Source organism: Lagopus muta, chromosome 2, assembly GCF_023343835.1.
Source record: "Lagopus muta isolate bLagMut1 chromosome 2, bLagMut1 primary, whole genome shotgun sequence".
NCBI lineage: Eukaryota > Metazoa > Chordata > Aves > Galliformes > Phasianidae > Lagopus > Lagopus muta.
In genome coordinates, this window is record NC_064434.1 from 100,313,217 (window position 1) to 101,466,649 (window position 1,153,433).

Consider the following 1,153,433-nt stretch of genomic DNA (forward strand, 5'->3'; position numbering starts at 1 on the left):
ATTTGCAGCACCCCTAGCTACATCTTACAGCCTTTATTCAGGCAGGTCTTTTACTGATAGATATTTCTACTGTGCAGCCTTAATTGGTTTATTTGAGGTTAACTAGGCCAGCTGCACTGGCCAGCTGAGTCAGCAAGAAAGAACAGTGTTGTTTTTTTCCCCCCTAGCCTTCAAACAGGCTGTGAAGGGAACAAGTCTCATCTGCTCCCAAGGCCATGCAAGCCTTGACTAGGCTCCAGATTAAACAAACCCTGCTAATGGCACAGGAGCATGGCTGACTAATTCTGAAGCTGCAGCCACACCACTTGTAAAATGTCTCAGTGCTGCTGCAGGCTCTGGGTCATCTGCTCCAGCACGAGATCAGGGCCAGCAGGATCTGCCTGCTGACCCCAAGCATACACTCTGCTCTTCTCCATTGTCCCCACCAGCCCATGCATGTACTACTGCCTCCCCACAGATCAAAGAGAGGATTTACAAATTGCAAGGCTGTGGGCAAAATTTCTGCAAGGCAGCTCCATTACTCTCCTATTATCACTGTTGCTTTTAAAAGCAACAATTGTGCACAAGGAGGAGGAGGAGGTCACTTGAAGGATGCCTGAAATTCTTTCCAAACCACAGCCGTTTCTGACCCATCACAAATTTCCCCACTTGCTCTGGCCTGTGAACTCTCTAAAATGCAATTAAAACAGAAAAAGCAGAGGCCTGAAACCTCTGATTCAGGCACTCTCTCTGACATTCATTAATGAGGACAGCCTTGTGCAGTGCTGATTCAATAGGATTGACTGTCTGCTTCCAGCCCCAGTTCATCAAAAGTTCATTAGATCTCCCATCCAACAGAAACCCGCATGAAATTAATGCCACGTTCCCAGAAGTAAAGGGAGCAGCTTATTTAATGGAGGCGACTCACACCCTTGCCCAAACCTTGCTCTCGTGGCTTGAGCATCTAAGCAGTGTGAGATATAACAGGCTCAGTCAGGGAACCACTCTCTGCCGCAGCATCTTCTGTCCATAACTGCATGCACGCTCTGTGTGCCCCAAAACCCAGCTGCCCTGATGAGGGGGTGTCAGTGAGACACAGAAAGCAATATGAGCTGGAAGAGTATTCATGATGAGTACTAAAGGTTTAATCACATTCATTCCCAGGGGAAATTGGCCCCAGGTCCATGGTCTGGGCACTATGTAACTGATCTACCATGAAATGAAACCTTTGAGTTGAAGGAGAGAGGATGTGCACCTAGGAAAAATTGGATTTAACTGTGAGCAGTGCATCCCTTCTTCCTATGGGGCTCCAACCTCCTTCCCCAGTAAATCTCCCACTGGGTTCCCTCAGCATGTAAGGTCATCAAAGATCACAACCCGATCCCTGTGGTAACATTATCTTCTGCTGTTTAATACCAGTAGGCAGAACTATCTGTATGGGGCCACCTGGGTAACTTGAGAAGCTCCAGGAGATCTCCTTCCAGCCACCCAACAAGGACGACTCTGGGAATAAACTCCCCATTGCTTGGGGCTGCTCCAGTTGTTGGCAAAGCAGAATCCAGCTCCATCTGCCCAGGGTCTGCACTTGGCTATTGTGACCCCAGACAGAATCACAGAATGACTCAGGTTGGAAGTGACTTCAAAGCCCATCCAGCCCCAACCCCAACCATGGGCAGAGCTGCCCCCCACCAGCTCAGGCTGCCCAGCTTAAGTACTTGAAGGGCACAATGAGGCCTTCCCAGAGCCTTCTCTTCTCCAGGCTGAACAAGCCCAGCTCTATCAGCACATCTCCATAGGAGAGGTGCTGCAGCCCTCTGAACATCTTTGTGGCCTTCAACAGCTCCACATCTTTCTTTCCTATGCTGGAAGCCCCATGCTTGGACCTTGGTTCTTTCTTCGTCACAGCCTCACAAATACGTGAAGCACATCTTGATGAAGATGTTGAAGAGCTCATGTCCCAAGATGGATCTCTGGGGGGCACCACTCATTATCGGCCTCTACCTGTGCAAAGAGCTGTTGACAACAACTCTCCTGCTACGACCATCCAACAAATTCCTTATCTTCATAATAGCCCTGCCTCCTAATACGTCTCTTTCAAATTTAGAGATGAGGATGTGGCATGGAACCATGTCAAAGTCCTTGCAGAAGTCCAGGTAGATGACATCAGTTGCCCTTTCTTTTCCACCAGTGCCATCTATCATAGCAGGCCATCAGATTGGTCATGCTGAACCCATGCTGCCTGTCTTGGATTACCTCCTCATATCACATGCACCTTAACATCTCTTCCAGGAGGATATGCTCCATGATCTTCAAGGCGTAGAGGTGAGGCTCACTGGCCTATAGTTCCCTAGGTCTACTTTTCTCCCTTTCTTGAATATGGGAGCAACATTTCCCTTTTTCCAGTCACCAGGAACTTTGCCTGACAGCCATGACTTTTTGAATATGATGGAGAGAAACTCAGCAACCACATCTGCCAGTTCTTCAGGACTCTGGGATGCATGTTGTCTGGGCCCACAGACTTGTACAAAGGCTGCTCTGAAGGTACTGCCTCCTATTTTATTACGTTGACCCATGATTCTGAGGCAGATGCTGGTTGGATGACAGCAGAGGCTGAACCTTCATACTAATATCCCACTACATTTGCTGCCACGTGACAGATGGCAGCAGAGGGGCATTCTGACACATTGGCCTCTAATGTGGAAGTATGTCTGAAGCGAAGGGCTGTCACTGAATTTCTCCATGAGGAAAAAATGGCACCCACTGACATTCATTGGCATTTGCTGAACATTTAAGGAGACCAAACACTGGACACGAGGACAGCAAGGCAGTGTAGCTGAGAATTTGCTCTATCAAGCAGTGCTATTTGTGTCTATTGTAGTTTCCATGGAAAAAAATAGGAGGCATTACTTTCAGAGAGACATACGCACACGTTCGGTCTCATGAGGCGATCTCAGACTTGCTCTTCTCTTACAGTGGGAGGGATTTTGCTCCTCCCATCCCTGCCTAGAGGCTCAGGGACTTGAGAGATGTGGGAAGCCTGACTGACAGTGAACGCCGAGATACATCTAACACCAATACTTGGTTTCCACAGCAAAGAAATCCCGAGGCCTGACGATTACGATCAGCAGCAATATTCTGCCTTCCAAGATTTCAACCAGTGCAGGGCTAAACTGCTGTGGGAAGTTTATTTTTTAATTTTACACCAGTCCAAAACTATATAGCTTTTAAAAACCCCCTGCTTTCTACCTCCCACCCCCTTCCCCCTCTCCCCCCACCCCACCCAAAGTGGAATATTTTCATGCTTCTCTGCTTCAAAGCACAGAATTAAAAAAAGGCTGCCATGGATTTGAAAAATACACTCCCAGTCAACATGGAGCCAGACCACTGCCTGGTTTTTACCCTGAGCTCTCAAAGCTTGTCTTAAAAGAGATTAAGCATCAAAGTCCATTTTACAGATGGGGGAGCTGAGTCATATCTTGGATAAGCATCTCAAAGCTGTAGTTAGGAGCAACATTGGAAAAGCCATCTGGGGCTCCTGACTTCTGTACCAGTTTGTCATGCAGTGACAGAATGAGCAAAATAGCCCTCAAACCTGTCATAAAGAAAAGCAAGAACTGCAGATGGAATGCCTATTAAAAAGATATTAATTTGTACCCTCCTCCAACTGCAGTTAAAGTGATAAATTCCTTCCATGGACTGTAAGAAACCATTTTGACACCTGTGTGTTTGATGGCAGATTCTTTCCTATGACTTGCAATGAGAAAATATATCAAAGGCATCATTGCCACCTCAGATGAGGGTGGCTTTGCATGGCGGCAGGCATAGGAAACCATAACTCACCCACCCCACATCCATGTCTAAATGCAATCTAAACGTGTATGGTTCCACATGCTTCCTCAATGATTTCTAGACAGACTCCCTTAGCTCTGAGCTGGCCAGGATGCACTGCAGCAATAAGCATGACCACTGCATGGGTACTTGGCTCCAACCCAGCTTCAGAGCAGACCCATGGAATAAAACCCAAAGAGCACAGGGGCAGCCAAAAATCTGGTCTTCTCTGGAAGCCATCAGAGGAGAGAATGTGAGATTTGGGGAGGGTCCTGCCATCCTCGTCCTTAATGAGCTCTCATCATAGAAGAGCCTAGTAATGGGGATTCTAGCACCACCCTTGGGAGATCATTCCACTGATGAATAGTTCTCAGTGCAAAAAAAAATCATTCTTAAGACAAAAACTCTCTCAGTGCAGCTTGTACCCATTGCCCCCTGTCTTTTAGATCATGGCCAAGTGTTATTCTCATTTAATACATCCCAGATCAAGAAAGGCAAAGTATGCACCTATAACATGAAAAATTATACGTAGTTGAGACCGTAAAGAACGAACTCCAACAATTCCAAGGTATCTGAGTAGTATTTTAAACTACACAAGCTTGACTTTTTCCCCCCAAACATCTATCCCTGGCCATAATTGGATTTACTGGATATAACAGCTGAGTGACAACCATGTTTCCATGGAGAAAACAGTAGGTACAGCTCATCCTCTAATGTGCTCTTATCTCCATCTTCCTCAGAGGCTGCTGCCTGAAAAGCTCCCTCATGGTGAAGGCAGAGCCAGAGGAAATAACTGTGAACACAGAGACATGGCACTCTGCATCCCAACAGCCTCACACAGGGGGCTGAGGAGTCTGCCCTGTGCCACATCCCTGCTCTTCAGGGGCAGGAGGGAAGATGCAGATCAATGGCAAGCAAGACACACTCTAATTACCCTTTTTATAATGCAAACGTGACTGAATTAGTAAGCCCTGCAAACCACTCAACTGCCTTACACAACTTCTAATTACTCAGGGAATTCAGCATTCCTATTGTAGGACAGTTGGCTGTAAGCTTGTATTATCTTAATGGTACATCAGGCCCTGCAACATGAAGAGAAATACTTTCTGCAGCTTTGCACAGGCAGGTGTCTGAAAACTTTGTACCAACTCCAAGATCTTCATGTTTCCCTGCCATTTTTTCCTCAGACCAGACAGCCAGAACATCACCCAAACACAGTGTTATTAGGAAGCAAACATACATGGAGTGCATATAAAAGTAATTAAAAAAAAAATAAAAAAGACCTTTGAGTTGAAGAGTTATTTCCAAGGAGCTATCTATGTTACAGTGATAAACGATGAGACTAAAGGGCATTTGACGTGTTGCATGGGGCCTGACCCTGAAAAGCACTTGAGAAAGCAAATAAGGCTCTTAAACACATTTTCTCAATGACTGGCGCTTACATTTTATTAAACACATTTTATTAAACGTGAGTAAATGGATGCTTGCAGAAAAGGGAATTAGGCTCTGACCTGCAATCCTGGATCAATCAGATTTTTCCAGTGGCTTTAGCAGCAGCAGGATAAAAACCTACTCATTAGCCACAACCAAATGTTGTCCTCATCTGATGGGGATTGGCACGCCAGAAGTTCTACATGGGAGCAGAAGCAGAACTCCTCCGTCCCCTCACACTTCATACCATCAGTAGCACTCAGGTACTCCTTAAGTTTCATTGTCCCCCAGGTCCTGGAGGGTAAGCCTCGCTCCATGGCATTCCCCTTCTCCCTAAAGCAAAATCTACAGGCCAGTGATTTTATGGGCCTCAGGATAATACTGGTTTTGCACACCACGGATCTCAGCAGCGTTTCTGCTGATATGTTATCTGCAGAATCAAGGCCAAATAAATAAATAAATAACAATAATAGAAGCAAAATTTGGTATTTAAGGCATTTGTGGATTCCTTCCATTTCACCCTTTTCAGGCTTTTATGTGCAATTAGCTCTCCCAAGGACCCGACTGGGGACCATCATATTAAATAATAACTCAACGTTGAATTACAGAAATGGCTCTATAAAATCTTACAAGGCACATTAAATGATGGATGAAAAGGTCAGTTGGGGAATAGGGATTTCTGTTCTCTGAGTTCGTCAGGGAAATTACAGCAAGCACAGCTGAGCTCAGCCTGTCCTGCTGTCCCAGCCTGGTGGCATTTGCCCTGGCCCAGCAATGACAATGCCAGGAATACAGGGAAAGATATACAGGGTAACTGTGGATGGACACAAGGGATATCGTGGCACATGGTGTTAACAGATCCTATGTACGCGTGGTTCAAAACCACAAGACCTTGGTGCCCATGGTCACAAAAAAAAAACATGGTAAAAGCAAGAGGAGGGCAGAAGCAGCCCACAGAAGTTGCTTTAGAGCTGGAGAAGGCACACACATGGAGGCAGCTGAGAGCAGTGTCTTATTGGGAAGGTGGATGTGATTACCATGTGCGAATGTAAAACTCCAGGCACCAAAAGGCTCCATCTACAAAAGGGAGAACGAAAAGCAAAAGCTTCAGACTGAAGCTGGCCGAACTATGTCAGAAGAACACAAACAGCACGAGTGTGGGAGTCAAAGACAAGCACTGAAGGAAACAAAAAGCTGAGACTCCATCTTTCAAGATGGTCAAAGTAAGCTTGGAGAGCTGCCTAGAGGAAAAGATTTAGCCAAACAGTCAGCTGACTCAGTGCAGGGTTTGTGAGGTGAGGTTGTACAAACTTAGATGTGGAGAAGTCAGGCTGGCGGTGCCTTTTAAACTCGTGAACGGTTTAAGTCAGGCCATACTGTACAGTCTAAATTATTTCCAAAAATACCCCATCTTTTCTAATAGCCTGCAGTGATATAAAAGCCACCTGCTTACAGCCATCAGACCTCCCTGAGGTCCCATTCTGTCACTGCTGCCCATGTCCCTGCCATGCTGGCACAGGCACCAGGGTCCTCAGAAATGGTAAGGATGCAAAAGACTGCTTTTGTTCAAGAACACAGAGAAGGAAAGTCACCATGCAGTCCTGACCCTTGTGCAAACAAGCCAAGGAAGCTCAAGTGAGTTTCTCCTTTAATTAGTTTTAGGCATTAAAATAGTTTCCTGCTTCCATCAGCTTCTCCTGATATAGTAATTAGCATGCCTTCCTGCAGAAGGAATCCCGATAGAGATGAAGCCATGACCTGGAGAGAGCTGGGCTTCCAAGGAAGTGCTAATTAGTTCTCATCTGAGAAATGTAGTTAAGGCAAGTGAGCAGGTGTTGCTAGAAATTGAAAATAATCTGTATAAACATGTTCTTTCCTACGTGACAGCCCAGCTAATTACACCTCCTTGAGTTCACTCCATTCTACAGAATCTCTCTCTGCACGAAGCGTATTGCTGCCAGGTCCACAACTTTAACACAACGTGTCAGTACTGAATTAACCCTTCCTGCCATCACAGCTTGAGAGGACAGACGTTCTATCAAACCCTCCCACTCCAGGAACAGCAGAAAAATTTCCTCCAGGGCAGGTGGTCAAAAAAAGAGACAAGTCTGGGAAAGCCAGTATAGCTCTATGTTCAGTGTCCAACCGATGAAAACTCCATGGAACCTTTTTCTCTGCTATCTAGCTGGTGGCCAAACCCACAACCAGGCCAGAAGCATTCAGGACACGTGGCTCTGCCACCACCTATCAGGCTGAGGTGCTCTGCAGGAGGCTGCCCCGTGCCTGCTGTAAGTTCTCCAGCCCGTTTGTCTCACCTGATGTCAACATTGGAGCAGTTCATTCATGTTTACTGCATTCCACTTCTATGGCATGCAATCAAAGCTCTGCACCCTCCTGGAAAATTAAAATGTCCCCTGAGGGAAGATGGTAATTAATACACTGAAAGAGGATGATTCCACACCAGTAATCGGAAAACTAATTATTTTTTACATAAACTGTTCTGTGTGCAGGCTTTCACAGGTACAGTGGTCTCATTCCATTGGGTTGACTGGGGCCAGTGTGATGTGTGTGTCTCTACAATCTGAGAGCTGAAACTAAGAAAAAGGGAAAGCACAAGCTGATACAGGAGGGGAGCCTGTCTTCCTTTGACAAGGAAGAATTTTCTATGTGAGAAGAGCAGCCTCCCAAAACCAAGTTACCTCTACGTTATTTAGCAGCCATCCCGCAGTTTTAATTCCAGGTTTGCATCACATCTGTATGAGGAGATGGAGGCCAGTGCATCCAACAGGCAGTCAGCATGAACGGAGGTCTTCTCCAACCTTAGTGTTTCTCTGACTCTAAGTACAGATATATTGCAGGACTTCCAGTAAGCTGCCACTACCGGCAGCTACTTTAAAGCCAGTGCAAGGAATGAATGGTCACCATACATGACTCACCGAAGCCTTGGGGCCCTACTTTATCCATAAGTCATGGATCAGCCCTTACCATGAGGTGGAAACTTGACCAACAGAGAGCAGCTGATGCTCAGCATGACTTTCTGGGCACCCTGCCTTTGTGACATGGGACAACAGTGGCCAACATCAGTCTGAATTAGCTCTGCTTACAAGATGAAGGGTACAGAACAGGCTTAGCAAACTTGATGTGAAGTGTGGTTTCAGGCAAGCCTTGTGATCTAGCTGTCGGTGTGTGCATGCAATCATGCAGGGCTTCCTGTTTACCAGCTCTTCTTGCTCTTTGGTCCTGGCAGCTCCTATTCGTTGCATGGTCATGGGGTCTGCATCCGGCAAAGAGCTGGGAGGCAGATAGGACTGGAACTGGGGATTGGTCTCTCAGGCAGGAGAAGATCAAGGAGCAATCCCTCTGCCTCTTGGGACTGCAGAGGCGGATAAAATAAAATCACCCTTTCTATTTGGCAGACGCCTTCCAGCTGTGGAGAAGCACACTCTTCTCCCATAAACAGAATCTATTCTGCCACCTCTGATGCTGCTTCAGTTTGCAAAAAAAAAAAAAGGCTGCTAATGTACATGCCTGTTGACAAAGCAGATTTGCAGGATGGTTTATGACACCTACTGTACTCCCGGCTCAGATGTAAAACAATATCCACTGTAGCTACTGAAAGGGCTTGGCTAGAACAGCCACATCCAGAAGTATCCAGCAAGAAAAAAAACAAAGCTATTAAAAACACTCACACACAAGCCAGGAAACATCTTATTATAGATCTGAGGAAGGGAAATTAAAAACCCAAACCCACACTCAGCATATGCCCAGCTATATTTGTCTGATCCATTTATTATCTTCGCCAGTACCACTTAAAAGCTGCACTACTCCAGAGTTTCATGCTAAAAAAAAAACAAAAAAACCCAACCCTGCACACAAGATGACATTGCTGGCTTACAGCTGAGGCCTATCCTGTTTCCCTGAACATTTGCTGATCTGGCATCAGCACAACAGCAGGGGAAGCAGGGGTGGGGGCTGTGATCTGACTGGAAGATGCAGATCAGGGTAAAACAGGCTCTTTCTGTATTTATAGCATTGCTCTGCTGGAAGGGCAGCAAGTGGTGATCTTTAAAGCTGTGGTGAAGAATGTGCTGCTTTGAATGGGCTCCTTTGCTGAAGATGTGCTTCGTGTCTGCACTTTTAAGTCTGCAGAAGATAAAATAAAAGCCCTGAGAATGCCACACCACACATACAAAGAGAAATGTGAAACAGAAGACATTACAAACGAAATAACAAGCTCAGTTATTGCTCCCAAAGTGTAAAGTCTAGAAATCAGCACTATCAGTTCTTCATTAAGAAGCACGGATGGTAATGGATAAAAGGCCAAGCTGACTTGCAGCTGGGAGGGCTTCTGTCCTCAGAGCAACCAAGCACCCCAGGATCATAGAATCACAGAAGTTGGAAAAGACCTCCAAGATCATCCCATCCAACCGTTCCACCCACCACCAGTATTTCCGCACTAAACCATGTTCCTCAATATCACATCTAAATGTTTCTTGAACACCTCCATGGACAGTGACCCCACCATCTCCCTGAGCAGGCTGTTCCAGTGTCTGACCACTCTTCTGGAAAATAAACGTTTTCTAATGTCCAACCTGAATTTCCCCTGGCTCAGCTTGAGGCCATTCCTTCTATTCCTATCACTGGTTATGCAGAAGAGATCAACACTCACCAGAGTGAGGCCCAAGGTATCATTCCCTTAACTTAGAAGAAATTTGGTGTCTAGGTGGACAAGAAGCCACTTCTGTGTCCCTGATGCAGCAAGCTTACAGAGGGCTCTGAAACACTCACTTTTATTAATAGCCTGGATGTCCCAGGCATTTTTCCTTTTTGGTTCTCACGAGTTATTTTCACTGCACAGCTTCCCATGATCACTCAATTTTGGGAGTTGACTAGACCAACTGGCGGGATAAATCCCCACAGTTGGAAGAAAAGAAACAAAAAAAAGACCCAGAGAATCAAGAGCAATTCTATAAAAAGAGAGGAACACAGACATGGCATTGTGGGTACAAACAAGACTCAAGCACGTATCTGCCTTTCCACTGCCAAGAAGAGCTCATTCAGTCACATGGAGTTTTAAATGAAGAAGATGTTGGTTGAGCATCTTGTGCCACTTGTCACTTTTGATGGCACCTTGTCCTCAAGAAGCCCTCTTGGGAAAGTACTCAAGGTATTACTCAGTGGGGAGAACTACATTTTAGTTCTAGTTCTGTTGAACAGCAACATCTTGGTCCTGGGAAAATCAATAGCAAAGTTCTTCTGGATCCTGAACTCAATCCAGGTTGTGGAAATAGCAAATAGTGAAGAAAAAGGTATGAGTTGCAGTAGTCAACACTCAACAAGACCTCCCACGGGCCTTTGAGGTTAATTTCTTCCAACAACGAGGTATGAAAGGAGCTGGCAGAAGGGTTTTAAACAGCTAGAGTGAGACTTGTACAACACTTGAGTCTTCATAAAGGCCCAGCACAAACTTCCTGAAGGTATGGGGACATGTGCACTGAGTTCACTCATAATGCTCTCTTGCACACGTACCTGCAGGACCAGCTTTTATAAATACACATGCCCATGTTTGCACATGCAAAAAGATTCTTATATCTACTGAAACATAGGGGCCATCCTGTATTGTACAAATCTCTGGGGGATGTACATGCCAGGTAAATCATTCCAGCCCACACTGAAACACAACTCTTGCTGAGACTATAACGTGAAATACTCTGGAACACGCTCCTTCACTCACTGTGTAGGAAGTACAACATAATCACCAATTACATGATTACAGACTATTTCCTTCCTCCCACATTCAGTTCCTACTCTGGATGGTGATCACTCACTGAATGAAAGTTTATCCTTACGCCCCTTCCTTTGTCTTTTTATTGTACAAACCTTGTTCTGAAGGTACATCTATTAACATTCTCAGGGCTTTCTGTTGATCTTGGCCATGGCCTGAGCAGTAACAGATAGAATGCTAGCAGCACAGGAAGAAAACCTTCCTGCTTCTATTCAGGTATCTGGATCCAGATTTGTTTTGGGCTTGCTATGAGCATATCCATATGAGCATATCCAAATAACTTTTTTTTTTTTTTTTTTTTAGCTTCTCTTTCTCCCAAATCTTTCCCGTAGCAAAACATAGATTTTCCAGGCTGAAAGACAGACCAGGATCCACCAAATTTCATAATTCCCAGCAGTATGAATATTAGAACTGCTGCTATAAAATAAGTTTGCCAGAATTTTTACCAGGGAAAAAGCACTGAGTTTTCACTATCTTTATCTTCAGCCATGTCTCAACATCTCTAAATAAGAAAATTTTAGCTGGAGGTAGGAACTGTCAACATGAGATGCATCATTCTGGTGGCTGAGTCTAAAGCAAGTGTGTGATGGTACCTGCACACACCAGCACTCAGCTTTGCAGTATGGGATGGTGCCTCCAAAGCAGCTATGGATCCTCTCATCACAGCCCCTGTGGGACAGGCTCTCCACACCCTGGTGACAGAGCATCAAGTGGAAAGCATCTTGGAAAGTGGTGCAACTGGTCTGATGGACTGAAGAACAGTAATACAGAAAGCAGATCTGTCTGGTGCCTAATCTGCTAGACTGTGCTTTCTCCCTGACATTTATGACCGTAGAACATATATGTGTTTCACATGTGACATGTGTGCATCTCTGTGAGAAAGGCAGGAGAGACTTCATCTGCAACGTTCAAAGCTGATGCTGTTGAAAATGGAAGATGTGAAGATACTCGTTTCATGGTCACTAACACGAATGTTTTAGCAACTCCTCCACATAGCTGAGTTAAAAAATAACCTTTCTATAAATGCACCACTGTATTCTGAGGTCAAATAAGTCACTCCAAGGCGTTCAGAAAACAATTTGCTATTTATCTTGCCGAAGAAAACAGCTCCCTGTTTTTTCCTCGTCTTTTCTTTCCAGGGTTCTAAAACCCCCTGGAGGATAACTATTTTGATAAATTGCATAACAAATTGTATTTCAGGGCCGCACATCTCCATCAGAGAGTATGGAATCAGTGTAAGGCAGCCTGTTTTCATGAGCTATTTTGAGACACGATGGCCAACAGTGGCTTTCTCAGAATCCATCAGCACTGCAGGACATGTTTTTTCCCAGGCACGCACATGTACACGCATCGCTGCATGTCTCCATTGAACCAATAGTTCCCACATACCCCTACTCCAAACAGAAGTTTTGCCTCAAAGAAAAGGACAGCTGAGGAGATGCTCAACTCCAGAAGGCCTGGTAGCAAAAGAGGAAAAAATACAAACAAAACCAGCTTGCCCTATGGGGGCTTTCTAGCTTCAATCTTGATAACTACTGCATCTAGTGACCATCTATGGTCAGGAAAAAAACTAGGCTTACCCTGGGAAGGTCATTTATAATTAACCGAAACCCCTTCCACCTTGGTGTCTAAAGACAACAAGCATATTCAGCAGAACTGGTCCTTGAGAGTCAAAGTGTGCTATCGTAACCTCATGTTACTTTTGGCAAACAAACCAGTATCACCTACTAGCCCAGGCTCGTCTGTGTACAGCACGGCTGCCAAAAACAGGATGAAGAAAAGGATGACACACTGCTAATCTGTAATCATGCTTGTTCAAAGTGCGAATGGAAAGAACGGGCACCCTTGACCCTGCAGTCCCCTGTTTATCACTGGAGTAAGTGAAGCCATGGCTGTGGCCAGATAACTTCCACAGCATGAATATGCCTCTGTCCTAGGCAGAGGGCCAAAGAGAGAGCTGTCACTCCTACCTCTTCAGCTCCAGAGCTTCTCGGCTGGGACTGCTGATGATAGCAGCAGCAGGGATGCAGGGACACTGAAACTGGGCTATATCAGATGACCAACAGCTCCTGCTGCAAGAGAACAGAGAGCAAAACTCACTGTCTGGACGCTGTCTACAGCTCAAGAAGACCTAAAAGAAGTAAAAGGAAGCCATAGAAGAAAAATCTTTCCCTCGTCCTTTCTTCCCCCTGCCCAGTCTGGGCAAGTGGAAAGAAGTGGGAAGCATCGCTTTGCCCCCTTTTCCCACCAGCACCTCTGTGCTTTGATAATCACTCTGCTTCATCTTTGAGATGGCACAGCTCAGATGCTGCCCGCATCTGCTGCCACATGCCTTGTGCAGAGCATCCTGTGTGAACAGTGCACGTCTTGACTGTGCATTGTGGAGATGTGCGTAAATGTCTGAGTCATGGCTCTGGTGTGATTGACAGCCCTCTGCTCCAGAAGACTGCAGAGTGCTTAAGCGATGGGAGCTTGGTAGGCAAGGATGTTATGTAAGTGTACGGTTATTTTTGTTCAAAGTTTAGTTTTGTGCCCTCAGAGACTAAAAATATATGCATACAAAGCTAAAGGACGCGTTTCCAAAACTTATTAAACAGTCGTGCCCTTTCACTAATCATCCTCTTCCTGTTGTCAGCAAGTGCCAACTGCAGAAAGCAAGGCTTCTCTTTTATAACCAGCCTCCTTCTCTGCTTTCTTTCTTCTTCAAGACTACACAGGTACACTCGGGACAACACAGAGAAATATGACAGCAGTACTGGTGCAGAGAACAAGAAAACTCATTTTAAGGTGGCCACAGGTTACTGCTGCAGTTCTAAAAGCAGCTCTAAAACCAGACCATGCCCAGGGTCTGGGGCAGCCTGTCTGTGAAGACAGTGAAGTGGTGGCACTTGTGACCCAGATGACAAGGATGAAGGCTATTCTACCAGACAGCTAAGGGCAGCACAAGAGGTTGTGAGGTAGCAGGAGAGTAAAGACAGCTTCACAGCTGCCTTATTTCAGCAGAAATCCCTGTTCAGTGCAAGAAGAAAGCAAGTCTCACACAGGTCCAAGCCCTGGTCTCAGGCAGCATGCAGAGATAGCTTGGCAATGTAGCACCATCATTTCCCTGCTCTGCTCGCAGTTTTTCAAGTGATCTTGGATCAGTGCCTTAAGCATAAGTCCACAGATGTGTACTGAAAGGCCTTTCTCGTGCACCAAACAGCAAAAGTCAGGTGCTTTTGACCCCTCTGTGGGGATTTAGTCTTTCTGTAAGCCTTGCTTCCTTCCTCTGTAAAATTTAGACAGAAGCATGGCCCCATCTCCCTCAAAATCAGCACTGCACGCACTGGGAAGGGATTGAGGGGCTGGGAGTTGATTAAGAGAGTGGGAGCAGGAGCCCAAATGAAAAGATGTAGCTCAGGCACAAGCTAAGCCTTGTGCTTCTGCCCTGTGAAACATTTCAGACTGAATAAACTGGGTCTGTTATCACTTAGAAGCTTTGAAGAAAAACACTGAACTTCTACAAGACTGCCTGCTGCTTGTTTAAACTTCAGACAGTTAAATGACAGAGGCTAATTCTGGTGCTCTGCTACGCCCAGACATCTATCCCTGCTGGCAGGTCTAATGAGGACTTCGGTCTGCACAAGAAATGGTTATTCATCATCACCTCTCCTTGCCCCTTATGTAAATGTCCTGCTTTGTCTCAGAAGAAAGAAAAAGTCTATAAATAAAGCGTAAGCAGCTATTTTTGGAAAAGAATTTTCTTCCTGGTGTACGTGTCTGTGTGTAAACAATCATCTTCCACATTTCTGTCAGCTCATCTAATCTCTTAAATACTGAAGTTGTTTTTTTTCACTGCCTTGCTGTCTTTCTCCATCTCTCCCTGGGATTCTTTCAGAGGTCAGGTCCTTCAAACCCAACTGTGTGTCCTAGCAGCGCCCATCATGGCAAGTGGTCTGCAACAAATGCACGAGGCAAATTCTGATCCTCAGAGTCATCTCTTGATCCCATGTCCTGTAAAGACCTAAATCCTCATCTGCCCAAGTATTTATGCCTGCATATGCTTTGATTTCACATATCATCGTGTCAAAGTATAGAAAATGAAGTTGTAGGTTGGGATGGATGAGTACCTTAGGGAAGGCAAGGAACAGGATAAAAAGGACAGCAGCTTTATGAGCAGAAAGAAGCTGCTAACAGCAATCGGTGAAGCTCTCCACAAGAGACAGCAGCCTCATGTGTGCTGATAAGAGACGCGGTTAAGTGAGTGGAACATCACATGCCTCGACTGTTCATAACTCTCCTTCCTACGCAAGCAACAAGCACTTAGAGGTGGATAACATAGGAATGTCAATGAAGAGCTAGAAAAAAAAAACAAACAAAAACAACACCTTTCCTGTATGCAGTTTTAAATATTCCCAGGAACTCAGAGCTTGTTCTGAAAGTATCCAATTCAAAGCCCAAGGAGGGCTTTTCACTCCAGCTTGTGATAGCTCTGCTTATCAGGCTGGAAGGCAAGCAAAGGCAAGAAGGCTGGAAACACTAAACTGGACTTGCTGCTCATCAAATAACTTTCACCAGAAGCAAAGGACCAAAGGAAGAGAAAGAGAGAACAGAATGAGTCAAATGACAGGTTAGCTAAGAAGGTAGCAAGCACATTATAGAAAAAAATAATAATAAGCAAGGGTTTGACATGCTCTGATCCTTGTGTCTTTACCCCAAACTGCTCACTGCTGCCCAGCAGCACAGACAAGGTTGTACAGACCTTGAGTCCAACAAAAAGTGTTGGTTCCTAGGAAGAAGCATCAAACACATCTTGATTTGTAACTATTTAGCTGAAATCCCAACCAGATTGAAGACAGCGAGAGTTTTGTCATTGCATTCAACAGAATTGTGTTCTGTGGGCACCACTTAGGTACTCAGAGCATTATTTCATGAAGCCTAGAATTCCCTCTGCTTTTTTTGCTTTTTAATCCTCTCGACTTTCCACAGCTCTCTGGAGAGAGCCTCATGTCTAAATCCTTAACATGGGCACGGGAAACTCAGGTGCCTTTGACCACCTGATCTCAGTAAGGCTTTCTTATTAGTAATTTGTCCCCTTTCAGCCATCTGAAGTTTTGCCTTGGGAACTTTCCCTTCAGTCCCAGCTTATTTTAATTCTCTGTGCTTATTAGGACTGAGTACAAGCAGAACATCCTGAGGGCAAAACATAGTCCAAACTGGCCCCCATCCAAAGCTTTCACTGGTTTCTTACTGAAAGAACCAATTTTACCTGGGTCGTGACATGGGGCTTGCAGAAAGTTCAAATCAGTGTGTGGGTTTCTCATGTGAGAGAAACTCAAAGGTCAGAGTTTCTAATTTCCTTCAAACAGCTTTGAAATCTTCCACACCAAAAGACCTGTCCTTTGATGTGATGTCTGCTGGAAGCTTCCTCATTGCCTGCCTGGGTAGAGCAGAGACAGCTAACTTACCAAAACCATCAGGATTCAGTTCCCAGCTTCCTATTAACCTTAGACAAGTCTGTGGGTTGATTAGCAGATTTTTGGGTCTCGAGGATGCTCAGAGCACTGCTATAGGGCTGGTATTAAGACTGTTTTCAGAGAGAGAAGGATGGTCTGGCTACAACTTCCTTTTATTTTCCTCTTTCTCCTCCTCTGCATTCTCTCCTGCTGCTGCTGCTTTTGTGAAAAGGTCTTCTGTGCCTCAAAGAAAAAGTGCCTCTGATGGCCTTGCCTTCCCCCTTAACCCCCCCTCAACTGCTTGGGGCCATCTGAGAGCCAGTCAGAAGGCTGCTTTTGTCATAAGGAAGGCTTCTTCCAGGCAAAGGAAGGCGATGCCTGGGGCTTCTATATTCACAGCCTTTCTATTTCTGGCTCTCCCTTTTCACAGGGCTTTGTTCACTAAACCCTGCTCTCCCCAGACAGATTATTAGTGAGTACACTTACCTCAGAAGCAGAGTGAACTTGGGGAGGACAGGATGCACACAACACCACCAATGCCACCCCTAGATCACCCCCCAACCACAAAAATCAACTCTGGCACAGCCCACCCTACCGATGAAGGGCATTTTTGCATCTCACCTACCTCCACTTCCAGGGAGTTTGCTATTAATTAATTGCATTAATAGGAAAGCCTCAAAGGCTTAAATCCTGCTCTGCAGACTCCCATTTTCCTCTTGTGGTGGAAAGTAGAGAGTAATCCCATTTTCAATACATAGAGAGGCAGGCTGTGTTGATACCAAGTCTAAAGCGTTTCAAGAAAGGTCACTGGAATAATGTGATGATGCATGAGCTCAGGAAGCCTTAAGGAGCTCCAGGGAAGTGACATGAGTTGTGAAGGTAAATGTAACAGCCCCAGCCCCTTCTCTGATCCTCAGCAGAAGGATTTCAGCCCATGGCATCAGCTCAGAGCAGATCTCCTAACCTGGGATTGTTGCTGACTCCACACAGCAAGTTGGGTGCCCTTTCCTTTTCCTCCTACCTTACCCTGCATAGCAGCTGCCAGCCCTGTTCCCAGCACTTCATTTTGGCTACAGACCTTCACTCCCTTAACCCTGACCCCAACATACATTGCCACTGATGGTGCTACCAGTCCAGGCAAGGGGTGCTTTGCCATCTCTTGTCTTTCTGATACAGAGAAACTCTGAACATCAGATTTACCCCCCCATCATAAGTATCCTGAACCAGCAGTTTTGCCTCTTTTTAAATCGTGACAGATGCCAGAAGTAGACAACCATTTTCCCATCCACTGAGACTACAGCTCACCCTTCCATAGATTTTCACCAGTGGCTCTTCTGAACATATCTTTCTGACAACTCTGGAAGCCAGACAGCATTTGAGCACAGGCCTGTCTGACACACACACATCCCAAGGTCAAATCAATTATCACATCCTTGCCCACACCAAGGCACCAAGGCACATTTTGTGCCAATCTTCCAGCATTCTGCCTGATTCCAGTCAAACACAGGGAGGTTTGTTGTTATTAAACTCAACAAAATTACAAAATAAATAAAATAAAATAAACAGAACACACATTTGCTACCTTCCCAGCACTTTCCAAAACAGAGAATGTTTACTACGTGGCTCCCTTTCTGAGCTTAAAGCCAGCTGATCATACAGCTAGAAAATTCTCCACACTCAGTACAATTTTCTCCAAGACTTGGCATGGCAACACTTTGATAAGGGTACTGATAATGAGAGCGCGTGGTGGTTTCCGTCAACATGTGAAGTCACGCTTTTCCCAGAAAGATACAGTCAGGGCTGTAATCTTGGACAAATCTCCATGTCTCTAACTACCACAGCCAAGGTCTGATCTGCCCAAATGAATGCACTTTACTCCTTGTCTTGTTATCCCATCCAGTTAGTGCTGTTTAACATTCAGCCCATCTTTCCAGTCCTTCTGATTTGAGCACATGCCCATTTCCTCCTCTGGCACCAAGAAGATTAGAAAACACAGAATGAGCCCCATAAAGGTGATAACAAAGTAAAACTTACTGTTTCAACTTGATCTGTAGCCAGAACTGCCTTAGTGACCACTTGATCCTAACAGATTGTGAAGTTCCTCTAGATCTGTACTTTAGGGACAGCCTTGACGTAGCACTGGTTGTGTTTCTGGCACAGTTTTTCTATGGATTAGGATTCCGCCTCTCTCACAGACAGCATGAGGGAAGATAACACATTTTAAAGCAAATGAGATATACATGCAAAGCTTGGTCTGTAAGAAAGATCCAGTCTCCAAACTATGACAATTATCTGCAGAAGAACCAGAATTTCACTTATATATCTGCTGATCTACCAAGCAATCACGTAATGCTTTGTTGAATGAGAACTTCTGCTTCTTTGTACCTCTGACATGGTTTTCTACATGATTTTTTAATTTTTTTTGTTTCCTTTCCTCGTTTCATTTCCTCTTTAAATTCCAAGACAGCTGCCTGTGTGCAAGAAGGCAGCTGTTTTGTTCCTGGAGTTAGTATGCAGTTACTGGACAGATAAACACTGGGCTTTCTACAGGAAGCTCGACTTTCCTTCTTCCCTGATTTGTTGTTGTTTTCCTCAGGCTGAAACTAACACTTACTTAGAGAAAAACAGGCATTTTGGGTTTTCTCTATGGAAAGAAAGAGTTCACTCTGTCAGGAGCAACATGTGTCCTTTCAGAAACAGAAATATTTTCACTCTTAGATTTCAGTAAGATATTTTTGCCATGTTATGAATCCAAACATTTTGTAGAATCACACAGGCACTGAAACAAGAGAGAGGCTTCACTGAAATACAGAAGAGCAAATGGGATCACAGCAAGCCTCTGCACGAAGAGCACAGCTTCTAAAGAGAAGCATTTTCTGCAAAGCCCACTGTGCCCACAGATCCACTGGCACAAGAGGAGCACAGAAAGGGGTTGGAGTGCAGTACGTGGTGGAGTCGCCGTCCCTGGCAGTGTTCAAGAGGCATCTGGATGAGGAGCTGCTAGATACGGTTTAGTAGCTTGTGTAGCAGTGGTGATGAGAAGATGGTCGGACTAGATGAACTTATAGGTCGTTTCCAACCTTGTGATTCTATGACTCTACATGTTTTGGCGTCGAACAGCACCTCACATCACGGCTGCTGAAGCTTAGTAAGTTGCTCGCAGAACCACAGCACTTCCTACTTCCACGCACAAAAAGAACAAAATCCTTTCTCAAAATTAAGGATTTGTGTTTTGGACCAGCAGAACTGAAAGGTATGGAGCTTGCACACGCAGCAGGGCTCTTGGTGAGCCCAAGGGCTGTTTCACAGCAGCGCTGGAAAGCAGCATTGTGCTTTAATTGCCAGAGGCCTACTCGAAGCAGAACAGATGCTGTGACAAAGCTCATTTTTTTTGCAACCAGAAGCCTCAGTTAAATCCAAACATGCTCAAAAGAAGTCTTGAAACCTCAGAGCGTGGATTCAGTAGTGAGTTAAGCTTCTAAAACTGTGAAGCTCCCCAGCTCTGGCTACATTTACCTGCGGCCTTGCTCCACGGACTGCTGTGAGGAAGGGAGGCAGACACAGACGCAGGCCGACACGTCTCCTCAGGGGGCTGTGGGAGACTCGTGCTGCTACTGAAAGGTGCCATACAGACTCACAGGCCTCTAACAGAGCAGCCCCCTGCCTTTTTCTGTATGCAAAGGGGCACTGTTTAAAGGGTAGCCTCTCCCATTTCAGCTCTGGCAAACCTCTCCCCTATCCCACCTCAGGCTATTGTAACCACCATCCTAGGAGAAGTGGGTAAAGAATGTCCTCCAGTCAAGGAGGACAAAAAGCTGTCCACACCAGCGTTAGCAGCCTGCTCTACCCCTACCAAAGCACCTTCAAGCCACCCCTTCAAACAGCCACTGAAAGGCTGAAACGCTTCTCAAGTGTCAGCAGCTCAGTAAAGCTAACCATCTCCTACACTGGCAGAGCCTGTTGTGCTGGACAGTGAGGTACCTGTACAGGATCTGCCCAAAGACAACATACAAGCAGTTGGCATGGCCAGTAGCAAAGCAGCAAGCACTTGTGTTTGGGCGTGCGCTTTGGGCTGACAGTGACCTGAAGAAATAAAAGCCCCAGGAGAAAATGGGGAGAAAAGAAAGAAGAGCAAGGGTGGAGCCTCAGCATCCACCCTGCTCCACCCTGGAACCAGTGAGTGCTGCCTGCTCCTCTGCAGGGCAAGAGCCCAGTGCTGGGCCTGCCAACCACTAATGCCTCAAATCTGGTGTCCAGACAAAAATGGCAATGGGTTTGGTTTGGCACTGAGCTTTTCCAAAAAAACCCCACAACCACTGAGTGAACATGCTTTTAGTCGTGCATTTCTGTGTTGGTTTTCTGCTTGTTTCTAATAGGATCTGGGTTCTATTTTCCTTCCAGTTTCTGAACCTTCCATTTACTTTAGTTTTTCAAGCTTTCCTCTGGGAAAAAAAAAAAAAAAAAAAAGAGGCTGGAAATGTTCCTTTTCAAGTACAAGGCAGCTGAGACTGTTCAACAAAGATGACTCCAGCTGCTGGGCTTCTAAGGACACTCCAGAAATGATGAATCTCCCAATAAAATCATCATCAGAACTGGCAAATCCATACTTCCCCCGAACAATTATGATTTCTTTGCCTGTGGGAATCACTGTGTTGAAACACCTATGAAATTCCTGCCATGTCATTGAATTTGCATGCATTTCTTTTTGGTTCCTTCCTTCTTCAGCCTTCTTCCCTGCCAGAGTGCAGACATTCCTGAAAATCAGCTAACCACACTCCATACTTTACAGCCTGAAGACCTTGAAACAAATGAGCCTTGAAGAGTAATTGTAGCATTACGGGCACCAAATGAAGCTGAATTATGCAGCGTTTAGTGGATGCTGCTTAGTGGATTGGTTTGGGGGAAAGTGTTATATAATTGAATTTTAAAAGGTTAAAAAAGAATTCAGCTGACACTGCCTGTTGGGAAACAGTGTAAAGGTGCAGAATACAGCCCCCTCTGTGCTGAGGCCAGGTTGGGAAGGGTCTGGCACTGTATATGAGCTATAGGTAGCGAGTGAAGCGGCAGGTTGAGTTTCTCATGCTGTTTGTGTGGCAGAAGCCTTTTATCCTCTGACACTTATTGCTATGGCAGAGCTGAGGGGCAGGGGTGGCTCTAGCTACACCATGCAAGCATAGTGCACTTCGTCCAGAAGGTCAGCTGAAACTGGAGGAAAAATAGTTCCCTAAATGACACAGCAATGCTAGAAAAAGCTTGTGCTGTTTTCCACCCCATTAGCAAAAAATATGACCCTGCCCATGCAAACCTGTACTCAGAAAGAACTCACTTTGCGGAAGGCACTATGCCGCTGCTTGGAGCAGAGCAAGGGCTCAGACACAGCATCATCATATCAGTAAGACCTTTTCAATGTAGACAGAGCCTGGGCCCTGTCCCAGAAAGTGAACAGACCTGAGGGAGATAACAGACAAGGGAAGGGAGATGTTAGAATCTTTCTTTTTTTTTTTTCTCCACAGCCATACATTTGTCTAGCTCTTATGTAGCATCCAAAAGAAAAGCAACAGTAATAGAACTGATGAAGCCAACACAGCTGCTCCACAGCAGTGGTACATGTTCAGCAGTCACTAGAGCTGTGTGTTTAGCAGTTACTGACCATCCCTGCACGCATTCACATGAGGTGCACTTCTGCACATTTTACAGAAGGAATTCAGTACTATTATCTCTGTTCTTCACAATTAGAAATTAAGTTGAAATTAAGCATTAATTAAGAAATGAATGTAGAAGGTAAGCAGCTTGCTCAAGCTCACACAGGAAATGGGTAAGGAATGAAGAATGGGAAACAGGTGTTGTCCTGACTGTGCCATCACATGGACCTAGCTTCCTACCAACACTTCAGCATTGCACAGGTCCTGGAAAACAAAATGTTTTGAAGTCCTTCTTCCTCATATTCTGGTGTTTGTTCATGGACAATACCTTGAAAGAAGGTAGGAAGAGTGCAGAGGAAAGCCCATTTAGGACCTCACCTGTGCATTACCTTGCTTTTCAGTCCCCTTGCTGTAAGGTTGGAGGACTGGCAATGGGACCGACAGCAGAGAGAGAAGCAGGAGCTCTGCGGGGCTGATCAAGAACTGCCTGTGCAGCAATACCACGTGGGCAGCTGTGGAGGGCCTGGCATTCCCAGCAGGGAAAGGTGCTCACCCCTCACAACGCACTGCGGATGTTCCTGCGTGTGCCTGCTGAGGAGCACTGGCACACAACCCAGCAGGATGCTGCTCTGACACTGACTCACCCCACAGGTTCGGGCAACTCGCTTCTTCCTCCTTCCTGACTGCCCACACGGGCAGAACACCGAGCACCAGAGCTTGCTCCATGTCAGAATGAAGCAAGAGTCTGGGGGAGGCAGGGGCCAGGAGGGAGGCACAGTGACAGCCTGACTGAGGAATGCAAGACCATGCCCTGCAAGGCTGCAGGCATTTCCTGATCCACCGATTCTGCCAGCCTCACCGCTGCTGAACTCTCATTGCAGAACACAGGCACCAGCCCCACCATGCCTGGAGATAGAGACGGGGGGGTGCCCAGAGGAAGCAGCCACCCGCAAACCTGACCGGGTGCAGCTGAGGCTTTTGGTTACCTTTTGGCTTGCCACTCGCTGCTCGGTGTTTAAACACAGGTGTCTGCTGCTGTTGACACTGAGTAATAAATGGACATTTTTTCCATTGGAAAGAATCTCAAGAATTTCCCAGTTCTCTTTTTATTCCTTTTTCCTCATACGTCTTCCTAAGGAGGCCGTTACTGCAGGGAGCAGGGCAGCCAACGTGGGTGTGACAGCACTCAGCTGTGCCCTTGGGTCTTATTTTTAAATCAGCCCCTGCACTCCTTCCTCAGGACACAGCCGTCCTTTAAATTGAAGCCTTCCTTCCTTTCCACACTCCCAGCTTGTGTTTGATGATTTCTGCTCCACTCCCTGGATTGCAAATCAATACCCCAGAATGGAGGTAGCAGACAACTTCAGGGCTCAATTACCCCCTCCTCTTTTCTACGGCACTCAAACCAGTTATTTTCCCAAGATAAACCAGATTGCCATACTCTGGTATGTCCCAGAGAACATAAGGCAGACCCCACAAACCCTGCCAGCACCATGCTCTATGAGGAAATCCTTGCCAAGTGTCAGAGTAGCTCAACTACCCCACATACTCCTGAGGGTATATCTTGTGCAAACACAAGATGCTGAAGTGTTTCTACACACCGGTTTGTCCCTCATGTGCATTTGCTATCATCTTCTCCCCACGCTTCTCAAACTTGGTTAGAAAGCACAAGCACATCTCCAGCCTTCCTGCTTGTGCTCATGCCTGAGAGCTTCCCAGGGTGCAGCAGCAGTGCCAGTAAGTATGCACTGGCCCTACCATAGGGTCCTCTAAAACACATGAATGTGTTATTTTCCTGCAAGGTTACATGGAAAAAATAAAACAAACACACACACACAAAAAAAACAAAGCAACAAACCCTCATTGCAATGCAGTGTTGTCCTCTCTGGACAGCTCTGCTTGTGGGTTGCAGGAATTTTGGTGACATGCCCAGCACAGCAGGAGGGTTTGAGGTCTGTCTGGGAGGAGACAAGCCTCCATGCTGGAAACCTGTGGTCCAGAAGTCATAAATTATCCTTATTCCTCCTGGGTATATACTGACAACCTCTCTCAGCCCCCTGACTTCTCCATTCACACCCCCAGGGAACACAGGAACGTCCCTCTCACCCCCAGGGAGGGAACAATGGGAGGAGGTGAAGGGAGGGTTCTGAACAAAAGAAGAACGAGGTCAAACCACAGGTGAGACGCTACCACTTCACCAGGAAAGAAATAGGTAATGACGTGGTTAGCACCCAGCAAATGAGCTGTGGCATTCACCTTCCTCAGCCTGCAGAGGCTATAAGCAGCCTTTCATCCATGCCCTCATCCACCTCCTCCGCCACCGCCTCCCACCTCCTGCCCATTTATGATACAGGCTTATGACAAAACAACTTATTAAAGGAATTACGCAACTGAGCTTATAACCCTTTCCATGCTGGATTTTTCCAAAGCTTTATGCTTATCAAGTAATTGTGCTTGATACACGAGCTACCTGTCACAAGCTCAGCGTTTTTTTTCTAATGAGGCCTCAGCTCTTAAACTGCTTGCATGTTTTGTTGAGAAAGCTCAGTCACATGGGTGCAAAGGTAATCCAGGAAAAATACTGTCAGCACGCCTTATCCTGGGGGTTGGCACCACCTCAGGACCAGCACCCAAGGAGGTCACTTGGTGGCAGGACATCTTTATGCTTTTCTGTGCAGAATGACATCAAACCCATGCGCTTGGTGCTCTGGGATTGTCTGGGGAGCCCACATGATGTCAAAGAGCCTGTGCTGCCCTGCTGCCTCCTGAGATGCCTCTGGGCACCGGAGTTGGACATGGGTCCAGGAGCCACCGGAGTATCATCCTTTTGTACACTGCCCGAATTTGGACTGCGAAGATGAGTCTGAAAAATACGAAGGGATAAGTAGAAGCCTTGAATACAGGTGTGTGTAGGTTCGTGCAAGGCAGGCTGGCCCCTTTGCAGGCAAATGGGATCAGGCAGAGGATGCAAACCAGCCTGGAGCCAAGTGCTATGTACTGCTGGGGCTTCAACATGAGCTTAAACTCATCTCTGAAGAGTCCTGATCAGCTCATGCTTCTCTGAAAGGAAGAACTGCACCTTAAATTTTCTTTCACTTTCCCTCGACCGTACTGCCACCGCTTACCTTGGTCTTAAACAGTTCCTGCTCTGCCCATCCTCGAGCGGGTAGGGAGGGCAGGCATGGGCTCACCCTGCAGAGAGCATCCTCTCAGCATCATCTACAGGAAAAATAAAACAAACAAACAAAAAAACAACCAAAAAAGCACAAAAAATGACCCACTGCCACAGCCCACTGGGTCATGTCACCCAGCCTCAAATCTTCTGGCAGACAGCACCCCCAGCAATAGCCAGCAGGCTCCTCCAAGCATCTCCGCACACTGGTGATACACAGCATATAAAATGTATATCTCCTTATAATTAGGAGTGTTCAGGGTGGTGACTCAGACATTCCAGTCAGCTTTTTTCTCATTGTCGGTGTGTGAACTGTAACTTTAGTCATTTTTTCCAGTGACTTTGGACTTTAAAAACAGTAATTAGCCAAGTTAGCTTGTTATCAGCTCCTGCCAGTAAGCCATCCTTGCCATGGTCCTTCACTCTGTTTCGGTCACAGACGAAACTTTGGCACTTAGTTTTCAAGGCTGACATTTGTCTGGAGGAGCGAGGCAGCTGAGCAAGGAAAATGAGTCCTAAACCTGCAAACACTTCCACTCATCCTCATGTTAAGAATTGAAATAGTTTCATTGAAGTAGCTCCAGGCAGGGTCTTTATATAGTATACTAAATAGCAGGCAAGACATGAAATAAAACTTTAGAGGCATCATTTTCTCACTTCTCTTTCTATTAATGGCTACGCAGGCATCAACTTACACAAAGTGAAAATACCATCCTTGCTAATGATGCTTCTCCTACTGTGTTTTCACAGTGCCTTTCATCTGCTCTGCTCATAGAGCATTTCACTGCTCATAGACCAGCACGTACTGCTGCATCTGCAGCTGGCTGCAAAGCAAGTGGCAATCTGTTACTCACCACTGCTCACGGGTCTTTATCCTACAAAATGCTTCAAGAGGTGTTACAAAGCCTGCATTCAGGGAGGAAACAGGGGAAACTGCTGTTTCCTTTGCCGTGCTGCTGGTCCCCATGTATTCTTCCCTGGTGGGACATCTGCTACCACCAGTTGCAAGGTTCTGGCAAAGGAGAAATCACAGAAAGATTCAGACGTAGCCAACCTGCACAGGTGAGCCATCACTGACAGCATCTGGGCTGGAATGTATGGGAACTGAAAAATGCTCAAGAGAAACACTAAAGCCAGCCACACTTTCATATGAGAAATTAGAGTGGAAAGAGCAACTCTTCCTGAATCATACAGGCCATGAATTCCTGGTAAGTAGACGCTGTTTGTCTGTCGTTTCCTATGATGCACACAGAAAGACAACGGTGTGGTCACAGGCACGTCTACAGTTGGAGGTTTCCCCAAAAGGGAACCCATGTGTGGAACAAGGGAGCAGCTAGAATCAGGCTGTCCATCAGCAAACAGGAAAAGTTCATCACAAAAATCATAGAATGGCTTGGGTTGAAAGGGACCCAGCCACAGGCAGGGCTGCCAACTGCTAAATCAAGTACTAAGCACATGTCCAGCACTGAGCATGGGGTTAAGTCTCTCTAAAGTCAATGGGATCTACTGCAGACTTCAGTATGAGTGTGCACTTACCATCTTGTTTCCACATTCTTACCATATTCCTCTCACTCTTCCCATCCCAGTTTTGTGGGTGTTTTTTTCTCCCTGTTTCATTTGATTTCACAAACACTCTATTGGTTTGTCTGTGTGGGTTTTTGTTTGGTTTTTTTTTTTGTGGTGATCAAGGAACATGAAATTTACATGGCCAAACTCAACACAGTATGCATAAGTCATCATCTTCATGCTACAGAAACAGAGGCTCGACACATGAAGACACAAATCCTGTAAGACAGGAGCACAAGGGAAATGAGGGGTGAGGTTCAGCTTCAGTTACCTGAGAGCCAGGCATGCAAACCACCTGGTTATCTAAATCTCTTTATTTAGAGCCGGAGGACCTCCAAGAAGTCATTCTTTCCAGATAGGCTGTTAACATGAATCATCTTCTGGAGATGTTTACCTCCTCTGTGGAGTACAGGAAGAGAGGAAACAATTATCTCAGGCTAGACTCTCAGGCTTTAATTAAGATGAAGGCAGTGTATGATGAGCCCAGTGCCAGGACATGAGGTGCTGTTGGTGCTTGCAGCTGGGAGCTTTTCTCTGTCCTCCCATGCAAAACTCAAAGAAAATATCTCTCCAGAGTGATTCTTGATTTTTTTTTTCTTACCAAGCATCCTCAAACTCGACAGCTATTTCATCCAAACTCTTCTGTAGACAAGTGCCCAAGGTTTGTGAGGAGAGAAAGGAACAGAAATCTTCTGGAAAGCGCTGACCACTCACTTCTGTTAGATGTCGTATTTCATAGATGTGGCCAAAATATTTTGCGGAGGTCAATAGTAGTTACAGAGATTTAGGTGTTCGGATGAAGTAAGGCAGAGCTCACAGAGGAATCCTTTACCCCTGCAGCACCTACAGACACTACTGGGAGAAACCAGGGAGGACACTGCTGGCAGTGCACAATGGGAGAACGTGGTCTTTCCAAAATACATGGGGCAATGCAGAAAGGCCCTTGGAAGGGCCAGAACACCCTGGGTGTGTTCAGTGGCACACAGCAAGGCTGTCTGCACCCCATAAAAACACCTGCAAGCCCTTGCTTTCGCTGCAAACAGATATCCAGAGCAGGCCCCCGCTGGGAACTGATATCTTAGTGCTGCACATTTTGGCAAACCCCATTTTAGCTCAGCTGAATGTCCCACAGAGAGACAGGTCACAAGATTCAAAACTACAAAGATCCCTTGTCTTGGTGCAGAGGATCGTAATCGCGGTGCAGATCAGCCTGGCGAGGCGGACAGACCTCCAGCAAAACCCACCTGCAGAGTGGGTTTGTGCACAAAAAAAACTTCTCCAGCACCTGCTGCAACCCCACGCCTCACCCCTCCTGCAAAGGTGTCAAAGGTAATGCTGGAGCATTAAGGGATTAAAGCCATTGCTTAGAAGGTGGTGTGGATGGTGACAAGCTTCTGAGGCATGGGAGGAGGGAAGAGGGGGCTGAGCGGCAAATCCTGCAAGCACACTGCTCTCTGCGTGCTGCAAAGGGTTTTCCTACACAAGGTTATTTGCAAGGGTGCTTACTGTTTGCAAGCGCTGCAGCTTCCACAGATGCCTGGCTCCAGCCAGCTCACCCCCACACCACAGGACACTGGGAGGGCACCATCCCATCCCCGAGCAGGCGCTGTTTGGAAGGGCTCCATCATCACCCCACAGGCAGCAGCCAAGGCAGAGCCGCCAGCCACAGCACTAGCAGCCACCCCCATGGAAAAGAGTCGTCAAACACAGTGCAGGAAGGCCTACGCTTGGCAAATATTTGTCGAGCTGATTGCAGCCCGCCTGGCTCTGGCTGCTGGATGCAGACAATCTGTGGGGAAGATTTTCAAACGCCTGAAATTCCTCCACCCTCTTTTCTTCCATGAGTGCAGCTTGCAGCCAACTCCACCTTTGCAGAACTGAGAGCATCAGCCTGCAGAACCTGCAGGAGCAGCAGCTTGCAGCAGAGCCATGGGTCTGACCATGCAGCTCCCAGCAAACCCAACAGCCACACAGAAACTCGAAGCACGGGATGCCTGGACAAGCGGCGTTTGCCGCAGGGAGTGCTGTGGGAAATACCTGCCCACCAAGCTCACTGGCTGCAAAAAAAAAAGAAGGAAGTGTTGAAAATAAAAGCAAGGCAGCTATGACATTTTCATGCATGGCTTCTGACATCCTCTCCCTCTCGCACACTTCACTTCCTTGCTTATTTTTATCAGATGAAGCTGATGGTCTCTGCTACAGTAACAGTGTGGTTACAGTGCTGGCAGTGAACAAGTGCTCAGTGCATATTTCCTTTGTGGCTTCCCTCCCTGCTCAGTGCTCCCACCCCTCAAGTCTCTTGAAATAGTGTGTTTGACATTGTCATCCCTCACTTGTGACTGGGCCTCTCCTGCCAGTGCAGCAATGTTGGGCCTGAAACCGCTTTTCTCCCGACTGCAAACAATGCTCATAAGCTTTTGTTTTTTGTGATGACCACCTCACGTGTCCTGAACAGGCACCAGTGCAGCCACTACACCATGTTTAGCCTTCAGATGAGATTTTGCTCCCATTCCAGTGATGGGAAGAGCCAGCCTGGCTGACATGCTCTGGAAGGGCCCAGGGAACAACCAGGGGAATTAAATTCCTTGTCCTCAGCTTCTGCAAACTTCACACAGCAGTATGAATGGGAAGGAGAAAGCCTAGGCCATCCTCACTTGACTATGGGATGGTGACACTGGTTCTCCCACTCACAAAGGCAAGGAGGAACATGGTCACAGCAGAGCAGGACCTGCAGTGAGGAGCTGTGTTGGATTAGTCATTACCCTCCACATGCCCTAGTGATAGCAAGTGATCTTTGTTGTCCTGCAGAGCAGTAATTTCACCTACCTGTACCAAGATACCAAAGGTTCACGTACTCAGTGTGTCTCAGGTGAGAACATGTTCCAATAAAATCAAAGAAGTGGATACACACCAAAAATAACAAGTGTTTGGGAGGGGGAATAGACTGCGCTAAGCAGGAGGGCAGTACACAACTTGCTGTATCACCACTTGTAATTGTAGGGCAAAGTTGGGAGAACAAACACATGAAGTTTAAATAACAGCCAAAGGCATTGCTTTTGGTGGGGAGATGAGGGTAAGAACAGAAATAAATTGCTATATATGCAAAGAAAAGTCCTCACACCACCCACAATGGTGCCCTCAAGGTGACTCAGGGCCACCCGTTGCATCACCAAATAATTTTAATTTGGTGATGCATTCCAGGTAGACCATAACAGATGGATCCAAAGACCAGAAAATACACGGACATCTGGATCTGGTCCTGGACAACTTGCTCCATAACGTCCTGCTTGAGAAAGGTTGAACCAGCTGACCTCCTTAAGACTCTTCTCACCTCAACCATTCTGTGAATTAGAACCAGTACCTCATCCTGGAAGTGCTGCAGCTTCTTCTACATGAAGAAAAGGACTATACCCATGGAAGACTATAGTTAAGGCACACCTTAACTAGAGGATGATTCAAGAACAGGGGAGTCAATCTCCACCCACACTGCATTTTTTTCTATAGCATAAAATACCCACAAGGGTTGAATACAATTCATCTTTGAACTGTGGGGTTTGTGTTGAACACACTCTCAGCTCAAGAATTAAATCTGAGGCCATTATCATATTTTAGCCATCCATCTCATTTACATAGGCAAGATCAGAGCCTGTTACTTACCAAATTATAGGAACTTCTCTCCAGGTATCTGAAAGATAGGAGTATTCCTTGGTATTTGCTTATCACATCATTTCAGGGGATGATTTAATCCCATTAAGTATACAGCTTGAATTAATGAACCCTAGTGTGGTCAGATTTCCTACACCAAACAGGTTCAGAACCACACTCAAACACAGTTTCTTCTAGATCTTCCTCTGACAGCACAGCAAACTGAAGCATGCAACTACAGGTACACTGCAAAGCATAAGTGATAGAGCTGTCCTCTAGACCCAAAATGGCCAAAGCAGACAACATGCACAGCTTGGCTGAAGCCCTGACAGCATACAAGGCAAGACATCTTCACACTTGTTGCTCAGGGAAGGCAAGCTGCACAGGTACTGTACTACTACTAAGCACAGCTAAGAATAGCTGCAGCTCTTCATGATTGCAACTTCATGCTCTGCAGGGTTAACTCAGGACATTCGATATGAATTATGGATATAAATTTATAACCTTCTTAGTTATAAGATATGAAGTTATAAAGATAGCTAAAATGAAATTTTGGGATAGAAAAATTGAACATGTCTTTGCTGCACAGCAATAAGCAACTGTAGGAAGATGGAAGGCAAAGATGCTGCCCCGTGCTCCCCAAGCTGATTTGGGTTCATGATTTCATGGAGCATGCTCTGAGGTGAGCACAAGTATCTCCAGGTTCAAAGGACAGCCTCAACCTGACAGACATCATACTTCAGGATATTTATGTTCACCCTGCAAATCAGCACACCTCATAGCAGAAACAAGGACTGGTAAGGAAGGGACCATCCAAACCCATCCATTAGTAAGAACAAAGCCAGTATGTTTGGAAAGCATTTTCAAACTTTATTTACAACTGTCACAGTGACAAAAATGTAGTTTGAAAAAAATGCTAGCTTCTCCCTGAGGCTCAAAAAGAATTACAGAAATATAGAATGTATATCCTACAACAGGAGTAGTTTTACTGGAGTGCTTTGTTCTTTAGATGCGTTCAACAAATAGAAATATACACAATACTTTCACAAAAGGATGCAGACAGAAATACACAAGTCTTTAGGGCAGACAGCAGGTCTTGAGTCCATGGATTGCCATCTCATTGCTGCCAGATGATAGTATCTTTGATATACAGCTTTGACTTGGTGGTACAGACTGAGAGTAACACTTAGAAATAGGACAATTGGCTGGTATACAAGTGTATAAGCTCATTCAGGTAAGACAGCAAGATTAGAACAAGTGTTACAGATACAACAGCTGAATCCATCAGAGAAAGCGGTATCACTACATGATGACCATTTGGTGATAAATCATCCACCCAGACAGGCAGGGAGAATATAACCAGGCCTGCAAGGCTAGAGACCAGCTGCACTGCGGGAACACTGAATTTCTCCTGCTTTCCTATCTGCCTGAAACAGTTACGTAGAGCTGAGAAGTTATTGCCATTATGTTTAAAACACAAGCAAGACGAGACTAAAATGATCCTGCTAATAGGTTAAAAGCAGTTCCTGACCCCTGCCAGCGTTCAACTACTCATGAGGTATTAAAAATACAAATACACATGTTCAAATAGATTTTAAAAATGGAACCTGTTACAAGCAAAGGAGGGTGGCATTGGGATTATTATGAAAGTTTGGTTAAGGCCTTGACATTTCTTTTACTCTTCTGTGACCCCGGATTTGGTTTAGGTAGTAACTGTTCTCATCCTATTCCAAGAGCAACTGGCTCCCTGAGCTGGCCCACAAAACCACAAGAGCATCACTTTCCAGGAAAATAGTGAGTTACCCCACGTGGCACCAGACTTCCCTCCCCAAACAGAGACAGACTGCTCCCCATTGGAGCAGGATACTGTGAGAAGGACCCAAACACAGACGTTACAGAACAGTCTGCACTCCATTAAACACCCACAAACAGCTATCTCATCCTTGCCACAGAACAGACATCTTGTTTCAGGATGCTCAGGCTAACACTCCCCAGAGAGCTCCCTTCCACCTCCTCACTGATAATCCACACTGTCTGGTGTTCAGTCTTTGTATTACCTCCAGTCTGGCAGCGTTCCCCTTCTGCAGGTCCCTGTGCAGGAGCAACCAAACCTGTCCCCAAGCCCACTGACCAGCAAGTTGAGATATGAAACCTTACAGCCTCAAAGACACCGAGGCAAGCAGGTGCAATCCTCACCCTTCAGCTTTGGGCACTGGAACAAGACAAGACCGACCACAGTAGCCTTGGCAAATAGGAGAGAAAAATCCATGTGTTCAAATCTACATTAGTTCATGCTGCAAATGGATGTCTTTACATCAATTTTGCACTACCTCAAGCTAACTGCCTGCAAGATCAATTAGGGCCTTGCAGCAGCAGAGATGACAAGCAGCAGCCTAACGTTTCCCTGCAAATACAGCTGTTCAGCATTGAAAGGTCTAAAGGCAAACAGAGGGTGAAAAGACAGCTTTGGGAAAGTGACTGGTACAGGCTCAAGAGCGAGAGCAAGAAGCCCACTACTCCTAAGGATGCTCACTTGACCCTAGGAGGTGCTGAACTGGGGAAAGCTACAGGTCCCTCAGCACTAGAGCATTTTGTGATGCTTTGCTACAAACCCTTCCACCTCCAGACACAGAAAATGGAAGCTTTAGGAAAAACAAATCTGAGATGACCACTCTGTTCTCAGGCTTCTGGTCAAAAGCAGCTCCCAGCTGAACACTGCTTTGCTTGGCTTCCCTCTGCACTCCCCATCCCCAAGCTCCCCCCTCCAGCATCCCTCAAGTGGTCACCCTCTGCCACGTGCTTGGAACTTCACTGCTGCCTCCACCTCAGAAAAATACAGATAGCGATCTCGAGAACAGCAAACATTTCTCTGCGTTACTTCCTTCCTTCCTCAGAAGGTCTGGTGACACCAAGGGCTTCAGTTCTCAATACAGAGAATACAAAAAAACTAAAATCTTGCAGGTGCAAAGTTGAACTTGTCTTTTCTCTTTAAAAAGACTTTCAAAAAAAGTGTGGCTCTTCCTTCAGAAGGGTGCAGTCCCTTGCCTTTCCTCAGATGCCATTTATTGCTCCTTGTTGTCCTCCTTTGCGTCTTCACAGCTTTCCTCCTCTTCCTCCTCCTGGACGAGGAACTCCTCAGGCGGCCATCTCAGCTCCCCGCTCTCCACATCGCCCTCCGTTGGCTCCACCACGATTGAGGGCAGGCGGTCCTTCAGCTTGCAGTAACAGTCAAAGTCAGAGGGATCGGGGAAAATCTGAAAGAGCCAAGAAACAGCCTGTGAGAGGAGCTGCTCTCAAGCAGTCTTAGCTAACATCCAACTCTCAAAACTTGGTTTTCAGGGTGAACTAGTCTGGACGCAGAGTACACAACTGGGTGATGGGAAAAACCCCTCAACTTCTTAGTAATCGCTGAGAACTTGAAATCAGCACAGCCCAAGAGGCTTTCAAAGCACATACGTTTGCTTGGATAAGGCTCATCAAATAGGCACCTGCTTTGGGGTATTTACTCAAAAGCCTCACCCCCTCCCACCACAGCTTTTGCATGAATGCTCATGAGTTTGCAAACTGAGCTATCTCGATCTGCAAATCTGATCTTGTTTCCTGCTGCCAGTGAAGCTACACTTGTGCTCCAGGCACTGCTGCCAGAAGGAGAAGGAGGCACAAGGTAGCACAGCACCAGAGCAGGCCTCACCCTCACAGTAAGGGGCTGTGCCTGGTGTTACTCATAGGCAGCAGAAACAGTCTGCATGAGAAGTTCAGCTGCATTCTGGTAGTATTCTGCATGCTACAGCTACTATCCATCAGCAGTGAAATTCAGCAGGAAGATGGTCTGTGGAATTGTTAGAGACTGACCCGAAGGTCAAAAATGGGACCACATTTCTTAGGGCTGGAGGTATTTATGGCCTAGCTAAGAATTATGCATCCCAGCACAAAGTACAAGGACCTCCTTATCCCCAGTCCCTCAAAATGCAAAGAAACACCTCACCCCACCCTGCTATAGCAGCAGCATCAGGGCCCATACCCACAGGTAGTGCCATTGGGCTGCAGGCTTTGATCCTTCCAGAAACTAATGCAAAAATATAGGTACAGGAAAAGCTGCATTCAGCCGTGCTGGAATGTTAACAGTGGGTCTGCATAACTAAATGGCAGAGTGAACAGAACAGGAATGCCTTGCTAGTGGAACTGCTACAAGCCCCACCTCATCCTGAGAAAAAGCATTCAGTGACAGAACCAGTTCCCATATCAGATCCCCCAGTTGGTATCCAGAAGACTAAGCAGCTCTATTTCAGAACATTTTATCTGCATATCCATTTTCCATCATGGGTGCATTAAAACAGCCTGAAGAGGCTTATCACCAAATGCTTTTTCCTGGAGGTGCAGATGACATGAGGAGCCATGTACTATGCTTTCTCTGAACACCATCTGAATTCATCCAAGCCACAAGAGCATCCTTGCAGAGAGCAGCACAGCAAACCTCACACTGGAACACTGCAGTTAGATGCTCATTTGGGAGCAAGAATTCATCTCTTCTGATCTTCGTGGTTCCAGCTCCAAAGCAGGTTCCTGACCCAGAAGCCTTGAGCATGAAGCACCACACTCCTCATGCCAATCACACAGCTATCCCACCAGCCTGGGAAAGCCTTACTCAAACCCCACTCCATCAACTTGTTCTTCAGCCTAGCAACTATTAATCACACTGAAAAGCTTTGTAGGAACCAGGTTATCAACTTGAAAAAGCCAGGCTGCTACTTAATATAGTCAGGCAGGGTAACTTTGGGAGCAGATGCTGAAGAAAGTGACTCAATGCACAAGTTGCCCTTGCACAGTGCCACTCTCAGGATAAGTGAGACCAGAACAGTTGCTTGGAGCTTTATGGCTTTCGAGCCAAACAAAGGCAGTTTCAGACACTCAGTACATTACTGGAAGTACAGTCAACAGCTCTAAAGCATCAACTTGATATCTCAACTCAGGACAGGAAAAAAAAGTACCCTTGACATTACATTGTTTAGAAGGCTGCAATGGAAAAAGAAGTGTGGTTCAGGAGGTTATATAAGCTGATAGTGTCATGAAAATAGCCTCCTGTGCAAGAAAAATAGCAGTCTAATAATTAAACTAACCTTTGGCTGCTATCATTTTAAGCACATTGGGTCAAATTGGAGCAATTTCTTTGAAAACAGTCTGACAGGTGCTTTTTTTTTTTCCAGAAGCTAAGCAGTCATTTCCTTATTAAAAAAAAATCCCTAAAACACGGCGTGCAGCTTTTTTAATAAAAAACCAGCACAATCTTATCTCAAATAGCTGCAGGACAGACCAAACCCAAGAAGGTCAAGATTTTTTCCACTAAGTCATGTCTTTTAATCGTAGAGGCAGCATGAAGCGAGATGTTGCAACTACATTTTCAAGGGGTGTGGACCATCAATGGAAAAATTATACAAAGGCAAATTTCCTAGCATGTGACAAGCAGGGCAGCACTGCCGGCCAAGTACAGGGACTGAAGGGAAGTGGTTTGCAGATTAAGACTTCGTTTGCACATCCAGGGAAATGGGATGGAAAAGTCTCCTGGGTCAACCCCAAAACAAGCTGAGTTGCAAGGCACTTTTTACCAAGATTAGCAAGCACCATCAATCCACATGAGCAGTGCCATGCCGTGTGTCACTCCCATGAGCAGAATCTGCTCCCTCCCCAGGTTTAGACAATGGGAAGAAAAGCTTCTGGAGAAAGCCTGCAGTGAGTTCCCCCCAAGAGTGCAGCAGGCACAGATCTTAACTGCCAGCTCTGCACCCTCTCGCACTGCAGCCAAGACAGCCCGGCTGTGGAAACCTGCCTAGGAGCTTCTCCTCTTGCATTACCCAGCTCACCCACATGGAAAGATGACTCTGCATCTCCCCAGCACGCAAAGAACACAACCTCCTTGTACTTATCAGAGTGAGCCTACTGCTGACCTACCTGTCCCCAAATGACAGCCACCAACCAGCTGTTTGGGAAGGCCAGCCAAAAGCAAGTTCAGAAGCAACTGAAAGATAGCTCCCTCTCTTCCTCACCCCCTAATACTGCATGATGGCTGCAATGCTTGCAAGTTTCCCCAGCTCCGTGGCATGTCACAGCTCCCAGCCCATGGCAAGAGATCTGACAACTTTACAGCGTAAGAACCAATATACACTCGTGCTCTGCTCAACATTGCTTCAGGCTTGCGGCAGCAAGACTGGTTTTCATGGGCCTCTCCAGATGATGTTCTGGAAACTCCTACCTTTCAATATAGTGAGAGCAGTGAAAAGCAGTACTTGAAATGAAAGCTTGAAATGATCTGCAGAAAGTCATGTTTGCCTCCGTTTCAGATGATCTAGCTCTCCTATCCTCAAATGAAGTCTTGGCAACAGGAATGGAAAGTTCCCTTGGCCCTGGGGAGGCTCATAGCCCCTCTGAGCATTTGCAGGGAGAGAAACACCAAAAGCAGGAGAGACGTCAGACAGCTAAGGAGATTAGTTCAGAGCTGCTGTAATCCAAGGGACACTTTTATATCCAAAACAACACCCACCTGTGCTCTCCATTCCACACCAAGAGTTAAAGTGCCTGCCTCCCCTCCTGTAGAGGCTGAAAGCTATTTCAGTTATATTGCAGGGAAACTAAGGTAAGAAGATCTTTCCAGATTGTGTTACTGTTTGGGGGAAAGTTTTACCTCATTGTGGTATTACTAATACAAGACACAAAGGTCTGCACTGAGATGCATACCACTTCAGGGACAGGATATACCCTGAGGTACACACACCACCTCCCCTCCCAGTACTAAGATGCGAGTTTGAGACCTCTCCAGCAGTATCAAGTTAAAATTCTGGTTTCTGATTTGAAATATAAGTTCTTGAAACTAAATTCTGCTGTCACCAAGAGGCACAGCAAGCTCCTTCCAGGAAGTATTTAAATCATCTCAGTGCCTTCTGCAGAGGAATTTTCCAGCTAAGAGAAGCAGCGCTGCTAAGTTTCACTCATACAGTAGTCATGACTTGAAACTGAGCTCCATCTAGTTATGCACACAGCGTGACTCAGGTTTATGAACTATGACAACTTCTCAGTCACAAGCACATCTTGGGGGACAGAGGCAGGGAAACTTCAGCAGCATAACATCGTAACAATTTTCCATTAGAGTAATGAGACATCAAGTAGGGAGGAAAAAACATGTGCTGAGGTGTTACCATGAGCTATTTGTCCTCAGTTCGAATTTCAGCACAGCACTTCTTCCTACACAGAATAGCTAGGAAGGTATTAGTTTGAGCTCTGCTCTTTCCATATACTGCTTATGCCTTCAGTAAAGGTCCAAGACCCTGGAATAAGCATTAGCTCAACCTGAAGTAACTGAGCTAACTGATGTTGTCTAGTAACTGTGCTACGTGGAAGCTAAACAGGTAAAGTATCCTAAACGTTCTAAATTCCACAGCCCCTGAAGGCATCCCAGCAGTGGTGAGCACCAGCTTCCACACAGGACTTCTCTGGGAGAAACCAAGGTGTAGAAGTGCCTCACAAGCAAACGAGATGAATCTCAGCCTCCATCCATCACCACCAGACCCCAGGTCAGCCCCATGTTGCTCCCTTGCAGGCCCCCAAGCCATTGCAGTACTGCTTTCCATCTCCCTGTTGTTTGCAAAGTAGAATGCTGACAGAGGTGTTGCACACTGACACATCTCATGTCCCTCAGCACTGCAGTTCCTCAGGGGCCAGCAAAGAAGTTGCACTCACTAACACCAATTCCCCCCAACAATGCTGATGTCCCAGGCCTTTGCTATGAACACCGGATGGGGCAATAAGCCTATTCACCTAGATTCAGTCAGTCTGACGTCATTCACAGCTAACTGTGGCTGTGATTAACCCAGACAGATCCCAGCATGATGCGATCATGACTTAAAGAGCTCAAGCTCCCCATGACAACCAAGCCCCAGCTGATGGCATGAGGCAAGCTCAGCCTCTTCATGCCTGTCTCCCAAAAGGCAGGCCGAGGTCCAACAAGACCAGCCAGTCCGGCTGCAGCAAAGCAGCATGCTCAGCTTAGGACAGTATTTGCTTAAACACTTCACTGTTCACTGAGCACTACCGTGCTCAGATCCACTTTCAAGAAATAAGGCAGGATCCACATAGCTGTTTTGACAGCATCAAGTCAGCCTTCAATCAGGCAGCAACACCCATGCTGCTGCAAGATGGCATTAGAGGACAAGCTGGCATAGTGCTGACAGGCTTTTCAGAGAACAGGTCTACCTGGTGCTGAAACTGCAAGCAGAACATCAGCTCCAAGGGGCAGGGAAATGGCCTGGCTCTGCGGGGACCACCAGGCAGGAGGGGCAGAGTCCTCTGTAGGCACATCTGCTTGTAGCAGGGGCATCTTGAGCCATCAGCTGCATTTCAATGAGTTTTTTTGTTTAGCAGTCCCATGGGAATTATGGGATATCTATTAAAGATCCAGAAATAGCTCTCCACTGCAGGCACAAGACCCAGCATGACATCACCTCCTCAGCTGCATCTTCTGTTTTGTCTGTGCCTCCCTGCTCTGAGACTCGCATCCAGATTTCACCATTCATTTCCACCACCTTCAGTGGGCTCAGAGCAGCTTTACTTTACAAAAGCAGGAATAAAAACTGCTCTGTACTAAAAGGCTTTGAAGTTAGCACATCAGCTTGCAAGCATTTGGCACACTAACTGGAAAAAGGTATCCATGCCGAGAAAGCACATTGTGCAAATGAAACCACATACAAATTACTAAGCCTACACAGACAACTCAGTTATCATAGGTATGAGACTTCTGCAGCTCAGGTTTTCACATCACTGCAGCTGAGTCCAGCCTAAAGAACACCAGGAAGCGCTGCTGGGGGATGCACACCTCCTGGGGATGTATAAACACACTCTGGAGTGTGAGCAAAGGCAAGGAGTGGGCAGAAGAAAAGCTGACAAGCCACAGGTTCCACCAGAAGGAACCAGTGAGACAGGCAGGAGCCCTGACATTCAGCGAGCATCATGGGCTAAAGAAATCAAACTGCTGAGAGTTTACAATCTGGAGGTGTTGGTTTCCTCAGTTTACTTCCAAGGCTTTACTAGGAAAACAAAACTACTTTAAAACAGTAGTTGATAAGTTAGGTCACAGATCGTTCTCTGCACAGCCCTAAGGGCAGCACACTGAAACCCAGTTTCATGTCATCTCTGCAGCAGAACAAACCCAAGTTCTACTACATGAGAAGCTTTGGAAACTAAACGTTCACCTCTCATAGTTCTGGATCCACTGTTTTGTTTCCTGTAACCAACAGTGGTCACGCTCACTGCGAGCGCGCTGCTCTGCAGGTGGGTGAGGTAAGATGCTGCAGCTTAGCTCGAGCCTCAGCGCTGGAGCAGTCATGCTCTGTTAGCTCTGTCTGGTTTTAAGTTATTGCACTACAGCCCTCAGACCAGCATACCATTTTCCACGTACCAAATGCTCTCCATCAGCAGGATAAAGCAAGAAGTGCCACACCCCAAGACGGAACAGGGTTCATAATACTATTTGCATTTGATTTGTCCTTGCTATTTTAACTTCAATTTTCATCTGCTTGAGGATGATTTCAACTTCTCACAGCGACATTTTCAGCCATGCAGTCAAGAGGAAGAAGGTTGCAACCCACTCTCAATCTTCTTTGCACTAACCTGATTTAGAGGCAGACCTCATCCCCAGCCCACACACCGCCCAGCAACATCTGCCCTCTCAATACCCCAGGCCTTTCTGCCATCAGTTCAGCTTACAACAGAGCCAAAGACTACAAGGCAGTTAGCAGCTCCTGAAAACCCCATGACCACATCACTGCAGAGAACGGATCCAAAACAGACAAGCCCTGCAGAGATGCAAGTTGTTAGCATTTACAGCAAACACCTTCAGGTTCTCGTGGTCCACCTGAAGCTGAAGAAGTTTGCTCTCAGTTCACCCAAACAGACTCACTGAAGTCATTAGCGCTAGGGGAAAACCTCACTAAAACAATCCTTCACAAATAAGCAGGGCACCCCGACTGCCTCCCACTGCACAGTCTGGATAAGAAAACCAACATCTGACCTGAGTGGGTTAGATGCCTGCATACAGTATACTGTTTAAGACACTTGTTTGAATATCTGGCAAGACTAGTGCAATAGCTTCAACTTTCACAGCCATTCCCACTGCTACACACATTCTCTATAGCAGAGGAAAGCAAGGCCATATGCTTTCCACTAACTCAAGCACTAAAACAGAACTGCTATTTCCACATACAGGCAATAAACTAAATTACTTGCACTGTTCAGATTGAGAATTTTGACCAAAAAAAGCAATGCAGCCCCATTTCCCCCCCTGCAGCTTTGGCTTCTGCCTGAGCCATGGCCCAAAATTCTGTTGATTTCACGCCTCAGAGAACTGTTGCAGGCTTGGAGCTCATTTTTTCAGACATAAATATGCAAGTGTACAACAGCACACCCAATCTGAATGCCCCCACAGAACAAGTGCCTTTGTGCAGGCTGTGTCACATCTGCAAATGAAGAACTGCAATCTGCCATGAGGAGTCACCCTATGCAGAGTAATCAAGTCCTGTGCAAGTACAGCTCCTATGTTAAACTTCACCAACAAGTTTCCTGCCAGGGTAGGGAAACTCAGATCTAGTAGGCAAAGATACACAACTCACTCTTTGATTGACTGGAAGTACTGAGGCTGAAGGATAAAGGCTGGAGTCAGAGACCATCCCTTCACCTCAGCTACGGACTTAGAGGTTAAAAGCTAATTACATTAATCACCAGTTGCAGAATGGATGCAGCTCATGCCTTCAGGTACTGTGCTTGCACACCTCAGGGCTTGTCAGCGCTGTGTCCAGCCTCATTGTATCTTACAATAGACTTAACCCTTTCAAGCAGGGGGAAAATCAAGGAGTAGCTCGGAAGATTTGAGTGCTGTACAAGCAAGTCCCTTTTGCTGCAGACAAATCATTTGCAAGCCACGGTCGTAGAGACCCCAGCAGCCTCTCAGCTTGGTGTCTGACATGGACCCTTCCTTAGCGCATCTCCTCTCCCACTGCACCTCTGTGCGCACCCAACAAGCCAGGGTTCAGGGACTTCAGAAACAAAGCACTCTGAGCAGATAACTAAGCGATATTTCAGACAAATTGCTCCAGACAAGCAAGCACTGCAGCTCACTGACCAGCCCTTACTGCAGGACTTGCTATTACATTTACCACAGCGAGCCCATGGTCCAGCCCAGGCAGCTCCGCAGGGGCTCGAGCGCTCACCTGATACGAGAGCCCATCTTTACGGGGGCTGAGTCCGATCTCATCCATAGCCGGGCTGCTCATCATCACTTCGGTCATCTCGGCTGATCTCAGGTAATCGGGGCTGGAAACAAAGGACAACATTCAGACCACCTCAGGGCTCCGGAAGGTCTGAGCGAGGTTTAAGCGGCATCAGAGCGGTCCGCGAGCCGCGATCGACAGCAGCAGCAGCATCCGGCCGCTCCCTCCCCGCCCCTGCCCCCATCCCAATCCCCCGGGCAGGAGACGGAGCGACGGGGCTCAGCATCTCCGCGCCCCCCGAAACGGGCAGCAGGCAGCGCCCACTCACCAGGGCAGGGGACAAAGCACAGACATGAAGTCCCGGCGGAGGCTGCCCACGCCCTCGGGGTGGCGGCAGGGCACCGAGGCACACGAGGCTGCCGGAGGGCGGGAGCTGCGCGGTACCGCCGAGCACACGGCCACCACGCGCCGCACCACCGCCTCCCTCTGAGCCCCGCCGGCAGCGCCGCGCCGCCTTAAATAGCCGCGGGGGCGTGGCCTCCGCAGAGCCCGCCCCTCCGCATGACGTCAGCATTTTCATGAATGGTTTCGGCGCGCCACTCTCAGGGGCGGAGCGCGGCGGGGGAGGGAGCGCCGTAATGCGGTGCTGGGCGCTGTGTGCGCGCCCGTGCGGAGCTTTCGTATGCACGGCCTGCCGTGACTTCGTGCCTTTGTGCCACGCGAGGGATGTGCGAGCTGCGAGGCTCGCGCGTTGCCTTCAGTTCTGCTCCGGCTACACTCAAGGCTGCAAATACACGTGTGCGTGCAGGCATAGGTGTGCTTGTTTCTTCCAGCAGGATAGCGTAAGCTTCTTAGTTTTGTATTATATAATGATGGCGTATGTGGGTGTTTGACATCAGGCATCTCCTTCCCTGTGCCAGATTATTGCCAGTCCCAAGGAGCTGACCCAGCTCATGGGAGCTCAGGCGGGCACAGGTGAACCCTACGGGTCCCTCTCATTGCTATGCTGATGGGCTCCCTGCCAAGAGAGGGCTCAGCCTGCAAAGCACATTTCTGAGGCTGAGCAATTAACATCCGGGCTGGAGGGAGCTCAGCTCCCTCCCATAAGTCACCAGGAACAAACCTGGCTCAGGCCCAGTGAAGGAGCTTGAGGGTCGTTGCTGTTAGTCCTCACTTTGGCAGGAAGCCACCGTGAGGCTCATCCATATGATTAGCCGTAGGCGCATTAATTGTCCTCTTGGAAAAGGGCTGAAGCTGAGAAGTGAGATCTGCTCTGGCTGAGGTGTGCACCAGCAGCACTGCAGCTGTACCCCATCTTTAAAAATGCTTCAGGGGAAATGTCTGTGTGCCTCAGAGATGCGGGGTCCTCTATGAGGCAGGAGGAGTTCCTGGGGAAGGGAAGTTGTGTAGCACAACTGCACCCCGTGCTTGTTTACCTTGTCCAAAAAGGTGGGAAAAGAGTCAATTTTTGCCTTTTGTTTTCAGCTGCTTCTAGGAAATGGAGCCCAGCATCACCTGATTTCTACTTTTTTTATCTTCACCCCCAACATGCTCGTGTGTATAATCAATGGATATCAAGATGTTACAATCACAAAATAAACAAGAGAGTTAGGCAAAGTGGACTATGATAACAAGAGAGAATAAATGGAAGGCTTACCCTTATGCTGGGCTCACCACAAAACACCAAGAGAGGTGATCTCCAGCAGAGATCCTTCCCCTCTGGTAGCCAGCTCTTAAATAGGTCCAGGAGGGGTGCAGCCTGGCTCCACCCCTTCCAGCAGCACAGCTGAATTGCCTTCACCTGTGCTCCTCTGCCTGACTCATGGCTCCCCTCAGGTGATCAATCAGAGGTTCAGGCTGTGACTCAGTAGTTCCCATACACTCATCAGATCCCTGTTTCACTGCTGCACATTTTTGCACTAAGCACTTGGGACCTGCTTGCAGTGCAACAGTATTCATTGCATTTACATTCATTTGAAGGGAGATGGTCAGCTCTGGGGCTGATGGCACAGTAGCTATGGGGTCATCAGCATCTTTGACATCCCAGATCCCCCACATCCACACACTGCAGTATCCATCTGGCCATCACAGGTGCCATGACACCTGCAGTGTCACTTCCATCACCTCTATCCAGCCCACAGGAGCTCACAGCCTCCTATCCCCCCGAATCCTTCAGGGAAAGTTTCTTAGTGAATAAAATATACTCTTCCCACTTGGAACTGAAAAACAAAAGCATGAAAACATTGGAACATACGAACTGCATGCTGCCCCACCTGGCACCAATCCCTTCCTCCTGACACTTGCTGAAGGGCATGCCCTATTTACTTCCTCAGAAAAAAAAGTAAAAATGAAAGGCTGTCACTTCTTCCTTCCAGCCATTTTCTGCACAGCATTGCCTTCTTCAGTGACTTCTGGCCCATGCTTGAAAGAAAAAAGCAGTCCTGCAAGACCAGTTGGGAGCAGTGAGCCAGGAGGGGCTGGGGGGTGAGAGATCCTGTGTGCCAGAACCCTTAGGTTTGTCCTGACCAATAGGTGTGGGCTGAAGGCGTTTGCTGGTTTGGGACCTTTGCTGGCCCAGCTGTGGTGGGTGAGCAGAGGAGAGCAGAAGGGAGGATGGGATGGAGGACACAGACACACCACTGGTTCGAGAACACAGAAGTAGCCATGTGATGGGCCCATTTTCCACCTGCCTTTCATTGCTTTTCTTCTCTGTTGCTTATGAGGATGCATCACATGAACACTCCATCTGTCCTGGCCAGTGTTTCACCCAGCAGCCTGGGCTTAGATGTTCTAGCAGGGCAGGATCAGGCCTGAAAGCAGGGCTTGGTACTCAGTGAGCCCTCACTTGGCTCATATATGTGTCCCGCTAGCACCTCCTTCTGGTGCCTACTGCAAGAGGCATCGTCTGTGTTCTGAACCTGGCACTGCTCACACCTAGCGCAGTATTTCTGTGTCACACGCACAGATGATAATATATCTAAAATGCTTCACTGCAGAACTTGGCCTTCTGAACCTTCAGGGCTTGCTCTGTGCTCACACCAACACGGAGCAATGGGCTGCCCTCCGCTGCCCAGCGCAGCCCCAGCAAACAGGCAGCAGATATGCAGCAAGGCCTGGATGCAGCAGGAACGCAGAAGGGCAAATTAGGAACAAAGTGTGTCTGTGTTGATATTTATATTCTGTCAGCGTAAATGAAATGTGTTTTGGCCGGAATCGGTGTATGGAAAATATCTTCATTTGAAAAATTGAATCCTTTACTGAACCACTGCCCTCCCCCTTTTCGCTGCACTCGGGTTTTATTTATTAACGGGTGTATTTCATTACCAGCGTGTCCCACTGGTGCTTGGCTTCCTGCTCACAGGCAGGTGAGGCCCTGTGAGGAGGCCTGGTGCTGCAGGCCTGATGGCATGTCACCTTGTACGGCAGCAGGGCCTGAGAGACATCTCTGTGTCCCAGGAGAAGGAGGCAGGACCTGAACCAAGTGTTGGGAAGGCACCAAAACGGGAGCTGAGGGGAGATGTATTGCACCTATGTTTCTTGTTCTTCTTTTTGCATGGAGAGGAGACTCAGTGCAAGTCCTGATGGCCATGGTGTGCCTGGATTCAGGGAGCTGCTCCCAGGCTGCAGCAGTGCCCATCACCCTGCTTTGCATGTGCACATGTGCAAGAGGCAGCACGTTCCCCGTGTGCAGGGCTCCATCCCAGATCTGATACAAATCTCTTACTGATGCCTATTAAGTCAAGCCATGATGCTCAGCAGTGACCTTAAGTCTGACCCACATCTGTCAAGGAGCAAGAAGTAATCCCATGAAATCCTCAGCTTCCTACTTATGCACCGAGGCCAGTTATCCCGTGCCTTCTGCCCTGAGAGCCTTCTAAGGCAGATCAATGCACTAGCTGCATCTAGAGGGACGCCAGGAATGAAGGGCCAAAGTGTTTGTGCTCTGCAGCCTCTAAGGATGCTCTTTCCTCTCTTTAGGCTTGAACTGACCCCAGAGGGAGATGATGTTGGTGTACAGGGCACTGTCACAGCCCGACCCAAGGTGGATGTATGTAAATTTGTATCTTAATGTACAGAACAAAGTTCTGCCATGCAAAAGCAGTGATAAGAAGAGCAGATTTCTCTATGGAGAACTCCTCTGTGTTATTTTAGAGGAGAAGACTGTCACTGAGTGCTTGGTGCCAGCAGGTTTGTGGGTGGGCAGGAGTCTCCCCAGACAGAGCCTCAGCCAGCACCAGCTTTGTCTTGCAGTTGGGGTGTTTCTGCAATACCAAGAACTATTGCTGTGGCTCCCTTCCCTGCCTAAAACAGGCACCCTGCTGCTGAGGGCATAAATTTCAGACTCTACCAATGCTGTGGCAAGTGGCACTCATCCTGCTAACCACCCCTCACAGCACTCTGTACCCCCTCCACGGGCACTGCCAATGCCACGATGCACGGCTGTTCCTGCAGGGGATTTGCCCATCAGTGTGTGCCAGCCTGTAGCAGCTTAATGGGCACAACTAAGGGCAGGGACTGCATTCTCCTCTGGAAATTAGAAGTCTCATCACCACGGGACACAGTAGTGCCAAGTGGGTTCAACAAACTGAGCCAGCAGATTCAGGAGGGTCAGTATTTGTGGTGACATGGACTAGATCAGGAATGATTTCTTTTATGGTAGTCTGAGCTACTGGACCACCACCAACACCAGCATCTCACTTGAAGCATGATGCTCCCAGCACCACGGTGCACCCTGCTTCTTGTGGAGAGCCTCATCCAGCACAGACCCGCCAACAGGGATGCAAGGCATGAGGGTGCAGCAGAGCCACACAAGCCTTGCTGTGGGCTGCTCAGTAGAAAAGCAATCACAATCCATCTAAAGGCGTGTTATTTAATCCTGGGGGACCAACAAGGGGAGATCCAAAATAAACAACATCTGTGCATTCACAAATAGGAAATGGAGTTGCTTTCATGTCCTGAGCCTGTTGATTAACCAGTGCTATTGTTTGGCTTGGCTCTCACTGCCTGGTAACTTGGAAGGAAGGTAACTAAAAGGGATCGTTTGGTTACACTCCCTAAATCCGAGTGTCTTTAAATAGTGCATGAGTTTGCATTTTGGCTACAGAGGACTGATGGGAAAAGGTAGCAGAAGAGTGCAGATGGCTATCAGAAGGGAACCTGTGTTTAGTCTGCTTGTGCCAGATGGGAATGGAAAGTTTGCTCCCTTGCCAAGTGTTTAAAAGAGGAAATAGGATGTGATATTGTGCCTCCCACTCCTTTCTCTCCCCTGAAACCAGCACGCTGCTCTACTTCCACTTGGTGTAAAAAATAAAAAATGCAGCTTGGACCACTTCAAGCCTCAGACATGGCTAGAGAGAGATCTCATTCCTTTTTGATGTGTGTATTGTATAGAGATGGACAGAACAGTATATTTTTACACACAACTGATCCAGCAGTACGCAGCACCTGTCTGCCAGTCTCTCATATTACTCAGCACAACAGAAACGAAACTACAAAGTTCCAAACTGCAGAGATGCCCTGCTGTGACCTCCCTGTCTCTGGCCAGCAGGAGATGGACCTCTGCCACAGCCCCACAGTAAGACTCATGTCACATATCACCTGGCTGAGAAACCCACCTGTGAGACAAACCACAGTCTCTCTCCTCAAACTCCTGTGATTTCTCCTGGCTCATAGAGCTCTGTCCTTCTGGAGGAGGTGGAGACTGAGATAATAATGGGGTGAGGGCTCAGCAGGTGGTTTTAGGACATGTTGGGGCTCACCCCAACCCTGTCCCACTAGCATGGGCCCTGCAGCAACCTCAGTAATACAGTGCATCAGTAAACACTCAGGTTAACCTTGGAAACAGCTCATGGTACTGAATGCCATGAATCACCACTAAGAGCTTTGGGCAGAAGGGACCTCTGGAGATCTCTTGCCCAGCTCATGCTCAGAGCAGGCTGACCTGCTAAGCAGGCACAGTTGCAGAAGGCTGGTGGAGCTGAGTTCTGAATATTCCCAGAGCAGAGACCCCTCAGCCCCCCCAGCACCTATTCCACTGCCTCACCAGACACAAAGTGAATAATTTTCCTGCTTTCTAACCAGAATTTCCATTCTGTATCTGCTGCCTGTTGCCTCTTGTCCCCTTGATGTGTACCTGAAAGAAGAGTGTGGTACAGCTCTTCACCAAGCCTCCATTTTACATGCTGGATGATGGGAGTTAGATCCCTTCCTTTACCTTTTCTTCTCCATACAGAGCAGACCAACCTCTAAGTAACTTTAAACAACGTCCTTGCTGGTTAAGGAGAGCTGTTGAGAGCTATATGCCAAGCTCAGGTAGAAATGCAGAGAGCAGCAGCATCGCTGCCAGGCACAGTCAGGCACGGGCTGAAGAGCAGGGTGGGATGCAGGATGGGATTCAGCCTTGGCAGTCGTCTCACTGATGCAGACACTTCCCGCAAACCAGCTTGCAGAGCTGTGACCTGTGCTGCATGTCCTTGGTCACCTGTCAGCCCACATTACCGGAGCTGTCAGCCCTCTGCAACATGAGTGTGGGGTCACAGGGGCTTAGGCTCAGCAGCCCCCCCACTTGTCAGCCATTCCAAAAGCTGGAAGAGAACAACCCTTCCCAGTGCCTCGTGACAGTCAGGATGATCAGGTCTCAGTAAAAAGCATCTGCCAGTGTGGCTTGCTGTGGGCTTTGGAAGGAGATCAAAAGCTTGGCAACAATGGCACAGAAGTGTTCTGCATACAGTAACACTCATTTTCCAAATTTCTCATCTCCCAAAAGCAATGGGGCAGTGCCATCAACTGGTGGTGTGTTTAGTGGTCACACTGAAAGGCAGCAGCACAGAAAGTTGGGAGGACAATTCTGACTTTTTGGAAGTGAAAAGTGAAGTGCTTGAGCTTAGGAAGGGTGCTGGGAAGGAAGGCAGGTTCATCTCCAAAAGCCAAGCTCTGGGTATAGCACAGGACTAATAGACAGCAAGGAGAAAATCATGGAAATGCCCATGTTGTTTGCATCCTTCTTCTGCATTCATCTTTTGATTACTGCAAAGTCTCAGAGTGATAATTAGGAGTGGACACATTGCAGGAGTTCTCAGATCTAATTGAGCTCTCTTGAATATAAACCATTTATAACAACCTTTTGCAGGAAGAAAACACAACGTACTCTACGCTGGTTCAGCCAAGAATATGCTGTCCTGTGGGCTGATTAGTCCACCTGCAGCACACCACTGATGAGCAGCAGCATGGAGTCTTTCGCTCCAGTAGGCAAAGGGTTACATGGCTTAAACCTGACCCCATTACAATCAGTAGGAATTTTAGAACTCTTCAAAACAGGAGTTCTAGGCTGCTGGGCTTGTGTCTGGGTGCACAGAGTATCTAACAGAAAGGAACTGGAGGAGACTGGTAGGAAGGTGTTATCCTCTCCTGTGTGCCTGACTTTCAGAAGGCAGTGATACCCCTGGCCAGTCCCTAACTGAAGAGGATTTCCCGGTGTGTTTTTGCACCAGAGCTCCCACAGATGCCTAGAAATGCCCCTTTTGGCTTTCTGCTCGTCTAGGGCAGGAGCACGATGCTAGAGCAGGGAGCTGGCCCTGCCTGACACCCAGGCTTCCCTGGCTAACAGATGAACAGAACTTGGAGGCATGGAGACACCAATCATTGATCCACTAAAAAGGATTGGCTTGGACTAAAGCTGCCAATCTAAGTCAGCACAGAGTCATAGCAGGATTTCAGACAGCAGGGTTAAAACTGAATACAATGAAGCCCTTGTGGCTGGCTTCAAATAAGGTCTTTGGGGGAAGATTCTTCATCTGGCCGTGACAACCAAACCACCAGCAGTGTTCACTTTGGATGAATCTAAAATGAACCAAGCTGACCTTCTTTTCGGTTTGATTAATGCAATGAAGAATTCCATGATTTATAAATAATAAGCTGAGCTGTGCTGGGTGCCAGCCTGACCTGCTGCTGCTGCAGCCTCAGCCCAGCTGAGATCCCCAAATTGTCCTGCATCCCAGTGTCTGAGCCCCACAGCTCACACAGTGGCACACTGACAGCATTGGCCAAAACACCCCGGTTGCAGCTTTACATGAAGGAACAAAGTCAGCCTGGGGCATCCAGAGTGAGGATGGAGAGAAGAAAGAGCCACAGTTGAGTCTTATTAAAATTACTTTAAAATGCTGAAAAGGCCAAGGGCTAATGGGGAAGAGGAGACTTTACAGCTTTGCTTTGAGCCCTCATTTCACTCTTCTCCCTTTCAAGCCCTCCTCATAGCAGCCATGTCTCTGCTGCCAGAGCCATGGCATAAGAGCCATGGACTGAAAGAAGCAAATGAGCAGCAGCAGAGCAAGTGTCCGAAACCCAGACACCAGGCTTCCTTAGGGCCTGAGGCCTCAGGTATCATCTGAAAGGAGTAAAAGCTGCTCATTGTTGTTTCTCTTCTCCCCTGGCATAGGCTTCTTTATTCTTTATAAGGAAAAATCAGCCCAGCTGAGTGCGTTTTACAGGGAATGGCCCCCAGGAGGATTTTAGACCCTAAGGGAGAAAAAAGCCCTTAAAACATTCAAAGCTGAGAAGTGAACCATTTGACAGAGCCTCTGCGATGGTGGCTGCTGACAGCAGAGGGGGTCCTTGGGCTGTTTTTCCTCCACCTCCGCGGCAGAGCCCGGCGTCCGTGTTTGGGAAGCAGTTGAGACGATGGACCCGCGGAACAGCTCTTGCCTGGGATGGGGTCTGCGGGGGCATTTTGGCCCATCGGCCCTGGCTGGGAGAGGAAGGTCTCACCCTCATCCTCAGCTGCAACCAAAGCCCATCTCTGGCCACAGGTACCCGCAGTGCTGCTCTGAGCAGAGCAGGGCTGTGCGACACGAGCTGTGTCCCGCTGTGCAGCCCAGTGCCCAGTGCCATCTCATCCCCTGTTCCCTTGAAGACAGAGGCCTTCATGGCAAGAGGCAGAGCTGGTAACTCTGCACCTGTTATAAATGGCTTTAGCTCCTGGGGATGGAAGGTATTCTGTGAAGCTGAAATATTAAAACTACCCAGGATTATTCATTAAACATCGGTGATCATCATCACATTTACTGTCAGATGCTTCGACGTTGCTGTTCTGCTGTGGGAGGGAAGGTATTTTTAGGCTGGTTTCCTAAGGAAGAAGCCCTGGGGTCACGCAGTCAATCTGTTTGTCTGTCTGTCCTTGCCGACCTGGGAACCTCCTGGCTCACTCTGGCTGAAGTTTGCACGGTGCTGGGAGCGAGTGTTGGCTGAAGGACAACATTTACCTCATCTGCAAAACAGGATGTTCCAAATCCAGATCTGATTTTCCACCGTGAGAACCTCGGGCAAATGTAAATTGATATTAACTTGAAAAGCAAACACAAACACGGGCTTATTATTTATCATTAAAACATCTCAAGAAGGCTCTCGAGCCCTAAAAGCAAAACTTTGATGCAGTATAAAAGAATTATGTTCCTGAGATGTATCAGCTCAATAATTCAAACAGCATCTATGAAATATAAATGTAATATATTAATAAATTAAATTAAATTAAAGCCACCGAAAGCCAATTATCTTGTAAAAGATCTCTGATAGCTAAACTAATGAGATGTAGAGAGATTAATTTAGATCTCCATTTTAGGAGGTGATATAAATTGCTGTAATGCCGTATCCAGTTACTGGGTTGATATTGAGACTTGTGAAATACATCCGCAAGAGCTTTTAAACATTCAGGATGAAGTAGATATTAGAATGGCATGAGAAATAATTAAAAATTAGCTGTATTGTCACATTTCACGATCTGATTACATTTCCAGTTTACAAAGCTTCAGCTGCCTCCCCAGGTATCAACCTGCAGGGGCTGGAGGGCTTACAAGCAGGGTTTTATGTGTTTAAATAGCCACAGTACACTAAATATTTATCCTCGTTGCACATATGTGGGGAATTCTTGCTTTTTAGGATAGCTGTGCTTGCTGGGGCATCACCTAATAGGTTTATTTGGCCATAAGGATGGTCAGTCATGCCCTGTGGTTCCACCTTACAAAACATGTCCCTGTCCAAATCACAGCTGCTGGCAGAGAGTCAGAGGAGGAAGTGTTGTATGGGCTGGGGCCTGTGGGACACTGGGCAGGCAATAGGGGATGCTGGCCACTCGCTGCTTCTGCCAGTGTGGAACTGCTGGAAACACAGCCTTTACTCCTCTGTTTCTGTTCAGATCAAAGCAATCAGATGGAGGGGAAACAGAAGGACCACAGTGTCACAGTGTATGCCTAAAGCCCCCCCAAAGTAGTCTTGCTGCTCCAGAAGCAGGCCTCCAGCGTTGGGTGAGGTTTCAGCTTGGAGGTCCATCATTCCTGGAGGTGCCCAAGACCAGGTTGGATGGGTACTGGGCAGCCTGAGCTGGTGGGGTCAGCCCTGCCCACAACAGCAGTTGGGGCTGGGTGGGCTTTAGGGTCCTTTCCAGTCCAAACCATTCTGTGATTTTATGGTTCTATGATCTGTGCTTAGGCTGGGACTTGTTTACGGGGAGCTTTGTACAAACCTCCATAACTGTAAGAGCAACTAAAGGCCCCACAACCCTCCCCTACCTGCACTCAGGCCTGCTGCACCTTGCACTTCCCTCATTGAGCAGGAGCTGCTCCGGGCACAGCAAGCTTTCCCTGAGCTGCAGGAGAAACACAGCGTGGGGGTGTGGGCAGGGAGGATCGCAGGGCCTTGAAACCTCCAGCACAAGGTGATACCGACGGCCCTGGTGCTGCGAGCTGCTCCCCCGTGGAGCATGATGACCTTGGGGCCGTGAATGCGCTGGGCACAGCAAGGAATAAGTCTGGGAGGTGTGCACGGCCCTGCCAGCACAGTTGGGATGGATGTGCCCAGCTCTTGGAGCACGGCCCAAGGAGATCCTCAGGACCGGGTGTGAGTACAGCCCCAGGTGGGCTCTGGCAGGAGGGAGGACCCCCAGCATCACCACACCGGCAAGGACAGTGGGTCCCCACCATCAGCCTGGGCAGCACTGTGGAGGGGTGAGTGAGTGCAGCTAAGGGCAGGGGGATTGGGTTTGATGCTGATAAGAATGGTGTTCTTTTAACCCTTTTCTCTCTAATACTCTCTTGTTGCTCATGCAGCTGTAGTCAGGTTAAGGAGCACTCTTCGGCTGCGTTGTTAAAACCTTTAAGCAGACGAGCAGCAGGTTCGCCCCTGCTCTTGTTTCTTGTAGTTTTGAAGCAACCCTTTCTGTAAAGACAGAAATACCCTTAGAAGAGAAAAAGGAAAAAAAATTTAAAAAATCTCACAATTAAAAGCAGAAGGGTAGCCTCTCTGCTCCTAAAAGTCATCTTTCCCTGTCATTTTGGACAAGATGGCAGAGCTGGCTAACTGGGTCATTCAGTGGGGTCCCAACCCCTGGGGCCCCAACTCCTGCAGAAGCATTCAGCAAGCAGACCTGGAGTTTGCCAGATTAAAAGAAATGGCCAAGTCGAAACTTTTCTCCCGAAAATCCCTAAAATGTGCAGGAGCTTGGGCTGTGTGGTTAGCAGCCAAAAGTCAGGCTGAGGAGAAAGAGGCGGCCCAAGCAGAGGTCCAGAGGCTGAAGGAGGAGAACGGCAAGCTGAAAGCGGAGATAAAGGCCCAGCGGCTGAAGCTGGAGGAGGGCAAAACTCGGGAAAGCATTGCGGCTGTGGAACAGGTGAGAAGTGTCCTCCAGTACCAGGAGGTGTGCGAGCAGAAAAAGGCAGTTATGAGCGAGAACAAGGCGCTGAAAGACAAACTGGCTGTCAGCGCGAGGACCGTGGAGGAGTTTCAGGGAGCGATCCGAGCGTTGGTGCAGAAAATACAAGCCCTGAAAGAGAAAGGCACCGACCACAGAGCCTGTGAGGCCAGGGTGGAGAAGTTAAAGGCAGCGTTAGGGGCAAAGCACAGCACGGCCCTTGCCAAAACAACCTGCCAGGGAGGCAGCGAGCCCTGGGATGGAGCGGCATGGCTCGATCCGGAGGGCGGCTCCTGTGAGCAGAAGCTCGGGGCTGTGAGCCCGTGTCTGCCAGCTTGTGAGGGGGGGGAAAGGGGTCAGGCGAGCCCCGCTGTGCTTCCTGGTGCCCAGGCTGTTGTGAAAAGGGAAAGTGGGGGGGTAGAGGAAGGGGAGAGCAGGGGAGATGTACAGCTGCAGGCAGATGGGGGGACCGGGGGGGAACCAATGGGTGCCCCAGCCCTGCACCGGCACAAGGCAGCGAGCAGCCAGGCCGCAGGGGCTGCCTGGGCACAGGAGGATGGAGGGGGCTCTGGCAGAGGGCGCGGAGGCAAAGGGTGGAGGAACCCTGAGAACAAAAGGGACTGGGGAGGGCTGCAGACCCCCGGCACGGCCGCTGCCTCAGCCCTGCTCCCATCGGGCGGGAGGTGGCCGGGCAAGAGGCCGTGGCAGAGCGGCACGGGCCCCAGGCTGGGGGCGAGGAGTAACGTGGCCAGGAGGGAGCTGGGCTCGATGCGCGTGGACATATGGCGGCAGCTGAGGCAGCAGGGAGAGGACATGGCCCGCTGGGATAACGCCCCCACCAGGGCGCTGCTGGAGCGGCTGCTGGAGCTCAGCGGCAGCAGGGAGGGAAGCAGGGCTGGGGCCCCCGCCCTGCCCGTGGTGGTGTAGGGCAGCCACTGCCCTTCCCCGGGCACTCGGGGCACATGGAGAACCGAGTGTGGGACGTGACTGCTGCAACCTGAGCGGCATCTCTGGTGGAGAGGATGCGGGAGAATGAAACGCTGAATTGGGGGGGAGGGAGGTCGGTTATGGGGGCTTCTGGGGTGGGAGGTTGGTTTGCTTTTACAGGAGGGAAGATGGTTCTTCCAGCAGGAGATGAGAGCAGGCCTTGCTGTGCCTGCTGCCTGCTGGGCTGCAGGGAGTGCAAACCTTGCTTGGGCTGAGCGAGCGAGGCTGCTCTCAGGAACAAAACCATGCGAGTTCCAGGAATGTCCATACATGGGACTGAGCCCAGCATTGACTGCAGCATTTATTCTAGTGTTAACAGCAGTGTTTTCTTTTTCAGAATGAAGAATTTTTTTAGAATGGAGAGATCATGATAGAGCATTTGTAATAATGTCATAACCGCTCTCTTAAACTGCAAAGTTCTTCTGTTACAGAGAAGGGATGGAACAAACAGATAACAAATGTGGATGGAGGATTTGCAAGCAGCTGTCTGAGAACAAAAGCTAATGAACTGCATAAAAATATGCAAGCAAAATGCAGCTTCCTTGATCTTTAATATCACCAAAAAGCCCTCTGGCTATGAATGGCCTGCATTGGGTAATGGAGGTAATATCAATAACAATGTTTGCTATTCTTGTCTTCACAGGTAGCACAGAAAAATAAGTATGCGTTCCTAACTATTAATGTTACTAATTGCATGTTGCCTAGCTTTCTCTTGCTGGATTTTATGTTGCTTTGTTATCAGACAGGCACAGATGTAATCCTTCACTTTCTCCAGATCGGTTGCTGCAGTTCAAAAAAGAGACAAAACAAACAAACTTGAGGCAGCAGTGAAAGAAATGGATCCAATCTAAAGGGGTCTCCGTCTCCAAACAAGAGAAATTCTGTTTCCCTTGATGAGGATGGACACACCTCCTGTTACAGATTGTGATTGAGACTAACAGACTGATACTGCACGTGATGCAGTGCCTTCATACAGGAAACATGTAGCTGTGGCTGTGACTCTGAATCTGTAAAGCATTGTAACGTGAGTACAAGGAGAAGCTAAGAAGAAAAGGTGAATAAATTGTCTAGACACCTAATGTTTAATTACATTAAAATATATACATCTCATTAATGTAGCTTTACAATGCTGGAATTCATCTTCATGTAGAGTACCAGTGTATAAATTGATGGCACTGGGACAGGTAGAAAATTAAAGGTCCTCTAGTAATGTGGATGTCAAGATGCAACGTAAGTGCAATTACCTATTGCTCTGATGAAATATTTTGTTTCGTTAAGGAGGAGATGAGGTGATTTCAGCAGCTTACAGAGGAGTTTGAGAGCTGTGCACCAGTGCTGATGAGAAGGGTAACAACAAGCAGGAAACACCCAGGCACATTAATTGCATATAAGGAGGCAGTGGGTTGCAGTCATCTGTTTAGAACAGTTTACCCTAACGTGAATATGAAGTTTATCCTCTGTTTTCTGAAGGGTCCATAGTCATCTATGTGGGATGCAGCTGTGTTTGTGTGCATACCCAATGCCCAGAAATCACCTCTAAGCTGTCTGATCATGCATGCACATGTAAAGTGGCTTGAATTTAAATGTGTGGTTTTAATCAATGTTTTTTAGAAGTGACACTAAAATCACTAGAAACATTTTAACTCTGTACTAAATGAATTCTATTAACGCTTGGTGTAGGTTTGAGCTAGTGTTGCAAATAACAGTTTGTACATTTGTGGTCCCACAGGCAGTAAAACAAGCCACCAAAGCAAGGTTTGCAGTGCACAAAAGAATGAGCAAGTTGCTGTTACTACAGCCACATGAAAAAAGATGCTGAGCATCATTCCTGGTGTAAATCCCTCCTCAGTGAGACTCCATTAGTGACTGAAATGTTTAACCAGTACTCTGGGAGAGTAATCTTGGGTGCTGGGAGAGCTTGGTTAATTGTGCAAATTATCCAGGCTATTAAAATCAAACATGAAGTAAATTGCACGGTGGCTACGCAGTAAAGCCAAGAGCTACACACCCCTCCTTAGACCCACACGAGGCAAGACCAGATAGGAAAGAGCAAATGCCTCCAAGAAGATCAATTGCTCGGTCCTGGCCAGGAGCCTTGAGCCACGGGAGGGTTTGCAAAGTCCTTGCTGGACTCGTGTGTGACAGCTTGTGATCACTGACTGTCAGAGGGGTCTGTCTGTAGGCTTTACAGCACGAGGCATGGTCCTGCCCTTGCCAAGAATACAGCATGGGCTGTGTTCTAGCACTGCAGAACAGAGATGGAGGTTTGTCAGCCTTGCTTTGGTTGGAATTTGCTGTGCAGGAAACTTTGCATGAACTTGCTTAGCTGTAACAGCTACCATCTAACGATCCCCTGGCCATCACCTACCAGCACAGCAAGCTCTCCTGGAGCTGCCACAGCACAGGAAGGCAGGCAGGTATGGCTGCGGGGCCTTGAAACCTTCAGGGACACAGCAAGGAACAAAGGCGTGAGGTATGCACCCAGCTCCAAGAAGATGGTGGGGAGAGGCTCAGAACTGGGTGTGAGCAGCCCCAGGTGGGCTCCAGCAGAGGGGAGACAGGAACCCAAGCACCACCGTGCTGGTGAGGAGGATGGAGGAGCCCCACCATCATCACACAGCGTTGGGCTGAAGGCCTCGGGGCCACAATGCATGCAACCCTCCCCAGATGGCAGAGGGAGGAGCACAACGCAGAGGAAGCTGCAGCCAAGATGTCTGTGTGTGTGCTTTGACACTGATATTGTTAAGATTTTTTTCTTCTATCCCCTTTCTCTCTAATATTGTAGGTAATACAATTTATGATTGTTAGAACCATTATAAGTGGGTGAATGAACACTCTTTGATCAGACTGTTATAAGTTCTAAGTAGACTGTCAATAAATTGTGTGTCTTCTAGTGTGAGCTGTATTTTTGTGGCCCACAGAAGCAGCTCAAGCTGTGGTGAAACAGCCCTGACTTCAGCAAAGGCAGTATGTGCTAAGCAGGAGTAACAATGGAGCCTCAAGATTTGCTAAGAGAATGTTATAATTACAATGGTGTCCATTATGACTGACGTACCAATCATTCCCATACTTTCTGCTTAATTACAATTAACCAATAAAAATGGATCTAGAAATAGGCAAAGAAAAACAATTTACATGAAATCATGTTTCCTTCATTCCCTCCTTGCTTTGGCAAAAGTGATAGAGAAAAACATTGCATGGGAACCTCTGCATTTGCCTTTTTCTTCAAGTTTTTTTGTTTTTTTTTCTTTCTTTTGATTCTAGTTAAAAAGGAGTAAGAAAATATGACTCCCATAGGGCTGCTCACCACCAGCTCAGGCTGCCCAGGGCCCATCCAACCTGGCCTTGGGCACCTCCAGGGATGGGGCAGCACAGCTCTGGGCAGCAGTGCCAGGGCCTCACCAACCACTGAGTGAAGAATGTCTTCCTAACATCTAACCTAAATCTCCCCTATTGTAGTTTAAAGCCATTCCCCCTTGTCCCATCACTATCAGACCACACAAAAAGCTGGTTCCCCTCCTGCTTGTAAGCTCCACATAACAGTTGTCTTTGCTGTATCACAATTTAACTGGTCCAGTAAGTTAATCAGTCTAGCAGGAAAAAGAATAGCAACGACAAAAGTGGGGAAATTGTTTCACAGCTGTTTTACTCCAATGGTTTTTCTTCTCCTCTTATCTGATATTCCCCTTTCCTCCTCCTATTCTGGGATATTTTCACAACTCCTTCAATGTACATCAAATCTGGTAGGAAAGTCTATTTTAGCCAACAGCACAGATGTTTCAAAGGCAGTTGCTGACTCAAGCTTGTCTTGTGATAGAAACAGTATTGTAGCCTTATGTTGCCACGGCTTCTTTAGTCTACAAAATAATACTTCCAAGAGTAGTTCTAGGTCTTCCATAGCCCTCTTACTTCACATGGGATGGGAGTAACCTGAAGAATGTGGAATCAGTTCCAGGAGATTGCAGCTAGCTGGTGGCAGACCTGGGCATAGGCCCAAGTCCTCATTGCCACTGTCCTCACACTGCCTCCACGTGACACAAGCAGGATTTTGGAAAGCACAATTTAGACCAGAGCAGGTAAATGCTGGTTCACCAAAACGACCCCTGTGGACACGCTGGGTTCTATAAAGCTTGCCTAACATATCTCCCCAGTGCCCTCAGCAGAACCTCCAGCCAGGGTGGATGTTTGTGGCAACTCTTCCAAAATACAATGCTTGGTGTCTTGTAAAGGACTAATGGGTCTGCAGGTGCCTGCTTTTATATCAGAACCTACCCTGCATTGCCTGCATTCTAGGGCAAGGACTTCAGTGCAGTGCTCCTGAATCCATAGTGAGTGTACCGGCCACAAGCACAGCTTCTGTTTGGTCCTCCTTCCTCATTTGAAGAAAGAGTGGAGGGCAGAAAGGTAATCAAACAGGGGTGTTTGACACTGCAGTGCAGCCCTCTGAGAGCAGGAGGCAATTTCTAAATTAGCTCCTGTCAGACACAGGCGTTAAACCACGTTTGGTCTTTGTGCAGAACACACCTCCCAACTTTTCCAGCCAGATACTGGCCCTTCATTTTCCTGTATTCTTAAAATACTCTTTTAAAATAATAATAATAAAGTCAGGAAAAAGAATCAGTCAAAATACATCAGCTACCACCTCCTTCTGCATTGTTTCTCAGCCTCATTATGTCACCTGAACAATAGGAGTTCGCTGTCTATTTTAAGGCACAAGCTGCCTCAGAGAGCTCCAAATTCAACACCCTCAGTGCAAAACACAGGAAATATAAAGTTTCATTAGGTTTCCTTCAAGCCTCTCACTCATCTACACGTGGCTAACAAGGGTTGGCCTGACACATGGCATTGCAATAGTGCTGCTGCATAGCTTGACTCAAATTCTATTTCAGAAGGGAACAAACAAGCTCAGAGAATGCAACTCGAGACGTTGAAGTAGCACAAGCATACTTTACACCAAAGATGTCAGTCTGCAGCCCAAGTGCAACACAGCACAGACTGTCCTTCCAGTCACAAGCACTCATCCTTGCACCTTGAAACATCCAGGGAGTCCTGTTGTACTGCCAGAAAAGAGTTCCCCATTAAAACACAGAGTTTTTAACATTTTGCATGCTGTACGTACCCAGCCATGAGCACTTTCCAAACACAGCCATTGACCATTGCAGTCTGTACACTGCAGTTCAGGGCTAATGCAGATGGCTGGGGTGTAGCTGCTCCCAGAATGTGGGCTGGCAGTGAGCTGAGTTTACACTTCCCTGTAAGGGTCAGCTCACAGAACTTCTCAGAAGGGAAGGCAACAGCGTGTCCTTGACAACAACCATCTTAAAAACGGAGCTGATGTGTGGAACATCAGTGTTCTGCAGAGAAATTGGATTCACCCCTTATGGACATGTGACCAAAGCCATACACAAAGTAGAGCTGAGATCAGTGGCTGTCATTCCTTTCTGCAATCTGGCCACAGCAGCTATCAGACAAGAGCAAAACACCCCTTTATAAAGCAAGCAGCGAAGGGAGTATACTGCAGTATACTGCAGTGCTCAGCTGCAGCTATCTCTTTTTCTATTAACTTCAGGGTGGGAGAGGAAAATAAAACCAACAGCTCTGTGCAGGGATCCTTGTCACTGTTTGCCTCTCCTGAAAATTAATTCTGTCACCTCCATCACACCCCACCAGCTGCATTGGGTCAGCTTAGGATTTTACTAAAGGTAGGATGGAGTTGGTAATCAAAGTACAGAGTAGTCAGAAGTATTTTACCTGTTAAGGGAGCCACAGAAACAGTCCCACATTCATCTTAAAGACCTCTAGGCTGTTTCAAAACAACAAGGTGAAATGTCAGGCAAGGACTCCTTGTTTGGGTCTCTGGAAAAATGCAGTTTTCCATCCCTCTGTCCAAACGGGTGCACTTGTTGCAGCTGGGCTCATCCCATTTTTTCTGGCAAAATGAAAGGTCTGTGCAAAGAGTAATTACAACATTAAGGCTGCTTGGCACTTTTCAATACACAACTCTGTTTTCAGCTGTTTATAATTTTACCAAGCATTACTTGAATTGACATTTCTTATGCTGCAGATCTAACTTGGGATGGGCCATTATGTCTTAAAATGTTCCATCTCAATGCAGGGACAGGGTAACCACATGCTGCCCAATCCATTGGAAAGCTGGTGCTTTGAGTGCTCTACTTTCACGACCTAAATCATCACTCTCTGATGTACTTTTGGCTACAGTAGAAATCATATTAAGAAACCTCATCCCAAGAGTGGAGGCTTATTGGGCACATCACTAAGTTAATGCTTCCCCAGCAGGCAGGCATGGGACAGGCAACGCATCGACTCCTCCTGAAATGAAGCGACTAATCTCTCATGCTGGTATAGTAATACCAGAATTGACTCCTAACATTGGCAAAAGCAGGCACTTCCTCAGATCTTTAAACTGTCCTTGTTCTGCAAGGAAGGCGCAGAGATACTGGAGATTCACACCTGTACGTGTTTGCAACAGTCCAATCAAATGCTTTCAAAGGGACAAAGCAAAAATCCCTGGTGTACATTTCAGTGAGTTCTAGAAGTGAACATCAGTGTATGTTGATGCTAGGCATCACACATCTCTCTCACAGCCTGAGTCAGAACATAAGGTCTGAGAACTTCTCTGCCCCACCTGTCTGACCCTCTCACATACTTAGGAAATAAATAGCATCGTTTGTTCCTTCTCTTTTGAAGAATGCATTTCTGATAACACTGAATGCTTCAGATAACAAGAACAAAAACAGAGCTCGCTTTGAAGCTTCATTCACCCAAACAGAAAGGCCAGAAACTCCACTCTGGTTCTTCTTTCCTTCCTATTACGGGGTTCAATGAGGTCTGAAGGGAAACAGAACTTAAATTCAGCATCACTCACTGTTTTTCAGGGGACCATAGGATCTCTACAATGCCCAAGGTTCACTTTCCCTGAATCCCAAACACCAGCATTTTCCTTCCTCTTTTATCCAGAGGTCCTCTTTTACCCTTCCAGCAAGGTCCTCACGGAGCAAAAGGCTGTGCTAGGCTGCCAGCAGATTTACCAGCAACAACCAGAAGACAGGCAGGCAGAGACCAAATTTCTCCCCTTATTTCTTACCCCTTACACCAAAAAAGACATAGAAAGAGAAATCCTTACACCAGAGTGAAGTGTATAATGGGAAGTAACAATGAAACTAAGAATGCATTATGCCATTTCATCTATAGCTTATGAAGAAAGGCATCTCTAAATCACATAGCTCTTCAAAGCCCTATGAAAACAGGGTCTAGAAACATAGAATCATTAGGATTGGAAAAGACCACTATGATCACCCAGTCCAACCATCAACCTGTTGTCCAACGGAGAGCAATCCTAATCAGTGTTCTAAGCAAGCAAGCAAGGGAAATCTGAAATGTTTCACCCCTAACAAGTACAAGGGAGTACAAAGTACAAAGCCTCAAGATCCCCAAGGAACCCAGTTTGAGTGGACTTCCACCACTGTTCTGTTAAAGGAGTGAATGGAGGCCTGAGAAGGAAACACAACACAGTATTACATGTTGCTGCAACATCACAGCTGATGTTCTCTTCCTATTAAAAAGTTTGCCCAATAAGAAGCAGCCTATGCCAGCCTGCTCACAGCCCAGCATCACGCTGCTTTTTCTCACTCATGGATTCACGTGCCATCTCAAGAGTGATTTTGAATATCCATAGAAAACCTAATTAAAATGCTTTTTCAGTCCACAAACACAACATCCAAACTTTTCATCTTCCCCAAGCTGTGTCCTGCTGAAACAGCAGTCAGCAACCTTGGGGTAAACCTAAACAGCAACTACAGGATGAAATGGTAGCAAAAGCTACGGCACCATTGCTAGCCCAAGCTGAAGCCTAAGCTTCTGCCCAAACTAAAGACTCAAAGTATCAATCCCAAGGTCTTCATTCATACACAGTGGGATTACAGTGTGCTGTCACCATCCCTCATGTGGCAATATAAGGCTAATGACCTATTACAAAATAACAACTACAGACAAACAACATCTTCTCTGTTGCTGGCAGTGCTGTAACTAATCACCTCGTCCCCTATGTTATCTGTACTCACACACTAAGCATCTCAAGGAAGAAGTACCAAAATTTGAGGGGAAACACTCCCAGAGCCACCCAGGTGGCACAGATGGGAACAGCACAGAGGCGGAAGGCAATCCAAAGCTTCTCAGATTCCATTTTAACACAGCAATGGACTCAAGTCTCATACATTTTAATGAGTTCACCTCCACTGTGTTCTTCACATCATAGAGCTCAGGAAAAGCCATCTTTAACATCTCAGTTTAACACTGTACCAAAGTGCAGAAGCTTTGTTCTAAGTCCAAATAAGCCCTAGGCTGCATTGCACCACTGCAGTGATCTCCCACCTTGGTTCTTCAGCTAGTTTCTGAGTCTGACCAGCTGCTAATGCAGAAAGCTTCTCCCTAACATTTGCACACAACATATGCACAAACAATTCCAGATACACAGACACCCAATTATTCAATTCCTAAGCCATTTAGTAAGCTAAAGCTCTACGTTTCTTGCAGAAATTGGACTTCTGCTTAGCTTGCTGGTTTTCCAAAGACAGAAACAGAAGTTCATCATCCAGAATTCTATTAAATGATAAATTTCCTGTATTTTTTTCTTTAACAGCAATAAATTGAAGGCTTTCTAGAGTCCAAATGATATGCCTGAAGCACTACTTAGCACTTCCAAAACCCAACCATATGCTCTTTTGCAACCCATTCAGGGAAATGCTCACCTATAGCTTATCACCATGCTGAAGAAACTCAATTTACTCAATTGAGGGAAACAAAGACAGGTTACAACATTCACTTGACAGACTCCAAGCAAATAAAACAACTGAAAAAGAATAGCAAATACCAATTCAGGACAAAACATACTTTATTGTACTGTAATGCCAGAAGTACAAGAAAAGTACTGCAGAGAACCATGCTAATGGGACTTCTGGGGTTTGTGAAAGACAGAAAAAAACCCGAGATAATGGGGCACTACTGTACTCAGTGCAAAAACTGATTTGAGGCACAAGTACACTACTGTTTAAGCAGCTTGATTCAAGCACAGCTCTGGTATGTGATCTACTCTGTTTTCCTTCTATATAACATTTCTATAATAAAGCTACTTTTGCATCAAGTAGGCAGCAAATTCAAGTCAGGGGTGTCCAAATTGCCACTAAGCAACCCCAAAAAATTAAAAATACTCTGCATAGTCAGCCTCCACATTTTAGTTTCAGATATGGAGCTGCAGCTAGTGAAGAAGTCACTCTGAAAGGCAAGAGGCCAGATCTATTTGTTCCTCCCTGTACACCTGTGGGTAATCTATTTCACTTTGACCACAATTTACCCAATATGAAAAAAAATAAACACATCTTTGATGATGAATCATACATATCTAACATTCAGAATCATTGCAGCCCTTGAGATCTCAACTTATGGCTTAAGACAATGAAAGTGTTTGGGCACCCTTGAGCAAAGCCAACAAAGAGCATTTTTGCTACCAGGCAAGCAAGATCACTGTTTTAAACAGAGCTGACCTCTACAAGAAAGCAGGAACCCAAGTCACTAAGTACTACTAGGCGACATGTAATGCTGCCCAGGAAGATAAAAACGTGAACACCACAACAAAAAGAGTTCAACTAAGTTGAAAGAGTTTCACCACCAGAAGCGGCATTTGAAAACAAGCTGTTCAGTTAAATCTTTTCACAAGATGCAGATTGTAGAACTGGATGCATGAACAAACATGCTGGCAGTCTTCTTTTACACAGCAGCTGTGTTTAACATAGGAAGTTCTGGGTTTGAAGAAAGCCACTTGAAGAATTAAGGTTTGCAATTGCCCGTCTACTTAATGAGATTAGTAGAGAAACAAAAAATTTACTGCCAAAACAGGAGTTTCTCAGTGGATCCTTATCATTACAAACACAGCTTTTGTTTTGTAAGCAACGCAACACTAAACAGACAACTACTTTATTATTATTATGGGTATAAGTTACATCTGTTAAAATTAAAAAAAAAGAAAGCCAAGCAGTTTTGCCCTATTTCAAAAATAGTTTCCAATCAATACCAGTTTATGGTGACCGGGACTTCACAAATAAACAAGGAATGGTGACATCTTTGGGTCAAGAATGACAAGAAATAATGGGCTCTGTGCTACCAATCAACCTCAACAAGAATATGGCACAAGGGCCAGCCCAAGCTGTACCAACACTGAACCTTTAGCACTCGGCACAAATTCGGATCTCTTTACTTTAGCTAGCAAATCAGGTGAAAAGATTGAGTAGAAAAAAAAGTAGCTAAAATCTTATGCCAAAAATTGGAATATACTTTTAAAAAAACACCTGTAATTTTAAAATAACTTTACGCTGACATCAGTTTGTGCAAACTAAAAAAAAAAACAAAAACAAAAACAAAAACAACCATTGATCTCTAACAAAAGAAAAATTCTTCCAACATTTTCCTTTTAGCTCACTGTATCTGCAGATACTGTCTCAGATTTAACAGATGGAAATGCAAGAGAGAAAAACCTTACAGCAACTGCAAAACAATCTTTCTACAAACAGCTGCTGGAGGGAAAGTAAAATATAAAGGAACAAAGAAAGGAAGGTTCCATCTGAAATACTCTCACAATCTTTCCCACTCTGTAGTCCATGAATCCGACTCTGATGCTAAGGTGACAGTGTATGTAAGCAGATTTTTTTGTTGATTTTATTACTTTAAGTTTCAAATGAAGAGAACCTGAGAGAAGCCTCTTCAGGAATTGTCAGATGGAACATGCTCCTCAAATCCTTCGCTCTCTCGGACCAAAGCTCTTTCCAGGATAACACGGCCTTCCTTGTAGCGCTGGCTGTCTTCAGTGGCAAATTCATAGATCCAGCCCAGTTTGCTGTTGCAGTTCTTGCAGCTCACGTCTCGAACCATGTGGCGGCCAGTGAGCATGACCCGATCCTGAACTTCGCTGTACTGCAGATTTACCACCTGATACGGATGTACAGAAAATAAGGAATAGAAAGAATTAGTCTAGTTTCAAACAGAGCGAAGTTTGAAAACAATAGGCATGACTCTCAGTGCTTTAAAAGCAAAGAGCTTGTGGCACTTGAAAGCTCAAGTGTAATAGTCTGTAGCCCTACCTGCCTAGAAGAGGTAATGCTTTTGAAGATGTATTTCTCAAGGATGTACAACCATTGCTGCTTAACTGACAGGCATGAAATTCTTTCATAAGGAGTCCATGAGTGCAGAGCACCTCGTTCAGCTTTGGGTGAGAGGGCCCCAGTGAGCACAACTAACCGAGATTGGACCACTTGTACTACATCTGCCTTATCTGTAGTAACTGATGTCACTGCTTCCACAAATCAGAATTAAAATAGTAAGGTGCGCTTCTTAAAAATCTTGGGATGCTTCTGAAATAATCATCTAAGAAAAAGAAAGGCTCTGTGGCTGAGGATACAGACACGCTATACATTGCTAGCCATTACGAGTCAGTGCCAAGTGATGACAGATTCATTTCCCAGACAGTCATTTTTCTAAAGCAAATAGTTCACCCTCAGCTTCTTACCAACCTTGTTAAAAAGAAAGGCTCTCCCTGTGGCCCCTGTAAAGCGAGTGGAGATGAGCTCCGAACGGTTGGTCAGAATGGTGTCACAGTTTGCACAGGAGAACAGGCGAGTGCCGCCAATGTGATCCAGAAAAATTCTTCCCATTTTTAGAGCTTATGTAAGTTAATAGTCAGGATCTGAAAGCAAGAAGAAAGATCACACACTTATAAAGAAAGCACTGCAGCAAACAAAGTCAAAAGAAGTCCCACACACATCGCTGAACATTGCGCACATCACGACAGGCTGCCCCCATCCTTTCTCACCAGGTTAAGAAATATCAAACTTAACAAAAACAATAATCTCTTCTCTAGAAGTGACCACCTTACCAGTAAGATGGCACACACAGATACAAACTAATTACATTAAATAAGGGAAACATGAACGCAAGCCATTTAATACAGTGCAGATGTTTGCAGCCCAGTCCCTTACTGGACCATACAGTTGCTAAAATGAAAAGCTTCTACTTTTTCCCTGCTTTCTTTTCCTGTAATATGATGCTGAAATTCCATTCCAGTACACGTTCCCAACTACTCACCCACCTTAGTCAGCACTGGGAAATGAAGCACAGACAAGGACGTTGAGTCACCAAAACAATTATAGTGTAATCATCCCAAATCACTCCCCCTCCGCCTTTTATAAATACATTTCTCCTATGCTTTGCACATTTGTCATATGCAGCCACACACTACCACCATCCAGGAGGTTTCTGTCTCCTGCTGGAGCATACTGGGCTCCTGTACTTACCTCTATTAGCCATCTGAGCCTTCACACCAGGCAGCTTTAGGAACAAACACTTAAAGCTGTCTAATCTAAACACAAAACACTGCCATTTACACAAGCGCTTTCCAAAACATCATCCCTAAAATATGTGAGCAACTCCTCTGATCAGAGAAGAGCTTAGAAAGTGAGTAACACAGATTTGCAGACCTTCGTAGGCAGCAAAAATTAAAGCATCTTGGCAACTTATCAGACAGTCAAAAACTCAAATAATGAAGGATAACACAATAAAGGAACTAAATGAAGATGCTATTTTCATTTCAATTGCATAAAAGTTTAAGGACCAAACAAGTGAAATATGCCTCCACTTGTGCTTCAGAAAACAGGGCTTTGTATGGCCGTGCATAAAGAAACAGTGTAAGTAAATCTGACACACTGCAATACGAACACTGTTGGTGTTTCACATTTCAGAGCAGGAAACAATGTGCTGTTTATTAGGAAATTCATCAGATGTGCCCATCAAGTTGAGTATTTTATGCCATACGCTCTGGGAAGCACAAATACCTAAACTAAATCTATTTCAAGTTTAAGGGGTTAGCATTGAAGGAGGGGGAACAGCTTTACAAGGGTGGCTCGTGATAGGACAAGGGGGGATAGTTTTAAACTGAGATAGGGGAGGTTTAGGTTAGGTATTAGGAGGAAGTTTTTCCACACAGAGGGTGGTGAAGCACTGGAACAGGCTGCCAAAGAGGTTGTGGATGCCCCATCCCTGCAGGCATTCAAGGCCAGGCTGGATGTGGCTCTGGGCAGCCTGGTCTGGTTGGTTGGTGACCCTGCACACAGCACGGGGTTGGAACCAGATGATCATTGTGGTCCTTTTCAATCCAGGCTACTCTATGATAACATAGCATTCCATGTCTCATCTGAAGGACACGTGAACATTCAAAGCAATGGAATGACACTTTCCTTTATGGGTGATACAGTGCCCACTGCTCTTCTTAGAAGAAGAGATGGAACAGGTTTTAAGTTTGATAAAACATTTTAGACATGGGAATGTAGCGATGCAACTCCTTATGACTCCACTCAAAACACAGCGTTTGCCTTCCATTTATTTAAGTATCAATCTACAGACAATAAGTGTAACTGATTAAGTAAGTATCAAAGTCTCCAGCCAGAAGAAACCACAAACACAAGCAATAAGAGCAACTGTGACAGATACGCCCATAAGGCACTTGGCCCAACTCCACCTACCATCCCTACCCATTCTGGATATCATTATTTCTATGCTGATTTTGTTGTGGATTAAAAACAGTTAGTTGACCAGAAGTTCCCATGGAAGAGGAATCAGAGTCCATAGAGGTGCTTTTTTCCTGAGGTAATGGCTGCAAGCAGCTGAAAGATACCTCATCAAGAAATGAAATGCTAACGAAGGTTCCAGTGGGACATGGATCCTAACTGAAAGACAAAGATGTATCCCATGGTAACACAAGGCTGTGGGAATCCCTGCTGAAGTTACAGCAGAATGTAACAGACCAACTGGTACTGGAAGAAAGCTCTCCAGGGCACGCTGCATCGGAATGACTACACGTCTCTTTGAAAAGATAAACACGTGTCCAAGGTTAGAAAATGAACCTCGAAGATCTGCATCACAACAAAGCGGTCTCTTAGAAACATATTCAAAATTTAATGTAATCCTACTAGAATTTCTAACATTTAAAATATCCACTGGACTCATCTGCCCCTCTGCAGATTTCATTTGAAAGAGCTAGAAACCATCTAGTTAGCCCTGTTTTAATCATTACAGAATCTCAGCAACCTGATAAGGATCCAGCTGAAGACTGGTCACCTTGCATTACTCTTTACATTACTGCTCACAGCTGTAAGAGGTAGAAAAGTTAGACAATGACTGCTGGCGAGGCAGTCTCCAATGCTGCATCTGATCACAAACTTTTATAGAGAATGAACAAGGAACTGCTTTTCTCTCCCATATAATTTAGAGAATTTCAACTTGGGCTCATTCCCCCATTTTCTTTATGACAATATACATACATACATATACAGTATATGACAGTATTCATTTGTAACACCAGCAAAGGTGGTACACGATGAGTATGCTGCTCTCCCTTTATCCAAGGCTCCTGAATTCTGGGGCATCTACTCTCTTTCTATACTGGAGAAAACAGCAGCAGCACAGCTGACCAAAGGAAAGCAATTTTCAGTTGGGAAAATGGAAACAGAGCACATGGAATCCTATTGAGAATGGAACTGGGACTTGTATACCTTATATACAAGCTGTGTACAAAGAAGTGTGATTTTCTTTTTCCTATAGTTTTCACTTTTCATACGAAAGATGTCAGCATCTATTTAGGATTACACATACACGAATGATTTGGAAAAAAGAAATCCCTACAGGCAGTGGAAGGCTCGCTCTCTTAAACAAAAAAACAAAGAGTAACAAAACATTAAAAGTTGAGTTCCTGCAATCAGGGGAAGGGCAAACACACAAGTGCACCTACCCACTCATCTGCACTTTACCTTACAGATAGGGGAAATAACATCCATCTGTGCAGAGCCAGGCAATTTCCATTGCTGTTCACAACCTCAGAAAGAAACACTACTATATCACACCAGTGCCATTATGCTAACCAGCAGAATTTGCCAAAGCAGCGGACAGAATTTCAGTTGTTTACAAAACCAAAGGGTGAAGAGTTGATTCTATGCTTCTATGATGCTAAGAAATGCTTTTCGGCCTATGTTTCCTTCTTTAAAATCAAACTAAACATTCTTCATTGGATATGTGTCCATGATGAAGTCATTGCCATCCTGCCCTCATACAAATGACCCAAGACAAGTCATGGCATTAAATTAATGGATCCAAAATAAAAGCAGCAGACTTATTTACTTTATATCCCATTAGTACCTGTCAAATCCACACAATTTAAAGAGCCGGGTACTCCTGTGAAGTGACAGCACTTCATGCTTAGTGTCCCAAGTCAGCACTCAGAACTCCACCAACTTGCACCCCTGAAAGCACCTTTAGAAGAAGACTCAGAGTGACAGACAGCCTTACCTAGCTAGTGAGGTTTGTTGACAGCACACTGCTGTGATGCTACAAACCTGGATATACATATCCTTAGTCAGAACATAAAACATTTCCTGCCTGCATGCTTCTCCCAGTAAGTGCATGGACAGACAGGAAACACAAGCGCTGTGGCTGTGTGCTATATGCATTCCTACTGCAGCGTGCTCCCACACTTCCACCTGTCTTTAAGTGTTGATTTTGACAACACTGAGCAACAGCTGTCAAAGAGCTGACATTTGACAGCTGAAATTTCACCACCATCTGTACGCAGAGCTCCAAACATTGGAAGCACTATGCAGCCGGTATTTGTGGTACCTAATCTGTATGCCTTCATAAATAATACAGAAATAATGGAAAGAGTTTTTTATTAACATTTTTAAAACTGACAGTCAGTGTTTTCTCATCTCAGAGTGCATCTCATGAAGACACAGGACCATCAGTGTTTGGGACAGCCAGCAGGCACACGCTGGACTGCGGATACTGCAGAAGCCTCAGTGCTGCTTCAGCACCATCTACCGCATCTCAGATCTGCAACAGAAAACAGCTGCTAGTTATACCAAGCTATGACAGCCCCTCTTTCTCCATTTGTCTAACTAATATCATTTGTCTTTGTATGGTGAGCCTGAAAAAGGTACTTACTCTAGAACCATGCTTAAACTTCATCTTCTCATCTCAGGAACAGGCCTTAAGCTTCCTCTTCTCATCTCAAAGACGAACAGAAAAAAAACACTTAGCACAGCTACACAAGACTGCACACAAAAGAATCACTCAGTAAGGGAGAAAAAAACAACAACAACAAAAGCCTGTTCTTTACCTTCCCAGGTTTCTGCTGCTCACATGTGAGGGTGCATCTGAAAACAGTCTCCCAGCAGGTCCAAGATTTTGCAGTCTTCCAACATGACTTTTGTGACTGTTAAAGCAAGCAGGGCCTGGCCTCTGGCCTCTGCCTAGATGCACAATTCATTATCAGAAAGCACCATGTGTAGCCAAAAGCAAAAAGATGCAAACTCAAACAGTATGCTACATTCATTAGAACCGTTTTGCGACTCTAGAACTGTACAAAGAACATAACAGTCAAACTACCAAAGAGGCTTTGGCAACATGACGAACACTGTGCCCAGACACAGTGCGTGGCACCCACCCACAACAAGGCACCTTGCCCCACGAAACTGTTTGGGCAAGTTATAGCAGTGTAATTTTCTATTGCAAACTGGCTTGTTCAGGTAAAGGGAAAGCTTCTCGTGCAGACACTGCACTTAAATATGCTAACATACATGATGCCGGTGTATGCAAACACTAAGACAGGATTTTGTTTCAAGTTTACAGATAGCAGAGGCACACAGATGGGTGCTGGCTCCTCACACAGCCCCTGTACCCCAGCGTATCCCCCACAGTAACTTACATCATCACAATACTCTTGCCAGATAACATATATTGTATTATCTTACAAGTGGTACCAGATTCAGGCCAAGCTTCTTCCCCTCTACACAGGGCCCACAGATTAGTGACAATTTCTGTCTCCTTGTTTTCCTGGTTACCTTCTCTCTTAATTCCTCAAGCGTTTTAAGAAACCTGTATTTCCTGGTATAGTAATAAATTTACTTTTACAGCAGGTATACAAAAAGACTTTTTGTCACTCCATCTACTCCACAACTTTCCGAAAATCAAACTAATTCAGACGTTCTCATAATCCTTAGTGTCAGCGCGGTACAAACCTTCATCAGAAGACAGCAATGGTTAAAACGAATCATACAAAAAAGATAAAATATATAGCATACCATGGTGAGAAGACAACCTCCACCCAAACTACATCCACTGGCTGAAAGGCTGTCAATACTTCAAGGGCATCTCACCAACAAATTCTCACACCCTCTATGAAACTCCTAGGTAGAGGCTATGAAATGAAGACAACCTTGCTACTAAATACTAACATATATATTTCACAACATTTTAATTTGTTTGTTTATTTTTTAAGAGAAGCCTTTCCTAAGCGGGTTGTATAAGCAACAGCTGAGCAACTCAAGATTTCAACATAGGTCAAGCGATAGTAAACAAAGATGAACAACAACCTAAGCTTGGACAACACTACTTGAACTTGTGATGACTACCAGCAGAGGGAAAGCTAAACACATAAATACATATAAGTGCAGCTAGTCTGTCAGATAATAAGTGACAAATCTGTTGTTGTTGCCTCCCAAACTGGGCTTTAAGGTTTCTGGTGGGTAAGCACGGGCACACAGCCGAACCAGCAAAGCCCACAGCTTAAGGCACGGCACTGCGCAGCCCCGCCTGCAGCCGCTGCCACGCCAGAGGTGAGGGCAGCGCGGTGCCCCACAGGACAGGCGGACGGCAGCCTTCACCCTATTTTTTCGCCCATAGCACTCCACAGAGTCACCCAGCCCTTCCCAAACACGGTAAGCCCCCTCGCTTTCTCAGCAGAAACCCAACCTACGCGATGCCACGCACCGCCGGACGAATTCTCCCCGCAGCAGCCCCCCTCCCCTCGGCGCCCCCAGGGGCAAATGGCTGAGCGGCGGGAAGCCCGCGCGTGCGCGGCGCGTCCGTTGCCCCCGCCGCACACAAAGCCCCTCGCGGGGGCGGGCCAGGCCGCCCGGCGTCACGTGACGGCGCATAGCCAATCGCCGCCGGCTCGGCCCCCGGCGCCGCTGCCGGGCGCCGCCGGCAGCGCAGGCAGCTCGACAACAAACAGAGCGAACAGCTGACGGGAGGCCCCGCCGCCGCGCCCGCCCCGCGGAGGGGCCGGCCGACGCGGCGAAGGGCAGGAACCGGCCGCGGAAAGTTGCCGCCGCCGTCCCGACGCGGAAGGCAGAGAAGTGGAACCGGTGGCCGAGCCGGACAGAAAGTTGTAGCCGCGGCAGAGAGGCGCTCGGTACTGGCCTCGGCCGAAGGGCCAGGAACGGGGCCCGGCGCTTTGTGTTGGAACGGGGAGGGCCGGTGCCGCTCATTCCGGAGCCCTCGCTGAGGGCCGCCGCCGCCGTTTCCTCGGCTGCCCGACCCGGCTTTCCCGAGCAGCTCGCGGCACCGCCCCCCGGCCCCGGTTACCTGACGGAGGGGAGCGGCAGCGGCGGCGGCTCCGTACCCGGTGTCTTCCTTCCCCCTCCCCTCACGGCTCCGACGCTCCGCCGCGTGGCCACGCCCCTCCCGCCGCGTCCGGCCACAGCGCCACGCCCCCGCGGCGGAGCCTGGGCTGAGGGCGGCGCCTGCGCGCTGTGAGGCGGCGGGCGCTGTGGTGATGGGCTGCGGGGCGGGAGCGGTGGCGGCCGAGGGGGTCTTTTCCGACGTTGAGGAGTGTGTGAGGCGATCTCTCCGTGAAAGAGGGTTGTTAGAGCTCTTATTCCTCCTCGTCCTCCGGAGTCACGGGCAGAGATCAGAAGATTGGGGTCAGAGATGAGGAGGTCCCTCCATTCCCTCTGTAAAGGCAGATCTAGTTTCGTTATCCCATCACCCTCAATTTTAAAAGATTCTTAGGTACAACATTCCAGAGCATCTGAGAGACATATCAGAGGAAGAACTCGATGTCCAAAGAGGGACTTGGAATTCGTGCTCAGTCATTTAGATGCCAGGAGCTGGGGCAGTGAGCAGGCTCCGTGCCAGGCAATGCATAAAGCTCTCCTGCAAAAATGAAGTCATTGCTGTGGTCAGGGAGAGCAACGGAGGTGCAAAAACCCAACCTGTAGCCAGCCACTACTGCAACCAGCAGCACTGCATTGTCCAGCAGTGAAAGCCTATTTGCCAAGTAGAATGGCTCCTAACACCATGGAATACAAGCACATGAATGATGGGATCTTGCAAGGTTTTTTTGTTTTGGCCTTGGGTGACCCTTTTCAGTTTTCCATGGTGATTACTGAAATGAGGGCTTTCAGGTTGCGGTATCGCAATTTTTCTTCCTGCTTACAGGTTCTCATAACTACTTGACCTTGTCAATGGACTGGATCGCCCTATCTCTCCTTTTCTGAAAATGTCCAGAATCCACACCCAGACACATCAGAACAGCCATCTACGGAAAGGAGATGAACATTTTGAGGGAGAGCCCCTACTCCAGAGCATGTTGACTTCATCAAATGGTCGGGGCTCTCGCTATTGTTTGTGAGCATTGGATGAGAACAATGACAGATTGGGCGAGAAAGAGCCCTACACAGGGAGGCTGGGAGCACATATACAATAGGATACATTTTAATGGCTACTCAGCTTCACCATTTTTTTATATAATCAGTGGGAAGTACTAGTTTTGGAATATGTATACATACACACACCCAAGGCCTAGACTGATTCCTATAGCATTCTTTTTCACTGCACATCTTTCAAGAGATCAAACCAGTCTGTTACATTTGTCATTTCCCAGGAGAGTGAGGAAAGATGGTTGTCTTTTCTGTTCATTAGCACTAGGGATCTAGGGGGGGTCTCTTCAGCTACACTCAACAGCACAGTGTTCCCTCGAATGTCTTGAACCTAATTCAGTATTATCATGTCTTCTAGCAGTGCCACCCCATTGTTCAGGAAGCATAGCTTTAGGTGTTGAAGGAAAAGAGACAGCCACACTCTATATTTAATACTCTTTTGTTCATAGATAATTATACAAAGTCATTTATCAAGGATGCTAAAGTCAAAAGAAACGGCTTCCATGTAATCGTCCTTGCACAGGGCCAGCTCAGAGATGGACTAGCAGGGGGATTTGTAAAAATTGCCTGAGTTACTCCAAAGTCAGAGCACTGCCAGCATCTCAGCACAGAGCTGAGATGCAACATTGACAGCTTGATGCGGGGCAGGCATACCCAACACAGAGGTGGAGGGCACCACAGGCACTGTACTGAAAGAGAAAAGCTTCAAAGGAAGATTTGGACATGCCATGCTTTGAAGGGGACAAAGATCAGGAACACAGCAAACAAAAAAAGTGATTTGTCAACAAAGCATGAAAAAGTATTCCATTACCACTGCATCATTATTACTCAAGCTTCTGGGCATCTGCTCATGTGACAGCTAATTTTTATTATTAATGTGTTTTGACAGGTTTTTAAAAGGCCTCTTACAGGTGCCTCACTCACATACAGAGGCTTAGGCAAGAAAGGCTTGCTCATAGTCCATCCTCAGACTGGAACATGGGAGGCCAGTTGAAGCAATTGTTCCTTCTTAGATCTCTAATAGCCAAAAAGCAAAAATGCTCTCACAGGTACCGTGTTAAAACCCTGTGTGCATTGAAAAGGCTCATTAGACTGGACTAACTAACCAGTCTAATTATTACATTTTAGCCTTTGAAAGCCACAATGTGAAAAGAACAGCATCCACCTCATGCTAAATTCTGAAAGACAGCATACCTGCAATTGTGTGTTATGCCTGTTGTGTTCAGATGCATTAATCGTACAGAACCACAAGGTGAGAAGATAACCAGCACAGCAAACTGGAGACTTTACAGGCCAGTTAGTGAAACTAAGGGTTCCTTGTAAACATGCAGCATAAGGGTATCTGTTCCTCTGCACGTCCAAGCACGTTCCATGCTTTAGTACAGCTCAGAGCACAGTCAGGCTTATAATGCACACCATGAAGATGACAAACACATAGCCTGTGTTTACTCACACACTACTTGCCATTCCCTGCCTCTGTTAACTCAACAGCATTCAAAAAAGCAAACTGCAGGTGTGAGGAGAAGATAGAGCTGAAGAAAACTTCAGCAGACTAAATAAATAAATAGAAGGACTGTCATCTTACGTGAACTCCACCCTAAGATAGAAAGAGGAACTGTATGCTATAAGTAGACATATTCCTCATGGGGCCTATATCTGCAAGTGCATGTGGATAGCTCTGCTTGAGTGAATATAAAGTGAAGCACCAAAAATAGCTGGACCTCCCTACAAAGATTACTAGCTTGTTCTCTTGACTTAAATGAGGGCAAGCTTGCTTCCAAAATATTTGTCAGAAATTAGCAACTGGCCACTGTTCCCAAAGGGCACACAAACCAGGAGCCAAGGGAAATCTCAGCACAAGCAGTCCCACAAGGTCTGAAAATAGCCAGCAGAAAGAAATAGTGGTGACAAGGTCCATTAGCTGCCCCAGAGGCTGGGAACAACAAAGCAGGCCCAGGCTCCATACAGGAACAAAAAGAAACAGAGCCAGAACTGGTTTTAGCTGCATTAAACACCTGGTGGGGTCCTTCAGGAGGAGGGCTACCTGCAGAGGGATGCTGAGGCTTACCCAAAAGGCCACGCTAAAAGCAGACCCATCTACAAAATAGTTTAGGCAAAAACTGAGCAAAGTGGCAATGGAGAGCTTAAATGGAGCCGCCGGGCACAGAGGGTGGGTGCTGAATCCAGGTGAGGATGCTCAGGATAGTTAACACTCTTGAGTGCCCTCAGGGCCCTGACGTACAGCCCTTGACCTGGTGGAATCTTGAGTGTAAACTGAAGAAATTACAAGAGAGAGACTTCTTACCACAGGTTGGTCCCTTATAGTTTTTTGTCCACAAAGTATGTGCATTTTGGAAAGATTCTGATTCATATTGGGAAGATCCAGCTTTAGATAGTGCAGAACAAATTAAGAAACACTCCAGCAGAGCAGATTGAAGAAGGCAGGACTAGGATGCCATTAAACTTGACACAGTTGTCCCATGTTTTCTTATTTTCCAGTCTCCCCAGTACCAATTCAGTGGCAAGCTCACTTGAGCCCTTCCATACTTTTCATTTCCAGACAGCTCAAATCTGGTAATCAAACCTGCTGGGGTCTGGGGTTTGTCTGTTGCTTTTGTTTATCTTTTTACCTCATGCCAAGAAGCAAAGTTGTAAAGTTGTTGTGTAGACAATGCAGAAACCACTTGTGAGCCAAGGGAGGTGATTTCTCCAGGTCACAAAAGTCCTGAGTAAATATTTCTATTTGGAGGATAGTGTGCTCCTCACAGAGGAGCAGAGGAATGCAGGGCACTTTCTCCCAAAATAGTAAGCAAGAAGATTAATCCAGAGATGCCTACACGCAAAAATCGTGAGCTGATGAAACAAAAGGAACAGCTCAGGATTAAGGACAGCAAAGCAAAATGACGGAGCCAAGCGATAGATTAAAAATAAGTAGGTCAGAGTCTGCCCAAAACATGGTGAAAAGCTTTCTTTTTAACAATTTCAATTCTGCACCTGAAGAGAGAGCAGACTGAAACCATTTGTCATGCAGGTGAGTTTCCTGTGCCTGTTAATTACCCCTGATTTCTGCAGGCACCATGAGTGGTCACTGCTGGCTGATGAAGTGTCACACTGCTGCCTGCCTGCCTAACTCCTGGGGCAGCGATGCACCCACAACCCATTTTGCACTGCCATGCAGCCTTCCAATGGCAGCCCACGTACTGCTATCTGTGTTAGCTCATGGTTACTAATAGTTGTCATTAGCTGCTGAGAAATGAAGATGGTGGCTCTTGACTGGGGGGAGGCTGGTGTGCAGTGACTCACCATGGACGCCCGTGAGCAACATGTCAGCAAACACAACTGGGAGTGATCTCACTCTCATGGTTGCTAAATGATCAATTTAGATTAATCAAGATGTCCTTGTTCATGGTGGGGATTTTTGTATTCATTATTTTTGTTCAAGGTAACCTGGGAGGTTTTCTTTTGTGTGAAGTAGTTCTGTCTGGGTTGACTCATCACACTTGAGGGCAAATGATCCTTGGCCCTCCATCTTAGCTGTTGAATTTACTGGTAGGCAGCTTGTTTGTTTTATCTGTTCCTCCTCCATTCCTTGGCCTACACCCACAATCTGATCTTTTGTGTACATGTAGGCAGTGGCAAGCCCCGGTTCTGAATTAGTTGTTGAATGCAAAAGTCGAGGTAATGTGAGAGAGCTGAGAAGCACAAATTAAATTGAAACCTAGATAAATTTTTCTCAATACCGCTGCTTAAAGTAAGCCTACTGAGCAAACAGTGAGCTGCAGTAGCCTTGTGTGTAAACCATTTAGAAATAGCTTGAGACACCACTTTAGGATGGAAAGCCACCTTATAAAAGAGGCCCCTTATGCATATCTCACTACAGTATCATAACCTACTGCTTTCATTGCCTCAAGCAGTCGTGTTTGGCAGCTCTGTGCAGATCATTCCTCCTCACTGTGCACTGCCTGTGTGGTCCTCCACTGCTTCACTCTTATTCTCTGCTCTTTTAAGCCCAGGCAGAGCTATACGATCCCTGCACTCTCACAGGGTGTTGTAGAATTATAAATACTCAGTGTGAGGAAAAGCAGTTAAGAAATCAGTGTTTGTCTCTTGATAGCAGCTCTCAAAGTGAGACCCACAGTATCGAGGAATTCTTTCCTACCAGCTGAGAAGGACTCATTTTTCCAACTACTGCTGGTAGTAGTTTCCTTTGCTTCTAGAAACCAGCATATATTACATGGAAAGGCCAGTGTAGGAAATAATCTCCTGATGTTATCCTCCTGTTAGTTTTACATATAACATCATAACCACAGCAGGACTGGGCTGTGACTGGGAGGCGAAGAGGAGACCTGCACTAAGATGAAGAGTGGAGGTCTCCATGAGGCAGTCCTCTGTTTAAAGTGCCCCAAAAGAAAGCCTAGAGAATGGAAGGGCTTTGCTGTTGGTCTGACAAGCAAATCATTTTCAGTGCTCTGTGTGATGGGCAGAAAGCCATCTCACCCTGTATTTTTTTTTTCTCTACAAACTTATGTGTTGACCCAGAAGGGGGGCAAAGAAGTTAAGTATAAACATCTTTGCACGGTACATCAGCACTGTACACAGATGTGAGTAGGAGGGGCAGCTTGTTTCTCCTGTCTCTGAAGCCTGCTCTGGATGCACGCTTCTCAGGCTTGCACTTTAGCAGGCATAAAGGAAATTGATTCCAAGCTTCATTTGTAGGCATATTCCATATCTTCTCCATCGTGAGCCTCAACCCTGCCCTCTGAGACCCTCACTGGGAGCTGAAGGCCAAACATTTCAGGTTACAGGTGGGCAGATACTTGAATGCAGCCTTTAGACCAGCAGTGATGCTAGTGAGAAAGGGGTTAACCTGCTCCTGGGAGGCAGTAGCTGCAGTCTGCAGGCAGAGATTTGAAAGGCACTAAGGGCTGTATCAGATGTGGGGGAACTGATTAACTCACCACGTGCCCCGTATGACAGAGGAGCTGCAAGTATAATTGGTACCTTATTTTAGCAGGGATCGGTTTTTAGAACGAGGTCTGTAATTAAAGGCTTAGATTAAATCCTCTCTGATTGGGGAGAGAGAAGCAGAGAAAGCAGCTGGCTCTGTCTGGGATGGCAGCGGTCTGTGCTTTATCCTTTCTTGAAGCTGAGGGAAGAAAATTGTGAGGAAACCAGACATTCATGTCACAGTTACCTCGTCTTCATTACTAAAGGCAAACAGGAGGTATTCCTACCTGTTTCCACCCTGAAGCAGTGTTTCAGTAAACACAATGCCGAGAAGCACTTATTTTTAAAAGGAGTGATTCATAGATACACATTTTTATTTAAAGTCAAATTGTTTTCCAGGGGTTTTAAATCTTCCCTGACAGTGTTTATAATGTGAAATGCCACCAAGCAGGGCAGTCACATAGCAATGGAGGAGAATACTGGCTAGAAGTGAAACTGGTTATTCTTGTTTTGCTATCAGGATGGGATGGAGCTGCAGCCAGCAGAGCCACTGAAATGCTGCTACAAGAAGCTCAGCAGGTCACTGCTGTTGCTAGGCAGAGTTGGCCAGCACAAGCAGCAAAAAAGTAATTTCAGCATTAATTATTCAGCGTGGCACTGACAGGTGCAGGTTTAATTTCTAGACACTGCTTTGTACTGGGGAAGTGACTGTCCCCTTTCTTTTCTCCTCTAGCCCAATTTGCTTGGAATGGGGAATGATTCTTGGCATAGGCTCATGGTTGGCAGCATCCACAGGCAGCACACCGGTACCAGTGGCCCCTGCAGCCTTTCCACCCATGCAACCAAACCACCTGGAAAATCTGGGCCAAAAAGCCATGTGTGGATAGCCCTGCAGGGAGACAGCGTGTTTTAATTAACTGGCAGCAAACCCTTGTACCCAGTGACTGCCAGTTGTACGTGGGGCAGCAATCCTGGCTGCCCACTGTAATTTCTGCTACCTGTATAGCAGACAAACGTTGTGGTATTAGCTTTTTCCTTTTCTTTTTTTCCACTGAGGAGCTAAAAATACGCTCTTTGAAAAACACAAAGCGATACTGGTTTGGAAGTGGGAAGGGACAGAGCAAAGAAATCTGGGACCAACACAGAGGGCATGCTGATAAATCTGCAAAGCATTTTCAGTCACAGTGGTTCATGGGGAATATTGGGTTATGAAAATCATAGTCATCTGTCCCATAAGTAATTATCTGAGTGGATTAGTCACTGCCGGCTTTGGCAGAGCTTTTCGTTTTATTTCCAACAAGAGACTGCAATCTCCAGTCCTGTCAGAGCTGCGTGTGGCCAAAAACACGTCCACGAGGACAAAATGGTGCAGTGTCTCCAGCTTGTCTTCTAGGCACTGGGGAGCAGGAGGACATTGAGTGGCATTTTGGGGGGGATGAAAGGAGTGCTGTATGCTCACATGAGGCTGTTTGGGCTGCAGATGCAAGGCCGCTTGGGTAGCTGGGCGCTCAGGGGAACAGAGCAGTGAAAACTCCAGATAGGAAAGAAATGTGGAGGAAACAAATTGCAGAGGATTTCGGCTGCGAATGCACTCATTCTGGTTGTGTCAGGTGATTGAAATAGAAATGTTCTCCAAAGCCTTCCCTTGAGTTATGTGGGGACGTGATTAGCATTCGCACCAGGCTGAAAGTCCCAGCAGGGCTATTTTCCGGCATGGCTTGAAGAAACATCAGCAGCAGCAATGACAGAAGGAGAGAGCTGAGGTCTCAAAGGTGTTTGATAATACATATTTTGAAACCCCAAAGAAGTCTTGCACTCAGATATGAACCTGCTGGTTCTCAGTCACACTTTCAGATGTTTATCCATTGCACGAGTGCCATTAGCTGCTGTTTGCAAAGCTATCAGAGGGGACAGGAGTAACTGAGGCAGAGTTGTATTTTAGCCGTTATTAAGTGTAAGCACAACTTGCACCATACAGCTTCCAGTTTTCTGAAGGATGATCTGCAGATCCTCCAAATGCAATCAAATATTCTGGCACATTTAATCAGCACTGATTCCCTGACAAAGTCCTGGGAATCAAGGTTTAGAGAGAAGAGCCAAGCGTGCTGCATTTACTGGCCATATGCTGGTATGTTTTCTTTCAGACTGGGCTCCAGAAGTAGCTAGTATTTGCAGGCACAGAAATAGAAACAACACAGACAGGGAATAAACAGCATTCCAGAATCGTTTTGAGATGTAGCATTCTTATTTCAGAGAGGGAAGCAAAAGGAAAAAAAAGAACGAGAGGCAGAGCTCATTAGAGGTTATAGGGCCAGCACATGAGGGGCTCATTTCTTGTTGGCATCCCAGTGAAGAGGAGCTTTTTTTAATGAGAGGTGAGAGGGCAAAGGGAAATGGTTTTAAACTGAAACAGAGGAGGTTTAGGTTAGATATTAGGAGGGAGTTTTTCCACACAGAGGGTGGTGATGCACTGGAACAGGTTGCCCAAGGAGGCTGTGGATGCCCCATCCCTGGAGGCATTCAAGGCCAGGCTGGATGTGGCTCTGGGCAGCCTGGTCTGGTGGTTGGTGACCCTGCACATAGCAGGGGGTTGAAACTGGATGAGCATTGTGGTCCTTTTCAATCCAAGCCATTCTATGATTTGAAGGAGGATAATTGGCAGATGTTCATAGGGAAGGTGAAACGATGGTGGATATAAAAAGGAAACACTATGAAAGTGACTAGCCCAAGCTGCTTTGCATCAGTGCGGTATGTGTTTTGATTCCTTTCTTTCTGATATTTTGTAGAGATATTGTGAAGAATGAAGAATGTCTATAACATAATTTTTCATGTTTTTTTTTTCGTGTTAAACACATCAATATTTAATATTAAAAACAAAACAAACAAACAAAGCAAAACCAACCTGTGTTGCTTGTTGAATGTATGCAGTGCTTGGCTACAGCATCATCTGCAGTACTACTCCAGCCCTGGTTGAGCTACATTTTCTCAGAGACATTCCCTTCTTGTGATAGAGAAGCAGAGCAGCAACAGTTCCTCAGGGCTGGAGATTACTCCAGTGCTGATGATGGAGGAGATGAGGAGATTCCCTGCACGACAAAATAATCCCTTGAGCAGAGCTCTGGAATACAACCTGAGTTTGCAGAGGAGGGCAGCTCAGCTGCCAGAGGACAGATATTGGAGCATTTCCTAGAGCGTTTGTGGCTCTAAACCCAAGGGAGACATGAGACTGTAGGAAGGAGCTGCTGTTTAGCTTGCTTTAATGGGGGAACAAAACTGATGCTCTCAAACTGCTTGTCCATCTGTTTCTCCTTCAGTGGTTTCCCAGCACATTTGGAACCCATCAGCCAAGGTCAGCTGCATTTGACAGCAAGACAGGGCAGTTCCTTCTGTCCTGTCAGTCCATGCCCAGCTATGAGCCCACCAAGCTCGTGCCCATGCAGAGAGCGAGTGCTGCCTGTGTCTGGTGGGCAGAGCTCCCTTTCTAATCAATGCACTAATCAGCTTAAACCCTGCCAGATGACATCTAATCAGCTCAGGTTCTCTAAGAAGCTATCTTGCAGCTATTTTATATTTGAATGATTAGAAGTACCATGATAGGACGTGATACATTCCTAAAACTGGTATTTTAGCTTGACACTGTTTTATAGAAACCTTTTGAAAGTTGTATTTTTGCAAACCGATCACTGTCGTTATTTATAAACAAATTCCCCTATCACTCCCTTGGTCTGACCTCACACCATCAGCTAAACAGGCTTAGCTTTCAGATGTCTGTGGGGATTACTTTATATCTGTCCATAGTGGTGACCAGGATTAAGTAATCTTTTCTGCAAATACAGTTTAGCTTTTAGGAAGTGACTGCTTACTTGTGTGTTACCTTCAGAATCAAGCAGATACAGAAGATAGGCGGACTGCTGCTTGCCAGGGATATAGCTCCCTGCACTAGGGAGCTAGAAGTAAAGAAGACCCTGCAGCTAGAGTTGCCTGTGTTCCCCCACAGGTGAATATTTGTCCACACAGCTCTGGAGAAAGCAGCTAGCAATCAAATGGCTGACCATGAATCCCCACAATAGAATAGGCTGCAATCACAATCCTTTGGTAGCATCACCTGCCACAGGTGCTATCAAGAACACCAGGGGAAAAAAAAAGTCCAGTTTGTCTTCTCAATGACATGTTGTTGACACAGAGTTCCTATTTGATAGCAGAAACTTGAAGGGACCATGCTACTTCCTCACCATCACCTCCCAGTGGGACTGTCAAGCTGGCTAGAGCAAAGTGGAGGAGCGCCAGTCATTTTCACATCAGGGAGCTCTTGAAGCTTTGTTAATACAGTGTCAGTATTATTCTTTCTAAAACAGTCCTGCTTAACCAAGGTGACCCACCAGACTTTTCCCACCTCTAATTTTAGTGTGATTTTATAAAATGGATACTTTTGACATGTCATCTGAAAACATTAAGCAGGGAGGTGAAAGGGCAGAGTGTCTTGGATTTAAACCATCCATTTTGTGGATAGAAAAATGAATTGACTAAGTGCTAGTACATTTGTCATAGGGCTGTTATATCTGAATTTTCTTCTGAGATGGTTACAAGCTGTTAGTGAATGGGGTAGAATTAGATCTTTGTAGAACTCTGTGTGGATAATTTTCTTGGAAATTTTCTTTTGTCTGAAGAACCTGCCTGTCCAAAATATGTGATGTGATGTGATATTTCACTGCTGTCTGATTGATTGCTCCTCAAACAGCAGGACTGCAGCTGAAAGTGCTATCCTGTGACTCTTTCATTAAAGTTTCTGTGCCAGCTCAGAGAGCTATAAAAAAAAGAAGTGGCGCAAGAATGTGTGAAGAAGTTCAAAGACCTCAGTTCTGAGCATCACTGAACATGAGAAGGAAATCTAGCATTTGATCTAGAGCAGGGTTACTTCCTGGGAACTGCAGGTCCAGAATCATCATGTCTTCAAGTTCTAGCTGCAGCCTTATTAACTTGAGCTCATCTGTCTTCATGTGATGCATCCAAACTAAGAATACCAAGGGCACTCCCTCTCAACAGAATCTCAGAGAAAAAACAGAATCATCTGAAACTATATAAATACTAAGCACTATAAAACCTATCGTTATTGAATATGAAAAAAGCTATTTTGCTCTGACTTGGGCAGAAATGGGGAGGAGTTTCCCTTTTCAGTGTCTAAAGAGGGGCTATAAGAAAGAAGGGGGCAGACTCTTTGGCAGGATCTGTTGTGATAGGAGAAGGGGAAATGATTTCAAACCAAAAGAGGAGAGACTTAGATTGAAAACAAGGAAGAAGATTTTTACACTAAGGGTGGTGAGGCACTGGCACAGGTTGCCCAGGGAGGTGATGGAATCCCTGTCCCTGGTGACATCCAAGATCCGACTGGACCTGAGCACCTAATGGAGCTGTGGGTGTCCCTGTTCACTGCAATAGGGTTAGACTAGTTGACTTTTAAGAGTCCCTTCCAACTCAAATGAGTCTACAATTCTACAGTTTTCTCCATTTTCCCATAAGTATTTTTCTTTGAAAACTCCCTGCCTTTCCTATATTCTAAGTTCCTTTTCAGCTTGAGGAAAGTACAGGAGGAAAGCTCTGGGTTGTTCCAAGGGTGTGAAGCATTTTGTTTGTAGGACACTGTTATCTGAAGTCAGCTGAGACACTTCAGACAGAAATCATGCTCATCCCAACAGACGGTGACAGGAACATATGATATCTTCTAGTTGCTAATCGACACAAGTCTACCAAGAAGTCACAGAAGAGCTTTTTTTAGCCCTAGCAGTGAGGCAAAGGAATAGATAAGACACAGAAATATTCTACAGAAGGTGAGGGGCAAATTCCTATATATATACATAGCAGAGCCTATTTGCCACAGCAAGATGCCTGTGGGAGGGTAGTGTTACCCCTTCTATACATAGAGATACAGATCGTTGATGTTCTCTTTTATATCAAACAAAAATTGCTTTCTCTTTCCACTTTCTATCTCTGATCCAAACACGTGTTGAGCTCCATCAGATCTGGTGCTGTGACTGCCGCCTTTGGGGATCCTCAGATGAGGCTGAGACAACAGACACTTTGCTTCTTAGTAGGGGCTCATTCATTGCCCACGCAACTACTGTGGAGGCCAGGGCCTGTTTATTGGAACATGATGTGACTGTAGCATTTCTGTTAAAATTCCAAGAACAGTGTCATCTCAGAAACACTGAGAATGGCCTTTTTAATGAGGGTGCATAAATAGGAAACAAACTGACTCACTGGAAATCTGTAGTGGTGTCAGTACAAAATGAAACACTAAGAAGTGCTCCCGTATGAAATATGTTGGCCCTCTCTAGACTTTATCTCCACAGTTCTCCAGTCCAGCCTCCTACTCTATGGGTGTCCAACCTTTTGGCTTACCTGGGCTGCACTGAGTGAAGAGGAAGTTGCCTTGGGCTGCATATGAGCAAGTCACTTCAAAAGTAATGCCTCCTATTTATTTCTGTGGAAATTACAACAGATGCAGTGAGCACAGTAACACTGTTTGGATGGAGCAAAGTCTCAGATACAAAACACCGTGTTTCAACATAGTCAGCACCATTAGCTCTGCATTTTCATCAGCAATGAATAGGAGCCTGCATGCCAAAGCCTAAACCGGTGAAGGTGAGCCCCTGTTGCTGATGCCAGTGTTGAAATGTGCCAGCCACTGCCTCACTGTGCTCACATCCACATTTGGTCTCCATAAACATTCAGCAAATGTTGATGCATGTCAGTGGGTGCAATTTTTCTTGCATGAAGGAATTCAGTGACAGCCCTTTGCTCCTTATGCACTTCCATGTCAGATGCCATGGTGTCAGACTGTCCCTCTGCTGCCATCTGTCACACAGCAACAACATTTAATGGGATATTGGTGGGAAGGTTCAACCTCTGCTGCCATAGCACCAACATCTGCCTCTGATGTTGTGGGTCTACATAATAAAATAGGAGGCATTATTTTGGAACAGCCCTCATAAAATATATATTTAAGTATGTAAGTAACTAAACATTTTAATTGTCAGTATTTTTTATTAAAACACAAAAAAAGGAGAGCAACAAACCCATGAAACTAAAGGGTGACCTTTTCATGAAACTAACACATCAGTCTGATTTGGAGGCAGTGGTTGCAGTTCTTAATGAGGTCTCAAGGAGTTCGTGAGAAATTTTTGATGAAATTTCATTTATACTGTGCTTCATCCTTGAAAACAGCAAATACACATAACTGGCAAAAAGCCATGATGTGAATAAAGTGTGACTGTGAAGCGAGGGATATTTCTCTTTGTTAAGATAGGGCTTATGAAAGTCCAGTAGAGAGACATTATCAGAATTCGGAGTTGAATGTCTGATTGTAACTCTATACACTCCATTTGAAAATGTGCAGATCATGTATTTATGCTGACTGAAAATGAAGTCACAAATCTACAAAAAAAGAAGATAATTTCTTTGCAATCCTGAAACTTGTTCTCAAATTCCTTTATCACGATGGAAAGCGTGGCTGCATACTTTTGCTATTCTTAGGACTGTATTTAGCCAGTGTATAATGCATAAAAATTGTTTGCCATGATTTGAGTTAGAGCTGCACCGTGACCTCTCCTTGTCCTGGTTTCAGCACAGACAGGGCTAACAGCTCACCAATGTTTGAGATGTGTGGTTGCTGCTAAGCCATGTGTACTGATTGTCATTGCGTGCTGGCAGCTGCCATGATGGCACAGGGCAGGGAGTGGGCCGTGGGTTGGACATGCCTGTCCTCCAAGCATCATCAGCACTAGATGAGGACAGCTGTGGCTTTCTGCAGCCAAGTCTCAAAAGCCTGTGGACATTGAGATTTGGCAGCCTCTCTGGGTAACTTGTTCTAGCGCTGCATGCCCCTCCTGGTGAAAACGTCTTCCTTGATGTCCAACCTGAGCCTCCTAAACTGCAAACTGTGGTCATTGTCTCTATTATCATCTACTGCTGGGAAGAATTTGGCTCTGTGGTCTTTGTGCCTCTCCACTGGGTGGTTGTAGGCAACCACCAGCTCACCTCTCAACTACCTCTTTCCATCCTAAGCAAGGTCAGCCTCCCCACAGCCTCTCCTTGGGGACTGGTTTTCAAATTGCCCCACAGACTGCTCAGACCTCCTCAGCTCCCAGATGAGAATGCTGGGGAAGGTGGTGTTGTAATGTCTCCATCCTGGAATGGGGGATTGCACTGGACAGTCTCCAGAGGCCTCAGCTATTCTGTGGTTCTGTGATTTATGCTCTTACATTTGTTACGTATTTTCTATACACATGGTACAAATCTTAGCTATTTTTAACTTGATAATTATTGACTTAAAAGTGAACTATGAGTTCTCTCTTGGCTGTTTGGATATACAAAAAGCACAAGAATAAAGAAAGAGAAGATGCTACAGAATGATGCATTTTCAGGTGTCATTTAAGGAAAGAGGAAGCAGGGCAGAAGTAAAGGGAAAGAAAGAGGAAAAAAAGTACAATATTGCTTTACCTCAAGTATGAGTAAAGGTGTTTAAGGAAGAAGCTCTCCCCTACTGTGCATGGTAACTACTGCTGTCAAATGTTGAACAATCTGTGTTTAGCTGAATCTAGAGAAGGAAGCAAAGAAAGGCAACATACAAGAAGTGTGAAGCTCATTTGCATTATGTTTCTCAGTTGGCACTTTTATTTCCTGTCATGCAGCCCTTAATTGCTCTTGGCTTTGACCTTTAATGCAATTAAAGTCAAGGTGATGTACATCCCCTGCCCCTATCTTGCTCCCCCAGCCAGTCATTTGACACATAAGGCCATCAAGCTGGTGAATGATGAATTCTTCATAAATCCATGCTGTTCCCAACTATCTTCTCGTCCTTCACCTGTTTGGGAATGCAGTGAGAGAGAACTTCGCAAGAATGTCACAATGTTCAGTTGCTTTTCCAACCTGTGTAAATATTTGCACCTACTATCTCCCCAAATCAAGTAGTTTTGTAGATATCTCGCATAGTGTGTGAAGAGCCACTTCCTCCTTTTGTTGAGAACTTGCTAATTGCTAATTTCTTCTTCTCATACAAGAAAGCACAATGAACAATTGAATACTATATATCCTTCCCTTGTCCTTCATGATTTTATGCGAGGAGTGATAACAAAAGAGATGAAAAAATATGTAAGACAAATGCTCAATTCTGTTTTTCTGCCCCTTTGTTCCACGCAGCATCATTCCTCACGCTGCATTTGAATGTCTCCTTTCTTCTGTTTTCTTCCTCTTTGTCTTTCTGGCACTGCAGTAAGCAGCAGGAATAACTGAGGGTATAAGTAACCACTTCTGTTCATTTACCTGTGGTGTTCTCGAAATCACTTAGTGGTAAACATATGATTTAAAGACACTTTTTAGACAGTGCTATTCACAAGTTTAATTCATTGCCCTTGAAAAGTCAGGATAATACAATTTTCCTTTACATTCCTCCAGGCCACAGAGACAGGAGCTGCTACAGGCAGAAGTGCTATCACAACCCCCAGCTGGAATAGTATCTGAATTTCATTAGAATTATGAATAGTGCTGCAGATGAGGTTGCTCAGGGAAAAAAAAAAAAAAAAAAAGCATCCAAAAAGCCTTAATTTGGTAAACATCTGTAAAAGAGCTGTAATTCTTTCTGAAAGATTGCTTTGACTTCTTGTTCTTCTCATCTGGTGTTTGTGTTTATAAGGATGGTCAATACACATCCTCAAGCAACAGTTTTAATGTTTGGTCAACATATGCTGTTCACATGCCTTAGAAGCTGCTGAATCTTGCAGGTAATTTGGCACTCAGCAAACAACGGGACATGAAGGGAAGGAGATAATGTGCAAGTTAGTAACAACCAACTGTACCCTATGGAAACGCACCCTGATCTGAGGAGGAAGTTTGCTAGAGTGAAGGATTTGGGGTGTTTATGAGGGAGTCTGAATTTGACTGAGGCAGGAAGCTTCTACGTCCTCAAAATCTTCTTTTCATTCAAGGCCTTCTAGAAAATAACGTGACCAACTCCATGGGAGTGGGAAAGCTGATGTGGAGTACAGCTGATGATGTCTTACTGGAACAACAGGTTTGCATTCTTCACTTTGTTGACAAGGTCCTTTGTAAGTAGTGCTGCCACAAAAGGAAGCAACAACTGCTTGCAAACAAATCTTGTATTTCCCGTGTTTGCTCTGAATTCTTAGGTGGAGGTCACTCTTTCTGTTATCTGTGGCTATTGGGGACTGTCTTTGTCTTAGTGAGCAAGAGATAAAGATGCAGAAAAGACAAGCAGTCTCTGTGTGGGAAGTGGAATCATCACCGTGCTTACAGTTACCCTTCCCAAGAGCTTCCCTTCGTGCTTACTAACCTATTCCAAAGCAAATTAAACTGCACTCTTGAGAGCCACCAAGGTTGGTTAAGGGTGATCTCTAGTAAATCCGGTGCAGAGATGTTCTGATAGGCAGGCAGCCTTGACTCAGATTCATGATGCTGCAGAGCCATCTCAAAAGGAGTGCTGTGCATTGAGGTGGACACAGCCCTGCAACAGGGAACAAGCTGGAGGAGGCATGAAATGGCAACCAGAAAACCATCATGTGCTCTTTTGGACTGATTAAATGCAATTTGCTACTGGGGTGATGCTTGTCCTATGATTCAGAAGAAAAAGCAATTGTTTATGCAATAGGTGGTAATCCCTAAAGGGAGTCGTGTCTTAGCTTCTCTTCTGCAATGTCTCAGTGGAGTTTCTCTGCCTAAAATTATTGAATTGCACCACCTTGTGGGTATTTGGAGGCGATATTTTTGTTCCATGCGCTAGAGTGTGCAATGTTACATTTGAATAGCGAAGCATCTTTGTGGAAGATTGCAGTAGTTGATTCATTCTCATACCACTTACCAAAGATTAGGCAGCCATGAAGAAGTGATTTCCTGCTTGTTTTCTGCCAGCTGACAAAAACAGGTCCTAGCCCTTCGTGGTTGATTTGCATGGCTTAACTGATTTTGCCTTTGCTAGTGAACTTGAAAGCTGTAAACACGGATTTTTAATAGTCAAAATGTTTCAATTGTAGAGTAAATACAGGGAGGGAAAAAAAAAAACCTGAAATATGTATTGAAGAAAAGGTCATCCACACTGTGCACAACACGTTTCTTCTTCTAAGTTGTAAATTTCATATGGCAGCCAAACCATGCATCACAAATTCACTAGACTCATAAAACTAAGATGTAAGTGAAGAATATTCCATATGTACTATTGTGTTTGCCTGCAGGGATTACCTAGGCAATGAGAACACACATCCTGTACTGTAAAATTTCTGTGAAGCATCAGACAGATGTTCACGAATAGAACAGCAGCCTGCATACAGGGAGACCAAGACTTTCCAGAAAGAACTGGCTGTCATGTGTGTATTTTTTATAGCAGCAGAATGAATGTTATCATGGATATGCAGGATTCCAGGATGTAAAGTAACCAGTGATGAGGGAGTCAGTTTGAATGTACACAAATGGAGTCTCTTTTTATTCCTTTTTTTAATTTTTGTGTCAAGTGTGGGATTACTGCACATCTGTGAATCCCTGACAAACAGAACAGCTCCATGAAACCTGCCTGGTTAAGGTTTTGCAGAGATGATGTCCTAGAAAGAAAGATATGCTGTAGCTTAGGCTACCACAAGAAGATGGAAGAATGTCTTAAGTAGATAACATGTAGGTAAGCATAAAAAATCTCCTGCTTTTATTGTGCACGGTGAGAAACACAATAGAAACATAAACAAACAATAATAATTTTTAAAAAAAGAGTTAAGCTGCCAATTCAATTCTTCAAACCTGCTTTCTTAAAACCCATTTTAGTTTTGGAAGCAGCACTTACAGTGTTGCTCACCCGGCTGTCTATAAGGCACTCTTACAAAGGCAGGTCATACTGGGAACAAAGCTGGGCCAGAGACTTGCTCAGAAACCATGGGTAAAGCCAAGTGGTCAGAGCCAAGTTGTCCAGGGTGTGGGGAGAACGTCAAGACAACGGACTGGGAAAACATGGATGAGGATCACACAGGTTTCTGAGAGCAGGCATCAGGGCAATAGCACCGGGGCACGTGGTCAAAGCAAGACTGTGAGCTCTGACCCCCATTTCTTGACATCTGCCTGATGTCTGCTGCATGGCCCTGCCCTTTAAGCCTGGGAGATCACCAGTAACCTTGGTCATCAGCCAGGATCACACCAATCTAAGTTTTGTGTGAACGAAGAACAAGAGACAGTACCTTCCCCAGAGGGCCTGCAGCATGACTACAGACAGAGAGACGCAGACAGGGCCTGCAGCATGACTATAGAGAGACACAGACAGGGATCCACACACTGGGAAAACAATGGATAGTCTGAGAAGCAGTGATTTTAGTACACCAGCAGACCAATCTCTCAAAAAAGAAACAAGAAAAAAATTTTAAAGCAGGGATCTGGAAGAGGAAAATTAACTAGATTTATTGACATTTATGGGGATTTCCTGTTCAGTGTCCCAGATTTGCCTAGATGGGAGGAAAGCTCAGTCAGGCTCACTTGAAAATTCAGGCAGTTGGTGACAGCAGGTGACAGCCCCCAGATCAGTCAGGGACAGGTACTGGTACTCAGCTATGGAAGGGCAGTGGTGGGAAGGATGGAGATTCAGAGGCTGAGGAGATGAGCAAGGAAAGTTTGAAATCTTGAAGGGAGCCCCGCTAAGAAAGGCAGTCACAGCTGGGAGAACACTCTCTGCAGCAGCATTCAGGATGGTCTCAAATAAAGCAAGATGAAGTCCATCTAAAAGCATGATATTAATAGCATAATATTAATAGCAGTTGCTTGAGCCTCTCTTAAGCCTGGACCCCTGCAGGCTCTACAATTCCTGTTAAAACCTTCAAGTGGGGCCTGTCTCCCACCACAAAACACCACCAGTGCCCAGAGAAAAATGTTCAGTGGATAAGAACTGAGCGGATATTGCTTATCACAGAGAGAAAGAGGAGAGAGAAAGAACATTTTGCAGTGTGGTGATTGTCCCAAGAAAAGGACAGTGTACCCAAATACAAAGAAAGGAAAAAAGACAAAAGACAAAAGAAAACAGAAAAAAGGAAAAAGAAAAAAGAAAAAAGAAAACAGAAAAAAGGAAAAAGAAAAAAGAAAAAAGAAAAAAGAAAAAAGAAAGAAAAGAAGGAAAAAATCGAACAGTTTCTGCCAAACTGATTGGAAGAAAAGTTTTTCCTGACTTGATATCTGTCAGTCCCGAGCATGTGAGTAGAACATGATGGTCATGCATTCAGGAGATGTTAATAAGTGGAGAAACAGCAGCTCACCTCACACCCTTTTAGCCCACATTCCAACCCTTTGTTCATTCACTGTGTGCTAGGGAAAATCACAGAGACACTGATATCCTCACTTTATAAAGCTTTGCATGACATAACCATGCAAGCTCTGAGATGCTAACATACCGAAATCAGGGAGCCATATCAGTTTCTGTGTAGCATTTGGCCCTGATGGATAGTTACACCAATATCTTACAGTTTGCAGGTTCTGTTTTAGCACCAAGCTGTCAAATTGGACTGATGAGCAGCAGGGCAATGTGGGGAGAGGACAGTTTCAGCTATTGAGCAGGCTGGCAAGTAGCAGCCCTGTTCTCCTGTGGGAGCCTTCTCTAATGAAGAGAAGTCCTCTTGTCACAGGTGAGGAAGATAACGCATATTGGCCATCTGCAATAGCTTTGCATTCTCAATTTTATGGTGCAGCAACATATTCAGTATTTCCACCTATATATACATAGTGGTTTTAGGGCTTTGTTTGACAGGCTTTAATGCAAACGTGGCATTGCTGGCACACAGCTTTTCTTTTTTTTGGCATTGTTTTCACAGTGTTTCTGCATAGATTGAGTTGATGTGTGACTCATGTAAATTCAGGCTTCTACTTCTAACAGATGCAAGCCTGAGAGCAGCTGGGGTGTTACTGGGAATTTAGTTACAAACCTCCCAGTCATGATTTTCAAATCTAGTTTAAAGTCAGATGTGTGCATCCATGATAGATGGCCTCATTTTCAGGAGTGTTTCTCAACAACTGGAGCCAGGAGAGCAAATTTCTGTTTCCCAAGGATGATTCTTTTGTAAGGATATTTTCTGACCTCAGATCAAGATCGAAATCACCAAAGTCGGGGTAGCTCTGACAGTGAACAGGACCAAATCTCTTAATTCTCCTTCAGTTTTCAGTTCAGCAGCTGTTGACTGGGATCTCACTAAAGGCTGCTGTGCACTAACAGCTGTTCCAGAGCTTCTGATAGTTGTACTATTTGTATTCTCAGGCACTTCGGAGGTGCCCAGGATTATATTTTCCTGGGTGCTGATGAAAGAGAGCTGGCAGCTCTCTCACAGAAGGCTGACTGTTGAAGCATATGCCATATCTCAATGGAATTAATAGGAAACTACCATGCCCAGAGCGTTCCTGTCACATTTCCTCCAAGCAGCCACATGGAATTTCATGCTTTTACCGCTTTTTATCTTGCTAGTAATCCAGCAGATATTGAGTCAGTTCTCACTGGCCAACTTCACTTACACATTAAACCGTAGAGAAGAAGATGATGTGATGGCCTACTGCTGGTTAGTTAAATGTTTTAAATGTGTCTGAACTTGTTAAATGTGGTGACAGAAGCAATTTGTCATTAGTTGAGTCATGAGAAACCATTATTCCAATACAGCTCTTTGAACAAAATGTTTGAGACAGTAAAGTCCAGAAGAACCTTAATTAGACAAACAATTTTCAGGTATTTCTGTGGTGCTTTTTGCTTATCCCAGATTAAAGGCCCATTGCAGAAAATAATTCTGGAAGCTGCAGAGAACATAGTAGTGAGTGGCTGTTTCTGGCTCTGCATGAAGCATATTGTTTATGAGACAGCAAGATGCGGGGCCTAGAAACCGGTCCCCTTAATGACTGAATTAACTTTTAAGTGTCTCAGCCAGCCTCTGAGGCCTCAGAAGATATGCGAAGACTTCCATAACAAATAATTTTATAAGAGTATGGCTAAAGATTGCTTTCAGTAGCCTCCAGCAGTTAATCATGGGCTGACAACCTAGAGACAATAAGAACTACCAGAACTGCTTGCAACATGGATTTTTCTTTTGTAATTAATTCAATAAAAATAGATTTTTAATGTGTTCCATGTAAGGATACGCTGGGATTCATAGTGCTCTCAAACAGCAGATAGTTTGCTTGTTCCTACAGCTACTGCTCAAGCCAAGCTTACTCTGGATATTTAGCTTCTCTGTCCTAGAATGGGAAATCTTTCAGGGTTCTGAAAAACCTCAGCAGCTGGCAGGAGGTGACATTCCTCCTTTGGGTTTTGTGATCCTTTCGGACCACGGTTTTTGTCAAAGGATGTTATGAAATAGATACGTTCTGCAAAGCAGCTCAGTTTTGCAGATCTTCCATCTCGCACACAAATGCACAGATATTAGCTTTCAGCCTTGTTTATTATGCAGAGACAACATTAGAACCACTAAGAAGGTTCAGACAGATTTGCCATCATTGATGAATGGCACTACTGTAATTTCTTTTTATTTGTCCATCTGCATGGTGGCGGAACCTTAGATTTGCAGCTTTGGTGTAGTGCCAGTTGCTGCATAAGCAGAGAACAAAGACTTCATGCTTAGAGAAAAAAGGTTTACTTTGGAGACTGCCAAGCATTTAACCTTGTTGATATCATGTAGCACTGAATTCTCCAGGTTAATTATGGATTGCATAAAAAAGCATTGCTTTTCATCAGTTTTGAAACGAAATGTATTCATGCCTTCCTGCCTGCTCTCTCAGTAGTTGTCAGCCCTGACATTTACATAGAGATATGATAAAACAGGGCACTGATACCCATCATCATCACACACACAAAAAAATGTCCAACTTTGTAAGACTGTATCACAGTCTCATCCATGCACTGGAAAAACAGCAATTGGTTCAACGCATCTGTAGGTACAGATTGTCTGCAAGTGCTTTCTGTTCTTTAAACAGAGCTCAACTGACAGGTTACTGTTTGGAGTAGGCCTGGCAATCTATTTCAGTACTGTCTTTGAAAGAGACAGCCTCAAATTAGGACGGGAATGGGAACTGAAACAAATGGACTCTAAGAAATGGGAGACACCAGGATTTCTGGCATGTGGGCTCTGTGCAATTAGGACTCAAAAACATTTTTTAAAATGGAATAAAATGATCCTTGTTGTTTTCATAGCTGATTAACCCAAGCTGACATGTCATCCTCCAGACACAAGTGTACTACTTGATCTAACCTATATTTGAAGAGATATGGGACATTCAGTGAGAGCTAGCAACTTATCCCTCCTTTGGAGTTATTCCAGTATTTATCAAGTGCCTGTCTTTACAGATAGGCAATCCTTCCCTGGGAGTTGACAGAAAAAAAGCACGGAGACAGGTCTTGCTCCTGACCCATCTCCAAGCCCATCTCTTGCTCTTTGCTCTAAGCCCAGCTGAGTTTCAGACCCCATAGCCCCTTCCCAGGCTTGTCCAGATCACAATGCCTATCTCCTGTGGCATTCCACGTGCTAAGATGTAGGTCAATATTTTCACATTCTTCACCTGAAAGTGAGAGAAGCTCAGAGTCAGAGGCCAGAGCAAGTGCTATGCCACAGGTCTCCACCCTTCAGGTTAAGCACTGACACTCAGGAGGAGTTCAGTGTGCTTTCATAGCACAAGTGCCATGCAGCAATGTCAGAATGTCAGTGTCAGAAGAGAGGAGAGGGGCTCAAAAAGTAAGCATACTGCTTTCACCTTGGGTTCTGAATTTTATAACTTCTGTTCTTAAAGCAGGATGATGGATTAAAGGAAGAAATATTAGAACTCAAGAAATGTTAAAAATGTCTGCTAATTGCTGTGAGAAGTCAGAGTTCAAAACTTCCTTAATCCCATGACACTTCATGCTTTGTTATCTGTCTCTCTCAGCTTTTCTTTCCCAAACAGAGAAGGTAACAGGAAGCATTAATACTAGGTAGCCACATGGTTACAATGCCAAGGATTTCTCTTAAGAGAAATCTACAGATTTACCTAAGCAATCTCTATAAATTACCTTGTGAAACTGGAGACAGAAGATCTTGTATCAAACTAATCTTCAGTCTTACATCAACTTCAGTCTTTGCTGGCAGCATTTCATACATCAAGCACTCTAACTGTACTCTGAGCTTAAAAAGGGAGGGTAGAGTAAGCAAAGGTACACTTTGATTCCCCCTTGATTCATGTATTTTCTCATACCAATTGCACTCGGAAAGTGAAGCATCAAGTGACACTTGGATGTAGCAGTCCAAGCCTTTCACAGGCCTGACCTGCGCAGGCTAAAGAACAGTAGTTTGCATGGAAACATTATGCTGTCCTGGCTCCCCTGCTTCTTTTGGTTGTTCCAGGTCTCCAGCTAGTGTGCAGACCAGGGTCTGAATATAGCAGTGTGAACAGTATGTGTGTCTGGATCACAGCACTGCTCAACAGTCAGTGTGGATATAACCTGAGCATCCTCTGTTTGTTTCTATGTGATTCTTACATAAGACTGTTGCATTTCATGCTGTTATCTTTCACTTCCCAACTTCTACAAGTAAATAACTACCTGGGGATCGATTTGTTCTGCATACAGTGCATCAACAGATCTCATTATGTGTATTTCAAATGCTTTCCAAACTAGTTAAGCTTTGCTTATTTTCATTTCCACCCTCTATCATATTGTCAGATTCTTTCTTTTGCTGTTTGAATTCTGCAAGCAGAAGTGAAATATCCTGCAATTCAGGACAGGTCTTTTTGCAGATGTTTCCAACACCTCAAAGCCTTGTTTAGTCAGCTCACTGAATTGGTGCTGGTTCATTCTAGTACAGACTATAAAAGAATCCCTTATAATCACTAAAACAAGTACATGCTAGCTGCACTCTTCCACTTTCTTCACAAAGTTCTCCATTGCTTTCTGTGTAACTGAGCAAGAAACAGGCTCTGAAGTTTTTGACAGATGTAGGTTGTTGGCTGGAGGTGAAGACTGAGGTGATCTCAGTCTTCCTCAAAGACTGTTTTTCTCTTATACCCCAAGCAGCTTTTCATCAGAGGCTGAAATGTGGCAGGAAGGAACTGAGCTGAGCTCAAATTGTCCACCAAACTGCTGGGGTCCTTTGACGTGCCCACTCTGCTCTTCAAGTAAGAAACTGCTTCATTTTTATCAGCTAGTGAAAAGAAATGCAGATATGGAGCTCCCAGGGGTGGCAAAGAGGGAAAAGGATATTATCTCACATGTCCAATTTTTCCAATGGCTTTAGACTAAAAAGGGTGGATTTGGATAAGACATAAGGAAGAAGTTTTTCACTGTGATGGCGGTGAGGCACTCGCCCAGGCTGTCCAGAGAAGCTGTGTATGCCCCATCCCTGGAAGTGTTCAAAGCCACATGGGATGGGGCTTTGGGCACCTGATGTGGCAGGAGGTGTCCTTATTCAAGGAGGAATGTAGCAATTAGACCACCTTTAATGTTCCTTGCAACACAAGCCATTATATAATTCCACGATTCTATGATTCTACGCATGTACTCACCATATGTAGTAAATTTAGATGTAAAATTGAAGTTTCAGTTCAGTGAAGAAAAAAACAAGGTGTAAAAGCATTTCAATGATTATCAAAATGACTCCAGGAAGATTCCAGAGGCAGAAGAAACCATCATCATCAATCTCACTTTCCTCACTGTGAAGAACTCCAGATCCTTACGATTTGCTGTAACACCCACCAGCACCAGAGTGAAGCCACCAGAGTAAGCACAACCAGGGATAGAGGTAGAAACTAAGAAGTGTGTGTATAATGATTTTAAATGTATTGTTTTCAGCATAGAACTATACTTTGTTTTTTCTGTAGTAACTAGGCTTGGACTAATAATGATTTTTTTTGGTTCAGTAAGTTGTTATTTTTATGTGTCAGGTATGTTTCTCTTCTGCCCAGAAACAATATTTTGAGCATAACACTATCAGAAGGTTCCCAAATACTCAGAAGCACACTGTATTTCTCACGAGATCACAACATCAAATCATTTTATGAGCTGAAATTGCCATCAAAATATGAAAAATGCATCTCCTCAAGAGAGACCTAGAGAGTCTTTTGGTCTCCACTAGAATGGTAATTGGTGTTCTGGGTAAGACTGGCTTTATTTTTCCTTTCTTTTCTTTTTATTTTATCCTTCAAACCTGTTTCTGCTTTCTTGTGCTTCTTTTCCTCATTCAGAATTGATTCTGCTGACCTACTGGACTACAGTCTGTCCAAGAGGAAAGCCACAACAAATACCTTAAGAGTTAGGGTGCATTATTTTTAACCACAGATCAAAATTCTAAGAATAAAACTCCCAAACTCCTAATCTTCTTCTTCCCTTTGAAGTTAATGTCTTCCATTTCTAATGGATTGATACTGTCATACAGATGCATTATGCGTGTAGCTAAATTCAGAAGAGGTGCATTGGCATCAAACATGTCATCAGCACCAGATTTCCTAAACTACTGGGAAAAGCCATATTCAGGAGTCTGTATGGCAGGCAGTACTCAGCCATGGCAGGGAGTTGTGCCTTTGACGTCATACAGAGGTCAGCAAAGTGTAGGAATGTCTCTCGTAGTTTTGTGCTGGGCTTCCTGGGCAGCATTACAGGGTAACTTGTAATTACCAGTGTGATCTGTATTTACAAGTGACCTGTAATTACAGGTTTTATGTTTTTTATATCCTTCACTCATGGTATATAATTGGTTTCCCAATAGCTATTTCTGATTTGGGGATTTCAGCACCTTTGTTCCTTTGAGCTATTCACAGAATGTTTTTCCCTTGGCTTCTCTGTATCTCTGCACCTGATACAGACCTCTGTGTACAGACCTCTGTGTACAGCCCTCTGTATCAGGTCTGAAGTGAGAGACGCTCCTTTGTGAGCTGGAATGTCCTGGCTTGCTCATGTCTGCTGTCCTGGCTGAAGACTCCTGCACTGTTCCTTGTGTCAGACCTGGTCATCCTGCAGCCACAGAGTGAGCTCGGTCAGCAGCCAGAGCCAATGCCAAATTACCCCTCCAAAAAATAGGTCAATTTTGAATCTTGTGGTTCAAATGAGCCTGTGAGTTGAATTTGTAAGGAAGGAGGGGGAAGCAGAGCAGAGGCTGTGTCTCCTTGGAGCTGGATCGACAGGGAGGGGAACACAAAGGAATCACAATCCTCAGGAGGTGAAAATGCAAAAATTAATTTGCATTTTACTACAGAGTGATTGCTCTGGCAATCACCACACAGCAGGGGCACCACAAAAGTCGTTGTGCTTGGTCATTACCCTGCCACAGACAGGAAGTGCAGGAGCACTAGCAAAACAACTTTCATACAGACACAGAATCACAGAATTATAGAATGATGGAATCACAGAATGCCTTGGGTTCGAAGAGACATCAAAGATCATCTAATTCCAAGTATGCTGCCATGGGCGGGATTGCCTATGGCAATTAGACCAGGCCAATGGCCACTAGAGCATTCTGCTCAGGAACCCACCCAACTTGGCCTTGAGCACCTCCAGGGATGGGGCATCCACAGCTTCTCTGGACAGCCTGTGCCACTGCCTCACCATCCTGTGAACAAAGAATTTCTTCCTATCATCTAACCTAAACCTCTTTTCTTTCAGTTTAAATCCATTCCCCCTTGTCCTATCACTATCTACCTGCATAAAAAGTTGGTTCCCCTTCTGCTCCTTTCAAGTACTGGAAAATTGCCACGAGCTGTCCCCAAAGCCTTCACTTCTCCAAGCTTTCAATCCTAACTCCCTCAACATTTCATCACAGGACGGGTGCTCCAGCACTCTCATCATCCTTGTGGCCTTCTTCTGGACTTGCTCCAACAGCTCCACATTCTTATACTGGGGACCCCAGGTGTGGACATAGTACTCCAGATGGGGCCTCACAGGGGCAGAGTAGACAGGGGCAATCATCTCCCTCTCCCTGCTGCCACATTGGCCTTCTGGGCTGCAAAAGCACACTGCTGGCTCATGTCCAGCTTTTCATCCATCAGGACTCCCAAGTTCTCGGCAGGGCTGCTCTCAATCGAGGCTTATATATAGGATTGCCCCAACCCAAGTGCAACACTTTGCACTTGGCATTACTGAACCTCACTGCATTCTCTTGAACCCCTTTTCAAGCCTGTCCAGTTAACTGGGACTTCGTTGTGCTCTTTGTTACTCTTTGAATCTGCCCTTGATTATACACAAGGTGTATTGCAACCATGGATACAAGATGGGTAATAGTATGCTCAAATAACTCAAATAACTATATAGCAGTATTTCCAAGAATAACTGCAGTAACAATGGACTAAAACTGTACATACATTCATTTATTCTAACTACATGAAAACTCACTGTAAAACGAAATGTTTAGGGCATGGAATTGAACATCCAGGACTTTGGAAGATGGCAGGATGTGTTAGATGTAGACCCAGACTGGTGATGGTTTTCCCCTTGAATGACCCCAGGCATCATTTGGAGGTGTTCAGACTTCATGCTTGAATACTGTTTGGTTTGAATATACTGAATATACTGTTGTCTCCTTGCTAAACGAAAAAAGAAAAGAAAAAAACTCCATTTGTTGTATTTTTCCTGTTTTCATACCATGATGGTGAGATACCATCTTACTGCAATTTGTTGATTTATAAAATGCATGGAATTCCTCCTGTTTAGGAGGTGTTCATTTCTTTTCTATGAATATAATTTTGGTCAGGTCATTTTGCCTCATCCTATAGGTAGCAGCCCTCAAGGCTGTGCTCCTTGGTCGTCTTACCGGGCATTTCTCAGGTCAGATTGCTTACGTCCATTTCCCCCTATTATAGCTCACTCTGACCCCACTGTAAGAAATGCTTACATCAAAGCTCTCCATCTGCAATTGTGGTTTGGCCATTAAATTTGTTTATGTACCTGCTGTGCAAAACAGAGGCACTTCAGATATTTCCTTGCTAAACAAAGGCAGGCATTTAAATCGAGCAATATGCTTTATGACTCCAGGCATGGTTGCTCCACATCTTGATTGACTCTTTTCTCTGCGGAGATTAATGTTGGGATCTTAAATATCACTAATGCCTTACAGACAATCCATTAACATCAGCGTCTCCTAATTGGCCAGCCATACCATTATTTATAAAATAGGGAGCCCCTCTTAATAGTACAGCTACCATTCCCTTGATTTCATGAGTATATCATCCTCTATATTACCAGCCATGGAGCATTTTATGCTGCAACATATATTTTTACTGTTTAACAAGCTGTGTGTGAGAGCAACATGCAAAAAATAGATGAAAATTACTATCACACTTACTGCGATGTAGAAGCTGATCTGGTTAGACATGAAATGCAGACAGAAAACTACCTCACCTCTCAAGCTAATTTTAGTCTCTCCCTGCCTTCTCTGTAGCTGCGTGTGTATAAAATCACTTGCATTCTGACAGCGTTCCAGTAACCCACACTATGCAGAGAGCAGGATGTACTTACTAACCAGCTGCTTGCATGGCATGGGTTAACCGAGCCTGTGGGATTGTGCTTACCTAAACAAAACCACTGCAGTGAGGGGAAAAAACAATGAATGGGTGGAGATGATCAGCCCATGCATTCAAGCTAGTGCAGTCCAGGCAGCAATGACAGCCTGAAGGTTGCAGCAGCATCGGGATCTGCATTCCAAGTGCACAGATCGTACAGTCTGGAGAGATTTTACGTGGAGCTGCTCTTTATTTGCTGAGCCATGGCCAGCAACCAGGCCAGCATGCAGGATGATCAGAGCAGGCACTGCAAGTTCTTATCCTATATGTTCTACCAGGCTGTGAGAGATCACAAGCCTGTGTGGATGCTGGAAGACATGAGAACTATGGAGTATTTTTACTGGGAGGAGAATGCCAGCCTAAGAACATACTCACCTTCAGAAGCCCTTCTCTACGCAGTGGTGCATAACCACCTGCCTTATGCTCAGTATCTGCTGTCTCATTTTCCAGAGGAGGCTCTCAAGGTACCCGGAGAACACTTCTGCTATTGCCCATCCTCTGCTCCTCACTTGGCCATGGCTGTCACATATGACAGGAGAGATATCTTGGGGCTGATCATCAAAATCGCGCACAAGCTCCCCAGCTTAAACTCGTACATCAACAGGACTGGCTGCTTTCATCTAGAAGATGGGAAGACACCCCTGCACCTCGCCTGTGAACTGCTGAGGTCGGAGACAGTCCTCATCCTCCTCGGCAATGGAGCTTCTCCCAGGATAGAGGACAGTAAAGGGCTTACCCCGCTGGACGTCATCCTGGAACAGATGTGGGACTCCAAAGTCAACATGGCAACAAAGAAGCTCTGCCTTGACTACCTCTTGCTCTTCATGCCCAACCCACAGTTTAAGATGCGGAAAGTTCTACAGGATCATCCGGAGCATTGGACAGCTTTGCTGGGGGAAGAGAAATTCAACAGCCTGGTGGGCAACGCACCTGCTTCTTTATATCTGCAAGCTATGCAAACTATTCTCCAGACTCTGCCTCCGTCCCACTTCCCTAAAAGCATCCAGGAACTACCTATACCTCAGGCACTAAAGCCCTTACCATCCTATGGCAAAAAGCAATCGACAAAAAATGTGGTAAATGTTTTTCCTTGACTTTATTCGCTGGGTCTTGGATTTTCAAAGGCAACTTAGGGGACATGGGCACCCACCAATCTGTGTGTTTTATTGTGATTTTAATACTTGTCCTACTAGGCTATGCTGGGAAATCCAGTATTTTGTGACAAGATTTTAAATGTAGAGTTCTGTGTTTTTTTCTAATCGATTGCAGGCACGGCACTTTTAAAGGCAAAAGCCTTCCTTGTTTTCTATTTCGTTGTGCATGTGAAGAGTTAACTGTAGCTGAGGTTGCCTTATGTTTGGGGTTTTTTAGCTGTCAGCTGGTATCAGTGAATCTGAATTCCCAATATAACTGTATCCTGTGTAATGCACCTGAGTAAAAAGAAACAACTTGCACAGTAGGATTTTCAAAGGGTGTAACTATGAAACTGTGTTCTACCAGAGCTAGGAAAAATACCGCTTGTATGAACAGGATTTGAAACATCAGGTTTCCTTTCTAACAATGATCCAGCATCATCTAGTAATAACCAAAAAGTCTGTGGCTGATCCTACAGAGACGTAGAGGCAGTTTTACAGAGTACATTTTAATGAGTTACTTAGCATTGGGTCATAGTGTGGAGTTATGCGTATTTAGATAAGACCACCAAGTGTTTATTCCTATGTGGAAACTGGGACGGACAGAAGAAATAATGGAAAGCATCCTATCTCACTCAGGAGTGAAGGGGTTGAAGGCAACTCCAGCCCAAATGCCTCCTCAAAGGTGTGTAATGGGAAGGGTAATATTTTTCTTGCTCTCCAGTGAAAAACTGCAAGTAAGAGCAGGGCCACTGGCAGCCTCATCCCTCATGAATGACATTATCATTGACTTGTGCTTTAGGGATGAATGTGTCTCCAAAAGAGATGTAGCTCATTACCTCTATTTACCAGTGGGTCTCAGAACGACCTGTGTTTGCTAGTTACCCTAAGCTAGGATGTGACATTCGTGCATTAGAAGTTGTCACTTGTCAGAGTGTTTTTGCCACTCAAGTCCAGACAGAAGGCCTGCTCCTGGGAGACAAGTTTCTATTGAATTCCCTAGGAACTGAAGGCAGGGTGTGTTTGCAGCTTTCCAAGAGCAGTCTCTCTGCAGGGCTGAGGATGCCCTGCCCAGGCAGAGTCCTGTCTCAGGTGCTGGTCTTGCTCTCCTGGCCATGCTCAGCATCAGCAGAGCAGTGGCAGAATCCCAACTCCTTCATCAGGAATATCTCTTATTTTGGACCAAACGTCCTCTCTCTTTGTAAGTGCAACCCTCTGCTCTAATGAAGCAGTGTCACACATTTTCCCAGATCTGTTCTGAACAGTAGTGTATAAATTGCTGATCTCTTTAAATAAATTTGGTGCAAAATGCCATGTGACACAAGCTCCATTTTGAAAGGCTCTGGCTATGAAAGGATGTGCAACAGACCTGTGCATTCAAATCTTGCTGCACAGAGAAGATCCCTCCACACATTATCTGCTTGTGCCAGGACTGCTGTACCAGAGCTACACCCTTCTGTATCAGCTCACATGGTTTCCCTCTGTTCAGAGCACCACCAGCATGTGTCAGGCTACTGATGATGCTGCAGGGCAAGATTTCTTGCAAGAGAGAAGAGATTTCTTGCAAGGCTGGACAAGAGCTATCTGGGAGATACTTTTGGAGACATGGGGACATTCCTCCCAGACATCCCTCCCCGGGTACTGGGAAGCAGTTCTGTGCCAGTGCCTGGTGTGCTGTGCTAGGTGACGATGCAGACTTGCTGGTGAGACAAAGAAAATGCCAGCCCAGCCCTAAGAGTAGTGAGAGGGACAGAAAAGGGTTAACTTCTTCCCTTGCAGTCCCACCCCCCCATGGTGTCCTCCCAGCCCTGCCTGCTCTCCTCATCTAATTCTATTCTGCCTTGTGTAAGAGGGAGGGCACAAATGGTGTCGGAGAAATTCAGGGTAAATCTTGGACAAGGTTTTTGCTGAGAGGCCGCAGCACCACTAGCAAGGAGAGGCTGTCACAGCTTCACAAAAAGCGGAACCAAGGGCAGATTTGCATAATAAACAGTGGCTGAGCCACTTCTGCCCTGGCAGCCCCCAGAAAGGCAGTGCTGGGGGCAGAAGACAAAGCAGGCACTCTGCTGAGAGCAACTATGAAGTGCTCAGTGCATTGCTAGCAATGCAATACCTCATCTCAGTGGGCGAGAGGCCGTGTGGGCTGGAGATTGATAATATTAAAATAGTAATTAGGCCCCAGGAGCAGAGTTGCCAGCAAAGGAGAGAAGGTAAATCATCAATCACTAGCTTGATTCCGTGAGAGCTGTGTTGCTAAGAATTTCAGAAAAGACAGGAAGGAGGAGAGGAAGATTGTTCATCTTAGAAGTCAAATGATGCAGGTGGGGATTCTTGGCATTACCGACACTGGCACTTTCTAATAAGGCAGACGTCTGTGTCCAGAGAGCAAGAGCAATCAAATAGGAACAAGAGCATCTGAAATGGTTCAAGGATTATTTGTTGACTGTAATAGCCAGGGATCATCACAAAGGTCATAGTTCAGGCATTTAGGCTCTCTGGTGGCTTTGTAGCACACAGAATGCTTTGTATGCGTGCATGAGTTTTTACCCTCTATCCATTAGCCAAGCCAGAGGATATCTGTGTCTGTTATCACAGCCTAGAAGAAGACTGCTGGCTGTTGTTGGCCAGCACATAAAAGCTCAGATGTTCTCAGACTACCAACAGGCAGCTGCCCACACAGGAAAGGTCACACCAAAGCCCTGTCACATCTGTTTTCCTGACCATTTTAACAAGAGCTCAAGCACTCACTGGGCCCCAGTCAGTCACCTACCTTCTGACCTTGATGTACCGTTCTACTGGGCAAGACTTTAGGGCCATTAGTGTTCTGGTGCTTCCATCACCTGTAATGCCAAGAGTGCAGAGTGGGATGTCCTTCTGCAGGAGGATTTATTTTGCAGTGACCTGCTTCTTAGTTGGATATCCCATTCATCTTCCTACCTATACGGTGTCATTACATCAGATACAGCCAAATCTACCTCAGTCCTGTCTGCATTGATTTTATTCTTTCCGAGCCAGGGTTTAGCCAGGTAAATCCTGTATTTTTTCCACTGTTCCTGCAACTGATGGTCAGTAGTCTTTAAAAATCCCTGTATTTGCACAACAAATATGTCAGTGACTTTATTAATCAAAAAAGGTGCTTGGTGCTACATAGTGATGTTTACATTTTGTGTATAAACATACTGAGTAAGAGTAGCTAAGATCTTTATTTCAGGACTTGGCAAAAAGAGAAAAGGGCACAGTCTGTTCATCTTTGGGTTACAGGCTGGCTCTGCAGGTTACATTTTTAAATTTCAGTCTTGAAGAGTAGCACCGTAAGGATCTGATGTGTATATGTGTTTTCCTGCCACATCAATGGGTGTCATTTCAGTGAGCTCCGTGGGTCTATGGGTGTGTGTGTGTGTACATGCGCACATGTGTGTCTGTGTCTGCCCTCTTCTGGTAGAACTCACAACTGACACACAATACTTTCCATGTACACAACGGTGACCAATGCCTTAAGAAAGCAGCCTTCTAATGAAACAAGTTTGCGTCCTAAGCATCGTGCTGCTAACAGGTAAGGATATTTCTTCTCTGGCAAAGAGGCAGCAGCTGTGCTTCTGAAACAGGTGTTTTATCCCTAAGCACCAAGCATGAGGGCTTCTGCATGCCAACAGTCATCCAACGAAGGATTTGTGACGGTGGACACATTTTATTGAATTGCTTTTTAAAATAAAATATCTTAAATGTGTATCTCCATCTTTTCTTTGGGCTGACAGCAGAATTTGGCCACCTACGACTTCTTAATCCTATGCTTCTGTCTGTTTCTGCAGCACCATTAGCAGGGAGGACAGGCCAGAATCTGACCTCAGTTGCATCTCTTTACACCCGAAGTAACACTTTTTAAGTCAAATGCACCACTGCTGATGTTTGCCGGTATAAAAGAAAACAGAATCTGTGCACCCATTCTTCAGGACTCTGACTTCAGCTTACAAACAAAAGTAGTACGTAATCCCCAAAAACATTTTTTTACATTTTTCATACTTTGAATGTATACAGATACAGACATTCTCTAACACTGATGGGCACTTTCCTATTCCTTGTTCCCTTGGCTTTTTTTGGCTTCAGCGTGACAGGGACTGATGCTGTTGTTTACTGATTACGACTGAATGTTCCATGCCCAAGTACAAATGAATGTTCATTATATGATACAACTTTCTTACAAAGCCATACTTTTGTAATTTTGGTTTCTCTTTTTTAGGGAAAACAATCTTTCATGTAATTGTATATTCATTACTCACTGCATGACGAAAGAGAAACAGACTGCAATGCGTGCTGGGAATAATATATATATATATATATATACGTATACCCCACTATAATAACTGTGAAAATTATTTAATTTGATTGTATTACTGTAATAAACTTGCAGTATAAACTTTTGATGTGTCTTTTATTAGACAGTTGGTCAAAAGTACCATGAGCTGCTTTTGCTTTGTTTCGCTTTGGTGTTTGATGACTCCAATGTGACTGCTCAGCCACAACCTCCAAAAATGTGATCAGAACATAATATTTTCCAGGCTTGCAATATCTAGCCGTGCTGACAGAGGATAGCCCAAGTGATGAAGTGAACCTACATCCCACAGACCTGCTGCAAGGTGGAGCTGAATCAGAAGAGGCTCATTAGGAGTGTGTGGTAATTGCTCTTAGAGATTTTTATCCTTTAGGCTTGAGCTCAGCTCACAGCAACTTAAGATAGAGCTGTTTATAGGATTACAGCAGTGCTGGCAAGCTCCTTCCCTGCCTAGGGTTTCTAACTCTGTAAAGAAAGAGGTCCCAGTGAGGCTTCCAGTGCCAACTCCAATTTGTCCTGTAAAAGCAGGTCATTGCTGAGGGTCCATGGGCAAATGTACACCTTGCACTCTCTGTGCCACCTCCCTCTGGTTAATAACCTGCTGACATCCGTGCAGAACCTGCTGACATCTGTGCAAGCTCCTCTGCTGCCTTGCCAAAATAAGCTACCCAAAATATTGCAGATGAAATCCTAACAGGACATGCACTCTACCACCAGTCAACAGCACACATACACACATAGATCTCCTCCACTAGTATGAACATGATTTAACCACAGGAGTTAGTACGTCAGCCTGCTGTTGCATACTAAGTCATTGGTTTCATGCAGAGAAGGGAATTGTTTCACTTTAAGACCAAAACTATATTATTCTATCATAGTGGGAGATTCAACTATTCCACGCTCAAGAACGCGGTCCCCAGAGATGCAGGCTTTCTGGCTTATTGGTTTCAGCCTTCCCTGTCCTTGAGAATGGGAAGCTGATCCAACTTCTCTTGTCCCCTGGCAGCTCTGCTGAGGCTGACCACCAGAACAGTAGAGAGTGGCTCTTGCAGCTGACGGAGAGCTGGGCTGACAGATCCATCAGAGCCAGACTCATCTAGCTATCAGTCTTTTTACAGCTGCAGTTAGTTGTAGCCCACACAGCAGCAAGCAGTAAGACAGGTATTTGAAGAGAAATATAAAGCGTGTGTTCCCTTATGCTGGGGAAGCATTTTCAGAATCACACGATGCAGTGACAGAAGGCCTGCCCACACCTCAGATAACCTCCCTGGGTGAGTTACCCCACGCAGAGAATCACAGAATGCATCCCACACAAGCCAGCAGCTGTCTGGCCTTCTGGAAAGACAAGGTTGCATTTTGTTGCACCACCACACTCAGAGAATGATAGGGACAACTGCATGCAGCCTGCAAGGGATTCAGCTCCCTAGACACCCACAGTTGTCTCTAGCACTTGGGAAGCTGCGCAGAAAAGAAGCCAAGTTTCTCTTGGGGTGACTCCAAGAGGCCGCTTGCATTGTAAAATCAATGGTAACATTCCAGACTAAGTTCCAATTCCAGCCCTCATAAAGTGTGTTCATATTCTGCTCTAGAGAAGTTTACTGCTAGTAGAAAAGCTGTCGCTGAATCCCATGAATACATACAGAGAGAAGGTCATACGTTGGCTATGCCCACCCATGTGATCAGATGGGCAGATTCTCACACAGAGCTGTAAGAGGGTGGCATGATTATCCTGGAGTTATCAGTCTGACAAAAGAAAATTTAGGAGGAATAAAAGAGAAAAGGAGTGGGAGAGGCAGTACAGCAAGATTCCTTCTGGGAAGCATCTCCTACAGTGAAACAGAAATAGGGAAATAGTGGAGAATCCCAAACTTCGATACAAGCCACGAAAAGGAAAAAGGAAAAGAAAAAAAAATGAAGTGCAGAAGCCAGCTACCCGACACTTTCTCCTAGAGCTGGGTTTCTGGTACAGAGTGTCAGGTATCAGTCTCAAACCTGAGCCAATACAACGTCCTTTCCATCCACATTCTGCCAGTTTAGAGGTCAGATGGTCTGTGTCTCATATGGAGAGATGTTTTAATGAAGACACTGTTAGATCTTGCTGCTCTTGCTTACCTTCTCCTTACACCTTCCCCTGACTGAGCAAGATGTGTCATAATGCTGTCACACCAGGGCAGGGATAGGGATGGGCCACGAGGGGGGTAGAGGCTGTGGTAATGGGAAGGAGCAACCAGGCAGGTGGTATACCTCCTTTCCACAGTTGCTTCTAACTTAAGTTGTTGAAGATGTTCTTTGGTGCAAAGTTAGCAGATTTGGTAATATGGTAAGGGTAAAGTCTTGTGAAATAGAAGAGGTTGACAAGCACTAGAAAAGAAAATAAGCACTAGAGTTGACTGTCTCTATTCCACCAAAAATGCCAATATTTGTTCAATTCTGATTTGAAATATAAATTCGAACTATCAGAATTGGCATGAACTATGTTTTACAGAGAAGAAAACTGATCCAGATCTATCAAAATACTTTTTAAATAATAGAATCATTTTTATGTTTTAATATTTTTCTTTCTGCTCACTTCTTTCTCCAGCTTTGGTCACATACTAAACATACAAGTTCCAACACTTATTTCTACAGGACCACACTGCTGGCTCTTCTCCATGTGGACCACTAAGTCCACACTCTGCTGTAACCAGCTTTTAGCCCATGAAAGAATTCCTGTGATCCTGCACAGCTTCATGACTTATCAACACAACCTTGCCAAAAGCTTTTTGAAAATCCACACACGTTACGTTCACTGTATCTCTTTTTTATACTCTACCCACTTAGAAACAATTCAATTTTTATGAAAGAATATTCTGCAGTAAAAAAAGGAAAAAAAGTTCTGACAGAGTGAGAATGAAAAAGCATTATGCATGAGAAGATTTTGATGATTCCTGCAAAGTCGTGCTTCCAGAAGTATCTCCCCAGGAGCAGAAGTACCACTCTGGGTAGAATGGAAGCCAATGGAGCAGATGAATACCTCACCATGGTATTACACCGGGCTAGCTGGTCTTTCCACTAAAGATTTGAAAACCTAGATTTTAGGTTTAAAAAATGTAGCAATACATACAAAGACCTGAAATCCTTATTATAGATAGGTCTGTCTCTGCTACTGGGATAAACAAAAGTTGGACAACCTTTCCTACTTCATATCAAAACTGTCCAGATGAAGAACACTATCATGTTTTGTTCACATTTTATGCAACACAATTAGACTCTCTTTGTGAAAGAAATACTTATAGGCTCTCGATCAATGTTGTTACAATGCTGAATCTGGAGAAACTGCTGTCACGGTAAGATTGAAGGGGAAATCTAGATAAAATTTTAGAAACTCTCCTGATTTTAAGGCTTTCACTGAAGCAGAAAATGAGCAACTATGGGACAAAAATAACTGCTCCACTGCCTGGAAAGTGTTAGGTGGTGACACTGTAACAGACTCTTTTTCGGAGTTTACAGGTCTTAGATGATGTTTTCTGCTGTGATGCATACATTTTCAGATACTGAACTTCCTATCAGTATAGACAATTGCTTAATCAAATCTTTTTTTCTAGGACTCCTTATGTTGGTAGAACTGAGCTTCAGTCAGTGATAACTACTGGCTTTGGCTTATTTCTGCACCAGATTGCATGGCACAGCTGCCCTGAATGGTGACAGACAGGGATAAAATTATATTCCATGCATAAACTGAGATTTGAGGAAAGGAAAAGAGAAGTGATAGGAAAAGCTCTCCTGAAATTAAATTTCTATTTAAAGACGTGTTCCTCAGCACTCAGAAATCCAGATGAACTCTGATGAACTTCAAGGCAAGGTAAGCAGCACTAACTGGGGTCAGGGAAGACAAGGAGACCTTCCTATACTAAATCATCCATCTGTCTTTTCACAGTTCCCAAATTCTGTAAGCAGACCTGTGCTTTGTGTTCTTTGGAGCACACGAACTAGTGTTTAGATGTAGAAGGTCCCTCCCACCGTGGCATGAGCATCCATTGCTCCATCATCCCTACATGGGCATAACGCAAAAAAACCTCTTTCCCCGCTCATTGGCTGCAAAAGCTGCAGCACAGTTAGTGAAATCACCGCCGTCCTTACATCTGTGCAAATGCTACTGATGATTACGACTATCTATTTCATTCATTCATTCATTCATCTGCTGACTGCGCGCCAAGCAAAATCAAAGCAGGGCAAAGGGGCGGCGCGAGATGGCGTCGGAGCGGCCACAAGATGGCGTCGCGAGCCCGTCGGCGGGGGCGCGCGGCGGCGGCCGCTGTCGGTGCTGAGAAGGCGCGCGGCCGTGTTGGCACGCGCCGCAGCCGTTACGATTCGCGGCCCCGCCCGGCCCTCAGCGGCTCAGTGATGGAGGTGGTGGAGGAGATGCAAACCCCGAAGTTACGGAGTTAGTAATTTTTCCGTGCTTCCTCTGTACTTCTATACTAGGCTTGCTCAGGGGAGGGGTCTTCACGTGGGAAGGGTCTTACTGGCCTATAGGTGTGATTTTTGGTGTTATAACGAAGGTAGTTTAGCTAAGGATACATGAACACAGGTTGCCCGGTGAGGCTGCGGATGCCCCCTCCCTGGCATTCCAGGCCAGGCTGCATGGGGCTGTGAGCAGCCTGGTCCAGAGGGAGCTGTGCCTGCCTACAGCAGGGGGTTGGAACTACATCACCTTAAAGGTCCCTTCTAACACAAACCAGCCTACCATTCTGTGATTCTGTGACCTTGAGTTTTCTTGCCAAGTTGGCAACGTCATCGAAGCATCCTCGCTGATGTTCTAAAGGTCTGTCGCTCTGGGATATCCCAGGTTAAAGGATACTAAGTGTTTATTCTTCTCATACCTGATACAATGTTAGCTCAGCTTTTAGAACTTGCCTTCAGCAGTAGAGCAGCAGCTGAGTCACCACCTCCTAGGATCACAGAGTGACTTGGGTTGGAAGGGACCTCAGGGCCCACCCAGCCCCAACCTCAGTTCAGGCTGCCCAGAGCCCATCCAACCTGACCTTGGGCAGCTCCAGGGATGGGGCATCCACAGCTCTGGGCAGCAGTGCCAGAGCCTCACCAACCCCTGAGAAAAACAATTTCCCCTAACATCTAATCTATCTATAAAAAATCTACCCTCTTTTAGCTTAAAACCGTTCCCCTCTGTCCTATCAGTATCAGAACATGCAATAAGTTGGTCTCCCTCCTGTTTATAAGCTCCCTCAAGTACTGGAGGGCTGCAGCATGGTCTCCCAGAGTCTCCTCCGTGCTAAACAAGCCCACCTCTCAGCATATCTCCATAGGAGAGGTACTCCAGCCCTCTGAACATCGTGGCCTCCTCTGGACCTGCTCCAACAGCTCCATATCCTTCCTGCACTGGGGACCCCGGGCCAGGACACAGTACTCCAGCTGGAGCCTTATGAAGGCAGAGTAGAGGGGAACAATCACCTCTCCCTGCTGCCACTCCTCTTTGGACGCAGCTCAGGATACAATTGGCCTTCTGGGCTGCAAGAGCACACTGCTGGCTTATGTCCAGCTTTTTGTCCATCAGAACCTCTAAATCCTTCTCAGTAGAGCTGTTCTCCATCTGTTTTTCTCTTAGTTCGCAAACATATCTGGGATTGCTCTGACTCAGGTGCAGTACTTTGCAGTTGGCCTTATTGAACTTCATTTCTCCCTCTCTGAACAGGAGGCTGGTGGGACAGGACATGAAGGAAAACATTTCCATTCTGGTGGAAACTTTGTAGAAGGACAGGAAGGCTGCTTGTGTGCCTGTATAACTGTCACGGAAAGAAAAAGTACTGCTGAGGAGGCTGATACCCATCAGGAACAATGAAAGGTATTGCCAAAGATGCATTTATTTGTGTTTCTGGCACATTTGATTAAATCTCATATGGTTCCCTAGACAGTGGCAGCAAGCCTTACTGCTTGATAGCTAACAAAAATCAGTATAGCTTTCTGGAGCTATAGCCCTTTAATCTGAGGGTCTAACCCTTTATATTTACTTCTGTCTGCCTCAACCTAATCAGCAAACCCTCCAAACCAATAAGTTAAAAATCAGCTTTATATGCAAAGCCTAGAATAAAACATCTGTATACATCTCGGAAGTCTTCACAACCTCCTGTTTTATTAGTATCTCCAAAATAACTTTCCTTTCCTGACTAATTCAGCCAGAAGCACTCAGATAATCCTCATAGGACTGTTATGTGTATTTCCAATTAAGCAATTTATAAGCACTGTCTGCAAAGAGCTTTTTGTTCTTAAGAAAATTATTTCTTCATTAAGAACAAAACAAGTCTTTTTTTTCCCCTGCTTTATTCCGAAAGCCCTTGTGCCCCCTTCACATATGGTTTAAGTACTGAGCTATGTAGGAGGAGATTAATCATCTTGTATCCCAACAAGCAGGCAAGGCATGGCAGCTGGGTCAGCCTCACAGGGAATAGGCTTTTCTGTGTTTGTTTTCGGAGAGAAGTCGAGCAGACAGGCTCTTACTTTCAAGCTACTGCCTTTGCCAGAGGCAACCCACACAATCGTGAACCCTTCTGGAGTCTGACTCATGTAGAACTGCCATAGATAAAATGAAGACAGGCAAGAGGGAAAAAAAAATCTCATTCACATCCAGCTAATGAGTAGAATTTCCAAATTGCCTCCTGTTTTACAGGCTGTGTACCTTAATTAGATGAATCACAGAGGATAGAAAACACAGGCCAAGGAGCTCATAAGAGTCCACTTCATTCTTTTACACTAGCAGCATTATCTGCCTCCCCATGAGGAAAGGATGTCCCTCCATTTTCTCAGACAACAAAGTCTTCTGGCAAGAGGCACGAGCTAGTGTGGAAAATAAGAGCAGAAATGATGTATGACTGACTTGAGCTATATGCACATGCACTTTATTCCTTTTCCTCTCCCAGAGTCTAACCGTTAACATCAGTTTCTGTAAAGACATTTACCAGCCTGCTTTCTGGTTGAGGTCAGGTCCACGACAAAACAATATGAGAGGCACTGAGCAGCAACTCAGAGAACTAAGCTCAAAGATGACCACCTGCATGTGTTAGGAATTGACCCACAAGAAATCTCTCTGATGTGATCACAGGAAGACAGCATGAGCCTTGGGCACTCCAGGGACCCTCGAGGAGAAAGTGCATGTTAGTGTAATAGATAAATTGTATTCCCTTCATCTTTCTGTAGGACAGATTAGAATGAGGCAGGCTAACAGTCCCTGAATGCTTGAGATTGACACCTGGTGTCAGTTTGCAATATGCAGACATGGAATAACAAATAAAACATAACTGGTACAGTTTGTAAACAGATAACCTGTAGAGGTAGACAAGGAACAAACACATTGTGTTGGGTAAAACTATATCCAGCAGCACTGTCTGTTTCTCCCAGAACTGGGGAGATAGTGGTGGTTCAACTGCGTAGTTCAGTGAAGAGGAAGTGTTTTCACAATGAGTTTAAAACTTAGTGATTTCTTTCTCAGTCTCCATATATCATGACATGCTCACTAACACCAATTACTGGATCTGTTTACTGAGTAGTTTTTTTCTAGCAGCACAACAAAGAAATGTGTGCTTGTAGTTCTCACAGCAAGTCCAGTGGCACAGTGTATTTTGGTTATTCTGGGTTTATGATGTCTGTTGCTTTCTTAGAGGTTTTGACAAGAGACTTTAAGGAAGATAGGGTAAGCATGTCATTGCACATGGCTCCTGGAACAGAGAAAACTCCATTGGCAAATGGGGAGCCACTGATCTATAGGGTGAAAAAATTAAAAACAAAAAAATGGAGACATATTTCTGCCATGGCAGCTTGAAAAAAAAGAAAAGGATGGAGTGAAAAGCTAATCACACTTGGTGCTCAGAGTCAGTAATGTTGTGAGAATGAAATGCAAAGTAAGGGACAGAAATAAATAAGGAAGTTGATAAAGGGACTATGGAATGCAGAGGTGTGGAAATAAGGCCAGAGTTGGAAACCAAGGATGAGGAGCAAAAAGTAATTGTTGATGATATGAACACAATGCAGGGTATGGGGTTGATCTAGAAATTGTGCTTTGTGTTGACTGCAGTGTCAGAGGTCAGAAAGGGGAAAATAATGTTAGGCAGGAGATAAAGTGAAAGTGGGAAAGAGTACAATCAGCCCTGAGTCTTGGAAACACTGCAAAAGGAGAACCGTTGGTGCTTAGATATTTAGTGCAAAGACAGTACAGACAACGATCAGAACTGCCTAGTTATTTACCTGAAGGAAAGGGGACATGGCAGAATCCTAGCTGTAACAAAATAAAGGGAATAAATAAGAGGGCACAGTCAGGGAGAAAGATCAGGATTTAATTTTGTTTGGTGTTCAGTCAGCAAGAGATGTGAGGGTGGTAATATTGCCAAAGAAAAGCTAAGTTGAAGGAAATAGATTAGGAGCAGTGAGTCAGCTATGTGAGTTCATGGTTGCACAACTGATAACTGAAGCTGCAGAAGAGTGAGAATTGTCTGAAGTTCCAAGGGGGCATTTCTTTCTGGGCTTTACAGCTCAGAGTCCCGTAGAACATACAAAGTTCAACAACACTTTGTCATCAGAGACCTGCATGAGGAGAAGGGAGCTGCAGTGGCCAGGGGCTGACAGAATGTTCTTGGGACAGAGACACAGACTTGAGAGAAAATCCTTCTTGAATTGGAGACGTCACCTCTCAGGGGGATCTTCTGTGAGTACAAGTTTAGGACTTGTGCATCAGCCTTCTGTAGCCAATCTATGAATTACCTATGGGTGATACATAACAAAGCACTAACTATGGAGGCAGTAGTCTGTCTACAATTGAACTGATTAGATTTTTTTTTTTTTTTTTTTTTTTTAAAGCTTATCTTTGCTTTCCTATAGTACTACTACAAATCCCATGTGGTATCCAAATACATTTTTCTCCTCTTATTCAAGCTTTTGTGGAAGGGGAACCACAATCTGATTCTTACGTACCTGCCTTAGTTTCTGAGGTAGCAAACATGCTCCTCTGTTGCTCTGGAAACTAGCTTTACATGCACTGTTTCATCTACCCCTTAATTCTTCCACTGGGGCACTAAATCTGGACTAAGCTGAAATACTAGGACAATAATTCTTAATCCACTGTGGAACATTAACTGAGTGTTAAGACAGCTATTTGCTGTATATTATGAACGTGGCTCCATTTCATTTCCTCTCTGGAGATGCTGATTCACTGATGGAGTGATGTTCTTCCAGGCAGGAAAGGATTAAATAGAGACAACAGACTCAAAAGTAATAAATAAAGCTGTAGAAGCAAAATTGCCTGATATTGTATTAGTTTAGAAGTGCTATGCAGTCATGTCATCAGAGCTGTGCTGTGATGCACACATGGAAGGTTGCAGAGTTGAGGCTGTGTCCTTAATGTTGTACTAGGGTAGTCCATGAGGTTACAGAGTTTGCAGCTGGGTATTTTGCACTGCAGCCTAGCACTGGGAAGGAGGTAGACATCTATTGAGCTACAGCGCAGTGTCTCATTTTTATTCTCTCTTAACTGTATTACAGTAAAAATGTTCTTGAAAGGAACACAAGTGCTATTTCCCCTGAATCCCAAATGCAAAACTGAGGTGCTGGAGAAGAATATGGTCCTTTCCTTACAAGAAGCTGTGTTGTTGCAGTGTTAACAAAGCAGCATGCTTGCCTCTTTTCTCCTGAGAAAACAAATATAGGAAGCTGTGATTGCTAGCAAGTTATGAGTGGGTTTGAGTTTGAGTCTTCTGTCTGTGCAGAAGTCCACAAAAATCCTCTGCCTCTGTGTCTGGGATCTACAGTCTACTTCACCTAATTCAAACTGTTAGCATGCTAAATAAGACTGGAAAGAGGAGTTAATCTTTATTCCTATGCAAAATCAGTGAGGCAGAATGCTGAGTTTGATTTTCATAGTATGTTGTGTGGCTATAAGAGAGAGATCAAGCCTCCAAGACAGGCTGTGGATGTGACCTGCCCTCTGTGGCAGCTGAGTTCTCCCAGTCCTGGAGCACACACCTCTATGTCTCGCTCTTTTCTTCTGCTGTGTGTGCTGGTACCTCACAGCATAGCTGCCCTTGCTGCACACTTTGAGGAGCCAGAGTCTCACAGCAGGGTCACAGTTGACATTCTTAGCGCATTCTTTTCATTTCTTCCCCCTGGCATAGCAATTGATATTCCACACACTGCTGCCTCATTTCTGGTCAGGCTATTCTTTACAATCTATTTTTAAGGTTTCCCCCAAACTTGCCTAGTAAGAGCTTTTGTGTAATTGCTCATTGGGATTTGCATTTCAGCACAGCATTAGGTCTTGGATCTGGCTGCAGTCTTGCCTCACCTCAGCTAATTTAAACTGAATGATCCAATGGCAGGAATGCACTTGTTTTAATTCTCAGAGCGTTATCATTCTCAATCGATTTATTTTATTGCATTTTATTTCCACTTTTAGTAATTCTGTGGTTTCTGCAGTAGGTCTTCAGAGCTCTCCTCCTAATTGAAGAGGGGCACAGTATCTGTTAGAAGAATTTTTGGTGTATTTTCTGAGTACTTTTCATGTTTTCCAGGTTTTGTAGGTCTGACTTATTTGTGACTGGTGGTGCCAGCTACGTGGTTCTCATTTCTTTTCCTCCTTTGTGTATTTCTTATTTCCTTTCCTCCTTTTTTTATCTGTTTTAAATTTTCTTCTGTGATTGATAAGTTTGTGTATCTTCCTCTTAAAAGACTCACGAGTCATCAGTTCCACCAATGTCATTGGATTTAGGTAGGAATGATGACAGTCTGAACCATATTTGCGTTCCAGAAGCAAGCTTTAAAGTTTCTCTCTGTACTTGAATCTTGAATTCCCTGGTTTAAATTCATTTCTGGATGGCCAGACTAAAGTCTTTTCTTCACTCCTCCCCCTGGGTAAATAATTCTCTCTTTTTTTGCTTCCTTTTTTTTTTCCCTTTTCTGTGAGGGTTATCTATTTGTAAAGATGTTCCTTGATGCTCTGTCTGCTCTTCCCTCTGGTCATTTTAGAAGGCTCCTTTTTTTAACTATTGCTCACATTATGATTGCATGCAGTTGACATCTAAAACTCCTGCTGTCATTCTTACCTATGGAGTCTTAACTTGTCCAGGCTAGTCTGTTCTTTTTAATCTTTCCCCACTTGCTCCCTTGCTCCAAAAGGTTTTTTATTTGAATCTGGCAGGTACTGTTCCTCAAGTTCAAGCTCTTGTGATCCTGTCTGCCCATCTGCCAGCATCCATAACCTTTTCCTTATAAATTGTTCTTAGCATTTTGCCAAGATATCATAATAGGAACAAAATGGGAAGAGGTGCAGATGCTAATCACAGTTATTGAATCAGCTGGGTAGTGATCCTCAGCTTCATCTCCTGCCATAATGTGCTTGATATGCTATCTTTATGGTCTCTTCCTATGAGTATAAAAATGACCTTTGGATTATTTTGTTACAATTTTAAGAACTCCTATGGTATATAGGTGATCTTACTGCCTTACTTGGGAAGTTTAATGACCTGAGTACCACTGGCCTTTCTCTCTGATGATAAGTGGAAGGAGAAGTAAGCTGCAGTCTCATCATCTCCTTGGGTGATCACAGCCACTTTTTTTCTGTAGTTATGAGCCCATTTGAATCTCTCTCTCCTAGTAAATAAAGCAAAATAACTTGGCAAGGCACAGCTAAAGACACGTGGCTACCAAAGCAAGGTGGCTGTGTCCAGGCTGCCTACAGGGAATGATCTGTAGCTTGTGTCAGCATCTCAGATAAGGAAGAATATCAGCGGGCACAGGCCTGACTTATGCTACTTAACAGTATTTAGAGGCCCCCTGTTTCAGGCCTGTGTCCAGGCCAAGACATTATGTCCTTTGGTAAGGTGTATATTGTGCTACATTTGTTCATTTTTCTCTGATATGTCCATTGGAGACGAGAAAGAAGTTCAATGCCTTTTGTGTGCATCATTCTATAGGACTGAAGGTAAAGGGAGTAATGCTGCAGTGAGATATGATTAGGCTCTGTGCTGCTATGAGAGGAGGCAGACAGTGCAGAGGTATCTAAATTGTTTTATAACTGTCTGTCAGTCATCGCTTTCTCTGCAGCTGAAGTTAGCAGAGAAAAATAGCAGAGAAATTTCCTCTCTCAGAAATTTCATCTGAAATTAGCAATTCAGCACACAGGAAAATTGGAGTCAGGCAAATATCTTGATTTTTAAGATATTTACAAACAAGATGGTACTTTCTTTTGGAAGTTGTACTTCTTGCGGGCTTTGTAAGAAGCAACATCTCCAGTATCAAGTAAGCTACTTTTGCCGTATCCAGGAACACATGAACTGGGCGAGTCATACACTCTGATTTTAATTTGGATGTCCTCAGCAGGATCTAGTTAGAATCTGGCAGCTGAATTCCTGCCTGGTGACATATGCAGCAAACCTTCTCCAGTCCTCCAGCATCTCAGTGCCAGCTCATCTGCTGGACTGTGTGCAGCTCCATCCACCCACAGCTGGCAGCTTCTGCCAAGCAGGGCAGAGCACTGCTGTGTGGGGAGTGGGGAGCAGGGCCAGCGAGCAGGTAAAGCAGATAAAGAGGGCAAAAACTGGAGACTGTTCTAGGGCTTGACATCAGTGGAAGGAAAGAACTGTAGGAAGGGAGAAAAAGCAGGGAGGAAGCAGAACCAGAATTATACAACTCTATGTCTGTACTTTCTTCATTATAGAAGCAGTCAGGCTTTCCTGACAAATATCTGTATTACCTGGTGATTAAGTACGTATCCTATATCACTCAAGTTTGCTCATTGAGTTTCTCCCTTATGTGATTGATCCATAAGGATGATAACAGACATCTACTGCTACCAGTTACTTATTAGCACACAGTACAGAGGTTTGTACTGGGGACCTAAAAGGTTTCGGTTCCATTTGGAGGTCACTAGGGTTGCATATAATATCATTTATTTTCTATTGGGAAGTGGGAAGTAACTTAATTTCAATGAAATGCCAGGTACGTAAATTAAACCTGGCCAGAAATATAGATTTCTATCCAGCTGAAAATGTTAACAATTGCCATCTGCCTTGAGACAAAAGAAAAAAACTTACTGTATTTGTGTGGAAGTGTGATAGAACAAAGTGCCCTTCTCTTGCTTTGTCATCTGTCATAATTCGTGAGCTATGAGTCATCAAAGAGTTAACAGTTATAAAGAAAACGAGGTGAGCAAAGCTTACATGGAAGGGTGACTCTGATCTTACAGATAGCATGAGCCAGAGCTTAACCCAAGATTAACATGCTGTACAAACTAATTAAAAGAAACAAATGTAAGGAAGCTAGTTCTGCTCTTTAGCAGGTCATTTAACATACATTTAATGCAACTGCCAGTGCAATTCCTATCATGGAAAGAAATCTCACTAAAAAATGCATCACCTCTTCACACACATGTCAACCAAGGAAAGAGTGTGCTTCTACCAGTGAATCTGAAGTTACTCACATGCAGAGCAGAGATCAGGTGTATTTCAGAATGCAGTCACTGTTGCTTTTATCTAAGTTTATACTTTCACTTGGAGAAATATCCTTAACTAATGAAGAAGAATGGACTGCTGTAAACCTTTTGATACACAGTAGAGCAGCATGATTCCCATATTTCACCTGGAAGACCTGACTAACTGAGGTAGCTTAGAAGTTCTGTGCCCCATATTGATGGGTGACAATTTAAAGGGGACATCTGAAGTAATAAGAGCTCCAAACTCATATTCCTCCACCCCCTTTTTTTTTACTTACAGACTCTTGTAACCAATGGTTGTATGTTCTTAGGCTGACAATCTCCTTGAGTCTTGCTACTGAGTTGAAGTTCAGATAAAAGGAATCTCTGAAAGCAAATACTTTTTGAAACTGTAAAAATATAAAATGAAAAAAAACCCTATATTGTGTTTATAAATCATGACATCATCATATTATTATTATTCTCTTGGAGCAGTTTATGGAGCAGTAAAGGCAGAATTCTGTATAGAGATGAAAGTCAATATCTGTCTCCATCCCTGAACCAACATTAGAAGGAAATATTGCTAGATGTTGCAAACTAGGAAGGAAAGGACGAATATTAACTAGAGTCTTTTTCCATATTATAGTCTCATGTAACAGAACAAACAACTATATAGACCATCTTTGTATTCTAATAGAATTTTTACAAAGCAATAAAAAGGCAGACATTCCTAAATATTTGGGAGGATAACACTGGAGATGTCTTTAGAGTCAGTGCTCTTCCTCTGCAAGGTGAGGAACTATAATAAAACACATTTGAATAAAAAGCAGGGACAGGAAGAATACCAATGTTTTCATTTGCATTTTAAAATGCACTCGTAGGGAGCTGCACAAGGTCAGCAAACCTTTTCTTATTTATGATCCACGAGGCAGTGTCTATGTGTCCATTCATTCTGCATAGATTTTCCAGGGCTGACTTGAAACTTGATGGTCTTAGTGAACTTCATTCAGGCCCATGACCTGAATTGGAATAAGATATGAAGGTGGCTGTTTAGCATACTACATTTTGTTCAGTGTCTGGTACAGCCAGGAGGTGGCACTGGAAGTCTAGTTTACTGCCTGTGAAGCTCAGGTTCTAGGTATTTTTTTTTTTTGAGCACACATATTCTTTGTGTGCACACCCTTCCAAACATTTGCTTTTGCCCACAACAGCAAGTGAATGAAAATGCATAGTTAGAGTGATTGTTTGATAAGTAGTAGTGGAATATTCCCTCTCCTTTCTCCTCTTGCTTATTCCTTAGCACTCATAATTGGAGATTTAGTAACTATTTTGTGTTCACTTATCTGGTGAAGTGATTGAGGACAAATAGTGTTGTTTGTCCTCACCAGGAGGAACTGAATGGGAATTCCTATTGAGTGGAATCCAGTATCCAGTATCATAATCCAGTATCATAATGAATCCAGTATCATAATGAATAATTCTGTAAGCAGAGAAAAACCATGGGAGAATGCAGCACAAATGAACAAAGTGAGCACTTTCTGTATCAGGTCAAGTTTACAGTCTATGTCTTCTAAAATAAACAGCTTTGGGTTGGGACAGCACACGAAGGGAGATTGTTGGGGAAAAAGCAGATGTTGCGCAGAAGTATGGCAAATAATTTGGTAGTCTAAACTGTGTCTGCATGGGGAATGACTATTAAATAAGCAAAAGGCTTCAGCAGAATCTTTTTTCTAAGAGCTACTAGCTGCTGGCTAGTAACAACAGCAACAACAAAAGCATATGTATAGAAGTAAGTCCCAAATATCTGTGTGTTAGGTTTATCAGGCTGCTGCAACCCCAGGGTAGGTATTGCTGCCTCTACAAAACAAGGCACATACTGTCCTTTGCCTCTCAAGCAGATTTTCCTATGTCCCCTTACTGGCAGCTTACTGGCAGCTGTAAATGGGAAGATGGAAGAAGGGCAAGGGAAGAATATAGTAAGCTTTGTCTTAGGGTTTGATTACCTTTAAGAAAAGGCAGGAATATTGTCAATCTTGGTGTTCTGAGGGACTTGAAAAACGGATAGCTGACTGAAAATCATCAGCTCACCCAGTTAAACAAGACTGCAAGAGGAACAGATGATGCAGAGGTTTTTTAATACAACCAAACACAAAGAGAAGCGTGCCTCAGGGAGGCAGACAGCAAGAAGAGGTGAGAGGAATCTATTCACAGAAAGTACTGAAGTTACTGTATTCTAAACTTTGATTTATTGGCCACCCAGAGAGGCTGTGGAGCCTCCTTCTCAGGAGACACTCAAGACCCTCCTGGACAACCTACTGTAGGGAACCTGCTTTAGCAGAAGGTTGGTCTATATAGAGGTCCCTCCAGAGGTCCCTTACAACCCCTACAGCTTTGTGATTCTGATTCTTTGATTTCAAAGCAGCAATGTATGGTCGAACCTGCTTCTAAATGGATGCAGTTACCAAAGTGGAAAACACAGATAGAAGGAGATGTGGTATCCTCTCCACAGTCCTGCATCTCGGGATAGTTATTCCTAGAACTGGTCAGAGGAGGGAGAGAAACTGTGTTTCTTCCAATCTTTCTGCTAATGGCTCCATTGTGTTTAAAAATTCTAAGGCTAACAATAAGCTGGGAAGAAATCATGAGAATATCACTGATATTTCCCTCAAACTTCTTAAGTTTCAGCCTACTTATAGATTGCACATATATCCTGAATGCTACTGCAGGCTGTGCACCCAAGACAGATAACGACTCCGCTCTGGACAGAACTGCACAGGTGAGAGAAGAAGTCACCTGCCATGTCCCTTCTTATCTCTGACTGCTCTGCTAACACCGGTTGCAGAGATGGCATCTGAAAGGCCAACTTGTGCCCACAGACAACTTAAAATGAGGGCAAGTAGAACAAGCAGCCACACAGACTGCAGAGATTCTTGTAATTTCCCATCACTCCTGACAAGACTGGAGTTAAACTGGTATCTACCACTGAAGGACTCCATACCTTATGGTCCCTTCTCTGAACTTTGGAAACACATCTGTGCGTGGTACTAGAAGTCCTTTCACATCCGACTGAGGACTGCAGCTGCCAGGTGGTCTTGCATTGCTCTAAGCATCTGGGTCCAAACCTCTCATGGAATGACATTTGGATTGGAAATGCTATTTTGACTCCTCTTTTTTTTTCAGTTACCACAGCCTCGAGGATGATGGCTTGTAATAGCTGGAATATTTCAAAACTGCACCAAGCTCTGTGCTGACAAAACAGCAATTTGTATGTGCTCGGTACTTCTGGCTAATCTCAGCACAGAGTTCACATGCTGAATGAATCTTTTCTTTCGTCATTCATTGTATTGACTTGAGGTCATGCTCCACTGATACTTGCAAACAGCACCCGTCTCTGTCAGTCACAGCCATGCACAAAAAGGCCTTGAAAGGAATTAACTACATCTAATAGACATACTCAGCTCACACACAGCCCCTCAGGATGGACATGAGAGCATTAGGGTCTGATGTGAAGTGGCAGGAGGAGGGAATAGGGGTAAAAAATAGGAATGCTAGTGTTTGAAATGGTATCATACATATGTCATGGCACAGATATTTAATTTGAGGCTTTTTCTGAGAGATCTGCAAAACCCAGTAGTTATGGCAAAGCTAACTTACTTTGTTTTGTATGGTGACAGTTAAAAAAGATGAAGTGACAGTTTGCAGTCCTGTGAACCGAGCTCAGTAGTGTGGATCACTTCAAGAGAGAAAAGTGGTGACTGGATTTAGTTCAAAGCTGTAAGAAAATTCAGATCAGACCAATAACACAAGTAATAAAAGTGCTTTGCTTCTTGATGAAAAATGAATACGGCAGCAATAAAGGTGCTAATCACTGGGAGTCACATCGTTGATGAGCAAGGTCACATAAATGTGATCAAGAAAGTGATAAAGTCATTTGTGCAACTGATATCAAATCAGAAATCCATTCTTCCTTCTTCTTTCTCCTTTCTTTCTTTTCTTTTTCATTCCAGAAACTTCAGGAGATTTCTTCACTGGGATTGGGAGCAACTCTACATCTGATTAGCAGGAATACATAAATTAGCAACACCCAATTCTTCATTTATCTTCTTATCCCAAAATCACTAAGTACTTTACTGAACATCTGATAAAGCCTCACTGCATTTGTGCTGCAGAAAAAAAGGTTACTTTCATTTCATGGACCAACAAATTGAGGCTGTGGGAGGAACTACTGAAGATCACTACAGGCAATGCTTGACCTAAGACAGGAACTCAGTACTTTCAGCTTTCATATACAGCTCCCTGAATAATGCTTTTCCTTGCTAATGAGAAAATCTGTGCATTCCAAAGAGAATATCGGGATGCTCTGACTTTTGCTTTGCCTCCCAGAATAGGCATACTAGGCTGACTGACTTTGCTGTGTTACTAATTTTACCCATCTGTACACAGAATGATCAAGAACTGCTTTATAAAAATATTAACGCTGAGTCATATACCAATAAAACAAACAAATTCACTCTGGCAGCTGCAATAGTGAATTTAACTTACTCTTGCTGTGTTTAGGCATAATGTGGCATATGGTACTGTGGTGATTTCAGTTCATTTCAGAGTTTCTTTTTGACATACCATTAAGTTTCATCATCTCTCAAATAGAGTTACTGGAAGAGCAAATATAAGTCTTTCAATATGCTACAAACAAGGGATTGTGCATGTCTGCCTGACCCATGTAAATCCATCTATGAGCACTGCTAGAAAAATGAACGGGTGTTGTAAACTTCTAAATTAAATCTATGCAAAGATCTCTGCATCTCTAATGGGTAAAGGCAAGCAAACAGTGTTTTCCAGAGATTGAGGCAGATGTGTGGATCTCCTCCTGACTCTCTAGTTTGAGACTGTCTGTGTTGAGAGTCTTTAAAGCACAGGTTCTACCTCAGTTTTCCCATACATTCAGCAAGATGCAGCCTTTTCACTGACAATAACTATGAGATGTTAAAGTGAAAAGTGACACGTTAAACAGGAGATAAGATTGTTTTACCGATTTCAGTCACAAATTAAAAGACCGTAATTTCTTTTGAGAAATATGCCATTTTTAAAAATTACAGACAGGAAAGTGAATGGACATTTTTACAAGCCAGAATGCTAAGTGCCCAATAGCACAGTATTACTATGGATTCTGGAAAACAAAGGTATCTGGTGTTGTAGCGTGAGAGCTGCATTGACTATCTGACCATCAGTAAGTTGCTAGTGCTCAGATGGTGTGTTATTCACATAGTATGGACCTTGCTCGTGTCTGACTCATATCTCCTGCATTTTCAGAGCATCACAGGATCATTACAGTTGGAACAGACCTCTAAGATCATCTTGTCGGGCCATCAGCTCATCATTGGAGATTTGCATGGCTTATCCTTCTGGACGCCAAGGTACTGAGTGCCCTGTATGTTGCTCTGTGTAGGGGTCTGGGATCAAACATCAGGGAGCAGTGCCAGAGCTTCCAGACATCCATATGTCAGAGAGTGCTCAGCTCTTGGGATACAAGGTGGATTTTTCTTCTTCCAGCAGTTAAAAGGGAAAAGAAAAAAAAAAAAGAAAAAAAAAAAAAGGAAAGGAATAAACAAATCCCTAGAATGTGAGTCAGAGTAAGAAAAGTGAAAAGCTGTAGCTTGAGAAGAATGGACTTTTCATTTCATCTCATCATTATTTTTAATAGCCCTGCATCCTATTTCATATTTTATGGCTTGTAATCTTTAAATCATGATAGGGAAACATCCAGACTCTGAACTGAGGATGACAGAAAGCTGACGTCAGTGAAAGTGAAGTGAGTAGACTTTCACTAGACAAGGTTCTTGAGATTCAGTGTGAAGAAGGATTTTTATTTACACCAGAATTGCATGATATTTCATGAATAGCTGTTTGGATAGATTTGGACAGTAATCCAGTCAAAATCCCCAAGGTCTGCAGGGCAACTGTACTTTAAGGCAAGGAAAGTGGCCCCCAAAGGGCAATGATTCCCCACAGAAAGACAAAGTAAGCATTAGACAATGAAGGCTGCTTCGTGGTGTCAGACCAGCACCTTAGAAACTGACTGTCATTAATGGGCAGATTCCCTTACTTACAGCTTTTGCTGATGTGAAGTGGCATCTTAACATTAGGATAATTCTGCTGACATTTCCAGACCTGCTTCTGGAGATGGTATTGAAGTATTCAGAGTGGAGCCAGTGAAACAAAGGTCAGGTTTTAGGAGGTGTAAGAGAAAAATGTGACACCAGGGCACTGCAGGTTAAACAAGTATCGTGGTTTTGACTGGGATAGAGTTAGTGTTCTTCATGGTATTTCGTATGGTGTTGTGTTTTGGGTTTGGAATGAAAATAATGTTGATCTGGATTCAGTGAAGAACATCACCATCAGGTGGATCAAGCTGCTAGAACTGAAGTGGCTCAGCTGATTAATCTATGGACAGACTAGGAATGGATGGCTAGATTATTGTCTTACTGCATCTATATATATTATCAGTAGAAACTTGTTCTTTAAATTAGGCAAAAATTTGTCAAAATGTGCAAAATATTGCTTATCCCACTAAAATCGGAGTTATGTGCTGAGGGCTCACAGCCCTTTCTTCAACTTCTACAAAAGTAGTTCTATTATTTATAAGTGTGTTCGTAGGAATGTATTCTCATTGCACACATTCTGCCTGCCACAACTACCTGCTTCTTGAGCAAGCTAAATGTGGAAGCACGTTCTAATGGTTGAGCTGACCTTTATTTTCTGTTCTGCAACAGTATGGGTAAAGCAGGAAAAATTGCATCCAGCTGAGTTGGCCCATAGGGAAACCAGACCAAGAGACTTTAATTTGGGATTTCAATTGTGTGTTGCAGAGAAACTTGTTTGTCTTAACTTCTGAAAAGTGTGACTGAATTTAGCCTTAAAAGATCCCATCGGGATGAGGAATAAAATGATTTCTATTAGAAAATGTCAAAATATTTGCAATTTTTCTTTCTTTTTTTTTTCCTTTTTGCTATAAATGACTGTCCCAGATGCATTCAGACTTCACTAGTAGCCCAGGTTATACCATGATATTGCATCTTTCTGCATCTTTTCCTCCAGGTTTGTTGCTTGGTTGTAGAGTTAAAATTTGCCATATATCACAGCATACCACAGATTGGAGGTAGGGCATCTGCAGGAGAGAAGCTATGATGATCCTGTACCAGCAACAGTACCACTAACTGTGTGGTCCTGAAACCTTGCACAATTGGGAAACATGAAGGTCAAACCCTGGTAGCAGTGGGATAAAATTGTGGAAGCCTTCAGCTATGGATTGCCTTATTGCCCAGCTGTTTGTAAAGCAAACGAGCTTGTCTAATTAATTTAAAAAAAAAAAAAAAAAAGTTGGTCAATTAATTGGACTTAAATCTTTGGATGATTAATATTGACCTAAGCCTCCAGACGTATGGGCAACAGCTCTCCTTTCTGCACAGGATAAACAAAGGGTCTTATTATCAGGCTGTGCTAGCTCAGAAGAGGAGGAACATTGGTTGGGAAGCTGCATCTTTTCACTAGGAGGGCAGTATGCTGATGGAAGATCCACTGAGGCAGTGGCTGACTGCCACAGAATCTCATTTCCTCAGGAGGATCTCAGAGGAGAGACTTTTTACAATGATGGACAAGCTTTAAATAAGTCTTGCTGTAATGTATGCAAAATCACAGAATCACAGAATGGCCAGTGTTGGAAGGGACCTCAAGGATTATCAATCTCCAACCCCCAACCTCCAAAACCCAACCTCCAACAATCACCTCCCCGTCCCTGCTGGTCACCCCTCTTCTGATGGAGCCCGGAATGCCATTTGCTTTACGAGCTGCAAGGGCACACTGCTGGCTCACGTTAAGTTTTTCATCTATCAGGACCCCCAGGTCCTTCTGTGCAGGGCTGCTCTCAAGGACCGATCCTTCCAGTCTTTATGGATGCCTGGGATTCCTCTGCCCAAGTGCAAAACTCTGCACTTTGCTGTGTTGAACCTCATCAGGTTCACCCAGGCCCACCTTTCAAGCCTGTCAAGGTCCGTCTGAATGGCATCCCTTCCTTCTACCGTGTCAACTGCACCTGCGTGGTGTCGTCAGCAAACCTGCTGAGGGTGCACTTGATTCTGTCATCGATGTCACTGATAAAGATGTTACAGAGCACTGGTCCAAGACAGACCCCTGCGGGACGCCGCTCATTACCGGCCTCCACCTGGACATAGAGCCATTGATGACCACCCTCTGTCTGCTGCCTTTCAACAATTTCTTATCCATCGAGTGGTCCACCCATCAAATCCACATCCCTACAATTTGGAGATAAGGATGTGGTGGGGGACCATGTCAAAGGCCTTGCTCAAGTCCAGAAGTGAAACCTAAATGAAACCTCAACTCCAAAATGAACTTAAATTCCCTTCTTCTCGCATACTTATTCATACTCACTTTAGACTTTTCCCCAATTCCCTTCTCTCACAGTGGAATTCCTTTTAAAAAGGAGAATGAGAGTTCATTCTCAATGGTCTTGGTAATGTGAGAATTTTATTCATGATGATCTGGACAAATGAGACCTTGAACTATGCGAAAACCATCATTTCATGTATTGCTCAATTTTTCATAACTGTAAGACCATCAAGAAAGTGTTAGATCGTGCCCTGCACAGGTATATCGTCATTCCCCACTTGACCATGGGGCAATTTTTTCATGTGCCAGATTTACTACTCAGTGCTGTTGTTGGAGGAGAAGTCAGAGCTGCTCCAGTTCTGATCTCAGCTGTTCACAGAGAAACGCATTTTCAGTTCTGAAAAATAAAGTAAAAAAAAAAAAAGAATACTTTACTAGCCACAAACACTCCCCAAAGAGCAGTAAATAGCACAAAAATACCAAGGTCAGTATTTATAACTAATGTCAAAACTGACCAAATAAGTCGCCGAGAACACTTCTCTTGAAAGTATCCTGTCCTCACACCAACCAAAAGCAATCCATCTGATTGCACTTGATGTGACAGCTCCCTTGTGACAGCTGGGTGCAGCTCTGGCAGTAACCTCTAGAAAGTATGTAATGCATGGGCACTTTGGAAAACAGCACCATGCAGGGGGGCACTCTGGTGGAACACAGACATTTGGAAAATGCTCCCATCACTACCCACAGCTTCAAGTCTCCGCAGAATTTTTCTCTAATACGTGAGCTGAAAACATACTTCAAACATACATCAGCATCTTTCCATTCATTAAGGTATTTGTGGAGAAGTAGGATCTGCACTTGAGTATACCTTGAGGGTGTAATTGTGTGTTGCTAATGTAATGGCTAGAGCTGGTGATCCAAATGGCAGCGTATGAAAGGTCGATATGCTGAATACAAAGTTGTGTGGAGCAACTGAAGAAAAATGGAATCTGACTTAACTGTCAGAAGGAAAAGGGAGGGCAATGGCAGTGAGTGAGAGAGTGACAAAATGACTTTTAAAAATGAACCCTGCAGAGATGAAAGCAAAACCTTTAAGGAACTCCATCAATTAAATGCAACGAACATCTTACAAAGAAAGATAATAGATAAAGGAAGAAAAAGATGAAAGCCAGACATTTAAGAGATGTAACTTGGTGCAGATATCAGAGGAGCCATTTCTGTTTGTATTGGCATGGAAACATCCTGTGTATATATCATGAATGCTCTTAAAACATCATAGGCAATGATACGCAACTCATAGTATGTGATTCAAATCTCAGATACCACAGTGAACTCCCAGAGTAGTTTCTACTATGAGTCCTCTGGTGGCACGCTGTACACATGAAAGCAGGACTTAACTCATACTTTCACATCATTTTTTGCTGTTGTGACTCGTATTTTCTCCCAGGCCATGTGACAAATCTGTGTGACTCTGGGTTCTATCGACAATCAGAAAAAGCTGGAGAACCCAGTGGAGCAATATTATAAGGATTTATTTGAAACCCCACATAAATTTAAAATAGTATTATATCTTCACAAAATAAATCAGGCTAGTTTTCTTCCCTTGGAACTGCTTTGTGGGCATGTCTATGCTTCTATCATTGCTTTTGAGATGATATCATTCACTGCTTGATCTTTCTTGCTCGTATAAGATTCATTTCTGTATCTGATTACATATTACAGTTGCTTCATAACCCTCATCCTCATAGTGTTGGGACAAGTGCATCACTTCATTAAGCCCAACTTTAGTAAAAGTAAGAATTTAAATCTTAGTAGAATTATGCAACAAAAAGAAAACATAGATCTTTCAGTGTCTTTACTGACTCTTGCTTCTCTGCAAATGTGAAAACTAAAAGAATCTTTTCAGAAAAGGAAAGCAATCCAATGATATTGAACTGATTATTTCTCTTTTTAGATGGTGTCATTACAACTGGTATTATAACACAAGCAAATGTATTGTGCACTGCAAATTGACTCAAGTTTTTTATTCTTGTAGTGAGATAGACAGGAGGCTATGGGTTTATGACACTGACAACAAAGGAGATGGACAGGAAAAGGAAACAGAAGTACAAGTGGCTTGAAGACCATGGTTATGTACTGCTCTGTGCCACCTAAAGATCTGCTCTAGTATATTATCATTCATTTCAGTATTGCCATATTCTGCTGAGGCCTCAGAAGGGTTGGCAGGTTGTGGTTTTTGTGCCCATGGCATTTGGTGAAGTGCTCTCTCAGGTCAATATGTTAACTACTGCTACGTCAATCTATACCTCAAGAGGGAGACAATTTACAGCAATTACGGAGGGTCCCAGCTAAATATTTTCTATGTCTGTTCTCAGAAAGCCCTTATTTCATATATACTTCCAGTCTTGAGGTTGCCTGTTATGGAATTTGGTCTCGGGGATGAATGTTGCCACAGTAATCTCAAAGCAGAAATACAAGTTGCAGAGATGTTCAGACACATCTCAGGCCACTCTGGGGACCCATCCCCCTGGGACAATGGACACATCTGTCCATTCAGGGTCTGAGGCTTGCTGTTCTGGACGGTCTGTTCATTGTATTTGTTGTATCTGCCTCATCTGATGGGTAAACCTTAATAAAATCTCTGTTACTGGCCATTCCTGACACAAAGCAAGCATGCAGATCTGCAGATCTATTACAAGGTGCACAAATACAATTTTACATATTAGAACACTTTCTTACCAAAAAATTGTTTTTTAACATGCCTCAGATCCACTAAGAGGTTTGGTTAACCTTCCTCACTTTTAGATATCTGCGAGGTGAAGCAGGAGGGCCTTACAGCTCTTCATTTTCAAAGGGGTACAGCCACCCCCTGAGCAAACCAGAATTGTCTTTATGGGTCAGCAGAAGCATAAAAAGGATTTTTCAAAATAAATGAAACAAAACATGACTGGTCTTTTTATCCTTTAGCTAGAAGACCTTTCTTCTAAAGGAATCTCATGCAATGGGAGAGTAATCATAGCTGTGGCACCAAGAGCAAAACACTAAGACATCTCCTGCATTTTCATCTTCCCCATTTTCAACAAGTGCAGATAGCTTCTGTTCCTTCCTCTAAGTTTGATGAGTTTCACAGTGTGGACAGTGACTAATTGCAAGGGAGACTTTTGGTAGCTATAAAGACATTCCCCTGAAGCATGTTACTAATCACCTGCACAAAACACAGCAGGAGGTAAGGAAGTGATGGTTTACCATCCTTACCAGATGATCACCTCAGCTGAAACAGCACAGAGGACTTTATGCATGGCCAACCCTTGAGTGCTGTGTGATGGGAACAGACTGAATCATGCCCAGAACAGCAGAGCATGAGTAAGAAAGCCCTCCATCCTTGGAAGCTTGGTCATCAGCTCCTGTTCCAGCCTTGCTCCCCTGAGTTGTTCTCTGAATGACTTCCTCTGTGCTCATCCTCTGCCCAAACAGGCAGTCTTATCCACTTGCAGCAAGGGCCAGCTGGATCAAGTTGTCCTCATGACTCAAAGGCAACCGTCATGAATTCGGCATGACTAAGCATTAGCAGTAATAACACCAAAAAATAGCAAGGGAAGAAGCCTGCAAGAAATTCTGCCTCGTCTTCTCATACAGTGTTGCTGCAATGCATCAATAATGACTTCATGAGCAGTGAGGGAAGAAGGCTAAACCTTACAAGTGCACGATTTGCATGCTGGGCTCTTACTGCTGATTGAGGTCCTACATTTCAGAAGCCCAGTGCTGGATGAGAGACAGGTTCATTTAACTTGTGAATTACCCTGATATATGCTTTTAGAGCTTTTAGAGCTGGAATTCTCAAAGGAGGCGATTGCTGCTGAAAAACAAAGGGACCTGGGAAGTAGGTACCATGTGCTCATGGCAGGTTCCAGATTGGCTGGAGGGAGGAGCTGAAATCTTGCCCTAAACTGTAGGGTTTTGTACCAAACATTGGTTGGTGTTGTTCTGAATACAGTGGCTCTGCCCTTGTGGAAAGCACTAAAAGCACTTTACTTAAGGAAACTACGCCTTAAAAACACATTGGAGGAAGCAAGCTTTGATTCATTTGCTGATGTTTCCATTAAGAAGGTGATATTTTTTACTCGGAGTGTTAGCATTACAGTCAGCGTAGGAAGCAGACCACCTGTCTATTCTGCACTGATTTACGCTGCTGTAGTACTCAGCATGACTTTTGTCAACAAATTCCACTGGGAGGGAATAACAAATGGAGCATGTTCAGTGAGTAGTTTAGAAAAACAGTGAGAAGAGATTGCAAGATTCACGAACCAAAAACAGGGCAGCATTTCTTGAATAACTTATTCAGTTGGGTTTATTTGCTCAGTGAGTTGAGAGTAAATATTGAGCCAGTGAAAGGTGCTGAGGCCAAATAGGAAGAGTGCCAGAGGGATGGCAACAGGGACTGCAGGGCACTCATCCAGTTCATTTGACAGCTGTGGGGCTTAAACAAAGGGTCCCTGGAGAAAGAACAGCGTTGCCTACAGACCATGAAAATTTCTCCATCCGTTTTACCAGTGTATGGAAGAGCAATTCCTTGTTCTAGAGGTAAATCCTTTCTCAACGGTTCACATAGCCCCCTGTCTCTTCACCAGCACTGCTGGGTATCAATTGCTGCAGTGGATAATAGAGCTGCAAGAAAGGAGTTTGGGCAAGACTGTCTTTGACACCGTCCCCTTTTGCCAACAATCTAAGTTAAAAAAAAATATTTTAAGATGACAGCGGAGGAGCACAAAACGTTTGCGGTACCTCTAAGCCATTCCATCCCATCTTCTTTATGGGATAACTGAATGAGTGAGCAGAATGATTTTGACGCACTGATGATTTTCTTTGAGCTGATGGCCCTCTAGGAAATGTTCCCTACGTTTCCTTAAACTGCACTGGTTATGAGGATAACTGAAAAAAGGCTCATGGCTTTACCTGTAGCTCTCCCTTCTGTGGTATTTTCCTTGCTTTCGCTCAACTCCTTTATGCCAAAATTTGGGCTAGGACTTCATACAGAACATGCGCTCTTTAGAAGTTCAACAGCACATGAAGCAGATTTCTTCATCTGAGCTTTTATTTCTTCACTGTCACCGGTCCAGCACAGAATGAAAGTCAGGTGAATATTCACCTGCCCTGAAACATTGCTTTTTTATATGCACTTTCAACTGAATAGAAGGCTCTTCACTTCTTGGCCAAATCATCCTGCAGTCACTTGCTCTGCAGCTGCTGCATCCTACTGCTCCTACATGGCAGCACTACAGCAGAACCTGTGAGGGAAGCATCTGTCTGTCATAGCATTACACAGAGTTTGGGGATTCTCCTAAGTGGCAGCCATTATATCCCTGTACAGCGATATTAGTAGCATATTTTCATCCAGCAACAGTCAGTGCCAGGTGAATGGTGTTCAACAAGCATCAACTCTTCCAAAAACACCAGACAAATGTCTTTTTACTTGACCTATTTAATGCAATGTCACTGATCATTTTTGTGTTCAACAGCTCTCAAAACATTGATGAGTGTACGCTTACAAAATGAATATGTTCTCACTCTTTTTTTTCCTCCTTCAAGTGCCATGAGAAATTATTTAAGGAAGTTTTAATGAAATGCATCTGTCACTTATGAAGACAAATAGCCATAGTATGGCTTTCCATTACTGGAAATGGCAGAATTAAATTAGAAAATTACAATCCTCAGCATCTTCCCTGACTTGTTTTTGCATAATGTGTTAAAAAATATGCCCACATAGGCAGAATGTTGCAGTACCAATGGAGCATGTCATAAAACAAGACTTCTTTTTATGGTTGTTTTGTTAGTTTGTGTTGGGAAGTTTTCTCCTATTTTCAGTCCCATTTCTTGTTAAGGAGGCCCAATTAGTAAGTGGAACAAAACTAGAGTGTCAGATAGACAAAATCCTCCCTCCCTTCCAAAACCAAGTTCTAGACTTCTCTCTATATTATTGTACATCTCCCAAGACAGCTGAGAATAAGAAGGCAGAGGACATCATCCAGATTTCTTAGTTCTTCTAGAGCGAATTCTCCTTTCCATTTCATGGAATAAAAACAGTGTTTTTATTAAAATCCTTGAAGCCACAGTTGGGACAATAAGAAGAAATGCTGTATTCTGAATCTGAAGTAAAAATACATCTGTTAAAGAAAACATTTAAATTAACAGTGAGATGGTGTGAAATTGGCTTAAGATGGAGTGGGTTCCTGTTAGTCCTTCATTAGCAAGCTGGTCTTTTTGTCTGCAGAAGCAGATTGTTTGTAATTGGTTTTCTCTTTTTAAGTGAAGAGTTAGAATCTACAGAGTCTGGCTCAGGAAGAGTAAACTAGAATGTGATTTGCAGCCTTTCTGCCTACTCCCTATCTGTGAAAAGAGATAGAAATTGAAATGAGCACACAGTGGGAAGTCTCTTGTGTTCCTTACCTGTGCTTCCAGCTGGTAATGCAGGATGCATGCAGCATACTTGTGTCCCTTAGCCATTGTGTCCACTGTACACCAGCAACACAAGCCTGTCACCTTCAACTCATCTGGTATTCTTCCATCCATTTTCATGGTGTTTCTCTCTCATTCTTTTTTATGACCTATGAATTTTGCATTTTTTTGTTTTTATTTTTTGCTTGGGAGATGGCTGCAGAAGACACAGGAGTGTTTGAACTCTGACTGCTAACTAAACTCAAGTTTCTTTCTAGGCACGTTCCTAATGAATCTTTATCCATCACTTTCTGAATGAATACTTTAACTACTGTGCTTCTATTCAAAGCTGCTCACGAGCCATAGTGCCCCTCACCAGCTGGCACATAGCTGCTATGCTGCAGTTCATGCTGAGCCCAGCACTGTCTGTGCATGTCAGGAGTGTTCAGCCAGGAATCCTGCAGAAATGAGGAAGGACTGCCTGAATCACTTGCATCAGATCTTGTGGGTAGACAAATGCAGATGCAGAGTTTGATGTGAGCAGAGAATATATGTGTAACTAATGAACACAGCTGATTTAAAAATAAAGAAGGAATTTCCCTATCACATCTTAAAAAAAAAAAAAAAAAGCTTGCTTTTTTTTACAAAATGAAATCAATGTAATTTTTGTTGTTCCAGTTATTTCAATCTGCTAAATTCCTAAAACATCCTTGAGACCTCTGTGAGGAGAGAAAGAACACTGAATACAATTTTAGGAATCCCAGGGCTCCTTGAACACAGGAGGCATGGGATATGAAGACGGCTTTGTCGAGAGATGAGAGCTTTTAAAGCCCCATCAGCTTTTCTTTCAGCCTCATCTTAATTGAACGGCTCAGATAACAGCAGCCCTACATGAAGCAAGCACTGGTTGTCCTAGCTTTGACCTTCAGCAATCTTCCAGAATTATGGATAAGGATGCACATCACTTCAGTTTTTCCCTGACTATACAAAGGAAGAAATGCTCAGATCTGAATATCCAGGAGAACTGGAACAGCATAACTGATGAGCAAGAGCAGCACCAAGGTCACAGAGGAACAGCAGAAGTAATGGTCAGCATGGCAAGTGCCTGGTCTCCAAACAAGAATCAGTATTTGGTTCTCTACCAAATGCTTCTCTGTGCCTTACGCCATCTGGAAAAGGCATGTCTGCTTTTCTCTGCTTCATCGATGTTCCATCTCATTTAAAATCTCAGCTGAAAATGCATCCCTTCCCCCTTATTTTTGTCTTTCTGCTTTTATTTATATCTCAAATATGCTACTGGTTTCTGTAAAGCCATTTAGATGCAGAATTTACAAGACAGTCAGAATTCAAAGACTTAATCCTTTTACCCTTACTTACTAAGACAAATAACTGTACTGGGCACAGCATGGAGCTGGAGACCAAGCTTCATTTTGTTCTGGGATACATACAGAGCAATTAATTCATTTAGAGCGTTCCTAATTGTAAACACTACCACCAGCTCCAAAGCACGTGGAGCTCTGTGAATGCTGTAGCAGAGAATGCTATGCACTATGGGAATGCTGCCCCAGCATGGACTGGGGATGGAGGAGCCAAGTGGCCCTTGAAATTAGTAGATCAAGAAGACAGATGACTGGTGAGTGAGCTGCAGGAAGCTGTAGAAAGTCACACACTAGAAGATTAGCTACTGACATCAATCTAGCAGCCAGTGCAAATCAAGGTATGTGGACAATAACATCAGCAAAGCTAACCAGAAGATATTAAGGAATGCTTGCGCACCTATCTCTACTTCTGCTCTTTCCTGTGACTAATCCTTGCTACAGTAGGGAAAGCAAAAAAGGGGAAAAAAAGAAAAAAAAAAGCAAAAAAAGGAGGAAAAAAGCCTGAGAAGCAAAATTATGTATGAAGTGGAAAAAGTTTCTTCCTATCCCTGTTAGGTAATCAGTAGAAGCTCCAGAACATGGAATACATTTCATACAAATATACAGTGGAAGCAACAACTTGAACAAATAGTTCATGAAGGCTTTTATTCAGATCCACTTATTTTTCAAGGATTTGTATCACAAGTTTACATAAATAGAATTTTTTTACTCATTTGAAAGGCTACTCCGGAATTGCATTCTTCTAACCGTTGGTAACCTTTCCCAATTTCCAGTCTAATTCATGTCAAATTTATATCCACTTCATCTTGTTTCAGCATTATTATTTACGTTAAATAATTCTTTTCCCTTCTTGATATTTACTCCTCGATGTATCTATGAAGAGTCATTATTTCTCCCTCTGTAGTCTCATTTCAATAGAATACATAAGCCAAGCCCTTTGTATCATTTTCCGCACGATAGACCTTCTGTTTCTGAACTCATCCTAGAAAAGAAACCCTTCTCTACTCCTTGCATTTTTAGTTTATCTTTTTTGTGCAGAGGTGACTGGGATTGCAGCATGTGAAATGAGCCCTTAATGACAGTGTATATGATATATTCCTGCCTCTACTGACAAAGCCTATCCTGATGCACCCTTGAATAACAGTAGGTTTTCACCACTGTGTCACACTGACAGCTTTTGGTCACTGGGCAATGGGACAGAAGCACAGTGTTTCCAAGTGAACAGCAGATTAATCCTGTGTGATTCGTTTGGATGTCAAAGGATATAATATATACTAGGAAGATGGAAGTTACACTTTCTTCTTTGGCAAATTTGTTCTTTTATGCAAAGCAGTTTCCAACAGAAACATTCTGGAGAAAATTTACGGAGAAGTGGAAATTTCCATTCTCCCTTTACATGAACACAACACACTTTTAAATAGGAGGCCTAGCTCCTAAGAGTACCCAGTAAGCAAACACAAAGAGACAAGGCTATTTTAGATTTTGCTTTGATGAAATGTGGGATTTTCTGACATGTTTTGTTTTAATTAAAAATCACTTTACAGAAAGATAAAAAACAAAGACTTGCAAAGCTGAAGTCAATGGAAATGAAACAGTCTCAGAAGTCCTAATCTCCAGGGGCCTTTTCTTGACTTCAGGCAGGCTGAGCTCACTCTGCACCTCTCTAGATTTGGGACTGAAGAAAGCAGTCTTTCTTGCCAAGGTCAATGTCTTTATAGGCTCTTTTGTGCCAAGTGCAAAAGGCAACAGCACTTAAATAACTTTTAAACAGACAAATATTGAAGAAAAGTGTATTATGCAGGGAGAAAAGATTCCTGTTTGTTTTGATTTGTTTTGAAGATTAGGAAGCAATCAGGAAAGAGCACGCTCAAACAGTACGACTAAAAACCTATTTCATAAATAGCTGCTTTCTGTTTTAATGGGGTTTCCTTATTTCTTGCTTGGATGTCAATACAAGCATTTAGTAAAGTCAAGCTGAATAGCTGTTTAGTTTAGGAAACCCCAATACGCTGTGAACATTCTGCTTAGCCAGAGTCTGCAGCAGGTTTTGAAAATAAATTTCTTCAGGCAGGTTGCAATGAAGTTTGTGGCAGATAATGATGACGTGCTTTCCAGGCTTAGAATTTTATCACTTCTCTATGTTGCTCATTTGGGGAAGGGAGAACAAATCTCATCCCTTGGTTGGCTGTACATCAGAGAGCGGCTGCTCTAGGTTGTTATACCAGTTTGAGTTTGGCCACTGTTTGAATACTGTACTTGTTGAAAAATGCAGATTTAAGTCCATCAAAATACACTGACTTTAAATTTGTTAGCAACAAACATTTCTGAGTGAAAGCTAAACTTCTTTATTTCTCAAAAGAAAATGTTTCATTAAAACATTCACACTTAAGTTTTGAAGTAGGAGGACAAACCAAATAGCGCAAAAAAACCCTTACGTTTTCTTTGATTGAAAATGATTTGTGGGATGAAATGGAAAGGAGAACAAGGGTGTATGTCATGGTGGAAAACTATTCTCCTTTGTTTACCTGTTTGTTTCAGGTCTGAAGAAGTCAAAATTCTCATTGATGTTTTTTTTTTTTGGCCGGTGCCCTTGATCCTCAGGGCTGCCCAGAAGACTCATAAGAGTCAGGACACCCTATGGGATCATACTTACTTGCCCTCAGTGTGATGTCAAAGGTTTTGAGAGGAGGGCACAGCCTTCTTTTTAGACCTTCCTGCATTTTTCTGGCATCCATTCCTTTCACTGTACTTTGAACCCAGTTAAACATCCTAGTATCAGAAAGCAATCTGGACGAAGCGTTTTTTGCATTCCAAATGATGCTGGAGCAGTTTGTGGAAGAAGAAAACCTCCATCCTTGCTGATACACTTTTATGCTGCCTCAGTGTAACTGAGAGCTGTGGATTCCACTGTGGATCTCACACAAACCTCTCACGTCTTTGCAAAGTACAACACAAATCAGTGCTTGCAATAGTCTCTCAGCTTTATACCATGCATGCAAAAATGATCTCAGCTCATTTTCAAGATAGAGAATTCAGTAAGATTCAACGACTGACCCATTGTTACTTAACAATTCATTTGTGAAGTGTAATTGATTAATTGGAAGCTCTTGTCTTCCTTTCCTGGGGCCAGCATGTTTCAATCACAGTAGGAACAGACCATCAACAAGCCTCTCCATCAGAAGTCTGTAATCCTTTACTGATGGCTTGCTTGGCAGGCTCTAATGGGTACTCTGGGACATCATCCAAGAAAGACCACAGAAATTAATTTTCTCCTATCCTTTTCTGAAATATAGGTCAGCCTTTCATGGCTGTGCTAAAGCAAAGACAAACTTAATCACTTAGAACAGCCAGTAAAACCTGGAAAACGTGACGGTTTTCAGGATCCCAGTGAAGATCTTCCAAGAAAAAATAATATCCTGACTGGCCTGGAGATTGCTTTAACTTAAGAGAAAGGAAGAAAAGAAACTATCTTGGAGTCTGCTCATAAACTCATGGATTTGTGTGGATTCTCTTTCCTCAGCTTCTTCTTCTCTTTTAACCTTTCTTCTTATCTGCCTACAATTCCCAGAGTATTCCCAGAGCCAGTTAAAATCAAAACAAAAAACAAATGAACAAACAGAACCGATGGAGAAATGTGATGTCAGAGAAAATCTAACACAGAATTCAGAAACTCCAGACTTCCCTCCAACTTTTCAAATCACCTGATAGCCCCATTCTGAAATGAATAAATCACCGTACAGGAATGATGCAGACAGCAACACCGAGGTGCTACTGATGTGGTTCTGATAAGTTTTGCTCTTTAAGCCATTATGAGACTATTGGTTCTTCTGGGCCCAGTCTGCAGGCTTTGCAGGTGAAGCAAAGCTCCCCTGCTGGGACGTGGTATTTGCTAAGTTCTTACAGAGCTGGTTGGCAATAGTCCAGAGGTATTGTTTAAAACAAGCTTTTCCACCCTGGCCAGTCACTTGTGTGAACATGAATCCACATCTTCTTGGCTTATTTGTAGAGAATTCTGTAGTCAACTTGTTTCTTAAAACACGTCCTTCATCACATTGGGGAAACAGTAAATAATTATTTAATCTTTCCCCACTGAGGCATTTAGTCAGTTTCTGTTTCCGTGATGCAGATTCACAATACTGAGGTCAGAAAACATCATCATCAGCACTCATTTCCTGGACAACTTCAGAAATATCAAGACAACCTGTACTTACTTAAGGCACATTTCTTAATGCTCTCAAGCTTTCCTGCTGTCTTAACATCATCAGCCATTTAACCGCTCTATAAGCTTTCAGTATTTTTCCTAACTTGGTGTAACTAAATATTGATCATGACTAAGATAGTAATTGAGTTCATTCGTGATAATAGATGGCCCATTGGCTGCATCCATTAAAGACTCTTTAAAATAATGAAAAAAAAAACAACTTTAATTGCCTGGAGAAGCATGGGCTGATGTTGCAGCGGATCGGAACCTATTAATAACAGTAAATTCAATCACAAGCCTACCTTGCTTAAGCTTGTTATATTAATGATTCACAGGAAATAGAAAGCTGACAAAAATGGGTATTCCAGACAGAATACTAGCCTGATTATGCAGTTTTTTAAAAAACATCCTCTTTCATTACTAAATATATTTTCATGCAGAGCTGCAGAATGTGATTGAAAAAAGCCTGTTCTTCAGTGGATAGTTTTTCCTTCACCATGTTAAAAATCATGGAATTTGGTATTTGTTTTACGCCCTGTCATTTGCCACATGGACAGAAAGATCACTGGATTACTGTAAGTTAGTTACTTAGAAGGATGCAAAGAATGTGTAAACTTTTAGTGTTTGTGTCTGCTTGAAAACTGGAAGCAATTACAATATATCTGCATATTTGTGTGAAAGATTTGAGGGGCTTTTTAAGCCATGACCTTCAATATATTAACAAAAAGCTGCTTGAGGCTGACAATAGTGGCTGAAAGACTTATCTCAGTACCTTGCAAATTTCTGTAAATGGTCACCTTGGAACACAGGTAATGAATTACGTTTTTGTGAATACCCAAAAAGTTTGCTAAGAAGAGAGCATCGTGAAAGTAGGAATGGGAGGATGGTACCTCTGTCATCTCATCAGTGTGGTCAGGAAGGGAACAGCTAAGCTTCTTTAGCTTTTTGCCTTGGAGCTCTGTGATCCTGAATGCACTGCTTCTGCTTTATCTATCCCAAAGCATCTGTGAAGCAGTAACAATTCGGGATGCACCAAGAGAAATGGTGAAACAGATCTCTGGTTTCTTCAACCCGCTATCTGTACCACATACTATCCAAAGCCAACTGCTTCATTGAAATTGGCAGGCATGTGAACGGAGCTCTTGAAGACGGTCTCCATTGCACTCAGTGATATGCAGAACTTTGTTTTTTCCTCTGGATTACAATGAAATATATACAAAGCACAGTGAAATGAAATACATCTATTATGATGTAATTCCACTATTTTCAGTAAAAAAAACCCACCTAAACCTTCTGTGATTGGCAGCATGCCTAAAGGTGCCATCAACAACATCTGGGAGCACAGTTTCAGCTCGTAGACGCTGAGCAACAGTCTCACTGAAGCTGATGGGAAAGCCATTAGTTCTTTGCATTTGAAAATTAGGCCCCCAGCCAACATTTTGCCATTTAAAGCGAGGCACTGCAATCACTGCTATCACAAATGTGTTCCAAATGTGCCTGCAGCAGCACTACATTTTTCATATAGGAAAGAAAGCCTTTTGCAGTTAAGCGTTACTGTCCTTTTTACCCAACCTGAGAAGTTCAGAGCAAAGTCAAATAGATATTTGACCGACTTGTCACGCAGAAAGGCAATATCCCCATTGCTCCCTGCTGGAATTCCTGACACAGCCCCCTGAAGCAGCTGCAGGAGACCTTACAGCCATTCACTGTCGGGCAGTCATTGAATTTAGGGAGGTATTACTTTAGGAACTTAATGGGAAAAGCACCCCCTGAGTGCCAAGGGTTCATCTTCATGAAGCAGCTTGCTGATTCTGCTGTCAGCCCTAAATATCTGCTCATCAACTGAGAAGCCCACTTCCTAAAGTCTCTCCCGGATGTACCTACTGTTTGTTATTACTCTTGCAGTGCTTGACTCAGCATTAACCTCACAGACAGAAAGGAAAAAACTGTGACTATTCTTTTACTTCAAAAATGGGAAAAGACAACAAAAATGATGCAAAATGATCAGATATATACAGCTGTCTGAATTTAAGATCATTATACACCTCTCAGAAAAGGTCATTTTCACTCCATTTGCAACAAGATAGAAGGTGACCTATGATTGTAACTCGCTGATCCAAGACCCTCAGCAAACTTGTTCCACTTCCAAAGAATGAGATTTAGTAGTGTTACTGCCTATAATAAATTCAGAAATCATTTCAAAAGCCACTGATGTGCCAAGCCTTAATCCTCGAAAGCAGACCTAGATCATTTTATTCGTAGCAACAGTTTGGAGAATATGCCTGTGTGTTAAGGAGGAAGTCTGGCTGATGTTCTGAAACAGCAAAACCACAAATGCTTGGGTTTTATGTGAAATGTGTTCAGGTGTAACTTGGCTGCAGAGTCTGGTGTTCAAGAGAGACAGGTGATTCAGAAAGACCATGTATCAGCAGGAACCTTGAGAGCCATGGAGCATGAGAACCCGGACAGTATTCAGAAGGATGTCAGGCATGTGAAGTTTCAGATAGGAAAGAGGGAAGCAGTACATCTCTGTTAAGAGGGGCACTGGGTGAGGGGTATGGCTACACAAGGGAGACAGGTTCTGTGTGTCAGAGGAAAAGGCAAGACTCCAGAGCATGTCAGAAAACCTCAAAGCTTGAGAACCTATGGCAGCAGGAAGGAAATGGAGTCAGAGGAATATGTACAGTATTTTATTTTCTCACGTGGATGAACCTCTAGAACAAAAAGAGTTGGTGCTAATAAATCTTTTATAAGCATGGCTGTATGCTTTAGCCATGTATTTAACGAAAATCCTGAAGAATTGAACTGTAAAACCAGAGCACCTCCAAGCAAAGTGTTTTAAACTGAAAACTCACTTGCACCAGAGCTGGGACTCAGTTAAGCTGAGCTACATATTCATCCTCTGCAAAGTTCAGAGACAAGGAAGCTGTGCCCAAAACATCACAGTCACTGGTCCCGCTGTCTATTCAGATGAACATATTTAGGAGAAGGCCTAGTGAGTACTGCCTAGCAGCGAGGGCTCTTGCTGGTGTGAAACTAAACCACACCAACTGCTTTACAGCGTTCTGGGGAAACTGGTTTTTATCAGTCAGTAAAGGAGGAGGCTTAGCATCAGGCACTCTCTGCTGAAATGTTTTTGACTTCATGGAATAGCTCTGCTGAATTCATGTGGTCAATTGAGTTCTCTTGCAGAAACTGCTTTTGAGAGTCCAGCGTGGTCTTTCAGGATCTGTGAAGCAGGAATGTTGTAGCTTGACTGGTTTTGAAATTTCAGCCATCGCTTCAAATGCCATAAAATCAGCCTTTTCCCTCTTGTAAACACAATTCACTTGAGGGAACTGAAGTGAGGCAAGTCCATATTTGTATCTGTGTATTGCTCATCCATGTGATCAGGGAAGAAATCACATTTGATTGGCGATGTGTTTTATACTACATGGTAGGAAAGCCACAACCCAGACTGCACAAACATGGTGTTGCCAGCTTCCATCCTGCTCTGTTCTTATGCTCTGTTCCATATGCTTTATAACCCCGTTTGTGCACGTCAGCATCCAAACGGACATAAATTCTGCTGCAGATTTAAAAGCAGACTCCTGCATTTATGCAAGGTAAGGCAAGCAGATTTACAGGAGAGGTAATGCAGTCAAATGTCCCCGTGCTATTTTACATAGCACTGAAAGTAAGATGAGACCACCTCTCTCTCTCTTTTAAGAAATGAGATTTTTCCCCTTTTATAAACACAGTAATTCATCTTGCTCCATTCTTATCCCAGAACCTGCTTTATAGGTTGTTTTGCTCCATTTCATAGACTGATGTGTTTTCAGCATTGATTTGTTTGTTTCCTTTAATGGGCAAAACTGTTGTAGTGATGCACCCTGGTGTTGGGTGATATTAGCCATCAGGGGTTCAGGGCTGACACTTGAAAGTGTGGGCATTAAATGATGAATTAAACTTGTCATTCAGAAGCTCCATCCTGCTTATATCTGTGGCATATTCTGTCCTTGATAAACATTTCAACCAAGTAAGAAAAAATGCTTGGAGTAATCAAGAAGAAAAGAGGAGAGATGAAACTGTCTGAAGGTTAGAAAATATTTCATATAAGTGATGACTCATCTATTTTTATTTTCCATATGTAATCCCAGGGATGTGTAAAAAGCTGTGACTAGGGGATACCCCGTGAAAAAGAAACAGCTTGGCTGGAATTGAGCACCCAATTTGTAATCAGGCTCTCAATTAGAACACAAACGCTGTCAAACAGTAACATTATCACCTATAATTGGTCCAACAGGAAGAAACACTAATTGTGACATTAGCAGCCAGAATGGCTTCAGGCAGCATCTCTGTTAAAATGCAAACACGCTAATTGACATGATGAGGAAGATGAAAAAAAGAATGTAATAAAATAAGTTGTTATCCTTTATCTCAGCAAATGAAAGGCTACTTTAGAAACACTCAACAGCCAAAGGAAGGGCAGGTAGCTTTAAGCAAAGCTGTGAATGAAGTAATTAGCATCGTTGATTCACTGCCTTTGTCTCAGGGAGCCAAAGTAACTACAAAGTGATGAGTGAAGGCCCGAATCTGCTTTCTGCCTCATTAGTGTGAATTCGAAGAAGCTTCCCTGAAGTCAGTACAGTTGAGATTTATAGGATTTCTTGTCTGGCCCCTCAATTACAAGCTCTGAATCGAATTCTTCCTCTTCTCGGGACTCGGGGTAGCAAGGCAGACAGTAAGAACCTCTGCCTTTCATAAATCAGATGCAAATTGATGAGCAACTGTTCTGCCACAGCCCAGTGAGGAAAGATGTACCTAAGTAAAGGTTGGGCTGCCACATGGATCCTGTTGGTCTAACACACCTCAGGCAGTTCAACTCAGCGCTTAAGAAGTGAGACCACAGAGAGGGACATGGAGTCTGCTCTTTCCTGCACAGTCCCAAGCCAGATGTACACTGCCATATCCCACCAACCTGACACGTTTAGACACAGCCCCCATCCTCAGTTCTCTCCCTGAAAACTTTGTTGTTTACAGATGCTTTGCTTTGGTATCACACTTCAGATCTAATACATCCCAAGAGTACAGATAAGCAATGTCCTGGGTTGGGAACTCTGTGGTAGGAGGGAGACACAAAAGATGTCTGGATAGCACCAGGAGTACTTATGCTTTCTTCCCAAAATTTAGCTGAAACACACTGCTGTTGGGTACCACTTCCTTGTTGCCCTAGCTTAATTCCTCCACAATATTTCTTTCCTTTTGCTTCATTGACTCTTCAGTGGTCCTGTCCAAATTACTGTCCCCATTTTTTGCTGTGGGTGAAGCCTTTCAAAGCAGCACTGCCTAATTTGACACTGTGTTATCAGTGAAATATTAGCAGAAAGGTTAAAACCAAGCCATCGCTGATGCTTGCTCAGTCTACTGTATTACCCATCTTACACTCATAGTGCTGCAGTTTCCAGCAGTCTTCTGTTTAACTCTAAGGCCACATGATATTGTCCAGCTGTAGTACTGCCCTACTGATATTTCACATGAAGTTCTGGCACAGGTTTACTAGCATGTGGATATATTACTTTTTTCTGGTTCTTTTCCAGCATCTACAGAGATGCAATTAGAGCCCCAAGAAGTAATATCATTTTCCTGGTACAAATTTGCAATGTTTGAGCTTTTTGAGTCTTTTCCTGGCAGAATAAGCCTTCCAGGAGTGTAACACACTCAGCTCACACACCGCTATGCTCTCACTGAAGTACCCTGTCTGGCTTAAGTCTCTTCCGTTGTTTTAGTGGTGCTGAAATACAGACATCTGCCAATGTGACTCTTTTTCTCCATTGTAAAGGTTAGAACTGTATTTCATCTCACCCCACCCTCATCCTTCGAGACATCCTGAGGTCTCTTCTGCTTTTCAAAATTAATTGCCAGTGACACAGTCAATTCATTAGCTAAATTAAAAACCTGGGGAGCATATTGTCCAGATCTGCTGATCGCAGCCCATCACAGAATTGTACAAAATATTTCCTTACCTGTTCCTCATTAACAGCTCTATTGACCAGGCTTCAACTCTTTCCCAAATATCCATACCACTTTTCTCCTTAAAGAGCAATCAAAAAGGGAGATAAAAAGGCAGCCCAGCAACTCAACCGCTGGAGATCCCGTATTGATTTCTTTGCCTCTCTTCATTAATGGGTCCATTTTCACTTTCTCTCTTTCAACGTATTAACATCTGTTGCTGTTTCATTTAGTACCTATTAATAAAGATTCCTTTGCATTTCAGCTTTCAGCTGTAAACTCCTTGTGATTCGTGGCAATAAAACAAGGTAATACAGTGGAAAAAGTACACATCTATATACTTTTATGTGCTACCTGATTTCTTTGGGACTATTAGGTAGCAGCCTGCTAGCTGCTAGCTGCTGGTACTGTCTTTGGACCATGCTTTTTTTTTTTCCTCTTTTTTCTTTTCCAAGCACATACAGATTCTTTCACTGAGAGCAGTGCGCTGCATGAAGGCAGGGCTGTACCCCCACCCATGTTTCTTCTCCCCAGGCATCTCAGGGCTTTTTCTATATTGTCCCCTAGGGAGCATCCCCCAAACAGATAGCAGAGCCATTTGGGTCCACACAGTGCCCACATCGCTTACACTGATGAGAAGCAAATCCCATTTGTCCAACTCAACCACATCACAAAACTTCCACCCGCTCAGCAGCTCTGTCAGTGAATGGAGCAGAGAAGGCATTCTGGAGAGAGGCAGCGATTGACTCAATTGAAGGGAGAGCACCTGGAGGCACAGGCATGGTTCTGTCTCATCCAGAGGAGAGTGAAGTTTCTAGTCATGCCCATGTGACTCATTGCTGGGGCCAACTGTGGCTTCCTGGTGAGAGGAAGGTCAGTGAGACATCTTTATAATCTCTGCCAAAAAGGATAATTGGGGAAGGTGTGGCCTATCTCAGCAGGATGCCGAGGATAAAGGGATCGATCCAGTTGCTCCGTTCCTAGTAGCTGAGTTAGAAATCGGAACTGTCACCTGTGTGCAGACTGTTAAGGACTGTGGAAGACTTACCTTTCACTCACATGAGCTGAGCATTCGGCTCAAGCTGGCCAAACCCGAGAGGAAAATGCAAAGAACTGAAAACTGCAGAAGTCCCACATAGCGCCTTCACATGGCAGAAATCAGATCTGCAAGAGCAGGAAAATAACCCACACTAAACCATCGTAGGGAATTTTTGGAACGTTTTCTGTGCCTAACACCACCACTTTTCTGCAGTAATTGCCATCCCTCTTGTGGGAGACTCACTAGCAGAGGAAGGCAGCAGTCCAGCAGAATTTGAAGAAGGCAGGTTTGAGGACTAAGCTCCCAGTCCACAGACGTGCTCATTGATGTGATTGTCCGCTGGAGTAAAAGAGGAGCTGAGTGGAAAGTCCAGTGGGCCCCTTGTGTGCATTCCAGTATTTTTCCAGTCTTGCTCATCTAAGAAAAGAAAACCCAAACCCCAGAATATTACTGAAGGCTAAAAGTGAATGGCTGGAGTTCACATGTTGAGCAAGTGAATCTAATGGACTGCAAAGCAAGAAGGGCTTGCAAGAAGAGGAAAGAGGGCATGTATCCAGCCCAGCATCATTGGGAAAACACTGTCACAGAATGGCCTGGGTTGAAAAGGACCACAATGATCATCTAGTTTCAACCGCTCACTGTGTGCAGGGTCGCCAACCAGCAGACCAGGCTGCCCAGAGCCACGTCCAGCCTGGACTTGAATGCCTCCAGGAACGGGGCATCCACAGCCTCCTTGGTGAAAGGATGGGCTTTGAGTTTGCACACCCATATGGGGCTGAATGCAGCATGAAGTGCCTTTCTGTACAGAGTGCATTATGTAACTCTTCCTGTGACAGTTGCCCTGAAGTTCCTTCTTCAGCTCCTCTGTGCAGAAAGATCTTGTTTCTTTTCTAGCATTGTGCCTGCAATTACACTCTTTAGCACCACAATTATGGGGAATTACTCGGTGGTTCTGCTCCAGAGTATCTGTATATTAACATTAATTTGATATAAGCAGAAGAATAACCACATGACAGAATAATTGCACCCTAATGATTATATAGTTGAAGTACCTAGATTATAAAAATATACATGCATTAAGTATCAAACTAAAGAGATAATAAGAAGTCATTAATTCATGCAGGCAACTTCCAGAAATATGAATGAGCTACGATTAGCTATCCTAAGGCACGGCACTAACATAATTACAGCCATTTTATTGTATTTAATATAGGTAAAAATAAGGGAAATTGGTACATGAACCTTTCTAAAGGCTGTCGTTTTCATTTTGAAACGGAACGGTTCCGCTCAAATCTTCAGAATGACTTCTGCCGTGAGATTCCTTCCCCTCACTTCTCTCTCTCTTATTTTTTCTCAACAGAAGGAACGCACCCGGGGCTGCCGGGAGACCTCGGCTCGTTTGGAGGTAAGGAGGGGCGGAGAGAAGCCAGGAACGGGAAGAAGGTTGGGAGCAAAGAGCTAAGGGAGACAAATGGGCAGCGTTGGCCAACACCGCATGTGCGAAGAGGGAAAGCGGAGGGGGCCGGGAGCCGCAGGCTGCAGCTCCCCGCCACGCGCGGGCGGCGGCGGCGGCGGCCCCGGGGCGCGGCCCACGTAGCGGCAGCGGCTCCATCCGAAGCACCGCAACCCGGGCACGCTTTCCCATTTTCTCTCAATGGGCGCCGGGCGCGCCCCCGCCTCCCCGGCCCCGCCCCCTTTATTTGCATAACGAAGGCTGCCCTAGCCGCCATTGGCTGCTGGCGGGCGGGCTCGAGCGTGACGTCAGCGCTCGCCGGGTAATGCCCGCGTTGTGGCGGGTAGTTGGAGCCGGCAAAGCCCGCGCAGCAGCGGCTCCGGGCGCAGCGGCCCCGCGCCAGCGCCGCTCTTGGGTCACCGCTCCCGCGGGCCGCCGGCTGGGCGGGCGATGGCGGGGGGCCGGCTGTCCGCCCGTTTCCTGGCCGCCGCCTGCTTCGCCCTCAGCTTAGCCCCGGGGGCGGCGGGGCCGCGGGACGGCCCCGGCTTGTCGCGGCTGCAGAGGAGGAGTCTGGCGGTGGACTTCGTCGTGCCCTCGCTGTTCCGCGCCTACGTGCGGGACCTGGTGCTGGGGCCGCCGGGCCGCGCCTCGGCGACGGGCCGCCTGCTGCTGGACTGCGCGCCTCTGCTCCGCGCCGCCCGAGGAGGGCCTTCCCGGCCACCGCCGGCCGCTCCGCTCGTCCTCCCCGGCGGCTCGTCCGCGGGCGGGCGGCGGCTGCGGCGCGCCAAGCAGCTGGTGTTGGAGGTGGGCGAGGGCAGCCTGCGGGACGGCTGCGCCGCCGGGGCGCGCCTGGAGTTCGACCTCAGCGAGCCGTTCGCCGGCTGGCTCCGCGCCGGAGACGGGCGGCTGCGGGTGCGGGTGATGCCCGAGCGCCGCGGAGCCGTTCCCGGCGGCGAGCGAGGGCTCTCGGCGGCCATCCGAGCCGCCCGCCCCCGCCTCCTCCTCCACGTCTCGGCGGCAGGTGAGCCGGGCGCTGCATGCCGGGCGCTGCCAGCTCCCCCCGCCGGCCGCGACTTCCCCTTGCGGCTCGTCCTTGCCGCCCAACGTACCGACGGGCTGGGGGGCCGGGAGGGCTGCTAGGGAGCGCAGAGGGGTTTGTGTGCAGTGCGGGCGTTGCGCCAGGCGACCGCAAATGGGACCCGAAGGTGGAAGTGTCGTTAGCCTCGGGGGAGCGAGGTCAGGCTGTCTGATGCTCCCCATCGTTTTTTAAGGGTGTGTTCTTTACTCCAAGGGCTGCGAGGGATTCCCAAGGTTATGTGCGGGCGAACCTCGGGGAGCGGTGGAAGCATTCCGGAGCTCAGAGTGATACGCGAATGCTGTTGGGCATTGCTATCAGCGTTATTACCTTTTTCTAAACATATGATAGGTGACAGGCAAACGTCAAAGAAAACGGTTCTCTCCCAGCTTTTTTTTTTTTTTTTTTTTTTTTTTTCAGCAGGGAGAGAGTTAATTTTTTTCCTAGTAGCTGGGAGGGTGCCGTGTTTTGGATGCAGGATGAGAATAATGTTAACACACGGTTGCTTCAGTTATTGCTGAGCAGTGCTGCACTGAGCCGAAGACTTCCCAGCTTCTCACGCTGCCCTGCAAGCAGGCAGGGGCTGGGGGGCACGAGAAGCCGGGAGGGAACAGCGCCGGCACAGCTCACTCATGCAGGTCCCAGGGATGTCCTTACCATGTGGTGTCACGCTGAGCAATAACACCGGGGTAACGCTGGGGGGCTGTTGCTGCTCAGGGACTGGCTGGGCATCAGTTGGCTGGCGGTGAGCAATTGTGCTGTGCATCACCCATTCGGTGTATTTCTTGCTACTTTGAATTATTTTTTCTTTGTTATTAACCTGCCATTATCTCAACCCATCAGTTTTTGACTGCACCTTTCAGTTTTCTCCTCCATCCCACTGTGTGTGGATGAGCTGTTGGTGAGGTTCAGCCACAGTGAGCTGGCACTGAGTTGATTCCTGTCCCTTTTAATGCCACAGATGGTAGTTGGTGGACTGTAGCAGCTACAGTATGACAAGAAGCCATGTATCTCAGGAGGCTCACATAGCACTGATTGGCATCTCTCTGAAGAGGAGACCCTGGCTCATATTTTTAGTCCCGGGTGATAAGGATGGGAAGTCAGGGTAGGGGGCAGCTCCTCAATCCAATCCAAATCCTCAAATCCAATTTGTAATTCGGGCAATGATCAGGAGGAGATTTCCATCCTGCTTGTGCCTGGTACCTTTCACACAAGCTCTGATTCAGGCTCTCGTACCAAGGTTGTAAAAGCGAGGGGGCTGCAGGATCAAATAATTTGTCACTATGAGCTCAATTTGGTAGCTTTTATGAAGCTGTGGAGGTGCTGGTGGCGTGTCCCTGAGTAGTAGCCACTTATTGGATCACAAATCAAACCTAGGTACGTTTGCAGGTGGTGAGGGGAGTCAGTCCTGGGCTTTGAGTACAAAGTTGGAGCAACTGATTTTTTTATGTTCAACTGTAAATCTGGGCCAGCAATGTGAGTAATTACCAATGGAACTCATTTCATTCCTTGCTGCCTGCAGCTAAAATCAAAGCAGACCATCAGAACAGTTTCTATGTGAATCAGTCTTATGCTCGGGGCTGAAGTGAGATGCCTGGCTTAGCCCTCCGTGGGCCAGTTTTGGCAGAGGTGAGGCAGAGATCACCTGCTGTACAGTGTCTGGGTGAGGCCAGTGCTCCCTCCCTGCCTTCTGCAGCTCTTGCCTCAATATGTTAGCATAAAAAATAGTTTTAAAATATTAATAAAGACACCTAAAGCCACTCCTCCTGCTCTTTTCTTTTTCTCTCTTTGGGAAATTCTTTATGAATTGCAGTTCCTTTGCCTTAAGGATCTCCCTCTTTGGCAGTGGAGATGCAGCCTTCGCTTTTAATGCTAGTTCAGCCCCAGTGACTTTAGCAGCCAGCGAGCTGGAGGGCACATAGCTGTCATCTTTGAGGATGAAGGTGTGGTTTTTAACCTGGGTGAAGGATATCCTCATGAAGAGCAGGTGCTGTGATGCTGTGAGTACAGCACGGAGCTTTAAGTGAAGTTCATCAGGCTCTGGGTGTCGTCCTCGCTGTTGAGAAATCCATGTTTTTGCTGAGAGATGAGCAGCAGTTAGCTCTGCCCAGTGAAATCATGCTGAAGGCAAGGCTCTGCTGCTTTTACTGCAATACAGCCTTGCAGAATCCATTGCAGGGGATGCAGGAATAGGAGGAGCAGAAGGAATGCAGAGCTACCTATCTCACAGCAGTACCTTCTCCTAGCAGCTGTTCCTGACCTCCTGTAACAATTCCAGCTTCCTCCTGAATTCTGCACTGATGTTCCTGAAGTGCAGCATTGCTATTAAATTCTCCATCTGCTTTGCCAGTAATTAAACTGTAGTGTATTTATACCATGATATGGCTGTGCACATAGGTTTTTTTTTCCATGTGCATATGGAATTGTGGAGGATGTTAGAAGTCCATTCCTTTTGCATTGTGAAGGTGCTGCCTGTATGAACACCACACATCGCTACCATCCTTAGATTTACACCACATAGCCCTGCTGCCAGCAGGATGTGCTGACACAGTGATAGCAGCACGAGCAGCATCCACCAGCCCATACGTGTGCAGATTCCAGCAATTATTATCACCATTGCAGCTAATTTGAACAGGGCTTAACTAAAGCCCTTCCTAAGGCAACTGAGCCTCTCCTACATTGCTTAAGCTAATTGGAAATGGATTTCAAACAACACAATCCTCCCATCAACAGTGTAAAGAGGCTTTAGTGATGTTGACATACTTAGTGATTTTCTTGTTTTTTTTTTTTCTTTTTCCAAAAGTGCTGGAGATGCCCAGGATTGCAGCACTTCCCAGGAAAAAAAATGTAATTACCTTGCTTAATTACTTTCACAAAATGATCCTCCCTGGGAATGGAGATTGAATTGTACATCAGGATGAGAAAAACCTGCAAGGAGCCGAATTCCCATTGAGTTTAAGGTTACAAAAGAGGCCTGTAAATAATGTTGTATTCTTTTTAGCTGTTGTGCTCTGATACTGGCTGAGAGGTATTTCACCAAAGTGAAGCCTTTCCCTTTTTAATAGCATATGTGGGGCATGAAGCAATTTGTCTCAGTGTGTTACCAAACACAGTAAAAGGTGTTCTTACTGGAGTGCTGTTGTTTAACGGCCAAGCCATTGAGTTCACAGGAATTTGTGCACTACTGTCCTGCAAGTGCTCTCAGTGCCTGGTTGCTCCACGCTTCCATGGGCTTCATAGAGATCCAGAGCCCATCTGCGTTGGCCCTGCAGAGGCGTTTGTATTTCATCATGTTAACACCATAGGTAACCAAATCATTTCCTGTAACTGGTCCACAAGTGTTGCTAAATGCATCTTTGTTAAGTTTACTCAGGAAGCTTAATAAGCTGAAATGCCCATAAAACAACTTTCCGGGAGAACTAATTGCTGCTTACATATGCAAAGGTGGGAAGCATGTGTTAAAAAGGGGCATACAGGGATGAAAATGAGTCATTCCTTCCTCTAAAGGTCAGTGTACTTTAATTCATGCAGTAGACTTAACGTTCCAATTTTGTTTCTTCAATAGCCATGGGTAACTTCTTATCCTCTGGTTAGGGGGAATATTACTCCTGCACCGTGGCCTTCTTCTCCAGTTTTATTAACTTGCCACACATACTCTCCCTGAAACTGCATTCACTGCATACCACCACTGTTATAACACTGAGACAATTTGGCTTTCCATCTTTAGGGTAGTGCTGCTGTGCACCTGAGCTCATCTGCAGGAGGCATTTCTTACATGAGATTAGAAAGAACTTCAGAGCGGAGGAAAATATGTTTTTGGAAGTAGATGTTTTGAAAATGAAAATCAGAGCTCTGAGCTGAAAGCTGACTGCAGTAAAGTCCCCGGTGTTTTCCACATATTTCTGAGGAACCAGCATTTGATCGAGATCTCAGTTGTATTTTTCTTTTCTTTTTGTTGTTTTTTTTTTTGTTTTTTTTTTCTTTTTGCTTCCAAAGAACAAAGTTTGGAGTTGTGCCATGCAGAGCAGGAGGCTGTAAAAGACTTCAATCACTTTGCAGTTGCTCTCTGTTATTCTCTCATACACAGTCGAGGGATTGGATCTGGGATGTGAGATGTGATCTGCCTCTTCTGGTAAATCAGGCAAAACTCAGTCATTGCTGTAGGGCTTCTGAATGGCTTCCATTCTAGTGCAGGTAGTTCTCATCTTTTCTGCTGGAGATTTATGCCTTTCTTAGACATGCATTAGTGCAAACTGAAGTTTTCTTCCACCCTTGGGTTAGAATACTGCATGCCAGTTACCAGTTGCTAAATTGCAATGAACCCAAACTGTGCCTAGGAACATCTTTCTCAGCCCTCCCTGCCCTAAGTATTGGGCCCACAGCAGCTCCTTGCAGAGCACCACTCCCTTGTGCTCTCCAGAAACGTGGATTTAGCCAGTCCACAGTGTTGAAATGATGCTGCCTCCTGAAGAGGAAGGAAGCCAATAGCACTGCGTTTGGCTGGGCTGCTGGGCAGGACAGCCCCAGGTCTCTGTGCTGTCCTGCCCTAGTCCTGGCCAAGGCACTTACCTACCTTACCTGAATTTCATTTGCTCTTGGGCATAACACGTTGTTCTTATAAATATTCCTATTTCTAAGATTATTCAGTAAAAAGCTATAAACAAACACCCAAAAGAGCACAGTTTATTGGGTTCATTTTTTTATTATGTATGAAAATGTATAGCAGATTTTAAAAAGATACCTTCTCTAATCTTGCTGTGCTTTAATTTCCTCATCCTTAAATACAGAGAATCATACATCAAAGGAGTGCTGTAGGAAACTTTAGTGCTTTATTATACAAAGGTAGAAACACACTTCAGAATCAGAGGTGGTCTTGCAGTGTCTGAATTGTATTTGAATGTAATCTCATCATTGGGCTCCCTGCGTATCTTGCATGAATGTTGTATAATAGGAAGTATAATCCGTGTTTGTGACTGTTTGTGAATTGGTCAAAAAGTAATAGAGAAAGTGAGGGCAGCCTTTAGCTCTTATACATTTCACAAGTCATAAAATCGTAACTGAACCTTGTCATAGTTAAGAAACCACCACCTTCTCAATGTGTCTGTGCTAACTTAGTTGGGCTGATGCTGTTTTAGGAGTCCATCTTGAGATTTCTTCCCAAGCAGCAGTTAAGCAGGTTAAACACTGCCTGGACACTTCCCAAGAATCTGCTTGGGCTACCCAGAACTTGGAGCACTGAGACTAGGACACTGATGAGGGATATGTCTAGCAGCAAATGGTCCAAGTTGCCTTCCACATCTTTTTGCCCTCTGATCCATAGCAGCTGTTTGCCGAGGAGCTGCTCAGCAGGGCAGCAGTGCTGAGCCAAGAAAGGTCTGTTCTGAAATGTGCCACATTTGTCTTACTCCCCTAATTCAAAAAAACATGGTTGGAGAAAAATGTCATGGAAGTATAAATGCAGATTTGATAAGTCTGACCTTTCTTTTCCTCTGAACAATGAATGTCAGAAAGCTTAAAATGACAAGCTGGAATCGCTGCAAGTTATTTATGTGTTTAAATATTTAGGCAAGAAACACATTCTGAGACTACAGTCTAATTTACATGGGTACTGTGATTTATGGCTGAGGCAACTAAGTAGTTCCTTGGTTGTCACTATACTGCTTAGCATGGCTACTCAGAAATGTGCCGTGGCAGCACAGATAGGACTTAGATATCTCTGCTTTCAGAAGCTATAATCTATGGCAGTGGTAGTGAAGGAGAATTGTTTTTACTTGTCCCTCCTGTGATGAGACATGTGGTTGAATTGTTCTAGCTGGATCCAGCAGATAGAGCTGGTGGCTTGCTCCACAGACTCCAGGCTATTTTCTAACAGCAGACATTCCAAAGAAAATGGTAAACTGTTGCACGAAGATGGAATCAAGCATGGAAAAATAGGCGCTGAATGCAAAGTGATCCCTGTGGTGTGAAAATACCCGTTAGTATTTTGCATTTATTTTTACTATTGCCACTGACCTGTAATGTTTTACAAAGTAAAAACATTGAGTAGTTGCAGGAATCAGGTTCTGCTTTGACTCTCTAATTCTGACTTAATTATTTTGCAATATTGGGTCTGCCATTAGTGAATATGGCAGTGAGTGAGCATGGAGGAAGAAAGAATCACACAAGAAGTTGGAGGCAGCAGAGAGCTTTAACATGAAATCCATCATTCCGTGGCACACACTTTGCTTAACAAGGGTAGTACTGATGGCTTCAAAATTCCATTGGGTGGAAGATGCTATTTTTTGCAGGTTACTTTCTAATAACTTCAATAAAGACAGTAGGATACAGTTTAACTCTTGAGATTTCTGATAAAAACTACAACAGCCTCGCATATTGATTTACTTCCACGTCTGCAGAGTTAATCATAGTGTTGCTATTTCCTTCCTGCTAAGGGATAGCCAACTTCTGAAACCTGAGATAACAGTGTTTTTGCCTGATGTTACAAAAGATTGGATTTCTGGCTTTGTAAAAACTATGAGCCATGCTTTTGCCTGTTAAAACACTATCCTTTCTTAAAGCCAAAAAGGCAAATTTAGCTTTTTAGGGAAGGGAAAACTTCATGGAGATGGTGTGAGCAGCTCTGTTTCTGATTTTCTGCTTAAGGTGTTGGAAATTAATACAGAATGTGGGATTTAAAATTATTTGTAGCTTTAGTGATGTGCCTATTTCTTCCAGGATTAGAAAAGGCAAAATTGTGATGCTAGGCCTGAAGCCTTCATCTAGATCTTTCTAGAAACAAAGGATATGCTCTTTGCAAGCCTGCCTTTAGCAGCTCTTCCAATTAGTCTGCTGATTGCAGAAGTCTTTTAGTGGCCACCCAATGCTTATAGCAAGGCAAAGGGGCTTTCCTGTCAAAACAAGTGGAAGTGCTTTGGACTTGGATATCCGCTGTAGCAATGCACTGTAAAGGGAGAGGTGTGGGCTCTCTCTGCAACCTTCTCACCATCTTCTTACTCACAAGCAGCTCTTTCCAGTCTCCCGTCTTATAAAACTATGCCTTGAAAGAAAACCACGGCACTCTTTCTGAGTTATGAGCTGGGCAGAGGGAGAGATGATGGCTCTGTGGTGAGATGATCAGGTGAAGACATGGGAACACTTGGTGAGTGTGGGGAACGACATGGCTGTGTTTGGCTACTTGTACCATGTATTTCTGGAGGTCTGTTAGGAAGAGGTAATACCTTCTATACACATACTCAGTGATGTGTCCTGGTAAACATTTTGGAGCTGTTTATATTTTCCATGTCGTGCTCTTTCCAGGACTTCTTTGTCATTGGAGATTTCTTTCTAGCTGAGTTTTGAAAGTTTGCATGAGCTTTTATGAACGCAGCACTGTAGTGCCTGTGATATGCAGCTGAATATCTGTGATTTCACCTGTTGGAAACCACAGAGCTCTACAAGTTGCAACAGACTTCTGATTTCAGTATGTACATTGGCATTTGCACGCTGTTGCTACTGGCCCTTTAAGTACCAAGCTATCTCAGATACATCAGAATGTCTGGGCTTTTTATAGCCCCTTTCATCTTACTTCTCAAAATTATTTAAGCTTTATCTCCCTGCTGACATCTCTAAGTATTATTATATTTATTTTACGGAGAGACCGTAGAAACCAAAGATGGAAAAAGCAGTATTTGATAATGTTAGAAAGCAGATGTTGAATACAACTTTCTCACACCGAATGTACTAAATAGTGATGTTTCTTTTCTGCTTCCCACAAAAGGCCAGGAAAGAACAAGAAATTAGAGCTGAGAGTCTTACTAGAAACACTGCAGCAGTTATTGGCAAAGCTACTTGGAACCCTCTTTGCTTCGAACTGTGTTGGCGACATTTGACTTCTAAATAAACTTATTGGGTTGTGGGTTTTTGTTTCATTTTGTTGTTGTTTTGATCTGCTGAGCAGCTCCCTGTCTTCAGAAATTGCCTTCTGGCCTTTGCACTTGTATGACACCACGTGTCCAGCATTAGGGAGCATGATGCAGTGGTTATTTCTGAGGGACAATTCATTACTGACGCCAATTAAACTTGAAACTAATGAGAAGGGATTACGTTTCAAGGGTGAAGAGGAGGCCAGAATAGTTATTATAGGTTAATTATTATTCTAAAAGACTCGGTTTAAGTAACAGTTTGTTTTATCAACTCTTTTTATTTTACATTGTGCAAGAGGCTTGTTTGAAGAGGAATCAAAATATAATTACTGCATTGACCTCATCTAGCTCTTGATCAGTAATCTCCTTTCATCAGCAAAAGGTTAATAAAATCTTTAAGAAAAGGAATTCCTTGGCTTCTCTTTATGTAGACATTTCAGAATAGGTTTCCCTGCATGTATTTTCTATTACCCTTCTGCATGGATTCCTTGGAGTACTTGTTATATTGTTGCAAAATGGAAGTATTTCATAAAGCATTGCCAATTTAAGGGTTTCCTTGCCAAATTGGTGCATTACAGAGGTGGAGAGTGGATCTATGGTCAGGGCTGGCCCGAACTTTGGCCCTGAAGTCAGAGCCTCTCTTTGTAAAGCACAAGAGCTTGAGGTTCACCTGGGCAATACGTCGGTTGGCAGGGCAATGAGGTGTCCATGTAACGGTTAGTATTTGCTTAGCAACCGAGGAAGGGAGGAGGTGAAGCTTGCTTTGCTCAGGAGCAATAAGCTCTCGCTGGGAAGCGCTATGGCTTTTGGTAGGGGAGGGCACGCATTGGTCTGCTTTGCTTCTTCCCCACTCTTGTCGTCACATTCCTCTTCTCAGCTCTTTGGAGAGATGAGATTCTTGCAGTTGTGTACTACAAAAAAGGAAGAGGAGAACTGGATTATTGATGATATTCTGATTGCAGAAAGTCAGATAACATGTTTGTGGGCAGGGAGAATATCAGTCTTAATCAGCTGTAAGTGTTTGGGCAGCCCAAGTGCTCCATTAAGCAGCTGTCTGATGCGTTCTGGCTGGGGAGCTGCTTTGCAGGTGGGGAGCTCACGCATTAACATGTGGGCTGGAAAGGCAGATGTGTCTGTTTTTGAAGCTGATCAAGGTGCTGTGAGTAGCACAAAGGTTCAGATAAATGGAAGGAGGTTGCAGTTTAGAGAAACCCCTTAGTGTTGAGGTGATTTGACTACTAATTGCAGATTACAATCTGAGGTGCATCACAGCATCTCAAAGGAGTGATGTTCACCAGTCCTCAACTCAAGAAAGGAGTTGTGTCTTCCATCTGGGCGGTAAATAATATCATATTCTCAAATAAGAAGATCTCTTGAATATCTATTTGTGCCGCTAGATTCTGTCAAGGAGACAAAATTCAGCTCACTGGATTTTGGATAACATTTGAAGTGCCCAGTCCCTTTTGTGCTTAGAGTTTGAAACCACATGAAACAGTGAGCTTTTGATCAACCTTCTTCTGCTTTGCCAGCCATACACTGTTCTTTATCTCCTGAAACAAGGCAGCATTAAGTTTTAAGATTTGATTCAATAACATTTTATGGATAATAATTATGGCTGATATTAAGCCTTCAGCAACCAGTCTGTATGGAGACTTAATATATTGAGGTTTATTACTTTTTTTTAAGTCGATTGTAAAGCAGTGTCAACTATATGAAAAGAGGAAAAAGAAATATCAATGAACTCTGCTTCTCTGCAGGGCGTTCGTGTGCTTGCCACTTAATATTGCTAGCACAGTGGGAGTTTGCTGGCAAAAAGATTTTGTTTACAGAATCTGTTTGCGCAGCTGCAGAGATGTGATGAATGAATGAGTAAATGAGTGAGTACAGCAATCCTGTGCTGGGAAAGGGAATCCATTAATAGATAGCCCTTGGAAATCAATTGATCCCCCTTTTCCTTTTAATAAGTGTGTGAACTCCAGCTTTTTCAGCTCTGCTGTTTAGAGAAGAACTACACAATTTCCTCTGAGACTTATGGAAGTTCTTGACTCAATGGAAATTCTTTAGGTACCCCATATTAATGATTTTGGTGGGTTTCTCCATTTGTTTTCCAGAAGTTTAATAGAACTTCTCAAAGCATAGCTGTGTGTCATGATTGTTTACAGAGATGGTCCCCAAACCAAACTGAAGACCTTGTTGAGCAAAAGGAGGCTCTAATAGCTTAAGTTCTGAAATGCCATTGGGTTATATAATATAAATTACAATATGAGAGAAAGGAAACGTGTTAGTTTCCATACAGGGTCAAGTTCTTCTGTTGTACTGGTGCTGAAAAAGTCATCTGAAGGACTCAGGAGTGGATTCTTGCTCAGCTGAGCCTTGTGATATCAGTTAATGCATCATAAACTGTAAATGTACTGTATTTTATTGTTGCCTTTTTTTTTTTTCTTGCCTTGCTCCTCCTTATAACTTTCTGTGCAAGGAAATCTACCTTCCCGGTAAGTTCAAATACGATGCTGTCTGTTTGTGTCCTTTTTGGCTTTTTGACGGGAAAGCAGAAGGGAATTGTAAAGTGCTTTGGGAGCTACATAGAGGCCTTTCTTTGACATCCCTAAATATATGAGTAATGGGGTGCTTAGAAACAATTTTGTGTGTGATGGATGCTCAACAATAAGGAATCGCAAATTGTGGGCAGCAGAGCTTGGAGAGGAGAGCTGCTCAACAAGATTAATGGGAAGGGAGACCTTTAGTGTAATGAAAGACACAGCTTAGGCTTGAAAACAGACAATGACACACTAGATCGAGTCTTAAGGAGCTGGACAGTCAGGTTTCCTCTGTAGGCAGTAATGCTATGGTTCTGTAGAGCCTCTTCCTGGGTAACAGAACAGCCGTGAAACAAATGCATTGTAATTCCCAACTCGGCCACAGGAACCCACACCTCTACACCGAGGGATCAGATTATCTACCGGACTGCCTGTCAAGCTGGTCATAGGGATGTCAAAAGAAACCTTGAAATTTCATTTGATTGCAAGCAAATAAGGAGGGAGTGAGTCTACAGTAGAATACAGATGAGCTTGAGCACTGTAGGATTTATTTTGTAACCAAAATAAAATTCTTTGAAGTATCTTACTGAGCATTTGGTATAAGACTGAAGTCAGTGAGAGCCTCCTTGGATTTTATCTAGCCAGATTTTCCTGCAAGGGCAAAAGCTCCTGACCTTAGGCAAACTATGCAAATTAGAGGTAGTTAAAAACTAGGTCCCTTTTCAACTAATAATAAAATACACCTTTAAACTTTTATTAACTACTGGAAATATCAAGCTTAAAAGAGAACAAATGGATCAGTATTTTGATAGGTGATAATAATAATTTAAAAAACCCCCCACACAAAAAAGGTAAAAGTGTAGCTTGTATTTCATTTCCAGCTCACTTTAAGTTGCAAGCAGTCAGTAACTCTTGAGTATCATGACTAAGGGGGTATGATTGTGGAGCAGAATTGGTAAACTGTTCCTGGAACTGGCCACAGGATCATTGTTACGCCTGCCACTTTGATGATCTTTCTCTGACAAGGATAATAGTGTGTGGAAATGAAGCCAGCAAACATGTAAAATACATCTAAATATAGAGGACAAAACAAGTAATAACTGGGCCAGTAATCAGATGCAGAATGCCTTATCTGTAACTACAGTGGCTTGAAATATGGCTGGTAGATAAACATTAAGAGGACCATGAAGCTAAGAATAAATAGAGCAATATCCTCTAAACGGTAAACAGCTGAAGCATGAGACCCTGGAAAGACATTCAGGACATACTGCATAAGAAAGATCTCTAAAATTTGTCAAGCAGATGTGCAGCTGGTAAGTAGATGAGTCACTGGGACACTGACTGAAATGCTAGGAGAAATAAATTACAGAGGGTTGCATTAGTGTAACTGAAGGCAGTATATTACTTTGCACTGAAGTGTAGCATTCTGTAGAGAAAGCAACAACAGTCATCCTATAGAGTCACAGAATGGCTGAGGTTGGAAGGGACTTGAAGGTCATTCAGTTTCACCACCCTGCTCTGGGCAGGGTTGCCACCTACTAGATCAGTCTAGTATGATCAAACTAAATGGAGATGTGCCACAGATTTATGCTGTAGCATACAGGGAGCAGGGGGTTCTCTTCCATGCACTCATAATTTCCAGGTCTTGAACTGGAGTTTGATGGAGGCATAAGCCAACTGAAGTCAATGGCATCTTCTGATTGTACACCTGCTTCACTCTCTTGCTCTCAGATACATGCAGACTGGACAGAAACAATCTTCCCTGCTTTTTGCTACCAGGCTGTCTGCTGTTAGTGCATTGCAAGACACAGCAACAGCACAGCAAAGTTTGGTTTCTTTTGTGGCAGAAGATTAAAAATTGTTTCTTTTCAGGCTTTTTTTTTTAAAATCAGCTTAGGATGATGAGCAAAAGAAGATGCTGCTAAGTTTAGCCACTAGAGTAGTGTTGTCCTTTCACTGGCCAAACAAGCGTGTGAGATGCTGAGAGCCCTTGTTCTTGAAGTCTTGTCATTGCACTGTGGACACTGTGGTATAAACTGCTGCTCATGGGTGTTAGCAGTTAAACACACCTGTGGTATCCTCAGTCTGGGTTCTGAGCTGAATGAAGACAAGAGAGATATAATCCTACCGAATGCAAAGCGAAAAAACATCAGCTCTCCAGAGCCCAGGAGGAAAGTATTTGTCTGTCTTATCATAATATGCCTAAATTAAAAGATATGGAAAGTTGTGATAATCACCTTCTAAAAACTTCATATCCTCTGTTCATTAAGCGCTATCTCTCAGAAGACTTAGTCTCAACTTTTTTACCTTTACTTAATGTGAAATTATGTTCAGTTTGTCCCCAAGGTACCCTTCCCCTTTCCCACCCTGACTGTGCTGCTGTGGCCATGCCTTCTTAATACTTTTACATGGTATTCCACACCTCAAACTAAAAACGTCAATAAATTTACCCTTTTATGCCTCATGGTAAAAGTCCTAAGTGCCTGATATTGACATTATTTCCAGTAACCTTTTGTCACTGAAAAGTGTGGAAATAAGATTGTTTTCTTTTTCTTTTTTTCTCCCAATAGATTAAAAGGATTGGAAGAGGGAGAATGAGACAGTATACTTTCTGAAAAGAAAAAGTCAACTAACTTGAAATGTCTCTCTAAAAGCATAATTCACTTTTTACTTGAGAAGGAACAGAAAGAAAATGCCTTGTTGGAATCATAGAATCATTGGAGTTGTAAGAGAACCTTAAAGGCCATCTGGTCCAACTGCCCTGCAATGAACAGGGACACCTGCAGCTCCATCAGGTGCTCAGAGCCCCATGCAGCCTGACCTTGAATGTCTCCAAGAATGCGGCATCCACCCCTTTTAGTTTGAAACCATTTTCCCTTGTCTTTTCACATCACACCCTGCTAAAGAGTGCCCCCTTCTTTCTTCTAGACCTCCTTTAGGTACTGAAAGGCCACTCTCAGGTCTCCTTGGAGTCTTCTCCAGTAAGAACAGCCCCAGCCCTCTCAGCCTGTCCTCAGAGGGAGGTGTTGCAGCCCTCCCATGGATATGTTCCAACAGGCCCATGTCTCTCCTGTACTGAGGACTCCACATCTGGATGCAGTCCTCCAGGTGAGGTCTCACAGTGCAGAGCAGAGGGGCAAGATTAGCTCCCTCACCTTGCTGCCCACACTGCTTTGGATGTGGCCCACAGTACAGCTGGCTTTCCGGGCTGCGAGGGCACAATACTGACTCATGTCCAGATTGTCATCCAGCTGTACTTCCAAGTCCTTTCTGGTAGGGCTATACTCTATTCTTTCACCGTTCAGCTAATGTTGATAGTGGGGGTGCCATGACCCAGGTGCCAGACCTTGTACTTGGCTTTGTTGAACCTCTTGAGGTTCATATGTGCCCACTGCTCAGCCTGTCCAGGTCTCTGGGTGGCACCGCATCTCTTAGGTGTGTCAACAGCACCACACAGCTCTGTATCTTCCGTAGACTTGCTGAGGATGCATTGATCCCATTTTTGATGTCATTGATAGAGATGTTTAAGAGCATAAGTTCCTGCCTCTAAACTTGTTTCTGGGTAACTGGTATAGCCAGACCTATCTACAGAGATAAACAGTTGAAAATCTTGTCCCTTAGCTGTCTGTCATAAACACTGCAACTCCTTTCCAAAGGGGATTCCAAATCCCTTTCTCCAAGCATTTGGAGGGGATATTTTGGGGTCCATATTAAAATATTCAAGGAAAGGAAGAAATAATATTGACAGAGCAAATTACACATAAGTCACATGAACAGAGTTATCAGGAGGAAGAGCGTGCAAAGTACCTAAAAAATTGTGAAAACTGGTCCAGGTGCAGGGGAACTGTTAGGTAAGGGCATGAACTGGTGATTGAGCACCTGGTGAAGGGGTGTGCCTGGCCCAGGGAGCACAGGAACATTGTTTGCACCTGTGCTCAACAACTGACCCAAAGGTCAGCCTGGGCTCATATAAGGGCAGCCACTGAAGGGATTGCATCATTGTGGACCTAGGTTGCTTCTTGAGAAGGAGTGCTGTGTGTTCAGAGAGCCCTTCCAGCAGTTTGGTGAGTTCAACTCTTCTTTCTGTTTATGATTTGGCTTACCTGCAGAAACGTTGCCTGGTATTACCAAGAGCCTGTCAGAAGCAATTTTGCTTCCTTGTGTGTAAAACACAAAGCTATTTTAAAAGGTGATTCCTTTTTAGTTGTAATTTGTTGCATTAGTCCAGGTTTGGAACAATTGAGGAATAGATATATATTTCAGTCTCTAAACTTGTCCAACTGGGGCTTCTTTCAAACAATGTCCTGAGAAATGCTCACTTTGTTCATAGTTTTTGTTTTATAGCAAGGTTTCTCTCTTATAAGTGCACTGTACTGTTTTAGACACTATAAACTCATATTCTGCATCAGGATTTTGGTACTAATGCTCTAAGAAGAAGAACTTTATATAGTGAGTTTTGAGCTGCTTCAGGAATGTCCCAGGGCTAGCAGGAAAGCCGGGCTTTCAAGTTAGCTTTGAGAACATGAAGATCTTTATTTAGACCTTTATCCCTCACCTGCCATCCATGGTCACCACTTGACTAAATCCTGCTTCCAGATTGCTATGGATGCTTTCTTAATGCTGGAGTGATTAGAGGGTCTTTAAGGTAGAATCCTGCACTGTCTGGAAGTTTTTCCCCTGGGCAAAGCACAGGTGTCTCTTGTTTCACTGTGGCATCCATTATTGTTCTAAAGATTGCTGGGGTCACAAATAGGGAATTTCAGCTATTCCTTCTAGTGCCTGCCGAAGAACAGAGAGGTGCTGTGTGCAGCCCAGGGTTGGGCTGAGTGATTCCCTGTGGGTCCCTTCCAGCTCAGGATAGTCCTTGATTCCGTGACTGGTCCCACACAGATCTTCCTTGATGTGACTTCCTCCAAAGGTTTCTTCCCGAGTCCTATTTTTTATATTGCTTTTCTGAGCATGTAAATCTTCTCTCAAAGGCACTCCATAAGAGCAGAGTGCTACTGTTTTTCTGAGTAGCGTTAGAATTGTGTCAAAGCTAAGGGAGGCTCACAGCGTGGTGATAAACTGTATTGTCAAATTTTTTGCTGGTTAAATGGAAAATGAGTCGGGCATCTTTACCCTTCAAAGTGGAGAGAGAGGTAAGGGCAGTTTCAGTGCTTCAGACTCTGCCACGAACATCCATGAAATGAAAAGTTGTTGTTGTTATTATTTTTAGCTGATGTTTTCACAGTAAGAGACTTTTTTTTTCTAGCTTCTATGTTTATTTTTTTTCTAAATATGTATTTAGTGATGTATTAAAAAGTTAAGATTCCATCTGTTAACAATATTCTTTGAAATGCAATTTTAATCATCTGATAACCTTATGCTCAGGCTGAGCTATTTCGTCAAAACAGGTCAGACTGCCACTCAATAAAATAACAAATTGCTGTATTTGAGTGTGATGGGAAGTTGTTCTGTAAGCAGTTCCATAGCCTTACATGATTATACTCTTTTCAGTAAAACGACAACATCAGTGAATCTTGCTGTCTTACTGAAATGGGAGGGAATTAGAAGTGGATTTGGCTGTCTCCCAAGGTTGTTCACGCTGAATAGGTTCTGTTCTAATGTGTCATCTGGGAGTATCTCTGATACTGCCAGGAAGATAGGAAACTGACCTAACATGTATTCTTCAGTCTTCTATATTTGAATGCTTTGCGTAGTTTGCTTTGTTCTTCATTTTGTAAGGATCTCCTATAATGCTCTGGTTAGGGCTGCTAACCAGGGTAGCAGTACACATTCCAAATCAGCTTGGTGTATCTGTCAGGTCAGCTATGGGCAGTGATGGGTTGCACTGTCAGCTGTGACCTGTGCTTCCCCTCCTCACTCTTGTGAGTGTCTTCTGCCCCAGTTGAAACTGTATGTAATGGAACATCAGCTGAGAGGTACCTGAAAATCATGGGTTTGCTTTCTACAGGTGGAGGTATGTGGAGTGTAAACATCTAGACTGTTAGCATTTGTCTCAGGAGGTGGAGATCTGCTTTCAACCATACCAAAAACTCCAATGAGTCTGTCTTTGTGGTTCCCAAGTAAGGTTTGGTCAGGCTTTTTTAGAGCAGTTTGAGCTGTGATGTTACTGTGTGGCTTACATGTTATTAAACTTACTCTCTTCTTCTCTGTGAACATCATTGGTATGAACATCTTTGCTGCTTGGAATACTGCATTCAGATTTATGATACTCTGCATACATGGCTGTTCACAATGCATATCAGCAGAATCAAGTGGTGTGCAAAGCAAGGGACTCGTTAGGAGAGTGACAAATTCTTGACAAGATCATTGAGTCCCCAGTCTTGCATGAGTTCTCTAAGTGCTTTAGGGCATGACTCGGATATTTGTTTGTCACACAGGACTGGTATTTGGTTTGCTCACAGAGACAGCGCTTCACAGCATTGACACAATCCAGCTCTGTGAGTAGATCAGTGACCCTACTGCTGTTTAACATTTGGATGGCAGTGCAGCTCAGCTGAGAGTGGAGTCATAAAATGTGGGTTGCAGGTAGGAATGGCAGTTGATGAGGGAGCACAAGGTGACAGTGGAACTGCTCAGATTAGCAAATGGGGGCATTGCAGCTGCTTGTGCTCTAATTACATCTTTCCAGATGTTCCTGTGATGTGCAGTAGAATCCAAGCAGTCTGTAGACACGATGTATTTCAGTGTTCATCTTTCTGAACATTTTTTTGTCATCTGTAGAGAAGAGAGAATTTAAGAACCTCAGTCACTTCTTCTGCACTACCAAATGAGCTCTGTTGTTCTGAAGTTACATTTCCTGTTTTTTGAGGTTGGTTTTTTTTTTCCTTTGCATTTTCTTTTCACATTAAGATCAGCAAAAGCTCTTTCTGGGAAGCCTGATTAAAATGCAGTTCCTCCCAGGAAAGAAAAGAAAATAGTATTTTCAGCATCAAAAGAGATCACAAAATTATCATGGAAAAAATGAAATGAATTTTAAAGATTATGCGTTGCAGGAAAGTAGGTAAGAGTGACCTCAGGGCTTTCTTCTGATAGTAGTTTGGGTTGTTTTGAATAGACATCTGCTAGGAATATAAGTGACAAAGCATGTAAGAAACAAAAAGTGTCCATTACTGGGATTAGCTTTAAGAGAGTGATGAAGATAAATAACTTATTTGTGAAAAATATCCTTTTCTATATATTAACAAACACCACCACCACCAAAAACCCCAAACAGCAAACAAGTGCTGTAAGAAGCCATAACTGCTGTTTCTCTTCAGCTACATTCTGTTAGCCTTGCTCGGAACGCAGAGATGAGTTCCAGCTCTGCTGCAAGTCTTTGCCTCCTAGGACTGTACAGGGGCATTGGCAGCTCAGGCTATGTAATTACAAACACTGCTTTCCTGTTTTGCTCTTCTGAGCTTTGTGTTCTTTTGTAGTGGTGTAATTAATCATCCACTGCCCAAATTATATTTGGGTCTTAACTCTGTTTTCCAAAAAAAAAAAAAAAACAAAAACCAAACCCCAAACAAAACAAATCTCAGGAAAATATTATTTCTAAGTTCTGGAGTTGGCTTTTTTGACACTGCAAAAGGTATAGAAGAGAAAGGATTCCAGTGGCATTAAATATCTTCTGTGTAGCATGTGACCAGAATCTTATTTGATTAATGACCAAAACTTTGAATAATGACCTTTTTGTATGCCTGATCTGGAGGCTTGTTTGTAGAGGAAAAAATGAATTCAACAAGATATCACTGTTTTGTTTTTACATTCTGAAAAGTCTGAGACCTCAGTCCTGAAGGCTTTTCCAGCTCTACTCTAACCCTCATCTGTAACCAACTCTTCCGTTTTTCTCAAAGCTATATTTCAGACACACATGCATTTCACAGGAATGGAAAATCTTGGTTATTTTTTGCTAACAATACTAATGCTTCCCAAGGGCCCATGTTTTATCAACAGCTGGAAAAAAAAAGTGTTTTGCATTCTAGAGTGTCTCTAACAGTTCAGCTTGGAGCAATGTTGTGCATACCTTGAAAGCAGTGATGACTGTCTTTCCAGGGTCTTTCATTAGTCATTTAAGATAAGTTGTGCAAAATCCAACTGGCCTGTCTATAATAACTGGAGGCAAATAGCTTTGAATTGTCATTTTGATAAATTTTGGAGTATTGGCAGTGTTATAGCCTACGGAGCCAGGCATCTGAGCATTTCATCTATCAGTGTCATTATGAAATACCTTAAAAGAACACGGGCAATGTGTCCTGGCCATTTGATAAATCTTATTTATACGAATGACTGGATTTTGTGTGGTATCATAATCTACTGAACTCTAATAGCTTATATCCTTTGCTTCAAGAGTAGCTGTTAGAACCAGGTGTTTAATAGGTCTGTGTGGTGTTTTTTCAGTGCTCTAAGGTTTTATGTCAGTGAATGAATTTTTATGGTGAATGCCACAGCAATGATCAACCTACATGTTGTATGCGTGATTTTAACCATTTTTAGTGATCAAAACTGCTCTTGCTAAACTTCATGTGGCTGGTGACTGCACAGCCCTCAGGTTTGCTATGATCTCTCTGCCTTTGAGGGATTCAACAACTCCTCCCAGTTTGCATTGTCTGCAAACTTACTTAAACATATCACTGAAAATGTTAAAGAAGGCTATCCCTAAACTGGAGCCCTGCGGGACTCGCTAGTGACTGGCTGTCAACCTGATTTATTATAACCCTTTGGGCCCAACCTGTCAGACAGTTGCTCACCCATTGCATCATGCCTTTGTCTAGCTGTATGCTGGGCATTTTGTTCAGAGGGGTACTGTGAGAAACAGCATCATTGCTGAAATCCAAAAAGATCACACCAACTGCCTTCCCTTGGTCAACTAGGTGGGTAACCATATTGTAAAAGGAGATAAAGTTTGTTAAACAAGGCATTTATTTTGTCACAGGAAAGTTGCAGGAATTGTGCAGAGGACAGCAAACAGCACCATATAAACCATATAAAGAGATCACAAGAACACCAAGGTTGGAAAAGACCTACAAGATCACCCAGACAACCATCCTCCTATCACCAGTAGTTCTCACTAAACCATATCCCTCAACACAAAATCCAAACGTTCCCTGAACGCCTCCAGGGTCGGTGACTCCACCACCTCCCTGGGCAGCCCATTCCAGCACCTGAAGAGACTTGTGAGCTGGTGGGGTACTGCTGGAGTGACATTGGGTTGCCTATTAGAAATGAGAGTTTCTATCTCAGTTGTTTTTGCTTCTTTTCAGTTCTATATTGATGGAAGAGCCAGTTCTCATTAGTAGTCTTTACACTTGCTGTGCGTCTGTTTTATGGCCATGGCCTGTGTGGTCTTTGGCAGTTGGACTAGATGGTCTTTTTAGGTCTCTTCCAATGAGAATTTTTCTACTCCAAAAAAATCTTGAGTGTACCAAGCATCTCCAACATAGCACTGTTTCAGTAGGATGAATATTTTCTACTGAAGATGAGGTTCCCACATGCTCTGAAAGCTGGACATACATAGCTCTTCCTACCATTTACATAGGTACATACTGATCTTCCATAGGTAAAACAATGTTATTTGAGAGGAGATTAAACTTGAATTCAACATTGCCTCATCTTAAATCAATATAAACAAGACAGAATACTTTTTTTGTGTTATTTAACTGACAGCTCAGAATCGCGTGATCCATGTTTGTCTTTGAAAGCAAGGCTGCTTAGTTTGGTAGTGAGTGAAAAGTTTATGGATAACTTGAGTAAATTGACTTGTTATTTTGAAAAGTGTACAAAAAAGATTTGACATGAGAGAAATATGAAGAGGCTCTGGCAGTAATCTGACAAAGCTGATGAATGGCAGGTGGCCACAAGCCTGACTGGTTGCTCTGATTTGCTACTAGTGATTCTCAAGCAGGTGGGTGAGAATGTTAAAGGCCTGACACATGGAGTGACAGATACCCTTAGTGCCTGAGTGTGCATTGCGGTGGTGCATCTTAAAATAGAGCCAGCTGTATGCATAATTAAGGAGATATAATTGCAATGCACTTATGTAAATTATCTTGTGCTTCCTTTTTTATTTCTCCCCTTCAGCTTTTTCCATCAGGAAGGTCCTCTAGTCAAAGATTCACTCGATCAGTGAGGAGCATTAAAGTATTGGTGCAAGAAAAAATAGTTGTCTTTAGGAAAATCAGAGCAACGTAATATGGGAGAAGTATGTAGGTATAAAGTATATATGGCAATCTTGCTGTCCATTATACAAACAAGAATTAATTTTGGAAACCTTCACATGAATTCAGTGATTGTGATTTTTTTTTTTTTCTCAATCTTTTTAATTCAGATAAACATGTTTCAGCTAGCTGAAAGTTTGCCTGCATAAGCTTTTCTTCTTTCAGTGAGAATCTTTCTGACAACATGCAAGTGTGAGTTTAACCTTGTTTCTATTTGTAGTAATTTATAAGTTGTATTGTATTTCTACTTCCCTTGGGAAGAATACAAAATCACTTCTGTACACTGCGGTTTTATGTCTCCCAGATGACTACTGTAGGTGCATCTGGAGTGTATTGCTTTCAGTAAAATATTCTTTCAGTCCACTTCACTCATCTGCCCCCTTTCTTTATCAGGTGTACAAAACTCTGTATGAAGCTGTAATAAATTACTGTATTTCCAGATCGCCAGTGACTGTATGCATCGTATTTGAAGAACAACAGTCAAGAAGCTGGTGATTAACTTTCACTGTCTGGGATGTTAATAAAATGTTTCACTGACTTTGCACTATTATCACTATGTGATTAATCGTGTAGCACCAAACAATTTCAAGAGTTCTGAAATCAGGACTCCTTTGGAGGAGCTGTAATGCACACAATGGCAAGACCAGCTTCTGCCTCTGAGATTTCATCCTTTTATAGGGCTGTTTTTAAGGAGTGAGTAGTAGTTGAACCACTCTTGGCTCATGCAGTCTTTGGATTTTGGTATAGGGTGCAAGCTATAGTACTGGTGCTTCTGGGGAGTGAATGATTGTTTGTTACACTTCTCACTCAGCCTAGTGGTAGACAGTGGAAACATACAGCAACTATGGAAAGTCAACTGTTTATAGGTATTCCAGACCTAGTCTGGATTTAAGCTTGAATTGTGCAGTTAATTTCCTGTCAGTGAGTACTTTTTTAGAGTGAGGGAAGTGTGCACATAGTCTGTCCAACAAAAGAGAAACATGGTGACTACGTCATCTTTCTGCAGAAATTCATCCACGAGGATGCTGTGCAACAGGGCAAGGGCCTGAGACAGCAATAAAACAGGAGGTACTCATCTGCTTATTCAGTGCTAGGTTTTGAAATTCAAGTCGTCAGAAGTGTAAAACATCAAGTAATACATGAAGCATGACCATTGATTTCTATTTAAATAGTCTCCTACCACTTCGTAATTCAAGGACGTTCTCCATGCTCCTTTAGTGTTTCAGTGTCCTAAAATGCAGAACTTCTGAAACTGTAAAGTGTAGATGAGTAAGACAGAAGATGTGGTGCAACCACATGAAAGTAGGACGAGTTGCAAGCAGTTATCTGAAACATCTGTTCAGTGGTTCATCGACCTCACTTTAGAGTTGATTCTCTCTCCTTTGAGCAGTTATTGTTGATCTGCACATGCAGCTATTTTGAGGAATGAGCCTGGGGAAGAAAGGTTTCCCTCCAAAGCTGCCAATAAATTACAATAATTGAGTCAATGTGTATGTGCAATGTATTGTGGATATAGAGTAGTAACTCCTGAATGAATACAGCGCGGAACAGCTAATATAGTATGTGGTGTAAAATTTACTGAAATGATTCATTTAAATGCAGTCATTCAAAGAGGCATCACAGCACTCTCTGATATAGGTTCTGTCTCCCCATTTTGAGGTTTGGTTTGTCTTTCATCCTCCGTCTTACACAGATGGTCTCATAGATTAGCTTTTATGACTGCAACATCAGGAAGTTTGTCCTCACATGTCTAATTGCTTCTTCATGTACTGAATTTGTCTTTAAGAAAATTGGAGCCCTAAGCTAGCCACTGGTAAACTCATCCAGTTTCTAATCTTCCTACACGCTTTTAAATAATATATTAGCCCAGAAATTATTTGGGCTGAAGTATTTGGCATTAATATATAAATTCAGTGTATAATTCATAAATCAGATGAATAATTTCTAAGTATCAGCAGAAATGAAGTAAGCCTTAAGGGATGTGTGTTTATATGCATATGGATATGGTGATGTATGAAAGTATCATCTGATAGTCCACTGCGGCTTGTTTGATACGAATACTGTGTGGTGTGCAACTGAACATTTGCATCTTTCTGCTCTCCCCTCCCCTTCCTCTCAATTGAAGCAAGCTTGAGCTAGAACAATTAGAGATTGGGAATTATCAGCCACGTAGGATAAACTTCTATAGAGGTTCTTGAAATTAAGGCTATGCCTCTCTTCCAGAAGGCAACACTTCCTTTTGGGTATCCTTAGTTTTACTTATTTTATTGTGGTCTGGTTTACATAACAATGTCTGTAGTTTACATTTTTTTTTCTGTCCAGAACTCCCTGAAATGTTCTTTGTGTGTGAGCAAGATGTACATCATCCTCACGTGATAGATATGTGGACATTCTGAGAGTGTTTTGTGACCACCTTTGTGCAGACAGACCATTGCATCACATTGCTTTTCCTCCTTCTTTGATGCAATAACCACTCTCAAATACAACTTTTATCTGGAAAAAGATACAAAAGTGCATATTAGGGATTATACATGGCTACCAAAATGGTTGTAAAAATTCCCCAATAGAGGAAAAATCCATAGGCATACTACAAGAAAAATTTCAATCTGAATAATAAAATTGGAACCTCTAGCTTCTCCCATTCTCCTCTGTGAACTATTTATCATTCAGCATAGTATATTAAATGACAAACTACACTCAAAATTAAAAAAAAAAACACAATGATTTCCTACTTCTACATCTACATTGTGGTCCTAATCTTGACTGGGATTGAGTAAACATAAGGAACTTGGTTATGTATGCATGTGTTTTAAAAAATGATGAATGAACTTGCATCGGTGAAGGATGTGAGTTTAGCTCAGGCTACTTGTGTGTGCAAAGATAAGCAAGAACATATACAAGTGTTTGAATGTGCATTCTTCTGTGAGCACTGCAGATTTTACTCTTTGCAAGCTGCTCGGGATGCATTCTATCCTTCCAAAGTCTCTTGCTCTAGGAAGTGTTACTCTCCCATGAGGAATTCAGGCTTTTTCTGAACAGCTAAGTATATTTTTAATTTTTTCACTATTTGCTGATGGCTTGGAATTTAGGTTAGGAGATTAGCAGAAAAAGGGAACTGTGTCGACAGGATGAGAGGAAATGGTTTTATACTGGGAGAGGGTGGATTTAAAGTAAATATCAGGAAGAAATTCGTTACTGTGAGGGTGGTGAGGCACAGGAACAGGTTGACCAGTGAGGTTGTGGATGTCCCTGCTGTGGAGGCATTCCAGGCCAGGCTGCATGGGGCTGTGAGCAGCCTGGTCCAGAGGGAGCTGCCCCTGCCCCTGCAGGGGGTTGGAACTACATCACCTTAAAGGACCCTTTGAACCCAAACCAGTCTATGATTCTAACTTCTGTTTGCTATATGATGGATCTTGAACACGGTTTGTGTAAATGCTTTTCTGATTGTGTATCAAAAGCTAGTTCTGAGAAACAATTTGGAAAAATGGGATTTCAGGGAGATGAATAACGTAAAAATATGAGGAGGTCGTTTTTCCATTCACAGAGTGATAAAGACTTTGAAAAGAAATTAATAGGACTCTCAGAATCCATCAAGGAATTAACAGTCAGGTCTGTGTTACTAAAACATGCTGGATATTAAAGTGTGCAGAAGCTGTACTGTGGGTTTTTTTGTGCAAATAGACTTTGTGTTGTCTGCTGAATTTATGTAAGGATGTGGGAAATGAGGTTTGGACCAGTCGTTATTTGGTAATTCAGTGATATTATGCACTTCAAATCAGCAGTGAGATCTTGGTCTTCATCATCCTCCTCATTTTTAGCATGAAATAGTCTTGTGAGAGCTGGTTTCCTTAAAAGTATTCAAATGGTAGCCTTTGAGAATGGTTTTGTCTTGCAGAACACAACTCTTAAATGGATTCTTTTAGGCTGAAGTATTTAATGTCAGTGGATGTTAAGAAATTTCACTAAGTGATCTGTAATGGGAGTAGGACTCTTACCGTGGCTGTCACTTTCCCTCTTCATTTTAGATAAAATAAATGATGACTGGAATCCAACTCCTTCTCCAGAGTAGGTTGATATAATAAATTTCAATACTTACTGGGCTTTCTGTTTTGTTCATGTCCTATTTTTCCTCTTTTTTTAGAGACAGTCTGGGATTAGCGGGGCTATAGTGCAAGGAAAACTTCCTGCTTTCATTCAAGCATCTCCAAACACTTCAAAAATTCATGAATCCTCACTACAATTCCATCAGGTAGATAGAGTGAATAAACATGTAGACTTGGGCTAAGTGATTCAGCAAAGATTACTGTGCATGGCTTTGCAAAGGAGACTCTTCTGTCAGTGCTCTTAATTGCGCAACCATGTTGTTATCTGTTCTTGTGGGCTCTCTGGTTTTGTTGGAATTGGTTGGGGGGAAAGAAGGAATTTCACCAATGAAGTCCTACTGCACATTCTGCATCAGTATGTTTATGTCAGGAAAATGGCCAATACACTGTGTGGGATTGTTGCTCCTTTAGTACCGATAAATTTAGAGAATTGAAAGCTTTTCATTACAAGCAGTGTCTCAGATGTCATACATACAGTCCTGGAGCTGTCAGCTGAAGCTGGGCAAGCACCAAGCAATGGCCATATGCCCACAACATGGGGAGAGTGGGTGAAGAATCAGGCTTTTCAGGTATTCCCACCAGATGCAACAGAGCTCAAGGCCTGGCCCTGTACATGCCTGGTATTCTGGATATTGGCCTTTCATTTTTACCCTCTATATCTTTTTTCCTTTTTTTAGGTGCTAAGTTCACATCACAGCTGTAGCTGAATCTCCTGCTTTCTGATTTCCAATTGTTTTTAATAACAACAAAAGCCAAAAAATCCCCATATGATTACTTTCAGGTACTGTTTATTTTTGCTACATCTATAGACTAGACTTCCAATAACCTAATACTCTTCCAACACCCTTATTTCTTTTATTTTTAATATAAAAAATACATGGGTTAAAATTGCTGAAGGGAGCACAGACTGGGAGTGAGGGGGTAGATGGTCCTCCCCCCCTGCCATGAGCTGCCTGCTTACCTGGAATGTAAGGTTTCCTTTGGCACCTTCTCCTTGTTCCCATGATGGAAGTAAGAATAAGCATTGTTTATACATCTGTGCTTATATGCACAGATATATTTGTGAATTGAGTACTACTGTCATGATCACTGATTTCATCCCTACTGTTCTTAAGAAACAAAGTGCTTGTCTTCCGCATCGTCCTCTTGAGGAATAAAAAAAATGTTAGGCCTGCCTTTAAAATTGCTTAGCCACTGGTCCTCAGTTTCATGTATTTCACCCAACTTTGGTGACTGTGTAATTGGGATATTGAGATATGCTCTTGATCAGGTGGTGCATCAAATTGTTTTCAGGTTCTACTTTCTAGAAATCAAAATATGCTTTAAAGCATTAATGCTAGAGCACTTAATATCTTTTCCTAAAGCAAGTAAATAAATATCATTTTTGGAATTAACAGGGAACTGTGGAGTTTTTACAAAAGAGATCATTTTGGTGTTTCATAGGGGAGAGGTGAAGTTTGCTTGGAAACTGAAACCAGCCTCCCCGATTTTACACACAAATCATGATATTTCAAAAAAGCATGGATTTGAATGCTTACCTGAGAACGTTTAAGTTGGAGAAGTGAGCTCCTCTGTGGGGTTGGCATCAACTCACCTACAACCTCCACGGTGCCACATTGCCTGCCCCAGGTCACCTAATGGCAGCGCACTGCAGAGGCTGCGCTTCTCTTAAGCATTTGAGGAAATAAAAGACTATTTTGAAGATGCTGTGCTCACACACACCCATATGTGCGGCTTGGTCACATACTCCTTGAAAACATTGCAGCATATACTCTATATTGGGCTTTCTGTCATTAGCAGGTTGCAGCATCTGCAATGAGCTGTGTGGAGTTTTATTTTTCAGTTGTTCTATTTCTGTGCCAGTTGTGCTAGCAGCTTACAGCCTTGCTAATGTACCATTGATAAATGGTTCTCTTTGAAAGGAGGCTGTATTACATACATTCATTTACATTGTATATTTTAGTTTGGAAGAGAAACACAGAAGAGAGAAATCAGTGCTTTTCAAATTAAATATGGCAAATTCACCAGCAGAAGATAACTTATTCCAGTTTCTAAAAAGCAGATATTTACCATTCTGATGCATCTTGTTTTATATTTAAAAATGCTAAAATATATCCCAGAGCTGACTTTGTTGTATTTGATTTTGCAAATGTTGGGTTGGTTGAGTTTGGATTTGCAGGGCTGTATTTTCAACACCTTAATTGAAATGCAGTAACTTTGATGCCTGTTGGGCAGTTGTGATGAGACAAGAAAGAGCGAGCTGAGTGGACAATTACCTCCTAGCCCAGCAAATTAATTTTCTTATGTTATCATTAATTTTTGTTGATAATGTATCAATTTCCTGGGCTCAGATCCGCAAGGAAGAGTTCCTGGACTCCTACATAAATCTTTCTGTTGCAATTCATTTGGAGTTCAAGAACCCCAAAACTGCAGTATGGTTTATTGCGAACCATCCATGCAGCACCATGTCACATCACATTGAGCTGTTTGAAATGGCTTCTGGTAGTTAAGCACGAGCGTGCACAGCGTGAGGATACCAGCCACAGGAGTTCTGTATGCATGTAAGATGTGCTGATGACATTCTAGTGGCGGCTGGAACATCAGGAGTTGAATTTATGAAAAGGACCAGTGGCTTTCTTTCGCATACTTACACATCTGGTTAGATTGGTCTCCTGTGGTGAAAGAGTTGGGACTTGCAACTCCTTTGTTGCAGGAGAGTAGCTCAGCCACCGGGCAGTGCCTGACATAAGCACAGTCTTACTAATAAAGACAGAAATAAAGATGGCATTGAGTTGCATTTTCCTCATCTCTTGTCACTGTTTTTCCTCTGCATCCTATGAAGGATGGAGGTTCTCCTCGGTCTTCCTTTTGTCCTTTACTTATTTATAAAAACATTTTTTATTGTCTTTTACCACGGTAGGGCACCTTAAGTTACAGCTGGACTTTGCCCCTTCTAATTTCCTCCCTGCACAACCTCACATCTTTATGGTCCTTCTGAATTACCAACTTTGCTCTTTAGAGTTTCATCCCAAAGGACTCTGTCAACCAGGTCCCTAAATAGGCTGAAATTACCTCTATGAAAATCCAGTCTCTGCCACACACACACGTCCTCCCAAATGTGCAGTAGAACTTAAAATTAAATTACAGCTCATTAGCATGAGCAGAGAAGGTGTACGAGTTAGGATATGGAGAAGAAGAGAGAATGTGATGGTGTGAAGTCCTTTTGGAAGGAACTGTTTGTTTCATTTTTTGCTTTTTCTTTTGCATCTTTGTTTTTTCCTCCCAGTGCGTAACTGAGATGATAACAGAACAAGTGTATTTAGGCAGTTGTTAGCTGTATGTGAAAATAAATGAGGCAATGCTATGCCTAGAAACAAGGGGAAAGACACTGCAGGATATTTATAGGTGTTGGTTTCCCGTAGCTTTTGGACTGAGCGAATGCTGTATGGAGTCTTTCAGGCCTTTTGTTCTTCCTCTCCTTTTGTGGGTCTTAGTGCTTTCAAACTCTTTAAGAATCTCTTTTAAAAATCTCTGAAAATAAACAAACTTTTTTGGGGGAAAAAAAAGAAAAACCCCAAAACCTACAAAGTGTAGTAATCTTGACTAGTTGATACATAGAACATCGAACAACCAGTGCTGACGTGTTGAACTGCATGTTGCTAGGAAGTGTCTGGGTAAAAATGAGCAGTGAGAGCCCATGCTTAGCTGTGAAGTGAGGAAATCTCAGACTGTGTTGTTATGGCTCAGAGCAGGCAGCACAGTGCTGGCTCCGTGCCTGCTGATGTGCTGCTGTGTTGGAATCTGATGCTGTGGTTTAATATTTGTAACAAAAGCTGTGTTGTTAGGAGGTTTACAAAGCTGTGCTTTTCAAGCTCTTACCAAAAGAAGCAAACTCTTTCTAAAGTGAAAAACCCTTTTAGGGCCATTAAAATAAAAATAAGTAATTGAAGCCTCTTGGTGATCATCCCAGAGGGCTGCAGCACTGGATCTTCTGTTGCCTCACTGAAGTGCTGCTTTGAGCACTGCTGCTCAGCCCAGGGGTGCCTGCAGGGCATTTTGTGTTGTGTGTGCATCCTGCTTGAAAGGGGCCCCTCAGCCACATCAGCAGCTGAGTGAGGGGTGGTCAGACTAAGTGCAGAGTGTGAGTTCAGCTTGGCTTCAGCTGGGATTTGAGTGTTTCATAGGCAATGCCCAGTGAGATGCTGAACTCAATGGTTACTGAGTGAATTTCAAAAATGAACTGTTGAAAATGAAGCTAAAATTTTTCTTTGTTATTATCCAGACCGATGTTAGAATCTAGTTTCACCAAGTGAAAAAAGCATGCTAATTAACTGGTGAGAAAATGGGATGGTGCGCTATCTTCTGTATGTGACTTCAACTAAACTTGGTTTCTTTACTCCAGCAAAATTGCAACAGAGTGCCGGACCTGGGCAAGGCACAAGGGCTTGAGTCTGGCACAAGTGTAAATAGAACATTTCTGTCATAGAGAGGACCAGAAATGTAGCATGTCGATGAAAACCACATGGATTGAATGAGGATTTACTCCTTTTGCCTGAACTCGGATATGAAATTTGAAGTGAGTCTGTAAGACATACAGACATTGACATGAAACCTCTGGAGGGTCCAAGTGCACCACTTTTCTGTAGAGCTTTGTTTATCCCAGATCCTCTGGTTTGAGACATCTGCCTCTGAAATGGTCCCATTCCAGCTGTGTATCTCAGCAAGCTGGTCCTCAGATCGTCATTTAAACTCAGAGTCCCTTCACACTAAGCAGAACTATTTTCTGCTGTGTTCTTGTTCATTTGTTTTCCCCTGTTCCTGATGATTTGCCATGAAGCAATTCATGCTGCTAAGCCAAGGCACGATGCAATTCTTCTCCTGATCCTCCTCTGAAGCTTGCTGCTTAGAGCACTTTCATCTCTTTAAGCATCAAGTGGTTCTGTAAAAATCCATTTCGATCGAAGTGGCATGCTCTTTTATGTATCGTACGTCTCATGATATACAGCTTGAATGCTCTACTTGTAGGGACAAAATGATTTTGGAGAGACAATTTATTGAAATAAGAGCATGTTTTGTAGCTTATTGATACCTCTGAGCCCAGAAGCAGCTTCAAAACGCTTGTCAAGACAGAGGAAGAGTGGTGGAATGCAAACAGTGTTAACTGACATAGAAATTAGTGCTCTGATTAATATTAAGATGGCTCAGAGACCATCGTTTGACTGAAACAGGGTTTCCTCTTGAGATGTGGAGCCTATTTTTCTTGTTCTCTGCACACTCAGACCTCATTGTTGCTGCTTTAAGCACAGAAAGGGTTGCATAAATATTTTAATATTTCATGAGGCTTCTGTAAGCCTGAATGATCTTATGAATGCTAAAACCATGACATGTTACAAGCATAAATGAAAGCAAGCAGCAAAGATTGCACAGTCTTATCATCTGGATGAACCGAGAGATAAACCAGTACACTGTGGTGACTTGTCATGTTTTGATTTCTCTCCTGGGATAACTCAACCACGAGTCTTAAAAATGCTCTGTCTCCAATTATAATTTTCAGCCTTCACTTAATATGAGCCGCAGCTAGCAGGCCTGTTACACATCTTAAAATGCAGCTATGCATTCTGACTTAAGGAATTGCCTTGTGTGAATGGGGTCTTTCATTTGGATGAATCTCATGGCAGTTTTTGTGTTTATTAACTGTACAAATATTGCTGAAGAGTTCCTTAGCTGTTCTCCCTTACAATTCTGTGATTCTGTAATGCAAATTCAGAAAAAGGATAAGGTAAAGATTTGCAATGGTAACCATTTGGAACAAAAGTCTGTGTGGTTATAACTATTATGTCATTTACAGTCTTGTAACTAGGTACTACACAGCGTAGCACAAACCTGAGATTGATGTAGAAATTCAATGGTGCCATTCTGTAATCTTCACTGTTTTCTGTAGAAGCTTCCAAAAATAGCTGATGCCATTCAGACATAGAATGATTGTACATGCTGAGACCAGAAACCTATGATGTCTGCCAATGGCCACAACTCATTAAAAAAGAAAAAAATATGCAATAACCAAGCGTGTATAAAGTGGTGTTTTCCTTGATATTGTTATACTCCTGTTTCCAGTAATTTGTAGGCAACAAACATCACATTTTCTGTTTCCAAACTCAGTTCAGCAAAAACAGGGAACTACTGGAAAAAGTCCAAGGGAGGGCTGTGGAGATGATGAGGGGCCTGGAGCTTCTCCCTTATGAGGAAAAGCTGGAACTTGGGGCTCTTCAGCGTGGAGCACAGGAGGTAGAGAGGGGATCTTATCAATGCTTACCAATATCTAAAGAGCAGATGTCAACTGCATGGGGCCAGACTCTTTGCAGTGGTGTGCAGCAGTAGAACAAGGAGCAATGGGCAGAGACTGGAACACAGGAGGTTCTGTGCACATAGAGGAAAACTTCTCTGAGAGTGACAGAGCACTGGATCAGGCTGCCAGAGTTGCTGTGGAGCCTCCTTCTCAGGAGGCATTCAAAACCCACCAGGATGCTTTTCTGTGCAGACAACTGGAGGGAACTGCTTTAGCAGAGAATTGGGCTGGATGATCTCCAGAGGTTCCTTCCAGCCCCTGTGGTTCTGTGATAATGATCTCTTCTTCCAAGAATTTGTCTGATTGCTTTTGGAATCTTTTGTGCTTCCATGAAACTTGTGGGTAAGAGTCTCTCAATTTAATAATTGTATCATTTGAAAAATGATGGTGTTTTAGAAGTTGTCAGATGACCTTACTGTGCACTTGTAACTTTTGGCATATAAGAACTAATTACCATCCTGTCCTTGCAATTCATTATTTCATATTTTCTTATTAAAGCTCACTTCAGTCGCCTCTTTTCCAGTCTGAAGAATTCCAGCCTATGAAAGTTCTCTAATTCTGCCACTTGGTTGATCTTTTTTCTTGTCATTTTCATCAAACTTTTCTAACTTTTTCACATGCATATTGATAACTAGGGCAGAGGTAGGCATCTCAAATGGGAAAACAGGACCAGAATTAAATCATAATTACATTTCCTGCTTTTCTTGATTTTGTGTCTAATAATCTAATTCTTGTCTAATAAAACCTTGCCTTTTTTACTCCCGTTGAGTGGTGATATTTTCAGAGAACTATGAGCAAGAAGTCCACAAACTCTTTTCATAGCAGTGGCTAATTTAATCATTGCTAGATGAGTATTTCTAGGGCTGTTGATCACAACTGAGTTATGCTTGGCAGGAAGGAGTGCTGACTCTTGAGGTATCCTATTCTCCCTAATAAAACCCAGTCTTCGATGTTCTCTGTTGAAGAGGTTAATGAACCTCTCTGCTTCTTGTCAGTATTTCTACTCATTCATCAGCCTGTTCTTCACTGCAGCTCTGATGGAGATACAAATAGGAACTGTGTGGCTGAAATCTTGTTTATTTCCTGTGCTGATAACTGCCTGGGAAAGCATGAGTTGGTAATGGGAGGATACGAGGTACTAAATTGAAGTACAGATAATTAGGGAAGATTAGTGTGCTTCAATTATCACAGAGACTTAACATTTCCAACAGAAATGAAGGGGACCTTGTGTAGATCCTTCAGTAATCTACAAATTATCAGGGTTATGTTAAAATGGCTGACAGACTCCTGTCAGCGTGTTACTAATATTGTAATACCTGGGTAACTTGCAGTTATTTCAGGTTCTTAAACTTTGCAGCAACCTAGTAAGGGCAACTACAGCACATACACACATGCAGAATAAGTAACCCTTCAGGACTCTCTGCTATGCAGAGATCTGCACATTGTCTTTATCAACAAGCCTCACATGTGCTTCTGATGACAAGAGGAGCTTGAGCAGCCCCAGACGTCCTGTGTGGGTCTCTTGTCCCTGGACCTTCCCATCCATTGGACTGGAGGCCAAGTGGACACCAGTGTTCTCTCTCTGCACTACTTGGCAGTTCTTAGCATTCACTGGATTGCTGCTCTCTAGGGCATCTCCATCCTTGCTTCATGGAAGACCTGGGGCAGATCTTGGGTGACAACATCTTTGGTTGTGATTTTACTGTGATGTTGAATGCAGTCCAGATTTCCCGTTGCAGCAGCACTCAGTTTCTGATTTGCTACTCTCTTACTGTTGCGCAGACAGATCTCCATTGCTTTTGGTTGCTGTGAATGTAGTCTCCGTGCAGTGTTAGAAAAGTAGCATTTCTCAGTTTGTCATCATTAAAAAAAAAATAAATAAAAAGCAGTTGATGTTTTATGAGCAGTAGTGTTTTCCTTTGCTTGATTTCTTGCTTGGTTGCTTGTACAGGTTGAAGTACAGTTACAGCAATAGTAGATGCTTTTGAGAAGAACAAAAGTAAGGAAAAGTTGAGCAGTGATGGTGTGGCTGTAACAGGTGAATAGTTTTTAGGGGTTTGTTACGTACATGATGTTTCTCTGGAAGATGCACCTGTACTAAAGGAAAGCTCTTAGAAGCCTGCACCCAATACTTGAGATGCTATTGTTTGTTTTTGTTTTTTTTTTCCTGTGAATTGAAGGGCTTCAGAACAGCTCAAGATTAAACTTCTTATGTCAAGATTACCTTTTAAGTTGCAATGGCTAAAGGTAACATTGCTAACACACAGTTCTAACTGTGTGTTCCTACTGTCTCCTGTGATAAACGATGCTCTGTAACAAGGATAGGAAGGATTCATGGTCTGCAGGACTGAAACAACCATGCAGGAGGGACAGCTGCAGGGTAGGGTGGTGAAGCATTGGAATCCCAGGTGTCAGGCTGGATGGGGCTCTGAGTGCTGGATGGAGCTGTGGGTGTCCCTGCTTATTGAAGGGGAGTTGTACCAGATGGCCTTTAGGGGTCCCTTCCCACTCAGACGGTTCTATGATGTCATGACATACAAGGTGATCTTGTTCGTTTCTCTGCATTTTCAGGTGTAATTCCATTTCAAATTTAAATAATTCCTTTTGAAAGTAGTTGAGATTCCCTTCCTGCTTTCCATCACTTCTGCAAAACCGTGATTGCTCAGCCTCATTCCTCTGCTGTACAGAAACTTTGTTTTCATTTCCAGATGTGCTGTCTTCATATTGATTTGTATTGGTTGGCTGACATGCCAACAGAACTTTGGGCTCAATGACTCTCTTTCCCTTATATTTATCCCCAGATACATTAAGACAGAAGCCCCAGTCTCCCCCAGTCTGTGTACTTGAAATCTGGTCTCTTTCCATCTTTCTTTTCACACTCATTCTGGGCATGTGATCCTGTTTAGTCTCGTGCTGCTGGAACCCACCTGAGCAGATCTGTGCTCTGAGTACAGCTCAGGTGAGTCTTGTATCTCATTTTGGCTGATAACTGCTGCTAATCAGCAGATATGACAATGCAAGCACTTTTTCCATGGAACTGAATTTTCATCCAGATGTCCAGTTTTTCAATTAAGGCCTTGTGTTCCTCCTCCTCTTCCCAGAAGGGTGAGCAGCCACCACTGTGAATATCACTGAAATTGTCCGTTTTTATTTGGTGGCAGCTTCTCCAATGCTTCCTACAGCTCTGTATAATATCACTGTTTCAGTTCAGTCTGGAAAGCAGCTACAGCATTTATAGCCTGCAATATTTGTGGGAGCAGTCTGAAGACCTCTCAGGACAGCCAGTTATCGCTGCTTTGCTTTTAGCTGCTTCCTTGTTCCTCTCACAGCTTCTCTGCTGTCCTTCAGCGTTCCCAATCTCATAGATGCTCTCCATGTGCTCCATCAAATTGTTTTCCCGTGCCCTTGTTTGGAAAATCAATTGCCTTAAAATACAGATGTTAGATCTGCCAGCTTTTGCTAGGCACAAGATGCTGTTCAATGCAGTTCCATTCATATCCAGCCTTTTACAGTTCAGAACCTGTTCAGCCCTGTGTTCTGCTGGCATCAGGCTAACAGGTCTGTATGTCCCCATTGGCCACTAAATTCATCATTAAATATAGACACTATATCTCTGGTTATATGTTACCATCATTGACTTGATAGGTGTATTTAAAAAAAATATCTTTACCACTGACTTGCAATTACACGTGCCTCATGGCAGAGAGCAAATAGATGTAGGACATAATGGATATAGAGGAGACTTTAAGCTGTGAGACTGCTGGACAGAAACAAAATTCTGTTTTATTTCCAGTTCGAGACTGAAACAGCCTATAGCTCCTAATAAAATAATTGAGATCTATTGGGAAAATCTGAGTGAAGAACAGCATTTTGCTTTTGTTAGCAAAGTAATACTGAAAACATTGACTCCATAAAAACTTTACCTTTCCAGAGTTTAAAAGCAAGCAAAAAACAAACAAACAAAAAAAAAAAAAACAAAACCAAAACCAAACAAACCAGAATGCTTTCATTTTGTTCTCTGGAAGCTTGTGATAAATGATAATATATGCTTAGGAATGGCTGATGGAAAGACGGGACCACAGCTGCACCCTGACATTTCTGATGGTCACTTTAAAAGCTTTTTGATCTTCCTTTGTTCTGACTAATTCCTGTGCTGTCCATGAAGCAGACAGAAGCAGTAATCGTGGGATCTGAGGGCAGCTATTTTACACTGAAGAAAGCAAAGAAGGAAAGGGAAATATCATTCAAGGTAGTTCTGCACTTTGGTACTAAGGGTGCAGATTACAGCCTGGTATACGTGGGCAAGTTTGCCTGACACCTTTGCTTGTAATCTGGGACTGTGATAAAACCTACCCTAGTAAATAAAGCACTTAAAAATCCTTTGAAAAGTAGTAAGCATTAAAAATGCATAATCCTTCCATTGGATTACTATGAATCCTTCCACTGGATACTGTGTCTGCATCTCATATATTCTTTGGTATTTCATCTGTTGCTGTTTGTTGTGTAAGTTCAGTGAGTTTTCTCTCTCTGAGTTGGAAATATTACATTATTTCCTTTTGCAGGTGGTGTGAAAGAGATTATTTGTGCTACCAGCAGCAAGTCTGAGTTTGCACTGTCAGAAGCTGTGTTTTGACTGTTTCCCCAGGTATTGTGCTTTCACCCTGTGGCCTTAACCCACTTTGCACCCAGATTTAGTCCCTGTGGACAGAAGACACCAAAAATAAGTTAATCATTTCCAAAATCCCAATCTGAAGCTGCCAGACTTCTCTGTTCGATTTATTTAGAACATATTGACCATTTCTACATCTTTCTATGTGTGACTTCACCTAACTATAGAACTATATGATGTTAAGTATTGTACTTGTTGTCTTTCTCAGGAGGGTATTCTATAGTAAAACTGCATAAAGTTGATAGAATATTTTGATGTTTTTAGGGATTATATGTAGATTTCAGTGAACAAAAGCAGCTTCATTTTCTTTCTCCACTTATACAAATCCTGTCTCTAAAGACAAAATACAGTTATTTTGCCATTGGTTTTACAAATTTTACCTGGGAGTTTTTTGGTTTTTTTTTTGCTTTTCAAGCAGGCAGAGGATAACCACTTATATTTTCTTTTGCTTTCATGAGAAGGATGTAGATTACTAGGGCGGTAGTGGTTGGCAACCCTGCACATAGCAGGAGGGTTGAAACTAGATGATCTTTGTGGTCCTTTTCAACCCAGGCCATTCTGTGATTCTGTGATATGATTCCATGAAATAAAATGCTTTATATTAGTTTTCAGCTAGTGCCTGACTAATCCATCCCGTTTGTTCAGCCCTATGAATCAGAACAAGATTTTTTTTGAATGTCAACTTATCTAGCTCATTCTGCTCTTATAAAAATCAAGTTGTTGGTTGATAGGTTTGTTGTTGTTGCTATTTTCCCATTCCATATTTCATTATCACTGCCTGTGGCTAAGAGTTCAGAATCTGGGCTGGACTGTCTGGCTGTTTTTCTTAGAGTTGTACAAGGCAGAGGAGCGCACATTTTGCTCCTCCAAACCCCTTCAGAGTGTGAAGTTATCCTGTGATGCAAATTTAGTGAGCAGATAAGAAAATTTGGATGGGGCGAATGGAGCTGATAAGAATGGCTGCAAAACTCCATGGATTATTTCAGAGTTGGTTTGAGAATTTTTGGTGTTTTGCTTTGTTTTCATTTGCTGGCATCGGTGCAGTGCATTTTGATAAGCCTCAGCAGTTTTTGAAAAGCATTCAGAAGTTTGCAGTGCTCATCTGAACCAATTCCATCTAATCAGAACAAGAGCTGAATGTTACTGTTCATGGGAATCAATTGTATTCATTGAATTTCATCTCTTCTGATGTCCTCAGTTTATTCTCTGACAGAAGCAACTTTTATTAATCTGTCATTTAACAGTTATTGGTTGACTGCTTAATATGCCGATGCGCCCAGCCTATATTTATACATAAGCTGTTCATTATGTCTAGTTGACAATCATCATTTCAAGCTCTCATAGTCCCGAGTGAAAGCGCTGTTGTATTCCTGTTGCCTGCGGTATTCCAGCTCTTAGGGCTAACAACATAGCCGTCCATTGGAAATGCTTGTGATTGCCACTGTTAGGCCTCCTTTAGCTGAGTGTTCCCCTCACACGGTGCTTCAGGAGGTCCACCTCGTGGCACTGTGGAGCTCAGGGCTGGGCTGTGCACCTTGCCCTCCACATGGGCACCTGTATGCTAAGTGCTGGTATATACCTCTGTTAGCCTGCAGCCGTTGCCTGACTGCAGCGTTGTGGCACACTGTGGCTGGGGTTGACTAATGAGCACTGAAGTACTGAAATATTTACCCAGCACTCCTCACAGTTGTTTGGTACCATCAGGCAGTTGGCTTCTTGCTTTCTGCTTGTAGTTGGACAGATGTATAAGAACAGTCTTCACAGAATTATTTGTGTATAGCATCTGCTAATGACAAAAAGCAGTGAGTAACCAAGCATCTCTTCACTTATTAATTTTGTTTTGGATCAACAGAACGGTGAACATGGGATTCAGCAGCACATCACTTAGAACAGAAGCCAGATCTGGCCTCTCCCACCAGAGGGCTCGGCTGTAGGTCCTCATTTTCTTCTTGAGAAATGTGATTTTTTGCTCCCAGCACAGCAGAACAGCAAAAGCCTGGCTAATAGTGACAGAATTTGTCCCCCCCTGAATTGCCATGCTTTAAGAAAATGCACTGCCGACACACTGAGTATTTACACTTTTTTTTTAATCAGAAGTCACTGAGAATGCAGCACTGTTGTGTAAATAGTGCTGCTGTTTTCACTGCACATCAATGATCTGTTGTGATTTCCTCTAATTTCAAACAACAAATTTTGTTTTCAAACAAACCATTTCCCTCTAGTTTATATGTTCACTGGACTATTTGAGGCTGTTTGATTTTACACTGGGCTACGATGTCCCTTTTAAAACTCTTGTTTCCTGAGCACTACATTTCACTATCAAATCCACCTTTTCTATGGGTGGCTCTGTAACAGTTTGGTTTATATCTGAAGAGTTAGGGTTGCCTTTATGATACATACAGCTTTTCTACAACACAGTTTGTTTTACATACTGAAGTAATATCCAGAGTATCTTTGTGTAGCATTGCAACAGGCCGCCCAGGGCAGTGGGCACGACACTGAGCTGCCAGAGTTTGAGAAGTGTTGGGGCACTGCTCTCAGAAATAGGCTTTGGGTTTTAGGTGGTGCTCAGTGGAGCCCAGAGATGATTCCAACTCAGGATGTTCTTTGATTCTGAGTTGTTTCCCCTCTGAGATGGGCTGGAAGGAGGGTACATTAGTATGAAACACACCCTCACTGCAAAACCTGATAGCAGAAACTCATACATGTTGCTTGCATGTAGTTGATAGGATTTCCTCTTCTGGAGTTTGCACTTGCAAGGTTGCTTGCTGAAAGGTTACCTGCAGGGCCTACTGACAGCTCCTTTGAGGCCGACAAATTGATTCATTGTATGCTAATCTCAGAGCAGCTACTTGCAAAGTAAAGCACTAATCAGCAAGGGAGGGGTTGGCTGCATCGTGCTCCTTAGTTGAAGAAGAAAATAAGATATGCAAAATATTCTCTCCTGTAGCCCCAGGAATAATTCCCCATCTATTTCTGGGCCGACTCTATTAGTTGGGATTGGTCCTGTGGGGAACTGCTAAATGAGTCCTGAAGGTGACTTATTAATGCTCTCTTCATTGAATTTTTCTGTTAACTGAAACCAAATTGTAAGAGAGAAAGCAGGAAAAGGGGTTAGGGTCATCATATGGAATAGATGTGGTAAACCTGGAAGTCGTGAGGCTGCCTCCTGTCTGAGCATTTCTAGGATGCAAATAGCCTTGCTGTGGAATCATCAGTGGGGCTTTATTATCCTTATTAGCCAGTGGTGTTCCTGTTAGTCCCTGAAACACACTGGGCATGTCTCCATTTCCTTCCTTTTGGTTAGCTCCCCAGCATGCCTTGTCTAAGTCCTCCTATTACAGCCAGAGGCAGAAGATAGGCAGTTAATATTCTGCTTAAAAATACATTTTGAATAATGCTGCATATATTTTACAGATTTTATATCCATTTTGTAATATTCTAAGTGCCTCCTTCACTGATCTACAGCCTCTAGATTTGGTCATGTAGTAATGGGGAAAAATACTGTATTAGTTCCTGGCTCTTCTCTCCTCATTTTCCAATTCTTTTTTTCTTTGAAATATGATCAATTTTGTTCTTTCTATTTCTGCTCCAAATATATTAGGAGTCCTGATGCAGATATACACTTGCTATTACTGCCTGTTACCTAACTCGTGATTGTTTGATTTTACTAAATTAAGATATCTAGTCTGCTGTCCCCCCCTTTTTGTTCTTTCCCCTCTCTTTTTCTCTCCCTTTCTGTTCATCTGTCTTTGCCTCCTTAATTTATTTGCATTGTTAGTGGAAGGCTCTCAAGATAAAAAATAGCATATCAATGTAAAAAGCAGTCTTTCAGAATCACTAGAACAGCACTACAAATTATCAGTTGTACAAGTGTTTTGAAAATCTAGTTTCCATTTTTGAAAGGAAGCAAACATATGCCTTAAAGCATTGTGCTTATGTAAGTATAATTACTTTTAAACATCTTTTGTTTTTTACCTCATCATTTATTTCCCCAATGAAATAAGACAAGTGAGTTTGGCTCTTGGTTAATTTCTTTCTTGTCAGTCTTGGTTTGTTCACTGATCTCTTGGTTCGATGCTGAGTTTTCCATTACTTCAGAGAATACCTGATTGCTTTGCCCTTTTTTAGTAGGAAGAGTGATAGATAAAATCCTAAAAAGGTGAAACGTCAGCATCTTGTTTCCATCTGTGTATGGCCTCATCTGTCACTGGAAAACAGTAGATATTTAAAGAAATATTTGAAATATTTACTTGATGATGCATATTTCCATTTCACATTGCAAACTGGAACAATCAATGCTAGAAGCCGTTACCAGAGAGAGATTTTTGCATTAGCTTTTATGTATTTCTGTAGTTAATTCTTACTGTCTAGGTGATGGTATACACTATGTGTGCAATTAGTATTTCACTTAGGAGATACCACTTGTATTTTAAAAGCATGGTTTTAAAAAAGTTACTTATATTTGACTGTGTATTGAGAATAGGAAGTTCTTAGATGTAGTTAAATGAGTGTATAGCTGGTTCACTGGATCAGCGTTTTTGAATTTTGACTAGTGAGGATGATTCCTCTACCTGAGGATGGGAATGAGCAGGGCATCTCCTACGTGAGAGTGGGAGACAACAAAGACAACATCCAGCCCCTTTTCATGGCAAGAAACCAGCGTGGTGCTGGTCACTGCAGGGAGCTCAGCTGGTCAGCCTGCTCATAGAATGGCTTGGATTGGAAGGGACCTCAAGGGTCATCGAGCTCCAATCCTGCTCCTCGAGGTCGGCCTCGAAGAGAGACTCGCTGCACAACTGCCTCTCTGTTTTCCTGTTTGCAATGCCCTTTAAGATGACTCTCCTCAGATTCTGCTGCTGCAGATGCTGACTTCTGTCTAGGTGTAAATGGACGCTTTCTCAGGCAACTCTTTTAAACATAATGCACTTTTTAAAAGTTCTGCCAGCTTTGTTTCTTACCACTCAGTAATTCAGCAGGGAGTTTCTGGGATCTGGTTCCGTCAATCCCCATCAAGGTCTCTATGTCCCCTTTCCAGAAGGTCACTTCTGCCCTTTGTAACGTGACTGGAAAACCTGCAGTCATCTCTTAGAGGGATCTGAGTGCCTGCAGGTAGACATCTTGCATCCCAGACAAATGCTGCCTGCCTCAGGGTCTTTGATAAGCTTTTTAAAAGCAATATCCGTCTCCTTCAAAAGGGCTGATCTGTCCCATTTGTGATGTATTTTCACTTCCTTAAAACTTGCTGAAGCAGTAATCAGCCTTCTTAAAATTCTACTCTCTGCTCACTTCTAGATCAGTTAAATGTTTTCCTCCATCCAGGATTGAGTAGCATGCTCCATGCTTGCTTTCATTTTTAAAAGCATTTAAAAGGTTTGCATGAGCAATGAGTTCATGGAAGCAGTGAATTACTTGGCTGAAGATTCTATCGCTCTATGAACAGAGAATATTAGAGATTATCTGCTGGGCTATCTGAGTGTAATTTGGAGAAATATGTGATTTCTCTAGCTTCATTACTGCATCTCATGTGAGTGAGATGGTCCCACTCCCACAGGCATTGCTTTTATCCTCATGTCAGCTAGCACCTGGTTCACCTGATGCATTGCTTCAGCTGCTCTCCTCGGCTGTGTTTCGTGCACTCATTATCTTGAGCAATAGCAGGGTAAGAATTGATACTTTCTGGTTCAGATCTTCTGGAACAAACTTGTCTGGTCATTTTGTTCCTATTTCAAATGTATACATCTATGATCTGCTCTTATAGATGAGAAAAGAGGTAGAGGCCTGTTCTGGTGGTTGTTCTCCAAGAGGGTTTCTTTAAGAGCCACCCTCAGTTGGCCAAGACTAAGCCATACTGGCAGAGTGATGCTTCACAAATTCTAAGGATAAAGCAATAGTCTTACAAGGGTTTTTCCTTTTAGTCTCCTGCCTGCTACTGATCCGAGCTTTCTTTTCAACTGGACCTCACGTGTGTGATGCTGACAATAGTATTGATTTAATTCTTATCTCGTGCTGAGATTTTCTAACAGGTGGTGTTGTAGGAGCAAAACAGGGAAACAGAGGGGATTTGTGGGAAGGAAAGGCTTGTATTGCTATTTCTTCTGTGTTTCTAGAGGTGTTCATTTCCTGAGAGATTGCTTTATTAAGCTGAGGGACAAATTAAGATGTAAATTGTCAAGCCTGTCAAGGAAACTACGCAGTGTGAGACATTAGACTTATGCCCAGGGTGGGACTGATTCTGGTTCAGACTGTACAGCAGTTCTCTGAGCCTGGTCGGCTGATAGAAATATTGGAAAAGGTTGTGAGCAGTGTTGTGGGTTGTATGCCTCCAAATCCAAGCGTCTCTTCTAAGGAACATTTTATTAGAGTTCAGATACTGGCCTTTCAAGCCAGTCTTATGGGATTTTCTCTGATGGATTATGAGGGCTGTGATATCCTGACTTAATTTACAATTTGATAACAGTGTGATAACTTCCTCTCAGTAAGTGCATGGTGGGGATATAAAGCAGTCTGAATTGCTGGATAAATATAAATGTCAGAATCCAAAATAGGAGTGCATACAGCGAGATTTGGAAGATGGGTGGCTCAGGCTTTCACTCTGAGTGGCTACTTTAGTAGCAGCCTACCACAGCTCAGTCATGAACGCAGTCACCACTGCTTTCAGCAGCCTATGTGCAGCTGCTGCTCCACAGGTACTAGATCCTGCCTTCTTCACTGTGATAGAGAAATGCTCAATTCAAATTGCTCAGGACTGCGAGTTCTGCAAAATGCAACTCTATCAAGCAGTTCCACAGGCCTGAATACATCTACCATAGCGTGGCTATCATTTTGTAAAAGTCACGCTTCTATAGAATCTCAGCCAAAATCACAGCCTGTTCTTTCTTTAAGAGAATCATTTTCCTTCTACAATGCTACGCAATATTGCCATTAACAATAGCTGGTCTTACTGCTTTCTTTTGGTACATCCTGACCAAACTGAGGAAAAACTGAACTGAATGGTTACAGAGACAAAATAGAGGTGTATGACATAGTCCTTTACATAGTGTTTTATCAATGCACAAGCAAAATATAGCTCCCAGTAACTCATTCTTATGACAAAGGAAAAAGGAATCTGTATATAAGAGTTGCTCCAAAAATAATGTCCCCTATTTTATTATAGAATCACAGATGGTTTGGGTTGGAAGGGACCTCAAAGCCCACTCCAGCCCTTGCTGTTGGCAAGGCTGCCCCCCACCAGCTCAGGCTGCCCAGAGCCCATCCAACCTGGCCTTGGGCTCCTCCAGGGATGGGGCACCACAGCTCTGGGCAGCAGTGCCAGGGCCTCACCACCCTCTGAGTGAAGGATTTCCTCTTAACATCTAATCTAAAGCAGTCTGACAGAATGGTGTATAACATGGAAATGCATGTGAAGCAAAGGGGTGGAATTGAATTTCTCCATTTCGGGAAAAAATGCCCCCACTGACATTCATCAGTGCTTTGCTGAATGTTTATGGAGACCGGATGATGGCTTTGAGCACCATGAGGCGGTGGGTGGTGGGTTTCAGCAGTGGCAAACAGCATCACCTCTGCTGGTGCAGATTTGTAAGAGCACAGCATGCAGGCTCTTGATCATCTCTGGTGAATGTTGCAGCTAATGGTGACTGTGCTGAGAAATAATGTTTTGTAGCTGAGAATTTGCTCTACTGGTGTTATTACGTTCTTTGTATCTATTGTGGTTTACATGGAAGTAAACAGGTATTACTTCCAGAGTGACCTATGTCTGAGTATGGGTGGGTGCTCAGCACAGCTGAGCCTCACAGCATTTGTAAAGGCCTTGGTGTGGATTGAGTTGTCTGACTTTTCAGTCACTGACTTTGAAGACTGTTTGACTTTTTGCAGTGCTGAAGTCACTGTAAGGAGTCAAACACAAGCAAGGCGTATTGCTGACACTGCTTCTGTGAACAGGAGGAGTTGGCCAAATTGTAACATGCATATTTATTTTGCTCATTTAACATGCAGCAAATAATTTAAATAAATTAAAACGTTAACGCTTTAATGGCAAATCAATGGATCACTTAATGATTCTCCTGTACTTTTAGTTTCTGCATTAATGCTGCATTTGATCAGATGACTTTTATTGAATAGAGTAGAATAGATTAGGTCAGTTGGAAGGGAACTTCAAAGACCATTGAGTCCAGCAACCTGACCTCTTCAGGGCTAATCGAAAGTTAAAGCATTTTACTGAGGGCGTTTTCCAAATGCTTCTTGAACACTGACAAGCATGGGGCATCAATCACCTCACTAGGAAGGCTGTTGCAGTGTCTGACCACCCTCATGGCAAATAAATTTTCCTAATGCCCACTCTGACCCAGCTCTGTGCTGTTCCCTCCTCCCATCCTTCCCAGGAGCAGAGCCCCACACCGCCCTCTGGAGCTGCACGCAGCATTTGAGGTGAGGCTACTCTACAAATATAGCAAGAAAATCAGCTCTTTTGACCAGCTGGTCATGCTGTGCCTAGTGCATCCTAAAATCCAGTTTGTCCTCATGGCTGCCCAGGTACACTGGGCTCACACTGAGCAGCTGTTGCTGGCACCCCTAGGTCTCTTTATGCTGAGCTGCTCCCCAGCCACTCATCTCCTAAGGCTGTGCCTTTGTCCAGCACTGCTCTGTCCCAGGTGCAGAACTCAGCACTTTCATGACTTGAAGTTCATGCTGTTGATGATTGCCCAATGCTCTACCTTATCTAGAGCCCTCTACAAGGCCTCTCATCCCTGTAGAGAGTCACCAGCACCTCCCAGTTCAGTATCATCAGTGAACTTGCTAAGGATGCAGTCCACTCCTGCATCTAGCTCGCTGCTAAAAATGTTGAACAGGCCTGGCCCTAGAACTGAGCCCTGGGAAACAGTGCTAGTGAATATTCACCAGCCTGATGTAACCCCATTTCCTACAATGCTTTGAGCTCTACCATCAAGCCAGTTCATCACTCAGTATGGTGTCAACCTGTGTGTCTCACCACTGGACAATTTGTCCAGAAGCAAGTTGTGAGGGACAGTATCAAAGGTCTTACTAAAACTAAGAAATATTTCATCTACTGCCTTCCCTTCATCCATCAAGTGGGGTGACCTTATTTTAAAATGAAATGAAATTAGAAAGGTAGGGACTTCCCTCGATGAACTCATGCTGACAATGCCTGCCAATTAGTTTATTCTTTAACTGCCTTTCAGTAGCCCCCAGGACAATCTTCTCTGTGACTTTCCCAGGCGCTGAGGCTAAATTAAGCTGCCTGTGTGTTCTCGCTTTCCCTTTTTGTAGATGGGTGTAGCAGTGACTATCTTTGAGCCAGCAGGGAGCCCTCCGAACTCCCACAGCCTTTGGTGAACTCCTGAGAGGAGTCCTGATATAGCATCTGCTAACTCCTTCATAGGATTATGATGGATATGAACTGAACTCATTTAGCAGCAGTAGAACTAGTAATTTCTTAGCGTGAATAAGTTGCACTAAGGGAACAGGTGCTCTTTAATGTCTTTATCAATGACAGACAGTGGGATTGAGTGCACCCTCAGCAAGTTTACAAATGACAGCGACACAGCAGAAGGGAGGGATGCCATCCAGAGGGATTTTGACAAGCTTGATAAGTGGGTCCGTGTGAATCTTAGTGGAGTTCACCTCAGCCAAGAGTAAGGTGTTGCACTTTAGGTTGGTGTAATCCCAGATACGCAATTACAGACTGGGAAAGGAACTCCTGGAGAGCAGCCCTGCTGAGAAATACTTGGGGGTACTGATAGATGAAATGCTCAGAGGGCTGGAACACCTATGAAGAAAGGCTGAGAGAGCTGGGCTTGTTCAGCCTGGAGAAGATTTTTTTTTTAAACACAGTCTAATAGTGATAGATCAAGGGGGAATGCCTTTAAACTAGAAGAGGAGAGTTCTAGGTTTGATGTTAGGAAGAAATCCTTCACTCAGGACAGTGAGACCCTGGCGCTGTTGCACAGAGCTGTGGTGCCCCATCCCTGGAGGTGCCCAAGGCCAGGTTGGATGGGCCCTGGGCAGCCTGCCCATGGCTGGGGTTCTGGGGGAAGTGTGGAAGTACTTTTTAGAAGGAGAGCTGAGGTTAAGTTTGTGCCCAGTATGTAGAGGAAATGGTGGCAATCCCTGAAATCCCCCCCAAAATATTTTCAGTATTTTTGCTCTTTGTAAGAAAAAGGATGTCTGAGATGTTGGTTTTTTTTATGTTAGCACAAAATTAACTATTCAATAATTACAAAATTACCAACTTCAGATTAAAAAAAAAAAAATCTTGAGTAGCTGATTTTACTTGCAAATTGGTCCTCTTCATGGGAACATGAAATGGCTTATGTGCAAAAGCAGCCTTATCCTGCCATTAACTATTGAGACACTTAATCCTTATCTTGGGTCTTCCCTGTGGGATCAATAGCCTTAACGTAACCAAGGTTTTCATAGTTTTTGTTGTTTCCCATTTTCCTGAAAATAGACCAGGAAATTTCCATGTCACAGAAACTGGTTTAGCTGAGTTAAGTGTTTCCCATCCACCTAATTTTTCAATTGCAAAGATTATGTAATTGTTCTAAACTTCATTAGGAGCAATCTTGTTTTTAAATAATATGCCATGTTGCCACTTGCATGAGATAAATGTTGGTCTGAAAGGCGTGAACCAGGGAGAGAAGGACTGAAACTCCTGGCCTTTATATTGGCTTATATATCTTCTGTCAAGGAGAAGTTGTGGCTGCTCAAAGGCAGTCCTGCCACCTTGCAGACAGAGATGTGCACTAAAGCCTGTGTCCTCCATCTGAAATTAATCCTATGGGCATATTTATGTGGATAGATTTAGATATCCTAGAGCTTGCTCTGCCTATATTTGGCATAGCATTGGTGCAGCCGTGTGACAAATCTGGTGTGTCTAAAGGAGAGGGCAATCTCTGAAAGTGTAGGCCTATGCTTCCTGTACTGCTGAATCAGACCGCAGATGGGCACAGCAACCTCAGAGTGGTCTGTGTGCTTGTTTGTTTTGCCATAATATGTCTGTTTAGTGAGACCCTGCATGAGGTCCTGCACAGACGTCAGAGCAAGTCTGTTTATATCTGAATCCTTATGGAGAGGTGAATTCCTGCTCCCAGATGATACTTAGCTTGCTTTTCGTGTGTCTCTTGCACATTGCCATTTAAAAGACATCCTGTGTGCTTTCCTGAGCAAAGGAACGAGTGCTGTGGTTTCCTGCGTTGTTGAAGAGTGTGGCCTTAGCCCATACAATATAGCAGAGATCCCAGTGACCTGGAGATGCAAACCTTCTAAGTGCACACAAACAAGTGAAAAATGATGTTTTGGAGAGGTAGAAGGGTAAAAGGACTGAAAGGAGATGAAGAATGTAAATAAAATTCTGTGCTTGTGCAAAAATCACATCACTTCTACTGGGAGGGCATCAGACAAAAACACTGGGCTTCTGAGGTGACCTCCAAGCCCTTTTCTGTGATAATCTCAGCAAGCCAAACCCTCTGCCTCTTTCAGTTCCTTCTCTATAGGATATTTTGCTCTGTGTGTAACTACTGAATATTCTTTGAAGCAGAACCTCAGTATTCCATTTCATGGTTGAATGCTCTCACCTGAAGGTCATCCCGAGCCACCCATTCCCTTCACGTGGCCCGTATCATAATGAGGAATAGCCAGGAAGTTATTTAATAGACAAAGAAAATACGATAGTGGGAGAGAATTGAAGTGCTTGGTCCACTTAGGCAATCAGGAAGAGATTCATGGGTTGCTTTCTGAGCTCCCATGTCCTGTCTGTCCTTCTGAGAGGAACTCTAGCTGTTAACCTGACAGAGGAGGTGCAGGAAGGATGGGCAAGTGGAGAAATCCCAATTTGGGGCACAAATTTCCCTCAAGGAGAAGGAAGGTTAGGAAGTGTCAAAACAAAGTACCGTATGTAACCACAAATCTTCTGCCTGCGCCTTCACGTCAAGTCTGGATGCCTTTTCTGGAAGATCTATTTGAAGGAGAAGGAATGGGGTTTAAAGAAGGGGCAGCTGGGTGAAATGTGAGGACCACTGCTGTGCAGTATCAGTGTACTTACAACAAGCCTTGTTTCCAGGTGTGTCAGGAATTTCTTTGTTAGGCAGCTGTGTGTGTTTCAGACTTTGGAAGTCTTCTCTTTTCTGAGCCAGGCAGCCTGAACACTTTCAAGGTTTTATTTTTTCTTATTTTCTCCTCCTTTCCATTAAAACCACCACCAACAGCAAATCAGAGCCTTGAATCCAGGAGATATCCTGCCTGTGTGGTAGAATGAGTTACGAGTTCCTTCCGAAGGTCTCGAGCTGCACGTCCCCTTGTAAGCCTGCCCGTTTCTGTGCATCTCCTGCAGCACCGGTACAGCCACATCAGCTCCTGTGCACTCATCAGTTGGCATGTAGTCTCCTCAGGGTTTGTGCTAACACAAGGATCATTGCAGATGCTCTTCAGCCTTCAGTCTGTTTGTCTTCACATGTATTAATGCTAATTGGGCCTGGAAAAATGTAATCTGCGTGCACGCTGTTGTATATCTATAAAATATTCATGCCTAGAGTGGGGAGTTGGTGCTGTTGGGACTGAAGTTAAGCTTGTAATATAATTTTAAGACTCTAGTAAGTATACTGCTGGCTTCTCTTGTCCATTTTTGTTTTTTCAGGTGTTCTGCATACAGGAAATGAGTAAGCCAGACTTCTCTAGGCTTCTGTTTAAAATATACTAAATTATTTCTATAAATCTTTTATTGTGTTGACCATTGAAATTATTATGAGCTGGCACTAAAGGCTATGCACTACAATGAAACAAGTTCATATTTTCTGCCTTGATGAATTTAAATGATGACAAGATCCTTTCTTTTCTGTATGCTGCTTGTTTTCTTTGCACTACTCCTCTGTGGGTATTCATAGCTGGGCTAATAGTGATAGCTAGGGCTGCCTATTTGTCGCTCTGTCATTGGTTGTCAGATATTCTTTATTTGTGCCATTAAAAGCATGCAAACAAAAAGCACCTTAGAGCTGCTCAATGGCTCTCCTTGACGGCCTATTTAGTTTTCAGAGCACAATCGAAAAGTCAACTTTTTAATCTTTATAAAGAATGAGAAAGAAACTTTCCTTCCTAATTGTAACTGATCTAAGCCTGCTTCCTCCATCCTGCTGGCAAGAACCACTTGAGCAATGTTTTCTTACTTTAGCTAAGGTAGAGTATGAGGGAAGTTCGGATTGTAACCAAGCACAGAGCAAGGAGCAGCGTGATGTGTTACCAGTTTGGCAATAACTTTCTCTGTGTCACCTGTGTGTTGCAGAATTTTGCTTGTTTTTAGAAAAGCATAACGTGTCCTTTCTTTTGTCAGGGAAGTGTCTTTTTTTTCTTTTCTCCTCACATTCTTTGAGCGATTTGTCTCCCACCTCTGCTATCAGAACACAACCACCTGCAGGTCATAAGATACTAGCTATTTCCCAGCATAGGGGAACATGTATCCAGCAGTTGCAAGGCAAGGTGTAAAGATATACGGGGACAGATTTAATGGGGATATGAGGAAGAAATCTTGCACAGTGTGAGGTGGTGAGACACTGGGCCAGGATGTCCAGAGAAGCTGTGTGTGCAGTGTCATTAGAAATGCCCAGGGTCAGGCTGAGCGGTCTTTGGGCAACACAGTCTGGGGAGAGATGTCCCTGTTCACAGGAGGGGAGGTAGACCAGATGATTTTTAAAAGTCCCAAACTATTTGTGATTTTAAGCTCTGTAATCAGAGAGCAATTCTCCCAAGTACATCTTTCCTGGCAGTCTGTGCTTTGCATCCCAGCTTTGTCAAAAGCACTGTGACTGGTTTTTTTGTGGTTAGCAATTACAAAAACTTTGCTCTCTTATCCACACTTGTAACCAGATGCAAGCCAGGACATTGCCTACCAAGTGATCCTAAAGGAACCTGTGTGCCTGTGTCCCTCTCCTTCCTACCAATACACATTTTTTGTGGCTTAGGAACACAAAGCCTTCGTGTCAGGGAACAGATTTCTCTTTGATGTGCAAACAATGCATGGAAACATGGAGCTGATATTGGCTGGAGATGATAGGTCAGGTCATAACAGAATTAGTAAATGTTTGCAGTGGCAACCAATGTGATTTTCTTTCACTGCAGCAGGGCTTTATACAAAGCTTCAGTTTTTCACAGTGTTGTTTTCTAGGACCCTGATAAATTATGCACGTTTGTTGGAGCTAATATTTGAAACTGTCCCTTCTTGTGCTGTCTGTGAGGAAATGACTGCCTCTGGGAGCTTCTAGTAACGGCAGAAATGGCCAAGATGGAGTGGGAGCCAAGCTAATTGGTAGATTTAGGCTACCCAAGCATTAAGTAAAATATTCTTTCTTCATGCAGCTTTTCTCAGATCTCATTTCTGTCATCTAAGCTTGTTGCCAAGACCATAGCTGAAAAGCAGAGCTTAGTCTAATGAAGATACACTTTTCCCACATCTTAAAGTCAATCCCTTGTTATAATAAATATATACAGAACATTTTCAGGATTCTGTCCCTTTTACCATCTGGTCTTCTCACTTGCAATGCTGTGGCCGCTTGGCTGTGGGCTTGCTGTGCACAAGTGATGAGAACCATTAATATTTCCCTGGAGTTGCAGTTGACAGCATCTTTCATAATTCACATGTCTCTTATTAGCACTGGCTGACTTGAAGTTTGGGACAGGCGTTTCTTCAGCTATCTGCAAGAGGGATAACATTAATTACTCTGAACAGTAGAGGGTTTTGCTAAATATATAGTGTCACCAAAGGAGCTGAACTCCTTGGAGCTGAGAATCTACTGAATTATGAAATCTGATCACCAGTCAGGGATGTCAACCCTGACAAACAAAAGAAGCCAAAAGGGAGGTCAGCACCCTCCATCTTACAAACAAGAGAGCAAGGAAGCAAATACGAGAGATAGTCCTGTAGTTTCCATCCTGAGGCACTTCTGTTTCCCACTGCTGAAGGACTGCTGACAGCTGCATGGTGCCTGCTGAGTTCTGCCTGCACATCAGGATGCATCCAGCAGACTGGCTTGTGCTGAAATGCTGAACCTTATGCAGTCCATAAGCAGTCCTGATGTAAGGTCTTGAATTTGACATTTCAGAAGTACCTTAACAGACATTATTTCTTTTACGCTCTCTTCTGCTGTATTCTGACACTTCAGCAGCCCTAGAAAATGACGATGGCTTGTCCTTCAAGGACCAAAAACCTGAGATTTCTTATAGCTGTTAGTCACACTTGTTGTGCTGAACACGGTTAATAGGTTCAGTAATAACAGACAAACTGCTAATGAGTCCTATGGTGGTTATCTTTGGTATATATTTGCTTGTGACATTGAAGAGGATCATATGTAGTTTTTAAATTTGGGGAGGTAACATGAAAAGCCAAGATAGCTTGTCTCCAGTTCAATTGCTTTAGTGATTTCACTTACTTTCATCCTATTATAATCTTTTCCACACTTCACCCTGCTTTTCTGACCATCAGGAACTGCCTTTGCTTAGCAATAGATCACTGATACATGAAATATTAGGTTTTGGCATTGTTTGTGAGCTGCCCCAGGTGGGCACAGTGCACGTGTTTGTCTGTGGGCTGCTCTAGCTCATGGGGACACTCAAATGCAAATAACTCAGTGGTCATCTTATCTTAAAGATTGCAGAAGCCTGGGCTAATTCAGGCCTACCTGTGAGGTTCACCTGAATTAGCATCACTGAAGAGATGCTATCTGCAGGGCAGGATTTATCACCTGGCTAAAAATCAGCATCATGTGCTTTGCTTTTTCACCTGCTCTTCTCTTCCAGCTTCCTTCTCCATGCTAGCTTATCTATCTTCTCAAGGCAAGTAGCCTTACGCTCTTTCCTGGTCTTCAACTCCCAAGAGACTGTCAGTGTTTTCCCTCCCAGTTTGGGGTCTGCAGCCGGTTTTATGTTTTTGCAGAGCATAGCCATGAAAGCCTGTGCTGTAAAAACACACAGTCTCTACTGAAAAAATCTGTTTGGCAGGGATATGATTAATTTCTGTGGTGTGAGCAAAGCTGAGATTAGCTGAGGTTTGCTTTTATTATCAATAAAATGATAGTTCTGTAGCTTTAATATCGCATATATTGCTGTAAGTTACACCACCTTTTAGTTCAAAGTCTTAAGTTCAAAGCTTCAAGTGTAGTTAATTTTTTTTGGCTGTTGCAGTTGTTTGCTGAAAAGAAACTCTTCACTATTCTGGCTTTCACTGTAAGTCAGTGGGGTCAGCTCTGACTCCCAGAGAGCGGTGATGTATTAAGTCCATCACAGCCTTGCAGTTCTAAATCAAACAACACAGGAATCTCACAGCAGCAGTACTGCAGTACCTACAATATCCACCCAACCCTGCCTCAACCCACATGCATCTACCCTGTGTGAGAGTAATGCTGCTGTGCTGTGCTGGGGCCCTCCATGCTGCCTTGTGTATATCTCCCATCTTCTCTGGCTGAGTAGGAAGCCTGGGGGCAAGAGCAGTATGTGGGGAAAGAAGGGTTATGCTTTGGAAGACAAAGGGAAGAAGGGAACTTGGACATTGTGGTCTCAGACATGTTGCAGGCAGCAAGTCCCAAGCCTTCAGCAGGATTAGATTGACTTGAAGAGCTAGAGAGAATTGAATTATCCTGCAGCAACCCCAACACTCACATCTTAAAGATCTGATGGAGTTGTGAGGCACGGTCCAGTCCTGTGCATGGGTCTGGTGCTGTCACTGAGAACTGGATGGCCTTGTGTTCAGCACATTAGTTAGTTATCATCATGGTTCATGTGCTGTGTTCAAAGAAACTTACCAAGGGAGAATGTCTTCTTGGCATATCATTGCTTTTTAGGGAACGAGAAAAAATTCCTCAGCTTTTTCTGCATCACAGTGTTTCTGATATAGGTAGTGAAGGAAATACCCATGAGATGTTGTTGTGCTTACCTTCCAGATGATGGATTGGCTATTCTGGCCATAAGGCCTAGTGAAGGGAGATTGGAAGATAATTGACTATCAGGCTTTTGAGTAATGTTAAGGTCAATTGCTGTGGAGATCAGTTTATTTGAATAATGGGCCTGTTTACAAAGGGTTACAGAAAGCTGACAGTCTTGCTTCTAGGGAAACATTGGAAAGGACTGATTTCAGCTTCTGTAGCTGCTGAGCCTCTTTCATGACACTGAGATAGTGGGAGCTTTTGAAGGGGGTGGGAATTACTCTTTCCTTCCACAGATACTAGTCTTTGTCTTTAATATAGTCTTTGTTTTTAATACCTTTGTGTGTGTGTGTGTGGAATGCCACAGCAAAGCCACGTTGATGGGAGTTACTGTGTGCCTCATCCCTCTGTTCTGCCTTTATATGAAGAATCCCATATAATCAGTTCTAGGAATCTGATGAAGAGCTGACTGTGGCCCTCTCTATATGAGGGCCACCTGCATCATGGCAGTGGGAAGGGGGATGTGCCAACAAGTGCAAAACGTATGAGTACTAATTCTGAACACTGAAAGAAAAGTATTGTACTATGCAGGCTACTGGGCTGCTCCAAGTGAATCTCAGTGAGATGTACAAACCAAACTGTTTAGATTCCTCTGAAAATCCAAACTTCAGCTGGAAGAAAAACTCACTGTGGCTCACAAAAGGTCACCACAGGCAGAAACAGAAGACAGAATACAGTAAGCCCAAGGGTCTTGTTCCTGAGTCCTTAACTAGAGTTGTCTAAGAAGCAATGGTTTATCTTAAGGTCTAGGTATACATTGGAACATACGCTAGGCTTCTTTTTTTGTAAATGCTGTTGTTAATCATCATTTTTGCATGTCTGTCAGCTAAACTTATTCTCACATTTAGATAGATAGCATGTGTACAGAGAGGAGGAAATGACTGTGGCAGTGTCTTCTTGCAAAACACTAAAATGATGATACTCATTTGCAGTGTTGTACAAATATATAACTGTTCATCACATTGCTGAACACTAATGTATTTACATGACTAAAATTCCATTACCTTCTGCAACTGAAAAGACATGAGACTTTGCTAGATGATGGAGAAATCCCAGAACGCTCTTATTAAGAACCTAACATCCATCCAGAAAGGGAGGTTTATCTTGTTTTAAAAGCTTAACAAGCCAAAGCCAAACAATGGGAAAAACAAGTTCAAAATGGCTTGATTTCTGCTTTGGGGTGTAAGTAGATTGCCACAGGAAGCCAGGTGTCCACCTGCCAACTGCCCACCTACCAATATTTCCCACTAAACAACATCCCGTAGATGCTGTTCTGAGTGACATGGTTTAGTGGAAAATGGTGGAAGATGGACTGTTGGACTGGGTGATCTTGGAGGTTTTCTTCAACCTTGGTGATTCTATGATTCAATGATTTTATGATTTTAAGGCAGATTTAGGAATCTTTAAGCAGGGAGTTCCAACAGGGTTGCAAGAGTGCACCTCACGCTCTGCTGGCTGATGGTCTGAGCTTGACTTTTATCCAGGCTCTGCCGAGAATATGTACACAGACAAAATATTTTACAGATCTTCCAAATGACTTTTGAACCTGGAGGGAAAAGAGGGAAAGAAGTGGTTTAGAATTGAGATGGATTCAAGTAAGCAAAAGTAGAAATCATGCACTTCTTTTTTCTTTTTTCTCAACTAGAAGCAACCTTTCTCATTTGAATGCAGGTAACAGCAATAGCTGCAAAACACCATTAAACTTCTTGCTAAGGTTAGTGATTGGACTTGGTGATCTCAAGCATCTTTTCCAATGGAAACGATTCTGTGACTGTATGCTTGCAGACTGGGAAACCCCATCAAACCCAGGAGCATCCTGTATATATGTACTTTCTAGGTACCTGCTCCCTCACTCAGCAGTTCATGATACTTGGTAACACTTTGGCACCTCTGTCTTGCTGCAGATGAGTTACAGGCACTTCTGAAAATTCCATTCTTCAAGAGTGAAGACTAGGAAAGTGTTTTAAATCCATATATTTGTTTTCCTGGTTGGTAAAGAGAAGCCGTGAAAGAGGCTCGAGAGTGAAATAGAATAATCAAGCAACTCATTGATCTAAAGCTAATCTGCTGACTGCCTCAGCAACTGCTAAAAATGGTCTCTTTTCCTTCTTTCAATAAGTGAGGAAACAGCTTCTGCCAATATCCCTCTCGCCCTTGGCGCTTTTGTCCAACACATTGTGTTTGAACAGATCAAAGGAAACTCGTTTGTTGTTATTGTTAAAGACTAAGCTGCACTTATAGAATTACTGTTGCATTATTAGGCCGGTTTCCTAAAACACAAATAGAATGAAAAATGGGGGGGGGGGGGGGGGGGGGGGGAAGAGGAGATCTTGTTTATTTATGTTCTAAAGTTCAGTGCTGAGATTGGAGTCTTGGCTCTTCTCAGCAGTGAATTACGCAGAATTGTCCTCTGCAAAGAAGCACCAAGAAGCTGTTTTAAAAACACTGCGATCCTTATACCAAGGTTTGGTGCAGCACACAAAGCATGTGTGGCCAGCCCATATCCCTGTATGGGATTCGTCCTCTGGGGGCATTTGTCCTTGCTGGGTATCAGGAGGTTCCTGTTGCCTTTATGGCTTTGGGGAGCAGCGCTGCCCTCTGGCCTGTCAGCTGCACCCTTGGCCTCTCCTTGTCATTGATTTTTAAGCTTAGTCTAAACTGAAAAATAAGTGGCTCTATAAGTGGGCTCCATTCATCACAGAACATCTTGAGTTGGAAGGGACCTTAAGGATCATTCCAAGTTCCAACCTCCCACGTGGGCAAGGGTGTCTGTGATTTCTCTCTTCTCTGCATGTAATTTCTCTATTTTTGCTGAATTTAGCAAGAAATTTCATTAGAGTTGTTCACTTTCAAGAAACTCGCTGATCTGAAAGCTTTTCCTGCCTTCGTTTTCACCCATGACTAAACATGCCCCTCTAGCTCTTTCAGATTGCGTATACCTGCAGGGTCAGAAGTTTCTGTAGGTAAAAACAGAAAAGCAAACAAATAATCCGTTCATCCCTAGCATCACCATTTCAGGATGAATATAAGTTTAAAAAAAAGAAAAGTGTTTTTTGAAAATCAAGCCAAGTCTGGAAAAATCAATATATTGACAAAGGAAGCTTTGTTTCTGTGATTCTGCCTGAGGGTGTGGGTACTGGGCTGTATCCCACCTAGATTTAGCTTTTTAACTAGCTCTATATTGCCTGGAGCTCAGATGCTTGTAAAACACTGGTAGAGACACTGCTGGAACCACAGAGAAGATTTTTTAAAAAATGTATTAAATAAAACATATCCTTGATTTTGGCCAGCACATGGAAGCTCTCTATAATAGCAAAAGCTTTGTCTTTCAACCCAATAATATCTCTGAATTGTACCGAATTTTGCTTCTGCTTCAAACCAACCTTACAGGTAGGTGTTGTCAGTGGTTTTGCTCTTACTGCAAGGCTGGAGCATGCCAAAATTGTGAATGCCACAGAATCCTGATGAACTTTCTAAACGAATGCAATTCGCTACCAATCTTGAAATGCCATTCTACTCTAGAGAATATTTTTAAAAGTCCTTATTGAGTCAGTAGCGTTGCTCTCTGCACACAGTCAGCTCATACTCAGTTTCGTCCACTGCCACCCCTAGGTCCTTCTCTGCAGGGCTGCTCTTGGCACACTCATCACCAGGCAAATGTAAACTCGGTTAGTGGTGACATGATGGGTTTTATTCTGTTAGCACTGCAGAACCAATTCAGCTTTGAGCAAGCTGGAATCTCTACCTTTATTATAATCCACCAAAAATAAGAGCTGGCATAGCTTAGAGGCTCTTAGTCACCAGAGAGCTATGAATAACAGCACTGTTAACCCAGGTTCTTGTGAGTAACCCCTCTTGGCCACTGAAATCACTGGGACTGCACAGGTTTTACTGAGACCATCATTTCATTTGACAGAATTTTTACCGCTGTGTATACAAGGACAGAAGAAGCCCATCTTAACTCTGTCCCTACCTTGTGTTTGCAGATGAGGAGAGCACTGCACTCATCGCCCAGCTGAGCACCACAGAATAGAATCATAGAGTACCGTTGCTGCATTAATATAAAGTCCCATTATAATATTTTTACACAGCTGATGTTTGTGAAATAGAATTACACTGAAGATTTGGAAGTGTCATTCTGTTTGGTTAAAAAAAATGACTGCAAACACCCGCAAAGTAGGGCAAGGGAAGGCAGGAGAACCTGCGTGCATGTGTGTTCTGATTTGTTTCTGTGGCTGGTAAGCTTGCATCCATATTTCTGGAAAGGCAGCAAAACCTAGATACTAGGGAAGAGGGGAAAAAAAGAAAAAAAGAAGCTAAACAGATTATCTTAAAGGATAAAATCCCGAGCAATCTTGCTTATTTCGTCCCTTATCAATTCTGATTTTCTGGTGTCAAGGTTTCACAAAAACAGGCTTAAAAGTAGCAGTTTGGATTTCGATTATGGCACTATGAACTGTGATTGACCCATCCACAGAGATAGGTATGCACTGAATCTTTTTTGGACTAAAGTAGAAGTGGCATCACGCTCTGCAGTGATAGAAGGTGAGATGATACAGATCCCTCCAAACTGAGGTTCCAGTCTGGAGTTTGATTTTGCACACCTCAGAATTCAGGAGGGTTTGACTGAAGGGATTGACTTATTTTTGCTTTTAGTGGATGTCTTGCAGAAGCATTCAGCTCTGGCTGGTCCTCCCGCAATGACAGCTTAGGGGCTGCTGGCGGCACACAGGGCAGTGCCTTGAGAAGAGTTTCATGTTATGAAACAGAGAGGAAGTAGGGAAAGTTCGTGTCTTTCCTACAAGCAGCTCCCCAGGCTGCAGTGGTCAGGAAGCAGAACTACTGACAGATTCAAACTCAGAGCTGGAGAAGTGACTTTGTAGCTCAGGCTGTCTGCACGAGGAGATAGGGACATTAATTCCTGTGAGTAGTGAGCTGGATTCTGATCAACCTTGTGTAAGCAGGTGCACTCCAGAGATAGCACAAAACAGAAAAACAAGTTAATTACTATTTTTAGCAATGCAGTAAGAGGGTATGGGACAAGTTTGCACTATTTCCCTGATAAATATGAGGCTGTGGGGGTCAGGGAGCACAGGCATCTGAGATTAATATGAATCTAAAACCTCATAAGCCAGACAGATGCTGGTTTCGTGTTTTGAGAAGAACAGTCTCAGTACTTCACCATGAAAACCAGCCTGCTCTACCCTCGCCTGCCTTCAGTGCTCTCCCAGTGCTGTACATGCTGGTGAGAGGCACCTGGCTGCTAAATGTTGGGAGAAGGAGCAGGTTCTTGGAGCCTTGGAAGCAGGTTCTGCTCTGGTACCAAGAAAGGAGTTCCAGGAGTTCTGTTCCCATGACATGAGAAACCCCAGACCTCCTGCACTCAGGCACAGGGCAGGAGCATGTTATAAAAGAGAGAGGAGGGAGCTGTGCCTGCCCACAGTTGCACCCTGTTCCTGCAGACTCCTGGTAGCCTAGGGAAATGGCTTGTTGCCTTGGCTGCCAGGTAGTGAAGAAAATGATTTAGTGCTAAAACTTTTAATGTGCCCTGCTTTTTTCATAGAATCAGAATCACAGAATCATTAAGGTTGGAAAAGACAACTAAGATCATGTCCAACCATCAGCCCATCACCACCATGCCTGCTGCTCCGTGTCCCTCAGTGCCACATCTACCCTTTTGCATCATCCATTTGCCTCTGTGCAACTCTGAAATCTTACCACATTATTCTCATGTCTTCTTCTCTTTGCAGGTTACGGGCATCCAAATTATGTTGGCCTTTTATTATGTGCTCAAGTTTTCTTCACAGATCTAACACAATCTGCTTGAAGTCCTTCCTGAGATAAAGTTATCAGGGGAGAGAAGCATGTTCCCTGGTTTTCTTGCCCAGGTTGCTGTTAGTAAGTGAGACAGATAAAAGGTTGCTTACCTTCACAAAGCACTTTTCACTTAAATAGGAGTGCAGATGTGTGAGATTAGTGGCACATCAGGTGTGTGGGTTGGCTTTGGTGTGACTTTTGTCATGTTCAAAGCAAGACAGTTTCAGTACATGCCTAGAGCCCCCACAGTCATCTCCATAGCACACGGATTAGGAGCAGGGAAGATGTTCCAAGACAGCATTATGGCACGCAGCAAAAGCTTTAATGCTAGATAACTCTCTGCAACCATTTTGACTGGCAGTTTCTTAGTACAATTACTTATGTTTCATGCAATTATTTAGAGTTTCTTAGGATACCTCAAACTGTTGCCACGGGTAATCCAAAGTCTGTTCATTTATGAATCCTGCTGGGCTGGCGGCTAAGGTGAAATGAGCTCCTGTTTATTTCTGCTTGCTAAGCCACATGAAAAGAACTTCTACAAAGAAGGAAAGTGGTTAGTGAAAGTGTTTCAAGCAGCTTGTGAACAAAAAGGCTGACTTATTTTACAAAAGAAGGGAAGGCTTGTGGTTCTACTCCTGAAGCTGCCTGCCAATGGTATCAAGGAAGGTGTAGATATAAGGAATATTGGCCCTGGTCTCGCAGGGCCTCGATCTGTTTTAATTCCTATAATTGTGCACATCTGTGCCATGCAGCTCACTCTGTCGATACAAATAAATATCCATCTGAAGTTTGTCAGCAATAAGGAATTTATTTTATTTGATTGTTTCATAAGTTGCTATAGCAGCATTCATTCTTCTTTGCTAAATATTCTAAAAGACTCACTGCCTCTCAGTGACTTTCATTGGACCATCCAAACAGAGAGGCTTTTCTACTCCAAGCTCTCAGTCAGGTCATCCCCATAGAGGGCCTGTGGAGCAGAGGCGTATCCTGTCAAATGCGTAGCAATTAGAATTACTTAAGATGTCTTCTAACGTTGGATTTTTCTATCAGGAAGTATTGTCTAGGGTAGACTTCCTATGAGAATATATCAGTTTACACAAAATACTGGGGCCTTTCTCAAGCTGGGAGAAAATTGAAAGAAAATGTAAGCTTGATGGCAAAATTGACACGAAACACTTAAATTGGTAATTCCTTCAATCAAAAGCATTTTTCATTTTCCTGTGTATGTTACTCTTTCAGATTTATTCTTTTTCATTGCCCCAGTACTCGGCATTGGTGAGGCCTTACCTTAACTACTGTGTTCAATTTTGGGCACCTCAGTACCGAAAGGACTTTGAGGTGCTGAAGCAGGTCCAAAGAAGGGCAACAAGGCTTGTGAAAGGCTTGGTGAATATGCCCTGTGAGGAGAGACTGAAGGAACTGGGCTGTTTAGTCTGGGGGAAAAGGAGGCTGGGGGGAGACCTTATTGTGCTCTTTCAATATCTGAAAGGTGCTTACAGTGAGAGCAGGGCTGGTCTCTTCTCACTGGTGACAGATGACAGGATGAGGGGAAATGGCCTCAAATTGTGCCAGGGTTAGTTTAGGTTGGATATCTTCTTTGGTGTTTAAAGGAAACACTTCTTTACAGAAAGGGTTGACAAGCACTGGAATAGGCTCCGCAGGGAGGCGGTTGAGTCACATTCCTGGATATGTTTAAAAACCGTTTGGATGTGGTGCTCAGGGACATGGTTTAGCAGAAGGTTGTTTGTTAGGGTAGTATGGTTAGGTTGTGGTTGGACTTGATGATCTTTAAGGTCTTTTCCATCCTGAGTCATTCTATGATTCCAATACATGGAAAGGAAAGAGAGAGAAATCCTGGTGTTTTCTGCACGACAGAAATTCAGGTACATGCTTGAATCCAGCACCTATTCATTACCATGAGCATTTGAAAGGCCAACTGGTGCATAGCTGGAGCACCATACAAACCTACCAACCAAAGAACCCCAAGGGCTGAAATCTGTTCCTAGTAAATATTTGAGTAATTTTGAAGTAGTCTGTCTGTGAACAATTTGAGATCAGCCAGCACGTGCCAAATTTCACAGACATGGTGTTCATTGCAGATGGTTTACCTCTTCACTGTGACCAGTGAAACCAACTGCTCTTCATAGTGAGCCTCTGGCATAGTGAAAACTGCATTTCAGGAGCAGACAATAGACTGGAAGGGAAATGGTATTTTGAAAAACTTGCTCCTATTTACTGCTTTTTATCCCAGGATTCCCAAGCACACTGAGCACCATTAGTTCTGTTTTACTTGTAAGAAAAAAAACCCACAAGGCAAAAAGCAGCACTGCACAATTTGTCTTAGATCCCATTGCAGACAAGGAGAGCTGGGAATGGAATTAGCTCTCTCAAGTTCCAGTTCATGAAATACTACCAGTGAAACGATGTTCTTTGGCTTTTATTTATACCAGGCTTTGCTGCGGAGTTTGTTGCAGAAGGTTCTGTGTAACTCAATTTATACAATTATCAATTTCTACAACAGGTTTGTAATGCAGATCTGTACACTTGTCCTTATCAGGATGAGGAGAACAACGTATAGATTGCAAATTGCTGTACAGCATTTGGGGGTGGCAGTGAGAAAAAGCAGCACAAGCTGCTCACTGCTGCCTCAGCCCTTTCTGGCCTTCTCTTTCTTAATTTGCCACTCTCCTCAGCAGCTCTAAAATCACCTTTAAAGCAACTGCTGAAAATACATTGATTCCACGACGTGTGTGCAGATAAAACATTCCACGATCAGACAATAAAGGTTAAAAAAAAAAAAAGTCCCCAACATTGAATCAGCTCAGTGAAGGCAGCTGGCAATGATTCCTTCTTGATTATTGCTTAAGGACCATTATTTGCAAGCACCTTATCCCAGGGGAACTTTTTTGGGAAAAAGCCACAGGAGGAAGCCTTCTTAACGAGGTGTCATCTGTCATGACAAGCTGCCTGTCCTGATGAGTCTCGTGCTGAGACCGCGTTATGATGACTGATGAGGCCATCCAAAGCAGTTAACTCGGCCATTTGTAATCATTTCTCTTACAGGCTTTTTGGTAATCACTTTAGGAAGTTCTTTTTGAACAGTGCAGGATCTGGGTGGAAAGAAGTGAGGCTGTTTTGCTTCTTGCAGGAGAAGATTTAGAGAGATATAAACTTGGGGGGAAAATGAAAAACAAAAATCTGCATAAAATTTCTTGCCTTCCTTCTGGATATTCCTGCTGATGCTTCATTTTGTTTTGGTTTAGTGCAGATGAAAGCCTTTCTACCTGCTGACTCTGTTCCATATGTGTAGAATTTCTCTTTCAAAAGACAGAACAAAGTCATTTGGCAGAGCCAGGGCTGGACTGGCAGGAGTGGGGACCTTTGGTAAGAGGGAAACAGTGATGTTTTCTTTTCTAACCTTTGCTACCAATTTGCACTGTGAATTTGGGCAGGTCATTTAATACTATGGTTTCTTAGTACTCTTACAAGAAAAAGAAACACAATTCTGCAACAAATCATGTTGGTTTTTTTTCTCTATGGTTCATCTCCATTCACTATTAGCTGTTATAGATCTCCTAATGTCTCAGCAAAGAGAGAGTTCTTTCAACCCAACCCTTCTCCCCAGCTTTTCCACATCCTTCCTTGGCTGTAGTGGTATCTTGAGAAATAAAGCTGAGAAAACAGCTGTTTGGGTTGGTCCTCTGCATACCCGAAGCCAAATAGAAGAGCGGGTGGGACTTCACAGCAGTCCAGCCTGCACCAGTGAAGATCATACAATTGTTGGAGTTGGAAGAGACCTTTAAATTCCACGTATTCCAACTCTCCTGCACTGAACAGGGACAGCTACAGGCAGATCAGGTAGCTCAGAGCATCATTCAGCCTGACCTTGGATGTCTCCAAGTATGGGGCTGGCTTCCACCACCTCTCTGGGCAACCTGTGCCAGTGCCTCACCACCCTCAAAAAAAATAAACAACAATAACTTCTTCATATGCAATCTAATGTCCCCTCTTTTAGTTTGAAACCATTCCCTTTGTCGTCTCACAACAGACCCTGCTAGAGATTTTGTCCCCTTTTTTCTTCCAGTCCCCTTTAGATACTGAAAGGCTGCTCTCAGGTTTCCTCAGAGCCTTCTCTTCTCTAGGCTGTACACCCCCCGCTCTCAGTGCTCATCCTTGTAGGGGAGGTGTTCCATGGACCATTTTTGTAGCCCTCCTCTAGATAGGCCCCAATAGGTCCATGTCTCTCCTGTGCTGAGGACTCCACATCTGGGTTTGGCACTCCAGGTGAAGTCTCACAGCGCAGAGCAGAGGGGCAGGATCACCTCTCTTGACCTTCAGGCCGCACTGTTTTTGATGCAGCCCAGGATGCAGTTGGCTTTCTGGGCTGCAATGGCATATTGCTGACTCACATCCAACTTGCTGTCCAGCTTACCATCCACCAGTACTCCCAGTTCCTTTTGGAAGGGTTGTGCTCTATTCTTTCATCTCCCAGGTTGTATTGATAGAGGGAGTTGCAATGGCTCAGGTGCCAGACATTGTTTTGGCCTTGTTGAGCCTTATGAGACTCTCCTGGGCCCACTGCTCAACCTGTCTAGGTCTCTGTGGATGGCATCCTGCCCCTCTGCTGTGTCAACCACACTGCACAGCTTGGTATCACCTGCAGACTTGCTGAGGGTGCACTTTATCCCATTGTCATTGATGGAGAGATTAGAGAGCCCTGGTCCAATTACGGAGATGTTTACGTGGGTGAGTATAGGAGTTTCTCATGCCTCACTCAGGTGCTTTATGGCTTCGTAAACAGAGATGATGTCCTTTACCTCAAGCAAATTTAAATGGTGCAGTGAAAATATAAGCACATAAACATCTTCTCCAGTAATGGGAATATGAACTAATTTTTATTGTTACTGCCAAGACAGCTGAGTTTTAGATTGAAATAGTCATCGCCCTCTTTTGCTATTTCTAGAAACAATGCAGCTTGTCTGCTGATAACAAATGTCTGGTATTTTCTCTGCTACAGAAACACCCTACATGCTTGTTGCTATTCCATGAGACTACATCTCAACAGAAATGTCTCATGCAGCAAATATGTTGGGTTTAATCATACAGTTAGCAGGAAATTCATTGCTGTCACTGACTCACAGTTTGTGTCTGTTGTATATACGTATTTATACGTATTCGTGTAATTCCACAGTGTAAACTTTGTTTTGATATAGCAGGTGTGTTTTAAAAATTTCTTCTTCAAAAATAACAGCTCTGGACTGCAAGGTTTCAGAATTATGTGTGTATTAAAACTGGGCAAAGCCTCTCCTGCTCCAGTAATGTTTCTGAAGTTGTTTCCTCTGTCTGTGTGGTGCAGTGGGGCCCCAGTTTCTATGTGAGACATCATTTCAGTCTTTCTGGCTCTTTTGTATAAGAAATCTCCAGTTCTTACCTGAAACTCCTGTATTTTATTTCCTTTGTGAAGAGTGAGTATGTCTAAAACAGCCTCTGGGCTTACATTTTTAAATGTGGGACCATTATTGAACCTTCTAGCAGCATTATCTATTGCATGTGTAACAGAAAAAAAATTACTTCCTTTCACTGAAGCAATAGAAGTAATAATGATAGTAAGAAGGGAAAAATAATGCTGACTGATGCCGCTGCTTTTGCTTTCTTCCAAATAGCCATTATTTAGTGACCAACATTTGCAGCTGATTACTGAGTGGTTCCAGCAATGGAACAAGGTTGGCTTGCTTATGGGGTGGACTTTTGCCAGGTGTTGCAGGCATTACTGTGCTCCTTGAAGTAGGATGTGCACATGCCCCAGAAGCTTTTCGTACAGAGCTCTGCAAGATGAAGGGGTATATGTAACAGTATTATGGGATGCAGCAACGTGAGTTTCTGAGGAAGTCTGAATAAATCAGCTGGAAGAAAATAAACACACCTCCCAGATCAACTCAGGTTTAATCGGGGCTTTGATATGTTTTTATTCTTTATTAGGAATGATAGGAAGAGAGTTCGTTCTTCCACTGTATATGAAATTGTTGTGTGAACTTTTTTCTTCTAAACTCCCATCTAAGCTCCGTGGAAGAGAGGATCTTAAATGCTCAGTTCGTAGATGGATTAGAGCTGGGAGGGGGCATTTAATTGCATCCATGCTGAGGTGACAGTGGCTTTGAAGAGTAATTTTGTGTATATGTTCTGTTTTAGTGTACACTCAGCATAGTACGAAAGAGGATTTTAAGTGTATGTAGGGCAGGAGGTTGCTGCTGGGTTTGTTTTTCTTTTCCCTTAATCTGATTACTTAAAATGATGCAGGAAGAAGTGTACACATCTGATGAGAGTCTCCAGCTGGGTGTATGTGTTAAATAGGAAAGTAGTTATGCATAAATCAGAGGTGAGGGCACTATATGGTTTGAAGTCAGTATGTGTAATGAATTATTAAAACTCTGCTAAGACAACCACTATTTTTTTCATTTGAAAGCCTGGCCCCTGTACTTTTTAGAGATTTTTAGAGAATAAGGGAAAATGCACACATAGAGGAGTAATCCAAGCCGTGCAGATAGATGGCTATTGAGAATACATGGGATGAGGACCCTGGCTGTGACAGATGAGAACCATGCTGGTTTCAGATATGCCATGGCTCTCGAGTCCCTTGGATAAACAACATGGTACTGGGGAGCCCTGGGCCAGGCCAGCAACACTTACAGTGACTACTGATAGAGGAAATCTCTAGCACTGGCACATGCAGACCAAACATTAATACTGCCTTTCGGTTGTCTTTTTGGAGTTGTTTTTTTGTTTGTTTGTTTGTTAAGCTATAGTGGATAAATACCCTAGAGAAGAGTGGAAAGATCACTTTGTATGTGCAGTAAATAAGTCAGAACATCTGCAATCTGAAGTACATCTGCACTTCAGCAGCAAGGTGACTAGTTCCACAGACCTTAATTTGTATTTTTCTGATGTCTGGAGGTCTTTCTGTGCCACAAAAAACAGTTGCATATAATGGCTTCTGGATTTCAGTGCCCACCTGGTCAGTAATTCAGGCGTACTGGTTATCAGCACAAAGACAAATATTGCCCTGTACTTAAATACAGCAGAATCACCAGAAAGTGATACCAGGAACCAGCATCCAAAAGGTTAGAGCATATGTTTGTACATGGAGCACTGCTGCTGAAGGGCTTTTCCCCCCGATTATGAAAGTGGCCGGAAAAATGCTACGCTGCCCACAGCGATGCTTAATTGTACGTAATTTTTAAGAAAAGATCAGTATGCTGTTGTGTTGATTTTTATTTTTTTTAAAAAAAGCTTTGTTGTATACAGACAGATGAGTAACAACCTTAAGCCATTCCAAGTCTGGCCTGTAACTCAGACCCTGAGCTCTTTATCAGTGATTCATTGCCCTTTTGCAGTGTATTAGTGGGGAGGTCTTAGCAGCTGCAGAGCACTTGAGATGCAATAATATGCTCTAGATGGCAGTATATTTTTAAACTATATTAGTTGAGATGCGTGGAGCATAAGCTTGGTCATTGTAATTGTTTTTGATGCTCTCTGCGTGCCAGTAGCTTTCATAGCAGAGGCTAAAAAACTTAATAGACTTCATTATATGCATAAAAGTGCTAAGAATTTACAGAAATCAGCAAAGAAACCTAAATTCTTATTTTCACCTACATTTTTTTTCAGGAAAACCAATTTTTTCCCTGTCATGAGCAGCAAGACATGATACTTCAATCTTGTTTCCCTGTCAAAGTATCTTTATGAAATTGCATTTTGGGTGTTTCGTGCTCCTCTTTTTCCTGAATCAGTATCTGCTGAGCCAACCATATCTGCCACACTTGGTATGGACTCTCCTGAAATTGAGGAACATCCGTGAGATATGGTGTGCTTAAAGAGACTGCCTGGCTGGTAGAAGACATTGAGGCCACGAAACACCTGTCTTCTCATTCTGTCACTTTTGAGACATTTATTTCTTCTATCAAAATGAGCTATTTCCTGTGAAAAGAAAATCTAATAGGGGTTAACAAAAGATTTTAAACGAGTCTTACAAAAGGCAAAGAATAAAAAAGTCATGGCCAGAATGATTTAAACGCAGCTTTTAAATACGGTTTTATTTGTGACACATGCTCCACATGCAGGAAGTGCTTGCTATTCCCAAGCTCACTCATCAAGCTCTGCCTGTCAGTGCCGTTGATCACTTCTGTGCCTCACGCAGTGTGTCTGACTGAGTTCAGTGTCCCCACAGAGCCGTACAGCCTGCTGAATGCAGATTTCTTCTCCACAGTGTTCCAGAACACGTTTGGTGACACACATACTATCATTTATTTGTGCTCATCAGCCTCGCCACGTGACATAAAATCATTGCAACATAATGCATTATTAAATATATTTTCCAACTGAAAAAGATAAACTTGACAGACTGTCAGGGAACATTTTCTTACCTTAGAAGAGGTTTGTGAAAATAAACCCTGGCATACATCCACCCATTAGTGTAAGCAAAGCTCAGCAGCCATTCAGAGCAGTCAGCTGTGAGCACAGGGGTTGCCCTTTGCCTCCTTCTCTGCCATAACTGGAGACAGAACTTGACTTTTGCTTCTGAGCGTCATTTAGACAAAAGCTCTTATGAGCACAGCTGAGTCCATGGGTCCTTCACCAAGTGCTTACTTCAGTTATTTGTTGGCTTTGATGCTGCTTGGTTGTCTTGATATTGCAAAGGGCTCTTTATGCTTTCGTGATTGATGCTGTTCGTGAATGGGATTAGGGGAAAACACGAGGGTTCCTAAGAGGCTGTATGAACAATTGTTAGCATGATAGTGAGGACTGGTGGTGAATATGTGACGTTACAGGGAATTCTCAGGGAATCCTCCTCATTGAATCCCTTTCCCCTCACAGTTTGGAATCTGGTGCTTTTTTGGAGCTTGGAACTCAGGAATCCTTCAGCAAAGTCTCCTAAGGTGTGTGCTTGTAGCTACACAGAGCCTGAAAATCCTTCTGGTCTTAGGCAGGGCTTCAGAAATGACCAGGACCCTCTGCAAGAAGGAGATGTTAGCTCCAGGGCCCCAAAGGCTTGGAGCTGCTTATTCTTATGGTGTCTTGAGGGTGCGTGCAGAGATCTCTCTGGATCTCTGATGCTTCCTACACCTGGGCCATCAGTTGTCCCGCTAATTTATTCTTTGTTTAAATGAAATGGAGGTTGCTTGGTTTTGAGTAGAATTGCACACCTCCTCCCCCTGCTTTTTTTTAATTGGGGATGTTACTATGTCATATCCTTTCTGGGGAACATTGCTACTTTTTATGCAGAACCAGAATAAGCTTTCCTAAAACGTCAGACTTCCCCAGTGACTGGAAAATCCAGATTTTAATGGAGGCTGTTTTTAAGCATCTGATTGTAAGATTTGCTAGGAATTGTAATTCTGAAATGTAGATGACAGCTAAATATGGGTTTGTCACCTCAGATTCACAAATAGTAGTAAGAACACACCCCCCTGCAAGTGTAGATATGAAGGTAGCTATTCACTCATCAAGCATAAAGACATTGGGTTGCCTGCATGGGTTCTCAATATATTTTTAGTGTTTTTCTGGGAAAAAGCTTTCCATCCTGTTTTGCTGCTGCAGTGTAACTTTGATGAGGACTAGCTGTGAGAAACTGGGAATAATGCAGCACAGCTATGTGAGAAAGCACATCCACGAGGCAATATCCAAAGGTAGCAACAAGCGAAGGGCTTGTGCTAAAATATTCTGTAACATGAAGGTGTGCTTTCTAGTTAAAGACAGCACAGGTGTTTTGATTAAAAATTCCATTCCATTTCTGCACTACACAGAACTTTAGAAAACTGTATGTTAATTACTGGGTATATGCCTGCCTTCATTCAGAAAAGATGACAAAGGAAGGAATCCAGTTTATTTAAAAAGGACCCAGGAAGAAAGCTTTTCTTGTATGCCTGTTTTTCTGAGAACATGAAAGCTTATTCTACTAAAGAGATATTTTTCATTAAAAATAGTACATAAATATTTTATTTAATAAATGTGTGGCTGGGAGGATTGACTTCAGTGCATACGAAACTTTTTTTTTTTTTTATTAAACCAACATCTTGGTGAGCAGAATGAATCTCACATCCCCTAAGGAAACTTCTTTGCACAAGTTTAAAAACAGAAATGTCAAATGCTCTCTTCAGGTGCATGTTTCTAGCTGTGATTGAGTGCCGTGGGTCAGAATTTGGCCCTGGATATTCCTTTAGGCAGCAATATCAAAGAAACATCTGTTATAGCTTTCCAAATGTCTGGCTACTAAAAATTGGGCTGTCAGCTTTTAGTTGCTAATCCATTTATTCTTTTTTAAAGGTTAGGGTTACTGTTGACAAGTGATAGAGCACCGTGGCATGGTCAACCAGCACTGGGAGGTTAGCATATTTAAAAAGAAGGCTTTTTTGGTTTCAATATTAATTGTGTTGGAGAAGGGAAAAGCCTTTATCTGTTGAGATGACTGCAGTGTAGTCAAGGTTTGCATTACCCTTGCTGCACAAGGAGCATTTGTTTAACTGATATACAGGTCTTCTGTAATTACCTTTCTGATCGTAAAACACCCTGGAGGTAGAAGAGGAGAGGTCTTTCCTTTTCCTAACCTATAGCTTACTCTGAAATCTAATAATTCCTCACCGTGAAGAGTAGCCTCTTGGCTACACAGAACCTTTTACACAGCATCTTTCCCCAAAGATAACTTAATCGGGAAGGATTCATAACTTCTGATACAATCTTCTTGTCTTCAAGTTCAGCCCAATAGCCCAGCCAAATCATTCGAGATGAAGTTACAAGATTAATCTTATGGAGTATGAGGGGGAAAAAAAAAGGAGTTATTAGGTTGAAATGAATTGCAGTAAATCTGTTTTGTTATTTAAAAAGAAATAAGAGAGAGACAAAAAGTTTTAATTTTTGATGCTATCTTTTCTGCACCTCTCGCTGCTGACTGAGCAGAAGTTCGTGGGTCAGGACTACCTGTCAGATGTTCAACTCCATCTTTTATCTCAGTGTACTGCATAAAGTGGCAGTGGGGATACAAACATAGTTGAAGCTGAAAGTAGGAATGAATTCTGAAGAAGAGATGGGTTTTGCATTATTGTTGTCAGAGGCATATTTCTGGAAGTGCCAGGGACTTGGGGATCCCTTGGCTCTTGTCCCAGGTAAGGTTGGTCAGGATTCTGAAAGTGATGATTTAATTCTGAGGACTGTGGCAGCTGCTTTAGGGAGAGGAATGTAACTGTGTGACCTCCTCTCAGATTGCTTTTCCTTGGGTGTGGGTAGGCTCTCAGGTCTGTGTTAAGTTTTGACAGGATTCCGAACCCAAGACTTACCTCCCTATCAGTACTCTGTACAACAACTGTGCTCCTTTGGGTCCTGCAGGGCTAAGGAGGCCTGAAAGTTCTTGTTTTGCAAAGTTCTTTAATCTTTCCCTATTTTGGAGAGTAACTGCATGGAGATATTGTATAACAGGGGTATTGATACTGGTCAGACATGCTCACCTCAAGGAAAACACGTGTAATAATATGCCCATTGCTTTTAAAACTAGCTTATTACAGGAGCTCAATTTTTATGATTTTATAAAAATTTATTATTTTATGTTAGCATCAAAGTTAAGCAAATCTGTAGGACAAAATCTGTTTTAGTAACAACTACATCTACTGTAATGAAACTGACATTATTTGCCACATCTACATCAGCCCACAAGAGGGGCTACTGAAAGAGGTGTAAACTATGACTTCACATTAAGGAAGGAAAATCCAATATGAAGGTTATATCCTTGTTACTTATTACTTTGTTATTCACAGTTGAAAACAGGACACCAGGTTTCTTACCTACCCTCATAAATAACTGGCATGAATTTCTTTTTTCTAAATTCCAGTCAATAACAGGGATATCTACTTATTGTACTGTAACAGCACAGAGGCCAGATTTCACTGAGCCATTGGGAATGTTAATTTTTGCTACTTTAGAATGACTTATAAAACAGCACGAAATCCATTCTTATCATGAAGATTATTGCTTAAAGCAATGAGCAAGAGTTACAGTGCTCTCTTTTTGCTGCCATTACTTAGTAACAGGACTCCCATAAATGAGATTACACTGAGAAATGAGGCAGGGCTCAACTAGAACTTGGAATGTTCATGTTTTTATTCAGTGGAAGAGGTAAGTGGCACTAAGCAGAGCTTTAACAGAACAAAGCAGTGTTTTAAGGCTTCAGACATTTACCTTGCTTACTATTATCCACTTAGACATTGGGTTTTTTTATTATCCACTACTATTTATCTATTGAGGAGAACAATTCTTCAACGCTCTGAATTAATTATCAATTATCACTCAAGTTAGTTATTTCCTTTTCCTACAGAAAGTTTTACCAAACTTTTACTGGGAGGTGTTACCATTTTGTTTTGGTTTTATTACAGCCAACCTTAGCGTTGCACCTAAACTAACAGAATTCACGCCAGCAACTGTAATGTTCTTACTTGACAAGAATATCAACAGATCAAAAATGCACTTCTTATTTTTTCCTTTGGAACTACAATTTCTTCATGGCTTCTCTAAGAAATCAGCAAGCCAGAGATGTATTTTATTGTATTTTATTATATCAAACTTCTCCAACCCAAGTTTTGCCTGTTGGTACTTCTACAAAGCTAAATCCTACCTTTCCCCCAAGGTCCTCAAAAAACGAGAGGAGAGTACTGAAGATTTCATAATCTTTAGAAAAACCAACTTAAACATTCCCAGGAAAAATCTGTGCTGTCAAAGCCCATAGAATTCTGTTCATTGACCATGCGTTCTGTTTCAGATTCTTTTTGCACCTCCAGTATCGCCTTGGTTTTGCAGAGGTCGCACAGACACGCTCCTGTTCTGAGATATATAGAATCATTGAACAGATGCACATAGTTGCCTCTTCCATGTGCAAGGCCCTGAAATGATAGCAAAACTTAAAGAATAAATAAATAGAGGGACTCAGAATCTGTGTAAGATTAAAGATGATGCTTTTTCAAGGTGATGATAATTATGTTACATATAAGAATTTATGTCCAGTTTCCCTCCACAGACATACGTCTGAAGGAAAAACTGAGCAGTTTAATGTTGGTGCTCAGTGCATGTAGTCTATCAAGTTATTAAGTGATAAGTATTAAGTAATATTTGCACTTAATGTGTGGCATAAATAATGTTGGTATTTCTTTTTCTTTTTACTAATGAAAGGTCCAAGCAGTCTGGATCTCCCGACAAGCAGTCCTCCTCTTCTTCCTGGTCTTTCTTCTTGGAACTTGACCTGGATCATGAGAGATACATCTCCTTTCTTCTCCCATAGAGGACGACACAGTAAGTGCTGTTTATGAGTTCTTCTCAAGAGTCTGTACCTAACTGCCTAAGGATATTGATATAACAGCAGAGGGAAACAATCAAAAGCCAAAGATAAACTATGCATCCTGTCAGCCACTGAGGGCACTAATTTGCCTTAATGTCCCTATCAGCCTCCCATGGGGCCTCCTATCTCCTTGCACATCAGCCCAGGAACCCCATATCCCAAGCTAGACTTGGCCCATTGCCATCCCCACAGAGGTGCCTGATGACCTGGGCTGCCCCAGCCTACCCTTCTTCCTCCAAAACAGGGTCCTGAACTGTAATATTTGAGTGCTATGTTTGAATCCACTGATGTAAATAGAGGTGTTGCATACCAAACTCAGTTTTGCTTGCCATCTTCTTTCATAACTTCCATTCTTTCCAAAATTAGGGAAACTGTTTTAATCTGTTTTCTGGTACAACATATTTCAGACAAACCACAGCCACTGAAGTAGTATATGCCTACTATATATCTGCTAGCAGTCTATGAGAGGAGTTAAGGTGCTGAGAGGCTAATAAGATTTACTCACCCCAAGTCTGTAATTATCTGCTTGAGGGAAAAGTTTGACCTACCTATATGAAGGAGGCCCATATTTCTTCAAATTTATGTTGCAACCTTTTATGTGTGCAATATATATTCTTTCCACTGGCATACAATATCTGCTCTTAGCTGTTGTATCTGCTTGAACGATGAGGACACACCGATTTCATTTGGGAAGGGACAGTAGTACAATCTTTTTTCTCCACTTGGCTTTCTTAGAAGTTGCAAGAACAATTTTTAATTTATTCTTTATTACTTCTTCCTAAACTCTTTCAATTTTTCAGAAAGAAAAACCATTCTAAGAGAAGATTTTGTTCTTAAAACCTGAAAGCATTGATTCTATCTGATAGCATTACATAGAGATAAATGCACTGCATCTAAGCAGAAATTATTTATTATGTTTTCATCTGGCTGGATGAGACCAAATTCTACCTTATTTTAATCATCTATTTTGCAAGGAAAGCAAGAATTTGTTGATGTGTTACCAAAAATTGGATGAGCAGATTACTCTGCTTTATGATCTGTTTTTAAAAAGTCCCCAAAACCTCAACTGATTTGCTTCTTACTACAGAAGGTACCAGTTTGTAAGCTGCTTTCTACTTCAGAAGGTGTCACTCAGGACACATAGTTGAAATTTGTTGGGAATTGTAAAGAGGAGCAAGGGTCATTTGTTTGTTTGCTAGCTTTGCAACTTAAGTTTTCCGGAGGTTGGCAGAGCCTTCCCTAAATCAAAGGGGCAGCAGTGGCCCCCAGAGTCGTGGTTTCCAGACTGGAACACTCATATCACTCATATCACTCATACTGCCGCTTCAGATATGCAGCGTGTGGACGACTGATAGGTGAATGCAGAGCAGAGCATCATTCAAGCCTAAGAGAGTAATTCTTAAAACTTCCCTCAAGTCCTCTGAAGCCTTTAGGCACCTGGTAGTAGATCTTCCATCCCAGCCCTAGGCTAGTAAACTTGTCCCAGGACCACCTCTGCCTCCTGATTAAGTGGTTAATCCAAATTCACACAATACATCCATTAGCAGAAATAAAACCCAACAGTCCTTTACTCAGAGTGTTTTCTTATTCTGCCAAAAGCTTTCCTCAGTGTTCCCAGCATGAGAGAGATTTCAAAACGAGCGCTCAGTAAAACATCTATTAAAACTTTGTTTGTCTAATCATCTGATGGGACCCATCTAATTAACTGACTGACATTGCTGCAGTGGGAAATGTAAGTTGTCTTAATTACTTTTGTCCTGTGTTCCACTGCGGGATAAATTTATTTGATTGAAAGGCTGTGTAAACCAAAATGTAGGGTCCCTCTTCTTCCACTCAGAATTAAACATTCTGATGGAGTGCCACTAATAGTTCTGACAGGAACAGTGCTTGATGTTATCTCTGAAACTACGTGCAGCAGTCCCAGAAGATAATCGCTGGCACAACACAATGCACTGAGAGTGAAGCATTTACAAGGCTTTGTCCTATCTTGTCTTGACATTTCTAGATTTGTCTCTATCCAAGCACTGATTCATCATCTACTATCTCAGAGATGCATAATCCACCTATCTCGCAGAAAGCAAAGGCTTTAAGAGAGCAGTGATTTAAAGACTCCTCCTGCTTTCAGGATAAATTCCCAGCTCATTTGGACTTCGTGTGTTGTCTTTTTTGTTTTGTTTTGTTCTTTTAATGCATTCTGCATATGTGGATGAAACTCTGTCCTTAGGCTTACATGATCAACGACATATTTTATTTCTTGTCCTGGTTGGTTGAATATTAATTTTCTCTTCTGTATGGGTATTGCATAAGAAATTGTCACTCCATAAAAACGATTGTGTTTCTCTACCAGGGGCTCCAGGGGACAGGTACCCATTAAGGCCTGGAAGGCTTCATGGCATTAGTACACCCTTCTCTGCCCCATCCTCTACACACCCCCAGCTAACCTGCAGCACGAGACTTTGTGCACGACTCTGACACAAGCATGGTGGCAAATGCAAGAAGTGGAAAAAAATCAAAGTTTGCCCCATCTGAATTCTGTTTTGAAAGAAGAGCTGCTCTTATGAGGATAACAGGCTTAAGGACAGCCCTTCCCTATGTGAAAAGCTGGCAATGGCTTTAGCTTGTTAACTCTTTTCTTATGCAGTTGTGTGGTCTGAACATCTTTCTAGCAGATCTTGCAGTAGCAGCTGAACTCCTCTGCCTGTTCTGAATTAGTTTTGCTCAAAAGACAGAAATACCTCTCTTAGGCTGCACAGCTCTGACTTAATAGCTACTGAAAGCATAATCTAAGAGATACCCTCTCTTAATAACTTTTTAATAATTTTACTCAGCTCTCTGTCTTCTGAAAAATAATTTGACAGTGTGAGGGTTTATCTTTTTAATTTTTTGTTTTTACACTTTCTAATGGAGTCTCCTCTGTGAAGAGATCATGATTTTCTGAATTGGGTTGGGGTAAAGAACCACATCTGACTAATTCTACTGTGAAATAATTTGGGGTCATTCTGTTTGCCTAGATGATGCTCAGCAGCTGTTCACTGAGGTGCTGGATGATTTTCTTTTTTTTTTTCTCTGTTACATTGAGAGCAGCTCACTGAATTTGAGTACTCATGCATGCATTCAAAACACTGTTTCACGTGAGTTGAATACCAGCTAAACACTGCTGACAGGAAATTCAATGAGTTTGATTGCCAAACAAAAGGGACGGTAGTGAGAAAAAGGGCACCAGCTAGACAAATGCATGTTACAGTTAGGTTCCTGTTGCCACTTGTTCTATACATCAAATCAGAATAATATGGACACTTGCAGAACGATAAACATATCATGACATGACCTGACTCAACATGGCATAGTGAGAAACATGGATATGAACTGATTGTTACAATGAATTCCAGTTTGAAAGGTGAGATAAAGTCAGAAGAGGAATAAGCAGAATAACACTTTGGCACAGAGGAAAAAAAGAATCAATGCTGTGTTATTAAAGAGAATGCAAAAGTGATGTACCACCTTAGTTCAAACATACCCTAACTTTCAAAAGAAGTTTTCAATTTTAAAGTATTCTAATATAGTTTGGGAATAGTAGTATAAATGTAATAGATCAGGACTTCAATTAACACTGAATTAATGGAATTGCTTCATATAAAATAACAGATGCTGTGACCGCATATACATGTATATCAACTCTTTGTTTAATGATTAGATTGTCTTTTTGCCATGTGTAATGGTGCTGAAATCCATGGGGAGGAAAATCACAGGCAAAGGAGCATCTGCCTAACTAAGCTGAAAGCTCTGCTAAACAAGGAAGAAGAAAAAAAAATCTTCTTTCTTTTGTTACTCTTTTCCTTATAAATTCTTTTCATCTGCAGATAATATGCAGTGGCAGTTCAACATTTTTTCAGTAATAGGGTAACATGCAGCAAGACAACAAATGTCTTTTTCCCTTGTCTCTCAAGTGTTCATTTTCTCTAGAGATCTCTCAAACTTCATGCAAGAGGTCCCTTGTATGAGTTGTCAAAATATGACAGTTCATCCAACTACTGTTATGTGCCAACTGGAGCATGTTTTCTAACAATCCCTGTTAGTCAGTACTTTGGTCTTTGGGTCAGAACTGGCGCTGGAAGCGCACTTTCACTTATTGTCCTTGCTGCATGCAGGAGTGACTTGCTGGACAAATATTTCTCACGTGGAGGATGAGCTCTGTCACTTTTATTGCGAGAGGAATGAAAATGAGAGCTGTTGTTGGCTGTGCTACTACCCACACCTCCCTCCTTGCTCTTTTTTCTGTAGCTGTCTCGAAAGACTGTGCTTATAATTGATTGATAAAGGAGTCCTGGCCCTCTTCTTTGTAGCTTGATTTCCACCAAAGAAAGCAGCTGTCAAAGATATTGGTGATTCAGTCCCTGATGCACACTGAGGAATTGGGTGGATATAAAGTATGTGCTGTCATTTTGAGATTCTCTTAACTAATAAACGAATGGTTTATTGTTGTCATTTTCTCGAAGATGTGGCCCATCCAGCTGTGACTCTCCCCTACCAAGGGGGAGTTAATTTAAAAGCTCCCAGTGCTAGGAGAGCACTGGGTTCCCTGAGGAGGTAAGCAGTGTGCCCCATGCTTGACTCAGAAGCTCAAGTATTGAAACCTCCAGTAGTTGTCTTTTATCATCTTCAGAGGTAGCAGCCCCAGGCCAGGCAGTTACTGCCAGTCAGGTATCTGCTAGGGGTGGCTAAGGCCTCAGGTGCCCAAACACAACACTAGTCAGCCTGTCCCAGTGTCTCATCACCCTCAGTGTAAAAGACTTTTTCCTTATATCCAAACTAAATCTCTCCTCTTTGAGCCTGAAGCTGTTTCCCTTGTTCTATCACCACCAACCCTGCTAAAGAGTCTGTCCCCTTCTTTCCTGTAGCCCCCCTTTAGGTATTGAAAGGCTGCTATCAGGTCACCTCGCAGCCTGCAGGCTTCCTTGCATCACCTTATCACACCTGTGCTTCTATATTGGTGGATAGAAATGGCTTGATGGGGAAATCGAAACTAGATTGAATGCCTTTTGCTCTTTTCTACTCAGAGAGAATGGGAAAGGCTTAAGGAACTGGCTTTGTCCCTAGGATTAATAACTGGAAAATCAATTTGTCATTTCCTTGTCATAAATTAAAAGCTTATAGTCATCATAACATGAGTATAATAGAGGTTAGTGAGTATTGATGGAGGTCTCAAAGCTCACTCAGCAGAGCACATCTCTACTCTACAATTTAAATTATGTCTCCTCCACAAGGAATATCTGTCAATATTTGTATAAAGAGACATTCCTTGCAAGAATATTTTATCCATTTCTATACTGCTGGTGATGTGATTGTTGGTGTTTGATGAAGTGGGCCCAGGAGAAAAGTTTTTGTCCCATTTTGATCAGTGTAAGTGACCTCTACATCGTGCGCTTGTATCTGTAGGAGTAGGATAAATTAGCCGTGTTTAAGCTGATTACTTGCCAGTTAGGATGTACATCTTTGAGTTTGTCCTTTTGAGAACAGAGCAGCTCTGCTCTCTCCCTTGTCTGTCTCAGTGAGGCAGAAAGCAAACACTCTGTCTCAAAAGGGTGATCAGCTGAGAGTAATAGAGAGCGATTTGTGAGACTGAGAAGAGTGAGGGTGAAAAGGACATGTTAAACTCTAAAGGAGAAGTCTATGAGAAAAGTACTTGCAGGTACTTTGGTGTTTGAAAGAGGGCTTGGTTTAAAACAAGTCAATTTAGTCTGTTATTGAGCAGCCAAAGAAAGAACAATCAAAATAGTTTATTTAAAAGCACAGGCAGTTTATGTTTCTCTTTAAAATTATTTTTATCCTAAATAAGGCACACTTCTGTGATGCACGCTTACACAAAGGATCTAAGAGGATCCAAAGAGCGAATGATCCACAATTTGACCTGCAGCAATGTAGAAGGATATTTTCTGCAGATTATTCTGTTTTGGAAAATTGCTTATACTACTATTTTAAGTCACTTGTTTATCAGAAAGCTTCAGTCCATTTAATTAAAACAGACATAGTTGCCAGATATTTTAGTTGTTTGTGCCCAAATTATTGCTGATAGCTACTTTGATTAACATAAATTGAATTACTCACAAGACTCTTAGCATCATAGGCATGCACAGATTCCACTGGCTTTTCAACTGGATAGTAGCTTAATTTACTTTTCAGTCTATGATTGGTGTCCTGTATCTTCTTGTATGCCGGAAACTAAGTAATTTATGTCTTCAACCTTTCTTAAACAGGTGTTTACCTTGATTTTATTATAAGCATCACATTTTGTTTCCTTATTAAAAGTGTAACGGTGGTAAAATAGGCTTTAATAAGTTAAACTGTTCTCCAGCATTCACTGAAAATGGATGGAAATGCAAAAGATTCTGGGACCAGGGATTGGTTTTACATGGCGTATTTCAAAAGCTTTTATTCAGCTTCTAAAGGTAAATGGCTGCTTTGTGAGTTTTGCCAGGCATTTGGTGTTGCATTTAAACCTGCTAGAAAAAAGTCACAAAGGAAGGTGAAAGACAGAGGCATAAAAAATGACAGGTAATTGGTGGAAGTAACTGAAATATTGTGAGGGTTCTTAGAATCATAGAATCACAAGGTTGGAAACGACCTACAAGATCATCTAGTCCAACTGTCTCCTCGTCACCATTGCCACCACTAGTACTAAACCATATCACACAGCACGTCATCCAGACGCCTCTTGAACACTGCCAGGGATGGCGACTCCACCACCTCCCTGGGCAGCCATTCCAGTGCCTGACCACTCTCTGAGAGAAAAAGTTCTTCCTTATGTCCAACCTAAACCTCCTCTGGTACAGCTTGCCGCCATTACCCCTTGTCCTGCTCGTTGCCTGGGAGAAGAGACCAAATCCCTCTTTACCACAGCCTCCCTTCAGGAAGTTGTAGAATGCAATGAGATCTCCCCTGAGCCTCCTCTTCTCCACACTGAACAATCCCAGCTCCCTCAGCCGCTCCTCATAAGACTTGTGTTCCAGACCCCTCACCAGTTTCGTTGCCCTTCTCTGGACACGCTCCAGGACCTCAACATCTTTCCTGTAGTGAGGAGCCCAAAACTGAACACAGCACTCGAGGTGCGGCTTCACCAGTGCTGAGTACAGGGGGATGATCACCTCCCTGCTCCTGCTGGCCACACCATTTCTAATGCAGGCCAGGATGCCGTTGGCCATCTCAGCCACCTGGGCACACTGTTGTTATCCTTATTTTGGGATGTGGTTTATATGGGCGTGCAGCAGCTACTACACCAAGAGCAGCTGATCAGTGGAAAAATATATGTCACACATAATGCTTTTTTTCATATAAAGTATATTACACTGTCTACAGTGGAGGATATTATGTGAGACGGAAAGCCTGGTGGGAAGTTAGAATCATAGAATCATAGAATCACTAAACGTTGACTAACGTTAGGCTTGGAAGACTGAATTCTATTTGCATAGACTTTGCTGTGTTGCATCAGATAGCATTTCTTTGTCATCGTTTCCTCGTACTGAATAGGACAATAGAACTGAAATTTTGGTCTGATATGAGACTAATTTGAATAAGAGCTTATGAAGAGAGTGGCTATTCTGATGGTGTAGGGAGGGGAGTGGGAGGGCTATCAAATTTTTTAAAGATGCAAGTATGTTTTCATTAAATAGAGAACACTCTGCAGATGTACAAACCAAGCAGCTTCCTTTTTTATCCTTTTCTATCAAAAAAATAACGTATTTTAAAGGCCATTCAGTTGTATCACATCAGCTGGGGTGAGCTTAGAGGTCTCTTCCAACCCAAGGAATTCTGCAGCTCTACAATGTTTTCTGTAACTCACAGCTCGGTGTTTGATTGCTCTTTTGCCCATTTCGGTTTAGTGCAAAGCTTAATTGAGACTTAGCATTTTGTAGATTTAAAACAAATATTAGTTTTGTTTTGTTTTTTATAAAAATCAACCAGGGGACAAGAGAAAAGAGTCACCTGCAGTTTGGGTACAATATCATGGTAGCAAACTCTGTAGCATGAATGCATCCACTGCTGCATAAGCTGAAGCATGCTTCATGTATTGTGAAATTTATATGGAGAAGATGGAGACCTAAAGTGGCAACACGTGCATTCAAATTTAAAGACATGTAAGATTCCTTCGTATGAATTCCTCACGCTGGATGGTTTCCATGGCGTTCTGAAGCAGAGAAAATGCTGTGAATGTAAAACAGCTGTGTGCAATGAGGAGCACCTGGGTGCTGCTGACCCTACCCAGAGCTGAGAAGAGTGGGCAGGGCCGGCAGCAACCACTCACTGCTCAGGGCATGGCACCTCAGGTGGGGGGTGACAGGGGGTGTGGGAGGACAAAAGGGGACAAAATGCATATATCCAACAGCTGGGGGCTGCTCTATAGCTGTTTGCACTGGTGAAGGGCATTTATCCTACTGGATCCAGAAGGCAAAATAATGAGTGCTCATCTTAGAGCAGGGGCTGGAGTTCCAGTTGGGAAGGAGGGAGAGAAGGTGGTGGAGCTGCACCATCTGCCGAATGCTCCGATGGCTTCACCTGACTGGAGCTACAGACTCCTGGGAGTACTGTATTCAGTGCAACATCAGAAAGACATGGAGCTGTTGGAGCAGGTCTAGAGGAAGCCATGAAGATGCTCAAAGGGCTGGGATGCCTCTTCTATGAAGAAAAAGTCTCAGGGAGCTGGGCTTGTTTAGCTTGGAGAAGAGAAGGCTCAGGGAAGACCTCATTGCTGCCTTCAAGTTCTTGAAGGAAGCTTATGAACAGAAGGGAGATTCGCTATTAGACCATGTGAAGAAGTCATAGGATGAGGACTAAAAGAGGGGAGATTTAGGTTAGATGTTAAGAAGAAATCCTTTGCTGAAAGGGTGGTGAGGCCCTGGCACTGCTGCCCAGAGCTGTGGGTGCCCCATCCCTGGAATTGCCCAAGGCCAGATTGGATGGGCCTGGGGCAGCCCTGCCCATGGCAGGGGTTGGGGCTGGATGGGCTTTAGGGATCTTTCCAACTCAAACCATCCTGTGATTAAAAAAATCAAATGTAAACTGGAAAAATAGATTTTGCTCTTTCCAGTTTGCAATTAAAAAGATGAATTAGCATTGAGGGCAATGGTATTAACCACCAGATTACAAGATGTTGTGTCACAGGAGAGCAGCCTGAGGTACAAGAATGTGTGCACACAAAGAAGAAATCGGACGTTTAATAGAGGATGTAATTAAACTTTTAAAATATTCATTAACTTGACTAATGTGGATTCAGATTATTTGTTCCACTTCCACAGCACACATTATAGAAGGCTCCAAAAAGGAGCTGAAATACGTATATATATTGTTTTACTTTTACAGATGCTTTTTCAGGAACATTGAGCTCAGAAATAGTTTCTGTTGGTTACTGAGCATTTTGTTTAGTGCTGACAGGAAAAGAAAAAGTAGACTGGTCATTCTAGGAAATTCAGCAAGCTTGTCGCCTAGAAGTACGTAAACTTCAAGGCATCAATATATCTCATGTTAAGCAACTTGTATTATGGTTTGACAGCAGATTGGACGTGAAGAAATGATTCACAGCTACAACAACAGGATATGTCTTTTCTAAAAGAGAAACATCTCCAAAAGAAATGTATGCAGGAGATAAATGCTGGTGGTGCTGCCTGGAGGCTAAAGTTTGCAGCAGCAGATCTAGCTTCTTGTGACCAGAAGCTTTACAAACTCTGGGAGTCAGAAAGGTGGTTCGCAGGGTGAAATCCTGCAACTCCTAGCCTGTCCCACGTGCCTAGGATGTACAAAGTTACTGGCTTTTTGGCCCTTCTCTTCATCTGCTAATGGATCTCTTAGTATGGTCCATTTTGGACATATTATTGCTTGTCCCTATCGACTTTCCTTCTACTCATTTAAAAGTCATTCCAGCACAGAGGAAACTTAGCTGAATAAATCTGATATTTCCTGTATCTGTTTTCTTTTTCCAGTATTTGATTGCAATTTTGAGTCTCCTTGTGAGCTGGAATATTCCCTTTCCTCGAAAGATCAGGAAAGCTCCAACAAAGCTTGGCTGAGAGTGAGTGCAGAGGATATCTCACAGCTGAACATCCCGGATGGACCAGAGAGAGATCACTCAGAGAATACACCAAAAGGTAAAGTGAACACAGCTGTGTCACACCTCCATTGGAGTCGTTGATGCTAAGCTGCTAAACCAACCAGCTAAACATTTCCTCTTAAAATACTTTAAGCAGCTGCAATTCTTTTGCTGCAGCAGACTATGAATTCAAACAACATGGGAAACAAAGGCAGTCATGTTGTGTATGAAGTATCTACTTTTGTCTGCAGGATATATAAGGGAAACAGAATATCAACATACCATTCTATAAAGGTTGAATCAGGCTGATGTGTGCGGCAAACAGCATTTGGATGAGAATAGTTGCAATTTAGAAGAAGCCACCAAGTTAAAAGTGCTGTTTTTTAATGTTATATCTGAATAAACTGTGATAATAAGATGCATAAATTAATGTTATGGAGGCCAGAAATATGCGTAAGATTGTAGAAGGGTTGGATGAGTTCTTGAAGAATATATTCATTAGTGTTTGTTTATGTCTTCGGACTCAAGAAGCCTCTCTCCCAGAGATCTGCAAGTGACAGATCCTGTCATTACTAGCCAGCACCAGGATGTCATTTGCCTTTGCAGACTTTTAGTGTGACTGCTTATAACAGCTTTCACATTCAGGCAAATATTAAGGAGAAGTTCAGTGCAGCCTTTGTTCCTGTTCTTGGATTCTGTTTTCTCATCTCTATCAAGAGGACAGTACTTCTCCCAAAAAACTATTATAAATTAATTTCCAAGGTGTCACAGCCAATTGTTTGAACGCTGATTCATCAGCAAACTGAGTCATTTTACTGGGTTCTGTGGATGGAGCATATTTGTGCCATATGCAAATATATTCCAGTCTTCACATCAGAGAACAGACAAACACGTAATAAATTTCTTGATACAAAGATACAGTGAAGTAAAAGTTTGAGGTAAATCACAATGGCTGTTGCTGAGAAAGTATTTCACTTTTTTTCTTTTTAATACTCATTGCAAGCTGTCTGCTAATGAAATTTAGAAATTAAAACAGGTTTGTTTTGGATCGAAAACAGCAGTTGTTGCTTTCCTGGAATGGGAAAAAAATGGGGAAAACGGTGAATGATAAAGTTATCATCCCCAGTGAAGGGCCTGGTCAGGTCATTGTGGTGCTGCACTTTGATAATGAGTGCTTCAGTAACATTAGAACTTTGTATTTAATCTCTTGGCTTTTTTTGTTGTTAGACTTTTTTTTTTATCCTTTCTCAATCTGGAATATAGGCAAAAGTTTGTATTCTGCTCTTTGCTCTCATTCCACATACACAGGCTGGTAGATTTAGGTTTATGAGGTGCTGGGATGAAGTCTTTGGGATAAGTGAGGTTTTTTGTGTATTTTTTTTTTTTTTTTTTAATAATTGTCAAGTATGTTGAACATTGGTAATTTTCTCTTGAGCCCGTCCGTAGAACTGTAGGTCTGCAATTCACAGATGACTAAAGTCTTTGCATATAAAACCTCGTTTGAAAAATCAACACTTGGAGCTAGCATCTCTCTATTTTAAATCACTTTAATTACAGCTGCTTGGCACAAATAGTTGTGCGGTCTGTTTCATTCTGAAATAATTAAGCACAAGTAATTCCAACCCCTACTGGTTCCTGCAAATTGCACTTCCAATTATCTCAATCTCATTTCATCTCCTTCGCAGACAGAAACGCACAGAGATAAACAGATAAGAGAACTAGCTTTTGAGATGGCTTAGGTTATCCTCATCACTTGGCTATCAAGCCATGTTAAGACACTGAGAAGACAAATGCCTTAGGATGAGACATCATACCTTTTACGCAAAAGGTTTGGCAGAAAACCATTGAGAGATCTCCTGAAGAGAGACACCGGAAGGAGTTTTGTGTAATTCTAGTTTTGTTTGGTTTTGTGGGGTTGTTTTGTTTGTTTTGCCCTCTGCAGCATGGTACACCTCAGTGTCTAGGAATCACAACAAGTCGTCATGAATTGAACAAGGAAGAACAAGTTTTAAATGTCTCAGCATTTGGTTGTGGTCATATCTGAGCACTGTGCTCATTTGACATGTTCAGTGTGTGTTGTCACACAAACCACACATCCCCTGAACAGGGATAGATGGTGAGGCCGCAAAGTTAAGTATTAAATTATTCAGGGTTGGGAAGTGGGGGCCTGGTTTGCAAAGAATTGGAAAAGCATGCTTAACCAGACAGTTGTGGCAGGTGAAATTTAATGTAGATTATTTGAAATAAAGTAGTGGGCTAAACAGTCTGATTTTGGTATACAGAAGAGTATAGTCTGATGTTGTTGCAATCATTCGAACTGATTATGGAGTAAGAATAAACCTACGACTGCTGATGAGTTGTTTCTCCTGAAGCAAATGTCATGTTGGAATTTATTGGGAAGGGAGTAGAAAATAGAAAATAATACTCTTGTATAAATGCGTGGGTCACTTATATCTAGAATAAATCATTCTTCTCTGGTTCCCATACATCAAAATGTGATTTATCATATCTGGGAAAGTTGTTAAAGGAATGAAAGAGGATGATCTGAAGTATGTAATGGCTCTCTTTTAGGAGCGCTTAAATTGACGAGTGCTGCTCAGCCTGGAAGAGATACTGAAAGGACTACGTGGCAAAGGTCTATAAAAGCTTAGGTTGTCATAAAATCTTTATGAAAATGTAGAGAAGTTTAAAAACTCCCCAAACTTCATAAGACACAGGATGAGCGCAGAAGGAATATTCCTTATTTCTGCTAAAACAGAATTGACCAGCTCCAGGTAAAATTAGTAGATGTCAGGCTCAAAAGAAAACCAAATGAGATAGAGTAGAAGTGTGGAACTGTTTTCCAGAGACAACTGTTGGTACTAAAAACTTGTGTGTACACAAATGCACAGGATACATTCAGGAAGAAAAAGAGTTAATGTCTATGAAATTCCTTTTCTGGCTTGTAGTCTTTGTGCAGTATATCCCTAAAGGCCAGGAGATTAGTCTGGAGAAGTAAAACTGTTTGTTCTCCTTGTCCATTTATTCTTTCCTCTGTATCTACACCTGTCTGTTTTCGGAGCCAAACGTCTGAAGTTGATGGATCTTGAGTCTGTGCTGGCAGAGTCAGAGTGGTGTTATATTCCTCCCCTATCCTCTGCCCAGTTCCTTCTTCCTGTGTGAAAGAGGAGAGAGATGCACTGTTTCATAAATGTGAAGAGTTGGTGAAAAGGTGTGATTTATGTGCTTAATATTATTTGCCATTTTTGTAAAAGCCTTGCAAATGGTGCTAAACCATTTGTTAGGCAAAAATGTTAAGTGTTTGGGAGGAAGAATTGCAGGACTGTCAATAGGATTCTGTAGAAGTGTGTCCATCAAGATACTTTGTACAATTTTTTTGGAGACTCTGCAAAAATTCTTCTCTGGAACAGGCTGCCCAGAGAGGTTGTGGAGTCTCTCTGTGGAGATGTTGAAGACCCACCTGGACGCCTACCTGTGCAACCTGGTGTAGGGAACCTGCTTTGGCAGGGGGGTTGGACTCAATGATCTCTGGAGGTCCCTGCCAACGTGTACAATTCTGTGATCCTGTTAAGTGGACCAGTGAATGACAGAATGACTGCTGTGCAGGGTCTAGCTGGCAAACAGAGTAAGTGACGATGCGTTGGAGCTACTAATAATTTCAAGCTTTTTTGTAGGCTCAATCTTAGGGGTTGGGGGGACCTCTGGAGATCATTTAATCCAATCCCCCAATTAAAGCAGATGTCCTGCAGTAGGTTGCAGAGGTGGGTTTTGAGTATCTCCAGAGAAGAACAACTCTGGGCAGCCTGTTCCAGTGCGCTGTCAAACTCACAGTAAAGAAATGGAAATTACTGTGTTCCAATTTGTGCCTGTTGTCCCTTATCCTTTTGCCAGGCCACCAAAAAGAGCCCTGTCCCATCCCCTTGACAACTGGCCTTTACACATTCACAAGTGTTGATAACATCCCCTCTCAGTCTTTCCTTCTCCTGAACAACCAGCCCCAGATCTCTCAGCCTTTCCTCATAAGGGAGATGCACCAGGCCCACCCCTCATCATCTTTGCAGCCTGATGGTCTCCCTACAATAGTTCTCTGTCTTTCTTGAACCAAGGAGCCCAGAACTGTACATGGTACTCCAGATAATATCTCCCTGTGGGCCATTCTCCTGACTCTTACTCAGAGATACCCGATCCATTCATTGCCATTGCTCAGTTCCATGTACTCCAGACCTTCCCTAACGTAGAGGGCTACCCCACCTCCTCTTTTCTCTTGACCTTCTCTCCTGAAAAACCTGTAGCCATCCATCTCAGCACTCTGAGCTTGTGAGTCATCCCACTACATCTCACTGAAGTCTGTGATATCTTAACCCTGATACTAGCCTAAAAATTCCAGTTCCCCTTCTTTATTTCCCATGCTCTTTGCATTTGTTTTGAGACACTGAAGTTGGGCCTGCCTGGGAACTGGCTTACTGGCTGGCATTTCTTTGTGCTGTTCTTCAGATGCTTTCCCACTGGGCTCTGCTCCTATTGCTGTCTGTGGGCAGCCGCTGTTGATGCTGCCTTCCCCACGTTAGTATATGAATCAAGACTGTATGTATTGTAATGAGCAGTCAATCCACTGCTTAGGCTTTCAAACTTTTTATTCATGAATAAGCAAAAAGATGCTATAAAAAATTCATGCATTCTGTATCACTGAATGCATTTATTTATTTTGACAAGTGTGATTAATTCTTAATTATTTATGATCCCTCATAGTATATTACACCAGCAAACATACTGCGGTCTATTGTAATGAAGTGTGGGGAATTGTAGATCTTGCAACTGTGGCAATATTTCCTAGGGAAGCAAGTTAGACTATGCAGTTTGTGGTAAGAGTGACTGAAGTGGTGGACTGGAGAAGTCGCACTTTGCAGCAGTATGGTTGTATGTGTTTGTCATGCCCAAATGGAAAGGCCTTTTCCCTCTCTCAAAAACTTGTAATGAGTCAAACCAGCCATACATTCTGTAGTTCTGAACCCTTGGTATGAACCAGTGTTTTCTGTACTACAGGGCCGCTAGGAGAGAGCTCTGAGTAGCAGGTGGCTTACCGTGCATCAGAAAGCATGCCTCTTGAGAATTCATTCCTCCTAAAACCTCCTTGTGGTGCAGAGAAGCACCATCAGGATGCTGTGTTGCCTGTGGACTCCTAGAGCTCACCAACTGTTGTCTGTGATCTGTGAGTGCAGTGCTGGCTTGCTTCTGAGTCAGAATTTTAAGGAAGAGGGAGAGAAACCACAATGCAAAGGTCATCTCGTGTATTTAAGCAAGACCCAAAACAAGTATGTACAAACTGGATCCAGATCTGTGCTCAACTGAATGTCACCACGTGTCAGTGTGTTTCTACATGTAAATGCAGTTTTAGACATGCATTGTCTGGACTAGAAACTTGTCTGCTTCTGTGAGAGGGCTGCCTGCTCCTCATTTAAATCTTGTGGTATTAGATAACTTAAATGAATTGCATATTCTATTATCTGAATATTTTGTTGCATCCAAAAGTGGTTTAGGTTAGAAGGGACCTTTGAGATGATGTAGTTCCAACTCCTTGCTAAAGGCCAGCACAGCTCCCTCTAGACCAGGTTGCTCACAGCCCCATCCAGCCTGGCCTTGAATGCCTCCAGGGAGGGGGCATCCACAGCCTCACTGGGCAACCAGCGAGGTCCAGTTCCAGTGCCTCACCACCCTCATGGTAAAGAATTTCTTCCTGCTATCTAGTCTAGATATACCTTCTTTCAGTTTGAAGCCATTTCCTCTCATCTTGTCAGTATGTGCCCTTATAAGAAGTCCCTCCCCATCTGTCCTGCAGGGCCCCCTTCATGCCCAAGAAAATATGCAGTTACTTGTTAGAAATCAGGTGGGAAGGTATGACCACAGCCTCATATAAGAATGAAGAAAGAAATAAGCCAGCCTGAGAATGTGAACATGAGCTGACAGAACTTTTTAATGGAAAATGTATGTTAAAGTTTCATAAAGGAGGACAGGGGAAGTGGCAGAGATGACAGTGTCCTAGTCAGCCCCCGATTCACTGAAAAGCTCTTATGTAAGTTCTAAAACATGTGTATGCATATTACGTTAATTTGGTTTTCGTTTTTGTAATTATTACTAAAGTGGAGCAAGGCTAAGGCTCTGAGCACGTTACTCGAAGGGAGGTAATGAACTGCAGGATTATAAAATGGCTGTTGACTTAATTTATGATTATTCAGACAAAGAAAAATGGGGAAGAGAACATAATGAATAATATTTTCTTTCAGATTATCACTTTATTTACAAAAGAGTATAAATCATTGTGGGCTTGCAAGAAGCAATTAGTTGAACTTATTTATTGTGTGAGACTCTCGCAGGAAAAAAAACCCACTTCTAACATTTATAATTCCACTAAAAATTGAAAAAATCTTTATATTTTTGAAGAAGGTATTCTGTGTGTTTTTCCCCTGGTAAACAGCTGAACAGAGTAGTTGGGCTCGTATCAGACAGAATGCTTCCCTTTGCATTAATTCTGAGGCTGGTTTCAGGATATGCCTTGGTCTCCTAGAACTGATCTCTCTTATGTATCTTCTAAGCAAGATTTCAGAGTATTTCTTAGACGACTTTATTTCTTAAAACAAAATTTTCTTCTCAAAGTAACTTCAATTTTATTGGAAGAAAAAGAAATCATACACTGCAAATTTTGGAAAAAAAACCACCTTGATGTGATTGCTTATTGCATATTCCTTTTTGTTGCTGGATGAGAATAAAGCTCATCGTAGTCAATAAAGATTCAATCCAGATATTCAGACTGTCCCTCGAAAGAAGATGCTGTAGAATGAAGTCATCCTATTATTTATAAGCATTCAGATAAACTGCAGTTATCCTATGAAGATTTTTTGAAGTTCTGTACTTTTGTATGATCAAAGAGGAATTCAGTTTACTATTATTTTCCTCTGTAAGGTTTAGCTATTGAATTGGTGGAAATAGCTGTTGTGGTATGTAACTGATCTTTTACCTTGCACACAAGTGAAATATTGGGAGAATGAAGTGAGATCTGGAAACAATGCATAGGCTCAAAGTTATGCATAGCCCATACTGCAGATGAGAGATGTAGGGGTTTATAGGGATCACTGTCAAGTTCTTTGTCAGCAGGGAGGGTTTTCAAATCATAATTTGTAGTGAATAATTCTGGCTGCTCTACTTGATATTTAAATTTTGATGCTTGGCCACATACACATTACAAGTGTTACATCACAGCCCCAGAGGAATTTGTGACTTCGGTACACGAGGCAAGCTTGCTTCAGAATCCATTGAGCTGTGAAGAGAAAAACAGGGTTTTTTTTATGATGGTCAGTTTCCAGCTCATGCTCTGTCAGAACAAGAAACAGACCAGATGTTCTTAGCATTTTGCAGCTTGTTCTTCTCATTAGTACTACACTTGTGCTTTGTTATTGCAATGTTATTTCTCTTTAATGAGCCTGCTCTAAAGAGGCAAATTATCATCTCGCTGCAGGACAGTGTGTTTGTTTATACAGTAGGTATGTACTTATACAGGCTATGGGTAATTGTGTAGGTTTGTTGATTTTGGGAATCTTGTTTGCTTGTTTCTTGACTTAGTGAAGACTTGCTTGTAACTCATTGTGAAACGTTTTGTTCCCCAAAACTAAGAAAGAAAAAGTTATTTCAGAGTGCATCAGATGTTAGTATGCTCTGAGGACCATCTGCCTACCTGTGACTAATGTACTTCAACAAGTATATGCAGAGAAGACACAAACAGTGAGGAATATATGGCTGGTAAAATGGTCTTTCTTGCTCTTTTTCCTTGGCATTAACACACGTTGGTGCTGTTTTTTCCTGTGTAGCAGGAGCAGTGTTGTCTGTTCCTGAGCTCTTGTGTACATGGACATCCATGTGCAGGTTGTTTGTTTTTATTGCTTGTTTCAACTATAGAAAACACATATTTTTGCAAGCATGAATTAACACATTATGTGACTGTTTAAATTTATTTCTAGCTTGCACCCTGCCTTAATTTTCTCTGTACTTTATTTTCTTGGCACGCTTACAACAGCTAACATATATAAACATGTAATGTCTGGTGGAGTGTCAGCAAGATGCTTTAAGCTTTGCAGGCTGGGTGTTTCCACTATTTATTAAACATGGCTGTAACTACATTACCAGTTAGTCCAATAAGCTGCACTTCTCTAACACTTTACCTGAATCTCTATGAATGCTTTTCTACAATAGCCACTTCATATGGTTTTAAAGAGATTTGGAGAAGTCTCCACGTCAGCAAAGCAAATCTAAAGCACAGTGTAACTAAATGAGCAGGCCAAGGTGAGTTGTGTTCCTGACTCCTCCAGACTTCTCTTATCTCCTACACTTTGATAGTAATAACAGATAGATGCCTGTTGCTCTGCATTATTTTTGATGTAAAGTTGGCACTGTCTGCTTTTAATAAATAGATATTATCATGTGGGATTTTCTGCAGACAGATTTTCTGTGAGATGATGTTAGAAACACTGAAACTGACAAGAATTACAATTTTTTGCTGCTGTTCTTGACATCAGTGATAACATTTCTGCAGTTGTTTTGCAGTAGGTATCATACATCTATGCTTGAGTGAAGACATCAAGAGGGAGTCAAAGAACTCTGAAGGCTGGGATGTTTTACTGTTGTGTCTCTTGCCAAGGACAAAACCCAACCAACGAGACAAATGAAAAATGATTCCTTTGAAAGTGTGATAGAGAAAAGACTGTGATTCAGTCAGGATCTTAGGGAAGGCTAAGCTGAATTCAAGTATGATTTGACTATTTTGCCTAATTTTTCCTGTAAATGTGGTAAAGAATGATGCATTTTTCTAGTATTTGTTCTTGATATCAGTCCTTGGTTTTCTGATGAAACGTTTGGATGCAGATCTGTAAGAGATTTTTTTGTTCATAATAATACTTGCATACTATTTCATCTTTGTAAGGCATAATTTAATGTCCTGTTTCAGAGATGCTGCAAGGAGTATTCTCTCAGACATGCCTTCAGCTAAATCTTACAGACGTTTAGTGTTAGATCTGACCAAAGTGGCTTCATTTATCTTTACCTCGAGTTACCTCAAGGGGAAGAGGAATCTGTTAGCTTAACTGTGTAAATCTAGAGTGTTCTCTTGCAGCAGCTTAAATGGAGATTGTTTATTTTATTCCTCTCAAAGTAATGAAAGAAGGTTGCTGTGTTGAAGGTAGGATACTGAGCGGGAGTTCTGTTTTACACTTTTAAGATTTTTATTCTTAATACCATGCAGTGACCATTTATGTGGTCCTCAGTGACTTGCGTAGATTCTAATGAATAATCATCTCTTCAATTATGAGTTAGCAGCTATCCCTGAAGTTTCATCTGCTTTCTTTGTTTGCTTGTGTTGAGAGCACAACAATTAAACAGATTGTATAACATTAGAACACAAGAATGGCCATAGTGGGAGCGTGGGAGGGGGAAGCAAAACTGTGGCCCAAACTTCCCCAGTATTCTCCCAGTTTCAGACACATTTGCCTTGGAGGCTTAGGGAAGATATACTACATAGCCCCTTCCACACTGTATAGCAAGTCTGCTGGGATACATGCTACAACATATTGTTGATTTGGGATCTGCAGTCCTAGAGGCTGGTCCTGTGCTGAGCATCCTTGCCTTTCTTTCTAGCCAATTGTATTTTGAGTGCCTCTTCTGGTAAAGAAATCACTTCTCTAAGCCCCTTTAGACTCAGTGGCATAGTCTGTCTAGTCTATAACACAGCCAATCGAGAAATGCTTGACATTTGTCTTTTGTCCTCCATACATAAACAGGATTTAAAAGAAGATAAATACAAGTGACTGTCTTTTGTTACAATGAGGAAAAGGTATTTTAAGAATCAGTTGACTTGATAATAATGGGTTTGTATTACTTGCATACCAGATAAAAGTGGTTTTTGTTAGCTGAATACTTAGGTATCACAACAGGGATGAGAGAAGCAAGCACCACTTAATTCTAAATTGCATTTCCTTAAGAATTCAAGAAATGTAATAGTGGGCTTTTAGCCACTCTTCTGTATTTCTTCTTTCTGTTCTGTGGCGGTGAGCTGATCTTCCCACTCTCACTGTCCTTCTAAATTACCTGGTGTAAACATGAATAAATAGGATGACGAGTAGACTGCTCCAGATTTGAAGAGGCATTCAAACAGCCAAACGGTTGCCTATGCCAGAAGAATAAATCTGATTTAGAACAGAACTACAGTAATTTGTGTGCTGCTTTTAGCACGGGTCATCTTATTGCTTTTGAGTGTTTCCAGTGGGGGAGTGGAAAGGTCATGCGATGAAGGGAAGCATTTGGCTGAGTACCACAGATAGTCATCACTGACAGTCATCTGGAGCCTTGAAAGGCACTAAACAGCATCACAAAGGTTAGATCAGAACTCCTCTTCACCTGTCACAGTAATTTTGTTTATCACAGACAAACCCAAGCTGCAAACCTCAGGTATTGATTTTTGAACAGATGAACGTTCAAAGATGTTCAGGCTTCAAGGTGTTGATTCAGAGCACTGCAGAAATAAAGGGCTGTGCTAAAACAGCCGCGTGATGCGGGCTGAATTCTGCTCTGTGTTTTTCTGAAAGGTGCGGAACTATGTGAGGAGAAAGCAGAGAATGATTTACGTTCAACCATCATAACAAATTTCAGCTTTTCAGGCTGCTGACTGTGCGTAGGGCAGGCTTTGCAGCAAAAAGGTTACGTTATTACAACTGAAAGTTGCACAGAAGGCGGAATTTTCCATACTGAACTTGAGATTAACTTTCCAATTACTAATCAAGTGCAGTGTCTGTTATGCCAGAGTAGATTCTAAAAAATACTGTTAGTAAAGATGCCAAGCAAATTTGCAGATGAGTTGCAACGTCTGGATGAACAGCAACAGCTGCCTTTTAAAACACTTAATATTAAATTTGTATTCATTTCAGTGTGAACGCTCGTGTAGGATAGATATCTTGTTGTCTTAGCCATCTACGAAGAAAAATCCTCAGAGGCATAGATGGAGGCTCAGTTTTGCTGAAGAAATTGACTACCCATGTAGGGAAAATCCACTTTTACCTGTGAACCTCCTGAAAAAAGGAGCCACTGTTGTCATGACTTCAGAATGACTGCAGTGTAGTCCAGGCTTGCCCAAGGCTGGTGTGTGTCCTGCTGCAGGCATCCTGTCGGTGTGAGCAGCGTGCTGAACGGATGGCTAATGGTGTTTGCTGTCCAAGGGGCTCATGTGATTCCAGGCTTGAGTAAAGTTGAACAGGATACTGACTTGTGTAAAACTTGAGATGCTCAGATTCTGCAAACGTGTGAGTTCTTGATGACCTTAAAATCAAGAAACGCTCCAGAAATTGAAGTTCATGTATTTATTACTTAAAAATTGAATTTAGGCTTTCAGTAACCCTAACTCTCCTGCTCTGTTGTACAGTGGAAATTTGCCAGGACAGGATGAAGGGGCATTTCACTGCAGATGAAACTTCTGGGAACAACATTCACGTTCTCCTTGTACAAGTGAGAAATTGCATTATGAAATCAAACTAGAGCTAATACTCTTCCATAGTGTGGGTATTGTGTGTTTGCTTGTGCTTAGCTGAGATGTATTAGAGGTACAGATCAATTGCTGTGTGCATTACTTACTGTTACATCCATTAACCATCAGAGTATGGGGCACCAAGCACTGGCCGTGTATGAAATATGTCCATTGCAGTAAGAATGATTTGTGAAAATGAACTGACCGGTTGCTTGGTTGTTTGCCTATTGTGCTGCTTTTACAAGCAGCCAAGCTTTTTTTTTGGCAGAGCTGACTTGCTGAGTTCTTTGTAGTTAAGAATACTATTCATAAAATAGGCCACCCAAACTTTAGAGGACTACAGATCACTCTTATTTATTTAATATGGGCACAGTACTTCTTACCTTAGTTTGTTTGGTAGTGTTCTGTACTTCTGGGAAAACTGTGCTTTTTATGTCCGTTGATATTAGGCTCTTTCTGCGTGGAGTGGGGGAATAGAACGGAGGGAGGTTCATTTAGCATTCTTGGCGTGGCTCATTTAATCATTTAGTTCACTATAGACTCAGAATTAAACCAGAACCTGAAAACAGCAATAGTTTGATAACAAGTATGGCAGGCTTGTAAGGCAAGTTCAAGAGGGAAATGACATTCTGTGACTTCTTTTTGGAATTTGGAAATTTGTCAGTGGGGTTAACCTTTAATCTTCAGAATGAAAATCTATGATTATGACACATAGCTCAGAGAGGGGGAAAAAGAGAAGAACTCTAGGGGAGCAACATAGGGCATGCATCATACAGAAACAGTAGCACATCCAGTTACTGGAAAAACTCGGTCCTACTAAGAATCAGTATCTGCTGTATGACAGTTATTTGTATTATAAAACAAAAAGAAAACCCTCAAAAGTCTCCATTTCTTATGACTACTCAAACAGAGCATTATTTGCAGGATTGGGTTCACAGAATGTGTTATCTGTTTGATAGCTTGTCATCTCTCCTACTGAGACCTGTGCTGTCATCACTATCAAATATATTTAAAGGAGATTGACTTGTCACTGGCCCCAGCATAATGCAATTTTTACTCCTTTTCAGGCAGAGAATTTCTCCTCTGCATCACCTCTGGTCCAAAAAGTACTAGCACTGAGAACAGGAGATAATTTATCAGCTTTTCTGTAATACCAGATGTTTCTTTAATTGATGTGAATCTTTTTACAATCACTTAAAATAATTGCTTTTGAGGGTTTTTTTTCCCCAATTGACAGCATCTTAATGAGGGATTGTGACTTCATAATCAATGTTAATTATTGTGTCGCTAGCAGTACTAAAAATATCAATTTTAACTTTAATATGGGGTGATTGATTTGTGAAGCTGCTTGCAAATAATTGATCTTTTGTCCCATAAAAGTATTAAAGTTAATGCTTCTTATATTAATTAAAAAAACAAAAATATAATCAGGCCAACTTTTCAATAGCCAAAGCACAGGTAAGACAACCTGTTACAGTGTTCAGAAACCCAAGCAAGGGCAGCACTGCTTACGAAGAGGCTGTATATTTTAATTATTAAGCCATAAAATGAAGTCAGCATTTCTAGGTGTCTTTCCCATTCTGTGACTGTCTCAGTATGAATATGGTCACGTACAGCAGCCATCGTGTCCCTCTGTTTGCCAGCAAGTGAGGCTTAAAAAAAAATCAACAGACTCTGTCAAATGCTGTAATGGTAATAAAGTTCAATTCTGATAAGGCTGTTTTATGAAGGGAATGTAGAAACCTGCATCAGCCTTTCATTTTAAGAATAAATTTGCTTAGTTTACTGGTGACAAGATGTTTTGTTTTTTTTCTTCACTCTTGACTCTAAATTCAAAAGTCAAACCAGTGTCTTCTGGATTTTTTCTGATTGTCAACACTACTATGAGCTCTTTGGCTGGCCTTTGCACAGCCTTTTCTTCTTTTCTTGATTCTGAGAATTCCACTTCTAGTACTTTCAGTGAGGGGCACCCTCTTTTATTCCCAGAAGTTGTCAGGGTCATGGCCCCAAGGATTTAAATTAGGTGAGTGCAGGCCTATTCACTCGCAATTGTATTAAATAAGATGAGAAAGAACAAACTCTTTTTTAGATCATAGTTGTTGAGATTTGGATTGTGTCTTGTATGTTTGCAAAGTACTTTGAGTTCCTTCAGAGGAAGGTGCTAAAAGTTAATATTGCTGGTCTGTGCGTAAGTGATAGCAGGTCATTCTGTTCCTTGGCAGTAATGGTGCAGTGAAAATGGATTATCTTTAATGCCAGCAAATACAGTTGTAACGATGTTAAACCCCCATATCTTTGTGAAACTAAATGAGATTTTTCCTAACACAGCTACTTATCTGTATTCACTCTGCACTGCACAGACTACCTCGCTATTCTTAAGGCAACTACCAATCACCACGAGGAGTCAAGCAGACGCTACATTTTACATAATTACTAGCAATTTTCCAATTGAATTATCCCATGATTTAATTCCTTAGCTTGCATCTGGAGAGCATCACCAATGTGCAGCTGTTTTGGCTTTGAAAATTAATTGCTGCTAAATGCATTAAGAGTGGCCTTGCTGCAGTGATTTCAGAAAAGAGTTAAATCCCAGCTCACTTTGGATGAAATGTTTGTTTCTTACTCCCTATTCTCTTGGCTCACATCATGATACAGACCATAGTTTTAGTAGTATTTATCTGGAATAGTTCTGAATCTTAAAGTGAATTACTGAATTGAAACCATATTACCGTGAAATACAAAGAAAAATAGAGTCACAGTAGAGTCAGTAAGGTAGATGAATCATAGGATGGCTTGGGTTGGAAGTGACCTTTAAAGACCAACTGGTTCCAACTCACCTACCATGGGCAAGGACACCTCCCAGTAAATCAGGCTGCCCAGTGCCCCATCCAACCTGGCCTTTAACATCTCCAGGGATGGGGCACCCACAGCCTCTCTAGGGAACTTGGCTGCGTCCCTTCTCACCCTCTGGGTAAAGAATTTTTTACAAATATCTAATTTAAATCTACCCTTTTTTTTTTTTTTAAGTTTGGAACTATTGCCCTGTGCTACACATCACTCCCCATTTTAACAGTAGGTGACTTCAGCTTATACTGCTGTTATTACTGCATAGCATAGCTGCAGTTCGCAGAAGACAACTTACAGGAACTTCATAAAGTAGAAAGGATCTGGTGAGATATGTATGACTTCTCACATCGAGGGGTTCTTTAGACAGACCAAGTACTTCAAATATATGAATAGCATTTTCTGTATGGCTTGTCCCTGAGGGAAGGGCTATCAAGTATTTGTGCTGTGAGTAGTAGATGTTTTCTCTTTAGAATTAGAAAAAGAAATGGAAGGAATATTGATAGCTTTATGAAGCTGAGATTCTTATCAGGGCTTTCCAATCTGTTAGATTTCAGTGAGAACAGATTTTTTTTTTTTTTTAATTGAAAGTCTCAAGATCTTTCTGCTAAGTATGAAGATTGTAGCAACGAGTCTTAAGAATCCTATGATGTGCTGGTATATTTCCACACCTCCTGCTGGGAGGTTGGAACTTGATGATCCTTGAGGTCCCTTCCAAACCAAGCCATTCTATGATTCTAATGGAAACACTCTTGAACTATGCTGAGTTCTGTTATGATAAACCACATTATTTTCTAAACGAGTATTGTTATACTAACTCAGATGGCAAACAATTTCTGGATTTTTATCAAGAAAATGCTTCTGTTAAATGAATATGGTTTAAAAGATATCAGTCCCTTCTATGGCGATTTGTGTCTATGGAGATGTCCTTTTCCCAAAACCCTGGAGCCCATTTTTGGCTGACTATGAAAAAGTATATTTAAAAAATCTGAGATCCTGTAAGTCCTATTCATATTCCAGGTGGGATTTGCACAGTTAACTTTTCTGAAAGCTTTGTTGTTTACATCCAGGTATTTGGTCGAGATTGGGTTGTCCTGTGTACAAAGATAAATTAGCTTCTGGGTAGCTTCCTAAACCATCTTAAGGTAATGTAGCCCTATTGAAATTCAGCGTTTTGTCTATTTTATCAAGAGACTGATCCTTCATTAGTGTAGCTGTTTATGGAGAAAATTAATTAAAGGAAATTATTTACTTAATATCTACAGGATATTTGATCTTCCACTGTGGCATAAAGCTTCTAACTATACGAATGATGGTGCATTTATATGAACCTGGAATTTCTGATTATGTTACTGTGTTTTCAGTACATTTGAAAGACAATTTTGTGGAAGGTGTATGTTTCAGAGCAGGTACGCTGTTTATAATAATTTTGGATCCAACTCATTTTCTCAAAGGTAATATGCGTTTGCCTCAATAAATAGTTTATATGTGTGCTTCATTTATTAGACTGTAGCTAATAAGGGATTTCTGTTGTGCTGACTTGAGCCTGCGAAGAAAGGAGGAATCCAGTATTTTATCTTTTGTAGCCTCTCAATCTAACAGGAGTTGCAAGCCCCCCCACTATAAATGTCTGTGCTATTCAGCTTTGTGACACTGGTAAGGATGTGTAGGTGCTGTTTGTATCTGAATAACATAAAGGTGATTGAATTTGCTTAATGATTATGTCTGGCTCGTGAGATCTTCTTTCTGTAAGAATCATATTGTAAAGGCTTAATGTAACCAGGACGCTAGGCACCAGGCAACTGAATTAGCTGCTTCTTGTGAAAGTTTTCTTTGTTCTTACCCAGAAAACAGCTTTCTGTATGACTGGCCTGCTAAGAATTTCACACTGTTATCACAATTATTTTTATTCCTTGAAGGAGGCCTTAATTTTGGAACATGAGTGAGTAGCAAATGTCCTCAAATAATAACTTTTTCACCTTGAAAGCTAAATAAGTTATATCCCTTCTGTTCTATGGCTGGATATGCTTTATTCTTTTCTGATACAAACGAAGTGCTGTAGTTGTTTTTGGAAAGCCTGTGTGGGCAATTGCAGATTCTTCACAAGCAGAGTAGAAATTCCTGAAGGAGTACTTAGAAAGGTAGAATCTTGTATTGGTCAATCCAATAATCCTACACAAGTTGTTGCTATAGATAGAGAACACAGAAGTAGTGGGATAAACGTAGCCACAGAGGCTCAAGAGAGATTGCCAATTTAGGAGTGCAGTAAACCAAGGAAGAATTTTATGCTTCCAGGACTGTGATTCTGGAGGTGAAAACTGTAGCATAAATTTAAAAAATGAAAAATAAAAATCAGGTACATGGAGCATAATAAGAATTTCCATTCCAAACAAGGGTTTGGTCAGCTGGAGATGGAAGTAGGAAGAGAGAATTGAGAGTTTCTGCAGATTGTCATAAACAGGTTGTGGGAACTGTGCTTGTTTAGCTTGGAAAAGAGAAGGCTCTGGGGAGACTTTGTTGTGGCCTTCCAGTACTTGAAGGGAGCGTATAAATAGGAGGGGGAATAGCTGCTTATGAGGGTGGATACTGCTGTGATAGCCTGAACTGCAGATATTCTTGTGATTAAACTGTCCCTTGATAGGACAAGGGCGAATGGTTTTAAACTTAGGGGAGATTTAGGTTAGATCTTGGGAGGAAATTTTTCCACACAAAGGGTGGTGATGCACTGGAGCAGGCTGCCCAAGGAGGCTGTGGATGCCCCATCCCTGGAGGCATTCAAGGCCAGGCTGGATGTGGCTCTGGGCAGCCTGGTCTGCTGGTTGGCGACCCTGCACATAGCAGGGGGTTGAAACTAGATGATCATTGTGGTCCTTCTCAACCCAAGCCATTCTATGTTTCTTTTATAAACCAGTCAGCTGAGAGTCTGGTGAAGGCTTTCCAAAACAGTTGAGGACATGCTATTGCCGCTGTACAAAACCGTAACAGTGCCTAATGGGGCATGTTGCAGAGCAGTCTGGACAGCTGAGTTTGAGGAAGGTGGTCTAAAGTTGGCTTTGGGGTAAAAAAGAGCTCCTAGGATGGTTTTTGAAGAGGAGAGATCATGCTAAACCTGATGAAATTACAAAATGGCCCTTTTTAGTCTACTGGCATATGTAGTAAATACTGATGTTTATAAATACACCACGGGGAAGAAAAGCAGGTGCTGAATTACAGACAAGAGCCAACTGAGGGAGAAGGAAGCATTAACCAGAGAACAAAAGCAGGCTGTGAATTCATACAGCGTGGAAAAGAGGAAAAAAAAAATTGAAATATCAGAGCAGTGAGTTAGGTTTTAAGTGATGGGCTCCAGTAGTTCAGCAAACTTTAATGTAGCACTTGATTCTGTCCATCAAGAGATGAAACAGCTGCCTTTTCTGGTATTACTGCTAGGTGTACGTAGTTGTTTTAAATACCTACTGTGGCAGTATCTGAATTGTCTGCAAAGCAATTCTAGAGCTCAGGATTGATCTTCACAGCCCCAGGAGAAGTGCTGTCAGTTTTGAAAGGGATGCTTTTTGATATAAGTGTATCTGGCTCTGACTTGCCATTTCTGTCAGGATGGTGGGGTTTCCCTGCTTCAGAAAAAAACAGGGGGGTTGTTTTCATGTAGATTTGAATGTCCTGATGTACAGATAATTTGCTGGATTTCTTCTTATGGCACAGAATGAAAGGGCTTCTATATCACTTCACAGGAGACCAGGATGGCGAGAAGCCATCTGCGCTGTTTGCTTAGCTGTGCTACGGAGAGGTAAAAATGGGAATTTGGCAGCTGAATGGTTCCCTCATGTCCTCCACCAATCATGACTGTGTGCAGCATTGTTTACGTTTGGTAAATGTGCAATTAAGGATTTTGTATTCTAATTACCTGGCCAATTACATGCAATGCAAGATTCTGTGGTAGTACTGCTGTGATAGCCTGAACTGCAGATATTCTTGTGATTAAACTGTCCCTTGATGATAAAGTGGATAATTAATGAGAAGACATTTTGCTGAATAGTGAGCAAAGTCAAAGAAAGAATAGAATTGAGTTTTCACTGCTGTAATACGGCTTTAATAGTGCTCTTCTTGGGGAAAAGAGTTGTCTCCAACCTCTCCTGAAATGAAAAATGCGTAACTGTGCACAAAATCAAACGGTGGACCAAATTTCTTTAAACAGAACGTAATTTTAACTGAGTAAAATGCTTCACCAGCTTCTATTTCTGTGATGGTTTCATCGCAATAAAAACCCAAGCAGCCCTTGCCAGCTCTCTTGAATTGTAGCTGAATGTCTTTCTTTTGTGTTCTGTGCTTTCAGCCCTGAAAATTTGAGTGTTGGTATCCAGTGATGACTAAAGATATGCTGTGTTGCTATTTGTTCTGCAGTCCCAAAGTAGGAATTAGGCACCTTAATCCTCACATTAAGTACTTTTCTTCCACAGAAAACTCCAAATATTAACAGAAGGAACTATCCTGATTAAGTGCTACAATGACAAGTGGCTCCTAATCTTGTGGGAATAATTACACTATGGTAACTAGTTTGAAAGAACTAAACCTGGAATTTTTATTCTTGCTAAAAGTTGAAGATAACCTAAAGATACATGAATTTTCTTACTTTTCTTTTGCTCTGCTAAAAACTAGTCTTGTATTTGTGCAATCTATTTCCCTTAAAACAAATCAGTTTCGGTCTAAAAGTGAAACTTCCAGCAAAGATCGTTTGACAGCATCGACAAGTTAGATCAAGAACTCTACATTCTAGATAATGTAGTTCATAAACCTAACAATCATCATTTGGTAAATTAGAGCCTGAAAATGGGTTTACAAACAAATGAAGTATAATGCGGTAATCTTGTGAGGTCTGTGGGTACAAGGCTATTATGGCATAAAGATTATCACCTAAATTAAATTTGATCTGTTTTATATGTTTTTAAAAGTATGTGCTTGGATTCTGAAAATGCTGATCATAGTGGAGCATGATTCTGTTTTCTCTAGCAGAAGAGCATCGTAATTCTCTGTTTTTGAGCCACCTTTATCCTTAGTACTTCCAATGTTGTTGTGTGCAGCACCCTCTGCTTTATTTGTTACAGCTTTGGAAGGTTAGAAACTTGCATCTGCTGTCTCTGAGGTAAGCCTGAATGCCATTCCTTGCCTTACTAAAATCAGTGGAAGCTACAGAGACATTTGACTATTACAGCAGGTGTAGTGGCGAACTGAACTTCAATAAAAAAGCAAATGAAAGTAACTTAACATCTTTGATTTTGGATGTTAGCCATCCACATCAGACAGTGGACACGGACTGGAATGCAGGAGGTTCCCTAATACCAGGCAGCACTTCTGTGCTGTGTGGGTGCCAGGTCACTGGCACAGGCAGTTCAGATTGCTCATAGAGCTTCTCTCCTTGGAGACCTTCTGAAGCTGCCTGGAGGTGCGCCTGGCTCTGGGCGTCCCTGCTGGAATAGAAGGACCCAGGGATGCCTTCTCACCTCAGCTATCTTGGGTTTCTGTAGTATCATACAAGACATCAAAACTAAATGGAGCTTTTTAAAAAGAATACTTTTCATGAAATTTCCACCATCAAATCTAGCAGAATGTGTTCAAATGAGATAAATTCTTGTAGAATTTCATTTGCCTTTAATTTCAGTGTATGAAGTATGTTAGCTCAGTTCCTCAGGCTTGTTTTTTTCTTTTTTTTTTCTTCTTTTTTTAAATGCAGAGATGTATGGAAATGTGGGGGAAGAATGAGCTTCTTAACTTGCAGGAAGTTTCTCTTATAATCCTACAGATTTTCATCAAAGCATAAAAAATCCGTTGTTCTTCAGATTTGCATCTGTTATTGTTCTTGCAATCAAAAAATCATTTCAGTTGGAAGGGACCCTGTCCAGGTCTCTGGGTGGCATCTCACACCTCAGGTGTGTTGACAGCACCACACAGCTTGCTGTCATTTGCAGACTTGCTGAGGGTGCACTCAATCCCATGTTGATATTGTTGATGAAGATATTAAGGAGCATCAGTGTTTAAAGAGCATATTTTTAGATGTGTGTGGATTGGACTACGAAAGAAGCTTCATAAAATCTCATCTGTCCCTATAAATTGTTAGCAGTGCAACCAGTATCTCTACAGATGCTAATTTGTAAGAGACTGGGACTTAATGATGACTTCAGTGAACTAAGCCTTGAGGAGACCCTAATTTGGGAAAGACAATGATAACATTTATTTTTGTTTTAATTCGGACTGTGAGAGCTCTCACATCATGAAGCCAGCATTTCATCATATCTAAGCTATTGTTGCAGGAACTACTGTACTCTGTCATACTCTTTGAGGGACTGTTGCAAGAAAACACCTCAATCAATCTCCACCAAGGTTGGCTGACATTGTCATAACAAAGCATTCATATCTTGCTAGTGTTGGGAATATTTTTATCCCTATAAAAAGCTATTTTTTAAATGCTCTTGACTCCAGTACTTCATTGTAGTGAGCTCCAGAAGCTAATAGCCCGTTGTATAAAGGGTTCTTATTTTATCAGTTATCAGCCAGATAAATTTCAATGGGTAGACTTTTTATTTTCCCCCCAAAGTGTTACTGGAGGTTTATTTAACATACAGGAAATTAAGTTGTTCTTGATTTATAAATAAAATAAAAAATCTGACCTAATAATGATTCTATGCAACTACTGCTATTTTAAATAAAAGCTTTTAGTATCCATCTCTCCTTTATTTCCATGGCATTTAGATACTCGTGCAGTATTGGGCATTTAAAAACCTGGGTAAAAATCTATCCCTTTGTCTCTAGCAGATGCGTTCTATTTACTTGTGCTTTTTTCTTGATGCCTGCCAAACTATAATTAGAATGTTTTATACAAATGTTTCCATATGTGGACAAAGCATTTCACTGATTTGATGGAGTTCTTCCATAGTCTGCAAAGTGATTTGTGCTTCCGCTTTGACTTAGGCTTAGCAAATCCGCTATGCGTTGTTGTCACATTTCAGTGTAAGTGCTTTATGGGCTTATCCTGTAGTACTTCAGGAGCTTTCTATGGAAATAGCGTGATTTAATTCGGCTCTCAGTTAAAGTAACAAATTATTCTTAGATCTTTATTAAGCAACTTTAAAATATAGATGAAGAGCGTTGATTTCTGTTTATCAACAGCATGATTTTTTCTGGTCATGCTGGTCACGTAGCTGTATGTCATTTATAATCGGCAGTCTATCTCTAACTACTACACAGAATTAAGCTGTAATTGATAAACATCAGAGGCAAAGATAAGGGGCTTTCAAGTTACAGAACTGCTTGGGAAAGCAGGAACTCATAGAAAGTCATGCAGGTGTCTGTCTTCTAAATGAAAGGCACTGATGAGAGCAGCAAGGAGCTCTATTTCAAGGACTCCTGTTAAGTAGCTTTAGGCAGACTCCCACTTGTGCAGTAATTGTGGCTTCACAACTTAAGGGTTATTCCATGGCCTTAGAAAGCAGGGAGTTAGGAGGAGGACTGAGAGAAGATAATTATTTTGGTCTGCATATCTTTGAGCTTAAAATCTTTAGTGTGTCTTTTCAATCAGTGAGAGTTGTTTGCTAAACTGAAACCTAGGGCTCTTGTGTCATGAGGATACAGCATATCCTGTGCCTTGCATTTAGGTATACTTCAACTTCTCAGAAGATCAAAACTCCTTAAAAAAGTGGCTTTCTGTTGCTATTACGCTTATTTGGTGGTTTGGAGGGTACTCATTACTTAGGCCAGAGAAGAATGAATCAACTAATGAGCCTTGGAGAAGATGAGTAACTAAGTTGCTGGGGAAACTGGGAACTGTTCCTAGTAATCTTGTTTACTACTAAATACTTCAGTCTGTAAAAGCAGCAACGTTTTCCTCTGCCAGTACAAATTCATTAGTTTGCAATTTACAGTGTAAATTGGTACCAAGCCGAATTCTACAAGAGTAAAGTTTATTTGCAAAGAGACTGTGCTGTTGATATCGTAGTTAACAGACTAGAAAGAATTTCAGTTTTTTCTTTTTTAATCTTTTCTAAAATCATAAATTACAGCATGCAAATCTGTACTTAAATAATAAGCTTCGTAAATGGTACACAGCAGATTTCCATCCACTGAAGTGGATGCAAATTATATTTGTCAAGAGCCCCCAAAAAACAAGGAAGGAAGCCTGGAGAGCGAGAGGACGAGGAGGTTGGTTTAAAGCACGAATTGTGCAAAATTCTGTCTGCTTCTGCACTGTGGTGTGGAATGGCAACAGCAGAGGGCTGATAAGGTGTGATGGGGAGATTCGTTTGGAGGAAATGTCCTTCAGTATAAAAGCCATGGATTTGCAGGGGTTGGGGCATCATGAATGTAAAAGGGGACAAGCTTCAGTGGCATAAAATGAGGATAACGACCACAAATGAATTATAGTAACTCCTTTCTAGAAACTTTTTCTGGGTTATTTCATGATATATACAAATGCACATGCATTTTAGACGTACAAAACTTTGGACAAAAGCTCTTTCTACTTAAACGTCTAAAGAAATAAATGTTTCATGAAGTCACAGTTTGGAATTGCAGTGAAAATTCTCAGAAAACTGATGATTCTAAAATCAGAAGTAAAAGTAGCTACCTTTGAAATTGCTGGTTTGGGAAATGGGTGAAAAATAATCATTATGAATAACCGAAGGTGCTGAGGTTCTGTACTTAGAGCACTAGTGTTGAAAAGTTACAGGCATAGATTTTAATATCTTCTATGTCCATAGTATCTCTTCAATTGTTCTGGACTAAAGAAATATATCATAAAACTGTCCCAAAAGCAGAGAGAAAAACACGTCTTCTGTTTGTTTGTTTTTTTCACTTTCCCTGTTAGAGAGGATTTCCCACTGAAACATCTCTCAAATGGCGTAAGGAGCATCCTGGTTGCAAAAAAAGATTGCACAGAGAGTCATAGAGTATATGGAGTTGGAAAGGACCTACAAGGAATGTCAAGTCCAAATCCTGGCTAAGTTTAGTTGGACTGAATTTTCATTGAGTGTGTGTGGATCAGTCCTGCTTTGGATTGCCCTGGGGTGTGCTGGGCACTCCTGATTTGACTCCTGCCACAGGAGAATAGGCTGTTCCTGTATCCACAGCCAGTTCTTTCTGTAATACATTGTCCTTGTAATGCATATAATGGCAACCATCCGTTCACAAGTTGGCCAAAGCCTGCTGCTTAATGAAAATTTATAATGGGCTTTGATAGTTTAGATGGCTTGATAGTTTTCTGAGTAAAAAGACACTAAAATACTATAAATAATATAAATAAATAATATTGTATTATTTTTATGAAAGAAAAGGTTTTTTCTTAAAGGAGGCTGTGTAGTTTCAGTACAAAGTGCTGTTAAGGGAAATGATTGGACAGGTTTTTATTAATAATTCATGAAGATACAGTCCAACTTTTAATTATAGTGCTGCCTAGCAAGTCACCATGCAGATGTTCACAATTCCATGCTTTAGCTCACTGGCTGTGAAATAAGGATGATGTACTGGTATGACTGGAATATTACAAGACTAAATAACTTGAGAAAAATGAATAACTGTTCTCTTGCCCATTGCTTCTAGTAGCAGAGAGCTCATGCAATATTAACTATATTTCTGGGTATAATTGCATCTTAATTTTCTTCATCTTTTCCAACTATTTATTTTCAGTCTTTAAGTTGTGTAACTGCACTGCCTTTGCACACATACAAATCTGGACAGTAATGCTTCATAGTCTTCTTGTGGTGAGCTCGGCCATTTACTCTCAAGCTATCCTGGTCAGTGTTCAGGCACACATCATGAAGTTGGTGTTACTGTATAGAATTTTTTTAAAAGGCTGAATATTAGTGGAGATTCTGGACTTTTCCCCATGCAGTGCTGCTGCAGATGACATGGAGAAACTGAGCCAGCAGCTGTGGTTTAAATACACTTGAATTATAGAGCCACTGAGGTCAGAAGAGATTTCTAGGACCATTTAGTGCAACCACCAACCATTCCCGCTGTGTCCCGCTGCTACATCTCCATGTTTCTTGACACCTCCTGGGGCAGTGACTTCAACACCAGTCTGGTCAGCCTCAGTGCATTACCACTCTTTTTAAGAAATTTTTTCTAAAACTGAACTTGAACATCCCCTGGAGCAGCTTAAGGCCATCACTGCTCATCCTATCGTGTTTAGGTGGGAGAAGAGGCCAACTCCCACTTCCCTTCAGGTAATTGCAGAGGGTGATAAGGTCTTCCCTGTGCCTCGTATTCCCAGACTGAACAATCCCAGTTCCCTCAGCCATTCCCCATCAGAACTGTGCTCCAGAAACTTTGCAGCTTCGTTGCCTTTCTTCGTACGCACTGCAGGTCCTCAGTGTCCTTCTTGTAGCGAGAGGCCCAAAAGTGATTGCAGCACTCAAGGTACAGCCTCACCAGAGGCTGATCACCTCCCTGCTCCTGCTGGCAGTGCTACTTCTGATACAACCCAGGATGTTATTGGCCTTCCTTCCCACCTGAGCACACTGCTGGCTCATGTGCAGCCAGCTGTCAGCTACCACCTCCGGGTTCTCATCCTTTTGCAGCTTTTTGGATGTTTGGTAGTGTTTTCTTAATGAGTAGGGTGTTCTTCAAAGCTTCTTTCAGGGAGATTTCTTTCTATGGGTTTGTTTGTTTTCCCCCAGAATGTTGGCTTAGCAATCACTTGCCTTTGTCTACAAATTTCCTCATTGTAGGTGTGTTCTTACTGCCTGTCTATTACAGTAGGAGTTTTATTCATTGTTAAGCAGAGTACTCACATTATATTCAAATCAGCCTCTAGACAAAAGTGCATTTTGCAGACCATTTCTTTAAGCTTGGGAAAAGCTTTTGAGTGACATGATTGTCCTGACGTTTGATTTAATGTGTGAGGTTCTTAAAAGTGTTGTTAAATAGTTAAAGATGATGGATATAATAAAACTAAATGAATGCCATCACATACAGCGCTAGCAGGGTAGCTGATGTAGTAACAAACCATTTAAGTGGTTGAATTCAGATGAAAGGCTATACCTTGTGTATTTTAATCAAGGTTCATATTCTCTTCTCTAAACCTTTTGCTGATTGAGGTTACTGTTAGCAATAATAGAACGCAGTAGCCTTCTAGGAAAAGCTGGTAAGTGACATTAATAAGAGATTATTTCTTGTGGCCAGTAATCTACTGTTGGACTGCATATAAGGCAGGCACTTTTTTTTTTATCTGCCATAGATGGTACTGTAAAGGAGCTAGTCCAGTCATCACATTGTGTATTGTAATTACAGGTTCCTATTTTAATCAGATTTGCTTAAGACTTCTTTGCCTTTTCTTAAATCATCTTTCCACTGGACAGCATCTACAGTGGAGACTGAGAATCTTCACTTTTTTGTCTTTATTCCATAGCTTTGCTCATTTCAAAAAACAAAGCATTAAAGCTAAATATCAGTTCTGATAATGTACTTGTCTGGGAGTTTCTCTTAGGTCTCTAAATGATTGCTCACCTTTTCAGTAATTCATTTTTCTTAGTGGTTATATCCCAGTTTATACATAAAATGAACTTGAAAGTATAACTTCAAAATTAACTTATTCTATTAAAAATGTTCCTACCAAGGTGGCTCTCCCCTGTCCTTTCATTGTCCAAGGTGACGGAATGTGAATCCTGTTCTTTTTGGAGTCATGTTTGTTTGTCAGTGGAAAATAAATTAATTAATAGATTGTAAGGCCAGGAGACCATTATCTGACCTCCTGCATACACAGTGCATATAAATTGATCTGGTAATCCCTGTGTATTGATTCCAGGAAGTTATTTACTGAAAACGCACTGTGGTAAGAGACTTCTTACTTTTGTTTTGCTTGCTGCATTTGAGAAGAAAACTGAGATGCCAAAGTCTTGCTCAATTTCAGTTGTTTGGAAAGGAAGAGGGTGAAAATGCCAAGCTTCTGATAATGGTGGTACATTTGTCTTATCATTTATGTAGGGATCTCAACAAATTAGAAGAATGGAAAAAAACTGTGGGGGGATAGACGGGTAAAATTCAGACTACCCTGTATAAAGCAGCTATCCTGAAAATGAATTCACTACTAGGCTAAAAATGTTACTTTTGCCTTAAAAATAACATTTAAAAACATGTCAAATCCAGGACCTTTTTATGTAAAAGAATTTCACTGATAGTAATTAAACTTCTTCTAAGCTATTCTGCTTTCTGTTGCCTGAGCTGAATGTATGATGGTTGTCCTCAGAGCTACAGTCAGGCACCAGCTTCTTGACATGCTTCTGTATGACTACTTGGAGTCATTTCAGTCATCGTGTCAGGGCAGCACAGATTGTCCCTGACCTCAGCTGCAAGCTCAACTGATTGTCTGAGGTTGTGACTGTTTCCTTTTTGGTGCCACTGCTCTCCAGAGTGGGTATCTTCATATTGCTGTGTTTTTGTCTTTGTATGCCACTAGTCATATAGATGGATTTCCTTTTTATTAAAGATTTGACCTTTCTTATATGATTACCGTGTCTTTGTTCTAGCTGTAGAGTTTATTGCCAACTGTATTCTTCTTAATGTCAGTTATCTAGCAGGATCACTTCCCATCTCCCTTGTGAAAGTATCTTTGCCTAAGGACGATCTCCTGTCTATCGCATTGTAGGACTTGTCAGTCCTGAAGCCATTTAACCTGTCCCATTTTGATTCTTTGCTGTCTTTTTAGTCAAAATACCACATGGAACTGAATCAATTGTTCTGCAGAACAAAACCAAACCTGCTAGATTTCTGTAGGAAGCTTGTAATATTTTCAGAACATTTATAAGTTAGGCTGCAGTATTTTTAGAAGAAAATGTATTGATAAAGTAATTAATATGAGGCTCTATCAGTTTAACAGGTTGGATCACCACTTTGAGCCTTTTCTAAGAATACTGGTCTAGTGCTGAATTTCTCTCAGGAATTTCCTGTTATTGTAAAGTTTTCTAAAAAATCATAAAATGACCTGGGTTGAAAAGGACCACAATGATCACCTAGTTTCTCTGCTATGTGTAGGGTTGCCAACCTCTAAAATCTAGCACTGATTGAACACTGATTTGCTCCAAACTGTGCAACATAATAAGAATTGTATGAATTACTGATAAAATACTGTGAATAATAAGAAACTGGTACTAATTGATATCAAATATTGACATTTAGTACGCTTCATAGCAACCTTAGTACCTTAAAATAGTGTCTGTAATTGCTGTTGCTGAACAGCATTCCAGAATCAGTGCTGAATATGTTGGTTTTGCAGTGGCAAATTACTCTGAAGAATGGACTGTTCTAAGAGTTTTTGACACATGAACGTTCAAGTCAGTCAGCTGAACAGAAACTTGGCAAGGGGCTTCCATTTTGAATTAATTTAAGATTGTGATCAGGAAGTCCAGCTGTGACAGCATGGAAAGAGATCCGGATCCCTGTCCATTATTCTGAAGTAGTTCAAAAATAGTTCATCTGTGTGCTTGAATTGAATCTATTTCAATAGTATATTCCATTTTTAGAACACTCTGTGGCATTTAGCCTCTTTAACCATGATATGTATTTATACAGAGCTCAGCAGAAACTTACCTGCACACACACTGCTGTGCTTTTCCTGGTAGGAGACGCTCATGGTTTTAGGTGATTGCACAGCACTTCGTTAGACATGAAAAAGGTGGATCTTTCTCTTCATGGCATTAGACATTTATATAAACCTATATAGTAAATGGTGAATGTGGAGTTTTAGTTTTCTTTTTTTTTAATACTGTGATTATATCTGCATGCAAGTCCCTAAAAAGTACATTCTTTTCATTTATACATCAGTGAAGTATTAGAGCAGGATTCGTACATTTTCACAGATATTTATGCTATCTCTGTCCTTCATAAAACATCCATTTCACTAATATAATATAATGCTAAATTCTTTTAATATTTGTCTAGGCATTTCACATACCATACTTCAGAGGTTGCTATGCCAATGAGTGTTCTTGTACTTATTATGATACAGTTGCTCCTTTTCTCCCTGTTCTTCTCACTTTCTCCTATTGCTTCCAGATCCATGGTTAAGAGTTGGATACTTCACTATTCCATCAGATGGAGTGAAATGAACACTTTCTGGAAGCTTTCAGCATTTTAATTAAACATGCAGATAGCTGAGGAGCAGTACATATTAAATTTTTTATTAAAAGCGTGGATAAGGTACAACGTTAATCAGCGAAAAAGATCTTGCCCTTGCTTTTCTTAATGGATTATATTAGTCATTAGATCATTAGAATGAGTTCAAAGTGCTCCCTCTTTGTCTCATACTGTCACTTTGTTAATACCACTCTCTTATGAGTCACCTTCCCTTTTAGGCAGTAATAAATTTTACTCCCTCCTCCCTCCCCTCTTTTTTTTTTTTTTTTCCCTTCCCCAGCACCCACCTACTTGATTTGTTATGTAACTTCCAGGGAATGTACCTGGCTGGGGAGACCGAGAAAGACACAACTGAAACAAGGGAGCTAGGCAGTGAACTGCTTTCATCAGTTCATGTTCTGCTTTGATTTATATTCTTTCAAATGCTTTTGAAGCACAAAAGATGTACTGATCTCTGGAAGGAACACTTAACTCTCATCCCCGCCTCCCCAAGGTTGATGTTAGCTCCTGAAGAGGCATCCAATCCATGTTCCCATAAAGGGAACAACTACCAACCCAACAGCTTGAGCTGTTTGGAGAATAAGGGGAAAAATTAAAAAAACAAAAACAAAAACAAAAAAAAAACCTGCTTTTCCTCAAATTGCTTCTCCACAGAGTTACTTTAAAGCTGAGAAATGGAACTGCTTGTTTGGCAAACAGCTCTCAGAGCAAAGCGTGCAGTATTGAAACCTCTGTCACTTTCCTAGTGTAGAATCTGAAATGGAAAAAATACCAAAAACTCAGAGAAGAGCTCTGTGCTTACCTAACAGTACAGCTGTGCGCTCGGGTTCACAATTGCAAACTGGTAGGAGCAGCTTCCTATCTTCATAGCTGTAAAATTATCTGAAATATACAAGACTGGTAATAAGTTTGGGAGGGTCGCTGGCTTGAATTCGGCCAGTGACCAGGCTGGAAGTCACTGCCATCTGCAGGGTGTTCGATAGTGAGAGTTGTGTTGAGGGAGCTCTGTCTCTTTACCTTGAAAAAATTGTCCATGTGAACTGGTGCTAATCGGCCACCTCTGCTAATAGCTTCAGCAGTGAAGCAAGAAGTTTGATGGGGTCATGTTCTCTGAGCTACTCTTTCAGTGAGACATGAGAGTAGGTTCATATTGTGTACCATACTGTGGTATCATCTGCCTCCCACAATACTCTCCTGGAGAAGCTGGCAACCCATGGCTTGGACAGTGTATTCTGCTGGGTAAAAAACTGGCTGGATGGCCAGGCTCACAGAGTGTTGGTGAATGGAGTTAAATCTAGTTGGTGACCAGTCATGAGTGGTGTTCCCCAGGGGTTCGATACCGAGGCCAACCCTGTTTAGTATCTTTCCTGATGATCTGGATGGGGGGATTGAGTGCACTGTCAGTTAAGTTTACAGATGGCACCAAAATGGGAGGAAGTGTTGACCTGCCTGAGGGTAGAAAGACACTATGGGAGGATGTGGGTAGGCTGGATCAGCGGGCTGAGGCCAATGGTATGAGCTTCAACAAGGCCAAGAGCCAGCTCCTGCTCTTTGGTCACAACAACCCCTACAGGCTTGGGGCAGAGGTGGCTGGAAAGCTGCAAAAAGACCCGGGGTGTCAGCTGATCGCTGATGTGAAGAAACATGGAGATGACATGTTTCATAACATGGAGGGACGTGGTTAGTGGGTGTGGTAAGGGTGGGTTGGCAATTGGACATGATGATTTTAACTGTCTTTTCCAAACTTAATCTTTTGATGATTCTGTATGAGGATTTTTTTTCCTTGTATTTTGAGGTAGATATTTGATCTACGTAAAACAAATGCACACATCTCCTTACTGAAACAGCTGTGAGAGTAGTAGTAGTAGTAGTAGTAGTAGTAGTAGTAACACAGTGCGTAATTAGCTACTGGGAGTAAATCAGGAATATGTCTTTGGTCCATAGGGAGAGGATTGTAAGAAGGATTTCTAAGGAAGCTTGCTGTTCTGATTCGTATGAATATTCTGTGCAATGGCTTTAGAAGAGAGGAGGGCTCAAGAAAATCATGTAGTGAGCCAACTCTCTTGCCTGGAGAACACAGAACTGAATGTTTTTATAAATACTGTTTTAAGCCAACTGGTTGCTGATCTAAAGATTTCTGTTTGAAATAGCTTGTTTGTATTGTGGCTTAATCTCATCCTCCTGTTTGACAGAATCACACAGGAGTTGCATTCCAGTCCTAGAGAGGAGTAGTTGCCTCGTAAGAGTTAACATCATGCAATCAGAGGGTTTGTTTGCATTACATTGCAAACATAAAACTTCAAACAGTGAATTAAGAATATTGAATTCTCATACTTTCTAAGCAGTTCAAGAGCAATCTTATGTGCACACAAAGCACTCATCAAACAATTTCATCAAATATTTGTAAAAACTTCCCATCTGTTTAGAGATGATTCACGACTCTATAGAAATTCCTGTGCAATGCAGTTATGGCAGAGTGTTCCTTAAAGATGACCAGGTAAGATGTGCTACAAAGACAAGTTGTATTTTGAACAAAACTCAACAGACCCGATGATACACCAGAGGTGTGTTCTATGATTTATATTGCTTGTAATGCCGTGGTTTTCAGAACCTGTATTCTTGGATGGGGAAGCCCAAAAGTCATTTTGGAAAACACACACCTGTTGTAGAAGATTACGTGAAAAAGGTTATTTCAAAACTGCCCAAAACTGATGAAACTACTACAAATCCCCAATGTTTCAATGAAATATATTTCAAATAATTTTGATGCCCTTTGGATCAGGGACTGAATTTATAATTTTTAATACGAGATTGCATTTATTTATTGGAAACTATTTCTGATTTTCTTGTAGTGATTACTTGTCATATCACTCTCAAGTTATAAAAATGTATAATTCTAATTTTTACAAGGTAAGTATAGGGGGTGAACAACTTTTTGAGCACTCATGCTTTTGCAACAAATTCTGTGGGTGAGAGACCAACCTGTTCCAGCATGCTGATAGATACACACATTTTGATTACCTATCCACCAAACTGCAAGGATCAGATGTAGTTGGGAATTAGTGTTCTTCTCTGCTTGGGAAGAGGGAGGACTGGGACAATACTGTAGGATTTATAAGCTTTTCTGAATACTTAAAAAATCTTCTGAGCCTTGGAACACGCGAGCAGCAGCTGGCATTATTAGCTTGATGGAGCATCACACAAACAGCAGCTTTTTTCACTTGCTTCTCTGCCATGGTCATGTTTCTTATCACCTTCTTTGGAACTTAATGAAATTATATACATTGACCTCAGTTTCACAAAGTGGGGAAGAAAAATGTAGCTAAAGACCACAAACAATGGTTCAGAACAGAGATTCAAACTGTGTTAATAGCTGTGCTTTCTCAAAGATAATCCTTGCTGCTGGGTCTGCTGTCCTGCAAGCCAGATTACATTTGAGTAATAGCCTTGGTTTCTACATACGTTATTAAGCAGTGATTAGACTGTATGCTCCTTTCTAACAAAACTTGGTCACAAATGTGAATGATTATCAGGTGTTTCATAGTGTTTTTGCATTTTTTTTCACCTTTGGTTTCACTCACTGCAGGCAAAGGAGGAACATGTAGCAGTAATAAACCTGATCTGCTGATAATATGTGTGTCTGGTTCATCTTTGATTTCAAGGAATCCCAAAGATGTGAGAGAGTAGGGAATTATTAGAGGGTAGGGATGGCAAGCAGGATACAGAAACTGACAGAGATGATAAAGTATCAGCAATACTACTTGCAGCAGAGAAGGTAATAGCTAAAGAGAAGCATGTAGGATGAAAAAATAACATAGAGATACGAAAAATGTAAAACAAATATCAGTGGGTTAATGCTGTGAGTGAAGGACCATCAGGAATGCTGCTATGTACAATCAGCTGGAACAGGGAGCGATGAATACAAGACGTGATAGTAATTGCAGGGATTTGTAGTTTGCAACTAATCCATCTGCATCAAGGAAGTTCGTTCCATCACCCCCTTTACCTCTCCTAGACCACTTCAGAAAATACACATAACTTTGCTGCGGCCATTGCTGAACGCCAAACAAGTTAATTCTCTGATAAAAAATTAACAGTAAGTAGGCAAACTCGTTTATCCTCTGGAATTCAGGAGGATAATGACATTTGGCTGGAAGCAACGTGGTGTCCTGGAAGCACATTGCTGTTCAGCCTGTTCATAATCTCAGTCTGCTTGATGTTAATTTAAGTCCTTTTGTTTAAGCTTAAGAAATTAAGCTTAAGAAAATACAGAAAAAGAATATAGGGCAAATGTGTCAGTTTGCAAGCTGATGTTTTATGTATGTGCCATTGTGAGGCCACCAGGTAACGAGTCTTCAGCAGCAAAATGACAAAGTGTAAAGGTATTTCTCCCTTTTGAGGATTTACCTTCTAATGCGTATTTATGAGATTGCAAGGGAGTCTTGCTTCCTTCAGCTGTGCGGTAGACAACTGTGTTTTGGTAAAAGAGGGTCAAGGATGATAGCTGAAGTCTCAACGATGGGTGACATTCCTCTCTCTAAATCTTACCATCTTCATTCCATACCATATTTCATATTGTTTCGTGACACTTGCTGGTCTTTTATCAAAATGCAATGCTTTTCCTGGTGAGCAAATTAAATCACTGTATGACATTTGCTTACATCAGGGAGGTGCCGTGAATTAATGTGTTATGAATCAAATGTTAAGGCTCAGATGAAAAGTGCTATGGAAGTGCAAATTATTTACTACAGGTTTTATGTACAATTCTCCTCTAATGTATGCACATTCACTGCTAATTTTTGGCATTTATTCAAAAATGTACAGACATTTTTTTTTTGCTGTTAGTGTTGTAGGATTGATTTCAGTACCACCTGAAAGGCTTTTTTTTTTTTTGAGCTGTAACGTGCAATTCACAGCAATAGCAGGATCTCTGACTTCTTTTTCCTTTAATTGAATTCAGCAATTATAAAGCGATGGCACCTATGTAAGCTACCATGTGTTATTCATCTTTCTTATTGTTCTCAATTAGGGTGTTGTCTGGTATGGTGTGGGGTTTTTTTGTCTGTTTCTCTAGCAGTGATTAATATAATAGAGTTATAATCTCACTTATAATCAAACTTTCAGGAAAGCTTATTGGATTTGAGGTGACTTGTATGCAAGCAATTTCCCGACAGCCAAATGAGATGCTTGCAATTTATGGGGATGTCAAACCTTTATCATTTCGTGCTCAAACACTAGTACTGCCAAGCTTCTCGTTTGTTGTGTTTTGGGTTTTGGTTTAGTTTTCCATTTTTAGGAGCAGTATCTGTGTTTCGTTAACCACACTGTGTTATTGGAGATTGTTTTTTAAAATGCTTTATAATTGGTTTATTATCAAGGTAGCAACACACAAAGAAATCACCTGTCACCATCAGTGTTCCAGGCATAGAGAAGTAGAAAGAGCTGACTTGCAAGCACGAATGCTTTAGTCACAAAGCACACATTCATTTTTTTCTTCAAATTTTGTATCTTCTCAGTATGGAATTTATATTTAGAAGTTGTCTTTGGATACAATTGGAAAAGCAATACTAAGACATAGGTTGTCATTGACATAGTACAGAACTGTGTTTATTTCAATCTTTTAAACAAATCCAAGATACATATTAAAATGTCTCCAAATAGTGAGATGTCAGAATTCTATCTCAGAAATATTTTCACCCCATCAACAAGTAGCTGTCTAGGGCTGAAAATTCTCCCTTTCTCTGCTTACACACATCCTCCATATGGGGGCTGCTTATGTCTTCTCCTTGTGCTAAATGCTGTGTGCATGTAAAAAGTGGAGAATGTAGTCGATAGGCTTAGTACTTTGTTTAAGAGAATAAACGCTCAAAGAGGGAGAGGGAAAGCATGGAATTGTTAATATAATTGGAAATAATTGTTAAATATAGAGATTGATTGTGCTTGGGACAAAAGAGGGTAAGCAGGGTAATTCTCGAGCATAGAAGAAAAAAGATTGGGTTAAACATGTTTGTTTTCTCACTATAGGAAGGCTTTAGTTTCAGGAACAACGATAGGACACAAGTGGTTTTTTTCCTGTGAAACAGATATTCTGTTATAACTGAGATCCTTCTAAGTCTTTCACATGATATGCCATACTCAATAAAGAGAGCTTTCTTTTTTCTTCAAAGTTGCAAAGTTGAGGAAAATGTATGCGCCTATGGGAATGTGCATCACTGATGAAATGGAAAGGCAGGTATGTGTATTTGTTTGTTGTTTTTCTTTTAAAAGAACTGGCCGGGTAAGAAAGGTGCTGTATTAAACATATCTGGATCTTAAGGACCAAAATTTGCCAACTCTGAAGGCTTTAGGATGGTCTATGTGAAATAAATAGCAACTGCACTGCAATTTCTGACTGGGTAAGTATCCACATGACAGAAACCCTCTGTCATAGTTGCTGGAAGTCTAGAGGCCAAGGAACAAAATGTTACTGTTATTTCTGGAAAACCAAGATTATTCTGTATGCTGTAATGTGAGTGGTGCTAGCCTTAATTGTTATTTAAACTCTTTAGAAATTATAAAATATTTTCATTCTTATGAGTGCTGTTGTATTTCGGAGTATTTTCTGCTTAAGTCTGAAGGAAACATGATTCTTGATTAAGCAGCATCTCCCACAACAAGGCATTATGGCATTAGCGAGTTGAAGTCAAACACCTAAATATCCTTTAGTATTTCCATGAAATTGAATTTGCTCTAGTCCTCTTAGTTTGAGTGCAGGGCCACAAAAGTTGGCTTTTATAGCTTTGTTTATCATTCCACCCTGTTTAGAGTGAGCTTTTGGTGTTATATACTTTAAGATGATGGTTTTATTGCAACACAAGATGTCATCTGATTTCTATCTAACTGTACCAAGCTGGTATTTTTTCAAGAAGAGTGTTTTCTTGGCTTTGCTATTGTATGCTATTTCCAACAAGGACATTTCTCCACTTAAAGGCATTATGCAATTTATACTTGAAACCTTTTTTTTTTTGTACTTGAAACCTGACAATATTTTAAAGATAGAGTATTTTAAAGTGGGAATGATTCCATACGGCATCATTCTTAGTTTGTTTCATAGTCACCCTGAAAGCGTTTTCATTCGTTTCTTTGCAAAATTGGTCAAATGTACAATGTTGATATTTTTGCAAATAATGCCTATTGCTTTCACTAAACAAGTGTAGAACATGAAGCAGTAAAAGGAAACTTAATTTACCAGCCTGCTTCAAACTTGACTTTAGAAACCATTCTTAAAGTATCTCGAGCCTTCTTCTTAGACACAGTACTAGAAGGGGGTACCAGCTAATGGCTTCTGAAAAAGAACTGGTGGAATCAGCACATTTTATTCAAACTCTTCACTTTCAAAGTATGATGCCCAGTGCTCATGCTGGCCATAATATTAGTAAATAACCATGAAAATTGTAAAAATGACTCAAGACTTATGGACATGTTTTAGTGTTCAATTTGCTTTGCAATCTGGAAGGTGCCAGCGTCTCCAGAATAGCAGGCGATGGTCTGTGTAAGTCAGATGTGCTACTTCTGACTGGTATTTAGGAGTGCTTAGCTTCAAGCAGAGGCTCTAAATATCAGATGTCTCAAACTCTGTAGGTTCTAAATTCCTCTTCTCATCTGTCTGTGGTCAAACTCTGAATGTAGCACTGAAGAGAGGATGCTGGCATCATACTTTTACCCACATTTTTTTTTCTGTCTACATCTGCGTGTATTCAGAGTTCCCATTCAGCTGATTTTCACAAAAAATGCCAAGAGCTGGAAGTGATACCTGCATCTTTTCTCATGATGCAGGTGGGTGGCTCAGTGTTTTGAAGACTGCCAAAAGATTAAAGGTGTTCTCCTTTAGGTCAAATATTTAAAAGGAAACCAATAGAACTGCTGAAATGGGAAGGAAAATAAGGGGGTAAAAAGCCATCAACTGTATCCAGAAAAAGCACTGAGACTTAACCAAATCAATTGCCTCAGTAGCTCATCTTCAAAGATACAAATTGTTTGAAAGGTTCTTCAGTCTGGAGGGCTCTGCAGTGTTCCTTCCAAAGTCAGTTATATGTTTGTAATGGGCAGAAAAGCCATGTTATTCCTTTTTCTTAAAAAAAAAAAACAGGTTTAATAAAACACATTTAAACCTTGCCAGTTGGGATGAAAAAACACTGCTTGCAGGAACTATTTGACTTGCTGTCAAATATGACATATATGCAGAAACACACCTCTGAGCTTATTAGTGCCTCTCTAGTGATGTATATGTATAGCAGTGTATTTGTACACCATGTGACCTTGCAATATTTATATCCATCCAAAAAGAAAGAGAGGGGGAATTGTTCAATGAAGCTTAGCTATCTCCTGTAACCTTTATGCTCTCTGCCAGCCTCTGTGTAACAGTCCGTAGCACATATACTCTAAGTAGAACTCAGGTTGTTGAAAAGCAATCATGGTAAATCCCATGTGGCTGGATGTCACAAAAATAGGAGAACTCACTGTTTGCTCTTCATCGTTATATTTCAGCTTACAATGTCTGCTTCCACCACATTATTCCTAGGGGAGTTTATTTTCCATCCTTAAAAGAAGACTGTCAGCTTGATTTCAGGTCAGGAGTTAAAGTTTCAGATGCTTTCAAAAAAAACCCCAAAACCAGAGTTTTACTGAAGATTGGATCGTTCTACAGGTGGTCATAAGGTTGTGTGCAAAGTCAAAGAAAACAGAATCTTGTCTGGATTTAAGTAACTTATCCCTTGCTGCTACTTTTGGCAGCCTTGTGTCAGTGCATCCAATTAGGAAAGGAAGGCTGTATAGAATGCAAATAAAACTGACCTGCAGGTGAAATGCAAAATGTAAGCAAATTATGTGAATGGTGTAAAAGTGAATTAACAGGTAAGATCTCTCCTACCTTAATAATATGGTGATATACAGCGTGGGCTTTTAGAATCACCTCAGCCTCATTAAAACTAACCCCTAAGTGTCTGTCTTCATCTCTCTCTAGATCCCAGGTGACCTTTTTGAGTTTGAAGAGGACATTGGTGGTTTCCCACAAGTACCTTAAAATCACTCTACTTACTTTTGACTTTCATGTACCTTATATTGCATAAAATGCCACACCAGTTTACCATAAAGCATCAGTTTGTGAGCTAACGTATTTCTACTAGTTCTTCTCTAAGTCAGCTATTGACAGAGTGAAAATCTGAGGGCATGAATAGTCTTAAAGTAAGTCATTTCCATTTGTGGGCCAGAGCTCTTGAGGCTCACAGATCCCATCTGTCCTTGTACATTTCAAAAGTAATATTTCTGGGGTCTTGCTCCATAGCAATAAGCACTAGGAGACATTTGGACTTCAATGCAGATAGAACCAGATAGCATTGAGATCAAAATACACTGTGTGTCTGCAGTACAGGAACCAATCAAGTTTCATTTGCACCACCTTATCAAAATATCTTGCTTTGGTACAGGTAATGGTAATGACTTTCCAATGAGGACTCAAATGGAACCACTCTGTCAGGGGAGAAGGCTTCCAAACTTGAACATTGCCCTGGGCTGTGTAAGATCCACTTTCTGTGCCACAATTCATTTCAGATCCACCCTGCCATCCAGTCCTTGTTCGGTTTTCTGTAGGTTGAAACTGGAGTTAGTCTTTTAATAAGACAGCAGCTTTCTCAGTCATCAGCCAACAGAAAACAAGTAGAATGTCTTGTTTATACTGTATCTTAGGGGAGGGAAAAGAGGATGAAGTAATTATAACCAAGCAAGACAGATGCACAAGTCATAACCTACTTAGTATAATTATACCTATTTCTATGAAATTAGAACGTCAGTAGGCTAATTTGTTCAGGATGCCCCAGACTAAGTCTGGATGTTTGGATCTTTCTCTCCTGAAGTACTTTCAGTAAGAATGAAAAGTGAACGCTAGCACCCATCTTTCCTCAGTGATTTTGAGGCAGAAATTTTGATAGGCTGGCATGATGTTTCAGAGAAGTTTTAGTATCTTTCTGGGAGTTCCATGAAGAAGAAAACTCTTACATTAAATAATATTGAGTGCAGTTTAGTTGACTTTCTTGCAATTAAAATGAATTTGTGTTGTAGCTGGACTTCATGCTATCCAAATTTGCTGTTCTAAAGGTAAATATTTGTTTTCTGAGAAGTAAAATTGTTTTCAAAGGCATACTGAAGTTAGAATTACAACACGTGAAATGATTGGCATCCCTGTTCAGTGGACAGATCCCCTGTGGTCGTGTTTTTTGAGTTTTAGAGCAAAAGAGCTGTATGGTCTTTCATCCGTAATGCTCATTGAGAGCATTAACTTCTACAATTTGTACTCATGCGAAACCTACCTTGAAACCCCATAGGTATTTGCTCACAATAAGAACAGAGGGCTTGTTGTTTTTGCTGCAAAATGCAATGTCCATATTATTCCAGTCGATTCATTGTATTCGCACCCCAAAAGCATGATAGTCAGTTTGCAGAATAAGTAGAGAAATGGCTCATTTTCAGCAGAGATGTAGTTTTGAAGTTGTTCATAGCGCAATCACAGTAAGAATAGTATGCTATAAAGAGATCAGGCACTGGAATTAAAATTGGTATTATGGGCAAAATATTGTGTTTAGAGATATGTTCAGTAATGGTAATTGACAATAATTGAAGCTCCTCTTTGTTTCTTTGTCTGACAATTTATAGCAGCCAGCTCTCTTTGGACTCAGGTGTACAAAGCTTCTTAGGTGCTACCCATCTCGATACCCTACAATGAGACCCTGTAAAAAATATGTATAAAAATCACCTATTAGTCTTTCTTGACATACATTAAAGCATTTGTAGGAGTTGACAACATGAGCTGGTGACAGATGATACTGGAAAGGTCACAGTACTCAGTGCCTTTCTTTTGTATTTACAGGCCAACTCTGCTGCCAGATCTTGGTGTGTAACAGCATGGCTTCAGAAAAGGGGTAGCCAACACAAGGAAAGCACCATGCTAGGGACTACTTAGAGGAGCTGGATGTATTTAGATTCCTAGGACAGTAACACCCAAGGATGCTGTAAAAGTAAACTGAAATTGGTATCTAACATTTATAAGAAACCACTGTAGTTGAGGGAGGTCCATGGCAACCAAAAAAATACCGTGTACATTTCTAAGAAGGGCAAGAAGGGAGACCTATAGGTCAATTTGTATCTTCCTTGAAAAGAACATGCAGTATGTCTTCTTGGATTCCATTCCCCAACAAGTGAATATGTCAAATGACTGACTGGTAGAGCAAGATAGGGGCAGGGGATGTACATCACCTTGACTTTAGGTCTGGCTTTGGGCACCATCTTCCCCAGCAATCTCACTTGGGAGCTGAGGAGGTCTGAGCAGCAGTGAGACTGTTTGTCTCAGGCTAACAGTGCTCAATGGCTTCATGCCCAGTGGTAGCTGGAACTGAGCAGAGTTGACCCCAGGGGTCAGTACTGGGGCTGGTTGTGCTCAGTATCTTCATGTAAGTTGTATGACTCTGAGCAGATTTGTAAATGGTGCTCCGTTTGGCTGCTGCACTGAACGAGGGAGCTTTGCTCCAGAGAGATCTTGGTAAACTGGAGGACTAGGCTATCAGGAGCCTCATGGAGCCACAGGGAGAAGTGAAAAGCTCTGTCCCTGGGACAAGACCTGCTGGTGCATCATCCTGGGCTGAGAAGCGGTGGTATAAGTGATCCTGCTGAAGAGGACATGAAGAGAGGACCCAACCCATCACCAATAGAGTAGGCAGCCCACTAGGCAATGGTGCAAGGAAGACAACAAATACTGAGTGAAGTTATCATCCAGATCTGCTTGGTGATAAAAGCGCAGCTACGTTGCTGTGTCCAGCCTTGGTTCTCATTCCTAGGCCAGAGAGAATATGGAGAAATTGGCTAGGATGCAGTGGGGACTGCAAGTGTGCTTATGGGTCCAGAGCACACAGCCCTCATGGAGAGGCCTAGGGGGCTGGTCTTATTTAGGATGAAAAGAAGCAGTTGAGAGGTGAGCTGGCGACAGCCTACAAGTATCTAATTATCTCCAAGAGTTGTGGGCACGAAGATACACATAAGTATGTAGAGGAGAGACTGACAAGGACAGATTAAACTGTATGAGACATTAAAATACACTACCTTCTTGAGATTTATGTTTCTTATATTATCTTTGGACGAAGGTAATGATTCTCTGAGCATCTGAGATATGACCCTTGCTTACTTAACACTGACATTGTGGTAGCCTTTATATGATAAGCTTAATCCTGGCACAGAAGGAAAAGCAAAAAGAACTATACCAACTATGCCCCTTTTCTTGTGTTCTTCTAGTTTTTCAGGGGAATAATTCACAAAACTTGTTCCTTGTTTAATGTTGTTTCTGATGTTACTGAACAGTGAGTTATTGCAGTACCTGTTCTGTTCCAGGCATGTTTCTATTCTTGTGCATGAGATTATTGCCAGGCTTCTTAATTTTTAAGCTTTTAGCCTCCTGAGTGTAATCAAATAAGCACACTCAAGCAAAGTGGTAACTAGAGGAATAGCATTCAGCATCCTTTCTCACCTTCCCTTCAGCAACTGTGCACACTGGAAAGTATTGAAAAGACATTCTGCCTGTTTTTATTGACAGAACCAGTGTCATTGTGGCTTTCCCTTTAGGTATGTCTGTCTTGCTCACAATGACGGAAAATTCTCCCATCTTCTAGTCTCAGAACAGAGATCTCAAAAATAACTTGCTGTTTACTTTTGTCAGCAATAGATGAGAAGATGCGTGTTGGTTAATCAGCAGCGCAAGGCTGAAATATTTAAACGCTTTTGTCATTCTCTAGGAAATATTTTAATCTCAGCATTGAATTTCAGGTTTTTAATTAACTACTTTCTTTGGTTCAATGCTTTTCAGCTAGGAGCAAACACTGAGTCATTTAGGAAATGGGATGTAACAGCATCTGCTTCTAGCTCCCATTACAGTATACAATACCTGGAGCATTTACTTGTTGTTTTCCATTTGAAAAACTAGACATAAAATTCTTGGTGAGAAAGAACAGACTTCAGATAGAAAACAATAAAATAAGTAGAATGATGGAATTCAGCTTTTTATATGGGCATACTAGAGGTTATCAGAACTTAAACTGATTAATAATAATAACATAGTCTTTTTCTGAGCCTAATGGTTTTCCTCTGGGCTCCAGCTCACGTGCTATGTTCTAGGGAAGCAACAGTAAGCATCAGAAGAGCTGCAAGAAGGTCACTGCTGGAGGCTGCTGCCTCTGTGTGTAAGACTTCAGACTTTAACAGAATACGTAGATTAGTAGGGAATATTCCTGGTACTGGAGTTGTGAGAAAAAGGAAAGACTCCTCTTCTAAAACTTCAAGTTATGTTTCTATAGCACTGCTGTGGTTTCCAAGGATCATAGCAAATATTGGTTATTTGAGGGGCATGGTTTTATATGAGTGAAGTCTTTGACTTTAAGAGAAATTAAATTTGCCTGGTGGTTTGCTATGAGAACAAAATTGGTCTTTATTTTCCTTTATCAGTTCTTAGCCCTTCCTATTTATATTTAGGGAATTAAAAGTACCTGAACAGGAGATGATTTTAAAGACCTTTGACTTGCATGTTTCTTTTCTGAGACCGATTTCCTCCACATGCTATTTTCAGTTGCTTTTACCAAATGCTGAACTTCTGCTATGACAGTTCTACTGAAATAGTTAATTTGGAAGTTGATGGTAAATAAGGAATCTGAAGGCCAGCTCTGTGGGATGTTTTGTGATACCAGTGGAAATGCTCTTTCCAGTCAGCATCTCCAAAGAACATAAAACTTGATTCATTTATTTTTCTACTGTATAGTCGCTGACAGACGTTGCCTGTTAATAGTTTTTACAGCTCTAATTTAATCTGGTAGGGTATTGAACTTGTATGTGAAAGGTAATAAAATCCTTTTAGTACGAAGATGAGTTTATGGAGTTTATGTTCAGAATAACACTCTATCAGTTTTGCAAAGGGCTGTTAAATTTCTACTTTATAACTGTAATCAGATTAAGTTAGCCTCACGTTGTTCTGAGCCCTGTTTTTCCAGAAGATACGTTAAACTTATAAAAGTATGATCTCTGAGAAGACATCTCCTTAAACACTTTAATTTGGGTTAACAAATTAAACACAACACTTTAATGGGGACACTTTAATTTGTATCAGGTATCAGCATGTCCACTATATATTATTAGCTTGAATATGTTAGAAATACTATTTTCAAGTACTATGAACTTGCCACTTCATGAATTCTAATGCATGCCACTTTTGTAATTGATTTTTATGTCCCATTTCCTCATTTGATGTAATTTCTTTAGGATTGTATTTGCATGCGTGGTGTCTGGTATACATGGACATCTCACATAGGAAGTCCTAGACCTCGAATGCAAGCTGGACAGGTGCCTCTGTGTCTGCCCCAGAAGAGCTGGTTGCCATTTTTCTGCAGTGAATACTTCCCTGGAAATCCTTATCTTCCTCTGTAGCTTCTCCAGCTGCTATCTTTTTGGTCTTCAGCCATCCTTGCTAAACAGCTGCTTCAGAATAAGCAAATGATATGTATGAGCTAACTGACCTCAATTGGTATCATGGGGTTGTTCAGCAAAAGACACTGTCCTGGCTCTGTGCTGCATTTGCCCTAAAATTTGTCAAGGAAGGCTTTAGGATAGAGGCAGATAGCAGGATGCATTCACAGCTATTTAGGCAATAGCTAGCTTTTGTTGGAGTTAGCAACAGAATGGTAAGTTCACCAATTCCAAGGGCCTATTGATGGCTCTCTCTTTTGAGTAGCTATCTGCTCGTCATCTTTGAAACATCTTGCTTCTAAGCCAATGATCCATCCTTCCTCTTTTTGTCATGAACGTTAAAATGTTATAAACAAGCTTTCAAAAGACCAACAGCAATTTTTCATGTAAGCTATATTAACTTGCCTTATTATAGTCTTTTTATGTCCACTGCAATAAATGCCCCTGCTTAAGTGTAAATATGTTTTCATTTGTGTTTATCTGAAATGAGAGCAAACTGCCAGAGACATCAAACACAAATGGCAGGATGAGGAAAGCTCACATTATGACATCAGGTATGAAAATTTAGGGAAAATATTATTTGCAGCTGAGTACTGTGGTGAGTTTCTCATGTAGTTTGTGAGTGTTTAGGGAGAGTGTGGAGTGTAAAGTATTTGCAATTTAAATTGACGGTTTCTGAAACACTGCAAAGCCATACCAGCCAGTAGGGTTTATGTCATATAACGCAAATACAGATGTGTTTGTTGAAAAGGACTGAATGCTGTCCCCACTGCAACCACGTGGTTCTGCATGATCGTTATGAATGAGCTCATGACCCAGGAAGTGCTAAGTGTCTGGGTCTGTGGCTGTATATCTCGTTACAACGTGATTATTTTAACTGCATCTCTTTAATATCAGCACTGCGCTGTGCAGCCAGAGTCCAATTTAAAACCTGTAACAGAAGGCTCCTGAAATGACTCACTGGTGAATATCTTTCTGAAAATGAATAGACCATTCAGAGTCCTGATTTTAGCAATTGAAAGGTCCATGCTGTGCCATATACTGTCAAATACATGTCCCTTCAACACATCCGTGTTGATTAGTTGGGACGAAGCGGAGAGGGAAGAGCTTGATTTTTGTACTGTGGTTTTCTGTGTTTAGCTACTCATTCTCATGAGCAGTACAACATGTCACTGACAATGTGAGCCATGAAGAGACATGAATTGCAGCTCAGGTTATATCCTCGTGCATCAAAATAGCAGCAGAGGTTTGAAGCTGCTGTGATTTTTCTAGCTATTCACCAAGTAAGATCCCAAGAGCCTTATTAGAGCTAATAAAGGAAAATAAGTGCAAGGAAATTATAGTTGGAATCTTTCAGTCTTAAGGGTCCAAGTGGTAGTGTCAGGTAGAGTTTGCCACCTAGATTCTCTCCCACCAGAGGGAAATAGGAAATTAATAAACAGGTGGGCGCATACCTCCTGATTTTGCCAGATAGTTGTTCTGAAACAGAATATTCTTCTCTCTTTCTGTATGGATGGGGAATTGATTTCTGTATGTTTCTTTAATTCTTTTGAAGTAGTGTTTCTAATCTGGTCCTGGACACGGTGCTGGTATTGATCCCAGGGAAGGCTGTCCTGTGAAAACAGTGGCAAGCAATGACTGAAGGATTGTGCTTTTGAGAGAAGGAAAGAGTATGAGGATTTGTGTTCAAAATGTATCATTTCTCACTTCAGACACTGCAATTACTCCTTTGTGGGTTTGACGCCATTGATTGCAGTAGCATAAGTCCTGTCAACAGTAATGAAATACGATTTGGGCCTCTACCAGCAATTTGTTGTGCATGTGTGTATGTAGCTGATTGACTGACAGTTACATTGCTTATGCTTCAGAGACAGCAAATTCGTGAAATTGGGTTTGTCTGAATTGCTGTTTTGAGTCTACTGCTTACGTGGAAAAGAATATGTTTAATGTTAATGTACATTGTTATGTTTCAGGTCTGGTTACTATAGGAACTCACTGCTCTGTAATGAGTAAATCTTAAATTGTAGCTTGGGAGGGCAAATCTTCAGATTCTTGTGTGTAACAAAGCTTCTGCGTGTTCTGTTTTCACAGCAGGTCTCTCTCATTTTAAGTATGAAAACACTCTGAATAACAGGACCAGGTGCTACTCTGATACTTCTTTCATAGGATTTACAAATCAGGTTAGCAGTAAGAGCAAAAAGAGTTCCACAGCAGACAGTATTGTCACCTGCAAGATGGCTGAGCTTTCAGAAGCAAGACAAAGTTGTATTTATGCTCTCTTTTATTTATTTATAAATAATGAGAATAAAAAGGTAATCTGTTTTGGCTTTAATACTTGCCTCCACAGGACGTTTCTGACTGAGTACTGTTTGTGTGGCCAATGCTGCTGAATAGTTACATCTTTCAGAATGATTTTCTAGGCATTGCTCCACAGCAGGGTAGTTTGGGGCTATTCCTAACATCCTGTGCAAGTATGGCGGGGTAACTTTCCACTGTGGCAGAACTGTATTCCTTTTAGCAATATAAACCAGCAGGTAGACTTATCCTCACAATGGTTAATAAGCCAAAATTGTGCAAGATGAACCCTGTAAGTAAATGTAAGTTTGTAAGTTTGACATGGTCTCTCACAGGCTTCTTCTGGGGAAACTGGCTGCCCGTGGCCTGGAGAGGTGTACACTTCTTTGGGTAAGGAACTGGCTACAGGGCCGTGCCCAGCGGGTCGTGGTGAATGGGGTGAAGTCTAGCTGATGACCTGTTTCAATTGGTGCCCCCAGGGGTCGGTACTGGGGCCCATCTTATTTAATGTCTTTATTAACGACCTAGATGAGGGGATTGAGTGTACCCTCAGTAAGTTTGCAGATGACACCAAGTTGGGAGGTGGTGTCAATCTGCCTGAGGGTAGGGAGGCCCTGCAGAGGGATTTAGACAGGCTGGATCGCTGGGCTGAGGTGAATGGGATGAAGTTCAACAAGGCCAAATGTCAGGTCCTGCACTTTGGGCACAACAATCCCGTGCAGCAGTATAGGCTTGGGGATGAATGGCTGGATGAGTGTGAAGAAGAGAAGGACCTGGGGTGTTGGTTGATGCTCGGCTGAACATGAGCCAGCAGTGTGCCCAGGTGGCCAAGAGGGCCAACGGCATCCTGGCCTGCATTAGAAATGGTGTGGCCAGCAGGAGCAGGGAGGTGATCATCCCCCTCTACTCAGCACTGGTGAGGCCGCACCTTCAGTGCTGTGTTCAGTTTTGGGCTCCTCACTACAGAAAAGATGTTGAGGTCCTGGAGTGTGTTCAGAGAAGGGCAACGAAACTGGTGAGCGGTCTGGAGCACAAATTTTATGAGGAGTGGCTGAGGGAGCTGGGATTGTTCAGTCTGGAGAAGAGGAGGCTCAGGGGAGACCTCATTGCACTCTACAACTTCCTGCAGGGAGGCTGTGGTGAAGAGCCTCTTCTCCCAGGCAACGAGCAGGACATGGGGAAATGGCCGCATGCTGTACCAGAGGAGGTTTAGGTTGGACATAAGGAAGAACTTTTTCTCTCAGAGAGTGGTCAGGCACTGGAATGGCTGCCCAGAGAGGTGGTGGAGTCGCCATCCCTGGCAGCGTTCAAGAGGCGTCTGGATGACGTGCTGTGTGATATGGTTTAGTGCTTGTGGTGGCAATGGTGATGAGGAGACGGTTGGACTAGATGATCTTGTAGGTCGTTTCCAACCTTGTGATTCTATGATTCTATAGCCAAGGCATAGGAGGTTAGCAACTACGGTATTTATTGTGGCAGCTAGTCATGTTTGCTACTAGTCAAGTCCTAGGTCAGGATGGAGAGAGTATACTTGTTTATTTACTCACTGCAAGGGAAAAAAAAAGAAAAAGAAAAGAAAAGAAAAGAAAAAAAAAGGAAAGGAAAAAGGAATGAGAGCTTTCTATTTGTTTCTTTGTTATGTTAAAAAACTTTCTGTTGCAAGATGGTAAGGTGAGCAAACGGTTCTTACACCTATCACATTATCATCAGCAATCACTGCAGTGCTTAGTGCTTTTCTGCCACCAGCAGAAGTCTTTTTGATCCTTGTCATGTTGGGGATTAGTGTTCTTATGTGGATGATACAATTAAAGCCACAAGATTTAGTGCTCTAATTCTATTTTGTTGGCAATAAAAGGAGAGAAGTATGAAACGTATGGTTGGGTTTCTGTTTTTATTTTACTGACCAGCAAAAATATTGTGTATATAAAACTAACAATGACAGAGTTTGTTCAAACTCCTCAAGCCATTCCTTTAGTAACTGGATTAAAGGCTACTATTTCATATAAAGGAATCTTATTAATAGAAAAGTAGCAAATACATTTCACTTCTTCATTTACAAGCCTTGACATCTGAGAAGGCTGTACCTTATCTATTTCTGCTTGTTTCTTTCAGTACAAATATTTTCTAGTTTTAGATATGTCATTGATGTGATGTAATGTCAAGAAGACTGTTTTTGACAAGCATGTCAAAAATGCTCTTTATGATAAGTGTGTGTATGGGATGAAATATAGTGGTTGATAAGAGTCTGAATTTCATTTTTAGCCTTTCTGGTATTACTCTATTCAACCTGAGATTAACTGCCAAATTAGATCTTTTCAAAGTGGGGGACATTTGTGAGCATAAGTACAATTCCCAAGTTCTAAACTGGCATGTGACAGCGAGATTAAAATCTGAGCTCGTGATTCAACTCAGTGGAAAGAAGTGGGACCTGCTGAAGGGCAATTAATCAGATCCTTTTAGGATGAGACAAACTGTCATGGGAGCTGAGAATGGCTGGCACACACCAGTGTGAAGGTGAGCATCATGCATTTGTGGCTCCACAGGATTTCTTACCCACTGTGGGTCTCAGCAGAGCTTTAGGCAGTATCTACTCAGCCACATGGAAAATGATTCCTCTGAAAATTCAGCCTTTATATTTAAAAAAAAAAAAAGAAAGAAAAAAAAAAGCTGCTGCTCCTACAAAAAGTCATACATAAACTGTTTTTTATTACAGCCTTGTTGGGCCTTAATTTCTCTCTCTATGAAATTAAAGGGTTTTTGAGGTCTGTATGTTTTAAGTACTAACAAACGTTTTTTTGCTGGACAATGCAGGAAGCAAAATCCTGTTTTCTGAACATCTAACCAGTCTTGCTACATACAATCTGTGGAATTTAACAATTTTCCTTGCTTCAAGTGTTGATCCCTTCCATTTACCTGACTGACCTTTCATTTACCTGACTACACACCTCAGTGTGCTTGCTCTGTGGGAAAATTGGTAAATTGGTCAACTATGAAAAGAGAGTAATTTGATTTACCTGAAATGTGCAACAGTGTAATAAAAAATGCATTACTTCTGTCCAACTGGATAAGCCTCAAATGGTACTGAAATTATGGAGAAGATTATTCTGGGAGTTATTGAAAAACACCTAAAAGGCAATGCAATTATTTGTCACAACCAACCCGGGTTCGAAAGGGGAAAATCTTGCTTAACAAACTGAATCTCGTTTTGAGACAAGACTAGCCACCTAGTTGACCAAGGTGACCAGTTGTTGTAATCTTTTTGGATTCAGCAAATCTTTCAGTACTGTTTCTCACAGTCTCCTCTGGACAAAGTGCCCAGCATACAACAAGACAACGGCATGATGTGATGGGTGAGCAGCAGGCTGATGGGTCAGGCACAAAGGGTTGCAATAAATGGGGTTACATCAGGCTGGTGGCCAGTCACCAGTTTGGTCATGTAGTGCTAGTTTTCTTCAGTGTTTTCATCAGTGACTCCATAAAGGACTATCCTAAGTAAGTCTGTTGACAGTGCTGAATTGGGAGAACCAATTGACTCCCTCAAGCGCAGAGAGGTCTTGCAGAGATCTTGGCAAATCAGAGGGCTGGGTAATCACCAACCACATGAAGTTTAAGAAGAGCCATGTTGGGTTTTGCAAATGTGTTGGGGGAACCTTGGATACACGTACAGACTGGGGAGCGGGAGCAGCCCCAAGGAAGGGATCTGGGGGTTGTGGACAACGGCAAGTTGAACATGAACCAGCAGTGTCCCCTGGCAGCCACAGGGACCTACTGCCCCTGGGGGGCACCAGGCCCAGCGCTGCAACATGGCCAGGGAGGGGCTGTCCCCTCTGCTCTGCGCTGTGCGGCCTCACCTCCAGCACTGGGTGCAGTCTGGGTGCCACAGTGTAAGGACATAAAGCTGTTAGAGAGCATCCAAAGGAGGGCCGCAAAGATGGAGAAGGGTCGATACAGAGAGGGAATGGCATGGAGCTGTGCCAGGGGAGGGTCAGGGGGTGAGGGAAAAGCTTTGCCCCAGAGGCGGTGGGCATGGCACAGGCCACCCAGGGCAGTGGGCACAGCCCCAGTGCTGTAGTGCAGAGAGATATGTACTGCTAATTCATGTAAAATACAAAATTAATACATTAGAAAGAATTGCTAATAAATAAGAAATAAAATACCATGGTTTTATCCTGACTCTAGTGACTTAAGAATGCTGATCTCTTCTGTTTTAGAAGAGCAAACATAGAGCTTTCAAATGTGTTCTTTATTTGTGTGAGAAGAACAGATACCAAGATCTGTTATAATACTTGACCTTGTCTAATCAGGATGCCACTGGACCAAGGCTGTAATGTTTGACTCTAGACCACATTTGGGAAGTTGCAGAGGTAGGAATAAAGTCCAGGCAGTAATAAGTACATAAAAACAAGAATCCAAACATTAACTTCTTTAGTTGCTTGCCTGGGCTTAAATCTGGAAGTCTCTGTAGGAAAATTAGGTTGACTGATTTTTCTTTTTGTTGTTTCTTGTTTTTCCCTCTAATATTATTTATGGGCTTTTTTTTTTTTTTTTCTTTATGCCTTTTCTTTCCAGAGTTAAATCTAGATATCATCTTTGTTTTGAACAATGCAACTGCGAATTGAAATGTTGCTTGCCTTTGAAGATCATAAAGGGTTTAACACCCCTTCAAGGGCAAACTTCCCAAAGTAGGTGGCAACAATAATATCAGAATGACTGAGAATGCTGAATAAGTTGTGGCATAAAAATTACAAGCACTAATCTGTGCACTGCAATATTTTTTTTTTGTCTTTTTCTTTTTTCCTTAAAGCTTTATTATTGCCTTATCTGTCCTAGGTTATTTCCTGTTCCTTAATGCATCTGAGAGCCCTGTCATCCTGAGTCCCTGGCTGAGAAGCAGCAGTGACCAATGCGTAGTTCAAGTGGCTGTTTATAAGTTTTTCCAGCAGAGTGGAGAATATATTGTTCGGATCCTTCCTATTGACGAAAGCAGCAGTGAAATTTTGACAGAGCAGAATCCAGAAAAACATGGGTAAGTCTCATTGTCTCAATTGACTCACAGCGTGATTGAGAAGAGACGTACAACTGTGTAGTGATAAAGCCACAAAACGCTCACTACACATCTATTAAGGAGAGCAGGGCACCACAACGAGTAGATACTGTGTGGGTCTAAGTCACTGTAGAAACAAGAGTTGCTTATTTAATTATGCAAAGCATCAGTAAACTCCTGGATCCACGTAACGAGTCTCTGTTGGCATAATCTTTATTCTCAGTGCTTGCAAGTAATAATTTGATCTGATTTCTTTTTACTTCTCATTTACCCAAGTGTGCTGTTAGGCCTAGAATATTAGTCTTAGCAATTTTATGCATCTGTGTGAATTTTAAGTTTTACCTTGCGTTTGTTTTTTTTAAATGGCACCTCTTGTGAGCAAAGCAGTTCAGAGCTACTGCCAGCAGAGGAAAGCTTTTCATCTTTCAAGGGTACAACTGTTTGAAATGTTTTATTATCTTTGTGCAATTAAGATCAATTGTTGATGATGTCTTAATATGTCAGACTTTATATTCATCCTTTTAGATTTTAGTTAGCAGAAGCTGTAGCTGAACATATAACATATTTTTAAACACCAGAGTAGTGGAATAATTTAGAATTGAATTTGGATTTATATGAGATTAATGTTGTCCTTGTTGTATACAGATTTTTTTGTTGTTGCAATAGAACGTATGTTAAGAAGCATAATTTTTACTAAGCATCCCAAATGTTTTTTAGCTTTGATGTGATAAATTAGAGAGTTCGAGTAGCAAATCCTGCTAGCTTGTGCTTGAAACAAGATGTGATTATCTGATTACTGTCTACAGCAAATTCTGTATATTCCAGTAGCAAAAGAAGAATGTGCAGTAAAAAACCTGACAGAAGATAACCTAAGTCATAGAAACAGTTTGAATAGCAGTAATTTTCATATAACACATGGCCTATAAAAGTGAGGAGGAGAGCTTGTGTGTGGATCTAAATTGTACTTAGTTCCAGCAATATCATCCAAATTGTAAATTACTGTTGACGTCTGGGGAAAGGTAATTAGGGAAACTGCAGCAGCTGTCTTTTTCCTTAGCTCTTTGAAAATGCTGTGCTGTATGTCACAGCTAATAAACGTACTTTGTGCAAAGTTCCTCCTGCATTGGCAGCGGCGCTGCTCCTTGGCATTTGCAGGGGTACTGCTGTGTGTAAAGTGCTTTGCTGCGCTGCACCGAGGAACTCTAGCTCACATCTGCGGGCAGGCAGAGCCCACCAGGAGCACAGGCAAGTGCCAAATGTGAGGAGCCCTAAAGGGAAGAGAAAGATCACTTTAACTACGATAACAAATGCATACCTTTGCCATCTGCTGCAGACAATACAGGCTATTCAGCTGCGCATTGCAGATGGCGGGCAGAGACTGTCACCACAGCAAAAGGAGTGTGCTTTTAAAGACGGTGGTCTTGCTGATGGCTTTGCTGTCGAAAACCTTTAGAGAAGTACAGTTTGTTCCACAGCAGCATTTTCAGGGCACATAGAGTGGTATTGCTGTAGGGTAGGATTTGCCCGTGGCTTTCACCGTGCTGCACAGCTGATTCATTGGTACTCTGGTGCTATAAAACTTTGCTAGTGGAGCAACTGGCCATTTCATTTTTTCCTCTCCACCCTTGTCTCCTCACCGCAAGAATAATAGCTCTTCTCCTGCTCAGCAAAGCAGAAAGGCTCTGCTACTGTGCTCACGTAAAGGTCACATAATGATAGTTAAGTATCTGCCCATCAGACTGCAGCCACAGATTATAGGCTAACATTGTTAGCAGTTGCCCTTAACCTTAATTCTAGAATTGGTAAGTGCTCCTATGCCCTCTATTTGGAGTGAGAATAGTTGACTATCTGTGATAAAAAGAAGCATTCAAATCTCACTTCTGTAAAAACGTTTTCTTTAGGTAGGAAGCAAGAGCAAGTGATCAGAAGTTAATAATAATTCAACAAAGTTCTTAAATAAACTAGCAGTCCTGTAGCGCGTATTCCTTTTAATAGTTTAATTTGTGTTGGAAATTGCAAAAAAAAAATATCATATTATCTTGTAATATATTCTTTGACTACTCTATCAGAACTTTTTAAATGCTCAGAATGGAAGATAGCTGGTTTCCTCAGTGATGATCTTGTGCTATAAATGGAAACAGCTTGGAGTTTTACAGGTGACACTTCTTTGCTTCAATGCACTTTACGAACTGTTTTGCAAGTAAGAGATGGAAAGTATTTGCAGTTCAGGGTAACCCGTATCAGCAGTTGTGACTCTATGCCACTGCTCAAAATAAGGCTGATAGGAGAAAAAGAATGCTTTATTGAAACAAATGCACTTCAACAATGCAGTGTATTAATTCCAGGGTGGATTTTCTAATGTCTTGAACTATACCAGGTGTCAGTACCATTTTTTCCTTCTTTTTTTTTTCTCTTCTAAACTCCAAAAACTGAAGTAAATGCATTAATATCTTACAAGGTGTTCACAGTTCACATACATTCACAAGAGAAAATGTAGATGCTGCCAGGTAATACTATTTCATTTGGTATGAAAGCAACCAAGCAAAGGTTTTGGTTGGCAGCATGTGAAAGTAATTTTAAGTAAAATATGTGTACAGCAATGAAATTTTATTAGCAACAGTATAGCACCAAATATTTATTTGTTACCAGGATTCAATCATGCTGTGCTTGTGAGCAAAGGACATGTTTTCATTTGGGTGAATACTCAGCATACATTAAGAGTCCAAGGCAGAGCTAGTAATGTTCTGTTTGTTCCTATGGTCTCATTCAGCTTAGAAAAATAGTGGCCTGGACCCATGGACTAGAGAAGTAATAATTCCATAGTAAAGCCTAGGCCTTACAGAAATTGTTATTTAGAAGGTCTATAATTGCTTTGTTTTCTTACTTGACATATTTCATTGCCTCTGATATATTCTGCATATAGAAAGAAAGGTATATTTCTGCATATAGGAAGAAAACTGGGTAATTTAAGACATGTTACATAGCAGTAAGATAGGGCAGATGGAGCAGACACCAGGAACAATATGCCAGAAGTGATAACTGCAAATGGTTCCTGACTGATGGAATACCAGAGTCTGGCAAGGGGATTCTTGGTTTGTATTACACAGAAACTTTGCCAAATAGAATAATAACTTCTCTGCATATTTGTAACAATCATTACCACTCAAAAGATAATTATCTCTGTTTATCAGATCAGCAGAATAATGTAGCTTTTTTATTTTTGTTTTTCTTTAAAGATAAAAAAAAATAACATTTTACTCTGAATTTAATCTTACTGGTTTTGGAATACCTTTGGATGGACCTTTGCTAAGCAGTCTGCAGGACTGCTCTGTGAGGAACAACGTATTGCTATATTCAGTTAGATTTGTTGCATGGTAGAGTTTCTAGATGATCTGACTTGATATGGTTAGTCTCTTCTGCCTTCCTAAAAGTTCTGTTGTCTTTCATAAGCCGCCTGCAAATGATTGAGGGAGAGAATCCATTCAGTGCTATCAATTCTTTCTAATGGCAAAAAAGTTGTTATAGTTTCTGCCATGGAGCACAGCACTTTCTGATTTATCCCAAGGGTCACTAGATGCAGGTATGCTCTTTTGCTATTTTCCTGTTCCACATTCATTTCTTGTTGCTATTTAATGGATTGCATTTTTGTCTTACTGTAGTTGAGGAGACAGAAGGTGTGTGTATGTATCATATTGGTTATTTAGGAAAGCAGAGTTAATATAGCAATTTAAATGTTGACCAGGAGCTCCTTGGTGCTTGTCAGGCTGTTGCTGTGGCCACTGATCTCATTTCACCTGTTAATTATTTTTCCCATCTGTTAAATCTGTAATTATGTATCTATAATTATGAAGTTACTGCGATTGTAAATGTACTTAATGGAGTGGTGAAAACACAGAAGAAATCTTTTCAACAAGGTCAGAGTTTGTAACACAGGAGTGATTTTTATTTATTTTGACCTGTTTATTTCAGATAAGCTAGAGCTGGGCAGGTTACAAAAATAGCATCATACGTTTTAATTACCATTGTTATTTTACATCTCTACTGCACTCTTAGTGGTAAACTGAAAGAAGCAATTATATTACATACTGTACATCAAAAAGAACTTCTTAGTAAGCACATAGCAGATGATGACATAACTTCAATTTGGTCTTTTATTACGGAAAATTATTACTAATTCCATAAGCATGTTTTTGCCCCAAATACTAGATCACACACAGATCTTGATACTGTTCCCATGAAGGTAATCTAGGCCTCCCTGCAAAATGGAAAGTGAAGATCCTCAGATCAGCTTTCTGATTAGGAATACCAGGATGTTACACTTGTTGGAATGTTAACTTTTTGAATTGAGTTGAGGTGGGCTAGATAGTTACATGGGCCTCATAGTACAGACCCATGTTGGAGCAGTTCTTAAAGAGCTGCAGCCTGTGGGACACCTACGAGGGATCAGTTCAGGGAGAGCATTCTGTGGGAGAGTCCTTGCTCTGGAGCAGGAAAAGGGAGTGACCATGATGGAATGGCAGAGATGGAGATTTAGGGACTGAGCATGACCTTCATTCCCCTGCTCCAACATGGAGGGAGTAGGTAGGAAGGGGTGGGAGGGAGGAGATAAAAGAGGATGGATGAAGGGTGAAGGTGTTTTAGTTTGCTTTTAGTTTTTCATTTCTCTAGTCCACTAGTAATAGGCAATAAATTATACTGATCTCCCCGAGCTGTGCGTTTTGTCCGTGACAGTAAATGGTAAATGATCTCCCTATCCTTATCTCAACTCTTGAGCCCTTTTCTATTGTATTTGCTGTCCTGCTTTTCCTTCGTGGAAGTGGAATGAGAGAGCAGTTCAGGTGCAGTGTAACTGTCCATCAGGGTGAAATCACAGCAGTACTGAACTATATGTCTTTTGACTTAAGGAGTCTTATGGAAGCTATCTGTGATTTTTGAGCTGAGTAGGATCTCTAGACTAGTCTAGAGCCTTAACCATTTTTAAAACTCATCTGAAGACTTTTTTGTAAATACACGAAGTAAAAGATGTCTCTGAAATAAAGTCTGAAATCTGAACATGCACACATGAACAAGGAAGCTGCAAAATACTGTTTGTCCATACAGACAGTACTGTAGTAGGTATGTATATATTTCTGCACAGAGAACTTTTCACAAAGAAAGAGCATCTAGTTTTGAAGGTTACTACAAATCATGGTAGGCTATTCCCTTTCTGGCATATACAACTTCACTCAGGATTGATTGCATGGATAGATGTCAAGAAAAATAAATGAAGGATTCGCTATCATCTGTCACATTTGACCTTGGATCTTGAAGTCTGAAGGTTATTCTCCTGTACTAGAGTTGTTCTTTCTCTTGTTCTCTTATTCTTTTTGTCTTTTTTTTTTTTTTTTTCTCCTCATAGTTTCTTTTGCTAGTCTGTCTCACAAATCCATGGGCTTAGTAGAAGTAATTTACTTTCTTGGAACCCTTTAACCTTAAAAGTGCCTTTCTCAAGTTAGTGGCATGATGAATTTGCTTTTTTTCTGTTATTATTATTATTTTCTCCCTGAAAACACTTTACTAACTTATGGAGGGGGAAAAAAAAAAAAAAAAAAAAAAAGAAGATTGACATTATTTTGCAGATGTCTGTACTAAAATATAAGAAGACCAAAGACCAAAATATTTATGTCTGAGGTACTTCATATAAGCACTGAAAGTCCTGATTTAGAATTCTCTGAGAGAAAAATGTGCTGTGAATTTTCTGAGACGTATTTGGATGCCTAAAATTGAGTTTAAATCATCCAGCCTAAACTACTCATTTTGAAGTCCAGTTAATACAGAAAATAATCTGGATGTATGGATTCATTAGAAACTTAGCTCTCCAACAGTAGTGCCAGGCACCACTAATCCTCACTTTAGAATCAACTATTTTAGACAGAAAATGAGTCCTTAAGCTTCTCCCATGCTGTTATCCACTAGCCAACTGTTGATCCATTTCAGTCTGGCAAATTGAACGCAAAAAAATGATTACATTTGTGTCACTTCCCTTTCCTTTTTCAAAAGGCTTGAATACTTGTATTCTTGAGTACTTGATAACTTCAGTGTATCAGTCCTTTTCACAATAATTGCTTGTTTTTGGAAACATGTTTTTCTTCTCTGCCTGATAAAAACTTGATTCTTTCAGTATCTCAACCGTAGGTCTGAAGAAAGCTTTAACTCTGTTGATTGTGGCACCTTGAGGAGTTAAATCGAAGTTTATTTTCAATGGATGAGAAGATTCAAATTCAAAGCCCTTCAGAAAATTTAAGGTGAAATGAAACCCTTCAGAGTTTTATGAAACATAAGAAACCTGACCTACAATTGTCTTCAGGTGTACAAAGATTGTTTTCTCATTCCACTTGAGCACTAGATTATCTAGATTAAGTTGTCATTTTAGCACTGGAGGTAGGCAAATGCCTCTACATTTCTCACATAACTTAGTGATTTTGCTGCTGAGAAACTGCTATGTAATTTCTTGAGGGAAACTTTGTTCCCATTTGTAGATTTTGTGCAGCGTTATTGAGCTTTCGAATGTGCCTTATTTTTGCATTTCAACTCAAGTACACCAAAGCAGTAACACTTAAAACTGCTCCAGACGGATTTACGGTGTCGTCAATTGAGATTGGACTGTACCAGTTTGCTGTCAGACATATATATGGAAGTAAACCATCATAAAGAATGATATATTAATATTGCCAGAAACTAAATTTGGAATGCCATTCATTTTTGTGGTATATCATATAGTGAAGTGACAGGATTATATGACCTCTCGTGCCAACCAAAATGAACCAAAGTAAGTTCAAAAATGATTAATTATTTTTTTAGCTGTTCATTACAGTCTCAATAAAGCTGATCAGAAATCAGTTTGGGGCAGTTACAGCACCTGTTAGTGAGCTTACCTGGTTTCTGGAAGGTGCTTCTGTGCTTGAAGCCCTAGAGGTTATCACATCAGACCCCATAGGAAAGATGCCAACTTGGTCATGGTAACAAATCTGGAACATCCTTGAAAGTGGCTGTTTTGGGTGTTTGTCCTTTTGAACCCAAATAAGCTTTAATAACATTTATTTCATATACGGCTGAAACATCTTCTTCAAGCCAATCTGAGCAATGTAATCACTCTATACTATCCAGGGCATAAAAATCTGTCTTCATAAACTTTTATGTTATGTCCTTCAGAACTACTTGCAGGTTCCTCTTTGCTGGTTATCTCAATTTCCAAGTCTTTCTTATTTTTTTTTCTTTTTTACTCTTTCTTTCCCTCATTCCTTTGTTTCCCCTGATTTATACATCTCCTGTTTTCCTCTCTTCCCAAGGTTTCTACTTCAATTTTTAAAAGCCATTCTGAGCTAATCTTTACAGCCCCGTATTGCCACTAGCCCATTTTGTACTTCATATCTGTGTAGACAGGCCAGGATGAATTTCAATTTCCTAAAACCTGCACAAACATCAACCACACACACCACCCAAGCTTCCTTTCCCCAAGCGTGCTTGTATACTCGCTTCAGTTTGTCCTGATGTCTTGTCTTCTTCTGTTTTAAGTGTCCCTCCTGCAGAGTGCAGAATGGTAAGGAATTTCTTGGAATTTACATAGCACAGGAACCCTGAGTATGCTTTCCTCACAGTTACAACACTTCCAACACTTGTTTCTGGAGACTAGGCACCGTGCCTCATGAATATTGCCAGCCTTGTTTCTAGTTATTTTTCTGCTTCCCTCTAGCCAAGTTCTCTGTCATTCTGCTCTTGGCAAACTTTTATAGCCTGCAGCATAATTGCTTTCTCAATCTCCTACTTATTTTTGAACTTAAAAATAAATAAATAAATTTCTAGCTCTGTGAAACCTTCTGCAGCTGTCCCACCATGCACTGTGGCTTGTTGCCGTGTGCAATTTCCTAGGAGCTTTCCTTGCTAATTCTTAAGAATCTAATTCTTAAGAATCTCCTTCTTATCTGAAGCAAATATAACATATTAACTGCTTTACACATTTTTCAAGGTGCTGTAAGGAAGGGGGATGTAAGAAAGAAGGGGACATTCTTTAGCAGGGTCTGTTTTGATAGGACAAGAAGAAATAGTTTCAAACTAATGAAGGGAAGATTTAGATTGGATATAAGGAAGAATATTTTTACAGTAAGGGTGGTGAGGCACAGGCACAGGTTGCCCAGAGTGGTGGTGGATTCCCCATCCTTGGGGACATCCAAGGTCAGGCTGGACGGGGTTCTGAGCACTGGATGTAGCTGCAGGTGTCCCAGTCCATTGCGGGAGAGTTATACTAGATGACCTTTAAAGGTTCTTTCCAACTCAAACAATTCTATGATTCTATGCCCCCCTTCAAATTCAGAGAGCCGATTAACCAGATGCTTGCAAAATTTAAAATCGTAAATTTGATCTGTTGACTAAGAAGAATACTCATGTGATTGATTCTGCATTATAATCCAGGTTCTCAGGTAGTACTCTTAAATTATCTCAGTTTTTCTTCATTACTTGCATGATGAGATTTGAGTCCAGTAGGGTGACCTCACTCCCTTGCTTTAAAGAACATCTGCATTGATGCCTAACCAAAAATGTTGCCAATTATTCCCATGTGCTTGTAAAGCAGATGTTTTCCATTCAAGAAAGAAGAGCAAGAGCACTGATAAATTTGGAGACCAACTTAGTTTACTTCTGAATGTATTACATGACTTGCTCTGAAAGTAACACCTCCTATTTATTTCCATGGAAACTACAGCAGATAAAAAGAGCACAATAACATTATTTGGTAGACAAATTCTCAGCTACCAAATGCTATTTTTCAACATAGTTGCCACCATTAGCTGTGCATTTTGTCCGGCAATGGACAAGAGTCTGCATGCTGTGCTCATCCAAATCTGAGCCAGTTTTGGAGCAGCCCTCATAAAAAGAAATCATAGATTTATTCAATAGAAATTGTAGGAGTTCCCCAACTGAAAAAATGAAGAAAAAAAAAAAAGGCTACAAATAACAGTTTAGTTTCTGATCCTTACTGCAGTGGTGAAGGAGGAAACTTGGAGTTCTTTTCAGTGATCTGGGAACGTGTGTACAAGGCCTTCCTTCTGCTGGAATAGAGTGATGGCAGTTGTATTTGATACCAGTGTGAAACAATTTGCAGAGTTTTTAGTTTAAAATTCATGTACTGTATTTGATGATTATCTTTACTAATGCCTGAATGCATTTCCCAGTCATTTTTTCCTATCAAGTAGCTACTTTTGTTTTCTCATTTCTCTGGCACAATTCTGGTACAGTACAAATGATTTCTCTAATAAAGTGCTGAGGGCTCTGTCGTACCAGCAGTAACAAACTGTAAGTGTCAGTGATTAGTATGGCAAAAAAATGGTTTGGGTTTGACATCAACACCAAAGGCACAGTTTCAGAGAAGACTGTCAGATGCTTTGCACACTGCTATTTTACAGCAGACTTCTTGTGTTCTCTACTATGGCAGAAGGTTTTTCCACAACCTGTGGTGTATAACATTTGTTCTTAAAATGAATCTATATAGCAAAGTTGGAATTACTTGTCTCCTCACTACCTTTTTGCAGGAATTGTACTCATCTGGTTTTCTTTGTGAGCATTGAGTTCTCTGAGTCACTGAGTACAGTTGCCAGCTCTTTGTAAAAGTCAGCCAATAACCTCATGACATTTGTTGTCTCCTATATCAGGTTGACTAAATATGATTTTCAACTGGAAATAGCAGCAGTGAAGTTTGTTTACTGAATATAATTGGAGCCTTTTCTGATCATCCCCAGCTTGGTGTGCCATTCGTGCTGATGGACTGAGGCCACAAAGATGCATAATAGAGTTCCTTTTGACAAGACAAAACTATTCTAATCTGGGACTTGAACCAACAGCACCATCTGCCATCCTTGATGAACTTTGCGTAAGGATAAAACGGCAGAAATTAAGCACAAGGCTAAGTCTTTTGTGAGGCAATGAAGAATTTATGATTTCGCTTCATCTAGCAAGGAATGTGAGCAATAGAATCATTAAGTAGAGCAAATGAGACAAATTTAGCTGTCCTTCATATTCAGATCAGTGACCAGTTTTTACATTTCCTTTACAGTAGAATAAAATTAGACCGAGGGGAAGATTTTATCAAAATATTTATATCAAAATACTTTATTAGAAAGAAACGAAATGCTTTGATTTTATTCAGCATAAGAAAAATGCAAAACATAGAGAAAATGTTATCCTCAGCAATGTCCTTGCTCAGATATGTTAAGATAACTTCAATTAGAAGATCCAGGCTTTCCAACTCCTCAGTAGATCTCATTCTCTCTCTCCCTTTTCATCCTCACTCCTTGCCTGTAGCTTGTTCTCTTTGATTCAGATATTCTTCTTCTTAAAATACTCCAGGACCAAAGGCTGGGGTCTGTACAAAGCAACCTGTGTGTGTGCTGAGGTCTGGTAGTGCTTGCTGCAGTCCAGTGTGAGCTTCGGGCACTTTCTCTTGTGTAGAACCCAGCTGCCACTTATGTAGGAAAATCTTTGCCAAGTGTGTACAAACATCAGCTTGTTAGAGCCTTGCAAACTGGCCTCATTGAGGTGAATGCTCTCAGGAAGAGCCTCAAAAGTGAAGCAAGTGATGCTGCAGCTGTCCTACAGCAGCTTTCATGGAGCGATCTCGAGGACTCTTAAAGCATTAAGACATGGCTGAAGTAGGTAGTACTATACTGATGTACACAACTGAGCATTAAAGAGATATCTTAGCATATCATTAGAGTTTGTATTCAGCAGAAGTGCAGCAGAGTGGCACTTTATTTACGTTGTTATTTGTACTAAAAGAGTGCAGGCTTTAGTGGAGAGGTGAAATGTTGAAGTCTGGATTTTCAGAGCCAAGGGAATTTATTTCAGCAGAGAGAGTGAAGTGTATCCCCTTCACCTCAAGTGAGTGGCCTAGCTTTGTTTGTTGAGAAGGCATTCATCCCTAGAATTTCAGCATATGTGCAAAATCCAAATGCTGTACTTGTTGCATTTTAGGAGCACTTGCAGGGGCACTGTAAAGACTGTAATTACACGCAGGTTAGGAAAGCTGTAAGTCTGCATCCAGTCCTAGATTCTTTGCCTCATCATAAGCACTGCATGGCAGACGCATTTCCACCCCGCAGGGGACAGGCATTGTACTCGTTCAGTGTTCTTTTCCCTGTGCCCTCCCAACATTTCTTGTCACATTAATTTTCCCCACTCCTAAGACACTGATGTCTTTTTCTAACTCAATCATGAAAAAAAAAAAAAGAAAAACAACTTCTTTTTCAAATTAATCACTACTCAATCTCAATTTCATTTGCCTTTGATGCCTGGTTTTAATTGCATTACAGTAGAAAGCTTCAATGAGCAGAGAAATTAAAATTGCAAAAATCCTGATTCTTTTTTTTTTTTTTTTTTTTTTTTGTTATTTGCCTCTGTAGTCAACTCTCTCTCTCTTAAAAATGTCGTATTAGTTTTCCTTTCCTGACAGAGTCACAGGCTTAACTGCAATCATTAGACTATGCTTCAGCTTCAGAACATGAGAAAGGTGCTGCAAGCCGTGAAACAAACTCTGCCTTTCATTTGAAGCTAGACTTTATTTCAGGAACAAACAGCCATTTGGAAAGTAACCCCAAGTATGTAATAGAGTCTCAGGGATGTTAAGAAGGGGGCAAAACTCAAAATGAAGCACATCATATCCAATTGAAACGCCACAACTGCACAGTTTCTTTTACCCAGAAATTGTCTTCTGTGAAATCAGATTTTTTCATGGGAAAAGTTTAACTTTGATCAATTGTTTTGCCTTAGGACAAGCTGGATGAAGTAGTGGTTTCTTGAGCCAGCCCCAACCAAACACTTTTCAGCTATCTCTTCAGCATTACAGTGGGTGTCCTTTTGCTGCCTGGGTTCACGTGCAGCAGTGTTTCTGCATCCTTTTCCACAGGGATGTGCATGGTGCCTGTGGTCAAGACTGCACGTCTCCTCCAGCCAGGATGTGGCCATGGAAGCTGTGTAAGTGCGTGAGCACTGGTGGGAAACTGAGTATATGAAGAATAAAGGCACTGCGTGAGTTGCTGTGCTGTACAGCACTACGGCGTCACAAGAGTGCATTGTAATGATGAACTGAGTCTGGGAGAAACGCTGCAGGTCAGCTCAGGAAAGTGAAGTAAAACATGCTGATAAGTGAATCTGAGTGTTTTGCTTTAAAATTGCAGGAACAAACGTCAAATTCATTATTGAAGATTTTTTTTTTTTTTTGATACTTCATTAGTATCCAACTGAGGAACATTTTCCCTCTGATTTTTAGATAAAATACATCAGAAATATCACTATTTCTCTAAGATGGGAATTCTGATTTGTTCTTATAAGCTGTGGTAATTACTTTGATTAAAGTTCAGATGAGACATTGGGAGTTATCACATCTTTACTATCCTGAGAACTGTATTGGGATCCCTAATATTCGTAATTACACGGATCTTGCTCTTCTTAAAGAAAAGCACACAGCAAGGGCTGAATCTAAAGTCATTACTTTATAACCATACAGCGTGTGTGTGTCAGGAGGCCAACCAGAACAGTTCAGTAGGGACTGAGACAATTTTCATTTCCAAAACTGTAAGGCTGAATAATTTCAGCATGCCCTATTTGCTTCTACCGTCTTTAACCTCTTGTGATGAGAACTGTGGCAGTGCTCAGACTTCAAAATAACGTTGCTTTGTGAAGAAAAACCACTCTGTTGTAGGACAACTTTACTAATAATTTAGACAAAAAGAAATTGCCTATCAAATTGCTAGATTGCAAATCTTACATTTGTTGCTATTTACCAACTTGTTCTGTTTCAAGGGATGATGTGACAGCATTTTAACTTTGCTGATGTTTTCTTAATGACTTCTGCTAGTAGTCTGCTGTAATAATTTATGCCTTGATTGTGTTCAGTTATCTTCTGACTGATAACACAGTTCATTTTACAAACAGCATCCATTGTAATGTAGCTGCTTGGTGCTGGCACAGCAAGCCGCAGTAATAACTTCAGCGGGTTAATGTCATCCTTTACTCTGCTGTTGCTCAATTATAGATCAGAAAGTATTGTATTTTGTGTTCATTGCCTGTGACAGCCCTAGGTTACCTACTGGAAGTGATGTGTACTATTTTTTCTCAGTGTTTATGTGAAAAATGGATTTGATACCTTTTTATCCACTCAGAAGTATTTCAGATGTTCTCTCAGGAAGTTCAGAATATCCTTGAGGGACAAAGACATACACCATTCTAACAGTCTTTGATACTGTTATACTTTCCATCAGAATAGTTATTCTGAGTTCAGGATTCACAGATTGTCTTTGTAAATAGGAAAAGTCACTGACAGGAATTTGTTGTTCACAACTTGCTTGGCCCAGATACTTCTCCAGTCTTTGCTCTGTACCACCCTGAGTACTTTCTGGGATGTGCTTGATCCTTTTCTGTGTTTGACATTCCTACTTCCATTCCTCTTAGAGTTTCCTTCACAAGTGTGTTACACTCTATGCAGGAACTGGCCTTTTCTCTCTCATTCCTTAGATAATTATTACTATGTTGTGTCATAATCACTCCCCTCCTTCTCTCTTGTCTCAGATTTGGTTTTATTTGGTGTGAGAGGCCTGTGATGCACTGTTCAATGCTTATGTATCTAGACAGAGAGACAGAGAGACATATATATGCTTTACTTTCTGTTCCAACAGTCTGGTACTACACCTTCTCATATCCTTCATCCTGAAGAGTGACGTTGCTGATCCTTATTCCCTTTTGAAAAAGCTATCAGTGTTACACAGGTCTCATCCATCTGCTTGGGAATGCAACTCTAAAATTATTTTTAATGTTGTAAAAGAATCATAAGCTCAATATGCTTTCAGCCACAGAAGTAGAAAGAAGGGAGGGTGTGTTCCTCCAGCTCATTAATCAAAATGAGAAATAAAAACAGCTTCCTAGTCATTTACTATTTGCTCCAAAGTAAATCTATCTAAATATTAGTGCACTGATGATAATAAAAAGGGGAGGGAGAAAGAGAGGCAGCAAAAAAGCCTTGCCATTAGCTTGTCACGCTCTGTAGCAAGGTACATGAGAGACCAAAGATATATGTACTATGGCATTTCTGTAATGAAAACTTGAGCAATAAAAGTGGTTTCTGCTATGTTCTGGAAAAAGGAACTCTCAGAGGAAACACATTAACAGTATTTCACATTACAAATTATTATTGCATATTCAGCTATTGTTTCAAATGAGAATTGTGTGTACTGCAGGGTGAGAAAAGAAAGATATAGTTAGTATTTCTTCAGTAAGCATAATTAAGATTTTATGCATCTGGCCGTATCAGTTCTACACTATAAATTTAAGTTAATACTTTCACAGAATGATGAATTGGTTGAGCCTAGGATACTTGATGGGCTTACACATGTACTTCAGATTATAGTTATAATGGCTGAATACGTCTCTTCTCTTTCACTCATCCTAAATGGAAGACGGTATTCCAGTGTGAAAACAAGACTTACTGGATGTATATGTTAAGTAACGATCTTCCCTGTGGTATGAATTTACAGACTTCATGTTGTAGATGTTGTATATTATTGAACAATACTATATATGCTGAAAATGCAGTGCAAACTGCATTTTTCCCACTGTGACCAAAGAATTTTGAATGAGTTAAATCCTTTATAAGGACATTACCTTCTTGTATTTCGTTTCGACTTCCTTTCTCCATCCACGAGGTATGTATGCATGGAAAGCTGATTATTTTCATTACCTTCTTACACTGTAATTAATTTTTTACCTTACCCAAGAGGTCTCTGTTATCTTCAGAGCTATTTGGAAGAAAGCTTACAATATAATTGGAGAGTTTCTGTATTAATATGCTGATAGTGGGAAGTTATTGTGTTGCTAGAATGCTGATTTTTTCCTTACTCCTTTTTCCTCTGTCCTAGAAGAAGCATCCATACTTCATGCCTTCATCCACCATCCTCACATGACTGGAGAATTGGCTCCTCCAGTTGTCTTTATGAGCTTCTTTATTGCCTCTGGAAATGGCCTTCCAACACTTATTTCTGAACTGTGTTTAGCGGGCATTGACCAATTACCTCAATTTGCATTTTCTGATTAGACAAGGATCAGTGAATAAAATTACTGATTTTTTTTGTTTGTTTTTACTTGTGCTTTTGAATTTGTCTTCAAGTATGTATGAAAGGAAGAGAGAGCAGTGATTTTCTTAGTGCATTAATTTCTGGGTGTATAAATGGAAAAATTTTGGAGGCAACCAGAAGACGTTCCGAAAGTGGCACGCCACTGAAATTCATGGTTCTTTGCCACTCTAAGCTGCAGAGTAACAGAGCTAAGGAACAGCTATTTCCAAGTTCAACAATAGCCTATATAAAGAGGCAGGAAGAACAAGATGGTGTTTTAAGATTCTTCAGTTTAGCAGACTGTCAGGTTGGCCTGAAGTTTAGGTGGGGTCAAAGAAACATCTTAACAGTGACTAACCAGTCAGTATGAACTGACAGAAAGCAGAATGACATTAGCAGAAATGAAGAGGTGTGGTTATAATTACCGATTTCTGAGCACACCCCAGTGTCTTGCCCTATTCACCCTTGTTGTGCCTGGCAGAATGGGATTCTAGACATGTAGGTGCTTTAGAAAAGGCTCCAAAGCAGCATTGCTTTAAGCTTGCCACTTATGTACCGCTTGCATTTGTGCCTTGATGATGGTGCATCAAACATGAGGATATCTAATTCTTATCAACAACAGCTTTCATTCATTTATATTTACATTAAACTTATGTTAACAGTATCATTAACATCTTAGTGATCTTACAACATAGCCTTATTACTATATTCTCAAAATGCTTCTTGTTGTTGGAGGTTTTCCAAGCACTTCATTACTAGCCAGAAATCATTCCGGAAAACCACTGAAACACTCTATTCAATGAAAGGAGTTAATTTTCCTTTTTCTTCCACTGAGACTGCAAGCCACAGTGGCATCCCAAGAAATCCTGACTGAACTCAAAATGGCAGTTATGTGGTGAGTTTTTGTTTCTGTTTTTTTCCCACCTTCACAGCTGCCTGATGGAGGATCTGAACCACTCAATTTATTTCAGACCCACATGCTGGGAGGGTACAACCCCCAAAATTTTGGAGGAATGAGTGTGAGTGAAGCACTGTTCCAGAATAAGTTGATCAACTGTTGATTTGCCATGAGGTTGCTCATTCAAGGGAGGTTAATCTGGAGCTCCAGTGTGGTTGAGCATATCTTAGCACTGTATTGAAGACTGAATGACTTAATTTATTTATGAAGTAGTGTAGCTAACCAGTCTATATTGCAAGTACAGTGTATTATAAAGGTGAATATCTGTGTCTCACTGAAACTAGAACTTACTAGAAATTAATAGCTTGACTCAGTATATACCTCAGGGAAAGTTTTTGCATGATCTCCTTTATTTCTTTTGATATGACTAATATTTTGAAGTCAGGATTTTCCTGTGGTGCTAATCACCCCAAAACAGATCGAGTGGACTTTTTGTGAATGCTGCTTTTTCTTTTAAAATTTCTCTTCTCTGATCATTTGTAGCAAAACATATGTTTATAATTGTATGCACAGGAAACGCACATGGAGCAGGTACAATCTGAATCAAAGCAAACTTCTCTTAAAAGATAGTCACTGAAAACATACTTTCAGCTTTGCTCCATTGTCAATAACTTGTCAAGCAATGTGTATAAAACACTTTAAGAGTGGCGACTGGAAGAGTGATATCAAGTGTTGTACATAGAAAAGGTAAATAGAGCATGAGATTTTCAGTGTCCCAAAACAGGCATCCTGATGATGATGGTCTTCTTCAGGGTAGCATCAAGTCTTTTCACTGCCCACTTCTAGCTCTTTTGATTGTGAATATGTCCATAGAGGTTAACAGTCTTTCATGCAAATCTTAAGGCATCAACCAGGAGTGCAGCCATGTTCGATGCATTTCACTTTTCTGGTATGTTTTGAAATACATGGAATTAGAGAATGCATCTATGGAGTATTTTTATGTCTTTCTGTTTTAATGTGTACAGCATGTGGCAGACAAGCTTGGTGAAAGAAAGGCACTGAAACATCTCAACAGAATGTCACCCCCTGGTTGTTTGGTTTGGTTTGATTTTTCTGTTGTTGCAGTTCTTTGTTTTTTAAGCAATACGGGAAACTGAGCCCAGATCTCCCTGCCAGTTTTATCTTCAAAACAACATTCCAGAAAGTAAATTTTAATATGTGAATTCCAAGCAGCAACAGTGAGACAAGTAAATTGTAGATATAATGCTGATTTTCAGCTACTGCCAATGCTGGCTGCTAGCAAGTTTTCCCTGGGGGAGATGGTGTAAGATGTTCATTAAGACGGAAAGACAAAGTAGAGGAAAAAAGAACTGATACTGATGCATGACAGAGTTTAGCTATGTACAAATTAATGCTTGCACTCCAGCAAAAAATCTGGAATAAAAAATCCAGGTAAAAATCTGTAGGACTTTATCAAATATTAAGCTTTTTTATGGTGACTCTTCTGCTACACTACAGATAACAGATCAGAAGTTCAGCAATGTCAAGGGGCTGTTCACAACTCTGTATTCAGAGCACAGCAGTCCTGTAGCTGATCCTGTGTGGTGTTACGAGACTTCTTCATTCTTGGGCTGCTGTCCTTCTGAACTCTTGTAGAATTTTGCTGAACTTGGAAGAAGTTTGGTCACCGCTTTGTTTATACTGCTTTTTTTTTTTTTTCTCTGTGAGTGCATTTTTCCATCATACAGCTGTAATTGGGATCTCAACCTTCAGCTCTCTAAGTAATAAAAGCAAATTCTGTAATTAGAAGTTTTATGGCTTTGGATTGATAAAATAGACCAACAGATGAAATCACTTCATTGTCCAGGATAATCTGTTGCACAGAGCAGGTATGATATCTTGAAGTATTTTCTAGAGTTCAGTGGGAAATAAAAGCAAACATATTTGTCTGAAACCTGCCCTAAATATGAATATTGGGCAAAGTCTGACATTTCTAGGGATTCAAAAACATCTGATTTCAGAGAAAGTATAGTATTACCCCACCACTGATGTCAGAGGTATTTTGGACCTTCAGTTGGACTAGAAGAATCCAAATACACATCTATGACAATTCTGTATTCTGCAAATTTATGACTACTGGAATAGCACCCAAACCTGAGAAATTCTTCCTTTAACGACTATACAGTTTGTGATCAATTTCCCTTCCACAAACTATTGGTGGTGGTGGTGCACATTTGTCAACCTTAAATGGCAACTTAAAGAGGTTGCCAGCTCTAGTCAGCATAGTGGCATGGGTAGAATGATTTTTATTAGTTGAAAACTTGACCTGCTGGGATCTCCTTTTCCTAGCGTTATTTTAAAGTTTGTTGTTACCTTTCATGACAGTAGGTTCTGTTGTCTTCATTTGCTGTCATAATTTTCCAGCACAGGGAAGAACAGGTCAGACTTGGAATACTGGCTAGACCTGTGTCCCTGTTGGTTATTCCCTTTGTATTCCTTTTCTTTCTCTTAGCACAATGAAGTTTCTTTTGCCCTTAAACTAAAAAAACAAAACAAAACAAAAGAAAAAAAAACGAACAAACAAAAAAACCCAACAACGTGGAATTAATAGCAATTCTAAAAGATTTACCAGTAGTTTTTGTCGTTATGAAGACCTTAAGGGTAAGCCAGATCTCTGCACATTATGACAGTGACATTCCTATCTCTTGGAAATTGGTGGTGTACATACCAGGGCAATCCAGGTTTCCCACTTCTGGGAAAGTAGGCAGTACCAGTGGTGCAGAGCTACAGTTAGATGCAAAGAATTAAAATTTTAAAGTTCTCTCATCGATCCCTTTAGCTCTTTCTCAGATACTTCCTATTACCACCTTTCTAGTTCAGCATGATACTTAGTCATAAGTTGAATCTTCAAGATCAGAATGCCAATAATGAAAACTTCCACGTCCTTAAGTTGAATATAGGTTGTTCAAATCTGGAATGGTCTGTGGGAATTCAGTCATCCGTTGCTCCCAACTGAGTTGTTGGAGATATGTCCACCTGTAAACTGCTAAATTGTGCATCTCTTCTTTCCACTAGTTCATTTTCAGTTTTGTACATACAGCATTCACAGCTCTTACATAGCATTCAAACAGAAATGCATACAGCAATTTTGGAGGGCATATATCTTTCTGCATTACTTTCTGCAAGCTGCCAAACTCTTATGATGAATCCAGGCACACAGTTGGTAGGATTGTGTTGATATGCAATATGATTTGCCTTCTTTTCCCATGTGGACTTGGACTGAAAATGGTGGACCAAACATGAGAATTGGCCCAAAAGCTAACTGAAAGCTAAGATTTGGCAGTGAAACTTACGAGGAACAGAGGCTAGATCAGATCTTTCTTGGACTAATGCTGAGTTTTCAGGAGTGGAATAGGGATTTCAGAAAACTATGCACTAAATTAGTACTGGATTATCAGCTTTTCTGCATCTTAGATTTTATCCTAGTTTTTTATCCTAGTGTTTTCTACAGCTGGAAACTGCCCTAAGCTTAGAAAAAAATAAGGTCACATCTTAGGAAAGTTTTTGTTTCTCAGTAATTTGTTTTTGTTTGTTTTTGTTTGTTTTTGTTTGTTTTTGTTTTACCTTGCACTGTTTTTACTTTGTAAAAGAGCCAACACCTTTCAAAGAGTTACTCACGTATTTGCTTATTAGGTCCTTCTCTTCTGTCCTGGTGCACACAGTAGATCCATTCCCCTCCCCATGAGTACCAGCCTTGGGATACTGTTCTGTGCACCTCTTAGCTAGGATTTATCTACTCTATTGGTGCTTGAGATGAGGTATCGATCCCTCTTTCTGCTAACAGAAATCCCACTCTGAGATGAAGAAGATTTTTGAGATAAAGTATAACTGAGATAGCTGTATTTCTATTAAAACTTTTCTTTTGTTGCATTTTCACTTTCAGACAAGAAGTATTTAGCCAGGAAATTCCACTAAGTGTCATCTTAATAAATTCTTTTTAAAAAGATATTAACATTAGATGCTAGTACAAATTTTTAATCTTTTTCTGACATGGCAGTTTTGATACCGTGTTTTATAACTGACAGGTTGTCATTTATATTATTTCAGTCCCAGATGCTTATGTTGGGAAGTACGAATAATGGTTGCTGCTTTGGTAGAAGGCTTTAAGTTATGACAACTGTTAGAGCTGTGCTGGTTTTATGAGTGAGTAAACAGCTGTACAAGTGAGTTAACAACTTAATCTGCTCCCTTTCTCCCAGTGTGACTCACTAAAGCATTTCAGTACGCACTGCTGTTACAACTCTCTTCCCCATTGCTTCATGATTGACGTTAGTCTGTTTGAACCTTCCACAAATGCATCATCCTCTACACAGCTGACAAACCAAGAGTCTTCAGCCCCTCCTCACAGGACATGCCTTCAGCCCTGTTGCCAGCTTTGTTGCCCTCCTCTGGATGCTTTCAAGGGCTTTAACATCCTTTTTGTATTGTGCAGCAGAAAATCACCTCTTTCGACCAGCTGGCTCTGCTGTACTTAATGCACCCCAAAATGCTGCCTCACACTGAGCTGCTGTCACGAGCACCTGCAGGTCCCTTCCTGCTGAGCTACTCCCCAGCCACTCATCTTCCAGTCTGTGCCTGTCTGGCATTTACTCCATCCCAGTTGCAGGGCCCAGCATTTCTCTTTGTAGAACTTCATGCCATTGCTGATCACCCCGTGCTCCAATCTGTCTGGATCTAGAAAAAAAGAAAAAGGCAAAAGATGTTTTTATTGTTTTAGTCTTCACAGCCCGCTCACAGATCTCTGAGCACATCAGTACAGCTTGAAAAGGTGAAGCGTGGGCAATATCCAGGGGGCAACAAGACAGGAACTGCTTATAGAAGGTGAATGTATTCAGCCCTGTGGAACTAGATATGCCCAAGGGTTCTAAAAGAGTAAGCCAGGGTGTTCATGAGGCTAATGTTGAATTTCTGTGAGAATATTTAGTGATAGGAAAGGAAAGAGAAAAATTCCTGATGGTTGAGAGTGCTAGAGCATGGTTTTGGTAAGGCAAGAGCATGGAGGGACTGAAGAACTCATCAAGCTCATTCCCATCCCTGGAAAGGGGCTGATGCAGTATACTGGAGTCTATTGGACCAGATGGCTTCCAACCAACACATTTATGATACTGCTGTCTGAAAATTGAATCCAGATCTTTGATTCTCATCTTTTCATTTCAGCTGAAGTTGTTTTGTTTGCTCAGCTGTGTTCTATTCATGATAAGCCTCAAACTGTTGTTTGCAGTCACATTTCCTGTGAACTTACAGAAGATTTAGGTCATGTCTGAAGCTACGTGTTGCAATTTTGGGTAGTTGGTATTTGGTTTTTATTATCCATAGCAAATCGATATTTAAACTTGAATTTCTGTCTTTTTATGATATTATTGAGTCAGGTTCTTCCAGTACTTGAGAAAAGAATAAGTGCAGGGAATTTCAACTGGTATCTTGTGAAGGTCAGGAAGGATTGATCTCTTCTCAGTGTATCATCCTGTAACAACAGGATTGGTATTGTTTTTTGGTGTTCTTTTTTTTTCCTTTAAAAATCTTATCACTACTATTGTGTAGTGGCTGTAAGCTAGAGGCAGACTTCAGAACTAGTGAAATCAATGGTCTGGTACATTTGATACACAGGTAGAAAAACAGACACTAAGCTTCCAGAGCCCAGTGTAAGCTTATTTTCTCCTACTTAAGGTATAAAAATATATCTCAGGTTACAAATTTATTATTGCAAGTTTTAATGTATCTATAAATGCTAGCAGTTCTGAAACTGGGAAAGACTTCTCAGCTTAGGAAGGAGACTTTTGTATTTGGGTGAGTTTGGTTTGGTTTTTTTTTTGTTGTTTGTTTGTTTTGTTTGGTTTTTTTTTACATTGATTATATATTTGATACCAAAGTTTATTATATTTTCAGGAGAACATAATTAACAATTGTAGAGGAACTGTTAGTTACAGCCTGAACTGATGATTGAGCACCTGGTGAAGGGGTGTGCCTGGCCCAGGGAGCACAGGAACATTGTTTGCACCTGTGCTCAACAACTGACCCAAAGGTCAGCCTGCGCTCATATAAGGGCAGCCACTGAAGGGATTGCATCATTGTGGACCTAGGTTGCTTCTTGAGAAGGAGTGCTGTGTGTTCAGAGAGCCCTTCCAGCAGTTTGGTGAGTTCAACTCTTCTTTCTGTTTATGACTATTGGCTTACTTGCAGAAATGTTGTCTGGTATCACCGTGGACCTGTCAGAAGCAATTTTACTTCTTTGTGAGCATAACAACAATAACTTGTGTCTTCCTAATCCAGTGAATAAGTTTGAGAGATGATATCTGTGATATGACAGTATTCTCAGTGATGTGAAGCCCATGTAATGGTGATAAAGAGCATATTTCCCATGCAAGTGCGTTTCCATAGACGCTAAGCTCTTGTGTGGCAGTCTTATGCTCTGGCTTTGTAGGACCTTTTCTTACCTGACTCTTTTACTGTGGTATGGAAAGCAAGGGGGTGCTGTGAGGCCAGGAATCCTTTCATTTCTGATAGAGCTAACTATTTATGCCTGTATGTGAAATGGAAGTAATACTGCGTACAAGCAACGACTATACAGATGATATAGTATATCCAGGAGTTTGGCTGTTGTAATTATTATACTAGAGTAGGAAAAAAGGACACTCTCCCTATCCTGGGCTCACATGGTAAACTCCAGTGGAGTGGATCTCCAGAAGAGATCCATCCCCTGGCATTCAGCTCTTACGTGGGTCTAGGAGAGGTGCAGCCAGGCTCCACCCCTTCCAGCAGCACAGCTGAATTGTCTTCACCTGTGCTCCCATGGCTGACTCAGTGCTCGCCTCAGGTGATCAATCAGAGGTTCAGGCTGTGATTCAGCAGCCCCATACATACTGTCTTGCTGAGATTTGCTGCCAAAATTGGTGTGAAGTCTGATTTTTCATTCTTAAACTTCATGCATTCTGTGCCTTATTGTGGATCAAGGGAAGGCAATGATGTTGCCTTCTACCAGGATATAAACATGCTTGTAAATGTTCAATATCATCAAGATATAGTTCAGAAGATGATATGGGGAAAAGTGGCTTACTCTTTCCAAATGTTGGTCTCCAGAAGGGGATGATTTCCAAATACAGTTCCTGCTCCCCTGGCTGCTAACCCTCAAATGAACATGAGGAGGTTGCCCGGGTACATTGCTTGCACCTGTGCACCCTGGATTAGCTATACCTTCTCACCTGGTTCTCAGTTGCTGGTTCAGGCCATGACCTAGCAATCCCCATAAACTTACTGAGTGTCTTTCTGGTCTCCTGCTTTAATATAGTACTCAATACAAACCGAGCAGACAAAGTCTAGGTTCTTGTGCTGGCAGCATCTGCTATTGCATGTCAGTGCTGACTCTGCTCTGGGCCAAGAGGCTTCAGACTAATTTGGGTCTGCACATCATACAGTATGGGGGCTGAGTCTCTTCATTAAATCCAGCTGAGGGGACAGAACTTTGCAGCAAGGGCTTGCAAGGTGTGGAAATCAGTACATGCTGTGGCAGCATCACGGAATAGATGAAACTGTTATGCTTCGATCTGTGTCTGAACATGTAGGTGTGTTTGTTATGTGAGATGGCAATGCAGGGTCTGTGCCACCTCTCGGCTGGGAATCATACAAACTTACTTTAGAAACAGGTATGCTGCAGGAGGGAAGAGGAACTCTTTCTCTGCCTTCTGTACAGCTCCATTGAGAGTGTGTCTGGTTTTGGAGGGGGGAAAAAAACACAAACCAACCACAAGACACCTACAGAAGCTCCTAGCTATTGCTGATTAGTTTCAATGGGATACCTCTGTTACTGGGTCTGCATTTGTGCTCCTTTCCATGCTTGTAATTGTAACAAGAGGTGTAATTGTAACAAGAGGATGCATACATAGTAGAAAGTAACCACTGGGTTAGCTTGTTACGGAGGAGAGAGAATCAGTGTTGTGTTTTATCAAATCTTCAACAGCTTCCTCTGCGGGGGTAAACGTTCTTTCTGTTCCTGGAATCCTGGTACTCTTCATCTGGCATGATCCTGTGGGGTGTAATTGAATTGAGAATCATATGGTGTGGATTGTGATTGCAAAATCATACCTGAAGAAAATTGCCTGACAAACAGCCATCTGAAGGGAGAAGTTCATAGGGGATAAATACTTTCTTTAAAAGTAACTAAGAGCTGGTGGAGACAGGAAACTTCTCAGTCCATCACTGCATCAGGTGTTGTAGGGTTGTAACGAACTCACAGGAGATGGCACGACAGCATTTTGAAGATGCAGAGATGATGTGTAGCTGTGTACGGAAAAAAATGTCCGTCAATAGTTGCTCACTTTTACATACTCGAGTTTGCCATGCTTATAGCTCATAGGGTCTGTTTTGAATACAAGTGAGACTTCCACATTTGAGATGCTGGCTGAAATCTGTACTGGGATCAAGAGAAATATTTTCTCCGTACAACAGGAAATGGTTTGTACTTTAATACTGACACAGTTGCTTTTACCTTTCTGAAGGAAGACCAAATGCATTAAGTTATTGACAAAGCAGTGTTCTTGTCCTTTAACTGTGAAGTTGACTGCTCCTTGTGGACTGCAGCTGAACATGGTGTTCAAGCATTGTATCAGATGTCATTGCCACCATGCAGCATGCTGCTGTGTCTCTGCTGCTGTAGACACATCATTGAATCCAGGAAGACCTTATGAGCAGCTCTAACAAAGTCTGCTTCATTCCTGTGTTCAGCGGTGCACAAATGGGTGAACATGCCTTTAAACTTGTTTAAACAGTTGGACTTCCAGATCTTAATCCCAAATGTCTGGCATTCTGCTGAGGAGTTCCTTAATACAGTGCCATGGCTTGTAGGTGTCATGACAATATAAATACTAAGGATTAAGTAATAATTTAAATGTTTCAGAGATTAGCTAGAGGCTTGCAGTCATTTTGTGGGCTGCGTAAGGACTTTTAATGACAATTCTCATTTTGTTTCCTAGCTGCATGTTCATTTCTGTGGTTCTTATTTGAGGAGAAGTTGAAAAAGTTACTTTTACCAGGGAGAGGCAGCTGCTGGTTAAACTGAATTGACTTGTTTTGTGTCAGCAACTCAGGAAAGTAAAGTTAGCTTCATTTTCTTAATCTTTGCTCTTTGCATTGTTTACTATTTGCAGCTGTACTATGTTCTACATTTCTTATAATTAACTTTGGCTTTAAAAAAACTTTTGGGAAAAGAAAATCAATATAAATAAATATTATTCCAATTGGGGACATGTATTCATGAAACACATCGCTGATATACTTGTAAGTTTTTGCTTATTGATTTTAATATGGTGTTTGGCTACACCATCAGCAAAATGTTTGCTTTTTATTCTGTGATGTCTTCTGTCTCATAATGCAGTTTCAAGCTTTAATGTCCTAGTGCACTAAAAATGTACTGACTCTTGTTGCAAACAAAAGAGTAATTTAAAACTACCAGGAAGAGCCTGACTTTCTGTCCATTCAAGTAATCATTGAAACAGAATGCTTTTTACCTAAATACCAAACAGTATAGAGCTGATAAGCATGTAAGCCAATTTCTGCAAATACCAGAAGCCAAGCAATGGGAATTACATGAGTCTTGATGCACGTGAATGAATGCACTAGAGTTGATGGTAGACTTTTATTTTTTTCATCTAGCAAAACTGGTTCTCTTTTCATAACTCTCTGCTTAGCTTTGTCTGTGTTTTCCTCGATTTCAGCGGCAACTTCCTTCTGAAATTCTGAAGGGAGTGATAAGGTCACCAAATCTTGGACCCAGCCACTTTCAAACATGACTAAATCAGAATATTGAATCCCTCGTTATTTTCTTTTAATGAGCCAAACCTGCACACTCAGTGTGTACTTCTGAAACTCCATGATTGCTTTTCAGCTTGCATTCAGATCCAATTGCTCATCAATTGAATATATCTACATCTAAAGCTGAACTGAAACAAGTATCAAGTTTATCCAATTAACCATCAGCATCATTCTTTTCAGACTTGCTAAAATCCCCTGACTGCATTCAGTATAAAACAGTGGTCTTTATGGTTTAGGTACATACCACGGTAGGGCAGAGGAGAAGTGAATACAGCTTCCCCTGGTCCTGAGCTTTGGTGTGCTCAAAGTGATGGCTCTTGACCTGTCTGTCGTCAGCTTAACAGTAACATAGGCAGTATTTCATGTTTTTCCCATGCTTTCCTGCTGTAACCCCATCCTGTTAGCGTGGGGCTCTTTCCTTGGGTCTTTCCTACTGCATTCAATTCTGTTATCTGTATGGACTGTATGCATCCCAGGCGCTACAGTGAAATTGGTACCTAATTTGGATTGTTGCTTCAATAGTTTTTCTGCACTGCTTTCTTACAGTCATGAGTGCCAAGCAGCTTCTCAAAAAAAACTGCCAAAAATGCTTTTTTAAATAAATGTTTTCTGTGTAGGGGGGATGATGTGAATGAAGTCATGCAAATGTGAACAAAACGCTTAGCCTGGAGGGCAGGACTGAAAACTGCTGTGATCTGTGCTAACCTGCAAGCTTGACAGAGAAAAATAATTCCTTCATGCTTTCTCACTAAATATTTGTTGCCTATACTCATTTTTTTTACCTGTATCCTATTAATTTAAAAAAAAAAAACAAAAAAAAAAAACCAAACAGTTTTCCAGAAAAATGACACTGACAGCAAAAAACTGTTGAGGCAGTGGCAATGTCGTCATCTCCATCATCAACTAAAAGAGGGAACCTAGTCAGAACAAAGCCCTATGATGTCCTTTTCTTGCCATTTTGCTGTGACTGTTGAGCACATAGTAGACTTCTCTAGAACGTGTAGGTTATAGGGACTGCCTAGAAGAAAGTACCTGTAATCTGCAAATGAAAGGCTCTGGTTCATTGTAATTCCTATAAGAAGTAATTTATCCAAAATAAAAAGTGCAAGGAGGAATTTTAGCCATCCTCATTTTTTTTTTTTTTTTTCCCCACCAACATCTGAAGACAGCAAAAAGGCCTGAGAAATATGTAAACTAATTTCTAATTAAACTAGTTCCATATACAAAGGTTTCCTGGTGCTGTAACTTTAAGTTACAACATGCATTTAATTGTCACTGAGGCAAAAATGTCTTTCAGAGTGCTGTGGTTGTCCACATACACAAACTAATATGCTTTACTGAACAAGACCAAAGTTTAATAAGACTGCAACAGCAGTAATTTTAATGGCTCCGCAGAGATTACAAAGTAAACATTTCAGAATCTCGTCTATAGGAAATGCATTATCGTGTTTTTGGTCAAGCCTAATTTATTGTCAACAAATTTTATTAAAGAGACAGAAATTTAGGAGCATTCCTGCTGGGTGTTATGTATTCATTATGCATCTTCTGCTCCCAGTAATGCTGATGTAAATGGGAGATAGTCATTTCCTACCATATTCAGGTGTGTAATACTCTCATGAGAGTAACATGTACTTCTTTAATTCTGCATAAATACTCTATTTGAAAGTAGCCAACATCTTCAGTGTAATTTCTCTTGCCTTGAAAAGCAAACACTACAGGTGTGATCATGTAAAGCTGTGAAGTAGCAGTTATTATTTGATCTATTGTTGTGGCTGCTGTGAAGCAGCTGTGGCTGCTTTTGAAATCAGTTGAATTTATTTCTGTATGTGGTTCTTAATAAAGACGTTAAAATGTTTTCAGAGAAGGCATCTAAGGTGATTCAGGAACTTCATAGCAGGCTTTGGGTTTAGTTTTGAATCTAATGTCAAAATCTAGATCTGGATCTAGTTAGAAGTTGGCCTCCTGCTCTATATGTCTGGATTTTGTCCTTCTGCAAAGTGACCTACCAAGCCTTATTGGCAGAAGTTGTGCCTGGTGTGCACCAAATACAGCATTTTGAAGTATCTTAGTACTGTCTTTAAATGACTGGTGAATTTCTTGGGGATCATCACTATATTCCACGTGTTGTATTTCTTACTTAATGCTTTCAATTTAAATGAGGGAGAGATCTCTGAGAATCTCTCAGACTGTATATCAGAACAGTTCTCTGAGAGAACTGATATATAGCTGCTGATGAAGTTGCTAACTTATCGTAGTGTTTTAATCCTGTCTGTTTGCTGGGATGATGGGAGACGTTACCATACATGAATGGCAGCTGTGACCTGTGGCTGGTGCAGAGGGCCAGATGGCATCTGATCAAATGTGAATGTTAAGAAACATCAGTGCAAGTTAAAGCCTGTACACTGGTACAAGTTCAGGACTTGTGAATAACCTCTTCCAAGAGGAAGTGAAGTTTTATTTTGGGATATGCTGTTCCTTTTGTGACCAGAAAGTGAAGAACTCTGAGCTAGGATTCAGAACAGCCTCTCTCTCAAAAAAAAAATAATCCATCTCCATTTTGCAAACTGAGGTACTTGAAAAGGGTATCACACTTTTCGGAAATCTTTGCCTTAAACCCAAAACTACGATGTATTTTAATCTACCGATGTTGTAGTGAATGTTTTGGAGGTCAAGCCAATCTGGGGGAAGTTTTGTGCTGTGCAAAATTTGTTTTCAGAAGTGTTTTCTCAGACTCTGTGGAAGTTGACCACAAGTTCATCTCTCACTGTTCTTTGGAAATGATTAGTAAAGAACAGGCTACATCAAGTAGTGAGGGTTTCCTCTGTCTCTGCTTCCTACTGAAAGTTTGTGGAGCTACTGTGGTGCTACCTGTTGCTTCAAAAGAAAAGCAGTTGGAACTCCTTTTTACAGCGTTTGTCGTTCAAATTAATACCAGACTTATTCAGATAAAGAACCCCAGAGAACTCCCACCTGATAGCTGGGCTCTCTCTTTGTTTCTTTATGTTTATTGACATGGAACAGGGAGTTAAACTTCAGCATCTTGAAACGTAGTGAACTGTGGTAAGTACACAGTCACCTTTTCTTCCTGAGAGAAAGAAAACAGCAACAAAACCTTCAGGCACCTGTCCTGACAATAAATAATGGGGATTGGACTCAATGATCTCTGGAGGTCCCTTCCAACCCCTACAATTCTGTGAAATAGATGATAAAATCCTGGCTCTAAACTGAGGATTATTTACAAATCTGCAGAACAGCTTAGTAAAGTGTTTACTTATGTTTATGTCCATATTGTAAATTCTAAAAGGGTGAATTTGCCAGCTCTTACATCAGTTGATCATCATCAAAGAGTGGTGCTGGATGCGATGATCCTTATTGGGTCCCCTCCAACTTGGAATGTTCTGTCATTGTATGATCAGTTATGGAAAATTATCCATAGAGCTTTGATTGTGACTTTTTAATTTTCTATTTTTTTGTGTATATAAATTTCCTCTTGTACCAGGAGGGACACAAGTGCACACATAGACAAGCAAAAGTATGATGTGTGTATAAATTTTGTTTGTTTGTTTCTATGAAATACTCAGGCTTATGTGAAGTGCCAATACATCAAAAAAGTATGGAAAAAGTATGATGCTTTTTGTTCCCAAGTACTCTAGATGTCTGTTTAATAATAACATATGCAATTAACTGAAGTCTCCCTAAGATTGTACTGCTGTGCCCGACTTCTGCCTGTCTCAGTGAATTTTGAGATTAATTCCCCCATTTTACACCATGGTTATTAGAACCTCTGTGTGGCTGGTAATGTTACTGGCCTATTGAAAACAGATAAATGTTAACCTTGAGAATGCAGTTAATGAACTGGTCAGGCAAAAACTAAGCCTCCAGTTTTTCATTCCATTTCTGCGGTGACATTTAATTTGAAACGTGTCTTGCACGTTTCATTCTCTGATTATCTGTACCAGGTATTTACCCCTCCCTTAAATAGATGTGGTTAGATCTGAAGTTCTCTTTGTGCTTTGGCCTGTTGTGAGGGGATCCAAGTGCATCTAATTTGCTGATTTTAGGCTGTTCTTGCCACTAGGTTGCAAGGTGCAACTCTCTTTATATTCGATGCTCTACTAAATAGAGGGGATTTTGTAGCCCAGTGCCTACCCTACAGAGTAAGCGCCATCTCTTCAAAGCCCTCAAAGCAAGGGTGTAATACACAGGACACCACTGATGTTTTGAGAGCTCCTGTTTTAACTGATCTTGAAAAGAGAGTGTCTAATGCACACCAAAATAGCCTGCAGGCAGGGCTTCAGAAAGAGGCTATCCTTTAGAAAGTAAAATGTTTTTTCACCAAGGAATGAAGTCCTGCAAGCTTTTTCAGGCTTTCTTGCATCTGTGGCTTATAAAAACAGCAGATACATGACTGTTTTGCCTGCTTACAACTCGCAGCCCTCCTGATATGCAGCTGCCCTGCCTTTCTGGGTTATGTCACAGTGCAGGCATCACCTCCTGATGGCTCAGTTCTGTTTGACAGCAGTCAGATTTGGTTCTTGAGATCTGAGGGATTCCCTTGCCTTGAACTTCTAAATACCTTAGCATACAGAGGAACAAAAAGCCTTTTAAAATTCATCTGCTGAAAGAGATAACTGTGATGATTTCCTGTTAATCCATTTTTTTTTTTTTTTTTTTTTTTTAAGGAAGACACATTCTACAGAACTAAATTTTTTTTTTTTTAGAGCTGCCTAGAAACTTTTTGTATTGCAAACTTCTGTGAAATACTTGGTTTGACAGGAAGAAAATAGAGAATTTGCAAAAGCTTTCAAAAATATTACATACTTTTTCAATAGCTGTAGTTTGTGTTCAGGCTAAGGCAGTTCTTCATCTTTCCATCTTTTGTAGCTCTGAGCATTTGGAGTTATGAAGTGATAAAATTATATAAACATGCCTGGCAGATAAAGGACTGAGTAGATATGTGGAAGTAATGAGGTATCTAGTCTTGCTTTTTGAACAGATGGCTCTGGTACCAGTGGTGATGGGGATAAGGAGACACAGTGAGTAATTATTGAATCAGTGTTACTGAGAAGAAAGTGATGCAAGATACAGGACTGAAAGAACATTAGGTAGGCAGTGGACATACTTACATGAGTTTTAAAGAGTGAGTGAGGAGAAATGCTAGCCAAGGTTGAAAAAGACCTCCAAGATCATCCAGTCCAAATGTTCACCTATGACCAGCATTTCCCCACTAAACCACGTCCCTCAGTACAACATCTAAATGTTTCTTGAGTGCCTCCAAGTCAGTCACTGCAACACCTCCCTGAACAGCCCATTACAGCACCTGCCTACTCTTCTGGAGAAGAAGCTTTTCCAAACGTTCAACCTGAATCTCCTCTGGTGTGGCTTGAGGCCATTCCTTCTCATCTTATCATTGTTACCCAGGTGAAGAGGCCAACCCTCACCTTGCTGCAACCCCTCTTCAGGCTGTTGTAGAGAGCAATAAGCTCTCCCCGGAACCTCTTCTCCAGTCTAAACAAGGCAGCCTCATCAGAGCTGAGTACAGAGGGATGATAACCTCCCTACTCCTGCTGGCAACGCTATTTCTGATACAAGCCAGGATGCAATTGGTCCTTTTGGCCACCTGGGCACACTGCTGGCTCATGTTCATCCAGGTGTCAACCAACACTACTACATCCATTTCTTCTGCACAGTCTTCCAGCCACTCTGCCCCAGGCCTGTAGCTTTGCCTGGAGTTGTTGTGACCAGAGTGCAGGACCCAGAAATCAGTCTTGTTGAACTTCATCCCACTGGCCTGGTTATTATTGGTTATATATTGGTTACTTCTATAACATCTTTCCTGTGAATTTATTATGTCTATTGTTTTCAGATGTTCTACAGTAAAGGAACAGTAATTTTACTTTGCCAGCACACATCTTAAAATGAACTGATATTTTACATTGAGCATGGTGATCTTTTAATAATGTGGTCTCTTGCTGGTGGGAGGCTTGCCCTGCTGCACATGCTGGAGGTATCCCTGGGAATCAGGACGTTCTGTGTCAGTCAGGGTGGAGAAAAGAGTATTTTCAGAGGTTTGGTTTAGAGGCTTTTTTTTTCCTCATGTGTATTGTGTATTTGATTTTTGCCTTTCAAGTATTTCAAGTATATTGTAGCAAAACTAGAGTTCCTAAGCCTGTTAAAATACCAGGACTTGCATATTTCAAATCCCTTGGGCTCAGTCAGTTGGTTACTTCTGGTTCTTCCTTAGCACAGCTGAGGCAGCACAGGGGTACTACTTCAGTTTTCAGAAACCAAAATGTAAAGCTGTTTTTATCTAGCTTAAGGTGGCAATATGCAAAAGTTAGCTGCTATTTTGACCAAAGCCACCATGAACCTTCACAACCTGTAATGCGGTCTTACTCTCCAAATCTTGTAATTAAAAATCAAATTGCAGTCTATTCATTTTTTCTGAGTATTAAGCTCTGACATTGTTGTGAATCTCTGACATCCTGCTTACTGTACTCCTACATATATGTACACATTCACAGAATATTACTGAAGGATAAAATCGAGTGTTCAGAATATGAAATGCTGAAATGTTTTCCTGCCCAATCTTAATTCTACCTCTTATAATTATATTCATTATGATACAGTCTTTAATTATGTAAATCACAGTATTTTTAGTACAAGATACGTACTTGATAAAGCACTGAATATAGATGATTCTCACATAATGAGTAGCTATGCAATCTTTTTTCTTTTCATTGTTCAGCCAATGCCTCTGTGGTTTATTTACTGAAGTTATTTAAGCCACACTCAGAAGACAAATTTGTTCATTTTCTTACCATCTTTTTCTTATCATACTCATGACTGGAATTTAAAATACTTCTGATACTGATTTGTTTTCACATCAAGCCTGCTCAGGTTGGGAGATTAACTTTATTATGGGCTTATTATTAAAGTCAGGTTATAAAACCTGTGCGTGTTGCACTTTTCCATTGGTGAGCTGAGGGGGAAAAAAAAGGGTTTGAAAGTACTCACTGGTTTTTAAAAGCCCAATTTGAGAAATGTATGACCAGACTTTCATTACATGACACAATATTCTAACATTATCTTCCACGTATTTCAATGGGGCAGTGGAAATCTATTTGGAGAGGCAATCTTTCTGAGCAGTTTCAAGCTTCCTACTATAAAAAAAAAAAAAAAAAAAAAAAAAAAAACCAATAAAAATAATTACTCTGGGAAATATTGTTTTAGTGGTTGGTAAACCTGCCTGTGGCAGGGCGGCTTGAACATAGGTGGTCTTTGAAGTCCCTTCCAACTGAAGCCATTCTATGGTGCAGTATGTTTTTGTGCCTGCCCTTTTAGGCATACCTCACCTAATTTGGCTGGAGTTCCAAGACTCTTTGGCTGATGCAGCTGTTCACCTTGAGCAAAACTGAGGCTTGATGGGAATCTATCCCCAAGATGACCCAAAATTGAAATTCAAGTTTATGAAACTAATTAGGAAATAAAGTCAATTTGGTATCTCAGTGCATAGCTATTATAAACCTTTTAATAATAGTTGCTGATCAATACAGCCTTACAGAAGTGTAGCATATCATTCTCTTTCTCACCTCTTATCCGATGGCTTTTATCATTCCACAACTTCATTTTGTTGCCTCAGTTTTGTGTGTGAGTGTGAGTGAGTGCTGGTTTGAAACAGGTCAGCATTCCTTGAAAAGGGATTAATTCTTTGAAAAATGTTGCCTGACATTTTAGAGTTCATGTGAACTCTGTGGATGGGGCTTGAGGAGGGGCTAATAACCTCCTGCACCTTTTATCTTTCTGCTTTTATTTGTTAATGTACTGATTGAGAGCATATCTATGACCTGTCCATCGTTTTGACGTTATAATTCACATTTTGATTTCTTGAAAAAGTTTTTTTGAAACGGTAGAACGGCGCTTTTCCTGTGTGATCTTATCTTTAATTTCTCACCTAAGTTTTTTTTATTTTATTTTTAAATGGCAGAAAGTACCAACCGTGTGTTAATAACTTGAATTCTGCCTACATAGTGTGTCTGAGTTGCTAAATCACGCTATGTTTTTAAGTGCAGCCATTCTGTTATTGCTATGTACCTTTTTAAACAGGTCTAAACCCGGGTTGAAGCCATCAAGTTTATTAATCCATTCCTTATGGTAGCTAGAATAAAAGCAGAGTTTTCTACCTTCCCAAACTGGAAGCTTTACTTCAACGTTGAAGTTGTTTTCTGTTTCCATTGCTGAAATGTTGAAGTTGACTTTTAAATTTAGATTGGATTAAGTCTCTGTCTACATATAATGCTGCAAAATTAGAGTAATTTTGGTGTGCTCTCTAATTTCTTTCCTCTGAAGAGGACACGTCTATTTTTATTACTTTTTTCATTCTTCCTGTGTTATCATCATCCACTTGTACCCTTATTTGTACCCTAATTCTTATCACCGAAGCAATTACCTGAATGTTATCCTGTAATCCTAATGTTCTGCTCTTTTAGAAATCTTTCAGAATCTTTCTGCTCTCTCAGAAAAAGGAGGACGGGCAAAGCTCAGCACTTCTCCAGAATTATGGTTTAGTTTGCGGCATCAAACAATTTCTGTCATTCAGAAAAGGTTGATACTGGAGGCAGTGCATAAGATAATAGACCTCTATGGAGTCCTTCAACATGTGTAACTGGATAAAGATTAATGGTGTATATGCAAAGGAACAGAAATTTATGAAGGTCTAACCTATGGCAGAGGACAGACTTCTTTGACATAACTGTAGTAATCCTCTCTGCCCCTCAGTGCTCTTTCTCTTGTGGTCTTCTGCTCCTTTTTATACTCCTCTTACCAGCTGGTAGTGTTTCCTTAGTGGGGATTTAATTATGATACCAAAGAGTCACAGACATTAAGGTAGAACGTACCATGCTGGAGAATCCACTGATTTAAATGTCACCATGTTCAGGAGGAGGTCAAGTGGTGGTGTGAACTGTACCAATTTAGACTTTCTTCATTTTTAGAACACTTTTTCTGAATTTGTCAGTGCTGCCCATGGAAACTATTCTTCCCTAGGACTCAAGTTCAATATGCAAAAAGAGCTTGACTTTAATGATATCATATGAGAAGCCGGTTCATCCATTCTAGTAACCTATGTTTCCCAGACAGCTTGGCACAATGGTTGAAACAGCTGAGAGACTTTATTTCTATCAGGGCTAGATGCAGAATAATTTTCTCAGGAGTTGAAAAGTTCAGAAAGAGAATGAGATAAGATCATTTTCCCTCTCTACCTTACAAAATCCTATAAAGTCAGATAGACCTTTCTGCTCTTCTGTCATTATGTATAGAGAAAGTTTAGGTTTTCATTGCAGACTTGCTCAAGGCATACTATGTGAACTCCAGGAGAGTGAATGCTTGAAATTGTCCTGCACGATTTTTGGGAGTGAACAGCAAGAGCAACAAGAAAGTAATACCGACTTGAGAAAATGCTGAAGTAATGTGTTGTTCTGTGTTTAAAAGCCCAGAAGCAGATTAAAATCATCAGTTTCTGCTCCACAGCCCCAGTACATAGCGTATCCTCATTCTACCTCCATGTGTACTGTGATATGTGATACTAGAGGAAAGGACATTAGAAGAGAAAGGAGAGCTCTGACAAAATGTTCTGGGCTGATGCTCTGCAGAGCTACAGGACTGCAATTGGTGCAAAACGAGAGGAAAGCAAGTGTTGGGTACCGTGCAAATTCTGAGGTGCTGCAGGGATAAACCAGGGCTCCCCTGGAAGCTGTTCCTCCTTTCCAGGGCCTCTTTGGATTTGCCCACAGATCACAGAGTCAAAAGAGCCTCCCCCCAGTTTGGCCCTAGGCCTTGCTTGCTTTTACTGATCATGATCTGCTCAGCCTTCTCTGCCTTCATTCTGCCACCCAGAGATTGCAGTGGGTGCTGTCTTGAGCCTTCAGAGGAACGGCAAAACAGCTTTTGCAAGATGTTTTTTTGTTTGCTTGTGGGTTGTTGGTTCCCCCCCCCGCCCCCTTTTTTTTTTATCCTAAACCTGTGTTTCACTGTTTCTCAGGAGTTGAAATAGACTTTGAGTCTTCCTGACTTAATATTCTCCATGGGCTGCTTGTATAGCAAGGTTATAGCTTTTGTGAAGTCATAACCTACCAGCTAACAAGCCTTTCCAGCACAAGAAAAGGCCTCCTTCTCTTACAATAAAAGAAAGAAGAAAGGAGAGAAAATAGCGAAGAAGGGGGGAAAAACAACAAACAAACCCACTCTGAATACAAACTTTCTGTAGTTTATCTGTTGCTCAAAGAGAGATGAGTCAGTGGACAAACTTTTCTTTCGCTTTCAACCTTTTGGCTGTTTTAAAAGGACTATTGACAAAGGCAATGTTACAGTTATCATTTAATTAAAAAAAATTGAAGTCAATTTCATTGCCTCATCTTATTGAAATACTGATCTGCTTCTTTCTACACCATTCACGTGGCAGAAAGGGAGAAAGAAGGAAAATGCTGAAAAAGGGAGAGGTCATCAATAAAAATGTTGAGCAAGATAAGACCCAGCGCCGACCCCTGGGGATCACCACTAGTTACAGGCCTCCAACCAGACTTGGTGCCACTGATGACAACCCTCTGAGCTCTGCCAGTCAGCCATCTAACTCATCTTACTTTGGTTTTTTTTTTTCCTATGAAGAAGCACACAGATAACAGAAATACAGTTACTGTATGCATTTCTATTTGTGTATATTAATCTCAGGATATATTTGTGAACTGTGATCATTTCTTCTACAGTAGCCTCCCTTTGCTATTTAATTAGAATGGCACACTTTTTTTTTTTGCAGCTTTTCCTTTGTAGTTGAGCATTTGGCTTTATGGCTTTGAGCAGACTTGGGAAAGACAGTAAACGTACAGTCCCATCATCTTGTTCCCAAAATGTGAAACTCCATTAACAAACACTTTATTTTTCTATGTTATGTTCTTGCTGTACCGTGGGAGGCTTTGTTGTTAAAACCACAGTACAATTTCTGCACTAAATTTCTTGGTGCATTTTTCCTCTTTTAAAATAGAACTAAAGGAATCAGTACATGTTTGCTGGAAAGAAGTAAGTTTCCCTAGAGGAAAAGATGATTTTGTAAAGAATTCCTCAACATATTTCATTCATTCTGAGGGAAGAATGGATGTAAAAATTTCATGAAGTAATCAAAACTTTAGCAGAGTAGAGAAGCATCATCCAATCAATGGTTATGAGAGCTGTGCTTGCCAGCATATTCACTTGCTGAGTTTGATACTGATAGTATTAAATTTCTGCTTTTAGGATACAGCCCTAAGGATTTAAGGAAAGCTGAAGTGTTAAAGAAAGATGTGTTCTGGTGCTTTGTAGAGAGACAAAATACGCTTTCATTCTATGAAATTGTAGTACTATGAGTATTAACTGACTTCATTGGTGCTTAACACTGGATCCATGTGAATTAGAAATCAGGATTATGGTCATGCCCTTTACTGGAACTTTGTACGTCTGTGTTTTGCAGCGTGGTACACAAATTACAAACAAAGAGTTTGATATCCAGTGCTAATTAACAACAAAAATCTTTTTGAAGACAGAAGCGTGCAGAGGGAAATGCCCAAGCAGCTGCCTTCTCTAACATTACGTTGTAAGAAAATCTGTTGGAGAGAGGTGTTTAAAGGACTGGCTCTGTATTACCTACAAGGGGATTTCTTACATAAAAGTTTTAAATGAAAGGATGCACTGGTGTCAGATAAAGGTTAGAACATTATCCCAATTAGAGCTAATTTATACCATAGGAGTGTTTGCTCTTTCAGCCACTCTGCACAGCATCACATGTGGCACTTCCCTGCACAATAACTTTTTTGCTGTGAGCTGCAAAGATCTGACTGTTAAGTGCTATAAATTGAAGAACTCCATGATGCTTCTACCATAAGTCATAGCTTGAAAATGATTTTGGAGGGATGTAGAAGATGCCAAAAATGGCTGTGACTCAATTTGGTTTTCTGGTGTGTGGATGGGCACTGAAATACTATGTAGTTATATTTGATATTGAAACTAATGGATGGTTTTGATTGGTCACGGCAGTTTGGTGAATTCAGTATCAGGTAGCATGCTGTTCCCTGATTACTTAGGTTAGAGATGCTGAAAGTTAAATACAAAATTGAAATATTTTTTTGTGTGTGTGTGGGGGAGGAAAATGGAAAGATCTTGAACACCATATCATTTGCACAGATTTAACATTATTTTTTTCCAAAGCCTCATCAGTTTGTTATAAAATGAGTTTGTGAACTTGGTATAACACTTAATGAATCAAAGTGTCATTTTTGAACGTATAAACATTTGTCTGGCTCTTGTCTGAGTGCAGCAAGCTGAGTAAGTTCCACTAAACCTAAGTGTCTATTTTTTGAGAAGACTGTGCTTCCTTATGTCTGACTTAACTTGGCACTCTTGTTTGCAGTGTGAGTGGACAGGTCAAGGAATAAAGAGATCCTGGGTATTGACCTTGCTTTCCGCTTCTAAATAAAAGCTGCTGTTAAGGTCATAGCTGCAGCAGTCTGGTGGGCAGTGAACAAATACTAGCAATGCTGCCTCTAGCATATAATTGCTTTGAAGACAGTAGCCAGGTTGAGACTTGTCAGTCCAATGCAACTAAGATGAAGAAGATGGAAGTAGGCTGAGAGCTGACACAAAACTTTCTCAAAGTTACTTTCTTCTTTTAAATAAACCCTGGTGAAATAGCATCAGGTTGAGTGGATTTTCTGTGATTTTTCAAATTGAAACAGATGGACTAATGAAAATTTTGGGAAGCAGCAGTGCCAGTGCTTTCCAGCTGATTGTGAAAGAAAATAAACATTCCTCCTTTTCACAGCACCTGGATTGCTTTGGGAGAAGGGTATCTTCAATCTCTGCGTGGTTTTCTATACAAAGGTGCCTCAGACTTAGTTAGAGCATTCAGGTCTTACTGCACTCTTAGCAGAAATGAATTTTCCTGATACTCTTCCTCTTTTTTCCTTATTTTGAGGACCATTTTAAGATGTCTTTTTAAGTGGCTGTAAAATCAGTGTCTTTGACATGTTGCATGTATTTGACTGGAGCCACTTCATGCCAGAAGTGATACTTTGACAAATGCATATTTATTACTCCTTTAACTTTTTTCCGTCCCTTTTTGAAAGTTTTGAATCTTATTATTATCATTCCCAAGATTAGTCTCCCAGAAGATAGCACACACATGCTTAAGCTTGAGTTACTAACATATTTGCAGTGTTTTCAGTGCTTGCACATTTCTGTATGCAATGAAAAACTCAAATACCTTAAAACAAAGTTTAAGTTATCATCATATCAAGATTTCAGCCAATTAAATAAGCAAACATCTGTACTGTGTTCAGCTCAACTTTCCTTTGTCTTCTCCAGAAAAGAAGGATGTGTTTGCAGCTGACTCATTTAATGTATTTTCTTGGAAGACTGTTAGTAATGGCGACTTTAATTTCCCACCAGACTACAAGATTGAGTCATACTGTTGAGAGCCAGTAATTGGCCGGTGGAATCCCTACTGCTTTATTGGTAGACTTGTTAAAGGAGCATTTTCAAATGCACTTCCAACAAAACTACTATCAGCTGAACTTAACATTAAGTCATAGTGCCTAACATGTGCTGGATACGCTGCTGTATATTGTCAGCTTGCACTCACTTGTGTAGCTGGCTGAACTGAAGGAACATCTAAAAGTATTTTTCGGGCCACCCGTTGCTTTCATACATTATGCCCGCAGAGTATAAATGATTCAGCTGTAGTTCTTTGCTGTATGCAGCTGGAGAAAGATGAAGAACATATCAATATAAAAAAACACTTGGAAGAGGACTGTTACAGCACACCAAAAGCCCCATCAAGAAGCTTTCTTTGGATCAGGGCTAAGATTAAGTAAATACATTCAGATCAGAAAAAAGAGCTTAGATGGGGTCCGAACCTTCAAAGGAAACTTGTGCTAATACATGCAGTTTGTCATTGCCTAACTTGTGGTGGTTTGCTGCAATAGATTGCAGCTGGCTGTAAACCTAAATCTGCTCAGAAGCAGAATCATGGCCATTTTCATTACTTTTCAGGCATGACTCTATGGACTGTAAGCGTTCAGTATGCGTCTGACATTTTTAACTCTTTTTAATGTATTAAGTGGATTTATCTACTTTTGAGACTGTGTTCCGTTTATTCAGGGATGTTGTCTTCCTGAAATGCCAACATGTTTAAACTGTAAACTACAGGAATAGTATTTAGTGGTGAGAAAAAGATCTAGTCTTGACGTCTAGTACACATTCTCAACTTGCTTCTTGAAAGCCTCACCCTGAAATAAAGGAGTTGTAGTCAGGGTGAGAATATTAATCTTCACCTTCTGTACTTCATCAGACATCACATAAATCCGATTCCATGTGTATAGGAGTTAAGTTTCTGCATGTCATTTGTTCATGTTTCTAATTTTTTTCCATCTCTGCTTTGTCTGTCTTCTTTTGACTGTCGTTTCAGCTGCCCTGGTCCTGTAAGTATGTCTGTTTTGACACTTTGCCATCATTGCTGATGCATAACATAATCTGTAGTCATTCTTTTCTTTGAGATAAGTTTAAAAATGAAGGATTACTGGACTCAGTAAATTTTGTAGTTCTTATAAACTAAAATGTTAATGTTGATATTTAGCAGTTTTTTTAGTAAAATTTAGAGAGCTGAATCTATGGTCTAACATCCAAGCATAGTTTGTCCTCAAAGGGTAAAAAAAAAAGGTAACCAAGATCTGACAGTTTTGTTCATTTAGTTTTGTTTTTAAAAAGCAGTGTTATTCAACCTTGCATTGGTCACCATCACTAACAGAATTTAGCCTTTCAAGAAAATACATTAAAAGAGTGCGGAGAAGGTTTTGACCCTGTTGCACTCTTTGAATTTAAAAAGCTGTTTGATTCTAACAGCTTTTGATCACCAGCAGCTTTTGGCTGACTTACAACATACGACTTAAATTTTGGAACATAAGATGGGGAACAATCACTAGCAAGAGCTGGGGCGCTAGTTAGTCTGTGGCATTCTGGTCTTCTAATGGGATTGGTCTTTTCACCCTCTTCAGGTGAACTGAAGTTCAGTAGTCTCACCCAGTTCTACAGATTGCTTTATTTTAGGAAACCGTATTCTGTGTCCCTAATCTGCTATCTTCACCTTTTCTCCATTCTTTTTCCTTTTTCTTTGTCCTGTCCCCACCTGCTATTTCCCAGAAGTGATGATGTTGAAATTCACTATTATGAATCCTTTTGGTGTAGCAATATTTTTTCTCTGGCATTTTTAGAGACGATTTCTGATCCACGCCTGTAAGTTTCAGTTGTGTTATTTCTGATGTTAACAGATACTTCTGTGAGGATTCTTCTTAAGAGAATCTAAGCCAAAAGCAAATGACCAACAATGGAGGTTTCCTGTGGGCTATAATTTGTGTAATTTGTGCAGCTCAGTTTTCCACTCTAGCAAAATATCACTCTACTGTGTGTGTGTGTGTGTATGTGTGTGTGTGTGTGTGTGTGTGTGTGTGTGTGAAATGCTCTAGAAATTTTCTCATGCCTTTTAAGGAATACTAAATAGTGTGCAGTGTTTCTTAATTCATGACTGCACCCTGATATCCCAAGGGTTGGAGGAAAGGGAATAAATAGGCCAAGGCAGAAGAAGTTTATGCATAGAGTCAGTCCATGGTGGGCTTGAGCTATTTGAATACACTGCTTTTGTCTGTCTCGTGCTAGGCTATTGTTTTCACCAAGAAGTGTTCAAAGAAGATCCATTTTCTCATCATGTTTTAACCACACATCAGAACCACAATGTGAATGTTGTTGTAGTCCTAGCTACCTCTGGTGCATCATGTCTGACTCAGGGCTCTTGTGTGTATTTTGCTATAAGCCACATGTTCTTCAGGCTCTGACTCCTGCTGTAGATCTCTAGCTCACCCACAGTCTTCTCTATCTTTTTGCTTGCTTCAGCTATTCGACTGATGAACTTTGTGGCCTATATACTCTTTAGTGCCCTGTTCACCCACATGTATAAATTTTTCTGTTTTGAATGTTGCCCTTTGCTAACACAAAATAACAAGAAAAAAAACAAACTGTTCTCCTTCTCCCCTCCTTTCTTTTGTACTCACAGAGAATAGTGACTGGAAAACGAAGTACAAGATAAACAGGCACAGACCAGATGTATAAAAGGGTCAGAAGGGAAAGGCTGCTTGATACTTGGTTTTGCACACTTAACAATGGGATGGTTCTTTCACTCTGAAATAAATTTAAAGGGGAGTAAGGTTCAAAATATTCAATTGAAGCTTCAGAATAACTTGATGCTTTTCTGCTCTTTTCATTTTCAAGGCCTACATGAAGAGGAGCAAAGCTTACTTCAGTAAATCATTATTAATATGCATTTTCTTATTTGTGTATCCTGTTACAGTGCAAATGAGGCTCATTCCACTGAAGATCTAAGCATATAGCTTAAAGAGAAAAATTGATGCTGTGGCTACTATTGAGCCTAAAGTGTCACTGATCCAATAGTGTCAGTAGTTCAGCATGCTTTGTTAAAGAAAAGAGCAGTGAAAACAGAGATCTTTAGCCAATAGAGCATCTTCTACACGTGCAGAATGATTGAGGTGGAAAGACGTATCAGGAAACTACCTAGTCCAACACCCCTGTTTCAAGGAGGGTACTTCTCCAGGTTAAGCAATCCTATCTGTAGCAACCTGATCTCATATGTCAAATGCTGCAGCCTGTTATTATGCATACATAACACAAGCTATTCCTGCAACTTAGCAACATGTCTGGAAGCTCTTTTTCCTCATGTTTCTAGAGAACTGAGAAATGTTTCTCCTACTGGTAGGAGGCATGTCTGAGTTACAAGAAAGATGTTTATGGAGGCTGCGTTCAGGGTTTCCAGCAAAGGCTAGGCCTGCCCTCTCTACTTAGAAATTATTGCTGTTCATAGAGTTTGCTAAATCCACAGCTTTGACCACAGGCTGCAATTTCTGCAAGCCTTTAGCGGTGTCTTTTGTGGTGTGCTCCTGTGTTGCATCTCTGATTCTCCACCTTCATATCAACCAAACATCATGAAGCTTTATTCAGCGATATGTTGAGGACTGCAACGTGTCGTTCCCCAGCATCTCATGGTCAAGGCCTGGGCACAGCACACTGCAGCGCTCTGCTAAAATTCTGATAGGACTCAAACCAGAAGTAACTACATTACCTTGGTGTGTCATTATGGTGAGGGAAATAAAGCTGAATTTTTAGTCAGAATTTAGTAAAAATTGCTTTGGTTTATTTGTCCGTTTTAACTGTATGTGGTTGACCAGAAATTCCCTCAAGGAGGAGGGAATCTCTTGTGTGTGTCTTTGAGCCAATGCTATTATTTTCTATGTAACAATTGCTGTTTGAGAAATAAATGTCTGACTAGCAGACATTTTAAGGCAAATTCTCGTTCACGTTACTAGGCATGAAACTTAATACGTAGATTTAATGTTTCTTTTGTGATGATTTATGTGGAACATTTTGCATCCATTAAGTGCTTCAGGATTCATACTTGTCTCTTGAAGGAGGGGAGAAGAGATACGTTTGTTTTTTTTTTTCTAGTGAAGTAAAATTGAAAGCCAGATAAGCAGCAAGGTAGGAGTGCTGCAGGAGTTTGTTCACATTTGCAAAGCAAAAACAAAAATGTGGAAGGCTGAAACAGAAAATGATCACTGCAACCAAAGCATTTGCTGCCTCTTTGCTCTGAACATAATGTGCAATTGGCCTTGGTCTTTTAATTGTAATCCATAAAGATGGCTCTGTTCCCTACCCTTCCTTGAGCTTCCAGGACTACCAAGTGCTCAGGGCTTGGGCTGTTAATGCTCTAATTGAAACAGCTGCTTTGCTCTCTGAGTACTTTATTCATTCACCTTCAGAAATGTTGATGGATCCGTGGCATGTTCTGTGCCTTTACTTAGATGTGAATCTCAAACACGGGCACTTACTAGATACTGCTAATGAGAAGAATTTGTTATGGCTTTTAGTGCACTGTTGTAATCTTGGCTTTTAATAGTAGAAGGAAAAGGAAAGGGGTAGGAAAAAGTCTTCTCTTAAACTGTAAAACTGTTTGAACTAAGTTCATTTTTTCTACATGATCAGGCATCCTAATTCTCAGTTATTCTCAATGACTTCAACTTCAAGTGAATATAAAATATTACTAGACCAAGAGGTCATTATTCTTATATTCTGTACTGATTTTTGTTCTGAGCCCTTTTTTGCATACAGAGAAGAGCCTTTGTGACTTGTGCTGTAATTGAGCAGAGCATTAGGAGGGATCCGTGGGAATTCATTAAGGCCCCAGGCTCATGGCTGTTCTTCAGCTATTTCTCTTTGCATTCTTACTGCAGCAAGAGAGCTAAATCGCTGTTACTGGTTTTGTTGAAGCCTGGAGACTTGAAACCAACAGAAGGTTTCAGGTATACCCATAGTACGGTTTCTTAGCATGTCTACCTTTAACCATTGTTTTTCTTTATCTTTGTGTTTGGTTCATTTTTGAATTTCTGTCCAGGAAAGAAGAGTTGGTCATCGTGTCAGATGAATGCACTTAATTGGTGGAAAGTCATCCTTGTGTGAGCTAATGGCAAAACTGGGAGTAACACGGACGAACTGGGTAGTGCTGTGGTTTAGATGCAATTACTGACTAAAATACAATTGCTTGAATGCTCTGATGGGATTTTTGCCTAATGGCCAGCGTTCAATATATCCTGAGACAGTTTACCCATACAAAAAGGGTTGTTCAGAAGCATCTGAACTCTTAATTATCCAGAAGCTGGTTCACCCAGGAACAACTTGAAAATGCATAACACCATTGAGCTGGGTGTTCTAAAGACTAAAGGCTAGTTTTTATTCAACAGTATTGATTGTTCATGTCAGATACAGAGTCTAAGAGCTTTGTGGTTATGTTTGTTAAGGAAAATTAGAGGTCATTGAGAGATGTTGAGAATCAATAAATCTAAATTTTGGTGAAAGAGGCAAAATCTTATTCTAAAGCAAGCACTCGGACAATACGTGTGGGAGAAAAGGGTAGAACAAAAGGGCTGAAAAATTTATCATGTCTTCCAGGTCAGCCTGCAGCTTTCAGATTGTTGTTTTGCTCAGGAGAGGAGGAATAGCAAGGAAACAATCCGAGGCCGTAGTGCATGAAGAAATCCTCTTTATGTAATGTGAAACAGATGATTGTCAAGTAACATTAGTATTGGTGTTTCTTCCCAGTTTTTATTTTACCTGTAGGTGAGCTGACTGAATGCCAACTGCATGGATGCTTTGCACATCTACAGCCTTTGCTTCTGAAGTGCTCAAAGGTTGTTGCACCTCCGTATAGCAAAACTCATCCTTGTTCAGAATTAATATATGCAAAATAGGGCTTGAGTCAGACCTAGAAATGACACCCAGGTTAATTTGGCCTTTTTCTATCTATGCTGGATCTTTTTAACTTAGTCTAGCCTTACAATATCCTCAGCTACCAAGTATAGCTTTATACCTGAGCTCATAGAAATGTGTTTCTAAATTCACCCTGGAATACCACAGCAGGGACCTTTCACCCCATTTTCACTCCCAGTGAGTGAGTCTGAGAATGGTTTTATTTTCAGTCTTCGCTTAATGTGAGCAAGCTTGCAAGAGTCCTTCCTGTTTGAGGCTGAGGTCATATTTCTGAGTTTTCTAGGACACTGTCTCACATGGTCTCTTCCCAGCATAAGCTATCCCAGCAAATGTTATTGTAGTTACTGATGCAAAAAATAAATGAATAAAAGGCTTACTGAATTTGAAAAATAACAGCATTGGAAGGACTTGCTGTATTTTGAAATTCCGTAAAAAGGCCTGGTTTTGTTATTTCAAACACTAAAGACAGCCATCACTTTCATGCTGTTTTAAAATCACTTTTAAAACACACCTTCAATTTCCCTGGCCATGATAATCCAAGGAAGTGAGCTTTTTGGTTTAGGTACCTTTTATTTGACTGTGAAAAGCCAGTGAATTATGCTAAAACATCTTGTGGAGTCTGTCTGCTAGGCATGTTTCTTGTCAAGACTTTTTCTATTTATGCCAAGAGGAAGCGTATGTGCCAAATGAGACTAACAGGCAAATGTGTGCCATGCTAAATAAAGCATCCTTGTGCTCCAATTTCTGGGAAGCTGATATCTCAGAGAGTGACTTAAACATGTATTCCTAGGCAGTGGCAGATGTGGACAGCTACTCTTGGCTTCCCTTTGGGGCATTCTTCGTGGCCTCCTAGGATTCAGTTTCTTGGAATTGTCCAATACTGAACAGGGGAGATTAGATCTATGGGACAGAACAAACTCAGCGTGTGTGGCAAAAGCTTGTTTTGTCTTTGGCCAATGTTTCTTGTATTTGGACCTATGCAGCAGGTACTAATCTCACATACATTCCAAATCTGGTAATGTAGTGAGCACATTGTTATCAATTATGATAGTACTGTGGTGATTACTGCAGTGCTGAATGAAAGCTGTGTGTTTTTCTCACTTCAAAATTGAATTTTCAGCTGTTAAGTAGTACAGTCTATTCAGCCTCTGATGTGCCATTTGCTCTGGTAAGCAGATTCCAGTTCTTTGAATACAGTGATAAAGTAATTGTTTTACTTGCTCCCTTTTTTTTTTTTTTTTTGTCATTAAGTTTTTCCCTATTCAAATTTCAATCATAGAATCAGAGAACCCGTGTCCTGCCCAGTAATGTAACCGTTACAATACCTTCTGTATATGCAACAATAGACTTAGCTTTTCTGCATTTCACCCCTCATCTTCTCCGATTCAGATCCTTCCTAATGAGTCATTTCTTTAAAAAGTCTGTTTGAAGGAAGTAAATTAAATTGCAAAAGGAGGTTGTTTATCCAGTAGTCCATCTTCCTTCTTCACTCCTGCAATTTCCTCTCATGCTGCCCTTCATGTTGCCTATCTGTAAGCTGTCTGTACTGCATAGATTTATTAGATGTTTAGCCAATATTAATCTCATACCATGCTTTTTTAATTATTTGCACCATATATTACATGCCCTACCTTCCATGCAAATCACAAGAATGGGTGAAATAATCTTCTCTGAATCATACGTCCACCCTTCTGTTTCAACTAAATGCTGTCGTTAGGAGAAAGGTGGCATTTGTTGAGGATTATCTTCCAGTCTTTGTTTGTGGGAATCTCTGATTAATTTTTTTTATTAGGAGCCTCTTACAGGGGACTGTCTTGCTGTGGGTGGGAATGCCTGGAGTAGATACTCAATAAACCTTTCTGAGTTCTATGATCCAAAGAGTTCTTTCTTAATCTTTCTTTGGGTGTATTGATACTTAAGTTTGAAGTCCAGGTTATTAAAGCTGCTAGATAACTGCAGCATATCCCTAAAGGATACAGAATTGAGCACAGCGGTTCTCTCAAGTAGAAACTTTCCTTTCATCCACCGGTTCAGCCAACGTTTTCCAAGTGCTAATTCCAGTGGGCAGACACAGTGTCTGTACTTTCCTTTAGTTGCATTATGAAAAGTCATTGCTGAGCACAGAGGTAAAGATTCCTATTTAATTGGTCTCCCACATGCAGCTATTGAGAACTCAGTTATTTCAGAATACCTTTCCAATGTACTCTTCACTTTGAAGAGATCTCCTGTCTTCCTGAAGCAGTGGCCACATTTGACTGTAATTAACATTGATAATGTTTCACTTTTACTGTTTAAATTTTAAAAAAGGTAACTGCTCTTTTGTACACCTGAAAAAAAAAATTTGCAATGGTGTACATTGGGTTGAAAGAATGGAATTTCCTTGTGATCCTCAAAGACAATTAAATTACTCTCTGAAGTATGAGATTTAATTACTCTCACTAGAAGCAGCATGATGCAGTGGATTGGGACATAGGAATAAGTATCATAAATTTTTATCTCTGATTCTCCCTCTGCCATCTATTTATTGAGTGACTGAATGAGTCATATAACCTTTCTATGCCTTCTTTTCATCCACCTGAAAAACGAGGTGTTTGATTTCTTTGCAGAGGAGCTGTGGGATCTGTATAAGAATTTAAAGGTGTAGTAGGTTATATGAAAGCTAAGTCTTGCCTGGGTTACCTTGGCTTGTATACTGCAAGCAGTTAGTGCAACTTGGTTTCATAGAGTGAAATCTCATTTTTTGGCAGTGCTAGCTTCATTAAAAGAAATGTAATCAAGTTCATTGGCAGACAGGGAGAGGACTACAAGAGGAGATGACACTGAAGAGCCATTGTGCATCAGAAAAACGTGCTGAGCTATTGTTTTTTTTTCTCAACAGTTTTGATGCTACATCTCAGACATAGTTACTAACTGTAGCATCTCAGGGATGCTTCTAGCCAAGCTCTTCTCACAAGGTGGAAAAAGAAGCATTTTCAATCTTATGCAGTGTAACCAGAGAGCAGAAGGAAAAAAGGAGTGCCAGATGAACGTGTTCCTTAGTGAAGAATGTTTGTTTGTATTGTATGTGTATTTGCTATTGCAATAGCTTCTTACTGTAGTGGTTAGTCATGTCTGTGTCCCAAAACAACTGAAAGCTGATCCATTGGTTTTGTCTTAAAACAAACAAGAAACAACAACAAAAAAAACCCCAAAAGTACCCAAAACACAAGTGTGTTTACATGTCAGAATACCACTTGACACTGCTGGAAAGAAGTTAGCCCTCTGCTGAGCAGCCTAATCTCACTGCCCTTCTTTGAATCCCTCTGAGTTTCTGTGCTGTTTCTTTCAGGGCCTCGTTCTGTATTAAAATCCGTTAAAAGATTCTCATTTGTAAACATACAAATTAGATTGAATTATGAGGCTGGCTGCAGTTCTGCATAGATACTTACCTGATTCAGTTTATTGCAGCATTCAAATGTAAGTTTTTAAAGAGAAGGAAATTTACTTTAACCAGGTTAGTATTTTAAAAAAAAAAAAAAAAAAAAAAAAAAAAAAAAAAAACCTGAAACATTGACTTTTGCACAAGACATGCAGAAAAGAGGTTAAGAAAACACTGATGTTTTAGTTCTATGAAAGTATACAGGATAATGTAATTTTTCATAGGTTTTCTGTCAAAAATAAAAATCTGTGTAGAAAAAATCCTGCCTACAATCATTGTCTTGTAGCATGCTCTCTAAATGTAGGACAAGGTCCAAATAATAATGAACTAATGGCTTAATTGCAAACTTTCCATGTTATTTAAGAATGACTTAAAGAATGACTTGACTTGTGTGGGTTACTCACATCTCACGGAAACCTAAAGCAACTTCTGCCATGATATCTCTAAAGGTTTTGGAATTGTAAAAAGACTAGCTGTACAAAATGACCCAGCAGTGCAATCCTCAAAGGGTGGAGTTAGCTTCCTCCTCAGTCCGAGGGAGGCAGTACCATTGCAGTCTGGAGCCATCTTCTTCTCTAGTTCTAGGTAAGGTAATTATGTGTGTGTCTGACCCATCAGCCAGGTCTAGAAGAATTACACAGTATTTTCTTGTATGGAGGTCACTAGTTTTATGCATCAAAACCCATGTGCTTTTTTTTTCCCTTGGATATTGAAAGGAAAGAAAATCATTACAATTAATTCCATCTTTTTTATCACAAAACTTTTGTGAATACAACTTCTAAATGCATTTTGAGGGAACAACTGAGAAGCATTCTGGAAACTAGTAGAATATAATAGTCATGGGGATGTGAAAGGTCTGATCCAGAGACATTAATAAAGATCTTAACTGTGTTTAACCTATCCTTAACAATTACTTATTTCCTATGCAAGAGGTAATAATAAGGGGCAGGTGGACAAGTGTCATTAAATCAATAGAGGAAAATGCATCCCATTTTTCTTAAGCAGAGTGCCCAGTGTTAAGATGACTTTACATTGTCGACTTTCTGCATTGCCCTTCATTGCTTTTTCCTTTAATGCTAAAAATAATGTCTTGTATTAATATACACTGATTTTATTTGTTGTCATATTAGGAAATAGATCCTTTTCAAGATTAAGTATATCATCATCCGTCAAATTCAGGCTCTGATGTCTTTGAAGTACTTTTAAGATCAGTAAACTGAAATTGATTTTAAAATTGATAATTAAAAGCAATTACAAAGCAGCGTATTGTATTGTTTGAACTAAACAAAACAAAAAAAAAACAAAAAAAAAACCTTATTCAGTGTATATTAATACAAGACATTATTTTTTTTTCCTCCTGCTTTCTCTTGAAATCATAATGGCATCTTCGCACAAAAATTTTCCTGTTTGTTGTAGCCTAAAAAATCTAGTCTGCCTCCTTGTTTGTGCAGTACCCGTTAATTCCTATGGGGCAAGTAAGTCTGGAGCAGTGTGGAGGCAAGATCAGAGCCTGCTGTAAACTCAGTTATAATTATGCAATGGCATGTAGGATGGAGAAAGTTATGTTCTTTTTCAAATTCATTTGGTAAAGGGGGAAAATTCTGTTTTGGATTCCTAGGAATATATATATGTACTTATTATTTGCATTTAATCCTGTCCTTAACAAGGTTTCATTATCAAAAGGCAGCTTTCAATATTTCACTTCATTTCACTTCCTTCATCATGCCACGTGTGGATTTTGATGTGAAATATTCTGATGCAGACAGTGTAACACAGGTACAAGAAATCTGTTAAATTCTTTTTTTGGGAGTAGGAGGGTGAGGGAGGGGGAGTGGAGTGGAGATGGGAGAGTACAATAGAACTTGAATTTAGTGAGCTTTTTTCTTAAGTTTTAGTAGGTTAGAAGTGATCTTCCTGTCTCAGCCTCATGATAGCTGTTCCTGTAAGTGCACAAGCCGCATTGTAACTGGGGAGTGGCCATGCAGCTCTTTATTTCCCAAACTACATTTTTAATACATTTAGCCCACATTTAATGTATGTAAGGTAATGAGATTTAGAACTGGATCTTTGTAGAGTTGTTTTTTTGTTTCCTTTTTGGGGTAGATGTTTGCATCTTCTCGTGTGATTAAGACTTTTGCTTTCAAATTGGCCCCTGAATGGAAGAAAACGCTGGCTTTATCAGAGTGAGGCTGGGATTGTGTTAATTGATGAAACAACCTATGTGCAAACCCACAGTGCATGTACCTGAAGGCATAGATGGTAAGGCAGGTGCCAGGCTGGCTGTCAGCATGGAAATTAATTCTATCTTCCATATATAGGTGGAAGTCTGAGGGAATAATCACTAAGATGCTTGCTATATTTGCTATGTGAAGACCCAAGTCATAAAGCTTGCTGAAATTTAGCACTTTGAAACATCTCTTTAGCACAATGAAAGAGCACCCAACATGTGTGAGTATGTTGGTTGGATTCAAAAGCTATCAGAGTCATTTATCCATGAAGACAGACTAAGAATTCAAGCTCCATCTTTTTATGAACTCACTGCTTCTAAGAGAACATCCTGGAATACACTTGCAGTTAGTCACTGTTTGTATTACCCAGAGCAGTGAGCATCATGGCATCTAATGCATCAGAATATTGATTCAAATTAATCAGTAATATGTTCCTCCTGAAACTTTATGCTACGTGACAACCAAAACAGTGTGTAGATGATAAATACCTCTCAGAAGCTAAGTTTCCATGAAAACTGACTTATGCTTCTAAAACTGGGTAACTACTTGTGAAATAGAGGCAGGAGAGCGTAACCAGCAAACAGAATTATGAACAGAAGGTCAGAGGTACGCGAAGAAGAAGGTGAGGTCAGTAAGAAACAGTTCACACTGTTCAGGACCACTACAGTCTGTTTGATCACTTCACTCTTTCAGGGCTGTGGAAGTTCTGTGTTTCTAGCATACCTTCACTTTCTGGAGTGTAAATGAGTCTACAGCTGGATACTTGGAAATTTAGATCTTGTCCTGTGGTTGGTTTCTGTCAGCAGCATTTTGTGGCTTGGGAAACAATAATACAGCCCTATAAGAGAAACACTGAGTGTAGTCCAGACTTTCATTAAGCAACATATTCTCTCTAGTTAATATATAGATCTGAGCTTGTCTGAAGTCTGAAAATACATCATTCCACAATTCTGAGCTATTCTGTCACCTGTGCTTATTCCAGATTTTAGATATTTGAGCCAACTTCTTTCTTACCATAAGTTCGGTGAAAGTTTTGTTGGGTGGCTCTGGCCTGCTGAAACAAGACTGAGAAGTATCTGATCAATGCTGATCAATGCATTATAATGTATTGCTTTACATTAAGATGTTAAACTCTGGTCTTATCTATAGCTTGTGGTAGAGAGATCATCATGGCTGTTATGGCTGATGCTTTGGTGAAAACAGGCTTTGCTGTTGAAGGCTGTGTGGAGATTATAGCTATATGCACTATAACTGATGCATTTGTCCTTGCAGTTGTCAGCTTACCAGTCCAATCCATCATTCTGTACACTGCTTGGAGGTTATGCAGAGGCTAAAAGGAATAATCTGTTATCTGCTATAACTTTCTTTTGGGAGTGAGGTTTCACAGAATCCCAGGATGATTAAGATTGGAAGGTACCTCTGGAATCCACTTGTCCAGTTTTTCTGCTCGATGCAGGGTCAGCAAGAAGAGGTTACACAGAGCTATTTCCAGTCAGGTTTTGAATATGTCCAAGGACAAAGGCTTGTAACATTTATGAATATCTTCTTCAATTGTTAAATTACCCTCAGATTAAGCAATATTTTTCTTGTCTTTAAATGAGATCTCTTGTATTCCAATCTGTGCACATCACTTGTTTTTTCATTAGATATTACTGTCTGCATGTCTTGACTTGATACTCTTCCACAACATAAAAACATTGACAAAATCCTCTGTGAGCTTTTCCCTCTCCAGGCTAACTAGTCCCAGTTTTCTCAGCCTCTCCTCGTACATCAGATGTGTCAGCACCTTAATAATCTCTGTGGCTGTTTGCAGGGCTCACTTTGGTAAGCTCGTGTTTTCCTTGTGATGGAAAGTCCTTTTGGCAGAAAAGCACAGCTAATGCTTATGTTGAAAAACTGGTTTGTAGTTGAGAATCTTCTTTATCAAATAGTGTTGTTGTGCTCTTTCTATCTATTGTGCCTTCCATGGAAATAAATAGAAGGTGTTGCTTCCAGAGTGACCTACGTAGGTCTTACTGCTGCCAGAAAACCCATATTAAAAGATCTTCTGGTGCCTGTGTTTTTGTTTCATTCAGGGTGTTGTATGGAAAGATGTGGAGATCAGAGTCTCTATTTTGGCATGGGATGACAGCAGAATTGATTCTTATCTTTATTTGACCATGGGTCTCTGTACTGATCCAGTAGCTATTTTAATGTCCCTAATAAATCTACCAGTTAGTGTCATGTTCAGATCTTTTATTTTTGTGTCCACGAAGAAATGGTCTAATACTTGGGAATTCATTTCACGTGAATCTGTGAATCTCAGGCAGTCCATTGTAGAAATTGGTTTGAATATATTTTTTTATGAAACTGGACTTGAGTGAATCTGCCTCTTCCAGTCTTGCGTTGCAGTGAAATAAAATACCTGCTTGGCAACAGCTCTGTGAGTTAATAAAGTTTCCGTGGTAAACTATGAGAAGCCTGAGAATTTCAAACTAAAGTTATTGCGCCAGTAACTCAGAAAAGCAATTCCTAAAACTCCTGGCACATTTATCCAGAGGGTTAGCAGTAGCACAGAAATGGAAATCATTGTTGAGAGCCACTGCGTACTTGGAATTAAAATCCATCAGTCTTCTGAAACTGAGGAGAACAATTTTTGTGACATATAGATGCTTCTGTAGTTCATAACAAAAATTAGATCTATGGCTGTTTTCTATCCTATTTGTAGGGAAATTCATATCCTTAATCCTTGTAATATACCTAACTTGGGATGACATCAAAAGAAATAACACATGCATAAAGAAGGTAGGCATTTAAGCCACTTTCAGTGCTTCATTTTATTTAATTTCAGTAAAAATGGAGTTAGCCATTGGATGAGGGGGATTGGGAAAGGAGAGGATGCTAAGCATCACCTTCTAAAGCTTCTCAAGCATAGAAGTCAAAAGAATGTGGAAAATAGAAGATTCATAAAACTTAGCCGTCTTGTTGTTGGAATTGGAGGGGAGTGGAGAAAGGAACTTAGTAAACCACAGGGAAAAAAAATCAAATTTCATCAGATAAGAGTTGAACAGTTAGTATTGTCAGGGCTTTTTTGCAACCCTTGCTTAGGACTTTTATTTAGGTCTTTAACATACCTGTTGGAGCTTCCTTGCCTGATGGGAATTTTGTCATATTGAACAGGGTGTAGTGACACTGCTGTGTTTCTACTGAGAAACAGAATTTGCCTACTACTGCTGGGACACAGAAAAGTCTCCTAGCTATTAGTGGTGTAGAGTTAGAGATTTTGTACTGATCCTTGCTTGTAGCAGGCACAAATAGTTGTTGGTGCAAATGGTTCAGTGAGGGAAGGACAGGGAGAGACACACACATGAATACACATAACCCAATGCATAGTAGAATGATAGGAGTTACTTGATAAGGAAACATTTCTGTTTCAAGAGGATATTGTGAAAGAACAACAAAAAATGTGTTGCCCTGACCGATTACATGAACAAAAACCAGTATTCCTCAAAAATGCTCAATTTTGAGTCCTTGAAATCAACTTAAAGAAACACAGTAAGATTTGTTCTCATCTTAAAATTTGCAGCTGAAGCAATAAAAGATGTTTTGTAGTAGGCTTTATAATTACCTGTTGTCTTGTTTATCTCCAGTTACAGTATGCTAAGAGATGGGGTTTTTGCTTGGTGCTGGTTTTTTTTCATGTAACAGAAAAGAAAAATGAAGAAGTAGATTAGCAATGACTTGAATGGATTCGCAAAGAATTTCTCATCTCTGTGTTTATGGTGAGCGACCAGGCAGCAGACAAGCTGGCGTGAAATGGATGATGGTCATTCTGTAGCTGCTGAAGCTTCCTGTTGGGAGGCATCCCTTCACAAATGGTGCCATTAAGTGTTTTTACTGGCAGCCTGTGCACAGTTCAAAAAAAGAAAAGAAAAAAAAAAAGAAGTTAAATGGGCCAGAGAGCATTACCATTGTTATTTTGTTCCTAAAAACTGTCAGATATGTCAAGTTGGAAGGGACAGAAGGATTGAGCCCAAGTCCTGGCTCCACACAGCCCAAACCTTGTGCTGAGAGTGCTGCCCCAACAAAACCCTGAGCTTCGCCACTGGGGCTGTGCCCACTGGGCAGCCTGTGCCATGCCCACCGCCCTCTGGGGCAGAGTTTTTCCCTCACCTCCAGATCCATTTCTGCAAGGCAGCTCTCCAGCTGCTCTCATCCCTCAGCCTGTACATATGTCCAGGGCTACCCCATCCCACATACAGAATCTGGCACTGCTCTTTTTAAACTTGTGCATTTGGTGACTGCATAGCTTTCTGATGTGTCTAGATCTTCTGTCTCCCCATGTTCAGTTAGGTGAGTAACCCTGTCATAAAAGTAGATCAAGTTGGTTAAACAGGACTTCGCCTTCATGAACCCACACTGGCTGTGACCTTTGACTGCAATATCTTTCAGGCGTTTTTCAGTATCTCCTAGAATAATCTTTTCTATAGCATTACCAGGCACTGAAGTGAGACTGACAGGCAGATAAGCGTTACAGCACATTCAGGAAAAGACAGATATTTACTACCTGTATTTAGACATGTCTTACTGGGCACAAGAGTAGTCAGATGTTAAGTCAGAGGTGATGTGTATGAATTGGTAACTGAGCATCTAGGTGCAGTTCTTGTGCTAGCTGGCAAGATGTCTCAGATGGAGCTGCAGAACCAGCTGATGAGGCACTAGAAAATGGATATTGAAGAAAGCAAACAAATTCTGTCCTCTCACATCTCGGAGAGTAAATTAAGCTAGGAGAAATTGTATGTTTTAGTTGCTGTGCTTCCTGTCACCTGTACCAGCAGTGCAGTGCAAGCCTTTGAGACTGATTCATATCCTGAGTCCGACTGTAACAGCCTTTGCCAGCAAGGAGCAGGGGAAGTGATGCTTAGGGGGGGTATGCACGTGTGCTACAGATTTCACAGCTTGCTGTGCAAAGAAAGTTAAGCTTCCTTAAAACAGCAGGTGACATTTGCAAGAAGTTCAGGAGCAACGCATGACAGAACACCCACTATTTAGCTGGGGTTTCCACATTTAGCTTTTTGGAAATCTTGGTGCTTAGAAGCTTGGTTTTGCAAAATCCCTGGGAGGGGAGTCCCTGACTGAGCAGCACTGTGAGAGGATGGTGGTAGGGCTACAGTATGAATATACTTGTGTATATTCATACTATAAACATGTGGAGCTGTTTCTCTGGAGGCTTTTGCCTCTGTAAAGTAACCTTTCTTATTGCTTTTCTCCTTTGTTATTTCCTCTCGCTGCATGATGAGAGCAGATGGGTGCTGCTTCAAAGAAGAGTTGGACATATAGAGAAACCATTTCGGATCTCATTGGAGTACATTGCTAATGGGAACAAGAGCATAGCAGCTGTGGATTCCTTTGCAATGAAGAACTGCACTACAGGTAATGTACCTTATTTTATTGTTTCTGTCTTACAACGTTTTTTGGTGTCTTTTTGGAGAGGACCATAATTTCTGGCTGTTAAAGAACCTTCATGGAATTAAAGTTTCTTGTCAGATCAGTCATTTAAACAGAAGGTAGGATACCTTCCAGGGAATAGTTTTGCTGATGTTGTATTAGAAGTTCTTAACCTCTTGAAAGAACCAAGACATTTTTTTCCTGTTTTGGAAAGAAATTCTAGAGAAATTCCATTTTGGAAAGCACAGATGAGTACTCTTCCTGGCTTGCCAGATGCATATCCTGACAACTCCAGTTTCTGCAGTGGAAGATAGAACAGATGAGTGGTGCCTGGAAAGATATCTTGTAAGCCATCTTATGGATGTTCCTGGTAATAATTTGAGTCATCGTTTTTTTTTTTTTTTTTTTTTTAAACAACTACCACGAACTTGGCTTTATAAAATGCATGTTTTGTTGGAAATGTTCCAAAGCAGTTCTTGCAGAGTTACCCCTAAAAGAGCTCAATACAGGGCATGAAATTTTAGTAATGGACAACCTTAATGGGAGTTACCTTTTTAAATACTAGCTTAGTTATCAATTTAAGTATGTAAATTTAGTGCTTTGTGTCAGAAGTACCTGCGTTTTAGTTCTGCCATCTTTATGGAGCTTGTGAATCATACTGAAATCTTTAGGTGGCGTGTCAGTGAAGAATGTTATTACTTTTAGCACTTAACACGTTACTTTTTGTCATTTTTATTTACTTGGAATACTGCAGAGCTACATGTCCTCCTTTTCAGCCTTCTAGAACAGGGAGACTTGTTGGAGAGTATATGCGGTTTTGGTTATTTACTTTGCTCTTCACAATGGCAGGTTGTATTAAGAGGTTTATTGAACTGTCCATACATAAAGATGATCTCTAGGCTCCAACAGTGAATGCTTGACTTTGTGCTGGAAGTGCAAGGCAAATTCAGATAGAATGCACCTGCTTTTCTGCTTACATATGAAACACATCTTGATATCTCTGTGAGGATGAAAATGAAGTGTTGCAACTCTACAAAACAAAGTAAATAGGACAGAAATCATTGAAATCCATGGTGTTGGGGAATATGTTGCAATGAGCTATGGGAGATGTTCAGCTGCTGTGAAAGTACATAGATTTTTTGCTAGGGAATGCCTGAAGGAGAGCCATCAGTGATGGTTAGGTGAAAGACCAGCACTGTTTGCTGAGTGAAAGATTAATGTTTTAGTGAGACTTCTGTTAGAAGCTCACACCAATACTGGACACACAATCACAGAATCACAAAATAGTTTGGTTTGGAAAGATCATGTAGTTTCAAATCTACCATGGGCTGGTGTTTTGCTTTAAACCAGCAGGTGGCTAAACACCACACAGTCATTTGCTTGTTTTCCCCCATTCCCAGTGGGGAAGTAGGACTTGTGGGTTGAGATAAAACTATTTGCTAAGACAGAGAAAAGGGAAAGAATAATTGTCATGACAAATGTAAGTGTGTGTGTGTGTGTATATATATATATCTCCTGTAGATCCACTTTAAGTACTGGAAGGCATGTGTAAGGTCTCCTTGGAACCACCTCTAGAGTAAATACATCCAACTCTCTCAGCCAATTTTCATAGGAGAAATACTTCATTCCTCAGAGCTGAACTCGATGCTCCAGGTGGATTCTCACAAGAGCAGAGGGGGAGAATTGCTGCCTTAGATCACTTAGATACACTTCTTCTGATGCAGCCCGGGCTATAATTGACTCTCTGTGCTGCAAGAGCATTTTGACAGCTCATATTCAGTTTTTTCATCTAGCAGTACTCTCCAAACCTTTCTCTACGGGAGAAGCAGCAGTTCTGAAGATGACGGAATTCAGTTGCTGAGGCTGTTAAAGTCTATTGTGAGCACAGGAGGATGAAATGTCCTTTTTTATCTACAGATTTCTAGCAGTTGGCTGTTCTTCTACTCTGTTTACAGCACAAGGTATATAAATCATACCACTAGGAAATAAACCCACATTATTTTTTCCGTTAGCTGAAACTGTTAAATGTTATGCGTGCAAGTAAATATGTAGTACTGTGCACACTTATTAGAAAGGAAGTAGTAATGGGCAAGCAAGGTGGCACCTGAGGCTTGGGAAATAGGGAAAGCTGTGTGAAAAGATTCATCTGCATCTAATTTTTCTTTGGCTGTTTGAGGCTCTAGGCAGTTTAGGTAATAGGATACCTTAATGCCACTGAAGAGTCTAAAACATACCTGATTTGGGGAAAGAAACACCTGAGAAATAGTAATAACCCTTCAGCCTGACTTTACTAAGCTTTTTAAAGACCTGTATACAGTTTAAAAACAAATTAAGGGGCATTTTCTTAGGAAATTAGGCTGCTATTTCCATGGTTGAGTATGGATTTGAATCTAAATTAGATGCAATAGGGGCATGAGTAAGGTGGAGGTTTGGGGTTGGAGTTTGCTTTAGAACATGGAGAATTCCATTTTGTGAGTTCTTTTGTCAAGGAAAAAATAGGACTTTTGCATCTGAAGTGAAAAAAATAGAAGTATATTTGGAATGAAAATTAACAAATTAAAATTCTGGTGCTGATCCTGAAGCTTTTTATATTTCTAAAGTCAAAAATTCGAGATTGAAATCCCATCTAGCTAAAAAATATTGATTAGAAATAGATTTCTACCTAATTCTCTGTGCTTCCCTTTCTTTTTCATTCAACAGATTATAAAATCAAAGTGATTTGTTACTTGAATATCTTCATATTATCCAATTCCTATATACAATCAGTCTTGATCAGGTTAGGCTGATAGGAAAAATGAAAACCCATGGAAATTGATAGATTTTATTTCATTGTTGGTTTTAATGCTCAGGATGAACAGTAAATGTGCTTGGTGCATCTCTTGCCATTGCTGTATATCATCACTGCTGTTATGTTCATGCACTCCATCAAGGCTCTTGGATATTTTAGCATCTTACATGGATTCATGATTTTAATACGTTTTTGTTTGTTTGTTTGTTTAAACAAAGTTTTCCTGTGGCATGGGATAAGATTCTGGTTAGGAAACTCCTATTATCAATAAAAATGCTGATTGAAATTACACAGGTTTGGGATCAGGCCAATTAACAGGTAGCATTGCCCTTGGTCCTACATCCAATCGACTTTCAATTACTGTCTTAAGCAGATTGTGCTTGTCGGTGTCTAAAACCTAAACTATTGATTGTCTAATTTTCTTTCTTACAACTTACTATTTAAATAAGTGCAGTAACCCATGGGTGGTTTGGGGGGATGGAAATCAGGGAAGAAATATACCTACTTAATGTAAGTTACAAATTTGTTCCTTCTACAAGTAAAATAATTGGTACAGTGGCATTTGATAGTTGATGGTAATTTCTAGTAATAAAAATAGAGCTAATTTCCTAAGTAATGTATCGACTTATTAATGATATTTAATGGGTTTCTTTCTATTTTTATTGCTGTTGTAAATTAATTAGTTTGCTAACTTATTTCCAAAAGTCTTAATTAAAGTACTTAATAGTAAGCACAAGTAAATTACAAGACATTGTTTTACTTAGCAGCGCTTGATTTACCAATTCTAAGTAACTTTTTAAGTAAGGAGTATGAAGTTCAAATGCTTCTAGAACGTGTTAAAGGTTTAATGATGCTCTGAGGCTGTTAAAGTGGTTATTTCAGACACTCTGTAGGTCCAAGAGAAAGCACTTAGCTATAAGGTTTTCATGCTTAGTAGGCAACATAAAAAACGTATTTATTTTGAAGTGGGGAGAGAATGTGTGGTGTTGATTTCTTAAATTAATGCTTCTGTCCATTCAGCAATAGCTTTTTCAGGAGATACTAAAAGTACATAGAAATACACTCATTACCTTTGGTGCTGGTAAGTAGTTCTGTAATGATCCTCTAGCTGTAACGCTCATGCAAATTTCTGAAAGTTGAAGTTAAGGTTATACTAAAAGCAAAAGCATTGATCCAAAGCAAAGCAGTTGTCAAAAGAGAGAGGTTTTGGAGACATAGAGGTAATTTTACTTGGAAAAGAGATAGGGAAGAGTAAAGATTGCAGACTTGAAACATGTGTGAAGAACTATGATTTTTCCATGATTCTTTTTGATAAACAGTTTAGCAACAGACTTATTAATTGACTTAGTAGATCAATACGCGTTTCTTTTTTCAAACAAGATTGCTTATGCATCTAAATCACTAGTAAAAATTAATAATGTATTTATGAATTCATATAGTAACTGAATGTTTATCATTTTCTCATGTATACTTGCTTTCTGCATTTTGTCTTATAAATTAATTGTCAGGACGTTGTGGTTAGCTGAACTGAGGGAGATACCAGATTTTGGAAAGAGAACCTTTCCAAAATGAGTTCCTAATGCTTTCTACTGGAATACTACTTAGAAAAGTTAACCTCTTCTAGACCAAAGAAATAGTATTATAGAATCATCAAGTATGAAGAATACTTTCAAAATCAAGTACACCTATTAACCTGACCTAACATGTCCCATTGCTAAACCATGTCCCCTTGCCATGACACACAGCTAACTTAGATATTAATAATTCATATTTTTGTATAGTCTTTAAATAAGTAAAACTCAGTAAAATTTGTAAGATGTTTGCAGAAAATTTATGAGACAACTAAATTATGAATAGTTATTTCCTTAATTGTAATTAAGGGACCTGTACTTGCAGGGGGAACCCAACATGTAATTTTCTTTGGTTCCACCACTACTGAGAATAGTGAACAAAACAGTGAGCACAGTCAACATGGGTCCATTGTTATAAAAACTGAAAAGCAGACATTAAAAAACATAGTGCTTCATTTCAGAAGTAGCAGTCTCTATTTGAGGCTCAAGATCAACAGTTATCATAATGACCAACATGTACCATCTTTACTAATTACATGGATGGTGCAATTGTGTGCATCCTCAGCAAGATTGCTGATGATACTAAGCTGAGTGATGCAGTTGATACAGTAGAAGGAAGGGATGCCATCCAAAGTGACCTGGATGAGCTTGAGAAGCGGGCCCATGGAACCTAATGAGATTCAGCAAGGCCAACTGCAGGGTGTTGCACTTTGGGTTGAAGCAATTGCAAATATGTATACAGACTGGAAAAAGAATTCACTGAAAGCAGGCCTGTGTGGAGGGACTTGGGGGTGCTGGTGGATAAAAAGCTTGACATGAGACTGCAGTGTGTGCTTGTGAATGGTATCCTGTGCTGCAACAGAGGAGGAGGAGTGGTCGGCAGGGTGAGGGAGGTGATTGTCCCCCTGTACTCTGGCTTTGAACTAAAAGAGGGATGATTTAGATTAGATTTTAGAAGGAAATTTTTTACTTGAAGTGGTGAGGCACTGGCACAGGCTGCCCAGAGAAGCTGTTGGTTCCTCATCCCTGGAGATGTTCAAGGCCAGGTTGGATGGAGCCCTGGGCAGCCTGAAAGGTGGTCTGTGGCGGCCCTGCCCACAGCAGGGAGTTGGAGCTGGATGGGATTTAATGTCCCTTCCAGGATGAGCCATTCTATGATTCTGTGGTTCCATAATACTAACGTGACCTACCCATCTCATTTTTGTGACACTGGAGAAGTGTCTTTGATGTTAATGTTGCAGTTAAGGAACTCAACAAGACAAGGAATAGATCCAGAGTAAAATGAAGTCATTGGGAATTACTCCATGTGTTCCTGAGCATCCCTCATTTTTTAAAGAAATAAATAAAGCAGATTGGCTGCATTTTTCTTGGAGAGGCCTATGCTATTTATGCAGTTTGACTGAGCTTGTTTTCCTTTGGATCTAATATCACTAAGTAGACATTTGGAAAATACATACTAAGATGAAAGTATTTGTCTCCAATTGCATTGGCAACCACCTTCTTCCCCGTTCAACTCTTCCCCCAATAAATTGGATTATTCTGACTTCAAGCTGTGTACAAAAAATACCTCTACCCTGGTAGCATTTTAATCCCTTAGGGATCTCATGTTGGAGGAAAAATACTGATTTACAGATGTGTGTAGTGGCTGTAGTGAAATTAAATCATATGAAGTTAATTCCAAAGTGATAATTATTTCACTTGTGGGTTTGTGCCCATTTAAGGAAAATAGTCTGAAGCAATTGTTTTGGGCCTCATCTTTTGTTTCATTTTCTATTTTCATCTTTTTGAAATTCAGTTATAGTATCTAGAAATAAAAAGTAAAGTGATTTAAGTCTTACTCTGCCTTATATAGGAGCGATATTAATTATATTAGTAGAGTAGATTCTGACAGTAATGAATCAGTGATTATGCATTTCTATTGCTGACTGCTAGTACCTACTTATTGTAGAACCACATTTAGACAGTTATGATTACGGTAAGTAATTTAATGTGTTTAAAACATCAGTTTACCTGCCAAAGAGAGAAAGATGAACCTGAATGTCTAAAAGATTTGATTTGCATAGGTCTGTCATGCCACTGTGTTGGCGAATGAGAATTAGGGTTGTGTTGTTTTTCTCAGTAATCTGATTGTGTATTTCTTTTTCCAAGATGAGGAAGAAGGTATAAAGAAATGTTTTAAATGGTGTCATAACGCTCATGAAACAGGTGTTTAAAATTTGTGTTCATATAGAAGGTTGGAATCTGACACAGAAAGGCTGAACATGGATGTTTCTTACACAGTTACTGTCTTAACCAGAGTGGACAGGTTCCACTAATTCAAAATGTTAGGTGATTTGAGTTAGGAAACAATATCAAGAAATCTCAACCTGCAAAATTTAGATCTTTAATTATCCAAAGAGAAGGGCCTGTTCTTATGAGATACTGGGAGCTGCTTGAGAGATGCTGTAAATCCGTCAGTGCCTCCTACAAATGTTGGCAGTTGTGGGTACTAAGTACTTTTTAACACCTTGAAGAATTGGCCAATACATTATCTTTTTTATGATGTATATGATTTTTATCCTGACCTTCTCCCTTAATTAAGGCTTATTTCAACAGAAGAGCCATTGATTCAGCGGAGGAAAATGAACTTGGTAATCTGCTTTCCCCAAATTGAACTTTTTTTTTAATTACTATTAATTGCTGCCACTTAGTTCTTGTGATGTTTTAATTGCTTGGATTTATTGAAACAATCATAGGATTCACAGTGCTCACCTGAGAAATTAGGACAACTATGATTTATGGATGACCCAATGATTTTAAACCAGTGTTTTTCCAAATTCAAAGATTTCTACGAGGCAATCTATTGTGCAAGTAGATTATAGTCTATTTCTCCCTTTCTCTTTCTTTAATAAACTCCTTTATTTTCAAAGGACTGCTAGGCTGTAACAGAAGGCATGCCAACCCTGATTTTGCTTGAAGTAAAGGGTAGGTTTGCTTAGGGTTTTGTTTTAAATAGATTTATAAAAATTTCTGCCAGCTTTGCAATCATAGAATGCTTTGGGTTGGAATGATGTAGTTCCAACTTCCTGCTATAGGCAGGGACACCTCCCTCTAGATTAGGTTGCTCAAAGCCGCATCCAGCCTGGCCTTGAATGCCTCCAAAGTGGGGGCATTCATAACCTTGCTGTGCAACATGTTACAGTGTCTCGTCACCCTCACAGCAAAGAATTTCTTCTTAACATCAAATCTAATTCTACACTCATCCAATTTAAAACCATCTCCCCTTATACCCGTCACTACCTGCCCTTACAAAAAAAAATCCTTCCCCAGCTTTCCCGTAATCTTTATTCAGGTAATAGAAAACTGCTATATAAGGTCCCCCTTTTCTTTAGACTGAAGAGTCCCAGCTCTCTCAGCCTGTCCTCATAGGGTAGGTGCTCCAGCCCTCTTGGTCATCTTCATGGCTCTCCTTGGGCCCTATTCCAACAGCTCCACGTCCTTCTTGTGTTGGGGGCTCCAGAACTGGACACAGTACTCCAAGTGGGGTCTCACAAGAGTAGAGCAGAAGGGCAGAATCACATCCCTTAACCTGATGGTCACGCTTCTCTTGACACAGCCCAGGACATGGTTGGCCTTCTGGGCTGCAAGTGCACATTGCTGGCTCATGTGAGGCTTTCATCAACTGACACTTCCAAATTCTTCTCCTCAGAGCAGCTCTCTAGCCATTCTCCGCCCAGTCTGTATTTGTGCTTGGGATTGCCCTGACCCACATGCAGGATCTTGCATGTGGCCTTGTTGAGCTTTATGAGATTGGCATGGGCTCACCTCTCAAGTCTCTTCAGGTACCTCTGGATGGCATCCCTTCCCTCTAGTGTACCAACTGCTTCACTCAGCCTGGTGTCATCTGTAAACTTGCTGAAGGTGTATTCAATCCTACTGTCCATGTTGGCTACGAAGATGTTAAATAGCACCAATCCCTGAGGATCCAGTCACTCATCACTAGTCTCCACTTGGACACTGAGCCATTGATCTCAACTCTGAGTGTGACTATCCAGCCAATTCCTTATCCAGTGAATGGTCTATCCATCAAATTCATTTTTCTCCAATTTAGTGATGGAGGTATTGTGTGCGACAATATCAAGTGCTTTGTACAAATCCAGGTAGATTACATCAGTTGCTCTTCCTTCATCCACTGTCATTGTAACTCTGTGATAAAAGACCACCAAGTTTGTCAGGCACAGTTTGCCCATGGTGAAGCCATCTTGGTTACCACCAGTTAGCTCATCTTTATTTCTCATATGCCTTCAGAGGATCTGCTCCATGATCTTGCCAGGCACAGAGGCGAGACTGGCTGGCCTATAGTTTCCTGAATTTTCTAGGAAAGGTTATGGTTTGATCAGGATGCTTAAAGATAGCTACACAACTTGATTCATTTACTGAAGAATTGTGGTGCTCTTTGAGAAGAGATGATCAGCAGCAGGGAGATTTAGGAAATCAGAACAGAAAAGAGAGATGATCAGGTGAGAAGGAATTGAACTAAGAGAACAAAAGAATAAGCAAGATGGGAAGAGCTGAGGAAAGGAAAGCTGTTTGTAAACCAGTAATGCTAAAAACAAATGACACATTGTCAGGCAGGAAGAACTGGGCTAGATGGTGGAAACAATTAAAGGCTTTGCTAGTTCTAAAGTGATTGGGAAAAACAATCTAATCAATAAGTAGAGCGGTCAAATTTGATCAGTTAATCAACCAGGCTGGACTAACTAGATAGATAATATATTGAACAGGGAGAGAAACCAAGTGAGACTGAGGGAATTCAGCATACTGTGAAAATTGATTAAATGCAAAAAATAAAAAAAAAAAATAAAAATTTAAAATGATCATATGCAGAAATAAATGCATAGGGTGTTCAGGTGGAAGTAAGTTTTTTCTGTGGCTCACTGGGGGCACTGGTGAACAAAATTAGTTTTGGAGGGTGAAGAACAAGAATGAGAAGATGATGGGACAAGGAGAAAAGATTGTCTCTATGTGTGGTACCAGACTGTAGAAGGCAAGGTCACGTCAGCAACAAGAACCTTATTTTTAAAGGTCTGCGTGAGTATTACGTGCCAGTGCTGAATTCTAAGGTACCACTGCCCTGTAGTGATGCAGTGCATATAGAATTGAAGGGCAGGGTAACTCCTCCGCTTTCTGTACTACAGTGAAATGTTCTTTAGATTTTGGTTCAGGGCACTTCTACACCTCAGGGTTTATCTTCTGAAGTATTTGTATTCCGCTTGTTTTCTCTGTCTGCAAGGTCTCATTACTTACCTGCCCCAGCCTTGTTAAAATAACCTACCTGGCTCTTCTCTTCTCTTGTTCAAAACCTTTCTCTTTCTGCCTCAGGGAGTCCTGCTTCCTTTGTGCAGCTGTTCTATTTCTGCATGGGTTACTTCAACCAGCTTTCTTAGTAAACCAATTGCTGTACCAAGCCACAGGGATGTTGTTTAATAGTTTGGGGCTGTATCTAGTGTGAGAGAGATGTGACACATTGGTTAGCAGTGATTGATACAGTGAAGCAGGCACTCTGTGTTAGAACAACTGAAGCTAAAAAGTCCTATCCTTGTAATTCCAAATCAAATTCATAACATGTAACTAGAAAAGCCAGCTGACCAAAAAAAAAACAAAACAGATGCAACAAGTGATTTTTTTTTTTTTTTTTTTTTTCTTGAAAATGTAACGATCTATAATTGAGGAGTGAAGTTTTCTGAAGAGAACTGCGTGCCCCTTCAACAAAGGACACTTCTTTATGCTGTATTTGGAAACTCAAACCAGTAGCTGCACATCTGAATCTGGGTCAGTTCATTAAATTCATGCGTTGTGATCCTTTACTTTGAAGTGATGGAAAAAGTTGGGGAAAGAGAGAACTTTCAAAAGCTGCCAAGTGACTTAGGAGCACAAATTAATGGGAACTATGCTCCTTAGTCCCCCAGGAGTTTTCAAAAATCCCATCATTATTGAATTGCACTGAGGCATGCCTTCCACCTGTGAGGATGAGAAAGGAAAGACTATACGCAGTGGAGGCAGTTTTAAGGAGTATCTCTGTAAATGAAGCATACATTGCTTTTATGAATTGAGCCTTTGAAAGCCCTGGTACTAAGGCATATTGATCGAGAGGTCAAACACAGATGGAGAGATCTTAAATTACCAGTTAGGTTTTATTACATAAAAGAGATTCGAAGAACGCTTCCCCTCCTGCTTTAAATAAGTGCCAACTGAAGTGCAGAAGTTTTGTACCACTGGGAGATTGCAAGCACTTAAATGAGTCAGCTGGATTCTGGGTCTCATTCCAGGCTGAAGTGTATTGTCTATGGGGCATGACTGATGGAGTAGCAGCAAATTCATAAGCAAAACAAGGTTTGGAAATGTTTTCCAGATGTACAAGGAAATATAATTTAGTCAGCTCTTACAGAGAGATTTGTCATGTTCTGAAAATGATGTAAGTGTTGGATTTTTTAATTTGTTATAAATCTGAACAAAGCAACTACTATGATACCTTTAAACTTTGAAGGTAAGAGGCAATTGATCCACTCTTGTGAGATAATAGATTGTGACACACTGGGATCTGAGCTGTTTTGGTTGTTTGTTTGTTTGTTTTGGTTTTTTTTAGCCACAATCTGAAGTAGATGATTTTGCATAGATTACAGCACTGAATATTCTGTGCACTTAAGCCTAAATTACAAACTATGACTGAATTTTTAGGATGTCCCTTAGAGCTGTAAGCAACACTGATGTAAGTTCAGCATGGTGGTGTATGGTGCAAAAAAGAATGAATATAAAACCAAAGAAGTTCTAATATTTCTGTAATACTCTCAATGTTTATGTTAACTTACAGAGTGTGTCATTTACTCTTTATGTACCTCATGCAGTAACAATGGAAATAAGTTGATACCAAAGAAACCAAAATGAAGAAAGAGCTATCACTGTAAGCTCAGAAACACTAAACATGAAGTTTTGGCAATAGTGTTAACTCATCAGGCACTTCTATGGTACACATCAGTGACAAAACAGAAGTGACTAGAATGTCTAAAGAAATGCCAAGTGGCTCAGACAGCTAAGTACCTGAGGTATTTACTGCATGTAAACAACTTCATGAAGTAAAGAAAGTGAAGTGAGTAACTCTGAAGTTACTTGGGTAGATCTTTTGTTAGTAAGTTGGTAATTGTTGGAGCTTTGATTGCATTGGTTGAAGGTCTGCGCCTGTTTATTTATCATAGCTTTTGGGAAAAAGGAGAAACCTAAGAAATTTGATAGGAACAATGCTGTTTTGAATTTCTTGTTGTCATTGCTTGTTTCTTCACAGCTAATGGGAGAGTTTGGTTTACATTATAGCTGGCATTGTTTTTCTTGGTAAAGGATGCTAGAGCTGATGCTCAGTGTTTGTAGTTACGCATATCCCTGTAAAGTTACATTTTTAAAAAGTTAGATTGCAAAATTCATTTTGTACCAAGGGTATTTTCTAAAAGTATAGATTGCAACTAATCAAGACAAATGAGAAATGCAAAATAATAATTTCTTGGTGTGTTATAAAAACGTTCCACTTCAGAACATGTTTTAATCTGCTTTTTGCTTGGAGTGCTTTAGTGTGGTCCTCCCTGCTTACACTGTTTGTCTTCAGTTTTCCTCTAATTTTATCTTAACAGCATCTCCAACTTGCTCTGCTCCCAAGTGAAATCAAGCAATTTCTCTCATTTGGGCAAGCCTATTCCTTTATTTTTCCCTTCAGTCATAAAACATTCCTACCTATCTAATCTCATCATGCAACTGTTAGGGCAATTATTACTGCATCATAAGTGTACATTATAGTATAGTCTTCATCTTATTTGTTGATTTGTAGAATGTCATCTAGTTTATGGCTTCATGTAGCTCACCATAAATTATAATAAATGTACTTCTACTTGCTTCTTCTGTTCCTAGCAGTTACAGTTATCAGCAGTGTCTTAAGAGTAATAGCAACCAGAACATTCTCTCTAGTTCAAATTATTTTTTGGCATTCGAAGTAAAGAGTACATTCCTTTCCTGTACCAGTAGGGTAATTATCATGTCATGACCAGGCAGGATGCCACCAAATGAAAGTCAGTTTTGCAAATTTACTCTTCTTGCATTGTAACCCTACAGTGATACTGTTCTGCCAATGCTACAGAGGAGTTTGTTACTATTCCTTCTATTCCTATTGCTGTGCCTTCTCACACCAGTACTCACAGGTGTCTCCAGTCTGTGTGTTACACTGAGATTGCAAATACTTAGTGCAAACAGAAAGACAAGTTGCAATAGTTGAGTAAAAATGAGCAAAACCCTTTGGCAAGAGGCACAGTGAGTGAGTAGTAGATTAGTCAGCCCCGGGATGGAATCAGATGGGTGGAAATGGAAACTATTTTAAAAGCTCTTCTATCGATCTTAGAAATGAGAGTGAAGCAGTGAACAGAATCAGGCCATTAGTAGCTATAACAATAACCAACAATTTACTGGAGCATCTGTAACAAATGTAAATAGAAGTACTTGGCTGATGAAACAGGAAGGAGTAGCCTTGCTGTCAGCTTTGAGTTTTTAGTTAATGCTAGGCATTGCTTAAGCTATAATTGTGTTGGTATAATTGAGAGCTGTCACTGGGGCCTCCCCTTTAGAAAATTGCACTCATTTTGAAAGTTACTTGGGCAGAGAGGCTGGTCATGGCAGACTTTTACACGGTGCCAAAAGTTCATAAAGAAAGCATAGAAAAAGCAATGAATTTGTCCCCCCAACCTTTGGCTAATTTTTGGTCTAAACTTTTTGATGTTGGCTGCTTTGAACAAAGCCAGAAAATATTTTCAGCAGAGATCAAAAAGTGCTCTCCTTGACTTCCATTTGCAAAGCTTATTCCTAAGCAGTTCAATCTAGACCATAACTGTATGGTCAGGGAATGAAGTTTGTATGTTAAACCAGTCATCTAATTCACAACATCACAGGATTCCATCTCTCTATGCAAGATTTAGTTCAGACATTCAGATGCTTTGTTGTATTATGTTAGACAAGATGGTATTCATCTTTTGTGACTTCAGGCATCTGGAAGTTAGGTGTCATGTCAAAGCTAGTCTCTCGGGTCTATCTGCAATCAGCAGAGAGAAAAAGAGATACTTCAGAGAGCAATTCATTCTACCTTTAGCATCATAGCACCATCAGTGTCAGAAAAGGTACAATGCTTTGCTTGAAGAATTGTAGCCTGGAATTTCTAACAGCACACCTAAAAGAACACCGATTCTTTACTTTTGAATGAATTGTGTCAGGTAATGAATCTTTAACAAATGGATTTTCCTCAAAGCTCACTGCTTAGTATGCTAGATAGATCTTTTTGTAGTAATTATTGTACAGCAGTTTATTCAAAGTCTCTTAGGATAAACCCCGAAAAAGCTAAACGGCTGTTGTGTGCAAGACTAACAGTGCTATCCAGGAATACTGTGTAATACTGGCATTACTAGTAAAAGCATTGGCAAGATGCTTCCAGTCATAGCTAGAATCCTCTTTAGGCTTAAAAAACCCAACTAATAAAATAAAATAAAAAAGACCAGCTGTCCTGGGAAGCCTGTGTATATTACAAATATAGAGCCAGAAATCAAACTTGGGCTTTTAACTGCAGTACACTCTGTAGATATTTTATGAATGGGTCTGGAATAGCAGGTATATTTCTGAACAGAACAGTCACGCAGAAGAGCATGCAGATCCAGAAGCAGCTTGTTGTAAGTAAATTGGTTCTCTTAGAACCAGAGCCACACCAAAAGACTTCTGATGGAATCCTGTAGATCATTCTGCTTCTCTGTATCCGTATAAAATCCCTGACATAGAAGCTTTGATTTTTGTTTGACACATTCCTTTATGAGAAACCTCACACTGAAGGGTTTTAAAAAAATCTGCCCAAATTGAGTTGCATTTGGACACTGGATCCCTTGCCTCTTTCCCATAGAGTGGTAATAGAAGATCAATGTTATTTTTTTTCAATCACTTCTTTGCCCCTAGGTGCAGTTCCCTCTCTTGCACTATCTTGCTTGCTTTTCTTACCCTTGTGAATGAATGACTGTGTGACTTCCGTTTAAGCAGAAGTGGTAACTCAACCCCTTAATAATGGCTTAAATGTTACTTCTAAATGAGGTTAAGATCTGTATTATGTGAAGTATTTGTCTTGAACCATAATCCTTCTGACTTCTTTATGAATATCTGGTTACACTCAGGAGTTAGTCATTTCAAATCCGTTTCTCTGAGATCACCAAGTTCTAGCCTAAATTTCAACTGACAAGATATCTTTGGCATAATATACCATTAGGGGTCATGTCAGGGAATTAATATTTCATTACATTTGTGTTATCCATGTGTCTAGTTTACTAGGAAAAATCTGAAACAAAAACTTATGTTCTGGATATAAAATTGTAGCAAGTTCCTGTGTTCATTTGTTTGTATGCCTATTATGTTTTCATAATTTAAAATACTCTCTGAGAAAGCCACTATGATTTCCTGTATGCACTCATTTTAAATCTCCATCTTGATTTAAAGAAAGGTCCCTCTTGTGCATTTCTTGTGTGGAGACAGAATTTTCTCTGGATGTGAGGATAACTGAAGCTGTTTGGTTTGTTTTACCATTCTCCTAGTTGTAGAAACAGATCTGAGCTGAGTATTTCAAATGAAGACCAAGCTGTGCTAACAAATCTCAAAGCTGTTAAGATAATGATAGTAAGAAGTCTGATGTTCTTCAGTATGCTCTCTTTTAAAAACAAAGGGAAAAATAGTCCTCCATAAATTGCCTTGAAAGGAAAAATAACAATATTATTACGTATTAGAACTATTCTGTGTAATAGAATGGCATCTTTGTAATAGTGACTAGTGCACAGCCACTGAGGTGTACCTCTGCCTTGTTGCAGCACCGTTTCGTGGCCTTGCTCCTCTAGTCCGTAAGCAAGCAAGAAGAGTATGTAAGACATTTAAATGCTGCCCAGATTGCTGCTGTCATGTGAAGATTGGGCAGGTTAACATAAAATCCTTGAGTTGGTAAGAGCTGTTGTTCTGGACTCCCCTGTCGTAAATAAGCTAGGGAGCACATGGCTCTTCCCTTGGGGGCTGGAAAGGAAAGCAGTCCTTAATAGATGTAGGCAATAATCTGTCCTGCCAGGGTAGCTGGAGATGTGTGTCTGCCTGTAACCAAAAGGGACTTACCTATACAACAGGTACAAGTAACTCCAAGTTCTTGTTACAGTCAAGTTTAACTCATTAGCATTGAAAACGATGAGCTGAAGTTCTAAAGCTAGAACCCTGCACTGCTTTGTAGAGGGAAGTATCTTCATTTCGTGAATTTGAAAGAAGTTGGGGTCTGTTGACTGAGCACCTGCAGAATACTGAGAGGGACTACGCCTTGCTTCCAGTAATTGGGCCAAATATTTTAGGTTTCAGGCCTCTTCTGTGACATTCCTTCCTGCAATTTCTAAAAGCAGCAGATCTGTATTGTACAAAGTATCAAAGCAGAGCTTGAAGAAGGGAGTTCTTGAGAGCACCTTTTTGGAGAAATATGTCACATTTATAAAGCATCCCTCTGCCTTCAAATACATGTCCATTAAAAAGCTTGGATTCAGATGCTGGTAGGTTTCTATTACAGTTTTCCACCACAATAAGAAGCAATTTTCACTTGAATTTTGGAAATCTGAACAGTTATATTAGTACCAGACACTCCACTGTTAATCTGGAAATTATTCTGCTCTAAAATTGAAAGTCTCTGTTCATAATCTCATTTTAAGACTGTAATAGATACTCAGTGCTTCACCTACAGAAAATTAACAACTTAGCATCAAAAGTTGACACCATCTATATATTGCTGAGTGAAGTTAGTGATTTACATCATTGCATGTAAGATTTGTTATTACCCAATTTACTGCATTAATCAGCGAATGCCAAACTAGTTTGCAGATTGCATGTAGATCACTTTAATCTGTCACCTTAATTGTCAGTGAAATTTTTAATGTTGAGTTTTGCATTAACTATTTTCCATACTGGCACTCAGGGAAAAAGCAATTGCAGCATAATATGCCCTCAGTGCTCATGTGAAGCAGTGTGAAGCATCAGTGGTCATTTTTCACTACAGTGCAAATTTGAGGTTGCTGGTAATACCTGTATTTTGCTAGGATTTGCATTTTTAATATTTGCCAAATGGAGAGCATGTTTTCAATTATGTCAGTGCTAACCTAGTTTACATGGTTAAAAATAATAATAATAATAATCGTCTCACTGGGTGCAGCATCTGAATGATTAGATTTCAGGGGACAGGACCAAGCTCAAATGACCCAGGGCTTCCTCAGGCAGATGCTGTGATAGCATGTGGTAATGATTCCAGCACTTCTGCCACCCTGAGGACTTGTGAATAGCATTTACTGATACTCTCAGTACAGCCTTCCACTTGAGAGCCTCTGTATGTTACAAAAGGGGTGGGCAGCATCTCTGTCTTTATTCTAGCTTTGTTAAGTATGTAACTTCGGTGAGATGAAACTGTTCAAATTTCTGGTAAAATTTACTAAGTATTTTGACTGAAAAATTAGAAATGATAAGAAAAGCTATACATTTTAATACCACTTCCTTTAAAAAATATTGACTTAATATCCAAAATAAAGCAAATTTGGAGCATTTCTAAAACCGAAACTAAGCAATATCTTGGTCTAGTGGTTGGAGACCCTGCACATAACGGGAGTTAAAACTAGATGATCATTGTGGTCCTTTTCAACCCAGGCCTTTCCATGATTTTTTTTTTTTTTTCCATGTCAAGTGAGATCTTTTGAACTCATACTTAGAAAACATTTTCCTTATTCAAAGGTTATTTTCATTTTAGATAAGCTCTTAAAAATGATATGTTCTTCTGTGCAAGAAAAAGTACACAGTTCACATAGCTCTACTTCTGAACAATAAGGAGACCACGTAATCCCAACAAGATTTATTTCTTTCTGGTGCAGGCAATGAAATGGAAGCTTGAGGAAGTGAAGCGACACCCCCAAGGTCATAGCCTAGGAGCCAATTTAAGAGTAATGGTCAGATTCTGTATTTGATAGGCAGCATTTTTGAAGGTGGCTTGGCTTGCAAAAAAGGCTCCTACACACCCAAATAGAATGGTAGTTTGAAACCCCTCAAAAAAAAAAAAAAATTGATAACTGTGTTTTGACTGTTTGAGTACAGTTCTTGGTTATTTGATTCTTTTTTCCTTTCTTGCATATTGCAAAAAGAATGCTAAACTTTTTATTTCTGAGGATATGCTTCATATTGGAAGTGGTAACTTAGTCATAATCTACCTGGAAGAGGCTTAATGGCTGCTGTAATACACCTTTCAATTGACAAAGACTAAGGTGTCCCTAGACCTTTCCAGCAGAATTGTCATTGGATTAAAGTGGAGAGAGGACTAAAATGGAAGTAGGATGAATGAGTTCTTGCAGCATGGAGAAAGTGTCAGCTGCTATTGCTGGTACTGAAGCTTCTACATATATAGAGGGCTGTTAATCTGGATTTGCCACCTTGTTTTTACCAACTCTTGGTTTGCTTAGTCTTCCTACTCTTCTGCTGAAAATATTTCAGAGACTGCAGGGACTGTTATCCATAAAGACCTGGCTGCTATGAATGCAGAGCCCTCTGACCTTCTTGACTGTGTTGGGCAGTGAATCATTGATTTTTTTTTTTTTATTTATTATTTTTTTTTTATCCATTTTAGATGCTAGAGTAAGGCTCTTCTGTCATCTTTGTGATAACAGGGAAAGACTGTTTCATATTATATTACTAATTAAAAAGCAGTGGTAATTACATGTCAAATGGAAAGAAGAGAATTGTAGAAGTAGGGTTGAGAGCCTTTATTGCAATTACTACTGCTTAAGAGTCCTGTTGCTGTTCAAGAAGTCCTTGCTATGGAGGTGTGGCATGTTTTTTCCTGACAAGTGCAGATTCCAGAGTAGTTCACTTTGTTGGTGTTATTTCACTAAACTTTGAGTGTTGATTCCCTATGTGTTAAAAGTTATGTCCTACTGCTGCAGTGATCAGAATAATTGTATGGTGACATTCATTATTACTGCCTCTCCATCCCACTAAAGGAAAGCCCCAGGAGGGCTGAAAGTCAGGTAATTTAACTGCTCTCTTCGTAAATACACACACATATATCTATATATATCAGGTGTGTGACACCTTTGCACTCAGTATAAGGTAAGACACCATGGAGGTGACTATGTGCAGCTGAAGGTGAATGTTCAGAACAAACTGCAGACCAAAGTGAAAAAAACAAAAAGAATTTATGTCCCCTAAGATGACTGACCTCACAAAGATGACCACTTACAAAATCAATGAATATACAGATGTTATAATTATGAAATGTACAGGAAAGTTAGGCTAAGTAAGATTATTGCAACAGGAAGATAATAAATAAAAAATGCTTACTAGTGTTGTAGGATCACAATATTCTCCATGAGGAGTGATCTCCAGGAAGAGATCCTTCCTCAGTAACAGTCAGCACTTAAATCTGGGATCCAGGAGAGGTGCAGCCAGGCTCCACCCCTTCTGGTAGCACAGGTGAATTGCCTTCACCTGTGTTCCCATGGCTGACTCATTGCTCGCCTCAGGTGGTCAATCAGAAGTTCAGGCTGTGATTCAGCAGTTCCCATACACCACTGTTGAGAAGTAACACTTCATGAAATGCATACAAAATCTACTGTTAACCATTATTTGGTCTCTTAAATTCATACATCAAGACTAAATTATTTTTTAAGTTTAGACACATGTAAAATACCTTTTAGGTCTCACCTAGTCAACTTGATGGCCAGAAGTAATTTGATGAGAAATATGCAAATGGCTATCAGTTTTCAGTAGTTGTGTAAAATCCTCTGAGAGTTGTTTAATTGCGTGGTTTACTTACTGAAGGACAAAGATCTTAAGAAAACCTGGAGACACGTTACCAGAAGACATGTTCTATCTACTTGATCTATCTGTACACATAGCAATAATTTTATTAAAATTCATGTTAGTGTATTATTATTATTATTATTATTTTTAAAGCTGCTTAATATTTACCTAGCATTTTCACCATGGCTAGCAACCTATAGGCATCTCATCCTCAGGGCATAGTAATTCTGAGTAATAATATTGGTCAACTCTTACTACTCTCTCTGCACCTCATTATGTGTTTGGGAAAAAACTCTTGCATGGAGAGCATTAACTAAGGTGTTTTTCAGCGTGCTACAAGACAGCAGGGAGAGTGCCTGAAACCCAGGTGGTTGTCTTAGAATTGCAGTGTCATCTTGTGTTTTTCACTGATGTCTTCGGTGTGTATTGCTTATATGGAGCCCATCACTGCATTATTCTCTGACATCTGTGGGTCATTTTGTTCTTGTTTTCTATAATCTTTCCTGATTCATAAGTCTTCCACATGTTTATGGGTTAGCAGATAGCCTCTGGTAGAGCCACAGATTCCAGAAAGGAGTTCTTCTTCAGGCTCTGTTTGATGTCCAGTGCCACTGACCTTCAACAGCTTTGCTCCTGGGATAATTTCACTGAAGTTTAGCAAGGCTTGAAGCACAGCCTAGCACACAAGAGTAAGGAACTGCTTCTTCTCCATCCTATTGGACTTCAAAGCACTGAAGTGTAGGCAGTCTTCAGTGCACTCAACTGGAAAAGTCACCAATGAGTCATAGCATCCACCAACTTACTGACGTTCAAGGACATGTTGAGATAGGATAACACTGCACTGACGTCCTTTTACTTGCACAGAACTGAAAGCTGGATTGCCTCTATCCACATTAGGTCCCCATTTGGGAGATCTCTTATGAGTGGCCAGTGTTATTGCTCTCCCTCACAGCAAGTGCTTGTGTGCAATTACATTCTGCTTATACTTTGAGTTTTTGAGCTATTGCTTCTCTGGTTTTGAACAAAGTGGAAATTATCTCCTTGACAACAATTTGCTGCACTTGTACAATTGCAGAGTCAGAGGGGTTGGCACAGTGAAGAGTGCTGTGACATAAAACTTTCTTCTCTGGCAAGCTTCTGCTTCTACCTGTAGTAATTATTGATTTCCTATTATGGAGCCCCTGCTTTGCACAGAAGAGCATTTGGCTGTGATATTAGTGTGCATCACTGCACCCTGCTGAAAGGATCCACATAAGCATGTTTGTGATTGTGTAGATTTGCAATATTCCACTCGTCTCCCCCAGCAACTGGTCTGCAGTAAGGCTATAAACCGTAATTTAATACTGCTGACAGCTAGAGGAGAGGTGCTACTTTGAACAGTTATAGAAGCAAAATTACATTTTAGAAATGAAAAATATTTCTTTTTAAATCTAAAGTGATGTTTGAACACAGCAAGGGTCATCGTACTTCTATGTGTTTTTCATGACAAGGAAGACTGCTGTACCTGTTTACTTCTTTGGCAGTGCCTTAGAGATTGCTGAGATGTGACTGTTGCAGAGTTCAGTTCTTGATGATCCAAGCAGTCTTCTCCACTCTCTTATTTCTTTTGCTTTTTTCTTGCATTTGGGAAACTTCAGTGCAACAGCTAGAGGCTGAATGGGAATCAGTTAGTCTGGCTTTGGCACTTCACAGCCTCATTTCATTATATGAAACTGGTTGCTGCCTTAGTTTCATCATCTTTAAAATTTTATTAATGTTTTACTCGATGTAGTGCTTTGGAAACCAAATCCATTATTGGGTTGTTCCTGGAACTGGGGAGTCTCAACGGGCAAAGGTAAACCTTAATAATTCAAGTGGATTTGAACCTAGCCTTCTGGGAAGAAAAACACTGCACGTGTTTTGTACTGCATTAATTCAAAACCCAAAAAAGTATGCACTATTTTTGTGTCCTATTTTAGTGGCTCATTTTATCTCAAAGCAGTTCTATGTCTGATGTGGAGAGTAGAGCAGTGTTAAATCTGCTGCTGTTGTCTACAAATAAACTTTGAGATCTTAACCACCTCATGATTGTCAGAGTCCATCACCTGTGGCAAGCAGCATTGATCTTCCACTGAGCTAGCAATCAGTCCAGCCATCATTTCCCACAGGGAAGGTACTGTTGGCTGATAAGAGCTGGCATCTGAGCCCATTCAGATCCAGAGAGGTCTGATGGGAATGGCAGAGCTAATGGGAGAAGTTGTATGTGTTGTTATTGTAAACATATGTAAATGTGTTATTTTCCCCCTCCAAGCTCTGTGTTTTGTAAAAATCACAGAAAATATTTTGGTGTTTTTTCTCTTTTTTGAGTTTTCTTGTTGCTTTTATTGGTGTGTGTGTGGTTTTGTTTTGTTTTGTTGTTTTGGTTTGGTTTGTTTTTTTTGTCTGTTTGCCACTTACTGTTGGAGTAATCACTGCTTTTAGGAGAGGGATGAAAGCTGGGCTGTTGGCTTTTTCAACTTCACGAAGATACAATGGAAGCTTAGTAAAAAAGGAAATCATATAGCAAATACGGTCTGATATTGAAGCACTGACAACAACAAAAACAAAAGAAAATGACATTTGGGATTTCAAAACCAATTATCCCATTACATTGTTGGATTACATTGTTGGAAGTCTGGATGTTGATATCAAAGGAAGAAAACGAAAGATCTGCTGTGTGAGTTATAATTATAAAAATAACCAATGACTGTGTGTACACAGTGTTTCATAGATACTGGGGAACAAGTATTAATTTTCTATCCTTTTTGGCCACTTTCAACCTTGTAGGTACTTCAGAATATTTTGCATGTTGGAAAATCATGTTTTTTCTATGAAATCCTCTGCTGCTTCTCTTTACTGCCTTTTAATCCTTTTACTTCCTCTTTACTTCCTTTTAATATTTTGACATGCTGTTGAAGTTGTTCACTGGAAAGCAAATCAGAGCAAGAAATACTTATGTTATCGTGAGCCCCAACAAAGCAACGGTTACATTTTGTGCAAGATTAATAGGAAAAGATGTTATCATGTGGTTTCTTACACTCAGCAATTATTTGCTGTCTCGGGAGCAATGAAGATAAATATTAGATCCTCAGTCAAGTTCCCTAATTAAAAAAACAGGGAAGTGTAAAATACAGCTAACTTGGCATTCTGTATTAGTTCTAAAAAAGCTGGTTGTTGCTGTAGGCTTAGGAAGGCTACATCACATAAACAGTAATGTGGGAAATTCATTCAGTTATAAGTTAGGAAAAGTGACTTGACCTGATCAGAAGCATTTCCAAGGGAATGCAGAGGATGTGAATGCTGGCTCATACTACTGAAATGTGGTGCTGAGTAAGTGCCTGTTCTTAGGCTGTGCTTTTAAGTTCTCTTTGGTGTAAGCAATCATACTGACAGGCAAGGCAAAAGAAGCAGGCACTGCAAGCACTGGGTACTAAACATAACAATCCCACTTTGAAAGAACAGCAGCAGAGAGCGTGTTAGAACTGAGCTGGCTGAATTATTGACGTGAGTAGCTTTGCACTTGAGTTTCCTGACAAAAGGCATTATCTTTGAATTCAAGTGTGTTCAGATTTCTTGGTTTTATGACATTGAGATACATATTGTGATCTCTGAAGTCAGTATTTCCTACCCAGAATTGTTGTGAAGTTTTTGTTCCCTGAGCAAGTTTGGCATTTTTATTTTAAGGTAGAGTACTTTCTGAAATGTTAGATTTCATGTGCACGTGAAATTCTGAAGTGTTAGATTTCATGAAAATGCCATTTTCTACATGGCTCTAATAGGCAAACCTTAGAGTAGCTCTCTGTGGGAGCTGTGCCCCTGTGGCATGCAGGACAGGTGGTGCTCACTCAGTGGGAGTCATTCAGCATTTTTTTGGCCTATCTTTATCATGTGTATGGCCCTGTTCATTTTGTACTGTAAATTACTGAAATTGCACCCCAAACACTAAATAATTTCCATGCAGGTTATCTCAAGGCTCTGCTATCATAACATCTTAGTTCTTTGCAAGTGTTAATGAACGTCACAGAGCTTCTGTAATAGTTTGTCCCATTTTGAACATAGGAAGTGAAATACAAAGATTAAAGACAATTTATGTGACTGGAAAGATGGGTAAGCTTTCAGACATATGAACATTGGCTGTTCTTTCTGCCTCTAACAGGCAATGTAATAAAAAGAAATTACCTCTCCATACAAATGCAGCTTCAGTTGCAATCTTAGACAACAGCGGCAACAGTAATGATGCTGTAACGAAGATTAAAGTTAGAAATTATAAACTGTTGACTGATTTTGGCTGCTTGGCTTGAGAAATCTGGAATCCAATCTTTTGTTAAAGTGTTTTTTTAGGACATTGTATTTTCCAAGCATATATTTCTCTGGTTTCATTAGCAGCTGTGACTGCTTGACTCTTCTGCAGATCTGAATACAGATGTCCTGGGGTTGGGTACCTGGGACATGAGAGCAGTCTAGCTTGGCTGTAAGATTGCAATTTATGTGTCTGCCGTATATCACGTTAGATTTCAAATGCCATTTATCAAGGATGGCTTCATTTTCCTTAAACATGAACCCCGCTTTCTCTTCTTTCTCTTTCTTACCTCCTTTATTTTACATCTTCTAACTCCTCCAGTAGTGGAATTAGGGGTATTATAGTCTCAGTATCAGTGGAGAGTTTGCTTTGTGCTATAATATGGCTATCCTCAGCACCAGGACAGGATGTCTGCACTGCTGTAAAGCTGATGGTTTGGAGATGATCAATGAGAAAATGATGTGCCCATGAGAAATGGACAATTCATAGCAAAACCAATGATCAAAAACTCCCCTAAATTCTCACTATCCTTTTATTATAGATAAGCAACAGTTTTTCTTTGTCCCTGCAACCTTCAAATCCCCAAGTATTCTTTTTTCAAATAGCTCTGAGTCAGGGCCTGGAAATCCAACCAAAGGAGTAGCAAATGAAATTGAGAAGTTAATGGTGAGTACTTGTATCAAGTAAGCAATAAAAATAATGTTCCACAATCCATGGTTTTCAGTAGCATTTCTTAGCTGGGAGGAGGAGGATGAAACTGCAGCACTAGCATTTGAAACTATTTTTAAAGAGATAATCATCGTGGAATCATAGAATGGTTTGGGTGGGAAGGGACCTTTAAGGTGATGTAGTTCCAACCGCCTGCTATAGACAGACACAGCTCCCTCTAGACCAGGCTGCTCACAGCCCCATCCAGCCTGGCCTGGAATGCCTCCAGGGTGGAGACATTCACAGCCTCTGTTCCAGTGTCTCACCACCTTCACAGTAAAGAATTTCTTCCTAACATCTAGTCTAGATCTACCTTCTTCCAGTTTAAAGCCATTTATTTCATAGGAAAGTTCTATTTTTTGAAGCACATGTGCATAGGAAAGTTCTATTTTTTTTAAGCATATGTGGTGAGATAAGCACGGTAGAGTTCCATATGTGGGTATTTCTTATTACTTTTTTGCAATTAGAAGTGGAATTTTTCACCTTATACATATGCAGGGTCTTGTCCTGAGAACCACCAGAACCAGAGTTCAGCTGTGTCTGGCTGGGTTCCTCCAAGATAGCCAAGTGAACCCCTTCTTGTCAGTGGAAACCACACAAGGGTGCAGGTTCATCCCAAATTATTGCGAAGTCTGTTCTTCTGTTTTACAAGGCACAAGTGACAATTCTTTCAAAGCAAGCAAGGAAATGTTCCATTAGTCTGTCTTGTTTCTCTTCTTTACCTGACTGTGTTGGTCCCAGAAGCTTTCAGTAGCATTGAAAATTATGGCCTGAGAGATTCCATGTAACACTTGAAGGTATAATTGTGTTCAGCTCGACTGATCCTGCATGCCAATTAGTAGTGCAGCCAGTTTGCAAGATAACAGAGATCTTTGTGAATGCCTGTAAGAATTTGTCTTCTCTCCCACTTTCACATGTGGTGGCAGTCAGTTGAAGGTTCCTATTTTGCAGTGATCTGTTGAGCAACTGTCACAAGCAAATGCTCACGTTTAGCCGCATTCCTCAGGGACCAATTTGCCAGAACTTGCCAATACATTTTGATTTCCCTGCTGATCAAGGAGGAATGGAGGAGAGAAGAGGCAGCCCAACCCAGAGCAACATCTGCTGCAGAGTAAATTACATCCCCACTTGGCCTCACAGTCTGAGCTGTTTATCCTGTGTTAGGTTAAGCCATGTCATTTTTGCCTTTCGTGCTGATCATGCTGCATAGAAACTAAAAGTAAATCAAGAGACCAGACTTATCATTTCTTTCTCAGGTTTGGTACTGGATTTGAACATTTTCAGTTCTGGACTGTGGTCAGAAGCAGGGCACGTGAGGTCCTCAAGGAGTTGTTTGTTTCTCCTTTCAATTTAGAGCCCAAAATACCATTTGTTTAATGTTGCTGTTTAAATAATGATTTGTAAGGCTCTAAGCCAGCCATGGTACAGCTTAATGACTACTGTAATTTATGGATGCCCCTGACTACATACATAAACATTGCTGTAAATATAAAGGATGTCTCCCACAAATTTTCCTATGATACTCATTTGATACAGTTCATTTTCCTCTCCTTGAACATCTTCTGTATATGAGTTGAGAATGAAGGTCCTTCTGGCTCCACTGGCCAGAAGTGATGGGGGCAGGGAAATGAAAAATCAGATCAAATGTCTGTTACAAAATATTTTAATTGAAAATCAAGTTTCCTTGAACTCGGACACAGACACCTCTATACTGTGGCCTAGTAAAAGGATCACTTGTATTTGGGCTTTTTTTGATCAGCTGTTTGTCTTACGACTTAATCTTCAGTTCATTTTGCTTTTGTGTACTTTGTAAGGAATTAAATGGGAGACAGAAAAATATCATGCACTGTCACAGAGCCCAGCCATTCCTTCAGCTGCAGCTTTGCTATTTGTGATCTCTAAGCTACACCAGGAGCATGTATATGTGCATCTAATGCAAATTCAAGCCAATTCAAGTGCCAGCTCTGCAGAGATGAATAAGCATGCAAATCTGCTGTTTTGTTTTGGAGGACAATCTCCTGGAATTGCTTAATGTCTAGTTGTAACTGATGGCTTTTAATATCACAGTCAGTTGACTTCAAGAGACTTGTAATTTTGGGGTCTACAACAAAGACATCTGGGAAGATAGTAGGTGCTTTTGAATGCCTTGGTTCCATTAAAATTAGTGTTAATGCACTCGTGCTTGGAAAACTGAGTGCCTTTACAAAGTTGTAATGAATTGGATGAACAGAAAACTCCATTGCTTGCAACAGCCTCTATTCTGAATGTCTGCATGTGACCTTGAAATGCAAGATTTCTGGGCTAAAACATAGACAGTGTTGAAAGGGTTGCAGACAAGCCAAATGGGATATGAGAACTGGTAATAAATGTGGGACTTTCTTTAAAAGCATACATGGGGTAATTCAAAGACAAAAGTACTTCTGAATTCAACTAGGACCTCAACATTTTTAAGAACATCCTGATATTTCTAACCTTATGGAAGTTCTCTGCTTAAGTTTTCATTACTTGGTACTTGAAGCAACATGGTGCTCCATGGGTTTGGTGCATACGCCATAGAGGAAGGATCCTCTACTAAGGTTCTCGGAGCCACTTCTTACAGCTTTGTGGGCATCTATTTGCACACTGAGACCGGCTTGAGGCAAGCAAAGAACTTTGCTTCAAAAGACTTTTGAAGTCTTTTGACAGTGTCTCGAAGAATGCATTTTTGCAAAGAGCATTGCAAGGGCAAGGAGGGTACCTTCTCTTAGCCATAAAGCTTTATAAAGGGACCCAAAGAAACTGTCGGCAACCAGCTGAGTTGTGTTGGTCTTTTTTGTTGTTTTTTTTTTTCTCTGCTAAGCTCTCCTCTGTAGTCATGCCTTGACCCTGACTGAAATACGAGGGCACTGTGCAGCTTGAATGCAGCAAAGCCAGAATGACTCTAAGGCAGTCCAAAAAATTGAGCTGACAGTAACACAGATCACCCTTTTCAGGAGTCTGGGTCCTTTATTAAAAAGGTTTGACATGTATTCCCCCCACTCCTGAATTGATTTGCACCATAAAATAAGCTTGAAGAGAAGTAGTGGTTGTTTTCCTACATGCTTCATTAATTTTAATTTTGGCAGGCAATATAAATAAAAGTATCAAGTGCAGATCTAATTGAATCACCAATGATTCCCAGCTCCCTGTAGTACCAGAGAACATGATGTAGCTGCTCTGTTTAGCAAGCATGGATGAGTTAGGCAAACAATGGCTCATTCTGCCCAAAGGCTTTGGTTTAATCTTTAGTACTTACCCATTTAATATGAGACAGGGCAGGAGTTTTTGCAGTGGGGGATTCGCAGCAGAGACCTCTTTATCCTTACAGACTCATCTGTGCAAACAGTTAGGAAGGTTTCAGTGCATTGGGTCTACACCCAGAATTTTGTGGAATGGACTCTGGTACTTAGCAAGCTTGGCCTCCTCGATACATACTGACTGAAGGCTGTTTCTGAGCTAATTCCTACTTTCCATGTGTAACTGACCATTAAAATTAAGTAGTCTAATCAGTCCTGGCCCCATGTAGTTTAGCCATAATGAAAGGATTCAGATTGAGAGAAGTCTTACTTGTCACACTGAATGGTCTCTGACTACTCAACTGACAAGGAAATCCAGTGCCTCCTGAAAAGGGCTGTGCCAAGAGACAACTTCTCCAGATCATTTCTGAATGGATGGTATGAACTTCTAATAGTATTTTTCAGTGGCATGTCACAGCCGTTGGCTCTTTTCCATGCTGCTAGCTGCCTTTTGCTGCTGTGCATAGGGAAAATGAATTGGTGATCTTTGTATCTTAATAGATGTAGACTGCAGCAGGACTCCATGATTCATGGGGACAGGAGTACAGAAGCAGAAGGGGATCTAGAAGAGAAAGAAAACTACCAAGAGAGGTCAAACTGTTTTCTTTCGCAGGAGGGATATGAGGATATGATACACCCAAGTCATAGGTAATACATGTTGACAGGACAGTGTGATAAAAGCTTATGTTCTTTCCAGGCAGTGTAGACATCATTCCTGAACTAGAGAGAGAGCATGTCAGTCTTCAGGACCATCAGTCTAGCAGCAATTTGCACACAATCCATCATGCATACCATGTTGTTCTTGATAAGTAATACAGAGCAGATCGTAGGATTTCAACCCTGTTTTCGAGGTTCAAAGCTGCCTTCCAAGTTAAAATGATAGACGTGCCTGGGAACCTTAGTTCTGTATTAGGTGAACTATTTGGTATTTGGAAAGATCTGGACAAACGAAACAAAACCACTACTTTATCAGGTAACTCTTGGGCTGAGGGATTTTATAACATCTTTCTCCCCTTCACTGTTATCCACAGCCATGTTGGATGGGGAGAAGACAGTTCAGTAACCCTAAGTGGCTTTTATTTTCTTTCTCTCTAGGAGCTGCTTCTGTCTCAAAAATGGCTCTGGAAGGCTCCTTCAGCTGCTGGAATGGCACGTCAATCAGGCTGGGCCAGGCGTGTGACTTCATCAGAGACTGCACTGAAGGAGAAGATGAGGGAGCAATGTGCAGTGAGTAAATCCAAAACCCCAGGCTGTCCTCCTTTTCCTTCTGGGAGATGGAAGCTGAGCAGCCCCTTTTAAAAGCATAAATTATTTTGATTTTTAATGCCTGAGACTTCAGTAGTAATTAATTCAGTACTGTCAAAAGATCGGTGTCCTCCATTAGACGTGCACTTTCTCTGGGTATCAGCATAGAGTGGACCACTTGATATGTTTCTGTACTTGCCTTCTTTAGTTCTGCGGCAGGTTTTTAAGCTGTTCTTACTGCCTCATCTATCAAAATCATGATCAAAAATGCAAAGAGAGTATAGCTTAAACACTAGATGCTTTACAGAATTATGAAATGTGTGGTTTGTTAGTGCTTTTAGTCAAAACATGGTACAGCATGTGGCAGAAGGTGGAAGGAGAGGAATTCTAAGATATGAAAAGTGAGTGGAGCCAGGAGCTTGTCTTAGACCAACTCCGACTATTGTGTCTTTGTTAATTACTCTCATTTTCTATCCTTTCTTCAGTTCTTGATCTTTGTCAGTCTGTAGATCAGGAGTTAGATAGCAATTTGAGTTTTCTGGAAACTTTACATGCCTGAATATTTCTGTAATTGTGTTACTTTAGATATTTTATAGCATTTCTTCAACAGTCTTCAATATATTTTGTCTTTTTTTTATATATATACTTTTATCTTTTCTGCTTCTATTGTATTTCCCTTTGTCTGTGTACAAATACTGAGGAGTGGTGTTTTGTTGTATTTGCCAATAGATCTAGCCTATGGACTCCTACTGACAGGACTGGTTTAGTATGCAAAATTGCATTCTCTGGCCAAAATACCTGTACTGCCAAAAGCCTTTGGAATAGAAGAGACAATTACTCTCAGTTTAGTTTTAATGCGTGACATTTAGAGCAGGGGTCAACCTTGGTGAAGTAATTCAAACAAAGTGTGGGTATGGGTGACATCTAGACTAAAAGACCTTTTAGCATAAACTTAACATGGCACTGATTCACAACTCCTAGCAAATTTCACACTTCAGTTCTTACTGCTAACAAAGAAATAAAGTAACAGATAGTTTTGGTGTGGAGAACAGTGGTTTGGCCTGGGACCACCTAGGAAATTAGTCAAAATCTAGAAGTGATAGGCTCCTACTTAGTGTCATGAATTGTTATAATTTGAAATATTTGTTACTGACACTGAGTTAGTATTAAATTCACTTCCATAGAAATAGTGACATTGCTGCTGACCTGTAGCAGCTTAGAACCAAGAATGTTTCATATTACTGGTATAAAAACCTTCCTTTCACCTAAAAGCTTTAAAACAGAGCTCTAGAACAGGATTACAGAATGGTTAGGGTTAGAAGAGACTTCTGCGTCCCTCTGATCCAACCCCTGCTTAAGCAGGGCTACCCAGAGCTGGTTGCCCCAATCCACATCCATGCAGCTTTTGAATAATGAAATTCCACGTCTATGAGTAACCTGTGCCAGTGTTCCATCACCTGCACAGCACAGAAGTGCTTTCTGATGTTCATATAGAACTTCCTGTGTTCCAGCTTGTCCTCACTACCTGTTGTCCCAGCACTGGGCACCATTGAACAGCCTGTCTCCTTCTCTGCAGCCTCCTTTCAGGGTTTTATAGACATTGATAAGATCCTCCTTTTCTTCTCCAGACTGAAAAGCCCCAACTTTCTCAGCCTCTCCTTGCATGAGAGGTGATCCAACTCTTTAATCATTTTGATACTCAGATCTAATAATGATATTTCTATTTTCTACACTTAAATTGAACACCCTTACAAAATTACAATAGTCATAGAATTATAAAATGGGTTAAACTGAAGGAGACCTTGAAGATCATCTAGTTCCAATGAGTAATGGGTATTATAATGCATTTTCATGTCACTGCAAGCACAGGGACATATTACTTACTCTTATTTAACGTGGATTGGTTGTATGTCCAGATAGACTGTTATATTCTTAAATGGTTTTGCCTTGTGTGAGTAATCCTATCTATATCAGTGGGAACAGTAGAGCTCCTTCTGTGGAGCTGTGCTAGTCATGGATGCAGACTGAATACCATCATAGCATAGGGCAGACCTAAAGGAACGTGACTCTACTTCTGCTATTCATGAGGATTTGTTCAGCTGCCTTTCAGCCAGCATTCATCCATAGCTATTAGCATAAAGCAGTATAGCACATTTATGTCAACATAAAAGTTTTTCAAAATTTTTAGATTTACTGAAAATACAGAAAAGGTAAGAAGGGGAAGATATGTAACCACCTATTTAGAAGAACAGTTCCCAGCTTGAGAAGACCTCACAGCTTGTTTTCAACCCCTGGTAGTGGGAGACATTGCTCCCAGCCAAAAGGCCAAAAAGACACCATTTTCTACTACAAGCAACAAAAAAGAGAGGCTTGCAAGAGCTTGGGTTGTGCTCACACACTTAAAACCTTAGTTTTGTTGCTGATTGCTCTGCTTCTGTCTGTTTGTTGTGTTGAATGTAATCATAGAATGCCAGGAATTGGAAGGGACCTGGAAAGATCATCTAGTCCAATCCCCTTACCAGGACAGGAACACCTAAGTTTTATTGGCATAAAACTTACACAAAAAAAGAAACATGATCAAAATCTTGTTCTTTTAGTCCTGAGTAATGTGGATGTTTTCATCAGCTTTCTGCAGGTGTGGTAAGAAGTGATTCTGAAATATAGAGCAGGGAAAGGGGTTTCTTGAGAACTTCTGCTTACAAGAAAGAGCTGTCAGAAAAATGTGTAGCCATGCATGCGGCTGGAAAGGGAGCTTTTCAAGTTATCTTTAAACAAAGGCTGCCAACTTTGAGCTTCAAAATTGTTCTTAGTTTGTTTTTTCTTTTTCCTTTCACAGACCTTTAGGTGCTTGGAATAATTCTTTTTTTCCATTTCCTCTTTCTTTTTTTTTTTTTCTTGTCATCTTATCATTTGATTTTTATTCCTTTCTTAACTGGAAAAAGCTCCCTAAACCTGCTATTTGTTAACATCCCTTTAATTATCAGTGGCCAATGAAAAGTCACGGTGCTTGTTCTGCAAGCAACCAATTAGTCTTTGTAGAAAGCATAAAATCAGACAGGGATGACCCCTGGAGAAAAGCATGTTGCTGTGTTGCTGTTTGAGTCATAATCAAATAAGCTCGCAGGGGGAAAAGACAGCTTCAAAGAGGCAGATGTAGAGATAGATGCTGAACCATGTTGATTTGGGATCAGAGTTACAGATCTAACAGACTGATAGAAATGCCCCTCTGGAGATTATTTTGCAGAAGCATATTTTGCAGATGTATGTTAAGACTTCAGATAATGGTGGCCTTATGTCTTTGCTAGTAAATTCCTGATTATGAATTGTAACTTACTGAAAAAAAAAGAAGAAAAAAAAAAACAGAGAAATTCTTCACTAATACAGATTGGCAGAGCTCTTCCTCTACAAAGGAGAATTTGTTTTAGTAGTTTTGTACTTCTCTTATTAGGTAACAATATCTTGGATTTTGGTTCAAGGATCTTTTGTTGAGGGCAGCAAGCCTAGATAAGAAAAGTTTCACTGAAACAGAAGTGCATACACTTTTGTTTAGTCTAAAACTATCATAGAATCATAAAGGTTGGAAAAGACCTCCAAGGTCATCCAGTCCAACTGTCCACCCACCACCAGTATTTCCCCACTAAACTGAGTCCCTTGAATGCCTTTAGGGCCAGTGACTTTGTTAGCTTCTGGGTCAGGTTCACCAGAAGCATTCAGCCTGGGAAAATATTGGTTGATCAAGCAGAGCATGTAGGAAATGTGTGGATGTATTTTTAAAAAGTATATAGTAAAAATGAAAGTGTTGGTAGTACGTTTATTATCTGGAGACCCAGAACTTAGAGGATTCACTCAAGATGTGACAAACCCAGGACTGATTCTTTCTTCTGTCTGAATGAATTTGAACCCATATTTCTGATTTCCTTTGAAAGTTTCCAAAGCAGTGTGGTCTGGAATATACAGTTTGGAAGAGAAAGCATTATTCAGTCTCTCCTGGTATTGCTCCTTCACAGTATATAAACATTACCTGCTAGAAAGATTGAGAGTAATATCCTCTGCCTTGCACATGAATTGCATAACCACTGGGTTATAGAGTAATTTTCACTCTTTGCCTCACTGAATATTTAAGAATGTTAAACAAATTGGATTAACGCTAGCAGATGAGGTAAGAAAGACTAGTATCTGGTTCACAATAGGAGTGACTCAAACTGTTCTGTATAGTCAGATAAGTGCATGCACACAGCTGTCAAAAATCGGATGACAAGTAGAATAGGAACCTGTGAAGTTTGAATTTGAGATAGCACGAGCAATTGGAAAAAAAAAAAAAAAAAAAGTACAGATAAATAATTCTAGAGGAGCCAGTTCACTTTCCAGGCAGAAAAGGAAACAACAGTGGATTCATAGATGTCTTACTGATAGATGCAGGCGGCAGAATCCCCCAGCAGCAAACCAAATGAAAAAACAGCCTGTTGCATTGTAGTCCTCTTAAGGTTCCTGTCTTGCATACTCACATCCTTTTGTTCCTTTCTTGATCAAAAGCTGCCACTCTAGCAGTGAATTTTAATTTCTGGCAGTTCTCAACGTAGCAATGCTTTCCATCATTAAAGGAAAACTCTTGTTGACTGTATTGAAATGTATTTTCCCTTTCTCTTCTTCATTTCCGATAGAATACGGTAGACAACTTTGGTAGCACAGAGACAGCCATTGAAAACAAGCTCACATTTAAGATTCATGTGCTTCTTTGAACTTTTTGAGTAGATGCCTTCTGAGATTTTCTCCTACATTTGGGAAAGGTCTGTACAAAAAATGAGTAATCTTTTATGTTTTTGTCCTCTATAATACAGGTCTGGAACTTCACTCAAAACTTTAAACTTATTGATTTGCACCTGGTTTTGAGTCAAGAGCCAGCCATTAATGAACCTGTGCCATCTGCTTCATGAATTATTCCAGTTGCTAGTTTGGCTTTCTGCTGTTAAAGGATGAAAAAAAAATGAGGTAAAGGTTGTTGTTGTTGGTTTTGTTTTTTTAAGACAAACAAAGCCACTTGAGTTTAACAAACTCTCAGGCAAAATCATTCAGAAGGCTTGAAGATACTTGGTTAAAAAAACTGTTTAACACCCTTCAGCATCTCTGTTTCTCAAAGAAATGCAAAGACTTGCATTCTCACAGTGCTTTAGTTTTGATTGGATTACTTTATTCTCTGTCCCAAATCCATAAGCTGCCTCTTGATTTTAGGGAGTTCTAAACCTTTTGAAGTTTCTTTCACCAGTAATAATACACAACATGACCTACTGTTTCAGGAGGCATAATGACTGCTCCATTTCACTTGTTTTTACAATAAAATCAGGTTAGCTTTCCTTCATTAGTGCAGTGTGAACACTAATGCAAGTTAGAATTATAAGCATTCAGAACACTGAGAAGTAGATGCTGACAGAGGAGTGCTGGCCAAAGTGCACTTTGTGAAGCAGCTATACGTACAGCACTTACAATTCCGTGTATTTGAAGTAAGAAAGAGCAGCAAAGAACATTGCACTGGTGCACAAGACATCTGAAAATTCATAAAAGATTAATCTGTGGAGGAGCAATCAAATTTCTGGGGAAGTAATAGCTTCTTATTTCTATCCTTACTTGTTCATCTACAGTGAGCTTTTTCTGGCTTCCAGGCAGGGATTACTACTTAGACTCCTCCTGCTGCTCTGACTTCTTTACATCAACCTAGATAACGTAGGGCCGTGAAATGAATTCAGCTGGACACCAAGCCAAGCTGTTTCAGTAGGAATTCAGGACACATCATAATTTGTCATTTTCTTTGGATCTCAGCCTCAGGCAGCACAATGCAATATAATCAAATTCTGTAGTGGGGTAAAGCACAGGGAAGCAACTTTCAGCTTAACAGCTCCACATTTAAGGACTAGGCTGAATGAATTGGGAGATGTTTTTTTAAAGGAGAGACTTGTAAAAACCTTAACTTTCAGTTTTTGATCTTGTCATAACAAATTTGGATGAATGAGGGAAACAAAAGCAATAAAATATACCTCTCACCTGTATGTCAGGTTCTGGGTTCAAATTTGGACCTACTAAAAAGCCATAGATGAAAGATTTGTTTCAGTCACCTCTGTGAAGCGAGCTGTGATTCAGGATCTTAGATTTATTCCTGTCGAGACAATGCAGTTCTGTTCCCCAGCAATTTTCTCAGGGTAGACCAGGAGGAAAATGAATGCGTCACTGACAGTGCATTTCCTATTGAGGTATGTACTTGCAGTCCACAAAGCTAATTGTATCCTGGGCTGCGTCAAAAGAAGTGCAGAAAGTTGAGGGATATGTTTCTCCTTCAACTCTGCTCCCGTGAGAACACACCTGCAGTGCTATGTTCAGCTCTGGAGCTCCTAGCACAAGAGGGATGCAGAGCTGTTGGAGCAGGTCCACAGGAAGCTGCAAAGGTGCTCAGAGCGCTGGAGCATCTCTGCTATGGAGACATGCTGAGAGAGCTGGGCTTGTTCAGCCTAGAGAAGGGAGAGCTCTCGGGAGACTGCATTGTGACTTTCCAGTACTTAGAAGGGGCTAACAAGAAAGGTGGGGAGGGATTTTTTATGAGGAAATGTAGAGGCAGGACAAGAGATAATCTTTACTCAGAGGGTGTTGAGGCCTGGCACTGCTGCCCAGAGCTGTGGTGCCCCATCCCTGGAGGTGCCCAAGGCCAGGTTGGATGGGCTCTGGCAAACTCTGAGCTGGTGGGGGGCAGCCCTGCCTATGGCAGGAGTTGGGGCTGGGTGGGCTTTAGGTTCCCTTCCAACCCAAATCATTCTGTGATTCTGTGTATAAATGAGAGCTGAAGCCCTGTGAAGAGATGTTTGATTGACCTGCAGTCTCAGACAGGGAATTCTGATCATATTTCAACATTTTGATCAGATGATAAACATTATCTGGGGTGTGGATACTGATTCCCACTTTATAGACAAAAAGCTTTAGAGGGAAAGATTCTTCACATTCATGAGTTCAGGAGCCTCTTCTTCTCATAGGGAAGTTAATGAAATTCCTGGTATCACCCCACCAGCAGATTCTTTTGCTTTAGGAGCTTGTAGTTTATCCTACTTTTTGTAAGTCAAGAATTTTTTACTCTGACTTTGACAAACAGTTGAAAGGAAAAACTAGTTTCCCGGATATGTGGTTTTATAATGTGTTTACACATTAAATTTATTTTTATCTGGCAATTTCAAACAGACTTCTGGTCTCGTTTTCTTTCCTTTCAAAAATAAAAAAAATAAAAAAAACAACAAAGACAGTTTTAGGGGATCTTTGGGGGCAGAGGGAAGGAGAAATAAATATAGGCTAAACTGCTAGCACAGATTTGAGTACGTAACTGTAAAAGCTGTGAGAAGTCAGGAATATCATCGTCCCTTTTATAGCTAAATCTGAACATCCTAGCACTTTTTCTACCTTACTGGAAGAAAGAACAGACCCACTGAGCACCTGTGTTCAGGGGCTTTATACTGCCACACCCTAGGACTGGTTTGTCTATATTGAAGGATAAAAGCAGTCATCGCTCTTCTTTACGTCTATTCTGGCATCTTTGGTGTGTAATGGAACTCCATATTTAATGTGCACCTTTTTTTCCCAGGCTAGCTTTTCCCATAAAAGAAGTTTGTGCCCTTTTTACTGCTGGGAAGCTTCCCCATACCTGGCAGCGTTGTCAGCTACATCCTGGGCACAAAATCTGTATTACAGATGATGAGTTGTTCACTGAAAGTGAAGATCATGTTATAATGCAGGTGATTTTTACATGACATTTTACAAGGCTCGTTTTCTCTGAGGTTACTTAATAAGGTCAGAATCTGCCATTGTGCTGAAGAAGAGAAATGCAAAGGTAGAACCTAGTAGAAATAGAAATTTCTACTATAGAATAGTATAGAATAGTAGAAATAGAATTTTCAGTAGAAATTAGGCAATGTGTTTTTATTAAAGATGATGGGAAATGTGATTTTATAAATTTTCAAATTGAGTGAACTGTGGCACAATGGAGCATTTTTACCTGTGGCAGTGGAAGTGTATGGCTCAGATGTGCTTTAAACATTCTGTAAGAACCTGCAATGTGGACAAAGGCGATGACGAAGGAATGCAGACGTGCTGCTTTGAATGTGGTGATTATTACTTTAAAACTCATTAATTTAAAGGCAAAAAGCTAGTATGTCTTTATTGTTTGGAGCTGGAAACCTGCTTGAAATCCAAAGCCAGTGACAGAATGAGTGGGCTTTGAATCCTGAAAGTATGGCTTAAAATAAACTATTTTCTTCCATTCACCCCACCAAACAGATCCACAGATGCAGGAACTGAAGCACAGAAGGGTTTAGTGCTTTATCTGAGACCTCATTAGAGGCACTTCTCCCCTTTGTGAGAGGTCACAGTGCTGAGCTGGGCTGACTACGGGCATGAAGAGGGAAGCACGTTAGTAAATATTGCTGTCCAAGATTTCCCCAGCAGTAGAGGCCAGATAAATACCTGAATGCCCCATGATGCATACTGAAATATATCATCTTCCTTCAGTTTGTCTGGAGGGAGGCGTTTAATCACAGTCCTGGGCTTGCCTCCCTTACCACTGTCTGTATGGTCAGGCACGTGCATGACTCCACATAAAAAGCAGCTATAGAGTTGTCTGTCCTGGGCAGCTCTATAAAAATAGTCAGCTTCCGTGTGTGCCTAGGTGTCTTATCCACAGCTCATCTGTGTTCTTCTGTATGTGTGTTTCTCTCCACCTTGCAGGAAGACTTCCTTCTGGCTTTTACTGCTCATTTGAAGAAGGGGACTGTGGCTGGATGGAGGGCTCATCAGCGCCCCGTGCTTCTCCATGGCGAATTGGGAGCCTGGAGTACAACCATTTTCCTTCAGTTGAAGGTATGGAAAAGTAAATAGTGCAGAAAGCAGATAGCAAAAAAAGATAAGCAAACGGTGCGGAGTTTTCTTGTGTACTTACAGATTCAGCCTTCAGTGAAACCAAAACATCTTTCTGCTATCTGTGCTTTGAGCAGGACTATCCTGCTTACTTTCCATCTTTAGGAAGAGGCTAGTTAGTACCTCAGGTTTCCTAGGCTGACCACAGAGAGAAGTCCTGCCTCCCTCTAGACAACTGTGCATGAAGCATTCATCTGTGTGCCCCTCCACCACACTGAACTGTTTTTTATTTCTGATTTACTTTTTCTGTGTCTGTTTTGCTTCTTTTTTCCCCTCAATCTTCCAAATTTTCCTTCTCTTTGCTCTCTTGTCCCTCGAGTTCCACATATATATAACTACTGTGTACTTGCTTCCTCTATCCAAATCCCAGGATTCCTAATCCTTCTCATAGAAACCATTGAAGGTTTATACCCTGGACATTGAACTACTGCTGGTTGAGTTTTGGTATGCAGGCTGCCTGGCACGATAAGACTTTTCCTAATGCAATAATGTAAATCATTGAAAGCATTTATTGTTGAGGCATGGAGCATTTTAATAGGATGCAATAACAGCAGAGTTAATGGTGTATAATCCCAACACTGGTTTACAAAGTTACATCCATTGTTAAACATAAAGAGTGAGATTCTCTGCTTTCTAGTGAACTGATACAGACTACAGTGCAGCTATTCTGATTTATGCCACCTGATGGCTCAGCTCACAGTACTGCAAACCACAAATGAATTGAAGCATAGGTAAACAAGAAATCAAAGGCCCAGAAAGTGGTTACTATGGAGAGATGGCAAAGAAATGATGATGATTCATGATCTGTCTATGCTGTAGAGGCAATTTCATTGTATGCTCAAGTAACTAAGGTCCAGGTAGTTGTACCTTCCAGAACTGAAATATTGCAATATATACTTTTTGGTCTAGAGCTGTCAAGGAAGAACTCTAACGTTACTACTTGTTCCTCTGGTTACTACTAATGTTTAAGGTATCAAAAGTACTTCAAGCTGCATTAATGCTTCTCTCGTTATTTTGTTGCCACTGTTTGATTTTGTTTTGATGAAGATGAAGATTTGTTTCCAAGTTTGTTTTTGTGTGTGTGTGTGTGTGTGTGTGTGTGTGTGTGTGTGTGTGTGTTGAAAAAGATGCTAAATCACCTTTGCAAGAAAGATAAATTGGAAGTTGTGGAGGAATAGAAGATAACTGTAGGAGGAAAGTAGTCGGGCTGCCCAATGAGAATGTGAAGCTGCTTCCCTGTGAAATTGAAAAATATATTTTCCTATCTGACATCCTGCTGTAGTAGGAGCCAGCTTACATAGGCTTTAAGGAAGTTTCCCAAAACCAGAAGGTAGGTTCTGCAGTTTGACCTTCTTCCTGCTCTTTTATCTAGATTTTGCCCTGATCCTTGACACCAGCAAAGCACCAGCAGGAGCAAGCACTGTAATGACCAGCGCTACATTTCCAGCCCCATTGAGGAACTCCCCCTGTGAGGCAAGTCATGTTTTCTTTTCTTTCACACTTTTTGCTATGCCTGACTCTGGTTTTCAAATATAGGCACTAGATCAGTAGCCCAGCAGCCACTTTCTCCATGGTTTGTCTTTGAAATATTTACTTAATGTTCCAATGTGCAAAGAAAAGAGGTGGTTATCTGCTTGAAAAACCACTAAATGTATACTGAGAAGCCTGGTGTGTATTGCCCTGATTGTATGATCCCACATGATGTAGCAACAGTTTTTGTAATTGGATTTATGAGCTAAGGTAGGACAGCCAGCATTGCATAAATGCACAGAGAAAGAGGCTGGCTGCTTTATATTTGCAAAATCCAAGAAAATCCACTCAGAAAATCCACTCAGTGCATGCTTCTTCTAGCTCAGCTGAGATTCAAACTGGCAAGGCCTTCATCACGTTGCACCTCAAAACTCCTCACAGAGGCCATGCTCTTAGGAGCACCCAGCAGTGGAGTCCTCTGCAACTCTTAGGAGTTACCAGCAGTGGAGATAAATTCATACAAAACAAGCCAGATTCGTGCTCAAGCACAAAAGCTGTTAATAGTCATAAAATGTTAACTTAAGCAAGTATATCAATATTTGTTAGATAATTGTGTACAAGTAGTTGTCATTTCCAAATCAGTTGTATTTAACCTTAAACTTCTGGTTAGAGAAAGATATCATCTCTGTCTTTTTATCTGGTCTATAGCTTCACAGATTATATCGTCACTGTTTGTATTTGTGGCTTATGATTTTGAGTCACACGTCTTGATTGCTCATCCTGAGCTTCTGGATCCTGGAGCAGGATTGCTTGGGGAAATTGATTCTTACAACAGATAAAAAAAATCAGGCCTTTCCTCTTGCACTGATCTAAAAATGCAGAAAGGACAGGAAGGGATACATAAGAAAATCCTCTGAAATTAAAATACTTGAGTGTTTCTTTTGCTTAAAGTTTGGTTCTCTTCTGTTGTGTATCTCAGTACGTACAGCAAAGCACATCTGTGTTTGCTCTCTTGATATATTAATGTCTTCCTTCTTTAGGAAATACATTCTACCTTGTTTTTCCTCCCTTCTGTGACAAAGGCATATGCAGGTTCTGAATATTTTAAGACCTTGTTCTGCCATGGACCAGCAAGAGCAAGTGTTTTTCATCATCTACCTGACACAGGAAGCAGAGTGAATGATTTCCCAATATGTTTATATTTTTACCTTGTGTATACAACAGTGCAAATAATTAAACTTGCCATCAGGGGAGAAGCTGTCGTGTATTTCATCTGCTCACATGCCATCCCACCTCCGTCACTCCCCTTGGCACTTAAAAGGCATCCGGACACATCCAGCATTGCAGCTGTTGGTAATATAGAGTAAAGGAGTTTGGCAAGGGTTTTTGTCTCTTGTCTTTTCATATAGTGTAAAAGCTTCTCTTCTCAATGAGCCCCCGGTGGCTTCAAATTCTATTTTACTGGCACAATCTTTCTGTGAGCAGAATAATTTGATTCCACTTTTCAATACAAGAGGAGAAAAGAGATACTCCCCCACACACTTATTCTTCCAGTAGGTGCCAACAAGCTCCTGTGCAGTGAAGTAAAGGTCAGAAAAGAGGCTGTGAAAATACCGCAGTCCTATCCTGTATTTTTTTTCACCCTCAATCACTTCCCAACTGAACTGACTCAAGGTCGGGCACTAAAAGATGAGTTTTCTTCTACCTGTCAGTGCTGACAGCTCCACCTGGCATATCACAAACAGGACAAGTTCTCTGGCAACTGAAATCCCACTGACAAAGTTCACTTATGATTCATGTGATAAAGGGATCTGAGCACTTGCGTGTAGATTAGATCCATTTATTCTTCTGCAGTCAGATCAAGCCATAAACCTGCCCGCCCTTTTGTAGTTGTTAGTTCTGACAGCTTGTTTCAATCCATCCAGAGAGATTTTCCTCAGATTCACAGGTGGCAGCAACACATGAAAGTGATGGAGGCTTTCCTCAGGCTGGTCATTTTCTATCCCTCCTCCTTCTTCTATCTGTCTACCCCAGTGTCAGCACAGCCAGCTCAGTTGAACTCCTGCTGGTGGGGTTGAATGCACAACCCCACCTCACAGTTTGTTCACCTCTCTTGTGTGCATAGAGCACACCTGCCTTGGACACTTATGGCCTTACGTGGAAAGTGTGAGAGCAGCAGTGAGGTCAGCAGATGTCCACAGTTTGCTGATTTTCACTCCCCTCTTCCCTTGTAACACAGGAGCACTAGCCTCTGTTTCCTGAAGCTCCTATTTTTTCTCTTATCTCTTAATTTGCCTCTATTGTGTTGAGCTATGTTAGACAATAACATCCACCATAACAAATGTTGACTTTTCAGCTTGAGTTGTACAGAGGAATTAATTGCTTTAGCCTCATCACAAGGAGCATTCTCTGCTGCAGTACCACGCAGGGGGAGCTATCTTATCTGTCCAAAATGTCCATGGAACCAGGACATATTCCAGTGCTGATAAGGAAACAGGCATACTGTGGTGCTTGCCAGCTACAAAGAATCAGAGACCCAGCACCTATTGAGATTCTGGACGGGTGTTTGCAGCAGTAGTGACATAAAGCACTGAGAGATCCCGGATCCAGGATGATCTTTGGCTTGGGTATTGCTGCTGAGTACAGGATAGACACATCCCTTCATCTTCGTGTTCCACCATTTTGTGCTTTCCTCTGCTTGAGCTCAGTCACTAGGAATATGCTGGGCTGCTTGTGTGCTGTCTCCTATAGCATTTCCCATGCCCTGCACAAGGCTTCTCTAGCTCACAAAGGAAAAATCAGACTGATCTACTCTGTTCTGCCTCACATAGATCAAAAGATGAGGATAAAAACCCATGCAGGAGACAGAGTCATAAACATAGCCTGTACTTTCCCACACATTTGGGATTGGACCTAATGTGCCCTGCACTTTGTATATAGCTTCGTATTGCACTTTACTCCTGTTTTTTTTTGAGCAGCTTTATATTTTCATTTTTCTTTTTTCTGCAGTGCTTTTGGCAGGTCAGAGCTGTTAGTTTGTGATGCTGCCCTTTGTTCTTGGTTCAGTTAGTTTTTCTTTTTTGTTACTTTATTAGATCTTGGCTAGAGTATCCTGACTTCAAAGAATTTCCCTTGTTTGCTGTCCAGACAGTCTTTGTTATCTTTTTCATGTTGCACATTAAATAGAGGCCTTTGCCTGTTGACCCATTAACAGTGTATTTAATGCCCAGTTTAAATGTAAGAGGGAAACTGACAATTCTAGTAAATCTTGGGAGGGTGCAGGAAATGGCACATGTAGTTCACAAGAGATGCTCTGAGGTGACCAGCAAGGGTGAACACAATGAAAAAAAAGAAACAGAAAATGATTCAGAAACCAGACTGAGACACGGTAGTAAAATGGAAAATATTTTTAACCCACATCTAAAAGTTCATCAGAAAGAAAAACGTGTGTAATTGAGCACAGGAATGCACATAAACTCTGAAGAATTAATCCGATGTTGGCCTGATTTGAAGGCAAGTTTTATAAACGTTGAACAATAGAGAAAAGCGTTATTCTCCCTTTTGCTTCATCTTGTTGATCCTCTCCTCAGAGTTGGAATTGGGTGGCCTGCACAGGGCTGTAAGAGCACAGGCTCACGGGGTGGTTGGACATTTCCTCATTTTAAAGAAGCAGCCCATATGCCTGTCATCAGTAACTGCACTACAGTCTGGGAATTCAGGAAACCACATTGCAATTCAAGTCCAAAGGAAGTGCTGTCATCTCAGACGCCACCCATGGCAAAACTAAATTACTTTGCCACAGCTGATATCCCTTAGGTGTACACAATTTCCAGATTGTAATGGCCACCTGCTTCTCAGTACTTATGCAAAGATGTCAGAGAGCTGACAAAAGAGTTTTGCAGGTGTCAAGGGAGAACTTGCCCTTTGTGTGGAAGTTAGGAACTGCATTCCGGCCTCCCACATCTGGACAACGTGGCAGTCCCATCTCCTTCAGTCGCAGAACTATTGCTAGGCAGATGCAGAGTCACTACACTGACTTTGCTTTTTATTCCATTTTTCAGAGACATTCTCCAACATCTGCAGCCTTATGCTTCAAAGGATGCTGTGGTGCTTGTTAACCATAAGTCATGCACTGTGTTTTCCCCAAGTGTTAGGGCTTCTGTGGTAAAGAGATATAAGACCAGGCCTAAGACTACTGCATTTTTGAGGGCTTGGTGCAGTGTATACCTGGCTGAGCAGCAGAAGTTATAACTGTTCTGAGAGATCTCATTTTGTGGTGGATCGTGATTATTACTGCTGCTTGAAAGTCGCTGCAGACACATGAGCAGCCTGGAAACTGTTTTTAGACAGGCTGCTCTTTGCTCAGCACAAGAGAATCTGATGGACCTCAGTGCCATAACTGAAAATTAAAACCTGGGCAAGAGGTGTTGGTGTGGGCTATAATACGGGAGGAGAATAACAATAGAGATGGTGTTTCCTGATTTGTGATGAACTTAAAATTAGCTTTAAATGTCATCATACTCATAGAAGAGAAGCTTGCTCTTTGCAAGTGGGACTCCCCTGTAATTGGTAACGAAATGATTTCATTTTCATTAGATCCTGCTTCAAACATTTTAAAGGGTATAGCTGGGCTGCAAAACAGTGAAAAGAGATCCCTGTAAAAGAGCTTTGTGCCTTTGGCCATGTTTAAAACAATGATTTTTTTTTTCTGATGCAGTTTTGACATTTCAACTAGCTGTTTCATGTAAGCCTCCATTATATTACTGAAAGAGGTACCAAACTGAGCCAGGCTTTTTTTTTAAATCTGAAATTAGTTTTTGAATGTAAATCCGGCCCCTCTAGAAGATGAACATAATATGTTGATGTAAAACAGCATAGTTGAAGTTTGCCCTCTCATTTGGGTTATGAAAGATGGTTTAATGCTCCGTGGTTATTAACTCAGTTTTCTTTCCTATGCAAAAGTGTTGTATTTTTAAAGCGTGTAAATCAATAATTGAAATAATTCCTTGAGCACGTTCTGAGCCCCATGCTGGCAGCAGCAAGGCATGTCTTTTTTTCTCCTCTGTTCTTTGAGTTTTAAACAACTTAGAAGTGTACATGTTAATAACATTGATTCATAACATTTATGAGCATGAAAAATGCAACATAGATATGCCTCTAGCGCATCCTTTCATGTGCTTTATTTTGCAAAATGTTGTTAGCATCCTTTTTATTTTAAGTGCTGGTTTTAATATTTGTACCGCTCATACGCTGTTTCTGTTCTTAGCAAAACTGATTCTTCTCTTGACACCTTGCTGTTGTGTCACTGAATGATGTATGAGATCTGAAATTTCTCAGAGGCCCAAAGTTTATCCAGGAGGGTCTTGGTATTCTTCTTCTTTTGCACATACAGAAATAAAATGCAAGTTTTGCTTAGTTCTCAGATAGTTTTGGAGCTGTGTATCTGGTACCCTTATTGTTTCTCTTCACCTCTAAACTTGCCGAGCCCTGTTGATATTGATGAAGATTAGTGGTCTTTCAGCTAATCATCAGTTACAGTGGGTTCTAAAGCCAGAAAGCAAGGCAGTATTGAGCCAATGTCTACCTGCAGTGCTTAATTAATTCCTAAATGATGTTTCTGACTCTTTTGCTGCTGGTTTAACACAGAGGAAGATATTTGATTTGTAATATTGGGGATATGCCACCAACAGCCCAAATTCAGATTTTTCTAAGCATTGCCCTACGCTATTCACAGGAACTCATAATGTATGTGGCACCACCTGCCATCACTGATGGTGTATTCTGTAGAATGAATGCCAGCCCCATTTGGAAGTCTTTACTATGGCATCCAGCTCATCATCTGCTCTGGTTCACTTCAGCAGGTGTGAAAAGACCTGGACTGCCCTGCTGTGAAGCTTAGAAATGACAGAAAATGTGGCCAAAAATGCCCATTTGGACACAGTGACAGTCAATTCACTCGGAGCCAGTTCATTAGAGCCTGCACATTGCACTTTGCCAGCGAGCTGATCTCCCACATCTAATGCCAGCTACATCTTTCCCTCAAACAGCTGACATGTGTGCAAAGGCATCCATTCCAATTCATCAGTTGCTTCAGCTTGTACTCTAGTGTTACGTTAATAGCTATCAAAGGCTTGCTCTTTCCTCGCTTCTGACAATGTAGATTCTGCCTCTTATTGTCTGGCAGGTCTCCAGAAGAGACAGAGGTCTGAAATCTTGTGTATATTGAGATGTTCAAGGCTTTACCTCCTCAATTTTGAATTGTGAAAATGGCACAGTGAAGTTAAGTTGTTCCAACTTATCTGTCTTAGAAATTTCACATAGGGTGTTACAGTACAATTGGCATTAATGTCCTGAAACTTTTTCACATGAAGCTTGTCAGTTAGAGGATTTGTTTTTCCTGCAATAGGTTGAATTTGTTGCATGTCCACCATAATCAGCCTGTTCGTTGTCTGGTTTTGGAAGTTTCAAAAAAAAAAAAGTTTAGTCCTGATAAACTTCCTCAAGAGAAAGGACCTGGGGTCCCCTTCTCTGGAGCTATTCAAGACTCATCTGGATGCTTTTCCATGTAGCCTGCTGTAGGGAACCTGTTTTAGCAGGAGGATGGATTAGATCATCCCTAGAGGTCTATTCCAGCCCCTACAGTCTGTGATTCTGAGACTTCACTGGATCTGAAAGTGGTACTGAAGGGAAAGCAATTTTCACTGTAATTTCATTCTCACTTTATAGACACTCAAGAATATTAAATGCTCACCTTGTTCTTTACTATCTTGATTGTCACCTGACATTGATGCCATGTGTGCAGTAACAGTTAGGAATAGCCTGCAGATGTCCTGAAGTTTGCTGACATCAACCTCCTATACCACAAAGCTTTGTCAGCAGCTTCTTTCACCAGTGGTGGTAAACTTGTGTGTATGAATTCAGTCCTTACCTAGCTGTGTCACAGAGTGACTCCAAACATTCCATGGCCAAGGAGGAAACAGGAAAAAAGGGTAGATTACAAACTTCTCACTAAAGTTTAGTCCTGATCATAATATGACTCCTCTATTAGGGAAATGAGAGAGAGAGCCCACCACTGAAATTTGCTCCTGATGTACACTTAGCAACAAAATGCTATGCAAACACATCCAGTCATGTACACCAGTCCTGACTCCACAAAGTATCTTTCCTCATTTCCTTGTGCAGCAGGACAAGTGCAGCCTTAGGTTAGCCTCAGTCCACTCTTTGTGTCCCCATGAGACTTTGCTCTCACAGAGATGAAGTTTTCTCAAAACAGAATTTCTGGGGTTTTGTCACATAATTGGTTTCTCACTCTTAATACACTCAATAAAAGAGCTCAGGCCAGAGTTTGCAGCTTCTGTTTTATGCTAAGAAATGGATATAAATATTTTATTCCATCAAAGCAAGCAAGAAGGTAATAGTATCAGATATTCCTTTGCAAAATATAACTTTAATTCCTAGCTCCCTGACTTAGTTGTTGGTTTTGAAGTGTTAAAATTGAGGGCCATCTTTTAACATGCATTGGCACTGTGCTGAACACCTTTCTGTGTCCAAAAATCCATCGTTAATGTAGCTTTAATGAACTTATTTCTTCAACATTCTCACCTCCTATGATTATTGAGACTCATGTAGTATTTCTATATATTTTATTAACAAAGAACTAGTTTTTCTTCTTTCCAAGAAGATCAGGCAGCTGTATTCATACAAGATTCTGAGACTAGCCTGACAGAGAAGGGTTTCTTTCTTTTCAAAGAACGAGGGAGGGAAAATCATAAAATGTGAAATCTACATGAAATAATTTTCTATACATAGGACTAAGTACATAGGAAGGGACTTCATTACATTTAATGTAACAACAAAAAGTAGAAAACAGGTTCCCTAAGGTATTTTAATTAATTTAAAAGAAAGAAAAACAACACCTAATTATTATTACTGAATCTTAATTAGAAAGTCTGTAGAAGCAAGAAGGTAAGGATTTTTAATTTTTGGAAAGAGTAAGCAAGGGATGAGAATATAATTATCATACTTAATGCTCCCCATGATTTTGCTGCTGCCTGCATGTAAAAAAATGTTGCTGTAAAAGTTTAGTCTTAACTTGAATCTCATCAGTGGCACCTAAGGGGAGAGAGGTCTTTCTTCTGCAATAATAGATTATTAGCTTATCCATTTTAAATTGCAGACACATATATAATAGCAAAATCAGATGTTTTTGGACTCAACTTTAACAAGAAGAAAGGGCAGTAGCGCCAATAGTAAATAGGATGTACTAAGCCTTAGAGGCTTCCATGTGTGTGGTGAAACTGGAGTTTTCTAAAAGGATTACATGGTCATAAGGGAGAGAGAATTGACTTTTTGGTGATAAGAAAACACAGAAATGAAGAGTTAGGAATTTGTTAAATTTTGGATAATGTTTGTTATGTTTCATCTCTTATGTTCTCTTTCTTCTAGCTACGAATGTCATGGCTTATCCGTGGTGTCTTGCTGGGAAATATATCCTTGGTGCTGGTTGAGAACAAGACAGGGAAGGAGCTGAGCAGGACATTCTGGCATTCAGCAAACAACGAAGGTTTGGGAATATGGCAGTGGTTGATCATACCTCTCCCAGATATACTGGACAGGTACGAGTCTCTTCCGATCATTCTCCTTCTCACTGATCAGTCACTTCACCATTTGCTACTTGGCAGTGAAGATGGCCAACATCACTCCTGGAAGTATTTCCCTTAGGGAGAGGGAAGTGCTTTGCTTTGAGAGGTGTCTTCTGAGAAGGGTAGTGAAAATAGCTTGCGTAGTTAGCACCCAATTTTAAAACTGAACGGTGGTTTTGGTTCCCCAGTTGGTTCACTGGTTGTGCAAGGTGTAACTTCTGTATCTCCGTTTCACTGATTGGAAATAATCATTCTCCTCATGCATTTATTTGTGTAGTGTGTCTCAGTTCTCTTATGATTTGCTAGAGTTGATGTGAGCTTTACAGTTAGTTTTTGTTTTTTTTTTTTCTTCTGGATAACAAAGTCCTTAACTTCTGATGCCTCTAAATCTGAGGATGAAAGACATGGGAGAAGCACCTACTGCCGAATCAGACAAGGATGCTTATGAGCACCTTTGTGTTAGCTGTAGCAGGAGGAGCAACATAATAAATGGCTGTGTCAGTTTTGACTGTAGTCTTAAAGGTTCATCTGGTAGCATATGCTTCATCTTGTGGCATATGCTTATTTACAGAGTGTTGTTTTAGCTGCTTCTTACAAGTTAGCTTTAAGGGAATACTCTGTTGCTCCTTGTTTATTTTTGTGTGCAATCTGGCCTATGCTGTTTAGAGAGAAGACACAAACATACTTCACCTCCTGCTGCCCTGCCTTTAGGCGGTATGATGCATCTGCAGGCTGTGTCATGAGCACTGGTGTCCTTTGTCTTTTGGGGAATCTGTGCCCTAGAAATAATGGATTTCATTAAGGATTTGCCTCATAAGAAGTTTGAGCAAACACTGTGTGAATATGTCTTTTATCTTGCTGTCTCTGAGGGCTGCATGTAGGCAGGGAATACAACAAGGACACTACCAATGCTTCGGTCTGGAATGTATAATTAATATGCGTGCATCAAGGGTTTTAAAAATATATGCATTAGGCTTGTGCAGTCACTGCTGAAGCTCCATTTGTAAAAATACCTGGTTGCTTCATTCTCTTCAGCTGTGTTTACTTTCAAGACTGGCGTATTTTGCCATTATTATTTATGTGATTTGTTTTCTAATGTTGCCGTGGGAGTGTTTTGTATCTGAATTATTCTGTTCTCTTATACTACTGTTTTCCTTTAAATTCTCTGTTGTTGCACCATCAGACAGAGGATACTTTGATGTTAGGAACCAGGCTAGAAATGCTTCATGTGAAACCACAGTTCCAAGTGATATACAGTGCTGACTATTATTTATAAGGTTATGACACCCTTGTTTCCCTATTACTTTCAGAGAAAGACAGTTGGGTTCACTGAGAAAAGAGCTTGTTGGCTGTTAAGACTTAAAAAAGGAGATCTTGGAAGTTTTGTTGTCCCTTGAAAAGTTTTTAATCCTTATTTATTCACAGAAATTTTGGTGTTTTAAAGACTTTTTTAAAGTCTGATTTAGTTGAAGCCAGTTCTTCCTGTGAACTGTGGAAATACTGCAGGCATCTTTCAACGTGACTTCATTCAGACTTCATTGTGAAGTCTGCTTCTTAGGAAATCTGGATTGGTGCATGCATTAGGAACAATATGGGAGTGACACACCAAAGTGGTGCTCGGGAGATGGCAGTATTGCATTTATCCTATGTCATTTATGTTTGGAGATAAATGACAGACAGTTTTATTGAATTGCAAGAATTACTTAATTGATGAGAACTCTGTGCTGGGACTACAGAAGGTTTACTGTTTATGTCTTCTGTCTAATTGGTGCTAGTGTCAATAGCTATGAGGGTCTGCATTAGACAGAAGGAGGCACGATATTGTAGATATTCCTGCATGAGGAGCTGAAACATTAAGTCATCCCACAGCAGTAAAACTCTTGAATAGAGCATACTAATGTACCATTTCCACTCAAAATTAAAGTGCCATCCATTTTGACTGGGGAGCTGAGTGGAAAGTGTTATTAATAACAAGATAATACGCCCTAAAACTGCTCAAAAGCATGCTTGTTCAAAAACTGCTTAGCCATTATTTCTGTGTTTGGCTTTTCGCCCTTCAAAGAATCATTATCATAGAATCATAGAATGGCTTGGGTTGGAAGGGACCTTTAAGATTAGGAAGATTTCCAAAACTATTAGACCACTTCTGTCTTTAGAAGCAGACATTTCTTAAATGTTTTACACCCCTCAAGTTCCTGGGGGAAAATTATATTTTGGCAGATAAGCGCAGCTAGAACATTTCAGGTGATTTGGCAGGAACAAAAAGCATGGAGGAGCATGACAAAGAAGCTAATTTGGGACTGAGGGACATTAAATTTCTATCATTAGCCTGGGGAACTCTGGACACATCCTTAATTTCAGGGAGTACAGTGGGGAGAGGATTGAGGATTGTCCTTCCTGCCATTTGTTCCCCAGGAACACATCCAGTTGAAATTTTACTCTGTAAGATTTCATTTACTTTGGGAAATTTAACGATGCTCAAGTCCTGGCTTTTTACATCCTCCCTTTTTTTGGGGGGGGTGTTGGCAAAACAGTCTTGAGGATCAGCTCCTGCAGCATGTTTGGGTGAACAGAAATGTAATTCCAAATGCTTGGTATCTTCTGAGCACAGGTGAAGAAGAGAAAGGGCCCAGCTTCTACTCCTCCGTGAAGGACAGTTTATCTGCAAATCAGATCATACGCAGACAGTAGAGAAAGCTAGGAAATGGGTTGTTTTTATGCAGTGATGTAACACTAAATATTTGGGTTGAGAACAGCATAGAGAACATTATCAAAGAATTTATGTGGACAAATTCTGCTGCTTTTCCAAAGTTAAATGATAAGGCTCCTGAAGGTTGTCCTTTTTCAGCGTCACGGAAATGCAGGTAGGCAACACAGCCTTGAAAGCTCTGTGATAGTTAGGGCTTGATTCTTTTACAGTTGTTATAGTTAGTAAACGTGAGCTTAAATTTTAATAATGGTGTCATCATGGGAATGCGACAGCAAGAACAGAAGCCTGGTGTAATTGCAGATGAGTGATTTGTACAGCTAACGATTAGATGTGTGTTCTCTTAACAGTATGGTTAAAGTGTATCTCAGAGAAGAATATCTCTTGTAGATTGAATGCTAGCACGTGTGAAGAAGTGACACTCCAGCACTTACTGCAGGCTAATGCTGATTATCACTAGCCCATCTAGCAACTGTATTGCTAGGTAGAGTTAAGGCTAAGAGAATTAGCTCAAATAGGCTGATATCCAACTGGAAAAGTAGTGCTCTGATTAAGAAACAATTTCTTGATTACTGCTCTCTTAGTGAAGCTGAAGTAGGCATGTGGAAAGAGACACAGTGAATGTTCTGAGGGTCTGTCTGCCCTCTGGCTGAAGTTCCCTGGAAGTGGATGCTATGTGAGCCTAGGCAGTTGGACTGGTCCAACTCTGGACTCTTCATACATATCTTCTCCCCTGCAGCTGTAATTCACTTAAAAGTTTCAGAGTAAATTCTGGTAAAAATAGCAAGTATTAATAGCCTTCTGTCTGCACTCAGTACAGTCCTCTCCTCAACAAAATTGAAATACAGACTGTAACAGGTCAGTTGGAAAGCTTCAAAAATCATCTAGTTAACTGCCTGGCCATTTCAGTGCTAACGAAAAGTTAAAGCATGTTATTGAGGACATTATCTAAATGTCTCTTGAACGCTGACAGGCATGGGGCATCAACCAGCTCTCTAGGAAACCTGCTTCAGTGTTAGATAACCCTCACAGGAAAGAAACTTTTCCTTACATGCAGTCTGAACCTCCTCTGGTATAGCTTTGTGCCATCCCTTTCATTCTATCATTGGTTACCAAAGAGAAGAGATTGGCACCTCCCTCTCCATTTTCCCTGCTCAGGAAGTTGTAGAGATCAGTGAGGTCACCTCTTTTCTTCAAACTACACAAACCAAGTGTTCTAAGCAGGGATAGGCTCTATGTGCTTTTACCTGGGAAGCACATTCAGAAGGTAAAAAATAATATTCTTCTGCTGCCATTCTACTGACGAGAGTTTTAAAATTTTGTTCTTGTTGATAACATTTTCCTAAACATGGGCTGAGAAGTTTTACTACTAGATACGGATGTAACATTCCTAAGGATTAAATTAAAAAATAATAATTAAGAAATAACAGACTTCAGTTACTCTAGAAGGAAATATTCTGCTGCAGCAAGTCAAAATTGGTGTCCAGATGATTGTACTTTCTTTAGACTGCTATCTTTACCCATTCCAATCTTGCTGGCTCACTGGTTTTGTCTGAACTGCAGTGAAGCTCATCAGCTTCTCATGGTTATATTAAAGCAGGATTCCCTTTTGGTCCTCAGGAATGTGATCTTTTGTTCTGTCTGTCTCTTTCAGTAGCTCTGATCTCAATGGCAGCTGGGGAACATCTGGCTCATTGCTGCAGTATAAAGAAGTCATCTCACAGTCATACCACTCTGTTATATTTTGCCAGCTGTGCCAAAGCACTCTTCTTGTCTGATCATTTCTTCTTGCATTGCTTTCTCATCATACTCCTTTCTGATCTTATTTCTGTTAAAGTTCAGGATGCCAGGTTTCTCATTGAGGAAGAAAAGAAAAGGAAAGTTCTTGGCAATATCTTGTGCTCAGAGACACGATTGTCTCATTCCTGAAGTTTTTTCCCATTCTACCACAAAGAACCAAGGATCCTTCATACAAGCTAGACTCCTTATCCATTACCACGTCTGTATTTATTGGTTGTACGTTCTTCACCCAGAATTCTTTATTCTTTCTTCCTCTATGGATCCAATGAGTAGTCCCACATTACTTGGTTAAAAACAGAATGAGTCTTTAATATCTGCATCACTGCCCTGCTGTTCTATAGCATTAACTAAGTTTGCTGCTGTTCTCTTGATAGAGCTATTCTGGCTGTTCTGTTCTGAAAAAGTGGTTTTTTGGTGACAATGAGTACCTGTGACAGATTTTGTATGAGTATATATTGTGTGGTTGCCCTTAATAACACCTTTGAAACTTAACCTTTATTACTGGCTAATTCTGCCTCTGTAACTGAGACTGTAACTGTTAATATGCTTATAGTTCTCCAAATAATCCCATTCCACCTGAATATGTCTTTTATCTCAAATAGTAAGTTCTTTGTGAAATTACAATACATCATTTTTAACAGAGGATTTAATGGGAACCCGTATGTGATAAGGGTCACTGACCCAAAACGTTTCTCTTTGCTAAGTGTCTCAATCTCAAGCAGGTTCGGCTGTAATTATTTTAGCTAGGTAGAGAGAGAAATCGGTTCCATTGGAGGCAAAACAGTACAGGCACATTGTGATTGCATCACTGCGTGGGGGGTTGACTATTAGGAGATTAACATTCAATCTTGATCAACAATCCCTGTCTTTACCATAAAATGAAAAATTAATTATTGCTGTGAGACATTCTAAAATAAGAGCAGATGGGTAGCTACCTGGAAATCTAACTGGCTGTATGAACCAAGAGAATATCTAGGTGGAATTCAGAGTTGCTGCTGAAGGAAGGGAGCTGCAGAGAATTCGTACAAAATTTGCTGAGGTTCTCAATATAAGGAGAATGATTTTTCTCCTCCACGTAGCAGAGGACGTAATACACCTGAAATCTAACATTTCTGTGTAGTGAAGACCTAACGATAGGTGTCATAAGCAAAACATTTTGTCTTCATGGAAGCTATGTAGATGTATTCTCATAACTTTGGCTCTTTATTTCCCTCGATTTTGGGAAGGGGGCATGGAGCACAAGGAGAAGCAGTCTTCTGTTAGTAGCAAGGAAAACATAAGGGAACGAAAAGAAGCAGCTGAAGGATAACCCCAAATGATATTGTTTGTCTCAAATACTGAGCACTCTGAAATAGGATCTAAAGTTTGTGAAAAGTGAGGAAGAATGCAGTACAGAAGGTTCAGTGCTGTCCTGTTTCTGTGTCAATTTTAACTTATTTGGAATGTACTTGATGTTACCTTTCAAAGAACAGCTCATCTGGATTCTAATTTCATGGGTTGGGCCAAAGAAACAAACCAAATGAAAGTAATTTGCTATGCCTTTAGTGGCATTTCTTAACTGTGATTCTGAAGTATTTCATCAGTAGTCACCCCTGAGTGGTTTTTGAATTTATGTGAAATTTGAATCCTTCAGAAAGCCGAGTTGATGCTCCCCAATGGGAGATGTGAATTAATTTTTCTTGTCCACCTGGTACAACATTTTCCATCTGCCTCAAACAGATTATTAAAAAAATTTTTAAAAAAGACTACGTGTTCTGTTTACAATTCAGCTGATGCTTAGCTTTGCTTTATGTAACTTCCCGATTGTCAGACATCTAAGGAATTTTTTTTGTCCTAGCTGTGTTGATCCAAATGTGGCAAAGGAAGAAACAGAAATATTCACCAGTCCTCAAGTAGCAATTTTTCTAGCATCAAACTCATTAAAACCCTTCATAACAGCCATATTTCCACTCTAATGAGGAAATGTAGCTTGCAAGCACAGCTATCTGATCAGGATTTGGATTCCATGTGAGGGTGTTGCAGGAATTTAATAAGCAACAAAACTGTGAACACTGATTTTGCTGCTTATTTATAGTAGCCTCCATGAATGGCCTTTCATGGCCATCCACCACATCCACAAAGTGCGTCTGCGCTGCATGGGTGCTCAATCAAGTCCTGGATGCACAGTCAGCATAGCCCACCTGGAGCTTTGTAGAAGTAACAGTGCGTCACGGCCACCTACTGCATTACACTAAGTCACCACTGTGGCTTGTCTGTCTGGTATTTCAGTATCTGCTTTCAGCAGTGCCAGGGGGAGTTGTTTCATTGATTTCAGTAAGCATGGATCAAGCAGAAAGAAGAAAAAGGAGGGGGCAAGGGAATGAGATCGTCTGTCGTTTTTTTCCTTCTCACTGATGTGTGACATTTCCATCTTCAGTTTTGATTAAATTTCCCTTAATTAGCCCATTAAGCTAAAACCACCAAAGCTAATGATTCAAGTGTTGGTTAACTGATGATCTTGTTTCAATGGAATTTGAAAGACATCATATTTCTAAATTAATAGTGGCATTAAATTGGAGAAGAGAAAAAGATGAACTATTTGTTGCAGTAATGCTGATCTCAAGGGAAGGCTTGTACTGAATCTGCATTCATGTTAGAAAATTAAAGAAAAGCCATAGATAAGTAGGCAACCACAGCAACACTGGTGGTCCTGACAGTGTTTGATGTTTGCACAGTTTTTCTATTTTGGGGGCTCTTCTATCTTTTTCATCACTGGTGAACTTCAGGAAATCTCTTATGTGTTCTGGACTCAGTGTTTCTGCAGTGCAAATTGGCAAGGCTGTCTCTTAAAAAAGAATTAAAAGCAACCTATTACATTTTTTCTTGGGCATGTTAGATGACATTCCACTTCATGACAGAATTACTCTTTTGTATCATGCGTTCATGCCTTTAGGAACTGGACATTTGGTAATCTTTGTAAGAACAACCATTCATTGTCTGGATAGACAAGATTAGGACGTGTTTCACATACAGTTCAGTCATTTCTACTTCTGGAATGCTAACTTACATGAGAAGGAAAATCAGAGCGCACTTTGTCCAACAGCTCAATCAAAACACAAGGGCATATGGTCCCCAAAGTACAAATACCTCTGAGCAGAAATGCATCACTTGGTTGTTGTTTTGTGAGGTTAATTCACTGGTGAAGGAGAAGCAGATTTTAAAACTGCTGGAGGCAACAAGTCCAATATGCAAACATTGATAGCCACCAAAACAATGAGAGAAAATGTTTTAGATGAGTAACTGTAAGGGATATAAGGGATGAGATTCTGTGTAAGAAAATTCTTGCTGGTTATTAGATTCTTGCAGTCGTGCAGGAAACAGGATTTGTATAATTTTTTTAAAATAAACAGGAACGCTACTAAAAAAAAACCTTTTTTGTTCATCTGTTTGTCATCTAAACTGCAACACCTGCAAGAATTCATAATGGCTAAAGGGTTATATCCAAAAGATGGAATAGGAGCCATCAACAAGTTGTCTACGTTAAAGAGTCCCATATATGGCTTCAAGTTCTCCTGGTGTAAAACATTAAGATACAAAAGTGAATGTATTTTAAAGAACATCTCTTTTTCTCTTGCAGCTTGCATCATGAAGCTTGCTGTCTTCATGTTTTTCTAAGTATTGATACAACTTCTTGGCTTTGTATCTGACTTCCGTGTCATTGTCAGTTGCTTTTATAAATTGATTTCTGGTCTCAAGCACAGTGTTATGACTTAACGTTGCAAACGTATATCTGGAGAACGTAGTTTCGTAGAATGCCTTGAGTTGGAATGGACCTTAAAGTCTATCCAGTTCCAACCCCCTGCCACGGGCAGGGTTGCTAACCACGAAGTCAAACCACATCCAACCTGGCCTTGTACGCTTCCAACTAACATGAACTTCTTAAGCTAAAAAAAATACAAATAAATAAAAATGCCATGGTCTGTATACTATCAGGTTTGCAATATTTGGTTGTGGATTTTTTTTTTTTTTTTTTTTTTTTTTGGTCTACCAGTTGACTTGTAATATCCATGAGGATGAGTTTACAGCAGTCTTTTTTTTTTTTTTTTTGGTAACGTAGAAATGGCAAAAGCCTATTTACTGCAAAATCCAGATGAGAATGAGGGTGATTTAAGGTGCAGCTTCTACTGGGGAAGGGGATGATGAGATTTGCTGTTCCTATGGACTAGACAGTGTCAGCTCCCGGGATTGTTTGATATCTTTTGTTTCCCTGAAGGTGGATCAAAACCAAATACATAAACTAATTTCAGCCTTTGACTGCTAGATTCTTTTAAAAACTCTTAAATGACTTCAGGAGTCCTAGCTTACTTACTTTTCTTAACGCTTCAGGGTATGAATCGCTTATGAGAACAAAATCAGAATAAAATCAGTTTAATGGTTTGGAATTTCAACTTAAATCCTGAATCCACCAACCAACAAGTACTGGCACCTCGTGTACTTCTCAAAGGACATATATATATTCACGTGCAGCTCCCCTCTTCAGATCATCTTTGTTTGTTTGGGAGTTAGGACTCTTTCTCTATCAATTTAATATTTTTGTATGTGAAAAGAAAGCCTTTTTCTTCCATTCTAAAACTGCTTTAATTTTGAATAGCTCTGTTTCATCCCCCTACCAGAGAGATTTTTAATCCCTGTTCTTCCAATCTCTGCAGGTTTTGGTTTCAGATCATTGCTTCATGGGAAAGAGGATCCAATGCCGTTATTGCTTTTGACAATGTCTCCCTTAGTCTGGACTGTTTTTTAACAAGTAAGTTTTCCTTCTGTCTGCAAGTGGTGGTTTGTCTTTTATTTGCCTTGCAGCTGAAATTTGGAGAGGGATGGAAATTGTGGGGAAGGGATTGTGTGTTGCTGCCTTCAACAGATTCTTGGAAAGAAGTATGTGTCTGAAATACTTGTGTTCAGATAAAGGAGACCATTCAGGCACATATCTTATTAGTGGAACTGACTGGTGAATTGGTTCCAGGTTTGGCAGTAAATGGATGGCAAGACATATGGTGTCAGAGAGCCAGCTGCAGCTAGAATAGTAGCATCACCTATCCAGGCAAAGTGATGCAGAAACCAGTCTGTAATTATGGAGTTTGACATGACCTGGTTTGTTGTGTGACAGCTTTCAAAATGAATGACAGTTGGACTCTGTCTCAGAAAAGACAGTGTCAATCACAGACTTTGCAATAACATTCAGCTCAATGAATTAGTTAAATTAGAACAATTTTTTTTTGTTGTGTTTTGTTGTCGTTGTTTGGTTTTCTTTGATTTGGACTGATTGCATTTAAGTCTGAATCAAAAACTAAAATCCCCATTCTCATACCCTTGGGAAAAGTTTGGATTTTGATTGAGACTTTGTGATTGATCAGCCTCTAAAATAGGTTCAGCCTATACCTCTGCTGCCAGATTCACCCCATTTAGATTTTTATTGAGCAGTTGTGTCTAGCTTATGCATACTGAGATGCTTAAATTATAAATGTGTTTAATTATCTGACGCTCCATTCTTTGAAACAAAAACTGGCATGAGGATTGCTGCTCATAACACATGAAACTTCTGACTTGAGTTGAACAGTACAACTTGACTACTTGTTCATCTCCTGGGCTTGAAGCTACAACTGTCATTTTCAGTGGGTTGAAAATCTCTAAGCCACTTCCTCATCCAACAGCAGTCAAAGTTTCATTTGCTTCATGTTAGTTTGCACTGTCTGGGTCTGTGTGTATTTCCTTTTATGCAATTGTGCATAGAAACAATGCACCTCAGGTTCTGACATTGTAAAGAGATCTTAAAGTTAGGCTGTAATTGAGAAAGATTGTACACGTTTTAACTGGTTAAAAGAAAAACTTTCTAACAGCTGCTAAAGATTGTTTTGTACTTCTGCATTGTGTCTTCATTCACTTGTTTTGCCCACCACCCATTCCTATTTATTTTTAATTTGTCACAGTTTCCATAACAGCAATTGAAAGTCAGTCTGCCCATTCCTTTTCATGCTGGTGTATCCTGTGACTACAGGCTCTAATTCTCAACAGAAAAGGCTCCAGCCCTTAATTTAACTTGAGCTCTGGATTACACGCTGACTCAGCACAGTGATGAATCAGTCTGTGACTTCTTGTTTTCTAGTCAATGGAGAGAAGATACCTCGAAGTACTACTCCAGACTCAAGCAATTTGCTCACCAGTAGAAGAGGCCCGAATAATTTTGGATGGGAACAAAAACTTCTGGGAAATCTCCAACTCGGCACCGCCCCCATTTCTGGTCCAGCAGGTAATGGTCTGAACAGAGAATTATTTTCAGACAGCAGATTTCCGACAAGTGCAGGTTTTAGTCAAATGGAGCTAAAGGCAATATGACTTCCCCTTCCCCTCCTTTCCTGCCCCCTCCCTCCCCCTCCTTAAGGCTTTCTTCAGAACTTTTCCTAAGTTTGTTCTAAACAAACAAAAAACCTAACTCTATACAAAGCGATTGCCTTTAGCTGTTAAAACTGTAACTGTAATTTTGATTGCAAATTTGTGAGGAAAAAAAAAAAAAAAGAATTGCAAGATTTATTTGATCTCATGATTTTAAAATAGGAAGGAATCAAAGCAAATTAACTGAGTCCAGAATGTGGTAACTTGAACACTCATCTCTAATTAATATAGGCTTGATTTGAAATATTTGAAACTACTCCTCTTTTTCTGTAATGTCTTCATTCCCCATTTGAAAAAGTATAGCAAGGGACTTGATCTTAGAAACATCATTTTCAGCTAGTCAGAAATGACAGTCCTGTATACCTGGTTCTCTCCTGTTCCATGGTTCCCCTTTCCAGCTTAGCTGTAATGGCATGGTACAAATTGTTACAGGATTTCCCTTCTCTCCTCATCACATCACTGTGTCCCAAGGATTTGCCTCTTCCCTCTCTCATGCTTGCCCACACATTTTCAATATCTGTGCTGTATGCATGCATTTATATTTCAGTCTATTCCTTTTACCTCTTCCTTGCCAGTTTTTCTTACTGATTCAATTCAGGTGGTCACAACCAACCTGGAGGTGCACCACAGACCTACCTGGAGAAGGGGGGCTAACCATGGAAATACAGGAAAGAAGCATTGGCTACAAGTGCCACCTTTAGCACTGAGTGCAGCTGTTCCTCCTCACCCGGTGCTAAAGTTGACAATTACCTGACAATTTGAAATACCACTCTGCTTAATTTAGAGGAGTATGGTTAGTACATGCCTACTTTATGTACAGGAGTTTGTTCGTGCTGTCTCCTTCTCTCCCATTCCTTTATTTTAAAAAGACTACTTTAAAATCTGTTCTATTCTACGTTATGTTTCACTTTGCTACCTGCAGTGTACTGTTGAAATACATGCGCTAGTGTTAAGTCAGTTCTGATACCAACAGCAGTCTAGCCAGTGTGATCAAAAGCTCCATACAGTCTTGCAAGCCTGATTGAAAAGCTGGACATATTAGCCCCAGCAGAGCAGCTGCTGGTACATGAACCAGCAAGTTCTGGTAAAGTGACCTCCAACAGTGGAAAATCTCTGCAGTGTCTGCCAAGGGTTGCACCAAGTGGAGTTTATTGATATTTTCTGTACTGTGTCATACAGCAAGAAAAATGCAGGAGCAAAGGATTAGGTAGGGAGAATGAGCCTTTTTGAGAGGGTACTGGGCTGAGTGGACCTGTGTATTACGGTTCTTTCATGTTTTCCTAAATAATCTGGACTTACATTCTTGCCTGCATAAGTTTGCAAACAACAGTAAGCTAGGAGCTGTTCAGGATAGAGGGGCCTTGCAGAGGAAGCTTGCTGGTCAGTCACCAAACACAGGAAGTTTAACAAGAACAAATGACAGGTTCTGCACCTCTGGGACAAGGTGGTCTCTATAGTACCGAATCACCCATCACCGTGTTCCCTGCTCCCTGCTCTCAGTAAACAGTGCAGATGCTTGTTTAGTCCCTGGGCTATGCATTTTACCCTGGTTTAATCTTATTACTTTCTGCATCCTGTAATGCATTTAAGAAACCTCAGGCAGAGTCTGCCAAGGCCATTGCTTTCATGGCCTCATATTTACTATTGTGTGAGTGAAACAACAGCATCATCACCACCCTGAAGTCCTGAAGACTGCGTTGACCAATATAAGCTCAGCCAGAAGTAATTACAGCTAATGTGATCCTTGGCTCATATGATGCTTCACTGGCTGTAATACTTCCTTCTTAAGAAATCATATTGAAACTAAGAAAAAAACTCTGTTTCTGTAGCTAAGGAGACAACAGAATAATAAAATGCCTTCCTCAAGTCTATGAGCCAGCTCAGCCTACGCAGCTAGGAGTACAGTCTGAAAGACAGGCACCGCTTCGGTTACCTGACCAAATATCCAAAAGAAGTCCATTGCTTTTAAGGGTAAGGGGCTGGATTTGCTCCTTTGTAATTGAGAACAACCTCTTACAGACATTGACTGTGCTAGAATATCCAATTTCAGCAGAAGAAATAAATTGTCGTCACTGACAATGTCACTGCTCCCCCTTTATTCTCAGGCCCTGTACTGAGTGAATTACTTCAGCCCTGCCATTGCTTGACATGGCTTGGCATGTCTCTGTGATCCATACACAGGAAGCCAGCAAAAGGCTTGAAGTATATAACACAGCCACACCATAAAGTATCTTGAAGCTTCTAGAGATCTATTAACCACTGTCATTTACAAAGGACTGGCCAATGTGCTGTGTGGAGAATAAGACCCCAAACTGCTACAATAGTGATGTAATTCTCTCAAGTTTCTGGATGATGACCAGGGCTGACACACAAAAAATCCATGTAGATCTGAATTTGCCCAGTCACTTGCAATGCAAGATAGACAGCCACAAGGCTATGCACAGGTTTTCCTGTTCAATTATTTAATTAATGTGTCATTTACTAGAATACCAGCTTCTTGCAGGAAGATTGCAAGTGAAACTTGGTTCTGGAAGAAGCCTGCCAAAAAGTTGTAAGAAAGGCTGTTTATACCAGAGTATTGAAGCAACCACATTTGTAACTAGAACTTTTGACTGAAATTTCAGATGAAATCTGCACAGAGGTTGTGCAGATGTAAAGCATGCTTACTTCAGCTTAGTTTTTAAATTTCTTCGCTATTAGTTTAAGTAAAACTGACAACTGCTCAAACCACAGCAGCTCTCTACAGGGAGTTGAACAACCAATTAAAAAGCCAATTTAAATCAAACCAATGCAATTTCCCTTTATAGACAAGACGAGAGTATGGAAAATTCAGGCACAGAGAGATACAGAGAGCACTAATGAGGAATTCTAGGTAAACAAATGACTATCATGGATATGCAAGGGGAGAAAATAGGATTCTCAGTAGGCAGAAGGAGATAACAAGAAATGGAGCGCTCAAGCTTTAATTAAAGATTTCTGATGCTTCTGAGTAGGCCCTAAATGCCATGAGGATAGCCTCTCTTCTGATGTTTCAGTGTTTCATCAGCCTGCTGACAACATACTTGTGTCAGGGTACATGGTACCAAAGTGGTGGGTTGTAAAATGAATGAAAAAATGGTCAGCTTTTTCCCCTCAAATCTTATACTGTTTTGTGCCATCTGGTCTGCTATTGTGAGACCATGGTTTCCTGCATGGAAGCTGTCACCACGTAGTCTTCTGGACTGGATTACCATTTTCTTCAGCTCCAGTTTCTTCCCCACACTCTTGGTGGTTGCAAAGACTTTGGGTTTTTTGCATCAGAGTGTCCTGTTGCAAGTACTTACATGGTTGTTTCTCGGAAGAACTCTGAGTCACATTAGTTAATCAGATGAAGGAGCTGAAAGGAACAGCAAAGCGAGTATTAAGTAGAAGAAAATTACATTTGGTTGCTTTTTGTGCGCAATTATACTAACTGAACTGTTGGTGTAATGCAATAAAGGTATCTGCAGAATTGTATTTTTGTATTAAGCATCAATTAACACAGTGAACAAATGGCTTAGTACTCTCCTCCTCAGCAAAAGAAGCATTCTGAAAGTGATAGAAAACGTTCAGAGATGGATGGGTAGTGGGATCTCAGATGATGCAGGCATGAATTTCTTTATTGCAGTGTTTGCACTTGCTTTCTCTAGAGGATTAAAAATGGCAAAGGTACAGTACTGAGAAGCAACACAGCAAAGTTAAATTGGAATTCCTGCTCTCTAGAGTTAAACAAACCATTGGAATAAACAGATTTTAGGCTTAAAATTTAAATCTGCCTTTACTCTTTAAAAACAACAGTTTAAACTGTGCAGAAACTGCTATAAATCTGAGGAAAGGTTTTGAAATAATTTTGCTGCCTCCTCCTGACCTGGTCTCTGTTATCCAACTTGTGTTTCTATTACCCTTTGCAATTCTAAATGAGAAAAAAAATCCAAAAAGTTATTAGTATCTCCCACTAAGCAGCCTTTATGGAAATTAGTTTTCTTCATGCTGCTTTGTTAGTTACTGCTTCCTGAATGTAGCAAGAAACAAACCGTTCTCATCATTGTTCAAAGCCAGCTCCTTGCCCTGTTATACTGACCACAGAAAATTTCCTCAAAGGATGCCCTGGTGGTGTTTCCTTTATCTAGATGGACATATAAGAAAATTCTAAAACAAGAAACTTCTTTCTTATGTATATTTATATGAAATGGCACTGAGGTGTGATCTGATATACATTTGTAATTGCAGCAGCTCTTGTTGAGCTGAAAAATATGTCCAAGTCTTCCATTGCCTTCATCAATGGCAGCCAAATGTCACCGGTCTCCTGTTACAATCACAGAACGGCCTGGGTTGGAAAGGACCACAATGATCACGTAGTTTCAACCCCCTGCTGTGTGCAGGGTCGCCAACCACCAGACCAGACTGCACAGAGCCACATCCAGCTTGGCCTTGAGTCAGCTTCTGACTTCCTTTATGGGTCAGATGTTTCAAAGGAGTTTGTGAATGCTTTTACAAACAGATGAAGGAAGTGTTCTGCTTGTCCATGGCATTGTGTTCATTCACAGCTGCCTTAGTGAAATGAAGTCCCTGAGGGACAATTAACAGAATTAATTGCTTCCATAATTTTAGCCACTGGGGTTTTTGTGCTCCCAAAATGGTAGGCTTTATAACCCTTATTTACACTTTTTTTTATTTTTATTAATTTAGTGGAAGTGAGATAGCCTCTTGCCTGAATAGAGGTCGTGGCAATGTGTCCCTAATAGTGCCTACACATAATTATATTGCACTGATGCATTTTGCCACTGCTTTACTTTAGATTCCAAAAGATGCCCAGCACCATGGTGCATAGTTTGTGATTTCCTCAAATCACAGGAAAGCTTTGGTTTGGAACAAGTTGAACCTTGGTTCAAACCAGCTTAATTTAACAAATGCCATTTAATACATTTAGATCCTTGAGGTATAGCTAAAATGCCAGCGGCTGTTTTGTGATGTGGGGTTCATATGCTGTATATGACAGTCAAATTGCTTTCTATGTTAGCAGTACAAATGCGCTTTAGGCTTTGTGCCTCTGTTTTCTTTTCTTTGCTGTTTGTTGTTATTTGCAGCAGCGCTGCCTTGGGCTGTGAGTTGTATCAGAGCCTCAAAATAATTAATCATTTCAAGTCTTGTGGGCTTTTGTTCTTTTTCCTTTGCTTGAACCAGGCATCCATCCCCTTTGCTGCAGCTGAAATCCAGCACTGTTAATTGCTGTGCATCTTATGTACCCAGCCAAGCAGTGCAGAAATGAGAAATTTTGCTCTAAAGAAGAAAATAATTGTCAACATATGCAAATATATCAGTAAATCTAATTGGGAAGAAAAGTTGGGAAGAAGGATTGTTTTTTTAAGTCTATTTTAGTAGGGGTAAATGGCATTTCTTGCACAATATTTTTTTCTGGGTACTTAGCAGTGTGTTGGGAAGCATCCCAGGCAGCTTGAGGAGGGCAGGTGTGTGGGTGAGCAGGCAGCAGACCAAATAGTTCTTTGCCAAATTTCCCATGAAAGTGGGCATTCTATCAATATATAAATTATTCACTGAAATGTAATACCCCAATTCTGAATCTCAATTCATTTATTTTTTCCCCCTACACTAAGCAGGCATTTCCAGTTCTTAAATCCAGTTAGCATCTTGCAACTGCCCATGGCAGAATCTATTAGGGACCCTGCATTTGGCTTCCTGTTAATTTTCACCATGGGAATTCTCAGCTGTTTCTGGAAATCAGGCATCTGTATGTTGTATGAAGTCAGGCAAAATTCCAAAGCAGTGCCAGCAGTGCTCCCCATCACACACTGCGGATTGAAGAGGCAGGGCCATGCAATGTGCAATGGATCGTGGTTGTACACGAGTGGGGAAAAAAAGAAGTGCTTCTCAGCTGCCTGCTTAAGGAGTTTGGGATCAGGGCTGCTGCTGTAGTCTTTGGAGATGAAAATAATGCTTCGGATGGAATTAGGGTGAGCGGCTGTGCTGTGGCAGGCAGCAACACATTGAAGTCCTGAGCTCAAGAGACATGCTGCAGTCATTTTGAGAACCAAGAAAAAATCTATACATTACAGGGAACGAATGAGTGGTTATTCTTGCTCTAAAAAAGAACAGTTATTCTTACTTAAAAAGAAATGGTGGGTTATCTAAGGTAGGGAGTACTTTGAGTCTGTTTTAAAACCGATTTAAGATTTTCAGCTACTGTTGTTTCTGCAGATTGAGGATGAGATTTGTGAAACTTAAGAGAGAAGAGGAAGGGAAGTGAAAGGTTTTTTATCTGTATCCAAAATTGTAATTGAGGCCTATCTGTGCTATTCATGTTGAAATGAGGGGCAACTTCTTCCCATGCTGCATTCTATTCCATTTAATTCAGCAGCAAAGCTGTTAGATGTTGGAACAGCTTCTGGTATAAAAAATAAAAGTGGAGATAAACAAGAGAAAAACTACTTTTTGCAGGTCAGAGCAGTAGTGGCAAATGAGGATATCATGCAATACCTGACTGTAGGCTTTTACTGAAACCCTTGTTCCCTGACATCAGCTGCAGTCAGACATCACTTTGGCCTGGCTTCTTCTAACTGTTTTGTTTTGGGTTTTTTTGTGGATGTCACCACAGCTCTGCTGCTTCTGAAATATGTCTTCATTCCTGCCCACCATCTACCTGAACTGAGCAATTAGATATGTTTGCTTGCACAGAATGCAGCAAGTGCAGAACCACGTAGGCTTTAGATGCAGTCTTGCATATTCCACTGTGTCAATACAGCAGGACTGCTATTGAAATCTAAGATAATTCCTTCTGTGCTCAGTCATCTCCAGGCTCCTTATGTCACACCTCCAGTCATAGCATATCTCTGGCTTTTTTTTTCCAGATCTCTTGTGCTCTGCTTTAAAAGTCAAATTCAGAGAGCTTAGATGAACATTCACTAATCTTATATCACCAGCATGGTTTGGTCTTACCCTGATACTGCCTGTGCTCTGGAAGAGAGCATCTTACAGGCTATTGAAGAAGCAGAAAATACCAAACATTTTCAGTTCAAGATTTAGTGGCATGATGTTTACAGCAGGAGAGCATTTTTCTTCTGTTCTTTCAGGGCACTGCGCTGGTTAAGGAAACAGAGGATCATTACAAAGCATTTTGGAATAAGATGTAGTTAATTGATCCCCTGCCCATGGTACCCAGTGAGAGTCAAGAGCTGCCTCTTGCAGGTACAGCCATGCCATGTGTTGCACTTGTGACAGTCTATAGGTACTTCTGCCATGTAAGCAGATAACTAAGGATGGAAATTTGTTTAAATGGAGTAAGTTGTAAATGCAAAGCTTAACCATAGCAGCAGTACGCACATGCTGTGGTCTGTGTTAGGTTATATCCCTTTCCATTTTCCATATAATTCTCTCATCTTTTGGGTATGTTGTCCTCTTGAAGGTCACCTGCTGCTACCATTGGGAACATTTTTGATGTTTCACTAGAGACATCCAAATGGCTTCTTATTGTTCCAAGCAAAGACATTTACCTGTCTGCTTTACTAAACATATGTTTCAGTGCAGGTGGCTTAGCCCACTGGGATGCTGCAATGTTAAATTGCTGTGATAGCTGACAGAAGGTGTCTCATCTTCCATTCTGTGTGAAATTTCACTTTCTTTTTGATGATGGGTTTTTTCATTTTTTTTTTTCTTTTTTTTTTTCCCCCAATAAAAATAATAAACATATGTAACTTTAGGTATAAGGCTGTAAGTTATTTGCAGAATCAGAGCTACTGAAGCATTTTGCATAGAACCTTCAGGCCCGCTTGCTTTCTTAGGTGCTTTCCCTTCTTGCCTGTTGTTCATGAAGGGGAGTGTACTGGTGTCTGAGGAGGAGAGGGGAATTATTCCATTTGCTATCTACTAATTTTAAGACTTTATATAGCCATCCATTGCTGAGGGATTTGAGAAAAAGTAAAATAAGTGCATCTATATACAACAGTAGAAAAGTCCCTAGAAGGTCCTTGGAGGGTGGTCTTGAGGAGAGGTGATATAGATTTTGCAGTAAGACGTAAGAGCTTATTCTCTCAGCAATGCTTAGATAGGGAAGCTTTCCTAAAGCAGTTTTGCATTACTTCAGGAGCTGCCAGGGCTCAGTTATGAAGATTTTTCAGAAGTACCAGCCACTTTATTTCTCGCACTACTATCAAATTGTTTGATCCATGTCATGCATTGAAAAATGAATTTAGTCCGTCTCCAGGATTAGTTTGTGAAAACTTGTGGTTGGCTTTACTACTGTGTTGCCTTTATTTCTGACAGGTGAGCTGCCACAGCAGCAATAATGGTAGAAGTGCTTGCCTTTCTTGTCCAGACACTTGTTCATTATCAGTTCTGGACCAAGGCTGCTTAGAAAATAGTGTCAGATACCAAGAAGCAGAATCTAGCTAATGTTCTCATTTTCTGAGCTAGTTAGTTCTGAAAAAGCCTGCATATGTTGTATTGCAGTAGAGAAAGTTGGGTGGCAAAATGCTACCCTTTGCCAATGCTAGAAGGAGAATTGGCTGACCCAGCATCATTTATAAAAATAATATTTTCTTTAGACATGTTCCAAGTCTTTTGCCTTTAATGGCAGTTTATTATACTGCCATGTTCTCTGTCAGTAGGATGAACTTCAATAATAGAGTTCATTGGATTGTGTGGATTTGCTTGTTAACAAATATGGATGATAAATCACACAATGTGCACCAAAAACTGCCCAGTCTATTTATTTTCCATCTAGAGGTTAGTTTTGATTACGAAGGCAATATTTCCTTATTTATGATCCAATATGTTGAGGTAGGTATTATAAGAGCACTGTGATCTTGCAACATGCTGGCATCATGTATTCAAATTAAAATTCAGGTTTGTGAGGCACAAATCATCAAAGCCATGTTCTAGAAATCTATTTGTACTGAGCTGGTCTTTCCATTTGATGAAAAAGGCTGCAATAGATCTTCATTGATTTACTTCCAAAGATCTGAACTATAACGTGAAGAGCTGTATGCTTGTTCTACAGACCAGTTAGGTGTTCTGACTTCTGAAACTTAACTTGAATCTCATCTAAATCATTATTCAAAAAGTTATCAGTTCACTGTTATGTTGTACTCACTGAGAAATGTCATATTTACAGGCTTTTATCTAATTAACAGCTACTTTCCCATACAAAATAGGTTCAATGGTCAAATATAAATATGAGCTGAAATGGCTAAAATGCACACTCTTGAAGTTAGTGCATTTTACTTCTGTTCTACTCTGTTATCTTTACCTTTTTGAGCCTTAGAAAAAGTAGCATGGCTGTAGCAGTTTTGAGAAGTTTTAGATGAGAAGCTGTCAAAGCTGTACAGTGTTATGAGACATTTGAAAGAATTGTGCAAATATTTGTTCTGGCTAAAACCTCAAGGGCCAAGTTCTTCTCTTGATACTGCAATAACAAAGAGTGGATGAAGAGCAGAGCAGCTACTTGATCTTTGTGTGCTCAGAGCATGGTTTGCCTACGTTCTCATTTCAGATCACTGGCTGTTCACAACATGTGGTGCTAGTGGAGCCTATGGCCCAACACAGAGCCAATGCAATGATGCCTACAGGAACTCCAACCTCAGTGTGATTGTTGGAGCTGAGGGGATTCTCCAAGGCATTCAAATCTGGAGAGTACCAGCAACCAACACGTACAGGTAAGGGAAACATCTGTTGCTCTTATAACATGTGTTTGTGTTAGAATTTCTCCAAGCTGTGGATACGTGCTAGACGTGTATGTGTTGTATTCAGAAATTTAGGCAGATCTACTTCTCCTTGATTTTGTGATCTCCAGTCTTTCCAGTTTTAGATTTGTTGTCCAGCAGATGCTACTATTTGGTGAAATGGAGAAGAAACAACTGTCCTGAAGCACATAAATATTCAACCTAAATACCTTAGAGGATGGGAGAGCTTTATAAGTAACTGAAAAGTCAGTATTTGACCTCCCTGAGCCAAGGTCAATGCATCCTATATGCTATCCATTGAACTTTGGCATCAAAATCAGTTTTTCTCACTCTTCATCTGATATAGGAGGTACAACTTTGTCAGCTTTTCTTACAGGACAGATTACATCAGCGTCTGCTCTGTTTTGGAACTAGATATAGTAGGTTGAGTCTGTATGCCTATCAGCACTGTAGAATTGATTTTGGAAGCCAGCCACCAAAGTGTTAGGCTTTGACACTGAAAGTTAAAATGCTTAAATCCCCCTGCAGAGTTGTCCTTAAAGGGAGACGATCAGGTACAATTTAATGCAACTTAAGCTGATTTTTACCACTTTTCTTTTCCTATTTTTGCTCCTGCTGGGAGGAAAGGTGCAGAGCTTAGCCCATTGTATCTGAATAGCAACATCAAGCCATAACATGCACCATTTTGTCTCAATGAATCAATGAGTGTATTTTTAGTGTATTTTTAATGCAGCATTCCCTATTGAAACTAATGATAGTGTCATGGATTTTGAAGCAGAAAATTCTAGTGTAGTCTTTGGGCAAATTTCAATTAAAACTTACTGTCGCCTTCTCTGTTGTTGTTGTTTTTTGTTGTTGTTGTTGTTTTGGTTTTTTTGGTTGTTTTTTTTTTTAGTCTTATTGAAAAAATATATATGTTGGGGGTAGGTACCAGTCTCTAACAGAAGTCTGCTGCAAAGCAGTTATGAGAAACTGGCTAGGTTAGGCTATGCTCAAGTTCTGCTGGAGTGCCTGTTACCAGAAGGATTGATGATAATGAAGAAAGCGTTCATGATATTTTACTCACCTATCAAAAATGAGTTGCCTGAGGTGAAAAGAATTTTTCAGGACCAGCATTCAGTAAATAAGGATATAAAGTATAGCCCAAAAGAGAAGAGGCAATGAAATTACAGTATTGTCATTTCTTTAATATTGGAGGCCAAGAAAGAGCCAAAATTTTAGTGCAACTGTAGGCTGATTTTTGCTACACAATACAAACCACGGGTGAAATGAGGCTCCTGCAGGAGGGACGTAAATATTTAAGGTCCTATAAATGACCTAACAGGCTTTTAGTTCAGTACAGATAATAAATGGCTAATATCATTAACTAGATGACATTCTCTTCTGTGCTTCCTAAGGCTGCTGTAGAGAATTCACAGCCTGAGGAAAGGAGGCAGCAACTGTGGACCTAAATTATCTTGACATATTCCTGATTCAGAGCTGCTGGAGGAGCAGGAGGGACCCCCACAGCATAGCACAGCTCTAGGAAAACATCAAGTTGCAATATCAGCAGTAGGCTTTCCAGAGTCTAAATCCACAGCCTGTATTTAGCTTTCCCTTGCAGGCCTACTGCACTGCGAATCCTGCAGGTCCATCTGCTACCCATCTCCAATTTATTTGACCCAGAGATAAAATCCTCCAGCTGGCTTTGGGCTGTTTTGAAAGCTGGTGTGGTTCATCAGCGCGTCTTGCACTGTGTAATGCAGCACAGTGAGTTACATATCTAGTAATTGAATAAGCTGAATATAGATCATGTGAACACAAGGCAAAATATGCTTTATTAACTCTCAGAGACAGAAAGCTTAACTTTTCACAAAACTCTGCTAACATAAGCTTACCCCACAATCTATGAAGGCCTGGGTAGGCTGCACACACTGTACACTGCTTCATTTGAAGTTTGCATTCTTATATGCTCCAGTGCTGATGCAGACAAAGTAAGCTGGTTCAATACCATGAGGTGAGCATTGTATAATAATAATAAAGTTAGGCAGTGTAAAAGAATATTTTTTCTATCTAGATTGTCTTCAAAGCATTCAGAAGACTTTGTCATCCAACATCTATGCCTATGATCAACTATGAAGAAGCAAGCTGTAACAAATTACATTTCATCCATTAACCAAATTTATTCATTTTTTAAAGCAAGAACCTTTGGTCTATTTTTCTGTATGATCATGTCACTTCCAAATTTTCATTTCTCTTGTCCCTTCTTGTAAGGTAAAACAAAAACACAAGGCTGTGCTTGTACTGTCAGTGCCCTATGCACATGCTGCTCCTTCCTGAAGTTTTTAGGAAGGTATGCTGTGTTTTGCTTATATCTTCTCAGGTAATGTGACTTTCTTCAAGGCCAGTGTGGTTTAAGTGTATCCCTCCCATAAAAGGAAGCCTTGCCTAAGGAGAGGGATCCTGCTCTCACCTGAAGTCAAGATAACCCATCCGTTTAAATAGCAATACACATTTTAAATATGGAATGGCTGTTTCCCAAACCTGCCATTTATTATTTGTTTGCAGCCTTTGAATGAGGCAGAAATGGGTTTTCTCAAATTTTGTGATATCATTGCTTATATGCAAAATCTGTTTATGCACAGAAAAATATGGCTCTAATTGCAGCCGATTAACTGTGCCAGCTTGCTGTGCCTGACAGCGCACTTCATTAAGCATTCCAAAATTCTACAGTAAATTTAGCTCAGTCTTCAGGTTCATGCAGTGTCTGCTCAGGGGAGCCCAGTACTGTGTGTTTATCACTTTTTCTGCTGGCTCCAATGCAGCCTTACTTGAGAAATGATTGCTTTGGTTACCGAGAGTGGCATGAACACAGTCGTGTCACGTTGCAAGGATCTAATCTGCTTTATGAGGCACTTGATGCTCCATGTTTGCTATGACATTGAAATTGCTCCAGGCTGGCTGCCTCGTAGTGGTGTCATAAGGTGAGTTCCTTTCGGGGCAAGAGCTAGCTGAAAGTGAGCTGGTTGTTCCCTGAGGGAGGAAGCTGCCCGCCTGACCTGGTCAAGGTGCTCATACACACTGAGCTGTGCTGGTTTGTTCTGCTTTCAGCCTGCAGAACTGTGCAGGGCAAAAACCCATCATATGCTAAAGGATAGGAGTTAAGGAGAGCATCCTTACTGGAATAGGTAGGAAGACAAGGAAAAAATTTGCATCTTCAGTCTTGCATCACTGTTTACACACTCCAGGTTGAATTTTACTCTCATAGAAATAGCTGGAAGTCACTGGAAAATCACCTATTTATTTCAGATCTAAACTGAGCTAGCTTGGTTTGCCACCATTCACTTGCTGATGAAGTCAAGTGACTATGTCTTTTGTTGCAGCAGAAATGTGTGTTTCATGACATTTATGACATGCTTTGCAGTCTCATGGTAAAAACTGTTTCAAATGTGTAAGATGTTTATGTACATAGAAAAGGAGAGGGAGGATCTGAGCAGTCCAATTTTTGAGTATATCAGCAATAGTAAGGACTTCTGAATCTTGATTGCTTGGAATAAAAGTCCAAGTGCCTTACCTGAGACCGCAGCAGCCTCTGCGTGCAAACTAGCTGCTCCTGGCTGGAGACAGTGTGATGTTCATGGTGACTGTGAGTTAAGCCAGGAGGCTTTTGCCTTCCCTATTTACTGCCAGTAGTGTGCCCATTTATTGTTTTTCATTCTGTTCCTGGAAATTTGAGAACTGTTTCCCATCTGGTCTACTGTACTGGGACCAGTGATAGTCTGCTTTCTCAAATTTCCCCGTCAATATTGTGCAAAAAGGTTCTATTTAGCCATATGTGCTGTACTCATTAGTTCTACTGCTTCTGATCTTTGCAGCGCTCACTGCAAACCTCTCAAGGGCATGCCTTCTGGGAAACAAGATATGTTACATATACTAAAATCTGAAACTACAGGGACTTGTGCAGTGTGTCCTCAGCAGTGTGAAAGAATCTGTTTTGCAGCCACCCAAGTTCATAGACTCACACAGAACAGAAGACTTCAGTCTTCAAGCTTTTTTTCTTTTTTGTATTTAGAGTTGTCAGGTCTTTGGGGCAAGGTCCTGTGACACTGTGTACGGTTCAGGTGTATAAAGCACTCAGTGCCCATAAGTCGTTGATATTAGCTTCCACTCATCTGGAACAATGCAGGTACCACGTTTATATGGGAACTGCTGAATCACAGCCTGAACCTCTGATTGATCACCTGAGCCATGGGAGCACAGGTGAAGGCAATTCAGCTGTGCTACCAGAAGGGGTGGAGCCTGGCTGCACCTCTCCTAGACCTATTTAAGAGCTGGCTACCAGAGGGGAAGGATCTTATCTGGAGATCTCTCCTCTGGAGTTTTGCAGTAAGCCCAGGGTGCAGGTAAGCATTCTATCTATTCTCTTTTTGTTATTATAACCTGCTGAGCCAAACTCTCTGGTTTATTTCATAATTATAACGTCTTTATATTCATTGATTATATGCACATTCTTGTGTTTGTTTTCCTGCAGCATCTCAGGTTATGGAGCTGCTGGTGGGAAAGGAGGGAAGAACACCATGGTGAGATCCCATGGTGTGTCTGTACTGGGAATTTTTGACCTCCAGAAGGATGATACGTTGTATATCTTGGTGGGACAGCAAGGAGAAGATGCTTGCCCTAGTGTAAGAGATTGTCCTTTTTGCTTTGTTGTAATGCTTACAAACTGGTGGAATTTTGTCTGTTTACAGAGATAATACTATAGGCTTCTGATTAATCTGTATATCTCAGAGCACCTGTGTGGATTTGCAGAGGGAGAAGTCAACCCTGCCTTCCTTTCCTCTGACTTCACAGAGCTTTGGCTTTGCTCTGCTGTTCAGTCCAACCCTACAACTGCCACAATACTCTGCAATGGGAAATACCCACCTCACAGTGCCCATTTGTGTTTATTTTCTGTGGGGGATTGGGAGACACGAATGAATTCCTGATGAGACAGCCCTGATTTTCGTGGTACTAGCTAAGCATTGCTGCAAATATCTAGATGGAAAGGAGCAACTTCTGCCATTTGCAGTACTCTGTTAATCTTTTAGTATTCTTTGGAGGATTTGGGATTAAGAGATTGTTATGAGTAGAACTAAGCCTTATCTGCTGAAATTTCACCTACAGGTTTGAGCTGGGCATTTAAATGCTGTGTGTTTCTCAACTTTTGGATGTCTGGCATCCAGGAAGTGAAAGTTTCTCCGTCTGTTAGAGCAGAGAAGGTTTGAAAGATGCAGACAAGAAAGTGGGGTTTTCAAGGCCATGTGCTGAAATAAATAATGTTAAACCTGGAATTACACGCATCTACAAACAAACCATAAATATGAAGCCTCTTTGAAATAAGAAGTGCCCTAACTCAAACTTCCATCTAACATCTATAACTAGGGCATTCCAGCTCAGTGTAATATATGGAGTCATTAAATTTCAGGTCTCTGTAATCTCAGTGAGAATTTATTGAGTGCTAATGTAATTCTTTCATTGAAGCAGAGAGATTGTATTGACTTGTAGAAGGGACCTTTACTAGATTGGATTGTAATCAGTTATGTCTTTGCTATGAAGGATTTTTTTTTTTTTTTTTTTTTAATTCAGTTGTAATCTAGTGGCCCCTCTGAGTCATTGACTTTGTCATCATATTAATCATCCCCACCCAAGTTCTGGTCAATTAAGGGAAGGGTAAAGGAGAGGGGTCGTTTTGCTCCATAGACAAGTCCACAAACTCTAAGTAGATGGCATTCATTTTCTGGCGCACTGTTTTCTGGTCAACAGAATAGTTTGTAACTTGAGGAAGATGCTTTTATCAGGTCTCCCAAAAGGAAATACATATGTGGGAGTAGGTAGAAACATAACAGTTTTACTGTACAACTGTTTGTGCTTTTTTTCCTTAAAATGTCATTAGCTTAGTGAGTAAGGTGTACATAACAAGACAGGGTTACTCAGGTGAAACTTTATAGGAAAAAAATAAGCAAGAAGCAGAGCTTGTGACTTACAAGAACTCAAAGCAAAACCCATCTTTCCATGCACTTAATGCCCCAATTTAAAACTGAAGCAGGAGTTATCGTTTTGTTTTGTTTTTAGATTGTAGTCCAGAAGCACTTAGAAACAATGGCTTAATGTTGTGTTTGAAATAAGTCAGTGAATTCAGTGATTTGCCTGATGTGGAAGGTTCATTATGTTTGGAGCTAAATGGTGGAGGGAAAAAAAAGGCTGGGTAGGAATTGTGGGGGTTTTCTAGTTAAATATTTTCTTTAATGTTGTGTCAACGTTGCAGTTGAAGGTGGGATAGCAGTTCTTTTCATAGGCTTTGAACATCCTAGCTCTGGTAATTGCAATATTAGTGCTGCTGGATTAATTTACACTGAGCTCATCGCTACTGTGCGTGCTATGACTATTTAGGTTAGCTCTGGTACATGTGTGAGCCTCCAGTACATTTCAGCTCTTGATAGACATGGTTTGAGAGGGTTGAGGGGCCATAAAGCTTGTGTGTGTACTAGAACTTAGAAATTTATTTTCAGAATTCAGCCCTGCTCTTCTGTTTGCAGACTAATGATGTTATACAGAAAGTCTGCATTGGAGAGAACAATGTGATTGAAGAGGAGATACGTGTGAACAGAAGTGTCAATGAATGGGCAGGAGGAGGTGGAGGCGGGGGAGGTGCAACTTATATATTTAAGGTATGGAAACATAGTCTTTGTGCACCTTCAGCACGAATACGTACTGCCAATTGCCTCCAGTATCACAGCCTGAAATAGCTATTTTACACACCTGTGAGAAAGGGACCACAAAGAACTCTGGGTGTCCTTCATTTCCAGATGATAGAGAGGTAGAGAGCAGAGATGGCTTTTCACATGCTTTAGAATGGCTTCACGGTATTGCCGTGCTCACTTCAGTGGCTTGGAATTGGCTTTGCAACGGTTGGAAACAGATTATTTTTTTTCAATGCAAACTAAGATTCTGAAGCATAATACCTACAGCAAAGGGCGAATTCCTTTTTATTTGAATATGTCATTGTAGAACATGAGACTTCAGCTAGATATTTAACTTAAATGATGTAACAACAAGAAAAGCTGAAGTTAGTCTGTATGTTTTTGTATGGGCAACTCTACAGCTAGAAGCCACTGATCTGTACTATTGTGCCTTGTCTGAGATGATACTCTTTCCAAACACCAGTTTCACCCTGGTGAATAATATGTTTGAACAGTCTGACTTCTATATACTTTTACGTAACTCTGCATGTTCAGGCAGTTTCTAGTGTAGCAGTCCTTTATAAGTGCAGACATTATAGTGCACTGCGTAGGGCATTACACATTAGCTGTTTTGCTTGATGAAGCTTATAACATGATAACATTACATGATTTATAATTCACAGAGCTGCCAACTGCCTCTGTTCCCTGTAGATCTGGTAGAACTAGTGCTATTCATTAGTCTTTTGGATGTTGGTGCCTAAATAATGCAGTGGTAATTTATAGTTTTCAGCAGTCCTAAATGCCTGCTTAGTGCAACGTGCAGTAACAAGCATGTGGTTGAACTTCCATTTGTGTGTGTGACTCAGTCTGAATACTGCCTTTACTTCTGAACTTAAGATGGAGAATGGAGAACCAGTCCCCTTGATAATTGCAGCAGGAGGTGGTGGCAGGGCCTACAGAGCCAAAACAGACACATTTCATCCAGAAAGGCTGGAGAATGATTCCTCTGTTCCAGGGCTGAATGGAAATTCAGGAGCTGCAGGTAAGAAAAACTTATTCTTTTTAAGAAAACCATTGTGAGTATTTGATTCGCCCAGATTCTGTGGAGGTGAAGTGAAGCTTCTGAAAACATTCAGAGGAGCCTGGAAGTACAACAGATGTGTAGGATGTACCCACAGTGCAGGATACTTGGCCTAAATAAGGATATCGGGAACGATGGAGTGCTGGTAAAATAGTGTTGGATCTCTGATAAGCAAAGTTTGTTATTTTGATCATGGAATTCATAGAATCATAGAATTGCTGAGGTTGAAAAAGACCTTTAAGATCGTCAAGTCCAACCGCAACCTAATCATACTACCCTAACTGTAACAACACTCTGCTAAGTCATGATTGTTGAGGGAGTTTGCTATGATGATAAACCCATACAGCTCTTTGCACTATTTTAGATATAGTTTCTTTGGCTTATGTGGAAGGAGAATAATTGTGTGCTAGCTAGGAGTCTCTGTGAAGAGACCTTGTATCGAGCAATCTACAGAGTTGAAATTGAATCACAGGTGACTATGTTTTTAGAGCAGAGTGGGACATGTTTTTGCATGCCTTCCACTGAATTCCTTTTGTTCCACATTAGAAACAACATTCTGTTTTATACAAAGAGGAAGAGAACACTCTGTAAGCTTAGAAGCACGTGCTTGGAGAGTAGGTAGGGGTATCTTTTGACATTTTCCACTGGAAATACTAGTCCTCGTATGATAGGCGAAAAGAAGTGCAGATGGTTAACGTGATCAAAGCCCTAAAGTAAGGTCACTGTAGGACTGGTTAGAAAGGACATCTCTTCTAACCACAGAATGAAATTTGTTCTTTCAGCTGAGATGCTTTGAGTGAGAGCTCATTCAGTGGATCCCTAAGGTGTTTGTTTTTTACAAAAAAAGAAAATGACCTTTGCCTATGCCTTTTCTCTTCTGTTAACCACAGGTGGTGGAGGTGGCTGGAATGATAACACTTCCTTCCTGTGGTCAGGAAAATCCTTGCTGGAAGGTGCTACTGGAGGAAGATCCTGCCCCCAGGCCATGAAGAAGTGGGGGTGGGAGACAAGAGGGGGTTTCGGAGGGGGTGGAGGGGGGTGCTCCTCAGGTGGAGGAGGCGGAGGATATATAGGTAAAGTGGCTTCGTGTTCAAGGTGTCCCTTCCCCTCCTTTAGTGCTAATGGTCAGCAAAAGACTGATAGATAATTCTCCTGTAGCTAGCATATTTGACTGTTACGTAATAGTATGTTTGTGTGTTGCCTTTTTAGCACTAGATGAACGTATGGCATTTACTCTTAAAGCATAGCCAGATGTCAGTCCTTCAGCTCTAGTCCTGGCTTTGCAGTCTGGAAAATGTGCCATCAAGATCCTTCTGTGATTCTTGAGCCATCCATTTTTGAGTTATAATGCTAAAGCAGGAGCCGTAGGCTGTATGCTCCACTGCCAGCTCCAGTATTTTGAGTACTTCGGAGACTGGATGCCAGATTTGATGCTGGGTGAAGGGTGCAGCTGCTTCCACCCTGCCCTGCTATGGGAGGGCCTCAGTCCTACACAGGTGGTCTCTGGGGGCAGAGCGGCTCCACTGCTCCATGGTTCCTGTGCTCAGGCTGCCAGCCAGGACCCCTCTTAATAATGATGGTGGTGTTGACTTCAGGCAACAAGGAACTAATTTCATGTGCGTCTCAGGACAGCTGTCAGATGGCATTATGTTGATTATAACTGGTGTGGACCAGATTCAAGATCTCTACTAATCCTTAATCTCCTGGGCCTCATAGTTTCTTCAGCCATCTGCACTGTGGTGGACTTCTTAACCCCTGGTTCTCCACAGCTTAAATCAAGTCCATGATACACTTGAAATTCTGAGAGGAAGTAATGAGTCTAAATGAGTGCATGTTTTGTACCAATGTTTCTGTGTAATGCTTCTTTTCCCAACAGAATGCCTCACATGATATAATTTTGCTTTGTACTGAAGGTGGTTAAAGAAGAAAAGCCATTTTTGTAGGGGGTGGGGGGATCTTTGCATGCTTGTACAAAATACATGGACTGTGCTATGCTTCTGACTTGTTCCATGGATTGCTCATACTTTGCTCCTAGTATGTTTCATATGCCCAAGCACAAATGAGCAATTGAAGAGTAAACTCCTCCAGTCCCCATTCCTGGTGGACCACCCTGTTTTCAGGGTGCAAAGGAGAAGAAGGATTATCAGATCACTCATTTCCCTCTGCTGACACATACCTCGATCAGCAAGGATACTGAACTGAGCACTGGTATTTTCCAGTCTCTTGGCCACACTGAAACTGAGAGGGGCTTATGTGTTTTCACAGCATCCAAATGGTTAAAGATGAAATTTGTACCTTAGTTTACAACAGCTTGCCTAAAACAGAGCTAAGACTGTAATAATCTGCTGCTATAAATTGAAGTTCTAGACCCGAAAGACTAGTGTTACATACCACAACTCACTAGGTAATTCCTATATTTTAAATACTTTGATGTGTTCTCTTTTCTCATTTGGATGTCTCCCTAAACACACCGAAGCCACGCATGTTGTAATGCTTATTTGTATTTTAGTGCTAATGAGCCTCGGACTGTTAAGGTAACTTCTGGTTTGACATAGGTGGCAATGCTGCAGAGGACAATGACCCAGAGATGGATGGGGAGGATGGTGTGTCCTTTATTAATCCCATTGGTACTTTATACACTCCAGCACTTAAAGGTACTCATGTTGGTCTGCAGTCTCCTCTAGTGGTTTTCTTTCATGTTAAGACTAGTTTGCATCCGTAAGACCCGTCAGAAAGCTTTGGATACATTTTATTGTCATTCTAAATGAGAGGGAGAAAGGTTGCTTAGCCAACCCAGTTGAGTATGAACGCTTCCCAGAAATATTGCTACTCCAGCTATCTCTAGGCCTGTGTTTGCCCAGATGTCACTGGGTGTTTTCAGTGTATTTAGAAAATATGGGAATATCTACGTGAGCAGAAAAAGTTTGCTTAGGAGCAGCCAGAAGTGTTTTCAAATGCAAATGGACTCTGAACTGTTAGATTCAGCCAAAAAAATTTGAAAATACTGCATGGTTTGAACTCAAAAAGAGTAAAGGCTAAGAAAGAGTGAGCCTCACCGCCTGCTGGAACATTGGGTTTGCTACCCTGGTTGAACTGCGTGCTGAAAGAGAGCCAGAGCACCTCAGCTGGTTAATGTAGTTGGATGTTATTTTCTATGTGAGAAAAGGACTGCAGCCATGGAAGGTGCAGAGAATAGTTTCTTAGATGGGGCTTCCTCTGCCACAGCCAGCAGCTGCGACCACAATGCCTCCCTTTCTGTCAGTGCCCGAGGGAATGAGATGAATGATCTTTCCAGTATTTAACGTTGCTTCTTTCATCCATTCCCTAGTGACAGAGGGGCATGGAGAGGTGGATATTAGGCTGCACCTTAACTGCAGTCACTGTGAGATGGACGAGTGCCGTGTTGATCTTGAGACTCAGAAAGTCATTTGCTTTTGTGAGCCAGGCACAGACTTGGCTGAGGATGGTGTGTCTTGCATAGGTAAGTAGATGATAGGCTGGTAACATGTAACAGAGAAAACACATGGTCAAAATCTGTAGTTTGGACTGTAAAAGCATCTGGAAATCTTACCTTGTCTCTGTCTTAAAAGTGGCTTCTGTTGTATGTTATCTATCTTATTTTCTGCTGGTATTGGCTGTACAGTTATTTTGCTAGAACACAGGCACATCACTGCAGAGGTATGGTGCAAAGAGCAGCATCTCTGGTTTGCTTTATAATATATCAATGGCATACTGGGCACTGAGCATTGTGAGCCAAATTTTATCCACAAGAGGCAAAGGGTAGCAGATCTGGTTGCAACAACAGTCACTTTTTGCTTTGAAATCATGAAAGTTTTCTCAGAACAGGAATCTTTCTACTAAATTTCCAGGTTATTTCTCTGAAGAACCCTCAGGTAATGTACAAGTGAAGGGGAGAGCAATTCCTGTGGATTTGGACACAAGGTGTATGTGCAGGATCTGTAAAAATAAATAAATAAATAAAAATAAAAAAAAAATAAAAATTCTGCATGAGGGATCTCTGAGGAAAACAAAAGATAGTACCTATACTTGCCTTACTACCGAAACTGAATGCTCAGAACTCCATTACAAGCTTTTATTTCATATTCTTGCCCAGCAGTATAGCAAGTGACTCCAGGCTTTTGGGATCCTGCTCTCTGTATTTTTACCAGAGGCACCTATAAAGTGAGTAAAAGCACGGTCATTTTGCAGGGTGAAATAAACCTTAATAGATGGTCATTGAATGATCCAAGCAAGCGTGCAGCTAGGGAATACTCTGTAGTGCATATGTTATCAGTTTTGTGTGCCTGGACTAGATGCATTTAGGAGATGATATATTGCAGCCCTTATTCTGCTCTGATTTGGCATTGATAGCAGCACTCTAGACCAGGCTATTTAATGTTCTTTCCATCTCCCCAGCCTCCTACCCCCAACTTTTATGGTCTTGTTTTCATACACGGGGAGTGCACGTGTTAATTCCTTGATAGCAAACCATCTGTTTTAATGGCTTGGTGTTAATTGAGAAAAGTAAAACAAAGAGATATTTGAGTTTATCGATCCTGAGATCATCGATCATGTCAGATGTTGCTCCTATGCTGTAAGAGCAGCAGATAAGTAAACGAAAGGAAGAGCAGAAAAATCTAGCTGCAGAAAAAAAGTGTCTGCTGGAAGATTGTGTCAAATGTAATTTCTTTTCCTCTTGTCTCCATTGCAGCTGAGCCAACAGTTCATCTCCCTCTCTCCTTGGTTTTGTCAGTAGTGACCTCAGCATTGGTTGCTGCCTTAATTTTGGCTTTTTCAGGAATCATGATAGGTGAGTGTTTTTCTGCAAATGATATTTGCCTTGTGATGGCTGGATCTGAGCCGAGAATAATCGGGCCCTGGGAGATGCAGTTTTTAGCTGCTGCTGTATTGCACGGTGCCTTCCCACGCACACTCTTTACCTTGGGAATTCTTTAGTTGTTTCTAACCACATTGACCAATTTGAGGAGTTTCAGTTACTGAGTGCATATTTGAAGAGATTTTATTGTTTGTGCTGTGGTGTAAAGTTGCCAGAACAGAGCTGTCACTGTTTTTGTGAGAGCTGCTGGTTCTTAACATCTAAAAGCAAACCTCTTTATTTGTGTGCCTACATACAGATTTAGCTCCTTAATGTATGACATCTAAGCTTGAAATTCTCACAAAGTTCACGTTATACAGCCTGCTAATTTGTAGAGTGTGGATGTTCTTGGTATCTTTATTTGAAGTTTGAAAAGGTATTTTTCACCCTTTCATTTTCTTATTTTAAACAAAGCTTTTCTTGCATTTGGTTGCAAGCAGAACAGATCCGAATCAGGGAAAATCGATGCTTCATACCACAGCTCTGCCACCTTTCTTTGTCCACACTGTAGAATTGAGAGGAGGGCAGTGACGTACCCAGAGTAGCAAATGGCAACTGGTAAATTAGATTTGCACAGCTGTTGCAGTTTTAAGAGTTTTGGAAATTATCAGTTGCACACACATGGTCCTGTACATGTGCTTTCTGGCCTGGCAGTGCCCCTTTAAAAATTACTAATTATATCTCAGAGTGTGGAAGAATAATCCGGTATCTGTCCAACCAGACTATCATTTTCATCTCAGCAAAGAGCAGCAATTTTAAAAAGATCAAAGCAAAAGCAATGAGGAGGAAAATGGAGGACAGGGAGGACTTGTGGATAGGTCGTTACATCCATCTGCCTTTGCCAGTGAGTGTTTATGCTTTTTAAATTCTTCCTCTGAGGAACGTCTGTTGGAGTGGATGCAGTAGTTTTTACAGTCACAGTGTTTGGGCCCACTCCAGCTCCCAAAGAAATCAAGGTAAAGGTAATACTGATTTAATCTGTACAAGATGGGCATCTTGCTTTGAAAAAAGTATATGCAATATCAATTCCTATTCCAAGGAATATCCACAGGATGTCTTTTTTTTTTTTTCCAAGGTGTGATTTCCAGTAAGATTTCAAAGGTACCAGTGAAGTGGTTCAAGTGATATAAAACTATTATAAGCTGATTTCAAATTTAGTCCAACTCTGTTGTTTAGAAACAGGAAGTTTTGCAAAACAGATTTATTTTGTATGCAATGTTTTATTCTGAAGTAAACGTTTAGTCTATCCATTTGGAACAACGTAATGCAGTAATTTATTTCAGGCTCTTAGTTACTTTTCTATGATTTAGGAAAGTTGACTGTAGCCAGACTCCCTCAGGTTTGAATCTGGATTCATAATTGGAAAGTCCAGCTAAACTAAACAGGGCAAAACAAAAACGTCAGGCTTGTGAAATCAGAGATTTCTGCAAGTGAAATTCATTTTGCATTTTCCAAGCAGTTAATGAGCAAGCTGGATTCTTCATAAGGTACGTAAGTCGAAGGTTCCTGGATAACTTCAGATTCCATTTTCTATCTGTAATTACTTGACGTGCAGAAATACGACAGTATCACTGTCTGTTTTGATTCACTGGAATTTGACCCTGCATCTTATTCCAATGAGAGAGACTGCATGGCTGCCCTCATCTCTCAGAGGCAATCTGCATCGCTGGTTTACCATGTTCTCTATATTTAGTGTATCGTCGGAAGCACCAGGAGCTACAAGCCATGCAGATGGAGTTACAGAGCCCAGAATATAAGCTGAGCAAACTGCGTACCTCCACTATTATGACAGACTACAATCCCAACTACTGCTTTGCAGGAAAGACCACCTCCATTAGTGACCTCAAAGAGGTGCCTCGCAAAAACATCTCCCTCATCCGGTAAATTCATCTTTGCCTTCTCTGTGATCCACATTCATGTGGCATCACTCTGCTACCTTGTAGCTTTATACAGAAATCCCAAGATGAATCAGGAGAGCTTGGAAGATGTAGATGCTCATAAAGCTGTGCATGCAGTCTGCAGTGCCCTGTAGCTTCATTGTGTTGTTACCACATTTTCTCTTTGCCTATGTATCTCGCTGGACTGCATCTGGAAGTTTCTAGTGTACTCTGTGCTGCTGCTGCTGCCTTTGTCACTTGGGCTCTGAAAGGACATCTGAAAGTGTGGCAAACTGCAGAGAACAGAGGATGCAGCTGGGAATTGATAGGGGCAGGGATGTTGGGCTATCAGACAGGAAAGTGAATTATGAGCAGTAGACTTGTAATCTGTAAAAAGTTGGTCAGGCACAGCAGAGCCGATGCCTACAAAATGTTATTAAAGAAGTGGTTGTGTTACAGGCAGTCCTCACTGTGGTTTCACTGCTGAGACTGCTCTCAACAGTGTATATTGCCCACGCAAAAACAGAGGATAGACACTCGGTGCAGCTCTGAGGTCAGACCTGGCACTACCGGGATAGTGCTTGTTGTGGAAGTGAGCACCTCTTAACCCAGACTGAGGTGCAGGAATGTCTCTGGGAGTCTCAAGTTTATGCTGCCCAACATACAACTCATGCAGTGTTAAGAGGGTCCCAGGATCTGGGATGTAGTCTCATTCCCCAAGAGTTCATTGTGTTGTTAGGAGGTGTCACCCATGTGGTATTGTTGTAGCACCAGTTGGCTTAGTACTCAGTGAGCAAAGACTGAATAGGCAGGTATCTAAAATCTGTATCACAAGGACAAAGGACAGGATGAGGTGTGTGATTATTCTAATTTTTTTTCCTTTATCCACCTTATTCGGCATAAAAACATAAGCTTCATAATCAGTGCTTGTTACAATTCTCAGCATGAATTCGTTGAGCCAAGCGCTTTACAAAACACTGTTATCACCATTTTCTTGCTGAGGTATTTACCTAGTCACAGAACAAACCAGGAAAATATCATTAGTTTGTGAAATGTAGGTCCTCTGAGAGTCACTGTGCTTCCTAGTTTCTTGTTCAGTATTTCCTCCACTGACAGAGCATAAACATGGGAACTATTAATTAGGGTGTAGAAACACTGAGGCTTAGAGACATCTTTTTTGACCTGCTTTGGAGAACCCACCCACTAGAGCACTGGCACCAAAGCAGTAGAAAATGCTGTCCATTACACTTTGTAGTACCAGCAGTTTGATTTTGCTGGAGCAGTTCACTTCTGAGGATTGCTTTCTCTACCAATCACATACATTTTAGGTCCAGGATCAATTATACAAAGGTTCGGTTTGCTGCGTAGTGCCAACATCCAGATCTCCCTGTTCCACTGCCATGAAAATTGTGAGCCCGTTCTGTGAGCTGTGACCACAGTGTTATGATGTATGTTCTCTGGAGTAAAACCTTCTTGTCTTCTCTGGTCTGTCCAGGGGTTTGGGCCACGGAGCCTTTGGTGAGGTATATGAAGGTCAGGTGGCAGGGATCCCCAGCGACCCCACTCCCTTGCAGGTGGCTGTGAAAGTAAGTGACAGCGTATGAGTTATCATGATGGTTTCATGCACTTTTCACCCAGGAGTCCCAATGCATTATAAAAATAGAGATGAATTAAGCATTACCATAGGATTTGTGTAGAAAGGTTGCTGTTCTATTGCAGCACTTCCATTCATCACAGTGGTACAGCTTGTCACGCGTGGGCTTGTAAGACTTAAAAGAAATTGTTTATAAGCAGTGAATAGACAAACATTTCCTGTAAAGCTGTAGTATTCAGCAAGAATGAGAAGTAAGCCCTCTGTCCATCCTGTGCATGCTACTCCTGGTGTGGTAATCTGTTCAAAGCCTTTGAGTCAGAGGGACAGAAGTCTTCATGTAGCTAGGAGCAGCTACATCAAAAAGCCTGTAGGTGGGAGGTGGATTTCCATGGTTCTCACCACTCCATTACGGGATGAACATGCACTGAGTGCATAGGCAAATCTTAAGGGAGTCTGGTAGGTTTCTTCAGCCTTCAGCAGCTTGCCTACCTTGTTTTCTCCTAGAAGTTACGCAGCAGCTAAGTCTTAAATAGTTCTGATGGGAGGTAATGGAATATTGCCCTGTCGGTGAGCTCAGGAGCTAAGGTCTCATTCCTCCTTCTGTACACAGTGGAGTCTTATATGTTAGCACTGTCCCCTGTGTGCTCTGGGATGCTTCCTTTACCAGGAGGAGGATGATAGTGGTTTTTATGTGTCATGATCTGTATCTCTCACCAAGCTTCACAGTCTATTTTTATAATGGTCTAGCTATTATTAGAACAAGGGCTCTTTCAAGAGAAACAAGGATGGCTGCAGTCATTAGTGCTTTTCACTGTGTCAGATGTTGGACATCTCTCAGTTTAAAATGTCTTCTCCTTATCAACCTGTTCTTTCTTTTCCAGACATTGCCTGAAGTGTGTTCAGAGCAAGATGAGCTGGACTTCCTCATGGAAGCTCTCATTATTAGGTGTGTATGAATAAGATGAACAAGGATTTGTGTAGAACAGCACTGTAAGCAAAAATGTTCCGAATGAACAGATGTCATTAACCCAATGCTGTTGTCACATCACCTGTCAGAGACTGAGTCCTGGAATCCAAGGAGGTAGTTCCCCATCACATTAAGGCCTGGAGAAATAAAGAAGTACTAGAGACTTGGCCTTGAGGAATATGCCTCTACGTAAGCTGATCCCTGTGTCAGCATGTTATTTGGAACAACTCTGCCCTAGCCCAACTTGTGCCCTGGGACACAAGAAAATAGGAGCAGACATTCTCTTAACAGACATTCAGTGCTTCATGTGACCCACAAGTCTTGCTGTTGCACGAAGGGGACACAGAATATAAGGAAACTGAAAAGCAGCTAAAAGCCATTCCTTCCCAACCTCCACCCTCTGTTGCTGCACTGTGCAGAGTGCAAGGGGAGTATTTTGGCTTAATCTAGTTCCCCTGACTTTAAGATTTGTTACTTATTTTGAAGAGGGGGGGAAAAAAAAAAAGTCAGACATGTTCTCCACAGCAAAACATTGTGATTCTTTCCTATAATCATGCTTTTTTGGATCAAAGCTAATCCGTTATTGAGCCTCCCTCTCTCCACAGCAAGTTTAATCACCAGAATATTGTGCGTTGTATCGGAGTGAGCTTGCAGGCGCTGCCCCGTTTCATCTTGCTAGAGCTCATGGCTGGAGGTGACCTGAAATCATTCCTGAGGGAGACACGGCCCAGACCGGTAAGAAAATAGAAAATTGAAGTGTATTTAGTAAGCTGCTGCCACAAGGCGAATGTGTAACCATAGAAGGGCTGATCCATGCAGCTACCATTTTCCAGCGCTTTAGAGTCAGAGCTTTCTGTTGCCAGAAAGCCACTCTTGAGGTCAGGACAGAAATGTATATGCAATAAATGTTGCTGGGGTTATGCAGAGGAGCCTTATGGATGGACTTTGCTATATAACGCTGCAGATCCTATCTAATGAAACAGAAATATGTTGAACAAGTAATGATAAAGCTGATGTTTAAACTGTCAATCAAGTGCATTTCTGTGGATATCTGTCAAAAGTTTTGCATAGGCAAGTAGATTATCTAGCCTGGAGCTGTTGAATTAATAGCTAGTCCAGCGTTTTAAAGATTTTCCCTGAAATCAGCATCAGTGTGAAAAGGGAGACTGAAATGCATGAGAAATGTGTTGTGACTTCTAGAGCAGAATCCGTACTTCAGAAGAATAAAGTTTGCTCAAAGCAACTGGATTAGAAAGGTGCCCACTTAAAACTTAGTGCCAGGGCCCAGCTTCATTCTTTGTCTCTACATTTATTTGACAGAGGAAAAAATGCTTGATTTTATCAGCACAAAAAGATATACACTGGCTCTGACAGATTTAAGTAAGAGTCTTCCTTGATGCATCTGGAAAGAGATAAACTTAATTTTTTTTCCCTCGCAGTCTAGTTTTCAGGCATATAAAATGGTATGTGTTGCCCAAAGCACTGCAGTCTTGGAGAGGGTGCAATAAAGTGATTTCTGCTTGAGTAAAAAAGTTAAACACAGAAATTCAAGGTGCTAGATGTCTGAGTCTGAGCAAGCAGTCTTTATGAAGAGAGGCTGGATTTCTGTTGCACTTAGAGGGTTCTCTTGTCAGCTCGTGCAGATGGACTTAGTGGCAGGTGAATGGGGAAATTCATGTATTGCAATGTGGACTCTGCTTTCAGCTGGTGCAGGTTGAAATGGCATGGGCCAAAGTGTGCTGCCTGGTAGGTGTGCTTTTCAAAACTGCCAGCACAGAGTGTGCTGTCTGTATAAAGTGGCAGCACAGACTGCAAATGTCTGTGGCTTTCTGCAATTTATTTTCTTTTCCATTTTGTGGCTTGGGAGCTGTTGTTTTCTCTTCCAGGCATTATTTTCTTGCATAGACGTAAGGCAAGGGCATCCATCACTTTGTAATGGAATCCTCTTTTTTGCTCTTTAAGAGAAGCCAACTCAGCAATGATCAGGGCCTTGTGAGGAAGCACCAAGACCATTAGTCCTGAGCAGCAGGAATTTTGACCTACTTGCAGTAAAATGAACCTATAGGTTCATTATAGGATGTAGCCATGGGAGCCTTTGCATCTGAGGGGTTTCTTTCTGTCCACACCTACTCCAGCCATGAGTTCCTCCTTGCCTGTCTGGGCTTTCGTTTCTGTCAGTGGTAGCTCTGTGTTGTACCTGTGAAAGCTAATGTCAGAAGAGGCAGAGGACTTGCTCTAGGCAGCAGCATACATTATGTCCTTACTATTGCTGCTTCTCCTGTCTCTCCTTCCTTTCCTCTTCTCTCCTTGTCTTTCTCAATCTCTTTGAGTTTATCTGATATTGACTTGGGGTGAATAACAGGGTAATTCGCTGTCTGGCTGCCCGGGCAGCTCCTGAGCAACTCTGAGTGCTGTGAAATCACCTGTGATACACGTGCTTCTCTACTGACTCAAAAACAGGCAGGCTAGGAGACTTGCTGATGACAGATGGGCTGTGTTGTATCACTGTGATGTATGGTATCCAGCTGTGGAAGTGTGTTTACCTTCTGCATGTACTTGAAATGTGATAGTACCCATGTACTACATGTTTTGCTCCAATTTATAGGAGGGAAATGAGGTTCTTTTAACATCTATATACCTGGTGTGAGATTAAGAAACAATGGTTCAAATGTTGGTCCGACCAGTTTATCACAGATCTTAATTAAGGAGATGGGGAAGGGGAGGATGGACACTATTATAAATTAGGGTAATGGGGAAGGAGGGTGATAGAAAAGATAGGAAAGAAGAAGCAAGGAGTCTTTATAGGAAGCAAGAGAGAGAGAGTCACCACCACGGATCCAGCGTGGTTGGTAGTTCAGTCATTGATCTTCAGTAGTGGTGGGTTGTCAGGCATTGTTGTTCTGTTGACAACAACAACCGTAACAGTGACCAGGGCCATGATGGCCCCTTTTCAATGGTTTCAAAGTGGTTGAGTCAGCTGTCTTTGGAGTGACAGCTCAAACTCAAGGTAGTTGAGTCAGCTGCTCTTGGAGTGGCAGCTTCTGGCTTTGGGATCTCAGAGTGGAAGCTCCTTTGTTCCTATCTCCCTGGCCTTGCCAGCAGATAAGAGGGAGCAGGGAGGCACCAATTTGTATCTTGCCTTCACAGGATACAATGGCATCATCCCCCAGTCTCCCATAGTAAACAGGAGTTATTTGGTCACAGGCTAGGTCTTCCACCATTAAACAGTCCTGAGCACTATCTTCTAAAGGTAAACAGCTCCAAAGAAATGCTTTGGACTGTAAAATTGTCCACACAGTGATGTTGATTGCCACATGGCAACACCCAGCTCTCATTTCCTAGAGTCTTATCGCAAGAAATACCTCAGAAAGCAAGCTTTCTGCCAAAAAGCCAAAGAAGGATTCATACACCACACATACCACGTTTGAGTGTGGCTCTGTACTGCTGGTTGTATCTGTGCTCTAATCTGAATGAGCCCTGAGCTCCTTTGTTCTTCCTTTTGCTGATTCGGGACAGGCAGAGATTAGGCACAGGAAAGTGGGGTTCAATTTTTCTGGAAAAGGGGGAACGGAGGGAAAGGGAGAACAGTGCAGTCAACAGGTTTCAATGAGCTATGCTTCCAACAGGGATTAACTGAACACACAAGACCCAGCTGACTGATTCAGTAGCAAAGGTGCAGTGCTTACTGAGCTTCATCTTTGCATTACTCTCCTTACTTGCATCATTTCTCCTTACTTTACTCAGTTTTGTATTTTCCAGCTGCTTTACTTTCTTTTACCTTTACTTTCCCTGTGGCGTTCTGCAGCCTGTTGCACAGAGCCGTGATTACACTGAACAACACACAGTTTCATTCCCCTTTAGCAAGCTCCAGCCTCACCCAGGGAGGTGTCACATTAGTGCTTCTAGCATGCCTGCTGCTCTGAGCAGTGGTGCTTGGCAGCTGGCATCGTTCATTCATCTGGGGAGCAAAAGCTGTGAACAGCTGTGAAGTGAATTCTTTAGAGTCTCAAGGCTCCTTCCCCTGCAAAATGAATCCAAACCATCCATTCCTCAAACAAATTGCATGGCTATAGTGTCCTTGGCTGGGCAGTCACATCTGTTTTAGGATTGCATTTAGCCAAATAAAAGGTGGAAGAAATTCATCCAAGGAGTGGAGGGTGAGGGGTGGGGTGGGAGAAAATCTATATTACTCAATTTAGCTTGTTGTGGCTTCATTGTACTGACTTGCACTATAGCTCAGGTCTGCAGTCAATTGCACAGTAAAGAATGGGGCTTTTTACTCAGTTCTTGCAACAAGATTTTGAGCCTTGCTCAAAAGTTAAGAGAATGGGTAGGCTGAAATATTCAATTCCCATGGATTGTGCCCTGAAATGTGGGGAAAAGGGGCAGCTGCAATCCTCTTACTGTAGCTGTCTTCTCGTCTCCTAGCTGGTGAGTCACTTTAACTTAGAGAGATGAAAAAGATGAATTCCCCCTGCCCACAAATGTTGTTGGAGGCAGGAGGAAAGGTTTTAATGCCTTTAGGAAATGGTTACTCTACAAAACAAAAGGTTCAGAGGGAGACTCGGTCAAGGCTTTTAAAAAATGAAATTAATATATATGCAATGTAGTGAATAAATAAAATACAGGCAGGTGATAGGTAGTCACAAATTATTTTGTTTTATAAAACCACATTGAAAAAATATACTCTGTGTGAACAAAACCTATTTCCATCATTGCATTAGTCAAGTATGGAGGCTAGGACTTTCCTAACCTCTTAAGAAGATGTGAGGGCTTATTTAGGTTTAGACAATGTCCAATATTTACTGGCAGCAAAGGGTAGACTTATTTTCAGTTCCACTCAGTGGTGCTTTAGAGCCAGTGATAAGGCTGACAGAGCATCACAGCACTCTGGGCAGTGTTTCATTACAACAGACAGGTTGGCACAGGCAGCAGTTCCCATCACTGGACACTGTGCTGGTTGGTGCGCCATGAGAGGGAAAACTCATGCACAGGTGTGCTTTTTGGGCACTGGGTGGGTGGTAGGTGTCAGCAGGGAGGACTGGAGAGTGGGATAGCATTGCTTAGCTAAGGCTGCAGGTAAATGCTTACCCAGCAAATGGCTGCTGTGGAATAAGCAGTCGCTGCCACCTAGTTGTTTGGCGTCAGCCCTGTCATCAGCAGAACTAATTTCCTCCTCTCCTGCAGGACTTGTGCAGGATCACTAATTCACGCCTCGTTTTGGTTTCAGAGGCCCACAAGCAGGAGCTGTTGCTCAGCCTGCCCTTTTCACAAAGGCATCTGGCTTCTGCTGGCTAGGGCTGTATACCTCATCAGAGGGGCTGAAGAAAGGAGTTGGCAGCTCTCATCTTCTGTAGCCATTGGCTAAGCAAACCTGTGTCAGTGCTCTGAGGGGCAAAATAAAACCTACACAGATGTGGAGGAGGAAAAGAGCAAATGTGACTCATGCCATTACACAAAATGTCATTCTCATTGTTCAAGGTGACTGCAGAGAAGAGCAAGAAATAATATAAAGTAATTGATGGAGCGTCAGGTCTCCAGGCTACGTATCTCCTCAAATGAAAATATTCTAAAAATTCAGAAATGTCTCCCACGAGAACTGGGGGAAATCCATTTGTGTCATGCAAAACAGTGAGAGATTCTTACAGGGGATTTCTGAATGGAGCTAGAAAGCCAGATCCAGCCGTTCTGATTGTGTCTTTCTGTAGTTCATGGATATGAACTCTCCCTTGTGCGATTTTTCTTTTTAATCCTTCTGTATATTAATGTGTGAGCTACGTTGTGCATACTGGATGGACAGTTCTCAGTGTTCTATCAGTCACGAATCATGCTGTGTTCTTTAACTCACTTTCTCCTTTTGTCTTTTGGTAGAATCAGCTTTCCTCCCTCTCCATGCTGGACTTGCTCCACGTGGCTCATGACATTGCTTGTGGGTGTCAGTACCTGGAGGAGAATCACTTCATTCACAGGTAGATGAATGCATCTGTGTCAGCATGGGCATGACTTGCATAGGGGCCAGAATGACTCATAATACCCTTGTTTGATATGTTTATGTCCTGCTGCACTCTAGTGGCTGGATAGCTTTGAACAAAGTAGGTAAAACCAGAGTAACAGAAGCAATTGACAGAAATGCTGCTGTTGATCAAATTGCAGAGGTCTGTGGCTTTATCAAAGATCCTGAGCCCTTTTTTTCAGTGCTTTTGCAGCCAGTTCGTGTTTCCCTTTGCTGTGTAGCCAATCATGTGATAGATGTCTTCAAAGCTCCTCCCCATTGAGAATTGAGCTTAGTGTCTTCCTGCTCACTCTGGAACTCTCTCCCTCTCAAAGTAAAGTACAGCTAGAAGCACAGCATGTTGTGACTATTGCTACCTGCTTCTGCAGAACAGGGTTTCTGAGAAGCATCCAAAATTCTGCCTATAGCATTGCGTAGAGCCATGCAAACATGCTGGAGAATGTAGTGGGGGGGGCAGGGCAATGGGAAGGCAGACCATGAAGGGCAGAAGTCAAGATGTTTTCCCATGTGTTACAGCTTCCTTAGCGTTTTCTATTAATTTTTTTACAACCTTAACTTTAGAACATTTTTAAATGAATGCCATAGCATTTAACATGGCCTGGAGTGACCACGTTTGTATTCCTTCCAACTCTTAACAACAGCAAGTAACAAGGGAAGCAGAGACGTCAACAGTTGTTCTTTGGCTCCCACTAATCCTGCACTGCTGTTGTTCATTATGAATGTGCATGACCACTCTACCTACAACAGAAGAGCCCAGTGCTAGCATGTGGCTTTGCGAGGAGCTGTGTGAAGCTGATGTAGCCAGATTGCAATTCACTTTTCTGAGTTACAAGGGGTGCAACTGTATTATTCTGGTCTCGGGTTTATTTCAGCTCAGCAGAGATGGAGCTTTACCTGAATCCACAGATGCAGGCTCTTTTGCATGTTGTTGTTCTTCCTGTCTCTGACAGTTCAATACCTGTTGGACAACATTTGAACAAACATGCTAGGAACAGATCAATGAGTCATTCCCCAGACAGCTTGATGCCAGCACTGATACATCGCTGAAATCAGCCTCATTGCTTGCAACTCCCTAGAAAAATTAATAGCTCCTGGGTGACAAGAGGCTTGCTGGAGGCCATCCTGTCGAAGAGATGTTATATGAAGCTTTAGGAGGAAATTTTTTAAGAGAAGAACTTTTCCTGCTATTGGAGTAGATTGAAATCACTAGTTACCTGTGAACACTGACTTTCTGGGTGGTGGGAGTTCTCTGCACTTGAGGAAAATAAGGACTATTCTTTGTTTTCTTTTTGCTTGGCAAAACCATGAAATGATTGATTCTTTTCTCGCTTTTCTTGCCTTTCTTTGTAGGGACATTGCTGCTAGGAACTGCCTCCTTACCTGTCGAGGGCCTGGAAGAGTGGCTAAAATTGGAGACTTTGGCATGGCCCGGGATATATACAGGTAGCAGATCTAAAGCCAGGTTATCCACAAGCAGAAGCTCACAAAAATGAGAAAGAAGTGTCTCTGAAGGACAGCAAGCTCATGTGCTGCTCTGTGTAACTCTAGCAAGGCAAAAGTGGAGACATTCAACCCCAATGAATTAGCCCCAATCCCGGCTAATGTTTTTGTTGGTTTTTGCCTTCCACTATGGTTTAGGAGAGCTTTGGAGACTTTCACCGCTCCCTGAGAGTCTATTTCTCGGTAATGAAGTCTGATGGCCATGGAAGGCATTTTTCCTCCCTCTTGTACTCTATCCACAATTTCTTGCCTTGCTGCTGTCTGCACTGAATGGCACTGATGTGCCCTTCTGCTGTGTGGTCCCCAACGTTTCTGCATTTAATCTTTCTGCTTGATACTACCCCTGTCCCTTTGGCTTGGTGTCATCAGTACATCTCCTCAATTTACTGCAAATAAAGGAGGGGTGCAGAGGAAAGTTAGGAAAATGCAATCACCAAAACTGGAAGTGAGGACACAGAGTTAACTACTCTGTTCTTGTAAGAAAGAGTCAGGAAGCCTTTAATGACCACAAGCAGTCAGGGCAGCAGTTTCAGATCTCATCTTCTAAACAGCAACCCCAGAAGCACAGCACCATGTCCTGCTGTGCTGAGGAATTGATTTGCCTCTGACTCAAAGGAAGGAAAGCCTTGTAGTCAGTCATTCGCACTCTTTATTCCAGAGCCTCAGCTTCTTTTTTCCTGGTTGGGGATTCTTCTGTGCAATTACTAAGCCAGGCCTGGCTCTGCTTAACTTGAGGTCTGCCAGTATCACAGCCTGAGGTGATGCAGAGTGTTACTTTCAAAAAAAACCAAGCATATCAGAACTGCTTTTTTTTTTTTTTTCCTCCCCCATCTCCATTTTAACAAAGAGCCTCTGCTCTGCCCACTGTCAGATGGGACTCTGCTAGGACAAAGTAACATCTGTCACACTCACACATCAGTTGAACCGACTGCCAAGATGAATGCTTTGGTGCTGAGTTTTCAGAGATGTCTCTGAAGTTTGCACATGTTTCAGTGTCTCGTAGTACGCTTTGTGTGCTCAGGCTGTTTAGTTATGAACATAAATATTGGCTTGCATGAGAAACATGCTGTAGCTGCCAGCACAGGATTTGGGGATTCTAGGCTTTATTTTAAACAAAAACAACATAAAGACTGTTATACTTCCTGTCTCTGGAGCATAGGAGGTGACTTTTCTATCTGCTAGCTGACCATCCTCCTTGCTGCTCTTAGGTCCTACTGAGGGTTTTGGATCCCTCTTGCAGTGCTTAAACTGGGTACATTTGGTAAACTGGGTACATTTGGGAAAGGCTTTGTTTATGGTAGCTGGGGATGCTTGAGGCCACCACCTGTGAGATGATGTGCAAGTCTTGCTGGGGCTGAAAAGCACAGCAGGAAGGACAGTCAAGTCACTCAAGTATGCACACAGATAAGAATAACTCGGTTTCATTGGATCTGGCCTAAGGTGAGGGAGATTGCAGAGCAGACCTTACATGGCCCATTGCCATCATTTTTGTGAGAAGAAACAGGTCTCTCCAGCATTTTCTCTAGTGTGCTCTTTTCCCTAAATTAATCCCTCCTTCAGATGATAACTTAAATACTCCTCATTATAAAAATTCTGAGTTTAGGACATTTTTTTGAATTCCTGGCTGACTGTTTTGCTTGTTCTCTGCAGAGCCAGCTATTATCGGAAGGGAGGGTGTGCAATGCTGCCTGTCAAATGGATGCCTCCCGAGGCTTTCATGGAAGGGATATTTACATCAAAAACAGACACATGGTGAGCTTCCCTTACTGCTCCATCTGTGTTTATGTGCGTGTGTCTGTCTGTTGTAATCCATTGAGTAAAGTGTGAATGTTTTGTTTCTTGGTTTTTTGTTTTTTTTTTTTTTTTAAAAAAAAAAAAAAAGGTGTTCTTGTTCATTTCCCCCTTAGACAAGCAAGGTCCTTCAGGGGCAGAAATCCTGTGGGACATGAGGGAACAGGCAGTCAGCAAAGGCAGGTGCTGCTGGGGCAGCAAGCAGGCGGGGAAGGAAGATTGAGGCAGTTGGATGTGCTGTGTTTTTGCTACAGGGAGGAATGCATTAGCTCCAAATGAAAGCAGTACACATGTAATAAGAGACTGCAAACAGGATCCATCCTGCCAGTTAGGGAGAAGGGTGTAACATTCAGCAGCTTTTACGTTCCTCCTATCCCAGAGTAGCACCATGAGCTCTTGAATTTCCAGCAGCGAGATGAGGAGAGAAATTTAGTGAACTTGTGAACTGAAAGCAGAGGGCTTGTCCAGAAGAATCAAGTCCCTGGTGCAGTTACTTCTGCTTATAATGCATCTTGGCCTCACCTCACCTGCTGTAGTGCTGAGATAAAGCCAGGGGTGAAGGAAGAAGGTCACTGGGGCTGTGGGGAGGCGGGAGCCCAGGCTGTGCCTGGAGGGGAAGGGGCTGCTGGTCAGGGCACAGCTCCTCAGCAAGCCCATGCAGAGGAGAGGATGGAGGCGCCCTCTCTGACAGAGCTGAGCTGCTGCCTGAGTTTCCGTTGCTGCTTATAGCTCTTCTGCAATTTCACTCAAGATGGTGATTCTCAAGTAGCCAGACAGATGAATGCTCTGGAGGGGGTTCCTGTTGCAGATGTTCCCCCTCAGTGATGATGGTGGTCATTCCTGTATCCTTCACTTTGATCTCTTCTCTATTCAGGTCCTTTGGTGTATTGCTGTGGGAGATATTCTCATTGGGATACATGCCTTACCCTAGCAAAAGTAACCAGGAGGTTCTGGAATTTGTAACCAATGGAGGAAGGATGGATCCACCTAAAAACTGCCCTGGCCCTGTGTATGAGATTCTAACTTTGATGTATTCATGCAAACAGGTTTCTGTTTTGAATGCTGTTCTCTTCTTAAAAGCTAATGACTTTTTAGATTGATTGTGGTTGATCTGCCTCACTGAGCTTGAGTGCCAGTGACTTCTCTAGCAGTTAATTTTTCTGTCTTCTCCGTGGAAGAATTAAGGCATCTGAAAAAGTAGAGGCCACTGCTTGTTTGCTGAAAGCTGGTGCGCTAATTCTGTCTTAGAATAGCTATTAAACTGCAAGTGTGTAAGCTTGGTCACAGGTAGGAAAAAATGGGTTATCTGTTCCCCTACCCTGCCTTTAATGAATTCCCCAAGGGATTTCAGGTGGATGAGTTATTTTTCTAATGGGTGCAGATTTCACTCTGGCAGCCACATTTCTGTAGTTAGCAGTATTATCAGTTGTCTCACCCTGATGTCAGACCTCCTCTATTTCTTAGAAGAGTGGCAAGGTGTGCTTATGGTTTCTAGGCTGCAGTGGCTTGCTGTTACATACTAACACAATCTACAATTTATGAGATTTCTTGTTCTGCACTTTCAGATACCGCATTATGACCCAGTGCTGGCAGCACCAGCCAGAAGACAGGCCAAACTTTGCCATAATCTTGGAGAGGATCGAGTACTGCACTCAGGTATCTGTGTTCATTCATCTCCCGTAAGGTGGGTGAGGATGTTTCTAGTTGACGAGCAGTTTGGCAAGCCAGAGTGTGAGACGAGGAGGTGGCACTGCATTTCTGCAGTCAGCAGTCCAGAGGGACTGATGCCAGAGGCTTGCATAGCTCTAGAAATAGCAGACCAAATAGCTCTGCTTATGCTTATGAAGGCACAGATGACTAACAAGTGAAAGACAGGCCAGCACCTGCATGTACTTCACGTGCTTTGTGTCAGCTGCTTCATCCCAGTGTTTACTCTCAAGACATGGTCAACACTGAGCAGAAATGGTCCTGGCTTGGAGTACCTTTTCCAGGTGGGCAGCTGTGGGCAATTTTTTGGCTCTTACTGCATTGGAGAAGGCAGATAGGGGCAGCCATTATGAGTGGGATTGCATGGCTAGGCGGCAGAGAAAAGGGTATGTCTGGTTTTCCATCTTGAAATCTAAGCTTTCCCAATTTTTGTTTTAACCACTGTTTGTAGTTCATAAGGAGTGGAGTAGTTTGGAAAATGTTTTGCTGCCTGCCTGAGTATGCAATTATTTGCCTCAGACAGCTTTCTTTCCCTCAATATCTGGGAGCCTTGATCAGTTTTTCACGAGAGTTTGGATCCTGGGATTGAAAGATATTTTTCTCTGTTATCTATAGATTGCCTTGGTGTCTGGTAGTAGTTATGAGTTGCCTAGACCTCCATGTTTCCTTCCTTTTAATTTTCAAAATTGCTTAATAGTTCAAAACTTCTCTCTCTGTGGATTTCCAGTATTGCCTTCTATATGCCTTCCCACTCTTCCCCTGTTAAATGGAGGCAATGCTTTCATGACTGAAACTTTCTCAATATTATCTGAGAACGTTATGAACTTTGAGATGATACAGCTTGCAAAACAACATTCCCACAGGAAATTTGGCTGGGCAAAAAAAAAAAAAAAAAAAAAAAATTGTTTTTGTGCTCTCTCCTCTTCTGTGTGAAGTTTTAGGGTTGCTTTTTTGAGAGAGAGTTCAGTTTTATGGATATCTCATTGCCTCTCATGGCTAACTGTTATTTTGTCAGCGTCCTTTACGTGCAGGATATGGTCTCTAGCTGATGGGAAAGATGCTTTCTGATCACAGCATGAACGTGGTCAGATATCTCAGTTTTTTAGTTGAGTACAAGCATGCATTATGGCAGCAGACTTGGAGAAATTCTCATTCCTCTCTCCTCCAGGACCCAGATGTCATCAACACTGCTTTGCCAGTAGAATATGGCCCGTCGGTTGAAGAGGAAGAGAAGGTAGCGATACGCCCAGAAGATCCAGAAGCAATTCCTCCTCTGTTGGTTTCCTCGCACCAAGACAGAAAGGATGAGAAGCAAACCTTGCCATCTCCACCACCCCTGCCATCAGCCATCACTGCAGGAAAAGCTCTAGGGAAAGCAGGATCCTTGGAGTCATCAGTCCCTGGGAAGGTGCAGGCAGCCTCGGGTGGGGGACATATCAACATGGCCTATGCCCAGTCCAACCCCCCTTCTGAGCTGCACAAAGGCCGAGGCTCCAGAAACAAGCCTACCAACCTCTGGAATCCAACCTATGGTTCCTGGTTTGCGGAGAAGCAGGCCAGCAAAAACAAACCTCTGCTGGAGAAAGAGAAGCCTGAGAGGGAGAACTTAGGACACGAAGGAAACTGTACTGTGGGGCCCAACATAGTGACTGGCAGGCTACCAGGCTCCTCCCTGCTATTAGAGCCATCCTCCCTAACAGCAAGTGTTAAAGAAGTGCCTCTCTTTAGGCTCCGTCACTTCCCCTGTGGGAATGTCAACTATGGATACCAACAGCAGGGCTTGCCTTTGGAAGCCTCCACGCCATCTTGTGCTAGTGGTTATGAGGACCCCACCCTTAGAAACAAGAGCCACATATCCCAGCAGGGGCCCTGAGAGCCCTCTACCCTCTTGACTTTCCCCCCTGTAGTCCCAAGCCTTGAAGAAATATCCTGTTACCCACTACACCACGAGCAAGTGATGTGAGGCATTACCTTCTATTTGTGCCAGCTTGCTCTAGAAGTGCCACCTTTGAACCTGTAATTTCAAATAATCCAAGAGGCTTCAAATCACCAGAGCCCCAGTACAGTAAAATAAGTAAGGAGTAGGGAGGGAGGGTACAGGAAACAAATGTTAACTGCAAGGCCCAGCTTCCTGTTGCATTAACTCATCTGCATGGTTGTTGTCATGCCCTTCCTGTGAGCTTCTCTCAGTTCTGCGTTCTCTGCTTAAGCGTAAAGCCACGGCTCGCTGCCTTGGATGTTTCATGTCTGGGATTTTCCATGCCAAACTTATGGTTGCTGAAGAACACTTGGAGAGCACCTGCAACTGGCAGAGGCCAGAACAGGTTTGAGGAAAGCGTCCTTTGTCCAAACTGAAAAAGGAGACGACAACTTTGGATGGTGATGCAATGGTACGTTCCCAAGTTCCAGCTACAGTCTTGTCTTTGAAAGTCCTTGAATGCACAGCGGTTATGGTGTCACTGGCAGGGCAATAGGAAGACTGGTCAGATTACATCACTTGCAAGAGACAGCAGGAAGCACAGAGGATGGGTTCTGGCTTGGAGCAGGGGTGTTGTTTTTCTCTGTGTTGTTTTTGTTGTTTGTTTTTTCTCCTGTGCTTAAATACTGAAATGGAGTAAAACCCATAAAATTCCTTCTGTTCTACAAATGAATGTCCTTCATCACAAACTTGTGTGTGTCAAGTGCAACCAAAGTGAAGCTTTAAAGGACCGTGGTTATGAGAGAAACTTTAACTGTGCCCTGAAGATGGACTGCCACCTGCGTAGCTCAGACATTTAAAGTAACCTTCAACATACCCTGTACAAGCAAGAACAAGATAAAGGCAGAAGATGACATCGTGCCACAATCTAGATACCAGATACTGTCTGTAATTGAAGGGCCGAGAGCCCTTGTTTCTTTAACAAAATGTGTGTATGATAGTGGTTTAAAAACAAGCACTGCATTGACTCATTTTGTACACCTTGTGCATGACAAATATTCCAGTAAGTGTACTGTCAAACCATAGACGTAGGCAATTATTCATGTGTAAAGGTATGCGTTAGTAACTTCAACTTACGGTTGTAAGGAGCTGTTTTAGCATCAGTGCAGTCTGAAAAGGGGGTGCCTATCTCCATAGAAAGGAGCCTCCTGAAGCATCAGCAAAGGACTATGGAGGTGTTCTTCAGTCCAAGAAATTTCAGTGAAATGATTCTGAATCTGGCCCTGGCTCCAAAAACCGAGGTAAGTCAGCTTCCTGTCTGCTTAAGGAAATACTGTTATTCACATATAAGAGTAATCTTCATTTGAATGTTCTTGCTTTCTCATTTTTGAAAGAGTTGAAGCTCCTCGTTGTTTTCTTTAGCTCATCTTTGCATAGGAGCACACAGATTGTTTTGCTCTCTTATGTGTCAACAAGGAGCAAGCCTGCCCTGTGTGCTGATGGGCATTATAAAAGAATACACAAGACCAGGGAAGTTGCAAAGTAGGCAGTAGTTGCACTGGTTTGGGCTTATTTCAATGTAAAAAGCATTATTAATAATGCCTGATTTCCTCTGTCAAGAAAGTAATGATTTCCACCTGAGCAATACTGGTTACTTTCCCACCTCCAATTAGCTGGGGCTGTGGCAGGAGCCACCCAACAGTCCTGCCTCACCTGCCTCTAGCTGCACTTCTCCTGCAGTTGTGCACTGGTAAAGAATTACTTGCAGGAGTTTATGCGGAGCTGGGGAAAGGAATTAAGAGGCTTTTTCTATGGGCAGGACAACTCCAGCAACTTGGCTGAGTGCTTTAAGGTAAAATTAGTAGATGGTATTTTAGAGGTGTGATTAGTATAGAGACTGTGTGTGTGTCTAAAGAGCTGAGTAATTTTTTGTCATAGTTGTCAGTGATGAGTTAGTGTTGTGTAGTGATGAGAGTGACTTACCTTCTGTACAAGGAGGTCTTTAATAGCATTTACTTTAGCATTTCTGACACAAGAAGTAGCAGTCAGTGTTGGTGTCTGTGTTCCAGTTTCTACCAATTTCATTCCAGCAAATTTATGTGTACACCATTAGCAGAACATTTTTGTCCAGTTATTGTCCAGTTAGGAACTGTGAATTTTTAATCTGTCAGGAGAGATGCACCTGCCCAGATCTGAAGCCCCTGAAGGGGCTTAGGCCACTATGAGCTTACCTGACCAAAGAGCATGTAAATCCCAAATCCTTTATTAGGCCTCTCCACACAAAGCTTAGTGTCAGAGAAGAAAAAGCTGAAGTGATTCTAAATCTCTTGCAGGTTTTTGTCTATCACTTTTTCCTTTTATTTTCTTTAAGCATTGATATAATTTTTTTGAGCTAGATAATGCAAATTTTTGAAGTGTGGAACGACTTGCTTTCAGACTGTTTCTCTTCTTTCATTGGCATTCCTGTCTTGTGTTTTTCCTGCTCTGCAGTGGAAAAGCAGGAAGCAGTATGATCTCCAGGATGTACAGCATGAATGGGAAAACCCTGCATCACCACTCTCATGCTCTGCAAAGCATTTATTTCCCTGTGGATGTTATCAGTGTCCTATAGACATTAGGTAGGTTTTCTGATCCAGTGCTAATTTGTTAACTGCTGAAGGTCAAGTAGATTGGGCTGTTTATCTGCCTTTCTTGTTGTATTTCCATCTTTGGTTTTGCTACTGACCCTTGTTTCTCCATCGTGCCTGGAAATGAAGCAAGGCATGGAGGTGGTTCTTCTTCCAGAGGGGTGGAGGATGGACTGGTGGTGGGAGAGGGTATGCAGAGGTATCTTAGGCTCCCCTCCAGGCATGCTCACACCAGGTGAGAGGTCTGTGCTAGGCCATGAAGGATTGAACTGTGCATGTTTGCTCCTCTTACTGAGCCTGTCTGCTTGGTGACAAGAGCCTTGATATAGGTATAGCATAGAACTGTCTCTCACAGCTGCAAAGACATCACAAAGTGTCTGTCCCAAAGTTAAACCTGTCATGAGAACTGTCTGAACTGTCTGCATCTGGCTTCTTTTAGTAACAGAGCTTCATTAGAGGAATGTCTGTCTCACCTACAGCAGTTTATGCAACATTGTTTATAAAGGAAGGGCCTGTGCACTTCAGGGATACTATGAAGAAGAATGCTAATATATGGTCATTGAGTATTTTGTATTGAATAGTGTCTTTGTATTGTAAACAAGTGTAGTGAACCAAAAGGCATGAAGACCAATAAAATGGCTGTAACTGGCTTCCTGTGTGCTGGGTTCTGTAGCGACTGCACAACCCTCAGAGCACTGCTGCTGGCAATCCTCTATGACAGAGCTAGGAGACATTAGAACTTCCATGTGGTATTCCATAGCTGCTGTTTCACGCTGTACATGCCTGTGTAATCTGTATATAGGAATAAAAGTAAGGGGATGTACGTGCTGTATAGATCTCAGGAAGCTTCTCTGTGCAGTACTATTCACCAGGCTTTCATTTTACTAATACACCAAGAAACAGATATTGGACAAAGTCATGTTCAGTATGTCACTCAGTTTGGTACTTCAAATATAAAGCACTGATTATTTTTTTTTTACATTCAAAATTTACAACTTTTATATTCAATTAAAAACGCCCCATAAGCTAGAGTACAATATGCAGTATTTTAAATACAGCCAAGGAAAAATAGCTACTGTAGTATTTAAAATAACATAATAGCAGCAGAATTCTGTCTAAAAATAGGATACTAACTTCATTTAAAGTGTCTCTTCTTTCAAGTAGGTAAAAGCAAGCAGATCATTTAAGTATAAGATGATTATCTGGAACACAGAACCACCCTGATAATAGTGAGATAACGGTGAGCAATTAAAACACATTACATGTTTAAAACAGGGACAAGTGCAAGCTGTTTTTAAAAAAGGCTGATATGCAAGTGATGTCACATCAACTTATGTTACAGTGCGGTATGTAAAATTATCTTTAATTTATCCTAAGCCTCTTACAAGAAACTTACACTGGAAACTGTACCAAAGAAAACAAAAAGAAACAGAAATAATTGAAGTGGTACTAGCTTGCTTGAAAACCCAGCCCATAACACATACTGCTGGCAGGGATGGCCATGCTGTATGTACAGACTACTGGACAGTTATGTTGCGTAGCTCCTCTCAGGGTTTCTGTGCATTTAAAAACTATGATACCTATTGCCTGCAGCACACCAAACCTTTATAAAGGAGGGAGTGTTCCCCAGGAGAGTGCAAAGTGCATTATTTTAAGGAGTGCTTCGTATATATACAACAAATTTACTGCCTGACATGCACTACATTTGTGCTTTTTAAAGGCTTTTTACTTATTTGCTGTTTGCTAGGATCACTGCAAATACCTGCATTTATTTATCAGCCCTTTTGGATTTGGAGGAGACAATGGCAGGGGAAAAAGAAGAGGAGGGATCTGATGATAGAAATATCTCATAACTGCTTGAAAAAAAAGAGGTTTTTTTTTATTGCTAGCAGCTGGTATTGAAATTGACATAGTGCATGGTGAACAGACTAATGTCACTCATTAACCACCCCCTCTGTTCAAAAGCAGGCAATGCACAAAGCATTATCAGTTCATTACTACACAGAGGAAAATCGTTTAAATACTGCATGAATCATAAAGCAACTCTAGAGAACTTTAGGTGTACTCATGTTCTCCAGCTGGAGCATGATTCAAATAACACAGCATCTGAAAGCCAATATGCTTTTGGAATTACCTTCCCAGGTAAGAGCTGTTTCATTAAGAGAAACAGAGCAGTGGTTTGACTTCTTAATGACACTGAACTTTTGTTTGTTTATATCTATCTCTGTATACTTAGTGTGTGATGTGATATATATGTATATATATAAATACAAATATATATTATAGATATCTATCTATACATAAAATATAAATGCAGGTTTGATAATTTAAAAATAAGTTGGCATTCTGTACGGGGATCCTGTGTGCTTTAAATGTTTCCTATCATCTGAGCATCTTCTGGCTCAGCAGATATCATCCACGAGTTTAGCCCCATTGATCCCCCTGTAGGTTACCCTGCTAGGTCGAACCAAGACACCGTGGTTCTGCTTGCAGGTGAAGTAACGCTTGTCCCCCACAGAGCCATCATTCTTGCCCTTGGCACTTCGCAGCTCAAGGCCAAGCCATATCCCCGGTGCAAAGTCTGTCGGACCAATGTACCTGATGGTGCCCATTTCATTGGAGCTGGTCAGAAGAATCTGTGAGCCTTCGTGCAGCTTCACCAGTCCCTCTGTGGTAGCTGTGCTGGGGTGGCTCCAGCTGTGCCGTGACACAGAGCTCTTGGATCTAGTTTAAAAATTAGGGGGGAAAAAGAGTCAGCATCTTTCTATAAAACATCCAAGGCGCATTTCTAACTTAGTGCAGTGCGTAAGATAACTTGGGTTTAAGCTCAAATTACTAGCAAAACATATAACAACTCTGGTGTCCTACAACAGAGGGCAGTCTGAAATACTTAAAGAATCCATGCCAGATTTGCAGTGCTCATGATAGGTGGTACAGCAGGCAGGACAAAGTGCAGTCCTTTACCAAGGCCTGCTGAACTCAAACAGCTGAATGGAAATACAAGAATTTGCAGCAATGAGCAATTGGAAAAATCATTTTGCTGCCACCTTGAATGCAAGGACTGTATCTTAGCATACCCACAGAAAAAACAGTAGGCAACGGCTTAATTTTGGAGGAAAAAGAGTGGGTGTATACAATAACATCTAGCACCTCATGAGCACGCAGATCTTCTTTGCAGCAAGAAGCAGTAAAGCTATCAGCCGGCTGACCCAAACATCTTAAAACCCAAATACTCACCTAGCGAAGGAATTTCTTCTGCTTATCTCTTTTTGTGAAGATGCAGAAGTGGTGCTTAAACTGCGTCTAAAACCTAAATGAGAAAGTTAATGAGCTATGTGGGATTTACAAAGATTTTTGTTTATGAGTCCCTTATCTCTGTTTTCCTTTATACTGCTCCCACTATCTTTGCTACACATTCTCCCTTCCAGTTTGGTAACTGATGAAACTTTTCATGAGTGTAAGTGTCCATAACGTGCTTCATATGTTCTAAGACAAAAGAAATTAAATAAACTGACAAGGGGTAACTGGAAGCAGGCTTTTCACAAAATAACCTTAGGTTCCTTGAAAATCTCATGCTTTCAGAGCTGTGACCTTAGTGCTGCAAGCTCTAATTAACGAATGGTAGCCTACAGCAGGCTACATAAGCTACATGGTAAATTACAGCATCTTACCCACCTACCTGGAAAAGAGTGATTTATCTTACTCGAAGTCTCTGCAAGAGAATCCATCGAACCTGTTAATCTGAAAAGCAATCACACAAAGGCACCATTTCAACACAATTTTTAATAAAAACTACTGCTGAGTACTTCTTGTCAGACACTGGTTAAGTTCTAATTAATTGTTTTCCTTCCCCGACCCCACCCAAAAGACACTAACTCCTTGGTGTAAGAAGGCTGGTACGTAAGAGATGTGTGTGGTTAATGACTATACTCAAGTTATTTTATTCAAAGCACTTATCATTTAGAGGTGACGTTATCCCAAATTCTTGGGACTTCCATACAGTTAGCTGGAATGAAAATAGAATTTCCAGTCACATCCAAAAACAACTTCCTTTTAGAATTGAACTTTGCTCAGAGCATCAGGACAAGGTCAGAAAGGTAAGGCTGAATGAACACTGGCTGTCCTGGAGATGAAGGCCATGAAATGAAAATACTTGAAGTAAGTGGCAGCGACAGAAATGGGGGAGCATCATTTCCAATTTATATTCTGCTTCCAGGAAGCTGATCTAAAAACCAGGAGATTTTTTTAATAGAGGTTACAGGCTTCCACTAGCAGAAGAAAACAGATTATTTCTTCCATATGCGCTCTTCTCTACTTCAAAACTGTTTTTCATGGGAAACATACTAAGAAAGCACCTGACAACAAAAACGCTACACCTGCTTCAGTGCTTACCTCTGAACACGAGAAGGAGGTGCAAATATTCCATAGCGAGGAAGGCAGCTGAAGTACTGGACGCCACCCACGGAGCCATCATTCTTACCATGAGGCTTGTCCAATTCAATTCCACACCAGAATCCTACCAGGTTTTAAAACAACCCAAAGATACCTCTTACCAAAACACTACAGGCTTTCCTTTGTCTTGACACTTGGTATTCATTTGCATTAAGGAAACAAACTGTCTAGCTAGGTAATAACGATAAACAGGGATAGATCTAAAAATATATAATACAAAATAACTAGGCGAAGAGCTGTATCAGAATAAGTCTCTCAGCATTTCCATATGCATTCAGAAAAAATGTTATTTTACTTAATATAAAGTAAAACATTTTGTGTGTACACACTGAAATTGAATGGAATGGTACTGAATGTAACAGTGGCTACCTGGACAACAGAAACATAAAAGAACAGCAGTAGATGTTCAAGTTTCCCTCCTCAGCCCTCTGATCACATGCTTTCACCTGAGACCATCAGCACTAAAATTTCAGTTCTGATAATAATTTCTTCCTTCATCTATCAAGTTCTAATTAATACAAATTGCAAGGCTGACAGTATGACATGGAGAGAAGGGCGTGATTCAGAACTGGCCAGCAGAACTCTGAGCAGGCATCAGCACATTAATAAGCCTGATCATTTGTAACGAGTGATAAATGTGAGCTAATTATGTAAATGCACTAAATTTCATACTCCATTAGCAGGCCTTATGCTATCCATCCCCAAAAGACTCCAAAATTTAATTCAAGTCACTTGGTACTAAGGCTTTGGATAAAATGCTAATTCTAATTATCAGCTCATGGAGCACAGGAATGACAACTCATGAATTAGAAGGTCTCAATTTGTCAGATATTCTCCCATTCCTGTTTCCAGACATAAAGATCTGCATTGCAGCAAAAAGAATAGGAAATGGAGAGTACTGATGCCACCAAATACCAAAACAAATATTGCTGATTATGTATCAATCCAACAGACTTTGGTACTTACACCAATATGTACTGCTTTTGCATTAATCTTGCAATAGATTACAATTATTCCTTTATATATACACATTACTGTATTATTATATATAATTACTATCTTATTTATGTTCAGTGAAAGATAATTCAGACAGAACTCGACATTTAAAGTACTTTGGAGGGAGTGAAGATAAAGTTCTTAATGTCCCTGTTCTCACGTGCAATCTATTCCAAACAATTCTACAACATAAACAAAGAGTGCTGTAATTACCTGGTGCAAATTTTGTCGTCCCACAAAACCTAACAGTGCCTGTCCTCTGTCCTACTACCAGTACTCTGTCTCCAACCTGAATTCCTCTCTCATCATAAAGGGTTTTCCTTGGAGCTGGAGAAGAACTGTACAACCCTGTTAACAGAAGAATAAGATTTGGCATTGTTAGCTTTACATCTTTAAGAAATTCTTCAGAGATAGTGAACCAACTGATTGGTCAAAGGTCTATCTTTACCACAGTGTATTTTAAACACATGGGAATACATACAGATTTTTGCCTACAGAATTGCTTTGCCCCAGCATGAAACTCTTCTCAGCAGCTGAAAGGCACAGTGGCAAACAAGAGTAACATTTTTTCTGCTTGAAGATGTTCTAGAAAACTTTTACCAAATTGCAAAGCTTAAAATGTACAGATGAACTACTTCCCAAGTGCCTCTCCTTAACCTTTTCCAATTCTGAAACAGCACCTGTTAAGTTTTACATAAGTATTCAATGCAACAGTAACATTCCTTCCCATTTAACACAGAAACGTACCCTACCGGCACTAAGTCTAGATGAAGCAGAAGACACTCTGGTCAGTGGCTTTTTATTGCTGCCAGTTGAGTTCCGCTTCTTAGCGTAATTCTGCTTGCCTTCTAAGGATGTAGTAGAAGAGGAAGAGCTGCTGTATTCAGGAAAACCTTGAAGAGACAAATAAATAGAAACAGTCCTTCAGAAATGATATTTGGGAAAGAACAGAGTAAGCAGAAGGGAAAGCTTCTGAAAGGAGTTATTTGTTGTCCATCCAGTGGGCAGAATACAAAGCAAAGGGTCAAAAATAGAGGGGTGTTTAGTAGTAGTTGTTATACAACCACCTGTGAGGAATGACACAGGTACATCTGATCTTCCCTTAGCAGAAAGGTGCTAGTTTAGTGGTGAAAGAGGTCTCCAAAAGGCTCTTCTTTCTTACTCTATGGAAGTTCTTGCAGAAGGCCTCAAGCAGATTTACAGTAGTCTGGAAGCATCAATAAGTGATCATATCACGCTTCCTCCAGCATCCAGCCTATTAAAGGCTCGATGAGAAGCATAAGAAAGGTGATACCACATGAATGAATTATTATCTGGATTAAAGCCTACTCTATCCCATTCTATACTATATTAATATTAAAGTCTGCTCTATAAAATAAGAATGGGACATAAATCACTTTTTATATCCATTTGCAAACCTTAACATCTAGGCTGGCTGTAACACTTATGTTCAGCTTTCATCCCTCACTTTCAAGACTCTCCTTCTGTACTCTCCTGTCCCTACTACCTTCTGCACAAAGTGAGGCACAGTACAGACAGTCTCATCTGTGCTTCACTTTATCAATGTCATAAATTAAGATAATCCTGCCTATCAAACACTGCAGAAAGTTGAGAGGCCTACAACAACCGTTTTCTGCAACACACCTCAAGATCAACATGGGATTACTGTATTCAATAAGATTTAATCCTTCTATTTGGCAAAAACATTAAGATATGCAGAAAGACAAACATGGGGATAGATCAAAGCAACAGCTTTGGTACCTATGGGCAGAGGACAGAAGTCTGAAGACTCCTGAGGAACAGCCTGCAGCCATGCTACACTGAACAAATGAAAATGCATATTACTAAATGAATGATGACAGAACAGGAAAAATCCAACTCCAAGTCCACAATATAAAAAATGTGCACGTTTGCAATCACATACTACAAGTCTGTAGTTAGAAATCACATTAGATGGAGGTCAAACCACCCAGTTTTTTCACACGAACACAAGAACTGCTGATACAGCAGTACAGAAAACTAAAGCAGTCAATGAGATACTTCATTTAGTGGGAAATTATGGGATGGGAAGAGAAGAAACAGCAAAAAGGACTTCAGCAGCTCAAATAAGCCATTCCTCTTCCATGAGGCAAAACAACTGTTAGCTTTTCCCCAGCAGATGAGAGTTTGATCAGTTCTTAAAAGCCTCCTGTCAGGGAGATCTCACAGCTTCTGCAGCAACTTATTTCACCATATAATTACTACTGCTAGAGGATGTTTTTACCCATTATATAAAGCCTAAATTACCAGACTTTTAGCTCAAGATTTCTTTTCTTATTCTCTTTACATATGCAGAAGATGTTATATTGTTCTTTACATTTGGAAGTCTCTTGTTTTATTCCTTCATGCTTTTGTCTTTTTATTCATTCAATCACAAATTACAGTGTTTGCTCTTAAGTCACATTTTATACAGCTCTAGTTATCGTAGTGTCTTCTCTGAATTCTCTCACACATAAAGCTTGTTATTTTGATGAAGATTATCATGGAACATGAGCAGCACAGGGCAAAAGGGCTCCCTCAGGAACACAAGGAGGTACACCTGCAGATACTCTGTAAGATCATTTACTAGGAGACTAGTTTAAAAATAAACAAAAAGTAACATTAATTTAGTTACCTCCTTTTGCAGGTACCGTTTTCCCCCTATTAACAGTCATGAATTTGTTTTCAGAACCACTGGGTTTTCTTGACTTATTTATGCCTGGAATAAATATACATATATATATAAATATACAATTAAATACATGTATGCTAACAACAAAACAGCAATTTTAAGGGGAGTCAGGTACAAACTCAATCTAAAAGACCTGCACATTAGCAGATGCACAGATTAAATGGATCAAGCTGTGAAGTTCCTCCGACTCTTGCTAAGCAGGTAAAACAAGGCTGCAGAATTGCTCTCATGGATGTCAGACACCTTCACGCATTTTAAAACAGTCCAAACTATCTCGTCACACATCAGAATTGCCTGTGAGATATTTATGTTTACGCTGAAGGAGTTTCATTTAAATCTTGCAAACTTTACATCCATAGCATAAACACAATAAAGACTTTATAAGCACTTCATGTATATTATTCTCTGGTATTCATTTCATAATTTCTAAGCTGAAGACTTCATAAAGTTTGAGACCAAGTCTTCAGTCTACAAATAGTGAAGCAAGTATGCCAGTGCCATTTTTATGGCCTAGAAGAGCCTAACTCTTAGAGCAGCAATGGTGTGGTGTGCACGAACAGGTACTGAAAGCTGCTACAAGCAACGAACAGCTGTTGTGTATTTCTGCCCATTCCCTACCCTGCCTCAAGGACAATAAGCTGATCCTGATGCACCCCCTTCCCTGATACTAAAAAGAATTCCCATCTTTTTTATTTAACTGTATGTCAGCTTAATTCAGCTGCAGGGGCTGAATTCATGTGCAGATACATTTTCAGAAATTTTATATTTTAGCCATCAAAATATCAGATAAAAAAAAACTACCATGCTGTGGCTAATAGTGCATTTCTCAACTTGAAGTCAACTTCTTTTCTAAATACTTGGGGGAAAAAAAACTCTATAATCAATCTGATGAATGATTCAAATCCAGCAGAAATAAATCAAACGTGAAACCTCCATACAGTATCATTTTACTTTTCAACTTATAACTGCATCTACAAAAGCATATATATATATATTTTTTTTAATCTTTACAAACTAGTGATAAGTAGGCATGGAGTTTAAGGGAAAGAAGAAATTTAATCTGGTAATGCACATGAGTACAGCCAAACTAAGCTATGCGTTATGCAGCTTCGTCCTCCCACTGCAGCCAGTGACCAGTCAGGCACGTTCATTCTAGTGGACCTTTCAATACATGAACATCCTAAAAGCAACAGCTTGAAGATTAGTGTTTGTGGATGTAAGCATCACTGGGCAAATGATGCATAACTCTGATTTTTTACCTAGAGGAACTGTCAAATGTTTTACAAAGACAGCTGTGCACCTTTTGGGACAGAGGAGGCAGCTCATAACTAACCTGACTTGAGCACTGTGTCTGTGACAAAGGCCACACTGCTCTCTCACAGTCTAACAAGTTCTAAACAATTCACAACAAACTGAATCAATCACTGAAGAACACTTGACAAAGTCAACACAGACGTGCTCCTGAGCAGTACTGCTAACATAATATTCACAGGAGTATGTTATCATAGAATCATAGAATGGTTTGAGTTAGAAGAGACCTTTAAAATCATCTAGTTCCAACCCCCTGCTACAGGCAGAGACACCTCCCACTAAACCAGGTTGCTCACAGCCCACTCCAGTTCAGCCTTGAGGGCTCCAGGATGGAAGCAATCTCAACCACTCTGGGCAACCTTTCATGCAGGACATCAGTTTACAAACAGCTGAAATCTTTGCTGATTGTAAATACACATGATTAGGGCTTACTTTCCTCTCATGTTGGGTTACATGAATAATCTACAATGCTGCTAAAACACCACTCTCTTACCACCCTGCACACTGTTTTATAGCCTGCATGATGCTGGTAAAGAAGGAAGGCTTTAGGCCACTTAAACATGGCCATGTGAGAGTATTCTTCCGTCCCTGAAGCCAAGCTGCCTTAGTAAGAATTACCAAAACAGGATTCAAAAGGCAAAAGACATCCTTTGCAATATGTAACATTACATTTAAGTAACGTATTTAATACAATAATATCCATTCTCATCTGCCTCTGGATTTACTCAGAGAATTTAATTAGCAAATAAAGTACAATCAGTTAAATAGCTCCAGGATCATTTTGCCAGAAAATAAATGCACTCCATTTCTACAAAGTTGTATTTACATTTATTTCCAGATTTTCACTGGTTTCAGCAAGGTGTTCCCAGTTACCCAGGAACATCGCAGGAAATGAAATCACACTGTGTTTAGACACATCACTAACATCACAGCCACGCAGGCAACACTTCAAACACTTGAGAATAAATGTTGTGGTGAGTGCCTACAGAGTTTATTATAAAGACTGCAACTTCTGAGTGCATCAGATCATTGTAATCACTGAACAACTTCACTCAGTGTCCCACCAGTACCAGGGCAGTGAACATCAAGTAACAGCAACATGTAGTCCATTATCACCTTTTCTTCCCATGCAATGACTTAATCCCAAACAAGTACGTTCATACTAAGATTTACAGGATTGGTGCTCATTCTTGATCTCTCTAACCTGTCTCAACTTAAGAGAAATACTCACCAGAGTTCACTTTGGAAGTTATGTGCGTCACATCTATTTTCTTGGATTTGATCAAAGGTGAAGATCGTGTGGAAGAACTTCGTGCAGAGCTTTTCTTGTGATCATAAGCCTTGCTTATTTTAGAGAGAGGTGCAAAGATACCTGGAAAAGAGGGTTGTGTGGGCCAAAAAGAACCACGGACAACATTAACATCATTACACTTTTTTGCTTTCTGTTAGAGCTGGTAAGTATTCTTTTAGCCACAAATGTGGCTTGTTCTGCTGTTGAAGCACTTGCAGGGTGCAAGGACTAACTCAAACAGAACAGTGAAACCACACCCAGATCTATCTATTCCCCCAAAAGGTTCATTTCTTCCAATACTTTTTTAATTTGTGTTATAAGAGAATTTCAGAAATGAAAATAAAGGTTATACCACGTTTTGGTGCACACTTGAAGTACTGGACTTTTCCAACACTCCCATTGTTCTTTCCCTCTGCTTCATCCAGCTCTATGCCAGCCCACTGCCCACTGGCAAATTCTGTTGTGCCACAAAATCTTAACGTACCAACCTAAAGCATAAGCAAAACACAGAAAAGATACTGTTAAAAATGCATGGTTCAGAACAATCTACTATAGCTTAGGAAAGACAGAGCTGGTAATTACCAAGCTTTTATTCAGAACAGCTAGAGAAATACAAACACAACGATCTCCCTCGATGACTGACATTCTTATCTTTCAATGCCAGCCACTGCACTTTCCAATACCTATCAGTCATGTGTGTCTGTTGAGCAGAAGCAGCTGTTATTGACAGATCATGTAACAGAAAGGAATTCAACAGTAAGCACTATTGCACAGTACAACTCAAACCCAGCAAGGCACGTGCCTACCTAGTTCTACTTTCAGTGCCTCCCACAAGAACAGTACTAGAAGCCTGACTGGAAAACTTGCTGAATTGAAGATTCCATGGAAATGCTAGATTTAAAGTTCCTTTATTTATTTTTTGGAACTTCATATACACACACATACACAAACATAACATTTTGCTCACAAATACATTCAGTGTTTAACAAAAATATATTTTAAATCTTTAAAAAAAAGAGTACTAATATTCTCCAATCATTTCAGAGCTGTTGATATCCAAATAAGAAGTATGAACATTAACTACAAAGTTCAGTTTTTCAAATCCATTTTTAAATAGTGTCTAACAAGCTTCTTAAAAGCTTGTTCTTCTACTTCCACAGAACAGCACACCAATCCCTTTAGCAAAGCACTGCTTCAAAGATTTCAGCTGCATTGCACCAATGAAACTGGGTTATCCTAAGTTCAGCAGAACTGATGGTGGTTTTTTTTCTGCCTTCTGGAAGCTGGTAGGGTTAATTCACAAATGAATGCTAAGCAATGAATATTACTATCATTCTGATGTAACACCAGAAATGTTAATAAATAATGAACTGTGCTGATGTAATACAAGAGACTCAAAATTTTTCACAGATGTAGACGTTTCATGTCAAAACAGCTTTCCAAATACACTCAGGTCATTACTTTCCATAAGCAGATCCTTACTGCCATCCAGAGTTCAGACCTTCCAGAAGGGGTTTCAGACACTCAGATTCAAAATACACCTCCAAAGGAATAAATAAACCAACTGGCTGTAAGTTCTGAGTATAGTACAGAGTCACAAAAAGGCTTAGGTTGCAAGGGATCTTAAGAATTACCTCGTTCCAGCCCTCCTGCTATGGGCAGGTTTGTCACCCATTAGATCAGAGACCAAGGCCCATCCAATGCCTGCAGCAACAGGGTATCCACTCTCTGGACAGTCTGTTCCAGTGACTCATCACCCTCACAATGAAAAATTTCCTCCTACCATCTCATCCAAACCTCCCTTTTTTTCATTTAAAACCATTCCCCTTTTTCCTAGCATTATCAGACCACATAAAAAGTCAGCGTCCCTCCTGTTAAGTACTGGAAGGATGCAATGAGGAGTCTTCTCTTCATGCTAAACAAGACCAGCCAAACCAGCCCTTAAGCCATTGACAAGCCCTCACCCCTTCTTTGCAGAAGTGTTGCTCCAGCCCTCTAAGCACCCTTATGGCCTCCTCTGGACCCACTCCAACAGCTCCACACCTTTCTTGCCCTGGAGGACCCAGGCCTGGATGCAGTACTCCACATGGGTCCTCATGAAGGCAGAACAGAAAGGGACGATCCCCTTCTTTGCCCTGCTGGTCACACTGATGCTGCCCAGGATACAGCCGGCTTTCTAGGTTGCAAGCACACGTTGCCAGTTCACGATGAGTTTCTCCACCCACTGCTGCTCCAAAAGCCCTTCCCCCACACAGCTGCTCTCAATCCGTGCTGACCTAGGTGCAGGACCTTGCACTTGACCTTGTTGAACTCTATGAGGTTTATTTGGGCCAACCCCTCAAGACTTCCCAGTTCCCTAGATGACATCCCTTCCCAGCAGTGCACCCAGCACAGCTCAGTGTCATCTGCACACTTACCAAGTTACTCATCATACCTTCTGTCCTGCAATAACGACACGATCTCCCAGCTTCAGGCCAAGCGATAAAAGCATGGCCTTGCCTGTGATATGATCATAGTTTGCAATCATGGCTTTTGAGATGTCACATGACAGAGGCATCGCATCCAGCAATATCTGCTTGATTTCTTTTGCACTGGCTGCTGCATCTGCCATTTCCAGTGGCATATCTACTGGATCGGGAACCACATCCACTGGGATCTGCCCTTTGTCATTCTATAAAAGCATAATGTAACACAGCATTTAATAGCATAACAAATTCTTAATCTTAAGAACATTACCAGTACTCTGGGCACGTGGGAAAGAAAGCACCTGGATATGAAAAAGCATTTTCAAAGATATCTAGACTGCATATCACATAGAACTTGCTGAACAATGCTGCCTCAAAAGATTTCATGCCATCAGATGATATATCATGTAATGATTTTTGACAGTTACAACATCCCATAAAAATGAATTTGAAAATGGAGAACTGAGATACCAGCTACACTTTACAATACATACAGGACTGGAGGCCTGCATATAGTAGCATTTTACCTCCATCAGGTCTACTCTATGGTTAGTAAGCAGAGCAGCTGATGTTTCTTTGTTATCAGTTATTCTGCTGACCAAGTAAACTACTAAGTAATACAGTGAGTTTCCAGAGGCCACATGCTTCACCTCTGTATTTCTGAAAAGATCCACCTCTGCCATCACAACTGATGCAAGACACAAATTCGAGTTAAAGCACCAAAAATGGAAGTCTACTTGAACTACTGAACTACACATGGACATGGAAAAAACAAACTTCAACACACAATATGACAAAGCATACAAAAATCATCCCCTATAAGTTACAAACAAGAGGTGCTCTCTCTTCACATAATAGATATTTAGCTAACCAAACCTGGACAGACTGTTCCATTTTTCCAGCTATATTCCCCCACATAAACAAATAATTACTGAGTTGCATACAACCTAACACCTTACCCTAAAGGCAGGATTTGCTCCATGTTCCAACAAACATTTGACAGCTCCTGTACATAGGTTAAATGCAGCAATATGCAAAGCTGTTCCAAAATCAAAATCACTGCAGGTAGCATCCACATCTGCAATTAAATGTCACATGAGGTACGTGTGTTACTTGTACTTTCCACCCTAAAGATTTCCCGAGAGGGCACAGTTTTATAATTTATATTAACATTTATACAGAAACAAAATGAGCTACGTAGTGAATACATACAAGAAACAATTCTACAGAGTATCAACCTTATCTGAAATGCTGATTCAGACCATGAGTTAATTTGAAAGATGAGCCTTTACTTTCATTTACTTCATAATTCTGAAGACTTAAGTGCAAAACTGTTGGTATTTGAGATACCCGACCTACAGGGACAACATTAACAAGTAACATCAGGTTTGCATGTATGTCCATATTTCTCTGATACTATATTTTACTTGACTTGAAGTGTTTAAACAAGATGCATCTTCAACCAGGTGCCTTCCTTTGTGAGCAGGTAACAGGGCAATGGAAAACTGCTTCTACCTCTGCTTTACACAAACGAATTTACACTGGCCAAGAATTAAGCGTGAGCTAGCAATTTTTTGTCATTCCTGTTTCCAAAGAACTGCACTCAGAAGGGTTTGGCACAGACAGCTCAGAAAACACAGCACTGCATCAGATGAGGCTCGTGATACATACTGGCATTAATTTTTCCCTGTATATCTTTCAACACGCTGTAAGTTAATCTTGGGTACTTCTCCTGAACTATACAAGAGAGGTGTCAGCTTAAGTCAGTTACGTATATAACCATTCAAAATGCCAGCTGATTTCATCCACAAACCAAGTGACAAGCATATTTGCAACAGTGAGCCAATCTGAAACACTGATGAGGGACCCAAAACTTTCCTCCTAAGAGCTGTGGGATACTTTTGTTATTCTACAGCTGCAGTCTGTCCCAAAAAACACTAATCCTGTCCACAAACTAACAAACTAAATTCACCCTGATTTTATCAATATCCTAATACATTTATACCAAATTAATACTTTTAGGGCACGTAAGATGTAAATATTAGCATACTTATCCATATTTAAATGATCTGTATATGAACTTGATACATCCTAAGAAATATGGACTGACTTTAAAAAGATGAAAGATATTAAAGTTCAACCATTTTTAAAATGCTCCAAATACATTTTTTTAATTTAATTTGCACATGCATGAAAAAAAAAAGACTGTATTCCTTTTTGCAGTCATAACCACAGATACGTATGTGAAGCTGCCTTTTATCTGTCAAATGTTAAAATACCACAAGTTTAAAGTCTGGTAGAAGCTGTGTAGTAGTATTCAAATAGTGAAGCTTCCACATTTGATAAGAACACCGAAGAGGCATTTCATCTTCTTAAAAAGTATGTATTTATTTATGCCAAACACTGAAGTCAAGCTTTTCCTTAGATATAAACTTCCACATAGTGGAAATGTGGGGAAAAACAAGCAAGTCAAAGCTGCTTCAGTCATTAGTTTGTCACAGCTTGTAAGACCCCCACCTCTTCCTTTACCATTCTCCCAGCACTTCAAACACACTTCCCAATGAGTAAGGCATTTTAAAAACCCCAGGGACTTGCCACAACACCCACACTTTCATTTTCTGTGTCCATTCTCTTATTTCTCAAACAACTTAGAATCACAGAATCATAAAATGGCTTGGGTTGGAAGGGAACCTCAAGGGCCATCAAGCTCCAACCTCCCTACAACAGGCAGGGTTGCCAACGTCCATATCTAAGACTAGACCAGGCTGCCCAGGGCCCCATCCAACCTGGCCTTGAACCTCCAGGGATGGGGCATTCACAGCCTCTCTGGGCAGCCTGTTCCACTACCCACCACTCTCTTGGTAAAGAAGTTCCCCCTGATATCCAGCCTTCATCTTCCCTCCTTCAACTTGAAACCACTTCCCTTTGTCCTGATATTATCTACCCTTTCAAAGAGTTGACTCCCCTCCTGTTTGTAGGCTCCCTTTAGGTACTGGAAGGCTCCCTCAGCCTGTCTTCGTAGGGTAGGTGCTCCAGCCCTCTAATAGTCTTCGTGGCCCTCCTTTGGACCGTCTCCAACAGCTCCCTGTCTTTCTCTTGTTGGGGGCCCCAGACCTGGATGCAGTACTCCAGACGGGGCCTCACAAGGGCAGAGTAGAGAGGAACAATCACCTCCCTGTCCCTGCTGGCCACCCCTTTTCTGAGGGAGCCCAGGATACCATTTGCTTCCCAAGCTGCAAGAGCACACTGCTAGTTCATATGAAGTTTTTAGATTTAACCTATTTGCTTTTGTTTCTTAGATACTCCTCTATCACTTCATACAAAGCACAAGTGAACAAAATACAAACAACTACATGAAACAGCAGTAACACCACCTACCTTTTGGCTTTGCATTTTTCAAAATAACACTAATAAGTTCTGGAACATCAAAGTAAGCAGCATAATGCAAGGCATTCATATTTGTCCAACGGCTGCGTAAGCTGCTATCAGCACCCAGATCAATAAGCTGCATTGCAAATTTTACCGCGGTTTCAACATCACCTGCAAGGCAATTGTTTTGAAACATGCATCAGATTTGTTTCCAGGCCCTCAGAAATATGCACATATTTATGTGTAAAACAAAACATAGCTTAGCTCACAGTTTGTACCTCAGCCTGTAACAAAGTTTGCTGTATTAAACAGATTCTAAACTAGTACTGCTGTTTGAAGTACCTACACTACTGTCACAGCCATAACCACACTGCAGTTCTGTATCTTCCTTTCTGACAGCCACTGGAGCCAAAACTAAGCACTACAGTTTACTGCAGGAAAACATTCTGTGATATTCAATGGTAGAAACCTTTCTGAATTAATTAGGCTTGTACACCTATAAGGACATTTCTTTACTCACCAATACCATGAGCCCCTGATTTGCAAGTGTAATGCAGAAGAGTCATATCAGTCAGTCCATCTCTGTCATTCACGTTGCAACCTCTTTTAATGATCTGAAGGACAAGAAGAAAACACGTTAGCTGTGGTACAGCCCTGACATTAGCCTTACTTAGCAAGTTAATTCAGACATGGGTTCTTTTTGTTTGCTAATAACAAAGAAGCTTCCTAGACAACACTGTAACTGCAGAACTGAGCAACGTGCAGAAATGTAATAGATAGCATTATCTGAATATAGCTAACTTTCATTATTTAACACTTCTAAAACTTTCTTATACTATTACTAATGATATATATGACGTATGCTGAAAAATTAACAATTTTACTGAACAGGAAAACTGCAGCATTTAGAAGTCCCACCCTCCCATTATTTGGTTTCTCAATACTAATTTTCCCCCCTAGAAAACTTGTTATATTATGGTAGGAAGAATTTTACCCATTAAAGCCTGTAATCCAGAAGAAAAATATGAATACAGGATAGAACACAAACAGCAGGTCCTGTGAAAGCAGCCTACTGCAAGTCTCAAAAATATTTTGGATTCTACCTCATTTTGACCATAGAAACATCACCCTTAAGGTCAGGCTTCAGTGAAACTTCATGTATCAATTTTATGATTACTCTTAAATAAGAAAATGAAGCACCAAGGTTGAGGGCCTCTGAGAAACAACCATTATGAGAAGAACCATTCATTTTCTACCATCTACCCAAACATGCTGAATTATCAACAAATCCTTTCCTCCTTTCCAATTAAAAACAGAAAGTATGTGAGATACAAGGCACTAACCAGTAATTGTGAGAAGGCAAAACCTATATGTGCATTCAGGAACGGTCCTACTTTTGAATGAACTGCTTTAAATTGGCGTCATTGAAGCATACATTTAAGGCTGTAAGTGTCCGAGGGCTTTCATTTATACCTCACCTCGTTTCCAATGATATCAATGTTCTGCTGGACCTGTGGAACCCACTGCCTTAAGATAGCAAACAATTCAGAAACAGACGTTTTGGGGTTGAAAAGTATTTCCTGGCACGCTGCGTCATTGGGGTCGAAGAAGGAAAACTCTGCTTAAAAAAAAATAATAATAAAAAAAAAAGGTTTATGTACAATTAGAAGTTCTAATGTTCTCCCAGAATATGTATAGTGTTCAATCTCAGAGGCAAAGAACACAAGAGAGATTACTCCATTAATAACCAGTAGAAAATCAGAATGTCTGATTAGCTCAGATAAGGCTCTTTAATGTCTGGTCTATTTATACTAAAGTCTTGCTCATCAGTTAGAAAGTTTTAAATTGGGACCAAATACAGAGGTATTACCAGCAGAGGTAAGGACCAGCAGAGGTGAGCAATGGTTATGCCAATAATGGCTCAGCCTTGTTTCAAGCTAGGCAATGCTGCTGACATCAAGCTGCTCCCAAAGCACAGGCAAGCCTCTTGATATCTCAGTTAAGTGATGAAATATACATGCCATTTTTCCACATGCTGTAAAACCCCTTTTCCTTCTCTTTCCATCACAATGACATAAAACATAGCAAAACATACACATGTACAAATCAGGGAGGTGTTAGTAGCCTCCGTTTTATTCCTGTCATGAATGTATCCATCTCACCCAATAGCAACTGTGGGTAACAAACAAAATAAGCTATCAAATCAAGGTGAGAGAGGAAAAAAAAACCAACTACCTTTAAGATTTTAAGCTTCACATTGCTGCAGGCAACCCAAAGTTCAATCACGGGAAACACCTTATTATTCAAGCATGGTATTTCGCATTACTTTCATGCATATAACTGTGCATACACACAAACTATACTGTTAAACTGATGGAATTTCTTCCAACTCAGGAAGAATCTGGTTAGCAGTAGCTGTTAGGAGAAGGAAGGGAAGCAGAACCTACTGCCATTTCAAATGATGGAATAATGGAAAATACTCAACTTTCACCCTTGCTGCAGTTGTCATAGAGTTTCCTTCTAAAAAGGTTTTAAGTTAACATACATCAGCTTGCACCAACCACAGATCAAATGCTCTCTGAATGGATAATTAACAGAGGATAATTAACATATAGCATCAGACACCTGAAACAGGACTGGGTGTACGTGGTGTAAGCTACCCTCTGGATGAACCACCCTAAGCTTTCTTCAGAGAGCACACCACAATTCTAGATGGGATTAACAAACAAGAGCACACGCGCAGCTCACTTCCTGAGCGCTCAGTGCTCCTCTAACAGCACTTCCTTGATTCAGCAAGAATGAATAACAAAGACGCCGTCACTGACGTTTAGCACGACTTTTCATTTGCATCTCACCTCCATGAAAAAAATAACACCACTCCTTTCCCCGCACTACAGAAAGCATGCTGCTTCTTAACTGACACCCTATGCATTGACACAGATCTTCTGCTTTCTCGTTTAATATTTAGCCTGTGTAGACCTCTGGTATCTCATGCTGAAAGCTATGAAGGAAACACGACCAGCCAACAAGATTAATCATCTTACGTGACATGCATGAGTCTTATTCTGCCAAGTTTCCCAGCTATTTACATGAACCAAATCATACCAGTAATCAACTCTAACAGGCTGCAAGGCTAAAAAAGAGAATATATCAACAGCAACCACTGTAAGTGCTTAACAGCCAATCAGCTGCAGTGCTTGCAAGAGGAAACCAACATCACCATACAGAAAAATCTTTCAAAAATTCTACAGTAAGATGATAACGTCATGTAGATACCTTAAAACTTTAGTTTTTAAGGTATATAGATGCCATTTTGAAGACATTATAATTGTAGCTACCTATGAAGAGGGACATTTGAATCTATCATATTTCCTGTTTTAAATATTATTATAAACACCTAAAGACAATCGGACATTTTTTCCAAAAGCCAGTCACCAGAAGGTGCTATAGCTTCCCATTAACAACCATTCTGACAGCCCTCACCACTACAAACATCCTACCCTTCCAACAGAAACAGTTTAAATACCGAAAGCCCACTGAGAAAAAGCTTGATGCACACACAACCAGGGCTGAAATTTCATTAATGCAATTTTGCACCTGTATAATCAAAAAATATTAGGATGTTATAATTATGAAATAAACCAGAGAGTTAGGCAAAGTAGACTGTGATAACAAAAGAGAATCAATAGAAGGCTTACCCCTGTCCTGGGCTCACCCACAAAACACCAGCAGAGGTGATCTCCAGACGAGATCCTTCCCCACTGGCAGTCAGCTCTTAAATAGGTCTAGGAGAGGTGCAGCCAGGCTTCACCCCTTCCAGCAGCACAGCTGAATTGCCTTCACCTGTGCTCCTCTGGCTGACTCATGGCTCCCCTCAGGTGATCAATCAGAGGTTCAGGCTGTGACTCAGTAGTTTCCATACAGCACTTTAATATGATAACCAATTCTACATCTAGATCTATAAACACCCAACCACGCACAAAGAAGAAACCGTAAAAGTTAAAAGACATATTAAAAGTATATGTAATAAGAAAACATGAGAAAAGCACGAGTCTCAATTTTTCATCAGTATTTTTTTTCTGAAAAGAGTATAAGGAGTCAATAGTTTTTCTCAATATTTATCACTCCAATTTACTCACTGTTCACCACAAACTCTTATTCTGTTAACATACGTACCACAGTCTGAAGGCATCGGTGCTGCAGCAACAGAAAAAGTAACAGATGTTTCAGAGCTTGGAAACAGAAACCGATCTCTTTCAGTGAAAGAATCTCCTTCAAAGGAAGGTTCTGGAATACCCTCTATGGTCATCTTCCAGAAAGCCCCTTTAGGAGGAAGGAAAAAAGAACAGCTTGTTAGAAATCCTTTGAATTAGTTCTGTTACATTAAAATGCAACAGATCTACAAATATCATCTTCTAGCAAACTAATAAAATGTATTAATTCTTGGAAGTGAGTGGAGCACGGTGTCAAGGATACCCAGCTTCTAGACTCGCATGTAATTAACGTAGAGCATGAAATTTCATCACAGCTTCCCACTCAGGCAGTATGAAAATTACATTGTAACTAGGAACTACAAGTGATAACAAACAAATTTAGATGCTTTACAACTTCAGGAAAAGGTTAAAGCATCAGATACTTCTCCTCACACTTGGCACGTATCTTTCTCTCACACTATCAGCAAGAACACGCTCCCAGCTACTGCTTCCTCCTCTTCTAATTCTCATGATTTGAACTGTCTGCAGCTTTATGCGGCAAGATTAATTACTGAGTGATTCACTCCTGGATGCATGATTCCATCACCTCCTTTCCCAGCTTCTCCTCTCTGTGCATTAAAATAGCACGCTTACTGCTGTGTTGGAGCACCCACCCAGCTGTTGTTTCCAGCCAAGTTTTCAAGCCTTACAGCAACCTAGGAGAGAAAAGAAAAATGAAATGGCCACACAAAGCTCTAGCAATGTGTTCCAACCAGGCCATGCTGCATTCTACTTACTGCCTTCCTGCTAAGAGAAGAGCTGGCTACCACTCATAGGACATCTACTTGGGCAAATCCAGCAGTAAACGAAGAAAAATTGTATTTCTGAATGAAACAGACTGAATCTCATAGCTGAAAATCCTGAACTTCTGCATATTGAAACTTCATAGCTAAGTAAAGCAAAAGGAGCACACCTATTAAACGAGCCTATGTTTTCTTTTCGGAGAACACTATGCCAGTCCTCTAAGGCTTCAGAATTTGTTAAACACTTTGAAAGAAAGGATTAATGGAGATTCAAGGAATGCCTGGTTTTATTACACTTTATCCATGCACAAGTAAACGAGAAGGAAAAAGTGGTGGTTTTTCTGTTACTTTGATTTTAAAGATTTGTTTTATCCCTCTTACACACATGAAGTGAACGCATTTATTCTCACATTTTTCCAAATAAATTTGCAACACCATTTGGGACCTCACATAATCAATACTCTAACATAGAAAACATTTTAGCAATGGTTGCAGCTGCCAATCTTGAAGGAAATAAAATCTCTTTCTCTTCTTCCACATCATGCACAGTTCACCTCCAAGTTTCCTCAGCTTGGAAAAGAGGCCCAGATGACAAATGATCATTTTTCTCCTACTAGCTAACTTCCTCAGTGTACACCTGTACAAATAAATGCATATGCTGGCACAAAAGAAAGATCAAGGGGGAGGTCACCGGGTACGACAGGACTATTTCTTCCAACTACATTATTAAATTGCATTGGTTTCAGCAGTCAATTCAACAGGGCCAAAATTGTCACTAATTATTTCAATTGGTGTCTTCATCTAACAATGTAAAGTTTACATTTTGAATAGTTTTATTATTATCATAAACGTTGTCAGCAATTGATGGCAATGACTTTCCTGTACAATGGACTAGGAAGTCTTTTAAAACATAAGATGGTAATTTCATGTTGTTTGTAAGGAACAGTGAAATACGCTTGCTACCCTCTGATATTTGTTCAGACTGGTCAAAACAAAGCTGTACAAATCCACAACATTTTTCCATGGGAAGCACATACAACACTCTCACAGAACATATAAGTAATGTGCATGCATGTAGAAAACAACTAAGCCATTAAGCCAGAAAAAAAAAAAAGGAATTAAAAGATTTCCACACAGCACTGCCAGTACAACAGTGAAAAAACAAAAGCAATACAATCAAAAGTAGCCACACCTGACTGAGCAGCTCCTAACAGGTGAGATGCATAACGTTTGATTGCAAAATCAGCTGGAACTAGAGATCAGCAGAGATATTTGAAAGGTAGTACAAACAGTGCTGTGTATTGCACACAAACAGACTGAACAGAACAGAATCGGTGCTTTTGCAAGTGGCCAAGTCATCTTTTACATGGAAGGGCCAGAGGGAAGAACACAATCCATCCCACACAAATGAAACAAACAGCTGAGCAAAGCACACCGGGGAACAACCCGGGTTGCTGGGCAGATTACACTAAGACCCAAGCACCACAATGAATGTGCCAACACAACACCACTAACAATGACTTCAAATGCTCACACCAGCGCCAACAGCCCCTGGCCTACATGTTTACACCGTGAGATTTTTATTAGGATCTTGAAGTATATTACCATTTTATGATACAGAACTGAAACATGAAGGGTCGAGGCAACACGTTCTGCACCCGTGACTACCTGCAGAGCCCGCAAGCTCAAGTACATGAGCATCACAACAGTTAGCGTGACACACACGCACCTGGAAAGGCAAAAGGAAAGCAAAAGTTTGACGACAATTTCTAAGAAATGGAAAAAGGGGAAAAACACCATCTTTGTGATGACTTCTGTTCCAAAGAGAAGCACAGCACTGAGATATTAATAACAGCCAAGATACACTGACCCATCTGACTCAGATGGGAAGTGGAATGAAATAGTTTCCAGAAATCCAAGTATGGAAGAGTCAATAAGGGCAGAAGGAAAGGGTTAGAGATACTCAGTGAAAAAGTATACCACTTTCCCTTTTCACTGCATTATTAAATACTGCTAGATGCAGCTTAGCGCAGCAGAGAGCGCCATACTTACTATCTGCCAGCCATACGTTGCTGTGATCCAAATGCAACCTGAAAATGAAAGAGAAACATCACTAGAAAAAAAGAGAATTTGACAGTCATCATCTGCACATACAGAGCTGCTGCCAAGGCTGAGGGCAAGCATAGGCTTTCTAACACCCACATCTTACACAGGACGTCCACGGTTTAAAGAAAACAAAAAAAAAACAACCAAAAAACAGTAAGTTGTGTAACACTGGATCCACTTTTTCGTGTAGATTGCACCATTTCCAACCTTATCGCAAAGCAGCAGCGAACTGCTTCCCTGCAAGCACCGCACAACACCTCCAAGCTCTGAAGGACTCGAAGCGATGGCACACACCTGTGCCGGGAGCCCAGCAGCAGGCCTGGTCAGCAGGTGGGTGCCATTTTGGACAAGAGCTACGAACAACGACCCGCTGATGTACGTCCGTGCGGGCAAGAAGAAAACCGCAGCCCGGGGCGCCAGGCCTCCGCCGCGCTGCCTGCCCGCGCATGGCGGCGCCCCGCTGCTCCCGCAGAGGGCACGCGGAGCGGCGCGGAGCCGTCGGAGGGAAGCCCCGCACAGCGGGTCACGCCGCCCCGCGGTGCCCACCCCCGTGCCGTCACCCCCTCACCCCGTACCTGTAAGCGCGGCCGGGCCGACCCGCGTTCGCCGGCCCCGAACCCGTTGCGACGCTGGTCTCGGCCCGCCCCCGTCCCGTGCGCCTATCGGCTCCAGCGCCGCCCCCTCGGCTCGCCCCAGCGCTCCTCTGCACGGGCTTCGCGTTGCTTAAGCGGCGTAGGCAGTTCTGCACATCCTTGCGTGGCTGTAGAATAAAACGCGCAGCATTAAATACAGGTTGAAAACCGGTTTCACCCGGAAGCAGCTTGCAGCGGAGGTGGGAGCTCTCATCGCTGCTGGGTGCGGGCAGGGCTGGGAAGCAGCATGCTTAATCCTCTGCACCTGCCCTGCTCACCCACCCTGCTCAGAGCAGTCCTGGAAATTAAAGGCAGGTGCACTGCAGCTGGATCCATGGGCAAGCAGGGACCTAATCCCTGTGCTCCATACTCTAAACCTAATAGTGGTGTAGATCCAAAGATCAGTAAACAGAGGTCCTGTGATGGAAAATGCAACTCCATACAACTGGAGCCCAGGCTACTGGAGGGGAAGAATCATAGAAAATAACTTAGACAAATGCTGCTATATTTTACATTCCCATCTGGGTCACTGTGGCATAAATGTACCTGGTGTTTATAACCAGTCCTTTGGTTTTGTTTTTCCAGTGATAATTTTAATTGCGGTGGTGGAGGCAAGATGAATAATGGAAACAACTGCAGATTACCTTGAAATGAAGCAGCATGCAAGGCAAGAACTGGAAACTACTCAGCTCCCAGAGACTTGAAAACTGCAAGTAGAACAGGGAGAAGTGCGGCTGTGGGAGTAAACGTGATGCCAGAGATGTAGGGAAAAACTTCTTAGCTAGGTTTCTTACTTTGGAAGAGGGCAGAGAAAATTGTAACTTGGGTAGATGCACATCTGCTACGCTCACCAGAAGGGCACCTTAAAGAAGGAGTTTGAAGTATAACAAAATACATAGATATAAGTGAGATAAGCTTGATACCAGCTTGCATGTTTTGTGTGGTGCTTGATATTAGAATCATAGAATCCTTACAGTTGGACTAGATGACTCTAACTACCCTGCAATAAGCAGGGACACCACAGTTAGGTCAAGTTGTCCAGGGCCTTATCAAGCTTCACCTTGAAAGTTTCCAGGAACAGGGCATCAACAACATCACTAGACAATTTTAGGGCAGATACTAAATAATGGACAGCAGTTTGATAGGGAAATCATTAGCAATTCTGGAGCAGATTAGAATTCAAAAGATCAACATGGGTAAAGTGCAAGCACAGAGGGAAACAGTGCTCAGAGCAAAGCTGAATGGAATGTATTAGGCTGGGGGAGGTTACCAATGACATCCAGAGGTGTTCTTCTTGGAACTAATTCTTGTTTCATATTTCTCTTCAATGATTCTGGCAGGGGAAAAAAAAAAAAAAAAAAAACCAACACTAAGTTGATGAGACAAAAGAAATGACAAGAATTGCTGCTAAGGAAAGGATGCATTTATGAGATAACTGTTATTATGAGATTATTATTATTATGAGATTATCTCATTATATGAAAGCAACTAAGAGACAGATGTGACTGTAGTCAACAGTTACTCAAGAAACACTGATGCCAGTAACAATGGAATCACATAAAAAGTAAATGGCTACCTTAGGATGCATAACTTCCAGTTGTGTTCATGTTAGCAAGTTCTGCTGTCTCCTATGGGAAATCCTAACCAGTTGTGACTGCCCTTCCCTCAAAGATGGAGCTCATCTCATATGTTCACAGATGATTTCCTAGCAGAGCTGAGGAAAAGAACAGTCTATTTTAGGGGCTCACAAGAGCATGGCTTATTTAATGCAGCAAAATGAAAAGTGGGAGAGATGATTATGGTTGCTGTCTGCCATACACTGTGGAGAATGGTGTATGAATTCAAAGTGAACACTGAATATGAGGATAAAACTGGGCATGGATACTTTTCTGTTAGAAAGTGAAAGCAGGCAGCATCTAGCCAAGCATCTCAGGTTCATCAGAACCTTCTGGTTGTAGCAGTGAAGGTAAAAACCCAAACATTTTAGCCTGGAATAAATCCTTATGTCTTATGTCCTTGTGGCTGCAACCACAAGGGAGATCAGATACCATTGCTTGACAAAATGCCTGCACTTCCTGAGTTCCACTTACCAGCCCCACAATGGAAATTAAAAATAAAGCCCAGTTCTATGCCTCTTTACAAAATATTTTCACAATATCAGGATGTGAGTCTAAATAAAATTCTGTCCAGCCTATCCTGTCTGACTCATTCTGTGATGCCATGGTCAGTATAGTTGCTGAGCACCTGGAGAGCTGTAATGGCTCAAACAATGAACTACAACCCCTCTCACCACATCAGGAAGATGATGAAGAACAAAACTTTTTTTTTTTTTTTTTTTAATGTAAAGTACTATTTTGCTTTTATTTCTCTCCTTGAGCAGAAATAGGGCATTACTAACCACTTCCTTCACCTTCTCAAATGTTCACATCAGAGGAAAAGGGTCATTTAAATAGCTTTGGAAGACTTCAGCTTCCAGCAGAGCTACTCTGGAGCAAAGATCAGAATAATAGTGAGCATAGTGGAGCAGCAAGCACATTTGCAAGACACTGAATGCTGCAGGAGCTGCCCTCAGTTAGGTGCCTAACAGGAAAGCTGTGTATACACGTGGCTCATGCTTTGAGGCACCCTACAGGAGGAAGCCAATAAGCGTGCTTATCTTGATGTTCAGAGAACACCTGAGATACTTTAGATAAGGAAACCTACTGTGGAGAGGCACAAAGCTTAACAGCTCCACTGTTTTCTACAGTGGCCTGGATTACTTTTTCAGGAATACAAGTCACTTCTAAACCTAACCTCTAAATCCATTTCCAAAACAACACAGCCACCTCCCAGCAGAAGTAACAGAACCAGCTGCCTGCCTGTTAAATTCTGTCACCTGATAGAAACTTGCTTTCCATGACGCTGCTCCACAACCACAAACCTGCATCCACTTGTAAGAACTGTTGCAGCTACCGCTGAGGCTGGGCCTGTCTCCTTTTAATTATGTAAATTTGCATAATTCTGGAAATCTGTATTTGAAACATTATTCTGTTTCCCACAATTCTTAGCTCTAACTTTTACATTCTGGCACTGCCTTAACCATTGAAAACAGCAGTGAACATCTGCCAGACAGCTGTCTTTTAAATACTGGGTGATTTGTAGCAACGAGTAATGATGATCAAGTGACCAGAATACTCCTTTCAAAAGCAGTGAACACGTGTAAACGTATCTTACAAAATCACTGCTGACTTTGAGCAGTGTTAGGTCCCATATGATTTTGCTTTATTCGCGTGGGGCATCTGAGCAGTTAGCAGCCCCTGTACGGGCTGAACCACAGAAGTGCCTCTAATTTTCTACTAATATTTCTTCTAAATTTCCTGTTTGTTTAGTGATATCTAGACCAACAGTTTGAACACCTCTCTGGTTATATTCAATTTGCTGGTATTGAAAACAACACCACCACCACTCTTTAAAATTGTTATTATCACTGAAGCCCTCCATAATCTCTCAGTAAACAAAAATTCTCAGAAGTCATCCACAAATGCAAACCTTCACCTTTTAAGACCTGAAAGGAGCATTTATGCACATTTCTCTTTTAAATCCTGCAGCCTCCATTATCCTTTTTTTCTTGCTTCCATAATTTTTAGTCTACATTATTTGTTTCATACTGAAATTTCAGTTTCTATTAACAGATTCTCCCATCATCCTGCCTTGAAATCCATCCCACAGCTACTTCATGGACAACATCTCTGAAGGCTAATTACCATACATCTCCATCCAGACTCAGGCCTCGTTCTTGCATTTACAGTGCTTCTAGGCCCCTTTGCAGACTAGTATGGTTTTTATTATCTACTGCACCAGCTATTTCTGGCAGGATATAAGAATATTTAAGTTCTTCCCTGTAAGAGTGCCATGCAACCAAGCAGCAGTGAAAATATTGCCAATTTTAACAGGTGGAAGAAAGGGTATGAAAGGAGAAAAGGCATTTTAAACTAAATCCAACATTCAAGGGAAAGTCTCTATTAATCCTTAATGATCTTACCATGCTTCTCCCCTAGGCTCTGTTCCTCAAACACAGTCCTATGTTCACATGGGGCACTTGTAAAATGACTCAAGTCTGCAAGTTCACAGGTAACAACGTGGACTCAGCCTTTCGATTTTTGTTCTGTAAATTGTAGCACTATAAGCCAAAGTATTCCTACAGTAACTCTACCAGGAATTACATCAATGCATAGCACTCATGAACAACAGATAACAAATTCATCTCTTTACTTTAATGTCAAAAATACTTGCTTGTCACTCTCCTCACCAGTAATCTCTTCTACCACAGTTTTCACTTGCCATCTCTTCTGTTAAATTGCCATGAGGCAAAGCATTTTATTCTGCATTTTCCATGTGGTAAAGCTTTTTGTTTCTGCTTTAAATACCTCAGACTTTCAACACAACATATATTTACTTAGTAACAAGAATATCAATGACAAATGCGGTTTCATAAATGGTTGGAAACAGGCATAAAATTTCTTCTCTCTCACAGAAGCTAATAAGTTTAACAGAACATTGAAGTGGTTATACTACATAGAAGTGCAAGCAACAAAGTTAGGACAAAACACTTACCTTGTTCAAACATGTTTTCTATTACTCAGAATCTCTAAAAATAAATAAATAAAACAGTGTAAGTTAATATTAGTTAATATTAATTGTAGAGTAATAAATATGTAACCATCATAAATCAGCCACTGTGAGCAAGCCACATGGTGGTGGGATGCAGAAGCATCTGGAGAATTAGCTACATGACTTGGAAGAAGCAGAGCCAAGAAATAATTACCTGATGTTATCCAGAAATGCACTGAGGAAAATGGCCATCACATATATTAATTGCAATTAATATGTCCCAGAAAAATTACCTGAGAGAAAGGAATAAACATTTTCTTAGGAGTCACTGGCATGCCTTCTTCCTTGTAAAACAAGTTAAGTTTGCTAATCCTGTTGAACAGAAGAAATGTGAATAAAGAGGCTACAGAAAGTAATTATTTTCCAGGAGAACAATCTGCTACAGCACCAAGGAATGAGTCATGTAAGCAGCTCATTCAAGTCTGAAAATGTTTTAGAGGCTTGGCAGTATGGAAACATTTTGGGGAAGCAGATGAGTTACCTGCAATCACACAGAAATTGCTAGAGAGAAGCAGAAGGCTTCTCCCCAGAGATAGGTTTAGCCACTCTTGTCTTCAATCTTTTCTGACGCTGAGAAATTGATAACTTTGGTAGAAAAGCTACTCTTTGAAATTAAAAGATGAATCCATCAAACGTGAATGTTGAATAGGGAAACAGGAAGTCGGTGCTATTATCATCCAATATAGAATCATAGAATGGTTTGAGTTGGAAGAGTCCTTTATAAGTCATCTGATATAACTCCCCTAACATGAATAGGGACACCTACAGTTAGATCAGGATGCTCAGAGCCCTGTCCAGCCTGATACTGAGCGTCTCCAAGGGCAGGGCATCCACCACCTCTCTGGGCAACCTGTGCCAGTGCCTCACCACCCTTAACATAAAAATCTTCATCTTTATATCCAGTCTAAATCCTCCCCTCTTTTAGTTTGAAATCATTTCCTCTTGTCCTGCATGTTCCCTTCTTTATTTTAGCTCCACTTTTGATACTGAAAGGCCGCTCTCAAGTCTCCCTGGAGCCTTCCCTTCTCCAGCTGCACAGCCCCAGCTCTCTCAGCCTAACTTTGCAGGGGAGCTTTTTCCATCCTTCGGATCACTTTCGTGGCCCAATTCTGGATGTGCTCCAGCAGGTCCACATCTCTCCTCTACTGAGTACTCTTCATTTGGGCACAGTACACCAGGTGAGATCTCTTCTGCTTTGTCACAGGGTTCCACTTTCTGCTTTGGCTTCTTTAACTTCTTTTTCGGAAGTTAGGTTATCCTGGAGGTTGTTTTTCCAAGAAGAAGATGCAGCAAGTGATAGCCAAACTAACAAAAGGAACAATCCTGTTTGGGGTTTTAAAGTGGTTTGAATAACTTCTTTTTAGAAATGGGTCTATGTTTTTAATTTTTTTTTAGTTTATTTATTTTCCTTTTTTTTTTCCTTAGAGTTTTAACTCTTGAAGTTAATTCATTAAAAGAACCAGTCTCTGGCAGATGAGGAAGAAGTAAAGGCAAGCAAGTCACTTTTGTGCCTGTGAAGAATACATAAGCATTTTATTCCAAGAAACCCCAAGGAAGGAAAACCCGTGGGTTTTTTTGTTTGTTTTTTTTTGTTTGTTTAGTTTTAGAGATCTATTGTCTTATAGAAAAGCGTGTGATTCTTTTTTGTGGTCCTAACCCATACATTTGAAAGATTGAAACTGATAGTTCTGCCTGAGATTTGTCTTTTTTTTTTTTCACAAAATTAAAATACTGAAAAATATTGAAGTCCCTTGAAGCAGAAGCATAACAAGTACCTCTAACCCATTTGATTCTCCTTGTATTCTCCAGCTGCTATATACTCCATCAAGGTCATCTTTTCTTGGTTAAGCAGTATCTGATGGCATTTGTGCACATGTTCAAGTAGTTTCTCTTCAAAAAGGCTTCAAAATACAGTTTCTTCCTTTGGATCACTACATTCAATGATGCATTACAGTTTTGCAACAAGGAAAAGAAACAGGGACAGGTACCAAGTCCTCTTGCCACCCAATATAGTGCAGAAAAAAATCTGCCTATATAAATACAACATGGATGCTGACTGGTTGGTGCCTGCTTACCCTAATGAGCTTAAAGTCTTACTTGTAGTGGACATCTGTCAAGACAGAAGTGAGGCACGCAAGTCCTCTTAATCCATTAGCTCTAAATCCAGCAGAGCTTTCACACACTTTTTTTTTTTTTTTTTTTTTTTTTTTTTGTATCAAAGAAGAAAACCTGTGTGGAAACATACAGAACAGTGGGACAATACACGACTGCAAGGCCAGATCCTGGACAGTAAGCATATGAGATTTCAAGGCAAACTACATCAAGAACTGTCAACAAAACTGTGATGGAAAACTTGTGAGAAAAGGCCAGTCTACAGCTCGGGATGAGACAGTGAGTTTGATTCTTTGTTGTATTTTCTATAGTTATCTAGATTTTTAAATCAAAAATACAGCCAAAGACGAAGAAAAGATGGGCTGCACACCATCTCACAGTGAGATTGTCAATACTCTTGCAAGAAGTGGCCTTAAGGCTTTGAATAAGCCCAAAGGTGTTTTGCATATTGATCCAACAGATAAAGGAATTCCGCTGCTAGTTAAAGGTTCATCTTGCTACAGTTTTGATGAACTTCAACAATACGGGGTCCAGAGGAATGACTGCCTGATAGAAACCAAGGAGAAAACATCTGAGCGGGATAAGAGTGATCATTTGCAGTGTTCTTCCAACTCTCATCCAAAGGTCCCCATTTCCAGGGAAGACAAAGGAATTGAGAGGACAGCCACAGAGGCTGAAGTTATATCCAAACTGATTGAATCTCAAAAACACATCACTGAGGCTATACAGATCAGAAAGCAAAGCTCCTGTGAATCAGAAGCATCAGTGTTCATTTTGGATAATAAGAACGAAAGCAACACAAAGCAAATCCTAAAGAAAGGGAAGAAGCCAAAGAATCAGAAGTCAGCAAAACAAGGTCGACTTAGCAAAACTAAAGAAAAGTCCATTTTGTCCCCGTGTGAGACAGAGGAAAAGGTGGATTTCCCAGAACTGCTTGTTAAGGCTCATCAGAGTGCATACGCTTACTTAAATCCCAATCTTTCCAAGTATGAAGCAATACTTCATATGGCTGATCAGGCTGCCCAAACTCAGCTCTTCCTACAACAGATGGTAAGCTTCCTCGTGCTTCGATTTGATGAAATCAACCAGCTCTTGGAAGAAATTGCTAATGATGGGGAAAATCTTCTCAAAAACGTGGGGGGGAATCTGGCATGGCCATCAGAAAAAGGTGATTTGAAGGAGCACCCTGATCTTCTGCAACAACTACTGCAATACACAATCAATAAAATGCAGTTACTGAATGGAACGCTAGCCTCTCTCACCTCCGATGCCCTGCAGGAGACATGCAACTACCTGCAGACCGCTGCAACCAACTTGGAAGGAAAACTGAAGGCAAAGCAAATGTTTGATGAGCGCCTGCTTCAGACAGTAAGGTTGCTTGAAGCCTCAACCATTGGGAACCTTCAGTTCCACGGTGATGACAGGACTCTCTGTTCTGAGGACAGTGGCATTGGTGTGGACAATGAATCCCTCAAAGACTTCAGTCCTTTCAGCCATCTTGGAGCACAAGCAAGCTTTGATTCCTCTGCACATGGTGTTCTGTCCCAGAAGCACAGCAGAATGATGGAGCATATCCACAGTGGGACAAGGCCACCAGGCACAGCCACATCTCATAACTCCACACTTGAAATGCATTTTAAAGATGTGCTTCATTCATCTGTACAGAGTAGAGAAGGAACTACTTGTCAGGGAGGAATACCGGAAGGTATTTCCACCATGGCACAAGATGCAAGCTTGAGTAAAAGCCACTCCTGTAACTCCTTCCAGTCTGACTCTACTCAAGAACATGAACATTTCCAAGTTGGTGAATCAATAGATTTTCCTTCAGATGATGATGATGAAGGGAGCACCTTGGGGGAGGATGACGACAACACAAGTTTATCAGAAATGGGGAAGGATGCCCTGCCAAAGAGGCCCCAGTCTTCACCTGCAGTCACTGATAACACAAAAAGGCAGTCTATCAAAAGGACAGAAAATGCAGAAGCAGAGGAAATGATTCTGAAGATGAAAGATGCCATCAGTGAAAAAATCAAATTTGTCCCAGCTAAGTCTAGGCGTAAAGAGTGGATGGAGGATGAGAGTGGAACTGCCATCTTAACAGCAAGGCCCAGTACAGCGACAGGCAGACAGAAAACCTATGGTAAACACCGACGATCCCGGTCAGAGGAGTCCCTCAGAAGCCAGGCAGAGGACCCAACCCTCCTGGAGCTTCAGAGAACTCAAAAGGAGCTCAGCAAAAGGCTAGAAATGTTTTATGGAAAGAAGGAGACAGATAACACCAAAGAGCCTAGGAAACTGAGAACAACACGTTACTTGCAGGATGAGCAAGTTACTTCTAGGTCTTCTAGCAAACTGAAGGCATGCCTCTCAAAAAATTTCAGCATCCTGCCTAACCAGGATAAAGTCCCTTCGTACATAGTTGATCAAAATCCTGCCCATCAGCTGGATGAAAAAAGAGACAAGAAGCCTTTGAAAGCTACTATGCCCACCCAGGAGACATCATCAGGGAATGAAGAAAACAAGCCTTCTGGAACTCAAACGCTCAGTGGCAGCAGTTGTGCCCCCCGCCAGTCTGTCAAAAAGCTCATTGAAACATTCAGTCCCACTGATGAGTTTGGAAAAGCCGCACCTTTGAAATCTTTAGGACCAGTAAAATGTGTCAGAAAGTTTGGACTTCCAGTCATCCCACCCACTGTTCCCTTTCAGAGAGGCCTAGTGCCTTTGAATGTTAAGCATCGCATTTCGCCAGTAGAAGGCACAAACCTTTCAAACAACAGTGGAGTTTGTTCTAACTTTCCAAATGCCTTTCCTCCTATACCAGCAGCAGCAGAATTAAGCAAGGACACAAAGGAAGAGACAGATGAAGATATTGAGAACTTGCCACCGCCACCCCCTGAAATGCTCATAGACAGTACTTTTGACTCCTGTGAGATGGAAGAAACTGCAAGAATAGAAGGAAGCTCATCAGAAGATGCCAAAAAGCCTGCCAAAACAGAATTTCAAGCTACTAAGAGAACACAAGTCTCCCCAAAAATGAGGGCCTCTCTTCAGTCCATTGACTTATTACCAAGCAAAAATATCAGTGGCCCCAATGTGGCTGCTAACAAAGTTCTAAGGAACAGTGAACCAAGGGATGATAAACTGCAGATATATTCTCTGGAGTTGAACCCTACCAATGTGCACATCCCTAGTCAGGAAGAGATATTAGCGACTCAGAGAAAAGAGGCTGCAGATTTGTACAAGCAAACGCATAAAATTATTCCTCTTCAAAATCCCAGCGGGGTTTCAAAACCACACAGCAACAGCTCAGAGAGCATGGAGGCCAATTCACCCACAACTTCAGTGCCGCACCAGAAGCACAGCTCTCCTGACTCTCTCAGGAGAAACGAAAAAGGCTCAGCATTCTCCAGGAGGGTGTCCCCAGCAAGAACCCCTCCTTCTTCTCCACCAACTGAGAAACGGCTTTTCAGCCCTCCAACACATCATAGACACTCTCTGCAAGCTTTTAGCAGCCCCCAGCCCACCATGCAGAGGAAACCCAGCCCCCCTGCCAGCCCCAGAGCACCCAGCCCTCCCTCACAGAAGAAGCTGCCCTCTCCACCAGCCCAGCGCAAACTGCTCAGCCCTCCTGCAGAGCATAAGCAAAGCTCATCAAGCCCACACCGGCCACCAGGCTCCCCAGCATACCGCCGTGACACAGCCCCTGCTCCATTCCCCATCACCCCATCCCCACCAACCTCCCCATCTCGCTCCTACAGAGGATCAAGAGCAGGTCTGGATGCCGGGGATGAGCCCCAGCCTTCCTCCACCAAAAAGGGCAGCAACGTGCATTCAATATTTTGCCCAGCCACCTCTTCCTTATTTGAAGCAAGACCTCCACCAGCACCCAGCAAACCCTCAGAGGAGGTCACGGGTCAGCCTGAAGCTTCAAAACCTTCCCAAAAGAGCAGCCTGCTTTTCCAGCAGCTGGGAGCTCGAACCAGAAAGCTGTCCCTGAGCGCTGCCAATCCTCAGCCATTTGTGAAGAGAAGTTTCTCCGACCGTCGACCAGGGGTCCGGTTCTTCCTTCCAGCTCCTGTGTCAGCTGCCAGTGAACCCGCTCTTAACCAAGCAAGGTAAGAATCTTTCAGTTTTACATCAGGACAGTAGAAATACTGTATTGTGTTGGCTCTATAAACTCCTGATGGGAATTTATTGTCTTTAAGAGATTCCTCAGAAAAGTTCTCTGTTCCTATATGTGACAGATGGCTGGGGAAAGACAACATCATCTTGCCCCAGATTTCTATAGACACCTGTCAGAGTAAAGGGAGCAGCTAACATTGCACAGCTTGCTTAAGCATTACACTGCAACCAGAGAAAGTTCAGTGTTGGGTTCATGGTATTGAATTTCCCTTATTTGCTTGGGGACTAAGAACATCCACATTCAATTCTTAAAAGCTATGGAATAGCCCTCAGGTGATAAATGTCTTTAAATAACTGTGAGAAAATAGGCTGGGGTGTCTTAACTAGCATCAGCTTCTAAGCCAGTAAACTGCTCAACAGAAATCTATGTTAAAATATTTCAAATCAACTGGCAAGAATAATGTGCAGATGTAAACATCTGTATGACTATAATTATAGCTGAAACTTAGAGCTTGTCGTGTAGGCTTTCAGATCGAGGCACTAATGCCAAGTCTGGTGGTTCCAAAGATCAAATTCAGTTTTCAAAGTGGAGAAATTTCACATGGCTTTCAGGGATTCACTATTATGAAAGCATTAGATACAAGAAATTCCATCTTTGCAACCACTGGCGGACATTTTTTGAAATACCTGGGCTTGACTTTAAATTTTCTCTATCAGTTAAAAAGAAAAGCAAATAAGCTATAAAATACATGTGAGTATTTGGGAATAGTTAAAGATCAGGGTAGCTGTCTGGAAGTACAAAATGTTGTTATTCTAGTTTCTTAGCATCTTAGGATGTTTTAGCCCATTAAGCTTTAAGCTACACAAGAGGATTAAGACCCTTCCCAGACAGGCTTTCCTCACATGAGGAGTATTTTTACTCTTGCTGCAGAAGAGCTAAAATCACACAGATTGTCCCCATGAGTAGAGCTTGGAAGATCAAGCCCAACTGGAAATAAAATTGCACTTACGAATGCACAAACATACCCTGCACTGAGTGCAGAGACACTTAACTATACTGAAATCAAGTGTACAGGCATTCTCTTCCCGAAGACAGGACAAGAACCACACTCATAGTAGAGGAATTAGCTAAACAAAAGGAGTGAAAGCTGCTAGGAGACAGTTTTGCATTCTGGATTCTAATTTTGTGTTATATTCTGACATTTGAAGATCATCTGAAAGTTGTCTACATTGCTGTTGGAATTTCTGCTGTTATGTGTGGTGTGAAGCCAGCTCTGTCTACTCCAGTGCCCACTAGAATTAATAAATGTTTTTCCAAGGCAGCTTTGTATCAAATATTTTAAGACAAAAGTCCTGGGAGTTTTATGGCTCAATTTTAAAAACAGTCTACTATAAATTGTTAAATAATTCATGCCTCAATGGTGTGTGTTATCTCTCTATTGTAGTCTGTCACAATGCAGACAGTAGTATGAAGAAAAACCTCTGTAAATAAAATCATCCCCCCATCATGAAAAATATGGTATCTAATGTTATTGATATACATCATTTCTAGTCATTTTAGAATAAATATATCCTGAGCCAAATTCAGCTTATCACTTATATAAACAGAGATAAAACGTTGTCCTATTGAGTCAGCTCAAATTTATATCACTGTAAACAGAAGGGAAACTGAGCCCATTCATTACCATGTACTCTGACTCAAGATTCAATATGCTATTGTTTGCTTTCTTACAGTTAAAATAAGCTGCCTAGAATTGACTTTTACAGACCTTGCTTTGGCGTAATACAGATATCACAGCAAACGTGCTGATGGGCAGAGAAGGGCTATTTTAGGAAGCAGCACATAGCAGAAGCTCTGAGAGCCCCTCACATCACTGCTGCCTGTCTCTTCACTGAGCTCTGAGCAGCTGCCACAGCTGTGAGCACCTCACACCATGTGCAGATGCTGATCCTTGCTGTTACAGCAGATGCCACTCCAGAATAACCACCACACTGATCCATATTTCTCCTTCCAGTTTTTAAGCCATGCAAGGCTTCCTCTGCTTTGCAATTCACTCTGCTAACAAAGGACAATTCAAAAAACATCTCCCTCAAACATGTTATATTCCTAAAACTCTTCATTCTGACAGCGTTTGCATCTGGTCTCAAATCGCATGCTATTCCCACCTAACTCTCAGTGTCCTTTCTTTCCTTCCTTCCCTTGCTCTCCCTCTCCTCTTCAAGTTCAACAATGCTTCTGTGCATGCGAGTTTTTGTAAGTTCTATGAGCATTTTCATTCCTTATTTACAGGAGGGAGGGGAGACAGGCAAACCTGCAGGGGCATCACACTTGCATAGGTAAAGAAGTTTGAAAATTGGCAATGTAGCCAGTTTCTCCCATGCTTGTGCAGGCTCCATTTTTCCATTTCCAGATATATCACTCCATTTTCCATGCCCAAGTAAAACATCCAATTTCTGGGAAAATACTAAATATAATCTGCCAGGAGCTTGTATGAACAACACACTTCAGTGAGTCATCAGGCAGCCCTTTCTCACCTACCCCATTTTAACAGCAACAACAGAAGCAGCAGCAGCTTCCATTCAGCTGCATTGCCAGGCATTAGATATCACTGCTACACACAGATTTGCATCCGCCACATGCTCACTGCTCCTCTAGAAGGCAAGAAGTGCTTCTTTTCCACGTATGTCTGCTGCCCATCCTGTGCTATAAGAAATACCAGGACTTAATACATCATTAGCCTTAAAAAATTATAGCTTTTGTACTTAGTATTAGGGTCTCTGGACTATAATTCAGTTTCAGATTTCAGTTTCTATGTTAAGCAACTGCTAGTTGAACAAATCAAGTAGAACATGCAGTTCCTGTTTGAACTGACTGTGGATGGATTGAAGTGAGCTAACTTTGCTGGTTCCCATGCTTGGTTATTTGACAATGATCAACAGTTATTGGTATATTATCAAGGCATAACATTTACGATTGTTCTGCTTATAGAAATCCTGTTAACCTGTATTACACAAAACTCAAACGCAGTTAAAATAATATTTCATTGAGACTGCTAATCTTCCAAGTGGTAGACCAGAAATGGAAGAAATGCTATTGCCATTAAGATATTGTTCAAGAAAGTCTTGGCAAGGGACTTCATTCATTGAATCAGGCCCAAAGCAAGTATCCGAGTGCAACTTCTGCATTTGGGGGTCATCTGAAGCTGGATTAGTTTCGTGACTGGAAATCTATCACAAAGCTCCTTCATCTAGCCTTTCAAATCCCTGTAGTTCTAGCAGATAGAATAGGAAGGTAAAGCTTGCCTACAGTCAAAAGTTAATTCAGTTTATCAGTTCATGTGCTTAAAATACAATAATGATTTTGGATAACTCTGGGGTATTTCCTTATGTTTAGCTTAAACTCTTAATTAGCTAAAGCAAGATGGAACAAATCTCAGCATGAAGGCCTGCAGACTGAGATATCCATGACTAGCTCTTTTGCAATAGTCACTCTTGATTCACAAAGTCTCTGTGCCTCTAGAGATTGCTTCTTTGATGTCAAGAACATCACTTGTACTCTGTCTCAGTTTTCCTGTTTGTAAAGGGGCAGATTTATGCCACCAGATCACATAGCATGGCAACAGGATGGCATCCTCAGAAGTCGCTGTAACCATGCAGGTGTATAACAGAGGTAAGACCTTTTGTCCAGCAGAGTCTGAGTTTGGAAGAAGACTTCTCACTCAAATTAGTCTCCATCTGCAAGCGAATCTAGATTCATACTGATTCCCTGTTAATCATTTTAAACATTTACTTCCCAAGGAAGTTTTGGAAGGGGAGAGAGAGCACAGTGTGTTTGGCATCACAGAAGAGGGAATGTCTGTAGAGCATATGCAGAAAGCATGTACACAAAAGGAGATAGGCAGTTACGTAGTACTGTGCAGCATTTGTGCCTCGTGAGTTAACATGGCCTAATCAGTGTTGTTTTGAAGAATAACAATTCATTAGCCTCTTAACTTGAGCATCTTTTCTTCTGCAGCATGGACGAGAGCCCTAGAAAAGCAGGCGACTCTTGGAGCAACCCTTGTGCCCCTGAAATCAAAGAGTCCAACAGATCTGCTTCCCACCCGGAGCTCTACATCGTGGGCCAGGGGCTGCAGAGGGACTGACCGCAGAGGCATGAGGAGGGAACAGCCTTATCCAAGCCTCCAAAACGCTTCTCCGTTATTTTTAATCACAAGGAAACAATATGATGACACTGCATCTGAAAACCCAAACCTCTCGACCTCCAGAGGAAATACCAGAGTGATAACCAGCCGCTTCTCCTGATTGCAACTCAAAGGTTTGCTTTCAGCAACAGAAATGCTTGCCAGTTCTGCAAGTCTGAGGCAAACCAATTCAGTATTCTCATTCCCCTGGGTTTGCTCAGTGCAGAGCAGAGGAGCTGAGCGGAGGCCTCATGGCAGCTGCAGCTCCTGACAGGGAGCGGAGGGCAGCGCAGAGCTCTGCTCTGTGTGACAGCAAAAGGGACGGAACAGTCGAGAACCAACTGAATTCTACTGCAAAATACAAATGGCTTCAGCAAAGTCACAACTTCACACTAGGTTATTTATGAACACTTACATAGAGAGAAAAAGGCCAAATACAAGTTAAAGCAAAAAATAACCCTTTTTATTTCCAAGGAATATTAGGAATGTTATTTCCTCAAAAAGACTTTGATCTTCTAAAGCATCTTTGATTACCTTGTAATCTCATCATCTCTAGTTCTCAGGATACAAGGCTTAATCCTGATTAGAGTAGTTTTGTAACAGCCTAATCAAACATCCTGAGGCACTTAAGGACATGTTAAAAAAAAAAGAAAAAAGAAAAGCGAGAATCCTGTTCCCTCAGAAAGAGGTTGATATTCCAGTTGACACAGTTTGAATGGATTTGCTGTGACTTCTAGGCAGGTTCTTGCTAATGAAAACACAAGGTACTGACATCTGGTTAATCACAGGCTGGTACAGCACCCACTAAAATACTTCCATAATTTACTGGATTTTACTCAAAGAACTAGTTTGTCATCAGAATTAAGATGTAACTTTTTAATTTACCTAATTTGACTTGATTTTATATGCTACTTCAGGGACAGAAAAAGATCCAGAAAAAGACCCATTTCTAGTCCTGCTTTGGCGGGAATAGCTTTAGTTTTTCCTACAGCTTTCATGATGAACGCTTCATCTACATACAGAATTTTTAACCCTTTCCCTTTTTAACCACCTTCATGATGGGGGAATTAAGGCTTGCCTTAAGCTGTACAAGGGACTCGTTTGTCTACTGAACACCTCTGAGTTCTACTACAGTGCCTTCATCACAACCATCCATCTTCAATAAACTCAGTGCCATTTTATACCACATAAAAGGAAACCTTAACTGTAGTATTTAAGATGAAGTATTACAAAGAAATAACTCATAGCATATCAATGCTTTGGATCATCAGGGGTTTGTGAGCTTGAGGTGACAAAAGTAGCTGTACCCAAGGTGTACATGTAGGAGATGTCAACAGACCCACATTGTGATCACACAGAGAGATACATCATTCCCTATTAAATAGTGAAATCAACAAGGAGATACTGCAAGGCTCCTCAGCAAAGTAAATTCTGCAGGTCAGTTTTCCCCCTGAACAGAAGTTTTGTCTACTCCCACTGCGTTAAAATTACACATTTTGTATGCATTTTGGATTTGTCTATTCTGGTGTCATTAGCTGTCAGAACAGAAATAAACCAGAAACACGACAACAGAAATCTGGCACTTTGCATGCCTAAATGTAGCTTTGAAGATGAAAATGCAAGAGTGGGGGCACAACTTGTGCTCAGTTGCTGCAATCATTTCAGCCCTTCATAGCTTAATGCTGAAATGTCTCAGCATCCACAATGGATGATAATTGAAAGTGTATATTTATGCCCCCTGAGCAGCAAATTCTTCTGTAGAATAAGAGCTACAGCAGCACATAGAGAAACGCTACAGCAATCAAGCTGAAACCTGCTCACACCTGTGCTGGCTGGACATGAATTCAGCCAAGCCACTTTCCCCTGATTAAAATAAGGCTCTCCTGAAGACGTGTCACATAAACCATCATCCCAGTACAGCATCTGTTCCAGTTTTGGCTAAGATCACGTCATCAGTATGCTCATCACAACCATAGTCCCACCTGAACACTGCAGCTGTTGGGGGATTCTAGCATTGCCCTAAGGACGTTTGTTGCAGCAAACTGAGCATTATATTCAAGAAACAGAGCTTCTCCAGTGGTGATCTACAAGTCTGTATCATGAACTCATGACTATGTATAACTAGAAGATTCTCTTCAGTGCAGGACCCTTGCAATGAGGTGTTAAACTTCAGCTTGTATTGCAAGTATGAAGTTGAGAGTAACTAGTACATAGAAAACAACAGCATGACTGATCACTTTTTAAAGAAGTGTTATTGTTTGTTTGTTTGTTGTTGCATTATAGATTTTTTTATATCATTTCCATTTTTCCTAAATTCAATGTTTCTGAAATACAGTTGTTATTAAGACCATGCTCAATTTCAAGATGTATTTTTTACTGATGTAAATAAATCAGTTTTATACACAGGTTATGAGTTTGTGCCTTACATTCTGTCTGAAGTCAGCACAGTCCTCAATGTTATGCCATTGATTCCTTACTTGGTGCGCTAATGAGTGCCCTCTGCCATAAAAAGTCCTTTTGCTTCATGCCTTCCCACCCAAATACAAGTTTGTCTTGTTTTGTGTTTCACTGGTATGTCAGATAAAACAGATTATATTTTCATTCTGCAAATATGTATTTTGGGCTACAAAATCCAGCCTGGACACCAACAGACCAGAACAGAGGTCAGCTGTGCTTCCACCTTTACCTCTTCTAATTTAGTTTGAACTACCTGGCAATTCAGAGCTCTCCATTCAGAGCTTCTACATAAAACCACAGCAAATCCAAGGTAAGGGTTAAAGCCATAGCACACCTGTTGCTCTGCAGTCTCACGCAGAAGGGCCGAGCACATAGTAAAGCAGTATCAGTTTCCCAGCCAGGACTTCATAGCTGCAAAACTAGCAGCTAACAGCTCTATGCTATGCTTCATCTGCAGACCTTTGACAAGCTGACAGCTGCCTTTGCTTCCAGGCAAACTACTCAAAGCTGAAGCCTTTAATGGACTCATCATTTCATACTCTCAGCATCTGCGGATGACCCAAAAGTACTATACACCTCCAGTTACCTTATTTGACTTCAAGACTTATCCCAGATATTAGCAACACATTTTATAATTATTTGTGAAGTCTTATTATTAAGATGAATATTCTGAGAATTTATACCTTTTAGCAGAAATCACAGTACAGAGATAAAATAACCTGTTCTTACTGCCACAGTTCATCACTGCAGAACTGGCAACACCTACTGAAGAGATACTCCTCTAGATTAACCAGTCATGAAACCTCCCACATCAGATAAACTCAGAGTCATCATGACTGCACCACGCACATTGCAGGTATGAACTTCAAACTGAGATTTTGGTCTTGCTGTACAAGAAGATACTTGGTTTATCTTCACAACAATACATTGGGTTATCTAAAAACCCAGTGCAAAGGTAGCAAGTCCTTTCCATTGCTCACTTTGAATGAATAACAAAAATATTTGTCAAAAAAAGAATGTCCAGATATGGTCAGTAAGTGCTCAGAGGAAGATCAATCAAGACCCAGGATCACGTTACCTTTCTGATCCCTGTCCATTCATCTCATGTATGCCTGCCCTGCAGCTATCCTGTACCACCACTGCTTGCACCAGATCATCTGCAGCCTTCACAGGTTCAACTGCTGTCCCCTTCACTGATTTTCCAAATTTCAAAAAAACTCATCATATTCTTCCCTTTTTCTTTACCAGTACAAAATTCTGAGCGCATTAAGTAACCCTATGAGGATTTCTGGAGACGATCTAGAGTACACCCTTTAACAACGTTATTTTAAAGGAGAAAGAGGCAATAAGCCTATCTTGCTGCATACAAATCCCTCCCGCTTCAATAAAGTTTTCCTTAAGGCATAGATGAGCTGATTATACAGCAATTAAAAAGAAACCAAAAGCTTTTGATGCTTCAGATTGAGCCATTGGGTCCTTACTATATGAAAGAATCAAAGCTGAAGCTTAAGGATGCTAACAGAGACCGTCCTTCCCTACAGCATCACTGTAAAGCTATGACTTCCCAGACTTTCCACCACAAAGATAAGCCCCTAGGCCAAGATCACTCTAGAGATAAAACCTTAACCAAGAAATTCACTAGCTGCTCAGTTTTTAAAAGCAAGTTTGAGGCAATTTAGTAGCGCAATTTCCATCCTGCAACCTTACTTCCTTCTGAGCCTTCTTAAACTGGGCTTAAACTTAATACCTCTTACTTCCTAACTGGAAATTAAGCCTGCCAGAGCAATATAATCACTTGTTTTTAAAAACTTTTCTCTCCACACTGTGAAGCTTTGTCTTTTTGAATGCAAATAGAGTTAATGCATGGGCAATCAGGGCGCAAGGCAACACGTTTCTGGATTATTCCGGATACTGACATTTTTAAATCAATAGCCCAATATCCACATAGGTCCCTTTATTTTGTACTTCAGAGAGAACATATGCATGTACACGTGTGCATTTATCATCATAACAGCTACAGCATGGAAGTGTGTTCTCCATATTGCAGTTTTCTCCTGTGGATAACCCAGGGAGCACCAAGAGTGCCCTCCTGTCCCACAGATCTGCAGCCAAGCAGCCAGTAAGACACAGCAGTCTTGGTGGGCAGTTTCCTATTCCTGAGCCTTAGACAAATTTCATATCACAGCAATCCATATAGTCAACAGCAACTAGTAGGGAAGAGTCCTAGGGTGCAAAATAATGTAATCTAGAAAATACTATAGAAAATTTTAAAAATAATAGCATATTCTTCAAACTAAGAAACCTCCACTCTTCTACTTCTCCTAGAAACAGCAAAGAAACCACATGCTGCAAACTCTAAGCTCTGCTAGCCCTGACAAGGCAGAGATTTTCTATTTCTACAGCATTCTCTTATTCCCTTGACAGCCAAATAACTAGATTAGCTTTTACACAGAGGGACACAAAAAAAAAAAAAAGAAAATACACTACCCTCTGCAAACACCACAGCACTAGGAATGCAGGAGGCATTCAGATGCTCAGCGCATTCCCAGTTTCCCCCAGCAGACCAATGGCTCTGCATCTCTACTCTCTACTCCCAACATACAGTAAAGGTTGCTGTGACCTCTTCAGATGCTGTTTACAGACCAGCAAAAATAGAAAGGCATTTCTCTAAATAAACAGCAAGCTAATAACTTTAAGAGTAATTTAATAGGTTTGATTTAGATTGCTTTCAGCCAAAATGAGACCAGGACCTGTGCGAGCCTCTCTAACCTTTCTGATAATTTCCAGGAGACTGATACTTTCAGAACTACAAAGCAACAGTACTGAGACTGAGCCTCTCCATTCACCCGTTTGTGCACAACAAATCAGTTCTGTGAAAAGATGAGCAGCACTGAAAGCTAGTGAGGTACCCAATGGATCCAATCATCTTGACTCAAATTTCCCTTTCCTCCAAAATTTGCATAGAACAGATCCAAGATGGAAGCTACAACTGAATTTAGTTTGCAAATCAAGCACATTATCAGTCTTCAAAAGCGTCAGAAAGCGGACCCTGCATCATCCACACTCATTCATATGCATGTTTGAAGACTATAAATGCTTCTGGCATGAAAGAGAAATGACTTTAAAAATAAAATGCCATCCTACAAACTGTATGGTTACCACCTAGCCACTGAGTTTCACTACCTTTACTATTATGTATTATGAAGTTTGGAGAGAATACTGGAATATTGGGCAGGTAATTTCCATAATTGCATCCCCAGGGAAAACCTTGAAAGGATACGTTCACTATGCTGGTAATGGCAAGCCTACCTGCTCACAGGCTGAAACAGGGATTCTTCCCTGTGATTTTGTCTACCTCCCCTGAGCTTTATGCAAAGGGCAGGATTAGATCGATAGTCGAACAAACACAGACACATGAAAGAGATTTTGTCCTTCAGAAAGCCTAATTAACACATCACATGTGTTTTCCTCTGTAATAACAGAAATTGGCAACCATGCAGAATATGCTGTCAAAATGTTATGGTTTGCACTCGGCTGTGAAGGGTTTTTCCCTCAGACAGAGCAATAATGGCAACTACAAATAAAAATGTAAATTTAAAAGATTCAAGTGATTATGAAACAGTTTTGTTTTTTTTTTTTTTTTTAAAGGCAGTGCCATAACTGATCACACCATCTACCAAGAGCTTGGGCTGAACCCAGGAGTGCATGCTCCAGCTGCACAGCAGTTTGTCACAAAGTAAAGAGCTGGCCCATGGCAATAAGTTATCACAGAGCTCTCTGCTGAGCAGTTGTTCAGGCGTGGGTGTAAACACAAGCCATGGCAGTCAGGTGAAGTCCCCAATGAGTGGAAGAAGAGAAACATCACACTTTTTATTTATTTATTTATTTTAAGAAACAGTAGAAACGAGGACCCAGGGAACAACAAATTGGTGAGCCTCACGTCAGTGCCTGGAAAGATCATGGAAGAGATCCTCCCAGAAATCATGCTAAGGCATATGGAAGGCAAGGGCAAATTATGATGGAGTGGCTTCTGCAAGGCCTTTGACGTGATCCTTCACGCTATCCTTAGCTCCAGTTGGAGAGCTGTGGATTTGAGTGATGCTCTTCAGTAAGTAACTGGCTGGATAGTGCACACTTGCAGCCCAGAAGGCCAGCTGCATCCCGAGATGCATCAAAAGAGGGATGGCCAGCAAGGAAAGGGAGATTTTTGTCCCCCTCTGCTCTGCCCTCAAAAGGGCCCATCTGGAGTACTGTGTCCAGATCTGGGGCCCCCAGCACAAGAATGATACTGAGCTGTTAGAGCAGGTCCAGAGGAGGACCGCAAAGATGTTCAGAGGACTGGAGCACCTCTCCTATGAAGAAACACTGAGGGAGCTGGGCTTGTTCAGTCTGGAGAACAGAAAGCTCCAGGGAAACCTAATTATAGCCTTTCAATACTTAAAGGTGTCTTTCAGTATCTAAAGGGAGCCTGTAAAAAGGAGGGGAATCAATTCTTTGAAAGGATAGATAACAGCAGGAAAATGCTTTTAAGCTCAAGGAGGGAAGATTTAAGTTGGGTGGCATAGGGAAGTTCTTTACTATGAGAGTGGTGAGGTGCTGGAACAGGCTGCCCAAACGTGCTGTGGATGCACTGTCCATCCCTGGAGGTTCAAGGCCAGGTTGGATGGGGCCCCGGGCAGCCCGGTATAGTATTAAACATGGAGGTTGGTGACCCTGTCTGTGGCAGGGATTTGGAGATTTGTGATCTTGAGGTCCCTTCCAACATGGGCCATTCTGTGATTATAAGAAAAATGAAGATAAATATTTTGCAGGGCATATAGGGATAAAGACAAGGGGTAATTGTTTTAAATGAAAGAAAGCAGGTTTAGATGAGATACAAGGAAGAAATTCTTCACTCAGAGGTTGGTGAGGCCCTGGCACTGCTGCCCAGAGCTGTGGGTGCCCCATCCCTGGAGGTGCCCAAGGCCAGGTTGGATGGGCCCTGAACTGGTAGGGGGCAGCCCTGCCTACAGCAGATGCTGGGGCTGAGTAATCTTTAAGGTCCCATCCAAAACATTCTATGATAAATGTATATTCTATGATAAAAGTATTTGAGAAACCTTTCTCACCTATCATTGGTCTCACAGTCAACTCATCCTTCCACAACCAAATCACAAACAACACTATCTGGCTGCTGTTCCAGATAAACTTACATGTACATACCATTTAAAAAGCAGTTTACCTTTTCCCTGTAAAAGACATTTCCTTTTTATATGTATAAAACAAGATAAAAGACACCTAAGAGCCAGAAATAATTCAAATTGCAGATGTGCAAAGCTCTGGGATTTGGGCCATGTTGACTTTGTTCATATTTATTGTGAGCACAGACTACGTCTACTTATGAAAGTATATACAATACAGGACTTTTCAGGTACACTGTGTCCCAACCACATTAAAAAGTGATGCCATGCCAATGCTAAATATTAAACAGCAGTAACAGAAGGAACAAAGAAATCTTGGCAAGGAGTCCAAAGAACTCAGCAAAGAAATGGGGAGTGCCAGCAAGGAAATATTAAAGCAGGTCAAATGTATTTCTGATTGGAATTGCATTACAGAAGATCTGTTAGTCTGAAACAAAAATTTTCCTACAGGTGTGAAATGACCACTCTGGCCAGAACCAGAGTGCAGGCACACCTGTTGCCATTACGTTCACTGGAACACTTAATTGCAGGATCAATAGTTGATGAAAGAGCAGCACCTGCCAAATCACACTGTGAGGTCCCATTGCTGCTGGAGGTCCAGCCTGCAGGAGTACCTACTGAAGCGAGTGAGATGATTTAGTATTGCACTGAAGAACGCTGAAATTAAAAAGCTGCCAAAATAAACAGCCAAAGTAATAGAGATCCAAATATTTGCACAATTATACCTATATGAAAGTCGTCTTATTAGTAGAGCCAATTTTCCTTCTTGAACAGTAGTACATTTCAGCACAAGGACTTGTACTGATAGAAGTGCATCAGTACTAAGCAGCTTTATAGCCTATATTACTTACACTGACAACATACACAGAGCAGGACAGATGTGCAGAGGAACGCATAGACACAAGCAGAGAGGGTGCATCTTCCTGCAGGTGAACCAGCACCACTCAAATCACATGGGATATGAAATTTCAGGCTGTGCCCAAGAGCCTGGGCATATCTCAGTACTGAGCACATATGTCCTGCAGCACAGCAGGCAATGACAGCCTTCACTGCAGCCTCCAGAACAGTTTTTGCTTTCTGCTGTAAACACAGCAGAAGTGAAATGTGCTAAACGGCTGTGAAAAGAAGTACAGCCTTCACTTATCTGTGACACAGCTATAAACACAGAGAGATTTTAAAAACTCAAAAATCACTGCTGATTTCATTTGGATACCCTCTTGGGGGACTTTAAGGATACATGGAGGCAGTCTGTTGGCCCAGCACAGACACTGTTCTTGTCAGGCACTGATACCAAGGCAGAGTGGAGGCTTAAAGGTTCAGGCCAGCTCTAATTTTAGCTGGAGTGGTTTTCTCACCTCTGCTTGCATCAAAGGCTTTATCCCAGGATCAGGATTCAGTGCCAGCTGGCAGGGATTTGTTAGCAATGCCAGCACTTTTATTCCCACCATCACTACTTAACAAGGATGAAAATAGCCACCCCAGTGCAGCCCCTCTCCCTCCCCTTGACAGAAGGGCTCAGCAACTGGCTCTCAAGCCCACCCTTAACCTTGGCAAGAGCAAATTCTGCTGCAATTACTGTAGCTATGCTCTACAACACAACACCTCAGCACGAGCACTCCCTTCTGGTGGATTCTTTCGTCTCCGCCCCAGCTCTCTTAGCAATGTGACAAAGGCAGCATCAGCATTATTTACTACATTAACCTTCAGTCTCAGCATGACAACTCAGGAACTTCCTTCCTGGTATTCCTACTACCCTGTTTGCCATTCATTTTTCTATACCAACCCCACCCCCCAAGCATTCTTGGCACCAGCAAGATTGTATATTTGCATTCACACAGGGTTTTCTGGTTGCACGGCTGTAGAGAACCTGGAGAGTTGGGGTATAATACATCACTGTAACACAAGTGCCATAAGCCCTGGACAAACCATATCACCACACACACAGGCTTTGACTCTTGGTGAGAAGAAAGTGCCCATGTGAGTTTTGCAGAGTGGCCTCAGAGCACATAGCATTGGTCTCTCCATCCACACAACTTCATCCTCCAAAGCTCCTGTTCCCCTTACACTGGGAGATGGCACAAGGTCATTACCCAGTGTCTAGGGAAACATGGGCTTTCTGCATGTGGTACTCCTACCATATTACCCTTTCCTTATTACCCCCTATTACTTTACCTCCTTATTACCCTACCATATTACCCCCACCTTCCATTGATGACAGTGCTCTTACCTTCAGCAGGAGTGTGTGTCAGCAGGGATCTCTCCTGGGGCTCTGACAGGCTGTAGGGTAGAGGAAGCCAACAAACTAGATTGCCACATGTATTTTTTGCTATGCTATCTTCCATGGTCTAGCAAGCTGTACTGCGCAACAATCAGATGAGTTAAACTGGCCCTTGTAAGCACAGCTTGCAGTCTCCTTTCTGATAAGATTTCTAGAATAATATTACAATAAAGATAAGTTAGAAAAAAAAAAGAAGAAACATTACAATCTTTTACTAGTTCTAGAGGAAGGTTCAACCCTGCCCTTTGCCTTGCTTCCAAATACTCTAAATGGCTGCACAGCAACTTCTTAAGTGCAAGCAGCTGGCAGGAGAGCTCACCTGAACTGCGTTAACACATACCATTTAACCCCTATTTCTCTCTACTTGCTGCAAACAGACACTTTAATGGCTAAATTTGATTTCTCTGTGGTAAGACAGTACCTCTGTCATAGAGAAACTGTCTTGGCTGGAGAGGTTTTCCGTTTCAAAAACAAAACATAAGAGCAAACAACCACCTGGACAGAAAAGAGGTAGCAGCAGGTAATAAAGTGCTTTATTCTCACTTACTATGGGGCATGCATGAAAGTAATGCTCAAGGCCAGGAGGGAGTTAAATAAACCAGTTACACAAGTTACTTTCTAAACATACTTTGCAAGTCCTACAACTAAACACATAAAAAATAAGCTCTAGGTGGTTTCTTCTGAGGTGCACAAAAAAACAACTTCTCCCAAGTGCAGATACTCCTCTCTGCATCCCCAAGGACACAAGCACAGATAAAGTAAAAAAGAAGAGTTTCTACTCAGCCCAGCGAAAGCAGCTTGTGCACAACAGCATGTACAGGGCTCCAGAGGGACGATCTGCAGAGGGAAACAGCAAAAGCAACTCTGGACGTGGAAGAAGCAAGACCAAGTCCTCTAGGAATGCCACCTACTACAAAAACTATTGCCTGAAAGTAGAACTCATGCAGCAGCCAACTTCAGCAGTTTAATGAAGTGATACCATTCAAGATCAGCTGTTTAAACTCAGCCACCCTCCAGTATTCTTCATTCTCCACTTAATATTTTGATGCATGGTGGTACTCTGCAGAACACCATCACACCTGGTTTTGGTAAGCTGTTAGTCAGGATGCCAAACTGTAAAGCACTGCACCATCTCTACAGATTTCTAGCAGTCTCTGCAGGGTCTCCTGACACACCAGTGTCTCAGAGCCAAGTCCCTCACCTAGATCCCATGCCATATCTTTGTAAAAAGACACAAATAATTCCAACCAATTCAGTTATGTACTGAAAAAGTGTTTCCTGAATAGGTGACCGAACGTGACAATATTATTTATTAAGTTGGAGTTCTTTGGCTTTAGACACACAAATCAGGTGCAGTAAATAAAAAAACCCCAGTACTCTTGGGCTGGAGAGATCTCCCTGCTTATTCTTTGACTCCCAACCTCAATACAAGGTCCTTTTACCATAGCCCCATTGTGTCTCATACCGTTCGTTTTCAATTTTTTCTTCTCTCCAAAACTTCCATTTTAGTTTCTTTCACAATTCTGCCAGCATATGAGCATAGATCAAGCTGTTCTATTTTCTTATCTGAGTAAGCATCAGCATCTGCTGCTTTCAGCCTGTCCTCTTTTCTTTCATGATTTCTCCCCTTTGTATTTCCAAACCTCTGTGTGGTGAAGAACTGGCACTTACCTCCTCTCCTGAATCTCAGATCAAGAAGTGCTTATTCATCCATAAATAAGGCAAACACTGAATTTCTTAAAGGACAGGTCCTTTTTCTTTTTTATCTGTCTTTTTAGACGTTAAGAAAATGTATATGTTAAACAAAAAGTAGGCTTTATTTGTTCCACAGTGCCAACCACAGCTTATAACACAAAATCTGGAGTGAGGTATCCTCAGCCCATTGCTGCCCCAGGATCTCTGTGCATCAGCCTGTTACATGAAGAAGGAAAGGGGACTATAGACAAGATAAACCCCTTGGAATAGGAGGGGAATTTCAGCAAAGCCAAGGGCATTTCTCCTGTTCTGGTACCAGAGAGCTTGACCTGTGCATCTGCTTCTGCACTGACAGCAAGCTATCTAATCCTGCAGCTCATATGCTTACAAAACCCATCTCTTACACTGTAAGTAAATATATATGCACATCTCTCACCTTCCAAGTATGTATATAAATATATTATTTCCTTTTTACAGTTACAAGTTGCATTTAAACATTTTTATTTTTTTATTTTCTTTTTCATGTCTATGTAAGTTCTGCAAGAAAGAGGAGCTCAAGAAATAAAAGCTTTGAAAAATACTTCCTTTTTTTAAAAAATAGCCTACATCAAAATAGACTATATACGTCTGTAGCTAAACTCTGTAGGATAAATCTGGTGCTTCAGAATCGGAGTAAAACCAATGCCAGGGTCTCTGCCAGCTGCACGGAGGACACCAAGCCTTCTTCACTGACCATCCAGGTTCAAAACATGCCAGAGGTGTTTTGTCACATGCGGAGGCTGGCTGGCAGCATGCTCCTTGAGGCTGGAGCCCATCTCTTGGTGGAGGCTCTTGGCAAGCTTGGTGACCGCAGCCCTGACATTGCTGCTTCGCCCGGGCAGGACACCGTTTCCGGTCATGTTGCCCAGGAAGAACCAGAGCACAGGCAGGACGTAGCGCTCGACCACGTGGGCTTTCCGGGGATAAACAGATGCCACAAGCACTGCCAGGCAAGAGAGACAAATTTCTTAACAACCTCATTGCAAGCAAGTACCTGTAGTTTTGGTTCTTTGAAGGGTTTTCCAGTCAATGCAAACAAGTGAACTCAGTGATCCCCAAACAGGCTGACCGCATATTGAAATTAATGGATTAACTAAGAGACGTGGTTTAGTGGGGAAACATTGGTAGTAGGTGGATGGTTGGACCAGATAATCTTAGAGTCCTCTTTCAATCTTGGTGATTCTATGATCCTATGACTGCTAAGGACCATGATTTCTCCAGATCGGAGGCTTTGTGTCCAAGATAGACTTACTTGGCAAAGTGCATCATACACCTTTGGTAATTTATTTCACGACTTCTATATTACCAATGACAAAAGTGACAAATCTGTTTATTTCCGTGAAGAAGTTATCTAAACTAGCCAAAGTAGATTTTGAAATGCAGCTTAGAGAAGTAATAGAAAGCTTTCTAATAAAGAGAACAATTTTTCTTTTGTGACCCTTGATGAAAAATGCCACAAGTCTAACCTGGCAATGCCCTTTATTCTGTGGCACACAGCAAATGGCAGTACTATACCACATTTCAGAACTTCAGCGCACAAAAGACGCATGAAGCTTGACAGTCATATTAGAAACATCAGTGACTAACTGATATCTTTGGCTGAAAGGTCTGATTTGAGCTTTTTCCCCTCATATTTGGTGGCCTCTAATGAGCAACTGTTTCCAACTTCAGAACACCCAAGGTAATAACCCAGATCCCACTGCCACAGCATTTCAGCATCTGAAAACTTCGATAGCATTTATCCAGGCAGTGCTCCCTGAAAGAGGGAAACGAAAACAGAAACTTTTACTTAATCTTTCATCAAAAAAACAAGCACTGCTGCTCTGAAATCTGTTCCCAGGCCATTACCCAAACTGAACTGTATTAAATACAAACAAAAATTTACTACAGACAGACTCATTGCATGGCAGATTTTGCTGAGATATCAAAATCTGAAGTGGCCAGGAAACAGAGCTCTTATTTTCTGCTCGGTGGAAATGTTACGCAGTAACCATTCATTACTCTGTAGGGGAAGGACGTTGGTTTTCTGTATGCTGGTAACCCAGCTTCAGTCATTAACATTTAAACAGCTGCTGCAAGAACCTAAGAACAGTTCTGGAAAGCAGAACAAGGTTATTATACCTATTTTTAAATGGAAGTTGATTTGAGTTTTAAGTGCTTATTAAGCACAGCAGTCACTATGGACTTTCATAGGAGAAAGAGTTGCCTGTTCCCTCTAAATCCCAGAGAGAACATCTGCCCTCTCTAGAATAATCCCAATTTATGTTCAAATGTTTTCTTTCAAAAAGAGATTAAAACAGCTGTAAAATTAAATTATATGTTTATGGTGATTTACTTTATTCAAATGATCTTTAAAGGCACTTTTACATTTGCTGTGGCTAAACATGTCCTTCTGAGATTCATAATGAAGAAGCAAAGCATATTAAATCTTGGATTAAAAGATGCTGGCATAATTAGCAGTGGATTTAGCCCTAATTAAAGCAAGGTTATAAATAGCCTCCACTAGCTTTTACTGAGGTTGTCATTTCTTTCACTCCTTGGCTGTTGCCACTCAGAATAAGCTACTATTATAAACCAATTATCAGCTCCATTTTTAGCACGTAGGACACCACTGATACAGAAATAGGCTGTTTGCACACCCTGTAATGGTCGAAGCACCATATCAGGTCTGCAGCACAGGCAGGGAGTCCCTGTGAGTTGAGCTTTGCTGCTTATTTCTGTGCCAAACCCTGCCCTGCACATTCACCTTGCCTGTAAGATGTCAACTATAATGCCTGGGCTGTGCAGGATGCAGCCTCCAGCATTTCCAACAGCAAGACAAGAGTCCTGTGCTGACAAATCAAACCAATCCTCAGAAATATCAGTTGCCACACATTTTTCTATAGAATTGTCATTTGCTTCAGAAAAGGGAGCTCCCAGAGTCTTCCCTGACCTTTCCTGCACTGTCCTAAGATGAGAGGAGCAAGACAGGGTATTTTTAGCTCCTCTCATTCCCAGAGGCACGTCCTGAGATGCCTCAGTGAGAGCTCAGCACCCTAAGCTCAGCACGCAGGTAAACCCTACCAGACATGACTTCTGTGTGTATTTTGCAGGGAAGACAAGCCAGGGCCTTAAGGTTTTTGATGAGCTACTGAACTGAATATTCAAAGGAATTCCCACTCAATATTTGCCATTTCCCAGGAGAATGCATGACTTAAAAGCAGAGGTTGGCTGAAGCAGGCAGTACCTGAGAGCTGCTCCGTGACGTCCTGCATGGCTCGGCCGCTGAGGAAACGCACTCGGTGGGCCAATGCTTGCAGCAGTAATGCATTGTCTGAAAGAGAAATGTTAATTTCTGCTCATTAGAACAAGTTATTAGAAGGGGTGAGGTGGGGAATGAAGGCAGAGGTAATGGCATTCTGTAAATTAAATATATTTCTGCCAGTTTCTACGTTTGCTCTTTCTTTGAAGTTCACTTGGGAGGACTCAAAATTCAAAAAGAAAGGCTTTCGTGTCACATCTGCACATATGAAGTGCTGCACAAAGAGCAGTGTCACACATTTCTCATCAGGGCCCTCCAAATATAAATCACACATAAGCAATACACGGGTTTTGCACGACAGAACTTTGCGAGGTGAACTTCTCCAACCTTGAGGACAAAGGTCAGAGAAGGCTCAGGAGCCTATACATCCATGTATGGGCTCCTGAGTTTATCCTAATGGATAAACCAGTGTTAACACTGTAACTCACCTGTTGGGACCTACGTACCAGTATCCAAGTTACTTTTATCAGAGAGAATTACCTACTCATCATCAACACCATCTCCTCCCAGGGGCTGTTGTAACATCTCTGAAATCAGACGTTGGCACAGAGGCTGAAAACTGATTTCCCAGTACTTGACCGTCATATACGTGTACTTTTTTCCTATGCTACCCGTTATTGATATGGGGCCTTGTTTTAGTTATAAAGTGTTGTGCAGATTGGTCTGCAGTCCTCCAGTCTTACCACTTTGATAAGCTGACTAAAGCTTCTCTCGGACAAGGAATGCTCATGGGGCAGTTTTAAATAGCACTGTACTATTAAGAGCTCTTTTTAACATGAGGTATAAAAAGAGAGTCCCTGCTGATCTTTTGGCAAGCACACAGTAAGGAATTGATCCTGCTATTTCAATTAATTTTCTGCTTTGGTAATTACAGTCTTCTCATTCACCTTTCTTAACAGACACTTTGCTTTTTCACTCACATTCCTGCAATATTGGCAGCTGCCGTTCCTCTCCTGAGAGTAACCCTACAGCTGCTGCTTTGGAAAAAAAAAAGTAGATAAAAAACCCCAAACTGAGTTCTAGAGATCTACACCAGTACAAAATGTTAATTAATTTATACTATTGGTACCTATGCAGGGTTTCATAGGAACACTTGGAATTTGGATGAGTGAGGAAGAATTGTTTATAATCACAATTCACCTTCCAATGGAGGAGCTTCAAAAGCCCTATGCCTTTCAAAACACTAAAAGCACCAGTCAATAACAAATTTACCCAAACTTTGCTTTAGCTGCCTCAAGAGACCAAAAGACTGAGTGGTGTTTAATTGCTGTTAAGAAACAACAAGACAGAAGTCAGTTCAATTCTTACTGACTTAGCTTTAACTCTCTGCATAAGATGTCAGCTAAACTGCTGGACACAGGACAGGTCCAGCACTCGCAATAGGAACAAAAGAATCTGTTTCTCCATGCTCACATTTTCACTGTGTTCAGCTCTTTGCTGTGCTGCCACTTATAGGGGAAGATTTCCCCTCCCCTGTTCAACAGAGCTGATGACTGAGCGCTATGGGGGCTGCTCTTCTGACCCCACACCCTGGAGTCAGGCAGCAGCACATTTCTTTCATGACAGGGGACAGATCAGGACAGATGTAGGAAAACAAGATCTATGTCTTGGTGCCAAGGCTTCATTTGCCCCATCTACAAAGTGGCTTTGTTTTGTGTGGGGTTTTTTTTGTTGTTGTTTTTATATTTGAGCAATCAAGTCATCCTACAACTAGCTCGCATGTCTGCATGGATCATTAAAACTGACAGATGAGGAAATCTCACCTCAAACTCAGAATCTGCAGCACATCCACACAGAGACTCAGAGCAATAGCTGGGCTCTCAGCTAGGAAACTCAATGGAGCAATGGGGCAACACACTGCACATATTCACTCACTCTAAGCTAGAAGCATCACACAATCCTTCAGAGAGTTCTGTTGTTGGGTTTTTTTGGTCATTTGCCATTTGATTTTAAATTGTAAAGGCAGAAAATTTCAAAGCATGAGGAAGATTTAGCTCAGATTTAGCTCAGGCATTTCCATCAGTAGAACCTTCCTTCCTCTACGAAAGCCCAAAGTGTTGAAACTCCAAAATACATCTGACTCAGATGCCTTTTTTAATTTGATCTCATGCCCTTAAAAATGAACAAACCCACAAAAAATAAACCCTGCCTTACTGGCTGGAAAGTCTGTGCAAAGTCTGCCTGATAAGCAACAGACATGCCTTGCTCCTGTTCTGACACCTGCCAGCACTGAAAATTCATGATGATCTCTCAAAATTGGCAAGGGGGGAAAATAACTGAAAGCCCCATTCAAAACCTTGAAGGGATCTGGTTATCACATCCTCTATTAGGAGGATTTGACATCTCTTCCCCAGCCTTCTCCCAAACACCACAAAAAAATGGGTCAGGACCAACAGCAGGACAGGTCTCACACCCTTCTCCCCACAACCCCATATTTGGAACATAGAAAGGCAACAGGTCAGCAAACGCACTGGATCCATAGAGGCTGATGTGGAGAAAGTTGTTAATTTCCCTTTAAGGCCTGCCTCTTCAACACTAAATTTTTCAGGCGTGTTCACCCAGTGCTGCATTTTCAGAGCTGACATAAATCTGTGTGGCAAGGGAATTTACAGCAGACCTTGGCTATGTAGTTATTGGCTAGAGCGATCTTGCCCCATGCAGAACAACATTTGGAACAAGCCATCATTTACAGCTAGATTTATACCTGTTTGTTCTAAAGAAATGAGCTTGGCAAATCATGAATTCCCTTTAAAAAAAAAGAAAAAAAAAGAAAACCAAGAAGTAGAAAGTAGAAGTGGAAAGTAGACAGGACCAACTAATACACATAATGTAGAGTGTTCCAGGAAGCTGTCCTGCAGGAGCTCTAATGCACCACTAAACCTTCACATCAGTAGCAAAGCAAATCATCTGGCAACTCAAACTGGGCCCAAAGAACCTCCAAAAGTCCCTTTGTCCCTGAATTCTAGCTAAGTTATACGTCAAGATTTGTTGTTCTGCACCAAAGTGGACAAACAGCACTTGAAAGAAAGCCTCTCAAGGATCCGGGGAAACATTGGTAAATGTTCAAGCTTGTCTGGGAAGTGGTGTGCAAGGACTGCACCATCAGAGCTCCTGGTCACCCAGCCCACCAGTTAGAACTGGCAGGAATTCAGGGTCTTTGATAAATAGCATAAATGATATGAATGATCTACAAACTTGGCATCAGTCCTAGAAGCCAAGCACTTTATCTGGAACCTGCTTTTCTCTAGTAGATTTTAATCAGTGTAATAAACTTCTAGAGAACACTTTTATTGATGGCATCCATCTTTCTGAAACCAAACTCCTTGCATGCAGAAATACACATCAGCTCTCATCTCACATTTCAATAGAAGTCACAGCTGCAGTAAACACCAGATGAAGAGCCTCCAGGAAATGGAAACTTCATGTCACAGCTGCAGAAATGGCAGTGGTAGCATAGGTATCATCAGTGTGCTTTTAAATCTACACCAGGAGATCAAGAGAGAAACAGAAGGCTGTATTCATCTAGCCAAATTTTGAACACTGCACTAGGAAGATGTAAACACCTTCAGCAAACTACATGGATCTATGCTGGTGTTTCTCCCTGGTGGAAATGTGTGCAGGAAGAGAAATAGTCAAAGTCAACACCTCTCCACTGGATCCTTGCAGATAGATCCTCCAGGGGATCCATCTGCCTAAAATACAATGCATAAGAATAACCTAAGAGTCAGAAAGAATATTTTCTGCAAACTTTTTTTGAACCATGTCCTCTGGCTGCAGCCAACCCTACCAGCCCTTCCTTCGTATGGAGCAGCAGTCAGCTCTCTGTCCTTGTGCTCACTGCTGTGAATTATTAATATCAAACAAAAAGCAGAGCTGAGAGAAAAAAAAAATGTTAGTGGAAATTCTCTGTCCTTCCCCATCCCTTTATTTCTGCTTTTCTGATCCTCTTCTTTTCAGGTGACTGCAAATTAAAGCAAATTGAAACCTACGGCATGAGGAGAAGTGGGGAGCTAACCTCAGGGCTGTGTCCCATATGCTTTTATTAAGAAAAACATACTACCCACGCACATATAATCAGTTTCCAGAGCAGATTGCAGTGGAATAGTTCCAAAAACAGTGATCAAAAAAAAACAAAAAAACAAGGTGATCCTGGTGGGCAGCAGAACTATACACCCTGCAGCACGCTGTGCGGTTCAGGACACAGAGCAGATCAGAAGCTTACCGCCTCCCTGCTGCAGCAATGCATTTTACATCTGCTGGCAGACTTGTGGCCTCTTGTCTGAGCATCCAGAATAGGGGATGATAATGGACTGCTTACCCTAGCAGAAGAGGGGAGCCAATGTATTTCTACCCACCAGGCTGACTCTCCAGCAAGAATTTTCATCCTTCATCTGATCTCCCCTGCGATCTCTCATAACATATAATCTTATTAAATTCTAAGTCTCAATCTTCAGATTCAAAGTAACATTTTCATTTGAGCTTCACATAGCTAAGCTACTGCCTAAAGACTGCAAAATGGGTGAATTCAAAGCCTTAGGTCAGCAAGAGCCAGATGAAGGCTCTGGGCCAGATGCTTGGGACAGCTGCTGATGCCTGAGCATGGAACAAAGCCCAGCAGAGCAAAGAGCCTCCACCACCCTTCCCATGACATGCTTCAAGGAAAAAGACATGTCACTTTCACCTTGATTCTCTGGATATAAACTTACCAGAATGCACGTCTTAAAAATGTAATTCAGTACAAACAAAAAACACACAGTTTCCCAGGAAGAAAGGAGAAAATGGTCATGATGTTCTAGTTGCTTCACTCGTGTTCTTTTGGCAGGCGCTTAGGATAATGCCTACAACATCCCCTCTACTGAATTAATAATCAGGCATGTAACCCAGATGATAAGCAGTATCCATTCAACTGCACATCACAATAAGATATAACAGATTGGGTTAGAAAGAATTCAGGCAGGACTTCATAAACATCTAGCAGCTGCTGAATATTTCTCCAGGCAACAACAGGTTATCCGCAGATGGCTGTTCACTTGGCTTTAAAATATAGAGCTCACAATGAAGAACAGTCAGTGTCCCAGGTCAGCCTTACCTAGGTGAGCAATGGATGCTTCCAGTACCTTCACAGCCGCGGTGTAAATCCCTGTGTGCTTTGAGTTCAGGTTGTCAGTGACTGCTGCCACCAGAGAAACCAGCACTGGGTGTAAGGTGTCTCTGAGAATGGGTATAACTGAAGCCAGAGCTTCCAGTGACTGCTGCTTCACCTTCTTATTGGAATCCTGAAGTCTCAGGACAAAAACATCAAAAATCTGTTAAGAAAACAAACAATGCAAAAGCTGGGTTAAAATGCCTGTCTTTCTACAAGGGATTTAGAAACAAATTCCCAGCCACTTATAGACAAATTTAACACTTTCTGTCAGGTTAATGCTTGCTAGCATGAATTTACTGTCTTCCTGAGGGATACTTACTATAGACTTTCCACAACTTCAGGCTGGGTTAAAAGATTTTCAGGCAGTATTACAAGGTTTGGGTGCGGATGGGAGTTTCTCTTTGTTTTATCTCTGTCTCAGAACCTGGGTCTGGAAGAGTGCAGGGCTCTGATGAACTCTTGAGGATCCACACCACCTCTGAGGTGAACCATCTCTCTAAACTAGACTTCTAGAGTTTAAATTGTTGTGCCATTTCTCATTCAATGTCAACCACTTTACCAGGCACCATATTCTCTGGAAAGGGGGAAAAAAACAGGAAGAAGGAAGCCATGTCTCTAGCTATTTTTATTACCTTTGCAAAAAGAAAAGAGGAGCCCTAAGAAGGGTGAGAACAGTCCTTCCCAACCATGAAAGAGGTGAGAAGGGAAGTGAGTGGCCTGAACTGTGCCTTCATAAAATAAAAAAAAAATTAATAATAATAATTAAAAAAAAAAGACAAAGTTTACAGAAGTATCCTTATTTTTAAATCAACACCCGCATGATACTTCTCTCCTTCATCCCAAGCCATTCTTCTGTGGAAGAATTGCCAAGCGTTCAGTGTCTAGATTTCCTTTCTTTCCACCTAACAGAGTAGGAGACAACAAAAGCTACAGCAACAGTAAACTCCATCATTGCCTCCTGAGCAGCAGCAACAATACATCAGACTGAAATTGCTTGTCTTGAACCTGGAGCTGAATTAAATTATTTTGAGAGGGGACTAGCCAGTCCTGAATGGCTACCATGTAGTGCAGATGAAGTTAATTTCACTGTGACAGGCTTGGGAAGGAAACTAAAGGGAAAGGAGCTACAGAGATGGACTGGTTACCTGGACAATATTTGCTGAGATGAGCTGGGGGTTGCTTTTGCAGTGATCTAGGAGGAGCATGACTCCCTCTATTCGTGTCTGAAACTCCTTTGCTGACAGGAGAATGTTAAGCTCCTTGAGTTGTTCAATCTCCTCCACAGTGCGAAGAGATGTGCGCCGAACTGTCTGACGGGGTAAGAGGAGGACATCAGAGCTGGACCTCAAATTGGAAAGTAAAAACAAAGTAAGTCCTTTTAGTAATGACATTGTCAGTTAATTGAGAGAAAAACATTTGAGGAGACTTCCTAATGAAGTTATTTCAGCTAGATGCTGATCGGAAAAGCAGCTTTGATCTCACGACAACTGTTACAGGACGCAGCCTCTAAGTAACTTTGTCACTACTGGTTACTCAGGAAAACCAAGGCACCAGGGATAGAATTCACCTCAGTTATCTTCTGATGTCTTCAAAGTAGTCATCTAGCATTACTCTGGAGGGAAAAATAAGCACTGCTTCAAGGTTGTGAGTTGTCTATATTACAAGGAAATGAGTTGTCATGGGGAAGCATCTCTATAATATGCATGGGAATCTGGATAAGTAGCTCATATGATCGGCACAGGTGAATCCCACTCAAAAGACATTAAAGGGCATATCTGAAGGGATTCAGAGAGTTGGTAACACAGATGAAAACCTCAGTCATTCAACCCACTACTGTGCTCACAGTATGGCTTTTCTAGAGACAGATTCACAGCTTAGAAAACTCAGTGAAAACAATTCCCTTTGATCAATTGCTCCCTGGCATGGGCAGGGAAGCATCACAACCATGGTAGGAAGGTATGCGGTCATCTTGTTATCACTGATCGCAACAGTATGCTCTGCTGTCAGAGGAAAACAGGTAACATGTAGTTTTGTCACTGGCATGAGGAGACTAACTTCCTATCTGGATGCTAATCTGCATCATCGAGGAGATGCTGTCCATCAGAAAACTCATCGTAGGTCTAAATGACAGACAGCTACATAAAAAGTCCACATTGAGTTGACCGTCTTCCAAAGCTGGTCAGAAGTTATCTTGCTGATGCTGTTTGAAAACAATTGATTGAGTTAGGTCAAACCACACGCATGGAAAGTGCCATTTTGAGATTGGCATCTTCATTCCAGACTGGGACTTCTCAGCAAAATTACCCACATAAAAAAATAAATAAATAAAAGAAAAAAGATTTCACCATGCTAAGAAGTCTTGACTGAAAACAGAAGTCTGAAATCAAACAGCAGAAACATGACCCTCTCACAGCCTCTACACCACTCTCCTAACCACTGCATTGGCTCTATCTGAGCTGCCACTGGCAGTTATCTTGTCATCTCTCAATTTGAGGAAACCTATTCCCCTAGAGAACTTGTTTTCAGCTTAGAGCAGAAGCAGACTTTTTTCATCGTAAAAAGTTCTGTGGGGCAGGAAACATACTCTGGCACAGTTCAGCTCCACCAGAAAGATTTTACTGAGGAGAGCACATGAAAAGCTTGTCACATGTTTTGTCAGATAAAACAGAAGAGTTCAGTACCCTTCATCAGAAGGCAAATTTTTTGATGTCACCAAGCCACCGTTCCTGGACTCCCTGCGGCCTTTGGCAGATGGAGGTTCAGACATACGGTCTTCTATCCCCTAAATACATAAATTAAAGTGCTTTTTTAATATATCAAAGGTAAGACAGGAAATCATTTGCTTAAGCACAGATTATCACCAAGATCACACCTATGAAGAAAGGCTTAAGAACACATTTCATAACGTAGAGAGGGAAGAGGGCCAGAGATTCCTGCAGTCTCTGCTGGAGGTCTTGTCTTCACAAACCTAAGGCAGCTTGTAGGTGTTACCATGATGGGCAGCAGTAAATCATCAGTTATGAGCACAAATGGGAATAATGCAGACTAATAGAGAACACGCCTTCTCAGAGAGAACAGCAGAAAACTTTTGGACTCTCTGGAAGTTGGTCCATTATGTTACAGAGTTGATTTGGTTCTCACTCTCCCTATTCCTGCACAAAGACACATTCTTTTCTGGAATATAAATGGAGAGGAACAAAAGGAAAAATAGAGATGATTTTCTACTGGCTGCCAAATCCACAGAGCTTCTTCTGCAGTGCATGAAAGCAGGGCAGCATTCCCAGAACACAGACAATATCACCACTGATTGTGATAGCTTTGTGTATATTTGTTTATTTGGGAAATTTGTTGGCACTACTGCTTCCTTTATTCTGTAGGGTGGGGGCAACAGGGTGTTTATATGGGGTTTTGGTTTTAGGGATTTTCTCCTGGCTTCCTACCCTGTTTGTTGTTGATATTCAACAGACAACCTTTTATTTCTAATCACACTGATTCCTTCACTGTTTGCTGATAAACACACTAAGAAACAACAGTTCATTTCCAGAAGCAAAATGATACAGCAAAAGAAGAATGAGATAAAGGAAGTTTAAACGTGCTTAATCTCATATTGGCAATCTTAGAACTTGCATAAAGGAGATGTGTCTCCTGCCAAGCACTTACTTTCTGCTTAATTGTTGCCATAACAACTTGTAAGTCATGGGAGGGGAGAAATTGTTTCAAATGTCCATCAAATTTTGGATGACTCATCAATATATTCAGCATCTTCCGTCCATAAAACCTAAGGAAGAGAGAAATGAATAAACATTTTAGCTACAGAGTATTACTGCAATCTCCCTTGCCTTGTTCATAAACAAAAGAAAGAATTTAATAGAATGTACTGTGATTTTCAACTCATCACTTGCAGTACCTTCACAGGAAGGCAGTGTCCATTCAGCAAAGTGAGATGTTTAACTCCATCTGACACCACTGCCAATTGAAGAGAAGAGCCCTCGAGGACAGGGGGGCAACAGGAGAATATAATTTCACAGTGAAATTCTGTGATCAAAGGATCCTATGGAGCAGATCCACTTTGCTATTGTAATTTATTTCCAATGTTTTGCTGCCATTCCACTAAACTTTCCTAGCAGAGAAGCTAGGACAAATCAATTCACACTTACTACTTCTTATTCTGTACTACGGGTATAAACATGGGCAGTTAGTTGTGTGTTCTTGCATCTACTAATGGGAATTTAGAGTAACAGAGAAAGTAAGGGGCCTTTGCTTGTGTTTATAACCTGCTATGAAACTCCAGCTATCTGCAAGAGGAAATCAGAAGTATGTTCAGCCACAGATAACATTACACTGTTGGAAATAAAAAAATGTAAATACCTTAGACAACTAAATCTGCAGAAGGGATTTAGAAAGACTGAATGCTTTGCTTAAAGAAAAAGGAAATTTTTTCTAGGACACTCTTAACCTCACAAGGAAGAAATGCTTGGGATCCTTATGCGATAATCAGCTAACACTGCTGATTAGTCTGAGCTCAGCTGATCTGAATAAAAAAAAATCATTCAAGTCACAGGAATTTAGCAGCAGTCCTTCTTGTTGGACAACCTCATTTTAGCCAGTGCACTTGTTTCCCAAGACATCATTATTCACATTAGGAAATAACTTTTTAAATATTTACTCCATCTTCCCCTCTTCTGCTGTTTTATCATAGTCAGACACCAAACAGCTTTCCATTTTTAGGCGATAAGATGAGGAACTGTCACCTTGTATCCTGATTGCAGTCCTGAGCAAGCTTGACCAGCGTGTGAACAAGAAGCTCGACGCTGACACGTGTGCCTGACAGGAGCTTCTCAGCTCCAATCTGCTCCATCACAGTCAGCAGGTGTTCTGCCGTGTACCTCCGCACCAGGACATTGCGGTGACTGGAAAAAAGGGAGCAGAGGGGAAAGGAGAGTCCAAAGGACAGGTGTTGGTGCCTGTCATCACTGGGGAAGCAGGCATGGATCCTCACTGCAATATTTGCCACCAGAAAAGGACACCGCTCTCAGACAAACACATATGTTGGCATGATACAGATATGTACACAGAGGAGGGAGGAATTCAGTCTCTCTGGACTATCAGATAATCATTTTCTTTCCTGAAATTATTGACTGTGAGAAAGAGGAAAATAAAAGATTCTTCCTGGTGACTCATTGGAGGGCTCCCACCACAGAGAGCACTGTAGTAGGATTGGGGCTTATTCCTCCCACTTCTAAATCTGCCAACTCTTGAAAGAGCAGGAAAAGCTCTGTGGAGCATGAAGCTGCAGAATATGCAGCAGTGCAGCCAGTGTTTTTTGAAGCTTGGCAATTGTTAAGTGTTTGGATTACCCTTTTCAAAAGCTAAGGAAAGGGTAGTAGTCATTTCAGCCAAATTGTCTTTTCTAGTGCGCCTATCCAAAACTATCAGACATGGCACTAATGTTTTAAGGCAGCATCTACTTCAGATTCCTCATGGGAGTCTGCCTGTGAAGGGACTCACCATCTCAAAGCCAACCCGCAGCATCAATTTGAATAGAAAGAGTAGCTCTGAGGACACGACCATCCTCTTGGCAGGAGCTGTGCTTGTTGAGCAGGCTATGCCAGACCCAGCCCATCCTCCCCTGCATGCTCCATGACCCAGCAATTAGCATCCCTGTTTCTCAAGTTAGTGGCATAATGATGATGCATGTGTTTTTTTTCCCAGAGCCTCTGTGGTTAGTATTGTGAAATAGCAAAGGGCATTCACTGCTGCAATTGCCATGGTCTTTTTTCCCCACAAAGCCACAAGGCCATACCACCAATCTCCACTGGGGCTTTCGCTTCCTCATCATTCACCATATCTAGGCAGTGTTGACAGACTGTGAGAGCAAGTAGGTTACAGCAGGACAGAAGTAGATGAGCTGAGGAAGGGAGTAATTGGACACATTCAACTCTTGAGTTCACAGAAAATCCAGGATAAAGGACCCTTCCCTCTTTCTGTCCTCCCTCCGTATCCCATCAGTTCCACCTAGCACACAATTTAGGTGAAGGATGTCACTAAGAGAAGAACCACATACTTGACCCCACCAGCCAGGAGAGCAGCCATTGCTCTTGCAGGAGTCACACTCCCCACCATGATCCCCAGGGATCGATCAGCTGCTTTCTGAATGAACTCGCTGGAGTCCCCTGTCTTCTGCAGCAAGGCCCGAGCGACCTCCTCTACCTCCTGGTCCATGTGTTTCTTCATGATCCTGAAGAGTTCTCCAAGAGTGCTGATTGCAAACCGAGACACCTTCGAGCGGAGGTTGTTCACCTGGGGAAGTTATGAGGGGGAAACGTAAGAATCATCTTATAAAGAAAAAAAAACATTCCCCTGGACAGAAGTCCCAGGAAACAACACTATTTTTTTCTCTGTGTCTGGATGGAACAAAAGGGCAAGAGATCAAAAGCACAGAAACTCAACTTACTCTAACACCAACTTCTTTTGTGTCCTCAGCCCCACTCACAATCCAATTTCAGTGAGCCTGCAGGCCTAAGAAACTTTGTTCCACACAGAATAAAGTACTCTGCTTAGCCCACACCATACACTGTTTTGATTTTAGGCCTTTCACTGAGAGAAAAAAAAAATAAGAGCTGACAAGATAGAGGAACAGTCCTTTCCTTCAGTCCAAAAACATCACACTGACCATTTGAGCACTCACTCAGGAAATGAAGTTCATGAGTTCAGGTCTACAACAAAATTCACAAAAGGAACTTGAGTCCATCTGCTTCTCCATCTACTCGCTCTGTTGGACTCAAGGATTCTGGAAGACCACTTGCAATTATAGGTGTCGTCACCAGGCTTTTCTAACTTCCAGTGCTGCTCTGAAGTGATCCATGCTTCCAACAAACTCTCCCACAAGGGAAAGTAAGAAGGACTTAAGGAGTTGTGTGCTTCATTCAAAAGGCACTTTGGAGGACAGTCCAGACCTTCTTTTGGCCAGACTTGATTGTACTTGTTAAGAAAAGAGACTAATAGTCTACAAGGGCTTGTGAAAGCAAAATTTGGGGCTGGAGTGAAATAAGAACTGAACAATGTCTCTGCACGAGTGCATAGAGCAAAAAGGAAAAAAAAATCCTCAGAAGCATAAAAATAACGTCAAAAATCAAACAAGATAAGTTCTAAGGTCGTCTTCTCCTAACCTTGCTCTCAGTGAGAGAGTCTGAATTCTGCATACATAAAAAGTTTGAAGAGTTCAACACAAGGGATATTCAAACCTCCAAAATCATTAGACACTGGATAAAAGATAAGGATTGACTTTCACGGAAAGGAGTTAAGTCTTACCATGTTCTGCAATCAAAGGAAAATTTAATATATTTGGCAGTCGTGTAGTAAAAGACAGCTTGCTCAGGCCATTAACAAATGCCAGGTTAGACATATTGTCACAAGTTTTTCTAAGGAGCTTAAAGATGAGAATTCTGTTAACATTATCATGGGACAGTAAAACTGTGTGCCCAGCAGATCCCACAGCCAGGATGCTCCAAGCACAGAGGGCTGCAATGCAAAATATCACTAGTGCATGGAAGCAGTAGGGGTCAGTGGAAAGGACAAGTCACCAAAAAGCACACTGAAAGAAAAAAGGAGAAGAGATCATCAGGAAACACTGGAATATATACCTATATTTAATCCCCAGGATGCTGAGGAAGACACGGAGGGAGGGAGCTGAGAGGTGAAAGGTGCAGCATTTAATTACAGCTTGGGCAGCTATTTGGGTCATGGCAAATCACCTGATGAGTTCTTCATTTGTATATTGCATTATAATGACCATCTAGCTCAAAGAGGAGAGGCAAAGATACGCCATGTACCACTATATATACAGACAGATCATATAGATAGGTGACATAGCTATTAGAGACTTAGGATCTCAAATAGTAACAAAGGCAGACATTGAGGTTGCACGTAAATGAGCAGGTACATAACTAATCTGTGCCCCATGAGCAGTGTATGTGGAACTCGATTAAAAACAATATTCCTACCTCCTTGGTAACTGCCAAGGTAACATCATGAAGTCTACTGAGGAGGATTTCCGAGTGGCAGATGGCCAAGCGTCTGATGCTGAAGAGTCCTTTCCCCTTCAGCTGCCTGAAAAGCAATTACCAAAGAGATTGATTTTTCTCACCACCCAAGGAGAAGGCAGCACCCTCACAAATTACTGGGGTGTTGGCTCAAACAAACAAAGGGAGGTGCTTCCTCACACAGCACTTAGCTAAACAGTGGAACTGGTTGCCACTGGGGGCTGTCATGATCAAAAGCATCCACAAATCCAGAAAGCAAATAGATGGTTTCAGGGTTAATTTGTAGCCATTAAACAAAACAGCCTTCCTGAAAGCACTGAAACACAAATTTCCTATGCCATTCTTTCCTCACTGTGTTCATTAAAGACCTGAGCTGGATGAGGACACAGGGTAGAGTTGAGGCCTAGAGGGCTGTAGGGCAGATAACTCAGCACCACTGGGATCCCTGTGCACGACCTTTTCTGCTCACACCTATAGCAGCTCTCTGCCCCTCATCTGTGCAATGTGGAGGGGAAAAAAGCAAAGCACCCATGCAAGGAAGTTGCTTCAAAAGCTGGAGATTTTTCACAGTAATTGTGGTGTGAACGGAGCCCAGAAATCAGAAGGACCCCCACCTGAAATTCAGTCTCCTGTTTTTCATCTAATTTCTGGTTAAATGGTGATTATCAACAAAATATTCTTATGTGACCCATAGGAAGCTGCAAGGAGGAAAAGTTAGTTTCTAGAAGTGCAAGGATTCTAAAAGATATATTTTTTTTTTCTTCTGCCACAAGCACTTCAGGAGAAATAAAAGGTCAAGCAACCCTGCAGCACTTCTCAGTCTGTTTTGCAAAAATTGCAACACCCCATAGGCAGCTCCAGGGTGAAGGGCCTTCCCCTGCTGCCAGCAGCAGGACCAGAGAGAATTCCTTATTCAGTTCCACCTAGGGCAGCGTCCTGAGGGCTCCAAATCTCTAAAGTCAGGACTGCTTCTGGTGTCAACACTGTCTTGTTCCATGACTTTTTTTCTTTCCTGCTAGAAGATAGCAGAGACCTGCTGTGGCTGTAGGCACTGCTATGGACCAGGACATGCAAGCGGCTGCCACTACATCTTTGCCCTGTGATGACTTTGTAGTGGTTTCACCAGTTCCTTTTGTCTATCTGGACTGCCTGGCCACAGAGGTGCTAAAAGAAAACATTTTTAAGTTACCTTTTAACTGAGAGGAAAAAAGGATGAGAAGAAAGCAGGTTCTTACCAGTCACTGCTGCTGAGCCATGCGAGTGCATCGAGCAGTGCCTGCTCAGGATGAGAGAAGGGTCTGGTCTCTCTGGTGTCCCCACACTCAGGCTCCTCTCCCCACTCCAGGCAGCCCAAAGCAATGGCTGGCAGTGAGTTTGCTGTAGGCAGAAGGTCAGACATTGGCATTACATACCCTTGGCAAGGTATGGTACCACAGAGCATGCTGCAAACCACGCTGTCAGCTGAGGTTACATATGGGTACAAACTGGCTTTGCCTTCAAGAACCTTCTCTGCTTCCTGGCTTACTGCTTTCCCCAGCACCCAAGCATCCTCCCTCCACCCTACGCTGGGCTCCAACTCCTTCTGTAAACCTGAAATCTGCACACTGAGTCCTGCTGGGCTCAGGCAAACCCCCAAGGAACAACCACTGGGGAACCAATACCTCACCCTCTAAATCCATCAGTGCACCTGTTTCCATTCATTTCAAGCATTCTAGTCAGCAGGCAGCTGAGTGCACATATATTTTAATATACTATAGGGAAAGTAGTAGTTTATAGTTTTTGTTATTTTTCAAGCATTATGAATATTTACTATTTCGGTGGTACACACTGGTTGTACTTTGAAGACACCAAGGTGAAATTTATTTGTCATCAAAGGTACTCGTTTGCAAACTGTGCCATGCCTTTTCCACAAGCTTTCTCTTGTGGAAAAATGCAATTTCTAGTCTAGATAGCTGTGACAAAAAAAAAAAAAAAAGCCTTCCAAACATGAATTAGGAGTATGTAAATATAGATGCAAATTGTTGGCAAGCATGCTCTCTTTATAATATATGTAGAAGGCACAACAAAATTGAGATGACAAATGCGTTTGTTTAGAAAACTATTTTATAGTTTTCATGTCTTACACTGAAAAGCTCATTTTCTAAAGTGTAGATGAAAACACCTGAGTTGTCTGGAAGTATTGAGTATAAACATTGCATAGAATCTAGATGAACTGATGTGGACTTTATAGGATATTTAAGCTTCCTTGTGTGTTCTACAAAATGTGGAGAATGAAGGAACTGTAAAATCAGCAGCAATTTTTTCAAAAATGCTCTGATAGGCCAAAATTCAGATCTCACTGATGTCAGTGATGTCTGTACAAATACGTAGATGTACATATTCAACATGAACGGAGAGTCATGTCAGGCTAGTTCCGGTCAATTTTGAAAAATCAATGAGTAGCACCTTTAGAATACACCATTTGAATAATGATTCCTAGCTCCCTTTTTCACAATCCACAACATGAGATAGCCTACCCACAAAATAGAAATGAGAATCTCTGCGCATTCAGTATCTGCTATGTATTTATTGCAGGTAGCAGGCAGTCTGGGGCCCCCAAGTAACCTCTGGCGTGTGTTAGCTGCTGCAACACTAGAGAAGTTGGCACAGGCAGAAGACATGACAGCATCATAGAATGGCCTAGGTTGAAAAGGACCACAATGATCATCTGGTTTCAACCCCTCCTCCCCTCCCCCCCTGCTATGTGCAGGGCTGCCAACCACCAGACCAGGCTGCCCAGAGCCACGTCCAACCTGGCCTTGAATGCCTCCAGGGATGGGGCATCCACAGCCTCCTTGGGCAGCCTGTTCCAGTGCGTAGCGCCCTCTGCGTGAAAAACTTCCTCCTAATATCTAACCTAAACCTCTCCTGTCTCAGTTTAAAATCATTCCCCCTTGTCCTATCACTATAGCTGATAGTAAGTACTTACTGTTCGTGGTGGTACATGTATATGCAGAGCGAGCTAGCCCTGCAAGTACAGCTGCCTCCCTATTTAACCTACTGGCTGAAGCCAGCACCAGTGTTATATTTCGGACTCTCAATATGAGGTTAAGACTTTATCACTGCTTTATTCAGTTAAACTTTTCACTGGATCCATATGGACCAGCTGCTCCAGTATCATTGGGCTGGAGTGGCTTCGAAGCAGGCTTGCTCTCAATCCTCAGGACAGGATTTGGACCTGAGGTTCCATCTGTGTTTGGGGTACAAGAAGTTTGTGCTCCTCGTGGGACAGAAGAGCAGCTGCAGCAGAGCAGACTCACCTGAGGAGTGCCGTGGGAAGCTGGTGTCCTGGCTGATGACAGGGATGCTGGGCAAGGAGGGCCTGTTGACCCGCTTCCTCAGCGTGGTACCAATGCTCGACCTGCATGCATTGCTGGTGCTGGAGGAGATGGAGAGTGCCCCATTGACGTGCTGTGGGCCAAAGTCTGCAGAGACAGAAAAGCACCTTGTGAGTAGGATGCTGGACAGGGTGGACTGTAGGCTTGAAAATGGCTAGAATTGTTGTTGGAGTTGGGTAAATCTGTTGTCCTATTGTTCCAAGCACAACATTTTGCACACTAACCTGGGACTGACAGCAGAATGCAGTGATATTCTCCACTCAAAAGAGAAGAAAACTCTGCACAGCCTTCCCTTTGTTTTACTGTTTCAAAGGCCAGACACAGAACCTACATTTCTTGGACTCCCACCTCAGCACTCCATACCAGCATTTCACAAAACAGGAGCAAGAAAAAGAGCAGATAACCTTGCGTGGTGCCCTTGGGCTGGTTGCTGACTTCTTAAGATCACTGCAGCAGCACTCATGGTAATGCATGCTGCAGGACAATCGGAGCCTGTCAGCTGCAATTAAGTCAGCAAAGCCGTGCATTCATGTGGGTAAAACGTGAGTGATGCTAAGGGCTTCCAGCATGGCTCAGCAATGCAAGCTCCTCAGCTGGGGGCAGGGAGCAGAATAATCTGTCCTATCACATGAGCAATAATTTTTTTTTTTTTGCCTTTTAACTGGAAATAGTCCAATTTCTGCTGTCCAGGTTGCACCTTAGTTAAGAAGCTTTCAGACTCACCCATTCACCTTCCCTGTAAGCTACTCTCAATTAGAGAGTCTGAAACACAAATGTCATTGCAAGACTTATACAGCCTGCAAGACTTGATAGGAGAAGGAGGGGAAGTTATTTATTTTCATGTCACTGACTCATTATGGGCTGCAGGCAAGACACTTCATGCCTCTGTAATTTTCTTTGGAAAACAGAAATAAATCATATTCTAAACTTGCACTCAGATGTAAGTGAAACAGCCTTCCAGTTTGATTTCATAGATATTTACAACACTATGCAAACAGTAAACAAGTGAACACAAAGCCCCACAGCTATAGCAACCACTCACCTTCTCCAGCCACACCCCCAGGGTCAGCACTCCAAGTGGAGACCTGCAATGACTTCTCCTTTGCTCTCTCTTTCTCCCTCTCTCTGAGCAAAAACTCCATCTCTTTTATTTGCTTCTGGCGCATTTTCTCCTGAGCAGATTTGGATATGGTGATATGGATCTGGTTGTATAAGAAATGCATCAATGAGCATGAAGAGAGATGCACAAACTGCACATGACCCCTCATCAGGAACACAGTGCTTGAACGTCATGGTCTTTAATGCATGTTCCACAAATATGCCAATTGTTTCAGAATATTTCCTCATCTCAATACCCAATGGTCTCTGTTTCCAAATCATTCCACTGGTTCAAGACACTGCTTTGTCCTGCTCAAGCCAAAAGGAGTGCCCCAAAAAGCATAGCCCACATTACTAGAGGGCAGACAGCTTGGTTCCTACAGGCCATGGCAGGAGAGCAAACACCACTCACATTCCTCCATTCTCTGCTCCTGAGGAACTCAGTTGCTCCCTGAAAAGCATGTATCCAGAAGAGGATTCAAACAAAAAAGCCTGAGAAACATTGGTCTTAACGAAATGAAAAATTGAGAGTAAAACAGTTATGAGATACAGCAAGTAAAGTAACAAAAGAAAACTGCTCTTTTGCAACCTTGCTTACACCTAACGTTATGATCTTTGCTTCCAAGCATGCACACTGCACACGTTCACTGAACATATAACTGAATCTACCATTTAGATCTGCAATGAATTGGCTTTCATAGGTGAAGAATGCTTCTTTTTTTTTTTTTTTGTCTTAGTGCTATCTTTCAACCAGCATCTTCTGCACCAGCAAAAACGAATGCCTCTCTCCACATGAGAGGAAGAGGATGATTTTCAGTGACATTTTGTTACTGAAGCAATCACTGACATTGAAAAAGAAACCTGCTCACCCCTACCCACAGCCCTTACCCTTCCACTGCTGTCCTTCCAGTCATCGTCCTTCAGAAGGCAAGGACTTGAAAGGTGATCCATCTCTTTGGCCTGGCTGAGGGGTAGATCTGCCAATGGGGGCACAGGTTCACACAGACGCCCCACAGACTTCATGCTACAGGCAACACGATGCTGGGGAATAGGCAAGATGTGTTCCAGAGTCCGGAATTCTGAGGAGATATGAATATGCATTGTGTTTGAGAAGGCACATAACATGCAGAAGCAGAGGTGTACTTCCTGTTGGCAAAACTCAAGTCTACTGAATGACAAAGGCCTCAGCTCCTGCTAAGTAGCTGTGTTTGAGAAAAGAAAGAAGACTGTCCTCGTCAGAAAGCTTCTTATCTGTTCCTATCCATTTTCATTTTAGTAAATCTTTTTTTCCTTGGGTTTTGATTGCTATAGGCCTTCATAGAGGTATCAATATTTCCTCTTCTTTGCTGGAATATTTTAGAGGTCATCTGAAGGAAAACTTGAGATGGCTGGAGTCATACCAAAAACAGAATTGTGTTCTCAAAGTTGCATTCATTCTCCCCGAGGAGTTTCATTATAAATTATAAAAGCTCACTTCCTGGGTGGCCTCACTAAAAGCTGATTCTCTTATGGAGAATAGTACAGTACGGCTCATTCTGAAATGCTCTCCAACAGAGCTGTTAAGACTCAGAGAACTAATCATTCCTCACATGGCTTCACAGATGATAAAGTCATGTAATAGCCAAGTAGTAAAAAAAGGAATAACTTTTTTTAAATCAAGATTTTTTTTTTCCCTGCTGAATGGCCAGGTCGATAATAAAGAGAGAGAGAGAAAGAGATAGTTTAATGATATAGCTCATTTCTAGTCCAGAACGTATCCACCAAAAATGTCACCTTACTTACTCAGCAATACTTCTCCCTAGCTGCATTCAGCATCCTAGCTTCATGTCAGCAATAAAGTAATCATTGCTACAGCGTACGCTCGTTATTTGGCAGAGTTAACACCAAGCTAAGAGACCAGTGAATCTTATCTCTTTTCCTACATCAGCAAAATTATCTGTTAAACTCTCATCTCTCTCATCACTCCAAGCTCACAGATGGCAAAGAAGCAGCAATGGTGTCATTGAGGTTTTCAACTTAAAAGTATTGGCTAACACAGATGCAACTGACACTCTATTTTATCTTGCAGAACTTTTATTGCTAGTCATAATGCAAGGGAAAAAACAACAGCCGATAGTCATCTCCTAAGCTAACCTGAATTTGCAGAACTGACAACTGCAGATAGAGTAGGGGAAGATAGTCATAATAATAAACCTAGCTTATGTCATTTAAAGCAAATTAGTTGCAAAAAAAAGGAAGCTTCTGTTCATCGCTCAGCATTTGATTTAGACTTGTGTTTTAAGAGGATGGAAGGCTGAGTTCAGACAAACACTGCACTGACTTCAGTCCTTCATCTTTAAATGGAAAACTCACAAGAACTCAACGCATAACATTTCACTACTTCTTCCAGTGTAAAAACATGAGATGTTTGTGAATCTACTTCACATCTCAAAAGAGTTTGGTTCAGGATGAGAAACTGCTCTGAGTGAAGTCACAGGTGGAATGGGTGTGAGCATTTCTCATTTCTCCAATCTTCAGACCATGAGAGAGCACTCAGGAAGATTAAAAAAAAAAAAAAAAAAAAAAAACCAGGAGCGTAGAAAAGAGCACAATGTGGAAAGGTTGAAAGAATTTCTTTTCCCGCTGTACATCTCCAGGATGCCAGAATAACCCCCCTTCCCCAGCTACTGCCATTCAGACCCCCTGCTGGAGTTATTTTCACTGGATCATCAGAGCCCTTCTCCCACTTACAGGGCTCTGAAGTAGTCAGCTGAGCATAGTAAGGAAAGCAAAATGTTACAGGATGGTTTTCAACGGGAATTTCACAGTGCCAACCACAGGTCAGGATTCTCATGCTCATTTTAGGATAGCAATGACCTGTACCTACCCAGAGATGTAGGGGTCTTCTCTTCTGCTCTGCTGCCTGATCTTGGCCTTAAGAAAATTGAGGAAAAGAATATATGAGTGGAGAGAGGTGCGGGGTGGGGGGGAGAGGGTTAGCTTTAAAGGAGGAAAAGTTCCTTAGCAAAATCATTCTGGTGAGGAAAGATGTGCAGCCCATAAAACCAGTCATACAAAAAGCTCATTAACTGCCATTAAGCTTTCAAGTTGTAGAGTCACACAGCTCCAACTGAAACATCGAGTTCCAGCTGAAGTGCAGGAATCAGATTCTTCAGTGTGGGTGTTCAAGATCCAATTCTGCTCTCTTTTGGAGCTAAGTGGCTCTCTCTTTTACAGACGCCTTTCTGAATCAGCAAGAGATGTTAAGTCAGTCTTCAGTCTGTACAGAGAGACAGCTACATCTACATTGCAGCAGAAGTCTAACTTTGCTGGGTTGTCATTTAAACTGATGACAGTATCTTGGTACAGATGATAGATAATACCACAGCTCTGTCATTAGACTAGTATTACATCTCCCTGTGCCTTCCAGAGAGAAGAGTTTTCTTCCAACTCAGCTAGTACATAATGTATTCAGATTGCACCTTAAGTGCTATACTGAAGTTTTTTTAATTGGAACCATGTTTCTGTTACTTCTTATTTATGGGTACAACAAGGATAAAGTTGGCAGCTAGATTTCCCTATGCATACCCGAGTACCTGTCCATCATTTACAGCCCTGTAACTGCTTCCTAGCACCTTGCCCTTTTGATCTTAAAACCATAGGTAAACATTACGCATCTATAGGATTATACATCCAAAAACAGATTTATCTTTGCTCTCATTCCACAGTGAAGATCCAAACAAAGAGAAGTTAGGAGCAACATTTACAAAAGCAGCACCTAAATTTGGTAGGCAGCTATATAATAGCTAATATTTGCCCCAGCATATTTTTGCAGGTACAGATACTGGTTTCTTACATGCATAGATATTGGCAAAGTTCACACACAAAACCAGAATCTGGATTCAGGTCTATATAGCACAGCTCCTAAATGACATCACAAGGATTAAAAAGTGAATTAGTATCAGAACCAAGCAGAGCATCTGCTCTTAAGTTCCTCAGAAGTCCTGTCTCCATCTCCCCTGCCTGCTCTTTAATGTTGGGTTTGACATGTGGGATCACTATAGATACACAATCTGGTGAATACATAGAAATTTGTACAAATACATTGGAGAGTCAGCCGTGGAAAATAACCTCATGGGATGTGTGAGTTGAACAGAATACCAGAGGCAGTTTGGCTTACCTCATCTCCAGAGGCTCTTGAGAAACCAAATGCTGCAAGCTTGGGAGAGGTATTTCAGTGCTGCCAGGATCCCCGTCAGATGGTCTTGCTGACTTGGGGATGGGAGGAATCAAGGCCACCCCCAGTGACTTCTTCCTTTCCTCGTCACCACAGTACAGAGACTGCAGTGAAGCCTGGAAATAGGAGAGCAGTGCTCAGCCCAAGCACAAAGCTCTCCTGCTTGATGCCACAAGCAGTTTAGCAGTACTCTTCCCTAAGACTCTGAGGAAAAGAATGAGTCAAACTGCTGGCATGTCTTGGCCTGGGATGGGCAATGGAAAGTGGTGAAGGAGGGACCATGTCCCATGCTGTTGATAGCTCTTCCTCTTTGCTCACCTCTGTGGCAGCAATCTGCTTGGCAGATAGGATGTTCTGGGGTGGTGTCACCTCTATTAGTTTTCCTATGGCATTGAAATGGGTTTAGATTGCTATGCCCCTGCAGTCCAAAGGTGCCCACCAGCCATTAGTGAGCCTCAGCCAAATCCCCACACAGTCATTTTGCATACTGTCAAAACCTGCTTTTCTCAAGGCCATAATTCTTTTTCTGCTGCTGCCCTTTCAACATTCCCCTACCAGCCTTTTGGTCCAGATGCTAATGTGCTCTCCAGATCCTACACAATTCATCACTGTGGGCTCACTGACATTTATTAGGTTCAGTGGAGCTCCCTACCCTGCCACTCTGTGTAAGGTCTTTCTGCCTGCTGAAATCATTCAGCTTGGCAACGTCACCCCTTCAAGCTCCCCGCACCATGGCTAGGGAAGGCAGTGGTAAGAGCAGAGCACCTTTACATAGTATCCTATCATTCTTCTTGTGGCCAGAGAGCAAATCAGGATCTGTTCAATCTCCATTGAAACCAACAGAGTTAATGTCAGGGATACATATGTTCCTGTAACTGCAGGGCTGAAGTGAAGTGCACTAACCTTCTGTTATTTTTCCTCTTTATACTAAAGCTGCTATTCTTCTGCCCTCTCGTGCCCATCTTGACAAAAAACAAAACAATTGCACCTCCTTCCTGTCCTGCAAAGCCAGTCGCATGGATAGAGCCTGGGCTCCACTTCTCCTGGCCAGAAGTGCCAATTCCCATCACTTAACCCTGGGCAGACAGAAAGCAACAAAGCCACACAGAGGCTGCTGAGCTCTAGCAATATTGCTAGAAGCAACTGTGCAGAAGTACATTTGCTGTACTTGGAACTCAAAGTTCAGTTTGCAGGACTGTCTGCTCCAGTAAACATCTTTTGCATCTAAATCAGAGCTGGTATAAGAAGCTGCCAATACACTGGTATGCCTGCAACAATAACAGCCATGGATGCTTCACAGAAATGTGAACCTACCAACTAGGATAAAAAGGATACAACTAGGATGTAAAAGGATATGCTTGGCCAGGTGAAACATATTTTCTTGCTCTGTGTGGTTAACTGATAGTTTTTCTTGGTCATAAAACCACAAGTGCAGCTCATAGAGAGCACAGAAATATGCTCTTATTCATATACACTGGGGACACAAAGCGCACTGCAAAGACAGCCTGAAATGCTGAGCACATCCACCTGAGCTCTTCCTTGGCTCAGCTGCCACCCTGTGCTCACACCATGGGGAAAAGAGGATCTCAGAGCTCTGCCCACAGGAGTACACTGAAGATCCACCACATGTGATTTATCTTGTTTCCGTACCTCTGATGTCAATTCTTTATGGTTGTCTTCATTGCCACCATGATCTGTGCCATCCTCCCTGAACTGCTCCCCGTTGCTCATCCAGCCAGACTGTAGGGGAGGAAGGCTGTTCTGGATGGGAGGCACGGGCTTGGAGGTTACCAGGAGCCTCTGGGAAGCTGACCTGGAAATTGCTGGCTTTAGGGCAAGCACCTTTGGGTCACTGCTGGCAGTTAGGCCTGCAAAACAGAGAGACGCAGTGAAAGAGAAGCAGCATTTCAAACACAAAGCACCTGGAGCTAGATATTACATTTGACAGATTTCTTGGAAATCTGGTATACAGTAGTACACTGTGCAGTTAGCATACAGGTATGGCCCTACAGCAATGACAGGGCTACGTGGGAGATGGAGCAAGGAAGGTTACTGTAGAGGGCACACACAGGGGAGATACATTCAGTGGTAATATGCATTAGCTCTCTAGGCTGGGAAAGACCCTCCCTCCTTCTGAAGAGCAGGCAGGCTCCAGCCTTACCTCTCTGTGGGGCTAACAGGCCCTCAGACATCCTCCTCTTTTTCAGCTTGTTCTTGATCTGAGTAGTTTCCAAGGCAGCGCTGCTCACCTCCCTTTCCTGGGGATGAGGAAGGGAGGAGAGATCACTTCCAGCCCCAGCATCAAGATCCTGCACACCAGCCTTGCTGTCCCAGCCCTCCAGGGATGAGATGGCTCCTAGGTATGGAATGGAAAGCAGTGTGTTAGTTGTTAACCTCTCTGCTTTACAACCAACTATTCCCGTGTCAGTCCTTAGCTTCAGTGAACACCACCAGTAAAGACCTGCACAGTGTTACATGTTTTAGTTCAAAGCAGAGTTAGTAAGCAAGCAAACTGCACCAGTGGCATCATCCAGTCCACAAAGTTAGATCTGAAAGGCAAGCAGAAAAAGAACTTGGAACTTACCAATGGCAAGGCGTGCACCAATAGCATGGGTAGATACAGAACTGGTAACACATGACAATGCCCAATTTAAGGCCAGTAGGGCTGCAGTCTCTATCATGGCTGACAGTGGTCATCATTCAGATACTATTGATAAAGTATAAAGCATAACGAACTAATGATAATGATGTGATGCCAAGAGCACCTCCAGAGGAGGGCAGGATCATCCACATCCCTGTCAGCCACCTGCTCTGACACAGAAGCACCAGAACTGACCTCTAACGATGATTTCTTCCTAAAAGCAAGATTTCTGTTGGGATAAGTTTGCCATCACACATTAACCACCTTCCATCCTCACCTCCTTCTTCAGTAATCCATCTGCTGCCACAAAGCTGCAAGTTTGAATCAATGCTTCCAGCCCGCAGAGCTCTGCATCTGGGTTTGACTTTTGGGACGCTCCCACAGTAGACAGCAACTGGAGCATCATACTTAGCTTTAAAATAAAGACAATACAAGTTACTTGAATTTGCAGCATTTAAGAAAGAGCAGGAAAAAATACATTTATAAACAGACATCCCTTTTCCGTATCAGACTGACACATCAATATTAACTAACAGTCCTGACCTCAAGAGCCTTAGCAACTCCATGCCACGATGTCTAAAGAAATGCTTGCATTTCAGCATTTTGATAGCTGAATGCTCTGGAAAATTACGTGTTTTTCTGGTTGCCTATCCAAGACTGCAGAATTTCATCGTCTCCTCTCAAAGGATAGACAACCTGCAAAGGTATCTAAAATTTGGCAATATCTAGTGAGTAGCTACTTTAGAAATCTGGCTTGAAAGCTCTTTGCTTTCTGTAATTTCCAATCAATTTTTTTTAGTTTTTATGTCCCTCCACAGTAAATTAGTAGGGCACAAACAATGAATCACTAGGTGCTATATCCAAGAGGACTGTGCACTATATGCCCCCTGTATTCAATGAGCTTATTGGAATATTCTATCTGTAGGATACAAATTGTTCATTCAAACATTCTCCCTTGTTCTGTTTCACTGTTACTGGAGTTTATTACCCTGCTTCAAAGATGCTTCCTCTCAACTAACAGCCTGGCTCAGAGAAAACTTTTGATCTTATTTATTCCTGAAAATTCAAAGCTATGTACAACTATGTAGTAAGCTATGTTTCCCTGCCTTTCATCCTGGCCAATATATTCCCCATTACCCAGCCTCCAAGGCTGGGCTCTCACTCTTACAGAATGAAGAATAGCTGCTGCACTTGCCAGCACAGCCAGCACCTCCGGGGCTACGTGATCAGTGCTGTGAATGCAGCCTTTATAGGGGCTCTGCCTCCCTGAGCCAAGCAGCATTCCTGGGCACCAGCATCTCTGCTGCGAGTAAACGTGCTCCAAAGGCTGCAGCAGCAGGGTTGCAGCAAGCCATGCCTGGAGAGCTAGAGGTCTGTCATCTGCTGCAGCCCCTTACCTGCTGCAAAGTTATCTTCTGTTGCCATGGGGGGATGATCAGCTTTGTCCAGACAAGAGGCTCCACGTGGTGCCTGTTGCTGGGTCTGACACAGCTGCCACTGGGGTCCTTTGCAGCATCAGGAGCCTGCATGGAAAAAGGACAATGCTAGTAAAGCTGACAGCCATCATCTTTAACCTCTGGTGTCACGCATGGAACATGGTAGGAAACTGCTCAAGGCAGGCAGCGTTCAAAAACCATAAAAATGCATTCAGGCTCTGTATTTTCTACATTTTGCCAGAAACACAGCCAAAAACTGGAAAACGACTGTTGACAGCATAGCAGGGAAGTGCAACTCCAACCCAGCAGCTGCTGTTTCCATGGCCGGATGGTCATGGCATCCAAAACAATTTTCTCACCACACTCACCGCTGTTGGAACTTGGACCACACAATGGAGCTTTATAGTTTCATGTGTTCAGTGACAAAGAGCTGTAATGTTGAAGTGGATCTACACCAAGAACAACCAATAATGGAAAAAATTGAGGGGCAGAATGGTTTCCCTTTCCAAGCCAAGCATACCCACATTTACAGTGAGGTACATGGTCATCAGCCTGTTATGTACCCCTTTCCCATCTGAGAAGGGGTAGGAAGGTCTAGATCAGCTTTTATGACACATCCATGAGTAATTCTGAGGTACAACTCAAACCATAAGCCAGATGCTTCCAGATCTGCCACCTTTTGGGAAAGGGAAGAGAGTAGCAGTTGGCATAACCTCTTGACACCTCAGAAAGTCTGAGGCTGTAGCACGAGCCATAAGCAGGGATGTCAGCTGTCCAGAAACCACCTTCCCTGCTAACACCAGCAAGTGCACATGCCACAGGGCTAGAGGACTTGGAGGCAGTATAATAGGGTGCAAGATATACAACAGTAAGAAGTTCACTCTCTGTGCAGTACCACAGCAAAAAGCAACACTTTGCAGCTTCAGCTCCTGTGGTCTATTTCCTTACCAATTTGGCTGCTTTAAAAGCTCTGGGGATTTCTTTTCACCTTCTGGCAGAGGCTTCAGTCACCATACAAAGCTTTGACTTCTTTGCGTTGGCCTACTTTTTACAGCCTAACCAGAGAGGTAAAATGGCATTTTGCAGAGCATATCTTAGGATGAAAGGTCAGCATGGTAAATCAACAGTAAAATTCCTATAAATGTCAGTGGAAACAGAAGGATATCAATTGTTTTTTCAAATCTACTGATAGGTGCCTACAAAGCTCTGCAGAAAGAATGGCAACCACACGGTAGCTAAGTGCAGCCAGGAGGATCAATCACAGACAGCTCAGTTAAACTATTACAGCAGGAAAAGACACCTCTGCTTTTGATGGGAGAAAAAAGCAGGTACTTATTATCATGTTCTGTGAGCTTAAAACAAGTGACAAAGAATGCCTGAGGAAGGACTTCAGTCAAACTTACAATCAGATAAAATGTGTCCTCAAGCAATTTACAGTAGAAAATGCTCATATAAGCAGCAAGGCCCTGTAGCCCTATCCCCTGCCCAATACATTTACATCTCCTCCAAAGCTGTCAATGGCTTCATCTGTAATAAAGCAAGCAATTCCAGACAGACTGGAGTTAGCTGTTAACCCATTTCTGACTTTAAACCTTTCTGTTATACTACGTAAATTCAAAGAGACAGCTTAAGGTCAAGGAACAAAGATGCTGAGAGGGTCTTTAGAGCCTGACTCCCATTATTTTCAGTGAAAGTCAGACACTAAATATCCCTAAAATACAAATCTTGGTCTATTTCGAACTGTGCACATTAAAACAAGGAATGAGAGATGGCAGTGTGAGTGGGACAACGGCCCAAAGCAGGGGTTAAGGTATACTATCTTTGATTTCGTCACGTAGGATGAATATCTAGAAAATACATCAGTGGTGCTTCTGGCTGGTTGAGATCACCTCCCAAATGAAGCTGAGCATGCCCCATTGCTGAAAGTATTAAAAATACCCAAGAGAAAACACTAGGTACCAGAAATGAGTGTATCTTGTAACTAGGACAGAAGATTCCCTCTGCCACTGACACATTCTGCAATGAAACTGGCTCAACGTGGGCCAGTATCTCCATGCCTCAGTGTTGTCCTGCCAGGCTGTTGTCCTACATGCTAACAGAAATGGAAAGGGCATTAATTGTAGCCCCAGAGGCTTAACTGCCTCAATTCAGGGCTGAATTCTCAATTCAGGCCAACTACATGTTATGGAAAACCCCAAATGTATGCTTATATAAGGTCACCTCATTTTTTTTTTTTGAGGAGGACAAAAGGAACAGAAGACTGCACAAAGTCTGGAATGATAATGGAAGAGCAATTTTCCTGCAGACTCACATGGAGGATTCCTCTTTCTGCCACTGATATGCAAATAGTATGCTAAAAACTGGCTTTCTGAAGAGGAAAATGGAACAAAAATGCATCTGAGCAGCCCCAGGCCTTGGTGATGTTTCATTATACAATAACTGTATGTCTTGCCATTCCGCTGGCTTAATCCACAGGAAACACATCCTCTGGGATTTTCAGCTTATTTGGATCATTAGCACTCAGTAAATGAAAATAGAGATTATTTAATACTGCCATTACCGTCGTCTCTAACTAACAACCTATTTCTCTGGTGGCTTCCCAGCACAGCAAACACACACGTTGCTTTTTGCTCTGTGTGTGTTCTGCCCTCACCTCATGTTTGGAAGGTATTCAAACTCAGTGCCCCTGTGCAAAGCTCCTGTCAGGGCTCCTCCTCAGCAGAGCAGGGCTTCTCAGCCATGAAACAAGAGTTACCATAAGCAGCAGCTTACCCAGGGCAATGAATCAAGAGGTAGGAATAAGCTAGTCTGAATGCCAAACCTCATTAACTCCTTCTAACACAGCCGATCAAACCCTCATTCCAGCTCTAATGAGGTGCCCTGCTGGACACAGTGGTTATGGAAGCACTGTACACAAGCTTGTGATGGTCTCTGTTGGAGATGTGACCAAAGGTGCCAGTTCCCCAGCAGTGGGTGATGGATTGCTCCGTGGACTCCTGTGCTGGTTAGATACAATGAGGTAACAAGGAGCCAAGTACACTGACTCATTGCCTTAAGCATAACCTTGACCAAAAGCATTGGAAGGATTTTCTTTATGGAAGTGTTTTGGCTACAACTCTGGAACCACAAGGTCCTGAACTCATGCAGGGCTTTGCTCATCACACAGCATCGCACTGGCTTCTTGTGACTGAATTTTCCTTGGAAGTATCAGGCATGTCACCCCAGTGCCTCGCAAAGAGAGCTCTCCTGCCCTATCCCTGCCACTTCAGTAGTAAAGGATCACTAAAATACGCCCTCTACCCCATGCTCTGCTCCCTGTGAGGCTTCCCATACTGTTCCCTACATCTTTCATAAAGGCACAAACAAGTGCAAGCACAGACACCTGCATAAATCCAAGGTAGCTCCGAGAAGCATCCCAAGGGTTCTGTCCTGTTCTGCGTAACCAACAGGCAGGGAAATTCTCAACGATCTGTACCAATCTCATTCAGCAGCACTGTGGGATCTGAGTTACATATTGAAATTTTTCATTGCGAGTAACAAGCATTGGGAGCACAAAGGCTCTAATGAGATGGGTTTAATTGTCCATTTTATTACTCTTATATCTGTCTCGCTAAGTCCTAGCGCTGTTCTTAGTGCCGTACGAACCTTGAAACACAACAGTTCCCACTGCTCAGAATTTACTCCTTGCTCCTTAGGGCACTTAAACACCCCTCTATCACATTCAAGATCTAAGTCCACCTTTCCAGCATCACCAATATTTTTGAAGTCTCCATTCACCTCAGCTACCAGATATCACCTAACTCCATGAGCATTTGGATTCATAGACCTCCACAGGCTACTGCTAGAAGCAACCAAAGCTGAAGAACAGGATGAAAAATGGACATCTGCAAGAGCAGTGTGAACTCTGCTTGCCATCTTGCCACTCAGCCTGCAGCAAAATGTAAATCTTAAGGTCAGGAAAATAGAGCCTCTAAACACAACCTCTGCATGCATGAAGTTGAATAAGTCAACTTCAGCTGATCACAGGTCAGCATCTCCAGCTAAAATATGAGAATGATTCTTGGAAGCTTCTCCAAAAAGAAAATCCTCAGTGTGACAAGTACTACACAAGTGCAAGAGGCTGTTGCTGTCATCACAGCTGTGGTTCTTGCAGCAGAGCCCCAGCTTGCTAAATTGTGAGGGAAGAAAAGGAAGGGAAGAAAGGGAAGCAAAGATATTCTCTCCAAAGAGAGAAAGAAATGAAGGGAGATTAACCTGCCAACACCTGTGATAATGAGCATCCTCATATCTCAGCCCTTCACAACTTGGTATGGCCCCACTCTGCAGCTGAAGCAGGCCAGCATCTCTGCACCTCAAAAGGAACACAAGGTGCATCAGACTGTTGGAGGGTTCTTCCCTCCTCGACCTCCTGTACCTTCCACAGATCTAGTTCTCAGAAATCTGTACCTCTTTAAACAAACCTCTCTGAAAACAGAGGCCAAGCTGAAGGAAAGTTTGTTCATCAGGTGCTATGCCTTTAGGGCCAGACAGCCAGTAAGTTATGCAATGTTCTCTTTCTTTCTCTGCTTGGAAAAAGCAAACAAAAAAAACACAATTCTACTTCTCCTCTCACCCTTTTAAGTGAGGTGCCAAGGTTCCACTTAGTGAAACACAGCCATTTAAACCACTGTCCAAAGCAGACTTGGTTACCACCCCACAGGGAAGAGAGGCACACTAGGAGCCACAGAACCGTGCCCTAACCCTCAGCAGTGACTGGTTCAGAAAGCAGATTTGATTTTGACCTCCCTTGGCTCTACTCAGAAAACAACAGTGTGAGCCCCAGAAGGGCCACAAGTGCAGCCTGTGCTTTCAGCCCATTTGGAGCAGCTAGGCAGGGACTTCTCCCTCTTCCTGTGCACAGCAAAGAGGGGATGTTGTGCTTGAGCTGAGGTGGGGGTTCTCGCTCTGCTGCTATGCCATGGCAGGAATCACTCTGACCCTTTTCACATGAAGAGTGGCTTCCTTGTCATCAGCACCCAGCAGCCTGGCCTGCCCTCCCCTCCTCTATCCATCACCCCACACGCTGCTTTCCCACTGCAGCAGGAAGCAGCCAGGGCTGCTCACCAACCTCCTTCACAGACAGCTGCGGCCTTCACTTCGCAAACCTCGCTCCATGCCGAGAAGCTCGTAATCCCCCTGAGAAACGTGAATCCCTGCTGCAGGTCACCTCCCACAAGGCAACAAGGATTTCTGGTGCTCCAGAGCCTGCGTTTCCCAAGCTGGGAGTTGGGACAGCCATTTGGCAAGGCAGCCCCCTCCTCCAAGAGCAGACCGGCCCACCCCGCCAGGTGCAGTAGCTCCACGAGCAAACAGTGTCACGTGCCAGGAATAAACAAGGCTGCATAGCAACCGCTTCTCTGAAGAAATCTGGAGGAATATCTCCTGCCTGCAGGGTTGGCAGGCAGCTCCTCGGGTGCCGCAGCAGCAAGCACCCCTGGGAGATCAGCAGCACCCCAACCACAGCACATGAGCAAATAGCAAAGCATCACTGGCAGCTCATAAAAGGAAGAGGAAGTTTTCCACCCCCCTTTGCCACAGGATTAAGAACTTGACAACTTTGCTTGGATCAGCAGCGTGAGCTTGGAACTCTTCTTGCTTGGATTGGTGTAAATCCATGCCTGGCCTACAAAAAGGATCGTATTCAGGCAAGATTAGCAAAAGAGGAAAACTAATTCCGCCCAAGTGTCCCTCTCTGATCCAGCACAGCCACACTTACTGCCATCTCCACTAAACAAGAATTTCCCACCACCCTCACTGCAAATACTTTATGCCTCTCTACTGCGCTATGGATAACTACAGGAAGTTGAACAGACGCTTGGTTTTACTACTGCATGTTTTGTTCTTGCTGTGCTTACTCAAAAGCTATCTTTCAAATGTGAAAATAATGACTTTTCCCATCATTTAAGTGGCAAGTTTTGGCGTGTTCCATAACAAAGTCACCACTGGCTGTTTTTACAAACACACACACACAAAAAGAGAAATTTTGAGCAGAGGTGCAACACTGTTCTCTGTTAACAAGGAACAGAAGCTCATTCTGTCTGTATCCACAAGAATATTCTGAAAAGAAGGAATTCTCCAAGAACTGAGTCCTGAACTCTTGTGCAGCTTGCAAGCTAACAGGGAAGCACCAAGGCACCAATAGGATTTTTAGCTGGAAAAACATGCAGTAATATAACTCCTAGGAAAACAAATAAAAAACAAACATCAGCAATCCTTTCCCAGCAGGACAGTCACCCCGTTGTGACATGGGGAAATAGCTGACACCTCACTCAGCAGAGCAGCACCCAAGCCAATGGAAAGCATCTTCCTGCCTCTGCTGAATCACTCCGTCAGCAACAGCAGGGTAGGAGTCCAGGATTCAGCCTTACAATGCGTCAAATTTCAATCTCCCAAGACTTTCAGCTTCTCCAAGGCCGAGTAATTAGGTCCATGAGGAAAATAACAAGCCTATACATCACAGGATAACAGAAAGTTGGCCAACTACAGCACATGGGTGTCCAAGTATGATATTACCTGCACAAAACAGGAGAACTCTCAAAAAAGTTTTTCCTCTTTGCTACAAACCAACAGAGCCTCAGACTCCAACACTGCTTTATGCTGTTAGAAAGGCTAGGAAAACTCTGCTCTAGCTCTCTGTCAGGCTGCAGGCAAGACTTAATCTCATGCAGCTCCTGCCTGTAAAAACAGCATAGCAGAAACGCTGCTTGTTCACCTCTCCCCTGGTTTTCTTCTTGGACAATAAATCCTGCAGGCCAGGGAACTCTCTTTCTACAAGCACATGTCATCTAATGGAGACATTGGTTAGGGACAATTCCATAACATGGCAGTGGCACTGCCTCTTCAAAAAATATTCCCTGGTATGGTGTTCAATCTGTTCCCTTTAATTAAGCTGAGTAACGAGCTACCAGCTCAGCTCTAGCAAAAAATGTAAGCTGCTGGGTATCTCAAAAGAGCAACTCTATGGGAAATCATCTTTAGGAGAGCTGAAAAGTGTGATCCTCATTAAACCACCTAAATAATGACTGAAGTTGAGCAAAGATTGTCAGCCGGTCAGATTGAGACCACCTGGGAGTATCCAGCAACCAGTCTCCAGCCTAGAGTACTGACATACCTTGCCCTTCTGATGGTGAGGCAGGTTCAACAGCCCACATGCTTAGCCTGAAAAACAGGGAGACAAAGTTTTATTTCATTCTTCCTAAAATGGAAGAAAAAAATGCTGCTATCAGAGGAGAAAGGAGTACCTTTGCTCCTCAGCCTCACATCATCCCACTTCATCTTGGGCAACATCGCTCCCAGGACACATTATGTCCCCTGCAGGCTCCTAATGACACAATGCATTACACAGTGAAGTCCTGTCCTGTGCACAGCCTAGACAGCCTAGAAATGAACCTGGTTGCAACACTATTCCTTGAGGCATCCCTCCCAGTAGGTTAACAAAACTACTTGCCATGAAATCCCTACACGTGAAGCACAGCCTCTTCATTTTAACAAATACATTTTGGATGTATTTGGCTAAACCTCTGCCCTCCCTGCTTTGATCTGCTCTCAGGCTGCATTTTCCTACAGCAGCTTAGAAGCCTTGAGGCTAAGTGGAGCTTCTCCCTTGTCCAGAGCAGGGATGGAAATAATGCCATCTTACACACTTGTAACATGAAATCTACTTAGTTACCCCTCTCGACACCTTTTCTTTCACAGAGCATACATGCTGGGCAGCATGGCCCTTTGCAGCAGCCTCACAGCACACATACAGCTTCTTACTTTGTTCTCAGGAACCGCTGCTAGGTTGGGAACCCTTGGGCTTTCCCCATGGCAACCTCATTTGTGCACTGGGCAAGGGCAACCAACACTGTGTGGCATTTGAGCCTACAGGAGAAATGACCCAAGCACGCGGCCGGTCTGGAGCCAGCAGGTTTATGCAGACCTTCTGGCTATGCAACCAACAAGCAGAAGCAGGTTATTAATTTAGCACCGAAGGTGCCAGTGAAGCTTTGCAGGCTGAGAGGAAACAGATGAGCTTCACTAACAAATACAAGCTGGGTTCCAAGCCAATGGTAAAAATTGATGCGAGCTGAAATACCAACATACAGAGGGAAAAAAAAAAAAAAAAAAATAGTGACATGAAGGCTTTTTATTTTTTAAATACTTGTTTCCTAATCAATCCTGGATTCCTTACAGAGAAAAAAACAGGCAGAAAACACAATGAATAGAGATACTGCTGCACCTGCCTTTCTTCAACCTACCTCTGCTCAGCCTTTGGTCAGACCTCCCTGGCTTTTCCTTATTAATTAGACTCAAGTCAGCAGGGCCTTCAAGGCTTTGAGAGGGCCACTGTCTTCTGCTTCCTTCCCCCTCCCAAGTGATGTCACAAAGAATAAATCAAATAATCCAAAGAATGACAGGAGAGGTGTGGCAGGAATGCACCCTCATGCCAAGATGTTAGAAGCTAGTAATACACAAAACACACCATGCATTGGCAGCCATGCCCATGACAAGGAGTTGGAAATGGCTGGTCTTTAAGGTCCCTTCTGTAATTCCATGCAAATTGATGTGATGGGTGAAAAAGCGCTCGTTTCAACTATTTCCGTTCAAAAAAAGTTTTAAAACTGAACATTTGATATTTTTCTTGAATTGCCCTCATCCAATTGTAAAATGGCATCCATTCAGAAAAACCCTCATTCCTAAGGGTGAATCCCTACCTCAGCACAGAGCTGACCTGCAGGCACCCTCTGATAACTCAGGGCACTACACACACCGTGCTTCCCAACCTAATTCATCTAGTATCGTATGGTCTTCAGCTAAGCCTGCTTGGTTCCCTATGTTGCTAATCTAGTTAACTGCATATTGGCTAATTGCAGGCTTTAACTCACTGCCAAATGTGGCAAGTCACTGTCTGGTCGCTCTGGCTACCTGAAAAGTCAGCAGCCATGTGAAGCTGAGCCTCAGCTGTGGATGCAGAGAAACCAGCTGGTGGCACCTGCTATCCAGCACAAGTTGCATTGCATTTACTTGATCATAATAGAATGGTTTTCATGTAACACGAGGAAAAAAGAATAAATAAATTTGCATATCCTTAACACAAGATCTGGGGAGTAACAGGAAAAACATGACTTTCCTATAGGTCCAGATAGCACTTCAAAAGCATGGCATGTGAGTCAATGTGTTAGCATGGTGTGATCAAAGCCCTCTCCCTGGCTTTGCCAGAATTTAGCCCTAATCCTTTTGAAAACTAAACTCAGCTCCTACAGCTTTCACCCCACAGTGTGTGTACTGGCCTGTTGGAGGCAGGAAGTGAGCAAAGCCCAGCCAGCTTCAACAGATGCCACCCCACCAGCCTCTGTTACAGACCAACATGCAGTGCCAGCAGAAAATAATTTAATAAAGGATTTGTTCTAGCTAATGAAAAACCCATGCAATGATAGTAGCAAATCTATACAGTAAAAGTGGCTAAGACTTGAACTGAAGATACAAACAGAAATCAGGCTTGCAACTTATTCTACCTGCCACCAGCTTTGAAAGGTCCTGAAAAACACTTCCAACTTGCATCGATCCCTGGTAAGAGCTTGGCAGGGAGCAATACTGCAAGCTGGAAGATGCCCAAACCTGCAGGCAGGTAACAGCCCACCTCAAACAGATGGGAAGGCTTCTTCCAAACTCTCCCACATTGAAGAACATTATTACAACAAACAGAGATGAAGAGCTCAATTTCCTTGCTAATGGCTTTCCACTCAATTCTCCTGCGGCTCCAGAAATTAGCTGCCTGAACACCAAGGGGAAGGAAAAATAGGCACAGGAAGGTGGATTTTTCTCAAAGAGCTACAAAGCTGAATATTTACAAAGCCTTGCAAAGTCATGGAGAAGACTGCAGTAGTAGGTAAGCTCCCCATTTTACCCTCACTGTTTTAAACAACAACTCGGTGCCTGCAGTGGAGAAAGCTCTGTGTGGCTTTGTAGGAAGTAGAAATAGCAGGAAACAGGGGGCTGAGCCTGACCCCACTGAAAGGAAGCAGCTGCAGTGCGTAGCTCATGGGTGCTTTGAGAAAATACTCCTCTTCTGAAATGCATTATCTGCGTCAGTCCTGGATGGAAAATTATTTCCAGCCACTAGCCCACAGCAAAGAATAATGATGGATGAAAAATGGCCCCGCTATCGTTTTCCATGAGATGCCAGAAATGAGGTATGGGGGATTGCTGGTGGGAATGCTGTGAGGTGGCAGCACAGAGGGAACAGCTCATTTAGCAGCCAGCCCTTCTCCACCACCAACAGCTGTGCACCAAGCCTTTAGCACAAAGCAGAGCACATTCACAGCAAAGAGCAACCAATGATCCTATTGAAATGCCATAAATCCTACGTTGGCAGAGCTCGAAGCACTTCCAGCCTCCACACAAAATTAGGCCTTATGGCTGCACCTAAAGGCAGGCAGGTAATTGAAAGATGAGAACACTTAGAAGAGACCCTGTGAGCAGCAAGAAAGGAAAGCTTTGGGGGCAGGAAGAAAAACTCACAACCAGTGCCTGGGTAAGGTGACTGCCAACCCATTGTGGACCCCACAGCTCCACTGTGGCAGCTGCTAATGAAGCAAATCTTTCTTCCTGCTCCTCACGTGGTGTCATTCCATTCCTCATCTGAGTGAGAGCAAGAATGTCCAGAGGTACACCATTATCTTAATGCAAAGCCAGGACTTTGCCATTCTTCTCAAATATAAAAATGCATCACCCAGGTAACATTTCCTGAGACTTCAGCAAGGTATGTTTTTACAAGACGTGCTGCTTCTGGAGCAGAAGGGATGAATGAAAGTTGATATATGGGATAGAAAGTTGAGATATGGGATAGAATTGTGCTCTGGGGCAGCAAGTGACCTTATGAACAATGGCATTTCCTTCTACCAACATTGATGGGTTTTGAGCAGTAATTGAATGACAGTGGAGATTTGCACTGTACCTAGGAGCACCACACTAGGCATCCAAAGATACGCCCTTGAAACCTTGTATAATGACAAGGTTACACCTGTGCCAAGGCTCCTCTGGAGACTCAGGCATGGGCCTGTTCCTCCCTACAGCTGCCAAAGAGCTCTGAGTCTGTGGGGCAAATGTTCACCACGAAATTACCATCATCCCTAGGATGGATGGATCCTGGCTACTCAAGTCTTTTGATTTGTGTATGTGTTTGTCTGTGTTTTAAACCATGGGAGCTATAGGAAACCACAAGAGGATGTGACAGTTTGGGTCTTAACTCATTCCCATCAGGACTGGTAGCAAAACTGTAATTAGTTTTAAATGCCAGGGAACAACATTCAGAGTACAGCCTGTGATGTGAAACCAGGCTTCTTCATGCAGTCTGTCATCTGCACATTTTTAAAACAATACAAAAAAAAGAGTCTTTGATAAAAAGATTTTTTTCTCCAAACACATCCATGAGCTGTGATCTTTCATTTTCCACAAAACAGATGAAGAAAGGATCAAAACAATTGTCAGTTGAACAGTAGTTGAGATGCTTGAAAACACTTGGCAAAGCCACGGAACCATCTGAAACAAGCTGCTCCCATTTTGTCAGATGCTTTCCTTGTTAGATATTCACTTTAAAATGATAATCTGGCTAATATTTGTAATATTTTTGTGTCTAAACTTGTAGGATCTACCCAGTGAAGCAAAGGAATGTCATGCCAGTGTCTCCTTGGTACACACAGAAGCCCTAAGGAGAGATGCAGAGTAGCTGCGGAGGGGTGAAGCATGCACCACACTTGTGCAAATTCCTGGCACAGCATTCAGCAGCAGAGCCTTGCTTGGGAGAGACCACCCTGTGCCACCAGTTCAGCCAGCAAAGAGGGGAACACAGAGGCTAGCTGCAGAGATACAAAGCCAGGTACACCAGGCATTTAAAGCAGATCTGGCTGCACGTGACTCAGTAAAACCACAGATCTGTTCCTCAGACAGACCCAGCCATCCACCTCACACCTCTCTCACTTCAGCTCCCAGCTGAGCAGACTTCCTGGTCTGCAAAGAAGTGCAGCACGCTGTTTCTTTGAGGATGAGAGTGAGACTTTCTCAGAAGTATAAGACCTCATGCAGCCATTATACATAAAGCCCTTCACTCCAGAGCCATCAGTCCATCCCACAGGAGGCAGGGAAGGAGCTTGCATGGATTTAATCTGTTTGTTTTTGCGTGCATTCTGCTAGGAATAACAAAGGCTGCTATAGTTCTGTCTTCTCCAGGGACCCTTTAAAAATTTTTATTATGACTATAACTCCAGTAAACACACACAAGTAAAATCTACTCCCATGCAGCCAGCCAAGGAGTTCGAGTTCCTTTGGCAAAAGGCACTAACCGCAAAATAAATAAAATGCTTGCTGCAAGAATGACAAGAAGGGAGACCTACCTTCACCTTTGTTTTTGTTTACATGCTTCCATTAGTACCCAGGGAAGTTTAACTCTACCACGCTGGGTCCCCAGGTCTCAGCACACCTCTGGCAATCCACCACTCTGCAACTTCTCCTCAGCAATTCGGTCCCGATGCATTAAACTGTCACCGCTCACTAAGACATCAGACCTGATGACACCTAAGCAGATTCATTAATGTATTAGGCAAATGCAATCTGATTGGCTCCTTTTTTTAGGCGTTCAGCAAGCAGCGTGCAAACAAACCTGGAGGATGAGGTTCTCGGGGGAGGGAGGGCAGCTTGCCAGTGTTCTTGCTTAAATGGAGGGAAATAAAGCAGCAGCTCTCCTACAGTCACACTGGAATTTGCAGCCTACTGCTTGCTTCAAGACAGAAGACGACAAAACGACACATCAGCCTCCTAAGCCTTCCAAAGATGCAGTGTATCTTCCACATATACCATGCATCTTTAAGTGCTGCTCTGCTTCCAAGTGGTGTGGTATTAGCTGTGGCCAAACCAAATCTCAACCACCAAACTGCCCCTTGCACTTAAGACAGAGGAAAACCTCTAAATTAATTGAACATGTTACAATCATAATACATCTGACTCCTGCAGGCAATTTGTCCTTAGTACCATGGGCTACAATCTCATTAGACCTCATGAATTAAGCAGAACCAGACTGGAAAGATGCTCAGAGAAGAGTCCAGAAACTCAACAGGAAGCAGGATGAGCAATTCTCACTCTTCCAGGTGACACCAACACATCAAGAATGTGGTAAGACATTCTGTATGCAACTACAAAACATGCCATCAAACACAACACAGATCCTCCCCAGTAATATCACAACGTGATCGCATCTTGTATTCATAAAGACATAAGGCAACATTTCTCCAATCCACTCAGCCCCCTCCATTGGTTTTTCCATCATAAGACATTTAGTAAGCCTGAAGGTCTGGACAAAGCAGTGATTTGCTGCAGAATAATGCTTATCAGCAGCAGGGTTTTGTGAGCACATCTTACTAGACAGATTCTCAGGGCCCTATCATAGCTCAAAACGCTGAGGATGACTTTGCTTTTCAGTGTCCCTAGCCTCTGGAAGAATCTGTGCCTGTCCACCAGCAGCCCAGCCCTTGTTTCACCCAACCAGAACACTGCGCTTGTCTCTCCTGAGGAACTGCTGGATGAACACAAACGTATTGTGCTGGAAGGCAGCAAAGGAAGCAAGCAGTAACAGCTTTCAGCCCATTATTGCATTACTTGGGTTTCAGTTGGATGCAAGAGGAAGGTTATATGATGGGAGACCAGGACCTGAGTAGGAGGAACTATGACCATATGACTAAATCATCGTATTCTGGGGAAGAGAGTGGGAGAAGAGAAGAGGAAGAAGCAGCACACTGCAGTGCTTTGCCTGTTTGCCACAACCCCCATAGCATCTAACATGCTGGCAACATCTTTTCACCACCTGCAAAAATTTATGCTCTTACAGGGCACTGAACAGTTAAATATTTCTGCACATCACTCCCCTACCTCTCCCCTCCTCTTTCCAAGAAGGAATCAATTCCTTGTCCCACTGCACATCTGGCCATTGTTTCCTGATTTTGTGTGTGTGTTTGTTTTTAAGCTGTGTAATTAAGAGCTTATATAAAGTTGATTTAAAGTGAGCCTGGCCTTGGGGTGACTCCATGAGGGGGAGGTAGGGGTGCTCAGCAGGTCAGGGATGGGTTCATCTGCTTGTTCCCTGGGACAGCTGAACTTTGAAGGAGGGCTCCCAGGGAGCAGAAAGACTCTACACAGCAATGTGACTGGAAACCAGATTGCTTGGGGATCTTGAACTCTTATTTGATTCATAGATTTAGAAAAGGCTCACACACAGCACTGCAAAGCAGAGCGCAGCTGAGTTTGTGCCCTCCATTACGATGAAATATTGCATTCACCCACCATGGGGCTCTGGTGCCTCTCTCTATAATATCAAGTCCAGGACCCTAGAGATGGGTTTCTGAACAATACAGTTTACTTAACATCAATCCAGTCTGTCAATTCAAATATTCAATTCACAGGGCTAGAAGTGTGCCCTTGTGGCCAAGAAGGCCAATGGTATCCTGAGGCGCATCAAAAAGAATACATCCAGCAGGTCAAGGGAGGTGATCCTCCCCCTCTATTCTAAATGTGGCCACACCAGGTAGAGTACTGTGCCAGTCCTGGGCTGCCCAGCTCAAAAAAAAACAGGGAACTCCTAAAAGGAGTGCATCAAAAGGCCACGAAGATGATAAAGGGCATGGAGCATCTCCCATATGAGGAAAGGCAGTGTAAACCTGGGTCTGTTCAGCCTGGGGAAAAAGACTGAGGGGGGGGGGGGGGGGGGGGAACTGATTCATGTTTATAAATATCTAAAGGGAGGTGGGAGGCAAATAGGTGAGGCCAGGTTCTTCTCAGTGTGTAGCAATAGGACAAGGAGAAACAGCCTTAAACTTGAACATAAGAAGTTCCATACGAACACATGGAAGAATTTTACTGCCAGGGTGAACAACTGCCCAGAGAGGCTGTGGAGTGTCCTTCTCTGAAGATACTGAAGACCTGTCTGGATGCCTACCTGTGCAACCTGCTGTAGGGAAGTGCTTTAACAGGGGGTTGGACTCAACGATTTCCTGAGGTCCCTTCCAACCCCTGTGATTCTGTGATAGTGGTGATTGAACACACCTCACCTCTGTCCTCTGCAAAACAAGCTTGTTAAATCAACTGCAAGTTTATCCCTCTTAGAAACCAACCTCTGATTTTCAACTAGCTGATTTCACATGCATTTGCAGCCACATAATCAGCAGTTTATTTACATATGAATACCTTCTTCATAAATAATGCCAACAGGTGATGGTAACGACTCCAGAACCAGGTGCACACTCCAGCATTAGAGCACGCATTGATGTCTGAACTCTCTGAACACAAGAAAAGGAAAAACGCTGCATAGCAATGAGGAAAAAAGTGTGAGAAACAGGCCTGTGAGCACCAAGTGGGACAAAGAGAAGGGCTGAAGCAGAGATCCCCCGAGGGCCCACTCTGGGGCCGGAACGTCCCCAACACTCACTGCTGTATTCATTTCTGAATGGGAATGATAGGGCTGCATTCAAGCTCTCCCTTTGAGGCACGTGTCAGAGCTGCACAGTCACCCATTTTTGTTTCCCACACCTCTAATGAAGGAGGATTTCTTACACTCCCACACACCTCCCCCTTCTGATCTGTCAGCTTTTTTCCTCTCTCTAAATACCAAGCATGAGCTGAGCCCTAGGAAACCACACCTGAAACCCTTACAGGCTTCAGAAATGCAAAACATCACAGGTGAGAGCTGGAGCAACTGAGACCCCCAGTTCTCCCCTCTCTTCAAGATATTACAGCACTATGATTCAAAACAGCATTAAATGATGCTACGTTTGGCTCTAGCAACTGAGAAATGATAAAGGAAGGACTGGCAAACAGAGGGACTCCAAGAGGAAGGAGAACAGGCAGCCTTTGGAGACACCAATCCTGCAGCTGGAAGCATCAAGCTGACTTGGGGGTTAATGGAAGGAAGATTCGCACAGGGGGATCTACTGTAATCCTTCAACAGCTATAATGCAGTGACACTGGGAGCCACTCAGCATGCACTATTTTTGATGTTCAGAGCATTTCTTATCAGATGCAATTAAAACTCTAATCTTAAATCCTTGAGAGAAAATACATCCCAGGCCTCAAAGCTACACAAGATCACCTTCCCAAACCAGGCCTTTCCTTCCTGAGTGACACAGTGACATCAGGCACACCAGACCGGCTTCTCAAGCTGCCTCCTGAAGTCATGAGAACTACAGGAACCCTTAAGCAAATTGATGAAAGCTAAGGTTCTGTGCACACCATTAAACTTCACACATCAGAGAAACACACTTTACAAATTAATTTGGACACATAGACCGTGCTTATTTAACTCTCTTTTCTGTAGATATATATTCTCATAAGGCTTCACTTGTCATCTGCTGTGGTCCCTGAGTACACTTAAGTTCTGCGCATCCCCAGAAGTGCTATTACTGTTTTACATTTAAAAAAAAGATCACCACCAGTCTCTTCTTTTCTGGCATCCCAGCATTTTAACCACACTGCAACAGCTTTCCCACAAGACAACATGCACATGCAGTGCAAGACAAGGAGCTAGAAGGCACGGCCACAGGAGTGTACCTTGTGTGCGCGGCAGAGCACAGGGCTGGGCACAGCTGCCAGCAGCACAGACACAGGCTGAGCACCCAGTGGTTTTGTACCACATATATTTCCCCCACCATTTTGCAAAGCAATCAGCAGATTGGAGCTGTGAACAGCAACATGGCTAGAAAAACCTTTTATGTTTACTACAATCCCAAAACCTGTATCAGCCCTCCTGAGGGTGCAATAGGTGTTTCTTTGCCTTGGCTCAGCAGGGGAAACAATTGGACAGCCAGCATCACCCCTCAGACACTTCAGAGTACAGCACTGTTATTGACATGTGTATCACCCCACTGGTGTGCATAGGCTGCTTTCCTACTCACAGCATTTTGCTAGCACTGGGAGCACTGTTCTGCTCAGACTTCTGTACAGAAATGTCAGTGCTAACTTCTCCCTTGTCCTGCATATGAAACATGAACTGAGGCACAAAACTGTTATCATTCCTCTCTACAAAGCAGCAGTTGGTGCAGCTTTCAGCATCTTACAACGGGGTTCTCCATTTGAACAACCTCAGCTAGACAAAAATTTATTTATAGATAGAGAGAAAAACCCTTCCTATAAATATGAAAATATTTCACTGGAATTGAGGAAACTGTAGGAAAGGGATCGTCACTTTGAAACTCCTCCAGAGTTCACACTTCCCAGAAAAGCCATCCCTTCACCCTATTAGTTTACTTCACTTAAACACCCTTTTGCCAAATCCTTAATTGTAGAATTGTTTAAGTTGGAAAGGACTCTTGAATAGTATAAAAATAGAGGCATGTAGCTGCCTGACCAACTTTCAGATAACTCAAGAAATGAATTACTCACAAGCAGGTAACAAAAAAGAAACAGCTTACCCTGCTCTGAAGATAAGAGCTCACTGGAAAATACCTTAAAAGAAACAGTCTCCAAGAAGAGATCCTTCCCTCTTGGCTGCCAGCCTGTAAATGAGGTTAGGGAGGTCATATAGGGGAATTGCTTGCACCTGTGTTTCCAGGGCTGGCTCCACCCCTTCACCAGGTGCTCAATCACTGGTTCAGGCTGGGACCTAACGGTTCCCATGCAACCATCAAAGGCCATCTACTCTGATCCCCTGCAGTGAGCAGGCACACCCACAGCTCCACCAGGTGCTCAGAGCCCCATCCAGCCTGACCTTGGGTGTCTTTAAGGACAGAGCACCCACCACCTCTTTGAACAACCTGTGCCAGTGCCTCACCACCCCCACAGTAAAAATCTTCTCCTTATATTCAACCTAAATCTCTTTTCTCTAACTATCCTATCACCACAGATTCTACTAAAGAGTCTGCTTCTTTCTTGTAGCTCCCCTAATCATCCCTGTATTTCAGCTGTACATCTTGATTTGAGGAGCCTGAATGCAAGACGATACTATGGAGAACTGCAAGTCCAGAGAGCACCCAAGCCTGCAAAGTGCTGGAATCCCCTCAGCTGAAACAGCAGCTATGGATGCCCATGTTCACACTGCAAGATTTTCTGCATTACAGAAATCTCTGAAGCGACACAGAGCAACTCAAGCAAAAGCAGATTCTACAAATCTTTGCTGTTAGCTGCTTTCCCAGAAAGCCCAGATGATGGCAGAAGATCCTATCCAAACTTCCAGCCTGGAACAGTTGAAAGTCATCAGTTCTGTTACAGACATTGCATGTGATACCATTTCTGTCTGACTTACCTCTACACCAAATCCTTGGGAGGCACCAGAGATGCCTGATGCAGAGTGGAAAGATTTTTTGTAGTTTCATTGACGTGGACACGAGAAAGTTCCTTGTTGATGCCAGTCTCCCACAGCAACTGCTGCCATGGTTATAAATCATTTATTGCCCCCCATTGGCGAGCAGCTGAGTATAAAGAATGGGTTTACTATGTGCAGGAGAGCATAGCAAGCACACAAACCTGCTCCTCCCAAAACGTGCCAGCAGGCAGCAAAGTGCTGCAGGGGTTTTGTTGCAGGGCCTTTGGGAAGTCGGTGAAACAGCTGACTGACAAGTGCTCTCTCCTGCTGATGAAAGCAAGCAGCCCTCCGGCTTAGACACAGAAATTGAGGGGTCCTGAGTGCAAGGAGCTCAGAAACAAACTACTCTCACAAAGCCAGCGGAGAGCTTGATGGAAGTGTTTTTTTTCAAGGACAAAATCTACGATTAATTCCTTAAGATATGCCTAAATAACTTATAGTGCTTGTTATCAAGCCAAGACATTTGAAATAACCTAGTTAAGCCCATCTCCATGATTAGAAGAGCTTTGGATAGGCTCCAGGTCTGACTGTGACTTCATTCCCCCTCTTAGATAATGCGAGATCCACTCACACAAATCTCTTTTCCTCTCTCCCATCCCTCCCTTCAAAACAGCATTACGTCCTGCTGCCAGAACAGAAGCACAGAAAAGCACACAGGCTTTTCCTTAGAGAGAGACCTAGGCTCTTTTCCAAGCAGGATTTTCTTCATGATCTTATTGATCTTACACGGAACCCACAATCCAGGAGGGAGGTGGTGAGTGGCATCTCAGACAGGAAGGGTACGGTTGCCTGGCGCCCAGGTGAAGTCATTCACTTGGAGCAAACTAGGAGGAATCATATTTCCTTACATCAGTCATACTGCTCTCTGAAGTAAAACTGAAGTTTCAAGCTAGCCCCGGTTCATTAACTCACAGCATAGGGGACTTCCCCACAGCCCACCTCCTGGATGGTTCCTCAAGGTCCCACAGCAGTGAGGCTAGACACACATGCAAGGAAACTACTTGCAGTGACCTCTCCCCAAGCCCCTCCTTATAGAGGACAAGGAACCAGCATCCCAAAGGCTGATCCCCCACGGATTAGTCCCCTGGAGATGGAATCTGTGTTAATAGCCTTAAGTGAAACTTACCTATAAGGCCATACACCCTATCTCAGTAGCAGCTCTTACTCCAGTACCACACTGCAGAGAAATGCTGCAATATTTAGCAAGGGAAGCAACAAGAACCTTCAGCACAAACCCTTGGCATAGTAGGAAGTTCCCCTGGAAGCAGAACCATAATAAGAGAGGATATTGTGACTGACACTGTCTCACAGCAGGATGCTTTCAGCAGTGCTAAGACGATGCCATCCTCAGTGCCACACTTCACAGGTTGTTCTTGATAGCCAAGGTACGTACCTTTTGTGAAGCTACTGTGACACCCTCTGGTCAGCTGTGGTATCGCTCTTTACCGCAGATGTCATTTACTGCAGCAATCTGGAAATTAGGCCATCATCACGTAAAAACAGCAAAGCAATACCCCTCACATTTGCAGAGGTGCCCGGAGGATCGTTAAGTACACACCTATAAATGGAACACAATACACATTGGGCATATAAAAGCAATATACGTCAGAGTTTCCACCTCATGGACTTGCTGACTGTTTAACCGCTGAGGCTTGCACTGGACACATCGTGGACATTATACATGCCCCCACCTAAACTCCACTGCTCAGAACAAGCAGCTGGTCTACCTCCTGACTCCCTTCATTCATACAAACACCAGCATCAGGGCTGAAAGGCAGGGCTACTCAATTGCCAACCCCTTCCTCCAGATGATGTTGCATCTTTGAAAAACAAATACATGAATGCTTAGTCTATCAGCTGGCTGATGCTTCATGCAGACACAAAAGCAGTTTTAAAGGTTAGAAATTGCACAGAACAGTCAGTTATCAACTCAGGTGCAGGTAATTGTTGCAAGGACCCCAGTTGCTTGCAGTTGGCACATCCAGTTTCAGGATAGCTGCTTGAAGATGATGCAAGTAAAGGCTCACAGGATACAGCACGACCTGGCTGCCAACACCAGAAAAGAGCAGAACTCAGACCCATTCTACCAACTTGCTGAACCAGGCTCACAGAATCTCAGTGTTGAGAAGTCACAGATTTTCCCTTCCTCTTCCTGCTGCCGGGTTCTTCCACGGTTCCTCTCCCACAACAGGCTTCTGTTGTGCTGAAATAATGAACACAGGTAACACCCACCTTGACTGCAACACAGACTCACAATCCAACAGACAGCAAAGTACCCAGCCCACTGCTTGACCCAAACCCACAGTGCTGCTTTGCCCTCTAGAAAGGCTGTGTAGGACATTGTACAACTGAAACACGGGTGCTGCTCTTGTTACTCCACACCCCAAGAGCTCAGCAGGTCAGCACTCACCAGAGATTCACCAGACTGTCATTCACATTCCTCTTTCACCAGATTCAAAGGCAGCCTGTCTACAGGAACATCAGTACTGCTTGAAAAGCTACACATCAGATTAGCCTATGACACAATCCACTGTTTCTCCAGACAACACTGCAGCCCCAGTGCAACAAGGAGCTAAGAAACCAGCTACAGATACTTTGCTTTGTAACCTATGAGGTTGCCTTCCTCTTCCACAAGAGATCTGGTTTGCACAAACAGGGCATTTCATCCTTCACCACCATCCTTAGGTATCTAAGGGCTCTCTCAACAAAACCACAGGACAGGTTATTTGGTAAAGGAGATGTATATTTATTCACTTTACAAAGAGGGCAGCATTTAGTTGCAACAGCTCCATTTATAGACAAATATATTGTACATTATAGTGGTGAATGGCTCAGACCTTTACCATGTTTTGCTCTTAAAAATGTGTTTGTACCTCTTCAGCTTCCATTAGCTGAGCAATCGGTTGTCCTTGCTCTGCCACTGAGGTTAAAAATTGATAATAAACAGATAGCTGTGCGCCACGTATTCACAAGTATCCACCTTCTCATTTCCCTGTGTTACTCCCCTCTCCCCACCCACCTCAGTCTATCTTCTGGGTTAGCATTAATCTTATATACAGCCTCAATTAAAATGAAATTAGGGAACAGTGATAGTTCTAATGTCTTTTTAAAGCACGAGAAAAATCATTGATTCTACATATAAAAGTCTCAAGTTCAAATTTGTTTAAAAAAAAAAAAAAAAAAAAAAAAGCTGTTTTTAAGCCACTTTGGCATTTAGTCATTGCCAAGGCATGGCTGAACCAATGGAGGATGGGAGGAAAGAAAGGAAATCCATTGGAGAAGTTAAACGTTACAAAAATAACTTTTTTCCTTTTTTCTTTTTTTCCTGGAAAACAAAAAAAAAAAAGCAGCAGGATGCCCACTTGCTATTGCTAACTGAAGCATGGAAAGAAGGTATAGATCAGCTGTCTTTGATCCTTGAACATTTGAAACAAATTCAGTGTAAAGCTGAACCAAGTTTACCACACAAACAGCGGTGGCAGATTTATTTCACTTGAGATACAAATGCATGTCCACATGACAGGCATAATCTGACCATGAGAGGTGGAAGAAATGTTTCTATAGTAAGCGCAGGGAAATAGGGCAAGAGAAGGCTGGCGTGGTTAAACATTCTGGATTCAGAAATGCACAGTGCCCCACACGTGCCCCTGCACATAGGCTGCACATAAGTCTGCACTCCCTATATGCAAATATGGCATCTTTCAGCAAGATGATCCAGAATTAGAAAGTTCTGGTGGCCCACTTCTTTAAACTGTTAAGTTTATTCTTTTATGCCGTTATTCTTCTTCACTTTCGTTTTCTGGTTCCAAATCAGAATCACCATTAACTTCCTTTTCAATAGTCATGTCTTGTTCATCTGATTGCTCCTCTTTCTCTTCATCTTCATCCCAGTTTTCCTGGAGGGTTGAACAAAACAGGAATGTTTGAATCTTTGACATTAACACAACTTCTGTGACAAATGACTGGGAGAAGATTCAATCCAACTCCACTTACATCTGAGTCTCTATCCGCAATCATCTCATCATCTGAACCTTCCTCCTCTGAGGATTCTGCAAAAGAAAACAATCCCTCAGTCTGGACAACAGACTTGAATACGTTCAAACAAAGCTCAAATCCATATGCTGCTAAACCTCCACTAAACTGTGCTATTTAAATTCCAAAACTCATTCCATATGAAGACTAGGTTGACCAACAAATTAAGAACTAGTCACTTTGCTAAGATTATACAGTATACAATTGTAGTAGAAACTGCAGGCCCAAATGAAGTATACATGCACACACTGCTGTGAAGTCTCACTGACTCAAATGTAGCAGCTCCTTGACTGCATCTACCTCCGCATAAGGGCAGTTAGCACTAGAAATCTGATGTCATCAGTTAAGTACTTCAAGATCTTTCAATTAATTGATTCGTTAACTTGTGACTCAGGAATCACAGAATCACCAAGGCTGGAAAAGACCTCCTCCAAGATCATCCAGTCCAGCTGTCCACCTATCGCCAATACTTCCCACTAAACCATCGTCTCAGTACAACATACACACATTTTTCAACACCTCCAGGGTCGCTGACCGTACCCCCTCCTTGAGCCCATTCCAGTGCCTGACAACTCTTTTAGAGAACAAATGTTTCTTAACATCCAATCTAAAGTCTCCCCTGGTGCAACTTGAGGCCATTCCCTTTTGTCCTATCACTGCTACATGGGAGATGAGGCCAACCACCACTGCGCCACAACCTCCCTTCAGACAGTTGTAGAGAGCAGTTAAGATCTCCCCTGAGCCTCCTCTTCTAAATAATAATTAAATAACCCCAGATCCATCAGCCACTCCCCATAAAACTTGCGCTCCAGACCCTCCACAGCTTTGCTGCCCTTTTAACAACCTTTTCCTCTTCCACCAAGCGGGTCACTTGATCATAGGAGATGAGGTTGGTCAAGCAGAACCTGCCTTTCGTGAATCCATGCTGGCTAGGCCTGATACTCCAGATTTTCCACAGATGCTGTGTAATCATTCTCACAACGATCTGTTCCATAACCTTCCCTGGCACTGAGGTTAGGCTGACAGGCCTGTAGCTCCCCAGAACCTCGTTACAACCATTCCTGCAGATAGGAGTCATGCTGGCAAGCCTCCAATCCTCTGGGAACTCTCCAGTTATCAGGAACGCCGAAAGATGATGGAAAGTGGCTTGGCTGTCACCTCTACTAGCTCCCTCAGCAACCTCAGGTAGATCCCATCTGATCCACAGACTCGTGGCAGTTCAGGTGGAGTAGTAAATCTCTGACTGTTTCCATCTGAATCGTGGGGGGGTTTATTCTCCTCCCCATCCAAGACTTCCAGGTCAGGAGGTAGAGTTCCCTGACGAGAACTGGTCTGACTACTAAAGACAGATGCAAAGAAGGCACTGAGAACCTCAGCCTTTGTCAAATTCCCTGCCACATCAGTAAAGGATGGAGATTCTCCTTAGCCCTCCTCTTACTGTTAATAGATATTTGTTAAGAAGTTTTCTGTTCTTTTTTTTACCTCAACGGCCAAGTTGAGTTCAAGTTGGGCTTTTGCCTTTCTAATGTTCTCCCTGCACACTCTAACAACTTCTTTGTACTCCCCGAGCTGGCTGTCCATTCTTCCACAGGAGGCAGATTTTTTTTTTCTCCTGGAGCCTCAGGAAAAGCTCCCTGGTCATCCATGCTGGTCATCTTCCCCATTGTCTCATCTTGTGGCACAGGGGGACAGCTTGCTCCTATGCCTTTAAGACTTCCTTCTTGAGGAGAGATCAGACTTCTGGGACCTTTTTACCCTTCCGTACTGAATCCCAAGGGAAGACCCTACCAGGGTCCTAAACAGTTCAAAGTTTGCCCTCCAGAAGTCCGAGGTTTTGCTGGCCTCCCTTCTGACTTCACCAAAAAATAGAAGGGAAGGAAACCAAAGGAGGGGAAGAAAGACAAAATGAACTGTAAGATGCCTACATGATTAATCACTCACTTGCCTGCCATATATTTCCCACAAAACCTCCCTGCTTGGAGACTGTCCACTACCAATATCACAGTAGCAAGATGAACAGCCACCACCTGTGAGCTGTCACAGAAGTTCTGGAGTTGAGCTTCATCTAGCATACAGCACTTACCATCCTCATATACCAGCTTTGCAGTCCGATTAATCTCCATCACATCCTGAACTGTTTCCGATGCTGCAACCTGAACAGAATTTGCAGATTAGCCTTACATGGAACCACATATTCCCCAAACTTGAAGTCACTACGACTCTCAACAACATAAATGAAATCTACACAGAGGTTAACATGCATTCATTTATTACTGTAGTTTAACAGCCGCATAAATAGGAAGGACAAAGTAAAATTTCAGAGGCATTTGCTTCAAAGCAGCCCAATACCTCCCATTTATTCCCATTTAAAATGCTATGAGTTAATACACTCATCTGGCAGGACAGACTGTGCAACACTTTCTGTGAGCATGGACTGACCAGACAGTCAGCTGCAGTGCTTTGAGTATTACCACTATAGCCGTACAGCAGCTGCACTGAGCTCCTGATGACAGGTCCCATTGGATGCTCTCACAACAGAAGGCTAAGCCTGCAAATAACACTTCTACATATCCTGTGTTCTTCAGCTGAACTTACCTGGGTGACAAGAAGGAAGAGCCTTCCATGTAGACGGGAAAGCTTCTGCAGAGTTTTTACTCTGCTCTCCATTAACTGGTATAGCATTCCCAGCTGAGGAATGAGGTCTGGCAACTTAGGAGAAAAAATGGATGAATTAAAACAAAGCTGTTACCCAATACATAACCTGTATCTTACTTTTGTATTTTTAAACTATCCTTACGCATTTGGGACAAACAATCCTTGCTGACATCACTGTGGTCAGAAGGAGTTGCTGAGGATTCACAGAAATCACCTGCAACCCAACCAGTTAATACACAGGCTTGTCTAGAACCATAACCCCTTCTACTTACACTACTTTTTCCTTCCACATTCCCTAACAGCACATTTAGAAGGACTACTTGGAAAGCAGTGTGAATGGAAACTGAATACATTCCAGTACACAAACCCAGTACTAGCAATGCATACAAGTTTTGACACAACTGTAACGAAAGGGAGATCCCCAGGAATATAAAAGACTAACAGTGTCACAATACATTTGTTTGTTTTGTAAACTGAGCTAGAGTGCATTATCCAGGGAAGGCTGGATTTCCACCCAGAAGCTACTACATTGCCTGCTACTCCATCAACTTTGTCATACCTTTACCCTATATATCCAGTCATACTCAGTACAGAAATTTAGTTCTGTGTTAATGACAACAGCTAGATCATGTTTGACAATTATTTGGCTCTTTCCCACGACATAACTGGTTTGGGTTTGACTTTGGGATGCTATTATTATGTTTATCTTGGTCATCCATGACAATTTGTAACAAATATCCATCAATTCAGCAAAACGGTGAAGTACAACCCTCTGTACATTGGTTTGAGCATGTACCATACCATGGTACATACTCTCATACCATGCACAGCAAGAGACAGATTCCTGAAGGAAGAATATATGTACATTTAAGCACTTAAGTCTAGTTTCAGCCATATGCATTAACTTTAATGCAAAATACTTACCGTGGAAAGGTAGGATGCATGCAGAGTAAAAACAAACTTCAGCCATCGAACCATTTGTGAGGCACTGCAAATGATATCGTAGATATTGAGATGTTGGCTGACAACACACATTTCACTTTCTAGTTGCTAAGCTGTTCTACAAGAAGTGCTTGACTTTCATTACATAAAAAGAAAAACGCAGTAGGAAATAAAATAATTTGGCTATCTAGATGAGATACCCAAGTAAGAGATACTTACTGGGAAAAGAACTGACATTTAAGAGAAAGATGAAAACTACACATGCTCAGGGATCTGTTTCCCATGGTTTTTCATTGGAGATTTCAATGAAGATCAAACTAATGCTACTTCTTTCTTCTTCTACAATTTTACTTTTTTGTTGTTGTTTTTTTTAAATCCAGTTACAGACATCTAGTCACAGCAAAGCTATTGCTGTAGCAATATAGCAGGATTGGCAGGTGCAGGAAGAGCTGTGTGTTCTTCTTAAATACAAGCTACACATCTTAAAGTGATCTGAGTTGACACACTGATCATGTCTGAGCTGTCTGCTACTTCAGATACACGCTCACTTCAAGTATCCCTTCCCCTTTTTAATTTCACTTATGTCAGCACAAAACAGCACAGTCTTAATAAAGGTTCACCTTTGCACCCACAATCAGGTTACCTCAGGATTCTATTAACATAACTGTTCATTACAATTACTATGGAAGCTTCACAGGGAAGCACAGGCCATAAAACACAGAATAGACTTTCAGATAAGTTGAACTGTGGGCAACTCGCTTCTTACCTGTATGGGTTGCCTTGCAATCTCTTTGTAAGCTAGAGGAACAAGAACAGTAACAATTAAAAGCAAGAAATGCATAATGAGCTTAAAGCTCATCCACATGACAGCCCAATATTTGGGTAGAAAGACTAGTGCCACAAGAATAGATTTTGAGGCCAGCAGATTAAAGTACAAGAGAAATATAACCGTGACTAGCACTGCTATTTCCCAATTTCAAATTATCAGCTACTTTAATAATATTAAATAAGTAACGTGTTGTTGGTTGGTTTTATTTTTCTGCCACAGACTGAACAAGCTTTAGCTTAACCTCTTCCTTTTTTCCTGCTTACTCATTTAAGATAGCACCACATGACCTATGGCTTTTCCTAGCTTTGACAATGGCACTTTGTCCTTTGGTTAAGCTTCAGCCAGATGAGGTAAGAGTAAGACAGAAATAAACTACAAATAAGTTCAGTATTATAAAACTACTAAATCAATATCATTTGACTTGATTTATTCATTGAAATTGAGAGACCCATCCATAATTTTCCCCAGCTAAAAGGCAAGCCAAATGTGGTTTGTATGATAGGTACATGAAATGCAATCTCTCCTACCTCATGCAGCAGTGGAATGACAGCGTGTATAGGCATTCTGGCTACTGTGTTCTTTATTAAAGTTTCCTTTCTTGTGGAAAGCACTTTCTGTTAAAATGGAAAAATAAATCAGATGATCATTCAGCTTTAACACATGTGGGAACAAAAATGAAAAATTCCTGGGTTTAAACCTCTTTTTCTACTGCGCTACCTCTATATGCTCAGATGAGGGTAACGTATAAAATAAAATTTACAATGCAAAGGAGTTCCATTTTTCAAGTCAGCTACAATTAACAGAATAAACACTTGATTAACCTGTCTAAAACAGTCAGCCATTGCCCCTAGTCCACCCATCTCATGTTAGAAACAAAGTATAACAGCCATATTAACAAGAACTTCCCTTGCTATTTTTCTATTCCCATGCTTCACTTCTGTAAATACAATGCCTTTCACCTGCACTGGTGACAAGTAATTTCTACTCAGTGACAAATCCTTAAGAGATTTCCTTTTCCTGCCCCAGAAGTATAAAATCCTCCTAATCCAAGTGCAGCAACAAGCTTTTCAGGTCAAACTGTGGTCATAGATGCATTTTTCAAACACCTACTTGGAAACTGTACCCTCTGGACTGAGCACAGATTGTTCTCTAGCTGAAACTAAAAGGGAGATGGTTGCACTAGTAACATGACTTGTAAGATATTTGAACTTTCACACAAACTTACCATAAACATAATTGCTACAAAGTTCATGTGATGTCTCAGAAAAAGTAGCTAGCATTAAAATACCACTACCACCATTCATAATACCTGTGCCTTATCAGCACATCAGCAAAAAGCAGCCAGGAGTAACAACAGGACCTCGACTGCTCAGCTTCCACAGCAGCTCCCCACAAATCTCAACAAATAGTTTAAACAGCATACGGTGATCCTGCAACACTTACATTCAAGATGTCTTCGTCGTTGCTTTCCAAGCCCTGAACCAAAAGCACTGCAAAGCTATCTGTTTGTGGAAGGCCACCTGGAGTTTTTACTTTGCTCACATCAATATCCAACGCCCCTAGGCGTTCCTCAATGCTGTCCTGCAAAGAAATAAGAACAGTGTTTCATGGCCATTTCTTAGAAATAACAGCTGAAAGTAAAGTAGCTAATATATACCATTCCCTCCTATCCTGATGGAAAATACCATACTGAGAGGATAGCTGGAAAAAGAGAAGATGAAATTTTAACTAAGAAGCAGTAATGTGTCTTAGCACAGAGAGACAGGCAAGTGTGTAACAAAGTTCTGCAGTAACAGGCAGATTTGTGGGCAATGTAGTCAGGGCTTCAGTGAGAGTAAGGTTTTGACCAAAGGGAAACCCATTTCCTACAAGACAGTGTGATTCACTTTGCCCTCATGCAAACAACAAAGGCAAACAACTCAAGTTCAAATATACCTAAAGAAGCTGCAATGATCATTTATGGTTGCTTTTCAAATGACTGGTGGGTTTCAATGAGGAAGCACTTTACCTCTGTCTCTCCTGGTTTCCTTTTGCTTTTCTTTTTCTCCTTTCCTGAGGACGGAGTTTTAACAGCTGCACTGTGCCCTGGAATGCCAGGCACTAGAACTTTGGTGTCCGAGTTCACAACTGGTGTCTTTACCTGGTGGAAAGACAGAAACACATCAGAATGAATTGCTAATAACTCAATCTTCCTTCCAGTTTTAAATACTGATTTTATTTCGAGATCCTCACATATGTTAAAAGCAGCCTGCCACAACCTATTGGGAAATGCTACATGCTACTTCCAGAACACTTCTTTCATAACAGCAGTTCAGTGTCCTTTTGAAGTACCCACCCAGCCCTGTGTACATTATGGGAGCCATGCTGAGTGCCCACTAAAGTGATACAAATACATATACTGCAGTGAGCATTGCAACTTCCAGATGATGTGCGTACAAGTCATATTTCACAAATAAAAAACTGATTTCATGGTTCAAGAACTTTACTGGAGAAAAATAATAAAATTAAAATACTACTCACTTCGCTCAATACACAAATCATCACTTTTCTCTCCACAAGGCATGCTCAGACAGCCAAGAGATATGAGTCTTCACTGGAATTCAGCAAAAAGCGAAACCAAGATGGAGATCATCACTGCATGCCAGGGAGCTCCCACATCTCTCACTGCATCTCAGCTCTGTTACCCTGCAGCTCCAGGACCGGGGAATTAGCACAAAGCTCCACCAGGCTGATGGAGCAGCAGAACTGGTAGCTAACCTGAGGGTTAGAAAACCAATGCTGTCTGCTCTCTATACCAATGTTGTCAGCTGTGACACGAGCTACAGGAAGGTAACCGAGCAAAGGCCTATCAGTGCACAAAGCAGCCAAGGGCTGTGGGTCTCTGAAACTACACTGCAGCTCTAAGCAGGTTCATTCAGAAATCCAAATTTATTTTAGAAGACAGCAGAGAATTCTAGAATTTTCTAAGTAAATCAAGAGATGCAAGACAATTGTATTTCAAACGAGCTCACCTTTGTTACAGCATCATCTGTTTTAAGCGCCAACACTTTCTGGACGTCCCTTATCAAACATATGTGGGATTCGTTGGTGTTCAAAGACTGGAAAGAGAGGAATAAAAACAGTGAACTGACAATGAATCACAGTGGTGATTCATCAAACTACTATGTTCATTAGAACAAACCAAAGGTACATACAAGAATAAGCTCCTTATCCTCCCCTAGAGTAGCAGTTGCTTTGCACATCTGCCTTTTGTTACCAGATCCCTGTGCTCTGCAGAGAAGCTCACACAGGCAAATTGAAAGTTTTAGAAAGTTTCATTGGCCTTATGTATTAACAGCTGAGACAGCATGAAACAGCCAGCAATAATGCCAAGTCACACTTCAGCTGAATGAGCAGAATGCACATCCCCTTTCTAAACAACACAAGGGCAGTAGTCATAACTCGCAGAGAAGGGAGAAAGAGTAAGTTCCATCTCACGCTGCAATTCCAAAAAAGTATGAAATCCAAAACCTTTCCAATATGTTTTACATACCACTTTCTCTATGATGGGCTGTAAGGTGTTTCCATACACAAGCAGCAGAGACTGTTTGTCTGTGCAAAATGCAGCTGCTAGAATAGGGACTGGTTTTGGCGTGGAGTCTCCATCATTTCCAGGCGTTGCTATCTGGATAGTACAGTTTGATGTTAAAGGTTTTTTGCAGTAGCTGAGGGAAAAGAAAAAAAAGGAAAGGAAAACAACAGCATGTTTAGCTTAAAGACTTCCATATCTTGCACAAGTATGCACTCTTCATTATCAAATCCTTAAAACTCCACTAGTTTACATCCTTTACAGATAGTTTCAATGAGATTAAATCAGGCAAAATCTTGGCTAAAGCAACAAAGCACAGCATAACCCCCAACAAATAAGCTCCCCTGCATTTCTTGAAACATGTCAAGTAACCCAAGACAAAGAGTCAGTTGGAATTCAATTTGTGAACAGATGAGTTCAAAGGCAGCAGCACAACAAAATGAGCTTTGCCTCCCAGAAATCAAAGACCTTGCCATATATACTCTCAGAAGGAATACCTCCTTACCCATTTAAGATGTGTTCAAATAAATGCAACTGCCCATCTCTGCAAACAACTGCTAACTTCACAGGCTGAAAGAAGTCACAATAGAAGATTCTGGTTAGACCAAACGACAGACATCCACAGGTATGAAACATCAAGAGACACCTGCAGGTTACAATTTGACTCTTTACAGCAACTACATTAGAGATACAACTAAATCCATACAATTAGATCAGACACACATCTCAGGAACACTTACAGCAGTTAGAAAACAAAAACATAATTCAAATCTGTGCTTTACTGTATCAATACTGAAATATTCAAACCTGAACAGCTTGGCTACTAGCTGACATGAGTATAAGCAGCAGTGTTCCAAAAATATAATACCCAAGGTGTCTAGATGCACTGAACTACACAGGCACTACACACTAAATACGTTCACAGGAAAGAAACTAAAACAGAGTACAAAGTGCAGTTAAATTCCAGGTGCACATCACAGAATATTCCCAGCTCCTACACATGCAGTGAAAGGGCACAAATGGAAACGTTGGGAGTTCTAGCATGAAATACTCTTTTTATAAAGGAATCTAAAGGCAGTTGGGGAAAAAAATGTTTTAAGTAACTACAGAAATGATTTGTGAACATTTCATATGCAGACACTTTTCGTAAGACAACTACTCTGAAACTTCTTGCTGAAAGAGACTTGAGGAATGTGCTCAGCTACATAAATTCATAAAGGCTAGTTAATTCCAAACACAGTTATACTACCATAGCCATCTGAGAATAGACAAAAAAACAGAGCCACGCTCAAATTGTATTTCAGAAAGAAATCTTCACTGGCTTTTACTACTGAAATCCAAGAAACATTTTGATTACTAAGTTGTTCCAAATAGGAAACAAATTATGTTTCTGCCATCACAAGCAAAATTTTTGAAGGAAACATGGAATTTGCACTTAGTAGCTATGACAATAATTGTTTCAAACTGCTAGCTACACAAGTGCACCTATAATATCCTCACACCACTGAACTTGCATTCAAATCTCATCTTTGCATAACAGACACCAAATACAAACAAATTTATTATTTTTTTTAATGCCCTAAAAGGAACTTGATGTGAAACTGTTGGACATATCTGGTTACAAACTACTGCTCCTACCTCTTCTTTGAGTTCTGACACGGTCAGGTCAATAAACGTTGGTTCATCTGTTACCGTGAAAGACATCACAGCATTCTTTTCTTTCCTATCTGATCTGATCTGCCTGGAGACACAAACAGCACACATTATTTAACAGGGCACAAACAGCATTCTCCACATCTGAAAAGCATCACAGTGTTATAGAGCCTACAAATCATGCTCTACTATTGTCACTATCATGGTACTGCACACCTCAGCCAAAAATACTGATGTCATAATTGCAGCTTTCAGCTTTAAAAGGTGTTCAAATTTCAAATGCAAAGTAGCCACTAAGCAGAATTCAGCAAAGAAGAAAACAAACTTCACAGCAAACACAAAGAACAAGAAGCATACCACGCACTGCATTCCTAGCATATGCTGGGAAGTCAAGTGGCAGCTACTGGAAACACGCTCAGACACAGCCAAGGAAATTTAGGTCTTCATTCAACAGTCAGTGAATTGAAACCACTACTTAAGAGATCATCACTGCATTTTTCCAGAGCGCCCCTTCTGCTTCATCAGAGTTCAGAACATAATTGTTCAGTCTATCCTCAGTAACAGTCGTAATCAAAGTTAAAAATTAAGAGAAGTTCACATACCAAACACTCAGTAACCGGTCATGTATAGCCCCAGACAAGAAATAAAGTCCTGTAATTCCATCAAAGGGCTTATTTTCATTCATAGGTCTCACTGTGGTAAACATTAATGATGACACTGATGTAGCATGGCCTGTGAAATGCTAAGAGAACGGGGGGGAAATTCAATTACTGCCATCATCAGCTATATGACAAAAACCAAAACATTAGTTAAGAAAGAATGTTAAGAAAGATCCAAAAATCAAGAGTATTTCAGTGTTTTTTCTGTTCCTCTAACTGGTGATCAGATTCCTTACATTCCTACATGTCTCAAAAATGTTTCCTGACACTTCATCTACTTATCAGAATTAAAAGATTAATGGGGAATCAAAGGCAAAATTACTGAAACTAAGCTCATGTGAAAGAAATCACACCTGCTTGTACTGCTGTTACTGTCAGAAAGCATGTCACACTTCACAACAAAACTAGATTTACAGTTTAATCCTCAACTTGAAGATGATCACACAGGTCTGATGACACACTAAAGCTGTTGAACAAAATGAAATAAAATAAATCAACGCTTCAATTTTTATTTTCACCGTGATTTTGGTCACTATAGGATGCAGGCACACACAGTAGTTGCCATGTGCCAGCAAGCCCATAGTAACACGTGTGCACACTCAGCTGACAGCAAACACCAGAAACCCAGATTTGCTGCTTCCTATCTGTTGTGATACAGTGGAACAGGACTGTATTTAAGGAACAGCCAAAACATGCTCAATTCCTTGTGTCCTAGCCCTGCCCAGAGAACAACATTTTTGTCCCTCTGCCTTCCAATTGCTTCCACAGCAATACTGATAACACCTGTTACACAGAGTTTAGCTAAGAGACCTGAAGGCTTTAAAGAGATACTGAGCACAAAGGTACAGGAGCTCTCACAAAAACACATCAGCAAGAACTGATAGTGCAGTGAACCGAGCTCCCCAGTAGAAAGGCTTCAGAAAGGGACACAGTGAAAGACAACAGCACCTATCCTTATGCTATGGGATCCAGAAAGGCTGCTGGCAGCATTCTCAGACACAGCCAAGGAATTCAACGTCCTCATTCAACTGTCAGGAAGTTGAAACCACAGTTGAAGGTATCATCACAGAAATAACTTCCAGCAGCCCCAAAGATGCCAGCTGTCTCCTTCCACCCTATCAAATTTTCAGATGTCCCATTAGGAAACACTAAATGCACAATGCCATTAATCAAGAAGAATATGTACATTATATATATTTTTTTTATTATTTATTTATTATTTTTTGATGTCTAGTTGCACAAAGTTACTTACTCTGTAGACTTCTTTGGTCTCCAGGTCCCACAGTTTTATAGTTCTACCGGCTGACAGCAGCATTTTTCCATCTGGACTGATGCACAAAGAGCTGACACTGCTGTTGTCACCTTTCCACTTGCTAGAATTTGGATGGAGACACAGAAAAGACATTCATTAGCATAACTTCAAAATGCATGACAACTCTGCTGGATAATCTAAGGCAAAACATACTTTAAAAAAAGGCTAAGTAGTCAAAAATTAGGTCAAAAATCATTCTGCTTCAGCTCCTCAATTTCAAATTAGTTTCCTCAAAAATAAAGAAATAATTAAGACTAGTTTTTGTTCGTTTTCCTTTGCTGTTGTTTAAAAAAAATACATATTTGCTTATCCTGTTCTCATTATCCCCCCCTCAAAGTTCTCTGCTACTCAACATCAGGCAAGAAGAGCCACACTGTTAAGACTTCTCTCGGAACCACGATCCACAAAGCTTCCATCAAGTTATTCAGAATGGACTTTGGAGTTTTAAGGCCTACCCAGTTCCTGGCACTCCTCCTAAGCCTGTCAGTGACACTGACAATAATAACCTTGACCTCAAAGGTTTAAGAACTCCACGGTTGAAAGCACTATCTAAGAAAAAGAAAGATGCTGGCACAGAAAGCTTGCGCCTGCCTAGAAAGAGTCTGAGTATTGCATATTTCTAAGGGGACAAAATTACACGGAAATCGTTAACACAAACCCTCTATACATAATAATCACGACCCAATCACCACCTTCTGATGGTGAACAGCCCCTTCCTAAATACTTCCTGAGACCTTTCTTATGCCAAGCAGCACCTCTTCTGTCTTCTACAAGTGAGCTCATTTGCACCATCACCTCTGCTAGATTCTGTAGAAGCTGCAAGTTTTACCAGCTACAAACTTGACAAGCAGTATTATACCTTACACAGAGTATAACAAAATTCTGTATTCTCTTCCAAAGTGTAAGTCAGGACTAAGAATTTCAGATCCATATCCATTTAATGTAGCAAACCCAAGAAATTATATTCAAATGTACAAGTAGATGGTCCTTAAGGTCCCTTCCAACCCAAGCCATTGCACGATTCTATGATTCCAATATCTTTTACCTCAGGCATGACTTGCAATACATGACTTCTGATGTGACTTCTGGTAAAAAGTCTGATATTACAATGTCAGCATACTTTTCATTTTTGCAGTCCAACAATAATTTTTCACTGCCATTTTCAAAATTAGAGATCACAATGCTTCTAACAGGCAGTTCATTCATCAAATCTAGGAGTACTTCTTGGCATTTTCCTAAGCAATTACTGCTTTCTAACTGAAAACAAGGACTGCCACAAAGTATCCTTACAGCCAAACTTTGAGCAGCTTGTAGGTGGTGTTCTCCTCAATTCAATGGAGAAGACTCACATAGGAGTAGGCACGTCCTGCTCACCAACACCTCGTTGGCTTGTCTAACCATGGGACTCTTCCAGCTACGAGGGCTGCTGAGGGGAGACAACATTCATCTTGCAAAGTGGGACAAGAGCAATTTTGTCCACAGGCTTGCTAACCTAGCAAAGAGGGAACTAACCTAGGATTGGTGTGAGACAAGAACAATAACCAGTCACAAAAGAAGCGGGGGGTATGCAGCAACGCAGAGGGAAACACCCAGGGTGAAGAGCAGTAAGAGCAGCTCTCACATTTCACAAGACAACAGCACGGCTGGGACCCATCTCAAGTGGTTGTGCATGAACACATGCTCTATGAGACACAAACAGCATGAGCTAGATATCCATGGGGAGCTTCGTAGTTTTGATCTTACTAGAGATCATAGAGAACCAGTGGGATAGTATGCAAGACAGGAATACTGTAGTTAATGGACTTTTAGGAAAGCTATTTAGTGAAGACACGTCAGGAAGGTGCAAGGAAGAGGTGGTTTTCTCTACACATAAAGGTGGCTTTGAGTGCATGGAGCTTTGCTTTGAAACACGCCAAGAGCCAGGGAAGAACTTACAGGTATGTATTAGAAGAGGCCAACAAGGATGATGTGCTGGGCATCTGCTACAGAGCAAGACAAACAGCAGAATTACAACTCTGGTCTTCATAAAAGCAGACTGCCACTTATTCAAGGAAATGATGGGCAATATTCCACCGGAGACTGCTATAAAGAGCAAAAGGTGCTCAGGAAAGCTGGTTGCTCTTCTAGGATAACCATCTTAAAGCACAAGAATGGCACACACCAACACGAAGAAAATCACCAGGTGTTGCCCTGGCATGCAGGAAAGCCAAAGTTCAGCTGGATGTTCAGAGCAGCAGGAAATACTAAGGCCAACAAAAAGGAGATCGAAAGGCACATCAGCAGCAGTAAGGTTAGGATTGAGAAATGTGTGGGCCCAGTGCTGAATGGTGTAAGGATCTGTTTGGGACACAGAAAAAGCCACACCACAGAAGAGCAAGGACTGCTCTCAGGCCTCCCACATTCCCAAACCCAGTGCCAGAATCAGAGGGAGCAGAATATTATCCATAAAAAAAATAAAAAAGATAATAATAATAAAGATAGGTAAAATCAGGGATCACAACAGCAAGTTGGTCACACATGCAGCCTCTAAGATGGAATGGGATGCACCAAAAATATTTAAGTCGGTGATGTTGCAAGACCACTCCATCATCCCTGATGAGTGCACTGCTCAGGAGAAATTTCTGTTGACTTGGAAAAATGACAAACCTATCTGCAAAAAGAATATAGGAAATGAGAGGCAATGTGTGATTATACACAGCAAATCCACCTAGTAAAGATTTCCAAATATACAAAGGTCAGAAAAGCAACTGGAAACAGCAATCACACTTAAAAAGAGAAAATCATCCCTAACCAACCTGCCTTTGATGATACACACTGTACACTATTTAAATTGAATTTAGCAGTGCTTCTGACAACATCTCACATTAGGCTATGTAAATCTAGTTTGTTTGCAAGGATACTAACTGAGTGGACTCCAAGGTAGGATAAGAACTGCGTGGAACACTGAGCTCAAACACCTGCAATCATTGCCATGAAATCCAGCTGATGGCCAGTTATTGGTGTCATTCCCCAAGGACATTCCAATTCCATTCAACCTCAGTGTTTGCTCAGGTCTTCATGAATGACCTTGAAAATATGACAGTATGCATCCACTAGCAAGTTCAGTGGCGTTAAGAAATTAGGGAGATCAGCTGATAAGTATGCTGGAGGGCAGAGCTGCTCATCTCAACAAGCTGGAGAAATAGGCAGTCAAATCTCCAAGATGAAAGGATTGGGTAAAGCATCTTCATGTGTGCCAGGAAAAAAAAAAAAATCTCATACAGGCTGGATTCAAATGGCCAGAAAACATATTAGCAACAAAGGAGGTGGAGATCCTTATAGACCACTTTAACATGAGTTAGCAGTGAGTACTTGCAGCCATGAGGTCAACTGCACACTGAGCTCTACTAGCTAGAACATGGCCAGCAGATCAAGGAAAATGATTCCCCTTTTCTGTGCAACATTTCTGAAACTACACCTGAGCACTGCATCCTGTTTGGAGAAGCTACTGATACACTGCAGTCAATCCAATGAAGGATCACCAAGAAAGTTTGGAGGCTGGAGTGTAAGGAGGAAAAGGTTATGGAAACAGGTTCCTTCACACCCAAGAAGAGAAGGCTAATGTGAGATCTTATCACCACCTCTTGCTATTTTGCATCAGGGTCTGAACATAAGGACACCTTTCCTTCCTAAGGAAATTGAGGAGGTTACTGGGAATGGTCTGTCTGCAGTGCCCAAACATCTTCAGCAAAATCTGTAAAATGGTGAAATAACACAATGGGGAAATTTTACAAAAAAAAAAAAAGTAACAACAGTAGAAGACAAGGGTCAAGGTGGCATCACATTCCAGACTTTCATTAAGTTAAGATAAACAGAATCACTAACAGAAGACTTAGTTTCCTAGAGCTTACAACGAAAGACTGACTGTACTGAAAAAGAAAGCAAATACCTACCCTAGACAATTCGTTAACTCAGCACTAAGTTTTGTTTGGCTCAACATAGTTTAGATGGCAGCAGCCTGCTCAGACAGCCAAGTGGAATTGTCCCCACTGCACATCAGTAGTGAGCGAAACCAATTGGGTATCATCACAGCTAGGCCCCTGGGGCTAAGTCAGGTGTGCACAGTAGATCTAAGTGGGATGAGGTGTTCCAGCATCTGCTTTCCCCACACTCCTAAGGATATTTCTAAGAACGTGGATTTTCAGTGTCTGAAAAGCAACTGGAAGCCCATATCTCACTAAGAGTTAGCATGGAGAAACTCACATCCCTCTTAGCAGCGAAGCATTGTATTTCGTCCCTCCAATACACAGAGGAAGAAATCCAACTATAAGATTTACTCTTTTATCCCTTACTCAAACCACTCTGAATTCCTTTAATGTAGTAATTAACTGCTAATTTAGTACAGCGAGTACAAAGCCTGCACAGCAGAGCGCAGCATTTCCAGCAGCACAGTGCTGACACCTGTAAAGGAGGAAATACACAAAAGCAAGCGACAACAAATCAGAGCAAGAGGATCACTCACCACTTTACTTTGCAGGTCTGTGTGTTCCATTCCACAATGTGTTTGTCTTCTGAACAGCTATACAAGCAGCAGTTGTCCTGATGCCACCTCACACAATTTATTCTATTGTCATGACCACCATCCTACAAAACATGAGAGGGTTACTTACGAATAAAGAGGTACTGCTACTGAATCTTCCCCACATCAACAATGAGAACAAAGTGCTCTTTCAAGAAATGAATCCAAATCACAGATACCTCAAAGGGGAGTGCATAGCATGCAACTTGTTTTGTGCTTTTTACAACCAGTACACATATAGAGCTGCAAGTTAAAGATACTTCATATTTTCACCTGTGCATGTATTCGTTATTGTTCTGCTACTTCAGTTAACAAAAAGTTGTCCTGCACTACTGACAAACACAGCCAAAGCTGCTGAGCAGTAGCACAGTTAGCACAGGTGTCTTGATAACAGATATCTAAGTGCCTGCTTGCTGAAGTCCAATCAGGATGTACAGAGGAGTCCATCAAAGAGTACCACAGCTTAACCAAGAGCTGATGAATACTTCAATCCTGCCCTCTCCTCCTGTAGCCCTAGAGAGGCACAGGGGACGATATGCCCAGGGAGAACTTAATTGTTCACTTAAACATTTCATCATTATGAACACATTTGATGTAAAACAAATCCACACACAATGTTAGGATACTGCCAAACCAAGAGGTCTCATATTGCCAACAGCAGTACCACTCAAAGATTCCCAAGAATCTAAATTATTGCAATTCTATTCATGTATGCAGTCATTAAGAGGAAAAGATCTGATTAACTAGGTCAGTTTAGCCCATTTTTAAGCAACAGAAAGAACAGCATAAGCTGACTGAAACTACCATTATTTGGCAGCATGTGACAATGAGTGTGTAACTTACTAGCTTGCTCTGTAATTCTCCTTTTACTGTGCTGTACAACAAAATGCTACCAACTGCTGTGCCAATAGCCAGGATGTCTAACTGCTTGTCCACTCCTGTAGCTTCAGACTTCCGTTTTTTCCTCTGGGGGCCATCCTGCAAAAGAGAGAATAAAAAAAAAGGAATTAATTAGTTTGACCTGTTATTCTTAAGTGCTAAAGCAGGGGGAAGAAACCTCCAAGTCTGAGATCCAGTCAGCCAGCACAAATTCTGCTAAGACACAAGATGTAGACGTGGCAATTTAGAGGTTCATCTTATACCTCCACGTTCAAGGTAGCAAAGTTGCTGAGTCTCTTGGAAATGCTCAATAGAGGCCATTTTGCTAACTTAGTGACCACACATGGAGGGGAAAACATTTGTTTTTCAGAGTTCATTTCCCAGAGGCAGAGGTAAAGATTAAACATGACCAAATTACTTCATTCCCAGAACAGAAACGTATGTTAAGTTTTATCAGGAATCATCAGTTTACCATCAGTCTTGCAATACTAAGTAACCACAATGCCTCTTAAACCAGGAATTGAAACTATGCCATCTATCCTAGTCCTGGAGTCCATTACTAGGAGTCTTCCTACAGCCTATCAGGCAATTCTCAAGTCTACACCCTCGTGCTTCGCAAGGGATACCAACTACTTCAATAAAGAATTTCATCTTGCTTAACCAAATGCATGCAAAACTTGAGTAAAAAAAAAGGCAGAAGAAACAGCTGTGTTTATTGTGACTGGGTAAACCCAAGTAATTAATCACTAAAATAAAATGGCTAATTCAGGTTGGATATTAGGAAACAGTTCTTCTCCAAAAGAGCGGTTAGGCACTGGCACAGTCACCATCCCTGGAGGTGTTCAAGAACCACGGAGATGTGGCACTGAGAGACACAGTCAGTGGGCATGGTGGGGGTGGGCATGATGATCTTAGGGGACCTTTCCAACCTTACTGATTCTATGATTCTCATCTGTCATATGGTATACATCATATAACATACATAATTTCTACAGCTCCAGAGATATAATGGCTACCAGACTTTGGGGGTTTTCAGCAAATTAAAAACTTTAACAGCACAGGGTAAACAGTCTCAAAACTAGTTTGAAGAAGTAGAGCCTTCTTTTCCTATATATTTAACATACACACTTCCCCACCCCCAAGGAAAATGGTTTCATTCAAAGCCAATAAATGCAAATATGCTGCATTGCTTGTTAAAAACAGCAGTGGGCTCTAGAGAAAAGTAAGGACGTTGGCTTTTGCAAGGATTTGTTTAGGCTTCACCTTCCCTGGGAAAGAAAAGTGTTTACAAAAAAAGAAATGAAAACATAAGTGCTGAGAAATCCCCACAGTTACAAAGCACAACTAATTAATCAACCAGGTTTTAAGATAATATAAGGAGACTCACGCACTGAATAAACTCATTAAATTTCTGGCAGCAGTGCCAACTCAGCCACCTCAAAACAGTTGTTAGAAATGCAAAGACAGGGACCACATTGCCACTGGAGACATAAGCACAGCTTATATGTTTCCAGAGACTTTTTAAAATCTGTATATCTAGTTCTATTAATTATCGCTCCCAATCAATACTGGGAACCAAAACCACAATTAAGAGCAGATTTTGTTCTTGTCCCCTGAATAAAGCTTTAATTAAAGCTCATTCAATCTCCATATGGTTCATTATGACTGATTTCCCTTAAAGCAGCAAACCAAAGGCATCACTGAGCATCACAAGGTCCTGCTGAGGTCCGCAGCACTACCAGTGTCGTGAAGAAAGTAGGGGTAGTGAAGTTTTCTCCAATTACTTTTCTTACATCCATTCCTTTAGTGAACAGTCTTCATCAGCACTATTCATGGGGTGTTCTGTCTTGAAAGAAGCATCGATGAAAAATTCAGACCTATTCATGCTGGAAGGGACTCCAAAAAAGCACCTAGCTCTCATGGAGAGGACAGAGCAGCTCAAGTGTATCAAGCATCAGCCTCTTTTGAACATTTTCAGATTTATGGAAACACAAACTTGCTTTAAAATACTCAAAAAGCTTAGCTTTAACTAGCAGAGATACTTAGAAAAAGTCATTTGCAAATGAGAATTTCTGTAACATTCTTTCTTGTCTAGGGCAGCTGCTGAGAACGAGACTTTTCTTCTAATTAACAGAAATCTCATTTCTCTTGCTAACATGTTAAGTAAAGCTTCAGGGTTTTAAGAAACCCTGAAGAGCCTTAAGAGCTGAAGATGACAGAACAGCTGCAACTTACTAGGAAGGAGATGGAAGAAACTACTTTGAAAGTCAGTGGTCCATACGCTCTTGCAAAAGACACCACTTGGTGGGAAGGGAGGTGGTGAACAGGACAAGCAGGAAGCACTAACGCTGCAAAAGCACGTGTGCAGAGAGCATGCCAATAAGTCACCACTGCATCAGCAATTCCAGGGCCTGGAGTTCAACACTGCACTCCTCATGCTCCCCTCTAAACACCTGGCCTTCATTAACACAGAAGCAGTCCAAAGCGCAGTCGAGATGTAACCTGACAAAACACCAGGCACCTACTGTCATGGTTTTACTCCTGCACACCAGGTACTACTGCTACCTGGAGACATCACATTTCAGCAAAAAAGAATAAGAACTAAACAATGCCATAGGAAAAAAATGGAGGAAGCCAAAGCTTGCCTGATGAAATCCTTTTTGCATACAACCCTAAAAACAGCTATATTGGAGCATCTGTAGTCTTTAGGGGTGGCTGTCTAAAATGGCCCTAATGTTTAAGCACCACTCAAAACCTCCTGTGCTTGACCTAAGGCAGCATGGTACGCCAAGCTTTGAAGCTGCACTGCACACAGCAGAGGTTAGCATCAGTTTCAGTTTCTGTTAACCTGTTCAGCCTTCCCATTAATGTATGCATCTTCTTTTCTTCCAAGCTGAATTAAAAACGAGCAATGAAGAGGCCAATCTGAAATTAATTCTTTCTTCCACTTTATATAGCTCATGGATTAAGCTGCTCAAGTAACAAAAATGGGGCAACACAGCCTTCCTTTGGGTGGGTAATCTGAGTGCACGGAGCATTTCAAGATACCTGTTGCAGTATTTATAAAAAGCTTTTACCAAAACACATTTAACTCGTTGCTTCTTAGGGCAAACCGGGTGTATTGCACAAATCCATTCAAGAGAAGCATCTTGCTCAGGAAGTCGTTTGTTACAGTGAGCAAAGTAAGGACTACCTCGATATAAACGAGCCGAAAAAGTGATTTAAGGCGTGCACTACAGAGGCTTTCAGCTGGAGCGTCCCAGTGAGCTTAGCCAGAAGGCGGAGATCCCCCGAGGTGCTTGGAGCTGCTGAGCGCAGAGCACGAGGCGCGGGGTCCTGAGGAGGGGAGAGCCGGGCTGCGTGCCACATACTGGGCTGCTTCAGGGCGCGCTGCTTCCACACAGGGAACGCGAAAAGCAAACGGGTTTCGCCATCAGCACTTTGGCTGAGAACACCTTTAGTTAATTTAGAAGAGAAAATTAAAAAAAAAGAGAAGGATGCGCCGCGCTCCCCGCCACCAAGTGGGCTTTCCGTCCCGAGCAGCGGCCCCACACGTGGCGCGGGCCAGCCCGGTCCCGTTGGCGCTGCCGGGCCTCGCCGCATGGCGCCGGGAGGGCGGGGTGAAGCGGCGCGGCCGCACCTCGAGGCCGCGCGGGGTACGAGCGCTCCTCCCGCGGATCCCTTCCCCCCGATCCGCCCGTACCTTGTCGGGGGGCGGCCGTCCCCCCGGCGGGGCCCAGGCCAGGCAGGTGCAGGCGGCGCTGAGGTGCGCGGAGGGCACGTACTCGTGCTGTAGGCGGCTGCTCGCCGCGTCCCACACGCGGAGCCTCCCATCCGAGCCGGAGACGGCGAGAAAACGGCGGTCGTGAGGCGAGAAGGCCAAGGGGGGCCGTGCCGCCACCTCCCCGCCGCACGCCGCCGCCATGGCGCTCCCAGCTCGGCCCTCCGCGCCTGCGCAGCTCCGGCCGCGTGCTCGCTCCGCGCGCGTGCGCCGCGCTTCCCGTGACGCGACCGGGATGGCGTCATCACAGCGCGCCGCCTGCGGGATGGCGTCATCACAGAGCGCGTCGGCTGCAGGATGGTGGCTCCCGCCCGGCTCCTCCGGCGGGCCTTTTCCTCAGCGTCCGACGGGCGGAGGCGGAGGAGGGCGTGGGAGGCTTCGCTGTCGCCTTTGGAGAGACTGAAGCGGCTGCTGCCGCCGGAGCAGGCTGCGGTGGTGGAGCGCTGCGCGGAGCCCCCCTCCTCGGCCTCCCCGCAGGCGCCTCCCGAGGAGAAAATGGCGGCGCCGAGCGCGGCGCCCACCGCAGCGCCTTCCCCGCAGGGACCTCGCGAGGAGAAAATGGCGGCGCGCCTCAGCCCGCTCCGCGCGGGGGAGCTGGCGCTGGCGGAGCTGCGGAGGAAGCACAACGCGACGCTGAAGCTGCTGTGCCGCTTGGAGGCGGGCGCGGTGCTGAACTCTCACGGCGGGCTCCTGCCGCACCGGGACATCATTGGGCAGCTGCCCGGGCAGCTGCTGCGCTCCTCGGCCGGGGCGCGGCTGCTGCTCAGGCGGCCCTCGCTGGACGAGTACGTGCTGCTGATGCCGCGGGGACCCACCATCGCCTACCCCAAGGTACCGGCGGGACGGTCAGGGGACCGGGGTGGGCCTCACCCTCGTTTCAAAGTAACGTGTCGTGACTTTGTCTCCACTAGGATATCAGTGCTATGCTGATGATGATGGATGTCCACCCAGGAGACGTTGTGTTGGAGAGTGGCAGCGGGTCTGGTGCTCTGAGCTTGTTTCTGTCAAGAGCGGGTAAGGCTCTGCTCTTAGAAATGCAGCGCAATTATCAGAACTGTAGAATCATGAAGATTGAAAAGGACCCCTAAGATCATCGTGTCCAGCTACTGCCCCCACTGTGCCCACTGACCACATCCCTCAGTGCCACAGCTAAGCATTTCTTGTCACCTCCAAGGGCAGTGGCTCCACCATCTCCCTGAGCAGCCCGTGCCAATGCAAACCACTATTTCTGAGAAGTTTTTCCTAATACCAAGCCTGAACCACCCCTGGTGCAACCTGAGGCCATCACCACTTATCCTGTCGCTTATCCTATCACTGTGACCTGGGAGAAGAGGCCAACCCCACCTCACTGCAACCTCCCTTCAGGCAGTTGTAGTAATCAGTAAGGTTTCCCCCTGAGCCTCCTCTTCTCCAGACCGGCCAATCCCAGTACCTTTAGCTGCTCCCCATAATACTTGTGCTCCAGACCCTTCACAGCTTTGCTGCCCTTCTCTGGACACACTCCAGAGCCTCAATGTCTTTCTTGTAATAAGAGGCCCCTTAACGCTGAACACAGCACTCGAGTGTGACCTCACCAGTGCTGAGTACAGGAGGATGATCACCTCCCTGCTCCTGCTGGCTGCTCTATTTGATACAACCCAGGATGTCATTGGCCTTCTTGCCCACATGCTCACACTGACAGCTAACATCCCCAGATCCTTTTCCAGCCACTCTGCCCCTAACCTGTAGCGGTTTATGGGGTTGTTGTGACCAAAGTGCATGACCCAGTACATGGCCTTGTTGAAGCTCATAGATTGCCATCAGCCCAACAATCCAGCCTACCCACATCCTGCTGTAAGGCCTTTCCATCTTCAGGCTGTTCAGTGCTTCCTTATGTTGTTTTTAAGCTGATCAAACAGTTGCAGTCAACTCTTAAAAGTTCTGCAGCACTTTTAACATTCACATATACTCTGCTGACTTAAAGGAAGCCTGTGCCTGGCCCTATGCAAGAACTATACTTTGTATTTTGAGGGTTGTTGTATAAAGAGCCACCCTCCTGAAAGGTAAGGCTTAGTTCTCATTACTGCTGGGTTTCTAGTGCACCAAGCCTTCCTCCAGACTCCTTCCTTTCTCAGTTTCTGTTTCCCCACTTTGTTGAGTGACGTGAATAATGAAAATGTTTGTGTTGTTTGTTTTTTCAAGCCATGAGCTAGCCTGGTCTGACTTAGATTTCATTGCTCTAGAAGGTAGAGAGCTGTTGCACTCAGTCGAACTGTCGTGCCTTTTCAGTTGTGCTTGTAAACCACTTAATGCTATTATCAACTGTCTTGGGAAGGCAATCTGGCAGAAGGCTGTTCTTCCTCTTTTTGTAGACTGCAGGTTTAGTTTCTTGCCATTTCAGTTTCGTGTCCTGTTCCCTGCACGGTCAGGAGCTGGTAGCTGCAGAGGGGAATTGGCAGGTAAATGGGGCTGGGGCAAGTCATCTTTTCCTGCAGAGAGTTACTTTGCAGGAAGACGTTACAATATGTGCTTATTTCCTAAAATGAATTGGAGATTTTGAGGCATATTTCTTGTCACTTACATCGCTATCTTTTTTCTAAGTTACTCAGTATGGATGGGAAAATAGTACATCTCGTATTTTGTTGTTGTTGTTTTAAGTTGGGCCCGAGGGACGTGTTATCAGCTATGAAATCAGAGATGACCATCACAACTTAGCAAAGAAGAACTACAGGCATTGGCGCACAACGTGGAAAATAGGACATATGGAGGAGTGGCCAGATAATGTGGATTTCATTCTTAAAGACATCTCAAGAGCTGCTGAGGATATTAAATCGTTAACATTTGATGCAGTAAGTCCAAATAATCCATACGTGACATAAATCAACAGTTGTTTTCTGTGTGACTTGAAAACTCAGGTGCTGTCACTTGCAGTGGGATTCCCAAATCTAACTTAACACCAGCTAGCAGATGATCCTGAGTTTTTTTTGCACCAGGTTCCATCTACATTTTCCCAAATGAAAGAGTCAAGCTGCAGTAACAGAAGAATAGCAAAATCTTGTTCTTGCCTTGTAAGGACATACTTATCTGCTTTGATTTTGCAGAAATGCAGAAATTCTTGTATATGAGTAAGGCATAATATTTTAAGCATTAAATTTAAAGAAATTACACAAGTTTATTGAAAATATGAATATATAAACACTTGGCTATCAGCTGCACAGAATACAGAATGTTTCTAAAAAGACAAACTAATTACATTAATACTCCAAATGACAATGTGGGAAAAGGGTTTAAGTGAAGAAACAGAATAGCTAGCATAAAAATATATGATCTTTAAAAACTTTAAATGCAACAGTCCACAGGAAGGATCAGATACTGCATTTCTCACTGTTTTACAATTTGAATAGATTTCTACCAAAAAGAAATAAAGGATGGGTAACTGAGACTGAAGTTTTCTAAACCTTGAAACCAGCAGCAAACTACACATTTAGACCGTAGCCTGATCATTTCATCATACAGATGCATTTGAGCTTGTTAACATTTACAAACAAGATATCCAAAGGTGTTAGTAAATGCAGCTTTAATAACATTACAGAGTTTAATTAGTAGGAGGTTTAATGTTAGTACAGGACTGCCTTGCTGGTGGCACAGGACTTCCTGTGGTAATAGAAATTTAGGTGGAAATGGCATGGGCTTGTTTTTATAGATTGGGGAACTCAGGTTTCTCTAAGCTGTTCAGGAGCATTAATACAACTGCCTTGCTGTAGCATGCATCAATTTTCCATACATAAATGTTGTTTTTCAAGTATTGTTGTAACAGAAAAACATAATTCTCTTGCAGATAGTTCTGGATATGCTTAACCCTCAATCTGCTCTGCCTGTTGTACACCCCAGTCTTAAAGAGGGTGGTGTGTGTGCTGTGTATTTAGCTAAGTAAGTATTTACTTCTGGCACTTCAACATTTATACAGGCATCACCTGAAATTGTTGCTAAACCATGCTCTCCTAAAATACCCACTCAACTCTAATGGAAGTAACCTATATATATATATATATAAATATGCTTTTATATAAAGCATATATATATATGCTTTTTTTGTTGTTGTTGCATTTTTCATTTATTTCCTTTTTTAGGAGTTGCACTCGGTATAAATCACACTTGTCTACATCCTTTGGTTCCTTCAGAACACTTACTGTGATCACTGAGAGGTTTTAGTTAATGACATCCTCAAAATAACTATTGTGTTCAATTCAGTAGTCGAGTTGCTAGTTCCTTTATCCTAAAATGGAAGGATGTGCAAAAAACCCTAAGGTAAAGAATATGGCAAAGGCAATAGAACTAAGTCTGTAATACTGATTGGAGTTCTCAAAATATTCCTTTATCCTTTGCATTTCTTCAAAAGCATCACACAGGTTATAGACCTTTTAGACAGAATACGGACATGCAGGCTCCCTTTTTCCTGTGAAAAGATCGTTGAGGTAACTCATAGAAATTGGTTGGTGCTCCCTGCTAAAATCAAGAACTGCAAATCAAGCCAAAGAGTGGAAACTCAAGAAGATATCGAGGAAGATCCTCAACAGAAAGAAGGTGATGAAATCCAAACTCTGGATCAAATAGTTCTTAACGAAGGTGAAGGCGATGGTAAGAACAGTATTGTTAATAAGATTGTTAGTGCAATTTTGACAACCCAAAGATCAAAATCCGGGCTAAACAGAAAATAAATGACAATCTGCAAATGCAGAACAACTGTCCTTCCTGACTGTTTTGAAATTTTTAAATAAAATTCAGTCCTTTTGCTGAGGATTGTGAGGGGCTGAAGGATTCCCTATGGAAATGCTACCCGTATGCCCTGTATTCAATTTATACTGTCTCAGCAAGTAAAAAATATCTATATACCTTATATAAATATATGGCTGATATGGGGTTGTGAAATTCAGTGTAGAGGAGAGAGGTCTGAAAGTACCGATAGATGACAACAAAGCACTTTAAGAGTGGGATAAAGAAAATGAATGTGCATCAGTAGCTGCAGTCTGAGGGGTGCATGTTCTCAAACCTGTTGGAAAGAATTATACAAAAAGATGTACTTCTCACAGAGTCATTTCCTGATGATGCTGAAACACACTGCTCAGCACCTTACGTTGCGAGACCATCGCGTTGGCAGGACGCTCATTCAGGTGAGATACTTGAAAAAATGCTTATATTGTAAATTCTAAAATATTTTCAAAAATAACAACTTCTATACTAGCACTTGACATATTACTATATCACAAAATTGTGGAACTTATAATAAACTGGAAATTCTATAGAAATTCTAATAAACTAATAAATAAACTAATTATAATAATAATTATAATAATTATAATAATAATTATAATAATAATTATAATAATAATAAACTAATTCTAATAAACTAATTATAATAAATTATAATAAATTATAATAAAAATTGTAATAAACTAGAAATTCAATATTAAAAACTTGAAATTGAATATTGAAATAGTAACTAGTTTTGTTTTTCAATTAGCATTCCTCACCAAGCTGAGAAAGTTTCGACCACCACTTTCTTGATGCTGCTGCTGTTAGCTGCTAACCTGAGGTTGTATCAGAATAAAGAGTTACAAAATAGCTACGTTTTGCAAGTTTTGTAACTTCAAGGTAATTCCTGCTTTGATTTCTACTGCCTATCTGACTCCTAAATCCTACTTGCTATTTAAAGGGAAATGTTTTAACAGCCATTGTGTATGGCACGGCAGTGCAACACCAGTTGTTCGGCAAAGCGCAGCCTCTGTTTCTTTGTTCAATGCATTTCATTCTTCATTGCCTGTAAACCAATCCATGGAGTTGTCTTGGTTCCAGGTATTATCTCTTCTCCTTTTGCTGGACAGGCTCTGACAGTCTACCAGAAATCAGGAGGGGGAAGAAAATTGGTAAGAAAACTTTTGAGATGCTAGTGAAGCAGCTTCCAACTTGGCTACATACCAACTGGTTGCTATTGGGTTCTGTAAGAATAGTGTTTGCACAACTGTAATGGAAACTGAAATTCACTGAACTTGTTCTTTAGATAAAAGCTGTGCTCGTTTCTAAGAAAAGATACCAGTTGTTGATAAGAATAGCTTTTTCTCCAGAAACTATGCTGAGATCTGCCTTGGTATTTATTAGCTTTGCTATGAGGTACTCAAATGGTCAAATCAGACACAGAGCTGGAACTTGAAGGTTAATTAATTGAAACTCTAACCCTTAATAAGGAAGTAATAAATAATTAATACTAAGAACACTGCAATATGTCTTTGCAGAACAGGGGCCTTAGCACAGGAAGTTTACATCTCAGGGGTTCCACTCTCAACTGTAATGAAAGATTAGACATAACTGCTCTGAGTATCAGAGGCTTCTCATGTAAAGGCTCAGGAGACAGCTTTGAGTAGTTCGCTATGTAAAGATTCTATTCTATAAAACAGTTTTTGCAATAAACTCCTATATTCTTTTCCATACATGCCCCAACTCTGAAAGAGTATCTTGCATAAATTCTGTCAAAGGCAGAGCTGCACTTAAGGAGACAGATCATCTTACCACACCAAGGATAAAGCGGTCCTTACTGTGGTTTAAAGGGCAAATACAGCCTCAGTTGCCTAAACTAATTCAAAAATATTTGCGGTATTTAACCATACCTTGGGCAGAAGCAGGAGAATCAACTAGCATTTTTTCAGTTGCAGAGGTGTCCTTCAAATCCTGGGGTGAACATAACTCTTCTAAACTGCTAGCAGATGAGGAGGAGGAAGATGACAATCCCAGTCGTACAAATCTTCCTTTGTTACCACAGAGGTAACAGGGGACAGGAGAATTATCAGGTCCTCGTGGCAGCAGACTTTTGTTGTAGTTCCTTATGGCTCCACCGTGGTGCTCAGAGCGTTCTCGCTGCCAGATGTAATGTGTTGGAGCAATAGCCATTACCTAGCAGAGCAACCATTCCATCAGAAGTGAAAATAACTGGCAAACATACAGCTGAGAACAAGGGATCCAATTCACATATAACAAAATTAAGACTAGAGAAGAGGTACCTTGTCTGCCTCAGTCTCACTAGTTTTGCTAACGCAGGCGAGAGTAAGTGGACTGGTTGTATTCAGATGTTTAAATGTGATAAGTAAAGCATCACAAATGCCAGGTTATGCTTTATTTGTTGGACTGAAGTTGTTGTCTTTTACTATTAAACATAAACTAGATGGATCTTCTGGCTCACAAAGTCGTTAAACTCACAACAACCAAGTTGGTACGGTGTGCTCTGAAGCACACTCCACTCTTGCCTCATTTCTTGTATTTTTCCCATAAGCATCTCATCCCATTCCCAGAACAGATTTTCTTTTCCACCAGCTGTAGTAAACATTATGTTCTTCAAACATAGCAGGGCTTTTTCAGACAGACAGATGTCATCTGGAAAGCAAGGAATGCCTTTTACCCCCCAGTATGTTTGAAAAATGGAGGTTGTAACAACACATTAACAAAGCATGTTAAAAGCATGTCCTTTCTTTTTCGAAATAAAGTGAAAAACCATTGCCTTACCAAGTCTATTAAAGTTACATTGTTAACTTTTAAGAGAGTAAAATTTCACCTGCGGTGCTACTTAAAGGTTTCACTTTGTGCACAAACTCGAAATTTGTAAAGCAAAGATGCATACAAAAATATTTCCTCAGTGAATGATGTTTAGCAGCTAATAATATACTTTAAGCAAAATTATTTGCACAAAGCAGAAAGATTCTTGTCCTTAGAGCTTGAAACTGTAGCATAACAAAATATTCTAGTTTACCTTAAAACCATTATTTCAAAGATTGTATTTTGAATGCAGAAGAAAAAAAACTGATGAAGGAAAAGCTCCACCTTTTCCTTCCTGTGGCTCATCTACTCACTTTAGGGAAGAAATTGTTAGTGTGGAGCTATACTGTTAATTGGTATTAATTGTTGTAGTTTCAGTATCTACGGTATTAAAACTATCCCTACCTCTTCACAGCAACGTCTGCTTACAATAGCCCTGTAGCCAATTCTACTCCACAGATGATCCCTTAACTTTAAGAAATCAGGAAAGAGCATTCTCCAGTTATTTCCCAGAGCCCATGGGAAAATCTCATACTTTGCTTCTTCATTCTCTTCTTCCACTGTATTTGCCAGATACCTTGAAATATATATATATGTTTGTGTCTGTTATTCAATCTCAAATTGTCATATGAATGTGAGTTCTAACACTAAGAGACATATTAGTTATTTTTCCTAATATTCTAAGGAAAAAAAATTCTAATAAAACAGTCTTCTTTCCAGATAACAATATGTTCTCAGTCAGAAAGTTTTACATGTATCTTTTAGATAAATATAAATTTATGGTAAGCTATTATTGAAACACTTTACCCAAGAGCCTCCTAAATAAATAGGTATGTAAGAATTCATATATCCTGACAGCTTTCTCCTAATTTTAGTTAAATAACCTGTACAAATCATACCTGAAAAAATTACTACTTTTAGTCTCCTCACTTGCAAGACTGCAAGTCTTCTCTCTAGTCCCAGCCCAGTGAGACCCTTTGGCCCTTTCTAGTCCTCTATCAGTTCTGGGACTGCTTTTTCTCCCATCATAGAAGCCAGACAACTTTCTCCTCCTTGATCTATGGATGTTCATGGCAAAAGAAACAGCCGCCTTTCTCCCTGCACTGGTGTGCAAATCAGAGCAGCTTCTATTATAGGAAAAGATTACCTGTGCTCTGTAACTATGAAACAAAGTACTGAATCTGTCAGTATGCTATATTTTCTTGGCCAAATACAGAGGTATATAGGCTCAATAAAGGCTTCATCATTGCAGGTTCATCATTGCACCTCTGTTTCAATGTATAGGAATTTTTGTAAGTATTCAGGAAAGCGATTCTCAGAAATTACTTAGCTATGTTTTTACTGTTGACTCAAATCATCTTGTCAGAAACTTTATTAGTAAGTTGTGCATCATTATGAATCCTTTCAGAGCAAATGACTTGAAAGCTTGCAAAATATTAAATGGGGTCTTATAAGAGAAACATAAGACATTTCTATCTCTTATCTATCATCCTGCATTTATTTTATTGCATATTTATTTTAATCCATACAAAGATCAGAGATTGAGAGTTCTGTAGGCAGAGATCCATGCTATAAATTACAGTACCAATGCAAACATCCCTGCTACTCAAGTTGGAAATCAGGAAAACAACGTTCAATTTGCACTAACCATATATGATGTGAAGATCACGTTTCTTTGCTTCATATAAAACCCAAACAACTACAAACTGGTTACGATGTCTTACTGTGTATCAGAATCATCAAAAAGCAACAAACTAATGCCAAAATTTTGTTAATAATTATTTAAGAATACTTACAGAGCAAGAAAGAAATTGAGTCTGGTATTCTCATGTATTGTGAAGTTAGCCCTCTTGAAGTAAACGAATGTCATTGCCAAAAGATACTGTTGTAAAATGTGAAGCGTTAGATTCATTATTAAGCATTAATACATTATTTCAATATAACAGTACAGAAAACTCTTAGAATGTTTGTCTCACACCAAAGTGCCTTATCAACAAAGAAAGCATAAATTGGGTTTTCTCAAAGCCTCCATAAAAACGTATTAGGAAAAAGAAATACAAGTGGTATTCTTACTGTAGTATCAAGTGATTAGCAGCAGACTTTCACTCAAGATAGATTAGCATTAACTACATTTACCTTGTCTGCAATTTTGTAGCAACAGTCCATCCACAGGAAGTCTTGAATTAGATCATCATCTACAACAAAGATGCTCGTCAGCACTTCAGTTTACAAATACAGCCTCCCTGTATTTTAATTTAAGCATTAAACATACACTGGAATTTAACAATAAAACACGTTTAACCTAAGGCACGGCTGTTAGCATCTATATCAACAGCATCCCCAAATTATCTCCGAGTTTAGAAAACAGACTTCGTGAAGAGCTTCCTACAGTTCAGTCAATCGGTATCTAATAGCGACCTACCGAAGAGTTTAAAGAAAGCTGTCATCTCCTCGCGCTGAATAATAAGGCCCGGTATCTTTGGCTGTCCGCAGGTACCATTACGAGCACGTTTCTCATAGTGTCCTAGCCTCTTTCGAGAAGAACGCCGATTCGGTCTGACCACCTTTTTCTGCTGCTCGGCTCTGATGGCGCTGGGCTTCAGGTCGGCAGCAGGAGGTGGGTCACGCACCAGGCTGTGCCACATGGTGGCGAGCCAAGGTCCCTGCAGGGAAGGACTTGGTTAACTAGAAGAACGGGCACTGAGCAGCGCTGCCGTGCTTTATTCACACCACACGTCTTCAGCGGAGCCGGCCTGCCCGCCGATGCTGAGATGAGCTGTATTGCTGCTGAGCCGGGCAGCTGGCTTTCCTTTAGCTCGTTTGTAACCGCAAACGCGGGGATGCCAAGAGAAGCGCGAGGAAAGCTGTCTTTCATCGGGAGAAAGCGACTTTACTGCTCCAGCAGGGCCTACGCAGAGGGGAGGCTGTCCGAGGCACGCTCACAGCAGCCCACTGAGTAAGAACTCAGCCGACACACTTACGATAAAGCCCACGAGAGCCAGCAACATTATTCGCCTCCGGCGCAGTGAGCGCTTCAGACACACCGACCGCCTCTCGCAGCGACCCGCCTGCTCCTCAGCGAACCGCCTTTCACGCCACGCCCCAGCGCGAGACGGCGTCCTTGGCAGCCAATCGGAGCGCGGGAGGCTACCGCTTCAGCCAATCAAGCGGCGAGGCATTCTTAACTTCCCCACCCGCCGACAGCCCGCCCAGCCAATCAGACGAGGGACGGCTGTTGCTAGGCGGGCGGCGGTTGCGCTGCGGTGAGATGCCGCTGTCTCGCAGCGATGTGCGGAGCTGTTGCTCTTCCCTCTCTAATAAGCTGTACCCTCTATAATAAGCTATTCTGAAACCAGCTGCCTGCTGTCTAGCAACGTTGTAAAAGCATCCCTCTGTTTTAACACGACACCTTTAGCTAAAGAAACACAATACTGAAAAGACACGACTAGGCTTATCATCAAAAGAAGGCAGGGCTCCACACGAGGCCAAACTGCCTCACACCAGGAGTAGACTGGGATGCAACAGGCAGATGTCCAGATACTCCCCTTCATCCTCCTTTTCCAGCACCTCAGTATAATTTATCTCTATCCAAGGACAAGCAGATGTTCAGACTGGCCAGTGCTGAGTGAACAAATGTTGTGATTTTGGCACCTATAAATTACTAATAATAGACGTTCTACTGAACATGCATCAGTGGAGAACGTTCAGCTAGAGAGGAAGACCACTGGATGAAGTAAAAGGCATCAGTTGGACTGGTCGTGATGCTAAAAGATGCTAAATAGTAGAAAAGACCATGGAATAGAAGACTGGGAACTTCATAAATCACTACCTGAGATAGACACGTGTATGGTAATTACCCCAAGGGTAACTGATGAATATGTGCTATCTGTGGAAACATAACCAACTCTGAGTCGGTCTCTACTGGGTACATGGTAAGAAGTTATTTAACAGGGTAAAAACAAGGAAACAAAACTTTATCAGGTTGTAGATCCTGCGTACGGTACAGAGGACCTAACCGGTTCTCAGCCTGGCACATCATTAACTACGGCGTCCAGGAGTTCGTTTAACAGTTCATCCAAGCGTATCTGAAAGGAAGTCCTTAGTTCTCTGATTTGCAAGTAGCTCAGTGAACATCAGGGGGCACTGTTTCACTTAAAACAGAAACAACGCAGCACTTCTCTGTTTTCCTACCTAGGCTTAATTCTGAGTCCTTCCTAAAGGAAGAGGTTAGATCAGTTGAGCTATCTTCATCTCTACCTGTTGTTTCAGTGCTTTTCTCTATAGATAATGATTAAGATCTGTGTTTGAATTTTCACAGGATCTTATTTGTGAAAAATAAAGAAGATGGTATTCATGCACTGGAACTCAATTACGTGACACAGGGTTACATAGCTACTCAGTAGCTAGGTCCAAAAAGGTGAAGGGAAGGCAGTTTACTTACTTTAAATTACAAAATAACAATTAAGGAATTTTCAGTGAATGAGTTATTTACATATAGATTAATAAGTATGGCAGAAAAAAAAAATTGTACAGGAGGAAAACAAATGCCTTTGACATCCAGTATCCTTTTAATGGGGTTTTGTTGTTTGAGAAAGATAAAAGTCCCACCGGAAGAACACCTGGTCTATCTCTTCTCAGGAGGTCAGGAAGATGGTTCTTCTAAGTACACATCACTGTTCACAATAAAATACGCATTTTTCCAATGATAGAATTTTCTTATTGCCGAGTATGAGATAAGAGGAAAAAAAAAAAAGAGCAGTTCTCTTCCTTGTAGACAGGACTCCTGGCCTTGACAGGGGAACCCAGCCTCAGTCAAACATGTTGTAGATGAAACATGCAGGATGAGAACTCTGTTCCTAAAGACATGTAGGGAAATGCAAGCATTCATCTCAAAATGAAACCCTGGACATATTTCTTTTAGAATATACGCTGTAGTAAAGCACATGAGTGTCAGAAAATTTAAAACGAAACAGATACACGACCTGAATCCACATCTCTCACTAGTAACCTGTTTCTTTATGTGGGAAGGGAGAGTAAGGATTTAGAGGAGTTGCATGAAATAGCACATCACTGCAGCACTCGAGTTCCTGGACTAGGGCCACACATGTAACAGCCTGAATATGGCTTACTTGTTTGGTACTCTAACCAGCAGCTAATGATGTGAGAAAGGAACCTTCATGATAAATCCCTGCTGTCAACAAATGCTCCTGTGTGATTAAAATTAAAATGCTCTAGTGCCACTTAAGTGTATGTCAGTGATGGATGGATGGACATGGAAATTGTTGTCTGCTTTGTTTACCTGAAAAGAACTTCTAAGCATTCATCAGGGTTTTCTAATACATAAGGCCAAGAATAGCTCTGGTTGCTCTTGAGAGCTGAGAAATTCAGGAACTATATTTAAAAAATCATTTGGAAATAAGGCAGTGAGTAAGAAATGTACTACCTGGACTAAAACAACAAATGGCAGAAGAATGTCAAGGTCACCAGCAAATCCAGTGCGTGTCTAAACACGCAGCTTCTGAACAGCCAGGTGCTCCATAACAGCACATCTAGATTAAATACTGGGGACATAAGTCTGAACTTGCTGTTCACTTCTACTTCTATAATAGATGGATATATCCTGTATGAACCTAACCCACTCAAATCAGTGGAAGCATTTAAGATTTATTTTAAGGATTGGCTCTTCTGTGCTGGTTATAAAATGAAACAAAGTAGTCTTACCTCAAGAGTTCCAATTAATTGCCAAAATAAACAGGTGAGACTATGCTGGGTCTTCACCATCGTGTCACAGCAAAGCTAATGAGGAACCAACGCTGTGTCTCTCAACATCAGCAGCTCCCACCTCTTAAGTGCGTGTTTGCTTTAAGGGGAAAGGATGTGAGGTGTGCAGTACTCTATACAGTGATTTTTTTTTTAACCTCCTGATGTCTCTCACAACATTTTAACTTTTAGCAGCCACTGGAAGTTGGGTATTTGCATGTCAGTGAGCATTTAATAAGCATGGGTATTCATTACCCAGTTGCGCTCTTGCAGTTTCTTCATCCTGTATTGTGCAAAGAGCCCTAATGAACCAGACTGCTCTGTGCTGCCATGACCCACAGCCATTTCTTCCAGCTGCAGAGCAGCAGGCTTCCCAAGACACAGGTGCAGGAGCAAGGAGCAGGTGTGTTGACCAAGCCCCAGAGCTCCCAGCATATTGCGCATGTGGAGATTACCCACATTTGCAGTGGAAAATGTAAACACTTCAGTCTGTAGGTATTCCCTCTTTCCTCTCAGGAACAACAAGCAAACACCAGGCTTCAAAGATCCTACCAATGAAAACATAGCTGAACCAATACAACTTCCAGAGCTTTTACTTAAATAAAGTAAAATGTTTATATAAAATGACGCCAGCTGAAAATTTCCCATTCACGTCTAGTGAACAGCAACACGCATGCACAGTCTCATTAATGTTAATATATATGTGCACCGTAATACACAATATTGTGGCACATATGGGCAACTTACTATCCAGTAAATAAATCTATCTTTTTATCTAGGGAAATAACACACATAACAAGTTTGGTGCCTTCAAAACAGTGCCCTAGTATTTTTCTGAAGGAGAATTTGCCATTACTTGAACTAACAGCCGGCTGCGTGGATGAGGAATAGGCAAGTGCCTTCAGACTCTAGTTAGCTGGCTTATGATTCTGTAGTTGGGCAAACTGTAAATCTTTCTGATCTCATGCCCCATTCCTAAGTTCAGCTTTAACTCACGGTTTACTGTTGCATAATTCAGATCGCAAACTCTTTCAAACACAAGGTATCTATTTATACTGTTTTTATGCTGCTGATCACAACTGAATCTTTGTCCATGACCACAGCCCCTGTAATATGAAACAATAGTGGTAATTAAGAGAGTATAATTTCTCTATTGTCAAGAGACTTTATTTTGACAGCAGGGCACTCAGAAGACTATGACAGGATTAACCAACAATAAGGCAGCAGTAATTTCCAAAGTAAGGAAAGACATGTTTTCAAATGCAAGTGTTTTGTCTCCTATCCTCCCAATGCTGTGATGAAAGAAACAGCTCCAAGCTCAGTAGCAGAAAGGCAAAACTTAAAAGACTAAAAACAGGTGAATTACATTGTGAGCTGGAGAGCCTCAACATATGTTTTTTTCACTGCCATCCAACGGTCCAAGCTCCAAAGGGTTAAATGAGACTCGCCACAGTTTGTTAAATATTGAATGCCCCTCCCAAGAAGCAATGGGCTCTATAATTACCCCCCTGTGCCAGGTCAAAAAGCTCTGGTTTGCTTGAGATCAGCAATCACAAGTTGTAAAAGTTTTTTTCCCTCAGAACCTGAAGCAATAAAATGACTAACAAGGGCTGTAAATTAAAGTGCAAAGGAAAACAGATGGACTTTGGTAGCAGCTAGTGCTAACCGAAACAGAAATAAGTAAGTAAATAAATAAATACAGGATGAAGTAGGAAAGGAAAGGTGTTTCAACACAAAAGCCATTTATTTCAGTTTCACCACACAGTGTGAGCTATGGCACTCGTAACTTCTTTACCCCTGCTCTGTGCGGCTCATGGTGCTTTGCTCAGTGCTGTTTGTGGGCTTAGATTTTTCTGCTCGTCTCATCGCTCTATTTGTTCACCTTTGCTTTGGGTATGACTACACATACGTGTTGCAATGAGGCAAGACTGGGTGGGGATTTACAGCAGGTTCGCCGCTCCATGGAAACTGCCTGTGTGCTTGCTGTGACCCTGTTCTCTTTGAGGAATAGGTGTCTTCTGCATACTGCCAGGTCCAACGCCGTTCATAGGCTGCTACTGTGCATTAGCTGACTGACAAACCACAAATCTACTCTAGCTTGTCTTGTAGTGACCTGTGCACGCTCAATCCAACACAAGGAGATTTAATGGCAGACACCTCCAGGTCACAAGGGAAGTACTGCCACCATACTGAGAAACAGGACAGCTATCTGCCCGTATAACCATCTGTTTTGAATATGCTTGCCTCCCAGCTACAAAGTAGTCTGGATATAGACTTACTCCAGTTTTTACTTCTCATGCTGTGCATTTTAAGCAGCTTTGAATGATGACAACAGATGTTCTAAATACTTTGTAGGTATAAGAGTCATGAAGATGTGTTTCCAGGGCAGTAAAGTGAGGAATGATGAGTCAGTTAGTGACCCCACCCACTGGGGCTAAGACCAAGCCCTAGAAGAAAGGTGAGGATGCCATGATGTATCAGACAGGTTGGTTTCTATAATCCTCAAAGATGCAAATAGAACACACGTTAATTACATCAGCATTTCTCTCCTGTGGTTGCACCCCGTCTAGTTTTAAGAACCTCTGAACCAACAGCTGTTTGCTTCAGACACTCTTACTTTCAGCCAAAGGTTTGCAGCTTGATGGAGTACCAAGCTGCGAGCTTCTAAGATGAGGACAGGTTTTTGAGTGTTGCCATTGCCTCTGATCTAATTTCCATCTCCAGTGTGCACAACAATTCCAGCAAAACAAATACTGTTACTTTTATAAACTTTCAGTATTCAAAACTATCTGGAAACAAGGCAAAAATAAACATAATAGTACTTGACTGTATGTAACACTGCTCAAAAATAAGTCAGTGTTGGTACAGTGAGCAGAAGCACACATTGGTTTGTGAAGGTCTGGCATGTTCAGAAACGTATAGTGAACAAGACACTATACATAATTTTCTAGTTTTGTCTCTTCTTATGGTCCTTTCAAGGCTTCATTCTGTGTAGACAACAGTCTGCAATAAAAAATAAATAAAAATAAAAATAAACATAAAAATAAAAATAACATTATACAAGTATCCTAATAGGAAGTGTCTGAGTTTACAAAAAACTTGTCACTGGAGTGCAGAACTGTTCCTGTTTGTTCATAACTTCGTCAGACCTAACCAATCATCACACATTTTCCAAAATGGTTCATTTTGTGGGCAAACAGCAGTAGCACTGTCTTTTGTGCTTTGGCATCATACACGGCCTATTTGTTAGGGACAAACCTTTGGTCATCCTCACACCCAAAATTGGCCAGATTTGAAGCCTCTAAAAAAATCTCAGTTAGAGTTAGATTGCCAAATACTCCAGCGAAACCTGTCATCCTCTCCCCGCTCATCTCTCCATCTGTTGACCACAATACATGTCACAGCCCCACCTTCAGCATTTCCTGGTGCTTCAGGAGTGACTCACAGATTCTTGCAACTTTCCCTGAAAGCAGACTTTGGCCATTTACTGTGTCTGTGGAGTGTCACAAGCCCATTCACCCAAATCACGTGGTAAAGACCCAGGCTGTGTCCCATTATCACCCCAATTCCTACTGGCTTCTGAAAGAACTGGATTTATCTCCTCAGACCTGATCCACAGTTCACTGACATCAATGGAAAATCTGCCATTGGCCTCCATGGCTCTTGAAGTTTAGCTGGGAAGTGAACTAACTTTAGTCTCTAAACAGGTCTGGAGATATAAATTATATAAATGATCAGATATGAAGCTGATCATGTAAGTTTGCCAAAGATGGGTTTACATGTTCCCCTGAGCCTAGTGATCAAAACATATTTGATGCATGATAGAACCAGTAATGTGTTTGTAGCATTTAAACTGTAGTAAGTCTGAGCTATAATTATGCTTTAATAAGTGTAAACCACAACTAGCCTACACTGCACTGCTTCATAAGCATTCAGCTATTTGATAAGAAGAGGTATCTCCAACTGCTGATGAAACTGTCCTATTTGTAAGCAGTGAGCAAGACCCTACCTTGAGAGCTGTACAGTGAGGAACGTTTATTTAGGACAGACATTGAATAATGTAATGTATTTCCCACCCCTCCTCCAGACACTGACTGGGATGTCTCTGTAATTAAGGAATTTCAATACTCGTGTTGTTTTACCATTTTAACCACATGCCTGATCCACTGGCTTGGATTCTATGGAGAAGCTTCCTCAAAATAAACTGGAAAGAGACTAAAATTCATGCTGTTGAGAATGGTCTTTCATTCCCAAAGCTTTGCTGTGGAACAACATCATGGAGAGCAATTCCCTCTGTTTCTAAGATACTGAGCAATGTCGATATATATAAACAACTGCATTCTATGTGGAAAGCTGAGGAAATAAAGATAATGAAATCTGCATTCATTCTGCAAACTGGGGTGAAATCAAATGCTGTTCTACAGAAAGCAATACAGTGCACCTATCTTTTCACTGCAGTTACAGTAGGGCTTCCTACTGCTGACAGTTGAGCGAGGATGAAATGAATCACCCGAAAAGGCCAAAATTCACTGAATTGGGCTTCCTCAGGCCACACAAATATCCTAAGTCTGTTCCACCTTCAGAGACTGAAGGTGGTGCCGTTGTACACTGACAGCAAAGACCCGTCCAGAGTTTGGAGGCAGTTTGGAGGCTGTGGAACTCTTCATTTTGGGGAAAAAAAGAAAAAAAGAAAAAAAAAAAAAAGGAAACCAACAACAATAAATTTAAATACAAAGTGAGGTTTACAATCAAATGGGCTTTCCTGAGCCTACTGACCCTGCCCATCTTTAAGCAGAATGACATCATCTGACAGCAACACTGTGAAAAGTCTATGCCTGAGATTTTCCAATCTTTCCAAGATTTCCCTTTGCTAATGTGATGCTGTTAATTCAAGTCTCTTAAAACTAGACCAGAAGACTGTTATTAAGCCACTCAAACCAGCAAGAAAAATCAAGAAAATTCTGGAAGAGTCTCAAGCAGGCTGTCCCAAGCCCCTGAGAACACTCATTTAACTGAGACCCATAGGAGACAGCTCCTCTTTGATTTCAGCAGAGCCCTTTAGACCACAGTGAATACAAAACCCAAGATGCAGCACAAACACAGCTGTGCAGAGACAGATCACGAAGACAGCTACCCTGTGCTTACTTTTCAGAACACACAAAGGTTCTAAACAGTTTCATTAACTGAGATCTGCACCTAAAAAGGAGTGGCGACATGTTTGTATTGTACAGCCAATGTAAACACAGGCAAGAGGAAGTTTCGACTGTCTTTGGAAATTTCATTGATTTCTCAGAAATGCAGCACGTCATTCTGGTTTTCTCTTTCACTAAAACCACTTAGTTTCCAAGACACTGCTGTATCTTCCTGAAAGATCCAGGTATTTGCTTGTTTTTAATCGAAGAAACAAATACATTAAAAAAAAATAATCAGAAACTGTTTTTGGTATCCCTTGCCAACCTTTTGTCTTATGCTTTGACATCACTGTCACAGTGTGGAAAGCAATTCTAAGAACAGCAGCAGGCTTTCCTGCCTGACTTCCTCTCCTTTTACTCTACTGACCGTTTTGTGTTTTGTGAAGCAGACTGCATTTTTGGGATGAGGAAAGTGCATACCCTGGTGCCAGAGCAACACCTTCCAGAGCAGGCCTAAAGCACAGCGGCCTAGCATGGACTTTACCACACTGCTTTTGAAATACATGTAAAGAAGAAGAACCTTAAGAAAGTGTACCCTGTGTGCACTGGTGATCTAGTTGGTTTTTTTCTGTTCGGTTGTTTTTCCCGAGGGATTATCATTATTTCTGTTAAAGAGTTCAGTGTTTATGGAAAAGTATACCGAATTTGAGCTACGTCAATCCTCAACTCCTCAGCCTGCACCAGCACGACCACAGAGGAGACCCCGAACACCCATGAGTGCTGACAACAGGGCAGGGCAGGGCACGACGGCCAGGAGAGGAGGCAGACCCAGTGGCGGCGCACAGACCCGTCTCCCAGTGACTCGCTCTGCCGGCAGCGGGGACACCATCCCCTTCTGACACCCAGAGCCGCACAGTTTCACCCCCTCTTCCTCAGCACCGACCGCGCCTCAGGGCTCTCCCACCACCCATCCCAGCTGGTTTCCCTGCTGGGCCGCCGGAAGAGGCTATATTTGGGCCGGGGAAGGGAAGGTAGGTGAGATCGGGTCCGCCCTGCTCTCTCCAGTTTCGCCTAGGTGCGGGGGGGAGGAGGAGGAGGAGGCGGTGGTTTAACTGCCCTCGCAGTCCGAGAGGCGGTGCCGCCGCCCCCCGCCCGTCCCAGGTGTAACCGGAGCCGGCAGGGCGCGGCGCACCACCACCTGCCCGACCTGTCGGGCGGCTCACACCGGGTCCCGCCGCGCACGCAGCGCTCGCTCTCCCCGGCCCGCTCCTTAGAAGCCTTTCCCCGGCCCCTCCGTGCCGCGAAGCCATGGAGCTGCTCCGCGGGGCCGCGCTCCTGCTGCTGCTCTGCGCCGCTGCCTGCGCTCAGGACTGTGAGTGCCCGCGTTCCTCCGCGCCGCGACCCCTCGCTCCCTGTGGAGCGGCTCCTGCGGCGCCACAAAATGGCGCCCCCTCTCCGCTGGGCCGGGGGCGGCGGTGCCCGGCGGCCGCGCTTCTCTCACCCGTTGGTGGCTGCGGCTGCCGCCCCGTCCTTGGAGCGGCCCGGCTTCAATGGGTGGGCGGTGGGCGGGAGGGTCCTGGGGGCAGCGGTGCTTCGGGAAGGGAGCCGTCGCGCTTCAGGGACCGAGGGGCGGCTGCTCGGCCCTTCCCTCTGCCGCCTCGCCCTAGGGAGCGCCGCGCTTATGGCCGCGCGTCTCTTGCAGCGTGCACCTGCACAATGAACAAGCGCGTCACCAACTGCAGGCTGGTCGACGGCGTCTGCAACTGCAACTCCATCGGCTCCAGTGTGTCCGTCAGCTGCGAGACCCGTGAGTAAAGCCCGCTGCTTTGAACCCCCCGGCTGCGCTCAAGCGGAGATGTGAAAACGGGTGGTGAGCTCCTGGCGGAGATAACGATAGAGAGGGAAGGAAGGGCTCTCCCAGGCCTCCCACGCCAACCAGCTGGCGATGGAGCCTTTCTGATTCCGACCGTGTGACTTGTGTGGATGCTCTTTAACAGTTCATCCCTAATGGCAGGGGTGTCTCAAAGACTAATTCTTGGCTTCCTTCGAAGTAATCATCCCAACTTCCCCCTCAAACCTAGAGCTTCTGTACCAAAACCTTACTCTTAGTTTGAGGTAGCCTAGAGCTCTTAAGCGTTTGCTTTCAGATCCCCCTGCTGTGTTGGTGTTGTGCACACCCACATCCTGGGTGCCTGCTCTTCCTTGTAATGGCGTCTGGTGCCGTCACGTCTGTTGTAACCTTGTGTTTTCCCAGCCTGAGTTCTGAACGCTCCTGTTGTGTAATGTGACTTTCTGCTGGTTATTTTTAGTGACTTCCAAATGCCTGTTGATGAAAGCTGAAATGGCAAACACAAAATCAGGCCGCCGTGAGAAACCCAAAGATGCGCTTCAAGATACTGATGGTCTGTACGATCCTGAATGTGAAAATAATGGTGTCTTCAAGGCAAAGCAGTGCAATGGAACCACCTGCTGGTGTGTGAACACAGCTGGTGTCAGAAGAACCGACAAGCATGACACAGACCTGAAATGCAATCAGTTAGTCAGGACGATGTAAGTCTTCTCAATAGGCTGTGCTGTAACCTGAAAACCTTCCTGTGTTTGGATCAGCCTTATGGGGTTTGTCAGTATGAATAATGCCCTAGGACTGAACATGGAGCAATAAGTACTTGTCACTTTTTCCTTTGAAAATAATGGGGAGGAGGGAAGATGTTTGGTGTTGTTTTTTTTATTCCTCAGTGCGTTTTATTTCCTCTCATGGGATTAGAAACAGTAGCGTGCACTTCACATGCATGTATTTTTAAGAACATTAACTGTATTTACATCCTACTTCAGGTGGATCATCATTGAAATGAAGCATGCTGAGAGAAAAACTCCTCTGAACACAGAGACGTTAACAAAGTAAGTGATGACTGGAAGGTCTTGTGGAAATATCTGCATGTACTATCAGATATCTAATGTACTTCTAAACAACTGCGTGCTTAAAAGCATTGTCAAATGTGCGAGCTCATTTGTTCATGAGACATCTTGGATGTGACTTATGAAGGTCCTTAAAACTTCATTTGCAATGGAAATTGATCTTATTTTGGAAACTGATTGCTCCTGGTAGAGGAAGAAGTAGAATATAGGTAATAAGGAGAAACTGTCAAAAAATTAAACTGGCAAAGATGAGGGAGGAACTGTGAAGAAGGAGACAAAACAGATTAGCTATATTTTTGGCTGAAGTAAAATCCTACCTTTTTGTCAAAGGTCGTAAGGCAAGAAAAGTGTTTGTAGATGTGAAGTTTATTTTGCTTATTTTCTTGGGGAAAAAAAAAAAATCCTACTGTATAGCTCCTCTTCCTGTGAATTCTCTGTTAGGTCTTCTGCTTTTTGCCAGTACAGTAACTGTTTATTTTTCCATAAGTGCAACTTCACTTTTGGGAATCAACAGAACTCTGCCATGCTGGGTCTGGCTGTGTTGGAGTTAACTTTTTTTCAAAGCAGAAGTGACCGAAACTGTACTGATAAGCACCAGTGTTTGAGCTGTTGCTGATCAGTGCTTACATACTGTCAAGGTCTTTGTCTCTCTCTGCTGCCATGGTGAGTAGACTGGGGATGGGCAGGTGACACATCTGAGGCAGCTGACCTGGATTGACCAGAGATACCTCAGATCATAAAATGTCACACTTGGCAATAAATCGGGGTTGGGGGGAGTGGTTCCAGAGTAGCTGTTGCTTGGACACTGCATGGGGATTTTGTTTTTTTCCTCCCACTGCTTCATTTAGTAAACTATCACGACCTATGAAGGATTTTTTCTTACTACCTTGCCTTCTCTCCCATGCTGCTAGCAGGGAGAAAGTGAAAGTCTGGGCTGGAGCTTACCTGCCATCTAGGGTCAGCTTTTCACAAACAAACTGCAGGAGGAAAAAATGTTACTAGTCTTTCCTTCTTTGGAAAAATAGTTGTGTATAATTGTACTTTGCTTTTTACAACAGTTATGGTTTTAATATCCTTGCAGATTTCTTAAGGATACAATTACCAGTCGTTACATGTTGAATGGACGCTACATAACTGGTGTTACGGTAAGAAGCACATAATTTTTAGTGAATATTCATAACAAAAAGGAACGTTGATTACTTTGAAAACGTGAATGTGCTACAGTATGTTACCATAGGCTTTCAAAATAATATTGCTTACTGAGCACTAGTGAGTAGCTGTATCTGAAATTAAATATTGGAAAGTTGCATGTCTGTCTGCTTAGTCTATATATGAATTATTTTTCACTAAAACATGGAATTTGAATTATACTATAAGAACTTTGCTTGAGAAGTACCATGAAATTGATTTAGAATGTGATCTCACAAGTTGGATCACATTTTGTAATACTTTGCTGTGTATTTAATAGTTGGATCTAAATTAGTCATTTTTTAATGGTGTGTGTTTTATTGTTGGTTTTTGTTTTTTTTTTTATATTCCAGTATGAAAATCCCTCTATTACTATTGATTTGAAGCAAAATTCCTCAGATAAATCCTCTGGGGATGTGGATATAGCTGACGTGGCCTACTACTTTGAAAAAGATGTAAGTGTCATGGGTAAAGTTTGAAAGACTAAGTGTGTATTGCATTATGTTCAGTAGCCTTACTGTGTGCTGGCTAATGCAAGGTAAATTGTTGGAATGCCTACATGATGTCTATTGCCAGCTGAACAAGCAAGTCTCTTTTGCTGTCTGCCCTAGGTAAAAGGTGATCCCATCTTTCTTAACACACTGAACATGAGTATCGATAACGAAGCACTGACTTTTGAGAGCATGATGGTCTACTATGTTGATGAAGTACCACCGGAGTTTTCCATGAAGTCTCTGACTGCTGGCGTTATTGCTGTCATTGTTATCGTAGTACTTGCAGTAGTTGCTGGAATTATTGCTCTGGTAAGTTCTAAAAAGCTGCCAGAATAGTAGTGAAGTTTGGGAGATAATGCACCAGGGTAATGGGACTCTCAATAGGTTTTCCTTTGTAAACTATAATGCTAGATATTGTTTTTGAGACTGGGGAGTAGAGAAGAGGTGATGGGATGCACCATTATGACGCAAGGGTGTTGTATGGAAAGTGAAGGGTTAGAAAAAGCACATTTAGGTCTTCACTTAAAATGAAACTTGACAATTAACCTGTTCTTTTCCTTACAGGTTGTCTCAAGAAGGAGGAAAGGGAAGTACGTGAAAGCAGAGGTAATTTTTGTTGATGCTATCTGGGGAAATTGAGCAGGTTAGCTAGAATCCAAATTTGATCAGGAGTTCTGGTGTAGGTTAAAAGCTTGCATTAGGTGCTGCAGGTATTTTCAAGTATAAAGAATAGAACAGTATAAAAGCACTGAAACTCTGTAACCGCTCTTTCATCCCTGTAGTCGACCGTGTATTTTCTGCAGTAGCTCCAGAGGCAATTGGCCATTTGCATTTCCTAGGATTTAGGCGGGTGGCAGTACTGGAGTCAAGTACCGTTTTACATATCTATAGCAAAGGCTGTGCAATCCACAGGAAGCACTGGTAGACCTGTTCTATTACAAACGTCATTGCTTGAGGTATTTGCATGAGCCTTGCAGTTCCCACTGAATGGAATGATGCCATTGTATGTTGCTCAGCGCCAAGTGCAGAGTATTTATATAGGAATCCAAATGTTGTAACTGAACAGTCAAGCTGACAGTGCTCTCTTTCCCCACTTACCCCCAGATGAAGGAAATGAATGAAATGCATAGAGGACTGAATGCATAACTGAAATCAGCTGAAGACAGAGTGTGACTCAGATGAGGAAACGACAGAAAGATGGGAGGCATGGATCTTAACTCTTGGAAGATTCTTTCTGAAGGGGAGTCAGTTGTGCTCGCTTAATCGCTGTTAAAACAAAGCCTAGACCAAAACGAAGCCTAGACCGGCAGCCATGATCCTTCTTTTGTTATCTGTTGAGAGTTAAATGCCCTATTTTTACTCTAGTCCAACTATCACTCCCTGATTTTTGTAATGAGATATGCTGACAACTGCTGCTACTAGGCTTCCGGAGCATAAATGTTTAAATAGTTCTTTTAGTCCTGTGGGAGGTTTTTTTAAAAATGATGATCTTTATAGCCATGTCGTAATGACAATTTGGCTCATGTATAATGAAACATGGCTTTGTTTTTATGGCAATTTGTACATATTTGAACTAGCTGTAACTTTTTTTTATGGCAAAACAATAAAACTTTTGAAACGGGCTTCTTACTCTTTCATGTTGGAATGGTGATCTATGAACTATCATACTGCTTACTTCAATAGTTTAGTACTTCAGCAGTAGTAGCAAAGGTGAAAATATTCTAGAAACCCAAGGAACAGTTTGTATTAGCTATCTACTCTTGTAGTAAGCTGATTATTTCCTTAATTGAAACTTATGCTTTTAGTTTCAACTCCTCATGTGTAACAAGAGTAAAATAGTAATATGGATTGTTTGTAGAAAAGAAAAAATGTGCTGTAAAAACAGCTATTTGAGGAATATGTAGACTACTCCTTCAAATTGGTATGTAAGTATTTATTATAAAACAATCACTGGTAGGGTTGGGAGTGGGTAGACTTGGTATCTGCTCCCAGAGTGCCAGAAAAGCTCTTATACCATAATTTCCACAGTTAGCCATTGTGAAGTTGTTGCACAGTTAAACTGTTTTTGCTTTTATTACTGTTTACCATCCACAGAGGCTGACCAAATTTAGCAAACTATCTACCTCCCGGAAGTTAGTGTGAAGAAGCTTGTTTTGGCAGTCAGTAATGCATATAATGTATGCTGTCAGGTAAACGTGTGTAGTCCACCTAGCATCTGAATTATAAAGGAGATGCTGTAACTCCTGTTGCCAAAGACATAATGAGATACAAGATAAGGAACTGAATCACAAATCTGATTGTTAACGTAGTTTGTTTTGATTTCCCCCTCCCTAAAACAGGAAAAGTATGCTAAACTAGTGTGAGATTGCTACCTATGTGCTGTGTTTATAAATGGGAGACATACCCTATGTGTCTCCAAAATAAAATAGGAAAGCTGCTGGGCTGTGTTGACCCTACGTATGATGTAATAGGTCACCAGCATACCTTCTGTTTTTAAATAACACATCAGCAATTATAAGGTTATATTACTGTGCTGGATGTTGATGTTACTTGTTAGTAGCAGTGCCTACTCCTTCGATTCTTCTGACTTGTGGTGCTATGAACTTAGCTGTCTATGTACAAATTGAATGTAAGTGGGGTAAGTGGAGGCACTCATGTCAGTTGCTCTGTTGAGCTGCTGCTCCTGCCAAGTAAAAAATCCCACTGTAGGGAATTTGCTGGAGTACCTTGCAGCCTTTCATTTGTGCTTGTCACTGACAACTCTTGTATTGGCAGCAAGACTGTTCTATATACCCTCTGCCTTGGTGTGCAGTTGAGTTGCTGAGCTATGCTAAATCTCATGTAATTCTATAAGCTGTTAAATGATGTCTGGTTTTCAGTAAGGTTGTCTGTACTGTTGAGTTAATATTAGCCTATTGTACTACGTGTGCACACAGGCATGTGCACCAGTTACAAAATTTACTGGTGATAGATTGATATATACTGATTATATTTGAATGCTAATTAAGTGTTGGTAAAACAGGATTTATCTTTTTTTCTTTTGAGTGGTTATGGGGCATCCATTTCCTTAACTGAAAAACAAAAATCAGTATTTCTGTGTATGCTAGTTATGCATAAGAAGGATGCTAAGTTAATGAAGGTTTAGATTAGCATCTATTTCCTATCCACTGTGTGTTTAACAGTTACACCCATCTTCTCGTTCCTTCTGCAAGCAACAGGATGATGAAGTAATCACAGCTCATAAAGGTTGATGGTCTGTACCTAGACCTGTGCTGATGAACCAGGGTGGTGAACAGAAGAGGGAAGTGGCAAAAGCTCAGCAGAAAGGCGATTGATCCAGTGCAATGTTCAGCAGCTGTCACAACAGAAAGGGTTTGTCATGGACTGCGCTCACCACAAAGAATGTTAGCGGCAGGTTTGGGTAGTGGCTTTCTGTAAGTGGGAGATTACAGTTCAGTAGAGTTGCCTTGAGCAAACTGCTGAAGGAAAAGGTGTAACCAGCCCCGAAGTGAGAATAAACTTTAACAGGCAGCAATTACACTTAACAGGTATTTATCTCTTTTGAAGGTGGTAATGAGGTCCCTTGAGCCCACCTTCTCTCCAAATGTTCATGAAAGGATGCTTATTTACTTCTTACGCTTTCATCTGCTTTAGCTGTAGTTATCAGTGAATACAAAGAGAAGTAATCCTATCTATTTTGGTCAGACCTGGCTTTAACACCTTACTATGCATGCCCTGCAGAAGGCTGGGTGTTTGAATGGTAGTTATTAAAGCCTAATTTTTCTACAGGAGCACAGCCTCAAGCAAATGATTTTGGTGGTCGAGATTATCAGGGTAGGTGGTTTAAAATAAGGTCTGAGAAAGTATGCTTGTCGAAACTGAAAATAAATCCAACTGCCCCTCCAGAAAGGTGTTTTAGGAGGTAACAGGAAGATTTAAGGCTATTAAAGGCCACAAAGGTTCTGCTGACCCTACACGCGGCCTTTTCCTAAGGCAAGTGTTGTGAGCGCTGATCTTCCACCATGACAAGAATCAGCCATGTTCCTTCAGCGAGTGCACTGGCAAAAAGGCTTCGAAGGCATTTTCTGAGCAGTAACAGGAATGCATTTAGCAGCAGACAGAAGCATTGCCACCGCGCTTATAGCCGAAAGTGGCTCTCCGATTGTCTCGTTCATCGAAACGCAGCAGTCATCTGTGCTATAACCTGGGGGGACGGGAGGACAGACGGGCAGCCAAGCGCACCCGCTAGGCAGCGCCAGGCGCCTGTGCCCGCCCACCCCGGGAGCCGACCGACCGCCGTCCCCTCTGCACCGCCCCACACCGCGCGCGAGATGGGCGGCCGTGACGCAGCCGCGCGGTGATTGGCTGGCGACTCCGGGGCGGCGCGCGCGCGGCGGCCGATGGCGGGAGGCTGCAGCATGGCGGCCGAGGCGCCGCGGGAAGCGGTGTGGCCGGAGGGCGCGGGGGCCGAGGCGGGCTTCGTGCGCGCCGTGCTCTCCCTGCTCGAGAAACCGGACACCACCGTGCGCTTCTTCGAGCGCGGCGACTACTACTCGGTCCATGGCGCGGACGCGCGGCTGGCCGCCCGCGAGCTGTTCCGTACGCGGGCCGTCATCCGGCAGCTGGCGGGCGCGCCAGGTGCGTGCGGGGCTGGGGCGGCGGGCGGCTCGTGGGGCGCGGCGGGAAGAAGGAGCGGCGTTGTGCTGCGGGCTGCAGATCCCGGGGGTCTTTTCCAACCTCTGTGGTTCTGTGTTTCTGTACTGCTCGAGTGCGGGTGGTTCGTTGGGTTGCAATGGTGACGTTCACGTGTGCGAATCGCCTGTTCGTACGTGATTGACTCACGATGGACTGCAGCAGGGTATAACGTATAATTATGCATTGCTCAAGATTTTCTCTATCTGCCTCTTGCTCCTTTTTGTTAATAATCTTTTGGTATGCAGAGGTAGAGCTTGCAGACATCAGATGTAAGACTTTGTCAGAAGAGGCAAACCTTGCTGTTATCGTTCGTCTCAAGTAGCTTAATATTGCAGAGCTTATACTTAATAAACTTGATTGGAACCAGTTCGTGATGAGTGAAACTTTTTCTATGCAGTGGCAATAGAAAGAGAATGGCACTGGAATATGCTTTGTGCTTCTTGGCGTGAGTGATGGGCTGCTGCATAAGAAGAAAGCTGCAAAGATCTTAGAAAGTGTGACATTGTCAAGGCTGGGGTTTGGAATACCTCCCAGACCAGGAAACGTGTATGGGCCCCATTTCTGCGTTATGTTCAGTGCTGCTCAGTTCAGAGATGGAAGCCTGGGTCCTTCAAGCTTTGGTTTCAAAACATGCCACAACAGCATTATCTGGTGTCTCTGATTGAAAGCTTTCTTCATGTCTAATGTGAATAATGAAACGTTTCGGGTTTGTGTCGTTTCAAGGGTTTTATGTGATCTTCAGTATCCGACGAACATCAGTTCTGAAGGCTGTAAATTCTAACTTGGGGGGAGTCAATTACAGAGAACAAACATGATGAACGCATTCAAGCATCTTACAAGTCCCCCTTCCCCTCCCTCCTCTTTTCTTTCCATAGGAAATCAGAAACTGGAGAGTGTTGTGCTCAGTAAAATGAACTTTGAATCTTTTGTGAGAGATTTGCTGCTGGTTCGTCATTACAGAGTGGAAGTTTACAAGAATAAAGCAGGGAGTAAATCTGTCAAAGAGAACGACTGGTATTTAGCATACAAGGTACAATTTCTACCTTTCTGTATGATGGTAAGAGGGAAGGGGATAAAGAAATGACTCCTGCATCCCTCAGTTTGGAGTTTCAGTGACTGCCTCTGGTGGTATGATGGTAAGTTGTGCAGTTGGTTGTATGTTGCTGTGCTTGCATCTGCTGGAGGAGCTCATCCTGTGTCCTTGCCATAGGCTGCAGGTCTGAAGAAGCCTGAGGTAGTTCACTTTCTGTAGATGATGTTTAAATGGTTTAAAAAGCTGTGTTTTGTATTAATGGTCTGTTCTTACCAATTCTTCTTTGTTTTGTTCGGTTTTAACAAGTGTATCCTGTGTTTACACCTTTTTAAAACTTCATTTCTCCTGCATACAGGGTTCTCCGGGAAATCTTGCCCAGTTTGAGGAAGTTCTCTTTGCCAACAATGATATGTCAATGGCCATCGGGGTTGTGGGGGTGAAGCTGTCTTCTGCTGATGGACAAAGAGTAATAGGAGTAGGGTATGTGGACACTACGCTGAGAAAACTGAGCGTCTGTGAGTTCCCAGATAACGATCAGTTCTCAAACCTTGAAGCCCTGCTGGTTCAGCTAGGACCTAAGGAGTGTGTGCTGCCAGGAGGAGACACTGCAGGAGAGATGGGGAAACTGCGGCAGGTAAGGGCAGCAGTTCTCTCAGGGTGTGCTTCTAGGTGATGAGCAGCTGTCCAACGAAAACTGAAATTAATTGGTGACTGTATTTTATGGCAAACAGGTCATTCAGAGAGGAGGAATCCTGATTACAGACAGAAAGAAGGCAGATTTCACGACAAAGGATATTGTTCAGGATCTCAATCGCTTGTTAAAATCCAGAAAAGGAGAACAAATGAACAGTGCAGCATTGCCAGAGATGGAAAAGCAGGTGAGCCCAGAGCACTGTTTGATGTGCCCCTGTTTTTTCAGAAGCAGAGTGGTGTGTGCACCTGTTGTAAGATGATCTCTACCCTTCCTGACCCTGTTGTGTGCTGGATTCCCATACCTCTGAGGGTATGCATTGTGTTAAACTGCATTCTTGCTGAAGCTCTTAGCAGTTCTGCTCTGCATGAGTCTTTGTGTCCAGGAGTCCTGGAAGAATGTGAGATATCATGTATCACTTTCAAGTAGTAAACTCTGGTGAACAAATTGATTGCTAACAAGAAGTGCTTCCTATTCATAATCAATCTACCTAAGGGCTGAAATATAATCCTTTGATTATTTTGCATAATGGGAAAACTCATGTTTCAAAACAGAGTGCTGTTTATGCTAATGCTATTGTGATTTACATCATCTGACAGCTCAGTTATATGATGTGTGTTGCCCTGTCCCTGGAGGTGTTCAAGGCCAGGTTGGGTGGGGCTCTGGGCAGCCTGGTCTAGTATTAAATGTGGAGGTTGGTGGCCCTGCCTGCAGTGGGGAGGTTGGAGCTTGATGATCCTTGAGGTCCCCTTCCAACCCAAGCCATTCTATGATATATGATATGATATGATATGATATGCAGTGCCTGAATATCAGCTGAGCATGTTTGTTCTCTTAAGTCAACTACAAACAGTTAATTTACTTAAGAGGAAACAAATTTAAATTTATTTTAAAACACCTTTCATTATACCTTTGCAATGGGCATCCTCTGAGTTATTCTACCCTAATGTGTGATTTCATAACAGCTTAAAATTGTTGGAAGTCTTTATAACCAAACAAGTCAGTAATCACACTCACTGTCTTTTGTGCTGGCATTAACATGTGTAAGGTCTTACAGTGAGCCAGATCAGATCCTTGCTCTGTCTGTCTGTAACCATGAAACCATGTCCTCAAATGATACATGATATCTATCTGCTATAACTTGTTTCTGTTCCTGGGCCAGAAATGTCCTGATAAGAGCTTTGGCAAGTTGGCGTGGCGTGCTCTTCACATCTTTGTTTATCAGATTAAGCAAGTATCTCGTTTGTTCTTCTTACACCTACCTAGAAAGAAGCTGTAGTGCCCTAGAAAAAAGTGATGAATCTCCTGTAACCCTGTTGAAATTGTCGTAGCTCACAGACTTCGCTTGACTATTTCTAGTAATTTTCTTTATTATCAAATGCTCCACGGTTCAGGAATATTTCTAACTAGAATATGTGGTGGTCAGTGTTTTTCTTTTCTTTTCTTTCTTTGTTTTTTTTTTTTTTAATCTTCAGGTTGCTGTTTCATCTTTGTCAGCCGTTATCAAGTTTTTGGAGTTGCTGTCAGATGACTCTAACTTTGGACAATTCGAACTGACTACTTTTGATCTCAGTCAGTATATGGTTCTAGACAATGCAGCTGTCCAAGCACTCAACCTGTTCCAGGTAAGAAATGCATGCTTGGGTTGATCTGTGTTTTGCAATATACTTGTTTAGCTGCTTGATTAACAGTCACAGCTTCCCACATCCTGATAACGTCAGCTTCTGCTTTTTTAGCTTTGTTTTCAGTTACTCTCATATAGAGTATGTTTTAAACAGTTCGCAACTGTTAACACTCTTTGTTCAGTTTTGTTCCCTTGTTTGCCTTTGAATGCAGAAGAGAAGATCATAAGAGTGGCAGGAAGGTGTAGAATGCAGAATGGGAAGTGCCTTGGGGATAACCTGCTTGCAGCTGCTGAGGAGTTGGCTAGGCAGTGGAGAGAGGGCATTAGCTTTCCTTGGTTGTAGTCAGAGCAGTTCACATCCTCAGTGGCAGGAGCAGGTTTGGGGGATGGAGGAAGAGTTGAGTTCAGTAATTGTGTGGTGTGACAGGGAACTCCAAAATAATTTCTACAGTCATGCTGTTTTTGGAGAAGTCTGAATGTGTGAAGTATGTAGGTGAAGTTCTGATGATGCAGCACATGCAGTTGATTATACAAAACTGTATGTGCTGGGGTAGGTTATTTGTATTCTGTGATGCTTTCTTGGATTCAGGAGTTTTTCATACACTATTCTGTCCAGAACACTGAAGGTATGAATAAAATACACTCTAAATTATCTGGAGGTTAAACCATCAATATACCCTCTTGCTGAGTGTCCTCTTGTAGTGCTAGTTCTACGTTCCAGCTATTTACAGACATCCAGATCTGTTGCTGGTTGAATCCCTACACACTGTTTTAATTGCAGGCATTCTGGCGTAGAAAGTGACTGAGGTTTTAATTTCAGAGTTGTGAGTTGAAACAAGGTCATTTGTTATTTGTCGGTGTTAAACACGATTTTTTGCTTCCCAACTGTTTGTGCAAAACAACCAAGTAGAAATCCTAGAAAAATGACCATAAGGCTCTCTTGAGTGCAATTAATATTAAGCCAAAAGCAGGACTAAACTATGGTAAGCTGTAGTCTGAATAGTCTTATTCTGCTTTTTTTTTTTTATTTACTGGATGGGATCCTTGTTTTTTCACCTTACAAAGGGCAAACTAGCAAGTATCTAGATATGTTTCCACTTCTCCTATTCAAAGAATATGCTACCCAATGAGTAGGTATGTTCCAGGAGGCAGTGCAGCTGCCTTAATGCAGCGCCTTCTTTGATGGTGCTGGGTCTCATACAGAAAAGATGGATCTGTTTTTAAGCAGTGAACTGGACTGCCAGTCAGGGGGTGTCAGTGAGCTTAACTTTTTCTTTTCCTTTCCAGAGTTCTGTGGAAAATGCTAATAATACACAGTCTCTGGCTGGTTTACTAAACAAATGCAGAACCCCTCAAGGACAAAGACTGGTTAATCAGTGGATCAAACAGCCGCTTATGGACAAGAATAGAATTGAAGAAAGGTAAAATTGTCGCATTTGCTGGACTTTATGCAAGTTGTAATTGTTTTATAGAAGGTCCCTTTTCGTTAAGCAAAATACTACAACCAAGAAATCAGTTTTTCACTTGCTAGAAATGGTGGCTGGAGTTTTTGTGCGCTATACTCTACTGTCGTTCAACAGAACAGAAAGTCTGCTCAATGAGATGCTTACTGACTGTTAGATAATTTACAATTACAACCTTTTAGGTTGTATAATATGTATAGTATAGTATAATATGGTCAGATGACTCATGCTATAGGCTAAGGTGCTGCTTTCTAACTTCACACTGTATCTTGATGCCATGTCCAGTTTAATGAAAAAAGAAATTAAGCAGTAGTGATCTCTTTGTATTTCTAGAAGCCAAATCCCTTAGTATGAAACAGGCACTCTTACCGTATCTTGTGCGGATACTGTGGCCCACATATGGTCTTCATCTGCCTTGATGTTTCACACTGCTGCCTGTCACCCATGTCAGCCCTACCAGCAGAGAGCAGCATCAGTCAGTACGAAGCTTTTCAGCATTTGACAACTCACTGCTGAGACAGAACGGATCGTTCTCAGTCCTTCAGGAAGGGAAACTACAAACGTCTTACTCCCCCAGAGTGTATATGCTAATTTCGTGTTATTCTCCACACAAAGAAAGCCTACAAAACAGCTCATGTTAAATATAGCTGTCCTCTATCACCTAAACACAAACACTGTACAGCTCAAGTAAGTGATAAGTTAGTGCGTTTCGAAGTCCATTTGTTTCTTTAAAAAGCAGAATAAACCAGAAAATTGAATTTAACTTTGATAGTTGTCAGTCTTGTATTTCAGATAAGGCAGTGCAGGTATTTCTGGCTATGTTGTTGGGCTTTAACATGGATCAGTAACGCCACAAAAGAAATTTCAGCTTGGACACACAAATGTTCTTTCTAGATTTGTATAATTTTATATTTTTGTGTGTGTTTTCAAGTAATTTGCAGAACGATGCCTAGTGACTTGATCCAAACATGCTTAAAAATGTTTCCAGCCTGGGAAGTATTTGTCCCCAGGTTTAACGAATGCTGTATCTTAATTTTGCATGCGTTAGTAAGCTTTCATCATTACTTCTTGATTACATGCCCAGGATGTTCTACTGTCAGTTTTGGATCCTAAAATCCATGCCAACATTAATTATACAGTTAACTTGATTTTAAGACTTTGAAATGAGTTACTCCCATTTGTGGTTTTCTTGTAACAAAGTAAACGTTGGAAATCTAAACTTTTCTGACAGTTTTGTTTGATCATTATTGTGTGCCAAAAGTCCTGCAAGTCTGGAAGAAAGATGATGTTTTGTTTATGAAGTTGAGGCAGTAGACAGAAAATGTGACTTCTGTATGGTTAATGTTGGCTGTATTTAGCAAAAGCTGCATTTAAAGGAGGGAGGGAGCACTTCAGTAGCATTAAGCTATCAGTGAAGCTTGCAAAGGTGGATTCCATTATTGAGTTTGAAAGAGTTCATTGATAGCCTCCTGTACCTCATCTAGCCACCAAATCAGCTGGCTTGTGCTTCATGAAATGTAGTTAGTTTTAGTCTGTTGTGCTTATGGACACACAGTCATACCTTTCACTTCACTCAGCAGCATTGCTGTGCCACAGTCTGAATGCCTGCAGATAAAAGCAGTGCATTTTGCTCAAAGGCTGCTGATGTACTACCCTCCCAATCTTAATGCTGTTCAGAGTGTGTAGGGCTGCACTTATTTAAATATAAGGAACAAACATAATAAGACAAACCATTAGTGGAACTGATACGAGGAATTTACAAGTTCAAACACCTTTTGAGAGATTTGTGGTTACAGGGTGGTTTTCTATTTCTGAATTTAAGAATTCAGAACTTCAACATGCTATAATTGAGAGCATATAGATAGTTTGAGAAGAAAATACCCTGACTTTTGGTCCAGATAGAAAAACAGTGGTTCTTTTGTCATCTAGATGGGTTCCTGATTATTTCTTAGCTTGAATGTGTTAAAGCACTCCACTTAACACTGATGCACACCTCTCATCAAACTAGTCTAAACCACATAGATTTGACTGATGTTAGATGACTTTTTATTGGAGTAAGCCTGTTGTTTTGGTTATCCAGAGTTGGATGCCTGGCAGTTAATTCCAAAACCTTTGGAGTCAGACTCTTGTAACCCCCTGCTAAGACCTGTAGATGGTGCAAGTCATCTTTTGGAGCTAAATGGATTAGCTTTCAGTGGTTTTTAACTTGCAATGTGTTAGGGTATTTATGGATAAGTAGAACTGGATGTTATGTCACTAATCCATATTAACCATCAATACAGGATATGGTAGCATCACAAATTAATGTATGTAGTGCATATGTTTTAGATAACATAATGTTTACCTCCTCAAACAGCTTCTAGCCAGAGCAAAGAGAATAGAGGGTTCTGGTTCTTGTCTGTCTTGAAAAGCATGGTGTTCTGCCTGTGTCTGGCTGGTTTCCCAGGTATGCACAGTCCAGCCTTGCTTTCACCATGCAGTGACTTCAGATGGCTGTTCAGATGGAGCCTCCTGTCTCTTCTTGGAGTCAGCATATCTCTGAAATTAAAAGGTACCTTCAGAGACAGAAAGTGCAGATCATATTCTGAATAGGATTTATTGGGTAATGATTGTAGTGAAGTACAGAAAGCAACTTCAGTATGTTTTGTTTATTTTTTAGATACTGGAAAGTTTGAGATATGTGGGAGAACATTAAGTAGCATTCTTTCTGTTCAATCTTGAGGAAAAAAAATATGCTGAATGTGAACATCGTTTCATTCAGAAAAATAAAACATATCTTGTGTTTGCACATAGCACAAATGTGGGATTCCATTCAACTGATATCAGCCCTTTTGAGTGAGAACTGGGACTACAGGCCCTAAATTCCCTTCCCACATAAGTTGGTCTATGATAGGTTTTCACTATTTTTGCGTTCTTTTTTAACCTACAGCTGCTCCTGCAAAGTACTGCAGGCAGTCTGTGTTGCTTCAGTCATTTTGGTTATCTTTGAAAGGACCTTCACTACTTTTGCAAGTGCAGGTCAGTACTTGTCTAGAGCAGCAAACTGATTTCAGGCAGTTCAATTAGTGGCCTGCATCCTTGCTAAGGGAGGGGAGAATGTGACCAGCTTGGAGGTTTGTCTAAACAACTTAATTAAAACACACTTTAACTAAACATTGGGAGTGCCTTTAGTGCCTGCAGAGACAGTTCTGGAACACAGGTTGAACCTGAGCTAACTGTAAGACAGGAGTGTGATTTGATTTTTGTCATGCATGTCATGGTGCAATAAGTGTTTTGCATGAAAGAAGCTGTCATTTAGTGATAATGTAAATGGCACTGGCTTTCCAATAAGCCTCTAGAATGTTAGAAAAACATCCCTTTTGTCATTCTGTAAGTCACAGCTTCTGAGTTCACTACGAAATGTTTGTAACTTGAAGCTCTCAGCACTTCTTTAATGCTCCCTATTTCCTTCAACTACGGTTACTACTTTCAAAACTACTTTTAGACTGCCTGTCTTTTCATTTATTTTTGCTTCTAAAACAGGTTGACAGTGAGTACTGCCTAGAAACTTAAAAGCTCTGCAAGTCGAGCACATGTCAGGCATGTCACTTCTTCAGGAAGAAATTTCCATCAAAATCTGAGGCATTTGAAAGCAAATACAAAGTTTAGATTCTTCCACTGCTAGAAATTTACTTTTAGTTTTCTTGTCTGAAGAGAATATGAGGATGTAAATAAAAACAAAGATTTCTTTCATGACACCTTCACGTATGGGAAAGACTGCATTGCTATTTGAGCTGAAGGAGGGCATAAAAGCTGTTTGTATTCTTCATGTTGTTGGTATCATTTGTCTTCTAGGTCAAGGATCAGCAATCAGTACCGTAAATCTGTATCTCTTAGGTGGCATTGGTTGTCACAGTATCTCTCTGTTGGTACTTTCAGCTCTCTCACTCCATCCTGACAGCCATTGCTTGGTGCATAGTAAATACAAGGATTAAGCTTTTAGTCACTTTCTCTTGCATCTGAATTTTGGGGCTCAAGTGAAATCAAAACTAAACTGAAACTTGGTTAAAAATGTCAAATCAGTTTTCAGATCTTTGTGCAAGAAATGATCAAATTGCTATTTTTATTTCTTCTTTAGGGAAAAGTGATTGTGTTGCTGTCATACTATTATTTTGCTCTCAACCTGTCGAAAGAAGGTGGATGATTACTGCAGTAATTACATTCTGCTTGAAATCTGTGTTTGATTAAGGAATTGTAGAATGACTTTGATTGAAAATGACCTCTGGAGGTCATCTGGTCCAACCCCCTGCTCAGGCAAAGCAGGTTGCCCAGGACCTGCATTAGAGCATCTCCAAGGATGAAGACTCTTCAGCACCTCTGTGTATCTGTTCCTATACTCAGTCACCCCCCCAGCACAATCCTGATGCTTAGACAGAACCTCTTGTGTTCCAGTTTGTGCCCATTGCTTCTTGCCCTGGCACAGGGTGCAGCTGAGCAGAGCATGGCTCTGTTATCTTTGTACCTTTTCCTCATGTTTTATAGATGTGAATGGTTCCTCCCCAGGCTGAACAGCCTCAGCTTTCTCAGATTCTCCTCACAGGAGTGGTTCTCCTTGGTCCCTGATGGTCTTGGTGGCCCTCTGCTGGATTCTTTCAGTATGTCCACGAATATCCTTAATATCCTTCTTTTCTAAGTGGCATTTTTCTGATAAAAGTGACTATAGTTAGCTTGAACGCTTAAACAGGAAAGCTGATCTTATTCTGCAGTCATAGGAAGACTTCAGCAGGTGGAGAGTGTGAGCTCTTTAGAAGGCTCTACTGTTCTGTGGCTGGGGACGAGGAGTTAAACCTTCAGGATGTTCTTTAAAAGTAATAGCTGAGCTTCTCCCATGAAATAGTGCATTTCTCATTTGATTTTGTTATTAACATTTTCTTCCTTGTGTTAATTCAGCTATTTCCCATGAAAACATCTGGCAGAACTTGGGATTTTGAATTATTGCTCTGCAGTAGTGATATCTTATGGATTCATGCGTGGATCCAAGTATCAAAAACTGATAAAAAGCATCCAGTCCTTTTTTGGAGCAGTCCTAGAAGTGTTCTTGTTCCTGTATGTACTACTGGTGTTGGTTTTGATTTATATCACCTGAGATTTTGAATTTGCACATTTGAACACCTAACTGTCTTGAAACAGGGATTTCATTTTGCTTTGATTTCTTCCCATGTTTTCTTTGTTTACTAAGCCATAAACTTTGTATTACAAAAAAGCCCTTCCCCTTGATATCTTTATTACTTGTGAGCATTAGATGTGGCTTGTGTTACCTTAACATAGCTCTTCAGCAGCCTTGTATGTATTCCTACTTTATGGGAACCTGTTCTGCAAAATGAACATGAACCTGTCAACCTTATGCGTATGGCTGGCAAATAGAGGAGGAGAAAATAGAACAGTGCTAGGAAGGTCATGAGATGTTAGTCTAATTAGCATAGGTTTGGTAGAGGAAAATTGTGTCATGCAGATCTGAACTCTTTGAACCTGTCATTGTAGTGGACAAAGGCAAAAAATATGAATAAATTAGGTAGTTAAAATGCCTTTCACAAGTTCTTTTGCAGGAGGCTGTTGAACAAGCTGAGAATTGTGGAATGAAAGAGGTTTGTTTGTGTATGATGTAAAAAAGCACAACTAAAAAAAAAAGCCAAAAATGTGAGCTTGTGAAAAGCAAAATACAGGCCAAGTGGTTGGATAGAGCAGTGAGTAAGATTTTGATCATTGACTTTTATGATGCAAGGGAAGATTAATTTCCAAGTAGATTCTGAGCTTTGAAATACCTACTGAACAGATGTTGGCAGTTTGAAATGGTTTCACTTCAGTGCTGTTCATTAGATGCCCAGCTGTAAAATTCACAGAGCGTGATACAGTGCGAGTATCCTTGCTGAGACCGAAACTTCCTTATAACCGTTGCTGTTGTAATGGCAGATGTAAAAGAATTGCGTACCACGTCATGCTCACCCTTACATCTCATTAAATCTTACTTAGGTTGAACTTGGTTGAAGCCTTTGTGGCAGATACTGAACTGCGTCAGGGCCTTCAAGAAGACCTTCTACGCCGCTTCCCTGATCTTAACCGGCTAGCAAAGAGGTTTCAGAGACAAGCAGCAACCTTACAGGACTGTTACCGGATGTATCAAGCTATTAACCAACTGCCTAATGTTGTCCAAGCACTAGAAAAATATGAAGGTAATGCTACTCCCTGTTTTCAGTGTTTTATAACGTGTTGAGACTGCCAAGGAATAGTGTATAGATTTCCAAAGATTACGTTTTATCCCATATGCTTCTATTGCAGGAGTAAAGCTTAAGGCATTTAAATTGGAACTGTGCTGGAAAATACCAGTAGGTACCTAAAAACAAAACAGACTGTTGAGTGCTGGGTGCTGTAGTCTTTGGCAGTGGCTTATCTCTAAGTATCTAAGATATCTAAGTATGCACTATCACGTGCATGTTTGTGTATCATAGAATCACTGAATCATAGAATCACAAGGTTGGAAACCACCTATAAGATCATCTAGTCCAATCCTCCCATCACCATTGCCACCACAAGCACTAAACCAGATCTCACAGCTCCTCATCCAGATGCCTCTTGAGCACTGCCAGGGACGGCAACTCCACCACCTCCCTGGGCAGCCATTGCAGTGCCTGACCACTCTGAGAGAAAAAGCTCTTCCTCGTGTCTAACATGTCTTACAGTTAAGATAACTCTTCATACAATACGATGGTTGTTGTTTTTTTTTTTTGAAGACACAATTCTCAAATATGTTTTGAGTTGTAACTACAATATTTTTTGTGTTGTTTAAGCTTCAGTGGTGTCATTTGAAGAGCATTTTGTTTTTTGAAGTAGTGAAGTCTTCCTGCTGTGGAGAATAACGTGGCAGGCTTTCTACTGATCTTCAGTGGTAGGAAGCTCAATGCTATGACAGACAACCCTACAAAATACAAAGGTTACTATTTTCTTTTCTGGATGTTACCAAGAAGATGCAAGATAAGATGGTATCAGCATAAGAGGAATGTGCTTCAATACAGCAACAGCTGTCCTAGCCTACTAGAATTCATATTTTTATAGAAGGCCACTAAGTTGACAATCCCTTTGTGCAAATCAAGCACTGAAACCCTAAAGATTAAGAACTTTTGAAGTGGTATGGTTACAAATACTCCCTTACCCTATTTGAGCAGACACTGAGTGAGGTTATCCAGTACCTGGCACTTTTCTGTACTGTACGTTTCTGACTTCAAATAATGACTCTTCTAAAAAACTCATCAGGAACTAAGTGTATTTTTTGGATACTGCCTGTTTCTTCCAAAAGCAGTTAAAATCTTAAAACTGTGGAAGAACTGATAGATAAATAAAATATATAAAAACCTTTGTACATATTTTGATACAAGGGCTGTGCTGCACTGAGTTGGCTTAGTCGTGTTCTCCCTTTGGCTTTTTCATACAGACTGCTTGGTTGTGCCTTGGTGTGGAGCTCTTGGATTTCCATCATCAGCGTTTCAAAATACTCTCTTCCTGTCTTTATCTCTTTCTGTTAGGTGTCATTTGGATCAGTAGAGTTTCTTTGTCTTAACACTGAGGTATGAAAACAGTCAGATTTTACAAGCTTGGAGAGAAAACCACTAAGCTCACTGTATGCATGAATTCCAAGACTGCAAGAGGTTCTGTTCTTCTACACATTATACAGAATCAGTCTGCCTTAGTAGAGCATTCATCACTAGTGTATCTAAAATAATTTGAAATAGGTTGAATGTCTTACTTTTATTGCAGCTATACATCTGCAGCTGCACCACGGAGTGATTAGCAATGATTGCCTTTCACCCAGCACGAAGCATTGCTTTGTTGAGATGTTTGTTTTAATGGATGATGAAAGCTGAGGAGTGGGATACTGAGTGAAGGCCATTTTTTATTTTTTAGACATAAGAAACCTGCATAAGACAGGAAAGGACACTGAGTCATCAAATCATTTTGCTGTTGCTGGCGAAAGGAAGCAGTTGCTCATTACTCAGATTGCTGGGCATAAAATCTAGGTACTTAAACGTCTATCTTTAAGAACTGCCAAAGCACCTTCCTTCTCATTTCAGACTGACACTCAATTTTAAGCCTGCAAATATGCAGGATACAAGACCTGTGTGCTGTGTTCTGGGTGGACTTTTACTGTGTTACATACAGTATCTTATGAATACCTCCTCATTGCTTTGGGAAATACCTGTTTTTTTATTATGCACTGTAGTGCTGGTCATTCCTTGACTGTTGTACCGTTGTTCTACATTCCTTACCATTTCCAGTGGATTATTTCCTTACTCAGAGCACTTTTTTGTCTGTAACTACACTGAAGCTTACTAGTAAACTTTGCTTTGTTTCAGCTAGCTCCGTTTTCAAGGACGTTTACTTATGTTTTTGATTTATTTTCTCCAGTTTCCTCTGTTATCTTCCACACTGCATATATTAGTGAATTTCATAAGCAACTTTCTTTTGTTTGTATGTTAATATCATTAATGCTCACATCTTCAAAAGATTAATGCCTGTACAAGCCCTGGAGGAACAGTACTGCTGATATCTTTCCAACTCATTCATCTTTTGCAAGTCATGGGTGTCCTCTTTATCTGCCTTTTAATCTCTGTATAATGATGAATCTTGTATTTTAGCATCTTGTGTGACACACTATTGAGAAGTCCAGATGAGGTCTGTGGGTTTCTTTTTGTCTCAAAGACAGACAGACAAACTTCATGGTACACAGGCACAATCCATTTTCAGTAAAGCTATACTCCATTTTAGTTTCTCTTTTGCACCATGTTCTTTTTATAATTTGTATATATTTTTTGTCCAATGAAAATGACAAATTTAAGTCATTTTGCTTTTTTTTATTTTTCCCTTGGTAGAACAGTGTTGATTTCCATATTTCTTTTTGCTGCCTAGCTGACTGTAGAAATGTTTCAAGTTTAAAATAAAAAGCATTCAGCTCTATAGTTGTGCTGTTTATCTTGGGTACATGAATTCTGGTGAAGTTGTGAAATATTGTGAATAATTTCCCATGTTCTTAACAGGAGCTCACCAGATGTTGTTATTGGCAGTGTTTATAACACCTCTTAATGACATCCACTCCGACTTCTCAAAATTTCTGGAGATGATAGAAACAACATTGGATATGGATAAGGTATGAGCTGGCATGGATGAACAGGTTTACTTGGCTATTAAAATTTCTTACTGAACTTCTCAATCTGCTCCACACTCAGTAAATTAATTGATCGTCTGTGTAAGTCGTTACTGTTAGATTAGTCATGGCATGTGTGAGGAGTCATTAATCTTTACAGTGGAATATCTTAGCTATGTGGCCAATGAAAAAGTGCTTTGGTTACATGGATGCTGGAACTTGTTTTCAGAAACCTCATCAATATTACAAGTGGGGAAGTTACTTTGCCGCTTTTTTGCTTTTTTTCCCTCATAATTTCAGTGTTACCGTGATGTCTCAAATCTAGGATGTAGCCAGAGCTGCTTACATATTTCTCTGCTTTGTCGAGTTCAGGAGACATGCTTTTGTGTGGTGAGAGAGTCTTCATAACTAACAGTTTGTTTGGAAAATGACTGACCTCGATACAAAGATGAAGTTTACTTTGCAGTGTAAAGAAGTTTCTTGATAGAGAAAAAGCCACTGAAATTAATTTAGCCTCTCATCTGCACTTATAAAACATTACTGCAGATAGGACTCATTCTGCAAGCAAAACTGGTTTCTGTTCCAGAGGAAAACTGGCCAAAGAAAGGAGCATTAATCTGTACCAGAAAGAAGGGATAGGTACAGATGAATGGTTTGCTGTTGTATAGGACTGAACACTTCTTGTTTTTGGCAGTCTGGTTACTGAAAGTGAAACGTGCCAAAGTTTTTGGTGCAGTTTATCATCTTTGTTGGAGAATTGGAGCGATGCACTCAAAACACACTCATTTTTCTAGTGTTGCTATTTCATCTGCTTGCTCAGACACCTGCTTCATGTTTGTTGCTGACGAGATGCTTCAGTCATTTTGGAAAACTTGGGGGGCTTTTAGGATTGTCCTAAATGTCAATGTGTGCTGACTGTAGAAAGATGAGCCCTACCTGAGGGCGTGCCAAGGGTCGGAACAGCAATTTGTTGCACTTTGGAAAACTACACCGACCTTAAAAAATTTTGAACGTGCATTTTTTTCAAGCAAAAGAACACTTTTTTCTTTCTTTGTGCTGTGTTCATCACCTGTGTTTTATACTCTTCAAGGCTGCTCGACTGACGCGTGGCTGTAATTGATCATGTATGCTAATGCAGACATTTATAGCTATCTACTAGTTACAGACCATCTGTTGATGGAACTCTGTATTCTTTAAAACAAGCAGTTGTTTCAGCATTCGCCCAGCTCTTCACATTTCTTTTCAACTTTAGCTTGAATAATATTTTGTCGTTCTTCTACATAGGTTAGAGTCAGTTATTTTTAACCAAGGCCCCTAGGACCTGTTGTTGAATTTGTGGTTGTTTTTCCTTCGAGATACTGGGATCAATTGAAATGGCTACAGGTAAACCAACATTGGTTTTGTGAAGAGTGAACCTTCTGCGTAGGAATCTTCAAACTTGAACGTTTGGCTTTCAGTTTCTCTTAGATGTTTGGGTATTCATACAAAACGCTGAGCTCTGTTCTGAGTGTGAGTGAAGGACAGGTTGTCATAGCAACTACATTATGCCAGGAATCTATTCAGGGTAAGCATTCTAATATAAAAAGAAACATCTGAGTTCAGAAAGTGTGGGATGTGGTTATTCATTTACCTAGCTGTTTAAAAAAATATAAAGTTGAGAAACAGTCACTTCCATTCCTGTATTTCTTAGATCCATGAGGGGCTGTGAAAAATGATCTGCTCCAACCTTCACCTCAAGTTGGGACAACTTCAGAATTTGTTATTGCTTTCGTTAGGCAGCATTTTGATTTTAGCTCTAAGAGCACGGCCCTTCACAGAAGGACTTGCTTTTCAAATTAATTAGCTAGCTCAACATAGCACTGGAGTCTGCAAATCATTTACTGTCACCTCGTTAAATGGAGAAGCACTTGGAACCAAGATTTCCTTATTTCACATAATGAACATATCCAGGTATCAGACTGTCATCAGTTCTGGGTTATTAGTCTGACCTGTCATGACAAGGCTTGGCATTCTTGGCATTTTCAGCCTATCCTTTCTGTTTCAGAACCAGGATCTGCCCTATAAAAGCAGGAATGTTCTGCTGTACATTCTGTCATAAATATTCATAGCTGTTCTTTTTGCAGAGATATGAAGGCAATAGGAGTAACAGATCTATCAACAGGGCCGTAACAGGGAATGAATTTGTTTGTGCTGCTTTCACAATGTCTGCAGGATTCAGAGGGATCTCTAAAATCACATAAATGTGTGGAGGCCACATATCTGGTTAAGCAGCTGGAGAACATCACTGCAGTGTGTTGGCATGCAGCAAAACCACAACCAAAATAGCAGGCTGAGTGAAATGCAGAGAAGGTAGGCAGTGAAGGAGATTATTCCTTTTATTACCACCTCACTTGAACAAATCGTTTTTTCATTTTTCCCCCTAGGTGGAGAATCATGAGTTCCTTGTAAAGGCTTCTTTTGATCCCAACCTGACAGAATTGCGAGAGAAGATGAATGAGCTGGAAGAAAACATGCAGACCTTATTAAAGAGTGCAGCCAAAGAGCTTGGTAGGGGATGGAAGTACCTTTATTTCTTACCTCCTTATTTAATTATTTTGAGACCAAGTGATGAAAACTGGCTTAGAGTAACTAGGTAGGGGATGTTTCTGTTGTTCTATTTATCATTTTCCTTAGTTTGGAGTGACTTTAATTGTTACAGTGTTGTCTAATGGCAACTGAGATATTGCAGGGCTACGACTTGGCTTTTTTTTAGGATAGTATTACAGAATATTTCGATGTTGCAGTATACTGCGTGCAGCTCATCTCATTCTTAATTAAGCCCAGGGTTTTCTGGGCTTAATTTATATATTTAAACATGATACCTAGATATAAAGAAGGAAAGGCAAGGCTGTGTAAGGATGAGAAATCCCACCAGCAATAGTATGTGTTAATAAAAGAATCACAAGGCTGTACACGCTGTGTTTACAACAGCAAGCAGAATGTCCTTGCAGCATGCTGTGAATGGTTTTCATTTTTCTGGGGAATATGTAGCAGTACAGTAATGGTGCACCTCATTTCCATATGCAGTTTGAGGGCGTATCAAAGGTAAGAGCAGGGAAGGAGACAGTAAAATTCTATTAGGTGTAGGTATTTCTCATGTATGTACAGAACCAGAACAAGTGTACTGAAGAGCGTGTTGGAGAGGCTGTGAACTGGGGTTATTGAGCAGAAACAGCACAACCAAAAGGATTTTGATAATAGTATCTGTTGTTTTGTCTTTTCCTCTAAAAGGTTTGGAAGCTGGTAAAAGTATCAAACTGGAGTCAAATTCACAGTTTGGACACCACTTTCGAATTACTTGCAAGGAGGAAAAGGTTCTCAGGAACAATTCAAAGTACAAGATAACTGATACACAGAAGAATGGTGTGAAATTTACAAACAGGTATGAGGTAATACTGGTAATGTTTCGAGCCTGGTGCAAAAGAAGCAGTTATTCCTCTGTAGCTTTTCCACTAAGCAGTTTCTTGTACATCTTGAGTGGCTGAATTTTCACCTTTTCGGTTGGCTCACAGATTGATACATTGAGCGAGACTGAGGAGAAGTCATGCAGTGTCTGTTAAAAGCACATGCCTGCATTCCTCATTTTCTTTGCCAACTGTTAGCTATTTTTGTTCATCTGACTTTGGCTAATTTATCTGTTTTAGCTGCACCTACCCGTGTAATTGCATTCAGTGTGAGTGTTTATACAGACGCTTTTACAAGCTGAAATAAGAGAAGAGCTATTTGTGCTTATCACCAAATATGACATGCAGCAGTTTTGTTGGTAATTATCTTTTCCAAATTATGCTGTAATTTCTGTTGGTCTTAAGTATTGGACTTGCGGCCTGAGGTTCTGTAAGCTCAGGGAGAGTTTGGACAGCACTCTCAGTCATAGGGTTTGGGTGATGCTGTGTGGAGCCCAGGGTTGGACTCACTGATCATTGTGGTTCCCTTCAATTCAGGATGTTCTGTTATTCTATTCTATGAAGCTACGAAACTTAAGAGAATCTCTTGAGTTTAACTGGTCCAATCCCTCTATTAGAACAGAGTCACCTTTGAAGCTAGATGCAATCTCGCAGTTAAATGAGGTGGCTCAATGTTGCGTCCATTTGTCTGTTCTTCAAGCATCTTTCATAACCTGTAGGGACATGAGCTTCAGTGCTTAATGCCTCCTTATCACATGTAATGAGAATTTACATTGTGATTTGAGTGTTTAGTATCATTCTTTTTCTCTGCACCTGCAAGAATTTGATGCCTCTCCTTTCCAAATTGAAAAAGCATGCTTCCTTCCCTGTATCTCCAGCTCTTTTATGTAAAGCTGTTTTGTAGGCATCTGGACCACACTTGGTCTGTTCTCTGACATGGAGTTATTCATCCCACATGCAGGACTTTGTATTTGCCTGTGTTTTGAAATTCTTGTCCACCTGCTTCTCTGGTCTAACCCAAGGAAAGGCAGCCCTGTCCCACAGTGTAGCGGTGGCTGATCTTAACGTGGTTCTCACAGCACTGCTGAGAATGCATTTGAAAGTGTGTTCAGTTCTGTCATCCAGGGTGTAAATCGAGGCATAAATAGTATCAACTCCCAAAAATGCTGCTACTAATCAACCACCAGATGGACTTCAGACTGGAGACAAGTTTGTCTGTATCTGCTTCCTGTATGGAGTGGTTAAAACAGCAGCAATTAATACATGGTCGGTTTCAGACAGACAATGAAACTGTGACTTCAGGTGTAGCAGTTACTGCTGGAGTTACCATTAGAGGAGTTTACTGGGAGGTGGCCAGAGGGCAGAGGACATGACAACCTCTAAATGTTGCCATTTTGTTCACAGCAAGCTGAGTGCCATCAATGAGGATTACATAAAGAACAGAGAAGAGTACGAAGAGGCTCAGGATGCAATTGTTAAGGAAATTATTAACATCGCTTCAGGTGAATATGTTGTTGTTGATATGCAGGCAGTCTGGAATGCTGGGAGGACTTGCTGTCACTCTGTATGCCCTTCTGCAGAGAAGGACCTTAACCTTCCCTAAAGAATGTGAAAACTTTGTTTGGGGCCTTTAGTCTGTTGTTGAAAGTGTGAAATACGTTGTCTTATGGTCAGACCTTTCCCTAGAATTGCTACAGATAAGCAGTGATGGGGCACGTGCAAATGCTTCTCCCATAACAGGGACAAAAATATGTCCATAGAGGCCACATCTGTCATCCTCTTCCCTCCCTGACTGTAGGCATCCCCACCCTAACAGTAGGAGGCAGAATGGGCAAAAAAACAAAGGAACTGAGGGACCTCAGGGCTGTGAAGGATGGTGAAGAAAGAATATTATGCCACAGAAGAACAAATTAATCACTGATTATATGGCACAATAAACAACTATTGTTTTCCTTAGTTTTCCTGTATTTTGTTCTAAGATTGCCTACCTGTAGGGTATTCTTTGCCATCCTTTTCCAAAAGGAGAAGACACACCAGGGAATGTCAGTCAGGAGGATTCTGTAAATACTATGTCTCCCAGCGGCACAAGATCCAGCCGAACAGGTCTTAGGTCTTTGAAAGGAGAAGTGGAAAGTGAAAGCACTAATTAATATGAAGCGAAGGCCAAATGTATTATAGATAGGAAAGCACTTTTTAAGAGAATGCAAGAAGATTTCATTGTATTTCATTGTAAGTTACACTGGAAATCTTTGACCTTTTAGGGAACTTGCCAGTATACTGCAAAAGACTTTTTTTAGTGTATGTGTCTTGGTGATTTTCAAGTGGTGCTTGTGGGTGGTAAAGTTAAGTTTGTTTGTATACATATAATATGTGGAAATTGAGTATTATATAGTAGAAGTAGCCACAGTACATCATCTGCAAATACCAAGTATGTTTGAGAAAAACTATTTTGCTGCTGCTTAAGGTTTGTGATGTGCAGTAACAGACTTGCAAGTGTTTAAGTCTTGGGAAAAAAACACATTTTTCCTCCTGTGAAGACAGACTAATTAAAAAGACTGGATTGATTTGTAATTCTTGAATGAAAGTGACTGGAAGTCCTCTGAATGATCTATACCTAGCCAAGTTCAAGAAATAATGTTAGAATAGTGAACGCATTTCCTACAGATAGGATTCTTTCTGCAGGTCAATACTCATCTCTTCCTATATACTCATTCCTATTGCAGATGTGAGATGTTTCACCTCTATAGCTCCCTGTCCATCACCTCTTTCACATTTCTAACTGTGTTGAATTTGTCTCTCTGTAATCAAAAACAGGTTATGCAGAGCCAATCCAGACCATGAATGATGTAATAGCTCAGTTAGATGCAATTGTCAGTTTTGCTCACGTGTCAAATGCAGCCCCAGTGCCGTATGTTCGTCCTGTCATTCTGGAAAAGGGGCAAGGAAGGATTGTGCTGAAAGGTGCCAGGCACCCTTGCATCGAAGTGCAAGATGAGGTGGCCTTCATCCCCAATGATGTTACATTTGAGAAGGGCAAGCAGATGTTCCACATTATTACTGGTAAATGTTACTTTTTTTTGCTTTACACTTAGGTTTTAAATGTTTCAAGTATTTCCAATAATGATGCCTTTTGAAACAAAAGGGAAGGGAGGGGGAAAGCTATGTTGGAATAATTTCTCTAATCAAGAAAGTGGGAGCGGTGAGCAGCTTATTCATGTGTCTCTACATGGGCTGAGATTTAACTGGGAAGAATGTGTTCTATGGTCTGATATTTGGGCGGTGCTGTATGGAGCAAAGAGTTGGTGCTGATGATCCTTACGGGTCCCTTCAGTTTGGGAGATTCAATGATTCTACATAATGAAGAGTGAGCATTGCTTATATATATATATGTGTGTATCTGTCCACAAAGTTCTTGTCCAGTTCCTGCTGCTTATGGACATAAAGATATCTTCCAAACTACCAGTCATGGAGTGAGTTGTTACGACTGTAATTGTGGTGTGCACTATTTGAGAAGTTGGTCACTAATATAGAAATAGTTATTTGGGAAGAAGAGGGAGGCTGCTGGGATATCAGGAAGTAAGAAAACTCATCCTTACTACATGTATTCTTTGTTTTACTGACTGTCCCTTCGCAAGCCAGACAGCCTCAGGAGCTGGAGAGCCTAACCCTACTGAAGTGAATTGGAAAATTCCATGAGGCATCAGTTGTACTGTAGTCATCATGTAGGCATCTGCTGTAGGCAAGATTTTAAACACCCACTTTGATAATGTTTTCTTTGTTCCGTGCTCATCAATTTAAAATGCCAAGCATGTTTTAATGACCATACTTTTTTTTTTCTCCTCCTAATCTCTGGTGAAATTAAGAGAATTTTACTCTACAGGAAAACCTTTTTAGTGTTTATACATTTAATTGAATTTTAATTTCCATTCAGATATGCTTAACACATTCTGAGTAGCAAAGATCTGAAATTAGAGAATGATTAATGAACACTTCTAAAATGATCAAAAAGAAAAACTAAGAATCTGAATAAATGCATGGCAGCACTCTTGTTTTTCTGGTTGCAAAAGCGTAAAATTGGTTTTAATTATCAGTTTGTTTGGAAAGCACTTTTTATTTCATTTGTGCTTCAGTTAAGTTCTAATTGCAAAATGTATGTTTTTGATGATTCAGAATCCCTTTAGATTGTAATTTAAGTCACCAGAAAGCTTGAACCCAGTCTGTTAAGTGAACTGCTTCATTTTTGCAGACAAGTAGTGTTTGTTGTTTGAAGTAAAAGCAAATTATTTTTGTTCTTAAGCAGCAATACTGGTGACTTTACAATGAAAGCTTGTTAGTTTTAGGTATGGACGTGCATTTTAGATGACTGCTTACACTTCTGAAAACTCACAAAACTTATGAAACCTTTCATTCTTCCCTTCTCTTAAAAAAAAAAAGAAAGAAAAGAAAGGAATGCCTATCAAAACAGTAACCCTTAGTAGTAGTAGCCCTCCTAGCTGCACCTGTTAGACAAGTCTTTTTTCTCCCAACAAAAGAGCAAGTTTATGTGTTGGTTTTTGTTTTTGTTTTTTTCAACAGCCTGCTTTCCTTTAAAAGGAGTGTTGAATGGTAAAAGATACTGGTTTTAAATTCCTTTGCAAAATTTCTTCTGCAGGCCCTAACATGGGTGGAAAGTCAACATACATCCGACAGACAGGAGTCATTGTTCTTATGGCCCAAATTGGGTGCTTTGTACCCTGCGACTCTGCAGAAATAACCATTGTGGATTGTATCCTGGCTCGTGTAGGAGCTGGAGACAGTCAGCTGAAAGGTGTGTCTACTTTCATGGCTGAAATGTTGGAAACGGCTTCCATCCTTAGGTAAGTCCTGCACTTCTTTCATTTGGTTGGTGTTGATTGGAAAGGATGCGCTCTGGGAATGTTACATCTTAGCATTTTCTTTTAGCATCTTAAGATTTTCTTTTAGGATCTGAGGCCTGAAGTCCTTTACTGTAGGGCTGTAAGTTCTTGAAGTAGCCTACTATTTATTTCAGCCTTCAGACGCAGCTGCTACCAGGAGGCCAAAGTCTAGGTGGGCCAAAGAGGCTCTAACTTGGAATAATTTGTGACACTACGTGTACTTTATTTATATGATGTTCATGTAAACTGTTGTTGTCTTGTGCCTGATGTTGTGCTCTACAGTATGATTTGTGGTAATCCAGTATCCAGAGTTTATGCTTTGCCCAAACTTAATTCTTTTCTGTTTTAGGACAGCATCTGAAAACTCTTTGATAATTATTGATGAGCTGGGAAGAGGAACTTCGACCTACGATGGCTTTGGCTTGGCGTGGGCTATTTCAGAATACATTGCGAGCAAAATTTGTGCTTTCTGTATGTTTGCCACACACTTTCATGAACTGACAGCTCTTGCTGATCAAGTTCCAACTGTAAATAACCTACATGTTACTGCTCTCACCAGTGACGACACACTGACAATGCTGTATCGTGTCAAGGCAGGTAAGACTACCAACGGCGAAAATGGTGACTTCATTCCTCCCTGAAAGAGGGAGGCAGAAATATTAGTGGAAAGGAACACGAGAAGTTATTTCATGTGCAGTACTCCGAGCTTAGGTTTTATAGTGGACATGCCAACGTGCTCTTTATAATAATATAGATAACAAGATAATGTGAATGGCAGGGGCTCTGTGCCAGCTTTGAACACAGCTGGTGATGGTGATGGTTACCTGTTAAGAGTTCTGTGTTATTTCTCACACTCAAATTAATGCTTTTCTAGTTGCTCTTTTTCAAGGGCAGAAAGAAGGGCTCCAAAATGTTCTCTTCTGTTTTCCTAGATTCCTTTTGGAATTGAGTTATTTTTTGTAACTTTACAGAAAGGACTTATCCTCCTTGAATGTTTTCTTTTTTTCAAAGGAAATGAATACAGCTTTTCTCTGCTGGCATTTTTTCAATAATGTTTTTTTCATTATTATTAGAGTTACTTACTGAAGAAAGTCATTGCTCAATTTGTGCAGTAGTTTGGTATTAGAAAAGTTGCATGCTTTAGTTTTTAGGAAATGACATTATAATAAAATAACAAGTAGCTTGCTTCTGCTTTTGAATCCATGGAATAATAGTTGCCCTTCGATTACTTGTGGAACTGCTGCTAATTTTACATTCACCTCTGGTTGCAGTCTTGCAATTAGCTTTCAGACACTGTTCCCTAAAGCTAAGAGGTTGCTCTGAGCAAGAGCAATAAAAGAACAACCAGAAGTGCTGCTGTCTTAGAGCTCAGCAGAGAATCTCAGATCTTGCTGCTGTCTTCCTTTCTTAACTCTCTCCTTGTGGACTCTCTCTTTTGAGATCTTAAATGGCCTCTGTTCTCCTTTCTGCCCATGCAGTTTTCTAGGCAATGTACAGACTTTGTTCCTGGTCAGTCTGAGTTGGTGGCCCTGGCTTTTCAGTCCTCTCCTTCTTTTTTTTGACCTATATTCATTCACCCCTTCTAGAAGCCATGTTTCATATTTTGCTTTGAACAGTTTCCCCAGTTTTAGTCCTTCACATCTTTTCTCTGAGCTTGAAGTGTTGTTTTGTTGGTTTTTTTCATTAGTCCAATTTTTTGGATGTGCTACTGAGCGCAGTATCTGCTAAAACCTCTATCAGATCAAATGTGATGTTACGAAATCTTCATCTTCAAATACATGATCTGAATTGTATTTGTATATTATAATTGTATATTATAATTTGGATATACAAATTGCCTTTTGTATAAGGTTCTGATTTCAGTTTTGTGCTTTTTCTTTTTTGGAAGGATTACTTTGTTGGAGCAGTGATGTAAGAGGAGGCAGCTCGCATGCAGTTGTGTTTTGAAACAAACAACAGCTTTTATTTGATTTGCAATGTCTAAAACTAAACCCAAAGTGCACGATAAGGAAATGAGTATTTTCCTTCTGCTTTTCATTCTTCATGTGTGACAGAAAAACTGGGTACAGTCCTCCAAGCCTCAGTTCCAGGATTTTATCAGCAGAAACTGGAGCTAACTTTGTCTGTGCAGATGTGTGTTGTTAAAGCAAAATCAAGAGAACAAATGTCTGCTTAAAAATAGTAATTTTGTTTAAACAAAACAAACCTGAGTGAGTGCAGTTAGTGAAGCAGAAAAGGCCTAAGTACTGTTGTTTTCTTTGCCTTTTCTTCAGTTACCCAGCATTTAGCGGATGATTAGTTGTCATTTAAAGTGTGTAATTAATTTATTATAACTTTTTGCTGGAGACCAGAACTAAAAGGATAGAGTAATATTTGTGGGTGGCCAGTGAAAACGATGGTGATATAAAAGAATGGCTTTTGATACTGAAGTGAAAATGGTTTTATGTAACCGTGTATAATTGACATATTGTGAGCAAGTGTGAGAACTTTCCTTCTCAACCCAGTCTGATGAACTGGGTATTAATTGAAGTAAGTGTAAACTTAGAGATGAAAGGTTTTGATATAATTAAACTCTTCCTGGAAGCTGGGAAGCTGTGTGGTGCTGACGCAGAGGAGGAGGAGGAGGAGGATTGAGAAAGCACCAGAGCATCTTTATATATGTGTCTCAATGCACTTCTTGTATCTTTTTATAAACGGTGCAGATGATTATTTTCCACACATTGTGCTGAAGCACTTTAATGAAAAAAAAAATATTGTTCACTTTCATTCATGTGCTAAAGGGAAATTTGTTCAGCCTGGAGAGTTTTCCCTTTCTCCTCCAAGGACTTCTGTAGCTCTGCAGTTACTGTTCTAAGAGATCTTGGTTTAATGAGAGCATATTCTTAATCTGTTATCATATCATATATAGCCCAGAAATGAAATGCAAAGAGTACTGTGAAAACCAAACCACACATCACACACGTGCTCCTTCAGAACGAAAAATTATTACGTATTGGTTTGTATAATCTCTGTGTAGGCCAGTTGTTTCTTGAGAATTCTTCACAGGTTGTTTTTCTCTCCGCCCAGGTGTTTGTGACCAGAGTTTTGGAATACATGTAGCAGAGTTGGCAGCTTTCCCAAAACATGTGATAGAAAGGGCAAGAGAGAAAGCACTGGAGCTGGAGGAGTTTCAAGACATTGGCAGGCCCAAGGAATCTGAAGGAGAGCCAGCAGCCAAGAAATGCTACAGAGAAAGAGAGGTTTACTAACAGCATTTTTTTTCCCATTTGTGTACACGGGGTAGCCTGAGGAAAATAGCTTTAGGACTCAGATTTCCCCAAAGCACATGCTGTCCAACTACTTGCTTTGCCTTTTCCTGAGAGGCTGTCTGTGCCTTTCCTAACAGAAGCATATAGAATCTGGTAACAGATCTCAGTTCTGGCCTGAGAACTTGGCGGCCTTGTAACTCGTTTATCGTTTTTATAGAACAATTGCAGCCTTGGTAACGCTCCATTATGTGGAAGCCTTGAAGTGCTGATCTTCTGTAAGCACTCTGTACATTTAAAAACACTTTGCTTTAGGCAGAGGCTGCTCCTTTATTTTCAGTTCTGGTGGTCCACACCTGTTCTTGGCTCAGTAAGAATCTTATGTTACTGGCCAATGATCTCTGGTTTGTCCTGCCAGCAGGTGTTAGGAAGTTCCCTCCAACTGCATCAGCAGCACTGTGACCAACATGCCAACTTGCGAGGTATCACAGTGAAGTATTTTCCAGTTCAGTTGGATCTGGCTGCATGATTTTAAAGTGATTATAAATTAAACAGCTGTGGCAAATGCTCTGACAAATACAGTGTCATGTTTTATTCTTTGACAGTTCATAATGTATTTGATAGTAAATAATAGATCATAAACTGTGGAGGCACATAGTGTTAGAGGTCTTTCTTCTCCACACAATTTGTCTGCCTTTGTTCACATCACGTTCAAGGAGACAGCCGTGCTATTATATTTCCAAGTGCTTTGGAGACTTCTGCACTGAAAGCATTTTGCCTCAGTTCTAAATATTAAAATCAAAGTACAAATGCTTTGTATTACCGTAGAAAACACAGAGGACCAAGCAGAAATCTGTGTTCTGCCCAAATTGTTTCTGATACAGGAATCCTGAACACTGTCCATTGACATGTTTGTTCTCACTAATCAAACTGTTTAGAAGTTGTCCTTCGCCTATTTGTGTAAAAGCATATGCATGAAGCTTAATTACCATCTCTTCTCAGTGGTGACAGCCACTCTCCAGTTGCTTGGTAACAGTTTGCTCTATCTTTTTGCATATGGAAATGTTGATTCGGATTTACAGTTCATCCAAAAAGTAACATGGCCTCTCCCAAGCAATGACTGCTCTAGCAGTCTTTTCCTGATGTGGTTACATGATGGAATTAAATGTGAAACATGTATAGGAGCTCTCAGTGTTAAAATTAGTCTCTGTCAATCAACTCAGAGTTTTTGCTCATGGACAGAATGGGGAAAGAACTCCCAAAAACAGTATAACTGAATTATACATAATAGCAAGTGCAAAAATAATGTGGTTTTGTCTGTGAAAAGCTCCTGATGCTGAACAGGACCTTATATTTTTGGTGTAATTTGGAAATATCCTGCTTGCAGCATAACAATTCTTTCTGTTTTCTTTTTCCCCTCCTTCCCCTCACTCTGTTGTAGGAAGGCGAAAAGATCATTCAGGATTTTCTCTGTCAAGTGAAAGCATTGCCCCTGACAGATATGTCAGAAGAAGACATCAAAACCAAGCTGAAGCAGCTGAGAGCTGATGTGTTGGCAAAGAACAACAGTTTCGTGAATGAAATCATTTCCAGAACAAAAGTTACACCATGAAAGATGTGAGAACAGGATGCAGCTCTTGAAGTAGCTTTTTTTGTTTTCAGTTGATTGCAAGAAGTACCATTTTCTTGTCTTATAGTTTTTATGTGCTATAGTGTTTCATATGGATTTATGTAGCCTTATTTTTTTTTCTTGAATTGTAACTGTTAAAAAACTAAAATTCTGCACCCATTCTTTGCCAGGTTCCTGCTTTAGCTCCCATTTCTTGTGTTCTCTTAGAAATTTTCAATAAAATGTTTTTTTGTTCTTTTTGTATTGAGAGAATTATTCAAATCATGTAATCTTTTGCCAGAACAGAAGTGTGCCGTTAAGGATAACCCTTCAGATAGCATATAACTGTCTTGATAAACAACATCCCATACACAAAATCTTTGTCCCACACATGATTAATTTGGTAAAGTTTTAGTAATGCTCTATTAGTGCTCCATTAGAAAAAATCATCATAAAATTTACAGGAGTACCCAGGAGAAGCTTTGGTGGAATCATAGACTGGTTTGTGTTAGAAGGGACCTTTAAGATGATGCAGTTCCAACCCCCTGCTGTAGGCAGGCACAGCTCCCTCTGGACCAGGCTGCTCACAGCCCCATGCAGCCTGGCCTGGAATGCCTCCAGGGAGGGGGCATCAACAACCTCACTGGGCAACACGTTCCAGTGTCCCACCACCCTCACAGTAAAGAATTTCTTCCTAATATCCAGTCTAGATCTACCCTCTTAAAGTTTAAAATAATTTCCCCTCATCCTGTTGCTACCTGCCCTTATAAAAAGTCCCTCCCCAGCTTTCCTGTAGGTCCCTTCATTGTGTTTCTCTTATGCATGGGCAGGTAATGCTCGAGTGAAATACCCCACAGGCCTGCTCATTGTGCCTGGATGGTGGTACCTCTTGCATTTTCTGGTGGCTTTGTAAGGTAGGCATAGGCAGAGGCAAATTTACAGTTGAACAGAAACTTCTGAGTTGGTCGTGGTTTGTGATGTCTGTCTGAAGAAAGAACACAGAGATCGTTATCTGCTGCCACTCACACTGAGACGTTTTAAAAGCATTTGGATACAGGTTTATGTACTGGAAATTCAGCATTTTAAATTGTAGTTCTAGAATGCTTCGCCTTTATTTAAGACTGGCAGTGTTGAAAGATTGATGGGAAAAGGTATTTATCATTTAGAGATGGGAATAAAATGATGCCAAAAATACCTTGAAAACTCTTGCTGTGTTCTGTAGCAGAGAAGACATCAGTGGGTGTATGCTGGGGACAGTGCACTGCTGCTACATCTGTGCATCAGGGCTTGCTCTCGCAGCAGTCACATTAACTCCTCTGTGCTCCCTGTTGGAATGCTTAGTGCTGTTCAGCTTGCTGGTGAGTAGCATTTTTTTGTTGTTAGGCTAGAATTTGGGGAAGATGTCTGGTACCTGTAATCTTCTAACTGTCCTGAGTCATACCAGAGATGTCCTTGCAGCGTGCCATCCCTGACCAGGGCAATAGCCATGATAAAGGGTATTTTCCAGGAATGTCTCTGTTTTCCCCATGACAATGTCCAAACTCTGTGTCTACAACACTGCGAAGATGTTCCTCGCTCACTGAGCAGGAGGGACTGCTGCTTGTTTGCTTTCAACCCTTTCTAGTTTTATTCTCTGTGATCTCTACTTTTATTCAGCACGTCTCTGTACCACAAAAAGTTTTGCATCCTGACAACCAACAGGATTCCATTAGTTCACTCTCACCTCATGCATTTCAGTGTTCACAGAGAAGAAAGCTGCAAGGCGATGGGCTTTTAAAACTCATCACCTCATCCTCCGTCTGTGCTGCACTCCCTGTCCCCCGTCCCTGGGTGTGCTGCTGCCGCCACATATAGGTGAGAGGATTGGGCTCACTTTAGTCTCCATATGCCACTGAAGCTTGCAAACTGGGTTACAGACAGTGTGATTTCATGTGAGCAGGAGGATGGCTATTTTTGCTAATTCCAATTTAGCTTTTCTTTCAGAAACATACCTACAAGGCAGAAGCAATTTCTGGCCTGCTCCAGTTATTACAGAACTGCGACGAGAACATAAAGACCATCAAAGCTTCAGAACAAAACAATTGCGGAGGGGCACTGGGGCCCCTTATGTTCAGCTTCAAATAAAACTGCAAGTTTCTCATTTGCTTCAGAAAGCTTGGCACTGTATTCCTACTGCACTCTGTGCAGTTGTTGTTCCATCTACAAGGCTCCTTATGAAGGATGCAAATGGCATTAGGTGAGTTGAAATAAAAAAGCAGATGTGGTCAAATGCTGAAAGGATTTGATTTTTTTGATTGCTTTCCCACCCACCTTTCAGTGACCAGCAACCTACCAGCATGGAAGATGACACTTTGTTTTGCCTTTTGGTTTGTGGTCAAAAGCAGGTGAGCTGCTTGGTGTCAGCGTGCTCCAGTTACAGCTTGAGGACTTGAGGATTAAGCTAATGAACCCAGAGAAAGCAGTTGTCCACTGCTGGGACTCAGCTGTGCCACATGCCTATTCCTACTTGCAGCTGTGCAAGTTCATCTCACGTAACGGTGCATTTGATAAATGGCTCTGTATCTCTTCATTGGAATCAAGGTTGATTTGGAATCAGAAATTACAGGAACAGCATCAAGCTGAGCCCTTGCCCACTGACACATGGCATTAAAGATAGCTGGAGAATTTCAAGCCTAAGAGACCTTCAGATCTCTGTGGTTCAGCCTCTGCTTTCATTTGCTCGTGAGCAGCAGGCCTGTTGCTGGCATGGTCTTTGTGAATGTGGGTTTGTGCTTGCCAACTCTGGTCTGAGCTTAGTTTGTGCAGCTGGTCCAGGTTCATGAACGCTGTAAAAGCAGCCAAGTGTGTGGTGGTCTAATCCTTCCAGATTTAGTGAAGCCTGCATGGGAGCTTGTTATTCTGGAGATACTCTGTGTGTGCAGTTTTATCTGGTTTGATACAAGGTGAGGATGACATCATCTAGTCATTACCTTTTGTTAAAACAAAGTCACCAAGACTGGATATACCTGTTGGGACTTTCCATGAAAACTTCAAGCATTTATGAAGCGAGCTGTGGACTAGCAAAACACCTGCATGGCTGGGTGGCTTTTGTTTTGTTTTGTTCCCCCTCCCTGCCCTGAGATTAGCGTCTATTGGTTTGGTCCATGGGTCTGTGCTATTCTGTTCTTGGTTGTTCTCAGTGGTTCCATTTCTCTTAAGTACTGATTTCAGAGTGATTCCAGCAGCACAATGAGGGCTGGAGGTACAGTCAGTGACCAGATGCTCATTTATCCTGTCTACATGAGAAAGAATAAACTGTCTGTGACTTTGATTTCCCTGTCCAAAGAAACCAGGTGAGGTGCCAGGCAACTTAAAGATGTTTTACGTGTATGAGAGTTTTAACTCTGGGAGCACTGTAAGCCGTACACTTATCTGATATTTGCAGATGATGCCTAAAAGTGTGTTCTTTGGCCCTTCCTGGAGAGGGAGGTGTGTGAGGTGTGCTTGGTGTGAACCCCAGAGATGCTGTAGCCACGGCACCTAGGCCAGTCTCTCTTTAGGAGGGTTCTGGCCATCAGTACCTGCCAGCACCTGCTCATTAAACCAGAGGAACCCAGGAGCAGCTGGTACAGCTGCTACTTTGAGAAGTAGAGTCCCTGTTTTTGGCTCTAATCCTCCAGCACTCTGGCTACTGCCTTTGTGACAGAGCACAAATCAGCATGTGGTGCTGCCCTTGAGCTCAGGCTTTGCACAGAACTTGTCTCTAACCCTATGGTGATTAGATGTGTGTGTTGGTTTGGGTGGGACTGGGGGACTAGAGGTAGCAAAAAATACTGTGTGTCCAGATCAGGGCCACTCTGGAGCATCTGTCTGTACTGAGTGCACAAGCAGAATAGGGGTTTCTGGGGGTGTATGTCAGCCCTCAGGCTCAGCATCACTTAATGCTGAATTGCTGTGAAGAACCTTAATGGATGCTGCTGTTTTCTCTTGTCTCATTTTGGTTCAGTCCACTAGACAAGAACTTCTTGGTTAATTAAGAGAAAAAAACAAAAAAAAAAAAGAGCAAAGCAGTAATTAAATGAAAATATGAAGCATGCACAGCTAGAGGGCTCTTCTTAACAAAACCACGATTGTAATTTACTGTAAATGTGGCCATAAAACTGAAGAGGACCAGGAGCAGGAGGCAGCTCCTGGTATGGCAGTCAACATCTGCAGTAAAGGCAACAGAGTAGGAGAACCTGCAGCCATCTATCTTAGTTACACCGTGTATTGATCTCCTGTTCAACTATAACAAATTCCACTGCCTCAGGGGCATGAGCCAGCAGCAAATACCAGCAGTTACTCCAACAAGAGAATGACCCACTGCCCCAGGAGGGGCAAAGGGATCCATGCTGGGACCCTGCAGGTCCTGAGGCCCCATGGAATATGATGATGGCTGCATTTGCAGAGATCTGGGTGACTTGAGGTAAATGTTGGCAGCTGGAGCTTGGTCTGGGCAGCTGTGCTCCCAGGGCTGTGGATGTGGTGGGATAGTAGAAAGATACTGCAGGATATAGGGCTGCAGGATATAGGGCTGAAATTAATAATGCCCTGCTGTCATTTCTGAGGTTTGGAAAGATTTGAGAGCAAAGACAACTGGCAATGCTGAATGATGTTGTAGCCCCCAAGTCTCTGTGCTCCCTAGGGAGAAACTGTTAGACATTGGGGATCAGCTAGAGTGGGGGGGAAGCAAAGTGAGCATGAAAGTTGGACTGAGGCTCCCGTGCCCAGCACTGGGCCAAGGGGCTGAGAGGGACAGAGCCGTCACCAAGTCCTGGCATAGCACCATTTCTCCTCACTTTTTTTTTTTTTTTTTGAGTGAAGACAATTTCCTTAAAACCCTTTAATGAAATTACGTTTTCAGAAAGCATCTCCTAAGTGTCCTTTGTTGGAGTTGCTATGTATTTATTTGGTTTCGTTTGAAGGGCAACCAGGAAAATGTTCTTAGGCGCCTGAGCTCAAAAGGCCCTTTGGCTCAGCCCAGGGCAGTGCTGATGGCACTAGGCCTCATGGCGGCCTGCAGCTCCTTGCAGCGCGGAGCTTTGCTCTGTGTGACAGCATTGGGCCTGAGGGGACGGCATGGAGCTGTCAGAGAAGGGCTGGGGGTGAGGGAAAGGCTGTGCCCCAGTGGTGGGCATGGCACAGGCTGCCCAGGGCAGGGGGCACAGCCCCAGTGCCAGAGCTCAGGGAGCACTGGGACAGCACTCTCAGCCATAGGGTTTGGGTGGTGCTGTGTGGAGCCCGGGGTTGGACTCGGTGATCCTTGTGGGTCCCTTACATTGAGGATATTCTGTGATTCTATGATTTTCATGAGGGCTCGAGTTATGGTGTGCACCAAGCCCTGCTCTCTGCTGTGGAGGTGCAGAAAGGGTTTATTATGGCAGGCGATACCCACCAGCTCCCAGGGCTCTCACCCTGCGACACTGAGTCTGTGCCTGCCCTCAGGTAGAAGTACCCATGACAGCAGGCAGAATTTGGCACTGGTGATTTTTCCAGTTGCTTTGGAGAATGAACTGGTGTGCTCCAGCAGCAAAGTGGCCATGGTATTTCTAGGGATTTCCAGCACTGCCTGTCCACGGCCCTCGATTTGATTTCTGTGTCCTCTCTGCTTTTTTGTAGGTGAAACCAGCCAGAAAAGGATGAATGATCCCTAATGGTAGCTTTCATACGTTCTTTTGAAGTAATTCTTTTACAGCACAGCAATAGAGACCAAAACGCATTCAGCTTGAGAGATAATAGCACATAAAAATAACTAAAAAGTTAGTGCATTGACTGTTCGATGCTTAGATAGAAAGTAAAAAAATGAAAGTAATTCTCCTGATAGCTTGTAAGAGCGCTGATTGATGCAGCTGTCTTTTCACTGCCATTTTCAAAAGCCAGGGCTATGCTTTTTTTAGGATTACTTTGATAAACGGATGTTTTGTTAAAATCCCACTGAGCTGTTTTTTGACTGCTGCCTTATTCCCAGCTGATACCCACAGGACGGCAGGATTTGTGCTGCTGGCGCTACGAATGACAACATCCCTCACCTCTCACTTGCCTTTAATCATGCTCTCCTGTTCTCATCACTATGGCCCTGCCGTCCTATTTCACAAGCTTTGCTGTCACAAGGCAGTATGCCTGCTCCCACCTGAAAGCACCCGGCTTGGAAGCACCTGAAATATGCTGGATGCTATCAGTTTCTGTTGGAGACCAGGTGCTCAGGAGCTGTAGGGTTGGGATTCTCCTCTCATTATCATCCCAAGTAGAGATCTGGGGATCAAGGAGCAGTTCTTAAGTTCTAATGCTAGTGCAGAACTCCCGTGTTGTGGTAGACTTGAATCTCTGGCATTTGAGTTTCTGTATACAACAGATAGGAAATAAGGATGGAGAAAACTTCACACTCAGAGACTCAAGGATCAGCTTACGGCTGTTCATGAGACACTTGGAAATTACAGGCAGCAATTACAGTGGCGGAAGGGAAAATGATAGAGGATCTATTCATCCGTGGGCTTCTAACTATTGATAATGCTGTGTTTGAGGAAGGTAATTGCTCTTCAGAGGGAAACAGTCTCTAAGAAATAATTCCTGATGGCTCGTGTTTTCTTGTCTTTTTTTTCTCTCAGGCATGTGCACACAGCCTGTAGCTGCCAATAACCCATTCTTAGTGCAGGGTAATTTCTGTTTTAATGATCTCAGATCTCACAGCAATGTTTCCCATCACTTATTCGATTTATCAAGAAATATTTCATTTCCTGTGTAATAGCACAGCTGATTCTCATGAGGTTGCTGAATTACACTTACATTTTTGGAAGATGAATGAAAAATACAAAGATTGGTAAAAACTAAAACGTTACTTACAGTCATGAAGAGCCAAAGGCAATGATTCAGCCTCATTAGATGGGTATGAACAATCTCTTCCAATGTTGGCTCCTGTTCCTGTATAACTGCTGATGGGTTTTACCTGATTTGCAGTGATTTCAGGAGTGAGCTTTAACCTCCCTACATAATCTAGATTAATTGGTCTGGTTTTACATGGGCGAGAGAATACTGCAAATCCACAATGATGTAACAAGATGGAGGTAGGGACCCTGTACAAACCCCAGGGATGCAGTGCTCATAGCAGCAGCATCCATGCTGAGAGGCAGTGGGCTCAGCACTAAGAAGCTGGCAGCTCCCCTCTTACTTCTTGTCCAGCACAGCTCCATTGGCTGTCCCTCTCTCTCCTTTCTCCTGTCTATCAGGGAAACAATTCTGTGTGCGTTCTGGCAGGCAGGAGCTGCCAATCAGTGTCCACAGGCTGTGTGTCTGGCCCAGCTGCAGCAGGAGCTGGGCACTGGCTTTGGCTGGAGCTCATTTCAGCGAGATGCAGAGGTGAGGGCAGACGTGTAGGACTTGACTGGGATTATGAACTGGAATAGTTTCTCCTTTGGTTCCATGTCGCCTAGCAAACCTCCACAATCAAGGCAATAACATTTCTCTGTTTGCAGCGTGATTGATTTTTTTCTTAATGTCTCTCTTCAGTCAGTAGCAAAACTTCCTGAGTTTATCTTAATACCCTGCACGGAAGTATCCTATTGATCTGAATGAAACCTGGGGAGATACAGCAGCAGTTCCTTACAGCCACATAGAGAGCAAACAGCCTCCATCTGCTCTCTACTTTGTGGCTGAGCAGAGGCTGGATCTTGCAGCTCTTCCTGGGTGGCACCGTGCAGTTGGAGAGCCTGTTGCACTGCTGGATGAACACACAGCACACGTGGCTGCCCCCCACCAGCTCAGCTGCCCATCCAGCCTGGTCTTGGGCATCTCCAGGGATGGGGCACCACAGCTCTCTCGGCAGCAGTGCCAGGACCTCACCAACCTCTGAGTGAGAAAAGAGAATGAAACTGAAGCAGAACCCTCAGCACTGGCTCCACAAAGAACACTCACACACGTCCTCCAGGCAATGTTTTCTCCTGTTTATTTCAAGAGTCTTTGTAAGAGCTTCACGGCAACGATCCAGCGCCATTTCCAACCATGTATGAAGGGAGCCAAACATGTCTGCTCCATTTGGTGGCAAGCTGTATATAACATACCAGTAGAGTGAGCTGAGTATGGCTTTTAGTCCTCTGTGCTCAGAGATCTTATCCTGGGAAAATCCTGAGCTGACACTGAAAATCAGCTGGGTGATAAAAGCACTCACAATTACTGGGTGTGCTGGATGTCAACCCAGAATTAAATCATTTTTAAAATGTCAATCATTTAAGCAGACTTCAATCTTCAAACTTATTTCAGTTGCTGTTTTGCTGGGAAGCATCATCTCAAGGAGAACAAATACTGGTACTTTCTCATCAACCAATTACAGGAATTTATGTATGCAATGAATGCAAAGGGGTAAGTGATGCCACCAGGAAACCAGCGTGGATGGGGCATTCCTTCCCCAGTTCACACAGTGAAACACAGCAGTCAGCAAACACCAAACCCAGGGAATTAACAGAAGCAAAGTTCCTCTGATGTTCATCATAACAAATAATAACAGCAGCTCAGTTACAGAAACCTATGAAGCTGTGTGCCTGTAAAAATAAACAAGAATTAAACAGGAATACCTTTGAGCAGACATATTCTTTTCACAGTTGAGTCCTTTTGTATTGGCTTGAAATTTGCAGCTATTACTTTTGCAGAGTGTGATGAAAGATACCTCCCAATAAGCTGAAGTTTTGTGTCTGTGTAAGCAAAGAGACAGCTTTTTTTGTTTCCTGGTAAATAAACAGTAAGTACATTCGCAACAAAATGGTCTAAAATATTTTTTGGCTGTAGTGGTTTTTGCTGCTGATATTACCATGAAATGAGATGAATTACTGCCCACAGCCAGATGGATTTTACTTCCAGGGACTACAACTGATTCCCTAATAGAAACATTAGGAGATGACAAGCACTGAGAACACACTTGGTGTCTGAATTGCACATTGCCTGAATTATCAGTGATTATGTGTTTTTATAAGCAGTTATTTTACATCAACCTGCTGCCTTACACTTTGTGAAATGTGACAGGATCACAAGAACATCTTATTCACGTTTCTTAGATGATCTGATCCTGAAAGCACTTGGGCTGTGATGCTGCACATCTCAGAAGCCACTGATGTCCTTGTGCCCCTCGCTTGGAGCAGGCTGGGAGCTGGCTGGCCCCTGCCTGAGCACAGTGTGGATGCTGGGACTGAAGGGGAGCCGAGGTTGAAATCAGGACCTGCAGTGTACCTAACATGTTGCTCATCTGAGCCACAGAGCAGTGTGGCTGCCTTTCCAGCAGTACACCTGGTTGTCAGCTTCCCAGGTTGGCCCTGCAGCGCTCGCCTGCGGGATGGAGCGCAGCATATGTAAGCGTGCAGCTCTCTGCTTTCCTCTGCATCTCACACAGTTCATCTCTGAATGAGCTCATGACCCACATGAGCCTGTGACGCATCAGGAGCAACTTTGAGCTGTGGTGCTGTCTGTGCTTTTATGATGGAACACGATGCACGTGTGTACTGAAAGCAAAGACTGCTTTTTTTTCCTCCTGCATTACTTGGAAAATACCTCTGATGTTCTCCCTTTCTCCACACTTCCCATTCTTCTGGATACAGCAGGAGCACTGCAAGTGGGACCATCTCAGGGCTTTGGAAGTAAAAGGAGTCAACAGGTGGCAGTGTACATCAACACAGGTACATTTGCTGTTTTCTTTCCCAACCTACATGGCCAAGTATCCATAGCCATACGGTCTGTCCTTTCCCAAGGCAGGGTGCTTGCAGCCAGGTGATCTGTACGATCCCTTCCAACCCAAATCATTCCATGGCTGTAAGGAACAAACCCAACATGTACAGAGGTGGAGGGTTTGCATACAGGTCGTACAGTGCACTGTGCACATTTCATTAGTTATCCTGCGAGGGTCACATATTTGTGCATGACTGAATTTACCACCTAAGGCAACTTCTACTGTATGATTTAAATACAATATTGAAAATGTGTGTTGGTTTGGAAAGGAACATTAGTAATCCAATGAGAGCAGAAGCCACTGTCCGTAGATCTCCCTAGCAAACAGCACTGCACTAAATATGACTTTGTTTAAATTAGTGTTGAACATTCACTGTATAAATAATTAGTCAATATTTTTTGAGAGAGAAAGTTAGAAAAAAGAAACAAATAGGTTAAGAATGGTCTCACTGCAATGGGTCATTTCTGTGTAATTATCACTTCATCCCATAGGCCATCAGGTTTATACCAAGGCAGTGGCTTTGGCTATACATCCACCACTCAAATATAGCCATGGGGCACAGGCACCTGTTATTTAGAGTTTCTGCTGCCTGTACAGCTGCTCATCAAGCAGTGGAACTGTCTGAGAGTGACGCAGCAGGAAAATGAGAGGAGTGAATGGAAGGAAAGATGAACTATCCAATCCTAAGCTAACTTTTTGGCTGTCCAAAAATAGAACCTGTAAAAAACTATTCAAGACTGTAATACAAATCCCGAGTTACCTGAAAAGAAAGTGCAGTCTAGTGCAGTGTGCTTTCATTTTCCCATTTTGCTCCTTCAGCTTCCTTCTCATTTCTTGTGCTTCAGTCTGTCTGGGTATTGCAGGTGTCTGCTTTGTCTGCAAAGAAATATCAGGAGGAATTCTACTTGGTGCACCTAGTGCATGTTTAGGGTTTAATTAAGAAAAAGAACAGGCTGCCCTGGGGAATTCTGAGTTGAACCATACACGGTACAAGAGGGGAGGAGTTAGATACTCCAGCATTGCAAGTTTTAAGACAAGCTTCCCTTAGAAAGCTGAAGAAAGAGCAGAAGGAACTACAAAGGACTGGTTCCAAGTCCTCCACATCCTCCTGGCTCGCAGGCTCATGCACATCAGTACTCAATGCCCAGACAGTGCTAGTCCACAGAAAAGTGGGGATATGGAGTTCAGTTTTCACAGGATCATAGAATGGCCCGGGTTGAGTCACGCCAGTACATGGGTATATGTGCACTGCAAGAAATAGGGCCACTGGCAGAAATCAGGGCATGTGCTTTCTTTACATCCCTCTGAGGCTAAGGAGAAGCAGAAGGGAGGATTTCAAGGATCTCAGGAGTAATGAGACATTGCACATAAGCGCACAGAGTAGCGATCAGTTGCCCAAAGCCCTTGAGGAGCCCAGTTCTAAGAGCCAATCCATCTCCCCCTGATGTCAGCAGGACCTGCAAAGCATTCTGCAGTGCTTCTGCTCAGGAGTCCAGGCTGGCATCCAGGTCAGAAAAAAGGCAATCAGAATCAGAAACATGTAAATCACAGAGCATGTCTGCCTCTGACTGGGCTCAGAAGAAGTGCAGGAATGGCAGAGGAGGTGTATGAGCAAATTCACATTAATTCACGTTTCCCTGGCACAAGTAGGTAGTTTGAAAACAATTTACAAACATTTAAACAAAATCCTAATTGCAGTTATAACAGTTATCTTTTAAAAACAACTTACTGAAAAAATAAAAACCCTTAACCTGCAATTTTGTTATCATAAAGATGTAGCTCTTGAGCTCCCAGAACAGTAATGCATTTGAACTCATTTTTACAACTATAAACCTAAGCAATTCTGCTGCAATAAAGCCCACCTGCCTCTACTTATGCAGCACTTCACACAGCAGGGTCTGCACAATGAGCAACAGTCCCAGCAATGGCAAAGGAACCACGATACGATCCTAAGGGAGGTCTAGCTTCAAAGAAAGCAGTGTGCTATACGTCCATGCTCTTAATGAACAAGCTTATAAATTGACACTCAAACGCAGCAGCTGAGAGGGAGTGCATACACAGACCCATGGAGCTTTGGGAGCCTCTGCAACCAGGGAAGCTCCTGCCAAATGAAGGCTGCTCAAATGCAGCCTCTGCCATACCAAGTACTTGTAAACTCTGTAACAGGTAGGCAGAGAACGCAAACGTCACGGAGTGATTCTGGCCTCAAAAGCTGTGACTACAATTGTGGTGTAAAAGCCACATCTAATGGTCTAATGCTCTGATCCCTTCTCCTTTACATAAAAGATACAATCACTGCCACCCTTCAGCTGGCAGTCTCACGTGTGCAAAGTGTGCAAACCCTCAAATTAAAAGTTAATTCCCCAAGGTTAAATTCCGAAATGTTGCGAGTTCAAAGGAAAGCAACATGAGCGAGACCCAAATACGCAAAACAAACCAACACGTTCTCTATATGGAACTTCACAGATGTACTTTCAAACATTTCTAACAGCCCTAGTCCTTTTCCATCAACTTTTTTGTATTTTTTCCCTGACAATCAAACCACTCGCCATCGCCTTGCCTAGAACTATCCAAGAGGTTTTCAGACCATTGTGGCTTAAGCCTTAAGTGCTATTTCTTTCTGAAATCTGGAGAAAATTTTAATCCTTACAGCCTTACAGAAGAGAGAAATTAAATTAATTATCTAGATCTTTGCAAATATCCATAATAGCTATTTGCAGGAATGCCTCTGCACCCATCCATCATGCTGAAACACACATTCAGACCAGGTCTGCTTAAAGATGCTCCCTCAGCAGTTTGGACTAGCACCATTAAATAGGAGTTAAAACAGTAGCAACAACCCTAGGCCAATTTATGATTTAATATAATCATTTTGGAGAAGTCAGCTTCTGGAGGATCTACAAAATCCTCTGAAGTTTTGCTCCAAAAATCTATTTTGCACAGCTTTTAGTAAGGTCTGTGGAAAACAAGTGTTGCTGGGGCCTGTGGAAAATTGCAATTAAATTATTTGCAAGATCCTCTGCAACAGTATTCAACAGTATAGTGGAAGATTTATGACAACAGAGAGAGCCTACGTTCATTTTAGCAGGTAATTTTCATGTAAAAGTAACATCATTAATAAACAGTTTAACTTACTTCTCAGTAGAAATGCAAACATTTGACACCAGAGATGAATGCTGGCTTCTCTTGCATGTTTTCAGGTTATTCTGTAGGGAGGAACTGCTGTGCATGTTTCAACATGCTTCTTATGACTTATAATCCCCCAACTTTTAAGAGTTAGGTAGCGCGTGGTGTTTCTGACAAGACTGGCTGAAAAAGAGTTGCTTGTTGTCAGGGGAATTCAGTCGATTTGATTCTCTACCGCTGAGGTCAACAGGATTATTCAAGTGAAGCACGGTCACCCTAAGGCTGGGGTACCTGCAGTCACCTACGTGTATGTTATATACAGGCCTGGTATAACAAATTGGCAAGAGCATCAAGTGCAAAGTTCAGGGCCAGATCCAGACTCCAACAAACAGTGAGATATGGGTTTAGACAACCCTTAATCCTCCAAGTTTGAATCTGGAACTGACCTTGCTCAGAATGCATTCAAACCCAGACTCCAGGCTATCTGCTGTGTAAGACGTCCATTCTGACACCGCTGTAACCTCTCATGCCACTCTTCTGAAAACGCTTCAGATTCTGCATCAAAGACATCCAAGTCCCTCACAAAACCCCCCAGGGAGAATTGTGACATTGTGGTCAAGATGTTACTGCATGTTGGAGAAGACATAAAAACCAAAGACACCAAACTGCTGAACATCCAACGAATACTGAGTCTGCTCTGAACGTAAAACTTTGATCATTTGCAGCGTTAATCCCACCTGAAATCATCATTTTATTTTTATCAAAGAAACAAAAAGAACTTCAAAAACTCTACCTAGAGTCACTGGTTTCTGCCAAGCGGTTGTTCATGATGGCTAGAGCACCCACCCCTGCGGAGAACCCGTTGTGCCTTGTATTGATACAAACGTTCCTCGGGTAGCCGTTGGCTGTCTCGTACAGCTGCTTTTGCAAAATAGCCAGAGAGACCTTGTTGGACGCCGTGAGCTCCCTCATGGAGATCATCTCTCCAGAGAGCCTCCTGCCATCTGTGTCACTGTCGTACTGCCCATCAGCCTCCAGGGAGATTTTGTGCCGGCGCAGGCGGGCTCCTGGGGTGATGGCGTTGCGACGCCCAAGGCGAGTACTTGACTTATGGCACTTTGGGCAACATCTGCATCTGAGTTTTTTCAACACCCAGTTCAAGAGTTGCTTGATTACAATTGAGATGACGTTAAAAAGAGAGTATATGCAACATACCCCCATTAATATAAAGATGAAGTTTCCGAATCTGTATAATCCCTGATTTTGGTACACAGCGTTTTGGCTGCTTACCAAATCTCCAAAGCCGATGGTGCTAAAGGTGACAAAACAATAGTACAAGGAGTCGACGTAGTTCCACCCTTCCACCAACGTGTACATCGCAGAAGCGCAGCACGAAAGCGTGATGGCAAAAATTCCCAGAATGAGCATCACGTGATAAACAGATGGCTTCCAGCCGATGAGGCTGCCCACCCCCGACATAGCTGAACCTCTTCGGAAGTTGGGAGGTAGGAGACCACTTCTTCGCAGCTGTCTTTCGTGGCAAGCCTTCATGATGAACGCCAGGAGGGAGATAATGCGCTCCAGAAAGAGGTTGAAGAAGAGGATAGTCCCAGCACACCCAAAAAGACCGTAAACGATGAGGAATACTTTTCCAGCCACTGTTGCTGGTGTGGTCATTCCAAAACCTAAGGTGTGGAGAAAAAGGAGGAACGTTACTGCCACAGTTTTTCATGCATAAGCTCAGGAAGCGTGAAACTTATCTTGTCCCACTGGGCAAAAGAGAGTCCTATCTCTGTGTCAGATAAGGTCAACATGAGATAAGTTTTCTAAAGAATGAAGGAGGCACTGAAAAGCTCAATAAGGTGATTACAGTTCACAGGAGAGCAAAAACTTCCAGCAGTCATGAAAGACAGCGAATTCATAGGGAGACACCACGGCCACTGAGAGAGTGCTGCAGGGGAAGAAAGCCTTTGTGAGCCTACAGCATGCTGAGGTGAGGTGAGACAAGCGGGTCACCTCCCTGCTTCCACTGTGTGAACCAGCACGGCCAGCTGGGAAAGTCCTCCATTTATGAGCTGTAAATCAGCATAATGCTATTACCATCAAAGTCTGATTACACCCCCCGGCTGACAAGATGGAAGTCTTCAGGTTACAAAACAGAAGGAAAAAAAACTCCCAAAAGATTGAACATTATTTTGAAAATAACACCACCGTAACACTCTAACCAAATCCCAACTGAGCCCAGCCCACCTGACACAGTCACAGAGAAAAGGAAAAGCCTGCAGGTATTGCCCTCGTTACTGCTATTCTCTGTAGAAGCACAGAGTTCAGTCAAAAATCATTCTGATGGGGCTCAGGTGACTGATCACACTCCATGGATAAATAACCAGGTATAATTAAAATGAATGCACTGCCCAAAATGACAAGCTGAAATCTTTTTACCTCACTATTCCATGAGATTGCTGAGCAAGTAACATACTTAGGGAAGTAAATATCAACAGCAGACCATGCCAGTGAAAGTTTGCTAAGAAAGCTGCATTTAACAGATAATGTGAACATAATGAAATCATTAAATCTGGTTTATCATTATGCACCTATAAGCAGAAAAAGAGAAGCATTTCTTATGTATAGCAAGTTGAGATTGCTGCCTGAAATCCATTTAAATATTCATGAAAATGTGGAAGTGAAAAATGTGCAGAGTAGTAGAAAAGAATAAAAAAACGACACAGATGTAACTGGCTGTTGTTGCCCGGACCCACAGCCCCTCTGTTCTGTTGTGCTGAAGATCTACCTTCCAAGTAAGCTTCCCAAAGCCTGCCTTGCTATTCCCAGACTTAATAAGGGTGGATAAGGCTTTAGTCAGCTCCTCTTGTGCAGGGTGAAGCTGCTCTCTGGGTGAGCCTCCGTGCTTGCCAGAGCCCTCTGGTTTGGTGATAAATATCCACTAGTGGTCTCCAGAAGAAGTCAGGAAGTCTGTGTGGCTGCCAGCAAGGAATACACAGCCAGCTCATTAGGGAGACGGCATCTGTCAGCCCATACCTCATCAGCAAAGTGGTTAAACATGAGCTTCACTGTAAGTGCCTGACTATCGTGATCAAAATAAATGGGCTGTTGCACATATGGCTAAACACGTTAATTAATTATGAATTTAAAAAAAAAACAGTGTCAGTTTAGGTAGAATTATAAGCGCGCTGAAGTTTTCTAGTGTTGTTTGGTGCTGTCAGTGGTGATGTGTATTTTTCATACGGCTTAAGTTTAAGAGATTTCTGAAGCATAATGTTACCAACGTTTTCTACGTATCTATGCAAGGTGAAAAGTCACACCCCTGTAACAAGATACTAAGGTGTATGGAAAACAAGCAAAGAGCATGCCCAGGTAATGCAGTACCATCAGGTGCTCCGTCAGCAGCCAGCAGCACACTCATGTCCCCTCCTATAAGGTCTGCCCCTTTGGCACCACCCAGGTCACATAGTGTTACTCCTGCTGTGCTCTTCACTTGAGCTCAGCCCCTCCTCAAGGCCCAGTATCATCCTGATCCTCAGACAAAATAAATTCAGGCAGAATATCTATGCTTTGAATCTTCTATTTAAAGCACAAGAGTGCTTCGATTTTTCCATGACACTGGCATATATGGCTATATATATGGCAATGATATACATAAAGTCAATGCTGGGGTTGACTCTGTGCGTCTCAAGCAGTTATTCATCTTCTCTCATTCTAATTCTGCCACACTCCAACCTATGACTTTGGATGCACAGCCTATGGCAGCATTAATTTCACTCTATCCCCAGACAAACAGAATTGATGAAGACGATTTGATAAAAGCAGATAATGCTTATGCAGCCTCTCATGGCTAAGTAAATTAATGAGACCCTTATTCTTACTTGCTTATTAGGTTTTTTAGGCACTATTCAGCCTGCAAGAGTTCTGATATATTTAAGCTGATGATTAAAGGCAGAAACAATGAAACATGAACTTGCAAAAAGGAATGTGCCTGTGACATGTTGGTCTTGTTTTTGACATTAAAGGGGTTGACAGTTTTCCAGTAAAGATATATTTACCCAGAAATGGAAGAAAGTTTTGGTCACCTGAAAACAGAACACAAGAACTGAGTAAACAGAAAGCTTCCCATCCTCTGCCATAAGACACTCCTGCACTATATGTAAAGGAATGAAAAAAAACAACCCTAAACCAATCCAAGCCCTAAAATTAAAACAAATGATTTCTCTAAACAAAGAAAGTATCTATAACTGGAATGCTGTTACCAGGCAGAATTAATTTCTTGAGATGTAAAGACTAAGCTCTACAAGGCTGGTCGCCAAGAATGTAGGTTACAGAAAGATAAACTAAAAGCAATCAGTTTTGTTTCATATCTGCTCCAAACGTGCTTTGTTTACTTCATGGTTTCCCAGAGTCCTGATAAGTTGCTACTGCCCAACATGTACACATTCTGTATTTTAGAACTAAAACTCTGGATTAGGGATCTTGTGCTCCTTTCAACCACTTTTCACCTGCCAGCACTTCATCATTATTGCTTCTGACAGAACCGTACCTATCTATTTCCCAGCTACCTCTCATTTATTCTGCAGCTCCTCAATACCTAATATCCAGGAACAGTTACCCTGGATACAGGGTCACAGTGCAGAGCAGATCAAACTGCTGCAGACAGAACTCTTCCGCCACATACACAGCTTTCTCCCAAGGACTGGGACCACCACAGTCAGCCTTTTGAGACCACAAATGAGTAAGTTATTTTTCCTTAACATTCTTGACAGCCAGCTTTATCAAAATACCCCCACTCTGGGGATCAAACAGTCCATTTTTTGAGAGCTTTACTAATAGAGCACTCCAATAAACTCAATGAACATAGTGTCAAGCCAGGTGGCCACTGCTTCTTGTTATACCTCTGCCATTGAAATATCAGTCTGGTGCTTGAGACAATTGCTGTTCAGAAGAACCCATGCTGGTAGAATGATGGAGATGATGAAATGAACTCCAAGGAGTTTCAAGAAGCTGTGAGAAATCATTAAAGGCTTCTGACAGCACCACTTCTCCTCTGTTTATACATGGTTGTAACCAGATTATTGGTTATGCAAAATGCTGCTCTGCACAGCAGTACTGAGTAACTGTAACCCTCCTCAGTGCTTCTCTACATTCTATCCACCACCCACGAGGCCAAGACCAGGTTTTCACTCCTTTTAAAAGTAAACTCAGTTCTATGAGAATCAGCACATTTGTCAGCCTCTGCTGTAACCCAAGCTCTCTTCACAGAAAAGGAAATAAGATTAACAGTATGGTTATTTAAAATATCCCCAAGTTTTCTGTTTTAATACAGTCAAAAGACAACCTCAAGTGTTATCACTTTGATAGCAGTCTAAGGCACTGGAGGTGGCCCTGAGGAAGGAGAGAAGAAACATTTAGATGTTGTACTGAGGGACGTGGTTTAGTGGGGAAATATTGGTGGTAGGTGGACGGTTGGACTGGATGATCTTGGAGGTCTTTTCCAACCTTTATGATGCTATGATTCTTTGATTATAGCCCTGCTGCATGTGTACATTTACCTTCTCCTGCACACTGCAGGGCTCCCAAGTGTGTTTTTCTCCACTGACATCTAGCTGAGCTTTCCAAGAAAGACTGTCAATTTCTAGTGAGTGATCAGCACAGACATTTATCAGATCACGTGGTATAACTTTTGTACATCTGAATGATAAATGGCCCTGAGAGCTGTGCTGGAGTCTCAGCTTCACCACCAGCAGCAGTACTATTGCTCTATTCATCTACTAGAGGTAGGTAAGCATTTTTTCTGTGTTGGACTGCACACTGCCATTTCTGTGTGCATGACGAGAACGAAAGGCATATCAAAGATTAACCCCCCAAAACCCTGCTCATTTCTGTACACAGGTAGCCCAGTAAGTACAGAAGGAGGCTGACCACCTGCTCTGGACAAGCTGCTTTGGTACAGTCAAGGTTAGGAAGAAACACAAGTGTCTCTAAATCAGTTTTATGGTCATTGGCTGTGACTGGCTGCTCCTCTCTGTACACTGTATGAGCAAATGGCTATCACTAAGCCTCCAGCATCGCCAGAACAGCAGCAGCTCCAGCACCAAGGCTGCTACGCAGCTCCCTTCTCTCCTGCCTGCATCTCTAAGCATGGGACACTCAAGACTGGTCACAGGCTTAAGGGTGGAAATCTCTGGCAAGATTACATTTGGGTTTGCTGGTTAATCCTATCATATCACTTCAGGGTTTCTAATATGGGACAGAGTCTCCAAAATGAGACTACGAAGAACAAAGCTCAGGGAAGGATTGGTTCCTGAAAGCCAGAAGAAAAACGAATTCAAACTACAAAGAAAGTAATGACTGACAAGATGGCAGTTTTCTTGCCAAGTCCCTGGACTGAACAGAGATAGAGGCACTCTGCAGAACCAGCGTCCTTCTTAACTTCTCTGTTAACATAGAGGTCACAAATAAACACTCTTTCAATGCATCCGTTTTTACTGCTGTTGAAGCAGCACGCTCTTTCTTTTGACTGCAGACTGCAGCGTCCTTGTGAATTGCCCTAATCCAGCCCAGAGCTGCTTCTCCTGGTTGCCTCTACACCTGATGATCAGAGTCCTCTCTGGTTTGTTTTCTTTCCTTATCCTCCCAGCTGGGTGGAAAACATGTTGCTATTGTATTTTCTGAAACTGTGGTGGTGTTAATAATGGAAAATTGTAGCCCATACAGTCCTGAGTTGTTTGAATAAGTTATACTACTGTGGAAAAAACACTTCCCTGCCCTAGAGGCTAATTTCTTCATATCCTGCCTTAACAGCCATTGCAACTGTATCAGAGCCTTAACCTCACTGCAGGTCCTGTGCAGAAGCATCTGTCTCAGTTTGCTGTGCCACTGAACCTCAGTGAAAGCACAGAGATCAGAGAACACACCTCTGAATTTAACCACTCAGAAAAATCTGCAAAGAAAAGAATGATAAACAAGACACACATTCAGACTCGGTACCCGTGGACATACATGATGACAGAGCTTCTGGACTCCAGGAGCTGCCACTTCTTTCCCTCCCCTGAGACGTGCCAAATGGCTGAAGCCATGCACTGCTGTCTCTCACCTTTCCACAGCCTTCATAGAACTGATGATATAATTCCAGGTGAAGTTTCAAAAGTTGGCTTCTCTTGACATCATAATTCCTCACCCTTTAAAGCTGCTTCATCTCTTATTTTCCTCTGATGTTTTTGAGAATTGTGTATCTAAGCAACACTCTAAGAGGGAAAAGCTTACACTTTGTCATTTTAAATTGTTCAAACACAAGCATTCACATCAGCTTTTGTTGTTTATTAAAACTCGCAGCTGCATTTCAGACACCTGTGTGGACCCAAGGTTGCAGGAAAAAAAAAAAGTAATTATTTATAGCTGTAAGAAAAAAGAAAAAAATAATGGTATCCAGATTTTGTTACATTCCTGAGATAATATGGATATTATGGAAGAATACCTGCATGCCTACTCACAACACTGCTCCTGTCAGGCTGAGAAATAGTGCTATCTGAATTTCACCAGTGATCCTGGGCGTGTGCCTTACTTCTCCCCACGTGAAGTCTGAGACAAGGTGCTGCTCCTGGCCTTCCCAAGCCTCATAGCTGGGAAGGTTTGTCCAAAGGTTACATCATTGGCTTCTCTTTTGGCTGTACTAAAGCAAAAAGCTTGCAGATGTTTTTTTAGAAAAGGTGTTTCTTGTTAGCTGTCTTAGCTCTTCTGCTTTAAAAAGAGTAAACCTATAACGATGCACCTATAGGACAACAACAACTTAAACCTTCTGGGCAAGATCTTTTATGCTGCCTGTCCATTTTTCTCCCACAAGCTCTTAAGCCACCTTGAGCTTGGACAGCTCGTCTACTTCCTCCAAGAAGACACAAGACCTAATTTTAAGGAACTGCACTAAAAATACAGGGTAACAGCACTACCCAGACTCATCAGTTATTTCTCATTTCCTATTTCTGCATTTAACTCTTCCTTCCTTAGTAAGCATTTCCTCTGACTGCTGTTAAAGTTAATGATACTGAACGCCTTAGCCACTTCATCATTCACTTTTCATTTTATCCAGCATTTTCCTGGTCCTGTCAGCTCTGTCAGTAACAGCTTTTGTAAAATGACAAACTATTTTACCCCACTTTTTTTTCTTTTACACTGCAGCCCTTTCCAGCCAAAAAGACTTTGAGTAGACTTGACTCTATTTATACATTGAGCACAAATGATACTGTAATTCTGTGTTTGTCCTCAGGAGATAAATGTATTGTCTGCACAATACTCAGCAAAGAAATGACAAAATATTTAATGATGAATAACGAAGAGGTTTTCACTCTTTTATTTATTTTTTAATTGAAATTCACTAAAGCATTGCTTTTTTCATCTATGAGCAAGGAGCACTTCCTATGGATCTTTAAACAAGAGTAATAGCAGTGCCTCACCCAAGTAATCCCCTACATTAGCACCAAACCTTTCAACTTCTTATCTTACTCCACTCCAAAGCTTTAATTACTTGAGAAGGCTGCTAATGCCTTGCTTCATTTAATATAATTACATTTAATTTTCTTTCTGCTTCTCTGTTCAACTCCAGAGGGACTGCATTCGAACCTTCCACCATCTACAGTTTGGTGCAGCACCTACTGCCATCTGCAGACCCACAGAGCTCAGGGAGATGTGTTACCCACCCACAGCAGCGACACCTCCAAGGCAGTGCTGACAGCACCAGGTCTGCAGCTGCGTTACAAACCAACAAAAGAATTAACATGGGATTTCCTGAAGCCCTGCAGAATGCCTGCTATTGACTTCAGCTGAAGCAGGCAATTGCGGAGACATAAAATTAAGCGAATCTGATTTGTGTGGATTGCTATCCAACTGCACCTTAGGTTCAAATTATTTTTATTTTATTAAATGCTTCTGTTCACAGAAGATTTTACTAGCACTATTACAATTTTCATATGCTCCAGTTCTCCAGCGTGAACCTCGTCCTATGTCCTCACCTACCCCATCCCCAAATGCATTCAGGTATGTGCTTGGTGCTGAGACATTACGAAAACTATTTATTTTGATAAAGGTAAGCAAACTCCATAGTACCATAGATAGAGGATATGTTCCCAGTTAAAAAAAAAAAAAAAAAAAGCTGTCTTCATACTAAAAAAATCATAGGGATGAAATGTTCCAAGTTTTGCATTGTTCTAACCACACTGCTACTACAACAAGCTGTAAATTCTCAGTGACTTCAATAGCTGCAAAGGTACATTAATGCTGCAGTGAGTAAAATAAAGATATCCATCATATTTTCCAGCACAACAAGAGCAGTGGACATTGACTGTTACGTGAAGTTAACAGTCAATAGATCTATCCCATAATTCTTTTCCTGTTTTGTTCACAATGAAGAGCAACTGAAGTCTGCATAAAAGCAAGACAGAATGCTTGCAAAGATGGGCCAGCAGTAAATGTGAGAAAAAATGAAGGAGTTTGTATGTTCTGCAACAAACAGAAGACAACCTGAGAAGGGAGAAAAATTTAGACTGCAAAAAGAAACAAGGGTCAATAGCAGGACTAACGCTGGGGTGATGAGGAAGAGAAAGAAAATGTAAAGCTTTACTTGCAAGTTGTTCTTTGGTAGTTATTAATTTGAATGATTGCAAAGATGCAAAACAAGTATTCAAAATCTAATCAAACATCAGTAGTGGAGGGCATGCTAATTGGGAAGGAGGGAGCAGAAGCTGGAGGAATTAAGAGTGCCTGGGCGATGAGAGAGTGTCAGATAAGCTATAACACAAGGAAAGGGGCAAGGTATCCAGGGGAATGACATGGATGGCAGAGGCTGGGGGCTGGATAGACTACCTGGGAAGATCAGCTAACCAACCAAACTGTAACAACAAAAAACACATCAAAAAAACACCCCCAAAATAAATTTAAGATGAAACTCTTCATCAGGAACACCTCAAGTCACCTGCACAATTACGTGGATGCTCCCAAGTACAGCTTTCCATGGCCACTCTCAACTACAAAGCCGCAAACTGTGATTTACATTACTCTCCTGCTTGGAGCTTTCAACTCATATCTGGACATTCAGGAACTTCTCACCAGTGGTAGATAAAGAAATTAATGCCCCCCTCGGGTTGAAGCTGGCAGGGCAACCCAACCCAACCCAACCCAACCGATTCTGTGATTCTATGAAATACGCTGTTGACCTGCTGATCCCCATCCTTTGCTCTGACTACGACAAAAAAACAACTGAGAGAGATTTGCCAGAATAGTGATCAAAACACCCCACGTCCCTAAGGGATCGAATCTGGCCAGAGCAGACCAAACTGCAAAACACTCTCTTGCTGGCCCTGGATTGTGTACAGGGTGGCAAAGACAATGAGCAGACCTGCAGCTTAGTAATACTGCTTGTTCTTCCAACTACTTTTCCTGCTTGCTTCTTTTGTTTGGACTTCAACGGGTTCAGACCTGGAAGCAACTGCCCCCTAATGTGAACCCTTTGCAAAAGCATCCCAGAATTGCAGAGTCCTAAGGAAATACAGCGCTGATGCTGACCGGGAGCATGCTTTGGGCTGCCACCTTTGGGTATGCACTGGCCATATAAATGATGAAACCGCATCGACAAATAGCCAGAACCTTCCCCAAGCTACCACTTAAATACAGCACCAAAGAAGATGGGACAGATCTATTTTCACCTTAACCCTTCAGACAATCAAGGTTATTTGTGGAATTACTTGCTAAATTATCATGTGAAATGCTTTTGGCCAGGCTAACTCAATGGCTGCTGATAGCACAGTCCAGTATCTGAACAGGTTCTTGCAGAGCCATCCAGCTCCCTCCCTTTTACATCTTGCTTCCACTGAACTGCCACCTTCAGCACATCTGGGTTTCTTCAGACAAATTCAACGTAGAGCCAAAGGAGCTTTAGAAGGGCTTATGCTGCCCAAGTTTCAGAGCAGAGCCAGAGATGGGGACACGGGGTACATGCAGAGGGTCCAAAGCAAACAGGGTCTAACCCCACTGACACCCAGTGGCCTTTTCTTAACCACCTAGAACCTGGACCTAAACACACTTATTCCAAAACAATCCATCTGCAGTGAAGGTGCATTCTAAAAATCTTACGTTGAAAACTAATTTTTATGCACTGGAAAACATTATTTGACCTCTCTATTTTTCGTTTGTTTGTTTGTTTTTTACACCTGGCATGGATTTTTCTAAAGTAATTACACCACTTGATTTTCCAACAGATGTCAAAAAATGTGTACAAAAATGTGTACTTACACTTTAGAAACTTAACATTCTGACTGCATGAGGGGCCAATGTCTAAATATGTTTTAGTAGGCAAGTACCTGGCTTTTATTCTAACATTTATGACAAGAAAAAAAAAACTTGATAGAGATTAGATTCATGGACTGAGTCAGAAATCCAGAGCTTCAGATGCTGCCCCATGTACTCTAAGCAGAATGTATACTTGCTAGTAGGACGGCCATCCATTGGAAAACCCATACCTGATGAGGCTTCACACATCATACCACAGAGAAACCTTGTTTGACTTATGCTCTGCTTTCAGTCTTTAAGAAAGTGCTGGGAACTATTTGTGATTTGCATCTGGGGAAGGAAAAAATAATTTGAATTTCTACAGCCAGCCAAACCAATGAATCAGGAATAAACTTCACCCAGGTGCTCCTTAAAGAAATGAGAACAGCAATACTATAAATTGAATAAAAGAACGTATCTTTGGAAGCTCAAAGTAATGACTGAATTAATGGTGCAGACTGACAGCAAGCAATCAGAAACCAGCCTTAAGAATTTTCTTACCTGGTTCTGAAAATCTGACATATTTAATGAAAAATAGATTTGGCACTTCATTATTCAGCCACAAGCAACATAAACCACAAATGCCCAGAGTACAATCGAGAGGGTGTTTTGTGCACTATTCAGCAGTCGCTTTGTGGGCTATTCAGGAAAATGCTGAAAGATCAGACTTAACAATTCATTTTAACTCTGCTTCCCTGAAGACCTCACTGATGCGCTTCTTGTCCCGAGGGTTTGCCTGTGCCTTGTGTTCAGTGTAATGATGCACGATGCAGAACCGCACCAAGGAAATTTAGGATCTGAAGCACCTAATGGAAGCAGCGCAGAGCAAAGGTCCTGCTGCAGAAGGGTGGGGAATGAGTCCATGTAACCAGCCAGGTGGAGGCCAGGAGCTTCTCCCCAACCCTGCCCCACACCTACAAGGAAGTGCCTTCACTGTGTGAAGGGATGAGGGAGTGAAGCATGCATCCAGCAGCACGGGGCTGCAGCTCAGTGAGAACTGGTGAGGGGAAGATGAGGACCTCAAGAGACCCAGTGAGCATTCTTTTGTCTAATCTGGAACCTTTCACGGGTAAGAGAGAGAGCAACCTGTGGGTGATGTCTCCTTGACAAGACAATGCCTTTCTGTTGGTTAAGCTTTCTGGTGTGTTGCTAGGACAGGCGTGTATTCAGCTGAAGCAATAAAGCTGCTTTGACACATGTATCTGATATGGCAGTTGGGGAAGCAGGCTGTTTTGACTCTAAATGTCTGATAGCTCTAGGTGAAGTTAGGTAAAGATAGCTTTCTTCTTGTCAATGAATCATGACATGAACACAAGTGAATTTGCTCTGAACGACTATAATGCTAAATATAATAACAGTTGACAGTGGAATCAAAGGCAGAGCAGATCGGTGGGCACCTAAACGAGCTGGCTGTGAGAGCCCAGCAGGTCTGTATGAAGGCTCTAGAGCTGCTCCCCTGGGGTACATGCTGATGCAGTTGCATTGCAGGAGCACGAGAAACATATTCCTCTGTTTACACCTGCCAAGAGCGCTGAAAAGCCCCTCCGAGTCCTTCGTTCTGCCCAAAGATGCAGTGACTGCAGACAGCGGGACGAAGCGGAGGTACAAACATTTGCAAATGAGTAAGAAACATCTTACATCTTCACGGCCATCCCGAAGACAAGGCAGGGGCTGCAGGGGGGAGTGTTCTGTATGTGCACACCTCTGTCTGCTATTGCAGGTGTACGGACAGAGCACTTTGTTGGTTTGTCAGTGCACCGACTCAGTTTTCCATCCATTCAGCTCAGTAGTAGTGATCTTTTCACAACTGTGTGTTCCTGAGATGCAGGCCTAACAAAGTTACATTAAAATGGTGTTTTAATACCGAATGGACTCAAAGAAGGAAAGTTAACGGGATTATTTAGCGCAAAAATTAACGATGCTTAACAGCACTGCTGCAGTCATCATCACGGCTGTGTTACAGAGCTCAGTCACTATTGATGAAATGTTTTCTGAACCAAACGAGTGTGAGCACAATGGGGAGCTGTGCGTTTCCTTCTTTTTAATAAAGCAAAGCACGGCGTGTACGCTCTGCGGCCCCAGGGCAATCTGCTCGTTACGGAACTTACAAAGTGGCAGAGTGAGGAAATGAGCCCGCTGTGTCTGCGGGGACACGGTTCCTAAAGCAACACCGAGAGCTACGGACAGCCCAAATTTACTTGGGGTGCATATCCCACATCGCAGCTCTCGCTGGGGCAACGCTAGAGTAAAATAAAATTCCTCCCCCCCCCAAACCATTTGCCCATCCAGCTCCGCTCTTTCCAACCACCGAGCCGCCGCCGATAACCGCAGCCAGCCGCGGCCAGCGGCGCTGAGGGGACGCGTCGCTGCGCTACCGGGCAGGCGGCTTCGCACATCTCACGTCTCCGTTCACAGACGCGCCTCAACTTTGCCAGCCTTTACAGACGGCGGCCCGCAGCGCTCGGAGCGGCCGTCCCGGCGCCGCCCCGCGGGACCCTCCCGGGAGCCGGGCTGGCCCGAGCGGGACCTCGGCGGCGCTCACCTACCTATGGTGGAGACGACGGTGCTCACGAAGTAGAAGGCTCCGGGGAAGTCCCAGCGGGGCCGCAGGGCGTCGACGCGGATGCCCGCGGCCATGGCCGCCTCGTAGCTCCGCAGGAAGGCGCGCAGCTCGGGCAGGCTGATGTTGAAGATGCGGCTGAAGTTGTGCAGGGTCCGGTTCCAGCGCAGCTGCGCCGCCGCCTCCGACGGGCTCTCGAGGGCCGAGAAGACGGTGGCGCCGGCGCTCAGGTACGCCGCGATGAGGGCGGCCAGCAGCAGGAACCGCCCGTTGTCCTCGTTGAGGGGCGCCGGGCGCCGGCGGCGGCGAGGACCCGCCGCCCCCCGCCGCGGCATCATCCGGGGAGCGGCGCGGCGGCGGCGGGGGCCGCGGGCACGGGCGGGCGCGGCGCGGCGGCTTCGCTGCGGGGGCCGCGGCTTCGCTGCGGGGGCCGCGGCTCTGAGTCATCCCCCGGCGGGGCCGGCGGCGGCGGCGGCCCCGGGGCCTCGGGCTGCTGCGGCGCGGCCTCGCCGGCGCACCTCGGCGCGGCCATGAGGGCGGCGGCGGCCCCGCCGCGGGCGAGACCGCCGCGGGGAGGCGGAGGCTCCGCGCCGCGCCCGGTCGACGGCGGGCGGCGCGGTACCCCGGGGAGGGGGGCGGAGGGGGTGGGGAGCCGCGCACCGGGCGGGAGGGCCGTCCCGGCCGCGGCCCCGCGCCGCTCTCACGGGCCCGGGCCGCCGTGCCGGGGGCGGGACGGGACGGGGCGGGGCGGCTCCGTCGCGGCCCCCGCGGGGGTCCGCCGTCCGGCCCGGGCCCGCCCCGAGCGCCGGAGGGCTCGCGCGCTGAGGGGCGCGTGGCCTCGCGGGCGGCTTTGCTCGTGCCGCTGCCCCGCGCCAAAAAAGGCGGCTTCGATGCAGCCGCTCTGCGCAGGGAGCGAATGAATCGCAGGCGTTTCGAGGAGCTGCTCTGATTCCAGTCTCTGGGCTGTGCAAAGTTAGACTCAGCGCCGCGACCGGTCGCGTTGCCGGTACCGAGCTCTAGCTTAGTTGGAGCCTGCGGCTCTAAGGTCGCTTTTCTCCAAGCCGTTTCTGCAGGACGCTCGCTGCAGCCTCCGCTGTCCATTGGACTGCAGGAAGAACCGCAGCCCCTTCCCGAGAGACTCAGTTCAACGGTAGCTGGATTTCTTTGCTTGTAACTCACGCCAGTAAAGTGCTGCAAAGAGGATGGGAGTGGTGGCAGTCCTGTCAGCGGGGGCTTGAGAGTGCAAACAGACCCTGAGCGCCACAGCTCCATGTTTCCCGAACAGCTCCAGGAACGGGTCCTCACCGCCTCCCTGGGCAGCCTGTTCCAAATGGAACAACTTAGTTTACAGTGTACTCGTCTGTCATGTTTCGGTAGCCACTGATGGGCTTAATCGTATGTTCTTTGCCATTCTTGCTTCTGTCTTAAAGCATTTTGTTTGCAGAGGTGGAAGGAGTGTGTCCAAGCAGAAGTACTGGAGAAGATTTTCAGTCTCAAAAGGACTGAAATCATGTGCAGCCCTCAATAAAATGGGGCTGCTGTTTCAAAGTGTCAGTGGTGTACCACTATAAATCTAAAACCAAATAAAAATAAAACAATTAAGCCAGTAAACCACAAACTCAGTAGCTGTGCAAGTCATTGCAGATCTCAAGGACAAAAGAAGCGAGAAGAGAGAAAGGTTTAATCAAAACCCCATCAAAACAAGTGTGATGTAATTGGTCAGATATGGACCATACATCTCCTTTCGGGTGATGCGCTGCCTATGGAAGGATGCCACTGGTGGGATGCTGATTGGAATTGCATAATAGATAGGAAATGCTCTTGTGAATTTCCATCAAGAAATGGAAGAAGCTTAGAGTGAAGAAAGAAGTTTCTTATGAAAGAAATAAACTCAAGCAATAAAGAACATGGCTTGGCTATTCCAGCACTGAAAAGACGATATTCTGAGTGTCATTGAATCGCAGCCTGTAAGAATTAAAGCTTTGTCAGATTTTCAAAATGTTTTGACAACTTATTTCTCTTAAGGTTTTTAACTCTTGAGATTTGTCACCGTTTTGCAAAAATGCTTTTTTTTTTTCTTTTTTTTTAGCTATGGGGTGATAAAAAAAAAGTCTATATACATTTTTTTTAATTAAAGTTCTTCATGAGAATGCATGGTCCTTTTGTAAGCAGCTAACTGCTGGACAAACTCAGAGTTCTGGATGCAAGTCCTCACGTGACTTTGCCTTTAAGGAAAGTCCCAGTTTCTGTCGATTTGATACGGGTACCAGAGTTTGTTTGAGGAAATATTTTGAAGCTGGTGCTGAATCTCTAATTAGGGAAAACTAAAGGCAATCGATGATTAAATGAATTGCTTAATTAATTGAATAAAATAACCAGACGTGGCAAAAAAAAATCACTGTTTAAAACTGTTTGCCGAGCAATTTTTTAAATGCTGATGGTCAGCCATCAATCTGGTTTCATGTTAAAACTGGGTCACTGCGCTGTGGGTTCGCTGGGACCCAGCTTCCCCTGCAGGGTGTCAGCCATTTTGTTTGCCAGGGGGACGGCGTTCATGAAGACTCTCATTTTAATAATCCAACTGTGATGCTTATGTTATTAGCTTAGCTGTTTAGAGTGGAGCTCATGCAAAGAAATGAGATGCGTTCATTAAATGTTTAATTAAACCATTGTCTGGAAACAGGTTGTAACACTGAATATCATGTCCCACAAGGAGAGAATACCATTTATTATGGCATTTTAAAACAGCCCAGCTACTGTTGAACCTTTCAAGGGAATGGTTCTCCTCTTGTGTGGGCGAAATCATTAGATTCCCACCCATGCTTTGACTGTATGACTTCCACCCACGTTAGCAAGTCCACTGGTTTTGACCTCAGTGGTACTAAAACCTCCACAGATGGATGGATGCTTGGTTTCAAGCTTCACCCCTGTATGTTCCCACTGATGTCGCAACAAATATGTGCTGAGAAGAAAAAAAGCAATTGGTTAATTTAGAAGCTTTTAACCACGATATTGACATGGAATAGTCTCAGGTAATTATGTGGAGATGTCTCTGGCTTCATGAAATAAATGTGCAGTACAGTTTCTGACCTCAAGTGTATGGCTGATTTGAAGTAGTCAGACAGATTTTCTAAACTGATGATGACCAAAGACAAATTATGCATCTGTAAATGTTACTGTGGCTGTGAATACTGTGCAGATACTTTTCCTTTACTCTTTATGCAGTCCAATATTCTTTAGTTTTTGATTTGTAACACATGTCAATGAAATCACTTCAGTTTTTGGTTAAGTGGATGATTACCAAAGTACATGAAATATAATGGCACTCTTCTTCACTTTTCCTTCCTGATACTTAGAACAAGAACAGATTGAAATAATGAAAGACATGCGAAACGCAAAGGCAAAAGACTGTTTACATGGAACCTTAGACATTCCTAACTCCAGTTCTTCCTCAGGAAGTGTTTTGATGGCTTTTGAAACAAAACACCAGAGCAGTAACCTGAATGGCCATATATACTCTCTTGTCTGTTAACCGTATTGGGGTGAACTTCTGGGGGGAGGACAGAGAACAGAGAAAACAGGCAGACAGATAGCTTGTCTTGAAGTGTTACGTGTTAGCTACTGTAGCCTGTGGAGTTAAAACCAACTCATTTTATGGGCTATAGCATACAGTCAGTCTTGAGACTTGAGACTGAAACATTTATGAGATGATTCTGTGCTGTGTAAAACCTTGTTATCCCATCTGGAGCACTATTGTCAGAGCAGAGCTGAAGAAATTGATAAGATAAACTCAAGAATCCTTTGAGAACCCTTTCCTTTGTTCCCAAACTCAAAATCAAGTCACGGCAAGAAATAGGAGTCAAGTACATGTGAGTTTTGGCTTGCTAGCCAATTTCAAAAGGTGTGATCCTATCCCCTGCTATGAGCATCCTGAAAATGCTGATGTACTCTTACTTGCCAACAAAGCCAATGGAAGCTGAAGGCACCCAGCATCTTGTGCGGTTTGTTTTGCATTTAAATGAGTTATTTTCATCTCAGTCTTTGGCAGCATAAAACCTCACATTTTGTGGCCAAACCTTCCACTCTGGTGGGTAATCTTCCTATTTGTTTTGCTAATTAGTTTTCTATTAGTGTCTAGGCATTTCAAGGGCTTGTAATGCACTTAACAATGGAAATACAGCTTTCTAAAACTCCATGAGAAACATCTATGATGTCCTTTTTTTTTTTTTTTTTTAAAGCTCATCTTGTTCAATGCAACCCAGGCCAAGCTTTTCAGAACAGATTGATATCCTTCAGTTCTCCAAGCTAAGGGTAGAATTTCTGAAAGGTCTGAATGGCCAATTAGGCAGTGAAAGTGTGATGCAGCCTACTGTTCCTCTTGACAATAACTTTGAGGAAAAAAGAGAAGCTCTTTGGAAAAAAAACTCCCTCTCTATCATGATGAAAGAGGTAAGAGTTGCTGTGTGCAGACTTCTTTTGAACACGTGGTCTCCGTAGTCAGTCATAGCATCTCAGAATATCCCAAGTTGGAAAGGACCTGCAAAGATCACTGACCCCAAACCCTATGGCTGAGAGCGATGTCCAAACACTCCTTAAGCTCCAGCACTGGGACATTCCTACCGCCCCCTGGGGCAGAGCCTTTCCCTGACCACCCAACCCTCCCCTGACAGCCCCGTGCCGTTCCCTCGGGCCCTGTCGCTGTCACAGAGATCAGAGCTCAGCGCTGCCCTCCACTGCCTTTGAGGAGCTGCAGCCACCATGAGGCCTCCCCTCAGCTCCTCTGCTCTGTGCTGAGCAAACCCAGGGGCTTCAGCTTCTCCCCCAGTCTGTACGCATATCCAGGGCTGCCCCATCTCTGGCACTGCTCTTGTTAAACATCATGCAGTTGGTGACTGTCCAGCCTACTGATTTGCCAAGATCTCTCTGCAAGACCTCTCTACCCTCAAAGGAGTCAATAGCTCCAGATTACTTATAAACAGAGAAAACTGGCACTAAAGTGGAGTGCCAAGGAACCCTACTAGTGACGGGTGACCAGCCTGAAATAACTGCATTTACTATGACTCTTTGAGCTGACTGAATCTAGCTGCCAATTGTTCATCCATTGCATTATACCTTTGTCTATTGAACTACTGTCTATTTTGTTCAGAAGGATATTGAGAGAAACAAAATAAAAAGCTGTGCTGAAATGTAAAAGGATTACAACAGCTGGCTTCCCAGTCTTCCCAGGCTTGAATCAAAGCGGCTTGAGGTTCCTACTACCACAGAGGGGAGGGGTGGATGGAGAGATGCGTGGACAGATGGATGCAGACTTGTTACCAATATTTTTCAAGTGTCTGCAGAATGGGATCAATGCAGCTCTTGTGAAACCTGCAGCCTCCAAATCCACACTTGCCTGTGAACTGCCGGGAGCTTGCCAGCAAAGGAAGTAATTTTAGAGTGTGATTTGGAAAATGATTCAGTTAAAAAATTGCTATTTTTGAAGGGCTACTTTCCACTGAGATTCAGTCCACAGTTCTTTCACAGAAGCACATGTCTTACTGCACCAAAGCATGGTGGAGAGGGAGAAAGAGAGTCTGCCTGGAGCTGGCAAGCCCACACCACCACTGGGAGAATAATCCATGGAAATGCTTCCTCCTCACACTTCAATCTCACCCTGCAAATGAGATAGAAGGTGAGTACTTTAACCGTGTATTGCTAGATAGAGATGGTGAAGGTAACTGTTCATGCTGAGTGGGAGATACACTGTCCCCAGAGGAGTGAACAGCCCTGTGCATCTGGAAATGGAGCTTCTAGACAGACTACATTTTGAGGCACAAAGCCTACTTCTTCCTGTTGTCATAAAAGCCAATGACAGACTAAGGTATTTATCAAGTCATGAAATGGCAAGCAAACACCTTTTTCATGCCATCTGAGGATTCACTGTATGTATTATACAGCTCCTGTGTCTGGCTCCCTCCCCAGTTGCTCCAGCCGGTAGCACTGGCATACAATCTGCTGAACTGATGCTCAGTGCTGTAAAGGCTGAGCCTTTACAGAAGTGCAGAATAGAACTAGGCAAGAAAACATTGGTAACCTCAATGGCTTGCTGGATTTGCTTTCTAGGATGAGAAGATGCAGGTAGAGTTCTAATGATGTAAATAGAGAGGGGTAGCAGGTGGAGATCTGATGATCTCACGTTCATCTGAGCTGATGGCTCCTGCTGGTTAACAACAAACAGGTTAAAATGTCACCTCCACACTGGATTTCTATCTTGTGTCTCACTGGGTGATAGCCTTTTGAGTTCATTCATCCTGCTGAGCTTTAATATGCAAGTGCCTCTTGTGACTAAGCAACTTCATACAATTACATTTGTTATTTAGGATGCATGGAGTTGAAGCACATGGCACATACAAAACATGGCTGTGTTGTAGTTCACATGCAGGTATCAAGACTGCATGACACTGGTGGCTTTAGGAGGCATTAACATTCACCACAATTGTGTTTAAATCCTGGATGTGATGAGTAGTTTAGTTTTGCAGACTGTGGACCCAGCCCAACTGAGATTTGCCTGTATGTCCATGCATACACAATACATGGGAGCAGTTTTGTTTGAAATGGAAGGAAAAGCAGAGCCTTACACTTGGTTGATCATCATTTGTTCTCTGTTACAGCTGTGTTGAAAATGTGAGTTCCTCAGTAGAAAGGTCACAGGGAGTACCACTGGGTACGGTTTCTCTCACTCCCTGGAGTGACTGACTTTTAAGAAGGTGCTGTTCTCATCCCTGTCACTCTCTATTGTCTAATGTTGATAGGAAGTGGAATTTTGGGTTATTTCCTGAAAGGTTTCCCAGCTCCTGTTCACATTTTGGTATGCAGCAGATGAGTAGCCCAGCCTCAGGCCGTGTGAGAAAGCTTTGATATCCAGCAGCCAGGTCCTTGAGGCAGCAAATAGGGGTCAGCCTCTCACTGCTCACCTTGTGTGTAGCACAGAGATTGTTGACTCTTGGCACTGACCTTGCCAAGCCTTGCACAGACACTGTCTGGTGAAACCATGATTCACTGTAAGAGGGCAAAAAATGATGTGAAAAGGGGGCATATTCTTTTGCTGTTTTGGTTATTACTTCTTTTTCTGGGACTTTTGTCTGAAGAGATATGATGGTATGTTTGCTGGGGAGGAGGAATGTATAAGGAAAGCAATATACCATTTCTTGAACAAATACTAGCTCTCAAGAAGGAGAAGGTAAAGAAAGAACGTGACAGTCAATAGGCTGCCCTTTTACACTTGTCCATTCCTGCTTCAGAACTTGGTGAGCAAACTGAGGAATGTATTGAAAAAAACCCAGTTTGTCACGTCGAGTGTTTTTCTGCCACGTAGAAATGCTTTGTACTTGTAACACAAGAGAATTACTGAGCCACTGAGCAAGCAAAAATACCTCAGGGAAAACAGACAAAACTGCATCCAGGATCACATTCAATCTTATCTGTGGGGGTCTTCCTTAACTTGGAAGTAGACTTCAGTCTTTCCAGATTTCCTATGTTTAGAGCTGGCTACTGCCAGTGTTCACCTGGGTATTACTGGAAAATTCAGTGAAGCTGCTTGGCAGCATTTTGCAGTTCTTTTGCAAATGAGCAGTCATAGCAGTGGAAGGGGGAAGCCATACAGCTTCTTATATAAGACAAGCCATTGTCTTAGTGTACTGGAGTATGATTTAGCCTACAACAAACACTTGTCTGGTGAAAATGCATTAGTGGAAAAAGCCCCCCTGCTCCTCCCCCCAAAAAAGAACAGCAACAACAAAAAAAGTGCAGTGGAGAACATACAACATTGAAATATAGCTGTGTTATTTGCTTCAGGTACTAAAGACCTTAGAAAAGGAATGAGATGAAGATAAAAGAATAATGAGGCAAAAGGTGCCTGACAGTGTTCACTTCAAGTTTGGACTCAAAAAGGGTAACACTGGTGGTCCAGCATGCCCATGATCACCTCTGTAGATCTGAATGGTAGGAGACAGGGAGAGAGGATAGAAATAAACATGTGCTTTGTTAAAGAAGTTTCTGAAGATTCTGTCAGCCTTTCAGTCATCTTTTTTCTTTTAGTGGTAGCTTTTCTTCTAGATGCACAATCTCTATGCTGGCCCTTATGGTTGGTTAACTTCTAGTTAAATTAGCACAGTCTAATGCAGAACCAGCTTGACAAACTAGGCTTTTCTAAATCAGAGGTTCAGTGCATTAATACAGAGCATTTTGGAGATATGAGAGCCATTCCCCATGGCAGAAAGCTGCTTCTGAGCAGCGGAGCATTGCACCTCTCTGCCAGGCAGGTTCTGCTGGCTTCCCTTGAACTCCCATCTGCAGGTTCTTGTTTTGAAGTGCCTCACTGTCATTAGAATTCAGCCCACTCAGCCTCTATAGGCACAATACCACCAGCTATTACTCTTGGTCTAGTGGCCACCTCCTTTTTTCCCCTCCCACTCTGTGCAGGTATATCACATCATCTGGCTCCAGTTACTTTTCTTCCTCTTGCCTTATTTTCCCTCCAAGTCTTTCTCCTGTTTCTTCCTTAGGTCAAGAAGTATTCCAGAATAGAGCTTATTTTATTTTAATGCATTATGGTAGCTGCACTGGAAATTGCAATGACAATCATGTCTGGGATTATGGAAAGATTCCCACTACCCAGGAGGGACATGAAGAGTGTCCTATTGCCCTGAGAACCACTGTGCTGGGGAGACTCTACACACTGTTCATGATACTAGGGTAGAAAACCGAGTTATGAAAAAGATGCGTGCTTTAGCAAGCAGGATTCATTCCTGCCAATGTGGCTTAATATATTCCAGTGAAATGAAATGTATTCATCCTCTCTTGAGCAGACTATGTTGATTTAATTTGTGTTTTATGATCAAGATCTTAAATTTTATATCTTGCAAATTTTTTAAGTAGCAAGCAGGGATTTAGCTGCATGAAAACCATTAATGTAAATACAGCTAACTCCCCATGCTCTTCTTTAAAGACTATTTTATACACAACAACATGGAATTTCTTCCCCCTGGCATCTTCAGGAAAGCTGATCTGAAGGCAAGCACACTTTTAATTATTGCTCTTAAAGAAATAAGCATTTTTAGTAGTCTGATTTTTTCCTGCTGACAAATAACAGAAGATGTATAATGCGGAAATCAAATAGCTGCTTTGTTCTGGGTTGGCTTGGGAAAAGTAATAGAATAGTTTCATCTCGGAAATCACAGATTATCAATTTTATGTGTTCAGTGCACTGCCTTTGTTTTATTTGGTTTTTTGTTTGTTTGTTTTTGGTTTAGAGACTTCATATGCAGTAAGTCAGGGACACACATCATCTCCAGTTATTAGAAGAGGAGGACTTTTCTAGCTGTAATTTTCTTAGCTTGGTTCCTTCTTCATGTACAAATAAAAATGATCCGACCACATTTGAGAATGCAAATAGAAAAAAAAAAAAGACATTTTCCCAGCAAAAGATGTTAATTTAACATCACCTTAATGGCAGTATGTGGAAAATTATGTTCTGGGCTTTGGCTCAGCAACCAAGCCTATAAATAGAGGGGCAGAAAAATGGAAATGACCAAGGAGACAAGTATCTGAATTTTATCAGTTGAGTATTGAACAGTTAGGAGCTGCCAGTGTGGATGGCTGGCTCTCACACACACTGACTGTTTATAGCTGGTCTAGATAGTTCAGTTGGAAAGGATGCTCTGATTCTTGCAGTCCAGGTGCATCTCAGGAATTTGTTATTTGACAGCTATGGGAATTATGAATCCCAGGATTCCCTGATCCTGGTGCTACTTCTAAGCTACATCATAGGTAAGTAGATGAGGCTGAATTCTTGATGCCTGATTTCAATAAGTGAGTCAGAGGAACAGAACTCAAAGAATGAAAAGTTCTGCTGAAAATATAAGATAATGTTGACCCAAGAGCAAACGAGTGGTACATTACCCACAGATACACTCAGAATGGATATTTGAAAAAATTCCTACCTATTAAAGTAATCAACTTTTTGAATATTCTTCCAGTAGGAAGAATGAAAGCAAAAACCTGGACTACCTGTAAGGCAGGCTCTGAAATGCATCATATAAAGTGATAGCAGAGAACTGATTTTAATAAGATGGTCCTAAGCATCATCATATGTTTCAAGGTGGCTAAAACACAGACCTCAGTCATCCTAAACAATACTGAAACAGGTATCCCATTGTCAGTACTGCAAATAAAAGTGGAAATTTTCTCACCCAGGATGAATTCACTGCATGTTCATTGGCTTCTGTTCTATTTTACAATTCTATGCTTAGCAGGATATCTCAATGCTCTTTCATGGCTGCGTGGCTGTACTTTATAGAAATATACTACATATCAAACACAGTTTGCTGTCCAAGATTGACTGCTTAACTTATTCTGACATCATCATTAAATGACAGAACGTTGTGTCCTCTAAACTGTTGCTAAAAGAATTTTAGAAAGCAAATCTCAGAAATAGGAAAATGATTCAAAAAGCATGTTTCCTGCCAATCAGCTAGATGACAAGCTTAAATGGATAAGCACTTGCAACCATGGTCTCATGTAGGAAAGTGTTCTTCCAAAAATGGCATACACTGTGGAATACATTTTCTAATCCTAGCTACTACACCCTGATTTGCAGGAAAGCCACCTCTTGCACTTCCTCCTATATTTTAATCCTAACAGGATCTCAAAAATGTGGTGGCAAAGCCTGTGCCATGGGCCAGATCTTTTCTGACACAGTGTAACTCCCTGAAATCACTGGCACTCTGCGGAAAGCCTGGTCAGGTTTCCACAAGTGTACTCCATATTCACTGCAATAAATGTTCATTTTTGAAAGTCAGCTGTTGTAGGTTGGCTGGAGAATGGATTTAGGGAGAGAGGCTCAGCACAGTTTTGTTAGAAGAGTGGAAAACCAAAGCAAAAAAGAAATATGTCTGTTCTATTTTACAAACGCAAAGGTCCCTCAAGGTCTCTGCTATTCGGAACCCAGCAGGAATTTTCCAGCTGAGGAGAAAGAAAAGAAATGTTTACTGAAAGACAGATTGTGAGCATCAAGCTGTCTGTTCTTTAATCGATCTTTTACACTGAGCACATTCAAAAGATCTATACTCATGGTTAGGCTGTTATTTGGAAAGCTGACATAATAAATTCTACTGAGAAATGCTTTGTATTAAACCTGCAACCCGGGGATCTTTTAAACAACAGCAATCATCTCGAATGTTCATTTCCAGACAGACGGTTCTTTGTACATCTAAAGAAATGATTTGTACTTCAGACCCACTGGGTTTTTCTCCTGCTTGATTAAGAAGTGAAAGAAATAACACAAAGGGGAATAATGGATATTAGAGAGCTTTTTGTTAAGTGCCATGCTTTTGCACTGAAGGATGCTCCAGTCAAAATTCTAAACACCAACTCATCTTGATTCTATTCCTACTTACACCAGGTATGCTACACATCTGGAATAACCTCAAAACTTCACCTAAATATTTTCAGCTGGAGTAACGATCTGCCTTTCTAAAACAGCCTAGATCTGACACCTTTAAACTTGGAAGTTTGAAAACTAAGTGCGGATGTCCTCAGGAATTGAAGTTGTTCAGTTCAGTCCATGGGGCTGGACCTAACTCAATGAAGCACCCTCTGAGAAGTCCAGAAATGCAGAAATAATGGTCAAATGCACTATCCGTTTGCTGAACAATTATATTGCCATTTTTGGGACAGGCACTTTTGTACTTAGTCATATTGACCTTTAGTTTCACTGCCAAGTGTTCCTTTTTGTGCTCTTTTCCCATCCTCTTCAGTCAATATCGTCTTGATGAGATGACTAGTAATTAAATGATTAAGTTCTGCTTGGAAAAAGTTCAATGCTTTTCGAATTTGCTGAAACTTTTTGATTGCTACTGCTAGAATATGAAGTCACAGAAAACGGATTTAATGTTTGCTGGTATGCTTCCTATCTGGCTTCATGAACCTGGGTCCAGATCTCCCAGGTTCCTGTTAGTAGTCATCCACAAACTTGTTTCCCTCAGTGGAGGAGCAAAGCTGTGCTTTGCTAAAAAAGCTGAGATGAACAGCTCTGTAGCGCTTCAGTCCTTCTTCCATCTGTTTCACCACTTCTCTGAGACTTGAATCCTCTGCAGTACCAGCAGAAGGTAATATCTGTAACCCATCTCTCTGATATTAAATTCCCTTGTACTAGTGGACTGTGGCCTTCAGCATTGTCAATATTATTAAGAACAATACTGTTATAATGGAAACTCAGTCAATAATCAACTTTTACATTAATTGATAAAGAATTTTTCTCTTAGCAGATCAAAAGGAAGCAAATATCCTGGATCCATGAAAGCATCTCAGACATAAAACTCACCAAACATCATGATTGACAGTTGTTGTTTCCCCTTCACTCTCAGAGGAAACCAAGGAATTAGAAAAGACATCAGTAGAAGAGAAAGGTCCTTCATAACAAATGTTGCCTGCTTATATCAACAGGATGCACTAGCAGTTCAGCTGTTTCTCAGAGGGGAACAGATTGCTTTCACTGCAGAGTTGATGCAACTTTTGGGGACCATCCAGCTTTGAGCTTCTGCTTCCCAGTGCCTCAGCTCAACACATGCCCTGCAGGTCTAGATGGTCCGTCTGGGTGCCATGCACAGCACGGTGTGTGGGTGCATATATTGAGCCCAAGCAGCTCAGGACCTCTCTGCAACGACTCCTACAAAGAGGAGCATTTTCATACTCAAAAGTTTTTGGTGCTGCTGGAGCAAACTCCTGTGCTGCAAGCCTTTTGAATAGAAACATATCAGTTCTCAGTTATTACAGGATTTAAGTAACTTCTCATTTCTGCTTTGGCCATGAAATGTTTTCTTTCATTTCTATACCTGTTTGGGAAGAAAGCTTATAGCTGTCCTTCAGTGCTTCAAGGCATCAGTTCTTCTGCAGAAAGAGAGAGCACATGGGAGCAGATACACAGAAGATAAATAGAGACCATGTCCTTGTAATGATGGTAACTGTTACCAGAGTGGAAAAAGGTTCATTTATAAAGCAAGAAGCCAATAGCTTGTTGAGTATTGAAGCACAGTGCAGAACACACTCATTTGACCCTCACTAACAAAGAAGACTCTGAGTCAGGTGAGTTGAAGGCAGGTAAAATTTAAACCATCTTGCTTATAACAAATGAAGCAGTGACCGATGGTGCAAGGAGAAGAGCTTATCTCAGGTCACTGAACATGAGGATGTACTCAGGATGTCGTCCAGTTTAAGTGTGGAAAGAAGCTTGTGCAGCTAAAAGCCCTGAAGTTCAGCAGCTCAGAATGTGGCTCACCAGCAATACTCTACAGTAATATTAAAAGAAAGAAAAATATATATGTATTTAGTGAGAATTTACTGCTGCTTTTAGCAGTCTTCCAGACATAAGCTTTCAGAGAAATTTAAGTGCATTTACTTGCTTGCAGCATGAAGTGCACTCTGATGGAGCATTTTCTGCAGCTTTAAGCTTTGGTTTAAATAATTGAGAAGGCAATAGTGAATGATTAAAATTAGTAGAAAATAGTGTTTGCTGAAAACATTAGAACTAGCTTTCTATGGGTAGCCTCTGAGCCTTTTGCTTGTCTATAGAAACAACCATCTCATTGCTCTCACCTGCCATTAGTAACACAGGAGTGCTTTATTTGTCTGAGCTCTTGCATTGAAATACTTCCTTGTTCTTTCCTTGTTCCAGCCCAAACTGAAAAGGTACTCTTAACTTGGGTGTATGATAAGTGTGAAAGCCACATATCAACACGTGCCAGTTTCCCCTATGAACTGAAAATTACTAGGGGAGAATTAACTCCAAAAGTTCTACCAAACATTGGTGTCTTGCTTTTTGCCATCCAGAAAACTGGCTAATTCATTCCTGTCATCAGAAATGCCACAAAGCCACCTTTGGCTCAAATGTTTTTAAATGCTTTTTTTTTTTCTTCTTTTGAGTGCTGTGAGGTACTTGTGAACAAGTGTCTCGGAGCAGGTGAAAAGTATCAGAGTAGGTGAAAAACTGAGAAATGCTCCTTGAGATGCATCCCAGTACATTGCAAGAGGCTTGCTTTTCTAAGATGCACAGTACTTTAGCACATGGTGAGCCTGGTGCTCATTATTAGTAGTAGTTCAGTATGAGGCTGATAGGGCATTGAAGCAGGCATGGGTCTGGTTGTCTGGAGTCTGTAATATCTTCTCCCTTCAGCCTTCTGATATGAAATAGAAAAGTGAGCCTCTATTTTAAAAATAACTGTGGTGAGCTCTGAATCATTATGGACACAGGAGCTATTTGCTCTCCTGAACCTTGCCTTGACAACTTCTTTCCAAATCTGTGGAAAATATTACTGTTGTTTGATCAGGGAAAAGCATTGCTTCCAAAAGAGAACAGATAAATCTTTTCATTTAATTTTATTGCTCTTTGCTAATATGTGGCAATCTCAGCTCCTGAATTTTAGTTGATAATGCTGTACAAAGTCATAGGTGGAAGTCGCACCTGTTTGGGCCATCATGTAAGATACTCTGAAGAGCCAAGAGATCAGCCCAGGATATTTCAAGCAGCCAAGTGTATCTTGCTTGGCCAAAGGTCAAGCTCACACAGTGCTCTCAATTTTTTGTTCTTTAAGAGCTTACCCTTATTTTTCCACGTAACATTTTTTTAAAATGGGACCTGACCACGCAGGGCAGCTGCTCTAACAGTGATTCCATAGGGCTGCCAGTCATGGCTGCGGAGGCCAAGACACGAGTATGCCTGAAATGTTACTAGAAAAGTGGTGCCTCTTTCAAGAGGAGCAAGCCTTGACCACGGGCCCATTCTCCATGGTGCCAAATGGTTCCCTCATCCTTGGGTCTTCTCCTGCAGCTTTTAGGACTGTCTGCTACTGGAGTAGTAGTGGATTCTTGCCAACTGACATCCCCATACCTTTGGTCCAACACAATACTCCAAATATGTGTTTAAATTGAGTTCTTTTTCAGGCATATAAATTACAGCAGTTTTAATCAGTGAGCTATATATTTTTATGACTGTGAATGAGGTCTGGAGACATTATTTATGAGGAATCAAGTGAGGTTTTATGTCAGGAGCCTTAAAAGGTTTCTTATTACTTAATTAATTAAAAGCAACTTCACCAAAACCAGTGAAATTATGTAACAGTAAGCAGGATCAGGGCTTTCTTTTGTCTTTACCTAGCACATCTGATTTGGACAATGTTTACTCAATCTAATACTTAACACAAGGCTGAGTGTCTGTTGCTCCAAGTCCTAAAATATTGCCTTTTTAATGCTAGACAGCAAGCTTAAGATTTGTTAAATACTCAAGCTGAAATTGGAGAAAAAAAAAAGATGCTGAAAAAATGAGAGAGAAAGCCAACAGACAACCTGAGGAAACAGATTGGCAAACCGGTCTCAGGATGCACGATGAGCTGCACAAATTCAGAACTGAAATGGAAAGTTGTTAAAGAAACAACATCTGTGGGCAGACGAATGTCCATCTGAATTGTTTTTTCATGTTTTCAATGGGATCCATTTTTGCTTCTCTTCAGTACATGTCTAGAGGGAGGTGATAGGATATTTTATAAGGAGATACTTCTGTTTATTGTCTGTAGACAGCAGAAGATTGTAGGAACTTCCTATACTTGGACCATCTGTATCTCAGTGGAGTGTGCTGTGTGCCAGCTCACAGACTGAAAGGTAACTGGGGAATAGGAGGGATGGCAGACAAATGAACAGACAAGATCTTGGGAAGGCAGCTGAATATTTTCACCATGTGATAGGATGTTTAACACAGGGTTCAGCAAGAACAGGGACTCCATGTTGCTGCTGTTAAGCTGAGTGCCTGATTGCTGTGTCAAGGGGTTTGTGTGAACCATGGAGAAGGGATCTTTGCTATGAACACTTGGGGACTGCATTAGTGCCCTCTTTTGCATTTGCACAGCACTGCAACAAAAGAAAGGAGAGCTATTCACAGGAAAACTCTGAAATTTAAAAATAGAGATCAAGTGCTTTTCCAATCTCTTATTTTCATAAATACCAGAAGCAATGTAAAACAGAGGGGTGTAAGACAGCTCTTGCTGGTTTTCTTAGGAACTCAACCTGCAGGGCTTTGTAAATCCCAGCTTAGGCCCAGTTTTCTCAATTCAGTGCAAAATGAGTTGGTGGTGTGCATAGTGCAGCAGTGCAGAGAAGCTCTAGGCAATCTGTCTCCAGACTGGCACCAGGAGATTAGCCCCACTTAGTTGCTCCCTGCACACATCCTTTTGAGTCAGAGTAGCTACGTATCCTCTGGGCCTGAGCCTGTAGCACCTTGTAGTGCTGCCTTGTGCAGGATGGCTGCATGAGGCGTGGGGCTGGGGACAGCACGAAGACAGCCTGGGGAAACCTCTGCAACACAGACTGGTATGAACTCTTCTTTCCTCGTCTTTGGATAAGCCATGTTCATGGAGCACTCTGGCTTTTTGTGCCTCAGGGGAATGCCTGGAGCAGTGGAACAGAAGAGAAATTTGCTGGTAGTGCCTTCTCCATCCTGTACGGTTTTTGTCAAGAAATAACTTGGAAATTAAACTTGGATTTATTTCAGCCCCTTCACTTTTCTCTACTGCTTCCCTTCTTCCTGTCCCACAGCAAAGCAATAGCCATGTACCTCAATGGAGAAATGCTGCCACAGGAGCTGGGTATTAATCTTGTTGCTGAAATGAAGAATGGAAAAGTTCTTCAAAACTTTTCCCTTATCTATGGAATGAAAGATCTGACTGCTTTGTTTTCCATTGTGTATTTGTCTTACAGTGAATTTCTAATACTTTTTTTTTCCTTTCTTTTGTATTCTTATTCTTCTGCTTCAGCTGAATATCTTTTTGAGCATGCCCTTGAGAAAAGGGTCTGTGTGAAAGTTGTAATTTCAATTGTTTTCAGCGAGAGACTTTTCTTCCAATTGGAGAAGAAATAAAAATAAAAATAATAATAATTGGAGACATTAGAACTGCAATATTTAATTGAAATAAAGCCGTGCCTGCACTGACAGTGAGGGTCATCTGCAACATTCCACCCAGTCTGACCCCAGTGACCATCTGCATCCAGCTCCCTGCCTTCATGACTTCATCTGTGACTGTAATGAGATGCCACAGCCTGAAACTGCTCTGCATTTACAAATTGTAGTTGCTTTTGGTGCAACTCTTTACAATTTCTACTTCTAATTCAATGAATTTAGGACTTCCCCACATCTATTTCTCTTTATTAATTTTCTGGGGGAAGGATTTTGTTCCATTCTTTAGTTCACTAAGCTGATGCCTTTGGGCATGATGATCTTTAGGCTGATGGGAAATGGGTCATATAAACCATTTACTCCCAGTTATGTGCTGTACATTATTAAGACCAGCTATGTGTCAGTCTCAGGCAATAATAGCTCCTTCTTGCCCTTGGGACACTTTGTTGACTGACTGACTAAAAAATGGTCTTCATGAAAATCTCTTCAACTGGCCATGAAAATACAAACATAGTCCAATTTTTTGCAGCTTTCTTGGAAAGATAAAGCTGTCAGTTCTCCAAGAAGACTTGAATATCCATTTTTACCCTTCTCTTAGCACTACTGCTGTACTCTACATAAAATTAGAAGCACTTCCACAAGCAGTCAGAGGGCAAGAATTATTACATGGGTTCAAAACCAGAAGCAAGCTACTTGTTTTACTACTATTTCCTAAAAACTAAAACATAGAATTTTTGCTGCATCAAGCCACTGCATTGACAGGGCAATGTCTTTGTTCAATATCTAACTGTCATTACAATGAAATGGGCATTATTGAAAAATCTATGACTATGTAAAATTTGCATTCACTTCATTTAAAAGAACAATTCAAAGAAGATAATTTTTTGACATGATTTACTAAAAATAGCGTTATTCCGAGAGAAAGACTAAAACAAAAGCAGCAGAATATGGAGAATTAGTCTGACTTTTTTTAAAAATTCAGTATGTTTAGGCTGTATTTTTTTGTCTACAGCCAGTGTTTCTGAAGATGGCATGTCCTGACACAGCAGCAAAAGCTGGAGCAGGGAGCAAGGCTGCCAGCAGCAGTGCTTTGCAGAGGTGGACCACTGGCTGATGAGCAGTCACAGGATCAAGTAGGTACTTGGGACAGGAAAAGGTATGGATGTGTAGGAGAGGTGTTAACTTCAAAACTAGGATGAGAACAAAGTGTGTAAGATACTGCTTAAAACTGTTAGGTGACTGTTAAAAGACGCTACTTTGCTGCCAAGTGAGTTGTGGATGAGATATGCAGATTATTCATTAGATGCATCAGAGAGGGAAGGAACATAAAGGCTTAGAAATGCTACTTGCACCATAAAGCTTTCACTATGCAGGGAAGGAGTAATGCTTTTGTTTTTATTTTGTTGTCTTATATGCTAGATATAAAGGGGTATTAAATCCTGTGCATCTGCTTCTGCGTCACTGCTGACTGGCACAGGGCAGCTTGATAACTCTCTGAGGTTTAGAGAAAACTTAGGCTTTATTCCCGTAGCAATTCTCAAAATAAGCACAGATAAAATGTGCTCCTTTTGTTTAGCTTCCTAGGAGAGCTGTGTTTTACCTTCTACTCCTTGTATCTAACCTAGGTCTACCTAGATCAGCACAGTCATGAAACAGTGCTCCAAAAAGAGTCTTACTCCAGAAATGCATGTACACTGTGCACCCCAACTCCTCCGAGTCACGCATTTACATCATCCCACTCCTTTTGGTGCATCTCTCAGCTGTGCGTTGGGAGAAGCACTGCTGCAACCTCTTGCGGCAGCTGCTGGTCCAGCATTGCTGATAGCAACGACTGCTGAGGTGAGGGAAAAAGAGGGTGGAGTTCCTGTATCAATAGGCAAATGGTAAAGTCTGACATAGGAATGCCATGCACTTTGATTCTGTTTCATATTTATGACTCTGACAGTTCCTTAACTGCCTGCGGAAGTAGCTTTAAAAATAAATCCTTGTGCATTTTAGTTAGCAGAACACCAAGCACTGCTATTTTTACAACTTTCAGGACGAGGTAGCTGGTGAGGAACGTAATAAATAGGCTCAAATCCTTCCTGTAAGCAAAATTTAAAACTCAGAAAAGCAATTTTACCCTCAAAGCTCAGGGCAGCCAAAAGCATTCTACATTCAGATCTCCTTGACAGGCAATATTACAGTGCTGTGCCCTGCACAGTTCTGAGTCAGGCTGTTGAATTATGAGATTCACATACACTGGGTGAGACAGCAAGCTTGATTTGCTAACTACTCTCTTTCCTTCTTATTTTCCCCTTCCTCCTTTCTTGTTTTTCTCAACTCTCTCTCTTCAGTGGCTTACCAGTATATTTATCTCAATTTCCAAATTGAATTTAACAAAGAGAAGGACATTTAACAATTTCACTAAGAGAAGGGTGGTGAGACACTGGAACACGTTGCTCAGTGAGGCTGCGGATGCCCCCTCCCTGGAAGCATTCCAGGCCGGCTGGATGGGGCTGTGAGCAGCCTGGTCTAGAGGGAGCTATGCCTACCTATAGCAGGGGGTTGGAACTACATCATCTTACATCTAATCTACATCATCCCTTCTAACACAAACCATTCTATGATTCTATTATATGATTTAAAATACCCAACTGATATGTAAAGGTTGCAGTACACGAATAAAGCACCAAAAAGTAAATTACATATATATACAAAAAGTTATTCTGGTTCTTAACCATAGGGAGTAATGTTTTCATGCATTCTAAGCAATTTGAAGACCAGAAATGTATTTTAATTTCTTTTGACAAAAAGTAGTATGTGTTTGCTCATTGTTCCTTTCACATTGTCTTTCTCTTATTCAAGAATTCTAGCAGATAACTTTAAATAAAGCAGAAAATGTTTTTGGCGGTTCCTAACTGTATTAATTTCTGCTGCATCTGCACTATCTGGTTAAGTGAATTTCTTAGACCCGATTTTTCCAGGTTATCTGATTCTATTTCTATCAGCATGTTCTGATTCTTGGTCAGATACCTGAGCAAATTGTTCATTAGCAGTGATTTTTTTTTTTTTTGGTGGAGCTGTACTATTGCATAAATACAAATATTTCCAAGCTTGGCTACAAGGAATTACTGCAAAACCTTTTTAGAGCCCCAAAATTCTGTTAATGTTTACTCTTCAAGTAGTTTCTCTCAAATATCTGGTCTCATGCTTCACATCGTCTCGTGTACCTTAAATAATACGTCGTCATGAAGCCCTTCACTGGACGCATAAAGAGGAGGTCTTCCACATCATGTTCAACAGAAAACAAAGCCCAGATGAAGACAAACCAGTCCTGAAAGTACGAGTTAGGTTGTTCAGCTATACTTAAAGTTTCACTACCATAACTTTACACAGGTAGATATTGATAGGACAAGGGAGAATGGACTTAAAGTGAAAGAGGGGAGATTGAGATTAGATGTTAGGAAGAAATTCTTCACTTGGAGGGCAGTGAGGCCCTGGCATTGCTGCCCAGAAGTGTGGGTGCCCCATCCCTTGAGATGCTCAAAGCCAAACTTGATGGGATCCTAGGCATCCTGACCTAGCAGTTGGCACCCTGCCCATGGCAAAGAGGTTGGAGTTAGATGATCTCTGAGGTCTCTTCCAACTCAAGACTGTATGATTCTATGATTCCACGACATGAAAACCAAACAAGTGCTTCACTTAGGCCCCAAAACAAATCTGTAAGCATTATTAGCAAGAACATGAAGAAAGAAAAGATTGTTGATAGTAATGGTCATATTTGGCACTTCTCTTCCAAAAACGCTTTATAAATACTAATGGTTAACAAAAATGCCCTGTATGTGTACTTCATGCCCTGTGGACCTCATTTAGCGCAGTTTTTAAGCTCCGCAGCTTCTGTGAGAATTATAATCACAAATATTCTGTGTTTAGACACACTGTCAAGCTTGCTTTAGTAGGGAGAATGGTAGTCTGAATTTACCCCCTAACAGAGGAGGGTGCTTAATCAATCAGCAGTGAGTACTTCTGCTTAATGGTGACACATTTATTCCAGTTTAATTGGGTATCAAGTAGGCATCAGCACCTGATTCCAAGTGAGCTGCCAGACCAGAGCTGCTCTGCACAATTCTGACTGTGAGGTGGCAGAAGCCATGAAGTGAGGACAATGTCACTTGCACTTTGCTTGTCTCTTTTTTCTGAAGAAATCTCAGGAGGGCTGTCCCTCACTGCTTATCCAGAAGACCCATATAAAGCCCAAGCACTATTGCAAATTGCAGCATGAGGGCTAGGAGGAGTGTGACAGTCTCTGTGGTCTTCACTCCTTCATGAAGTCTCTGCAATGGTGATTATGTCATTGTCTACAGAAGGATTATATGCAATTCCAGCTATGAGCAGTAAATGCAAACAAAAGATAATAAATACAGTAATTTATTAAATAATAATCAGCCATTGCTGTTGCCTACAGTGGAACCCAGCATGCTCAGCTGAAAGCAGACTAAGTGTCAGTTTTAGTTCCCGTCTCCATCTCTCATACTCACCACGTGCACAGAAACACAGCAGCTTTTTAATACAAAAAAATAGTGGACAGTCTTTCTTTTGTGATGGAAAAAACACGAAGCTCACAGGATTCAAAATATCCCATGCAGCCCCATCATTGTTATTCATCAGAGACTGCTGTATTTTTCATTTTGATCACTGGACTCTGTCTTTTAATCTCCGGCTTTTCTCTCTTTACCGTTCAACAGCGATTTGAAATAACATGGATGCATCTATAAGCGACAGCATCAATTTCCTTTGTGCTGATACGCAAAACCAACCTTTCTTTATAGCAGTAAGAAAACAAGTCTGCCATTTGCATGTTATTGGCCTGTCTTTTATGAAACGCTTCGCCATTCATAGCTCAGGCAATCTGCTATAAATACAACCATGCAGCAGTACATTTTACATGCAGCTTGTCAAGACAGAAATAAAAAGCCCCTAGTGTTAGAGAGAAAAATAATTTGGCACTGAGTAACCATTTACATTCCTGCAAACCAACAATGAAATGGTGTGGAAGGGCCACAAGCTGCCCTGTGTGCTCCCTGCCAACGCAGAATCATGTAAACACAGGTCACCTCGAGCTGGAAGAAGCCCACAAGGATCACTGAGTCCAGTTCCTGGCTCTGCACAGCACCACCCAAACCCAATCCCTTATCTAAAACTGATTTTAAGAAAGATATTATCTCTTTATCATCATATCACTCACATCATGGACATACTTTTACTCTTGGGCTCTTATATCCACACCTTACCCTAATTTCTCATCTTCAATTGTCCTCTTTCTTTCCTTCCAGTAATTTTGGCATCCCTTTGATCTTCATGCTAGTTGCTGAAAATCTCTGGCTCCCTCCCTCTCTTTCTCTCCAGCCCTCATTAATGTGCATTTGTACACCATGGCATAGGAATGTCTCTTATTATCTGTATCTCTACATAAATTAAGTAGGAAGAGTATTATTTAACAGATCTCAGACTGTGAGAAAATAATTCTATGTATGACACTATTTGTGAGTTTATGTACAATATTGGTAATCTCTGTGCAAAAAGATCAGTTTTGAATGTCTTGTTAAAGAGAAAGGCTGCTTCCTAACACGTGATTTTCCAAGTTCTGCTGTCATTTGGCATACTAGCAGTAGCATAATAAAAATAAAAGGCTGAACAGATGAGAGCAGCCAAATGCTCCATGGTAAGGAAGAGCTTCCAAGAAGAGACAAACAAGGACACTGCTCCTCAGCATCGGGAGAAGGCCAGCATAAAATGAGATAAATGGCAGTGAATAGGGGAATGTTTATTTGTTAGTCCTCCTACAGCATTGTGATGAGGCACACTGTAAAATTACTGGGTAGCGGGTTTAAAATGAAATTAATGGTTACTTCATATTGTTTATAATTTGGTTGCAGAACTCATTGCCACCAGCTGCTGGAGGTCTATCATTTAAATTGCTTCCAGAGGAAATCAACTCAATTAGGGAAGAAAGGTTTGCCAGGGCCCATTAACACACCAAGGTGTTTAAACACAGAAATGCTCAAGAATCATAGAGCCGGTGCCTTGGTGGAAATACTGCTGTATAGAGTTCACAGAATCATTAATGTTGAAGAAGACCACTAAATCATAACGTCCAACTGCCAGCCCACCCTCACCATGCCCAGTGACCACATCCCTCAGTACCACATCTCCATGTTTCTTGAACACCTCCAGGGACGGTGACTCCACCACCTCTCTGGACAGACTGTGCCACTGTCTCACCGCTCTTTCTGGGAAGAAATGTTTCCTAATATCCACCATGAACCTCCCCAGCATAACTTAAGGCCATTATCGCTTTTCCTGGCTCTTACACCTTTCTCTATTGCACTTGTCACCAACTGCTGTCAGAAGGACCCTTAGCCTGAATGAGCTGTAGCAATTACTGTGTGCAGAGCGCTCAGCTGGAGTTGACATGAAGCACTACGTGTCCCTGCACAGTCAGTCAACAGGACATGCACAGAGCAGGAGTGTGTGGAAATGAACGTGGAAATGGATCTAAAGAAGCCCAGGTACCTGTTCCTATCTGTGTATCTGCAAAAAAGAGTCCTAGGGACTTCCCTTGCCTCTCCCTTGTGATTCAGAAGGTGGCAAATGGCTTTTTAAATGACAGTGGAGAATGCAGCCTTTCATCAGAACATATCAAACAAAAAAATGTGATAGATGAGTAGAAAGACACAGGACTTCTCAAGTGACCTCAGTGTTTTAGATATGACATGGAGCACTTTCTTTTATAATGAACAACATTTTGAAGACTGATTAGAAGCGTATCTGTAAAAAGCAAATGCAGAAGACTAAGGCTGCAAGAGAGTTTCCAAAGCCCTATTGACTTCTCTGTGTTTTGGAATCCAGCATCCCCCTTTCAGAAAAGCAGGTTGTGTTGGTGGGAATTTCCTCAGTAAAGCCTTTCACAAATAGTAGTTAAACCTTACATCATTAATAGAATACCATAGAATAACTGTTCAATGGAAAAGTTAATTTCTTAGCTTTATGCTCCCGTGAGACATTCTTAAGTAACTGGAAGTGATTGGCACCTGAAAATAACTGATGTCAAATGTTGTCATCATTAGTCCTTGGAGGGACATGGTATGAACTAATGCCAGCTGTGAGAGCACATTGCTGGCTCGTGTTGAACTTCCCATCCACCAAGTATTTCTAGGCTTGTAACATCCTGGGATCTTTTCTGGATGTGAGTTTTTAGACATAAAATTACAGACTGTTCCAAACCAGCGTGCTTTTCTCTCTAGCTGGTAGGACTATTTATCATAACTTGGCAATGACTATGATCATTTTAAGAACAGAATCTACAGCCTGTAAGGTTTCAGATAAATGTGAAAAACATCTCTGCTCAAAATTACTTCAGTAGAGCCCTCTTGCCTCTGTTGAATGTGGTGCTGAGCTTCCAAAAGAGCAATGCCCATAATTTTACCTGGATTTAACTTTCACCTCACTGTCACACAGCGGAACTGGCTGTCAGATATTTGCTTTAGACACGGACCCAGTACTAAGTATGTGCTAATGAATCAACAACATCAAAACATACACTGTTTTAGAAAGACAGTCCTGTAATGAAACACTAAGCAGGGCAGGGCAACACGCTCAGCATGTCTGTATTGTACAGTTAAATAAAAACAGTTTTCCCATTCAAAGGCAATGTCCCTGAGAAAAAAATCATGTCTTGTAATAGATCCCATATGTAAAACTCTTCTGGTTAATGGAGGGAGTTCCAGTGTGTGAGTAAAGAATTTCAAGCGCCTTCCTTAAAATGAGTAGGCCTTCTTTGACATGAGCTGGAAAATGCCAATACAATTGGTGCTCTTCAAAGTGAAGACTGAGACAATAAAGCCTGAGTTTTTATTCTACCAGAGGCTTTGTTAGAGGTAACACCACTAGCCATTGATACTAGGTGTACCGAAGCAAGTGATGCCATCCTTTAAGGTAGCTGTTGTAAACACAATCGCTAGATATGAATGTATCATTTTCCAACAACATTATTCATTAGAACAAGGTCAAATCAGAAAACACTAGCAGTGCTTTCTGTTTAACAGTGGAACATTTATAACACGTCACTGATGCGCAGCGCTTACCCAGTGTGGCAGCACTGTCACAAAGGAAGTGGCAGTAGTGCCAGAGTGCACTTAGACTTTGAAGACTGTTACGTTTTTCCTCCCTTTCACTTCCTCCTTTTTTCTAAGTCTTGCGCTTGCTTTCACACCCAAAAAAGGAATACAGTGGACTGCTTGTTTTTGTCACTGCCTGCAGTCCAATTGTTCCCTTCCCCAGCACAGGCAGCCCCTTCCAGTACTTGCAGAACACATAGGAAGGAAATGTCTCCTCCTTCTGTATGGAAGAGCAGTATCATTTTAAAAGAAAACTATAACAAATGTATGAGAATACTCCCTAGCATTTCTTCAAAACCCTAAGAGAAAGTATGAGAAGATACACAGTACAGAAGATACTCTGTAAAGAAACACACAGAGAGAAGCAACAGGAGTGCTTTCATCATCACAGCAATTTTGTTGGTAAAAGTAAAGTGTTTATATGAGGTGACTCTACCAGCAGTAAAATAAAGGTGGAACTGAGCAACTGAAATAAAATATTCTGAACAAAAGTGTGCTAATATTAAATATCACATGACAATTCTTCTGGGCCTCTATAGTAATGGTAAGACAAAGGTCTAAAGTGTGATATTGACTAAAAGAAACCTGTTCTGAAAACAGCAAAATATTTTACCATCAGTCATTTAAAATATCTTCTTGACTACAGAGACCCCCTACAGTCAGACATTCCATTCTGTTGGACGGTTGTTCATCTCCTTGGTTCAGCTCATGTGTATAAAATCAACTACCAGGTAGAACATTGACCTGTATGTGTACACCTGACTGGTGCACCTCTGAGCAGTAAAAGATCAATTCATTTTTCATCAGACACCAACTACGAACGAATAAATCAGAGGAAGAAACTTTATCTTCTTCTGGTAAGCAAACAACCAAACAAATATTTACCGCTGGGCAAAATGATAAAGAATCCAAAACCTGCTGCTGAGCAGAATAATACACACCTGGGTCTCTGTACAGGCTGAAGGTAGGCACAGGGTCTTGAGGCTGTCAGCGATGAGCAACACAATGGGTTACATCCAAACTTTTCACATCTGATCCCATTTCGCTTCTTTGGACTAATCTGTTGTGCAGCTGAAGAAAAGAATCACTTCAATGTTTCAATTTATTCCATGAATTACATGCATTTTGTTTAGTACATAAATGAATCATCTTTAATTTTTTTTTCATAGCATTACTGACTCTGATGGACTAGTACATCATTCCTCAGGAAATCATTCCTATTTTCATAGAAGATTAAGATAAGGAACTTATTTTTCTGAAGGTATGAATGCTCTCTGTGCAAAATTATTTAATCTCCTGTCTTTTAAGAGAGTTTGCCACTGCACATCTCTTGTATTAAAAGTAAAAAAATGGAAAACAGCTTTCAGAATCCCCATTTCACAAGCAGGCAAAGAAACAGGCAGGTAAGTGAGGTTCCTCTTCAGAAATGGAGAACTGCTTTCTTGTAGACATAACAAGAGAGATTGGAATGAGGACTACAATTTTTAATTGCTCTTTTTTGTAGAGCAGACTTTGATGTATGTTCAGCCTGTGTCACTGTTGCAAGATTTTTGTGTTGGTGTGGAAAGTTTTAAGTGCTAAGAGAAAAGCAAGAACACTGGGTTTGCAAAGGAACTTGTTTGGTTTTTCTATTAGCTTTGAAGACACGTGTTCACATTTCTTCTTAATTACATAAAACCTACCCATGTGATAATTTTAATTTTCTGTTGTTAGCTGAGATGTCAATTAATTATTTCATGCCTGGATTAATGTTCTCCTCCCTTCTTTTTTATCAGCCCACTTTGCTTTAAACTAGAAACATTTCATATGGTAAGGGACTAAAATAGTCCCTGAGTGTGAAGATCTTTAATGATTCGGTTGCGTGGCATGAAACAGAAAAAGCAGAACATTTTCTTGAGAAAATATTTTTCACAGAAAAGAAAAAAGTGATATGACGAAACCCAGGCGTTTGGGGAAAAGCATTCCTTGCAGCTGAAGCTTTCAGCAGAGTGTGAAAACATTCTCCTTGGGTAGCCCAACTCTCCTGTTTAAGTGCAGAAAGGTTTGCAGTTGCCCTGGTTTCCTGCAAAGTGCCTGCATAAGCCAGTTGTTTACTTAAAGCAGCCCTCTTGACTTAGAGGTCATGGCTACCATCCTAAAATGCATGTTACTTGCTGCTTGTATTATATGTGCGTCGCTCTGAAACTAATGCCTCCTACTTATTTCCCTGGAAACTACAACAGATACAAAGAACACAATGGCACTGTTAGGTAGAGCAAATTCTCAGCTACAAAATGCTATTTTTCAACAGTCATCACTATTAGCTGTGCATTTTCACCAGTGGTGAACAAGTGCCTGCATGCCACGCTTGAACAAATCTGTACCAGCAGAAGTGAATGCTGTCACCGCTGCTGAAATGCACTACCTACAGCCTCACTGTGCTCGTGTGCACTGTTAGGTCTCTATAAACGTTTGGCAAGCAGAGGCAAATGTCAGTGGGGGCATGGCAGAATTCAGTGGCACACCTTTGCTCCATATGCATGCCCATAACAGACACCACTGTGTCAGATAGCCCCTCAGCTGCCATCTATCACATGGTAACAGCATATAGTGGAATACTGATGGGAAGATTCAGCCTCTGCTGCCATCCCACCAACATCCGCATCTGAGGTGTTGGCCCATGACAGTGAAACAGGAGGCATTACTTTTGGAGAAATTCTCATAGATCTTTAATCCATCTTAAAAAGTATTTCTTTTTTAAAATTATTTTTAAATTCTGCTGCTCTGTTATACATTAGTCTGCATTATATGTGCAGAAATGAGCTAATAAGCAATACGTCTCTGTTAGCCAGGGACATTACTCTCGGTTCATGTCAGCCTCAGCAGAACTGGTTGTATGAGCACGTCAGCAAGCTGGCAACAAAACTGTATTGTGCTTAGCCTCAGAATTAAGTTTCTCTTCTGAAGGATATTAAAAAAAAAAAAAAGAAGCCAAGAAATACAGATATTTAAAAATTCTCCCGAATATCTGGGAGATAATCAGGTAAGAGAAGTGTGTAACTGTCAGAGTACGTCAGTAGGAAAAGTGATTTTGCAAGCAACTTCAGAAATACTTATAGGAATTTAAATAAGGAAAGTATGCACTTAATTAATGACTGCTATATTAAAAGCATTTCAGCATAGTTTTACCTTCAAACTAGTCAATAATCTCATGAAACTAAAGCTGTGATTAAATAATGTAATTTAACCTTATTCATTACTTTGCTATTCACTACTTTTTTCTACTTTCACTAGATGTGATGTGCCACGTTGGACCAAACACTCCATTGCTTTACAGTGATTTTTGTTCTTCACAATCCTTCTGAAATAAAACATATAATGGTGGAGAAGGAAGTCAAACACATGGTTGGATTAGATCTTTTTTCCTTCTTCCACATCAGTACTGTGATCAGACCTGGCATTCTCCTTCTCAGACAGTGAATAATGTACCAACTGCCCACTGACCAAACTGCTTAATATCTTCTTCTCACCTTATCTTAATCAGGTGTTTTTTTCAATGAACTAGTGCTCAGCTTTCCCACATTTTACTAAATTTTCTTAATACATTTTATTAATTTACAAAATAAGATTTCCCAAAGACTGAATTCCCCTATGCTCACATATTTGTCACAAATATGTGTATGAATGAATGGAAATCTTTTTTTTCCCCACAGTGCAGGTGTATATGCACACTGTAACACCCACTCATTCAGTAATGTGTTTCCTTTCTGTGTGGTTTTGTTCTGTGTGAACATGTACAGCCCTTCATCTTGGTACCAATATAGAATCTTCAAAATGAAAGGAACGTGAAGAAAACTGGCATGAACAAAGTACAAACTGTGGGCAGCATTGGTGGCAGGTGGACAGTTGGACTTGATGGTCTTAGGGATTCCAGACAATTGTCCCAGAATGAATACTCCAGAAATCCCTTCAACAGACCTTTCTAACATCAACCACAAGCACATGCATGCTGGCTGCCTCACAAGATGAGTTCTTCATTTTCAATGTATTTGTGAAAGACAAGCTGTTCAGCAAAGCAGTAAAATAATTTTTTCACTGCAAACATTTGCTGCTGGAATTGAAACAGAAAACTCCTTGGGTTCCACTGCACTGAGAGACTTAATATCCTGTCACAGTTTCTCTTGTATTTAAAAATCAATGACTTGCATTTGAAGTCAGTCGTGCATCAGGGCAGGCTTGCCTGCAATTAATTCTTTGTAGCCTCCACCAGTTCTGGCACCTTGCCCTTGTTTCTGATGATACGATTTTTTGGGTCTGAGACTTCAGGTAATTAAGAATGAGGTGGTTCTTAAGCTTTAATAATTGATTTATTTACTCCTACTAAACATTTCCTGCAGTTAATTGCCACTTTTCTCTGATACCTATATAAGGACATACCACTGCATCTCTATATACAGAGATGTATTTACACAGATACTGTTAATTAAGTGTTTTGAAATGAGATGGCCTTCACAAAGCTATCTGATTGCCGGGCTCATCCACTTAGGCTGAAATAAATCCAAGCTGAGGGAAAAGGTACAGACTTCAGCTTTAGGTAGTGTCCCACCAGCTGCTCTTTGGTCTGGCCAGTGCTGGCTTCAAAGTAGCAGAAGGAAATGACATTCTCTTAGGTGAGAGAATAAGTAATTTGGTCAAGCAGTGAAAACTTTGAGTGTTGAGGCAAAGTAAAAGCCGTGTCTTGTCTTGAATGGAGTCCAGTCATGCTGTGAAAATTGTTTCCAAACTACCTTAATTTAGCTCAGTTGTAGCCCACTGAGTTGAATTTCCCACTACCTTTTCCCATGCAGCTGAGATGCTGGTGGGCTGTGGCAGCAGCTCAGCACCACTCAGCTGATGGCTCACATCCCAGGGGGATGGGGAGAAAATTAGAAAAAAAAGGTAAAAAATAGTCATGACTGTAAAAGAACATACAAAATAAGCGTGCACACACACATCCTGGCCAGCTCCCTGGTATTGTTGCTCAGCACAGAATCATAGAGTGGTTTGGGTTAGAGGAGACCTCAGTGATCATCTAGTTCCAACTCCTTGCCTCAAGCAGGGTTGCCAGCTGCTAGATCAAGCACTAGGTCAGGTTGCCCAAAGCCCCCTCTGACCTGGCCAGCATAACACCATGTGGTATGGGATAGCCCATGGCTAGTCTAGGTCAGCTGTGCTGGTGCTGGCCCCTCCCAGCTGCCTGCACATTCTTACTTTAATCAAGAAGATTCGTCAGTATGTGCTTAAATTAAGTAAAGCAAATCATAGATATACAGTTGAAGTTCCTTTAGCTATCTCCCTTAAAGGGTTCCTTAGCAGCTTTGTGGCAAACCAGTGGTCGATAACAGTGTGGGGGAAGCAATGATCCCTTTGTAAAACATTGTTTTTCTCATGTTGTACTACAGGATTTAAGATGATGGATTATAGAAAATAACTTCAAAAAGAAAATCTGCGGACAGTATGCTGCCAAGAGTAAAAAAAATATGTACTGAGTAAAAGCACATAAAAGCATTATGTTGGAAAGCCCGTGGCTGATGAAGAGTGGATGCCAATTCAGAGATGTGTCTGCACCTTACTCACAGTGAAGCAGGCTGGTCTGCAATGAAACAAACCCATCTCTGCGGAATCAACCCTGAGGCTGCCTACGTTAGCTGGAATTACATGAAGGCTGCTCTGAAAGTAACATCTCCTGTTTTATGCTGTTGGCCCATGAAGCCAGGGGTGGATATTGGTGGGACGGAGCAGAGGCTGAACCTTCCCACCAGTATCTCATTATATTCATTGCTGCATGACAGATGGCAGCAGAGGGGCAGTCTGACATAACGGTGTCTGTTGTAGAAGTGTATGTAGAGCAAAGGGCTGTCTTTGAATTCCCGTGTGGAAACAATGGACCCAAGTGCTGTATTTATCCTTTTTTCTTACTTCCGAAACCAGCAACCAATTTTGCTAATAACTCTAAGAAGTCAGATACGCTGAAAAGCTACTTTTGACAGCTTTACAAATGTAACAGTTTGTTCACTGAACAGTGGTGGGAACACAAAATAGGGAAAGTTGGTCACATCACTGGCTATTTTACAAGCTATTTTTTGTCATTTCTTTGGTAACATTTTGAAAACTATCTCCAAATGATCCGAAACATTCCTGTTACCTACGTGAAGAGTTCATAGCATTCTGAAACTTGCCTGCCAACTAGCCTTAAAAATAAGCAAAAACATTTCTGAAAGATAAAATTTTCCTGGTCTGCACTTAAAATGCCTAAAGAATAACTGCAGGGCATCCTGGTGAGCAGTTTCATCCTAATCTGCATTGCTGTTTAGCTTTTAGAATCTCATGAATGCTTGATAGAAGTTCTGATTCTCTTCCTCAACTTGTAGTGCAGTTTCATGGTTCTGCATTTCTGGGAGTTCTCTGCAGCTCTGAAGAGCTATTGGTATCAGCAGTGTATGTTTAAACTTAGTAGTCACGTGCCTCCGGTTGCTCTAAAATTATGCAAGTTCCCTCCCACCATACAGTACTTCTTGAAATGAGTTCTCTGAAGGATGCACTTTCTGTAATGGTTTGCTGTCTGCCCTGGTTCTGCTTGACTCTGATTTCTCCTGGGGAGAATGGGCAGCTGCCCTGTCAGTGGATATGGAATAGCACTGGTCACTTCACTTTGCTGTTTTCTTTCCTTTCTAGCAGTACAACAGGATTAAAAATACTTCCATTTTTCAGGGAGCTTTTGGACTTCAGAGTTGTATCTGGATGATAAAACATCATTTCCTGTACAAATCACAACTGTAAGAGCTTGGCCAGTAGTTTTACTGAATACTGCTGATTGGAAAATTCTTCTACAGGGTATTTATAAATATAAAAATCTGTATTTTATGAAGCTGTATTTAACACTGTCTTCATGCATTAGCACATTTAATTTTTTATTTAGCAAACACAATTTTTTCCACAGGAGAACAAATACATCTGTAACTCTCTTCTGGCACTGACTACTCAGTGTACTCTCGAGTGCCTTGTTACTGTTGTGTAATATGCTTCCTCCCCATCTACCTACAAAAAAGTGGATTTCTTTTTGTTGAGCATAAAAAAGAGCACTTCTGAAGTTTATTTGCTGTGATTAGTAATGTAGTTTTTAAAGAGCTCTTGTTTTAGAGATGCTTAGTGCTAAGATCACTGGATCACAGAATCATGGAATGGATTGGGCTGGAAGAGACCTTAAAGACTGTCAGGTTCCAACTCCTAGTGTTAGTTTATCCTACAAACATGCTTAAAGCTACAAAGGGGTTATCAGCCAGAACTATTGCTTCCTTGGATTTAGATGTGTTTAAATATGAAAAAGCCCAGTGTGGGGCAGTTTCACAGCAAGGGATGTAGGGAACTGTACTTTCCTCAAAAACTGTACGTGGTCTTCATGCACACTGTTTTCTTCTGGAGTCCAAGATACTGTGGAAAATGTCACTTTAGACAGAGTTTGCAGTGTGATAAATAGCATTCATACAGACTCATGAGCCTGCACATATCATCTTCTTGGCTTAATATAGCAGTGAAATAAATATTTCCAAGGTTTTACTGGAGGAACAGATTGAAGATCAAGATAAAGAATGAGCATGTAGTGCCATTTATAGCATGCCTGAATTAAATTTCTTGTGTCTGAGCTGCCATTGGAACCAAATGTAGTAGGCTTAGATTGCCTTTGTCAACTGGGGAAAAGCTTGTGTCAGGTAGTGGCTGTTCATTTAGCCAGGCTGGGTTCTGCAATCAGCTCTCTGCAGCTGTTTCCTGAGCTCGTTGGTGTGTTTAAGGAACACACATTTGGAGCTCTGTGTGTGTGGAGGTGGCATATCTTCACACTCCTTGCTAAGGCTTAGCACTAAGCTTTACAGAGCAGTAGAAACAAAATCCCCTGACATAAGCAACCACCATTCTCCCAGGGGAGAGAATCAAATCAGAATTTCAAATCAATGTCTTGAAATTCAGCCCCACAAAAAGGCTTGTGGCCAGGGCTGCAACGGCAGCTCACAAGGAAGAGATAAACGGCAGAAGAGGGAGTGCAAGGGAAGCAAACAGACCTGAGGCAGGTGGAGGACAGAGGTGTGCATGTAAGGCATAGAGGGCGCTGTGATGGGGCAGGGTCTTCTCCCACCCAGCAAGAGAGCTCCCAGGAAGGAACAGTGTTTGCTCTGAAAGATGCTGAGTTTACTATAAAGGAAAAAAGGTGAACTGGGAGCTGAAGTGACTTAAGCCTATGATATTAGCAATGCTGCAGTGCAGTTGCAGTGGTGTTGTCTGGGAAGGAAATCGGCCCTGAACAGAGACTCTCTGAAACACATATTACTGCTCTGAATTGGGTAAGATTCAGAATCCAAAAAGAAATGCTGAAAGGATGAATAGTGGGGGTGGGTTTTGTTTTTCAGAGATGTGACAGGAAAACAATTCTCTTTTTCTAAGTGAGGGTTAGATCTCTTCTGCTTAGTACAGAACTTCAATTTCAAAAGTTAATTCAGTAATCTGAATATACTGGCATCCTTCTTGTTCCTGAGAGCAGATGCAGAACTGCTGGTTTTATGCTTTCTCATGACAGAAGTTATGTGGTGTTTTACTGGGGTGGGGGGGATATATGCAGAGATGTTTTATTAACAAGTTCACACAGCTATATGACAAACATTGAAGTTTTAACCAGTTTTTGTCTCCAAATACTGTTACTATGGTATTGCTTAAATTGCTTTATTGTTTACCTGTTACTCTGAAGGAGGAAAACTACTTTTCTCATTTGATGCAAGTGCCGCAGTTGTTTAGTCTACAAACATCCTCAGCCTTTGGTACTCCTGAAATCCTCAGGGCTTCTGGATGTCCAGACAACCTGGAGTTAATTTTCACTTCCTCCTGGAACAGATTTAAAATGCTGTCATATATATTTATATCATAGATGTATGGAGTTATGTGTATGTATATTTATATTACACATGTATTTTTATCTGGAAACAAAACCACATATAATAATACAGCAAAAGTCCATGTGCTATAGCACGTTCACAGCTGGCTTTCTTTCTTGTTCGTGTATTGTGATGTAGATGCATTGGAACAATTCTAGAAAGAATATAATATAATATGGCAGGAGTTTCTACAGCAAAAGTGTGAGCTACAGGAGCCCTCATTCAATTGTAGGTCTTTAGTTTCTTTTGGTACAGTTATGTCTATAATGAAAGCAATCTGTAACTCTGTATGCAACTCAATTTTTTTTAACCTAACTGTAACTTCCTTTAACTGATAAATAAATGATCTGTAGCATTGCTGACCATGAAATGTTCCCAGTGAAAGGAACGTTTCTGTCTGTTCTCACTGGAGAGTATCTACACTGTACTTACATGCGTCCCTATGAATGACTCTGAGAGGCAGAGACTGAGATCTGCTCAGTTAACTTGTATGTTAGTGTCCTTGCTCCTGCCTGTCTTGTGCTTTGAATACACCTCAAGGAAGCACGGGATCCCTGCTCAGGGCAAAACCACATCATAACTACGCTGCGGCTAAAGACATCCACATAGCATCTGCTGCTGATACCTCTCAGCACTTGTACTGGGGACCAAAGGTTATCTAGGATCAGAATGCCTTGCTGCTGCCATGCACACACTTCCTGTCTGTTACACAGATAACAGCTGGTGGGCAGCTAGTGCCTTTCTGTGCATCATAAGTGTAAGTTCTTATGAAACATAAAATTCCAAATAGTCCCGCAGAATGCCGGTAACTGCTGCAATGCTGTGATGCTAAACAGACAAACCAGGGAAAGAAAAGAAGAAAATGGAAGTGTCAGCCAGGTAATGGAAATGATTTATGTCTTGTATACGGTATGAAGAAATGGAAGTATGAAAAACTTGTTTAGAAGTATTTGGTTTGCTGGGGAATCTAGTAAAAAGTTCCTCCAATAGAAGTGAGAGCTGAGGAAAGCCACACATGAGATAAATTACTGTGCTGTTAGAGAAACACTCCAGTAATACAGAGGATATTGCAGGAGTGCTAATTATTGAAAAACTAATGATTGTAGTACACTATGGATGTAGGAAGAAACAAAAGAATTCTGCATAATCTTGATTTGATGTAGACAGTCACGAATCCTGTTTTCCCACAGCTTAATACTACTGGCATTGTTTTGTCTTTTTCTGACTAATAATTCCTGCAGTTGCCACATTCATTACAGATATTTTTCTGGTGAAATCTGTTGGTGGCATTTCCGTGATATCAGACAATGTGGAGACTCCTGATAGGCAATATTTCTTCTTTTCAAGTTTTTCTTCTTATCTGTTTTCTTGAACGCACCGGGGGCTCACACTGCCCCAGTGAAGGGGAAAAATACCTTCTGTAAGCCTTTCGAAAAGCTGTGTCTGTTCAATACTGCTGCAGCTGTTGTTTAAGAAGGGAGTTCTCCAAGTCAGTCTAGTCAATAAACCAGAGGCATCCCCTTTATGTAGATTTGCTCCAAATAGAGCAGAGATCAGCATTTGCACTCATGCATTGAATCTAGCTCCCAGCTGAAGGAAATGCACTTTTCTAGCTAAACTTCCCTGGGAAAATTCTCTTTGACTGACGCACTGAATATGTCTACGCAGGGGAGGGAGTGAAAGTGCAGGGGACCAAACTGTCCTGGGAAATGCATTTGACATATTGCAAAATAAATCCCAAATGACTTCAGTTGTCATTATGCTCAAGCCTTTTTTAATTAGCCTTTCTTCCAAAGTGTCCTATATACAGCCTTATACACAGATAGAAGTGCTTAAGCAGTTAGATATAGGCTGGGAGCCTGGAATGGCTCAGTGGCTCAGCTATCTTTAGCTACTTACAGCAGCCTGGTTTTACAACTCTTTGGCCAAATAAAAACTCTTAATGAGTGTACAGATTCACGTGGACTTATTGCACAAAGATTGCATTGCTCCTGTCCTAAATTGCCTGCACTGCACTACCTGTAAATTAATGATAAATATAAGAAGTGATAGAATTGTGTGTCTTCAAGAGAAATTGATCTAAGTTCTTCGCCACAGGCTTTAGTAAATCTCTTAGTTGAAGGTAGGATTAACATCTTTTGAGGCTCCAAGATCTTGGCTTGTACTGTGTCTAAAGATGCATGAAGAATAGATATTCTTAACTTTCAGGTGCTTGATCAACTTCATTTGGCCAGATGGTACAATGGTCATGCATTTCAAAGCTAAAAATAGGCCTGTTTTTATCTCCTATTTCTCTGAAATAGATTATGACTCAGTGCTACCTGGTGACCTTTCAAGTCGAGGTCTCTGCATGTTAAATGAACATACTGGTTTGGAGACCTCTACACTTTGATGTTTCAAAAAAGTTAGATGTTCAGATCTTTTCTTTAAAGCCCCAGGGGAGTGCTAGGTGACTTCATTCTTTCACAATAGGGCATACATGTGCCAACTGCGGAGCATAAAACCCTGATCCTGTTTTTTCACTTCAAATAGTTTTATTCAAAATATTTACTTTTTACAGGACTACTTCATAATGTGTAAAGCTATTGAAGCTTTAGAGCCTGCTTCCACTTGCATGTGTGCCATCACAGCAAAGAATGACAATCAACTCTTGTCTACTATGACTGCTGCAACACAGCAACTTGTCAGCATCTTGATTAAGTGCTCTTCTGTTTTTGATGGTTAATGAACCAAATTGCCAGCTATCACTAAGGCAGGACATCAAAGGATAAAGAATGTCTGGATGTTCAGGGACAGTTCACAAATGAGCACAATTCAGAGATACCAGCAAAACCTTCCTAGCATTTTTTTCTTAATTGAATATCAGTTGATATTGTTAAGTGCAGTCCTGCTAAGCCTGTTGTACTGCCTATCTGTTTGTAAAACTTGCCAAGCATCTCTTTCTGAATACATGTTCATCAGTGAATCAATAATGCTTTGTGTATGATAGAAACCACCTCAGAACAAGGTCTAAGCAGCTCTGAAATTAACAGTATTAATTAAAATTAACAATACCCATAGAGTAGATTAGTAACTTTTCCATTTTAAATATGAAAGAGTCCATCTTCTTTACTATATCATACAAAATAAAACAAGATCCTGAGCCTGCATTGCAAAGCCATTTCTCTCAGAAGAGTTCTCTAGATGCCAAATTCACAAGAAAATCTAAAGCAATAAACAGAGCAGCCCAGCTCTGTTACTTGCCTTGGTGGGATCTGAGGGGCTGTATACATCCATTTGCCCAGAGAGCTTTGGGTGCCCCATCCCTGGAAGTGCCCAAGGCCAGGTTGGATGGCTCCTGGGCAGCCTGAGCTGGTGGGGGAAAGCCCTGCCCAAGGCAGAGGTTGGTGCTGGGTGGGCTGTGAGGTCCCTTTCCACCCAAACCATCCTCTGATTCTATGATTTGATTTTTACCCTGAAATTAAATACAAGCTTCTTCAATGTATTGTTTACTGGTTAGCATAATGCAGTTGTGGGAAAACACAGTCACTCCTATATATGTGCTGGATGGAAGTAACTCATTTGCTTAAAAGTTGCCTATGCCTGCCTTGTGTGTCTCCATCTTTTAGCTGCATAGAAGTTATAGTCAATGATGTAACTGCTACAGTATGGAAAAATACAGTTAGAAGAGGCACTTCTAACAAGCTGGATATAGCTTGTCCTATTTACTGAGGCAAAGGAACAAAGAAACAAACAGAAAATCTTGTGGTGTCTTGTGCCTCTTTTTCAGAGCTCTGTGATTCATATGTCAGTGTCATCTTCCCTGAGGTGACATATCTAACTCTTTACTTTATCCAGAGGGATTTAGGAGGCAGGCAAAGAGTTTGTTGTGGCAGCCAGTGCTCCATCACACATCAGCACTGGGTGCTGTCAAAGATCAGCGTTTCTTTGAAAAGAAGTTCCATAAGTGAAGTCTGAAGAAAACTATCATCTCCAAAGATTTTTTTAATAGTAAAAATACAAAATTATTATAGTAATAAACAGTAATGCAGTAATATATAATATATACTAATATATGCTACATATTATATAGTAATATTATAGTAAATCCTAACAAAAAAGTACTGTGTACTCATGCAGCAGAATGAGGAGACAAAGAGCAATCCAATATAGATGTGACATTGGCAGTCGTGTGCTGCACGGGTATGTGCCCATATATGACTGAATACAGAAATAAAATAATGTGTTAAAGAAAGATAGATGCAAGAGATCAGGATTATATCAAAGAAATGATAATAGGGAAATAACCTTTTTGGTACAGTTTTGCCTCACCCAATTCTCATGGCTGTATTTCAAGTAGGGTTTCGAAATTTGTGGGTGGAAAGTTCTGCATCAACACAGTGTCAGGGTCAGAAGGGTACAGTTAGAGTGCCAGTTCTCTCATTATTTTAATTGAGGTTATAAACCAGCTCAAACTCTAAATGGAATTTGGTTGTGTTGTAACGCCCTGTCTCAATTTAAGTAAGATAAATGCTTATTTGTTGGCTGCTTCGTGAGTTGTTTTTCTGAGCATTCTGTCCAGGGGAGCCCCAGGTCTCTGTCTTGTTTCTCAGATAGTTTCTGATCCCACAGCTGCCAGTTGGCCCTCCTAATACGAAGAGGATGTGTCTGCCCATAATGATTGCTTCCATGTGCTAAGCTAGTAACTGCGGTCATTTACAAGTTCCCCCATTTCTTGAACCATGAATGACACTCAGGCATCATGAAATAGCTGGGACAAGAAGATGACAAGAAGGTTCCATCGCCTTAGGCTCCATCCAATTGTGTTCCTCAACACATCCTGGGAGTAAGCTTGGATGTGTGTGGAAGGAAGGGAAAAAGCAATGCCATGTGTCAGCAGTGCAGGCTGAGCATGCCACAGCCACCCTGCTTTCTCCTGCGGTGAGGAGATGGGAGAAAGGATGTTATTTGGGCACAGGACCCGACTGTGGAGAAGATGTGGTGCTTCCACATCACCTTCTTTCCTCACTTCTCCCCTCCCTCCTTCTTGTCCCCAGCTGTTCCCACTTTTCCACTGCATTTGCTGCTTGATCAGTCTGCTGGATAGGCAACAGCAGAAGTTACAGGCATTCTAACACATCTGCCTCCTCCTAATACCCAGCTCCTGGGTGCACGGTACATACTTTCCTCACTCCGCTTTGGATGTGGCCCTACCACTTGCCTACCCAGGGGAAAGCAACAGGACTTCGATGTGCAGGTGGTGAGGATCCAAGTGAGAACTGGCCTGGGGTACAGCAAATATGCTGGATTCTCCTGGCTGGCAGGAGCAGCATGGGCAGTCCCATAGGTGAACTCTGTCTGAATCAAGCTCAAGAAGCACTTGAAAAGCTGTCAAACTGCCATGCAGATAGCAGAATGTATTTCCCTATAGTCAGGCTCTAGCAGACAAGCAGAGTGAGCCTGAAGGCAGAAAGCTCTGTCCCAGAGCAACAGCCAGCACTTATTAGGGTTTTGCTAAGAATGAAGTTGGCAGGGCCAGAGAGGTATACTGTTAAAAATATTTTTGGCAGTTAGCAGGAGAAAATACCCAAACCTACTGACTCAGCACTCCTTGGCTGTACAGCCTTATAGTAGTGAGAGGGTCACAGCTGGCATCTGCTGGAATCACCTTCTGTGAGCCCTCGCATAAATCCACACCTGTGGGTTCTGCACTGAATTCTGTTCAGTCCTGGAAAAAAATCATGGAAAAGAAAATAGAACCATTCATCCCGCACAGGCAATCAGTGCGTTGAAGCAAACTCATGCAGACTCAGTGCGACACCTCACTGACCTCAGCTTCTGCATAGGAGAGCTGTCAGGCTGAAGGCTGGTGAGAGAAAACACCACTTTTTCTTTTTACTCCAGGTTCTAAGGGTTTTCTTCTTTCCTTGGAAAGATTTGTTTAATGCGTTGAATGGCATTTGTGAAGTAAGTCCTTGGAAAGACACGAGGCAACCAAGTATTACATTGCAGTTACATTTTAACTATCAAAGTAATTTTTCAGAATTTCCTAAAAGGTCCAGACAGTCCTTCAGTTACTTTGTGAAGATGTGAGGTAGGTTAGCTTTGTGTAAGATATTTTGGATTTTTTTAATAAGAAAAGAAAAAGCAACACCTGATAATCAGTAGAAAATACAGAAAAGGAGGGAACTTGGAGCAGGAAGCAGATGTGGAGGAGAGGCTGAGGGGGGGCATGTGTATTTGCTGTCAGGATAATATTGTCTCCTAGAAGAGGAAAAGCACGCAGGACCTGCAGAACTTCTGTTGCTCTGTGTTTGTGTGTGATGTCTGTTACATAACTAACTACAGTCGCCTCCTCAGCATGGTAAAATACTTGAACATCTTACAGTTTGTTATTTGCTGGTTCTTGCTTTTTTTCCCCCCCCATTATTTATTTCCATCATACATCCAACTACATCCAAATAGGAAATCCTGCTTTATCATGGTGCCGTGCAAATTCTCTTCAGAGAATATGAGCCTAGCAAATCCAACCAGTGGGGGCTTCCTTCTGACTGCTGAAATCTCCACAAGGACACAATCCTACCACAAAAAAACCCCTCGCTCCAAACGTTCCCTAGTAAAAAATGCAGCCTTTAAGGTACGTGACTGGACTCAGTGGTTGAGCAGTTTGTGTTACCTGCTTTCATTTCCTTGCTCTGGCATGTAGATTGGATAATAACTGTGTCTCTCCCAATTATTTTTGCAAAAGTAGAGCAGCATATCTTGACCCATATTATGAGTTAAGTTCTTAAAAGGCCTAGACAGTAATTCCTTCTTAGCAGACAGCAAAATAGCACTATCAGAGGTTTACTATAGATGAAAATTGTTTCTTTAAAGCTTCTTCTACAAATGCAAAGCTGACATAGTGCAATGCAAAAGGGAGATTTTACCCAGGTTTGTAATCTCTACGCTTTAGATGACTTACAATAATGTTAGCTCTTAGGCTGGCACTGCTGCTCCTCTGTGGCAACATTTAGGGAATATTGTAAATCCTACAGTAATTTTACAACCACGATTATATAATACACTTCTTTGGGCTTCAGCTCACAGTACCATATGATTATATCAGAATCCGAGTTTCCATAAGAAAGAAATGGGTAAGCTTCTTGCCTTTGTGAATAGCTTTAAAGGAAGAAGAAATTCTTTAAATATGAAATTGATGGAATGTGGTATGTCTGGGAGACTGAAACGTGCTCTAAAGAGCATGAACTCCAAAATGCATTTTCATCTGGCATTCATCCCTGAATCCAGGCTCCCAGTGAAGCTATGACAACCAGCCTTGCAGAAACAATGACAAGTCAGGAGCTGCGGCATGCACTGAGTCAATGTGCCTGCAAATTAAAATGTTTAATGCTGTTACAAGTTATCCTGCTGCTCTTGCCTCCTCTCTTATAAAGCAAAAAGGTTCCCTTTTCTCCAGTTGCTATCACTGGATAAGTAGGACTACAACAAAAGGCTCTGAGTAGAGAACAATGGGAGCTTGCTGGCAATACCTACTGGCTCTGAATTCTCTTACTCCAGCCATCCTGTACTGTGAATGCTGTGTAGCAAGGGGATGTAAAAATTGACCTAATACAAAGTAATGTTGAACATTCATCAGTTTTGCATAAAGAGACCTAGAAGTACACCCTGGGATAAGGGAAAGAGCTGAATCTGTCAGGAAGCTGTTGAGCAGTTAAGTAGTTAGAGCTAGAAGCAGAAAATAGCTGGGACTCTGTAGAAAACCAGAATTAATAAAGCCTATTGTTCCTTTTGGGCTAAAATGTTAGCTTGTTTCCATCTTCTGATTGCATTTATGTGCTCTAACTGGAGGCATTATCTGGCCTTTGATATTGGTTACTATTTTCAACTGTCATCATGTAAGTGTTTTTGCCTTTAGTGAAGGCTTTGAGTTTGCTTTCCTCTTTGGGCAAAGCTGTTTTGATTGACTGGCTGCTAATGAGCTAACAGTAGTTGGTTTGAATATTTGTAATTGGACAGTGTGTTCTCAAGGGACTAAAAAGATGCCCATTACTGGTTTACCAGAAGTCATTATTGCATGTCACTGACTGAGGGCTCTGCCCCATGCTGAACTTAACATCACCTTCAGCACAGTCTTGGCTTGCAGATTAAAGAAAACCTCAATGGAGTTTTAAAAGAAAATAGAATCAGAAGTAGTCATGATAAAACATTCTGACTTACAAATGTGAAGCAAATTAAATGTGTATATTTATGCATTTCCACTTATTTTTGCTCCCTTCTCATTAGCTCCATTTTTGTGGTTACTATTTCTGAAGAAGGGGAGTTTAAAGAAGAGACAGGCGCTCAGAATTTTATTTTAAGTAATGAAGAGAATACATTGACAAACAGTAAATGTCTTTCTGCTTGCTTACACCAAGTAGAAAGGGGGGAATCGGCAGCACAGGCCTCAAACAGATTCCCTGCTGTGTCTCCAGCATGAGCTGTTGGAGCTGCTCCTCTCCTGCCTCCCCAGTGTTATGACCTCTCAGCATTGGAGGGCATTGCTGACTGAGCAGGTTTGTTTTGGTAGCTGAGGCTTTTGGCTTTACTGAGTCATTCAGTGTGCTGCCAATGGCTCTGAAGCCAGTAATACTGCATCTATCCCAGGGCTGGCTGCTGACAGCAACTCCAGTAACCCAGCTCAGCTGCCAAGGGAGCATTTCAGAGGAGTGGATCTCTGTAAGCCCAGTGACACTAGTGTTCACTGCTGTGACTAAGGGGAGAATGTGAATCATAAAATGTGTTTAAAAAAAAAAGAAAAAAAAAGAGGTGGTGCATCAGTTTGGAGGAATAGGAAAAGTCTGCACTGTTTCTCAATGGAGCTACAGTGATCTATCTACAGCAGGTTTTGAGGGCACTTGGAAATGAAGTGAATGCAATATGCAGTTGTTTGCTCATTAGTGAGGAGCTTTTGGTAATGATCTGTGCTGCAGAGGCTGCTGGTGAGTCTCTAAGAATGATCTGGGGACAAGGTTTTGTTTTTTTTTTTTTTTATTTTTTTGTTTAATTTTTCATGCTCTGAGAGGAACTCCTCAGTGCCTTTGCTCATCAATACTTCCATCCTAAGCTGTAGCTCCATTCATCCAAGTAATCCTGGCTTGTGTCTGCCCAAATGTGGATGTCACAGCCTTGTGAACAGAGAAATCCCTCACTTCACTCAGCACAGTGAATGAGGGTGCTGTGCTGAGTCACAGAGGGAGAGTGAAGGAGGAAGCCTTATAGCTATGATGTTCTCAGTGGTACCTGCTTCTGAGGGGAAACAGTGGAACCGCAAGAGGGCACTTACCATCAAGTCAGTTCTTCCCACACCAATCCCATAATTCAAACGTTGTGAATGGAACAAAGAAACTGTCAGACCATCCTGGGAGCGCCCTGTGGCTGCAGAGTTGGCAGTGGTGTTTGACTTCCAGCTCCAGAAATTTCACAAAATGCCTTACAGTGGAAAAGCAAGGCATGTTAGATGTCCAAGCCTTTGGTGTGTATTTTTCATCATAAACTCTAGTATTTTTCCACAGTTTTCTACATGTCTGTGGGACCAGATCTGCCTGCAGATAAGTTGCAAGCTGTGGGTTTGCTGCAGTCCCTCATGGTGGCCTGGATGTGCTATCCATACTACTCTCAGGATTCGATCTGATGGTGGTTTTTTGACTATTGCAGCTGCTGCTGGACTCTGAGCCAACGACTTCAGTGACCTCCCAGTGATGATTACAAGAAACCTTTTCTGAGTACTCAGTCTGATCCACATTCAATGTCACGTAAGTGTGACTATAAGACCTCTAACATATGCAGCCATACTTTTATCTGCACTGAAGTGCATCTGGCACCTTCCTAACTCCTCCTCATTTCCTCGTCATCGGTGCATCTTTTGACAACTTATTTCCAGACTTCAAGATTTTACTGACTCCTGCCTTTTGGAGATCACTGGTGAAAATGTCAGAGGAAACCAGTCTGACATTCAGACATTACTGTTCATCCTTCACCGCCTTGAAAAGTGACAGTTACACCTTTACTTTTGCTCCTTATTCTACGGTGAGGCCATAAAATGACCTGTCCTCCAATCGTGTGGAAATTTAATTTCTTTAATAGTTTTTGGAGAAGTGTATTTTTGAAGAATTTTTGAAAAGCCAACTGTATGATGTCTGCCAGCAATCTTTCCTATAATTCGTGAAGTCCCCATTGTCCTTCTAAATCATCAGCATATCAACTCACCATATGAAAACTCAGAAGTCTCTAAGTCATATGCTTTTCCTCAGCAGCTTTGTGCAGAAGGTAGTCCAGGTTCCCATTCCACATAATGTATCTGCCAACAGAAGGAAAGTGATAGAGCCTAATTCAAGGTGCATTTTGTATATCAGTAATCCAGAGCACTTTCTAAGATGGTAGATTAATAAATAAATACAGAAGCTAAACAAATGCTTAATTTGTAACAGCTGATTGTTTTAGGTCTATTCAAAAGAAAATTTGGTGGTTTCATCGAAATAGAAAATAACAGTGATTATTAAGTCAAACTAAATTGTCTTGAAATTATATCATTAGATTTCCATGCTCTGTCATGTCATCTTAAATAGTTACCTTGATTTTAAATAAAGCACTATTTTAAAATGAAAAAGTGGTACTTCCTATTATGAAGCGTTATGTTAAAACACTCTTCACATCTTAAGGGATTTTTCTGTATTTCTGGCTGAAATTTACTGGCCAAATTCCTATTTGTATTTGCGAGGTGGAGCATTTGATCCCAAACTGTATTAACCACAAATGAATTAATTGTATGAAATGGCTTGACTAAATTTATATTTAAATCTCTCAATGCTCAACTTCAAACAATATTAGATGTACTGCAGAATCATGTATACTTGACTGCATATGGAAATAGAATACTGCAAATGAATGCACAGAGAATAAATCAGATGCACACGTAAGTCTTGTTTGAGAGTAATTCACACTTCTTCCTCCCAAAACTATGTAAAATCAGACTTGGAAACTGCTTTCTTCTCACACACTTGCTGACATATTGCTCACACTGTTTCCATACTCTGAAGCTGATGCAAATGAAAATCTAACCAGTTAATTTGCAGTAATCCTCTTTTAGATATCAGTCGTCTTAAAAGCAGGATTGTTTTGTGAGAGTAAATCTGGTGGGAAACCATCAGCTCTTTTTCAAAAGACCAGTGCAAATAGTGATGTGACCAGGTCCCTCATGGACATTTACATGCCAGCGATGCACTCTTCTGAATTTAATGATGCACTGTTGATGTGCTGCCTTGCAAACCAAAGGAATATCAGAGAATTTCTCCCAGTTTCATTTCTGTTCTGTTACTTGCTGCTGTATTTCAAAATGAATAATCACTGAACTGTCCAGTTTTTACTTAACAGAACTACTTTTGCTGTTGGTAGGGGAGCTCTGATTTACCTCACAGAATCTTAAGAGATATGTTGAACAGAACAAATATTAAAAAAAAGAATTTGCAATATTACAAAATATCACTTCTGCTTTAATGTAACAACTGCTCTGGGAAAGGCAAAGTAAAATGCAGTAGTTCTAGCTAGATCCTGTGGTCTGAATACATTATGTAGGAGAGTAAAAAGAATAATTTGCAACATTTTGTAGAGGATCTTAAAATTATAGTGGCTTTCTAGCAGTAATTTATTGTAAAAGGGGTTTAACATAAAGCTAGTGATGACTTTAAAATAATAAGAGTGTCACGAGAGCATAAGCAAACACATTATGTGCTGGCACTGCAGGGTGGCTCTGAGTGACTTGAAGCTCTTCATTTGCACAAATGATATTCCACCTTGTGTACAACTACATTTTGTTGGCTTTGTTGCATTGCTTAAAATATATATTTTTTATTTTCCCTTAGAAAGTAGAATAACCGTTCTGGGCCCAAGTGATCTAACTTGCAAAAATGACAAGAATACTGAAGTAATCTGTGGAATGAATCTAACGTTAGGAAAACCCACTTCCTATAGGCCTTGGATAGTGATACAAAGCAGTCCATGCTGTTCATAAAGCGAAAGTAAAAAGTGAACAGCGATGACATAAAATATTATTAAAATAATGTTAAACAATTATAAAGTGTTGAAGAAAGAACATTTGGAAGCCTGTTTTTAAAAAACACTGATGTCCAGGCAGTATAACAAACTCTAGGAAAACTGCTTCAGGTATGACTTAACATGTGAGCGATGTGTGTAAGCTTTATCTATGTCCTGCAATGAGTGGAAAGACTTCACTGAAGCCCTCTGAGAACGCACAGATATGAGAAAGCGCAACATGACCTGCCTTTAAAAATCCTTTGACCTTTAAACGTCTTTAGAAAGCTGACTCTCGGTTTGTTGTTTTTTTTTCCTCTGAAAATGATCCTAATTCTATCGAGTTAGGATTCAGCAGCAGACTAAATAGCGTTTTATTTGCTTTGTGTGTTGTATCAGAGCCATGATTAGGATTGTATTAACATCTCTTGGGTACATTCAAAGACCGCCTCATGGTGGTGCTAATCCTTTAGCAGCTGCAGTTAGAAACTCTTTCTCTGATTAGGTTATTTATTTCAGTGTATCTTATTTCAATTTATATTATGCATAAAGAACACAGAGCTATGCAGTATCCTAGCAAGCAACATCATATTAATGGGAGATTTACACATAATCACTGGCAGGAAACCAATATAAAGCATGTTATGTTCTCACAATTACAGCTTTCTCCTTGGTGCTTTGGTCAAGGCAGAATGCATATTTACGTAAACTTTACATCGCTGGAAAGCAGTTGAAAACATATCTACTGTGGTGAATGAGCCAAAGTGGCCCACAACCATCTAACAGAGCAAAGGGGTCCTGTGCACTGAGCTGTGCTCTTTCTCTTTCATTATTTCTCTTATTCGGACAGCTCTGATTTTTGCAATCAGTGAAATAACAAAGTCCTTTGTAGCAATGGAGGAGGCCTGAACATTCAGCATGCGTTTTTTTTTCTAGAGATCATTTTCTACCCAAGCATGAGTGAATGTTTGCTACTGAGACATGTTAATTGAGGAGGAAGGCTAAGTGCATTATGGGCAGTGAATTACAGATGACAGTGACGGGGGAGCTCCCTCTACTGCAGCCAACAGGATGGTTTTGCTGGTCCCCACCAGTATTCTGTACTTTGGCTAAGAGAAAAATAAACAGTCTTTTAAAGTAAAAACAAACCAATAGTAAATAAATTTGTCTACTTAGAAACAGCTTCATAATCTGCTAGAGTAAGACATGGAGATGTGCTTCGTTTTCAGGTAGTAGAGCTGGCAAAAGAGCAAAGGGATTCATGTGCAGTTGGAGACTTGCAGCTGCTTCTAGGGCATGGGCTGCTGGTGGGGCTGAGACCTGAGGTGCTTCTTCAGAATGGCTCCAGATGCAGTCCCAACGCAGATACAGCCACACTTTTCTTCAGGTTTCTTTTTCTCCAGCTCTCAGTGGCTTCTTGCCTCCTTTTCACAGAATCACAGAATGGCCAGGGTTGGAAGGGACCTCAAGGATCGTGAATCTCCAACTTCACATGCAGGGCCACCAACCTCCTCGTTTAATGCTAAACCAGGCTGTCCAGGGCCCCATCCAACCTGGCCTTGAACACCTCCAAGGACGGGGCATCCACAACCTCTCTGTGCAGCCCATTCCAGTACCTCACCACTCTTTTTTCAAACATTTTTCTTTTTCTCTCCCGCACTCTGATGCTTGTCTTCTCCTTTTGTCTTTTTCTCACATATTTGGCTAATATTCCCTTTTTGATCTTGTTTGTCTGACTTCTTATTATTACCCACTCTGACCACTTATTAACCAATCACTTGTAAAGAAGCAGTTGGATGGTTTTCTTCTTTCCCCTTTTCCCTGACAATAATCTGGAGCATGGTCACAAAATCCTTAATGTGTCGAAAAATGCACTTGAAAAATACACAGCTCTGTGTTTCTGCATACAATGAGGCTCAGTGTGAGTGTCATTGCTGAGTTTGCTTTGTTTTTGTTTGTGAAATTCACAATACAGGATATGTTCTGTGAAATCCCAGTTTCCAAATCCACAGCATTACATGGGAATTCAAGCTTTTACTTGAAAGGAAGGCAGGTTCTTAGCTTTCATATTTCTAGAGAAACATTTGAAAGTTGAACCACTAGGAGCTACAAAAATTACCAGACAAGCTTAAAAGTTCATTACATTACATTTTAAATCTGTGTTATTTTTTGACGCCTGAGGCTGGCAATATAGCACAAGTCTTTTCCTGCTGTCAGCTCACAGATTTTACTTAAATTAGATACTAAAGGAGTTCAGTAGTTCTCACCAAAAAACCATGGGGCCATCTGTCTCCATGAGTTTCTTCTAAAATTATGAATTCTTGTGCTGCCCAGCTGTAATTGGCTGAGAGGTGAGTAAGGCACCATATGAGGGAAGAAGGAAAAGATGGCGAACATAAACTTTTCCCGAAGTATTAACAAAGTATAATTGAGATATTTGTCATTTTTCCAATAGAAGAGCATTTCAAAGTAATGAAATACATTTTTCATTAACAGAGAAATAAATGTCCTTAAAAAGCATGCCAATCAGATGAGCTGGTTTAACTATGAAGCAGGGCATTCTCCGAGATTCTCTGTTAAGATTTACGGAAGAATGTGGGAGAAAAAGCAGATGCTTCAAGACAAGTGAAAATCATTTAGGTGTACTTCTATTAGCACGAAAGCTGCGCTGTATGACTACTGTGAATATAGGATATTCAAGATACATGGTAATAGACAAGTCAAACAATGACTTCATGTAGCATAACATCTTGTTGGTGTGAGAACCCTTCTTTGTTTTCAGGCTCAGAGCTTGCTTCCTATCTCATGTCGGGTATGCATATATCAAATACATCATGACTGTGAAGAAGAGAAGGACCTGGGGTGTTGGTTGATGCTCGGCTGAACGTGAGCCAACAGTGTGCCCAGGTGGCCAAGAGGGCCAACGGCATCCTGGCCCGCATTAGAAATGGTGTGGCCAGCAGGAGCAGGGAGGTGATCATCCCCCTGTACTCAGCACTGGTGAGGCCGCACCTCGAGTATTGTGTTCAGTTCTGGGCCCCTCACTACAAGAAAGACATTGAGGCCTTGGAACGTGTCCAGAGAAGGGCAACGAAACTGGTGAGGGGTCTGGAGCACAAACCTTATGAGGAGCGGCTGAGGGAGCTGGGATTATTCAGTCTGGAGAAGAGGAGGCTCAGGGGAGACCTCACTGCACTCTACAACTTCCTGCAGAGAGGCTGTGATGAGGAGGGGTTTGGCCTTTTCTCCCAGGCAACAAACAGGACCCGAGGAAATGGCTGCTAGTTGTACCAGAGGAGCTTTAGGTTAGACGTAAGGAAGAACTTTTTCTGTCAGAGAGTGGGCAGGCACTGGAATGGCTGCTCAGGGAGGCAGTGGAGTCGCCGTCCCTAGCAGCTGCAAGATATGGTTTAGTGCTTGTGGTAGCAATGGTGATGAGAGGATGGTTGGACTAGATGATCTTGAAGGTCATTTCCAACCTTGTGATTCTGTGATTCTATGAAAGAACACCCTCTCTCTCCTATAAATTGGAGTGAGACAGTTGGTTGTGCCAAAAGAACCCTAGGTGCATTTCTTTTGAATTCTCCATAGAGAAACAGAGAAGAAATGCTGCAGTGATAATAAAAATGAAGCTTCAGCTAATGGGTGTGCTGAGCACAGACCAGCAGGGCTGTGTCGGGTCCCACAGCAATCATCATTGCAGTACTACACAGTTCCATGGTAAAACAATTGGCATAGGTTCATGACTGAACTGCTGGCAGCTAAGGGAAGGGTGGAGAAGGACATCTTTAGACAGTAGCTTTTTTTTAGGTATCAATATATCTTATGGTTTTTTTAAACTGAAATGGAAACTCTCTCGAGAAAGGAAATAATTTATAGAGCCTGATCTATAGAAGGAATCAGTGTATTTGGCACCATCTCTAATTTGTGAAGATGTGCCATCGTCCTTACATGGAATGTATTTAGTTCCAAATCCCTCGGATCTCCAAGGTGCAGGTGCCAGCTGCACAAATGCACTTAAGCATTCCGTACTGCAGGCAAATTGCCCAGGGGGTCTCTATCTCTCCTTGCCCAACCGGTTCTTCAGCTTGCTGAACTGCTGCACTGTATCATAAATAGCAAGTCACCGAGATATATCCAATGTATTTTTAATTTTCCTTAACAACTACTATGGAAGCTTACTAAACTGATTGCAGGTTATAATCTAACATCAGCAAACAAACCACATAGCAAATCAATTATATTAACTGATTTCAACGGTAACTATTCGGAACCCATTATGACGTTTGTATCAGTCATTATTTGACAGTTTGATTATATTTCACATTAACTTTAAAGCAGTATCAAGAAATAATGAACTGGACAGCAAATGCAATTGTATTTGTCTGCAGGCTTCGCTGCTGGCTTCTTTCAGTTGTGGAGAGTGGGAGGGGCACAAGGACAGATTGATAACCACCTACTGAGCAAGGCCTTACAGCATAACACTGCCCTTACATTAGTTTTGAACAGCAGCTGGGTAGATCATATAACACTTTGCATGGCTTTCTTCTTAAAGAGGAAAAGGAAAATGGCAGAAAATGGAGCTTTTAATGAGGACTGCATGTACCTGCAGGGAAAAAGAAGGTCCATAGGAAAGAATGGGGAAAGCTTGTGTCTGCAGCATTTGAAGAGGGGTATGGCACATATGGCCAAAAAACAAGAGAGAGGCCTTGAGCTTGTGAAGGATGGCAAAAATGATACAGAGAGGAACAAAGGATGCGAAATGGTACAGAAAAGAGAACAGCATGGCACAGTCAGCCTGGGGATGAGCAAGGTGAGAGCCCTGCTAAGTCCATCAAGAGAGCTCAATTCCTGTGTTTCCACAGCTTTATATTCAACCACACACACCCAGGAGTGAATGCCTGCTCTACCTTGCACCAAGCATGAGTTTTTCATTTCCTCATAAAGCTGGAGGAAAAAAAACATATATATTCATTCAGAAAAGTTCATAGTTAACTACATCTCACTATGAGAAACAGTTATCAGATGAGGTCTGAGTGGGAACAGATCCAGCATGGACAGGGCTCAGAGGCCGCAGTGCTCGTCCAGTGTGCAACACAAAGCATGCGTCACTTCAGAACAGTCCTTAGCCCACGTCACCTCATCCTTGTCCCGATCTGCACCTCCTGACATTCAACAAAGAAACAACTTTTGGAAGGCATTCTCCAGATATACTGCCAATGTTATTTGGCAGGAGATTAGCTCCCCATAAGGAACAAAGTTATGGATGTAAGAAGGAAATAAAGAAATCTTTCTCCCCTTACTCCATTTTCCCCCTCCCCCCCTGCATTTTAATTAGAATAACCAATTTTCCTTTGGCTCACCAAATAGCACCTGGCAGGGATGCAGAATTGAAGCATTTAATTCTCCAGGCAGTGACTGCACTTACCAGGCTGCTTTCCCGTGGCCTCTCTCACCCATCATCAGTGCCAACAAATGACTTCTCTGAAGTAAGAGCATGTCAAGCAAAATGCACAGGCTTTCTTTAGTAACACCCGCTTGCTAGTTCAGCGCTGGGAAAGAAAATGGAACTTGCTTAAACATATCCATCTAGCTTAAATTTATATGCCTTGCCTCAACAGCTCTGGATAGCTCACGTTGCTTCATTGACAGATCACTGTCATGATCTGGCTTTGCAAATTTTTGAATCAAAACCATTTTCCACCAGAGACCGTTTGATTTAAATAGCGATTGATTCAGGGAAATCCAGTGCCCTGTGCTACACAGGTTAGGCTGCTAGACTGCAGAGCCTTGGTTTTGTTTTAAGTTTATGACTTTTTTTTTTTTTGTAACTTGAAGTTATTAAACTATATAATCAAAACCCTTCTGCGTTCATACTATTAATAGAAGCACAATAAAACAGAAGGCAGGAAGCAGGATAAGTGTGGGTGGCCACTCCACTTGTAAAAAGCAGAAGCATCTTGAATTTGAGGAAATAAGCAGATGACTGCTGGAGCTACAGGGAAGAATGAGTTCAATCATCTCCAGACATGGTCTTTCTATTTTTTGGGGGGAAGTGGGAGGGGTGACATTCTACTACCACACAGGGATCTATAGTGTATCACACAAGAAAAAGATCTGCAGATGCAGTCTGCAGTTTGTCCACATTTTTGGTTGGTTTTCATGAGTTACATTTAAACATTTCTTATGTCTTTTGAATGTTCTGGTATCTGTACTGTACGTCATTCCAGCAGCTCTGCTCTTACTGCAGACCTACACCTAAAGGAAGCTATAATGGAAACATAACACCCTAAAATGTCATTTTTTCAGAAATTTTAGTTTCACCTGTTTTTACTGCTGCTTTGTCATTAAAGGAAAACAGTGCAAAGGTTTAAGTCACAGTGTAATCAGACATCCTAAATAAACATACATACATTGCTGCCAGGTTCTTCTAAAACTGGTACACAGGAGATACAAAAAGCATGGAGAGAGAAAAGAAATCTCTTCTGTTACTAAAATAAAGGTGGTTTCTCAACCCAACCGCAGATCAATAGGCTACTGAATAAGCAGCAATATTTTCATACTCTTGCGTATCCTTTTTAGAATGCTGGATGATAATGAGGAAACTGAGAAGTAGTAAATTGCATGGAGGAATAATACCCTTTAAGTATTTTTATCTTTATTAATACCCTTTAAGCCTTTAGAGCCCTCTACTACATTAATTTTTCTCAGCTAAATTAGCATATTAGGGTATCTGATCCTTCCCATCCTCCCAGATCAATTGTATTCTGATGTCAGAGACATCAGTACTCAAATACTTTGTCATGGTTGCACTTTTCTTAAACCTTAACCTTTCTGTGTTTCCTGATTTACAGCTCATGTAATATACAGACTCATGCTTGAATTCTCCTTTGGGAGTCAATGTTTTAGTAATGCCAGCATTGTCTTCAGTCATGTCTACATTAGCATGATTAAGCTACTTCTGTAAATGTTCCACCTTGCAACCTAACAGCTCATTATCATGAGATTGGCCTGGTACCCTTTATCAACAAGGTAAGGCCCATAAAGCATTTAGCACCATATTAAGGTTACTTCTGATCTTCTCATCAGTATAAAGGGAGTTCAAGTCAACCCCAGAGAAAGGGCACACATTAATCAAACCATGCACTGGGTTCTTTTTCTACCTCCCATTAAGCTATTTGCATGCCAGTCATTTCATTTGCTGTTTGCCACAGGACCTGATCCACTCCCTTGGTTTTTTTTAGAGTTATTGCTGGGGTTATCCAGCAATTGCTGGGTCACCCTGCTCTGCCCACTGCGTTTGGATGCTCTAAGTCTGCACCCTTGTTGGTGAGGACCTGCTCTGTGCTGTCTGCACCCTTGCTCTTTTCCCTAAGCTTGACTTGCTCTTGGCTGTATCAGGCGACTCAGAACAGTGTGATACCTCAACTGAGAAGTCACTTTTCCTTTCTAACATGTTCTTCAGCATATTAATGCTTATTAAGAGACTGCAAACACTAAATAAACAAACAGCCATCGATCTCAATTTTATTTTGCTTTTCTGTTGTGACCCTTACTGTAGGTTCCCTTTGTGATCTACGTTGTTTCACTTTCCCAGAAATACCTCAAAATCACCTGGTTAGCATCTTGCTTATTGCAGCAGTGAACAAAGGAGAAATCATGCAACTCTAGGGGGAAGCCTAGCATAGCAAGCTAGCTCATGGATCCTGCTCCACCATTAACATGAACAACAGCCCACTTTTCTGCATCAGATGTAAAGAACATGCTATATAATCTCTCAAAACAAGAAGTACTCAAAGTTGCTTCAGTTTCAAAACTTTTGAGATACTGTCTCAAAAAAAGTCAAATCCTTGCCTTTTCCATTTAGAATGGAAATTGTTCAGAAGCACTTAGAGATAAAAAGCACTTAGAGATGAGAAGTCAGTGTGGGAGTATTTGCACAAGTATTGTGGGGGGAGAGGTAAGAAAATAATTAAAATAAATAGAGCACTTTTTGGTATTCAGCCGAGCTTGGTGCGAAGTTTGTGCTACCTTAACAATTTTCCATGTTTTCCTCTGGAAAAGAGGAATGATCAAAAACAGAGAAGGGAACACAGAGAGGCATTTATAGTAAGTTTTCAGTAATGCCACTTACCTTTCAAAGCTTCCTATCAAAAAACTTTGAAGATTCATTACTAATTATCCTAGATCCTATTCATGACTGATGCAACAAATAAATACATACAAATTAGATATTATAGAAGTAGATATTTTACTAGAAGGAAACTGAAAACAATATCATAAAGGCTTCCTCTGTATGTGCTTGTTTGAATGGCTCTACAGGTATGTATGTGGATGAGAAAAAGGTACCAGAAAAAGCAGGCTGAAGAGTGTGTTTCAAGTGGTAGCATGTGAAAGTCTCCCATGTGCTGCTAAGCTCCAGAGATGAGCAGTTCTGCTGAATCCACAAAATCTGAGAACTCCGAACACCGAGTCTCCTGAATCTGTCCCAGTCCACTAACATCAGCCATGGGTCATATAATCCAGGCTACATCCAAGAAACGTGCTAATTGCAAGACTACAAGATTATATCAAATTAATACATTTGCATACGATGAAACAAAAGGCCTTGAGAGAGTTCCTGAAATTTACATCAAATCCATGGGTGCTTCTGGTTTTAAGTCAACAGCTGGAATTAAGTGTCCCAGCTGGGTGACTGTGAAATGTTCATGAACTTTGTGAGGGAATGCAGTGGGTGATTTAGCTCTTTGCTATTAATAATAAGAGCTAAACACAAGATTTTCCAATAAATAGATTTCATTGTGTGGGTGACAGACCACTGGCACAGGTTGCCCAGACAAACCGTGGACATGGTCCTGGGCAACTTTCTCTTCCTAGTCCTCTTCAGCAGGGGAATTCCAGAGGTCCCTTCCAACCTCATCCCCTCTCTGATTGTGTATTTCCAACTGTGGTCTCAAGATCTCCACAGTTACGCCAAATCTACATGCCAGCAGAAAGTCTAGGACTGACTCACGACCTCCCGTCAGCCTGGAGATACCCAGGAGCTACCAAAACGAATCGCAGCAAGTCTTCCATGAGGCTCAGGAGACGGAAGAGAGCGAATTCCTTCGGAAGAAACACGCTTTTAAAACATTTTGTTGGGCTTTGTGAGACCTCTGGTGGCCAGATGCCTTCCTTGCGGTTCTGACGGTTTTGCTACAGCTGTGCTTTGCAGTTAGGAGAGGTTTTTTTTTCCAGAGAGCCACTGGAACAGGCTGCCCAGGGAGGTTGTGGAGTCTCCTTCTCTGGAGATGTTCAAGACCTGCCTGGATGCCTACCTGTGCAACCTGGTGTAGGGAACCTGCTTTGGCAGGGGGGCTGGACTCGATGATCTCTGGAGGTCCCTTCCAACCCCGACAATTCTGTGATTCTGTGATTCTGTTTTGGTTCACAACCCCAATAGATAATTTTAGAGAAGGAAAAATCTAATCCAAAAGACTTTTAGCGACACGTGTTTTGTTTTGCTTTTTTCTCCTGAATTTATGCTGCTAAAAAGAAGTTATCTTGTTCTGTACTGTTACAGACTAAGCACACCATTGTAACACACAACATTGACTGCATTCTAATGCACACAAATTTGCTTTTAAAGGAAGAAGAAGAGCTCCTGTTACCTCAGCAGCCATTTCTTTGCTCCTGCATGGAAACCCACCAGGAAGGGCTGGCAGCTGTACAAACTTCTGCTCCGGGCACATCTCTGAAACCTCCGCACTGCACTGCGGCTCTTCTCACAGCACAGCCTGCGAGAAAGTACTCCAAGGCAGGTGCACGGCTTCCCCTTCCACAAGGGAATCTATTTTTTTTTTTTTTTTTTTTTTTTAAGGTTACGGCCTCACATTGTGCCTGGGGAGAGTCAGGTTGGACAGTAGGAAAACTTTTTCCACACGGAGGGCTGCAAAGCGTTGGCATGGGCTGCCCACGGAGGCGGTGGGGTCACTGTCCCTGGAGGTGTGTTAACAGACGAGTAGGTCCGGTGCACAGAGACAAGACTTAGCTACGAGCTCCCGAATTCGGGAACGGCGGACGGCAGCGCAGGTCACGACCCGAGGGGGCGGCGCGGTGCCAAGATGGCGGCTCCCACCTGACGCGGTTGGTGCGGAGCGCGGGTGGGCGGGGCGCGCGGTGGGCGGGAGTGGCGCGCTGTCTTGGCGCGCGCCGGCGGCGGGCCGTGTTTCCCGCCGTGGCCATGTCTCGCCAGAGCACCTTGCTTCGATTCTTCCCCAAGGCCCAGCAGCCGCGGGCCGCCGCCACCCCTCCGCCCGCCGGCGGGGAGAGCCGATGCCGTTCTTCCAGGGAGCGGAACGGTCTCGAGGCCGCCGCCGGGCCCGCGGAGCGTAGCAAGGAGAATGGCAAAGCGGATGGGGCGGCCGCCAAAGGCCGCGGGTAAGAGAGGGGGCTGCGGGGCCTGGGCCCGCCTCGGGCCGGGGAGCGGAACGATCATCTGCGTGCGGCGCGGCCTCTGGTGTGCTGGGGCTCGGCGGCGGGGGAGGGCGAGCCCTGGCCGCTCTGCCATGGGCGGGCTTCCCGTCGGCCGGGCTTTCTGTGCGCGAGGCTGTGGGCAGCTCAGCTCGTTTCCTTCGTGCGCCCTGCCCTGTTCTCCTGCGGGAAGCGAGCGGCTGTGTAATCTGGCCGTCTCCAGTGCATAGCCCGGGGCCGTCTCCGGTGTATGGCCCGGGATCTTCTTTTAACTAATGGCTGGTTGAGCGCTCCTTCGCCCATAGGAAATACAGGAGGCGTCGGGTGGGTAGGGAAGGAATGTAAAGCGGAGCCTGGGGGAGCGAAGCACAAAAACGAGGCTGAGAGGGATGTGGGCACCGTTAGAAGGATCTGAAGGGCTGAACTAGGTCACGCCTCCCAGCAGCTTCCCAGGCCCTTCCGCAGGCACGCTGCTTGCTGCACTGCATGCCTTCCTCTGTGAGGATGGTGCTCGTTAACCCCTTCGTATCTTGTCTGTGCAGTGTCTCCAATGTTTATTCTCCCGGGGACTTGGTCTGGGCCAAGATGGAAGGCTATCCCTGGTGGCCGTGCCTCATCTACAACCACCCCACGGAGGGAACCATCGTCAGAGGGAAAGGGAGCTCTTCTCGGATCCACGTGCAGTTCTTTGATGTCAGTCCCACGAGGGGCTGGGTCAGCATCAAGTACCTGAGGCCGTACAAAGGTAGGAGATGTCAGTAAGTTGCTTTGAAGAAGAGATGCCGCTCCTTTTGGTTCAGAATCTAGGCTATGGTGTTCTCCATAGGAAATGAGTAACAAAACTAAGAGCAGTGTTGAGAGTGAAAGCATGTTTTGTACTGCCTAATGTTAGGGAAAGTAAGTTTTTGTGGGTTTGGGGTGTTTGGGGTGTCTGTGGTTATAAAGCCCTGAGCCCTCTTGTTTGCTAGGTTACAGTGAAACCTGCAAGCCTGCTTATGTTTTGAAGTTTTTCTTTTATTCTCCACATGTATATAAAGAAAATCAAAGACAAATCCCTGAAATCCTGAAAAATGTTAGGACTGTCAAACCTTGTTTGTAAGCAAGTATTTGAGAGTTGACATTTGCCCTGAATAGGAAGATTAGGCACAAGAGCTCCGTCTTAAGGTTATTTCACTTAAGCCATAATTAGTTTTAAAATGGTAATGTTATCCCAGTGTTAGTACAGTCCAGCATAGGTGAATGGGTTCACATGCATCTTTCTTGAAGGCATTCTAAAAGAATCAGGTGTATTTTTAAAACAACTTGCAGTATTTATAGAAGCAGATGTGAATTAGAAGAATTGTACTACTTACCAAAATAATTGCAGTAAAATAAGAATAGTGCAAAATGTTTAAGCACAGGAGTACTAGTCTGTCTCCAAGAAAGGTGGCTAATTCAGAACAGAGTATGAATATTTAAAATGCTTGCTTTGCTGTTAAATTAAGATGAAAAGCACTTAAAAAAAAAATTGGAATCATTGGTTAAGAGAAAAAGTATTGCTTACAACTGAATAAATATAAACACTACAAAGCCAGGCTTTGTAACAGTTGGGCAAGCGAGAAATTGAGTGATTTATGTATAAGTAGACTAAGTGAAAATGAAGATGTTGCACATGAGTATGCAGTTAAATTGCATGATGGGATTTGCTCCTGCAACTGTTGTCATCATTAAATGCATTAAAAGTATTTTTAGGTTGTCTTGCTGCATTTGCAAACTAAAATGAAGATCTAGTTTGTTGATATGTTGCATTTGCGTGGTAGAAATAGCTCCTTGAAACTTCATACTTGGGTACTGAGAGCCCACAAGTGAGCTACCTTTGGCCTGCGGTTAATTTGGAGCTGAAGCTTCAGCTAATAGCAGCCTCCCAAGTGACTTGCAAGAACAGGTGTAAAGATGTGTTAAAGCAGAACCTGTTGCTTCATGCAGACAGCTAAAAAAGCAGAAAAAGGAATCATCCTTCCCCGTCTGTGGCATACTCTTCTCTTTCCCCAGGCTGAGTATATGGTATGTTGTGTATTCACCATTTATTCCTTCAGCGTAGCATTAGGATGAATCCCAACTTCTCTGGGGATCCTTTCTAGAAACCAGTCTGTAGGTTGGTTGCCTTTGCGTTTTGTCTTTGTTTTCAGGTAGTTGCCTTCTGCAAGAAAAGAGGAACTGCACTGCTAAAGGGATGTGAGGAGGGGGGGAAAATACTTTGTATATAAAATGTACATATTGTATGTAATATATTTAATAATCTAATGATATCAAATAGCTCGGTTGCATTTAAAAGCGAAAGATGGATGCTAACTGGCTAAATTCTGGACCAGCTCAGTTTCTGACAGATGGCTGTTTTGCAGGCTCATCAGACAGAGAGGTGCTGAAGGGAGGTATGTTTTATAGTACGAAGCCTGAAATTAAAAAAGCAATGGAGCTGGCAGATGATGCCATGAGTAAAGATAAGCCTAAGCGACTTGAGCTGGCAGTGTGCAGCGAACCTTCAGATGCTGAGGAGGCAGAGGAGGAGGAAATGGAGGTAAAATATTTCTTGCTGTCATTTTCAGAAACAATGGTAGAACTTAGAAGCTGTCTCTTGGAGCTAAGCACGGAGTATCTGCAACCTTGTGGTACAGTAACCACTGCTTGTCTGCTCCTTGATAGCACATACAACAAATGCCTATGCCATTTTGTATTGCCTCTGTGCTGTTAGGTCACATGCTGTTCTTCTACCTTTTCTACTAAGAAAAACAAGTCTAATGTCTCTTCAGTGTTCCCTGACCCCAATAAGTTTCTTAAATTCTCTAATATATTTATAACCTCTTCTCAGTGGCCATTCCCTGGGTACCCCCGCTTACCTGCTGTCTGACAAAGTACTCTTTTATCCTCTGTTCATATTCTAAACTGTCCTAAATTCAGTTGAAATTCTCATTTCTCACATAAAAATTGTTAACTTTTTGAGTGCTTGGTTTAAGACACTAAGTTGGGTTTTGAAGCCTGATCTTGTGGAGTTGCACCAAAATACAAATTCTTATACTGTTAATGCTAGTCTGCTGGGATAACTAAAATGAGATCTTGTAGTGTGTTGCGTTCATAATGTATTATCATTCAGATACAATTTCAATATTGCCACGTGCATTGGAATAAATTTCTGTGGTATGAGGAAACTGCTGATGGGAGTAGTGTTCCTTACCTCTTGTGTCAGTGTGACCTGTCTGCTCTTTCTCCAGGATGACATTTCTCCAGCAGCAGGTGACAACACTGCGGGGCAAACTAGCACTCTGTACTTAGTACAGTCTTTCCATTGCTGCATTGTTCTAGCGCAGGCACTGGTATTGTTAAAGCTTTAGGCTGAAAAGACAAATAATGGAGTTCCCTTTCTTTTTACTAAACATGCATGAACTAAACAGCATGGTTAGCTGATGGAGGTGTTCCTTCTTTATGCTGGGTGTCACGTACTCTACACCTTTTGTGTTTGAAGCTTCTATTTTTTTAACATGGATTGCTTATGCATATTCAAATGAAGCAGTAAGGACTACAGAGAGAGGAGCAATTACAGCACGGGCAGATAGTTTACTTCCCAGTAAAGAATATCCTGTGAAGTGACACTGCTGTGTGGCTGTGACTGTCCTGTCTTTTGCTTGAAGTATCATAGCTACTGCATTTGTGTGCTTCTCTTTGCAGCAGTGATATTTTCACTTTGTGGACAGGACTTTTAATAGGTTAAATGATTTCTCTTTCAGCAGATGAGTGGAAGTGCATCAGGCGACAGTGATGACAGCAATAGTGAGGAGGATGTGAAGGGCAATAAGCGAGTACCAAACAGAGGTAGTGCCATAAAAGCCAAAAGAAGAAGAATGCTGGATTCGGACAGCGATCGTGATGGTTCTGATGTAGAGTTCAAGCCTGATGTGAAAGAAGCAGCAAGCAGCGAGGAAGCTAGTAGTGGGGTGGATGAAAATGAAGCTACTGATGCAGAGACAGATGCAGAGAGCATTGAAGAAAGTCCTATAAAAGTCCCTTCTAAACGGAAGAGAGGAAATGTTAGCAAGCCTTCTAAAAGGAGTAGCTTAGAAAATGAACATTCTGAAGCACCCAAAAGAGCAGCACCAGTTTCGTTAGAAGCCAAATCTAAGCTGACGTTGTTTGCAGCACCTGACAATTTTGAGTCTCAGGCAAATGCCTGCAGTGGAGGCACTACTGGCTTTGCAGCATGGGAACATGAGAAGCTTGAGTGGCTGCAGGAGGGGAAAAAGAAAGATGCACACAGGAGACGACAGAATGACCCTGACTATGACCCATGCACTTTGTACGTACCGGAGGACTACCTTAACAAATGTACGCCTGGAATGCGGAGGTGGTGGCAGCTGAAAAGTCAAAACTTCGATGCGGTGATTTGCTACAAAGTGGGAAAATTCTATGAGTTGTATCACATGGATGCAGTCATCGGTGTGAATGAGCTGGGCCTGGTATTTATGAAAGGTTCATGGGCTCATTCCGGTTTTCCAGAAACTGCATTTGGCAGGTTCTCTGCTATTCTGGTTCAGAAGGGCTACAAGGTAGCCCGTGTTGAGCAAACAGAAACTCCTGAAATGATGGAAGCGCGCTGCAAGGCAACGGCCCACCCCACCAGGTTTGACAAGGTTGTGCGGCGGGAAATCTGCAGAATCCTTACCAAGGGCACTCAGACCTACAGCATTATAGATTGCGATCCGTCGGAGAACCACAACAAATACCTTCTGTGTGTTAAGGAAAAAGAAGACTCCTCTGGACAACGTGTTTATGGGGTCTGTTTTGTTGACACATCAGTTGGGAAGTTTTATGTTGGCCAGTTCTCAGATGACCGGCACTGCTCGAGGTTTAGGACTTTAGTGGCACATTACACTCCTGTGCAGGTCTTGTTTGAGAAGGGGAACCTGACTGTGGACACTCAGAAGATACTGAAAGGCTCGCTCATTTCTTGCATTCAGGAGGGGCTGATCTCTGGCTCCCAGTTCTGGAGTGCGTCTAAAACACTAAAAGTTCTTCTTGAAGAAGAGTATTTCAAGGAGAATCAAAACCCTGGGAATGGGTGTGTTCTGCCCTCCGTCATCAAATCTCTGACTTCAGAGAGTGACTCGCTGGGCTTAACTCCTGGCGAGAACAGCGAGTTAGCTTTGTCAGCTCTTGGGGGAATTGTCTTCTATCTCAAAAAGTGTCTGATTGATCAGGAGCTGCTGTCGCTGGCAAACTTTGAGAAGTATGTCCCTGTGGATGCCAATAATGCAAAAACTGCAAGTGCCAGTAGTTTCTTTGCCAGAACTGACCAGCGCATGGTGCTGGATGGAGTCACTCTGATGAATCTGGAAGTCCTGCAGAATGGAACCAACGGAACCACGGAAGGTACTTTGTTGGAGAGGATTGATTCCTGTTGTACACCGTTTGGGAAGCGGCTCCTGAAGCAGTGGCTTTGTGCTCCTCTTTGTAATCCTACGTCCATTAATGATCGTTTAGATGCTGTGGAGGACCTTCTGGCGGTGCCAGCTAAACTGACTGAAATTAGTGAGCATCTGAAGAAACTTCCTGACCTTGAAAGGCTGCTCAGCAAAATTCACAGCATTGGATCGCCGCTTAAGAGTCAGAACCATCCTGACAGCAGGGCCATCTTTTATGAAGAAATTAAATACAGCAAAAAAAAAATCGCCGACTTTTTGTCTGCGCTGGAGGGGTTTAAAGTAATGAATGAAATTGTCGATGCCATGGAAGAGGTTGCCAGCGACTTCAAATCTCAAGTCCTTAAGCAGTTAGTCACCCGCAAAGCCAAACATCCGGACGGACGCTTCCCAGACTTGAGCGCAGAGCTTACAAGGTGGGATACTGCTTTCGATCATAACCAGGCTCGCAAGACAGGAGTGATTACTCCAAAGGCAGGTTTTGACTCCGATTACGATAAAGCACTACAGGATATTAAAACTGTTGAGGAAGATTTCCGTGCGTACCTCAACGAGCAACGCAAACTGCTGGGAGTCAAATCCGTGCTGTACTGGGGGACGGGCAAAAATCGGTATCAAATGGAAATCCCAGAAACCGCCATATCGCGTAATTTACCTGAAGAATACGAGCTGAAGTCAACCAGGAAGGGATACAAGCGTTACTGGACCAAGGAGATTGAGAAGATGCTGGCTGAGTTGATTAACGCTGAGGAGCGAAGAGACGCGGCTCTGAAAGACTGCATGAGGCGTTTGTTTTACAACTTTGACAAGAACAGCCAAGACTGGCAGACAGCTGTACAGTGCATCGCTGTGCTGGGTAAGAGCCTTTCGTGCAGGTTTTACATAAAGTAAAATCACTCTCCCATAGGAAAGGATGAAATCTGGTCATGGTAAGCCAAAATTTATTTAAAAAAAAAAAAAATAGGGGCTGTCGTCGGCCCTTCATTTGTGGTTTAAAAACTCTGGTTGTGAGAACAGCGTTAATATGGCAGAACAGGTGGGGTGCTGGGTCTCGCTGTTCTCAAGCTCTTTCATCATTCCTGTTGTGGAATTTCTTTTAATCTTGTAGATGTCTTGATGTCCCTTGCTAACTACAGTCAAGATGGTGATGGACCACTGTGCCGACCTGTAATTCTACTGCCTGTGGATAGTGCTCCTCCCTTCCTGGAACTGAAAAATGCACGCCATCCTTGCATTACAAAAACTTTCTTTGGGGACGATTTTATTCCTAATGACATCGTGATAGGCAGTAAAGATGAAGATGGTGGTAGTGAAGCTTCCTGTGTGCTAGTCACTGGCCCAAACATGGGTGGCAAATCAACACTCATGAGACAGGTGACTGCCGAGCTACATAAAACTGAGTATTCCAGGGTGCCTGTGTTTTGATGAAAGGAATTGTGACTTGGTTGTTCATAAAGGTCCCTGTCGTGATCTGAAGGGTGTGCTGCAATAACACTGCAGCCAAGTTATAATTCGGGTTGAAAATGCTTATGTTTAGGTATTAGATTGTCTATTTTTTTTACTTTATTGGAAACAAGTTCTATTGCTCTTGTGAGAGATGGTTGGAAAATGTGATAGAGCGTCATAGTGATCTTAGCCCAGGACTTGGCATCATCTGACAAAAGATGCTTTGTGTTGAACAAGATGAAAACAGTTAGGAGGCAGCTGGGGTGGCAGTAGGGAGTTTGCCTTATAAGCACTGCTTGCTGTGCTTTCAAGGCTGAGTACTTTAGTCTCGTAATCAGGGATTATGATGCTGCTACTTGGAGCTGCTAAAACAGTGGGAGAAGTTTTATGTACTCGAGTCTTAGCTTTGTTCCCTTGTTCTCTTTGTGGAACCAGAACCCCAAGCACGCAGTGGAATTTCATGTGTGGCAATGTTTGTTCTGCAGGCTGGTCTCCTGGTTATAATGGCTCAGCTGGGATGCTACGTGCCTGCTGAGGTCTGCAGGCTCACACCCATCGACAGAGTATTTACACGGCTCGGGGCCTCCGACAGAATCATGTCAGGTGAGTTTGTGAACTCCAGTGCTCTGCCATGGAGGGAGGTTCTTAGCACACCTGGATGCAGGTGGGAGAGGGATGCTGTGTAATACGTTCACGGAGAGCTAGGCAGAATGCTTTGTCTGCCATCATTCAGAGCAGGTGAAGGATTGTGTGCTACGCTCGTTTGTTCCGTGTGTGTATTGTCTGTTCTCTTGGACACTCGGGTTCACTTGTCAGTGCTGCATTTCCTCACTGAAGTGAACAACTACACTGGGGATGTGTGCCTGGGGTGGTGCCCAGAGTCGCAGGGCTGGAAGAATAATCATTCTTTGTGCTACTAGGTGTAGTGTCACAGTTCAGCTAAGGAAGGTGCGGATTTTCTGTGATCTTTGTACTGAAAGATGTGGGTCAGTGAATATGAGAACCAAGGCCTACTGAATTTTGTTGCACACGAGGAATTTGGAAATGAATCATTCAACCTGAACGCTTAATTAAAGAAAAAACAAGTCTTCTCCAATTGGAGGCTCTTGCATCTATTTCCTGTTTTGTTTAACTTCAGTACAAAAGGAAAACCATACCAAGTCCTGGAAATGCAGAGAATATTAGTGGATGGTGTTCAATCATGCCTGTATGAATTTTGTTTTAGAGCACAAGGGCGTGGAGGGTTATGTGGTTGTGACCCAAGGATACAAGAAGTAAACACTTCTCTACTCTGAAACTGCAGTAGTTACTGCTGTGTGTGATGAGCAGAGCAGGAATGAACCCTGCAGAGAATTGGTAAATCTGGATTGATACCCATGGGAATATAGTGTGCAAGGCTCTGAATTACGTACTTCTGCTTGTAATCTGTTTTAAAACTAACAGCGGGATTTCAGGTCATGGATTGTAACTTGTTGTGCTGGCACTCCTGGCAGACACTTGGTTTTCAGCAGTGAGGTTTTAACTAAGAAAGGTTGATTTGGATGACTACAGCCTTAGTTGTTTGAATAATCCATTACTTTGTCATCACCCACCAAAACAATAAGGCCATTTCTTAACTCTTTTTAAGGTTTCCTGTTTGTTTTCTTGTTTATTCCACATTGAAAAGTCACGTGTATATGCGAGGGCTGCCTTTGTGTGTTTGAGAGCAAGAAGGGGCAAAAGACCTTGGTTACGTAAGTTTTTGATGAGTTTGTTTCACATTTCATTTTAGCTCGACTAAGACCCAGTGCAGATCAAACAAGCTTTCAGCTGTGTTCTTCAGCTCTTCAGTGCCTTCATAGCTGTTTTTTCTCTTCTTTAAAGGTGAAAGTACCTTCTTTGTTGAATTAAGCGAGACTTCCAGCATCCTGCAGCATGCAACAGAGCACTCCCTCGTTCTTGTGGACGAACTCGGTAATCTGTCTGCTTTGTAACAGATGGGAACTGGCTGAGATGGGCAGTAGAAGGGCTGTGCAGATGAGAACAGGGTACGCAGAGGGAGTTGTAGTGTAGTGCCACTGATTTGTAACAAGACACTACCCATGTCATCCCCTGTAAAACATGGATCCCTTGGGTGCCCTTGTTCCCAGGGCACCACCTCCCATCCTCTAATCCCTATTAGCCTATTTATTTCCAGCTGAGTTTTCCTGCTGGCCTTTGCTAGATTACCCACAGCAAACCTTTAGCGTGCCAGCAGCAAGTCTCAGAGCAGAAATGTCTTTTTCTGCAGTACAGAAGAGATAGTGGCTGTTAGGGAGCAGATGCTGCAGTCACTTGGCCCCGCTGGTGGCTCTTACTGCTGTTTCTTTCCTCCCACCCTCGCTGCGTGGAAGAGGGTTTGCTGTGTATTAGCTTGCAGCACATCAGTGAATTGCATCTGTAAGTCTTTAGGAACAACAGCTTTGCCTCTGATCCATCTTAACAGTGGTGGGGGTCTCTTCAGTAGCAGGTAGACGTCAGGCTGTTTAGCTTCTTGGTTCTTGGGGATGACGGAGCTTTTCCATTTCACCCCAGGCCGGGGCACAGCTACGTTTGACGGAACAGCGATAGCAAGTGCAGTTGTTGGAGAACTTGCTGAGAACATCAAGTGCCGCACGCTGTTCTCCACGCATTACCACTCCTTGGTGGAGGATTACTCGGGCAGCGCGGCCGTGCGGCTCGGACACATGGTTTGTATCAGCTGTCACGTGCGAATCCTGAGCACCAGCGGATGGGATTCGTCCTGGTGGCTGGCAGACTTCGTGCTGTGAACGCTTCTCTGCAGCCTTCTGCTCAGACCCAGAGCTCCCCTGAGAGCAGGTAGTTTCATGCAGCCTTGTGTGACATGAACTAACTGGCAGTCATTTAACTTTTCTAGGCTTGTATGGTGGAGAATGAGAGCGAAGATCCAAGCCAGGAAACAATTACATTTCTGTATAAATTCATTGAAGGAGCGTGTCCAAAAAGCTATGGCTTCAATGCAGCCAGACTTGCTGACATCCCAGAGGAAGTTATTCAGAGAGGGCACAGAAAAGCAAGAGAGTTTGAAGAAAAGACAATGTCACTGCGAATATTCAGGTGAGGCCTCTTGTCTGTTCTGGTTGGACATAGTTTTCTTGGCAGCCATTTTAGAATTCGGTTGCTGCTTTTCTTCACAAAAGCAGAGCAGAGGGGGGGAAGTAAAACCCAGTTTTGTGAATATCAAAGGCACTACAGTCACTGGGGGAGGGACGCTCAGCCTGGCTGTAAGATAGATTGGATGCTGTAGTCTGAGTCTGGGTGACTGTGTTTGTGCCCAGGGCAAAGCGTGGCCACAGAGGGGCAGGGTGTGAGCTGAGCCAAAGCCAAGGGCTGCGAGTGAGCCGTGCTGGTGGCTGCAGGGGCAACAGCGCTGCAGGCTGACGGCAGCCTTGACCCCACGCAAGGACGGCACGCGTGCCAGGTGCTCTTGCCCCTTCATTGCTGTGTTCAACGACAGTGATGCTTTCTGCTTCCCTCAGGTTTCTGTGCCGGGTGGTGGATGGTGCCACACGTGATGTGAGCGCGGTAGGGAAGCTTAGCGCTATGCTCAGTCACCTCTGAGCTCCAGGAGTTTCTGGACTGGCGGTTTGTCAAAAAGGGGGTAGCAGACAACGTTATGATCTAATAAACTTTATTTTTTAAAAATGACCATTTTTCCATTGTCTTTCCTAGGAAATTAAACCCTTTAATTCTTACCTACCCTCTACATAATGGTTATTGAGTACTCCACAATATATTAAGTCTAGATGTTATGGTACATGCATACACTTTCAGGCTGTTGATTACCCACTGTCACCAATACACATAAATGGAAAAAAGCTATGAAACTGTATAGGGCTGTATATATACTTGTCTCAGCTTCATTAGAGCAGGAAATTGCTGCGATTTCCAGCAGGTTATGTAAAGTAATGTCCAGACTGTTCAAAAAAAACTATGAACAGAGTAAAATACAAGACTGTTTTGAGGAGACTTTCTACCGTGTACTTTAAAACATAGTAAAATTTCACTCACAAAACTTAGTTACATGGGTACTCTGTTTTATAGTGCATTATAGTCTAGGAAGTCTCATTAAAACACTCGCTTTTTTGTTAGGGTGGTTTGAGTACAGACTATTGCTGGGGCAGGGAAGGAGATTATTCTAACTTCAGAGGACACCAGAAAAATTGCTGGATATAATTTAAGATTAGTGTTTTCTCTTTCATAGAAAGAACGTACATACTGGGACATGAGTACAGTTACAGCAAGTCTAGGTGTGCTAACAAAACAGGACACATTCAAGTACAATAAGATTTTTTTTTTTTGCTTGAAATTAGAAACAAACTACATGAGATTAAAGCATTAAAATCATATTTCTCAATCTGAATAAATGTTAAAAAAAAAATCAAAAGAAATGCAGAAGTGCTAGCTCACATTTTTTTTTTTTTTTTTTTACCATGTTACAAAAGCAATTGGTACCCATGTCCATAAAGGCAGCAACAAAGAATGCTGCTTGTCTACAGAATAGTACTACTGCAAATTGGACTGCGTTTCAATGCTACTTGTAAAAACACCAGCTTTCGGAAGTTGGTATCTGTACAAAATTGCAGCTTATTTTTTCTTCACTTCTGTCCCTTCAAAGTCTTTGTTTACACAGTAATGCTAAAACGCCCAGTTCTGTTATCCTGAGTCAACATATTGCCACTTTCTTTTTTGGTAGGTTGAGCTCCATAGTGTCAACACCTCACACATCCGCTTTAATACAGTCTCTTTCTGCAGAAATGGGCAAGTATAACTTCCTCCAAAAAAAAAGGTTTAACAGTTATGATATTAGAATGGCAGGACTTTCTTTCTGAAAGGAATTCAGTTGTGCTGCAATGTATTAGATTCTATAGGTGGAGCAGAGTCATATAGTGTATCTGTATCGTGTGTGGGCTCTCCAGCAAGCGTACAGGGATTAGACAGTGTTCCAGCACCACAGTCACAGAAAAACCTACAAAGAGAGAGAGCTCTTTAGTTCTCGTGCTCGCATCATCAAGAGAGCTCGACACGCTCGCAGGAAACATACCTATCATGTCTAATGAATTCTACGTCATGTCCTTGATGGCACTTCTTAATGCAGTTCACACAAATGGCGTTGCGGTCCGTGGTGTTGCAGGTGTGACACCTGGGGAGAGACACACCGGGCATGAACTGAAACGCAGCGGGCTGGGATGGGGCTGGGGAGGGTGTGGGGGCAGAGCAGCACTTAAGGACGCACACAGCAGCCTAACAGCTGGGAACTGAACTGCAACTGGGAGCTCCAGGCTGCGTTTTGGAAAAGGAGCTCTGCCATGTGCTGCCTTAGGGCTCAGGTTCGTGGCAACCACCCGTTTTCCTCAGCGCCACGGAACCTGACTGCATCTCTTCTCTCACACCTGAGAGATGCGTCTGTGTGTTACCACATGGCGACTTCCAGGGGCCCTGCTAAAGGAAGGAGGGGACTTGTCTGAGGAACCCTGCTGTGGGCGGCCGGAAGGAAACTGTTACCTGTAGAAGTCATGCATGGGATAGCTGGTGTAACTGGATATCTTATATAAACACTGGCCTCTACTGACAGCTTTTTCTATGGCATCTTGATTGTTCATTATTTTGTTATCTGTTGGGGGGGAAAGAAAAAACAAGCACACTAAGTCAATGACTTTTCAAATACATCCAAGTCGTTTTTTTCCCACCTTTTAAGGCCCAAAATGATTAGGAACAGTTAGTTCTATGTCTGTCTTTTAGTTTTGGCACTTCTGCATATGAATGACTTGATGCAAGATAGCTGCTCAAAGGCAGGGAAGGTGCTCAGACAATGCAGTGCAGCGCTCAGCCCACCAAGAATGCTCCTCTGTGCATGGACTGCATGAAACTTCTGGCCCGCCCTTGTTGAATACTTTGTGAACTGGTTTGTGCAGGATGGCTAGAGACAGGTTAGATCCCATCTCGTGCACGCTTCATCAGACACTGGAACTGGCTGCCTGTAAACTGCTCCTATTTTCTGAAAAAGTGCCTTGGGATTGTGAACATCCATGCTTCCAGATCCCAAGAGCTGAGAGAGGTGTGCTTCTTTACTGGACATCTGTTTTCAGAGCTGTGACAGAAGACTTCCCATTATCCTAGCTTAGAACATGGAGTAGAGATGTGCAGTGACCATCTCACCCGCTCGGAACCAGTGACAGCTCAGAGACAGAAGACCTAATAACCACGTCTACATGACTGGAAAACCTTAAGTTACCTTTAGAACGTTCTGGCTATCCGTCTAAAAATCTCACAGGGCTCAGCTTGGCTTACAGCCCTCAGCCCAAGCGCTTAGTTACAAACTCAGCTCAAAGCCAGACCAGATCGGAACCAGAAGCTGAAAAGAAGCGGTCCAATAAAAAGGCAAACCAGCACTGAATTAAAGCACAAAGTGACCAAACACAACCAACAAAGGCTCGGCTCACCTTTCATCGTGACGTTGACACCAGATGCGAGAAATAAACCCCCAAAGCGGTTGTTGAAAATCTGATTGCCTTCTAATGTTGCAGTAGCATGATTTGTTATTTCAATGCCTGTTGTGGGTAGGGAATAGAGGAGAGAAAAGGAAAGCGGGAGAAGTCAGTCCTTGGCCTTTGTGCAGCTGCACCTCCCTGTGGGGCTGTGGGGGTTTCTGTGTGCTTTTGGGTTTTTTTAACCACCAGCTCAAGGACAAAAAGAAAACTGACATGGTTAGAAATGGGGACTGAAGCACTATAAAGCTGAGGTTCAAATCCTCACTGAATCCTTTTGGAGAGCTACAGTTGGCACACATGGTTTCTAGCAGTAACAACACATTATCAGCGCATCTGACCATAACACAGTACTATTATCAGATATTCTCCAGAGGCCAGGATTTTTGGGTGCTCAGCCTGCCATCTTCACGTACACGTGGAAGCTCCTGGACATGCACTTTACCTTTTCTGAAACATTTTTAAAAAACAAATTTTCAAGAAGAGGACCTAAAAATCATCCCAATCTTCACTTTCATCATTCACCCACGCCTTCATTTCTCCTATCTCTCCTATCCCTCCCCCCACTGCACACAAAACAACACCTTTACAGCCTCCTTCTCAGAAAACTTCCCTCTCCTGAAAAAAAAGATGGGGGGAAACTCAGGAACACAATTTTAGTTGGAATGGAACGGAAGATGTGTAGACGTGTGATCGTTTAATATTAAACGTTCCTCATTTCTTCTGGAGTCAGAAATGCTCATTTCAATCATTTTCCAAGTTTGTGGAATGAGGGTTATACCTGAGATGCAATGGATGTCCCTCTAAAATCTATTTGTTGTACGGTTCCTTGTTTTAAAGCAGCAACAGAGCATCCATCAGATCAAACTATAAGTACCTCCTAGACAACTTTATCCATCACTTCTAAAACAAAACAGTGAAATAAACAGTATTTCACTGAAAAATGAGAAGGAAGACGATGCACTGATTCTCAACACATGAGCAATAAAAGGTATTTCAGCTACAATTCCAAAATTATTTCAAGAACAGACTGAAGGCCATCCCAATCGCTTGTTAAAACCTTCAGTAATGTGGGGTAAAGACACAGATTTAGCTCAATGAACAGCTCACTCTAAGCTCCAACACCTCAAAATTTGGTCTGAACAACACAAACCTGCAGCAAAGCCATCAAATATTCGATTTTTCCTTAGCACAGGGTGGCTGTTGGTGCTGATAAGAACACCAGCTTGGGCATTCCTGAAGATATCGTTCTCTTCCAGAAGACCTATTACAGAAGCAGCAAAGCAGAGATTTCAGACTGTTAACATTTCCTCCATAACCTGTAACCATTCTGTGGAATGTTCATTCTTTCATCTGAGGAATATCCATCAATAGCACTGAAGTTGGCTAGTGAAGTTTAATGTCACTGCAGAAGCACAGAATGGTTTCGGTTGGAAGGGACCCTAAAACCCACCCAGCTCCAACGCCTGCCATGGGCAGGGCTGCCCCCCATCAGCTCAGGCTGCCCAGGGCCCATCCAACCTGGCCTTGGGCACCTCCAGGGATGGGGTACCACAGCTCTGGGCAGCAGTGTCAGGGCCTCACCACCTTCTGAATGAAGAATTCCCTCCTAACATCTAACATAGATCTCCCCTTTTTTAGTTCAAAGCCCTTCACCCCTGTCCTATCGCTATCTGCCCACATAAAAAGTCACACTCCCTCCTGTCAGCTGCCTTTAAGTACTGGAAGACCTCAGTGCATAAGCACATGAGGACACTCTTTTCACACAAGAACAGAATAGTCAGGGTTAGAAGGTACTTCAAGGACCATGAATTTCCAACCCCCCTGCCACAGGCAGGGCCTCCAACCTCCCCATTTAATACCAGACCAGGCTGCCCAGGGCCCCATCCAACCTGGCCTTGAACACCTGCAGGGACGGGGCAGCCACCACCTCTCTGGGCAATTTTCAGTGCATACTGTATGTAACATTCTGCACATAGCAGAATTTGGGAATATGGGAATGCAAGCACAATTACAAAAAATCCCTCTGACTGCCATATTAATTTTATAGAAACGAGATATTTCAACTTTCAGATTTTCTTCTAGTTTCACTCTGCACTTGCTGCTAAAACTAGCAGCCTGCCAATACAAAGCTTAATTTGCATTTTGGTTATTGTAGGACAGGAATACCTTAAAATGATTCCTTTAAAAACGTTTCTTTTTTTTTTCTCCCATAATCTTTCACACTGGCAAAATCCAGAAAGTTCACATGCAAGATGTTGGCTAGGGAACCTGAATTGAGTACTGTCCTTCAGTGAAATGGCAAAGCTTACAGATGAGACAGAAGCACTGACGTAAGCAGTAATCAACACAGTCGTCTCAGATGAGATTAATTACCCCTCTGCCTCCCACAGAGTTTAGTATTAGTGATGTAATTAAGGCTAAAAAACACCACGGTATGTTTGTTACAGCTTATTACTTCAAAAGACGAGAGCTGGATTTCTAAAGAGTATTTTAAAATGGACACTGCTTAAACTGAAATCAAACTCTTGTCCAGAACACTTGATATATGCCAGAAAGGGAAAAATTACCTCTTCCTCCATTAAATATACAGATGCCTCCATCTCTTCCATCATGGATTTTGTTTCTTCTTAGTGTAGGATTGCTGTCTGTTTTAATCCATACACCAGCCATTGCATTATCAAAAATTTCATTGTCTTCTATAAATCCAAGCCCTAGAGAGTAGGAAAAACAATTAAAAATAGTAAAAGATATAAAATGGGAAAAGATAACATCACAGGAAAATACCAACTGGGGATAGATGACAGAAACAGACCTACCAGAATTATAAACAAGAATACCACCATTCTGACCTCCCCAGATCTTGTTGCGTCTGATTTTGGGGTTGCTTCCAGTTCTAGAGATACAGATACAAAGAAATCATTTATCACAGCTTCCTGTTCCTCAAGGCCAAACTATGGAAGCGCCTCTACAGAAACATCCCACAGATGTGACTGATTGAAACATTAACAAAATGCTGTATTTTCAAGTCAGCAAACAGATTTAAGTTTCCACAGGCTTCAGAGCTCAATACCCAGCTACATTAGAGACAGTTCCTTCTGCTGAGCCGCAGCGTAACAACGCTCCAACATTCTGAATTCCACACAAGGTATTTTTAGCAGTGAAGCAACAAGAGCAGTTAAAAAGAAAGGATGAAATAACACAACACAGCGTCTGTTTAGGCAGAGGAACGAGAATACACGTTACCTTATCTGAACCCCTGAGTACATGTGATTATAGATGTCGTTGTCTTCTAACACGCCGTGTCCGTTGTCGTAGAAATAAACTCCAACCTAGCACAGGAGAAATGTCATCATTCGTTTGGAGGTAATGAAATACAAACCGTGGCTCCTCCTCCATCACCCTCCCCGCACGCTGAGCAGAACTCACCTGTTTCCCACTATGTATTCTGTTCCTCCTCAAGACCGGAGTGCTCCCCGTTGTCACCCAGACCCCAGCCAAAGTATTGCTGTAAACTTCGTTCTCCTCAATCACACCTTGGCCTTTTTCATGCTGAACACAAGAAGTGTAAGAGTGGAGACCAGCTGCTAAGTGCAAATACCCTTTTGCTGCTTCTACCCACCACCCCCTCATGGCTCCTTTACTGTGGGAAGTCCTTCTCTGCAGGTATGTATCTGCACTGTTTTTAAACAATAACGTTACATCACCATTTTGACTCTGTTGTAAAATTAAGAACCCTCTGCATGTGAACCACTACACTTCAATGTTCTGCAGTAATACTTGCAAATAATTGCTGCCTTTTGCTAGAAGAGGCACCTCCCCAGCACCAAGCCAGAGCTGGCAGCTGCTGCCCCTCAGACCAACACCCAGCCTCATCCACTGGGCTGGTACACATCTCTTAAGGTAACTCTTTACCACATGCTTGTGCTTAAATGGAAAGCAGTACTTTCAGTGTGAACTGTCCTGGTCAGATCTGTAGAAGAAGCAGAAGCTCTCCACTTGCAGCATTAGCTGAACATCTGGCAATTTTTGGTAGGAAAAGAAAACGTTTCCTTCACCAAAATGCAAAATGGTTGAGGTAAACTGACAGCTGCATCAGTTTAACCAGAGGAGATCTCGTATGTGCTGAAAACTACACTTTATTCCTCACTTTACCCTCACACAACTAGCCTATTTTTTAACTTAAGAAATGCAGTCAGTGTAAGCACAAGCACGCACTTTACACACAATACTGTCCTCTTGTAAGCCTCTATGAACTGAAAGCAAGTTTTCCTGCCTGCCTGCAGGTGATGCTTACCACGTAAATGCCACCATGCTGACCATCATGAATCTTGTTGTGTCGAACTATGGGACAGCTGTTTGTTCTGATCTGTATTCCTGCCAATGCATTACCTGTTAACAGAAATGGCAGTCAATGCAACTTCTGTGCTCATTTTTCTCCGAATCCAAGATGCAGTAAGAAAAGCAGCTTACCATAAATGTCATTTCCTTCAATAAGGCCTCTTCCGTCACCGAAGATATAAACACCACCTTGATTCCCATTAAAAATTGCATTGCCCCTAAGAAGCAAGATAACAGTTGTGGAATTGTACAGTGCTATACAATACCCAGTGTCTAGGACTGTACAGCACTCAGAGTTGAAACAAAACAGAAACAGAATCTTTGTTTTGTGGCTTTTCAAGAAATACCCACTTCAAGTACACGCACAGCCAAACACAGACAGCCATTTCATTTTTACACATAAACATTCATAGTAACAATAAAGAAAATAAAGTTGCACATTTCCCATTCCCACCAAAGCTTCACCACTAAGCAGGGAAACATCAATACCTTATTGTTGGGTCACTGTTTGAGGTAATCCAAACACCTGCAAAGTTGTTTGCATAGATTTTGTTCTCTATGAATTGTCCTCTTCCTTTTTCATGGACATAGATGCCCCCGGTCTGGCCATGATGGATTTCACACCGAACCACTGTCGGATTGGCGTACGCTTTCACTTCAAAACCTGCTATCCTGTTCCTATGGATGTTGCAGCTTTCAAAATAACCCTTTAGACACAGAACATACAAAGTTTCCTGTAAATATCCTTTGTAAAGTGAAGGCTGAATGCTCTGATGTTCCTCCCTTCCCAACACCACTGTTATTTAAGAGGGAACAACACCTGAATTGACAAAGTACTTATTTGGTTAATTAAAACAGCTTGTGTACTTGTTTTTGTTCCATCTACTCTAACAGACACTGCTTTGAAATAAATTAGGGTTACATTTTTTAACTGATGTGATTTTGTTCACTGCTTTTCTTTTTCCAAGTGTTTTTCTTCTGCACTCCAGGAGGGCCTTCTTCCTGCTCTCTTTCAAAGATCACACCATTACAGAAATGCAGATATTTCCTATCAGCTGTTTAAAAAATACAGGTCTTTAAAAACGAAATTAAAAAAAAAAGAATGTTTTTTCTTAAGGGTTTACTGATGCTATACTATTGAAATAAAAAAAAGGTCAGAAAAATGTGCCTAACGAAGTCTGGAATAGCCTCTGTCTGAGAGTAGGTGGATTTTATAAAGACAGCACAAAAGCAGCATAAAATAATCCACATTCACAATGCAAAACAAACCCTCTCTTTTTAGGGCCAAGGAAAAATCTGCTATATGCTACAAAAGGCCAACGGAATTTTTATGCATTCTACAGAGAGACCAGCCTAAGCTTCGTTTACATTCTGGACTGTATAAACACTCCTTTAAAATTACCAGATCTGAAATATTTTGAAGAATGCCTTCTCATTTGGGAACAAGGAAAACGAAGCCTTATGCTTAGGGCTCCGTTTCAACATCATAAAATTACTTCAGCTCATTCTTCCAGTCAACTGAAGGTTCTCTGCTGTTTGCATACAGCAGCCCACCACCATTCCATCTGGTATCTTGTCTCTGGCACCTGGCAAGAGACATCTGTGTGTGGCAGGGAGGGCTGCTGCTGGGCTCCTGCCTGCAGGCTCAGCGCTCGGCAGAACGTGGCTGGTTTAGGAAGAAGAGGTTAAGTTTCACAGGCATCGGAAGACAAAAAGCAGGCTGAGAACTTGGAAGTGAAAAACAAAGCACTCTTTAACCTCTCAGAGTTGGCACTGCGGTACTGAAACCCACGGGAAAATAGTGTGCAGGGTAAGAATCTGGCACTGCAACATACTTGTCCCACTTCACAGTCACAAGCGGTGACCTGGTGCTCACCAGCACACAGGAACTCCTGGGACTGAAGGCTGCAGTGAGCATGCCCTGGTACAGATGGTGATCTAGAGGAGGGCAGGTCCAGCCAAAAACAAAAGTCAGAACCCCGAATTTCAGGAGAGCAAACTTCAGGCTATTTAAGAAATCCCCTGGATGGGATCCCCTGGGAAACCGTCCTCAGGGACAAAGGAGTGGAGCCTTCAGTGACTGGAAAAAGGGAAACACTACAGAGACCCCATCTTGTGAGGCCCCATCTGTGCCCAGACCTGGAGTCCCCAGCTCAGGAAAGGTGTGGAATTTTTGGAAAGGATCCAGAAAAGGCCACCAAGATGCTCAGAGCACTGGAACACCTCTCCTATGGAGACATGCTAAGGGATCTGGGCTGGTTCAGAGGAGGCTCCATGGAGACCCCACTGCAGCCTTCCAATGCTGAAAGGGAGCTCATCAACAAGAGGGAAAGCAACTTTATACACGGCTGGATAGTGACAGGACAAAGGGGAATGGTTTTAAACTAAAACAGGGGAGATTTAGGTTAGATGTTGGGGGAAATTTTTCACTGAGATGGAGATGGCACTGCTGCCCAGAGCTGTGGCTGCCCCATCCCTCAAAGCCAGGTTGGATGGGCCCTGGGCAGCCTGAGCTGTATCTCATTTAGTGCTTGGGAATACAACTACATGACCCTTGAGATCCCCTCCAACCCAAGCCATTCCATGATTCTATGGAAACCTACTCAACTGCATGCAGGATTTTTATCTGGAAGACACTGTGCTGCTTAAAGGCTATTTCCACTCTGCAGTGATCTCATCTCACCACCTGTTCCAGCAGCCTGATTGAGAACCTCACAACTAAGGTTCTGAAGCATTTCCACAGTGGAACTGGAACATTCTTAATGATTGGATATTGTTAAAAATTTGACCTGCTTATTGAAATACTTCCCAAGCACACAGGCCAGTGTTACTGCACTTCTTCCCTTTTTTTTTCAAACTCCATGTATCACAAAGACTGCATCACACTGCACATAACATTTCCAAGCCTCTAGTCGCAGTTACCATGTGAGATAAGAGGATCACTCCTCATATTTTTAGCTAAGATAACTATTATTCATGTGTTTTCATTAAGGTGCCACTTTTTGCATAAAAAGGAAAAGGTCTTTGGACTCCACCTTGTTTCTATCATAGCACTGGAATACACAGTTTAGCTGTAAGAAAACAGATCAAATACTGTTGTTTCAAATGAATTGAGTGAATGCAGTCTGGTTTCATTATTATTTTTCTTTTTAAAACTGTTCAGTACCCATACACTTAATTCCAGACTTCAGGACTTAAATCAGAAGCTTCTCCTAGCAGACTTTCAGCCAACTCACAAGCTCTCCTTTAGAAGCTACAGAAGCACTCTCCCTCACCAGGCTTCCTCCAGCAGAATTCACTTCATTACATGTTTCAGAGCATATTCATGTCTTGGAGAGGTTTATGGACATACACTGAAATGGATTAGGAGTGCTTATATAACACATCAATACAGCTTAGATGAAGCTCCAAACCCTCAGATAACATAAAATTAAGATGTAACATCTTAGGCTTGTCAGTACCCTTTACAAAATGGCCACACAAGTACATCCCTAGAACATATAAAATAAAGCAAAAACATACACAAATGTGTATGAATGCAACCCTACTAACACACGCATATGTTGCTAAAAGGGAGTTCTGTGTGGGTACCACTTCGTCCAACACAGAGCAAGTATGTACCCCAGGATGTAATGGAGAATGCAAGAGAAGTACCTAACAGCAGAATTCCACTATGCCTGGCCTTCCATTGACAAGAAGAACGCCAGTCCCACAGGATGGCTAAGGCTGGCAGGGGCCTCTGGGTCCATCTGCTCCAAACCTGCTCCAGCAGGAACCCCCAGAGCAGCTGGGGAGGCTTCTCCAGCACTGTGCCAGTATTCCAGCATCCACACAGCGCAGGAATACTTCCTGGTAGTCAGAGGAAGCCTCCTGTGTTCCAGTTTGTGCTCCCTGCCTCTTGTCTGTCACCGGGTACCACTGGAAAGAGCCCAGCTCTGGCTTCTCTGCACCTTCAAGGATTTACATACACTGGGGAGATCCCCAAGTCTCCTCTTCTCCAGGCAGGAGGCTTATGCCAGCAGCAATCAGTAACTGCAGCAGATGTCCTGACCAGCTTACGCTGAGACCAGGAAACTGCAAATCAAATGCTACAACTAGTACTGTGTTACTCCTCTATTCCTACTTCTACTTCCCCAGCAACCCGGGTAGAAAGAAGAAAGGCCTCATTAGTTTCTTCTATACACAGTGCATCTTCTGTTACTACTATTTCCAGATCACCAATATCAAAATCTCAATCAGCAAACAGAACAAGCACCTACCAGGGAAGGAGAACATGCTAACAGAAGGAAGAAAGACCCATAATTAAGGGAGCCTAACAATATGCAGGGATCAAAATTTGCATCTTCTAGAACTATCCTCTTTTTTTCCATTATCAAATACACTGAATTTTTTGAAAGCTTGCTATGTTCTTTTCTTGCCATAGTTACATTCATTATTTATTGAAATTACAGAAATTCATTTCCCAAAGTAAATACCTTATTTTATTCAGTAGGCACCTGATAGCTGGCCAACACTCCTCCAACACAGAAGAACCTCACGTTCAAGAGGAAAGTTAAGGCAACCTAGTGGCTGAATTGATGCATTTAGTTTCTTTAAAATGCTGGACTACTGTTTATTTGGAGCAAGCATTCAGTGAGTACAACTTAAAATGATTATTTTAGTTAGACAACTGAACCTACTAAATCTGGGCGGAGCGTGTGACAGTGAGATGAAATACACGGGGGATATGGAAGGAACAGGGGATCCAAAGGTCAGAAGATAAAGTGAGACAACGAAATGAGAAAACAGAGGCACATTTTACACCCAAGCTGTGTTTGTAACAGTGACCTGGGAGTTGTTTTTCTCAGCTACTCAAAGCCACTGGTGTTCAGTGCTTGCATTTTTACAAGTATTATTTTTTCTTCCTTGTAAAATTGAGTAACATCTACCAACAAAATAACAACTCAGATGACAACAGATATTTACTTGCAAAGAGTGAGTATGTAACATAACAAGTTCAATTACAGCCTTGACAAAGAAGAGGCCTAACACATTCAGCCATAGCTGGTCAGGCACCTTGTCAGGTATTAAGGCTGGGAACAAAATGTATGGAAAGGAAGATGCAGCACTATCCCACAGCATGTGACACGTACTCAGTTTGGCTGACCTCATTCTCCAGCAGCGTTCTGAAATCAAGCCTGTTACAGGAAGGCTTCCATTACAGCAGCACCTATTTATCTACAGCACCATTAAAACTGAAAGCCCAAAGCAAGTGGCCAGAGAGTTTATTATTTTCTATAACAAGAGGTATATGCAATCCCTGCCGAGCAGTATCCAACTCCTGCAGCAAGATAATCAAATTCTGTGCTAGAGGAAATCCAAAATCACGTTGATTTTGTTACTACACTTGATCTGAAAGCGAGCAGCATTAACCTCAGTAGCCCTCATTTGGTCTGGCATTTTGTTCACTGTACTTTAATCACATTCTGTACTTCCAATGTGCAGCCCACGTTTGCATTCCTAACTAAAGAAAAAAGTGACCAGAAAAAAACCTATCGTTTTTGTCAGCTGGATGCAGAGAATTACAAGTTTGGCATTCAAGCAGGAAAAAGGATGATCTGGCACTGTGTGGAAGACATGCAGTATTTTGCCAGAAACAAACAAGCAAATAATTTTTTATTCCAATGGCAAAAATCCATCCTGTTCTCTATTTCTAGGGCTATGCACACTGATTACTCACTACCTTACACGTACATGGAAGGTAACACCTTCATTCCACACAAACATTCTCATTAAAGAACATCTGAATGCTGAAGCAAGCTGGGCATGCTCTGCTTCAGAGCTGGAACGTTAGAACAGAGCCAATGTAAGAGACCACATTCTATTATGTTTTTGTATCTTCTGGCACCTTACTAAGGGTACAGAATCCTACAACATTTTTTTGTCAGTTTCACAAGCAAATGTATGTGATAGTGTAAATCTAAGCCTTCCATGTGCATCCTATTTCAAAAGGCATTTTATCACGTCAACATCACTCAATCTAAGAGGCTGTAAATCATCTGCAAAACGTTTGCCTACATCCCTTCCAGCTAGAACTGTCTTTAAAGTGAAGTTGCCCACACAAGGACAAAAGAAGCTGCCATAGGCAGATTTTAAAACATCTGTTGACATGTAAAAGCAGGTTTCTTTTAAACATTTACTTGATAACAGACAAGACATGAAGACTTCAGCTACTCAAGGTCTACATTTCTTTCTTCAAAAGAAGAAAATAAAGCGTTACCATGCCATGGTCAAAAGTGAAAACGCCAACATCACGTCCATGGTGAATGTGATTCCGCCTGATAATGGGATTTCCGTGGTTTTTAACCCAAATCCCTGCTAATGCATTGTTGGAGATCTCATTGTCCTCATATATTCCCTAGGAAATAGAACAGGTAAATTAAGATGGGAATCGGGAACAGTCAACAGTTGCATCAAAGGAAGGAAATTTTGACAGAAAATACCTGTGCATGGTCTGTAATATAAAGCCCAACATTTTCACAGTCGCTGATGTTACAGTGTTTAATAGTAGGACAAGCTCCTTGGCCACTAACACATACTGCAGAGCCAACTGGAAGAAAACAGAACAGTTACCATAGCGCCAGAGCAGAGCATATTTATAAATAGTCTGGCAGCGCCGCTGCAAGAAAAGTTAAGAGTGAACTGATATTTTTAAAGGCTGAGGCATGCGCAGTGCCAAACCCTGGAAGCCACTGGCAGAAAAACACCCATGTCATCATTCTGCAGATGCAAAAACTGAACTAAGAGTTGCTTTTTGAAATCCCTTCTCCATGCTGCACAGCCGCATCCGACTGCCAGAACTCACAATGGTTGAAATAATAACTCATGTTTACGAAAGCTCTTGCTCAGTAATTTCCCCACATTAGGCCCACTGTATGCCAACGGCTTATGACAGACAAGAGACCACAGAAATAAATACAATTTTAATGATAATCGCTGCCTTATTTTCATTTCATTGTAACTTTCACAACGCGCCACATCAAGGAGCACAACCAAACCGTCCTTTTGCAGCATGCAAAGTTGTACTGTCTCGCTCAACACAAGCAGGAGACAGGCATGAAGTACAGAACCACACACAAGACACACAACTGAATCTGAAAGCTCCTTGCTGCAGCCCCTTGAATGACATCAACTACTACACTACTACCCAGACAACAAACTTGAGGCTGCTACGGCTCAAAAATGCTTGAGAATTCATCAGCTCAGTTCAACTCTCTTAAGTCCATGAAGGATGAAACATGAAACTCTGCTCCCCCTAAAATCAGTGGCACATTTACAGTGATTTCTGAACGGAAAGATTTCATCTAAGCATTATTTGGCCTACATAACGCACACCTTCCTCTCAAGTAAACACCATTAAATCAGCAAGCCAGCACATGCCCTATTAGTAAGCTTTCATATTATCTTCAAGTGTAGTACCACAAAGACTATGCTTTCTTTTTTTAAATCCTGGAGAAATTATTTTGTCTTATCTGACCTTATGAACACAGTAAGGATTCCCTGAATTAATTCCTGCTTCAATTCTTGTAGCTGGAGCTTCAGCGTGTATTTTTTAGAAATACATTTAATATTGATTTCAAGATTTTCAACAACTGAGAAAAGACCATAAAGCTTATTAGCTAGTTACAGACTCATTACCCTGTTAATTTACATTTTAATTTTTCAATTTAATTTCTCCAGCTTCAGTATCCAGTTACTGGTTGTGGATACATTAGCATAAAGAGAACCAATGAATGTATGAATTTCGTGCAAGAAAAGCATTCCTTCAGCCAACTCCTTCACTAAGTAACAAGCTGTGGTCAGTGCGTTCTTCATTACGAATGAATTCTTCTCCTTTATCTTTCAGGACTTCTCATCGAACTGCTCCTAACATTTCATTATGTTGTTATGGACACCAGGACCTGATCTGAACCAGGAATAAGAAGTGTCATACAATCTCTCTATTTCTCCTCCATATCCCCACAGATGCAGTGAAGGATGACACTGGTTCTTCTGGCCACACGACAAGCTCATATTCAACTCCTCACCTGCAGTGATTCTTACAGCTTTCCCAGGAATACAGCTTCCCAGGATAGAGATTTATCACTTACACACAACAGGCTTTTGTTCCTAGTTACTTGCACTTACCCACATTAACACAAACATTATGAGAGTTACCTTCCAAAAAGGGTCTAGCAGCTCATTCTCCTCCTCATTTGTAACACCCTAAATCATCATCACCTACAAATCCCATCAGTACACCTTTTATTTCTCTGCAAGACACTGACAATGTTAGTAGCTTAAAGTCAAGCGGCCATCTTTGAAACAGCCACAAAGTAGCCAACAACCCTACAAGTTATTTAAAATCTATTTGATGTGTGCTCTGTTAGTTCTGTGGAATTCAAGTGCTTGAAGTAGTGCAAGATGAAGTCAAGTATCTTTCAGGGATCCACGCATTTACACTACGACTGCTACCTTCTCCAAAACAAGTCATCAAGAATGCTAAGTGCAATGCAACCATTAAAGCTATCTGTAAGTAGACATAAATTTCCTTTGATTAATAAATTTTAATTATGATTGACCAAACCCTGCATTCACTATCTCATTCCATCTAGGATCAATAAGTAGCACTGCAGGCCATATTTCATCCCATTTAGCTCCTGCTACGCCTGCCTTCTCCCATCTTCTCCAACAGGGTCATACATCACCTAACCCAGGCTTCAAGTTCTGTTGATACACAATAGGAGTCCAGAAGACATTCTGGCCAGTGCTTTTTAAGTCCTTGTGATTTTAGAAGGCCTGTTTTTACAGCTGTTTAACCTCATCCACTCTTACTGTCAGAGTGGAACATACTTCACCATCCCTCTAGGGTACGAGCACATTTATCATTCCTACCTGTTCTCATTAAATATGGAACAAAAATTACACAACACTTTGCCATCCAAATTCTTCTTTATCTATGACAGACCAGCATCTCTACTGAAACCCTCTTTCCAAGTTAAGCTGTCCTAACTCACTTGTCCTCTTGTTTTTTGGGGCCTTCCCCTCCTCAGAAGGAAAGAATCTCCATTTCAATGGAAGGCTCGTGCTCTGCTGAGGGGAAGGATTTACTACAGTTTCTGGCAATTCTTACTTGTTGCCTACTTGTATTATCTGCATTTTTGGGAACTCAGTAAAATGCTCTGGAAGTATTGCTCTTTTCACATTTTGATTATTAAAAAATGTAATCTTTATTCTGACTCACTTCAGTGGACTTATTTGTTGTGTGAAATTGGTACTTCAAGAGTGCTAAGCATATATATTACTGGTTCAGGCTTTATTTATTTGTTCTTAACCCGGAATATAATAACTGCATACACTTGAGCAACACTTGAATAAATAAATTAGGCTCTCTTCCATCAATTTCAGTTTTTACCTATCGAGATGAGAACTAACACAGATTTCCTCTGCAATTAATGCAGAATATCTGGACTCAGAATCTTGCCACTTAAACTTTGTTTCACAGATGCTTTGGACTGGCAGTAAGAGACCTTCAGCTGAAATTACTCACACAGCTCCCATCTAGACATATTACATACATTAAGAACTTTACATATAACAATGTAGAAAGATGCTTTAATGCAATTAGGAGATCCAAAGAAAGGGTATCAAGCATGTGCGAGGAGAGAGATTTTGAATGCTTATGGATCAATATTTCAGAGATGCCACTGACTGGGAACAGTAAATGCCTTTTTTGGCAGACTGCCATTCTTCCTACCTTTTTTACACGCACTCAATACTTCCTGAGTAGGTTATAGCAAGGCTTGGTAGAATTAAAAAGTCAATAAAAATTAATAATCAATAAGCGTTGACAGCACAGCCTATGCACTGCCTTCAAAACTGACCAGAAATGCTGACTTCAGAGCACAGAAACAAATACAGTGCATCCAAAATTCAGCAATCCAGTGGGCTGAAGAGGACAACAGTCCACAATTATCAGAAATGGCTTGTCATAACAAACACTGGCCAGGAAAAATTGACACAACTTTTACAAACCTTTTTCACAAAAACATCAAGACCTACTAACTTACAGATAAACATTTTCCAATACGAAACCATGCAACTCTTTAAGATGCTTTTCAAAGGAAGTTTAAGGGAGTCCAATAAATTATTTTAATTCCTCCCATTTATGGGTTATGCAGGGAAATAGAAAGAACAAACTTATTTCACATCCTTGAAATTCCCAGCATGTAAGTTTAAAAAAAGGTAAAATTAAAGAAGTCAGTGTACTGAGAGTAGCTAGCTGTCCTTTGTTCTTCATCTCTTATCACTTTCCCATAATAGCTATCCGTCCCCCATAAAACAGATGGCAATGCGAAGCAGAGCCGCTTTATTCATAACTGTGGTAGAGTTTTACAACCTGAAACCTCTAAGAAAGAACATGTCTTCCTCTGTGAGGCACAGTCAAAGGACTCCTTCCACTGTCCTCATTACAGCTCCCTGGAGGATTTCCTGTTCGCACCAGAAAAATATAGTCTGTGTCTAGCTGAAGATCTGCTAATTTCACTGCCTCAATGTTGAGCTGAGCAACTGTTATGCACAGCCTGCTGTGTAGATTCATTCCACTTTGCCACCTGAACTTAGATATCTAAAGTTTATATTGTGGTTTCCATGCAAAGACTCAGTATCTCCATTCTTGTTCACCTCTTTTTTCCAATTCTCCAACTATACTTTATCTGCTTGTCTTTGAACATGTCAAAACTTGCTATGTCTTCTTGTGAATTGCCATGTCTTGTTTCCAGTGCCCGTAGCTGTCACAATGCCTCCCAGACCTTCACTGCCTCTGACCCTCTCTTTCCAGATTCTATTCTACTGATGGTTAAATTTCTCATTATCCCTGATGGTGAAACGAGTGTTTAACCATTCACATCATGTATTTCTTCTGTCAGTATAGCTAGCAACTTATAGTTAGCACACATTAAATCCTTTCCACTCCTGACAGGAAAGAGAACTTAGCATAAGAGTTATAGCTCACAAACAGTTTTAATGTCATCAAATTCCAACAATGCACGCTGTAATGAATCTAATGTAAAGGTCCCACATATGTCCCCTTCAAATGCTGTCTCCTGCCAGCTACAGTAATGCAAACCAGAAACAAGTAAGTTTTGTATAAACACTCTCCTGTGACTGTTCAGGTTTTAAACTAACTGCCCAATGAGTCCACAGTGACTCAAATGGAAGGCCAAGTAGACATGATAGCAAAGGTTCTGGACCCACATCTTGGTAATAATGTCACTGAAAGTTAAAGAAGTTTAAAGCTCTGTAATGAATACCTGCACAAAAAAGAAAAGAAACATGCCAACATTAGTCACAGTTTGTGTGCTGCTTTCACACACTCGGGTTAGATTAGTCAGCACCAAGCAGTGTCAATCTCAAACAATAAGAAGCCCACTAACCTGTACAAGTACTTCGAATAATACAGTGATCTATAATTGGACTGCAGTTCACGGTGATCTCTAAGCAGTGGTGTGCATTGTGGTGCTGAGCAGATTTGTCATCAGGATTGAACTGGAAAAGGAAAACAAGCATTCATCTATTGGCTCAGGCATTAAGATGAGATTACTAAAAGCTCCACTCGAGTTTCAGATTCTTACCCTGATTGTCATATATCCAACATAGGCGTCTTCAGAACCCTCCATAAAAACGAAGGTGGAATCTCTAGTGTTTTCTATTATAACCTTATCTGCTACTTTTCCAGGAGCTGCAAAACATGAAATGTAAGTTTTTAGCATATGCTGGTGAAAAAAGGTCCTCAAAGAATTCTGTTCAAGGCAACAACAGAAGAAAATGAACATTATTTCTGGAACATAGAAATCATGGAATCACATAAATATTTCAAAGATGATGAAAAATGTAGCCTAACAATCTTGTACCAACCCAATATCTAGCAGCATAAGAAAATCTCTTACACAGAGCTAGTTTTTCTGACTTCTAGTTTGTTGGAATATCTAGGAAAATAGCTCCTCATTAAAATAAGGTACAAACTGAACATTTGTACAAGGAAAAAAACCACTAGCTGCAAAATACCAGCACGCTTTCTGTATAGAAACTACAGTTCAACAAACCCAGATTCTAGTCTAGAGGCACTGTAATTCTCTTACCAAACATAGCTTAGTTTGGTATTTTAAACTCTTTTCTTAAACCTGAATACATGCATTTCATCACTAATTTAAACCAATTTATACAACAAATTAGTAATCTGCTTATGATCTCAGTAATCAGCAATGACTCTCAACACCTCTCAGAGTTGAAGTGGTTTCTTCATTATTATTTACAAGAAAATCTTGTACAACAAGACTGAGCTCTACTTCTGAAAGCATACAGAAGGTTTCCAAAATAGTTCATTTCCATGTTCCCATACTCTGCAGACTGATTTCCCACATTAACAGCAAGGCTCTGCTGTATTTTCATCCTTAAGCCAAAGGCAGAACACGCTTACATATGCACTGCAAAAGCCAGCAGAGGGAGCACAAGTTAACATCAGTCTTAAGAATGGTGTAAATTTACAGTGATACTCATTCACAAGCAAGAGACTGTTTAATTCAAAACTGCACATTAAATATGCAAGCTAGAGCAATCCTTCCTCAATGTATGAAATGCAAACATTCAAGTTTCACAAATTACAGCAAATAAGTTATGGCAATGGCTGAGAGTCGCAACCAATTTCGAAACAAGAGATATGCAAAATACAGACAGATTTGCCCTCAATTTTCTATTTTATTGAAGAGCCTATGCACAGGATTTCTCACCAGCAGATTTTTCTGTTGTCTGTTGACACCAGAAGAGACAAGTGGTATGTCCTGTTCTTTATCACTCAGGCAGAAAGGTGCCAGTCAGAATGAAGCAATATTTACATCATTATCCAGCTTGTTCTCACTATCTAAAAGCCAGATCTCGGCTTTCACTACAGCAAATGTTTTAAGGTAGTCTAGCTCTTCATACCACTATTCACTCACTACCAGACAATAACTACAAGAGGCCTTGTATCACCATACAAAACAATTTTGTGTGGCCTGGTAACATATCTACCTATTGGATGTTTTCTCACCATAGTGTAAATGCAGTGGTAAGCACAGCCGTGCACTCACATGCTGTTCACTACAGGTATCTCCTTCCTCTCAGCACAAGAGTTAACTTACAGCTCTGAGTTTGGGTGGTCCCAGAACACCCATTATGGAACATGCCAATTAGTAAGACCAGTATGTTCAGATGATCCATCAGGAAAAGGCTTAAAAGGGAAGGGGACTTGTTAAAGCACTGGCTTCATTTTAAATGAATCAAAGAAATATTATGCTCCAACTTAATCTTTGCAAAATAATTATTCAGAGAAATATCTCTATTTCAATTTTTGGCTCAGATCACCTTAGAAAAGATAAACCAATATAAGAAAGGGAAAGACAAAGAAAAGGGCCATTAATTTCATAATCAAGCAAAGAAGTCCATTTGCCAAGTCTAAGAGAGTCAACATTCCACAGGATCAGTTCCACTGCAGCATAAGGGCTGAAAATGAAACTATTTTAGAAAGCTTAACAGAAAGCCTATAAATAAGAGACTGCTCATTTTAAAAAATAAATTAATTTAAATATTAAAAAATTAACTGGATGCAGCATCAGAGTTCTTTAATTTCTGAAAATGTATTAAACTATTTCAGCTTTCAGTGCATTAACAGGAAATAACACCAGATTCTGCAGAATGTAATTGTTAAGACCCTCTGCAATCGTAACAGGCAAAATGCTGAGATCCTCCCAGATTCTGAACTCTACAAAATCCACAATGAAGAGCACAGCACTAAATTTGTCAAATGTATTTCCAGTTCAAAGATGCAGAACAGGTACCTGGAAAGGAGTTCAGGCTATGAGAAGACTTTTTGAACACAGAAAGTATTTAACTGTGACACTCCTCACCATTTTAGATTTTACCATCCTTAAAATTACAGTTACTGTTCTTATTGTTGCTACTGTTTTTCCTTTACTGGAAAAATCCTTCAATAATTCTCTTTTCACTTATCTGCACATTATTTAAACCAAGTGGAAAAATGAAAGCCCTGCCTCCCATAATATGGGGCAAAAAAAGAAATAAAGACTTTCAGATAAAGATACATATATGGATAACTGCTGAAGCAGTTAAGGGGAATTTTGCCATCTTGAGTGACATGAGAACTCCACAGAAGGCCTACACTCCTGCATATAGCTGACTCCCCTTCACCTACTACTTTCCCATGTCCACCCCTCCAAAACCTAAAAAATATTAATATTTATTTATTAAAAAGTTAATAGGCATTTCTGTCCACTGAACTGGATGCATCAGAACAGGACTTCTACTCTTGCTTTCTACTTGATGGTTTAGATAAGCCACGTTAGTAATTTGTTTCACGACAAGGTCACCAGTTAGTTGACCAAGGGAAGGCAGTATATGTTGTTATTTTATTTTTTTCCCATTTCAGCACAGCTTTTGGTATTTTCTCTTACAGTATCCCTCTGGACAAAATGTCCAGCATACAGCTAGCCAAGCACATAATGTGGGTTGGGTTCAAATGGTTATAGTAAGCTGAGTTACATCAGGCACCAGTGGGGTTCCCAGGGATCTATTTTAGGGCCAGTTCTCTTTAATGTTTTTAAAAGTAGCCTGGATGCAGGACTCAAATGCAAGCAAAGCCAGTTTGTGGATGATACTGGGCTAAGAAGAGCTGTTGAATCCCTGAAGAGTAGAGACCTTGCAGAGATGTTCACAAATGAAGAGTGCCAGGCAATCAATCACCAACTACGTAAGTTTAGCAAAAGCAGGGCTGGATTCTGCACCTGGAATGGAGCAACTCTGGATGAATGAACAGACTGGAGGATGAGAAGCTGCAGAGCACTCCTGTGGAATGGCCTCTGGAGGTTTCAGTTGATGGCAAGCTGAATGAATAAACAGTGTGCCCTCATAGCCAAAAAGGCCAACGATATTTGGGGGTGCTACTCAGTCAACGGCAGTGGTCACAGCACCAAGTCTGCCAGAGTTAAAGAAGTCTTTAGACAGTGCTCTTAGACATAGGGCTTAATTTTTAGTTAGTTTCTGCATGAAGCCAGGAGTTGGGACTGAATGATCCTTGTGGGTCCCTTCCAACCCAGGATACTCTGATGTTATCACTACGATAATTTCACCAAAGGCTTCCTTGCAAACCACCCTCATTTACCTAGATGCAACAAAATAAAACACCAGAATTAAACAGAAGAACAAACCAAGAATACTAGGCACTGTTCTATAAGAACATTTTTCTTTTTTGAGAAAACAAAACTCCAGAGTTTGAGGTGTGCCTTTCTAGAAATGCTGCACTTCTTCACAAGTCCACAGAAGAAATCATTAAAGAAGACTGATTACAAACAGAAAAGAGAGTTGGCCCTATCATTCTGAAAAGCACAGATTGAACTGGAAAGAGGCAGATCTCCAAGGCTTGGTGCTTCACATTAACTTGTTTTCTTTTCCAGACAATTTAAGATTGACTCCCTCTACAAAGACACTGACCATTTACTGTGGGAAGTCTGACAAGGTGAAGAGACAGCAGTGCCAGAAACTGAAACAAATACATCGTGTATTTTTAGTTTACTTTTGGAGATTTTGTTCCCCAAGACAGCTCTATTCAATTACAAAAATACACAATGCAGATCTCTTGCTTTCAAAGACCTGCAGATAAAATTGATTTTCTGAATAACTGAAGATAATTCCAGGGAAAGAGAATTACTGTAGCAAAGGGTCTTTCTTGAGAGAAGCCAGAGAGCATGCAGAAGCGTAAACAGGTATCAAAGATGTCCTTCCAAATTTCATCTAGAAATTGAGATGTAAAATATCTTAGAACAGTGCTGATCCAGTCTGATCTGGATTTTAAACACTGAAAGAGTATGACTCTTGCCCTAGTATCTATTACTGTCACCCTCTAACTGAAACAGAAGCCAGGTCAGTATTTTTGTTAATTCTCCAAGGCTGTGCCTGCATTTGGCAAGCACTGCAGCATACCAGGAGTGGAACTACAGAGTTAAATGCCTCAGTGCTGAGGAGCTGACACCCACACTGTGTTTCCTGCAGAACAGGCAGGGAAGAAGCAACTGTGACTTTGGATTAGTCCTAGCCTGGTCCCTTTGACTGAATGCACACTGACTGCTAGAGTGCAGCAAGTGTATTCCAGGAACATGTCTTAGATTAGTCTCATCCAAAAGGAATTCAGTTCGTGCTCCAAAACCTCTCCATAACAAACCTACATACTGTAAGTGGGAAGTTCAGCACACTCAGTACTATGAGCACACCCTGAACTGACAAACTAACATAGTAATTCTGTTGCACCTTGCTGATCTGCAGGAACCAGTTTAGTTTAAGACCAACAGTGCAACTATCTGCCTCATATGGTCAAAACAGTTCTCTCTCCAAGATTACAACACCCAGGCAGGAAGTGCCAGAAAGAGGCTCACTCTGGAACAAGACAGTTGGTAGTCAGAACAAATAAGCACTTTAGGATATATATACATATATATTTTTTTTTTTTAACCTCAAAAAATGCACAGAGATGAAAACTGACTTATGGTCACCATAGAAGCAAGAAGTTCAAGACCTCTTAACAAAAATTTCTACCAAACAAAGAGAACTGAAATACTCATCACTCAATTGTGCTGCTCAGGATTAGTATGCTCACAGTAAGCACAAAGAAGCAAACAGCTACTCTAGAACCACAATTTACAGACAGGTGAATTACTGTGTATTCACTCCCCAAGACTTTCAGAATAGATTATTTTCTTCTTCATACAGGATTCTTTTTTAGAGGAACAGTTGGGAGATGAACAGAGAAAGAACTTCTAGTCTCAGAACCCTTCTGCTAGATGTTCTCATTCCTTCCTCGAGATGAAATTATAATGCTGAAGAAAATGGGACAGATACTAATTTGGTCTTGCTCCCACTGCTGGGTTCTACTCTGGAGATAAGTTATATATAAACAAATTTCACATGAACCACCTGAAAATTTCAATTGGAGTCCTAACTGAATATACCTCCTGACAAATTCAATTTTTCTCCTAATCTAATAAAATAAAAAGTTATTCCTAGAACTAACAAGCAGATGATGGTACTTCGGTCTGAAGCATCAACCATTTTTTTGCACAGAAAATATTTATTTCACTAAGCTCATGAAGAAAGACTGGCATTTACATCAGATACTTAATACACCAGAATGTCTTTGTAACAGAGGCAGTAGTTAACACAAGTGATGCCTTGAGACAAAAATGTTCTGAGTTTAAATACCTGCACCGATCATGGTGATTGGAGATTCAATATATATCCATTCATCAGTATATATACCAGAGTGAACAAAGATAAGTCCATCAAAATGAGCTTCCTGAACTCCACCAAGAGCATCCTCAATGGTATCATAATACTAGAAGAAAAGGGAGAAGTTCAGAGAGATATCCGTGCAGAGGTGCATAAATATTCTTAAGAATAACTGCTTAGAAACATACCAACATATTTTCTCTTCCTTTATATCTTGCAGGATTACTGTAGAAGTGTTCAGCAAAACCTGGCTTTACATGTGCTCCTTTGTACTGAAACAGGGAAAATAGGTTACGGTAAGTTGCAGACAGGTGGAGCTGAACGCACAGCCAGACATCTGAATGCACAGATAAGGGATCTGTTTATCACTTAACAAGGTACTTGCTATTTTCAGTTAGTTTCAGGATCTAAGTATCATATTTGACTTCCCACATCAGGCACTCAATTGTAAATGGCAGCACCAAAACCAGAGTCTGAATCTTAAGAGTGACCAGCTCTTAGACAGCCAGAGGCCTATGGAGGAACTGAAATGTGACAATAAACGCTGTGTACCTTATGTGCTCCACAAACAATGCTGTTATTTCCATGCTTTGATTGTAGCTGCTTACCACAAAACAAATTGCATTTATACGGTGAAAAAAAATAATCTTGTACACCTTCACATCTGATTTAGTACTGCACCAAGATGCCAAGTTCTAGTTAATGAACTTCTGAAGTTTAAAAACAAATATACATCACATTGTATAACAGATCAGTGTTGATATTTTATGTATTTCCCTCTTCTACAATTTTCAAATATCACACCCAGACATTCCTACAGTGTTTTGATACTTCGGATTAGAGGTTCAATCACATGCCTTTAAAGTAATCTGCTTAGCTCCAACCATGTCAGCTGTAAATCACTATTTAAGCCCAAGTGATATCTTTCTTTTGCTAGAGGAAGAAGTGTATGAATCTCATAATCAGCACGCACACGTTTAGTATACCTGATTACAACATCTCTGAAATCAAGAAATAACTTCAGATATTCCCCTACTGCATAACAACACAGGAATCTGATCTCCTTAGTCTCGCTATCTCACTTACTTTCAATTCCAAAACCCAAATCATTGCTGTATTGTCAGCTATGTTCCAGAAGTCGAGATTTTTTCTTTCATAAATCACCTTTAAATTGAAATATAAATTAATACTACTGTTACCAGTTGCTGAAAGCTTTCCTTCCAGGGATTCGGATGTTCATATTCTTCTGGATTAATCTGGTAAAATTTACCAGCTTCAGGATGCATCATTGGACGTGTGTACTCAAATACTTCCATATACAGTCTTTTCCTGAGTAGAAGTGTCAATCGCAGAAGAAAATTAATGTACTACACATTCCTCTTTCACTTTAATACACCACACTAAAACCATTTATATTTCTTTCCCCAACAGCATTGGACATAGTTCATGACAACGAATTTGGAAAGGATCAGTACCAAACACTTCAACACTTTCCAAGCAATTTCTCTACTGGACTGACTTCTGAGGTTTTCTAAAATAACTTCTGCTATGTTTCAGGATCCAAATGGTCACATTCTCAACACGTAACTGAAATGTAGGGAGAATTTCTTTTAAGCAACACTGCTTGTGAAATCAGTGTCTAATTGAGTATTAATTGCATCAGTGCTTTAGCACTTAGGAAAGCTATCATAAAAACAACAAAACACTGCTAAGTGTGCCAACAATTCTTCTTCACCTTACCCAAAAAAAAAAAAAAAAAAAAAAAAAGGCTGAAAAAAATGCATTCAAAGAGAACAAATGATTTACCATATCTCAAGAATGTCCATCATCGGACAGATTACACAAGCTTAGAAGAAAATAATGCTCCAGCTAAAAAACAACTGGATTGCTTTGTTTAGTGTCAGAATACAAATAGTTGCAGTGCCTGAGCTGAATGACATTAGGTCTAGCCTTACAGAATGCCACTGAATCTTAGAAAATGTAACTCAGCCAACAAAATGTCACCAAAATTCACCTGGACAAAACAAAACAGCACTTCTGTGATGCCATACTCAAACTCTGTTATTAGTATTAATCTCTACCCCAAAACGAAGAACAAAACAAATCCCAGCATATGAAACACGCTACTTTTCCTTATTAAATAATGTTCATTTAGATCCCGTTAATCAATGTTCTCAATAACCCCAGGGTGAGTGAACTTATATGTCAGAAAACAACCAGAGAATCCAAACGTTAAAACAAAAACAAGCAAAAAAAAAGAAAAAGAAAGCCAAAACAAACCCCAAAATACGTAACACCAGACCAATGTACATTTGACATCTAGATATGCATTTCTTCTCAAGTCAAATACAAACCCCATGGAAATGTGAACAAGGTTAAAGAGGGGAAGAACAGAAGGAGTGGCTGCTGAAGGAATAGCTCACTGCATTTTGAAGTCATTATTTAACTAGTATTTATACAACCAGAGAATCAGAAGTGTTACTGTTTAACACGCCTGATCAGAAATTCCTAAGTAACCAAATAAAGCTTGTGTAAACCAGAGATATTGAAATACAATTTGTTTAAACGCAACTAATTGCAGCTCCTAACCAATAGTTCATTTTCTCCGTTGTCCTGGCATCTCATGCAGCACAGCTTATATTTCTCAAGATAATGAGGAATAGCTATTCACTTACCACAAAATTGGATCATTAGCCAGCTCACTGAAGCGTTTACACACACAAGCTGCTCTGCAGAGATCCTGCTCCAGCAGGTAGGAGAAGATCTTTAGAACCACTTCATCTGGCAACTTTTCCTGAAGATACTGTTCTGCAGGTGCTGCTATTAAACAATGATTTATGTAAGGTTACTGACATACGTAAGCAGCCCAAATTCTGATACATCTGATACAACAAAATACATCGCCAACTCGCCATTTGCAAGATTCCAACTTAAAGTTCAAAAATCTCAAATTTTAAGTGCCCTTCATCAGAATTTGGTAAATGGCTGACCCTGGTGTCAGGTAGAAGCTATAGATTGACAAAAAACAGCTACTTAGTGTATTTCAGATACGTTGGCTCTTTACTATTAGCTTTGCTGTGGCTCAACTAACCCATACTATCCATGTAATAAAGATCCAGTACCAGAGTCAGCAGTTCAAACATTATGAAACAAAGGAATTTACCCAAAAGCAGTCAGTTTGAAGAAGATACAAATAAAACTTCCCCACTTCCACCCAATAAACACATTATGAAGAAATATGCCTGGGATGTAGGAAACTATCAAGCAGTAAATCCAATATATCCTTCTACTTACTCCTACTTATGTGTTTTCTCATAAAATTTAAAAAGAAAAATAAAAATGAAGCCAAATGAAGCACCAGTCTTGCCTGATGATGCATTTTTTGAGAAAGGTTTGAGAATATGGCATTCTTCTCATTGCTTTGCAGAGACATCAGTGCACTTGATACCCCTGCCGTTGTGCACATCACATACAACAGCTTATAGCAAAAAGGCCATCTGCAGTCTGCATTCTCATGAGGACCTTCCATGGCAGGTATCCTTGCAACAGGGTCGTTTTGTTTTTAGAGGTCATTTGTTTGGTTATTGCCTTTAAGATCTCTTCTCAGGCAGAACCATACAGAACAGCTTCCAACTTTTAGTGGATTTGTATGCAAGGCATTAAGAGCTTCTGCTGTATTCATAATGCAATTACACCCATGTAATGCTCCTTGCATTATTAATTTTTTCCTAGAACATCTAAACCAAGGGAGCAATACAACTGTGATTTTGACTATTACAGAGAAACGCTGAAGTGACCCTCAGACAGAAGATTACCAAATTTGAGGGAGTTAGATTTGGAAAAAGAGTTTTCAAATGAGGTCCCTCTCACATACACAAGATGGCAGAAACTCTGAAACACTGTTGACTCTGCAGTGACTTCCCCTAAACCTGTTCCTTGGGTGACATACAACAGTGCAACAAGTAATTCACAAAAGCCAATTTCCCCTGCTGGTCTTTATAGTAACAAGAGAGGGGCAGAAGCTCTACATCACTCCAGTCAAACAAAAATCAATGCTGTACAAAAGGAAAAAGTCTCACCATTCTCTCTCAAAATAAATTTTTAAATTGCTAGTATTGATCACGGAGAGAAGGAAGAACCACCAGAACTTCTTCCTCGTTCTTACCTGCCCCCCTCCACATTAACATTTTTCTGGACCGACTCTTCAGTGCAGCTTGTTAACAAGATACAGAACCACCAGCATGGGTGCAAGGAAGGAGACAGGAATGAATGTCCAGAAGTCAGGCAAGATGGTTCTTTCCAGTAGCAGTATTATTAATGCCATACATTTTATTATTATTTTTAATAATAAAAATCTTACAGGCTAAAGCCAGTAGATTACCAAAACTAATGCAGTGCAAGCAAGTAGTCTGGAAAGGTCTTATGTTCAAGATAGACTTGTAGAACCCAAGATATAGGGAACATGTGCCAACTCATGAGGTGAGTACAGCCAGGAGTCACCCAAAAATGCTACCTGCACATTAAGTGCTGGTTTTTAAGAAGGTATTTTTCCACTGGAGTTGAAGTTTTTTGTGTATCAAACAGGCAACAGCAACTCATTCTACAGTCCTAATTACCCTTGAAATGCATCACAGGATTGCTGGGCATTGCTTCTGAATTCATCTTTTTCTGGTAGCATTCCAGTTAGATGTGGAGATACAGTCTTAAAAGCTAAAACGTAATGTTGTGAACGCAGGACAGTAAATATTCTCAGAGACCTCCCATGACCCGTCTTCTGCTTTTAACACACTGATGTTTGAGGCATGCAATATTATCTTCCTCCTTAGACAATTGGTTTCTTGATTAAACAGCCTGCAGAACTTCATCTTCCTTTATGTTTACATATAAGTTAAGACTTGACTAAGTTTGAATGGAAAGGGGAAGTTCACTTGTATAGTGTCTCCCATTGTTCAGAATTTCTTTCTGTTTCCTTCCCAGGCCACAACACAAGATTGAAAAAACTATACCTAAATGTGTTTCTGTAACTGGAAGAAACAGTAGCCAACTCTGACAGCACACAAAAAAATTTCTTCTTGAGGAAAAACCAACAACATCACATATTGCAATTTGCTTAGCAATTTTAACTGGAAGGCATTTAATTAGGCACTACTCACAAAATGGAGTGTTTTTTTTTACAAGCATTTGCTGTCCTCTTCCACCTTTACCTTACTTCTACCTTACTTCCTTCAGAAGTAAGACACTCAAGCTGCCTTTCTGCTCAGTCAGAGGCAAGGTGCAGGCATGCTCTTTTCAGCAGTTTACAAAAACAGACCTTTAAAACTACACTAAAGCAGAATTGTTAGTTTTCCAGCTGCCAGGAATAGCAGTACGTTATCTCATATGCTTGAAAAGCTTTCATACTTAACCTTCATCTTGTCAATATGAATAAAAGTAAATGTTAAAAAAGACAAAATTTAAGAGGCTCTTACCAACCCTGACCACTACTCTAACATGACAATTCAAATACTGATGACTATTAATCAAGAGCTAATATAGTAAAAAGTTAAAAATTAGAAACATAGCTGACTACGTCATTCTTTTTCCACAGGATGTGCTTGAATTCAAATTCTTTCTATTTTTCTATTTTTATTTTTACTTCTGTTGATACTACAGCATTACCAAGGTGGAGGGCAGGAAAAGTTGCCTGAAAGTGAATTAGCCTTTGTACAGACGTGAAGATTGGATGGAAGGCTGGATGTTGTGTTGAGGGACATGGTTTAGTGGGAGCTATTGGGAATAGGTGAACGGTTGGACTGGATGAGCTTTTAGGTCTTTTCCAACCTTGGTGATTCTGTGATTCTATGATTCTATGATTGCCATCCTGTGAATCTTGAGATGTAAACTATGTATAGTATGGATCCCAATTTTTGTCCATTTAATAGTGAGGACAGTGACTAACAGCTTTTGCTTTGAACACAGGCCGTTAGTAAACATATTTTCTTGCTAAGAAACAGATGTCAGAAAACAAGGCATACGTGATTTTGGATATCAATCTTTAGCAAAAGGAAAAAAATCCAAAAAGGCAGTAAGTTCTGTGAGCCATGGGCTATGGACTATGGTGTGAGAGGAACAAAAGCCCTGTGCAATAATAAACAAAAAGGAAGAGAACAGAAGACAAGTGGTACTGAAGGTTGAAAGACCACAGCGGAAGCAGACATTTACAGCTCAGTTGATACAAGGAGACAGTCAGAACTGAATTTAAAATTTGCTTATGCGTCTGATGTAACAAACACAGCTCAATAATACTTTTTTCTTATCTAAACTTCTATTTTCTTCATTTTTTATTATTCTACTGAAAAGGGCTTAAGTGAAGTGGTTTGCACGTTTTCTGTAACGTGTGACTTTCTCATCAAGATGACTATATTCATTAATCTTCCTGTCTCAGGATTGGAAGCCACTGTCCTTTAGCACCAGGACTACTTGGGCACAGAGTTGCAGAGAAAAGGAAAAAAAAAAAGTCAAAACTTGAAATAATAAAAAAAAAAACTTTGGAATACTGTCAGGAAGAACACATTAAAATTTCGAAATAGCAACTATTTCAGAGCAGCAGTTGTTCTGAAATAAGGATGAAAATTAGGAATGGTCTTCTTCAGCTTCTGATTCTCATCCAGACGGACACACTTGAAAGCACTTCTCAGAGTCCATACAAGGAAGAATGGATCTCTGCCCAGACATAACCCTGCATTACTAGACCCACACCTTCATTTCATCTACAGTTCTTAAGTAAACAGATATATGTTCCAAATGATAACATACCATTTCCACTCATGATATTCCAGAAAATCTCATGCTTACTCAGTCACAATAGCTACCATTATCTATGCTAACAACAACAAAAAGGCAAGAAAATACTGTAGCAATTAGCATTGGCACAAATTTAGAGTCCCATCTCAGAAAACTCAAAGGGAAAAAAGAGTAACCACCATCCATATTGTGAGAGATATTAATAGCAAATAGTTTGACAAGAACACTCCCTTGTCCAGCTGTGACTGGTTTCAATACAATCTCAAAAGTACAATTACAAAAAACAGTTTACAATTCCATGCTGGAGAAGCCTCCACAATTCCAGTACCTTGCCCAAATGAGCTCAGTAATGCAACAAAAGCAACATGCAGCAAACATGTGGAAAATTCCCTTTTAAGTGTCGTGTGTGGTGTGAGGATTTTATACAAAATTACCCACGTCAATAAAGTAAGGAGGTCAGTAAGAGCATAATGAAAAATGTATCAGAAGAGAACAACCTTGAAGGAAAAGGTTGAGAGAAATTGAGCTTATGATAGTAAGTCTTTGCACCATGCTTTCAGTATCAGATTGGGAAATGAAACTGGAATTAAAATTACAAGCTGATGTTTGGTTTTGGTCATTTCAAGTACACAAACCTATGGTTAAATGATTCTTAAATAGTTACAGAAATTCAAAGAGAGAACGACAGCATGTAGGAGGGGATGTAAAATGGAAGGTTTGAAATAAAAATCTGTACTAGGGACCAGATTCTAAAGTCAGACTAAAACCATGGTTCCAAATCTCAAGGTCAGAAGAAGCTTCTAGTTGTCCTTTTACTGAAGTTTCTCAGTTGGAGAAAAGAGCAAAGAAATTGGGGAGGGGGCTGGGTATCAAAGATGTATTCTGCCCCTTAATCTTCGCACAGTTATTACCTGATAAATCCTGGGATTTTCCAGATACTCTGGCACGTTTAGCTCGGTGACCAAAGTTTTCAGTAGCTGAAGTGGAGGCACCCTTTAACAAAATAAATCAGAATTAATTTGGTCATTAGGTAAGTTACAGAAAACGCTGTCTATTCTGAGACAATTACTACTTCACAGTTGAAACCAAACCAAGTTACCTCCATACTGTTCTTTGTAGGGCAAGCTGTTCTTTTAGGTAGAAGAGTTTTTCTGCGAAGTTGGTATGGACTATTTTGTGCACCAGGACCTGATTCTTCTGCAACCATATCTGCAGGTACATCATCATCTGTCAATAACAATAACAACAAAAGTTTGTAAGTTAGAATTGTAGGGCGTTTTTTATACCATAAAAACCACAGATTCTCAGATAAATGCACCCAGTCAGGCAAGGGTGGGGAAAGTGCTAAAGCACAGGGAATATTTGATGAAACGTAGTTTTATGAATGCTGCGTCCACATTAAGAAGCACATTAAAAGCAAAAATGAATTAACCTCTGTTCAATACACATACACAGCAGCTACACCACAAGTTGTTTTTTCTTTAAGAAAAGTGATTAAAATAGGGTTTCACTTTATTTGCAGATGTTATTCACTATATTAATTTTATTACCCTATTAGCTCAAGCTTTTTACCTCTGTAAAACTATTGTAACAAGGACCACTGGAGCTCTGCTATTAAACAGAGGTTATTAAGAAAACCCTTAGAAAATATGGCATTTACTTCAAAACTCATGGCAGATTTTTCCAAAATATTTCAGGAATACTTCAGTACATAAATCCTTTGGTACAATGGAATAAGAAGACAGAACATGAAGTAGCTTTAAAGAGGGGAGGAAACGCAGAAAGTGTGATACCATTTTAAGATATTTATTTACTACATTTGATTCCTATATGTAAAATTATATGTATTTTTAATTATGCAACATATCCAGCAAATAAAGGAACTGTTTATCATTAGACATCCTACAACTAGGATTTCACAATGCAATAACAGTAATTTAACAAAGACCAACACAAAAGTCTTCAAGAAAATAAATAAATCAAAGCCTTGTTTTCTGCTAAAGTAAAAGCTGTACTTTCTGCAGACACATAACTGTAGGGGAAAAAAATCAGACTTATTTTTTGTTTTAATGCTTTTTCATTTTTGAACTGGATGAAACATGATGTACAAGTGATGGCCAGAAAAGCAATACTGTAGAATAAGCAGTCTTCTTGAATGTATTAGCATGAAAAGACAAAACTAAACAAAACCACCATAGCAAAAACACATACTCTGCATCCTTCAAGTATTAAGACAGTCCATGCTCATAACACAAAAAGTTCTAAAACTATTCTTTCTTTACATTTCCAGATAATAATCTCACGAGCTTTTATTCCCCAAACATAAATTATAAGAGAATTGCATTTATGTAGGTTTATGCACCCTGTCATAGCCCAAGCTGCTATGCTAGTGACGCCTAACCAACAACAGTCTGAAGAAGTTATCTCAGTGCCTTCTTGTTCTTTTCCAACTCCGCCTTTTTGCTTGCAGCAACATGAGATTGAGCACAGTGAGTGAAACCTTCAACATTTTTTAAAATAACAAAACTACTAAGTTAAGCCAGACCAGCTTACTCACCCTCTGCCCCCCCGTTACTTACTTGACAGACCCACTAGCACTGGAGGACTTCTCTGTCTCTGAAGGATGCTTATCCATTACACAGAGAAATACCAATGCATGACCTGCAGTGTATGTCCCCATGGCACGGCCAGCACAGCTCTGGCATCATGCTCCCACTGGAGGCTGTTGATGCCTTACTAGGTGACTGACCGCACCCCATGATTCAGCCATGGAATTTTACGTGTTTGTGACACCTCTGACAGAAATACTGTCGTCAAGCAAACCACAAGGCATCAGAAGCGGGAAGAGAAAGCCTACGGGAGAAGAGCTCCCAGTTTCCCTCTCACACAGCCATGGCAGGGAGCTGTGGCTCTGAAGCGGGCCTTGCAGCAGCCGAGCAATGCTCCCTCGCAACCAAACTCTGGCACCAGAGTGTGCTCAAACACTGCACGCCTCTATATTCACACCCATATTTCCTTGTCTACAGTCGAATAGAGTAATTACTAATTCTGTTGCTGATCCCTGGTACTTAGGGATTTCGAGCATCTTAAGCCTCTTCTCATTTCACAGTGAACGTGAGGCATGTCAGAACAGCAATATTTTTTTCTTGTTCTTCGTAGTAAATACAATAGTTCAAAACTGCCCCATAGAACACAGAAAAAATATAATAAGCAAAAGAAAAAAAAAAATCAAAGCGCAGAGGTTTGATCTCTTCGTAGGCGATGAAAAGGGCAATGGGAAAACCCCAATTGGGTTCTTAAAAGAAAACCAGCAGAAGCTGCTGAACATATAACATATTACCAGTGCAAAGACGACAGAAGTCTGTGGGGGTAGCGTGGAAGTAAAGGTCAGTTTGGCTGAAACACAGAGAGACTGGCTAAGCAGAAAGGAATCGTACTCATTTTTTTCACAGCAGATTTAGAAGGATAGCAAGAGTCCTGCTCCAAGATCACCTTCCTAGCACAGATGACATTCAGAGATGCACTCATTCACTCACACTTCACAGCAGGCACTGGAAGAATTAAAATCTCCCTTCTTCTATCTGGCTGGCAAGGAGGGCACCTGAGGGAAGCGTGGATGTGAGCAGCAAGGCCCAGGAGCAGGGCAGGAGCACTGATGTTACCTCTCCCTAAAGGAGTAACATGACAACACTCATAATTTTGCCTGGAAACCTTCTGTGCTAAGCAAGCATTGTGAAAATTCTGCCCTAGAAACACTCACATAAACGTAGCCCTGTTTTAAGGAAAGAAAAAATGACAATGCCTCCAAAACATTTTGAGAAAACCAACTGAAGTGCAACAGTCCTGGCTATTGCATCTACCGCATCTACTAACATAAATAAAAGGCATTATCAATATCTGCTGATGGTAGAAGCATTTGCCTGATAAAAGCCATTAAACAAATTCAGGGGAGCATGTGTGTAATATTAATGCTCTCATACAACACCTGCTGAAATGATGCCCAGATGCTGTCAAAATTTTAAGTCAATACATTTGTGGCATAAGAGATTAAAAAAGCTGAGTCTGTTCTCAAACATTTACCTGCAATGCTTTATATGAGTTGTATTATGTAAGAAGATAGAAATATTTTATTTGAAATTATTGCTTTTCAAATTAAAGGGTCAAAACCTGTGCCCATAAAACACATAGGAAGATATGCTGCCAACCCGTTGAGATGATAGCCCTCACCACTTTTCACTGCCTAGAACCGCAATGCCTAAGAAAGGAAAAGTAAAGCTTAAGGGAATAGAAAAGGAAGAAAAAAATGCAAAAAAGGACAGAAATAAAGATAAACTAACTAGAGAACAGAACTACATGGCTGTAGTTCTGTATTTGCACTTACAATAGTGACAATAACATGAACATTTCAGTAACAAATTGTCAGCACTACAAAAAAAATTAAGGAGAAACCACCACCATTTTTCTTTCAATAAAAACAGCCTGGGAGCGAGCTGTTAAATGGCTGTATGTTTCAGCAGCACAACAGGAACTCATCCCATGTGCTTGCAAACCCTCCCAAAGAAATGTCACATTCTTTTATGAGCAGATACAGTAGCAAGTAAGAAATGACTGCATATGTGTAAGGTAAGGTACATTCTACTCCTTACCTGAGAGAAAAACAAAACAAAACAAAAACATCCATGGAACCTTTCCCACCAGTTCAGGGCAGCATTTAAGGCTTAGTTTATGTTATGCGTTGCAGATCCATGTAGTCTGCAGTTTGGAGTGGAGATTGCAGAGGAGACCATGTTCATTCAGGAGATGTCTGAATATTTAACTCATCTTCAAAGAGAAAGCCACTAGCTGGGAATACCACAATAAAAAAATCTCAATAACTGAGGAAAACAAAGTGCAAAGACAGAACAGAATCATTCATTTAGAAAGAACCTACAGGGGTCATCGAGACCAACTGCAAGAAGTAATTCATTGAAGCAAGACCTAACATCAACATGGCAAGAGCATTTTATGGTCTTCCGTGGTCAAACTCTAGAAGATGTATGCATTCTCCCCCCTTCATTTTATGTTTAATGGTAAAAGAAAATGTTGAACTAAGAAGTAAATGAGTCTGCAGCTACCAGTAGCCCTAAAACAAAGAATGATAAACACGGTGGTGTGTTTTAGTTATCATTATCCAAATCCTGCAGTACTTTCCAAGCAGTATTCAGAGCAACTTTATGCACACAGATAAAACTATAGAGGTGGCATTTTTCTAAGGTTCTGACGGCACAGGTGAACAAGGACCTTAATCTCTGACAGGAGACAAGGCTGTTTGGAACTAGAAGCAAGAAAAAGATTCAGATATCTCCATTCTGAGTTGCAGGCACCAGTCTGTGGTGGTAACAAACCTAAGTCAAAGACTGCATGCTTTCAGAAGGACTCTAGAAAGATCAGACTGAACATACAGAATAAAGTGATTCTGCCTTCTGGAAAGCCACAGCTAGACAAAACAACCATTACTGACTGCTAGGATACTTTAAGCATTCATACAATTTCTAAGCTGATAATAAACCAAAGATATCTTCTTCTCTAACACTACCCAAAGCCTATTGTAACAGTCTATTTGATAAACAAGTCTTAGTGTGTTCACATGTGGAATTTGTTGTATATGAAGATAATTATTTCTGTATGAGAACTGAAATTCTTGGTACTCGCATAAAGCAAAAAAATTATTTCTGGAATTTACATTTTAAGGTTTTAAACATCAATAATCAAATGAGACAGCTTATTACTCTTTGGAATTAGGTCATGCAGTGTAAGATAACATGATGACCTAAAAAGCGTAAGAATAGATCGGATTGATGCTCAACTCTATTTTTATTTGTTCAAAAGCTTGTGCTCTACAAGACATCTATTTTTATTTACTTTTTTTAACCACAAGGAACAAGATGATAACTATACAGAGTACTTAAGACTCAGAATATTTCTTCTACTCTTCGGATGCAATGAAAATTAACTTATCTAAGAATCTAATCTTTTCTCCAACTCAGCTCATAGTGAAGCTCATTACATCAATCCTTATGTAGGTCACCCAAATCAGATGAAAAGGAAAGCATTCTGACAAAGGTGTGTGAGGTCAAGTTAGCACTATCAAAATGCTGAATATTAAAATACAGCTTATATACACAAGGCAAAAACTTAAGTTCTTAGAACTGGCACTAAGCAGGCAAAGTGAAAGTTGACAACAGGGAAAGAAACTGGCTGCAAGCCCAAAGCTTGTCCCCAGCTGTACTTCTTTAAAACTTATGGACAGTCACGAGCAGCTATTCACATCCCAGCCTCGTCCACCAGGGAATTCTTAGTCTAAAACCATCTACCACAAAGCCATGTGTGGACACTAATTTAGAAACCCACTCAATACTATGATGAATATTTCCTTTTCAGAAGGCAGGAGCAGAAAGTGTTAACAAGGATCTGATTCAAAACTCTGGTTTCTTTCCAGAAAACGTCCCGCCACTCTCGCCATTATACTAGCACCCAATTAAGGAAAAGTGAAAAACAAATACATTATCATGTGTATTTTTATTAGACACACAGAATAACTGCACAGGTGCCTGCATACTTGAACTGCTTGTTGGATAACTCATTTTAGAAAAGGGAGGAAAGCTTTCTTAGAACTAGCAGCAATAATAATCAGCCCTGGCAGGTTTCAAACAATAGTACCAACAGACCAGAATAAGATAATGTTTTTCCTCTGTATGTTTCCCCAGCTGATAACAGTATTACATCAAAGTAATAAACAGAACTCCAGGTGGCTGCTTTACAATTATTTTATTAAGGAGTTCCTTTCCTGCTTCATAGGCAGCTTGACTCCTGCTCTAAGCTTTCTTTGAGAAGAGACAAGGATCCTTTTTTGGATGCATTCCTCGTTAACAAAGCAATACTTTCAAGGCTGTGGCCTTGCTGCACGGTTCCTTGATGGTACTGGGAAAAAGCTGACCAAGTAGATTTTAAGGGTGCAAGAATACAGTGTTTAAGCACTACATAAGAAAGGTACTTAGAAGCCCATCCTCATTACATTTCTACCAGTCGAGAAGGTCATCCTCCTCTTCAGCTTAAACACAGCAACTTTCAACTCATTAAAAACAGCACAGCCAGTGACAAGAATAAAGGCATCCCAAAAACACACTGAAAGAAGTTTGTGTGTTTTATTCTGCATTACAGCTGACCACAGCAACTGTTGTGATCAACCACCATATTTTAGCTTCTGGCTGTGCTTCAATGCACCTAAACACCAGCAAAACCAAACCTTTCCTTCTCATCTTCCTCCCAAGAAAATTCCTACCTTCCGAGGAAAAGGCATCTCAACCAGGAGATCTAAAACAAACAGGAGGCATATGAGACAATATATTATTCCCAATAAGCATAGCATAGCTGATCTATTAAGCAGAAAGGTCACATTCTTTAATTACACAAAATCTGGATATTAATGATAACCATAAACTACAAAGAATGAATTAGGAGTTTATAAATAACTCTCCTTAGCAACGCTAAAGAACGTATGTCAGGTGGGTTTTGTGTGTCTGTTTCTGGTATCTTAAAAACAAAAAAAGTGGGGGAAAACACAGTACAGGAGTGAGCAATTCAGTGAGAATGCAGAGATTTTACTTGAGGTTATCTACATCTGCAATCTCAAGCTCTCTAGAGCCTCTAACTGATCCATTTGCAGAGATTCTCTTGCAGGGCACAGGAAGCTAAAGAAATCAGTCTCCCCTTGAAATGACAGGAAAGTTTATGTGTAATAAAACAATCCACATCGCTAGGAATCTCATTATGACCATCACTATCGCAACTATTCAAGCATAACTCCCATAGAGCATAATCTCAGGGCACAATCATTTCACCCAACTTTCAGGAAATGAAAGCCTCCCACAGATCTCTTTGCCACGAACCACGTCTGCACAGCACTGCTGTAATGCTGGGAGGGGTGGTGGCAAAATCCCCTGCTACTACCCCCAGCAGCAGATTGAGAAATGCTTGCCATGCAGAGCCATCTGCCCTGCTGGGACTCTATCAGAACTGACTGACATCTATCAATACATTGGCTCAGATGGAACCCAGTTATGTCAAGGAGCAGTGATATACTGAACTAGCAATTTCCTAAGATTCTGTAAAATAAAAAGTTTCTGAGATGCCTACCATGACAACTAAGGGCAGTCATCAATCTGTCTTGCAGCAGCAAACAAGCCAAGAAATAGGAAAATTAAATCAAGACGTAAGCTGAAATATTTCAGAATTTGTTAGACTAATAGGTGGAGTTAAGACAACAGATTACATGCAAATCAAGGAGTGTTCTGGGACTCATTAGTAATTATTATAGAAATTCTACACATATCTGGAGAAGTTTGCTGCAGAAATTTCCCTAGGGCTAGGTGTCTAACTACCCTCAGACTTTGCAGACCAGTAGCCAAGGGTGACTGAGAAGGGCTCCTTCCACAAGAGATTTCTTTTGAGCATCAATATGTCTCTTCACAGTTAAAACATTAAACAGAATAGAAAATGGCCAGCAACAATGCAAGTTTGGGCTCTGTTTAAGAATCTACAGGTCAATCTCATCCATTTAAGACTAGAAAGAAGAATACTTAAATTGGGAAGTGATTGGCCCAGAATTGTATTTGACTGTGACGACAAAGTTAAAAGGCAAGTGAGATGAAAGACCAGACAGCTCTTCCTGTGTGCTGGAGGTGAGATGGGCACAGCCAGCATGGTGTTTACCTCTCTAAGCGGGAAGAAAATGCAGACCGCTAGTGTTTAAAGCTTACTGGTTTAAGCTGTCATTCCTTTCTGTCTGTACCTTACAATTATGTTACAGTAAAGGAAGAAAAAGCAAAATTAGCCATCAACATAAGCACTCTGTATAATTTAATGCTACTGTAGGAAAACAGGACCACCACGAAAACAGCACATTTTGATTAATGGGTTTTTATAGATCCCAGATAACACTTTCATGTAGTCTGCTGGATTGTTTTGTTTCTGAAGGCTACAAAACCTTTTTCTTTTTTTTCTTCTAATCCCTGCCGGTACAATCACATACCGCCACCAAAAGAAGTTTCCAAGTTGTATTTGGCTGCAGTTGCCATTTACCTAAAACTGTTGGTCCAGGAGGAAGCAAAGGAGTCCACATGGACTCAGACCCGGTAACCTTGACATAGCAGGGAGGGAAAAAAGGACACTTTGAGAGAATAATACCCATGGTTTTGGATACCCAACAGCACGTCACTAAAAAAAATTAACTGTGAACTGCAAAAGTTAGAGTACATGTTCTGCTATCTCTTCTGGCTGTTTCTCCTAACTCACCATTACAGTGATATTAAACACATGCACTGCTTCCTCCTCCCTTACCCACAGCCCAAGTACCACCATCAACATTCACGCTATTTTGAATGTCATGGTGGAAATGGAGAATTACAAACTACCGGCATTTGAACAGCCTGACTAGAAACAGTGTGCTGAAAACCTAAAAACACTACAGAGGAAGGAGGAGAAGAAGAGAGGTAGGTAGTGGGAGGAAATCGAAGCAAGAATCCCCATGAAGTGCTGGTGTTTTGGTGTTTTGCATTGAGCAAAAGGAACAGAATCTCTACTGCAGGGGTATTTACTTGTAATCTGACTTTAAAAAAGGCCATTTGATGATGATTAAGACAGCAACAATAACAAAAACAAAGCAAGCCTCATTTAGCCTTGGCTCTATCAAAAGCATGTTGCATTTAACACAGTTTGGAACTATCCTGCATTTTTTTGAAGACTTGCTCTGAGTCAGACGAATCTGATCACTATTTACTCAAAACTTTTCAAAATGCCTTTCCTAGCATTCTATTACTTGAATTACAAACTCCAAAGTGCCTGACGAGCAGGAAAGCATGGCTCTGTTTAGCTGCAGGGAAATGACTGCGTAAAAACAACATGGGGAACTACAGCAAAACTAAGCAACATCAGGGCTTGGAAAGAAAATTCTTTGTCAGTCATTACTTATTTGTTAGCATGTTATGTTCTTAGGATGGGTCATGAAAGCTAACACCAAATTATAAAATACCATTGTAGTTGGAAACTTCTGATTTGAATCTAATTTTGTTAGTGACAGTAAAAATGAAAAACTGCCATCAATAACAATTACTGCAGGAAAAATGGCCAACAGTTCTTAAGAAAGCAAATTGTATAGAACCACCAGCCGTATTCAAGCCTTCTACTCCAGGAGATAAGACTAAAAAGGTTCTCTATTTGGTTTTAAACCAGCAGAGATTATGTAAATACAAATTAGATGAGCACGTGTTATAAAACAAGTGTCAGGAAAGCTGGAAACAAAGTTATGTATTTGATGCTCAAGGAAGCTGCAGTACAGAGAGGATTTCCTCTTCCTTGCTCTGTGGGACAAGGATCCCTGAGCACCTCAACCCTACAGTCACTACAGCAGCTACTGAAGTAGCTATAACTACAAAGTATTCACAACATTTCAGAGACAAAACCAGCAAAAACCAAAACTAACCAAACCAAAACACCAGCAGCCAAACTGCTACTTTATGTGCATACGTGCGTGGAAGAGGTGCAAGAGGTAAAAGCCAAAGTGCATTTAACATTTATTGTGGGTTTTTTTTGGCAGCTAATTACTGATTTCTTTAAAAATAAAATGTGAAGTAAAAGTGAAGAGGCAGCTTCAATTAAGTTTTCAAATTGAGATGTGTTCACAATGAATTCTCCCAAGTTTAGAGCTTTGCAGGTGATGCCCTGTATTTAGATGAACTATGTATCACTACTGACAATATCTTGGAGAAACTGTTTTTCCCGTGGTCTCAATGTGGCCAAAGCTCTCTTTTAGTAAGCAATACAGAAACACGATCTGATGAAGAAAGTAATAATTGCCAACAGCTTCAACTGCCGATTTTTTGATTTGAAGATGAGAGGTGTTTGTAATCTGTACTTCAAATTTACTCTTAACAGCATTAAGAGAGATGATGAAGTCATAAGCTTGGTTACCTGACAGCAAGCATAAGTCACAGAGCAGAACACAACTACCAATCTTTCCACACTGTCTAAGACATCCAGAAGTAAGTGCTGGAAGTTTTCACCACGTTGGTTTTCTTTCCTCCGCTGCCTTTTCCACCCAGTCCCTGTGTATAACCACAGCAGAATCCTGAACTTTGCTTCTTGTTAAACAGCTGCTCATTCTTATGCACCCAGCTTTCCATTCTGCTTAACTTGTGCAGTTCTGGGAGTTCACCCATTTTACAACACATTTTATCTAGAAAACTGCACCTCAATACGCAAGATCTCCTTTCATGTCTGGATAGTACCATCACTATCGATCTGCATTGCGTATTTTCTCTCTGGCACATACACAAAGCATGGTAATTAGAGGACAAGATACTCTGGCAATTTAGTGGACTAAACACATGCAGGAAAAAGTGAATCATTAAACCCTTTGTCTGACTGTATGTGCATTTTCTGAATGCTTTTGAGACGGAACAGTTTATCTGGAAAATTAATGATAATATTAAAAGATATCATGAGTCCCCATGGCAGCTGCCTCACTGGGACTCCTCCGTCCTACAAGTGCTGACTCCCCTTTTCCTGCTCCCTCCCATATTTCCAAGTGTTCCACAAGCCTGTGCCTCTTGATCCTCTCTGTTTTACTTTTTCAGAAACAGTAAGTGCTGAACAAATACATGCAGCCTGGAAACGCTGCTCTTTGCATGTGCACAGCTGCTGAGCATTCTTCTCCAAACAATTCTGATTATATATACAAAAATACATCATAGAAAAAGTCATGTATACGGCCTAGGAGCAGTTCCAAGCTCACTGATCTACTTCTCACTTTACCAAAATAATTTTGCCTGGTGCATTAACTAACTGGTTTGGTCAGTCACAATACCTCAGTAGAGGAGGGCTGCCACTCTTAATTTACTGTTGTTTTTAGGTCATCCAACTATACCTTTAAAAGGCTGCAGGAATAAAGAGTATTAAATTAGAAAGGAAAACCACACTGCAAAACAGGTGAATGGCTAAAAAGCCTTCTGGTAAGTTTTGTGTGACAGAATCTTACAGGTAATATTTGAATGGTTTGTCCTTCAAAATAGAAAATTATCTGAAAAATCAAAAATAAAAACCTTATCTTACGTCCAAAAGTAAGGGGAGAAAGCATGAAGGTATTGGAAGGATTTTACAAACAAATAAATGAACAAAATTTCATCTGAACATAATGAGATGCTTCTTTACTGTGTGGGTGACAGCACTGGCACAGCTTTCCCAGATAGGCTGCGCAGTCTCGTCCTTGATGGTCTTCAACAGCCACCAGGACATGGGTCTGGGCACCCTGCTCTGGATGGCCCTGCTAGTCCATGGGCCAGAGCACATGGCCTGCAGAGGCCCCTTCCAATCTAAACCATCCTGAGAATCTGAAGCAAACTTCAGCACCTCTGTATTCCCTTCTCCTCTCTGCGAATTTATAAGAACCTCAGCCAAAGCTAGCTCTTGCCACTCAGAGTTATCCCAGCATCCTGACACGAATGACCAAATCAAAGTACCTCACAAGAAAACTGTTGTCTCAAAAATCACACAGCTCTCTCTGACAGCTTGTTAGGAGCATGGCCATGTAGTTAGTGAAGAGAGAAATCACCATCACAGGACAATGAAACCATCGCTTGACTTTAATGCGCTGAACAGTCAGGCAACCACTCTCCTACAGGAGATGCTCTGGGCTCCCAGTCATCTTCATGTCCCTCTACTGGACTCTCTCCAGAAGTTCCCTGCCTTTCTTCAAAAGGGGAGCCTAGAACTGGACACAGTATTCCAGATGTGGCTTCAACCAGAGCACAGCAGAGAAGGATGATCACCTCCCTCGCCCTGCTGGCAAAAAAGGTGCACCCAAGGATACTGTCAGCTTTCCTGGCCACAAGGGCACACTGCTGGCTGGCAGTCATGACCTTCACAACTGTAAATTCAAGTATGCTGGAACACACTGAAAAAACCCCACAACTAAGATCCATAGCAGCTAGAAAAACAGCATAATAATATATTCAATCTCCTACACCTCTGTTCTAAATTACAGTCAATTTGCTAAAAGTGAAACCATATGCAATAGCTCTCCCTTACAAGGTATGTTCTCAAACTAATGAAACTACAGACTGCACTAAGATGGTTATATAATACTAGTGAATTAAATTTATTTTCTTTGCCCTATTTTCTGTCAGTCTTGGTAATCATCACCCTAGTTTCAGCCTCGTTCATTGAGTGATCCTGTCACAGTCTCACTCGTTCCTTACTTACCAACCTGACACACCTGCAAACTACTCAACTGTTCCACTGTTACTCATTTGTAAGAACACCTAGAGAGACAGCCATGTTAGTCACTACAGACATAGCAGGGAGGGAAACCCAAGCTTACCCTGATGAGCTTTGTAGACAGGTTCACAAGCACAACTGGAACAGCAGAAGATAAGCACACTAATTAATTGAGCCTTCCACCCCCTCCACACAAGCATATACTGGCATGCTGACCGTGCAGTTCTGCGATTACATGAACAATGTTCATTTCTCTTTTTCCCTGCTGGCTTGCTAACAGAGAGAAGAGATGGCCATAAGCAATCTGGAAGGATGGCCACATTGGTTAAAAACCCTGTTCTCAATGACTTGCCTGAAACTGACAGAGCCAATTCAGAACTGCCATCTCAAGATGCTTTACTTGATTCACGAGCATATGAATGATTAATGTTTCCCAGATGTCTGCCAAGAAGGTTTTAAAAGACACTGCAACTTAGATTCTTTTAACTGCTGCTTCCTTCTAACATCACTGCTATACAATGACAGTAGAATAGGTGTTTTATTTGAATGCCTTTGAATTTAAATACTGCTGAAAACTGCTGGTGACAAGAAAGAAGGATCTAGTGGACACCAGCTTCCAACATTAGATCTGAATTAATTTACTCTCTGCCAAAGCTTAGGAGAGCAATTCAGCACCAGAAGTCCTTCATTTCATTAACTACAAGTAACTCATTTTTCTTTACTGGACTTGCAAACTATGCAGAAACAATTGTGGTCATTAATCCATAATTGAAATTTTAAAAGAACAGCCGCTATTCCTCTGCAAGATAACAAAAGCATCTTGATGTCACACAAACAATACGTGTGTTTCAGAAACTTACAACCCCCCACAAAAGGTATATGGATAGCCGTTAAGTTTGTCAAGAGCACACACATCCCATGGTTTCTCTGTGCTCTCAAAGGCTGGACAAGCAGGCATTATTCAAAACCTGCAAAAGGTGAAGTTTCTGGACAGCAAGAATAGAAGGCTACTTTGAAATATGGATTACATCTTGAAGAACCTCATCACTGTACAGTAGCTATCTGACAGCATTTTCCCCTCCCTTCACCTGCTACATGTCAGAGCATAGCCCACCACTGATGTAAACTAACAAGAAAGGAGCATAAAAATTACTGTGCATCTGTCAAATGATGATTAAAACTAAGCAGCCTGATTTGATGATCACTCAAGGAGGATTCAATCTTTGATGTGTAACACCTGACAGTCAGTGAATTATTTCTTGCCAGTGCTGTGTGGATCTTTGCTACTGGCAAAGGATAGGAAACAGGCCAGAGCCAGAGCTATGATAGAATGAATCCTCACTTCCAGTTTATCAGCACAACCGACACCAGCAGCAGACTGATGCACTCAAGTACCTACAGGAACATTCTGGAAAAACATTATTGTGGCTGGAAGTGTGCAGTCACAAGCAGAAGTGAACGAGTAAATGAAACAAATTGCTGTAGAGATGTATTTCCTCCAAGAGATACCTGAGGTGCTCCTTAAAAGTGCAGAGGAACATTTCTGGAAAAAGGCACTTTCAGAAACATTTCCAGGAAAAACCAACAAACAAAAAAACCCCAAACCTACTCAGGCTCTGAAAGGACCTGCGGGAGGTTCCATCTTTCATTGATGGAAGTTTGAGATCTCTGTCAATAAACAGGGATGCATTTCTTACACATAGATGCTAATCTTAAATGCAGAGAAGTGCCAGGGCCTACTTCATCTTGCCCTTGTCCTTTCAACTTTTCCTGCGTGTTTTGATCTTGGAGAACTGCAGTGCTTCAGAGAACACTGGTCAATGCCAACAATTCAGCTCCAATCCTACATTAACCATCACTTCTATAGACAAAGAGATTTTCACTGACAGTTGCCTCAAACGAAGCCTTGCTAGAGTGTCCAACTCTTTCAAAAAGAAAACCTCTATAAAGCATCTACAAATTGACTGCATATTTTAGATAGACTTCTATAACTAGACGATAATTAAGGTCACTTCTGACTCAAGCCATCTATAATTCTGAGAGTCCTGCAGAATTCAACCTTCGTACAGGAGGCTCACAAAACTCATCAACTGTTAATTACACACCATCTAGAATAGTATTCCTTGACTTCTACTCATTGTTTTTGTTTTCCCAGTAGCAGAATGGGTATAATGTAAATGTTCTGCTATCTATCAAGGATATTTTACCACATGTACAATGAGATTTGCAGTGTTTTCTATTATATTTTGTTTGACAACACAGAATATTAGACATCTTTGATATATTAATGCTTAACAGTCACTAAATATTGACTAAAAATGTATTCTGTCAGCTTGAATTCTCAAGATGTTTATTCACAAGCAATATTCACTTCAAAAAAAAACCTGTTTCTGTTCTGTAACAGTAGAATAAACAAACAAACAGTAAAAATACCAGTGCATTTATTCAAGTCACATTAGTTCAGATGTAACTTTTCTGTGTAGAGCAGCTATTAGAACTGACTTTTAAGGATAAATCTTCAAAACATTAGCTTTTGCAATGCAACAGGCCTCACAACTCTGAATTAATCCTGAAGTTTTCTACAGGAATCTTTTCCCTCCATATATCAACATCTGCCCTACACTCCAGGTGTCATAAATACACCAAGAGAGTTAGCTGTCTTTTGGTTAGCTGGTTACTGGGTTTCTCATTTCCAAACTCAAAAAACAGTATCTTGGTAGGAAATTCTGCCTCTAAAAACTTGCTAGCTTTTAGAGCAACTAAAAAGGAGAGATGGCTAGCATTAATTCAGCAAGAGCTGTAAATCCCTTTCCAGGCCATTTTTTTTGTTCTCACCGTCCCAGTATGAATAACGATGAATTCCACACCACCATTTTCCTTTTGATACACTTCCTTCATTTCTTGCTTACCTTGTCCTCACACACTGTAACAGAAAGTGTGAGTTATTTGTTTCAGAAATCTGCTGTTATTAGATACCAATCATATAGAAAAAATATCTATTAATACATATAAGATGATCAAACACAAAATTTCTGTTAAGTTTGAATTTCAGTGTTTCTGACTACAAATTTTCCACTTGCAGGGAAAAAAAGAAGGCAGCAAAAGAGGACTCAAGTGTGCGCTGAGCTGTACACAAATCGACCTGCTGCAGTTGTTTTCCCCAAATATTCTTTAAAAGTTTAAGTCATAAGGCACTCAGAGTCTGAAGACTTCACAGCACAATCCTTCAGTGTACGCCACCTCTTCAGCCAGGACTTGCTTTTTTGATAATTCAGGCAGAGAAGAAAAACTAGAGTATATCCAGCAATTTCTAAGATTCACTGCCTTCAATTCCTACTCACAGAAGCTCAGCACACTTATCCTCCACATCAGTAACCATACCAAACGCTGCAGATATCTTTGCTGCCTTTTTCTCTTCAAGTTCCCTTCAAATCTCCATTCGAAGTGCACCCAACAAATGAGCTGCCTCTGTGTTTTGACCACAAAGCAGACTTCTCTGAGGCTGAATTGCCTGCATTCAGCTGCTCTCTTTTAAGGCCCCAAAGAGGCTGAAGGGCATCCACACTGAGTAAGGACACTTACGTTTGGTTGTCCTCGACCCCAGCCATCCTTAATTGCTAAAGTACAAACCTACAATTCCTTCCACTCACAGGCTGGTCTCTTCCGACACAGCAAGAAAAAAGCCCTTTTCCTTTTCTTTTGCCCAGAAGTTCTTCTGCCTGACACACACAGAATATGCAAAAATTGCTACCTACTTTTTATTATCAGAGTAGCAACATACCATACACCACAAGTAAGACAGCTACTACACAGGCAGCAGTGACAGCAATGCAAGTTACTGCATGAGGAGACGGCAGACGATGCAGAAGCCCAGAACACTGAAAGGAATCCACCAGCAATGTGAGTGATGTGACAGCCTCCTATGGAAAAGCAACTGAATTATGTCTTGTATGAGCACTCTGGTCTAAGTTGGAAACTGGAAAAAAAAAAATAGCCAGAGTTTAGGGTATAATAACTAAAAGTACATTAGACAGCAATTAAAAATAAAGTTCTGTAAGGAAGAAGTTCTCCCCAGTTCTCCTGAATAGGGGGTCAGGATGAGGAATTACTCTGTATAAACATATTAACCCCCATTTTATTAACCCCCACTTCTGCTTCAGGTGAAGAAACTATTATTCACACCTTCCCCCTGTCATCAGCTTCCTCATCTGATCAAGCTCTGCTGGTGTTAAGTTATACATCATGCTAATGCCTTAACTGATTTGTAGGCAACACAGCAGTTCACACTAAACAGAAATGGTACATATGCAGACTGAGAGTATAAGAAATGCTTCAGGATAACATAAAAAAAGTCCTTAAGCCTGGTTACAACCACTGGATTTAGTACTAGCAGTAACTTCAGGCTTTGCATATAGGGAGGAGGCTGATGATTCCTTTCAGCAATGTACATCCATTACTTTTAATTAAACATATACAGCAGCAATTCACATGTATTGGGGTTCCTATCTGGTACAAAGAAAAACATAATAACATATTCAACATTTTCTGGATTAAATGCACTAGTTAAAAGCAGTTACGAGAGTGAGAAAAAAAAAAAAACAATTAAATGTTTATAACCATGTAGCTTTGGAGAGGGAACATTATATTTAGAGCTCAGACTGGCTTTACTGCCAAGCAGTAAACTGCTGTATACGTATAATTTAGCACATACAAAACAGTACTGCACTAACAAGACCTAGAGCAGCAGTGAGGGAAAAGATCAGAAACTTGCTACTTTTTAGCAACTATATTCTGTTAGAATCATTCCCTCTATGGTGGTGCCATGTATTAGAAAATGTCAGCATTCCTATGAAAAAGTAGGTGAAGAGCTGCGAGATAACAGGATTTGAAGAATGTGTTAATTACACTTCACACTCAAGAGGTACTGTCCCCAAATTTTTAAGGCAGATTTATAAGCTAAAGAAAGCGTTTTAAAACTACCTTTTGCATTTTTATAAAACAAACAGAAAGGAGAGTAGCTTTCCTTTAGGAAAAAGGAAGCAATGGACTGTGGCTACAGACCTGAAAACCTTCAGCTATGAAAGTGAAGCAGCAGTGTGCACCTGCAGCCCAGAAGCTCAACTGTATCCTGGGCAGCATCCAAAGAGGGGTGGCAGCAGAGAGAGGTGATTTTCCTCCTCTGCTTTGCTCTCCTGAGACCTATCTGGAGACTGTGCCCAGGCCTGGGGCTGTGAAGGATGTGGAGCTGTTGAAGCAAGTCCAAAAGTAGGGCACAGAGATGTTCAGAGGGTTGGAACACCTGTCCTATGAAGAAAAGTTGAGGGATCTGGGCTTGTTCAGCTCTGGCTGACCTCAGTGTGACCTTCCAGTACTTGATGAGAGCTTATAAATAGGAGGAAGACTAATTTTTTACATGATCTGATAGTGAATAGGACAAGATAGAATGGCTTTAAAATAGAAAAAGGGAGTTCTGTATTAGATGTTAGGAAGAAATTCTTTAGTCAAAGGTTGGTGAGGCCCTGGCACTGCTGCCCAGAGCTGTGGTGCCCCATCCCTGGAGGTGCCCAAGGCCAGGTTGGATGGGCCCTGGGCAGCCTGAGCTGATGGGGGGCAGCCCTGCCCACAGCAGGCATTGGGGCTGGGTGGGTTTTAGGGTTGCCTCCAATCCAAGCCATCCTGGGATTCTATGAAAGTGGCTAGCATGGAAGAGAATCATACAAAGCTAAAGACCTCTAGAACCAACGCAGGAACAAAATAACCAATACAGACACAGAGCAAAAACAAAACAGAAAATCCTTTTTTGGATGCCCTTAGCAGACAAACACAGAACTGCAGATGCTTGAGTAAAGAACAGTTCAAAATGAATTTTTCATCTTCTACAAAGTGAAACCCTGCTGTGAACTTGTGCTCACTGTAAAGACTGAATAGCTCCAAATTCCCAGGAAAGAAAAGACTGGGGATGAAAAGAGGGGAAAGAAAAGAGTTGTGCCATCACCAAATTCTCCCCCCTCATCACAATAAATGACAGAGACAAGAGGCCAGCACATAAAACACAAGTTAAATGTCATTTAAAATCCACAGGAATACTCTAGGACTCCTCAGCTTTTCCTCTTCCCTGCCCCACTCAGTGGGACAGCCTCATGCATGACAGCATGCTTGCCAACAAAACTGTTGGTAATACATCTTTTAGGGATCACGGTATGGAAATACAGAGATCAAATTCAAGGCAACTAACTCACGGATGTGAGCATCTGAAAAGCTGGCCTATACATCTGGTGAGTAATTTATTAGAAGCAATTAGACTAAAAACCATTTTGAAAGTGGAACTGAACTAAATTTTGCCAGTATGGGAAAAGAATTGTTTATCACTAACTTTTCCAGTAATTACAACTGCTATTTTTCTTCAGTTCACTATAATATTTTTTTGTTTTGTTTTTAAATATCAACTGCATTTTTCAGACTGAAAAATACAGAATTAACTTTCATTTCCTGGGCATTCTTGAGGCAATCATTCAAGATAAATATTTCCACTACACCTGAAAGAAAAAAAAAAAGTTGTAAAAATTTGCTTTTGCCTATCAAATGACATGATTTAGGTGGACAGCTGTACAAAAGGTTTGATTCCAGACTATTTGTTCCCTGAGTTACATGCACCAAGGAGGAGGTGCTCCAGACATGTCCTACTGTGTGTTTAGAAGGCTCCACACTCAGCCTGTGGGCCCCACCAATTATTTCTAGACACTGTAAACGTGCAGTCAACCCTGAGATAGATTCTGAGACCTACAAAATGTATACTGACTTTGTGCTGGTGAAAAACATTAGATGTGTTCCCTTTAATAGACATGTCCTCCTCTGGACAAGCTAGAAAAATGGGGAGAAGTGTTCTCCAATTATCTATTGTGCATCAGTTACCTTTCATAAGCTACCCAGTTATTCTCACATCAAGTGAAGTCATCAGTGCTTTTTCCTCTCGATTCACAGCAACATGTCCAACTCTGATTAGCACCAGTAAGAAAGCACACGCCCTTACTCAGAAACCTGTAAAAAACCTATCACAAACAGTTATCTTAAGAACTAGTGCAACATCTCAATGTCTGAATTTTTCACATGATGCTTTCTCTAGGTCGAGTCTGAATGTATCTGCTTCAGTCTTTGTGCTTTCACAAATAACACTTTCAGTAAGAATACAATTTTCTTGCACCATATGTATGGCTCAGTGTGCCCAGAAATACACCTATGCCTTGACAACTGTCATGATTGTTACATGTTAGAACTGCAAAAAGCAGCCTGTAAGAAGACAGAATGCACATTATATGAATTTAATTTATTCTCACAGAAATGCCCACTTTTCCTCTCGGGATTTTAAATTAATTGCACAAACAATTAAGGCAACCCCTACTCTCTTCCTTACTCACAAACAAGGGCTCTGACTGACACGTAGTGGCAAATTAAAAAAGTCTGCCAGCTGAAGCAAGCCTCAACCCTGCCAGCTGCCCCTTCAAATACAAGTTGTTACCCCAATGACAGATGGCCATACAGCTCCTGGCAATTCAAGAGCAGCTCCAGGTTTCAGCCTAGCATAATTAAACAACCCAACTGCTATCCCCCCTTACCTTAATATGCTGCCCTGAAAGATCAAAGCATCATCACAACCAGAATTGGAGCCGTTCAGTGATCCTCGCCTTGAACAGGGATCAGCTGGGAATGGGACAAATCACCCCCTCTTCCCATCTGATTTTGTATCCTGGAACAAGCTGAGCACTGAAATAAGACAGGTACTGAACCAAGAGAAGCAGCGTAGTTTCCAAACCACAGTATCAACTTCAAGGGCCTTAAAGCATCAAGCTCAGTGTTGTGCTCCGCCAAGGATGCGATTCATAATCAAAGGAAACCTGTTTAGGATGACATTGCTGCCAGAAAAGACAGAACAGGGCTTTTCCCACCAGCTCCTTTACAGAACATAAAGTGTCTGTACAGATGCACTGACCCTACAATCCATGAAGGACGGAAAGCAGAAACAAAGCACCAAACCACTTTAGGTGGCATTCTGAATCAGACTGCTTAAGCCAACGAGGCCATGCCTACAGACTTGACTTCCCTGATGACTCTGGGCAAGTTGGGACATTCCTTACTGCTTTCGCTTTCTGCTGCTGAAGTCAGAGCAATGGCACTTCATTGCATCACAGGCATCTAATGACGGCAGCTACAGAACAACTGGAAGACTACACACAAGACACAAGCGCATGAGAAACGTCCAGGTCTGTAAAACAAGGTGCTTTCTTACCTGTACCTGAAATTACAATAGGTCACAATTATCCCACTCTTTTTTTTTTTTACAGAGGTTATAAGAAACATTACCCCACACTGAATCCCTGAACAGTTCCTTACTGTCTACTCTAGGAATTCACTTAAGAAAAAGCCTTGTGCAAGGAGTCAGGAACCTCCAGGACTAGGAACTATCCCTTATCCCAACTCCATCTACTGCATGACTACTACTGGAGCTACTAAAGGAAACCACCACCAAATCACCCCTCCTGCTTTTCAGAAAGAGTTGAATATGCACAAATGCATGAATGAATCTCAATTCTAAGAGGAAAAAGAGGCCAACTTTTTACTTGTTTTGAACGAACCCCTATGATCACATTGAGGCTCTCACTGCAAGAAATTTTCATCTGCACAGAGAGACTACCAGCTAGGTTCAGACAGAGGATGCTTCAGAATTTTGCCTCCACACATGAAAAATATCTGATTTGGGGGTGGAGAAAGATATGCCTTGGGATGAAAGTTAGGAAATTTATCACCTATGTGTATTTATAAAAAAAGGATCATACATATATATACACATTTTTAAACTGATCCACAAGAACAGCGCAAGCAGGATTTTTGGACACTACTAATCTCTGTGATTTTGATATTCTGATCTGTACCTTTTTCTCTCCTCAAAACACATTTTGATTTCAGAAGCTACAGGAATTAAAAACTTAAATACTGTAATCAAAGATGAAAAAAAATTAGTTTGCTGAAACATATTTGGCCCCTCCTACAACAGTACAGAACTGGGGTCCAGGGGAGGCAACAAAACAAGACAAACACCTTCTTTACATCCCATAAATCCTAGGAAAGATAAAGGAATGAGGCTCAAGCAGTTCCCCAGCCTCCATAACGCACACACAGGATTTTTTATTACTGCAAATATTATCCTTTCTCCCAACAGGACACTATATACAAGCATTAAGAAAAATCATAGTCAACGTTTAACACCCGAGACGTATGCAGAACGTTACTGACTGCACTGGCAGTGGAACGTCACAAAGATACTGACACGGATGAAATCTTCAGTATCCTCCTACTACGTAAAACTTGTTCATTATGAAAGCAGCAATTACTTCCACCACTCAAGCTACATGAAAAGTTGAAAAAGTCTGCCCTCCCCAGCCCTTAGAGCAGTGCTTTGGTGGACTGTGTCTGTTGTTTGCCAACACTAGAGGTCCAACCTTGCTAGAAAGGGTGATAAAGAGGGCAGCATCCAAAGTATATTGAGCCTGAAAATCATTGTGCCAACTCACTAAGTGTTTCAGCCACTACTCATCTGATTGTATAATGCTTCAGATTTTGCATATGAAAAGATACACTGGCAGCTCATAGTGCTCTTTATGATCTCGGGCATTAAGGAGACTGAAATAAATGATGCAAGCTATGCAGACTGTCACAGTCTGACCAAGAAGATGATAATTAATCTATTCTTAAAGCATCAGCGGATGGCAGGTACTGCTTGGTATATCTTTCAAACAGTTAAAAATCATGATTTTGCCATACCCAATCTATTTTTAACTTCCACTATATTAAACGGTGTTGAAGCAACCCACAGCAGAGTGTATGCTCAAGTCTCTAGTTTACTGGAAAAAGTAGTCCAGAAAACAAGACAGAGAAAAACATGAAGTGAATGCAAAAAAAATGAACTTAAACTGGACTAATCCATCGTATCAGTATTGAAAATTTCAAATAAAATTGTTGAAAAATATTTTCCCATTTTTATTTTTGACACATTTTCCAGATTTTCACAAGTAAGTTAACATTTCCTTTGTAATTGCTTTTTATTTTCATTCCAATCATGGAAGCCAAATTTAAGAGCAATACTAAAGAAGTCCCCAAAATATAAAGTGCTCCATTCAACAAGAATATGGCCACTGTATTTTCGTTTGAAGATATATACTGAGTTTCTTTTGTATACAACTTTTTGTTTTTAACCTCTTCTGCTGTATTTAAGAAAGACAAACAGGTTTAGATGAGAGCTGTCAAAAAGCACTATTTCCTTTTCACATTAAAAATGAGTTTGATCCAAGCTCAGACTGTCAACAGTCACTTAGACAAGATGGGAAATGCTGCAGCACACTGGCATGTATTACGATAACTTTATCTCCAGAACAGAATTCATTGGGCACTCACAGAAGCTAGCTGGGATCTTTCAATTTACAGTAAAATTTGACCACTGCAAACATCCACACTGATACCATCAAGTACATTCACAGATTATTGATCAGGAGCTGCTGATACTAAAAAGTCTGGCAAGACACAAGGGGTCTAAACTCATCACGGAAGGCCACGTGAAGCCATTCAGCTATTGCCCTTTATCACAGCCATACTAATTCCTCCTCTAACCATCCAGACTACAACAATAGCTCACACCATTCATTTCCTGCCTTCTCACTGATGTTCAGCTAGCCAAACAGCTTCTCCATTTGCATTGAGGGAGGTTCCCTTAGCAATGCCCTGAAGCATATGCCTTAAAGGCCTCATTGCAATGCATCTTTGCAGAGCTAAGAATGGAGCAGGAGAGGAAGCACCAAATGGATCAGAACCAAATGGCTGTTCTGTAATGGAACACACACTACTCATTTGCACTTATTTGCACTTACTGCAGCCACCTTAGAGACCTTCAGCTCTGCAGCTTCCTGGAGCTCAGCCACCTTCTGCTGCTATCAGCAATCTCAACAGGGACAGTCAGAGTCACTACAGGTTAGATAACAGTGCAAGTGAAATTCCAGAGTAAACTCTGGTTTATTTTGAATAACTGATCTTGAATAACTGTTTGAGGTAGAGACACAGAACATTTTGCCAAGAGGAAGATGGTCACAGATCTTATCACCTTCAGAGAAAAGGTGAAGAGTCACACCTCGGCAAAGTCTTACAGCCATCTAAAGCTGCTGTCCAGTCACCTTCAAAATGGCATCAAATAAAGGAAACAGCAAACACATCGTTACTACATACAGTTCAAACTGATGGCCTGTTGGGGAATCTTAAGTCTTTTTCTTTATGGTAATCACAGAACACTTATTTAGCCAAAAAGCATCCATTTTGTCCTCAGTTCTTAGTAAAAAAATTAAATTTTTTGCATGTAAAAATGATTGTAACAGAAGTGTTGCTGTACTTTCTGCAGCATGAAATTTCTGTAACCAAACGCAGCCTAATCTGGTTATGCTGATAGATCACCTTCACAACTATTTGCTTCTCAGAGGATTTCACTCAGCACCAAGGCCTACCGCATCTTTAGAAGACTGAACCCCACGTAAGGAGTTGCACTTTTCTGCTCATTTTCCCCAAAGACAAGGGAAAAAAAAAGTCTAGCAACTGTACCTTTTATCTAGTACCTCTTCAGAAATTCTCATTGACTAGCTAGCAATGAGAAGTGGGAATGAAGCTTCATTTCAAATATACGCTACAGCAGTATCAGTCAGCAGTGCAGTAGTAAACTGATGGATTTGCCTGGGGGAAAAGGAGAAAATGCCTAAGTGCTGAGAAGCATTTTGGCCCATGTGTGTTTCAGTAGTATTTCATATTCTTAGTAATTACTGATGAAGCAGGTTGGATAGCTATGTATTTACTGTTGCAAACTCAGTGTTCATGTAACAACTAAGCACTGAGAAAAAAAGTTGACTGTTTTACCTTTCATGCCAATTCAGACTGAAGTCAGGTGCCATTTTATGGTCAGTGACAACCTACCAAACAGCCAGGATTTCAGTGAACTCTGAATCAAAACATGCAAAAAGCACTACTGCAACAGTATTAGAACGATCGCAATTACCAACCATCTTCCAAAAGAAGCCAAAGTAAAACCCACCTCTGCAAATACAAGTATATTGAGATACTGCAAAACAACCCATGCACTGTAGTGTTTTACAGTGTGCTCATAAAGTTTTCGTAAGTTTTCCCAGAAGAAAAACACACCTAGCAATTAACAACATCTGACTGATTTTCAGGGTAATATGTGAGTAGCAATAATTCCTTCAACAAGTATTGTCTCAAAACAGCAACAATACAGCAAATGATGGGAAAGCCCTCATTTCACTACTACAAAGATACACACAACTAGCTTGGAGACAGAAACTGGATTATTTTTTAGCCAAGGCACTCAGCAGGTTTAACAATCCACGTGGAGAAGGGAGTGCCTTGAAAGAGTGTAATGAAAGAGGGTCAAGCTAACTCAAATTACCTTCCATTTGCCACAGGCTAAGAGCATACACATGAACAATTACAGTGCATCAGATACCACGGATCAGCTGACATATGGTAACCTGTCATCCTGCAATAACCTGTCCAAATACAAAGATAGCTTGAAATTTAGACTGGCTGCAGAGTTACAGCTCAGCCTTATTCTGAAAGCAGAGACTGAACCCTGTAACTTTTGCCTCTGAATGTATAAACTGAAAACATACAACAGAACTGAACCCACAGATCAGAGTCCTTAAGGCAAGCAGGCTGTTTCCAAACAATACAAACTGGGATGAGCAAAAGGAAATACTTACTGTAACATGACCTACTCATGCTAACCAGCCCCTCAGTGTAAGAGCATGCACACAGCATGATGATCATGGGACTGCAAGTTCAGCTCTTTGTTGGTCTGGACAGTGGTTATTCAAAGTAAGTGCAGTAATTCCAATTACAGTTGTTCTGTACTGTGCCTTGTAATGGTAATTCACAGTAGAAGAAAAAAAAATACGCTTCCTAACCTCTCCCCAGGAATGCCTGTTTCCCTGTACAGCTTCCAGGAACTAGAGGAAGGCGATCCTTCCAGCAGCCCACAGCTCAAAGAACTCCTGCCCTCCATCCCAATACTTTCCAGCCATTCCTATGACTCTCCCAGCCCTAGAGCAATATCTGATATGAAGTACATTTTTAAAAACAGTTTTCATGAACAATTACCAAAAAATCCACAATCATTAAGTAATAGAATTAATCCAGGCACACATGAAGTCAGTCAGGACTGAAAAAAAAGGGGAAAAACACTGTTAAGAATGTAAACACAAGACTGATGCTTTGGTCTGGTTGGGATGGAGTGAGCTTTCCCCACAGCAGCCCACATAGAGCTGCACTCTTCACAGACAGCACAGTGATGGCTTGGCTATGGCTGAGCAGCGCCGGCACAGCACCAAGTACTCATGGACTCCCCACGGCCAGGAGGCTGATGGTGCTCGAGAGGTGGAGACCATGGCAGCTGACCTCAACCAACCAAAGGATATTCCATACTGTAGAGCATCATATTTGGCAATAAAAGCTAGGAAAGGGGAAGGAGAATGGGAGGGAAGCTATGAACCAGGTAGAGCTTGTAGAGTAAACCCATGCCTCATCTCCCCAACTTAAGACACTAGGAGGGGACTCAAATGAGTCCAGCAATGGAGTACAAGCTGCAGGCATCTATTACAATTGACAGTAACTTGTATTCTGGTTTTGTTATATGTATAATAGTGCACATCTTGGAACAAAACCACAGTGGCATTTCCACAGTTCCTACCACAGGGATAGAACTACTACTACGCACTGCATAGGACCACAGTCTCCCATGCAAGCCAATGTAACAGTCAGCTGTGACATCATATGGCAACCCTGCTCCCTTCCTCTCATTTCCACTGGCAAGTGCCAGTACAAGGCAGGGATAAAAACACGTGTTTAGAAGCAGGAATGGTGGGATAATCCCTCCTTCTAGCAACCAGGTTCTAAAATAACTGAGCTATCTTTTCCAAACACAGCTAAATGAAATACCTCCGAGAACAGAAGTAGTCCTTAGAAGCCCAATGAAAGAACCAAATGCTTTGCAAGTGGTTATTTTTGCTTGTGTCCAACCAGCTGCAAAGAAAGGATGAATAACGTAACATTTTAGGAGCAGGGAGCAATACACCAGTAAGCTTTATTTATTCAGAGCCACAATAACCACTATGCCAGTTATCTTTCTAGAAGTACCCCAAAGCCAGAGATTTTAACCATTTAACAAAGTCAACTTTGTTGTTTGGTTGTAAAACAGTCAGAAGCAAAATTAAGATCACACGAGATACCTTCACAGTGTTGTCCTCACTTCAGATACAGGCCTGAATTTCCTCTTCTGTATCACTTTAAAGTGGTATCACTTAACGACAGAATCACAAAGATAGGTGTTCTGTAGTTTCACTACATGTTTTAGTTTACTTTCTTTCCTTCCCTCAGCAGTTCAGTTCATCAAGAAGCAAAGAACTCAACACTTCAGGGTATCTCCAGATAATGTATGAACCATAATAAAAATTAGCAAGGACGTCATCCCTCCTTTTCAAGCATTCAACAGAGGAACAACACATAAGCAAAAAACAATCTTAAGAACTAAACAATAAGCAAACACAAGAAGATTAAGTAACAACAAAAGCAACTGAAAACAAACCTTCAATTTTTTTAGTTCCTATTAGCTCAGTCATATCTTCTTGTCTTATTACGGACACGGAACTGATTTACCTTCCTTAACTGATGTTATAACATACAATGCTAAACACATTGAATCCACATACTTCAGGGAAGCCCAGAGAAACACACCACCTCCTCTGTACAGCAGATGAAGTGCAGTCACGTGCTGCCAAAGGAAGTTTAAGCTGTGCCACAGGCGACACACATTGCAACACACCTGGAGCATGCCATCTCCCAGCAACCTCCTTCATAGAAGTAAGGTAGAGCAGTGGTGACCAAAGGAGCTCTTCTTGCTGCATTGACAGCCCCTCACCTTCCCTATTCCATACCAGTGTGCAAGTACAACGAGCACATACTGCACATCGGCACTTGTTGGACACCTCAGCTTCACAATGCCGGTGAGGAAGGTGCTAGGGGAAGTAAGCTGGAAGCCTGACATTCGTGGGCAGCTGCTGAGCTAACAGAACACTCACAGTACTCCAATTCCATGTGTATGCATTAAATTCTGCATATTTTGTGCCCATCGTGTTTATTATGCCTAATGTCCTGCAATAAAAGCCTGGCACACATAGGACAGCTGTGATGCACCACTGTGAAGCTCCTAGGAAGCAGCGGAGCAGGAAAGGGACACAGAGCATGACCTTCCTCCACACAGAAAGGTATCAAACAGATTCATGGAGGAGACATTGGTTACTTTACCACTGAGGCCAAGAATCAAAATTCAGAAAGACTTGCTATTTCGGGAAACTAGAACAGTTGTTGGTATTCTTATAAATGACCAAGATACACCAAAACTAGGGACAACCAGTTTTGATCTTTCCAGAAATGAGAAAAGCTTTAGCCTAAATTTAGGCATTTGTCCCACAAGAAGGACAACAGCAGAAGAGCACAACTCCTTCGCATGCATGATGCAGCATCAGGATTTGAGAAAGAGCAGTAATGCTTGCAGTATTGAGTTCATAAATTCTCTTTTTTTTACCTGAAAGGCAGACTTTGGGAACTTTTCACTGCATATCCATACCTAAACACATCTTTTCACAGCCTAAGATTCTCCTTTACAGAATATGGAAAAACCTGTATTAGATTTCTTTCCACCTGGAGCAACTGATGCTGACTTCTTGCCATTAGGGATGATCCTAAAAAAACTGAAACCAATTTAGTTATTTTGATACAAGTCTGGGTATCTGCTTCAGAATGGGAGTCATTTAATTTCTTCACTGCTACAGCCCAGCAGGCACCAGTGTATCACTTTTGGTGCATCTATTAAAAAATAATCGGGCACACACCTACATACACACACTGGAAACAGGCCCAAAGAAAGACTCCTTAAGTTTCCTGAGATATTTATCTTGACGTTACAAAATTCAAGCTGTGTGAGCAAGAGCTTAGTTTCTACATGTTTGTGCCTTACACAGCCTAACCCACTCTCTCACCCAGTACTTCCAGCACTCGTGTCCCCTATGCAGACAAATGACTAATTCAATTACCTTGTGTGCTGACAGGCCAGCTGGCTGCTGCTTCTTGGCATGGACAGAAAGTGTAAGTTATAACCATCTTTCCCTCATAGTCTTCTCTCTCTGCCTATTTCCACAAAAGTTAAGAACTTCACACTCCTTTGTTAAATCCGGTTGAAATGGGCTAACAAGTTCAGAAGCTGCAGAGTGACAGACAGACTGCATGGTGAATAAGCCTTGTTTTCTTTGGAAAACAGATCAAGGCGGGAAAGAAAAGAATCTAAAAAATGTTAAAAAAGCAAACTTGTAAGGTAGGTGTATGGGCTGTGCTCCACCAACTCCACAAGCATTGACCTAGCTCAACCCAATCTAAATCAGAGCAGCCACAGTCCCACCACACCCACAGGCATTCAGCATTGTCCCTTCCCTCCGACTGGCAAATCCTGCCAAAAATACACCTGTGAAAGAAAAAAAGGAGTTGCTTTTTGGCACAGCCAGCTCTGAGCCTGCTCGCTGCCTTGTCACATGGACACCAACACAATATAAAAGAAAGAAGCAGGAGCTCGGTAGCCCCAGCTGCCATGGCACTGCACACGTGGTACTTAACAACATGCAAGACACAATCCTGAAAACACTTAACGCCAGACATAAATCTCACAGCCTCATTAGTACCATATCCAGTAATGCGCTGATGTTATAAAGAAGCACATCTGCATTCATGGATTTCTCATTTTGAGAAGGTTAGAAACCAGAAAAAAACAAACTATTGAATGCTACAGCTTTCTGGTTCACTGTAAGCCACATTCTGGCTTTTTCTTTTTTTTTTTTAAAGTGTCAGATCTTGTTTTCTTCCTGAAAGTGTAACTAAACCTACATCCTCAAGATTATTAAAAATAAAAATAAAATAAAAAAGCACTACAAGCAAACATGGGAATATTTAAACACAGACATCACCCGATGCAGAGTTCCCTTTGGACAGACCGTTGTCCTAAATAAAGTCAAAAGATCCATCAACACTGGATTCTTTGTGCAGAATTCCAGGCCCACAGAACAAACCATTGCAGCCCCACTGATGCCTGGGAAAGATCAGCAGGTAAAGCAGAAGAAGCAGAGTGTAGCCAGAGTGGCTAATTTAGATGGAGGAAGTGTGAACGGCGGAACATAAGGCAAAACATCTTGGGAAGAATATCTTGATGACATCTTATCTTGGCTATACAACGCAGTAAGGTTAGGGGAGAAAAATTTTTATCTGCATGCATTTATGATGTCCCTTCCCCATTGCAATCAGAATACAGGCACGAAATCATTACTTATCAATGCGTAACACAGCATGAATATACGTTCATTAGATTATTCATGCTAGATATATAAAATAACCTTGAATTATAAAACACAGCATTATATTATTTTAAACCTTGACAGGGAACCTTTGATGGAGGGGTTTTAAAGCATTTTTTCCTAGCAATGTATTAATAACAGGAGCCATAATTCTCAGTTTTTATCCTACGGTGAAAATTTGGCAGCTGTTGCACAGTTGCAAAACACTTGTGCAGCATCAAATAATAAATACGTTTCTGGATCTAGCACACGTTCTACCGAGCTACCTGCTTTACTGACATGAAACAACAAGAAGTTCCAAAGATTAACTGTGTGCTACATTACAAATTCTGTTCCAAGGTATTTATAAGCCCCTCCTTACAGATATGAAGGAGGAGAGGAATTAATTATAGCAAAAAATATTTTTCATTTAATCAGAAGCACACTCACATTATCCAATAAAATCTTTTTATCCAAATTTACATCTGAGTTTAATTTAGATCCTTTACTAATAACTTGCACTGCTTCTTTTCTACAGTCTTTTTAAGGTGACCTACATTGTTTGGGAATAAAGGTGAAAAGAAGTCATCACTTGCATGGTATAGTCTAACCCCCACCATATTGGCTTCTAATTTAGCAGCATTATTCATCTTCTTCTTACAGTTACAGCTCTGCACAAAGCCATCAAAGTCACAGGTAAAACTGGCACCAGCTTCTAGAGGGATTGGATCAGGCCTGCAGAGTTTCAAGATGGGGACAGGAACTGGACTGGAGAGACCCCAAACGTAAATAAATCCAACACAAAAGACCTCAACACTCACCATGCATTTTTGAGGAGTCAGACCTCAGCACAACTGACCTTCAAAAATGGAAGGAAAAAGCGAGCAGTGGCGACCCATATGGAAGAGGAATTTTGGCAAACAGTTACCACCACTGAGTGGTAAACAGCAGTAACAACGCAAGGGAGAACAAAAAAGTTAACGCAGAATTCCACAGAACGTCAGAGGAACGCAAAGAAATCGCAGCCTCCTATTCGATCAGGAAAAGTTTCTGCCTGTATCTGTAGCAAATTAGTACCATGTGAGCAGTCGGACACAGGTAGTGCAATGTAAAGCTGAACAATCACAGCGTTTGATCTGTGACCATGGCGATCCAACGCCTTTAGAAATCATTATTTTCATCTGTTGAAAATAAAAAGTGAACTCGGGGGCCGAGAAAAACCTGCATTATGCATATGGAACAACAACGATGAAATACCTCAGCGTGTGTCATTGAGAGGAGGAAGTACCTTTTTTTTTTTTTTTTTAATGTCAGCTTAGCAGAGAAGTCATTTTAATTATATAATTACGGAAGATTTGGGAAGATTTACACAAGCCCCATAATTGGGCATAAGACATCACATCCTCTGGTACATACACCGCTCCGGTCTGGGGAACATTCTTTGCTCTGACCAATGTGTGCGGGGGGGGGAGGGCGGGGGGAGGAAGGGGAGGGGAGAGGCACGCAGAATTAAAAATACTTCCTCAGATTAAATCGTATTTACTTCATTCGATTAAAACGCTTTGATTGCCGAAGAGGCGCCGAGATATTTCTCGTGACGCATCTGCGCGGTTAAACGCCGCGTTCCCCGGGCGATAGCCCCGACACTCAAACAAAAGGCGGCCGCCTGACAATGAGGGGCTCTTTCTTTTATTTTACCGAGACATTTGCGCATCCGAAGCCGCACCGCCGACCCGACCCGTCCCCTCCGTCGTGCGAGAGCCGTGACAGCCGCCGCACGAAACGTTAAAGCCCCATCCGGCAGATGAGCCATGCAAAATGTCTCCTCCGATCCCACCCCCATCTCGCCTCCAAATAAATAAATAAATGCAGAGGAAATGTGGAAGGCACCGAGCGCACCGGCAGCACCGGCGCTGCCCGAGGCCCCGGGCCCGAGGGATCGCCCGAGGGATGGCCCTCGCCGCCGCTCGCCGGACCCCGCGACGGGAGGGCTCCCACCTCCTCCCTCAGACAATGGTGTTCTCCCTGCCCGGGCTCGGATCGCCGCCGTTCGGCGCTAGGCCCCGGCCCCGGCGGGGCGGGCGGACCCACGGGCAGGGCCGAGGAGCGAGGGGACGGCAGCCCCGCTCCGGCCGCCTCGAGGCCGCCCCAGGGCCGCGGCGGGGCGGCGGTAAATAGGCGGCCGTCGAGCCGAGCCTCGCCGAGCCTCGCGCCCCCAACTGAAGCGCGGCCGCAGAACTGCGCAGAACGCTGCCGGGCCGCGTTCCGCCAGGGTGCCCGGCACCGGCTCCCCTCCTCCCGCAGCCCTGGTCGCTCTCCCCCCGCCGGGCGATGGCGGCGCGGCCCTGAGGGACGGGGGGAGGGGTGGAGGGGTCTCGCCCCGTTCCCTCCCGGGGGGCCGGCGGCGATCGCTCCCTCCCCCCTTCCCCCCTTCCCCTCGGCGGCGGGCGTGGGAGCGCGGGGCCGAGCCGAGCCCCCGCCTCCCTCTCTCCCTCCCTCCCTCCCTCCCTCTCTCTCTCTCTCTCTCTCTCTCGGCGGGGCCCGACGGCCCCGGGCCGGGCAGAGCCCGAGCCAAACAAAGCGCGGCCTGAGCGGGAGCCAGGGGTGAAGCCGCCCGGGCCCTTCCTGCCGCGGCGAGGCCTGGCTCCGCCACCGGCCCCGCGCAGGCCGCGTTCGGCGCCGCGCTTACCCCGATCCCCGGCGGCGGCGGCGGCGTTGTTCCTCTCCTGCTGCTGCTGCACCGGGCGCGGCCTGGACACTCGCCTGGGTCTCCTGTTGGCGGCTCGGACCGAGTTCATTTGCCGACTCGTGTGGGTGGCGGGAGGGGAGGGGGGAAGCCTCCGGCACCCGGCGCCTCGTCGGGAGGAAGGAGGGAGCCGCGGGCGGCCGCCTCGCCTCGCCTCGCCGCAGCGGGCAGTAGGGAAAGGAAGGGAAGGAGGGGGCTCCGGGCGCGGGTCCCGCCGCCGCCGCCGCCGCTCCTCGGCTCGCTCGGAGGCAGAGGAGCCGCTGGGTCTCCCGAGCGCTGCCTGCGGGGGACGTCGGCTCCGCGCCCCCCACCCGGCCCCCCCGAAAATCCCTCTCTTAAAGGAGCCCCGCGGTCCTGCCCGTCTCAAGCCCGTCGCTGCTCCGTGGCAGGAGGAGCCATTGACACTGCCGGAGACACACACTCGCGGGGAGGCAGCCGCTGGCGGCCGGGCTCCGCCAATCGCCACTTCCCACACAGCGGGCCGACGGCGGGACGACCAATCGGCGCGCCGCTTCTATGGGACGCGGGTTGGGCGAGCGGCGCGGCGCGGGGTGGGGTGGCGGAGAGCAATATAAGGGGCGGGCGGGGGAGGCCGGGCCGGGCGGTGCGCTGTGGGCGAGCGGCCATGGCGGCTGCGGCGGCCGAGGCCCAGGCTAGGTTGGCAGCGGGGGCCGTTCTGTTGTGCCGCCGGGTTCGGTGCTGGGCCCTCCGCGGAACTCCCGTCGGGCACACAGGTGGGCGAGCAGCGTGATGAGGAGCTCGGAGGGGCCCGAGTGCAAGGGGAGGGAGCGGGCTGCCGAAGTGCCTTGGTGTGCCTTGTGTGTCCGTCCGTCCTGCCCTGGGAACCCGCGTGTGCTCGGCGCTGGTATGGGGGTTAGGTTTCTGTAGAGTGCCGTGGCCTGACGAGTTGTTAGCAACTTCTTCATTGGGGGTGTGTGTGTTTCGTGGTCTGTATACTCTTTGATACATTAATGTGCTGTTTATTTTGGGCTGAATTTCTAGACACACTGTAAGGCTTGTGTTTTATTCTGTTTGTTGTGTTGCTGCTCTTTTGGTGGCTTGCAACCAGGAAAGAACGATTGAATCAAACCGTGCTTTCTTGCTTTTCAGAGTTCTGCTATTAAATCCAAGCAGTGAGGAGTGCACCTTCTCTTTGCAGAGACTGCTTCTATTGCTGTGGAGGTTGGTCAGTGTGCAGTACTGCTTTAAGCTGAGCACTTGAGGCCTCTGGAATCAGCACCTGCTGTGTTAGCTAGTGTAGAATGTAAGCAAATGCTTGTAATTAAAAGTACATTAGGCTGAAGGTTATTCAAAGCTGATGTGAAGATGTAGTGGAACCTTAAGAGGTGAGTGCTCTCTCAAAACATAAGTCATAATTTGAAGATGTTTATATTTGTGCTTCTAAAGTCAATGGTAATGAAAGTGACTGAAGTTCCTATCAGTCCAGAAATCAAGTGCGTATGTAATGCATATATATGAAGGAATAGTTTTTTTTTAGACTTAGTCTTTTGTTGCCATGAAGGAGAAAACAGTGGAGGATTGTTTTCCATGCCTGAGAAAAAGAATTCTTATACCTGTGACAGGAGGATAATAATGTTTATTGCATGTGAAGTGGCCTTCATGGAAGAAGAGAGTAGCTGTCTCTGTTTGGGGCCTGTATCTGCAATAACAATTGTCAGGCCAGCCAATAAACGTTTGTTAAGATGTGCAGGTATCAAAGTGCTTTTTGATGTTAACAGCGTTGTGAAACTGCTTTAAATGATCCTTATTCACTGAAGAACTGTGCCTGAGTTTCTGTGATGCAGTTAAGGAATTTCACATCATCTGGAAACTTCTCTAGTGTTTCAGTAAATTAACTGTGATTCTGTTAAGCTGTTCTAGTTGATCTCTTTCCTCCTCCAAGATCCAGAAAATGATTTCTTAGTGACTCAAAGTTACCTGAAGTTATTCAGTAGAACTGCCCAAGTTCTTGAAAACATATTTAAGAGACAAAAGGATGGAGTGCTAATTTTAATCTAAAGTTTCTGATACTAGAAGAAAATTGTTTGAAACTTGAACTAGAGCAAGACTTCATAGAAGTCAAAATCTTAATCTTGAAGTACTTTAGAACTAAATCATTTCTTGGCATAAAAACAGCTTCTGTTATTGGCTTCTTAAGCTGGTAGCTTGTGTTAAGAACATAATGATATGAGTCAGTAAAACTTACTGTGAATGGGGGAAAATGTTATGACTATTCATGAGCAGTTCTAATATGGAGTCTTACTGATTTAGCCAAGATTGAGAACAATCTCTAGAAGGCTACAATGCTTTGAGTTGATATGGTAAGTAAGTATGCTGAGTAAGATGAACTTATTATTTGTATTATGTTACTAAATAAAATCATTGGTATGAAAGTGATGTGTGGAAGTGTTTGTTTGTGTCTTACAAGGTATGGGCTATCAAAATAGTGATGTTACTCTTCTGATAATCTTGGCTGTGTTTTAAGAGGCCAGACATCAGAAAGCCTGGAAATTCTTCAGAACAGTCTTAACTGGAATACTTTTTCTTTCATAACAGAATTAAATGTATCCTGTTTGTCTCTGACAATCATAATTTCAGTTTTGTAAGTCATTTCTTAAAAACGGGTATGTGGCAATCTCATGGATTAATTATTGCTATGAAGCTTCTTGAGGAAACCCCCTTCTGCTACACAAGGACACATGATGTGTTCTATGGTATATCCAACCTGCACCGAATTTCAAGTGTGCATCTTCTCATTGTGTACACAAAGAGTTGGCTGCCAAGAGATCAACTTCCTTTCTGCATGTGGAAAGAGATTCCACAGTGTGCTTAGTGATGACAATGAGTTGTTAATTGAGTAGTTGAAACTGCTTAACTAATGAGACAGTTTCACAGAAGTAGCACAAGTAGTGATGGAAATACTGCTACAGGGTTTCCTATTTATTTGTGAGGGTGATGTGCAGAGAGACAAGTGAGCAGCTCTGATTCTGCTGATTTCTGAAGGGAAGACAAACACCTGGAAAATCAGCTGAAGATAATGGATAATACAGCTAAGTAATCCTTTTCTAAAATTTCAGCAGAGAATAGAGAAGAAACAAGATGGTGCGATGGTTGACAAATCAGTGTGAGCCAGGGTAAACTATTAAGTCAGCAAACCCTGGTTCATCTTCAGGAATCACCACTTTTATTTCCTTTAATGTACCCATTCTGTAGTACCCTTATGAGAGTGTTGGGGATGCTTTGAATGTGCAGCAGAATCATTGTAGAATGCACAAGTGTCCGACCTTTTGGCTTGCCTGGCCCTCACTGAGTGAAGAGTAATTGCCTTGGGCAGTAAGTTGCTCTGAAAGCAATGCCTCTTATTTTCTGGGAACTACAACAGATACAACGAGCACAGTAGCTCCATTTGATAGAGCAAATTCTCAACCTGCAAAATGCTATTTCTTTATATAGTCACTGCTGTTAGCTATGCTAACCATGAACATACATGCCATGCTCATCAAAACCTGCACCAACAGAGGTGACCTACTGTTGCCACTGCACCATGCATCTCCCACTGCCTCACTGTGCTCACATCCACTGTTGGGTCTCCTTAAATGTTCAAATATCAATGAAGCGGTTGGGTTTTTTTTAAGTGCAGGATTTTGGTGACCCCTTTGTTGCTTGTGGAGTTTCTTGTCAGATATCGTTGTGTCAGATTGCCTGTCTGCTGCAGTCTGTCCCACAGCAGCATGTAATGGGATATTGGTGGAAAGGTTTGACCTCTGCTGCCATCCCACCAGCATCCACCTCTGACCATGTGAGCCAAAATAATTAAACAGGAGGCATTACTTTTGGAGCAGTGCTTGTATAACAGTTTAGTTACTTACATGACTTATTAGTATTTCTATTCAAACCTAAAAAGAGCAACAATTCATAAAACTAATGGGAATTTTGATCTTGTTTCTGTGAAACTAATGAATCAGTTTGGTTCAGTGGCAGTGGTTACAATCCTTAGTGAGTTCTCAAGGTTCTCACTGGAGGTTTTTTTTAATGAAGCTTTACTCTTTTTTTGTGCTTTGTCATTGACAGCAGTTGTTCACAGATGTACCACTGCCAGAAGCGATGATGTGAATAAGGCATGATTGTGAAGTGAGTGGTATTTCTCGTATAAAAATCTGGTAAAGAGACATGATGAGCTTTTTGAGTTGACTATTTGATTATAAATGTGTACATTCCATTTGGAAAGTATATTGTGTCAAATGAAAATGGAGTTGCAAGTTTACAAAAATGTATTTTTGCGATCTTGAAACCGGCGCTCAAATTCCTCGTCTAAACAGAAATCAAGGCTGCATATTTTTTTGCTGCTAGCAGAACCTTTTAGCCAATGTATCAAAATGCATAAAATTATTTGCCATAATTTGAGTTAGCACTGTGCTCTTCATGCCCTGCTTTCAGCTCTGTGTTAATAACACACTGATATTTGGTTGCTTCTGAGCAGTGGGTATATGGCTGGGGCTGGGCCAGGCTGCTCGATGGGGCAGAGCTGCTGCTGTGGTGGTGTCTGCCTTGCAAGCTGTGCTGGGCTGCATGAGGGCTGCAGGTTGGACGGGCCTGTTATGGTCCCTGCTTAGCCTGGGGATGTGAGTATTGATCAGAACAAGTCTAGAATAACAGATTTTTCTGGATGGTGGGCTGTGATTTACTTCTAAGGGATTCACAGAAGAGAAGTAGAAACAGCCTTTAAATTGTTTATGAAGGCCTAAATCTCTTCAAGGTTGTTCAGAATCAGCACGTTGAAAAAACATGAAACTCCTGACCTGTTACTAGGTCGAAAACACAGCATTCTCCATGGTTCTTCCTTAATATTTGAGGAAGAAGTAGTATGTTGAGGCCACTGTTGCAGGTTGTTGCAGAAAGCCCACTACAGAGCCTTCTGCTATGTACAACTCCTGGGTTTGAACAAGAAATAGAAGAAATCATGTTTTTATCTTGGGGTTTAATCAGATCAAATGACTCTGCAAGGGGCCGTGTGTCAGTCCCTCTCCTTGCAGATGAAAGTGAGGCACAAAGCGCTGAAATAACTTGCCCAAAAACATTTTTAGGCTATTAGTGGGGCTAGGAATAGAACGTAAGGAACATGAGTCTTTATCTAAGGCTTTCTCCACAGCGTCACATCACAGCTTTCAGAGGCATAAGTTTCTACCTATCATTTCTAACTATTTCATAAGCTGTTAATGTATACCTGGTCTAAAAATACTGTTTTGAAGACTTGGGACTGACCTGCTGATGACTACTTGAATTTAAACCTAGAGGGTTGTTTCTCATAAGCTTGGAAGAAGTGAACCTTTCAGAAATTGAGGTATCTACAACTTGTTGAACTTGCTTGCTCTGCAGCTAAATATATGATTGCTGTTTTGTTGCAGTTGCTCTGACCCCTGGCTCTGCTATGTCTTCCTGATCTTACAGTAAATGATTGTTAAAACTCTCTGCATTTGTCTGGAATCTGTCTCCTGAAATCTAGCTTGATTTTGACTGACCTTAATGGGTTGCCTTGTGGGTGAATGTCTGTGCCTGGTGTGTTATTTGTTGCTGTACCAGCTTGGATTCTGCAGAATGAGTAAAGACCTTGGGAAGAAGGAAAAATGTGGTGTTTCCTGGAAGTACACACTGTTGAAACTTGGTTATTTAACATCCTAGTTTTGATTCTGCCCTAATAAAAAGTTTTTGGAAGTTGGAATGATATCTGAGGGTTTGTTTGTTTGTTTTTAATAAAAAGTAGCTGCTGAAGAGTCCTGGTGGCATGGTATTTTTCAAAGCACCATCAGCACTCTTCTGGTCATGTTTGTATGTACCCATAGATATTGTTTTGAAACATCACCTGCCTCAGGATTTTCCTGGGAAGGTGTTCAGGTTTTGGTGGCATTGTAGAGCATCCAAAAGATGCTTCTTAAGTGGTATTAGCACCTTAGTGCTAACTCCGAGGTTTATGAAGGAGTGACATCTACTTCAATCCTGAACTCAAGAACTGAAAGCGTGGAAGCGAAGTAGTCTCACTATCAGCATGTGAATACAGTGGTAAAATGTTTTTGCTTCAGATACTGAAAGCAAAGCAGGTTGAGTGTGGATTCTATTAGTGTTATCTGCCTACCTTACCTTTTTGTTCACTGGTGGGAACAAGTTCTTCATACTAACAACGATGAATCCACAGAATCTTAGTATCTTTCTTTGCTGTCTGGTGGACCACTGCTGTGGATCTCCTGCTCCAAAACTGTATCCTGTTCTTCAGGGGGCTTATTTAACTGTGGAAGGGTTGTGAAATTGATTGCAGTGAGCCTGCCAACAACTGGTCAGAAAAAGTAAATAGGTATGACACATCATATGCTTATGTTTTGTCAGTTTGTTCCATCTTTGTGTTGGGCAGCTGGAGGAGAGGAGTGCAGTCCTTGTTCTTCTTAGCCTCAGTTGTATCTGTCAGTCATGGCTTATCTTAGGAGTGAGGAAAAAGGTCTAGTTAACATTGTGTTTTATGGAAGATATTTCCCCAGAAAGGGTTTTTGAATGTCCTGAAGAGTATTTTGCAGTTAGGGTTTAATTTGTTGCCATTAAAAAGCAAGCCTGCTCTTCACAGTTGTTGTTTTGCTGCCCCTATCCTGTCCCCTGTTCTGTCAACTTGTATTTATGCAACAGCATGGTTAAGCAGATCAAAGAGGTAATTTAGCTGAAAAATAATCTAGCTAGAAGTGCAGCTAGTTTTCATGTGCATGGATAACTGTTATTGCAGGCATGTGGCAGGAAAGCATGGCTCTTGTGTGGTGAAAAGTTTGGGTTGCACACAGTTGCTGTGATCCTGGAATTGCATGCCATTAGCCTTCCTGAACCTTTGGGTGAAAGCCATGTTTCGTTAGGTCTGTTTTTCTGGGATGCTCTTGGATGTGGCTGCTCTGCTGTAGGATCTCTTTAGGCTGCTGATGAAGCACTGTATTGTGTTTCTTGGCTAATCCATCCGTTTCAGCAAGTGGAAGCGTTGCTTAAAGATAACCAGCTTACAGTGGCTCAAAGCATATGGCCTTAATGACTTTAAATAGTTTTGTTTCCCTTTGTTGCCACGTGGTGGTGATGTTGGTTGTTCCCTCCTACCCAATAAATTGATCAGTGCCTCCAGATGACTAACCAATGCCATGTGGTTTTGGCAGTTACCAATATGGTGAGGAAATGCATGCTCTTGTTTGTATTCTTATTCACATGTAAGTATTCCTGTACCTCAGCAGGGTGAGCTAATCAACAGGAAGTATTTTGCAACAGACAACATTGACAAAATATAATCATTTTTCAGGGTAATGCGCTACAGGTATCTCCTTTTGAATCCTTGGTCATCAAGGTCCATAACCCTTTGTTTCACAGAGGATGTAAAATCAGGAATTCACCCAGGCTAACCAGTAAAGGATAACTGGCACTGTGTATGGAGGGGACTGTTCTCTCCTTCAGTTGCCCATGACTAATGCCTTGGGTTCTCATGAGTTTTATGCTGACAAGCAGAGATGGGGAAGAGATCATCCATTCAGAACGTGTGTTTAAATGAGATCGATAGCACTCTAAAATCCTCTCTGCTGACTACTGATTATAAGTGTCAGTGTGATCTAGGCCTTGAAGAAATTTATATGATATAGGTGACAGCATAGTCACTGTAAGGAGAGCTTCCAAAACAGTTACATCTAAGATCTAACTTTGCTTAATCAGTTCTGACTTTCCTGCACTTGTCTGTGTCCAGTACTACAAACCCAGGTCTGCTGAGGCACTGAAAATCTTATATCTTCTAGTAGCTCACTGTTTGTCTCTGTTCTTCTTTACAGCAAAGCGGAAGAGGAAAGTGGAAAACTGAGATTCTCAAGTATTTTGAAGTCTCATTTGGGTCAGATGAGAAGCGAAACTTGAATAAGGCAATATTAGTCAAACATTCTAAAGATTTTTCCAATTAGGAATTGTATGAAAGGAAACTGTGCGTGCTGTTTGTGTGTACGGGTTGTTGTCAGTCACTGTAAGCTCATGATTGAGATGCTGTTCTAGAAGTACAGTATGTGTGTTTTGTAATCTCCATTTCTTCATAGCTGATCTTTGTCTTTTTCATCAAACAGATGATCTTATTTCTGTTTGTGATTAAGTTAATGGCTTTGTCTTGCAAATATTGCTTGGCAAAAACAGGTATATTTTTATATAAGTTTGGTTTTAGATTTAGGTAGGTAGCATTACTGTATCTGTACAGTACATTACATCTGTAGGTAGCATTACTTCTGTTGAAGGTGTGAGTTTTATTTTTTTCCCCTAGTGATAAATGGTGCAGAAAACAAATTGAGAATGAGAAAAAGCATCAAATCAAATGTTCTTTATATAAACTCTTTTTCAACGTGATGTGAGTTGCAGTGGCTGATTCTTGGGCAACATTGGACTGTGGAATATGCAGAGCAATTTTTCATAGCTCTGAAGATGTTTGGGTGGATACTTTAGGGCTAGCCGTCACAGTTATGTAGTTTCCACAGCCTGCATGAGTGTCTTGACAGCTGACTGTGTTCTGTTGCAAGACAGTATATTGGACTATGTATGCATGCCTTCAGTGTTTCAAAACTCAGCCTGTGAGGTGTGGGAGAAAGAAGCTAGCAGTCACATTTATGAGTCAAATTCTTTGGAGGTGTGCAAGAGTGGTTGGTGAAGGAACATAAAAAGATGAAGGTTGGGGAATGGAATGTTTGGTGTTGGTTTTAATTAGAATTGTCCTGTCCATCATTCATACCGTGAGATAAAAGGGAAAAATATCCTCTCTGCACATGCAGAGAAAAATATTTCTATTACAGTTGGTGAGCAATTCTAATTGGACTGCCAAATATAAATTTGTCTAAAACTCATACCGATTCAGTATTAAAGCTAGCAGTTTTCTCAGAAAAAAAAAACCAACAAAAAACCGCAAACCACCAAACTAATAAAGCCCGGTCTGTAAACTTTTCTCTCATGAATATAGGTCGTCTTGTGGCTTCTTCCTTCCAAACAGTATAAAGATGGGCTTCATATTGTGGTTTGGAAGAGAGCATGTTTTAAACCAGAGGAGGAAGTCAATGGATGACCTTTAGAGCTTAGGGAAGAAGGCTTTGGAGGGGCTTTCTTCCAGCCAAGGAGTAACCAGCTGCTCGACCACGCTGTTGTCTTCCCACAGGTGTGGGGTGGTGACATGCCAGGAGAGGTATTTGCTAGCCTTGATGGTAGTTAGTCATGCTAAGTGTCCTGTGTTCTAATCTCCCAGCATTGCAAAGCAGCTGAAGTGACCGATACTGTTACTTCACGTGCTCCTGCAAGGTAGATTAGAATCTGCTGCTTCTCAATTTAATTAGCTGGCAGCATCTTTAAAATACTTTCTGGAGTGTTTGGATTGTAATCATTTTTAAGGCTTGAAGCTTATTAAATGAAGCAAAACAATCTGTTCTCCTTTTGTGTCAAAAAAAATTATATTCAAATTGTTCTACATTTTAAAATTTAACATCAGGATAAGTGGGTGCAAGTAACCCTTTCACCCTCCGATTGATACAAAGGACATTCTCACTTTGTGTAAATGCCTCTGTGTAGTCTGTAGTTCCATCTGAACAAATTTGGTTTTGGCTTCTGACTAAGCATACAAAGAGATAGGCCGGGGTAAGTACGTTGGGTTGCTATCAAGCATGATATGACAGATGTCATATCTAAAAATAATGGTAAAGAAAACAAAGCTCTAAATTGATTGCTTTCCCTTTCTGAAATACAAGTAAGGCAGTTTTGACATTATTCAATTCAGGTCATCAAATTCATATAATTATACACTGATGTAATGCGTACATCTTAGAAGAATGAGCAGTACAGAAAGGTAAGTGTGAATGTAAATTTACTCATCTTTTATAAAATGCTTTCTTGAGGTGCTGACATTTTCAGTACATTGATTGTTCATAATGAATACTCTTGCATAAAATATTTCAAAGGCAATTTTCTGAGGCCAGAAAATGACTAAAAAGTTATTCACTAAAGAGCAGTCAATAATCTGTGTCCGGAAGCAGATTTATGGGATGTGAAATAAATTGATGTAACAGAGGTTGCTTACATGAAAGAATTACCTGCCCTTTTACAGATTCGATGTCCTGAAACAGAAACCTCAAAAGTGATGTGGGCCAATTCGGAGGCAGTCATTCTGTACTGTGTAGTCCTGGGCCACTGGAGGAAAAGAAGAAAATGGCTTTGGGCACAGTCCCCCTACTTGTAGCAGAAGTTCAAGAGGTGATCATCTCTGCAGGTAAAAAGCAAAGGTTTTTTGCTATGTACTTCAGGATGGATTATGCTAGTCAATGGAGATATAGTATATTTCAAGAATTTACTTAAAAATAAGGAAAATAAATTAGTTGATTCTGACTGCTTCCAGGCAGTAGTTTTTTAAACAGCTTGTCGTATGTTTCTTGGCTTTTATAGCTTCACATAAAAGGTTTTCCTGGTTCATAAAGGAAATTAATGTGAAATCAATAATGGCATTTAAAAATTCACCAAACATTTCCCATCCAGAGAAAGTGCTACTAATGATACAGCAGAGTGGGAAAAACAGCACTGACCCTAAAGGCAGACAAAAAAGAAAGCAGCACTGATGGAAAATGCAGTGAGGAATTACACTTTTGGGCATACCAGGAGCAGGGGAGATCTGCCTGTACCCTGACCTGAACAAACTGTGGGATCAACTTGCAAAAGTCCTTTGCTTGAAAATGTGGCTTAGATGCTGCACTGACTTCAAGCTAAAGGATGCAAGTGGCATGAACAACAAAGAAAAGCTCACTTGATGGTGAAAATACCAACAGAAACAGTAAGACTTGTTTCTTGTAGTATATTACAGCTGTATAAACCACTGCATTCCGGGCAATGAAGAGGATACCTTTGCTGCTTCAGATTGCTTTATCCTGCTATCCCAGGAAACTTGGAATCATTGTGGAAATGGGAAAGACAAGTCATAGAAATGGATTTGTTCATTAGTTTCTATTTTTAATGAAAGCCCTAAGAGGAACCATACAAAAAATACAAGTGAAAAAATACCTGGTGGTCTGGTGGCTGTATACATGCTTAGGCCACTACTCTACTGAAAAAGTTCCGTTGTAGGTATAAGTTGTGCTGTTTAATAGCACTGTAATTACTGACAGTTGTCACATTTATACCATTTGTCAGTTTTCCTTTCTCCCTCCTTTTTCCAGCACTTTTCAGGGAGTGGCTCAGAAATAGTAGAGCAAGCCTTTGGAGTTTGGGGTGTGTGGTCCTTGCTGAAAGGTGGTTTGCTGATAACCTGCGCCCAAGAGCGCACCTCTGTGCTGTGCAGCCTCACCGCCAGCACCAGGTGCGGATCTGGGTGCTGCAGTAAAAAAAAAAAGAACAAAAAAAGGGCTTAAAGCTGTTTTAGAGCCCAAAGGAGGACTACCAAGATGGAGAAGGGTCTGGAGGGCAAGGAGTGTGAGGAGCAGCAGAGGCCCCTGGGTTTGCTCAGAGCAGAGGAGTTGTGGAGAGGCCTCAAGGCGACTGCAGCTCCTCAAAGGGAGCGGAGGGCAGCGCTGAGCTCTGATCTGTGTGACGGCATGGAGCTGTCAGGGCAGAGGCAGCTGGGGGTTAGGGAAAGGCAAATCTCCCCACAGGGAGATGCATGTTGCCCCAGTACTGGAGTGCAAGGAGTGTTTAGACAGCGCTCTCAGACGCAGTGTTTGGATTTGGGGTAGAGCTGTGCAGAGCCAGGAACCAGACTCGATGATCCTTGTGGGTCCCTTCCAACTCATGATATTTTATGATTCTGTGGTTCTGCCACCTCCAGACACCCATACCTACATTTCCTCAGTGATTTTCAGTCATTTTGAAATACGCATCTCTATTGCTTTATGGCACTTTCCAGTTTGGGGCATTGAGAATCTTACATTTTCCCAACCTTTTCTGTAAGCTTCGGAGTCAGGAAATCATTTTGCTTTCTGGGTGAAAATTGTGATTTTGCATGGAAGCACTCCAGTCCAGAAGCTGAGGCTTCAACCAGCAGATAGGGGGTTCACGATAAAGCTGGCAGAATTGCGCTGCTCTGAGCACTTTCAGAGACATATGCTGCTTTTCCTGCTCCTGGAAGAAGTCCCACAGATGTCTCATGTTTATTCACTTGAGTCATGGTTGCAGAGCTGGGTTTTTGGTGGTTTGAATTCCCAGATACGCTGCATATTTATGGCGTTGAAAGTGCTAATTCAAAATTAAGTGCCTATTTTAAAAGAGGATTATGTTTTACCAAAAACCGATAGTTTGAATTTAGACTAAATTTCCTCCCCAATTATAACAATATTTGGGCAGAATGAGACATCTCCGAGGACAAAGAAACAAAACAACATGAAGCTAAATGGGACATGGCATGCTTTTATGTTGAGTTCGCTTTCCCCTTGTTTTTTACCGGTGGCATTACCGTGATATCAGTCACTAGGTGGTGCTATCCCACATGGTCTCCTGCATTCCTGCTCTCTGGGTGCGAGTGGCCTGGGCTCTATGTTTTCAGCAGGCATTTGTTTTGGAAAGAGGATCTGAGCTGTACAGTTAGACGGTAGGCTCTCACAGCTCTTTGGACAGGAATGAATTTTTAAAGTAAAATTACCCTAGAGAGCGTGGGTATTATTTTTTTGACTGAGATGCCAGAAATGAGGGATTGCCTGTGTGCCATTTATGACCATCTCTACACCCAGATTAATGTGCTCTGTAACAATTGCTGGTGCTAAGCCTGTTCTTATGAGCAGTTTAATTCTACAAGCTCTATTAAGATAGAAGGCTTTAATGTCCGATGTATCAACACAATAATAGTTTTTTTTCCCGTGTGTACTTCTGCTGTTAACTGAATGTATTATATGTATTTTTATACGTTGTACCACTAACAGATGTTAGGCAGGCAACCTGAGGAAATTCACACTAAGTTTTCACTTCTTACGTTTGTTTTGTATTTTCAAAATGATGTTCCAAATTCATTCTGTCAGATTTTTTTTTGGGGGGGGGGGGGGGGGGTTGTTGTGTTTTGTTTGTTTTATGAGAAGTGGAAACAAATACTATCCAGAACAGTCCTTTCCAGGGTAGAAAATCTTAGACGTAGAAAATCTTAGCCCCAGTAAGAGATTTTTAAAGATTAACTGAGTACTGAGGAGAGTCTGAAAATGGGAAACATTTCTCCGTGCTTTCTCAATTTTCCACAAGGCTTCTGGAACATTTGAATTATCTGACTGTAAGTCAGTTTGGTTTTCAGGCGAAGTTGTTTTCTTTTTCCTCACTTGTAGTATTTTTACAGGAAGTGAGGACAAGATCAGACAGATGGAAGGAAAAAAAGTGTGAAGGAATTGCAACATCAAAATCTTTTTGATTTGAAAAGTGAAAACATCAGTTGCGTAGCTTCCACATCTACATTTCAGGAAGTTTTTGAAAATGCCTTTTATTTCTTTTTTATATGCTGTGCTTATTCAGAGAGGGTTGAGAATGAAAAATATCAATAAGGCCTTTTAAGTGTTTTCATATGGAATCTATCTTCAGCTGCATACCAAAAAACGTCTTTGTTATTTTTTCATTGAGACCCTAATCTTGGAATGACTTTTCATTTACCGGTGCCTTTTAAGTCTGCTGTTCTGTTTCAGGTCAGATCCTTCCTGCTTGCCCCTTTTACCCTGTCTCAGCCTCTTGCATACTCACCGTAGGGCAAAGCTTGCAGTTATTTTCCACCTGCATGAGAAGGATTTCCCCTCTCAGGGATCCACAGTGGAAGCCAAGCTGAGTTCAGGCTGGTTCTAATTTGTTTTTTTGTGAGAAAGTTTCTTGTGGCGTATTATATTTAATACTGAAACCTGCAATTTGTGAATTAACTTGTTAGCAGTTCAAAGGCCTTTGTTTATTATTTGGTTTAGTCAGGTGAAATGGCTTGTTTTTTCTTTTTTTGCATCATTAGCACTGCCTTTGTCTCTGTTGCTGTTCTTATTTAACCTTGTGATGGTATACTCACTAAGCTTCCTTCTTTGACAATAATTTAGGAATATAAAAATACCACTTTCAAGGAGAAAAGTTCCAGTATCTGTTTTTTAGAATTCTGATGACTTGAATTGGGAAAAAAAAAAAAGAAAATGAATTCCCCTTAAAACTATGTGTCTTCTTTAGTTGCATCAGATTAACAATGTTATAACATTTAGATTCTCAGAAGTGTGTGTATTTTAACTTGTCCTAGGGTGCTCAGGTTTATTTGCATGTATTTGACATGAAAGAAACAGTTGAAATCATCCTAAAAAAACCAAAAACAAACGAACAAAAAATACCACAACACCTTATTATTCTCCCCTGATTTGCTATTACAGAGTTTGTAACCCCTGGTAGCACACAGGATTTGTACTCAGATTATTGCTCACAGTCCCACTTCACAGTCTTGCAGTGACCATGTGCCAGCGATCACACCTCAGTTATCAGATCTGCAGCTGAATAGATCTTGTGAACTGCTGTTGAAAGTGCCTGGTGATCCGTTCAGATGAAAGGCTGATGTTCAGAATGGAGTTTCTTGTACCCAGTGTTCTCTTGTGTTTCTCACTAGGCGTTCATGGCCTTCAGCTGGAGCTGGAGAAGCTAACAGTTGTTTGCCTATGTCAAATAATTAAACGTATAACAGGAGAGAACCATGCTCAAGTTTTACCAGGTACCAGTCTAAAAATGTAATCCATCATGTTGTATAGGTAACTTACAGTATGTATTAGAGAAACCAATGAACTTCCCTTATGAGGACAGGCTGAGAGCTGGGGCTCTTCAGCTGGAGAAGGCTCTGAGGGACTTTATAGAGGTCTTCCAGTACCTGAAGGAGCCTACAGGAAGGATGGGGAGGGACTTTTTGTGAGGGCACGTAGCAACAGTACGAGGGGAAGTGACATTAAACTGGAAAAATGCATATCTAGACTAGATATTAGGAAGAAATTCTTCACTATGAGAGTGGTGAGACACTGGAACATGTTGCCCAGGGAAGTTGTTGATGCCCCCTCCCTGCAGGCATTCAAGGCCAGGCTGGATGGGGCTGTGAGCAACCTGGTCTAGAGGGAGCTGTGCCTATCTATAGCAGGGGATTGGAACTACATCATCTTAAAGGTCCTTTTTAACCCAAACCAGACTATGATTCAGTGATCTGCATCACAAAATGAAAGCGTAGCTACAAGATCTGCTTGGAATATTTGTGCGTGTTTTGTTGAGAAAGAGTCCCAATGCATTGGGCTAGATGCTCGTCTCAGTTTGATTTCCATCCTGATGTGGAGTTGTGATCTCTGGATGATTCCCTTCCCATTGCTCTGATCTCTTCCTTCCATTTGATTGCTTTGTCTTTTTGAAGCTGAGCTCTGTGGGCAGATAGACCACATGCACCATCTTATGAGGTGTTTGCACAGCGCACGCTGGGACTGATGACAGTCAAGATCGCCAGGCCCTAATGCACTACCAGTAATTGTAACTACGAATAACAAAAGCAACTGGTCATAATAGTGTGGAAAGGGAAATAGCTTGGCATTATTAATGTTAAGTTTAAAGAGCAAAATCTCCATTTGTGTTATTGCCTGTCATCCTCTGGGGAACTGTAAGCTTGTCCCTGAGCAGGCATCCAGTTTCTGCCCTTACTCTACATAACCTCACTGGTTTCAAAACAATGTTGTTAGAGCACATTGGCATGAAATCAAGAGATTCTGTCCTAGGGATTCAGAGTGTCTTTACTTATTTTTTGCATGCAGATGGCATCAGAAAGATCACAGAGAAACTTATCCATACCTGCCTTTTTTCCCCAAGAATCTCAATTTCTGCTTGTGTCACCAGTCTTCTTGCCTCTGCTGCTTTCCATTATACAAAGTCGCAAGCTTCATAACATCCTTCAGGATATTTAATATTTCTCTTGCTCCATCTCATTCAGGCACAAGGGATAATTGCATGGTCTGGTAATTATCTAGGAATTGGATTGGCCCTCTTAACATTCTCAAGGTTGGTGTTAGATTCGTGTTCTTCTCTGGTGTTGTTGTAGATGGATTACCATAACTTGGATATAAACTAATATATATGACTAGGGTTTAGTTTTATGCACATTTCTTTCTGCAACACTTTTCTCTCTGTTTTACATGAGAGCATGTATTATCACGTAGCCAATCTGCATGTCCTGAATTAGTGATTTAGGCTATAGCCTTCCACTTTTGTCTTTGCTTACATTTTCAAATTCGCTTTGTTCTTTGAAATTTCTGCCTTTAAGAAACAGAAGAAAAATTCCCTCCAATATGGAACTGCTTAGATTTATTTGGCAGTTTTTCAGTATATCTGTCAGTGCTGTGCGTCCTCTAGAAATGTCTCTGAAATCCATTAGGGTACCTCCAAAAGGAACATGGAGTCAATATGGCTTGAAAATTTTAAGCGTGTAGTTTACACTCCTTTACAATGTGCAGTCAGTTACTCTGTATTATTTCTCATTAGCCAAAGAAATGATAATTAGTTGATTAGTTAAGCGTTTGAAGGGTGTACAGTGAGAAAGTGCAAGATGAGAAATTTCTCAGAGATCAACTAGTGCAGGACAGTTATTCTGCATTTTTCACTGATCTTTTTCCATCCAGCTTCCTGTATTTCCTGTTCACTTTTTTTCTAATACATGTGCTAAGAACTGTTTCCAAGTGAACAAGGTTGAGCAGAAATCCAAAAGCCTTTGGTAAATCAAATAGGAACGTGTAGGTAAACTACAAATTAGAGGCTCAGGCTGAACGTCCCTGTGTATCTTGAGGGCTATATATATATTCAGTCCTGCAGATGCAGTGTTGCAACAGGGATGTGACATATTGCTTATCTTGGGAGATGTGCCAGAAATTATGAATTACAGATCAATCCTACTGAAAGAAAATCAGGCCAATTGGAATCTGTTCTAAAGTTTTTTACTAGCTTAAAACTCGGTCTTTTTGTTCTAGGAAGGAGTGTTTGAGAGACCGTAGGCGTTTGAACCATAGAATCCTAAAACATCCTGGCTTGAAAAGGACCACAATGATCACCTAGTTTCAACCCCCTGCTATGTGCAGGGTGACCAACCACCAGAGCAGGCTGCCCAGAGCAACATCCAGCCTGGCCTTGGATGCCTCCAGGGATGGGGCATCCACAACCTCCTTGGGCAGCCTGTTCCAGTGAGTCACCACCCTCTGAGTAAAAACCCTCCTCCTGATATCCAAACTAAACCCATTCTTCCTTGTCCTATCCAATTGGGGTATAAAAGTTTGGATATAATTCTGAACCATTTGGAATTAACTCTGATTTCCAGCTAAATTTCAGAGCAAGATGCTAAGCAGTACAGTCTGTATAAACTGAAACAAGAATTCTATTGGTTGGCCTGTAGGGTACCAGTCAGTCCATATACTACAGCCTCTGAGCATCTCAGTCTTCAATGTATGTAGCTTCAGAACATTAAAATTGCTTTTAAAGTTCTAAACCAACTTCTTAAAAATCACTCTAAATTTAAGAGCCTATTCCTAAGAAGAATGTGCCAGTGTACAACAGGTGAATATGTATTTCAGTGTGCTGTTTTTCTGATTATTTGCATTTATGAAATACTTCCTAGACATACAACTAGTACAGAACCAAATATAGAATCCACATAATAAGCTGATAAAAAGTGGAATGTTTTTCATAGTCATTCAATCTGCCAGATTTTATATATTTCACCCACTTACACTGATGTATATCTATTTGTCTAGGGCAAAACTCAGGATTTATAGTGTATCAAGGAAACAAAAAATCCCAATCCGTGCCACACTGAGGGGAAGACCAATTTTCAAGTAAAAGATCATTTCCCAACACATCTTCATCCATGTTTTAGACTAATCTACTCATATTTTGTATACTTTTTATATTACATTCACCATGATAGTATTTGAGCATTATTTCCTGCTACCTGCAGGCTCAAAGAAATACTCTTCTATATGGCTAGTAGATATTCATGAGCAAATGGGAGTCAAGCAGGCATAAGCCCAAGTGACTAATGGCAGCTTTAACACTTGCAAGCATTTGCTCAAGATGTGTAAAGGTCTCATGTTTGAGTGTTGCTGAAAGATAAATGAGGAGCAAAATGCACATGCATTTTTGGCTTCCCTAAAGCTGTAGCGGAAACATCTAGCTGATGGTACAGGCTATCATCGGAAGACTGAGAGGAGTCAGGGAGGAAAAAGGGCAAAATTAAAAATCTATTATAATTTTCATTGTTCATAGGATTATTTTAGGGCACTGTATGCTATTTGTGTAGAAGTGCTGCTGTGAATGTATCCCGCCTTTTTGATAAGCTACATAGGTCTGTGGGGGGAAAAAAGGGCCTATCTGATCACTTGCTTTATACTGCACGTGAAATAAAGATGAGGTTGGGCTCCGTAATGTCTGATTAATGATTGGTAGTCCTGGATTCAGAAGCATTCTTATTTCTCTCTTAATCCTCTTCTTTCAAGTGTCTAGTTTGGTGCTTCCCCAATTAACTTTCTCCTTTCTTTCCATGCAATACCTCAGAAGCCACCATCCCTCTTGTCATATTTTCAGTTTAGAAGAGGGCAGACGGAGCAGAAAGTAAGTATAAGGTGCTTCTGAAGCTTTTATCTTCATTTCTATATCCTGTAATATCTTTACACACTGTCATTCTTGCCACCAGAAACAAGAACTTATTTAAATGTCAAACATGGTCTTAATGAATCCCACAGGATAATCATAGCTGCAGCTAAGTTAGTTTCTATAAATAATTCTATATGATCTTTAAGTTTTTAAGCACTAAATCAAGAGTCTGCTCTTCATCTCACACATCTGTTTGAAAACAGGGATGTTAATTTAGTAGTTAAGGTCTTTTAAGTGCTTTGCCAAGGGGTTACGTTTTGATACTGAACCCTGGGCTCCTCAAATGTGCCAAATGAAACGTATCGGGTAATTTTGAGGAGTGAGGCACTTTTGAGTATTCGGTACTGAAATAATGGAATTGTTGAAACCAATACTTAGAAATGTCTTGAAATAACATTAATTATCATTCAGCAAAGGTTGGTTCTATGCTTACAGAATGGTGATTACTAAATAATCTTATGCTTTTCTAACTTAACTCAACAAAGCATGTCTCTTAAAAGTTAACTTCCTTTCTCTGAGGAAGTACTGAATACATTACTCTGAGGGTGACAGACCACTGGAACTTCTCAGAGAGGCTGTGGAGTCTCCTATGGAGATATTCAAGACCCGTCCAGATGCCTACCTGTCTGATCTGCTGTAGGGAACTGCTTTAGCAAGGAGTTGTACTCTATGATCTCTGGAGGTCCCTTCCAACCCCTGCAATTCTGTGATTCTGCAGTGTAGCATTTTCTCAGAACTATACCCTTTAAAAGTCTCCCATACAAAGAAGAGCAAATGGCAGTAAATTAAAGTGTTGTTGCCTTGTTTTCTGACATCTGTGTTCTCCATCCATTCCTAGCAGATATTTATGCTTGCTTTTTGAAAATAAAAGAAGTTTGAGACTATTCTGAATTTGAATCCCTTCATAGGTACACATATACCAGTCCCCAAATAAGGATGCATAGCCAGTGTGCAAGGCAGTTCCTTCATGTAGGGATTCTAGCCCAACATCTTTGTTTCCCAAGTGATAACTCTTATACCAAGAATCAGTTTAACAAGAGCTAGAGCAGACAGCCAATTTTCAGGCTGTTCACATTGCCTCCTCTTCTCAGTCTGCCAAGGCAGGCAGACCTTGCATAACCCCAAGATGGAACAGCAGTACAGCAGGTCTCTATAGGAGATGAAAACCTACTTTGTACTCTACAAAGGCAACATTAGAAGATTTTGTAGTGATGCTACATTGAAATGCTTCCCAGAATGATTTGCCTGCTTCTGTTAACAGAAATTACAGAAATGGTTACTGCAGAGCTTTAGAGCTTTGCTTCTGACTAGCATTTCTGCACCTGAATTCTTATCCAAATTATTTGAGTCTGTAAAGCAAGGATGGGACTTGGCTTTCTCTTAGTACCTGTTTCCATCTATCTTTAAAATGTTCTCAGTGTGCTTACTAATAGACTTGTTCTCAATAACTTTAATTCCTAGCCTGATTAGTTCCACAAATGGGGGCTTTTTTATTTCAGGAGTTTCATTTTTCCTCCATCAGTTATTATAGCTTCATGCTGACGTTCTGTAGGGCTTCCCCCAAGGGTATTGTGTTTCACCTGGTTTTCTCAGAAGGAGGAATATTTTTAGTACCTCAGAACTGTCTCTCCATAGTTCTGCTACACCTTTTCCCTTCAGTTGTTTCAAATTTGAAAGTAAGATGCTACTAGTAACACAGGAAGGCTGTAGTCAATGCCAGCCTGTTCTCAGTGCTGCCTACAGACTGATGCAAATTGGCATATTTAAAGCCTAGGCAGACAGCAGCTGTGTAATCCAGTGGCATTTCCTTCTAAAATGTTCTGCACAGAAGAGGAGCTTGAAAGGAACATGAAATGAAGTAACAGCTTAGAGATAAATCCAGTTCCAAAATAGGAGGCAACGCTACACTAAGCAACAAATCTTTTTTTGCTTGTATCTGCAGAAAGAATAAGACACTCCTGACACACTAGCTCTGTTCCTGCCATCAGGTAGGTGCCTGCAGACCTGCTTCCCCTGTCACCTCTCTGACCACACTGCAAGGCCTTCCAGCCTATGCTCACAGTTTTTTTTTCCCATGGAAATTAGGACGCTTTTGAAGAACAAGAGTGGAAGGGATGCTGTGTACCTCATTTCAACCTACGTGGTTTTAGGAGATGAGCAGAAAATACCGCCAATGAGATGCAGCCCATTTCTTCACCTTGCTAGGTTTCAGTTAGCCAGACAGCGCCTGATTTGAAAAACAAGCTGAAAAAATCTCAAAGCACCAGATTCAAGCAGAAAAGTTTGCACAAAACTGGAGGGGAATAGAGACTTAAAGCAGGTGCAAAAGCATGGACAGTTACATAGCAATGCAGTTGTGTGGCAATGCCTCCCATCACAGCCTGTCCCTCAGCTGTGGAGCAGGCAGAGTGAATCACAGTCGCACAGAAACAGAACACTGCTGTCTGGTGTGTTTTCCTTCAGCCTACTTTTTGCAGTGTGCAGGAGCTCTCCATCTACTTGTGTGAAAAATTAAGCAGGGGAGGCAGGAAACCAGCAAGAACCATGTTGGATGGAGCTCTGGGCAGCTTGATCTAGTGAGAGGTGACCCTGCTCATGGCAGGGACTGGAACTAAATGGTCTTTAAGGTCCTCGCTAATCCAAACTATTCTGTGATTATGTGGTGCCTGCACCCTAAAAGTGGGTTGATTTCTGTGTGATTTCATTACTGAAATCCCAGCGGTTTGGGAACTTTTTCTTGGACTGCTTCCTTTTCAGTAACCTGTTTCTTAATTTTCCACTAAAATAATATTTTTGATCAAAAATGCAGTTTCTGCCACAGTAACATCTGTAGCACTATCACACACTGATCAGGAGAAGTCAGAAAATTGCTGTCTCTGTGGGTTGTAGTAGCAGAAATGCTGTCACGGCCTGAAGCAGTGATTGAGCATCTGGTGGGAAGGCAGGGCCAACCCAGGGAAGCTCGGGTGTATGCAATGCATCTGAGTGATCAAAGGTGTGCAGCCAGGAACCACCCCTTCCCAGACCTCATTTAAGGGTTGGCAGTGAAGTTGAGAATATCTTGCTTGAGATCCCTGTATGCCTGAGGCCTTTTGAAGGTAAGCAGCATTTTTTTCCTTTATTTTTGTGCCTATGGCTGCTGCAGTCTGGGACCTTGCTACTCTGCTGTTATTGCCCCATTTTCCATTGCATTATAGTTGCCTAACCTAAGTTGCCTGCTCTTCAGTACGTTGGCCATTGAGGCTCGACTGCTTCCTTGTAAGGCCAGTGAGGAACTCTCCCCACCTCTGCTCCCTCAACAGAATGTCTTTCTGTCTGGGCTGAAGCAAGGAGCCTGCTGTGCCTGACACCTGGCAGTGGTATTTGTGGAGTCCCACCTAGGAGGCAAGACCCTAGAGAAGATATAGAAATCTGAGCTGCAGCTCTCAAAGGACAAGGTTTCCCTGTGCAGCAAAATGTGATTTAACATTGAGTTGTCTCAAAATAAAAGGCTGGAGGAATTTTCTTTCCCACCTCCATTTTATATCACGCTGATACTCTTCTCTTTACCAGTATCTTTGGGCTTTTGGTTCCTCTAACAAGATACAGTCTGTTCTGCTTCTGGGAAAACTTGAGAAAATGAACTGCAAATGGAAAATATATCCCCTCATTTCTTTCTCTTCTTCCCCCACACTCTTTCTTAAAAAGAAATGCTCCAAGCATTTATCTCCTTTTCTTTAAACCCAGGTTGCTTTTCTTATGCTTTCTCTAGTGATTTCGGCTATGCTTCTTGTTCAAAAAGAAACAAACCACTTCATATTTAAAAGCCACAAATTGCTGCTTCCATTTTGTCAGAAAGACTGGTCTCTGTCCAGGTTGAGAAATAACACTCAAATCTGCCAAGTTTTGTCAAACATTACCTTCCTTTAACAAGAAATATTGGCAGTTCTTGTATAAAAGAGAAAGAAGCCATTTGAATGGTTTCTGTGAGGGGGGAGGTTCTGTGTTTTCTTGGGCATAGAGGAGGAAGAATGTGGAAAGACACTAAAAAATCAAACAAATACCCAAGCGAGGGCCAATTTTAGTCTATAATTGTTATTGTATTCTGCTAGTCTTAGTCATGTAGTCCAATCCTCATTGATTTCTGAAGGTTCCTCACAAAGTAAGCTAATGTTTAACGTAAGTATTACAGGATCTTGTCTTTCAGAAATGAGAGCCGGGAAGATTTACTAATTCAACTGCCTTATTCCTGACTGATCAGCCTGCTTGATTCAGGGTTACTTAACAGATTTTTTTTCAAGTGGAAGTGTTTGGAAAAGCATGATAATTACATTTGTATTCATTCTAATATGATGTGTTCCAACTCCCTCTTCATCGTGTCTTACACAGAGTTATCTGGTAAAGGAATGACAAGCCTTTGTGAAAAGACTGCAAATTCTGACAGATTTCAGTTCTTGTATGTACTCATATTTCAAGTTGCATAGCAGTGCAAGATCAGACTGTGTGAAAGAAAATACTGCATACACTTCTTACTCTGGGCTATTTTGTAAGCTTATGTGATGCCAGACCCTGTCATTGCAGGGCAGCCAGCTCACTTGTGACCTCAACCTTTTCCTCCTAGTGCACCTCTATGCAGAAAAAAACCCACTGATGAGTTGTGCTATGGTGCTATGCATCTCAGTAACACTGTGGAGTGATTGGCACTGAGCCTGTACCCTAGGGATAGATTCAGTCTCTGCCAAGAGGCAGTGTTGGAGAGTGGGTTACAGCTGTGATCTGAAGGGACCTGGAAAGTCTACTGATGTTTTCTTTCCCTGTGTCTTGCAGTGCCTAAAGCTGCTAATTGTTCACAACTTCTTCTGTTCATTAACCTATTCTCTCCTTTAAAATTCTGTTTTTTAAAATAGAAATGTGTATCGTCTTTCTGAAATGTTGATCACAAGGAGGTACTGTGGGTGGGAAGGCTTTTCCAGGGAGGTTACGCATGCCAGGCAGTCACTTTTGAATGGTTATTTGAGGTAGATCCTTTAAGGTTTTTGAGGTTACATGTAGTCTGATGTGCCAGTTGCACGATCTACCTCTTCAACATTGAAATATTAACATAAATGCATATTAAGGTACTGTGCATTAGCTCTTGAGCTGAAATAAGAGAGGCTGTTCTAGCAGAGGCAAGCAAATATAATTGGTTTATACTGGCTTGAGGATTTGGCCGGTTATTTCTTCTCAGTATGCTTGTTAGCAGAGCTACACGCTATGTAGTTAAGGTTTTTCCTAGAAAATGAGTGAGTAATTGTATGTTTAGGCTGTCTAGTGGTAACGCTGGGGAATCTTTTGCAGATACTCACACAGAGCTACTCATATGAGCCAGCCATTTGTCCTGGGCCTACCTATCTGGTACATCTTCCTTCTCTCAGCAATCTCATCCAAGCAGATACAGAAGAGCAGCTCGGGTGACCACAGGTACCCATGTGTCTGACTAGCGTGGCCTTGGAAGGAGGCCCTGGAGCAGCTGTCTGTGCTTCTGAGGCAGCATCCATGGGCAGCCACATCTCGTACCCAGCCTGCCTACAAAGGTGAAGTATAGAAGTAGGTCCAATGCTTTCTGAAAAGCTCTGCTGTTGTTGCTCAGATGCAAAGTAATAGCAGTGCGTGTGAAATAATGCCAATACTGATTTTATGGTACAATTTGAGCACAGTTTTCTCAGGCATTATTTCCTCTCTACTAAGCATGCTGTAGGTACATCTATGGGTATTCATATGTCGAGATAAAAATACAGGTAGTGCTTATCTTCCCCTTTTCTGCTGCTGCTGCTTCCAGTCAGTGCTTGTGGCTGACATGCCTGCATACATGCAGATGTGTGCACACAGTATCTGATCCTGCCTCTTAATTATTTTTAGCCCAATTCCTGCTCTTCTGCTTTGTGCTGATGAATGGGAAGTTGTAGTAGTGCTGTGTCACTTCACTGGCTTCTCAAACGTAGGAATTATGGTAAAGTTGAGAACAAGTGAGATTGGATTCATAGTTCCACCTCCTTCTCTAATTAGCCAACCACAGTATCTGCAGAGACAAAGAGGGAGTGAGATTTCACCACGGCAGGAGTGGGGGAGGTTCTTTTTTGTCTGTTCTTTCTTGTCCGTCTGTTCACACTGAGACTGAACCCTTTCATGGTGTGTGCTTTATTTACAACTTCCCTGACTACGCTACGTCAAAGGTTTCCCTGACCTTGGCTTCATGATTATGCAGCAAAGCATTATAAATTATCTTGTCACCAGTATCTCCATTTAGGCAAGTATAATCACTTTCTTGTAAGAACCTAGGCTGGGTATACAGAAACAAAAAGTCTACTGCATAATAATGAGAGCAGTGTGCTACTTGGGAAGAAAAAACCCCTCTGCCGTATGGGAAACTACCACAAAGGGTGCTTGGAACCTGAATGCTATTAATCTGTGCAAAGTGCTTAGCAATCCTTTGCTGAAGGTGGTAAAGTGTAAAATGTTATTTTAAGCTATACTGGGAAATGCAGCATAACCTGGCCTTTATTGAACAGAGCACTGAGTGTCTGCGCCTTGCTGCAGTGACGCTTGGCAGTGCTGCACTCACTGCTTGGCAGTGCTTCTGCAGGCTCCATATTGCAGGGAGCGGTCTTCACCCTACTGGCTCTGTGATCCATGTGACTCACAGTCTACTTCTACAGCCATGGTAATAAAGCATTTTATGCTAGTTCCTTGTGATGCATCAGGGGAGTGAGAGGGAGCAATTGTATTCTACTTGATGCTAGAAAATCACATTATGTAGATTAGGAGTCAAATGGCTGTGTGTCTGCAGGTGTGTATGTGCACACAGTTGCATACTGATTCCTTTGAGGATATATATCTTTCCTTGGTGCTGTGAACTGCAGGAGATGTGGAAGGGATTGGCTATGATAGCGATGATTGCGTCCAGTGAGCTAGAATCAATTTAAGAGGCAGCTTGTTTGCTAATGCCAAAGCTGCTTTCATGTTTGTTTCACCTCAGCTGAGAACTATACTTTCCCTTTCTGTATCTGGGAATGATGGAAAATGTCCCTCCCATAAAATGATTCTTCAGTTTGTCTCCAGATCAGCTCACGAGTATTTTCCATTTCTCTCTCCACAATCTTGAATGTAAAATCTTGAGCTTATGTATATATACACACACAAAATATATATATATATATATATATATATATATATATATATAGCATACAAGAGGATCACAGTATCTGGTTCTTACTCCAAAGATTTCATAATTAGTCTTTAAGCACAGTACATTCTCCTCTCCCTCTCCATAGTAACAGGGGAACTGTTATTTTGGTTTATTTGTCAGGAATGTCGTTAGTATTCAGTGAATAAAATCAGAAAGCAGTATTTCACATAGAATAATTATGAATATGTATTTACTTGAATAAGCTGTTGATTTTGCATGGATTCTGCACGCTGTTTCTTAGGCAAATATGCTAATGATTAATGTGTGAAAATTTACTTTATTTTTGGGCTTGTCAGACTAACTAACACAGTGATCCAAATCCAGAAAATTATTTCTTTGTGCCTGAAGAGCTGTAATAATTACAGGAATATTCCAGGGAAGCTTACTACTAATACATTAAACTCTTCTCACTTGGACTTGGTGACTTTGCTCCAATGTTTTTGAACAATTTTTATTTTGTAGTTGTCTTTTGACATTGGTATTCAATCAAGTTCTCATAGCTATGTTGTAGCTATATCAGCATACCAATTTACTTAGGATCCTTTCATGTGGTCCCTGTGACAAACTCTGTGACCAACAATATGCAGAATGGTGTCAGTGAGCGGTGATGCTGGGTACCTGCTGGTGAAGTGGGCAGTTCCAGTGGGTGGCAGTGGTCTCAGCAGGCAGTATGAAACAGCGGATGTCATTTATCTGAACTTTAACAAGGCTTTTGACACAATCTCCTGAAGTATCCTCGGAGCTGAGTTTGAAAGAGAAGGACTGAAGAGCAAGATAGGAAGGTTGATGGAAACTTGGCTGAGCTACCAGCCCATGGAATAGCATGCAGCAGACCAAAGTTGAGCTAGCAGCTAGGTACTTATGGTGCGCCTCGAGGGCTTCAGCTGGGTCTGATGCTATTTCATGTCTTCATTAAACCTGAGTAATGGAATGAGATGGACTTCCAGCAAGTTCACTGATGACGCGCAATAGAGTTAACAGTCAGTACACTGAAAGGCCGTGTGCTGAATAGGGATCTCAACTGGCTGCAAAAGTTATTTGACTGAAATTTCGTTACGTTCAACAAAGGCAAATTCAAAGTCCTACACCTACTAAGGAAGAATGCTACAATAATGCAACAGCACAGGCTGGAAACATATGTGGGGGGATAATGTGCTGAACAGGAGCCAGCAGTGAGCCCCTGTGGCCAAGGTCAGCAGAATACTGGCTGTATTACCAGGAGCATAGCCAGAACCTCAAGGGAAGGGATTACTCCTGTTGCTCTGTACTAAGACCACATCTGCAGGGCTGTGTTCAGTCTGGGGCTCCACACTAGTGTAAGCATGGACAAGCAAGTTCAGCAAGGGATGCTAGGATGGTCAGGTTATTGGGGCGTATGGTGTATGAGGACAGATTAACAAAGCTGGGTTATTCATCCTGGAGAGAAAGTAATTAAGGGAGGATCTCTCTGTTCTCTGTAACTATGTAAGTGGTCACAGAAAAGGTACAGCCAGACTTTTCTGGAAGTGTACAACAGAAGGGCCAGGGGCAGTGGACGCTGGTTGCAGTGGGATAAATGCTGTTAAGATACAAGAAGATCTTTACAGTGAAGGTAATTGAGCACTAGAACAGGCTCTCAGACAGGTTGTGGGCTCTCTGTGCTTGGATATATTCAATACCTACCTGGATAAGGCCCTGAGTAGCCTCATCTTAATTCAAAAAATTGACTCTATTTTGAGCAAGGATTTGAACCAGAGACACAGGTGGTGTCTTACTTTATGGTGAGTTTATGGCTAACAGTTGGAGGGGATTTTGCACTTGGAAAAGTACTCCTTTTATCTGTGTTCTGGATATCTTTCATGTAACAGTAAATTGCACCAGAAAAGCATCCAAAGAAATAAGTACTCAGCCTAGTTTGTATCGTGACAGTCTGGCTGTGAGTTCATAATTGTATCACTCTGAAACTGGCTGCTTCCATAGCTATAGATCTCTGTCTCTGAGCATTTGTCACCTGTAATGAAAGTCTGATACTTTAATCTACAAGTGTGGTGGATGCAGCCTCTGTCCTTCATTGGCCTGGTTCCACCAGATAGGCTGTGCAATCCTGTGGAGGTATGAATCATAGAACCACAAAATGATTTGGGTTGGAAGGGACCTCAGAGATCACTTAGTTCCATTCCTTTCCACTGGTAGGGTTGCCAACCACTAGATCAAGCACCAGCTCAGGCTGCCCAGTGCCCCATCCAGCCTGGCCTTGAGTATTTCCAGGGATGGAGCACCCACCACCGCGGGTCTCTGCCAGCATCTCACCACTCTCTCAGTGAAAAATTTCCTGGCACCTAAAAATAAAGACAATGAAAAGATACGACTTCCCCCAGCACAGCCATAAAAGAGCCAAATTTGCAACCTAAGTGTCTCCAACAGTGCTTCAACATGGAGAAGTGTGTGAGAAATTCCAAGCTGATCTGAGTGAAGACCTCTCTGGATTTGAGTCAGTGTGTTGAGTCAAATTGTGCTACTTATGTTAATGACAACAGGATTTTACAGTTCTCTTCATTTAGGTGTGTATGCAAAATCCTGGAAATAACTCACAAGTTTAAGGGCAGTATTTGATGCAATAACAAACTGGGTAAACAGGTTGACGTGAAAACACTCATTGTTCACAAGCTTTGCCTTTGTTTTTTTTGCTTTGTTTTTGAAAGGCTTCTCGCAAACTGAATTTAATGGTATTTCTGATGATGAACCAGGAATTAACATTTTGATTGGAATTTGTATATGGAGAAATATACTTTGCTTTTTGATTGGGAACTACAGTAGCAGGGAATCTGTTTTTCTAATTGTCTGCTGTGCCCAATGCGGTGCGTAGAGCAGACTTCTGATCTGTTCACTGCACTTCCTTAAAATCTCCAAAGATATTTTAACTTGAGTGTATGGAAAATAACTGAATAAGAAAAGTTTAAATGTAGATGATAGCTACGTGATACAAGGTTTTTCAGTGTTGCTCTGCTCATATAACTGATTGAGTACAAGATGTGTTGCTTGCCATTTCCCGGAATAAAAAAATGAGCTGTTGAGTCTTAACGCTCTATTCCAATTATGGTTATAAAACACTGAATCAATTTGTTCTTTAAAAAAAAAAAACCAAAAAAAAAACCCAAACCCCAACAAAACAGCACTTGCAATAGTGCTTGGAATCACACAGTTCAACAGAATTAATAATGATTCCAGATGGGTTGTATTTGGCACTAAGAAGTGTGTGAAAGGAAACATTTTGGGGAACTCAGTTTAAACCAGAAGTTTGAATAATTTATAAAAGTTCTTGAAAGATTTTTCACTAGTAAAAACACTCTTTCAAGCTTTGCACATTTGGAGCTAACAAAAGAAGTGACACACACTGAGTGAAAATCTTGGTGTTGGTGAAAAACACACATATGTTCACTAACTAAGAAATGGTTGAAGTAGTAAAATCAAAAGCCCTTGCAAAGTCAGATTCTCAGCACACTCCGTGTGCCTTATTTCCCTATTAGTTAAATAGGAAAAATGTCAGTTCCTTGCCTTTAAAGAGTACTGGAAGTAGGAAATCTTTTGTGACTGTGAAATAGATAGATGGTACTAGTGCTTGTATCAATATATGGAGAATAAGGGTGCCTTCTATTTGGAATTTAAAGTTTTCCTTAGGTCTATGAGAGACAAGATGTTGGGCCAAAGCCATTGAGGCCTATGTCTGATAGTAATTTAGTATGTAACGTTAGGCCAACTTGGGAATACTGGAAAAGGATGAAGGCACATTTATAAGCTCTTATCCACGAGTAAATGTTATCTTACTCCACTGACTAATTGTCTCCTTTTCCAGTAGCATCCTTGTTATAACCACAGAGTATTTAGTAGACATTTAGCTCTCTTAAATGCAAGTCAGCAACTAGAGTTAGGAAAAGAGTTAGCATCATGTGGTCAATCAGCTTCTTTACTGTTTACCAATGATTCATAGGTTATATTTGCAGAGGAACAAGGAAACAGATTACACACACTTCATGTGTTAAATTAAATCAATTATTAATAGGCAGATGGGCATCTTACAAACTTGTAGTCTATAATGAACTTGTGTGAATGGTAAATAGCAAAGCAGAATCTAATAGACTTCTCCAAACCACTTCGTTTGTTTGTTTAATCAATTATGGTTTTAGCCTTGTGTCGGTTAATGGCAATTACTGAATTTCTGCATCCTGCCTCCTCTTCTGTGATGTACAGCACATGCCTTGATCGAGACTTAAGGGAGGATGTCTTTTGCAGGGGAAGTAAAAATAACAACACATGGCTTCTGTCTTGCGTTGTACCCATTTGTAATCTGCAGGTTCGCTTCTTTTTTCCTACAAAGTCTGAAAGATCACCTGGCACTGTTAATTCCCATATGCCCCAGAACATTCTCCTTGCAAAATTCCATCATTGTATTCCAAAAGTCTCTTTTCCTTATCTACCACCTCACATACTTCTGCCCATGTCACAGTCTGTCTTTGCACACCCAAGGCTGCCCGCTTGTTCATTATTTTTGGGCCCAAGCTGAGCAAGTCTGTTTGTGGAAGATAGTTGGACTGCATACCCAACTTCCTTCCTAGTGGTCCAGGTTCCTGGAGGCTCATCGGTTTCAACGAATAAGTGGTATTCTTCTTTATCTACTTCAAAATGTTAACAAATGTTTCCACAGGGAAATTATTGGGTGCCAGTGCTTCCTAGAGCTGTCATGTGTTGATAGTTGCATGGCATTGTTGTGTGTCATTATTCTTGTTACAATTTAAAAGCAGATGCAGCATGATTAGGAATTTCATTTATTAATTCTAGTCATTGAAAATAACCAAGATTTAGCCTTTAGTGTTTCAAGACATAAAGAGTGGCTGGGGGAATCAGGGTTGTTTAATTTGGAGGAGATGAGGGGAGACCTCACTACTCCTGATGACTGTCTGAAAGGAGGCTTCAGAGAAGTGTGTGTCGGTCACTTTTCTCAGGTGACAAGTGAGAAGGAAATTCTTTAGATTGGTTGTTAGGGAGAATTTCTTCAGTTAAGGAAAGGTCAGATATTGAAATGGGCTTCCCAGAGAAGCAGTGCAGTTCCTATGGAAGTTCCTTTCTGAATTTTCCAGGCCTTCACTTCTTTCCCTATACCATTGCATGAACTTGGAAGAAAAGGTTGCATCCTATGTGTGAGGACTTACTTTTAGTCTGCCTATACTGAGGCAGGTTCTGATGCTCTGTGCAGCCAGCAGTGCTGCGCTTTTCAGGCTGTGCTTTCTCTTCTCATCTGCTTTGGGAGTTCTGGCCACAAACACCACTTTCCTTTCATCCTCTTCAAAAGATTTACAGGCTTACCTTGTTGTTTCTTCAGGAAACCTTCTTGTCCTTTTCTGGGGTTTTGATATTTTGCAAAAAGGATTGGTAGCAATTCTGACCGTACACCTTTCCTATTCCCTACCTTTTTCAGTAGTTTGCATGAACAGTATCATATTGTCCATATTTGGAATTTTTCCATTCATTTGTTATGTACAGATGAATCTGACTTCATAGTGTTTAAACCAAAACTCATTGAAGTGAATGGAAAAATTCCTAATTCCCTCAGTTACTGGGCCTCATAATCTTGGCTTTGGTTACTCTTGAAGCTCTGTGACTTTTCTGTAATTACTTAGAAGTTTACAAAGTTGGGGGAAAGTTTTTATAAGTATGGCAAAAATGGAACATCACGGTTTCGAGTCAGAAAATCTGCTCTGCTCAGTAAAATAATACTAACAATTTGGAATTCATGTTGGGCTCAGGCAGGCAGACCAAAGCACCAACAACTCTGCCTAGGAAATGCAGGGAGGAAAGCCAAACCTCATCAACATTTCTTTACAAGGAAAATAGGTTTTGAAACAATGTAAATAAAGACACTACCAAAGTGTGTGTTGGGGGGGGGGGAATAAAATTGTTATTTTCTGGAAGGACCATCTAGGATGAAGGGTTTTCTTTTTTTTTTTTCTTTTTTTTCCATTTAGGAAATGAAGAGGTCTGTGGAAAGAAAATTCAAATCTGTCAGATGCAAAGTGCAGTCTGGATAAGAAGAGAAACAACGAAATGAAAATTAACCCGTTCTTTTTTAGAATGGAACTGTGAATTGTTTGGTGTTTTAAAGATCTGATTTTCTGACAATGGATAAGTTTCAACAGAGGATTTTAACCCATCTGTTTTTACATCCTTGTACAATGTAGCAGATGCTAACACTAACATTTCTCTTATTAACAGAAACAACTTTGGATTTGACTGAAGCCCCTGCAGAAGTATGACCTTGCTGTTCTCCCTTGCTAAAAGATACAGCCTTCCTGTCTCCTAGGCCAAGCCAAGATACCAGCAGAGACTTGAATCCCACAAGATCCTAGGGCAGGCTGGATTGCATTTAGCTCACTAAAAGCTGTGTTACACTGTTAGAACACAAGCTTCAGGTCTGTGTGCATAGTGTTATTTCATTTTTGAGATATATCCTTTGTAACACCTTTCAGGCTTGAGGAAGAGGCTTTTAACTGTTTCCTGCTGGCTGGAGAAGGAAAGGACAATTCCCAGCCCTTTCCTTGGCTGTGGTCTCAATCAAATCCTGGCTGTTGCAACCAGGGCTCTGCAGATGTGGGAACCCCTAAAGGAGAGAATGTGGCTCTACTTCTAATGCAGATTGTAGGACATCAGATAACTATCTGGGCATGCAGGCACACAATGCTTGGATCAAAGGAAAAGCTGCAAACCAAATTGGATTGCTTTACTGATACCTTTTCTAGTTCTTAAAAATGCAAATTTTTAGTAGAACCAGAAGTATTTCTGATATGTCAGAACAGGCATTTGAATAAACTCACAAATTATATAACACAGTAGAAAGTGAAGCTCATTTCTGCTTTCCCTGTTGCCTAGGTGATTAACATGAGATAAATACAGTACTTCCTATGTCTGTTCTTAAATCTTCAAGACAAAGAGTTTTTGACTTGGTGTTGCAAGATGTGAAGGTGTTTCAATAGCTAGATTTCACAAGAGTTGGACTCTCCTCCCTTCCCATTCCTTGTGTCACATTTCTGCTCCAGAGGTCACCTTGTAGGTGCTGTTTAATGCCCTCCAGACCCCTCATAGGCTGGGAGCTGGGGGGGCTGAGTTCAGTGGTGTGTGTGCTTATGCATAAAGTTCACACTAGTTAAAAATACCAAGTAATATATAATTATCTGTAGTGCCATTAACACCCTGTAAGCATTAGAGCAGCAAAAGGTGGTTGGCCATGAGAAAAAACAGATTGCTGGGCTAGAAATCAGGATACCAACTGCTGCCTCTGGCTTTGGCACCGACTGGTGTAACCCTGAGCTAGTCAACTCATTTCAATTCCTCCCTTTGTTTTTCCTCTGTCATGTCTATTTAAATAGAATGTCCTTTGCGGCAGGGATTGTCTCTCCCTGTGTGTTTGTACAGTGCGTGACACAGCAGGCCCCAAGCTCCACTGATGGCTCCAGAACACAGAACCTTTATGAGAAGAGACTTCTGCTGCAGAAATCTCCATATACAGTGGCTTCAGAAACCTCAGTTCTGTTGCCTGTTTTCTCTTCTCCTTCCTGAAGATCTTAGGCTGTTTTTAAGAGAGCCTCAGCTAGAGGCTGCTAAATGCTGGTGCCCTTACTTGACAGATCAGGAAAGAGAAATACAGAAACATGGTGTGGATTTCTCCAGCTCGTACAGGAGAGAGGCATTCTTTTCCTCTCTCCCCAGATTCAGTGCTATGAGGAGACAAGACATTAAATAATAAATACACACATAATCCACGCACACCTTCCAGCTTTTACCTCCTGCTTCCTCTCCTTCACAGGCCCACAGAAACCACATCTGCATGCTCTTCTTTTAGTTCTCCTCTTTCCTCCCCTCCTCAGCTGACCTCTGGAAGCACTTTAGGGATTACCTGAGTAGCTCAGAGCAACAAAGCAAGATCTCTGCTTTTCAGAGGCAGCTGCTGAATATGCCTGTAATGCCTAATCCAGCCTGAGGCTGTAGATGCCTGCCTCCACCTATCCCTGTTTACTGTCAGAATGAGGCATTTGCTGTGAGACTGTGAACATCCACACATTGACAGTAATCAAATTTTGTTGTTGTTACTGCATGTTTCTATCTGGGAAGCCAAAAAGAATATTTTCACCCTTCATTTCACTTCACAACATCACAGTGGAGGAATCAGATCAGAGCACTGTCTCTCGTAAGGGCTGAACTGGGATAAGGGATTGCTGTGTCATTTGTCAGGCACCAGCAGAATTTGGAGGTACAGTCAGAGCGGTCCATTGCCTCGGTGCTAACCGGGAGGAGAAACCATCCTTCCCACCGTGAGGCAAAACATAGGGCTGGCTGCCTTTTGCATTTAGAATTGTAGAACCATTAATGTTGAAAAAGGCCACTAAGACCACCTGGTGCAACCATCAACACAAGTTTGCACACTGTGAATTTGGAGCTGCCTCATAAAGGAAGCTTAGGGTAGAAAAAATATATAATTGCTCTTATTTTTGCTTTAAAAGAGATTGTTTCCGACGTGTTCGCTGGGCTGCTGTCAGTGCAGCGCTGTGCCTGCGTTGTGCAGGGCGAGCAGCCCCGGTTGTTGGCCGGGCTCGCAGGGCCACCTAGCGGGGTGGGCAGGAGGAGCCGGGTCGCTGCTGCACCTCCCGAGTTGCTCGGCCTCGTTGAGGCTGCTGGTGGCCTCAGGGACTAGCGGGAGGCTGGGGAGAGTGTGCAGCCAAACCTCCATCCAAGAGAAAAAAAGACTGTGACTTGAGAAGGGCATCAAACAGCACTGTTCAAACTGCTGTAAACTGGAAAGTCTCACAGCCTGGCTTCTGTGTGATTTACTCTCTGAAGCCCGGTACAGACACATTAAACACCTACGGTGGCTCTAAGTGGGAGCTGAATCAGCGGTGGTGTGATTCATCCTTCATTGCCATCATTGATTTCATGGGACACGACGTTGGGTCATCATGTTGTGATGCAGCCACCTACAAAATGCCATTTACCTCTGCATTGGTTAGACAGAAAAAGCAATAGGAACTCAAGAAGACGGGAGCAGCAGGGCTGGGCCTAGAGGTCCCTGCTGCCTCGCCTCCTCATCCCATGTGCCTTTGCTGGCCCTGTCTCTCAAGATCGCCTCCTTGATTGCACTCCCTTGATGGTGGCTTTCATGGGGAAAGGTTGTTACCTGATTCCTTTGTTTCCATCACAGGTCTAACACTTTCCTGGCCTCTTCCCAAGCACCTGCCTGGGAGGGCCTGTATGTGGATGCTACATTTCAGATTGATGGCATTCTGAAACCCTCCAGCCCATGCCTGAAATAGAGGCATCACGTATGAGGATTCCCATGTGGTGAAAAGCCAAGTCCTTTCATAAGCATGTGCTTTTGTTTTTTTTCCTCTTAGGTTGAATACTTTTCCTTTGCAAACTGCAAAATCCAGATCTGGGTAGGAACATCCTCCTGCCCCTGCTCTGGGGATATAGACCCTGAAGATATTCTTGCACATGAAAAATTAACATGAACTGAAGCTTCTGAATCAGAAGCAGATTACCTAAAAAGAGAGAAGCGGTTATGCTGTGGACATTCTGAAATCCTCTTCTTCTGAACTAATTATGTGCTAGCAGTAAAACTGACACAGTTACGGTTATTAAGTCCTTTTCTTATTTTTACTTTTTACCAGAAGTGTAGAAATTCTCTCTTAGGCCTAATAGGCGCTTGTATCATTTCTGTCCGTGTGCTATATTAAGGAGCATCTTCATCATCAGCAAATATTTCTGTTGTGCTGAAACTGCACACTGAGTTAAACTCAAAAGTGCAGGGCATTTATCCCCTCTGGGCTTTCAACATAAATTTAGTGGCTTACTCTTCATCAATTCTGCATTCTGAATACTGATGACTGGAAGAAACACGAGGCAATACGCTTAATGTAATTTTTGGTGCCAGTAACCTGTATTCATACATATAAGCTAGCAAAACACAGTTTATACAAAATTATGATTATGAGTGTGTATACAAATAGATGAAAAAAACTCTCAAGGAGTTTCTGCAAATGACTTAATGTCAAGCTGGAAGTAAATGTCAAGTGAGCATCCCGAGCAGATGTGTGGAGATCTTCAGGTCTGATGTTCGTCAATATTGTTATTAGCGATTTGGAGGATAAATACAGAGTACACTTGTGAAATCTTCTCAGTCTGGCAGGTGGGATCATAACGCAAAATGATAAATTGAAGAGATGGTCTCAGATCAACAAGGTGAAGTTCACTAATGATAAGTGTGAAGCACCATACTGCAGAAGGAGATATCAAACGCATAAATACAAAATGGGAAATAATCAGCTCAGCATCAATATGATAAAATTATCTCGTGTGTGTAGCAGTTCATAAATTAAGTATGACTCAACAATGTGATTATGCTGCAAAAATTGCTAATTCCTTATGGAGTTCTGCTAACAGAAATGTTGTGTGTGGAGCACAAGGGATTGTGTAGGCATCAGGCTGAATGCCCACAGTTCATTAACTGCAATCTGGGCACCAAAGTAGATCATACACCCCATTACCTTCCAGACCTTTCCTTTTCCCCCTCTCCAGGCTGACTTCTGAGGTACAGACATTTTTGCTAGCTTTCCCCATAAAGGATCCTCAGCCTTTTCTTCCCTTCAGAAACCAGTGCCCTGTTCCTGCTCTCCCACATGGTTCTTTCTCACAGAAATGAACAGTCAATGATCCCAGCAGAGGAGGTCTCCATAGGGATCCCGTAGACACATAGAATCCCATTCAGGTGGCCTGCACTGCTCAGACAAAGCTATAAGGGACTCTTGCAATAGGACGTGCTTCGCAGAGTATCACAGAAACTTGGTATGAACGCAGCTAAGCTCAAAGGGGAATTAAAAGCTTCAGAGAAAAGACAGAGGTAATCCCCTGGGAACTACCACTGTCCCACGCAAAAGAAGGAACTGGTGGGAAATGATTGCATTTTATTGTCTCATTTTTATTTTATAGTGAATTCTTTGTTGTTTTGTTTTTTTTCTTGTATCATTCAGGATCTCATACATAGTACTATGTCCTGTTGGATGTCGGTCAGGCAGGTCCAGGTGTCACACCATGTATGAGCAAGCGATTTGCCAAGATTAAAAATCCCTCTTTCATGATTTCTGTGGGTCATCCAGTGTTAATAAAAATAAACACATCATATTTTTTAGAAATCACAAACCCATCACCTGTAAATTTGGGCTCTGGGTCGGCTGTGTCCTAAAGCATCTCCTGAGGCCTACCGCTAGATGGCAAACTTTAATTTTTAATTCCTGAATTTCCTTGCCCAGGGCTGTGCTCAGGCCAGGGCCGGTGGCTCTGGGGCTGCAGGCTCCTACACAGCCTCTCCTTCCCCACCGCATGCCCTGTGGTGTCACTACCACCTTTTCAGCCAGGCAAACTCTTCTGGAGCCAACATTTGCCTGGAGGGTGCCCTGCTAGCACAGATGGCATGGCCCCAAGTTGGATTCCCAGGTCCATTATGGCTGCAAGCCCATAAAAACAGCAGTTCTGCAACTTTTCTCTGTCTGGGGATTGCTGGTGGTTGCACGGGACAAGGACATGGGTGAGAAAGGCCCTGGGGAGGAAAGCTCTGTGTGCTGGGCCCTGCAGGCTGCAGGATAACCCTGCTTTCCTTCCTTCCTTCCTTCCGCCCTCTCCTCCCCTCTGGGTGCACCAAGAAATGTTTACAAGGCTCAGAGCATTTAGTAGGGTGGGAAGAAGGCCTTTCTGTCCCTGATGACTATCTTGGAAAGCACTGAGGTAAGTTAAGAAAGCAATTCTAATGAATGTGATATTCTCCAAGGAAATAGGCACAAACTAGAGTGGTGCCAGCAAAGCCAATCACCTCAGCTCTCACTGTTGCCTGCTGGGTTGAGAGGAGTGCTGTTAACATGTGAAGTCTTAAGCATATTTTAAGAAGCTCTAGTAATACTGCCTAAATCAATCCTCATTTTCTTATGGATTTATGAAATGGTTCGTCTTCCCCATTAGCCATGTATGTTGCATTATTGTATGCAGTAAATTTATTTCCCCATGAGCATAACAAGGAAACCTGGCCCCAGGTCTGAGGTCTATGCTCCCCTGTACGAAACAGAATAGTAGGTTGTGTTTCCTTGGTATTGGCCAAGGGCTAGACTTAGGTGGGATTGTGAGATGCTTCAGGGAGAAAAATCACATTTTCTCCAAAAATATACTCAACTATTCCATGTCTTGTTACCATGAAATATATTCTTCATCATAGCAGATGCCACAACTTTTTAGCAAAGCAGCTAGCACAGCAACCTCTGCAAATCCGCTCCGGGTTTTCTTTGCATCTTCTTGCAATTCTCATTCATGATGGTCCTTTTAGATTTTTTGAAATCCTTATATATTAAGTTGTTCCTAGCGCTTTTCCTCTGCACGCTAAATCTCTCGCAGACTTTTGTGTTTCTTGCAAAACAGTCCCTGCTTTTACTGATTTGCTGTCTTTTAAATTATATGGAAAGAATGCTGTAAGGGAAGGTGAATCCTTCATCTTCAAGTACTTCTGTGTTTTAACTCTTTTGCACCTGTCTAGTCCTACATCCAGCATCATTAGCTAAAAGCAATCTCAGAGAGACTCCTTCCAGCTGCCAAGGAGATTCCTCACCAGTCTCCTGAACCTCCTTTTTGAAGCCCAAGCTCTCCAGTGGACAAGGATCTCCCCCGGCTTCACATCACCTGAATTCAGAGAAACCTCCCAAAACAAGTCTTTGCCAACAAAAGCAGTATTTTCCAGGCAGGATTTAGGTGCTGCAGAAAGGTGACTTAAGGATACCCTGGGGTTGAATAAAGGGCTTTGGCCTGCCTCTTGGGGAAGCCCTTTTCCTAAGACATGGGCTGGTACAGTACATTCTGAAGGAGGTACCTACTTCCTATTTGTTTTCTATGGGACTGGCAGTTCCTCCAACTATTTCTGCAAAGGGCTGCCCAAACTCATGTCTCTCAAGATTTGATCTAAATATATTGTTTACCAACAATAAGTAAACTAAGCCCAGATCTTCGTTCTTCTTCTCCCCATCTTGGGAAGCATAAGCTCTGTACTATTTTCGCTCTGTACTGTTTTCCCTCTTCCTCTGCCATTTTGTCAGAACTGGGCAGAGACATGTGACTTGAAGAATGCTTTTTTCAGTGATGCTCTCACTGAGGTAAAAATTTAGTTCTAAATAACACAACCAAAGCTAATGCAAATAATGAAGTATATTCCAGTCTTGTTCCTCTGGTAGACTCCTGCATCAATGTTTTTCAGTAACAAGAATCATGAAGAGAAAAAAATCTGGGATCAAACAACAAATAAGTAATACGTTATTTATTGCTCTCTACAGATACAAGCTAAAATCTGAAAAGAAGGATTTGGTATCAGAATGTATATTTATTTTTGATGGAAGGACTAGCTTTGGAAAGAGTCAGCTGTATATTCCTTGTTTTCTGCATAAGAAAAACATCATATGATTGCACAAGGGCAGGTATTCCTTTTGTTTCGTTGTAATGGGCTCTCGTTCAGTGCACTTACCTGTAGTCAGGATGAGCACAAAGGAGACACTCCAGCTATAAGCTGTACCCAGACCTGTAGCAACCTGACACACAATGCCCATACACTTTAACAGTGGGATAAAAAAGTCATTTGGGACTTAGCACTTCTCTAACATCGAGAAAGGATACACTGTGTGGGTGAGGGAAGTCTTGTCTAAGGGCTGATGAGCATTCCCTCCCAGGAAGGATCTTACCCTGTGACTCTGAGCAGTTAGGTACCAGGAAGGTGGAAACCATTCAGGCCATCTTCTTACATATGAGGAAGGAAAAAGGACCAAAAGCCACTTCTGAATATGTCCTTTCCAAGATAATTATAGTCACCTTCTGTTGAGGGAGAAGGCAGCTGCAACATAATCTGTCCATTAGGCACTGCTACCTTGAAGAATGCAAGGTGGATCTCGAGCAGTGAAAAGGTATCCAGGGAAGGACTGGGCATACCATTTAAGTATCTGGATGGCTGACAGCTTATTCATTATTGCTAGGAGAGGCGAGTTGTGAAGGACATAGAGCTCATAGGGCTGGCTATAGTGCCCAGAGCAGCTACTGCGGAAAGACACCACTGTTTCCAGGTGAGGCCAAACTTACCTGCTGCTCACTGATCACGGAGTAAGGAAGTGCTGAAAACAAGACTCCCAACTTGACCTCCATAAGCATTCTAATTCACTGCTATCAACCTGTGTGCACTTGGGGCCATTGGCAGCACTGAGGAGAATAATCCATTGAACCTCGAGGTAAGACTGTCCTGATTTTTCATTGCTTAGCTAGCTGCTATGGTTGACTTCAGCAGATATCATTTAGTGGTGTTTAATGGAACATATGCAATTGTAGCTTGACAGAAGTTTTGTGTTCAAAATGATACTGTTTATTCTTTTGTCTCAGGTTGGTAGATGTGAACATTTTTGTGTCATGGTCCAACCCAGCTGCCTGTTGCCATACATGTTGTGCGAACAAATACCTTGGGTAATATAAAACCAGACATTAAAATAATGAATGAGTACTGAATGGAGAAAACTGTGTGACTTTTTCAATCCTTTTTTGTCCCTACTCAGAACAAAGCTGTATTTTAAGATTGCAAGACTTTCCATGAAAATGATTTCATTTTTCCCTGTGTTCTCCTCCAGACATCCTAGAGATATTTCAATTTTCCTTAGTTATTTAGTGTCAGATTGCAATTTGCAGTTGGTGCAAAAATAAAAAAATCAGAAGAGTAATATCAGTAATTGTTTTTCAGCGTGCTGTGTTAACATTCCAGCTGCTCCCTTTGTGCAGCTCGGTAGTAAATAATAGGATGTTTGGATGAAGATCTGCATGTATGAAAACTATTAGTTGCTGATGCAAATGGTGCAAAGAATTTAGACTTAGTTGGAAAGGCCATAAAAATCGTTTATTATGTACTTTCAGCTTCATACCTCTCCATCAGGAGTCTGTGATAAATGCAACATACTGAATTGTTTTCCCATGTCTTGTGCTAAGTAGAATGTACTACTTTTACAAAACAATTTCTTTTCAAATAACACTGTTACATTTTTCCCCAGTTCCTAGCCATATGTGTGGACCTGGGAAGGTCTGGTTTTGATCTCAGACCGCTATAAACCAGGAGTTAATCCGTGGAATTGGTTGTGTGACAATGTGAGGAAATGACTGTGAGATCAGAGTAAAAGCTTCTGTTTCTAGGAAGACTCGTTACGCAGGGTATAGCTAGCTGTTTTCCTGGAGAGATGCCTTGGAGCCTTTCACATACTTATTTTGATAATTTTTTTAAAAGATACACTGAAGGGAAAAAAGAAGTCGAGAAAAAAAAGATGTTTCTAATTCTAGTTGTCTCAAGCAGCGTCTTAAGGTTGAGTACAATACAAACCATACATAAATAGTAGAAAACAGTCCGCATCTTGTTGCCATGACAATGCCCTACTTATAGCACATTAAGCTGATTCATGTCTTTTCTCACCTCACTGTTAATAAATTATGGTGGCTGATGAGAATTAAGCCAGCTGGAAGAGCTAGTGAGTGTAAGCAGCAAATTAATTTGTCACTTAACCGTGCTGTCCTTTAGGGGAATTACCCTCTATGTAGCAAATAATATCTTCCTACATGTGAAATGGTAGGAATAGGTGGAAATAGCTAATCTTTGTTCTCCTGGTAATACTGGTGCATCATAGCTCATCCCTGCACCGGCAAGAGCAGGCACAATTCCTGCACCCACTGTAGGGAGGAACACCAGCTTGGATTGATGGGGGGCAGAGTGTTGAATAATCTCTTCCACCACACCAGTGCAGATTACAGGAATAAGTCTTTAAAATAACAGTTCCTCGAATTTGGTTCAGTTTTGTCCTTTAAAGCGTAGAGCTTTTGGCCCACAGCTGCTAAGGCTTGTCACCCACAATCCAGCCTTTTTGTTACACTGATGCACCATGCCTACTTGTGCAGAGTTACATCACTAATGAGCTGGTGTGTGAATAGCGTTTATGCAGGTCACAGTGCAAGAGTTTGGGTGAAATTGGGCATTGGTCAATGGTGATCAGAATGTAGGCTTCTGAATTCAACAATGGTAATGGTTGAGCTGAATAAGCACCGTATTGCTCATAATAGCAGCCTTTAGCAGGAACTAGCCATACTTCTTTCAAACCTTTGCCTCTGTGCTCACTTGAAGTCAATAAACTCTAACAGCTGGAGCTGGGGCTGTGTATTGGAGGGCTGTCTGAGCCACAAGTGTAGGGGCCTTGAAAAATAGAAAACGCTGGCTCTCGTGACCTGAATTTTGAGAAACACAAACTGAATTCTAATTATAAATACTCTGTGGTCTTCAGGTTCAAGTGCAGGAGTTCCATTGCTTCCCCTACGTTTTTTTGCTGCTGGCTGTTTGCATTGTTCTTCAATAGTTTCAGTCTTCTCAGCTGTAAATAAATCAAATGCAAATTTTCTTTGGCCTTGTGCTTTGGCTTGAGTTAGCTGAAGAAACATCACCTGAGCACCGTCAGCTGAGAAAGCCAGATTAAATAACAACTCAGAAGAGTTTGGCTAAGTTAAGCCTTCTTCCTTTTGATTCCTAATTTCACCCATTTCTCTCGTGACAGGCTGGAATCTTCCCAGCTATCAAAATGCTGTTGAAATAAATTCCCCATGTTTGAATTTTGTCAGAAAAGTCTCCAACAGGCAGTGTTGTTCCAATGTTAAGGAACGGCTTTCTAACAATTCTAATTGCATTGGAAATGTCTGCAAAGACAGCTTATTACTGGATAGTGCAGTGAATCTGAACAAGATCTGCGCATCCAGACCTAACAGCAACTCAACAGATCCTTGATGTCCCTTTGTTATGAGAGCTGCAGCACCCGTTCTCCTTCTCCTTCTCATTACAGAAAGTAATAACACCTATAAACACAGCTAGAGGCTACAGCTGCATGATTTTTTTTTATCAGATACATATAATAAAAATAAATATAATAATAAAAAATTACTGTGGAGCTTGAAACTCTTAAGAGCAAGTAGCTCCTAAGAAACTTGACATTGTTCTCCTACGCTAAAGACAGCAAGGAGGAACTGAGTAAAGCCCTCAGTATCATGGCTACCTTCTAGAGCACTGTCAAATGCCAAGAACTGTGCACTCCCCTTTCCTAGCCCTTTTCTCTCCCTTCTAGTTCTGCACTCATCCTTTGTAAGATCCAGCCAAGAGGATGCCAAACATACTTGCGTCTGGTGTCCCTCTCCACTGTGTTAATTCATACTAGGAGAGAAAAAGGCAAAGTGCTGCAGCCCTGGGTTTTCTCAATGAAATGAGAAAAATGAGAAGCAGAATCTCCCTCGCCTTGCATGTGCTTATACGTATGTGCAAATGGAGACGTGACTAAAGGTTGCTAAATCATTTTGGTTTTCATACAAACACTTCTGAATAGATTGCCTAAGAGGCTTTTGGAGAAGATCCACTGGATTATGTTTGAGAAATGAATTCCCAAAAAAATAAGTATTTTTCATCATCACGTAATAGCTCTGCTTTTCTGTGGGTAGGGACATAGGCAGTTTGCTATTGCACAGCACAGCTGGAGAGCCAGAGAGTGCAGCTGTGGTGCTCTATAGAGCTGACAGCACGATGAGGACAGATCCTGATGGCATCAATAGGCTCAGCCTCTTAGTGTCTAGACATTCTTACCCATCCTTTCACAGCAGGAAAATAGTCTAAATGATGATACGGATTTAGCAATTCAAGAGTGTGTCTATGCAACTCATCCAAAGGCTTTTGAGCCATGAGGAAGACACGTACACACAGTGGGAACTCTTGCTTTTTTTCCTGTGTGCTTTACTAAGCTCTGTGGTTCTCAGTTTCTATACCCTGCTTTTACCCCTCCCTCTCCTGTTTTGCCCTATGTATTGATGTAAGGTGCTATCGGACATGAAGCTAGTACCCAAATCTCACAGAACACAAATGAGTGATGCCTCCTTTCCCTCACTGTCATCATCTACCCTATTCTGCCAGAGCATCAGCTGCTGCAAATTGGCTTAAGGTCACTTTCCTCCAGTGCAGATGAGCAAAATTATATCAGTTGATTGACCTTCAGTGCACCTTGGTGTGATGGAGATTTAGGGGTTTCACGAGTTGGAGTGTGTAGCAGAAATGCTACAGCTGAAGTAGCAGAAGTGCCACAGCTGAGCCATGTGATTGAGTGATTGGTGGGAAGACAGGTCCAACTCAGGGAATCAACCCAGGGGAGCTCAGTGCACCTGAGTGACCAGAAGCGGAGCAGCCAGGATCCAGCCCTTCCCAAACCTCATTTAAGGGTTGGCAGGGGAGGCAAGGGGATTTTGCTGGAGATCCTTGCATGCCTGAGGCCTCCTAAGGGTAAGTAGCATCTTTTCTTTATTTCTGTGTCCATGGCTGTTGCATTTGAGCAAACCCTTGCTTGCTGCAGCCTGGGACCTTGCTAGTCTGCTGTTATTGCTCTACTTTCCATCATGTTACAGTGTGAAAGGAAGGTGATCAGATGCTTCTGTGTCTTCCCGTGATCGTTTTCATTGCTTTAAAATGTGAGTGAGGGCAGGTTACTTATTTTTGAGATGTTTCTTGGAAATGGAGCTTTTGCTGGAGCTTTGTTGTGGAGGGGTGGAAAAATCAATGGCAGTGAGGGCTTTGTAATGGGAGCGGTTTGTGCTTCAACACAGATACTTCCTTTCCCATGTTCTGGGGAATTATGTGTGGAAAGGAATGCAGCCTCCAGAACTAGCCGTTACCTTCTTGTGTCAGCCAAGAATGTTGTTAGTTTGAATAACGTTATGTCCCACTTAATGCATCTTCAGTGCTCAGGAGCTCTTTCTTACTATCTAGTAAGGTCTAGATAAGAGAAACTTAAAAGTAAACTAAACTGAAAAGTAAACTAAAAATCAAAACATTCTGCTGAATGACACACGACAGAGGCTTTTTTTAATCTACCTATAGAGGTTTGTTGTGCTGTGGGCTTTTTATTTAAGATACTATCCGAGGTTTTTTTGTTCATAATTGTGATAATGATTCTCTTGTTCGGTTTTGTATTGTTATTTTGAATGTGAATCAAGCACTTGTATCTCAAGAATGCGGAATTTTGGCTTTCCCTCACTTTCTCCAATGTATGGTAATGTTACCTTAGGATCTAACCTGTATAGTTGCCCTAGGGGAAATGACACGCACACACAAATCACAAATGTAAGTCTAAACACAGCAGAATGTTGTTCACTGGAGGCTTTGTATAGAGATAACCTGTATGCTGTCTGCTATTAACGCATCTCTAAGCAGTTGTGATGCTTTGTCAAATTATGCATAAGGAAACCCAGTTTCCAGTCAACCTATTGTGTGCAGAAGCGACTGAGCTCGAAATCAGCAAACTCACATGTTTTGACTCTATGCAAGCAAGAACTAGCAGTGGCTTTGTCTGAAAATATTGTATCAGTGACCGTGATGTTTAGGAGTTTCAGAGATATGGTACTTAACACTGTTTTTCATGGAGATGGTGGGCAACCTTTTTTCTATCTTTGAGGACTTTTTACACTGCAGGGAGTTGTATCAAGGTAGTGGTAGTGTGTTCTGAACATCAAAATCCATGTTGGGTGAACTATGGCCTCACTTTTTCTGAGCGGTGGTATCTTTTATCTTGTAGAGCATGGGAAACATAACAGGAGGAAGAATGAAGGGAGAAAGGCATTGCTAGAATAACTGTGATTAAAATCAAGCCCAACGTTCAGCCTCTGGTGTGTTGTCCTGTTTCTTAGGCCTGTTAAAGCAGACTCTCACTGTTGATGAACGTCCTGGCAGAACTTGAGTCTGAAAGAGTCTGTGAAGAACAGCAGTACAGCTGAGGCAGCACCAGATACTGGCTTCTTGGCTTTGTTCATTACCATTTGTCTTGCCAAAGTTCCTTAATGGAGCGAGGCTTGGTTTCCTGTCTTTAATAGCACTGTTACCTTTGAACTAAGGTACCTTTGATCTCTTCTTTCCACTGCTTGTTGATGAAAGGCCTGTGAGCAGAAATTTTGGAGCAGGATCACTTCCCTCCCCCTGCTGCCCTCACTGCTTTAGGTGCAGCCCAGGATTCTATTCTGGTAGAATAGATCACTCTTGGGGCAAGAAAAGGAGTCAATTACTTCTGAGAGCAGTCTAATTTCTAAGGTGACATGAGAGTTGCATGAATATTTACAGATTATGGTTTACCACATCCTACAGCACAAGGGAGGGGGAAAGAAAAAAGCTGATAACAGAATTGAAGTAGTGAGGTGTTATAAATTTTGTTAGATAGCAGCAGCATCTTGAGAAGAGCTGAGGAATTGGGTTGCTTTTAAGAAGTTAGAGCTATCTTGATTTTTTTTGTTTGTTTGCCTTTTTAATAAGTTCTTTGGATACATTTGGGTCACGCTTTCAAGCTTTATTCTGCAACCCTGAGTGCTAAGAACTGATCTTTCAGAGTAAAACTAGGATTCCTGTGTCATCTCTTTCAACCACCAAATACTGTCAGATATATAGTGTAATTATGAGAGGTGCCAGTTCTTCTGGTGTTCCCGTAAGGTAAGTTTTAACAACAACTTCCCCTGCGCTTAAGCCTCCAATGTAACTTATACTCTTCATCTGGTGCTTTTGAAAAGCTGGCATATATATATATATACAGCCTGTGATGATGGTGGGTTTGATGAGGAACTGGTGATGGATATTTCCATACCTGGCAAGGACTGTTTGTGGTATCTACAGTTTGCTTCCCTTCCCTGAAGCTACACGATCTCCCTGAAATCCTCCCTGTGTGTAGCTGATCCAAATGCTATGTAATCCCTCTGCAGTTTGGTTTGTTTTGAGTCGGCAGGGCACTTCTAGTGCTTTTAACTCCCATATTGCACACAACACCTGTAGGGGGCTGCTAATCTAATTTCAATTCACAGTGGTGGTAACAAGCAGGTCACTGATGGAGTTAATGTCAGCTGCTCCACTAATTACTGTAGGAAAGTGATCCCATCATCCTGAATGAAAACATATAACTCTAGCCTACAAAGCACTTTCAAGGACTAATTCAGTTAATGCTCCATTACTGCTTCATTTGAGCTGTGTGGTCCATATCCCAAAGTGAGGCAGTAAATTCCCAACCAGTTCAAGAGCTGGGAAAATGTGCAGACAAAATTGTTGCATACGTTATTGTGCATTGCTTTCTGTTGCGGTTAGTTTGTCTCGTGGGGTTTATTTTGAGAGCTGCTTTGGTAACACTTAGCTTATAGTAGCGTTAATCCTCCACTTTGCCTTGAAGATATATGCCAAAAAAAAAAAACCCACAACTTGTGGGCATGGATCTGATCTCTCCACTCCTTTGGCAGTGAAACACAAAAAGACAGTACACTATTGCAGTTCCTTAAATGTTTTCAGGATCTTGGAAAACGTGACGGTAGCAGGCTGCACAGATACTCCTAAAAAAAAGTAGAGGAACATCTTGAAACATGTGGGTAGATATACTTGGCCTTACAGTCTTCCCTCTGCGTGAAAGTTTCCACGGCAACCTCAGCCCATGAGAAATAGGGTCATAGAATTGCTTGGGTTAAAAGGGACCTCTAAGGTCATCTAGTTCAAACCCCCTGCTGCAGGCAGGAACACCTCCCTCTGGACCAGGGTGCTCTCAACCCCATCCAGTTTGGCCTTGAATCTTCCAAGGACAACACATCCAAGGAGGACACATCCTCTCTGGGCAACCCGTTCTGGTGTCTCACCACCCTCACAGTAAAATTCTTTACTAAAGAATTTCTTCCTAATATCTCATCTAATTCTACCCTCTTCCAGTTCATAACCATTTCTCCTCGTTCTCTCACTACCTGTCCTCATTAAAAACTTCCTCTTCAGCTTTCCTGTAGGTACTGAAAGGCTGCTGTAAGGTCTCCCTGGAGCCTTCTCCAGTCTGAAGAGCCCCAGCTCTCCCAGTCTGTCCTCATAGGGGAGGATCAACCTTCTGATCATCTTTGTGGCCCTCCTCTGGACTCCAATAGCTCCATGTCCTTCTTGTGTCGAGAGCTCCAGAACTGGACACAAAACTCCAGGTGGGGTCTCACCTCAGCCTACTGATCATGCTTCTCTTGGTGCAACCCAGGACACGGTTGGCTTTTTGGGCTGCAAGTGCACATTGCTGGCTTGTGTTGAGTCTTTCATCAACTGACACCCCCAAATCCTTCTCCTCGGGGCTGCTCTCAAGCCACTCTCTACCCAACTTGTGCTTGGGATAGCCCCAGCCCAGGTGCAGGACCTTGCACTTGGCCTTGCTGAACTTTGTGAGGTTAGCATTGGTCCACCTCTCATAGCTGCTCAAAGGGAAGGGATGCCATCCAGAGGGACCTGGACAGGCTTGAGAGCTGGGCCCATAACCTGAGCGTAGCTGCTCAGCTACAGTAAATGTCATAATAAGAGACCTAACCTGTGTTATTTCCCACCTGCAGTCTATGCTAAAGACATAGGCATGTGTGAAGTATCTTACCTTCCTTAGCTTACTGTTCAGAAGGTATTAATTTTCTTCCCATTGAGGTGAGTGAGGATCCTTGTGTTGATTTCTTTCAAGTTTCCTCAAGCTTCTTCCAGCCATCCTCACTGTCATTCTTCCTGAAGCCCTGAAACTTTTGTGTCACCTTTAATACATCCAAATTGTTCTGGATTTTTTGATGAACAAATCCTTAGAAGGACAGAAAGAAATATAGAGTGTTAGGGGCTATTGTCTGCATTGGTCTGGAAAGAGCTGTGTGCTCTAAAGGAGATGCATCCACAATGACAAATTAATCAGAACTTTGAGGTATCTGAACTTCCTATAGGCAGACGCTTGTTTGCTTCCCATCTGAACTGTATCAAAACTGACAAGGGGCAACAGGCACAAAAAAAAGACATGCAAAGATGTGAAAGAATTTTACTGTGAAAGCGACAGAGCACTGGAACTGGCTGCCCAGAGAGGCTGTGGAGTTTCCTTCTCTGGAGGTACTCCAGATCTGTCTGGATGCCTACATGGGTGACCTGCTGTAGGGAGCTGCTTTAGCAGAGGATTGGAGTCGGTGATCTCTACAACTTTCTTCCAACTTCTACAATTCTGTGATTCTATCTACCTAACAATTAGAGTACACTTATTCCATGTATTTCTTCAGTTTTTTTCAAGCTTGGGGAAAACCTCCTGCTGCTTGGAAAAAAAAAAAAAATAGGCTAAATATAAATAGATAAACGCTTTTTGAGTGGAATTGTTTTGTCATTACATAGGAGCTGCTGAAATGCGAGGTTATAGATGAGGAGGGAAGGTAGCCTTTGTAACAAGGTATGCTACTGTTCCATGAAATGGGTGTATTCATATGGGTACAGTATAAATACCTTGTGTGAGAATGCTAGCTGCTGTCAGAATGAATATGGTGATACGGCCCAAAGGGATGAATGTATCTTGTTTTGCAGTACGTTATTCTATACAGCACGAGGTGTTTAGTGTCCCCTGTAATATTGAGTGTAACAATTCTGACTGATGCATATTTAGAAAGCTGCATCTGTTTTCCATATGGGATGACGACAGCTGTCTTCATACGAGCCCAGCAGCTTACATACCACTAAAGAGCCAGGGCTAACACTCGGAGCATGGCACGGTGCTGTGCCCCTTCCTGCCGGACCAGTGTTCATCCCTTTGCATCCCACAGCTTCACAGGGCTGCCTTGGCGCTGCTCCACTTGGCCTTGCTGCTGCCTCTCTAGGCTGCCTTTTGGCAGATGGCTGCCTGCCATAAGCACAGTGAGACCGGCGCAGCTGCTGAGTACTGACCCAGGCATAACTCAGCAAATCTAACTGTATCGAAGCACAGGCAAGCAGTATTCATCTGCCTGTGTGCGCTCGTTTTGACCTTAGTGAAGGGAGACTGGTGCTGCTGCTCAAAGCAGATGGGGAACAGGAGTGTGGTAAAACACCTGTGAGGTCAATTGCAACGGTCCTGCTGGACTCTTCGTATCCAGGAGCTGTGGTTCAGGGCATCTCTGTTCATTCCTGGCTGAGAGATGAGCTGCTGCTGGGGACAGTGCAGCATGGGGTGAGGGGAGATGGTGAGGAAAATGGGACCCTGCTTCCCATTAACAGTTTGTCAGCCTTGCTTTGTGGCTTCCTGTACTTAAATCCTATCTGCAAAGCATAGAGTTTGTCTTCCATAAAATGGAGAGATTTGGCCTTCTGCATGGCTGTGTTATCCAACAAAATATACGACGTTCGAAGTGCTGTGCTCACAAAGGGTGCTTTGGGTGCATGCAGGTGAAGTGCTGTGTGTGAGGATGACCAACTGTGGGACAACTGCAAACGTGAGTTTGACAAACTGTCTATACAAGTCCTGATTTTCCTGCCAGCTTTTCAGTCTTTTGCTCCAAAAACTGCTGCACTGATTGCTGTGTCACAGTACTGATCCCAGGCCTTTCTGTGCTTTGCTGAGGTGAGTCCTGGCTGCACTGTGGCTCACTGCAATAAATGGGAGCAGATCTCATCTCCTCACAGCAGGCCTGGCCTGGGAAGAGGCTGGGAGAAACAACTCAGAGTGACAGGACTGATAGTGGGTATGTAATGGGTTTTTAGGCAAAGGTTTCATCAGTGTAGATGGCTCTTGTGTTACTGGGGGGCTAAAGGCAGGTGAAGGGACACCAGCTTGTGTCCACACCCTTGCATTACCGGAGGAAGCACAGCCTTGCATTTTGAGTGTTTGTGCTTCTTACCAGAGCTCTCTGAGCTTGCACTGTTTCTCCAATTGCATTGCTTTTCTTCCTTTATTTTCAACTGATGTATCACTTCTGAAGTGTTAAGCCTCTTGCAGCCACCTGAGGTGCTTTGGAATGTCACTTCTACCAGTAATCTTCCACCTTCCAACATTTTACTGGTAATCTCCTGGATTTCTGGGAACCTTGATTCCGGTGCAGACACATACTCTTTATTATGTGAGCAGCAAGCCTGCTGAGCTCTCACTGCACGCAGGACGTCAGCCTGTGTACACACAGCTTAGCCAGTGCTTTATAGATGTACTAATGGGTGCAGTGGGATGCTGCTTTCCTGTCTGCAGTACTTATCAGGTGGATGTCTGGAGGAGGAGAGATTCAGCTGCAGTGAGAACTCTGGACTGGACTGCCTCTATATGAGGGAAGTGGTGACAGGGGCTTGTCACCAAGAAGTGTCCTGATGTGGACAGGGGATGTTGAGTGGTGATGCTTTCCAGCAAACTGTGGGAGGGCCACGAAAAAAAAAAACAACAAGGTGGCTGCCATCACTGTTAGCTGGTGGTTTTATTTCTGAAGGAGAGTAAGAAGCCCATAGTTACTCATTACAGCTACATGGCATCTCATTGTGTTTCATTCTGGCAACCTAAGGGAGTACTGTGACGTGTCCCTCTGTTCCTTCCCATTGGCATAAAGAGATATCAGAGATGGCAAAAAGGTCTCAGTCACCCTGTACATAGGCTGGGGTCTGGTGGTGGGTTATCCAACCCTCAAACCTCCAAGCACAAAAATCTGCTGGAATGGTTAAAAGGCAACCCAGGAGCACTGTGCTCGTCACAGCACCTGCCTGTTCCAGTTTAGTTCTCTGCTGTTACTTCCATTGTGTGTGTTTGGGAAATAATTTTGACTTCAGCATTGATTGTGGCTGCTAAACACCACTGCTGTGTTATTCAATTAACTGCAAATTTCTGTCCTTAAAACGAGGTGTCTGTGGCAAGGTCTGCACCAGCAATAGGAGAGGTGGGAATTGCTGCTGTCTGAAGTGACACAGGTAGTCATCTGTACAGGCAGTACTTTGAAGTTATCACTTCTGCCAGTGAAATATAATGCATTAGATTTCATCTGATCACAAGGGAGGCTGTTATTAAATGCTTATCAGTGTAGTGCTTTTGACTGAAATCTCTCTCTTTTTTCATCACACCCTTTTTCCTCACTGGACATAAAAGACAATGGAGGGGAGAGGGCCAAGCTGCTCTTCTGCACACAAGAAGCCAATTGTTTTTGAACAACACATCATTCAGGACCATGGGAGACTGAGGACAGTGGCAGAAGCATGAATATACAAAAGTGTCTACTGTTAAGGCCACAGCTTTAAGTGTTTAAATTCAAATCACATTCCCATTTGAGGTTCAAATTTATACCAAGAACATACACACAAGGGTTTCAGTGTTTTATATATAATTCATCCGACTTCTCAGGGTATTCCTGGTGGTAGTACATCAGAGCTGAGTGCAAGTGAGGCTTGCTTTCCTTGCTGTACGAAGCCAAAACATGGCAGTAGGTTATTTTGGTTTGGTTTGTTTTTATGTGCACTGTGTTGGTAAATAGAGCAGCCTGTCATCTCTGGACTCTGGCTTTCCAACTGCGAGCTTAGTCCTTGGCTCGGAACACTATTGTTCTTGGACCTTTGCCTTCAGCTGAAAGGCTCAGATGCGGGCAGGAAGAGGAGGAACCAAGCTAAAAATGAAGTGAAATAAAATGCTGTTTATTGCTATGGAGGAGATAATGTTTTCCTCGATGTCTTGGCAGTGCTATCTGCACAGGCAGTGTGGACTGGTGCAGTCTGCTTTCACATGCCAGAGGTGAATATCTGCATCCCTGAGTGGCTTCCTAATATTTTGCACTGTGCTCTCACAGTGTTTGATCATGCAGGTCACAGCAGCTCCACTTCCCATTGCGTGTCAGGCAAAGAGTGTTTGCATTGCAGATGTGAGAGGCAGGTCAAGCTCTTTCCTGCTCTAGTGTCCCTCAGTGCAACCCTGTGGTGCCTGCTCCTACTGTGGCCCTCAACTGATGGGGAGATGCTGAGATCTGATCGGGCCTTTCAGTTGAGGCTGCAGCATATAGCACTTGTACATTCGTCTCAGAGGAAAAATCTGTTCAAAAAGCTCTACCTGCCTCTATGTACTCACCTCCCCTACTGAGCATCCTGTAGCGCAGTGAAAACTATGACTTCATGATGGTGAGGGAAGTATTTCTGCACAAGGCTTGCTGCAGTGAGGCTGCGCTTGCAGAAGCTGAGCAAGCGCTGTGTCATCTGCAGGAGCAATGAAAGCATCCCTATGTACATCAATGATATGTAAACTAGACATGAGGAAATTGGCAGTGGTCAGAATTTAGAAGAAAGCTTCCTTTGGTCATTAATGCATTTCAGGCATTGTAGTGCATGCCGTTAAACATCTGCTGTGGAACTCTATTGGTGCTGGCTACAAGTCTAGGAAAACTCAGTGCACGTACCCTGCTTCAGCCATGTGCTGCTTGTGCTCATGAAGTGGGACAGTTGCTGTGTCACTGGGATCCCACAGGAGCATCTTTGTGGAAAATTCCCAGCCCTGGCATTCTATTTTGGGTAGATAACTAGCACATCCTGTTTCTTCAGTTAATTTAGAAGACAAGGCAAACCTGCTTTTTCCTGAATCGCTAAAACCTTGGCGCTCCATTTGCAGTGGTAATGGATAAGATGTAGTCAAGTTTCCTCCAAGAGCAGCATGTTATTAAGAAGCAGGCCCTCATATTCTGGTTGCAGGAGCTGGAGTGAATGTGGAGGGCAGGCAGGCAAGTCCCTTGGGCAGAAACCTCAGATTGGGCAGTTGCCCTGTTGCAAAATGCACACAGCTTGATTTTTTGTATTTGCACCCTAACATAGGGCTGTGCTTCAAGCATTTTGTGGTGAAATCTCATGACCATGAGAAGGACTTCTGTCCCAGAAGCAATGGATAACTTTATTCCTGCATGGGCAGCTGCATTAATAAAAGATGCAGTCTCTTCTTACAAACTTTCCTTCATTGAGCAGAGAAAACCCAGCAGTGGTTTTAATCAAGCACATGGATGAAGCACAGGCCTTACCCATCTAAACCCAGCAGCATTTGTTTGTCTCTGTAGGAAATGGGTGATGAAAAAAGATTCCTGAGACAACCCTTACCATCACCTTTTTCGACTAGGAAGCCATTTTGTTTGCCTCGTTAGGGGCATTCCATTACTGTTGTTGCATTAAAGGGCTGCTGTCTGCAACTGCAGATGGCTGGAGAAGTTTGTGAACTCCAACCACAGTATGAAGGGGGGGGAGAGAAATGCTATTGGAAGGGAAATCCTACATCAAACCAACCTCAGAGTCGATGCAGGAATGAGAGCAGCACCTGGAGGTGTGTGCTGATCAGGAATGGGACCAGACCCATCATCCGTGCTAAATGAGGGGTAGCAGTGCTGGAATAGAAGGTCTGCCTTGCTGCAAATACAAGGGCAGATCCACGTAGGTCAGGCTGCAGGATGTGACTGAAAAAATAAAGGCAGTGGACTTCACCCTTTCCATGAGTTAGCTCCATGTCTTTATGGCAACTCTGTTCCACACAGCACCGCGTAAAATTTTAAACCTGTTTGAGATGGATATGAAGACCACTTTAAATCACTTGTTTGCCTCATTTGATTGTGTGGCATAACTCACTTCAGAACATCTTTGCAAATTACATTGATTGGCTTTCTCTTGTGTTATGGGAAAACCAGGAAGAACTTCTTTAGCAGCAGCAGTTTCTCATGTCCTGCACTTCACAGTGTTCAAACCAATTATCACATCTGTAACTCCATGCAAATGTTTCTCTGCTACAGTCACCACAGGGAATAGAAGACTGCAGTTATTGTAGATGTGCTGTCTGCATTCACTTGTATCCTAACAAATGCCTGTAGAACTAACTTTAAAGGATCTGGTGTTTCTCAAGTGCTTCAGATGGTCTTCAGCTAATTTCTCTTGGTTTAATGCTCACGGGAAAAACTCCTTCTGTTATTTCTAACTCATGACGTGCCGACAGCCAGCATGGTGCTGAATAGCAGACAGGAAAAGATAGCAGGGAAATTCCTAAGAAACATAACTGAGTATGATGCCTCTGCTGCAATAGAATCATAAAATATCCCAAGTTGGAAGGGAACAGTAAGGATCACTGAGTCCAACTCCTGGCTCCACACAGGGCCATCCAAGAATCAGATCACAATTCATGAATTTGAGGCATCACTTCAGTAACACCCAGCTAGTGAAATATTTAGAGCAAGTTTATAAAGCATAGCCAGAGAACAGCTCTAAGTGGCAAATCTGTGAGATGTGCAGCCGCCCAACGTTTTCCAGATATGACAAATGGAGCTAATTTCCAATAAAGACTAATTGTATTTTCCACAGAGTTGAATAGCAAAGTTTCTATGTGCCCTTCAATTGTATTTTGGATTTGTATAAGTGACATCCCTGAAGATGAGGCAGCCAGCTGACCCATAGCAAGGTGAGCCTCACCTTCCCTTGCAAACCACCCTGTCATTTCACTCTTGCATTCAAAATGCTGCTGATGTGCTGAGGGGGTGGTGGTGGAGCAATGCTGCCAGACTGCGCAGTGCTGTGGGTTGAAGTCGGGTTTGATGTACACTGATATCATTGATGTTGCGCTCGATTTGCTGCATGCAAGCAGTTCTGCCCAACCATCCTTCTTTTACTGAAGCCACTTCTCTGTGCTCTGTATTTAATTCTGTCATCTATGCAAGGAGAGGAAAAAAAAGGGAGCTTGGAGGCAGATGTGTGGCTGACGCTACCGTTGGTGCTTGGCCTGAAGGATGAGCTGGAGGCTCTGACTGCCCCCCAAATCAGTGCTGACATACAGGAGTGTTATGGTATCACACAGTAATGGATGGATATCATTCTTAACCAAAAAAGGGGAGTGTCTGTTTTGGGGGCTTGCAAATAAATAAAGAATTGAATTTATATTTTTATGTAATCAGGAACAGTATAGGGAAAACTTTAGGGACAACTCCAGCGGTTAAATCTGTTTTTGAACTTCTGTCACAGTTTCTACCAATTTAGGATCTACCAATGTAGGATTGCCGTAATTAGTTTTAAGGAAATTGTCATTTATGTCTGATAGAACATCACTCACACAGAATCATAGAATCATTAAGGCTGGAAAAGGCCTCTAAGATAATCATGTCCAACCCATCCCCACCAATATTACCCACTAATTCCTATCCCTCAGTGTCACATCTCCACGGTTCTCAATCACCTTCATGGTCAGTGGCTTTACCACCTCCCTGGGCAGCCTGTGCCACTGCATCACCAACTCTTTTTAGGAATAAACTTTTCCTAATACCCAACCTGACATGCAGTTCTATAGCACAATGATGACTCGTGCAGTTCCTTCTAGCCCAGCCAGCAGGGTTGAATGCTTCGAAAATTCAGAAAATGGTTTTACAGGTAGGTTGCAGCAAATTGTGATTATCTAACATGGAGGAACTTGTTGTCATGTATAGCTGCAATTTTGTGAAACACCACATCACATGTTTACACAGGTGACAATGGACTCTTACGATGTAATGTGGATTGATTTTTCTATGCCTTTGTCAATCTGCTCTATGAAAGCTTCATCTCAGTTTAAGGTGTGATGAAGGATAGTTGAGGGCTTTGCACTGGCTTCCATTCTCTCACATTTGACTGGCAAATTTCCTCTTGCTTCTCCAAATGGGAGCCAATCTTAAACAGTCACTGGCTCCCAGCAGCTCCAAGCCCTGACTGCTGTGATGTTTGCTTTTAGGAAGCTGTGAAAAAACAATAAATACATCTACTCCTGATTTGAGAGTCAGAAGCATTTGATATGGTGATAAAAATGTTCCTGGCAGAATGCTTCAGTACACTGAACGCCTTAGCAGCTAGTTGGCTTTATTCTTACCAAGAGGTAGCTATACATTTGTTTGTAAAACTGGTCGTGGGGTTGAAGAAAGTACTTTCAGTCCCTTCTTGCCTCAAATAAAGCGAATAGAAAAATCAGAAAGCAAGCTATCATGTGGAGGTGTGAGGTTATTGGTTGGCTTATGAAAATAGTATGATTAGTAGAAAATTAAACTGATTTCACTTACATATTTGAAAAAATCCAACAAGTGTATATACAGAGAACCATTTACTGAATGAGTCTCCACATATGCAGGTCACTATGCCTAGGTGAAGCTGCAAATAATAGTGACTGAAAAATGCATTGCTTCTCTGCCTGAAATTTGCTGCCTCCTTGAATTAGCATTCCTCATGGTAACCGCTTGTCAAGCACACAGCCAATAAATAACACTGGTGGTATAAACACAGCGATGTGATCGGGAAGTTTAAGAAGGCTTAGCAAAGCCCTTTGGGGGTCTTTCAGTTTCTCACACAGGCGTTTTTTCCTCCCTGCAAAACTCCAAGCTATCTCTACCAGCCCACGTGGGAGAACACTGGCTTGGCCAACAATTCACCTCTATTCTACGGATTTTAGTCCCACGAATCATTTCCAGTTCCGCTTTCCTGTCTCAGGCAGTACTATTGCCACTGCCTTCCAAAAGGGAGCAGGCACTATCAAGAATACCCAGTGTTGCTATTGTCAGTGTTAAATCGAATGAGAATAAAGTTGAAAAAGCTCTTTAATGTTCTCCTGGAAGCCTGGACTTGGGAGGAAAAAAAAAAAAAAAGCAGCTTTTTCTACACTCTGGGAAGCATCCAATACTGGTCTGCATCAGGAGTATGGTTGCTGAATGGAATGGACATTGAGATTAAGCCAGAAGAGTAATTCCTACTTTCCTGTCACATCCTCCTTCCTCTTGGGACTGGAAAATGAGCCCAAAACCTTAAGAAGCATGTCTTGTTTTTGTTGTTGGCTGCCAGCAAGTCCAGGATGCCCATGCGTCTCCATTGTTGTCCCCATCTGCGGCTGCTCCACATCTGATGGCCAGACATCCCTGTTTGGGCATAACCCACTGTGCAGGGACACATCCACCAGCCCCATGCTGCTCGGCCACCCACATCCATCTCTTGGACAGTTCATCCTAACTTCTCTTCATTTGAAAGCAGAATTTTGGGGCAAAACTGCTGCCCCGTCATGTGGTTCCTGGGCAATGTGAAGCGGTTTTAATGTTTGGTTTTGAAGGATTTCCATATTGGTGATTCAAAACTTTGGGTATAGTAACTTTGGGTATATTGGCTTCCCCAATAAGCTAATGAACCACTAAATAAAGAGTAGCAGTTTCTATGCTTTACCCCAACCCACTGCAACTCCAAAATCCAAATTGCACCAAAGGAGGGAAAACAAATGTGTGGTTTCATATAGCCTCATAGATGCCAATAGGTCAGCTTCTAGTTGTGCCACTTGTTGACACTTTTTTTGTAGAGTATTCAATGCAGTTTTTGTTCATCGTAAGAATTAATTAATTGAAACTCGTATTGCTTGGGAAAGACTTGGCCTGGGGGAGCTCTGATGGATGTTCTGGCTAAAGGATGCCTTCCACACCTGTAAGAGGGCTGTCTGGGGAGCCTCGACATCTGGAACACTGAGGCCCCCAGGCAGGTTTTGGTTTCCCCGATGCCTCCCATAGTACTTACATGTTATATCCATGTGGGCTGAAGGCTTTTGTTTTTACCTCCAGATTTTGGCTGAAGCAATGGCCGAGGCAGCTGTGGTGATTGGAGACCTCATGCTTTCTCTGGGGGAACAGGAACAATGGAATTTTGTTGACGCAACGTCTTTTATGCATATATTGAATAGAAATAGATGGATTTTCAGCTATGGAAAAGGCTGTCGACATGCCTGAGCTTCCAAGTCGTATGGACAGCTGGAATCAGGTCCAGACAGAGATTCCTGCCAGCTGCTACACAGATGTGTCTGTCCAATATTTCCAATAAGGCCACTAATCTACATTAATGTGTGCTAATAAAAAGGTGCGCTGCCATTCAGTCAGAATGGTGACACCTGACATTGGAGCTCATATCAAATGCTGTTGATTTCTGACTAACTTTCAAAATAATAGCAACACAAAACATCCATGTTTATAAAGTACAATGATCTATGGAAGAGAATAGGTGGAATATGAGCCAGAGACTGATTTTGATCTAAGCTATGCTGCTGTTAAGTCTGGAGTTACTTTGAAAAGAATAAGAGCAATATAACAGAAAGTGGCCATGGGAAGCAGCAGAAGTGCTCTGAGCAGGCACAGTCTTCTGATCAGATTTGCTAATATAGAGCACAAGTGCTCTGCTGAGTGGGAACATAGTGGTGGTTGTTTCTCTGCAGATGAGCACTGGTGGGTTTTAGAGCATCTCCATGGAAAATAAAACCTGGGAGCCCAGGTTCTAAACAACTGGGGACAACTGTGCTGGAGCCTGAACTCCCTTCTGGTCCCTTATCCCTTCTTGCAAGGGTTAGGGAAAGTCCCCCCATGGCAGAAGCAGTTCTTATTGCACATGAGTACCTGTGCAGAAGCTGCTATTGAATTAGTGCATCCAATTACAGACATTGCCACTGACTATATGAAGGAAAATTATTCTGAGGCCAAATCCTAAACCAAGAAAGATGCCAAGAAAGTCCTGGAAAATTCACTTGGATAAGAATTATGTGATTGAACCTAGCTATTTCTCATTGCTGTTCTTCACCCTATTGTATCCCCAGTTATTTAACCTGAACATGAGCACAGATGTCCCCAGATATATAGGGTATTTTGAGTGGTACACAGAGAAAATCTCAGTCAGGGATGAAAAATTTGCAAACTGCTGCTGAACTATAACCAGTGCTCCATGCAAATGCAGAAATTGATTGTTAAGTATAATGTTCAGTGATAAGTGTTCTGACTATGGTCATTCTAGCAAATTGTAATATGTGGATGTAGTAAGATCAGAGGAGTATTAGTTCCACATTAGATCATCTCAAACTTTGATTCCAGTGGGAGATAGAGAAAATCTTTCCCATGAAGTTTCATACAACAAAACATGTCGTTTTTGAAAAGTAAAAATAGTGTATGTACATAACAGAGAATACGCATCACTGACTTCTGATGTTCTAATGAACTCCGTGGTATAACCCTTGGACAGAACAGCTCCAATTAGCCAATTTAGGGTGATGACAGGCTCATAACTGAATCTCATAAAACTTTCTATTCTTTCTCTCTGTTGCGTGTTCAGTACACTCTATGCTCAGGGCACAAATCACAGGGCTGAAGGACCATCTTTGCCTTTTCTCCAACTGTTTGTGAAAGCCAACAATAATAACCTAGAGAGGAGTAAGAAAAAGAGTGATGTGAAAGTCTGAAATTGTCCCCATGTTGCTGAATGTGGAATAAGGCTGGAGAAACTATGGGAGGGAAGATGGATGGAAGGCAAGAGGCTGGAAATGGCAGAAGCTGGAGGAGGGTGGACCAACAGGAGTGGAATGAGATTCACAACAACAGTGTGCATGGCCAAAGCCAAGCTCGGTTTCAATGTCCAAGGCTCCAAAGAACCTCTCTTTCAAAGTGTCACTTCACTGTAGCACAAACTTTGAAGGTTTGTTTTTTTTTTTTAGAGTTTCAATAAGTGTTCAGTGAGATCTTCTATAATTTGGTTCTTGACTAAAACCAGACTTGGGCAGTGATCAGGACCCTTCCTGGACATTTGTGTACAGGTACACATGACACCTCACAGAATTGCTTGGCGTCCTTTCCACATTCATCACACCCACCACAGTAGCTGCTTTTTAATGGGTTGTAAATTCCCACCCATTTGAAACATCCTTCCATCCACTGCTCAGACTTGGATGCCATCGTGGTATGTGTCTACAAGGCACTATGCTGCATGTGTCTAAGATGCATGGGGACCAACTACTCAGCTGCATAGCTGTAGAAGCCTCTCAAGCACTCCAAGGGCCATTCCTCAGCTGGATATGTTAGCCTGTGTAGAGGTCTATCCTACCAGTCACATAAAGGATGTCATTATTAGCACAAGTACCTCAGACACCCAGTAGATCCACGATCAACAGGTTTAATGTCAGAGAACAAGCTGTTGGTGCTTTAATAGTGAAGTGGGTTAAAACCTTGATTACCCCTGATTGATGGGTTTTGTGATATGCCTAGGATTGGCTTAAGAAAAAAAGGCTTGCTGTACTCAACTACAGCCATTAGTGGCATAAGGTTTGCTGGCCACAGTGAGTACATGAATATATCAACTGAACAAAATGCTGCATGATCATTATGCTGCTCTTAATCAACTGGACGGCACCTATCTGAATGCAACAGATAAATGCACCAGATGGTGCTGAATAGTCTTTCTTCTCTCCAAATAAGGCAGTAATCAACAGGACATCTGAGTCCAGGCTGATTTTCCGAGGCCTCATCCATCTCCTGCTCTTACTCACAAGATTAGATTCAGTGCTAGGGCACTGAAGAGAACAAGTTTAATTCCACAGCTGGGAGTTTCAATGCAGTTGATCCTTCAGCCCTGCACGTCCTACCCAGACAACGAAGGAGTGAATTCTTGTTTAGAGAATAAACATGACTTTGTTACCCCTTTTCTCCCATGACTTTTATCCCTGAATGATGGCAAGGTCACAAGCTGTTACTTTTATCTACTTGGTATGCCTTCCTTTAATTTTTACACATCAGCCACTAAGAAACAATCAGCAGGGGACCTGCCAGCCCCCAGACACGTGGTGATAAGGATTTCAGAGTTTGTTAGTAAAAAAAAGTAAAAAATAAAAAATGTGGTTTGTGTTGTCAAAGACAGTACAACAACCAGACACAACTGCTTTGACAAATATTTTTCTAATATTTTCAGATATGGGATCTGTTTAAAGTTCTTGACTGGAACAGGATGTGAATTTTCCAGCTTGGTGCTGGAATACCATCTATGTGAGGGTGACTTTCTTCGGCTTGAGAAGATCATCAAAAATTGTTTTGCTGGCATGAAATCAGCCACTGCTATCTGCCTTGTGCAAGGACAGCACACCTCGATTTCTCTTGCATGAGGAAAATTTCAAGTTACTTTGTGCGTGAAACTCAGACCAGTGGTAACTTCCTTGCAAACAGGCTGCAAAACTGTATTTACTAATACATCCCTATTAGGTGTGGCCTGGACAGAGAGGACCTGGAATTCAGTATTGCTCTTTTAAGAGCTCTTATCATTACATGAAGTCCCTGGAACCGCTAACCTGGACTGCCTGGGTCGTTTGATACCAGCGAGAGCATAACTGCATAGCAGCCTTCTGATTTGAAATGAAATTTGTTGATACAATTGACAATATTGACAGTAATTGACATGAAAGAGTTGCACAGAGAGCCTGGTGTAAAAGGTGTAAGATATTTGCAGTCCTGTTTACCCTATCTATAATCCCACTCCTTCAGTGGGAAAGGTGACCCTCTGATAGCATCTCTTCAAGCTGTCTTTCCTGCAACTGCTGTGGAAAGTTTGAAGTTTCCTCTTGATCTTGGACTGACCGCTGGGAGGGCATCACCTCAGGCTCACCGACCTATCTAAGGGAAGCCCAAAGATGCCTGAGAGCAAAGCAACAGCTCTTATGTTATGTCTCTAATTCAGCCAAAAACATGATAGCTGAATGAAAGCAAATTGCTTTGGGGATTGTTGCAGAGATGCTGAACCCCAGCCCTCCACAGTGCAATGATGCTGTTTCCCTCTCAGTCCCTCCCTTTATCAACCTACCTATCTTTTAGAGGAGCCTGTAAGAACCGGCTGCCTCAGACACTGTTTTGCAGTAAAGCACTTTTGAACGTATTTAGGTTAAAGATCAGCTAAGTAAAACCTTATATAGAAGTAAAACAATGTGCAGTAAGGCTGGGGGTAGCTTTCTTTTCTTTGTTCCTTTCTTTTTTTTTCCCCATTGGTCTTTAATTCATACTTCTTATTTTGTATAATTATGTAAGTCCATGAAACCTTTGTAACAGAGAATGAACATCTCGTACTAAAATCAAAACAAAATACTTCCCATTAAAAATCCTCAAGATCTCTTTAAATAGCAGAACGTTCAGGCAGATATTCAAATCCAGGTGAGAACTCGACCTATTGCCATCTGCCTTAAAATTTTACAAGTCAGTATAAAAACGAACCACAAATTCATTTCAGGTAGTGCAGGATGCACAAACACAACAAGTTGAAAGCCAATTGTTAAACAAGCAAGTGCTCCCCTAATTGTGACTAGAACAGAGCACCATAATACAAGGTGAAAATAAACAGAAAGCAAACAGAACACCATTGATTGAGTCCTTCATTATCTAGCATAGCTTTTAATGGAGGAACCTGCATGTGTGCCATTGCTCTTATCTCACTAAAGGCAGTATGCACACACTGTAAAAATCAGTCTCTTCATTTTCTGCTTGAAAAGATCATTGTGGGGGAAAAAAAAAAAATTGTCAGGGAGTGGAGGTCATGCTGATTTATTGGCAATTAAACCTGCAGGATTTCTGCACTCCTTTCAAAACAAAGTATCTCTGGGTAATTCAGCCTGGCAGATTACATAGTGGGCTATCTACTAAAATGCATGAATCTTTTTGTTTGTGCACAACAGAAACAATTGACTTGGTCTTATTTAGGAAATTGCTATTATTTTCTGTAAGGTATTTCTATTACCCATGAAGAGAAGGAGGTAAGTTATCTCTTAAAAATGCAAGATTCTCTCCAATAGCAAAAGTGCTGGTTTTATTTCTCATCCATTGTTAAGAATAGAAAGCCCTCAGATAAGCTTCCTCCTGCGTAAGAGTATATAGATGGCTCTGCAAAATGCATAGCAAAATGCTGAGGGAGACCACATTTGCTTTACTCCTGTCTGATTTACCCATTCTTGAGGAGGTTCTTCTGCACAGGTTTTAACACCAGGCTGATCTTGGGACTGCTTTTCTAGCTGTATCATTTAGAAATCTGGCAAATGTACCTTTAAGTGACATAGCTGAATAGCTGGCAAAATATACACTATTCTGTCTTGGCAGAACCATCTCAAGCAGGTTTGGGCTTCTGTAATTTTCTGAGATAGCGTTCCAAAAAAATAAATACAAATATAATTGATATTCCCACTCTCATATCAAGAATGTCAAGGTCTTCCTAACACAGATAACTTACTGGCTCCAAGCAGTTTTAGATATCCAATGTTTTAGAGTCACAGTGTTTCAGTGGACATCCAAAACATGCACACTGGTTCTTAGAAATGCAGCATGCGGTGCAGCAGGGATACTTCAAGCAGAAGTCAGCTCTGGACACCTTTCCTGTCAGTGTGGTTGTATCACACTTCATATGGTTTGTAAAACACCAGTAGAGTGTTATTTACTCTCAGAATGATATTGCCACTATGACTTCCTTTATAGATGTTTGCTTGTCTGAGCTCTGGGTCAACTCTTTAGAGGTAGTGTGTGGTGAAGGGTATGTTTTGGGAGATGTTTGGCGATCCCCCTTCGATCTTAGAGGGGATTTTTAAGGGAAGAAGAAACAGAGAGCACATTGAGTCCCTAAAATGAGGGAGTTATGGCTTGTCTGAATGTAGCTACAACCAGTCTGGAACAAGAATCTCAAGCACTGAGTCCAATTCAGGTCATAGCAAGAGATGAGGGAGAGCCGAGGTGTCAGGTATAGAAATGGTAAAAAATAATGCATTCTACAGCATCCCTTGTGACTTTGCCCAGAGTGAGGGAAGAGATCAGATGTAGCAGATGTCCACTGACACAAGCAGAAAGTTACCATGTGGGAGCTGTTTAGGCAGGCAGACCAACCCAAAGAAGCAGGAAGTCCCTTTGAAGTCATCACTTCAAACAAGTTGTCAATGCAAATCTGAGATGCTCCTAGCAAGCAGAAGTCCTGGAAGAATCAGGTGTCCAAGCAGAGCCAGAACAGCATTTCTCTAATGGCAAGCAGGGATGGAAATCCCTGGGCAGAAACAAAGGTCAGCCAGATACTGAGAACAGCACTCTTTCACTGCTTTGGAGGAGGCAGTGCTGTTCCTAATGTGTTAGTGCATTACACAGTGATGTAGGTTACTGCGACTAAAGGGACAATGGTTTGGTGATGCCAGGTGAGGAGACACTGTAAACTCAGGTTGAAAGTTCACATATGTTGCCAAAATCCTAGCATGGTATCGTGGGCTTGTTCGCTCTGTGCCAGTCTTACTGTCACACGTCTGTGCCTTTCAAACTCTTGCCCCTGTGCAAATTCTCTGCTCTCCAGCCTCTCAGGCTGTAAGTATTCCTACACACTGACACCTTCCTCTCCTTGCTCCTCAACTGACAGACTGCACAACACTGCACACACCTGGCTCCAGAGTCAACCTGTACCGAAGTGAGAGCCAGCTTCACAACGTGGAGTGCCCCTGCCCTTCTGCAGCCCAGCCCAGACCTCAGGACTTGCTGTGTCTCATGGAAAGTATCAGTCCTGCAGGTTCTTGCTGGTAACAGACAGGGCTGTGAAATCAACAGCACCATTGTTGTGCTATAAATCTCAGGGTCCAAGCGGTGAATAGTTTGCCACTAAGGAAAGCCATTTTAGCAGTCTCATTAATGCTTTCTTTTTTTTTTTTCTGGTATCTCTTTCTGGGCCTTCAGCCAGGTCTTTGCACTTTGCCAGCAGATCAGCATGGTGCTGGCTGCACTCTGGCCCTCCCTTGGTCCCCACTCTGCTCCATTTGGGAAGGACATGCTTCATCAGGTATGGCTGATAGGCCCATAGAGAGTCCTTCTCCCAGGAGAGCAGAAACGGTACAGAAGCCTGGAAGGGGACACCTGGTGAAGAGTTGCCCTGGCACAGCAGCTGTGATTGTCCTCGAGTGGGCAGTGCCTACAAGGACAGGCCTGGAGCAGAGCAGCAGCAGCAGCAGTAGCCTTCACTCAGTCTGCTTGAGCTCTGAGTGGGTAACAGCAGAAGGAGGAGGGGGGGGTGGGCACCTCCTGCCACTTCCTCAGTGTCTCCCTCCACTCCACCTTCCCTATGCCTCCTGCAGCCACCTCTGGAGCTCTGCAGGAAGCAGTATGAACATCCTGGGGAGCTGTGTGAAGGCACCATGGCCCACATCTCCCCTTTATTTTGAATGTCTGCTTTCTTGTTATGTCTATCAGAGGAGCTCAGGCTTTCTTAGTTGCTGCTTTGCTGTAGGTTTTCTTCAGCAGCTCTCATTCTTGCCAGCATGCAGTAGAATACCAAGATGCTCTGGAGTCCTTGTGACAACGGTCAGGGAGTGAGAGGGAGACCAAGGCAGTGGAACAAGGTAAATTGCAGCAAAGGAAAATTTAATCGCTTCAATCCTAAATTTCAGAACAAATTGCCTTCAAGGATGTTGCACAAAGCAGGCTGGCAGGTCAGCCTCCATGCTGCAGCTCCTCACGGCTGAGCAGATGAGTGGCAGGGCATCACAGGTGGCCTCGGCTCTGCCCAGCACTGCCGCTCCTGGCCCTCCACCATCTGCTCCCTCTTGCTCTCACGAATTGCCCACAGAATGTAGCAGGCAAACTCATAGTGAAGCAAGGATGAAACTCAGTGGTGACACCAAGCAGAGAGGTGAGAATGGACACCATCCTCAGTGGCTAACAGCGGTGCTTTCCTGCAAAATACATGGAAGTATCCCTTTCGGGTGGCCAACTGGCACTCTCTGACTTTTGGTTGAGCCTGCTTGCTCTGCTGAACTTTTAAAAATGCATGGCCTCATAGTCCACATGATGTCAGGTGGGGACGTGGCAGCACAGGAAGAATATGGAGATTTTGGAGAGGATCCAAAATGGAGGGAGGGCATGAAGATGCTCAGAGGGCTGGAGCGCCTCTCCTATGAAGACAGGCTGAGGGAGCTGGGCTTGTTCAGCCTGGAGAAGAGAAGGCTCCAGGGAGATCTCATTGTGGCCTTCCAGTATTTGAAGGGAGCTTACAATCAGGAGGGAGACCAAATTTTACATGGGCAGATAGTGATAGGCTGAGAGTGAAGGGCTTTAAACTTAAAAGAGGGGAGGTTTAGCTTAGATGTTTGGAAGACATTCTTCACTCAGGTTGGTGAGGCCCTGGCACTGCTGCCCAGAGCTTTGGGTGCCCCATTCCTGGAGGTGCCCAAGACCACACTGGATGAGCCCTGGGCAGCCTGAGCTGGTGGGGGTCAGCCCTGCCCACAGCAGGGACTGGGGCTTGGGAGGTGCTTTAGGGTCCCTTCCAACCCATAGTTCTATGATAAACAGAGAGATGATTCCAGCAAATGCATGGTGGGGGAATTTCCTTGAAATGCTCACACTTCCCCATCCTCCCTCACAAAAAGAAATTGCTGCAATGCATCAGGGGCGAGCGAAGGCCGTGCCCTTCAGCAGGCAGGGCAGCCTCGCAGAAGCTGAACAAACTTTTTGCAGCAGAACTTGTTCCTGCTGCCTGTGAATGAGTTCCCAGCTCCTATCATTATGTTGTAAAGCCACGAGTGCATGCAGCCCTGTGGGCTCTGCTGAGCAAACAGCCCTGCAGAGCTGAGAGCAGGAGGCACGGCCGTGCACAATGCAGGACATGGCAGAGCAAACATGGCAGCGTGCGGGCGCTGCAGCCCTATTCTTTGTGCAGTTGACATAAGGAAACAAACAAAAAAAGAAGCGGTTTTAAACTGTGGGGAAGGAAAGCCCCACGCTGTGATCTTCAGGATAAAAAGAAATAGGCAAAAAAGAGGCAAAAGCGCACAGTTGGGCAACCAGGGATGCGAGGGAAGAGGAAAGGGAAGTAAAACTGCAAAGATCCACGTTTCTAACTTCGCTGCGTGCGTGCGGGGGGCGTTCTCTTATTGGTTTCTTTCTTTAGGAAACGAAGCCGGGCAGAAAACTCGTGCCAAACGGCCGTGCATCCCTCCGAGAGGGCCGCCCCGGCTCCCGGCCGCCCCCGGCAGGGCGCTGCGGGGCGGGAGGCGGCGAGGCGGGGCGGGGCGAGAGGCGGGCGGGCGGCCGGTTGCCATGGGGAGGCGGGGAGGGAGGCGCCGCCGCCGCAGCTGCTGCTCCCTGACACATCCCCCCGCTGCCATATTGTGCCCGCGCTCCCGGCAGCACGGCTTCATGACCGCGGTGAGTGAGCGGGGCGGGCAGGCAGGAGCGTCTCCTTCCCATCCTTCCCCGGTTTGTGGTGGTTGGTTTGTTTGTTTTTTTTCTCTCCCTTCTTAATATTATTTTTGGAGGATCCGAAAGGTTTTCACCGGGAAGCGGCGCGCGGCGCCGGGGTGGTAGCGCGGGGAGGGCGGGCGCCCCGCGGCTATCGCGTGACGGAGGAACGCGCCGCGGCCACGCGGCCGTGCCGGGCGGCGCCGAGCGCACAAAGCCCGGCGGCGCTGCGGGGTGCCGGCTCCGGGCCCCGCGCGCCTCCCGCCGTCCCGAAATGGCGCCCCCGGGGCGGCCGGCGGCGTGCGGCAGGAAGCGCGGCCCGGCACCGGGCGGCCCCGCCCCCGCCGCTCTCCGCCTCCCCCGGCGAGGGCTCGTGGCGGCCGTGAGGGCGGCTGCCGAGCGAGCGCGGCTTCGCGGCGGGTCGGACGCGGCCGCGGCGGAGCGGTCGGGCCCGGCGAACGGCCCTGCCTCGCTGGCTGGGCGGGAGTGAAGCTCTCGTGCGACACGTGGAGGTTGGAAACACGGGCTCGCGTTTTACTTGAACGCTGTGGGAGTAACTTTTTGGAGAGGTTCGTGCCTGACCTCCGATACGTACTGCGAATCGTGTTACGGTGGAGTCGTGTTTGAATGGACTTGAGGAGCGGTTGGGCTGTCGTGTACCGCCGTGTGACTCACTGAAGTCAACTTCTAGTCATTGGTTTGGTTTGGGCTCTTGCTTCCTCCTAGGAATTGAAGATGAATCTGTTAGAAGTGAAGCTGGTGTGGCCTTATGTCACCAAGTTTGGAATAGAGTTGTGATAGTTTTACATACAGCTTTGGTTTGTTTCTGTTTTTCTGCTTTGTCTTGTATTTAGTTGTTTTTAGCAGGTGCCCCTGACCTTTCCCACCTCTGCAGCAGACAGCTGGACGCAGCAGCTCAGGGCTGAAAGGTGCACAGCAACAATGAGTGGCACAGTTTCAGTTGGTGGGTGTAGCTAAGCAGCAATGTCCACAGCACCGTGGGAGTTGAACAGGACCCTTAAAGGCCATCTAGTCCAACTGCCCTGCAATGAACAGTGGCACCTACAGTTAGATCAGATGTTCAGAGCCCCATCCAGCCTGACTTTGAATGTCTCCAAGGATGGGGCATCCACCACCTCCCTGGGCAACCTGTGCCAGTGCCTCACTAGTCTTAGTGTAAAAATCTTCTTTATATCTGGCTTAAATCCTCCCCTCTTTAAATTTGAAACCATTCCCCTTGCCCTCTCACAACAGACCCTGCTAAGGAGTTTGTCCCGTTCTTTCTCACAACCCCCCTCTAAGTACTGAAAGGCTGCTCTCAGGTCACCTCGCAGCCTTCTCTTCTCCAAGCTGCACAGCCCCAGCTCTCAGCCTGATGTAGAGGAGGTGTTCCGTCCCTGGAATCATTTTTGTGGCCCTCTTCTGGACATATTCCAACAGCTCTGCATCTCTCCTGTACTGAGGACTCCACATCTGGGTTTGATACTCCAGGTGAGGTCTCACAGCACAGAGCAGAGGGGCAGGATCACCTCCCTCGCCCTGCTGGCCGTGCTGCTTTTGATGCAACCCAGGATCCAGTTGGCTTTTTGGGCTGTAAGGGCTCATTCCTGGCTCATGTCCATATTGCCAAGTCCTTTTTGGCAGATGTTGAGCTGTGTCTTGGCTTTTGAACAAGAAGGGCAGAGGTAGTAGTTCTCACACTAAATGTTTGAGTTACCTAAAAGATACCTGGGACTTTTCTATGCTCTTTAGATCTTAATTTTTTTATTAGTTTGGGTTGGTTTTGTTGATTTGCTTGAGCTCTGATGCTGTCCATCACCTTTCTGCTTGCAGAGTGTGGTGAGGATGCTGTGTTCCTTCCAGCTACAGTGCTGCATTGGAGAGCAGAGTAATTTGGAACTGGAGATGTGTGGCTCCCTGTACTCAGGACAAAGCCTGGCTGATGTCTTTGTTGCCAGGATCTAGACCAGAGAATTAAGTTGGAACCCCTTTATGTGCTGCAGGCTAGGCTGTACTGACAAAGCTATGTAGGGATTGCTCAGCCCAAAAGCAATGTGTTTTATCCCAAAAGAGGCACCAACTAAGTAGAGTGCTGATTCAAGAGCTCCATCTGCCAGGAGTTTTCTTCTTGAACAGCCTTCCAGTTGCCTCTGGGAGCATGGGATGAAAGGTGCCGGCATTGCCAGCAGCTGTCAGTGTAGGAATGCACCAGCCCAGTAAGTGACTTAACAGGTACAGGAATGTGCACTACCACAATAGAAGGAGTGCCTGGCAAGCAAGGGATTTAATTCAAACTGATTAGAAAGTGAAGCAGTTCTTGCATGGGGATGTTGATTCCCATAAAAACATCAGCAGTTGTTATGCTGTTGTCGTAGGGTTTCTCCCAGCTGGATCACAACCTGTGAGGTGACAGAACCAGGTGTTGGAAGAGGTGACAATGTGACACTGTGCATCTCTTATGCTGTGTTCTTCATGGAGATATTTGTACTGCCCCACCAGGGTGTAAAACGAGCTGTATAAATACAGCCTTCCTTCCCAGGCTGTTTATCAGTGATGAGCAGTCCTTAGGCCTTTTTGTCTCCTGAGTAGAGTCTGTCAGCTGCAAGGATGGAGCAGGACACACCTCCATTTACCTTCTGGCAAAGGTGTAAATTCTACCAGTTTTATTCCATTTGGCTCCTTGAGTTTTCTTTGGGTTGTTTCTCCCTATGCAGATGTATTCTGCATACACTCGTGCATGAGATGTCACAGTGCTAGTTGTATCCCATTTACTTTATGGAAGGAAGTAGGTAGGGGCTGGGGCAGTTGTTGAGTCTACCTCGTGTGTCTGTAGACAATTAGATGGTGTTGTGCAACTTCCTGTGCAGAAATCCTGCTGTCAGTGGTGCTTCCGTGACTCATGGAAACATGCTGCTTTGTCTTTCAACAAGTGTGCACTTGCAAACTGCACACCTCATCCTGCTCCCTCTATAGTAGATTAAAGGACTGATTTCTGTCTTAGGCTTCGTGTGTGCTGTGTATGTGTCTTCTCCCAGTTTCTTGACTCCAGAGGAGACAGCCACAAGTAAAACAAGGAATGGCTGAGGTGATGCTCTGCTGTCTCTGGATGGACCTTTTCATACACCTTTATTTATTCATTGCCTGTTATATTGTGCTGTTCCACGTGCACGCTGAGCAGTGATAAACCAACTTTCTCTTACTGTGCTGTGTAAAAGCACATAGTGATACTCCAGGGCACTTGCAAAAGACAATTCAAGTCAGCTTGCCTGTGCCTTAGTAATAAATTACTTGAGGAAGCACTGCTTGATGCTGGATAGCATCCTTATGACCTCTGTTGCTTTGCCTTCTTCCTGTAAAATGTTATGGCCTCCAAAGCACAAGCCTTGGAGCCTGCTCTGGAAAAGAGCTGCTGAGGGCCTGGAGGTGGCTGGGAGGGCTGGCTGCTGTGTTTAGGGGGAAATGTCTCTGTTACAGAATATTACTTGGTGCCAGATTCATTTTAAGGAAAGCTTTTGCAATTTGTGCATGTGTAAGGTGGTATATGCAAAAGCTCAGTGATGTGGATTTCTGCTTCTTTCTGATGTGTTCATAAGTTCAACTTACCTTCTTTCTCTTCAGAAGTTAGGGCACCTTCGGAACTCATTTATTCATTCAGCTGCTGCTGCAGAGGTCACCCCTTTCCCACCATGCCCTTTGTGGCGGGCAGGGGAAAAGCAGTGCTCTCCATCTCTTCATTGGCATTGAACCCAGCTGTCCGCACCAGAGCTACCAACTGGCACAGCTCGATGTGCCTCTCAGCAGCATCGCTGGGCAGCTTTAACTCTGCTGGAGAGGCTGTTTTCCGTCCATTAAGGGCTGGATTGGAGGTACTCAGGCACATTTCTACTCCGTCTTTGTATTATTTGACTTTTCCACCAGCTGAGCATCCCACCTGTGTATATCATGTCAATTGCAGTTGCTTTTCTTTCTCTTTGTTTTGTGAACTTTGTGAGGTGTGACTCAGTGTATTCCCAAGGCCTATCTCCAGGAGCAGCTTGTCTTGATATCATGCTCAGGCTTTGTTTCTTTTATCAAATCATTTTTAGTGCATTTCAGGCTTGCACTTTGTAGCTACTTTTAGTTTCTCTGTTAATGTGGTTGTTTGCTTCCTTTTTTCAGCTATCTGTTGCTCCTCTGCATTGTGCTTATATCTGGGGCAAGCATGTAGTTGCTTAAAGGGTAATTACTGTCCACAAAGATTGCCCATTGACTGAGAAACTTGCCCAGACCCCAGCTGTGAGCTGGGAAACTTGTGGCCAGGCAGCAGCCCTCATCCACGTGCTGATGAGGCAAATTGACCTATCCAGCTATCAGAAAACATGGTTTGTTTGGGGGATGTTGACTAGTCAAAGTACGAGCCAGTTTGCTTTTGGACTTTTGACCGTGCTGTATGAGAAGTGTTTAATGTCACCTGGTGTTTCCATAGCTTCGCCTTATTACCACAGGTGCCTTTCCATTACAAACAAAGCTTACTTCATCCATAGCATTTCACTGAAGGTGTGCCCTTCAGAATGCAGGGTTCTGTGTGATAGAGTGGATGGCATTTCTGTAGAAGAGACACGGTTGGCCCAGTTGTTCCAGTGTGTGGTTGTCGTATGGAAGAAAAAACAATTTTGTGCCACAACTGTTGTGAGCAGAGGGATTATTCTGGCATCATTTTAGAACAAATGAAACGGCCAAGTTCAGAGAGCTGGCCAGTAGCATGTTTGGTGGGTGTTGTGTTATTGTTACTGGAACAGCTGGGGAGATGGGCAGCGTGAGGACAGGAACGTCATTCTGCTTTGCCTTGGGTTCTTTGTGTCTGCCTGGGATGACAGGAGCTCTGTGAGCAGCGCCTGAGTGTTTCTGAGGATGCAGGCTGGTGTTGCTCATCCCTTTGGCATGTCTCAAGGTATATCAATGCTAGTGACTTCTGAGTTTTGTTGCCTTTTTAGTAGTTTCCTTCTTATGGAGCTTTCAGGATATGGCTTAAAAGAGAATGAAGCATTGGTGCAGTAGTTCCTGTCCTTGCTGGGCAGCAAGAATTCCTGAAAAGCCCTCTCAGAGTTTAGCCAGACCTTAAATAGTAAGAGGAAAACTTGAACTTGGGAAGCAGTAACTGGAAAACAGCAATTAGTGACGACTTGGCAATTGCTAAGCTGTAACGTGGAGTCTGCTTTGTGTTTGGTTCTGATGTTGCCTTTAAATTAAATTTTACATAAGGGTTGCTTCAGGTGGTTTCAACTCGGTGGTTTTCAGTTGTAGTAGATGTTCTGGTGTTTTAAGGCTGAAGAAGGCTGACAAGCTGCATGGAAAATGGAGCATTATGTTTCAAGTGTTGGGAAATTGTTACCGACACCAGCTGAAATGTAGCTATAAGGATATTCTCTTCTGTTTCAAGGGGATGGTAGAGAAACGTGTAACAGTTATCCTGGAAAGGAAATTAGCATCAGGCAGTCTTCGCCAGGCATTTGTTCAAATGACTCATTTGTGAATGGCTCACTTCTTTATTTGCATTTTCAGTTCATTCAACAGCATACAGAATTTGGTACACGGCTGGTACCTTTTGTCTTTGCAAGGTAAGCCATTTACTATTGACTGCGAAGGGTTTTTCTTAATCAAAAATGTTTTTTCTCCTTCATTGACACCACGGCTTTTTTAAAATGGCGTAGATTTCCCTCTTATTTCTTGTTTTCCACTTCCCAGTTTCCCTGTCAGACTGTTTTCATGTGCACATGTTAAACTTGAGGCGCAAGGAGCCAGGTCCCAGGCTGGCTGCAGCCTTTGGGCAGCCCTGCATTTCCCAGCCCGCTGCTGGCAGCACTTATGGATGTGACCCAATGGCTCTGGGCCCAGCGAGACCTACAGGGCCCAGCTACCTGTGCCCGTCTCAGTTTATATATAATTTCGGTTAAAAGCACTTATACTCACTCCCGTGTGTGTATGTACGTCTGTTGGGTTAACTGACTTTTTTTCACACAGTTTGGAGTTGGAAGTAAATGATCTTCAGGGTCCCTTCCAAAACCCAAGCCATTCCACCACTCTGTTAGACATCAGATGAAATCTCTTCCCCTTTTGCCTTCCCTTCCCTGGGCTATGATAAGGTTCCCTTCCATTCTTAAATTGTGCAGAGTATTTTTTTGTGGCTTTTTCAGATATTGGAAAATCAGGGTTTTTTCTTTTTTTTTTTTTTTTTTTTTTTTTTTTTTCCCCTCTGTGTAATTAGGCGAAATGCTGTGGGAGGATATTGACATTAAAAGGGGAGAAGCTTGGAAATATTATTCCTAGAAACCCCGTTTCCTTTGAGCAGCATGATGAAGAAATGCTGAAGCTCCCATGCTCTCTGTGTGGCAGGCTGGCTTTAAGCTGATAACCACCTCGAACAATTATTTCTCTGTCATGGTTTGTGAGGCAGGAGGTGCTTGTGCCCCGTGTTGCTGGCGAGCATGGCAGCCTGGTCTGGAGACAAGGGATTGGTTGCCTGCCAGGTTGCTCAGATCTGCGACCAAGAGGTGGTTTTGTCCTCAGGAGACTGTGGTGCTTTAGTTGTCTTGGATACGTGACATCACGCGGCCTCGTAATCAAATATAGGCCGTTTGCAGTGCTGTGGGGATTTGAATCTGAGCCCCAGCCTGTGGTTGGTGCTGTGGGGGGAGCCTGAGACAAAGGAGAGCAGAGAAGGTTCAGTGCAGGGGAAGTGGTCCAGTGCTGGGCTCTGGATGCTTGCAGCCATGCGGCTGTTGTACCTTCAGCACTTACAGCTTTTTCTCCATGGGTTTTCACTAGCTGTGAGAGGAGCTCTGTTACTTCTCCATTTGATGCACAAAACACTTGCCATTGGTCTTTTGCTGTGTGTGTGCTGGCTTAAAGGGTTGTTGCAAACGTGAGTGAGTGGTGGCAGCCATGCGTGTACTTCTTGTCCTGTTCTAATGATAGAGTATATGCACTGATGTATTTAAGTCAGGACAATCCCTGGTGTAGATGCAGCTCCAATAAATGCAAGCAAATACAAAAAAAAAAAAAAAAAATCAATAGAACAGTTTGACACCAGTATAGCTGCTGGTATACAAAAGCACGTATGGATGTTTTAAATACTGTCCCAGAGCCTGTGTACGTGGGTACAGACCTGTGTGCTGACTGCACAAATACTTCACTGCTGTAACTAAGGCTGCACACCCTGAGAATATGGTGACAGAGCTGCCCTCATGTGATGGCAGTGTGATACCATTAAAAACCTCCTGGATTAAAGCCATGTGCTGCTCCTTAGACAGTGCATGCATGGTCTATTTTTAACTTTTGTGAGAAATTACTATGCTGTTAGCAGGTTCCAGGTCTTCCCAAATAGCTATTGAGGTCACTTGGTTGCTTGGCTGGTCCTACAGAAACAAGTGGTCGTGTTTGGAGAAGGTTGTTGCAACGTGGGGCATCGTGGGTGCTTTATGGCAGCTTTCATCTCGGGCTGCCATGCACTGAGCTGGAAAGTGAAGAAGAGTTAAGTAGCAGCCCTGGTTGGTTGGTTTGTTTAACAAAAGGCTGACTGCTTTTTCTCTGGTTGGAAGTCGAGCCATGCGTTGCCTGTGGCAGTTACAGAGTTAAAACAATGACTGTGCGTTGTTACCTGCGACACTGCTGGTTCAGGGAAGGGTCCGTGTCACATAGGGAAGCTGGAGTCTGCTGCATCTGAGACTGTTAGCAAAACTGTGCCTTGTGTTAGGCACTTGGTAAAAGAGCAGAAAGCTGTCCCAAGGGGAGTGTTTGGAAGATTTCCTCTGTCTCACCTGCTTGGTGAAGCTCTGGCATGTTGGAGGTGTTATGGGGCAGGATCTTATGCTTGGACACAAGAATGGGAGAGGAAAGGGGAACAGGAGGTAAGAGGAGTTGAGTCGTGTCAGCTTGCCTGGGGATCACACAATAAATGCTGTGGCAGCAGTACTGTGACTTTGCTTATGGCCATAACGTGTTGTGGTTTGTATGAGTACATGCACGTGCTGTATGCCAGAAATTAAAGAACTCTTGTTCTCGTAACGCTCACAAATATTCATTTCTGTGGTAGAGAACATAGCAGGGCTCAGTGTCTTTCATCAAAATGAAGTAACAGCTGCAATATATATATATGTATGGAGATGTACAGACCTGGCATAACCACAGAGTAATGTGCTACACTGAGTATCTTTCAGCCCCCAAAGATTTTCACAAACTGAGTTCTTTAGTGAGTTCAAAAAAAGACTGCAAAAGCCACCACCATTTTTTTTTTAATAGAAATGTTGATATTTGGTTGTGTTTTCTTTTCTTCTCATGATAAATAAGAAATTTATGCCCTGTCTCTCCAGAATAGCAGCAATCTCAAACCAGGTGATGCTGTGCTTCCAGGTGGAAGCAGAATCCAGGTCTGAAGTGCAGCATTAACACCATGAATGACACACCGGGAGTGCAGAGCCATGCAGAGGAATGTCCTCTGTGTTTAGAAGAGACAGGTTTTCCTTGAACTTGGCATTGGGCTTGCCAAGGATTTTCCAGCTGAATACATTGCTCAGAAAAGAAATGGGCAACCTCCCTGCTTGTTCTGTGTGCAAACTGCAGTGGTGAGTAGAGGCTGCAGGTGCCAGTGCTCAGCCTCCAGGTTTGCTACAAGCACTCAGTCTGTATGTGCATGGCTAAAATTTTGTCTCTGGTACATAATATGATCTCACATCAGCTAGCAACTCATTGGATTCTGATGAACTGGTGATTATTGAGTGGTGTGGAGTGGTTTATTCAGCAACAGCACTGTGTGCAGTGTCTCGTGACACTGAATATCTTCCTGGTATGTTGGAGCTTCTGTCCTGCGTGAATACATCTACAGCCTTCTCCATTGCAGTACTTTGTTTTTGAGGTGCTCATCGAAGACAAATGCTTGAGTTGGCTGGGGTTTGCGTGTGTGATGCCATTAGTATTTCTGCATTCTGTTGCAAGTGCTGATGTTGATGGCAGCATGTTATATTACCATGAAGCAGACTCAGTGTGCACTGCTTCATGTTTTCAGAGATGCAGTCGAAGTGTTATTCCTGCATTTGGAAGGCTGGAGGTTCTAGCACGGCTGGCAGGGCTGGGGCTGTCACCATGGGAATAGGAGCGAGTTTCTGAGTATTTGGTTTGCCAACTGGAGAGGCTGGTAAGTGGCCTCTCCTGTTTTGTATTGGTACTGCTAATTCAGCTTGGTTGGGAGCATGGTGGAGAGCAAGTCCTACTGGCTGCCTCTGACCTTGTTTACATCAACCTTCCCAGCTGACAGCAGAAAGAAACGTGAGGAAAAACACTGAGGTCCAATTGTATACAGTTCTGTCACAGCATCTGCTCTGCAGGGCTTCTTCCATGCTTTTTGCTGGACTGCTGTCCTGTGATACTCCCCCAGGATCAATCCTGTCCCCAAAGCTCTTCCTGCTCCCAGCAGCAGTCATACAATGCTTACATTTAAGGCCACCCTTGAAGACTGCTGTGGTTAGGGAACTGATTTTCCTCTCCACCGATATTGATCAGACCATAATAGTCTAATAATGGCCTTTATAACCTTCTAAAAAGTATGTAACTTCTGCTGATGTGTTTGTGTAGAAGATGTACAAGGTGCTAAACAAGAACTATGGAGGATATATTACTTTCTGTAATGCAACTACTAAGAAAAACATGGCATATCATCACTTTTATATTTATATGTTATTATATGTATTAACATTAAATAATATATGCTAATGTACTATAAATATATTGTTTGCAAAGAATTGTATGTCGAATATTAATTATCAACAATATAAATGGCTCTGTTTTAAAGCCAACATTCATCAGCTGCCAATGTAAATCTGCTCTGATAGTTCGGAGAAGTAATTTGTAGGCAGAGCAGAATTACTTTTGACCAGCTATGTGAGCGGTTTGCTTTCCTTTAATTTAGTTAATGGCTGAGCCAATAGTTAATCATGCCTGTCCTTGCACTTAGATTGAAAATTTGGGGACCATTTCCAGTACTGGTGCAGGTAAGTACTGCTTTTGTTTGCTGGAGAAGGTGGAGAAATTGGTCCACTGTGTGCTGGGCAGATTGCATGTGTGAGTCTGGGTGTTCAGCTGCTCCAGGTTGCACGATCCTTTGAGAAGAGGGGACTGGGATTTACAAGGGGAGCTTTGCAAGAGTTGACAGGAAAAAGTACAAGTAGATGAAGAGAAGAAATTGCTTGGTGCGTTGTCTGGGGAAGGAGTGAATTCTGTGTTACCTGATAATTTCTGTCTAAAATCTTAGTTGCAGTAGACTTCATTTAAATGGTTTGCCCTTATACAAAGGTGGAGCAGGTCCTTGTCCCTGCTGTCTCTGCAGAGACACGAGTGTACTAAGCCATGTGTTTATAGCAAATACTACAAAAACTGCTCCAAGAAAAGCCATCCAGTAACTTGTATCACACTGTCTGATGAGATAACCATCCTCGTCTGCTGTCTGGTTTACAATTGAGCCATTGCAGTAGGTGCTAGAGCATGAAACCAGAATGATAGCTCGTGTACAGGGAACGGGAAGTCAATCAGATTTTTATGGATTTTACTTCTTCATGTGATCATCAGCTTTGCTGGTGGACTTGCATCTGGAGTGGATAGCCTTGCATTTATAGCAAGCTACATCTGTAAAGTGGTTTTGTTGGGCTGCGCTTCTGACACAGCTATGTTGGCCAAAGTTTAGGTGCAGCGAGGCTCTAATGTGACTACATCAGCAGAAAAGGCAGCTGCTAAGCTCACAGTTTGCTGGCTGGCCTGCTTCAACCTCCCCAGTGGGAGGGAGTGCTTGTGACTTGCAGGGGGTTCTAAAGGCTCCATTTGCACCAAGACCATGAATTCACTTTACGCTATTTAAGTTTTGTGACTTATTTTTCCCTCTTTAGGAACCAAAAGCAAACACTTCCAAATAGGATTAATTTACAATATGATGAGTATCATTAAAGACTTAATGTGAGAAGAGTGTGTTTTAGGTCCTACCTGATGAAGTCTTTTTCAGATGTTGGTATCATCTCTATTATTTCTGTGTCTCAATTGACTTTTCAAGAGAAGTAGAGCAATTTCCACTTGTTTACTGTGTGCTGTAGCCATAGGGAAGTTAAAAGGCCATTCTGAGGTTACTGGAGGAGCTGTGCTAGGCCTGGCTCTCCTCGGTGACAACAGTACGTGGATGGTACAGTGTCATGGTCCCCTGGAGCTTCTTTGGCTTGGCATGCTGCCACTCAATATGATTTTGAAGTTTTGCATTGATTTCTGTCTCCTTTGTTGCAGACCAATCAAACTAAATGGGTCCAGTCACTGGAATGACTCCGGATAAGAAAGCTAAAACTCCAGGAGCAGAAAAAGCTGCAGGGCTAAGGCAGCCACACAGGATGGGAAGCCTGCCTGATGCAGGAGATGCTGGGAGGCCTAAGGCCACTGTAGTGGACAGTGATTCAGCAGACGATGAGCTCACAAACTTGAACTGGCTGCATGAAAGTACTAATCTTCTAACAAACTTCAGCCTTGGAAGTGAGGGTCTTCCAATTGTTAGCCCTTTATATGACATTGAGGGTGACAGCGTGCCATCCTTCTCACCCTCCTGCTACCAGAATCCAGAAAAAAAATCTTCTACTTCCAAGCCTCCTTATTCTTTCAGCCTCCTCATCTATATGGCTATTGAGCATTCTCCCAACAAGAGCCTCCCAGTCAAAGAAATCTACAGCTGGATCCTGGAACGCTTCCCCTATTTCGCCACAGCACCAACAGGATGGAAGAACTCTGTGCGACACAACCTCTCCTTGAATAAATGTTTCCGGAAGGTGGAGCGAAGCCATGGCAAGGTGAGGTCATGGGGAGGGAGTTAAATAAGCTTTGTAATTCACAAGGGAATTAAGAAGACCCTGTTGTTCTCAAGGGCTTCTTCCCCTCACCACGTGTGAAGCAGTTGTGTGTTGAAATCCTTTAACACGTTATTCACAACTGTTGATATTTTGGAAATGCCACTTCTGACAAGTGTTTAAGTGCCTTAATTGATCCTGTGTTTGTGTTCAATACTCAGCTGGTTAGAGCCACCTGCAATACATTCCTTACGAACCATATTGTAAAGGGCTTTATTTCCACTTAGGGTTTTGCTAGGCTGTAGTACTCAGCCAAAGATATTAGACATCTATTTCAGGATGTCTTGTGGAGTGATTCTTTGTTTTCTGGTGTGTGTGCTCTGTTTTGTTTTTCTTCTAATGGAAGTAATTTGTTTGAGGGCAATTGTTTAAGTTTTTGCCAATGCTAATTTTCTGAACAGTGTCACATGTAGGGTTTGGAATTGGCAAAGGGCATCCTCATGGCTAGGAAGGATATATCAGTAGGGAACCCGTTACAGATGACTGTTGTTGGAGCTCTGCCCCTCTAGGTGACTTTGGCAGCCTGGCAGGTGACACTGCAGTTTGTACCTACAGTGAGTGTATTGCTGTGTGCCATGGCAGTAGGGGTGATGTTGCTGTTGGTGTGAGGTGCCAAGCTGGGGAGCCTGAGGACACTTATTGTCCCCTTCCCACCTCCACACCTTTCTGAAGGTGCACATGTACTCTGCCAGCAGGAATGAAAGTAACTGGGAGACACGTGCTGTAGAACATGAGGCATCACAGTGGTAGGGAATCTTATCAGGAAAAAAATGGGTCGAACTAACTGAAAGTTGCCTTGAATATAAAACTGACCTTTCACTTGTGGTCTCTTGGCACAGCTCTAGCATTCCAAAAACCTTCTTAATTCCTGCATTTAATGTATTGTAGTGTTTTAACCTCTGCAATAACAGTATTGTTATAACTCTGCATGTCTCTATGAAAAAGCCTTCTCGAGACAAGCTGCGTGTAAAGATCCACTTCTTAAAGTCAAGGAGGCTTCTCTATAGATAGCTTACTGGCTCAAATGATTTTATTGCTGACTTCCATCCTCCCTCTCTCATTTCCCATTGTGTTTCTCAAAGAGTCTGTTCCGGCTTCCAAAACAAAGTGAAACAACACTTGCCCTCACCCCAAAGTCAGTAAACAAAACCTGAAACCATGTGGTTGGACTTCAGCACAAGTGGTAGCAGGCTTGTTATCAGAAGTGCACGTAGTGCGTGTCTGGCATCTCAATGGAGATGGAGGTCCTTGCTGTACAGCCTGGAGCTCAGCAGATGTCAGGAAGAGCTGGGTGGTACTGCAGGGCTGGATGCTGGTTCTCAGTGTGCCTACTTTAAATGGGTGGGCACCTTTGGGAGAAGAGATGTGAAGCTCAGAAGAGTGAGGGTAGGGAAGTCTTGGAAACTGGTCTACAGCTTGCTGCTTTGTGGATCTGCATGTTACAGCTCATCTGCTCCAGATCTGGAAGCCTCATGGTGCGCATGGGAGTTGCACCAAATGTCTTGGCGTAAGGGCAGCAGGAACTGCCCACTCCTTTCCTTCCTTAGCGAATCCACTGAGTTCTGAGTAGGTGAAGAGAAGTCAAAGGTTGCATTCATGCAAATGTATTCTGTTTTTTTGGGTTTTTTTTGTTGTTTTTCTGTTTTTTGTTTTTTGTTTTCCCCTCTAAGCAGGGAAGGTGGTAGAGTCGATATGGAAAGTTGTACGGTTAAAGGGCAGCAAGCAAGGGATGTGGGGCTCTGGGTTGCAGCCTGTTTGGTTCACCAGGGACGTGTTTCTGTTCCTCTGTGAGCCCTCTCACAGTGCAGTGGAGCAGTGGCAGTACATATGGCCTTGGGCTTTGTAGGAGGGGGGGATGAAAATTTCTTCCTCTGCCCTTACTGACAGTTATTTGAAAAGCTGTGTGCTTTTGCATGCTGGCAGTTACATAATTTAGTGAGGTGAAGAGTGATGAAGGGCAAGTAACTGCTTTGAGATGTCAGGGAACTGCTCTTTGCTAAACTATTACATGGCTGTGGGTTTGGGGGTTTTTAATATTTATTTTTTATTAATTGCCACTAGCGGGGGTCAAGTTGTGAGGAGGCAGGACTGCATCCTTACCAAGCATCGCTGGCCTTCTGAAAACTTTATGGAATTTCCACCTGCATTTTTGCTTCCTGTAGAAGCATGGCACTGACTTGACAACTGTTGGCTTTCTTCTTGCTATTTTTGTTAAGCAGTAGGTCCAAGTGCAGTGGTGGACTAGAAGCAGTTTTACAGGCACTGGGTCATCTTTTTTGCTGAATGTCTGCTTTGAGGGTAAATAGTGGTGCACAGCTATATGTTTTCATACTAACCCAGAAGTAGAAGTGCTTGCCTAAGGTAATAGATTAAGTAGTGCAGAGCGGTGGGTTGAGATCCCAGAACTTTGTGAATGGAAGAGCCTCAAGGCTCTGAAAGGAAACAAAAGCCAGGCTTTGGCCTCTTATGGGGGACAACCAGTGAGCCACTGTGCAGGCCAGGGCAAGTGCTGAGCTCCAGGAGAGATGCAGGAGTTGATGAGAGCATTAGTCTGGTGCAGAGAAGGTGGATGGAGCCAGCTGAGAGGATCCCCCTGTTACTGGCCAGCCTGCTACAGCCTCCTGTCAGCCATCATGGAGCAGGGGTTATCTGCTTCGTTAAGGGTAAGCTTGTTGATATCTATCTTGTGCTTCTCAGGCTGTGCTCATTTTTAGCATGAAGAGATTGATGTAAGAAAGCTTGAGGTTAAAAAAATAAATAACTGAGAGATGCTGTGAGACATCTGTATGAAGGACAGTGGCTTCAACTAAAATTACAGAGCAGTATCTCTCTTTATTTTTCAGGCAGAAACTCTCCCTGATTTGATTTCCTTTCACCATTAATTAATAGCAGAATGTTTCTACTCTTTCTGAGAAGTCCAGTGACTAATGTAGGACCTCAAACTTGTATGGCTTATGAGTCTTTTGCAGTCATGGAGTATCCATCTGTAAAATTGCATTCCACTTCATCACTGGGTGAAGATGGCCTGGTGGCCTCCGTGGGCTTGCAGGAGGTGTTCCACCAAACTTTGAGGTTTGCTTTGAGACTTTTCTCTGTGCCTTGACAGGACCACTTCCATCTTTTAATAGTTTCACACATTTAGTTGGAGCACATTGTTTTCTTGCATGTGCCACTAGCCCTGCGGTACTGCAAGAGTGGAGGGTAACAGAGGAGGTACACATCTCTCATCCCATAGAACTGTAGTCCTATCCAGGTGCTGAGCCAGCCCTCCCTTCTGCTGTGTGCGTTACCAATTCTGTAGCATCTTTTCTGTACTTCTTTTTTGCAGGTGAATGGAAAAGGTTCCTTGTGGTGTGTCGATCCAGAATATAAGCCTAATCTCGTTCAAGCACTGAAAAAGCAGCCATTTCCTTCAGCACTTGCATTCTACACTCCACCGGCATCACCACCAAGGTAGGTGAATCTTCTCATACAAGTGCAACATGCAGTTATGTTCACCCACCTACCACAGGAAATACCTGAGCAGTTGTTGATGACTGACTTCTACTAGGAGAAGAATTTGAGTGGGACTTTGGTGAGCTGTGTAGACAGGCCAGGAAGACTGGCTAGACAGGACCAGAGAGGTACTGTCACAAGTGAGAAAGAGGTCACGAGCTCAGGCTTCCCAGATAGTAGATCTGGGGTCACTAATGATCTGAAGAAGTGCTTTCTCTTAAATATTCTCTCTTCTTTCTTCTACCTCTTTCTTTTTTTTCCCTATCATATTGTGTCAGGGGTCCTGGCTGGAATAACCCAGGCGAGCAATTAGTGCTGAGGCTTATGCTGCCTTTGTTGTGGGGCTTTGCAAACAGCCACTGCTTTTCTCACTGGTTTCCAAGAGGTGACATGAGGCTGGGCTGATGGGGTGCTCATGAGTGCCATTTCTTTGGAGAGCAGGCAGAGGCCCTAACTGCAGCAAAATCCTGCTTTGAGCACAGGTCACCTGGACCATCTGGGATGTATCTGGTGATGCTCCCTGGAAAGGGAGTGTGTGTTCTCTCATAAATCACTGCATTTGGATATAAAATGTATATATCATATGCTGCTGTTAAGAACAGCCAACTTCTCTATGGTCTGAAATGCCTGGAAAAGCTGGTCTAAGAGAGGAGCATTTCTCTCTGAAGCTGTTAGAAACATTTTGTGGCGGGGGTGAGAAGAACAGTCTTTCCCACTAGCAGATTCCACCTCAGAGGATGCTCAATGAGGCTTCCTCATCTGATACATTTTAAGATTAGGCAATAAATTTTGGAGAGTTTCAAGTAAACATCATAGTGTGTTCCTGGTACAGGAAGAGGAACATCAGTCAGAGTGAGCACTTAAGAGGTGGCACAGAGAGTAGGAGGATGGAAAGTAGCTAGGAATGCACAGCTGCTGATGGGATCAGGAGTTAGGTAGGCATGTGGCTGGTTTATCTAGATTGGTGAACAATTGGGGTGAGATAAGAGGTAATTATGATGTCTGTACGTTGCCCTGTGCCTTGCCTTACTGCAAGGAGTTTCCTTAACAACCAGGAGGAACTGGGATTGCAGACACAATCTGTGAAACCGATACTGAATATTTAGCAGAACTTTCTAAGAGTCTCACAGGACATTGACCTTGAGATCCCACACCCTGTGCGAGCTGTAGCTGTAGGAGTGGTGCAGATGAAACAGGACCTCAGGGTGTTGTCTGTGTGCCAAAGGGGCAGGGAAGGAGTCAGACCCGGGCCAGGGCAGGTTCTTGAGAGCCTTGTCCAGTTACGTTTTTCAGTTTCTCCAAGTTCTTCAGTCAGTCTGATGATGCAAGCCTTAACGTGATTAATTTTGTTTGTATAAATACAGTGCAGTCAAGTTAGGTGTAGGGAAGTATTCTGAAGTGCTTGCAGGACTAAGATTCAGTTTGAAGGTGCTGGTTTTGGTAACTGGTTGCCTTCATTGAAGGATTAGTGACACTTGCCAACAGTTGCAATTACAAGGAAATACAGGCACGTGGCAAAACTCCCACTGACTTCAAAATATGAAGAGTTTTATAGTGCTTGTATCTGTAAGAATAGTAAGATACAAACAGCAGTTTAAGATGCTCAACTTCTCCTTAATTATAGCTTTTTAAAAAATTACTACTAAAAATACATTTATAAGACTTTCACTCATAGGCAGAAAAACATATATTTTTCTTCTCTCTTCAGTGCTTAAAAATTCTTGAATTTAAGTTTAATTTAAATTTTTGAGATTTAAATTGTGGCTTAATTTTGAGGAAGGGCCACAAGGCACTGCCCTGTGTGTAGAGGGAAAGAGTAAGCCCAGAGGTACTGCTGGGCAGAGCTGGACTGAACCATCCAAACTTAACTCCAGGGCGATACCTGAATTTTTCAGTGGGTGGGCTTCTGTTTGTAATTTTTTTTTTGACTGTGTTCACCTGTAATTCAGCAGCATTGTGAAATACAGTTTAAAGTGTTGCTTTGATCAGAAGCTTTCCAAAGCTGTAATTTGTGTCTAGCAAACTGAATTGTATTGTAGTAGGTGATGAGCATCAGAGATGCATTTCTGTGCAGGTTGTTCAGCAGGTTGGTGCAGGTTGCCTGGCTGCATTCTGTTCCTAGCACCTGATTCTGGCAGTCTCCACAGCCCTCATCTCACAAATGCCTTGTGCATACACATAGGCTGTCTTAATAGTAAGCGTTCATTTACTGTGGGGAAGATCTAAGTGCATCTTGAAGGATCTGGGCTTGAATGAAAGGATGAAGAAGTTCAGCATCTATTTGTGCACTTTACCTGGGAGTGAGCCATGTTAGATTGAGTCCACTGCTCACCCTGTGATTTTTTTCAATTCTGTTTTTGGATCTGTTCCCTTTGCACTCCATCACCCCCACAAGAAAACATACCAGCAGTGAACTTGGCTTTTGTGTGTGTTTGCACTCAGCTATGCTGAATCTTTCTTCCTGTGCCTACTTCACTGGGAGATGCTAAATATTGCTGTCCTTCTCAGGAACTTTGGTTTCCAGTGCCAGGCAAGCTGCAGCACAGCAGGAACTCTTTATTTGTCTCAGATGATGCGTTTCAAGTCACCTTGCTTTTCAGTTTGCACACCTTTCTCCTTGTCTTTAGCAGTCTGCGCTGCACCAACCTTTGGAGCCGTCACCATTGACAAGCTGAGATTGGGCACAGTGGTGATGGCAAATCTGGGCAGTAGCAGCATTACAGGGCATCCCCCATAGCAGCTGATGCAGCATGGGAAAGGAGTTTGCAGCCACAGCAGCACGATTCAGCTTAAGGAAGGAATATTCTAGTTTTAAAAGGGTATTTTAATAATTGATGCAGTTGGTTTGGTTTTATTTAATGAACTAGACCAATAATTAAAAATCTATATGATTAAATACTTAGCAGCTTTGTGCTGGGGGGGAGGGGAAGTGGAGAGGAGGAGATATCTTTGCTAGGCAGCTTTATTTTTAGGAACTAGTATAAGATGTAAACATGCCTTAATGATAAAATTATTCTATTAATCTTGTGAGGTAGCTTTTATAGATTGGACTGGTCTCTTTATTGCCCAATTACTGTACAGGTAAAAGAAGTTTAAAAATGTTTATTGCTGTGATTCATGCCATTTTAAAAGTTGTGTATTGTTACTGTTCTATTTATTTGTTTGACAGTGCATTTGTAATGAAGGGAATAATTAGGGTTGGGTGTATAGCACAACTTGTATTCTGCAGTTTATTAAGTGGTACTTTGCCAGATGGAAGCTGCTAAGGTAATGCACAATGCAGATGTCATCCACAGAGCAGCCCAGCTTCAGATGACTTGGGAATTAGCAGATAGCTCTTGTCCTTCCCCAGCTTTTTGCACAAAGCATCCTTTATTTTTGCTAATCTTTCATCATTTGCAAAAGAAACAAACACAACTGGTTCTTACCAGTGCTGCTTCTCCCAGATTCTGAGTGTCTCTGCATCAGGTACCATTTTGCTCAGATGTAGGATCAAGCAAAGGTACATTTCAGTAAGTGAAGTCTGCATTGCCAGCAAGGCTTCTCCTCTGTGTGTGGTGTTTCCCAAATGCTGATGATGCTTCACTGTGTTATATAAACAATGTGTAATAATCAATGTGTCCAGTACTCCACTGAGGCAATAGAAATTGCTGCCTGTTTGGTTTATCAGCCAAACTGTGGTGTCTTTTGGGTGCTCTAATTTTTCTATGATATTAATATTGTGTCTAATACACTTTGTATACATTATTTGGTTAATTGAGGTTTCGTTTGACTTGTTGAATTTCTTTCCAGTAGGTCATCTTCTCCTCACTACTTATCTTCAGTACTTAAACAGAATAATGGCCGATCTCTCAAAGGTAACTATGAATTTTCTTTCCTTCTGCTGTGCTGCTTTTTGCTAGTCACAAGTGTATTCTAAACCTCAGGTGATTTGGATTTATTTTTTATATAGGCCTTTTCTGGAGGGTCTGCTAGGTTACAAAAGAACACAAAACTCATTTAATAGGATGCATGCTTATTATATTAGTGACATGTGTATTAAGCATAAATCCATAAGATTGGTTTCAAACTGTAAAAGAAGTCTTGTTGTTTTCCAGCAAAGCATTTAGCAGACACATCAAATATGACCTACTTTAAGACTGAGTAGTTCTGTAGAAAACCAGTTTGGAAGCTCTGCATCTCTACACTGGGGACTGTCTAGTCAGTTTGAGGTTTTTGTTGGTTACCACAAAACTGAGACAGAAAGGCAGCAAATTTTTGTTGTATGTGGTATGTAGCCACAGTAGTGCCTAAAAGTTGGGTGTTTGGTATAGGTGGCTGGGCAGTAACTACAAGGGAATGAGGAGCGAGTCAGAAGAGTGCTGCACAGATGGCACTTCACCCATTTGCTAAAAAAATTAAGCACAAGTTGATATTGTTGCCAGTGTAGCTGTGTAGAAATATCTGAACTTGCTGATGAACAGAATAGATGTGTGATATCTGTTTAGTTAAGGCATCACCTTAAAAAATGCCAAATGTTCCCTTTAGTCCTCAGAAGAAAAGAACAGAATGGGTTTAACAAACTGACTTGACACGTAGTTCTTGATTCCTCAGTACCTGTGCTGCTCTGTAACCAGGTTTATGCCTGTGTGTTTGCAACTGCACAAGTCATGCAGGAGGTATAGGAAGAAACCACAACAGTTGAAACCACAACAGTTGCACCCACAACTGCAAGAGTTTACGTTGTCTAGTTATTATTTTAACCACTGTCACCAAAGCTTGGGACAGGAAGGCTGGATTGGACTGAGCTGTGCTGGGATATGACTGTGGAGGAGCAATCTGTCTGGATGGCTGGGCTCAGCAGAGTCATGCCGGATGGAACTCAACCCGTTTGGTGGCTAGTCACTACCAGCATTCCCCAGGGCTCTGGCTTGGAGCTAGTTTTGTTTAATATTTTTATCAGCAGTCTGGTTGAGGGGATTGAGTGTAGGCTCAAACAAGAGCACCCTGGCAAGCAGCCCGGCAGAAAGGGACCTGGGGATGCTGGTTAATGGTGGCTGAACATGAGCCGGCAGTGTCCCCGGGTGGGCAAGAAGGTCAGTGGTTCCTGACCTGCATCAGGAATACCATGGCCAGCAGGACAAGGGAAGTGACCTTCGCTCTGAACTTAACTGGTGAGGCCTCACCTGTGTTCGGTTTGGACCTCTCACTATAAGACTCTGAGTTGCACATTCAGAAAAAAGCAACCAAGCTGGTGAGGGAACTGGAAAACAAAACGTGTGAGGAGTGGCTGAGGGAATTGGAGCAGTTTAGTCTGGAGAAGAGAAGGTTGAGGGGAGAGCTTATTGCCCTCTACACCTGCCTGAAAGGAGGTTGTGGCAAGATGGGGGTCAGTCTCTTCTCTCAAGTGGCAAGTGATAGGATTGAGGCAGTGGCCTCAAGTTGTGCCAGGGGAGGTTTAGGTTGAACAATAGAAATAATTTCTTTGCCTAAAGGATAGTTTTTAACTAAAGGATAGTCAAGCACTGGAACAGGCTGCCCAAGTAAAGTGCTGGAGTCCCTGTCTGTGGAGGTGTTTAACAGATGTGAGGAGGTGGCATGAAGGCACATGGTTTAGTGATGGGACTCAGTAGGTTAGGCTGATGGTTGGGCTTGGTGATTTTGAAGATTTTCTCCAAGCTAAATGGATCCTATGATGATTCTATGATCTCTTCTGGCCATAGCTAGAACTCCATAGTACAATCCATTTCCCCATCTAACACATTAAGTGCAGGTGACTGCAGATGTCTGAAGGATGTTCCATGACATGCCCACCCCTCTTGGTTGCCTGTGCAGTAGGCAGCACTAGGACTTGAGGTGATGTAGCATTGTTCAGTACAGTCGTTCTTGGCAGCTGCAGAATTGCACCCCTTGTCACAGCCACACCAGCAGCAGCATGCAAGCTAAGTAGGGGATGTCCATGTAGCCACTTTTGCAGCACAGACAAAACCAAAGGGGGGCTGCTCCTAAGAAGGAATGAGTTGTTTTTTAGTGTGGACACCTGCAGGTGAAGGTGCCTTGCTGAAGCTTTGGGAGGAGCAGCTTCCTGCTGAAATATGGTTTGAAGCAGAACTCAGGGCTGTGTGTAATTTACATCTGTAACTAGCTGGTGTGCTCACCTCTGCGTCCCTTGGGTTGTTTTACTGTTTATTTTCAGGGAATTCTTGCTGAATGCAGTGTTGCTGTCTTCCTGATATCCTCTTCCTCAGCCCACTGGTATCTACGTACTCTTATAGATTTTAAAGGCTTTGAGGAGTTGGCCGTGCTTTCACTTTCCATGAGGAAGAACAGCACACCAGAATAAGATTTTAAAAAGAAAAAGAAAAAAAAAGGGGTGAATTTAAGATGGAAATCTGTTTTTCACTGATAGACAAATGCAAATAGAAGTAGCAACAGCTGCTGGGCAGGAGATGATTACTTCATTTTCCCATATGTGCTTGTACAGTTTTCCTTGTTTTACAACATTGTATTGCTCCTTCGCACCAGAAAGGAGCTAGGCAGCATACTGGGATATCACCACATTTCTTTAGAGGCAGGTCTTGTACCTCACTAATAAAGATAAATCCACTGACGGTTTGTCCTCCTCAAAAATAAAGTGCTGGGAGGTGAATTGTGCTCAAATGTTAAACAGCTGATTCCAAGAGAAAGTGTGCATTGGTTAATTTGTTGTTGTGTTGTTGTTAGAGCTCTTTCAGAAGCATAATAAAATGCCATCAACAAAGCAGGGCTGCAGCAACAGGACGCCCAGCTCTGCTGAGGTGAGAGGCTGCTTTTAGTCTTCAGCCACAAACCAGAAGCACTGCTTGGGCAGCAGAGCCAAGGCTTTAAAGGCAGAGCCTGTCCCACAGGTGATAGTGACCACATTGATGTAGGGGTTCTGGCTGTGCTGTGGTGGTAAGGAAGCACTCTTTTCTGCTGCAGAGCTGGTGGATGTCCCTGCTTGCTTTCATGCAGTACTGAAGGAGGAATATGTTTGCTTGAGCAGACCTAGGATGCTCAGGGCTCTACACAGCGTACAAGAGGTCTCTCTCAGTGATTTTGCTGGTGAGTCCAAAGACAGATTTGAGAAATACTTGCTCAAGCAAAGCAATTGCCAGGAAAGCCAAGACATTATAATGGTGACGAGGAGCACTGGTAATTCTTCAAGATGAAAGAAGTTGCTGCACAACTCCCTCCTTTTTCTTTGGGGATGCTAGCATGCAGAATGTATGTATAGTGCGGTCAGCGTGACCGGGGAGGTGATTGACCCTCTGTATTCAGCTCTGGTGAGACCACACCACAAGCACTGTGTTTGGTTTTGGGCCCCTCACTACAAGGAAGGCACTGAGGCCCTGGAGTGTCCTCAAAAAAGGGCAACAAAACCATGAAGGGCCTGGAGCACAAGTCTGGGGGCGCAGCTGAGGGAACTGGGAGTGTTCAGTCAGGGGAACAGGATGCTCAGGGGAAACCTTACCACTCTCTACAACTGTCTGAAAGAAGATTGTGGCAAGGCTGGGATCAGCCTCTGCTCCCAGGAAACTAGTGAGAGATGATGGCCTTGAATTGTGCCACGGAAGTTTTGGGTTGGATATTAGGAAACACTTTTTCTCCAAAAGAGCAGTGATGCAGTGGCACAGGCTGCTCAGAGAGGTGGTGAAGTCAAAGTCCCTGGAGGTGTTCAAGAACTGTGGGGATGTGGCAGTGAGGGATAGGGACTGGTGAGCATGGTGGGAGCGGGTTGGGGTTGGATGTGATGATCTTAGAGATCTTTTGCAGCCTTAATAATTCTGTGATTCAGAAACACAACTTGCAGGTTGTAGCGTTTCATTAGTGCCTCCCATTACTTGTCAGTGTGTCAGGGTGGTGTTTCTGTACCAACACTGTTTGTTGGAAGGAGTCTGATGGCAAGCAAGGAGTCAGACTGTCTCATTTTCTGATTATGGAAAGTGAAAGAAAGTAACTGTTGAAGATTTTACTTCTTTTTGTCAGTTGCACCATAAATGGTGAATTATGACTTGTCAGTTCAGTTGCTCCGTTACTGCTAAATCAGAGATAAAAACATCTTGCAAGTGCAGTGGAACAAGACCTTTAAGTATATTGATTTAAAAATGATAGAAAATAATGGGGAAGGTGTATGTCTTACAACCTGTGTTGGAAGCAGCAGCTCATTCACTTTCCGTGTTAATAAAAGCCAACATGGTGTTCTTCAAATTTCCCATTGAGCGGAGTGAGGCTGTCAAAAGTTGTGTAGGGTAAGGAAATCAAATTGGCAATTCTGCAGTCTCCCTCCCAAAATTCAGTCCCACTGAAGTTCGGTTACACAGCTAATGCACGTAGTGGAGTGGGGGATGGACTGCAAATGGCATTGCTGATGTTTCACTTCAGCAGCAGCTGAGCAGGATGCAGAGACCACTTAATGCTGGCACTTTCCAGGACGTTTTCTTCCAGCCCCACTTCTCTGCTTGTAATCCATTCAGTGCAGCAAAGAACAGCGTTTTACAAGTAGTTTGTCACCATAACTAAATCACTGCTGTTCATCTGAATCTTTTTCAATTGCCTATTTCTTATGCATATCTCTATATCTTCTAGATGGAGCAGCTCTTTTTCCCTTTTTGTCTTCTCTATTTGCTCCATTTTACATGTTGGTAGTGTGAAAAATCCTGTGAAGAGGGCACTTTGTGCTAAGGTAATAGGAAGCAGAAAATGTGTGCTGAATTAGTGCTGTGTTTAACAGCATTCTCCAGTCTTGTGCGTTCATTCAGAGGATGAGGGTATGAAGCTGACTAGGTGCCCTGTTTTGCCATATGCGTTATCTTTCTTTATCAACAAGTGGCTTTTGTTTGTAATATCATCATCTTGAGCATCTGATTAATGTTGCTGTTTCTTGGCTTCAGATGTGGTTATGTGAATTCAGTTAAGTAAGAATTCAGCAAGAGTTTGGCATTAGTAGAGTTATCATACTTGAGATACATGGCCATTCTGTAGCCACATTGCTCATACAGTGCCACTTTGGATCACTGTGCCTTAATTTTTTACCATATTAGAATCATGCTGGGTCTGAATCCTGACACTTGTTTTGCTGTTCTTCATAGCAGACCAATGTCTGTAGATATATTTTTATTTTTCGTGTGTTCTAAAGACCTAATTTTGTCAGTCCTTCCCAAGTTGTAACATTTTGCTGCTTTTCCTTTGCAGAATCTGATATTGATGCTGCTACTGCGATGATGCTGTTGAATACTTCAATAGAACAAGGGATGCTAGACTGTAAGCATAAGCCATTTTACTGGTTTTTCCTTTACTCTGTGGCTAAATGTTTTCTTTAAAGTGGTGGATCTCACCAGTGGTAAGGAGAGTCAAGAAGCAAAACTGTTTTGATCATTCTTTCTGCTAGCGTCAGTTTTATAGAACCACCTTCTCTTTTTTCCTTTTTTTTCTTGTGTGTAAAGCTCTTCCCTTGCCCTTTCTGTACTAGATGCTAAGAAGATGCTCTTAACTACTTCTCTGTTTCTCCATCTTTTATCTGTGATTAGCTGAAGACCATTGTCTTCCATGGATGGCAGGAAATGTGCACAAGAAATTCTAGCTCTCTGTTAGTGCTAGCTTCCAGCTTATTCTTTGCAATCAGCAGCCAAAGCATGGTTTTTTTTCAAAAATGATTGAGTTTATGCTTACTGAATGTATGCTTACTGATGGAATTAATTTTTAATAGGTGAGAAACCTCAGTCTCTGAAGACACCTAAGAAGAGGAGTTACGGCAGTGCGTTTAATCCTTCCAGTTCCATAAATCTGCAAGAAAATGATTCTGCAGCCACCAATATTGATCCGAAGGAGGATCATAATTACAGTGCTAGCAGTTTGGGCTCGCAGCGTTGTGCATCTAGGTCCAGTGTGTCTTCCTTGTCCTCTGTTGATGAGGTGTATGAATTTATCTCCAAGAACAGCCATGCTGGAAGTGATGGCAGTGAAGGATTTCACAGTGAAGTGGATACAGACGTTGACTACGAAGACGATCCTCTTGGAGACAGTGGCTATGCATCACAACCTTGTGTAGATACCTCTGAGAAAAGTCAGCCTAGCAACAAAGCGCTCAAGGAGTTGTGTCAAGAAATTGATGAGGAGCTGAAAGAAGCAGCGGGGTCCCTGCTCCACCTTGCTGGCATCCAAACGTGCTTGGGTTCCTTAATAAGTACTGCAAAGACCCACAGTCACAAGCAAAGGAAAAAATAGTATGTTTGTCAATGTTGAATATATACATATATTTTTTTTAATTGTGGCAATACTCTTCTACTTTTACCCTTCACAAGGGAGATCAAAGCCATAAGAGGACTCATTGCTTTTTTATTTTTGGCACTAACTGTAATTTAGCCATTTATTTTTAAATCACTGCCTAAAAAGAAAAAAAAAAAAATCAGATTAGAAGAGATGCATGACTTGTGAAAACCTGAAAGCATACTTCTTAATGATCACTTTTTTTCCTTCTTTTTTTCCTTTTTTTTTAATTGTTTTTTGTTTGTTTGTTTCTGGAGTTATTTGCTCAGATGCATGTTATGGTTCATGTTGACATCGCTGCTGGCGTCATCTGCAGAGGTGAATTTTGCCCTGTCTAAGGGCTCTGACTTCCATGTAAAGATTCAGAAAGGAGGAGAAAAAAGAAAAGGAAAGAAAGAAGGAAAAAAAGAAATGTTCTGGCCTGAATTACCTCCTCCCATGTGCTCCTCTCTGCTCTTCTAATTGCTCTTCAGTGGAAATGCTGCAGAGGTAGCTCCCAGTGGCTGCAGTTTTCAGCCCATCCAATACGATGTCTGAAAATTGCACCACTGCAGGAGGTGCTCTCAGCAAGCTGTAGGTAGGGGCAGAGGGAAGGAGTACAGCCCTCCCAGGCAGAGTGGACAAGGGGCAGCTGAGGTGGGTGCCACCCTCTGCTTTATTTTTCTTTCCTGCTTGTACCCTCACTGCCAGCCTGCTGTCTGCAGGTCAGGTTCCTGAACCTGTTGGTTGTTTTGTTGTTGTTGTTTTTTCCATCTTAAGACATAATGTCCTGGGGGGCAGAGGCTAGGGATCATTTTGTTACAGATGTGCACACATCTTGGGTGTAGCCTACAGTGAAAGCTGCTTTCCAAGCTTGATGTCCTCTTATCACTGCCACTGTTGAACATGTAGTAGAATCGTACAACTGTGGAATATCTTGAGGTGGAAGGGAAAAATAGGGATCACTGAGTCCAACTCCAGGCTCCACGTACCACCACCTGATAATCAGACCATGTGTCTGAGAGCACGAGCAGAAGTTCTGCTGCTGTCCCACTGCCACATCTGCTGCCTTGCTCCCCAGTGGAAGAGATGGACTCAGAATAAAGAACAGCAGCTCGTGCTGTTAAACTGGAAGTAAGGTAGAGGTTTTAGGTGGTTCGGTCATGAATGACCGCTGACAAGAGAAATTTCACCCCCAACCTGAAACAAAGCCAAATAGCTTCCTTTTGAATTACTGAACACAGAAAAGCAATTTGTGTTTTTTGGCTGTCCGTACTCTGTTTCCCAGATCAGCGTGCCTTCTGTTCTGTGAATCCTTTAGACCTGCCACATACAGTGCATCTAACAAGCAAGGCGAGCCTTTGCCCCTTGGATGTCTGTAGTAGCTCTCTGTTTTGGGAAGGAATTCCTTCACAATTCATTTTTGCAATAAAAGAATCTGTAGAGTTCCCACACATCATTTGGCCAAAAAAAAAAAAAAAAAAAAAATTAGTGTTATGGTGAATTTCTTCCTCTTTATTTTATATAAGTGCTGGTTTCTGATCTTTTATTGATTTGTTGTTTTATTCTTTAAAGAAGAAAGGTTTTCTGCCCAAAAATGGGTACTCAGTGCTGTTAGGGTGGGTTTTAACTGTGCTGTAACAATAAGGATGCCTTAAGTGTGTTTCAGAATCTTAGACAATATAGGCGGTCATCTTTCGTGTTTCTGAAGGGCAGTGCGATGTGCCATAAAGTTTTCAGCTGACACGTTGTTGTTTCCAGCAGTTCTTGGGCAAAGCTGAGTAAGAATTAGAAGTAGGAAACCAGCATCAGCTGTTTCGGTGGTTGAAAACGGTGCTGGGTTCAGCCAAAAGGTAACCATCCTTAGTGGAATGCTTTTCTGGCTCTTTGGAGGCCTTTTAGAGATCAGTGTTTTTTCTTATTTGTCAATCTTTTCATGAGTACTGCCATAAACGTCTACTTTAAATACGAATACAGCCATGCTGCTGAGGGTCTGTTGCTCTAAGGGCCTGGTTCAGTGCCTCTTGAAGACAATAGTGGTGCTCCCACTGATTTCATGGCTGTAGGATCAAGCCTGAAATATCTGAGGTTCTTTTGTAGCATGTTTTGGAATTCAAAGCCAATTTTCTTTTTAAAGCACAAACACTAGAAAATGTCTTTTCCTTTTTTTTTTTTTTCCCCCTATCACTTCTGTTTTAAGAATGAATTGTTTTATTTCTTGAAAGGGAAGAACTCTGCTGCATTCCTACTTCATGTTAACACCCATTAGTCTACACTGTAACAGGACAATGTTTGTACAGATGTGTATGTCTTCTGGATATCACAAGTGGTGCATTAGCCAATTAGATCTGATATTGGATGGTACTGATGAATAGCGGGGAGAAATTCGCTATTTGAAAGAAAGTTGCAGATAAATGCAGTGGTTCTTAGGATTTTGGGAAGTGCAGATGTGAATGCTCAGCGGAATTACTTTTTGCTCATAGTTTGCTTTGGCGTTTTGACTGAATACTGCAAAGGGCAGAGTCTGCATCAGTGCAGAGAATGAGGATTCACCTACAGAGAGATGCTGTTAGCAGTCAGGAGTTTTGCTCGGTGCCGTGACGTCAGTGGGGTGCTGTTGAAGAAGGGTGCCATACGGCTCATGCTGGAGTTGGTTGCAACTCTTCTCTGGCTTCCAAGGAAAGCCAGGTCAATGTCCGGTCACTTGGGAAAACGTGCCAATATCAGCTCCATGGCTGGGTTTGATTCTGAGCTGCTTTTGGCCTTGGATAAAACCTGAGGGGGTTAATACTTAACTAGGAGCATGGCTGTGCCATGGCTCACCCTGAAGCAGGTGATCGTGTGGGACTGGGAAGCTACCAGTGCATTTAATGACCATATGCAACAAGCAATAAACCTGTGCTGGTGAGCAGCTAACAGAGAAAGCTGCATCCATCCTCACAGCTTTCAGCAGGAGAGAACTGAAGGTCAGAATAGTTGCGGTTCCTTTCGCTTCCATAGCTAGAATGGGGTTTGGGTTTGTTTGCCACCTGAGTTAAAGACCCTGGTGTATATAGTATAAATGGAGTATAATTAAAAGTTATTTTGACTGTTGGTGGGTTGGTTTTCTTTAGTGACATATGTAAAATGTTCATGCCAATGGTTGACTCAAATATACTTTAACAGCAGTTAAAAGGCAACAGAAGTATTAATGAACCACCTTCATTCCTTTAAACGCAGTGGAGAAGTGCACAGGACTGGTGTGGAAGGGAGGCTGCTCTGCTTTTGGGTAAATTGTGATGTGGATGCTGTACAAACCTGTGCTGGTCTTTCAGACCCAGATACTAAATTATTGCTTTTGTGAAACTTGCCTCAAATGTTTTAAAATCCAGTTTTAAAATGGAGGTCGCCTAGTTTGCAGCTTCTCATTAGGCTGAAAAGGAAAAGCTTTGGTTAAAGCAAACTGCGCTCACACGTGTGAATAACGGTGTAGTCAAAATATTTATTGGAAAGAAGACATAGAATATTTTAAATGTTGCACCTGCCATTCTATCTTAAAGCACATTCTTCACAACTAACTGCCAGTGCCATTACCAAGTCTGTTTTATGAGTGTACATTTCTTCAAACTAAAAAGTGCATAATTAAAAGTATTATGTTGCTGCCATATAGTGATATAAAACATTTTATAATTGCCAATTCATTGTAACTATTATTTATTTAAAAGTGAATTGTAAGAATGCTTTCTGATCAAATGAACCAGAGTTGTTTTTAAAATGTTCCCTCTTGCTTGTTTCTGATGTAGCATAAGCAGCGTCCTTGGGTTTGGTTAGGATAATTTTGCCTGTAGGTGACCAATTCTAACCCTCTTTCCTCCACTTTAGTCCTTTACCCGTTTTAAAGAATATTTACAGAAGTTTAGTTTTTTGTATGCTAATCTCTGTTAATTAAAATGTTTATAAAGTTTATTTTTACCAAAGAGATGCAATTCATTATGACAAAATATTGCAGAATAAACTTTGTTTTATAACATTTGTGACTTTTCTGCCCACATTTTTCATTCAGAAGATCAAAGGGGCTTTTATAAAATAAATGGCATTGCAAACAAAGTGCTGCGTTCTCTCTTTATCTACAGGTGGTGGTATCAGTCCCAAAGGGTGCTTGGAGAGTCCTCTGCTTTCCTTTAAATCTGCTCCACAAGAGTGGGTTGGATTGGAAAAAAAACCAAAAGCAAATGTAATTGGCTGTAGGTCTCTGCTTGGTTAAGAATGTGGCGTGCATGTGGAAGTAATCTGTATGGTAACACATAGGAGGATCTGTTTTCAGGCAAGTTCATCCATAACTGGCTGTAATATTTGAAGAATATCCTATTAATGCTGGAATTTAATGAAACTCAAGGAATGTTCTGACATTTTGGAAACTGCTGGAATGCTACTGCACACCTTCTGTCCTTGTGTGAGACATCTCACCTTGCTATTTTGCTTTTTGGTTAAAAAAACAAAAAAACAAAAAAAAAAACCCAAACCAACTCTGTTTTCTGATGATTATCTATGACTATTTTGTTCTTTATCCGTGTTGCTACAGTTAAGCTGCTTGTGTAGCACTTATAGATCAGCAACGCAGTATAGGATGGATAACTGTAAGAGCATATCCCTGGATAAAGCTTCATAGTTCTCACTTGATGCTCTTTCAGTATTTCCTTTTAGCTGTGGTCGGCAGGGCCCGTTGCATCTTTATCCCTAAGGCCTTATGGAAGGCATACCGGTAGCAGCACCCTCCTCCAGCAGCAGGAGCAAAATGCTCCCATCCCTTCTCCACCTGTCTCAGCTCACACCCTGCCAACGGGACAGATCTGCTGCTTGGATGAGCGCATGTGCATGAACTCCTCCCAGTGCCTGGGGAGCAGAGCAGTCAGGAGGTGGGAGCAGAACTGTGTAAGTATTCACTTCAGTGTAGTTCATAGAGAAATTACTTTTCTTGGACAAAATCACAGCTAAGAATCACGTATTAATGACATCCAGTTTTCATTCACAGTCCTGTTGTTAAATGTCAGAAAGCATTTTCCTCTGTGACAACTTTGCTGGGAATTATCTTCTGTGTGGAGCTGCAGCTCCTGGAACAAAGCATTCACCAAAGCAATTACCCAGGTATGCCACTTGGATTTTAAGGACACTTGTTCAGGAATGACTTCTTGGATTGGATTTATTTTTGACAATGCTTGTCGAAATTTGACGCTGATACTTTCTTAGATGTTGAGTTTCTGTATACCTGTATGTGTTCTTAATTTGAGTGTTCTGTGTGTGTAACAGCGAATATCTGGCACACTTTGTGATAATCACAGTACCAGTAAAAGTCCAACGAAGTTGTGAGCTCTCCCTAGTGTATCTGGATGTACAAAATCCTGTTTTTAGCTGTGAGTTGTTCTTGCATCTGAGATAAGACAGCAGTACCAGCTGTGCTTGAAGTTTTCAGTCTTCAGATGGAGTGGGTTTCTCGTTCTCCCTGTTCTTCAAGCAGGCTCTCCTGAAAGCTTCCTGCTCTCGCAGCTACAGCCCGTTTCCTGCTAACGTAATTAGCTATCCCCTGCCAGTGTTTGTCTAAAGAGCTTCGTTAAACATGAGTGCTTATTTTCTCATTGCCTCAGTACAAAAGCAATCATTCCCCTCCTTAGGCTCTTGAGCTACTAAACAAACCAAGATCATTTGCTTTCCGTTTGGAAGACATGATCTGCATTTCATGTAGCCACCCTTCTGGTTCTTTCAGCTCAGTCCTGGTTTGCATTCAGCATGCTGACACACGCTGGTAAGATCTACGGATGCTCCTCAGGAATGCCAGTGCTTTCTGCAAGCTGGCCTCAGCACCTCTGCTCCTATGAGATGCCACATTTGGTGTCGTCATACTCTGAGTCGTCAGAATGACGACTTCAACCAAGTACTTGTGAGCTCTTTCAGCATCTGCAAAAGGACAGTTGACTTTTATTAAAGCTGTGATGTTCAGCTGAGCTTTGCTTTTACGATGGTTGTCATAATCTCCATTTCTATTGATTCTTGACTGCCCAAGACCTAACAGGCAGCACAATCAGTTGGACTGGATGCACCATTTTTGCATTCATTCCTAAAAAGGTGGTGGTGATTCATTACTTGGGCATTTCCTTGCCTATGGACTCAGGTTGGACCCTACCAGCCCAACCTCAGAAGCAACACATTTTTTATTTCATTAAATCAGTATTTTGGTATTTTCTCACTAAGATCCAGCAGGTTCTTGGCTTTAGAAGCTCACATGAAATCAGCAAACCAGATTCTTCAGTCATTTTCTGGAAGGATGCATTTTCCTTTCTCTGAGCTTTGTGCATGTGTTTTTTGAGCTGCTGGTGTTGGATTCCGTGCTCCATATGCACAGCCTGACCTCCACAAATTACAGGCATTTTATCTTTCTTTTCTTTTGGCTGTGAGTAATTGGAAAAGATTAAAAGTCCACCTGTTGTGTTGGACTATGGCACGCTTGCCAGAACAACCTGCTGTCTCCATGGGGTCCGTGAGCCCTTCCTTGAGGCAGGTACCGTGTTGGTAGAGCAGAGCCCTTTCAAAAGAAAAGCCAGATGTTTCTTTAAGCCTCTCAGTGGCTACACAGCTATTGTACTGAATGTGATGGTGCTACAAGCTACCTTAAAAAAAATATTGCCGCCGTGCTTCATGATGTCACCTTGACCCAATCATAACCCACTTCTGTGAGCGCAGTGCTGACTCCCCAGAGAAGCATCATGGAGTGACAGCAGCATCCCATGCAGCCGTCGCTAAGCAACAGGATTCAGCTTTCAGCAGGATCTAATTTTAAAGTATTTAACCCTAGATCTGTCAAGGCTCATTATTTCCGATGTGGTTGTTAATCCCTACTTGTTGGTGTCCAACGAATTGCAGCTTTGGAAATACTCTGATTCTCGTGGTGCAGAATTTTACGTGCAGCACCTACAGCCAGGCAGATCTTGATCCAAAATTTATTTTAGTGCTGATCTGTGCACAGAAATTGTGGGTGCAGTTGGAAGTGGAAAACTGTGCGCTGTCCTTCTGTGACTCTGCCTTTCTTTGCTAGCTTGCTCCTCTCTAAGGAATACTATTTTTCAAATGAATGAATGCTTACAGGTGGAAAGGTGCCAAGAACGCTTTGGCTTTCATTTTTAGCAGTGTTCTGTGTGCTGGATTTCACCGAGGTCCAGAAGCCTGTCGTCTTCTCTAAAGCCATTCCAGCACACTGCTGGCATTTTGAAATGGTGGACGGTTGTTTTTTTTTTTTTTCACTCTTTTTCTAGCTGTGAAGCTTAAAAGATTACAAAGAATATTTACAGATCACTAAGAAGTGCCAATGAATATATATTTAAAACAGCTTGCTGCATTTTATTGCTGTCTAAAGGGTAGAGCCCTGGAAGCCTACTCTCATATTTCACAAAAAATGAACTTATTTCTGACTGTGTCATTCCTTGATTCATTAATACGTGTCTCCTTAAAGTGCTCTCCAGTTTGCTGCTTGCTTCTTTAAGGCACGAGGTATTTCACTCAGCTGCTAAAATGCTGCTTCTGTTGCACAGTATCATAACCACCAAAGGAAGGGAAAACACTGAAGAAAACGCACACAAAAATAAAATGTTAGTAAAGTGCAAACAAAAACAATTGGAACATTCATATTTTTAAAAATGTGAATATTGCCCATCTCAGCTTTGTAAACTCCACTAAGATTCTTCTTCCTCCTGTTGTTAGGATTCAGACCCGATGTGGCTGTGCCTTCCATGCTGCTTCTCCTTTCCAGTCCATGCTAATACACAAAGACAATTCTGCTTCTGCCCACAGCCCCTTTTCCAGCAGTTGGTGTGATCACAACACCCCTCTGCTTTCGGTTCTTCTGGGGATCCCCTCTTCTGGTTCTTCAGGTCCGTGTTTCCCATCTCTGCCTGGATGTTTGAATAGCCACTTATGGCTCTCTCCTTTTGCTCTCCTTGGGCTGTTGCAGTGGGGAACCATGTCCCCTTCTTTTCCTCATTTTTTTCCACAATAGATCTTTATGCATTTCGCTCATTCTGAAAGTCTAAACTATTTTTGGTGGTGACACTTCAAGTCCTTGTAAACAGGAACAGTTCTGATTAAAATGTTCCCTGAATGACCAGCAAATCCACCGGATCTCTCTCTCTTCTCTCTGCAATGTTGGGAAAACAAAAGCAGAGCCCTGCCACCTGTGCTGCAGATACAGCTCCTGCTTTGCTGCTGTCGCTCACATAGGTTAGTCGGAGCTGTTCTCAGTGGCTTGCAGGTCTCTGTCCACACCTTACGTACAAGAAAAAGTGTTTACTTCTCACTTTAAAATCTCCATAATCCTCAGCTCTTTTATCTTTTTCTATGAAATTGGTTAATTTGGCTCACTGAAAATAAGACACACTGTCTGCAGTTTTTTTTCTCCTGCGAAAGTGCAACATTGGAATGTGAGTGCAGCAGGACTTGTTTGGGTCAATGTTTTCCCCCAAAAGAAGAAAAGCAGGAACTGAGAGTGTAGAATATGAGTAGCCCTCCAACAAAAGATGGTAGAGTGAGGGAAGAGGTGGCATTTGCCTGGATGAGACAAAATTCCACTTAGAGAAAAATGGAAGCAAAACATTCTCAGCTGTTGCAGAGTTCTGGGGTTAAGTGGAGCAGAAGTCAGTATGGCTGTTCTTTTTTTGGTGAAGGTACCCAAGTCGCTGCTGTTGCACCACGGGCTGGTATGGGCTGTGCTGCATTGGAACCAAGCCCCAAGGAGAAGAGTTTGGAGCATGTGAAGAGAACTGCCATGAGCTGCAAAGTCAGCCCTGAACTATCACAGGCACCCTGCTTGCTCAGTCGTTCTGTACTCTTGTTCTCAGTCATTTCTCTCTGTGCAAAGGCACCGCTCCTGTGGTCACACACACACCCTATAAATGATTCAAGCTACTTATCCTATGGGCTGGGGAGGGGCACGAGAGGCAGAGGCTTGTTTTCATTTCTATTTTTAAACGCTACGGAAACCCTGACATTATGATAGTGAAGACTACAGATAATGAAACTGTTCTGTGAAGTGCTTTTCTGTTTGTCACACTTCTTTGAGTGCTTGGCTTTCTTATATTTTATCAGAATAATCAGATTTTGAGCAAGGTGAAAGGTTGCCTGTAACAAAAGGCTCACTACAGAGTCATGGTGAGAAATAACGAGTGCACATTGTGAGCACATATCCTGCTGTTCATACTTGCCGTTGCTAAGATAACAGAAACAAAACACCAGTTTAGGGTGTTTGCAGCTTCTGAGGATGTGGTTTATGCATTTCTTGTGATAGTTGAAGACTGAAGGTGGCTCCTTTCCAAAAGGTTTTGAAATTATTCCAGACCTTAGAAACCCTTTTGTTGTGAAGACTTGAAAGCATGCAAGCGATGACAATGAAGTTTATTTTTCACAAAGCACAGAAAACATCCTGGGTGACTGAAAATACATTCGTTGTTTATTTCTCTACATGCACCTATTTACAGGATAAGCAAAATGCAAGTTCTGATTAAGCAGATAGAGGCAAAAGCACTGTTGAGCAAGGAGTGGAGGATAAATGAGCCTGAAAATGGAACATATCCTAACAATCACTGTAATTCCTAAATAAATTCTCCATCTTGAGGCACCGCCTAGAATTCAGCACCCATTGTACTAGCTGCTGGGTGCAGATGTAAAAAAAGGACAACCTGTGATCCACTGTATATCCTTGGCTCTTTATTCACCCCAGTGAGAGCCAACAAGACAAGCACAAATGCTATATGACCCTTGTAAGGGATTATTTTGTTCAACATGCTCCAGCTTGCTTCAAGTTTTGCTGTGGTAATGTGTTCTTCTATTCATGTGGGTGGACTTGCAGAAGACAATATTTTGGGGGTTCTTTGGAAACCGCAACACGCTACTTGGCATTCTACCCAGTCGACCTTTCTTGCTCTGATGTTATGATGACAGAGTCAATCTTACACAATTACATACCGGATCACTGGCTACGCTGCACTGCAGCAGCATGTGCTGTGCACCTCCCCAGTGCAGTGGTTGGACAGCCCTGCTTTCTGAAGAGGGCAGATATTAAGAAAGTGCCTGAGTGGAAACAGCACAACAGAGAAGTTTATCAGAGCTGTAAGAAGGGGAAATAGCATCGCAAGTAGTTGCAATGACAAAATCAAAAGGATAAATCTGACAATCTGTTAAGAGAAAGTAAAAAAATAAACTTTCTGTTACATACATGGTTGAGGAACTTTGACTTGACCTTTTTATCAAGTACCACCACAGAACAGTGATAAATTACACTATATGTTGCTAGCACTATTCTCATGCATGATCTATGAGAAGCTGATTAGGAGACGTTGCATTTTTGAAATACATGAGGCCAGCCTGGTGCTCAAAATGCATTGAAGTAGACCTGCTTCTGATGAGCCGAAAAATCTCAAGTCAGCTCTCAGCCTTACAGCCTTTCAGCAGTAAGACCACCTATCTTTTGATCCACTCAATCTGCTCATGTTGTAAGAAACTGGTATTACCTCCTATGACAAAAACCCTATATAACAGAACGTATGTTTGGATCTTGCTATTCTACATGGATGCAGTCGATAAAGTCCATGTTCCCCCACCAATCAGTCACTGCAGCAGTCAGTGGGGAAGCAATTCACTCAGCTACAGCTACACACCCTATGTCCATCAGCTCTCTTTCCCAGCTTTCAGCTGTGAAACCTCTCTGTCAGCATTCACTGCATCAGTCGTAAAGAGAAAATTCTATCACAAAAGCATCTTTGAACTCATCACAAAATGGGAGTGCCACATTTTGCAACATATGCTCAAAGCATTTCAATCTAACATTTCATGAAAGATACATCCTAGAAAATCAAACCTGAAAATACAGGCTTAGCATTAGTTGTAAAGGTTTTCAATAATTCACCAGTATAACATATACTACACTGAGCTGTTAAAAGATGTGCCGTGTGAAGCGGGCTGTGATTAACCCCTGTATGCTGAATAGCAATTGCAGTGTGCTTCCAAGTACTTTGTTAGGAACTTCAGTACGGAATACAAAATGGAGTAGTAGTGTAATATGAGTCTACTATTAAATGTTAGAGATTAATTACTCCTGTAAAGCTATCTGAGCTCTTGTGGTCAGTCAGAACAGCAGCAAATCACTGGGGTGAACAGTGATGTCTTTTGCTTTTACCCTCTTTTAGACTTCCTAAAAACTTGCAGTCTCTGTTCGTGGCAATACAGATCAGTGACATGTCCTCCAACACACGGATTCCTGCGGAGATACAAACATATTTACTAAGCTGAGCACCATGTCCTATTCAGTGCTTGACAACACTGCTCCTGTGATGAGAAAAACAGCAGCACACACCATCACAGCTTCAAGGCTGAGGAGAAGGACCCATTGTGGGCGACTACTTCCCTCTAAAAGGAAGCAAATAGAAAAGAAGGTATGAAAATGGTCACTTAGCACTGTTAGCACTGCCTACTGCTGAAGGACTATGAAGACACCACGTTAGAATTCAGTGGAAAATAATGATTCCATTGAAATTACACAAAAATAATGAATTGCTTTTACATGTCCATCCTTAACTAGGCAGCCCTTTACCTGCACATCATCAGGTGCTCACAGCACGCTGGTGCAGCACCATTTTTTGCCTTACTATTTCTTTTCCTTGCACACCCGTCCTCAGGCATTTTTGAAACCGGAACTCTTTATGAGAGAGATGCCTGGCATAACTAAGCGCACTGGCTGCGATGCAGAGCGCCGATGGCGTACACGCATCTCAACAAACGCCAAATGTGAGGATAAACGTGTCTCTGAAACAAAGGGACCCGCGAGATGGCACAGAAGGGCTCCGGGGAATCACAGGCTGCCAAGACTGAAAATGGACCCTGAGACCGCGGGCTGCGAGCAAACTGCTCGCACTGCAGCAGTTGGCCACCCTTCCCTTCTCAGCGTCTGACCCACAGGATGACCCAAGCGCCAGGTAGATCCAACAGCCCGGACAGCCACACGGGCAGGCGGCCGCCGGCTCGTGCCCGGGGCTCCCCCTAGCGCCAGCCGTGCCTTAGCCGGACCGCCGCCCCACCCGGGCGAGCGGCAGCGCTGCAGCGCCCCGCGCCGGACTACGCCAAAATGGCGCCCGCGCCGCCTCAAGGCCCCCGCCCGACCTCCCGCGCTCGCGTTGCGCAGGGCCCGGCGGCCGTTGCTTTGACAACGGAGGCCGCTGGGACCGCCTCCCCGGGGTCGCGCGACCCAACCCGCCTTCCCGCCCGCCTCCGTGCCGCCATCTTGGAAATTGCGTCAAGATGGTGGCGCCGGCGACTTAAGCTCCGCCCTCAGCCCTCGCGGGAACGAGGCGGTGTGGTGACGTCATCGCGCCGCCGCCGCACGAACCCGGAAGTGCGTCTTTCTCTGGTGGGCGTGTGGGGTCGGCGGCTGTGTTAGCGCCGGTGCGGCCGTACCGGGGCGGGGGGATGGCGGCCACCGCGGAGCTGCAGGGGAAGTACCAGAAGCTGGCTCAGGAATACTCCAAGGTATCGGGAGCCTTTCCGCGAGCATTCCAGCCGCTCCCCGCGCGGCCGCTACTTGCCGCCGCCTAACGGCTGCTACTGTGAGGGGCCGGGGGCCCTTCCTCGCGCAGCCCCGGTGCTGCCCGGCGCTCTCCCGCCGGCTGCTGCTTGTGCGAGTCGAGGTGACGGGGGGGCCGAAGATCGCCTGTTTGTGAGGAGAGGGCACGCTGGGCAGGCTGGGGGTGTGGGTTTGCAGACGCGGGCGGGGCGCGGTGGTGCCGCCTGCCGGCTGGTCAAACTGCAGAGAGGAGAGGTGGCATCGTCTGCAAAGCATGTATGGGACAAGCAGGTGGTTCTGCAGCGCTGAGGAGGCGAGCTGAGTCGTGCTTTCCCTTGGCTTTTCACTTCGTAGTCGGGTGTGAAGCTTAGCCGTCTTCTTGAGTGTGTGTCTGTGCTGCTCTTACCTGCAGCTGAGTTTGCTCAGACTGCTGGATATGGATGTCAGAGGCAGTAGGGGTGCTCACAGGGATGTTGCAGCCTCTTGGCGATGAGGATGCTTGACTTCACACCTGTCCTACCCCTGTTCCCATCCTTCTGCAGCTGTCTGAGGTGACTGACTGCTTCTTTTTTCTTATACTGCTTGCAGAAGTGTTCGCAAAGACATCTGTCCCTGGATAAAGTGCTTTTTTTTTTTTCCAGTGCATTTGAAATGATTTCCTGGATGGTGGGAGTCATGGTTAATCCAAAGCTCTTCTCTCTGTTTGTTCACTGAAAAGAAGATGAAACTTTGGTTTTGAATATCAGAGTTTTTCTACAACATTAAGAAAGTCAGCACTTAATTTTCATATGTCTCTACATCAAAAGGAGCTTGGTACAAGACACTGACTGCATTTGACACTTTTCTCAAGATTACAGAATAACACATTAAATACTATTCTTGGAACTGCTGTAAATGACTGTACTGAGTCTAAATTATTCACAGATAGATATGTGTTTCTTAAACTCACCTTGTGGGAACACTTAAGGAAACTGAACTGATTTTAGGGTTTTGTCTGTCACAGCTGTTGTCTGTTCGTATTTCTTGTTGCTTTCTGAAGTGGTTCTGCTGTACCTTGGACATTAAATATGGCTCGGGATAAGGTAACTGAGGGACCTTGCTGCTTAATTCCTTTGCTGTGTGGACCTTCTGACTGTAGCTTTGGAATATTTCAGCTACTGGATCCACTCTCTTCTAAAATCGCATTGTCCAGAAGTGTTCTTTTAACTTTGTCTTGCAACTGTCAGCCTGCAATGTTCCACTGGATCTCTGTGGGAACTGTTTTTTTTTATTCCTGTTCCTTTTTTTGCTGAACAGCCCCAGAACACTGTGGGATCACCTTTCCAGGTAACTCATTTCATGCAAGTAATCAGTTGGAGAGTTGGTGGCTTATTGTGTGCAGGTGGAAAAGGAGAGTAGATCTGTAAAGCTATGTGTCTGTTCTCTAATTACGGCGTGAAAGCCAGGGAATGGGGCAGAGAAGAGCTCAGTAGATTCACAAAGTGATAAGAGAAGTATCTGGCAAAGGATAATTTTCCCTCTCAGTTCAGAGCAGTCCAGAAGAAGGATCTGTGTTCTCAAACTTTTCTTCCCTTTGAGTTACAGCTTCTTGCTCTCTCACACAGCCCTAATTGAAGCAGTAGTTGGAGAGCTTTCAATCTGTGACAGCCTTTGGTGGATTGCACTTCAGCGTAGTTAACTTGATGCAGCACAGTTGAGCGAGTTCATTCTGTTTCATTTCTGCATCTCACATGTTGCTGCCTTAGTGGCTGTGTCAGAAAGAGGAATTGAAAGCTACTGCAGTGCTTCTTCTTGCTGGGACACCTTGTGCTTGCAAGTCTCTGGTGCTCTTGCGAGTTGCTTTTCTTACCTTTGTGATGCCCTAGCAACACAATGGGAATACTGAAGGGTGAAAGCCTGTGTTTAGTGATATCAATTGGGTTTTGACCTTCTGAAGTATATTCAGTCATCAGAGAAGGTGTGCTGTTGCTGATTCACATTGAATCTTGCCTTATATGCTTCTGCCAGAGGTGTTCCCAAGGACTATACAAACCCCTTTAATTTGTATCTGTAACAGCTGGACTAAAACATATCAAATGAATACAATCTACCATTGAAGAAAGAAACCAGGATTCAAGCAATCATCAAGAAATGGGAAGCTGATGCTGTTGGTATCCTTACTGCCACAGGGTAGAGGTACTCCGTGAAGTGACTGGGAAAGAGTCTTCTTGAGTGTTATATTTCACCTCAGTGATTTGTAGCTCAGATTTGTAGACTTCATAAGAAAGTCTGAGAGGACTTCCTGTATGCTTTGTTATATTTTCTTCAGCTGTTTGTTGAGCTGATCTCTGGATTATTTGCTGCTACGTATGGTAATATGTATTTTTCCTTAAAGTATAGCTTAGCTCTTCTTGAAAGAGATTTTAACTGTTTATTCTGAGCTTCTCTTAATGTCATAGACAGCTGTGGGGAGAGGAAGGAAGAGGCAGAAGTAGCAATGAATCCAAGCCAGGATTGTGACTTTTCCTTAGCTGTTTACAGTTCTTGAAACCTTAACTGTATCTTAGTAACTAATCTTCATGATAGTTAAGTATTTTATTCTATTTGACTCAGGAATTTCAGCTGGTAAAATAACATTGTGTTTCTTATCAGTTCAGAATACAAATTTGGTGCAACTTTTCTGCCTGGAACTACCTTCTTGAACAGAATGCTGTAAGAAGCGTGCACATCTAGTGCTGTCATGAAAGTATATGATGTTTTATGCACGTTCTAATGAGTGGCTTTTGTTTGGTTGTCCTGCATAGTTAGTGGCATCTCTTTATTTTTCAGCTTCGAGCTCAGAACCAAGTACTGAAAAAGGGGGTTGTGGATGAGCAAGCAAACTCTGCATCTCTGAAGGTAATCTCCAAAAACTGCTCATGTCAAATGTATTCAGCTGTGGCAAAATAGGAGAATGGAAGGTTTTTTGAACTTGGCATTATGAAGAGAAAAATAAAGATATTAGCTTAGTAAGAACTTCTGTTCTGTGGCTGCTGTGTTCGTTGGTCTCTGCAGGTGCTGGTATTGTGAAAGTGGAAGGTTGCTTCTTAATGGTTAATTTGTAGAATTAAATATCTACTTGAGAATGATCTGCAGGCAGCTAAAGGAAGTAGAAGTTTTTTACTTGTCACGGTTCAAATATGAAAGAAAGACTATTTTTAATGAGTTCTTTTGATGCTGTTTTAGTAAAATAATGTGTTGTTTTTTTTTTTTTTTAATTGTTCTTCTTCATCACCAAGGAGCAATTGAAGATGAAGGACCAATCACTGAGAAAATTGCAACAAGAAATGGACAGCCTGACCTTTCGAAATCAGCAGCTTGCCAAACGGGTGGAGTTACTTCAAGATGAACTTTCGTTAAGTGAAACTAGGGGCAAGAAGAACAAGGTACGTGCTCATCTCTTTGGGTATCCCTCAAAATGTGCGATATCAGCTCTGAAGACTGATGCTGAAGAAGTCACTCAACCGATTAATGATATGGTCATCTTCCTTTCTTTTCCCTAAACACCTTTGCATTGTTATCTGCTTGATTGAGAAGTGTAGTGCCTCTATTTGTGTTATTAACCACAGTGGACTCTTCAAAATGCAGTTTGGTCCTTTTCTTATTTCAAGTTATGTTACCTACAGCTTCTCTAGACATTTCCAAATTTGGAAGGATCTCAGCCTGGCTTGAAGAGCTTTGTGAGCCATCACCACTGACTTTTTTTTTCCTTTCGTATTCAGCTGTCTGAATACCCAGTTCTGTATTATTGTAAGGTGTCTTTATATTAAATGGAACATATCTAAAAGGTAGTTTTACCTGTTGGGTCTCTCTGAGTATGTTCTATTGAATATAAGTGTACAAAATTCCATGTCATCCTTATGATTCTTGCTGATGGGGGACGAAGTAGATTGCATCTAGATCTATTTAGATTGTTTCTGATTTGTGTCAGACTGCAGCACTTTTAAAAAGAGGGGAACATATGCCTGTGTTTCAGGTGTCCTACTTTGTAGTCTTTGTGCTCTCCTGTGCTTCTTTGCACTATTTGATGGCAGAGTGTAGAGTGCTTCCTGTGGTTGTTCCTCATCTTTCATGTGACCAGGCCAGCTTAAACATGGATGCTTGATGGGGGAAATGTGCCTTATATGTAGGTCCTGGAACTAAGGAAGCATAGACTTTAATGTTACTGACTGCTTGGAATCATGCGAGATTCAAGTAATGTCCTGAACCTGCTATGGAAGCCATTTCATGAGAGTGAATGTAAAGTCTGTGTAGAGGCTTCCTGAGTCGTCCCTAAATGAGCATTCTACTTCAGTACAGTAAAAACAGCGTGAAGGAAAAAGCGCTGCTTTGAAGCTAATGCTGTGTGCAATATTGCGTGGTGTTAGAGATATTTGATTCGGTGGAATACATATTTATGTGCTTCTGTTGGAAATTGGTGATTGCAATGCACTTTCAGACACCTGAGATTGTGCTTTGGGATACCCCCACATACCTGGGGATGATGCATGCATCTGTTTTCCTTTAGAAAAGTGCAGAATCTTCATCTCAGTTGAGTCAAGAGCAGAAAAGTGTCTTCAATGAGGATCTTCAGAAGAAGATAGAAGAGAATGAACGGCTGCATATACTTGTAAGATTTCAATCTTATTTTAGTTGATAAAACTAGTCACACAAACAATGATGAAGAGAGTAAAACAGCACCTAAAAGTGTAGTGTGCTTAGGCATTTCGTTGCATGCACAATAGTAGATTAGATCCGACTGTATTGCTTATAAATATTTTCCCCTGTCAAACAAGAAAGTATCTTCACTTCAGGTTCTGAAGACCATGTGTGAAATATTTCATATAATGATGTTTTTCTCACTTAAATTAGCTGTCACTAAAAGGTGAAAATCTACTGGAAGTACTCATGTGGCTCATACTGATTTGGAAACTTCTACATTTGCCTACAGTTTTGGAGCTGCTTTGAAGCTTAATGTATTTTCTGCAAATTGCCATCATTGAGTCGAGAATACATTTCACTTTGTTTTAAAAATGTGAGCAGAAAACCTTGTGGTTCAAGTTTAATTTCTCAAAATTCCACCAGAAAGATTTTAAGTGTTTGATATTGCAGATCTTTTGGTAAGCAGAAAGTGCTTGGATCCTGAATAGTTTTTTTTCTGTAAAGAACCACGTAGAATTTCTTCTTGTACTTGTTTTGAAACTGAACGTCAGTGTAACTCAAAACTAGATTCTGCAGTGAATGAAACTAATGCAAGGTTCTTCTTTTCTTGCTGTAGTACTTTGAAGCAGATGAGCAGCATAAACGTTTAGAAGCAGAGCTGAGAACTAAACTGGAAGTTCTGGAAACTGATGCTGCCCAGCATCAAGCTGTAGTGGACAGCTTAACAAGGAAATACACAGATACCATTGAAAAGCTGCAGAATGATAAATCCAAATTGGAAGTAAGGAGCTTTTCTGTTACGTGACGAGTTTAAAAAGTATTGAAATGTTTTGCTCTGTCAGTAATTACATTGTGAGATTATCTTCTTGCATAAAGATCAAGTCTCAGACACTAGAAAGAGAAGCTAAGGACTGTAGGCTTCGAACCGAAGAATGGTAAGTGTTCTTATTTAATATAACAACAACTTGGCTTGAAAGATTGACTTGATTACTTTTAAGGAATGATAATGTTTAATAAAAACAAAGTTGATAAACAGAAAATATGAGGCAACAGCATATCATCAAGGTGGTGCAGGTTTGACCTCTTCATTCTGTGTGTGTCTAGACAAGCAGATCCAGAGCAGCACTTAATAAATGATTTTGTCTGCTGGAATGCTTTAGGTAGCTGTGAAGTAGATGAGTGCTTGTAATTGAACACTATAAACTGTGAAGGGGCTACTGAACTTGCATGAAACTAAGATAGGAGTTTTTAAAAGCTGCACATGAGGATGGGGGGAACAAACAACAACAACAAAAAGCCTCAGAAAACTTATGTAAGGTACCAAGGCAACCAACTAAGGAGCTTTAAGAATTCCCTCTTGTTCTACCCACTTTCCCCCTCCGTTGCCTCCTGAACAGTAGCTTTTTTTTTTGTAGGTGGAACATTCAGCTGGAATGTTCGGAGGTGGTTTTTTTTTTTTTTTGTTGTTGTTTTGGCTCAAGGATTCTGTTGCTAGTTTAGAATAGTCTTACTGTATTGAAGACAAGTTGTAGAAAATGAGGAATTAAATTGCGGGCCAGATCAAGTTAGGGTGTATTTCTCTGAAGTTCCTTATTGTGGTGCATTTAGGAAAAAAAAATTGCCATGTAGATCCTTATTGAGATGGATAAAATGCACAGTAATGCTCAGTGGACAGATGAAAAACTTCCATGCAATAGTAATCTTGGAAGTGTATGTGTTATTTTGGCAGGTATGAGGATAGTTGAATTCTACCAACTCTGATTAAACGATCATTGTGAATTCACCTGTGAATGACTTTAAAAGATGATGGAAGCTGTGTATTACTGCAGCTTGTTTGCAGTTTTGGGGGATTATTTTAAGAGAAGTTGAAAAAAAAGAAAAGCATTATCCTAATCTACTTTCAATTTTAAACATATCTGTTGTGTCTGACTGGGTAATTAATGTCATTGTAAGAAATTGTCCCTACTCTTTATGAAGGGAGACTCATAAGAATAAAGCCTGATACTGAGTGATTTCAGCCATTATGTCCAGTGCTCAACAGATCATTGTTTTAATATTCCTTCGTGGAAGCACTATCTTACATTTTCCCCAGCTTTTTAGAGGAAGGGTTCCATTTTCCTTTGAGATCCAAGCTTTGTCCTAGAAAGGCGAGGGATATAATACTTGTCAGTGTGCATGCCTAGGAAATTAGGGGGCAAAATGTGAAGCAAAACTTATCAAATAAATTATAAGCCATTCCTTTATATTATAAGAGGGAAACGTCTGTACTTCTGCAATCTGAGTTTTTCTGTCATGCTTAATGCTACCGTATTTCATATTATACAGTTTCTATGCAGTTTTGGGTCTGTTCTTCAATAAAGATCTTTGTTCATGTGCATGGGCTCCTTACTGGGTAGTTTCTCCATATATTGCTTGTCTATTTGGATTCTTCTTTGTCAGTCCTGATAAAATTCCATGTATTTCAATGTTTTATTGAAAGAAAAAGCAAACTGTTGCTTTGACACCTTCCTCCTACCCTCCAATATATGTGCAGGGGTTCTAGATGTCAAACTGGAAACAAAGCATGAAGATTTTGAGGGCCTAAGCTGGGTAAGGTGTAGAATTTTGGTTTGAAAAAAATAAACACTCAGTAATCTTTGTGTATAATGCTGGAGTAGTTTACTGTTCATCTCTATCCTAGAGATATTAATAGTCATAATAACTCAGATTTGCCTCTCTGTATGCAATCAGATTCAAGTGAAGCAGATCTAAGGAAAAATTGCTTCAGAATGTATCAGAACAATTTGCAAGATCTTGTGAGAACAAGTGCTGTGGTAAAAATGCTTAAATAGGGGGCTTTGCGAAGCTCTCAAGATACTTCTAATGATGATGTGGTGATTTACTGAATTGTCAGCATTTCACTGCTTGTATGTTGAAATACTGTATCAAGTATGTGTTAGCTAACATGGAGGCCCTTTTGCATTCCCATTCAAATTTCAGTAGGAAATAACATTTTTATACAACACACAGTAACTGTGGGACTGGATAATAATGTGAAGATCAACTTTAAAGTAACTTGAGAATGCAGTTTGGGATCTACAGCGTTTTGTTGCATCTTTCAATGTGTTTGTTAATGATTAAAATACATTCACGTATTGGAAATGTGACACAAAGGAGAAGGGATGACTGTAACTCTCCTCTTTCTGACATCAGAGAGAGACGTGTCCTGTGCGCTCAAGGGTTGCTTAGGGTCAGCTAAGGTGGTGGTGAAACAGGTTAACTTTTAAAGTTTTACAGTGTATATGTGGTGCTTTTTTTTTCTGTGTTTTTGTTCTGTTATTTAGTCAGCAGCAGTTAAAGAATCTTCAAGCAGCTTTGGGCAGTCGACTGGAAGAATCTCTATGCATAATCAATGAAAAAGTACCTTTTAATGACACAAGTAGGTATTGCCTTGGTGTGTGTTTTTTAGCCCTCTTTACTTTTGGGTGTTCATCTGGAGGAAATGCACTGTAAGAATTAAAATGCATTAGATGTAAGAAAAGTTGGGCATCTAAACAGGTACCTGGTGCTAGTTGTACTTTGTATTCCTAAAGCTCCCTTCCGACCCAAACCATTCTGTGATGACATTCATCTTTTTGTTTAGTGATTTTAAAGTATCAAGTGTTATATATAGAATGAAAACTGAAACTTTAAAAGGCTTTCCAGTGACTTGCTGCTTGTGTTGCTTAGTGTTGACAGTATTGTGAAAGATGAAAGTTTCTCCACTTGTTCAGGTTTTCATTTGAAAGGGTGTTACTGTAGATTGTATTTAAAATCCTGTTAAACCAAAGATAAGCTAGTAGCTCTGGAAATATATTGTTTAAGTAAGGATCTGTGCTTTGTGGGAAGTCTGTCACATTTCTCACCTCTGATTAGGAAACACTCAGATTACTACTTACTCATCTTTTATCTTGGGCTCACTCATATTTCCAAGGAAAAGATACTTTGATTTTTTTGAACAGGGACTTTTGACCTGAAGGACTATTTTGGTACCAAAACCAATATGTGCAAGATGAGTGCTGGGTGCTGTTTTCAATAGCTTGAAAATGAGGTTGTGCTTAAGCATATGTCAGTCTCTACTATTTTGGCAGTGAGAGTAGGAGGATCTGGAATAGTGAAAAAGCTGGTTTTGGTAAGGTAGTTTGGAAAAGCAGAACTAGGCTGTTTGTTGTCTTTCCTATAGGTTTTACTGGTAGAAGCTTTTGCATTTTCATGAGGTTCTAAGCTCTGTGAAAAATGTTCAAAATAGTCTTATGTTCTCTAGAAGCTGATCTGACTGGGTGCTGCAGGGTGAGCCATCCAGGTTCTGTGCTGGCAATCCAGCGAGTCTTGGCTTGGGGGTGGAAAAAATAAAGAAATAAACAGATCCTTCTCTTTAGAAAACATTGACCCTCGTACAGCATAATATGCGTAGATATCAGTGCTTTCAGTTGATATCCCTTTTTTCCCCCCTTCATTCCTCTCACAAGTAGGGAGCTTTGCCTACTGTCTTCCTGTTTATGCTTCTCTGCCTGCTTTGGCTGATACCTACAGGTGGTTGTCCTTGTAGCAAGATCTTGGATGCAAGTAGTTTATCTGCTTACTCAACTGCCATGATCACATAGCACACTTCTGCTTATGTAGAAAACATTGCAGGAATGGAAAGCTTTTAAGTGACAGAAGAATGAGAGAAAGTTAGGAAATGTTTGTTTGCTATGGATTCCATTGTAAATAACAGGAAAAAAGAAGCTGTAAGTTTTCTTTTATGCCAATTTAAACTAAAGTGGTGCTTATTGCATTTAATTGAGAATGGATCTGTTTCTCTTTAAGTGCTTAGGCTTTGTAAGCTGTTCATTGGGTACAAATATCCCTCTGCCTCTTTATAAGTGTGCTCATCTGTTATTTGACTGATCGTTCCAGGTGCTCTATAGCTAAACAAAGCCTGAAATGTATGGAGAGTAGATCTTATTCTAAACTATCAACAAATGATGTAGGTAGAGGAGCTCTTTAGAGCACGCAAACAGTGGGAAGAATACACCAATCTTATTTAACAGTTGCTGGGATGTAACTGAAATTTGCAGATCTTAAATTTTGTGAGGATTTTTTAAAAAGACTGCTCACTCTTACATAGTAAAAAAAAATAAAAAATAAATACTGCTCTTCTGTGCAAGAAGTGTCTTAGGTTTCCTATCAAATTTAGGGTGTTCAGGTAATTAAATCACTTTTAAAAGATGAACATGGAAATACTTCCTCTCCACTTAGTCACAGTAACAATTCTTGAGTGGCAGTGATTAGTCCAACCTCATTACATAAGTTCTTCCAGTTTCTTGTTATTACTTACATGAACTATAATGTTACTGCAATGAAATTTTCATTTAAATTGCTGTATACCAATAAATGTGTTTTTCTTATTTAAAAAAAAGTGTTTTAATAAGTACACATGTCAATTTCTGCCCTGTAGGATCTAATCGGTACAATGCTCTGAATGTACCGTTGCACAACAGAAGATATCAGGTAAGCACTTCTTGGGACTTCATGTTTAAAGAAGTAACTTTCTACACAGGTATTGAATAGAACCTGCCATGTTAGCAACCCAAGGTGGCAGAAGATGGCCTGTCTCACTTGGCTCTCCAAGAAAACTTCTATCCACAAAGCCTCTGCACTTGTTAAAGATGCTTTTCTCTTGGGTTATTAATACTTAATTGCTCATTTCACCCTGGCCTAGACCTAGTCCATTAACTCCCAGATGATGATTGTTGTAGGTTTTAATTCACTTATACCTCCGTAGGAAGAGTGGTAAAAAGGCTTAAGTATTTCTATAGTAAAAGTTACATGAGATATTATTTTTTACAGCACCAACCTGCATTGTTTAAAATCTAACATTTTATTTTTAAAGATGCTTTAGTTTAGAGGATTTAAACTTCTTGTTGAAAAACAGAAAGTTTTATTACCTTAAATTCCATTTCATCGAAAGTCAGCTGCTTTAGTTGCATTACTGGAGCTCCAAAGAATGTTTTGGTTTGTAAAATGCATGGTTGTACACTAGAATATTATATTAGTTAATATTACTTGTCATTGCTTGTGATCCTTTCAGGGAATAAATTGTGTAATTTTGAGAACTCTGTGAGATGCATCTGCATTTTATGAAATACTCCTAGACAAATCACTTTTTATTGCAGCCAAATTCCCCTTGATCATTTAAATATTAGTAAATTGATCATTTAAATATTAAAAACAGTTTGAGTTCATTGCTGTAATATCACCAACTTCCTTCATCTTCCTTGGGAAGATGATTTGCTCTATATTCAGAAATGCACCACAGTACTGTGTGAATTCCAGTATGTATTAGGGATTTAACTGGAGTAAATGAGGTTCTTTGTCAGTACTGACTGCTATCAATGAGGATGGACTCCATGATGCAGAGGTGGTTAGTCCAACTTGTGTAGCTGGAATCTTTGAGGTAGTGCATTCACGTTTCTCTGTAGAAGGGTTTCAAATAGCTTCTTCCTCCTTTTCTTGGAGATATGTCTGTAAGTGATCTTGTTCCTCATAAGCCTGCATCGAGAAATGGCAACCTGCTGTGCAGTTCTGTGATGGAAATGGTCTTAATTCAGCCTGTTGCTGAGTACCAGAAAAAAATCTGAATAACTGCATGGAGTTTATCCCTTTACAGTTGTATGGTAGTCCTTTGTGAGAGAACTTCACATTTAATGGTCTGCAATTTTGAGAATGTTCTGGGACAGATTTTTATGACTCTGCTCTTTTGTAGAAGCGCTGGCTGCAGCATAAAAGACAGCAAAAAAACTGTAATGGTCTGTTTTCCTTCCTTGCATAACTAATTGACATACACAGACTGAGTATAACAACTGTTATTTGCCCTCTAAACCTGATCCACTGTTTAGATTCACATCATTTAATACTTCACTGAAGTATTACCAGCTCATCACCGAAGAATAATTCATTCTTGTCTGCAGTGTCATACAATTCTGTCTTTCACATCCACAGTAGACCATGGTTTTCTTCTTCACTGCATTTGTGGGCTTTTTTTGGACTGCTCCATTTTGAATTTGTTTCTCAGATACCTTCCTGCTGCAGTAAAACTAAAGAACAGCCTAATGAGAGCAGCAGCTCAGTTCAGTCCAGGTGGGAGAATTGAGTTCTACTGAATTGGATAAGCATTCCTTTATCCCATTGTTTTTTCAGTACCTAGTTAAGCTCCCTTACAGCAAGTCGTCATAAACTTCTCAGTGTTGCCATGCTTACAGAACTGAGCTGTCATCAGTAATTAATCTATTGATCTTTAGAAGTCTGTCCTTATAGTAACTGCTGTTGTTCTTATGGCCCATAGTTTGAGTAGAGCAAAATCATCATTTGTTGTATGGAATACACTTTATCAAAGAAAAACATGCACTTCTAAATTGTGTTGTAGTATATTAAAAACGTTTAAGGAAAATTATAAATGATTGCTTTACTGTTTTAGGTTGAACTAGAAGGAAAGAAGTCATAGCCTTTTTCTTGTATCTGAACATAGAATGTTTTTTGTATTTAAATAGGTTCACGTCATACAGTCATTTTTATAACTGTTTTCACAGCTCAAGTTGCGAGACCTTGCTGGCCAGGCATTGTCTTTTGTGCAAGAAATTGTAACAGCTCTTCTGAATTTTCATACGTATACTGAGCAGAAGGTCCAGATCTTTCCCATTGATTCTGCAACAGACACTATATCGCCATTAAATCAGAAGGTAAAATTTTCTGATTACAGCTGTACGTATATTCAGTTATGTTGACTTTCCTGAGTGAATAATCACAGATGGAAACTTCTGCCACCTTTACTGGAAGGTTGTAAATGTGTTCCTGAGAGGCAAGCTCTCTTGCATGGGAGGTCTTTTCTGCTGGGTGGATTGTCCATGTGCAAAGGGGTGGGTGCAAAGATTCCTTTCCCTCTATGCCTCTGTTAAAATAACAGCATGGAGAGCAGCAGCATGGTCATCACATCATAGTTTTGCTTTTGAAACGTTAAATGGAAGTGCATTGTTGAAGAGTTGAGCTGATTATTTAAATATTGCACTGCTACCTGGATGCTTGTCTTAGCTGGACAAGTAGTAGGAAAATGTACTGGGGTATGGAATATGTTGTAATACACATATGGAATATGGTTAACTACAACATGAAATAAACTGGATGTAAGCTAGGTTCATGAAGGAGACTGTTCACTTGTCAAATAATTTATTTTGGGCTGCCTTTGTGAAGAGCTCTCTTGTAAGTGTTCTGAAGCTTCAAGTCACCGAGCTGAGCGGTGCTGTCAATACATTAGAAAGAGAGGAAGCCACCCAGAGGGATCTGAACAGACTGGAGAAGTGGGCCCATGAAAACCTAATGAGGTTCAATAATGCCAAGTGCAGGGGGTTGCACTTGGGTCGGGGCAATCCCAGGTTTTTATACAAATTGGGGGAAGATTCCTTGAGAGCAGCCCTGTGGAGAAGGACTAGGGGGTCCTGGTGGACAAGGAGCTGGACATGGGCCAGCAGTGTGTGCTTGCAGCCCAGCAGGCCAGCTGTGTTCTGGGCTGCATTAAAAAGAGGTGGCCAGAGGGAGAGGGAGGTGATTGTCCCCATCTACTCTGCTCTTGTGAGGCCCCATCTGCAATGCTGCATCCAGGCCTGGGGCCCCCAGTAAAGGAAGGAGGTAGAGCTCATGGAGGAGGAGGGCCTCTGAGATGATCAGAGGGCTGGAGCACCTCTCCTGTGAGGAAAGATTGAGGGACCTAGACTTGTTTAGCTTGGAGAAGAGAAGGCTCTGGGAAGACCTCATTGTGGCCTTCCAGCACTTGAGGGAGCTTATAAACAGGAGGGGGAGCAGCTGTTTATGAGAGTGGATAGTGATAGGACAAGGGGGAATGGTTTTAAACTGAGATGGGGGAAATTTAAATTAGATATTAGCAGGAAGTTTTTCCACACAGAGCGTGGTGAAGCACTGGAACAGGTTGCCCAAGGAGGCTGTGGATGCCCCATCCCTGGAGGCATCCAAGGCCAGGCTGGATGTGGCTCTGGGCAGCCTGGTCTGGTGGTTGGTGACCCTGCACACAGCAGGGGGTTGAAATTAGATGATCATTTTGGTCCTTTTCAAGCCATTCTGTGCTTCTGCGATGACTTGAAGTATGTTGACATTGAGAAATCTGACCTGACTCTTCTTTCACAACTCAATGGGGTGACTTCATAGGGATATCTTCCAGAGTTCTCAAGTTGCATCTTTTGAGGTTTTCTTTTTATGTCATGAAGCACAGATGATAATTTTGTGCACAGATATTCGTGCAGGAGGTCCATGTATATATGCTTTGGAATAAAACTGCTTTAACATCTGAGTTGTTGACTAAGCAGCATCAGCGGACAAACATGCATTAAAGTTGCTAGATGACCCAGTGTTTTGTGATTCAGCTGATGATTTCAGCTTAGTAGTTTGTATGGCTCAGACTTTGAAGTCTTCATCTCTTTCATTGAATGGCTGTATAACACCTGTAGAAGCAAATGTAAACTGTCACAAAACTTTTCTGTTCTCAGAAGGGCCTCCATTAATCTCCTTACAGGCAACAAATATGCTTTTGTGGATATTTATCAGCTAGAGAAATCCTATTCAATTTACTTTCTCAATCCTTTTACCTATATAATAAAGAATAAGCTTTCCCAGAGGTTCAACATAGATCTTTGTTTGAGAATAGTATATTCTTGCTTCACTAATAATGCTCTGAATGACACATCCTTCTTTTAAAAACTGTGATTTTGTTATCTTCCAAGTTCTTTGGGGCAGAAACTGAGTCTCCTTGTTTATGTGGCCTAGTGTGGTGATTGCATTCCACAGACGTACTGTTGTTTGCTCTGGTCAGATAAATTGGGTTTCGTAGACATCATTTCTCATGCATGTTTTTGTCTTAATGTCCTGATCAGCAGTTCTTTGTTTTTCAGCAGATAAAAGTGCTTTCACACAGCTGAAAGGTGCAACTTAATCCCAACTCTGGTTCTTCTCTCTGGATAGTTGTTTAGGTTTTATCGTCATGAATTCTCTTGTAGCCTACCTTTATTCTTCTGTGTTTGTGAGCTAAATGCTTTAGTGCATCCTACCTCACAGCTTTTATGGTGATTTCCCAGCAACAAAGTCTCCTTTGTCAGTCACTGAAGCTGCTGTTGCTCCCGTGTCTTCAATTAACACACCTAGTTGCTTAGCAGATATTCTCAGTGTGGCCTTAGCTTCTGCACGGAGTGCTTCAGAAGCCTTTCTTAACACAGAAAATGAAACAAGTATCATGCAGTGACTTAGCACACTTGCGCTGATCTGTTTTTCCCCAACTCCAGGTCTTGTCTGGCGTTTTCAAGCTATTTTCCCCACCAGACACTCAAAATAGATGTGGACAATTCCTTTCCAGGTTCAAGTATTTCTTTTCTCCTTAAGCATTGGATTGCTGGTTTCTGCTGGGGCTTCAGCATCTTGCCAGATAATTCCAGTCTTTTTCCTTGCAACACGAGGCAGGAGCTTTCTGCATGCGGCTCTTTTTTCCTTAGATTTAAGAACTGACCATAATTCCATCCAGATTTGTGCATGCATAAGAGCTTGGCATCTCTTCTTGTTAACACTGTGTTACTGCAGCATAATAATAATAAGAAAAATTTCTTGTACCCTGTTTGCCTGGGATCTTTACTTGGTGTTATAGTGTAAATAACCAAAGGTGAAAGTATCTTTCTGTGGGGTGAATCGTGGTCGCCAGTATCAATTGCAGGAAAGGTTCCTTAGTGCTGTGATACGTATCTCTACATTGTTAAACTGTTTAAACCTGAGAGTACCGCCAGTGTTTATTTTGAAGAGGTTGAGTGAATACTGTTCTGTGGCATACTTTTTTGGAGGATAAATTAGCCATAACATTTATTTAAGCATATTTTAGGAAGGGTGGGCAGTGCAATGAAGCCAGAGTTTCAGGATTTCTCTTAACTGTCACATTTGCTGACAGCAGCCATTCCTACTTTGCTCAGTTACCCCTCCATCCTTTACACTGGCATAAGCATACTTTTGCCCACATGGAGGACTGGACTGAAAACATAAAATATATACGTTTCTCTTGCTGTCAGTTCTAACTCAGTTCAGTTCTTCACTACTTTGCACAGCAGAACTGTTGAAGTGTTTGTGCTGATTAATAGCACAAGGGCTGATAAAACAGTAGCTGAGAGGAAGGTGGCACAGCTTGTTTTGGTGACCTACTGAGTGCATGGACCTAGCCTTAATTTGGTGTAGTTGAGCAAGTAACACAGTTTTTTACAGTCAAAAACCCAGGTGTACTGTGCATGACAGGTATAGGTAGAGAAGGTGCTATGACAGAGCAGTACATGGGAGGGGTTTGCCTGGATTTCCATTACTGTCTTTGCTTTCCCTCAAGGTATGTGTCTGTGTGCCATGTGGAGGAGGGGGCTGTACATCACTTGATTTTATTATTGGTGTCTTGGGGATCATTTAAAGTGATAGATACTGTGTTAAAATTGACTTCTCTGTTGTTAAATGTGAAACAGTTTGAGAGTCTTCAGCGAGCACCATCTCAAATATCTCTCTGTACTCAGTTCTCACAGTATCTTCATGAAAATGCTTTTTATGTTCGCCCTCTGGAGGAAGGAATGCTTCAGTTGTTTGAAAGTATTACAGAAGATACTGTGACAGTCCTGGTAAGATTTCTTACTTTTAGTATTAAAAAAGACTTTAACAGAGCAGAAATACTTACACTGTTTTTCTTTCCAGGAAACAGCTGTGAAATTGAAGGCCTTTTCAGAACATTTAGCTTCATACTTATGCTTTTTAAGAAAGATTCTTCCTTATCAGTTAAAAAGGTACTTTTCATACTTGTTTAATAGATCACATTGGAGGGGCACTGTCAGATTTGCAACATTGACGATGTCTACTACTCAAATATTAACTCAAACCTTAAAGCACCTTAGATTAAAGGCAGAAATTCTTTGCATACTGTTTCTTGAGCCTTTGTTATGCTTTTTTTTTTTTTTTTTTTTTTTTTGCCATTTTTTCCAGTGGGCATTGGAACTGAACCACTATATTTTAAAACTTCTCCCCTTGAAGATGTGGCTTTAATAAAAGCTGTACAGACTTCAATGCTTAATTGTATTACTCAATAGTATTGATACTATGCAGATATTATACACTGGACCTGTTGATTTCTTGGGCCTGTCTGAAGATTTGGTTAATCTGTATGTGTAGCAAAACTGTTGGATGCACATCTCTTCTGTAGTGAAAATGTGTGCTCCTGAGTTGGTCAAAGGGAGGTACTTTGTCAGTGCAAAAGAAGATTAAAAAGAGGATTTGGGTTAAGAAAAAGGCTTTTATGATTTCTTTGTAACTTTGCTGTGTAACTCCAATAAGTTAGCCTTTCTAAAATAACCTCTTTATTGCTTCTTTGGACTGGCAGTGTAGAAAGAGCTACCTATCTATCCCCAAGATCCTGAAATTCTTATATAAGAGATTTGCTCATTTGTGTTTTTGTGTGTTTAAAAATCATATTCCTAGTTTGGAAGAAGAGTGTGAGTCTTCTCTTTGCACAGCTGCTTTAAAAGCTAGAAATATGGAGCTACACAGAGACATGAAAAGGTTGACGGCGATCTTTGAGAAGCTACATACATATGTTAGTCTACTTGCTTTACCAAGTAAGTGCCAGCTTGGGCTCAGTTGCTTTGAGGCTAGGAGAAACTGGTCTTAGATTTTTAGAGTTAATGTTTTCATTAATGATAGAGTTTTAACTTTTTTCTCCTTTTTCATGGTACTTTTAGGTACGAAACCAGAAGGACTACTTAGAACAAATTACAGCTTGGTGTTTACAAACATTGCTGCAAGCCTTCATGCGTCTCATGACATCCTGAAAGGTAAGGCTACGTGGAAAATATGCTTTGGAACAAAGTGCGTGTTTAGTGGGAGCTTGTCTTCCCTGTTTAATTATGGTTTTTGGGACAGAGCACACTTAAATATGTCTCTTTGTTCTCCCTTCTGTGACACAATGTCTGTTCTGATCATGAACAACCATCTATGGCAATCTATGGAACAACTAAGAGTACCCAGACTAAACATTTATTCAACTCAAGGAGGGTAGAAGTATTCAAATTTCAGTGTCACAGGCTGAAGTTGGAAATGGTCACTTAAATAGACAAAAACATAAATGATATCAATGTTTTTATTTTTCTAGACATTTCCAAGCACTACAGTCAAAAAGCTACACTAGAACAAGATGTTCCAACTGCCACACAGAAGCTCATAACTACAAATGACTGTATTTTGTCCTCCATTTTGTCTTTAACAAATGGAATAGGCAAGGTAATGGAAACTTTGTCTAAATATAATGCCATAACTTGAGCTTTTTTTTTCTTTAATAAAAAAGAATGATTTGAGAAATGTAAATGTGTCTTCAGTACTCCTACCTATATTCAGACTTATTCTAAGGTATTTTTGTGCTGTACATTAAAAACAATAGGTGATAATAGTAGGTACCTTGAAAAGGATGTTTTGCCTTAGTGATGTCTGAGCTATGTGAAGTCCAGTTTCACTGCTTTTCCCTCACTTAAACATGTAACTGCTCTGGCAAGTCATTCTGTTCAGCTTAACTCAGAAAGTGACTTCTCTTGGTATGTCTAGATTGCTTCGTTCTTTAGCAACAACTTGGATCACTTCACTTCTTCATTGAGCTATGGCCCAAAAGGAGGAACAGAGTTCATCAGCCCTCTTTCAGCAGAGTGTATGCTGCAGTACAAGAAAAAGGCAGTTGCCTATATGAAGACTCTGAAGAAGGTTTGTTCAGTTCATGTGCTTGCATAGAGATAGCATAATTAGCTTGCTCTTCAGTTTTGACAAGGAGAATACAAATCATTGGTTTCCAGTATTTGGAAAGCATTTTTCTCAATGAGAAAATAGAGAAATAGAGAAATAATGGTATTGAAGAAATCTGAGAGCACAGTTGCTCTCAAAACTGACAGTATGTGTTGGTTCTGCTGTTACCCATTTCCATGAGTAACTTCTGTACTGAGGAGGGTCCTGAGCTGATCTTTTTTACTGATTTAACCTGCCTTCCATGTTTGCCAAGAATGTGAATTGAGTGGCATCATTTTTATATTTGCATTCACTGAAGACAGTTGAGATCAAATGAAGAGGAAACCAGATGTTAGGAAATAAGTGTGATAGAGAAAATATGCTGAACTAAAAGACTGAACATTACCAAATCTCCTGCATTCCTATTAAAATTAAACACTAAGTTGTGATATAGGTGTACTTAAGGGTTATTATCTCTCCCCTTGGACCCAAAGACTTTTGATCACTAAGTAGCACATAGTTTTCTTAGCACCTTTTAATTAAATGTGCATTTTGATGGAGTGTAGGTGGGTTTTTTTAAGTTGGAACTTTTTTCTACTGATGGTAAACACCTGGAGAAATGTTTTTCTTCCCTCCAGTAAAGTAACGAGGGTAAGAAGAAAATAAATGTAGAACACTTATTCTGTTTTACTGTCAAACATTTTGATTTTTTTTTTCCTATTCTTCTGCAGCCTTGTGCAGATTCAGTGCCTTATGAAGAGGCTTTGGCCAATCGCAGAGTCCTTCTGAGTTCCACAGAAAGTAGAGAAGGTCTCGCACAACAGGTATCCTGGTATACGTTTTACTAATACCTAGTAATGTATTTATAAAGGCAAAGTAGCATTCAGTAGTCAATCTGTGTAGTTTTGTACGTAAATAGAAATTCTGAGTCTTAAAATAAGACCCTAGATATCTTATTTACAATTCTGGAAGTAAAAGAGTACAAACTGTTTTAATATTGTGTACTGTTTTGAGTGGGTTTTCTTGGACTACGCAGAAGTTGTTTATAGCAACAACTTTCTTAGAGTACGTTAAATAGGTCTTATTCCCATCATTCTTGAAGTATGTGGTTTTTTTCTGGAAGGTGAGGCAAAGGGAGATTAAGTGGTGCTTAAAAGGCCTGTGCAATCTGTCCATCTCTGAGTGAGACTGGGTGATGTACTGACTAAAACTTAGCTATTAGCTTGAATGTTCTTGCTGTGCTTATGGCCTTTAACTTCTATGGAAGAAAGACTTTGGTGTTTTTTGTAATAACCGATTCAGAGCATATTAGTTGAGATGAGATGACTTCAAATAGAAATGTGTGGAGGGATAGGTTATATAACCTTCCTTAGCTTTCCTTACTTGGACAAGCTGGGGTTTTCTGTATATGTCAGTGGAATGTCTGGGAAGGGAAGGATTGTGTTTCACTTGTGTGCCTGGCACCAGCATTGCTTTGTTATCTGCAAACATCTTTTAAACTTTCCTGTTTTTCTTCTAACCTCTGCCTGCTCTGATTTTCATCTAATTTGTCCTTGGCTCTTTGAGCAGTAACTGGTAACCCTTATTTCAGACTCATTGAGCAGATGAGTCATTTGTGATACATGGCCACACTTAAGCCTACAGATAGCAGCCTACTACTTACTAGCTCACCTGTATAATAGTTTAAAATAGTACTGTCTTCAAACATCTCCTGGAGGGTATTTTTTCCTATGCTCAGTAAGATGCACTGTGAACTTCCATCCAAAAGGTCCAGCAGAGTTTGGAGAAAATTGCAAAACTTGAACAAGAGAAAGAGCACTGGATGTTGGAGGCCCAGCTAGCAAAAATAAAACTGGAGAAGGAAAACCAAAAGCTGAAGAACTCTCTTAGTGGACAATTAGCTGAAACTGTACAAGAGTGTTCTGTTTTATCAAATATAGCTGAACAAAAGGAGGAAACTACAGAGAAGAGTCAGAGGGAACCTATCAAAAGTACTAGTCTGGTAAGTGACTTCTTATTTCAATAGAAAAAAACATGGCAGTTGACAACAGCACTACTTGATCAATGGAAAGTTAATATTGAAAGTTTTTTGATGTTGAAATGCAGTCATGCTTAAGCTCCTGATTTGCAGAGCTGTTTGCTGATACTCTCCTCAGTGTTTGGAACTTGTTGACTTCTGAGACTTTGTTCAGTATCTTGATATTAATGGAAACATTCATGTAGTTCTGTACTTGATTGGCTGAGGGGGAAATAATAGGTGCTTGACTTGTTGACTCTTCTGACTACAGCTAGGAAGCCTTGCGAGGAGTATATGTATCTTAGATTGGCTCTGAGTTTCCAGGACTTCTTCCCTTGCAGGTGTGTGAAAGCAAACAGAAATAGGTGATCAGTATTTTTAAGTGGATTAAGAAAGAACAGGTCAGTGTAGTATAATTTAATTTGGACTTGAAGCCATTCACGTTTCCAGTGTTCACTGCATCATTAATTTTGCATAACTTTCATGAGTTCTTAGAGTTTGGGTTCAACAGTGCTTTTGGATATGGCATGTATTCTGTCTTGTCTTTGTATGTTGGTAAATAATAGCCCACAAAAATACTAAGAAGTCGTTTTCATAGGATCATTTAGGTTGGAAAAGATTTGATCTTAAAGGTCATCATGGTCAACCAGTTTTGAAATAAACTGTCATGTTAAGTTTTGGAGTTTAATCCTTTAGGAGTTTAAGGAGAGCATCTTTTTCTGGTTGGTGCTTCCTGTAACTGGTATGTCAGTAAACCATGTAAACATTGCCCATAGACGTTAATCTGTAGTCCTGTTTGGGTCAAGGAAAACATGTAGGAATGTCTTTGTAAAGGGCCAGATGTGAAACTTGTTATTCACATACATCTCAGCTGGAGTTTTGTGAGTATGTGAAACTCAGCTGCCAGTGTAATTTATTAATCAAACTGCAGAGAAAAGAATTCAGAAGGTACTCAAGAAATGTAAGGTGGATTTCCTTGCTCTTGAAGCTGGGTAATTAAGAGACATCTCAATACACGGAAGCACTAATTTTCATGTGTGTATAATATATAGGAGCTATAATCAGGTAAGCTAACTAGATCTTGTTTGATTTCATTGCTGTTACCCTGTAAGCCTCCTAACATGTAGAAGAGATATTTCGTTTTTGGAGAGTTGGTGTCGCCTTAAGATCTATTCAGGGCGTTCATTGCATCACCCTTGCTTATATTGCAGGTAGAGATGCTTGAATTTAATTCTAACTGTCACAAGAATTTGTTTTTGACTGAAGTCCTTTTATGACTGATGTCTGTTTTTGCAGTTTTCACTTCATGCATATTGTCTTCCTTGTTTTAGATTGGGATGTTGACTATAACTACTGATAACGAGAAGGTAATCTCTTTTAAATGTTATCAAAATGTATCTAGTAAAAATTTAAAACTCAATGTTATTCCAAAGGTGTAATTAACTATTAAAAATAACAGAATGACAGAAGTCACTCAGGTAGTTTGTGTACTGTATTTCAGGTTTCTAAAATGATATTTCTGTTTGTTTGTTTTTGTGTGTCTTTTAAATGTTCTTCTGTGTCATGAATTGTAGCTCTTATTCATGCTAGCAGTTTGGAGCAGTGCAAGCTTGTCCAGATCTGTGCTCTGTAGCTGAAGGAGGGTCTTGCTTTTTGTATTTAGAAACCAGAAGTAGATTCAAAGCCTCAATTCTTAATCCCTGAGAAAGGGGTTGAGGTTGGGGAGAGAGGAAGTCGCTGGCTCAAGTGCCCTGTATTTAACACATAAGTACAGGCTATTCCAAACCAGAAGTTGTTCTCAAAGAAACATAGGAGCAGCTCAGACAAAATATCAACAACAAAACAAAAATATATCTTAAATGATCTTGTAGAGCGTGCGACATTAGTTGTAGTTCTTACAGTTTAGTAGCTTCTGAAATTTAGTTATGCAGAAGAATTATTCCTTAAAGAGAAAAGCCAGTAAGTGTTTGGATTTCTTGAATTTGGTAGAATGAGCTTTTGCAGTGGGTTCATCATCAGACTTCATATCTTAAAGTAAGCAAACCTCTTGCATCCTTGGTCCTTAAAGGAAGTATGAGCTGACCTCCAGTAATTTGTTGTGAACCGGGGAAATAAATGCTTTTGGATATGACTGGGAGGCCTCAGTACAGAAGGGGATTCAGTATAGAGGACAGTGTTGTGGTGTAAGTATTCAGTCTATTAAAACAAAAAATTAAACAGTCATTTATATTTATAAGATTCCAGATGTTGAATCTCGTGAAGACTTGATTAAAAAACACTATATGGCAAGAATAGCAGAACTTACATCCCATCTACAGCTTGCTGACAGCAAATCAGTACACTTTCATGCAGAGGTGAGAATACAGTTGTTTCTACTGAAAACAGTAAATCCCCTTCTGAATTTTCCATGAGCAAGTGTTAAATCTATGGTACGTATTCCAGGAAAAATGTGTTTCTGCAGTACATTTTTTTGGCTGTGGTCTTGTATGCATGAAAATGGATGTTATAGAAAGACTTTAAACAACAGGAGGAAAAATGTCACCCAGTAAGGCTAAAAAAGCTTAAGAATTAAAATGTGTATTGTGTATTGGTCTGTTGATATAAATTGAAGTGGCTGGTTTTAGTTAGCCAAAAAGGCTATTTTTGGTTTCATCTTAAAGTGATGCTGGGAACATTCAATACTTGAATGTATCATGAAGAAATGAAAATAGCTCCCTTGAGAATCTTTTTTTTTTTTTTTTTGTACTTAAGAGTTAATAAAATAATTCATGGTCTCTCTAGCTTCCTCTTTTCACTTTAGGTCAAGAAGTAATTCTTGTACATAGTGAATATTTCTTGTGGGATTAACAGAACCTACTAAAAATTAATTTTTGATAGTGGATGACATAGTAAGCCTTCTTTGTGTGATACCTGAATAATGTACAAAGTGAGATGTTTGTGTTGCTTTCTATGAAATATTTCCTGGCAGTAATGGGATGAAAACAGAACACTTAATATGGAAAATCTGTAAAATAAAAACAATTAACAGTAAACTTATTTCATTATCTTTGTATTTAAAACTGCGCAGATTCTGAGTAAGTTTCTTGATATCTGAGGATTACAAAAAGATGGAAACACTCGAAGCATTTAGTTAAAGATGGCACAATATAACACTTTGGAACTAACTTTCTTCCTTTCTGTCTTCCCTTTGCTGCTCTAACTGCCAGTGTCGAGCACTTGCCAAAAGACTGTCTTTAGCAGAGAAGTCCAAGGAATCACTCACAGAAGAGTTGAAACTGGCTAGTCAAAGCATCAGTAGATTACAGGCAAGTAAGATGTTAAGTGATGTAATAGATGTGCTTGTTAAGGTAATTGTGTATAAGAGAAAGGGGAAGAAACCTCTAAGCTGCAGTTGTGCTTTTTCGGTCCTTAGTAATATGGTGTAAGAAATAGAGGTATGTGGAGACTAGATGGAAATAATACACTTGAAGTGGAAGATCCTTGCAAGGAAATGGTTGTAGTGTCCAAGCCTGTGTTTTTAGCCCACTGTCAAGGCTGCTTTATAAAAATGTGTTTTCTGTATGTGTAAGCACAGGATTGTTTTAGCCTTATTTCCCTCTGTGAGGGGAAGATTACTGAAGTATATAGGTACCAATTATAACATCGTGTGTTTAAACCATGCATTTGTATTGAGTGCAACTCCTCCCCTTCCTATCCTGTCTGTATCTATGGTCTGTATCTAGTCATTGCTATCTTCTAGTAGTGCACAGGTTTTCCATATCTCTAATTCTAGAGGCACAGTCACACTGCAAATGTATATGGGTTGCTGACTCCTTGAGCTTCATCTACCACACTTGTTCATGTACATGTGGTTTTTTTTAACCCTATAGATGTTACTTGGCTAGAAGTGATATTGGAAAATGTAGCTGTTCAACTTTCATGTAAGCTATAAAGAGTTGGGAAAATTATTAAGGAAACCAATCAAAATTAAGGGTGACAGACAACACACAAGTCTTCAGGTAAAAGGGGACCTATGGACTTTTTGTGATATTTTTCAGTGGTGTGGCTTAGTTGCATTTACCTTCCAGCAGAGATGGGACCAACTGGCAAAGCAGCCATTTTCTTACATTGAACAAAGGCTTCAAACTGCTGACTTTTTTTTCTTTTTCCCCCTAGGATGAGTTGATGACGACAAAGAGAAGTTATGAGGATCAGTTAAGTATGATGAGTGACCATCTCTGCAGTATGAATGAGACTCTAACTAAACAAAGGGAAGAAATTGACACACTAAAGATGACTAGTAAGGTCAGTTGCCAAGTGTTGACACTAGATGCTGGCTGCAGTTGGGAGCTCTGTGTTTACCTTTGCCATGGCTGCAGTAATACCCTTTCACAAATCAGTCCACAAGCTGTGGTTTCTATTCTGGGCCAGCTGGAAAGAAAACTCCAAGTCTGGTCATGCACGTTGTCCTGTGCTCTTACCCTAGTTGCAGCTGCTTGGTTCTTGGCAATTTTCTTCCTGCTCTGTTTTATTGCCATAGTCTAGGTTGTCTGTTTCTTTCATGTAGGAATGAAAAACTTGCTTCATTCTGTGAACTTTCTTAAACCACACTTGAGCTTTTTTCAAGCAGGGAACCATCCATTTACCCAGAGGCAAGGTTTTCCAATGTACCTTAGTGATGAAAAAAGTGGAAGTCTGCTGTTTAGAACAGAGGGTGCTTACACCATGCTATATCCTGTCCTGGGGGTTCTGGGAAGGAATATACATTGTGAAGGTCTTTATCTTTCATTCGTTTTGTTATGAAATGAATAATCCTCCTTAATTGTGGAATGCAGGGAAGCAGGTTTCAGCGAGGGGAAGAGAAATCTGTGTTTAGATTAGAGCTCCTTTACTGTGGTTTTATCTTTTTTATTCTTTCAAGTTCTTCAGATATCTAAACTTTGAAGTTGACCAGGCTCTTCAGGACTATTTCTTGGTGTATGAGCTCTTAGCTGTACACAGATCATATATTTTCATGTTTTATAACAACATGAAATGCTACAAAAAATAAAATGCTTTGTGGATTTTTCTCTTCTCATAATTTCAAAACTTGAAAGGATACACTGTCTTTAAGGAAGTGACTTTTAATCTCCCAATAATAAACACTTGTTTTTGTATTTCAGATGCTACCAAGCATAGAAAACAACTCAACTGAAAGTGATACAGCTTAAAGCCATTATCATTTGAGCAGATTTGTTGGTTAGGTTTAAAAACAAATGTTATTTTAAGGAAAGAGTAAAAAAGAAACTACTGTGCTTTTTTTTTTTTTAAGCTGTATGTTTGCATTGTAGAGTTGTTGGAAGTCAGATGTAAGAAAGTTGTAAAACAAATCCTTTTCTCAAGTACAAATGTTTAGTCCAAGCTAAAGTTAAATTTGTTTTGGGACAAAACGTTAGGGTGAAGGATGATTGCCTCGTTGATTCTCTAAGGTTTATATTTGAAATACCACTCAGGGTCAAATTAGGACCTGCCTTCAGTCTGCTTTGCAATGTAAATGGTGCTAATACAGTTGAGTGTTGTGGGATGCAACTCAATGTCTTTTTCATAATTTTCAATTAAATTAAGGTGTTCTTGTGCTTGTTTGAAAGCTCTGGTACTTTCCTGTGTTATGCCTGTAAGCACAGAGGGATTTTCAGAGCAAGCACTTGAAGCAGTGCTGCTTATCTTCAGCTTTACAGTGCTCCTTTGCTTGCTGTAGGCATAAATTATCAGACCCTGGGTTGTACGTTTCCTGTGTAGGTGTTCTTAGTGAATTATATATTGTATTCACTGGTTGCTTCTTGTTGCAGGGAAACTCTAAAAAGAACAAAACCCGATAGCTCCCAGCTCATCAGCTGTCTGTGGAGGCTGCTGCTGAAGAGAGTGCAGATACTGTCTGGTGCCTCTTGTTACGGAAAGCAGGGTGGTGTTGGGTCTCGTGTGAACTGATTTGGTGCTGTACATGGCTTTAAAATATTTAGCACTTCCAACAGATAGAACTTGGTGTTGTCTCTAAACCAGGACACGTACACTCTGTGGATAGTTTGTAATTACCTTCAGTTTTTACTGTGCACTTTTTAAAACTGGGTTTTAATTTCCTGTAATAACTTTGGCTTTTGTATATTTTTCAAATATGATTATGCATTAAGAAATTTGGTATCAGTGCAGTTGTCTGTTTCTGAGTTATGTTAAATTGTCAACAGCTGTACACTCAGTTCTTGCTAATGACAGTTTAAAAATTAATTTGGAAACTCTGGCCACGTGAGCTGTGCAGCTACTACTGTAAATGTACTCCTGCCCTCTGAAATGAATTCAAGTGTCTTTAAATGATTTCTCCAAATTCCCATGGATAAGTGGGATTGTTCTTCATCCCCATCTCTTTTTTTTTGTTGTTAGATTGCAATAGTGGAAACTCTTGCTACTTGTATTTGGCACTTTGGATTTTGAAATAAAGAGCACAAACAGCTGAACTGGGAAACTTCTCTGAAATTACTTTAAGCCCTAATTTTGGCATTTTGTATACATGTGTATATATCCTGGTTGAAATAGCTGTTAAAAGCTATAGGAAAATGTGATTGTAATTTTGCCCCAAAAGAGTGAAGCAGTATATGTGTGTGTAGAATAGATCAGCTTACTGTGCTCTCTTACAATGAAGAATATAAAATACGTAGAACATTGAAACACTGAATTTGCAAAGAGTCCCTCGTGGGGTGAGTTCTGATGGGACGACCGAGGAGCTGCACATAGCTTTTCTTGTGCTTTGGGAAGCTTGTGATCTCTTGGCCTCTCAAGATTCTTTAAGTGAAGTCTAATAATATACAGTTTCATGACATCTGACTTTTTTTTTTTTAAACCAGATGTTGTGCTGCTTCACACTGATCTTCAGTTCTATAACGTGCATTGTGGCACTTAGTTGTCCCATAAGGGTTTGCTCTGATATCAGCTGTGTCAATGTGTTATCAATATGTAACAATAAAATCAACTAAACAAAACCGTTTTTTTTTCTTAGTTCTGTTTATGCCTGGCTTACAGAATGTGATACCATGGTAAGGAATTGAAGGTTATCTCCTGGTGAGGTGACCTGAAGCAGTAATCCTGATTACTCTTAGTAGTGCTCATTTGCTTGAATGTTTGTCTGAGCGAGCCCGAACTTCTGCACTAGTGCTGTGGTGTGCAAAGTGCACTTGGTTCCCTGTCAGCGCTTCTCACCTTTGTGCCTCCTCAGTGGCAGAAGTTATCTTCTCTGGCTCGATCACAACTATTGAGCTGTTTTGATTCAAGTTTTTCCTTCTAAGGACAAAATGGATGTAGTCATGAAGTGGGAGAAGAGAGGGGGAGCAGCTGCACAGCTTACTGGCATCCTGTTGAATGGAACTGCATCCCAGCAGATACAAGGGCTGGGAAGTGTTTACTTTCTTTAACCATTCAATTAAAACAGATCTTCAACTTCAGGCTGAAGCTGCTGGATCAGCATGGGTGGATGTTGTAGTGCTGCTTCTACGTGGTAAAGTCAACTGGCAGGGAGCTTCAGTGACTTAATACAGACTCAGTCCTCTGCAGAAGAAAGAAGATAGTCTGAAACTCCAAGAGTCAGCAGGAGTAAGTGAATTGCTTTTATATTTTAGGCAGTATCAGGAACATTCTTTTTCCTTAGGAAAAAAACACACATTTCTGGTTGTTCTGGAGAAATCTGTAGGCAATGTATCCCTTTCTCCACATCTTTATAGCCAGAAGTTGTTGCTACTGCCCAGAAGAGGTGTGAAAGTGATTATAGCAGTTCTGAGCAGCAAAAGGCTGTTGTGTAAAGTGACCAGGGTCCCTGATTCCCTGTCTGGGTTGCAGCTGTCCCTTGTGCGGTTACTCTGGCTCATGAGCAGTATGCTGTTCAAGGCTGTACCAGATCATCACCCCAGCAAGCTGCTTCTTCCTAGGATGAGATTGCAAGGAAGAGTTCTGAGGGGTAGAGCCATCCTTGTGTGAACTGTTGCCTGTAGCTAGTGATACGGGGCCACGCATAGCAGTTCTGCAGTTCAGGCAGCATGTTGCCTGCTCTTCTCTTTCTTCTGCCTTCCCCGCTTCCTTTTATCCCAACCAGTTTCTGCACTCAAAAGTCAGTGGAGGCTCAATCTGGGGAGTTGTATTTTTTCTGCTTGCCTGTTCAGATAAGGCATACACAACTCAAATGTACAGAGCTGCTGGAAGGCGCTTAACACAAATCATTGCTTCCACTTTTTTTTTCCTATTTTCTGCAATAGCAAACGTGCTGATTTAGGCAGCATGGCCATTGCTTTGCATGCTCTGAGCAGGCCCTCTTAAGTATGGAAGGCAGACACTGAGTTCTTAAGTCATGAATTCATTTAGTATCTCATTCTCGAAGACTAAATACGAACTCTGTTTTGGTTCATATGCTGCCTTCCAAGGGTTTTTGGCATTTTGGTCAGAAGCAGGAACTGGGTGCCCGCAGAACAGTCCATCTGACCGAGGTTCATCTCCTGCGTCTGCAGCCGCTTTAAAGCTTCAAAAGACGCTTCCTATCCCAGCGACCCAGCGGCCAGGCCCGTCCCAGCCGGGTGGCGCCCAGTGAGGCGGTGCGGCGGCATCCCTTCCCGAGGCGGGGACTGAGGCGCGGGCCGCCCCTCCAACATGGCGGCGGCCGAGCAGCAGCCGCCGGCGGCCGATGGCGGCAAGGCGCTGAGCGCGCTGCTGGGCGGCATCGCGCAGGCCGCCTACTACGGCAAGGCCGACATCACGGAGGAGCTGCTGCGCGGGCAGCTCTACCCCGAGGCGGCGCCGGAGGAGTTCCGCGCCCTGCGCGCCAAGATGGGCGGCCTGCTGCAGGTAGCGGCGGGCGGGCGGGGCCGTGAGGGGAAGCGCAGCCCTGGCTGGGCGTCTTTAACACCCGGGTGCGGTGTCGAGCAGCCAGAAGGGAGGGCCGAGGTCCTTTGTATTGCCAGTATGGAAAAGACTCCCTGTCTTACGACTTTTGCTGACCTTGTAGGGATGTGAGCACCTACGTTAGATGGGATGATGAGTTTTTTTCCCTGTTATATCCGTGTGCTGTCGGTTCGTGGTTAGAGGCAGAAAGTTGCATTGCCCTTGTGACTATTTAATTCCATGGTATTCAGTGTCCTCTAAGTAGTAATCAGAAGTCAGTATGGTAAATCAACCACTTCCTTGTATCAAGGCTTGGTGAAGGTAAAGGGCTTCCACGTGCCCTCCCACATTCCATATGTGCAAAGCTTGGTAATTTCTGGAGCACGAGGAAAGCAGGGAGGTAAAATAGAGACCATAGAATTTACTGCAGCAACAAGTATTTAATTGCCCCCTCCTATCCCCCCCAGATCTTTGTATACTCCTGGTTTATTTACAAAAGCTGTCTTAATGATCCATTTCTTCTGTAGAACTGTGTAGTTTTCTGCAGAACGTTTACAATCATCTGATTCCTTTCTAAGGTGCCCAATGTATTTCATGGAACAGTCATGTTACTGTACTGCTTTCACATCATGTGAACTTTTTTGGGAAATGTAATTCCTTGTGTGGTGTTTCCTAGGAGGTAGAACAAAGCTCTGGAGGGCTGGCCTTGGAGAGTTGCAGCATCTCAGTTGTGTATTTCCCAGCCTCCTACCCCATCAGACTTAAAGCATTGAGAAACTGGGGGAGATCAGCTCCCAGCTCTCCCAGCTTTTGGCTTTCAAAGACCTCACCTTGATGAAAATACCGAATTTGTCTCTTCCTTATGGCAGTTGAATTTGCTGGGTTAGTTCCTGTGGTAATAGAAGTAATGCCTTTCCATCTGCAGTAATTCTGCTCTTCTCCTTTTGGTGGCAGCAGGCTACTGGGATTACTGTGCGTGCTGGTTGTGGTGCTGGAGTTGTGGTGGCTCCGGCTGTGCTTCAGATTTGTACGTTGCCTAAATGAGCACAAAGTCAGCACAAGGAGTCTAAATATGTTGTTATATTCGATTATCGATATGTATTTTCACTGAGCGCATTACCATCTGTAACAACTACACCAGTATGCTGCTGGTAAAATATTAAACTGTACATAAGGAACATGTGACAACCCAGTGTTTGAGATGTGACATATGAAATGCTTCCATACTATGTGCACGTGAATAACAGTCTCTAGCCCTCGTCCTTCTCTTGTTTTCACGAGCAACTGCCTGACACTTGTACAAGCTTTTCTGGTGACCATAGTATTTCATCTCACTGCTATTCAAACAGGAGGAGATGGTACCTTACCTGTGTGGCTCTGTGGTGCTACTAGCATTCAGTTTATTCAAGCCCCACCTTGAAGCTACTGGCCTTCATAAAAGAGGCTGCCCTCATGTGACAAGTCAGAGCAGAAACATAGGTGTAAAATTTACTCACTCAGAATTTACTCACTGTGGAAAAAGAGGCCTTTGTATCTTCTTCAGGATTTCTTCTGGCAGCCATTGGTGGCAGGGGAAAAAAAAAAACAACCTTCTTGCCTCTTGTAATGTGTCAAGAAAGCTGTCATTTTTCCTTCTCTCAGTAAGTTACGAACCTTCAAATACCTGGGTTGGTCATGGGCTCCTTTTATTGAATGCTTTGCAGTTACCATGCAAGTCTAAGCTCCTGCACAGCTCAGAGGCAGAGCAGCCTCAGTGCAAAGGCTGAGATAAAACAGTTTGGGAAAGCTGATGCGAAAGATGGCTTGTTTTCTGATGGTTAGAATTGCTGTTATGCCTGCATCTGCTAACAGAGATCATTGGATATGCTTATTCTTATCAGCTCTTATGAAAGTGAACAGTTAACCTGTAAAACAGTATCAGCAAGTCTTCTGTCCATATCAGATACATTCTACCCACGTTAGCTTGGTACATAGTTTCAAACCTTTCATTCTTACAGCTGTGCTTATTTTGGACTACTTCATTTGTTATTGGGCTAGGCAAAAATGTGCTAACAATAACTTAGCATAGAATTTTGTGAGGGGAGGAAGATATATTTACTGTGTTGTAACTGGACATGCATGGGAAAACGATGAACTAAACTGCTGCTTGCCTGGGACAGCTCAGTAACAACCATAGGCTTTTTTATTTTGTTTAGTTTTTTAATTGAGTAAAGCACCCCTATTACATAGCTCACTAATCTGAATACAGCTCGGCTACCCCTTCATTTTCTGTTCTTTATGCCTAATGTTATCTCTTTCTTTTTAAATTTCAGCATCATCATAGAATAGTAGAGAGCCGAATGCTTACTTTAAATGCCATCTACTATACTACAGTGACAAAAATGTTTGCTCTTTTTAGGGTTCATCCCATGTTTGTTATTTTTGCTTTCAGTTTGTGTGTATGTAGTCAGTTCAGATCAGGGCTGGTGCAGCTGCCAGTTGCAGGAAGAACACTGAAGTGGAGAGAAGTTCTTTGAAAGAAGGAATGGGTGAGGAGGGCTGGCTGCAGGCTGTTGGACAGCTGGAGAACACTTAAAGTAGTAGTGTGGTGCTTCACTGCCTGGAGCAGCAATTGTCTGCTCGTATGTGCCAGTTAATAAGAGCAGTATGCTCTCATCATTCTGGATTTCTTTTAGTAGTCATCATTTTCAGTTTTTCTGATTGTAAAACTCAATGGTTTATTAAGCTTAAGCCTTTCACATTCTGTTTCCATTACTATTTTAATTGCTGAAGAGACACTTAGATGGCAGTGCTTTTGCTGGGTGCTAGAGGATGCTGAGGTGATGAAATCTGTAGTGTGAGCAGACTTCTACAAATTGGGCTGTCATTCAGACAAAGTAGGGTAGGCAGCGATTCTCCTTTCCACCTGGGAATAATAACCTTTGTGGTGCTCCTGCTGCTGTGCAGTGATGACTGCAGTTACTGAGAGCAAGCAGAAGCAAGGACTCTGGTATAGCATCGTTCACTTAAGCAGTAGTATTTTCCACAACTCAAGGTTCGAAACAGGGTGAAACATCACCTCCTTATGAGACCAATTATGAGACCTAGACTCATTTCATTTGGGACTGTGAAGTACTGATATAGCATAAATGTGCAATGTCACTGGAAATCATGTACTTCATATTTAATGGTTTACTTGACCTATTTCATTTATGTGTCATCTTCATAGATCTATAGAATGGCTCATGTTGGAAGAGACCTCTAGGATCATCAAGTTCCACCCCCCGCTGTAAGTAGGGTTGCCAACCACTAGGTGAAGTACTAGAGCAGGTTGCCCAGGGCCCCATCCAGCCTGGCCTTGCACACCTCCAGGAATGAGGCATATAAAACCTCCCTGGGCAACCTGTTCCATCACCACCCTCTCAGTGAAAAACTTCCCCTGACATCTAATCTATATCTTCCTTCCTTTAGTTTAAAGCCATTCACCCGTGTCCTATCACTATCTATCCTTGTAAAGAGAAAGTTGATTTCTCATGTTTATAAGGCTACTCTCCAGGAGTTCTCCCAGTCTGTATATGCATCTGTGATGACTCTGACCCAACTGCAAAACCCTGCATTTTGCTTTGTTGAGCCTCAGTAGGTTCACATGGGCCCACCTTTTGAGTTATCGAGGTCTTATCTATGGCCAAGTGGTAAATTAAAAGGAGGAGGCAAACTTGCATTGTTGATCTAATAGGTGTGCTAAGCTTTGCATTGCTCAAAATAAGTCTGTTTTTCCTCAATTACCACATGGATATTTGATTGGTTTTCTTTTAGTTCTTATTAATGTATCAAACAGAGGGGAAAAAGAGACAACTTATGTTTTTTTCCCCCTTTTCATGACCTGAATTATAGTAGAAAGGCAACTAATAGTTTAGAAAACAACTGGAACTGGAAAGATAGCAGTGACTTCATTATCTTCTTCAGCATTTCCACCATTCTTTTGGGAATAGGAAATGGAGCATAAGTGTTATTGAAATAAAGGCAGAGAACTACATGTGAATCCTAAGGGAGTCTTCCCCTTTTCAGATATATTCTAAAAAGCACGTGTTTGACAAACACTAATTAAGAAAAGTAGAAGCATTTAATTTGTAGCAATGAACTTCAAAAGCAAGATCCAACTCTTTAGTCTTCAGTCAGATTAGGCTCTTGCTAAGGCCAATGGAAAGCAGCCAGGCTGGACTAATGAATTTCAGCATAACCAAAACACATCTTTCTGTGCTCTGTGTGAGCTCCTCCTTTGGTGGAAGGTTTGGTTACAGCTTACTGAAAAGGCCTCAAATTCATCCCCAGACGAGCTTCATCTTCAGGACAAGGTGAAATGAGTGACTTCCTTAAAGGGAAAGCCTTAAGCACTTCAAAAATTTCACTCAGTTGTTTTGTTTCTTAATCATTATAAATAATGATAAATAGTTTCAACACAGTAACTTTTTCTCCACATACTTATCAAATACTTGTAATGTCATATCAGACTGGAAACTGGAAGACCTCAATTGTGAAGAATATATAATGTATGTTGGAAAGCTTCTCTCAGTTCTAGCAGCAATAATTGCAGTGCAAGTATAGTTAGAGTCAATTCCTTGTTTTTCCAAATAAGGTTGAATTCTTTTTCTTGTCAATACGTATCTGTATCTCTGCCAAAAGATTCCTAACTCAGCTTGGTGGGTAGTTTTCATGCTTTGCGGTTTCCATAAACTGTGATGTCAGGATTGTGAAATGTGCTTTTAGGATACATGCAGGCACTGAAGTAGAATCTTGGTAAAAGGCAGGAGAGCAACAGATGTGTTTACTCTGAGTCTTTTTTGCATGTGACTCCGCTGTCTCTCTTCAGACTGTCGTGTCTGATGTGTGATTCATTCATGCTCTTTTTGCCATTTCTGGTTCAAGTGTAATTGGTGTACTGTTTGTATAAATACTCTTTAGTTTTGCATCTTCAAACACTGTACAAATATTTATATATTTGAAGTAGTTGTGATTTCTTCAGTATTTCTTTATTAAGCCTCACTTTAGCTTTTTTTTTCTTTTCTCAAAACAAACTAAATGTGTATAACGTCCTTTTTCTACAGAATTAAGAAACCACACATCTTGGTAGTGTGGCATAAATCTCATAGATGGTGAAATGTATGGTGTGTGCACGTGTCCATGTCTGCACAGAGGCAGAAATGAGAAAGGAGAGAGGTCAGAAATTAGTGCTCTACTAACACACCTGAGTGACAGGTTTGGTTTTTCTAGGATCATAGGATGGGTTGGGGTGGAAGGAACCTTGAAGTCCATCCAGTTCTAACTGCTGCCGTGGGCAGGGCTGCCCCCCACCAGCTCAGGCTGCCCAGGGCCCATCCAACCTGGCCTTGGGCACCTCCAGGGATGGGGCACCACAGCTCTGGGCAGCAGTGCCAGGGCCTCACCAACCTCTGGGGAGAAAAGTCTTCCATATATCTCATCTAAACCTGTCCTCTTGCAACATGCAAACCCATCAGTCTTAGGCTTTGAGATTAAGAATCTATTGCTCTTTTATGCTGTTTACTTCTGCACACAGCACCCCTTGTGTTTGCACTGCGTGCTTTTTTCTTTCCAGTATGAGATCCCTGTGTAGCCAGACTTGTGCTTTCCTGATGGGTCCCTGAAGCTAGAGGCTGTTATACTGCATGTCACAGCTGAAGAGCTATAAGGAGCCAGAAGGAATGCCCAAATGGGTTTCTAGACATCTCTCCTCTTGCGTGACATGTGGCTGCATGTGTGCCACATGTGCTTCTGTTTGCTATGCCTACAAGGTGAAGAAAAAGCAACGGATCTGGCTGTGGCTTGCTGAGAGCAAGGCTAGAAGGATGCTGGTCGCTCATTGCTTAGCAGAAGTGCTCTTGTTTACTGGATTGTTTTTATGACGTCATGGAAATATCTAAACAGCCTGTAATGAAATGTAAGTACTGGAGAAATTTTCTAGCTCAAGTGGACAAACTATAAGGAACTTATTAATATAAGGTAGCCCCTGTTTGACTAACAGCCATGGGAGAAGGGGCGACTTGAACTTTGAACATGAGCTTTTTGGTGACATGTGCTATCTTGAAACATCTGAGTCTCACTGTTGGAGCCTGTGGCAGTGAAACACAGAGCTAAATGTTGCAGAATGCCAACAGTTCTAACTGAGGTATGTATTTGTGAGCTCTGGAAACCTCTGCTGTGCGTGTCCTGCTCTCAAGGGCAGTGCGAATGGTCTGTGGAGGCACAGCAGTGGAAAGCTGTTCCTGCAGATGGACTGGAAAACTTGATTGCTTGGCCAGCTCTACCAAGAGGTGACTTGATCTAGTTTCATTGAAATGGAGAATTCCCTCTGGGCTAATGAAAGCAGTCATAAATATTTAGTGTGATTGGATTGGAGAACACTTTGATATTTTGCCTGTTTCAGTAAGTCTTTAACTTTTTCTGAAAATACGTATTAGATTCAGTTCTAAGAACATTTTGTGTACAGCGCATAGTATTTAAGTCCTCATGGGAAAGTGAGGAGTGATTCCTGCTGAGCCATTCCAGCCTGGCCTTTGCTTCCAGGCACTGGTGGTGGTTTCCAGCACCATGGTGGGAACAGGACCCATACAGAGCAGTTCCCACAGTGCAGAGTTTGGCTTACTGCTCTCTTGCCCTCATAAAGGCTCTGCTTTTAGCAACTAGGATGACTGCTTGTGGTTTGGGGAACATAATTTTGTTTCACTAAGCTGACAGGAAGAAAACCCACTTTGTACTCAGAATCATATGTGGAATGGCATGGGTTGAAAGGGACCTTAGAGCCCACCCAGCCCCAACCCCTGCTGTGAGCTGATTGCTCCCCACACGCTCAGGCTGCCCAGGGCCCATCCAACCAGGCCTTGAGTATCTATCTCCAGAGATGGGGCACCCACAGATCTCTTTGCAGCAGTGCCAAGGCCTCACTGTCTTCTGATGGAAAAACTTTCCCTAACATCTAACCTAAATCTCCCCCTTTTTTAGTCTAAAACCATTTCCCCTCTGTCCTATCAGTATCAGACCATGTAAAAAGTCAGGCTCCCTCTTGATTGTAAGTTCTCTGCAAATACTGGAAATATGCAATGGGGTCTGCTGGGATCACTCTCCAGGCTGAACAAGCCCAACTCCCTCAGTCTTTCTTTATAGGAGAGGTGCTCCAGCTCTCTGAGGATCCTCCTCTGGACCCATTCCAGCGCTCCACATCTTATGCTGGAGGCTACAGCCCTGGGTGCTTTACTCCAGGTGGGGCTTCACAGGAACAGAGCAGAGGGGGACAGTCCCCTCCATGTCCCTGCTGCCACTGCTTTGTTGATGCAGACCAGAATGCAATTTATATTCTGGGTGATGAATGCACTGCTGCCTCACGTCCAGCTTTTCATCCCCCAGGACCCCCAACCTCCACCAGACTGCTCTCAAGGAGTTCTTCTCCTAATGTACACTTAGCTGGAATTGCTCCCAATCCAAGTGCAAAATGCTGCACTTGGCCTACTTGAACCACTTCTGGTTCATGTGAACCTACTTTTCAAGCCTGTACAAATCCCCCTGGTTGTGTAACTTACTGTGATTTCTCTCTGCTAAATACAGTGCTGCTTTGAAAGGCCTGCTATTTCCCTCAAATAACTTCTAAGAAACATCACTGTGGTTGGAAACTGCTGCTTTTGATAAATGATTGTACGCATTCCAGTTAGGAAGGGCATGTAGAGTCATGTTCTGAATCCAAGGAATTAGTGACTAATGAAATCTATTCTTTCTTGTGGAATCAATACATTTGCAGGGAGACTGAACGTTCAGGGAATGTGGGTATGTGGCACTTGGGGACACGGTTTAGTGGGCATGGTGATGATGGGTTGGTGGTTAGACTTGATGGTCTCAGTAGTCTTTTCCAACTTTAATGGTTCTGTGTTTCTAAGTACACTACTCAGTTTGGTGTCATCAGCAAGATCCTGAGGGTGCGCTCAATCCCACTGTCTGTGTCATTGATAAAGATGTTAAAGGGCACAAGGCCCAAGATGGACCCCTGCGGGACCCCACTTGTGACTGACCTTCAACTGGACATGGAGCCATTGACCACAACCTGTTTTTGACCATTTCTTCATCCTCTGAATAGTCTGGCCTTCCTATCCATATCTATCCAATTTAGAAATAAGCATGTAGTGCACGACCATGTCAAAGGCCTTGTATGTGTCCGGGCTGATGGCATCAGTTGCCCTTCCATCATCATTCCATCATAGAAGTTTTTCAGATCGGTGAGCCAACAATCTGCTCTTGGTGAAGCTCCAAATCACCTCCTCAGCTTGCATGTGCCTAAACATCACAGCTTCCAGGAGGATCTGCTCCATGATTTTCACGAGCACAAACATGAGGCTTGCTATAGTTCACTCAGTCTTCCTTTCTCCCTTCCTTCAAAGTGGGAGTGATGTTTCCCTTTTTCCAGTCACTGGAGACTTCACCTGACAGCTGTGACTTTTCAGATATGATGGAGAGTGGCTTGGCAACAACATCAGCCAGTTTCTTCAGGACGTGCTGAGAGGAAGACCTGCCGTCTGGTACACTGAGACTGGAAGCTTACCTCTCACCGTCAGATGTCAGTGTGTAACATGAGTTGTCAAAATAGTGACGAATGACCAGATGGTAAAACACTCTTGCTTCTGTATCCCTTCAAGCTGTGTAGTCTGTAAACTTGTCTCCTTTACATGCTGATCTCTCTGATGCTATTAAACGTGTCTGCGGAGTTAGAGTTGGCTGCAGTGGTTTCCAGCTGTTTGCTCCCAGATCCTGGCAGAGGCAGTGTTGCCTGATTTATGTCCACAGGAACTGCTCTCCCAGGTAGGAAAACTCAACTCCACCTATTGCTCAGAATGTGATATGGCAGATAACATACAATAGTGCTGTGAAAGGAAGGAAAGCAGAGCCTTGAGTCAGAAATTGGCTGCAAATCACAATATATGGCAAGATGTGATATGATTCAAGTGCGTGATTTAAATATTTCATGTGGTTTGCTGCTGGGGTACCTATGCCTTGCTATACAGGAAGCTAATCTACAAATGTAACTGTGAAATGTAACTGGGAAATTAGCAAAGTTAATGAAACTTTAAGGTGCAAACAATCGAGGTACAGTCGGCAAAAATCAAGATGAATTCATGATGTGAATTCTGTTTTCTGCGCTTGGCTCATTATAAAGCAAGTTAGTCCATGGCCTGATGCGCTTACAAGAACGCTGCCTGCACAGCACTACAGTAAGCTTGGCTGGTGTCTCTCCCCTTCTGCATTCAGGGTAAGGCTGTAACTTTTTTTCTGCATGCCCTCAAAATATAAGCTGATCTGACTTCTGTTTTTAACTCTCCTAAGTGAAATGAGATTAAATGTGAAGCAATAGTCCACAACAGCAGGTAATTTTCCCAGAGTGATTGTAGAAACCTGATAAACACCGTTCTCATTTACTGTATTGCAAGAGGAAGGAGAAGGAAAAGATCACAATCACATGCTCTCTTCAGAGCAGGCCAGGTCATGCCACCAATTCTGGGGCTGTCACTTTGTCTGTTTCTCTCCTTTCTTTAATTCTTTCCCTCAAGTTTCTTTGTATTGCCATCTGGTATTTGTTCTGTTCTATCTGGATTTCTCTTTCCTTTTCCTCTCTTTCCTCAGCAGTGCTGCATTAAATGGCTTCCATTTGTTGAAAGTTCTTATTTCTGAATCTGGCTCCTTTGGGAGGAATGACGAAGAAACCATTTTAGGCTGAATAACTTAACCTGCAAAGATTCATAGGCTGTTACAGAAGGTAGCTTGTCTCTACTGCAGCTATCTCAGGGGGCATGCGTGCATGCGTGTTCATTTGAAAAAGGTTGAACCTGTCAAACTTGTCTGTAGCATAGCTGCATGCTTAAGAAGGACTGGAAAAGTAACATTTCTTTGCCTCCACCCCGCGTGGCAAAATGTTTTCTAAACCGTAGCGATGAATTTGACTCGAGGGGAGAAAAGCTTGTGTGAAAAGACTTTTTAAAAAATATATTTCATTTGAGTAAAGGCCAGATGGACAATTAATTTGTATTTTAAATCCTTGTATATGAACCTCATAGATGCAAGCATGTCTGCTATTAAGAGAATACTTCCTTATTTTTTTTTGTTTCTCACCTCTTTTTGCATGCTGTCCAGTGCCTGTCTGTGCTTTCTGAGAAGTGCTTTCCATTGCCTCTTCTTATGCATCTCTTCCTCTTTCTATTTTAAATAATGTAGGTAATTTGGAAACTATTACTCTGGAAAGGGACAGCACTTCTTTTTTTTTTTTAATGCTTACTGCTGAGAATCCAAGCTTTTGTAATCTCTTCATAATCTGAGTACTCAGGAGGTGTAGCTGTGACTATCAGTGGTTGAGCTTGTTCTGTTCTTTCATTCTTGTTCTGTAAGCACAGAGCCTTTCAGAAAGGCCAGACAGAATAATCCCCATTATTCTCAGTTTTCCTTCTGCTGGAGATGGTTTTTAGGATGGAATGAGGTGGGGGAGTGCTTTTTTTTTTGTGCTTGGTGCTGTAGATTTGCAGGAAGTGCTATCTGACCATAGGAGAAGGGCTCTGGTTGTGGTTCATGTGGTGGCTATCTGTTTTAATCGGCCTTTCATCCTCCTTTGTCATCAGATGAGCCTTTGTGCCACAGAAAAATGACACCACCTGCAAATTATTTTAGGAAGTGATGTGCTGGGGAATTGTGTCCAAACTGTTGTTTCTGGCAGACGCACGCTCTGATGGTAAAGGCAGGCAGGCAGGAGAAAAAAAATCTGGTAACTTCACCAGCTTTTAAAAACAAATACTAGGATCTCTTTTGCATTCAGGTGAACAAAAATTGCCGCATATAAAATCCCTCCCAGAAATTGTTGTTGGATTTCGTGTTCAAGTGAGAAAGTGATTTTAGCAGAGAACATTGCATAGAGGAGCATGGAAACAATCCACTGGACAAGTCTGTGTGAAATCAAGCTTAATAAGATTAGAAATGCAGGAAGGATGTAATTTTGCCTGAAACTTCACCACACATGTTTTTGTTTTTGTTTTTTTTTGTGATCTGCAGTAGCAGTCATGTAATGTACTCAGCACTGTGTGTTCTAAGTCCTGTCCAAGCAGGAAGCTTAGCAGAAGTCAGAGTAACCCAAACCTGGAAATACTGACACATCCACTGGATGCCCACTGACCTGGTTAGTGTCTCCTTGGCAATGACTCCAAAGGCTCTACAGGTTAGAATGACGTTTAAGATGATCTGTAACACACTGGAGAAAATTTTAAACTGCAGGCTTATCAATAAAATGTATTACAGCATGCACATTGATTGACATCTCTTTTCTGTGAGCCAACAGTTTAATCCCCACTGCAGCTGCATTACAGCTCAATAAAACATAAACTGAAGTAATACTGGATGCAGTATGGAACTTGAATAAAAGACCATCCCCACGGATTAGGTGAACACTCTAAGATTTTAATGAAGATCTTTGTACTTTGATTAAGAAGTATTGTTAAGGTCATTTAGGATTTCCAAATTATAAATTTGTTGGGGTGAGCAGGTTGGGGTGAACATTTTTGTAAGATCAGTGTTTCAAATGCATGCAAGCAGGCTGTTGCATCTGATTTTGTCTTAATTCTAATTGTTAGGAGAGCTCTGAGACACTAATAAATAGCATTGGTGGGACACAGCCTACCCTCCAGGAAATGTTGTATGAACACCTCATCTAGTGTGGGACTGATTGTATCTGCAGCCACTGGGAGAGACATTGGTTAGCATGCTTAGGAGGGAGGGTCCAGAAACCACAGGGCTGCAGAGATGCCCTTGTAGTCCTGTTTGAAGCTGCTGTTTGCCGTAGAACATTGACTAGCTGGCCTTCACAAGTAGTTTGGTGTCTTTAAGACCCACGCATGCAATTGCAACCTCAGGATGTTGATGCTGAGGGCATTTTTGTTCCTGCTGCTCTCATGGCGATCTTTTCTTTTTCTTTTTTTTGTTAAACATAGAGGAAGAAGCTGCGCTTCCCAAAGCTGCATGCAGCAGAGGCAACCTGCATTTGCCCCATATGCAATGAAGATTTTTTTTAAAGATGTTAACTGGGAAAAAAAATGCACAGGAGCCCTACGTTGCTTGGAACTGGCTCTGGGTGATCAATGTCTTTTGGCCAGGCAGGTCTAAGAGCTGCTCTATATATTATATCTGCCTGCAGCCAGTCCCCCACCATATACATGCGCCCCAAGTATCTGAGCAGTTTTCAAGCTTGCATTTCAAAGAGCATCCAAAAGGCAGCATTACTGATGCAGCAATAGCCTCTCACCCCCACCTAGCAGAGCCTGCAGAGGTGATTTCATTAGTGTGGAGACTGGCACTGAGCTCTCTGTCCTCTGTTTGTCTGAGCTTGTGGTCTCTGCATGCTGCAGGCTAGCAGCAGTTTTGAGGGTCATCTGGAATAAAAGCCTACACATACTGACACAGCCAGCTCTTCCACTGTCATTGACAAGTAATGTTTTATTTCTGGAAATGAAGTGTTTTGGGTTTTTTTCCCCAGTGGATTTTACCAGTTGTTGTTTCCCTCTAGCATTGCGTGCCTGTCCAGCTCTGTTTCTCAGAAGAGATAATGATTTTAAGTTTGTTTTCCTGTTCTGTGTACCAAGGCATATGTCTAATGGATCTAATTAAGCAAATACAAAAGATCCCAATGTTATCAAATATTGTCCCATTAAGGAAATAGTATTTGAAGTCTTGGTTTTATTGGCTGAGTTATATTCTAAGAGATAATGGGTTTCTACTGAAGATGAATCCAAGGAGAAGGCAGCATGGCCACATCTGTTTCTTGTTGCTTAAATGCACCTACCCAGCCTCTGCAAAAAAGCTGTAGTCAGTTGCTCCTTGTATGATGCTCCTAAGCCGTGCTTCCCAGGAAAAAATGCATGTTATATCAAATCTCAGGATGTATAACACGAGGAGAATTTTAATGTCTGACAGTGGTCTCTTAAAGACTCTACTTGTGGAAACAGGCTTTATGGTGCCTTAGTCACTTCAATTAATTGCGGTAATAACGTAAATGGAATTACTTGCTGACAAAGAGCAGCTATGTATTCCTAGAAAACCTTCCTGCTCTTTGTTAGTTGATGATTTGTGTGTTGAAGTAGTAAATGACTTGTGATAGCAGTACAAACAGGAACTGGATCCTACGTAAGTTCTTTCCCTCCGTGCCATAGTCCTTGGTGTGTGATTGAGGTGGGGCTGTGGTAGATCCTGCACTCTAAGGCTTATCTGGATTAAGTGACTGGCAGTAGTGTGATATATCCCTCTTGAACCAGTGCTGGAAGTAATTCAGCTGTAGGAGCTGGTGGATAAAGCAGTTTCCACACCTTGAATTCCTGAGGCATTTTCAGTGATGATGCTGAAATCTGTGCACCGTTGTTCTCAGAGGGTGAAACGTCCTTCATCACTGCAGTGGGACCAGACAACAGCTGCTGGCTGTCCTGGTCATGTTCAGTGCTCATTCTTGTGTGTACAGAGAAGGGCAACAAGGCTGAGAAGGTCTTCTGGGGAGCAGGTGAGGGAATGGGGATTGTTCAGTCTACAGCAGAGGATATACAGGGAGGACCTCATCACTCCCAACAACTCCCTGAGAAGAGATTGTAGCAATGTGGGGGTCTCTTATCCAGGTAACAGTGACAGGACAAGAGGGAATGGCATTGAGTTGCGCTAAGGGAGGTTTGGGTTGGATGTTAGGAAACGTTTCTTCTCCAAAAGAGCAGTGAGGCAGAGGCAGAGCTGTGCAGGGAGGTGATGGAGTCACTGTGCAGGGAGGTGTTCAAGAACAGTGGAGATGTGGCACTGAGAGACGTGTCAGTGGACATGGTGGGGATGGGCTGGGGTTGGGCTTGGTGATCATAGTGGTCTTTTCCAACCTCTGTGGTGCTAAGCTCAAGTGCTGAAAAGCTTGAAAGGAAGACCTGTAATCAGATGGGTTTTATCTGTCCTTAGTTATAAACACAGAAGAACGGCCCATGCTTTAACTTTAAATAAATCCTTAGAAATATCAATCGGGTGTATTTTTCTGTAACTTGATATTCTGACTATGCAATAAGGGAGCATTGTTAAAAATAATGAAAAGAATTTGTAATACTATCCAGAATTTAACTGAACTGTAATTTTTAGCCAAGTTAAATTAAAACATTTCTTCAAGTTATATAAAAAAAAAATTAACTGTCAACATTCATTTGGGTAACAGAGTACAACTGTGCTTGTTTAAAGAACGAGCTGTGTAAGTCTTTGTACAGAGCAAGAGATGGAAGGCCAGCAAAGAGCTTAATTGTTCTGTCATTCTTTGTAGCTTATATCTGGTTTCCTGTCTCATTATGAAATGTTTCCCAGTTCGGATGAAGAAGAATATTAAAATGAGTTGCTGCTGTTTAGTTTCTTGAAAACCTTTATAGCTGATGGCTTTGTTGTGGAATATCAAAGAAGATGTCTTCAGTCATGTCTTTGTGCGGTTACACTGAAGTACAACTCGTTGTTTGTATTCTTTTCCAGTTAATATAATTTTCGTTTATTTTAAAATGAACTTTTAGATAGTAATCTTGATTGCAAACCGAGAGAGATTCTGTTCTGAACAGTGGACTGTGTTGGTGTGTTATTTGAAGCATATGCTATCTGATATATGTTCCATCACAATACAGCTATGGTTTCGGAGCTGAATAGTAAACAGTCTCTGTTTTCTGTACGTGTGTGCTCCTGTCTGTGAGAAAACAATCTAAATGGCTGCTAATTGTGACACGTGGCTACTACAACCAAGTAGCAAGTGTGTATATATAGTATGTATTTTCTATATGAATGTATGGAAGTTTTAAGTGTAGGACACAGAGAATCTTGACTCCCAGTCTCTGGATGATCTTTGCCAAACAGGCAAGTTTCACTGTCCTGCACAAGCCCTACTTATATTTTCTGTCATCTTTATGCTTAAAACTGCAAGCTTGATTGTAAGCTTCCTCTGTTAGCTGCGCTTAGAAGTCAGATTTATATAATGTGTCAAAATAAGGAACTTCGTGTGGTTTGTTACTTTTCTACCAGCTTAGCAAAATGTTGCTAGAAATCTTGCTGTGTTTTCCTTGTCATAGAGGTGGTAAAACTTGGGAGAAAAGTTCCACAAGTTATATACGTGAAATATTCAAAAGTTGTAAAATCAAGTACACAAGAATGACCTGGTTATTTGATTCACTGTTAATTCATGACATCTTTGTTTCATTCAGTGCAGAGAACATGCTAGTGTTGGTTTCTGCGCAGGAATAAAACAGAAGGCATTTTTTGCACAGCTGAATTTTCTGCGCAGCTGAGGGGAGACTGAATCTCAGGCTGATCTTGGGCTTGACTTGGCTTCCAGAAGGTGCTGGGCCTTAGGGTTGTTTATTCACCTCATTCCTCTCCTTGCTCCTGTAACCTGCATGGAATATTTATATAAAGGAAAGCTGGTGTCAGAACACACAACAGGTCTATGCACACACACAGTAATATGAAAAATATTGTAACAAAATATGTAGGTTGCTCTGAAAGCACAGGCTCCTATTTATTTCCATGGAAACTAAAACAGCTACAAAAAGCATGATAACACTATTTGATAGAGCAAATTCTCAGCTGCAAAACACTGTTTTTCCAACACAGTCACCACCATTAGCAATGCATTTTCCCAAGCGATGAATGAGAGCCTGCATGCCACCCCTGTACAGATCTGCAGCAGTGGAGGTGACCCGTTGTCAGCACTGCTGAAAAGCACCACCTACCACCACACTGTGCTCATATCCACTGTTTCTGTAAATGTTCAGCGATGAATGTCTCTGGGTGCCATTGTTTGCACATGGAGGAATTCAGTTCCATCCTTTTGCTTCGTGTGCACTCTCCTATCAGATGCTGCTGTGGCAGACTGGCCCTCTGCTGAGACTGGCCATCAGTCACACAGCACCAAAATGTAGTATTGGTGGGAAGGTTCAACCTCTGCTGCCGTATCACCAGTGTCATATCATAGCAGGCATTACTTTTGGAGCAGCCTTTATATTTCACACTGCTGTTCATAGGCAGGCCTCTTCAGGAAAATATGCATGAAAGCTATGTGATTCTAAATGGTTCCTTTAAAACAGAAAAAAAAAGAAGCTTTTTTTCCACTTAGAGGATCATTAGCTTTTAATGTTCCTCCAGATAAATATCCTCATGATAAAAGCAGTCAATATGCAGATACAGTGAATTGAAATACACAGAATGGTATGTTAGACACGTCACATTTTAAAATAAATTGCCAGATGCTCTGATTAAGCTGGAATCATGATAGAACAGAGCAGTTGTTTCAAGTACAGGTAGCTGTTTATTTTCTTAATTGTGTAACAGATGGCAGCTGCTGCATCTTGCAACTTTGGGAAGGCAGAGCTTCCCTCTTAAATTAAACAGTACCCCAGGTTCAGGAGGCGGATCTTATGCTGGGTGATTAAAAGGCTGAACTCTGTTGCAGATCACAAGGTGTGTGTTGTGTTTTGGAGGAGGATTTGCTTTTGATTTGCTTTTCTCTTGAATAAACTCACAGTAAAAAGGATGTGGTGTATCTGCTGGAGATAAGTGTGTGTTATTGTTGGCTTCAGTTGCTTCCAAGCAGCAAACCTCCTGCTGCTGTTCTGTGCCACTTGCATGATGTGCGAGCTCTTTGTTTGGGGCTTCTTCTTGTTTTTAATCTGCTGTTGTGTTTCAGACTGTCCTGATGTGATGAGGGTTGTGTGCTTTGTGCTCTGTTGGCTGGCTGCTGCAGTCACCTCCTTGCTACTGGGAGGCTTTGGGAGTGAGATTGGCACTTTGCTCATCACTATGCAGGTCTTGCCTCCATGCTAGGCCTTGTTTTGAACAGCAGCTTTAAAAGGTGCCGGTATATTTTGTTTTGCTTGGAAAGTGCTGAAGATTATTCTGGGAGTTGCTGAAAAACACCTGAAAGACAGTGCAGTCACTGGTTGCAGCCAGCATGGGTTCATAAGGGGAAAAGTCTTCTTTAACCAACTTAATCTCCTTTTATGGCAAGGTTACCCATCTCACTGACTGGGGAAGCCAGTTGATGTAATCTCTTTGGATTTCAGCAAAGCTTTTGTGCTGTTTCTCACAGTGTTCTTCTGGACGAAATGCCTGGCATACAGCTTGGCAAAACCATTGTGCGATGGGTGAGCAGCTGGCTGATGGGTTACATTAAATGGGGTTACGCCAGGCTGGTGGCTGCTCACTGCTGGGGTTCTGCAGGGCTCTGTTGTAGGGGTACTTCAGTGTTTTTATGAATGACTTGGATGTAGGACTAGAAGGGGTTTTGAGCAACTGTGTTGATGATACTAAATTGAGAAGAGTTGTTGATTCCCTTAAGGGGAGGGAAGCCCTGCAGAGAGATCTAGACCAATTAGAGGGCTGGGCAATCGGTCAACTGTATGAAGTTCAATGATAGCAAGTGCTGGATTCTGCAAAGTGCTACAGAGATGAGGAAGGGTCTATGCAGAGTGCCTGAGGCCCCCCGGGTTTGCTCAGTGCAGAGCAGAGGAGCTGAGGGGAGCCCTGATGGTGGCTGCAGCTCCTCTCAGGGAGCGGAGGGCAGCGCTGAGCTCTGCTGTGTGGAGGGAACAGCATGGAGCTGTGCTGCAGAGAGCTTAGGGAAAGGTTCTGCCCCAGAGGGCGATGGTCACAGCATGAGCTGGCAGGACTTGGAGCACTGGGACACTGCTCTCAGACTTTGGGTTTGGGTGGTGCAGTTTGGAGGTAGGGGTTGGACTTGGTGATCCCTGTGGGTCCCTTGCAATTCAGTGCAAGATATCTTGCAGGCATCCCTTGTAAGGTATTTAGTGGTCCTGTGTTAAACCAGGAGCATTTCAGACCAAGGGCTTTGTACCTTACTGGTAACCTAGAGAGTACAACAGCAGGAATACAGCATCAAGGAAAATTAAATTGATACAAGTCCCAAGATTTTTAGCCTTATATCTCCTTGTTGTGCTCTGTATCCATGCGTGCTTGGAGGCAGCATGTTTGTTAAAGATGAGTCACATCCATTTTGTGTGAGTATGAAACAAGTGTCTGCTTGAAATGACAGTGAGAAAACTTAACCACAGTTTCCTCCCTTCACATCCTGTCTTCTCTTCTCTTCAAAGCTGTATTTAGCAACCACTGCCAGTTAAGCAATGCTAACTTAAGGCTATATAGAATTATCAGCCTTAGAAACATTGGTGGAAAAATTGTGAATATCGTAATGAGCTGGGGTTTCTCCCAGTTTGTCCCAACCTTGGCCAAAGGCATGCCTGTGCCTTCCTGTTTAACAGGCCATCAGGACAGCAGTATCACTCCAGATGTCTGCCCCAGCCACCCAGTACAGACCAGTTGGTATCCCTAGGGCACACTGAAGAATATGGCTGAGCTTGCAGTGAAAATGTTCTTCATATCCAAAGGAATTCCCGGTTTTCTCCTCATTGTAAGAGATCCAGCTGTCCTGAGGCAGGAGTCTGGGTTAAGTAGTGTAGGCGCTTGCAAAATGAGCTCTAATGGAAGTTGTTATTTCCGTGACTGAGACTTGCCTCTGCTATCCTTCAAAAATACATTTGTAAAGCCCTAAAGATACAACCTTCAGCTTAGAATTTTAAAGAGTACTTGTAAGCAAGCTTTTCCCTTTCTCTTCTCCTGTTCTCCCTACAGTCAATTGCTTCAGCTGATATGGATTTGAATCAGCTGGAAGCTTTTCTCACTGCCCAAACAAAAAAGCAAGGCGGCATCACGTCGGATCAAGCTGCGGTCATTGCCAAATTTTGGAAAAACCACCGAGTGAGGATCCATGAGAGCCTGGTAAATCAAAGCCGCTGGGATAACGTCTTGAAAAACATGAACTGGAGAGTGGATCTGAAGTCACAGTCAAGACATGTTGATCAGATAAATACTCCAGTTGCAATAGTTGAAATGGAACTGGGGAAAAACGGTCAGGTAAGCTTTATTTTGTGAAGTATGTTAACCTAACTTAGTTATGTTTGGGATGAGATATTTTGCCTGTTGCTGAATTCTCTGCCTCCAAATCAATTCAGTAGATTTCTCACCATTGGGCCCTTAATGTTCTTGAACTTGTTTCATCTTTGGACACCTGTGTGGTGAATGCAGTGTTTGCTTATCATTGTACTTATGCTTAGAGCTCTCCTTACTTTCAGCTTGGAAAATATGAGAACACAAAAGTCAAATATAAAATTGATCATGTTAGCAATTATTTTAAATTTGTATTTAAATTTATGATTAATAGAATTGTATTCCACGTGCTGCAAAGTCAAAGTCAGTTGGTAATTCTTTAAAAACAAACAACAAAACTAATCAAACACTAAAATTGGATAATGCCCACCAAGTGGAAGCTGAAAAGAATTCACATGCCAAAAATGGTTGAGCATCTTCACTTTTTAGGACAAGGGAGGGGGAAGACTCCCCTTTATTTTACTTGCTGCCCATTTTCATCTAACAAGTAGATCTTTATTACTGGTTGTATTACATGATCTGGTCTTAACTGCCGGAAAAAGATATGTTGCTCCATCAGTGTTGAACTCTGCATTTCTTTTTCATCTTTGTAACCAACATCTGAAGGCATGGCTTCCCCTTTTCAAATTTCTTTTCCTGGCAGATCCTGTAGACAGATTCCTGTAGGCAGATTCCTGTATTTTTCAGTTTGCTATATTTTTCCTTTGCAGGGCATTAGTGAATCTTAAAACTCACTTCTTACCAGTAGCCAGTGCAAGCCATACTGTAAGCATTCTTGGGTTTTGATGCTCACAGTTAACACCAAGTGAGTTTCCTTTGGGCTGTGTAATATTTTGGTAGCTTACAGGATGTGGACTGTACCTGTGCAGACTCACTGGTTTTACTGGAGCTGTCTGACCATACCAAGGCTAGAATGAAAGTACAAGTAAGGCAGTATGTATTGTTGAAGGTACTTCTTTAGTCTGCTTTTCTTCCCTTTTTTTTTTTTTGCCCTCCATTCCAATGGAAGAGGAAAAAAAGATTATAGTAAGTACATCAGAATTAATTAATGAGCAAACTCAGAATACCTGTGTTGTTTAAAAACAAGCAAAAAACTCCACTCAACTCAGAATCATCACTGTATTTCATAAGGGACTTATGCAGTTAGAGACTCCTATTCAGAAGCTGTTTTTCCCCAGTAATGTATTTTTACAGTAACATCAATCAGTAAGTACATTTGTAATTGTCTCACCCTGTGCAGAGAGATAAAGGGGATGTGAAGATGAATCAAGAATAGATACTTCCGAGCCAGTCATTTCTTGTAACAAAGAACACTGCAGCAAAACCAGAATGAACTAATTTAGCAGCGTGGTGTCATCTCAAATGTACCAAGGAGGGGATGTAATGGGTAACATCTTTGCTGAGGACAGTGCAGCAGTGAGCTGTCAGCAAGCCTGATGTCTGGTGCAAAAAGGGTAGTAAGAGACTGTATTTACAGAAATAATTGTGGGATAATTACTGTTATCACCACTTGAGTCAAAACTTATGTTTAAGAAGCTGCTGTCTCACATAGTCTTCAGCTTTGGATTAAATCAGTTCCCAGATGAAAAGCTTTCAGAAGAATGCACCCTTGTATGATGGGCTGGGGCAGGGGAGTTGTAGGACCTTTGGGACCAAACAGTAGTAATCAGCTTGTGAGATTGCTTCATCCAGCTCTCAGCCTCTCCCCCACGTATCTGGGGACTCCTGGGAAGGTGGAAGCAGAGACTGCTATTGGAGGATGAGCAGGTTGTTCTTGCATGCTGGATCCAGCCCATCAACTTGAAACTCTTCATCAGCTTTTATAGCCTTTTTATATATTTCTACTAGATCGTTAGCACACTTATATCAGTTCTAAAAAGCCAGTTTTGTAGCACATCAAAAGTACATATGCTAATATCTTTCTGAAACAGAGAGAGTGGCATTTCTGAAAGGTAAAAACTGTCAGTCATAGATTTGATTTGGTGAATAGTGAAGATATGAATCCGTAGAAGAAAGCTGACTGTTTCAAGAGAATAGGCAGTTTTCCTTTGGATGTTTGAAAGCAGAGGAGTATACAACTGCACTGATGTGCAGCGAATTAACATGAATATTTTATGTTATAACAGAAGCAAAGAAATCCTCTGTAGGAGCTATGCCTTCCCAGCGTTTGAAGTCACTCTGATTCTTCTCAGTGTCTCTGTCTGGATTGGGCTTAGGTCCCACTTACGTAACCACTTTCTTACACCTCTGAATTGTCATTGATCAATTCTTCTATGATGGGAAGGAATAGTTTATATGCAAGGCTTAATATGGCTAGAAAAGGGGAATTTCAAGTATCTGGTTCATAAATAGGCCAAGTTTATGTGTGGTATCATAGAATGGCCTGGGTTGAAAAGGTTCGTAAAGGTCATCTAGTTTCAACCCGCCCGCCATGTGCAGGGTCACCAGACCAGGCTGCCCAGAGCCACATCCAGGGATGGGGCATCCACAACCTCCTTGGGCAGCCTGTTCCAGTGCATCACCACCCTCTGAGTGAAGTATGTTCAATATTATGTTTTCTAATGGAGCAAAGATGTTTCTGGTTTTGAGAGTTCATTACAACTTGAATGAATTAATTTTTGCCATCCTTTAGAAGAATGAGCCCCTTTTAAAAACTCTTAGTGCTTTTAAAACACTTCTCCAGTAAATATTTTACAGTGACGTTTAAAGTCTCCTTGATGCTGCTGGTGTATGCATTGTACATCCTGGTTAAAGTAAATGAACAAGCTAGCCATGATGATTGCTCTGCCTTAAAAGCCTTTCTTCTTTGACAATATGACTAAGAGAAACCTTAAGTAGTTGCACTTTAGCTTTCATTTTGCATTAACAATAAGTGATATTCTATGCTCGTTGCTGCCAGTCCATTCCATTCTTTCTTTTTAACAGCCCATCTGTTTTGTTTTCTTTTTTTTTTCAGAATGGTTCCAGTCTTCTGTACCTTGTTTACTTTTAAAACCATCTATATCTCCCTGCCCACTTTGTGTCCTTTCAATCTTGTTCTCTGAGTGTTTTTGTGTGTGAAATTTCAGCAGGATGCATATGTGTGGGGAGGGCTGGAGTGGTGAACGAGGAGAGCCACTCTCCTCATGTCTTTCCCATCAGGAAGCTCTTTTTCCAGTTACAGATTTATATCTGACCTTGTCAATATTAAGAGGGAAAAAAGAAACACACTGATGTACCACGCTGTGGTAGTAAGAGATATTGAAACTTTTTTTATAAGCTTTGTCACGTTCTTTTTCTTGTCTCCCTCCTGCAAGCCTGACTTGCTGGCAGACTTTTTTTGTTGGCTGTGTGCAATTGGAAATGATTAGGAATATTTTACCCAGAAATTGTCACTCATGATGTCATGTGTCTCTTACCCGTGCAGCTCAGCAGGGCTGGCACTGGCTCAGATGATGTGTATCAGATGCTGGAACTGCTCTGCTGATGCTTTCCTGACAATCATGAGCTCTACAGAGTATTTTCTGTGCTTACCTTCGCATGAAATCAGGAATTCTACTGCAGGATTCTTTCTATAAAGACTTAAGGAAACAGCATCAGGATTATGGCCTTTTTTGTCAATACTTCATCAATAATTTCATCTCAAATACTGACTTGGGGATTTGCAAAACTTCTCTTTTTCCCCAAAGCATTGTATATTTCTTCTTTTCAGGTTTTAAAATGCTTTTATCCACCTGACACAGGTATCATAAAATGTAGTTAATGTGAGTACTGATAGCGATTACTACCACAGAGCAAATACTAAATGCTGCAGCATGCTATGAAATCAGAATAATTTCATTCAAAATTAATGGTAAAGAGCAGCCTCACATACCATATCGTTTTTCTGAAGACTGAAATCCTTGTATAAAACAAGCATATAATCCTCATACAAAACAGACAAACGTTAATAACAGATTTTGATGAATAGAATATCTAATGATAATTTTGTTACACTAAAATTCTCACTAGTGAGATAAGTATTTTCTGATAAACAGACTTAACAGATAACTAACCCTTTACCAGTACAAGTGTTTGTGAGGTGCTGAAAAGAACTGTCAGCTTGTGGTTTACCTGAGGTTTGTCACATCACAATGTCTGCTTGTGGCTGGGTCCAGATCCTGATAACTCAGAGTAAATTAGAGAACTTGTAATGACCATGTCATGTGCTGTACGTGGAAAGTGAAATGCGATTAGAATTCTGAAGGTCAAGAGATTATACTCTGAAGCCTGGAATTCGATTGACTTTTAGTTTGTATGACTGAATCTTTACTACTTTTGCTGTTTTGAGGAAGAATGAAATTGTTTTGGTGTCATTTCTGACTTGTTAATTACGTATATTCTACAGAAGTTTAGATGAAAACTTCCATCAGCTGTCCAACAGGCATACATACGATGAGCTGAATTCGCACACATTTGCAAATATTAAAACTGAATATGCTCTCACAGTGTAACCAAAATCCTGCTATTTAGCTTCATAGCATCATAGAATCTTTTGAGTTGGAGAGGACCTATAAAGGCAATCTAGTCCAATTGCCTTGCAATGAACAGGGACACCTCAGAGCCCTGTCCAGCCTGACAGTGGATGTTTTCAAGGATGAGCATCCACCACCTCTCTGGGCAGCTTGTGCCAGTAGTATAAAAATCTTCTTATAGCCAATTTAATGTCCCCTCTTCTAGTTTGAATCCATTTCCCCTTGTCCTGTCACAATAGACTCTGCTGAAGTGTCTGTCCCCTTGCTTCTTATAGCCTCCCTTTAGATACTGAAAGGCCGCCCTCAGGTCTCCCCGGAGCCTTCTCTTCTCCAGGCTGCACAGCCCCAGCTCTCAGCCAGTCCTCGTAGAGGGGGAGGTGTTCCATCCCTAGGATCATTTTTGCAGCCCTCTTCTGGACATGTTCAAACAGGTCCATATCTTTTCTGTACTGAGAACTCCACATCTGGATGCATTACTCCAGGTGAGGTCTCACCTTGCAGAATAGAGGGGCAGGATCACCTCAGTTGCCCAGCTTGCCATGCTGCTTTGGATGCAGCCCAGGGTACAGTTGGCTTTCTGGACTGCAGGAGTAACATTGGTGATTCATGTCCACATGCCATCCACCAGTATCCCCAAGTTCTTTTTGGCAGGGCTGTGCTCTATCCTTATATCCCCTAGTTTGTACTGATACTGAGGATTGGTCTGACCCAATTGCAAGACCTTGCGCTTGGTTTTATTTAACCTCGCAGGGTTCATCTGGGCCCACTGCCACAGCCTGTCTAGGTCTGTCTTAATGGTATCCTGTCCCTTGGGTGTGTTGACTGCACCATGTAGCTTGGTGTCACCACAGACTTGCTGACAGTGCACTCAACCCCACTGTCCATGTCATTTATAATGCAAGAGCACTGAGACTGACCCCTGAGGAACGTCACTTGTCACTAATTTCCATCTGGACATTGGGCCATTGATCACCACTCTCTGGGTACAATCTTGCAATCAGTTCCTTTTTCACTGAACAGTCCACCCATCAAATCCGTACTTTTCTATTTGGAGAGAGAATGTTATGCGGGACCATGTCAAAGGCCTTACTGAAGTGCAGATAGATGACATCAGTAGCTCTTCCCTTGTCCATTGATGCAGTTACACCATCATAAAGTGACAAGATTGGTCAGGCAGGACTTTGTCCTGATGAAGCCATGCTGGTTATCCCATGTCACCTTCCTGTCTTCCCTGTGCCTTAGCGTAGCTTTCTGGAAGGTCTGATTCATGGTGTTCTCTGGCACAGAGGTGAGTCTGACAGGTCAGTAGCTCTCTGGGTTGTTCTTTCTACCCTTCTTTAAAATGGGTGTGACGTTGCCTTTTTTCCAGTCATAAAGGATTTCATCTGACTGCCATAACTTTTTAAATATAACTGACAGTAGCTTGGTGACTACATCAGCCAATTCCATCAGGACTCTGGGATGCATCTCATTGGGACCCATAGACTTACACATGTTCAAGTTCTGCAGGTGTTCATGATCCTCATCTTCACTTAGGGTGGGAAGGGCAATTCTCTCCCAGCTGTTGCCTCCCAAACTGATGTCTTCTATAAATCTCATTACCGTGCCAGGATTATAGGTTGAATACTACTGAAGATCTGTTGGCTTACTTTTGTAAGCACAAGTCTGTGAAAGACGATGGTCTGCACAGGCTGTGGTCATTTGTAGCAATGGCTTTCACCACTGAAAGATGAAGTTGAGAAGATGTCATGGGTAAGCTCGTTCTATAGGAAGGAGGCACTGTGTCTGCCTTGGCTCTTGTCCCTGGATTTGAGGTGTAAGTGCTTCAGGTCAGGCTGCTTCATAACTATTGGTGAAAATAACTTCAGATAGTGGACTTGCAGTCCTTGCAGTAGAATACATTCTGGTAAGACAGCCCTCCTTTTGTAGGACAGCAGTGTGGGTGAGGAGACGCTTCTTGAGGTAAAAAACAGCTCTAGACTCCATCACTACAGAATAAGGGCGGTGTGGCCTGCAAAAGGGAAGGAAGAGCAACCACCAAACCATTTCTTTTTTCCAGCCTCTTTCTGTTTTAATCTTTGTAGATATGAACGTTATTGGAACCTTTGTGCCTGCCAGAAGTGGGAAGTGCGGAGTCTGAATCGACAGACTTAACTGCAACAGGCTTTTTTATGTGATTAAAAATACAAAACCCAGTAAATGAAAAAATCACCTTTTGCCACCAGGACAAATGTAATCACTTGAGCTTTTGTTCACCTTGGAAATTCATGAGCTGGAGGGAACAGTTACATAACACGGTACAGAGAAAAGCAAATAAAAACCATAAAGGGCAATGGGTCACTCGGCACAGGAGAAAACTGGAGCACAGTTGGCTTACTTAACTTGATTATTTCCTTAATCCTCTGCATGGTACTCTCTGCAGTCCACTGCTTCATCAATTCAATTTCTGTCACCTCCTCTTAAAAGCAAGTGAAATTTGATGAAAGAGAACAGAACTTTATTGGTGGATGTTGGGATTTTTCAGTGTAATATGTTACAGAGATAAGAGCATTAAACTGAGATATTAGTTAAATAACTGCCCAAAAGCTTTTTTAGTAAGCCAGGAATCAATCACATGGGCTAAGTGTGGCCCAGGCTTGGTATTAGCAAGAGAAATTGTGGTATTTCTAATATACCTATTTCATATTTCAACTACTGCTACATACAAATCCATCCTTCCAGTTCAGTCCTGGAGTCTTGAAATTCTTTACCTTCTTAAAACTGTATTAAGGTCACCTGTGAAGTTGGATAAAGTCCCTGCAGTCAGACGTGCCATCAGGGTCTCTGCTATGACTGACCCCAGCATTCAGTCTACAGTCTCTGGGGTGGAACTGGATGTTTTGCTGCTCTTGGTATAATCCAGTCACTGCATGAATTTTTGTTCCCTTTCTGTTTACTAGCCTCATTAGAAGTTTGAACCATAGAGTGTTTCAGTTAATTTTGTACAGCATGCTCTGCTTCAGTCTGACTGCTTCAACTTCTAGGTCAGGTGATGTGGAGTTCAGTTTTCAGCAGGCTGAGAGGGCTGTATAGAGACTGATGGCAGATGCACAAATCAAAGCATGAGGTGCTGCGTGAAGGTTGGCACCGTGTGGCTGTGTGACCAATGAAGCCACTCAGAGCTTCTCCCTGGCCTGGGGCACTGCTGCAAGGTGGAGTGCAATTCTGCAGGTCCCATGTTTAGCAGCCAGCTAGAGATTCAGCTTTGTTTCAGCTGAGCAAGGCTTTAGTGGAGGCCAAACTTCAAATAAAACTTAGAAAGATGGGTTTGTAATATATGTAGTAGAAGCTCCTTGATGATTAGTAGAAGTTGAGGAGCTTTACTGTGCAAAGATAGTGCCTATCAGCTGCTGTGTTGCCACCTGTTGTGCACCCAGGGAACATTTGTTGGTCTAAGGCCTCCCAAGGGGCAGTATGGGGGTAGTCGTTAGGTTTGGCACTATGCACCTTTTGTGAAACAAGCAGCACACGATTTTGGTGTGAATGTGTTCTGTTTTGTGAAGAGAATCGTGGTTGAAGGACCAAAATTTGTAATCTCCACTAGTCTGTTTTTAATAAAAGTCAAAAGTTTTTCCTAATCCTCAAAAGAAAAAGGCGGGAAGGAGTTAGAGTTTCTTTGCAGGATAGCCTTTATACAGCAGAGCAACTGGCTTCTTTGTTTTAGCCTTGGCTTTGGCATTGCTGGCCATCTGCACTCTTCAGAGCTGTTGGATGTCAGCAGCAGCAAGTAATTTGTTCTTAGAAAACTCAGCAAAAAAGGGAGTTGTAATGAATGTAAGTGCTCACTGCACTGGCTGACAAAGTGTCTTGTTTTTACAGGCCTTGCCTGGCCAAGCACATTTAGAATTGTTTGCCAGTTGGCCAGCCCTCCCACTCTTGACAGTGTGCCACATTGCCACTGTAAAGCTCTTTGGAGATCCCTCCAGGTTTGTCGTGATCTCTCCTGAGATCCCAGAATATTTGCATACAGGACTGTAAATAACAAAGGATTCTTATGAGTTTATTTTAATCAGGAAGAGCTGCTGCAGAAGAAAATACCAGAAGATAGAAAATTGGAAAGCTGGTAATTGATGCGGAAATACTTGTAATTCACACCCTTCTTTGCTGCTTAACCCTTTGAATTCTTTTTTATTCTGTTTTACATATGTGCATATGTATATATATGTCCTCTTTAAAAAGCTTGGGCTGTGTGAGAATTGGTCCAAAACCAAAATGTGCAATAGCAAAGCGAAATCGCTGCCAACTGTTCGATTTAACTTGCTGAACTTCTCTGCATCTTTTAGTTTTTGAAGGAAGAGTGAAGCTGTGTCATTCCTTTTGCGCAGCTTGTATGGTATTTGCCAGCAGCTTATCTTTTTTCACCTTTTTTCACAACTGAGTTCCCATGTGGTGAGAGACTTCTGTTAATAAATTGGGCAGCATAAGGCATGGGCAGCAGGAGTACGTGGTTTGTAGGCAGTTCCCAGGGTAATCTTTTTATCAAGGAGGTATTTATCTTCTAATTTGTAGCAAGCTGTGGCTTTCTCTCCTTCTAGAGTCATCTGTCTTGTCCCAATTAAAACTAGAGAAAAAATCATATTCTTTTCCCCCCAGTTAGCTTTCTCATTACCACGCTGCTAGCTGAAGGATTTGAGTTGCAGCCGCTGGACTTGATAAAGTCAAGGGCAAGGACAGACTTATATACCAACAAGTACCCAAGCATTGAGGCTAAGGTGTTAAGAGCGCCCTGTACAGCAGTGCAGTTAGTGAACATATGAAATTCTTGGTAAATAAGTGCAGAATATGTATAAAAGCAAACTCTCATTCCTTCTGCTTAGGTGTTGTTACTGCAATCAGTTGCTCATCCTGGCAGTACCTATGCAATTCTAATTGCTGGCCAAAAATTAAAAAAATTAAAAAAAAAAAGAGAAGCTTATGCCCCACTCCAAGGGAGTGAACTGAAACTGTAGGAAGCAAGGCTCTTCTTGCAGACGCTGATTTCTGTGCTGTATAGGTTAGGTTTTCAGCAGATGACAGGTGGGTGTTTGCACTGAAAAAGCTCCAACATTTCATCTGTGTTTGCAGGTGGACTTACCTCATTTGTACGCGTGTCTTAAATGGATTCATCTTACAGGTGCTTCTTAGTACACAGTCTGCTTCACTTTGCTAACATTGATCAAGAGGAAGCCGGTAAATAGAACTGCAGTGAAAATCATATCTAAATCTCAGCTGGAAATTGCAGGTCAGATGTGTTGTGTTTTTTTTTTTTTTCCTTGCAGCATTATGGACTTAGTTCTCCTGACATTTGTGACTTGTTCTCACTACAGTGCTATCCACTAGTTATGCATTTGCAGAGCTGAAAGTGAGTCAATCTCAAATGAGATACTCACCCTATCTTTTTAATTTTTTCCCAAGTTATTTTTAGTCTGGGTCAATTTGCTGAGATGAAAATTACAGCAAAATTGAGCTGAAGAAATTGAGAACTTGGCTATGCCACTGAAAAATGCTCTTATGGTCACATACGTTCAAAGGATCACCCATTTAAAATACTTGCTAGCACTCTCTTGAATGTGAGAAATAAAGCAACTTCTCTGAGCACTTAGGATAGCCTCTGGGTAGTGACAGCCTTTCTTAAGGTGTGCAGATATCTAACAGAAGATGAATATGTGAATGTGAGCTCAGTATCGTAGACTGAATCTGGAGAAGTGTGGGCCAGGTATCTGGTTTGGAAATCACTTCAAATGGCAATCTCGTAACATTGCAGTAAGAATGGAATCTTGGTATTTCAGGCAGCAGTGTTGGTTTATTTTGTTTCTCGATTTCTTTGTTATATTCACAGAAGTCATTAATACTAAATAGGACTGAAATGTTTGTCCTATTCTCCAGTTGTTTTCTGTACTGTTTGGTAGGAGATAAGGTGAGCTGAGCCTACTGGTTTGACTGAGTTGCATGAACTGATACTGAAAGTACAGATGCAGCAAGGAGGAGAGCTGAGCAGCCCTGTGGGTCTTGACTTAGTCAAGCTTTAACAAATACTTTCTTTATATTTGCTGTTACAAGTCGATCACTGTTGAAGATTTCATCAACAAAATAGAGTTTGTTGTTTCCTTGTGTGCCTCTTCTCCTTTTTGCTTGTTTTGAAAATACCTCTGGAGCAATGTGTTGAAGTGCAACTTTGCCTGTTTTCTCTGAAAGAAAAAAGGAGATCCTTGGAGAGGTTTTGGTTAAAACACTGTCCTGCTTACTGCTTTAGATGTTCAGAGAATGACTACTTTGAGCATCATTCCAAAGCCAACTCCTCTTCAATTAGAAGGAGATTCTGATTTTAACTTACGAAAGACACAAACCAAGTTGTTGATTAAGAAAGCTCTCTAAGCTATGATTTTGCATAGACACTGACACAACTTCTTTTTTTGTCCTTCTTTCAAATTGTTGCTTGTAAAACTCTACCGTGATAATCAAACATGCAAATCTGTGATATCTTTTTAGTTCAACTCACTGATGTATATTCATTAATATGTTAATAAGACAAGAAAAGCATAATTTACATTACATTTGCATAATTTGGTTAATAAATGCTTGAAATACAGTCCCTACAAATGATGCAACTTTTTCAGGATTTCAGTCACCTTGTTTAAATGACAGAAATGCACCTCACCCTGTCCAGTCAGAGAGCCTATGAATTGAAGTCTAATCCTCCTTGTGTCCCTGGTCACATTTCCAGTGACTTAATTGCAATAAATGGCACCAGGAAGAAGTTAGTGAAGTTTATCACATTGTAATTGGGTGCCTAACAATGTTAGGTGGATCTTGGTAGGCAGACATGGGATGGAAAAAACAAATTTTCCTTGTGCTTAGGTATGGCAGTGCAAATCAGTGATGTTCCCTCCCATTATCTTGCACGGGCCTATTCAACTGAGATATTGACAAATTGCTACTGAAATTACAGTAAATTCTCTGACAGCTTCTGAACCTTCATTGAATGTGCCAGACTGCTGGAATAAGTATTTCTTTAAGCCTGTGAAGTGATATTTGAATGCTTACAGGCAGTAAACTTTAAGTCAATTGATTTCATTTCTATTGGATCGCTCTCAGAAATGGAGCTGTTCTTTAAGTGCTATTATTAAGGAAAAAGAAAAAGCTGAATTTAATTGTTAAGTATGCCACAGGACTTGAGAAAATTAGTTTGATAATAGCTTTTTTTTTTAAGTGTTCAGCCTGGAAGGCAGCATATTAAAAAAAGTCAACATTGGGGAGGGTCTCTAATGGTTGAGCTACACCAGCCTGGCTTCCTGGCTTACCTGGTCTGAAGTAATGAAGTGTGACAGCATGAGAGCAGCGCATCGTGCTCAAACCAATAGCCTCTTTCAGGAAATTACATTTCTGCTCTAGGCAGTCATTCTGAATTATCTGCAGCTAATTTTAAGCTGCCAGCTTTTATGGAAATGGAGCGCTTACATTTCCACTAAATATCACCATGATGCTTACAGGCTGCTGTAAAGTACGACTGCCTGGGAAAAAGCTGAAGCTCGGTCCAACCTAATTAGGCTGGAACCTGTTTCTGCCTTCAAATATCTTTGTTATCCAATGAGAACAAACAGAATTGGCTTTTGTGTTACCCGCTGCTGTGAGGACTTGAAGCAGAGCTGTTGTCTTACTGGTGGTGCAGGCACTGGTGCAACAGTGTCTTCCGGTGCTTTCCTTACTACTTCTTTCCACAATAGCAGAAGATGCTGATTGAATCCAGCAGACTTCCATGTGTACTGAAATGTACAGCTGAATCCTGGGTCACTTCGGCTTTCTGTGTTGAACCACTCCCTTGTACAAAGAACATGTGTCTTCATGGACTCCAGAAGAAAGCAAATATTACTGCCTTAGCTGTAGAGCCTGATGTTTGGTGAGGTAAATCCTACCCTTTGAACTGGATAATGATGAATGGTGGTTCACAACCACCCTTCTCAGATGAACACTGTGGGCAGAACCCGGTTGCTTAGTTCATCTTGGGCCAGATGGGCAGGCTGGTTTCCCAGCCTTCTTTCTAGGAAGCAGAAGAGAGGGGCAGCTCCTGCTTAACCCTGGGGGAAGTGCTTGAGTCAATGTCATTAATCTCTGTCTGCTGGGTGACAGCAATCTGGGTTTGGTTTCACTTGTAATTCCTGGGGTAAAATTAATGCAAGATATGAATGAAAGGATAAAGAAAACCTCTTTGAATAGATGGGTGTTTTTCTTAAGCCATACTAAACAAACTTGGACTTCCAGAACCAGAGCAGAGGTACTTTACAAGTTTAAGCATGCCAAACACTGTGTGACAGTTATGGTGCTGGTAAGCAGTAACCCAGGTGTGCTGAAACACTATAATTGTCTGAATGTAGTGTGTGACCTAGCTGCTTTCTGTCATAGCACTTTGCTCTGCAAACACCTTAAGTTAATCTTGGTGGATGCCAGAGAAGAGCAGATAGCAGGCAGACAGTGCCTTCAGCTAAGGATGAGTGTTTGGGCTGCAGTGGACAAACAGATCTGTTTCAAAGACTGAGCTTCTGTCTCTGGGGGTTAAAGGCAAAGCTTTAGACACTGCTTTTCTTAGTCACTGCATACTGGAAGAGCACTTCTGCAGCTGAAGGTGAGCTAATCTCTCTGCAGTGGCAGCTTGCTGTGCAAGAGGCTGCAACTCAAATCACGTGGAGAGCAGGAGAATGGTGCTGTGCTCCAGGACTGTGATACAACCTCATCTTTTCAGACCCTTCTTGTGTACTCCCTGCAGCTCCCACTAGCAGTCCCAGCAGATGATGCTGACCCATATCCTTGCAGAGCCCTTGGGATGGAGGGCTGAGCGTTGCAAGCACTTCTACCTGCAAATCCCAAGGGGATGTACTGTCCAGCAGCTCTTCCTCCCCTACCCACTGCAAGATAGGGCTTTCTCATTCAGGTGAGGAGCTGTCAGTAGTGCTTTTCCCTTGTCATCTCACTGCTTTTCTCATCTGGCTACCCAGTTTGAATGCAGTTCCTCTGCATGCTCCCACAAAGCCCTTTGCTTGGCTGTGGTTGTGTTTGTTTTCATTCCCACACTGTCACCGTTTCATTCGCTGCCCAGAATAATAAGGGGCTTGTTGAAAGGGTGCTGTTAAGTAGCTTGTTGTCTTCATTTGTTCCTTCTTATTATTGAACTTTTTTTTTTTCAGTGTACTTTGAATACAAAATTATGAATTTCTTCGTGTTTTATTTTAATAATGTTTATGACTGGGGAGGCTCCTAGGCAAGCCATCTAACTATCATAAAAATCCCATAAATACCAATCAGTTATGATAGTATTGCAGTTCCTATTTCAGAGGTGCAGAAGATGAAACTACCAAGATTTCCACTGATGTTGGCACTCAGTGGAAAACACTCAGACTGAGCCTCAACCTTGGTAGTACAGCCAGAGTACATTTCTGATGGCACACCTGCAGCTGTGACACTGTGTTTGGTGTGATGCTGCTCAGCAGGCTTTCCTGTTAAGACACAGCCCAGTTCTCCTGGTATTGCTGTCTTAACCATAAAATCTTGCTTCTTCTCTTCCTGCGGCTTCCCATCTGCCTTGCTCCATGCTTTCCAGCTTCTGCAGTCAATGACCTGGGCAGAGCACAGCCTCAGTACACAGCCCTGTTTCAGTTCTGGCATGCCAAACGCCATGGATTAGTGGGATCTGGTTGTCACAGACTATTGCAGTGCATGTGCCAAAGGGCAGAATGTTGTTTAAGGTTGCCTGGCAACTCTAATTCCAGTGTTTTCTGTGTTTCGAGTTGAAAAGAATTTAAGATGCTGTGCTGAAAGTCCTGGCTCTGACTGCCACTATGTATGCAAGAACCCGTGAGCAAATAAGTTTACCTAATGGTTACATGCAAATAAAGGCAGAACACTTAAGATATTCATGAGCCACAAGAGAAAATATTCCTGGGATTCTTTCAGCCAAAGAAAATCTGAGTTGGAGGTAGAGCAGAGCAAAACATCAATGCCTCCCTGTCCAGAACCTGGGAAAGGGCTTTTAGTGCCTCTCTCTTCTTTCCCTGTTGTTGCAACGCAAGTGAAATGGCGCTTTTATCTCAAGTGGTTTCCCTAGATACTAGATACTTGTGCTCCCTGTGAGTGCATGTAATATACAGCCTCTTCCTCCTAACATCTTTTTTTCCAGATTTGGAAGCGCTGAGCAATAATGCTTCATACACAGTGAAATGTAACCTTGGTTATACTGGATGCAGTCTGGACAGTGAAGTGAATCTATGGTTTAAATAAGTAGGTAACCATGGAGAAAAGCAATTACTGGTGTAGTAAGATACCTGCAATACAATGGTGCATTTTGAAAACTGAGGCTGCCCAGCTGCACCAGAAGTCCACCCTGGACAGGTGCTGCCACTCTTTTCTTGGCTAAAATGAGAAAATGATTCTGCCACGTTAGAAAGCCAAGCTGGGAGCGCACTATAAAGCAATTAGCCTGTAGGAATTACTTGGCACCGAATGCTCCAATGTATTCTATTAATAAGCTTTATCGGGTAGGTTTGTGCATTTGAGCTGTATAGTTTTGTACATAATGATGCTTAAAGTGAGAATCAGCTTTGTCCTTGGGATTGGTACGAACAAAACCCAGACTGGTTACCCTGGAGGTTTCACTAGCAGCAGTGCTGGGGCTGGGCAGAGTGCAGCATTGCATGTTTGCATTGTAAGCACTGCATTTGCCATGAAGGATGCAAAACACTCAACTAAAATGAGACATCAGACTATACAAATGATTTTGCATACTAGGGATCCATGTGGCTGTAAAGCCTGTGAGGAGACAGTTCTTTCTTTCTGATGTTTTTCCCCTTTGGACAAGTGGATCATGTGGCAATCTCAGCTTAAGCAGGGTGCCATCAAAGGGCTGGATAGATTAACCAGACTGAGAGAACTACTGGTGTGTGCCTTGGATGTGCCTTTGTGTGTTTCATTTAACATTAGCTAACTGGAGGGTCATAATCTTTTTTTAATCTTATTTTACTTCCCTCTGGACTTCATCTGTCATCTGTTAGCAGTCTGTACAAAGGTCTTCCTCTTTTGCCCTCTGCTCTCTAACAAAGAGGACTTATTTGAAGATAAGTTCTGAGGATTGAAGATCAACATGTATGAACAAATGGGTCCATTTATTTAGAGAAGACTAGCTCTGTATGTTGCATGCTGAAATAGATTTATTTTTTTCCCCTTTCCCCAGTGGTAAACATAATTCACAGTACAAGCATTGTTAATGCCAAGCGCCTGCCCAGCATCCTGTTGACACTTGATGGTATTTTTGAGAGAGATGAAGGTTGGGTCAGCAGAGCGGATGGAACATCACTTCTTGTGCTGAAACCAAGTATGTTCAAATCTGTTTTGCTTAATATTGTGAAGACTCATTTTGTCTCTCGTTTCGTTCTCCCCTGTTCAAATGCATCTTTATTTCTCAGGCTTACTGTATAGACTTAGCAGGTGCTAATTAGAGACAGGCCAGGTGGAAAGCAGTAAGTCAGCTGCTGGAGAAGATATTTGGTCTTTTTGGATCAAAGCAGAGTGCTCTGTGTGTGCAGTTTATCCTTCTGGATAAGCAAGACTTGTCACGTGTTTCCAGGGAGGACGTGTGTTTGAATATTGAAGTGATAGTGTAAAAACCCCAACAGAAAATGTGTGTTTTCTACAATTATGGCTATCTGACATCATTAAAATGTCGTACACGGGGCGATGCGCTGCGTAGTTAGATATGTGTGCTCATGGGAGGAAAATGTTATACTCTGCAAAGCTGATAAAGTCTGTGTACACTTTGTTTCATATGCAGGCACTTATTTGCATGAGGATTTGGCAGTAGCAGGGCGTCCTGGCTTTTCCTGCTCTTCATTTTGCCTCATCTACTTTCTCACCTCTGAATCTTTCACACCCTTGCAGTGCACTGGCTACTCCTGTAACTCAGCTGCTCACAAACAGACACGCCAGCTGGCATTCAGACTTTCATCATTTTTGAAAGCCTGCATTTAAGCAGTCAGTAGCTGGTCCCTTTTGGAGGCTGTGCCCCTGCCAGCTTGGTGCACAGGCAGCAACTTGCTGCATGTAGGTGTGCTAGGAGCCAGTCAGCAGCTGCTGGCACCCAGGGAGATTTCCAGGGTGGAGAAGGCTCCAGAGATAGCCAGGGAGCTTCCTGCAGGACTAGAAATCAAGTAATTTCAATGGAAATCCAAGCCATTCGAAAGAAAGGCAGAGATTTATTTTACTCATGTGATTAGCTGCGTTCCTGTTGATTTATTTTTGTTTCATAGATCAGTCCCATGTGCCTTGATTGTGAGCAGCCAGCCTCAATATGCAGATACAGTTGTGGGGTGTATTTGTGAATCATAGAATGGCTTGGGTTGGAAGGGGCTGTAACTGTCATCTAGTTCCAACCCAATCTGCCAAAGGTTCTATTTCTCTTCTAGCATATTTCATATTTTTTCTTGTTGCAGGTTGCTTGAACCTAGGAAATGTTGTATATAAAAGGTGGGAAGTACAAATTGCTCATGACTTCCATCACCCTAGAACTGTTTTGTCCCTGTGGACTTTGAAGCCAGCAGTCTTCATGAGGTTTTCGGGGTGCTAAAGGAAATAGCGATATTTCTTCGCCAGTTTGCAGGATCTCTTCTCTTGCAGGAAGAAATGTTTTTCTTTGGGCACTTGTTTTCTTCCAGGCAAAGAATCAGAATCCAAAAGCAAGCCTCAGAGCTTGTCTTGTCTGAAACTCCTACAGATTCCTGGGTTGCTGTCACTGCAGCAGCACTGCAGTCAGGTACCATGGTGATCTTAAACACTGCCACATCACCTGCATGTGCTTGTCAAATACTTTCTGCTACATTGCTTTGATGATTAAACAACAAACATGTATAATTCCAACTGCAATGTCACGCTACTTACCTTATAAGAAATCCATCTTTAATGGTTTGCTTACTGCTTGTCAACATCTTTTTGTCATTTTTTTACTGCTTTAGCTTAAAGGAGAACAACTTGTGACACGTGTAGGAATCTGCCTGTGTGAAAGCATTCTCACTGAGATACCAGTGGGCCCTTCTTTTAGGAATTTGTTTCAACAGCACACTGGTAAGGAACTCTCCTACTTCTACTTTGAAAGTAGAGATAGTAAATGGCACAGTATTGTCCCAACTTCACTATTTTCTTAGTTGTTCAGGAAGCAATTTCTGATGGTCTTGTTCTGAAAACCAAAACAGTATTTCCTAAAAAAACAGCAAAATATGTTGTGTTTGGACCTTAAGGCCATGACAATAGCAGCAAAACTGCTTCAGAATTGGGTTTAAACTTTGCTGTGGGCAGCAGGGGCTTCCTAATAGCAGCACCACAGCTGAATGAGGGTTCAGTCCTCTTTCCCCTCTCTGCATCTTTCCCAGAAAGCCATTGCTTCATAAGGAGAATTTTCTGCCAGATACTGGGCAAAAAAGTCCTCAGTGATTCCTGGAGGCTCTGGAGCCGGAGCTGGGGGAGGCTTGCTTGTGTTTGTGGAGAATTTTTTGGAAAGGGGAAAAGGCCTCTGTCTGGCTGCCTTGTGTGGCTCGGGGAGCTCTGCTGGAAGTTTGCTGTTTGCTGGCTGTGATGGCCCTGGGTCAGCAACCACATGGGGTGGGTGGCCCTCATGGAACCAGCAGTCCTGTCATGACTTCCTCCTGATCACAGAATCACAGAATCACAGAACTGTAGGGGTTGGAAGGGACCTCCAGAGATCATCGAGTCCAACCCCCCTGCCAAAGCAGGTTCCCCACAGTAGGTCGCACAGGTAGGCATCCAGGCAGGTCTCGAACATCTCCAGAGAAGGAGACTCCACCACCTCCCTGGGCAGCCTGTTCCAGTGCTCCGTCACCCTCACTGTAAAGAAGTTCTTGAGCACATTTGTGCAGAACTTCCTATGCTGCAGTTTCCAGCCGTTTCCCCTTGTCCTGTCTCCACTCACCACTGAAAAGAGTCCGGCCTCGCCATTCTGCCCCCCACACCTCAGATATTTATAGACCTGGATCAGGTCCCCTCTCAGTCTCCTTTTCTCAAGGCTGAACAGACCCAGTTCACTCAGCCTTTCCTCATAGGGGAGATGCTCCAGGCCCTTCACCATCTTTGTGGCCCTCCGCTGGACTCTTTCCAAGAGATCCCTGTCTTTTTTGTACTGGGGAGCCCAGAACTGGACGCAGTACTCCAGATGAGGCCTTACCAGGGCAGAGTAGAGGGGGAGGATCACCTCCTTTGACCTGCTGGCCACGCTCTTTTCTGATCTGAAACACACGTTGATTTCAGCAATCACAATAAGCTAAAAATTTATTTGGAGGCTGTTAAGTTTGGTAAACTCAATTAACAACTTACTGAGAACATTAACTGTATGAGCATACTGTAACACCGTAATTATTTTGCTTCTGTATCACGGGTCATATAAGGGCTGAGAGGCAAGAAGCACTATAAACTGATGACAGACTAGGAAGTTTGGTTGGGGAGAAAAGGGAGAAACCACCAAATAAAATTCAGTTGAGTGGGATAGCCTTCTCCTGGGATGATGCAAAGGACATAAGCATCAAAATGCAGAAAATCAGATTCTTCTGTGTTTACATAGCTTGTCATGTTGGCCTGGCGAGGACTGGTTTTCAGTATGTGAAGGAAAAAAGGGTCTTTTGATTTGGAGCGAAGTTGCTTGTTTCTAATCTCAGGATTTAAGATTTAAAATATTTTTTTATTTTTTTTCCCCCACTCCTTCAAAAAGAAAGCCACAGGCATGTCACCATGGGTTTGAGGAAGGTAATTCTATTGAATTTCAACAGAAAAGACTCTCTTTCATCATGGCTTTATAAGGAGCTTGAAAGAGGGAAGCTAAGTCATATTGGCAATAATTAGACTTCCAACTTAAGAGTGATCTAAAAAAAAAAAATCAGCTGCTGCAGATACGTGGAACTGATTGAACATAGCAAGACATGAAAGACATGGAGTGCTGTGCCTTTAGTGTTCCTCAGTGGCAGTGTGTGGGGTCACAAGCTTGTTCCAGGGCTGATGTCACGCCAGGGCCATGGGAGGAAGGCCTCTGCATTGCATTCAGTGACACAATGGTGCTAAACGCAACACGAGGAATGGAGCATGCCAGATATCAAGTGGTGGAATGGGTGCCAGCTTCATGGCAGGATAGTCTCACATTGAGTGATACGGAGGTGTTTGCAGCCATTCCCATCCACCCCTCCTGCGCCAGAACATGCAGCACTTGCCTGGGCCAGGTTTCAGTTAAAGCTCTGTCTGTAAGCCTGTCTTCGCTCTGCCTCGCAGTGCTCCAGCTGATAAATGTCAAGTCCATGGTGCTGCTGGCTTGTGTTTCACGAAGGGTGTAGCTGCATTCTGGCAATATCAGTTGAGCAAAGAGCTGTTTCTGTAATAGAAATTTTGAAAACGTTGCACTGATGTGTTTGCTTTCAAGAGGACTTTCATTCTCACTTCTCTGTGTGATGCTTGATCTTCCCCAGGCTGGTCTCACCACACCGCATGTCTCTTTCCTGCTGCCAAAGACTTGCACTATTGTCTGAAAATGTGACTCTCAGTGAATCAAATGGAGATGCTTGGATTTTTATTTGTTTCCCTCAGCTGAAGGATGGGATTTGTTCATTTTTCTCCACGTTTTGAGCTTGGTGCATGGCACAGAGAGCACTTCCTTGGCACTGCTAACACGCACCTGTATGTCCTTGGAGATGGCCGCTGGTTATCCCCTCCTGTCCCATCTCCCCCCAGGCACACCAGTACTCATGTTTCCTATGGCAGCATTTCTGCACTGCTTCTCAGAGGGTCACGCTGTGTATGTCGTCTGTTTGCTAGCAGTAGCAAGAGGCTTGAAAAAAAGGCTGTGCTTTGAAAGGAGCTTTTAGTGAGGTGTTTCTTTGTGTTCTCTCACTGATGCTGCAGGAGCTGTGCCTGTAACATCATCCTTAAATAATGGCAGGGTGTTTGCCCATTGTTGCCCCTGCTGCTGGAGGAGCCTCGTCTCTTTCCATCAGTGTGCCTTTTACATTTGACTGCTCGGAAAGGTTTTAGAACAAGATGGAAATTCACAATGAGTGCAATTTTGTGATAAAGGTTGCACATTTATAGTAATACAAATAATGGAAAAATACTCTTCTGTTTATCGAAGGGGAAAAGAATAGAGCTGGCTGAAGAATTTGTCCCTCTAACGTTATAAAAGAAACAAAATCTTCACACAAAAGCCAACCCCTACTTGCCAACAAAATATTGCTGTACGTCTCCAAGTAGTTTTCTAAACTTGCAACCAAGGATGTGAACACTTCTGCGAAAACAATTAAGGCTCTTTAATTTTTTTTGCATCTCTTTATTTCTTCTGCATGAAGTGTTATGTCTCTATTTACCTTGAGTACTTATCTTTGTCTTAAAGCATGGAATAATTTATATTGAATACAGCATCAAGATTTTAACAGCGAATGCTTGTTACAGTAACTTGACCTGCGTTGTCATGCTATGCATGTATTTGCATTGCCAAAAAAAACCCCAAACCTACCGGAAAAAGGCGGTGAGGTAATGGGGGATTGCTGAGCAGCACGGCCCTGTGTGGTGAGCAAAGCAAATTCTTGGCATTTGGCACTGGGACAGCGGGGAATTACAGCCTGCTGGTGGGATTGATGCTGGCTATGGCTTAAAGCTTTGCTTTTTGTCTCTGCTCTTCCCAGCACGCCCAAAGCTTTGCTTTCTGTAGTGTGTCTGAAGGACAACTGGCAAGTAAGGTTACATTCTTTCAGGACAAGTTCATTGTATTTGACCTGGAAAAAAGAAAGTCTCTGCTTATCTCCAAAGTTTTAAATAAAATGCTTTAAATAAAAGCTGAAGGAAAACAATAAAGGAGGCAGTGCTATTTCTGTCATTTCATGTTCTGCCTACTGTCACACGTGCTGTAATTTGTTGTTTCTCATGCAGTTGAAGAACATTAGCTTAATGCTCAGGGCAAAGCGTTCTACAAGGTGATTTTGTGTATGTATTCACTGCGAATATATGGCTGTGCACATGTGCATAAAGCCTGGGAGGAGGAATAAGTGCTTTCCCCAGTCCTGGCCATGTATGTGGCTGTGGGTCAGACACCCACCTCTTCTCTGCTTTCTTTATAGCAAGGGAAGAGGCGTTTTCCTGCAGAGCTTGGCCACTCTCCTGCTGTTCCATCTTGAGGTGCCTCATGAAGGAAGAGCAGCAGTGAAGAGGATCTGGTGGAGAGCTGGAACAGTGCCTATTTTCTTTGTGGTATTTAAATTTACTGCCTTTTGGCTTTGCCACCCCAAAAACATAGGCCTAATCTCTGAAACCTAGCTTGCCTTACGGTGACCTGCATAAATCAAGAATTCGTCTTGCTCACAAGGAAAGGAAAGGGCCTTCTATTGTGTTCTTGGCTCTGAACTGAAGTCCTTGTTCCAGTGCTTGATTATAAAGTCGCATCACCCAAGAAAAGCATTTTTGTCTAGCACAGAGCAGGAAAGGCTCAACCCTGGCAAGCAGCACAGCCTTGCCAGCCGGGCAGCAGCTGGGCACACTTGGTGCTCAGTGTGTGCCTTCAGGGTTAGAGAGTGGTGTCTGATAGGGGCAATTCCCAGCATCGTCTTGCCAACTCAGCTGTCACAGACAGTACTGATGTATGTGGTTGGTTTACAGATTGCTTCTTGGAAAATGTTTTGGAGCTGGGTGTATTTGTGGAGGGAGAGAGCTTGTTTTACCAGTTCTTCCTTTGCTCTTGGATAACTAGTGCTGTTCGTGGAGTTAGTGGTTGCAGGCAGTGTTGGGGAGTCTTCCTTAGTCCAGGGTTGCACAGAGATGCAGTGAGATTTGCACAGCTCCTGGTTACACAAAGGTGGAAGTTACCTTCTCATTCATTGGAGTTCACACCAGCACTAAATAATATCCCTAAACCTTCCAGGTTTTACTAAAACTTCACCTAGACACAGCAGTGCTCTAAAATGGTTTGAAAAGGACCACAATGATCACCTAGTTTCAATTCCCTGCTATGTGCAGGGTCGCCAGCCACCAGACCAGGCTGCCCAGAGCCACATCCAGCCTGGCCTTGAATGCCTTCAGGGATGGGGCATCCGCAGCCTCCTTGGGCAGAAGTTGGGTCAGAAGTGAGGAGACCCAGAGCTCCACTGTGAGAAATCTCGTGAGTTTTGTCTTCAGCAAGTGGGAGATGGAGCCCCAGGAGGTGAGCTGTAGCAACAGCACTGGATGTGTTGTGTTGTCCCATTGCAGCTGCGTACCCCTCCTGCTATTACCCTGAGAAGTTGTGGATGCTGCAACCTCTGGTCTCTTCACTTAGAAATCTTTAAGAAGACTTCCATCTCTGTCCTTCAGTGGTGTTCTTTCTTCTGGTTCTGCTGGGTTGACATCTCTCCTGTATGTTCTTGCACTGCTGCTTAATGTTCAAAGATGCCGTGTGTTTTAAAGTTGTGTTTTCTTTCTGTCCTGGGGTGGTTGCTCCTGTGTATTATAAACAACAGAAGAGCAACTGGAGGTCAGATAGACTTTCTCATACCCCATCCAGTCATTTGTGTATGTTTAGGTTTTCATTCTTGTGTTGAGAAAGTGAAATTTTGGACATATCTCCTTCAAAAAATGCATCTGACAACTGTTTGGGAAAGTTTGTGTCACAGAAGTTAGTGGCAGCATTAAAAATAAAGATTACAAATTATTTTTAGCTTTTGATGTTTCTTCCAAGTCCTGGACAGCTTGCCCAGTGACAGCACAGCCCTGGGCTCTCAGCATCACACTGGTTTCAGTCCTGTGTGTGGGGGCTGCACTCCCCAGACAGACCCTGTGGGCAGCAAGCATCCCTGATGCCCAGTCTGATGGGATACGTGTCACAGGGTGATGGGCTTTGCTTAGGAGCGGGTTGAAACACATTTGGAGAACCTTCCAGTGCTTTCCAGTGAATTTGGTTTCTTGTGGCATCCCAGCTACAATTCTGGATGTCTCAGAAATTCTTCCTCATTTGCATTATTCTCTTAGAAGCATGCTATCAGTCAGATGAGCTTCATTTTTATTTGCCTTCAATGAACAGCTTGAAAAGAGCATTAATCTTATCTCTTCTTATAGCCAAAGAGATTCAAGGTGCTAAATGACTCTGACCACTGGCTTCAGCAGAGCTTTGTTGGAGTTGCTGGCTTGGTTGTATCCTCCAGCACATACACTGAGTGTGCTCACTGCTGCTGGGCCTTGGTACCTGCATGGCTCTGTGTGAGCTTGACTGGGTGCAACACAAACCAGTACTGCAGTTGCAGGTTGCTTCTGTGAACAGAGAGCACTTGCAGCTAAGTAGCCTACGTATAGTTTGGATCCTGCAAAAGCTGTATTTTATGAAATCATCAACCTTTTAAAGAGAAAATTATGACTTTGGCATTCACACATTTTTTTATATGCTTGGAATGAAAGTAACTATTTCTAAGAACTTGCTTTATTACTATAGAGAGAAACCTACAGAATGCAGAAGACTTTAATGATTACAGTTACTCAGGAAATTTGAAATTCATTACAAAGGTAGAAAAATATTCCAGTGGTCTGTGCTGATTTTGTTACTAAGCTTTGCAGCAACAATATTTTTTTATCCCTTCAAGTGATACTTAAAATTGTTTGTGAGTATCCTCTGTCTTTAAGGAGAGAGACACTGGTGTGCTCAGTGTTTATCCAGCTGCCTTCCCACTGCTCCCGTGAGTTCTTAAACCATATGCAAATAGCCACTTACACTTCATTTTACATCATTTTAATTGCAAGTGTTTCTTCTTTCTCTGTAATTCTCTGCCTTCAGGTATTGGCTGTTCTCCCAGTTTTCAGGCTTTTTCTGGAGAGGTTGAATGACTCGTCCCTCGCTTGCAGAGATGAATTAAAAACACTGCAATAAATTCATGTTAAGAATCTTCTGTTAACAATTTCTATTTCTGACTGTGTAGTAGGTGGAAACTCATTGTGTACACAAAGAGTATTTCTCAGTGGTGTCGTCCAATAAAAGCAGTAGCTTTGGGGCCAAAATAAGCAAGCCTTGGAACTTGGAGGTGAAGTTTTGTCAACAAATGAGCTGTTTTAAAATAGTGCAGCAGATGGACACAGTAGGCTGGCAATCTGCAAATTGAGGTTGATTTCCAGGATTTTGAGGGTTGGGATATCTATTCTGGGTGAGATGCTCAAATCCCACCGTGACACTGGCCCTGCAGGAGTAATACACTTTCAACAAAGGTTCCCATGGCATATTTGGTGTTAATAGAGCATCAGATTTTATTGCCAGGAAATATCCTGGTGGTAGCAGAGGGAGTCTTTGAAACATGGAAATTCATGTGAACACTGAACAATACTCAGGATAAATTCAGGTTGTTCAAGTGTGGATGTTTCCATGAGAAGCCTTCTGGAAAGGTACTGTCTTCTCATGTGTTTTTTCTCTATGTTCTTCACAGCCTCTATTAGTTACATATTTACAATCTGGGCTTTGTTCCGGAGTTTATTCATGATGCTAACTTCACAAATAATACCTGTAATCACAGAATCATTATGGTTGGAAAGACCACTAAGACCATCGAGATCAGCAACCAACCCACCCTCACCATGCCCACTGACTACATCTCCATGGTTCTTGGAAACCAGGGGCGATGACTCCACCACCTCACTGCTGTGAAGGCCTTCAATGTGAACACCTGATAACCCATGAACAGGAGCTGAGGCTGAACTTGGTTTAGGATTGCTCAGTTCTGTTGGCTGCTGTGTGTCCTCCAGCCCTTCAGGGTGCTGGGTGGGCTGACTGACCATTGCTGGCATTCCCTTTGGAAGCTTCTTAGCTCTGGCTCTTGCACTGCTCCTAGCTGCACCTCTGCTGGGAGCCCTTAGGTCAGATAGTCTTCACAAATATAAAACTGCTATTTTTGTTTGGCAAGCATGAAGTTTTGAGAATAATGAGGGAGTGATGCTTATTAAACTGGATAATTTGTTTTGGTCAAAGCTCTCTTAAGGGCGAGCTATTTTTAGAGCTGATCTGAGGCACAAGTTAACAGAGGTGTTCTGAAGATTGCTCAGACAGCAGTGTGGATTGTTTTACCAGCAAATGTGAAGGGCTTTGTTTTGTTCCTTGCAATTTGTGTTTAAATGCTCTACTGGGGTTCTTGTGGATTGTAGCTGTGATGAGACGCAGGATGTCGGTAAGGGAAATGTGTTCTGCACCAAGGAAGCAGAATTGAAAGGGTTGGGGAGATGTGTCCTGCCCTTTTTCACGTTTACTGCCCAAAATAACTTTGTTTTTTATGTTACAGAATATTGGATTATAGAATTTGTTAATAATGCAGTGGGTCATCTGTTTAAAAACGTGAATGAATAAACGCAATCCAGATGCAAAATCAGCCCTGATTAATATAATAAACCTCTTATTAGCAAATTCCACAGTCCTCTGCTTCTTAAATTTTTACAAACAAATATCTAGATAGGCATAAATATATAGAGCTGTACAAAGGCTGCAGCTCTCAGATCATATAAGCTCATTTCATACGCACAGGAGGAGGAAGTCAAGAGGGCTGCAGCCAAGGGGAGGGCCAAACCCCAGTAGAAGCCCCAGTAGGCTGCAGCCCAAAGGCTGTCCTCAAATGAACCTGTGGTTTTCTCTTCCCTTACACACTCCTTAACCCATTTTGCTGAGATTGCCAGACTTCATGGTTCATGGTGAGCTCCTGGCAGCTTCTTGAAAGCTAGTGTATTGGGTGCTGCATTGATTATGGCATGGAGTGCCTCACTCTGTTAGTCGTTAACCTGCTAAACTGTCCAAGATCTACAAGTAATGAATGTACTCTTGCAATGGTTTTGGGTTTGTTTGTTTTTCTTGAGAAAAAAAGTACCGGTTGCTAATTCAATGTAATAAGAAAAACAGGCCTTTAGAGCTTCAAAACTTCTTGTTCATGAAGCCTTCAAATAGGAGTGAAATGCATTGGAGCAAGGCACTACACATCAGCTTAGCTGTTACACTGGCACTTGCTCTATAGAGAATATACAAGTCTCAAATTAATCAAGATTGCTGGAAGTAATAGTAGAAGTTTGTAATTCAGATTTGCATTTAGTTTATTTTTCTTCTTTTTTTTTTCTGCTTCTAATAAATTTGGAAAGTGCACTTGGATTAGAGGTCTAATTTCAAAAGCACACACTGTTAAAAAAAACCCTATAAAACAGGAGAAAACTCTTTATAAGGTCAGAAGCCTTCTTCATGAAGTTTGATGCCCCCACCAGGAGGTATACATGGTTAAGAAAAACAAAAGTCAAATGTAAGTGAAAGGGACTTAACATTCTTCCAGGCTTTTGGAGGCAGTTCTTGGATGCAATTTTTCATCCGTACATTTGAGGATCAGAAAGATTCCTTGGCCTTAGTCTTGGGTCTTTCACATCTCTTCACCTTCCTCCAGGTTTTCAGATGCAGAGCCTGTTTTGCAGCTATGATAATTAATCCATGCCTGAAGTTGTCCATTAGCTGCTGTTTGTCAGCTTGTGTTGCCCCTTGCTAAACTGTGACTTAGGAACAAGTCCAGTCCTTGTCATCTGGTGAAGGCCATTGATTTGTGCAGTTCCTCCTTCTTCCTGAAGTTCCTAAAGGAACTTGTGGCTTTGTTCTTAATGGAAATCAATCTGATTTGATAGCTGCCATCATTAATGGATGATGAATACATATAAAATTAATACAAAACTCACTGAAGGAAAAATGCGAGTATTGCAAAAACTTTTATGCTAATATTCATTCATTGCCAATTGCAAATAGCATCTCTACCTTCTCATCAGCTCATCTCAAACATTTAATGTTCTTTCTTTTACAGAGTGGGAACCACAGTAACATTTTTGGAAGCTAGATTATAGTTCGGAGCAGATTGATCGTGGTGAAATCCATTTACATTCCAGTTTCCTCTGAAGCTTATGTAACAGGTTTGCAATCTTAGCCAAACTGTTCTCACACCAAATGCATTACAGCATTATGTAACGGAGTGTGATGCTGTACGTAAATTTTTTAAAGCAGGAGCTGGATAATCCATGACCAGAACAGTAAGGGCATTAGAATAGAATGGAAGATGACTGACTGTTAGTGGATTACTGAATTTCTGATTTTGAAACTCTGAAGGTTTGCCCTTTGGACTGACATCTGTTTCTAATAACTGAACTGGCTCAGGCATTAAATCCAAAGCTTAATGGGAATTTCCTTGTTGTTTTAGTTCCCAAATGATTGCTGTATTCACCTTATCAAGATTGGGGTGTTTATTGTCTTCTGCAGTACATGTGAATACTGCAGAATGTCAAATTCTGGGGATAAAGTTTATCCTTGATTTACAATCAAAATATGCCTATGCCCTACTCTTCCAGTTACTGGGGTGCAGTGTATGTGCTTCTTGTCTGTGTTTCTCCTAAGAGCTGCACACACTTGCCTTGAGTGTGTTGGGTTAATCGGGAGGAATCTTCCAAGCAGCAGCTGAACCCTTTGGAGGTTTCACACGCAAGTTGCTCCAAAGCAAAAGTGTGAGGTTGGTTTTCTTAGTTTTCTCTCATCTCTTGCAGTTGCCTTAGGGATTCCAGGATAAAACCCATTCCATTAGACATGCTGATAACATTTCTCTTCTCTAGCCATCCAACTGCTAATGGAAAGAAACAAGGGAAGATTAAGAGGAAGAAAGAACTTTTTTTTTCTTTTTCATTGTAAGTGCCATTCTTTTCTGTTTGGCTTTTCTTTCTGCTGTCATTGCTGTAATCCCACAGCTGTCGTGGTAGGAGTAAGTGCTACATTACAATGTAAAAAGTATAGATGTTTTCCTGGTTTCCTAAGTATTTCAGAGAGAGCTCTGCATGGCTGAGAGATGGGTGGGAGATGTTCTGGGGAGGAAAAGGGAAGAAATCTCAAATCTGAGTCAGTGCAAAACACGTACCCAAGGCTTTCCTAAGGAAGGAGTAGTATAAGCAGAATGGCAGGTGATGTTTATTACTTGCAATTCTGGGCAGGTGGGGAGATGATGCATTAATGAGAACGTCTATGGGAAGGAAGCTTGTGGTATTGATGACGTGAAGTAGAGACTGAAGTGGTAAACGGGAAGCTGAATTTCTTGCACGCAGCCTGAGAGGTGAGGTGGAGGAGAACCTACAGAATACAGCTCTGGGTTGGGGTAAGAATGAGGAGGAATAGGAGAGAAGCACAAATCCATAGGTTTGACCAAGCAGCTCAGTCTCTTATTGGTGTCAGGAACACCTGGAGCATGGAAATGAACAAAGCAAGACAGGGTGGCTAAGCAAGTGCCCAAGGCAGTACTTGCTCTTTTCTTTCATTTTTCCCCTTTCTGAGCTGTTTTTGAGATCTGAAGTGTTGGATTTAATCCTCAACCAGCTACTTAGTTAAACTCAATTCTAGATTGCAAAGCAAAGTGTGATGTTTAAGTCAACAGAAAGAGCAGTGAGCAGCTCTTCTGATGCTTCATTATGTATTTATAAGGTTTCTGGGCTTTTAACACTGGCATTAGAGCTCTTGCTTGCTGTTAGAAAATGTCAGCAATTGTGCAGTCATTGCCTCAATGTAAAGAAGTTACTGAGGTTGGTGTTTCAAATATGCATCAAATCTACCATATTAAAATGATTGTTTGGGGGGCAGACTCTCCTGTGAAAAGGAGATGCAAAACGGGAAGGTGTTTGCGGTAAGGTCTGTATAACAGAGTGTCTCTGTGATCAGTGAGGGAATGAGAGGGTAGTGATGGAAATGAAGATCCAAATATACATGTTAAAGCTGCTTTTCTGGCCATTTTACCTAATAGCAGTAAATCACATTGAGTGGAGTGCATCACGTGTCACTGTGGATACAGCTGTTCTGAGACAGGACTTCAGACAGGGCTCCTGGCACTCAAGACCCAGGTACCAGCATCCTTTTGCTCCTGAAGTAGGGTGAACTGTAAACTGTAGTGGGTGAGGCTGTGGAGAGCAGAACATAAATGCTGGCTCTTTGTTATAGTCAGGTAAAAGGGTTATAGATGGAGAAAAGTATCATGTTTTGTTTTTTAATGACAAGAAATGACCTCAGTTCTCTTTGTTGGCAATACACTATCCTCTACATGTTTTGTCTGGGAAAACTCTTACCCTGGTTTTAAACACTAGATCTTTTCTAATTACAACTTTGTTTTTCCAAGTAATATTCCTCTTCAGCTATTATTTTTAGCTACTGGAGTCTCTTCTTGTTTTTTAAAAAAAAGTATGTAGCTTGAGATTTAACTTAACTTTAATCAGGTCAGTAAATAAGAATTGTTTTTAGGTTTCCTTCCCTTCATCCTGTGTGTCAACAGCTTCTGAAGGGGATCTACATTTTTATTGTCTTGTACTGATGAAAATGTCTCGAGTTATTATACCCATTACAAAGGGTGAGCGATGGTCTAGATGGCCTTTATTGTCCTTATCTTGTTCATGAATGATTCAAAGAATAGTATCCAGTTCCTGGAAGCTCTAGGGCTTCATTTTTAACTTGGACTGATTGTATACTTGAATAATAAGTGATGATAATTTCAGTGCTGTCCTGAGGCACCCAGATCATTAATGGCTCACCATAAATGTAGCAACAGTTAAAGATGCCCTTCCCCACAGTTTTTAAAAGTCTGCATCATTTTGCTCACAAAGAATATATCACTTACTGTAGGAATAAGTGGAGATGTTGCATTTACTTAAAGTTTCCTATTAATAACCATTTTGAGAAACACAGTCCCGGGCATCCAGAAACAAGTAAAAAAGGAATTGCACTGGAGGACTGGTCCACATGGAAAATGAGCTTTTTTTCATTCTGTCCCATGAAAACCTGATGGACAGTGACCCCATAGCCTCTTCTGCACGAGGTGATAAACATATACAGCTCTATGGTTGTCAGATTCTTCTGCAGTGGTCACACAACATTTAGTCCCTTACAGGATCACTGACTCTTTTGGAAGGATGTTGGAGATTTTATCACATGCATTCTTCAGAAGCAGCTCTGGAGAGCCATTGGAGGAGGGAAGACTGTAATTCACCCTGGTTAGTTGACATGTAGGAGAGGCTTCCAGCAAGGAAAATCATTCATTGCTTCCCTCAAACAGCAATCAGACAGATTAGTTCTCACCAGTACTTCATTTCTTTCTCTTGAGAGGAAGTTCTGTAGGGCCTTGTGCTGCCTGACCTTCACATGCAGTCCCAGTATTGCCCAAGATTTGCTGCTGGGTCTCCTTCTGCTAGTGGTGCAGGCTGTAAAGAGTGATGTCTGCTCATCTCCCAGTCCCACCTTCCATGCCATGGGGCACTGGGTGCCTCTAAGCAAACACATGGGACTGGGAGAGCTTATTGAGAGCAGCTCTGCATGGAAGGACTTGGGGGTCCTAATGAGTGACGAGACAGACGTGAGCCAGCAGTGTGTGCTTGCAGCCCAGATGGCCAATGGTATTCTGGGCTGCAACAACAGAGGGGTAACAGCAAAGTGAGGGTGGGGGTTACGCCCCTCTGCTGTGCCCTTGTGAGGCCCCATCTGGAATATTGTGTCCAGATCTGAAGCCCCCAGCAAAGAAGGATGTGGAGCTGTTACAGGATGGGTCTAGAGGAGGCCATGAAGATGCTCAGAGGGCTGGAGCACCTCTCCTATGAAGAAGAGCTGAAGAAAGGCTGAGGGAGCTGGGCTTGTTCAGCCTGAAGAAGAAAAGGCTCTGAAAAGATTTCATTGCAGTATTTAAAAGAAGCTTATAATCAGGAGGGAGACCCAACTTTTTACATGGTCTGATACTGACAGAAAAGAGAGAAATGATTTTAAGCTCAAACAAGGTAGTTTTTGGTTAGATGTTAGGGGAAAATATTTCCCTCAGAGAGCGGTGAGGCCCTGGCACTGCTGCCCAGAGAGCTGTGGGTGCCCCATCCCTAGAGATACCCATGGCCAGGTTGGATGGATCCTGGGCAGCCTGAGCTGGTAGGGGGCAGCCCTGCTCACGTCAGGAGGTTGGAACTTGATGGGCTTTAATGTTCCCTTTCAACCCAAGCCACTTTGTGATTCTATGACGTACAAGTCCTTAACTTCTCCTCCACATTCTGGTTCCTCAGGTGCGATGGGCTCGTGGCCTACTGAAATGTGTCTCCCTTCTGTGTACTCTGTGCATGCCCTTCTGCAGCTCCTGATTCTATCGTTGTGTTGGTGTTGTGATTAAAATAGAAAAAGCGTAGCCAGCCCTTAGCTTCTATTCCCTTCATGGGCTTCTTTCCTGTCGCTGTAATTTGAGCAGAGGTGAAGGTGCTCTGCACACTGCAGCACTTACATGCTATTTAAACCCATTCTTCCCCTGATCCTAAATACAATTGTTATTTCCCCCACTGTCCATACTGACTGCAAATCACATAAAGGCTGTTGTGGTCAAGCTGTCTGAGGCCCAATTTAAAGGTGATATTTTTATTTCAGAAAGGTCTCCACCCATGTCCTGATCTTAGGATATCCTTCATATCCTAAGATATGTCCTCTTGAAGGCTGAGAGCTTTGGTGTGGTTTGGATGAAGCTTGGAGGTTGTTTTGTGGCTGGAACAGAGGAGATCTGGAGTTTTTCTTGCAGATAGCACTGGCGTGGTGGAAACTTGGAAATGAAGGCGAGGAAACATCTCCCTAGTGTTTGATGCCCTGCCACACGGAACTGAACAGAACACCGTGCCCATATGAACAAATGTACAAGGGCATATGTAAGACAAAGTGTGTCACACACACACTGCTCGGTCTTTGTTGGCTTTTGCTGTAAAGACACCTTGAAATACAGACTTAAGTGTTGAGGAGGCCAGTGAGCTATGACAAGGGAGAATGTATTCAGGGCATAACACAATGTTGTGTGAGTAAATCGGTGACTGATGCACCTGGGTGAAACGAAGCAAGGTCACTGTCACTATTGCAGGCATCTCCCCAGCTTGTCTGATTTCAGCATCACCAGCATTCAAGCCTTTTGTAAGGTCAGTACTGCCATCAAGTTGCAGAAGACTACCTGGTGGCACAGTGAAATTTATGAAAGCTGAGGATGCAGCAGCCCCAGGTCAGTGAAATGCTCCTTGCTGGTATAAGAGAGGTCAGGCAGCATTTTGCTGACATTTTGCTATTCCTCCTCCTGAAGAGTTCACCTCTCTGTGAACTTTTGTGTTTGCCTGGGGAGTTGTCATTTTTCTAAGTTAGATTCAAAACTGCTGAGTCAGGATTTCCTCAGTTCCACTGAAGCAATACTTTTCTGTGTACCAAGATAACACTATCAGCATACCTGCCCAAGAGAAGTTCAGAGAAAACTGTTAACAGGTTGCCTGTTCTTCCATCCATCTTCTGCAAAGTGTGTGACAGGATAAACCCAGTGAGCTTACAGAAGAACAAGTCTAAAGTTGTCTGCAACCGTTTCATTGTTCAAAATTCATCAGCGTGCTAAAATCAATATTAACCTCTTCAGAATAGCACATCATTCAACTGCGTGTCAGAAGAGCTTCTTCCACAAAGCATCTGTGGGATGCTTTTTGGCACAGATGTAGTATCCTGGTTTTGTCACAGATGGGTCGGGTTCAGCAGCTTGGTTCTGTTGCCTGTCCTCTGTCACTCCAGGCCAGGGAGTTGGCAGGAGCACAGCCTGGTTCTTTGTGGAAGGCTATACAGCAAGTGCTTGTGGTGCCTCCTGCCCCCGTTGTGCTGTCCCAATGACAACAAACAAGCAAAAACCAGTACCAATACTGCAGCGGTCTGAAGTGAGGAGCTGAGTTCTGTAATGTCAATGTAAGGTACTTTATAAGTGCTTAATTACAGCCCTTTTTTGAATGGTTGTGTACAAAAGTAGCACCAACACCATTAAATGGGAAAGTTGGCTCCTGATCCAGAACACAATTTATTGGTGAATCAATTGGGAGAAGAGAAAAATACCATCTTTGTCTCCTGATTATTTTAGCAGCTCACTATAGCAAGAACACCCTATTCATAAGCCATGCTGATATTTTAGAAAATACCACTGTAGTAGAACTTTCTTTACATGTTCACAACTTGGTTCAAAGCCTGTTAATTGGGCCTGTGGGGATGAAGGCAGTTCCAAATGTAGAGCTGCTTCCCAATGTACTTGATCTCAAGGTAATCCTTTTATCCAAGGAATTTAAGGTATGTTTCTGTAGTGGCCAATGGATGTTAGCAGGCCTACAGTAGATCACAATTAATGCAATACAGCCCAATGTGCCACCATGAATGTTCTTTCTTGGAGCTCTTTTAGCCATTCTTCAAACTCTGTTTTAAATTTATGAGCAAATTTAGCCCTCCTAGAAGTGAAACACTGCATAGTAAAAAGTGAAACAATGCTAATTCCAGCCTTTGCTGTGCAGTCCTGGCAGTGCCCCTCTCTCTTCATCTGCAGTACTGCTGATGCATAGTCCTGCATTCTGCCCTGAAACGGCTTGGCAGGCTGGTGGAAGTTAATCGGTGTGGGTTTTGTAGTACATGCAAACAACAGCTAACAAGGGCTGAACCCAGCCTTGTAATTAATATTAGCCAAGATAAGTTCTCCAATTTCCGGAGGGGAGGCAACAGTTCTGCTGAGAAGGAGTCATTTGGATCTTATAAACCTCTCCGAGGTTTGAGCTGTGAAAGTTCACAGGAGATAGAAAAGGTTTGAGTGCTGAATGGTCACTGAAAATCCCCATTCAGTTTCCAACAGTGAATCCCATGATAGCAAGCGAGAGAAGTGGTAGGAAATAAAGCTGGACAAAATAAAATAAAAAAGCAAGTTGATATGTTTTGGTTAAGAGTACAGCAGACGGACCAGCAATCAGCACAAACCTGCGAGTTCGGAAGGTTTGAGGACACAGGCCCACTCAGATATTATATTATATATCCACTTCAGTGCAGCTGTCTAAAAACAGGCACCAGCGCTCAATATTGCACTTCTCCTCTTCTTCCTGTTTTCTTACAGAGGGAGTGACTTTAGATTTTGTATTACACCTCTCACAGATATGGGGAGGATGTGGGATGCATCCTTTTCCTTGCAGCCCTAAAGCAAGAACGATGACCTTACATCTGCCAGGGTTACAAACTGAAGTTCTGTTGATGCAGGAGAACAAGGCTGTGGTGTTAGAGATTTTGTGCCAGTGAGGAGTGTGTGTGCCTTGGGCCCCTCAGCTACGTGCTGATGTCCAAACCACAAGTCCTGACTGAAAAGTGAGATCACTGCTGTGGATAAAAAGAAGAGAGAATTCTGCTCTGCATCAAAGGTGCAGAAAGCTCAATGAGTCATTCATATCGTCTCCATTTTCTTCTGGAGAGCTGGTTATGTTCTTTTATAACACACACAGCCCTCTCCTTCCCTTGCTTGCAGGGAGAAAAGAAAGAAATAGCCAATTAAATATCTGGTATGGAGGAGCTGTAGTCTTTCTTTGTGTGGGAGTATCTCCAATTCCCACATGCTTATTTTTACATTCAGTTTCCAATGTTGAGTGGTTCACACATTAATTGTTAAATGGCTGCTCTGCAATTCAGTTATGGAAATGCTTCCTGCTTCTGCACCACTTGCCCTTGAGTTGAGAAAGAGAGGTCAACCAAAATTAGATAACTTTCCTCTGAATCTTTTCTCTTTCTAAAAAAAGGTGGTTCAACGTGGTGCCTGTCAAGAAGGCTGTGAAGTGCTGGGCATCAAAATAGTCCTTGTGGCAGGGCTGATATTGTGAATGTGTTGAGAACCAATGTCCTGAGCTCTCCTGATGAGTCTTTCAGACAGACGCAGCAATGTGCAGCGCTTTGACTGTAATGCAGGTTTCACATTTTAGCCCTGCCTGCATTCTCTTCATAGAAACGAATGTGGAAATTGCAGCATCAATAAAGCGGAGTTGTAATATTAGCTGAGCAAAGGGAGCTGTGTGGGCAGAGCCTTGGGCTGCTTGACTTCAGTGGGATTCTGTGCAGGCACAAGTGTCCTCCCACGCTGAGCTCTGCGGGGCTGGAGCTGCAGCTTCAGTTTTCATCGTGAGCCTTTGCTTTTCCTCTCACACAGGGAAAGAAAAGAGGAGCTGAGCATCACGCAGCAAATATTAGCAAGCACGTACTCTGTGTTTAAAAGAAAAAAAGGAAAGCAAATGGCAAGTCTGCAGCTTCTGCACTTTTTCAGCTCTGTTCTGTCGGTATCGCCTTCCCTGCACACGGTGCCACTATTTCAGTGCATTGGAACCAAAGGTCACCGACGCAGCACTGATTCCCACTAGCCTTAGTGGGCTTTGTGTCATGCTCAGCAGGAGCTGCTGTTGCAGTGATAAATGTGAGTGCAAGGTCTGTCCCACTCAATATGGGGCTGCCCTGCTTCTCATAGGAGGCTTCTGAATTAAAAGAGAGCACTTTGCATTCTAAAACTAATCAGGAAAAAACAGAGTGGTTATCAGAAATGAAGCAAAACCACTCTTTTTCCACTTTGGCTTATTTTTCCTTAGTAAGTTCATGCATTCAAATTATTAAAGAGAAGCAAGTGTAATTATTTTGGTCCCGCTGAGTATTCATGTTTGGAGTGGCAACGGAACTCCTGAGTAGTCCATCTTGTCCCCATAAAATCTATTTTCAGACCTTTGGAAAGAGTGTAGATAGACGTCCTGAAAGCACCAAAAACAAATGAACAAAAAAGCCTCTGGCCTAAATATATTACTGTGCTATATATTTTAAGAAGAATCACAAAAACCTCAAGTGAACGCATGCCGAACTGCAAGCCTCTTTTCAAGCCTGTAGTAACACCGTTTTTGTGCTTTCAGATGAGCCCTTCTGTCCTAATTAGAGACGGTTCACTCTCCATTTAGTGGCCCATTTGTGTGTCATTCTGGGTCTGTGTGACTCACAGTGTGCTGTGGCAGAGGCTCCGTGTTTTGTTGGGCTGTGATGCTGCTGCCACTGCTGTGTGTACAGCATCTGCTGGGCCAGCCTTCGTGCTCTTCCCCTCTAGGTAGTCATGTACCCTGGAGGAAATTAATGCCTGGCACAGTGGGGATGGATGTGAGTAAAGAGGCCCTTGAAAAAAATAACTTTCCTCATGAAAAACATTATTTCTTGGACGTGGATGTATTTGTTTTAGCCAAGTCAGGCCAATCTCCAAGGTACAGGTACAGGAATCCAACTGGGAAGGGAATTCTGGGGGACACAGCTCCTTGCTGCTCAGGGAACAAGGGCATTGTGTGGCCTTAAATAACCATTTGGGAAATGTGTAAGATCTAGGTTAGATGTTAGGAAGAAAATCTTCACTCACAGGTTGGTGAGGCCCTGGCACTGCTGCCCAGAGCTGTGGTGCCCCATCCCTGGAGGTGCCCAAAGCCAGACTTGTCGGGCCCTGGGCAGCCTGAGTGGTGGGGGGCAGCCCTGCCCACAACAGGCGTTGGGGCTGGGTGGGCTCTAGGGTCTCCTCCAACCCAAAACATTCTGTGATTCTATTATTTTTGTTTGAGCTCTGTGTTTTTAAGTGTTTCATCACTGTGCTCTGCACTTCCCTCATCTGTTCCTCTATTTCAGCAGAGCCAGGTGCCTGTTAGACTACAGAGCCAGCATGCATGACTCAGAAGAGGACAGAAAAGAAGGTTTTCAGCACATCTAATTCCAAAATGCTCATTCCAACAGGAGTCAGCATCGTCTGGTGTCCTGGAAAATATGGCCACTTGAGCTGTCTGAGACTGTTCAATTCCAGTCAGCTTTTATTTCCAGTGTAATACTTTTAGGGAGGACATTAATGGGTAGTTGAGGCCTTTATATAATATGGATAAACTAAAACATTGAAAAGCTGGGGAACAGGAAAGATCTGGTTGGGGGATGCTACCAACCTGGTAATTATGCAGGCTGGTTGTGCTCTCAGCCAGAATATGCCAGGGTCCTCTTAAAGATTAGCTCCTTTACTGAGCTTCTGGCTGTATTCTTTGATAATGTGGGTATTTCTAAATGCAGATTGCTTAAATTGTGTGTATGTAGTTTATATGAAAGTAACTCTCACTGCTTGGTCCTGTTTTGCTTCTCTTTTTCTGAGAATAATACTCTTCAGTTGCAATTAAGCAAGACGACAAAACCATGATCAGGTTTAAAACAAAAAATCAAAAATAGAGTGCAAGAAAACAAGTACAGATAGAAAAAGAATATAGATCAGCACAGAAAGATAGTGATCCTAGGTGAGGAGGGACGTTCACCCCGAAGATCCCCCACCTTGGGATTGGCACCTCCCAAGGAAAGCACATAACCTTGCAGTGGTGCCACTGAGAGCTGTGTTGTTAGAGGAGAGCTGACACAGCAGAGCTCACATACACTGCAATGGAATTCTCTGTTCTTTGGTACCCTTGTGAGCGTTGGCAGTGAGAGAGCTCCCAGGTGGGGCAGTTGGGATGAGCTGCAGGGAAATGGCTTTGGGAAGTAAGATGAGAAGCTGATGCTCTGCCAGAAACAGAGCGTATTTCTGTCGTTTTTAAATATGTGTATTGATTCAAATGCCACAGTGATACAAAGGGAATTTAATAAGGCTTTATTTTTAGAGCTGTCTCTAACGCTTCTCTGTACAGTTTGGTGAAACTTATGGATGTTGCTATATTGCTTTTCCTTTTAAAACCTCTTAAGCCCTGCCAGGTATGCTCTAGGGCATTCAGATGGAGAAGGGTGAATGCCAGTGTTAAACATAAAATTCATTATGTTTTCCTTTAAGATTTCATCTTATGACAGGCACTGGAATTGCACAGGATCCTTGAAAGCTCTTTTCAAATGGAGGAACAATGTGAGACTCCAAGAGTTTTCAGTCTAATTCACACTTTTCAGATGACTGAGGACTGGCAGCCATGTTTGTTACAAAATAAACGTGATTCCATATAAAGCTTTTATGTACCATCTCCTAAATGGGGGTTAGACCAGGGGCCTCCAAAACTGACCACAAACTTTACCTAAAAGCTCTGTAGACATTTTTTAAGCTTGCCCAATGGAAATGAGGTGTGTGTAAAGAAGAGTTAGAAGACAAATGTAGCTCTTAACTGGTGATTTTGACTCTTTGTTTGTCTTCTCTTCTGCATAATATCTGGGCTGGAGACCCTCCCAGGGGTGTATACCAACGTTACCAAGGAAGTGTCAGTGGACTCAGGAGGTGTGGTAATTTATTTTGTGTGCTGTTGCACCTATTTATCTCAAGCCAGTCAAGCAGCAGCAGCAGAACGCCCTGTTGAAGGTTAACCATCCCACGCTTATTGTTGCAGGGCTTGAAAGAACCTTGAGTTCAGCTCTGCTTTCAAAGATGCTTTGACTTGGCAAAACCAGAGAACAGTAGTGACATGCTTTATGTCAAAATAGTGTTTGGTTTAGGTACAGGAGCGTGTCCTCACTTCTGCACCAGGAATTAGAGCATTATGCTTTCTGTTCTCTTACCATGACTTTATTTCTGTCTTCTGAGAAGACAACAGTGATGGCAGTGCCTATAGCTAGGATTACCCAACCCTGTGTTCAGGAGCCTTCAACTTTGACCAGCTTACAAGGTCAGCATCTCCTACGCCAGGCTGGAGTCGGAGGAATCCCTCCCCACATTGGTTTGTTTCCAGGATCAATACTCAAGGTGAACAGCGTTTGGTGAATTTCTCCTTAAATATCTTTCCATATAGGAGGTACTTGTGCCACTGTGTTTCTGGAGGAAAGGAAAATATTAAGATAAGTCTTCCAGCAAAGTCAGGGAGGCATCTTTCAACCCTTATGAAGAAGTTGCTGCAGACATATCAGGAGCCCTCAAAATCTTGTTTGTGCATTCTTGGTGAACATTTTATGCAGAAGCTCAGCTCTTAGAGAACTTGACCCGAATTCAGCACTTTCCAGAGTGCCCCTGGATTCAGCTTTCCCTCACTGATGGGTTGTCAAGGTGCTAGGGTTGATGTAGGGGTTCCCACATGCAGGGTGCAGGTAGAAGAGAGCCTCCTGCTGCCTCCTGCCTTGTTTCAGTCCAAAGAGCCCCTTGATGAGGCTTGGTGGAGCTGGCTCCAACTGAATCTCTCACAGTCTTTTCCCAGGAAGATGCTCCTATTTTTGGACAGAAGCGGGCAAATCCCCTAACTGCATGCTTACACTGAAAGCTCGTTGGAGCCATGTTGAAAAGGTGTGGAGCACTGTTAAAAATGCTGACATTTTTTGAAAGGTTAGGGAGTAGATATCCCAAACTGTGAGTACAACTGATGGACTGTGGGTTCTGCATCTTTTCTGGTTTACTGGTAGTATAGCTTGAAATCTTGACTAAGTGATGTAAAGGACTGATTGCACCTATAATCTTTCAGACATAAACCACTGATCAAGGGGTCCATTCTGAACTTTGAGACTCAGCTGAAGGACTTTCCTGGCAGTTCTGTCTGACCCTGTTTCTCTGTGTCATACAGCCAAAGTGACCTTGCCATCGTTAGACCTGAACTCTCAACAGGCAGGAGGCTGCAGCACTATGCGTGTTCCATACATTTAGACATGTGACACTTGTCAGCAAAGGACAGCTGAAGGGGTTTCCATCCTTTTTACCTCCCGTGACGACCAATGACCTCAACATGTTTAGAAAGGCATTTTATGCGATCATTTTCTCAGCTGCATGAGAGTGTGCTGTAAAAGGCTAACAGGAACCAGGTAAGCGAGGAGCCGTTGCAGATATGCCCGTATAACAAGTTGCAGGTATAACATTTCAGGAAGTCATCTGGAAATGAGAATTAAATTTGCATTTTGACAACAAAAACAGATATCATTTTGTGCAAATTACATTAGCCCCAGCAGAGCAGGGACTTGTATAACCTTTCCCTTCCCTCCCCCGCAAGGTGCTGTATGAATTGGCTCAGCATTTACATCACTTCAGTACATCAAGACTGTTGTGTTGTGATTTTAGAAAAGATGTTTGTGGTGCTTTCTGTAAAACAACAGAGGGTTTCAGCTCCTTTGAGTCAATAATGAATGAGCAGTGTCCTAGCAATATCTGGAACGCTGCGCTTGTGACTGAGTGCTCCCTCAGTGCTGAGACGAAATGTGAGATTGCTAATCACAAATGCGGGATAATTAACTGTGAGACACAGACAGCTTGGCTGTGTCAGACTGTATTTATACACGGTGGTGTTGTGCTGTTAGGTGGAAGTGTACATAAGTAGCCATTGGAAGAGTTTGCATGGGGAGAGCATGTGGCAGGATGATGCTCTGGGAAAGGGATGCAGGCACTGCATGAGTTCAGGAAAGGAAGCAGGCACAAATCAAAGGGACTGGAAAAAAAAAAGAGAGGAAGTTGGAAGGCTTGCAGGTAAAATATGGGGTAGCATCACCAGTTTGAAAGTAGCATAGCCATATTGAAGATATACACCTTGCATAAAGGTATTAAAGTTGTCTTTTAATAATTCTTTATGACGTGAAATATGGAAGATTTTCAGAGTAAGCTTCCTTCTAATTAGTTACACTAATATTTTTTTCCCCTAACACCTTCTGATAAGAAATCTGTGCTTCCAAAAGCCATAAGCACCAGCAGGGTAAACCCTAAATAATCATCTTTCATTTGGGGTTCAACATGCTGAATGGAATATTTCAGTAGGTCGCTAACATATGAGCAATGACATCACATTTGCTGTGCGGTGTCAGAGAGCTGGTCTTAGTGCCTGGGATTATTCCAATTGCTGCAATGCTTTCTATTTAATCCGTGGTATTACAGGCTTGATCTTACATTAAAAGAATTAAAAAGGAATCTGCAGGACGTTATTTTTTTTTTTTCCTGAGTTGATGTAATAACCATTAGCTGAAGAGATTCTTGGTTCATATAATACCAGAATGACACAAAGGAATTAGGTTGGTATGGTAATAATTTATTTTATGCAGGACCACGGAAAAGAATTACACTTGGCCACAGAGTTTTTGAAGGCCACGGTTATAGTTGCAAAAATAGTTCTGAACTTGGTTAAAAATAGTGAACTTAGTATTGTCACACATGCCTCTATAAAGTCAGTGGATTGCCATCCGTTCCAGTTTGTCTGGAATTACCCACATTAATGATCTAAAAATAACTTCCAAGGTTTGCAGTAGGATCTCCATTGGTGCAAAGTGATTGCAGCTTCAATGCAACTTCTACTTTATCCTGCTGGTTTGGCTTGTGGCAGCACAGCTTTGGTTTGGTTGGCTTTTTTTCCACTCCCCCAGTTTTCCTGATCTGAGAATCTAAGCAGCAGGAGTCAGTCACTCTCATAAACATCTGACAATCAGTATTTCCTCTTAGCATGAATCACTGAGTTCAATGTGCTACCACTTTGATTCTTTCAGAAGAAAAATAAGCTCAAACCCAATATTTCCTTTCTTTTTGGGTCATCTCTTCATACTTCCTAGAACATTGCCATGGTAACTCATGCATTATTTTTTATATTTTTGTAGCCTGAATTATAAGGCAGGTCATTTCTGGTTCCCTCTTCTGCCACTTAACGCTGAGGCACTTGGATAGCAGGTGCTTGCATGGAAGAGACAATACAGCATCCAAAAGAGAAGTAAACCCACTATCTTCTAAGCATCCAGACTCTGTGCCAAGATGAGTCACACTTACATTGTGTGCACTGGGTGTCAAGGAGAGGCCTCTTCATAGAAGAGTTTGGAAGCAAGTAATAGTAGTAAGGACAATATTAAGATGACTTTGTTGAGATTTGTTTACAAGGGACTGGTTGTTGCCATCTGACAATGCAGTAGGAAATTCTCACACTCGTTAGTCTGAGGTTTCCATAGCAGAGCTACCAGGCATCATTGCAAAAATGACTTAAGAACATGTCTTTAAAATAAAAGCTTCCTTGCACTGTTTTATAAAGCATCTCATTTCCAATTCTGATTCCAGGTTGGACTGGGATTTTATTTCTTTTCTGTTGCCTTCTTGGATGTAGGATTGCTTGGAATTGTTTTGATGTTCACTGATTTTGTGCTGTGTTGTGTTTTGTTTTGTTTTTCCCCTGAGATTTGCACTTAATACACTGAATATCATTAAAACTGCCTGCCATGGGTGGGGAGCTGCCACAGCTGGGGCACACTGTGTGGTGCCTAAAAAGGACTCAGAGACCTGCAGTGCTTTGTAATTTCCTTACCTGTGGAGTTTGGCTGCTATTATTGCTGTCGGGTCAGTGCCACCCTTCTGCTTGTTCTTTAGGTTTCCTCACTGGCTGTTTCTGGGCACTTTCTTTTTGACTATAATTAGAACTTATTAATGATTAAGGAATAAAAAAAAGGCAATGCCAGGACAGCTCTCCCCCCACTCGCTTAGGGATCCCAGCTGGCTTGTAGCTTTGCAGCTCAATTTGCTTGTACAGTCAATTGCACAATATTCACCTGGTGTTAAGACACCACAGATTGAACCCCAGATCTCCTGCTTTGGTGGAAACAAACCTGTGATTAGAGTCACAGAATCACGGAATTACGGTTGGAAAAGTCCACTAAGATCACATCCAGTCCACCCCCACCACATCCACTAACCCACGTCTCTCTGTGCCACATCTCCACAGTTCTGGAACAGGGCTGCTGACTCCATCCCTCCCTGGGCAGCTGTGCCACTGCCTCACTCTGTGCTGCACTGTCTCTTCCTGCTGCAGGGAACACAACCTCCTGGGCACCGTGCCTGGCACCTCACCCCGCAGCCCCATCCCTGCAGGAGGACGTGTCCCCACTGGGTGGGCAGGGCAGGGCAGGTCTTGTGTTCTCTCTTCCTGACTCCCTGCAGAGCTGCATGCTCTGGCCCTGTGCTCTGCAGGGTTTGGCTGATGGTGCCGGGGCCAGGCGCTGTGTGAGGGTTACCTTTGGCCCACGCAGGGGTGACCGGGGCAGATGTTCAGGTGGAGAACTGCACGGAGTTGTCTCCCAATGTGTCACAGAGACCATTTCAGTGTTTTGGAGGTATCCTTTGCTGTTCTTCCTCTCCAAGCGAACATAAAATGCTTAGAAGTTTGACCATCGTGACTTCAGAGTCTCTGTTTACCGATAATGTAGTTAATTACTTATGTAACGTGTGCGTGGTATTTTTCCTGGTTAACAGAGGAAGTAGAAGATTTGCTTGGCTGCAGAATATGCAGTGATCCGTAAGGAGAAATGCCACATAGAAGTAAAGAACTTGTTATTCATTGTTTAGCCCTGAGGAACTAAGAGGTCTGCAAAAAGCAGCCAGATTGATTTCTATAGGAAATATGTCAGGAATTTCTTCGATTCAGTCTTCCATATATCTGATGAAGTGAGAAATGAATTACTTTTTATTTCAGTCACCTATTGCTGAATCATTGGGCTTCAGCTCCTCCCCCAAAAGGCCACACTTCTAAACTCTTATGACATACTGGAGATCTGAAGACCATTAGTTGTATTGAAGACATGGCTTCCACAATTCTTTAAGTTAAGAAAACAACTTTCATAAATAAGGCGCTTTAATCAGCACAGTATCAAAAATTGTTAATAAAGATAACATTACCTCCCTAGCAAGGGACATAACAGCACCACAACAAAACGTAACAGGATATTGGTGGGAAGGTTCAATCAGTACTGCCATCCCACCATCTGCCTCTGACATTGTGGGCCAGCAAAATAAAACAGGAGGCATTGCTTTCAGAGCACCACAGCTAGATCAGGTTGCCCAGGGCCAGGATCTGGGCATCTAAGCTAAATCCACTGTTACATAAAGCAGTAGAAGAGCTGAAGTTAATGGGAAACTTTTTAATGAGTGAGTCCAAATGATGCAATAGGGAACAGCTGTGTTGTTTTTTTTCTTGACTTTCAAATGTGTGAGAGTTGGTTTTCTCAAAATGAGGCTTTTTTAAAGTGTAGTTACTGAGATACAGGCAGTTGTGCTTCTGAGTATTTTTCTAGAGGACAGCAAGAATGCTGGTGTTTACAAGATGTTCTCTTATATAAATATTTTTGCTACTCTCTGTTGTTACTGAAACAAACAAACCAACCTGGCAGACCTGATTCATGCCTGGGGGAGGGTGTGTTTTGTGGATGTTGGTTTTGCAGCTCCTTTTTATAGCCTGGGCTCAGAAGGGAAATGGGAGGAGGGGTAGGATAGCGTGTGGGGACAGAACCAAGAGGGCTGCAGGAAGTGGATGCCCACCCCACAGCTTCCCAAAAGGCTCAGCTGGACAGTGGCAGAGCAGTGGGTTTCTCTTTGTGCATCGAGCTTGGTCTTCCAGCCTGAGAGTGGATATGCACGTGCTGTTCCCATCTCACAGCAGTGCTCTGGCAGTCCCACTGACACACATATCCACTCCTGCCTAAAGACCTTGTCTGTTTCCACAAAGGCTCAGCCAGTGCCAGCTTTCTGGCTTGCAGGCAGGTGCACCGTGCTTCAGAGCTTCACGGCACTGCTGCTTCATACTGGAGGTACAGAAATTGACTGCTGCAGGTTCCCATACGGTGAAAGGGCTCGCGGTGCTGCATTGCGTGTTTGGTGGCTTCAGGTCAGCAGTCAGCTTCGTGCTCAGTACTCTGGGGATGTTCCTGTTTGGTGGCTTCTGGGTTGGCTTCTAATGAATGACTTGTTCCATTTTGGTTTTGTTTAATTGCAAAGCATGCAAATGGGATGAAAATTTTTATAGCACTCGGAGATATCAGAAAGGATGCCTTGTTTCTTCGTTAGGAACAGCAGAGATACCAAATCTGTCCTGCTGCTGGAAGTCAGCTCAGAGGAGTGGTGTGGAGTTTTGAGTTTCAGAGCTCCATCTTCTTTCTTTTTTATTTATCTTTAGAACTTTGTGGACTACGTAAACTAACGGAGTGTTACATGAGACTAAACCCAGCTCTGAGCAGCCTGATTTACTGCCCCCTCCTTCACATTTCAGGTTAGTCCACATGAGAATGTGGTAATTACACAGCTATCATCCCATACTTACAGCCAACTTTTAGCTGCTTTATAGACAAAAGTGTGCTTTACTTTTACTTTACGCTTAGACTTGCATAAGGTGGCATGCACAGTCTTAGTGTAACTCAAGAGTGTCCTTTTGCTCAATTTACTTCTCTTTTAACTGGCACAACCTGAAGTGGGGAAAAAAGCTGAATTATGCCTTAGGCTCCTGCAAAACCACTTCCACCAGAATTGGGAGCTTGGTTCTGCTCGCACTCACCTTGTGATTAAGCTGTAAAAGCAGCTGATGCAGATCTTAAGGGTTGCATGGGCAGACCTTGCCTTGGGGAAACTTGCTTGGGATTACAGGCTCACATGACCTGAGGTACGCAGTTGTGACCGGAAAGCCCGAGTTTTCAGCATGAGTCTGGCGGCAGATTCATCCTGCTGAGGATTGTGACCCAGGGCTGCATGTGGTGCCGTCAGTCCTTCCTAAAAGGTCTGCCCTGTTCTGGTCATTTCAGTAAGAATGATTCACTCCAGCGTGGGAATGTGATGTGGTTTCAGTATGATGCTTCCAAGAGCCTCAGGCTGTAAATCACAGAATCACAGAATGGCCAGGGTTGGAAGGGACCTCAAGGATGACCAATCTCCAACCTCCCTGCCACAGGCAGGGTCACCAACCTCCCCATTTAATACCAGACCAGGCTGCCCAGGGCCCCATCCAACCTGGCCTTGAACACCTCCGGGGACAGAGCATAGGAAGGGTTTCATTTGCCTTTCTCCCATAATCTCCTAAGCTTGCAAACACATCTTCTTCTGGCAGATGTGACCTATGTTTTTAATAACTCTTAATCAGACAGGAATCTACAAGAAAGCCCACTGCCAAATAGAGGTAAGCTGTGAAATTCCTCACCAAACATTTGTTTATGTGTGCTGTCCAGCTGTAATTATGTTCTACAGAGGCATTCTGTGTATTTTCTACGTGGGCTGTAGCACTGAGGTATGTGACAGCAACCATTGTCAAAGACAAGAAAGTGTGAAAGCTGTTGCATCCACGTCCTGTCTGCATGGTTATTGATCCCAAATGTTGCTGTCCCAATCATTTAATGAAACGCTGGTGGACTGTACTGAGTAATATTGTAGGGGTGAATAGCTAAGAACAGCCTGAGCATAACTGCTTGCCCTGCTTGCCACAGCTGAGGTCTGCCCTAACAGTCATTTGTGTATTCTACCTGACATGCGTCAGTTACACAACATACTGAATTTTCATTGAACGAAGTGGCAGTAAAGTTCCTTTTAATCCCATGAAACCTTTCCTAATCAGAAGCACTCTCACACTAAATACATAATTGATCTCTGCACTTGGTCAGTCGGATTCCTTGGCAGTTAGCAGATGAAATAATGCACGCTTCATGAAGATGGATACATCCAGTATAGCTATGAGAAGGGTCTTCCCGTGCCTGAATAGCAGCATCAGGGAGATGCAGTTGTATTTGAGGACAAAAAACATTTACAGTGCCCGATGCTTTCATTTTGCCAGGTTTGCTTTCTTAAAGCACTGGACTTGGGTGTAAATGTGTCGTTTTATCTCTTCCATTTCAAGCTTTCAATCGCTCTTTGGATTTCTCCTTTGAACTGTGGTAGCTCCCCATGTGAGTGATGTCAGGCAGGAATCCTGGCACAGCCATTGCATGCACTTCATGTGTTCGATCAGTGATTTCTGCCACCTCATTTCCTTCCTGTTAGCATTCTTCTGGCAGGGCCTTTTGTCATTATTGTACACAGAACTCTCCCTTGGCTCCTCCATCAGTGTCTTGGCTTGCCTGTCGCCTGCTGGTTTTTACAAAAAACAGAACAACCCAATGCCCTTGTGAGGATGAGAGAAGGTAAAAGGTGGAACTGTTCCTGATGTCTGTGGAAGAAGAATGCTTGTGAAATTTAGTGAGAAATTCAGTTGTAAAAATGGATGGTTTGCATCTATATGACGACTTTACCCTTGCACATAAACTATTTGTTCTATGAACGTAAATAACACTGAAGTGTTTTTGTCAGACGAAAAAACATATTTTGAAATAATGACAGAAAGTGAGTGTGCTCGAAACCAAATGGGAACTGCAGATGCTCTCCTGCAGTGTCTGTGCTGTGTACAGAAATTCTGTGCACGTTCAGCTATTCCAGTTGCTAAAACTATTCCAATTTCTCATAAGGAAACATCCCTTCATATTTGCTGCACTTTCAGTTCCAAATACTTGCAGTGTGTTCCTCTGCCACTGACAGTGCTTCACCCGGAGTGGCCTTTGCTATGCAGTCACATTCCCTGTGGCCTCAAACGTTTCCTCTGGGAGAATCACCACAGGAAGTTCTTGGTGACTGCAGGCATACCAGTGGATAATACCAAAGGCCTGGAGATCTCAGGAGGCCTTTTCACATTTGTATTTACTAATGAGTACCATATGATTAGAAATTCTCTCTCTATGTATGCTTTATTTTCTGAGCCTTTGATAAGATCCCTTGTAGCTCTTTTACTACACCCCAGCACCCATCCTGTCAGAGAATAACAAATGAGTGCTGCTGCTTAACTTGTGAATTTACACTGATGCTAGAGTGGAGCTCAGTTGACGTGTGCCCTCTTTGGCAGCAGCAGGCTGGCCTCCAGCGTGTACTGCTATTGCTTGGTATGTTGGTTACAAACTTCTGGGAGGTAGAAAACCTCCCCCTCTTGACCAGAAGTAAAGGAGATACAGGATATAAATCAGCAGGAAAGCAGAATGCGCTATGCCTCTTCTGTTGTATCTCTGAAAAATTATCATCTTTCTCAACTCCTGCTTTTGCAATTTTGTTTTGTAGGAATCTGAATTTCTTTGCCTGGAGTTTGATGAGGCCAAGGTGAGCCAGATGCTGAAGAAACTCTCAGAAATAGAGGACAGCATGACTGCATTGACTCAGACCACCTGACTCACAGAAAATAAAGAGATTGCAACTCAAAAAAACAAATGACCTCAGTACTTATTCATAATGCCTGTTCCTGTATATAAAATAGGTAATGATTGTTAAGTATCAGTTCTAACTGTACAACACATTCAGAACAAAGGATGGGTGAAGTTAAGCTGTAAAGCTCTCTCCAGCCCCTCCTCCAGGCCTGTTCTCCAAGGCAGCAGTGATGTTGCTTGCATAAAGCTTTGCATAATCATCCCTTCGAGTTTAGAGTAGCTTTTCTCTTTTTTTTTCCTACCCATCAGTTTTTTACTCTTCCAGATGCTGTAAATGCTGCGCCGAGTGAACAGCAAAGGTAAATTGGCCAGTTGTGGCAGGAGAGAAATGAGCAGAAGGAACAGACAGACTAGAGGGATTTGTGTTTATCCTTCCAAACCATGGGCTATGTAGGACAAATCTACCTACGCAAACTCTGCCTGCCTAGAGCTTGGAGCACAGGAGATGAAGTGCAGAGAGTTGAGGGAGAAGAGTCACAGACACACTTTTTTCTAATCACAAGCCTCTGTGCTGCTGAGGATGAAGTAAATGGTTCCCAAGCACGTGAGTTGTCCCTGCCGGGCCGCTGATGAACACTCACCCCACAGAGAGCCAGGGGGCGGCCATGGCAGCATCTCTTGGGCAGCTCAAGGTGACACTGGTTTCCCAAAAGCCTGATGTAGTGACCTGCTGGCAAGCTTCCAAAGCCACTTCTAGCCTGCTTCCCTGAAGGCTGGCCGCCCCCGTTAGCCTTCCAGCTCCTGAGCCTTACGTGGCACAGCCCTGGCGTGGTGCTGCATGCTGTGTTTGAGAGACCAGTACTTTGTCAGTGCGCAATTTAACTTGGCTGCTCTTTACCATAATGTTTGTCTTGACCTTGAAAACTCCCAGGCTAAACCCAGAGTTTGTAGTGTGGGTGTGCTCAGCTAGGAATCCTTAGAAGGAAAATGCCCTTGGCAAACGTGCAGATTATAAAGCTCTACTGATAAAATAGTTGTGTGAAGAAAACTTCCAAAGGCAGATAAGATACATACAGAGCATCATGATTGAAACTGAGCTGTGGCTTTTTTGGCTGTTGTGGGAACCTGCCTCTCTCCCTGGCCATAACACAGAACTGCAGTGCAGCCAGGGGCGAATGAGCTGAGATGTTTTGTTTCACATGTTTCAGTTCACAGGGGTTGTCCACTTTGCCACAACAGGAACATTAACCATAATTACTGCCTTCCCTGTGCAGGATGACATGGAGGAACTGCATGGAGCATGATGGTTCCTACTGGAGAACTGCCTGATAGTCCGTAGAGTAGTGATGGAGCACAACCCTGGTGTGCTGCTCTTGTTACTAACAGGAAGGCATGCTCACACATTTGGTTGGAGGCTACGCTGTTTCTTCCTTAGCTTCATAAGCAAACTTCTCCTGAGCAAAAATCATATTGGCTGTCTGTACTAAGCTAGAGATGCTGTAACTAAAGTGCTCCTCGCTGATTCCCCATATGATTTTTTTTGCTTGTAGAGTTGCCAGATTGTACTTGGAAGCACACACTCTTTTCAGAGCAAAGAAGGGGCACCTCTTCCCATCTCCCTGCTCAGGAGGTAAAGCATCACTCAAGCTGATTTGTACCACTGCACTCGGAATTCACATTTGCTTTCCCATGCTTCTGCCCGACCCTTACAGCCACCTGCTTCTCCCCTCTTTTTGGAACGAGCACACAGCTCCAGCTCTTTACTTTCCCCATTTGGCTGCAGCTGATAGTTGTCAGAGTGGAACAGGGGACTGCTGAGCCTGGTCCTCACACCAGTCCCTGGATAATCAGAGGAGTGAAACGCTGAGTGGTTGCTGATTCTTTTGGATTTCTACTTGCCTCTTCTCAATGTTCATTTAATTATTTTTCCGCATTTTAGCACATGCAAAAAAAAAAAGAAAAAAGTCAAGGTCAGGGAAGGATCGTGATCTTAAGTAACTTGCACTGTGTCAAACATACTTATTGTTTTATTTCAACATGGGCAGAGGATAGGAAAATGTGCTATAAATGGAAATTAAAGAGAAACAAACTGGGAACAGATGTCAGGAAGTATTATTTCATACAGAGAATAATAAATACGTGAAATGGCTAACCAGGCAAGGCAAGGCAAGGAGGCTGAGGCAAAAAAAGATGGGGTCATTGAGGAAATGATTGGACACTTTCCTAGTAGTGGTAAGATGTTTAAATCGAATCCTTCTCATTTGCTTCTTGGTGGATCTTAGTAAACTACCAGGCAAAAACTAGAAAAAAAAAAAGCTTAATATTTTTGGGACCACACTGCTCAACCCTTGGTAAGGACACAGAGTCACTGGACAGCAAAATCGTTTCTGCTTCACAAGCTTTGACATGGGCAGGCAGAGGATGCTGTGCTTTCTCAGACTGAGCAAGGAGAACAGATTTCCCCCTTGAGCAGGACTGCCTGCTTTCGTCTGAGAGTGGTGGAGGAAAAGAGGCTTCAGATGCAGCTCTGCTATGCTTCCTTGAGTGAAGGACCACTTGGCTCTTTGTTGGGATGCATGGGCTATTAACCTGCTAAATATACTAAATCTACTAAATACAAAGCCACATGCAAGGCTGTCTTGTACCTGGGTCATGGCAACCCCTGCTATCAGTACAAGCTGGGGATGTAAGGATGGAACGTAGCCCTGCTGAAAAGAACCTGGAGTGCTGGTGGATGGCAAGCAATGTGCCCTCAGCCCAGAAAGCCAACCAGATCCTGGGCTGCATCCAAAGCAGTGTGTGCAGCAAGATGAGGGGGGTGATCCTGCCCTTCTGCTCTGTGCTGTGAGACCTCATCTACAGTGCTGCATCCAGATGGGGAGTCCTCAGCACAGGAGAGACACTGACCTGTTGGAGTGCATCCAGAAGAGGGACACAAAAATGTGTCCCCTACAAGAACAGGCTGAGAGAGCTGGAGCTGTGCAGCCTGGAGAAGAGAGAGAAGGCTCCAGGGAGACCTGAGAATGGCCTTTCAGTATCTAAAGGGGGGCTGCAGGAGGGAAGGGGACAGCCTCTTCACCAGGGCCTGTGTGATAGGACAAGGGGAAATGGTTTCCAACTAAAAGAGAAGAGTTGGACTGGATACAAAGAAGTTGTTTTTATGATAAGGATGGTGTGGCAGGTTGCCCAGAGAGGTGATGGATGCCCCATCCCTGAAGACACCTGAGGTCAGGCTGGATGGGGCTCTGAGCACCTCATGGAGCTATAGGTGTCCCTGTTCATTGCAGGAGGGTTGGTCTACATGGCCTTTAAAGTCCCTTCCTATTCAAATAATTCTGTGTTTCTGTTATCTTTGCAGTGGTGGCAGTGAAAGCTGGCCACCAGCCCTGTTTCCTGCCCTGTGACTGCCACTCCTGCCCTCCACAACATGCTCAGTGGTTGGGGATAGAGGTCTCCAGCCATACAAAGCCCTGGATGACTTTATCCAGGAAACCTTCCACCTCACTGTGAATGAAATCAGCATTGTCACTGCCCAGAGCAGTCAGTCAGGCCTGTTTCTGCCGGTGCTTTCCTACTGACGCAGGTGATGACTCCCAAAAATCATGGTGGATTCACCCCACAGCAAACAAAAGCGGGATGGGGCTGTGGCTGTAGCTCTGGCACCACGTATGATGACCTCAGATGTGCACCTCCAGAGATGCATCTCATCCCAACATCTGCTGCTTTCTGTGGCCTGTAATTAGTGAATGGCAGCCGTGTGTTGTCGCAACCTTCGCCTTGTTCTTCCTTTGATGTCACCTTTTGCATTGCTAATATGCCTTGCAGTTTCTTCAGTCAATCACTTCTTGTTTTCTGGGAATTCCTCCAAGTTGCCACTTGTTTATGATCTGGTGCTCCCCACATTATCTCCCAGTGCCATCACCTTCAGTCACACATTGCACAATGTGCAAGGCTTACATTTGCTATCTGGTTGCAAAAAGGTTTCTCTGGATGCAATTGTCTTTTTTTTTTTCAGTCCACGTATTCCCAGAATTGCTTAATTTATAGAACATTTTTCTGGGCATTTTGAGAGATTTGAGAGATTTTCATTTCTGCACACCGGTCCTTTATATACTTTGTTACCTATCAATAAAATCAATCACCATCTTTCTGAGAATGCTTCTTCGTTTATGTATTGACTGAACATCTGTGGATGTGTAAGTCTCTGAGAAGCTTCACCTGATGACTCAGCTTGCTCCACATTGGTGGAGGAAATGTTTTCTTCCCCTCCTGGGGAATTTGAATGGTTCGTTTATTCCAAATATTCATTTATTCCAAATATTTACAGAAAGGTGCTCAGTCAGTGCTGGGTACAGACAGTGCCTTTTTAAGACAGCCTGACCAGGGAGGCACAGAGTCCTTTGCAGCAGCCACTGATGTCTGTTTGTGGCACTTTTCATGTGGTTTGTATCTGGAAAATAGATGACAACTCACTGCTGTGGAACCAGGTCTGTCAAAGTCCCAGGGCTCAGGCTGCTGTTCAGCAAACGCGGAGACCAGGCTGCCAGCTACAAGCTTTGCCTCCCCAAGAAATTGAGGGGTTGAAGGAGCCCCTGCACCACAACTGTCCTGGCTGTAACTTCCTCCTGGTGTAGGCATTCTTGGGAAAGAAAACAAATTGAGAAATGAGAACTGAGGAACCAAGCTGCAAAAGAAAACCTCCTGTTAAGAGGTAAGTCTGGAGATTTGTGGGTGCTGGAAGGCGGTCTGCAAATTGGGGGAAAGCCATCTTGTGCCCTTGTCCTCAGCAGAGTCCTGGGGGAAGTTTTCCCTATGATCAAAACTCCAAATGCCTTGTCCTTCCTCCTTGATTTTAGTGGTAGCAAAGATCTTGAAATGCGAGAAATTGCAGGAAAACAGGTGTAAAAGGATGTCAGGAGAGCCTGCCTGGAGCATCCTGCAGGTAGCTGTTAACTTTACTGAAGCAAGCAAAGCATGCCTGGGGCTGCCTCCATGGGGAGACCACCATAATGCTAAGCTGCTCCACAGCCAGAGGACATTGCCCAACGGGGAGCTACAAGGTGTTTATCCAAAGACATTTCCATGTCTCTTACCTCCCTGGAGTGCAAGTAACTTGGAATTTGCGTTTTAATTCACTTAGCAGCCAGCCGTGCTGAAACTCCAGCACTCAGCTGCTAGCTTTCATCAGGAGATAGTTCTGGAGAACATGCAAACCCAGATAATTGAATAAATGGCATTTTTGGATGCTGGCGAGCATCTTGGACCTTTCAGGAGCAAAGTCTTGCAAATGTGGTTAGGGAGAAAAGTAGCAGTCACAGCACAAATCCCAAAGCCACAGCTCTAAGCGGAGCCCCAGAGGAAACAGTCCTCATTCAAGTTTGATTATATGTCATTTTTCTGCCATATTTTCTGTGCCTTCCAGCCAGCTGGCAGCCCTGGCCAAACACAGCATTACCAGGAAATTGTACAGTGCATTTTTGCAATAAGTGGCACACTTCCTGTCCTGCAACGGAGCGCACAATAAGCGAGTTTCCTATGATGAAAATCAATGGCAGCCATGAGAAGACAAATCAGAAATGCAGGGGCAGGGCTCAGGCAACCTGTCTTCCAGGCCTGAAAGTACCAGCCATGGCCATTGCGCAGTGGTGGCGTGGCACATGGCAAGCAACCTTCCCTCCAGCATGGCACTGCCAGGCTGCCCTCTGGCACTTCTCGTGGGGTTCCCAGCAAAGTCATTAAACACTCATACCACAAACACTCCTGCTACACCTCTGGCCCACGTGCAAGGTGATGGATGTTGCCTGATATTTTTACCTGACGAAGCTGGGTTGGGGTGCTTGCTGGAGGATGTTTGGTCCCATGCTGGGTTGTTGGCCACTCCATGGATCTTCCAGCTATGTATAAGGGTCTTTATTGAGTCTTTGTAGCATCTCTCTGGCAGCAGCAGCAGAAATTAAGCCATGATAAAAGCCATGATAAAAGGAGACAGCAGGCTTGTGCAGAGAGAGGAGTGCATTTGACTACAGCTACCTCAGAGCTCTGCCTGCACCTCCGGACACAGCAGCCATCCCACCACCCTGCACCAAGTATCTGGTGAGCCCTGGCCTCCTCCCAGCATCTTCTAAAGTACAGTTCTACAGTACTGCAGAACCTCAGGGCAAATCTACATTTCTTTTAAAGCTGAGGAGCACGGTGCATAAAGCTAATTACCCCCCCACTGCAATATCCTGCGAGGCAATGACGTGCACAAGTGCTAAGTTAAAAACCACCATCCAGAAGCAGTGGCTGGGAACCATAAATACCATTCGAGTAGTCCTTAGGCACATTAGGAGATGAGCAACCAAAGCAACTGGAATATATAAAGCTACGTAATTAATTTTTCTCTGCGGAGAGAAACATTCCCATGCTCCAGCCTTGGACAGCCAAGCTCCTTTTTATAAATAATGTTATGTAAGTTTATATGTTTCAATTAGTGCTTGTTCTAGCTTCTCGCAGCCCGAGGAGTTTTTCACCCCAGTTCATCATTTAGGCTGTGGATAGATCATTTTGCCTCAATGCATCTATAAAGCTATTTAAATTAAGATGCTTGTAAGCAGCATAACAGTAATGAAACGCTCTCTGGAAAGCATTGGCACATCCCCAGTGAGAGGAAGCAAGAAATGAGCTTTCCTGTTGGCTGTGGCCGACAACATGTCTGCACGCTCCTCTGCAGGGCCAGAGCTGCATTTCTCTGCCCGTGGACATGACGACACCGCCAGCGATGTGCTGCAATGGCTGTTTGTGGCAGGGCAGGAACATCTCCGAGTTGTCCTACAGCCTGGTTACTACAGCGTGCTGCAATGTGAGCCGGCAGGAATGCTTAAACCCTCTGGCTTAATCTCCAGCCATTGCAAATTACTACAGCCCCATTAACTTCAGAAGACTGTTTACATGGGAAAGGTTAAATACATACGGGATCAAGCACAAAACCTGCAGTGATTTCATACATGAGACAGTGTACTAATTTACTAATTTATGTGGCCAGATCTCATCTGTGCTGTGCGCTGGCTCCTAAACTTCTATTTATTTATACGCATCCACGTCAGAGGGATTTCTCCACAGAGCTGCAAGAAGAAAACACTGTATTTACTTTGATGACATAGCTGATCTCAGTCCCTACGTACATCTTCCATTTATCTTCCCTATGTCTTCATTTTTCATTAACCTGTGTGAGCTGTGAGGCTGGATATTAGTATGAGATGTGTGGATTATTTTGTTTCCCCTCGCCCTGTTTTTTGTTTTTATTATTGCTGAGGTTCATCAGTGAGTTCTACGATAGCAAGATGAGAGCTTTCCAATGGCTCTGGTGTGTGTGTACATTGCCACAGGAGAAAGGCCATGTTTTTGTGTACTCCTCCAAACTGCCCTCACCAAAGGTGGGGAGGGGTTGGGGCTGACACAGCTGGAAACCTCTGCTCACTGTGCACCCTCGCCTTGACTCACTCTGAGCTCTGGGAGCCCCATGAAGGATGCTGGCGACAGCATCCTGTACCCCAGCAGTACCGTGTGCCTCTGCTTGCTGCTGTGAGCCTGAGGCACGGGCACTGACTGCGCAGGCAACGCAGCAATGCGACAAGGCAAGTAGCCTGTGGCCTCCAGCAAAGGCTTTATGAGCACAAACCCAGGGAAACCAGTTACAGGGAATCCACAGGGTCTGGTGATGGGTGCAGGGCAGGAATTTCCCAGCCAGAGCTACAGGACTGAAACCATGACTTGCAACTGCTGCTTTGCCAGGGTTCCCAGGGAGCTGGCATAGTGAGGATGCCCTGGACTTCCTTTGGGATCAAGCATGATGAGTGCCTCTGAGGGAGCTTCAGAACAGCCCAGTTTCTCACCATCTTGCTGGGGATGTTCCAGTCCCAGCCTGGTGGTGAAACGCCTGCTGTGCCCTGCATGGCTGTGGGCTGGGTGAAACGTCACTCCTGTCATGGCTGCAAGTTCTTTGCCAAACCTTTGGGAGTGTCTTTAGAAACTTCCTGCACATGGTGTTGGCTTGGTCTCCTCTGCTTACTGGCAGGCTCTCACACTGCCCAGGCAACAGCCAGCTTGGATGTCAGCACCTGTCCCACAAAATGAATGGCTTTAACTGGAGTTAGGTTATCCAAGTTGGCTCTGAGAGTCCAAGGGAAGTCATGTAGCAGAGCCTCATCAAGGAGGGGCATGAAGTCAAGATGTTTCAAAATCTGTTATATATGAGGACTGGCAGCATTCCTGCAGCTGGGAGTTTACTGGTGCTTCAAACTATATCTGCAAAAAAATAAAAACAAAATGGAAGAGGTTCAGCTGAATCTGCTCCAGTACATGTGTTCCTGAGTTTTCTCACCAGTGAAGAGACTATGCTGCTTGGCAGATTTCAGGTTTGCAGCTCTTCATCTTGCACAAAATGCTGTGGGATGCCTCTGATGCAAGGCAAGGAGAGGGATAAAATGTTCACAATTCCAGGACAGGGAAAAAAAAAAAAAAAAGTTTTGTACATATTTTCGTTGTTTGCAAGATAATTATTGCCCAGTTTCTACTGATACAGAAGATGAACTTCAAGTAGATTCTTCCTCGTCCCATTGAGTATGCTGCTGTAGGAGGAGCCTCACTGGGAGGAAAACATGGTTAGTTCCTGTACTCTTTACCTGCAAAAGGCAGCTATGTCCTTCTAGAGCATTTACTTGAATCCAAGTAGCTCAGGGAGTAACTATTCTATGGAAATGTGAATCAGTGCAAGTATGACATAGCTCTGCCCACAGCTTGCAAGTGGCAGAAGGCAACATAGCAGGGATAAGTTTCATTCCACTATTGTTCTTCTTCTCTGGTTTGCCTGTGAGAGCAAGCTGCAGTGCTAACTAATGGTGCTGCAGGAGATGTGGATGGATGTGAGAATCTTTCGAATTTGAGTGGCTGAGTGTAAACGCTCAGGATCTTGAGTTCATAGAATCATTAAGACTGGAAAAGACCTCTAAGATCATCATGTCCAAACATCAACCCATCCCCACCATGCTCACCAGCCCCTATCCCTCAGTGCCACATCTCCTCACAGTGACTCCACCACCTCCCTGGCAGCTGTGCCAATACCTCAGCACTCTTTTGGAGAAGAAATGTTCCCTAACACCCAACCTGAACCTTCTGTGGCACCACTTGAGGCCATTCCCTCCTGTCCTATCACTGTTACCCAGGAGAAGAGGCACACCCTCAACTTGTTACAACCTCCTTTCAGAGAGTTGTAAAAGAGCAGTGAGGTCCTCCTCTTCTTCAGATTGAACAATCCCAGTTCCCTCAGCCACTTCCCATAAGATTTGTGCTCCAGGCCCTTCACAGCCCTGTTGTCCTTCTCTGGACACACTGCAGGGCCTCGATGTCTTTCTTGTAGTGAGGGGCCAAACAGTGAACACAATACTCGAGGTGTGACCTCACCACAGCTGAGTACAGTGGAGTGATCACCTCCTTGCTCCTGCCGGCTGCACTCCTGCTGACACAAGCCAGGATGCCACTGGCCTTCTTGGGCACACTGCTGGCTCACGTTCAACCAGCTGTCAGCTAACACCCCCAGGTCCTTTTCCTTCATGCAGCTTTTCTGCCACTCTGCCCCCAGCCTGTAGTGATACCTGGGGTCATTGTGACCAAAGTGACCTGGCACTTGGTCTTGTTGAACTTCATCCCAGTGATTTCAGCCCATTGATGCAACTGTAGGGCCTTCCTACCTCTTGGCAGTTCAATGCTTTCTCCCAGCTTGGTGTCACCTGCAGACTTAGTGAGGGAGCACTCAATCCCCTCGTTCCAGATCACCAATGAAGATATTAAACAGGGCAGGCCCCAGTACTGGCGAACACCACTCGTGACTGGCCACCAGCTGGATTTAACTTCATTCACCACCACTTTCTGGGCCCGGCCATCCAGCCATTTTTTTATCCAGTGAAGAGTACACCTATCCGAGCCATGGGCTGCCAGCTTCAGCAGGAGAGTACCGTGGGAGACACAGTCAAAGGCTTTACTTGTGTTCATGCTGCTGATAAATCCTGCTGGTAAACCTTGCCTGCCATGGGAGAGGTGTTTTCCTTGGCTGACTTCCAGGCTATAACCTTCTGAGTGGGAAAATCAGGCTTGTTCCGGGAAGAGCCGAGATACTCCAACATCAGCTGTCATTTTTATGGTTTATATTTTGGCCATGAGCCAGCAGCGTGCCCCTGTGGCCAAGAAGGCCAGTGGTGTCAATGGGGTGCCTTAGAATAAGTGTGGCCAGCAGGTTGAGAGAGGTGATCCTCCCCCACTGTTCTGCCCTGGGGAGGCCACGGCTGGAGTAACCTGCCCACTTTGGGCTTCTCAGATCAAAAAACACAGGGATCTTCTACAGAGAGTCCAGCGGAGGGACACAGAAATGATGAGGAACCTGGAGCATCTCCTGCACAAGGAAAGGCTGGTAGACCTGGGACTGTTCAGCCTGGAGAAGTAAAGACTGAGTGGGGCTCTTATCACTGTTTATAAATGTCTACTTTGTGGGAGCCAAATGGATCAGGACAGGCTCTTTTTAGTGGTGTGCACTGACAGAACAAGGGGAACAGGCAAAAGCTACAACACAGGAAGTTCCATACAAGCATGCAGGACTTCTTTCCTGTGAGGGTGACAGAGCACTGCAACAGGCTGCCTGGAGAGGTTGTGGAGTCTCCTTCACTGGAGACATTCAAGACCCAGCTGGATGCTTTCCTGTAAAACCTACTGCAAGGAACCTGCTTTAGAAGGGGATTAGACTTGATGATCTCCAGAGGTCCCTTCCTACCTCTACAGTTCTATGATTCTGTGATGGACTTACAGAGGCTCCATGTGGGAGCAATCAGTGTTTCTGATGAAAGGTGTTCTGCTCCTTTTTGGGGAGCTTCTGCCACAGAGGAGGTGCTGACCATGCTCACAAGTGTGGCTGCAGGCAGGAACCTTGAGAGAGCAGCTTGCAGGTCCTGGCTCCACATCGCAGTGGCAGCACTTTCTTGCTGCTTGGCTGCATCAGACATCTCTGCTTCTTACTTTGCTGCAGTGAAACAAGAAGAGCAAGATAACCTTGATGATTTTATAACCTAGGACGTGTTCCTACTTCTCTTTTGCTTCTGGCAATGTACCAATTATTAATTAAAAAGCAAATGCTACAGAAAAGGCCAAATTACATAGCTCAGCTGTAAAAGCAGTAGCCCCCCAAAATAACTTTTTATTACAGTGCACCCAATTGCTATGACAGCAACGAATAAATAGCCTGGAAAAAATAGACTTGATTTAAAACTCAGTCAGAAGTGAAGAGTTGAATGCTTTGAAAATGTTCTTTCCTGGCTTTTGTGAATATCACACCTGCTGTGGAAAAGCTCAGGCACTAAGGATTAGTGTCACCCACTGACGCAGCTCCAGTGCCCTGGATGTACTGCTTCATCATTACCATCCCGTGAGAACTGTCTGATGCTCTGCAGTTTGCTGCCAAGTGCCGAACACTGCATTGAATAATTCACATGGTGATGGTGAGGGAAGGTGATGTTTTTGATACGTAGGCAAAAAAAATTATTCCTGATTCTGACTAAACGTAAGTGTGTACCTGCTACTGACAATGGCTGCAATCAAAAGCATTTGCTCTCTTTCTCGGAGAAAAGAAAAAAAAAGCAGCAATTTACTATTCTAATTGTAAGAAGAAAACTCAGCTATACAGACCTAAAACATGATAATCCTGCAGAACAATTTTAATATCTAATTTTTCAGAGCTTTGTTAAGTTTTACCCAACCACACTCAACTATCCAGAAGACAACTTAACTGGTTCTGAGTTCAAATGCTGTACTTTGCATCCTGCTTTGTGCAAACGAGTGCTGAAGGTGGCCATGGGACTGCACTCCCCAGCAGTGATGCTGGCAGGCATAATTAGTATCTACTCCATCATCAGTGCTTTAAAAGGTGTGTTTTATAAGGCTAGTCATCACTCTGCCATTCCACTACTGATCTCAACAGCTGTATATAAAATCCTCTTCCCCAGCAGGCCCTGCCAGGCTGCATATGTGCATTCAAAAGAACAATACCAATGATGACAGCAAGCCTGGGAACAGCATGTCTAGGAGCTGTTAGGAACTGGTTCCCGTTAATTAGTGGATAAGGTTGTATCAGGTCATGACACTGGATGGTGTGGGATCAGGTGGATTTATGGCTTCTCTCGACTTTCTCCTGTGTTGTGTGGCCGTAAGCAACAGGGCATGCTGCAAAGGGGGAAAAAGATACAGGTAAAATCAAATAAATATAAATCTGAAAGTGACCAAGACATTTTAAACAATACCAGGTGCTGGCGTGGGCCTAGCATGATGCTGCACTAGCTAGGGCAGGCAGCTAGGAAGGAAGGGGGCTAGTTTAAATTAAGCAGACTGCCTTTGGCATGGGCTGAATGTGGGCTTCCCTCCCCCTCACTTTGCCATGGGGTTGGTTAGCTCATGTTAGCCACAGTGCTCACCTCACCCCTAAACAAGGGCCGTGTCCTGTCCCCAGCAAGAGCATGTGGTGTAAGGGGATGAAGCCTGAAGGGAGGGCATAGCAGAGGGAAACGCTGCTCAGTGGGATTGTTTTGTTTTGCTAATGAGATTGTATTACACCTGATGACTGACAGAGGAGATTTGGGTTTAGCAGGGAGCGGTTCTCATGCAGTTGCTGCCAGCTGAGGAGCACTGAAGCCCTGCTGCCCCAGCCCCAGGAGAGAACTGCATTCACTCTTACTCCTGCTGGGACCAACTAATTGGCAGTGCCAGGTAAGAAACCTTCCCAGCTCAATGCTTAGCCCCACATGATGTGCAGATAAGGGGAAGGTCGAGCTGCCTGCATTCAGGGGAGTGGGGCTGGAAAAAGAGCTCCTGCCTTACCCTCTGCCCAGGTTTTTAGGGTGCAGCTGTCCCAAACACAACAGAGGCATTGCAGTTAGGCAGTAGGACGACAATATGCTGTGTTGGTGGCAAGATCGGTTCTAGGTATTCTCCCCCTTTAGCCCATTGATGAGGCTTGGCTGTGAATCGCATTGGAGAATGCATTTGGGTTGCACAACCCTTCCTCCCCATCACTTCCCTGCGAGGTTTCACAACACAGCCCCATGACCAGCTGTGTCGGTGCAATGCAGGCAGCGCTGTGGGTGTGGGAGCAGGAGGACAGAGAAATGTCCTTCCTCAAAGACAGTGGGCCATCACACATGTCCAAGGCCCAAACCTTCCAGCTTCAGTGTTTTTTTCCAGGCTCCTTAGCTCCTAACATTATGCAGCACACTGTTATGGTTCATTTTCGTTTTCCCTTTTTTTTTTTCTTTGTAATTGATCTTGAAGCATATTGCTATGAAAACTCCCTTGCAGTGGAGCCGAGCTCCTGACTGCCAGATGCTGAATTCTTCTTTTAGCCTTGTGTTAGTTAATGGACAAAAATGCTTACTGATTTAGGATAATTTCTCCCTCTGCTGTAATCCTTCTGCTTCACCAGTAACGTCAGCTTTACTCAAACACGAGGCATATCTATAAATATTTGAAGAAGAATGGAACATGCACTGTCCCTCTGAACGCGTCACAGACGTCTTTCAGACTCCTGGACAAGATTTTGGAGCAGCCTAAGAGACTTCTCCAGGAAACTTACTGCAGGTTTTCTATGGCCTCCAACATTTAAAGGTATCAAGTATGGGGAGCCGCATAGGTGTTGCAGGGACTCGTGTTGTTTGCCAAACCACACCAGCCTTTGCATAAACGATGCATAAACCGTTCTTTTTGGGGAGACTCCCGCTTTGCAGCGCAGGCCGTGTTCATGTGGCGGTGCCAGGTGACATTGAGATAATTGCTTTGGTTGGGCCCCTCCATGAAGTGGATTGAGAGGGCAGGTGCTTAAAATAGAAGCAAATGGCACGTGCTCGTTTTGGTTCAGTACAGGACGAAAAGATGTGGGGCTCTCAGTCCCCGGGAGTCGTAACTGTTTGCTGGAGGCTGTCGGTCTGCTGTGACAGGATGGAGGGCTGTGCCGTAACAGCTCACATCTCTGTTTTGTTTCAGTAAACATCCAGGGGCTTGGGGAGATTTCTCCACTTAAGAAGACTGCTCAGCCTGGATCTGTAGTCTCATCGACTTGGCAAATAGGTAAGCAAGCAACAAGGAAAAAAAAAAGGAGGGTTACAAACGAGTGAGTCATGCACGGTTCATAGCAACTCCGGAGGGCAGATTTCCAGAATGTGGAGCTCTGAGGAGCTCCCTTTCTGAGGGAAGCACTGCTGACCTAACCCTTCTTTTTCTTCTTTCCACCAAGATCTGGCAAAAGTTTTGCGGGCCATCTGGTAAACCAAATGCAACACCTTCTCGTTTAGAAAGGAGAAACCTGTTGAACAACGTGCTGTGTGACAGCGCTTTGCAGCACGGCCTGGGGCTTTCGCTCAGTGCTGCGCAGCAAGAAGAATGAAGGAAATACACGTTGTCACGAGGAGCTTTTGCTGCCCTGGTCAGCAGCCGTACTGACAGAGGCTGCCACTGCAGAAAGCTGTTCCTAGGAGTTGCATCCCTCAGAAAACCCCTTTTTGTTGCTGCACGAAGGAGGTAAAATCTCATCTCGTGTGAACAAAGCAGGCGAGGCAGAAGCACGTTCATTCCCGCCCCACAACACGGCGCCCGAGGCGGGCAGGGCCCCGCGGCTTGGGGTCTGTGGTACCGGCGGTCTGTGGGCACCGAGCACCCGTTCTGAGGGCTTCTGGTTTTTACTAAAGAAAAAGCGTGAGGTGTCGAAAGGCATCATGGCGGTGGGGGAGGGAACCGCGGCAGGCGGGCAGGCACCAGGGTGGTGCGACGAGGTGTTGGACCGGCGGGGCAGAGCGCCGGGGTAGAGGGACGGACGCAGCGCGAAGGCTGCGCCCAGCTCGGGAGGGGGGCGGCGAGGTGGCGCCGCGCTCTCTCCGCCCGCCCGCCCGCCTCCAGGGCGCCGTAGCGATCCGACAACCGCAGAGACGACCGGTAGGGCGGGAAGGGGCGCGGGGACCCCCTTCCACCCCCCCACCAAGCCGGCCCCGCGCACCCCACCCGGCCCCCACGGCGCGGGGGCGGGGCTGCAGCGGGCGGCGGCGCCCGTGGTGCTCGAGCCGCGGGGGGTCGTGCGGCCGCCTCGGCGGAGGCGGGCGGCAACAAGTGAGGCGCCTCCCCCGCGCTCCTCCAACCGGCCACGCTCGGCCTTTCGCTGCGCGTCGCCGCCGTGATTTCTCCAGGAGGGAGCAGGGGAAGCGGCGGCGTCCTCAGGTGCGGAGCCCCCCCCCGGCGGGGCCGAGCGGGGCGGAGGGCCCACACCCGCGGGCGGCCGGGCCGAAGCATGGTGGAGGAGGCGGCGGCGGCGGCGCGATCCCCGGCGGAGCCCCGCGGCGGCGTGGCGAGGTGCGGGCGGGGGGCCGCGCAGCGGGGCCGGGGGGCGGTTATCCTCCGGCGTGGGGGGGGGCGGGCGGGCTGAGGCCTCTCCCCTCCGCGCGGCCGCTTCGCCCCTCCGCGCGGTTCCGGCGCGGCGCCGCGAGTCAAACCCGGGGCGCTGCGCTGCCGCAGTGCCGGCGCCGCTGCGGTCCCCGCGGGTTCGGCCCGGAGCCGCTCGGCGAGTTCCGAGGCGCGCCGTGCCCCGCCGGGAGGGGGCGCCGGCTTAGCGGCTGCGATCGCGGCCAAAGTGCGGCTCGCGATTCATTTGTCAGCCTGCAAAAAGCCGCGGTGAGCAGAGCGGCCCTGTGATCTCCCGGGGTTGATCATTAAACCGAACGGGAGGAGGAGGGGTCAGCTTTTGGCTTTTACCGGTTTTTTGTTTGTTTTTTTTTTGTTTTTTTTGACGCTGAAAGTCTCACGTAGGTGCGGAAAGATGTGCGCGTGTGATGGCACTGCAGCGTGCGAGCGGGCGTGCACCGTGCAGGAAACGCGCGCAGGAGGTGCGGTCCCTTGTCGGCAGCCCCCCTTAGATGAGCGGCAGCCCCCTTAGATGAGCGGCAACCCCGGCCCGCTGCTGGAGCGGTCAGCGATCGGTCAGAACTCGCTTTGAGTGGTTTTGTCGTCTGCAGGCTCGTTTGCCTTGCGCTTTTCTGTTTCCTGTCCCCACGTGCTATAAATAGAAGAGGAAAATGAGGTGCTGCTGCAGGAACTTGTTGTGAAGGTCACGCGTTCGGTGGCTGGCGGTGCCGGTGCCCTGTGTGGCCGTAAGGCAGGCTCTACGAGTCGCCTCTGGCAGTAGAACATCACCGGTGGTCGCTCCGTTGGTTACTGCTGCCCGCGAGCTCCTCAGTTCTTTTCTTCATTACCCAGTGCTTCTGGGTAGCAAAGATGCTGCTGAGGAAATCGGCGTTGAAGTAGTGCTTCCTCAGGCTTTGAAGAACGAGCAGAGGATGTAATATTTTTACGTTCCGTGCTGTCAAACAGGTGTCATTATCTGCGTGAGTAAGCTGTGCTGTACGTGGGGAGGGAGCGTTCATCTCCTTGCCTTGGAGAAGGGAGGCTTTCGGGAGCAGAACTGCAAGGACGTGCCCGGAGCTTCGGTGATCGTCATTGTGCTGCCACCTGGTGCAGCCGCTCTCATAGCGGGGCTGGCTGTGCTACGTCTGCCTTGGGATGGAAAGGGAAGTTAGGAGCAGCTCTGTCTGGATGCATCGAGGGATGGTGTGCCAGGTCTGTGCTGTACTGCTCCTGCTGTAAAAGCCCTGCTTGTTTTCATGTTTTTAAGAGGGAGCATTTTTTGTGCTAAATACTAGGGCCTGGCAGGCTTCTTACAAAGCTTTTTGAAATGTATCCTTCTAGAACTCGCCAAGAATAGGCCAAAAAGTCAAGCCAAAGCCAAAAAAGCTGTTGTCGAAAGTATCCTTGTTGGTTGGACAAAGGTTTCACGGCTTGTTTCCTTTAGTTTGTATCTTTGTAGTAAGCACAGAGTATGGAGGGAAAAAAAGAATTTCCTTAAAATATTAATGCTTTTAACATATCTGTTTTTCATGTTGCTGTTTCTGGAAGGCTGCTAGAATTGATCAGTTTCCAAAAGCTTGGAACAGACCTCTTCTATTGCCTCGCTGTTTTTTTTTTTCCTAGTATGTATATTTATTTGTTTGTTTTCCTATTGCTGGGTGGTAGAAGTATGTAACTAGTTTTGAAGCAAGTGGGCGGGCATCCATTTATTTTTCTAATTTAAACTTTTAGAATTTTTTTTCAGATACACCCACGTTTAATCCCCAGTGGTTGTTTGCAAAAGAACCTCTTGAACCAAAAAAGTAACAGGTATGGAGGAAGGAGGTGCGGTCGTGATGTTTTTGAGCACGAGGAGTTGCAGGATGAGTGTTCGATGTTTCTACCCTGGTAGGCTGCATTCAGAGAAGTGCTTGCATAGAGAAGGTGAAATCTGCCATACTTCAGTGCTTAAAATGCAGCAGAAATAACCGAGTGGAGATGAGGTGTTGTGGGTTTATTGTGCTTGGTCCTTCACTTCTCTTTTTTACTGATTTCCTTGGGCCTTCCTAGATTTAAAATCTGGATATGCAAACCCCCCGGGTCTCCGGATGGTGTAGAACACGATGAAAAGCCGGCCTCGTTAAAATGTCCTGGGTGAGCTGAGCTGAAGTCTCATGAGGAGCAATTAGCATTTAAATAAGGGAAGGAATCCCCGGGTGCAATGGGTGTGGTGCTGAGACTTTTAAAGGGAGACTCGATGGAGCAGTTTCTTCGTGGTTAAGAAAGCTTTGTTGTTTGAGGAACATACAATAGCAAGGGATGAAAAACATCCAGCTTCCAACCAGTCATGCTCGCCTTTGCAAATGAATTCTGAAGTTTGACAGCTGATTAAATGTTTTCAATCGTAAGCCAGCTGGATAAACCGAATCAGCAGTCATCTTGATTTCTGAGTGAATGACTGATGTTCTTTTTCTCTAAGAGTGAATTCTCATTGGTAATGTTCCCCCGGAGGATACGATGACAGGTTTGGATGCCTTGTCGCTGGAGGTGTTCAAGACCAGGTTGGATGGGGCCCTGGGCAGCCTGGTCTAGTATTAAATGTGCACGTTGGTGGCCCTGCCTGTGGCTGGGGGTGTTTGGAGATTCATGATCCTTGAGGTCCCTTCCGACCTTGGCCATTCTGTGAGACCTGAGCGTTGCGGTGCTGCTTCCTGCAGCCAACACCTGCCTGCTGCTCTGCTCATCCTCCAGCGGCTGCTCTCCATACACAGGTCTATGTTGGAAATGTTCCTTCTGGCAGAGGGGAGCTGTGAGACCTTCTAGCTGTGCATGGAGGCTCATTTTCAGAGGCGCAGCAGCAGCAGTGCTCCTGTAGTGCTGGGGTAGCTCTCTGCAGCTGTGTTGGGGCCTTAGTGAGGAACTGATAACGTTGGGAAATAACCATCCCACTTGCTCATCTTCAGTATTGTGTGATGTAATGCAACTAGCTATGCAAATGTGGGAAAGGCTGTTCAGTGCAAGGAGCTGCTAGGTATCAGACCAGTTGTGCTGTTCTACCTTACTTGAGTAATGATTTTTTTTAAATCAGATGAAGTCAGTGGTAGTGGAAGGTGGTCTCTAAGTTGAATGATGTTACTGCAACCTGTTGATTTGCTTTTGAATAAAAATAAGAAGTGAAAGAGATGTAAAATGGCTGGAAACTGGTGACTTAAGCTACTGTTGGTTACAGCGGATACTTGATATTACTGTGCAGGTACCAGGTGCAGAAGTCCCTGGTTGGGTTTAGAAGGTTATATGCTTGTCTGCCCTTAACATCAGTGGGAATGAAGCAAATGGGAGTTAATTGCTTAACCTGCTTAAAGGCCTTTTGCAAAATCCTTGAGGTATTATATGTGTCTTTAGCTGCTTACGACTGGGGGAGAAATTGCTCCCTCTTCCTTGAACGTGATAGGTTGGAATGAGATGTGTGTTTTGTGTTTTGCAAGTTTGAAGGAGGAAAATGAACTTCTGCATTTCAGAGCTCTGCTCATTTTCTCAACTATAAATGAATCCTGCAGAAAGGTGAAAAACAGTCTTCTCTGTGTTAGCTAACTACATTTGAAACCCAAAGCAATTAAGGGCCAAAATCTTTTCACGTTTGTGTTCTTAAACACTTATTTAATTTAGTACTGCAAATAGAGAGGCAAAAAGAGGCAAATCTAGAAATTTGGGCTGATATACTCACATCATTAATCTGGTTCGATTTGGCATGTGGTTGAATAGCTGTGTAACACTTATGTGGGCTGGGAGAGATGGCCTGAAATGGCTGGGAAGGTTGTCAGCAGCACAGTGTCCCATCACCTGGCTGCTGGCTGTGGGAACAGCAAATCCTGGAAGCTGAATTGAAATGGGTGTCTCTCTTAACCCTGCAGTGGAATGGTCTGGAGGTAGTTACCTGGTCAGGCATACCAACTTACAGCACCTTGCTTTTAAAATGTGGTTCTTAGTGGCGTGGCTTACATGTGTCAGGCAAGAAGATATGGTGTGAGTGATGGTTTAGATGTGAAGCGTAGTGCTTAATGGTTTTATAAGCTGACTGAGTGATCAGCATTGTGTGTGCAGATACAAAGGTCACTGGCAAGTGGCTACGGCAGCAATAGCTACTGGTTTTAAGATAATGCTGGCTGAGGTGCTAAGGAGATGATCTGGCTTGTTTATGGATTCTGTGGTTATTGCATATTCACTAGATAAGCTACATCTCTTTAATTTTTACTGATTTCAGCACAGATGTATGAAGCAGGACAGTCCTGTCCAACGGGCTGTTAGTACCCGCTGAATGCAGCAGGCAGCTTGCAGTGCTACCCCTTGCTGTGACAGCTAGCGCTGACCCAGGGGCTGGGTGTTGGGGAGGCAGGTGGTGGGTGGTTATCTGCTTCCTCTGCCTTCCAGCGCCTATGGGAGGGCAGTGCTCCAGCTGAGCTTACCGGTGAATAACAGTGAATTGCAGTGAATAACAGCCCGTTGAGTAGGGGGAAGGGGCAGAGCTCACCGACTGCAGCAGGGGAGTATCAGAGGTTGGAACACAAAGTTGAGCAGATTCTGGTGCCGTCTGCCTGGCCGGCCAGGGGGTCTTGCTGCATGTAGGGCAGGGAGCAGGGGCGGCAGAGTGCTGATACGTGGAAGCAGAAAAGGGATCTGCTCTGGTCTCAGCTTGCCTCTTCTGTGCGGGTGCGGCACAGTGGAGAGTGAACCTGCTGACAGGAGCCAGCTGGGAGCTAATTGCCTTGTTATTGTTAGGTTCTTTATTCAGCCTCTTCAGTTCCCTGAACTGACGCAGTCGGTTAGGTGAAGGGTGAGAAGGGACTGTGCAGTCGGTATGGGAAGAAATAAATAACAGGAGTACATCAGCTGTGACTGACACTGCTTTAACCTGCTGTGGAACCCCATGGAACTGAAGTGATGGATGGCAGTTTTCTTCGAAGAATTATTTCTCTTTTTTCCCATCCAGTTAAACCTCCTCTCTGAATTCGTTATGGTTTACCTCTCATCCAAGATGGAGCCTTCTCAGAGGCATTTTAAAAGCTGAGGGTTGTGAATCGGGAGCTGCCAGCTCTGGGTTATTCCTGACAAACGTCACAATTCATAACTCTAGAGCTCAAACAACGTGTGGCCTTTGTGTATCGGGCTGGGAAAAACACATCGTTCTCCCTGCTGAAGGAGAACAAGTTCAAGCTGCTTCGTGATCACTATCAGCATATCTTTCACTCATTCTGTAGGGAGAATTGTAAGGTTTATTCTGTAAGCCAGCTGAGGTTTACAAAACTGGCTGTGATGTACTACTATATGAGATTTTATTTAGAGAAAATGCTGCATCCAGTATTCTGTAAATATGCTTTGAGGGCCCATTCTCTCATATCTCACATTTGTAGGTTATATAATAACTGTAATATGCTTGTCATAAAATTATTTATGGAGCAGCAAATACAACAGCAATGTTAATTTACAACTTGCGTGTTGTTTTAGGGTGTTCCTTTATTGCTGCATTTCATCTACTGCAGGAAACATAATACAAAACAGACTTCTCAGGGTGTCACCTTTGTAAAGCAGGAGGGAGGTGTGTGCAAGTGCAGACAATTGCTTTAGTGCCTGATAAAGTCAGTCAGGGGTTAGAAGGACATTCGTTCATTTTTATGGTGGTTTTTCCTTGGATGATAGCAAAGGTTTGGATTGTTGCACAAAGTTTGCAGGCCTGGTTTGGATAACTGAAAGAATGGGCCTTGTGTGTAGCACAGTACAGAATCTTACAGGCTTTTTTCTGAGTTTGTTAAATTACCATTGGGCTGCGTTGTACGTGAGCATTAGATTAGCTTGTCTGGAGTGTATGAACTACAAGAGGTGGGAGGGAAGCATTCCTGTGACATGCTGGGTTAGTTGCCACATGGAGTGAGATCTTTGTGTGGGGAAGTTGTGACAGTTTATCTTTCCTTCCTGTTTTTTTTTGTTTTTTTTTTTTTTTAACACTTCTGTTGGAAACAAGGGATTTTCACCCATCTGTTTGCAGGCATATGTTTGTCCACCTTATTTTTAGAAGATGAGTTCGAAGCTTTTTATCCCTGTGGTTGCAAATGTAAGCTGCTGAATGAATGGAGCAGTTATTTCCTGAAGTCTGTAAGTAGCTCCAGTGTTGCTGCTGCAGGAGGAGGCTTTGTTGCAATTAGGGAGGGGGGGTGTTTTAGAGCTGCTTGATGCCAAGAGGCTTTACTTTGAAGCAAGAACAAGAGCCTGTATGAAAACCCTTCTGTAGAAAGAGGGCTTTGGGTGAGCTATTGGAAAAGGAGGGACGGTGAAGAGCTTTGTCACTGGGGTAGCTCCAGAACTTGAGGTTTGTGGGTGGAGGCGTTTTCTGTTATGTAAGAGGAAGGAACTAAAAGCTTCAATTCTTTTGTCCTAGTTTCGGACTTGAAAAACTAGCATGCCACCTGTAAGGTAAACCTGCTGTGGAGTTGGAGACGGCCCAAGCTTATTGCTGGAGCTGCTGTGAAGTTATGCTTGTGAGCTGGCTGAGAGCGTGGGTCGGAGTTGGAGAGAGTAGCAAGTAGTAGTTGGCCAGGAAACAGCACAGCTGTGGTGCAGAAATGCATCCTTCATTGGAAGACAGGCAGCCACCTAACAATCTTTGATACTCTCTGCTTTGATACTCTCAGTTTCAGGTGAATTTTCATGTTCAGGAAGACTTTCCTGTTTTCAATACTGCCTCAGAAAAGAGAGAGGGAGAGCTGGTTTGGAAGAGGAGTTGCTTTACTGCCTTTACCCATGCCATAACATATTAAGTGTAGTACAAAGCTGATGAACCATCTGTGATGCTGTGCATGGTACGTTCCATTTCCTGAAGTCGTAGGGCATGGTCTGGCAGTAACTGGTTTAGTGAGTAATACTGGGCTTCGGGTCCTCTTAATCAGCTCAAATGAGCGCTAATTAATGATAACATGTGGATGCTAGAAACTGAATTGAGGTGATGTAACGTTCCGTGGGTCACAAGACAGCAGTGGCCTTCCATGAAAGCATTAATGACGGAAACTGAAGACTTTGGTCTGCTCAGCATTGGCCTACCTGCCATAAATGAGAAAGCTTCTTAAGCTGAAGAGAGTATGCAGAGATGTCTGTGGGGAGTTATTTCTCAAACTCTGCTTATTTTTTAATTAATTCTATTATTATGTTTAGCAAGGCTGACTGTGATATCTCTTATACTGAATACTGTTGATATATGGCTCTAACAAGAGTCTTCATAAACTATGAGCTTAAAGTAATAAATGCTTTTGTGGTTGTCGTATCAAAAATGATTTAATAGAAATGGCTGAGGAGGAATGACAAAGACATTCAGAAGTTTAAAAGGCTTCCAGAAATAACAAGGCTGGAAATATTCACCCCTCAAAGAGGGAACGGATGGTGTGTAAAGGTTTGCTGTATTAGCTGGTATGGCAAACACAGGGAAAATTTTCTGTTTATTGTGCTTTCAAAGAGCTCCCCTTCTGCCTGATAATAGGAAAGCAAGTCATCTGGAGTTCTTTCTGTAAGAAGAATTGAGAAGCACGTTGCTAGTGAAGTTCATACAGTTGAAAGTATACATGGGTTCAAAGAGGGAGTAGACAAAGTGAAATGAGCTTCAGTAACAGTAATTAAATATGGTTCAGAGGTAGTTCTGGCCCCAAAAGCACTCACGTACCTTACTGCAGCAAACCAGGTGAGCATTACTAAAGAAATGCCTCACTGCACTAGCATTGGGGTTTTCTTTGCTGTTGGGGTTTTTTTTTTGGTTTTTTTTTTTTTTTTTTTTTGAGAGGAAAATGTTGAGACTGTGTTGAAGATAACCAGTAGGAAACAGAATGTAAAGCTAGATTGGCTGCAATTGAGGCTACTTGCAGTCCCTTCTGCCTTGAGCTGTTCTGAGTAAACGCCAGCGCATCTTCCTGTCTGCTCTGTTTTTTGGATTGCCAAACACCACACCCAGGTTCACAGAATCACAAGGTTGGGAAGCACCTACAAGATCATCTAGTCCAACCATCCTCCCATTACCATTGCTACCACAAGCTACTAAATTGCGCTGGTGACTTTTGGTATTAAAGTGAATTTCTCCCAGAAGTAAATAGTCTACTGAAAGGTAGTTCAAGAGTGCATGAAACTAATGAAAATCAATGTTAAAACAAGCATCAGCAGCTCTGAATTTCCTCGACATGTCTGTTTTGATAACTTTCTCCCATCTGGAATGCTGTTGTGTTTGTGGAACTCAGAATATTGGCTGTTACTCAGTGGTACCAATGCAACACGCTTCTGCAGAAGCAGAATGCTGGTATGTGCTGACTGCATGCCAGTTCTTCAGATGTTCTTTGTTGCATTGTGTCAAAGTGGGCTTGTGAAGTTCTGAGATACGATTGTGCATAGTTAGAAAAATAAATAGTCCTGTAAAGTTGGAAACAACTCAAACTTTTTTAATAGCAGGTCAGGGATCTTAAGCTTTTCTTCATGTTCTGAAGCTGTTGCTGTTCACACCATGAGCAGAAGTGAGATATAAAAGACCTGGTGCATCTCACAAGAGGGTAGAAGGACTGTATGTAACTTAGGATGCGTTTAATGCATTTTTAATTCTTCCTGTACGTAGCTATTACAGACATACACACAGCTTCTGCTCCTAACTGCTGTAAGGGATACCAGGCTACAGAATGAAGTTACCTGTTGAGATCAGCCTGCTGTAGCCCTGCTGCAGCTCTTCTCTACAAAGGGCTTGCAAAAAGGTGGAAGGCTTTTAGAAAACTGAATTACAGCTTTGTTTTGACTGTACCTTTTGAGCCTACATGTTGGAACTTGAGAGCGGAGAATATCATTTGTAAGTAAAAGCATAAAGGAGGAATGTTTTAATAGCAAGTGGCTGGTCTTAAAGTCAAGAAATTAATGTTTAGAATGTCTAGCAAGAGTGCTGCTTTCTTTAATACAGCTGTGACCTTGAACACAAGTGAATGCCCTCGCCCAGGTCAGGGTTGTGCTGTGGACCTACCTGCTGGTTGGGAGCCGCTTCCAATGTGGTGCTGCCTTGCATTGTGCCCAGTAGTGATTTTCAAAAGGTAGCTCTGTATTTGAAAAGGAGGTGATGGAGCCTGTTTGCAGTGATAATTCTTATTTTAGGTGTTAAACAGTTGCCCGCAGCCTGTCCAGTGTGTAATTTATCTTGGCCTTAACTATGGGCTGAGGTACGTAAGAGCATGGGAAAGGACTTGTGTTTTTCTGTCAGTATGAAGATACGTGAGATAATGATTTCTTTCACTTCTGTAGTGCCCGTTCTTCAATTTCCTGTTAGAAATACGCTGTGAACTGCATTGCAAGGGTGGAGCTTGGGATGGGAGCTCGTCTGTGTGCAGAGAGCTGCAGGGGAAACTTGAGCATCACAGCTGGGCGTCACAGTAAGAGGCTCTGCTGCATAAACGTCAGGAGTAATCAACAAATACGGTCACTGCTCGGCGTGTGAATGTGAGACTCTGAGACAAGAGCTGCTAATGAGGAACTTGTAGTAAAATAAAGCTAGTTCTACTCATTCTGAAAGTTATGTTCCTTGAGGTGATGTGATATCTCAGCTACCATGCAGGTAGTTGATGCTCTGGTATTGCTAACAATCAGTGGGTGTCTGGCTGAATATATGCAGAACGAGCTATACAAACTTGGTCTGATTCACAAGGGAATTTCTTTTTAATTTTCTTGCTTCGTTAGTAAGGTTGGTGGGGTTGCCTGTCAAACTGTCCATTTGACCATTGGTTTCACGTTCATCCATGGCCTTTGTTATGAGGACATTCTGAAAGAGACCTTTTTCTGTCCCACCTTGAGGTAGAGCAAAACCTGCCAAAATGTCAGTGTTGAAGCAAGTTCTGAGTCTTGAAAATTTCTTAGTGGATTGATTGTATGGGGCTGCACTCAGTGTCTTTAGATACAGGTGTGCGTTTTGGTGCCTTGCTTCAGAGGTGGATTAGCACACTCTCCAAATCCATTGTGCTTCTTCATCTTTATCTGACAGGATTGCCTTTTAAACCTTTTTTGTAGCTGCTTCCTTGCAACATCTGCCTCTTTCCTACAGCTCAACCTCAGAGACTTTGCATTGCAATGTTTAATAGCACTCAGGTAACAAATAATGCTGCAAATTGTTGTCATGTGTTCTGTGTGCCAACTTTATGCAGTGCTTACAGTAAATAGAATGCTGTAACAGAGCGAATCAGAATTCGTCTGCACTATCCAAGCTATATGCAATGAATCACATCTGGCCTTTGCATACATTTGGAGGTGCTTGTTCTTGGTTTTGACATTGAGCTTGGCCCTTCTGCTGGGGATGTGTGACCTCCTGTTTGAGTTCTTGCATCTGTAAAAGAGTGACTTGCATGATTCATGGAAATGCATGGAGTGCGCGTGCTCATTTTATACCAGCTCCTCTAAATCTCTTCCTTATGAGCTCCTGGAACACGTTCACTCTTGAGATAAAGCGTAAAATAATGTTGTTTTAAAGCAATCAGTGAGCACTTTTTCTCACCATTTTGCATTAAGGTTATGTGAACTTGATTTTTTGCTTGGAGTCTTTCCTTTTAGCTGATGGCTTCTCTGTCATACCTGTTTTCTTCTTCTGTTGTCGTCCCACTTGTGTGGTGGCTCACTGCCCGGTCCCACAGTGATGCTGCTTGTCTGCCCAGGTTCCACTTTCTATCCATCTCGTGATCCCAGTGCTCCTTCCATGGTTGCACAAATGAATTTCCTTCTATCCAAGTCTTAGTTTGACTGAAGTGGAATAGAGCTGAAGAGGCAAATATCCCGTTACCCTCTCTCCAACTTATGCAGAATAAATCTTTTCAAGTAGTGTTTTTGCAGCAGGCTCTTGGTTTACCTAGAGTGTGGTTAATATTAACCCCTTTCTTGTCACGTGGATGTTTCTAAAGGCTTTGAACAAACGTGTGCAGTTGTGTCAGTACCACTGCACTGCAGAAGTTGCAGAAGCAGAAATGTGAGGAGTACAAACCATAAATGATTGCTAGAATTGTCTTCAGATCAGGGTACCTGAGAAGCTGAAAGCAAACATTGAAAACCTATGTGTCAGATCGCTTTGAATGTAGGTATCACAACCCAGCTGGAACTGGAACAAGGTTTAGTAGGATATCTTTGTTCCCAGGGCTCTGCATACTGTGTTTTGCTTTACCAGTATCTAGTATGTGCTTGTATTTTACTCTTTGTGCGGACTAGCTACGCGTGCTCACCTTTTCTATTTTTAAAAGCAAAAACAGCAGGATTTTTTTCCCAAGTAAAGTATTGCTTTGCACTGTGCTTTTTAGTTCTTCAGTGAGTTTTCATGCTGGTTTCTTTGGAGTGACAGCAGTGATGCACTGGAACAGGCTGCCCAAGGAGGCTGTGGATGCCCCATCCCTGCAGGCATTCAAGGCCAGGCTGGACGTGGCTCTGGGCAGCCTGCTCTGGTGGTTGGCGGCCCTGCACATAGCAGGGGGTTGAAACCAGATGATCGTTGTGGCCCTTTTCAACCCAGGCCATTCTATGATTCTGTGAACCAAATCGCTTGTAGTTTATTTCTGGCTTCCCTAGCAGATCTTCCATTCTCATCAGTCAAAGAAGGGCAGCTGGAAGCTTTATAATACAAGTGGTGATGGAAGAAGCTATTACTGGAATAAGAAAAGTGCTTGTGATCTGCCCAGATTGCTGCCAGTAAGCTGCGAATGGAAATGGGTGCCCTCGTGGACCCTGTGGTGCTGTTCCGTAGCAAGCTGTTTAGGGCACACAATCTGCATTGCCATCATGCTTCAGTCAATCACTGCTATGTCAGCAAAGCAGATGAGGAACAAAGAACACTAACAGTGTTAAAAATGCCACTTCCTCTTCCCCTGTTTTTATGAGGACTGTAATACTGTGCTTCATGGTCCCTTGATGTGAAATGGCTCAGCTGGCATCATCTTATTGCTTCTGTCTTCAGGTGACATGATTCAAGTTAATATTAAACTGCAGGTTTACACGTTTGCTGGAAATAGCCTTTTATGTGTCTGTGAATTGTCTTCGATAAGAGCTCAGTCTCGTGCTCCAAGTGTTCAACGCAATCCCTCTGTTTTATTGAGATAAAGGTTGCTTTTTCAACACAGCTGTTTTTATTCATTTTCCTTGCGTTGACACTTCATGTTACATTACCTGTCAATGCTCAGAAATTTTATCAGCAATATTCTATACCGTCTTAGAAAGCAAAACTGAAAATGATGCCAGAAGTGCTCATACGTAGGACTGGTAATTTGTGCCACGTATTATTAGACAGAACTGCTGTGATTTTTTTCCCTACTGGTATTTTTGTCATGAAACATTGTACTAAGTCTTAACTAACGAAGGTTTTGCTGTCCCATTTGCTGCAGGGAATTGCTACAGGTGTGGGAATAAAACAGAGATTGAGGAAGACCTTGTGGGTACTGAATTTGAATGCTTACCCCAAAGACTTGGAGATTGGAAAGATTTTGTTTTGTCATTGAAATAGGCTGTAACAGTGGTGCGTCATTGTATTGGAAATGATCTTAGCATCTAGACGATGAATTGCAAAAGTGTTGAATGCTCGTGGCTTAGTAGCTGGGGGCAGTGAACAGATCAGCTGCTTAGTGCTACATATTCTGGAAAATCAGGCTGTGACTGAGCTCTCGGCAGTCCCGCATTTGCAATCGCCGGGTGAGCCTCTCACCCTGCTGTCTCAGGAGTACAGAGATCATAGGTAAAGTACCACGTCATTTGTTGTTGCACTGCGGTTTGCTATAAAGCCACTTGAGGACAAGGTGTGTGAGCGCTGATACACGCTGAGCTGCTGGGAGTGGTGTGAGATGTGGGACTGCTGCTTTCCATCCAGCGTGTGTGCTTAGAGACAGTGGGGGAAACGGCTACCTGATGGTCTGCCTGTAGCTGAAGCTGCCAGTGCTTTTAACAGTTCAGGTATTTAGAGTAAATGGTGACACTGGCCACAGATACGTTTTTGTCTTTGAGGTATGGAACTTGGACAGCAGACTTCAGGGTTGGCTGTGAGCAGGACATGAATTAAATCTGTCTTGAGCACATGTGGAGATACATATACAGATACAACATGAGGTGAAATGAAGGAAAAACAGGCATTTCTCTCCAGTTTCTAGGAAGTGTTACTTTTTTTCAACTTGTTTAACAGCTGTATGAAGAGAAGAGTAAGTACATGGTGTACTTCTCAAGTGCACCTTCCTGACTGCTGTTGCTCTCTGAGTTCTAAGCTAACATCTACAACTGAGCTTTTGTGTTACTTCACTTGTTTTTTCTGGTCTTACTTAATCACACTTCTGGTGAGTGAAAGATGCTTTGCAGAATTCTGTATATATCTTAAATGGAGCCTTAATGTAACTCTGTTCATCCTGAATTTTCTAGTTTGGCTTCTGAATTTAGAATGAGTTAAGGTTGTTTTTTTTTTTTGTAGTTTTTATATTGGTTCTCTACCCTCTGGGCTAGTAAGCAGTGTTAGTATTATTTTAGAGGAACACTGTTGTGGGTTGCTTCATGCACTGTTTCTATGTCGTTCATTCTGACAGCTTTGAAGGAAAGAGGCGTTGATGCATTTTCTCTGTAAGAACTGCACGTGGGTCTCAGAATAGCTTGTGCTACAACAAATGCACATAGCCTTACTATTCCTGGCTTACGAATGTTGGGAACCTCTGCTTTTAATTTAAGTCTCTTCAGTTGTGTTTTCTGTAGCAGTAATTACACTCGGTGTTCAGCTGCCATTCTCTTTCTTTTCTACTGGGAGGAAAAAGAAAGTCAAAGTGTGTGCTGTCTTCTGTCTGCAGAGTTCTGAAGATCAGCAGTGCAGCTGGTTGGCTTTGTCAGCCTCTCTCCCACAGAACAGCCAAGTGCAAAGGGTGGAAACAAACTATACTTGAAAACTCAGCTTTGCTAATTTTGTAGTTGGAGGGTCAAAGAATACAAGTATAAAAGCTTGAAACTCAATTTTAAAAGAACTGACTGTATTGTATAGCAATTCATGATGTACTTTTAAAGCTCACCTTGCTAGCAAAAACAAACAAAAAAAAACCAACTCCACCTCTCTCTGCTGAGCAGAGGGCTCGGGTTCTGGAGATTGGAGCTTGATGATCCTTGGGGTCCCTTCCAACCCAAGCTATTCCATGATTTTAATTACTGAACAGTCAGGTGTTTCAAGGAGACTTAAATGAGAGTTATAATTTGTTTGCTAACCTCGACACTTTGTAAAATGCTATATAAAATTCTAAAGTGGGAAGTAGAAACTTTATGTTCTTACATCTTGTCTGCTGATGGAACCCCAAATGCGACTAGCTGCAGGTATGCATGTATTAGAGGTAGGTAAGTTTCTACTTTTTTGAGTGTAGGTAAGCTTTGTCCTTAGGTTATATCTTACACGTTCTAGGCAGAATCATGGCAGTCAGAAGGGGCCTTTGTGGATCATCGAGTCCAACCCCCTGCTGAAGCAGGCTCCCTACAGTAGGTTGCACTGGACAGTGTCTAGGAGGGTTTTGAGTGAGCTCCTCTGGGGACGTTCCACAGCCTCTCTGTTCCAGCGCTGTGTCCCGCTCACAGCCAAGAAGTTTTTCCTCGTGTTTGTAATGGAACATCCTGTGTTCCAGTCTGTGCCCACTGCCCCTTGTCCCATCTCTGGGCACCGCCAGAAAGATCCTGGCCCCATCTGTCTGACTCTCGCCCATTAGGTATCTATAAGCATTGGTAAGATCTCTTCTCAGGCTTTGTCAAGCTGGGCATTCCCAGCTCTCAGCTTTCCCTCATAAAGATGCTGCAGGTCCCTAATCATCTTTGTGGGCCCCTACTTAATTTGAGAGTAGTTTGCATTTTTATGAAAGCAGGAATTTGATAGGAAGAACGCTAAGAATCTGTCATTTCTTCCCTTTTCAGATATGAGAAATGAGTGTTGGACGCAGAAGATTAAAGCTGCTGGGAATTCTGATGATGGTAAACTTTTTTATCTATGTGATTGTGGAAGTCTCAAAAAGTGGCAGCCAAGAGAAGAATGCAGAAGACCGTGTTATTATACCACAGGACAAATTCTGGAGAAAATTTACCCCTCACAAAGCCTATTGGAACAGGCAGCAACAGAAGCTTGAACTGCTGTACAACCCAATTCTGAGTCTGCTTTCCAATATGACTGTGGAAGAGAACTTAATTTTGAACTCAAGTGTTCTCAATTCCTGCGACCCCGACCCGTGGGTCGCTTCAGAGATCAGCGACTTTGCGAGTTTGCCAGAAAGGTTCAAAGACTTCCTCCTCTATTTGAGGTGTAGAAATTACTCATTAATAATGGATCAGCCAAACAAGTGCAAACATAAACCTTTTCTGCTGCTGGCTATTAAGTCACTTATACCACATTTTGATAGAAGGCAAGCAATTAGGGAATCCTGGGGCAAGGAAATAAAATCGGGAGATATAACGGTCAAAAGAGTCTTCTTACTTGGTCAGACCCCACCGGAGGATCATTTTCCCAACCTTACAGACATGGTAAAATTTGAGAGCGAAACTCACAAAGACATTCTCCTCTGGAACTACAGAGACACTTTCTTCAATTTAACTCTGAAAGAGGTACTGTTTCTGAAGTGGGTGAGCAGCAGTTGTGCGGATGTCCAGTTTATTTTTAAGGGCGATGACGACGTATTTGTGAATACCCATCAGATCCTGGATTACTTGAAGAGTTTATCAAAGGACAAAGCCAAAGACTTGTTTGTAGGTGATGTGATCAAAGATGCTGGACCTCATAGAGAAAAAAAATTGAAGTACTACATCCCAGAAAGTGTTTATGAAGGTTCGTATCCTCCGTATGCAGGAGGTGGTGGGTTTCTGTACTCTGGTGACCTGGCATTGAGACTGAATAATGCATCTGACCAGGTACTCCTGTATCCTATTGATGATGTTTATACTGGAATGTGCCTTCAGAAGCTTGGGCTTGCTCCAGAGAAACACAAAGGTTTCAAAACATTTGATATTGAAGAGAAATACAGAAATAACATATGTTCCTACACAAATTTAATGTTAGTGCATAGTAGAAATCCTCAAGAAATGATTAAGATTTGGACAAGCTTGCAAGATCCACACTTAAATTGCTAGAGCAATGTGCATAAATACTTTATGTCCAAATAAGTTTCCAAGTTTGAATCTGGCTTTCTTGGTGAGCCACTGGAGCTCTGTTTAATTGTTCTATTCAAATTTTCTCAAGAAACTTTCTTCACATACATCTGAAAAGCGGCAGTAGTCATACTGAGAGGATGGCACAAAGACTTGGTCCTGTTTTTCCACTGTCCTGGTGGTCATTATGTTTCAGTAGCAGTCTAAACATTAAAGAGGACTGGAACTAACTAGCTGTCAGCTACTGATGCCTGCTGCAGAGCATCTTTCATTAATTGCGATGGTAACAGGTGCGTTCTTTTTCCTTGAGTTGTGTTTGTGTGTGGAGACCACTGTAACTTTGAAACTCACAAATTGGAGGAGTGCTGTTTTACTCTATAAAACATTTTTATGGAACTTCAATTATTGATATATATTTTTTTTTAATTTGTAGTTTCCAGTCTTTATGCACCCTGGACAACTATCTTCTCCTTTACGTGCAGTCTTTTGTGCAAAGTATGCCTGTGTCTGAAGGATTTACCCTTTTATTAGATGTGTTGTTTGTTTTGTTTTTTAATAAAAGAAGACATAATATGGTTTCAAACACCCCATGAAAGATCTGAATATGTAAGGGAAAGAAGGAACAAGTTCTGTTTGTGCCTGGTACAGCTCTGCTGCTGCCTACCCTGAGCTTACACACACGGTAATGCTGACATTGTTACTCACAGTATCTCTGTGAAAGCTACTCTGATCCATCCTTGTTCTCTGCTTTGGCACTAAAAGTGATCAGGTAGCTGATTAACAGTAACCAAAATTGCACATTGCTTCTAAGAGCATGGTTTGGATCTCCTGTAAAGCCGTAGCAAGTGTAGGATTGTGCAGTTCCTAACAGGTTTGAATTTTGAAATAAAATTTGAAGTTGCATGATGTCTCATGTAGAGTTAAACATGTTCTCAAATCTCAGATTTTCTTCTGTATTTCCACATCTTGCTTATGAGAGCTATTCTAAGTAGTATTGCTTCCTTTGTATATGTAAAGTGCCTGTCTATTTATTGTTCAGATGGAAGACCAAAACATTTTCTTAAATATATTTTGTGTAACATTTTATTTGTATAGTGTTGTCACTCAGATATTTAAATAGAGCATGATATTTTAAACCTGTGAGATGTGTAATGTTAAATAAAGCTAATTGTTATTTTTGAATTTGAAAAATAAAATGTGATTTAAATATTTCTTGCAGTGCTTCATCTCAGATGCAGTATTGACTGAATTGTGCTCTACTGCAGAGCGTTCAGCAACACATTTCAAGAGCTACAAGAGTTTATCCAGCGGCTTCGACACTTAGGTAGTAGATTGTCAAGAAGATGCTGCTGCAGTTGTCCTGGAATTTGTTAGGTGCTGCAACAGATGAGCAACGAGTGATAGAGAAATCCTGAGGATAGGCAGGTGAGCAATACGTTTGGTGCTGAGTTCTAAGGAAGGATCAAAGAGTGGATTGCATAAATGAAGGGACAGGGGAAGAGAGGAAGAACTAAATGTTATGGAGTAAGACGGGGTGGAGTGCATGTGTGATACTAACCAGTTAGTGGATTCGTGGGTTGCTGGTGTTAGTCATTGCTTTACACCATTCCATGACCATGAGGTGAAAGAAAGGACTCAACTGAGTAAAGAAAAACAGGCTGAGTGATACTGGGCAGAGGAAGTGCTGAGAGAAGGCGTCAACCCAGCTTCAAAGTGATGTAAGAAAGGAAAAGGAGAAAAGAGGAGAAAGCTGAGTAAGTAGCCCTACTAGGCTCAATAGGTAAAAAAAACAGTGGAGGGGCAGTTGGACCAATTGCTCCTATTTAGGTGAGGGGAAGCCAGTGACTGTCCTTCAGTCAGAACTTCAGTGCTGTTGAGCCTGTCTGCTCCCATGGAGAAGCAGTTCTGGAAACAGCTGGAGTTGGTGGAGTAATGAGCAGATTGAGAACAAAGATAGGGAAATGGGCTGCAACAAGAAGGTACAACATGAGTGTCTGCTGAGGAGCATAATAAAGAATATAGGGATTTGGGAACAGTTGGGAATGGAAGATGGCAAGCCTTCAAAAAGCAGAGTGTTAGGATGTTGTATCTTTCCTGTTATATAGGTATATGTATAGGGGCTGGCAGGTTCCTACTTTGCTGCAGCAGTGGTGGCTCCTAGCTGCTTAAAAATGAGCAGTGAGTAACTTTTTGGATATATATTGATTTTCTGTGAAGTAAATTTAGAGTTGAGAAAACTGAGCAAGAATTGATTCTAACTGATGGATTATCAAATGTAGTAATGACTTGTTTGGAATTATTTAGTGAGAAATGGTTCGGAGAATGTAAAGAGGTTTATAGTGGATTACTTAGTTTAAGGGGGAAGAAAGAGTCTGCTAAGTGGTGTGAGGAAATGTGATTGTAATGAAAGTAACGGGAATAGTGGGTTGTGATAACAAGAATATGGCTCTTAGATTTAAAGGAGGGTGAAGTCTTCCTGGAATCCAGCAGGGAAAATGAAGTGCGTCAGCGATTAAAAGGCATTGCATCAGGTTAAGCCTTTAAAGTGCATTAGCTCCTTTGTATAAAGGCTCAAGCCTTTACTTCCCAGTGCAGCTGGGAGGAGGAAATAACAAGCCTTGGGATAAGGAAGGTAAGTGAGCTGTAATTAATGCACAGATCACATCTTCTAGAGGAAGTCATCTTTTTTTCCTCTAAATACAAGTTTTCTGTGACTTGGAACACACATACCCTTGCGTTTGAGTTCCACCCCACTCCCTCCCCTGCACATCCCCATGGTGTATTTATTTTTATGTGTGAATGAAGTGTTGCACTGGACTGGATTGGTGATAAGAACATTCTTGAAGTCCTTTCTGTTCTTCAGCGTACTGTTGAAAGCACCGCAAGCCAAACTTGAGAAGAGTTTTGGCTGGAGAATATCAGGTGCAGATTAGAATTTAATGAAACTTTTGAGTTAGGTGAGCAATTCAGTAGGGCTTCATCGAGGATTCATGCAGTTAACCCTTCATTTGGGACTTTGTGCTGTGGTGATGAGCAATCCAGCTTTCACTGTGTGCTGATGTGGCTTTCAGACAGCTCCCAGAGATCTGGTTGCCTTTCCCTTCCAGCTTATTATGCCTCATGTGGGTAAGACTGTTGCTGTGTGTGTGTTTTGCCTGAGGGCACCATCCGAATGAGTTCACATCTATTTCCTTTTCACACAATAATGGCAAACCAACTTAGCAAGCAAATAGGGCAGGGAACTTCTTAATGGATTCTGGTGTGTGGAGATGGCCTGGGAAGAGGAATGGCAGTCAGCATGAGCACAAAGCATCACTCTTCCAATTCCCTGCAGGTTCTTCCTGAAACTTTTTAAGGCTGTTGCCCAGTTCATTGCAGGATGAAGGCGAGAACAGGAGTGGAGTGCAAATGCCAAAGCAAGCTCAGTTCTGGAAGCCTCACTGTGGCCAGTGAACACCATGCTATGCAAAAAGAGACATCTGGTAGTACTTTTGAAGGGAGACTCAGAACATCCACATGCAAGTTTACGGCCCAGGTGCTCTGAACAGGCCAGGAGTAACACGTCTGGTATGCGTTACAGTTCCTTCCCACTGAAACTAACACAGATAAGATCACAGAGGCTGGCAGGTGTGACTCAGTTCTGACTGTAGATGTACTGAGAAGTCAGTCCCTGAGCTAGCACAGAGGGAATTCCTTGAGCCCTGAAAGACAAGATTTAGCAAGATGGAGATTTCCCCAGTTCTTCCAAATGTTGGAAGATTCCTAATCAGCCTATGTTCCTTGCCTACCTCTGCCTGTTCAGCTAGTGACCTATATTGCACTCCCCAGTCTCTGCTGCATCTCTAGCCCCCCATCTAAGTGCCTCCCTATCTCCACTTTGTCACGCCTTTGTTCTCTCTATCTCATGTTACTACAGCTGTAGGTAGATTTCTTCCCTCTCCAGTAAACTTCAAAGTTAACTGAGGAACAGAAACAACTCTTCAGATTCACTGGATGGATTTTCCACTGCAGTTGCATTTTTGACTTCCACAAGCTGAGCAGTCTCGGTACTCAGTGATTCAGTGACTTCATGTCCAGTGACAGAAGCCCCTGGGTGGGAGAGATGGGACATTGTTCTTTGGGAGTTCAGGTTTTTAAGAAAGCATGCTTTCCATCAAAGCCTGATTCAAACTGTTCCAAATGGTAGAGTTAAGCGGGGCAAAAAAAAAATAAAATCAGAGCTGCAAATAAAGTAAACTTTCTGATTTTTGAAGTTAGCTGTTAAAGCCAAGAGCTGCAGTTTGGCTTTGGCTGTGCTTTCGTGTCCTTTTGCTATCCCACTGGCTCAGTCTGGACAGAACTCTGCTTTTTGCTGAACCTTGTTCTTATTGTGGTCACCACAAATGTGTCCTTGCTGGTCTGCCAGCTTAATGCATGTATTATGAACTCCTGAAACTCTTCCATAAAACTTGAGACTTCCTTCCAAGAACACAAGCTGTTCATTAGCACCATGAATTTGAGTTACAACTTAAGTAATACAATGTCATTCTCCAAGTCACTGTTTTCCTGTTTGCAGGATCACCCAGTTTATTAATGTTTTCACTACACTTTTTGTTGTCTTTTTCCTACCCCCACCCTGATATCCCCTAGCATTCAATGGTGGGCTGCTGTGCTAGTGCTAGGAAAGGTGTGGGATTCATTTTCTGTACATGTAACTACTAAGCTCAGTAGGGAGGCCAATGAGTGCCAGCTCTTTACAGAAAACAAAACTGAAAGCTCTCCTTGTGCGTAGGGGAGGTTGGAAATATCCACTTTTAGACCAAAATTGTATTGGAAATGGAAATACTACAGTAATGTTACTGAAGAAAATAAAAGCGTGCTCATGTACCTTTTGCCTTTCTTTTTTCAAAATCTTCACTGCTGTGTTTGCATTTCTTGTCCTGCATTCAAGCAAGCACACAGATGATCGGGGGCAGGGAAGGGGAGAGGCAGAAATCCCTACTGCAAACAGTACAACTTGAAGGTAAAAAAAAACACAGGGTAGGAAATAGCAGGCTGATCTGAAGGAACAAATAACCCATTGCTAAAATGGGCCCATTGTTACTCACTGTGTGAAGCGTGAGGGAATATCTTTGAAGATCTGAAACCAAAGGAGTCTGTCTGCTTTTGTTTCCTTTCAGTCATCCTGGTACATGAGGAAACAGGCTTCTGCTTTAGGTCTGCCCATTGCACAAGAAAACCGAGTGATTAAAAATAATCATAATGAGAAAATCCATCATCTTGCTAGTTGCTGACCACCTCTCAGGCAAAAACAAGTGTCAGAGAGGCCAGTGAATTATTCTGTTTTTTGTAAATCCACACGATGTGGTTTTGATACAGCCTGATCTGCTCAGTGAAAATATTAATGTGATTAGGTGAAGATAATGATGAATATCATAGAAGTTGAAATGCAGGCAATGCTTTAAAATCCCTGGAGATTCAGAGTGAGTTTCAGGAGAGAAGAGCTGTATGGTCTGGGTTTGTTCACGCTCTGGTTTTCACACAGGTTCTCTACTGGAGTGGGTCTGGGGGTTTGTTCTTACTGTTTGCTCTGTCATTGGTTCTCTGCATAAATGTAACCTGGCTTGCTCTAATTTCTTTATGCTCCATCAAGGCTCATATTTGGCCAAACCGAGGCCAGGTTGGCCATCGGTTCCCTCATTAGTTTCAGGTACTGACAGTGGTTGATAGCACATGGTTTAAAGTGTTACAGATCAGAGGAAGCACAGAGGGCCTCTGAGAGCCCAGGGAGCCTTTCACCCTGACGTGGTGCTAAGTCTACACTGCTTGGTGTCGAGCCAGGAGAGCTATCTTCTGCTCAAGGAAAAAATGAGATGAATTCCTGGAACCTCTCTGCATGCTCTGGCAAAGAGGTTTGCGACATAATTACATGCTGTGTGAAAACCTGGTATCTGGAACTCCCAGAATGAGGTGATTGTCAGCTGTCTCCTCCTGCCCTCACAGCTGAGTGGATGAAGTTGCTCACCCCCCTTCCTTATCAAAGCAGTCATCTATGCCTGAAAGCCTGCAGGGCTCACTTGAGCGGTAGGAACTTACTGCGTGCTCTGGGAGCTGAGGGGCGTCATGGAGGAGCTCTCTTTGGACCTCAAATTGAGCATCTCAAATGCTTTCAAAAACATTCATGTTCAGTCTTAACTTTGGAGCTAATTTCCTGCTGTTTGCTGCACCAAGACTGTATCTTTGCTGTGCTTTCTTGGCCTAGCTCTTGATCACTGCCTGAGCAATGCTGCATGCTGCAGTTGCAGCTGCCTCTGGAAGCTGTCCCCGCTTAAGGAGGAGTGAAACACGTGCCTGTGTCTGAGGAGGATGAGCTGGCACAGACCCACTGTTGTAACTCTCAGATGTCCAGTCCCTTATCCTACTTTTTGTGCTGGAGCTGTCTGAAGGGTCCCCATTCTGAGCATGTTTTAGAGCAAGAGACGGCATGGAGAGCAGGAGGTAGCATAGGCCTCCTTGTTCTGCTTTCACTTGGACGCATATGAAAGTAACACCCTTTCCCCTGGTTTATTTTTGCTTGTTTGCAGGTGGTCTGTAGTGGATTTTCCCTCTTTTATGGTGTCGGTTGTACGCAGCTGGTGGTTAATGTAAAGATCTGAATCATTCACTCAGGGTAATTTATAGTGACCTAATTACACAGAAGTTTTGCACTGAAATTTTTAATGGTAGTTGATAATTAGAACAGTTCTTAATTCCCCACCTTTATGATTCAGTCCTTTGCCTTCCATGCCTCCAAAGAGGCAAACCAGGAGGCACAGACCACTCCTGCAACCTGACCCCGAGGCCAAAACCTGCTGTAAAACTGCTGTGTAGAAACACTGGAATGGCTTTCTTAAAAATTCCCTTCTACCTACTTCTCTTTAAATTCCCCATTTCTTCCTTTTTATTTCTGGTCTGTTCTGGCTGTCCCAGCGTCTGGATTTTGTCTTTTATGATGATACATAGCATGGCGTGACTCCAGCCTGAGCTCTGGGGAATTTTTGTTCATGTTAAGATTTGAAAATCTTTATAAACACATCCTTGGAGGGAAAACACTCCGGTATTTACGAAAGAGGATAAAGAGTTAGAAGATCTCAGAACTCTTACCAGCTGCATCATGTCTTTCTGGGCTGATGTTTCTGAGGGAAAAAGGATAATCTCTGAAATTCAGGTCCAGGCTGTACAAACAGATGTGAAGATGTGGTGAACGGCTTTTGTTTCTGCCGCTCAGGCAGACCTGAGCAAAGCTGGGCAGAAGGAAGGAGACAGCAGTGTGGATGTGGCCTAACCTGGAATCTTGAGGTTGCTGTGGGCAGTGGTCAAAGCCAATCACACACTGAAGGTGACAAGGAAAGGCACAGGGTACACCTTGATGCCACGCTAAGTCAATGGGTCATCCATATCTTTGTTAGTATGCACACTTTGGGATTTCTCATCTGAAAAGAGTAAAGGAGAAGAGCAAATGGTTCAGAAACAGACCACAGGGATCCACATCAAGCAGGTTTCTGTTTTGGGAACAGCTGTGTAAGGGACAGCCCTTGGATTTGGAAAGCAGTGACAGAAGAGGGGAGGGAGAGTGGCTTGGAAAAGGAGAAGTGGGGTCTGCTACAGCAGCCACTAGGAGCTGAAAACAAACCAGCAAGTGGGGATTTTGCACAGCAGATGGTGGGGCTGTGAAACTGCCTGCTTGATGATCTTTGGGAGCTAAAATTTACATGGGGTCACAGGGAAACTCTGCAAATAATTTAAAAAAAGAACCTGCTTCAGGAGAGTGGTAAGTGGATGCCACTGAGTGAGGATCACAGCTGGCTCTGGAAGTCCCCTGGGCTGCTGAGGGCTGAAGGCAGAAAAGTACTGGGGGGCAAATTCCTCACGTGTTTGCCTCATCCTCGCTTTTCCTTGGTTGGTTGCTTGTGGGCACTGTGAAGGCACAGGCAGTGAGCTTGGACCATTGGACCAACCCACTGCCTTGTTCCTGGTTGGTTTTTCTGTCCGGGGCCAGCCCAGAAGTCTTTGCTCTCTTTGCACACAGAATGCCAGCAATTACTGGCAGCATAACACGCAGGAACACCAACGCTCTAACAACTGTGCACTAGATAATTATTTCCACGGCTTTCACAACAAGCCATTGCATGTAGGCACTGCTCATTTACTAAGACTTTGTAGTCTTCATTTGAATGAAACTCCCCAAATTATGGCCTAAAAGCTTGGGTTTTTCAAGCCAAAGAAACTCTGGGTCTGCAGCCAACATCTTAACCAAGAAAAACCCAGGAGAAAAAGATGAAGCTGGTGGTACTTGGTGCTAGATGTGCACCTCCAGGGATGCTGACTCCACCACTTCCCTGGGCAGCCTGTGCCACTGCCTCACTGCTCTTTTGGAGAAGAAATGTTTCCAAATACCCAACCCAAACCTCCTCTGGCGCAGCTTGAGGCCATCCCCTCTTGTCCTGCTGCTGGGAGAAGAGGACAACTCTCATCTCAACACAACCTCTTTTCAGGAGAGCAATAAGGTCTCCCCTGAGCTGCCTCTTCTCCTGGGGAACACCACTTGAGACCAGCCATGACCTGGATTTAACTCCATTCACCTCCACTTTCTGAGCCCAGTCCCTCAGTCAGCACAGAGTGTATATGTCCTAGCCTCAAGGTGCCAGCTTCCCCAGGAAAATATTGTGGGTGACAGTGTTGAAGGCTTTGCTGAAGCCTAGGTAGACTACATCAACAGCCTTTCCCTCATCCACCAGGAGTGTCTCTCGATCAAAGGAGATCAGGTTGGTCAAGCAGAACCTGCTGGCTGGGCCTGATCTCCTGGCTGTCCTGCACATGCCTTGTGACCGAACAACAGAAGCAATGGCTGTGTATTTTTCTCTGTTGGCAGGACTGTGTTCAGCCCCTGTATCACAGTGCATGGGACTATTTGCCATAACTCAAGTCAGCACCATGTGCTCCCTTCCCATGTGCTGGTTTTGGCCCAGACAGCACCAACCGCACACTGCTACACGGTGAAGCTGTTAGCAGAGGTAAAAGAGCATTCAGACCGAAGGGAGGGAATTCCCCTCTGCCATCCAGTGCAGCCTGTTTGAGGATGCTCAGGTTCAGTTAAGAGCTGCTGTGCTGTTGGAGGAGCGGGAGCTGCTTGCAGTTTTCTTTCAGGAGCTGTGCAGGTATATGCAGGAGGTGCAGCACTCCCTGCGGTCTCCCAGAGCTGGGTTATGTGTTCTGTCGGCTTAATGGCTCTTTGAATTTCTCTTCCCTTCCCTGCTCCTCGTTGCCAAAACCCCATACAAGCCAGGAAGCAGTATCTCTGTACTGTGATTCATGATTTTCCCAAAATTACCCAATGAGAGCCACTGAAGGTGAAAGGGGTGACATGTTCTCGATCTTCACTTTTTTGCCATTTCTCAAACCACTTCCTGGCTGCAATGTTGCCCTCGGTTCACCCATTTCTTTGCAGCATCATTTTTTTTCAAGCACCACCAACATCCGCCTGCATCCTCCTGCACCTGGAAGCTGGAGCAAGCAGCTGCGCAGGGCCTGGTGCCTGTGACTCCATCACCTCCCTGGGCAGCTGTGCCACTGCCTCACCGCTCTTTTTGAGATTAAATGTTTCCTAACACCCAACCTGAACCTTCCCTGGTGCAACTTGAGGCCTTTCCCTCTCGTCCTGTCACTGTTACCTGGGAGAAGTGGCCAACCCTTCTTTTGGATTTGGAAAGCAGTGACAGAAGAGTGGTATGAGAATGGCCTGGGAAAACATTTTCTTTTCTAGATCCAGACTGGGCTGATTTAGGGCAGAAGAAGCAATGCAGCTAACTTTTTCTACCGTGCTGGGAAAGCCCCTGTGGCCTGTTTTTTTTTTCCTGGGTTGCCAGCACACATGTAAGGCTGCATCTTCCCTGCAACCTACCCATGCCCACAGAGGAGCGGAAAGTACTTATTCTCATTACCAGCTCTTGGAACGTAGCTGCAGGAGAGGAAATGGGACTCTGGTCAGCATCTTCTGCAATGTTTCTGCTTCTGCCCAGAAGGAGCCTTGTGCCTGGGGAGGATGTGGCCGTGTGAGCAATTACCAACAGAAAAACAACCACAGGCACGCTGCTCCCGCATGGTGCAATTAGCACTCTCTTGCCAAAACAGGGGGATGATGCAGCTCTCGAGCCACCTGCGTCACCTTCTGGATTTCTTCCCGGTTTCAGACAGTCATTGCTGTTTGTTTCTTAGCCAAAATAGGGGTAGAGAGGAGAGGGGTGAAGGGAGCTGCCACCCCTTGGAATGACATGGTTGGGGATCCTGGGCAGGTCCCCCAAGGGAGGTGGTAAGGGACAGACACTGTGCTACTTCATCAATCCCCCAGATTCTGCTTGTTTTTTTGTTTTTGTTTTTTTTGCCACCGTAGTGACGAAGAATAATGTGTTGAAAAAAATATTTATGCAAATACGTATTTCTGTCTGTGGGAAATCCCTGGCCCGGGTGGGGAATGGATGGGAAAACACCTCTGAGACACAAAAGGGTAAGGATGCGGTGGTGCCGGATTTCCGAAGGTGTTTGTTACTGGGGTGCTGGAGGCAGTGGGGTTTGCTTGGGCGCTGCTGAGTGCTGCAGGGACTGGAGTGCTTCATCATCAAATGGGAGCGGAGCTGGGCACGTTGAGCAACACTGCCTGGCACAGGCACAGCAGTGCAGTGCTCCTCTTCCTCCTTCTTCCCCCTTCTTTTCTTCCTCCTTCCCCCCTTTTTTTTCCTTGTCCCTGTTCTTTTCCTTCTCCTTCTCCTTCTTCTATTTGTCCTTCTTCCTCTCCACTCCCCCCCCACCCCATTTTTAACCTCTTCTCTCTTCCTCCTTTTGCATTTCCTCTCTTTCCTCTTCTTTCCTTCTTCCTTCTTTTCATTTTTACCTTCATCTTTGTCTTTTTTGTCATCTCTGTTTTTCCCAGACCACAGGGCAACGCAGGCACCATTTTCCCTGCAGGAGGCAGTGTGGGAGCAGACCCCAGCTGCTGTAATGGGGACAGGGATGCCATTTTGGGGAAACCACCTACAAAGCCCCCAGGAGCTCCCAGGTGGCACCAGCCCAGTCCTACACAAATCACCATGGAACCATGGCAGTGTTCTGCCAGCCACAGAGCCAGTGCTGCTCTGGCTGTGTGTAGGGCCGGGCACTCCCAGTGCACCTGATGTGATTTACAGTCACCACTGTGAATCTTTATTCTGTTTTGAAGAATCACAGGGTCAAAGGGTTGGGAAGGGGCCTCTAAAAGTCACCTAATCCAACCCCCAGATAAAGCAGGTTCCCTGGAAAACAGGACATAGGCACAAACATCTAGACTATATTACTATCTCTCAACATCACTGCACTGCTCCCCACATATGTGTTTTATCTGCTTGGAAGAGAATAAAGAATTTTTGCTGAGCTTGGCTTTTCCTCTCTCTTCATGCACCAATACAGTCACTAGGGGGAGGTTGAATTAATTTACTTACCCAGAGCTCAGCAAAGTTATGCTGCTTTATACATTGCAGGAGTGTAGATGCAAGTAGATTTGAATGAAGATACTCATATAGAAACAGCTAGCAGGCAAAGAAACCAACACCCAGCATGTCAGAGTTCCTCATATATCTATGTAGCAGAACATGGACAACATACAGGGCCTTACCATGCTGTTCAGCTCCTCCAGGGCTCCTCAAACCAGGTTAAATACTTGTGGCTTTATGTCAGGTTCTGGTGAGCCCACAGCTGCTGTAGGACTGAGCCCTGGGTGGCGATGGGCAGAAAAGCTTAGAAAAAAAAGAAAAAAAAAAGAATGTATTTGTCAGTGAACATCTGACAGCCTGTCAAGCTGTGACAACATAGAAGAAAGGATTTACTATTATTATTATTTATACTGAATTATGATTGACGTGCTAAAGGGTATGTTGTCAAAGCCATACATCAAGCAGCCTAATTGCCTTCTCTGTGTCGCCCCTAATGACAAGCTAGGCTACTGCTGCTGGAAGAGCTGCTGGCATCTGGTAATTTGCACACCATCACCTGGGCTGGCTGCTTGATGCCTTGCAGTGTGTAGGCAGGGAGAGGAGCCCTGCTTTCACTTGGGGAATCTGGGGGAATCACAGCATCCAGCCAAAGCTGGTTCAAATGTAATGGAAACACTCGACTGTACACCAGGGTGCTCTCCCCCAGTAATTCGATTTTTTTTTTATTGTTTTATGGAGAGTGGGGAGAAAAAGCTGGGCTCTGCTTCAAGATCACACCATCAACATCAGCAATGCTTTAATTCCAGTTCCCAGCATGACATGTTTTTTTGTTTGTTTGTTTGTTTGTTTGGATAGATGGAGTCTGCTCACCAAAACAGGGAGGGCAGGAAGGATGCTGTGAGGTTAATGAACACAGCTGGTTCTCATTCATGACAAACTAATTGTTATCAGGGGTACCTGGGCAATGTATGGGTGCATATATTGGCAAGAGGGTGGAGTAAGTACTCTACTTACTTGGGGGGAAGCTTGCTGGGTTGCTTAAGGGAGGAACTGGTACTTTAGGAGGCATTTAGGTCTGGTTTTAATGTTGTGAGACTCTACTATGAAGCTTTTGGCCCTTCTGGTGTTCCTGCTCCTGGTGTCCTTGGTGTGGGGACCTGCATCAGGGCTGCTGCATCCTGACTGTAGAGCTGTGGGGGTAAGTGTTGGGAGGGTACCCTGGCCCCTCTGGGAGTGGTAGTGCATCAGCTGTGGCCCTTACAGTATTAGTTGGGTGATGCTGCTGCTGTTGGAGGTGGGGAGCGCTGCTAGGAAAAACAAGGTGATGAAGGAAGTGGTGCCAGTGTTCCTTGGTCTCGGGCTAGTGCAGATGCTGATGCTCAGGTCTGCAATGAGGCTGTTTTCTTTATAGGCATGCAAGTCCTGCTCAGAACATCGGGATGCTAAAGCAGGTAAGACTTAATTCTCACACTGATGTTTCTCTGTCTGTGCCACTCCTCTCTTTCCATTTTCAGTTTTGCTGGGCATGTCAATCTCTGGTGTGGGAAGCCTGGAGCAGTCACCTGGCTGTGGGATGGAAGAAGGGCTGTAGAGCATTGTGATGGGAGGGCCCTGAGGCAGGAGATTTGGCTGCAGCAAGCTGTTTTCAGGCAGCAATTAAAGCACAATGCAAACCACAGTGGCCTTCCTGGAGGGCAAACTCACTGCTGGCTTGTGGGTCTTCTAGCTTGAAGGTAGCATTTCTGGAAAATGTTGTTTATTTCCTAACTAAACCACAGTGGAGTTCTGATGTTTCTTACCCTGCTGAGAGGCTTCTTGCTTGGCTGAAGCCTTGAAGCAAGAAGGGGATGTGAAGCTTTCAGGCCATCTATGCAAGTGTGTGAGCATCCATCCCCAGCTCCTGCTGCTCTTGTGCTCCACACTGTGGGTTCTGAGAGTGTGTGGAGCAGTTTCCATGGGATGTTTCAGGAGAGCAATTGCCAGCTGCTTTCTGGTTCCTGTATTGCTGGGCCATTACTGCCCTGCCTGCAGTCAGCAGCATGTAATGTGGTGCCCGGGCTTTTCCAGCTGCACCAAGGTCCTGTGGAGCTGTACACACTGGTGGGGAGAGATGGTGGGAGGAGGTTTGGAGTGTGTTGTCAACAGGTATGTGTGGAAACAGTCCTTGTTGGAGAGATGGCAGATCTGGGAGCATCCTGAGCTGGTGTGCTTGTACCCTTTGACCTCCTTCCCCTGACCGCAGGGCCTGAGGCAGGCACAGCATGTTCTGCTGATGGTGGCTCATGCAAAGTGGGGATAGGAGAGCTTGAAGGCAATTTCTGGAGGGAAGGACAATTCCCAGCTGGCAGGTGGGGAAGAAGGAAAACTTGAGGTTGTCTGTTGTCTTCCAGGGTCAGCATTTCCTTGGATATTAGCATATGTGCCCACGAGAAGCTGCCACAGAGTCTTGCGGGGCACATATGGGGAATTTTCTCCTCCAGAGTATCACAGTGATTCACCTTTCAACTTGTGGTGTAACTGGACAATCTGGGCAGGCTCCAGGAAGCATATCATAATTTATATTCAAGGCTTTATCACACAGGAGGATTGTAACAGAAATAAAGACAAAATCCTCTTTGAAGGAGTTTCTTCGCTGGTGGAAAATGATGTAGTTTATGCTTGCTGGATGAAGGAGGTGCATGTTTTTGCCACCTTTGCTCAGGCTGTGCATGTTGTGTTGCTGAAGAGGTACTTGCCAAATTGCAGAGACACCCAATTTAAAGGCAAGTATTACATCTTCCAGCACCAGGAACACAAATCTCCTTCTAAAGGTGCTTTGATTCCTGAAACTCTCACTCCAAAGCCATCTAAGCAAGACGGTCTGTCCATTCAGGCTGGAAAACACTACCTTGGAGGCTCTGCAACCGTGATGCTGACAGGAAGTCCAGTAAAGCTTGCCCCATACCAAGGTGAAAGTACACAGCTGCTGGGCATGCCAGCTGCCTATGCGCAGGGCTCTGATCCACAGACGAGGCCAAGGCTCTGCCAGGAAGAGGAAGTCATAGCTGGGGCTGCCCAGTGGTTGAGCTGTACTGCCAACAGATGTGTTGTCCCAAGTTCGGGTTATACATGTGAGTTTTCAAGCGTGCCTTTGGAAACACCTTTGTTTGGAGCCTTGCAAGTGGTGGAGCCTTCGCTGCAGCCTAAAGGCGTGAGCTGGGAGAGTAGACAGTCTGTACTGCACCCCACTCTGAGGCTGGAAGATTTAAGAGACCTCCAATTTACCATTAAACCAACACGCACAATTCACGTGGACTTGGATGCTGATTTACAGGCCTCCTCTCCTGGCAGAAGCATTGGTACCATTGTGTATATTGGTACCACCGTGTCCCAGGGGCTGGATTTAAGGAAGGACAGAAGCCATGCCCAGCTGAGCATCCCAGCTGATGGAGCAGCAGGCAGCGGTGCTGTTGGCCTTGCAGGGGGTCTGACGCCCAGCCTGAGCAGCCCCTATGATGTGGTGAGTGGGGAACACTTGCAGCTGCTGCCTGAGAGAGAGCAAAGCAGTTTTGGGGCTTTGCCTGTGACTCAGCCCAGGCTGGGAACAACTGACCTCCAGCATATGGAATTCATGGATATCTTCCCCCTGGAGAGTTCCAGGGGTGGTGTTGAGGAGAAAGTGGTGCCGTGTCCCACATCACCATGGGACATTCTCCTGGCGCATCCTCATTCACGTGACCAGAGCCATCCTGTCCTGCAGGCAGTTCCTGTGCACCCTGGGAGCCTCCCTGCAAGCACCCAAGCATGCAGCTGTCTGGCTGCTGAGGAAACTCCTGCATCCTCATGGAACACACAAAGCTGCTGCTACCAGGGTGACACTGCTTCACAGACTTGGCTGGTGGCATCCCCTGGGCCAACAGGTCCAGAGCTTGCTTCTACGAGCAGGTTGGAAATAATCCCTGCACCAGTGTTCTCTTATTCTGATCTCGTTCCTGTGGGCTTTGGCTCTGCCAACATTGCCCTTGAAGGACTTCTTCCCTCAGAAGAACAGCCCATGTCCAGGGCTGTCCCCTCCCCACTGGAAGCTTTAGGTTTGGATCCTGTCAGCCTTAGGAGAAGGGCAGGCATCTCACTAGGAGAGCAGGAGATGGCCTCACCATTGCCTTCTCACCATCCACTGGCAGCCCCTGAAATGGGTGTAGATGTGTCCCCTGGCTACCTTGGCCCTTGGGAGAGAGAGGGTGTGCTGGAAGAGGGTGGCCAGCAACGAGAAACCCCAGCTCCTGTGAACGGTCTGTCTCCAGCCTCCATCCCAAGGCCTCGTGTGGGACCTCCTCAGGCCAAGGGCACCCTGAGTCACGGGGTGACACCAGCTCCGCAGCAATTAGACATGGCCACTAGTGGCAAAGTGATTTCTGCCTTGCTCCCTGTGGCAGTTAAAATGCAGAAAACCATTGCAAGTCACCAGGTGGATGTGGGAGAGCAGAGAAATTCCTCCTTGCACGCCGCCCGTTCTGATCCTCCAGCAGTCCAGTGGGGGCAAACAGTGCCAAGAGGCCAGAAATTGCGGGAGGCTGCCAAAGGTCCTGCATCCAGACGTACGGAGATGCTAGGAGGACAGCCATGGAAGCACACTGGTAGGTCTCAAAATATTTCTTATTTTGGTGTGAGCCATCTTCTGAAGCTAGAGCTAACTGATGTCCCACCAACAGTCCCAGCCTGGCAAGTGTGGGCCTGGCTGCTGGAGGGGAGGTGGACATCCAAAAATGTGATGGTCTTGGCTAAACCTCTTCTGGGAGTAAAAGCTCACAGTTCCAGCCCCCAGAAGCTGGCAGAGCAGCTGGGTCCCTGGGCTCAGCTTCAATCCCAGAGCAGAGAGTTGACTCTGGGGGTTGAAACCACAGGGACTCTGCAGCAGTAGAGGATTTGGAACAGGGGTATCTGTGTCCTGGGGTATACACTGATCACTGATTGTGTTTCCTTTCTGTTTGTGATCTTCCAGAGCTGGGACTGCCCTGGGTGATGGAGTACTTCCCTGTTAGGAGCTGCCACGTCATCTTTCAGGATGGGTTTGGGGTGTTCAACCTCCCACTGTATGATGACATCCAAGCCAACATCTGGTGCAATTGGACCATCTGGGCAGGGCCCCAAAAGCACATTGTCATCTACGTTCAGGGGTTCCAGAGCAATGACAGCTGTGGGAAGAACCAGGACAAGATCATTTTCCAAGGGGTCCTCTCACGTGTGGAAACTAAGCTTGTGTACGCCTGTCACAGCCGAGGTACTCTGATCTTTGCTTCACAAGCTACTGCAGTCCATGTGTTATTGTTGTCAAGAAGTGGCCCCCTAAGCAGCAAATACAAGCACTTCCAAGGACAGTATTATGTATTTGGAGACTATGAAGCTGTGAGTTCTTCAGGTGGTGCTGTAGCTCCCCAAGAGCCCCTCCAGGAAACCCCTAAGGGATTGAGTCGGAGGACAGGGATAACACAAGGTTTGCTGCCCATGCTGAGAGCCTCCCTCAGTCCATCCACTCCTCCTACTGCAGGCAAGATCCAGGCTGAGGTGGCAAGCTCAGAGGACAAGGGCCAACATCCCCCTGATCTTGTGGAAGATGCTTGGCTTGGTGCTGACCTGAGTGAGCGCAGTGAGCTGCAGAGTGAAACAGAGATGGAAAGAAGCCTTACATATGGTGGCACTAAGGGGAGGGAACCCACTGAGGATGTGTTGGAGGTTCCATCAGGAGGAGGTGCTGGGCCTGAAGCTGAGCTGCCTGCCTTGGAGGTTGCGGAGGGAGATGTAGAGCTGGTGCCTGCTCCAGTCAGCACAGCCTCGCCCTACTCAACTGATGTCCCTGCCTCAGAGGCGATGCCCCAGGGTGACAAAGCTGTGCCTGCTGGAGATGTGCTGTCAGCAGGAGAAGGACACGAAGATCTCTTTGGTAAGTTGTCTTCTGGGTTATCTGAAGCTGAACTGATGCTCAGTGCTGTTCAATATCCATTTCTAGAGAAGCAGCACTCTACAGAGTTCTTGTTTGAAGATACTGCTGTTTCCTTCAGTTGGTACCCAGTTCCTACTATATCCAAGATGTTGGAGGTGGAGGGGGCACAGGGTTGCATGTTATTTCATGTGTATCTATGAGACAATGCTCCTCTTAACAGGGAGAGACTGGCTCCTAATCCCAGGGCTTTGAGTTACCTGTGGAGGAGCAGCCTTTCCTCCACAACTTACATCAGAATCACGCTGTTTATGCCCATCTTGGTGTGAAACATTGCTGATACTCTTCTTGTGAACTGACACACCTAATGTGTGTTTTGCCCCTTGTCAGGAGGCAGAGATCAGCAGTCTGTCTCCTTTTCATTGCTCTTACAGATCTGGCTTCAGTTCTGGCATCTCTGGAGAACAGTACAGCACTGCAGTCCCTGCACCAGCCTGGAGGTAAGCAATGCAAAGACTTGAGTATGTCTTAAAGCACAGCCCAAACCTTGGTGTGCTGGCTGGTGCTGTACGTGGCCATCCTTTGCCCATCAACTTTACAAGAGGGTGGAGTGCACTCCTTAGTGGTGACCATTTGGAAGGTACTTTGCACTTACCCTGGAGAAACCTGAGTTCATATGCTGAATCTGGCATAAAAGATGCAAGGGATGCTGGAGCTCTACTATTGCTGATGGTTGTTAAATACTGTTTTTGTGAAGAAGTTCTATCCTTACTTAAATACATGCACACAGTGTGTCAGGACTGTCTGGTTCCTCAGCTTTCCTTTTCAGACTAAGAAGAAAAACCTGCTTATGAGAGCATCAGCAATTAAGCAGAGTTGGGTTTGTATGGTAGAGCAAACCACAGCAACAGCTTTCAGAAAGGAATCAATACAGAAGGGGACTGATCTTTGAACAGAGGAGAGATTGATGGATGAATAGCCTTTAAACAACAGATCTCAGTAAGAGTATGTCAGCCTAGATTTAGCCAGCTGTTTGTGCTGATTCCAAATAGAGATGGGTAAGAGATGAGCGCTTCTAGGATATCACAAATTATGGTGGTACCTTTTAGGAAGATAATTGCTGAGGAAGTTTGAGTACAACTGAATGTACATTAATGCTTTGTGTACTCTATTCAGAGATCGATTCCAGGATTCAACACTGAGCATTAGCTAAGATTTCTCTGCTTCTGTCAACAACTTGTTCTGCCTGATGCACAATGCCTGAAAATGCTCACATGTCACTTGACAGGATTTCCTTGTAGCGGTTCTGCTGTCGCTGACATCCTGGGCTAGCTCACTTAAACCTGTTTGTGGACTTACTCTTGCTCAGAGTTCTTTTTCTTTTTCATTTTTCCTTTTTTCTTTTCTTTTTTTTTTTTTTTTTTTTTTTGTAGATGTGCTATTTGAAGTAATGACTGAAATCAAGCACAAGGACTGGATCACTCCTGGTGGCAGTGAGCTCAGAAGGGATCTCCTAGAATCTATAAGAAGCCATGTAAGCATGGGAAGGAAAAACAAATGCTGTATCCCAAAAATTCAGCTGCTAGAGATCATGTCGTGCTCTTCGTCCCAAGGATTTTCTGTTAATGTCACATGATGAGCCAGCATTTGAGTTGCTTGTGCTTGTCAAAATCCAAGGCCTAACACCAATGAATTCAGGGTGCCTGTACACAGTGATGGTGTTTAGATGCAGAAAGGCACTGCAGAAACAGATGTGACCTGCTGAAGGATGTAACTTGCCTCCAGAAACAGGGTGGCTTGAACTCAAGTCTAGGCGGGGTTAGATTTGTGTGCTCTCAAGTCTTGCTTTCTGGGATGCAGCCTACAGTGGGTGTAGAGCTCACCCTGCTGCCTGCTCCATAAAGCTGCCACTCACACCCTGGATGGCACTCAGCCCATCCACTCTTTCTCATCTAAATGCTTATCCTGGGGTTTCTGTTGCTTTTCCTAAATTACCTTGTCTGTTTGTGGGAGCTGAACTAAAATTCAGCAGATAGGAGGCATTAGCAGTGTCCTAGTGAAAAGGTGCCCAGCACAGGGTTATGGGGCATCTAACATGTCCTGAGTGGTTTGTGAAAGAGAAGAGCAGGGCAGGAGGGAGAAAAGTAGTGGTTTGCTGCCATATCTGTACCCACCAAATATCAAATCAACACTGGTCACTTGCCTTGCAGATCCAGCAGAACCTGAAACTCTCTGCCAACAGAGTCAGTGAAATAAAGTTAAAGGAAGCCAAAAGGTATGGTTGTTGGTATGCCACCTTCTCGATAGGCATCTTTATTACCTGTGGTGCTCCTTGGATATTGGCTTCTTTCTCCTCCAGTAAAGCTGTCTCGTCACAAATTCTCTTTGCAAGAGCCTGCAGCACTGTGACCATCTGCTAATGAGTGGAAGGGGCTGTTGCAGCAGTGCTTGGCCATAGTGCCTTCCTCCTGCCTCACCCTGGGCTCTTCCTGCCACAGGACAAGCAATGCCAGCCTGCTGCTCACCTTCTGGCTACACCTGAAGCCAGAGGAGAGAAATATGTCCCTGCTGCTGCACTCCCAGCTGGGAGAGCTGCTCAGTGCTTCAGTGGGAGCGGGGAAGCTGCAACTCATCTCGCTGCTGGTAGAAGGTAGGTGCTCTGGGCTGGCAGCAGGGCCCTTTCATGCTGAAGCTGATGTGACTTGGCACCTGCTTCCCATCAGATGTGAATGAGTGCAACTCGGGAGTCAGCCTGTGCGGGGAGGAGGCAGAATGCTTCAACGGTGTGGGCACCTACCTGTGCCGCTGCAAGAAGGGCTACGAGGATCATTCTCCCACCAAGTCTGGCACCCTTTGCATCCGTACTCCCCAGTCAGGTAGATGACACAGTAATGTTCCCATACTTCTGCATGTCTCATGGTGATGGTACTGAGGAGGGTATATGATCATGTATACAGGTAATACAAACATTGCATATGTGAATCTCTTGTGCAGCAGCCAGTGGCTCATCAGAGTGCTTCAATTTAGCTGTTCTTGCTATGTGCAGCTTTAACTGAAATCCAAACAGCCAGGTCTTTGCTATTGCGCATTACATCTTGTGCTTAAAAGTGGCTCTGCAACTGGCACCATGGCTTTAGGAAGGGGGAAGATCTGTGTCTTTGCAAGGCAACTTCCAGATAGCTGTTCTTGTAGAGGGGAAAAACAAACAAAAACCAAGCACTTCATGCTCTGGCTTCAGGTGATTTTTCAGGGTTTTTCAGGGTTTGTGCTCAGATGTGTGCGGCTTGGAGGCCAACGTGGTCCCTTCCAAAGCTGGGTATCTAGGTCAGGAAGTGAGCTTTGTAGTGGGAGGACAAATAGTCTTCTCCTTGTCCTGTGCAGGTTCTAGAGCGCATCTACTTTCAGAGGTGAGACTAAATGGGCATCCAGAGGGTGACCTGTATCAGTGACCTGCATCAGGCTAAAATACTGCTGGTTGTTTAGTGTAATTAAGCACATCCCCTCCCACAAGCTCCTGAAAGCTGAATGTGAGCTTGCAGTCTAATTGCATTTCTCATTTGTTCTCTCAGCTCCAAATTCATTGACATGTTGCACCATCAAAGCCTATCCAGACTGGTTAGGTACATCATTATGTTAATGTTTTATAAATGCATATTTATCTTTGGGGTCCCTGGAGGGGAGGGAATGGCAGCAGGTTACTAAGCCTCCATGCAAGTTCAGCAATGGCTCTACTGGGGAGCCCCCATCTCCTGTGGCTGGCCCTTGGTTTAAACATTTATTTGGGATGGTGGTTTGGGAGGGGTGCTCTGCCAACCCCAACTCAGGCCTTGGCTCTTCTGACAGGGTTGAGCTTCCTGCTCCGCCACGCTGACATCCTGGTGGGGGCAGCCATCACAGGCAGCCTGGCACTGCTGGTGGCTGCTGGAGCCCTGTGCTGGGCAAAATGGCGGAGACGGCATCCGGGCAGGGCCCTGGGGCCTGAGGAGCCACCGGAGCAGGCTGTGGAGGAGCCACCAGCGATAGAACTGCGGGACCTGGGGGACTGCCTGCGCCTCGACCCCTTCCAGCTGAAGCTGAGGGCAAGGCCCCCTGAGTGGCTGTGGGGGGCTCGGGCACACTCTGGCCAGACCTACAGAGTCTTCCTGGAGCAGTCACCCCCACTCTAGGGTGGCCCTCATTACCTGTGCAGTCAGTGCTGGCTGTGCAGGATCTCCTTGTGTGTTTTATGGCCCACCACTCTCCCCCAGCCTTTCTCGTTTTTGTCACTTACTGTTTTTTTTTTAAATGCTTGTTCCCCTTTGGAAGCAAATGTTCTCTGTGTTCTCTCCCCCTTACCCTAATTGAGATTTGTGCAGAGCTGTTAGCATGTAATAATTAAATACTTTTTTCTTTTTTTTTTTTCTTTTTTTTTTTATAAAGAAAATAAATGTTTCAGTGCTTAATTTGGGAAATGAAAGATTAGCCTTGCACCTGTGCTCAGGTACACTGCTTTGCTCTGCCCATCATGCAGAGCCCTATGGGAGCCAGGGCAAGGCTGCCACATTAGAGCCCTCAGCCGCTTGCAGCCTGCTTGAGGAACACACCAGGCCCTGACTTTGAGGTCCTGGAGATGCTACTGGCCTTCCTGGGCAATGGATACAGCACTTTATAATGCTTGTGTGAATCCTGATTGCTGAGATGCCAGCTGCAAAAAGCATCAACCATCGCTCTATCCTGCTGGCTGGCAGTACGGTGCAGTTATATCCTGGGCTTGTAACTTCCTCCTCTTTCCTTGCCAGGGCTTTTAGAAAGTAATTTTAATAACCCCTTTTTTTTCTTTTTGGGAAGTGTGTAAGTGGCATGGAGGCAAATGTCCCACTGGAGGGCACTGTCGGCTACTGAAAATCTAGTGCAGGATCTTCTGACCAGCTGAGCCGGCCCAGAGCTGGGGCTGCCAGATGTGGGACACAGTTGCAGGGATCCTCCGTGCAGCCTCTGGGCAATCTCTTTGTATGCGTTGACCCACTTTCTCTGAGATGTTCTGTGGATATGGAGGCTGGAGGGTGTGTGCTCCAATCACAGTCTTGTCCAAAAGCTGGGGTGTTGGTGGGACCCCTGCCTGTGGAATGAAGTCCTCAGCCCTGCTGATTTTTAGTACTCTTTGGCACTGTCTGGGTTTGGTTAACAACAGGCAGAGACGCAAGGAGCTCTCAAAGATGTTTTGCTTGTTGCTTCCTTTGCAGTACATATGGGCAATCAGCAAACCACGTGTAGAAAACACTCAGTGAAAGCTAAGTATGTTGTGAATACCAGAGAATTGAATGCTAGCATCTCCCTGGGAAGCAGATAAGTGTATGTAATTTTCCATCACAAAGAAGGAAACCATCAAACGTGTCTGTATTTGCACAGTATGTGCTTGTGTTCCCTGCTGAGGTTGAAGAATGCAGCAGGGACAAAATTAATATTGTGCTTGCTGTTGGGAAATGAACTTTCTCAGCCTCATGAGAAATAGGGCAGTAAAAGCTGGGAAAGATGCAGATCAGTCTTTCCTGCCCTCTCTGCATCCTGTGGCCTTGCATTGAGCCCCTCTCCTTGGAACTCATCCTGTACCAAACCAGGGCCCAGGCATGATTTAGCAGAGAGTCTTCTCTTCTCTTCCCCTTTCAGCTCTGCTACAGCACCCTTCAGGTTGAGTGTGCAGGTGCCTGTGCTCCTCCATCTGCGTTGTGGGGGAGCCCAGGGAGAAAACTTCCTTGTACGTGGTCTCACTGTTTTGTCTGGCTCAAGATGGTTTCTGGTCATGTTCCTTGGCATGCTTGCTCAAGGGGAGGATGTGCCCCCCACTTTTCTCTTTTGTTGTTGCATGTATCTGTGATATAGTGAATGTGAATTGTTCAAAGAAAAATCTGATCCAGGCTGTGCTATTCCCAGCCCTGTCTGTGGTAGCTGCACGGTTAATAAGCAGATTGCAAAGAGTTATGTTACTGCAGAGTGCAGCTGGGACTTCTGGCAGTTACATGAAATTATCATCGTGCTCTTAGTGTCTCAGCCGTGCTCTTAATGTCTCAGCCGTGCTCCAGCTGGGATGTATGTCCTTTGTGATACTGCGTTGCACCACAGTGGTCATAAACCTGTGGGCAGAGCTGGTGCTTTCCCCTAAGCTCACAGTGGGGCAGCATGAACCCAGGGGCATGGGCAAGAATGAAGGCATGAGGATAGATGTCTGCGTGCTGCAGAAGGTGCCTGCTCTGCCAAAATCTTCCTCATCTGCAGTGGAGTGAATTAATAGACAATAAAACGAGGCAAAAAGTAAATCTGCTGGGTCTGTAAATCTGAATTCTTGCATTGCAGGCTGGGATTGACTGGAAGCTATTCTGCTTCTGCCATCCAAAATGGATTTGTCATTTCTCTGTGCAGCACTGGGCTAGCTCACAGCCCTGGGCCATGTGAAATGACAGGCTCAGTGGATTTATGGGCTGTGAGGCATGATTTTTTTGCAGTAGGAGCCATTTCCCTCATGCATTATCGGTGATCTATTGCAGAGTGTGCAGAGGTTTGGGAGAGCCTGTGATTAACTTGGAAGCAGGGAGGTGTCCTGTGGGATGGAATGTCAGCTGATTTTTTTCATTAAAGAGAGTCACTGAGCCCTGGTTGAACTCGTTCTTCCCAAACGCTTTAAGCTTTGAAGCAGGTAGGGGAAGGCCTCATCTGGCTGTAGAGCTCAGATCTGAATTGCAGAGCTGGGGGAGAAGACATGGAGGCACTTCCTGATGGGGCATCCTTCACCATATCCCCCATCATCTTCCTGACCAGAAAAGCCAGCAAAAAGAGATCTGCTTGGCCCTGTGGTGGCAATGACTGGCACCTTAGTGAAAGTGAGAAAAATAACAAGAAGCAATGCAATGCGCTGTTGCTTGGATGTGCAGACTGAGCTGCTCGTGAAAAGGTTCCAGCCCCCAACACCACAGGCTTCCAGTGCATCGCCTCTGCTTGCACTGAAAAGGCAGAAACAAAAACAAAGGGTGAAACCCAAGAGAAAAGTCAATATTGCTGTTTTTCAAAAATGCAGCCCACTGTGGGACTGGGAGGGTGATGGAAAGGTTTGGGGAGGCTCCGGGATGAAAAGCTTTAGGATTGGCAGGACTTAAAGAGGAAGGAAACAACAGGCTGTGGGAGTGATAATATGCATCAAACTGGCTTCTCTCATGCTGCTGGAATGAGGGGATGAAAAGTAATCTGAAAAAGCAAACCTTAAACTCATAACAGAAATGCTCTTTTTCAATCATGTGTAATGGGGCGGTGGAGCTCTCTGGCAGCAGATGTAGCTGAGAGCAAGTTCTGTGTGCCCCAATGGTTCTTAGCATGGACAGCAGACATAGAAAGCTTCCTGCTTCAGGCCGCAGATCTCAGGAATTAGAAAGAGGTTTCTTTATATAACAGAGCAAACCACAGGTGGCTGGTGGGGTCAACACATGCACCTAGAGGAAGCAGGAAGGTGGCCAAATTACCAAAAAATGGAGGGAGGATGTTGCTGTATCTGCAGGAACATCAGATGCTTTGCATCTGAAGCAGATTTGGAGCTGAGTTTTCAGTGAAGCCACCATGGGGTGTGGGCTGGTCGATGGGTGCTGATGAAGGAGGAAGGCTGCAACGTGCAGCTGAGAATCATCATGCCACAGTGTGTGGTGGATGTGCTGGACATAGGTATGTCTGCAGCAGCTTAAATTAACTAGGCAGCGTCGAGTAATAAAGCCTGCTCAGCTGTAAAAAGGTGGTGCCTTTCTGTTATATATCTAAAAACCTGTTCACCTTCTGTGTCTTCATCAGCAAGAGATGCTCCCCACCTCACTCTGTAGCTATCACAGTACAGCACATGAGAGTTTGATTTCTTCATTAGCACTGCTGCCACGTACCTGGTTATTACCTGCAGGTGTGTGTGCGCAAGCACAGGATCTGCTGGGACGCAGTAGAGCAGCTTGCTTTGTGATGGTGAGGAGTGCTGTCTAAACAGTGAGTTTTTCCTGGAAGGAGGCAGTGCACACTGTGAGTTGGGACTGTTCCCGGAGCATCTTAACTTGTAAGTGATTAACTGTTAATTATTATGCTATAAATTACTTAATATATGAGTACTCTTCACAGCATCTATTGTACCCTATGACATCTGTGTGAAATACACATAATTACTGATGCAGAGGTGAAATTATAGTTCTTCTACCAAATTCTTGCACAGCCACTGGTGCTGGGTGCTGCAGGCAGTGCCACCACGTGCCACAGTTACTCCATAAATTCCTCCATAAGCTTTCACAGAGAGTTCAGGTGGAACACTGCCCCTACAAGGACAGGCTGTGAGAGCTGGGGCTGTGCAGCCTAGAGAAGGTCTCTGGGGAGACCTGGGAGTGGCCTTTCAAAATCTAAAGGGGACTGTAAGAAGGAAAGGGACAGACTCTTCAGCAGGGTCTGCTGTGACAGGACAAAGGGAAATGGTTTCAAACAAAAGAGGGGAGGATTTAGATTAGTATGCTTTTTCCAGTAAGGGTGGTGAGGCACTGGCACAGGTTGTCCAGAGATGTGGTGGATGCCCCATCCTTGGAGACATTTATGTCAGGCTGGATGGGGCTCTGAGCACCTGATGGAGCTGTGGGTGTCCCTGCTTGGTGCAGGAGTGTTGGACTAGATAGCCTTTAAGGGTCCCTTCCATCTCAAAAGGTTTTATCGTTTTCTGAAACACTGCCCTACCAATGTGGCCCTATGAGCTGAACAACCTACACACTAAGCTCTTTGTAGCTGGATTAAAAAAAAATCTCTTGCAAAACCTGGTTTTGTCCCAATTTTGTTTTTAAATACTTCTGCTTTTTAAAGCTTTAATAGTTAAAACAACAAGGAAGAGTGCGTTCTCCTGGTAGGGTACTTGAGTTCAAGATGTTTCTTCTGTGACCTAACTTTGTTTACAGCCCTGAAGAGGGAGAGGAGGAGTCTCCTGACTGAGATCACCAAAATATTTGTGCTGGTATGTGTGTTTTAGACCTGCCCTTGAAATTATTCAAACTAATTGCTGCTTGAATTGCTGTGGGTATTTGAGATCTAATTTTTCCCCTGGTTCTTGTTGGCCTGGCTTGCAGTAATTTTCTGTGGACCTGTGTAATCCTGGGTTTGGATGTTTTCAGCTGTTTTGGAGGGATATGTAGTGTTCTAGGTTTGCTCAGATGCAGAAGGGGAAGCACGGATGGAGAACACAGCGGGAGAATATTTGCATGCTGCTGAGTGCTTAATAAGTGCAATGGCTTAAACTTATTTAAGGGTTTTCTAAAATATTGAGTCTAAATGCTTTTCTTAAGTGTTGGCTGCACATCTGGAGATATGTTGCAGTAAAAATGTGGTTGATAGTGTTACATATAGTGGGATTTTGGTCTCAGTTTCCACACTAAAACCACATAATTGCTGTGACAACATGCACTGTTATGTGAAGACAACTCGTGTACGTCCCCCAGTCCTTGCTCTGCAATGGGGCTGCAGCACAGTTTGCAATGTCACTGCCTCTTAGTGCTCTGGAGACAAGGCTAGTTTAGATTGTGGAAAAGAGCTGACGGGGCTTCCAAGGTACAACCTGGAAGCTTTAAAAGAGGTCAGATTGCATTTTCTGAAGGTGGTACTCGAAGCTTTTTAGAAATGGAAGGTGCCAGCCTCCCACCCACACCGTGACAAACTAGAGAGTTTTGGAAAGGGCTTTTTGTTCAGTTTGCTAGTTGATGTGCTGCTTCAAGTCCAGGTCTATGTGCTCTTGATTTCTCCCAGCTGTAGAGGAGGAGAAAAATAATCCTTTTCCTATCCTAACCAGCTGATGGTATGCTAAGTTACACCTACGCAATCTGCCTCTCCCTATTGACTAGTCTGGATGCAGGCTGCTTTCTGTTTTCAGAGGAATAAAGTAGCCTGGGATAGTGATTTCAGGCGACCCAGGAAGGCTCAGCAGCAATAAAACCCAGGCCACTGAAACTGAGTGCTTGCTCTCCTGCCACAGCTTCTTGATGCACTGTAAGGGATCAGGAAGCTATCAGCAAGGATAATGAGCCCCAGAGAGTACAACAGGGATTTCTTACATTGCTAGCAAGAGAAAATGCTGGCCCGCCCCTCTGCTGGCAGAAAACAGGATTGGAGGTATTTCCAACAATTGTTTTTCTTCTGAACAGTTCCAGGCAACAGCATCTATGTAAGTGTACGCTGCTGACAGTAAAGCCAATGCTTTGATTTTCATTAGTTTTCAAAGCGTACTGATGCAGCAGCAGAGAAAATGAGACCATAAGAATTGCTCAGAATACAGCTTTGAAAAGCACAGTTCACATGTTTAACGCATCAAAACCATACAGAACTGAGAGCAGGATCAAACTAGATGTTGGATGGCCTGTGGGATATTAATGATATATATTAAATGGGTGCTAACCAACAGTGCTGTCGCAGCAAAGCTGTGTGTGTTGGCATATGCGCCCAAGCTGAAACAGCAAATCAGTTTTATGTGACTGTTCTGCAGATGAACAGCATAGGGTTTTTTGTAGGACTGAACTACATGTGCCTGGAAAAGTGTCTAATTCCCATATGAACATAGGAAATGCTGTATAATGATTTTTTTTTTCATGTGGGATGGTGATCTGATGGCATACAATGGGGATTGTGGCATGTGGCAAGTAGGGCTGGCCTGAAAGTCTTCCAGTGTTTGGAGGAGAATGGTCCATCAGCCTTCAACCCATGCTGATGCTAATTTACCAGCTCAGAAGCAAAGTATCTCCAAATGCAGTGCGATTTCTCTAAGCTTGCTGACCCTCTGACAGTGAAGAAGGGGAAATTATTTGTTATCTAATCACTTGTTTAGGCGGGTGATGGGCAGAACTTTTACCTGACTGAGATGCTCAAAGGAGGATGGCCTTTCTGCTCTGGTCATGATGTTCAGCTGTAAACCTGGCAGTTGCAGTGTCAAGGTTGTTGGGAGAAGCACACCCGATTTCTCACTCAGACGGGATGGTGCACCTCCTCAGCTGCATGTGCTTGCTCTGGTTTTGCATTCATTTTGTAGTAGAAGCATGAAAGTAAGTTTGATGCAGAGGTCCTGCTTCAGCTCCTGTCACAGCTGGTGACCGCACAGGCCTAGAATATTGGCAACTGGCTGCAAGCCAGCATTAAAACATTCAAGCTGCTGGCTGCCTGATTAACTGCCAGCAATAGAGCCTCAGCAGCCTACAACAGTGGCAGCTGGCCATACGGTGAAATTAAAAACACAAACAAACCCTTCCCTGGATCCCCATGAGAGTCCATCTTTTTGTCAGAGTTTTAATACCAGTTAATATTCTTATTGACAGGGCAACAGCATCAGTGTTTGCATGTGTGCCAAGGAGCCAAAGCGGCCTTGTGCTGGGGAGTGGCTTTGGGGGATGAGAGCAATAAGCACTCGGCAAGGCGGGTGGAAACTTGCTGGCAAAAGAGCAAGTAAGAGCTGTCCTGCTGCTCCCTTGCCTTTCTGAACCAGCATCAGTCCTTTAGCAACGTACAACTAAAAGCTATACTGAGAAACATGAACATGGCCAAACGTGTTGCAGGTAATGTTTAGGACAAAATTATCCAGAACATTCCAAACAATCCCTTGCAGACTATTCCTCACTTATTTTTATTTCTCAAACTGCCCTTGTAACTGTGTATTTCACGCTTAGTGTTTCTGAAAAAAAATATATGTATATCAACATTCAATAACAAAGTAATCCAGAGCTTTCCTTTATTTAAGTCTTCAGTATCCTAAAACGATCTTAATGCAATAACTGAGGTTTTTATTGTGTCACATTTCATCGTTGCTGCCTGCGGCCAGCCTGGCTAATCCTTTTGCTGCTGCCTTATTGGCATTTTCATAATATGCTGTTTTTCATTCTACTTTCATGACTTTCAGAACTTTTTATTCTTCCCTAGTTGGAAGAAATTTGCAGCTGCGCTCTGTGCTTGCTCAGACTGACAGGTATTCGCACACCAAGACAGGGAGGTAGTTAAAATTGGGTTGAGAGCCTCTGCATAGATGTTAAGGGGTAAGCAAATAAAGTGGATGACACTGTGGGAGTCTGCTCTAGGCCACGCAGCCAGGATGACAGCAACAACGAATTATTCTTCAAGAAAGTAAGGGCTATCTCTAGATCAGCTGCTCTTGTCCTTGTGGGTGACTTCAACCTGCTTTCCTGGGACATAAATTACAGCCAATTCTTTTCTCCTAAGAAAGAATGCCCCGAAGTATTGTTTTTAATTGTCAGTTCCTGCCACACACCCAGGAGCAGGGAGTCAACATCAAGGATGATGTTGCTTCTTTGATTTTTTTAAAAATTCCTATTACTAGACAAGAGTTCATGTGTGTATGTAGTTGAAATGCTCATTTCCTTGCTTTTATTCTTACTACAGTTCTGTGTATCTTGTGTAGAGGTGGAATTTTTTTCTGTTTGGAGATTATACACACGTATGTTTTCAGGCACAGGGTGATGGTAATTCAATGGCTACTAGAATGAGACCTTTTATTTCTTTTGGTGTCAAAAACTTGAAATCTGTGGGCAGGGTTGCCATCCACTAGGTCAGGTACTTGATCAGGTTGCTCTGGATCCCATCCAGCCTGGGCAGCTTGTGCTAGTGTCCCTCCACCTTCCATTTTTCATCCTAATATCTAATCTGAATCTCCAATCTTTTAGTTTAAAATTGTTCCCTCTTGTCCTATTGCTATCGGACCATGTAAAAAGTCAGTTTCCCTCCTCCTTCTTATAAGTACTCTCTTATAAGTACTGGAAGGCCACAGTAAGGTAGTCTCTCCAGGCTGAACAAGCAAAGCTCCCTCAACTTTTTTTTTCTCCGTAGGAGAGGTTCTCCAGCATTCTGATCATCATCTTGGCCCTTCTCTGGACCAACTCCAACAGCTCCATGTCTTTCTTGTGCTGGGAGCTCCAGACCTGGATGCAGTACTCCAGATGGGGCCTCACAAAGGCAGAGCAGAGCGGCACAATTCTCTCCTTTGCTCTGTTGCTACCTCTCTGGTCATGCAGCCCAGGATACTGTTGTGCTTTCAGGCTGCAAGTTCATGTTGCTGGCTATGTCCAGCTTTTCATCTATCAGAACCCCCAACTCCTTCTCCATAGGACTTCTCTTGATGAATTCTTCTCCCGGTCTGTGTGCATCTGGGATTGTCTTGACTTTGTCTGTGGCCTTGTTGAATCTCACTGGGTTCGCATTGGCCCACTTTTCCAACTCTGGATGGCACCCCTTCCTTCTATTGTATCAACTGCACCACTAAGCTTGGTGTCATTAGCAAAGCTACTGAAGGTATACTCAAACCCACTGTCTGTGTCTTTGATAAAGATGTTGAAGAGCACCAGACCCAAGACTCACCCCTAGAGGACATGACTCATGACCAACCTTCACTAGAATGTAGAGCTGTGGACCACAACCCTCTGGTTGTGACCATCCAACCAATTCTTAAACTGAATAGTCCACCATTAAAAAAAACAAGCCATATTTTTTTCAGTTTAGAGACAAGTAAGCATTGCCAGGCGTCAACACTGAGTAATGGTTCTTTTAGGTGTGACACAGCAACCGAGCATGCTCATTCCCATCACATGCCCTTCAGTGTGGCAGACCAGAGTGGTTCACCAGGATAATCCTGCTGCTCACTCTTCAAACAGGAGTTGGACCAGAATGATCCGTATCAGTCACAAGCTGGAGTTTCCTCTTTAAGCAACTGGGTACTAGGAGCTGTATGGAAAAGGACAGGCTGTTCAAAGCTCCAGCCTACCACAGACTTTCTCTGTGTGAAGTTATATGAAATAAATCCCCCTCGTATTTGCAGTGTGAGTGACTGGGTGCGAGTCTATCCAATGTTCTTCTCACCTTAATGAATTCAGTTTAGGGTGTGGCTTGAATAAACTGAAACAGGGTAATTAAACAGGGTTCAAACATTTTGGCTTGCATTTTTGATTCGGAAATAGCATGGCTGTACAAACGTGAATAGAGAAGGGTCTTTTCTGTCCCTTAAAGAAAAACAGTGGCTTCTTTCATAGACTGCAGGAACTTCTTCCCTAGCACTGGATGCTCTAGGGAAGTCACTAATACTTCCTCAATCCACCTAGGAAGCCATAGGTTTTAGCACGGTCGTTTTTGTAGCTGTCTGCCATATTTCTTCTGCTTTTCTCTGTGGTTTCCCTGTTATACTCATGTTTCTTGGCTAGTACATGCTTCCCAAACGTGATATTTCTATTACCTTCAAACCTTGGAACATCTGAAGTAGAAGGTGTTTTTCATAACAAGCGTAAGTTGTATTTATTCAATGAACATGGATTTGTGTCCTGTAAGCTCCTGCTTAGCTTGTGGAATAACGTTTCCCCTGAACCCTGTAAGATTTCAAGTCAGTAATTCAGCACATTTGTTTCCCTTTAATAAATTCTCTACTCTTTCAGAGGCATCTAATATCAGCATATTCATTTCCCCCATGCTTCTGGAACCTATTTAGTTTTTTTTCTTGGCCTTATCAGTTACCCTTATATAGTGATTTACCTGCCTCCTATAGAAGACCTCTTTATTGTTTTTATCTGCCTCTGATCTTCGTCCTAGAGAAGCAAAATTTGTTTTTCAAAATAAATGATGTCTGAAGCCTTACCTAGCTATCAAATACTTCTATTGACTATCTTAACAGACTCAGTAATGGTGCCGATTCTACCAGCTTCATTAACTGTTTAAATTTAGATTAAAGCTAACTCCATTCTAGTTCATAAGAGACAATGGCAAGAGTGAAATGTATGATCAGAGTGAATTATAGAAAGGTCATTGCTACACCCTTCCTTCTACAAACTGGTTTTATCAAATCTGTCCCTTATCTCATGTCTGCCTTATCAGATCTGCCTAAGCAAGGTACACAAGTGAAGCTTCTTCCAAATTTAATTTCCCTTTCTCAGAAGTCCAGCCTACTATTTAAAAAAATACTAATAATCCTTTTACAATGTCCATTTCTGACAAGGAATACATGCTGACTCTCAGCAGCAATGCCCTTGAATGAAAATAATCCATCTTCAGATTGATCAGTAATCTAAAAATAGAATTTTAAGGCAATATGCCAGTACTTCATCTTTAGTTAAAGGAAGAATGTCAGTACAAATTTCCTTTCAAACTGTCTGTTGACCTTTCCTATCAGTAAACTTGCTGAAGTAATATAAATGCAGGGTTTAGTTCTTCACGGATTTCTGCCATTCAAAGATCTCCCTAGTGAAGGGGAACATACTGATAGTGAGTTAGTTATTAAAAAAAAAAAAAAATAGTTATTAAAAAAACAATAAAAATAACAAAAAAACCCACCAACAGTAGTTCTCTGCGCAAATTGCAATGTAACAAAAAGGTGCTATTGTACAGCTTACTTTCAAAACTGTCTAGATGCTATGTGGCTTTATGATGAACTTCTACTGCAGTTTCCAGTGTTCTTAAGCTTCTTCCCTTTCATAGAGGAAAAAAAACCAACACACTGAAAGCCTTTGCAACTTGCTTTGCTGCATTTTAAATCTTCCCATTCTACTCATGAGTGCTTTGCACCATGAGACAGATACGTGCTTCCTATTGTGGGCTAACATACCTTCGTAGTTACCTGAGTAACTAAAAGAAGACTATTTATGAAGGACTCTTAGCCTTCCTGCAACATCCCTTGGAAGTTCTCCCATACTTGTCACTGCTTCCAGTTTGTTCTGGCAACTTTTTCTAATCTTCATAAAGCTTCTTTATTTTTCTTTAAGACATAAATGCCATTATTGTTTATGTGTTCCTGATGCATAGAAATTCCTCCCTTTATATGTAATGTGTAAGCACCTTCTGTCAAGTTTTCTTTTTCTCCTCCTCATGTATGTCATTGTTTTTCAATATGCTTATTGAAAGTTTCTGAAACTTGCTTTTTTCATGTCTGAAATCTGGCTGTGCTACAAGTAACTGGTGTATTTAAGATTCACCAGTTCCTGTGAAATTTAGCACCTGAAGGGAAGGCTTCATTGCATTTCCTCATTCACTGCTTTGTCTTCCTGAGTGCTACTGTAATTTTCTTCTCCTGCCTCTGAGTAGCAGGAGTGGGAAATTCGTGGAAAAATTGCACCTGTAGACTCAGAATGTGAAGTTTTTAGGTAGTGGCAGGCTGGCTTCATAGTTGAATGTTTAAGCTGGTAATGGAATTTAAAACAAAGACTCCCAGGTTTGCTATGAAACCTGAGTGGTGACAGTGCGGAGGTCTTGGATTTATGAAGCATGTTGCTGAAGTTTTATGTCCTGGACTGGTTTGTACCTTCAGCATTTCCGGGCAAATCTAACAGTCAGTCTGAATGCTGTTATCTGTGTCAGCACATCAATATTCTGTTTCTCTCTCCAGCAGAGGGGTGTGTATCCATTTATCTTTGGCTTCCGGTAATCATCCTGCATAGCAATTGATCTTCCAAGCCTATGGTTTCCTTATCACTAAAAGCAAGGATTTTGAATCACGCCTTGCAGCCTTAGCCCTGGAGACCAATTCCCTGTTGTCAATATTAAATGGCTGAATTTTTTTTCAGCCCCATCGTGTTGTATGTGATGTATTTGGTGTCAAAAGCCTTCCCACTCATTACACTCTTATCTTAGAATAAATTTAAACTTTTTAAGATGATACCAGAAGAAAAACAGAGTGTGGCATTCTCTAGAGCAAGCAAGAAATTTGAATACTATAGGTGCATCACTCTGTCTCTTCAGATCTTAGTTTACTGCATGTAGGTGCACATAAGGAAAAGATGCTGCTTTCTGGAAGGCACTGAAAACTAGCAGTGCTCAGCTTTCCCACTGTGCTGTTAATCTGTACTTCTGTAACACCCAGATATTCTTACTGGTGGAGCTGAGCTCCTTGGAGGTCTGCACTCTATCCTCTATAGAGAAAGGCAGTCTCTGAAGTTATTCCCATTGTATTGCGTCAAGAGGAGACTGAATGTCTACAGAGCACTAAGACATTTGAGATACGCTCTACAGTTATTGGGGAAAAAAAAGCTCCAAGGTTTATGATGCTTCTGTTTGGGCTGTTAGGATCTGTTATGTTGCTATCTGTCATTGTAATGAATCCTACAAGTTTCTTCTCTACCTCATCAGCCCTGGCCTCAATACTCTGCAGCAACGTAACTGATATGAAAATATGCACAATATTCCCACTGCATCGGTTAGGAATGTCTTTACAAGGAGTTTCTAATGCTCTTTCTCTGCACAACAGCCAGTTCTGCTGTTGGTAGAAGCATTTTGTTTAAAAATGAAGGGGTATGTGCCTTGATAGTGTACAGTCTACAATAACAAAATAAGAAAAGGAAACTCAATAGAATGTGTTGTATGTTCACTCATGCACTGAAACAAAGAGTTCTGGCATAAAACAAAGTGCAACGCTTTCCTTTTTCACAAAGGTTCTATGAGCTTTAACCACACAACAGCTTTAAGTATACTCTGCCTTTTTCACATCAGACTTCTTTACCTTTCTTCGAGCAGTCTGGATGTTTGTGCCAGCTCTGAAAATTGCTTACTTTTGTCCTACTGAAAACTAAGGATTCAGATGAAAAATGCATTTTATTTTATCCCTCCCTGACAGAAAAAAATGAGCATTCAGCAATTACTGAAACTGAAGAAGAGGAGGAGTGCAGGAGTTTTGAGCGAAAGAATACTTTCACAACTCCACCCTAGTTTATTAGTAAGGAATTCCTAGTGCTGGAATTATCTGGAAGACCACCCCAAGCTGTAGTCTCTCATCACTGCCACCCCTACTGTTTTTTCTAGGCTTCAAGATTCTTGCTTGTTTTTGCTTAACTACATATCTACAGCATCTGGAAGAATAGACAAAAAACTGATGTAAATACAAACATACAAAAAGAATTTATTGTAAACAAAATATGTCTGTGTGCAAACAGTTAGGAAAATAGATTTCTGTTCTTCAGAAATGGCACATGACTTTTTAAGATGTAAAACCCATAAACTTACCCTGTAGGTACTTTACCCAGTAACAGTGTGCAAATTAATTGGTCCATTCAGCAACTTACATCACTGGCTTTGATTTTTCTTGCAGAGTGGAGCTCAACTCTGAGGTTTAATGTTGGCACTTACGGTCTATTTCTTAATGTCTCTGAAGTAGAAGTATAGATAATGACCCAACAAAATGGAACAGAGTTGTAGCATCATAAGGCCTGCCTCTGTTAGTGTCTCAGGCCCTGAGTGCTTGATCCCCAGCCCAAACTTGTTGTATGATACTCCTCAGCATGGACCCATACTAGCCATGGGAAGTATATTCCCTTCTTTACTTGAGCCATAATGATGACGCGCAGGGTTTTCCTCTAGCCTGTCAAATTCATTAAGGTGGAAGTGAGCTGCCAGTTTGTTTACCATTCTTTTCAGGGTGACAAAGGCTGCAATAACTTGGAAGATGAGGAAGAGGGCAAAGATGATATTAACTGATCTTTCCAATGGCTGAATGTTCAGACCTTCATTAAATAGCAAGAAGAGAATTACAGGTAACTGCAGAAGGAGAGTCAGGAGCCAAAACCCAGCCAGCTCAGGGACCTGTAACAGGGAGACATCACCATCTGAAAACCGGCAGTTAGAGATGAGGGGAAAAAAAAAAGAGGGGAACTAAAGTTCGTAGAGAAAACCATTTTTTTTAAATAAATCTTCCAAAAGCCAGGACATAATGTGAAATGGAAAATAAGATGCTTTAATGTTTCCATATCATGTGTTTTTAACAGAAATTGTATCTTAAAAAAACAGTTTTAAGGAGTGACAGTGGTCACCTCTGAGGGAAAAATCCACAAAAGTTAATGGAAGCTGATGCTAAGGTAATAGAAGGTAAACAATATCACTCAGAAATAACCACCTAATCAACATAAATCTCTCAGATGAACTGGTAGATTGCTTTATTTATGCTCAGTTGTAAAAAGCTCTCCTCTACAAATTAAAACATACATATGGTAACGTACCTTCTCCTGCAGGTTGCCCATGTATCCCAGGTAGAGTCGAATGACCTCTATTATAGAAGTCAGGATCATGATTGTGACCAGGATGAATTTGTAGTAATCTGACAAGACTGGATACTAGAGGGAAGAAAAGAGTAAAAGCTTCTGCCATGCTTCTTTATAACATGAACACAGCTGTTAAATGAACACACTGTATGCTACTGTAAGTTGACAGTGCTACATCAGCTTTCAAATATTCTTGAGACTCCAGTTTCAAGGATTCCCCCAAACAAACCTACTAAATTCTAACTCCAGTGACTTCCATCTCTGTACTGGCGGGTTTTGATAAGAAAATTTACACTTGCAAATCATTATTTTCCTTCAGGACTCACCTTCAGCTGGAGCATAACAACTGTGCTGAGCCACCAAAATGGGAAAAAGTAAACGTTGAAATAGAGGGACATCTGTAGTGGTAAACTGGAAAGTATTTCGTTATCTGCAGATAAAAGAAGTCTTTATCACTCCTAGTTTGTTCCATAACTTCTTTCAGTAACTGACAGAAAGTCTGTGCTCCTTCTTAGCTTCAAGGAGGGCATTAACACTTCTCAATCAAATTAAGTATGAAAAGTATATTTTTAAAAATCCATCTCATTTTAGGCTATATTATTTCCAACTTCCAGTTCACATGATACAGAATTTTTATCACGTAGTCATAAATTCAAGTTGAGTGTCTGACTGTGGAGTAAGCCATAAAATACCAGACAGTCAAAAACCTGACCGATAGGCTTAGCTCAAGTACTGCTGTATACTGATACTGCAGAAATAGGAAGTGCTAATTTTATTGCTGCTCTTAAGAGGATGGTCAGAGTTTAGATGAGTACATATTGGATTATCTTGGATTATCTTCATTTTGTAGATGACCTTCCTGAGCAGATTCTAGGCATATAATGCCCATTCTTGTTTTCTGACTCATTAAATAAACATGGATAAAAGTAACATTGCAAGAAACCTGTAATTGTTTTAGATCTTGATTAAAGAATTTTAAATATGTGTCAAGCTAAAACTTGTCTTTTAAAGAATGGTAAGAACAAAATATGTTGATACAATGAAGAAAAACAGCAAACAGAATTTAAAGTCTGCAGAATTCAGTGTGTAGAATTTAATCATAGTTTTAAAAGATCAAACTGAAAACAAGGAAAAATTTTAAGGGCATTCCAATTCAATGGTTCATTTTTAACAAACCATTTATTGCCATATTAACTAATAAGTTTATATTACAACAAATTTACTTCAATTACCAACAGATCTACTTCTTAGATTTTCGTCAAGTGAAGTCTGTAGGTATATCTTCACTTGGTGAAGATAGCATCTAAGCATGTTTAGAAGGTATTCACTGTGACCTGCTTTGTATTCAAGTCTTATTCCCCTGTCTGTCATGATGATATTCAATAGGAACTTAGTCCAACAGCCACATGTTTTTCCTTCCAAACTCAGAACCACCCTTCTTTTGACACTGTCTTCTCTTTCTGTACCAACTATTTCCATACCTGTTTTTCTTCCATCTCAGTCTGGCATTCCTGTTTCCAGTTCAGCCACATGCATCTTGGTACAATCTGTTCCAGAAGTCTTTATGCCAGATGCAGGAGCATTTATACAGGGTAGTTACTAGACTAGATGGGAGGGGAGGAGTATTTGGGAATAGAACTGGGACAGACCTTAAGGACAGGGTGTGAGGGGCAGGAATTGATTAAACTGAAATAGAAAGTGCGAGAAAACCAGTATCTATTTTTAATAATCCCATTTTTAAGCATCAACACTTTACTACATCTACAAAGGAATGAAAATCTATAGGTACTTCAAAACCAATTTTACTGTCTGTCTAAATTTATTTCAGCTCTCCTAACAAATCAGTCTGTGGACTTATGAGGACACTCAGATACAATTTTAAAAGATGCTGGACCAGGCTCTGAGCAACTGATCTAGCTGTTTGTTGTAGGAGAGTTACACTAGACGACCTTTAAAGGTCCCTTCCAACACCAACGATGCTATGATTCTGTTTTCATCTTCCAAAAAAACAAGACCATCCAAGCACAAGTAACATTGTTTCTTCTCTGTTTGTATTAGATGAAATTGCAATGCTTTGTAGCCATATGTGAGAAGAGAGAAGCCAAGAGTTCTAATTTAAATTGTGATGATGAAAATATTGTGGTACATTAAAGGTTGAACTGACCCAGTATTGGTATTTTTAATTTCTGCTCAAGTTTTAAAATAATTTTTTGAATGAATGCATAGAAATACAAGCAAATTATAATTCATCTTTTTATCCCTAAGTTGAACTTGTGATTATTTTCTAGAATAGCAAAAATACAGGAAAATGCCAGGCTGTATTGCAGTGGCAAATTTGATGCAACTCCCTGAAGTATGTGAGTGTGAACTTTAGACTTGAATGCCTGGCCTCAAAGAAATTCATGATACATTTGCCATTGCTTTCAATAAGCTGAGGCTTCTCGTAAGAATTTTCACGAAAGAAGACTGAAATGACTGAAAGAGAAGCTGTTCTGGGAGCCTAGAGATTATTTCAGTGTTGTTTGATACACGAAAGGAGGAACTGATACGTATGCTAGTAGTGTAGCTATGCTGGCACAACTACATAAAGTTAATGAGTGCTCCTGTGTTGAAATAACTTTAATCACCTTGGAATGGATTTATCGGTTGAAATTCATGTTAACCTCCATGAACTTAACCTGCCTATGCAGACAGTTTATTTCCATGGCTCCCGTCACTGCAAAGGAATAAAACTGCAGGCTGTTTGCAGGTTTCCCTGGCAATAGGACTAAGGAAAAACTCTCACTTCTTATGGATATGGATTATGTCCTCAGGGATGGTCCTTTTAGACTTGGATGAGGGAGGAGAAAGCAGAGACGTTGCAGTCTGAGTTTCTTCTGTCTAAGTGCAGCTTACGGGCATACCTCTTCACGCACTGCAGTCCGTCCTCTGTGAGGGCTGCTGAGCTCAGAGCAGCAGCTCAGTTCTTCTATTTGCTCCTGGTGTTCTCTACAACCCCGTATGCTTTTCGTTCTGGTGGCCTGGCAGCCTGGCGCCGGCCTAACAAAGGACTTTACCCGTAACGCTTTATGCAAACGCACGCGCTTTTAAACCACAGCGCGCCCCGCCCTGACGGCCGCCAGGTGACCGTTGACGCCGCCATCTTGGCTCCTGGAAGGGCCGCGCTCCCCCGCCCCGGCTGCTCCCGCCGCCATTTTTGTTGCTGGCGGGCGGCCGCGCTTACCTGCGCGCTCGCTGGGGTACTGCGGGCCGGCGTGGCGGCTGTCGGTGAAAACGGTGCGGCTGAAGGAGCCCAGCCGGCGCCGCAGGGGCTCGGGCAGCGACATGCCGCGGGCTGCTGTCGTCCTGGCGACGGGGCGGGAGCGCGCAGGCGCGGTGGAGACGTGGAGAGGTGCCGGGGCGAAGCGCGGTGCGGTGCCGGTTCGTTCTGGGGAGAAGCGATGCGGGCAGGGAACTGCGTTCCGCATCGCCAGGATGAAGGAGCAGCTCGTGCCCTGCACTACAAGGAGCGATAACAGCAGTGGTTTCGTTGTGCCTGGTGTGACGCGTCAGTTCTCCCAAATCCTCCCCATTTCCTCTCCCCCAAAATCGCATTTTGGTACTTTACCGGCTGATCGTTCTCGAGTATGACTTTCCAGACTCAATTACCTCTGAATAATTTAAAGCCGGGTTTAAATTTAATTTCTTTCTATCCCACTGGGAAAGCCGCAGAAAGAGACGGCCGATAAAGCTCAACTTCTGAGAAATCCACTTGGCTTACGAGCAGACGGATGGTGTGCTATGTGACTGCAGAGTTCTGCAAATCAAATGTGGCAGCAGGAATCGGCACCAAGCCTTCCCTCCCAAACAAAACCAACCAACCGGCCAAAAACCCAAAGCAAACCAACCTGAAGACCTTCAGAAGAGATGAGGAGGAAGTGATTTTCAAATAATGGCAACAGATTGGAAGGCAGAAGGTATTACAGATACCTCCTGATTTCAAGGGGTGCTGTGCATGTCCCATTATGGGCAGGGAAGGCAGCAAGCTTTACTGCATGAGTGCTCTTAACATAAATCTTAAGGTGCGGGTGAGGCTTATTCCTATTTTACAGGTTAAACAGGTGAGGTTTAATCTTGAGAAATGCTCATTGAGGTTTCTGTTGCAATCCACAGAAGAGGGCACATCATTCAGCACGTGTCCTGGACCCAAGGAGGCAGATATTCAGTGAGAAATATTCCTTACAGGCATCAAAACATAAAATAAAGGAGATGAGGTGCCTTTTGTTACACAAGATGAGTTTGTGGAGCAGTGAGCATAGTGATGGCAGTGCTTGCAATAGTTAGTCTGCTTCCAGGGGGGAGTAAAGCAATATAAGCTGCAGTCACAGAGGTACGTGTAGTTGTGTTCTAGCTAGATGTGGACCCCAGAGCTCTGAGCTGTGAGGGCACTGGAGGTATGCCAGAGTTTCAGTGATAAAAATCTGTGAGTGGATGGCTGGCTAATTAGCTATCTATCTGGTAAATAATTGAAGAGCTTAAAAACGACTTTAATGTACCAGGAAACATTATGAAAACCAACATTAATGTTAGGTAGGCTTCTGAGCATTAACTGGTGCAATCTATATTTGTTGTCTTGCCAATTTCCAGTAGGTGCTAGGAATGTACTTCCTGCCAGACTCAACAACTGTAAGGGTGACTTTTGCACTGTCTTGCAAATCTCACCATAAAGCAATCAGCTACAGACAGTGGCCAGATAATGTATCTGTGTGATATTTTCAGTGAGACTGCCTGAAACTTTGTTATGCTGCTGTTGCCTTTGTCCTGATCTTGTTGACTCCCTTTAGATTAGGAGGACACTGGTCACACGCTCTCAGTTAACTGGACACAAGGAATAGGTTTATATGAATTAGAAGTATGGCTGTGTTAAGTGAGATCCTCAAGGAAGTCTCAGGGTTTTTTTGTTGTATAAGCTGATGGCCCATTAAGGTTCAATCTTTAAGGATTTTCCTTTTGATTACTTTTTCAAAAATAAAGGGAAGAATTTTTCTAGGACTGCACAACACCATTCCTTTTTAGTTGCCAGTGGCTTTGAGCAGGGGCCGTGATCATGCACTCTGATGTTCTTACATTCCCCAATTCTAAAATTATGTCTAACATACACCATACTAGCAGCTCTAGAGTAGTCAGTGGGACTTTGCAAGATTGGGTTCTGCTCTTTCAAAAACTGTGAAGCAATCCAGCTTAGAAGTCACTGAAGTGAAAAACTAAGTAGTCAGTCAAGGAAGGGCTGGTGGAATGCAGGCACCACAAGAGATGCATGGATTTGCCATGTGAACTCAATTTCCAGACTCAAGGTGTGAATCTGTGATATTTGGCAGCCTTACATTTTCAGCAGATGGCCAAGCATCCAACGCATCCCTGTGAAATAAAATTGTGTGCATTTTCATTTAATATTTTTGTCTGTGCAGATGCTTAAAATATTCTGAAGATGGAATATACTCTTTGTTTTTACTAATTCTGTTTTTGGTGGTTTTTGGTGTTTTTTTTTTAACACTAAAGCACACATTTTTTGCCCACTTTATGAACAGACTTCTGATTTTTTATATTACAGGTGGAGAGCACCTACTCAAGTTTCAAGCAAGAGAATATTAAAACTTCATGGATTAGAACACCCAGACAGGTCAGAGTTTCCTTGTAACATAAGGATATCAATGTGGGCCATAAGGAGTGGAAGGAGGACAGAGGTTTAACTGTTAAGTGACTGTAACAGTTACGATGACCATCTGCATGAATACATAAGTTAATAGTGTTTGTGATGAGACTGTTTTTGGCTTTTTCTTTCTTTGTGTCTATCCCTGTCTTAATGTTTAAGGTAGAAATAACCGGATTTCCAACTCTGTCCTTCAAAATAAGACCATGTGCAATAAGACCATTGCACAGCATGTTACATGACCATTTTATTTCTCTCCACACATGCTAGCTATAAATAAAATAGAAATCTCTGAAAATCTGCCTGAAAGCTTTAAATCAGAGGAATATTGGATCTTTGTGTATCCACAGTAGTCCAACTAAGTTGGTAGACACTGGCTTGGCTCCCAGACCAAAGCTCCTGGGGCTCTCTGGCAACAGCTCTAAGCCATAAACACCAGATGCAGTATATCTAATGAAATTAAATATCAGCAGTTTTTTACAGTTGACATTTCAGAAACACAGAGTTCATTTAAATGGTGCCAGTGGTTTGTCTGTGTACCTGAATTGTAATCGCTGTATTTCTGAATTTGCTGATGTGGAATCTCAGAAATACTGTTTTCCCTGGGATGCTTGTGCGTCTGCCTTTTGTGTAGTTGTGAGTGTGCAAGCAACAGCAATAACACACTTCTTTGCCTGATCCTTAATACCTGCACAGTGTTTTGGTAGAAATGCTGTAAAATGTAAAAAGTGCTGGTGGGTTAAGATATGAGCAAGCAAACAGAACACAGGCTTGCTTTCTCCTCCTGTTCTCAGAGTGAAGTGGCAGATTGTGAGTTTGAACAAATTACAGCTGCCACGAATGCATGTGTTTGAAAGGATCATGTTATGAGCTGTGACAGTGCTGTCAGAGAAATTCCACAGCTGTGCTCCTGGTGTGCAGTACCTCGAGACAATCTTTTCTCTGTGTCACTTGTACATTAGTCCCTGGTGTTTGTTTAACACCTACAGGGTATTTGTGTCTGGTAAACAATTATTGTTTCTGATGAGATCAGTCTGATGCTCCTGTTTGAAACATTGCATATTGCTGCTGTCGTGCTGTGCGTTAAATGTATCTCGGTTATTTCAGTCCTAAGCATAAAGACATTAAAGACCTCAAAAACAACAACAAAAAGGCTATTACTTGCACCCATGGATTGATGTCCTTCCTGTGCTTTGCATTTAGATGGAACAGCTCCCCTGCTTGTTTTATTTTGTTGATTTGTAGTTTCGCCAAGCACATTGGGAAAGTCTCAAGGCTAGCACTGCTATTAAACAAGTTTTACCATTTGTGTTGCAAAAGTACTTGAGATCTGTGTGATACACAAGGAGACTACAGCAAGTGTGTGCATTTTGAGTTAGGTTCTCACGTCCACAAAAATTCTTGATGAACACCTCCCTGTGAAGACAGGCTGAGAGAGCTGGAGCTGCTCAGCCTGGAGAAGGGGAAGCTCTGGGGACACCGATAGTGGCCTTTCAGTATCTAAAGAGGGACTGTAAGAAAGAAGGGGACAAACTTTAGCACAGTCTGTGATGATAGAAGGGGAAATGATTTCAAACTAAAAGAGGGGAGACTTAGATTGGATATAAAGAAGATTTTTGCACTAAGAGTGGTGAAGAACTGGCACAGGTTGCCCAGAGGGGTGGTGGATGCCCCGTCCTTGGAGACATTCACAGTCAGGCTGGATGGAGCTCTGAGCTACCTGATCTAATTGTAGGTCTCCCTGTTCATTGCAGGGCAGTTGGACTAGATGGCCTTTACAGGTCCTTTCCAAGATTCTTTCATTCTCTGCATGATCTGACTAATGCAGATGAGTCCATTCTTTTCTAGAAGTGGCTGAGGAATAGCCAGAGAACAGCATGTTATAGCACTGCAAACAGACTTCAAGTCTTGTTTTTCTCATCATGAGCTTTGTCAGCAAACTGGTTATCATCCTGTGCTTTCATCCTCTGCTTGGAGGACACATTCTGCCTCAGTTACACCTGTGCACCTTAGCAGGACTCAAGACAACCAGACTTGAGACTTGTTCTTTGAGGTTATATGAGGGAACTTGGCAGGGGCTCTCAGTTATTCTCAGCAAAGCATGTTTTGTCTGCTCTGCAGTTAGAATAGCCAAACTGTCCTCTTTGTGCAGAAATGCACTCTGAGAATCCTACCTCAGATCTAGAGTCACTCTGCAGACCTTGGCAGCTTACAGAGAATTATTTGTTAGAGGGTGTGATGGCTTCAGCCTTGGTATCTTCTTTGCGTGCACGGGGAGGTGAGGTCAGCTTTCTGGTGGTAGTTTTAGCTATCCTAAATATTATGTGTACAATCCAAAGCCTTCACTTCTCTGATGGGTTTCCCCAGAAAGCTGATCTTGGGAAGGAGTGGTGCATTTACTGCTTATGTTTGTTCTGTCCTTGTTATGTTTGTGCTGTAGCAGCACCCTAAAAATTAGGCTGGTTATTTGGATATTCAGATATGCATTTGTATTTCCAAACAAGAGCAAATTCTCTCTCTCCTTTGTAGCTTTGTTGAATATAAAGGTACCTGTTGTGTTGTCAGGTCAGCATCGGTGCGTTTCCATTGTCCATACTTCATGTCCAGACTGATGATTCTGAGGATGACTAGAAATACCACAGAGGCAGAGTTCTGGTTCAGCACCTTTAGTTCAAGCATCGTGAGTTATGCTTTTGGGGATGCTAGTGCAACACTGCTGCAATCTATGGTATATCTTTGTTAGAATATGAATTTGGCTGTGTATTTTTAGGTTTAAGCTCCTGGCTGTGTTTCCAAACAAAACAAAATGCCTCAAGTTCTCATCAAAGAGTACAGGAGAAAGAGTACAGTGATTTCCTGAAGTTCTGAAGAGCACTGAATTCTGTCTTTATTGCATTTTCGGTTGTTTAAGGCAGAGACTTCTTATTTGTGTGTATATGTTGGCTATATGCACTGTCGTATCTCAGACTCAGCTGTGGTACCAGTTGCTGTAGTAGCACGAATGATCGTTCTGAACTCTTCAACCAGCTATCTCTGAAATATTAAATCTCTGTTGTCATTTGAAGATGGGGTTTCTCAGGTAACCAGAATCTGTGAAGCGTTATTTAAGACTGGAGAAAGTCTAGAAAGATTTTTGCTCTTAAGATGGTGTTTAAAATCAAGGGTTTCCTTTCCTGCATGCTGAGTTATTAACATTTGTAGTAGAGGAGGCAGGGTTGAAGGATCTAGTCTAGCTTGCTTTGACCTCTCTGTCCCTGAAACTCTTTATTACAGGACTCAGTTGAAAGTTTTCTTTTTTTTTCCTTCCCCTCAGACTTGTCTACAAGATCTTGCCTGCCTACATGAAATGCTGGGTGTATAACTGCAGCATTTATTACAACAGTATCTTAAAACATCAGATGCTGGTGCAGTAGCTCTAATTAGAAATGCACCAAGTGCTAAGAGATGGCTTGTGTTGTTCTTCAACTGCAGCATCCACAATGAGAGTCACATTCAGCCTGTGTTTGTGCATGTCTAAATGACTAGAGGTATCAGTGAGAAAAGCTGTGAAGTGCCATAATGCTGTGATTTTATTTTTTCTGAGAATTTCTGCTTTCTTTCACTAAATTACCGAAGTTTAGCTGAGAAAGACCTGTGCTGAGGTGCTGTATACTTTGTATTATGGTGTGACATTATGCATTTTGCCAACATGGTCAGTCAGAAGTAGTTAAAATGGAAAGCAGAAACCAACAAACCCACTTTCTACATGGAGGCACTACACTAGTTTCTCTTGCCTTTAAAAAATTTATGAATGTCCACCAGGTTTTGCCTCTTGTAACTTGGTGTATCTGTGACTTCTCTAAAATCCTCTTTGTAAATTGGCAAGCCCTGGAGAGCCAATTTCATTCTGGCCAACCCTGTCTAAACCACACCTTTCCAATGACAGTGACAACTCCAGGTGCCTGGCTGCATCTATTCTGGTGCTTAACTATCTCTGTACAAAATGAAGTACTAGTATCTAACCTAAGCCACACTTTCCTCGATTTCTACTTCTCATCCTACCCATTATAGACATGCCACTAATTCTTTCTCCAGCTACCCTTTGATTTCTGTATCTTGTACTCCCCAATTGCTCTTTTATAGATAAAACAAGTCTAGTCGAATGGATCTGTGCTCGTTTATGCTAGATGTTTGTCACAGTAGGTCTGCCCTGATGTCACTGAGAGGAAACCAAATGGGCAGAAAGGGCAAAAGAAGTGTTTCAAACTGCCTGCTGCAGTATCAGAAAGCCCTCATTGATCACAACTAAAGGACATGTTCTTTCCTTGAACGTTAAGTGTGGCAACCTACTCTACTAGGACTCAGGACTGATATTTCTGTCCTGCCCAGATTAACAGATGCCTTGAGAGGCGTATAATTAACTTCATAAATACGTATTATAAAATCATGGGCAATGTTCTCACTGTAATGTATTTTCCCTGAAGGAAAATATGTCTGAGTACAGAAATCAGCAAGAACTTGATGCCAAATGTGGAATGGAAAGGAATTCCTAAGGCTGGAGTCTGTCAGTGGTTTTTGTGCATGGTCTTCTACTTTGAAGAATTAGTTGTGGTGTTACCTTTCTTCTTATCCTCTGATTTCTGAACTCCGTATCAGTTTCCTGAAACACAACAGCACGTGTTATGTGCATACATAACATTTTCTTGGAGATTTTTTACTGCTCGCTGCAGGTGAATTTGTTTAAAAAAAAAGTGAGCAGAAGGAATGTAAGTCAGTGGTTGCTCCTGTGCTGAAAGTGGATTTTTCAGAGTGTAATACTGTAAAGGAGATTCTTTTCCTACAAGTCTGTGAGATTGGAGAACCCTGGAGGTGAATTTTAGCAATCCTCATGAAGACTGTCTATTGTAAAAGTCTCAGTTATCAGATGGGGAGGACCTTTAACATCAGATCTGAGTTAGCTGCTTGACTTTACAAATCAATCTTAAAGCTGTTGGCACAGCCAACTTGACATTCAGCCTTGCTTCAAGGAGTCCCAGTTTAAGAGCATCTCAGAAAAATTGCTAGGCAGTCCCTCTGTGAAAGTCAGCACTGGCATAAGGTTCTGTGCTGAGAGTCTATTCCTGAATCCCACTGACCCTCACTTGTGGGAACGTCTGCAGGCAGCAGACATGGCACAGAAAAGCTTGCAGATTGCCCCAGCTTGCACAGTGACTGAACAGCCGCCGGTTAGAGGTGCACAGAGCTGCATCCTGCCAGGGATGCATTCTGCATTGCTGGGAGGGAACGCGCTGTATTCCAGTAACTAAGTCCAAAAGTCGCATCCTTGTGAAGGGTGAATTCAATTGATGGAATATCTTATCCTTCTGTTATTTCCATTTTGCTCTCAGTATGTCTTTCTAAGAGTGAATGCCTGCCTGACAAATATTTTGGAGTAGCTTTTCACTATATGCATTTCAAAGCAGAGAGAAAGAACAGTTAAATTTCACAATGTCACCCTACTGTGGGAGAAAACTTACCTACTAGAGCTTTGAGTGCAACAGGTGAAAATCTCTAATTCCTTGGGATGAGCTTATTTTTGCTAAGAGTAGACAACTCTTGTAGAAACATTTTCAGTCCTGAAATTGATTGAGCCCAATCAAGGTCCTAATAGCACTGAGCACTTTGCTGAAGTAGATTAATGATGTGATTTTTTTTCTCTTTTTTTCACATAAAGCAAGCCATACAACTTCAGTACAACCTTCTGCAGTGATCTTTGTAATTGCTGGTGCAGTGAGAGCTTGCTTCTTGTCCACTCTTGATTTGAGCTGGGTCAGCATATGCTGAATATAGAGTAAGAAATACTTCTCGGGTAGGACTGCTACAGAAAGGGTAGTGAGCATTGGAACCTAGATAACAGGCTTCATCCCATTCCTCTGAGCCTTAACTTGTCTTGCTGTGATATTAGTGGGATCAGAAATTAGGACCATGTTGAGCATAGGTTAGGTAGCAATGAAAAGAAACAGCATGAAGAAAGATATCAACATGCAGTCTTTATCTAAAGAAGAATTTTTCATCAGATTAATTTGGTTTTCATCCTGCACTTCCTTACGCATAAGCAATTTTCTAATCTGGGACACTGAGAAACTGTCAAAATTCCTTTGCTTACCAATACCTAAATTTTCACTTAGAACTTCCATCAAATTGAAGTACTATCCAGTTTGCAAGTGTTGGCTGGTGTTTAGGCTTCTGGGCTGATTAATTTCACATACTGCTCTCTGGAAATTGTAGTGCTCCATTGCACGGCCAAATATTGGCTTAGAGTCTGGAAAACGGCTGGTGATCCAGCTGCTTTGGGGCTCCCAGCTAGAGATGCAATAAAGAGGTCTGTGCCTCAGAGAGGCTCTGCCTTGTGAAATTAAAGTTACTCTTGGGTTATACCAAGACACAGGACCTTAATATCACTGCTGACTTCAAAAACCTCCATGATCACAAGCAGTTCTGTGTTGTCCTCCCAATACTATACATCTTCATTATGGCAATGGGTTAAATCTAGCAGTAGAGTGTAGAGACAAATGCACCATGTGGGTGCACCTCGATTCTTCCTTGCAGATGATGTCTCAGACAGCACAAGTATGCAGTGATCAGTGTGGCACTGCTGGCATGCTGGTATGCTCTTGCTCTGGTGACTAGTGGCACAGTATGCTGGAGGGGCTTCTTAGCTGCCTTCAATCCTTGTGCTTATGCAGTAATCCCTTATGCACACTACAGTGTGCTCAGAGTGGTTTCCTTTCTGATGCACCAAGGTTAATTCATGCAGGAGTACTCTCAATTGTAATCAATTTTGTAGTGAGTACAAGGTCCTCCAGCAATTAGTGCACTGCTTAGGTACGTCTGTGACCTGCAACTGATACAAACAATGCCACTGGTAAATGCTATACAGATTAAAAACGTCTGTGACCTGCAACTGATACAAACAATGCCACTGGTAAATGCTATACAGATTAAAAAATCCTAGAACTGTAGCTGATCAAGTCGACTCAATCCCCAGTCTTCTCATCTCTACGCCATGCCATAAGGTATTGAAGGCATGCTGAAAAAGCACAGTCCTGATCCAGCTGCACTACTTATGCATGATGATAGCAAGAGAGCACACTGAGACATGCACACAGAAGTAGTTTGGACCAGATCTCAGCAAAATGACCATGAGTGACTCATGTAGTCCTGCTCACTTTGATCTAACTGCTTGCCTTGATATGGAGGAGCAAAACGCCATAGCAGAGGGTCAGTGCTGACGCTGCCAAGCTAATTTCAAATGATACTTCCTCAGTGCTGTACAGAAACGGTGACTTCCTAAGCCTGATGATGAGAAACCAAGAATCAAAACCAATGGCTGCCTTTCTGCTTTTTGGACAGATTTTTTCTCACTAGATAATCCCTTTGTAGCTCCAGGGAGAATTTCTGGTAAGTTGTGTCTGCCATTGGCTGAAGTGCAGAGTCTGAGCAGTGTGGGATTTAAAGCCTAAGAGATGAAGTACTTGCTTACAATTTTGCTCTGTGAGAAAATGTTGGTACATTTTTCTCTCTGATCCTGTAACTTGTAAGAGAGAAGGAAATAAAAATTGACTATTAACCAGTTTAATGCATAAATTACTCAACACTTTGTTTTTCTCTTTACAGACCTAAAAAAGAACAACAACAAACACACCAAAGCAATCAACAACAAATAAACAGAAATGTGTTCAGTGTTTCCACCCTATCTACAGACAGCATGAAGTGTTTGTAGACTTGGGAGAAAACTACTGAACTTGACAGGTCGCTAACTGGTGTGTGTCCCCATTGCTTATGCTCCCCATTGTACAAGCACTGCTGTACATGGTTGTTTTGAGCATCACTTCTTTCAGCCACTGGACACAAGTGTAGGAAACCCTATGATCTTACAGACTGACCTTGGCAAACTCTCCAAACAGTGGGAAGCACAATGGTCAGAACCGTAGAGAAAAGGCAGTCAGCTGATACAATTTGGCACAGCTTCCACCATGGAGATCATATCAGAACTGGAAGTAGTATTTATTGTCCTTGATGTAGATTGTAGCGAGAATCCAGTTAGACTGGACTTGGATTTGTGTGATAGGGTCAGACTTCAAAACTGAAGTCTGCAGCTGACTCATTAAATGGATAGAAATGCCATTTCTCAAATAGCATGTAGAACTGACAGTGTCTGACACTTCAGGATGTCTCTAAAACTCAAGTCTGGGATACATAACATCTGTAGCCTATCTGTGGCTTGCTTGGCTTTCCAGGTATCTTTCAGGAGGTACCTTAGAATGTAGCTGTTGTAAACCAAACCAAAGTAGGGCAACTGTTTATTCTAAAGAAAAAATCTGTTCCTGCTGAAAGCAGCAGAAGTTAGGTTGGTAGGTGCCATATTTTTGCCCGGTTTCTCATAGTTGTATGAGATTGTATGTACAGTATACTTTGGTGTTCTGTTTTTTTTTCTCACTTGCACTGTTTTCTTTTGGCTTTGGGGAGGAGGGTTGTGTCCCTGTAAGCTCCTCAGTAAGAGGTCTGCATTTACATAGCTGGAGCCTGAGCATGGCTCACCATTTGTAACTGCTCTTTCTGTCTGTTCTGCTTGAATTCAGATACCAATAGTCAATGGATGCAAAGGCTACCCACTCCTGTTGAGGCAGTTTGCTACCATAGTTAGCATGTAGGACCAGAAGCATACTGTGTTCAGCAAGCACAGGATTAAATTTGGGTTGTTTTGTGGTTAGCATATTGTGGAGTAGAGGGATGGAGTTACATTTATAGTCAGTTCAGAACTTTACCCTGAAATATGAGTGTGTGCATAGTTTAAGTGACTTTTCAAGTGAGTCCAAAAATACAGAGTTTATCTCCAATCTGAAAATTTTAACAGAAACTCTTTGAAAATACTGTTTGTTTTAGACACCCCTCTGACTCTTCATTGGAATTGGTCACTGATGTAGGCTTGTTGATTTGTGCAGCTGAATATTTCATTGCCAGAGTTCAAAGGCTCCTACAGAATGCTCTGGGCAGAATCAAAGCTGGATTCCTCTACTAGAAATTCAGAGTAGTTTCACTGACTTAATAAATGCAGAAGCAGATTTTTTCTTTTCTGAAGGGTCTTCACACTAAGTTACATGATTTTTCTCACCATTTTTGGGAATTTAGCAATTGTTGAGCTCATCTCACAGTGATCTTGGCCTGCTTCTTAAAGATGCATATAATTGTGGTCTCTCAGCAGTAACAACTGTGTAAAGATGATTTCCATATTCGTGTTATGAGCTCAGTTTTTTCCTCAGTTTATTGCTGACCAGTGCATCTAGAAATCTGCTGTTATTCTGGCTGCCACATGTCAGTAGGATATTTTGAGTTTTCTCAGTTCTCCTCTTATCATTTATTCTTGCATGTCAGGTAGTGTTTCAAGATAAACACCTCCAGAATAGCTATTTCCTCAACCTCATCCTAACCCCAGTCATGTTCTAGTGTGAATGCTGATTACAAAGACACTGTTTGACTTGTTTACAACCTTCTTGTTCCCTCTGCTTCCAGGGGCTCTCAAAGACCTTTTTTTTTTTCCTAGACTTTTTCTTCTTGATGTAGTTTACATATTTTGAATTATTTCTTCTGCACTTTATTCTTATGAATTTTTCTTTGATTTTTATTTTTCTTGTCCAAATCGGTTCCTCTGTATTAAAGACACGTGGTTGGGATTTATGGTGCTTGAAATGGATGCATGTTTGGCCCTAAAACTCATCCCCTGCCATACTTCTGGGAAGGACTGCAACTTTTCTGTATGTCTAAAGTAAGTATTTCATTGAACTCTGGCATATGTGGCACTTATGGGTCCAGAGAACATTTATTTAATCTCCATGAAGAGAGGCAGAGAGTGAAATCTTAGATCCATCCAAATCAGTGGGGTTTTCCCTCAGTTCCAGCTGAGCTGTTTGCCTTTATGTTTGCGTTTGTGATCTGTAGTTTGGCCTCCAGCAAAATGTGACTGAAAACACAAAGCAGGATTTTTAGTCCCATATTCTGGGACGAGGGTCGGCTTATTATAGTAAGGGATGGATGATTTGGAGAACCAAGTTTTTTCCTGGTCCTCAAACTGGTCCCTAGAAGATACTTATTTAAATTTTAGTGTTTGCCTACCTGTAAAATAATAATGTTCCTCAACAGCACAGTGCCGTTAGAATGCTTAGTTTTGCTGGTGTGTTGCAGTTGTGTTTGAGGTTCTGGAGAAACTCTCCTTCTGCAACATGCTAAGCCCGTAAAGCGACAGATAAGCTTAAGCTACAGGTTTAGTTAGGTGCTGAAGTGTGTTGCCTGGATGAGGCTGTAGTTTGTTCCCTATGAATTGCAGTGGTGTGTCCCAGTGGAAGTCATCTGGTTTGGTGACAAGCATAGTTTATTTTCTCAGTAGAGAAGTCTGCTGAAATCAAAGGTGGATTAAATGGTTTCTCTGTATTGCCATCCTTAGCTGAAGAGCAGTTTAAACAACAAAAACTGTCAGGAGTGCTTATTCAGAGAAGCAATGTTGGGAGCTGAAGATAAGAGCATTTATCTTCACGTCAAAACTACTCAGTGTCTTTGATGGACTCCCAGCACACTTTAACAAGGAGCTTAGGCTGGAAATGCTGGAATGTGAGGGGTCTGGGGGATGGTGTTTATCCCAGAGAAATGTGGCATACATCAAATCAATTACACGGTGCAAATGTATTTCCCCCCATCACGAGACTGCATTGCAAGCTCAGAAAATATGTTCTTCTAGGCAGTAGAAGAGCCTCCCTTTGGATGCTGATTTAATGTGAAATGTATATTAAAGGAGAAAGAGACAAAGAGAGAGAGAGAGAGGGAATCTCATATGTTCTGCAGCAGATTGCCACATTGATCTTGTCATTTAGGCAAATGCAGCCGAACCTGAGGCTATGAGTCTGTGGGATGTGCTGTGTTTCTGTCATGAGCTGTCATCCTCAGAGAAGCACAAGAGAGGCGCCGGAACGGGGTGGAAAGTGTAGTAATAAAGGGATCAACGAGCCATTTAAGAGCATATCAAAGCTGGTGCCAGTTTGTGCCCGCTGGTTTGGCTTGTGCTCGCCTTCAGCAGCTAGAAGGCACTTTGCTTGTGCCTTCTCCCCCAATGAAGTGCTGATGGGGAAGAGGCAAGACATGAAGGAAGGACTCTTGATTCCATCAGAGCTGCTCCCATGCATGCTGCTTGGCATGAATGCAGCTGTTCTGTGTGGCTCAGACCCCAAAAGACTCCTCTCTCTGCCTGCCTTTGCAATGGACAGGCAATGAGCTGCCCAGCCCTCCTAGCTGCCATCTCTGGATCAGCTCCTCAGTGAGCATTTCTCCTCTGAGCTTGCACCCCAAAATTACAACCAGAGTTATACATTGCTGATGGTCTATTTGGGAGCTGGCAGGAGCACACGCAGTTCTGCAGCAACGAAATCCTAGATCAAAAACTTTCCTGGAATAATTATCTCAATCAGTGGCTTAAAAGCCTGGTTTTGTTTAAATGACCCTTTTGGGAGGCATTGCAAGACTGGTGAGGGCCACAGCAGGACAACCGGAGTAGCTTCCACCAGACAATTCACTCAGACACACTAGCAAACTCTTCCTAATTAATAGCATGTCTCGAGCATCCCACTGCCTGGGTGTTTATACTGTGCTGTCCAGAATGGTGTCAGCACCTTGGGATACTTGGGTTTCTCTGAGCAGAACAAAGACACTAGAGAGCGCCGTGTATTTGCAGATTTAGCGTTGGGAAGTGCGGTCTGATGTTGTGAGCGCTCCCTGAGGAGACAACAGGGGGGATAAGCGATTGCAGGACCCAGCCTGGTTTCCATGTCACTCTCCACGTGGACTCTGCCATCCTCTTCCTTGTGGGGAGGAGTGAGAAGGTCACGCTGATTCCAGCAGTGCTGGAAAATAACTGTTCTTGCATTTTCACTGTGTGCTGTCCTATATCTTTTCCCATTACCTGAGGTCCCCAAGCTGCTCTCTGTCCTAAATTGGCAGGGAAGCAGTTTGTATGGCATGGCATCACGTTGCTGATCATGCAGTGGTGCTGTCTAAACTTCCATTAGGGTAAGTTGTTTTTTTTTTTCTTCTTCTTTTTTTTTCCCCCAGTGGAATTTTTCCTATAGACAAAATGAGGCTTTACCAAAAGCTGATTTATCTTTTGGAAGATGCCTTGCTTCATGTATTCAGAAGTACTTTTTAAACAAAAACTTCCACATTTTTTTTCTTTTCAGCAGAATGATATATGGATATTTCAGAATTTAATTTTGCCATGTTTCTCCTCCTTTTCTTATGTTAGTAAGTGTAAAGCGCTACATGAAGACATGTAGTTGCTTTTCCTACTTCATCTCTTTTTATTGCTTTGTGAATGTTTTCATTATCTTGCCATTTCTGAAAACATTTCACATTGGAAAAGCTCCAAAATAGCAAAAGGCAAAGACAAGGGTGGAAAAGGAAAAAAGGTGGCAGTGAAAAGATGTTCAGGAGGAACCATTTTTATTGCAGTTTCCAGCAGGAAGAAAAGAGAAGAGGGAATATACTTTTTTAGTTCATCAGAAGTCCTAAGGGTGTAGATGTTTAGAAGCTCAATTAAAAAGAGCAATCATATTTGGGTGTGTCTGAATGGATGTATTTTTTCCTGTCCTGTTTTGACCTTCCTTGATTCTCCTTGGCATTACTGCTGGTCCCCTCTGCCCCTTAGGCTGCGTGGGAGGCAGCTGGAAACCGCAGATAAGAAGGATCCGTGTGGTGGAGCAGCCTGGGAGCAGTGACCACAGGCTGGGAGGCTGGAGTTGTCGTGCTCTGGGAAAACTGCAGCCATTAGGTGCTGCTCAGAGGAGCTCCTGCCCAGAAAGAAGCCACAAATGGGGAGCCTGTGTACTTTGAGAGCTGGCCCTGTGCTTTCCATGCAGGGGAAGTGTGAGCTATCAAGCACAGATCCGGATGGTATTTACATGGAAGATGATGAGCCTGGTAACAGGTGGAAGATTACTGACTGCAGAAATTGCTTTCCAGGAAGAATCTGTAGAGATTTTATCTTTTTGTTTGGAAAATGCTGGGTCTCTGCAAATCACTGAGCACAGTGAAAAAGACAACTCTGTGAACTACGCTCTTGAAATGAAGAAAAATTAATCTTAATTTAGAAAAATAGGGCAAAGTGCTCAAGCCCCAGCAAGGTCATGGAGGTAGAGTTTGGTGGAGGTGGTGGCAATAAATTTGAAGATTTCTTCCCATTTCCTAGTGCACTGGCTGAGACACTGGTAGGAAGCATGACGTGTCTCTCTGAAGGCTCAATATCCTGTTAAATACTCTGAGTTAACTGTGCAATACCAGCAAATGTTATTAATTAAACAGAAATGTAGATTAAACACCTGGTACCTTGTGAACAATTTATTGGAAGCCCCTCTGCACTTAATATCTAGCAGATAAATATGCAGATAGGATTCATGTTAGACTGATTGGTTACACTCTGTATTTCCTTCATCTTTAAAAGCTCTGCCAGATGTTGACCAATTTTGATCGAATTTGGGCAAGGAGTAGAGGTCTGAAGAATACTTTTTTCTGGAAATCTGTGTCAGAAGAAAAGAGACCTGTGGGAGTATGGTCCTCATGGAAGGACAGCCCTGGGACCCTACAGCTTCCATCTCTGTTATCCAAGGAGTTGTAGTAGGAATAAAGATAATAGGAGAGAGCTGGAAGGTTTTGTGATGGGAGTATTGCTGAGCCGCAAGTATCCTACAGGTATGATGGCTGGAGAGGGTGAAGCACATAGGATATAAACCTACAGAAAACTATTCCTCAGAGTTCTGCTGCTCAGAGAACAAGGCGGTTGCTGGGAAGGCTGGATTACAGCTGGATTTCTCCATCACACTGGTTGGCATGTGTTGTGTTACAAGCGGGCAGGGGCCTTTTGCCTACAGTACGCTGAGGAGAGCAGTGCTATTAATAGTTTCCTTACTCAGGATGGCTTTACTCCAAGCCTCTGGGTAATTTATATCTCAGGTAGGCATGCTGTTGTTTAACAAGGATAAACACTGAGAAATGAGAGCCTGATGTGGGAGCATATGCTCTATAAGCAGCAGCAGGGTTTGTGAAGGGTAGTTCAATATTCTTCGTACTGCAGGAACAAGCATAAGCAGATTTTTTTAAATTGGATTTTGAGACAAAGCACAGCTGGTACAAAGCTGCAGCAGGAATTCAAATACTGCTATTTATTAATGCAGTAAGTGATTATTTACAAGTCATGGTTTTTTGTGTTTACTCTTTAGTACTCTGACAGCCAGAGACCTTTGCAAAAATCAACTGCTTGTTCTTGCAAAGCCACTAGAATGACAGTATTTTACCTACAGCCTCTGGGAGGCACTTGACAAGGCAGGAGAACTGGGATTACCTCTGGAAGGTTGTGGCTTCTATCTTCTTTGGCAAAGAATGGGTGGGAAGCAAGAGACAAAGCATGTGTAAATGTCCTTCTGGTTAGCACAAAAATAGCAAGTTGGAAAGAAGTCATGCACAACTTGACTATTTCTCTTCTCTCTGCTTAGAGAACTAGAAAGTGTGTTTGACAAATGAGTTATTTTATCAGCCCTTCAGCAAAAGAAAACCTTTTTGAGCATGAAAAGCGCCATCTTTTTCCAGTTACTTTGTTGTTCTCAGTGTTTTGGGAAAGATGGTCATTCAGAGATTTATTTTTTTTTCAAGCTTGGTATTGTTTTCTTTCTAAACAGGAAAAGAGCTAGCATATATAGCATGTAGAGACATTAACTGGTTGCCTCTTCCCTGCTTAAGACTGTACGTGGAAAATGAAAACCCAGCAACCATTCTTAGTGCACATGGGCTTCATAGGCTCCATAGTATTTGGCACAAGGCAGTGTGCAAGATGAAAGTGTGTCTCTTGACAGCCAGCTTCGTACTGGCAGCCTTTACTCCAGGCAACAAATTAATCCACTCAACTGTGTTCTGCATAATTGTTGATACTGTCTTAATTGGTACCATACGTTTCTCTGTGTCGACATGTCTGTCATGTTAATGTCTGGGGACTATTGTTTCCTGCCAACTCGGGAACAGCATAGCCTGCTCTATCCTAACTAAGCCCCTACCTAAAGAGCCTCAGTAAGAAGTTTGACATTATGGCAAAGAGAAAATCTAGAGCCATGTTGAGGCATGATTCAAAATTCACGCAGAGGAGACTCCTGATATTAGTAGCACTTGGAGACGAGCCAGCTCATCCAGGGTTCCCTGAAGAGAATCCAGTTCAGAGCAAGTCAAGTCCAAAGGCAAAAGAGCTCATTTGCCTGTTCCCAGGAAACATGCAGTGGGGGCTGGCAAGCATTTTCTAAGTGTGTTGCAGATAAGCTACAGGGCAAGACAGCTGCAGAGCTAATTGACCCCAGTACACTGGTGGCTTTGTGGATCGGGATTAGCATTTTGAATTTTACTCATTAATGAAGTGGCAGCCAAGGCAAGTGCAGGCTGCCCTCCTTCCCTCTTCTTCATATGCTATGGTAGAGAAGATCCTGGGGAGGTAGAGAGCTGGGTACAGCCCAGGTGGAGAGGACTGTGCGTGAGCATTGACAGCAGAGGCTCCCAAGAGGAAAAGGCCATCTTGTTTCTTCTGCTGCCTCATCTCTTAGATGAGAATAAATACCATTGTTTTGTTTCACCAAGGACAGTTATTAAAGTCTGTGAGCAGTCATGATCTATAGACGTAGGCATCTCACTGAGTACCGTATAGAAAATGAATAGTTCTGTGTTCAGATAAATGCTGGAACCATACACGGTAGACAATACATGGGCCAACAACATAAGTGGTGTGGATCAAATGTTGAATAATTTTTTATTCATTTGGTGCCCCCTCTGCTAAACGCTGAATTATCTGGTGTGGAAAAAATGTCATGTGATTGTGAAATATAAGGCTCTAGCATAAGGTAATGGGCAGGGAGAGCACATGAGTTTGTATAGGCAACCTCACTTTCAGCACCTCCAGATGCTGGGTTACTAGACTTAGTTCTGCACTGAGTTTTTTTACTGTACTATAGACTTTGAACACACACACACACACACGCACACACACACACATACACACATGTGCTGTCTCATTTCTTCTTGTTCTGCTCACGCAGTTAATTTGATATGAACTGCACTAATTTATATTGGTTTATGTGCCATCATCTCTTGTTCAATCTGTTGGCTAGTTTTTAGACAAAAATGTTTACCTAGAGATGAAAGAAAGAACACTTCTCCCTGACACTTGTGAGAATATGTAGGCTACTGCTAGGCTTGAAAAGCTCATTTAAGAGTGCTACAGAACAAATGGAAACATGTTTTGTGGAGGTTTTAAACTCATGTTGGTTCTTGGATTTAGAGAAGGGAACATCAGGAGGGGAATAATGAAGAACTTTTGCATGGTCTTTTTCAAGCATAACTAGAAAATAGGAGAGATGCTCCAAAAGTAATGCTTCCTATTCTATTTTGTTGGCCCAGGACGTCAGAGGTGGATGTTGATGGTACGGCAGTACTGACTGAACCTTCCCACCAATCCCATTATCCGTGTTGTTGCTGTGGGACAGATGGCAGGAGAGGGGCAGTCTAACAGAGTGGCACCTGACATGGAAATGTGTCTGAAGCAAAGAGGTGTCATGTAATTCCATCATGTGCAAACAATGGCACCCACTGGCATTTGTCGGTGCTTGCTAAACATTTATGGAGACCAAATAGTGAATGTGAGCACAGTGAGGAGAGGGTGGTGCATTTCAGCAGTGGTGACAGTGACATGAAAGACAAGACGTATTCCACATGGCCATACAGATTTGTATAAGCATGGCAAGCAGGCTCCTGTTCATCACTGGTGCAAATGCATTGCTAATGGTGATGACTGCATTGAAAAATAGTGCTTTGTAGCTGAGAATTTGCCCTATCAAATAGTGTTATTGTGTTCTTTTTATCTGCTGTAGTTTCCATGGAAATAAATAGGAGGCATTACTTTTGGAGTAACCTCCGTATGCCAGCTGAACTATAGTGTTTTATTTCTGAGTGCTGGTGTCCTCAGAAACCTGCTTTTTACATGTGCAATGCAGTGGCAATGTTGACAATCATACTGCTAAAAACAAATGTCATTCTTTAAAAAGCTGTGGGCTGCCTCACCCTTTGTGGTTTCCAGAAACTGGTAAAAAAAAAAAGCTGCTTCAGCAAATTGACACAAGAGACAGATAACTTGGCTGAACTGAAGGAAAACTTTAATGCAAAAAAATTCAAAATGGGACCTCCAAGCTGTTTCTAGCAGCTCCATACACTGTTAGTGTGCCAAAGCACATTTGCAGTGCTGAGAGTGTCCTGCCTGATACAGCTCTAAACAACCAGGCAGCCCCACAGTTTCCACTTTGAATCCTTTCTGGCCTTGAAGCTGAAGGGGTTCAGATAACAGCTGGATGTTGCTTAAGTGCATGAGGGAGCCTTCTGTAAGCTCAGGCACCGCAGATAGGTGCAGATGAGGAAAGCGGTGTTTCTGGACAGTGGGGATAGATGCAGGCTCCTTGCACAGCAGGATCAGAATCACTGAGCTCTTCTAATGAGGAACAACCCAAGTGGAGGTTTGAGACCTCACACAAAGCGAGTGGGCTTAGTGGTCTGTCTGCTGCTGGGAGCACAGAGGTGTCCCTGGAGGTGTTCAAGACCTGTGGAGAGGTGGCACTGAGGGACAGGCATGGTGGGGGTGTGTTCATGGTTGGACTGGATGATCTTAGTGATATTTTCCAAGCTTAATGATTCTATGATTCTGTGGACTCAGTATCTTTCAATGTCTTTGAGTTTATGCCAGCACAGACAAGATGCTTCAAAAGGAAATAAAATCCAGTCATGATTATTTTATGAACTGCCCCCCTCTTCATAAAGTGATGTCTGGGGAGCTTTTCAGATTTCTGCACTTGTCTTGTGTTCTTCAACCTGTGAAGAAATCATCCTAGCTAGGCTTTCCAGTGGGCTTTGAAACATTTATCAACACTTTACACTGTAGCAACAACTCTGTAAAGAATCATCGAAGATGTATTTTGCCAGCATTTGGAGATAACATTGTCTTATAATAAAAGGGTATAAAATCAAATCATAGCCGTATCTTATTTCATAATGCACTTCTCCATGAGGGAGAGTTGAACTCTCCATCTGCTGATCAGATATTCAGGACAGTGCTGCCTCATTCCCCTGCTGCTTTAGTGGCATGTGGTAGCAGTTTTGTAGGACAGGAAGTTTATATTATCTTTTCCAATTGAAACTTTATTAAAGTCTAAAAAGAAATTGGAATTTGGATAGGATACTGAATCTAATGTTACTTGAGCATTTTGAAAGATCATTTAAGGACCTCAAAGGATGACAAACTAGGCTGCCTGATTCCTCTAAACTATATGTTGATTTTCATGAAAATTCCCTTTACAAATACATTCCTGTTAAAAAGTGATGACTTCTTTTCCCACCTACTATCCAGTTTGAGCAAAATGCCACTGTGTTCTCCATTCCTCCTATATTTCCAGTAGTACTTTTGCAGTTTTCTGGGGAAGAAAAGGTCACAAACAGAACTGGTTCAAACACTGTAATGGCTTTTGTTTGTGTCTGGTTTTGACTTTGTCTAAGCAGACAGCCACCAACACTGCTTATCTCCAGAGGATGTCTCTTGTGGAAATGGACATGCTCTTCTGAGGCCAAGGGAGGAGCGGTGCCTTGCCTTATAGCTGCCTGTAGGCTGTACTGCTGAGTGCCTGCCTGCTTCTACCTTGTCCTCGCGTTCTGACAGTCTATGGTTGCTCAGTTTTTGAGGGTAACAGTTTCAGTCCAAGCCAGAACCACTGTAAATCACATACTAAAAATGTTTTACAAGCCTGAGTGCCAAATGGGAAACATGCACACAGGGTGCATTGTTCGCACATGGCTGTAACTGCAGCCAGAAATAGCGGGAGAAGGGGAATGGGGCCGTGTAAAACTCAATGGAAACACTCTGCAGTCACGCAGTTACAAGACCACAGACCCCTTCACAGCTTGCTGGCTCCTTGCATCTGCGTTTGGCTCCCAGGCCCAAGCAAAGATGCCCCCAAAGCATCCAGGAGCCAGACAAATTCAAATCCCTGGTCACTGGATAGAGGCTGCAGGTAGTGGCAGTGGGAGAAGGATCAGCTTTGCCTGGTACCTCAGGGCAGAGAAGGGTCCAGGCAGCAGGGAGTCTTGGGGATAAGATGGGTTTGAAGGATAGGGCAGTTGAGCAGGAAGCAACAAATTGGCATGAGCCCCAGAATCAAGGGGAAAGCATCCTCAGTTAAGCAGACACAGGACTTAAGAAGGTTGTGCTTTTGGCCTGGTCCAGCTAAACCTCGTCTACTTGTTTTTTTCAGGTGTGCAGACAAGGCCAGGGACTTGTTAAATGGGAAGCAGTAACGTTATGTTTAACATAATTACAGCATTTATATTTGAAGAAACAACTTGAAATAATTTCAGCTCTAACAATGACTCTGATACTTTAGACAGGCTTTTATCCATGCTCATGAGTCTTTCTTTTTTACCCCCAGGTTAAACTTGAACTTCATAATCACTGATGATGTGAAAAGATACAATTAAATAAATGTATTTGAAAAAAATTGTGTTAGGATGCTGCCAAGCATTGCGCAGGGCTCACCTCTCCTAACTCTTCCCTGGTGTTGCAGCTAGGCTCTCTTCCAAAAGTTTTTACACCTTGCATAGTTTTCTTGGCCTCGCTCAGAGCTCTACCCCAGTGAACAGCCATGGGAGATCCCACGCTGTGCCTAGCTGGGATAGTAACATCTGAAATGACAAGGCGGTATGAAGTAAGTGAAACGTGATGAGTTTCAGACCTGGTTTGAACTCTGTGTTGAAAGACAGAGCAGGGCAAGGGAGATCTAGGCTGCCTTTGTGTTTGGTAATGTTGGCTGCCTGTGCTTTTGCAGCTGCCATGTGTTGTTGTGTGCTGCAGAAGAGCTTCACATTCTGCAACCCATCCTCTACAGCTCCTGTGCCAGGGAGTTGAGCAGCTACCTCCTCCTGGCCTTGGCCTCTTATTTTGGTCTATTTTGTAGACTTTTGGATTTGGAAATCTAGAAGCCAAAGCCAGTCTTTAAAATAACCTTTACCCTATTCCACCCAAGGTTTTTATAAGGGCCGCTTGGTTGGAAGTTCAGTCAGCTGGTACGGCCGATGCGGTATCTTCAGCAGCCAGTCAGTGTGGATGTACTGCAGAGAGCAGGCAAGAAAAGAAATGAACAAAAGTATACTTTTGAGATAACCAATCCTGCCCTTAAGGGGAGAGAAGGAGTGCCTAGAGGCTGGTAAGAGTCTTTGCATCTACCTCATCCAGTCCCTGCTGAGCACGGATCCAACTGCAGTGAGCTGCTCAGAGTTACGTCTGATTGAAGTTTGCGTATCTCCAAGAACAGGAAGCCTGCTACCGTCCTGCACTCCTAGTGGTGAAAACACTTCTAATGGATGGCAGATCTTCCTGCTTTCTGTCCTGTGCTCGTTGCCTTTTGTCTTCCTCTTGTGCATCCTGAAGAGGAGCCTGTCTCCATCTCTACCGTAACCCTCCAGCAGTACAGAAGGAACAGGGCACTTGGCTGGTTTCTCAAATGCAAGATGAGAGGAGTGAATAGCTCTGTAAAACAGCCTGTGTTCTGTGCATGAAGAGAGTGAGGCTATGCTGATGATGACAGTACTTTGCGTTGGAGAGTTCATTATTAATTGTGTTATCTAGACTTGAATGCTCTCTTTGTCGTGTACTAAACAACCGTTGTTTAACAATGCAAAGCACTCCATCTCTGGGTTAAAGAATATATCTGGGTTCTGTCTTTCATTAAATTTGTTCCGCTGTGTGTGCACAGCATTCCTTTCCACTTAGCCAGCCATCCTCGCAGGCTTTTAAGCCAGCAAGGCCATAAAAATATTTACATTTTTCTATAGTACTTGGTCTTTACATAGTCAAACAAGTATGGCACTCAGTAAGAAGTGGTGGGACTTGGATTCAGCAGGAGCGTGTCATATGGGGCTGCAGAAGGCTGCCTTGGCTGCTCCCATCTCTGCAGTGAGAGAATCATTCCCTTCGGAGCGAGGCTTCTTCACAGTTGCCCCAGAAAAAAGCTTTGGAGGGAAAGTTCTTTTTTAAAATCTAATTTAAAGACAGATGTGGTTCTCGTTCATGACAGGTCTGACACACTGTTAAAGCATCATATAACACAAGAAGGCTGTGAAACGTGGCCTCAGAATTGCTTCAGGCTGTCAGGATAGCATGAGAATCATCTCTCCTGAGTCAGTCTTGATCCTTCACCCATTCCCCTGCATGCTGCTTATGTCACCTCTGATTGATGGTGAAGAATCCAGCCTCTGGGGCTTATCATGCTGAGCAAAGGTTTTTACTTTTGTGGACATGTCTGTTGTTCTCTGTTCTTTGTACCCAGGTTTTGGAGCAATCGTGGCAGCTAGGTAAAAAGCGAGCTGGGTTCGAGGAACCAGGCTGCAGCACAGATACAATGAGGGGAGAGTGCTCCAGTCCTGCAGCACTGCCAGTGCTCACTGGCAGAGGAATTTGCTGGATCCAGATGTCCCAGTTCCACTGAAGTTCAGTGGATGTCCTGGATACAGGCAGTCTGTCACATACACCACGCTGTTGCAAGTGAGTCTTAAGTAGCTGCAGGGATTTTTCAGCATGCCTGGGCACCTTGCTCCTGCTAATGTCAGTGTTAGGTAGCAGCCTTGGCATGTCTGAAAATCTCACTAGACATTTACTGCAACTCTACTCACTGAAAGCTCTCAGTCTCCTTTTCCTTTTGGCTGTATTGGGAACAGAGTGAACAGAAGTGAAGGAATCAGGCCCCAAAACTGCTGAACCTAGTTATCCTGAAAGGCAGAAAATCCTTTCCAGATATGAAGAAAAGCAGCTTCTCTCTCTTCCTCTATTGCAAGGCAAAGCCTTTAACTGAATTTATATATGTATTTTTTACAACTATGTGTATATATGTGGGTATACTTAAATAGCAGCGTACTTGTGTATATAATTTTGTGTAAGCAGTACACATTATGCTGCCTGAGGTGTCCACTCTGAGTCAAGAACCAGTTTCTATAAAAGTCATAACATATTCCTCAGTTCTACAGGATAGATTTATGAATTCAATTTTATCTACCTTTACATAAGTATGAGACCTATGAGACCACAGACCTGTGTACTCATCACTCTCATTGTAATTCTTAAATATATCGTGTGCATGATCTATCTAGGATAGTTCGTAAGTAGAAAAATAGATAGGTTTTGTACCTTGGCAAAGTGTTGGCAGGCTTTACAAAAGTATTTCTTTCTCTTTTGTTCTGCCACAGACACATGGCACAACTTCCCAAGATGTCCCTTGAGGAGGAGCACTCCTGGGCGGTTCGTGCAGCAGGAGGCACACCTCACAGCCATCCTGCTGCAGCTAGCACTGATGTTAAACGACTCTGTGCCAATCACACTACTGCAGCAAATGCCAAATGAATTTGATGTTGAACACTTACATTCTTACCTTTCTCAATAACTCTGTTAATATTACATTAATTATTCCTGAATTACAATGCTGTTGAATGTTGATAAAGCTGAATTCCTTCTTGAAATGCTGATCCTGACAGTCCTGTGGCAGGCACTAAAATGTGCTTCCAGGTCTTAAGGGAAAAGAGGAATATATTACTACTTCTGATGAGAGGACTTCAGAAGAAACATATTCTAGTCACATCTTGTGGAGCACTCGCCTGAATCCCTCTTGCTTTCAGTAGCAGATGCCTTTGCATAAGACATAAAAGGAATATACTCATCACTTTTTTAGTTAAAATTTTATAGTGATTGCTGATGTAGAATCAGCTCAGCGTGTATGAACTGTTCCCCACAACAGCAGTGCTGTGTGCATACGGAGCTGATCCTTGCCTCACGAGAGCTGATGCACCAGAGCAAAGCTGGCAGGATGAACACGGAGAGATCACTTCTTACTGGTATCACCTTCTCTGCAGTTTTGGATCTGAGCTCTCTGACAACTCCTTTAGGACTCATTTCTGCACACCTACTGTTCACCTAAGACATCCCTTGTGTAATACTGCAATTTTCATGCTAAACTGCATGACAGAGTGAGACTGCCAGATCTGGGAAATTACAGTACTTAATTTCCAAATGACTGTAGTAAAATCTTGGAAGAAAAGGGGTTTGGGATAAAATTACCAGAACACCCACATAGCTTGGGAAGTCCCAGCCATATGTAATTGAAACAATCTCTGTGGTGACCTCAAGTACTGAGACAGAAGTACCTGCACAGGCCAGTGCTCTGATGAACACTCATCAAAGGCTTCAGTAGCTGTGTTAATGCGGTGTCCCATCAGCTGCGTTCAGCTAAGGTGGTCCAAAGCTCCCAGTCCAGGCTCCTTATAGGTGCTGTGGGAGAAATAAGCAGCTGTGACATCTCTCAGTACCTCCACACCTCCCCAAAGTCTGGATAACTGGTGTGGCAGGGGAAGTGACCAGAGGGGGAGGAGAAATGCTCATAAAATTGGCTTCTGTGGTGGCCACATGAGTTGTTTTTTTCTTTAACCTCCCACCCTCTTGCACAAGCACCCAGTGTGGCTTTCACTGTAGGAAAAATGTCCCATCTCTCAGGGGGTGTTTGAGGTTTCTGTTTATTTGTTTATTAGAAAAGAAAGCATCTGGTATATGTGTACAAACATTAATGAATCGTTTAAAATATTCTCAGTGCTGCACTAGTGAGACTTCCAGCTATGAGAAGGAAACGTGATGGAAGGGAGCAGGCAGACCCCAAAGCACTGTTTTCCAAGCATAGGATGGGGTGAGAAATCTTTTTTCTGACTTCCTGCCTCTTCTCTCCCTCACCACCACTCCCAGGAGCATTTCCAGCTCTCCAAAACTCCCTTGGTGAGGACTTGGAGTTTAAATAAGTCTCCTTGTGCCTTCTGTAGACAGCCTGACTCTGGCCAGTGGGTCTCTCTGAGAAAAGCAGTTTATTCCCAGAGCTGTGTGGGACCACAGATAGATGTGCTGCAGGGGAGAGAGAAGTGTGTGTCACTGTAGCTCTGTCCTTTTGCTGGGACAGCCAGTATCTGGAACCAGGAAAATCAATTAAAATTCTTAAGTATTCAAGAAGTAAGGCTCTAAGAAGAGTCAACTGCTTTCTCAAGTGTTATAAGGAGCACAGCAGGCTGAAAAGCTCTGACCAGAGGAATGCTTGAAGGCCAGTGAACATGAGGATCCCTCAGAGGGCTGGGATTATAGGAACCTCTAGGGCTTCTTAACAGGAGGCAATATCCTGGTATAAATTGAAAATTTAAATCCCCAGCAGTGTAGCACTTGAAGAATTCTAGATTGGGCGTAAGCACTATTTTCCTGCTTTATATTTGTCTCTGGGAAGAAGTTATAAACTAAACCTCTCAATAGAAAGAGATATCTTTCATACTTCATATTTCGTGTATCTGGTTACACTTTTAACCTGAGTTGTGTTAGAGGTAGTGTAATTATTTTCTATTGGATGTTCCTCTCCAAATGAGCCTGCTCAAAGAGTGTTAGAACAAAAATTTTGCACCATATCCAAGATGTTTGATTTTGCTCACTGCTTGATTTTGTCTATTCCTGCTTCTCAGGCCTTTACTAGAATCAACTCCAGCACCTGGGATCCTTTTAAGAAGAAGCAAGAGCACTGTGTGTGATCCAAGCATTCAGAATCCATGACACAAATCCTCAGATGTGGTGAAACCGCCTTTGTTATCACCAGAGTCTATAGGTAATAACTTTTGCTGGGGCCTTTTGGTGCCTACATTTTCATACTTTGGATACTTGGTCTTCTCTGAACTTTCTTCAGCCATTATAAGGGCTAGGATCTCAAAGTGCACTGAAGTAAGAGTGTAACACACGGCTGCTGGTACTGGCACTCCCAAAAAACGCCTACCGTTTTCCATATCTTTGCCACAGAAACCTAGATAAAAGCCAAGCCCAGTCTGGCACTAGGAGCAACAGAATTTGCCTCACCAAAAACATCTGGATGTGCTTGATGGCAGTGGTGAGATAAAGAGAGCAGGGAACACTCTGAAATACATGCATTCCAACCTGTGGCTAAAACCCATTGCTCAAATGCTGAGAGGAGCTTAGAGATGCATGTTTTGAATCTTTCCTGTTTAGTTATTTGTTAAGAGATACTTAATCAATTATCTCCCTATCTTGGAAAGATTTTTTATTATTAAAAGCTACAAATAAGAAACAAACTGGGTCCAGATTCCGAGAGACAACAATGGACCTATTACAGCACAATTTATGAGGAGGTTGTTTTGCATGCTTTCTCCAAACACCGTATAGAAGCAGATGTGTGCAGTTTCATGGGTTAGGGGAGGAGAAGGGCTGCTTTCCCAGTGATTGCACATCCTGCTACAGCAAAAACAGTAGCATTTAGCCTTTGCAGGATGGTCCTAAAAACACCTAAATCCTAAGGTATATTGTGATTTCATTCCCTCTACAAAATAAGCAAGTATAGAGCTAAGCCAGGAGGTAGGAGAGTTACACTGTGCATAGATGGCAATCCCACCTTACATAAGAGTCCCAGTTCCTCCTGCTTCTCCCAGGGCTGGACACCTCCAAACTTACCCATACCTCAAATGGGAGCTGCATCTGCTGAAATGTCCCCACTCACCCAGAGAGATGCTCTCTCTGTTGTTCCCTCTATGAACTCATTCATCTTCCCAATTGCTTTTTGTAGACAGCTGCTGAATCATGCACAGAAATGTTCATGGGAGGGAGAGAAGAGAATTACTTCCTCAGGCAGTGCTAGCAGCAAAGGGCAGTCAAGGCAGGTTTCCCTGGTTGCTTCTGCAGAGAAGGCTCTGGGCATTGCTGGAGGCCCCTCTTAATGGCAGCTGCTTGCATTTGACAAAATATTTTTTTAATTTATTCTCATTTTAGATGCTTTAGACTGAGCTTATTTTCTCTTCCTTTTGGTAAGAGCTGTACTCACATTGTAGGAAACAGCTTCACTACTCTACTTTGGAGGCCCTTTCTGCTGCACCAGCATACATGTGTGCTTGCAGCCACTACATGCAGACAGACCACTGCATCCCTCCATCTTCTGGCAGTGTCAGTGGACAGCTGGGTCCAGACCCCAGAATACGTATTTCAGTTTGCCAGGGCTCTTCTGAATGATGGAGTGAGAAGAGCTGCAGCTGCTTCTACTGTGGTGGAGATTAAATATTTCCCAGAGACTGGGTCTATTGATTGTACTTCTAAATGCTGCATGCACAATGTGGCCAGGGGGTTAGACCTGAGCCATAGAAAACTTTCTGTGAAGAAGAGAGGGACACCATCTCACATGGTTAATGAAGGGAGCAGGGTGCCTGGAATGGCACAGTGCTGCAGAGAAGTGTCTTGATGATTCTCTTTGTGCTGCTTGTGAAGCTGAAGAAGGACAGATGTCTGTGCAAAAGGTAGCAGATAGCCAGCTGAAGTGGAGTGAAACCACAGGAGCTAGAAATCCGAAGGGAATAGCTTTGCTCCAGCTGATGGAAGGAGTGGGAGAAGGGATGTGTTTTCTTGCAGACAGGAGTGGCTGCTGAAGGGAGTGCAAGTCTGTGTTCCTGCACACATGGTGGTGTGATAATCAATCTTCTGTGATTCTGACAGGTACCTGCAGAGAAGCAGAAACAAAGATCACATGACAGTGATTAATGCATTGCTAGCTGTCAGACTAGGAATATTGGTAGCGGGTAAATAAGCACTAACCCCAGAGAAAGCTGAAGAGGGTTACAGTACTGGAGGGAATTGGAGCTCAGCACTTATTTACCACAAACACTTTCTCTTTTCTATTTCTTGTTTGAAACCACTCTGCTTCCACAACAGGAGGAGAAATTGATGCGGGATTTCTGAAATAAAACTATGCCTCCAGCCTAAGTTATACATGAAAAAGTGGTAAATGATGCAGCTGACCCCAGCCTGGTTTGCCCTGGACAAGATCTGGCATTGTTTTAGACACTGTGATACAGCAGAGCATCTGCAAAGGAGGAAAACAACTCTTGCTGTACTGCATCGCAGCTTTGGATAGCTTGAAGGTAACTGAAGGCTCCATCACTCTGTGCAGTATACTGCTGAATGCTTCAGCCTCGAAAGCCAAGAAAGGCTTTGTAGCTGCTGAGTGCCTGGTGTGTCTGCCATAGTAGGCTGTGCTCCCTTTCACTGTCACCATGCCTAGGGCTATCTGTGCCTTGCTCCCTGTGCAGCAACAGGATGTTTGAGGGGCTGTTGGGGAGTTATGTAGGGCAGGACTTGGGGCAGGTGCTCCCTTAGGCTGCAGTAGCAAAAGGCATTTCTAGGGGATGGCAATGCTCACTGCTGTGCTTCACACATGCTGGCTCCTGGGCTGAGGACGAGGACAGCACTGGCAGCCCTGGGTAGTGATGCCAGGGCCTGGCACACTCAGCTGTGGGATGGAGCCGAGATGGTTGGGCTGGAGCAACTCTGGACATGCTTGGGAGCAGGATAACAGCCTGCGGAGGCTGAGATCCCAACCAGGAGGCAGCAGGCAAGTTGAGGCACCTCCGGGGCCAGGCAGCAGCTGAACGAGAGTTGCAGTTTTCAACTGAGGTGGCCAAATTCTGCCAAAATCTTGTTTAACATGCCTGTTGCATTTGCAGGTTTTCTTTCCTTTGTCAGAGTGGCAGCCTTTAATCTTGGTGGCTTGTGTTCCTTTTGTAAAGTGGAGTTATGAATGTTCAGCCCCATTTAGAAGATCCCTGATATATCTGAGTGAATGTTCCTGCAGACAACCACAGTATTCAAGATACAGCATGGTGTACTCTGCCTGGTTCTCACATCAGTTTCCAAGCTGAATCCATGTACCTAAGGGCTGAGATGTCTGTTGGTGAGGTTGTAGAGGTTGGTGGCTTTTTTCAGGGATGTTTTAATTCAGGAAGTGCTGGGAATGGAGGGTGTCTGTAAAACTGTGTCAACCCTGATGGGTATGGCATGACCAGGCTGGGGTGTTCACACATCCCCTCACCTCCAGCATTCAGCACCACACAAGTTTACTGCTCAAGGATGGGCACAGAACCAGTATTTTAGGATTAGTTATAGTTGCACACAGCTGTCATGTATTTGCCAATATTATTCTGAGTGGCTGAATTCAAGTGCTTTAATCCTTTTGGTTAATGGGAAGAAAAGCGGATGGCACTAGCTATGTCTGTCTCATGGATCACTGTCTGATCCTGCACTCCTTAATGCCCACGTCAAGGCTCTCTTTGCCTCTGGCACTTCTCCTCCAGCCCCTGTTCTCCATTTTGTTCCTAACATGTTTTGTTTTCCTGGCTCCTATGCTACTCGCTTGTCGTTCACTGTGGCTGTTCTTCCCAGGAGTGCCACAAAACAAGCCCACCTCTCATAGCCCCACTGTCCCACTCAGGGCTCCCAGACTGAGGCTGCTGAGGCTGCTTCAATTCCAGGACCAAGCTCCGTGCCATGAGAACACAGAGCCACGTTCTTAGGCTGATGTAAACTGGTGAAGCTCCATTGATGTTGGTCTACCTTATAAAAGCTCAAAATACAGATGAGAGTAAGCGAATAATTCTACTGAAATATAGCCAGTGCTGAAGCATACCTGTTCTGTGGGGATGCTGAGAAGTGAAAGACATTTCCACCCCTTTCTGGCTGATGATCCACAGCTGAGTGCAGAAGAAAAGCTGCGGTGTAATGCATGAGTTAGTTTACCCTCTCTAAAATGTCACCAATTCTGTGGAGAGATGCAGCAGCAGTTTAGCAGCATGTAGCCCATGTGGCAGAGGTGCTCCTGTTATTTATATGGCTCCATAAGTGAACTCAATGCAGCCTATTCTCCAGCATTTCAATGCAGCTCACTCCTGAGCAGGGCAGCACCAGGCTGCAACCAGCCTGGCAGTGTTGCAGGGAAAACCCCAACTGCTCCCAGGCCTACAAGGGGACAGTGCAGTGTCCCCCCAGGGCCACAAATGCTTGGCAGAGCAGCAGAAAAGAGATGGATTAAGTGCCAGGAGAGGGAAGAGGTTTCCCTCAGTGTTCTATCCCTTTAATGTCTCTCTCCTTTCTGTCCACTGTGGTTCTGCAAAAAGCGTCCAAAGAGCAAAGCTTACCTTTCATTATGCTTTCTTGCAGGAAAGGTGAGGAAAAGAAAAAATGTTCCATCTTGCAGCTTTGGATGTAAGGCACGGAGGTTAAAGGGTGGATCTGAAGCAGGTTTAGGCCTACGTAGCCAGAAATGCTCCAGGACAGGTTCCCTTGAGGGGGAGCGGAAGGAGAAGGGGCTGACCAGCTCTCTCAGGAGGGATTTGCTTTGCTGCAGTGAGGTGCTATCCAGGGCAGTCACTATTCTGTACCTGGAATTGAATTAACACTGTTCAGATTCCTCTGGTTTCAAGGGGTTGCAACATCTGTGACATCTTCTGCTTCTTTTTTTTTTTAATTATTATTTTTATTTTAAATATTCCCTCCTTTCTTAGGGGGAGCCGAGTTTGCAGGTTCCAGGTGCAAACTTGTCACATGGTTGGGGGTAAAGACTGGGGCTGCAGGACTGTGGGCTGTGCTCTCCACCCTGAAGGGAGCAGAAGGGCCAGGTTGTTGGGCAGGACGAGGTGAAGCAAGAGGCTTTTCCCAGAGTTGTTCTTGTATGCAGTTGTGGGGTTTTCCCAATGGGAAACACATCAGCAGCAACTAACTGCTGGGGTGGGAGTGAGCACTGCCTGCACTACAAAGCTACACCCTGGACAGCAGTGCCTTGACCTGAAAGTGGAGTTTATTAACTCCAGATTTTTACAGCGTAGCTGCATGCCAACAACACTGTCTGAACGCAATGAATCTCTTGCAGATATAAACTAGGGGAACGCATCTCCAGCGCTGCGCCAGCCTGAGTCATGCGTGGCTGTTGTGCCAACTGCCAGCTGCTGAGCAGCAGCGAGCTCTTGGCTGTGCAACAGGCACTGCACACAGGGGCTCTCACCGGCTGCCTGACGAGCACAGCCAGATGGCAGCTGATTTGCTGAACACAGAGCACAGGTGCCTTGAACAGCAGACTTGCCTGTTACTTAAAAGGAAAGAGATTGCCTGGGGCTAATTGGTTGCTCAGCAGGAGGAGAAGGAGCTACAGGTCCTGCTTAGCTGCGGAGAAGCCTTAGAGGACAGCTGTGGGATTTACCTCTGCTGAAGGAAGTAGGGCAATAGCTATCACTGCCCTAACCATCATGACCCTTTTCCTGCTCTGAGATGTCTAGAAATACATTTGCTGTGATGTGTCTACAGCGGATAGAAAGGCCGGGAAGGCTACCTCCCACTGTTGCTTGCTGCTGTCTTCCAGTTGGAAGTAACCAACTGTGGAGCTGAGCTGGTAGAGTGAAACGTACTTAGGCTCTACACCTGCATGCCTGCAGCATCATCTGTCTGCAGGAGAGGACCAGGGACTCAGCACCTCTTGTGTTGCTGCAGCAGGCTTCCACTCGCTCTGCAGGTTGAGGGCTTGAAGCCCCACTAGCCATAGTAGGAGGAGTCTTTTATAATGTGTCCATAGGAAAGGCTCAGGAGGGAGTTGGATGCAGCAAGAGCAGCTGGCAGAATGGAGAAAGCAGGAAACCCTCTTGCTGTGTTCCTTCTGTTGAATATAATGTCTCCCCTGCAAATACTGCTGGAGATCCTTGGCATGTGCAGGAGGCTGGGGAGGTGAGTGAGTTAGTCCTGTCTCTTTTAAACAAGAGAACAGCTATGCGGCAGAATTTAGGTCAGATTGGAAACCAGAACTCTGAAAATAAACTTTTCTCCCCCCAAATGGTTCTGCAAAAGCCTTGTACTCAGGTAAAGCTTTATAATTGTTGAGCGCTGAACAAAATTCAGCTGCTTCTAGGTATGGTAGGAATTGCTGGCTGAACGTTTTGTGCTACTGATGTGTGTCCTGAACTTTTTTTTTCTTAAGTAACTGTTCATTTTGACCCTTCCGATTTCACTCTGAGCATGAACTTTTAATGGGGGCATGTTCCTGTTTGCCCCAAACCTGCAGACCGCAGTGTTTGTTTTTGACTGGAACTTTGTTGGCATTTCTGCCGAGCAAATACAGTTATCAAATGTATTCAGATCTTAAAATTCAAGTGAGAGCAGCTTATGTGGGTGCAGGGATGTGCATAGCAGAGAGAGGTGGAATAGAAGTTTGATTATTTTTCTTCCTTTTGTGTTGCAGGACAAACCTTCCAGAAAAATGAAGGTTCTGCCACATGTTTCCCATAACCAGCCAAATAAAATATTATGTTTTAAAGCATTCAAGGTCAGAGGAATAACTTGGGCTCAGCAATTTTTTCCTCCTCGCAATAGCTTCTGCTGAATGTGATCTTTAAAACTATGCATGCGGGGGGCCAGATCCTGACCCCCACTACATCTGCTGTGCATTGCTGCTGAAAATGCAGAGCAGGCAGAAAGCTGGCTTAGCTGGATTGCTGGAGATTACCCTGACCCAGTTTGTCAGCCACAGGGCAGGAGCCTGAGCGCCAAGACCAGGGCATGGCAGAAGGAGGGGATCTTGCAGTGACATCTGTGTGTCTGGGGACTCGTTGGGTGGGATTGTGGCTGTCCCCTGTTAGTGTTCCAGCAGTGGGGTGGTCCTTGGCTGCTCTCACAGCAGGGCTGCAGTCATGGGCAGCAGCCAAAACCCTGTGTTCCAGGCTCTGAGTTTTTCTGTAAGGCTTTGACTAGGTTGGCTTCTACAGCCTTTTTTTTTTTTTTTTTTTTGGTTTAAAATTGATTTCTTCTCTTAGCAATAATTTGGCCTTGGCTGATTTATAAAATGTCTGCACGATTTAATAAAACGTCTGTACTGAGTTCACCTGTGATCATCCGCCTCTGGAATTCCAATTCTGCCTGTTCTGTTTTCTCACAAATTGACAGTGCTCTGAGCTTTCCTCAGAGGTGTGGACCCTGAAAGAGAGCACAAGGAGGAAATCTCAGTTTTCATTACAATGTAATATTATAAAACATGCTTCTTTCTTTTGTAATAATGGAGAAAAGATTGAAAACATGACCTGAATATATTCTTCAGGCTCAGTAACTGGAAAGCAATGAATAAAGAACCAGAAATTCACTGAGTTCTTCGTTTGCTTGGGTTTTTAAACTAGCATCAAGATTTTGGAGGCCTCATTTTCAGATTTATCATTTGAAACAGGCACTGCTGGGTCCTACTGAATACTGCAGGGCAGCTGTTCCAGATTGCTGTGCATTTTCCCTGCTCATCAGTCCCTTAACCTGCCCAAGTTCCTTCTGCTTCTAACCCAAACCAATCTTTTCTAGATTTCATTTACTGAAGCTTGGAGAGCCCATTTATGTGAGGAAGCTCCCTTTGAGACTCTTTGGGTTGCTTGTGCTTGCATGACCTGATGGAGCAAGGATGGGAGCATTTCCCAGGAGAGAGATATCTGGCCCTGTCTGCTCTGGCGCTGGTTGCTGCAGGATATGAGTGGCTTTCACTTCTCAGATGATAAATGGCAGTGTCTGGTAAAATACCAGCCTGCTAGGACCAGTAGGGTGGAAAGGCACTGCCCAGTTCAGCACATGGTATGTGATTTCAGGTGGTGGGATGGTACTGTTTCAGAGCACTGGTGTCTGCAAACTCCCCTTCTAGTATGCCCTGCTTTAACCTTACAATCTAGTAGAGCTGATACTTCTCAGCTTTGAGCAGCCAGCCCACCATGTGCTGTTGGCTCCTGGTCAGGTTTTCAAGATGGTGAATGAGGAGAAGTGCTGACTGAGATGACTTTTCTCCTCTCCTCACTGTAGAGAGGTACTCTTTGGATGCATTTTAAGATTGTTATGCCAGGATTTTACTGTTTCACCACTAGTCAGTAGCAAAGGGAATTGCATTTTTTCTTCCCTTCCTCTGCAATATTCCTGCAGGTTTTGTGCTGTTCCCTGTCCTTTTTGTGCTTTGTGCTGTGCATCCTGATCAAAGCCCTGCTTGGGGATAATGCCAGACCCTCGTTCCCTCCAGCATCCATCACTTACCTACTGATGCAGGGAGATGTGGCTCCACATTCCTTACTCCTAAGCGTTCCCACTGCTGGCTCTGTTTCTCTACCTTCGGCTTTAAATAAGGACTTATCACAGGTCTGAGCTCATCAATCACACCCAAACTATTTTTTCAAGATTACTTTTATGATGTCTTCCTCCTGTAACTTTTTTCACAGCCCCAGCTCAGTTCTCAACACACAGGCTTTGTTTCTATGTAAGAATGGAACTGATAAAGTAAGAGAAGAGGGGAAATATGGAAAGACAGACCAACATTGAAAGCAAAGTGTGTGTAGGGCACATTTAATGTTATACTACTTGGCCAGAGGACTGCTGGCAAAGATATTGCATTAAATGAAATAAAGGCCATTTACCCTAGAAAGTTAACAGGCATGGGACAGACAAGTAGGAGCCTTTTCATTCTCTTGGGCTTTATTGTGTCCCGCCAGCTGCTGGGGTTGCTTTCCTGCCCACAGCCTGGGTTTGCCCAGTGTTGGCCCCTGGCCTGGCTGGAAGTCCCAGGAGCATCCCATGAGACAGGAGGTTGTGATATGAAACCTCACATTCTTTGCAGACACATTGAGGTGCCTGAAAGTGCAGAGTGGCACTTCTTAAAGGACACTAAGTTGTAGGGAGAGAGGAGGAAAGTGCCCAGCTTGGGGATTGGGTCTGACCCACCTGGAGACTTTGAGAACTCCCCTCCCCCTTCTTCCCTTCTAGGACTCCTAAATGTTGGAAAAATCTGCTCCAGAGTAATTATCACTTCAGTTGAGCATTTCTGCCTGCCCAGCATTGAGAAAGGAGTCTCAGCAAAGTCCTCTGTTGCCATGTGAAACTGCTGCCATAGCATGCCGTTACAGCATGAGGGATGCATGAGTCCTGAGAAGACAAATTACTCCTCCAGCTGCGTGTCTCAAGCTGATGTTGCTTTGCAGTGGGGCTGTCAATAGCAGCTGGGGAGCCTTGATCCTGGGAAAAGATATGTTGGTTACTTGGGTTGGTTTTAACTACTTAATGCTTTGTTGGCAGCCTGATGTGTTACAACACAGCTTGGAGATGAGATGGGACACTGTCTTGGAGCTTGAGGTCTGTCTGGGCCCAGGAAAATGGATACGTTTGCAGTGTTGTTTGAAAGCTGCACCGACCTGTAAGTCACTGTATTATTTACATAATTTTGTCTTTCTCTTTTACATCTGTATTTTAAACATCCGTTATGAGGCAGTACTGTTTTTAGTGGTGAGCCAACTTTTTCTTCTAAAACACATGTTCCCTAAAGCCTTAGTGCTTTATTTCCTTTGTTCTGATTTATTGCTGTTGCCTTACCACATGTGCTAGGCACAGACAAGAAAAACTTCCCAAACCAACACAGCAGCCCTCTCTACTCTCTTTCCCAGACCATATACATCAGGATTAACACACTGAGTCTATTATATCAAGTGATTCAACAGTGAACTAATTTACCTTTAATTTCTTGGCTGCTTCCAAGTAGAAATGCTGTTGGAGAGTATCTGTAGGTTAATCGTGTGCAGATTGAGCTACAGCCCAAAGAAAGTTGCTGTAGGAAACAGAAAGTTGGGATACAAGCTAAATCTGGAGGAAGAACAAGGTTTAAAAAATAAATAAAAATAAAAAAATTAGGTTGACTGCATTTGTAAATCTAACAAAGGATTTTGTGAGTATCAGTTTTTATTTTTCTTCAGTCAGGACCCAAAATGGCCATCTCAAAAAATGAACCCTCTTCCATGAAAGACTCTATGATATCTCAGGGTAAGCTTCAAGCAGTAGCAGTTGCTGATCGCTTGATCACTTGAAGAAATGTAGAGGTGCTTGAGATAGATAAATTGATAAATTCTAATAAAGGTGGCTTTCCAGGAGGTTGTTCAGACTTGACGAAAGCAAAGGGCTACATTATTTTCACTGATGTTTATACTGAAGAGAGCATCGGCTTTTCTTCCTTGTTACAATTGCAAAGATTAGCCTGGTGGAAGGGCAACACAAAAATGTAACAGAGGATTTGAGTGGCTTGCAAATAGGTAACTGCCACCAAACTCAACAACAGGGGGATGAAGCCCCTGTCTTCCACAGGCAGATATTTTGTGTTTGCACTGGCTGTGCTAGCAGATTGCTAGCATACTTTTCCCTCCAAGAACACCATTGGCTTTAGCAAAATCAAATTGACATTCTTCATCTTTTCCTAGTGGGGAAACAGATTGTGCCTCAGTGCTTTGTGAGCACAAAGGTCCAATAAAACTGCATGATTGCAAGGGAAGGGATATCCTGACAGAGAGGGAACGCTATTAATATTTATCTTCTTAATATTTTCTTTCTTTCTGTAAACCAACCCAAAAGCAGATTGTGCTGTCAGGTATCCTCTCACTTACCGCTGTTGAAGCTGCTTTTCCTTGCTCATTTTCTCCCTTTGAGGCATGCTATTGATGTGAAATTTGTTGTCATATTCAGGCCTGTTAACTGTGCTAGTTAACAAAGGAAAGCATTCAAAAGCTGGCTTAGAGGGATTTTTTCCCCTCCTTTTTAAATGGAAACCAGCTTCCCTAGCAAACCCTAGCAAAATATTAAAGAATCTGCTCCCTTGAAACCAGTATGAGGCAACAGCAGCAGTTGCAGCTCATTGCAACATCTTGTCTTGCTAGATGGAGGCACACTGTGTTACAAGTGGGGCTGCTAACAAAACTTCAGTGTAGGAGCCCTTCTGTGATCTGTCTGGTTGGGATCTGCAAACTTGTCTGAGCTGAGCTGAGGACCCAATTTTGCTTGGTTTTCATCACAATTATCTTTCCAGCTGTAACACCAACTGTAACAGTACCGAAGTCCAGTGAACAACTGGAACCAATATGGCATGTGAGAGCTTTGGAGGCATTTTCAAGGAGAGAACATTGTTTTTGGGCGGGAGAAAGTCAAACCCCACTTGCCTATCGTAAACTATTCACGAGAAGATCTTTCTCAGAAAGATTTAAAAGCATGGAGCCCTTTTTTGTTTTCTTAGAAAACAGGAAATGAGTTTCAGCTATGCTGTTAGCTGATTTCTTAGGTGACTTACTTCCTATGATAACTTTTGGGGTCTGGAATGTACAGAAATTATCTGAAGGCATTTTCAACACTTCAAAATTAAGCTCAAATTGTTGAAATTGTGCCAGCATTTAAATGAAAATTATTTTCTCTAAACAAACACTTGAAAACTTTTGTACTTTTTTTTTTTTAATCGCAAGCACATTCTTAACTCAGACACCTTTGCTCTGTGGTTTCTGGAGTATTCAGCTTGCACTGCTAAAACCAGATGTGCTAAGGATGTAATTGAACTCTAGATCTTTGGGTAAAGACTAGATGAGCCAGAAGGGCTAGTTTTTTGCCCAGCAGAGACATAAGTAGGTGTAACAGCAAATACCATTCCTTCCTCTGTGCTCTGAGATGTCTGGGCAGCAGTACTGGTGCAGATTTCTGCTCTGCAGAGAGGGTTGAAGCATGCAGCCAAGCAACCAGGTCCTATGCAGCTCATGGCTGGAGATGGGATCTGGCCAGGATGTTTGCTGCCATGCGGGCGTTCTGATATTCAGGGGCTCCTCTTGGAGAGCCATTGCTGTCCTCTGGTGGGCTTTCAGCCCTGCTAGGGTAGGGCTGCACTGCTGCCCCAGGCAGATGTTTGGTTGCAATTGCTGGGCTGGTAGCTGGCCGCAGGAATGAAAAATTAATCTAATGTCTATAAAAGAAGTGGCTGAGAGTTTCTGTCATTTCTTATGTTGAGCTGAGAGAAGAATCAGAGAATATCCTGAGTTAGAGGGAACCTCCCCTGACACAGCTCCATGCTGTCGCTGTCACACAGAGCAGAGCTCAGCGCTGCCCTCTGCTCCCTGTGAGGAGCTGCAGCCGCTGTCAGGCCTCCCCTCAGCTCCTCTGCTCTGGGGGGAGAAGAAGGGAAACACACCTAGGTAAAGGAGGCTGACCTGGTAAATGCCAACTGAGGATGATTTAACAGATATCATCTTGTCCATGTGTAGTGAATGAAGGAACCTGTGAATGGTCCCCTTGGCAGCATGTTACTTGCTGTTACTAACTGCAGGTCTGGTGGGTTAGCACAACCGGTCCTGCCCCAGACATGAGCTGCTGCTCAGCCACAGGTCAGCAGTCTGTGCTGGTGTCAGGGCAGGAAGCTAGCTCTGTCGGTTTGCTCTCAGGGGGGCAGAGCAGAAAGCTTCCTTGCTGGGAGTTGGGTGGCTGTTCATCTTTCAGATGCCATTAGTTCTACTCACGCCATTAGCAAACACTTCTACCAAGTGCTGCTGTTCCTTTGCTGTGAAGGACATGTAAATGCAAGGGACCGTGCAGTGTCTGAGATCTCGAGATTCTGACACAGTCCTCCTATTGGATGCTGTATAATTATCTTCAATTTAACACATTGAAGGAGGCTGCTCATAAGATCAATTCCATGTTTAAAAAAAGAAAAAAGTTCCCTATTCCTGCAATAACTATTTACAATAGCAGTAAAAAGGGAAATGTTACAAGTTTAAGTAACCTTAAATCTAAAGTGATCTAAAGAAGCTACAAACTAAACAGGGCTGCATGAAACCCTATGGACGTGGCAATCCTTCAGATGGATGGAATGCTCTTTTCCAATACGTATTGCCACAGGTTGTGAAGGTAATGCTGTTCCTCTCAGCTTGCTTCTGCCTACCTATCCAGGCCAGGATCAAACTGTAAATGTAGAAATATGAGAGGAGGTAGGATAACCCAGAAGCTTATGCTGGCTTGGAAAAGGACGTGGAGCACATCCAAATAAGAGTAGTCTGGAAAGAGTTTGTGATGGTCTGTTATTTCATTATTAGCTAAGCAATGTGAGGTTTCCTTTTTAGATTCATCTGTTGCATAACATGGCAATTACTCCTTGAGAGATGTAGCAGTTCTGCTAATTTAATGAGTTAGCCTTGCAAATTAACTTACATCCGCCATTGGAAAGGCCTTTTTCAAGTCCCACAAGCATGTTTTAGACCTCTTGATACAGCTAGTAGCATGCTAGTCTTTCACAAGCAGAAAGGCCTTCAAAAGTATGCAAGTTATTGCTGGCATGTTGTATTCTTGACATGCCAAGGAAACGTGGGTTATTTTCACACAAACAGGCCAATCAAAATGGTTCCTTAGCAAGCTCTGTAAGAGCTCCTGGGCCCTGAGAAAGTAAAAGGCATAAGAAAATCACTGCTCCTGAATTAATTTTCCTAGATGGATTGTGCTGTCACACACAGCAGTGTGTGTGGGTAGTTCATTTGCACTGGCTAAGACCTCTGATAAATTAAGGGATAGTAAAGGATGAAAAGGAAAGAAAAAAAAAACACAAAAACACGAGGACTAGGAGATAATTTAGACATTTGATCTTTTAAGTATTTATCATCAAATGCAGACTTTGACAAACTGCAGACACTTTTGGAAGTTCTTTTTATGAGCTGTTAATTGGCAGGTGAATGTAGGTGTTGAGAGGAAAGGGAGCTCTGCTGAAAGCCTGGGGCAGTGCTGAAGCAAGGTGACTGGAGTGTCCTCAAATCTCCTGACACTGCAGCAAACAGGTTGAGCTCTACATCTACAAATGTTGGAGGCTGTTTTGAAACTCCCTATTAAGGACTATGCATGCTGACTGCAGTATCTAGGCGAAGGCAATTGGGTATCACAGCTGTGGCCTCAGCTCAGTGTTTCTTTCTGAGCTGGTGTTACTGTGTAGGGTTCTTATTATGTATTAGGTTACCAAAACCAAATTATGACACCCACCAAGGCTGAGTCCTGTGATTAATGTTAAAAAAGTAGAGCCTGGTCTTGGCTAGCACTTTTCTTTTGCAGTGTAGGAAAACATTCTTCCACATAGCCAAGGGGATTTTTAACAGCAAAGAGATGGAAAGCAGACATAAACATTGATACTTTCTGCACACCTGCATTCTTAGCTGCTCCTTTGGGTTGTATTTTTACAGGTTTGGTACCCATGCCAAATTCAGTTGTGCTTGCTGCTTGGGCTTGGAGGGGACACAGCCACCTACTTCCGGCTTTGTTTTGGCCCCACCAGTCATTAAGGCTTTCGTAGATTAATGTGAACAATTACTGATAACTGTGTTTTTTCTCAGGGTGAGAGTAGTTCTTTTGGAAATACTTCCTCGTAGGAGAAACATCAGGGAAGAGGCTACTTCTGTGCCATCGAGCTCCCCTACAATCCCCTACAATCAGCTATGTTGAGGGCTAGTGCAACACAGTCGTAGAGATAGAGCTCTGTCTTGGACACAAACCACTGACACAAAAGCTCACACTGCCTTCCCTTTTTCTTTTTTAACCTTGCATTTAAAAATTGTCCTTTTCTCTCCTTTGGTGAGCAGCAAGAAGGAGCCCTGATTGTGGTGCCGGCACAACAGCAGATGGCAGGGGAGCAAATCGAGGCAAGCACCTCTGATGCACATGTGGACAGCTGATACTGCCGTTTCCAATTCTTATCCTGATTCACTACTCCTGAGAATGTGAGCTAAGTTTTCTTTTTCTTTCCAAAAAGAACATTTGGCAGGGTAACATTCAGCATCACAAGCTGGCCTTGAGATGGGGTTTGCTCCAGCTTCCCTGCTGAGCCTCTGCGCACAGCTTGCTTCTAAAACATGGCTCAGGCGCTGCTAGTTGCTGTGCTGTCACAGGGGCTGATCCAGCACAGAACCTGCTTGGCATTCTTGCAGAGAAATTACCCAGTGCAGCAGCTCACAATTTATAATTGATTGCATATTAATATCCAAAAAAGGCAATAAAATCCACTCTGTGTTTTTACAAAAGGAAAAAAAAAGTACTACAAGCCGAGCAGCAAAAATGTGGAGAACTCCTTGGCTGGCGCAGAGCTGTGCACACTGCTGCTTCTCCCTTAATTACAAGCAGTTTAAAATCATCTCCTTCCTTCAAAGGAGGATTTTGCTTGGTGTTTGCATTAGTTTTAATCTCACGAACGCGATGCTCTCTTGGAACGTGTCCCTCGTGCTGTAACAGCAAGACATGCTGCCGCTTTTGTCCCTGCCACTTGGGAAAGGCGCAGCTCCTGCTGCTTGTCCCTGCGGCCATGGGGCTGTTGATATCAATACACCACCCTTTAAAGGGAAAGAAAACAGAACAAAACCCAACAGCAGCTTTTTTTTTTCCCCGCAAAGAGTCCCCTTTTATTTGTTGTGTTCGAGCCAGGCTGTGCAAGTGCTTCCTGAAAATGGGTGATTTAAAATGTACTGCACTGCATTGTAGAGGAAAGCTTGTTATTCAGCATACTAATTATTTCTGACTCCCTGTATTTATGAAATGCCATGTAATAACTAGCTCACCACAATGCAAATAGCACAAAATCAGCGCCTTTTATCATTTTGGCGCTTTAGTGCATAAACATATTCTGAAGTCTCTTGGGGGAAGGGGGAGGAGGGGAGTTACTGGGAATTAAATAATGTTTTTATGACTTCTAAAACATGGCACTGAATTTCATAATCTGTAACACTCCGTGTACGTAGTCCACGTTATGCATTTTATTAAGTCTCAGTGGCTTACACTGCAAAGGTCAGCTGCAAAGAGAAGATGTACAAAGGCTGTTTTGTGGAACAGGGGGAGCATCCTTGGGACAAGTTGTAATTTCATACCTATGCCATGCTGGGACACCAGAACTTCTCCCCAGCTACTTTTGCTTCAGGAAGGATGAAAGCTGGGATACAAAGCGTAACTAACTGAGGCTTTGTGGCCAGCACATATCACTAGAGGATGAGTCTGGGGTTTGTCAAGCCCCAAATGAACGACCCACTACCACCAGAGTAATGCAGAGGTCTGAACATCCACAGATGGTAACTAGGAGCAATTGACGTATGAAGTATGGGCTGCAGCTCCAGGTGAGTTTCTGGGTACTTCCATGTGGTCTCCAGGAACAACAGGCAGGTGTTTCCTACAATGTGCAGTTCCATAAAATATTGTCCATAAAACCAGGAGTTATGGGCTTCCTTGTAAGATTGCTTGATACTACAAAGAGTTGTGGATCGTATGCTTTGGTGCTGGGAGAAGTGTCTGCTGACAGTAGTTATCTAGCATCTTGCTGGTAAGAGGCAGTGTGGTCTTGGAGCACATAAACCTTCAGAAAACCTTAAGTGACAATGAAAATTAGAGAAAGCCACAGCTGCTAGTTGCAGTAGATGCTGGGCAACTGAGCATGTTGGTGGGTCTCTCTCACTGTGTGACAGGGACTAGCCTGGCTCATGGAGCTAGAGTTAGCAGCCTTGGGGAAGCTTAGCAGTGCTTTAGAGCTGCCAGCTCCTTGTGCATGTGCACAAGCCCAGGAAAGGGCCCTGGTGGATCCAGCTGGGTCCTGCTTAGTCTGAATTTACAGCTCTTGGCAGACTTGGGTGACGTGCCATTTCCTCACTGCTTTACCTGTGGGCCTTAAAAACTGCAAGGAGTGTGATGTAGTGTATGTTTTGCTGAAACTGAGGAGTTGATTTTCCCTTTCTATGTTAAGATATTGCTTTTTTTTCTGCATTTCAGAAACAGACTCAGAATCTTCAGGCTCTTTAACCATATCACATTTTCCTAAACAAAAACCTCATGGAAAGTGAGGTTTTGTAAATGATGCAGAAGTGAAGTAATGATATTTATCGTTCCAAATGTGCAACCACTCTGACTTCCTTCTCAAGTGAAAGTAATTGGATCAACAACTGATACTGAGGGAGGAAGGAGGCTTTCACTTCCCCTCAAGACTCCATATTGTATTTTTTTCTCCAGATTATCCTATAAATAAAAATAGTCATTATGATACAGTGGCTATAATATCCAAGGATAAGAATTTGAGATGCAATGAGAGATGCTCAGGAAATTGATAAGCCTTTAGGAGAAAAAAATCCTTGATATCAATTTCCTGATTCAATACTGAAGTCTTCCTATCATACAAAAAGTAATATGATTGTCCATGGCTCTAATAAAATCTCGATTTTTCTACCAAGCTTTCATCTATAAAAATCAAATTTATCCAGCATTAGTCTGCATTTTGAAAGAAATAGGTTTTTCTCAATATGATATTAATCCGTTATGATGCATTAATATGGGAGAACAATAATTTGTTGCGTTTTCTTCAAACAGAAATGATCAGCTGGGAGATAGCAATAATAATTGTCTTTGTTCTTCATTGTCACAGGCCATTAGCTAATGAATTTAAGTTGTTCTTGGCTCTTGATCCAATAAGAAAACTACATTAGAGATCCTGTAGCCTCAATGTTATATAAAACCTTTCTGTGGGTTTTATTTTGGTCTCACTGAGGTGATTCTGCAGGGCACTGAGAAATGCATCATGACTTCGCAGCAAACAATGAGGTCAACATTAACTGATGTAGTTGGTCTAGCAAACAGAAGTCCATCTACAGTTAGTAATGTTGCCACAAGCTACAGCTTCTTCATTTGGTTCCTTCTAACCAAACAATTCTAAGGGGAATGGCTTTAAACTGGGACAGAGGAGGTTTAGGTTAGATATTAGCAGGAAGGTTTTCACACAGAGGGTGGTGAAGTACTGGAACAGGCTGCCCAAGGAGGTTGTGGATGCCCCATCCCTGGAGGCATTCAAGGCCAGGCTGGATGTGGCTCTGGGCAGCCTGGTCTGCTGGTTGGTGACCCTGCACACAGCAGGGGGTTGAAAGTAGGTGGTCACTGTGGTCCTTTTCAACCCAGGCCACTCTATGATTCTAATTTAGCCAGACTTTTCATGCCTGTTTTTGTGACTGTTTCAGGTTGATCTTTTGGGTGGGAAGATTTGCTTCTTCAACTCCTCTAAGATTGATGGTAGGAAAAATAAGTAACTTCAGCAATGCTTTAAATAAGCAACAGGAGCACATGACTGTAAGTTGCGCCATCCCATCATCTTTGCTGTTTCCCCTCTCATTGAGAAGTCTGACACAAGAAAAGAGGAAGAAATGCTCTTCACTGTCCAGAAGAAATCCACTCACCTCCTGGTCATGGGATCCCATACAGTGTATCCCATACAAATGTGCAGCAGAATTTATTTTGCAATCATTCCTTTCCCAACAAAATGATTTTGGTCTGCTGGAAGGCAAGTGCATTTGAAATCACAAAAACTAGAATACAAGTCTTCCCTTCTAATTGATTGTAGCATGTCTTGGCACACCACGAAGTGTGTGAGAATGTAAACCCTACATTTAAAGGTAGGTGATCATCAGTACTCTTTTGTTGCAGAGCTGACTAAGAGGTTGTATAAGATAACCTTCGGCAGAGCTGGAAATGGACATGACTTTTGGACCTCGTGTCAAACTGCTTCTCTGCACCATGTTGTTCCTGTGCCTGGCTGGCACCACCACTCCTTCTGCAGACCAGAGAACATGGGATGGCCTCTTCCAGCAGCTCCTCCTCTCCCAGCCCTTCTAGGCCCCTTCAGCAAGAGCTGGATTCTGCCTCTGCCTGGTGGAGCCATAGCCTTGCCAGCTCAGCTTTGGGATGCAAGAGCGCTGTGCTGAAGGCAGGTGCCAGGCAGCAGCCATCATCCATTGCCCTAAACCAGCAGTGCTTAGAGCTTTGCTGACAGAAGCTGATACGCACTACAGGTAAATTCAACATGCATGAAAGGACTCTTGTTCTTCTTCAGCATAAAGACTGATCATCAGACAAATTAATCTCTGATAGCTTTCTTTTCAACAGCACTGAGGTGTTATTTTTCTTGGGCTTTGCAAGACGTCCGATTTATCTGTTGTTCCCCTGAACAGACAGATTGGCTTATTTGGATGATACAGGATATTTTATCAGGAAGAAAGGCTGAGATGCCCTCACCAGCCTTTTGCTGTTGTTGTGTATGTCCTTGCTGAGCTCCAGAGTGCTGGGTAGTGATGGAAGGGAAGTATACCTGTGGTGACTGTTTAAGTTTGTTTTTTAATTGTAGCTCTATGGTGTTGTAAAAGCATTCATTCCTCCTGGGCATATAAGATTCCCAAAACTATTCAGAGAAAGAAATCTGAATGTCCCTTCCCAGACTGAGGAGGAAAAACAGCTGACTAGCTCAACCTCCTCCTTCAGCTGGGACTCACTGAGCAGTCTCCCACAGGGACAAATGGTGGGTAAGGCTGTTTGTCCTCCACCAGCCAAACACTGCTGTGATCTGGCAGAATGAGCCCTGCAGCCCATCTTTTGTGAGCTCCAACTTGTTTCTTCCTAACTATGCACTGGACCGCTCACTCCTTAAGTCATCTCAGAGATATCCAAGGTCAGGCTGGACGGGGCTCTGAGCAATCTGATCAAGCTGTAGGTGTCTGTTCATTGCTGGGGTGTTAGACTAGATAAAGGGTCCCTTCTGATTCAAACAATTTTATGATTAGTGCCAGGATGGAAGGGCTGAAGTCCCATTCTGTGCTTTGGAGATCAGCTCTCTGTGTAAGCACAGAGCACTGCAGGCGTTAGTCAACATTTGCATATTGTGACTTCAATGCACACAGTGTTAGAAGTGTACATAGAGATTAACAAAGACTTAAAGTAATACACTCAGTTGAAATAATTTGCAACACTGTTAAATACATGTGGATTGATTTGGACATACTGAAGAGCAGTTTCTGAACCTGAATTACATAGTTTGGATATGGCTGAGATTGTAAAAATGGGAGAAGGCAATTTTACAATCAGTTTTACAACACAGAATCACAGAATTGCTCAGGTTGGAAAAGACCTTCAAGGTCATCAAGTCCAACCCCCTGCTAAAGCAGGTTCTCTTCAATAGATCACACAGGTCAGCATCTAGCTTGGTGTTGAATATCTCCATAGATAGAGACTCCACAACCTCTCTGGTCAGCCTTTACCAGTGCCCCATCACCCTTACTGTAAAGAAGTTATTCTGTGTATTAGTATGGAACTTCAAGTGTTCAAGTTCTAGGATGTGACTCCTTGTTCTGTCACTACATTCCACTGAGAAGAGCCTGGCCTTGTCCACTTGCCTCCCACCTCCCTTTAGGTATTCATAAACATGAATCACATCTCTCCTCAGTCATCTTTTCCCCAGGCTGAGCAGCCTCAGATCTCTCAGCCTTTTCTCATAAAGGAGATGCTCCAGGCCCTGTATCATCTTTATGGCTCTCTGCTGCACTCCTAGGAGACCCCTGTCTTTTTTGAGTAGGGGAGCCCTGGACTGGATACAGTTCAAAAAAGACAGGTTTTCCCTGTGGTGTCTCCAACACCAGGACTAATGCCTGCAAATGCTTGTCCATTTGTGTGTCCTTGCATAGATTAGGTTCATGGTTTCATTTTCATTAACTACAACTTTGCTAATCATAAACCCTCTGCAGGGCTAAGCCATGTCACTGTTTGCATTAGGCCCTAATGTCTTGTTGTATGATGTTCGTTACAACAACTGGTTCTGGTGTTACAAATTTCCTTTGTCTAGTAGGAGCCTAGGTTGCATAATAGATAGTCTTGTCACGTCTGCAAGAACTCATAGAATCATTAAGGTTGGAAAAAGCCTCTCAGATCATCATGTCCATCTGTCTTCCTGCCACCAATGTTGCCCATTAACCCACGTCTTCTGTGTCACCTCTCCACGGTTCTTGAGCACCTCCAGGGACGGTGACTCCACCTCCCTGGGCAGCCTGTGCCACTGCCTCACTGCTCTTTTGGAGAAGAGATGTTTCCTAACACTCAACCTGAATCTTCTCTGGCACCACTTGAGGCCATCAGCTCTATCACTCCTATCTGACTCTCCTTTCAGACAGTTGTAAGAGTGCAATAAGGTCTCCCCTTCCCCAGACTGAACAATCCCAGTTCCCTCAGCTGGTCCCCATCACGCTTGTGCTCCAGACCCATCACAGCTCTGTTGCCCTTCTCTGGCCACATTCCATGGCCTTTGATGTCTTTCTTGTAGTGAGGAGCCCAACACTGAACACAGCTCTCGAGGTGTGGTCTCAGCAGAGCTGAGTACAGGGGGACCGTCATGCCCCTGGTTTGGATCTTGGTGAGGATTTCCTTGGACGTGTTCTGTGCTGGCCTGTGCCTGGTTAATTCCCCCACTGCAAGGCAGCATACCTCTGTTCCTAGCAGGCCGTGTGGATGACTGATGGTGTAGATCCAAAGTTAACTAGGCGTTCTCTTTAAAGGCGACATACGATATTGTATTTGGACAAAGAGGAATTTCCTGCATAATCTTTGGAGACAGCTGTATTACATTTTTATGATTTCTCTGGTATTTATGCAGAGTTATTGAAATACAGTTAAAAGGCTTAAATTCTTTTCCAGTATGGTATTCTGATTGCGTGTCCAACTACTCGGTTTCTAATAATCAGGATCTCAGATTAAAAAAAGAAATGCATGGGCTCCACAACTGTAACTCCTCGACCCCTCCATTGCCGCACTGGCAATTTCTTTAGGTGCCTCTACAAACCTCCATCTGCAGTTGAACTTGCTTCATCTCAGATTTTCTGCTAGTGCTTTTGGAAAAGGGTCTTTGTTCAGATCCTGCTTTTGTGGAGAAGGAGTCTCACTTTCTCACTTGTGCTGCCGTACCCATCTGAAATATTTTTTTGCAAATCCTTGCTTATCTTGTCTATCACTTGTCTAAAGGCCTTCTCCCTTTCAGCTGTCTTTGCAGAGCGCTGTTGACAGGCTGTGTAAGAAGCAATTAGGTTATGAATAAAGTATATGTTAAAAAAGAAGGCTCAAAGGTGAAAAGAATTTCAGAGAAGACAAAGAGAAGTTACTACAATGAGGAAAAAGCAAACAGTTTCAGAAAATCAAGGTCAGTATTCCTGAAGGGCATCTTAAATTAAATCAACAGCTGAATTATTTGGTAAGAAATGTAGTTTTTTTATTTAAAAACAAACAAAAAAGAAGACAACAAACAAAGAAACTCTTAATCTCATTAATGCTGCAGGATGTCCTAAACAAGCATAATTTTGCTTTGCAAAAAGGCAAGGGAGACCACACAGGAAGGTATTGAAGAACTGGAAAAGGTACAAGAGCATGATGAAAAGATCGAAAGCTGCTATTTATGGACAAAGCACAGGCTGCTTTTTTTTTTCTCATTTCCCTTTCTTCCTTTCTTCCTCTCTTTCTCTCTTTTATTTTTATTTTTATTTTTTTTAAGGAAGAAACTGAGGCCACAATGAGGGCACAATCCTAAAGGATACCAAAAGCTGGATGACAAAACTCGTTAACTTGTTCAGACCATTTGCAAGCCAGCCAACACGACTGACTGGAAATAATACTGGGGAATGTTCCTTGAAGAAATCAGTTCTAACCCAGTATTCTGTGTGGCAGAATAAGGCAGTGCTGTCCGCAGTGTGTGGGTCTCCACCATCAACACCCCATCTTTCGTCTTGGCTCCAAGGGCTGAGCTGCTGCAACGTGGCTTCTGCATTCCAGGAATGTGGCTCCTGTCCTTGACCTCATCTGTAGACAAATACGTCGTCTCCCTTACTGCTGAGTGGTTTAGGAAGAATTTCAGCCAGATTGAGGTGGGATAAAGGAATTACACGTGAGGATGTTTTTCCTCCTCCCTTGCAGAAACACTCTTGGCTTTACCTACAGAACCTCGGGCTGGGCAGGAGAACCTCTGGGAAGTGAAGCTGTTTGCAAAGGCTGTGACATGAAGCCGCCACCCAGGGAATGGGATTTTGGGGCACTCCTTCTGGCCAGAGCACAGCAGGGTTTCACCACATAGCAGCTGTGGGCTGAAGTCAAGCAGGAGAAACACTACACAGGTCAGCAGATCAGGAGGTGAGTATCAGGGTGGCCTGTTGGCCTCTGTCCGTGCCAGAGTGTTAACAAGTCCAACAGAACACATCCTGTCTTTTTGCTGGTAAGGCAAAATCCAAATTGTGATATTGTTATACTTAGTGCTACTTCCTCAAGAGCAACACAGAACATGTTGCTTAAGTCTTATACTTTCACTACAGGCTACGATAGCAACAGGACTAGTTCTGCCATGAGGGAGTCACCTTTTCTCAGGTGCCACTTTCAAAGTCAAGTTTTCATTGCACAGAGAAATGGAGTATTCCACCTTCACCTCCCCTAAAAAAAGTTTTAAGTTAGCAGAGGGAACCTTCAAAACATTTTTCCTTCCAATACAGAATGGCCATTGGTGTCATCAGCTGGTGTGGAAAGACAGCTCAGTGGAGTTGTTCCAGCAAAAAAATAAGAAACAAAGGAAGAAGAGAGGATTAAAAAACTGGTTCCATTGCTGCATACATTTTGTGTTGTGGTGAAATAAAGCAAAGAGCCATCAGGCTCCTACGCTTCAACAGAACCCAGTGAGCATCACATATCGCAGAACTGAATTGTAAGGCACTGCAAATCAATCAGTCAGCAACAACACATTGAGGATCGGGACGGCGCTTTGCTCAGATCTGGGGAAGTCTGTACAAATGGTCCACTACCTTTGTTAAGGTGGGATCAAACTTCTGAAGGGATCCAGAAAGATAAGGAAGTTTAAGATGTAGCAGGTGAAGGCACAGCCCATCGCCTCAGAAAGCTGAATGCTCTTGCAAATTTGATATAATCCAATTAGTCAATTTCCTCGGTGACATTTCTGCAGGCTCATGTACAGAAGGACGGGGAAACAGATTTATAATGATAGCTATTTCTAGCAAAGGTCATTTCTTTCCTGGTGAACAACCTGTCCTTAGTCATTCTGATGAAGAGGTGATGAAGGAGGAGGGAGAGGCTGCACAGCTTTAGAGATTAACAGGGAATAACATATGCAGAGCATAGCTAATCTTTGTACGTGGACCAGGACGCTTAAAATCTTCCACCATCAGGACGAAGTCAGGGAATGAGAATCAAAATTGTGGGGAAAGTAGCAAAGGGGATTTTTGTAGAGTTTGTGAAAGAGGCTGGATATCGTAGTGTCAGCAGAAGGAAAGGAAAAGGGAACCACAGAGCACGAGCGTGTATTTTTGGATAGCAAGAGCGTCCTTGGTGCTTGTAAGAACCAGGTCAGGCTGCTCTGGGGACTCCCTGATCACCCCAGCAGCATCCCAGCCTGAGCAGCACTCAGCAGCCCACGCTGTGCCATTTCCAGGTGACGGTGAGGCGGGCAGGCACAAACACACACAAACACACGCATATACACCTCCACAGCTTTCTTCAGGCGAAGGACAGTTTTGACAGGAATATTGTTCACAGAGATCTCACTGTGGATACAACGTATCTTTAATTAATAAAAAAGCATCTACCTATTCGTCATAGTGCTATTTTCCTGCTTGCAACAGGGCAGGCAGCACCGCCGTTCGCTGCGTGCTTCTGCAGCCTGGCGTTAACTCGAAGCTGAAATGGACACATTAATAAATAATGAGGGCAGAAACACGAGTCACCGGGCAACCAGCAGCCCTCGCTGGGATGGAGGAAAATAACCTGGAGGCGCTGCGCGCCTGGCCTCATTTCCCAAATCCTGAGCAGCTGGTCGACATTTAAAAAAAAAAAAAAAAAAAAAAAAAGAAGTCACGTCAGCGTTTAGCATGCTGGAATTACTGTGCGTGCGGAACCGGGCAGGAAATCTTACACTCGTGTACAAAGCCGCCGAGGTGCGAGGAGAGCAGAGCAGCGGCCACGCCTGCCAGGAGAGCACGCCTGACGGGACGGGACGGCCCGGCCCGTGGGTGCCGCAGCCCGCCCGCGCGCCGCCACGCCCCCTCCATGACAGCCCGCCGCTCCCGCCGCGCCCACCTGGCTGCTTTAGGAAGCGCCTCCGCCAATCGCCGCGCGTTCTCGCGCTGACGGGCGGCCGAGCTCGCCTATGAATGGCCTTTCCTACCGCGCGGCCCCTCCTCCTCGGGCACCGAAGCCAATGGGAAAGAGATTGACGGGAGGGGGAGCTCAGGAGAGCAGGCTCGCGAGCACCGTCTCCCCTCACAGCTTCGCTCTCCCCGTTGCGCGAGGATCGCCCCTCCGGCCCGCAGGTGATCGACGCGGAGTGGCGGCCAATGGTTCGCGCGGAGCGCGCGGCTCAGCCAATGGACGGTGGGGGCGGGCCGGGCCGGCTGAGGGGCGGCGGGCCGGGCCGGGCCGAGGCGAGACGCGGCGCGGCGCGGCGCCGACGGGAGGGCGATGGTGACGGCGTGAGGCGCGGCGGGACCCGCGCGGGCTGCCCGGCCGGCGGGGCGTGAGGCGGCCGGAGGCGACGCGCAGCCCGGCAGTCGCCGCGGGAAGTCGGGGACGGCCGCGGAGCTCCGCAGCGGCGATGGGCAGCGGCGGGGCCGCCTCTCGGCTCGCCGCGCGGTGCCGGCGCCCGGCCCGGGGAGCGCCGTGAGGAGCGGCTGCAGGTGAGCGCCGCGCCCCGCGCCTTCCCCGCCCGCTCCCCGCCGCCCCGCGCGCGCTCCTTGCCGGCGGCGTTTTAATTTTTAAATCCAACGGCTGTCGGCGAACGGCTGCGGGGGGCGCGGGGCTGACAGCGGCCGGCAGGGCGCGGCGGGGAAGCGGGGCTCCGGCGGGCCGCAGGTGAACGCCGCCGCCAGGTGCAGCGCTCCGCGCCGCCGCGCCTCCCGGCCGCCGCCTCCGTCGGCCGGGACGGAGGGCCACCCGCGGACGGCGGAGTGGCCGGGGCCGCCCTCATCGTTCCCCAAGCCGGGAGGTTGAGCTTAGCGCTCCCCTCCTGCCCGCGCCTTCCGCCTTGAGGGTGCGACGATGGGGCACGACCGCTACACCTTTTGTCATCGGCGCGGAGACAAAGAAAGCGGCTCCCCGCGTCCCGCCTCGCTTCCCGAGGTGCCGCCGGGCCCCTCCGCTCGCTGCTGCCGGCGGTGGCGGTGCCGCTAAAAGGACGCGTTGATACGCCTCCGAACGGGCTCGCGGTTTGCGTTCCTGAAATTGCTGCAGCGGTATAAATATATGCATTTATTCGGGGTGACGGGATGGGGTCCGTCGACGCAAACGTGGTGTGGTTTGTGGTCCTCGTGCGGAGGGTTCCGTGCCGGGAGCGATGGCAGCGCTGCCTTGTAACCTGCCTGCTAACCTGCCTCCTCCCCGGCCTTTTTGTCTCCCGGTCCTGCAGTCTCCACGCCATCCGCTGTGTGAGGAATGACGATGGCTCCATGAGAGAACTTCCTCGCATCTTTCGCTCGCTCTGCAGCCCCCATTGCATGCTGCTCCTGGACAGTGATGAGCCGTTCAGCTGCGCTGGGATTTTCTACCGTGAAGAAAGGAGAGGTGGAATATGAGTTGTAGACATCCTCTTGAGCTTCTTGTGCGTTGTTTTTCCCGCATCTGTATATAAACCTGCTAGCATTGAGCACGCACGCTCTTACGCCTACTTTGGTGTTCCTGCGACTGTGCCACAGCATTGGTGTTTCTCGCCGTCATGGCTTCAGTTTGGAAAAGACTGCAGCGTGTTGGGAAACATGCATCCAAGTTCCAGTTTGTGGCCTCTTACCAGGAGTTGATGGTGGAGTGCACCAAAAAATGGTAAGAAGTGGCTCGCGCTGCTGCCCAAATGAGGAGTCATTGATGCTGAAATTGAAGGATGTTGCCCGTTGCGTGTTGCTCGCGGTGTGTGATCTCTCTGGGGACCAGCATTTTGGACCTGTTGGTTTTGTTCTGTGTTGTGATTTTCTTTGCTGGTGTTATAGTGTGGGACAGTGCACTTATGAGCTCGGCACCTGCAGCTTAGTGGGGCTTTTTTTGCTATTCATCTATTTATATTGTAGATATTTTCCAAGAGTCCTTTTCTGACCTGCAGCTTGCTCTTAGGGCTGAACGTCCCCTGCTGATGCTGCCCTTAGCTTACTGAGTCATTTGGGATCAGCCCTGAACATGGTGGTGTTGTCGTCCGGTTTTGATTTTGACTCCTTTACTCGAGAATGTCTCATCTCTCCTCCTTCCTTTCCATCTTCTAAAGGAAAGAGATGAGAGATGGATCCTTGGGAATTGTCTGAAGGTATTTGTTTAGTTGGACAGGAATTTCGTGCAGCAGCGGTCCAGTTGGATGACTTTGGAGCTGACTAGACAGCAGTTATATTAATTGTGCGGTCTGGCACAAGCATGTCTTGCTTCCTGTGCAAAATGAACTTAAGTGCATCTGATGGGGAAGACTGGAAACAGCTTTTATAGTCTGCTAGCAAATATCTCCATGTTACAAGTACGTGAATGCTTTTATACCTTTGGAATATGGATGTTGTAATTCCTCGCATCAGTGTGAGCTGTAGTACCAGGGCATGGAGAAAGTACTTTGCTGTCCTTCTGGACAGAGGTGTTCAAACTGCCCTGAAACAATCAGCAGCCTCCTCCTAATACTTGCTTTATCCTGTTGGCAAGGCTGGCCCTTGCATTGGCTGCCTTTGCTGGTTGTGAGTAATTGCCTCTACAAATTCAAGTTCTGTTTCTCGGTGTTGGAAATGTCTGTCAAATGTGCTGGAAGGCTGCTTGCTGCTCTGCCTTAAAGAAACACCGCTGGCTTAGTTGTTTGTTTACTTGTAATAAACTACCTGCTAGCTTAAAGTGTCTCCATAGATGATCAAGAAACAGAATTATTTTTGAATTTGAACTTTCTTTCACTGAACAAACTTAGGAATAAAAATATTGTCAAGGTTGAAAGAGGCTGTCATGGTCATCTCAGGTGACCAACCATTCAGTTCAGGCCCAGGAGTTCTCCATGGTGATTGTATCAGGTTTATTTCAGTACTTGTGTGTATAATGTTTTATGGCTTTTCATCTTCTATTTATTCTTCACACCAACTCACCTCTTTTTGCTCTCATTTTCACTTTTACTCTTTTCTTGTGAGTGTGCAGAACGCTTCAATACTGAAGTATGAATGTTCAGATTGAATCTGCAACCTCATTTCACTCAAGAAAAAGTCACACACACAAGTTTGGCTGCAGTCTCGTTAATTTAGAAACAATTAACTTCTTAGTCTTTCATAGAGTGACCACCTAGCAATACCCAGCACGTTGAGTAGTGATACTGCCTTTCATAACCTCAAACGTGCAGCTGATGTATATTTTAGAAGTTGTGCATCTGAGTCTTTGCTTTGTGTTCTTTGATGGTAACATGCAGGGTTGGTGCTTGCATTGGTTGTGAGGAAAGAGGCATGGTGGTGAAATGTGGATGAATTCTAGGAAAAAAAACAATGGGGAAAAACATCATTCACACAATCATTTGATTATGAGCTTTCTGTTCTGTTTCCTCTTGTTTGGAGAGCCTTAACAAAAACGTTCCTTAAACATGTGAGTTCCAAGGGAGAAATGAACTCCATATGCTCTTTTCACTGAAAGCACTCCTAACATGTATTAAGCATCAGAGTTATCGTCTGTGTTTGTAGCTCCACGCTCTAAGTGTATTTGGATCAAAATGTGGTAAGCACTGAGTTATTTTAATGTACTGGCATTTGGACAATGCAGTGTTTCTGCAGGAAAAGAATGCTCCATTGATACTTTAAAAGAAATGACAATGCACTCATAAACACAGTTGAACTGAGATGCGTTTGTGCACGAGGTTGTGCACGGCTGGGCCAGGCTGTGTGCTCTGAGCTGCTCTCTGCTGTTGGGGTTCTGTTGGTCTGACTTTGGGAAGCAACTCGTACATTCGAAGCTGCCTGTGCACAGTTAGCAGCCTCAGGTGGGTTCCTGGGAAGCTGTCTTGCTTTTTGGCTCCTCTGAACTTGTGTTGACTCGGAATGTTTTTGCTTAGTGTTCAGAGCAGCTCAGAAGCGTGTGCTGGAAGGTCACTGCCACTCTCTTGTTGCTGCTCCAGTCTTTAAAAGCATCACCTCCAGGAGCAGCAGCATTTCTCCTGCATAGGCTGACAACCCCTGCTGTCTCTCATTTCTTACTCCTGTTGGCAGCTTCTCTCAGGTGACTGCTTTCCACTGGTAGTGTCTGGGGGCACAGATTGTGACGGGCTGCCCAGTGTTGTTGCTGTTTCATTAGAAAAGCTTCATTTTCAGGTAATTAGCAGGGCCGAGTTGCTTCCATGGCATTCTGGCTGCTCTCTCTGACCCAGCCCTAATTATTGTAGCAGCTCAGTACCTTTGAAAAATCGAGCAGTTAGTTCATATAGAGCCTTGTGCTTCATATAAATAAATAAATGCAGCCTGGGTCTTCAGTATGGATTAGTGAGCCCTGCTCCTGTGAAAACGTAATGCTTTGCATTAATCATATAAGCACTTGATTTTTTGAAAGGCTCTTGCTTGGTGGTGCTGGAGTGTGTCATCCTCTGCTGACTCTTGGGATAAGCTGGGGCAGCGTGGGATTTCGCAGCCAGCATGGCAGTCCTGGCTTGGAGGAGCAGAGCATGGAAGCAAAGCATTCAGGGCTGGATCAGCCTTGTATGGCTGAACTCATGGACTCTTTGGGGGTGGCTTTTGTGTTTCCTTATTTCTCTGTATGGGTATCTTGCAAGTCACGGATTCAGCAGGATCTTCCAGGTGTAGTGTGGCCTCATTTCTGAGTTCTTCATACATGCTTGTCACCATGTGTTTTTGTGGGTAGGAAAACCACTTCCCTGGATGCAGGTGCTGCTTGAAACCGGTGGAAATGTGTAAAGATACGATGCTCCCTTGCAGGATGTGTGAAACGCCTGTCATTTACATGAATTGCTTTGCTTTTAAATCATGCTTTGAAATACATGGAGCTGTGGTGCTCAGAGGGTTAAAACTCACGTAGATGCTGCTTTAACTGGAGGCAGGCTGCACGTTCACAAAGTAAGTCACCTATTTTTGTATCAAATCGGTATGCTCTGAAGTAGGTTCGATATTTTCAAATACATTTCTTTCTCTTTTGCAAATGAAGTAATGCTTCATTTTTTTTCCTAAAGACTTTGGCCATCTGTTTCTCTCTTCTATTGTAGTTTCATAACTGGATGCTGCAGGAATTTCAACATTTGGCGTGCACTGCGCTTGGGAGGGAGAGGAGCTTTTTGAGATTCCTCGGTTCACACCAGCTTGCCTGCCTTCTGCTCCCTGCTTTCCTGCTGCGGGCGCCGGGAGCTCCGCGCTTAGCAGCCAATGCAGGCTGCCTGCTCAGGGTCATTGCCTCGCTTTGCGTAGCTGCTAAGTTTTGTGAGCACCTAAGTGCTGTTAATTAAGGGCAATCACATGGAAACGTGCGGCACAAAGAGAGATGTTGCAGAGGAGTTCAGGAGCTTGGAATTGTGTTTCCTGAGACCCGTGTTTCTGCCGTGGCCTTGCTGTTGTGAGCTCTTGATGGGATTGGCACTGGCCATGTGAGTGTACCTGACAGTACAGTGTGTGCACAGAAAGCATCAGACACTTCCTCCTGGTTTTTATAGCTTTTCTCCTCAATTAAAATGCACTCAGTCCTCACAGCTCTTGATTTAGATCTCTAATCCCATGCTAAATAATCCCCATCTGCAAATAGGTTTTATTGTTTTCTTAATTTGTATCCAATTTTCTCCTGAGGACTTTCTGAGGGGTTAAATTGTATATCAAGCTTATTCTTTCCAAGTGATTCTTTTCCAAATTCTTACCACCAGCTGTGTTGGAGGTCAGTCCCTTTCTTCCTGCAGACAATTAGAGCACACGTACTTTCCATATGCAAATGCAGTTCTCTGCCAGCTCGCATCTCTCTCAACACCCAGAAGAAAATCTTTCATTTCAGAAATGTAGATTTCCTTTGAAGTATCTGCCTCGCTCCTACCTTACCAAGCTGGCCAGCAAACCCCTTTTATATCCTTATGTCAGTGCCATGGACTACAAATTAGGGATTTCTCATCTAAACTGTGGGTTGTATTTTGTGCAGTGAAGACATCTTTAATAGGAAGGGTATGAGTATATGTAAATCCTTTCCTGCTGTATTTCTCATGTTCTTAATGCTGCATATTTGCACCCATTTCCTATTTGCAGCAGCCCTTTGGCAGGGTTGGGAGCCCTGTGTGCAGTTCCTAACAGGCTACATTGGGAGAACCAGACATGAAGTTTTTTCTTAATGTGGAAGGACCAATTTTATCATAAATACATCTTCAGACTGTTATTTGCTTTTGAGAGACCAAATTCTTTCCAGCAGTTCCATGACTTAGTTTACCATCCTAGTAATAACAAAAATAACTGAAGCAAAAGAGATTAGGTTATAGCCAAGCATGGACAAATCCATCTTAATGGCCTGCCATTCATTCACTTAAAGGGATGAGGATGTCTCCATGAAGAAATAAAATACCCTGCCTTGGAGTTCTAACAGGCTTTATTTTTGAGAAGAGGCTGTGTGTGTGTGTGTGTGTGTGCACTTAGTTAACTTCTTTGCAGAGCTGTACAAACAAACAAAAGCTGGCTGTGTTCCTGCAGCACTGTTGCACGCACGCAGTAAGGTATGTGCACTGTTCCTTTGAACCCAGTGGACTGGAGCTAGAATAAAGATTTATTTCATTTTTTCAGGATTGGATTGCTGTGAATACCCTTTTGAGCTCTTTCAGTGTTACGAGGTTAAGTAAAATTAAATATTATGACATTGTGTAGGCCTTAGCTGAGCTGAATCTTCAGTCTCAGGCTGTAGAGTGCCAGTCTGTTACTTCAATTAGTTTTTAATTGGTTGGAGAGAGCTGAAACCCCTTTCATAGCACGGAGTGAATAAGGAGAGGAGGCTGATAAGGTTGACTAAATCTGAGGAAACACTTACAAAACAGATCTTTCAATTTCCCCAGTGAAAGCGTTCTGCTTGGGTGGCTCAGTGGGAATGGGGCTGTGTGCCTTCCTTTGGGGGGCTCTCCCAGATCCGTGCACCTGGATGGCATGATGACATGCTCTACACAGTGTCCCAGTGCTGCTCTCTGGTGTGGGTGCTGGCTCTGCAGGCAGCTCTGGGTGCTGCATGGTGGGCTCCAGAACACAGCGGCTGTTCAGCTGAGCTTCTGTTCTCTGAGAGTTACACACAGTAAATAAAGCAGGCCTTGTTTTCTTCCTGTTTTCCTTATTTGACTAATGTATTTCTGTGTGCAGTTTGTGTAAGTGCATCAGAGCCTCTCAGCTGGAAGGCTCTGTGTATTGGCAGTTGAGGTGTGGGATGCTTGTGGCTTTTGGCACCTAAAAGGCGTTGCTGGGACTTGGGAGCTGTGGGTGAGGCTTGTGCTAACACTAGCAGAAATGCAGCTATGGATGGTGGTGGCTAGGGCTGTGCCTCACAAGGCTTTCTGGGGCTGAGGTGTCCCTGTCCCTTATTGTTATTGTGGGTCCTTTTTTATTTCTATTTCACTGTTGTACTATTTGAGACTTTTTGAGACTTACTGTGAAGCTATGGCCAGGCTCTGCAGCTGCTTTGCTGTCTCTGTGGCTATGTACTAATTTCAGCATAAACTGGCTGTGTGTTCTGGTGCCTGTGCTGCCTGGTGCCTCAAGACTGTGGCCTCCTTGGCCGTCTTGTGCACCAAGAATAACATATTAGTGCTTGTGCTTCCACAGAGAATCACAGAATAGCCTGGGTTGAAAAGGATTGTAGAGATCACCTAGTTTCTACCCCCCTGCTGTGTGCGGGGTCACCAGTCACTAGACCAGTCTGCCCAGAGCCACATCCAGCCTGGCCTTAAGTACATCCAGTGTCATAAGCTGACTTTACCCTCTCAGCTACCCTTGGGAAGATGTTTGCGTAGCCAGGACTGTTAATATCAAAAGCTGTATTAAACAAAGTAATTGGAGAATCTGGACCTTTGAATGCAGTTGGCAGCACATGGTGCACTGCCACTCGGCATGCACTGTGAACTTCCTTTACTTGCAGTGACTGCTGGTTAGGTAAACTCTGAATCCCTTTGTCTGTGGCAGTACGTAAGGAGGAGATTTAAAAAAGCAGAAAAGAGCTCTCAAAACAGCTTAATTCTCTCTTCCAGCAAAGATCTCACTTAGCAGTCTGCACAGTTCCAGCCCAACCTGTACTGATTTATCTGTAGTTTTTTGGTGCAGGGCTTAACCTTGATGTCCTTGCAGCTCTGGAGTCCTGCTGCTGGCTGGCTGGGCCTCGTTTTTCTTACCTGTTGCCTGTAGTTTCCTTCTGGGTGTACCTGCCATCTCCTGGAAAACCAATGCAGTTTTGTTTCTTCCTGTTGGTAACCCAAACAGTAGGAAAGCTGTGGAAAAAGTTGCAAGAGAACAAAGTTTTTGTATTCTTTTTCTCTTCAAATGCAGATCTTAGCTGGATAGAGTCCTTGGAATACATTTCTTTTAAGTCAAACAAATGAATTTTCATAAAACTTCCCCTTGTGTTCTTTTATCTTTGGCATGTAAGAGCATTTTAGGAATGGGAAAGTCCTGACCCTTTTTTCACCACTTCCTCTCTTACCACAAAAAGCGTCAGAATCTCGCTGAGGCAAATTTAGGACATTCCTGTTTACTGCTAATGCTTATTAAAAGATCCTTTCTTTTAAATGCATCTGGTGGTGGTGCTCTCACCCCCACTATTGGGATTTGTATGTGTAGAACAGGGTCTCCTTGTGGAAGGTAAGCTCTGCTTTTTGCAATTCATGTTCTTGCTAAAATCATTTCCATTTCTCCCGTTAGAAGATAGCTGCTTTGAGCTCTATTGCCTTTGAGTTCTCTTTTCAGAATTCCAAGACAGAGTTTTAAAATAGTAGAGGAGCTGCTATTTTCTTTCTTACAGGTTCTTTTTTCATATAGCAAATAGTGGCTGATGTAATCATGGGATTTTCTGACAGAGAATTGAGAAGTCAGTGTGCCAGCAGCCAAAGCAGCAGAACTGCAAGCATCTATCTAGTGGTTGGGATGTGATGCCTGCTTTAGTCCCTCATGGTGCCATGGCAGGTGGCAGTGCCATTCTTTGTCTCCTCTCATAGTGCCACATGCCGAATGCAGGAACGTGGACATTCTTGCCTCTGGGTTCAATCCTCTTGCCTGGAGTGGACCCCAATGAAGTACTTATGGTGCACAAGCCTGGAAGAAGTGCTGACTGCAGTGAGCAGAATAACTTTGTCTGAAATAAATTTTGGAGAAGTAAGAATATAGAGAATAATACTTCTTGTTTTAGCAACAGCTGTTGGGAGAGCGCTTGCTTGATTTGCAATTAATGATAACAACAACAAATTGCAATTGGGGAAAAGATAATGTTGACTATGGTAGGACTGTAGTCTGCTGTAACTTCTTTATGTCCACCTTGTTGTGAGAGCTGTCTGTATCTTTTATGATTGACAAAGTCCTGTTAGGGCCCAGAGGAGAAAGCTGCTGCTTGTTACCGTCACAGAAGGGGCTTTCTGCCCAACTCCTTTGGAGCTGGGGAAATAGGTGGGCACAGAGCAGGCTTGCTTAGGGTTGCCATAGGTTTTCTGTGACAGATCATGTTTCCTTGTTTGTTGCCTACAGAAATGGCTGTCCTTGCTGTTTTTTACATGGCATGTTTACTTGTTGCAGCGCTCCTCAGCGATGAAAAGAATGAGCTGTGAGCTGAGCTGGTGGGCAGGCAGAGCAGTAAGGAGCAGAATGTAAGGCTTTTCTGCCCAAGTGAGTGTCTTCTGGTGTGCTTGTGTGGAATTTGGGAAGACAAGGCAAATCTTTTGGTTTGGAGATGCAAAAACTGACCTAAACAGAAGGAACCCATGTGTGGAGCAAAAGTAATTTGCTGAAAAGCCGTGGAGCCACCTTGCATTTCTGCCAGCATCATCTCTTTGGTTAGCATGTGTTTCATTGCTGGGGTCTCAGCTACCTTTTATGCTGAACATCTCGCGCAGCAAAACAAGTTAAAAGCAGAGGAAGATCTTTCTGGAAGCTGGTAAGACATGACAGAGGAGAATGTCTCCATGTGTAGAATGTGCAGATGTATAGCTCAAGATGTGGTGTGCCTATTTGAAATCAGCTAAGTGTTATTGAGCTTTCTCAAGAGGAAGGAAAGGCTGGGTGCTGCCAATGAATAGTGGTGGTAGCTGCTAGGGGACAAATCCAGTCTACCCATGTGAATTGTGGAGGGCTACAGAATGCAGGGCTACAAATCTGCTTTTGCTTTACAGCCACGTTCTGCACTGCTAAATCAGTGAAGTATCTCGTGTTGCAGTGTGCAGCCCAGGACTTCATCCTTCTTTTGGGTTCCTTCTGTTCGTCATTCTGTGTTACACAGAGACGTTTGTAGAGTGTTCCACTTTAAAACTGATTTTTTGTCTTGTTGAGCTTTCAGACCTGATTTTGCTGAGCAAGCAATGCTCATATGTAGGTGAACTCTTGAGTATCTGTGCAGCAGCTCCATAGCTTCACCGTGCCTTTGCAGTCAATGTCAAACAGCACCTACTCTTCCTTTAGGCAGGAAAGAGCAGCACAGAAGTACTTAATCTGGAGACATGCCCTGCTGTCACTAACGGCCCAACTGTGAATAAAATGAAGCTTTGCTCAAACATTGGTCTTCATGTTTCACTTTCATAATTCATAAGAGTCACAATTCTTTCAGAACCTCTTCTAAAAGAGAGGTTACAACTTCTCTTGATCCATACTAATTACAGGCTCACCTTTTTTGGGGAACATGAAGGGCAACGATCATTCAGTTGAAAAGAAATCTAAATTTAAAGTGTTCCAGTGGTGAGTGAAAAAGTGTAATTGAAACATTCCTACCTTTAACATACAGGTAGGAAAAGTCTGGTATTAATAGTGTATGATATTTAACAAAACCAAAACACACAAGCAAACCCTCGGAATGCATTTGAAAGGTGCTTTCCTATTGCATTTTCTATTGGAAGAAAGATTTCTAGCTTTGTAAATAAAACACACAGTGTGTGTATGGCCTTCAAATCCATGTGTCTTCAAAGCAGCACATCACTCTTTGTCACTGTGTTCTGTTTCTGTACCAGATCTCTGTGCAAGCTGTTTTCCATATAGGTGGCACGTGCCACTCTGCAGGTGGCTGATGTGCAAAGGGAATAGTGCAGTGTACAAAGCCATCCTGCCATTTTCTTATGATTTACTGCATTTGTGCACACCAACAGAAAGGAAAGAATATTTATAATTTTTTGAGCTAATTGTCAAAGGATGATTTATGTCTTCATTTGAGCGCGGGCAGCTGGTTCTGTATATATGCAGCTGTGGGAGTTGTATTTTTTTCTATCCCTAGGCAAGTTAGCAAAGAAACTGCACACTGTTCACTGCCTTTCTGCCCACGTGTAGCCAACAGTTGCGTTGTGTTGTTGAAAATAGTAAGAGTTTGCAAGGCTATGTAAATTGTTGGTTTCTCTAAGTAGTAATTTTTGTTCATTAGGCAAATAACTCTAGCTTGGTCAGTTCAGCACCCTCATTTGCTCAGAATAGACTTCATACGTTCTTTGAAGCTTTTTCTGTGCAGGTATTGTTGATTTTGGGGGCAGGGATAAAGTCCTTTTTGCTTCTCATATTGATGGGGGCTGTGGTCTAATGGTGCAAGCAGCACAAGTCAGAAAGTCCCCGTTCCATACTGTGCTTTATTTCAGCTTCTGTGTAATTGGAGACATGTCATCTTTTCTATCACTCAATATTTTGCACACACAAATCATCTTCCATCAGCTGTCCTACAGCTTTACATCCCCCATGACTTACAAGTAGGATTTATGTCTGCCTTTAAAGGCCAGGAGACAGCAGCATTTCATTCTGTGGTACCGGCACAAAGCAACTGACGGGGCATTTTGCTGTGCAGAAATAGCTGTCGAGCACTGAGAATTTCTTTGCACAAGGGTTCTTTGGCCCCACAGCTCCGCTGTTTGCAGTGCAGGACCTGCAGTAAGCTTCTGGCCGTGGGGAGCACCCTCTGTTTGCTCTCTGTTTTCCTTTGGGTGGCTTGGAATTCTGAGAAGAGTGTCTGTAATGGATAAACGCCAGGATGGGGGGAAGGAAGTAGTTTGTACTGGCAGGCAAGTACATCCTCTCTGGGTCAGCATTGCTAACGTGTTTTATCCAGCGGTGGTGAGATATTACAGAGTGACAATAACCATAAGAACTGGGCTGCCTCTCGGTGGAAGCAGGGTGTGCCTGGAGCACGTAATTGCACTTGAAAGGCTCCATGCTGATGGCTGCAGAGCAAGGAATTCAGGGAACTGGTGCTGTGTGTGTCAGATCCACTTGCAAACAGTTGTGACAGGCCTACTGACGGTTCAAACTACAGCGGTTCAAGAATACAGAAGTGTTTGTGTAAACTGAAGCACTAATGAAGAAAAGGAACTTGTAAAGACTTCTGGGTGTAAAGCAGGTGAGATGGAGCTTGGTTGCAGCTCCACCAAGGCAGCTGCCACAGTGCAGGATGTGAGCTTACCATTACTGGGTTCCATCAGAGCTGTGGGAATATTCAGCTTAAGCTTGGTGACTGTGCATACACAGACTGGATTAGAATTACTGACACCACTTTTGCTTTCCTCTTGTGTTACTGCAGAATTTATTCTGTGATTTGTTCCCTGTCTGGATTTTAGGTGATGGCTTTTTTCTTTCATAACTCATCCACAACATCAGTCCTCAAAACTACTGCTTGTAGGAGAGGGAATGTGACTGCTGGGGGTAAAATAGTACTTTATTTCCTACCTTGAAAAAATACCACAATGCTACACAGGACTTTTGCTGTTATTATTTTGCTTGTTGGTCCGTCTGTCCTGTAATTTAAATGCAAGAAGAGAGAAGGTGGCAGCTGTGACATCTGAAATATTTTAGGTTGACCCAGAAGAAGCACTCAGAGTTGGGTCAAGAAGAGCAGAAATTCTGGCTCTAGTTGTCACGTGTGCAATCAGCCATGGCTGTCAGTCTGGTGCTGGCTGATTCTTCAGGACAAGGGCTGTACAGAAAACAAATGCCTCAGTGGTGGAAGATACAGGTGGGCACGTAGTTCACTAGAAATGGGGTTATTTACATAGTCAAGGTTGCAGTGTATTGTCTTCACATTATGGTTGTTTTGTCGGTGATTGCTTGAAGCTTTCCCCCTCTGATTTGGGTGCTCCGTCTGGAAGCTCTGGGTATGTGTGGTCACTGTCCATTTCTTGGGAGAGGTAAGAAAGAAAGAAAGAGCAATGCTGAGGAGAAGAGGGAGCCAGCATCCGTTTTCAGATTGTCTCTCAGCCCTTTTGTCTGACATGAGACTATGGTCCTGCTGGCTCTGCTTCCTCTGCCCTCTTGCTGCTCAGAGGTCTGTGGGGCAGCAGATGTCCCTGGGCCCCTTGGGAGTTCAGGTGGCTCTGCTCATCTAACCGTGGTCCTGCCTTTGTCTGGGCTGCGTTCTGCTGAGAGCTGCTGCATAGCAGGGCAAGGAAAGCCACCAGGAAGGTGTCAGTGCTGCACAGCAGCTGTGTGTTGAGCTGGAAGAGCGAGCAAGGCCTGTACGCATCTGTCAGAGCCCAAGAGGCAAGGTTAAACTAACAGATCACGCTGAGATAAGTGTTCTGTGTAAGCTCTTATCTGTGCTCAGGAACTGGAGAAGTCGAGGAGGGTTGACTTGTAGTGCATAATAAAGCTAAACTGTGGTTTGAGTGCATGCAGTCAAGAGGTTTGCAAGGCAACCTTATTGTTCCTGAGTCTGCCCTCTGGAAGGTCTCCCGTGGTGGAGCAGGGACTTGCACTTCTGTCTGTGGTGCCAGCCTGGTGAGGGCCAGTATCCAAGCTGAGTGCTCTAGAACCAAGCACGATAGAGTTTTGCAGGCTTCAGCTTTTAAGCCTTGCCTCTTTTAGAGATGTAAAAGTGCATTTTGTGTCAAGCATGCTGAAATATGTGGAAAATCTTATTTTGCAGAATCCATGGGGTTTGGGTGCCCACACATTGCTATTGTCTGAGTTGATGACGCTGCACATAACTGTTTTTCCCCCTCAGTGCTCTGTGTGCAGTACTGGGCTACAGAAATTGATTCCTGTTCCCTTGATGGTTAGTTTATAGAGCAAGTCTTTATTCACTAGGCTTCTTTGGTCCTAATTAAGCAAATGCATCTAGAGTCGAAATTGAGATTTAATAATTTAACTTAGCCTTCGTTTCATTTATGGTGATACCCTTCTGAAATATTTAAATCATAATTTTTCTTTTTGCCCTCGTTTAGTGCCACATCCCACACTGCTGGGTGTTTTGTTTTCTTTTTTTTTGGCCTTTTGCTGGGTGTCTCATTGATTGTGAGAGGCTTTGTTTCTTACTTGGAGTGGATGCCTCGTGGCACTTTGTGAGATTAAGAGTGTTTTGTTCCAGGAACCAACCTACCTTCCCTTTCTGTTCCCATTTCTGCTCCCAAGGAGAACAGCTTTTCACACCAGACACATTTGTGTTTACAGATAAAAAAATTTTAAATTAGAATAAAATTGAAATCTAGGATGAGACAAAATTATTTAATCTTTTAAGCCATGTGCTCTATGGGATAGAGGGACTCTGTCTCTTTATCCCTTTGCCTCATTTAATGGTACAAGACTAGAATCCAGCCTGCAAGACACCAAATCCACTTAATAAAAAGCCTGGACAGCGTCCAGGAGTCTCTTCTGTGGCTGCAGATGTTACATTACAACTGCCCTGTGCGAGGACCCATCAGCTTACTGAGCAGCTATCAGGCTGGCACAAAATTGGGCATTGGATTTGAGCTTTTGTGGTTCTTACGTATATAGTGCCTGCTGTGACAGCACAGGAAGGGGGAGGACAGTGTGGTGGTCAACATGCCAATGGGTCTCAGTCTCAGTCACAAACCTTGTGTGTGATGGGTACCGGAGTCCTCAGCAATGGGCCTGGGAGCAGTCGGTGCCGGTGCTGTCACTGCATCTCCATCAGAAACAGGAGGAAAAGACAGCTACAATTTGTATCACAGAAGATTCTGAAGGCCTGAAGGACCTTTGTTGCCTTGAGGGATGTCCTCCTGTTGGATACTAGTAGCTAAGTGTGTGCTTTCCAAGGAAGAGGCTGGGTAATGGGTAACTGCTCTGAAAAGCCAAGTGTGAGGGAGCGTGCTGCTCTGGTAGCAGTGTGTGGCTGCAGGGCTGGTTGGGCTTCTGGAGGGCGCCGTCAGTTTCAGGCCCTAAAAATTAGACAGATTTTTAGACTTTGGATGTACAATTCTAGATGAAAGAAACAGTGATGCATAAATAGAAGTAAATGGTGTTGTTTTTGAGATGGACTTCTATATGGTGTGAACTTCTGTTTCAGGAGGCAGCTTGGAAGCCACATGACTGCTTAATTAGATTGAGCAGGAGTTGCTCTAAATTTGTAGTCTTTGCAAGAGTTACTTAGCCATGCCTACTTTTCTCCTCATCTTTTGGCTGTGCCTTCCCAGAGCAGTCCTAGAGAGGCTATCAACATGAAATAGGTGTCTCATGGGCATTGGTGCTGGCACTTTCTAATGGCCTATGCTTGTTCCTCCAAAACAATACGCAGACATTTAACGGATAATTAATGCTCTTTTTTTTTTTTTAACATGCAAGGGTATCACACCTTTAATTTTGATTATTATCCATATGTAATTTTCAGCTGCAGAATGTATCACATTGGGTTATTCTCATGTTCTGCCTTTTGAAGGAGGCACTAAGCTTGGCATACGGCTTATAGAGACTTCTGGGGTTTTAGTGCGCAGGCATGAGATATTGTTTGGAGTCACATTTTAATGGCAAGGTTCCAGGTGTATCCATGACATTTTAAAGCTGTGGCTGCTGCTGAGGATCAGCATCTGGTGAGTGGCTGTAGTGCCTTTATCTCCAGTTTTGCATCTGGATGTGGCAGGCTGGTGCCTCTGGGGCAGAAGGACAGGAGGAGGTGAGTTCCTTTTTGGGAGCAGGGCTGTGAGGAGGGCAGCTGGCTTTAAGCCTATTGGCCACTTCATTGGTGATGCCAGGGTCAGAGCTGCTTGAGCAGCTTGAGGTTGCATCTTCCAGCACCTCTTTCCTTGGGAGAAGGCTCTTATTCTGTCTGTCATGGCTGACAACATTGGTGAAATGTGAGCTGCTGGGTAGAGACAAGGAAAGGAGCTAGCATAGCGGGCCACATTTTCATTTCCCCCTGTTTTTTTCTTTGTGATATTAATTTGCAAAAGGAGGTTGATGACAGATGAGGAGCCTTTAATTGGAGAGCTCATTGTGCATGAGCTCAGAATAGATACAGATTAATTCAGGATTTGATAAAATCATCATTCAGACAGCCAAGCACGAGCTTGTGTCACACAGACTCCCCACGTTGCCCCCTGGCCGGACACCGCACACTGTGGATCTGCCTGCTGGTTTGCTCCATGCTGGGGCTGCACCACCCAGCCCTGCAATACACCTCTCTTTAGAGGTGTAAATTAAGAGTTTGCACTGCCTTTATAGCTTCAAGTATGTATTCAAGCTTCTCAAACTTTCAAGTACTGTGGAGAATAGCTGCTGCAGCCTTAGTGCTCATTTGCTCTTTGTAGGTATCAGCGTTCCTCTGTTGAGTGTGAGCATCATAGTGCCACCATCTGTGCACCCGAAGCAGGTGATGTGAACTTTATCTTCCAGAAAAACCCTGAAAGCTGGGGCCGTTCTGCACCTGCTGCCTTCTCAGAAATGTATGGAGTGTTCACAGGTTCTCTGCATCTTCAAAACAAAGAAGTTGCTTTGTATCCAATGCATAGCCTTAAAAAGCAAAACAAGAGAACCCTGGTGTTGTCCATTTAGAAAGGAGCTTCAAAAGGTGCATCCGTACCTGCGCACACTGAGCTGTCATTGTCCTCTGGATGAGCCTATGGGTTGCAAGGAGAGGAGGAAGATGGATGCACTAATGCAGATGTTTCTGAGGCTTTTGTCAGAGTCCTGACATGGCCATTGGAATGGCACGTCTTATGGACTGCAGGTTGCAGATCCTTCTGTCTGAACGCTACTTGCAATAGGAAAAAAAGATGATAAAAAGAGTGTCTGTTTTGTGACAGGATCTGAAGTCTCATGCATGCTTTTAGTATGGAAATCAATTGTTTAATGTGTGCATTGATTTTTTTTGTCAGGCTGCATTTTTGACACCAGGTGTCAGACAATTTCATTGCAGTTGTGTGCTTATTATGAGAACACATCTAGCATTTATATTTGTAATGCTTCCAAATCAGAAGGGATAGAATGTAACAGCTCAGCAAACGCTCAGTAACACATATGCTGTCACATGGAGGTTCAGCCTTCAGCTTGTGAAGAGGTGTATATGGGTGTTGGAGCAGGATCAGAGCTGAGGGGCAGGCAGATGTGTGGTGCCTGAAGGCTCTCTGAGGGCAGTGTGCTGACTGAGAATCGGAGCTGGAATTTGCATTCAAAATAATTGGCTTGCTCGCTTAAATTTGCTGAAAATGTGTTTCCCTGGTTCCTGTTCCTAATCTATATGTGATTGTTTTACACTGCAGTGAACACGGGTACTTACAAAGAGCGAGGCAGGCACCATCGATCGTCTTTGTCCGTGTAGCAGAGCGTGGGGCGGTGAGGCTGTGTGAAGGCCTGTGCTTGGCTTTCAAGGCAGAGAGATGATTCTAGTGCTTCACCTTGTTAAGCCAGCTTCCAAACCTGCTGTTAAGTCTGAGGTGAAAATGTGTTGGACCTCAAATGAGCATGTGTTTGTTGGCTTGACAGCTGGCAGGCCTCAGCTCTGCAGGCAAGCAGGCAGTGAGTTGGTCATGGGCTGGGAGCAGGTAGGCTGCACAGGCTGGTTGTGCAGAGCCTGCTCACACCGTGTTCCACTCGGCGGGGCTGTGACCCACTGGAAACCAAAAAGTTTTAAACTGTGGATTCATTGCTGTTAAAATGTAGAGGAGTATGTGCTCTGAAAAAGAATGTTAAAAAAAGCACCTACAAAACAATACAAAAAACGCAGCCATATAAGATCAGGCACCTGAGAGATCTGAGCCATGTGAGCTTTGCACTCTAAAGCAACACATTTGTTTTGAATGTGTAAGGTGTGTCTGCACAGCCCTGCTGGCCCGAGACCCAGCAAGCTGTGCCCAGAGCCTGAGCTTGAGAGCTGGGTGCTGTAATGTTCTGCCCTGGTGTGGCTGGGGAGCCTGGTTTCTCCAGCAGGCTTTGGGTGGGCTTTGTTGCAGGGTGCTGGGAGGTGTTCCTAGGCTCTGGGATGGTAGTGTGTGTGGTGTAAGGGTACATGTCTGCCTAAAGCAGACAGGGTGGTAAAGGAAATAATTTCCAGTGGGTCTCTTTGGGTGTTCTGCAGTGTGAAATTCTGTTGAAAAAAGCTTTAAGAAAAGATTTTCCGATGTGGTCCTGTCGAGTTTGTTTTGCTCAAGATTCTCTGCTATGATAACTCCTTGAAAAATGAAGCTGAATCTGTCCTTGTCGCTTGTTCTGAATAATGGAAGAACTTGGGCTTTGTTTAATCCAGCGTGTTCTGCAAACTTCATTTATATTTGGTTTAAGGAAACCGAGTCATCAGCCCTACATGCTGCACATTCCATGTTTAGCCTTGTAAATAGGTGCTATACAGATTCAATTGCTCTCACTGTGCTTCTGAAATAATCAGTGTCTCACTTTGTTCTTTTTTAACCAAGCAAAGCCAGACTACAGCTTCTTTCAAAACACATAATTTTGAGATGTAGAAGTCTTATAAATGTTGGTCAGTTTAGCTACATATGTACTAAAAATAATAGGTTTTCATTTGCTTGTGTTTTGAAAACACACCTAGAGGCCTCTGGTGGGAAGAAATGGAGGAGGAGTTGGATGCCGAAGTGAAGATGCAGAAGCGAAGGGATCTCAGCCAGTGTCACCTTGCTGTACCTGTTCAAATGACTGCTTTTTTGAAATTCCTCAGCCTCACTACAACAGTAAGGTGGTGACAGTGAAGGGAGAGCAATCTTTGTCTTCTTTCAGACACTTGAAGTGTAGGCAGTGTGCTGCACTGGGCTGGGAGGCTGCAGTGGTGCTGCAGATGCGGGCTGGCATAGGTGGTGCCTGGGGCTGCTCCCAGGCCTCCTGCAGCAGCTCCAGGGGGAGTGTGTGATCCCCTGGGGCCCACTTTGCCACTGGATGCATCTCAGCATCTTGTGTGATCACACTGAATGATACCTGGATGGCAGAGAGATGTTTTGATTGCAGGCAGACAGAATCTGTAACGGTTAAGGAAGGCTGGCAAAGAAAACCCCAAACCCTATTCTGAAATGCAGAGCTTCATCTAACAACGTGCTTCATCCTACAGGTAGCTGGGGTGTGCTTTATCTGCATACCATCTTTATTTTCTTATCAACTTTCTGACTGTTGCAGTCAGTGCTGTATCTTCACTCAGCAGCATGGCTAATTTGGCAAATGTGTCAACATGTTACATCATTCTTCCCAGCATCTCTAGGTCTGTTTTAAACATTGGTGGTGACTCGACTTGCCAGAGCTGTGGAATTTCATTGATTGTGACCAACAGGAAATTCTGAAGCAGGAAGCTTTAATACAAAGCTTGCAGTAAGCTGTTGCTTGATGAGTTCCTTGCCTGATGGTAACACAGACTGCATGGTATAGGACCCAGTGCAGAAGGCCGCGCTGCAAAGAAGTCTTTCCAAATTAATTAACTGTAAAATGAGGAAAAAGTAAAGTTCATCCCAAATTAATGGCAGTGCAGAACTGATGGCATTTATTTTTTAGAAGCCATTAAGGAGCCTTGATAACATTCCAAATGTCATAGAGAGCAGTGCCGGTGGGGCGGGAGGACTGGATTCTACTGACAGCTTCACACGTTGTGCTGGTTGTGCTGGTGTGTGCAATGCAGGGGGGGCAAAGGTTAAAAAAAAGTCAAAATCTTATCTGAAGTACTTTAACTTCAGAAGCACTTCGCCTTCAGTGCTCAACTAATTATTGTTATCCTTCAATAGGTGCATCTGCATGCTATTGTGCCAACACTGCTGCTTCTCTTGTTAATTACACTTTTTATGCTTGCTTCACAAGACTAATCTAGCAGCTTGTAATAATTCATGCCATTCTAATCAGACATGGTAAGAGGAAAAACCAGCTCCCTCCATCCCATAAGCAAAACCCAGCGTGAGCAATTGGATGCTGGAGCACAGGCTGTGTGTGTGTCTGTGTACATCAGAAGTGGACTTTGTGCATCACAAGCATGCAAGGATGGCTGGGTGCAGTTAAACACGATGATACCTTGTTGCAAGCATTGATATGCATTTACTGCCCTCTGAGCAAAGCACTGTTAGGAGTTGGTCCTGCCATCGGCTTCAGCCACCATAGCTCAAGTTTGTGATTTTTTCCAAGGACAGATGCTAAATGTAAGTCTTCTGTAGTCATCTGCTATCAAAACCAAATCATAGGCTTGGTGGAAAAATACACATCTGTCCTGGCCAGTGTTATCTGTTTCTGCTGCAAACAAACTTGCAAAACAAGAGCTAACAGCAGACTAATACCTTTTATGTCCTTCTCTCACAAATGATATTTGGAGAGTTCTGTAATCAAAATACCGTGCCAGATATTTCCTGTAATGGTCGGACTGAACCCCAGAAGACCTTGATTCTTGCTCAGCCTCCATTGCAATCAGTAAAATTTGTGGCATATAAGGTGAAGGTCTGATGGCATATAAGGTGAAGATCTGCTGGCATAATTCTCTCCAGTCTGTGGGATGTATCCAGTAGCTTGTTAAACAGTTGTGGGTATGGAGAAGTCTAGATCTAGCATTTCTTTTTATTTTTTTCTCAGTTTTTGTAATGGGAGAATTGAAGATAGCAGAATTGTAGCTTCCACCTATTGGGAAAAGCAGACGTGCTTCTAAGTTATAGATGTTAATCTGTTGTTTTTAATCTCCTTTTATTTACTTAATTTGTAGGGCTATGGTGAAGCTCTTTCCTGAGTCACATACTTGGAAATCATAACATTCTTCATTGTTTTGCTGAGTAACTTTCACTTATCAGTTGTAGATAATACAGTAAATATTACCAGAAGTATCCTGTTCTGTGTTGTGAAGTGCACAAAAAAGTGCTGGAGCTCAGTGAACGACTGTCTTATAGCCAGTGGCTTGAAGGAAAGAAAAATGCACGGGATACAGATTTTATTTTTTATAGCTGACTGTTGGTATTGTTCAGCTTGCCACACAGTGGGGTTTGTATTTGGAACAATTTCTGACTTCACAAGCTATGCTTACAGCAAAAGTACTGAATCTGATCTTCAACCCCCTTTGGAGGGAGCTTTATTTGCTTGTCCTGGTGGTTAATGAGCAGCTCAGGTTTATGATGTGCAGGAGGAGAGACGTCTGCGCAATCAAATATTACTGAGCTGCTTTAAATGAGCAAAGGGAATTATTTGGTTTTGGCCATTTCCTAGCACTGAGGTATTGCTAAGTAACCTCCAGCAAATGTGCTGGTTAAGAGCTGGGCTTTTTCTGTTGTGCGTGCATTGCCATAGAAGAGTAATGAACAGATTCTGGAAGAGAACGTTGTTCATGGCTTCTTTTGTAAAGCAGTTCCATGAAGATACATCTAAATGGTTGGATTTGTGATTTTCTTGAAGAAAGCCCCGTAAGGAAAATGACTGTGTTGATTTTGGTTAAGCATGTGGTGTTCGACAGGGAAGTTCATCCTTTGGGATATTTTCTACTCCTCCCTCCTCTCCCCATTCCTTTTTGCCAGTTTTCCTGCCTCCGTATTGTGATCACTTTCCTCTTTTTATTTTGGCAAAGTACCTCTGGAAGCGGATTTCTCAGGTACTTTGAGCTGAAGGAGCACTGTGCTCTGTACTTAACAAAATAAATACACAGCAGAAAGGACGAGGGGTGCTGCTGCTCTCCTGTCAGCTTGGCTCCATCTTCTCCATGTGAATGGAGTCTCTGACTTGTTTTTTCGTGTGAGTGTATGTATTGTTTTGTATTCCTGGCAGAAAGAGTCCTTCAGAACTGGGAAGTAAATCCAGTCCTCATGTCAACTGCGTGTGTGCAACAGCTCCCACCTGAGAGCTGCACTGCGGCACCGGCTGGCTCTGACAGCCTAAGTGAAGCAAAGCATGGCACAGATTGACATGGTCTGAAAGAATCAGATACGGTGTAAGGCCCGTTACCAGCCTGGTGCATGTGCCTGTGTAGTAGGAGAGGGCTGCCTGTGTTTTGCTGCCTATCTCTGGTTGTCTTAAACCCAGGCTTTTTCAGATTCCTGCACTGGCACTCGTCAACACTTGACAATTGTTTAGTGCTTAAGTTTTTCAGCAGAATAAGAGTGTTGCATCTACATACAGCTTCTTCATTTATTTATTTCTGTTTTTATTTTTATTTTTGAGACACTTGGCATAGCCTTGTGTCTTTTCTAAAGGACCCCATAATGAACACTGGAACAGGCTGCCCAAGGAGGTTGTGGATGCCCCATCCCTGGAGGTATCCAAGGCCAGGCTGGATGAGGCCCTGAGCAGCCTGGTCTGGTGATTGGCAACTCTGCACATAGCAGGGGGGGTGAAACTAGATGATCATTGTGGTCCTTTTCAACCCAGGCCATTCTATGATTCTATGATAATGAAAGTGTTGGTGCTGCAGGAGTGCAGGTGTGGATCAGTCCTGCTTTGAACTGTCATGTTCTTGCATTGCTGCTCTTGCTCTCACCTCTCTTTATGTGGCAGCCTGGTTATCTGTGCTTAAATATTTTTGGGTCATCTTCTGTCTGGCCTCCAGCTGCAGATGTGGGCAACCCTGAAGCCATTGCACAGCATCACTTTTTCTGTGGCATGTTTGATGTTAGAAAGTGATCTGGTGCTATTAGCAGAAAAATCACTTGTGATTCCAGGATGTACAGGATAAAGCCAGGCAGAGGAGAAGGGGCTTGTCATTATCTGAGCTGGAGCTGTAGGAAGAGGCAGGACCTAGGTAGCATCCTCAGCTTTGTTCCCAGGGTCTCTGTAAGGCTGTGTGTCTGCTGGCTGCCTGCCTGCGGAATTGGGTGTTGGCCAAAGCTCCCTGGTGAGCTGGCACTCACTGGTACCACTGGTAGTGTCTGTAAGGAGCAGTAATGTCTCTGCTTTTGTGGCCTACATCACTCTTCTGCAGGCCTTGTATGAAACAGCCCTTTGCCTTTGTTTTTTTTTTACCTTGAGAAGCTGCCCAGGTAGCTTTGGCACAGCCCTTCTTCCTTTTCCCTCTGACTGTCCTCCAGGTCAAACCTTGCTTGTGTTTGGGGCTTGTGGTGAATGATGGAAAAGGGCTGAGCAGCTTTTCTCCATTACTCAGCTCTTGCCCTCTTTCTGTGCCCATAAACTAGAGCGGCTCTTAGCTGGGTGTCATGGGCCGTTAGGTCTGTTTGTTTGTTTGTTTTTCCTGCTAAATCGGGGAGTTAATTCTACCTGCAAGTGTTCCTCTGATGAAAGCTTGTGGAAACTTGCTCTTGAAGTCTGTTAGTAGATCCTGAGAATATGCAAAGACTGCACCAAGAATGTCTGTGCCTTGTGCGCGCTTAGTAGCTGGTGCTGACACACACCTGAGAGTGCCAGAGCACTGCGGTGTGCCGGGGCTGTGCTGTGAGGGGAGCAGGGAGGGACAGGCTGCTGAGCTCTGTCTCCCTTGAGACAAGAGGGAGACCGGACACTTGAGTGGCTTTGCTTAAAGGCACTCGCTTGGGGGCATTTCTTTTTCTGCAAGCACAGCTGCCGGGGCTGCATGCAGCCGGGAGAGAACCTGACATGCCAGATGCACCAGGTGAATGGGCAGCTGTCAAAGTGTAACAGCTTGAGCTCCTTGCCAAGCAGCATTTTATGGCAGGAGCCTCAAGTGCAGCCAACAAACAGTCTTAAAGAAGCTGTAAGAGTGAGATTATAGAATATAAAATGGAGTAGATTATTTCACTACTCCCAGGCTTGAAGTGAAGAGAGATGTTAAAGGAGGCAATAAGAATAGCAAATAAGAGCCAGTGTCCTTATGTCATGCACAGCACCTGGCCTTTATCTGTTTTTTTTTTGTCCAGGACTACTTTAGTTCTGGTGGTATTTAAATGTAAATTGTAAGTGATCTATTAGCTCTATTGCAGCCTGTAGAAGTGATGAACAGCTCGATGTGAAAGTATGTAATATGGTAGCCAGCACTTCAGCAGTGCTTCAGATGAGCTCTCAGCCTGTTAAAGCAGTTAGCTGTTAATTAGAAGAGTGGTTATGGAGTCTCTCTCCAATTCTGAGCACTTGTGTGGATGTTATTTAGATTCATCTTATGATATGCTGAAAGCGTTCACTAAATCTTCACTTTTTCTCTAACATATTTCCCTCACCTAACCGTGATTCCTGAACAGGAAACACTCTTTGCTGTCGGGTTTAGAGATGCAGAACTATTCCAGCACAACATCTCAAAAATCATAGTAGTAAGCAGAGTCCCAGCCCTGGAGCTTTTACATGGCGGTATGATCTCTGTTGGAAATTGCTGGCTGAGTCAGGCCTGCTGGTGGAAGTTGTGTCACCAGGCAGGAAACAACGAGGACCAGAGGGTCAGGAGCCTCCGGAAGAGGGGTCGTGGGTCTGGGAGAAGAACCAGAAGTGCAGTAACAGGGCGGGAAGCGAATCATGGGTCAAAAAAAGAAAAATGAGACTGGAAGTTAGGCCTGTGTCAGAAGTCATTTGGGGACAATTGGGGAACTAATAAGGAAGAACGAATATGACTCTAATTATTAACTGAGAACTAAATATTAGGTTTGAAGAGAAAACTGTGTACTGGAAGTGCCTTCTATTGAGTTAGTGTCTGTGTTCACTGCAAGTACAAGATAAAACAGTGGCTTGGAGAGCCATGCTAGGCTTCAGCGTGCTTATCACTTGGAGCTGAAGTTGAGGAAGCTCTGCTTTATCTGTCTGAGGTCATCCAAGGAGATTTCAGTACACGATGCAGCACTTTGTTCTCTTGGTGTTTGAGGTATTCAGGTAGGAAAAATATCCTTTGGGGATGAAAAAAATGAGATGTTTGCATTGCTACTTATTAGAGCTTTTTTAGTCTATCTGCATAGCAGTTCAAGATAGAGTTTGCATTGATACGTATTTTGATTACTGGATTGTTTCAAGGGTGTCTGTGAAGAGGCTACATTTGCAGAAGTGAATCGTGGGCTGTGTCCTGTTCTCTGGAGAGATGCCTGCAGGCAAGGAAAGCAGAAGGATGGAGCATGAATGTGCTGACTGTAGGACAGTCTTTTTCTGTAAATACAATGCGAATTTTCCTGCTAAATCATTGATTCTGAGAGTGCTTTTAGAGAAGCTATATTTGAAAGATAATGACATTCTTAGAGGATACATTATTTATTGCAAGAGCTTTAATATAAACTGTTTTTTTTTCATATTGATTTTGTTGTAATTCAAGCTGTATTTGCTTTTCCTCAACAGGCAGCCAGATAAACTAGTGGTGGTTTGGACAAGAAGAAGCCGAAGAAAGTCCTCTAAGGTTAGTTGATTGCTCAGTAAGTTCCCACTCTGGTGGCAAACAATCAGCTGTTTGAAGGACTTGGCTCTTGAGCGTGGGGAGCAGCAGAATAAATGAGGAATAATTCTATTTTCTTCTAACTCAGTATAGCTGTAAGGTTCGGTATAAGCTGCTGTTGATGTCAGCACTGATTTATGGAAACACTTAACTCTGATTTCTGCTTGAGTTATTTGTTTAGCATGAGTGCATCGCATCAGTTCGATTTCGGTTATTAATTGCTAGACTAAATTAAAAAGGAGAATGTTTCACTACTAGAAGTGTCTTAAAAGATAATTATGAAGAATTTGACAGGCCTGCAGGAGATAAAATGTGAATAAGGGACTATTTTACAGATAGAAAATGCTGCAAGTCAAAAAGAATGCAAGCAGTCTCTTTCAGCCCTATGTGGTAACTTCAAATTAAATTTTAACATGGCACTTCTACAAACACTGAGAAGTGTGAATTTGTGTTTAATGCTAATGACATAAAGTTTGTCTTGTGTTGAGCTGTTTTTTGTGTGCATAACTTTTTTCACAAGCAGAATAGCTCTCACTTCTCTGAACTTCACCTTAGTTTTCTTCCTGCAGTAGTGAATGTGAAAGTGTTATTAGAGTACTGCCTCTGTTGAAAGGTGCTTAGGTTGTGTAGACTGCTGTATTGACTGCTGTGGTGGTGAGATGCAGTTATCCTGCCTGAAGTCTCCTTTGGGCCTGAGTAGAAGGGGAAAATGAGGTGGACAATTGTTTTTGTGGATCTATTTCTGTAGAAAATTAAGCTAAAAACAAATGCCCTATACTTGCACTTTTTTGTACTTGCACCAATAGTAGAGATTTCTAAATATCTGCAGTGTTTGATGTGGCCGTGTCTCTGTGGGATTATATTACCAATTAATAGGAGTAAAATCGTCTGTTAGTCCTAGCTGTCAGTTGTTGCTGTGCATGGGAAGGTGGGGAACCTATTGCATGTACACAGCAAGAAAGCAAAGGTTTTTAAACACTGTTCACGTTGGGGGACTTATTTTGTCAACTTGTGTCCTCTGGAGCAGGGTTGTCCTCCATCTGCCCAAATATTGCTGAGTGAGAGAGGGAAAGCTTGAATGAGCTGGAGGAATGATGAGTCCCAACTCCAGGGAGGCCTGCAGGGCGTAGAAGGGCTGTGTGCTGGTCTCTTCTCTTCACTTTGCTCACAGCTGCTGCCTTTCACCCTGGCCAGGCCTGTGGCGTGTGATCTTGTCCAGAAGAGGAAGTTTGGGACAATTCCTTAATGTTTCTGTTAAACTGTTGTCAAAGCTCATGTGTATGTAACTCAGTGATATTCCTAAGAACTTCAGGACGGTGGAGAAAGGACACCTGTAACACAGAATGTATCTTGAAATGTTCACTGAAAAATCTAAGTGTTTAGAAAACACTATATATGGTTTCCTAGCCTGCTGAAGAGACATTTCTTTCTTTCTTTTCCTGGCTGTCATGTGCTTTTCCTATGTTTTGTTTTCTAAACGGAAGTCTAAACTATTTTAAGGTTTGTTTTCTGAGGCCGTATTACTGACTGAAAATGACTGTACAACCAAATGCTTATTCCAGTGCATGCATCCTAACTTCTGCTTTGGAGTATGAGAACCCAAAGGTGTTATATGGCGAGTAAACACAAAGGTGTGGATTCAGTCTGGTACCTTTGCCAAGATAGCTGTTGTTCTTGAGCAAGGTCAGTCAGACTGTCTGCCTTTCACTGAAGGATAAAGTAGCTCAGGTTACATTGAAATAACAGCATGATGTCTATCTAGGTAGTAACTTCTGATGTAAATGTACATTGTGGCTTTTCTGCTTGTTTCCCGTAGTTTCTATAGTACAGAGAAAGAAAGTAATGCAGAACAGAAAATTCAGTATTTCACAAGCATTGCGTGCTCAGTGGAAAGAAGGATATTTGTCCTTTCATTTGGTTTGCTGAGATTTAGGAAATGTTCAAAAACAGAAGGTCTAATAAAATCCAGTGAGGCTTTGTGAGGGATGGGTTTTTGCCTGTGCTGGTACCGACATGATAGTATAGGCTCCAACATTTCATTGAACTGAGAGGGTTTCCCAACACTAGCTCAGCTTTTGGGCTGAGGTTATTTCAGCTGGGCCTTAAAATTGTAAAAAAAAAAAAATGATGTCCTTTTGTGTGTGTCCATTCTTCTCCTAACCACAAGCAGATGCACTTCTGGGGTAAAATGGCACATTTGCCTGGGACTTGGAGTCTCTCTCTAACTCATTAGTTCCTGCCTAGTAATAGCCCACAAAGGTACTTTAAAAGAGGTGGAGTGGCATTGAGGCCTTCATAGAGGGTACAATTAATTCTAAAGCTTAGGTTGTTGATACAGTCTGAGCTGCTTGGGTCCAAGACTGCAGATCAATAAATGTACTTGATCTCTTGGTCATCCTGCCAGTAAAATACTTTATTCAACACATTTATTTCATCTAATTACCTCCTTGGAAGCAAGTCAAATGAATATTTCCTCTTACTTTGTTTTTGACAGACCTTGGGCTGAAAGAGTACCAAGCATTAATAATGTTCTGTTTTTAAGCTTCTTTGAGAAGGAGGAGGAAAGGAATGAGGTTTTACAGTAAAGATGCTGTAGAGACTTCTTTTATGACCTTTTGGTATAGCTAGAGATAATGAAGGATATTTGTTACACATCAATCAGACCTGCAGAGTGCTCAAGGTTAGAAGATGCTTCTGCAGGTTACCTGTCCAGTAGCAGGGCCACCCAGAGCAGGATGCCCAGAACTGTGTCCATGTGACTGCTGAAGATCTCCAAAGATGACACCTCACTGCCTTTGGATCCCTGTGCCACTGCTCCACGACCCGCACAGAAGTGCTGCCTGGTGGTCAGGAGGAGCCTGCTGTGGTCCAGAGTGTGTTCTTATCCTCTCACTGGGTGCCACACTGAACAGAGTTTGACTCTAACTTCTTCACAGCCTTGCTTCAGAGATTTCAAATACATATTGGTGAGAACCCACTAAGCATCCCCTTTTGTAGGCTGAGTTGGGACTGCCAACTCATTCCTCTTCTGAGGGTTGTTCTTCTCCCCTCGTCATCTGGTGGGCCTTTGCTGGATTCTGAAGGAAGGAAAGTCTTTGTTCTGGTACTGAACAAGGAAAAATATGTTGTAAATATGTTTACCTTCATTTCATTGAGATGCTCTTGAATTTCCAGGCTTTGAACTAGGAAATTTCAATTTGAAAAGAGTTTCTGCCGTGATGTCGAGGAGGTACTTTCTGCTATCCCTGTGAACACATGCGGACTTAAGCTTCTATTACACACTTCTGAAGGATCAAATTTGCTCTTGCTTTTTGAGAGCCTGCAGAATTATTCTTCAAAGATACTTACTGATCAAAGTGGAGAGAAAGTGCCTTTCCTGTGATTTCAGCACTTCTGCTGCAGGTTTCTCAAAAGCTGTTCATGAAGAGGAAAAGGAATGACACTGCAAACAGGGAAGGGACTTCAACAGTGAGAGCAGAGCCGAGAAACAGAGGGACAGGCAGTACAGTAAGGGATCTGTATGTAGAGAGTAGAAAGGATCCCTTGTCCACGCGAGCTGCCCACCCAGCTTTCTGAGGACACGCCGTCAATAAAGCAACAGTGGGACCACCTGTTTTGCTATCCTTGGCCATCTGTTGCCTTTCCTGGCTCCTTCATTGCCAAGTGCCAGCCCTTACTCTGAGCTCTTTCACTGACTGGTGTTATAAAAGCACTTTGTGGCTCCAGCATGCTGGTGACTGCCTGCCACCAGTGCAGTTTGGTAATGGCACTCCTGAGCCTTTGGGTTTACTAGTAAATTAGGAAAGTAATGTAGGGTTGCAAATGCAAGCACTCAAAATGAGCGTGAGTCATTCTTGCATTGGCATGTAGTCTTTTAGGCATGTGATGTACTCTTTAATAAGGCAACTGCAAATTGTTTTTTGACTCCTCATTAGTCTGAGAATAGTTGGAGCATAGAAATTGAGCAGTGAGTGAAACCGCTTATTTGGTGAGGAAGTTTGGGGTGTTTGTTGAAGGAGGTGTAGGAAACGAACAAAAAAGGCTGCCTCACCGTGATGTGATAAAATGCTGCCTTGAGGAATTCTGTTTTGTCACGTTAACGTAATAATCTACAATGCTTTGGCTGAGGCTAGGCAAGATGTTGAAGCTGGATTTGATGTACTTTTTCATTTAGTGGGTGTCTAGAGCATAGTGACTGACTTGCAGCAGTGTTGAGCAGCCTTAATTGCAGCTGAAGAAAAAGAAGTCTAGGTGTTGGAAAACAAAAGAAAAGATAGTTTCCTGCTTTATCATCATAAAGTATGGTCCTAGCTGATTTAAGAATGTGCAAAATCAGTGGGAACTGTCTATTTTATCTCTGCTTGTAAATTGGAGACTAAAATACCCTCCTGTTCTCCAGGCACCCTGTAAAGTTAAAATTTGGTGATGTTTGGATGTGCAGTGGCTGAAAGGGATGGGTGTCCCAGAAAGCCATGAGGAAAAATAACCCTGAGCTCAGTTTTGTATAGAGATGAGGCCTGAAACTACATGAAGGGGAGATGAAAGGGCGGCTGCTTAACTAACTGAGCATCCTTTGCCATGGGTAGCAAATAAGGCAAGGTCTGGGGAAAGAGAGCATAAATCATGTGTTCAATGAACGTGTCACAAATGTGTGTGAGTCACATGAAGCTTCAACAGCAAGCCTGGTGCTAGCAAACTTGTTTTCTACAGTTATTGCTCATTTTCTGAGCTTAGCAGTTCTTTAGCTTTTTAGCAGGAATACATGGATGTGTAATAACATTTGTAATAGGTGCAAGCTGGCAAAGTGAAGGAGTTCATGGGAAGTTGTATTAGAGGAACGCTGGACATTTTCATCATCTGGCCCTGAAAGCTGCTCAATTCAGTCTCTTTTTAAAGGTTCTTCCCTTGCTGGAACCAGAGACCCAAACCACAGAGGTGCCTCATTTATCTTCCCAGTTCAACCAGGGCAGAACAGTTGAGACATTCCCAGCATCACAGATGTGTAGATAGAAAAGTAAGCTGTCCAGATTGGAACTGTCATCATTTTAGAGAAAAAAAAACCCAAACAAAACGGGAGAAAGAACTGGGTAGCCTGAAGTGCCTGTGGGAGTCTGTAGGATCACCTGCAGGTGCTGTCTTAAGCAGCTTTACTCCTCAGCAGGCCTGTGCTTTGTGCCAAGCAATGCAGTGGGCTGGACGATCAGTCACGGTCCAAGTCTATTTATAGGGCATTTCAGCAGCCCCTCCTGTAGCTCCTGTTTCCTTATTTAAACTAGCCCTCACACTATGTCTTTTCCTCTTGTTTTCCCTGGCAGAAAAAAGGAGCAGTTGTTTTTCTCCTGGAAATTCAACAGAGCATTTCTGCTGTGAGCCTTGATTCTCACCCCTCTGGTTTGGGAGCTGCTGGAGGGAAGGGCTGTGCAGGAGGCACTTAAGTGCGCCAGACCACTTCTGCTGCAGGGATGGGCTGAGGGAACGCGAGCGAGGATGAGTAGGAGATGAGGGGGAAGTCTGCCTGGCCATGCAGCCTGGTGAGGAGTGGAGCTGGAGATTGGAGCTGGCTTGGAGTGCTGCAGAGGCGCGTTGGGCCTTTGCTGAGCCCTGCCAGAAGCTGTCTTTCAGAACGGGGCTGAAAGCGTTGACAGGCCTGCTGTGGGCAGGTGGCCTGATCCTGCTCACGTAGCAAAAGGGCTGTGGGGGGAGGGCTTAAAATGATGGCATATCAAATCAGATGCAATTTCAAGAAACTGCACTGTGGAGGTCTGCATTAGAATCTAACTGCCTTAGAATAACGCTCTTATTAATTATTGTTGAGTTTGTTAGCACTTCCCCTACGTTTTCCCCCCTTTGTTTTCCCTTTTCCCTTTCCCCTTCCCAATGGCCCAGATGTAATTTCAGTGTTACCATGTTCTGTTGGCTGTTTGTTAGGTACAGTGTTTCTTTTTCAAAGCTAAAGGAGGATTTAGTGACGTTCAGCTGATCACAGGATGGCTTTGCTTTAAAAGCTCATTAGCTGGGACTTGTCTCCTGCTTGTCTCTTCCGGTGATGTGCCTGTCACACTGACAGAAAATCATGTCTATCTGTGTTTGTGTGTGTGTATTTTTATTATTGTCACCAACTCTTCTGGTAGGAGGCAGTGTTGATACAGTTCTTGAAATGAAACTTTGCCTGCACCAGTGAGTGTTCATCTTCTGGTTCATTTTATAAAGGTGATCCTTGGCTAAGCAGGCTGTCAGCATCTGGGCCTCAGACAGCAGATGTTTGGTATGTGTCAGCATCAGCCAAAAAAAGAGGTGCCATTAGCTTTGTGAAAAGTGGCATCTGGAAAGAGGGGGGAGTTCCCTGTGTAGAGGAGAAGCTGCTGGTTTTGGTCCATTTTTGTCCAAATGTTGCCTATTTACAAGGTGACACCCAAGGAAAGTGGTCAACTCATTACAAGAGTAGATAATGGCAGATCAAAGGAAGTGGTTTTAAATTGAAGGAGGGAAGATTTAGGTTGGATATCAGGTGGAAATTCTTTGCCAAGAGATTGGTGAGCTGCTGGAACAGGCTGCCCAGAGAGGTTGTGGATGCCCCATCCCTGGAGGTGTTCAAGGCCAGGTTGGATGGGGCCCTGGGCAGCCTGGTCTAGTATTAAATGGGGAAGTTGGTGGCCCTGCCTGTGGCTGGAGGTGCAGGGGGTTGGAGCTTGATGATCCTTGAGGTCCTTTCCAATCCAGGCCATTTTATGATTCTATGTGATTCAATGACAGCCTGACTGCAGGTGAGCACACATTCAGCTGATTGCTGCCCTGTACCCATTGCACATCCCCATCAGAAAAAGGGGGAATGGTGTTGGGAGCTGGAAGGGGCAGTGAGTGGGGCTGGGACTCATGCTGTGGGGATGGTAGCTGTTGCAGTGTATTCTACTGCTCATTGAGCTTCTTCTTCATATAAAATAAACTCTCAGAGTAAAGCTATGAGCAGCGTTGTTTGCTCAGCTGTTCAAAAGTTCATCCAGGCCTGCCTAGGAATAATGAGATTAGGTTGGAATTCATGGAATAAAAATTGTAGAAATTGGATTCTCTCAAATTGCTGTTTTTTTCCCCTCCCTTCCTCAGGTGTCCCCAGTCACACTATACTTAATTGGATTCTGCAAGCACAAAACAAAGAAACTTGCTGAAACTTCCCATCTAATTAGAAATCTTTGAGAGCTGTAGATTTAACAAAAAAAGAAAAAAACAAAGATGGCAAAAATCTCTGATAAAATCACAAAGGAGTTGGTGATATTCAGCAAGAAAACAAAGATCTTCGGGTGGAAATGAGTGTGCAGTGAGTGTATGGCTGCGTGGGCAGACAGGGCTCCTTTCTCTGCTGGTTGCTTAGGCTGCCTTGTGCCCACAGCTTCCCCGTTCTTCAGCTTCATGGCTCTTCCCAGCTTTTCCACCTCTGCTTCCATCCATCCATCCATCCATCCATCCATCCATCCATCCATCCATCCATCCATCCATCCTACCTCTTCTGCCCCTGCTGTCTCAGCACTTGCTGTCACCCACGGCTCATCTGCAGACCTCAGCTTTGCACAGGCTGGGTGTTAGGAGAGGCTGCTGAGGTGTGCTGATGCTGCTGCACCCAGCTGAGTGTGGGGAGCACCTGGGTGGCAGGCACACGCCATGGAGCTGCCAGGCACAAACCTGGCACTGAGAGGACACAGTGCAGAGGTGCTTCCTCTAGGCTGCTGGATAGGATGGTTTCACACCTTGATGTAGCAAAGTCCTGTTTAAGCCTTAAGGGTACCTGAGAGGCAAGCCCTTCTGCTAGTCTTATTACTACAGCAAATAGGGAGTTTTAATCTGAGGATTTGAGTGACAGAAGGATGGAACTGTAATGGGTAGGGATGCTGTAGAGCTTCAAGGAAAAGAAAAAGAAAAAAAGCCTCATTAATTGGCTTCAGATAACAGTAGTGAGATTGCTTGTTCTTTCCTGATGAAACTTCAGCAGGTTTTTAATAACACCCTTACTGCTCAGCAGTCACTTGTGCATCAGCATTCCTCTCTCATTTGTCCTACAGCATCACAAAATGGGTGAAGTTAAATATGATTTTTTTTCCAAGCTTACTCTGAAACAGAAGTTCTCACAGTTGGCATTTTTCAGGACTAGCTGTTTCAGCTTCAGTACTGATCCTGCCTCAGTCCAAATTGATGAGCAAAGGTCAATGTGTTCTCAGGCTATTTTGCTGCTAGAATAATTTTAAATTATTCTTTCTAGGTGTGTTGACCTCAGCCTACTAATTCTTAAGGATTTAAGTGTTGTAGCAGTATTAATCTGTATTATAAATTCTTGTCTTGTGGTTTGTTTTGCTCTATCAGGTGTAAAGATGGCCCGTACTGTGCACTGCGCTTACTGTATTTTCATTAAATAAAACATTCCCTCATCAGAATAAAATCAATATAAAGGACAACTTGTTACAGAAGATCTGTACTTACAGCCTTGATCTTTACAGGGCACTGAGTGTCTCACTCTGTGCTGTGTACTCAAAAGCCAGAGCTCAGCACCTTGTAAGGACAGCTTGGGTTCACTGAAATAGCTCTTGCTCCTAGTGGTCCAGGTTTCTTAACTCCCATTCTTAACGATGTCCGTTACAGTGTTGCTTGGAGCCATGCCTTTAAGAAAGCAGCCTTTTGGAGTCAGCGGCTTGTTACACCTGCCTGTGCTGCTGAGTCAGGTCTGCACCCTTATAATAGTTTTAAGACAACTGTTTCTTTTCTTTCTTTAGGCTCATAGCTGGCAGCCTGGAATCAAAAACCCATACCGTGGGGTGGTGGTATGGCCTGTTCCTGAAAATGTTGAGATTACTGTGACACTTTTTAAGGTATGTATTTTTTTATATAAATAATCTTCCATGTTTTGTAAGCAACATACAAAAACAAACAAAAAAAACCACCGAGTTTATGGGTTAAGTCATTACCTGCACAACCTCAGTTCCGCAGCAGAGAAGGATGGCCTGTGTCCTGCCAAAGGTTGCTGTTAACATTGAAATATCCCATTGAGTTGATTACAGTGAGTCACCAGCATAGAACTGAGTACGTGTGTGAGTGTGCACGTAGTACATGTGTAAATGCTTGGCATGGGTTTTAGTCTGATTGGTTTTCTTTAAGTGTTATAAACCAGAAGTCGTGAAAGCACAGCCATTTCTAGACTTCCTTGTTCAGCTGCAGTGCAGTGACTCTGTTTCTATCTTGATAAAGAAGGAAGGTCCAGCTTCAAATTTCACAGTATTTAGGATGTCACACTGACACCACGGTACTTGCCTTAGCTCAATCTTATGAGTGGATTTGGAGTATTGAATAGTACAGAGAATTTATGATTTTGCAGGGTATTTTTTTCTGAGGAGCTGCATTTATTTGTTTAAACAAAAAAAGTTTATGTGACTCCAAATCAAGGAGAGGTGGTGGAGTCACCGAGCCTGGGGGTGTTCAAGGAAAGGCTGGATGTTGTGTTGCGGGACATGGTTTAGTGGGAGCTACTGGGAATAGGTGAACGGTTGGACTGGATGAGCTTTTGGGTCTTTTCCAACCTTGGTGATTCTATGTTTCTATGATTTTATGAGACAAATGAATGATTATGCTACAATTTAATTCCCCAGTAATGATGGACAGAGTCCTTTCTACATAAAGATAAACTGCAGCTTTGGATGGTGCGTCCTTGTTTGTAACTGTACCCTACACAGCCTAGGGCAAAAGTTATTTCTGTGTCCTGTTTTTGGGACTTCCCTGTATAACTAGTTAGAAGTGGCTTCTTGTTAGCCACGAAGCTCACAAATGTGAATTTGTGATTTGGTTCCATGAGACTGTGAAGGGGAACTCTCTGCTATATATTTTTGTCCTTGTATGGCCAATGAAAGGAAACCTCCTGGGTTGCTGGTGGTGCTGTCATAAATTTGTCTCTCTTCATAGCAGACACGTAGTCTTCAACTGAAGTTCAAAAGTTCACTAACAGAAATTGTTTGCCTTTGCATGCTTCAAGAGCCTCTGCTTAGATTAAGTCCTTTAAAGCCATTATGTGACTATGCTGCGTATCTGTATAATCTGAATATGATTATGTAAGGCATTTTACATAATTATATATTATAATTAATATTTTTAACAGTTAAAGTGAAGCAGAAATGCACATAGTTCTTCAGTGTGTATGTGCTAGCATGCTATGTGAGGAGGTAGAAATGAAGTTTTGTTTGAATGCAGCTCTGCAATGCAGGGGCTCTGGAATACGAATGCCTCCCACCCCTCTCCTGCGGTCGCACACTGCCGTGTTATTCCTAGCTGCTCCACTTCAGGGCTGGGTTTGGAGTGTGAGGGCTTGCACCAGGCAGTGAGAGGAGACAAGGAGCTTGCGCTGTGCCTCTCTGCAGCCTCAACGTGCCCAGCATGTGACTGCAAACAGATCCGTGTGCTGGGCTGCTGTCTCCCCACCCACTCTCTCCAGAACTGAGTCTGTCCCTTTTCTTGCCTCCTGTGAGAGTTGGTCTGGAGGAGAGAAGGAATGTGAATAACCCCATGGGCATTGCCTTCTGGGAACAGTGCACACTTATCTCTAGGGGAGCAAGTACAGAGTTTGCTTGATCTCAGTGTTTTGGTTTTTTTAAAAAATCAATAGTCTCAGGCAGCTTTTATGTAAATCTGCTCAAATTGATCCTCTGGATTCTCCAAAAAGAGTGCCCATAATTGGCTAAGTCCACTTTTTTTTTTTCCCTGTAAGGATCTGCATGTGTGACACAGCAGTGCTTTTTGTGCAAGTTGGGTAATGCACCAGAAGAAGCCCTGTTTGTCTCCATGAGAACAGCCTGGGTGAAATGCTGTGAGTGAAATACTGTTGTTGGCAGAGCATGGCATCAGTGCTGTAGCAGCATTCAGCTGTAGTGTAGTTCTGTCCTGGCACCTGAAGAGCTGCTGTTTCTGTAGCTGATACATTCTGGGTGAAGATGGTCAAAAGGATCTAGCTATTTTTTGCACAGTTGATGGATTGGCTGGCTGGCACCGGAGGAGTTAGAAGCATGTAATAGCAGACTGCAGTAGCCTTTTTGGGAGCTGACTTCCAAGTTAGGTATTTATATCATTTCCGCTGGAGGGAGGGAGGCTAAAACCCTTAAAGTTGTAAAGCTCAGAAAAAGAATTGTAACCTGCCATCCTTAAGTTCCTTTAGGAGCTCCTTCCCTGTGAAAAGGAGTAACTGCTGACCATTTATCACTTTGCAACAACCACAATTAATGTGGCCTTGCTGTTTTAAGAAACAGTGGTTGTCCCTTTATGCTACAAGTTGGGAAGCTGAGGGAAACTGGGGGCTCAGAATCTACTGATGGGAGCAGGTTCTCTGACAGAGCTTTGTAGCAATCGCAGATAACAAATGAGCACAGTGGTGCTGTTTGAAATAGAAGCACAGGGAAGGGAAGAGCAGACTCCAAAATAGACAGCTACGTGTTTTGGGAAATGATTCACACTGTAGTGGCTGTGCGTTTGTAAGTGGCTGTTGAAATGTGTTGCTGGTGGGATTAGGAGATAAGTTGAGGTTTCAAGTGCTGATGAGAATGTTAAGAATATCCTCTTCAGTAGTCACCTACGGACACTTGAGAGCTGGCTGGGGAAGTGCCTGTGATGGGTCAGCAGATGAGGTACTTTGCACTGTCTGCACACCCCTATTTTGGGTGTTAGTTTGTTCCCAACAGCGTATCTGTAACTCAAACAGAGCAAGTATTGAAGAGAAAACAACTTTCACTTAAGAAACTTTCATTTAAAATAAATAAAACACTTCCTTTCACTTAATTCGGGATTTCTAGTAAAAATTCATAATGGTCTGAAGTCATGTAGGGAGAAGCATTAAAGGGATCTGCTGATTGAGCCTCCTGTACCTAGCTCTGGCTTCTGTCCATCCAGCTGAAGTGCTCATCGCATGGAAAGTTCTGTCTATTCTGAAAGTGTCACTTCTTTCTCAGCTGTGCTGTGCACTGGTCTTTGGTTATGTCTTGGAATTCTCAGCTAGAATGGAAGGAAAGAAGCACTGCGAAACAGTGAATGTATCGTGCATTTTAAGTGTGATTTGTAGTGCTTTCTTAGAAAGATCCACAAGTGCCAGAAAAGCTAACTGAAGTCACATTTTTCATTGTTGCCATGGTTGTGCTCCAGAAGTTCATTTTCAGAGTTGCTACGTAAGTAAGATTTAGTTGTTGTGTGTGAAACCCTGCATATTAGTGTTTATATGTACAAACCTATGCTTATATCAACTGTGAGAGGTTACATATGAGAAATATTTCCGTGTCAGGTAAGGTCAGTGCTTTTAACAAAGCCAAGTGGGTGTCAATTGTACTGTATTTCCATTGCAACAATGTTATTTTCTAGCCTAAAAGAGCACAGAATGTTTGCTCATCTGGAGTAAGCATGGACTTTGCCTCTCTTGATTACAAACAGCCCTTGTTTTGTCAGTAATACATGTGGTTTATCACACCAGTGTGCTGTTGCAACAACAGGGAAGACTACCAGCTCTTCATTCCAAAGTCTGAGAAAAGATTCTTTGAATGGCATGGTCTTCTAAGGACAAAACAGTCAGTTATGAGTAAAATAAGAATAAAATAGGTAGAAAAGGGGACTCATATGATTGCCAGTATTCCCGTCCCCACATATTTATCTGAATAAATTCCATTGTCTTTCTTGACAGCCTCAGTCATACTTTAATTACAACACAGAAACCGAGTGTGTGCCCTTCAGTATGCACAAATAGGAATCTATCACCTTTGAGGTGTTTGTGTCTGTTTTGTTTTTTTTTAGAATTGGAGAGGCTTTGCTCTTTGCAGGAGCTCTCTGCTCTTTTGCAGAAACAAAAAAAGTCCCAGCAAGTCGACATGAGAGCTGTGCCACATAAAGTGAGAACAGCCCGGAGGGGCAGGTGAGATTATCAGCCCTAGGCAATCCTAAGAACAGCTCTGTGTCCTGCCAGCCCATAGCCCAGTGATGGGAGCCGTTGCCAGGTTTCAAACTGTTCTGAAATCCCACCTTTCCATGCAGTATGAGGGGGGTGGGATGTCTTGTGGTTCTCGGTCTTTGAGGATTTTGCTGTAGTGCTCCTCTACTTCAAAATTTAGCTTGGGTGTGGGACAGGCGGAAGAGGGAGAGGTAGATTCACTGTAGCAGAGAGTGTGTGGGTCTGGGGGAATTCTGTAACTGGCTTTGTTTCAGGCTCAGTGTGTGTGTGTGTGTGTGTGTGTGTATAAGTCTGTAATTTCAAACATTAATAAAGACAACTGACTTCTATGCATGTCACCAGTTATTCCCGTGAATAAGCTGTAATATCTGTGATGCATCTTTGCAGAGTGTTTTCTGCTTGGAGATGAACAGGCATACCCTGTAGTACCACACAGGACAAAGCCATTTTCTAATTAATAAACAGTACGTCGTTTCCTTGTCATAAACGAAATCTGTCTCACTGCAAAAGCTGCTTCTCTTCAGTATTTTTTTCCCCATGAAATTAGTAGGTTTATTTTACATCACACTCAAATTCATGTAATTTAGCTTACAATAACAAATGTCTGTGTTTCACTAGTGTTACTCTGCATTTTCTTCTCCCCTGTCTCAGGAGAGAAAAAAGCCTTCAGTAAAGTCATCTCCTGTAAGTGAAGAGCAAATCGAGGTTTGGAACATTCTTGTTCAGGAGAGACCACTGGCTTTGACCTGACTCCATGGGGGTTAATCCACAAGAGAAAACCAGCTGTGTAGATAAGACAAGATGGTCTGTGTCAGATATAAAAGTGATAAGTTCAGGGAAAAAGGAGAGGTGCATAATTCTGTATGCACATTAAATAATTTAATATCTGGGATTACTGTGGAGGCTATTTGAAAAGTTTTGTTATTAAAAAAAATAAAGTCAACCCTTGTTGCCGTTAGCCTGGGGGCTTTAAGGGGAACTGCAAGTGCTCATGAGCTTGTTGTGGTGACATACAGGAGTAGGTCTGCTCAGCACTTGCTGCCTTCTGAAAACTCTGAAGCAAACTCAACAGAGCTGTATGTCATTTTTCTACACTAATCAGAACTACATAAACAACATAGAAAGCAGTAGGAATCGGGTCAAATTCTGATTCTTCTGCAGCTTCCAATAGCCAGGTACAAATGCTGAGGGCAGATGTAGGACTATCCAGGGCATCTGCTATTGGTCTCTGGCAGAGAAGGTTCACAAACCCCGTGGTCGCTTGATCTGATTCAGTATGGCAGTCCTTAGGCCCTTTCTTTCCTCAGAAGAATGACCAAAGATTAAGGCTGGCGTGAGGTGATATAATGGAAAGACAAGCTTCAAAAGCCTGGAAGGCTTGGGGAGGAGGCACAGGGAAGAAAGGAAGAATGCTGCAGATGTTAACAGTCAGGAGGTTGTTCCTGGATGCTCTGCTGAGCAGGAGGAGGAGCAGTTCTGTGTTTGTGATACCTTCTTTTTATTCTTATTACAAGAAAAGGTTCTTCACTTGAGAGGGTGGTCAGGCTCCACAGGGCAGTGGTCATGGCACCAAGCTGCCAGAGTTCAAGAAACATCTGGACAATGCTCTCAGACATACATTCTGATTTTTAAGTGGTCCTCTCTGGAGCCAAGAGTTGGACTTGATGGACCGTATGGGTCCCTTCCAACTCACAATATTCTGATTCCAAATAGGAACAACTACAGATTATGGACTGGGTAAACTTCTTCAGTCTTCTGAGCTACTTTATGCAGTGCAGAAAGGATCTAGTTCTTAACAATGCCCTTGCAGAATGGGTTGATCTGATCAACAGCAGCCAGAAAAAAGTGGTACGCAAATGCCTTGCTGCACTTCTCTTGCCCTGTTCTGGATGAATTCACCATATGAATCACCTGGTTTGTTTTCTGGCAGTTGGCAGATGAGAGGACAGAACGGAATTGCAGAAAAGAGGCTGATGAGTGAGATTGGACAGCAAAGTTTGGAGGAGTGAGTTTATTGAGCGTATCTCTAGGAAAGCAGCTGGGAGTTACTGGGAAAGTGTGATATGTGCTGGTGGATAAAGCACCGCACTGACCTTGGGAAGAGAGCAGGGAATGTAATTCTCCAAGAGAATTACTGGAGAAGTGTGATGTGGTGTGTTCTCCTTTGCACAGTTCCTATTGACGTCCCACGTGAGCAATGGTTTGAACACTAAGACAATCTACTCGCCAGACAAAGAAATAAAAGCAAAAAAGAAAGCTCCAGAACTACTTCTGAAGATTCTGAAGAGGAATGTCATACTTAGAGATGAAAGTACACAGAAAGAAAAACGGGAAGATGGGCAGATCTCTACGTACTAAAAGCGATGAATTTTTTTCTTCATATTTTTAGTTCAGTCCAAGAAGGAGAAATGACCAGCCTTTCAGTCCATTTACCCAACTGCAGTTTTCAATTCACGGTAAAACCACAATGAATATTGGATGGAGGGTGGTAGTGCATTTGCAGAGCACTGATAGAGTATTATTGGTAAAATGTTTGGCTCTGGCTGACTCATGTTCCTTCTGTGTTAGTGGGGTTGTAATGGCATGAGACAGTTCCAGGCTGAGAAAAAATATTAGAGGCTGACAGTTCCTTGAGCTTTTAAGGTGATCCTCCTTAGTGTTTGCTTTCAGGAGGGTGCTTGAGAATGAGGAATGTTTGTAATTCTTGTCTTTAGGTGTTTCCAGCTGCACATCTTCAGTTGTCTGCTTGCAGGTGATGTGGGGCTTTCTGGGGTGTGTGATCATGGAGGACTTTCATATGGTGAAAATTTCAAAGGCTGCTGTAGTTACCACTGCTGGAGTTTGTCTTTGCATTGCAATGCCAGTTTTCCTAAAAAATGTTCACTCGTAAAGTCCTTGAATAATAGTTTGCTAAATTCATCATCTGAGTTTTATATGACAGCTGAATACAGAGTATAGGTTAGCCATACAATAGTGAGTATGTGTTATGCTTTTTAATGATATTTATCCTCTGCAAATCCAAACGAAGACAAAGGATTAACCAGATTCTCAGAAATGCCCCCTTTTGTAGAGACCGTACAGGGAAGCCTTAGCCCAAGGGGTGAGGTGGTGGTTACAATAGAAACTGTTGCAGCTATAATTGCACTTGGAGGAAGTCTTTGCTAATGCTGATGGTAACGAAGGTAGAAGTTAGGTAGAAATCAGGCAGTGCATGCTGCTCCGATTTGTAGCAAAAGCATGTTGGCAAGAACAGTGAAGCCACCTACATGCCTTACCACAAAATGCTGAGGCATATCTATATCAGCTTATTTGGGGCTTTCTGCTTCTGAGTCAGTTTAAGACTAGCAAGAACTGTGACTCATAAAATACAGATATGTGAAGGGAAAAAATACACAAATATACAAATAATACATGCAGAATGTCTGTATCTTCACATATTTCATGTCATCTGAATTTTTGGTTAGGTTCATTAGAGAGATCCTGGAAGATTTGCATTTGTATTTTTTGCTCTGTGTGTTAGGAGATCTGGACTTTCAGAAGCGTTCAAACTTCCTTTCAGGTGTGTGCTAATGTTAAACCTTAAGAAGCCTGTTGAATATACTTACTATTTTGCTCTAACCAATTATCACCAGATGCTGTAGCTTTCAGAGGTGCGAATCAGCATTATTGCCATTAGCAGAAGAAATTTGTTTGTAGGTAATTAACTTGTGTGGGCAGCATCATGGTGTTTTGCTTGCTACACAAGGTAAAATACTGGGCCCTGGCTTCGTAAGGGGTTTCAGGGACACTTGTCAGTGTGCATGAATAGTGTTTAGGGCAGCTACGAAGGAAATAGAGCAAGAGGAATTATTTAAGAGTTTAGTCACATATTAAGGAGTAGCATATTAAACCTAACGTGATTAATGATCCTATTAAACCTCATTATGTCATTTTATGCTGTATCAGAGGAAGCAATTAAACAAAAAGTTAGTTGCCCAAGGTTACCTCATGAAAGTGATAAGTATTTAATAGCTGGATTACAGAAAATGATATCCTTAAAACTGATGTAGGATACAGGAGAGCAGTGGGTGTTGTGCACTTCATTTACCTAATGCAGGATGCCACAAAATGGTGGTGTTTAAAGAGATGGATGTGTGATGACATCATCTCATATTTACAACTGTGTACGTTGTTTTAAAATTACTCTGTGTTTTCTTTTTTTTAATAATATCTCTGAAGATTTATTCATATTTGTAGTATTTGGATTCTGTCAGCACTGCGCTGGGATGTCTGGCTTGGAAGCAAAACTAAGGGAAGCAGGATTGGTGAAGCAAAGACTCGGATAAGGTGGTTCTCAGATAAGGCTGCAGTGATTGGGTGTGAGGCTTGTAGCATTCTGGAAAGATGGTCCTGCTGGAGATAAACAAAGCAGAAGTGAAATATCTCAATTTCTATTTTAACCTAGAGCAGCAAAATAGAGTTGGTGTAGTGTCACAAATGGACTTCAATTACAGCAAGAAAATGCTGTGGGTACTGAGAGATCTCAGGGTGTATATTGAAGGCAAGCACCGGTGATGGGGAAGTGAGGTTTATCTGCAGGTGTCTGTGACGTGTGGCTGTCAGAGGCAAAGGAGTAGTTGGGGGGTTTCCTGTAACTAGAAATAACAGGATAAAATAGAGGTGTAGCAAAATTAGCCTTCGTGCCTATGAGAATGGCTCATCACTACATTCCCTTCAAGAGAAATTGGAGGTACTTGTTACAGTTTGTTCGATTGGGTGATAAATTAATGACTTAAGGTTTGGGTTTTTTTTAAGGTAGGATCCTTGATAAGGGTACAAAGGAGATGATTTTCTGTTTCCACCATTATCTTAGTTTCAGACAAGCACAATATAGACTACAACACTGGATTGAAAACTCATGACACTGGAAATGAATGCTGAATCTGGGAAACTCATTACATCTTCCTGATGGTGGAAATGGTTTTTGCTCCTTGTGTGTAGTGCAATAGAAGTAAGGGCAATTATTTGAATAACTTGCAGTGAAATGAGGTGTTCTGCTGAAGCTGTGACTTTGAGTTTCCCTCATGCTATGGGCACAAGGAGGTTAGATGCCAGATAAGAGTGGGCTTCCTCTGCTGTGACCTGCAAGATATAGGTTTGTTGCATTTATTTCAAAGGTATAATGCATGAATTAAAGTAAGATATGCATTATTTTTATTTTTATTTTTATTTCCATTTCTATTTTTATTTCTATTTCTATTTCTATTTCTATTTTTATTTTTTGCATGGGTCGAAGGGAAACGGAATTACAGGCCTGTATCAGAATAAACCTTGTGTTTGTGTCTGTAGGAGGCTTTATTAAATCTTTACTGGCAGGCATACACCAACTTCTTTCTCATCTCATTGACATCATGGAAGCCTAGTCCTAGCTGAAATATTTCCCTCTATCTTCACCAGAGGGTAAAAATATTTTCATGAGTATATAAAAATCTTGGCTGAAGTACAGTTTCTTGTACCCTGGATTATTTTTAGACTTAAATTCTCTGGCTTGTTTTTCTAGGATCCTCATGCTGAAGAGTTTGAAGACAAAGAATGGACGTTTGTCATAGAGAACGTAAGTTGGAATGCTATGTTTTTTTGTTTTTTTTCTTTTAATGTGCGTAAGATTGATAATTAATTATGAAAGGGTGTCCCAATGCTGGAAAAGGCTTGAATAAAATCTGAGCTGCCGAGACACGGTAAAACTTTGTTCTGTAGAATTAAGGGCTTGTTCCACTACCTGTTACTACATCCTGACTGAAGCAGAGGAGAGAGAAGCACTATGCTACACTACTCACATTCTTTCCCGGTAAGCATCAGTCTTCCTTGCATTATTTGGCTATGAGCAATGGAGAAAACAAGTTAGAGCTGGATTATGACTCATGGGTTTTATGGGATATGACACGTTATTTTTCTGTGAGCCGGGCAGTGAAGAATCCAGAGCTGGGCTGTGACATCTGTACTTCTTGAGCTGCAGCCCTCCCTTGTCTGTTTTGAATGCCACTCTTCAGCTTTCGTCATCTGTGTTTTATAGATGAGAAAATTGAGGCAGGGTGGAAAGGTGGGGCCAGCTTTGGTGACCTAAGAAAAGAGCAGGAGAAGCACGACGTGCCTCTGCTCTCCTGAATCCCTGCCTTGTGAATTGGGCTGCCTCGTGTGCACAGTGAAACCCAAAAAGGTGGCTGCTGTGCAGCTCGACCCAGGAGGAGCTGTGAGCTGCTAAGCTTCCCAGAGGGCTGTGCAAACAACACTGCCAAACAGCAGGCTTCATGTTCCACAGAGCCAGTGCTTCATGAGCTGCTTTTTGCTTTTCCATCCCCTTCCTTGGCCAGCAGCTTCCGCTCTGGGGCTGCCCAAGGCTGCCAAGTGGGGAAGCTGCTTTACCTGGAGATTCCTTTGCAACTGTTTGAAATGCATCTTACAGGACTGTGCTATTAAGACAGTGTGTTTCTCTCTCATTAACACAGTTTCCTTCTGGTCTGTTTCTCAGTAACACAATTTTAGTTTTATTATTTACATAGCTTTAAGAAAAATGACCTATATTGAGGTATGTTGAGGTATAGAAAAGCAATGAAATTTGTCAGTTGTTACTTTTTGCATCCTCCTCCCCCAAAAGTATCGCTGCTTTCTCTTGCTTGTGATATTAGTAGCAGTTAAGGTGTCCACAGCTAAGTTTTATTTAGTTTGCCATTGACTGAACATTTAAAAGGGCTGAAAGCAAGGTGCAGTTCATACTTTGTTTTTAAATGTCATGTTTCTATTTTCATTTATGGGACTTGATGAACACAAAACCCTGTGTAGTTACTGTTTCCTGGAGTTTCCTTTTCTATCTCACTTAGTTTATTTTAATCAGGGAAGTCTCCATCACTGATTGTCACTGTACAAGTTGCTCTGGGTAAAACAATGACAGCATATTTTTCGGCCAACCCCTTTGGGTATAGTTGGGTTTCCTGTGACGTTGCAACAGATCTTTTTTTCTCCACAAGTTCCCAGTGGACATGTAGGCTTCGTGTTCTGCTCGATGGCACATTGCCTTTTCATTGGGTGATGTATGGAGGTGGTAACAGGATGTCTCCTGCACACTGTTCTCTCTTGGTGCCTCAAATCCCCTCTGAATTAGTTGGCAGCAATGTTTGCAAGCTGGGAGGTTCTGCTTGGTTTGCTGCACCCCAAAACACGACCTCTGCTGAAACAGATGGAAGTGTTTGCAGCATGTGTCAGTTATGGAGCCATCTTTTGTTGTATGCAGACTTATTTGCAACCACAATGATGACATTGGTTCATCCCATGATAACTGGGAAATACTGGTGCATACTTACTGTTGAATTAAAGCAGTTAATCTTTATAGCTCTCAGAAATAATAAATAGTTCTACTGCAAAAATGGAGAGCAAAAGCAACTATAAAACTGGTTGCTTTCAGCCTCCTCTGGTTTTAATTTTTTTAGATCTTTATTTTTTATTTTTCACCCTACAGAAAGCTGTAGACACTGCCAACAAAGTCTTGCCTGCAGACACACTTGAAATTACGGAGAAAGTCTTTCCTAAGAGTAACAGCTCCGCTTAGTGGTGGATGGAAAGATGTTCATGGGTGTTAGCGAGGAACAAATGATGCAGTGCTGGTTGACATTTTGGAGTACAGAACACTCGCTGCTCCAAAATTTGGCAGCCGGAGAGACAGGAGATTAATCTCCCTCTCCCTAAATTGTTGACATTTATCTCTTTCATGCTTAACATACAGTTTATCTGTTTCTAAAGGAACATATTTGTCACTGAGTCCGACAGTGACAGGTCACCTTCAGGAAAGGCACGGACATTTACAGTCCTTTGAGGCGTTTCCTTTTTCTCCAGATAAGTTCTCTGCCCACAGGGCCTGCAGTTTCCCTTCCTTCTTTCTTAGCAAACACTAAGAATGCAAAATGCCGAGGCCTAAAAATTTTATGGACGTTCTTTCATTATGAAACAACATGAATTCCAAAAGGATGTGTTTTGACCTTTTGTAAGGCAGTGTTCAAAGTGGTTTTTTAACATTTCAGTATGGCTCAGCAAACAGATCTGCAGCTTAAGCTGGAGGTTTCTGTCAGCAGACACTGTCAAATTCAGAGCAAGGTTACTGTGGACTATGCTAGCTTCAAACAGGAGTGAGGTGTGGCGATTTGTGCAAGCTGACTGTGCTGTAAAAGAAAATGTAGAAGGGAATTTGTGTTTTTCCAGTACTTTTAGTTCTGAGATATGGATCTTTTGTGATCCATCATGATGTTTACTGTAAGATTTTTTAAACTGTGTTTTTAATGGCTATTCTGTATGTGCATTCTGCTTCATCATTTGCTGTGTATCTAATCCACAAATAATTTGATCATAGCAAGGCTTCTTAATGTTTAAATGTCAATATTCTGTTTCCCTCAGCCTCTTCCATGCCTTTCTCCCCCTCGTAGCTGTGATCTTTGTGTATACACAATGGACTTCTTTGTCTCTAATTCCATCTTTGTTTGGCCATGCTCATATTGGTTATCTGATTCTTCTTATGGGACAGTTGAGTTGTCTTGGTTTTGTTGTTCCTCTGAATAATGATACTGGATCTTTGTATTGCCCGTGGAAAGTTGGAGAACGAAAAATGCATAGCTAAGACTAACACTTAGACTTCATCCTGTGAAGAGATAATAGGCTTTCATACTCTTACAGATTGGCATTAGTATGACTAGAAGCTTTTCAGTTAAAGATCTAACAAGTGATTTTCTCTCTCATTACTCCTACAGGTATTTTAGCATATGCAAAGATTTGGTCTATGAAACTTTTCTAGCTTTCTGCTTAAAAACAAGCAAACCAACAAGTTTCTGTACCTTGTCTTGCAGATGAGTGAAGAAAAATTGCACGTATTAGTTTTTGATGTTGTTGTTGTTTGCCTTCTGAAGCTTTTCTCCCTGATTCATCTGGGTTTGGAGGCAGCCTCACCTGCTCTTACCTGCAGCGTTGTTTCAGGCAAACACTTGCCTGAGCTGTTTTTGGAAAGCCATTTAGGATGGGTGCTCTGCAGTGCCTCCAGACAGTCCATTTCACTGCTTCGTTGCTTTCATGGCAGGGAACTGTCCTCCCAAAATCTCCAGCAGTACAGATCAGGGATGCTATTTCTTGTTGTACCAGTTTTGCATATGCAGAACAGCTTCCACTTTGTGTGTCTGGAGGCTCACTTCTTTCACAATAATACGATAATGCTTACATGTGGGATTTTGTTTCCCTTCATCGTGTTAGCAGATCCTTAGGACTGTTTATGTAGTTTCTGATCCTTCTATGCTGTCACTGCCCACTGCTGTCAAGGCCCAGCATGCCAGCACCTGTATGGTGTGATACTGCCCTGAATTTCCAAGCTGTGCACTGAACTTATTTTGTACATCTATCCTTTCTAGAGATGTTTCTGCTCTTTTCTGAGATCTTCTTAGCTGCTGTTTTTAAAGTAGTGTCTGTTTGAATATCAAAATGATGAATGGCAAAGAACATCAAACTTAATACTGTGTCCTTATTTTAAATGCCAGCCTGTTGAGTTAGATGGTTTTGTAAGATCTCACGTTTATTTCATTCTGTGAGGAACAGTCAAGCTTCTCATTTTTTATATCTTCACCAATAAAGGTATTTTAAGAGGTTTATCCAGGAATAATGTGTCCAGCTAAGCTGCTGACGTGAGGAAACTAGCGTGTGGATTGCTGCTGGTGTTTAGCATACAGCAAACAGTTAATGAACAATAAGTTTAATCTGAAAGATGAGGTCTGTCTCTTTGTCTGCTGCTCTTGAATAACTTTAGGAGCCCTAACCCACCAACCCACCAAAACTCCTGAACCATCACCAGCTCACATGTGAGCAAAGCCTTGAAATGAAAGAAACATTAAGAGGACTTAAGGAAAACTTGACATAAACTAGTTTCATTTCATTAGAACAACTGCTTTGTTATGGATTGTTTCTCCAGAAATTCTGTCCTGTGATTGCTTATGATTATTTTTCATTTTGGGTGCTATCATTCAGAGCACATCACGTCATTCAGAGGTCTGGAGATATTACTTCCTCTACTAAAATGCCCATCCTTTAGCTTTAGAAACAAGTACATGAAGATGATAAGCAATGGGAAAGTAATAGGAAAGAGAGTGCAGGCAGGTTATAGAAATGAGTCTTTTCTTAGACTTAAATGTGATTTAAGTGCAATACAATAACACGAGGTATTAGCAAGTATCTTATCCCACTCTGTGGGTTGCAAGGTGAATTTTTGAGATCCCCTGAAGATGGCACTGAGCACAGTCACAGGAGTGATGGAGTCACACCAGTGACTCACAGTGACTCACAGGAACAAATAAGTTGAGCTTTCTAACAACAATTAATCTACTACTTCAAGGCAAAATTAGGCAACTTTCTAACAACAGTTAATAGGCATTATTCACAAAAGGGTACTTTGGCAAAGGTGCTATTCCCTTACAGCTACTTTAAGGCAAGTTTAGGTGATAACTGCTAAAGAAAAATGAGTAGAAGGAGGTTAAGGGGGAAAGAGATGAGGGAAGAGAAAGGCAGAAAGCAGATCTTTCACTGCAGCGTCAATCCAGAATTGTGTTGAGCCATGAGCCGTGGGTGGTACGTCAGCAAAAGATAAATGCATGAGGATGCTTCAGTGAAGTCCAGCTGATCTGAGACCTTCCTGTCACATCTGCGCAGTTTGGTGTGCTGCAGGATTTGGGAAACTTCAGCAAGTGTCTCTGGTGATCGTTCTCCCTCCTCAGTGAGTTACTCAAGCTGCTGTTTTTCAACCAGTAGAGTTATCAAACCAATGTTTTTCAGCCATAAGAGGAAACAGATGCTGTGCATAAGAGGAGGTGGATGCTGTCCACAAGAAGCAGAGAAAAACAGTTTGCTGGTGTGCTTTCGCAGGCTTGACCTGTCATTCTCCCTGTCTCCCCTTTTTGAAATGTTTTCTGCTTGAGTTGTTTGAATCAGCACAAGCCAAGTTTCTTGTCAGTCTCAGAGAGCAAGAAACGAGTTTTTATCAGATGCAGTTTTGAGTATGTTATTTTCCAAATAAGCCTATTCAAGAAATACCAGCTCATCTGAATTTGCACCACAAGTAGCTTGTAGTGAGTTTGGGTAAAATCGGACTTTTAGTCCAAGTTTTTAATTTCCTCCACCACAGCAGTGTTGCTGCAGTAACTTTGCAAGAGCAGGGTTTAGTTTACATTGGAGTAAAAACGTGAGTCCAGATGCAAAGGCTGTCACACCTGTTTGTGGCAGTGACTGTTCAGAGGTGAATGCCAGTGTAGCGTAGTGAATTGAAATTCTGCATACTGTCAGCTCGGTTTGGAAAAAGAACCCGGGGAAAAAAAGACTGGATGTGGAATAAGGCGATTCCTTGCTTGGCTATCTCTTCTCGTGCATCTTTGTAGCATGTGAGAGCTTAAATCTAAATTGGCTATTTCCTTTCTTTTTATTTTTCAAGTAATCAAAAAAGCTATAATGTTTTGTTCAGTACTTTCTGCTTGAAATACATTTTTAGCT

At 42.5% G+C, this 1,153,433-nt stretch overlaps 22 protein-coding genes, 2 long non-coding RNA genes and 4 other non-coding genes across 91 annotated transcripts in view; 14 read left to right on the forward strand and 14 right to left on the reverse strand.

Annotated features, from left to right (window-relative positions):
• Window positions 1–31,330: 31,330 nt before the first annotated feature.
• LBH (LBH regulator of WNT signaling pathway) lies at window positions 31,331–42,229 on the reverse strand. Its single transcript, XM_048938127.1, has 3 exons — window positions 42,061–42,229; window positions 41,733–41,835; window positions 31,331–33,737 (listed from the first exon to the last, which is right to left on the reverse strand). Exons 1-3 carry the CDS (start codon window positions 42,084–42,086, stop codon window positions 33,546–33,548), a joined length of 321 nt encoding a protein of 106 aa, XP_048794084.1. The 5' UTR covers window positions 42,087–42,229; the 3' UTR covers window positions 31,331–33,545.
• A 21,060-nt stretch (window positions 42,230–63,289) lies between these two features.
• On the reverse strand, window positions 63,290–72,992 carry YPEL5 (yippee like 5). Of its 6 annotated transcripts, XM_048938124.1 has the most exons (6): window positions 72,874–72,992; window positions 70,625–70,757; window positions 70,450–70,514; window positions 70,198–70,338; window positions 65,976–66,148; window positions 63,290–65,394 (listed from the first exon to the last, which is right to left on the reverse strand). In XM_048938124.1, exons 5-6 carry the CDS (start codon window positions 66,114–66,116, stop codon window positions 65,170–65,172), a joined length of 366 nt encoding a protein of 121 aa, XP_048794081.1. In that variant the 5' UTR covers window positions 66,117–66,148; window positions 70,198–70,338; window positions 70,450–70,514; window positions 70,625–70,757; window positions 72,874–72,992; the 3' UTR covers window positions 63,290–65,169. The 6 variants fall into 6 exon arrangements, 4 of the variants coding, with proteins under 4 accessions (XP_048794081.1, XP_048794082.1, XP_048794083.1 ...); XM_048938125.1 differs by lacking the exon at window positions 70,198–70,338; XM_048938126.1 differs by lacking the exon at window positions 70,198–70,338 and having other exon boundaries at window positions 70,450–70,757.
• Window positions 72,993–101,349: 28,357 nt separating this feature from the next.
• On the forward strand, window positions 101,350–106,904 carry LOC125689085 (ankyrin repeat domain-containing protein 9-like). Its single transcript, XM_048935890.1, has 2 exons — window positions 101,350–102,487; window positions 106,354–106,904. Exons 1-2 carry the CDS (start codon window positions 101,615–101,617, stop codon window positions 106,360–106,362), a joined length of 882 nt encoding a protein of 293 aa, XP_048791847.1. The 5' UTR covers window positions 101,350–101,614; the 3' UTR covers window positions 106,363–106,904.
• A 43,200-nt stretch (window positions 106,905–150,104) lies between these two features.
• Window positions 150,105–440,893, forward strand: ALK (ALK receptor tyrosine kinase). Of its 2 annotated transcripts, XM_048935284.1 has the most exons (30): window positions 150,105–150,240; window positions 222,058–222,177; window positions 232,195–232,359; window positions 282,475–282,670; window positions 338,919–339,046; window positions 367,748–367,879; window positions 376,649–376,780; window positions 378,210–378,310; window positions 386,753–386,922; window positions 396,145–396,239; window positions 397,596–397,739; window positions 407,406–407,568; window positions 412,106–412,256; window positions 414,150–414,281; window positions 415,191–415,335; window positions 416,265–416,447; window positions 417,930–418,028; window positions 418,703–418,855; window positions 420,086–420,184; window positions 421,944–422,130; window positions 423,623–423,713; window positions 424,603–424,667; window positions 425,294–425,423; window positions 430,560–430,657; window positions 432,052–432,144; window positions 433,852–433,953; window positions 434,867–435,001; window positions 435,558–435,648; window positions 436,868–438,918; window positions 440,108–440,893. In XM_048935284.1, the coding sequence occupies exons 1-29, from the start codon at window positions 150,141–150,143 to the stop codon at window positions 437,570–437,572; spliced, it is 4,305 nt and encodes a 1,434-aa protein (XP_048791241.1). In that variant the 5' UTR covers window positions 150,105–150,140; the 3' UTR covers window positions 437,573–438,918; window positions 440,108–440,893. The 2 variants fall into 2 exon arrangements, with proteins under 2 accessions (XP_048791241.1, XP_048791242.1); XM_048935285.1 differs by lacking the exons at window positions 150,105–150,240; window positions 222,058–222,177; window positions 232,195–232,359; ... (10 more) ...; window positions 414,150–414,281; window positions 415,191–415,335 and having other exon boundaries at window positions 416,272–416,373.
• A 210-nt stretch (window positions 440,894–441,103) lies between these two features.
• Window positions 441,104–469,542, reverse strand: CLIP4 (CAP-Gly domain containing linker protein family member 4). 11 transcript variants are annotated; one of them, XM_048935292.1, is made up of 20 exons: window positions 469,456–469,542; window positions 469,166–469,199; window positions 465,843–465,905; window positions 464,516–464,700; window positions 463,887–463,924; window positions 461,015–461,161; window positions 458,317–458,459; window positions 457,359–457,452; window positions 456,848–457,009; window positions 454,429–454,547; window positions 453,439–453,675; window positions 451,357–451,492; window positions 450,945–451,085; window positions 448,346–448,429; window positions 446,445–446,585; window positions 445,906–446,040; window positions 444,637–444,760; window positions 443,924–443,985; window positions 443,482–443,554; window positions 441,104–442,968 (listed from the first exon to the last, which is right to left on the reverse strand). In XM_048935292.1, the coding sequence occupies exons 3-20, from the start codon at window positions 465,849–465,851 to the stop codon at window positions 442,647–442,649; spliced, it is 2,352 nt and encodes a 783-aa protein (XP_048791249.1). In that variant the 5' UTR covers window positions 465,852–465,905; window positions 469,166–469,199; window positions 469,456–469,542; the 3' UTR covers window positions 441,104–442,646. The 11 variants fall into 11 exon arrangements, with proteins under 11 accessions (XP_048791249.1, XP_048791250.1, XP_048791253.1 ...); XM_048935293.1 differs by lacking the exons at window positions 469,166–469,199; window positions 469,456–469,542 and adding an exon at window positions 466,149–466,249; XM_048935296.1 differs by lacking the exons at window positions 465,843–465,905; window positions 469,166–469,199; window positions 469,456–469,542 and adding exons at window positions 461,706–461,747; window positions 463,440–463,563 and having other exon boundaries at window positions 464,516–464,587.
• Window positions 469,543–471,567: 2,025 nt separating this feature from the next.
• PCARE (photoreceptor cilium actin regulator) lies at window positions 471,568–481,091 on the forward strand. The gene is made up of 2 exons (XM_048935286.1): window positions 471,568–475,449; window positions 479,472–481,091. The coding sequence occupies exons 1-2, from the start codon at window positions 471,692–471,694 to the stop codon at window positions 479,599–479,601; spliced, it is 3,888 nt and encodes a 1,295-aa protein (XP_048791243.1). The 5' UTR covers window positions 471,568–471,691; the 3' UTR covers window positions 479,602–481,091.
• A 9,009-nt stretch (window positions 481,092–490,100) lies between these two features.
• On the reverse strand, window positions 490,101–538,107 carry TOGARAM2 (TOG array regulator of axonemal microtubules 2). 4 transcript variants are annotated; one of them, XM_048935289.1, is made up of 22 exons: window positions 538,018–538,086; window positions 532,960–533,140; window positions 527,697–527,743; window positions 520,508–520,633; window positions 519,388–519,522; window positions 518,631–518,825; window positions 518,120–518,337; window positions 516,413–516,585; window positions 515,120–515,166; window positions 513,142–513,332; window positions 512,198–512,357; window positions 511,078–511,242; window positions 509,014–509,155; window positions 507,740–507,845; window positions 505,801–506,036; window positions 504,488–504,646; window positions 503,397–503,514; window positions 502,418–502,518; window positions 500,882–501,080; window positions 499,680–499,896; window positions 494,516–494,602; window positions 490,103–492,232 (listed from the first exon to the last, which is right to left on the reverse strand). In XM_048935289.1, the coding sequence occupies exons 4-22, from the start codon at window positions 520,533–520,535 to the stop codon at window positions 491,976–491,978; spliced, it is 2,934 nt and encodes a 977-aa protein (XP_048791246.1). In that variant the 5' UTR covers window positions 520,536–520,633; window positions 527,697–527,743; window positions 532,960–533,140; window positions 538,018–538,086; the 3' UTR covers window positions 490,103–491,975. The 4 variants fall into 4 exon arrangements, with proteins under 4 accessions (XP_048791247.1, XP_048791246.1, XP_048791244.1 ...); XM_048935290.1 differs by lacking the exon at window positions 527,697–527,743 and having other exon boundaries at window positions 490,101–492,232; window positions 518,631–518,727; XM_048935287.1 differs by lacking the exon at window positions 527,697–527,743.
• Window positions 538,108–542,072: 3,965 nt separating this feature from the next.
• Window positions 542,073–563,963, reverse strand: WDR43 (WD repeat domain 43). The gene is made up of 18 exons (XM_048937104.1): window positions 563,698–563,963; window positions 559,959–560,093; window positions 559,059–559,180; window positions 554,498–554,618; window positions 553,189–553,328; window positions 552,572–552,674; window positions 551,439–551,503; window positions 550,898–551,069; window positions 550,377–550,463; window positions 549,374–549,505; window positions 548,809–548,946; window positions 547,893–547,979; window positions 547,303–547,334; window positions 546,519–546,582; window positions 545,535–545,648; window positions 545,023–545,092; window positions 542,901–542,956; window positions 542,073–542,803 (listed from the first exon to the last, which is right to left on the reverse strand). The coding sequence occupies exons 1-18, from the start codon at window positions 563,917–563,919 to the stop codon at window positions 542,684–542,686; spliced, it is 1,980 nt and encodes a 659-aa protein (XP_048793061.1). The 5' UTR covers window positions 563,920–563,963; the 3' UTR covers window positions 542,073–542,683.
• Window positions 549,927–550,005, reverse strand: LOC125690251 (small nucleolar RNA SNORD53/SNORD92). Its single transcript, XR_007375575.1, has one exon. It is a non-coding gene; the product is annotated as a small nucleolar RNA SNORD53/SNORD92 (small nucleolar RNA).
• LOC125690253 (small nucleolar RNA SNORD53/SNORD92) lies at window positions 552,998–553,081 on the reverse strand. The gene has a single exon (XR_007375577.1). It is a non-coding gene; the product is annotated as a small nucleolar RNA SNORD53/SNORD92 (small nucleolar RNA).
• On the reverse strand, window positions 554,234–554,317 carry LOC125690254 (small nucleolar RNA SNORD53/SNORD92). Its single transcript, XR_007375578.1, has one exon. It is a non-coding gene; the product is annotated as a small nucleolar RNA SNORD53/SNORD92 (small nucleolar RNA).
• LOC125690252 (small nucleolar RNA SNORD53/SNORD92) lies at window positions 558,555–558,631 on the reverse strand. The gene has a single exon (XR_007375576.1). It is a non-coding gene; the product is annotated as a small nucleolar RNA SNORD53/SNORD92 (small nucleolar RNA).
• A 78-nt stretch (window positions 563,964–564,041) lies between the features above and the next one.
• On the forward strand, window positions 564,042–569,376 carry TRMT61B (tRNA methyltransferase 61B). Of its 2 annotated transcripts, XM_048937106.1 has the most exons (7): window positions 564,042–564,606; window positions 564,687–564,789; window positions 566,413–566,603; window positions 567,593–567,684; window positions 568,154–568,392; window positions 568,845–568,925; window positions 569,276–569,376. In XM_048937106.1, the coding sequence occupies exons 1-7, from the start codon at window positions 564,073–564,075 to the stop codon at window positions 569,317–569,319; spliced, it is 1,284 nt and encodes a 427-aa protein (XP_048793063.1). In that variant the 5' UTR covers window positions 564,042–564,072; the 3' UTR covers window positions 569,320–569,376. The 2 variants fall into 2 exon arrangements, with proteins under 2 accessions (XP_048793063.1, XP_048793064.1); XM_048937107.1 differs by lacking the exon at window positions 569,276–569,376 and having other exon boundaries at window positions 568,845–569,192.
• A 128-nt stretch (window positions 569,377–569,504) lies between these two features.
• SPDYA (speedy/RINGO cell cycle regulator family member A) lies at window positions 569,505–611,735 on the reverse strand. 2 transcript variants are annotated; one of them, XM_048937110.1, is made up of 10 exons: window positions 610,935–611,735; window positions 598,676–598,869; window positions 596,701–596,784; window positions 577,057–580,098; window positions 573,758–573,998; window positions 573,472–573,530; window positions 573,132–573,217; window positions 571,741–571,912; window positions 570,417–570,699; window positions 569,505–569,647 (listed from the first exon to the last, which is right to left on the reverse strand). In XM_048937110.1, exons 4-10 carry the CDS (start codon window positions 577,114–577,116, stop codon window positions 569,559–569,561), a joined length of 990 nt encoding a protein of 329 aa, XP_048793067.1. In that variant the 5' UTR covers window positions 577,117–580,098; window positions 596,701–596,784; window positions 598,676–598,869; window positions 610,935–611,735; the 3' UTR covers window positions 569,505–569,558. The 2 variants fall into 2 exon arrangements, with proteins under 2 accessions (XP_048793067.1, XP_048793068.1); XM_048937111.1 differs by lacking the exons at window positions 577,057–580,098; window positions 596,701–596,784; window positions 598,676–598,869; window positions 610,935–611,735 and adding an exon at window positions 574,317–577,044.
• On the forward strand, window positions 583,669–588,447 carry EPCAM (epithelial cell adhesion molecule). The gene is given in 11 exon segments (XM_048937109.1): window positions 583,669–583,696; window positions 583,699–583,800; window positions 583,803–583,873; window positions 583,875–584,034; window positions 584,537–584,777; window positions 585,060–585,125; window positions 586,225–586,288; window positions 586,685–586,786; window positions 586,943–587,134; window positions 587,390–587,431; window positions 587,930–588,447. Coding segments are annotated over 11 exon segments (1,110 nt in total). The 3' UTR covers window positions 587,972–588,447.
• On the forward strand, window positions 591,217–618,950 carry MSH2 (mutS homolog 2). The gene is made up of 16 exons (XM_048937099.1): window positions 591,217–591,463; window positions 592,396–592,550; window positions 592,909–593,187; window positions 593,285–593,431; window positions 594,720–594,869; window positions 596,156–596,289; window positions 602,341–602,540; window positions 605,397–605,506; window positions 607,927–608,050; window positions 608,774–608,924; window positions 610,351–610,448; window positions 611,761–612,006; window positions 613,598–613,802; window positions 614,191–614,438; window positions 616,908–617,080; window positions 618,528–618,950. The coding sequence occupies exons 1-16, from the start codon at window positions 591,226–591,228 to the stop codon at window positions 618,696–618,698; spliced, it is 2,829 nt and encodes a 942-aa protein (XP_048793056.1). The 5' UTR covers window positions 591,217–591,225; the 3' UTR covers window positions 618,699–618,950.
• Window positions 618,951–626,635: 7,685 nt separating this feature from the next.
• KCNK12 (potassium two pore domain channel subfamily K member 12) lies at window positions 626,636–645,768 on the reverse strand. Of its 3 annotated transcripts, none has more exons than XR_007375378.1 (4): window positions 645,417–645,768; window positions 632,339–633,230; window positions 629,180–629,295; window positions 626,636–627,244 (listed from the first exon to the last, which is right to left on the reverse strand). XR_007375378.1 is itself a non-coding variant. In XM_048937105.1 (3 exons), exons 1-3 carry the CDS (start codon window positions 645,766–645,768, stop codon window positions 629,247–629,249), a joined length of 1,293 nt encoding a protein of 430 aa, XP_048793062.1. In that variant the 3' UTR covers window positions 626,636–629,246. The 3 variants fall into 3 exon arrangements, 1 of the variants encoding a protein (XP_048793062.1); XR_007375377.1 differs by having other exon boundaries at window positions 626,636–628,500; XM_048937105.1 differs by having other exon boundaries at window positions 626,636–629,295.
• A 513-nt stretch (window positions 645,769–646,281) lies between these two features.
• LOC125689654 (uncharacterized) lies at window positions 646,282–701,649 on the reverse strand. Its single transcript, XR_007375379.1, has 6 exons — window positions 701,205–701,649; window positions 689,734–689,824; window positions 688,811–688,956; window positions 679,309–679,456; window positions 671,509–671,638; window positions 646,282–647,003 (listed from the first exon to the last, which is right to left on the reverse strand). It is a non-coding gene; the product is annotated as an uncharacterized LOC125689654 (long non-coding RNA).
• A 73-nt stretch (window positions 701,650–701,722) lies between these two features.
• MSH6 (mutS homolog 6) lies at window positions 701,723–712,589 on the forward strand. Of its 2 annotated transcripts, none has more exons than XM_048937097.1 (10): window positions 701,723–701,973; window positions 702,549–702,751; window positions 704,388–704,563; window positions 705,768–708,312; window positions 708,565–708,830; window positions 709,388–709,505; window positions 710,766–710,855; window positions 711,456–711,610; window positions 711,799–711,998; window positions 712,421–712,589. In XM_048937097.1, the coding sequence occupies exons 1-10, from the start codon at window positions 701,777–701,779 to the stop codon at window positions 712,500–712,502; spliced, it is 4,032 nt and encodes a 1,343-aa protein (XP_048793054.1). In that variant the 5' UTR covers window positions 701,723–701,776; the 3' UTR covers window positions 712,503–712,589. The 2 variants fall into 2 exon arrangements, with proteins under 2 accessions (XP_048793054.1, XP_048793055.1); XM_048937098.1 differs by having other exon boundaries at window positions 705,771–708,312.
• A 724-nt stretch (window positions 712,590–713,313) lies between these two features.
• On the reverse strand, window positions 713,314–777,843 carry FBXO11 (F-box protein 11). Of its 3 annotated transcripts, none has more exons than XM_048937102.1 (23): window positions 777,377–777,843; window positions 745,002–745,129; window positions 744,814–744,895; window positions 739,795–739,936; window positions 738,319–738,448; window positions 737,308–737,391; window positions 737,093–737,225; window positions 731,422–731,528; window positions 731,224–731,335; window positions 726,253–726,359; window positions 726,030–726,167; window positions 720,260–720,477; window positions 719,903–719,988; window positions 719,727–719,821; window positions 718,859–718,981; window positions 718,676–718,761; window positions 718,249–718,325; window positions 718,000–718,143; window positions 716,583–716,693; window positions 715,385–715,492; window positions 714,447–714,555; window positions 713,986–714,084; window positions 713,314–713,910 (listed from the first exon to the last, which is right to left on the reverse strand). In XM_048937102.1, exons 1-23 carry the CDS (start codon window positions 777,483–777,485, stop codon window positions 713,781–713,783), a joined length of 2,658 nt encoding a protein of 885 aa, XP_048793059.1. In that variant the 5' UTR covers window positions 777,486–777,843; the 3' UTR covers window positions 713,314–713,780. The 3 variants fall into 3 exon arrangements, with proteins under 3 accessions (XP_048793059.1, XP_048793058.1, XP_048793060.1); XM_048937101.1 differs by having other exon boundaries at window positions 739,795–739,939; XM_048937103.1 differs by lacking the exon at window positions 777,377–777,843 and adding an exon at window positions 776,686–776,703 and having other exon boundaries at window positions 739,795–739,939.
• A 180-nt stretch (window positions 777,844–778,023) lies between these two features.
• On the forward strand, window positions 778,024–874,888 carry FOXN2 (forkhead box N2). 9 transcript variants are annotated; one of them, XM_048934777.1, is made up of 8 exons: window positions 778,024–778,167; window positions 778,544–778,779; window positions 787,557–787,718; window positions 856,455–857,005; window positions 860,391–860,515; window positions 864,350–864,414; window positions 869,750–869,818; window positions 870,264–874,888. In XM_048934777.1, exons 4-8 carry the CDS (start codon window positions 856,469–856,471, stop codon window positions 870,779–870,781), a joined length of 1,314 nt encoding a protein of 437 aa, XP_048790734.1. In that variant the 5' UTR covers window positions 778,024–778,167; window positions 778,544–778,779; window positions 787,557–787,718; window positions 856,455–856,468; the 3' UTR covers window positions 870,782–874,888. The 9 variants fall into 9 exon arrangements, 8 of the variants coding, with proteins under 8 accessions (XP_048790734.1, XP_048790741.1, XP_048790735.1 ...); XM_048934784.1 differs by having other exon boundaries at window positions 864,353–864,414; XM_048934778.1 differs by having other exon boundaries at window positions 778,544–778,615.
• Window positions 874,889–883,167: 8,279 nt separating this feature from the next.
• PPP1R21 (protein phosphatase 1 regulatory subunit 21) lies at window positions 883,168–910,869 on the forward strand. Of its 6 annotated transcripts, XM_048935829.1 has the most exons (25): window positions 883,221–883,342; window positions 884,018–884,702; window positions 885,433–885,551; window positions 886,008–886,101; window positions 886,185–886,253; window positions 886,634–886,780; window positions 887,902–888,003; window positions 888,652–888,816; window positions 888,912–888,970; window positions 891,359–891,453; window positions 893,494–893,546; window positions 895,625–895,774; window positions 899,630–899,731; window positions 899,805–899,893; window positions 900,582–900,718; window positions 900,842–900,934; window positions 901,252–901,379; window positions 901,698–901,850; window positions 902,600–902,692; window positions 903,637–903,870; window positions 905,217–905,252; window positions 906,123–906,239; window positions 907,092–907,190; window positions 908,041–908,169; window positions 909,693–910,869. In XM_048935829.1, exons 4-25 carry the CDS (start codon window positions 886,096–886,098, stop codon window positions 909,720–909,722), a joined length of 2,286 nt encoding a protein of 761 aa, XP_048791786.1. In that variant the 5' UTR covers window positions 883,221–883,342; window positions 884,018–884,702; window positions 885,433–885,551; window positions 886,008–886,095; the 3' UTR covers window positions 909,723–910,869. The 6 variants fall into 6 exon arrangements, with proteins under 6 accessions (XP_048791785.1, XP_048791791.1, XP_048791786.1 ...); XM_048935832.1 differs by lacking the exons at window positions 885,433–885,551; window positions 886,008–886,101 and having other exon boundaries at window positions 883,222–883,342; window positions 909,693–910,868; XM_048935833.1 differs by lacking the exons at window positions 884,018–884,702; window positions 886,008–886,101 and having other exon boundaries at window positions 883,230–883,342; window positions 885,433–885,522; window positions 909,693–910,868.
• A 1,617-nt stretch (window positions 910,870–912,486) lies between these two features.
• On the forward strand, window positions 912,487–984,648 carry COMMD1 (copper metabolism domain containing 1). 5 transcript variants are annotated; one of them, XR_007374853.1, is made up of 4 exons: window positions 912,487–912,720; window positions 931,456–931,737; window positions 979,937–980,129; window positions 981,570–984,648. XR_007374853.1 is itself a non-coding variant. In XM_048935052.1 (3 exons), the coding sequence occupies exons 1-3, from the start codon at window positions 912,526–912,528 to the stop codon at window positions 980,042–980,044; spliced, it is 585 nt and encodes a 194-aa protein (XP_048791009.1). In that variant the 5' UTR covers window positions 912,487–912,525; the 3' UTR covers window positions 980,045–984,648. The 5 variants fall into 5 exon arrangements, 3 of the variants coding, with proteins under 3 accessions (XP_048791009.1, XP_048791011.1, XP_048791012.1); XR_007374854.1 differs by lacking the exon at window positions 981,570–984,648 and adding an exon at window positions 976,992–977,084 and having other exon boundaries at window positions 979,937–980,024; XM_048935052.1 differs by having other exon boundaries at window positions 979,937–984,648.
• An 8,062-nt stretch (window positions 984,649–992,710) lies between these two features.
• Window positions 992,711–1,012,821, forward strand: B3GNT2 (UDP-GlcNAc:betaGal beta-1,3-N-acetylglucosaminyltransferase 2). Of its 7 annotated transcripts, XM_048935046.1 has the most exons (5): window positions 992,711–992,802; window positions 993,515–993,696; window positions 994,072–994,155; window positions 994,322–994,605; window positions 1,010,392–1,012,821. In XM_048935046.1, exon 5 carries the CDS (start codon window positions 1,010,401–1,010,403, stop codon window positions 1,011,592–1,011,594), a length of 1,194 nt encoding a protein of 397 aa, XP_048791003.1. In that variant the 5' UTR covers window positions 992,711–992,802; window positions 993,515–993,696; window positions 994,072–994,155; window positions 994,322–994,605; window positions 1,010,392–1,010,400; the 3' UTR covers window positions 1,011,595–1,012,821. The 7 variants fall into 7 exon arrangements, with proteins under 7 accessions (XP_048791003.1, XP_048791004.1, XP_048791005.1 ...); XM_048935047.1 differs by lacking the exon at window positions 994,322–994,605; XM_048935050.1 differs by lacking the exons at window positions 992,711–992,802; window positions 993,515–993,696; window positions 994,072–994,155; window positions 994,322–994,605 and adding exons at window positions 995,324–995,427; window positions 996,442–996,687.
• Window positions 1,012,822–1,024,106: 11,285 nt separating this feature from the next.
• On the forward strand, window positions 1,024,107–1,035,286 carry LOC125689664 (uncharacterized). Its single transcript, XM_048937134.1, has 10 exons — window positions 1,024,107–1,024,290; window positions 1,024,504–1,024,543; window positions 1,025,483–1,027,708; window positions 1,028,074–1,029,012; window positions 1,029,444–1,029,509; window positions 1,030,443–1,030,543; window positions 1,031,220–1,031,284; window positions 1,031,508–1,031,659; window positions 1,031,733–1,031,885; window positions 1,032,853–1,035,286. Exons 1-10 carry the CDS (start codon window positions 1,024,195–1,024,197, stop codon window positions 1,033,173–1,033,175), a joined length of 4,161 nt encoding a protein of 1,386 aa, XP_048793091.1. The 5' UTR covers window positions 1,024,107–1,024,194; the 3' UTR covers window positions 1,033,176–1,035,286.
• A 10,999-nt stretch (window positions 1,035,287–1,046,285) lies between these two features.
• On the reverse strand, window positions 1,046,286–1,051,956 carry TMEM17 (transmembrane protein 17). The gene is made up of 4 exons (XM_048938428.1): window positions 1,051,252–1,051,956; window positions 1,048,355–1,048,458; window positions 1,047,987–1,048,100; window positions 1,046,286–1,047,573 (listed from the first exon to the last, which is right to left on the reverse strand). Exons 1-4 carry the CDS (start codon window positions 1,051,493–1,051,495, stop codon window positions 1,047,268–1,047,270), a joined length of 768 nt encoding a protein of 255 aa, XP_048794385.1. The 5' UTR covers window positions 1,051,496–1,051,956; the 3' UTR covers window positions 1,046,286–1,047,267.
• Window positions 1,051,874–1,102,883, forward strand: LOC125690231 (uncharacterized). Of its 4 annotated transcripts, none has more exons than XR_007375557.1 (12): window positions 1,051,874–1,051,984; window positions 1,053,619–1,053,687; window positions 1,075,164–1,075,378; window positions 1,076,077–1,076,718; window positions 1,077,468–1,077,560; window positions 1,078,369–1,078,508; window positions 1,080,608–1,080,816; window positions 1,084,953–1,085,036; window positions 1,087,796–1,087,913; window positions 1,093,129–1,094,646; window positions 1,100,358–1,100,516; window positions 1,100,865–1,102,883. It is a non-coding gene; the product is annotated as an uncharacterized LOC125690231 (long non-coding RNA). The 4 variants fall into 4 exon arrangements; XR_007375558.1 differs by lacking the exon at window positions 1,084,953–1,085,036 and having other exon boundaries at window positions 1,100,865–1,101,496; window positions 1,101,850–1,102,883; XR_007375556.1 differs by lacking the exon at window positions 1,084,953–1,085,036.
• A 694-nt stretch (window positions 1,102,884–1,103,577) lies between these two features.
• Window positions 1,103,578–1,153,433, forward strand: part of EHBP1 (EH domain binding protein 1) — a 196,866-nt gene continuing 147,010 nt past the window's right edge. For 11 of the 12 annotated variants that reach the window (XM_048938418.1, XM_048938426.1, XM_048938416.1 and 8 more), the window contains exons 1-5: window positions 1,103,578–1,103,676; window positions 1,104,768–1,105,177; window positions 1,128,850–1,128,907; window positions 1,137,700–1,137,795; window positions 1,147,432–1,147,485. In XM_048938418.1, coding sequence (XP_048794375.1) covers window positions 1,105,074–1,105,177; window positions 1,128,850–1,128,907; window positions 1,137,700–1,137,795; window positions 1,147,432–1,147,485 — 312 coding nt within the window. In that variant the 5' untranslated portion in view covers window positions 1,103,578–1,103,676; window positions 1,104,768–1,105,073. Of the gene's footprint in view, window positions 1,103,677–1,103,927; window positions 1,104,040–1,104,767; window positions 1,105,178–1,128,849; window positions 1,128,908–1,137,699; window positions 1,137,796–1,147,431; window positions 1,147,486–1,153,433 lie in introns of those variants that run through there. The other variant, XM_048938417.1, reaches the window with a different exon arrangement.

Excerpts from the sequence above, each read along its gene's own strand:
- LOC125689664 (XM_048937134.1), top strand. The coding sequence starts at position 1,024,195 with ATGAAGCTTTTGGCCCTTCTGGTGTTCCTGCTCCTGGTGTCCTTGGTG. Across the intron at positions 1,024,291-1,024,503 it reads CTGACTGTAGAGCTGTGGGG|GCATGCAAGTCCTGCTCAGA; the intron begins GTAAGTGTTGGG and ends TTTTCTTTATAG. Across the intron at positions 1,031,285-1,031,507 it reads AAGTTAAAGGAAGCCAAAAG|GACAAGCAATGCCAGCCTGC; the intron begins GTATGGTTGTTG and ends TTCCTGCCACAG.
- YPEL5 (XM_048938123.1), bottom strand. The coding sequence starts at position 66,116 with ATGGGAAGAATTTTTCTGGATCACATTGGCGGCACTCGCCTGTTCTCC. Across the intron at positions 65,395-65,975 it reads GAGCCTTTCTTTTTAACAAG|GTGGTAAATCTGCAGTACAG; the intron begins GTTGGTAAGAAG and ends CATCCGTATCAG.
- CLIP4 (XM_048935292.1), bottom strand. Across the intron at positions 454,548-456,847 it reads GAAAAATGCAAAGCCAAAAG|ATGTGGATGCTACCTGCAGT; the intron begins GTAGGTGGTGTT and ends ATTTAATTGCAG. Across the intron at positions 446,586-448,345 it reads AACGGTACCTGCAAAAGGAG|GTTTTCCTGAATACAGCAGC; the intron begins GTAACTAAATTA and ends TGTCTCTTCAAG.
- B3GNT2 (XM_048935046.1), top strand. The coding sequence starts at position 1,010,401 with ATGAGTGTTGGACGCAGAAGATTAAAGCTGCTGGGAATTCTGATGATG.
- MSH2 (XM_048937099.1), top strand. The coding sequence starts at position 591,226 with ATGGCGGGAGGCTGCAGCATGGCGGCCGAGGCGCCGCGGGAAGCGGTG. Across the intron at positions 596,290-602,340 it reads AAGAATAGAATTGAAGAAAG|GTTGAACTTGGTTGAAGCCT; the intron begins GTAAAATTGTCG and ends AATCTTACTTAG. Across the intron at positions 610,449-611,760 it reads AATTATTAACATCGCTTCAG|GTTATGCAGAGCCAATCCAG; the intron begins GTGAATATGTTG and ends AATCAAAAACAG.
- TMEM17 (XM_048938428.1), bottom strand. The coding sequence starts at position 1,051,495 with ATGCGGAACGCAGTTCCCTGCCCGCATCGCTTCTCCCCAGAACGAACC. Across the intron at positions 1,048,459-1,051,251 it reads GTACCCCAGCGAGCGCGCAG|ATAACGAAATACTTTCCAGT; the intron begins GTAAGCGCGGCC and ends TTTTATCTGCAG. Across the intron at positions 1,047,574-1,047,986 it reads TGGGCAACCTGCAGGAGAAG|GTCCCTGAGCTGGCTGGGTT; the intron begins GTACGTTACCAT and ends TCCCTGTTACAG.
- TRMT61B (XM_048937106.1), top strand. The coding sequence starts at position 564,073 with ATGGTGGCTCCCGCCCGGCTCCTCCGGCGGGCCTTTTCCTCAGCGTCC. Across the intron at positions 564,607-564,686 it reads CCACCATCGCCTACCCCAAG|GATATCAGTGCTATGCTGAT; the intron begins GTACCGGCGGGA and ends TGTCTCCACTAG. Across the intron at positions 564,790-566,412 it reads CTTGTTTCTGTCAAGAGCGG|TTGGGCCCGAGGGACGTGTT; the intron begins GTAAGGCTCTGC and ends TGTTGTTTTAAG.
- SPDYA (XM_048937110.1), bottom strand. The coding sequence starts at position 577,116 with ATGGTGAAGACCCAGCATAGTCTCACCTGTTTATTTTGGCAATTAATT. Across the intron at positions 573,999-577,056 it reads AATTAATTGGAACTCTTGAG|GGACCTTGGCTCGCCACCAT; the intron begins GTAAGACTACTT and ends CCTTCCCTGCAG. Across the intron at positions 570,700-571,740 it reads GCAGACGTTGCTGTGAAGAG|GTAATGGCTATTGCTCCAAC; the intron begins GTAGGGATAGTT and ends TTGCTCTGCTAG.
- TOGARAM2 (XM_048935288.1), bottom strand. The coding sequence starts at position 520,535 with ATGGCAACAGAAGATAACTTTGCAGCAG. Across the intron at positions 515,167-516,412 it reads CAAGAGCCTCTGGAGATGAG|GCCAAGATCAGGCAGCAGAG; the intron begins GTAAGCCAAACT and ends AATTTTCTTAAG. Across the intron at positions 502,519-503,396 it reads TGGCAACAATTAAGCAGAAA|GGGATAGAAGACCGTATGTC; the intron begins GTAAGTGCTTGG and ends TTATGTATTTAG.
- FOXN2 (XM_048934777.1), top strand. The coding sequence starts at position 856,469 with ATGGGTCCAGTCACTGGAATGACTCCGGATAAGAAAGCTAAAACTCCA. Across the intron at positions 857,006-860,390 it reads TGGAGCGAAGCCATGGCAAG|GTGAATGGAAAAGGTTCCTT; the intron begins GTGAGGTCATGG and ends TCTTTTTTGCAG. Across the intron at positions 869,819-870,263 it reads AGAACAAGGGATGCTAGACT|GTGAGAAACCTCAGTCTCTG; the intron begins GTAAGCATAAGC and ends AATTTTTAATAG.
- KCNK12 (XM_048937105.1), bottom strand. The coding sequence starts at position 645,768 with ATGATGCCGCGGCGGGGGGCGGCGGGTCCTCGCCGCCGCCGGCGCCCG. Across the intron at positions 633,231-645,416 it reads CACCGTCGTCTCCACCATAG|GTTTTGGAATGACCACACCA; the intron begins GTAGGTGAGCGC and ends TCCACACCTTAG. Across the intron at positions 629,296-632,338 it reads GCAGAAACCAGTGACTCTAG|ACAAAGCAGACACCTGCAAT; the intron begins GTAGAGTTTTTG and ends ATTTCTTTGCAG.
- LOC125689085 (XM_048935890.1), top strand. The coding sequence starts at position 101,615 with ATGGCCAGCAACCAGGCCAGCATGCAGGATGATCAGAGCAGGCACTGC.
- MSH6 (XM_048937097.1), top strand. The coding sequence starts at position 701,777 with ATGTCTCGCCAGAGCACCTTGCTTCGATTCTTCCCCAAGGCCCAGCAG. Across the intron at positions 702,752-704,387 it reads GTACCTGAGGCCGTACAAAG|GCTCATCAGACAGAGAGGTG; the intron begins GTAGGAGATGTC and ends GCTGTTTTGCAG. Across the intron at positions 711,611-711,798 it reads CCGTGCGGCTCGGACACATG|GCTTGTATGGTGGAGAATGA; the intron begins GTTTGTATCAGC and ends TAACTTTTCTAG.
- LBH (XM_048938127.1), bottom strand. The coding sequence starts at position 42,086 with ATGTCTGTGCTTTGTCCCCTGCCCTG. Across the intron at positions 41,836-42,060 it reads GTGCTTTGTCCCCTGCCCTG|CCCCGATTACCTGAGATCAG; the intron begins GTGAGTGGGCGC and ends CTTTGTTTCCAG. Across the intron at positions 33,738-41,732 it reads AAGATGGGCTCTCGTATCAG|ATTTTCCCCGATCCCTCTGA; the intron begins GTGAGCGCTCGA and ends TGGCTCTTTCAG.
- COMMD1 (XM_048935052.1), top strand. The coding sequence starts at position 912,526 with ATGGCGGCGGCCGAGCAGCAGCCGCCGGCGGCCGATGGCGGCAAGGCG. Across the intron at positions 912,721-931,455 it reads AGATGGGCGGCCTGCTGCAG|TCAATTGCTTCAGCTGATAT; the intron begins GTAGCGGCGGGC and ends TTCTCCCTACAG. Across the intron at positions 931,738-979,936 it reads AACTGGGGAAAAACGGTCAG|GAATCTGAATTTCTTTGCCT; the intron begins GTAAGCTTTATT and ends TTTGTTTTGTAG.
- WDR43 (XM_048937104.1), bottom strand. The coding sequence starts at position 563,919 with ATGGCGGCGGCGTGCGGCGGGGAGGTGGCGGCACGGCCCCCCTTGGCC. Across the intron at positions 551,070-551,438 it reads TTTGAACACATCTTAAATGG|CTACTGCAAAAAACCTTTAA; the intron begins GTAAGGAGGTAT and ends CTTTTCCCTCAG. Across the intron at positions 549,506-550,376 it reads CAGATGATGCTGTAACAAAG|GTAAAGACACCAGTTGTGAA; the intron begins GTGAGCTCGTTT and ends TCTTTCCACCAG.
- PCARE (XM_048935286.1), top strand. The coding sequence starts at position 471,692 with ATGGGCTGCACACCATCTCACAGTGAGATTGTCAATACTCTTGCAAGA. Across the intron at positions 475,450-479,471 it reads CCCGCTCTTAACCAAGCAAG|CATGGACGAGAGCCCTAGAA; the intron begins GTAAGAATCTTT and ends TTTCTTCTGCAG.
- ALK (XM_048935284.1), top strand. The coding sequence starts at position 150,141 with ATGCCCGAGCGCCGCGGAGCCGTTCCCGGCGGCGAGCGAGGGCTCTCG. Across the intron at positions 282,671-338,918 it reads CAGAATCCAGAAAAACATGG|ATGGGTGCTGCTTCAAAGAA; the intron begins GTAAGTCTCATT and ends TGATGAGAGCAG. Across the intron at positions 339,047-367,747 it reads AATGAAGAACTGCACTACAG|GAGCTGCTTCTGTCTCAAAA; the intron begins GTAATGTACCTT and ends CTTTCTCTCTAG.
- PPP1R21 (XM_048935828.1), top strand. The coding sequence starts at position 883,283 with ATGGCGGCCACCGCGGAGCTGCAGGGGAAGTACCAGAAGCTGGCTCAG. Across the intron at positions 888,817-888,911 it reads ATGATAAATCCAAATTGGAA|ATCAAGTCTCAGACACTAGA; the intron begins GTAAGGAGCTTT and ends TCTTGCATAAAG. Across the intron at positions 891,454-893,493 it reads AGTACCTTTTAATGACACAA|GATCTAATCGGTACAATGCT; the intron begins GTAGGTATTGCC and ends TCTGCCCTGTAG.
- FBXO11 (XM_048937101.1), bottom strand. The coding sequence starts at position 777,485 with ATGAACTCGGTCCGAGCCGCCAACAGGAGACCCAGGCGAGTGTCCAGG. Across the intron at positions 718,762-718,858 it reads GAATACATAGTGGGAAACAG|GTTGGAGTTTATTTCTACGA; the intron begins GTGAGTTCTGCT and ends CTCCTGTGCTAG. Across the intron at positions 713,911-713,985 it reads GAATTCATTAGACATGATAG|GTTTTTCTGTGACTGTGGTG; the intron begins GTATGTTTCCTG and ends CTCTCTTTGTAG.